General features: G+C 45.8%; 2 protein-coding genes across 3 annotated transcripts in view; one reads left to right on the top strand and one right to left on the bottom strand.

Annotated features, from left to right (window-relative positions):
• The first annotated feature begins 262,161 nt into the window (after window positions 1-262,161).
• Window positions 262,162-1,005,172, top strand: SYT9 (synaptotagmin 9). Its single transcript, XM_073659413.1, has 7 exons — window positions 262,162-262,171; window positions 262,671-263,013; window positions 362,480-363,026; window positions 731,470-731,590; window positions 774,405-774,576; window positions 803,150-803,279; window positions 1,004,643-1,005,172. Exons 1-7 carry the CDS (start codon window positions 262,162-262,164, stop codon window positions 1,004,709-1,004,711), a joined length of 1,392 nt encoding a protein of 463 aa, XP_073515514.1. The 3' UTR covers window positions 1,004,712-1,005,172.
• A 76,625-nt stretch (window positions 1,005,173-1,081,797) lies between these two features.
• Window positions 1,081,798-1,153,433, bottom strand: part of EDC4 (enhancer of mRNA decapping 4) — a 555,140-nt gene continuing 483,504 nt past the window's right edge. For both annotated transcript variants that reach the window (XM_073657960.1, XM_073657961.1), the window contains 4 exons: window positions 1,141,305-1,141,491; window positions 1,123,186-1,123,405; window positions 1,091,351-1,091,514; window positions 1,081,798-1,082,143 (listed from right to left, as the gene is read on the bottom strand). In XM_073657960.1, the coding sequence (XP_073514061.1) occupies window positions 1,081,954-1,082,143; window positions 1,091,351-1,091,514; window positions 1,123,186-1,123,405; window positions 1,141,305-1,141,491 (761 nt within the window). In that variant the 3' untranslated portion in view covers window positions 1,081,798-1,081,953. The remainder of the gene's footprint in view (window positions 1,082,144-1,091,350; window positions 1,091,515-1,123,185; window positions 1,123,406-1,141,304; window positions 1,141,492-1,153,433) is intronic.

Here is a 1,153,433-nt window from a genome sequence, read left to right as displayed (position 1 = left end):
ATATGCAGCTCATCTTGCCCCCCACTCCCAATTCCCCATGTGCAGCTCATCTTCCCCCACTCCCGATTCCCCATGAGCAGCTCATTCTTCTCCCACTCCCAATTCCCAATGTGCAACTAACTACCCACTCCCAATTCCCAATATGCAGCTCATCCTCCCCTCATTCCCAATTCCCATGTGCAGCTCAACTTGCCCCCTGCTCCCAATTCCCTATGTGCAGCTCATCCTGCCCCCTGCTCCCAATTCCGCATGTTCAGCTCATCCTCCCACAACTCCCAATTCCCCATGTGCAGCTCATCCTCCCCGAACTCCCATTTTCCCATGTGCAGCTCATCCTGCTCCCTGCTCCTAATTTCCCATGTGCAGCTCATCCTGCCCCCTCCTTCCAATTCCACATTTGCAGTTCTTCCTCCCTCCCACTCCCATTTCCCCATGTTCAGCTCTTCCTCCCATATCTCCCAATACCCCATGTGCAGCTCATCCTTCTCCCACTCCTAATTCCACATTTGCAGCTCATCCTCCTCCCACTATCTATTCCCCAAGTGCAGCTCATCTTCCTCCCACTCCCAATTCCCCATTTGCAGCTCATCATCCTCCTACTCCCAATTCTCCATGTGCACCTTATCCTGCCCCCTACTCCCAATTCCCCATTTGCAGCTCATCCTCCCCCATACTCCCAATTTCCTATGTTCAGTTAATCCTCCCCCCACTCCCAATTCCCTATGTGCAGCTCACCCTCCCCCACTCCCAATTCCCCACGTGCAGCTGATCCTCTTCCCACTCCCAATTCCCCATTTGCAGCTCATCCTCCTCCCACTCCCAATTCCCCATGTGCAGCTCATCCTGCCCCCTGCTCCCTGCTCCCAATTCCCCATGTGCAGCTCATCCTTCTCCCACTCCCAATCCCCCATTTGCAGCTCATCCTCCTCCCACTCTCAATTCCCCATTTGCAGCTCATACTCCTCCCACTCCCAATTCCCCATTTGCAGATCATCTTCCTCCCACTCCCAATTCCCCATTTGCAGCTCATCCTCCTCCCACTCCCAATACCCCATGTGCAGCTCATCTTGTCTCCTTCTTTCAATTCCCCATGTGCAGCTCATCCTGTCCCCTGCTCCCAATTCCCCATGTGCAGCTCATCCTCCCCCTACTCCCCATTCCCCATGTTCAGCTCATCCTCCCCTCGACTTCCAATTCTCATATTCAGCTTATCCTCCCCCAACTCACAATTCCCCATGAGCAGCTCATTCTGCCCTCTTCTCCCAATTCCCCATATACATCTCATCCTGCTCCCCACTCCCAATTCCCCATGTTCAGCTCATCCTCCAATCTACTCTCAACTCCTATGTTCATCTCATCCTTCACCAACTCTAAATTCCCCATGTGAACCTCATTCTTCTCCCTCTCCCAATCCGCCATTTACAGCTCATCCTCCTCCCCACTCCCAATTCCCCATTTGTAGTTCATCCTCCTCCCACTCCCAAGACCCCATTTGCAGCTCAAACTCCTCACACTCCAAATCCCACAAGTGCAGCTCATCCTCCCCTCATTCCCATTTCCCATGTGCAGATCATCCTTCTCCCACTCCCAATTCCCCATGTGCAGCTGATCCTCCTCCCACTCCCATTTCCCCATTTGCAGCTCATACTCCTCCCACTCCCAATTCCCCATTTGCAGCACATACTCCTCCCACTCCCAATCCCCCATGTGCAGCTCATCCTGCCCCCTGCTGCCCCTTCTCCATGTGCATCTCACCCCCTACTCACAATTCCCCATGTGCAGCTCATCCTCCCCCCACTCCCAACTCCCCATTTTCAACTTATCCTCCCCTCAACTCACAACTGTCCATGTACAGCTCATCCTCACGCAACTAACAATTCCCCATGTGTAGCTCATCCTTCTCCCACTCCCAATTCCCCATTTGCAGCTCATCCTCCTCCCACTCCTAATTCCACTTTTGCTGCTCATCTGCCTCCCACTCCCAATTCCCCATTTGCAGCTCATCCTCCTCCCACTCCCAATTCCCCATGTGCAGCTCATCCTGCCCCCTACTCCCAATTCTCCACCATGTGCAGCTCATCCTCCCACCCACTCCCTATTCCCCATGTTCAGTTAATATTCCTCCCACTAAGAATTCCCCATGTGCAGCTTAACCTCCCCCTGTCCCAATTCCTCATGTGCAGCTCATCCTCCTCCCACTCCCAATTCACCATTTGCAGCTCATCCTCCTCCCACTCCCAATTCCCCTTGTGCAGCTCATCCTGCCCCCTGCTCCAAATTCCCCATGTGCAGCTCATCCTGCCCCCTGCTCCCAATTCCCCATGTGCAGCTCATCCTCCCCCACTTCCAATTCCCCATGTTCAGCTCATGCTCCCCTCACCTCCCAAATTCCCATATTCAGTTCATCCTTCCCCAACTCACAATTCCTCATGTGCAGCTCATCCTGCCCTCTTCTCCCAATACCCCTTATACATGTCATCCTGCTCTCCACTCCCAATTCCCCATGTTCAGCTCAAACTCGAATCTACTCCCAACTCCCATGTTCAGCTCATCCTCCCCCAACTCTCAATTCCCCATGTGAAGCTCTCCTTCTCCCTCTCCCAATTCCCCATTTACAGGTCATCCTCCTCCCACTCCAAATTCCCCATTTGCAGCTCATCCTCCTCCACATCCCAATACCCTATTTGCAGCTCATACTCCTCACACTCCCAATCCCCCATGTGCAGCTCATCCTGCCCCCTACTCCCAATTCCCCATGTGCAGCTCATCCTTCCCCCCACTTTCAATTCACCATGTTCAGCTAATCTTCCCCCCACTCCCTATTCCCCATGTGCAGCTCACCCCTCACTCCCAATACCATATGTGCTGATCATCCTCCCCTCAACTCCCAATTCCCCATGTTGAGATCATTCTCCACCGACTCCCAATTCCCAATTTGCAACTTATCCTCCCCCACTCCTAATTATCCATGTTCAGCTCATCCTCCCCTCAACTTCCAATTCCCCATGTTCAGCTCACCACCCCAACCCCCAATTCCCCATGTTAAGCTTATCCTTCTCCCACTCCCAATTCCCCATTTGCAGCTCATCCTCCTCCCCACTCCCAATTCCCCATTTGAAGTTCATCCTCCTCCCACTCCCAAGACCCCATTTGCAGCTCATACTCCTCACACTCCCAATCCCACATGTGCAGCTCATCCTCCCCTCACTCCCATTTACCATGTGCAGCTCATCCTTGTCCCACTCCCAATTCCCCATTTGCAGCTCATCCTCCTCCCACTCCCAATTCCCCATGTGCAGCTGATCCTCCTCCCACTCCCATTTCCCCATTTGCAGCTCATACTCCTCCCACTCCCAATTCCCCATTTGCAGCACATACTCCTCCCACTCCCAATCCCCCATGTGCAGCTCATCCTCCCCCCACTCCCAACTCCCCATTTTCAACTCATCCTCCCCTCAACTCACAACTGTCCACGTACAGCTCATCCTCACGCAACTATCAATTCCCCATGTGTAGCTCATCCTTCTCCTACTCCCAATTCCCCATTTGCAGCTCATCCTCCTCCCACTCCTAATTCCACTTTTGCTGCTCATCTGCCTCCCACTCCCAATTCCCCATTTGCAGCTCATCCTCCTCCCACTCCCAATTCCCCATGTTCAGTTAATATTCCCCCCACTAAGAATTCCCCATGTGCAGCTTAACCTCTCCCTGTCCCAATTCCTCATGTGCAGCTCATCCTCCTCCCACTCCCAATTCCCCTTGTGCAGCTCATCCTGCCCCCTGCTCCCAATTCCCCTTGTGCAGCTCATCCTGCCCCCTGCTCCAAATTCCCCATTTGCAGTTCATCCTCCTCCCACTCCCAATACCCCATTTGCAGCTCATACTCCTCCCACTCCCAATCCCACATGTGCAGCTCATCCTGCCCCCTACTCCCAATTCCCCATGTGCAGCTCATCCTTCCCCCACTTTCAATTCCCCATGTTCAGCTAATCCTCCCCCCACTCCCAATTCCCCATGTGCAGTTCATCCTCCTCACACTCCCAATACCCCATTTGCAGCTCATACTCCTCACACTTCCAATCCCCCATGTGCAGCTCATCCTGCCCCCTTCTCCCAATTCCCCATTTTGAGCTCATCCTCCTCCCACTCTCAATTCCCCATGTGCAGCTCATCCTTCTCAGACTCCCAATTCCCCATGTGCAGCTCATCCTCCCACCCACTCCCTATTCACCATGTTCTGCTAATCTTCCCCCCACTCAGAATTCCCCATATGCAGCTCAACCTCCCCCCAGTCCCAATTCCTCATGTGAAGCTCATCCTCCTCCCACTCCCAATTCCCAATGTGATGCTCAACCTGCCCACTGCTCCCAATTCCCCATGTGAAGCTCATCCTCCCCCACTTCCAATTCCCCATGTTCAGATCATCCCCCCTCAACTCCCAAATTCCCATATTCAGCTCATCCTCCCCCAACTCACAATTCCTCATGTGCAGCTCATCCTGAAAATCTACTCCGAACTCCCATGATCAGCTCATCCTCCCCAACTCTCAATTCCCCATGTGAAGCTCATCCTTATGCCTCTCTCAATTCCTCATTTACAGCTCATCCTCCTCCCACTTCAAATTCCCCATTTACAGCTCATCATCCTCCCACTCCCAATACTCCATTTGCAGCTCATACTCCTCACTCCTCCATTCCCCCATGTGCAGCTCATCATGCCCCCTACTCCCAATTCCCCATGTGCAGCTCATCCTTCCCCCACTTTCTATTCACCATGTTAAGCTAATCCTCCCCCCACTCCCAATTCCCCATTTGCAGCTTATCCTCCCCCCACTCCCAATTATCCATGTTCAGCTCATCCTCCCCTCAACTCCCAATTCCCCATGTTCAGCTCACCCCAATAACTCCCAATTCCCCATGTTCAGCTCACCCCCAACTCCCAATTCCCCTTTTGCAGCTCATCCTCATCCCACTCCCAATTCCCCATTTGCAGCTCATCCTCCTCCCTCTCCCAGATCCCCATTTGTAGCTTATCCTCCTCCTACTCCCAATTCCCCATGTGCAGCTCATCCTCCCTGAACTCCCATTTTCCCATGTGTCGCTCATCCTCCTCCCACTCCCAATTCCCCATGTGCAGCTCATCCTGCCCCCTGCTCCTAATTAATCATGTGCAGCACATCCTGCCCGCTGCTCCCAATTCCGCATGTGCAGTTCTTCCTCCCTCCCACTCCCAATTCCCCACTTGAAGCTCATCATCCTCCTACTCCCAATTCATAGTGCACCTTATCCTGCCCCCTAATCTCAATTCACCATGTGCAGCTCACCCTCCAGCCACTCCCAATTCCCCATGTGCAGCTAATCCTCCTCCCACTCCCAATTCCCCATTTGCAGCTCATCCTCCTCCCACTCCCAATTCCCCATGTGCAGCTCATCCTGCCCCCTGCTCCCAATTCCCCATGTGCAGCTAGCCGGCCCCCTGCTCTCAATTCCCCATGTGCAGCTCATCCTCCCCCACACTCCCAGTTCCTTTTCTTCAGCTCATCCTCCCCTCAACTCCCAACTCCCCATGTTCAGCTCATCCTCCCCCAACTCCCAAATCCCCTTGTGCAGCTCTCCCTTCTCCCACTCCCAATTCCCCATTTGCAGCTCATCATCCTCCCACTACCAATTCCCCATTTGCAGCTCATCCTCCTCCCACTTCCAATTCACCATGTGCAGCTCATCATTCTCCCACTCCCAATTCCCCATTTGCAGCTCATCCTCCTCCCACTTCCAATTCCCCATGGGCATCTCATTCTGCCGCCTGCTTCCAATTCTGCATGTGCAGCTCTTCCTTCCCCCAGTCCCATTCCCCATTTTCAGCTCATCCTCCCGTCAACTCCCAACTCCCCATGTTCAACTCATCCCCCCAATCTCCAATTTCCCAATATGCAGCTCATTCTTCTTCCACTCCCATTTACGCATTTGCAGCTCATCCTCCTCCCACTCCCAATTCCCCATTTGCAGCTCACCCTTCTCCCACTCCCAATTCCGCATTTGCAGCTCATCCTCCTCCCACTCCCAATTCCCCATGTGCAGCTCACCCTCCTCCCACTCCCAATACACCATGTGCAGCTCACCCCCCACTCCCTCTTCCCCATATGCAGCTCACCCTCCCCCACTCCCAATACCCATGTACGGCTCATCCTTCTCCCACTTCCAATTAACCATGTGCAGCTCATCCTCCTCCCACTCCGAATTCCCCATGTGCACCTCATCTTGCCCCCTACTTCCAATTCCACTTCTGCAGCTCATCCTGCCCTCTGTTCCCAGTTCCCCATGTGCAGCTAATCCCACCCCCAACTCACAATTCCCCATGTTCAGCTGATCCTCCCCCCACTCCCAATTCCCCATGTGCATCTCATCCCCCCCACTCCCAATTCCTCATGTCCAGCTCATCTTCCTCGCACTCCCAATTTCTCATATACAGCTCATGCTCCTCCCATTCCCATTTCCCCATGTGCAGCTCATCCTGACCCCACTTCTAATTCCCAATGTGAAGCTCATCTCCGCCCACTCCAAATTCCATATGTGCAGCTCATCCTCCTCCCACTCCCAATTCCCTATGTGCAGCTCATCCTCCTCCCACTCCCAATTCCCCATATGCAGCTCACCCACCTCTCCCAATTCCCTATGTGCAGCTCATCCACCCCCACTCCCAATTCCAAAAGTGCAGCTCATCCATCTTCCAATCCCAATTCCCCATTTGCAGCTCATCCTCCTCCCACTCCCAATTCCCCATGTGCAGCTCATCCAGCCCCCTGCTCCCAATTCCCCATGTGCAGTTCAACACCTACCACTCCCAATTCCCAACTTGCAGCCCAACCCCCCACTCCCAATTAACCATGTGCAACTCATCCTCCCCCCTCTCCAAATACCCTATCTTCAGCTCATCCTACCCCACTCCCAATGCAACATGTGCAGCTCATCCTCAACTCAACTCCGAATTTCCCATGTGCATCTCACCCCTTTCCCAATTCCCCATGTGCAGCTCATCCCCTCCCATTCCCAATTCCCCATGTGCAGTTCATCCTCCTCCACTCCCAATTCCCCATTTGCAGCTCATCCTCCTCCCTCTCTCAGTTCCCCATTTGCAACTTATCCACCTCCTACTCCCAATTCCCCATGTGCAGCTCATCCTGCCCCCTACTCCCAAATCCGCATGTACAGCTCATCCTCCCACAACTCCCAATTTCCCATGTGCAGCTCATCCTCCCTGAACTCCCATTTTCCCATGTGCAGCTCATCCTCCTCCCACTCCCAATTCCCCATGTGCAGCTCATCCTGCCCCCTGCTCCTAATTCCTCATGTGCAGCACATCCTGCCCGCTGCTCCCAATTCCGCATGTGCAGTTCTTCCTCCCTCCCACTCCCAATTTCCCACTTGCAGCTCATCATCCTCCTACTCCCAATTCCCCATGTGCACCTTATCCTGCCCCCTAATCTGAATTCACCATGTTCAGCTCATCCTCCCCCATACTCCCAATTTCCCATGTTCAGTTAATCCACCCCCCACTCCCAATTCCCTATGTGCAGCTCACCCCCCAGCCACTCCCAATTCCCCATGTGCAGCTAATCCTCTTCCCACTCCCAATTCACCATTTGAAACTCATCCTCCTCCCACTCCCAATTCCCCATGTGCAGCTCATCCTGCCCCCTGCTCCCAATTCCCCATGTGCAGCTAATCCGGCCCCCTGCTCTCAATTCCCCATGTGCAGCTCATCCTCCCCCACACTCCCAATTCCTTTCCTTCAGCTCATCCTCCCCTCCACTCCCAACTCCCCATGTTCAGCTCATCCTCCCCCAACTCCCAATTCCCCTTATGCAGCTCTCCCTTCTCCCACTCCCAATTCCCCATTTGCAGCTCATCATCCTCCCACTACCAATTCCCCATTTGCAGCTCATCCTCCTCCCACTACCAATTCCCCATTTGCAGCTCATCCTCCTCCCACTCCCAATTCACCATGTGCAGCTCATCATTCTCCCACTCCCAATTCCCCATTTGCAGCTCATCCTCCTCCCACTCCCAATACCCCATGAGCATCTCATTCTGCCCCCTGCTCCCAATTCCCCATGTGCAGCTCATTCTGCCCCCTGCTCCCAATTCCGCATGTGCAGCTCTTCCTTCCCCCAGTCCCATTCCCCATTTTCAGCTCATCCTCCCCTCAACTCCCAACTCCCCATGTTCAGCTCATCCCCCCAACTCCAATTTCCCCATATGCATCTCATTCTTCTCCCACTCCCATTTACGCATTTGAAGCTCATCCTCCTCCCACTCCCAATTCCCCATTTGCAGCTCATCCTTCTCCCACTCCCAATTCCGCATTTGCAGCTCATCCTCCTCCCACTCCCAATTCCCCATGTGCAGCTCACCCTCCTCCATCTCCCAATTCACCATGTGCAGCTCACCCAACACTCTCTGTTCCCCATATGCAGCTCATCCTCCCCCTTCTCCCAATACCCATGTACGGCTCATCCTCCTCCCACTCCGAATTCCCCATGTGCACCTCATCTTGCCCCCTACTCCCAATTCCACATCTGCAGCTCATCCTGCCCTCTGCTCCCAGTTCCCCATGTGCAGCTAATCCCCCCCAACTCCCAATTCCCCATGTTCAGCTCATCCTCCCCCCAACTCCCAAATCCCCATTTGTAGCTCATCCTCCTCAAACTCCCAATTCCCCATGTGCAGCTTATCCTCCTCCCAACTCCAATTACCCATGTGCAGCTCATCCCACCCCATGCTCACAATTCCACATGCTCAGCTCATCCTCCCCTCAACTCCCAATTCCCCATGTTCAGTTGTTCCTCCCATAACTCCCAAATCCCCATTTGTAGCTCATCCTCCTCCCACTCCCATTTCCCCTTGGGCAGCTCATCATTCCCCCTGCTAACAATTCTCCATGTGCAACTCACCCCCCCACTCCCAATTTCCCATGTTCAGCTCATCCTCCACCCACACCAATTCCCAATGTGCAGCTAAAACTGCCCCCTGCTCCCCATTCCCCATGTGCAGCTTATCCTCCTCCCACTCCCAATTCCCCATGTGCAGCTCATTCTACTCCCACGACTAATTCCCCATGTGCAGCTCATCCTCCACCCACACCCAAACCCCATGTGCAGCTCATCTCCCCCCAATCCCAATACCCCATGTGCAGCTCATCCTCCCCCCGCTCCCAATTTCCCATGTGCAGCTCATGCCCCACTCCCAATACCCCATGTGCAGCTCATCTTCCCCCAACTCCCAATATTTCATGTTCAACTCATCCTGCCCTCTCCTCCCAATTCCCCATGTTTAGCTCATCCTCCCCTAACTCCCAATTTCCCATGTGCAGTTCATCCTCCCCCCACTCCCAATTCCCCATGTGCAGCTCATCCCACCCCCCCACTTCCAATTTCCCATGTGCAGCTCATCTCCTTGCACTCGAAATTACCCATATGCAGCTAATCCTACTTCAACTCCCAATTCCCCATGTGCAGCTCATCCTCCTCCCACTCCCAATTCCCCATGTGCAGCAAACCCCCCACTCCCAATTCCCCATGTGCAGCTCATCCTTCTCCCACTCCCAATTCCGCAATTGCAGATCATCCTACTCCCACTCCCAATTCCCCATGTGCAGCTCATCCTGCCCCCTGCTCCCAATTCACCATGTGCAGCTCATCCTGCCCCTGCTCCTAATGCCCCATGTGCAGCTCATCCTGCCCCTGCTCCCAATTCCCCATATGCAGCTCATCCCTTCCCACTCCCAATTCCACATGTGCAGCTCATCCTCCCCCCACTCCCAATTCCCCATGTTCAGCTCATCCTCCCCTCAACTCCCAATTCCCCATGTTTAGCTCATCCTCCCCTCAACTCCCAATTCCCGATGTGCAGCTCACCCCCCCACTCCCAATACTCCATGTGCATCTGATTCTCACCCCCACTCCCAATTCCCCATGTGCAGCTCATCCTCCTCCCACTCCCAATTCCCCATGTGCAGCTCATTCTACTCCCACTGCTAATTCCCTATGTGCAGTTCATACTCCAACCACTCCCAAATCCCCATGTGCAGCTCATCTCCCCACCACTCCCAATACCCTATATGCCGCTCATCTTCCTCCCCACTCCCAATTCCCCATGTGCAGCTCATCCTCCACCACTCCCAAGTCCCCATGTGCTGCTTATCCCCCACTCCCAATTCCCCTTGTGCAGCTCATCCTTCTCCCACTCCTAATTCCCCATTTTCAGCTCATCCTACTCCCACTCCCAATTCCCCATGTGCAGCTCATCCTGCCCCCTGCTCCCAATTCACCATGTGCAGCTCATCCTGCCCCTGCTCCTAATGCCCCATGTGCAACTCATCCTGCCCCTGCTCCCAATTCCCCATATGCAGCTCATCCCTTCCCACTCCCAATTCCACATGTGCAGCTCATCCTCCCCCCACTCCCAATTCCCCATGTTCAGCTCATCCTCCCCTCAACTCCCAATTCCCCATGTTTAGCTCATCCTCCCCTCAACTCCCAATTCCCGATGTGCAGCTCACCCCCCCACTCCCAATACTCCATGTGCATCTGATTCTCACCCCCACTCCCAATTCCCCATGTGCAGCTCATCCTCCTCCCACTCCCAATTCCCCATGTGCAGCTCATTCTACTCCCACTGCTAATTCCCTACGTGCAGTTCATACTCCAACCACTCCCAAATCCCCATGTGCAGCTCATCTCCCCACCACTCCCAATACCCTATATGCCGCTCATCTTCCTCCCCACTCCCAATTCCCCATGTGCAGCTCATCCTCCACCACTCCCAAGTCCCCATGTGCTGCTTATCCCCCACTCCCAATTCCTCTTGTGCAGCTCATCCTTCTCCCACTCCTAATTCCCCATTTTCAGCTCATCCTCCTCCTACTCCCAGTTCCCCATGTGCATCTCATCCTTCCCTCTGCTCCCAATTCCCCATGTACAGCTCATCCCGTCCCACTCCCAATTCCCCATGTGCAGCCCATCCCCCCTCTCCCAATTCCTCATGTGCAACTCATCCTCCCCGCCACTCCCTATTCCCTATGTTCAGCTCATCCTCCCCAACTCCCAATACCGCATGTGCAGCTCATCCTCCCCTCAACATCCTATTCCCAATTTGCAGTTCACCCCACCACTCCCAATTCCCCATGTGTATCTTATCCCCCAACTCCCAATTCTCCATGTGCAGCTCATCCTCCTCCCACTCCCAATTCCCCATGTGCAGCTCACCCGCCATTCCTAATTCCCCATGTGTAGCTCATCCTTATCCAACCCTCAATTCCCCATTTGCAGCTCATCCTCTTCTCACTCCCAATTCCCCATCTGCAGCTCATCCCGCCCCCTCCTCCCAATTCCCCATGCGCAGCTCATCCTGCCCCTGCTCCCAATTCCCCATGTGCAGCTCATCCTGCCCCCTTCTCCCTATTCGCCATGTGCAGCTCATCCTCCCCCCCACACCCAAAACCCATTGTGCAGCCCATCCCCCCACTCACAATTCTCCATGTGCAAGTCACCCCCCCACTCCCAATTTCCCATGTTCAGCTCATCCTCCACCCACTCCCAATTCACAATGTGCAGCTCAAACTACCCCCTGCTCCAAATTCCCCATGTGAAGCTCATCCACTACCACTCCCAATTCCCCATGTGCAGCTCACCCCCCACTCCCAAGTCCCCAAGTGCAGCTCATCCTCCTACCACTCCCAATTCCGCAATTGCCGCTCATCCTCCTCCCACTCCCAATTCCTCTTGGGCAGCTCATCCCCTACCACTCCCAAATCCCCATATGCAGCTCAACCCCTCCCACTCCCAATTCCCTATGTGCAGCTCATCCTCCCCCCCACTCCCAATTCCCCATGTTCAGCTCATCCTCCCCTCAACTCCCAATTGCCCATGATCAGTTCATCCTCCCATAACTCCCAAATCCCCATTTGTAGCTCATCCTCCTCACACTCCCAATTCCCCATGTGCAGCTCATCTTCCTCCCACCCCCAATTCCCCATGTGCAGCTCATCCTGCCCCCTGCTCACTAATCCCCATGAGCAGCTCATCCCCGCCCAATCCCAATTTCCCATGTGAAGCCCATCCCCCCTCTCAAATTCCCCATGAGCAACTCGTGCTACCTGCCACTCTCAATTCCCCATGTTCAGCTCATCCTCCTCCAATTCCCAATTCCGCATGTGAAGCTCATCCTCCCCTCAATTCCCAATTCCCGATTTGCAGCTCAACCCCCCACTCCCAATTCCCCATGTGCAGCTTATTCCCCCCCCACTCCCAATTCTCCATGTGCAGCTCATCATCCTACCACTCCCATTTCCCCATGTGCAGCTCACCCGCCACTCCTATTTCCCCATGTGCAGTTTATTCTACTCCCATTCCTAATTCCCCATGTGCAGCTCATCCTACTCCCACTCCCAATTCCCAATGTGCAGCTCACCCACCACTCCCAATTTCCCATGTGCAGCTCATTCTACTCCCACTACTAAATCCCCATGTGCAGCTCATCCTCCACCCACTCCCAATTCCCCATGTGCAGCTCATACTACCCCCCCACTTCCAATTTCCCATGTGCAGCTCATCTCCTCGCAATCGAAATTACCCATATTCAGCTAATCCTACTCCAACTCCCAATTCCCCAAGTGCAGCTCATCCTCCTCCCACTCCCAATTCCCCATGTGCAGCTAACCCCCCACTCCCAATTCCCCATGTGCAGCTCATCCTTCTCCCACTCCCAATTCCCCATTTTCAGCCCATCCTCCTCCTACTCCCAATTCCCCATGTGCATCTCATCCTTCCCCCTGCTCCCAATTCCCCATGTGCAGCTCATCCCGTCCCACTCCCAATTCCCCAGGTGCAGCCCATCCCCCGTCTCCCAATTCCTCATGTGCAGCTCATCCTTCCCCCACTCCCAATTCCCCATGTTCAGCTCATCCTCCCCTCAGCTCCCAATTCCCCATGTGCAGCTCATCCCGTCCCACTCCCAATTCCCCATGTGCAGCTCATACTACCCCCCCACTTCCAATTTCCCATGTGCAGCTCATCTCCTCGCAATCGAAATTACCCATATTCAGCTAATCCTACTCCAACTCCCAATTCCCCAAGTGCAGCTCATCCTCCTCCCACTCCCAATTCCCCATGTGCAGCTAACCCCCCACTCCCAATTCCCCATGTGCAGTTCATACTTCTCCCACTCCTAATTCCCCATTTTCAGCTCATCTTCCTCCTACTCCCAGTTCCCCATGTGCATCTCATCCTTCCCTCTGCTCCCAATTCCCCATATACAGCTCATCCCGTCCCACTCCCAATTCCCCATGTGCAGCCCATCCACCCTCTCCCAATTCCTCATGTGCAACTCATCCTCCCCGCCACTCCCTATTCCCTATGTTCAGCTCATCCTCCCCAACTCCCAATAATGCATGTGCAGCTCATCCTCCCCTCAACATCCTATTCCCAATTTGCAGCTCACCCCACCACTCCCAATTCCACATGTGCATCTTATCCCCCCCACTCCCAATTCCCCATGTGCAGCTCATCCGCCTCCCACTTCCAATTCCCCATGTGCAGCTCACCCGCCACTCCCAATTCCACATGTGTAGCTGATCCTCCCCCCACTCAAAATTCCCCATGTGTAGCTCATCCTTATCCAACCCTCAATTCCCCATTTGCAGCTCATCCTCTTCTCACTCCCAATTCCCCATCTGCAGCTCATCCTGCCCCCTCCTCCCATTTCCCCATGCGCAGCTCATCCTGACCCTGCTTCCAATTCCCCATGTGCAGCTCATCCTGCCCCCTTCTCCCTATTCCCCATGTGCAGCTCATCCACCCCCCCACGCCAAAAACCCATTGTGTAGCCCATCCCCCCACTCACAATTCTCCATGTGCAACTCATCCCCCCCACTCCCAATTTCCCATATTCAGTTCATCCTCCACCCACTCCTAATTCCCAATGTGCAGCTCAAACTGCCCCCTGCTCCCAATTCCCCATGTGTAGCTCATCCCTTCCCACTCCCAATTCCCCATGTGCAGCTCACCCCCCACTCCCAAGTCCCCATGTGCAGCTCATCCTCCTACCATTCCCAATTCCGCAATTGCAGCTCATCCTCCTCCCACTCCCAATTCCCCTTGGGCAGCTCATCATTCCCCCCTGCTCCCAATTCACCATGTGCAGCTCTTCCTACCCCTGCTCCCAATACCCCATGTGCAGCTCATCCTCCCCTGCTCCCAAATCCCTATATGCAGGTTATTCCCTCCCACTCCCAATTCCCCATGTGTAGCTCATCCTCCCCCGACTCCCAATTCTCCATGATCAGCTCATCCTCCCATAACTCCCAAATCCCCATGTGTAGATCATCCTCCTCACACTCCCAATACCCCATGTGCAGCTCATCTTCCTCCCACTCCCAATTCCCCATGTGCAGCTCACCCCACACTCCCAGGTCCCCATGTGCAGCTCAACCTCCTACCACTCCCAATTCCGTAATTGCCGCTCATCCTCCCCCCACTCCCAATTCCCCTTGTGCAGCTCATCATTCCCCCTGCTCCCAATTCGCCATGTGCACCTCATCCTGACCCTGCACCCAATACCCCATGTGCAGCTCATCCTCCCCTGCTCCCAATTCCCCATATGCAGCTCATCCCCTCCCACTCCCAATTCCCCATGTGCAGCTCATTCTCCCCCCACTCCCAATTCCCCATGTTCAGCTCATCCTCCCATCAATTCCCAATTCCCCATGTTCAGTTCATCCTCCCATAACTCATAAATCCCCGTGTGTACCTCATCCTCCTCCCACTCCCAATTTCCCATGTGCAGCTCATCCACCTCCCACTCCCAATTCCCCATGTGCAGCTCATCATGCCCCGTGCTCCCAATTCCCCATGTGCAGCTCATCCCCTCCCACTCCCAATTTCCCATGTGTAGCCCAACCCCCCTCTCAAATTCACCATGTGCAACTCATCCTACCCACCACTCTCAATTCCCCATGTTCATCTCATCCTCCCCCAACTCCCAATTCCGCATATGCAGCTCATCCTCCCCTCAACTCCCAATTCCCGATGTGCAGTTCACACCTCCACTCCCAATTCTACATGTGCTGCTTATTCTCCCCCCACTCCCAATTCCCCATGTGCAGCTCATCCTCCTCCCACTCCCAATTCCCCATGTGCAGCTCATCCGGAACACCCAATTCCCCATGGGCTGCTCATTTTACTCCCACTACTAAAGCCCCATGTGTAGCTCATCCTCCACCCACTCCCAAATCCCTATGTGCAGCTCATCTCCTCAGACTCCCAATACCCTATATGCCTCTCATCTTCTTCCCCACTCCCATTTCCCCATGTGCAGCTCATCCTCCACCCACTCCCAAGTCCCCATGTGCAGCTCATCCTCCCCTTGCTCCCAATTTCCTATGTGCAGCTCTTCCTTCTCCCACTCTCAATTCCCCATGTGCAGCTAATCTTCTCCCAACTCCCCATGTTCAGCTCATCCTCCCCTCTACTCCCAATTCCCCATGTTTAGGTCATACTTCCCCAACTCCCAATGTCACATGTGCAGTTCATCCTCCCCACACTCCCAATTCCCCATGTGCAGCTCATCCTACCCCCCACTTCCAATTTCACATATGAAGCTCATCTCCTCGCACTCGCAATTACCCATATGCAGCTAAACCTCCTCCCATTCCCAATTCCCCATGTGCAGCTCATCCTCCTCCCACTCCCAATTCCCGATGTGCAGCTCATCCTGCCCCCAACTCCCAGATCCCCATGTGTAGCTCATCTCCCTCCACTCCCAATTCCTCATGTGCAGCTCATCCTCCTCCCACTCCCAATTCCCCATGTGCAGCTCATCCTCCCCACACTCCCAATTCCCAATTTGCAGCTCATCCATCTCCCACTCCCAATTCCCCATGTGCAGCTCATCCTGCCCCCTGCTCCCAGTTCCCCATGTGTGGCTCATCCTGCCCCTGCTCCAAATTCTCCATGTGCAGCTCATCCCCTTCCACTTCCCATTCCACATCTGCATGTCATCTCCCCCAACTCCCAATTCCCCATGTTCAGCTCATCCTACCCTCAACTCCCAAGTCCCCATGTTCAGCTTATCCTCCCCCAACTCCCAATTCCACATGTTCAGCTCAACCTCCCACTACTCCCAATTCCCCATGTGCATCTCATCCTCCCCCCACTCCCAATTCCCCATGTGCTTCTCATCCTCCCCTCAACTCTCAATTCCCCACGTGCATCTAATCCCCCCCACTCCCAATTCCTCATGGGCAGCTCATCCTCCTCCCATTTCCATTTCCTCATGAGCAGCTCATCCTCCTCAAACACCTATTTACCCATGTGCAGCTCATCCTGCCCCCACACCCAATTCCCCAGGTGCAGCTCATCTCCCCCAACTCCCAATTCCCTATGTGCAGCTCATCCTCCTTCCAATCTCCATTCCCCAGCTTCAGCTCATCCTCTCCCAACTCCCAATTCCACATGTACAGCTAAACCTCCCCCTACTCCCAATTCCCCATGTGCAGCTCACCCTTCTCCCACTCTCAATTCCCCATGTTCAGCTCATCCTCCTACCACACCCAATTCCTCATGTGCAGCTCATCCTGCCCCCAACTCCCAGATCACCATGTGTAGCTCATCTCCCCCCACTCCCAATTCCCCATGTTCATCTCATCCTCCTCCAACTCCCAGTTCCGCATGTGCAGTTCACCCTCCCCTCAACTCCCAATTCCCGATGTGAAGCTCAGACCTCCACTCAAAATTCTCCATGTGCAGCTTATTCCCCCCCCCACTCCCAATTCCCCATTTGCAGCTCATCCTCCTCCCACTCCCAATTCCCCATGTGCAGCTCAACAGAAACACCCAATTCCCCATGTGCTGCTCATTTTACTCCCACTACTAAAGCCCCATGTGTAGCTCATCCTCCACCCACTCCCAAATCCCTATGTGCAGCTCATCTCCTCAGACTCCCATTTCCCCATGTGCAGCTCATCCTCCACCCACTCCCAAGACCCATGTGCAGCTCATCCCCCTCTCCCAATTCCCCATGTGCAGCTCATCCTCCCCTCGCTCCCAATTTCCTATGTGCAGCTCATCCTCCCCTCGCTCCCAATTTCCTATGTGCAACTCATCCTCCTCCCACTCCCAATTCCCGATGTGCAGCTCATCCTGCCCCCAACTCCCAGATCCCCATGTGTAGCTCATCTCCCTCCATTCCCAATTCCTCATGTGCAGCTCATCTCCCTCCACTCCCAATTCCCCATGTGCAGCTCATCCATCTCCCACTCCCAATTCCCCATGTGCAGCTCATCCTGCCCCCTGCTCCCAGTTCCCCATGTGTGGCTCATCCTGCCCCTGCTCCCAATTCTCCATGTGCAGCTCATCCCCTTCCACTTCCCATTCCACATCTGCATGTCATCTCCCCCAACTCCCAATTCCCCATGTTCAGCTCATCCTACCCTCAACTCCCAAGTCCCCATGTTCAGCTTATCCTCCCCCAACTCCCAATTCCACATGTTCAGCTCAACCTCCCACTACTCCCAATTCCCCATGTGCATCTAATCCCCCCCACTCCCAATTCCTCATGGGCAGCTCATCCTCCTCCCATTTCCATTTCCTCATGAGCAGCTCATCCTCCTCAAACACCTATTTACCCATGTGCAGCTCATCCTGCCCCCACACCCAATTTCCCAGGTGCAGCTCATCTCCCCCCCACTCCCAATTCCCTATGTGCAGCTCATCCTCCTCCCAATCCCCATTCCCCAGCTTCAGCTCATCCTCTCCCAACTCCCAATTCCACATGTACAGCTCAACCTCCCCCTACTCCCAATTCCCCATGTGCAGCTCACCCTTCTCCCACTCTCAATTCCCCATGTTCAGCTCATCCTCCTACCACTCCCAATTCCTCATGTGCAGCTCATCCTGCCCCCAACTCCCAGATCACCATGTGTAGCTCATCTCCCCCCACTCCCAATTCCTCATGTGCAGCTCATCTTCCTCCCACTCCCAATTCCCCATGTGCAGCTCATCCTCCCCTCACTCCCAAATTCCCATGTGTTGCCCATCCCCCCTCTCAAATTCACCATGTGCAACTCCTCCTACCCACCACTCTCAATTCCCCATGTTCATCTCATCCTCCCCCAACTCCCAGTTCCGCATGTGCAGCTCATCCTCCCCTCAACTCCCAATTCCCGATGTGAAGCTCACACCTCCACTCCCAATTCTCCATGTGCAGCTTATTCTCCCCCCCACTCCCAATTCCCCATTTGCAGCTCATCCTCCTCCCACTCCCAATTCCCCATGTGCAGCTCAACCGAAACACCCAATTCCCCATGTGCTGCTCATTTTACTCCCACTACTAAAGCCCCATGTGTAGCTCATCCTCCACCCACTCCCAAATCCCTATGTGCAGCTCATCTCCTCAGACTCCCAATACCCTATATGCCTCTCATCTTCCTCCCCACTCCCATTTCCCCATGTGCAGCTCATCCTCCACCCACTCCCAAGACCCATGTGCAGCTCATCCCCCTCTCCCAATTCCCCATGTGCAGCTCATCCTCCCCTCGCTCCCAATTTCCTATGTGCAGCTCTTCCTTCTCCCACTCTCAATTCCCCATGTGCAGCTAATCTTCCCCCCACTCCCAACTCCCCATGTTCAGCTCATCCTCCCCTCTCCTCCCAATTCCCCATGTTTAGCTCATCCTCCCCCAACTCCCAATGCCCCATGTGCAGTTCATCCTCCCCACACTCCCAATTCCCCATGTGCAGCTCATCCTACCCCCCACTTCCAATTTCACATATGCAGCTCATCTCCTCGCACTCGCAATTACCCATATGCAGCTAAACCTCCTCCCACTCCCAATTCCCCATGTGCATCTCATCCTCCTCCCACTCCCAATTCCCCATGTGCAGCTAATCCCCCACTCCCAATTCCCCATGTGCAGCTCATCCTTCTCCCACTCCCAATTCCGCAATTGCAGCTCATCCTACTCCCACTCCCAGTTCCCCATGTGCAGCTCATCCTGAACCCTGCTCCCAGTTCCCCATGTGCAGCTCATCCTGCCCCTGCTCCCAATACCCCATGTGCAGCTCATCCTTCCCCTGCTCCCAATTCCCCATATGCAGCTCATCCTACCCTCAACTCCCAAGTCCCCATGTTCAGCTTATCCTCCCCCAACTCCCAATTCCACATGTTCAGCTCAACCTCCCACTACTCCCAATTCCCCATGTGCATCTCATCCTCCCCCCACTCCCAATTCCCCATGTGCTTCTCATCCTCCCCTCAACTCTCAATTCCCCACGTGCATCTAATCCCCCCCACTCCCAATTCCTCATGGGCAGCTCATCCTCCTCCCATTTCCATTTCCTCATGAGCAGCTCATCCTCCTCAAACACCTATTTACCCATGTGCAGCTCATCCTGCCCCCACACCCAATTCCCCAGGTGCAGCTCATCTCCCCCAACTCCCAATTCCCTATGTGCAGCTCATCCTCCTCCCAATCCCCATTCCCCAGCTTCAGCTCATCCTCTCCCAACTCCCAATTCCACATGTACAGCTAAACCTCCCCCTACTCCCAATTCCCCATGTGCAGCTCACCCTTCTCCCACTCTCAATTCCCCATGTTCAGCTCATCCTCCTACCACACCCAATTCCTCATGTGCAGCTCATCCTGCCCCCAACTCCCAGATCACCATGTGTAGCTCATCTCCCCCACTCCCAATTCCCCATGTTCATCTCATCCTCCTCCAACTCCCAGTTCCGCATGTGCAGCTCATCCTCCCCTCAACTCCCAATTCCCGATGTGAAGCTCAGACCTCCACTCAAAATTCTCCATGTGCAGCTTATTCTCCCCCCCACTCCCAATTCCCCATTTGCAGCTCATCCTCCTCCCACTCCCAATTCCCCATGTGCAGCTCAACAGAAACACCCAATTCCCCATGTGCTGCTCATTTTACTCCCACTACTAAAGCCCCATGTGTAGCTCATCCTCCACCCACTCCCAAATCCCTATGTGCAGCTCATCTCCTCAGACTCCCATTTCCCCATGTGCAGCTCATCCTCCACCCACTCCCAAGACCCATGTGCAGCTCATCCCCCTCTCCCAATTCCCCATGTGCAGCTCATCCTCCCCTCGCTCCCAATTTCCTATGTGCAGCTCATCCTCCCCTCGCTCCCAATTTCCTATGTGCAACTCATCCTCCTCCCACTCCCAATTCCCGATGTGCAGCTCATCCTGCCCCCAACTCCCAGATCCCCATGTGTAGCTCATCTCCCTCCATTCCCAATTCCTCATGTGCAGCTCATCTCCCTCCACTCCCAATTCCCCATGTGCAGCTCATCCATCTCCCACTCCCAATTCCCCATGTGCAGCTCATCCTGCCCCCTGCTCCCAGTTCCCCATGTGTGGCTCATCCTGCCCCTGCTCCCAATTCTCCATGTGCAGCTCATCCCCTTCCACTTCCCATTCCACATCTGCATGTCATCTCCCCCAACTCCCAATTCCCCATGTTCAGCTCATCCTACCCTCAACTCCCAAGTCCCCATGTTCAGCTTATCCTCCCCCAACTCCCAATTCCACATGTTCAGCTCAACCTCCCACTACTCCCAATTCCCCATGTGCATCTCATCCTCCCCCCACTCCCAATTCCCCATGTGCATCTAATCCCCCCCACTCCCAATTCCTCATGGGCAGCTCATCCTCCTCCCATTTCCATTTCCTCATGAGCAGCTCATCCTCCTCAAACACCTATTTACCCATGTGCAGCTCATCCTGCCCCCACACCCAATTTCCCAGGTGCAGCTCATCTCCCCCCACTCCCAATTCCCTATGTGCAGCTCATCCTCCTCCCAATCCCCATTCCCCAGCTTCAGCTCATCCTCTCCCAACTCCCAATTCCACATGTACAGCTCAACCTCCCCCTACTCCCAATTCCCCATGTGCAGCTCACCCTTCTCCCACTCTCAATTCCCCATGTTCAGCTCATCCTCCTACCACTCCCAATTCCTCATGTGCAGCTCATCCTGCCCCCAACTCCCAGATCACCATGTGTAGCTCATCTCCCCCCACTCCCAATTCCTCATGTGCAGCTCATCTTCCTCCCACTCCCAATTCCCCATGTGCAGCTCATCCTCCCCTCACTCCCAAATTCCCATGTGTTGCCCATCCCCCCTCTCAAATTCACCATGTGCAACTCCTCCTACCCACCACTCTCAATTCCCCATGTTCATCTCATCCTCCCCCAACTCCCAGTTCCGCATGTGCAGCTCATCCTCCCCTCAACTCCCAATTCCCGATGTGAAGCTCACACCTCCACTCCCAATTCTCCATGTGCAGCTTATTCTCCCCCCCACTCCCAATTCCCCATTTGCAGCTCATCCTCCTCCCACTACCAATTCCCCATGTGCAGCTCAACCGAAACACCCAATTCCCCATGTGCTGCTCATTTTACTCCCACTACTAAAGCCCCATGTGTAGCTCATCCTCCACCCACTCCCAAATCCCTATGTGCAGCTCATCTCCTCAGACTCCCAATACCCTATATGCCTCTCATCTTCCTCCCCACTCCCATTTCCCCATGTGCAGCTCATCCTCCACCCACTCCCAAGACCCATGTGCAGCTCATCCCCCTCTCCCAATTCCCCATGTGCAGCTCATCCTCCCCTCGCTCCCAATTTCCTATGTGCAGCTCTTCCTTCTCCCACTCTCAATTCCCCATGTGCAGCTAATCTTCCACCCACTCCCAACTCCCCATGTTCAGCTCATCCTCCCCTCTCCTCCCAATTCCCCATGTTTAGCTCATCCTCCCCCAACTCCCAATGCCCCATGTGCAGTTCATCCTCCCCACACTCCCAATTCCCCATGTGCAGCTCATCCTACCCCCCACTTCCAATTTCACATATGCAGCTCATCTCCTCGCACTCGCAATTACCCATATGCAGCTAAACCTCCTCCCACTCCCAATTCCCCATGTGCATCTCATCCTCCTCCCACTCCCAATTCCCCATGTGCAGCTAATCCCCCACTCCCAATTCCCCATGTGCAGCTCATCCTTCTCCCACTCCCAATTCCGCAATTGCAGCTCATCCTACTCCCACTCCCAGTTCCCCATGTGCAGCTCATCCTGAACCCTGCTCCCAGTTCCCCATGTGCAGCTCATCCTGCCCCTGCTCCCAATACCCCATGTGCAGCTCATCCTTCCCCTGCTCCCAATTCCCCATATGCAGCTCATCCCCTGCCACTCCCAATTCCACATGTGCAGCTCATCCTCCCCCCACTCCCAATTCCACATGTGCAGCTCATCCTCCCCCCACTCCCAATTCCCCATATTCAGCTCATCCTCCCCTCAGCTCCCAATTCCGCATGTTTAGCTCATTCTCCCACAACTCCCAGTTCCCCATGTGCAGCTCATCCTCCTCACACTCCCAATTCCTCAAGTGCAGCTCATCCTTCTCCCACTCCCAATTCCCCATTTTCAGCTCATCCTGCTCCTACTCCTAATTCCCCATGTGCATCTCATGCTTCCCCCTGCTCCCAATTCCCATGTGCAGCTCATCCCGTCCCACTCCCAATTCCCCATGTGCAGCCCATCCCCCCTCTCCCAGTTCCTCATGTGCAACTCATTCTCCCCGCCACTCCCTATTCCCTATGTTCAGCTCATCCTCCCCAACTCCCAATTCCGCATGTGCAGCTCATCCTCCACTCAACATCCTATTCCCGATGTGCAGGTCACCCCCCCATTCACAATACCCCATGTGCATCTTATTCTCCCCCCACTCCCAATTCCCCATGTGCAGCTCACCCGCCATTCCCAATTCCCCATGTGCAGCTCATCCTCCTCCCACTCCTAATTCCCCATGTGCAGCTCATCCTCCTCCCACTCCCAATTCCCCATGTGCAGCTCATCCTCCTCTCAACTCCCAATTCCCCATGTGAAACTCATTCTCCCCCCACTCCCAATTACCCATGTGCAGCTAATCATCCCCCCACTCCCAATTCCCCAAGTTCAGCTCATCCTCCCCCCACTCCCAATTCCCCATGTGCATCTCATCCTCCCCTCAACTCTCAATTCCCCAAGTGCATCTCAGGACCCCACTCCCAGTTCCTCATGTGGAGCTCATCCTCCTCCCACTCAAATTTCCCCATGTGCAGCTCATCCTGCCCCCCACTCCCAATTCCCCTTGTGCAGCTTATCTCCCCCACTCCCAAATCCCTATGGGCAGCTCATACTTCTCCTACTCCCAATTCACCATGTGCAGCTCATCCTCTTCCCTCTCCCAATTCCCTATGTGCAGCTCACCCCCCACTCCCAATTCCCCATGTGTAGCTGATCCTCCCCCCAACTCAAATTTCCCCATGTGTAGCTCATCCTTATCCAACTCTCAATTCCCCATTTGCAGCTCATCCTCTTCTCACTCCCAATTCCCCTTCTGCAGCTCATCCTGCCTCCTCCTCCAAATTCCCCATGCGCAGCTCATCCTGCCCCTGCTCCCAATTCCCCATGTGCAGCTCATACCCTCCCTCTTCCAATTCCCCATGTGCAGCTCATCCTTCTCCCACTCCCAATTACGCAATTGCAGCTCATCCTACTCCCACTCCCAGTTCCCCAGGTGCAGCTCATCCTGAACCCTGCTCCTAATTCCCCATGTGCAGCTCATCCTTCCCCCACTCCCAATTCCCGATTTGCAGCTCATCCAAATCCAACTCCCAATTCCCCATGTGCAGCTCATCCTGCCCCCTGCTCCCAGTTCCCCATGTGAGGCTCATCCTACCCCTGCTCCCAATTCCCCATGTGCAGCTCATCCTGCCCCCTGCTCCCAGTTCCCCATGTGAGGCTCATCCTACCCCTGCTCCCAATTCCCCATGTGCAGCTCATCCTGCCCCCTGCTCCCAGTTCCCCATGTGAGGCTCATCCTACCCCTGCTCCCAATTCCCCATGTGCAGCTCATCCCCTCCAACTCCCAATTCCCCATGTTCAGCTCATCCTCTTACCACTTCCAATTCATCATGTGCAGCTCATCCTGCCCCCAACTCCCAGATCCCCATGTGTAGCTCATCTCCCTCCACTCCCAATTCCTCATGTGCAGCTCATCCTCCTCCCACTCCCAATTCCCCATGTGAAGCTCATCCTCCCCACACTCCCAATTCCCGATTTGCAGCTCATCCAACTCCCACTCCCAATTGCCCATGTGCAGCTCATCCTGCCCCCTGCTCCCAGTTCCCCATGTGTGGCTCATCCTGCCCCTGCTCCCAATTCTCCATGTGCAGCTCATCCCCTTCCACTTCCCATTCCACATCTGCATGTCATCTCCCCTAACTCCCAATTCCCCATGTTCATCTCCTCCTACCCTCAACTCCCAAGTCCCCATGTTCTGCTTATCCTCCCCCAACTCCCAATTCCACATGTTCAGCTCAACCTCCCCCTAATCCATATTCCCCATGTGCAGCTCATCCTCCCCCCACTCCCAATTCCCCATGTGCATCTCATCCTCCCCTCAACTCTCAATTTCCCATTTGCATCTAATCCCCCCCTACTCCCAATTTCTCATGGGCAGCTCATCCTCCTCCCATTTCCATTTCCTCATGAGCAGCTCATCCTCCTCAAACACCTATTTACCCATGTGCAGCTCATCCTGCCCCCACACCCAATTCCCCAAGTGCAGCTCATCTCCCCCCACTCCCAATTCCCTATGTGCATCTCATCCTCCTCCCAATCCCAATTCCCCAGCTTCAGCTCATCCTCTCCCAACTCCCAATTCCACAGCTCAACCTCCCACTACTCCCAATTCCCCATGTGCAGCTCACCCTTCTCCCACTCTCAATTCCTCATGTTCAGCTCATCCTCCTACCACTCCCAATTCCTCACGTGCAGCTCATCCTGCCCCCAACTCCCAGATCACCATGTGTAGCTCATCTCCCCCCACTCCCAATTCCTCATGTGCAGCTCATCCTCCTCCCACTCCCAATTCCCTATGTGCAGATCATCCTCCCCCCACTCTTAAATTCCCATGTGTTGCCCATCCCTCCTCTCAAATTCACCATGTGCAACTCCTCCTACCCACCACTCTCCATTCCCCATGTTCATCTCATCCTCCCCCAACTCCCAGTTCCGCATGTGCAGCTCATCCTCCCCTCAACTCCCAATTCCCCATGTGCAGCTCACACCTCCACTCCCAATTCACCATGTGCAGCTTATTCCCCCCCCACTCCCAATTCCCCATGTGCAGCTCATCCTCCTCCCACTCCCAATTCCCCATGTGCAGCTCAACCGAAACACCCAATTCCCCATGTGCTGCTCAATTTACTCCCACTACTAAAGACCCATGTGTAGCTCATCTTCCACCCACTCCCAAATCCCTATGTGTAGCTCATCTCCCCAGACTCCCAATACCCTATATGCCGCTCATCTTCCTCCCCACTCCCATTTCCCCATGTGCAGCTCATCCTCCACCCACTCCCAAGTCCCCATGTGCAGCTCATCCCCCTCTCCCAATTCCCCATGTTCAGCTCATGCTCCCCTCTCCTCCCAATTCCCCATGTTTAGCTCATCCTCCCCCAACTCCCAATGTCCCATGTGCAATTCATCCTCCCCACACTCCCAATTCCCCATGTGCAGCTCATCCTACCCCCCCACTTCCAATTTCCCATATGCAGCTCATCTCCTCGCACTCGCAATTACCCATATGCAGCTCATCCTCCTCCCAACCCCAATTCCCCATGTGCAGCTCGTCCTCCTCCCACTCCCAATTCCCCATGTGCAGCTAATCCCCCACTCCCAATTCCCCATGTGCAGCTCATCCTTCTCCCACTCCGAATTCCGCAATTGCAGCTCATCCTACTCCCACTTCCAGTTTCACATGTGCAGCTCATCCTGAACCCTGCTCCCAGTTCCCCATGTGCAGCTCATCTTGCCCCTGCTCCCAATACCCCATGTGCAGCTCATCCTTCCCCTGCTCCCAATTCCCCATATGCAGCTCATCCCCTCCCACTCCCAATTCCACATGTGCAGCTCATCCCCCCCCCCCCACTCCCAATTCCCCATGTTCAGCTCATCCTCCCTTCAGCTCCCAATTCCGCATGTTTAGCTCATTCTACCACAACTCCCAGTTCCCCATGTGCAGCTTATCCTCCTCACACTCCCAATTCCCCAAGTGCAGCTCATCCTTCTCCCACTCCCAATTCCCCATTTTCAGCTCATCCTGCTCCTACTCCCAATTCCCCATATGCATCTCATGCTTCCCCCTGCTCCCAATTCCCCATGTGCAGCTCATCCCGTCCCACTCCCAATTCCCCATGTGCAGCCCATCCCCCCCTCTCCCAATTCCTCATGTGCAACTCATCCTCCCCGCCACTCCCTATTCCCTATGTTCAGCTCATTCTCCCCAACTCCCAATTCCGCATGTGCAGCTCATCCTCCACTCAACATCCTATTTCCGATGTGCAGGTCACCCCCCCATTCCCAATACCCCATGTGCATCTTATTCTCCCCCCACTCCCAATTCCCCATGTGCAGCTCATCCTTCTCCCATTCCCAATCCCCCATGTGCAGCTCACCCGCCATTCCCAATTCCCCATGTGCAGCTCAACCTCCCCCCCACTCAAAATTCCCCATATTCAGCTCATCCTCCCCCCTACTCCCAATTCCCCATGTGCAGCTCATCATTCTCCCACTCCCAATTCCAAATGTGTAGCTCATCCTTGTCCAACTCCCAATTCCCCATGTGCAGCTCATCCTCCTCTCAACTCCCAATTCCCCATGTGAAACTCATTCTCCCCCCACTCCCAATTACCCATGTGCAGCTAATCATCCCCCCACTCCCAATTCCCCAAGTTCAGCTCATCCTCCCCCCACTCCCAATTCCCCATGTGCATCTCATCCTACCCTCAACTCTCAATTCCCCAAGTGCACCTCAGGACCCCACTCCCAGTTCTTCATGTGGAGCTCATCCTCCTCCCACTCAAATTTCCCCATGTGCAGCTCATCCTGCCCCCCACTCCCAATTCCCCTTGTGCAGCTTATCTCCCCCACTCCCAAATCCCTATGGGCAGCTCATACTCCTCCTACTCCCAATTCCCCATGTGCAGCTCATCCTCCTCCCACTCCCAATTCCCCATGTGCATCTCTTCCTCCCCTCAACTCTCAATTTCCCATTTGCATCTAATCCCCCCCACTCCCAATTCCTCATGGGCAGCTCATCCCCCTCCCATTTCCATTTCCTCATGAGCAGCTCATCCTCCTCAAACACCTATTTACCCATGTGCTGCTCATCCTGCCCCCACACCCAATTCCCCAAGTGCAGCTCATCTCCCCCCACTCCCAATTCCCTATGTGCATCTCATCCTCCTCCCAATCCCAATTCCCCAGATTCAGCTCATCCTCTCCCAACTCCCAATTCCACATGTACAGCTCATCCTCCTCCCACTCCTAATTCCTCATGTGCAGCTCATCCCCCTCCCACTCCCAATTCCCCATGTGCAGCTCAACCCCCCCCCTCTCAAAATTCCCTATATTCAGCTCATCCTCCCCCTACTCCCAATTCCCCATGTGCAGCTCATCATTCTCCCACTCCCAATTCCAAATGTGTAGCTCATCCTTATCCAACTCCCAATTCCCCATGTGCAGCTCATCCTCCTCTCAACTCCCAATTCCCCATGTGATACTCATTCTCCCCCCACTCCCAATTACCCATGTGCAGCTAATCATCCCCCCACTCCCAATTCCCCAAGTTCAGCTCATCCTCCCCCCACTCCCAATTCCCCATGTGCATCTCATCCTCCCCTCAACTCTCAATTCCCCAAGTGCATCTCAGGACCCCACTCCCAGTTCCTCATGTGGAGCTCATCCTCCTCCCACTCAAATTTCCCCATGTGCCGCTCATCCTGCCCCCCACTCCCAATTCCCCGTGTGCAGCTTATCTCCCCCACTCCCAAATCCCTATGGGCAGCTCATACTCCTCCTAATCCCAATTCCCCATGTGCATCTCATCCTCCCCTCAACTCTCAATTCCCCAAGTGCACCTCAGGACCCCACTCCCAGTTCCTCATGTGGAGCTCATCCTCCTCCCACTCAAATTTCCCCATGTGCAGCTCATCCTGCCCCCCACTCCCAATTCCCCTTGTGCAGATTATCTCCCCCACTCCCAAATCCCTATGGGCAGCTCATACTCCTCCTACTCCCAGTTCCCCATGTGCAGCTCATCCTCCTCCCTCTCCCAATTCCCCATGTGCATCTCATCCTCCCCTCAACTCTCAATTTCCCATTTGCATCTAATCCCCCCCACTCCCAATTCCTCATGAGCAGCTCATCCTCCTCCCATTTCCATTTCCTCATGAGCAGCTCATCCTCCTCAAACACCTATTTACCCATGTGCAGCTCATCCTGCCCCCACACCCAATTCCCCAAGTGAAGCTCATCTCCCCCCACTCCCAATTCCCTATGTGCATCTCATCCTCCTCCCAATCCCAATTCCCCAGTTTCAGCTCATCCTCTCCCAACTCCCAATTCCACATGTACAGCTCAACCTCCCACTACTCCCAATTCCCCATGTGCAGCTCACCCTTCTCCCACTCTCAATTCCCCATGTTCAGCTCATCCTCCTACCACTCCCAATTCCTCACGTGCAGCTCATCCTGCCCCAAACTCCCAGATCACCATGTGTAGCTCATCTCCCCCCACTCCCAATTCCTCCTGTGCAGCTCATCCTCCTCCCACTCCCAATTCCCCATGTGCAGATCATCCTCCCCCCACTCCCAAATTCCCATGTGTTGCCCATCCCCCCTCTCAAATTCACCATGTGCAACTCCTCCTACCCACCACTCTCAATTCCCCATGTTCATCTCATCCTCCCCCAACTCCCAGTTCCGCATGTGCAGCTCATCCTCCCCTCAACTCCCAATTCCTGATGTGCAGCTCACACCTCCACTCCCAATTCTCCATGTGCAGCTTATTCTCCCCCCCACTCCCAATTCCCCATGTGCAGCTCATCCTCCTCCCACTCCCAATTCCCCATGTGCAGCTCATCCCCCTCTCCCAATTCCCCATGTGCAGCTCATCCTCCCCTCGCTCCCAATTCCCTATGTGCAGCTCTTCCTTCTCCCACTCTCAATTCCCCATGTGCAGCTAAGCTTCCCCCCACTCCCAACTCCCCATGTTCAGCTCATCCTCCCCTCTCCTCCCAATTCCCCATGTTTAGCTCATCCTCCCCCAACTCCCAATGTCCCATGTGCAGTTCATCCTCCCCACACTCCCAATTCCCCATGTGCAGCTCATCCTACCCCCCCACATCCAATTTCCCATATGCAGCTCATCTCCTCGCACTCGCAATTACCCATATGCAGCTAAACCTCCTCCCAATCCCAATTCCCCATGTGCAGCTCATCCTCCTCCCACTCCCAGTTCCCCATGTGCAGCTCATCCTCCCCCCACTCCCAATTCCACATGTGCAGCTCATCCTCCCCCCACTCCCAATTCCCCATGTTCAGCTCATCCTCCCCTCAGCTCCCAATTCCGCATGTTTAGCTCATTCTACCACAACTCCCAGTTCCCCATGTGCAGCTCATCCTCCTCACACTCCCAATTCCCCAAGTGCACCTCATCCTTCTCCCACTCCCAATTCCTCATTTTCAGCTCATCCTGCTCCTACTCCCAATTCCCCATGTGCATCTCATGCTTCCCCCTGCTCCCAATTCCCCATGTGCAGCTCATCCCATCCCACTCCCAATTCCCCATGTGCAGCCCATCCCCCTCTCCCAATTCCTCATGTGCAACTCATCCTCCCCACCACTCCCTATTCCCTATGTTCTGCTCATTCTCCCCAACCCCCAATTCCGCATGTGCAGCTCATCCTCCACTCAACATCCTATTCCGGATGTGCAGGACACCCCCCCATTCCCAATACCCCATGTGCATCTTATTCTCCCCCCACTCCCAATTCCCCATGTGCAGCTCATCCTCCTCCCATTCCCAATTCCCCATGTGCAGCTCACCCGCCATTCCCAATTCCCCATGTGCAGCTCATCCTCCTCCCACTCCTAATTCCCCATGTGCAGCTCATCCCCCTCCCACTCCCAATTCCCCATGTGCAGCTCAACCTCCCCTCCACTCAAAATTCCCCATATTCAGCTCATCCTCCCGCTACTCCCAATTCTCCATGTGCAGCTCATCATTCTCCCACTCCCAATTCCAAATGTGTAGCTCATCCTTATCCAACTCTCAATTCCCCTTGTGCAGCTCATCCTCCTCTCAACTCCCAATTCCCCGTGTGAAACTCATTCTCCCCCCACTCCCAATTACCCATGTGCAGCTAATCATCCCCCCACTCCCAATTCCCCAAGTTCAGCTCATCCTCCCCCCACTCCCAATTCCCCATGTGCATCTCATCCTCCCCTCAACTCTCAATTCCCCAAGTGCATCTCAGGACCCCACTCCCAGTTCCTCATGTGGAGCTCATCCTCCTCCCACTCAAATTTCCCCATGTGCAGCTCATCCTGACCCCTACTCGCAATTCCCCTTGTGCAGCTTATCTCCCCCACTCCCAAATCCCTATGGGCAGCTCATACTCCTCCTACTCCCAATTCCCCATGTGCAGCTCATCCTCCTCCCTCTCCCAATTCCCCATGTGCAGCTCACCCCCCACTCCCAATTCCCCATGTGTAGCTGATCCTCCCCCCAACTCAAATTTCCCCATGTGTAGCTCATCCTTATCCAACTCTCAATTCCCCATTTGCAGCTCATCCTCTTCTCACTCCCAATTCCCCTTCTGCAGCTCATCCTGCCTCCTCCTCCCAAATCCCCATGCACAGCTCATCCTTCCCCTGCTCCCAATTCCCCATGTGCAGCTCATCCCCTCCCACTTCCAATTCCCTATGTGCAGCTCATCCTCCCGGCACTCCCAATTCCCCATGTTCAGCTCATCCTCCCCTCTCCTCCCAATTCCCCATGTTTAGCTCATACTCCCCAACTCCCAATGTCCCATGTGCAGTTCATCCTCCCCACACTCCCAATTCCCCATGTGCAGCTCATCCTACCCCCCCACTTCCAATTTCCCATATTCAGCTCATCTCCTCGCACTCGCAATTACCCATATGCAGCTAAACCTCCTCCCAATCCCAATTCCCCATGTGCAGCTCATCCTCCTCCCACTCCCAGTTCCCCATGTGCAGCTCATCTTGCCCCTGCTCCCAATACCCCATGTGCAGCTCACCCTTCCCCTGCTCCCAATTCCCCATATGCAGCTAATCCCCTCCCACTCCCAATTCCACATGTGCAGCTCATCCTCCCCCCACTCCCAATTCCACATGTGCAGCTCATCCTCCCCCCACTCCCAATTCCCCATGTTCAGCTCATCCTCCCCTCAGCTCCCAATTCCGCATGTTTAGCTCATTCTACCACAACTCCCAGTTCCCCATGTGCAGCTCATCCTTCTCACACTCCCAATTCCCCAAGTGCAGCTCATCCTTCTCCCACTCCCAATTCCCCATTTTCAGCTCATCCTGCTCCTACTCCCAATTCCCCATGTGCATCTCATGCTTCCCCATGCTCCCAATTCCCCATGTGCAGCTCATCCCGTCCCACTCCCAATTCTCCATGTGCAGCCCATCCCCCCTCTCCCAATTCCTCATGTGCAACTCATCCCCCCCGCCACTCCCTATTCCCTATGTTCAGCTCATTCTCCACTCAACATCCTATTCCCGATGTGCAGGTCACCCCCCCATTCCCAATACCCCATGTGCATCTTATTCTCCCCCCACTCCCAATTCCCCATGTGCAGCTTATCCTCCTCCCATTCCCAATTCCCCATGTGCAGCTCACCCGCCATTCCCAATTCCCCATGTGCAGCTCATCCTCCTCCCACTCCTAATTCCCCATGTGCAGCTCATCCCCCTCCCACTCCCAATTCCCCATGTGCAGCTCAACCTCCCCTCCACTCAAAATTCCCCATATTCAGCTCATCCTCCCCCTACTCCCAATTCCCCATGTGCAGCTCATCATTCTCCCACTCCCAATTCCAAATGTGTAGCTCATCCTTATCCAACTCCCAATTCCCCATGTGCAGCTGATCCTCCTCTCAACTCCCAATTCCCCATGTGAAACTCATTCTCCCCCCACTCCCAATAACCCATGTGCAGCTAATCATCCCCCCACTCCCAATTCCCCAAGTTCAGCTCATCCTCCCCCCACTCCCAATTCCCCATGTGCATCTCATCCTCCCCTCAACTCTCAATTCCCCAAGTGCATCTCAGGACCCCACTCCCAGTTCCTCATGTGGAGCTCATCCTCCTCCCACTCAAATTTCCCCATGTGTAGCTCATCCTGCCCCCTACTCCCAATTCCCCTTGTGCAGCTTATCTCCCACACTCCCAAATCCCTATGGGCAGCTCATACTCCTCCTACTCCCTATTCCCCATGTGCAGCTCATCCTCCTCCCTCTCCCATTTCCCTATGTGCAGCTCACCCCCCACTCCCAATTCCCCATGTGTAGCTGATCCCCCCCCCAACTCAAATTTCCCCATGTGTAGCTCATCCTTATCCAATTCTCAATTCCCCATTTGCAGCTCATCCTCTTCTCACTCCCAATTCCCCTTCTGCAGCTCATCCTGCCTCCTCCTCCAAATTCCTCATGCACAGCTCATCCTGCCCCTGCTCCCAATTCCCCATGTGCAGCTCATCCCCTCCCACTTCCAATTCCCTATGTGCAGCTCATCCTCCCCGCACTCCCAATTCCCCATGTTCAGCTCATCCTCCTTTCACTCCCAATTCCTCATATGCAGCTCATCCTGCCCCCAACTCCCCATGTGTAGCTCATCTCCCCCCACTCCCAATTCCTCATGTGCAGCTCATCCTCCTCCCACTCCCAATTCCCCATGTGCAGCTCATCCTCCCCCCACTCTCAATTCCGGATTTGTAGCTCATCCAACTCCCACTCCCAATTCCCCATGTGCAGCTCATCCTGCCCCCTGCTCCCAGTTCCCCATGTGCGGCTCATACCCTCCCACTGCAATTCCCAATGTGCAGCTCATCCTCCCCGCACTCCCTATTCCCCATGTTCAGCACATCTCCCCCCACTCCCAATTCCCTATGGGCAGCTCATCCTCCTCCCACTCCCAATTCCCCTTGTGCAGCTCATCCTCCTCCCACTCCCAATTCCCCACGTGCAGCTCACCCCCACTCCCAATTCCCCATGTGTAGCTCATCCTCCCCCAATCAAAATTCCCCATGTGTAGCTCATCCTTTTCCAACTCCCAATTCCCCATTTGCAGCTTATCCTCTTCTCACTCCCAATTCCCCACCTGCAGCTCATCCTGCCCCTTGCTCCCAATTTTCCTTGTGCAGCTCATCCTGCCCTTCTCCCAATTCCCCATGTGCAGCTCATCCCCTCCCACTTCCAATTCCCCATGTGCAGCTCATACTCCCCGCACTCCCAATTTCCCATGTTCAGCTCATCCTCCCCTCTAATTCCAATTCCTCATGTGCAGCTCATCCTGCCCCCAACTACCAGAACCCCATGTGTATCTCATCTCCCCCCACTCCAATTCCTCTTGTGCAGCCCATTCTCCTCCCACTCCCAATTCCCCATGTGCAGCTCATCCTCCCTCCACTCCCAATTCCCGATTTGCAGCTTATCCAACTCCCACTTCCAATTCCCAATGTACAGCTCATCCCCCCACTCCCAATTCCCCATGTGCAGCTCATCCTGCCCCCTGCTCCTAGTTCCCCATATGCAGCTCATCCTACCCCTGCTCCCAATTTCCCATGTTGAGCTCATCCTACCCTCAACTCCCAACTCCCCATATTCAGCTCATACTCCCCCAACTCCCAATTCCACATGTTCAGCTCAACCTCCCAGTACTCCCAATTCCCCATGTGCAGCTCATCCTCCCCCCACTCCCAATACCTCATGTGCATCTCATCCTCCCCTCAACTCTCAATACCCCATGTGCATCTTAACCCCCCACTCCCAATTCCTCATGGGCAGCTCATCCTCCTCCCACTTCCATTTCCTCATGTGCAGCTCATCCTCCTCCCACTCCCATTTACCCATGTGCAGCTCATCCTCCTCCCACTCCTATTTCCCTATGTGCAGTCCATCCTGCCCCCATTCCCAATTCCCAATGTGCAGCTCATCCTCCTCCCAATCCCAATACCCCATGTGCATCTCATCCTCCCCTCAACTCTCAATACCCCATGTGCATCTCATCCTCCCCTCAACTCTCAATTCCCCATGTGCATCATATCCCACCACTCCCAATTCCTCATGTGTAGCTCATCTTCCTCCCACTCCCATTTCCGCATGTTCAGCTCATCCTCCTCACACTCCTATTTCCCCATGTGCAGTCCATCCTGCCCCCATTCCCAATTCACAATGTGCAGCTCATCCTCCTCCCAATCCCAATACCCCATGTGCATCTCATCCTCCCCTCAACTTTCAAAACCCCATGTGCATCTTAACCCCCCACTCCCATTTCCTCATGTGCAGCTCATCCTCCTCCCACTCCCATTTACCCATGTGCAGCTCATCCTGCCCCCACATCCAATTCCCCATGTGCAGCTCATCTCCCCAAACTCCCAATTCCCTATGTGCAGCTCATCGTCCTCCCAATCCCAATTCCCCATGTTCAGCTCATCCTCTCACAACTCCCAATTTCACAAGTACAGCTAAACCTCCCACTACTCCAAATTCCCCATGTGCAGCTCACCCTTCTCCCACTCTCAATTCCCCATGTTCAGCTCATTCTCCCACACTCCCAATTCCACACGTGCATCTCATCCTCCCCTGAACTCTCAATTCCCTATGTGCATCTAATCTACCCCACTCCCAATTCCTCATGTGCAGCTAAAACTCCTCCCACTACAAATTCCTCATGTTCAGCTCATCCTCCTCCCACTCCCATTTCCCCATGTGCAGCTCATCCTGACCCCACACCTGATTCCCCATGAGCAGTTCTTCTCCCCCCACTCCCAATTCCCTATGTGCAGCTCATCCTCCTCCCACTCCCAATACCCCATGTGCAGCTCACCCCCTCACCCAATTCCCCATTTGCAGCTCATCCTCTTCCCACTCCCAATTCCCCATGTGCAGCTCATCCTTCTCCCATTCGCAATTTCCCATTTGCAGCTCATCCTCCTCACACTCCCAATTACCCATCTGAAGCTAAACATGCCCCCTGCTCCCAATTCCCCATGTGCAGGTCATCTTTCCCCTGCTCCCAATTCCCCATGTGCAGCTCATTCCATCAAACTCCCAATTCCCCATGTGCAGCTCATCCTCCCCCAACTCCCAATTCCCCATGTGCAGCTCATCCTCCCCCCAATCCCAATTACCCATCCGCAGCTCAACCTGCCCCTGCTCCCAATTCCCCATGTGCAGCTCATCCTCCCTCCACTCCCAATTCCCCATGTGCATCTAATCCCACCACTCCCAATTTTTCATGGGCAGCTCATCCTCCTCCCACTTCCATTTCCTCAAGTGCAGCTCATCCTCCTCCCACTCCCATTTACCCATGTGCAGCTCATCCCATCAAACTCCCAATTCCCCATGTGCAGCTCTTACTTCTCCCACTCCCAATTAACCATGTGTAGATCATCTCCCCCCATTTCCAATTCCCCATGTGTAGCTCTTCTCCCCCCACTCCCAATTCCTCATGTGCTGCTCATCTTGCTCCCACTCCCAATTCTCCATGTGCAGCTCATCCTCCCCTCAACTCCCAATTCCTCATGTGCAGCTCATCCTCCTCCCACTCCCAATTCCCCATATGCAGTTCTTCTCCCCCTACTCCCAATTTCCCATGTGCAGCTCATCCTCCTTCCACTCCCAATTCCCCATGTGCAGCTCATCCTGCCCCCTGCTCCCAATTCCCCATGTTCAGCTCATCCTCCCCGCAACTCCCAATTCCCCATATGCAGCTCATCATCCCCACACTCCCAATTCCCCATATGCAGTTCTTCTCCCCCCACTCCCAATACCCTATATGCTGCTCATCTTCCTCCGACTCCCAATTCCCCATGTGCAGCTCATCCTCCACCCACTCCCAAATCCCCATGTGCAGATCATGCCCCACTCCCAATTCCTCATGTGCAGCTGATCCTCCCCCACTCCCAATTCCCTATATGCATCTCATCCTTCTCCCACTCCCAATTCCCCATGTGTAGCTCATCCTCTCTCACTCCCAATTCCCCATGTGCAGCTCATCCTGCCCCCTGCTCCCAATTCCCCATGTTCAGCTCATCCTCCCCGCAACTCCCAATTCCCCATATGCAGCTCATCATCCCCACACTCCCAATTCCCCATATGCAGTTCTTCTCCCCCTACTCCCAATTTCCCATGTGCAGCTCATGCTCCCTACATTCACAATACCGCATGTGCAGCTCATCCGTCTCCACCTCTCAATTCCCCTTTTGCAGCTCATCCTTCACACACTCCCAATTACCCATCTCCAGCTCAACCTACCCCCTGCTCCCAATTCCCCCTGTGCAGGTCATCCTGCCCCTGCTCCCAATTCCCCATGTGCAGCTCATTTCATCAAACTCCCAATTCCCATTGTGCAGCTCATCCTCCACCCCACTCCCAATTCCCCATGTTCAGCTCATCCTACCCTCATCTTCCAATTCCCCATGTTCAGCTCATCCTCCCCCAACTCCCAATTCCCCATCTGCAGATCAACCTCGCCCCACACCCAATTCCCCATGTGCAGCTCCTCCTTCTCCCCCTTCCAATTAACCATGTGCAGATCATCTCCCCCCACTCGCAATTCCCCATGTGCAGTTCATTCTTCCCCCACTCCCAATTCCACATTTGCAGCTCATCCTCCTCCAACTCCCAATTCCCCATGTGCAACTCATCCTACAGCCTACTCCCAATTCCCCATGTGCAGCTCAACCTGCCCCCTACTCCCAATTCCCCATGTTCAGCTCATCCTCCCCCCATTCCCAATTCCCCATGTGCAGATCATCCTCCCCTCAACTCCCAATTCCCCATGTGCAGCTCATCTCCCCCACTCCGAAATCCTCATGCTCAGCTCATCCTCCTACCACTCCCAATTCCCCATGTGCAACTCATCCTGCCCCCAACTCCTAGTTCCCCATGTGTAGCTCATCTCCCCCCACTTCCAATTCCTCATGTGCAGCTCATCCTCCTCCCACTGCCAATTCCCCATGTGCAGCTCATCCCCCTCACACTCCCAATTTGCCATGTGCAGCTTACCACCCACTCCCAATTCCCCATGAGTAGCTCCTCCTCCCCCCACTCCCAATTCCCGAATTGCAGCTCATACTCCTCACACTCCCAATTTGTCATGTGCAGCTCATCCTGCCCCCTGCTCCCAATACCCCATGTGCAGCTCATACTGCCCGTGCTCCCAATTTCCCATGTGCAGCTCATCCCCTCCCACTCCCAATTCCCCATGTGCAACTCAACCCTCCTACGCCCAATTCCCTATGTTCAGCTCATCTTCCCATCAACTCAATATTCCCCATGTTCAGCTCATCCTCCCACATCTCCCAATTCCACATGGGCAGCTCATCCTCCTCCCACTCCCAATTCCCCATGCGAAGATCATCCTCCCCTCAACTCCCAATTCCTCAAGTGCAGCTCATTTTCCTCCCACTCCCAATTCCCCATGTGCAGATCATCCTCCTCCGACTCCCAATTCCTTATGTGCAGCTCACCCACCACTCCCAATTCCACATGTTCAGCTCATCCTCCCCCAACTCCCAATTCCCCATGTGCAGCTCATCCTCCCCCCAATCCCAATTACGCATCTGCAGCTCAACCTGCCCCTGCTCCCAATTCCCCATGTGCAGCTCATCCTCCCTCCACTCCCAATTCCCCATGTGCATCTAATCCCGCCACTCCCAATTCTTCATGGGCAGCTCATCCTCCTCCCACTTCCATTTCCTCAAGTGCAGCTCATCCTCCTCCCACTCCCATTTACCCATGTGCAGCTCATCCCATCAAACTCCCAATTCCCCATGTGCAGATCATCCTGCAGCCCACTTCCAATTCCCCATGTGCAGCTCATCCTCCCCCCACTTCCAATACCCCAAGTGCAGCTCATCCTGCCCCCTCTCCCAATTGCCCATGTGCAGCTCATCCTCCTCCAACTCTCGATTCCCCATGTGCAACTCATCCTCCCCCACTCCCATTTCAGCATGTGCAGCTCATCATCCTCCTACTCTCAATTCCCCGATTGCAGCTCAACCCCTCCCACTCCCTATTCCTTTTGTACAGCTCATCCTACCCCCTGTTCCTAATTTCGCATGTGCAGCTTATCCAGCCCCTGCTCCCAATTCCCCAAGTGCAGCTCAAGCTCCTCCCTCTCCCAATTCCCATGTGCAGCTCACCCTCACTCCCAATTGAAGCTCATCCTCCTCCCACTCCAAATTCTCCATGTGCAGATCATCCTGCCACCTGCTCCCAATTCCCCATGTGCAGCTCATCCCGCCCCAGTCCCAATTCCACATGTTCAGCTCATCCTCCCCTCAATTCCCAATTCCCCATGTTCAGCTCATCCTCCCCCAACTCCCAGTTCCCCAGGTGCTGCTCATCCTCCCCCCACTTCCAATTCCACATGTTCAGCTCATCCTACCCTTCACTCCCAGTTTCACATGTGCAGCTCAACCTCCCCACAGTTCCAATTCCCCATGTGCTGCTAATTCTTCACCCACTCTCAATTCCCCATGTGCAGCTCATCTTCCTCCCACTCCCAACTCTCCATGTTCAGATCATCCCCCCAATCTCATTTCCCCATTTGCAGCTCATCCTCCCCCCAATCCCAATTCCCCATGAGGAGCTAATCTTCCCCCTACTCCCAATTCCTCATGTTCAGCTTATCCTCCCCAAACTCCCAATTCCCCATGTGAATCTCATCCTCCCCTCAACTCTCAATTCTCCATGTGCATCTCAACCCCCCACTACCAATTCGTCATATGCAGCTCATCTTCCTCCCACTCCCAATTCCTCATGTTCAGCTCATTTTCCTCCCTCTCAAATTTCACCAGGGGCAGCTCATCCTGCCCCCCACTCACAATTCCCCATGTACAGCTCATCTCCCCCCATTCCCAATTCCCTATGTGCAGCTCATCCTACCCCCACTCCCAATACCCTATGTGCAGCTCATCCTTATCCCTCTTCCAATTCCTCATGTGCAGCTCATCCTCCTCACACTAGCATTTACCCTTGTGCAGCTCATCCTGCCCCCACACTTAATTCCCCATGTGCAGCTCATCTCCCCCCACTCCTAATTGCCTATGTGCAGCTCATCCTCCTCCCAATCCCAATTCCCCATGTTCAGCTCATCATCTCCAACTCCCAATTCCACATGTACAGCTCAACCTCCCCCTACTCCCAATTCCACATGTGCAGCTCACCCTTCTCCCACTCTCAATTCCCAATGTTCAGTTCATCCTCCCCCACTCCCAATTCCACATGTGCATCTCATCCTCCCCTCAACTCTCAATTCCACAAGTGCATCTAATCCACCCCTCTCCCAATTCCTCATGTGCAGATAATCCTCATCCCATTAACAATTCCTCATGTTCAGCTCATCCTCCTCCCACTCCCATTTCCCCATGTGCAGCTCATCCTGCCCCCACACCCAATTCCCCATGTGCAGCTATTCTCCCCCCACTCCAAATTCACCATGTGCAGCTCATCCTCCCCCCACTCCCAATTCCACATGTGCAGCTCATCCTTCTCCACCTCTCAATTCCCCATTTGCAGCTCATCCTCCTCACACTCCCAATTACCCATCTCCAGCTCAACCTGCCCCCTGTTCCCAATTCCCCAAGTGAAGGTCATCCTGCCCCTGCTCCCAATTCCCCAAGTTCATCTCATCCCATCAAACTCCCAATTCCCCATGTGCAGCTCATCCTCCACCCCACTTCCAATTCCCATGTTCAGCTCATCCTCCCATCTGCTTCCAATTCCCCATGTTCAGCTCATCCTCCCCCAACTCCCAATTCCCCATGTTCAGATCAACCTCCCCCCACACCAAATTCCCCATGTGCAGCTTCTCCTTCTCCCCTTTCCAATTAACCATGTGCAGATCATCTCCCCCCACTCCCAATTCCACATGTGCAGCTCCTCCTCCTCCAACTCCCAATTCCCCATGTGCATCTCAACCTGCCTCCTACTCCCAATTCCCCATGTGCAGCTCAACCTTCCCCTTCTCCCAATTCCCCATGTGCAGCTCATCCTCCCCTCAACTGCCAATTCCCCATGTGCAGCTCATCTCCCACACTCCCAATTCCTCATGTTCAGCTCATTCTCCTACCACTCCTAATTTGCCATGTGCAGCTCATCCTGCCCCCAACTCCCAGTTCCCCATGTGCAACTCATCCACCCCTCAACTCTCAATTCCCCATGTGCATCCAATCCCACCCACTCCAAATTCAGGTCATCCTGCTCCCTCTTCCAATCCCTCAGGTGCTGCTCATCCTCCTCCCACTAGCATTTACACTTGGGCAGCTCATCCTGCCCCCACACTTAATTCCCCATGTGCAGCTCATCTCCCCCCACTCCCAATTGCCTATGTGCAGCTCATCCTCCTCCCAATCCCAATTCCCCATATTCAGCTCATCATCTCCCAACTCCCAATTCCACATGTACAGCTCAACCTCCCAATACTTCCAATTCCACATGTGCAGCTCACCCTTCCCCCACTCCCAATTCCACATGTGCATCTCATCCTCCCCTCAACTCTCAATTCCACATGTGCATCTAATCCACCCCTCTCCCAATTCCTCATGTGCAGCTAATCCTCATCCCATTACCAATTCCTCATGTTCAGCTCATCCTCCTCCCACTCCCATTTCCCCATGTGCAGCTCATCCTGCCCCCACACCCAATTCCCCATGTGCAGTTATTCTCCCCCACTCCAAATTCACAATGTGCAGCTCATCCTCCCCCCACTCCCAATTCCACATGTGCAGCTCATCCTTCTCCACCTCTCAATTCCCCATTTGCAGCTCATCCTCCTCACACTCCCAATTACCCATCTCCAGCTCAACCTGCCCCCTGTTCCCAATTCCCCTAGTGAAGGTCATCCTGCCCCTGCTCCCAATTCCCCATGTTCATCTCATCCCATCAAACTCCCAATTCCCCATGTGCAGCTCATCCTCCACCCCACTTCCAATTCCCATGTTCAGCTCATCCTCCCATCTGCTTCCAATTCCCCATGTTCAGCTCATCCTCCCCCAACTCCCAATTCCCCATGTTCAGATCAACCCCCCCCACACCAAATTCCCCATGTGCAGCTTCTCCTTCTCCCCCTTCCAATTAACCATGTGCAGATCATCTCCCCCCACTCCCAATTCCTCATGTGCAGCTCGTCCTCCTCCAACTCCCAATTCCCCATGTGCATCTCAACCTGCCTCCTACTCCCAATTCCCCATGTGCAGGTCAACCTTCCCCTTCTCCCAATTCCCCATGTTCAGCTCATCCTCCCCCCATTCCCAATTCCCCATGTGCAGCTCATCCTCCCCTCAACTGCCAATTCCCCATGTGCAGCTCATCTCCCACACTCCCAATTCCTCATGTTCAGCTCATTCTCCTACCACTCCTAATTTGCCATGTGCAGCTCATCCTGCCCCCAACTCCCAGTTCCCCATGTGTAGCTCATCCTCCCCCCACTCCCAATTCCCCATGTGCAACTCATCCACCCCTCAACTCTCATTTCCCCATGTGCATCCAATCCCACCCACTCCAAATTCAGCTCATCCTGCTCCCTCTTCCAATTCCTCAGGTGCTGCTCATCCTTCTCCCACTAGCATTTACACTTGGGCAGCTCATCCTGCCCCCACACTTAATTCCCCATGTGCAGCTCATCTCCCCCCACTCCCAATTGCCTATGTGCAGCTCATCCTCCTCCCAATCCCAATTCCCCATGTTCAGCTCATCATCTCCCAACTCCCAATTCCACATGTACAGCTCAACCTCCCAATACTTCCAATTCCACATGTGCAGCTCACCCTTCTCCCACTCTCAATTCCCCATGTTCAGCTCATCCTCCCCCTCTCCCAATTCCACGTGTGCATCTCATCCTCCCCTCAACTCTCAATTCCACATGTGCATCTAATCCGCCCCTCTCCCAATTCCTCATGTGCAGCTAATCCTCATCCCATTACCAATTCCTCATGTTCAGCTCATCCTCCTCCCACTCCCATTTCCCCATGTGCAGCTCATCCTGCCCCCACACCCAATTCCCCATGTGCAGTTCTTCTCCCCCCACTCCCAATTCCCCATGTGCAGCTCATCCTCCTTCCACTCCCAATTCCCCATGTGCAGCTCACCCCCCTCTCCCAATTCCCCATGTGCAGCTCATCCTGCCCCCTTCTCCCAATTCTCCATGTGCATCTCATCCTCCCACCCACTCCCTATTCCCCATGTTCAGTTAATATTCCCCCCACTAAGAATTCCCCATGTGCAGCTTAACCTCCCCCTGTCCCAATTCCACATATGCAGCTCATCCTTCTCCACCTTTCAATTCCCCATTTGCAGCTCATCCTCCTCACACTCCCAATTACCCATCTCCAGCTCAACCTGCCCCCTTCTCCCAATTCCCCATGTGTAGCTCATCCCATCAAACTCCCAATTCCCCATGTGCAGCTCATTCTCCACCCTACTTCAAATTCCCATGTTCAGCTCATCCTCCCATCAGCTTCCAATACCCCATGTTCAGCTCATCCTCCCCCAACTCCCAATTCCCCATGTTCAGATAAACCTCCCCCCACACCCAATTCCCAATGTGCATCTTCTCCTTCTCCCCCTTACAATTAACCATGTGCAGATCATCTCCACCCACTCCCAATTCCCCATGTGCAGCTCATCCTTCCCCCACTCCCAATTCCTCATGTGCAGCTCATCCTCATCCAACTCCCAATTCCCCATGTGCAATTCATCCTGCCTCCTACTCCCAATTCCCCATGTGCAGCTCAACCTGCCCCCTTCTCCCAATTCCCCATGTTTAGCTCATCCTCCCCCCATTCCCAATTCCCCATGTGCAGCTCATCCTCGCCTCCACTCCCAATTCCCCATGTGCAGCTCATCTCCCACACTCCCAATTCCTCATGTTCAGCTCATCCTCCTACCACTTCTAATTTGCCATGTCCATCTCATCCTGCCCCCAACTCCCAGTTCCCCATGTGTAGCTCATCTCCCCCCACTTCCAATTCCTCATGTGCAGCTCATCCTCCTCCCACTCCCAATTTCCCATGTGCAGCTCTTCCTCCCCTCAACACTCAATTCCCCATGTGCATCTCTTCCCCCCACTACGAAATCCTCATGTTCAGCTCATTCTCCTCCCTCTCAAATTTCTCCAGGGGCTGCTCATCCTGCCCCGCACTCACAATTCCCCATGTACAGCTCATTTCCCCCTTTCCCAATTCCCCATGTGCAGTTCATCCCCCACTCCCAATTCCTCATGTGCAGCTCATCCTACCCCCACTCCCAATAACGTATGTGCAGCTTATCCTTATCCCACTCCCAATTCCATATTTTCAGCTCATCCTCCTCTCACACCCAATTCACCATGTTCAGCTCATCCTGCCCCCTGCACCCAAATTCCCATGTGCAGCTCATCCTGCCCATGCTCCCATTTCCCCATGTGCACCTCATCCCATCAAACTCCCAATTCCCCATGTGCAGCTCATCCTCAACCCCACTCCTTATTCCCCATGTTCAGCTCATCCTCCCATCAATTACCAATTCCCCATGTTCTGCTCACCCACCTCTCCCAAATCCCCATGTGCAGCTCATCCCCTTCAACTCCAAATTTCCCATGTGTAGCTCATCTTCCCCCCCACGCCCAATTCCCCATGTTCATCTCATCCTGGAATTCAGCTCCCAATACCCCATGTTCAGCTCATCCTCCCACAACTCCCAATTCAACATGTGCAGCTCATCCTTCCCCACTCCCAATTCCCCATGTGCAGCTCATCCTACTCCCACTCCCAATTCCCCAATTGCAGCTCATCCTCCTGACACTCCCAATTCCCCATGTGCAGATCATCCTGCCCCCTGCTCCCAATATCCCATGTGCAGCTCATCCTGCCCCTACTCCCAATTCACCATGTGAAGCTCATCCCCTCCCACTCCCAATTCCCCATGTGCAGCTCATCCTCCCCCAACTTTCAATTCCCCATGTGTAGCTCATCCTCTCCCCTCTCCCAATTCCCATTGTGCAGCTCATCTCCCCCCACTCCCAATTCCCTATGGGGAGCTCATCCTCCTCCCACTCCCAATTCCCCATGTGCATCTCATCCCCCCACTCCCAATTCCTCATGTGTAGCTCATCCTCCTGCTACTCCCAAATCCTCATGTTCAGCTCATCCTCCTCCCACTCCCATTTCCCCATGTGCAGTACATCCTGCCCCCATTCCCAATTCCCCATGTGCAGCTCATCTCCCCCCACTCCCAATACCTTACTGTATATGCCATTCATCTTCCTCCCACTCCCAATTCCCCATGTGCAGCTCATTCTCCACCCACTCCCAAATCACCATGTGCAGCTCATCCCCCCTCCCAATTCCACATGTGCAGCTCATACTCCCCCACTCCCAATTCCCCATGTGCAGCTCATCCTTCCCCCACTCCCAATTCCTCATGTGCAGCTAATCCTCCTCCAACTCCCAATTTCCCATGTGCAGCTCAACCTGCCCCCTAATGACAATTCCCCATGTTCAGCTCATCCTCCCCCCATTCCCAATTCACCATGTGCAGCTCATCCTTCCCTTAACTCCCAATTCCCCATGTGCAGCTCATCCTGCCCCCATCTCACAGTTCCCCATGTGAAGCTCATCTCCCCCACTCGAAATTCCTCATGTGCAGCTTACCCCCCACTCCCAATTCCCCATGTGCAGCTCATCCTCCCCGCATTCCCAATTCCCCATGTTCAGCTCATCCTTCTCCCACTCCCAATTCCCATTTGCAGCTGATACTCCTCCCACTCCTGAATCGTCAATTACAGCTCATCCTGCCCCATGCTCCCAATACCCCATGTGCAGCTCATCCTGCCCCTGCTCCCAATTCCCCATGTGCAGCTCATCCCCTCCCAATCCCAATTACCCATGTGCAGCTCACCCCCCACTCCCAATTCCCCATGTTCAGCTCATCCTCCCCTCAACTCCCAATTCCCAATGTTCAGCTCATCCTCCCCCAAATCCCAATTCCCCATGTGTAGCTCTTCCTGCCTCCCCTTCCAATTCCCCATGTGCAGCTCATCCCCTCCCAATCCCAATTCCCCATGTGCAGCTCACCCCCCACTCCCAATTCCCCATGTGCAGCTCACCCCCCACTCCCAATTCCCCATGTTCAGCTCATCCTCCCCTCAACTCCAAATTCCCCATGTTCAGCTCATCCTCCCCATCTTACAATTCCCCATGTGCAGCTCATCCTGCCCCCCACTCCCAATTACCCATGTGTAGCTCATCTCAGCCCACGTCCAATTCCCCATGTGCAGCTCATCCTCCTCCCTCTCCCAATTTCCCATGTGCAGCTCATCCCCCCCTCAACTCCCAATTCCTCATGTGAAGCTCATTCTCCTCCCACTCCCATTTCCCCATTTGCAGCTTATCCTCCTCCAACTCCCAATTCCCCATGTGAAACTCATCCTGCCTCCTACTCCCAATTCCCCATATGAAGCTCATACTGCTCCCTACTCCCAATTCCCCATGTGCAGCTCATACTGCCCATGCTCCCAATTCCCCATGTGCAGCTCATCCCCTCCAACTCCCAATTCCCCAAGTGTAGCTCATCCTTCCCCTCACGCCCAATTCCTCATGTTCAGCTCATCCTGCCCTCAGCTCCCAATTCCCCATGTTCAGCTCATCCTCCCCCAACTCCCAATTCCCAATGTGCAGCTCATCCTTCCCCACTCCAAATTCCCCATGTGCAGCTCATCCTGCCCCTGCTCCCAATTCACCATATGAAGCTCATTCCCTCTGACTCCCAATTCCCCATGTGCAGCTCATCCTCCCCCCCACTCCAAATTCCCCATGTGTAGCTCATCCTCTTCACACTCCCAATTCCCCATGTGCAGCTCATACTTCTCCCACTCTCAATTCCCCATTTGCAGCTCATCCTCCTCACACTCCCAATTACCCATCTGCAGCTCAACCTGCCACCTGCTCCCAATTGCCCATGTGCAGGTCATCCTGCCCCTGCTCCCAATTCCCCATGTGCAGCTCATCCCATCAAACTCCAATTTCCCATGTGCAGTTCATCCTCCCCCAACTCCCAATTCCCCATGTGCAGATCAACCTCCCCCCACACCCAATTCCCCATGTGCAGCTCATCCTTCTCCCCCTCCCAATTAACAATTTTCAGATCATCTACCCCCACTCCCAATTTCCCATGTGCAGCTCATCCTTCCCCTCTCCCAATTCCCCATGTGCCTCTCATCCTGCCCCTGCTCCCAATTCACCACGTGAAGCTCATCCGCTCCAACTCCCAATTCCCCATGTTCAGCTCATCCCCCCCCCCCACTTCCAATTCCCCATGTGCGGCCCATCCTCTCCCCACTCCCAATTCCCCATGTGCAGCTCATCCTTCTCCTACTCCCAGTTCCCCAACTGCAGCTCATCCTCCTGCCACTCCCAATTCCCCATGTGCAGCTCATCCTGCCCCTGCTCCCAATTCCCCATGTGAAGCTCATCCCCTCCCACTCTCAATTCCCCATGTTCAGCTCACCCCCCCACTCCCAATTCCCCATGTGCAGCTCATCCCCCCCACTCCCAATTCCCCATGTGTAGCTCATCCTCTCCCCACTCCCAATTCCCCATGTGCCGCTCATCCTCCTCACACTCACAATTACCCATCTGAAGCTCAACCTGCCATCTGCTCTCAATTACCCATGTGCAGGTCATCCTGCCCCTACTCCCAATTCCCCAAGTGCAGCTCATACCATCAAACTCCAATTTCCCATGTGCAGCTCATCCTCCCCCAACTCCCAATTCCCCATGTGCAGATCAACCTCCCCCCACACCCAATTCACCATGTTCAGCTTATCCTTCTCCCCCTGCCAATTAACCATTTGCAGATCATCTCCCCCCACTCCCAATTTCCCATGTGCAGCTCATCCTTCCCCCACTCCCATATCCTCATGTGCAGCTCATCCTCCTCCAACTCCCAATTCCCCATGTTCAACTTATCCTGCCTGCTACTCCCAATTCCCCATGTGCAGCTCAACCTGCCCCCTACTCCCAATTCCCCATGTTCCGTTCATCCTCCCCCCATTCCCAATTCCCTATGTGCAGCTCATCCTTCCCTCAACTCCCAATTCCCCATGTGCAGCTCATCTCCCCCAACTCCCAATTCCTCATGTTCAGATCATCCTCCTACCACTCCCAATTCCCCATGTGCAGCTCATCCTGCCCCCAACTCACAGTTCCCCATGTGTAGCTCATCTCCCCCACTCCCAATTCCTCATGTTCAGCTTACCCCCCACTTACAATTCCCCATGTGCAGCTCATCCACCCTGCACTCCCAATTCCCCATGTTCAGCTCATCCTTCTCCCACTCCCAATTCCCCATTTGCAGCTCATACTCCTCCCACTGCCGAATCGTCATTTGCAGCTCATCCTGCCCCCTGCTACCAATATCTCATGTGCAGCTCATCCTGCCCCTGCTTCCAAATCCCCATGGGCAGCTCATCCTCTCCGACTCCCAATTCCCCATGTGCAGCTCACCCCCCCACGCCCAATTCCCCATGTTCAGCTCATCCTCCCTTCAACTCCAAATTCCCCTTGTTCAGCTCATCCTACCCCATCTCACTATTCTCCATGTGCAGCTCATCCTCCACCAATCCCAATTCACCATGTGCAGCTCATCCTGTTCCGCACTCCCAGTTCCCCATGTGTAGCTCATCTCAGCCCACTCCAAATTCCCCATATGCAGCTCATTCTCCTCCCACTCCCAATTCCCCATGCGCAGATCATCCTCCTCCCACTCCCAATTCCTTATGTGCAGCTCACCACCCACTCCCAATTCCACATGTTCAGCTCATTCTCCCCCAACTCCCAATTCCCCATGTGCAGCTCATTCTTCTCCCACTCCCCATTCCCCAATTGCAGCTCATCTTCCTGCCACTCCCAATTCCCCATGTGCCTCTCATCATGCCCACTGCTCCCAATACCCATGTGCAGCACATACTGCCCCTGCTCCCAATTCACCATGTTCAGCTCATCCTCCCTTCAATTCCCAATTCCCCATGTTCAGCTCATCCTCCCCTCAATTCCCAATTCCCCATGTTCAGCTCATTCACCCCAACTCCTAATTCCCCATGTGCAGCTTCACCTCCCCCCACTCCCAATTCCCCATGTGCAGTTCCTACTTCTCCCACTCTCACTTCCCCATGTGCAGATCATCCTCCACTCAACTCCCAATTCCCCATGTGCAGCTTATCCTCCCCTCAACTCTCAATTCCCCATGTGCATCTCATCCCCCCCCCCACTCCCAATTCCTCATGTGTAGCTCATCCTCCTCCCACTCCCAAATCCTAATGTTCAGCGCATCCTCCTCCCACTACCATTTCCCCATGTGTGCAGTCCATCCTGCCCCCATTTCCGATTCCCCATGTGCAGCTCATCTCCCCCCACTCCCAATACCTTATATGCTGCTCATCTTCGCCCCACTCCCAATTGCCCATGTGCAGCTCATTCTCCACCCACTCCCAAATCCCCATGTGCAGCTCATCCCCCCTCTCAATTCCCCATGTGCAGCTCATCCTCCCCCACTCCCAATTCCCCATGTGCAGCTCATCCTTCCCCCACTCCCAATTCCTCATGTGCAGCTCATTCTTCCCCCAATCCCAATTCCTCATGTGCAGCTCATCCTCCTCCAACTCCCAATTCCCCATGTGCAACTCATCCTGCCTGCTACTCCCAATTCCCCATGTGCAGCTCAACCTGCCCGCTACTACCAATTCCCCATGTTCAGCTCATCCTCCCCCCATTTCCAATTCCCCATGTGCAGCTCATCCTTCCCTCAACTCCCAATTCCCCATGTGCAGCTCATCTCCCCCAACTCCCAATTCCTCATGTTCATATCATACACTTACCACTCGCAATTCCCCATGTGCAGCTCATCCTGCCCCCAACTCACAGTTCCCCATGTGTAGCTCATCTCCCCCACTCCCAATTCCTCATGTGCAGCTTACCCCCCACTCCCAATTCCCCAAGTGAAGCTCATCCTCCCTGCACTCCCAATTCCCCATGTTCAGCTCATCCTTCTCCCACTCCCAATTCCCCAATTGCAGCTCATACTCCTCCCACTCCCGAATCGTCATTTACAACTCACCTTGCCCCCTGCTCCCGATACCCCATGTGCAGCTCATCCTGCCCCTGCTCCCAATTCCCCATGTGCAACTCATCCCCTCCCACTCCCAATTCCCCATGTGCAGTTCACCCCCCATGCCCAATTCCCCATGTTCAGCGCATTCTCCCCTCAACTCCAAATTCCCCATGTTCAGCTCATCCTCCCCATCTCACAATTCCCCATGTCCAGCTCATCCTCCCCCACTCCCAATTCCCCATGTGCAGCTCACCCTGTCCCCCACTCCCAATTCCCCATGTGTAGCTCATCTCAGCCCACTCCAAATTTCCCATGTGCAGCTCATTCTCCTCCCACTCCCAATTCCCCATGTGCAGCTTATCCTCCCCTCAACTGCCAATTCCTCATGTGCAGCTCATTCTCCTCCCACTCCCAATTCCCCATGCACAGATCATCCTCCTCCCACTCCCAATTACTTATGCGCAGCTCACCCCCCACTCCCAATTCCACATGTTCAGCTCATTCTCCCCCAACTCCCAATTTCCCATGTGCAACTCATTCTCCCTCCACTTCCAATTCCTCATGTGCAGCTCATTCTTCTACCACTCCCAATTCCCCAATTGCAGCTCATCTTACTGACTCTCCCAATTCCCCATGTGCAGCTCATCATACCCCCTGCTCCCAATATCCCATGTGCATCTCATACTGCCCCTGCTCCCAATTCACCATGTGCAGCTCATACTCCCCCCCACTCCCAATTCCCCATGTTCAGCTCATCCTCCCCTCAGTTACCAATTCCCCATGTTCAGCTCACTCACCCTAACTCCTAATTCCCCATGTGCAGCTTCACCTCCCCCCACTCCCAATTCCCCATGTGCAGTTCATCCTCCCCTCAACTCTCAATTCCCCATGTGCATCTCAGCCCCCCACTCCCAAATCTTCATGTGTGGCTCATCCTCCTCCCACTCCCAAATCCTAATGTTCAGCTCATCCTCCTCCCACTCCCATTTCCCCATGTGCAGTCCATCCTGCCCCCATACCCAATTCCCCATGTGCAGATCATCTCCCCCCACTCCCAATACCTTATATGCCGCTCATCTTCCTCCCACTCCCAATTCCCCATGTGCAGCTCATTCTCCACCCACTCCAAAATCCCCATGTGCAGCTCATCCCCCCTCCCAATTCCCCATGTGCAGCTCATCCTCCCCCACTCCCAATTCCCCATGTGCAGCTCATCCTGCCCCACACTTCCAATTCCTCATGTGTAGCTCATCTCCCCCCACTCCCAATTCCCCATGTGCAGCTCATCCTTCCCTCAACTCCCAATTCCTCATGTGCAGCTCATCCTCCTCCCACTCCCAATTCCCCATGCGCAGATAATCCTCCTCCCACTCCCAATTCCTTGTGTGCAGCTCACCCCCCACTTCCAATTCCCCATGTTCAGCTCATCCTCCCCTTAACACCTAATTCCTCATGTGCAGCTCATCCTCCTCCCACTCCCAATTCCTCGTGTGCAGCTTATCCCCCTCCCACTCCTAATTCCCCATGTGCAGCTTATCCCCCGCTCCCAATTCCCCAATTGCAGCTCATCCTCCCCCCAATCCCATTTCCCCATGTTCAGCTCATCCTTCTCCCACTCCCAATTCCCCAATCGCAGCTCATACTCCTCCTACTCCCAATTCATCATTTACAGCTCATCCTGCCCCCTGCTCCCAATACAACATGTGCAGCTCATACTGCCCCTGCTCCCAATTCCCCATGTGCAGCTCATCCCCTCCCACTCCCAATTCCCCATGTGCAGCTCATCCCCCCCATGCCCAATTCCCCATGTTCAGCTCATCCTCCCCACAACTACCAATTCCCCAAGTTCAGCTCATCCTCCCCCATCTCCCAATTCCCCATGTGCAGCTCATCCTCCCCCACTCCCAATTACCCATGTGCAGCTAATCCTGCCCCCCACTCCCAATTCTCCATTTGTAGCTCATCTCAACCCACTCCCAATTCCCCATGTGCAGCTCATCCTCCTCCCACTCCCAATTCCCCATGTGCAGCTTATCCTCCCCTCAACTCCCAATTCCTCATGTGCAGCTCATTCTCTTCCCACTCCCAATTCAACACACGCAGATCATCCTCCTCCCATTCCCATTTCCTTATGTGAAGCTCACCCCCACTCCCAATTCCTCATGTTCAGCTCATTCTCCCCCAACTCCCAATTCCCAATATGCAACTCATCCTCCCTCCACTTCCAATTCCCCATGGGCAGCTCATTCTTCTCCCACTCCCAATTCCCCAATTGCTGCTCATCCTCCTGCCACTCCCAATTCCCCATGTGCAGCTTATCATGCCCCCTGCTCCCAATACCCCATGTGCAGCTCATACTGCCACTGCTCCCAATTCACCATGTGCCGCTCATACTCCCCCGCACTCCCAATTCCCCATGTTGAGCTGACCTTCCTCCAACTCCCAATTCCCCATGTTCAGTGCACTCACCCCAAATCCTAATTCCCCATGTGCAGCTTAGCCTCCCCCCACTCCCAATTCCCCATGTGCAGCTCAACCTCCTCCCACTCCCAATTCCACATGGGCAGATCATCCTCCTCTCAACTCCCAATTCCCCATGTCATAGAATCATAGAATGGTAGAGTTGGAAGGGACCTCCTGGGTCATCTGGTCCAACCCCCTGCTCAAAGCAGGATTCACTAAATCATCTCAGACAGATGTCTGTCCAGCCTCTGTTTGAAGACGTCCATTGAAGGGGAACTCACCACCTCTCGTGGCAGCCTGTTCCACTCATTAATCACCCTAACTGTCAAAAAGTTTTTTCTAATATCTAATCTGTGTCTCCTCCCATTTAGTTTCATCCCATTGCTTCTAGTCTTTCCTTGTGCAAATGAGAATAAAGATGATCCTTCTACAATGTGACAGCCCTTGACATATTTGTAGACAGCTATTAAGTCTCCTCTCAGTTTTCTTTTTTGCAAGTTAAACATTCCCAAATCCTGCAACCGTTCCTCATAGGACATGGTTTGCAGACCAGTCACCATTCTGGTCGCTCTTCTCTGAACTTGCTCCAGTTTGTCTATGTCTTTTTTAAAATGTGGTGCCCAAAACTGTACACAGTATTCCAGATGATGTCTGACCAAAGAGGAGTAAAGACCGATAATGACTTCACGTGATCTAGACTGTATGCTTCTGTTAAAACATCCCAGAATTGTATTTGCCTTTTTTGCTGCTGCATCACAGTGTTGACTCATGTTCAGTCTATGATCTATTTGTATACCTAAGTCTTTTTCACATGTACTGTTGCTTAGCTCTATTCCTCCCATTCTGTATATGCTTTTTTCATTTTTATTGCCCAGATGTAGTACTTTGCATTTTTCCCTGTTAAAAACCATTCTGTTGGTTGCTGCCCACTGCTCCAGTTTATTTAGGTCTTTTTGAATCCTCTCTCTCTCTTCTCTAGTATTAGCTATCCCTCCTAGCTTTGTGTCATCAGCAAATTTAATCAGCTTACCCTCAATTCCTTCATCTAAATCATTGATAAAGATGTTGAACAATACAGGTCCCAGGACGGAGCCCTGTGGTACCCCACTTGAGACATTCATCCAGCTGGATGTGAAGCCATTTACAACCACCCTTTGAGTCCGATCACTAAGCCAGTTATGAATCCACCTAACAGTTGCCTGGTCCATTGCATACTTGGTCATTTTTTCAATAAGGATGGTGTGAGATACTTTGTCAAATGCTTTGCTGAAGTCAAGATATACTATATCTACAGCATTTCCCTGATCCACCCAGTCTGTGATTCTGCCATAGAAGGAAATTAAGTTAGTCTGACATGACTTGTTAGTTACAAACCCATGCTGACTCTGGTTAATCACTTCATTCTTATCCATGTACTTACATACATGTTGTTTAATAATTTGTTCAAAGATCTTTCCTGGTATAGAAGTCAGACTCACCGGCCTATAGTTCCCTGGGTCCACCTTCTTCCCCTTTTTGAAGATAGGAACAACATTTGCTCTTCTCCAGTCTTCTGGGACTTCTCCTGTTCTCCAAGAATTTTCAAAGATTATGGAGAGTGGTTCTAAAATTTCTTCTATGATCTCCTTCAGTACTCTGGGGTGTAATTCATCTGGACCTGGAGACTTGAACTCATTTATGTTAGCTAAATATTCCCTCACAATCTTTCTGTTTACAGATAACTTGGATTCCTCTATTCCTTTAAAAGGACAGTGAAGATCAGTTGATGTTACATTTTCTTTCTGAGAGAAAACAGATGCAAAATAGGAATTAAAAAGTTCGGCCTTCTCAACATCCTCTCTTACCATTTCTCCATTTTCATCCTGTAAAAATCCTATAGCATCTTTGACTTTTCTTTTATTTTTGACATACCCCCAAAATCCTTTTTTATTGCTTTTGACATCTCTTGCAAGCCTTAATTCATTGTCAGCTTTAGCTAACCTGATACGTGCCCTGCAGGATCTGCAGACTGCATTATAATCTTCTTTAGATATGCCTCCCTCTTTCCATTTAATAAACATTTCTTTCTTTCTTTTAGCATGTGTTTAAGTTCTGTGTTCATCCATCCTGGTTTCCTTAAATGCTTCCCATTCTTCCTACTTTTCGGGATTGTTAACGATTGTGCTTTGAGAATATCATTTTTAAAAATTTCCCATCCTTCCTGGACATTTTTGTCCTTAAGGACATCCAGCCATTGGATCCCTCCTATTGTCTTTCTGAGTCTCTTAAAATCTGCCTTTCTAAAATCTAACCTTGAAGTTTGAGTCTTCACATGTCTTCCTCCTCTAGTTATCCAAAATTCTATAATAGCATGATCGCTGCCTCCTAGCGTCCCAGCCACCTTTACCTCCTCAACCATTTCCTCCCTGTTTATAAGGATTAGATCCAAAGTAGCAGATCCCCTTGTTTTCTCCCCTACTTTTTGGAAGATAAAGTTGTCAGCAAGAGAGGATAAGAATTTGCTTGACCTGTTAGTTTTACTTGAGAGAGATTCCCAACAAATGTCTGGATAGTTGAAATCTCCCATGACCACTACGTCATATTTTTTGGAGAACTTGGTCATTTGATACATAAAGAGTTCATCCATATCTTCAGCTTGCCCAGGTTGCCTGTAGTAAATGCCTACAATGGTGTCCTTTCCGTTGTTCTCTCCTTGTATTCTTACCCAAACAGTTTCCACAGAACTCCCAGTCTCTGAAGCTTCAATCTCTGTGCAGATATACGCTTTTCTAACATACAATGCGACACCTCCTCCTCGTTTATCAAGTCTGTTTCTTGCAAATAAGTTGTATCCTTTTAGCCTTTTATTCCAATCATGTGTATCGTCCCACCAAGTTTCAGTGATTCCAATGACATCATATTCCTTTTCCTGCGTTAGTAGTTCCAATTCTCCTTGTTTGTTGCCCATGCTTTGTGCATTTGTATAAAAACATTTTAGTTTGTGATTGGTTTCTCTTCCTCCCATATTTTTATTATTTAAATTGTTTTGTCTTTGTTCTTCCTTTCCACTTCCTTTCCACTTCCAGTAGCAGAGACCTGAGGTGCAGGTCGGGGGGCACCTGGGAAATAGTGACCACAACATTATACAATTCCACATGTGCTTCAGTAGGGTGCCCAGCAAGGGAGTCACAAAAACACTGAACTTCAGGAGGGCAAAGTTTGATCAGCTAAGAGATGCCCTTCACCTTATAGACTGGGATAGTATCTTTAGTAATAGGAGCACGGATAGAAAATGGGCAATTTTCAAAACAGTCCTACATAGTCACTGTAGAAGGTACATACCTTATGGGAATAAAAGGGCTAGGAATAGGAGGAAGCCAATGTGGCTAAATAAGGAAGTCAAGAGGGCAATGAAAAACAAAAAAAGGGCTTTCGGTAAACTTAAACAAGAAGGCAGCGAGGAAGCGCTAATATCTTATAGGGAAAAAAACAAAATCTGTAAGAAACAAATAAGAATAGCAAAAGAGGAGACAGAGAGACTAATTGCCAAGGAAAGTAAAACAAATCCCAAACTGTTCTTTAACTATATAAACAGTAAAAGGATTAAAACTGATGGAGTTGGCCCATTGAAAAATAACCTGGGTAAAATCATAGAGGGCGATGAGGGTAAAGCAAACCTACTCAATAGCTTCTTCTCCACTGTTTTCACAAAAGAAAACAATTTATCGGAGGAAATGCAGAGTGATAAAGTAAACCCTCCGCTAAATATCACCCACCTAACCCAGGAGGAAGTTCAGAAACGCCTAAATAATATCAAAATAGACAAGTCACCAGGCCCAGATGGCATACACCCCCGGGTACTAAAAGAAATAAGTAATGTGATAGACAGACCGCTGTATCTTATATTCAAGCACTCTTTATGGACAGGGACTGTCCCACTAGACTGGCGCCAAGCAAATGTGGTACCAATATTCAAAAAGGGGTCTAAAAGTGACCCTGGGAACTATAGACCAGTAAGCTTAACATCTGTTGTGGGTAAATTGTTTGAAGGATTTCTTAGAGATGCTATTGTAGAATATCTTAATGATAATAACTGTCTAACTCCATATCAACATGGATTCATGAGGGATCGCTCCTGCCAAACAAACCTGATCGCCTTCTACGAGGAGGTGAGCTCACAGCTGGACCGGGGAGAGTCAGTGGATGTTGTATACCTTGACTTCTCCAAAGACTTTGATACCGTGCCACACAAAAGGTTGGTTTATAAAATGAGAATGCTTGGTCTGGGGGATAATGTGTGCAAGTGGGTAAATAGCTGGCTGAGTGATAGAAAGCAGAGGGTGGTTATCAATGGAGTAAGCTCAGGGTGTGTCAGGGTTACTAGCGGGGTGCCTCAAGGGTCTGTCTTGGGCCCTATATTATTTAATATATTTATTAATGATCTAGTGGAAGGGTTGCATAGTAAAATAGCAATATTTGCAGATGATACTAAACTTTGTAAAGTAGTTAATACCGATGAGGATAGGGCACAGCTACAGGAGGATTTAGATAAATTGGGGAGTTGGGCCAAAAAATGGCAAATGGGGTTCAATGCCGATAAATGTAAGGTCATGTACATGGGAAAAAAAATAGCAGTCACCCATACATATTAAATGGGAAACCTTTGGGGAAATCTGACATGGAGAAGGACCTGGGCGTCTTGGTTAATAGCAAATTAAATTGGAGTGCCCAGTGTCAGGCAGCAGCTGCGAAGGCAAATAGAGTCATGGCATGCATCAGAAGAGGAATAGGGGCATATGATGAGAACATTGTTCTTCCTCTGTATAAAGCGCTGGTAAGGCCGCACTTAGAATATTGTGCACAGTTCTGGGCTCTGGTGCTCAGGAAAGACATATTGGAGCTAGAGAGGGTACAAAGGAGGGCGACTAAGGTAATAAAGGGAATGGAGGGACTAGAATACCCAGAGAGGTTGTCAAAATTAGGCCTATTTACGTTAGAAAAGAGAAGGCTTAGGGGAGACCTCATAAACATGTATAAATACATCAGGGGGCAGTACAGAGATCTCTCCCATGACCTGTTTATACCAAGGATGGTGACAAACACGAGGGGGCACACTATGCGTCTGGAGGAAAGGAGGTTCCTGCACCAGCATAGAAGGGGATTCTTTACGGTCAGAGCCGTGAGACTCTGGAACTCTCTGGGAGAGGAAGTGGTGATGTCCAACTCACTTAATGAGTTCAAGAGAGGCCTGGACGCCTTTCTTGAGAACAATAAAATTACATCTTATGCTTAGGGATAGTTAATTAATCCAGGGATTTAATCTGACTGCCAGATTGGTGTCGGGAAGTGAATTTTTCCTCAATGATGTAAATTGGCCTATACCGCATGGATTTTTGTTGCCTTCCCCTAGATCAACGCTGCGGAATAGCTGCAGTGCACAAGAAATAGGCTGAACTGGATGGATGCTTGTCTTTTTTCGGCCTTATAAACTATGTAACTATGTAAGCTGTATGGCTTTTTCTGGCCTTTTGCTTCCCTTCCCACATTGTTCTAGTTTAAAGCTCTCCTGATGAGTGTAGCAAGGCGACTTCCAAATACATGTTTTCCAGTCTTCGTAAGGTGCACCCCATCTCTAGCAAGTAGTTCATCGTATAGGTAATTCATTCCGTGATCCAGAAATCCAAATCCTTGTTGACGGCACCATCGACGTAGCCAGTTGTTCACCTGTAGAATCTTATTCCACCTCATTGTTCCATGGCCATCCACTGGGATGATGGATGAGAAGACCATCTGCGCTCCCAATTCTTTCACTTTCTTGCCTAAGTCTTCAAAGTCACTGCAGATGGTTTCCAGGTCCTTTCTTGCGGTGTCATTTGTCCCCACATGTATTAGCAGGAATGGGTAGTGATCTGTAGGTCTGAAGAGTCTTGATCTCCTGTCAGACACATCTTTAATTTTTGCTCCTGGAAGACAGCACATTTCTCTTGAGGTTATGTCTGGTCTGCAGATAGCGGCCTCTGCTCCTCTTAACAGGGAATCCCCCATGACCACCACTCTCCGTTTTTTCTTCACAACATTCTTCTTTCTCCATCCAGGAGGATTCTGAGGGCTTACAAGGTTATTCATTGCTGGCAAAGTCTTATTTTGCTGTATTTCTTCATGGTTCTCCTGCGTGAGAGCCTGGTACTGGTTCCTGAGCAGTATGGGTGCTGACTGCCTCTCGATCCTTCTGCTTCTCTGGGTCACATGCTTCCATTCCTCTGTTTCTTCAGGTGCAGTTCGAATTTCTTCTCTTTCTGAATCATGAAGAGATAATTCTGCTCTGTCTAAGAACTCTTCACCTTCCTTAATGATTTTCAAGGTAGTTAACCTCTCTTCTAGATTTCGCAACTTTTCCTCCAACAGGGACACAAGCTTGCATTTCTGGCATGTGAAGTTTGGCTTTTCCACTGGCAAGTCTGTGAACATGTAGCAGGATATGCAGCTCACCAAATGGCTTCTGGACTCTTCCATGTTCTTACTGTTAATGTTCTGAAAACAGTGAAAAAAGCTTAAAAAAAAAGCTTCAAAATGCGCGCGCCGGCAGGCACGCGGTTTACCGATGTCCTCTTTTCAGCTCCAACAGCCAAAATCCAGTGTTCTTTGAGCTCGCGGAGACTCTTCACTTACCCCAAAATGCAGTGGGAATATGGAAATTATCTCCTCAGGACTCCTCCCCTGGTTTACCGATGTCCTCTTTTCAGCTCCAACAGCCAAAATCCAGTGTTCTTTGAGCTCGCGGAGACTCTTCACTTACCCCAAAATGCAGTGGGAATATGGAAATTATCTCCTCAGGACTCCTCCCCTGGTTTACCGATGTCCTCTTTTCAGCTCCAACAGCCAAAATCCAGTGTTCTTTGAGCTCGCGGAGACTCTTCACTTACCCCAAAATGCAGTAGGAATATGGAAATTATCTCCTCAGGACTCCTCCCCTGGTTTACCGATGTCCTCTTTTCAGCTCCAACAGCCAAAATCCAGTGTTCTTTGAGCTCGCGGAGACTCTTCACTTACCCCAAAATGCAGTAGGAATATGGAAATTATCTCCTCAGGACTCCTCCCCTGGTTTACCGATGTCCTCTTTTCAGCTCCAACAGCCAAAATCCAGTGTTCTTTGAGCTCACGGAGACTCTTCACTTAACCCAAAATGCAGTGGGAATATGGAAATTATCTCCTCAGGACTCCTCCCCTGGTTTACCGATATCCTCTTTTCAGCTCCAACAGCCAAAATCCAGTGTTCTTTGAGCTCGTGGAGACTCTTCACTAACCCCAAAATGCAGTGGGAATATGGAAATTATCTCCTCAGGACTCCTCCCCTGGTTTACCGATGTCCTCTTTTCAGCTCCAACAGCCAAAATCCAGTGTTCTTTGAGCTCGTGGAGACTCTTCACTTAACCCAAAATGCAGTGGGAATATGCAAATTATCTCCTCAGGACTCCTCCCCTGGTTTACCGATATCCTCTTTTCAGCTCCAACAGCCAAAATCCAGTGTTCTTTGAGCTTGTGGAGACTCTTCACTAACCCCAAAATGCAGTGGGAATATGGAAATTATCTCCTCAGGACTCCTCCCCTGGTTTACCGATGTCCTCTTTTCAGCTCCAACAGCCAAAATCCAGTGTTCTTTGAGCTCGCGGAGACTCTTCACTTACCCCAAAATGCAGTGGGAATATGCAAATTATCTCCTCAGGACTCCTCCCCTGGTTTACCGATGTCCTCTTTTCAGCTCCAACAGCCAAAATCCAGTGTTCTTTGAGCTCGCGGAGACTCTTCACTTACCCCAAAATGCAGTGGGAATATGGAAATTATCTCCTCAGGACGACTCCCCTGGTTTACCGATGTCCTCTTTTCAGCTCCAACAGCCAAAATCCAGTGTTCTTTGAGCTCGCGGAGACTCTTCACTTACCCAAAAATGCAGTAGGAATATGCAAATTATCTCCTCAGGACTCCTCCCCTGGTTTACCGATGTCCTCTTTTCAGCTCCAACAGCCAAAATCCAGTGTTCTTTGAGCTCGCGGAGACTATTCACTTACCCCAAAATGCAGTGGGAATATGCAAATTATCTCCTCAGGACTCCTCCCCTGGTTTACCGATGTCCTCTTTTCAGCTCCAACAGCCAAAATCCAGTGTTCTTTGAGCTTGCGGAGACTCTTCACTTACCCCAAAATGCAGTGGGAATATGCAAATTATCTCCTCAGGACTCCTCCCCTGGTTTACCGATGTCCTCTTTTCAGCTCCAACAGAAAAAATCCAGTGTTCTTTGAGCTCGCGGAGACTCTTCACTTACCCCAAAATGCAGTGGGAATATGGAAATTATCACCTCAGGACGACTCCCCTGGTTTACCGATGTCCTCTTTTCAGCTCCAACAGCCAAAATCCAGTGTTCTTTGAGCTCGCGGAGACTCTTCACTTACCCCAAAATGCAGTGGGAATATGGAAATTATCTCCTCAGGACTCCTCCCCTGGTTTACCGATGTCCTCTTTTTCAGCTCCAACAGCCAAAATCCAGTGTTCTTTGAGCTCGCGGAGACTCTTCACTTACCCCAAAATGCAGTGGGAATATGGAAATGATCTCCTCAGGACTACTCCCCTGGTTTACCGATGTCCTCTTTTCAGCTCCAACAGCCAAAATCCAGTGTTCTTTGAGCTCGCGGAGACTCTTCACTTACCCCAAAATGCAGTGGGAATATGCAAATTATCTCCTCAGGACTCCTCACCTGGTTTACCGATGTCCTCTTCTCAGCTCCAACAGCCAAAATCCAGTGTTCTTTGAGCTCGCGGAGACTTTTCACTTACCCCAAAATGCAGTGGGAATATGCAAATTATCTCCTCAGGACTCCTCCCCTGTGCAGTTCATCCTTCTCCCACTCTCAATTCCCCATATTCAGCTCATCCTCCCCTCAACTCCCAATTCCACATGTGCAGCTCATCCTCCCCTCAACTCTCAATTCCACATGTGCAGCTCATCCTCCCTCAACTGTCAATTCCCCATGTGCAACTCATCCCCCACTCCATATTCCTCATGTGCAGCTCATCGTCCTTCCACTCCCAATTACTCATTTTCAGCTCATCCTCCTCCCACTCCCATTTCCTCATGTGCAGTCCATCCTGCCCCCATTCCCAATTCTCCATGTGCAGCTCATCTCCCCCCACTCCCAATACCCTATATGCCGCTCATCTTCCTCCCACTCCCAATTCCCCATGTGCAGCTCTTCCTCTACCCACTCCCAAATCCCGATGTGCAGCTCATCCCACGCTCCCAATTCCCTATGTGCAGCTCATCCTTCTACCGCTCCCAATTCCCCATTTGCAGCTCATCCTCTCTCACTCCCAATTCCCCATGTGCAGCTCATCCTGCCCCTGCTCCCAATTATCCAAATACAGCTCATCCCCTCAAGCTTCCAATTCCCCAAGTGCAACTCATCCTCCCTCCCTCAAGATACCCCATGTTTAGCTCATTCTCCCCTCAACTCCCAATTGCCCATGTGCAGCTCATCCTTTTCCCACTCTCAATTCCCCATTTGCAGCTCATTCTCCTCTTACTCCCAATTCCCAATGTGTAGCTCATCCTGCCCACTGCTCTCAATTACCCATCTGCAGCTCATCCCCTCCCACTCCCAATTCCCCATGTGCAGCCCATCCCCCCACTCCCAATTCCCCATGTGCAGCTCATCCTCCTCCCACTACCAATTCCGCATGTGCAGCTCACCCTCCTCCCACTCCCAATTCCGCATGTGCAGCTGATACTCCCTTCAACTCCCAATTCCCAATGTGCAGCTCACCCCCCCACACCCAATACCCCATATGCAGCTCCTTCTCCCCCCTACTCCCAATTCCCCTTGTGCATGTCATCCTCATCCCACTCCAAATTCCCCATGTGCAGATCACCCACCACTCCCAATTCCCATTGTGCAGCCCATTTCCCCAACTCCCATTTCCCCATGTGCAGCTCATCCTCCTCCCACTCCCAATTCCCCATGTTCAGCTCATCCTCCCCCACTTCTAATCCGCATGTACAGCTCATCCTCACCTCAACTCCCAATTCCCCATGTGCAGATCACCCCCCACTCCCGATTCCCCATGTGCAGCTTATTCTCCCCCTCACTCCCAATTTCCCATGTGCAGCTCATACTACTCCGACTCCCAATTCCCCAATTGCAGCTCATCCCCTCCCACTCCCAATTCCCCATGTGCAGCTCATCCTACCCCCTGCTCCTTAAAACCCTTGTGCAGCTCATCCTGCCAGTGCTCCCAATTGCCCATATGCAGCTCATCCTCATCCCACTCCCAATTCCCCATGTGCTGCTCATCTCCCCTCCCAGTCCCAATTCCGCATGTTCAGCTCATACTCCCCTCAATTCCCAATTCCTCATGTTTAGCTCATTCTCCCCGAACTCCCAATTCCGCATGTGCAGCTCATCCTACACCAACTCCCAATTTCCCATGTGCAGCTCATATCCCCCCACTCCCAATTCCCAATGTGCAGCTCAACCTCCTCCCAATTCTAATTCCCCATGTGCAGCTCATACTCCTCCCATTCCCAATTCCGCATGTGCATCTCTCCCCCCACTCCCAATTCTCCATGAGCAGCTCACACCCCCCCACTCCCAATTCCCCATGTGAAGCTCATCCTTCTCCCACTCTCAAATCCGCAATTGCAGCTCATCTTCCTGCCACTCCGAATTCCCCATGTGCAGCTTATCCTCCACCCACTCATAATTCCCCATGTTCAGCTCATCCTCCCCTCAAATCCCAATTCCCCGTGTTCAGCTCATCCTCCCCCAACTCCCAATTCCCCATGTGCAGCTCATCCTCCCCACAATCCAATTCCCCATGCGCAGCTCATCCTTCTCCCACTCCCAATTTCCCATTTGCAGCTCATCCTCCAACCACACCCAATTCCCCATGTGCAGCTCATCCTGCCCCCCACTCCCAATTCCCCAATTGCAGCTCATCCTCCTCCCACTCTCAATTCCTCATGTGCAGCTCATCATCCAACCACTCCCAAATCCCCATGTGAAGCTCATCCTCCTCCCACTCCCAATTCCCCATGTGCAGTTCATCCTCCCATTCCCAAATCTCCATCTGCAACTCATCCTCCCCCACACCCAATTCCGCATGTGCAGCTCATCCTAGGCTCAACTTCCAAATCCCCATGTGCTGCTCATCTCCCCCACTCCCAATTCCTCATGTGCAGCTCATCCTCCTTCCACTCCCAATTCCTCATGTTCAGCTCATCCTCCTCCCACTCCCAATTCCCCATGTGCAGCTCACCTCCCCCCTCTCCCAATTCCCCATGTGCAGCTCATCCTCCCCCCACTCCCAATTCCCCATGTGCAGCGCATTTTTCTCCAACTCCCAATACCCCAATTGCAGCTCATCCTCCTCCCACACCCAAGTCACCATGTGCAGCTCATCCTGCCCCCTGCTCCCAATACCCCATGTGCATCTCATCCTGCCCCTGCTCCCAATTCCCCATGTGCAGGTCATTTTCTCCCACTCCCAATTCCCCATGTGCAGCTCAACCCCCCCACTCCCAATTCCCCATGTTCAGCTCATCCTCCCCTCAGCTCCCAATTCCCCATGTTCCGCTCATCCTCCCCCAACTCCCAATTCCCCATGTGCAGCTCATCCTCCCCCCACTCCCAATTCAACATATGCAGCTCCTCCTGTCCCCACTCCCAATTCCCCATGTGCAGCTCATCTCCCCCAATCCCAATTCCCCAAGTGCAGCTCACCCCCCACTCCCAATTCCCCATGTGCAGCTTATTCTCCCCACTCCCATTTCCACTTGTGCAGCTCATCCCCCTCACACTCCCAAATTTCAATGTGCAGCTCACCCCCCACTCCCCATTCCCCATGTGCAGCTCATTCTCCCCCAACTCCCGATTCCCCATGTGCAGCTCATCCTCTTCCTTCTCCCAATTCCCCATGTGCAGTTCATCCTCCTCCCACTCCCAATTCCGCATGTGCAGCTAATACCCCTTCAACTCCCAATTCCCCAAGTGCAGCTCATCCTCCCCTCAACTCCCAATTCCCCATGTGCAGCTCATCCTCCCCCCTACTCCCAATTCCCCATGTGCAGGTCATCATCATCCCACTCCAAATTCCCCATGTGCAGCTCACCCACCACTCCCAATTCCCAATATGCAGTCCATTTCCCCAACTCTCATTTCCCCGTGTGCAGCTCATCCTCCTCCCACTCCCAATTCCCCATGTTCAGCTCATCCTCCCCCACTTCCAATTCCGCATGTACAGCTCATCCTCACCTCAACTCCCAATTCCCCATGTGCAGCTCACCCCCCACTCCCGATTCCCCATGTGCCGCTTACTCTCCCCCTCACTCCCAATTTCCCATGCGCAGCTCATACTACTCCGACTCCCAATTCCCCAATTGCAGCTCATTTCCTCCCACTCCCAATTCCCCATGTGCTGCTCATCCTACCCCCTGCTCCTTATACCCCATGTGCAGCTCATCCTGCCAGTACTCCCAATTCCCCTTATGCAGCTCATCCTCCTCCCACTCCCAATTCCCCATGTGCAGCTCATCTCCCCTCCCAGTCCCAATTCCGCATGTTCAGCTCATACTCCCCTCAATTCCCAATTCCCCATGTTTAGCTCATTCTCCCCCAACTCCCAATTCCGCATGTGCAGCTCATCCTACACCAACTCCCAATTTCCCATGTGCAGCTCATCATGCCCACCACTACCAATTCCCCATGTGCAGCTCATATACCCCCACTCCCAATTCCCAATGTGCAGCTCAACCCCCTCCCACTTCTAATTCCCCATGTGCAGCTCATCCTCCTCTGATTCCCAATTCCCCATGTGCAGCTCTCCTCCCACTCCCAATTCTCCATGAGCATCTCATCCTCCCCCCACTCCCAATTCCCCATGTGCAGCTCATCCTTCCCTCAACTCCCAATTCCTCATGTGCAGCTCATCCTCCTCCCACTCCCAATTCCCCATGCACAGATGATCCTCCTCCCACTCCCAAATCCTTATGTGCAGCTCACCCCCCACTTCCAATTCCCCATGTTCTGCTCATTTTCCCCCAACTCCCAATTTCCCATGTGCAACTCATCCTCCCACCTTTCCCAATTCCCCATGTGCAGCTCATACTTCTCCCACTCCCAATTCCCCAATTGCAGCTCATCCTCCTGCCACTCCCAATTACCCATGAGCAGCTCATCCTGCCCCCTGCCTCCAATATACAAGGTGCAGCTCATCCTGCCCCTGCTCCCATTTCACCATGTGAAGCTCATCCCCTCCCACTCCCAGTTCCCCATGTGCAGCTCATCATGCCCACTGCTCCCAATTTCCCATGTGCATCTCATCCTGCCCCTGCTCAAAATTCCCCATGTGCAGCTAATCCCCTCCCACTCCCAATTCCCCATGTGCAGTTCATCCTCCCTCCCCACTTCCAATTCCCCATGTGCAGATCATCCTCCTCCCACTCCCAATTACTCATGTGCAGATCACCCCCCATTCCCAATTCCCCAAGTGCATCCACCCCACTTCCAATTTCTCATGTGCAGCTTATCCTACACCCACTTAGAATTCCCCATGTGCAGTTCATCCTACTCCCACTCCCAATACGCCTTGTGCAGCTAATCCAGCCCACTGCTCCCAATATACCATGTGCATCTCATCCTACCCCTGCTCAAAATTCCCCATGTGCAGCTCATTCCCTCCCGCTCCCAATTCCCCATGTGCAGCTCATCCTGCCCCCTGCTCCCAATTCCCTATCTGCAGCTCATCCTGCCCCTGTTCCCAATTCCCCATGTGCAACTCATCCTGCCCCTGCTCCCAATTATCCAAATGCAGCTCATCCCCTCAAGCTTCCAATTCCCCATGTGCAACTCATCCTCCCTCCCTCAAAATACCCCATGTTTAGCTCATTCTCCCCTCAACTCCCAATTCCCCATGTGCAGCTCATACTTTTCCCACTCTCAATTTCCCATTTGCAGCTCATCCTCCTCTTACTCCCAATTCCCAATGTGCAGCTCATCCTGCCCCCACACCCAATTCCCCATGTGCAGCCCATCCACCCACTCCCAATTCCCCATGTGCAGCCCATCCACCCACTCCCAATTCCCCATGTGCAGCTCATCCTCCTCCCACTACCAATTCCGCATGTGCAGCTGATAGTCCTTCAACTCCCAATTCCCCATGTGCAGCTCACCCCCCACACCCAATACCCCATATGCAGCTCTTTCTCCCCCCTACTCCCAATTTCCCATGTGCATGTCATCCTCATCCCACTCCAAATTCCCCATGTGCAGCTCACCCACCACTCCCAATTCCCATTGTGCAGCCCATTTCCCCAACTCTCATTTCCCCATGTGCAGCTAATCCTCCTCCCACTCCCAATTCCCCATGTTCAGCTCATCCTCCCCCACTTCTAATCCGCATGTACAGCTCATCCTCACCTCAACTCCCAATTCCCCATGTGCAGATCACCCCCCACTCCTGATTCCCCTTGTGCAGCTTATTCTCCCCCTCACTCCCAATTTCCCATGTGCAGCTCATACTACTCCGACTCCCAATTCCCCAATTGCAGCTCATCCTACCCCCTGCTCCTTAAAACCCTTGTGCAGCTCATCCTGCCAGTGCTTCCAATTCCCCATATGCAGCTCATCCTCATCCCACTCCCAATTCCCCATGTGCTGCTCATCTCCCCTCCCAGTCCCAATTCCGCATGTTCAGCTCATACTCCCCTCAGTTCCCAATTCCTCATGTTTAGCTCATTCTCCCCGAACTGCCAATTCCGCATGTGCAGCTCATCCAACACCAACTCCCAATTTCCCATGTGCAGCTCATCATGCCCCCCACTACCAATTCTCCGTGTGCAGCTCATATCCCCCCACTCCCAATTCCCAATGTGCAGCTCAACCTCCTCCCACTTCTAATTCCCCATGTGCTGCTCATCCTCCTCCCATTCCCAATTCCCCATGTGCAGCTCTCCCCCCACTTCCAATACTCCATGAGCAGCTCTCCCCCCACTCCCAATACTCCATGAGCAGCTCATCCTCCCCCCACTCCCAATTCCCCATGTGAAGCTCATCCTTCTCCCACTCTCAAATCCGCAATTGCAGCTCATCCTCCCCTCAAATCCCAATTCCCTGTGTTCAGTTCATCCTCCCCCAACTCCCAATTCCCCATGTGCAGCTCATCCTTCTCCCACTCCCAATTTCCCATTTGCAGCTCATCCTCCTCCCACTCCCAATTCCCCATGTGCAGCTCATCCTGCCCCCACTTCCAATTCCCCATATGCAGCTCATCATGCCCCCTGCTCCCAATTCCCCATGAGAAGCTCATCCACTTCACTTCCAATTCCCCATATGCAGCTCATCCTCCTACCACACCCAATTCCCCATGTGCAGCTCCTCCTGCCCCCCACTCCCAATTCCCCAATTGCAGCTCATCCTCCTCCCACTCCCAATTCCCCATGTGCAGCTCATCCTCCAACCACTCCCAAATCCCCATGTGAAGCTCATCCTCCTCTCACTCCCAATTCCCCATGTGTAGTTCATCCTCCCCCCACTCCCAATTCCCCATGTGCAGCCCATCCCTCCATTCCCAATTCTCCATCTGCAACTCATCCTCCCCCACACCTAATTCCGCATGTGCAGCTCATCCTCCACTCAACTTCCAATTCCCCATGTGCAGCTCATCTCCCCCACTCCCAATTCCTCATGTGCAGCTCATCCTCCTTCCACTCCCAATTCCTCATGTTCAGCTCATCCTGCTCCCACTCCCAATTCCGCATGTGCAGCTCATCTCCCCACACTCCCAATTCCCCATGTGCAGCTCATCCTCCCCCCACTCCCAATTCCCCATGTGCAGCTCATTTTTCTCCAACTCCCAATTCCCCATGTGCAGCTCATCCTCCTCCCACACCCAAGTCCCCATGTGCAGCTCATCCTGCCCCCTGCTCCCAATAACCCATGTGCATCTCATCCTGCCCCTGCTCCCAATTCCTCATGTGCAGGTCATTTTCTCCCACTCCCAATTCCCCATGTGCAGCTCCACCCCCCCACTCCCAATTCCCCATGTTCAGCTCATCCTCCCCTCAACTCCCAATTTCCCATGTTCAGCTCATCCTCCCCCAACTCCCAATTCCCCATGTGCAGCTCATCCTCCCCCCACTCCCAATTCAACATATGCAGCTCCTCCCGCCCCCACTCCCAATTCCCCATGTGCAGTTCATCTCCCCCAATCCCAATTCCCCAAGTGCAGCTCACCCCCCACTCACAATTCCCCATGTGCAGCTTATTCTCCCCACTCCCATTTCCACTTGTGCAGCTCATCCTCCTCACACTCCCAAATTTCAATGTGCAGCTCACCCCCCACTCCCCATTCCCCATGTGCAGCTCATTCTCCCCCAACTCCCGATTCCCCATGTGCAGCTCATCCTCTTCCCTCTCCCAATTCCCCATGTGCAGCTCATCCTCCCCCCCTCCCAATTCCCCATGTGCAGCTCATCCCCCTCCCCTCAAAATTCCCCATATTCTGCTCATCCTCCCCTCAACTCCCAATTCCCCATGTGCAGCTCATCCTCCCCCCACTCCCAATTCCCCATGTGCAGCTCATCCTTTCCTACTCTCAATTCCTCATATGCAGCTCATCCTCCCCCCACTCCCAATTCCCCAAGTGCAGCTTCCCCCCCCACACCCAATACCCCATATGCAGCCCCTTCTCCCCCCTCCTCCCAATTACCCATGTACAGGTCATCATCATCCCACTCCAAATTCCCCATGTGCAGCTCACCCACCACTGCCAATTCCCAATATGCAGTCCATTTCCCCAACTCTCATTTCCCCATGTGCAGCTCATCCTCCTCCCACTCCCAATTCCCCATGTTCAGCTCATCCTCCCCCACTTCCAATTCCGCATGTACAGCTCATCCTCACCTCAACTCCCAATTCCCCATGTGCAGTTCACCCCTCACTCCCGATTCCCCATGTGCCGCTTACTTTCCCCCTCACTCCCAATTTCCCATGTGCAGCTCATACTACTCCGACTCCCAATTCCCCAATTGCAGCTCATTTCCTCCCACTCCCAATTCCCCATGTGCTGCTCATCCTACTCCCTGCTCCTTATACCCCATGTGCAGCTCATCCTGCCAGTACTCCCAATTCCCCATATGCAGCTCATCCTCCTCCCACTCCCAATTCCCCATGTGCAGCTCATCTCCCCTCCCAGTCCCAATTCCGCATGTTCAGCTCATACTCCCCTCAATTCCCAATTCCCCATGTTTAGCTCATTCTCCCCAAACTCCCAATTCCGCATGTGCAGCTCATCCTACATCAACTCCCAATTTCCCATGTGCAGCTCATCATGCCCACCACTACCAATTCCCCATGTGCAGCTCATATACCCCCACTCCCAATTCCCAATGTGCAGCTCAACCTCCTCCCACTGCTAATTCCCCATGTGCAGCTCATCCTCCTCTCATTCCCAATTCCCCATGTGCAGCTCTCCCCCCACTCCCAATTCTCCATGAGCAGCTCATCCTCCCCCACTCCCAATTCCCCATGTGTAACTCATGCTTCTCCCACTCCCAAATCCGCAATTGCAGCTCATCCTCCTGCCACTCCGAATTCCCCAAGTGCAGCTTATCCTCCCCCAACTCCCAATTCCCCATGTGCAGCTCATCCTTCCCTCAACTCCCAATTCCTCATGTGCAGCTCATCCTCCTCCCACTCCCAATTCCCCATGCACAGATGATCCTCCTCCCACTTCCAAATCTTTATGTGCAGCTCACCCCCCACTTCCAATTCCCCATGTTCTGCTCATTTTCCCCCAACTCCCAATTTCCCATGTACAACTCATCCTCCCACCATTCCCAATTCCCCATGTGCAGCTCATACTCCCACTCCCAATTCCCCAATTGCAGCTCATCCTCCTGCCACTCCCAATTACCCATGAGCAGCTCATCCTGCCCCCTGCCTCCAATATACAAGGTGCAGCTCATCCTGCCCCTGCTCCCATTTCACCATGTGAAGCTCATCCCCTCCCACTCCCAATTCCCCATGTGCAGCTCATCCCCCCCCCACTCCCAATTCCCCATGTACAGCTCACCCTCCTCCCACTTTCAATTCCCTATGTGCAGCTTATCCTCCTCCCACTCCCAATTCCTCATGTGCATATCACCCCCCATTCCCAATTCCCCAAGTGCAGCTTATCCACCCCCCCTTCCAATTTCTCATGTGCAGCTTATCCTACTCCCACATAGAATTCCCCATGTGCAGTTCATCCTGCTCCCACTCCCAATACCCCTTGTACAGCTCATCCTGCCCACTGCTCCCAATTTCCCATGTGCATCTCATCCTGCCCCTGCTCAAAATTCCCCATGTGCAGCTCATCCCCTCCCACTCCCAATTCCCCATGTGCAGCTCATCCTCAGTCCCCACTCCCAATTCCCCATGTGCAGATCATCCTCCTCTCACTCCCAATTCCTAAGTGCAGCTTATCCTCCTCCCACTCCCAATTCCTCATGTGCAGATCACCCCCCATTCCCAATTCCCCAAGTGCAGCTCATCCACCCCACTTCCTCCTGCCACTCCGAATTCCCCATGTTCAGCTTATCCTCCCCTCAAATCCCAATTCCCCGTGTTAAGCTCATCCTCCCCCAACTCCCAATTCCCCATGTGCAGCTAATCCTCCCCACACTCCAATTCACCATGTGCAGCTCATCCTTCTCCCACTCTCAATTCCCCATTTGTAGCTCATCCTCCTCCCACTCCCAATTCCCCATGTGCAGGTCATCCTACCCCCCACTTCCAATTCCCCATATGCAGCTCATCCTACCCCCCACTTCCAATTCCCCATGTGAAGCTCATCCTGCCCCCACTCCCAATTAACAATGTGCAGCTCATCCCCTCCCACTCCCAATTCCCCATGTGCAGCTCATCCCCCCCCCACTGCCAATTCCCCATGTTCAGCTCATCCTCCCCTCAACTCCCAATTCCCCATGTTCAGCTCATCCTCCCCCAAATCCCAATTCCCCATGTGAAGCTCGTCCTGCCCCCCACTCCAAATTCCCCATGTGCAGATCATCTTCCTCCCACTATCGATTCCCCATGATCAACTTATCCTCCCCCACTCCCAGTTCCGCAAGTGCAGCTCATCCACACCTCAACTCACAATTTCCCATGTGCAGCTCACCCCCCACTCCCAATTCCCCATGTGCAGCTCATTCTCCCCTTCACTCCCAAATCTCTATATGCAGGTCATCATCCTCCCTCTCCCAATTCCCCAATTGCAGCTCATCCACTCCCTCTCCCAATTCCCCATGTGCAACTCATCCTCCTCACACTCCCAATTCCCCAAGTGCATCTCACCCTCATTCCCAATTCACCATGTGCAGCTCTTCCTCCCCCCACTCCCAATTCCCCTTGTGCAGTTCAACTTTCTCCCACTCCCAATTAAGCAATTGCAGCTCATACTCCCCCACTTCAAATTCCGCATGTGCAGTTCATTTTCACCTCAACTACCAATTTCCCATGTGCAGCTCACCCCCCACTTCCAATTCACCATGTGCAGCTCATTCTCCCCCTCACTCCCAATTCCCCATGTGCAGCTCATCCTTCTCCCACTCCCAATTCCCCAATTGCAGCTCATCCCCTCCCACTCCCAATTCCCCATGTGCAGCTCATCCTACCCCCTGCTCCTAATAACCCATGTGCAGCTCATCCTGCCCCTGCTCCCAATTCCACATGTGCAGGTCATCCTCCTCCCACTACCAATTCCCAATGTGTAGCTCACCCTCACTCCCAATTCGCCATGTGCAGTATGTGCATTTCATCCTCCTCCCACTCCCAATTCCCCTTGTGCAGCTCAACTTTCTCCCACTCCCTATTACCCAATTGCAGCTCATCCTCCTCCCACTCCCAATTCACCATGTACATCTCATCCTGACACCTGCTCGCAATTCCCCATGTGCAGCTCATCCCCCGCAGTTCCAATTCCGCATGTTCAGCTCATCCTCCACTCAATTCCCAATTCCCCATATTCAACTCATCCTCCCCCACCTCCCAATTCCCCATGTGCATCTAATCTTCCTCCCACTCTAAATTCAACATGTGCAGCTCATCCTGCCCCCACTATCAATTCCCCATGTGCAACTCATCCTCCCCCACACCCAATTCCGCATGTGCAGCTCATCCTCCGCTCGACTCCCAATTCCCCATGTGCAGCTCATCTCCTTCCACTCCCAATTCCCCATGTACAGCTCATCCTCCAACCACTCCCAAATCCCCATGTGAAGCTCATCCTCCTACAACTCCCAATTCCCCATGTGCAGCTCATCCGCCCCCCACTCCCAATTCCCCATGTGCAGCCCATCCCCCCATTCCCAATTCCCCATGTGCAACTCATCCTCCCCCACACCCAATTCCGCATGTGCAGCTCATCCTCCGCTCAACTCCCAATTCCCCATGTGCAACTCATCTCCCCCACTCCCAATTCCTCATGTGCAGCTCATCCTCCTCCCACTCCCAATTCCTCATGTTCAGCTCATCCTCCTCCCACTCTCAATTCCCCATGTGCAGCTCACCTCCCCACACTCCCAATTCCCCATGTGCAGCTCATCCTCCCCCCACTCCGAATTCCCCATGTGCAGCTCATTCTTCTCCAACTCCCAATACCCCAATTGCAGCTCATCCTCCTCCCACACCCAAGTCCCCATGTGCAGCACATCCTGCCCCCTGCTCCCAATACCCCATGCGCATCTCATCCTGCCCCTGGTCCCAATTCCCCATGTGCAGGTCATTTTCTCCCACTCCCAATTCCCCATGTGCAGCTCACCCCCCCCACTCCCAATTCCACAGGTTCAGCTCATCCTCCCCTCAACTCCCAATTCCCCATGTTCAGCTCATCCTCCCCCAACTCCCAATTCCACATGTGCAGCTCATCCTCCCCCCACTCCCAGTTCCCCATATGCAGCTACTACTGCCCCCACTCCCAATTCCCCATGTGCAGATCATCTCCCCCAATCCCAATTACCCCAGTGCAGCTCACCCCACTCCCAATTCCCCATGTGTAGCTTATTCTCCCCACTCCCATTTCCCCTTGTGCAGCTCATCCTCCTCACACTCCCAAATTTCAATGTGCAGCTCACCCCCCACTCCCCATTCCCCATGTGCAGCTCATTCTCCCCCAACTCCCGATTCCCCATGTGTAGCTAATCCTCTTCCATCTCCCAATTCCACATGTGCAGCTCATCCTCCACCCACTCCCAATTCCCCATGTGCAGCTCATCCTCCTCCCACTGCCAATTCCCCATGTGCAGCTCACCCCCCCTCACAAAATTCCCCATGTTCAGCTCATCCTCCCCTCAACTCCCAATTCCTCATGTGCAGCTCATCCTCCCCCCACTCCCAACTCCCCATGTGCAGCTCATCCTTTCCCACTCTCAATTCCCCATTTGCAGCTCATCCTCCTCCCACTCCCAATTCCCCATAATTCCTCATGTGCAGCTCATCCTCCTCCCACTCCCAATTCCTCATGTTCAACTCATGCTCCTCCCACTCCCAATTTCCCATGTGCATCTCACCTCCCTACACTCCCAAATCCCCATGTGAAGCTCATCCTCCCCCCACTCCCAATTCCCCATGTGCAGCTCATTCTTCTCCAACTCCCAATGCCCCAATTGCAGCTCATCCTCCTCCCACATACAATTCCCCATGTGCAGCTCATCCTGCCCCCTCCTCCCAATACCCCATGTGCATCTCATCCTGCCCCTGCTCCCAATTACCCATGTGTAGCTCATCTCCCCCAATCCCAGTTCCCCAAGTGCAGCTCACCCCCCACTACAAATTCCCCATGTGCAGCTTATTCTCCCCCACTCCCAATTCCCCATGTGCAGCTCATCCTCCCCCCACTCCAGGTCATTCTCTCCCACTCCCAATTCCCCATGTGCAGCTCAACCCCCCCACTCCCAATTCCCCATGCTCAGCTCATCCTCCCCTCAACTCCAAATTCCCCATGTTCAGCTCAACCTCCCCCAACTACCAATTCCCCATGTGCAGCTCATCCTCCCCCCACTCCCAATTCCCCATATGCAGCTCCTCCTGCCCCACACTCCCAATTCCCCATGTGTAGCTCATCTCCCCCAATCCCAGTTCCCCAAGTGCAGCTCACCCCCCACTACAAATTCCCCATGTGCAGCTTATTCTCCCCCACTCCCATTTCCCCTTGTGCAGCTCATCCTCTTCACACTCCCAAAGTTCTATGTGCAGCTCACCCCCCATTTACCAATTTCCCATGTGCAGCTCATTCTCCCCCAACTCCCGATACCCCATGTGCAGTTCATCATCTTCCCTCTCCCAATTCCCCATGTGCAGCTCATCCTCCCCCCACTCCCAATTCCCCTTGTGCAGCTCATCCTCCTCCCACTGCCAATTCACCATGTGCAGCTCATCCTCCCCCCCTCAAAATTCCCCATGTTCAGCTCCTCCTCCCCTCAACTCCCAATACCCCATGTGCAGCTCATCCTCCCCCAACTCCCAATTCAACATGTGCAGCTCATCCATTCCCAATCTCAATTCCCCATTTGCAGCTCATCCTCCTCCCACTCCCAATTCCCCATATGCAGCTCACCCTGCCCCCTACTCTCAATTCCCCATCTGCAGCACATCCCCTCCCATTCCCAATTCCCCATTTGCAGTCCATCCCCCACGACCAATTCCCCATGTACAGCTCATCCTCCTCCCACTCCCAATTCCGCATGTGCAGCTCAATCTCACCTAAACTACCAATTTCCCATGTGCAGAACACACCCCCCACTCGCAATTACCCATTTGCAGCTCATTCTCCCACTCACTCCCAATTCCCCATATGCAGCTCATCCTCCACCCACTCCCAATTCCCCAATTGCAGATCATAACCTCCCACTCCCAATTCCCCATGTGAAGCTCATCCTACCCCCTGCTCCTAATACCCCACGTGCAGCTCATCCTGCCCCTGCTCCAAATTCCCCATATGCAGTCATCCTCCTCCCACTCCTAATTTGCCATGTGCAGCTCACCCTCACTCCCAATTCACCATGTGCAGCACATCCTCCTCCCTCTCCCAATTCCCCTTGTGCACCTCAACTTTCTCCCACTCCCAATCACCCAATTGCATCTCATCCTCCTCCCCACTCCCAATTCCCCATGTGCAGCTCATCCTGCCACCTGCTCCCAATTCCCCATGGGCAGCTCATCCCCACCTAGTCCCAATTTTGCATGTTCTGCTCATCCTCCCCTCAAGTCCCAATTCTCCATGTTCAGCTCATCCTCACCCAACTCCCAATTCCCCATGTGAAGTTCATCCTCCCCCACTCCCAATTCACCATATGCAGCTCCTCATGCCCCCCACTCCCAATTCCCCATGTGCAGCTCATCTCCCCCAATCCCAATTCCCCAAGTGCAGCTCACCCCCCACTCCCAATTCCCCATGTTCAGCTTCTTCTCCCTCCCCACTCCCAATTCCCCATATGCAGCTCATCCTCCTCATACTCCCAATTCCCCAATTGCAGCTCATAACCTCGAACTCCCAATTCCCCATGTGAAGCTCATCCTACCCCCTGCTCCTAATACCCCATGTGCAGCTCATCCTGCCCCTGCTCCCAATTCCCCATATGCAGTCATCCTCCTCCCAATCCCAATTCGCCATGTGTAGCTCATCCTCCTCCCTCTCCCAATTCCCCTTGTGCAGCTCAACTTTCTCCCACTCCCAATTACCCAATTGCATCTCATCCTCCTCCCACTCCCAATTCCCCATGTGCAGCTCATCCTGCCACCTGCTCCCAATTCCCCATGGGCAGCTCATCCCCCCCAGTCCCAATTTTGCATGTTCTGCTCATCCTCCCCTCAATTCCCAATTCTCCATGTTCAGCTCATCCTCCCCCAACTCCCAATTCACCATGTGCAGCTCATCCTCCCCCACTCTCAATTCCCCATGTGCAGCTCATCCTGCCCCCCAATACCAATTCCCCATTTGCAGCTCATCTCCCCCCACTCCCAATTCCCCATGTGCAGCTCATCCTCCTCCCACTCCCAATTCCCCATGTGCAGATCATCCTCCTCCCACTCCGAATTCCCCATGTGCAGCTCATCCCCTCCCTGATCCCAATTTCCCATGTGCAGCTCATCCTCTCCCCCACTCCTAATTCTCCATGTTCAGCTCATCCTCCCCTCAAATCCCAATTCCCGATGTGCAGCTCATCTCCCCCAATCCCAATTCCCCAAGTGCAGGTCACCCCCCACTCCCAATTCCCCATGTGCAGCTTCTTCTCCCTCCCCACTCCCAATACCCCATATGCAGCTCATCCTCCTCATACTCCCAATTCACCAATTGCAGCTCATAACCTCGAACTCCCAATTCCCCATGTGAAGCTCATCCTACCCCCTGCTCCTAATACCCCATGTGCAGCTCATCCTGCCCCTGCTCCCAATTCCCCATATGCAGTCATCCTCCTCCCACTCCCAATTCGCCATGTGTAGCTCACCCTCACTCCCAATTCACCATGTGCAGCTCATCCTCCTCCCTCTCCCAATTCCCTTTGTGCAGCTCAACTTTCTCCCACTCCCAATTACCCAATTGCATCTCATCCTCCTCCCACTCCCAATTCCCCATGTGCAGCTCATCCTGCCACCTGCTCCCAATTCCCCATGGGCAGCTCATCCCCCCCAGTCCCAATTTTGCATGTTCTGCTCATCCTCCCCTCAATTCCCAATTCTCCATGTTCAGCTCATCCTCCCCCAACTCCCAATTCACCATGTGCAGCTCATCCTCCCCCCACTCCCAATTCCCCATGTGCAGCTCATCCTGCCCCCCAATACCAATTCCCCATTTGCAGCTCATCTCCCCCCACTCCCAATTCCTCATGTGCAGCTCATACTCCTCCCACTCCCAATTCCCCATGTGCAGATCATCCTCCTCCCACTCCGAATTCCCCATGTGCAGCTCATCCCCTCCCTGATCCCAATTTCTCATGTGCAGCTCATCCTCTCCCCCACTCCTAATTCTCCATGTTCAGCTCATCCTCCCCTCAAATCCCAATTTCCCATGTTCAGCTCATCCTCCCCCAAATCCCGATTCCCCATGTGCAGCTCATCCTCCCCACACTCTTAATTCCCCATGTGCAGCTCATCCTTCTCCCACTCCCAATTCCCCATTTGCAGCTCATCCTCAACCTACTCCTAATTCAGCATGTGCATCTCATCCTGCCCCCAGCTCCCAATTACCCATATGCAGCTCATCCCCTCCCACTCCCAATTCCCTATGTGCAGCCCATCCCCCCATTCTCAATTCCCCATGTGCAACTCAACCTCCCCCCCATTCCCAATTTCCCATGTTCAGCTCATCCTGCCCCACTCCCAATTCTGCATGTGCAGCTTATCCTCCTCCCATTCCCAATTCCTCATGCTCAGCTCATCCTCCTTCCACTTCCAATTCCCCATGTGCAGATCACCTCCCCCCACATCCAATTCCCCATGTGCAGCTCATCCTCCCCCCACACCCAATTCCACATGTGCAGCATATTCTTGTCCAACTCCCAATTCCCCAATTGCAGCTCATCCTCCTCCCTCTCCCAATACCCCATGTGGAGCTCACCTTGCCCCCTGCTCCCAATACCCCATGTTCAGCTCATCCTCCCCCAACTCGCGTTTCCCCATGTGCAGTTCATCCTCCCCCACTCCCAATTCACCATATGCAGCTCCTCATGCACCCCACTCCCAATTCCCCATGTGCAGCTCATCTCCCCCAATCCCAATTCCCCAAGTGCAGCTCACCCCACACTCCCAATTCCCCATGTGCAGCTTCTTCTCCCCCCCACTCCCAATTCCCCATGTGCAGCTCATCATCCTCACACTCTCAAATTTTTATGTGGAGCTCACCCCCAACTTCCAATTCCCCATGTGCAGCTCATTCTCCTCCAACTCCCAATTCCCCATGTGCAGCTCATCCTCCTCACACTCCAGTTTCCCGATGTGCAGCTCATCCTTCCCTCCACTCCCATTTCCCCATGTTCAGCTCATCCTCCCCTCAAATCTCAATTCCCTATGTTCAGCTCATCCTCCCCCAACTCCCGATTCCCCATGTGAAGCTCATCCTCCTCCCACTCCCAAATCCTCATGTGCAGCTCATCCTACTCCCACTCCCAATTCCCCATTTGCAGCTCATCGGCATCCTACTCCCAATTCCGCATATGCAGCTCATCCTTCCCCCTGCTCCCAATTACCCATGTGCAGCTCATCCCCTCCCACTCCCAAAACCCCATGTGCAGCCCACCCCCCCCATTCCTAATTCCCCATGTGCAACTCATCCCCCCCATTCCCAATTTCCCATGTTCAGCTCATCCTCCCCCACTCCCAATTCCGCATGTGCAGCTCATCCTCCGCTCAACTACCAATTCCCCATGTGCAGCTCATCTTTCCCACACCCAATCCCTCAAGTGCAGCTCATCCTCCTCCCACTCCCAATACCTCATGTTTAGCTCATCCTCCTCCCACTCCCAATTCCCCATGTGCAGCTCAGCTCCCCCCACTACCAATTCCCCATGTGCAGCTCACCTCCCCCCACTCCCAATTCCACATGTGCAGCTCATCCTCCTCCAACTCCCAATTCCCCATGTGCAGCTCACCTCCCCCCACTCCCAATTCCCCATGTGCAGCAAATCCTCCCCCACTCCCAATTCCCCATGTGCAGCTCATCCTTCTCCAACTCCCAATTCCCCATTTGCAGCTCATCCTCCTTCCACTCCCAATTCCCCATGTGCAGGTCATCACCTACCACTCCCAATTCCACATGTGCAGCTTATCCTTCCCCCACTCCCAATTCCACATATGCAGCTCATCCTGCCCCTCACTCCCAATTACCCATGTGCAGCTCACCCCCACTCCCAATTCCCCATGTGTAGATTATTCTCCAACCTACTCCCAATACCCCATGCTCATCCTTTGCACATTCCCAATTTTCCATGTGCAGCTCACCCCCTACTCCCAATTCCCCATGTGAAGCTCATCCTCCCTACACTCCCAATTCCCCATGTGCAGCTCATCCTCCCCCCACTCCCAATTTCCCATGTGCAGCACTTTCTCCTTCAACACCCAATTCCCCATGTGCTGTTCATCCTGCCCACCTTCTACCAATTCCCTATGTGCAGCTTATTCTCCCCCCCACCACCAATTCACCATGTTCAGCTCATCCTTCTCCCACTCCCAATTCCCCATGTGCAGCTCATCCTCCTCCCACTCCCAATTCCCCATGTGCATCTCATCCTGCCCCGCACTCCCAATTCCCCTTGTGCAGTTCATCCTCCCCTCAACTCTCAATTCCCCATGTGCAGCTTATCCTCCCCCCACTACAAATCCCCCATGTTCAGCTCATCCACCCCGAACTCCCAATTCCCCAAGTCCATCTCGTCCCCCCCACTCCAAATTCCTCATGTTCAGCTCATCCTACTCAGACTTCCATTTCCCCATGTGCAGCTCATTCTGTCCCCCACTCCCAATTTCCCATGTGCAGCTCATCTCCCCACACTCCCAATTCCCTATGTGCTGCTCATCCTCCTCCCACTCCCAATTACCCATGTGAAGCTCACCATCCACTCGTAATTACCCATGTGCAGTTTATTCTCTAACTGACTCCCAAAACCCCATGTGCAGATCATCCTCTGCACACTCCCAATTTTCCATGTGCAGCTCACCCCCTACTCACAATTCCCCATGTGCAGCTCATCTCCCCCACTCCCAATTCCTCATGTGCAGCTCATCCTCCTCCCACTCCCAATTCCTCATGTTCAGCTCATCCTCCGCTCACTCCCAATTCAACATGTTCAGCTCACCTCCCCCCGCTCCCAATTCCCCATGTGCAGCTTACCTCCCCCCACTCCCAATTACCCATGTGCAACTCATCCTCCCCCCACTCCCAATTCCCCATGTGCAGCTCATCCTCCTCCCACTCCCATTTTCCCATGTGCAGCTCACAACCCCCCACTCCCAATTCCCCATGTGCATCTCATCCTCCCCAATCCCAATTCCCCATGTGCAGCTCATCCTTCTCCAACTCCTAATTCCCCAAATGCAGCTCATCCACCTCCCACTCCCAATTCCCCATGTGCAGCTAGACCTGCTCCCTGCTCCCAAGACCCCATGTGCAGGTCATTCCCTCCCACTCCCAATTCCCTATGTGCAGCTCAACCCCCCCCACACCCAATTCCCCATGTGCAGCTCAACCCCCCCCCACACCCAATTCCCCATGTTCAGCTCATCCTTCCCTAAACTCCCAATTCCCCATCTTCAGCTCATCCTCCCCCAACTCCCAATTCCTCATGTGCAGCTCATCCTCCCCCCACTCCCAATTCCACATATTCAGCTCCTCCTGCCCCCCACTCCCAATTCCCCATGTGCAGCTCATGTCCCTCAATCCCAATTCCCCAAGTGCAGCTCACACCCCACTCCCAATACCCCATGTGTGGCTTATTCCCTCCCCACTCTCAATTCCCCATGTGCAGCTCATCCTCCTCACACTCCCAAATTTCTATGTGCAGCTCACCCCCAATCCCAATTCCCCATGTGCAGCTCATTCTCCCCAAATCCCAATTCCCCATCGGCAGCTCATTCTCCACCCACTCCCAATTCCCCATGTGCAGCTCATCCTCCCCCCACTCCCAATTCCCCATGTCCATCTCCTACTCCTCCCACTGCAAATTCCCCATGTGCAGCTCATCCTCCTCCCACTCCCAATTCCCCATGTGCAGCTCACCCCGCACTCCAAATTCCCCATGTGCAGCTTACTAACCAACCCACTCCCAATACTCCATGTGCAGCTCATCCTCCGCACACTCCCAATTTTTAATGTGCAGCTCACTCCCTACTCCCAAATCTCCATGTGCAGATCGTCCTCCGCACACTCCCAATTTTCCATGTGCAGCTCACCCCCTACTCCCAATTCCCCATGTGCAGCTCATCCTCCCCCCACTCCCAATTCCCCAATTGCAGCTCATCCACTCCCACTCCCAATTCCAAATGCGCCGCTCATCCTAACCCCTGTCCCAATTCCCCATGTGCAGCTCATCCTCCCCCAATTCCCCATGTCCATCTCATTACCCCCCCACTCCCAATTCCTCATGTTCAGCTCATCCTCCTCACACTCCCAATTCCTCATGTTCAGCTCATCCTCCTCACACTCCCAATTCCTCATGTTCAGCTCATCCTCCTCTCACTCCCATTTCCGCATGTGCAGCTCATCCTGCCCCCCACTCCCAATTCCCCATGTGCAGCTCATCTCCCCACACTCCCAATTCTCTATGTGCAGCTCAACCTCCTCCCACTCCCAATTCCCCATGTGCAGCTAGCCCCCAACTCCCAATTCCCCATGTGCAGCTTATTCTCCAACCCACTCCCCATACCCTATGTGCAGATCATGCTCCGCACGCTCCCAATTTTCCATGTGCAGCTCACCCCCTGCTCCCAATTACCCATGTGCAGCTCTTCCTCCTCCCACTCCCAATTCCCCCATTGCAGCTCATCCACTCCCACTCCCAATTCCACATGTGCAGCTAATCCTACCCCCTGCTCCTATTACCCCATGTGCAGCTCATCCTGCCACTGCTCCCAATTCCCCATCAACAGCTCATCCTCCTCACAGTACCAATTTCCCATGTGCAGCTCACCCTCATTCCCAATTCTCCATGTGCAGCTCATCCTCCCCCCACTCCCAATTCTCCTTGTGCAGCTCAACTTTCTCCCTCTCCCAATTACCCAATTGCAGCTCGTCCCCTCCCACTCCCAATTCCACATGTGCAGCTCGTTTTCACCTCAACTACCAATTTCCCATGTGCAGCTCACCCCCCCACTCCAAATTAGGCATGTGCAGCTCAATCTCCCCCTCACTCCCAATTCTCCATGTGCAGCACATCCTCCTCCCACTCCCAATTCCCCAACTGCAGCTCATCCCCTCCCACTCCCAATTCCCCATGTGCAGCTCATCCTACCCCCTGCTCCTAATTCCCCATGTGCAGCTCATCTTGCCCCTGCTCCCATTTCCCCATGTGCAGCTCATACTCCTCCCACTTTCAATTCCACATGAGCAGGTTACCCTCTCTCCCAATTCACCATGTGCAGCTCATCCTCCCCCCACTTCCAATGCCCCTTGTGCAGCTCAACTTTCTCCCACTCCCAATTACCCAATTGCAGCTCATCCTCCTCCCACTCCCAATTCCCCATGTGCAGCTCTTCCTGCCACTTGCTCCCAATTCCCCATGGGCAGCGCATCCCCCCCAGTCCCAATTTCGCATGTTCAGCTCATCCTCCCCTCAATTCCCAATTCCCCATGTTCAGCTCATCCTCCCCCAACTCCCAATTCCCCATGTGCAGCTCATCCTCCCCCTACTCCCAATTCCCCTTGTGCAGCTCAACTTTCTCCCATTCCCAATTACGAAATTGCAACTCATCCTCCTCCTACTCCCAATTCCGCATGTGCAGTTCATCCTGCCCCCTGCTCACAATTACCCATGTGCTGCTCATCCCTCCCACTCCCAATTCCCTATGTGCAGCTCATTCTCTACTTCACTCAAAAATCTCTATATGCAGCTCATCCTCCTCCCACTCCCAATTCCCCAATTGCAGCTCATCTACTCCCACTCCCAATTCCACATGTGCAGCTCTTTCTACCCCCTGCTCCTGATACCGCATGTGCAGCTCATTCTGAATCTGCTCCCAATTCCCCATGTGCAGCTCATCGTCCTCACACTCCCAATTTCCCATGTGCAGCTCACACTCATTCCCAATTCACCATGTGCAGCTCATCCTCCCCCCACTCCCAATTCCCCTTGTGCAGCTCAACTTTCTCCCACTCCCAATTACCCAATTGCAGCTCATCCCCGCCCACTACCATTTCCCCATGTGCAGCCCATTCTACCCCCTGCTCCTTATTCCCCATGTGCAGCTCATCCTGCCCCTGTTCCCACTTCCCCATATGCAGCTCATCCTCTTCTCACTCCCAATTCGTCATGTGCAGCTCACTCTCACTCCCAATTCACCATGTGCAGCTCACCCTCCCCCCTCTCCCAATTCCCCTTGTGCAGCTCAACTTTCTCCCACTCCCAATTACCCAATTGCATCTCATCCTCCTCCCACACCCAATTCTCCATATGCAGCTCATCCTGCCACCTGCTCCCAATTCCCCATGGGCAGCTCATCCCCCGAAGGCCCAATTTTGCATGTTCTGCTCATCCTCCCCTCAATTCCCAATTCCCCATGTTCAGCTCATCCTCCCCCAACTCCCAATTCCACATGTTCAGCTCTTCCTCCCCCAACTCCCAATTCCCCATGTGCAGCTCATCCTCCTCCCACTTCCAATTCCCCATGTGCAGCCCATCCCCCCATTCTCAATTCCCTATGTGCAAATCAACCTCCCCCCCATTCCCAATTTCCCATGTTCAGCTCATCCTCCCCCACTCCCAATTCCGCATTTGCAGCTCATCCTCTGCTCAACTCCCAATTCCCCATGTGCAGCTCATCTCCCCCTCTCCCAAATCCTCATGTGCAGCTCACCTCCCCCCAATAATAATTCTCCATGTGCAGCTCATCCTCCCCCTACACCCATTTCCCCATGTGCAGCTCATCTTTCTTCATCTCCCAATTCCCCAATTGCAACTCGTCCTCCTCCCACTCCCTATTCCCCATGTGCAGCTCATCCTGCCCCCTGCTCCCAATACCCCATGTGCAGCTCATCCTGCCCCTGCTCCCAATTCCCCATGTGCAGGGAATCCCCACCCACTCTCAATTCCCCATGTGCAGCTCAACCTCCCCCCCACTCGAAATTGAAAATGTAAAGCTCATCCTCCCCTAAACTCCCAATTCCCCATGTTCAACTTAACCTCCCCCAAATCCCAATTCCCCATGTGCAGCTCATCTTCCTCCCACTCCCAATTTCCCATGTGCAGATCACCACCCCCCACTCCCAATTCTCCATGCGCAGCTCATCCTCCCCCACTCCCAATTCCTCATGTGCAGCTCATCCTTCTCCATCTCCCAATTCCCCAATTGCAGCTCATCCACCTCCCACTCCCAATTCCCCATGTGCAGCTCAATGCCCCCCACTCCCAATTCCTCAGGTTCTGCTCATCCTCCCCTAAACTCCCAATTCCCCATGTCCAGCTCATCCTCCCCCAACTCCCAATTCCCCATGTGCAGCTCATCCTCCCCCCACTCCCAATTCCACATATGCAGCTCCTCCTGCCCCCCACTCCATATTCCCCATGTGCAGCTCATCTCCCTCAATCCCATTTCCCCAAGTGCAGCTCACACCCCACTCCCAATTCCCCATGTGCGGCTTATTCTCCCCCATCTACCAATTCCCCATGTGCAGCTCATCCTCCTCCCACTCCCAAATTTCTATGAGCAGCTCACCCCCCAATCCCAATTCCCCATGTGCAGCTCATCCTCCTTCCACTCCCAATTCCCCATGAGCAGCTCATCCTCCTCCCACTGCCAATTCCCCATGTGCAGCTCATCCTCCTCCCACTCCCAATACCCCTTGTGCAGCTCATCCTCCGCACACTCCCAATTTTTCATGTGCAGCTCACTCACTACTCTCAATTCCCCATGTGCAGATCATCCTCCGCACACTCCCAATTTTCCATGTGCAGCTCACCCCGTACTCCCAATTCCCCACGTGCAGCTCATCCTCCCCCCACTCCCAATTCCTCAATTGCAGCTCATCCACTCCCACTCCCAATTCCACATGTGCAGCTCATCCTACCCAGTGTCCCAATTCCCCATGTGCAGCTCATCCTCCCCCAATTCCACATGTCCATCTCACCCCCCCACTCCCAATTCCTCATGTTCAGCTCATCCTCCTCACACTCCCAATTCCTCATGTTCAGCTCATCCTCCTCTCACTCCCATTTCCCCATGTGCAGCTCATCCTGCCCCCCACTCCCAATTCCCCATGTGCAGCTCATCTCCCCACACTCCCAATTCTCTATGCGTAGCTCATCCTCCTCCCACTCCCAATTCTCCATGTGCAGCTCACACCCAACTCCCAATTCCCCATGTGCAGCCTATTCTCCAACCCACTCCCAATTCCCCATGTGCATATCATCCTCCGCACACTCCCAATTTTCCATGTGCAGCTCACCCCATGCTCCAAATTCCCCATGTGCAGCTCATCCTTCCCCCACTCCCAATTCCCCAATTGCAGCTCATCCACTCCCACTCCCAATTTCACATGTGCAGCTCATCCTACCCCCTGCTCCTATTACCCCATGTGCAGCTCATCCTACCCCCTGCTCCTATTATCCCATGTACAGCTCATCCTCCTCACACTCCCAATTTCCCATGTGCAGCTCATCTCCCCCTCTCCCAAATCCTCATGTGCAGCTCACCTCCCCCCAATAGCAATTCTCCATGTGCAGCTCATCCTCCTCCTACACCCATTTCCCCATGTGCAGCTCATCCTTCTCCTACTCCCAATTCCCCAATTGCAGCTCATCCTCCTCCCACTCCCTATTCCCCATGTGCAGCTCATCCTGCCCCCTGCTCTCAATACCCCATGAGCAGGTCATCCCCTCCCACTCTCAATTCCCCATGTGCAGCTCAACCCCCCCCCCACTCCCAATTCCAAATGTTCAGCTCATCCTCCCCTAAACTCCCAATTCCCCATGTTCAGCTTATCCTCCCCCAACTCCCAATTCCCCATGTGCAGCTCATCCTCCTCCCACTCCCAGTTTCCCATGTGCAGATCACCACCCCCCACTCCCAATTCCCAATGTGCAGCTCATCCTTCTCCATCTCCCAATTCCCCAATTGCAGCTCATCCACCTCCCACTCACAATTCCCCATGTGCAGCTCTTCCTGCCCCCTGCTCCCAATACCCCATATGCAACTCAACCTGCCCCTGCTCACAATTCCCCATGTGCAGGTCATCCCCTCCCACTCCAAATTCCCCATGTGCAGCTCAACGCCCCCCACTCCCAATTCCTCATGTTCTGCTCATCCTCCCCTAAACTCCCAATTCCCCATGTCCAGCTCATCTTCCCCCAACTCCCAATTCCCCATGTGCAGCTCATCCTCCCCCCACTCCCAATTCCACATATGCAGCTCCTCCTGCCCCCCACTCCATATTCCCCATGTGCAGCTCATCTCCCTCAATCCCATTTCCCCAAGTGCAGCTCACACCCCACTCCCAATTCCCCATGTGCGGCTTATTCTCCCCCATCTACCAATTCCCCATGTGCAGCTCATCCTCCTCCCACTCCCAAATTTCTTTGTGCAGCTCACCCCCCATTCCCAATTGCCTATTGGGAAGCTCATACTCCCACTCCCAATTCCCCATGTGCAGCTCATCCTCCCCCCACTCCCAATTCCCCATGTGAAGCTCATCCTCCTCCCACTGCCAATTCCCCATGTGCAGCCCATCCTCCTCCCACTCCCAATACCCCTTGTGCAGCTCATCCTCCGCTCACTCCCAATTTTTCATGTGCAGCTCACTCCCTATTCTCAATTCCCCATTTGCAGATCATCCTCCGCACACTCCCAATTTTCCATGTGCAGCTCACCCCCTACTCCCAATTCCCCATGTGCAGCTCATCCTCCTCCCACTCCCTATTCCCCATGTGCAGCTCATCCTGCCCCCTGCTCCCAATACCCCATGTGCAGGTCATCCCCTCCCACTCTCAATTCCCCATGTGCAGCTCAACCCCCCCACTCCCAATTCCAAATGTTCAGCTCATCCTCCCCTAAACTCCCAATTCCCCATGTTCAGCTTATCCTCCCCCAACTCCCAATTCCCCATGTGCAGCTCATCCTCCTCCCACTCCCAGTTTCCCATGTGCAGATCACCACCCCCCACTCCCAATTCCCCATGCGCAGCTCATCCTCCCCCACTCCCAATTCCCCATGTGCAGCTCATCCTTCTCCATCTCCCAATTCCCCAATTGCAGCTCATCCACCTCCCACTCACAATTCCCCATGTGCAGCTCTTCCTGCCCCCTGCTCCCAATACCCCATATGCAGCTCAACCTGCCCCTGCTCTCAATTCCCGATGTGCAGGTCATCCCCTCCCACTTCAAATTCCCCATGTGCAGCTCAACGCCCCCCACTCCCAATTCCTCATGTTCTGCTCATCCTCCCCTAAACTCCCAATTCCCCATGTCCAGCTCATCCTCCCCCAACTCCCAATTCCCCATGTGCAGCTCATCCTCCCCCCACTCCCAATTCCACATATGCAGCTCCTCCTGCCCCCCACTCCATATTCCCCATGTGCAGCTCATCTCCCTCAATCCCATTTCCCCAAGTGCAGCTCACACCCCACTCCCAATTCCCCATGTGCGGCTTATTCTCCCCCATCTACCAATTCCCCATGTGCAGCTCATCCTCCTCCCACTCCCAAATTTCTTTGTGCAGCTCACCCCCCATTCCCAATTCCCTATTGGGAAGCTCATACTCCTTCCACTCCCAATTCCCCATGTGCAGCTCATCCTCCCCCCACTCCCAATTCCCCATGTGCAGCTCATCCTCCTCCCACTGCCAATTCCCCATGTGCAGCTCACTCCCTACTCTCAATTCCCCATTTGCAGATCATCCTCCGCACACTCCCAATTTTCCATGTGCAGCTCACCCCCTACTCCCAATTCCCCATGTGCAGCTCATCCTCCCCCCACTCCCAATTCCCCAATTGCAGCTCATCCACTCCCACTCCCAATTCCACATGTGCAGCTCATCCTACCCCCTGTCCCAATTCCCCATGTGCAGCTCATCCTCCCCCAATTCCACATGTCCATCTCACCCCCCACTCCCAATTCCTCATGTTCAGCTCATCCTCCTCTCACTCCCATTTCCCCATGTGCAGCTCATTCTGCCCGCCACTCCCAATTCCCCATGTGCAGCTCATCTCCCCACACTCCCTGTTCTCTATGTGCAGCTCATCCTCCTCCCACTCCCTATTCTCCATGTGCAGCTCACACCCAACTCCCAATTCCCCATGTGCAGCCTATTCTCCAACCCACTCCCAATTCCCCATGTGCATATCATCCTCCGCACACTCCCAATTTTCCATGTGCAGCTCACCCCATGCTCCAAATTCCCCATGTGCAGCTCATCCTTTCCCCACTCCCAATTCCCCAATTGCAGCTCATCCACTCCCACTCCCAATTTCACATGTGCAGCTCATCCTACCCCCTGCTCCTATTACCCCATGTGCAGCTCATCATACCCCCTGCTCCTAATGTACAGCTCATCCTCCTCACACTCCCAATTTCCCATGTGCAGCTCACCCTCATTCCCAATTCTCCATGTGCAGCTCATCCTCCCCCCACTCCCAATTCCCCTTGTGCAGCTCAACTTTCTCCCACTCCCAATTACCGAATTTCAGCTCATCCTCCCCCACTTCCAATTCCGCATGTGCAGCTCATTTTCACCTCAACTACCTATTTCCCATGTGCAGCTCACCCCCCCACTGCCAATTACCCAATTTCAGCTCATCCTCCCCCACTTCCAATTCCGCATGTGCAGCTCATTTTCACCTCAACTACCTATTTCCCATGTGCAGCTCACCCCCCCACTCCCAATTACCCATGTGCAGCTCATTCTCCACCTCACTCCCAATACTCCATGTGCAGCTCATCCTCCTCCCACTCCCAATTCCCCAGCTGCAGCTAATCCCTTCCCACTCCCAATTCCCCATGTGCAGCTCATCCTACCCCGTGGTCCTAATACCCCATGTGCAGCTCATCCTGCCCCTGCTCCCAATTCCCCATGTGCAGCTCATACTCCTCCCACTCGCAATTCCCCATGTGCAGCTAACCCTCACTCCCAATTCACCATGTGCAGCTCATCCTGCCAACACTCCCAATTCCCCTTGTACAGCTCAACTTTCTCCCACTCCCAATTACCCAATTGCAGCTCATCCTCCTCCCACTCCCAATTCCACATGTGCAGCTCTTCCTGCCACCTGCTCCTAATTCCCCATGTGCAGCTCATCCCCCCAGTCCCATTTTCGCATGTTCATCTCATCCTCCCCTAAATTCCCAATTCCCCATTTCAGCTCATCCTCCCTCCACTCCCAATTCCCCTTGTGCAGCTCAACTTTCTCCCACTTCCAATTACCCAATTGCAGCTCATCTTCCTCCTACTCCCAATTCCGCATGTGCAGCTCATCCTGCCCCCTGCTCTCTATTACCCATGTGCAGCTCATCCCCTCCCACTCCCAATTCCCTATGTGCAGCTCATTCTCCCCTTCACTCCCAATTCTCTATATGCAGCTCATCCTACTCCCACTCCAAATTCCCCAATTGCAGCTCATCTACTCCCACTCCCAATTCCACATGTGCAGCTCAACCTCCTCACACTCCCAATTTCCCATGTGCAGCTCACATTCATTCCCAATTCACCATGTGCAGCTTATCCTCCCCCCACTCCCAATTCCCCTTGTGCTGCTCAACTTTCTCCCACTCCCAATTACCCAATTGCAGCTCATCCTCCCCCACTCCCAATTCCGCATGTGCAGCTCATTCTCACCTCAACTACCAATTTCCCACGTGATGCATACCCCCCCACTCCCAATTACCCATGTGCAGCTCATTCTCACTCTCACTCCCAACTCACCATATGCAGCTCATCCTCCTCCCATTCCCAATTCCCCAATTGCAGCTCATCCCCGCCCACTCCCAATTCCCCATGTGCAGCTCATTCTACCCACTGCTCCTAATACCCCATGTGCAGCTCATCCTGTCCCTGTTCCCAATTCCGCATATGCAGCTCATCCTCCTCCCACTCCCAATTCGCAATGTGCAGCTCACCCTCACTCACAATTCACCATGTGCAGCTCATCCTCCCCCATCTCCTAATTCCCCTTGTGCAGCTCAACTTTCTCCCACTCCCATTTACCCAATTGCATCTCATCCTCCTCCCACTCCCAATTCCCCATGTGTAGCTCATCCTGCCACCTGCTCCCAATTTCCCATTGGCAGCTCATCCCCCCCAGTCCCAATTTTGCATGTTCTGCTCATGCTCCCCTCAATTCCCAATTTCCCATGTTCAGCTCATCCTCCCCAACTCACAATTCCCCATGTGCAGCTCATCCCCCCCCACTTCCAATAACCCATGTGCAGCTCATTCTGCCCCCCACTACCAATTCACCATGTGCAGCTCATCTCCCCTCACTCCCAATTCCTCATGTGCAGCTCATCCTCCTCCCACTCCCAATTCCCCATATACAGATCATCCTCCTCCCACTCCCAATTCTCCATGTGCAGCTCATCCCCTCCCTGCTCCCAATTTCCCATGTGCAGCTCATCCTCTCCCCCTCTCCTAATTCCCCATGTTCAGCTCATCCTCCCCTCAAATCCCAATTCCCCATGTGCAGCCAATACCCCCATTCTCAATTCCCCATGTGCAAGTCAACCCCCCATTCCCAATTTCCCATGTTCAGCTCATCCTCCCCCACTCCCAATTCCGCATTTGCAGCTCATCCTCCGCTCATCTCCCAATTCCCCATGTGCAGCTCATCTCCCCCACTCCCAATTCCTCATGTGCAGCTCATCCTTCTCCCACTCCCAATTCCTCATGTTCAGCTCATCCTCCTCCCACTTCCAATTCCCCATGTGCAGCTCACCTCCCCCCAATACCAATTCCCCATGTGCAGCTCATCCTCCCCCACACCCAATTCCCCATGTGCAGCTTATACCCTCCCACTCCCAATTCCCAATGTGCAGCCCATCCCCCCCAGTCACAATTCCCCATGTGCTACTCATCCTCCCCCCCATTCCCAATTTCCCATGTACAGCTCATCCTCCCCCACTCCCAATTCCACATGTTTAGCTCATCCTCCTCCCACTCGCAATTCCCCATGTCCAGCTCAACTCCCCCCACTCGCAATTCCCCATGTTCAGCTCATCCTCCCCTAAACTCCCAATTCCCCATGTTCAGCTCATCCTTCTCCCACTCCCAATTCCCCATTTTCAGTTCATACTCATCCTACTCCCAATTCCGCATGTGCAGCTCTTCTTGTCCGCTGCTCCTAATTACCCATGTGCAGCTCGTCCCCTCCCACTCCCAATTCCCCATGTGCAGCCCATCCCCCCATTCCCAATTCCACATGTGCAACTCATAACCCCCCATTCAAAAATTCCGATGATCAGCTAATACTCCCACACTTCCAATTCCGCATGTGCAGCTCATCCTCTGCTCAACTCCAAATTCCCCATGTGCAGCTCATCTCCCCAACACCCAATTCCTCATGTGCAGCTCATCCTCCTCCCACTCCCAATTACTCATGTTCAGCTCTTCCTCCTCCCTCTCCCAATGTCCTATGTGCAGCTCACCTCCCCCCACTGCCAATTCCCCATGTGTAGCTCACCTCCCCCCTCTCCCAATTCCACATGTGCAGCTCATCCTCCCCCCACTCCCAATTTCCCATGTGCAGCTCATCCTTTTCCCACTCCCAATTCCCCATGTGCGGCTCACCTCCGCCCACTCCCAATTCACCATGTGCAGCTCATCCTCCCCCCACTCCCAATTTCCCATGTGCAGCGAATCCTTCTCCAACTCCCAATTCCCCAATTGCAGCTCATCCTCCTACCACTCCCAATTCTCCATGTGCAGCTCATCCTGTCCCCTGCTCCCAATACCCCATGTGCAGCTCATCCTGCCCCTGCTCCCAATTCCCATTGTGCAGGTCATCCCCTCCCACTCCCAATTCCCCATGTGCAGCCCATCCCCCCATTCCGAATTCCCCATGTGCAGCCCATCCCCCCATTCCGAATTCCCCATGTGCAACTCATAACCCCCCATTCCCAAATTCCAATGTTCAGCTAATACTCCCACACTTCCAATTCCGCATGTGCAGCTCACCTCCCCCCACTGCCAATTCCCCATGTGTAGCTCACCTCCCCCCTCTCCCAATTCCATATGTGCAGCTCATCCTCCCCCCACTCCCAATTTGCCATGTGCAGCTCATCCTCCTAGCACTCCCAATTCCCCATGTGCTGCTCACCTCCGCACACTCCCAATTCCCCATGTGCAGCTCATCCTCCCCCCACTCCCATTTCCCCATGTGCAGCACATCCTTCTCCAACTACCAATTCCCCAATTGCAGCCCATCCTCCTACCACTCCCAATTCTCCATGTGCAGCTCATCCTGTCCCCTGCTCCCAATACCCCATGTGCAGCTCATCCTGCCCCTGCTCCCAATTCCCATTGTGCAGGTCATCCCCTCCCACTCCCAATTCCACATATGCAGCTCTTCCTGCCCCTCACTCCCAATTCCCCATGTGCAGCTCACCTCACAATCCCAATTAACCATGTGCAGCTTGTTGTCCAACCCACTCCCAATATCCCATGTGCAGCTCATCCTTTGCACACTCCCAATTTTCCATGTGCAGCTCATCCTCCCTACACTCCCAATTCCCAAGGTGCAGCTCATCCTCTCCCCACACCCAATTCCCCATGTGCAGCACATACTCCTCCCCCTCCCAATTCCCAATTGCAGCTCATCCTCCTCCCTCTGCCAATTCTCCATCCTGCCCCCTGCTCCCAATACCCCATGTGCAGCTCATCCTGCCTCTGCTCCCAATTCCCCATGTGCAGGTCATCCCCTCCCACTCCCAATTCCCCATGTGCAGCTCCTCCTGCCCCCCACTCCCAATTCCCCATGTGCAGCTCACCCCACACTCCCAATACCCCATGTGAAGCTCATCCTGTTCACATTCAAATTTACCATATGCAGCTCACCCCCTATTCCCAGTTCCCCATGTGCAGCTCATCCTCCCTACACAATCAATTCCCCATGTGCAGCTCATCCTCCCCCCACTCCCAATTCCCCATGTGCAGCACATTCTCCTCCCACTCCCAATTCCCCATGTGCAGCACATCCTCCCCCCACTCCCAATTCCCCGTGTGCAGCTCATCCTCCCCCCACTCCCAATTTCCCATGTGCAGCTCATCCTTCTCCAACTCCCAATTCCCCAAATGCAACTCATCCTCCTCCCATTCCCAATTCCCCAGGTGCCGCTCATCCTGCCCCCTACTCCCAATACCCCATGTGCAGCTCATCCTGCCCCTGCTCCCAATACCCCATTAGCAGGACATCCCCTCCCACTCCCAATTCCCCATGTGCAGCTCATCCTCCCCCCATTCCCAATTCCACATATGCAGCTCCTCCTGCCCCCCACTCACAATTCCCCATGTGCAGCTCATCCCCCACTCCCAATTCACCATGTGCAGCTTATTCTCCAACCCACTCTCAAAACCCCATGTGCAGCTCATCCTCTGCACACTCCCAATTTTCCATGTGCAGCTCACCCCCTACTCCCAATTCCCCATGTGCAGCTTATCCTCCCTACACTCCCAATTGCCCATGTGCTGTTCATCCTGCCCCCACTCCCAATTCCCTATGTTCAGCTCATTCTCCCACCCACCCCCAATTCCCCATCTTCAGCTCATCCTCCCCGCATTCCCAATATCCCATGTGCAGCACATCCTCCTCCCACTCCCAATTCCCCATATGCAGATTATCCTCCTCCCACTCCCAATTCTCCATGTGCAGCTCATTCCCTCCCTGCTCCCAATTTCCCATGTGCCGCTCATCCTCTCCCCCACTCCTAATTCCCCATGTTCAGCTCATCCTCCCCTCAAATCCCAATTCACCATGTTCAGCTCATCCTCCCCAACTCCCGATTCCCCATGTGCAGCTCATCCTGCCACCTGCTCCCAATTACACATGTGCAGCTCAACAGCTCCCACTCCAAGTTCCCCATGTGCAGCCCATCCCCCCCATTCTCACTTCCCCATGTGCAAGTCAACCCCCCCATTCCCAATTTCCCATGTTCAGCTCATCCTCCCCCACTCCCAATTCCGCATTTGCAGCTCATCCTCCGCTCAACTTCCAATTCCACATGTGCAGCTCATCTCCCCCACTCCCAATTCCTCATGTGCAGCTCATCCTTCTCCCACTCCCAATTCCTCATGTTCAGCTCATCCTCCTCCCACTTCCAATTCCCCATGTGCAGCTCACCTCCCCCCAATAACAATTCTCCATGTGCAGCTCATCCTCCCGCCACACCCAATTCCCCATGTGCAGCTCATCCTTCTCCTACTCCCAATTCCCAAATTGCAGCTCATTCTCCTCCCACTCCCAATTCCCCATGTGCAGCTCATCCTGCCCCATGCTCCCAATACCCCATGTGCAGCTCATCCTGCCCCTGCTCCCAATTCCCCATGTGCAGGTTATCCAGTCCCACTCCCAATTCCCCAAGTGCAGATCAACATCCCCCCCACTCCCAATTCCCAATGTTCAGCTCATCCTCCCCTAAACTCCCAATTCCCCATGCTCAGCTCATCCTCCCCAACTCCCAATTCCCCATGTTCAGCTCATCCTCCCCCACTCCAAATTACCCATATGCAGCTCCTCATGCCCCCCACTCCCAATTCCCCATGTGCAGCATATTCTCCCCCCCCAATCCCAAATGCCCCATGTACAGCTCATCATCCTAACACTCCCAAATTTCTATGTGCAGCTCACCCCCCACTCCCAATTCCCCATGTGCAGCTCATTCTCCCACAACTCCCAATTCCTCATGTTCAGCTCATCCTCCCCTCAAATCCCAATTCCCATGTTCAGCTCATCTTTCTCCCACTCCCAATTCCCCATTTGCAGCTCATCCTCCTCCTACTCCTAATTCTGCAAGTGCAGCTCATCCTTCCCCTGCTCCCAATTACCCATGTGCAGCTCATCCCATCCCACTCCCAATTCCCAATGTGCAGCCCATCCCCCCCAGTCCCAATTCCCCATGTGCTACTCATCCCTCCCATTCCCAATTTCCCATGTACAGCTCATCCTCCCACACTCCCAATTCCACATGTTTAGATCATCCTCCTCCCACTCGCAATTCCCCATGTTCAGCTCACCTCCCCCCACTCGCAATTCCCCATGTTCAGCTCATCCTCCCCACACTCCCAATTCCCCATGAGCAGCTCATCCTTCTCCCACTCCCAATTCCCCATTTTCAGCTCATCCTCATCCTACTCCCAATTCCGCATGTGCAGCTCATCTTGCCCTCTGCTCCCAATTACCCATGTGCAGCTCGTCCCCTCCCACTCCCAATTCCCCATGTGCAGCCCATCCCCCCATTCCCAATTCTCCATGTGCAAATCATAACCCCCCATTCCCAAATTCCATTGTTCAGCTAATACTCCCCCACTTCCAATTCCGCATGTGCAGCTCATCCTCTGCTCAACTCCCAATTCCCCATGTGCAGCTCATCTCCGCCACACCCAATTCCTCATGTGCAGCTCATCCTCCTCCCACTCCCAATTGCTCATGTTCAGCTCTTCCTCCTCCCTCTCCCAATTCCCCATGTGCAGCTCACCTCCCCCCACACTGCCAATTCCCCATGTGTAGCTCACCTCTCCCCACTCCCAATTCCACATGTGCAGCTCATACTCCCCCCACTCCCAATTTCCCATGTGCAGCTCATCCTCCTCCCACTCCCAATTCCCCATGTTCGGCTCACCTCCGCCCACTCCCAATTCCCCATGTGCAGCTCATCCTCCCACCACTCCCAATTCCCCATGTGCAGCACATTCTTCTCCAATTCCCAATTCCCCAATTGCAGCTCATCCTCCTCCCACTCCCAATTCTCCATGTGCAGCTCATCCTGCCCCCTGCTCCCAATACAGCATGTGCAGCTCATCCTGCCCCTGCTCCCAATACCCCATGTGCAGGACATCCCCTCCCACTCCAAATTCCCTCTTTGCAACTCATACTCCCCCCATTCCCAATTCCACATGTGCAGCTCCTCCTGCCCCCACTACCAATTCCCCATGTGCAGCTCACTGTCCACTCCCAATTCCCCATGTGCAGCTTATTCTCCAACCCACTCCCAAAACCCCATGTGCAGCTCATCCTCTGCACACTCCCAATTTTCCATGTGCAGCTCACCCCCTACTCCCAATTTCCCATGTGCAGCTCATCCTCCCCCCACTCCCAATTCCCCATGTGGAGCACATACTCCTCCAACTCTCAATTCCCCAATTGCAGCTCATCCTCCTCCCTCTCCCAATTCTCCATGTGCAGCTGATCCTGCCCCCTGCTCCCAATACCCCATGTGCAGCTCATCCTGCCCCTGCTGCCAATTCCCCATGTGCAGGTCATCCCCTCCCACTCCCAATTCCCCATGTGCAGCTCCTCCTGCCCCCCTCTCCCAATTCCCCATGTGCAGCTCACCCCACACTCCCAATTCCCCATGTGCAGCTTATTCTCCAACATACTCCCAATACCCCATGTGAAGCTCATCCTCTGCACTCTCCCAATTTTCCATGTGCAGCTCACCCCCTAATCCCAATTCCCCATGTGCAGCTCATCCTCCCTACACACCCAATTCCCCATGTGCAGCTCATCCTCCCCCAACTCCCAATTCCACATGTGCAGCACATTCTCCTCCCACTCTCAATTCCCCATGTGCAGCTCATCCTCCCCCAACTCCCAATTTCCGATGTGCAGCTCATCCTTCTACAACTCCCACTTCCCCAATTGCAGCTCATCCTCCTCCCACTCCCAATTCCCCATGTGCAGCTCATCCTGCCCCCTACTCCTAATACCCCATGTGCAGCTCATCCTGCCCCTGCTCCAAATACCCCATGTGTAGGACATCCCCTCCCACTCCAAATTCCCTCTTTGCAACTCATACTCCCCCCATTCCCAATTCCACATGTGCAGCTCCTCCTGCCCACACTACCAATTCCCCATGTGCAGCTCACTGTCCACTCCCAATTCCCCATGTGCAGCTTATTCTCCAACCCACTCCCAAAACCCCATGTGCAGCTCATCCTCTGCACACTCCCAATTTTACATGTGCAGCTCACCCCCTACTCACAATTCCCCATGTGCAGCTCATCCTCCCTACACACCCAATTCCCCATGTGCAGCTCATCCTCCCCCCACTCCCAATTTCCCATGTGCAGCACATTCTCCTCCCACTCCCAATTCCCCATGTGCAGCACATCCTCCCCCCACTCCCAATTCCCCATGTGCAGCTCATCCCCCCACTCACAATTTCCCATGTGCAGCTCATCCTTCTCCAACTCCCAATTCCCCAATTGCAGCTCATCCTCTTCCCACTCCCAATTCCCCATGTGCAGCTCATCCTACCCCCTACTCCCAATTCCCCATGTGCAGCCTATTCTCCAACCCACTCCCAAAACCCCATGTGCAGATCATCCTTTGCACACTCCCAATTTTCCATGTGCAGCTCACCCCCTACTTCCAATTCACCATGTGCAGCTCATCCTCCCTACACTCCCAATTCCCCATGTGCTGTTCATCCTGCCCCCACTCCCAATTCCCTATGTGCAGCTCATTCTCCCCCCCACCCCCAATTCCCCATCTTCAGCTCGTCCTCCCTCCATTCCATATTTCCCATGTGCAGCTCATCCTCCTCCCACTCCCAATTCCCCTTGTTCAGCTCATTCTCACCTCAACTGCCAATTCATCATGTGAAGCTCACCCCCCACTCCGAATTCCCCATGTGCAGCTCATCCTCCCCCCATGTCTCAATTCCCCATGTGCAGCTTATCCTCCCCCCACTTCCAATCCACCATTTTCAGCTCATCCTCCCCCAACTCCCAATCCCCATGTCCATCTCGTCCCCCCCACTCCCAATTCCTCATGTTCAGCTCATACTCTTCACATTCCCAATTCCTCATGTTCAGCTCATCCTCCCACACTCTCATTTCCCCATGTGAAGCTCATCCCGCCCCCCACTCCCAATTCCCCATGTGCAGCTCATCCCGCCTTCCACTCCCAATTCCCCATGTTCAGCTCATCTCCCAACACTCCCAATTGCCTATGTGCAGCTCATCCTGCCCCCTGCTAGCAATACCCCATGTGCAGCTTATCCTGCCCCTGCTCCCAATTCCCCATGTGCAGGTCCTTCCCTCCCACTCCCAATTCCGCATATGCAGCTCAACCCTCCCCCACTCACAATTCCCCACATTCAGCTGATCCTCCACTAAACTCCCAATTCCCCATGTTCAGCTCATCCTCCCCCACCTCCCAATTCCCCATGTGCAGCTCATCCTCCCCCCCTCCCAATACCACAAAAGCAGCTCCTCCTGCACCCCACTCCCAATTCCCCATGTGCAGCTCATCTCCCTCAATCTCAATTCCCCAAGTGCAGCTCACACTCCACTCCCAATTTCCCATGTGTGGCTTATTCCCTCCCGACTCCTAATTCCCCATGTGCAGCTCATCCTCCTCAAACTCCCAAATTTCTATGTGCAGCTCACCCCCCACTCCCAATTCCCCATGTGCTGCTCATTCTCCCCCAACTACCAATTCCCCATGTGCAGCTCATCCTCCTCCCACTCCCAATTCCCCATGTGCAGCTTATCCTCCCCATACTCCCAATTCCCCATGTGCAGATCATCCTCCTCCCACTGCCAATTCCCCATGAGCAGCTCATCCTCCTCCCACTCCCAATTCCCCATGTGCAGCTCACCCCCCACTCCCAATTCCCCATGCGCAGCTTATTCTCCAACAACCTCCCAATACCCCATGTGCAGCTCATCCTCCGCACACTCCCAATTTTCCATGTGCAGCTCACGCCCTACTCCCAATTCCCCATGTGCAGCTCATCCTCCCCACTCCCAATTCCCATGTGCAGCTCATCCTCCTCCCACTCCCAATTCCCCATGTGCCGCTCACCCCCCACTCCTTATTCCCCTTGTGCAGCACATCCCCCCTCAACTCCCAATTCCCCATGTGCAGCTCATTCCCCCCATTCCCAATTCCCCATGTGCAGCTCATACTCCCCCCTTTCCAAATTCCCCATGTGCAGCGTATCCTCCCCCCACTACCAATTCCCCATGTTCAGCTCACCCTCCGCCAACTCCCAATTCCCCATGTGCAGCTCATCTCCCCACACTCCCAATTCCCTATGTGCAGCTCATCCTCCTCCCACTCCCAATTCCCCATGTGCAGCTCATTCTCCTCCCACTCCCAATTCCCCATGTGCAGCTCTCCCCCAACCTCCAATTCCTCTTTTGCCGCTCTTCCTCCCAACTCCCAATTCCTCATATTCAGGTCATCCTCCCCCCTCTCCCAATTCCTCATGTTCAGCTCATCCTCCCCCAACTCCCAATTCCCCATGTGCAGCTCATCCTCCCCCCACTCCCAATACCACATATGCATCTCCTCCTGCACCCCACTCCCAATTCCCCATGTGCAGCTCATCTCCCTCATTCACAATTCCCCAAGTGCAGCTCACACCCCACTCCCAATTCCCCATGTGTGGCTTATTCCCCCCCCCCCCACTACCAGTTCCCAATGTGCAGCTCATCCTCCTCACACTCCCAAATGTCTATGTGCAGCTCACCCCCCACTCCCAATTCCCCATGTGCAGCTCATTCTCCTCCAACTCCCAATTACCCATGTGCAGCTCATTCACCCCCCACTCCCAACTTCCCATGTGCAGCTCATCCTCCTCCCACTGCCAATTCCCCATGTGCAGCTCATTCTCCTCCCACTCCCAATTCCCCATGTGCAGCTCACCCCCCACTCCCAATTCCCCATGTGCAGCTTATTCTCCAACCCTCTCCCAATACCCCATGTGCAGCTCATCCTCCGCACACTCCCAATTTTCCATGTGCAGCTCACTCCCTACTCCCAATTCCACATGTGCAGCTTATCCTCCCCCCACTCCCAATTTCCCATGTGCAGCTCATCCTCCTCCCACTCCCAATTCCCCATGTACGGCTCACCTCCGCCCACTCCCAATTCCCCAAGTGCAGCTCATCCTCCCCTCACTCCCAATTCCTCATGTGCAGCACATCCTTCTCCAACTCCCAATTCCCCAATTGCAGCTCATCCTCCTCCCACTCCCAATTCTCCCTGTGCAGCTCACCCCCCACACCCAATTCCCCATGTGCAGCTTATTCTCCAAACCTCTCCCAATACCCCATGTGCAGCTCATCCTCCACACACTCCCAATTTTCCATGTGCAGCTCACTCCCTACTCCCAATTCCACATGTGCAGTTTATCCTCCCCCACTCCCAATTTCCCATGTGCAGCTCATCCTCCTCCCACTCCCAATTCCCCATGTGCGGCTCACCTCCGCCCACTCCCAATTCCCCATGTGCAGCTCATCCTCCCCCCACTCCCAATACCCCATGTGCAGCACAATCTTCTCCAACTCCCAATTCCCCAATTGCAGCTCATCCTCCTCCCACTCCCAATTCTCCATGTGCAGCTCATCCTGCCCCTGCTCCCAATTCCCCATGTGCAGGTCATCCCCTCCCACTCCCAATTCCCCATGTGCAGATCATCCTCCCCCCACTCCCAATTCCACATATGCAGCTCTTCCTGCCCCCCACTCCCAATTCCCCATGTGCAGCTCACCCCCTACTCCCAATTTCCCATGTGCAGCTCATCCTCCCTACACTCCCAATTCCCCATGTGCGGCTCATCCTCCCCCCACTCCCAATTCCCCATGTGCAGCACATCCTTCTCCAACTTCCAATTCCCCAATTGCAGCTCATCCTCCTCCCACTCCCAATTCTCCATGTGCAGCTCATCCTGCCCCTGCTCCCAATTCCCCATGTGCAGGTCATCCCCTCCCACTCCCAATTCCCCATGTGCAGATCATCCTCCCCCCACTCCCAATTCCACATATGCAGCTCTTCCTGCCCCCCACTCCCAATTCCCCATGTGCAGCTCACGTCACACTCCCAATTCACCATGTGCAGCTTATTCTCCAACCGACTCCCAATACCCCATGTGAAGCTCATCCTCTGCACACTCCCAATTTTCCATGTGCAGCTCACCCCCTACTCCCAATTTCCCATGTGCAGATCATCCTCCCTACACTCCCAATTCCCAAGGTGCAGCTCATCCTCCCCCCACACCCAATTCCCCATGTGCAGCACATACTCCTCCCACTCCCAATTCCCCAATTGCAGCTCATCCTCCTCCCTCTGCCATTTCTCCATGTGCAGCTCATCCTGCCACCTGCTCCCAATACCCCATGTGCAGCTCATCCTGCCCCTGCTCCCAATTCCCCATGTGCAGGTCATCCCCTCCCACTCCCAATTCCCCATGTGCAGCTCCTCCTGCCCCCCACTCCCTATTCCCTATGTGCAGCTCACCCCACACTCTCAATTCCCCATGTGCAGCTTATTCACCAACCCACTCCCAATACCCCATGTGAAGCTCATCCTGTGCACATCCAAATTTACCATGTGCAGCTCACCCCCTACTCCCAATTCCCCATGTGCAGCTCATACTCCCTACACACCCAATTCCCCATTGGCAGCTCATCCTCCCCCCACTCCCAATTCCCCATGTGCAGCACATTCTCCTACCACTCCCAATTCCCCATGTGCAGCACATCCTCACCCCACTCCCAATTCCCCGTGTGCAGCTCATCCTCCCCCAACTCCCAATTTCCCATGTGCAGCTCATCCTTCTCCAACTCCCAATTCCCCAATTGCAGCTCATCCTCCTCCCATTTCCAATTCCCCATGTGCAGCTCATCCTGTCCCCTACTCCTAATACCCCATGTGCAGCTCATCCTGCCCCTGCTCCCAATACCCCATTTGCAGGACATCCCCTCCCACTCCCAATTCCCCATGTGCAGCTCATCCTCCCCCCATTCCCAATTCCACATATGCAGCTCCTCCTGCCCCCCACTCCCAATTCACAATGTGTAGCTTATTCTCCAACCCACTCTCAAAACCCCTTGTGCGGCTCATCCTCTGCACACTCCCAATTTTCCATGTGCAGCTCAACCCCTACTCCCAATTCCCCATGTGCAGCTCATCCTCCCTACACTCCCAATTCCCCATGTGCTGTTCATCCTGCCCCCACTCCCAATTCCCTATGTGTAGCTCATTCTCCCACCCACCCCCAATTCCCCATCTTCAACTCATCCTCCCCGCATTCCCAATTTCCCATGTGCAGCACATCCTCCTCCCACTCCCAATTCCCCATATGCAGATCATCCTCCTTCCACTCCCAATTCTCCATGTGTAGCTCATCCCCTCCCTGCTCCTAATTTCCCATGTGCAGCTCATCCTCTCCTCCACTCCTAATTCCCCATGTTCAGCTCATCCTCCCCTCAAATCCCAATTCACCATGTTCAGCTCATCCTCCCCAACTACGGATTCCCCATGTGCAGCTCATCCTCCCCACACTCACAATTCCCCATTTGCAGCTCATCCTCCTCCTACTCCCAATTCCGCATGTGCAGCTCATTCTGCCCCCTGCTTCCAATTACCCTTGTGCAGCTCAACCGCTCCCACTCCAAATTCCCCATGTGCAGCCCATCCCCCCCATTCTCAATTCCCCATGTGCAAGTCAACCCCCCCATTCCCAATTTCCCATGTTCAGCTCAACCTCCCCCACTCCCAATTCCTCATTTGCAGCTCATCCTCAACTCAACTCCCAATTCCCCATGTGCAGCTCAGCTCCCCCAATCCCAATTCCTCATGTGCAGCTCATCCTTCTCCCACTCCCAATTCCTCATGTTCAGCTCATCCTCCTCCCACTTCCAATTCTCCATGTGCAGCTCATCCTCCCCCCACACCCAATTCCCCATGTGCAGCTCATCCTTCTCCCACACCCAATTCCCCATGTGCAGCTCATTCTCCTCCCACTCCCAATTCCCCAATTGCAGCTCATCCTGCTCCATGCTCCCAATACCCCATGTGCAGCTCATCCTGCCCCTGCTCCCAATTCCCCATGTGCAGGTTATTCATTCCCACTCCCACTTCCTCATGTGCAGCTTAACCTCCCCCCCACTCCCAATTCCCCATGTTCAGCTCATCCTCCCCTAAACTCCCAAATCCCCATGTTCAGCTTATCCTCCACCAACTCCCAATTCCCCATGTGCAGCTCATCCTCCCCCACTCCCAATTCCCCATATGCAGCTCCTCATGCCCCCCACTCCCAATTCCCCATGTGCAGCATATTCTCCACCCCACTCCCAAATGCCCCATGTGCAGCTCATCATCCTAACACTCCCAAATTTCTATGTGCAGCTCACCCCCACTCCCAATTCCCCATGTGCAGCTCATTCTCCCACAACTCCCAATTCCCCATGTGCAGCTCATCCTCCTCTCACTATAGTTTCCCCATGTGCTGTTTATCCTGCCCTCCACTCCCAATTCCTCATGTTCAGCTCATCCTCCCCTCAAATCCCAATTCCCCATGTTCAGCTCATCCTTCTCCCACTCTCAATTCTCCATTTGCAGCTCATCCTCCTCCTACTCCTAATTCTGCAAGTGCAGCTCATCCTTCCCCTGCTCCCAATTACCCATGTGCAGCTCATACCCTCCCACTCCCAATTCCCAATGTGCAGCCCATCCCCCCAGTCCCAATTCCCCATGTTCTACTCATCCTCCCCCCCCATTCCCAATTTCCCATGTACAGCTCATCCTCCCGCACTCCCAATTCCGCATGTTTAACTCATCCTCCTCTCACTCGCAATTCCCCATGTTCAACTCACCTCCCCCCACTCGCAATTCCCCATGTTCAGCTCATCCTCCCCACACTCCCAATTCCCCATGAGCAGCTCATCCTTCTCCCACTCCCAATTCCCCATTTTCAGCTAATCCTCATCCTACTCCCAATTACGCATGTGCAGCTCATCTTGCCCGCTGCTCCCAATTACCCATGTGCAGCTCTTCCCCTCCCTCTCCCAATTCCCCATGTGCAGCCAATCCCCCCAATCCCAATTCCCCATGTGCAACTCATAACCCCCCATTCCCAAATTCCAATGTTCAGCTAATACTCCCCCACTTCCAATTCCGCATGTGCAGCTCATCCTCCGCTCAACTCCCAATTCCCCATGTGCAGCTCATCCTCCTCCCACTCCCAATTGATCATGTTCAGCTCTTCCTCCTCCCTCTCCCAATTCCCCATGTGCAGCTCACCTCCACCCACTGCCAATTCCCCATGTGTAGCTCACCTCCCCCAACTCCCAATTCCACATGTGCAGCTCATACTCCCCCCACTCCCAATTTCCCATGTGCAGCTCATCCTCCTCCCACTCCCCATTCTCCATGTGCGGCTCACCTCCGCCCACTCCCAATTCCCCATGTGCAGCTCATCCTCCCACCACTCCCAATTCCCCATGTGCAGCACATCCTTCTTCAATTCCCAATTCCCCAATTGCAGCTCTTCCTCCTCCCACTCCCAATTCTGCATGTGCAGCTCATCCTGCCCCTGCTCCCAATTCCCCATGTGCAGGTCATCCCCTCCCACTCCAAATTCCCCGTGTGCAGATCATCCTCCCCCCCACTCACAATTCCACATATGCAGCTCTTCCTGCCCCCCCTCCCAATTCCCCATGTGCAGCTCACCTCACACTCCCAATTCCCCATGTGCAGCTTATTCTCCAACCCACTCCCAATACCCCATGTGCAGCTCATCCTCCACACACTCCCAATTTTCCATGTGCAGCTCACTCCCTACTCCCAATTCCACATGTGCAGTTTATCCTCCCCCACTCCCAATTTCCCATGTGCAGCTCATCCTCCTCCCACTCCCAATTCCCCATGTGCGGCTCACCTCCGCCCACTCCCAATTCCCCATGTGCAGCTCATCCTCCCCCCACTCCCAATGCCTCATGTGCAGCACAATCTTCTCCAACTCCCAATTCCCCAATTGCAGCTCATCCTCCTCCCACTCCCAATTCTCCATGTGCAGCTCATCCTGCCCCTGCTCCCAATTCCCCATGTGCAGGTCATCCCCTCCCACTCCCAATTCCCCATGTGCAGATCATCCTCCCCCCACTCCCAATTCCACATATGCAGCTCTTCCTGCCCCCTACTCCCAATTTCCCATGTGCAGCTCATCCTCCCTACACTCCCAATTCCCCATGTGCGGCTCATTCTCCCCCCACTCCCAATTCCCCATGTGCAGCACATCCTTCTCCAACTCCCAATTCCCCAATTGCAGCTCATCCTCCTCCCACTCCCAATTCTCCATGTGCAGCTCATCCTGCCCCTGCTCCCAATTCCCCATGTGCAGGTCATCCCCTCCCACTCCCAATTCCCCATGTGCAGATCATCCTCCCCCCACTCCCAATTCCACATATGCAGCTCTTCCTGCCCCCCACTCCCAATTCCCCATGTGCAACTCACGTCACACTCCCAATTCACCATGTGCAGCTTATTCTCCAACCCACTCCCAATACCCCATGTGAAGCTCATCCTCTGCACACTCCCAATTTTCCATGTGCAGCTCACCCCCTACTCCCAATTTCCCATGTGCAGATCATCCTCCCTACACTCCCAATACCCAAGGTGCAGCTCATCCTCCCCCCACACCCAATTCCCCATGTGCAGCACATACTCCTCCCACTCCCAATTCCCCAATTGCAGCTCATCCTCCTCCCTCTGCCATTTCTCCATGTGCAGCTCATCCTGCCACCTGCTCCCAATACCCCATGTGCAGCTCATCCTGCCCCTGCTCCCAATTCCCCATGTGCAGGTCATCCCCTCCCACTCCCAATTCCCCATGTGCAGCTCCTCCTGCCCCCCACTCCCAATTCCCTATGTGCAGCTCACCCCACACTCTCAATTCCCCATGTGCAGCTTATTCTCCAACCCACTCCCAATACCCCATGTGAAGCTCATCCTGTGCACATCCAAATTTACCATGTGCAGCTCACCCCCTACTCCCAATTCCCCATGTGCAGCTCATCCTCCCTACACACCCAATTCCCCATGGGCAGCTCATCCTCCCCCCACTCCCAATTCCCCATGTGCAGCACATTCTCCTACCACTCCCAATTCCCCATGTGCAGCACATCCTCACCCCACTCCCAGTTCCCCGTGTGCAGCTCATCCTCCCCCCACTCCCAATTTCCCATGTGCAGCTCATCCTTCTCCAACTCCCAATTCCCCAATTGCAGCTCATCCTCCTCCCATTCCCAATTCCCCATGTGCAGCTCATCCTGTCCCCTACTCCTAATACCCCATGTGCAGCTCATCCTGCCCCTGCTCCCAATACCCCATTTGCAGGACATCCCCTCCCACTCCCAATTCCCCATGTGCAGCTCATCCTCCCCCCATTCCCAATTCCACATATGCAGCTCCTCCTGCCCCCCACTCCCAATTCCCCATGTGCAGCTTATTCTCCAACCCACTCTCAAAACCCCTTGTGCGGCTCATCCTCTGCACACTCCCAATTTTCCATGTGCAGCTCAACCCCTACTCCCAATTCCCCATGTGCAGCTCATCCTCCCTACACTCCCAATTCCCCATGTGCTGTTCATCCTGCCCCCACTCCCAATTCCCTATGTGTAGCTCATTCTCCCACCCACCCCCAATTCCCCATCTTCAACTCATCCTCCCCGCATTCCCAATTTCCCATGTGCAGCACATCCTCCTCCCACTCCCAATTCCCCATATGCAGATCATCCTCCTTCCACTCCCAATTCTCCATGTGTAGCTCATCCCCTCCCTGCTCCTAATTTCCCATGTGCAGCTCATCCTCTCCCCCACTCCTAATTCCCCATGTTCAGCTCATCCTCCCCTCAAATCCCAATTCACCATGTTCAGCTCATCCTCCCCAACTACGGATTCCCCATGTGCAGCTCATCCTCCCCACACTCACAATTCCCCATTTGCAGCTCATCCTCCTCCTACTCCCAATTCCGCATGTGCAGCTCATCCTGCCCCCTGCTCCCAATTACCCATGTGCAGCTCAACCGCTCCCACTCCAAATTCCCCATGTGCAGCCCATCCCCCCCATTCTCAATTCCCCATGTGCAAGTCAACCCCCCATTCCCAATTTCCCATGTTCAGCTCATCCTCCCCCACTCCCAATTCCTCATTTGCAGCTCATCCTCAACTCAACTCCCAATTCCCCATGTGCAGCTCATCTCCCCCAATCCCAATTCCTCATGTGCAGCTCATCCTTCTCCCACTCCCAATTCCTCATGTTCAGCTCATCCTCCTCCCACTTCCAATTCTCCATGTGCAGCTCATCCTCCCCCCACACCCAATTCCCCATGTGCAGCTCATCCTTCTCCCACACCCAATTCCCCATGTGCAGCTCATTCTCCTCACACTCCCAATTCCCCAATTGCAGCTCATCCTGCTCCATGCTCCCAATACCCCATGTGCAGCTCATCCTGCCCCTGCTCCCAATTCCCCATGTGCAGGTTATTCAGTCCCACTCCCACTTCCTCATGTGCAGCTTAACCTCCCCCCCACTCCCAATTCCCCATGTTCAGCTCATCCTCCCCTAAACTCCCAAATCCCCATGTTCAGCTTATCCTCCACCAACTCCCAATTCCCCATGTGCAGCTCATCCTCCCCCACTCCCAATTCCCCATATGCAGCTCCTCATGCCCCCCACTGCCAATTCCCCATGTGCAGCATATTCTCCACCCCACTCCCAAATGCCCCATGTGCAGCTCATCATCCTAACACTCCCAAATTTCTATGTGCAGCTCACCCCCACTCCCAATTCCCCATGTGCAGCTCATTCTCCCACAACTCCCAATTCCCCATGTGCAGCTCATCCTCCTCTCACTATAGTTTCCCCATGTGCTGTTCATCCTGTCCTCCACTCCCAATTCCTCATGTTCAGCTTATCCTCCCCTCAAATCCCAATTCCCCATGTTCAGCTCATCCTTCTCCCACTCTCAATTCTCCATTTGCAGCTCATCCTCCTCCTACTCCTAATTCTGCAAGTGCAGCTCATCCTTCCCCTGCTCCCAATTACCCATATGCAGCTCATACCCTCCCACTCCCAATTCCCAATGTGCAGCCCATCCCCCCCAGTCCCAATTCCCCATGTTCTACTCATCCTCCCCCCCATTCCCAATTTCCCATGTACAGCTCATCCTCCCCCACTCCCAATTCCGCATGTTTAACTCATCCTCCTCCCACTCGCAATTCCCCATGTTCAGCTCACCTCCCCCCACTCGCAATTCCCCATGTTCAGCTCATCCTCCCCACACTCCCAATTCCCCATGAGCAGCTCATCCTTCTCCCACTCCCAATTCCCCATTTTCAGCTAATCCTCATCCTACTCCCAATTACGCATGTGCAGCTCATCTTGCCCGCTGCTCCCAATTACCCATGTGCAGCTCGTCCCCTCCCTCTCCCAATTCCCCATGTGCAACCAATCCCCCCAATCCCAATTCTCCATGTGCAACTCATAACCCCCCATTCCCAAATTCCTATGTTCAGCTAATACTCCCCCACTTCCAATTCCGCATGTGCAGCTCATCCTCCGCTCAACTCCCAATTCCCCATGTGCAGCTCATCCTCCTCCCACTCCCAATTGATCATGTTCAGCTCTTCCTCCTCCCTCTCCCAATTCCCCATGTGCAGCTCACCTCCCCCCACTGCCAATTCCCCATGTGTAGCTCACCTCCCCCAACTCCCAATTCCACATGTGCAGCTCATACTCCCCCCACTCCCAATTTCCCATGTGCAGCTCATCCTCCTCCCACTCCCCATTCTCCATGTGCGGCTCACCTCCGCCCACTCCCAATTCCCCATGTGCAGCTCATCCTCCCACCACTCCCAATTCCCCATGTGCAGCACATCCTTCTCCAATTCCCAATTCCCCAATTGCAGCTCTTCCTCCTCCCACTCCCAATTCTGCATGTGCAGCTCATCCTGCCCCTGCTCCCAATTCCCCATGTGCAGGTCATCCCCTCCCACTCCAAATTCCCCATGTGCAGATCATCCTCCCCCCACTCACAATTCCACATATGCAGCTCTTCCTGCCCCCCCCTCCCAATTCCCCATGTGCAGCTCACCTCACACTCCCAATTCCCCATGTGCAGCTTATTCTCCAAACCACTCCCAATACCCCATGTGAAGCTCATCCTCTGCACACTCCCAATTTTCCATGTGCAGCTCACCCCCTACTCCCAATTTCCCATGTGCAGGTCATCCTCCCTACACTCCCAGTTCCCCATGTGCAGCTCATCCTCCCCCCACTCCCAATTCCCCATGTGCAGCACATACTCCTCCCACTCCCAATTCCCTAATTGCAGCTCATCCTCCTCCATCTCCCAATTCTCCATGTGCAGCTCATCCTGCCCCCTGCTCTCAATACCCCATGTGCAGCTCATCCTCCTCCCTCTCCCAATTCTCCATGTGCAGCTCCTCCTGCCCCCCACTCCCAATTCCCCATGCGCAGCTCACCCCACACTCCCAATTCCCCATGTGCAGCTTATTCACCAACCTACTCCCAATACCCCATGTGAAGCTCAACCTCTGCACACTCCCAATTTTCCATGTGCAGCTCACCCCCTAATCCCAATTCCCCATGTGCAGCTCATCCTCCCTACACACCCAATTCCCCATTGGCAGCTCATCCTCCCCCCACTCCCAATTCCCCATGTGCAGCACATTCTCCTCCCACTCCTAATTCCCCATGTGCAGCTCATCCTCCCCACACTCCCAATTTCACATGTGCAGCTCATCCTTCTCCAACTCCCTATTCCCCAATTGCAGCTCATCCTCCTCCCACTCCCAATTCCCCATGTGTAGCTCATCCTGACCCCTACTCCCAATACCCCATGTGCAGCTCATCCTGCCCCTGCTCCCAATACCCCATGTGCAGGACATCCCCTCCCACTCCCAATTCCCCATGTGCAACTCATCCTCCCCCCATTCCCAATTCCACATATGCAGCTCCTCCTGCCCCCACTCCCAATTCCCCATGTGCAGCTCATCCCCCATTCCCAATTCCCCATCTGCAGCTTATTCTCCAACCCACTCCCAAAACCCCATGTGCAGCTCATCCTCTGCACACTCCCAATTTTTCATGTGCAGCTCACCCCCTACACCCAATTCCCCATGTGCAGCTCATCCTCCCTACACACCCAATTCCCCATGTGCAGCTCATCCTCCCCCCACTCAAAATTACCCATGTGCAGCACATTCTCCTCCCACTCCCAATTCCCCATGTGCAGCACATCCCCCCCCACTCCCAATTCTCCATGTGCAGCTCATCCCCCCCACTCACAATTTCCCATGTGCAGCTCATCCTTCTCCAACTCCCAATTCCCAATTGCAGCTTATCCTCCTCCCACTCCCAATTCCCCATGTGCAGCTCATCCCCCCTCTCACAATTTCCCATGTGCAGCTCATCCTTCTCCAACTCCCAATTCCCAATTGCAGCTTATCCTCCTCCCACTCCCAATTCCCCATGTGCAGCTCATCCTACCCCCTACTCCCAATTCCCATTTGCAGTTTATTCTCCAACCCACTCCCAAACCCCATGTGCAGCTCATCCTCTGCACACTCCCAATTTTCCATGTGCAGCTCACCCCCTACTCCCAATTCACCATGTGCAGCTCATCCTCCCTACACTCCCAATTCCCCATGTGCTGTTCATCCTGCCCCCACTTCCAATTCCCTATGTGCATCTCATTCTCCCCCCACCCCCAATTCCCCATCTTCAGCTCATCCTCCCTCCATTCCCAATTTCCCATGTGCAGCTCATCCTCCTCCCACTCCCAATTCCCCTTGTGCAGCTCATTCTCACCTCAACTGCCAATACATCATGTGAAGCTCATCCCCCACTCCCAATTCCCCATGTGCAGCTCATCCTCCCCCCACTCCCAATTCCCCATGTGCAGCACATTCTCCTCCCACTCCTAATTCCCCATGTGCAGCTCATCCTCCCCACACTCCCAATTTCACATGTGCAGCTCATCCTTCTCCAACTCCCTATTCCCCAATTGCAGCTCATCCTCCTCCCACTCCCAATTCCCCATGTGTAGCTCATCCTGACCCCTACTCCTAATACCCCATGTGCAGCTCATCCTGCCCCTGCTCCCAATACCCCATGTGCAGGACATCCCCTCGCACTCCCAAATCCCCATGTGCAACTCATCCTCCCCCCATTCCCAATTCCACATATGCAGCTCCTCCTGCCCCCACTCCCAATTCCCCATGTGCAGCTCATCCCCCATTCCCAATTCCCCATCTGCAGCTTATTCTCCAACCCACTCCCAAAACCCCATGTGCAGCTCATCCTCTGCACACTCCCAATTTTCTATGTGCAGCTCACCCCCTACTCCCAATTCCCCATGTGCAGCTCATCCTCCCAACAAACCCAATTCCCCATGTGCAGCTCATCCTCCCCCCACTCCCAATTACCCATGTGCAGCACATTCTCCTCCCACTCCCAATTCCCCATGTGCAGCACATCCCCCCCCACTCCCAATTCCCCATGTGCAGCTCATCCACCCCACTCACAATTTCCCATGTGCATCTCATCCTTCTCCAACTCCCAATTCCCCAATTGCAGCTTATCCTCCTCCCACTCCCAATCCCCATGTGCAGCTCATCCTACCCCCTACTCCCAATTCCCATTTGCAGCTTATTCTCCAACCCACTCCCAAAACCCCATGTGCAGCTCATCCTCTGCACACTCCCAATTTTCCATGTGCCGTTCACCCCCTACTCCCAATTCACCATGTGCAGCTCATCCTCCCTACACTCCCAATTCCCCATGTGCTGTTCATCCTGCCCCCACTCCCAATTCCCTATGTGCAGCTCATTCTCCACCCACCCCCAATTCCCCATCTTCAGCTCATCCTCCCTCCATTCCCAATTTCCCATGTGCAGCTCATCCTCCTCCCACTCCCAATTCCCCTTGTGCAGCTCATTCTCACCTCAACTGCCAATACATCATGTGAAGCTCATCCACCACTCCCAATTCCCCATGTGCAGCTCATCCTCCCCCCATGTCTCAATTCCCCATGTGCAGCTTATCCTCCCCCCAATTCCAATCCCCCATTTTCAGCTCATCCTCCCCCAACTCCCAATCCCCATGTCCATCTCGTCCCCCCCACTCCCAATTCCTCAAGTTCAGCTCATACTCTTCACATTCCCAATTCCTCATGTTCAGCTCATCCTCCCACACTCTCATTTCACCATGTGAAGCTCATCCCGCCCATCACTCCCAATTCCCCATGTGCAGCTCATCCCGCCCCCCACTCCCAATTCCTCATGTGCAGCTCATCACCCCACACTCCCAATTGCCTATGTGCAGCTCATCCTGCCCCCTGCTAGCAATACCCCATGTGCAGCTTATCCTGCCCCTGCTCCCAATTCCCCATGTGCAGGTCCTTCCCTCCCACTCCCAATTCCCCATATGCAGCTCAACCCTCCCCCACTCCCAATTCCCCATGTTCAGCTGATCCTCCACTAAACTCCCAATTCCCCATGTTCAGCTCCTCCTCCCCCACCTCCCAATTCCCCATGTGCAGCTCATCCTCCCCCCCTCCCAATACCACAAAAGCAGCTCCTCCTGCATCCCACTCCCAATTCCCCATGTGCAGCTCATCTCCCTCAATCTCAATTCACCAAGTGCAGCTCACACTCCACTCCCAATTCCCCATGTGTGGCTTATTCCCTCCCCACTCCCAATTCCCCATGGGCAGCTCATCCTCCTCACGCTCCCAAATTTCTATGTGCAGCTCACCCCCCACTCCCAATTCCCCATGTGCTGCTCATTCTCCCCCAACTACCAATTCCCCATGTGCAGCTCATCCTCCTCCCACTCCTAATTCCCCATGTGCAGCTCATCCTGCCCCTGCTGCCAATTCCCCATGTGCAGGTCATCCCCTCCCACTCCCAATTCCCCATGTGCAGCTCCTCCTGCCCCCCACTCCCAATTTCCCATGTGCAGCTCTCCCCACACTCCCAATTCCCCATGTGCAGCTTATTCACCAACCTACTCCCAATACCTCATGTGAAGCTCAACCTCTGCACACTCCCAATTTTCCATGTGCAGCTCACCCCCTAATCCCAATTCCCCATGTGCAGCTCATCCTCCCTACACACCCAATTCCCCATGTGCAGCTCATCCTCCCCCCACTCCCAATTCCCCATGTGCAGCACATTCTCCTCCCACTCCTAATTCCCCATGTGCAGCTCATCCTCCCCACACTCCCAATTTCACATGTGCAGCTCATCCTTCTCCAACTCCCTATTCCCCAATTGCAGCTCATCCTCCTCCCACTCCCAATTCCCCATGTGTAGCTCATCCTGACACCTACTCCTGATACCCCATGTGCAGCTCATCCTGCCCCTGCTCCCAATACCCCATGTGCAGGACATCCCCTCCCACTCCCAATTCCCCATGTGCAACTCATCCTCCCCCCATTCCCAATTCCACATATGCAGCTCCTCCTGCCCCCACTCCCAATTCCCCATGTGCAGCTCATCCCCCATTCCCAATTCCCCATCTGTAGCTTATTCTCCAACCCACTCCCAAAACCCCATGTGCAGCTCATCCTCTGCACACTCCCAATTTTCCATGTGCAGCTCACCCCCTACTCCCAATTCCCCATGTGCAGCTCATCCTCCCTACACACCCAATTCCCCATGTGCAGCTCATCCTCCCCCCACTCCCAATTACCCATGTGCAGCACATTCTCCTCCCACTCCCAATTCCCCATGTGCAGCACATCCCCCCCCCACTCCCAATTCCCCATGTGCAGCTCATCCACCCCACTCACAATTTCCCATGTGCAGCTCATCCTTCTCCAACTCCCAATTCCCCAATTGCAGCTTATCCTCCTCCCACTCCCAATCCCCATGTGCAGCTCATCCTACCCCCTACTCCCAATTCCCATTTGCAGCTTATTCTCCAACCCACTCCCAAAACCCCATGTGCAGCTCATCCTCTGCACACTCCCAATTTTCCATGTGCAGCTCACCCCCTACTCCCAATTCACCATTTGCAGCTCATCCTCCCTACACTCCCAATTCCCCATGTGCTGTTCATCCTGCCCCCACTCCCAATTCCCTATGTGCAGCTCATTCTCCACCCACCCCCAATTCCCCATCTTCAGCTCATAATCCCTCCATTCCCAATTTCCCATGTGCAGCTCATCCTCCTCCCACTCCCAATTCCCCTTGTGCAGCTCATTCTCACCTCAACTGCCAATTCATCATGTGAAGCTCATCCACCACTCCCAATTCCCCATGTACAGCTCATCCTCCCCCCATGTCTCAATTCCCCATGTGCAGCTTATCCTCCCCCCAATACCAATCCCCCATTTTCAGCTCATCCTCCCCCAACTCCCAATCCCCATGTCCATCTCGTCCCCCCCACTCCCAATTCCTCATGTTCAGCTCATACTCTTCACATTCCCAATTCCTCATGTTCAGCTCATCCTCCCACACTCTCATTTCACCATGTGAAGCTCATCCCGTCCATCACTCCCAATTCCCCATGTGCAGCTCATCCCGCCCCCCACTCCCAATTCCCCATGTGCAGCTCATCACCCCACACTCCCAATTGCCTATGTGCAGCTCATCCTGCCCCCTGCTAGCAATACCCCATGTGCAGCTTATCCTGCCCCTGCTCCCAATTCCCCATGTGCAGGTCCTTCCCTCCCACTCCCAATTCCCCATATGCAGCTCAACCCTCCCCCACTCCCAATTCCCCATGTTCAGCTGATCCTCCACTAAACTCCCAATTCCCCATGTTCAGCTCATCCTCCCCCACCTCCCAATTCCCCATGTGCAGCTCATCCTCCCCCCCTCCCAATACCACAAAAGCAGCTCCTCCTGCATCCCACTCCCAATTCCCCATGTGCAGCTCATCTCCCTCAATCTCAATTCACCAAGTGCAGCTCACACTCCACTCCCAATTCCCCATGTGTGGCTTATTCCCTCCCCACTCCCAATTCCCCATGGGCAGCTCATCCTCCTCACGCTCCCAAATTTCTATGTGCAGCTCACCCCCCACTCCCAATTCCCCATGTGCTGCTCATTCTCCCCCAACTACCAATTCCCCATGTGCAGTTCATCCTCCTCCCACTCCTAATTCCCCATGTGCAGCTCATCCTGCCCCTGCTGCCAATTCCCCATGTGCAGGTCATCCCCTCCCACTCCCAATTCCCCATGTGCAGCTCCTCCTGCCCCCCACTCCCAATTTCCCATGTGCAGCTCTCCCCACACTCCCAATTCCCCATGTGCAGCTTATTCTCCAACCTACTCCCAATACCTCATGTGAAGCTCATCCTCTGCACACTCCCAATTTTCCATGTGTAGCTCACCCCCTAATCCCAATTCCCCATGTGCAGCTCATCCTCCCTACACACCCAATTCCCCATGTGCTGCTCATCCTCCCCCCACTCCCAATTCCCCATGTGCAGCACATTCTCCTCCCACTCCCTATTACCCATGTGCAGCTCATCCTCCCCCCACACCCAATTTCCCATGTGCAGCTCATCCTCCCCCCACTCCCAATTTCCCATGTGCAGCTCATCCTTCTCCAACTCCCAATTCCCCAATTGCAGCTCATCCTCCTCCCATTCCCAATTCCCCATGTGCAGATCATCCTGCCCCCTACTCCTAATACCCCATGTGCAGCACATCCTGCCCCTGCTCCCAATACCCCATGTGCAGAACATCCCCTCCCACTCCCAATTCCCCAAGTGCAACTCATCCTCCCCCCATTCCCAATTCCACATATGCAGCTCCTCCTGCCCCCACTCCCAATTCCCCATGTGCAGCTCACCCCCACTCCCAATTCCCCATGTGCAGCTTTTTCTCCAACCCACTCCCAAAACCCCATGTGCAGCTCATCCTCTGCACACTCCCAATTTTCCATGTGCAGCTCACCCCCTACTCCCAATTCCCCATGTGCAGCTCATCCTCCCTAGACACCTAATTCCCCATGTGCAGCTCATCCTCCCCCCACTTCCAATTTCACATGTGCAGCACATTCTCCTCCCACTCCCAATTCCCCATGTGCAGCACATCCTCCCCCCACTCCCAATTCCCCATGTGCAGCTCACCCCCCCCCACTCACAATTTCCCATGTGCAGCTCATCCTTCTCCAACTCCCAATTCCCCAATTGCAGCTTATCCTCCTCCCACTCCCAATTCCCCATGTGCAGCTCATCCTACCCCCTACTCCCAATTACCCATGTGCAGCTTATTCTCCAACCCACTCCAAAAACCCCATGTGCAGCTCAACCCCTGCAAACTCCCAATTTTCCATGTGCAGCTCACCCCCTACTCCCAATTCACCATGTGCAGCTCATCCTCCCTAAACTCCCAATTCCCCATGTGCTGTTCATCCTGCCCCCACTCCCAATTCCCTATGTGCAGCTCATTCTCCCCCCACCCCCGATTCCACATATTCAGCTCATCCTCCCTCCTTTCCAAATTTCCCATGTGCAGCTCATCCTCCTCCCACTCCCAATTCCCCTTGTGCAGCTCATTCTCACCTCAACTGCCAATTCATCATGTGAAGCTCATCCCCCCACTCCCAATTCCCCATGTGCAGCTCATCCTTCCCACATGTCTCAATTCCACATGTGCAGCTTATCCTCCCCCCACTACCAATCCCCCATTTTCAGCTCATCCTCCCCCAACTCCCAATCCCCATGTCCATCTCGTCCCCCCACTCCCAATTCCTCATGTTCAGCTCATATTCTTCACATTCCCAATGCCTCATGTTCAGCTCATCCTCCCATACTCTCATTTCCCCATGTGAAGCTCATCCCGCCCCCCACTCCCAATTTCCCATGTGCAGCTCATCCCGCCCCCCACTCCCAATTCCCCATGTGCAGCTCATCTCCCCACGCTCCCAATTGCCTATGTGCAGCTCATCCTGCCCCCTGCTAGCAATACCCCATGTGCAGCTTATCCTGCCCCTGCTCCCAATTCCCCATGTGCAGGTCCTTCCCTCCAACTCCCAATTCCCCATATGCAGCTCAACCCTCCCCCACTCCCAATTCCCCATGTTCAGCTGATCCTCCACTAAACTCCCAATTCCCTATGTTCAGCTCATCCTCCCCCACCTCCCAATTCCCCATGTGCAGCTCATCCCCCCCCTTCCAATACCACAAAAGCAGCTCCTCCTGCACCCCACTCCCAATTCCCCATGTGTGGCTTATTCCCTCCCCACTCCCAATTCCCCATGTGCAGCTCATCCTCCTCACACTCCCAAATTTCTATGTGCAGCTCACCCCCACTCCCAATTCCCCATGTGCAGCTCATTCTCCCCCAACTACCAATTCCCCATGTGCAGCTCATCCTCCTCCCACTCAGAATTCCCCATGTGCAGCTCATCCTCCCCCTACTCCCAATTACCCCATGTGCAGCTCATCCTCCTCCCACTGCCAATTCCCCATGAGCAGCTCATCCTCCTCCCACTCCCAATTCCCCATGTGCAGCTCACCCCCCACTCCCAATTCCCCATGTGCAGCTTATTCTCCAACAACCTCCCAATACCCCATGTGCAGCTCATCCTCTGCAAACTCCCAATTTTCCATGAGCAGCTCACTCCCTACGACCCAATTCCCCATGTGCAGCTCATCCTCCCCCACTCCCAATTCCCCATGTGCAGCTCATCCTCCTCCCACTCCTATTTCCCCATGTGCAGCACATCGTAAACAGACTCTCAATTCTCCATGTGCTGTACATCCTGCCCCCCTTCTCCCAATTCCCTATGTGCAGCTCATCCTCCCCCCCACTCCCAATTCCCCATGTTCAGCTCATCCTCCCCCCACTCCCAATTCCCCATGTGCATCTCATCCTCCCCCCCACTCCTAATTCCCCTTCTGTCACTCATCCTCCCCTCAACTCCCAATACCCCATGTGCAGCTCATCTTGCCCCCTACTCCCAATTTCCCATGTGCAGCTCATCCTCGCCCCTATCCCAATTCCCCATGTTCAGCTTATCCTCCCCCTACTCCCAATTCCCCATGTTCAGCTCATCCTCACCCAACTCCCAATTCCCCTTTTGGAGCTCATCCTCCCCTCAACTCCCAATTCCTCATGTGCAGCTCTTCTCCTCACTCCCATTTGCCCATGTGCAGCTCATATTCCCCCCACTCCCTATTCCCCATGTGCAGCTCATACTCTCCCCCCTCCCTATTCCCCATGTGCAGCTCATCTCCCCCCACTCCCAATTCCCCATGTGCAGCTCATCCTCCTCCCACTCCCAATTCCCCATGTGCAGCTCACCCCCCCATTCCCATTTCTCCATGTGCAACTCATCCCCCCCTCCCAGTTCCCCATGTGCAGCTCTTCCTCCTCCCACTCCCAATTCCCCATGTGCAGCTCATCCTCCTCATCACTCCCAATTCCCCATGTGCAGCTCATCCTCCTCGTCATCCCAATTCCCCATGTGCAGCTCATCCTCTCCCCCACTCCGATTTCCCCATGTGCAGCTCTTCTTCCCACTCTCATTTAATTAATTCTATTTAAAAAAATTAAAGTTGTCATACTTACCCCTCATACGATCCTTGCATCATCCTGGCGCTCCTGCTGTGACAAAGAGATTCACGCCGCCGCCAGGTTCTCCTGACTTCTGGTCAGATGACGGTGCATAGACGCTGTCAGATGACCAGAAGTGAGGAGAAGTATGAAGTAGCTGCTGCAGCTGCGCAGCTCCGGTAAGGAACCCAGCGCCGAGATGTGCGCCATCGGCCAGTGGCCCGTGAGCAGAAGCACAAGAGTGGGGCCCCAACTGTCCCCGGGCCCCCCTTCTGTACTGCTGCTCACGGGGCTCCATACAGCAATAAGGGCAGTAATGCCCTGATGGCGGCCCTCCTGGTTTATATGAGTGGTTATACCTTATCCTTCTCCATTTTGGTTTCTTCCCCCTACCTACACACCCCAGTGCTTTTCTCTGTTATATGTGAGAGAATATTTTGTGTGCCTGGAGTTTTCTGTTTATAAGTGTATGTGTTGCCTTGTTTGTCGGGTGGGTGTACCACGGTACACAGTAGCACCCTCCTTCCCCGGATGGGGGAAGAAAACAAGCGGCGGGCTAACTCAGGAGTTAGGGGGAGGACGAAGGCCTCAGCATCCTCACCTTCAGAGGTATCCTGGGAAATAGTGTTTGGGTCATTGTAGGAGCACCTGATTCCTGGTCACCCGACAGCTGTGTCGTGACATTAGCTCTGACCTTAACCGTTTTTTCTGCTCCATTATGGATCCTATCACTGCTCTGACAGGGCAATTTCAGCAGCTCAGGCTGGAGGTGGCGGATTTATTCATGGTGGTTTTGCAGTCTCCTAATACATCTGGTGTGGGAATCTCATCTCTCAGGCAAACCATAGTGGATTGCAAGGTCACTTTGCCTGATAGGTTTTCTCGGGGGCGTGACAAGTTTGTCATCTCGCTCCTTCAGGGGGATCCTCAGGCAAGGGCATTCTCCCTCCCATCGAACTCACAGTCGCTTCAGATGGTGGAGGTTTTTTTTTGGGCACTGGGCCTTATATTTAATGGCCCTGATCGTGTCTCCTTAACTGAGTCCACACTGCACCAACTTCAGCAAGGAGACCAGCCTGCAGAGGAAAATTTCTGAGTTTCGGAGGTGGGCCACGGATACTATGTGGAATGACCCCGCACTCTGTAGTCTGTTCTGTGAGGGGCTATCAGCAAGGGTGAAGGACGACTTGGCCCTTTAAGAGACTCCTGACTCCCTTGAGATAGCCGTGTCTCTGGCGATCCGGGTTGCTCGCCATCTTTGCCAGAGACATAGGGAGTCACCACCCGGTGTGGAGGATCAGGGGTCAAGGGAGGTCAGCATTGAGCCAATTGTGGTACTCACGCAGGTGGGAGCGGCATCCTCCGCTGGTAAATTGTCGGAAGTCCGGCGTAAGGAGGAAGAGTGGTTTTTTTTGTGGGAAGAGGGGACATTTCGTGAGCATGTGTCCTTCTCGACCCCTGAGTAAGCAACGCTGGAGAGACTTGACAGCCAGGGTTGTGGGAAGGTTAGCAATCCAGGAGTATTCATCACTTCTGTGGGAAGGACACAATTTTTGCTAAGAGCCATGGTTCATGTGGGTGGAGTTAAGCCAGAGTTGTCAGCCTTTCTGGACAGTGGGGCAGGGTTTAATTTGATCGACTCTAGGTTCATCCAGGTTCAAGCCTTGTCCCACATACTCTGTCCAGTCCTATATCCATTATTATCATCCACTCCGCCCCCTTGAGACAGGGGCACTTTACTCAAGTCGTCTGTGACGTGCAACTTCAGGTGGGAACTATGCACACTGAAGTGTTAAACTGCTATGTGCTAGAGGTTCTGCTCTCACCTGTAGTACTGGAACTTCCTTGGCTCGCCCTGCACAATCCTGTGGTCGATTGACAAAGTCAGGAGATTGCTAAATGGAGTATGTATTGTTAAGGGCACTGCTTGAGTACCCAGTTGGCTAGGGTGGATACCCGGTCTGTTCTTAGTTACCTGTCAGATTTTGGGGATGTGCTCTCAGAGAAGGGGTGTCAAGAGCTCCCTCCCCATCGTCCTTATGATTGCACCATAAATCTTGTTCCAGGGGCCAAGCTGCCAAAGAGCAGACTCTATAACATATCTGGTCCGGAGAGGCAGACCATGAAGTACCAGATCACGGAAAGCCTGGCTAAGGGTCATATTAGACCATCCTCTTCCCCCGTTGCCGCTGGGTTTTCCTTTGTCAAAAAGAAGGATGGGGGGAATACGCCCCTGCCTGGATTTCCTTGAACTCAATGCGATCACTGTTCATGATCCCTATCTTCTTCTGCTCATACCTGACCTCTTTAATCAAATTGCTAAATAGTTCTCAAAGATGGACCTCAAGGGGGTGTATAATCTCATACACATTAAAGAGGGAGATGAGTGGAAGACCGGGTTCAATATGCCTGAAGGACACTGAGAATTTGGGGATGCCTTTTGGGTTGACGAACGCACCCACCATATTTCAGCACTTTATAAATTACATCCTGCCAGCATATCAGGATAGGGATGAATGGTGTCATGCATACCAGGATAGGGATGAGAGGTTCCTTGCATACCAAAATAGGGACCAGGGGTGCCATGCATACCAGGATAGAGATGAGGGGTCCCGTGCATACCAGGATAAGGATGAATGGGACATGCATACCAGGATAGGGATGAGGGGTACCATGCATACCAGGATAGGGATGAGGGTTAGCATGCATACCAGATTAAGGGATAAGGCTCCATGCAAAAAAGGATATGGATGAGGGGTGCCATGCATTGCTGGATTGGGGATGAGGAGTACAATGCATACCAGGATAGGGATGAGGGGTTCCATGCTTACCAGGATAGGGATGAGGGGTGCCATGCATACCAGAATAGGGATAAGGGGTGCCATGCATACCAGGATAGGGATTAGGGGTACCATGCATAACAGGATAGGGATGAGGGGTACCATGAATACATGGATAGGGATGAGGGGTGCCATGCATACCAGGATAGGTATGAGGGGTGCCATGCATACCAGCATAGGAATGAGGGGTGCCATGCTAACCAGCATAGGGATGAGGGGTGCCCTGCATACCAGGATTGGGGATAAGGGGCCATGCATACTAGGATAGGGATGAGGAGTGCCATGCATACCAGGATTGGGGATGAGGGGTACCATGCATACCAGGATTGAGGATGTAGGGTACCACGCATACCAGGATAGGGATGAGGGGTGCCATGCGTACCAGGATAGGTATGAAGGGTGCCAGCATATCATGATAGGGATGAATGGTGTCATGCATACCAGGATAGGGATGAGAGGTTCCTTGCATACCAAAATAGGGACGAGGGGTGCCATGCATACCAGGATAGGAATGAGGGGTCCCGTGCATACCAGGATAAGGATGAAGGGGACATGCATACCAGGATAGGGATGAGGGGTACCTTGCATGTCAGGATAGGGATGAGGGGTGCCATGCATAGTCGGATAGGGATTGAGGGGCCATGCATACCAGAATTGGGGATGAGGGGCCAAGCATACCATGATAGGGATGAGGGGAACCATACATACCAGAAAAGGGATGAGGGGGTACCATTAGTGTTGAGCGAGCATGCTCGACACTGCTCGGTAGTCGCCCGAGCATCTCACTACTCGGGATGTTCGGCAAGCACCCAGCATTTCGGGGTTACTTGGGCGGGAGCTCGCGTCTCCGCCCTGCACGTTTGGCGCTCTTTACAGAGCCAATGAACATGCAGGGATTGCCAGCCAGTCACAATAATTCCGCAGCCATGTTGTTTGAGGCCATTACAGTGATTGGCTGGCCGCACAGCGTCACCTCGAGTATTTAAAATAGGGCGCCGCCATCATTGACACAGTCGCTCCGGATCAGACAGTGTAGGGAGAGTGCTGCTGAGTTAGGGAGAGATATATAGTGCGAAATAGGTAGAGTTGGGTCTCTAAAGCCTGCCAAATCAAACAAACAGTCCTTCTCAGGACTAATATCCATCACAGATATCAGGCAGGCAGGCAGGCTGTATAGGAGACGCAGTGGTTATACCAGCAAACGCTGCATTACAGTCCTGAGTGCTCCTCTTGGTCAAATTTTCCTCTCAGTCAGACTGTATAAATACGCATCTTATTAACCTTTTGGTATTTCCTACCCCCAAAAAAAAACATTGAGTGTGTCTGTGACTGTTCATACACCAATATATCTGTTTAAAAGAGTCTGAGTAGGCCAGATAACTACAACGGTGGTTTTGCAATTCCACGGTTCAAATCTCTGTATTATCCTGCTTTTGGCATGTTTTTCATAAAAAAAAACAGTAATAGTGTCTCCCTGACTGTTGTAAGGCAGCGCTAGTCATCATGCTGGGGGACACTCGCTGCACCGGGTCAATTAAAGCACACCAGCCACGTTTTCCAGTATTTCACAATCCAGCAGTTTATTACACTTCATAACTGCTTATCACACAGTCCATCTCAGTGGGTCACCGGCATGCTTATACACATAACAACCAAGAGCCTTTCAAGTGGCAGACAGGCCCACTTGGCTCCAATTACAGCCTTCAACAAAGTAACTCTATCAATGTCCATATAACGCAGCGTTTTTACCTTTGATGGGTTTTAGCTGCTTCAGTCAGATTTGTTCTGCCACCGCTGTGGCTTTACGGCTTCCCAGATGGGGGTCTCCAGCCCTCGTACCTTCAAAGGCTACTGGTATGTTTTCACACCTAACATCCAGCATCTGCCGTCCAGGACTCTTGTCTTTCAAGCCTCTCGCCCTCCAAGGCTACTGGCATCGCTTACACATAAGGATCCAGCCTCTGCCTTTCAGGCTTCACCAGGCTTCACTAGGCCTCACTAGGCCTCACACTCTAACGGTGTCCCACACGGGGAACAGGCCTCATGCCTTTCACACACCTGTTTCAAAACTACCAGGGTTTATATATCCTCCAGTGCACACACAGGACCTGTGCTGATGTCACAGTCATGTGATCAGACCATCTGTGTGCACAGGGCCTTTGCTGATGTCACCTGAGGGGGAGGTACATGGTCAGCCAAAACACACGCTGGACCATTACAGTAATGCCGCAAGCCACTTTATTACATTCCCCCCCCCTCTGCTCAAACTTGTGGGGTTGAACACATAATATGCACAATCACCTTATAACCCACAGTTCACACCGAGACCATGTACTTGACAATTGCGCTGCTCAGTCCCTGGAAGATTAGTCATCGACATTAGCCCATTCCTTAGGGACCGACCATTTGTCGTTGTCACTAACTTCGTCAAGTCACATTTCTGGGTCGTAACCTTGTCAGAACTCCCCCGCTCCCAGCGGTCAGTCGTAACCTTGTTAGACCTCTCCCGCTCCCAGCGGTCAATACAGTAGTGTGACTCACATGCCCTTGTATCTAAGGTCCGCTTAGACTCCGTACTGTCCCGTACTCTATTGGGTCGTTTGTATGGGCCACTCAGACCTGAGTTACTGGAGGTCTCATTATCTCTAAATCCATGCCCACTATCCTCAGGACATCTTGGAAAGTCCCTAATTTCAGCTGTAGCTGTTCTGTTATTTAGGGGGCCCTTTCTCTGTCTGGTCTCACAATTTCTAGATGGCTGCCACCTTCTGCCGCTCAGGCGATTCTGTCTTTCCACTCGCAGTCTAGAGAGATTCAACTGTTCTACCTCTCGCAGGTAGGTCACTCGGTACTCCATCAGCATGCGTATATATGCAAGACTTTCTTCCGTTCTTACAGCGGAGAATGACACCATGCCGTCTTCATCTGGTATCCAGTCCTGACGATCACGTGGACTGCTTACTTTCATCACACCAGATTTCTTTACCATCATCTGCGTGGCTTGGCCATTTCTCGCAATGAGCTTTCTCACGAGAACATGAGGCACCCGGATGACCTCTTCACGGCTTGTTCCGTCTTCAACCGCAGAAACCGCTTTGTGCAAATACATCGCCAGTGCATGTCAATTAGGATAGCCACCCTCTTCACTGTGACTTCGGTTGTGCACAGAACCAGCTGTTAGAACCCTCTTGTTAGTTTTTGCTATCTTGTGTTTTGCGGTCACGTGACCAGCTGCCTATATATTCCAGCTCCGCCCTTCTGGCTTTGCTGGACTTCAGTGTTTTCTAAACTGTCTTTCTAGCCAGGTGCTTCTGTGCCTATCTCTGTCGTTTCTCTTGGTCCTCTGGGACCTCTAGCACTTTTTGTCAGTTTGTCTTTTTGCTCTGCAACAACTTCTGTTAGGAGGTGTCCCATTTTTTTCCCAGTCCTTAGTTCTTTCAGCAACACTTCCCTTTATTCTATAGGTCTCCATTCAGACTAGCCGAGGACGAAGGCAGGTCTGTTCGCAAGGAACAGGCAGCCCGCTACATCGTAGGGATTCAGCTTAGTCTTACTGTAGGGACAGCTTTCCCCTATCTTTCCTTAGTTTATGTTGCAGATCATAACAGTAAGTCCAGCCCAAAAAAAAAAAAACTAAAAGGAAAGAAATTAGGGGATCAGTATGGTTTCCGTCCAGGAGTTGGCTCAACGCCTGCAGGGATTGTCTCTGGAGGTGGCCAAGCTTCACCAACACGTGAGTAGCTGTCCTGGAGCGCATTTTGTCAAACCCAAGGTAGGACTGCCTGATATTTTTTATGGGAAACGGCAAGATTTTTTTTCCTTTAAAAATGCTTGTTTGTTATATTTTCGTTTGAGACCGAGGTCCTCTGGGAATGAATCACAGCGCATTGGTTTTATTATGTCACTTTTGCGCAAAGAACCACAGGGGTGGTCCTTTTCTCTCCAACCTAATGATCCATGTTTAAGTTCTGTTGAAGAATTTTTTTCTGCTATGGGGCTATTATATGACGATCCTGATCGAATCTCATCTGCTGAATCAGAACTTAGACGTTTGAATCAGGGGTCAGATGATGTTGAAATTAATTGCACACACTTCAGGAGATGGGCCTCAGAAGTTAAATGGAATGATTCGGTGCTGAAAAGTTTATTTCTTGCTGGTCTGAGTGAAAGGGTTAAGCATTTTCCAATTGTATTCCCTGCACCTGAGACTCTGCAGGAAGCTATGCTGTTAGTTGTTCGTGTGGACAGGAGAATAAGGTCCAGGGTCAATGATGTAAAAACTCCTGTAACTTCAGGTCCTAGTTTCCTGAAAATCTGCTCTGACAGCGGAGAACCAATGGAGGTTGGGGCGACGTCACTCCGCTCTCAAGAAAGAGATCGGAGATTCGCCGAAGGTTTGTGTCTTTATTGTGGTAAAGCTGATCATTTGATTAAGTATTGTGAGCGTCGTTTAAGTAAAGAAAAAAAAGGTCAGTTACGCCCGTATAGCTTGTTTACACTCTGCAGGAGTGTTTCTTTCTGGGTGTACTACTCTGCAGGGAGATTTGATTGAATTTCTGGTATTTGTGGATTGTGGTTCAACACTTAATGTGATTGACAAAGGGTTTTTGGAAAAACTTAAATTGAAATCCAAACCTTTGTCATCACCTATTTCTGTGGTTGCAATTGATAACACTCCTTTGAAATGTATTACTCACAAGACTGCTGCATTTCCTCTCACTATCAATGGTGTTCACCAAGAAATTTTGAACTTGGTTGTTTTGGATAATTTGCCCTCTCCAGTTGTTCTAGGATTGCCTTGGTTAAAACTGGACTGGTCTACTAATGTGATTAAGTCTTGGAGTCCGAAGTGCTATGATAAATGTTGTAATGGTCGCATTGCGGCTGTGGAAAAAGGGGAATTACCAGTGCCTATTCAAGATTTTTGGAGGGTTTCTTCAGAGGAGGAGTAGCAAGTTTTACCTCCTCATAGGGATTATGATTGCGCCATTGAGTTTGTTCCCGGAGCTACTCTTCCCAAAAGTCGCTTGTTTAATCTGACTATCCCTGAATGAAAGGCCTTGGAGGAGTACATAGAGACTAGTCTGGCTGCTGGTCACATTAGACCTTCTAAGTCGCCTGTGGCAGTCGGATTCTTCTTTGTTAAAAAAAAGGACGACGGTTTATGTCCATGTCTGGATTTTCGTGAAATTAATAAGATTACCGTATGCAATTCCTACCCATTGCCGTTAATTCCTGACTTGTTTAACCAGTTAATGGGAGCCAAGTGGTTCTCAAAAATTGATCTCCGAGGGGCATACAATTTGTTACGTGTGAAGGAGGGTGATGAATGGAAAACTGCCTTTAACACTCCGGTAGGTCATTTTGAGAACCTGGTAATGCGTTTCGGTCTTACCAATGCACCTGCATTTTTTCAGAACCTTATTTATGACATCCTGAGACCTTTGATTGGTAAGAATGTGGTTGTGTATTTGGATGACATTTTGATTTATTCACCAGATCTAGAGTCCCATTGGCAGTGTGTACGTGAAGTTTTGCAGTTATTGAGTGATAATTCACTCTTTGCTAAGCTGGAGAAATGTGAGTTCGCTGTGCAGAAAATTAGTTTTTTGGACTACATTGTCACCAGCGAGGGCTTTGAGATGGACCCTGTGAAGGTTCAGGCTGTGCAGGAATGGCCTAAGCCTATTGGTTTGAAATCTATACAGAGGTTTTTGGGTTTTGCCAATTATTACAGGAAATTTATTAAGAATTTTTCTGTAATTGTTAAACCTCTAACCGATCTCACCAGGAAAGGTGCGAATACGGCCCAGTGGACTACTGAAGCCATTGAAGCATTTGAGTATCTCAAAGAGAGGTTCAGTTCTGCCCCTATCCTTATGCAGCCTGATGAGACAAAGCCTTTTTTGGTCGAGGTCGATGCTTCATCAGTGGGGGTCGGAGCAGTTTTGTCTCAAGAGAACGAGGGTGGATTACATACTTGTGCCTTCTTTTCGAAAAAAATTTCGGAAACCGAACTGAATTATGAAGTTGGAAATTGGGAGTTTCTGGCTATTAAACTTGCGTTTAAACACTGGCGTCATTTTTTGGAAGGCGCTAGATTTCCTATTCAGGTTTTCACAGATCATAAGAATTTGATCTATCTGGATGCTGCCAAGCGCTTGAATGCCCGTCAAGCTAGGTGGGCACTTTTTTTTTCTCGGTTTCATTTTTCTGTTACCTGTATCCCTGGTACTAAGAATGTTAAAGGTGATGCTTTATCTCGCAGCTTCTCTCCTACGGTCGGTGCCGAGGAGGAGGTAAGCATTTTGCAGAAAGGAGTTGTGGTGGCGGCATTGGACTCCGATTTGGAGAATGGGATTCTGAATGCTCAAGATGATGCTCCATCTAACACTCCCCATGGGAGGTTGTTCGTGCCTGCAGCCTTTAGGAGAGATTTGTTTGTGGAGTGTCTTGATTCTCGGTTGGCAGGTCATCCAGGAGTTTCGGAGACTAAGAGACTTATCAGTCGCAGTTTTTGGTGGCCTGGATGGCAGAAGGAAGTCTTCAAGCGGCTGCGTCAGTGTGCTGTGTGCGCTAGGTCAAAGGCTTCACATACTCCTGCTGCGGGGTTGCTTTGCCCTCTGGAGGTTCCTAGTGTGCCTTGGACGCATCTCACTATGGATTTTATTACTGATCTTCCTGTGTCTGAGAGTTTTACTGTTATCTGGGTGGTCGTGGACCGTTTTAGTAAGATGTGTCATTTGGTTCCATTCATTAAGTTGCCCTGCGCCTAGACACTCGCTAAGGCGTTTGTTAAGGAGATTGTCAAGCTCCATGGCGTCCCCACGGATATTGTTTCTGATAGGGAACCTCCGTTTTGCACTTTTGGCGTGCTTTTTGTGACAGGTTGGGAGTCCATTTGTCATTTTCATCTGGTTATCATCCTGATGAAATGGACAGACTGAAAGAAAGAACCAGGATGTTGAACAGTTTTTGCGTTGTTTTGTGGCAGACAATCAAGAGGTGTGGTCTGAGTTTCTGCCTCTCGCAGAATTTGCTCTTAACAATCATACATCCTCCTCTGCTGGATGTTCTCCTTTTTTTGTTGTACTGGGAGACATCCGTCTTTTGGTTCGTTCTCCAAATTGGGGTCGGCGGTGCCGGAGGAGGAGAATTTTTCCGGTGATTTGGAGAGAGTTTGGACTAATGTACGTTGTAACCTGCAAGAGGCTAACAAGAAGTCCAAGAAGTATTTTGACAGGAAACATAAAGAGGTTTTGTTTACTGTGGGTGACATGGTTTGGTGTCCTCGAAGAACCTGCTGTGGAGGATTCCCTCTAAAAAACTGGGTCCTAAATTTGTGGGTCCATTTAAAGTGCTTCAGGTTGTTAACCCATCTGCTGTCAGGTTGGATATCCCTACTTCCTGGAAGATTAATCCTGTGTTTCATGTTTCCTTGTTGAAAAAGGCTGACATATCTAATAGGGACACCACTGTCACAGTTTCTCCTGTGGTGGAAGACAGCAAATATGAAATTTTTCGTATTTCGAATTCTAGATGGCATAGAGGGAAACTACAGTATCTTGTCTCCTGGAAGGGTTTCGGTCCAGAAGACAACTCCTGGGTAAGGACGGATGATGTCTCTGCTCCTAGGCTTGTTACAGCTTTCCACAGGAGGTTTCCTGATAGGTCTGGGCCTGGAGGATCCTCATAGAAGAGGGGGTACTGTTAGAACCCTCCTGTTAGTTTTTGCTATCTTGTGTTTTGCGGTCACGTGACCAGCTGCATATATATTCCAGCTCCGCCCTTCTGGCTTTGCTGAACTTCAGTGTTTTCTAGACTCTCTTTCTAGCCAGGTGCTTCTGTGCCTATCTCTGTCGTTTCACTTGGTCCTCTGGGACCTCTAGTATTTTTTGTCAGCTTGTCTTTTTGCTGTGTAACAACTTCTGTTCGGAGGTGTCCCATTTTTGTCCCTGTACTTAGTTCTTTCAGGGACCCCTCCCTTTGTTCTATAGGTCTCTGTTCAGACTAGCCAAGGACGAAGTCGGGTCTGGTCACAAGGAACAGGCAGCCCGCTACTTCGTAGGGATTCAGCTTAGTCTTACTGTAGGGACAGCTTTCCCCTATCTTTTCTTAGTTTATGTTGCAGATCATAACACCAGCAGCTGTTTAGCTTCTGAGGTCGAGTACACCTTACAGGCTCCCACGGCCTTCTTAAACTCTTCATGCATGGACTCACTGGTGCATTCTTCTCTCAAATCCTCGGGTACATCTATGTGGCACTTGTACCGAGAGGTTTCTGTCTCACCAGTGGTCTCCAAATGATCATCTAGCTCAGGTTTCAGGGGCAACTGACTTTCAGCTTCTTCACCCTGTATGCTTCACCTGAGCTGACTCACAGCTACAAATTCACGAATTTTCGTCTTGACCACTTCCATCTCATACTCATGATATAAAGGAGTAAGTGCAACTTTTTCCCTCTTCCTTCTCCAAGGAGGCCTCATTCACTGAGTGATACTTTGCCAAGTGACCTTTGAGCTCTAAAACTTCTTCCTCTAGCTCCACTACTCGCCTCTCAGCAGCCCATCTCTGAAGCTCTTCCTGTTTCAACTGCTCCTTTAACACTAGAGTTCTCTCAGACCTCTCTGTCTCCAATGCGCCCACTCGGCTCTCAACAGCCAGTCTCTCAAGCTTCTCTTGCTTCAAATGGGCTTGTAGCAACTCCTTGAGCTCCTTGATCTCAGCTCTTACATCCACCGAATCGTCCGAGCTCGCATTATTCAAGAAAGCATCTGTTTCATACCTCCCATCTCCAGAGGCCAACTCCTGGCCCTGGTCTGTGGCTTCTCCGATAGACGCCTCCATCTGTTTCCATTCAGCTTCTATCTTGCTGATTCTTTCCTTAAGGCACGACTCTGCCCTCTGGAGATTATCACAGAACGTCTGCAGCTCCTTCACCTGAGCTTCCAGACCTAGGGTCTTTCTGTGGAGATCATCATTTTCATCACGGGTGTCCTGCAGAGTGGTCTCAACCACTTGGCGCATGTGCCCTGCATCCGCCTTATCATCCTCTAGTTTTTCTTTAACCCTGAGGAGATCCTCATAGTCTCTCAATTTGTTGCAGTTCCTCACTGTGTTCACCATATTGCTTCTTGGATTCACACAGCTCCCTGTTGAACTGTTTGCGCAGTCATTCTAGGTTTTGTTCACGCCCAGAAGCTTCATCCTGCAATGCCTCCTTCTCAAGCTTCAACTGTAAAACCTCCTCCTTGGTTTTGCGGCGATCCTCCTTAATTTCCTGGAACATTTCCTTCCATTGGTTAATTTCCTCGTTGCTTCCCTCCAGGTCTCGCTGTAATTTCCTCACAACCTGGTATATTTTCTGCGGTTCAGACTCCAGACTCCGGGTCTGAGGACACGTTCTCCAGGTTTCCCCATAGTTGCTGCATGTAACTCTGACACTGCTGCCTGATAGGCTACAGCTCTTGGTCATGACTAGCCACCTCCTCTTTCAGGGCTGTCAGATCCTTCTGTCTCAGTACTGTACCGGACGTTGCTACTGGCAACATCACCTCCTCTTTTGCTTCTAAAGGAGGATCCACACTTGGAACAAAGGCACACAGTGCTACATTTTCTTTATTTTCACTTGCAACAAAGACTACTGGAGCAACCTTTTTGTGGCCCTTGTGCCATCAATGAGAGGGGGACATTCTTTCCTCGTCTAGCCCCTCCTGACTGAACTCTCCTTCTACTTTCATAGTGTCACTGTCAGCTACGGGGTCTATGTCACTCCCCATGGTTTTGTGGACTAACAGGTCACCTCCCACTTTGATGTCAACCCCTTCTACTGGAGCTACCCCATAATCAACGGTCAAATTGTCATTTTTAGGCGGTACCAACCCACAACCAGTAAAAATTTTGGTTTTCTATACTCCAAGCTCTTGGGAAAATCCACCCCATTTTGAGACTCCGCCCCCTTTTGGACACCCACACCTGTAGGGGAAATTTTACAAAAAAAATCAACAATAGTCTTAGGACCCAGTTCACAACATCTCTTACCACATCCCCGGGCACTCTGGGACAATACTGGTGCCCCCGGAGAGTTCACAGAATGGTTCACTGCTGCCATTCTATACGGTGAGCACAGCTCCTGCCGTTCCTGCACCATGTCCTGTAGACATTTCTCAAATACCTGCTGCGGTTTTAACCAGCACTTTAATTACTCAATAGATTCAGACTCATTTGCTGCTCCGTTCACAGCCATCGCGGTATACTATTCACCCTAGACACTTCACACCGCTCTCCCCGGAAAATTTTCGTGGCCCCACTGAGCCACAGCAAACCAGGTTTGAGTACGAGGACAATTTTCGTAACCCGCCGAGTTATAGCTAGATGCTTTAATTTTTGTGACCCCCGCCGAGCCACAGAAAACCAGGTTTGAGTGCGAGGACAATTTTCGTAACCCCGCCGAGTTACAGCAAGATGTTTTAATCTTCGTGACCCCACCGGGCCACGGCAAGATGCTTGTATCCACACTCGTCATCCTGTGTCGTTACCTCTAGCAACCGGGCTGTAGTTGCCCCTAGCAACCGGGCTGTAGTTGCCCCTAGCAACCGGGCTGCAGTTGCCCGCATTCTCCAACCACATGTAAAGCAGCGCTAGTCATCATGCTGGGGACACTCACTGCACCGGGTCAATTAAAGCACACCAGCCACGTTTTCCAGTATTTCACAATCCAGCAGTTTATTACACTTCATAACTGCTTATCACACAGTGCATCTCAGTGGCTCACCGGCATGTTTATACACATAACAACCAAGAGCCTTTCAAGTGGAAGACAGGCCCACTTGGCTCCAGTTACAGCCTTCAGCAAAGTAACTCAATCAATGTCCATATAACGCAGAGTTTTTGCCTTTGACGGGTTTTAGCTGCTTCAGTCAGATTTTTTTCTACCACCGCTGTGGCTTTACAGCTTCCCAGATGGGGGTTTCCAGCCCTCGTACCTTCAAAGGCTACTGGTATGTTTCAACACCTAACATCCTGCATCTGCCTTCCAGGACTCTTGTCTTTCAAGCCCCTCGCCCTCCAAGGCTACTGGCATAGCTTACACATAAGGATCCAGCATCTGCCTTTCAGGCTTCACCAGGCTTCACTAGGCCTCACTAGGCCTCACACTCTAATGGTGTTCCACACGGGGAACAGGCCTCACGCCTTTCACACACCTGTTTCAAAACTACCAGGGTTTATATATCTTCCAGTGCACACACAGGACCTGTGCTGATGTCACAGTCATGTGATCAGACCATCTGTGTGCACAGGACCTGTGCGGATGTCACAGTCATGTGACCAGTCACCTGAGGGGGAGGTACATGGTCAGTCAAAACACACCCTGGACCATTAAAGCAATGCCGCAAGCCGCTGACACAAATATATCTGTTTGAAAGAGTCTGGTGTAGGCCAGAGAAATAGAACTGTGGTTTTACTGTTCGATAGTTCAAATCTCTGCAATAGCATGCTTTTGGCATTTTTTCCGTAAAAAATAACAGTAATAGTGTCTCCCTGACTGTACAGACACATATATATCTGTTTAAAAGAGTCTGGTGTAGGCCAGAGAAATAGAACTGAAATTTTACAGTTCCACGGCTCAAATCTCTGTATTATAATGCTTTTGGCAATTTTTCTGTAAAAAAAAAACAGTAATAGTGTCTCCCTGACTGTACAGACACATATATATCTGTTTAAAAGAGTCTGGTGTAGGCCAGATAACTAGAACTGTGGTTTTGCAGTTCCACAGGTCAAATCTCTGTAATATCCTGTTTTTGGCATTTTTATCGTAAAAAAAAACAGTAATAGTGTTTCCCTGACTGTTCAGACACAAATATATCTCTTAAAAAGAGTCTGGTGTAGGCCAGAGAAATAGAGCTGTGGTTTTGCAGTTCCACGGTTCAAGTCTCTTTATTGTCCTGCTTTTGGCATTTTTTCTGTAAAAAAAACAGTAATAGTGTCTCCCTGACTGTTCAGACACAAATATATCTGTTTAAAAGAGTCTGGTGTAGGCCAGAGAAATAGAGCTGTGGTTTTGCAGTTCCACGGTTCAAGTCTCTTTATTGTCCTGCTTTTGGCATTTTTTCTGTAAAAAAAACAGTAATAGTGTCTCCCTGACTGTTCAGGCACAAATATATCTGTTTAAAAAAGTCTGGTGTAGGCCAGATAACTACAACTGTGGTTTTGCAGTTCCACGGTTCAAATCTCTGTATTATACTGATTTTGGCATTGTTTCCGTAAAAAAAAACAGTAATAATTTCTCCCTGACTGTTCAGACACAAATATATCTCTTTAAAAGAGTCTGGTGTAGGCCAGAGAAATAGAGCTGTGGTTTTGCAGATCCACGGTTCAAATCTCTTTATTGTCCAGCTTTTGGCATTTTTTCTGTAAAAAAAAACAGTAATAGTGTCTCCCTGACTCTTCAGACACAAATATATCTGTTTAAAAGAGTCTTGTGTAGGCCAGATAACTACAACTGTGGTTTTGCAGTTCCATGGTTCAAATCTCTGTATTATCCTGCTTTTGGCATTTTTTTCATAAAAAAAACAGTAATAGTGTTTCGCTGACTGTTCAGACACAAATATATCTGTTTAAAACAGTCTGGTGTAGGCCACATAAATGCAACTGTAATTCTGCGGTTCCACCCGTCAAATCTCTGTATTATCCTGCTTTTGGCATTTATTTCTGTAAAAAAAAACAGTAATAGTGCCTCCCTGACTGTTCAGACACAAATATATCTGTTTAAAAGAGTCTGATGTAGGCCAGATAACTACAACTGTGGTTTTGCAGTTCCACGGTTCAAATCTCTGTATTATCCTGCTTTTGGCATTTTTTCTGTAAAAAAAACAGTAATAGTGTCTCCCTGACTGTTCAGACACAAATATATCTGTTTAAAAGAGTCTGGTGAAGGCCAGATAACTAATCCTGTGGTTTTGCATTTCCACAGATCAAATCTCTGTATTATCCTGCTTTTGCCATTTTTTTCATAAAAAAAAACAGTAATAGTGTCTCCCTGACTGTTCAGACACAAATATATCTATTTAAAAGAATCTGGTGTAGGCCAGAGAAATAGAGCTGTGGTTTTGCAGTTCCAAGGTTCAAATCTCTTTATTGTCCTGCTTTTGGCATTTTTTCTGTAAAAAAAAACAGTAATAGTGTCTCCCTGACTGTTCAGACACAAATATATCTGTTTAAAAGAGTCTGGTGAAGGCCAGATAACTAATACTGTGGTTTTGCATTTCCACAGATCAAATCTCTGAATTATCCTGCTTTTGCCATTTTTTTAAAAAAAATAAAATAAATAATAGTGTCTCCCTGACTTCAGACACAAATATATCTGTTTAAAAGAGTCTGGTGATGGCCAGATAACCAATACTGTGGTTTTGCAGTTCCAAGGTTCAAATCTCTTTATTGTCCTGCTTTTGCCATTTTTTTCATAAAAAAAACAGTAATAGTGTCTCCCTGACTGTTCAGACACATCTATAGCTATTTAAAACAGTCTGGCGTAGGCCACATAACTAAAACTGTGGTTTTGCAGTTACACGGGTCAAATGTCTGCATTATTCTGCTTTTTGCATTTTTTCCATAAAAAAACAGTAATAGTGTCTCCCTGACTGTTCAGACACAAAGATATCTGTTTAAAAGGGTCTGGTTTAGGCCATATAACTACAATTGTGGTTTTGCAGTTCCACGGTTCAAATCTCTGTATTATCCTGCTTTTGGCATGTTTTACGTTAAAAAAACAGTAATCCTGTCTCCCTGACTGTTCAAACACATCTATATCTGTTGAAAAGATTCTGGTGTAGGCCAGAGAAATAGAACTGTGGTTTTGCAGTTCCATGAGTCAAATCTCTGCATTATCCTGCTTTTGGCATTTTTTACGTTAAAAAAAAAGTAATAGTGTCTCCCTGACTGTTCAGACACAAATATATCTGTTTAAAAGGGTCTGGTGTAGGCCAGATAACTAAAATTGTGGTATTGCAGTTCCACGGTTCAAATCTCTGTACTATCCTGCTTTTTGCATTTTTTTCTGTAAAATAAACAGTAATAGTGTCTCCCTGACTGTTCAGACACAAATATATCTGTTTAAAAAAGTCTGGTGTAGGCCACATAACTGCAACTGTAATTTTGTGGTTCCACCGGTCAAATCTCTGTATTATCCTTCTTTTGGCATTTATTTCTGTAAAAAAAACAGTAATAGTGCCTCCCTGACTGTTCAGACACAAATATATCTGTTTAAAAGAGTCTGGTGTAGGCCAGATGACTAAAACTGGGGTTTTGAAGTTCCACGGGTCAAATCTCTGTATTATCCTGCTTTTGGCATTTTTTACATAAAAAAAACAGTAATAGTGTCTCCTTGACTATTCAGACACAAATATATCAGTTTAAAAGAGTCTGGTGTAGGCCAGAGAAATAGAACTGTGGTTTTGCCGTTCCACGGTTCAAATTTCTGAATTATCCTGTTTATGGCATTTTTTCCGTAAAAAAAACAGTAATAGTGCCTCCCTGACTGTTCAGACGCAAATATATCTGTTCAAAACAGTCTGGTGTAGGCCACATAACTGCAACTGTAATTTTGAAGTTCCACCAGTCAAATCTCTGTATTATCCTTCTTTTGGCATTTTTTTCTGTCAAAAACAGTAATAGTGCATCCCTGACTGTTCAGACGCAAATATATCTGTTTAAAAGAGTCTGGTGTAGTCCAGAGAAATAGAACTGTGGTTTTGCAGTTCCACGGGACACATCTCACTATTATCCTGCTTTTGGCATTTTTTTCCTTAAAAAAACAGTAATAGTGTCTACCTGACTGTTCAGACACAAATATATCTGTTTAAAAGAGTCTGGTGTAGGCCAGATAACTAGAACTGTGGTTTTGCAGTTCCACAGGTCAAATCTCTGTATTATCCTGCTTATGGCATTTTTTTCTGTTAAAAAAACAGTAATAGTGTCTCCGTGACGGTTCAGACACAAATGTATCTGCTTAAAAGAGTCTGGTGAAGGCCAGATAACTAATACTGTGGTTTTGCATTTCCACAGATCAAATCTCTGTATTATTATGCTTTTGCCATTTTTTCGGAAAAAAAAACAGTAATAGTGTCTCCCTGACTGTTCAGACACAAATATATCTCTTTAAAAGAGTCTGGTGTAGGCCAGAGAAATAGAGCTGTGGTTTTGCATTTCCACAGGTTCAAATCACTTTATTGTCCTGCTTTTGGCATTTTTTCTGTAAAAAAAACAGTAATAGTGTCTCCCTGACTGTTCAGACACAAATATATCTGTTTAAAAGAGTCTGGTGTAGTCCAGATAACTAGCACTGTGGTTTTGCAGTTCCACAGGTCAAATCTCTGTATTATCCTGCTTTTGCCATTTTTTTCGTAAAAAAATCAGTAATAGTGTCTCCTTGACTGTTCAGACACAAATATATCTGTTAAAAGAGTCTGGTGAAGGCCAGATAACTATTACTGTGGTTTTGCATTTCCACAGATCAAATCTTTGTATTATCCTGCTTTTGGCATTTTTTTCCGTAAAAAAACAGTAATACTCCCTACCTTAATGTTCAGACACAAATATATCTGATTAAAAGAGTCTGGTGTAGGCCAGATAACAAGAGCTGTGGTTTTGCAGTTCCACAGTTCAAATCTCTGTATTATCCTGCTTTTGGCATCTTTTCTGTAAAAAAAACAGTAATAGTGTCTCCTTGACTTTTCAGACACAAATATATCTGTTTAAGAGAGTCTGGTGTATGCCACATAACTACCACATTGGTTTTGCAGTTACACTCGTCAAATGTCTGCATTATTCTGCTTTTTGCATTTTTTCCATAAAAAAAACAGTAATAGTGTCTCCCTGACTGTTCATACACAAATATATTAGTTTAAAAGAGTCTGGTTTAGGCCATATAACTACAATTGTGGTTTTGCAGTTCTACGGTTCAAATCTCTGTATTATCCTGCTTTTGGCATTTTTTTCTGTAAAAAAAACAGTAATAGTGTCTCCCTGACTGTTCAGACACAAATATATCTGTTTAAAAGAGTCTGGTGAAGGCCAGGTAACTGATACTGTGGTTTGCATTTCCACAGATCAAATCTCTGTGTTATCCTGCTTTTGCCATTTTTTCAGAAAAAAACAACAGTAATAGTGTCTCCCTGACTGTTCAGACACAAATATATCTCTTTAAAAGAGTCCGGTGTAGGCCAGAGAAATAGAGCTGTGGTTTTGCAGTTCCAAGGTTCAAATCTCTTTATTGTCCTGCTTTTGGCATTTTTTCTGTAAAAAAAACAGTAATAGTGTCTCCCTGACTGTTCAGACACAAATATATCTGTTTAAAAGAGTCTGGTGTAGGCCAGATAACTACAGCGGTGGATTTGCAGTTTCACAGTGCAAATCTCTGTATTATCCTGATTTTGGCATATTTTCCGTAAAAAAAACAGTAATAATGTCTCCCTGACTGTTCAGACACAAATATATCTGTTTAAAAGAGTCTGGTGTAGGCCAGATAACTACAACTTTGGTTTTGCAGTTCCACGGTTCAAATCTCTATACTGTCCTGCTTTTGGCTTTTTTTTCTGTAAAATAAACAGTAATAGTGTCTCCCTGACTGTTCAGACGCAAATATATCTGTTTAAAACAGTCTGGTGTAGGCATCATAACTACAACTGTGGTTTTGCAGTTCCACAGGTCATATCTCTGTATTATCCTGCTTATGGCATTTTTTTTCTGTTAAAAAAACAGTAATAGTGTCTCCGTGACGGCTCAGACACAAATGTATCTGCTTAAAAGAGTCTGGTGAAGGCCAGATAAATAATACTGTGGTTTTGCATTTCCACAGATCAAATCTCTGTATTATCCTGCTTTTGCCATTTTTTCGGAAAAAAAACAGTAATAGTGTCTCCCTGACTGTTCAGACACAAATATATCTCTTTAAAAGAGTCTGGTGTAGGCCAGAGAAATAGAGCTGTGGTTTTGCATTTCCACAGGTTCAAATCACGTTATTGTCCTGCTTTTGGCATTTTTTCTGTAAAAAAAACAGTAATAGTGTCTCCTTGACTGTTCAGACGCAAATATATCTGTTTAAAAGAGTCTGGTTAAGGCCATATAACTACAATTGTGGTTTTGCAGTTCCACCGGTCAAATCTCTGTATTATCCTGCTTTTGGCATTTTTTTCCGTAAAAAAACAGTAATACTCCCTACCTGAATGTTCAGATACAAATATATCTGTTTTAAAGAGTCTGGTGCAGGCCAGAGAAATAGAACTGTGGTTTTGCAGTTCCACGGTTCAAATCTCTGTATTATCCTGCTTTTGGCATCTTTTCTGTAAAAAATACAGTAATAGTGTCTCCCTGACTGTTCAGACACAAATATATCTGTTTAAAAAAGTCTGGTGTAGGCCAGATAACAAGAACTGTGGTTTTGCAGTTCCACAGTTCAAATCTCTGTATTATCCTGCTTTTGGCATCTTTTCTGTAAAAAAAAACAGTAATAGTGTCTCCTTGACTTTTCAGACACCAATATATCTGTTTAAGAGAGTCTGGTTTATGCCACATAACTACCACATTGGTTTTGCAGTTACACTGGTCAAATGTCTGCATTATTCTGCTTTTTGCATTTTTTCCATAAAAAAACAGTAATAGTGTCTCCCTGACTGTTCATACACAAATATATTAGTTTAAAAGAGTCTGGTGTAGGCCATATAACTAATACAGTGGATTTGAAGTTCCACGGTTCAAATCTCTGTATAATCCTGCTTTTGGCATTTTTTCAATAAAAAAAAACAGTAATAGTGTCTCCCTGACTATTCAGACACAAATATATCTGTTTAAAGGGTCTGTTGTAGGCCAGATAACTAGAACTGTGGTTTTGCAGTTCCACGTGTCATACCTCTGTATTATCCTTCTTTTGGCATTTTTTACATAAAAAAAACTGTAATAGTGTCTCCTTGACTATTCAGACACAAATATATCAGTTTAAAAGAGTCTGGTGTAGGCCAGAGAAATAGAACTGTGGTTTTGCCGTTCCACGGTTCAAATTCCTGAATTATCCTGCTTATGGCATTTTTTCCGTAAAAAAAAACAGTAATAGTGTCTCCCTGACTGTTCAGGCACAAATATATCTCTTTAAAAGAGTCCGGTGTAGGCCAGAGAAATAGAGCTGTGGTTTTTCAGTTCCAGGTTCAAATCTCTTTATTGTCCTGCTTTTGGCATTTTTTCTGTAAAAAAAAACAGTAATAGTGTCTCCCTGACTGTTCAGACACAAATATATCTGTTTAAAAGAGTCTGGTGTAGGCCCGATAACCAGAACTGTGGTTTTGCAGTTCCACAGGTCGAATCTCTGTATTATCCTGCTTTTGCCATTTTTTTCATAAAAAAAAACAGTAATAGTGTCTCCCTGACTGTTCAGACACAAATATATCTGTTTAAAAAAGTCTGGTGTAGGCCAGATAACAAGAACTGTGGTTTTGCAGTTTCACAGTGCAAATCTCTGTATTATCCTGATTTTGCATTGTTTCCGTAAAAAAAACAGTAATAGTGTCTCCCTGACTGTTCAGACACAAACATATCTGCTTAAAAGAGTGTGGTGTAGGCCAGAGAAATAGATCTGTGGTTCTGCTGTTCCACAGTACAAATCTCACTATTATTCGGCTTTTGGCATTTTTTCTGTAAAAAAAAACAGTACTAGTGTCTTCCTGACACTCTAAACACAAATATATCTGTTTAAAAGAGTCTGGTGTAGGCCAGATAACTACAAAATTGGTTTGCAGTTCCACAGGTCAAATGTCTGCATTATTCTGCTTTTTGTATTTTTTCATAAAAAAAAACAGTAATAATGTCTCCCTGACTGTTCAGACACAAATATATCTGTTAAAAAGAGTCTGGTGTAGGCCAGATAACTAATAATGTGTATTTGCAGTTGCACGGTTCAATTCTCTGCATTATCCTGCTTTTCGCATTTTTTTCTGTAAAAGAAACAGTAATAGTGTCTCCCTGACTGTTCAGACACAAATATATCTGTTTATAAGAGACTGGTGTAGGCTAGAGAAAAAGAACTGTGGTTTTGCAGTTCCACAGTTCAAATCTCTGTATTTTCCTGCTTTTGGCATGCTTTCCATAAAAAAAACAGTAATAGTGTCTCCCTGACTGTTCAGACACTAATATATCTGTTTATTAGAGTCTGGTGTAGGCCAGATAACTACTACATTGGATTTGCAGTTCCACGGTTCAAATCTCTGTATGATCCTGCTTTTGCCATTTTTACCGTAAAAAAAACATTAATAGTGTCTCTCTGACTGTTCAGACACAAATATATCTGTTTAAAAGAGTCTGGTGTAGGGCAGATAACTACAACTGTGGTTTTGCATTTCCATGGTTCAAATATCTTTATTATCCTAATTTTGGCATTTTTTCCGCAAAAAAAACAAACAGTAATAGTGTCTCCCTGACTGTTCAGACACAAATATATCTGTTTAACCGGTTCCCGACCGCCCACTGTAGATAAACGTCGACGCTTGCCGGGCTCTGTGCAGTGCCGACATTTAAAAACGGTGGGTGGTCTCGCAGTGCTCAGGACCCCCAGGGTCCTGCAAGCACTGCGATTCCGGTGCAGAGCGTTAGCTCTGACAGGGTACATCATCGGGACCTGATTAGATCAGGTCCCAGTGATGTTAACCCTTTGCTGTCTTCTATATGCTGTGATCTATAGTGATCACGGCATATAGGAGACAGCAGGAAGAGAGGGGGTCGTCTTACTTACCTCCGAAGACCTCCGTTTCGTTTGAGGACCTGGGGTTGCTATGGCAGCTGGAGGTCACATGACCGCCTCCAGCTCTGCCATATATGGTGTCCTTCCTGTCTGACTTCAGCCTGTATGTAGCTGAAGTCAGACAGGAGACTCTGACTGAAACAGTCAGTGAAGATCTCATATAATGTAATATATGTGTATTACATTACATGAGATCAGTGATCAGAAAAATAAAAATTAATGTCCCATACAGGGACTAAGTAAAAATGTTAAAAAAAGAACAAAAAAAGTTTTTAAACTATTAAAAAAAAAAATCACAAAATAAATAAAATATTAAACCAATAAATCCGTAAATTATTACAAAACCAAAAAAAGTACACATATTTGGTATCGCCGCGTCCGAAACAACCCGAGCTATAAAACTGTCACACTAACTCCTTCTGTGCACACCGTAATAAAAATAAATAAAAAACGAAGCAAAAAAATATACTTTTTCATCATATCGCCAAACAAAAAGTGGAAAAAAATGCGATCAAAAAGCAGAATAGAAATAAAAATGGTACCACTGAAAACGTCATCTTGTTCTGCAAAAAAAAGCCGCCATACAGCTCCATCAGCCAAAAAATAAAAAAGTTATAGCGCTCAGAATAAAGCAATGCAAAAAAAATATTTTTTTTTCTATAAAATTGTTTTATTGTGTAAAAGCGCCAAAACATGAAAAAAATACAGTAAGTGTAGTATCGCTGTAAACGTACTGACCCGAAGAATAACGCTGCCTGATCACTTTTACCACACGCAGAACGGCATAAAAAAAAACTCAAAAAACAATTCCTGAAGTGTTTGTTTTTGTTAACTTTACCTCCCAAAAAACGGAATAGAAAGCGATCAAAAAATGTCACGTGCCCAAAAATGGTTCCAATAAAAATTTCAACTCGTCCCGCAAAAAACAAGCCATCGCATGACTCTATCGGCCGAAATATGGAAAAATTATAGCTCTCAAAATATGGTGATGCAAAAACTAGATTTTGCAAAAAAGCGTATTTTAGTGTGTGACAGCTGTCAGTCATAAAAACCCGATATAAATCTGGTATCTCTGTAATCGCACCGACCCGAAGAATAAAGTAATCTAATCAGTTATATCACACTAGGAACGGCATAAAAAATAAATAAAACAAATATTATTCACCTGCTACTGATTTGTTTATTATGTCTCCCAAAGATCCCAGTAAGGCTCTGCTCACATTTATCCTGTGCTCTGCGCTGAGCACTTACACCAGAGTTTCCGTGTAAATCTCTGAAATACGTGATTCAGCCAGAACCCATGATGGAAGATTCCCTGTAATGAGGCAGATATAGGCCACTGTGGATGCCGTCTAGCCTGGGATCCCACGGTGTCATTTGTTTTAGGCGTGCATAAAAGTGCGGTTGGCCACAGTTTTGTGCACTTCTGAAAAAAAGGACACCACTAAACAGAGGCCAGACGGAGTCCAGAGTAACTCTGCTGCCTCATTACAGTGAATGGATCCTGCAGGGGTTTCATCTGAATTACATCACTTGGAAAATTAGATGGAAACCCCGATGTAAGTGCTCAGCCTAGAGCGCCGGATAAATGTTACGTAAAATGTTCCCAATAAAAGCTTCAACTCAGTCCTCAAAAAAAGCTAGTCCCCACTCAGGTCCATCATCTGTTAAAAATATAAGGGACTTCCAAGTTACTGGTACCAGAAAGGCTCTGGAAAAGCAAAATGGTCCTTGCCCCCCAAAAGAAATTCAGAAAATTTTGTGCTCCCAAATCCAAATGCCTATTCTACAATAATTTGTTCTCCAATTGTCAAATAGCGCTCCTTCCCCCTCAAATCTCACCGTATGGCTAAGAGGTACGATACAGCCACATATGGGGTATTGACACTTTTAGAAGAAATTGTGTGACACATTTCGGCACCATTTTTACCCATTGCCCTGTGTGAAAATGTAAAATCTGAGGGTAAAACATTTTTTTGTGGTAAAAATATAATTATGCTTTTTTCACTGCCCAATGGTATAAATTTAAAAATTAAAAAATGCTCACTACTTCCCTAGATGAATTCCTTGAGAGGTGTAGTTTACAAAATGGGGTCACTTGTGGGGGTTTCTGCTGTTTTGGCATGTCAGCGACTCTTCAAATGTGACATGGTGTCTGCTGCCTATCCCAGCCAACATAGCGCTTCTTTCTCTTCCGAACCCTGCCGTACACCAAAGCAGTGGTTTTCCCCCACATATGGGGTATCGGCGTACTCAGGAGAAATTGTCCAACAAATTTCATGGTGCAATTTATCCTGTTACCCTTATGATAATACAAAATTAGGGAATGAAAAACATTTTTTGAGGGAAAAATGTGAAAATTTTATTTTTACGGCTCAATATTATAAACTTCTGTGAAGCAGCTGGGGGTGCAAGGTGCTCACCACACATCTAGATAAGTTCCCTAAGGGGTCTAGTTTCCAAAATGGTGGCACTTGTGGGGGGTTTCCACTGTTTAGGCACATTAGGGGCTCCCCAAATGTGACATAGCGTCCGCTAATTATTCAAAGAAATTTTACATTCAAAAAGTCAAATGGCGCTCCTTCCCTTTCAAACCCTGCCATGTGCCCAAACAGTAATTTGCCTCCACATATGGGGTATCAGCGTGTTCAGGAGAAATTGCATAACAAATTTCATGGTGCAATTTATCCTATTACCCTTATGATAATGCAAAATTAAAGGGATGAAAAAGGGTTTTGTGGGAAAAATGTGAAAATTTTATTTTTACAGCTCAATATTATAAACTTCTGTGAAGCACCTTGGGGTTCAAGGTGCTCACCACACATCTAGATAAGTTCCCTAAGGGGTCTAGTTTCCAAAATGGTGTCACTTGTGGGGGGTTTCCACTGTTTAGGCACATCAGGAGCTCTCCAAACGCAACATGGCGTCCGCTAATTATTCAGACAAATTTTACATTCAAAAAGTCTAATGGCGCTCCTTCCCTTCCGAACCCTGCCGTGCGCCCAAACAGTGGTTTTCCCTCACATATGGGGTATCAGCACACTCAAGAGAAATTGCACAAAAAAATTTGGGGTCCATTTTTTCATGTTACCCCTGTGAAAATAAAAAAATTGGGTCTAAAGTAACATTTTTGTGAAAAAAGTTAAATGTTAATTTTTTTCTTCCACATTCCAAAAATTCCTGTGAATCACCTGAAGGGTTAATAAAGTTCTTGAATGTGGTTTTGAGCACCTTGAGGGGTGCAGTTTTTAGAATGGTGTCACTTTTGGGTATTTTCTGTCATAAAGACCCCTCAAAGTGACTTCAAATGTGATGTGGTCCCTAAAAAAATGGTTTTGTAAATTTTGTTGGAAAAATTAGAAATCGCTGGTCAACTTTTAACCCTTATAGCTCCCTAACAAAAAAAAATTTGGGTTCCAAAATTGTGTTGATGTAAAGTAGACATGTGGGAAATGTTATTTATTAACTATTTTGTGTGACATATCTCTCTGATTTAAGGGCATGAAAATTCAAAGTTTGAAAATTGCAAAATTTTCAAAATTTTCGCCAAATTTCCGATTTTTTCACAAAGAAACGCAAGTGATATCGAAGAAATTTTACCACTATCATGAAGTACAATATCTCACGAAAAAACAATCTCAGAATCAGGGGAATACGTTGAAGCGTTCCAGGGTAATTACTTCATAAACTGGCAGTGGTCAGAATTGAAAAAATTGGCCCGGTCACAAAGGCAAAAACAGGCTCTGGCGCGAAGTGGTTAAGAGTCTGGTGTAGGAGAGATAACTACAACTTTGGTTTTGCAGTTCCACGGTTCAAATCTCTGTATTATCCTGCTTTTGGCATTTTTTCCATAAAAAAACAGTAATAGTGTCTCCCTGACTGTTCAGACACAAATATATCTGTTTAAAAGAGTGTGGTGTAGGAGAGATAACTACAACTTTGGTTTTGCAGTTCCACGGTTCAAATCTCTGTATTATCCTGCATTTGGCATTTTTTCCGTAAAAAAAAAACAGTAATAGTGTCTCCCTGACTGTTCAGACACAAATATATCTGTTTAAAAGAGTCTGATGTAGGCCAGAGAAAGAGGACTGTGGTTTTGCAGTTCCACGGGTCAAATCTCTGTATTATCCTGCTTTTGGCATTTTTTTCTGTAAACAAACAGTAATCGTGTCTCCCTGACTGTTCAGACACAAATATATCTGTTTAAAAGAGTCTGGTGTAGGCCAGATAAATACAAATGTGGTTTTGCAGTTCGACGGTTCAACTTCCTGTATTATCCTGCTTTTGGCATTATTTTCCGTAAAAAAAAACAGTAATAGTGTCTCCCTGACTGTTCAGACACAAATATATCTGTTTAAAAGAGTCTGGTTTAACCAAGAGAAATAGAACTGTGGTTTTGCAGTTCCACAGTTCAAATCTCTGTATTGTCCTGCTTTGGCCATTTTTTCCATAAAAAAACACAGTAATAGTGTCTCTCTGACTGTTCAGACACAAATATATCTGTTTAAAAGAGTCTCGTGCATGTCAGAGAAATAGAACTGTGGTTTTGCAGTTTGACGGTTCAAATCTCTGTATTATCCTGCTTTTGGCATTTTTTCTTCAGTAAAAAAAAACAGTAATAGTGTCTCCCTGACAGTTCAGACACAAATATATTTGTTTAAAAGAGTCTGGTGTAGGCCAGATAACTACTACTGTGGATTTGCAGTTCCACGGTTCAAATCTCGGTATTATCCTGCTTTTGCCATTTTTTCCATAAAAAAACAGTAATAGTGTCTCCCTGAATATTCAGACACAAATATATCGGTTTAAAAGAGTCTGGTGCAGGCCAGAGAAATAGAACTGTGGTTTTGCAGTTCCACAGTTCAAATCTCTGTATTATCCTGCTTTTGGCATTTTTCCATGAAAAAAACAGTAATCGTGTCTCCCTGACTGTTCAGACACAAATATATCTGTTTAAAATGGTCTGGTGTATTCCAGATACCTACAACTTTGGTTTCGCAGTTCCACTGTTCAAATATCTGTGTTATCCTGCTTTTGGCATTTTTTCCATAAAAAAAAACAGTAATAGTGTCACCCTGACTGTTCAGACACAAATATATCTTTTTAAAAGAGTCTGGTGTAGGCCATATAACTACAACTGTGGTTTTGGAGTTCCACGGTTCAAATCTTTGTATTATCCTGATTTTGGCATTTTTTCCGTTAAAAAAAACAGTACTAGTGTCTCCCTGTCTGTTCAGACACAAATATATCTGTTAAAAAGAGTCTGGTGTAGGCCAGATAACTAATAATGTGGATTTGCAGTTGCACGGTTCAAATCTCTGTATTATCCTGCTTTTGGCATTTTTCCATAAAAAAAAACAGTAATCGTGTCTCCCTGACTGTTCAGACACAAATATATCTGTTTAAAAGAGTATAGTGTAGGCCAGATAGCTAGTATTGTAGTTTTGCAGTTGCACGGGTCAAATCTTTGTATTATCCTGCTTTTGGCTTTTTTTCCGTAAAAAAAAACAGTAATAGTGTCTCCCTGACTGTTCAGACACAAATATATCTGTTTAAAAGGGACTGGTGTAGGCCAGCTAACTAGTAATGTGGATTTGCAGTTCCACAGGTCAAATCTCTGTATTATCCTGCTTTTGGCATTTTTCCATTAAAAAAACAGTAATCGTGTCTCCCTGACTGTTCAGACACAAATATATCGGTTTAAAAGAGTCTGTTGTAGGCCAGATAACTAATACTGTGGTTTTGCAGTTCCACGGTTCAAATCTCTGTATTATCCTGCTTTTCGCATTTTTTTAAAAGAAAAAGCAGGAATAGTGTCTCCCTTACTGTTCAGACACAAATATATCTGTTTAAAAGAGCCTGGTGTAGGCCACTTAACTAGAACAGTGGTTTTGCAGTTCCACAGGTCATATCTCTGTATTTTCCTGCTTTTGGCATTTTTTTCCGTAAACAAACAGTAATAGTGTCTCCCTGACTGTTCAGACACAAATATATCTGTTTAAAAGAGCCTGGTGTATGCCAGAGAAATAGAACTGTGGTTTTGCAGTTCCATGGTTCAAATCTCTGTATTATCCTGCTTTTGCCATTTTTTCCATAAAAAATACAGTAATAGTGTCTCCCTGAATGTTCAGACACAAATATATCGGTTTAAAAGAGTCTGGTGCAGGCCAGAGAAATAGAGCTGTGGATTTGCAGTTCCACGGTTCAAATCTCTGTACTGTCCAGCTTTTTGCATTTTCTCTGTAAAAAAAAACAGTAATAGTGTCTCCCTGACTGTTTAGACACAAATATATCTGTTTAAAAGAGTCTCATGCATGCCAGAGAAATAGAACTGTGGTTTTGCAGTTTCACGGTTCAAATCTCTGTATTATCCTGCTTTTGGCAGTTTTTCCGTAAAAAAAAAACAGTAATAGTGTCTTCCTGACTCTTCAGACACAAATATATCTGTTTAAAAGAATCTGGTGTAGGCCAGTTAACTAGAACAGTGGTTTTGCAGTTCCACAGGTCAAATCTCTGTATTATCCTGCTTTTGGCATTTTTCCATAAAAAAACAGTAATCGTGTATCCCTGACTGTTCAGACACAAATATATCTGTTTAAAAGAGTCTGGTGTAGGCCAGATAACTACAACTTTGGTTTCGCAGTTTCACGGTTCAAATATCTGTATTATCCTGCTTTTGGCATTTTTTACATAAAAAAAATAGTAATAGTGTCTCCCTGACTGTTCAGACACAAATATATCTGTTTAAAAGAGTCTGGTGTAGGGCAGATAACTACAACTGTGGTTTTGCAGTTCCATGGTTCAAATATCTTTATTATCCTAATTTTGGCATTTTTTCCGTAAAAAAAAAACAGCAATAGTGTCTCCCTGACTGTTCAGACACAAATATATCTGTTTAAAAGAGTCTGTGTAGGCCAGAGAAATAGAACTGTGGTTTTGCAGTTCCACTGTTCAAATCTCTGTTTTATCCTTTTTTGGCATTTTTTCCGTAAGAAGTAACAGTAATAGTTGTGAGGACCTGGCCACTTTCTAAATACTTTTCCAGCTCTGAGCACCCCTTTCGTCAATCTTAATTTTGTGTTTTGTTAGAAATTTGCTTGTTGTGTATTGTTAGTGATTTGTTTGCTCCTCAGTTCAACCTCAGGTATCTATTCCATTCAGTGACCATATCTCCAAGACCTTGGGCCATTGTTCTCTCCGTCACCACAGGTAGTCTCGCATGCAAACCCAGGGGATGGGTTCCACCTGAGAAAATATCTCCACTAAGGCATAGTTAGCTGGGGGAGGGAGGGGTGAGCTCTTCTGCCAATTCAGGGGGCTGAACCCTGTGCAGGAGAAAGAGAAGATTCATTGCTAGTTGGACAGAGAGCTGGGTGGTATCACGGGCTGCAGTCGTGATATCCATCATCTGAAGGAGTATATGCTGTGACTGCCAATATACCGGCGGGAGATACCAAAAGTTGGGGGACAGTGGGTATCACCTGGTACGGGGCAGTGGAACTACTGATTAGTGTTGAGCCACCCCCGTAGTGTTCGAGTTCGGTTCGGTCCGTCGAACACCCGTGTGTTCGCCGAACTGTTCGTCGAACACCTTCGAACACCGTTAAAACCAATGGCAGGCAAACAAAAACACATAGAAACACATAGAAAACACCTTCAAAGGTGTCCAAAAGCTGACAAACTGCTCTGAAGACACAACTAACACATGGAAAAGTGACAAGTACATATAGTCATGCGAAAAGAAAAGAGGTGGAGGAGTAAAAGGAGGGGGAGACACAGATATAGGCATGTCATGCCCTTCTAAAATCCAAAAAGTGAGAAGCCGACACGTTCAGTCCGCTCCTGCCCGTGCCACCTCCGTGTCGCCGGGTTTGTGCCAGAGCCGCGGTGAACCCTGACGGCCAGCCCCCCTCTCCCAATACTGGTGCCTGTCCGCTGGTGGGTCGAGCGAGCCCCCCTGTGGTGGAGGCAGCTCTAAGCTTTTTAATTTAAATTGTCTCTCTAATTTGAATGAATACACTTTAAATCCATTTACAAGGATCTATTGGAGGGCAAGTCTCATGCCAGCAGCCGCATTATTCCAGCTCCAGTAGCGTCCACTAAAGCTGCTGCAGTTAAAAAGCTTTTATAATGATCGAGCTCGGCTGTCCACCGCAAGGCATCCTACTGCCAGTCCCAGCCCCTATGCCTTGGGGTGCCTCCTGATGCTCTTCACTGAGTATCCCATGGTCCCGAAGCATTTCCTTTGAAAAAATTAAGTGTCCAAACTACAGGTGGTGTAGCTTGCTTAACAGCCGGGATAATCCGCTGACTAGCAGACACTGCTACTAGGCACAAAGTATTTCCTGGGCTAGATGCAGTTAAAAATTTGTAATTAGATACTCTCGTTGGATGCTGAGAAAGCATTCCATAGAGTCTCCTTGCACGCCATATATGATTCTCTTAAAAAGCTTGGGGTAGGGGTCTAGGGGACCCTTTTATAGCCAAAATCACGGCCCTGTATCGCAATACGTCACCTAGGCTGAAGATAAATGGAACTGTATTACCCTGAGGGCTCGGTTGCTACAGAGGTATTGCACCTCACCCAGAGGTGTGATATCTCACACTCAGGTAAGGATGGAGTGTGGATCAGGACCCGACACCTGCATGCATTACACCACATTGCCGTGGGGCAGGGCGACCAATATGCCCCTGAGATGGGCACGACAGTCCCTGTCCCTGGCTGGAGTGGGGGGAGGGATCACTGAGGAAGGGGAATCCTGTAGTGCAGGAGCAGGGAGGAAGCAGTTCCTGGGTGCATTGAGAAGGGAGTATAAAAGGTGGGCACCATCTTAGTTCAGTGCAGAGAAGTCTGAGCAGAAGTGGCAGGGAGCAGGGGCTCTGCATGAGCTCTGCTCGGGAGGCGGGCCTAGTAACAGAGGCCCAGGCCTGGAAGAGGGAGAAGGAAGGAAGAGGAGCGGAGAAGGCTCCAGGAACGAGGAACGAAGGGATCCCAGGGGTGCGGACGGGCGAGTCGCCACCGTACGCCCGAATCCACCTGCGTGGAGGGGTCAGGCCAAAGGGGGAGACCGGTCCCCGAAACTAGTGGAGGCAGGAAATGAACCTCAGCTAGAAACCGGAGGCTGTGACATTTTATGTGGCGCAGCCCCTCGCTACTCCCGCTAGGAAGGCACCACATAGGGTCAGGGAAACTGGCGCCAAGTTTACCAAGAGGAGGCCCGAGGCAGCCGGACAGAAGGGTTGGTAAGAAAGGCCAGACAGAGGACACACAAAGGGGGTCCTGTGAAGCGCTCCAAAGTTATCTGGGAGTTGTCTGAGCCCCTCACCTGGTGAGCACAGTACGACGTGGGCAGCCATTACCTGCAGACGTGGTCTGGATAATAAGAACTGTGAGTAAAGGCCCTGGACTGCATCACTGACTCCATGTCGTTACTGCTGCTGCCCTGCACCATCACCCCCATCCTCCGCATACACTGCCCTGAGGCTATACTCCTCCCGTGGGGAGTTATGCTATGCTCTGCTGCACCCACAACACCAGCCTCAGCGGTCTGCCCTGGAGCGGCGGTTCACTCTGACCGCAATCCACGGGTGGCGTAGTCGGACATTTAAACATCAAAGCCACATAAATAGTTCCGCCACTGGTTTGACCGCCCTGAGCCACGGAACCGGGTCGCCGCCACGGAGACTACAACCACCAGCATCCACCAAAAAGGGTCCGGCTCCGGGTGTCCCAAGGCCCAGGGGGCGCGTCAGAACATTTTCATCACCTTTCACAATCACCAATGGGACAAGGCAGGGATGTCCTCTGTCCCCTCTCTTATACATCCTAGTGACGGAGCACCTGCTCTCATCAATTCGCCATAACCCCAATATTAGGTGGATTGAGGTGGGAGGCACCGAGTACAAGTGCTCTCTATTTGCTGATGTCCTAGTATATATCACTCAATCACATATATCCATCCATGCTGTTATGGCTGAAATAGATCACTTTGTTACATGGTCAAATTTTAAAATCAATGCAGCGAAGTCTGAGGCCCTCGATGTCTCCCTCCCCAAATCCATATAGGATTCCATCCAGTCCAACTTTCCCTTTGCCTGGCCCTCACAGGGTATCAAATACTTAGGAATTCCTATTCATAGAGACCTCTCCCATCTATGTTATCTTAATTTTGGGCCCTTTATTGAACAACTCCATACAGACCTCGGTTGGCAAGTTAGAACTGTAAGATTCACTACGTGAACCACTGGTGTTTTGTGGAAAAAGCACATGTACACTGTGTTCCAAATTATTATGCAAAAAGTGTTTAGGAGTGATAAGGGAAGAATTTGTTTGTTTGTCAGTTAAACTCATTGATGGTGATGTGTGTCAGGGCTCTTTATATCACTGGAAGCAATTGCAGACACCTGTGCTAATTAGTTTGGCAGGTGCGTCCAATGAAAGGCAAGACTACTTAAGAAGGCTGTCTCACATTATTAAGCAGCCTACATTTTCTGCCAAAATGGTAAAGAAAAAGGATGTGTCGGCTGCTGAGAAGCAACAAATTGTGGAGTGTTTAGGTCATGGCATGACTACAATCAACATTGTGCGATGGTCAGGATGAAGTGTCTTGGCAATTAAGAAGTATGTAGCTGATTCACAGTACACACGTGTGCGTGCTGATAAGGGCAAATTGAGGACTCTTTCCTACAGGCAATTACGTCAGGTTAAAAGAGCAGTGGCAAAAAAGCCTTGTCATAGCAGCAGACAAGTTTTTGAAGCTGCTGGTGCCTCCAACGTCCCCCGAACAACAAGATGCAGGGTCCTTCAGAGGTTTGGAGCTGTGCATACGCCATCCTGTCGACCTCCTCTATCCACTTCACACAAGCAGAAATGGCTCCAGTGGGCCAGACATTACATGAAGACTGATTTCAAAACTGTTTTGTTCACGGATGAGTGCCGTGCAGCGCTCGATGGTCCAGATGGATGGAGTGGAGGATGGCTGGTTGATGGACACCCCATGCAAACACGGCTACAGCGCCAACAAGGAGGAGGTGGAGTAATGTTTTGGGCTGGAATCATGGGGAGAGAGATTGTCGGCCCCTTTAGGATCCCTGAAGGCGCTAAAGATGAACTCCATAATGTATGTGGATTTTCTCAAACAGCACTTCCTGCCATGGTTCAAGAAGAAGAACCGTGTATTTCACAGCAAGATCATTTTTTTGCATGATAATGCACCATCTCATGCTGCACATAAAACATCTGCATCTCTGGCTGATATGGGCATAAAAGGGGACAAACTTATGGTGTGACCCCCATGCTCCCCTGACCTCTACCCCATTCAGAACCTCTGGAGCATCATCAAAAGGAGTGTCTATGATGGCGGGAGGCAGTTCACATCTAAGCAACAGCTCTGGGAGGGTATTCTGTCCTCATGCAAAACAATTGAAGCAGAAACCATCCAAAACCTGACAAATTCAATGGACGAGAGAGTTCAGAAGCTCCTTTCGAACAAGGGGTCCTATGTGAAAATGTAACATCACCTAGAATAAAGTTTTGAGTTGAAAACTGTTTGATTTCAGTTTCTAATAAACTGCTAATGCTTATAATTTCAAAAATGACCATTTTTTTGGTCTTTATTAAAATGAAAAGGTTGATCGAAAAGTTTGGGGGATCTAAGAGTGTGGCAACCCAGTAGTCATGATTACTTCGAATTCTGACAATATGAGGGTCATGTTGCAGGTAGTGCAACAAGAAGGCACTTATGTGTCTTGCGCATCTCGGAGCCCCAAAATTATTTTCTGGGCTAGATGCAGCTAAAAATTATTATTAATTTTAAATCTGGTGGAGCTTAGTATAGATGGCCTAATAGGATCAGTGCTGCACACTGCTACAAAGCCCAAATTATTTTCCAGTCAAGATACAGATAAACATGATTAGTAATTTTAAATCTGGTGGAGCTTATTATAGATGGCCTTATAGAATCAGTGCTGCACACTGCTACAAAGCCCAAATTATTTTCCAGCCAAGATACAGATAAACATGATTAGTAATTTGAAAGCTTAAAACGGTTGGTAGGGTGATTTTAACCAATCATCAAGCTTTTACTCTCCCCAGGATGACACAGGGGTAGAAAAGTCGTTTTGGATCAATGATTTGTTCATCTTTATGAACGTGAGTCTGTCTACATTATCAGTGGAGAGCTGCGTGCGCTTATCTGTCAGCACACCACCAGCAGCGCTGAACACACGTTCAGACAGAACGCTGGCTGCGGGGCATGACAAGATCTCCAAGGCGTAAGTGGCTAGCTCCGGCCATTTATCCAGATTGAAAGCTCAACAAGAGCAAGGGTCCACGGACACAGTCATGGCTTCAATGTTTACTTGGAGATACTCCTGTACCATCGTCTCTAGGCGTTGACTATGTGTCAGACTTCTTGTCTCCTGTGGCCTTGCAAAGGATGGGCTAAAAAAGTGGTGAAATGATTGCGCAAAATTGATGTTACCAGCAGATACTGTGGTTCTGTTATGGTTTGAGTGCTGAACACTTGACGGTCCCACGGTTGGCAAGTTGGAACTGTGAGATTCACTACGTGCACCACTGGTGTTTTGTGGAAAAGCACATGTAAGATTCTGCAACAGTCTCTTCTGATACTCCTGCATGCGTGCATCCCTTTCTATGGCAGGAATAATTTCTGCAAATTTACTTTTGTACCAGGGATCTAACAGCGTGGCAACCCAGTAGTCAGGATTATTTCTAATTCTCACAATTCGAGGGTCATGTTGCAGGTAGTGCAGCAAAAAGGCACTCATGTGTGTTGCGCATCCAGGAGCACCAAGTCCCTGTTGTGTTGGTGGCGAGGTAACAATCATGCTTCCTTCCTCTGTCCTCTCCCCCCAACCTCGCACAACAGAAATGTGATCAAGGTCTCCCTCATCTGATGAGTCTTCCATCAGTTCGTCCTCCACTTCTTCCTGGGCTCCTGCACCTTCCTCACTAGTTTGGCTGCTACCATGCGCCCTGGTAAAACCATCTCCCCCACCCTCACATGCCTGCCGCCTTGGTGCTGCCGACCGTCTGGACCTTGCAGATGTTAGCCCTTCCGCATACAACTCCTCCTCCTCTACTTCCTCCACCTCCTCTTGTGCCACCACCTGACTCCGAATTCTGTTTAACATGTGCTCCAGCATGTAAATCACCGGAATAGTCATGCTGATAATGGCATCGTCAGCATTAAACATCTTCGTCGCCATTTCAAAACTGTGCAGAAGGGTTCATAGGTCCCTGATCTCAGACCACTCCTCCAGCGTGATTTGCCCCACGTCTGGATCTTGTTGGCCCAGGCTATACGTCAGAACGTATTACACCAGGGCTTGTCGGTGCTGCCACAGTCGCTGCAACATGTGCAGAGTTGAATTCCACCGGGTAGGCACATCGCATTTTAGCCGGTGATGTGGCAGGCCCAACGACTTCTGTAGAGATGTAAGTCGCTGAGCTGCGGGATGCGAACGGTGGAAGTGAGCACACAGCGACCGTGCCCTCTGCAGAAGGCCATCTAGTCTGGGATAGTGGGCTAAAAATTGCTGGACAACCAGGTTCAACACGTGAGCCATACAAGGCACGTGTGTGACATTGCCCCGGTGAAGGGCCGCACCCAGGTTTGCAGCATTGTCGCACACGGCCTTCCCTGGTTTCAGGTCCAGTGGAGACAACCATTCATGAAATTGGTTCTCCAGAGCTGACCACAACTCCTCAGCTGTGTGACTCACATTTCCCAGACATTTCAATGTAAAAACCGCCTGATGACGTTGAGCCCTACTGCCAGCATAGTAAGGAGGTGTGCAGGATCCCTTCTGCGCAGTTAGAAAGCTTGTGGCATGACCAGACAGGCTTTGGGTGCAGGTGGAAGACCGAGAGGAGGTTGAGGAGGCAGAAGCAGTGGAGGAACTTTGACATAAAGAGGATTGACGCACAACTCGTGGGGACGGCAAGACTTGGACAGCAGCCCCTTGTCCTGCTGTCACCATAGTTACCCAGTGCCCAGTCAGCGACATGTAACGCCCCTGTCCATGCCTACTCGTCCAAGTGTCTGTGGTGAAATGCACCCTGTCACACACAGAGTTTCTCAAAGAAGCGGTGATGTTGTGTGCGACATGCTGGTGGAGCGCAGGCACACCTTTCTTTGAGAAGTAGTGCCGACTGGGCATCTGGTACTGGGGCACTGCGATGGACATAAGGTCTCGAAAATCCTCTGTGTCCACCAGGCGGAAAGGCAGCATTTCTGTAGCCAAGAGCTTGCAGATGGTGAAATTCAACCTCTTAGCTTTCTCATGGCTAGGAGGAAATGGTCTTTTACTTGTCCACATCTGAGGGACCGAGGGCTGGCTATTGTGCTTAGACGGGGTTGATAAGGGTGTCCCCGGCAAACTGCCGGTCTGTGAGGAAGATGCAGGCGGACATGTTAGGTTGCCTTGATCCAAAGGTGGTGCTATTGATGTCGGACAGCGCTCAACACCAGCTGGTGTTCCCACCTCCAAAGAAAATGATGACCTGCCAATCACGCTGGCTGTTGCGGGTAAAGAGGTGGCAGGTCTGCGCCCCAAAACAGGTGTGACTGCTGTCCCCCCAGTCACAGAGGATGAAGAGGCCGCGGATGCACAAGATATGGCAGACGGTGGTTGGCCCGGCCGGCTAGGCCGCATTGTAGCACACTGAGCTTCCCACTGCAACTTATTCTTCATGTCCATGTGCCGGTTCATGCATGAAGAACTCAAACTATGTATTTTTTGGCCTCTACTTAGCTTTTGCTGACAAATGTTACAGATAACACGAGTTGGGTCATCTTTATTGATCTGAAAAAATGCCCAGGCTATGCAAGGCTTGGCACCCATGCGACCTGAAGAGCCACCACGACTTGTGGTGAGAGGCAGAGTTGTGTTTGAGGATGCAGTTGTTGACGTGCTTCCAGTACTACGTCTCTGTCCAGGAAGGCGCAACCTGACCTCGTCGTCACTAGCATCTTCCTCCACCTCCTCTGCTGACCTCATCTCTTGGCTGACTGTGGGTTGACAGTAAGTGGGATCTCCAACCACATCATCATCACCCTGTGCGTTATCACACCCGTCGTCCTCAGAGCCAACCTGTTCCTGCCCTGACAAAAAACTAAAGTTGTCGCTCCAATCAGGTATTTGAGTCTCATCATCGTCTTCCTCATTGTCTCCACCAACAGGAGTTACAGTTTGGGAATGAGGGTCTACATTATGGTCAGAACCTTCTGCGTCTGGTCCTGGATCCGACTCATAAAGATTCTGGGCATCAGTGCAGATCATTTCCTCGTCTGGATTCACAGAAGCGCTGGAGTCGACCTCTGATTCCCAGGCTATAGTATGAGTAAAAAGCTCTGCAGACTCAACCATCTGTTCTACCTCATACTCAGACAGGCAGCTGGAGATTTGGGAGCTGTGAGGAAGCAAGTGCGATTGGGGTGACACCTTTGAGGACTGGAGTATTTGTGATGTTGAAATTGATGTGGAGGAGAGCCAACTTAAAGGAGCACTTGATATCCGTTGAAGCACCTGCTGTTTTTGTGCCTCATCTGGAATTTGTAGCGATTGGCGTGGCCGTAAGAAAGGGATCTTATCACATTGTCCGCTAAAAGAAGTAGACATTTTAGTTTGGCTGGAAGATGGTCTTTCTTCTGCAGATGTTACTGTTGCTTTAACACCTACCCCACGGACACAACCTTTTTTCCCCTTCCCAACACACCTATTCCCCTTTCCACCAGCAGCAGGCCTTTTTCCACTCATTTTGGTGGTTAACTAATTCACAACTCTGGAGTTGTTTGCACAAAAAAACAATGGATGGGAACCGAGCAGAGCTGAGTGGCCAAACTGTGGTATTAGGCCAAAACTATTGGCTGGGTTAGATGCAGAAAATAATTATATTCTATTTGCAACCTGATGGAGGTCTGTATAGATGGACTAATAGAGAAAGTCCCACACACTGCTAGAAGGCCAAATATTTTTTCAGAGCTAGATGCAGACAAAAAATTATTTTGAATTTGCAACCTGATGGAGGTCAGTATAGGTGGACTAATAGAACAAGTCCCACACACTGCTAGAAGGCCAAATATTTTTTCAGAGCTAGATGCAGAAAAAAATTATATTCAGTTTGCAACCTGATGGAGGTCAGTATAGATGGACTAATAGAGAAAGTCCCACACACTGCTAGAAGGCCAAATATTTTTTCAGAGCTAGATGCAGAAAAAATTATATTCAGTTTGCAACCTGATGGAGGTCTGTATAGATGGATTAATAGAACAAGTCCCACACACAGCTAGAAGCCCAATATTTTTTCAGAGGTAGATGCAGAAAAAAATATATTCAGTTTGCAACCTGATGGAGGTCAGTATAGATGACTAATACAACAAGTCCCACACACAGCTAGAAGCCCAATATTTTTTCAGAGCTAGATGCAGAAAAAAATTATATTCAATTTGCAACCTGATGGAGGTCAGTATAGATGGAGTAATAGAACAAGTCCCACACACAGCTAGAAGCCCAAATAATTTTTCAGAGCTAGATGCAGATAAAAATTATTTTTAATTTGCAACCTGATGGAGGTCAGTATAGATGGACTAATAGAGAAAGTCCCACACACTGCTAGAAGGCCAAATATTTTTTCAGAGCTAGATGCAGATAAAAAAATTTTTTAATTTGCAACCTGATGGAGGTCAGTATAGATGGACTAATAGAGAAAGTCCCACACACTGCTAGAAGGCCAAATATTTTTTCAGAGCTAGATGCAGAAAAAAATTATATTCAGTTTGCAACCTGATGGAGGTCTGTATAGATGGATTAATAGAACAAGTCCCACACACAGCTAGAAGCCCAATATTTTTTCAGACGTAGATGCAGAAAAAAATATATTCAGTTTGCAACCTGATGGAGGTCAGTATAGATGGATTAATAGAACAAGTCCCACACACAGCTACAAGCCCAATATTTTTTCAGAGGTAAATGCAGAAAAAAATATATTCAGTTTGCAACCTGATGGAGGTCAGTATAGATGGACTAATAGAGAAATTCCCACACACTGCTAGAAGGCCAAATATTTTTTCAGAGCTAGATGCAGAAAAAAATTATATTCAATTTGCAACCTGATGGAGGTCAGCATAGATGGACTAATAGAATGATGCTATGCCCAAAAGATTTTACTTCACTAGGTGCAGTAAAAAAATTGGTATTCTATACACAGGTGGTATATCTTGCAACACAGATAGGCTACTCCACTGACTAACACACTCTGCAATAGGCCAAAAAGGATTAGGTTTGCTAGATTCAGCCAAATGCTGTGAAAAAAACTTGCACAGCACTGGCACAGACCTGCCTGGCAAAAACTGATAGGAACTGATGTAACCTAGTCCTGAAAAGGACTGCAATTAGAATTAGTCTTTACTCCCACAATCTATCTATTTAAGAGCACAGACCTGCCTGATAAAAGTCGTAGGAAATGCTGTAACCTAGTCCTTAAAAGGACTGCAATCACAACTATTCCCTACTCCCAAGCTATCTGTAGATTTGTGCAAAAATTGGCTTGAAATTAACAAGGTATAGCGCACACAGCAACAGCGGTGCCGTCTAACACGCAGCTGCAGCAGTGAGAAAATGGTGGCGACGGGGAAAATGGCTTGGTCTTATAGGGCAAGGACATGTGACATACACTGCCAATGACACATGCCCTTGCTTGTGTGAAAAAAAGCACTTCGCTCCGTGTGTGCGCTGCTGATAGGCTGACAGATTGCACCTCCCCACTGTAAATGCGGGAAAGAGAAAAAAAAATGGAGATCTTCATTATTCCTGCAGAGATCCATCCCCTGCCCCTCCCCCCACCCCGCTGTACACTCAAACTGCGTATTAACATTAATTTTCATCATTACTGAGAAAAAATCCAGTTATGATTTTGGTGCACGAACAGTTATCGAACATAACCTCGAACAGCCGAATTTTTCTCAAATCGTTCGTGTTCGCCGAACGGCTCGAACACCGCCCAAAACAGCTCGAATTTGAGATTGGCGAACAGTTCGAGTAGAACAACGCTCATCTCTAGTAAACAGCTCTGCAGACTCAACCATCTGTTCTACCTCATACTCAGATGGGCAGCTGGAGATTTGGGTGATGTGAGGAAGCAAATGCGATTGGAGTGACACCTTTGAGGACTGGAGTATTTGTGATGTTGAAGTTGATGTGGAGGAGAGCCCACCTAAAGGAGCACTTGATATCCGTTGAAGCACCTGCTGTTTTTGTGCCTCATCTGGAATTTGTAGCGATTGGCGTGGCCGTAAGAAAGGGATCTTATCACATTGTCCGCTAAAAGAAGTAGACATTTTAGTTTGGCTGGAAGATGGTCTTTCTTCTGCAGATGTTACTGTTGCTTTAACACCTACCACACGGACACAACCTTTTTTCCCCTTCCCAACACGCCTATTCCCCTTTCCACCAGCAGCAGGCCTTTTTCCACTCATTTTGGTGGTTAACTAATTCACAACTCTGGAGTTGTATGCACAAAAAAACAATGGATGGGAACCGAGCAGAGCTGAGTGGCCAAACTGTGGTATTAGGCCAAAACTATTGGCTGGGTTAGATGCAGAAAAAAATTATATTCAATTTGCAACCTGATGGAGGTCAGTATAGATGGACTAATAGAACAAGTCCTACACACAGCTAGAAGCCCAAATATTTTTTCAGAGGTAGATGCAGAAAAAAAATATATTCAGTTTGCAACCTGATGGAGGTCAGTCATAGATGGACTAATAGAGAAAGTCCCACACACTGCTAGAAGGCCAAATATTTTTTCAGAGCTAGATGCAGACAAAAAATTATTTTTAATTTGCAACCTGATGGAGGTTAGTATAGATGGACTAATAGAGAAAGTCCCTCACACTGCTAGAAGGCCAAATATTTTTTCAGAGCTAGATGCAGAAAAAAATTATATTCAGTTTGCAACCTGATGGAGGTCAGTATATATGGACTAATAGAACAAGTCCCACACACAGCTAGAAGGCCAAATATTTTTTCAGAGGTAGATGCAGATTAAAATTATTTTTAATTTGCAGCCTGATGGAGGTCAGTATAGATGGACTAATAGAGAAAGTCCCACACACTGCTAGAAGGCCAAATATTTTTTCAGAGCTAGATGCAGATATAAATTATTTTTAATTTGCAACCTGATGGAGGTCACTATAGATGGACTAATAGAGAAAGTCCCACACACTGCTAGAAGGCCAAATATTTTTTCAGAGCTAGATGCAGAAAAAAATTATATTCAGTTTGCAACCTGATGGAGGTCAGTATAGATGGACTAATAGAACAAGTCCCACACACAGCTAGAAGCCCAAATATTTTTTCAGAGGTAGATGCAGATAAAAATTATATTCAGTTTGCAACCTGATGGAGGTCTGTATAGATGGATTAATAGAACAAGTCCCACACACAGCTAGAAGCCCAATATTTTTTCAGAGGTAGATGCAGAAAAAAAATATATTCAGTTTGCAACCTGATGGAGGTCAGTATAGATGGACTAATAGAGAAAGTCCCACACACTGCTAGAAGGCCAAATATTTTTTCAGAGCTAGATGCAGACAAAAAATTATTTTTAATTTGCAACCTGATGGAGGTCAGTATAGATGGACTAATAGAGAAAGTTCCACACACTGCTAGAAGGCCAAATATTTTTTCAGAGCTAGATGCAGAAAAAAATTATTTTTAATTTGCAACCTGATGGAGGTCAGTATAGATGGACTAATAGACCAAGTCCCACACACTGCTAGAAGCCCAAATATTTTTTCAGAGCTAGATGCAGAAAAAAATTAGATTCAATTTGCAACCTGATGGAGGTCAGTATAGATGGACTAATAGACCAAATCCCGCACACTGCTAGAAGCCCAAATATTTTTTCAGAGCTAGATGCAGAAAAAAATTATATTCAAATTGCAACCTGATGGAGGTCAGTATAGATGGACTAATAGAACAAGTCCCACACACTGCTAGAAGCCCAAATATTTTTTCAGAGCTAGATGAAGAAAAAATATATTTTTAATTTGCAACCTGATGGAGGTCAGTATAGATGGACTATTAGACCAAGTCCCACACACAGGGTAGAAGCACAAATATTTCTTCAGAGCTAGATGCAGAAAAAAATTATATTCAATTTGCAACCTGATGGAGGTCAGTATAGATGGACTAATAGACCAAGTCCCACACACTGCTGAAAGCATAAAAAATTTTTTTCAGAGCTGGATGCAGAAAAAAATTATATTCAATTTGCAACCTGATGGAGGTCAGTATAGATGGACTAATAGAATGATGCTATGCCCAAAAGGTTTTACTTCACTAGGTGTAGTAAAAAAATTGGTATTCTATACACAGGTGGTGTAGCTTGCAACACAGATAGGTTACTCCACTGACTAACACACTCTGCAATAGGCCAAAAAGGATTAGCTTTGCTAGATTTAGCCAAATGCTGTGAAAAAAACTTGCACAGCACTGGCACAAACCTGCCTGGCAAAAACTGATAGGAACTGATGTAACTTAGTCCTGAAAAGGACTGCAATTACAATTAGTCTTTACTCACAACCTAGCTATTTAAGAGCACAGACCTGACTGATAAGTCGTAGGAAATGCTGTAACCTAGTCCTTAAAAGGACTGCAATCACAACTATTCCCTACTCCCAAGCTATCTGTAGATTTGTGCGAAAATTGCCTTGAAATTAACAAGGTATAGCGCACACAGCAACAGCGGTGCCGTCTAACACGCAGCTGCAGCAGTGAGAAAAGGGTGGCGACGGGGAAAATGGCTGGGTCTTATAGGGCAAGGACATGTGACATACACTGCCAATGACACATGCCCTTGCTTGTGTGAAAAAAAGCACTTTGCTCCGTGTGTGCGCTGCTGATAGGCTGACAGATTGCACCTCCCCACTGTAAATGCGGGAAAGAGAGAAAAAAATGGAGATCTTCATTATTCCTGCAGAGATCCATCCCCTGCCCCTGCCCCCCGCCCCGCTGTACACTCAAACTGCATATTAACATTAATTTTCAGCATTACTGAGAAAAAATCCAGTTATGATTTTGGTGCACGAACAGTTATCGAACATAACCTCGAACAGCCGTATTTTTTTCAAATCGTTCGTGTTCGCCGAACGGCTCGAACACCGCCCAAAAACGCTCGAATTTGAGATTGGCGAACAGTTCGAGTCGAACAACTCTCATCTCTAGTAGTTATATGGTCTACACCAGACTCTTTTAAACAGATATATTTGTGTTTGAACAGTCAGGGATACACTATTACTGTTTTTTTTTTTTACAGAAAAAATGCCAAAAGCCGGATAATACAGAAATTTGACACGTGGAACTGCAAAACCACAGTACTATTCATCTGGCCTACACCAGACTCTTTTAAACAGATATATTTGTGTCTGAACAGTCAGGGAAAAGAAAAGAAAGGGCGCATGTGTAGACTCACAGGGCTATTTAATTAATTTAAAAAGTGCCAGTACACTCACCTGTGATGGTTGTGTACGTCTACACAACCAAGATTAAGCGTGTGATTAATGAGGCTCCGGGTCACCTCTATTTGTAGTACTGTCCTTTCGGTGTTTGCCTCGCAACTCCGTGCTCCTCAAGTGGTCACACGATCCTGCTGGACCAGATACCACGTCACCGCAGGTCCTCAGTAGTTTAACCCGGTGGCTGGATAACCGCAGGTCCTCACACATCCAAATAGACTAAGCTGCTCCTGCCGCTTTGTCTCCGTATGGAGATATTTCACAAGTAAACAATGGTGCAGCGGTCTCAGGGAGCGCCAAAGGAATACTGGACAATATAATAGATGGCAACCGACTTTTATTCTTCCTCCAATACCACTGCCACAACGCGTTTCAACGGTCTAAGCCGTCTTCATCAGGTGGGGTAAAGGGGAATGTTACAATGACAGCTTTATAAAGGAGTGGTATTTTACATAATTTAGACCACATGTTGTAATCAATTAACCCTTTCATTGAAAAACTCCATATAATGCATTCTTAACCAATTAACCTCTTATTACCCCTGGAAACAGCATTGTGCACTAAAAAATCCCTACATGGATTCTTAAAATCACAATTCTTAATAAAAACTTCCTATTTGTGTTTAAAAAAATAAATAACTTTTTTTTTTTTTTTTTAAATATATTTATTACCAACTATTAAAAATTATTAAAATCATCCTGGGGACCTTCTTGGGGTGTCTTGACAGTGCTATAGTATTGTCAGGACACTCTGGTAAGGTTCCCAGGGTGTTTTTAAACATTTATGGGGTTTATAATCGCAGTGGGTAATGGTACAAGGTTATTTTCGGCCATTTTATATGAAAGTGTACTGTCTCTTGAAGAAATTCAACTTTTGAATTGGGGGCTGGAAATTGCAGTTTAGCACTGTCAAGACACCCCAAGAAGTTCCCCAGGATGATTTTAATAATTTTTAATAGTTGGTAATAAATATATTTAAAAAAAAAAAAAAAAGTTATTTATTTTTTTAAACACAAATAGGAAGTTTTTATTAAGAATTGTGATTTTAAGAATCCATGTAGGGATTTTTCAGTGCACAATGCTGTTTCCAGGGGTAATAAGAGGTTAATTGGTTAAGAATGCATTATATGGAGTTTTTAAATGAAAGGGTTAATTGATTACAACATATGGTCTAAATTATGTAAAATACCACCCCTTTATAAAGCTGTCATTGTAACATTCCCCTTTACCCCACCTGATGAAGACGGCTTAGACCGTTGAAACACGTTGTGGCAGTGGTATTGGAGGAAGAATAAAAGTCGGTTGCCATCTATTATATTGTCCAGTATTCCTTTGGCGCTCCCTGAGACCGCTGCACCATTGTTTACTTTTGAACAGTCAGGGAGACACTATTACTGTTTTTTATACAGAAAAAAATGCCAAAAGCAGGATAGTACAGAGATTTGAACCTTGGAACTGCAAAACCACAGTTCTATTTCTCTGGCCTGCACAAGACTCTTTTAAACAGATATATTTGTGTCTGACCAGTCAGGGAGACACTATTACTGTTATTTTTTACAGAAAAAATGCCAGAAAAGGATAAAACAGAGATTTGAACCGTGGAACTGCAAAACCACAGTTCTATTTCTCTGGCCTGTACCAGACTCTTTTAAACAGATATATTTGTGTCTGAACAGTCAGGGAGACAGTATTACTGTTTTTTATTATGGAAAAAATGGCAAAAGCAGGACAATACAGAGATTTGAACAGTGGAACTGCAAAACCACAGTCCTATTTCTCTGGCCTACACCAGACTCTTTTAACAGATATATTTGTGTCTGAACAGTCAGGGAGACACTATTACTGTTTTTTATTATGGAAAAAATGGCAAAAGCAGGACAATACAGAGATTTGAACAGTGGAACTGCAAAACCACAGTACTATTTCTCTTGCCTACACCAGACTCTTTTAAACAGATATATTTGTGTCTGAACAGTCAGGGAGATACTATTGTAAAGATATGCGGTTGTGGATTTTAGTAATCACCTAGGCAGGTTATCGATGCAATTAGTTTTATTCCTTCCGAACACGGTGAACAGCAATTCCAGGTAAATGTTCAACAGGCAATTCTCTTAGTCCTTGAGTTTCCAACCTGGGATCAGTAGTAGAGATGAGCGTTGTTCGACTCGAACTGTTCGCCAATCTCAAATTCGAGCTGTTTTGGGCGGTGATCTAGCCGTTCGGCGAACACGAACGATTTGAGAAAAATTCGGCTGTTCGAGGTTATGTTCGATAACTGTTCGTGCAACAAAATCATAACTGGATTTTTTCTCAGTAATGATGAAAATTAATGTTAATACGCAGTTTGAGTGTACAGCGGGGTGGGGGGAGGGGCAGGGGATGGATCTCTGCAGGAATAATGAAGATCTCCATTTTTTTTTCTCTTTCCCGCATTTACAGTGGGGAGGTGCAATCTGTCAGCCTATCAGCAGCGCACACACGGAGCGAAGTGCTTTTTTTCACACAAGCAAGGGCATGTGTCATTGGCAGTGTATGTCACATGTCCTTGCCCTATAAGACCAAGCCATTTTACCCGTCGCCACCATTTTCTCACTGCTGCAGCTACGTTTTAGACGGCACCGCTGTTGCTGTGTGCGCTATACCTTGTTAATTTCAAGCCAATTTTCGCACAAATCTACAGATAGCTTGGGAGTAGGGAATAGTTGTGATTGCAGTCCTTTTAAGGACTAGGTTACAGCATTTCCTACGACTTTTATCAGGCAGGTCTGTGCTCTTAAATAGATAGATTGTGGGAGTAAAGACTAATTCTAATTGCAGTCCTTTTCAGGACTAGGTTACATCAGTTCCTATCAGTTTTTGCCAGGCAGGTCTGTGCCAGTGCTGTGCAAGTTTTTTTCACAGCATTTGGCTGAATCTAGCAAAGCTAATCCTTTTTGGCCTATTGCAGAGTGTGTTAGTCAGTGGAGTAGCCTATCTGTGTTGCAAGATATACCACCTGTGTATAGAATACCAATTTTTTTACTGCACCTAGTGAAGTAAAATCTTTTGGGCATAGCATCATTCTATTAGTCCATCTATACGACCTCCATCAGGTTGCAAATTGAATATAATTTTTTTCTGCATCCAGCTCTGAAAAAATATTTGGCCTTCTAGCAGTTTGTGGGACTTGTTCTATTAGTCCATCTATACTGACCTCCATCACGCTGCAAATTCAAAATAATTTTTTGTCTGCATCTAGCTCTGAAAAAATATTTGGCCTTCTAGCAGTATGTGGGACTTTCTCTATTAGTCCATCTATACTGACCTCCATCAGGTTGCAAATTAAAAATAATTTTTATCTGCATCTACCTCTGAAAAAATATTTGGGCTTCTAGCTGTGTGTGGGACTTGTTCTATTAGTCGATCTATACTGACCTCCATCAGGTTGCAAACTGAATATAATTTTTTTCTGCATCTAGCTCTGAAAAAATATTTGGCCTTCTAGCAGTGTGTGGGACTTTCTCTATTAGTCCATCTATACTGACCTCCATCAGGTTGCAAATTAAAAATAATTTTTATCTGCATCTAGCTCTGAAAAAATATTTGGCCTTCTAGCAGTGTGTGGGACTTTCTCTATTAGTCCATCTATATTGACCTCCATCAGGTTGCAAATTCAAAATATTTTTTTGCCTGCATCTAGCTCTGAAAAAATATTTGGCCTTCCAGCAGTGTGTGGGACTTTCTCTATTAGTCCATCTATACTGACCTCCATCAGGCTGCAAATTAAAAATAATTTTTATCTGCATCTACCTCTGAAAAAATATTTGGCCTTCTAGCTGTGTGTGGGACTTGTTCTATTAGTCCATCTATACTGACCTCCATCAGGTTGCAAACTGAATATAATTTTTTTCTGCATCTTGCTCTGAAAAAATATTTGGCCTTCTAGCAGTGTGTGGGACTTTCTCTATTAGTCCATCTATACTGACCTCCATCAGGTTGCAAATTAAAAATAATTTATATCTGCATCTAGCTCTGAAAAAATATTTGGCCTTCTAGCAGTGTGTGGGACTTTCTCTATTAGTCCATCTATACTGACCTCCATCAGGTTGCAAATTAAAAATAATTTTTTGTCTGCATCTAGCTCTGAAAAAATATTTGGCCTTCTAGCAGTGTGTGGGACTTTCTCTATTAGTCCATCTATACTGACCTCCATCAGGTTGCAAACTGAATATATTTTTTTTCTGCATCTACCTCTGAAAAAATATTGGGCTTCTAGCTGTGTGTGGGACTTGTTCTATTAATCCATTTATACAGACCTCCATCAGGTTGCAAAGTGAATATAATTTTTTTCTACATCTACCTCTGAAAAAATATTTGGGCTTCTAGCTGGGTGTGGGACTTGTTCTATTAGTCCATCTATACTGACCTCCATCAGGTTGCAAACTGAATATAATTTTTTTCTGCATCTACCTCTGAAAAAATATTTGGCCTTCTAGCAGTGTGTGGGACTTTCTCTATTAGTCCATCTATACTGACCTCCATCAGGTTGAAAATTAAAAATAATTTTTTGTCTGCATCTAGCTCTGAAAAAATATTTGGCCTTCTAGCAGTGTGTGTGACTTTCTCTATTAGTCCATCTATACTGACCTCCATTAGGTGGCAAACTGAATATATTGTTTTTCTGCATCTACCTCTGAAAAAATATTTGGGCTTGTAGCTGTGTGTAGGACTTGTTCTATTAGTCCATCTATACTGACCTCCATCAGGTTGCAAACTGAATACAATTTTTTTCTGCATCTTCATCTGAAAAAATATTTGGGCTTCTAGCTGTGTGTGGGACTTGTTCTATTAGTCCATCTATACTGACCTCGATCAGGTTGCAAACTGAATATAATTTTTTTCTGCATCTAACCCAGCCAATAGTTTTGGCCTAATACCACAGTTTGGCCACTCAGCTCTGCTCGGTTCCATCTATTGTTTTTTTGTGCAAACAACTCCAGAGTTGTGAATTAGTTAACCACCAAAATGAGTGGAAAAAGGCCTGCTGCTGTTGGAAAGGGGAATAGGCGTGTTGGGAAGGGGAAAAAAGGTTGTGTCCGTTGGGTAGGTGTTAAAGCAACAGTAACATCTACAGAAGAAAGACCATCTTCCAGCCAAACTAAAATGTCTACTTCTTTTAGCGGACAATGTGATAAGATCCCTTCCTTAAGGCCACGCCAATCGCTACAAATTCCAGATGAGGCACAAAAACAGCAGGTGCTTCAACGGATATCAAGTGCTCCTTTAAGTGGGCTCTCCTCCACATCAATTTCAACATCACAAATACTCCAGTCCTCAAAGGTGTCACCCCAATCGCACTTGCTTCCTCACAGCTCCCAAATCTCCAGCTGCCCGCCTGAGTATGAGGTAGAACAGATGGTTGAGTCTGCAGAGCTGTTTACTCATACTATAGCCTGGGAATCAGAGGTCAACTCCAGCGCTTCTGTGAATCCAGACGAGGAAATGATCTGCACTGATGCCCAGAATCTTTATGAGTCGGATCCAGGACCAGACGCAGAAGGTTCTGACCATAATGTAGACCCTCATTCCCAAACTGTAACTCCTGTTGGTGGAGACAATGAGGAAGACGATGATGAGACTCAAATACCTGATTGGAGCGACAACTTTAGTTTTTTGTCAGGGCAGGAACAGGTTGGCTCTGAGGATGACGGGTGTGATAACGCACAGGGTGATGATGATGAGGTTGGAGATCCCACTTACTGTCAACCCACAGTCAGCCAAGAGATGAGGTCAGCAGAGGAGGTGGAGGAAGATGCTAGTGACGACGAGGTCAGGTTGCGCCTTCCTGGACAGAGACGTAATACTGGAAGCACGTCAACAACTGCATCCTCAAACACAACTCTGCCTCTCACCACAAGTCGTGGTGGCTCTTCAGGTCGCATGGGTGCTAAGCCTTGCATAGCCTGGGCATTTTTTCAGATCGATAAAGATGACCCAACTCGTGTTATCTGTAACATTTGTCAGCAAAAGCTAAGTAGAGGCCAAAAAATACATAGTTTGAGTACTTCATGCATGAACCGGCACATGGACATGAAGCATAAGTTGCAGTGGGAAGCTCAGTGTGCTACAATGCGGCCTAGCCGGCCGGGCCAACCACCGTCTGCCATATCTTGTGCATCCGCGGCCTCTTCATTCTCTGTGACTGGGGGGACAGCAGTCACACCTGTTTTGGGGCGCAGACCTGCCACCTCTTTACCCGCAACAGCCAGCGTGATTGGCAGGTCATCATTTTCTTTGGAGGTGGTAACACCAGCTGGTGTTGAGCGCTGTCCGACATCGATAGCACCACCTTTGGATAAAGGCAACCTAACATGTCCACCTGCATCTTCTTCACAGACCGGCAGTTTGCCGGGGACACCCTTATCAACCCCGTCTAAGCACAATAGCCAGCCCTCGGTCCTTTAGATGTGGACAAGTAAAAGACCATTTCCTCCTAGCCATGAGAAAGCTAAGAGGTTGAATTTCACCATCTGCAAGCTCTTGGCTACAGAAATGCTGCCTTTCCGCCTAATGGACATAGAGGATTTTCGAGACCTTATTTCCGTCGCAGTGCCCCAGTACCAGATACCCAGTCGGCACTACTTCTCAAAGAAAGGTGTGCCTGCGCTCCACCAGCATGTCGCACACAACATCACCGCTTCTTTGAGAAACTCTGTGTGTGACAGGGTGCATTTCACCACAGACACTTGGACGAGTAGGCATGGACAGGGGCGTTACATGTCGCTGACTGGGCACTGGGTAACTATGGTGACAGCAGGACAAGGGGCTGCTGTCCAAGTCTTGCCGTCCCCACGAGTTGTGCGTCAATCCTCTTTATGTCAAAGTTCCTCAACTGCTTCTGCCTCCTCAACCTCCTCTCGGTCTTCTACCTGCACCCAAAGCCTGTCTGGTCATGCCACAAGCTTTCTAACTGCGCAGAAGGGATCCTGCACACCTCCTTACTATGCTGGCAGTAGGGCTCAATGTCATCAGGCGGTTTTTACTTTGAAATGTCTGGGAAATGTGAGTCACACACCTGAGGAGTTGTGGTCAGCTCTGGAGAACCAATTTCATGAATGGTTGTCTCCACTGGACCTGAAACCAGGGAAGTCCGTGTGTGACAATGCTGCAAACCTGGGTGCGGCCCTTCGCCGGGGCAATGTCACACACTTGCCTTGTATGGCTCACGTATTGAACCTGGTTGTCCAGCAATTTTTAGCCCACTATCCCAGACTAGATGGCCTTCTGCAGAGGGCACGGTCGCTGTGTGCTCACTTCCGCCGTTCGCATCCCGCAGCTCAGCGACTTAAATCTCTACAGAAGTCGTTGGGCCTGCCACTTCACCGGCTAAAATGTGATGTGCCTACCCGGTGGAATTCAACTCTGCACATGTTGCAGCGACTGTGGCAGCACCGACAAGCCCTGGTGCAATACGTTCTGACGTATAGCCTGGGCCAGCGAGATCCAGAGGTGGGGCAAATCACGCTGGAGGAGTGGTCTCAGATCAGGGACCTATGCACCCTTCTGCACAGTTTTGAAATGGCGACGAAGATGTTTAGTGCTGACGTTGCCATTATCAGCATGACTATTCCGGTGATTTACATGCTGGAACACATGTTAAACAGAATTCGGAGTCAGGTGGTGGCACAAGAGGAGGTGGAGGAAGTAGAGGAGGAGGAGTTGTATGCGGAAGGGCTAACATCTGCAAGGTCCAGACGGTCAGCAGCACCAAGGCGGCAGGCATGTGAGGGTGGGGGAGATGGTTTTACCAGGGCGCATGGTAGCAGCCAAACTAGTGAGGAAGGTGCAGGAGCCCAGGAAGAAGTGGAGGACGAACTGATGGAAGACTCATCAGATGAGGGAGACCTTGATCACATTTCTGTTGTGCGAGGTTGGGGGGAGAGGACAGAGGAAGGAAGCATGATTGTTACCTCGCCACCAACACAACAGGGACTTGGTGCTCCTGGATGCGCAACACACATGAGTGCCTTCTTGCTGCACTACCTGCAACATGACCCTCGAATTGTGAGAATTAGAAATAATCCTGACTACTGGGTTGCCACACTGTTAGATCCCCGGTACAAAAGTAAATTTGCAGAAATTATTCCTGCCATAGAAAGGGATGCACGCATGCAGGAGTATCAGCAGAGACTGTTGCAGAATCTTACATGTGCTTTTCCACAAAACACCAGTGGTGCACGTAGTGAATCTCACAGTTCCAACTTGCCAACCGTGGGACCGTCAAGTGTTCAGCACTCAAACCATAACAGAACCACAGTATCTGCTGGTAACATCAATTTTGCGGAATCATTTCACCACTTTTTTAGCCCATCATTTGCAAGGCCACAGGAGACAAGAAGTCTGACACATAGTCAGCGCCTAGAGACGATGGTACAGGAGTATCTCCAAGTAAACATTGAAGCCATGACTGTGTCACTGGACCCTTGCTCTTTTTGGGCTTCCAATCTGGATAAATGGCCGGAGCTAGCCACTTACGCCTTGGAGATCTTGTCATGTCCGCAGCCAGCGTTCTGTCTGAACGTGTGTTCAGCGCTGCTGGTGGTGTGCTGACAGATAAGCGCACGCGGCTCTCCACTGATAATGTAGACAGACTCACATTCATAAAGATGAACAAATCATGGATCCAAAACGACTTTTCTACCCCTGTGTCATCCTGGGGAGAGTGAAAGCTTGATGATTGGATAAAATCACCCTACCAACCGTTTTAAGCTTTCAAATTACTAATCATGTTTATCTGTATCTTGGCTGGAAAATAATTTGGGCTTTGCAGCAGTGTGCAGCACTGAATCTATTAGGCCATCTATAATAAGCTCCACCAGATTTAAAATTACTAATCATGTTTATCTGTATCTTGACTGGAAAATAATTTGGGCTTTGTAGCAGTGTGCAGCACTGATCCTATTAGGCCATCTATACTAAGCTCCACCAGATTTAAAATTAATAATAATTTTTAGCTGCATCTAGCCCGGAAAATAATTTTGGGGCTCCGAGATGCGCAAGACACATAAGTGCCTTCTTGCTGCACTACCTGCAACATGACCCTCATATTGTCAGAATTCGAAGTAATCATGACTACTGGGTTGCCACACTCTTAGATCCCCCAAACTTTTTGATCAACCTTTTCATTTTAATAAAGACCAAAAAAATGGTCATTTTTGAAATTATAAGCATTAGCAGTTTATTAGAAACTGAAATCAAACAGTTTTCAACTCAAAACTTTATTCTAGGTGATGTTACATTTTCACATAGGACCCCTTGTTCGAAAGGAGCTTCTGAACTCTCTCATCCATTGAATTTGTCAGGTTTTGGATGGTTTCTGCTTCAATTGTTTTGCATGAGGACAGAATACCCTCCCAGAGCTGTTGCTTAGATGTGAACTGCCTCCCGCCATCATAGACACTCCTTTTGATGATGCTCCAGAGGTTCTGAATGGGGTAGAGGTCAGGGGAGCATGGGGGTCACACCATAAGTTTGTCCCCTTTTATGCCCATATCAGCCAGAGATGCAGATGTTTTATGTGCAGCATGAGATGGTGCATTATCATGCAAAAAAATGATCTTGCTGTGAAATACACGGTTCTTCTTCTTGAACCATGGCAGGAAGTGCTGTTTGAGAAAATCCACATACATTATGGAGTTCATCTTTAGCGCCTTCAGGGATCCTAAAGGGGCCGACAATCTCTCTCCCCATGATTCCAGCCCAAAACATTACTCCACCTCCTCCTTGTTGGCGCTGTAGCCGTGTTTGCGTGGGGTGTCCATCAACCAGCCATCCTCCACTCCATCCATCTGGACCATCGAGCGCTGCACGGCACTCATCCGTGAACAAAACAGTTTTGAAATCAGTCTTCATGTAATGTTTGGCCCACTGGAGCCGTTTCTGCTTGTGTGAAGTGGATAGAGGAGGTCGACAGGATGGCGTATGCACAGCTGCAAACCTGTGAAGGACCCTGCATCTTGTTGTTCGGGGGACGTTGGAGGCACCAGCAGCTTCAAAAACTTGTCTGCTGCTATGACAAGGCTTTTTTGCCACTGCTCTTTTAACCTGACGTAATTGCCTGTAGTAAAGAGTCCTCAATTTGCCCTTATCAGCACGCACACGTGTGTACTGTGAATCAGCTACATACTTCTTGATTGCCAAGACACTTCATCCTGATCATCGCACAATGTTGATTGTAGTCATGCCTTGACCTAAACACTCCACAATTTGTTGCTTCTCAGCAGCCGACACATCCTTTTTCTTTACCATTTTGGCAGAAAATGTAGGCTGCTTAATAATTTGAGACAGCCTTCTTAAGTAGTCTTGCCTTTCATTGGACACACCTGCCAAACTAATTAGCACAGGTGTCTGCAATTGCTTCCAGTGATATAAAGAGCCCTGACACACATCACCATCAATGAGTTTAACTGACAAACAAACAAATTCTTCCCTTATCACTCCTAAACACTTTTTGCATAATAATTTGGAACACAGTGTACATGTGCTTTTCCACAAAACACCAGTGGTTCACGTAGTGAATCTTACAGTTCTAACTTGCCAACGGTGGTCTATATGGAGTTGTTCAATAAAGGGCCCAAAATTAAGATAACATAGATGGGAGAGGTCTCTATGAATAGGAATTCCTAAGTATTTGATACCCTGTGAGGGCCAGGCAAAGGGAAAGTTGGACTGGATGGAATCCTATATGGATTTGGGGAGGGAGACATCGAGGGCCTCAGACTTCGCTGCATTGATTTTAAAATTTGACCATGTAACAAAGTGATCTATTTCAGCCATAACAGCATGGATGGATATATGTGATTGAGTGATATATACTAGGACATCATCAGCAAATAGAGAGCACTTGTACTCGGTGCCTCCCACCTCAATCCACCTAATATTGGGGTTATGGCGAATTGATGAGAGCAGGTGCTCCGTCACTAGGATGTATAAGAGAGGGGACAGAGGACATCCCTGCCTTGTCCCATTGGTGATTGTGAAAGGTGATGAAAATGTTCTGATGCACCCCCTGGGCCTTGGGACACCCGGAGCCGGACCCTTTTTGGTGGATGCTGGTGGTTGTAGTCTTCGTGGCAGCGACCCGGTTCCGTGGCTCAGGGTGGTCAAACCAGTGGCGGAACTATTTATGTGGTTTTGATGTTTAAATGTCTGACTACGCCACCCTTGGATTGTTGTCAGAGTGAACCGCCGCTGCAGGGCAGACCACTGAGGCTGGTGTTGTGGGTGCAGCAGAGCGTAGCATAACTCCACACGGGAGGAGTCTAGCCTCAGGGCAGTGTATGCGGAGGATGGGGGTGATGGTGCAGGGCAGCAGCAGTAACGACACGGAGTCAGTGATGCAGTCCAGGGCCTTTACTCACAGTTCTTATTATCCAGACCACGTCTGCAGGTAACGGCTGCCCACGTCGTACTGTGCTCACCAGGTGAGGGGCTCAGACAACTCCCAGATAACTTTGGAGCGCTTCACAGGACCCCCTTTGTGTGTCCTTTGTCTGGCCTTTCTTACCAACCCTTCTGTCCGGCTGCCTCGGGCCTCCTCTTGGTAAACTTGGCGCCAGTTACCCTGACCCTATGTGCTGCCCTCCTAGCGGGTGTAGCGAGGGGCTGCGCCACATAAAATGTCACAGCCTCCGGTTTCTAGCTGAGGGTCGTTTCCTGCCTCCACTAGTTTCGAGGACCGGTCTCCCCCTTTGGCCTGACCCCTCCATGCAGGTGGATTCGGGAGTGCGGTGGCGACTCGCCCGTCCGCACCCCTGGGATCCCTTCGTTCCTCGTTCCTGGAGCCTTCTCCGCTCCTCTTCCTTCCTTCTCCCTCTTCCAGGCCTGGGCCTCTGTTACTAGGCCCGCCTCCGGAGCAGAGCTCATGCAGAGCCCCTGCTCCCTGCCACTTCTGCTCAGACTTCTCTGCACTGAACTAAGATGGTGCCCACCTTTTATACTCCCTTCTCAATGCACCCAGGAACTGCTTCCTCCCTGCTCCTGCACTACAGGGTTCCCCTTCCTCAGTGTTCCCTCCCCCCACTCCAGCCAGGGACAGGGACTGTCGTGCCCATCTCCGGGGCATATTGGTCGCCCTGCCCCACGGCAATGTGGTGTAATGCATGCAGGTGTCGGGTCCTGATCCACACTTCATCCTTACCTGAGAGTGAGATATCACACCTCTGGGTGAGGTGCAATACCTCTGTAGCAACCGAGCCCTCAGGGTGCTACAGTTCCATTTATCTTCAGCCTAGGTGATGTATTGCGATACAGGGCTGTGATTTTGGCTATAAAAGGGTCCCCTAGACCCCTACCCCAAGCTTTTTAAGAGAATCATATATGGCGTGCCAGGAGACTCTATGGAATGCTTTCTCAGCATCCAACGAGAGTATCTAATTACAAATTTTTAACTGCATCTAGCCCAGGAAATACTTTGTGCCTAGTAGCAGTGTCTGCTAGTCAGCGGATTATCCCGGCTGTTAAGCAAGCTACACCACCTGTAGTTTGGACACTTAATTTTTTCAAAGGAAATGCTTCGGGACCACGGGATACTCAGTGAAGAGCATCAGGAGGCACCCCAAGGCATAGGGGCTGGGACTGGCAGTAGGATGCCTTGCGGTGGACAGCCGAGCTCGATCCTTATAAAAGCTTTTTAACTGCAGCAGCTTTAGTGGACGCTACTGGAGCTGGAATTACGCGGCTGCTGGCATGAGACTTGCCCTCCAATAGATCCTTGTAAATATATTTAAAGTGTATTCATTCAAATTAGAGAGACAATTTAAATTAAAAAGCTTAGAGCTGCCTCCACCACAGGGGGGCTCGCTCGACCCACCAGCGGACAGGCACCAGTATTGGGAGAGGGGGGCTGGCCATCAGGGTTCACCGCGGCTCTAACACAAACCCGGCGACACGGAGGTGGCACGGGCAGGAGCGGACTGAACGTGTCGGCTTCTCACTTTTTGGATTTTAGAAGGGCATGACATGCCTATATCTGTGTCTCCCCCTCCTTTTACTCCTCCACCTCTTTTCTTTTCTCATGACTATATGTACTTGTCACTTTTCCATGTGTTAGTTAGGTCTTCTGAGCAGTTTGTCAGCTTTTGGACACCTTTGAAGGTGTTTTCTATGTGTTTCTATGTGTTTTTGTTTGCCTGCCATTGGTTTTAACGGTGTTCGAAGGTGTTCGACGAACAGTTCGACGAACAGTTCGGCGAACACACGGGTGTTCGACGAACCGAACCGAACTCGAACACTACGGGGGTGGCTCAACACTAGCAGACAACAAGGATTTGGATTCCTGGACCACGGTGTGAATTACCTCTATGACGTACTCCTTGCCAGAGACGGACTACACCTCAACAAACCCGGGAAACACACATTCGCCAGGAGACTCGCAACACTCATCAGGAGGGCGTTAAACTAGAAGAATAGGGGATGGGAAGAAAAATGCCGGACACGAACATGCAACCAGAGAACATACTAATGATAGATATGAAGTGCGACAAAGAAGGTCCAAGACAAGATACTTGGAAGGGAGGTAAGAAAATTTCTAATACAATCCACAGGGAGAAGATTGGAACAAAACAAAATCATGTAAACTGCATTCTAGCAAATGCCAGGAGCCTGACAAACAAGATGGATGAACTGGAAGCAGAAATATCTACAGGTAACTATGACAAAGTGGGAATAACCGAGACATGGTTAGATGAAAGCTATGACTGGGCAGTTAACTTACATGGTTACAGTCTGTTTAGAAGGGATCAAAGAAGTCGGAAAGGGGGTGGAGTCTGTCTATATGTAAAGACGTGTCTAAAGCCTACAATACGGGAGGATGTATGGGAAGGAAATGAGGAGGTCGAGTCCTTATGGGTGGAGATACATGGGGCAAAAAACAATAATAAAATTATCATAGGAGTCTGTTATAAACCACCAAATATAGCAGAAGCCACGGAAAGTCTATTAATGAGACAAATAGACGAAGTAGCAAAAAATAACGAGGTGATTATTATGGAGGACTTCAACTACCCCGACATAGACTGGGAAACTGAAAGCTGTAGATCTCAGAAAGGAAACAGGTTTCTGTCTATTATCAAAGACAATTATTTGTCACAACTTGTGCAGGAACCAACTAGAGGGATGGCCCTTTTAGACTTAATATTAACTAACAGGCCAGACAGAATAACTGAGGTGCAGGTCGGGGGGCACCTGGGAAATAGTGACCACAACATTATACAATTCCACATGTGCTTCAGTAGGGTGCCCAGCAAGGGAGTCCCAAAAAACACTGAACTTCAGGAGGGCAAAGTTTGATCAGCTAAGAGATGCCCTTCACCTTATAGACTGGGATAGTATCTTTAGTAATAGGAGCACGGATAGAAAATGGGAAATTTTCAAAACAGTCCTACATAGTCACTGTAGAAGGTACATACCTTATGGGAATAAAAGGGCTAGGAATAGGAGGAAGCCAATGTGGCTAAATAAGGAAGTCAAGAGGGCAATGAAAAACAAAAAAAGGGCTTTCGGTAAACTTAAACATGAAGGCAGCGAGGAAGCGCTAATATCTTATAGGGAAAAAATCAAAATCTGTAAGAAACAAATAAGAATAGCAAAAGAGGAGACAGAGAGACTAATTGCCAAGGAAAGTAAAACGAATCCCAAACTGTTCTTTAACTATATAAACAGTAAAAGGATTAAAACTGATGGAGTTGGCCCATTGAAAAATAACCTGGGTAAAATCATAGAGGGCGATGAGGGTAAAGCAAACCTACTCAATAGCTTCTTCTCCACTGTTTTCACAAAAGAAAACAATTTATCGGAGGAAATGCAGAGTGATAAAGTAAACCCTCCGCTAAATATCACCCACCTATCCCAGGAGGAAGTTCAGAAACGCCTAAATAATATCAAAATAGACAAGTCACCAGGCCCAGATGGCATACACCCCCGGGTACTAAAAGAATTAAGTAATGTGATAGACAGACCGCTGTATCTTATATTCAAGCACTCTTTATGGACAGGGACTGTCCCACTAGACTGGCGCCAAGCAAATGTGGTACCAATATTCAAAAAGGGGTCTAAAAGTGACCCTGGGAACTATAGACCAGTCAGCTTAACATCTGTTGTGGGTAAATTGTTTGAAGGATTTCTTAGAGATGCTATTGTAGAATATCTTAATGATAATAACTGTCTAACTCCATATCAACATGGATTCATCAGGGATCGCTCCTGCCAAACAAACCTGATCACCTTCTACGAGGAGGTGAGCTCACAGCTGGACCGGGGAGAGTCAGTGGATGTTGTATACCTTGACTTCTCCAAAGCGTTTGATACCGTGCCACACAAAAGGTTGGTTTATAAAATGAGAATGCTTGGTCTGGGGGATAATGTGTGCAAGTGGGTAAATAGCTGGCTGAGTGATAGAAAGCAGAGGGTGGTTATCAATGGAGTAAGCTCAGGGTGTGTCAGGGTTACTAGCGGGGTGCCTCAAGGGTCTGTCTTGGGCCCTATATTATTTAATATATTTATTAATGATCTAGTGGAAGGGTTGCATAGTAAAATAGCAATATTTGCAGATGATACTAAACTTTGTAAAGTAGTTAATACAGATGAGGATAGGGCACAGCTACAGGAGGATTTAGATAAATTGGGGAGTTGGGCCAAAAAATGGCAAATGGGGTTCAATGCCGATAAATGTAAGGTCATGCACATGGGAAAGAAAAACAGCAGTCACCCATACATATTAAATGGGAAACCGTTGGGGAAATCTGACATGGAGAAGGACCTGGGCGTCTTGGTTAATAGCAAATTAAATTGGAGTGCCCAGTGTCAGGCAACAGCTGCGAAGGCAAATAGAGTCATGGCTTGCATCAGAAGAGGAATAGGGGCATATGATGAGAACATTGTTCTTCCTCTGTATAAAGCGCTGGTAAGGCCGCACTTAGAATATTGTGCACAGTTCTGGGCTCCGGTGCTCAGGAAAGACATATTGGAGCTAGAGGGGGTACAAAGGAGGGCGACTAAGGTAATAAAGGGAATGGAGGGCCTAGAATACCCAGAGAGGTTGTAAAAATTAGGCCTATTTACGTTGGAAAAGAGAAGGCTTAGGGGAGACCTCATAAACATGTATAAATACATCAGGGGGCAGTACAGAGATCTCTCCCAAGACCTGTTTATACCAAGGATGGTGACAAAGACGAGGGGGCACACTCTGCGTCTGGAGGAAAGGAGGTTCCTGCACCAGCATAGAAGGGGATTATTTACGGTCAGAGCCGTGAGACTCTGGAACTCTCTGGGAGAGGAAGTGGTGATGTCCAACTCACTTAATGAGTTCAAGAGAGGCCTGGACGCCTTTCTTGAGAACAATAAAATTACATCTTATGCTTAGTTAATTAATCCAGGGATTTAATCTGACTGCCAGATTGGTGTCGGGAAGTGAATTTTTCCTCAATGATGTAAATTGGCCTATACCGCATGGTTTTTTGTTGCCTTCCCCTGGATCAACGCTGCGGAATAGCTGCAGTGCACAAGAAATAGGCTGAACTGGATGGACGCTTGTCTTTTTTCGGCCTTATAAACTATGTAACTATGTAACTATGTAAATCTCTGTATTGTCCTGCTTTTGGCATTTTTTCTGTAAAAAAAACAGTAATAGTGTCTCCCTGACTGTTCAGACACAAATATATCTGTTTAAAAGAATCTGGTGTAGGCCAGATAACAAGTACTGTTGTTTTGCAGTTCCACAGGTCAAATCTCTGTATTATCCTGGTTTTGGCACTTTTTCCATAAAAAAAACCAATAATAGTGTCTCCCTGACCGTTCAGACACAAATATCTATTTAAAAGAGTCTGGTGTAGGCCATATAACTACAACTGTGGTTTTGCAGTTCCACTGTTCAAATCTCTGTATTGTCCTGCTTTTGGCATTTTTTCCGTAAAAAAAAAACAGTAATAGTCTCTCCCTGACTGTTCAGATTCAAATACATCTGTTTAAAAGAGTCTGGTGCAGGCCAGAGAAATAGAACTGTGGTTTTGCAGTTCCACGGTTCAAATCTCTGTTTTATCCTTTTTGGCAGTTTTCTGTAAAAAATAACAGTAATAGTGTCTCCCTGACTGTTCAGACACATATATATCTGTTTAAAAGAGTCTGGTATAGGCCAGAGAAATAGTACTGTGGTTTTGCAGTTTCACGGGTAAAATCTCTGTATTTTCCTGCTATTGCCATTTTTACCGTAAAAAAAACAGTAATAGTGTCCCCATGACTGTTCAGACACAAATATATCTGTTTAAAAGAGTCTGGTGTAGGCCAGAGAAATAGAACTGTGGTTTTGCAGTTCCACGGTTCAAATCTCTGTATTATCCTGCTTTTGGCATTTTTTCTATAAAAAAAACAGTAATAGTGTCTCCCTGACTGTTCAGACACAAATATATCTGTTTAAAAGAATCTGGTGTAGGCCAGATAACTAGTACTGTGGTTTTGCAGTTCCACGGGTCAAATCTCTGTATTATCCTGGTTTAGGCACTCTTTCCGTAAAAAAAAACAATAATAGTGTCTCCCTGTCTGTTCAGACACAAATATATCTGTTTAAAATAGTCTGGTGTAGGCCATATAACTACAACTGTGGTTTTGCAGTTCCACGGTTCAAATCTCTGTATTATCATGCTTTTGGCATTTTTTTCATAAAAATACAGTAATAGTGTCTCACTGACTGTTCAGACACAAACATATCTGTTTAAAACGGTCTGGTGCAGGCCAGAGAAATAGAACTGTGGTTTTGCCGTTCCACGGTTCAAATCTCTGTTTTATCCTGCTTTTGGCATTTTTTCCGTAAAATAAAAAAACAGTATTAGTGTCTCCCTGACTCTTCCTACACAAATATATCTGTTTAAAAGAGTCTGGTGTAGGCCAGATGACTACAACTGTGGTTTTGCAGTTCCATGGTTCAAATCTCTGTATTATCCTGCTTTTGCCATTTTTTCCGTAAAAAATAAAGGTAATAGTGTCTCCCTGAATGTTCAGACACAAATATATCTGTTTAAAAGAGTCTGGTATAGGCCAGAGAAATAGTACTGTGGTTTTGCATTTTCACGGGTCAAATCTCTGTATTATCCTGCTTTTGGCATTTTTTCCGTAAAAAAAAAACATTAATAGTGTCTCCCTGACTGTTCAGACACAAATATATCTGTTTAAAAGAGTCTGGTGTAGACCATATAACTACAACTGTTGTTTTGCAGTTCCATGGTTCAAATCTCTGTATTATCCTGCTTTTGCCATTTTTTCCGTAAAAAATAAAAGTAATAGTGTCTCCCTGAATGTTCAGACACAAATATATCTGTTTAAAAGAGTCTGGTATAGGCCAGAGAAATAGTACTGTGGTTTTCCATTTTCACGGGTCAAATCTCTGTATTATCCTGCTTTTGGCATTTTTTCCATAAAAAAACAGTAATAGTGTCTCCCTGACTGTTCAGACACAAATATATCTGTTTAAAAGAGTCTGGTGTAGGCCAGATAACGAGTACTGTGGTTTTGCAGCTCCACAGGTCAAATCTCTGTATTATCCTGGTTTTGGCACTTCTTCCGTAAAAAAAACAGTAATATTGTCTCCCTGACTGTTCAGACACAAATATATCTGTTTAAGAGAGTCTGGTGTAGGCCATATAACTACAACTATGGTTTTGCAGTTCCATGGTTCAAATCTCTGTATTATCATGCTTTTGGCATTTTTTCCATAAAAAAACAGTAATAGTGTCTCCTTGACTGTTCAGACACAAATATATCTGTTTAAGAGAGTCTGGTGTAGGCCAGAGAAATAGAACTGTGGTTTTGAAGTTCCACGGTTCAAATCTCTGTACTATCCTGCTTTTGGCATTTTTTTCTGTATAAAAAACAGTAATAGTATCTCTCTGACTGTTCAGACAGAAATATATCTGTTTAAAAGTGTCTGGTGTAGGCCAGAGAAATAAAACTGTGGTCTTGCAGTTCCAAGTGTCAAATCTCTGTATTATCCTGCTTTTGGCATTTTTTCCATAAAAAATCAGTAATAGTGTCTCCCTGACAGTTCAGACACAAATATATCTGTTTAGCAGAGTCTGGTGTATGCGACATTACTACAGCTTTGGTTTTGCAGTTTCACGGTTCAAATCTCTGTTTTATCCTTTTTTGGCATTTTTTCCATAAAAAAAAACAGTAATAGTGTCTCCCTGACTGTGCAGACACAATTATATCTGTTTACAAGAGTCTGGTGTAGGCCAGATAACTAGTACTGTGGTTTTGCAGTTCCACGGTTCAAATCTCTGTATTATCCTGCTTTTGGCATTTTTTCCATAAAAAAAACAGTAATAGTGTCTCCATAACTGTTCAGACACAAATATATCTGTTTAAAAGAGTCTGGTGTATGCCAGAGAAATAGAACTGTGGTTTTGCAGTTTCACGGTTCAAATCTCTGTTTTATCCTTTTTTGGCATTTTTTCCGTAAAAAATAACAGTAATAGTGTCTCCCTGACTGTTCAGACACAATTATATCTGTTTACAAGAGTCTGGTGTATGCCAGAGAAATAGAACTGTGGTTTTGCAGTTACATGGTTCAAATCTCTGTATAATCCTGCTTTTGGCATTTTTTCCGCAAAAAAAAAAACAGTAATAGTGTCTCCCTGACTGTTCAGACACAAATATATCTTTTTAAAAGAGTCTGGTGTAGGCCAGATAACTAGTACTGTGGTTTTGCAGTTCCAAGTGTCAAAACTCTGTATTATCCTGCTTTTAGCATTTTTTCCATAAAAAAAACAGTAATAGTGTCTCACTGACTGTTCAGACACAAATATATCTGTTTAAAACGGTCTGGTGCAGGCCAGAGAAATAGAACTGTGGTTTTGCAGTTCCATGGTTTAAATCTCTGTATTATCCTGCTTTTGGCATTTTTTCCATATAAAAAACAGTAATAGTGTCTCCCTGACTGTTCAGACACAAATATATTTGTTTAAACGAGTCTGGTGTAGGCCAGTTAACTACAACTTTGGTTTGCAGTTCCATGGGTCAAATGTCTGCATTATTCTGCTTTTTGCATTTTTTCTCTAAAAAAAAAGAGTAATAGTGTCTCCCTGACTGTTCAGATGCAAACATATCTGTTTAAAAGAGTCTGGTGCAGGCCAGAGAAAAAACTGTGGTTTTGCCGTTCCACGGTTCAAATCTCTGTTTTATCCTGCTTTTGGCATTTTTTCCGTTAAATAAAAAAACAGTATTAGTGTCTCCCTGACTCTTCCTACACAAATATATCTGTTTAAAAGAGTCCGGTGTAGGCCAGATGACTACAACTGTGGTTTTGCAGTTCCACGTGTCAAATCTCTGTATTATCCTGCTTTTGGCATTTTTTCCGTAAAAAAAAAAACATTAATAGTGTCTCCCTGACTGTTCAGACACAAATATATCTGTTTAAAAGAGTCTGGTGTAGACCATATATCTACAACTGTTGTTTTGCAGTTCCATGGATCAAATCTCTGTATTATCCTGCTTTTGGCATTTTTTCCGTAAAAAATAAAAGTAATAGTGTCTCCCTGACTATTCAGACACAAATATATCTGTTTAAAAGAGTCTGATATAGGCCAGAGAAATAGTACTGTGGTTTTGCAGTTTCACGGGTCAAATCTCTGCATTCTTCTGCTTTTTGCATTTTTTCCATAACAAAACAGTGATAGTGTCTCCCTGACTGTTCAGACACAAATATATCTGTTTAAAAGAATCTGGTGTAGGCCAGATAATTACAACTGTGGTTTTGCAGTTCCACGGTTCAAATCTCTGTATTATCATGCTTTTGGCATTTTTTTCATAAAAATACAGTAATAGTGTCTCACTGACTGTTCAGACACAAACATATCTGTTTAAAACGGTCTGGTGCAGGCCAGCGAAATAGAACTGTGGTTTTGCAGTTCCATGGTTCAAATCTCTGTATTATCCTGCTTTTGGCATTTTTTCCATATAAAAAACAGTAATAGTGTCTCCCTGACTGTTCAGACACAAATATATTTGTTTAAACGAGTCTGGTGTAGGCCAGTTAACTACAACTTTGGTTTGCAGTTCCACGGGTCAAATGTCTGCATTATTCTGCTTTTTGCATTTTTTCTCTAAAAAAACAGTAATAGTGTCTCCCTGACTGTTCAGATTCAAACATATCTGTTTAAAAGAGTCTGGTGTAGACCATATAACTACAACTGTGGTTTTGCCGTTCCACGGTTCAAATCTCTGTTTTATCCTGCTTTTGGCATTTTTTCCGTAAAATAAAAAAACAGTATTAGTGTCTCCCTGACTCTTCCTACACAAATATATCTGTTTAAAAGAGTCTGGTGTAGGCCAGATGACTACAACTGTGGTTTTGCAGTTCCACGTGTCAAATCTCTGTATTATCCTGCTTTTGGCATTTTTTCCGTAAAAAAAAAAACATTAATAGTGTCTCCCTGACTGTTCAGACACAAATATATCTGTTTAAAAGAGTCTGGTGTAGACCATATAACTACAACTGTTGTTTTGCAGTTCCATGGTTCAAATCTCTGTATTATCCTGCTTTTGGCATTTTTTCCATAAAAAAACAGTAATAGTGTCTCGCTGACTGTTCAGACACAAATATATCTGTTTAAAAGAGTCTGGAGTAGGCCAGAGAAATAAGACTGTGGTTTTGCAGTTCCACTGTTCAAATCTCTGTATTGTCCTGCTTTTGCCATTTTTTCCATAAAAAATAAAAGTAATAGTGTCTCCCTGAATGTTCAGACACAAATATATCTGTTTAAAAGAGTCTGGTATAGGCCAGAGAAATAGTACTATGGTTTTGCATTTTCACGGGTTAAATCTCTGTATTATCCTGCTTTTGGCATTTTTTCCTTAAAAAAACAGTAATAGTGTCTCCCTGACTGTTCAGACACAAATATATCTGTTTAAAAGAGTCTGGTGTAGGCCAGATAACGAGTACTGTGGTTTTGCAGTTCCACAGGTCAAATCTCTGTATTATCCTGGTTTTGGCACTTCTTCCGTAAAAAAAACAGTAATATTGTCTCCCTGACAGTTCAGACACAAATATATCTGTTTAAAAGAGTCTGGTGTAGGCCATATAACTACAACTATGGTTTTGCAGTTCCATGGTTCAAATCTCTGTATTATCATGCTTTTGGCATTTTTTCCATAAAAAAACAGTAATAGTGTCTCCTTGACTGTTCAGACAGAAATATATCTGTTTAAAAGTCTCTGGTGTAGGCCAGAGAAATAAAACTGTGGTCTTGCAGTTCCAAGTGTCAAATCTCTGTATTATCCTGCTTTTGGCATTTTTTCCATAAAAAATCAGTAATAGTGTCTCACTGACTGTTCAGACAGAAATATACCTGTTTAAAACAGTCTGAAATTTCTCAGCCAGAGAAATAGAAGTGTGGTTTTGCAGCTCCACAGTACAAATGTCTGCTTCATTCTGATTTTTGCCTTTTTTTCAATAACAAAACAGTAATAGTGTCTCCCTGACTGTTCAGACACAAACATATCTGTTTAAAATAGTCTAGTGCAGGCCAGAGAAATAGAACTGTGGTTTTGCAGTTCCACTGGTCAAATTTCTGTATTATCCTGCTTTTGGCATTTTTTCCGTAAAAAAACAGTAATAGTGTCTCCCTGACAGTTCAGACACAAATATATCTGTTTAGCAGAGTCTGGTGTATGCGACATTACTACAGCTTTGGTTTTGCAGTTTCACAGTTCAAATCTCTGTTTTATCCTTTTTTGGCATTTTTTCCATAAAAAAAAACAGTAATAGTGTCTCCCTGACTGTGCAGACACAATTATATCTGTTTACAAGAGTCTGGTGTAGGCCAGATAACGAGTACTGTGGTTTTGCAGCTCCACAGGTCAAATCTCTGTATTATCCTGGTTTTGGCACTTCTTCCGTAAAAAAAACAGTAATATTGTCTCCCTGACTGTTCAGACACAAATATATCTGTTTAAGAGAGTCTGGTGTAGGCCATATAACTACAACTATGGTTTTGCAGTTCCATGGTTCAAATCTCTGTATTATCATGCTTTTGGCATTTTTTCCATAAAAAAACAGTAATAGTGTCTCCTTGACTGTTCAGACACAAATATATCTGTTTAAGAGAGTCTGGTGTAGGCCAGAGAAATAGAACTGTGGTTTTGAAGTTCCACGGTTCAAATCTCTGTACTATCCTGCTTTTGGCATTTTTTTCTGTATAAAAAACAGTAATAGTATCTCTCTGACTGTTCAGACAGAAATATATCTGTTTAAAAGTGTCTGGTGTAGGCCAGAGAAATAAAACTGTGGTCTTGCAGTTCCAAGTGTCAAATCTCTGTATTATCCTGCTTTTGGCATTTTTTCCATAAAAAATCAGTAATAGTGTCTCCCTGACAGTTCAGACACAAATATATCTGTTTAGCAGAGTCTGGTGTATGCGACATTACTACAGCTTTGGTTTTGCAGTTTCACGGTTCAAATCTCTGTTTTATCCTTTTTTGGCATTTTTTCCATAAAAAAAAACAGTAATAGTGTCTCCCTGACTGTGCAGACACAATTATATCTGTTTACAAGAGTCTGGTGTAGGCCAGATAACTAGTACTGTGGTTTTGCAGTTCCACGGTTCAAATCTCTGTATTATCCTGCTTTTGGCATTTTTTCCATAAAAAAAACAGTAATAGTGTCTCCATAACTGTTCAGACACAAATATATCTGTTTAAAAGAGTCTGGTGTATGCCAGAGAAATAGAACTGTGGTTTTGCAGTTTCACGGTTCAAATCTCTGTTTTATCCTTTTTTGGCATTTTTTCCGTAAAAAATAACAGTAATAGTGTCTCCCTGACTGTTCAGACACAATTATATCTGTTTACAAGAGTCTGGTGTATGCCAGAGAAATAGAACTGTGGTTTTGCAGTTACATGGTTCAAATCTCTGTATAATCCTGCTTTTGGCATTTTTTCCGCAAAAAAAAAAACAGTAATAGTGTCTCCCTGACTGTTCAGACACAAATATATCTTTTTAAAAGAGTCTGGTGTAGGCCAGATAACTAGTACTGTGGTTTTGCAGTTCCAAGTGTCAAAACTCTGTATTATCCTGCTTTTAGCATTTTTTCCATAAAAAAAACAGTAATAGTGTCTCACTGACTGTTCAGACACAAATATATCTGTTTAAAACGGTCTGGTGCAGGCCAGAGAAATAGAACTGTGGTTTTGCAGTTCCATGGTTTAAATCTCTGTATTATCCTGCTTTTGGCATTTTTTCCATATAAAAAACAGTAATAGTGTCTCCCTGACTGTTCAGACACAAATATATTTGTTTAAACGAGTCTGGTGTAGGCCAGTTAACTACAACTTTGGTTTGCAGTTCCATGGGTCAAATGTCTGCATTATTCTGCTTTTTGCATTTTTTCTCTAAAAAAAAAGAGTAATAGTGTCTCCCTGACTGTTCAGATGCAAACATATCTGTTTAAAAGAGTCTGGTGCAGGCCAGAGAAAAAACTGTGGTTTTGCCGTTCCACGGTTCAAATCTCTGTTTTATCCTGCTTTTGGCATTTTTTCCGTTAAATAAAAAAACAGTATTAGTGTCTCCCTGACTCTTCCTACACAAATATATCTGTTTAAAAGAGTCCGGTGTAGGCCAGATGACTACAACTGTGGTTTTGCAGTTCCACGTGTCAAATCTCTGTATTATCCTGCTTTTGGCATTTTTTCCGTAAAAAAAAAAACATTAATAGTGTCTCCCTGACTGTTCAGACACAAATATATCTGTTTAAAAGAGTCTGGTGTAGACCATATATCTACAACTGTTGTTTTGCAGTTCCATGGATCAAATCTCTGTATTATCCTGCTTTTGGCATTTTTTCCGTAAAAAATAAAAGTAATAGTGTCTCCCTGACTATTCAGACACAAATATATCTGTTTAAAAGAGTCTGATATAGGCCAGAGAAATAGTACTGTGGTTTTGCAGTTTCACGGGTCAAATCTCTGCATTCTTCTGCTTTTTGCATTTTTTCCATAACAAAACAGTGATAGTGTCTCCCTGACTGTTCAGACACAAATATATCTGTTTAAAAGAATCTGGTGTAGGCCAGATAATTACAACTGTGGTTTTGCAGTTCCACGGTTCAAATCTCTGTATTATCATGCTTTTGGCATTTTTTTCATAAAAATACAGTAATAGTGTCTCACTGACTGTTCAGACACAAACATATCTGTTTAAAACGGTCTGGTGCAGGCCAGCGAAATAGAACTGTGGTTTTGCAGTTCCATGGTTCAAATCTCTGTATTATCCTGCTTTTGGCATTTTTTCCATATAAAAAACAGTAATAGTGTCTCCCTGACTGTTCAGACACAAATATATTTGTTTAAACGAGTCTGGTGTAGGCCAGTTAACTACAACTTTGGTTTGCAGTTCCACGGGTCAAATGTCTGCATTATTCTGCTTTTTGCATTTTTTCTCTAAAAAAACAGTAATAGTGTCTCCCTGACTGTTCAGATTCAAACATATCTGTTTAAAAGAGTCTGGTGTAGACCATATAACTACAACTGTGGTTTTGCCGTTCCACGGTTCAAATCTCTGTTTTATCCTGCTTTTGGCATTTTTTCCGTAAAATAAAAAAACAGTATTAGTGTCTCCCTGACTCTTCCTACACAAATATATCTGTTTAAAAGAGTCTGGTGTAGGCCAGATGACTACAACTGTGGTTTTGCAGTTCCACGTGTCAAATCTCTGTATTATCCTGCTTTTGGCATTTTTTCCGTAAAAAAAAAAACATTAATAGTGTCTCCCTGACTGTTCAGACACAAATATATCTGTTTAAAAGAGTCTGGTGTAGACCATATAACTACAACTGTTGTTTTGCAGTTCCATGGTTCAAATCTCTGTATTATCCTGCTTTTGGCATTTTTTCCATAAAAAAACAGTAATAGTGTCTCGCTGACTGTTCAGACACAAATATATCTGTTTAAAAGAGTCTGGAGTAGGCCAGAGAAATAAGACTGTGGTTTTGCAGTTCCACTGTTCAAATCTCTGTATTGTCCTGCTTTTGCCATTTTTTCCATAAAAAATAAAAGTAATAGTGTCTCCCTGAATGTTCAGACACAAATATATCTGTTTAAAAGAGTCTGGTATAGGCCAGAGAAATAGTACTATGGTTTTGCATTTTCACGGGTTAAATCTCTGTATTATCCTGCTTTTGGCATTTTTTCCTTAAAAAAACAGTAATAGTGTCTCCCTGACTGTTCAGACACAAATATATCTGTTTAAAAGAGTCTGGTGTAGGCCAGATAACGAGTACTGTGGTTTTGCAGTTCCACAGGTCAAATCTCTGTATTATCCTGGTTTTGGCACTTCTTCCGTAAAAAAAACAGTAATATTGTCTCCCTGACAGTTCAGACACAAATATATCTGTTTAAAAGAGTCTGGTGTAGGCCATATAACTACAACTATGGTTTTGCAGTTCCATGGTTCAAATCTCTGTATTATCATGCTTTTGGCATTTTTTCCATAAAAAAACAGTAATAGTGTCTCCTTGACTGTTCAGACAGAAATATATCTGTTTAAAAGTCTCTGGTGTAGGCCAGAGAAATAAAACTGTGGTCTTGCAGTTCCAAGTGTCAAATCTCTGTATTATCCTGCTTTTGGCATTTTTTCCATAAAAAATCAGTAATAGTGTCTCACTGACTGTTCAGACAGAAATATACCTGTTTAAAACAGTCTGAAATTTCTCAGCCAGAGAAATAGAAGTGTGGTTTTGCAGCTCCACAGTACAAATGTCTGCTTCATTCTGATTTTTGCCTTTTTTTCAATAACAAAACAGTAATAGTGTCTCCCTGACTGTTCAGACACAAACATATCTGTTTAAAATAGTCTAGTGCAGGCCAGAGAAATAGAACTGTGGTTTTGCAGTTCCACTGGTCAAATTTCTGTATTATCCTGCTTTTGGCATTTTTTCCGTAAAAAAACAGTAATAGTGTCTCCCTGACAGTTCAGACACAAATATATCTGTTTAGCAGAGTCTGGTGTATGCGACATTACTACAGCTTTGGTTTTGCAGTTTCACAGTTCAAATCTCTGTTTTATCCTTTTTTGGCATTTTTTCCATAAAAAAAAACAGTAATAGTGTCTCCCTGACTGTGCAGACACAATTATATCTGTTTACAAGAGTCTGGTGTAGGCCAGATAACTAGTACTGTGGTTTTGCAGTTCCACGGTTCAAATCTCTGTATTATCCTGCTTTTGGCATTTTTTCCATAAAAAAAACAGTAATAGTGTCTCCATAACTGTTCAGACACAAATATATCTGTTTAAAAGAGTCTGGTGTATGCCAGAGAAATAGAACTGTGGTTTTGCAGTTTCACGGTTCAAATCTCTGTTTTATCCTTTTTTGGCATTTTTTCCGTAAAAAATAACAGTAATAGTGTCTCCCTGACTGTTCAGACACAATTATATCTGTTTACAAGAGTCTGGTGTATGCCAGAGAAATAGAACTGTGGTTTTGCAGTTACATGGTTCAAATCTCTGTATAATCCTGCTTTTGGCATTTTTTCCGCAAAAAAAAAAACAGTAATAGTGTCTCCCTGACTGTTCAGACACAAATATATCTTTTTAAAAGAGTCTGGTGTAGGCCAGATAACTAGTACTGTGGTTTTGCAGTTCCAAGTGTCAAAACTCTGTATTATCCTGCTTTTAGCATTTTTTCCATAAAAAAAACAGTAATAGTGTCTCACTGACTGTTCAGACACAAATATATCTGTTTAAAACGGTCTGGTGTAGGCCAAAGAAATAGAAATGTGGTTTTGCAGTTCCACGGTTCAAATCTCTGTATTGTCCTGCTTTTGGCATTTTTTCCGTAAAAAAAACAGTAATAGTGTCTCCCTGAATGTTCAGACTCAAACATATCTGTTTAAAAGAGTCTGGTGCAGGCCAGAGAAATAGAACTGTGGTTTTGCAGTTCCATGGTTTAAATCTCTGTATTATCCTGCTTTTGGCATTTTTTCCATATAAAAAACAGTAATAGTGTCTCCCTGACTGTTCAGACACAAATATATTTGTTTAAACGAGTCTGGTGTAGGCCAGTTAACTACAACTTTGGTTTGCAGTTCCACGGGTCAAATGTCTGCATTATTCTGCTTTTTGCATTTTTTCTCTAAAAAAAAGAGTAATAGTGTCTCCCTGACTGTTCAGACGCAAACATATCTGTTTAAAAGAGTCTGGTGCAGGCCAGAGAAAAAGAACTGTGGTTTTGCCGTTCCACGGTTCAAATCTCTGTTTTATCCTGCTTTTGGCATTTTTTCCGTTAAATAAAAATACAGTATTAGTGTCTCCCTGACTCTTCCTACACAAATATATCTGTTTAAAAGAGTCTGATATAGGCCAGAGAAATAGTATTGTGGTTTTGCAGTTTCACGGGTCAAATCTCTGCATTCTTCTGCTTTTTGCATTTTTTCCATAACAAAACAGTGATGGTGTCTCGCTGACTGTTCAGACACAAATATATCTGTTTAAAAGAGTCTGGTGTAGGCCAGAGAAATAGAACTGTGGTTTTGCAGTTCCACGGTTCAAATCTCTGTTTTATCCTTTTTTGGCATTTTTTCAGTGAAAAACAACAGTAATAGTGTCTCCCTGACTGTTAAGACACAAATATATCTGTTTAAAAGAGTCTGATATAGGCCAGAGAAATAGTACTGTGGTTTTGCATTTTCACGGGTCAAATCTCTATATTTTCCTGCTTTTGCCATTTTTTCCATGAAAAAAGTAGTAATAGTGTCTCCCTGACTGTTCAGACACAAATATATCTGTTTAAAAGAGTCTGGTGTAGGCCAGATAAATAGAACTGTGGTTTTGCAGTTCCACGGGTCAAATGTCTGCATTATTCTGCTTTTTGCATTTTTTCCATAAAAAAAACAGTAATAGTGTCTCCCTGACTGTTCAGACACAAATATATCTGTTTAAAAGAGTCTGGTGTAGGCCAGAGAAATAGAACTGTGGTTTTGCAGTTCCAAATCTCTGTAGTATCCTGCTTTTGGCATTTTTTCCATAAAAAAAACCAGTAATAGTGTCTCCCTGACTGCGCAGACACACTTATATCTGTTTACAAGAGTCTGGTGTAGGCCAGATAACTAGTACTGTGGTTTTTCAGTTTCACGGGTCAAATCTCTGTATGTTCCTGCATTTGGCATTTTTTCTGTAAAAAAAAAAACAGTAATAGTGTCTCTCTAACTGTTCACACGCAAATGTATCTGTGTAAAAGAGTCTGGTGTAGGCCAGATAACTAGTACTGTGGTTTAGCAGTTCCACGCGTCAAATCTCTGTATTATCCTGCTTTTGCCATTTTTTCCATAAAAAAAGTAGTAATAGTGTCTTCCTGATGGTTCAGACACAAATATATATGTTTAAAAGAGTCTGGTGCAGGCCACAGAAATAGAACTGTGGTTTTGCAGTTCCACGGTTCAAATCTCTGCATTATCCTGCTTTTCTCATTTTTTCCATAAAAAAACAGTAATAGTGTCTCCTTGACTGTTCAGACACAAATATATCTATTTAAGACAGTCTGGTGTTTGCTACATAACTACAACTTTGGTTTTGCAGTTCCACGAGTCAAATGTCTGCATTATTTGGCTTTTTGCATTTTTTCCATACAAAACAGTAATAGTGTCTGCCTGACTGTTCAGACACAAATATATCTGTTTAAAGGAGTGTGGTGTAGGCCAGAGAAATAGAACTGTGGTTTTGCAGTTCCACGGTTCAAATCTCTGTTTTATCCTTTTTTGGCATTTTTTCCGTAAAACATAACACTAATAGTGTCTCCCTTACTGTTCAGACACAAATATCTGTTTAAAATAGTCTGGTGCAGGCCAGAGAAATAGAACTGTGGTTTGGCAGTTCCACGGGTCAAATGTCTGCATTATTTGGCTTTTTGCATTTTTTCCATAACAAATCAGTAATAGTGTCTCCCTGACTCTTAAGACACAAATATGTCTGTTTAAAAGAGTGTAGTGTAGGCTAGAGCAATAGAACTGTGGTTTTGCAGTTTCACGGTTCAAATCTCTGTTTTATCCTTTTTTGGCATTTTTTCCGTAAAAAATAACAGTAATAGTGTCTCCCTGACTGTTCAGACACAATTATATCTGTTTACAAGAGTCTGGTGTAGGCCATAGAAATAGAACTGTGGTTTTTCAGTTTCACAGGTCAAATCTCTGTATTTTCCTGCTTTTGCCTTTTTTTCCATAAAAAAACCGTGATGGTGTCTCCTTGACTGTTCAGACAGAAATATATCTGTTTAAGAGAGTCTGGTGTATGCCACATAAATACACCTTTGGTTTTTCACTTCCACGGGTCAAATGTCTGCATTATTCAGCTTTTTGCATTTTTTCCATAAAAAAAACAGTAATAGTGTCTCCCTGACTGTTCAGACACGAATATATCTGTTTAAAAGAGTCTGGTGTAGGCCAGAGAAATAGAACTGTGGTTTTGCAGTTCTATGGTTCAAATCTCTGTATTATCCTGCTTTTGACATGTTTTCCGCAAAAAAAAACAGTAATAGTGTCTCCCTGACTGTTCAGACACAAATATATCAGTTTTAAAGAGTCTGGTGTAGGCCAGATAACTAGTACTGTGGTTTTGCATTTCCACGTGTGAAATCTCTGTATTATCCTGATTTTGGCATTTTTTCCATTAAAAATAAACAGTAAGTGTCTCCTTGACTATTCAGACACAAATATATCTGTTTAAAACAATCTGATATAGACCATATAACTACAACTATGGTTTTGCAGTTCCACGGTTCAAATCTCTGTATTATCCTGCTTTTGGAATTTTTTTCCGTAAAAAAAAACAGCAATAGTGCATCCCTGACTGTTCAGACACAAATATATCTGTTTAAAAGAGTCTGGTGTGGGCAAGATAACTAGAAATGTGGTTTTGCAGTTACACAGGACAAATGTCTGCATTATTCTGCTTTTTGCCTTTTTTCCATAACAAAACAGTAATAGTGTCTCCCTGACTGTTCAGACACAAATATATTGTTTTAAAAGACTGTTGTGTAGGCCAGAGAAATAGAACTGTGGTTTTGCAGTTCCACGGTTCAAATCTCTGTATTATCCTGCTTTTGGCATTTTTTTCTGTAGAAAAAACAGTAATAGTGTCTCCCTGACTGTTCAGACACAAATATATCTGTTTATAAGAATCAGGTGTAGGCCAGATAACTAGTACTGTGGTTTTGCAGTTTCACGGGTCAAATCTCTGTAATATCCTGCTTTTGGAAATTTTTTCCTTAAAAAAAACAGTAATAGTGCATCCCTGACTGTTCAGACACAAATATATCTCTTTAAAAGAGTCTGGTGTGGGCCATATAGCTACAACTGTGGTTTTGCAGTTACACGGTTCAAATCTCTGTATTATCCTGTTTTCGGCATTTTTTTCCATAAAAAAAAACAGTAATAGTGTCTCCCTGACTGTTCAGACGCAAATATATCTGTTTAAAATAGTCTGGTGCAGGCCAGAGAAATAGAACTGTGGTTTTGCAGTTCCACGGTTCAAATTTCTGTATTATCCTGCTTTTGGCATTTTTTCCATAAAAAAAACAGTAATAGTGTCTCCTTTACTGTTCAGACACAAATATACAGTTATATGAAAAAGTTTGGGCACCCCTATTAATCTTAAGCTTAATGTTTTATAAAAATTGGTGTTTTTGCAGCAGCTCTTTCAGTTTGATCTATGTAATAACTGTTGGACACAGTAATGTTTCTGCCTTGAAATGAGGTTTATTGTACTAACAGAAAATGTGCAATCTGCATTCAAACAAAATTTGACAGGTGCATAAGTATGGGCACCCTTATCATTTTCTTGCTTTAAATACTCCTACCTACTTTTTACTGACTTACTAAAGCACTTTTTTTGGTTTTGTAACCTCATTGAGCTTTGAACTTCATAGCCAGGTGTATGCAATCATGAGAAAAGCTACTTAAAGTGGCCACTTGCAAGTTGTTCTCCTGTTTGAATCTCCTCTGAAGAGTGGCATCATGGGCTCCTCAAAACAACTGTCAAATGATCTGAAAACAAAGATTATTCAACATAGTTGTTCAGGGGAAGGATACAAAAAGCTGAGTCAGAGATTTAACCTGTCAGTTTCCACTGTGAGGAACATAGTAAGGAAATGGAAGAACACAGGGACAGTTCTTGTTAAGGCCAGAAGTGGCAGGCCAAGAAAAACATCAGAAAGGCAGAGAAGAAGAATGGTGAGATCAGTCAAGGACAATCCTCAGACCACCTCCAGAGAGCTGCAGCATCAACTTGCTGCAGATGGTGTCACTGTGCATCGGTCAACTATACAACGCACTTTGCACAAGGAAAAGCTGTATGGGAGAGTGATGCGAAAGAAGCCGTTTCTGCAACTACGCCACAAACAGAGTCGGTTGAGGTATGCAAAAGCACATTTGGAGAAGCCAATTTCTTTTTGGAAGAAGGTCCTGTAGACTGATGAAATCAAGATTGAGTTGTTTGGTCATCCAAAAAGGCGTTATGCATGGCGGCAAAAAAACACAGCATTCCAAGAAAAACACTTGCTGCCCACAGTAAAATTTGGTGGAGGTTCCATCATGCTTTGGGGTTGTGTGGCAATTTCGGGACCGGGAATCTTGTTAAAGTTGAGGGACGCATGGATTCCACTCAGTATCAGCAGATTCTTGACAATAATGTTCAAGAATCAGTGACAAAGTTGAAGTTATGCAGGGGATGGATCTTTCAGCAAGACAATGATCCAAAACACCGCTCCAAATCTACTCAGGCATTCATGCATAGGAACAATTACAATGTTCTGGAATGGCCATCCCAGTCCCCAGACCTGAATATCATTGAACATCTGTGGGATCATTTGAAGAGGCTGTCCATGCTCGGCGACCATCAAACTTAACTGAACTGGAATTGTTTTGTAAAGAGAAATGGTCAAAAATACCTTCATCCAGGATCCAGGAAATCATTAAAAGCTACAGGAAGCGACTAGAGGCTGTTATTTTTGCAAAAGGAGGATCTACTAAATATTAATGTCACTTTTCTGGTGGGGTGCCCATACTTATGCACCTGTCAAATTTTGTTTGAATGCAGATTGCACATTTTCTGTTAGTACAATAAACCTAATTTCAAGGCAGAAACATTACTGTGTCCAACAGTTATTACATATATGAAACTGAAATAGCTGTTGCAAAAACACCAATTTTTATAAAACATTAAGCTTAAGATTAATAGGGGTGCCCAAACTTTTTCATATAACTGTATTTGTTTAAAAGAGTGCGGTGTAGGCCAGAGGAATAGAACTGATGTTTGCAGTTTCAAAATTCAAATCTCTGTTTTATCATTTTTTGGCATTTTTTCCGTAAAAAATAACAGTAATAGTGTCTCCCTGACTGTTCAGACACAAATATATCTGTTTAAAAGAGTCTGGTGTAGACCAGATAACTAGAACTGTGGTTTTGCAGTTCCACGGTTCAAATCTCTGTATTATCCTGCTTTTGGCATTTTTTCAATAAAAAAGAGTAATAGTGTCTCCTTGACTGTTCAGACACAAATATATCTGTTTAAGAGAGTCTGGTGTATGCCACATAACTACAACTTTTGTTTTGCAGTTCCACGGGTCAAATGTCTGCATTATTCTGCTTTTTGCATTTTTTCCATAACAAAACAGTAATATTGTCTCCCTGACTGTTCAGACACAAATATATCTGTTTAAAGAGTGTGCTGTAGGCCAGAGGAATATAACTGTGGTTCTGCAGTTTCACGTTTCAAATCTCTGTATTATTCTGCTTTTGGCATTTTTTCCATAAAAAAAACAGTAATAGTGTCTCCCTACCTGTTCAGACACAAATATATCTGTTTAAAAGAGTCTGGTGTAGGCCAGATAAGTAGAACTGTGATTTTGCAGTTCCACAGGTCAAATGTTTGCATTATTCTGCTTTTTGCATTTTTTCCATAACAAAACAGTAATAGTGTCTCCCTGACTGTTCAGACACAAATATATCTGTTTAGAAGAGTGTGGTGTAGGCCAGAGAAATAGAACTGTGGTTTTGCAGTTCCACGGTACAAATCTCTGTTTTATCATTTTTTGGCATTTTTTCCGTAAAAAATAACAGTAATAGTGTCTCCCTGACTGTTCAGACACAAATATATCTGTTTAAAAGAATCTGGTGTAGGCCAGAGAAATAGAACTGTGGTTTGGCAGCTTCATGAGTCATATCTCTGTATTATGGTGCTTTTGCCATTTTTTCCATTAAAAAAACAGTAATAGTGTCTCCCTGACTGTTCAGACACAAATATATCTGTTTAGAAGAGTATGGTGTAGGCCAGATAACTAGTACTGTGGTTTTGCAGCTCCACGGGTCAAATCTCTGTATTATCCTGCTTTTTTCATTTTTTCCATAAAAAACAGAAATAGTGTCTCCTTGACTGTTCAGACACAAATATATCTGTTTAAGAGAGTCTGGTGTATGCCACATAACTACAACTTTGGTTTTGCAGTGCCACGAGTCAAATGTCTGCATTATTCAGCTTATTGCATTTTTCCATAGAAAAAACAGTAATAGTGTCTCTCTGACTGTTCAGACACAAATATATATGTTTAAAAGATTCTGGTGTAGGCCCGATTACTAGTACTGTGATTTTGCAGTTCCACAGGTCAAATCTCTGTATTATCCTGCTTTTGGCATTTTTTCCGTAAAAAAAACAGGAATAGTGTCTCCCTGACTGTTCAGACACAAATATATATGTTTAAAAGAGTCTGGTGTAGGCCAGAGAAATAGAACTGTGGTTTTGCAGTTCCACGGTTCAAATTTCTGTATTATCCTGCTTTTGGTATTTTTTCCGTAAAAAAAAGTTATAGTGTCTCCCTGACTGTTCAAACAAAAATATATCTGTTTAACCCCTTAACAACATTTGACGTACTAATACGCGTCTGTGCCCTGGGACTTGAGAGCCAGACCCATATTAGTACATAATGGCGATCGCGCGCGCGCGCACAGGCAGTGCGGGCGTGATCGCCGCTGGGTGTCAGCTGATTGTCACAGCTGACACCCGGTACTATGTGCAGGGAGCGGTCACGCACCGCTCCCAGCACATTAACCCCCGCGATGCTGCGATCGGAGTCGATCGCAGCATTGCGGTGGCAAGGGGAGGTGATCGCAGATACTCACCTCCTCTTCCGGCTTCCAGCGCTGTCTGCCATGGCTTCCAGGATGTTGCCATGATGACCCAATGTCGTCATGACAACATCCGGGTCACCAGACAGCAGGAAGATTTTTTGGACATGAGCAGTGCATCTCCAAACAATCTTCACCCTGTCCAGCGCTGACAGCCTGCATGGCACCGGAATGGTGCTGCATTCCTGTGCCATGCTAGCGATTAGAGAATAAAAAGTGAAAGACCCATAGTGGGACAAAGTAATAAAGTATCAAAACTATCAGAAAGTGAAAAAAAAATAAAAAAAAAAATAAAAAAATATAAAAAAAAAAATAAAAAATATAATCCACCAAAAATAAAAGTATAATGTACCCATCAATAAATATTAGTATAAAAAAAACAATAAAAGTATACATATTTGGTATTTCCGCATCCTGAACAACCTGACCTATAAAACTGTCCCACTAGTTAACCCCTTCAGTGAACACGGTAAAAAAAATAAATAAAAAAAACAATCAAAAAACAATGCTTTAACACCATACTGTCAAACAAAAAATGGAATAACACGCGATCAAAAAGACATATATAAATTAAAATGGTACTGCTTAAAACGTCATCTCGTCCCACAAAAAACAAGCCACCATACAGCTCCATCAGCCGAAAAATAAAAAAGTTATAGCTCTCAGAATAAAGCTATGCTAAAAAATAATTTTTTCTATAAAATTGCTTTTTTTATGTAAAAGTGCAAAACATAGAAAAACGATATAAATGTGGTACGGCTATAAACATACTGACCCAAAGAATAAAGCTGCCTCATTAATTTTACCACACGCGGAATGGCATAAAAAAAAAAAAAAAAAAAAACAATTCCTGAATTGTTAGTTTTTGTTTATTCTGCCTCCCAAAAATCGGAATAGAAAGCGATCAAAAAATGTCACGTGCCTGAAAATGGCACCAATAAAAACGTCAACTCATCCCGCAAAAAACAAGCCATCACATGACTGTCTGCCAAAATCTGGAAAAATTATAGCTCTCAAAATATGGCGATGCAAAAACTAGATTTTACAAAAAAATGCGTCTTTTAGTGTGTGACAGCTGTCAGTCATAAAAACCCCATATGATTCTGGTATTGCTGTAATCACACCGACCCAAAGAATAAAGTCATCTAATCACTTATACCGCATGAGGAACGGCGTAAAAAATAAACTCTCAGGTTAGGGTTGGGCTAGGGTTAGGGCTGGGTTTGGGGTTAGGGTTGTGATGGGGTTCGGATTTTTTTCAAAAGTAAGAAAAAAAAGATGACGATATGGCGACTAGTGTTGAGCACAAGTGATCGCTACTTGAGTTTGCATCGGGTGCTCTGGTATGCATTGAGCATCGTGGGTATTTGAGTGACATGCTCGAGTCTCCGCCCCATATGCTTCATGGCCAAAAAAACTTTGCAGGGATTGCCTGCCATGCACGAGCGATCCCCGCATGTTTATTTTGGGTGTCTAATAACCGTGAAACATGTGGAGCAGGGACTCGAGCATGTCACTCGAGCACACGCTGTACATGGTGCATACTTGAGTACCCAATGCAAACTCAAGTAGCGAGCACTTGCGCTCAAGACTAATGACAACTTATTCGATATGATGACCTAATGTTATCAAATTCTGTGTCGTACCTCTGGGTTCAAAATGTTCACTATACACCTTAATAAAATCCTTGAGGGGAATAGTTTCCAAAATGGGGTCACTTGTGGGGGAGCTCAAATGTTTGTGCACACAGGGACTCTTCAAATGCAACATGGTATCCGCTAACAAATTGTCGGCTCAAATTGTTAGTGGACACCATGTTGTGTTTGGAGAGCCCCTGTGTGCCCAAACATTAGACCTCCCCCACAAGTGACCCCATTTTGGAAACTAGACCCCCCAAGGCACCTATCTAGATGCATAGTGAGTACTTGGAACCCCCAGGTGCTTCACAAATTGATTCGTAAAAATGAAAAAGTGAAAAAAAAAAACACTTTTTCATATTTATGAATCAATTTGTGAAGCACCTGGGGTTCCAAGTACTCACTATGCATCTAGATAGGTGCCTTTGGGGGTCTAGTTTCCAAAATGGCATCACTTATGGGGGAGCTCCAATGTTGGGCAAACAGGGGCTCTCCAAACGCAACATGGTGTCCGCTAACAATTTGAGCCGACAATTTGTTAGCGGATACCATGTTGCATTTGGAGAATCCCTGTGTGCCCAAACATTGGAGCTCCCCCACGAGTGACCCCATTTTGGAAACTAAACCCCCCCTTGGCACCTATCTAGGTGCATAGTGAACACTTGGAACCCCCAGGTGCTTCACAAATTGATTCATAAAAATGAAAAAGTGTTTTTTTTTCACTTTTTCATTTTTACGAATCAATTTGTGTAGCACCTGGGGGTTGCAAGTGGTCACTATGCATCTAGATAGGTGCCTTGGTGGGTCTAGTTTCCAAAATGGGGTCACATGTGTGGGAGTTCCAATGTTTGGGCACACAGGGGCTCTCCAAACGCAACATGGTGTCCGCTAACAATTTGAGCCGATTTTCTATTCAATTTGTTAGCGGACACCAAGTTGCATTTGGAGAGTCCCTGTGTGCCCAAACATTGGAGCTCCCCCACAAGTGACCCCATTTTGGAAACTAGACCCCCCAAGGCACCTATCTAGATGCATAGAGAGCACTTGAAACCCCTAGGTGCTTCACAAATTGATTCGTAAAAATTAAAAAGTGAAAAAAAAAAACACTTTTTCATTTTTACGAATCAATTTGTGAAGCACCTGGGGGTTCCAAGTGCTCACTATGCATCTAGATAGGTGCCTTGGGGGGTCTAGTTTCCAAAATGGTGTCACTTGTGGGGGAGCTCCAATGTTTGGGCACACAGGGGCTCTCCAAACGCAACATGGTGTCCGCTAATTATTCAAGCAAATTTTACAATCAAAAAGTCAAATGGCGCTCCTTCCGTTCCGAGCCCTGCCGTGTGCCCAAACAGTGTTTTTTCCCCACATATGGGGTATCCACGTGCCCAAAGTAAATTGCACAACAAATTTTGGGGTCCATTTTTTCTTGTTACCTCTGTGAAAATAAAAAAAATTGGGTCTAAAGTAACATTTTTGTGAAAAAAGTTAAAAGTTCATTTTTTTCTTCCACATTTCAAAAAATTCCTGTGAAGCACCTGAAGGGTTAATAAAGTACTTGAATGTGGTTTTGAGCACCTTGAGGGGTGCAGTTTTCAGAATGGTGTCACTTTTGGGTATTTTCTGTCATAAAGACCTCTCAAAGTGACTTCAAATGTGATGTGGTCCCTAAAAAAATGGTTTTGTAAATTTTGTTGGAAAAATGAGAAATCGCTGGTCAACTTTAAACCCTTATAGCTCCCTAACAAAAAAAAATTTGGTTCCAAAATTCTGCTGTTGTAAAGTAGACATGTGGGAAATGTTATTTATTAACTCTTTTGTGTGACATATCTCTCTGATTTAAGGGCATAAAAATTCAAATTTTGAAAATTGCCAAATTTTCAAAATTTTTGCCAAATTTCCATTTTTTTCACAAATAAATGCAAGAGATATCGAAGAAATTTTACCAAAATCATGAAGTACAATATGTCACAAAGAAACATTCTCAGAATCAGGGGGATCCATTGAAGCGTTCCAGAGTAATTACCTCATAAATTGACAGTGGTCAGAATTGTAAAAATTGGCCTGGTCATTAACGTGCAAACCACCCTCGGGGGTTAAGGGGTTAAAAGAGTGTGGTGTAGGCCAGAGGAATAGAACTGTGGTTTTGCAGTTTCACAGTTCAAATCTCTGTTTTATCCATTTTTGGCATTTTTTCGGTAAAAAAAACAGTAATAGTGTCTCCCTGACTGTTCAGACACAAATATATCTGTTTACAAGAGTCTGGTGTAGGCCAGAGAAATAGAACTGTGGTTTTGCAGTTTCACGGGTCAAATCTCTGTATTATTGTGCTCTTGCCATTTTTTCTGTAGAAAACACAGTAATAGTGTCTCCCAGACTGCACAGACACAAATATATCTGTTTAAAAGAATCTGGTGTAGTCCAGATAACTAGTACTATGGTTTTGCTGTTCCAAGGGTCAAATCTCTGTATTATCCTGCTTTTGGCATTTTTTCCGCAAAAAAAAAACAGCAATAGTGCCTCACTGACTGTTCAGACACAAATATATCTGTTTAAAAGAGTCTGGTGTAGGCCATATAACTACAACTGTGGTTTTGCAGTTTCATGTTTCAAATCTCTGTATTGTCCTGCTTTTGGCATTTTTTCCATAAAAAAAACCAGTAATAGTGTCTCACTGACTGTTCAAACACAACTATATTTGTTTAAGAGAGTCTGGTGTAGGCCAGAGAAGCAGAAATGTGGTTTTGCAGTTTCACGGTCAAATCTCTGTTTTTTCATGCTTTTGCCTTTTTTTCCGTAAAAAAAAACAGTAATAGTGTCTCCCTGACTGTTCAGACACAAATATATCTGCTTAAAAGAATCTGGTGTAGGCCAGAGAAATAGAACTGTGTTTTTGCAGTTCCATCGTTCAAATCTCTGTATTGTCCTGCTTTTGGCATTTTTCCTGTAAAAAAAAACAGTAATAGTGTCTCGCTGACTGTTCAGACACAAATATATCTGTTTAAAAGAGTCTGGGGTAGGCCAGATAACTAGAAATGTGGTTTTGCAGATCCACAGGTCAAATCACTCTATAATCCTGCTTTTGCCATTTTTTCCGTAAAAAAAAACAGTAATAGTGTTTCTCCGACTGTTCAGACACAAATATATCTGTTAAAACAGTCTGGTGTAGGCCATATAACTACAACTGTGGTTTTGCAGTTCCATGGTTCAAATTTCTGTATTATCCTGCTTTTGGCATTTTTTCCGTAAAAAAAAACAGTAATAGTGTCTCCCTGACTGTTCAGACACAAATATATCTGATTAAAAGAGTCTGGTGTAGGCCAGATAACTAATACTGTGGTTTTGCAGTTCCATGGTTCAAATCTCTGTTTTATCCTGCTTTTGTCATATTTTCCGTAAAAAAAAACAGTAATAGTATCTCCCTGACTGTTCAGACACAAATATATCTGTTTAAAAGGGTCTAGTGTAGGCCACATAACTACAACTTTGGTTTGCGGTTCCACGGGTCAAATGTCTGCATTATTCTGCTTTTTGCATTTTTCCATAAAAAAAAAAACGTAATAGTGTCCCCCTGACTGTTCAGACACAAATATTTCTGTTTAGAAGAGTCTGGTGTAGGCTAGAGAAATAGACCTGTGGTTTTGCAATTCCATGATTCAAATCTTTGTTATATCCTGCTTTTGGCATCTTTTCCGTAAAAAAAACAGTAATAGTGTCTCCCTGACTGTTCAGACACAAATATATCTGTTTAGAAGAGTCTGGTGTAGGCCAGATAACTAGTACTGTGGTTTTGCAGTTCCACATGTCAAATCTCTGTATTATTCTTTTTGCATTTTTTCCGTAAGAAAAACAGTAATCGTGTCTCCCTGACTGTTCAGACACAAATATATCTGTTTAGAAGAGTCTGGAGTAGGCATGGTAACTACAACTGTGGTTTTGCAGTTCCACGGGTCAAATCTCCGTATTATCCTGCTTTTGGCATTTTTTTCTGTCTCTAAAAAAAAAAAGTAATAGTGTCTCCCTGACTGTTCAGACACAAATATATCTGTTAAAAAGAGTCTGGTGTAAGCCAGAGAGCTACAACTGTGGTTTTGGAGTTCCACGGTTCAAAGCTCTGTACTATCCTGCTTTTGCCGTTTTTCCCGTGAAAAAAAAACAGTAATAGTGTCTCCCTGACTGTTCAGACACAAATATATCTGTTTAAAAGAGTCTGGTGTAGGCCAGATAACTAGAACTGTGGTTTTGCAGTTCCACGGGTCAAATGTCTGTATTACCCTGCTTTTGCCATTTTTTCTGCAAATATTAACAGTAATAGTGTCTCCCTGACTATTCAGACACAAATATGTCTGTTTAAAAGCATCTGGTGTAGGCCAGAGAAAAAGAACTGTGGTTTTGCAGTTACACATTTCAAATCTCTGTATTGTCCTGCTTTTGGCATTTTTTCCGTAAAAAAAACAGTAATAGTTTCTCCCTGACTGTTCAGACACAAATATATCTGTTTAAAAGAGTCTGGTGTACGCCAGATAACTACAACTGTGGTTTTGCAGTTCCACGGCTCAAATCTCTGTATTGTCCTGCTTTTGGCATTTTTTCCGTAAAAAAAAACAGTAATAGTGTCTCCCTGACTGTTCAGACACAAATATATCTGTTTAGAAGAGTCTGGAGAAGGCATGGTAACTACAACTGTGGTTTTGCAGTTCCACGGGTCAAATGTCTGTATTATCCTGCTTTTGGCATTTTTTCCTTAAAAAAAACAGTAATAGTGTCTCCCTGACTGTTCAGACACAAATATATCTGTTAAAAAGAGTCTAGTGTAGGACAGACAACTACAACTGTGGTTTTGCAGTTCCTTGGGTCAAATCTCTGTATTTTCCTGCTTTTGGCATTTTTTCTGTAAATATTAACAGTAATAGTGTCTCCCTGACTGTTCAGACACAAATATATCTGTTAAAAAGAGTCTAGTGTAGTCCAGACAACTACAACTGTGGTTTTGCAGTTCCTTGGGTCAAATCTCTGTATTTTCCTGCTTTTGGCATTTTTTCTGTAAATATTAACAGTAATAGTGTCTCCCTGACTGTTCAGACACAAATATATCTGTTTAAAAGAATCTGGTGTAGGCCAGAGAAATAGAACTGTTGATTTGCGGTTCCACCATTCAAATCTCTGTATGAGCCTGCTTTTGGCATTTTTTTCCGTAAAGAAAAACAGTAATAGTGTCTCCCTGACTGTTCAGACACAAATATATATGTTTAAAAGAGTCTGGTGTAGGCCAGACAACTACAACTGTGGTTTTGCAGTTCCTCGGTCTAATCTCTGCATTATCCTGCTTTTGACATTTTTTTCTGTAAACATTAACAGTAATAGTGTCTCCCTGCCTGTTCAGACACAAATATATCTGTGTAAAAGAGTCTGGTGCAGGTCAGATAACTACAACTGTGGTTTTGCAGTTCCTTGGGTCAAATCTCTGTATTTTCCTGCTTTTGGCATTTTTTCTGTAAATATTAACAGTAATAGTGTTTCCCTGACTGTTCAGACACAAATATATCTGTTTAAAAGAGTCTGGTGTAGGCCAGATAACTACAACTGTGGTTTTGCAGTTCCACGTTTCAAATCTCTGTATTGTCCTGCTTTTGGCATTTTTTCCGTAAAACATACAGTAGTAGTGTGTCCCTGACTGTTCAGACACAAATATATCTGTTTAAAAGAGTCTGGTGTAGGCCAGATAACTACAACTTTGGTTTGCAGTTCCACGCGTCAAATGTCTGCATTATTCTGCTTTTTGCATTTTTTCCATAAAAAAAAAACAGTAATAGTGTCTCCCTGACTATTCAGACACATATATGTCTGTTTAAAAGCATCTGGTGCAGGCCAGAGAAATAGAACTGTGGTTTTGTAGTTCCACAGTTCAAATATCTGTATTATCCTGCTTTTGGCAATTTTTCCATAAAAAAAACAGAAATAGTGTCTCCCTGACTGTTCAGACACAAATATATCTGTTTAAAAGAGTCTGGTGTAGGCCAGATAACTAGTACTGTGGTTTTGCAATTCCACATGTCAAATCTCTGTATTATTCTTTTTGCATTTTTTCCGTAAAAAAAAACAGTAATCGTGTCCCCCTGACTGTTCAGACACAAATATTTCTGTTTAAAAGACTCTGGTGTAGGCCAGAGAACTAGAACTGTGGTTTTCCTTTTCCACGGTTCAAATCTCCTTTTTGTTACCCTTTTTCCACTGATAGTGCGAGTGTAAGCTATTTACTTCTTTTACAATGGGCAAGGCGCGTGGCATGGGACGTGGAACTGGACGTACTGGTGATGGTGTGTGTAGAGGAGGGGGCCGTTGGCAAGGTGAAAATGTGCCACAACCAACAGCCAAATCTTCTCGCTCCCACTTCTTCACCGAATAACTAGGGAATCACACTACTACACCAGTATTGCGAACTGATCAGTGTGAACAGGTTATTAATTGGATAGCAGATAATACTTCCAGTTACATGGGCACCACCACCTCCGGTCTGTCTTCCACACGGTCAAGTATTAGTAGCCGTGAGCCTCGACCGCATACTCCTCCTCACCCTGATGCTCCTTCTTCCCACCATGTCGAGTGTCATCAGACAGCAACTGATCCCATACTTGGACACTCTGAAGAGCTGTTCACTGGTCCATTTCCAAATTTGTGCCCCTCGCCTGCTCCGCTTGAAGTGGTGGAAGAGAAGATCCCATGTAGCGATGGCCAAATATTTGAACAGCCACGGCCACAGGAAGTTGACGCTGGCAATTTGTCACAAGAGGTGGACGATGATGAGACACAATTGCCAAGAAGTGAGGAGGAGGGTCGTGGTGCGCAAGTGGAAGAGGAGGAGATGTTGGATGATCTAGTAACTGACCCAACGTGGCAGCAGGACAAGCAGAGTGAGGCCAGCAGCACACAGGGGGAGGGAGGCAGAGTACCCCAACAGGCAGGAAGAAGCAGTGTGGTGGCCGCACACAGAAGGCGGGCAGCAGTTACCCGTAACACCAACACGAGGGACGTTGCCAGTACAATCGGTAGGTCTTCCATAGTCTGGAATTTTTTAAAGACTCTGCTGATAACCCCAAAAAGGCCATTTGTACCACCTGCCATGCCAGCATCAGCAGGGGTGTCAAAACAACCTGCCTGACCACCACCAGCATGATCAGGCACATGTCAGCAAAGCACCCGACTTTGTGGGGCGAACCCCAGTATCCACGACCATTGTCAGCGGGTGTCACCACTGCTTCTTCCGCTGTTGTGCATATAATAGAACCCCATGTTGTGCGTGCAAGGCAATCCCCTGTCCATACTGCATGCAAAGATGCCCCCACCTCTCAGTCTTCACTTCTTATGGCAGTTTCTCAAGAAACAGCATCAACGTCCACATCCACGTCCCACTGCAGTGTTCAATTGTCCATATCCCAGAGCTTTGATTGAAAGCGAAAATTCGCAGCCAATGCCCCACAGGCCTCAGTCCTAAATTTGCACCTTTCACGACTGCTTGCATTGGAAATGCTGCCTTTTAGGCTGGTGGAGACGGAATCATTCCGTAACCTTATGGCGGTGGCCATCCCTTGGTACTTGGTCCCCAGCCGACACTATTTTGCCCACTGTGCCACTACACAAGCACGTGTCCCAAAACATCTGCCATGCCCTCAACAGCGCAGTTACTGGGAGAGTTCACCTGACAACGGATACATGGACAAGTGCTTGTGGCCAGGGACGGTACATCTCCCTGACGGCACACTGGGTGAAGATAGTGGAAGCCAGACCCAGTCGGACCTTGGGACGGAAAGCATCCTCCCCACACCGAGGATTGCGGGCCCTATGTCAGTCAGAGTTGCCCCCACAGTGTACAGCTCCTGCGCATCATCCTCCTCCTCCTCATGTTCAGCCTCCATCTCAGATATCACCACATCAGTTACAAGCTGGAAGCACTGTAGTACTGCCTCAGCCAAGCGGCAACAGGCTGTGCTGAAACTCATAAGCTTAGGTGATAAACCTCACACTGCTTCTGAGTTGTGGACAGCTGTGAAAGAGCTGACAGATCTGTGGCTGAGACTGCTGAACCTACATCCAGGCATGGTCATGTGCGACAATGGCCGTAACCTGGTGGCGGCTCTGAGGCGAGGCGAGATCACACACGTACCATGCCTGGCTCATGTTCTTAACCTCGTGGTTCAGTGGTTTCTTAAATCGTACCCTGAGCTGCCAGATCTGCTCGTCAAAGTACGTCATCTTTCAGCTCATTTTCGGAAGTCGGCTACAGATTCCGCCGCCCTTGCTGTGTTGCAACAGCGTTTGCAGCTTCTGGCACACCGACTGGTGTGTGATATCCTCACATGTTGGAACTCTACCCTCCACATGTTGCAAAGGATTTGTGAGCAGAAGAGAGCAGTTGTGGAGTACCAGCTGCAACAAGGCCGTCGATATTCAGGTCAGACTCCACACATAAGACCTCACACATAAGACTCCACACATAAGACATCACACAAAAAACAGTAATAGTATCTCGCTCACTGTTCAGACACAAATATATCTGTTTAAAAGAGTCTGGTGTAGGCCATATAACTAATACTGTGGTTTTGCAGTTCCATGGTTCAAATCTCTGTTTTATCCTGTTTTTGGCATTTTTTCCGTAAAAAAAAACAGTAATAGTATCTCCCTGACTGTTCAGACACAAATATATCTGTTTAATAGAGTCTGGTGTAGGCCAGAGAAAAAGAACTGTGGTTTTGCACTTCCACAGTTCAAATCTCTGTATTGTCCTACTTTTGGCTTTTTTTCCTTAAAAAAAGCAATAATAATGTCTCCCTGACTGTTCAGACACAGATATACCTGTTTAAAAGTGTCTGGTGTAGACCATATAACTACAACTGTGGTTTTGCAGTTCCACGGATCAAATCTCTGTATTATCCTGCTTTTGCCATTTTTCCATAAAAAAAAACAGTAATAGTGTCTCCCTAACTTTTCAGACACATATATATCTGTTTAATAGAGTCTGGTGCAAGCCAGAGAAATAGAACTGTGGTTTTGCAGTTACACGGTTCAAATCTCTATTGTCCTGCTTTTGGCATTTTTTCCGTAAAAAAAAACAGTAATAGTTTCTCCCTGACTGTTCAGACACAAATATATCTGTTTAAAAGAGTCTGTTGTAGGCCAGATGACTACAACTGTGGTTTTGCAGTTCCACTGATCAAATCTCTGTATTATCCTGCTTTTGGCATTTTTTTCCGTAAAAAAAAAAACAGTAATAGTGTCTCCCTGACTGTTCAGACACAAATATATCTGTTTAAAAGAGTCTGGTGTAGGCCAGAGAAATAGAACTGTGGATTTGTAGTTCCACAGTTCAAATATCTGTATTATCCTGCTTTTGGCAATTTTTCCATAAAAAAAACAGTAATCGTGTCTACCTGACTGTTCAGACACAAATTTATCTGTTTAAAAGAATCTGGTGTAGGCCAGAGAAATAGAACTGTGGATTTGCGGTTCCACCATTCAAATCTCTGTATTAGCCTGCTTTTGGCATTTTTTTCCGTAAAGAAAAACAGTAATAGTGTCCCCCTGACTGTTCAGACACAAATATTTTTGTTTAGAAGAGTCTGGTGTAGGCCAGATAACTACAACTTTGGTTTGCAGTTCCACGCGTCAAATGTCTGCATTATTCTGTTTTTTGCATTTTTTCCATAAACAAAAAACAGTAATAGTGTCTCCCTGACTATTCAGACACATATATGTCTGTTTAAAAGCATCTGGTGTAGGCCAGAGAAATAGAACTGTGGTTTTGCAGTTACACAGTTCAAATCTCTGTATTGTCCTGCTTTTGGCATTTTTTCCGTAAAAAAAAACAGTAATAGTTTCTCCCTGACTGTTCAGACACAAATATATCTGTTTAAAAGAGTCTTGTGTTGGCCAGATAACTACAACTGTGGTTTTGCAGTTCCACGGTTCAAATCTCTGTATTGTCCTGCTTTTGGCATTTTTTCCATAAAAAAAACAGTAATAGTGTCTCCCTGACTGTTCAGACACAAATATATCTGTTTAAAAGAGTCTGGTGTAGGCCAGAGAGCTACAACTGTGGTTTTGGAGTTCCACGGTTCAAAGCTCTGTACTATCCTGCTTTTGGCATTTTTTTCCGTGAAAAAGAAACAGTATTAGTGTCTCCCTGACTGTTCAGACACAAATATATCTGTTAAAAAGAGTCTAGTGTAGGACAGACAACTACAACTGTGGTTTTGCAGTTGCTTGGGTCAAATCTCTGTATTTTCCTGCTTTTGGCATTTTTTCTGTAAATATTAACAGTAATAGTGTCTCCCTGACTGTTCAGACACAAATATATCTGTTAAAAAGAGTCTGATGTAGGCCAGAGAAATAGAACTGTAGTTTTGCAGTTCCACGATTTAAATCTCTGTATTATCCTGCTTTCGGCATTTTTTCCTTAAAAAAACACAGTAAAAGTGTCTCCCTGACTGTTCAGACACAAATATATCTGTTAAAAAGAGTCTAGTGTAGGACAGACAACTACAACTGTGCTTTTGCAGTTCCTTGGGTCAAATCTCTGTATTTTCCTGCTTTTGGCATTTTTTCTGTAAATATTAACAGTAATAGTGTCTCCCTGACTGTTCAGACACAAATATATCTGTTTAAAAGACTCTGGTGTAGGCCAGATAACTAGAACTGTGGTTTTCCTCTTCCACGATTCAAATCTCCTTTTTGTTACCCTTTTTCCACTGTTAGTGCGAGTTTAAGCTATTTACTTCTTTTACAATCAGCAAGGCGCGTGGCATGGGACGTGGAACTGGACGTACTGGTGATGGTGTGTGTAGAGGACGGGGCCGTGGCCAAGGTGAAAATGTGCCACAACCAACAGCCAAATCTTCTCGCTCCCAATTCTTCACCGAATAACTAGGGAATCACACTACTACACCAGTATTGCGAACTGATCAGTGTGAACAGGTTATTAATTGGATAGCAGATAATACTTCCAGTTACATGGGCACCACCACCTCCGGTCTGTCTTCCACACGGTCAAGTATTAGTAGCCGTGAGCCTCGACCGCATACTCCTCCTCACCCTGATGCTCCTTCTTCCCACCATGTCGAGTGTCATCAGACAGCAACTGATCCCATACTTGGACACTCAGAAGAGCTGTTCACTGGTCCATTTCCATATTTGTGCCCCTCGCCTGCTCCGCTTGAAGTGGTGGAAGAGAAGATCCCGTGTAGCGATGGCCAAATATTTGAACAGCCACGGCCACAGGAAGTTGACGCTGGCAATTTGTCACAAGAGGTGGACGATGATGAGACACAATTGCCAAGAAGTGAGGAGGAGGGTCGTGGTGCACAAGTGGAAGAGGAGGAGATGTTGGATGATCTAGTAACTGACCCAACGTGGCAGGAAGACAAGCAGAGTGAGGCCAGCAGCACACAGGGGGAGGGAGGCAGAGTACCCCAACAGGCAGGAAGAAGCAGTGTGGTGGCCGCACACAGAAGGCGGGCAACAGTTACCCGTAACACCAACACGAGGGACGTTGCCAGTACAATCGGTAGGTCTTCCATAGTCTGGAATTTTTTAAAGACTCTGCTGATAACCCCAAAAAGGCCATTTGTACCACCTGCCATGCCAGCATCAGCAGGGGTGTCAAAACTACCAGCCTGACCACCACCAGCATGATCAGGCACATGTCAGCAAAGCACCCGACTTTGTGGGGCGAACCCCAGTATCCACGACCAGTGTCAGCGGGTGTCACCACTGCTTCTTCTGCTGCTGTGCATGTAATAGAACCCCATGTTGTGCGTGCAAGGCAATCCCCTGTCCATACTGCATGCAAAGATGCCCCCTCCTCTCAGTCTTCACTTCTTATGGCAGTTTCTCAAGAAACAGCATCAACGTCCACATCCACGTCCCACTGCAGTGTTCAATTGTGCATATCCCAGAGCTTTGATTGAAAGCGAAAATTCGCAGCCAACGCCCCACAGGCCCCAGTCCTAAATTTGCACCTTTCACGACTGCTTGCATTGGAAATGCTGCCTTTTAGGCTGGTGGAGACGGAATCATTCCGTAACCTTATGGCGGTGGCCGTCCCTTGGTACTTGGTCCCCAGCCGACACTATTTTGCCCACTGTGCCACTACACAAGCACGTGTCCCAAAACATCTGCCGTGCCCTCAACAACGCAGTTACTGGGAGAGTCCACCTGACAACGGATACATGGGCAAGTGCTTGTGGCCAGGGACGGTACATCTCCCTGACGGCACACTGGGTGAAGATAGTGGAAGCCAGACCCAGTCGGACCTTGGGACGGAAAGCATCCTCCCCACACCGAGGATTGCGGGCCCTATGTCAGTCAGAGTTGCCCCCACAGTGTACAGCTCCTGCGCATCATCCTCCTCCTCCTCATGTTCAGCCTCCATCTCAGATATCACCACATCAGTTACAAGCTGGAAGCACTGTAGTACTGCCTCAGCCAAGCGGCAACAGGCTGTGCTGAAACTCATAAGCTTAGGTGATAAACCTCACACTGCTTCTGAGTTGTGGACAGCTGTGAAAGAGCTGACAGATCTGTGGCTGAGACTGCTGAACCTACATCCAGGCATGGTCATGTGCGACAATGGCCGTAACCTGGTGGCGGCTCTGAGGCGAGGCGAGATCACACACGTACCATGCCTGGCTCATGTGCTTAACCTCGTGGTTCAGTGGCTTCTTAAATCGTACCCTGAGTTGCCAGATCTGCTCGTCAAAGTACGTCATCTTTCAGCTCATTTTCGGAAGTCGGCTACAGATTCCGCCGCCCTTGCTGTGTTGCAACAGCGTTTGCAGCTTCTGGCACACCGACTGGTGTGTGATATCCCCACACGTTGGAACTCTACCCTCCACATGTTGCAAAGGATTTGTGAGCAGAAGAGAGCAGTTGTGGAGTACCAGCTGCAACTTCTTCACCGAATAACTAGGGAATCACACTACTACACCAGTATTGCGAACTGATCAGTGTGAACAGGTTATTAATTGGATAGCAGATAATACTTCCAGTTACATGGGCACCACCACCTCCGGTCTGTCTTCCACACGGTCAAGTATTAGTAGCCGTGAGCCTCGACCGCATACTCCTCCTCACCCTGATGCTCCTTCTTCCCACCATGTCGAGTGTCATCAGACAGCAACTGATCCCATACTTGGACACTCAGAAGAGCTGTTCACTGGTCCATTTCCATATTTGTGCCCCTCGCCTGCTCCGCTTGAAGTGGTGGAAGAGAAGATCCCGTGTAGCGATGGCCAAATATTTGAACAGCCACGGCCACAGGAAGTTGACGCTGGCAATTTGTCACAAGAGGTGGACGATGATGAGACACAATTGCCAAGAAGTGAGGAGGAGGGTCGTGGTGCACAAGTGGAAGAGGAGGAGATGTTGGATGATCTAGTAACTGACCCAACGTGGCAGGAAGACAAGCAGAGTGAGGCCAGCAGCACACAGGGGGAGGGAGGCAGAGTACCCCAACAGGCAGGAAGAAGCAGTGTGGTGGCCGCACACAGAAGGCGGGCAACAGTTACCCGTAACACCAACACGAGGGACGTTGCCAGTACAATCGGTAGGTCTTCCATAGTCTGGAATTTTTTAAAGACTCTGCTGATAACCCCAAAAAGGCCATTTGTACCACCTGCCATGCCAGCATCAGCAGGGGTGTCAAAACTACCAGCCTGACCACCACCAGCATGATCAGGCACATGTCAGCAAAGCACCCGACTTTGTGGGGCGAACCCCAGTATCCACGACCAGTGTCAGCGGGTGTCACCACTGCTTCTTCCGCTGCTGTGCATGTAATAGAACCCCATGTTGTGCGTGCAAGGCAATCCCCTGTCCATACTGCATGCAAAGATGCCCCCTCCTCTCAGTCTTCACTTCTTATGGCAGTTTCTCAAGAAACAGCATCAACGTCCACATCCACGTCCCACTGCAGTGTTCAATTGTGCATATCCCAGAGCTTTGATTGAAAGCGAAAATTCGCAGCCAATGCCCCACAGGCCCCAGTCCTAAATTTGCACCTTTCATGACTGCTTGCATTGGAAATGCTGCCTTTTAGGCTGGTGGAGACGGAATCATTCCGTAACCTTATGGCGGTGGCCGTCCCTTGGTACTTGGTCCCCAGCCGACACTATTTTGCCCACTGTGCCACTACACAAGCACGTGTCCCAAAACATCTGCCGTGCCCTCAACAACGCAGTTACTGGGAGAGTCCACCTGACAACGGATACATGGACAAGTGCTTGTGGCCAGGGACGGTACATCTCCCTGACGGCACACTGGGTGAAGATAGTGGAAGCTAGACCCAGTCGGACCTTGGGACGGAAAGCATCCTCCCCACACCGAGGATTGCGGGCCCTATGTCAGTCAGAGTTGCCCCCACAGTGTACAGCTCCTGCGCATCATCCTCCTCCTCCTCATGTTCAGCCTCCATCTCAGATATCACCACATCAGTTACAAGCTGGAAGCACTGTAGTACTGCCTCAGCCAAGCGGCAACAGGCTGTGCTGAAACTCATAAGCTTAGGTGATAAACCTCACACTGCTTCTGAGTTGTGGACAGCTGTGAAAGAGCTGACAGATCTGTGGCTGAGACTGCTGAACCTACATCCAGGCATGGTCATGTGCGACAATGGCCGTAACCTGGTGGCGGCTCTGAGGCGAGGCGAGATCATACATGTACCATGCCTGGCTCATGTGCTTAACCTCGTGGTTCAGTGGCTTCTTAAATCGTACCCTGAGTTGCCAGATCTGCTCGTCAAAGTACGTCATCTTTCAGCTCATTTTCGGAAGTCGGCTACAGATTCCGCCGCCCTTGCTGTGTTGCAACAGCGTTTGCAGCTTCTGGCACACCGACTGGTGTGTGATATCCCCACACGTTGGAACTCTACCCTCCACATGTTGCAAAGGATTTGTGAGCAGAAGAGAGCAGTTGTGGAGTACCAGCTGCAACAAGGCCGTCGATATTCAGGTCAGACTCCACACATAAGACATCAGGAGTGGATGTCTGACATATGTACCATTCTGACAAACTTTGAGAAGGCCACCAAGATGGTGAGTGGCGAAGACGCCATCATTAGTGTCAGCATCCAACTTGTCTGTCTTTTGCAACGCTCTCTGCAGAGAATTAAAGAGGAGGCATTGCAGCCAGAGTATGATGAGATGGATCAAGAAGCCATAATGGGCAATTACACACAGCCCAGCCTCATCTCATTCCAACGTGCATTGGGGTACAATAAAGGAGAGGAGCAGGAGGAAGAACAGGAGCTGGTATCATGCGCTGTAGATGGTAGTACCTGTACAACTGTCATACCGTCGGTTCAGCGTGGGTGGCCTGAGGACAGGGGGGAGGAGGAGGGGATAGCATAGTCAGTCATCATCTTGGTGAGGACACGGAAGTCTTGCCCGTTACCAGTCTGGCACGCATGTCTGACTTTGTTACGCTGCCTTAACCGTGAACCTCACGTTGTCAAATTGTTGGGTGACAGTCAGTACTGGTTGGTAACACTTTTAGACCCCCGCTACAAGGAGAACGTTCACTCTTTTATTCCTGAGGTGGAGAGGTCTACAAAAATGTGGCAGTACCAGAAGTCCCTTGCTGCAGAACTGTTAAAAAAATTCCCATCTGAACACACTAGCGGCAGAGGTCACAGTTCGTTGCCCAACCAAGCCGTACAAGTGAGAAAGATGCAACTCCAATCCAGCAGAGACAGAGGAACACTGTCAACGTTCTGGGACAGGTTTTTGAGACCCACCCAGCTTACAGGCCCTGAGGCGCGGGGTACTCTCACAAGGAGTGGAAAATTTCAAAATATGGTGAGGGAGTACCTTGCCGACCGTACCAGCGTCCTCCGTGATTCCTCTGTGTCTTTTAATTATTGGGTAGCCAAGCTGGACAATTGGAATGAACTCGCTCTGTATGCCTTAGAGGTCCTGGCCAGCCCTGCCGCTAGCTTGTTATCGGAGCGTGTTTTTAATGCAGCTAGGGGAATTATAACTGATAAGCGCACTCGCCTGTCAACTGACAATGCTGAAAAGCTGACCCTTATCAAAATGAACAAAGGCTGGATTGGGCCAGACTTCTCATCACCACCAAATGACAGCAGAGTAACATAAAGTCAAATCCACTGTGTTATTTCGGGAGGTGTATTCCCATGCACCGCTTCACACCCACACATAGGTATACGCTTCCTCATTTCGGCTGTTTTTTGCTCTTCTCCTTATCCTCAGCCTCCACCACCACTATACCACCAGGGTGACAGTGGTCCGTGTTACCAGCATTGCAAGTTCCTCCGTCCTAATTTTTGGCAGCTTTTGCTCGGAAGGCATAGGCAAAGACTATGGGAGACCCACTCCCCAATAATGGGAATAATGTTTTTAATATGCTGTACTGCATGGCTCTTGTAAGGGGCATAAAAATCATCTTGTTAAGCTACTGTGACCTCCACGTTTCTTCCAAGGGTCATTGATATTGTCTTTTTATTCCACTGTGACCTCCACGTCTCTTCCAAGGGGCATTAAAACCATCTTGTTAAGCTACTACGACCTCCACCATTCTTCCAAGGGGCATTAAATCCGTCTTGTTAAGCTACTGCAACCTCCCCCACTTTTCCAAGGGGCACTAAAACTGTCTTGTTAAGCTACTGCGACCTCCACCATTCTTCCAAGGGACATTAAAACTATCTTGTTAAGCTACTGCGACCTGCACCATTTTTCCAAGGGGCATTAAAACCATTTTGTTAAGCTACTGCAACCTCCACGTCTCTTCCAAGGGGCATTAAAACCGTCTTGTTAAGCTACTGCCACCTCCACCACTCTTCTAAGGTGCATTGATATTGTCTTTTTATTCCACTGCGACCTTCACCATTCTTCCAAGGGGCATTAAAACCGTCTTGTTAAGCTACTGCGACCTCCACCATTCTTCCAAGGGGCATTAAAACCGTCTTGTTAAGCTACTGCGACCTCTACCACTCTTCCAAGGGGCATTGATATTGTCTTTTTATTCCACTGCGACCTCCACCATTCTTCCAAGGGGCATTACAGCCGTCTTGTTAAGCTACTGCGACCGCCACCACTTTTCCAAGGGGCATTGATATTGTCTTTTTATTCCACTGTGACTTCCATCATTCTTGCACAGGGCATTAAAACCATCTTGTTAAGCTACTGCGACCTCCACTACTTTTTCCAAGGGGCATTAAAACTGTCTTGTTAAACCATTCTGAACTCCACAGCTCTTCCAAGGGGCATTGAAATGTTGTTTTTAATTACCTCTAACCTCCACGACTCTTCCAACGGGCATTGCATTTCCTCCTAATTTTAGTCAGCTTTTGCTTTTCAATGCATAGGCGGACACTAAGGGAGACCCACTCCCCAATAATGGGTAGAAGGTTTTTAGTATGCTGTAATCCACATCTGTTTCAAGGGGCATTGCAATTCCTCATAATTTTTGGAAAGCCTTCCATTCACTGCTTAGGCCAACAGTGTACAGGAGACCCAGTTGCGATAAATGGAAAAAACGATTTAGCTAAGGCCCTCTGACCTCCATGTCACTTCCAAGGGGCATTGGAGTGCCTCAAAATTTTTGGTAGGCATTGCACTCACTGTATGCCCTATAACTGTGTAGCCGAACCGTTCCTTTTGGTACAGAAACATATCCTACAAGACATATGTGGTTGACTGGCCTGATATTGATGTGAATGGTCCCTGTTCCTCCTGCTCTTTCTCCTTTGCCACCACCTCATCCATCATTCATCACCTGAAGCTTTGTTTTAACGGGAGTAATAGAACAGGGATAATAACAGGAAAACATCCAGCAATCCTCAGAGGAGGTAGGATATGCGCAAAAACGCTGACCACCTCAGGCCTAGCCGCTACTACATACATTCGCTTGCATTCCAAGGAACAGATAGCTAAGGATATGGATGGCCTCATGATCATGAATAATTTACTCATTGTGTAGGAGGCCGACCACTGCTGCTGTCTACCTTTTGAACTTTGTGTTGAAGCCTGATTGACCCAGGACCCACAATCCTCTATGTCTGGAGGACGTGTTGCATCCCAGTGTCTAACTGTGTCCCGGCTTCCACAATATTAACCCAGTGTGAAGGCGTCAGTCAGATGGACCATCCCTGGCCACATTCACTTGTCCTTCAAATAGGGGCAGCTGGGGACCGTTTATGGACACCCGGCCGCCCCCAGGCGGCTGGGGACCGTGTGTGGGCACCCGGTCGCGGGGCGGCTGGGGACCGAGTATGGACACCCGGCCACCCCCTGGTGGCTGGGGACCGAGCGTGGACACCCGGCCGCCGGGCGGCTGGGGACTGAGTATGGATACCGGGCCGCCGATGCAGCCATGACATGGTGGCCTGCGTCTGCCTCCACATGCCTAAAGGCCGAATTTCAAGTGCAAGCAAGCTAGCAGTATGGTATTGCAGCCTGGGGGTGGGTGGGTGGCAGGTGGCACACTTACGCTTGCATTCCAAGAAAACAAAGCAGATGCTAACTATCATCATCATCATGCTCCTTACCTTGGCTAGTAGTATGGAATGGCAGCCTGGGTAGGTGGGTGGCAGGTGGCACACTTACGCTTGCATTCCAAGAAAACAAAGCAGATGCTATCTATCATCATCATCATGCTCCTCACCTTGGCACTCTCAATTCCTCTGATGAAGAAGCCAGGGCCCACTGGAGGAGTCTGGTTCTCTGGTGGGCTTGTCCAATGCTGCCCTAAAGCAGGCCAGGCTAAGAAAAGTGTGGGGGAAGTTCCCAGGAGAAATAGCGGTGGCTGGGGACCATTTATGGACACCCGGCCGCCCCCAGGCGGCTGGGGACCGTGTGTGGGCACCCGGCCGCGGGGCGGCTGGGGACCGAGTATGGGCACCTGGCCACCCGTGGCGGCTGGGGACCGAGCGTGGACACCCGGCCGCCGGGCGGCTGGAGACTGAGTATGGATACCAAGCCGCCGAGGCAGCCATGGCATGGTGGCCGGCGTCTGCCTCCACATGCCTAAAAGGCCCAATTTCAAGTGCAAGCAAGCTAGCAGTATGATATTGCAGCCTGGGGGTGGGAGGGTGGCAGGTTGCACACTTACGCTTGCATTCCAAGAAAACAAAGCAGATGCTAACTTTTATCATCATCATGCTCCTCACCTTGGCACTCTCAACTCCCCTGATGGAGAAGCCAGGGCCCACCGGAGGAGTCTGGTTCTCTGGTGGGCTCGTCCAATGCTGCCTTAAAGCAGGCCAGGCTAAGAAAAGTGTGGGGGAAGCTCCCAGGAGAAATAGGGGTGGCTGGGGACTGTGTATGGACACCCAGCCGCCCCCAGGCATCTGGGGACCGAGCGTGGACACCCGGCCGCGGGGCGGCTGGGGACCGAGTATGGGCACCTGGCCACCCCTGGCGGCTGGGGACCGAGCGTGGACACCCGGCCGACGGGCGGCTGGGGACTGAGTATGGATACCAGGCCGCCGATGCAGCCATAACGTGGTGCCCAGATTCCGCCTCCACATGCCTAAAAGACCCAATTTCAAGTGCAAGCAAGTAAGCAATATGGTATTGCAGCCTCGGGGTGGGTGGGTGGCAGGGTGTATACTTGCGTTTGCATTGCAAGGAATTGGGGAGGTACAATTGAACACTGCCCTGTGACAAGGACTTGGACGGGGATAGTTGCAAGTCTGCATCTTCTGATGCGGCAAGGATCACTTCTGATGGGCACACTTTTAGGCAGTGACCTGGGTGTCAGAGATGCTTCCAGGGGTCTTCCCTATGCTGTTCCCATGTCTTTTCAGCACTGTATGCATGTGTCACACAGCACATGGCCAGATAAGGTTGTAAAATGTTAAAATGACATTTCCCGGTGAATGCATTTGTCACAGTTGAAAGCAATGCAAAAGTGTAAAAACGCATAAAAAATGCTACTTGTGAAAATAGCCCAAGGTGTGGAGGAGTATTTTTGTTTTTGGTTATTTATTTTACCTTATACACAAGTCTTTACCCTGGAAAGGAAGTTCCTTAACATATTTCACAGGAAAACCATTTCAGTTTAGTTTTTGAACGTTTTATTGAGCCCGTAAAAGTGGCTTAATACCTCTGACCACGTTGTTGACAACAGTGACCTGGGGGTCAGAAATGCTTCCTGGGGCGATCCCTATTCTGTCCCCATGTCATTTGAACACTGTCACTATCGTTTTGGGCACTTTTTAGGCTTTCTAAAGACTGCCGGGGGTGCCGCCGCAAAAATGCTCTGGTCTCCCATAGACTAACATTGGGCTCGTTGCTCGGGTCGAGCACCCGAGTATCACGGTGAGCTCAGCTAGAGCTTCAAGCACCCGAGCATTTTAGTGCTCGCTCAACACTAGGTACCATACATACCAGGATATGATTGAGGGGGTACCATACATACCAGGTTAAGGATGAGGTGGTACCATACATACCATGTTACGGAGTTGGGGTACCACACATACCAGGATAGGGATTAGGGCTACTCATACCATGATACGGATGAGGGGCCATGCATACCAGGATAGTGATGACGGGGGCCATGCAAACCAGGATAGGGATGAGGGGCCATGCATACCAGGAAACAGATGAGGGGCCATGCATACCAGGTTAGGGATGAGGGATTTCATGCTTACCAGGATAGGGATGAGGGGCCATTCATACCAGGACAGGGATGAGGGGCCATGCATGCCAGGATAATATTAAGGGCCATTGATATCAGGATAATGATGAAGGGCCATGCATAGCATGATAGGGATGAAGGGTGCAATACATACCAGCATAGAGATAAGGGGCCAGGCATACCAGGAAATGGATAAGGAGTGCCATATATGCCAGGCTTGGGGATGAGAGGTACCATTCATACCAGGACTGAGGATGAGGAATACCTTGCATACCAGTATATAGGTATGAGGGATGCCATGCATACGAGGATAAGGATGAAGGGTACCATGCATACAAGGATAGGGTTGAGGCGTGCCATGCATACCATGATAGGGATGAGGGGTGCCATGCATATCAGGATAAGATGAGGGGTGCCATGCATACGAGGGTAGGGATGAAGGGTACATGCATACAAGGATAGGGATGAGGGGTGCCATGCATATCAGGATAAGGATGAGGGGTGCCATGCATACCAGGATAGGGATGAAGGGTGCTATGCATACCAGGAGAGGGATGAGGGGTGTCATGCATTCCAGGATAATGATGAGGGGTGCCATGCATACCAGGAAAGGGATGAGGAGTGCCATGCAAACCAGGATTGGGGATAAGGGGCCATGCACACCAGGATAGGGATGAGGGGTACCATGCATACCAGGATTGGGTATAGGGGGTATCATACATACCACGATTGGGGATGAAGGGTACCATGCATACAAGGATAGGGATGAAGGGTGCCATGCTTATTATAATAGGGATGAGGGGTGCCATGCATACCAGGATATGGAGGAAGGGTGCCATGCATGCCTGTATAGGGATGATGTGTGTCTTGCATGTCAAAATAGGGATGAGGGGAGCCATGCATACCAGGATAGGGATGAGGGGTGCCATTCATACCATGATAAAGGTGAGTGGTGTCATGCATATAAGGATGAGGGGTGCCATGCATACAAGTATGAGGGGTGCCATGCATACCAGGATGAAAGGCCATGCATATCAAGATAGGGATAAGGGGCCCTGCATACCAGGATAGGGATGAAGGGTACTATACATACGAGAATTGAGGATGAGGGGTGCCATGCATACCAGGATATGGATGAGGGGTGCCATGTGTTATGTTCTGCTACCAGAGCTAAGGAAAGAGAGGAGATCTGTCCCTGCGATAGAACTCAGCTGAATCCCTACGATGTAACAGGGAACCTGATCCTGCGATCAGACCTGCTAAAGTCCTAAGCTAGTCTGTACGGAGACCTATAGATGTGGGGAAGGAATCCCTACAAGTACTAAGGACTGGGAGGAAAATGGGACACCTCCTAACAGAAATAGTAGCAGACAGACGAACAAACAAAATATATAGAACATAGAGGTCCGTAGACCAAGCAAACTAACAGAGTTAGATACAGAGCACAGGCTAGCTAGAAAGTAGTTATACAATGAAGTCCAGCAAAGCCAGAAGGGCGGAGCAGGATTAAATAGGCCAACAAGGTCATGTGACCAGTAAAGGAAAAAACCTAAGAGCAAGGTTCTAACAGTACCCCCCCTTCTAAGAGGATCCTCCGGATCCCCTAGGACCAGGCTTATCAGGAAATCTCCTGTGAAACGCTCTGATAAGTCTGGACGCGGAAACATCATCTGACCTCACCCAAGAGTTATCCTCGGGTCCGAAACCTTTCCAGGCCACAAGATACTGCAAACTACCTCTATACCGTCTAGAGTTAAGGATGCGAGAAATTTCATATTCCCCGTCCTCCACCACCGGAGGAACAGAGGCAGAGGCGTCACCATCCGACACAACAGCTTTTTTTAACAGAGAGACATGAAATACCGGATTAATTCTCCAGGAGGTAGGAACCTCCAACCTAACAGCAGATTGGTTGACAACCTGAAGCACCTTAAAGGGCCCTACAAACTTGGGACCCAATTTCTTAGAAGGAATCCTCAACCGCAGATTCCTAGAGGACAACCAAACCGTGTCACCAACAGCGAACAAAACCTCCTGTCGTTTCCTATCAAAGTAGTCTTTAGATTTTCTGTTGGCCTCCTGAAGATTACCACGCACATCCGTCCAAACTCTCTCCAAATCACCGGAAAAATTCTCCTCCTCAGGCACGGCAGATCCCAACTTGGAGAACGACCCAAACGACGGATGTCTCCCAGAACAACAAAAAAAAGGCGAACAACCAGCAGAAGAAGATGTATGATTGTTCAGAGCAAATTCAGCAAGTGGCAGAAACTCAGACCACCCCTCTTGATTGTCTGCCACAAAACAACGCAAGAACTGCTCAACATCCTGGTTTTTCCTTTCTGTCTGGCCATTAGATTCAGGATGATATCCGGATGAGAACGACAAATGAACTCCCAACCTGTCACAAAAGGCACGCCAAAAACGAGCCATGAACTGAGGACCCCTATCAGAAACAATGTCAGTAGGAACGCCATGAAGTCTGACAATTTCCTTGACAAAGGCCTTAGCGAGAGTTTTAGCGCAGGGCAGTTTGACGAAGGGAACCAAGTGACACATCTTGCTAAAACGGTCCACGACCACCCAGATGACAGTAAAACCCTCAGAGGGGGGAAGGTCAGTTATAAAGTCCATAGCCAAATGTGTCCAAGGAGCACTGGGAACCTCCAAAGGACAAAGCAACCCCGCAGCAGGAGTATGTGAGGACTTAGATCTAGCACATATAGTACATTGACGCACCCACTTAATGACCTCCTTCTGCCATCCAGGCCACCAAAAACTGTGACCCACCAGTCTCTTGGTCTCAGAGATTCCGGGATGACCTGCCAACCGAGACTCGTGACACTCAACAAACAAATCTCTCCTAAAGGTCCCAGGCACAAACAACCTCCCATGAGGAGTGTTAGATGGGGCATTCTCCTGTGCTTTAAGAATCTCATCTTCCAAAACGGAGTCCAAAGCAGCTATCACAACACCTTCTTGTAAAATGTTCTCCTCTTTCTCAGCACCGACTATGGGAGAAAAACTGCGAGACAAGGCATCCGCCTTAACATTCTTAGTACCAGGGATGTAAGTAACGGAGAAATTAAACCGCGAGAAAAACAGTGCCCACCTAGCCTGACGGGCATTCAGGCGCTTGGCAGCATCAAGATATATCAGATTTTTATGATCCGTAAGAACCTGAACGGGAAATTCCGCACCTTCCAAGAAGTGGCGCCAGTGTTCAAATGTGAGTTTAATAGCCAATAATTCCCGATTACCAATATCGTAATTCAGTTCAGTCTCCGAAAATTTTTTTGAAAAAAAGGCACAGGGATGTAATCCATCCCCGTTATCCTGAGACAATACTGCGCCAACCCCCACAGAGGAAGCATCAACCTCAACCAAAAACGGCTTAGTCACATCAGGCTGCATAAGGATGGGAGCAGAGGTGAACCTCTCCTTGAGATACACAAAAGCTTCAATGACCTCAGAAGACCACTGAACCGCATCAGCACCTTTCCTGGTGAGATCGGTCAGAGGTTTGACAATACTAGAAAATTTTTTTATGAATTTTCTGTAATAATTGGCGAAACCTAAAAACCTCTGTATCGATTTCAAACCAATAGGCCTAGGCCATTCCTGTACAGCTTGAACTTTCACCGGGTCCATCTCAAAACCATCGCTGGAGATAATATAACCCAAAAAACTAATTCTCTGTACAGCGAACTCACATTTCTCCAGCTTAGCAAAAAGCGAATTGTCCATTAATAACTGTAATACCTCACGTACGCTCCGCCAATGAGACTCCAGATCCGGCGAATAAATCAAAATGTCATCCAAATACACAACCACATTTTTGCCGATCAAAGGTCTAAGGATGTCATTAATAAGATTCTGAAAAAATGCAGGAGCATTAGTAAGACCAAAAGGCATAACCAGATTCTCAAAATGACCCACAGGAGTGTTAAAAGCAGTCTTCCATTCGTCACCCTCCTTCATGCGCAACAGATTGTATGCCCCCTTAAGGTCAATTTTAGAGAACCACTTGGCCCCCATTAACTGGTTAAACAGATCAGGAATCAATGGCAGTGGGTAAGGATTGCGTACAGTAATTTTGTTAATCTCACGAAAATCCAGACAAGGACGTAAACCGCCGTCCTTTTTTTTTACAAAAAAAAATCCAACCGCCACAGGAGACTTAGAAGGCCTAATGTGACCGGCGGCCAAACTTGTCTGTATGTATTCCTCCAAAGCCTTCCTCTCAGGAATAGTAAGGTTAAATAAACGACTTTTAGGAAGAGTCGCTCCAGGGACAAATTCAATAGAACAATCATAGTCTCTATGGGGAGGCAAAACCTGCGATTCCTTCTCAGAAAAAACTCCAAAAATCCTGAATAGGAACAGGCAATTCTCCCCTATCCAAAGCTGCAATACGCCCGTTACAACACTTGTCATAAAATTTATGGCTCCAGGATTTAATTTCACTGGTAGACCAATCCAGTACAGGATTGTGAAATTTTAACCAGGGCAATCCCAATATTACTGGAGAAGTCAAGTTATTCAAAACTACCAAATCCAATTTCTCATGGTGAACACCATTAATAGTGAGAGGAAATTCACAGACCTTGAGAGTAATATTCTTCAAAGGGGAACCATCCACAGAAACCACAGCAATGGGGGATGATAAAGGTTCGGGTTTTAAATTGAGTCTTTCCAAGAATCCCCCATCAATTACATTCAGAGTAGACCCACAATCAACAAACACCCGAAATTCCATTAATTTTTCCTGAGCAATCGTGGAAGCAGCTAAAAATACACCCTTGGAATTTAAACAGGCAATTCGGGCATGACTGACCATTTTTTTTCCTTTCTTCATACGAAGCTCACAGCCTTTAATCAAATGACCAGATTTTCCGCAATAGAAACACAAGCCTTCAAAAAATCTACGGTCTTTTTCTTGAGAGCGAGGTGCCACCGATCCAATCTCCATCGGTTCACCACTGTTAGTACACACATTCTCATAACCAGAAACTGACATAGCAGAGGATTTGCTCTCATTAACCCTTGCACGCAGTCTCCTATCCACCCGTATAGCTAATTGCATAGCCTGTTGCAAATCTTCAGGTGTAGGATAAGCAATTAGCAGGTCTTTAACCCTTTCATTGAGCCCAGCAAGAAATAGACTTTTCAGAGCAGAATCATTCCACCCTGTTTGAGTAGACCAACGACGGAAATGAGTACAATATTTTTCCACATTACCTGATCCCTGTTTCAAACGTCTTAACTCAGTCTCAGCTGATGCGACACGGTCAGGATCATCATATAATAGTCCCAAAGCAGAAAAAAAACTATCCACTGATCTGAAGCATGTATCACTAGGTTGCAAAGAAAAGGCCCACTCCTGAGGCTCTTTGCGCAAAAGTGACATTATGAACCCTATGCGCTGGGATTCATTCCCAGAGGACTTGGGTCTCAAATGAAAATACAATAAGCAAGCATTTTTAAATGAAAAAAATTCTCGGTGTTCACCAAAAAATAAATCCGGCAAACATACCTTAGGCTCCAAGAAATGTGCTCCAGGACAGTTACTCACGTGCTGACGGAGCTCGGCCACCTCCAGAGAGAGTCCCTGCAGGCGATGAGCCAAATCCTGAACCGACACCATGATGGAACAGAAAAATCTTTCCTTAGAGAATTTGCAGGCTGGACTTACTGTTATGTTCTGCTACCAGAGCTAAGGAAAGAGAGGAGATCTGTCCCTACGATAGAACTCAGCTGAATCCCTACGATGTAACAGGGAACCTGATCCTGCGATCAGACCTGCTAAAGTCCTAAGCTAGTCTGTACGGAGACCTATAGATGTGGGGAAGGAATCCCTACAAGTACTAAGGACTGGGAGGAAAATGGGACACCTCCTAACAGAAATAGTAGCAGACAGACGAACAAACAAAATATATAGAACATAGAGGTCCGTAGACCAAGCAAACTAACAGAGTTAGATACAGAGCACAGGCTAGCTAGAAAGTAGTTATACAATGAAGTCCAGCAAAGCCAGAAGGGCGGATTAAATAGGCCAACAAGGTCATGTGACCAGTAAAGGAAAAAACCTAAGAGCAAGGTTCTAACACCATGCATACCAGCAAAAAAGAAGCAAGACAAAAATATATCTCGTACCCTACCATAATTATATATAAATGTAAAGCAAAATTGCATAATAAATATAGGGTACTTAGTGAACTATTTTTGATCAAAAAAAGTATACAAGCCGTCCCACCAGCGGCAAGGTGACCCTAAATTGGGACGGTACCTATACTGCCTATATTAAAAACCTTACTGTATATCAAAGTTGAAGTAATGCATATAAAAGGGTAGACAAATAGGACCGGGTCCCAACTCCAGACCACCTAGGCCCGTGGTAAGCTACATATATACCAATCAGCTCAACAAAGGGCATGCCACACCCTTAAATTGCACAGAATGCAAACAAGTCAAAAAACCAGACAATGTGAACTGAGGTCTAAGATGGCAGACATACAAGAAACAGAGGCATGTTCACACTAGCAAAAAAGAAGCAAGACAAAAATATATCTCATACCCTACCATAATTATATATAAATGTAAAGCAAAATTGCATAATAAATATAGGGTACTTAGTGAACTATTTTTGATCAAAAAAAGTATACAAGCCGTCCCACCAGCGGCAAGGTGACCCTAAATTGGGACGATACCTATACTGCCTATATTAAAAACCTTACTGTATATCAAAGTTGAAGTAATGCATATAAAAGGGTAGACAAATAGGACCGGGTCCCAACTCCAGACCACCTAGGCCCGTGGTAAGCTACATATATACCAATCAGCTCAACAAAGGGCATGCCACACCCTTAAATTGCACAGAATGCAAACAAGTCAAAAAACCAGACAATGTGAACTGAGGTCTAAGATGGCAGACATACAAGAAACAGAGGCATGTTCACAGTAGCAACAAAGAAGCAAGACAAAAATATATCTCATACCCTACCATAATTATATATAAATGTAAAGCAAAATTGCATAATAAATATAGGGTACTTAGTGAACTATTTTTGATCAAAAAAAGTATACAAGCCGTCCCACCAGCGGCAAGGTGACCCTAAATTGGGACGGTACCTATACTGCCTATATTAAAAACCTTACTGTATATCAAAGTTGAAGTAATGCATATAAAAGGGTAGACAAATAGGACCGGGTCCCAACTCCAGACCACCTAGGCCCGTGGTAAGCTACATATATACCAATCAGCTCAACAAAGGGCATGCCACACCCTTAAATTGCACAGAATGCAAACAAGTAAAAAAAACAGACAATGTGAACTGAGGTCTAAGATGGCAGACATACAAGAAACAGAGGCATGTTCACACTAGCAAAAAAGAAGCAAGACAAAAATATATCTCATACCCTACCATAATTATATATAAATGTAAAGCAAAATTGCATAATAAATATAGGGTACTTAGTGAACTATTTTTGATCAAAAAAAGTATACAAGCCGTCCCACCAGCGGCAAGGTGACCCTAAATTGGGACGGTACCTATACTGCCTATATTAAAAACCTTACTGTATATCAAAGTTGAAGTAATGCATATAAAAGGGTAGACAAATAGGACCGGGTCCCAACTCCAGACCACCTAGGCCCGTGGTAAGCTACATATATACCAATCAGCTCAACAAAGGGCATGCCACACCCTTAAATTGCACAGAATGCAAACAAGTCAAAAAACCAGACAATGTGAACTGAGGTCTAAGATGGCAGACATACAAGAAACAGAGGCATGTTCACACTAGCAAAAAAGAAGCAAGACAAAAATATATCTCATACCCTACCATAATTATATATAAATGTAAAGCAAAATTGCATAATAAATATAGGGTACTTAGTGAACTATTTTTGATCAAAAAAAGTATACAAGCCGTCCCACCAGCGGCAAGGTGACCCTAAATTGGGACGGTACCTATACTGCCTATATTAAAAACCTTACTGTATATCAAAGTTGAAGTAATGCATATAAAAGGGTAGACAAATAGGACCGGGTCCCAATTCCAGACCACCTAGGCCCGTGGTAAGCTACATATATACCAATCAGCTCAACAAAGGGCATGCCACACCCTTAAATTGCACAGAATGCAAACAAGTCAAAAAACCAGACAATGTGAACTGAGGTCTAAGATGGCAGACATACAAGAAACAGAGGCATGTTCACACTAGCAAAAAAGAAGCAAGACAAAAATATATCTCATACCCTACCATAATTATATATAAATGTAAAGCAAAATTGCATAATAAATATAGGGTACTTAGTGAACTATTTTTGATCAAAAAAAGTATACAAGCCGTCCCACCAGCGGCAAGGTGACCCTAAATTGGGACGGTACCTATACTGCCTATATTAAAAACCTTACTGTATATCAAAGTTGAAGTAATGCATATAAAAGGGTAGACAAATAGGACCGGGTCCCAACTCCAGACCACCTAGGCCCGTGGTAAGCTACATATATACCAATCAGCTCAACAAAGGGCATGCCACACCCTTAAATTGTACAGAATGCAAACAAGTCAAAAAACCAGACAATGTGAACTGAGGTCTAAGATGGCAGACATACAAGAAACAGAGGCATGTTCACACTAGCAAAAAAGAAGCAAGACAAAAATATATCTCATACCCTACCATAATTATATATAAATGTAAAGCAAAATTGCATAATAAATTGCATAATAAATATAGGGTACTTAGTGCATACCAGGATAAGGATGACGGGTGCCATGTATACCAGGATAGGGATGAGGAGTGCCATGCATACCAGAATAGGGATAAGGGGTGCCATGCATACCAGGATAGGGATGAGGGGTACCATGCGTACCAGGATAGGGATGAGTGGTGCTATGCATATCAGGATAGGCATGACGGGTGCCATGCATAGCAGAATAGGGATGAGGGGTGCCATGCTTACCAGGATAGGGATGAGGGGTGCCATGCATACAGGATAGGGACGAGGAGTGCCATGCATACCAGAATAGGGATAAGGGGTGCCATGCATATCAGAATAGGGATGAGGGGTAGCATGCATACCAGGATATGGATGAGGGGTGCCATGCATACCAGGATAGAGATGAGGGGTGTCATGCATAGCAGGATAGTGATGACGGGTGCCATGCATACCAGGATAGGGATGAGGGGTGTCATGCATACCAGGATTGGGGATAAGGGCCCATGCATACTAAGACAGCGATGAGGGGTGACATGCATACCAGGATTGGGGAGGAGGTGTACCATGCATACCAGGATTGGGGAGGAGGGGTACCATGCATACCAGGATAGGGATGAGGGGTGCCATGCTTACCAGGATAGGGATGAGGGGTGTCATGCATACCAGGATTGGGGATAAGGGGCCATGCATACTAAGATAGGGATAAGGGGTGCCATGCATACCAGGATGGGGGAGGAGGGGTACCATGCATACCAGGATTGTGGAGGAGGGGTACCATGCATACAAGGATAGGGATGGGGGCTGCCATGCTTACCAGGATAGGGATGAGGGGTTCCCTGCATACCAGCATAGGGATGAAGGGTGCCATGCATTCCAGGATAGGGATGAAGGGTGTCATGCATACCAGGATAGGGATGAGAGGTTCCTTGCATACCAAAATAGGGACGAGGGGTGCCATGCTTACCAGGATAGGGATGAGGGGTCCCGTACATACCAGGAAAAGAAAGAAGGGTGACATGCATACCAGGATAGGGATGAGGGTTACCATGCATACAAAGATTGGGATGAAGGGGACATGCATACCAGGATAGGGATGAGGGGTAACTTGCATGCCAGGATATGGATGAGATGTGCCATGCATACCAGGATAGGGATGAGGGGCTATGCATACCATAATAGGGAAAAGGGGTGCGATGCATACCAGGATAGGGATGAGGCGTACCATGCATACCAGGATAGGGATGAGGAGTACCATGCATTCCAAGATAGGGATGAGGGGTGCCATACATACCAGGATTGGGGATAAGGGACCATGCATACTAAGATATGGTTGAGGGGTGCCATGCATACCAGGATTGGGGAGGAGGGGTACCATGCATACCAGGATTGGGGAGGAGGGGTACCATGCATACCAGGATAGGGATGAGGGGTGCTATGCAAACCAGGATTGAGGATAAGGGGCCATGAATACCAGGATTTGGATGAGGGGTACCATGCATACCAGGATTGGGTATAAGGGTTATCATGCATACCAGGATTGGGGATGAAGGGTACCATGCATACCAGGATAGGGATGAAGCGTGCCATGCTTATTAGGATAGGGATGAGGGGTGCCATGTACACCAGGATATGGATAAAGGGTGCCATGCATGCCAGGATAGGGATGAAGGGTGCCATGTATAGCAGAATAGGGATGAGGGGTGCCTTGCATATCAAAATAGGGATGAGGGGTGCCATGCATACTAGGATGAGGGGTGCCATGCATACTAGGGTAGAGATGAAGGGCCATGCATACCAGGATAGGGATGAGGGGCCCTGCATACCAGGATAGGGATGAAGGGTACTATACATACGAGAATTGAGCATGAGGGGTGCCATGCATACCAGGATATGGATGAGGGGTGCCATGCATACCAGGATAAGGATGAGGGGTGCCATGTATACCAGGATAGGGATGAGGAGTGCCATGCATACCATAAAAGGGATAAGGGGTGCCATGCATACCAGGATAGGGATGAGGGGTACCATGCGTACAAGGATAGGGATGAGGGGTGCCATGCTTACCAGGATACAGATGAGGGGTGCCATGCATACAGGATAGGGATGAAGAGTGCCATGCATACCATAATAGGGATAAGGGGTGCCATGCATACCAGAATAGGGATGAGGAGTACCATGCATACCAGGATAGAGAAGAGCGGTGCCATGCATACCAGGATAGGGATGAGGTGTGTCATGCATACCAGGATAGGACTGAGGGGTGCCATGAATACCAGGATTGGGATGAGGGGTGCCATGCATACCATGATTGGGGATAAGGGACCATGCATACTAAGATATGGTTGAGGGGTGCCATGCATACCAGGATTGGGGAGGAGGGGTACCATGCATACCAGGATTGGGGAGGAGGGGTACCATGCATACCAGGATAGGGATGAGGGGTGCCATGGTTACCAGGATAGGGATGAGGGGTTCCATTCATACCATGATAGGGATTAAGGGTGTCATGCATACCAGGATAGGGATGAGGGGTCCTGTGCATTCCAGGATATGAAAGAAGGGTGACATTCATACCAGGATAGGGTTGAGGGGTGCTATGAATACCAGGATAGGGATCAGGGGACCATGCTAACCAGGATTGGGGATGAAAGGCCAAGCATTCCAGGATAGGGATGAGGGGTACCATACATACCAGAAAAGGGATGCGGGTGTACCATACATACCAGGATATGGATGAGGGGTACCATACATACCAGCTTAGGGATGAAGGGGTACCATACAAATCAGTGTACAGATGAGGGGTACCACACATATCAGGATAGGGATGAGAGGCCATGCATACCAGGATAATGATGAGGGGTACCATTCATATCAGGATAGGAATGAGGAGTGCCATGCATATCAGAATTGGGGATGAGGGGTACCATGCATATGAGGATATGGATGAGGGGGCCATGCATGCCAGGATAGGGCTGAGGGGTCATGCATACCAGGATAGGGATGAGGGGATACCATGCATACAAGGATACGAATGAGGGGCCATGCATACAAGGATAGGGATGAGGAGTGCCATGCATAACAGTATAGGGATGAAGGGTGCCATGCATACCAGGATACCGATGAGGGGTGCCATGCATACCAAGATAAGGATGAGGGGTGCCATGCATACCAGGATAGGGATGAGGGGTGCCATTTATACCAATATAGGGATGAGGGGTACCATGCATACCAGGATAGGGATGAGGGTTGGCATGCATACCAGATTTCGGGATAAGGCGCTGTTAAAGACGGTAGGGGATCTCGCTTCTTCTCAGGTTGACGAATTAGATTACCTATGAGGATTTCCTATAGGAATGACGCTTCAAATAATACACTCACTACAGACTGTCTCAAGAGAATGATTCTGTTTATTTTAAGATGTAATGTAATTATATACCCCAATCAACATGGGTTGTGCTTTGATACATGCGTATGAGATCATGTAAATAATATGTTATCTTTGGCGCAGAATAATTAAATAACATGTGCTTGTCAATACATCTGCAGGATATTCATGATGTATGATACTCCCAACATCCTTTCTCACTGATAGTACTGAATACAGTCCAGGTCATGGTGAACTTAGGGAGTTTCCTGGTGGTGATATATTGGGACTTTATTTTGTGTACAGACATAGGACAAGTATGATAATTATAAACCAATGAGCCAATTCTTTATGAAGGTCATGAGAACACTACAAGAAAACAGAACAAACAAAAGTTTTGCTAAATAAGGATTATCTGACTGAAAAACAAGTCTTCTTAAAGGCAATGATTGAGGCTGAACCATTATTTTAACAATTCCCCTCTTTTTATCATCTTGTCATACTGTCTGTCCCTCATGTTCCTACCTAAATTCTAGGCCTGCAAATTAACCCTACTTCACGACATCACGGGGCTAACCCTCCGTATGTAGTGGGATGCCAGTCCTGCTGCGCATCCGTTCACATTAATTTGTTATCAGACCCACTGTCCCTTACTTTCCCTACCATTTTCTGATTATAGTTGAGTATAGTTGCTATATGTATAGAGGGATTGTCACGTATATGTCTACTTTAATATAATAGACTGCTGTGTATATACAACTATAGGTTATATGTTTCGGTATCTTTGAGTAAATAGTAGCAGAGAGTTCAGCATCTATCAGGTTCCATCCTCTGCTAGTAGGATTTGCTTTTCAGACCAATGGCTTTTTGCGCAGAACATACAATCCGATAAGTCTGCTGCAGTCATCTTGTTGCAGAAGATGCATTCTCGCTGTGCTGTGGTTATTATTTTAGTCAGGACTTGGGTTTGTTTCACTTCAGTGTCTGTATCAATTTTATGCTGGGATTTACCTGGAAAACACTTACAATTAGAAGCAAGAATTTTCTTTATCATTATTACAAAAAGTTTTATGATTATTGCAACTACCACTATTACAAACACAGCCTGGATCAAGAAATGTATGACCCCACTTATCCATCCTCCAATTCCCCTAAATAAATTTAAAGGATTCATCCAAGCGAGCCACTCGGGAAGTGGTAAATTATCTAAGGCATTTGCTTTCCGCACACCTTCTTTGATCCGTTGTGCTTGTTCTATATCATGTGTGACTTGCATTAAAGCAGTGGGATTTATAAAATGGCAACATGCTGGATCTACAACCTGGCAGAAACCTCCTTGCGAGGCAGTAAGATAGTCCAGCACCATAGAATGTTGATTGGTTATCATTATCAGTTGTTTCATGTAGGCAGATTCTACATTGATTGCATCAAATAAATAATCAGTTATATTATCAAAAACGTTCCCCAGCTCCTCTATCATCTGGGCATTTCTCATTGTGCCAAAGGTTACCCCCAAGGGACCAGTTAACACCATTCCTGCCTTGAGATACCAGGATGTTCCCATGAGATGTTTTCTCGGGGGGGGGGGGGGGGAGTTATACTCCTTTTTGCAAGCATATGGCTGGGCACATTCTTATAGAGGAAGTCTCCATCTTCCCAAACCCATGTGGCAGGCTCCAATCTAGCCAATGTACAGGTGCTTTCTGCACCTTTGGGTATCCATCTGTAGGCCTTGTCTCCACATACTATATACACGCCCTTTGGTAACTGAAATTGAAACTCATTTAGGAAGGCCATAACAATAGTTACCAAACGTACTGTTTGTGGGTATAAACACTAAGAATCCTCTAAGTCGGTAGTAACTGCTCTATAGTATTGGAGAACCAAACATTGGAGTTGGGTGTTAATACTTATGGACATTTCGGATGCCCCATCTCCCAATTGGCCTTCCCTTGTCTCTTCATCTACATGTGTAGCACCCTGAGGATCCGGCTGCTACAGGAGTATTGCACCTCAGCCAGAGGTGTGATATTCCACTCCCGGGTAAGGATGGAGTGTGGGACTGAGCTCAGAGAGACTGCATGCACTACATACATCCCATTTCCGAGGGGCAGGCCGACGGTACTCCCACTTAGAAATGTGCAGGTACGACCGAGTCTGTCCCTGGCTGGAGTGGGAGGGGGTTGGTACATCCCAGTAGTGTAGGGGCAGATAGGGGGTGCAGTCTGGGTAGTGATAGGAGCTCATTGGGTGCTGGTCACCTGAGCTCACACATAGAGGGTTATATAAGGAGGGCACCAACAAAGATCAGGGTCAGATGCAGAGAACAAGTCAGCCACAAGAGGAGCAGACAGCAAGAGGAGAAGCTGAAGGAAAGAGTGGCCCTGGAGAGAGAGAGAGGAGCAGTGAAGAAGGACCCAGAGGGGGAAAGCAGAAGGGACCCAAGAACCCAAATTAGAACACCGGGTTAGGAGTCAGCAAAAGGGTACCGGAACCCAAGCTGGTGGGGGCAAAAACATCCCTAGCCAGAGACCGGAGGCCGTGGGCAGCATCTGCCACGGCCACCCACCACATCCACCCCGAAGGCACACCACATGAAGGGTCAGGGAACCTAAGGCCGAGGGTCGCCCAACAGAAGGCCCGAGGGAGCTGGACCTAGGTGGATCACTGGTGGGGACGGCGGAAGAAAGGACAGAGGGAGAGCTCAGGGCCACGCTCCGGACTTGTTTGGGGGTTGGCCGGATCCAGGACCTGGTGGACGCAGCACGGCTCGGGTGGTCACTCGGAGCTGGAGTGACCAGGAACATCAGCAGTGAGTAAAATACCCTAAACTGCACAACCCGACTCTGTCGTTAATTTGCCGTCTGCATTGCACCACCACAACCCCCATCCTCTGCACCTGTCCCCCTGAGGCTATACCCCTCCCGTTGGGGGTTATTCTACCAAGCTGCACCACACCATCAGCCTCAGTGGACCCTGCTGCAGCGGCGGCCACCGTGACCGCAACACAACGGGTGGCGTAGTCGACACAAAAGAACTTTAAATAACATCTGTAGGACTGCCACATAACTCTGAGTTTGACACCCTGGGCACGGGCCGGGTCACAGCCACTCGGAGACTACAACCCCCATCTGATCCGGTGCCGGGTATTCCCCTCAAAAGGAATATGTCCCAGGGGGCGCGTCACATGTATAACTCCCTTTTCTGTACACTGGTGGGTATCTCCTAAGGCAAAGAGGTGTTCCTTTTTCCAATTTCTATGGATATGTCTTCCCAGGCAAGTTGGTTTACATTGCTGACCACCTTTACTAACATCATAAGGAACAGGGTGTTTTGCTGCGAAGCTGAGCTTCAATTGTTGATCAGGTATTTTCCCTAAATAATGTCTATTACTTTCCTTGTTTCTCCATGTACCTTTTGTATTTTTGATTTGAGTGTACCATTCAGTCTTTCCACCCTACCACTGCTCTGTGGGTGGTAGGGAGTGTAGAAGGACTGTTGGATCCCAAAGGCGTCCAAAATTTCCTGACAAACTTGAGAAGTGAAATGGCTGCCTCTGTCACTTTCTATCACCTCAGGGACTCCATATCTGCACACTACTTCAGAGAGTAGTTTCTTGGCTACTGTTTTAGCATTAGCTTTTGCAACTGGCCAGGCCTCTGGCCATGATGAGAATAAGTCGATACAGACAAGCACATACTCATAAATGCTTAACTTTGGGAGCTTAATGAAATCTATCTGAAGTCGCTGAAACGGGTATAATGGTCTCACAGTGCACTTTGGTGGCACTTTCACTGTTTTTCCCACATTGTGACATGCACAGATTATGCATCCCTCTATGAATTTAACAGCAGCATAGTGGAATCCTGGTGCTACCCAATAGATTTTTACCTGACTTACCATTGCATCCTTGGACTGATGGGTTGGTCCATGAGAAAGAATGCACATCATAGAGTACAGGGATCTTGGCAGACAGTGTTTGCAATCTGCTCTCCACAGTCCATCCTTTCCCTGTTTAGCTGAGCGTTTAGTCCATTCTTCCTTTTCTGGTGCAGAGGCCTGATCCTGTAGGCTCTGCAAGAGATCCAGGTCCACACTCCCAGACACTTGCACAGTGTATGTTTCTACTGGGAGGGGTAACAGGGCTGCAGCTTTTGCAGCTGCATCCGCCCTCCTGTTTCCCTCAGCCTCTTTTGTGCACTCTTTGGTGTGAGCTTGTACCTTTACAATAGCAACCTGTTTTGGCAACTCCAATGCTCTGAGGAGTTGTGCTACTGCTTCTGCATTCTTTAAGGGTTTACCAGAAGAACCAATAAACTTTCTGCTTTTCCATATGGGACCATAATCATGGCAAATGCCAAATGCGTAGCGACTGTCTGTAAAAACATTCGCAATTCTGTTTTCTGCAATTATACATGCTTCAGCGAGTGCTTTTAACTCAGCTTCCTGGGCAGACATTATAGGGGACAGTGCTTCACCCTTCAATACTTCATTTTGACTGACTATAGCATAGCCTGTATGGGGCTTCCCATCTAGTTAGTATCGGGAGCCATCTAGTTAGTATCGGGAGCCATCTACATATAGCTCTAGATCCGACTCGGACATTGGTGTTTCTTGTACATTGGCCAGTGGTTTAGTTTCTGCGTCCATTAACTCAAAGCAGTTATGCTCAAAGTGTAATGTTTCATCATCAATTGGTTCAGGTATTAGTATGGCAGGGTTAAGAGTCATACACCTTCTGATAGTGACATTTGGGGGAGTCAATAATGCCACCTCGTACTTGGTCAATCTGCTCATGGACAAGTGTTTTGTCCTGGCCTGGAGCAGAAGCTCCTGTACTGAATGGGGAGCTTGAATTTCTAGTGCATTGTCTAGCACTATATCAGCCACCTTTTCTTTCAACATTACACAGGCGGCTACCGCTCTGATGCATGAGGGTGCCCCCTTTGCAACAACATCGAGCTGAGCAGAGTAATATCCTAGAGGACGATGTCTACCTCCATGTTTTTGGGTGAGCACACCTTTATCATGCCCCCCCTGATTTATGACAGAAAAGGAAAAATGGTAGGCCGTAGTTGGGGATTTCTAGTGCTCGTGCTGTGAGAATGGCGTCCTTGAGCATTTGAAACCCCTGTTTTTCTTCTAGGGTCAGCAAATAAAGCTGACCCTTATTGCATGCAGAGAGCATGTCAAATAGGGGCTGCATCATGGCAGATGCAGAAGGAATCCACTCTCTACAGTAGCTGACCAGCCCCAGGAACGTTCTTAATGCGCTGGAAGTTGTTGGTTCTACAGCCTGACTGATTGTTTTTTTTTCCCTTCTGGAGTGATATGTTTGAGTGGGAAGGAGATACAATGTCCTAAGAACACTACTCTTTCCTTTGCAATCTGCAGTTTTTTTTCCTTGGATACCTTGCAACCTTCGTGGTACAAGAAGATTAGTAAAGATAATGTCTCTTTTAAACATACATCCTTACTTGGGGTACACAACAGTAGATAATCCACATACTGAAGTAGCTGAATATCTTGATTCTCAGGATGCCAAGAGAGAAGTACTCCTGCCATTGCCTCTGAGAACATGGAGGGAGAAGTTGCTCCCCCCTGAGGCAACCGGGTCCAGCAATACTGCTTTCCTCCATGGACGAAGGCAAACAGCAGCTGGCTCTCATCATCTATTGGCACTGAGAAGAAAGCATTACTGAGGTCAATCACTGTGAAAAATTTTGCATTAGATGGAATTTGATTTAATAGGGTATGTGGATTTGGTACTATGGGTGTGTCTACTACCATTAATTTATTAATCTCTCTCAAATCATGGACCATATGACGCGCCCCTGGGCCTGTGTCGCGCTGCGTTGCGCAGACGGGAGCTTACCCGGAGCCGGATCTGTTGAGGGTTGTAGTCTCGTGGCGGTGACCCGGTCCGTGCCCAGGGAGTCAAACTGGACGGCAGTCTATTAGTAGTAAATGGTTGATGACTACGCCACCCGTTGGGTGCAGCCAGGGGGCTGCTGCTGCAGGGCAGACTGCTGAGGCCGATGGTGGGATTGTGCAGCGGGATAGTATAACCCCCAACGGGAGGGGTATGGCCTCAGGGCAGCCGACGTGGATGATGGGGGTAACAGGAACCACTCAGAGACGGTGCGGTGTAGTTCAGGGTCTTTACTAGTAACAACGATAGACCCTCCCGGAGTACTTGCTAGCGAACGGGGCCTGGTCAGTCCTTGAGCAGATGGGATCTCCCCTGGCCAGGCGTAGTTGTAGGCCTCCCAAACTGACTGTCCTCTTCTGGCTACCTTGCTAGAAGCTGGTGTAAGTAGCCCACGTCCCTGAGTGTACCGTGTGTTGCTCACCCGTATGGCCGGTGACTCGGGGCCTTCTAATGGCTTCCGCTCCACGATGGCGGTGCTGGTCCCATGCGTGTGACCGTGCCTTCGGGCTTCTGGGACAGAGGACCTGAAATCCCCTGCCTGCCGGATTCTGCTGCTGGGTAGGAATAAGTCCCCACAGCCTCGGACTCCGGGTCCGGTAAAAAGTCTTCCTAGTCAGGGCGAGCTCTGTAGCTGCCAGCCCCTGACTCCTTGTAACTGCTGTTTCTTCCTATGCTGTCTCTACTTCTTCTCTTCTTCTACTCACTCACCCTACCTCAGCCCCAGGTTTATATAGGGGAAGTTCTTCCCCTCCCAAGACTGGGCAGGAGGTGTGGCATGCACAGGATCCCTGACCAAAGGACCTCCCACCTGCTCTCAGACATAACATTACGTTACTGTGGCAACCAAACCCCTGGGGTGTCACATTCCCCCCTAGTAAAATTTAGTACTCCGGGACTAAACACTTTTAGAAAAACATAACAAGGTAAAAACATTAATAATGCAATAAGGAAACATATCAAGATGGTTACGGCGTGTCCGCAACCGGGTGCAGTCTCTGAAGAAAGCAAGGTGTCCATTTCACCAACACAGGGAGACGTAACCAGGTAGGGGTCTGTTCTACCCCGAGTCCTTGACAGTCTTTAGTCCATCCTGGGTTACGCTCCAACTATATACACGGATTCCCGGTAAATCCACCAAGGATTCCTAAAAACAACTGAAACACAAAATTATACACAAGCAACAATACACAGATAAACATAAATAAAACTATTTATACACTTTAAATTCTCCAGCGTGCGGGTAACTGGCCTCTAGTGGCCCTAGTGGACCTACGGAGCTGACTGTCTGGCCCTGAACTACAGGGTGTAGGAGCTGTCAAGGGTAAACTGGGCAGCTGTCTACCGGCTCTTTGTCCCACTAGGGGTACGGCAGGCTCACTATAAGCAGAGGGTTGATTCTCCTGTTCTGCTTGGGTGGAGTCTTCTGCCTCCTGGACCGGCTGTTCTTCCAGCTCTACCCGTTGCTCCGTAGGTTCTTGGGATGATGGTTGGAGGAAGGTGAGTACGGGTACCACAACTGCACCATTGACTTGGGTCCAAGACCGAGGAAAGTCCCCGAGCACGGTACTAACCATATCTTCCCTTTCTTCCACGGGTCGATGGTCTTCTTGTTCCTCTTCAGGGTTCCTCAGTTGTTCGGGACACTTCTTCAGGTGGTCCCGGGATACAATGGCTGTGGTTTCCCCTCCGTCTTTACTGATGGTACAGACCTTCAGGTTCTCGTGGCTTGAGGGCAGTACGGTGTACGGGTCCTTCTCCCACTGGTCATCCAACTTGTGGAGCCGTCTTTTCCTCTTCAAGACCTGCTCTCCAGGTACCAAGGGAACAGCGGGAGCATACTGGTTGTAAGTTTTCTCTTGTCTTTCCCTAGCCTGACAGAGACTTCGCTCCACGCTCTCCTGTACTCTCCGGTACTGCTGCTGCCTCTCTGTGTCCCAGTCTGCTTCTGGTGAAGTGTCCTCGGGTGTCAGGACTCCCATTTCCAGGTCAACAGGTAACTTACCAGGTCTTGCCCTCATTAGGTAAGCTGGGGTACAGTTGGTGGAACCTACCGGGATGTGGTTGTATAGGTCCACCAGATCGGGCAACTTCTCAGGCCACAGACTGCGTTCTTCCAGGGGCAACGTTTTTAGAAGATCCATTACCACCTGGTTCATTTTCTCACAAAGTCCATTAGTTTGCGGATGGTAGGGTGTCGTCCTTATCTTCCGGCAGCCATACAGATTTCAGAATTCCTGGAAGACCTCCGCTTCAAAGGCAGGTCCCTGGTCCGTCAGCACTTGGTCCGGGTACCCGTGTGGACGGCAGAAGTGCTGCTGGAAGGCTCTAGCTGCTGTTTGAGCCGTTAAGTCCTTGACGGGGACGACAACCAAGAACCGGGAGTAATGATCCACGATGGTTAACGCGTAGACGTAGCCACTTCTGCTTGGGGTCAGTTTTACATGATCCAAGGCTACCAGTTCCAACGGTTGCCGGGTGACGATGGACTGCAGGGGAGTCTTCTGGCTGGCCCGGTCCTTCCTTCTCAGATTGCACGGGCCACAGTCTCTGCACCACTTCTCGATGGTTCCCCTCATGCCTACCCAGTGGAACCGCTCACGCAGCAGGAACTCCAGCTTTTTCCACCCGAAGTGTCCAGCTCCGTCGTGGTATGCCTCCATCACCATGGCTGCGTCTCTTCGTGGCACCACTACTTGCCAGAGTAGTTCATGCGTCCGGGAGTTGACCATTCTGCGGCACAACTTCCCCTTGTAAAGGAACAGTCGACTCTTCTCCGCCCATAGTTGTTTGGCTTCCTCCGGAGCGTCTGGTTCAAGGCGAGCCTCCGGCCGAGTCAGCATCTCCTTCACCAGTCGGACGGCAGGGTCGCTGTCTTGCGTTTCCGCCCAGTTGTAGTGGGGTAAGGGGTTCAACGTAGCAGCCTGCTTACTCCTTACCCGGTGGGAATACTGGATAGTCCCATGACGGTGGAACGCAGGGAGTTCAACTTCTTCCAGTCCTTCCGGATCTTCTCCTTCGTCCGGCAGGTTGGGCATCCTGGACAGGGCGTCCGCGTTAGTATTGGAGCGTCCTGCCCGGTATTTGATTGTGAACTCGTAGTTGGACAGACGGGCCATCCACCTCTGCTCCAGGGCACCGAGTCTTGCCGTGTCCAGGTGTGTCAACGGGTTGTTATCCATGTATACGGTGAACCGGGAAGAAGCGAGGTAATGCTTAAAGCGCTCGGTGACTGCCCATACCACGGCCAGGAACTCTAGCTTAAATGAGCTGTAATTCTCGGGGTTCCTTTCGGTGGGTCGCAGTTTTCGGCTGGCATAGGCGATTACTCGTTCTTTCCCCTGCTGAATCTGGGACAGTACGGCTCCTAGCCCGATGTTACTGGCGTCGGTGTAGAGGATGAAGGGCTGGCTATAGTCCGGGTACGCCAAGATTTCATCCCCCGTGAGGGCCATCTTCAGCTGGCGGAAGGACTCTTCTTCTAGCTCTTCCCATTTGAAGGGCGGCTTCTGGTTCTTGGCCTTCCGGGACTGGCCTATCAGGAGGTCCTGCATAGGCGCTGCCTTTTTGGTGAAACCGGGAATAAACCTTCGGTAGTAGCCTACCAACCCTAGGAACTGCCGCACTTCTTTTACGCTGGAGGGGCTTGGCCATCCCTTAATTGCGGTGATCTTATCGGGGTCGGGAGCCACTCCGTCAGCGCTCACCACGTGTCCCAGGTATTGCACCTTTGGTTTCAGGAGGTGACACTTGGAGGGTTTCACCTTTAGGCCGTAACTCGCCAGAGCTTCGAACACCTCCGCCAGGTGTTTCAGGTGGTCCTCATAAGTTTTGGAGTATACGATGACATCGTCCAGGTACAACAGGACCGTCTCGAAGTTTCTGTGGCCCAGACAGCACTCCATTAATCGTTGGAAGGTTCCTGGGGCGTTGCAGAGTCCGAACGGCATGCAGGTGAACTCGCTAAGTCCCATCGGGGTGGTGAATGCGGTCTTCTCCCGGTCCGCCTCTGCTACAGGAACCTGCCAGTACCCGCTAGTGAGATCCAAGGTAGAGAAGAAGTTAGCAGATCTTAAAGCAGCCAATGACTCCTCTATCCTTGGTAAGGGGTACGCATCCTTGTGTGTGATACGGTTGATTTTCCGGTAATCTACACACATCCTCATGGTGTTGTCTTTCTTTTTGACTAAAACTAGTGGGGCTGCCCAGGGGCTACAGCTATCCCGGATTACCCCAGCCTCCTTCATGTCTCTAAGCATCCCCTTGGCGTGTTGGTAATGTGCAGGGGGTACGGGTCGATACCTCTCTTTTATGGGAGGATGATCTCCCGTGGGGATGCGGTGTTCTACCCCCTTGACTCGCCCGAAGTCTAACGGGTGTTTACTAAACACTCTCTCATACTCTTGAACCACCCGATAGACTCCTTGTTTCTGGTGTGAGGGAGTGGAGTCAGTACCCAGATGTAGTTGCTGACACCAGTCCTCCATGTCTTTCTTAGAGCCGTTACCTTCCTCCGGGTGAGATGGAGGCAAGGGTTCCACAGATTGTATAGAATTTTGATTAGTGGTATATAATTTGGCTAGCGTGGCATACCGGGGCAGGTACACTTCCCTCTCCCCGATATTTATTATGCGAACGGGCACCCTCCCATGGCGTACATTGACCACCCCCCGTGCTGTCAAAATGGTGGGCCTACTGTCTGAGTAAACTGGTTCTACCATTGCCTGGTAATCTCTACCTCTCAGACCAATAGCTGCCCGGCACCAAATCATCATTTCACTTTTTGGGGGCATGGCAATAGGAAAAGGGTCACACATTCTTACGCTACCAATCTCACCGCCGGAGAGTTCCACTTGTTGCCGTTGCATCAGTGCCCGGATCTCTTTCTGGAGCACCCGCTGCTCGCCGGAGCTGGCATTCTTGGCAACCTGCTGTAAAAGGAAAATCACCTCTGCAAGACAATTTTCAATTACATTAGTTCCTAGAGTTATTTTTGGGTGACTCTCATGTTTATCAATATCTACAATGATCAGTCCCTGTGCGGCCAGTTCGACTCTACCAATTTTGATGGTCACCTCTTTAAATCCGATCTGTGGCACGGGCTGACCATTGCTGGCGATGATACTCAAGTCGTCGTCAGGGTAGCGGGTAATATCCGAGTCATTCCAGTACTGCTTGAAGAGCACGTACGGGATGGTGGTGACCTGTGACCCGGTGTCCAGTAGGGCACTCATGGGAATGCCATCCAGTACCACAGGCAAGACTGGACGTCCTCCCACATATCTGTTGCGCCAGTTCGATGGGCCTGGTGATCTTTTTCCTGGGGGTTGGCCCTCTACCCCAGGTTGTGCCCGTTTAAAGAACAGTACCTTGCCATATGTCCGGGTTGATTGCAGCGACGGCAGATGGGTCGTCCGTCCTCACTGTATCGGTCACTGGGTCTTCCTCTGGTCGGTGGGGTCCTCCTTGGTCGACGCCACGGGATGTCCTCCGGTCCGGATGCCAGCTGGATCTTCCCTGGGGTGGAAGCCTGTAAAGACTGCACAGTTCGGGTTAGCGCAGCAACGCTCTTAGCTAGCTCTTGGACCTGATGGTGTAGGTCTGGAGCCAGGTCATTGTCCAAAGCCTGGGCATCAGCTCCCACAGGCCCTGCTGACAAGGGCGCCGCCTCCTGGTAGTAAGTGGTAGTGGGGCGTCTGTGGGTCACAACGCCACCTGGTGCCGGTTCTCGGAGCACCCGGATGGCTCTGTCCTTGAACTGTGCAAATTCCAGATGAGGGTCCTGTAAGGCCATTGCCCGCAACTGGGTTCGGTGGGCATTGCAATATAAACCCTCTATAAACTGTTCGGTCAACAGCCTGTCCTCGTTTCCCACTCCATTAGGGTCAGTCTGCTTTATGGCCCTCAGGGCCTCTTGTAGGTTTAGTGCATAGTCCCTTATACTCTCATGCGCTCGCTGCTTGCACCCGTAGAATCTAAGCTTGATCTCGGCTGAGGTGCGGGTATCAAAGGTGTCCCTCAGCCGGGTTAGTATCTCTGCGACAGTCCTCCTCCCAGGTGGCCAGGATTTTACTTCCCTTTTGGCTGCCCCGGTTAGTTGGGCCACCAGGATGCTCACTTTTTGCTCTTCTGTGAGGGGGTACACCTGGAAGAGGCTATCCAGCTTTTCTCTAAAGTCATGCAGGGTATGTGACTCCCCTGAGTACTGGGGTAGCCAAGCTGCTCCCGGGATATATGGCATAGTGAAGGGCATAACTGCAGCAGCGGTGGCGCTGGCGGGGGTCGAGGTAGTGAAGCTCTCCTCCGTATCCGACATCTTCCTCCCCCCTAGTGGACCGTGGCCTACCTTGCGATGATCCTCTTCCGTAGGCCGCGGCTCCGCAGTGGATCGTCAGGGTTGAGGACCTTCCGTCGCGCTCCTGTGACGTCGGCGTCTGCTGGGCTCCTTCCAGGACCTTACGCAACGTCCGGACGTGAGGCGGGGCTTCAGTTCTCGCGCGCTTTCGGAGTCCACGCCCCTCTTCTTCCCGCGCGGCGTCCTCAAGATGGCGTCCAATGGCGGGAAAACTCCACGGATGGCGGGAAGAAGGCAGAAGATGGCGCCGGATGGCGGGAAACTTCACCGATGGCGGGAAGAAGGCTGAAGATGGCGCCGGATGGCGGGAATCTTCACCGATGGCGGGAATCTTCACCACTGGTAAGTTTGAAAAGTCTCTTTTTCAGGCACGCAGTACCCGGTGGTTGCGGGCACGAAATCCTGCCGACTACGCCAAAGTTGACGCGCCCCTGGGCCTGTGTCGCGCTGCGTTGCGCAGACGGGAGCTTACCCGGAGCCGGATGCGTTGAGGGTTGTAGTCTCGTGGCGGTGACCCGGTCCGTGCCCAGGGAGTCAAACTGGACGGCAGTCTATTAGTAGTAAATGGTTGATGACTACGCCACCCGTTGGGTGCAGCCAGGGGGCTGCTGCTGCAGGGCAGACCGCTGAGGCCGATGGTGGGATTGTGCAGCGGGATAGTATAACCCCCAACGGGAGGGGTATGGCCTCAGGGCAGCCGACGTGGATGATGGGGGTAACAGGAACCACTCAGAGACGGTGCGGTGTAGTTCAGGGTCTTTACTAGTAACAACGATAGACCCTCCCGGAGTACTTGCTAGCGAACGGGGCCTGGTCAGTCCTTGAGCAGATGGGATCTCCCCTGGCCAGGCGTAGTTGTAGGCCTCCCAAACTGACTGTCCTCTTCTGGCTACCTTGCTAGAAGCTGGTGTAAGTAGCCCACGTCCCTGAGTGTACCGTGTGTTGCTCACCCGTATGGCCGGTGACTCGGGGCCTTCTAATGGCTTCCGCTCCACGATGGCGGTGCTGGTCCCATGCGTGTGACCGTGCCTTCGGGCTTCTGGGACAGAGGACCTGAAATCCCCTGCCTGCCGGATTCTGCTGCTGGGTAGGAATAAGTCCCCACAGCCTCGGACTCCGGGTCCGGTAAAAAGTCTTCCTAGTCAGGGCGAGCTCTGTAGCTGCCAGCCCCTGACTCCTTGTAACTGCTGTTTCTTCCTATGCTGTCTCTACTTCTTCTCTTCTTCTACTCACTCACCCTACCTCAGCCCCAGGTTTATATAGGGGAAGTTCTTCCCCTCCCAAGACTGGGCAGGAGGTGTGGCATGCACAGGATCCCTGACCAAAGGACCTCCCACCTGCTCTCAGACATAACATTACGTTACTGTGGCAACCAGACCCCTGGGGTGTCACACATACATTCCTTGATTATACCTTTTTCTAGATATTCATTCACCTGTAGTGCAATTGCTTCTGTTTGTTCCTTGCTCAGGGGATATTGTCTCATACGTACCGGTGCAACACGAGGCTTCAACCTAATTGTCACTGGGGTTATTTTTAACAGTCCAACATCCGTTTTATCTTGTACCCATAGTACGGTTGGTACGTTACCAAGCATCTCCTGTATGTCGTCATCGAGACTTGTATCCACCTCCTTTTCAAGTTGAATTATTGACATCATTGTTGATATTGTTGATTCAGATAATGGACCTGCAACGGTAACACCTTTCTTTCCAAATTTAATGATTGCATTCATTGCATTAAGAATGTCTGCACCTATTAAATTTCTAGGATATTTATCTGAGACAAGTAGATGGGTACATAAGTCAATAGCATGTGCTATCTTTAACATTTACAGGCTCAGTTTCCTTTAGATGTGACCCTTCTCACCATACCCAAAACAGAAACCCTTTGTTTACAATCCTCTGGGTCCATTTTTTTTTTTTCGTCTACCCTTCCGCCTAAAGTAGTTCGAGTGGCTGACTTCACTGTGTCCTTAATAGTGTCCTGAAAGGCATCTGGGTGTATATTTACCATAATTGGGGTGACCTTATCTTTCTTTTTCTCTTATTTATGGCCTGTTCTAATCCTCTGAATGTGGATATTGACTGCTCCAAGGGGCATATAAGCATTCTGGGTACAGCTTAAACACCTCTGTCCTGAGGTCTTCTCTGAGACCAGTGATAAACATATTTCTCAGAAACCCCAATTCCCTTGGATTATTCAAATTATAATCATGATATTTAAACACAGCTACGCACCTAGCATGGTATTTGTCTACAGCTTCCTCGGGTTTTTGGAATATCTCTGGCAGCCCTGAGATAAGGCTTTCTGCCATTGTTTTCGTAACTGCATTCAACCGGAGAATAAACTGTTTCCCCGAGTCTAGAGTTTTAGTGTCATCTAGTAGCCCTTGTATACCATTTCCTTCATGGACTTGTTTAACTTTTTCCACAAGCGGCACTCCACCATTGAGACTACAGAGCGGTACAAGATCACTCCACGTAGCGTCATAGTTCTCAGCTACCCCTTTCACCGCCTTATAATATCCTATCCGATTTTTATACATGTCTGGAAAACTATTTGCCATTGATAATTGCTCTGACCTAGACCATGGTTTATACCAAGTGGTGGTATCCATTCTACCTGTTGTCCTGTATCCCTCTGTGTACCCCTGGTTGTTTGTGTAATGACTGGGAATGCAGCCGTCTCAGGTTTTCTTTTGTCGAGATTACAGTTTTCACACTGAAATATTGTATTACTATCCTGACATCCTGGGCAGATCCATGTTTTAGAGCGTAGTGCTATTGTTCCTCTTAGCTGCTGAGTGCAGGGAGGGGCTGTGGGCTGCATTTGTGTGCCTGCGTTCTCCTCTCCACCGTTCTCCTCACTGGCAACTGAGCTGATAGCCAGATTTTCCCTTTCTCTCTCTTTATCCTCTACCCCCCCAAGTCCCAACCTTGCCTACTTTTAGTTTTAAAATTATTGTCTCACGTGGAGTCATGGATGGGGATGGTTTCATATGCAGGTGAAGGGATCGGTCACTATCTGTAGTAGATGTAGTACTATGCGGGGGAGAGAATTGATAGGTGTCGTTCTCGGGAAGACTTTGTTTTCTCTTTGTTGGGGTGGAGAAACTATCAGTAGACCCAGATGGGATCCCTGGAAAATGGTTTCCTATAGGGTAGGCGGGGGGGTTCTCAGGTGTACCTGGACTGACTGGGAGTGGCGGATACAAAACGTGAGAATACTGATAGCCCTGTTGCTGCGGCATCAGAACGGGTTGTTGGGCATAGGTGTAATGAGGTGAGTGTTTTGGCTGTAATGATATGATCGGATACATCGTGGGTGATGGGGAAGGAGATTGGAGAACCTGATTAATTGATTCGTCCATATATGGCATAGTGCTGGCACTATGTATGGTTGTTGGGGAGGAAGAAACCTCGGACAGTGATTTTTCTTTCTCAACACTTACACTTGACTCTGACCTATCACTTGGCTCTAATCTATTCTCTGATGGAGCGGAGGGCGCAGCCTGGATTGGACCTTGTTCCTGACTAGGTGTCGGGAGTTGTATGACATGAGATCTGCTTCTGATCACTACCTGATCAGTTTCATCGTCATCATCGGGAATTAAAAGGGGATGATGTCTCTCACTAGTTCTCAACCAGGCTGCAACCTGTGCTCCTTAATCATGCTTATCAATCCATTGTGAATGTTCCTGACTGAACCGTTTCCATCTCTCAGCATCTAGGCATCCCTTGGCTGGCATACCAGCCCTTTTCTATATCTTTGTTGCATCTTTTACAGCTGCCCTGCCGTGCTCCCTTCTCACAAGATCACACATGGTGCACCTCGGATCTTTATTCCTTGATCTGGAGACTCGAGCACCCATAACAGGATTTGTCAAGGGTTGCGATCCCTATCTTCAGTATCCTGCTATATAATCAGCTGGGTCAACCAGTCAGATACGTTAGCTGGTTACCCCTGATTCAATCAGCTGGATCAACTGGTCAAGTACGTTAGCCAGTTACCCCTGATTCGAGGGCCTTAAGCTGAACTGCAACTCTTTGCTCTGCTCTGATGCTGAGACAAGTTCGTCTAAACAAATAAATGTAGAGTATTATAAACAAAACCATTCCAAAAGCAATCGCTATATATTCTTCATACATCTGGGTCCGAGTCCTCACTGGAAAAATATTCTACGTCTATTCCTGAGTCCGTGCCAATATTGGCAAGATAATTATTATGAGTAATAATATCCTGTCACACAGGCATATACCATCTGCTTTCTATAATATACTGCCAATCTTTACCTATAGTGTGTGGATGTGGAACAATATGGCAGGGAAAACTCGGGATGTAATGTTACTTCTCCTATACTGGTGTGCACTTACAGGGTACAAATGTATCCTTTCCAGAAACGAAGCAGTATCCCTACGATGAGGCTTTCGCTTTCTCACTACTGTAACCGAGCACAAACACTTTTCACAAGTCATGTATTCTTTTCCAACCTATCAATTATTCATTTCTCTTAATCACCACTTCAGTCATTAACACTTCCTCATTCTCCACCATAATTCCTATTAAAATTTTCTAGGGCAACTGGGCAAAATAACTTTATATCCTGTGAATCCTGGATTCTATTTATTGCTCTAGCTGAATCAATATCACAATATTCATAAATGGTATAAGGTTCACCAAAACAATGACTGTTAATATTCACATATACTAACGTAAGGAATGTATTATCTTCCTCCCGTAGCCCCCTAACCTTCAGATTCCACACTAATCTCGCAGCTTCCTAAAATGCGTGACAGCTCCATTGTTGTATTTGCTAACCAGAGTACTACACACGCATTCAGCACACGTCATCTAATCACTTATATCTCGTACATTTTTGCTATAATAAGCATGAGCTTAACACAGTTACACTTAGTATGAACGTTAGTTAAGTTGGAAGCAGCAATGATTGGGGATGTAGAAGTAGTATATATACATTATATGAAATAGTTAATGCATGCATAATATATATTAAAAAAATTATTAATAATAATAATAAAATTGCTACCTGAGGGTTTCCCGTTCAAGATCCCCGGAGACTGACCTAGATCGACCCCACCTTTCCCGGAGAGAAATATGCTCAGAGTGTTAAGGCCACTCACTTACCCGGCCGGGGTTTGTTTCTCTTCGGGATAGGGGTAAAACTGTTATTCAGTCTCAGATGAAATTAAAAGGAAAAAAAGGAAATAGATCTCGCTGAAGGGCCTCCAACTGTTAAAGACGGTAGGGGATCTCGCTTCTTCTCAGGTAGATGAATTAGATTACCTATAAGGATTTCCTATAGGAATGACGCTTCAAATAAGACACTCACTACAGACTGTCTCAAGAGAATGATTCTGTTTATTTTAAGATGTAATGTAATTATATACCCCAATCAACGTGGGTTGTGCTTTGATACATGCGTATGAGATTATGTAAATAATATGTTATCTTTGGCGCAGAATAATTAAATAACAGCTGCTTGTCAATACATCTGCAGGATATTCATGATGTATGATACTCCCAACATCCTTTCTCACTGATAGTACTGAATACAGTCCAGGTCATGGTGAACTTAGGGAGTTTCCTGGTGGTGATATATTGGGACTTTATTTTGTGTACAGACATAGGACAAGTATGATAATTATAAACCAATGAGCCAATTCTTTATGAAGGTCATGAGAACACTACAAGAAAACAGAACAAACAAAAGTATTGCTAAATAAGGATTATCTGACTGAAAAACAAGTCTTCTTAAAGGCAATTATTGAGGCTGAACCATTATTTTAACAGCGCCATGCATACAAGGATATGGATGAGGGGTGCCATGCATAGCAGGATTGGGGATGAGGGGTTCCATGCATACCAGGATAGGAATGAAGAGTGCCATGCATACCAGGATAGTGATGAGGGGTACCATGCATACCAGGATAGGGATGAGGGGTGCCATGTATACCAGAACTGGGGATGAGAGGTAACATGCATATCAGGATTGGGGATGAGGGGTACCTTGCAGACCAGGATAGGCATGAGGGGTGCTATGCATACCGGGATAGGGATGAGTGGTGCCATGCATAACAGGATAGGGTTGTGGGGTGCCATGCATACCAGGATAGGAATGAGGGGTGCAATGCATATCAGGATAAGGATGAGGATTGCCATGCATACCAGGATATTGATGATGGGTGCAATGAATACCAGGATAGGGATGAGGGGTACCATGCATACCATAATAGGGATATGGAATGCCACGCATACCAGGATAGGAATATGGGGTGCCATGCAAACCAGGATTGGTGATAAGGGGCCATGCATAAGGGGCCATGCATACCAGGATTGGGATGAGGGGTACCATGTATACCAGGATTGGGGATGAAGGGTACCATGCATACCAGGATTGGGCATGTAGGGTACCATGCATACCAGGGTAAGGATGAAGGGTTGCATGCTTTTTTGGACAGGGATGAGGAGTGCCATGCATACCAAAATAGGGATGAGGGGTGTATTGAATACCAGGATAGGGTTGAAAGGTGACATGCATACCATGATAAAGATGAGGGGTGTCATGCATATAAGGATGAGGGGTATCATGCATACCAGAATAGGGATAAGGAATGCCATGCATACCAGGATAGGGATGAGGGGTGCCATGCATACCAGGATAGGGATATGGGGTGCCATGCAAAGCAGGATTGGTGATAAGGGGCCATGCTTACCAGGATTGGGATGAGGGGTACCATGCATACCAGGATTGGGGATGAAGGGTACCATGCATACCAGGATTGGACATATAGGGTACCATGCATACCAGGATAGGTATGAAGGGTTGCATGCTTTTTTGGACAGGGATGAGGGGTGCCATGCATACTAGGATATGGATGTAGGATGCCATGCATGCCAGGATAATGATGGTTCCATGTATACCAGGATAGGGATGAGGGGTGCCATGAACACCAGGATAGGGTTGAAAGGTGACATGCATACCAGGATAAAGATGAGGGGTGTCATGCACATAAGGATGAGGGGTGCCATGCATACTAGGATGAGGGGTGCCATGCATACTAGGGTAGAGATGAAGGGCCATGCATACCAGGATAGGGATGAGGGGCCCTGCATACCAGGATAGGGATGAAGGGTACTATACATACGAGAATTGAGCATGAGGGGTGCCATGCATACCAGGATATGGATGAGGGGTGCCATGCATACCAAGATAAGGATGAGGGGTTCCATGTATACCAGGATAGGGATGAGGAGTGCCATGCATACCATAATAGGGATAAGGGGTGCCATGCATACCAGGATAGGGATGAGGGGTACCATGCATACAACGATAGGGATGAAGGGTGCCATGCTTACCAGGATACAGATGAGGAGTGCCATGCATACAGGATAGAGATGAAGAGTGCCATGCATACCATAATAGGGATAAGGGGTGCCATGCATACCAGGATAGGGATGAGGAGTACCATACATACCAGGATAGAGATGAGGGGTGCCATTCATACCAGGATAGGAATGAGGGGTGTCATGCATACCAGGATAGGACTGAGGGGTGCCATGCATACCAGGATAGGGATGATGGGTGCCATGCATACCAGGATTGGGGATAAGGGACCATGCATACTAAGATATGGTTGAGGGGTTCCATGCATACCAGGATTGGGGAGGAGGGGTACCATGCATACCAGAATTGGGGAGGGGGGGTACCATGCATACCAGGATAGGGATGAGGGGTGCCATGCTTACCAGGATAGGGATGAGGGGTTCCATGCATACCAGGATAATGATTAGGGGGGTCATGCTTACCAGGATAGGTATGAGGGGTTCCATGCATACCAGGATAGGGATTAAGGGTGTCATGCATACCAGGGTAGGGATGAGAGGTTCCTTGCATATCAAAATAGGGACGAGGGTTGCCATGCATACCAGGATAGGGATGAGGGGTACCATGCATACAAGGATAGGGATGAAGGGTGCCATGCTTACCAGGATACAGATGAGGGGTGCCATGCATACAGGATAGAGATGAAGAGTGCCAAGCAAATCATAATAGGGATAAGGGGTGCCATGCATACCAGGATAGGGATGAGGAGTACCATACATACCAGGATAGAGATGAGGGGTGCCATGCATACCAGGATAGGAATGAGGGGTGTCATGCATACCAGGATAGGACTGAGGGGTGCCATGCATACCAGGATAGGGATGATGGGTGCCATGCATACCATGATTGGGGATAAGGGACCATGCATACTAAGATATGGTTGAGGGGTTCCATGCATACCAGGATTGGGGAGGAGGGGTACCATGCATACCAGAATTGGGGAGGGGGGGTACCATGCATACCAGGATAGGGATGAGGGGTGCCATGCTTACCAGGATAGGGATGAGGGGTTCCATGCATACCAGGATAGGGATTAGGGGGGTCATGCATACCAGGATAGGTATGAGGGGTTCCATCCATACCAGGATAGGGACTAAGGGTGTCATGCATACCAGGGTAGAGATGAGAGGTTCCTTGCACACCAAAATAGGGACGAGGGGTGACATGCATACCAGGATAGGAATGAAGGGTGCCATGCATACCAGGATAGGGATGAGGAGTACCATGCATACCAGGATAGAGATAAGGGGTGCTATGCATAGCAGGATAGGGATGAGGGGTGTCATGCATACCAGGATAGGACTGAGGGGTGCCATGTATACCAGAATAGGGATAAGGGGTACCATGCATACCAGGATAGTGATGAGGGGTACCATGCATACCAGGATAGGGATGAGGGGTGCCATGTATACCAGAATTGGAGATGAGAGGTAACATGCATATCAGGATTGGGGATGAGGGGTACCTTGCAGACCAGGATAGGCATGAGGGGTGCCATGCATACCGGGATAGGGATGAGTGGTGCCATGCATACCAGGATAGGGTTGTGGGGTGCCATGCATACCAGGATAGGAATGAGGGGTGCAATGCATATCAGGATAAGGATGAGGTGTGCCATGCATACCAGGATATTGATGATGGGTGCCATGAATACCAGGATAGGGATGAGGGGTACCATGCATACCAGAATAGGGATAAGGAATGCCATGCATACCAGGATAGGGATATGGGGTGCCATGCAAAGCAGGATTGGTGATAAGGGGCCCTGCTTACCAGGATTGGGATGAGGGGTACCATGCATACCAGGATTGGGGATGAAGTGTACCATGCATACCAGGATTGGGCATGTAGGGTACCATGCATACCAGGTTAGGTATGAAGGGTTGCATGCTTTTTTGGACAGGGATGAGGGGTGCCATGCATACCGGTATATTGATGTAGGGTGCCATGCATGCCAGGATAATGATGGTTCCATGTATACCAGGATAGGGATGATTGGTGCCTTGCATACCAAAATAGGGATGAGGGGTGCCATGAACACCAGGATAGGGTTGAAAGGTGACATGCATACCAGGATAAAGATGAGGGGTGTCATGCATATAAGGATGAGGGGTGCCATGCATACCAGAATAAAGATGAGGGGTGTCATCCATATAAGGATGAGGGGTGCCATGCATACCAAGATTGGTTGAGGGTGCCATGCATACCAGGATAGGGATGAGGGGTACCATGCATACCAGGATAGAGATGAAGGGCCATGCATACCAGTATAGGAATGATCGGCCATGCATACCAGGATAGGGATGAGCGGTACCATATGTGGCACCCCAGGGGTCTGGTTTCCACAGTAACAGCAATGTTATGTCTGAGAGCAGGTGGGAGGTCTCTTGGTCAGGAATCCTATGCATGCCACACCTCCTGCCCAGTCCTGGGAGGGGAAGGACTTCCCCTATATAAACCTGGGGCTGAGGCAGGGTTAGAGAGAAGAGTAGAGAGAAGAAGAGAAGCAGTAATAGGAAAGAAAGATCAGGAGCTCTGTGGGAGTCGTGCTAAGAGTAGGTCAGGGCTGGAAGCTGTAGAGCTCGCCCTGATTGAAGATTTCTTACCGGACCCGGAGTCCGAGGCTGTGGGGACTAACTCCTACCCAGCAGCAGAAACCTACCGGCAGGGGATTTCAGGTCCTCTGGCCCAGAAACCCGAAGGCTCGGTCACACGTGTGGGACCAGCACCGCCGTCGTGGAGCGGAAGCTACTAGAAGGCCCCGAGTCACCGGCCATACGGGTGAGCACCACACGGTACACTCAGGGACGTGGGCTACTTTTACCCGCCTCTAGCAAGGTAGCCAGAACAGTACAAATAGTTGGGGAGGCCTACAACTCCGCCTGGCCAAGGGAGATCCCATCTGCTCAAGGACTGACCAGGCCCCGACCACTAGCAAGTACTCCGGGAGGGTCTATCTTTGTCACCAGTAAAGACCCTGAACTACACCGCATCGTCTCGGAGTGGTTCCTGCTACCCCCATCATCCACGTCGGTTGCCCTGAGGCCATACCCCTCCCGTTGGGGGTTATACCATCCACGCTGCACCATCCTTCCACCGGCCTCAGCGGTCTGCCCTGCAGCGGCAGCTCCATAGCTGCATTCAACGGGTGGCGTAGTCGTCCTACATCTACTGCTAAATATGCCGCCACTTAGTCTGACCCCCTGGGCACGGACTGGGTCACCGCCACGAGACTACTACCCCTAACAGATCCGGCTCCGGGTAGTCCCTGTGTGCGCAACGCTACATCACATAGGCCCAGGGCGCGTCACATACATACGAGGTTTGAGGATGAGGGATGACATGCATACCAGGATAGGGATGAGGGGTGGCATGCATACCAGGATAGGCATGAGGTGTGTCATGCATACCAGGATAGGGATGAGGGGTACCATGCATACCAGGATAGGGATGAGGGGTGCCATGGTAGCATAAATTTTTCATGTCTATTATTATAATGACATTAATACAGGATCATGATCGGTATTAATTTTCACTATGCACTGGTATTATAAATTTTCCTGCTTGACCTTTTCTCCTATCCCGTTGATATTTATATCTATAATTTTAAGTTCTCATTATAAAACAGTTTTAATATTGAAACCTTATGGGTCTTTCTTTGGGGAATGTCTGCTGTTTCATATTCTTTATTTACTCTTTATAGATATACCTATGTTATTTTGATGATGTACGCACATTGTTATTGATACTTCTGTCTTTTGCTGTTTTTTTTTTAACATACAATGGAACTAGTTTTTGAAGCCCCTGACTAGAACCCATGTGGTTTGAAACGTTGGGCAGAAATCTTCCTTTAAATTGGATTTTGCTGCATGTAGATCAATAAAAGGACGTACATAACCTTTGACCCCAATGCTATTGTGTTTTTTGAGTGCCAGAACCTTATTCTGATTTATATTTGAATTTAAGTCCCAATCCGACCCTGCATCTGGTGCACAAATCAGCAAATCATCCACATACTGTAACAGCACAACTGAGGACTGTGTGGGGATCCTGTTCTGAAGCACTGACTACAGTGCTGTTGAGTATTGTGTCGGTGAATTCTGTGCACCTTGTGGTAACACTGTCCAAGCATATTGTTTTCCCTGAAAGGTAAAAGCAAAAAGATACTGACAGTCTGAATGTAATGGTACAGAGAGAAAAGCGTTAGCAAGGCCAATGACAGTGTAAACTTGCATGTTTGCTGGAATTTGTGCCAAAAGGGTGTGGGGGTTCGGTCCGATAGGCGTGATTGACTCTGTAGCTTTATTCACTTCTCTCAAATCATGGACCATTCTATAAGTGGAGGGCTGGCCAGGGACGTTTTTTTTCTTGACTGGTCAAAGGGGCGTGTTACAGGGAGACGTCATAGTGATCAAAGATCCAGCCTGAAGTAACTGAGTGATATAGACCTGTATGGCATCCTGCTGTGCTCGGGAGAGAGGATACTGAGGGAGGCATGGTGGTTTGACTCCATCCTTCAGTTCCACTCTAGTGGGGGCTACTTAAAGCCTGCCAATGTCACTTTTCCCTTAGCCCATAGACTGTCTTGTACTTCTGTCAGTTCTCCTTCATTTTACGGAATGGAATCTAAGTCAGGGAAAGCAATCATGGCTTGTACCACACAACTGGACCTCTTTGCTGGTCCCCTGGGCTCCATGGTCGGTATTCAGTCACCCTAACCTCCCTTTTTTCAACCCTACACCACACTGGTTTCGGTATCTCAAAAGAGGTCAAGGTCTCACCCTTCGTCTCTCCGTCATCTACTGGCTGTCCTGTCTGATCCAGGGTAGTCATTTTTGCAGCAGTGGGGGAGGAAACGTCAAATCCATGCTGTGGGGAATCTGTTTTTATGATATGGGTCTTGGTGTACAGTGGGTACATTTGGGTAGTACATCCAGTATTTGTCAGGTATGCATCTTTTGCCATCTTATGTCGAGGAGCACCACAGGTAAAGCAAATGTCTCTACAGTCTGGGTTCTGTTGTCCACAGTTCCAATATGTCCATCCTACAGGTCCATTGAATGAAGGAGGCACCTGAGGAGTAGGACTGGCAACAAGACTACTCAAAGTGGTAGTCTGCTGAATTGTTTGAGGGCCATACACACGGTAACAATACTTATTGCCTGTCTTAATGTGGCGCCCCTGAGGGTTCGGTCGCCACAGAGGTACTGCACCTCACCCAGAGGTGTGGTGTCTCCTTCTCTCAGGTAAGGAGGGAGTGCTGCCCGGAACCCCAACACCCGCATTTAACACTACACTGCTGCAGGCCGGCTGGAAGGGCAAGATGCATTATGTACCTGCTGAGCCCTGTCACTGGCTGGAGTAGGGGGGAACCAAAGTTAGGAGGAACCAGTAGTGGGTGTGGGTGGAGGAAGTAGAGTAGGGGAGCATCATTGTAGGAGATATATAAAGGGAAGCCATCTTAGGGTGGCAGAACAGTTCGTTCAGAGAGTGAAGACAGTCAAGGAGCAGAGTCTCTTTAGGAGCTCTGCTCCACAAGTTGGGGCCTAGTGCTAGAGGCCCAGGATGGGAGCAGAGGAGAAAGGCTCTGTTCTATTGAAGGGATCCAAGGGGGTACAGCGAGTGCAGGACGGCACCCGTATGCCCCGAATATTTCCGAAGACAGAGGGATCAGGCCGCAAGAAGGGGACCGGCCCCTGGACCAGCTGTGTTACTCCAGGTCTTGGCTGGAAAAACTGGAGGCTTCTGGCTTTTATAGTTCAGTTGCCAAAGCCTCATTCTAGTTACGTGAGGGTCAAGCAGGTCCAGGAACTTCAAGTTGCCCAGAGAGACTTCAGAGCACCCAAACGGGACTGTGAGTGGGGAAGCGCAGGGCAGGAGGGAGAAGACCCAGCATGAAGTCGGTCTAGAGAGGAACATAAGAAAGCGGGGTCCCGTCAAGTGCTCCTATCCTACCTGAGGAAGAGCTGAACCCCCAGTCTGGTGAACGCAGCGCGACGTGGGAGGCTGGCACCCGCGCAGTGTATCAGTGGAACGTAAATGAGAACTGTGAGTAAAGACTCGGATGACTGCACCGCACTGCCTCCATCCATTATTTCAGCTGTGCCATCTTTCCCCCTGCATTACAACGCCCAGAACAACCTGAATCATCCTCACTGCCCTGGAGCTAGCTCTTCCTGTGGAGAGCCACACCATCCCTGCTGCAGTAACATCAGCTTCAGAGGACTGCTCCACAGCGGCGGCTCCCTTTAGTCGCATTCCACAGGTGGCGTCACGAACTTCATAAATCCCCTATAAATAGAAAACCCCTTTTTGTTGACCGCCCTGGGTCACGGACCGGGCCAGCCACCGTGATATCCCCCACCAGCATCCATAGGCCCGGCTGCCGAATACCCCACAGCCCAGGGGGCGCGTCATTAACTTCCTTGTTCCCTTCCTTATTGCCTGTCCTTAACTTCCCTTCAGCACATCCTTTGAAATTTTCAACCAACTATTGGCAGTACCCTCCAAACTGTGATCTTTCAACCAACCACTATTATTCTCTATAAACCTTTCCCATTTAACTTCACTTAAAACACCACTCAAAGGCATTCCTGTCCTTTTCAACAACTTTCCACATTTTTCCACTGCACACTCTTTGCTCTCAACTATGTGATATGCGGTTCCAACAATTTTATTCTCCTTCCCATCTACTTCTTTCTGCAGGTTGTTTCCCATCTTGCTCCAATTTACTAATGCACAAAATCCTCTTCTGACTTTGATTGAAAGAGCACTACTTTATTCTGAATTCTTTACTTAAGCACAAAGCAGTTTTCTGACTCTGATTGCACAGTACTACTTTTGATTCCAAATTCCAAACTCCCAAAGCAAGGCAAACATCTGTGGGCTATGGCCCCCTTTCTCTACCCTTTCACGTCCTACCTAGGAATTTAACTCTTGAATTCCGTCTGGCTCAACGGGGATAAGAAGGAGTGGCTTTTAACATTTGCTCACAACCAATGCAGAATTTCTATGGGGTGGGAATCACCAGCTAAACTTTTCTTTTCCATACGCTACAGACCAGCCACAACCAAAACATTGCTAGTGCAGTGAAAAAAACAACACATTCAAACAAGAACTATCGACTTCCTGGGAGAACAGTGTAATTTACTCACACATCAAATATTTTCATACAGGATAAATGACTTGGCCTTAGTATACAACTCACCCGGTCTTAGAATGGATCACCAGGAAGGCACAGATAAATTGTAAGAAAAAGTTTATTACCTTGCTGTTTGTAAGCAGCCACTTTATCTGTCCATTCCAGGAGACATCAATCAAAAGTAGTCCGGATCGGAGTAGTTGTTGTCCGGTCCCTGTTGGGGAGCGAAATTTACTGTGGGCGCAACAGGCCCACCAGAGTTGATGTGTGAGGCCGGATTAGAGGTGGAAAGAATGTGCTCGGAGAATCAATAGAGTACACACACACAAGGGTGTCCAACATAAGATTCTGCTTTAATTAAGTGCGGGAGAGGTTTATATACCCCTTTGGTTAGAAATGGCTTTATTCCAACAAGCAAGAACTGGTTTGTAGGATTCAGAGATAGTTGTGTCTAAGTGTCTGGTTCGATCCAGAATCTCAGGGACTTGAAATGTGTAGGCAGAAGGTTTCTGTGTTAAAAGTTCTGTGTGATAGATTTTAGAGTGTAAAATGAGAGCTGATCTCCCACACGAACATGAAATATATGAAATTTGAAAAGCATTACTGCTCTAGAAAATAGAAATGAATGAGAAATCTTAGCGCATAAATTGGCCAATTAATGTGTACCTGGAAGCCACGTTAAGGCGTTTCTTGTCATACCAGGAACCAGCCTGTGTGAAGTCCTCTCTAAGAGACATAAGTCTGCTTGTGTATGGGAAGGCAAGAACCTTCTGCAATTAAAACCACCTGTGGCCTAGAGGTAGAGTGCTCAGTCAAAGCTTATACATAGAAACAGAAAAACTGATCAGAAAATCCAAAACAAGAAATAGGTGTGTACAGGTGCTTACTAGAAGCAGCTACCTCCATATACAAATAAAAAACAAAGTAGCACACTGCAACGCTAAGTATGTGAACATGAAATATATGAAATTTGAATAGGATTACTGCTCTAGAAAATATAAATAAATGAGAAATCTTAGTGCATAAATTGGCCAATTAATGTGTACGTGGTAGCCACGTTAAGGCGTTTCTCGTCATACCAGGAACCTGCCTGTGTGGACTCCTCTCTAAGAGACATAAGTCTGCTTGTGTATAAAAAGCAAGAACTTGCTGCAATTAAAACCAGTTGCAGTGTGCTACTTTGTTTTTTATTTGTATATGGAGGTAGCTGATCCTAGTAAGCACGTGTACACACCTATTTCTTGTTTTGATGTGCCAGTCAGTTTTTTCTGTTTTTACAAAAGATTACATGATTTCCCAGAGGAGAAAAAAATATTAAACAAAAATTAAAAAAAAAAATAAAAGATTTAATCTCTTCTCAATAGGAGAGAATGAAAAAAAAAAGTTAAACTTTAAAATATGTTGTAGAGATGAACAAATTTGTTCAAGGTAAATTGAATTTTCCTGGAATTTTGCAAAAAAAAATTCTCCACAATTTGAATTTTTTTGTCACTTGCATAATCAATTTCAGCAAAATGATTGGCAGTTAACCACCATTTTTGTTGAATTGTAGTGGTGAAGCACTGCAGCACAGTGGTCCTATTCTTCCAATCGACATGGGTGACTACAGCAGATCCCGACCAATCTAGTAGATGTTGCCTGTATTGTTACTAGGTGATAACTTGTTATAAGTGAAACACCCTTTTACACTTTCCCCAAGATTTCAAACATTTGTCAGCTGACTGACCTCCTAAAGTATTGTAAATTTATGTATTTATACTTGATTGGAAACCTCTGTAGAACTAAATTCCCTTAGGAGAGAAATTTTTCAATGTAGTCCTAAAATATACTAATGTTATACAAATTATAATTATTATTCAACCATAAAAAAATATTCTGCATAGACTAGGTTCACATTTTTTATCAGGTTTTAAAAAAATCCGAAAGGTATGGTTTTCTCAATTCATACATTGCTCAAAAAAATAAAGGGATCACTTAAACAACACAATGTAACTCCAAGTCAATAACACTTCTGTGAAATCTACCTGTCCAGTAATGAAGCAACACTGATTGAGAATCAATTTATCCTGCTGTTGTGCAAATGGAACAGATAACTGGTAGAAATGATAGGCAATAAGCAAGATACTCCCCATAAAGGAGTAGTTCTGCAGGTGGTGACCACAGACCATTTCTCTGTTCTCATCCTTTTTGGCTGTTGTTTTGGTCACTTTCTCATTTTGCCATTGCTCTCACCCCTAGAGGTACAGTAGCATGAGGCGGTGTCTACAGTACAACCCACAGGAGTTGCTCAGGTAGTGCAGTTCATCCAGGATGGCACATCAGTGCGAGCTGTGGCAAGAAGGGTAGCTGTGTCTGTCAGCACAGTGTCCAGAGCATGGAGCAGATACCAGGATATGTGGAGGGAACCATAGTAGGGCAACAACCCAGCAGCAGGACTGTTACCTCCCCCTCTGTGCAAGGAGGAACAGGAGGAGCACTGCCAGAGCCCTGCAAAATGACCTCCAGCAGGCCACAAATGTGTATGTGTCTGCACAAATGGTTAGTAACCGACTTCATGAGGGTGGTATGAGGGCCCAATGTCCACAGATGGGGGTTGTGCTCATAGCCCAACACCGTGCAGCATGCTTGGCATTTGCCACAGAACACCAGGATTGGCAAAGTCCCCACTGGCAACCTGTGCTCTTCACAGATGAAAGCAGGTTCACACTGAGCACATGTGACAGACGTGACAGAGTCTGGAGATGCCGTGGAGAGCGATCTGCTGCCTGCAACATCCTTCAGCATGACCGGTTTGGCAGTGGGTCAGTAATGGTGTGGGGTGGCATTTCTTTGGAGTGCCACACAGCCCTCCATGTGCTCGCCAGAGGTAGCCTGACTGCCATTAGGTACCAAGATGAGATCCTCAGACCCCTTGTGAGACCATATGCTGGTGCGGTTGGACCTGGGTTCCTCCTAATGCAGGACAATGCCAGACCTCATGTGGCTGGAGTGTGTAAGCAGTTCATGCAAGATGAAGACATTGAAAATATGGACTGGCCCGCCCGTTCTCCAGACCTGAATCCGATTGAACACATCTGGGACATCATGTCTCGCTCCATCCACCAGCGTTACATTGCACCACAGACTGTCCAGGAGTTGGCAGATGCTTTAGTCCAGGTCTGGGAGGAGATCTCACAGGAGACCATCCGCAACCTCATCAGGTGCATGCCCAGGCATTGTAGGGAGGTCATACAGGCACGTGGAGGCCACACACAATACTGAGCCTCATTTTGACTTGTTTTAAGGACATTACATCAAAGTTGGATCAGCCTGTAGTGTGTTTTTCCACTTGAATTTTGTAGGTGACTCCAAATCCAGGCCTCCATTTGTTAATAAATTTGATTTCCATTGATGATTTTTGTGTGATTTTGTTGTCAGCACATTCAACTTTGTACAGAACAAAGTATTTAATGAGAATATTTCATTGATTCAGATCTAGGATGTGTTATTTCAGTGTTCCCTTTATTTTTTTGAGCAGTGTAGTTTCATAGTTATAAGGTTAAAGGTAGACTTACTCGTAAGTCCATCGAGTTCAACCTATAGTCTAACATGATGGAAGGCAAAAACTCTAAGGGGCAAACACTAGTATCTCCATATTAGGGGAAATATTCCTTCCGGACCCCACATACTGCAATCAGACTAGTTCCCTGGTTCAACATCCCATCACAGAATCTAGTGCCCATAACCTGTAATATTACATTTATCAAGAAAGACATGCAGGCCCTCCTTGAATTTTAGTAGTGAATCAACCATTACAATATCATGTTGCAAAGAGTTCCATAGTCTCACTGCGGATACCCCCTTATCCCTATCAAGTCTTCAGATGTTAAATACATATAATGTACATCTATCATAGTGTGGGGATCAGAGCTTCTAAAAAGGGTGAAGTATTTGGATTATTATAATGAGAATAATGGGTTTTCTTTTTAAAATTGGAAAACAACTTATAAAGCTCACATTACCTACAATATTCCAGGTTTTATAAAGCTAAGACTGAAGTGTAAAATTGAAGATTAATAAGCAGTAATCTAATATACCTTCTGTTCTTTTTATTATAGATGTTTCAGTGAGCTTGCTGTCTCTTTTGGTAACAGCCTGTGGACTTGCACTCTTTGGTGTATCACTTTTTGTTTCATGGAAACTTTGCTGGATTCCTTGGCGAGAACGTGGTTTCAAAGGTAGTAAAGAACATGAATATTTGAACTATGCAGACAGTGACACAAATGAGCGTGACTACAGTGATAACTACCTGGTGCAGCCCCCTCTATTTCCAGAATCATCTATGAAGATAAGCCATACATCCCCTGATATTCCATTGGAAGCCAAGTCTGCTAACAAGGAAAACTGTGTTTACAATGTTCGGATGCATCGGCAAATCACAGAACCAACATCATCTGCTCGGTCAGTATCCATATATTTTTCTAACTTTTACTTCATCAGAATCAAGCCTAACCTTAAAGAAATTAAACTACTGACATTCTTATTTTTATCGATTATAAGTACTGTATCTACTGTATACACTGTACAATATATATTTATGTATTACATGTGTATATAAAAAATTCCAGAGGTCCTAGAACTTTGACTATTTGAGAAAGCATATTGCTCACCTGGACAGACTCTCCTGCACTTATTAAAGGGAACATGAAAGGTGATACATGTGTCATGCAAGGTGTGGGAAAGACTAAGTGCAACACGAAGGGACAAGGCAAAGAGAGCCCAGACTCTAGGGAAAGGGGGAGTGGAGACCTGCTCTCAGCCTGTCTCCCCTATCGTCCCTATATTGGTTCCTCACCAATCGCCGCACAGGAAACTAAACCCTGTATTTTCTCAGTGCTTGGCCCTGGATTTGGAAGGGGGGGATGAGCACTAGTCAGTCCCCACTAACAACTAAAGACAACAAAGGAGACAAACGCAGGGAAAAGTAACTTAGCTTGAGCCGACTTCAGAGAGATTACTCCTAATGTCCTCCAAGCATCAAAGAGGAAGTAAGCAGACTGCAACAACTCCAAGCTTTCACCAGAGAACAAGTGAATATCATCGGCACCTCTCTGTAACAAACAGGAAGTATTTAAACAGCCTGGCGTGCATGTCAAGTAGAGCAGGAGAGAGGTACCTGCTGGGTCCTAGAATGAGACAGAATTAAGAAGGTGTCTGCAATGCCATAGAGATCTTCTGCAACCAACTGCTGGGCAACTGTCAGTCACCTCTGACACACCCGTGACAGTACCCCACCTCTACGAGTGGCCTCCGAACATTCAGGACCAGGTTTCTCAGGATAAGAGGTGTGGAATGAGCAAACCAACCAGAGAGCATTCAACTCTGATGCTGAAACCCACATCCTTTCCTCTAGACCATAACCCTTCCAGTGCATCAAGTATTGTAGAGAACGATGTTGGAGATGAGAATCAAAAATCCTCAAAATCTGAAACTCCAGACTCCCATCAACTATTAATGGCTGCGGCGGTAGGTGTGAGGGAGGGCTCAAGAGGTTCCACATATTTCTTGAGTAAGGACCTATGGAAGACATTGTGGACCTTATGGGCCTGGGGAAGCTCAAGATGAAACGCTGCTGGGTTAATGACGGTGGTTATTTTATAGGGACCAATAAACTTAGCTCCTAGCTTCCAAGAAGGGACTTTAAATTTGATATTCCCAGTAGACAACCACACAAAGTCATTCAAATTCAGGCCCGGACCTGGCAAGCATTTTCTGTCAGCCATACGTTTATACCTGTCTCACATGATCTTTAAATTACTCAGAACTAGAGATGAGCGTTGTTCTACTCGAACTGTTCGCCAATCTCAAATTCGAGCTGTTTTGGGCGGTGTTCGAGCCGGTCGGCGAACACGAACAATTTGAGAAAAATTCGGCTGTTCGAGGTTATGTTCGATAACTGTTCGTGCACCAAAATCATAACTGGATTTTTTCTCAGTAATGATGAAAATTAATGTTAATACGCAGTTTGAGTGTACAGCGGGGCGGGGGGAGGGGCAGGGGATGGATCTCTGCAGGAACAATGAAGATCTCCATTTTTTTTCTCTTTCCCGCATTTGCAGTGGGGAGGTGCAATCTGTCAGCCTATCAGCAGCGCACACACGGAGCGACGTGCTTTTTTTCACACAAGCAAGGGCATGTGTGATTGGCAGTGTATGTCACATGTCCTTGCCCTATAAGACCAAGCCATTTTCCCCGTCGCCACCATTTTCTCACTGCTGCAGCTGCGTGTTAGACGGCACCGCTGTTGCTGTGTGCGCTATACCTTGTTAATTTCAAGCCAATTTTCGCACAAATATACAGATAGCTTGGGAGTAGGGAATAGTTGTGATTGCAGTCCTTTTAAGGACTAGGTTACAGCATTTCCTACGACTTTTATCAAGCAGGTCTGTGCTCTTAAATAGATAGATTGTGGGAGTAAAGACTAATTGTAATTGGAGTCCTTTTCAGGACTAGGTTACATCAGTTCCTATCAGTTTTTGCCAGGCAGGTCTGTGCCAGTGCTGTGCAAGTTTTTTTCACAGCATTTGGCTGAATCTAGCAAAGCTAATCCTTTTTGGCCTATTGCAGAGTGTGTTAGTCAGTGGAGTAGCCTATCTGTGTTGCAAGATATACCACCTGTGTATAGAATACCAATTTTTTTACTGCACCTAGTGAAGTAAAATCTTTTGGGCATAGCATCATTCTATTAGTCCATCTATACTGACCTCCATCAGGTTGCAAACTGAATATAATTTTTTTCTGCATCTAGCTCTGAAAAAATATTTGGGCTTCTAGCAGTGTGTGGGACTTGGTCTATTAGTCCATCTATACTGACCTCCATCAGGTTGCAAATTAAATATAATTTTTTTCTTCATTTAGCTCTGAAAAAATATTTGGGCTTCTAGCAGTGTGTGGGACTTGTTCTATTAGTCCTTCTATACTGACCTCCAGCAGGTTGCAAATTGAATATAATTTTTTTCTGCATCTAGCTCTGAAAAAATATTTGGGCTTCTAGCGGTGTGTGGGACTTGGTCTATTAGTCCATCTATACTGACCTCCATCAGGTTGCAAATTAAAAATAATTTTTTTCTGCATCTAGCTCTGAAAAAATATTTGGGCTTCTAGCAGTGTGTGGGACTTGGTCTATTAGTCCATCTATACTGACCTCCATCAGGTTGCAAATTGAATAAAAAAATTTTCTGCATCTAGCTCTGAAAAAATATTTGGGCTTCTAGCGGTGTGTGGGACTTGGTCTATTAGTCCATCTATACTGACCTCCATCAGGTTGCAAATTAAAAATAATTTTTTTCTGCATCTAGCTCTGAAAAAATATTTGGGCTTCTAGCAGTGTGTGGGACTTGGTCTATTAGTCCATCTATACTGACCTCCATCAGGTTGCAAATTGAATAAAAAAAATTTCTGCATCTAGCTCTGAAAAAATATTTGGGCTTCTAGCGGTGTGTGGGACTTGGTCTATTAGTCCATCTATACTGACCTCCATCAGGTTGCAAATTAAAAATAATTTTTTTCTGCATCTAGCTCTGAAAAAATATTTGGGCTTCTAGCAGTGTGTGGGACTTGGTCTATTAGTCCATCTATACTGACCGCCATCAGGTTGCAAATTGAATAAAAAAATTTTCTGCATCTAGCTCTGAAAAAATATTTGGGCTTCTAGCAGTGTGTGGGACTTGGTCTATTAGTCCATCTATACTGACCTCCATCAGGTTGCAAATTAAAAAATAATTTTTTTCTTCATTTAGCTCTGAAAAAATATTTGGGCTTCTAGCAGTGTGTGGGACTTGTTCTATTAGTCCTTCTATACTGACCTCCAGCAGGTTGCAAATTGAATATAATTTTTTTCTGCATCTACCTCTGAAAAAATATTTGGGCTTCTAGCGGTGTGTGGGACTTGGTCTATTAGTCCATCTATACTGACCTCCATCAGGTTGCAAATTAAAAATAATTTTTTTCTGCATCTAGCTCTGAAAAAATATTTGGGCTTCTAGCAGTGTGTGGGACTTGGTCTATTAGTCCATCTATACTGACCTCCATCAGGTTGCAAATTGAATAAAAAAATCTTCTGCATCTAGCTCTGAAAAAATATTTGGGCTTCTAGCGGTGTGTGGGACTTGGTCTATTAGTCCATCTATACTGACCTCCATCAGGTTGCAAATTAAAAATAATTTTTTTCTGCATCTAGCTCTGAAAAAATATTTGGGCTTCTAGCAGTGTGTGTGACTTGGTCTATTAGTCCATCTATACTGACCTCCATCAGGTTGCAAATTGAATAAAAAAATTTTCTGCATCTAGCTCTGAAAAAATATTTGGGCTTCTAGCGGTGTGTGGGACTTGGTCTATTAGTCCATCTATACTGACCTCCATCAGGTTGCAAATTAAAAATAATTTTTTTCTGCATCTAACCCAGCCAATAGTTTTGGCCTAATACCACAGTTTGGCCACTCAGCTCTGCTCGGTTACCATCCATTGTTTTTTTGTGCAAACAACTCCAGAGTTGTGAATTAGTTAACCACCAAAATGAGTGGAAAAAGGCCTGCTGCTGGTGGAAAGGGGAATAGGCGTGTTGGGAAGGGGAAAAAAGGTTGTGTCCGTGGGGTAGGTGCAGAAGAAAGACCATCTTCCAGCCAAACTAAAATGTCTACTTCTTTTAGCGGACAATGTGATAAGATCCCTTTCTTACGGCCACGCCAATCGCTACAAATTCCAGATGAGGCACAAAAACAGCAGGTGCTTCAACGGATATCAAGTGCTCCTTTAAGTGGGCTCTCCTCCACATCAACTTCAACATCACAAATACTCCAGTCCTCAAAGGTGTCACCCAAATCGCACTTGCTTCCTCACAGCTCCCAAATCTCCAGCTGCCCGTCTGAGTATGAGGTAGAACAGATGGTTGAGTCTGCAGAGCTGTTTACTCATACTATAGCCTGGAAATCAGAGGTCGACTCCAGCGCTTCTGTGAATCCAGACGAGGAAATGATCTGCACTGATGCCCAGAATCTTTATGAGTCGGATCCAGGACCAGACGCAGAAGGTTCTGACCATAATGTAGAGCCTCATTCCCAAACTGTAACTCCTGTTGGTGGAGACAATGAGGAAGACGATGATAAGACTCAAATACCTGATTGGAGCGACAACTTTAGTTTTTTGTCAGGGCAGGAACAGGTTGGCTCTGAGGACGACGGGTGTGATAACGCACAGGGTGATGATGATGAGGTCGGAGATCCCACTTACTGTCAACCCACAGTCAGCCAAGAGATGAGGTCAGCAGAGGAGGTGGAGGAAGATGCTAGTGACGACGAGGTCAGGTTGCGCCTTCCTGGACAGAGACGTAGTACTGGAAGCACGTCAACAACTGCATCCTCAAACACAACTCTGCCTCTCACCACAAGTCGTGGTGGCTCTTCAGGTCGCATGGGTGCTAAGCCTTGCATAGCCTGGGCATTTTTTCAGATCGATAAAGATGACCCAACTCGTTTTATCTGTAACATTTGCCAGCAAAAGCTAAGTAGAGGCCAAAAAATACATAGTTTGAGTACTTCATGCATGAACCGGCACATGGACATGAAGCATAAGTTGCAGTGGGAAGCTCAGTGTGCTACAATGCGGCCTTGCCGGCCGGGCCAACCACCGTCTGCCATATCTTGTGCATCCGCGGCCTCTTCATCCTCTGTGACTGGGGGGACAGCAGTCACACCTGTTTTGGGGCGCAGACCTGCCACCTCTTTACCCGCAACAGCCAGCGTGATTGGCAGGTCATCATTTTCTTTGGAGGTGGTAACACCAGCTGGTCTTGAGCGCTGTCCGACATCGATAGCACCACCTTTGGTTCAAGGCAACCTAACATGTCCGCCTGCATCTTCCTCACAGACCGGCAGTTTGCCGGGGACACCCTTATCAACCCCGTCTAAGCACAATAGCCAGCCCTCGGTCCCTCAGATGTGGACAAGTAAAAGACCATTTCCTCCTAGCCATGAGAAAGCTAAGAGGTTGAATTTCACCATCTGCAAGCTCTTGGCTACAGAAATGCTGCCTTTCCGCCTGGTGGACACAGAGGATTTTCGAGACCTTATGTCCGTCGCAGTGCCCCAGTACCAGATGCCCAGTCGGCACTACTTCTCAAAGAAAGGTGTGCCTGCGCTCCACCAGCATGTCGCACACAACATCACCGCTTCTTTGAGAAACTCTGTGTGTGACAGGGTGCATTTCACCACAGACACTTGGACGAGTAGGCATGGACAGGGGCGTTACATGTTGCTGACTGGGCACTGGGTAACTATGGTGACAGCAGGACAAGGGGCTGCTGTCCAAGTCTTGCCGTCCCCACGAGTTGTGCGTCAATCCTCTTTATGTCAAAGTTCCTCCACTGCTTCTGCCTCCTCAACCTCCTCTCTGTCTTCCACCTGCACCCAAAGCCTGTCTGGTCATGCCACAAGCTTTCTAACTGCGCAGAAGGGATCCTGCACACCTCCTTACTATGCTGGCAGTAGGGCTCAACGTCATCAGGCGGTTTTTACATTGAAATGTCTGGGAAATGTGAGTCACACAGCTGAGGAGTTGTGGTCAGCTCTGGAGAACCAATTTCATGAATGGTTGTCTCCACTGGACCTGAAACCAGGGAAGGCCGTGTGCGACAATGCTGCAAACCTGGGTGCGGCCCTTCGCCGGGGCAATGTCACACACGTGCCTTGTATGGCTCACGTGTTGAACCTGGTTGTCCAGCAATTTTTAGCCCACTATCCCAGACTAGATGGCCTTCTGCAGAGGGCACGGTCGCTGTGTGCTCACTTCCGCCGTTCGCATCCCGCAGCTCAGCGACTTACATCTCTACAGAAGTCGTTGGGCCTGCCACTTCACCGGCTAAAATGCGATGTGCCTACCCGGTGGAATTCAACTCTGCACATGTTGCAGCGACTGTGGCAGCACCGACAAGCCCTGGTGCATTACGTTCTGACGTATAGCCTGGGCCAACGAGATTCAGAGGTGGGGCAAATCACGCTGGAGGAGTGGTCTCAGATCAGGGACCTATGCACCCTTCTGCACAGTTTTGAAATGGCGACGAAGATGTTTAGTGCTGACGATGCCATTATCAGCATGACTATTCCGGTGATTTACATGCTGGAGCACATGTTAAACAGAATTCGGAGTCAGGTGGTGGCACAAGAGGAGGTGGAGGAAGTAGAGGAGGAGGAGTTGTATGCGGAAGGGCTAACATCTGCAAGGTCCAGACGGTCGTCAGCACCAAGGCGGCAGGCATGTGAGGGTGGGGGAGATGATTTTACCAGGGCGCATGGTAGCAGCCAAACTAGTGAGGAAGGTGCAGGAGCCCAGGAAGAAGTGGAGGACGAACTGATGGAAGACTCATCAGATGAGGGAGACCTTGATCACATTTCTGTTGTGCGAGGTTGGGGGGAGAGGACAGAGGAAGGAAGCATGATTGTTACCTCGCCACCAACACAACAGGGACTTGGTGCTCCTGGATGCGCAACACACATGAGTGCCTTCTTGCTGCACTACCTGCAACATGACCCTCGAATTGTGAGAATTAGAAATAATCCTGACTACTGGGTTGCCACACTGTTAGATCCCCGGTACAAAAGTAAATTTGCAGAAATTATTCCTGCCATAGAAAGGGATGCACGCATGCAGGAGTATCAGCAGAGACTGTTGCAGAATCTTACATGTGCTTTTCCACAAAATACCAGTGGTGCACGTAGTGAATCTCACAGTTCCAACTTGCCAACCGTGGGACCGTCAAGTGTTCAGCACTCAAACCGTAACAGAACCACAGTATCTGCTGGTAACATCAATTTTGCGGAATCATTTCACCACTTTTTTAGCCCATCCTTTGCAAGGCCACAGGAGACAAGAAGTCTGACACATAGTCAACGCCTAGAGACGATGGTACAGGAGTATCTCCAAGTAAACATTGAAGCCACGACTGTGTCACTGGACCCTTGCTCTTTTTGGGCTTCCAATCTGGATAAATGGCCGGAGCTAGCCACTTACGCCTTGGAGATCTTGTCATGCCCCGCAGCCAGTGTTCTGTCTGAACGTGTGTTCAGCGCTGCTGGTGGTGTGCTGACAGATAAGCGCACGCGGCTCTCCACTGATAATGTAGACAGACTCACGTTCATAAAGATGAACAAATCATGGATCCGAAACGACTTTTCTACCCCTGTGTCATCCTGGGGAGAGTAAAAGCTTGATGATTGGTTAAAATCACCCTACCAACCGTTTTAAGCTTTCAAATTACTAATCATGTTTATCTGTATCTTGACTGGAAAATAATTTGGGCTTTGTAGCAGTGTGCAGCACTGATCCTATTAGGCCATCTATAATAAGCTTCACCAGATTTAAAATTAAAAATAATTTTTAGCTGCATCTAGCCCGGAAAATAATTTTGGGGCTCCGAGATGCGCAAGACACATAAGTGCCTTCTTGCTGCACTACCTGCAGCATGACCCTCATATTGTCAGAATTCGAAGTAATCATGACTACTGGGTTGCCACACTCTTAGATCCCCCAAACTTTTCGATCAACCTTTTCATTTTAATAAAGACCAAAAAAATGGTCATTTTTGAAATTATAAGCATTAGCAGGTTGTTAGAAACTGAAATCAAACAGTTTTCAACTCAAAACTTTATTCTAGGTGATGTTACATTTTCACATAGGACCCCTTGTTCGAAAGGAGCTTCTGAACTCTCTCGTCCATTGAATTTGTCAGGTTTTGGATGGTTTCTGCTTCAATTGTTTTGCATGAGGACAGAATACCCTCCCAGAGCTGTTGCTTAGATGTGAACTGCCTCCTGCCATCATAGACACTCCTTTTAATGATGCTCCAAAGGTTCTGAATGGGGTAGAGGCCAGGGGAGCATGGAGGTCACACCATAAGTTTGTCCCCTTTTATGCCCATATCAGCCAGAGATGCAGATGTTTTATGTGCAGCATGAGATGGTGCATTATCATGCAGAAAAATGATCTTGCTGTGAAATACACGGTTCTTCTTCTTGAACCATGGCAGGAAGTGCTGTTTGAGAAAATCCACATACATTATGGAATTCATCTTTAGCGCCTTCAGGGATCCTAAAGGGGCCGACAATCTCTCTCCCCATGATTCCAGCCCAAAACATTACTCCACCTCCTCCTTGTTGGCGCTGTAGCCGTGTTTGCGTGGGGTGTCCATCAACCAGCCATCCTCCACTCCATTCATCTGGACCATCGAGCGCTGCACGGCACTCATCCGTGAACAAAACAGTTTTGAAATCAGTCTTCTTGTAATGTTTGGCCCACTGGAGCCGTTTCTGCTTGTGTGAAGTGGATAGAGGAGGTCGACAGGATGGCGTATGCACAGCTGCAAACCTCTGAAGGACCCTGCATCTTGTTGTTCGGGGGACGTTGGAGGCACAAGCAGCTTCAAAAACTTGTCTGCTGCTATGACAAGGCTTTTTTGCCGCTGCTCTTTCAACCTGACGTAATTGCCTGTAGGAAAGAGTCCTCAATTTGCCCTTATCAGCACGCACACGTGTGTACTGTGAATCAGCTACATACTTCTTGATTGCCAAGACACTTCATCCTGATCATCGCACAATGTTGATTGTAGTCATGCCTTGACCTAAACACTCCACAATTTGTTGCTTCTCAGCAGCCGACAGATCCTTTTTCTTTCCCATTTTGGCAGAAAATGTAGGCTGCTTAATAATGTGAGAGAGCCTTCTTAAGTAGTCTTGCCTTTCATTGGACACACCTGCCAAACTAATTAGCACAGGTGTCTGCAATTGCTTACAGTGATATAAATAGCCCTGACACACATCACCATCAATGAGTTTAACTGACAAACAAACAAATTCTTCCCTTATCACTCCTAAACACTTTTTGCATAATAATTTGGAACGCGGTGTACATGTGCTTTTCCACAAAACACCAGTGGTTCACGTAGTGAATCTTACAGTTCTAACTTGCCAACCGTGGTCTGTATGGAATTGTTCAATAAAGGGCCCAAAATTAAGATAACATAGATGGGAGAGGTCTCTATGAATAGGAATTCCTAAGTATTTGATACCCTGTGAGGGCCAGGCAAAGGGAAAGTTGGACTGGATGGAATCCTATATGGATTTAGGGAGGGAGACATCGAGGGCCTCAGACTTCGCTGCATTGATTTTAAAATTTTACCATGTAACAAAGTGATCTATTTCAGCCATAACAGCAGGGATGGATATATGTGATTGAGTGATATATACTAGGACATCATCAGCAAATAGAGCATCAGCAAATAGCACTTGTACTCGGTGCCTCCCACCTCAATCCACCTAATATTGGGGTTATGGCGAATTGATGAGAGCAGGTGCTCCGTCACTAGGATGTATAAGAGAGGGGACAGAGGACATCCCTGCCTTGTCCCATTGGTGATTGTGAAAGGTGATGAAAATGTTCTGACGCACCCCCTGGGCCTTGGGACACCCGGAGCCGGACCCTTTTTGGTGGATGCTGGTGGTTGTAGTCTTCGTGGCGGCGATCCGGTTCCGTGGCTCAGGGCGGTCAAACCAGTGGCGGAACTATTTATGTGGTTTTGATGTTAAAATGTCCGACTACGCCACCCGTGGATTGCGGTCAGAGTGAACCGCCGCTACAGGGCAGACCGCTAAGGCTGGTGTTGTGGGTGCAGCAGAGCGTAGCATAACTCCCCACGGGAGGAGTATAGCCTCAGGGCAGTGTATGCGGAGGATGGGGGTGATGGTGCAGGGCAGCAGCAGTAACGACACGGAGTCAGTGATGCAGTTCAGGGCCTTTACTCACAGTTCTTATTATCCAGACCACGTCTGCAGGTAACGGCTGCCCACTTCGTACTGTGCTCACCAGGTCAGGGGCTCAGACAACTCCCAGATAACTTTGGAGCGCTTCACAGGACCCCCTTTGTGTGTCCTTTGTCTGGCCTTTCTTACCAACACTTCTGTCCGGCTGCCTCGGTCCTCCTCTTGGTAAACTTGGCGCCAGTTTCCCTGACCCTATGTGGTGCCTTCCTAGTGGGTGGAGCAAGGGGCTGCGCCACATAAAATGTCAGAGCCTCCGGTTTCTAGCTGAGGGTCGTTTCCTGCCTCCACTAGTTCGGGGACCGGTCTCCCCCTTTGGCCTGACCCCTCCACGCAGGTGGATTCGGGCGTGCGGTGGCGACTCGCCTGTCCGCACCCCTGGGATCCCTTCATTCCTCGTTCCTGGAGCCTTCTCCGCTCCTCTTCCTTCCTTCTCCCTCTTGCAGGCCTGGGCCTCTGTTACTAGGCCCGCCTCCGGAGCAGAGCTCATGCAGAGCCCCTGCTCCCTGCCACTTCTGCTCAGACTTCTCTGCACTGAACTAAGATGGTGCCCACCTTTTATACTCCCTTCTCAATGCACCCAGGAACTGCTTCCTCCCTGCTCCTGCACTACAGGGTTCCCCTTCCTCAGTGTTCCCTCCCCCCACTCCAGCCAGGGACAGGGACTGTCGTGCCCATCTCAGGGGCATATTGGTCGCCCTGCCCCACGGCAATGTGGTGTAATGCATGCAGGTGTCGGGTCCTGATCCACACTCCATCCTTATCTGAGAGTGAGATATCACACCTCTGGGTGAGGTGAAATACGTCTGTAGCAACCGAGCCCTCGGTGCTACAGTTCCATTTATCTTCAGCCTAGGTGACGTATTGTGATACAGGGCCGTGATTTTGGCTATAAGAGGGTCCCCTAGACCCCTACCCCAAGCTTTTTAAGAGAATCATATATGGCGTGCCAGGAGACTCTATGGAATGCTTTCTCAGCATCCAACGAGAGTATCTACTTACAAATTTTTAACTGCATCTAGCCCAGGAAATACTTTGTGCCTAGTAGCAGTGTCTGCTAGTCAGCGGATTATCCCGGCTGTTAAGCAAGCTACACCACCTGTAGTTTGGACACTTAATTTTTTCAAAGGAAATCCTTCGGGACCACGGGATACTCAGTGAAGAGCATCAGGAGGCACCCCAAGGCATAGGGGCTGGGACTGGCACTAGGATGCCTTGCGGTGGACAGCCGAGCTCGATCCTTATAAAAGCTTTTTAACTGCAGCAGCTTTAGTGGACGCTACTGGAGCTGGAATTACGCGGTTGCTGGCATGAGACTTGCCCTCCAATAGATCCTTGTAAATGGATTTAAAGTGTATTCATTCAAATTAGAGGGACAATTTAAATTAAAAAGCTTAGAGCTGCCTCCACCACAGGGGGGCTCTCTCGACCCACCAGCGGACAGGCACCAGTATTGGGAGAGGGGGGCTGGCCGTCAGGGTTCACCGCGGCTCTGGCACAAACCCGGCGACACGGAGGTGGCACGGGCAGGAGCGGACTGGCCGTGTCGGCTTCTCACTTTTTGGATTTTAGAAGGGCATGACATGCCTATATCTGTGTCTCCCCCTCCTTTTACTCCTCCACCTCTTTTCTTTTCGCATGACTATATGTACTTGTCACTTTTCCATGTGTTAGTTGTGTCTTCTGAGCAGTTTGTCAGCTTTTGGACACCTTTGAAGGTGTTTTCTATGTGTTTCTATGTGTTTTTGTTTGCCTGCCATTGGTTTTAACGGTGTTCGAAGGTGTTCGACGAACAGTTCGACGAACAGTTCGGCGAACACACGGGTGTTCGACGAACCGAACCGAACTCGAACACTACGGGGGTGGCTCAACACTACTCAGAACCCCCCGACACACTGAGGAGAGCAATGAAGCAAGACGTTCCTCCCCAGGAACTCCCGAATCTCCTCCCCCACTAGAGGAACCAAGCTGAGGATGGTAACCCTTTGCACCAAAGAACGGTGACCTGCCAGTGGATTCTTGACAATGATTATTAATGGCAAATTCTGCCAGCAGTAAGTAAGATGACCAATCCTCCTGATTTTCTGGGACAAAACACCTGAGGTCGGCTCCAAATTGTGATTGACACAATTGGCCTGTCCATTTAACTGAAGCAGAGGAAAAGGACAGCTGAACCCCCAATTGAGAGCAGAATGCTTTCCAGAACTTGGAAACAAACTGGCTCCCCCGATCTGACAGCACATTGAAGGGAACCCCATGAAGCTTCACAATTTCATTTATAAAGATCTGAGCAAGTGTCTTGTTATTTGGAAGAGCAGGTAATGCGATGAAGTGAACCATTTTACTGAACCTATTTACTACCACCAAAACCACTGTTTTGCCTGCAGAAACCGGTAGGTCAGTAATGAAATCCATGGACAAGTGTGTCCATGGCCTGCCAGGGATAGGTAGCAGAAGAAGAGTACCAGACAGACGGGTATGCAATACTTTAGAACACGCACAAATACTACAAGCAGCTACTTGTTCAATTACATCCCGATGCTACCTCGGCCACCAAAAACAATGAGAGAGGAGGTCCGCGGTTGCCTTACCACCTGGATGACCAGCAAGCACAGAGTTGTGATGTTCCTTAATTAGTTTGTGGTGCATGTTAGATGGTACAAACAGCATTCCTGAAGGGCAGAACGCAGGGGCGTCTCCCTGGGCCTCCAATACCTCACCCTCCAGTTCAAGATACAGTGCCGAAATGACTACCCCTTCTGTAATATTGAGGCAGGGTTCTCATGGTCACCACCACCAGGGAAAATCTGGGACAAAGCATCAACCTTACCATTTTTGACCCCTGGACGAAAAGTGACAACAAAATTGAATCTAGTAAAAAACAGGGACCATCTGGTTTGCCTAGGGTTGAGACGTTTATCTGATTGGAGATATGACAGGTTCTTATGGTAAGTGATAACAGTAATAGGATGGACAACCCCCTCTAACTAATGTCGCCATTCTTCGAATGCCAATTTGATCGACAAAAGTTCCCTATTACCCACGTCATAATTTCTCTCAGCCGAAGATCATTTTTTATAAAAGAAAGCGCATGGACGTCATTTACCAGGGGACGGACAATGAGACAACACAGCCCTAACCCCCACCTCTGATGCATAAACTTCCAAAATAAAGGGTTGGGAAACATCGAGTTGACTGAGTATAGGTGGCGTGGCTAAATAATTCTTTAAGGAAGAAAAAGCCTGGAGGTAGGCTTCCGACCATTTGGAAAAATCAGACCCCTTTGTAGTCATGTCAGTAAGGGGTTTCACGATTACTGAGTATTTTTGGATGAATTTCCGATAAAAATTAGTAAAGCCCAGAAAACGTTGTAGAGACTTCAGGTTCTCAGGATGGTCCCAATCAAGGACTGCGTGGCTCTTCTCTGGATCCATCCGAAAACCCGAAGAAGACAACAAATACCCCAAAAACTTCACCTCCTGAACAGCAAAAACAGATTTTTCTAGTTTGTTGTTCCTTAATATCTGGAGCACCTGTTTAACATGCCCCCAGTGTGTCTCAAAATCAGGTGAGTAAAAAAAAATATCATCCAGATAGACAAACCTCCCCACCAAATGATGGAAAATATAATATATAAAATGCTGGAACACCGCAGGTGTATGCCGAAAGGCATAACCAGCCTCTCAAAATGCCTTTCAGGGGTATTGAATGCTGTTTTCCATTCATCCCTTTCTCTGATTCTAACCAGATTGTAGGCTCCCCTTAAATCCAACTTGGAGAATACCTTAGTTACCACAACCTGTCTAAACAAATCTGGAATCAGAGGAAGAGGGTATGAATCTCAGATGGCCGTCATCTTTTTTCTTCACAAAGAAGAATCCAGCTGCCACAGGTGAAGATAAGGGCCTGATGTGTCGCTTATCCAGATTTTCCGCCATGAAATCCTTCATAGCTTGTCTCTCAGGGCTAGAAAGATTATACAGTCTGGACTTTGGTAGTTTAGCTCCGGGGGTCAGGTTACTATTACAGTGTTATGCACGATGAAGAGGCAAATCCTGACATCCCCTCTCAGAAAAAACTTTCTCAAAACCAGACAGGAAAGTAGGTAATATTTCCATAAAGACTGTAGCAATGAAAATGTGTAAACAGTTCTCATGGCAGTAATCTCCCCATTCAATGATCTCAATGGTTTGCCAATCCACCCACGAATTTTGTTTCACCAACCATGGAAGACCCAAAACAATTGGGGTGGGAAGACAGTCCAGGACATAGCAAGGGATTATCTCATAATGAACTGACCCCACACTCAGTTTTACATTATGTAAAATCTGGGTTAGTGCTTTCTGTGCAAGTGGCGCTGAGTCGATGGCGAAGATGGGAATAGGCTTAGCTAACCTACAGCAAACAAGACCATGTGTTCTCACAATCTCAGAATCAACCATGCTGACTCCAGAAACACTGTCAACAAACACTGAAATGTTCTCGTTTTTGCTGTTTAGCACCACCTCTGCTGTTAGGACAAACCAAGAACTGCAGGTTGGCCATAAATGCACCCCTTGCTTATCCAACTCTAGAATACGAAGGGTTAATTGAGTCTCATTTTGCCTAGGAATTGAAGGACAGGCCCCAATAAAATGTCTCTTTTTCCCACAAAAAAACATATGCCTTTTTTCTTTCAAATCTCCGGGGAGATGTATGATGCAGAGGCACCCCCTAACTGCATGGGTTCCTCCACCTCCCCAAGTACAGGTTCACTGCCAGACCACTCCCCCAGCAGAGGTACAAAACTCTGACAGGAAGGTCCTGGAGAAGGTTGGCTCACCCGCCTATCCCGAAGTCATATATCAATATGTATAGCCAACAACATAGTAGCCTCCAAGGACCCAGGGGTTTCATATATTGCCAAAGCATCTTTCAACCTCTTAGAAAGGCCCTCACAAAATTGGTTTCTGATTGATGAGTCATTCCATCTAGAATCCGTTGCCCATCTATGGAATTCAGAACTCTACGTCTCCACTGACCAATTCCCCTGCTGAAAGCGACGTAGCCTAGACTCAGCCAAGGAAACTCAGTTAGGGTCATTATAGATGAGGGCCAGGGCCCAAAAAATCCCTCCACAGACTGGAGACAAACTGATTCCTGCGGCAAAGAGAAAGCCCAGGATTGCGGATCTCCCTGCAACAGTGAGTCCCACATGTTGCTCCTCACTTCCAGAGGAGTAAGGACGAAGTTTAAAGTACAGTTTGCAGGCCTCCTTGAACACAAAAAAACTTGTCCCTACCTCCTGAAAACCTGCCCCGGAGGGCAACCTTGGGTTCTGGCTGGGCAGATCTACAGTTAGGTCCATATATATTTGGACAGAGACAACATTTTTCTAATTTTGGTTCTAGACATTACCACAATGAATTTTAAACAAAACAATTCAGATAAAGTTGAATTTCAGACTTTCAGCTTTCATTTGAGGGTATCCACATTAAAAATGGATGAAGGGTTTAGGAGTTTCAGCTCCTTAACATGTGCCACCCTGTTTTTAAAGGGACCAAAAGTAATTGGACAGATTAAATAATTGTAAATAAAATGTTCATTTCTAGTACTTGGTTGAAAACTCTTTGACTGCATCTGAATTGTTTTGTTTAAAATTCATTGTGGTAATGTCTAGAACCAAAATTAGAAAAATGTTGTCTCTGTCCAAATATATATGGACCTAACTGTACCTGCAGAGACCCCCACATTAGCAACATGTAGCAGATGATGCTGTTGCTGAACCTCACAGCGGAGGTCATTTACCTCCACAGACAAACCGCACAGCTGCTCTGCGAGCGTTGCAACTGAACCCATACCAAAGGAGAAGGGGGAAAAAAAACACGGCCGAGAAAAAAAAACACACAAATAAACCCGTGTCAGTTTTTTTCTCTAAATGTGCACAGTCAGTGATAATGTCACGCAAGATGTGGGAAAGACTCAGTGCAACATGAAGGGAAGAGGGGTAGAGAGCCCAGACTCTAGGGAAAGGGGGAGTGGAGACCTCCTAGGCTCATCTGATATCATCCTGTTTCCCCTATCAACCCTATATTGGTTCTGCATCAATCGCCGCACAGGAACATAAACCCTGTATTTCCCTAGCGATTGGCCCTGGATAGGGAAGGGGGGTGAGCACTAGTCAGTCCACTAACAACTAAAAACACCAAGGACCTGCCTGTATGACTAGTGCATAGTTCGGCTTGGTCCCTGGCAGCTATTAAAAGTATGCTTTTCTCCGAAACATCACAGATTTTCAGAGTTAAATATACATGGCTGTGATCGTACAGCCAAAGGCTGATACATGCTGCCCACGGTTGTCAGGTTTCCTATAATTGTAAGGCCATAGTTATTAATGATTAGTGATAAGTGAGCATGCTCGCCACTATTCAATACTTGCCCGAGCATCTCAGTGCTTGATATGCTCAGTGCTCGGCAAGTATTTTTGAAATGCTCTGGCGGGAGCTCGAGTCCCCACCCCGCCTGTTTGGCACTGTTTAGACCGCAAGACCGCAATCTTACCCATCAGTCCAGCCTGCAAACCTTGATCCAGTTCATGCTGTGTGCATGTCTCTTGACTAACTGCTTAGGTCGGCGGCCCGGTTACTTCCTGATTCTTGTAGCTGCTGTGGGCGCACCTCTAATGCGTCTCCAACCTATTGCTGTGAGTCACTGGATATTTAAACCCCCTCCACCCAGAAGGAGGTGCCCCAGCAACACTAACCTTCAGTGTGCTCCTTGCCTCTGAGTTGCCAGGTATGTCCTGTTTGTTATCTATTTCTGCCCCTGGGGGCTGCATACACAGGACTGTTATCTCTGACTTCTAGTCTGTTTCCGCTACCTTGGGGCATTATACCCAGGCTCATTCCTGTATCTCATTGCAGTATCAGTTCCTGTCTGAACTGTCTCCTAGCCTGTTACCTGTTTTGTCTCTATGTCCGTACCCTCCCTTTTCCTGCAGTGTCTGAACCAGCAAATAACTCCTACTCGTTGTCTCTGTACTTCTGTTTGTGAGTTTTGTGTCCACTCGCTACTTCATTGTAAGTACCTTGTGTCTATCTGGTTCTGCTTGTCCCTTTTCACTTCCTCTGTATCTACCTCCTGAGTTCCAGCCATCTTCCTGTATCTTCCAGTCTGTTCCATGTGAACAAAGCCCTGTCCACTCTGCCTGCACCATCAGCCCTGTTCTGCTCTGCTTGCTCACCGCTCCGGTGGTTCCCCTCTGCTCTGCCTAGCTCACCGCTCCAGTGGTTCCTCTCTGCTCTGCCTTGTTCTCCGCACCTGCGGTTTAGTTCTGCTCTGCTTGCTCACCGGTCCGGCAGTTACCCTCTGCTCTGCCTAGCTCACCCCTCCAGTGGTTCCTCTCTGCTTTGCCTTGTTCACCGCACCTGCTCTATAGTTCTGCTCTGCCTTGCTCACCGCTCCGACGGCTCCTTTCTGCTCTGCGTTGTTCACCGCACTTGCAGTTTAGGTCTGCTCTGCTTGCTCACCGCTCCGGCGGTTCCCCTCTGCTCTGCCTAGCCCACCGCTCCGGTGGTTCCTCTCTGCTCTGCCTGTCTACTGCATCTGCGGCTCTGTTCCTGTCTCCCAGTCTGTACTGGCCTCTATCTAGCCTGCGCTCCAACCTGCTAGTACCTACCTGTCTGTACTCCAGCCGTGCTTGTCAGTACTCACCTGTCTGCATACCAGCAGTGTCTGCCAATACCCACCTGTCTGTATGCCTGCCTAACCTGCCCATTTCTGCATTCCCCCGTGTGGGTTAACAGCTGTGACTGGGGTCTGACCTGGAGTAGCATCTGGTCCCTCTGCTCCATTCCTCCTTGGTTCACGGAGTCGTTAGCCACCGTACGACCTTGGTCAGATCGGGTGGATACTTAGTTACGTCCCTCCAGGCACTCCTCGGTTCATGATACAGTGGGATCACTAATCACGCTCACGCCAGTCAGTCCAGGCGCGAGCGTAACAGTTTGCTCAGGCCATGGTTCCCATTGAGCCCCACGGCCCTTTGCTCCCAGAGACATTTTGAATCCTTGTCTGGCAAATATGTGCACCAAGAAAAAAATATATATATTTTTTTCAAACTGTGGTCCAGGCGATTTACGCACCAACCCAAATGGATCTATCAGCACTCGTTCCTGCGGATCCGCCACGGTATTATGCGGATCAAAAACGAAGCCTTGCGTTTGTGGAACAATGCATGCTGCATTTCAAGTTCTATGCTCTCTATTTTACTACCGATCAGGTTAAAGTGGCATTTATGATGTCCTACCTAGCGGGTGATGCCTTGAAATGGATCACCCCCCTATGGGAAGCATGGTATCCTATCGTCTTTGACCTGCAGGCCTTCCTGGTGGCCTTTCTAATGGTCTTCGATGACCTTAATCTTGAAGCCTCTGCTAAAGCTTCCCTTCCCAATATCCCGGAGCAGCCCCGATGGGTAATGTGTGTAATTAGCCTACCAGTTCTCCAGCCTGAAGAGACTGCTGTCCACCCTGAATCAACACAAGATGACTATGCTCCACAGAATACTTCTCTTCCCAACCTCAAGAAGCAGTCCAGACGTGCAAGGCATAGAGGTAAACCATATCACGCCAGGTTCTGTCCTCCCAAAGACCTCCTGTTCACCAGCCTGTAAAGGCAGCTATGTGCACTGAATCCATGAAGGATTACTATGTTCTTCAGGCAAAGCAGAGGCCAGTACTCAGTCACAAAATCGGATTGCGGTCCCGCTGCAGTTGTTTGGGACCCCTTGATGGTCTTTGTCCTGTGAAGGTTGGAGAATCCCAAGACATTAGGCCTGTAGGAGAGGCTGCCCTTGGCGTTAGTGTTTCCTCTCCACAGATGACCATGACTGTCTCCGTGGCAAGTGAAGGCCTCGGATAATCAGGAAGTTTCGGGCTTACAGCCTTGAAGAGTCAGTGTCTGATTCTCGTTCGACATCTCCAGAAGCCGGTTTGGGCATTGTCAGCAGAAGGACGAGCCCTACTCAGAAACAGTCAAAATATGTCTGTACAAATTAAGCTCCAGATTGGAGCATTACACATGAAGAAGTTCACATTCCAGGTGCTGACTGGCTTATCCACAGGTCATCCAGAGCCGAGAGATCTAGTGCCCGCTCAGGTCTGGAGATCCTGCATGGTGTATCCTAGGGGACTGCTAAGGTACAAGGGGTGTCCAGTCCCCATATCTTCAGGACAGTCAGCAGTTTCTTCTTCTTCACCAGATCTTCTAGTCGCTGACTCGCTGTGCGCTGAAGTCTCCGAAGGAAGAGAAGCGGAGGCGATGTCCCCACACAGTCTCGACGATTGTACCAATAATCTGGTTTCAGATACCGCCCCGCCTCACAGACATGTCATCTCTGAAACCAGATTGAAGATGGTCCCAAAGCAAGGACCCTCCATCTCTAATAAATCTGGTCTCAAGTCCATAAAGGCGGTGGCTACCTCCAAGTCTCTGCACCCCTCCAACCAGGCGGAGGAACCCCAGTTGCCTCCTGAATCCTACGGGGTGCTATCTGATAACAAATGGAGAGAGACTTTTCTGCACCCTGTACCTGGTACTTCGCCCACTTCATCCAGTAAGCCTGGCAAAGTGTACCTTGAAGCAGTGATTACCCCCGAGTCTCTGCACTCCTCCAACCAGGCGGAGGACCTCCAGATGTCTCCTGAATTCCCAGGGGTGCTACCTAATAAACAGAGAGAGACTTTTCTACACCCAGTACCTGGTATGCCGCCCACTTCTTCCAGTAAGCTTGGTAAAGTGTACGTCAAGGCATTGGTTACTCCCGAGTTTCTGCACCCCTCCAACCAGGCGAAGGACCTCCAGTTGTCTCCTGAATCCACCAGGGTGCTACCTGATAACAAATGGAGAGAGACTTTCCTGTGTGCTGTTCCTGGTACTTCACCCACTTCATCGGTTGCTGAGGATGGCCTGAAAGGAGGAGGGATCCTAGTCACCAAGATGATGAGACCAGTTTTGTTTCCTCTAATGGAAAGAAGAGGTAATCCTCTTGAAGAGAAGGATTGGCCTCCAAATTCTCTTCAGAAGACCCTTGCAGGCCTGAAGAAGAGGGGGCTTAAAGGGGGGGGGTACTGTAACATTCCTGGTTGCGTGCTTGCATGGTGCACCACCTCCCATTATGCAAGACTGCAATCTTACCCATCAGTCCAGCCTGCAAACCTTGCTCCAGTTCATGCTGTGTGCATGTCTCTTGACTGACGGCTTAGGGCGGCGGCCCGGTTACTTCCTGATTCTTATAGCTGCTGTGGGCACACCTCTAATGCATCTCCAGCCTATTGCTGTGAGTCACCGGATATTTAAACCCCCTCCACCCAGAAGGAGGTGCCTGAGCAACACTAACCTTCAGTGTGCTCCTTGCCTCTGAGTTGCCAGGTCTGTCCTGTTTTTTGTCTGTTTCTGCCCCTGGGGCTGCATAGCCAGGCCTGTTATCTCTGACTTCTAGTCTGTTTCTGCCACCTTGGGGTCCATATACCCAGGCTCGTTCCTGTATCTCGTTGCAGTATCAGTTCCTGTCTGAACTGTCTCCTAGCCTGTTACCTGTTTTGTCTCTATGTCCGTACCCTCCCTTTTCCTGCAGTGTCTGAACCAGCACTTAACTCCTACTCGTTGTCTCTGTACTTACATAGTAACATAGTAACATAGTTTTTAAGGTTGAAGGAAGACTAAGTCCATCTAGTTCAACCCATAGCCTAACTTGTTGATCCAGAGGAAGGCAAAAAAACCCATGTGGCAAACACTAAGCTCCACATTGGGGAAAAAAATTCCTTCCCGACTCCATACGACAATCAGACTAGTTCCCTGGATCAACGCCCTATCAAGGAATCTAGTATTTATAACCTGTAATATTATACTTTTCAAGAAAGGCATCCACGCCCTTCTTAAATTTTAACAGTGAATCACTCATTACAACATCATGCGGCAGAGAGTTCCATAGTCTCACTGTTCTTACAGTAAAGAATCCCCGTCTGTGATTATGTTTAAACCTTCTTTCCTCCAGACGTAGAAGATGCCCCCTTGTCCCCGTCTCAGGCCTCAGAGTAAAAAGATCAGTAGAAAGGTCTTTGTACTGTCCCCTCATATACTTGTACATAGTAATAAGATCACCCCTAGTAAACTCCACAGTAAATAACCCCAAGTGTAATAACCTGTCTTGGTATTGCAGACCCCCCAGTCCTCTAATAACCTTGGTCGCTCTTCTCTGCACCCGCTCTAGTTAAGCTATGTCTTCCTTATACACCGGAGACCAGAACTGTACACAGTATTCTAAGTGTGGTCGCACTAATGACTTGTATAGAGGTAAAATTATGTTCTCCTCATGAGCATCTATGCCTCTTTTAATGCATCCAATTACTTTATTTGCCTTTGCAGCAGCAGCCTGACACTGGCCACTAAACATGAGCTTGTCGTCCACCAATACACCCAGGTCTTTTTCAGTTACAGTTTTGCCCAGTGTTTTACAATTAAGCATATAATTATACATTTTATTTCCTCTGCCCAAGTGCATTACCTTACATTTATCCCCATTAAAGCTCATTTGCCATTTATCAGCCCAAGCTTCTAGTTTACATAGATCCTCCTGTAATATAAAATTGTTCTCCTCTGTATTGATTACCCTGCAGAGTTTAGTGTCATCTGCAAATATTGAAATATTACTCTGTATGCCCCCTACAAGGTCATTAATAAATATGTTAAAAAGAAGGGGGCCCAATACTGACCCCTGTGGTACCCCACTGTTAACTGAGACCCAGTCTGAGTGTTTTCCATTAATAACCACCCTTTGTTTCCTATCAATGAGCCAATTCTTAACCCACATTCATAAATTTTCCCCTATCCCCATTGTTCTCATTTTATGTATCAACCTTTTGTGTGGAACCGTATCAAAAGCTTTTGAAAATTCCATATATACAACATCCACTGCATTTCCTTGGTCCAGTCCAGAACTTGCCTCCTCATAAAAACTGATCAGATTAGTTTGACAGGAACGGTCCCTCATAAACCCATGTTGATATTGGGTCATGAGGTTATTCTCCTTCAGATACTCTAGTATAGCATCTCTTAGGACACCCTCCAGGATTTTACCCACAGTAGAGGTTAAGCTTACTGGCCTATAATTTCCAAGTTCAGTTTTTGTCCCCTTTTTGAATATTGGCACCACATTTGCTATACGCCTGTCCTGTGGTACAGACCCTGTTATTATGGAATCTTTAAAGATTAAAAATAATGGTCTATCTATGACGTTACTTAATTCCTGCAGTACTCGCGGGTGTATCCCATCCGGGCCCGGGGATTTGTCAACTTTAGTGATTTTTAGACGCCGCCGTACTTCCTGCTGGGTTAAGCAAGTGACATTTACTGGAGAATTTTTGTTATCACTAATCATGTTTTCTGTCATGCGATTTTCTTGTGTAAATACGGTTGAAAAAAATCATTTAGCATATTGGCCTTTTCCTCATCCTCATTCACCATTTCACCCAGACTATTTTTAAGGGGGCCAACACTATCATTTTTTAGTTTTTAACTATTTATGTAGTTAAAGAATATTTTGGGGTTATTTTTACTTTCTCTGGCATTGATTCTCTCTGCCTCAATCTTTGCTGCCTTGATTTGGTTTTTACATTATTTATTTAATTTTCTATATTTATTTAATGCATCATCACTACCTACTTGCTTTAGTTCTCTAAATGCTTTCTTTTTGTCACTTATTGCGCCCCTTACAGCTCTATTTAGCCATAGTGGTTTCTTCCTATTTCTAGCATGTTTATTCCCATAGGGTATATATTGTACACAGTTCCTATTCAGGATGTTAATAAATGTCCCCCATTTGCTTTGTGTAGTTTTATGTCTCAGGATATCGTCCCAGTTTATTGCACTAAGATCATCTCTTAACCGTTGGAAATTTGCCTTCCTGAAGTTTAGTGTCCTTGTAACCCCTCTACTACACATCTTATTAAAGGTTACATGAAAACGTATTATTTTGTGATCACTATTACCCAAGTGACCCCCAACTCGTATATTTGATATGTGGTCTGGCCTATTGGTTAATATTAGGTCTAGCAGTGCCACCCTTCTTGTTGGGTCCTGAACCAGTTGTGAAAGGTAATTCTCTCTCATAGTAGTCAAAAACCTATGTCCTTTGCTTGAACTACATGTTTCTGTCCCCCAATGTATTTCAGGGTAGCTGAAGTCTCCCATAATAATGACTTCTCCTTGTGTCGCTGCTTCATCTATTTGCTTTACGAGGATATTCTCCGCTTCTTCCATTATTTTTGGAGACTTATAACAAACTCCTATCAGTAATTTATTATTTTTTCCCCCTCCCCTTATCTCCACCCACAGGGACTCTACATTTTCATTAGATTCACATATATCCTCCCGCAAGACAGGTTTTAAGGATGATTTTACATATAAACACACACCCCTTTCCTCGCTTGTTTGTATGGTCATTTCTGAACAGACTATAGCCCTGTAAATTAACTGCCAAGTCATGTCTCTCGTCCAGCCACGTCTCAGATATCCCTACCATGTCATAATTATTTTCCAACAAAATTAATTCTAATTCCTCCATTTTGTTGGTGAGGCTTCTGGCATTAGTGTACATGCATTTTATGTATCTCTCTGTACCTCTATTCCTTCTTACTTTATTGACTGTTCTAACCCCACCCCCAATTTCATTATTTGTGCCCAGGTCACTATCTGCACTATCTTTCCCACCTATAAAATGAATACCCTCCCCCCCAATCCCTAGTTTAAACACTCCTCCAACCTTCTAGCCATTTTCTCCCCCAGCACAGCTGCACCCTCCCCATTAAGGTGCAGCCGGTCACTAGCGTAGAGTCTGTAGCCAACTGAGAATTCGGCCCAGTTCTCCAGGAACCCAAATCCCTCCTTCCTACACCAGTTCTTGAGCCATTTATTTATCTCCCTAATCTCCCATTGCTTCTCTGGCGTGGCATGTGGTACCGGTAGTATTTCAGAGAAAACCATCTTGGAGGTCCTTGCTTTCAGCTTGCAGCCTAATTCCCTGAAATCATCTGTAAGGACCTTCCACCTACCTCTAACTTTGTCATTTGTGCCAATGTGCACCATGACCGCTGGGTCCTCACCAGCCCCTCCCAGTAATCTGTCAACCCGATCAGCGATGTGCCGGACTCGAGCGCCAGGAAGGCAGCACACTGTTCGACGATCCCTGTCTTTGTGACAGATTGCCCTATCTGACTCCTCTAACAATTGAGTCCCCCGCTACCAGCACCTGCCTGGCCTGTCCTACTCTCCTATTTCCCTCTTTACTGGAGCTGACATTCCTCCGGCTTTCAGGGGACATGCCTTGCTGCAGTAGTGCTACCCCTGTACCATCACTCCCCTCATCTGCCAACTTTGCAAACTTATTGGGGTGTGCCAGATCAGGACTAGCCTCCCTGGCACTCTTCCCTCTACCACCCCTTCTAACTGTCACCCAACTAGCGACCTCACTGTCCTGCAGCTCCCGACTACCACCCTCCCCCACATCTACCCCAGTGAGCTGCTTCTCAGTGAGCAGCAGACTCCTTTCCATGTTGTCAATGGATATTAGTGTTGCCAGCTGCTCATTTAGATCCAGTATCTGGGCTTCCAAACGCACAACGTGCACACATCTCGCGCAGCAGTAAGCAACCTCGACCGGCTGTTCAAGGAATACATACATGTGGCAAGATGTACACTGGATAGCATTGTCAATAATGGAGCTCATTTCCTAATGGGGATTGCAATATACAGAATGTTAAGTAAAAAGTAAAGTAAAGAAATTAATAAAATACAGACAGCAATTCAGTCCAAAGTCCTCCCTTCCAAACTCCCTGAATACAAAGTCACTGAAAAACAAGTCACACACTTACTTTCGTTCGCACTTACACTCCGGACACACGCAGCTCGTTCACACTCGCAAACTAAGAGATTTAAAGAGTTTTTTTGTTTTTTTTTCCCTTTTCCAGCAATGCACCCTTCACCTCAATGCACTTCCAAAGGACTGAATGCCCAACCAGCTGCCCCTTATAAACCCTTAATTATGACCCCTTCCCCTTAATTAACCATTTGTGAGTAAAGCTACACCTCCGGATTTTAGTGCAATGTAGTTAACCCTTAAATACACAGGTAGTAAACTAAGAAACTAAAACTGTAGTGAGAAAATAGGTTTTAAAAAGCCCAATAAATCTAAACAGGTAGAAAAGCACTCAGCAGGTCACAATGCAGCACTCACCGCAATTCACACAGGTATTTTCTACAGGATTCCCAATACCTCTTCACTGAAAAACAAGTCACACACTTACTTTCGTTCGCACTTACGCTCCGGACACACGCAGCTCGTTCACACTCGCAAACTAAGAGATTTAAAGAGTTTTTTTTTTTTCCCTTTTCCAGCAATGCACCCTTCACCTCAATGCACTTCTGTTTGTGAGTTTTGCGTCCACTCGCTACTTCATTGTAAGTACCTTGTGTATATCTGGTTCTGCTTGTCCCTTTTCCCTTCCTCTGTATCTACATCCTGTGTTCTAGCCATCTTCCTGTATCTTCCAGTCTGTTCCATGTGAACAGAGCCCTGTCCACTCTGCCTGCACAGTCAGCCCTGTTCTGCTCTGCTTTCTCACCGCTCCGGCGGTTCCCCACTGCTCTGCCTAGCTCACCGCTTCGGAAGTTCCTTTCTGCTCTGCCTTGTTCACTACACCTGCGGTTTAGTTCTGCTCTGCTTCCTCACTGCTCCGGCGGTTCCCCTCTGCTCTGCCTAGTTCACTGCTCCGGCAGTTCCTCTCTGCTCTGCCTTGTTCTCCGCACCTGCGGTTTAGTTCTGCTCTGCTTGTTCACCGCTCCAGCAGCTCCCCTCTGCTCTGCCTTGCTCACCGCTCCAGCGGTTCCTCTCTGCTCTACCTTGTTCACCACTCCTGCGGTTTAGTTCTGCGCTGCTTGCTCACCGCTCCGGCTGTTCCCCTCTGCTCTGCCTAGCTCACCGCACCGACGGTTCCTCTCTGCTCTGCCTTGTTCACCCCACCAGCGCTTTAGTTCTGCTCTGCCTTGCTCACCGCTCCGGCGGCTCCTCTCTGCTCTGCCTTGTTCACCGCACTTGCGGTTTAGTTCTGCTCTGCTTGCTCACTGCTCTGGCGGTTCCCCTCTGCTCTGCCTGTCTACTGCATCTGCGGCTCTGTTCCTGTCTCCCAGTCTGTACTGGCCTCTATCTAGCCTGCGCTCCAACCTACTAGTACCTACCTGTCTGCACTCCAGCCGTGCTTGCCAGTACCCACCTGTCTGCATACCAGCCGTGCCTGCCAATACCCACCTATCTGTATGCCTGCCTAACCTGCCCGTTCCTTCATTCCCTGGTGTGGGTAAACAGCTGTGACCGGGGTCTGACCTGGAGTAGCACCTGGTCCCTCTGCTCCATTCCTCCTTGCTTCACGGAGTCGTTAGCCACCGTGCGACCTTGGTCGGATCGGGTTGATACTTAGTTATGCCCCTCCAGGCACTCCTCGGTTCATGGTACAGTGGGATCACTAATCATGCTCATGCCAGTCAGTCCAGGCGCGAGCGTAACACAAGGATTGCCTGCCAGTCACTGTAATGCCGCAGTCATGTTGGTTGTGGCATTACAGTGATTGGCTGGCCGCATAGCATCATTGGGTCTATCTAAGATCCAGGACCCTATGCTCATCACAGTCTATGGCCACGGCCCCACTATCAGTATTTGGTCAGTATTCGATCTGTATTTTTTCTCAAGAGTGAGAGCCAAAACCAGGTGAGAAACAATCAGAGAAAAGGAATAATATAATCAAGTCTATCACTTCTGCATTTATCACCCACTCCTTTTTCTGGCTTCCATTCTTGAGAAAAAATCCAACTGATAGTGAGGCCATGGCCTATACATCAGACAGGCAGAGGAAGTAGAGATGCTGCTGAGTGAGGGAGGGAATTGGCATTTATTCTAGTGAGGTATTCCACAAGATTATAAAGCTAAACTAACAATCCTTCTAAGGACTAATTCTGATGCATATTAATCCTGGTGATAGCAGTGGTTAGGCAGGCAGAGTTTGTGGAGAGTTTATACAACAGAATATGGTCCATTGCACATTCTGTCTGCCGCTGTTACTCAAATTCAAAGCCCTAGATATCAGGGCTAATTATCTTTTTGCTCTTAATCCTGTGTGACAAGGTCACTGGCAGAATACTAGATTGGAGATATGCGTCTCTGAGACTTTTTGCTTCAGTGATGTAAAACACGGAGGTTTCTTCTGCACATTAGGTGCAGAGAGGGTTAATAGCCAGAGTTACCAGGGCATGCTTTACAGATGGATAGCTAAGTGCTGGGAGGGAAGCTATCCACCCTATCTCGACTCCAGGGCATGTTTTAGGGTCTATAAAAAGCCAGCCTTTTGACACAGGAGTTGTTCAGTTTCTGGAGGCCAGCTCCAGAGAGAGGAGCGTGTGTTTGTTCCTGCTGACCCTGAACCATGTGGTTTCTGCTAACCAGGAGTGACAGGACTCCGGCCGGTGTAAGTACTTTTGCTGGACTCTTTTCTCATTTTGTAGGAGGTATATATAGTTCACAAGCGCTGGAAAAAGGCTGATGATAGACTGATGTAGCAAAATATTCAAGTTTATTAATTAATTGATTAAAATTGATGCAAAGGAGTTAAAATGTAGGGTGTATAAATAGAATATAATAAAGATATGATAAAAATATTTGGCCTGTGGGAGGTACGGTCGAACGTGGAGGGAGGTAGTTAGTTTGGTGTAGGAATAGTTGCCCTCCTCTCGTATTTCAGATAATTTCTCCAGTTGAGGCCAAGATCCTGGTAGTGTATTCTTTCCTAATTAGAAGACAAATGGTTTAGAATGTGGTGTGGGGGTAGCAGATTTAAATACGGGGTAACCGATCTTCCCTGCTGGTGAGGAAGGAAGGAAGATAAGGAATGGTCCTCTGCGGTAATGTATTTTCTCTGTGGTAGAGAGAGCTAAAAATATTTAGATTAGTTAGTTCAGAAATTTCGTCTACGGATAGGGGTTTTGGTGGTGCTAAAACATACCGGAAGAGATGAGGTTTGTAAACCCCTTTAGGAGGTGGGATGGTTTCATTCAAGGGGTCTGTATGGTCCCGTGACTTAAAGAATCAGAAGAACAATTTAAAAACAAGGTGAAAACAGAGAGTGTATGATATAATAATTAGTGATGACTCGGGTCCCCTCCCTACATGTTTGGCGCTCTTTAGAGAGCCAATGAACCTGCAGGAATTGTCTGCCACGCACTGTAATGCCGTAGCCATGTTGGTTGTGGGCATTAAAGTGATTGGCTGGCCGCACAGCGTCATCAGGTATATATAAGACCGGGCGCCACCATGCTCGTCACAGTCTATACCGGAATCAGGCAGAGTAGGGAGAGCTGCTGCTGTGTCAGGGAGAGATTTTCTTATTAATAGTTAGTATAGGTATTCCACAACATATATCTATATCCATCTGAACCAACAGTCATTTTGAGGACTAATCCAGCTGCATATAATCTGTGCTATGCAGGGTGGCAGTGTATGTGGCAGACTGCAGTGTATAATACAGCACAAGAGGGTCCATTGAACGTCTTGTCTGCTGCTGCTGTAATAATTACAGATATTTCTAGACAGCTCCAGATATCAGAGGCCAGGGCAATTTTTTTTATCTTAATCCTGGTTATTTGCTTAAAAGGCAATCCAGAATAAAGCCAGATCTGTTCCATATTACAGTTATAAAAAGCCAGAAATTTGAACTGAACGTGGAAAATATTGGCCTCCTATTCCATTCTGTTGCAGTGTGTCGGTGAAGCTATTCACACTAGGTCTCCATGTAGAATAATATTAGTAAATTACAGGCCTGCAATTTAAAGCCGTGGCTCTCTGTCAGACATATCACCGAAAAGACTTCTAAAATCATACATTTCTTCCATTTTCATTCCATTGCAGTGTCGGTGAAGCTATTCACACTAGGTCTCCATGTGGAATAAGATTAGTAAATTACAGGCCTGCTATTTAAAATCGTGGTTCTCTGTCAGACCTAACACATATAACTGCATTCCAAAATCAGCCATTTCTCGTGGAAAGAAATTGGCAAGGGACGGGGAAGTGGACGTGATGGTGATGGTGCATGCAGAGGCTGAGGACGTGGCCGTGGGCAAGGTGAAATTGTGCCACAATAAACACCCACATCTTCTCGCTCAACCTTCCTGCCCCAATTATTTGGGGACTACAGAGCACCACTATTGAACACAGAGCAGTGTGAAAAGGTTATTGGTTTGATAGCAGATAATGCTTCCAGTCATGTGACCACCACCACCTCCATCCTGCCTTCCAACACGGTCAAGTCTCAATAGTCGTGATTCTGGACCGCATAATCTTCACCCTGATCCTCCTTCCTCCCACCATGCCGACAACTGATCCCACACTTGGACACTCAGAAGAGCTGTTCACTTTTCCATTTGTAGGTTCGGGCCTCTCGCCCGGCCAGCATCAAGCGAGTCAAGAGGAGACTCGCTTAGCGATGCCCAAATATTGGAGCAGCCACGGTCACATGAAGGCGACGGTGGTAAAGTGCAATTACTGTTGCAGGAGGTGGATGAAGATACTGAGACACAATTGCCAGAATGTCAGGAAGAGGACCAGGGTGCGGAAGTGGAAGACGAGGTGGTGGATGATATAGTAACTGACCCAACCTGGCAGGGGGACACACAGAGCGAGGACAGCAGCACACAGGGGGAGAAAGGCGTAGCACCACAACAAGCAGGAAGAAGCAGTGTGGTGGCCACAAACACAAGGCGGGAAAGCGTTCGTCATAACGCCAACACGACGGAAGTTGCCAGGTCTTCCCGAATCTGGCGATAACCCAAAAAAGACCATTTGCACCACCTGCCAGGCCAGCATCAGCATGGGTAGCAAAACTAGCAGCCTGACCACCACCAGCATGATCAGGCACATGGCAGCAAAGCACCCGACTAAGTGGGCCAAACCCCAGGGTCTAGCAACAGTGTCACGGGTGACACCACTGCTTCTTCCACTGTTGTGCGTGCATGCCAATCCCCTGTCCATGGCACATGCCAAGATGCCTCCCGCCCTGCACCTGTAGTTGCACACTCTCAAGTAGCATCATCAGCAATTACGTCCACCTCCTTGTCCCAGCGCAGCTTTCAGTTGTCCCTACCCCAGTCATTGGTGCAAGCGCCAGTACGTAGTAGCCAATGCCTCACGGGCCACACTACTAAATTCACACATTTCATGCAATGTTGCATTTTAGGCTTGTGGAGATGGAAGTTTTTCACAACCTAATGGTGGTGGCCATCCCTCAGTGCTCGATCCCCAGCCGCCACTATTTCTTCCGGTGTGATGTCCCTGCATTACACAAGCACGTGTTCCAAAATATTAGATGTGCCCTGAACAACACAGTTACTGGGAAAGTCCACTTAACCACGGACATGTGGACAAGTGCTTGTGGGCAGGGACGATACATCTTTCTGGCGGCACCATAAGTTAATATAGTGGAAGCTGGGACCCAGTCGTACCTTGGGAGGGAACACGTCCTCCCGACGCCGAGGATTGCGGGCCCTGTGTCAATCAGGGTTGCCACATATTCTATAGCTTCTGCACCTCCTCCTCTTCAGCATCCATCTCTGAAATGACCACATCAGTCGCAAGCTGGAAGCACTGTAGCACTGCCTCAGCCAAGCTGCAACTGTTTGTGCTGGAGCTAAGATGCTTAGGTGACAAACCACACAACGCTGACGCTGAAGAGTTGTGGACAGCTTTGAAAGAGCAGGCAGATCTGTGTCTGACACCGCTGATCCTACAGCCAGGCATGGTCATTTGTGACAATGGCCAGAATCTGGTGGTGGCTCTGAGGCTAGCTGAGGTCACACACGTACCATGCCTGGCCCATCTGCTTAACCTCGTGGTTCAGCGAATACTCAAAACTTACCCGGATCTACTGGATCTGCTTGTCAAAGTACGCCACCTGTATGCCAATTTTAGAAAGTCAACTATAGCTTCCGCCGCCCTTGCCATGTTTCAGCAGAGTTTGCAGCTTCCAGCTCACCGACTGATCTGTGACGTCCCCACACATTGGACCTCTACATTGCAGCTGTTGGGAAAGATTTGTGGGCAGAAGAGAGCAGTTGTTGACTACCAGCAATAACAAGGCCGTCGGTATTCAGGTCAGACTCCACACATAAAACCTCAGGAGTGGACATGGATGTCAGACATATGTACCATCCTCCAAAACTTTGAGGACTCCACCAAGATGGTGAGCGGCGATTATGCCATAATTAGCATCACCATCCAGCTTCTCTGTCTTCTGAAACGCTCTCTGCTCTCAATTAAAGAGGATGCATTGCAGGCGGAGCATGATGAGATGGAGCAAGGACCATACAGGGTGATTACACACAGCCCAGCCTTATCTCATCCCAACGTGGATTGGGTGACAAAGAGGAAGAGGAGGAGGAGGAACAGAAGCTAGTTTCCTGCACTATAGACGGTACTATCTGCACAACTGTCATACCGTCTGTTCAGCGCGGATGGCCCGAGGACAGGGAGGAGGAGGATGAGGAGGAGAGCATGGTCAGTCGTTCTCTTGGTGAGGCCACGGAAGTCTTGCCTCTTTGCTGTCTGCCACACATGGCTGAGTTTATGTTACGCTGCTTTTCCCGTGACCCTTTCATAGTCCAAATTTTGGGTGACAGTCATTACTGGTTGTTGACGCTTCTAGGCCCACGCTACAGGGAGAAATTCATGTCTCATTCCTTTGCAGGACAGGCCTAATAAAATGGTGCAGTACGAGAAGGCCCTTGTTGCGGAATTATTAAAAAAATTCCCATCTGAAAACGCTGGCGGCAGAGGTCACAGTTGGTTGACAACCAAGGAGTACAGGAGAGAGAGACACAAATGCAATCCAGCAGAGGCAGGGGAACACTGTCACAGTTCTGGGACAGTTTTCTCAGACCCTCCCATCGCATATGCCCTGAGGCGCAGCGTACTCTCACAAGGAGTGCAAAGTTTCAGAAGATGGTGAGAGAGTACCTAGCTGACCGTACCAACGTCCTCCGTGATTCCTCTGTGCCTTATAATTATTGGGTATCCAAGCTGGACACGTGGCATTAACTGGCTCTCTATGCCTTGGAGGCTAGCCCTGCCGCTAGCGTTTTGTCAGAGCGGGTTTTTAGTGGCGTCGTTTTTAGTGCCGTCGTTTTTAGTGCCGTCGGTGGAATTATAACAGGTGCATCCGCCTGTCAACTGTAAATGCTGACAGGCTGACTCTTATAAAAATGAACAAGGGCTGGATTGGGCCAGACTTCTCAACACCACTGAATGATAGCAGCATAACATAAACTCAAATACAGTGTCTCTTTTTGGGGAGGTCTAACTCTATTCCCATGCACCTCTGTCTTCACATCCAGACATGGGCATACGCTTCCTGATTTTGTCTATTTGCTCTTGTCCTCCTCTTCTCTGCATCCTCATCCTCCACCACCCTATCACCACTATATGTACCATATCAACATATCTACGTCTCTTGCAAGGGGAATTGGCGTTCCTCCAAATTTTTGGCAGCCGTTGCTTCAGTGCATAGGTAAACAGTATGGGAGACCCACTTCCTAATAATGGGAACATTATTTTCAGGAGGCCATCAACCTTTACGTCTCTTGCAAGGGGCATTGGAGTTCCTCCAAATTTTGGCAGCCGCTGCTTCACTACATAGGCAAAGAGTATGGGAGACCCACTTCCTAATAATGGGAACATTGTTTTCAGGAGGCCCTCCCATTTTTACATCTCTTGCAAGGGGCATTGGAGTTTCTCCACATTTTTGGCAGCCATTGCTTCACTGCATAGGCAAACAGCATGGGAAACACATTTCCCAATAATGGGAACATTGTTTTCAGGAGGCCCTCTGACCTCTACGTCTCTTGCAAGGGGCATTGGAGTTCCTCCAAATTTTGGGCAGCCGTTGCTTCACTGCATAGGCAAACAGTGTGGGAGATACATTTCCTAATAATGGGAACATTGTTTTCAGGAGGCCCTCTGACCTCTACATCTCTTGCAAGGGGCATTGGAGTTCCTTCAAATTTTTGGCAGCCATTGCTTCACTGCATAGGCAAACAGTATGGGAGACACACTTCCTAATAATGGGAACACTGTTTTCAGGAGGCTCACCGACCTCTACGTCTCTTGCAAGGAGTATTAGAGTTCCTCCAAATTTTTGGCAGCCGTAGCATTTACTGCATAGCCAAACAGTATGGGAGACACATTTCCTAATGATGGGAGCATTTTTTTCAGGAGGCCTTCTGACCTCTACGTCTCTTCCAAGGGGTATAAGAGTTCCTCCAAATTTTTGGCAGCCGTTGCATTCACTGCATAGGAAAACAGTATGGGAGACCTGCTTCTTTCTAATGGGAATATGTAGTTACTGAGGCCCACCTCTATGTGTCTTTAAACTGTTAGTGGAGTATTTCCTAAATATTGGCAGTCGTTGGACACACTTCATACCCTATAATGGTATAGCAGACCCGCTCCTTTCTAATGTAAACATGTCATTACTGTGGCCCTGCTTCATGTGTCTTTAAATTGTTAGTGGGGTTTTTCCTAAATTTTGGCAGCCGTTGGGCTCACTGCATACCCTATAACTGTATAGCAGACCCTCTCCTTTCTAATGGGAACATGTCGTTACTGTGGCCCAGCTCTATGTGTCTTTAAATTGTTAGTGGGTTTTTTGCTAAATTTTGGCAGCCGCTGGACTCACTTCATGCCATATAACAGTATAGCAGACCCGCTCCTTTCAAATGTTAAACATGTCGTTACTGTGGCCCTGCTTCATGTGTCTTTAAATAGTTAGTGGAGTTTTTCCTAAATTTTGGCAGCCCTTGCAGTCACAGCATGGGCATTACCACTAAAGGAGACTTACTCCTTAATGCGAACATTTTTTTACTGAGACCCTCCTGAATGTCTCTTCAAAGGGGTATTGGTTTGCGTCCAAATGTTTGGCAGGCCTTGCAAGTCACTGCATATGAAATAACAGTATAGGAGACCCACTCCTTTATAATGGGAACAACAAAGCATAGCTGGCTGATGGCTCTCTAACGATAGTGAGGGCCAACTGCTGGCCCTTTAAGAATAGTAAGGGCTGCCCAATGACCCTACAAAAATAGGCTTTGTGACTTTCAGAGTCCATCCATCATAAATGAAACAGGATGTGTCTAATGATGTGTCACACACCACATGGCCAGATAAGGTTGTAAAATGTTAAAATTTCATTTCCCGGTGAATGCATTTGTCTTAAAAAATAATGTAAAAAAATAAATAAATATATATATCTTTTTTTTTAAAAAGTAGGATATTTGTTTAGTATAAAAACCAGTCTCGTCAATGTAACCTCAATGTAATCACATTTTTCAGGTCCTGCACCCAGGGCAGACGTCAGCACCCGGCGCACCCGGGCAAGTGCCGGGGCCCTGAGCAGGCGGGGGGCCCACTCACCATCAGGCACCCCGCTCTATGGGACCCGTGAGCAGAGGAGAGCGGTGCCAGCTCCCGCTACCCCCGCTTGCTCAGGGCCCCAACATCCGGCGCAATACTTACCTCTCCCCGTGCCTCCGCAGCAGCTCCTGTCTCTTCCGTGGCTGCTGCACTGTGACGTCACAGGTCAGAGGGCGCAATGACGTCTTTACACCACGCTCTCCTCTGAGCCGTCACAGTGCAGAGCGGGAAGACGCCGGCACGCGTGAGGAGTCCGGAGCAGCGGCAGCAGGTGAGGAGTGAGGTGAGTATTTGATTTTTTTTTATTGTATGGAGGCATGGGGCATTATAAGGGAGGGAACGTGGGGTGGTGTGACATCCTGCATAGGGCATTATAAGCGATGGAGGGGTGTGACATCCTGCATGGGGCATTATAAGCGAGGGGGGTGTGACATCCTGCATGGGGCATTATAAGTGAGGAGTGGGGTGTGACATCTTGCATGGGGTATTATAAGGGAGGGGGGTGTGTGACATCCTGCATGGGGCATTATAAGCGAGGGGGGGTGACATCCTGCATGGGGCATTATAAGGGAGGGGGGATGTGACATCCTGCATGGGGCATTATAAAGGGGGTGACATCCTGAATGGGGCATTATAAGTGAGGGGGGGTGACATCCTGAATGGGGCAATATAAGGGAGGGGGGGTGTGACATCCTGCATGGGGCATTATAAGGGAGGGGGGGTGACATTCTGCATGGGGCATTATATGGGCGTGTGACATCCTGCATGGGGCATTATAAGGGAGGGGGGGTGTGACATCCTGCATGGGGCATTATAAGGGGGGGTGACATCCTGCATGTGGCATTATAGGGGGGTGACATCCTGCATGGGGCATTATAAGCGAGGGTGGTGTGTGTGACATCCTGAATGGGGCATTATAAGGGAGGGGGGTGTGACATCCTGCATGGGGCATTATATGGGGGTGTGACATCCTGCATGGGGCATTATATGGGGGTGTGACATCCTGCATGGGGCAGTATAAGGGAGGGGGGGTGACATCCTGCATGGGGCATTAAAAGGGAGGGGGTGTGTGACATCCTGCATGGGGCATTATAAGGGAGGGGGGGTGACATCCTGCATGGGGCATTATAAGGGGTGTGCCATCCTACATGGGGCATTATAAGCGAGGGGGGTGTGTGTGACATCCTGAATGGGGCATTATAAGGGAGGGGGGTGTGTGACATCCTGCATGGGCATTATAAGGGAGGGGGGTGTATGACATTCTGCATGGGACATTATATGGGGGTGTGACATCCTGCATGGGGCATTATATGGGGGTGTGACATCCTGCATGGGGCAGTATAAGCGATAGGGGGGAGTGTCATCCTGCATGGGGCATTATAAGGGAGTGGGGGGGGTGACATCCTGCATGGGGCATTATAAGGAAGAGGGGGTGTGACATCCTGCTTGGAGCATTATAAGTGAGGGGGGGTGACATCTTGCATGGGGCATTATAAGAGGGGGGGTGACATCCTGCATGGGGCATTATAAGAGAGGGGGGTGACATCCTGCATGGGGCATTATAAGGGAGGGGGGTGTGACATCCTGAATTGGGCATTATAAGGGAGGGGGGGGTGACATCCTGCATGGGGCATTATATTGGGTGAACAGCCTGCATGGGGCATTATGTGGGGGGAACAGCCTGCGTGGTGAATTATGTGGGGGGACCAGCCAGCATGAGGCATTATTTGGGGGTAACAGCCTGCATAAGGCATTATGTGGGGGGAACAGCCTTCATGGAGCATTATGTGGGGGCACAGCCTGCATGGAGCCTTATATGGGGACCAGTATTCTGTATGGAGCCTTATATGGGGGCCAGTATCCTGTATGGAGTGTTATATGGGGGCCAGTATCCTGTATGGAGCGTTATATGGGGGCCAGTATACTGTGTGGAGCGATTTGTCGGTTTCTGAGCTATTGTGGAATTTACAATAGATATCGGTCATGTAATGTAAGAAGTTAAATCTTTGGCATTGTACTATATATATATTTCTCTGGAGTAACTGTGCATCATGTGGTATGTGTTAAAGGGGCTCACTGAGACTCTTTCGCCCAGGGCCCACAAAAACCTGGAGCCGGCCCTGCCTGCACCTCCTCCTCCAGTTCGGCCTCCATCTCCAAAATAACCACATCAGGAACTCAGGCCAAGCGGCAACAGGCTGTGCTGAAGATAACATGCTTATTGCTTAGGTGACAAACCACCCAGTGCTGCAAAGTTGTTGAAAGCTGTAACACAGCAGCCTGATCTGTGGCTCTCACCGCTGAACATACAGCTAAGCATAGTCGTGTGTGGCAATGGGTTGAAACAGGAAACAGAGAAATGACAGCCGGAGAAGATACGGTTTCCCTCTATGCCAGTCCTTTCACCGAGCTAAAGAATATGGCTGTGGTGAAATACAACTCCCACTGAGAAGCAGTTTCAAACTGAAAAACATTGGGTCCACCAGAGGATTTGATTCTGAGGGCTCACCTTTCTCCCCCACTCAAGAGCCCCATAGCTGCTGCAAAGTTTGCGCTATCATGAACTCTCCTGATGAAGAAGCCAGGACCCACTCGAGGATTCGCTGGTGGGACCGTCCAACCCTGCCGAGAAGCAGTCCTGGCTAGGAAAAGTGTGTGGAAAGGTCCACGGCACTCTGTGGCTGCTTTTTTACTGAGGTGGAAAACCACGCAAACACGGTAAGAACATACAAAATCCTTGCAGATGTTGTCCTTGCTGGGATTTGAACCTAGGATCCCAGTGCTGCAAGACTTCAGTGCTAACCATTGATCCAATGTGCTGCCGTTCACCCTCTATCTTACAGGCTGGGGGCAGTGCTAATACAATGGCCTTGTACCATAGTTTACTGGAAATATTCCAGGCTGGTAGGAGGCAAGCAGATTCCCATAGAAAAGTACCAGCAGTAATGTCCAGGGACCCTTGCTTGTGGAAGGCGGAGACGTACTGGGAGTAATAGTGTCTGCTGGGGATCGAGTATGGACACCCGGCCACCATGAGGTTGGTGCGTACAGCGTATACAGTGTGTGTGGTGCGTACGGTGTATACAAAATGTGTGAGTGTGTGGTGGTGCGTACAGCGTATACAGTGTGTGTGTGGTGTGTGTGGCGTATACAGTGTGTGTGTGGTGCATACAGTGTATACAGTGTGTTTGTGTGTGTGTGGTGTGTACGGCATATACAGTGTGTGTGATGCGTACGACGTTTACAGTGTGTGTGTGTGGTGCGTATGGCGTATACAGTGTGTGTGTGTGTGTGGTGCATATGGTGTATACAGTGTGTGTGGTGCATATGGCGTATACAGTGTGTGTGCATGTGTGTGCGATGCGTACGGCGTATACAGTGTGTGTGGTGCGTACGGCGTATACACTGTGTGTGTGGTGCGTACGGCGTATACAGTGTGTGTGTGTGATGCGTACGGCGTATACCAGGGGTCTCAAAAACGCGGCCCGCGGGCCGCATGCGGCCCTTCAGGCTGCTTCATGTGGCCTGCAGGCACCATAGACCCCGATCGCGGCACGGTCCAGGAGCTGCCGGCAGCTGCGCTTCAGTTCAGTGTATTGCTGCGCAGAGACCGGCTCTCTGCACAGCAATACCAGTGCCAGCCGCCAGCCTATCAGAGGCTAGCAGCTGACATCTGCATCCCAGCACAGCAGTGTATGACGTCACTGACACGCGCAAATATCAGCTGCTGGCCTCTGATAGGATGTATACAGTGGGTGTGTGTGTGGTGCGTACGCCGTATACAGTGTGTGTGTGTGGTGCTTATGACATATACAGTGTGTGTGTGTGTGTGTGGTGTGACGGTGTTCCGCTGGTGGTACCGCGCAAGAGGCTGGTACCACCAGCGGTTTCCATATTGAGACACCCATCACTTGGGTGTCCCAATATGGCAGTCGGCAAACTTCCGCCGGTTGGAATTATGGGATCCAGACTCATCTGGATGGAAGAGGATATGAAGACATTACAAGGTAAGTATATATTAGATATGTCTGACAGAGAACCGTGGTTTTAAATAGCAGGCCTGTAATTTAATAATACTATTCTTCACAGAGACCTAGTGTGAATAGCTTGACCGACACACTGCAACAGAATGGAAAAGGAGGTCAATATTTTCCACGTTCAGTTCAAATTTCTAGATTTTTATCGCTGAAATATGGAACAGATCTGGCTGTATTCTGCAGTGCTAACAAGCAAATGGAGCAGAAAAATGGTGTACTCTGGATTGCTTTTTAAGCAAATAACCAGGATTAAGATAAAAAAAAATTGCCCTGGCCCCTGATATCTGGGGCCATGTCTACAAATATCTGTAATTATTACAGCAGCAGCAGACAGGAACCTCTTGTGCTCTATGCACTGAAGTCTGCCACATACACTGCTTGCCTGCCTAACTCCTACCTAACACTGATTATATGCAGCTGGATTAGTCCTCAGAAGGACTGTTAGTTCAGATGGATGGATATATATATATTTATACATATATATATATATATATATATATATATATATATATACACACACAGTGGGTACAGAAAGTATTCAGACCCCTTTAAATTTTTCACTCTTTGTTTCATTGCAGGCATTTGTTCAATTCTAAAGCGTTCATTTTTTTTCTCATTAAAGTACACTCTGCATCCCATCTTGACTAGTGTTGAGCATTCCGATACTGAAATATCGGGTATCGGCCGATATTCGAAGTATCGGAATTCCGATACTTAGTTCCAATACTTTTAGAATATCGGATACCGGAATCGGAAGTTCCCATAATGCAATGAGTCAGTTTCATTTTATTCAGCCAATGAGGATCCTAAGAAGTGTGGGCACATCCTGTTAGGCATGTAGGCATGTTAACTAATGGCATGGCTGTGATTGGCTGCTGAAATGATGTCATAATGCACTATAAAAGCCGCCGCCGCCATTTTGAGCTCACTGCTGTGAATTCAGTTAGGGATAGGACGCTGTTGTTCTGAGGGACAGTTTTAGCTACCTATTTGCTCTATTTTGCTTTACCCAAGCTACTTTATAAACCGCTGTGCCTTGCAGCGCTAGTGCACAGTTCTCTGTGCTGTTCATGGCTGTCTGCAAGGTCTCTGTGTGTGAGTGCAGCTCACGCTGTAGTGTGTGCTTCAGCCACGTCTGGTTGTAGTGCGCTCAGCAAGCGTCACTGCCTCATACATTGTGCTTTTTTGCTAATTCATAATTTTTCCTGATTTCTCCTATTAGTGTGGTGGTTCCATCCATATCCAGCTAGATTGGTTCCAAACACACTATATAGGAGTAGATAGAGAAGTTTTATTTTGCCTTGCAGCGCTAGTGCACAGTGCTCTGCATCTGCACTGTTCACGCTGTGCCTTGCAGCGCTAGTGCACAGTTCTCTGTGCTGTTCATGGCTGTCTGCAAGGTCTCTGTGTGTGAGCCACGTCTGGTTGTAGTGCGCTCAGCGTGTGTCACTGCTTCATACATTGTCCTTTTTTGCTAATTGATCATTTTTCCTGATTTCTCCTATTAGTGTGGTGGTTCCACATCTAGATTGGTTCCAAACACACTATATAGGAGTAGATAGAAGAGCCTTTCTGCTGCCTTGTGCCCTGCAGCCCCAGCCAGATTAGTATTAGCCTATTTTTTGTAGCCTCATCTATTGCATTGTAGGTTACCTTCCTGCATTGTAATAGCTGCAAAAGTTTGTGATACTATCGGTATTACATCTTTGGGCACATCCAGTGTCTTTTTGTGACAAAAAAAAACTAAATAAAGTTCACCAAACACTCCACTTAACAGTTGTGTAGGCCACATTAGCTCATATTAAAGTCTAGTCCACACTTTATAAAATTAGTGTTTCTTATACCTGTTAGCAGCTGTTCAGGAATATGCACACTAAGCCCTTAGTACTTTTCTGCCTATCTTTATCAGTCTACCAATATGAAGAAGGCAGGGAGTAAAGCATGTGGTTGTGGTCATGGGCGTGGAGTTTCTGCAGGGAGAGGACGTGAGGATTCTGAGCCTGCAGAGAGAGGACGTGGGGATTCTGTGCCTGCAGAGAGAGGACGTGGGGATTCTGTGCCTGCTGTGGGCACCAGTGACTCAGCATCCCCCAGTTTTACGAGGGAACAGTCCTTTATGCGCAGCTTTGTAGGAGCTAGCCGTAACCCACTGCTGCGGGAGGACCAAATTGAAGCCGTTGTCGGATTGATGGCAGCTAACGCATCGACTTCAATTAGTTCCTGATTCTCTCAGGTCCTGAGTAGTGTTGAGCCACCCCCGTAGTGTTCGAGTTCGGTTCGGTTCGTCGAACACCCGTGTGTTCGCCGAACTGTTCGTCGAACTGTTCGTCGAAAACCTTCGAACACCGTTAAAACCAATGGCAGGCAAACAAAAACACATAGAAACACATAGAAAACACCTTCAAAGGTGTCCAAAAGCTGACAAACTGCTCAGAAGACATAACTAACACATGGAAAAGTGACAAGTACATATAGTCATGCGAAAATAAAAGAGGTGGAGGAGTAAAAGGAGGGGGAGACACAGATATAGGCATGTCATGCCCTTCTAAAATCCAAAAAGTGAGAAGCCGACACGGCCAGTCCGTTCCTGCCCGTGCCACCTCCGTGTCGCCGGGTTTGTGCCAGAGCCGCGGTGGACCCTGACGGCCAGCCCCCCTCTCCTAATACTGGTGCCTGTCCGCTGGTGGGTCGAGCCCCCCGTGGTGGGGGGGGAGTAACATCTGCAGAAGAAAGACCATCTTCCAGCCAAACTAACATGTCGACTTCTTTTCGTGGACAATGTGATACGATCCCTTTGTTACGGACACGCTCATCGCTACAAATTCCAGATGAGGCACAAAAACAGCAGGTGCTTCAGCGGATATCAAGTGCTCCTTCAAGTGGGGTCTCCTCCACCTCAACTTCAACATCACAAATACTCCAGTCCTCAGAGGTGTCACCCCAATCGCACTTGCTTCCTCCCAGCTCCCAAGTCTCCAGCTGCCCGTCTGAGTATGGGGTAACACAGATGGTTGAGTCTGCACAGCTGTTTACTCATACTATAGCCTGGGAAACGGAGGTCTGCTCCAGAGCTTCTGTTAATCCAGACGAGGAAATGATCTGCACTGATGCCCAGAATCTTTATAAGTCGGATCCAGGACCAGATGAAGAAGGTTCTGAGCATAATGTAGACCCTCGTTCCCAAAGTGTAACTCCTGTTGGTGGAGACAATGATGAAGACGATGATGAGACTCAAATACCTGATTGGAGCGACAACTTGACTTTTCGGTCAGGGCAGGAAGAGGTTGGCTTTGAGGACGACGGGTGTGAAAACACACAGGGTGATGATGACAAGGTTGGAGATCCCACTTACTGTCAACCCACAGTCAGCCAGTCGATGAGGTCACCCGGGCCTTTGCCTGGCCTTTGGGATGTCGCGGTGGTCGGCTCCCTGGCCCGTACCCTGGGGTCACTCTTTAAAAGGGTGGATAATTGTTAATTTTATAAGAGTTTGTGACACCACCTGTGGTATCTGGTGAGAAGCACCAGCGCTGCAGCAGTCCACTGAGGCCCGTGATAAGGCAGCTTGATGGTATAGCTCCCCACAGGTGGAGCTAGGTCTCAGGGCAGCGTATGCAGGGGGAATGCAGGACAGGCGAGACCCAGCTGGGTCAGAGCAAGAACGGAAACGGACACGGTAGTCACTTCAGTACCTTTTACTGGAGGAAATTTAGGCACATCCTGGAGCACTGTAGGGTGAAGGGTGCATATCAGAATCCTCCCCAATGAGCGGGTGTAGGGCCTCCTGTTTCTTGCCTCTGCGCAGTAAGTTTCTGACCTGCCTGGAGCTAGGCCTAACTTTGTCTCTGTCCTGCGCTGGCTGACCTTGTGGTAGGGCCTTCTCTTGAAGTTCACGCTCCCAGTATGCGGGGCCTAAGCGTCTCCTGGCTCTGTTACGTATCAGCACCTTAGCGATCCTGGGACTTGTAGTTCTCCAGGGATTCCGGTTATGCCTTACTGGGTCATAGAGATCCCGGTAAGCTCGGATCCGGTGTCCGGTAAATGCTTCGGGGTGAGCTGGTTAAGCTCCTCTGCCCCTTTTGTACTAACTCGCCACTCGCCTTCGGCCTACTCGGGCCCTCAATAGGCTATACACACTAACAGCAGCTTGCCGCGCTTCACCGATCTTATGACGCTGGCACACCTTAAGCTCTATCTGTGCTCCCTGAATCTAGCTAGCAGGAGCCTCGTGCTCCACTGCTGAACTATTAACTGAGTTCTCTAGACTAGACTGAGCTCCACTGCAGACTGACCTCTCTTAGGCTTCTCTACTGCAGGAACTCTTCAGAGGAACTGAACTGCCTAGCTCCACCTTCCCTATTTATATCCCTAATGGGCTCCCTCTGCTGGTCTGAGGTGGAAGGTGGAGATGTGTGAATGTTTATGGGGGCCTCTTGTGGAGGATTCCATCAATACACTCTTCTAGGATCTGTGATACCAAGCGCAGCGGGGCGTCACAGATGCTATTGACGACGAGGTTAGGTTGCGCCTTCCTGGACAGAGACGGAGTACTGGAAGCACGTCAACAACTGCATCCTCAACCACAACTCCGCCTCTGACCACAAGTCGTAGTGGCTCTTCAGGTCGCATGGGCTCTAAGCCTTGCATAGCCTGGGCATTTATTCAGATCGATAAGGATGACCCAACTCGTGTTATCTGTAATATTTGTCACCAAAAGCTAAGTAGAGGCCAAAAAATCCATAGTTTGAGTACTTCATGCATGTACCGTCACATGGATATGAAGCATAAGTTGCAGTGGGAAGCTCACTGTGCTACAATGCGGCCTAGCAGGCTGGGCGAACCACCGTCTGCCCCATCTTGTGCATCCGCGGCCTCTTCATCCTCTGTGACTGGGGGGACAGCAGTCACACATGTTTTTGGACGCAGACCTGCCACCTCTTTACCTGCAACAGCCAGTGTGATTGGCAGGTCGTCAGTTCATTGGGAAGTGGAAACACCTGCTGGTGTTGAGAGCTCTCTGACATCGAGAGCACCACCTTTGGATCAAGGCAACCTAACATGTCCGCCTGCATCTTCCTCACAGACCGGCAGTTTGCCAGGGACACCCTACTCAACCCCGTCAAAGCACAACAGCCAGCCCTCGGTCCCTCAGATGTGGACAAGTAAAAGACCATTTCCTCCTAGCCATGAGAAAGCTAAGAGGTTGAATTTCACCATCTGCAAGCTGTTGGCTACAGAAATGCTGCCTTTCCGCCTGGAGGACACAGTGGATTTTTGAGACCTTATGTCCGTCGCAGTGCCCCAGTACCAGATGCCCAGTCGGCACTACTTCTCAAAGAAAGGTGTGCCTGCGCTCCACCAGCATGTCGCACACAACATCACCGCTTCTTTGAGAAACTCTGTGTGTGACAGGGTGCATTTCACCACAGACACTTGGACGAGTAGGCATGGACAGGGGCGTTACATGTCGCTGACAGGGCACTGGGTAACTATGGTGACAGCAGGACAAGGGGCTGCTGTCCAAGTCTTGCCGTCCCCACGAGTTGTACGTCAATCCTATTTATCTAGAAGTTCCTCCACTGCTTCTGCCTCCTCAACCTCCTCTCGGTCCTCCACCTGCACCCAAAGCCTGTCTGGTAATGCCACATGCTTTCTAACTGCGCACCTCCTTACTATGCTGGCAGCAGGGCTCAACGGCATCAGTGTTTACTTTGAAATGTCTGGGAAATGTGAGTCACACAGCTGAGGACTTGTGGTCAGCTCTGGAGACCCAGTTTCATGAATGGTTGTCTCCACTGGACCTGCAACCAGGGAAGGCCGTGTGCCACAATGCTGCAAACCTGGGTGCGGCCCTTCGCCGGGGCAATGTTACACACGTGCCTTGTATGGCTCACGTGTTGAACCTGGTTGTCCATAAATTTTTAGCCCACTATCCCGGACTAGATGGCCTTCTGCAGAGGGCACGGTCGCTGTGTGCTCACTTCCGCCGTTCGCATCCCGCAGCTCAACGACTTACATCTCTGCAGAAGTCGTTGGGCCTGCCAGTTCACCGGCTGAAATGCGATGTGCCGACACGGTGGAATTCAGCTCTGCACATGTTGTAGCGACTGTGGCAGCACCGACAAGCCCTGGTGCAATACTTTCTGACGTATAGCCTGGGCCAACGAGATCCAGAGGTGGGGCAAATCACACAGCAGGAGTGGTCTCAGATCAGGGACCTATGAAGTTGACGCGCCCCCTGGGCCGTGGGGTACCCGGAGCCGGGCCGGTAGACGCTGGGGGTTGTAGTCACTGTGGCGGTGACCCGGTCCGTGACCCAGGGCGGTCAATCCAACGGTAATTTGTATATATGGATTTTATAATGTCCAACTACACCACCTGTGGAGTGCGGCCAAAGGGGCCGCCGCTGCGGAACAGTCCTCTGAAGCTGGTGGTTTTGCTGCAATGGTATTATTACTCACCACAGGAAGAGTGTAGCTTCAGGGCAGTGTGGGTGGATGATGGTGGTTGTAGTGCAGGGAGTCAGTAATGAACACAGAGTCCGTGTGATGCAGTCCCAAGATCTTTACTCACAGTTGTTGCAGTCCAGATTACAGGTACCAGAGCTATCTCACCCGTCGTGCTGTGCGTACTCAGTGAGGGGCTCAGTCCACCCCCAGATAGCTCCGGAGTACTTAGCAGGACCCCCTTCTGTGTGTCCTTTCTCTGACCTTCTCCCTGCACCTCACACCCAGTGACACTTCTATCCGGTATCCTCGGGCCTTGGCGGGCGACTTGTGTTCCGTCCCCTGGGTCCTATGTGGATACCTTCTTAGTGAGACTGGTGTGGACTTTTGCCTGCAGTACATGAAATGCTGCAGCCTCCGGTTTCTAGTTGAGCCTTGCTGTTTCTCCTCTAGTTGAGGGACCGGTTCCCCTTATCTGGCCTGACCCCTCTACCTCCTGGTAGCAGCGGGAGTACTGGTGGCCTTCTGCACGGCCCGTAGCCCTAGGGTCCCTTCGGTTCCTGGAGCCTTCCTGCTCCCACTCCTCTCTTCTCTCCTTCAGTCCTGGGCCTCCCAGGCTAGGCCCGCCTCCGGAGCAGAGCTCATGCCGAGCCTCTGCTCCTGTCACTTTTCCTCCTCTGACTGGCTTGCTCTTTCTAAGATGGCTTCCTATTTATACTCTCCCTGTCATGTGCTCCCCTAAGCTGCTCCCCTAAGCACCCACTACATAGGATCCTCCCACCAGCTAGGGACCTGGGACTGTGCTCTCCCTTAGGAGCAATCTCGCCCTAACCCCACTGCGGGTATGTGTTGGATGCAGGTGTTAGGGTCCCGAGCCATACGCCTTCCTTACCTGAGGGTGAGATACCACACCTCTGGGTGAGATGCAGTAACTCTGTGGTGACTGCACCCTCAGGGGCGCCACACACCTTTCTGCACAGTTTTGAAATGGCGACGAAGATGTTTAGTGCTGACGACGATGCCATTATCAGCATAACTATTCCGGTGATTTACATGCTGGAGCACACATTAAACAGAATTCAGAGTCAGGTGGTCGGACAAGAGGAGGTGGAGGAAGTAGAGGAGGAGTCGTATGCGGAAGGGATAACATCTCCAAGGTCCAGACGGTTGGCAGCACCAAGGAGGCAGGCATGGGAGGGTGGGGGAGAGGGATTAAACAGGGTGCATGGTAGCAGCCAAACTGTTGAGGAAGGTGCAGGAGCCGAGGAAGAAGTGGAGTATGAACTGGCGATGGGCATGGAAGACTCATCAGATGAGGGAGACCTTGATCACATTTCTGTTGTGCGAGGTTGGGGGGAGAGGGCAGAGGAAAGAAGCATGATTCTTACCTCGCTACCAACACAACAAGGACTTGGTCCTCCTGGATGCGCAAGACACATGAGTGCCTTCTTGCTGCACTACCTGCAACATGACCCTCAGATTGCAGAATTCGAAGTAATCTCGACTACTGGGTTGCCACACTCTTAGATCCCCGGTACAAAAGTAAATTTGCCGAAATAATTCCTGCCATAAAAAGGGATTGACGCATGCAGGAGTATCTGCAGACGCTGTTGCAGAATCTTACATGTGCTTTTCCACAAAACACCAGTGGTGCACGAAGTGAATCTCACAGTTCTAACTTGCCAACCGCGGGACTGTCGAGTCTTCATCACTCAAACCGTAACAGTAACACAGTATCTGCTGGTAACAGCAATTTTGTGAAATCGTTTCACCACTTTTTTAGACCATCCTTTGCAAGGCCACAGGAGACAAGAAGTCTGACACATAGTCAATGCCTAGAGAGGATGGTGCAGGAGTATCTCCAAGTGAACATCGAAGCCATGACTGTGTCACTGGACCCTCGCTCATTTTGGTATTCCAATCTGGAAAAATGGCCGGAGCTCGCCACTCACGCCTTGGAGATCTTGTCATGCCCTGCAGCCAGTGTTCTCTCTGAACGTGTGTTCAGCGCTGCTGATGGTGTGCTGACAGATAAGCGCACGCGGCTGTCCACTGAGAATGTAGACAGACTCACGTTCATAAAGATGAACAAATCATGGATTCGCAAGGACTTTTCTAATCCTGTGTTATCCTTGGGAGGCTAAAAGCTTGAGGATTTGGTAATATCACCTCACCAACCGTTTTAAGCAACTGTGGGGCAATTGATGCCACTTAACCCTAGAACGCATGACCATAAAAATCTACACTTTCATATACCTGGGGCCTTTTAGGCCCGTGTGCAAATAACATTGAATAACTCAAACTCAAATGACAAACAACTATATACATGAAGAATACCTAGAGTTTCAAAATTCTAACTAAAGTAATCTTGCAGAAAATAGAAAACAATTAACAGGGCGGGACTGCGAGTCCCCAGGTATGCGTTCTAGGGTTAAGTGGTGTCTGTGCCACAATTTTGGGAAAAAATGGAAACTCTTTTTGGAGTCCCCTTGCTGTGTCTTACGTGACGTTGGCATCGTCAATTCCAGGTGGGTTGGGTCGCTCCCCCCCCCCTTTTAACTGTAAGAAACTACATACACTATGGCTTGGGGTAACACAGATGATTGAGTCTGAAGAGCTGTTTACTCAGAGGTCTGCTCCAAATCTTCAGTGTCTGCTAGTCAGCGTAGAATTTTTAACTGCATCTAGCCTAGGCAATACTTTGGGCGTAGTAGCCCAGCTGCGAAGCAAGCTGCACCGCCTGTGTATCTAATAAGAATTTTTAAATGCATCTAGCCTAGGCAGACTGTGGGGACCCCCAACCAAACCCAGACGCTCAGCCCCCCTACCGCCCCCCTTTCCTTGACAATACAATAATGTAACTCTTACAACTGGATGGGTGAGGATCGGTCACAGCTTTATTAACTCTTTATACTCATTCCATTAGAAAGACATTTTATTTCTAAAATAATTCAGCTTGTTGCAGCATGCCCTGGGTCTCCACTCCGGCAACTTGGCCAACAAGTGTAACTCTCCAACATGTCCTTTCTATTTCCAGGCCACGGAGGATCCTGCGTACTCGTATGCAGGACTCTGACCCCCACCCATCACTCTTAACGCTTGTTCCACTCCGTCCTGGAGTCCTGACAGGAATATGTCCAGTCCAATATCCATTAAGTGAACACCGTCGGGCCGTATGAGGCCTGCTTTATCTCCTTCCAGTTGTCGGTGTCGTACCACTACACCACCTCTGTCTCTTCTAAATTTTGCCATCCGAATATTTATTACCCGCCTTGTCCGTTCGATGGCCGTGATGTCTCGCGCACCTTGCCATACCGCTATCGGCACAATCTCTGACCATACTATAGCTAGTTTTGTGAAAAATTCTCTGAAGCGCTCAGTGTCTAGTTTCATTATTGCCATTAGTTATGCGCTCTTGTGATGACCTAGGTTGTTTCCCCCGGCCTGTATAACTAAGATGACCAGACATCTTGCCTCTCTCCCTACCTTGATTACCTCCATTAGTACCTGTGGCCATAGCAGGCCTCTAATACCTCTCCAGTTGAAATATGTGTTATGAAACTCTAATTTCCTCCCGCCTGGGCGGACTTTCGCCCTTTAATCTGCCCAATATATATACGAGTGGCCTATCACCCACACTGTTGGCTTAGCGGCACCTGTAAAAGAAACAAACCACGTTAGGATAACAAGTCCGGTCTTATGTATCTTGCCAAACACGTGGATCACCATCTCTCTATCCTCTGAACTTCCGTTTCTGACAGTCCTGCTCTTGCTGCTTCTGTGGCCGCGCCTATGCGGAATGAGTGTGTCCCGTAATCTTTGGGGTGGTTCCCTGCCGATGTTATGCATTTATTAAATATAGCTTGGAACTGGTATCTTGCTAATGGCGTCCCATCAATGTGTGATAGGAACAAATTACTTTGTGATCTGATGGTTAGATATGGTTTTACTATTGTTACCCGACTCAGTGTACCGTTTGTGGGTTGTAGAAGTACCCAAGTGCCCCTGCCCGCTGGAACCATTTTCGATTTGTGTATGCGTAGACGTATTGCATTATTGGCTATGACTACGTCCTGGTGTAATAAGCCTCCACTGGTGCTAATTTTGGATTGAGGGACTAATTCGCTTATGCATAGCGCCCCGAAGAAGGCGATCACAAATGCAGTAGACAGTAGTGTTGCTTCAAATTGTGAGTGTCATGTTAATGGTGTTAGGGATATGATGTGAGAAATCAGTTTTAGTGACACGGGACGGGACGTCTACACTCCTGACTTGGCTGACCCCTTTTCCACCCTTTTATGGATTGTCTGATGATGAATCTTTGTCACCTCTCCCCAATTCAGTAGTTGGAAGTGAAATGCTACTCCGGTCAGATACCGCTGCGCTGACGCCCCTGATATGCCCCTCATCATTAGCTGGTGGAGAAATTCTATGGTGACTTGTGATCTGGCTTGTTCACATTGGTCAACCCGTCTGCCTGCTACTAGTCGTGTCCACTCTTCCCATGCCTTACCGTATGCTTGCCACGTCGACGGGGCAACTGACGCTCTGATTAATGGCATCAACTATTCGCCACTAGATCCCATAGGGAAGGTGGGCAACTGTTGTCCCGATGGGTGGGCATTGTGGAAGAGCTCTGTGAAAATCTGCCAATTGAATTGTTATAAAGCGTTAGCAGCAGCTTTAGACCCCTCAGCATAGTGGCTAGCGCGGACCCATACATTGTGTTTTAGGCACAGGAATGCTAGCCTGGGTAGTAGGCCTAGCACTGGGAGAGACGATGATGCCATCTTATTAATGCAGTGCGCTAAGCTGGTGTTTTTTGTTATGAAGCGTATATTTTTGTAAGCCAGGAGCGCGCCCCATATTTCTATTGCTACCACTATTGGGAAGAAAAATTATTTTCAGGGCTAGATGCAGCGAAAAATTATTATTAATTGAAAAGCTGGTGGAGCTTGGTATAGATGGCCTAATACAATGAGACCCACACACTGCTAGAAGGCCAAATATTTTTTCAGAGGTAGATGCAGAAAAAAATTATATTCAGTTTGCAACCTTATGGAGGTCAGTATAGATGGACTAATAGAACAAGTCCCACACACAGCTAGAAGGCCAAATATTTTTTCAGAGGTAGATGCAGAAAAAAATTATATTCAGTTTGCAACCTTCTGGAGGTCAGTATAGATGGACTAATAGAACAAGTCCCACACACAGCTAGAAGGCCAAATATTTTTTCAGAGGTAGATGCAGAAAAAAATTATATTCAGTTTGCAACCTTATGGAGGTCAGTATAGATGGACTAATAGAACAAGTCCCACACACAGCTAGAAGGCCAAATATTTTTTCAGAGGTAGATGCAGACAAAATATTATTTTGAATTTGCAACCTGATGGAGGTCAGTATAGATGACTAATAGAACAAGTCCCACACACAGCTAGAAGGCCAAATATTTTTTCAGAGGTAGATGCAGTAAAAAATTATATTCAGTTTGCAACCTTATGGAGATCAGTATAGATGGACTAATAGAACAAGTCCCACACACAGCTAGAAGGCCAAATATTTTTTCAGAGGTAGATGCAGACAAAAAATTATTTTGAATTTGCAACCTTATGGAGGTCAGTATAGATGGACTAATAGAACAAGTCCCACACACAGCTAGAAGCCCAAATATTTTTTCAGAGGTAGATGCAGAAAAAAATTATATTCAGTTTGCAACCTTATGGAGGTCAGTATAGATGGACTAATAGAACAAGTCCCACACACAGCTAGAAGGCCAAATATTTTTTCAGAGGTAGATGCAGAAAAAAATTATATTCAGTTTGCAACCTTATGGAGGTCAGTATAGATGGACTAATAGAACATGTCCCACACACAGCTAGAAGCCCAAATATTTTTTCAGAGGTAGATGCAGAAAAAAATTATATTCAGTTTGCAACCTTATGGAGGTCAGTATAGATGGACTAATAGAACAAGTCCCACACACAGCTAGAAGGCCAAATATTTTTTCAGAGGTACCGTACAGACCAAAAGTTTGGACACACCTTCTCATTTAAAGATTTTTCTGTATTTTCATGACTATGAAAATTGTACGTTCACACTGAAGGCATCAAAACTATGAATTGACACATGTGGGATTATATACTTAACAAAAAAATGTGAAACAACTGAAAATATGTCTTATATTCAAGGTTCTTCAAAGTAGCCACCTTTTGCTTTGATGACTGCTTTGCACACTCTTGGCATTCTCTTGACGATCTTCAAGAGGTAGTCAACGGAAATGGTCTTCCAACAATCTTGAAGGAGTTCCCAGAGATGCTTAGCACTTGTTGGCCCTTTTGCCTTCACTCTGCGGTCCAGCTCACCCCAAACCATCTCGATTGGGTTCAGGTCTGGTGACTGTGGAGGCCAGGTCATCTGGCGTAGCACCCCATCACTCTCCATCTTGGTCAAATAGCCCTTACACAGCCTGGAGGTGTGTTTGGGGTCATTGTCCTGTTGAAAAATAAATGATGGTCCAACTAAACGCAAACCGGATGGAATAGCATGCCGCTGCAAAATGCTGTGGTAGCCATGCTGGTTCAGTATGCCTTCAATTTTGAATAAATCCTCAACAGTGTCATCAGCAAAGCACCCCCACACCATCACACCTCTTCCTCCATGCTTCACAGTGGGAACCAGGCATAGCGTCCATTCGTTCACCTTTTCTGCGTCGCACAAAGACACGGTGGTTGGAACCAAAGATCTCAAATTTGGACTCATCAGACTAAAGCACAGATTTCCACTTGTCTAATGTCCATTCCTTGTGTTCTTTAGCTCAAACAAGTCTCTTCTGCTTTGTGCCTGTCCTTAGCAGTGGTTTCCTAGCAGCAATTTTACCATGAAGGCCTGCTGCACAAAGTCTCCTCTTAACAGTTGTTGAAGAGATGTGTCTGCTGCTAGAACTCTGTGTGGCATTGCCCTGGTCTCTAATCTGTGCTGTTGTTAACCTGCGATTTCTGCAGCTGGTGACTCAGATAAACTTATCCTCAGAAGCAGAGGTGACTCTTGGTCTTCCTTTCCTGGGGCGGTCCTCATGTGAGCCAGTTTCTTTGTAGCGCTTGATGGTTTTTGCATCTGCACTTGGGGACACTTTCAAAGTTTGCCCAATTTTTCGGACTGACTGACCTTCATTTCTTAAAGTAATGATGGCCACTCGTTTTTCTTTACTTAGTGGCTTTTTTCTTGCCATAATACAAATTCTAACAGTCTATTCAGTTGGACTATCAGCTGTGTATCCACCTGACTTCTGCACAACACAACTGATGGCCCAAACCCCATTTATAAGGCAAGAAATCCCACTTATTAAACCTGACAGGGCACACCTGTGAAGTGAAAACCATTTCCGGTGACTACCTCTTGAAGCTCATCAAGAGAATGCCAAGAGTGTGCAAAGCAGTGATGAAAGCAAAAGGTGGCTACTTTGAAGAACCTAGAATATAAGACATATTTTCAGTTGTTTCACACTTTTTTGTTAAGTATATAATTCCACATGTTTTAATTCATAGTTTTGATGCCTTCAGTGTGAATGTACAATTATCATAGTCATGAAAATACAGAAAAATCTTTAAATGAGAAGGTGTGTCCAAACTTTTGGTCTGTACTGTAGATGCAGACAAAAAAATATTTTGAATTTGCAACCTTATGGAGGTCAGTAGAGATGGACTAATAGAACTAGTCCCACACACAGCTAGAAGCCCAAATATTTTTTCAGAGGTAGATGCAGAAAAAAATTATATTCATTTTGCAACCTTATGGAGGTCAGTATAGATGGACTTATAGAACAAGTCCCACACACAGCTAGAAGGCCAAATATTTTTTCAGAGGTAGATGCAGAAAAAAAATTATATTCAGTTTGCAACCTTATGGAGGTCAGTATAGATGGACTAATAGAACAAGTCCCACACACAGCTAGAAGCCCAAATATTTTTTCAGAGGTAGATGCAGAAAAAAATTATATTCAGTTTGCAACCTTATGGAGGTCAGTATAGATGGACTAATAGAACAAGTCCCACACACAGCTAGAAGCCCAATATTTTTTCAGAGGTAGATGCAGAAAAAAATATATTCAGTTTGCAACCTGATGGAGGTCTGTATAGATCGACTAATACAACAAGTCCCACACACAGCTAGAAGCCCAATATTTTTTCAGAGGTAGATGCAGAAAAAAATATATTCAGTTTGCAACCTGATGGAGGTCAGTATAGATGGACTAATACAACAAGTCCCACACACAGCTAGAAGCCCAATATTTTTTCAGAGCTAGATGCAGAAAAAAATTATATTCAATTTGCAACCTGATGGAGGTCAGTATAGATGGACTAATAGAATGATGCTATGCCCAAAAGATTTTACTTCACTAGGTGCAGTAAAAAAATTGGTATTCTATACACAGGTGGTATATCTTGCAACACAGATAGGCTACTCCACTGACTAACACACTCTGCAATAGGCCAAAAAGGATTAGCTTTGCTAGATTCAGCCAAATGCTGTGAAAAAAACTTGCACAGCACTGGCACAGACCTGCCTGGCAAAAACTGATAGGAACTGATGTAACCTAGTCCTGAACAGGACTCCAATTACAATTAGTCTTTACTCCCACAATTTATCTATTTAAGAGCACAGACCTGCCTGATAAAAGTCGTAGGAAATGCTGTAACCTAGTCCTTAAAAGGACTGCAATCACAACTATTCCCTACTCCCAAGCTATCTGTAGATTTGTGCGAAAATTGGCTTGAAATTAACAAGGTATAGCGCACACAGCAACAGCGGTGCCGTCTAACACGCAGCTGCAGCAGTGAGAAAATGGTGGCGACGGGGAAAATGGCTTGGTCTTATAGGGCAAGGACATGTGACATACACTGCCAATGACACATGCCCTTGCTTGTGTGAAAAAAAGCACTTCGCTCCGTGTGTGCGCTGCTGATAGGCTGACAGATTGCACCTCCCCACTGCAAATGCGGGAAAGAGAAAAAAAAATGGAGATCTTCATTGTTCCTGCAGAGATCCATCCCCTGCCCCTCCCCCCACCCCGCTGTACTCTCAAACTGCGTATTAACATTAATTTTCATCATTACTGAGAAAAAATCCAGTTATGATTTTGGTGCACGAACAGTTATCGAACATAACCTCGAACAGCCGAATTTTTCTCAAATTGTTCGTGTTCGCCGAACGGCTCGAACACCGCCCAAAACAGCTCGAATTTGAGATTGGCGAACAGTTCGAGTAGAACAACGCTCATCTCTAGTCCTGAGCACTGAAGAGCACCCATCTGTCTCTTCACCACCTGCCAAATTGCCCAGGCAGTCAGGGAGCCCTGGACAGGAGCCATCTCTACTTCTGTTCTCTGAATCACTTGGCTTGGAAAGAGGGGGCCAGCCAAGCAGAATTCGAGAATTTGAAGAAGAGGTAGTATGCAGTGATGCGCAACCGTTTTGTCTCTCTGAATCTGAAGAGGTGGGTGGGCCAGTGCCTATGGTCAGCAGCACACCTCAGTATGCATCTGATGATGAGACTCAGCTGCCACTTTCTGGTGCGTACTGTGCTGTCGAGACTACCCAGGAGAAGCAGTTGTTTGAAGAGGGTGGTGTAGATGATGAGGTCCTTGACCCATCATAGCATGAGGGACAGGAAGGTGGTGGGAGCAGCTCTGAGGAAGAGATTCCCCGAATGGCTCAAAAAGGAGGGAGAGGGCGGGGGCAGACTTGGTTGCCTGTAGCCTCCACTTCGGCACCCATTAGGAGCATGGCTCTTCCAAAACCCAATGCGGGCGCTCCGAAGACTTGCAGTGCCTGGTCCTTTTTTGACACAGTTGCAGATGACATTTGCTTTGTCAAATGCAAGCTGTGTAATCTGAAGGTGAAAAGAGGGAAAAGTGTCAACAACCTCAATACCACAAATATGTGGAAACATGTGTGGACCAAGCACGTGGTGGAGTTACAAAGACACACTGAAGACCTAGGCCAACCTACAGCGCCACCTACCACCTCTTCAAGCTCATGTTGTAGCGTCTTCCTCCAGCTAACACACAGCTGGTTCGGCTTCCTCACAGGATCACCATGGAAGAACCTCTGGTACTGTTGTACAGAGACACAGTGTCATTCCACCCACAGCACCACGTTCCCTGTCATCCTCACACTCTCAGGCCAGTCTACAGCCATCGTTAGCACAGGCATGGGAGAAAAGGCAAACCACCCCCGAGCACAGGCTCTGAATGCTGGCATTGCAAAACTACTGGCCCTTGAAATGCTATCATTCAGGCTGGTGGAGACTGACACCTTCTGTAACTTGATGGCATTGGCAGTCCCACAATACAACGTGCCCAGCCACTTTTATTTCAGCAGGCAAGCCGTCCCTGCCCTGCAACAGCATGTGGGGGGAAAAATTAAACATGCGCTACAAAACGCTGTCAGTAGCAAGGTCCACATTGACCACCGTGGACCAGTAAGCATGGACAGGGACGATATCTTTCCCTCACTGCCCATTGAGTAAATGTTGTGGAGCCGGGTACAGATCTTGAGAGTGGCGCTGTATGTGTTCTGCCAACTCCAATTATTGCAGGAATCCAGTCTGTACACATTGACTCCTCCTCATACTCAAGTTCCTCTGAATCAGCGCTGCAGGAGCCGTCACGGTCTACCTCCACATCGACCCGTGAACGGTTACCTGTTACGACCGATATGAGCACAGCCGTGGCCAAACGTCAACAGGCCGTATTAAAATTAATTTCTTTGGGGAATCGAAGCCACACAGCTCTGGAATGCCATCAAGCAGCAGAGCGACGTGTGCTTTGTGCCAGCAAATCTCCAGCCAGGTATGGTAGTGTGTGACAATGGCCGAAATCTGGTGGCAGCTCTGGGCCTAGTCAACCTCACTCACATCCCATGTCTGGCACATGTGCTCAACTTGGTTGTGCAGAGTTTTTTGAGGGACTATCAGGATCTTGATGCACTGCTGCACAAGGTCCACATAGAGTGCGCTCACTTGCGGCATTCCAGCAACGCAAGATCGCGCATTGCAGCTCTGCAACGCCGATTACATCTTCCGGAACATTGCATCATATGTGACCTACCCACCAGGTGGAATTCAATGTTACATATGTTGGAGAGGTTGTGTGAGCAGCAGGCAGCAGTAATGGAGTACCAGCTGAAGCAGGCGCAAACACGTCGCAGTGCGCGCCGTTCACACTTCACCACCACTGAGTGGGCCTATATGAAGGACATATCTGCCTGCTTGAAAAAACACTGCAAGCACTAAGGGAGGAGGTTTTGGAAGAGGTGGAAGATGAGGAGTCACAAATGCCATCTGCTTCTGTACAGTCTGCGCAACGTGGTTCCTCACAAAGGCCTAGGCAGGGGACACTTTGTGAGGAGGATGAGGAGGAGTCAATGGAGGAGGAAGACATTTGTCCAGAGGAGGGAGGTACACAATGCTCTAGTAGTCAGAATCTAGAGCGAGGGTGGGGTGATGCAGAGCAGGCAGAGATCACGCCTCAAGCAGGGGACAGCGTTTCTTGGCCAGTTGGCAGTCTGCAGCACATGGTTGATTTCATGCTGCAGTGCCTGAGAAACGACCGCTGCATCGCCCACATTCTCAACACGGCAGATTATTGGGTGTCCACCCTCCTAGATCCTCGCTACCGGGACAACTTACAAAGCCTCATAACACCGATGAACCAGGAGCGTAAAATGCGGGAGTACCAAGACGCACTGGTGCATTCCATCATGTTCTCCATTCCTCCCAAGAGCAGTGCTGCTAGTGCCTTACAAAGCATCTCAGTGCGTTGAGGCAGTGGAGGAAGCTCTGCACAAAGAGGGAGCAGAAGCATGGCCTCAGCACAAGGCAAGACCAGTATGGCCCAAATGTGGCAAAGTTTTGTGTCCCCGCCACAAATGTCTACACCATCACAGACGGCTCCAGTCAGCAGGAGGCAACGTTTCCGTCAGATGGTGACAGACTACATGTCTTGCCCTCTCAGTGTACTCCCAGACGGCTCTTCCCCTTTCAAGTTTTGGGTCTCTAAGCTGGATACATGGCCAGAGCTTAGCCAGTATGCATTGGAGGTGCTGGCTTGCCCTGCTGCTAGTGTATTATCGGAACGCGTCTTTAGTGCCGCAAGTGGTGTACTAACAGACCATCGCATGCGACTATCCTCCAATAACATTGACCGGCTTACTTTTCTGAAAATGAAAAAGGCCTGGATCTCGCATGAATTTGCCAGTCCTCTTCCAGAATAAATAATTGTGGGCAACAGTATCCAGGTTTCCTGTTGTGTTCATGTTTCTACCACCTGAACTGTAATCGCTGAGCTCCAACACCGCCATTTGCTGCTCAGAAGTGCCGTCTGCACAGTCAACGCTTGGTTCAGTGTTATTGGGGTTCAGTAACGTCAGCTGATCCCCTGCTGTGTGTCTGGAAAATTCTCCTGCTCTGTCCACATCCAGTCTACTACTGATTTAAAACTTGCTCCAATTACACCTCTGGCTCTTCTCTGTTTTCAGTATTATCACTGAGCTCCAACACCGCCAGTTGCTGCTCAGAAGTGCTGTCTGCACAGTCAACACTTGGTCCAGTGTTATTGGGGTTCAGTAACGTCAGTTGATCCCCAGCTGTGTTTCCGCAAATTCTCCTGCTCTGTCCACATTCACACTACTACAGATTTTAAACTTGCTCCAATAACACCTCTAGCTCCTCTCTGTTTTCAATATTATCCCTGAGCTCCAACACTGCCAGTTCCTGCTCAGAAGTGCTGTCTGCACAGTCAACACTTGGTCCAGTGTTATTGGGGTTCAGAAATGTCAGCTGATCCCCAGCTGTGTGTCCGGAAAATTCTCCTGCTCTGTCCACATCCACTCTACTACAGATTTAAAACTTGCTCCAATTATACCTCTGGCTCCTCTCTGTTTTCAGTATTATTCCTGAGCTCCAACACCGCCAGTTGCCGCTCAGAAGGGCCGTCTGCACAGTCAACACTTGTTGCCGAGTTATTGGGGTTCAGTAACGTCAGCTGATCCCCAGCTGTGTGTCTGGCAAATTCTCCTGCTCTGTCCACATTCTCACTACTACTACAGATTTAAAACTTGCTCCAATTACACCTCTGGCTCCACTCTTTTTTCAGTATTTACCCTGGGTTCCAGCCCTGCCAGCTGTTTCCCTGCAGTGTCTTTGGCACGGATACTCCCTCCTGCCCAGCCTGGTTCCAGCACGCCAGCTGTTTCCGGGTAGTGTCAACGTCACTTCGCCTCCAATACGTTGTCCTATCGTGTTGCGGTCGGGTTAGTCGACTCTATGGTGCCTGCAGTTTAGGTGACTCCTATGTGGGCTGCGGGATCTGGCAATGAAGGCTGGTTCCATAGTGCCAAAAGGACAAGCACCCCCTGTAGGACTGTGGGTTTCGGTAACTCAGGCCGGCTCGCGGCCTTGCAACTTTTTTTTTCATGTGTACCTTCTGCTACCCATCCAGGTTCCAGTACCGTCAGCTGGTTCTCGGCAATGCCTTTGGCTTAGGTGCCTCCTTCTTGGTATTCAAGTTCCACCAACATCTGTTGGTCCTTGGTAGTGCTTTCTGGCACAGGTACCTCCTGCTTAGTAACCTGGTTCCAGTACCGTCAGCTGGTCCTCGGTAGTTCCATTGGCTCTTGTACCTTCTGCTACCCATCCGGGTTCCAGTACCGTCAGCTGGTTCTCGACAGTTCCTCAGCCTTCTTGTACCTTCTGCTACATTTCCAAGTTCAAGCTTTTTGAAATGGTTTTTGGTAATCACTCTGGATCTCCCTGACGACGATCCTGAAGACGAGGACCCTGAAGACCACACCGAAGAAGACGAGGACCTCGACGACGATGACCATGAAGACGAGGACCCTGAAGACCACCCTGAAGAAGACGAGGACCCCGAAGATGACGACCCTGAAGACGACGACCCTGAAGACCACCCCAAAGAAGACGAGGATCCTGAAGACGACGACCCTGAAGACGACCCCAAAGAAGATGAGGACCCCGAAGACGAGGACCCTGAAGACAAGGACCCTGAAGACCTTCCTGAAGAAGACGAGGACCCCGAAGACGATGACCCTGAAGACGACGACCCAGAAGACCACCCCGAAGAAGATTAAGAAGATGACCCTGAAGAAGATGACCAAGAGGACAAAGAACAAGAAGCTGCAGAACAAAAGGCAGAAGAACATTAAGCATAAGACTAAAAATCAGAGCAAAAGATATTATCTAAATTATAAGCAGAAGAAAACTAAGCAGTGTATGGGAGTCAGTCCGTTCCTCCTCATGGTGCCCCTGGAAAAGACCTGCTACTGCAGGCAAAACTGAACGTGGACAAATCCTGTTGTAAATCTTTTGAGACAGGCAGAACGAAAGGTGTAATCTTCAAACTTTTATAGATAACAACTACAGGAATGCCTGTCACAAATAAGAATATGATGAAGAAGAGGAATATGAAGAAGTAGAATATGAAGAAGAATAGTTGAATAAGAAGAATATGAAGAATGTAAAAAAAAGAATACTACGAAGAAGGTGAAGAAGAAGATGAAGAAGGTGAAGAAGAAGTTGATGAAAAAGATGCTGATGCTGAGGATGATGAAGGAGAAAGTGTGGGAGAAGTAAAAAAGAAGGTGAAGAGCATGGAAGTAGTGAAACATAAATATCTGACAAAATATAAAAACACTTAACATAGTCAATATTTTTGTAACTCAGAACGTCTTAAAAAAAATATTAATTCCTGCTAATCCATTTGATTGGGCTAAACCTCTATGCCTTTATTGTCTCCCCCACCTCCCCCAATACATTCTACATTATTCTTAGTTGTTTTCCTTCATGTAGAATTAACCTACAAGGAAAGATAGGGTTTATTTCATTCCGATATTTGTGTCCCATTGACTTGCATTGGTTTCCGGTATCGGAATCGGCGATATCCGATATTTTTTGGGTATCGGTCCGATCCAATCTGATCCAATATTTCCCGATACCGGAAGGTATCGCTCAACACTAATCTTGACTGAAAAATACTGAAATGTAGAAATTTTTGCAAATTTATTAGAAAAAGAGCAACTGAAATATCACATATCACCTTTTGGAAGTGCATTGAGCTGTAGGGTGCATTGCTGCAAAAGGGGCGGAAAAAAACTCTTTAAATCTTCTTCCTTAGCGAGTGTGAATGAGCTGAGTGTGACCGGAGCGCAAGTCCAAACGGAAGTAAGTGTGTGACTTGTTGTTCAGTGACTTGGATTCAGGGAGTTTGGAAGGGAGGAATTTGGACTGAATTGCTGTCTGTATTTCATTAATTCTTTACATTTCTTTTTACCTAACATTTCTGTCTAGTGCAATCCCCATTAGGAAATGAGCTCCATTATTGGCAATGCTATCCAGTGTACATGTGCATACATAAAAATCAGATATGCTTATATGCACTCTGAAAAAAGGGAAATTCCTGGATTTATACCAGCATGAAACCAAGCTTTTGAATTTGGCTGCGCAATTAAAAAACTTGGTTTCATGATGGTATAAATCCAGGAATTTTGTCTGTTTCCCTTTTTCAGAGTGCATAATTGCATATCTGATTTTTATGTATGCACAGTGCACTTTTTTCCTGGTGATAATTCTATGTTTTTTATCAGAATTAAAATAAAACATTAATATTTTTAACCTCTTGCTAATTTTTCCTGATTGATAATTGAGGTTATCTATACTAGCTGAATTATCCAGTGTACATCTTGCCACATGTATGCAATCCTTGAATAGCCGGTCGGGGTGGTATATTGCTGCGCGAGATATGTGCATGTTGTGCGTTTGGAAGCCCAGTTACTGGATCTAAATGAGCAGCTGGCAACACTGAGATACATTGACAATATGGAAAGGAGTCTGCTGCTCACTGAGCAGCTGCTCACTGGGGTAGATGTGGGGGAGGGTGGTAGTAGGGAGCTACAGGACAGTGAGGCAGATAGCTGGGTGACAGTTAGAAGGGGGAGGTAGAGGTAAGAGTTCCAGGGAGGCTAGTCCTGATCTGGAACACCCCAATAAGTTTGCAAAGTTGGCAGATGAGGGGGGTGTCAATACAGAGGTGGCACTGCTGCAGCAAGGCATGTCCCCTATAAGCCGGAGGAGTGTCAGCTCCAGTAAGGGGGGAAATAGGAGAGCAGGGCAGGCCAGGCAGGTGCTGGTAGTGGAGGACTCAATTATAAGGGGAACAGATAGGGCAATCTGTCACAAAGACAGGGATCGTTAAACAGTGTGCTGCCTACCTGGTGCTTGAGTCCGGCACATCGCTGATCGGGTTGACAGATTACTGGGAGGGGCTGGTGAGGACCCAGCGGTCATGGTGCACATTAGCACAAATGACAAAGTTAGAGGTAATTGGAAGGTCCTTAAAGATGATTTCAGGGAATTAGGCTGCAAGCTTAAAGCAAGGACCTCCAAGTTGGTATTCTCTGAAATACTACCTGTACCACGTGCCATGTCAGAGAGGCAATGGGAGATTAGGGAGATAAATAAGTGGCTCAAGAACTGGTGTAGGAAGGAGGGGTTTGGGTTCCTGGAGCACTGGGCCGACTTCTCAGTTGGCTACAGACTCTACACTAGGGACCGGCTGCACCTCAATGGGGAGGGTGCAAATGTGCTGGGGGAGAAAATGGCTAGAAGGTTGGAGGAGTGTTTAAACTAGGGATTGGGGGGAGGGTATTCATTTTATAGGTGGGGAAGATAGTGCAGATAGTGACCTGGGCACAAATAAAGAAATTGGGTGTGGGGTTAGAACTGTCAATAAAGTAAGAAGAAATAGAGGTACAGAGAGATAAATAAAATGCATGTACACTAACGCCAGAAGCCTCATCAACAAAATGGAGGAATTAGAATTAATTTTGTTGAAAAATAATTATAACATGGTAGGGATATCAGAGACATGGCTGGACTGGGCAGTTAATTTACAGGGCTATTGACTGTTCAGAAATGGCCGTACAAACAAGCGAGGAGGGGGTGTGTGTTTATATGTAAAATCATCCTTAAAACCCACCTTGAGTGAGAATATATGTGAATCTAATGAAAATGTAGGGTCTCTGTGGGTGGAGATAAGGGGGGGGGAATAATAAATTACTGATAAGGGTTTGTTATAAGTCTCTAAAAATAATGTAAGCAGCGGAGAATATGCTTGTAAAGCAAATAGATGAATCAGCGACTCAAGGGGAAGTCATTATTGTGGGGGACTTTAACTACCCTGAAATGCATTGGGGAACGGAATCTTGTAGTTCAAGCAAAGGTAATAGGTTTTTGACAACTATGAGAGACAATTACCTTTCACAACTGGTTCAGGACCCAACATGACCGTGTACGGCCAACCCGGGTTCCATAGTTCCGTAAGACCCCTCCCCATCTTACCGACCTCAAGTACCTTAACAAATAAAAACACTGCACCTGTAATTTCTTTGGATAAATTTGGCCACAGCGGCCACTTTATTAACAAACAACATTAACATATAAACATTATTATTCAAATAAATAAGAAGGGAGGGTTCTTGGAGTTAAAAATTAGATCTGGCATAACTAAACCGAAATCGAACCACCGTATTACCCTCAGCCGTCCATCACCAGCTCGAGGGCACCAAAAGCTCCCAGGGTAAAACCCCGTCCAGAGCCCCAAAAACCAAATGCCCGATCACCCCGCTTAATCAAGCCACTGCCTGTAAATTTCCAATAACTTTCCCACCGACACTTCTGTGCCAACTCCAAGAACCCCACCCCGCGCCAAGCCACTGCGACATACCTTCTTACACGACTTTACATAACAATTTTAATATAACCCAGTATAATGCACAACATCAAATACCCCATTAATTCTTTCACGATAAACAACCACCCTTTTACCATTAATCACAAAATATACCAATGGAAAACAAAAAAGAGGGTGGGTGGGTGGGAACTTCTCTCAATGACTTCTTCCCTGGACTGCCCGTTTTCCCGCACTTTTCCCTATTATACCTCTCCCCCCCTTTACCCCACCCCCATCCAAATGCCAGCCCCTCCAAGCCTATACCCAATCCCGACCATTGGGATTTAAAAATTGCACCCTCCTGGCCAATCCCGGTCATGTGGGGCTTCCATCTAGGTTCCCATGCCTCCAGCCCCCTTCTAGAAGGGGGGCATTGCTAGACCTAATATTAACCAACAGGCCAGTCCACATATCAAATATATGAGTTGGGGGTCACTTGTGTAATAGTGATCACAAAATAATAAGTTTTCATGCATCCTTTAATAAGATGTGTAGAAGAGGGGTTACAAGGACACTAAACTTCAAGAAGGCAAATTTCCAACATTTGAGAGAAGATCTTAGTGCAATAAACTGGAACGATATCCTGAGGCATAAAACTACACAAAGCAAATGGGAGACATTTATTAGCATCCTGAATAGGACCTGTGCACAATATATACCCTATGGGAATAAACATGCTAGAAATAGGAGGAAACCACTGTGGCTAAATAGAGCTGTAAGGGGCACATTAAATGACAAAAAGAAAGCATTTAGAGAACTAAAGCAAGTAGGTAGTGATGAGGCATTAAATTAATATAGAAAATTAAATAAAATCTTTAAAAACCAAATCAAGGCAACAAAGATTGAGACAGAGAGACTTATTGTCAGAGAAAGTAAAAATGATCCCAAAATATTCTTTAACTACATAAATGGTAAAAAAATAAAAAATTATAGTGTTAGCCCCCTTAAAAATAGTCTGGGTGATGAGGATAAGGAAAAAGCCAATATGCTAAATTATTTTTTTTCAACAATAGTTACACACGAAAATCGCATGACAGAAAACATGTGATAACAAAAATTCTCCATTAAATGTCACTTGCTTAATCCAGCAGGAAGTACGGCGGCGTCTAAAAATCACTAAAGTTGACAAATGCCCGGGCCCGGATGGGATACACCCGTGAGTACTGCAGGAATTAAGTAACGTCATAGATAGACCATTGTTTTTAATCTTTAAAGATTTCATAATAACAGGGTCTGTACCACAGGACTGGCGTATAGCAAATGTGCCAATATTCAAAAAGGGAACAAAAACCGAACTTGGAAATTATAGGCCGGTAAGCTTAACCTCTACTGTGGGTAAAATCCTGGAGGGTTTTCTAAGAGATGTTATACTAGAGTATCTGAAGAAGAATAACCTCATGACCCAATATCAACATGGGTTTACGAGGGACTGTTCCTGTCAAACTAATCTGATCAGCTTTTATGAAGAGGTAAGTTCTGGACTGGACCAAGGAAATGCAGTGGATGTTGTGTATATGGACTTTTCAAAAGCTTTTGATACAGTTCCACACAAAAGGTTGATACATAAAATGAGAACAATGGGGATAGGGGAAAAAATATGTATGTGGGTTAAGAACTGGTTCAGTGATAGGAAACAAAAGGTGGTTATTAATAGAACACACTCAGACTGGGTCACAGTTAACAGTGGGGTACCACAGGGGTCAGTATTGGGTCCGCTTCTTTTTAACATATTTATTAATGACCTTGTAGGGGGCATAAAGAGTAGTATTTTAATATTTGCAGATGACACTAAACTCTGCATGGTAATCAATACAGAGGAGGACAATTTTATATTACAGGAGGATCTATGTAAACTAGAAGCTTGGGCTGATAAATGGCAAATGAGCTTTAATGGGGATGAATGTAAAGTAATGCACTTGGGCAGAGGAAATAAAATGTATACCGTATTTTTTGGACTACAAGACACACTGGACCATAAGACGCACCTAGGTTTTAGAGGAGGAAAAAAAAAATGTAAGCAAAAACTGTGTTCATGATGCACTTTTAAGGGGGAGTGGGTCTTCTGCTGACACTGATATAGGGGTAATGTCCCCCAATTCTGGCAATATCCCCCATCCTGGTATATATTCCTCCCCCTTCCTTTTATACGTGGTCCCCATCCCCATCTTGGTATGCCTGGCATCCCTCCATCCTGGTATGCATGGAACCCCCCCATCCTGGTATGCATGGCACCCCTTATCCTTATCTTGGCATGCATGGCACCATTCATACCTATCCTGGTATGCATGGCACCCCTCATCTCTGTCCTGGTATGCATGGCACCCCTCATCCCTATCCAGGTATGCATGGCACCCCTAATCCCTATCCTGGTAGACATGGCACCACTCATCCCTATCCTGGTATGCATGGCACCCCTCATCTCTATCCTGGTATGCTTGGCACCCCACATACCTATCCTGGTATGCATGGCACCCCTCATCCCTATCCTGGTATACATGGCACAGCAATCTCCATCCTGGTATGCATGGCACCCCTCATCCCTATCCTAATATGCATGGCACTCCTCCTCCCTGTCCTGGTATGCATGGCCCCCTCATCCCTGTCCTGATATGCATGGGACCCCTAATTCCTATCCTGGTATGCATGGCACCCCTCATCCTTATCCTGGTATGTATGCCCTCCTCAGCGTTATCCTGGTATGTATGGCCCCCTCATCTTTATCCTGTTATGTATGCCCCCTCATCTTTATCCTAGTATGCAAGGTCTCCCTAATCCCCATCAGGCTGCACATAAAAAAAATAAACACTACTAATCACCTTTCTTCTCTCCTCCAGCGATGCATCCTGTCTGCCCGCACTGATCTATCCATGTGAGCCGCGCATGACATCACTGCCATGCGTGGCTCACAAGGAGAAATCAGCTGCTGGAAGTCACTGCTCTGCACGCCGGGACTGTGTGCGCAGGGAGCAGTGACTTCATGCTGCTTAACAGCCGGCACACAGTGTAGCCGCAGGGGGCTCCTGCTGCTGCCGGGCTACCTCATATGCCCGCTTATTAAAGGGCATGAATATTCACTCCTCCCCAGCCCATGGGCGTGGTTGAATATTTATGCCCTTTAACAGCGGGCACACTTGATCGCCCGCCAGCAGCAGGAGCCGTGCTGCTGATACACTGTGTGCCACTATTAAGGAGCATGAATATCCATGGGCATGGGGAGCTGTAAATATTCATTTTCTTTAGCAGCGGGGACAGTGTAGCCTGCCAACATTCGGACTATAAGACGCAAAATTTTGGAGGAAAAAAGTGCGTCTAATAGTCTGAAAAATACGGTAATTATATGCTTAATTGTAAAACACTGGGGAAAACTGTCACTGAAAAAGACCTGGGTGTATTGGTGGGCGACAAGCTCACATTTGATGGCAAGTGTCAGGCAGCTGCTGCAAAGGCAAATACAATAATGGGATGCATTAAAAGAGGCATAGATGCTCATGAGGAGAACATAATTTTACCGCTGTACAAGTCACTAGTGCGACCACACTTGGAATACTGTGTACAGTTCTGGTCTCCGGTGTATAAGAAAGACATAGCTGTACTAGAGAGGTTGCAGAGAAGAGCGACCAAGGTTATTAGAGGACTGGGGTATCTGTAAGACCAAGACAGGTTATTACACTTGGGGTTATTTGGTTTGGAAAACGAAGGCTTAGGGGTGATCTTATTATTATGTACAAGTATATGAGGGGACAGTACCTTTCTACTGATCTTTTTACTCTGAGGCCAGAGACAGGGACAAGGGGGCATCTTCTACGTCTGGAGGAAAGAAGGTTTAATCATAATCACAGACTTGGTTTCTTTACTGTAAGAGAAGTGAGACTTTGGAACTCTCTGTCGCATGATGTTGTAATGAGTAGTGATGAGCGAGCACTAAAATGCTTGCGTACTCGTTGCTTGGGTTGAGCAAATTGGAATACTCAGGTGCTCGACCCGAGCAACGAGCCCAATGTAAGTCTATGGGAAACTCGAGCATTTTTCAAGCGGCTCCCCCCGGTGGTCTACAGAGGGCCTAAAAATTGCCTAAATCAATGGGAACAGTGCTCAAATGACATGGGAACAGCATGGGGAAGACCCCTGGAAGCATTTCTGACTCCCAGGTCACTGCTGTCAACAACGTTGTCAGAGCTATTACGCCACTTTTACGGACAATAAAACATACAACAACGAATCCAAAATGGATTTTCCTGGGAAATATGTTAAGCAACATCCTTTCCAGGATAATTACTTGTATATAAGGCAAAATAAATAACCAAAACCAAAAATACTCCTCCACACCTTGGTCTATGTTCACATGTAGCATTTTTGATGCGTTTTTGCACTTTTGCATTGCTTTCAACCAAGACAAATGCATTCACTGGGAAATGTCATTTTAACATTTTACAACATTATCTGGCCATGTGGTGTGTGACTCATCATAAGACACATGCATACAGTGCTGAAAAGACCCCTGGAAGCATCTCTGACTCCCAGGTCACTGCCTAAAAGTGTGCCCATCATAAGTGATCCTTGGCGCATGCGAAGATGCCTGCCGCCATGCACCTGTCGCTGCAGACTTGCAAAAATCACCGCCCACATCCTTGTCCCAGTCCAGCGTTCAGTTGTCCCTACCCTATTCCTTGGCATGCAAGCGTAAGTATGCAGCCAGCCAGCCACCCACCCACAGGCTGCAATACTATACTGCCAAATTTTTGACAGCTGCTTGCACTTGAAATGTGGCCTTTTCGGCTCATGGAGGCGGAAGCTGTCCACAATCTTATGGCGGCAGCGACCGGGTATCCATACTCGGTCCCCAGCCTCCACTATTTGTCCCGATATCGTCTCCGCCTTCCACAAACACGGGTCCCACAACATTACCCGTGCCCTCCCCAGTGAACTTACTGGGAAGTACTGCCTACCCACAAACACATGGTCAAGTGAATGTGGCCAGGGACGGTATGGAGCCAGTCCACAGCTATTTTTTGCTGAATTGTATTTCACCACAGCCATATTCTTTAGCTTGGTGAAAGGACTTGGGAAACCATATCTGTCATTTCTCCAAGGAAGTCCTTTAAAGCTGCTTTCACTTGAAATGTGGCCTTTTAGGCTCAGGGGGCGGAAGCTTTTCACAGCCTCATGCGCCTCATGCCTCTTGTTCATACTCGGTTTCTAGCAGCCACTATTCCTCCGGTTGTTGTCTCCGCCTTCTACAAGTGCGGGTCCCTGAACATTACTGCTGGTACTTTTCTCTGGTAATCTGCTTGCCTCCTACCAGCCTGGAATATTTCCAGTAAACTATGGTACGACGCCATGGTATTAGCACTGCCCCCAATACCAGTAGTGAAGCCATCCCCAATTTCCTTCTCAGGAATTTTATTTGGTTGACTGAGTTGCTGCCCAAATACATTAGTTTCTCAAAAAGGAGCTGAAGATAGAGTGGCAGTAGGTGCAAGTTTCTCCAGCCTGTTAGATATCAGAGGGTAAATGGCAGCACATTGCATCAGAGGTTAGCACTGAAGCCTTGCAGTGCTGAGATCCTGGGTTCAAATCCCAGCAAGGACAACATCTGCAAGGATTTTGTATGTTCTCCCCGTGTTTGCGTGGGTTTCCACCTCAGTTAAAAAGCAGCCATAGAGAGTCCGTGAACCTTCCCACACACTTTTCTTAGCCAGGAATGCTTCTCGGCAGGGTTGGACGGTCCCAATCTCTGCCCTGGCTTCTACATCAGGAGAGTTCATGATAGCGCTAACTTTGCAGCTGCTATGGGGCTCTTGAGCGGGGGATAAAGATGAGCCCTCAGAATCAAATCCTCTGGTGGGCCCCATGTTTTTCCAGCGATTCTTGGCGTTGGGAGGACATGTTTCGTCCCAAGGTCCGACTGGGTCCTGGCTTCCTCTTTGTTAACCCAGTGTGCTGACAGTGAGATGTACCCTCACTGCCCACCAGCACTTGTCCACATGTCCGTGGTTAGGTGGTGTTATGCAACTTAGAACTAAGGAATAGGAGGGAAAAGCTGTCCCTGCACTGAGACTCAGGTTAACCCTACGCTGGGGTGAGTGCCCTATTCCTTGTGAATAGCCCCACTGAAACTGAACTCAAACGAAGACCTGAAGGAAGGGGAAAGAGGTCCCTAAAAGATCTAAGGACTGGGAGCAAAAACAGGAGACCTCCTAACAGAAAAGTTAGTTGCAGAAACGAAGATTAAAGGGAACAAAACTGGTAGAACAAGAAGTCCCAGGATAACAATTGTCCAAAGCACAAAGAACTTAACAAGGCAACTTAGCCAGAGCACAAGCGTAACAACACTGATGTCCAGCAGGGAATGGGAGACAGGTGCTGAGTAATGAAGAGTGAAGAGATCAGGTGACCAAGCCACCCAGCAGCAGATGAAAAGACTTGAAGCCAGCAAACCACAACAAGATGGCAAATAGTAAAAAAACATAGATTCTAACAGTACCTCAGCTTTTACGAGGATCCTCCGGATCCTCTAGGCCAAGCCTTACCAGGAAATCTCCTGTGAAAAGCCTAAATTAGCCTTGAGGCCGAGACGTCCTCAGCCTTCACCCAGGAATTGTCCTCGAGGCCGAAACCACTCCAGGACACAACATACTATAATCTTCCTCTTTGCCACCTGGAATCCAAAATGCGAGAAATCTCAAATTCACCATCCTCATCAACAGTAGGAACAGTAGGCTTAACCTGCTTATCAGGCGTGTCTGCCTTCTTAAGTAACGACACATGAAACACAGAATTAATCCTCCAGGACGAGGGAATGCCCAACCTCACTGCTGCCGAGTTGACAATCTGAACCACTTTGAAAGGACCCACAAATTTAGGCCCCAGTTTTTTAGAAGGAAATTTCAAACAAAGATTCCTAGAGGACAACCAAACTATATCCCCAACAGCAAACAAGGACTCCTTTTTTTTTTGTCAAAATACCTTTTTGATCTCCTGTTAGCCTCTTTAAGGTTCGGGCATACACTGGTCCAAACCCTCTCCAAATCACCAGAAAAATTGTCCTCCTCCAGTACAGCAGCCCCAACTTCGGAAAATGGACCAAAAGATGGATACCTGCCAGTACAACAAAAAAAAGGAGAACAACCAGCTGAGGAAGAAGTATGATTATTAAGGGCAAACTTCGCAAGTGGTAGAAATTCTGACCACATTTCCTGATTGTCTGCCACAAAACATCTCAAAAACTGCTCGACATCCTGGTTCTTCCTTTCAGTCTGTACATTGGAATCTGGATGATACCCCGACGAGAATGACAAATGAATTTTCTATCTGTCACAAAAAGCACACCAAAAGCGAGCCACAAACTGTGGTCCTCTATCGGAAACAATGTCTGTGAGAACACCATGGAGCAATCTCCTTCACAAAAGCCTCAGCAAGAGTTTTGGTGCAAGGTAACTTGCTGAACGGAACCAGATGACACATTTTACTAAACCGGTCCACAACAACCTAGATGACAGAAAAACCCTCAGATAAAGGCAGATCGATGATAAAATCCATGGCAGATTGCGTCCATGGCAAACTAGGAACTTCCAAGGGGCACAGCAACCCCGCAGCCGGAGCATGAGAAGCCTTCGACCTAGCACACACAGAACACTGACGCACCCACTTGATGACTTCCCTTTACCATCCTGGCCACCAGAAACTCCGACAGATAGACTTCCTAGTTTCCGAAATCCCTGGGTGACCCGCCAACCGAGACTCATGACATTAAGCAAACAACGCTCTCCTCATGGCTCTAGGCACAAACAATCTACCACACGGAGTATTAGTTGGTGCCGCACTCTGAGCTCTTGGATGCTATTCTCCAACTCAGAATCCAATGCGGCCACCACCACCCCTCTCTGCAAAATACACTCCTCCCTCTCAGAATTCACCGCTGGAGAGAAACTATAAGACAAAGCGTCAGCTTTAACATTCTTTGTCCCCGGGACAAGGGTTAGGGAAAAATTGAACTGGGAAAAAACAGTGCCCACCTAGCCTGACAGGCATTCAAGCGTTTAGCTGCATCCAGACAAATCAAATTCTTATGATCAGTGAAAACCTGTATAGGATGTCGAGCCCCCTCCAAAAAATTTCGCCAATGCTCGAACGCGAGTTTAATAGCCAACAACTCACGATTCCCAACATCATAGTTGAGCTCTGTCTCAGAAAATGTTTTTGAAAAGAAAGCACAGGGATGCACCCCATCCTCACCCTCCTGGGACAAAACTGCCCCTATGCCTATAGATGAGGCATCCACCTCAACCAAAAATGGCTGGGTCTCATCTGTCTGGATAAGAACAGGAGCAGAGCTGAACCTCTCCTTGAGATACTCAAAAGCTTCAATAGCCTCAGTGGACCATTGGACTGTATTAGCACCCTTCTTGGTGAGATCAGTAATGGGTTTAGCGATGACAGTGAAATTCTTTATGAATTTCCTGTAATAATTGGCAAACCCCAAAAACCTCTGTACGGACTTCAAACCCTCAGGCTTCGGCCATTCCAGCACAGCCTGATCTTTCACCGGGTCCAGCTCAAAACCATCACAAGAGACAAAGTAACCAAACAAACTAATTTTCTGGACAGCAAACTGACACTTCTCCAATTTAGCAAAGAGTGTGTTATCTCTCAGTATCTGAAGAACTTCGCGGACTCTCTGCCAATGAGACTCAATATCCGATGAATAAATCAAAATGTCATCCAGATAAACAATAACACTCCTACCGATCAAGGGTCTCAGAATGTCATTGATGAAATTTTGAAAAAATGCACGGGCGTTAGTAAGCCCAAAAGGCATCACTAAACACTCAAAATGACCTTCCGGGGTGTTAAAAGCTGTCTTCCATTCATCTTCATCCTTCACCCACAGCAAATTATATGCCCCACGAAAGTCAATCTTAGAAAACCATTTAGCTCCGATCAATTGGTTAAACATATTCGGAATAAGTGGTAACGGGTAAGGATAGCGCACAGTGATCGTATTAATCTCCCGAAAATCCAGACATGGCCTAAGACCCCCATCCTTCTTTTTGACAAAAAAGAACCCAACCGCCACAGGAGACTTAGAGGGTCTTATGTGACCTGCAGCTAAACTAGTCTGAAGGTACTCCTTCAAAGCCTCCCTCTCGGGAATTGTCAGATTAAACAACCAACTCTTAGGGAGCTTAGCATCAGGGGCGAAGTCAATAGCGCAATCGTAATCTCTATGAGGTGGTAAAGCTTTGGACTCCACCTCCGAAAAAACCCTCCAAAAATCCTGAATGGGTTCAGGTAACTCCCCCTTTACAACACCCGCAATGTGAACATTACAACACTTACCATAACACCCCTGACCCCAGGATCTTATGGAACCAGACGACCAGTCCAGCAAAGGATTATGCACTTTTAACCAGTGCAACGCCAGGACAACTGGGGAAGGCAGCTTAGCAAGTACAAATAAGTTAATCTGCTCCTGATGTTCCATATTCATAATAAGCGGAAACCCAGTGACCTTTCGAAGAATTCTCCCATGCTTCAGGGGAGTATTATCAATTGCCACCACAGGAAAAGGAGATGACAAATGTTAAGAATCAAACTTATACTTTTCAAGAAATTGTTGATCAATCAAATTAAGTGCAGAACCACAATCCACCATAACCTAAAACTCAATCGAACGACCCTGACAGGTGGTATTAACAGGAAAAAACACCCCAGCAGAACGTAAAAATGCAATGTGAACGGGAGTGTTATTTCTACTGACCATTTTTTTTTCTTTCCTTAAGCGAACCTCGCATTGCTTTAAAAAATGTTCAGCCTTACCGCAATACAAGCAAAGTACCTCAGAGAACCTCCTGTCCCTCTCATTTGAACGGGATGACATTCCCCCACCTGCATTCCCCCACCTGAAGTGTCGACAGGAATATCATGAGAAACAGAATCCAGCAATATAGGAAACTTATCCTCATTCTGTCTGGCCCTCAACCTTCTATCCACACGGATTGCTAACTGCATGGCAACTTGCAGAGTATCAGGTGCAGGAAATGCAAGGAGCAAATCTTTAACCCTTTTACTCAAGCCTGCCAGAAACTGAAACTTGAGTGCAGGGTTTCCACCTGACCTCTGCAGACCATCGTATGAACAGGGTGCAATAACTCTCAGCATCAAGAGATCCCTGTTTGAGACGTCTGAGCTCTGCCTCAGCTGATGTAACCCAGTCAGGATAATCATACAGCAAACCAATGGCATCAAAAAATGCCTCCACAGACTTCAAACAATGATCATCAGGAGACAAGGAAAATGCCCAGATTTGAGGTTCTTTACGCAATAGAGACTTAATAATCCCTCCATGCTGTAGTTCACTCCCAGAAGATCTAGGTCTGAGCCGAACATACAACAAACAAGCATTTTTAAATGAAAAAAAATCCTGTCGTTTCCCCGAGAAACACTCAGGTAATCCTACCTTAGGTTCTTCATAGCATTCTGCAGGGTATTTACTCAAGTACTGCTGAAGACTGGCAACCTCCTGAGTCAACCCTTGCAAGTGTTGAGTAAGCTCCTGGATGGTAACCATACTGAAGAAAATCCAGGAAGAGGAGAGGAAAAGAAAAAGAAACAAAACTTTTTTTTTTCTTTTTTAAACGCGGCTGGACATATTGTTATGTTCTGCAACTTAGAACTAAGAAATGGGAGGGAAAAGCTGTCCCTGCACTGAGACTCAGCTTTACCCTATGCTGGAGTGGGTGCCCTATTCCTTATGAATAGCCCCACCGAAGCTCCTGTACTGAACTCAAACGAAGACCTGTAGGAAGGGGAAAAAGGGGTCCCTAAAATATCTAATGACTGGGAGCAAAAGCAGGAGACCTCCTAACAGAAAAGTTAGTTGCAGAAACGAAAATTAAAGGAAACAAAACTGGTGGAGCAAGAAGTCCCAGGATAACAATAGTCCAAAGCAAGAAGAACTAAACAAGGCTATTTAGCCAGAGCACGAGCGTTACAACACTGATGTCCAGTGGGGAATGAGAGCCAGGTGCTGAGTAATAAAGGGTGCAGAGATCACGTGACAAAGAAACCCAGCACCAGAGGAAAAGACTAGAAGCAAGCAAACCACAACAAGATGGCCGATAGTAAAACAACATAGATTCTAACAGTCACTCAGCCTAACTGTAGTGGATAAAGAACCGGAGTTTCTGCGATAGGAGACCTGCGTGACAATACTTGGCACGGTAACTGAGGAGGAGGAAGATGCAGCAGATGCATTTGATGGGGCAGCTGATGGTTGTTGAGGTGCGCTGGTCTGCATTTCAACGCGATGAGATTCCCAGCGTAACGCGCATGTTGTTTGAGCATGTGAACGTTCATGCATGTAGTAGTCAAATTATTGTAGTTTTTGCCTCTACTGAGTTTTTTATCGCAAAGATTGCAGATAACGTGAGTTGGCTCATCCTTTGCGGTGACAAAAAAGGCCCATTCTAGGCAACCCTTGCCGCCCCTGAAAGCTGCAGACCCGTGACTGCTGTTAAGGATGCAGTGCTCGTCGTGCTTGCATCACTCCGTGTTTGCGCCGTACGGTGAAATGTTTCTCCTCCACATCCTCAGATGAGCTACTTGGCTGGTGACCCTTCTCCTCTTGTTGTCCTGACAGCACAGTACAGTCTGCATCAGCCTCAGGTATCTGAGTCTCATTGGGATCATCTCCCTCCCCTGCAGTTAACGTCTGGTGATGAGGGTCAGGAACCTGCTCGGACCCTATTTTGTCCTGCCCCGAATCCAGGCAAAAAAAAATTGGGCATCGGTGCAGATGCTTTCTTCCTCTTGACTCTAACTGTTTGGAGTACACTTCTGATGCCCATGGTATAGAATTGGTGAACAGTTCTACAGACTCACCCATCTGTGGTTCGCTACAGTCAGTTGAGCAATTGGACTGTTGTGACGCGGAGGGATGCCACCTCTGTGGACTTTACTGTGTGTGATGTTGAGGAGGAGGAAGAAGAGGAGAGGGCACTTGAAGCAGAGCTTGCCATCCACTGGAGCACCTGCTCTTTCTGGCCCTTATCAACAAGGTCTATCGCTGTGCGGCTGCCAAAGAAAAGGAGGGAAGTAGGCCGTCCAGTAACAGAAGTTGTCAGTTGTCTTTGGATAGGACCTGTTTGTGTTGGTTCAATAGTGTTTTCACTAACATGTCCACGTACCCCACATATACCTTGAACAAGAAGACTATTCCCCCTTCCACCACAACCTTTCTTTTTCCCACTCATGTTGTTCAGATACTGTGGTAGGAGCACGCTATTAACTAAATAAAAATTAGTTTTTTTCCTCTGCAACAGCTCTGCACACACCTGAATTTCAGCAACACTAAATAACAAGGTAAGATATGGCCTGCCGTATAACGTTACTAACAGACAAAAGAAATTTTTAGTGTGGGTGATGTCGATAAAACATACGAGATATTCTACAAACGTTTTCAAACTGAGATGTCCCCTGTTCTATCACGTTAGTAACAGAAGAAAGTATATTTTTACTGAGGATGAGGCTGTATATCATAAAAGATATGATACGAACAATTTCAAACTGAGATGTCCCCTGCTGTATAACGTTAGGAACTGAAGAAAGTATTTTTTTTTAGTGTTGATAAGGCCTGTATAACATAGGAAATATTATCCAAATGATTTCAAACTGAAATGTCCCTTGCTGTATCACAATAGGAACAGAAGAATTTTTTTTTTTTACTGTGGATGAGCTCAGTATGACATAGAATATATGCGCCAAAATATTTCAAACTCAGATCTAGCCTGTGGTACTCAGAGCAAAAAATATTTTTTTTGTTACTCTGCATAAGTTCTGCATGCAGGTGAAATTGAACGCCACTAACATAGTAGCTGGCTTATAGCACAGTGTATCACGTTTGTCACACGAAAAAAAAATATTTTTTAGACTGTGACTAGCAAGAGAAAAAATTAATTTTTTTACTCTGAAACCAGGTGAAGTTCAACCCCACTAAAATAGTTTCTGGCTTTTAGCAGACTGGATCACCTTTTCCACACTAAAAAAACTTTTGTGGACTCTGCCTGACAACAAAAAATATATATTTCTTTGACTATGCGTACAGCTGAATTTTACAGCTACTGACGTAGTAGTGTGCTTATAGCACAGTGTATCACGTTTGTCCCATGAAAAAATATTTTTTGGACTGTGCCTAGCAAGAGAAAAAATGTATTATTTTTACTCTGAAACCAGGTTAACTTCAACCCCACTAAAATAGTATCTGGCTTTTAGCAGACTGGATCACCTTTGCCAGACTAAAAAAACTTTTGTGGACTCTGTCTGCCAACCAAAAAAATAGATTTGTTTTATTGTGCGTACAGCTGCATTTCACCCAGCCAAAAAAGGAAAAACTGGGCTAACACAGCTTGGACTATCACATTAGCAACAGAAAAAAAAAAGTTTTTTGTGCTCTGCAATCAGAAGCTCTGCAGACTCTGCATACAGCAGAATTTCAACCCCACAAAATGAAAAGGTGGGCTGCGCTTGCTTGCTTGCTTGATCACATTAGCAAGTGCAAGAATAGATTGAAGGTATACTCATGCACGGAGCTCAATACAAGCGGTGCACAACTCTGTCTCTTTCTGTATGAATCTCAGTGCTTGCACAAGAAAACAAAAAATGTGCTGCACCATCGATTGCACAGGTAATTATCTACACTATTTGACTTCCACACAAGCACCCATCTAGCTAGCTAATATCTGTCATTACACAGGAGTACACTGAGCTGCGTCTGTCTCCCCAGCTGTTACATGGATAGAAAGGAGGGGGCTGGAGACAGCAAAGCTAGGGGGAAGCCACCCATGACCGGGGTTGGCATGGAGGTTTCACCCCCCCTCCCCCTTTCTTTTGAATAAAGCAGGCTTTGGGATTGGACAATGGGAAGTTGGGGGCGGGTAGTGGGAGAGCGGTATATATGGGAAAAGTGTGGGAAAACCGCCATTTCCTGTGGAACAGAAGAGTGAGTTACCTGTAATGGCGTCCATCGAATCCCTGGTGGGCCAGTTCCAAGATGTTGCCCGTTCACGGAGAGGGGGATGGCTGGAGGCCCAGCTGTCCGCTTTGCTGGGAGCAGCCGAAGATATGGAGGCGCCGTCCGGAGCCGTGACAAGGAGCAGGAGGACCCGGCCCCGGAGAGACTGTCATCGGAGGCATCTACGCGGAACCGGCGCAGGCTCCAGAGCCCCTCCGGGGACCCTGCGGGGGGAGAGCAAGATGGTGTGGTTCCTGCCCCGGCAGGAATCCACCCAGCCGGCCTGTTGCTGCTGTTCGCACCGGAAGTTGGAGCCATGCCAGAAGTGAGGGCTGCACCAGATGTGTGGCCTGCTGGAATAGCGACACGGGAGATGGAGGTTCGGGCCCCAGCTAAGCGGCGCAAGCGCATTGCAGCTGGGACGCACAAGCCAGCTGCCACCAGCCGTGGGGGCTATAATGATGGGGGAGGACCCAGGAAGATCGGGGGAGCTGCGCACAGAACGGCAGGCACCACTGGTGAGGCTCCTGTCGGGGTGCCTGCTGGGAGGACCACGAGGACACCAGGGAGGCAAGCATCAGCGGGCAGGCAGCAATACTGGGATCCACTACTGCTTGGCTCACAGGGACGATGCGGAGTGGAAGGAGCGGCAGGCAGCGACACCGCGCTGCCTGGCAGCGTCCATTCTGGCAGCACTGACCAGGCCCGTGCGTCTGGGTCTGCTAGAAGGAGGAGGCCCATCCAGGATTACAAGATGGTCTGGTGGGAGGCGTTCGCTGAGGAGAAGACAGTCGGCAGCATCCGTTACCGTTCAGGTCCCCCCTGGTGACGTGGAGGCCAGGGGCGCAGGCCTTGAGCCGCGAACGGACACAGAAGGATCCGATTCCAGCAGTGACCATGACGGAAGAGGTGATCGTCAGGACTCAGGATTTCCAGCTGGCGGGGACACAGCACCTGCGCAGCGGCGTGAGTATGATTCTATGTCTTGTTTGTCGCCCGCAGGGCCTGTTTTGCTAGGGGAAAGTAGCGGACAGTTGGTAGGACCAGGGGGGAGGCGTTTAGGCGGTCCCGGGGGTGCAGAGGTATCGGGGTTTAGAGAGATCTTGCATAGCATGTCACAGATTTTGCTTAGAATGGAGAGCGCGGCAGCGGGTGGGTCAAGGGTATCCCCCGTAAAAGCCTGGTTACCAGGCCAGGAGGTGTCGCTGTAACCCAATTGCGTTGCGGCAGGGTCTGCAGCGGGTACAGAGGGGGCAGATAAGGGTGTTTCAGTATCGGTTCAGACGGAAAGGACAAGGGCGATATGGCGAAGCTTGATGACAGGGCAAAGGGTGAGGTGTATGTGTGCTTCGAGGGGCCACTAGGGGCACATTTAAAAAAATAAGTGAAGGAGAAAATTTGGCATGATGAATATGTTGAAATTTTCTCCCTCCTTCCCCTGGAGAAGTTTAATTTAGACAAGGGGAGGAAGGATGATAGCAAAAAGGAAGAGGAGGAGAAGCGGAGGTGGCGCTTGATCCCTCAGACTTTTGCGAATTGGCTTCAAGCATTTGAAGCATTGGCCGGGGTCATTGGGGAGAAGTTTCCTGAAAACTGCTCGGGTTTATTCTGTTACTTAGATGCGATTGGGGAAGCCCATCGTACTTACGGGGGACAAACATGGCTGAGGTATGATGAGCAATTCAGGCAGAGGAAGGCGGTGTGGCCTGAGATTAAGTGGGACCAGAAAGATATTGGTCTTTGGTTAAAAGTTATGGCCCCCGCTACATACGGGCAGTCCTTTCACGGGAGCGGAGGAAGCGGGAGTCAATCGTCGGGATCGGGTGGAGGTAGTCAGGGAGCACAGGGAGGAAAAGAAAAGTCGGGAGCGTGCTGGCAATTTAATGATGACCAGTGCAAATATGGGAACGGCTGTAAGTTCAAGCACGTTTGTTCCCATTGCAACGGGAGCTCCCATGGGGCGGCAAAATGCTTCAAAAAAGGAAAAGGACGAATGTCTGTGGGTACCGGTCAAGGGGGTGACTCCAGTGAATCTGCTAGGGATGGTCCCCTTTCTAAGTAGATATCCTGATCAATTGAAGGTCAGGATTATTAGTGATGGTTTTCTAGAAGGTTTCAGGATCCCGCCTCCTGGCTAAACGGTTCCTTTTTCTGTTAAGAACTTGAGGTCTGCTTTGTTGCATCCAGAGGTTGCCGGTGCTAAGTTGGCAAAGGAAGTGGAGTTAGGTCATATGGCGGGGCCTTTTGATAGTTTACCGGTTGAAGGTGCGATCATTTCTCCTTTGAGTAGAATATTTTGTCGTAGGTTGTCAAGGGCAACTGCGGGAGTGCGGGCATCGCATCACTTTATTCGTTTGAATAGAGAGCATAGAGAGGACTTGTTGGTGTGGAAGCGTTTTTTGGACAATTACAACGGCAGGTCATTGATTCAGCAGGAGTTTTTGAACAGCTTTGATTGTGAGATTTACACGGACGTGGCAAGCGGTGCTGGCTATGGAGCTTTTTGTAAAGGAAAGTGGAGCGTGGGTAAATGGCCCGATTCGTGGAAGGAGAGGGGCCTTACAAAGAATCTCGCTGTGTTGGAATTATTCCCAATTGTAGTTGCGGTCTCGATTTGGGGTGATTTCTTTTTGAATCGAAGTGTCAGGTTTCACTGCGATAACATGGGTGTGGTGACGGTGATTAACAGCTTGTCAGCTTCGTCTCCTCCGGTTACTAAGCTGGTCAGGGAACTGGTATTCCGGTGCTTGGAGCTGAATGCATGGATTTCGGCGGTACATGTGCCAGGAGGCCAAAATTCTATAGCGGATGCTTTGTCTCGCTTCCAGTGGGAGCGTTTCCGTTCACTGACACCGGAGGCATAAGTCGCAGGAATGGAATGCTCTTCGCAGTTTGGGCAGCGGGTTTCAGACGAGCTGGAAGATTGATCCAGGAGTCTTTGGCGAGTTCAACCTGGTCTGCTTATGAGGCATCGTGGTGAGTATGGCAAAGCTGGGTGTCACAGTGGGGGGCATTAGAGAGTGACGAGGATAGGACGTTGGCGGTCTTGTGTTTTGTCGGTAAGGCTGCGGACTTAGGGTGGTCGACATCCAGAATTGGTAAATTTGTAGCTGGGCTCGCATTCAGTTTCAAGTTATAGGGTTTGACTGATGTTACTAAATCTTTTTTAGTCAAGCAGGCACTCAGAGGTTTTCAAAAAGGTAGCAAGAGTTTGGATAAGCGGAGGCCAGTCACATTTAGTATGTTGGAAAGGTTAGGTCTGGTTTTGGAAAGCATTTGTTGTTCCACTTTTGAGGCGGCTCTGTTTAACTTAGCCTTTTCTTTACCTTTTTTCGGGGCGATGAGAGTGGGTGAGTTGGTCATCCCCAGCAGGAATAGGGGGGGAGGTCTATTAGCCGAAGACATGAGTTGCTGGGCCTGGGCCTGAGGTATCGATTTCTGGATTAGACGGTCAAAAACTGATCAGATTGGTAGAGGTAAGCGCGTTGTGTTAGGTAGAGTGGATGGGGCTCTGATGTGTCCAAAAAGGTGCTTGGAGGCTTATTGGCAATTGTGGTCAGGTAGATCTGGCCCACTCTTACGTCATTGCGATGGGTCAATTCTTTCCCGTTTCCAGTTTATAGCGGTCCTAAAAAAGGGGGTGTAGGAGTTGAGCCTTAGCCCAGGTGTTTATGGCTCGCATTCCTTTAGGATTGGCGCAGCGTCTGAGGCTGATAGGCGCAGTTTGGGGGCGGATGTGATAAAGCGGATTGGAAGATGGAGTTCGGACCACTATTCGACATACGTTCGCCGTTAAATACCGTAGGACTTGTTCATTTGTGAGTTGTTGAACAGTTGTTGAATATGCTTGTTTATTATTCTTTTAGGTGGCGTTCCCTCGTTAGTTTGGATTTTTGGACATTCGTATGTACATTGGATGGCGCTCCATGCTGACGTAAGGTGTGACGGTAGGCAATTGGGCTTCCCGAGGGCACAAGTGGTTATAAGGTGGCTAGGTTTCAGGGGGATGGTATGTGGCCGTTTTTTGTCGGAATTTCATAAAGCGGCGAGATTGGATAGAACGCCGGATATTCTGGTTGTGCATTTGGGAGGGAACGGTTTGGGGGCAAGGCCCATGAGAGAGTTGATTCGGGATATCCGTTTCGATTTTTTGAGATTGTGGACCTCGTTCCCGGGGGTTCTGACGGTTTGGTCGGATATAGTGCCCAGGAAAAAATGGCGGGCGGTCAGATCGGAACAGGGCATAAATAGGGCACGAATAAAATTAAATAAGGCAGTGTCTAGCTTTGTGTCAAGGAATGGTGGCATAAGTGTCAGGCACTTTGAGTTGGAAGCGGGGGTTGGAAATTTGTGGTTGAAGGACGGGTCCATCTCAATGATATCGGTATGGATATTTGGGCCCTTGCAATACAGGAAGGGATTGAAAGGGCGTTGGTGGCTTTGGGGCACTCACGAGCCTAAGGTTCAAGGCTGTTCGTGGTTGGCAGGGGGTGGGGTTCTTGGAGTTGGTACCGAATTGATGGTGGAAGGAATTTGGAAAAATTCCAGGTCATTTTAAATTGAGTGGGGGGTGATCTGGCAGTCGGTTATGGGCTCTGGACGGGGTTTTACCTCGGGAGCATTTTGTTGGTTGGCCTTCCATGGAATGTGGAAGTTTTGGTGCCCTCGAGCTGGTGCTGAACGGCTGAGGGTAACATGGCGGTTTATTTTTATAGTTAATATTAAAGCCAGATCTATTAGCTCCAAGAACCCTCCCTCCATATATTTATATACATATATTTATTTCATTGTTATTTGTTGTTTGTTAATAAACGGCCGCTGTGGCCAAATTTATCCAACAAATAAAGTCTGTAGAGTCTTTATTTCAGGGACGGGATCATGGGATTTCTGGGTAGGTTGGGTAGAGGGAAGGTATCAATTAGGAAATCACATTGGCCGTAACAGGTCATGGTGCTGAGGGAACATGGGCAGTTTTTATATGGAGAGGACATTTGATTTTAGCAGCCAATTGCACAAGCCCTTTTTTCTGGACAGTGTGGATGCTTCCTGCACTCTGATTGGCTTGCCACGCTTTCCTGACTTAAAGTTACAGACTACAGAATAAAAAAAAAAAGCAGGCCGCTGATCTGACTTGTTCTGAGCTCTTCACAGCCCCCACACTCAGCTACCACATCTCCCAGCTCAACATACACTTGCACTATGCTACCAAAACTGTTCAAAACACTGTGGTTGCCCCGTATTCGCGTTACCATGCTTATTCGTCGAACAGTTTCCAATTTTATGAAATTTTGCTCGCCTTTCCAATTACGAATCCGAATGTGCCATATTCGTGTCGAATTTGAAACTTTAGAACATTCATCGAGCAAAGTTGCTCATCACTAGTCATAATCATAGCATAAAGCCCCTTCAATTCATAGGGGTTACTCTCCAATGGAATAATAATGATTTGACAGACAATTTAAACTATACCAAATAAATGGGCCCTTAATCTATGATTGACATTGGCTTCATAAGGTTAATAATTTAGAACGATCTCACCCATAGAGCCCCTATCTTGCTTCAATTAATTTGCACTAACAATTAGTGTTGAGCCACCCCCGTAGTGTTCGAGTTCGGTTCGGTTCGTCGAACACCCGTGTGTTCGCCGAACTGTTCGTCGAACACCTTCGAACACCGTTAAAACCAATGGCAGGCAAACAAAAACACATAGAAACACATAGAAAACACCTTCAAAGGTGTCCAAAAGCTGACAAACTGCTCAGAAGACATAACTAACACATGGAAAAGTGACAAGTACATATAGTCATGCGAAAATAAAAGAGGTGGAGGAGTAAAAGGAGGGGGAGACACAGATATAGGCATGTCATGCCCTTCTAAAATCCAAAAAGTGAGAAGCCGACACGGCCAGTCCGCTCCTGCCCGTGCCACCTCCGTGTCGCCGGGTTTGTGCCCCCCTCTCCCAATACTGGTGCCTGTCCGCTGGTGGGTCGAGCGAGCCCCCCTGTGGTGGAGGCAGCTCTAAGCTTTTTAATTTAAATTGTCTCTCTAATTTGAATGAATACACTTTAAATCCTTTTACAAGGATCTATTGGAGGGCAAGTCTCATGCCAGCAGCCGCGTAATTCCAGCTCCAGTAGCGTCCACTAAAGCTGCTGCAGTTAAAAAGCTTTTAAAAGGATCGAGCTCGGCTGTCCACCGCAAGGCATCCTACTGCCAGTCCCAGCCCCTATGCCTTGGGGTGCCTCCTGATGCTCTTCACTGAGTATCCCATGGTCCCGAAGCATTTCCTTTGAAAAAATTAAGTGTCTAAACTACAGGTGGTGTAGCTTGCTTAACAGCCGGGATAATCCGCTGACTAGCAGACACTGCTACTAGGCACAAAGTATTTCCTGGGCTAGATGCAGTTAAAAATTTGTAATTAGATACTCTCGTTGGATGCTGAGAAAGCATTCCATAGAGTCTCCTGCCACGCCATATATGATTCTCTTAAAAAGCTTGGGGTAGGGGTCTAGGGGACCCTTTTATAGCCAAAATCATGGCCCTGTATCACAATACGTCACCTAGGCTGAAGATAAATGGAACTGTAGCACCCTGAGGGCTCGGTTGCTACAGAGGTATTGCACCTCACCCAGAGGTGTGATATCTCACTCTCAGGTAAGGATGGAGTGTGGATCAGGACCCGACACCTGCATGCATTACGCCACATTGCCGTGGGGCAGGGCGACCAATATGCCTCTGAGATGGGCACGACAGTCCCTGTCCCTGGCTGGAGTGGGGGGAGGGAACACTGAGGAAGGGGAACCCTGTAGTGCAGGAGCAGGGAGGAAGCAGTTCCTGGGTGCATTGAGAAGGGAGTATAAAAGGTGGGCACCATCTTAGTTCAGTGCAGAGAAGTCTGAGCAGAAGTGGCAGGGAGCAGGGGCTCTGCATGAGCTCTGCTCCGGAGGCGGGCCTAGTAACAGAGGCCCAGGCCTGGAAGAGGGAGAAGGAAGGAAGAGGAGCGGAGAAGGCTCCAGGAACGAGGAATGAAGGGATCCCAGGGGTGCGGACGGGCGAGTCGCCACCGCACGCCCGAATCCACCTGCGTGGAGGGGTCAGGCCAAAGGGAGAGACCGGTCCCCGAAACTAGTGGAGGCAGGAAACGACCCTCAGCTAGAAACCGGAGGCTGTGACATTTTATGTGGCGCAGCCCCTCGCTACACCCGCTAGGAAGGCACCACATAGGGTCAGGGAAACTGGCGCCAAGTTTACCAAGAGGAGGCCCGAGGCAGCCGGACAGAAGGGTTGGTAAGAAAGGCCAGACAAAGGACACACAAAGGGGGTCCTGTGAAGCGCTCCAAAGTTATCTGGGAGTTGTCTGAGCCCCTCACCTGGTGAGCACAGTACGACGTGGGCAGCCGTTACCTGCAGACGTGGTCTGGATAATAAGAACTGTGAGTAAAGGCCCTGGACTGCATCACTGACTCCGTGTCATTACTGCTGCTGCCCTGCACCATCACCCCCATCCTCCGCATACACTGCCCTGAGGCTATACTCCTCCCGTGGGGAGTTATGCTACGCTCTGCTGCACCCACAACACCAGCCTCAGCGGTCTGCCCTGCAGCGGTGGTTCACTCTGACCGCAATCCACGGGTGGCGTAGTCGGACATTTAAACATCAAAACCACATAAATAGTTCCGCCACTGGTTTGACCACCCTGAGCCACGGAACCGGGTCGCCGCCACGAAGACTACAACCACCAGCATCCACCAAAAAGGGTCCGGCTCCGGGTGTCCCAAGGCCCAGGGGGTGCATCAGAACATTTTCATCACCTTTCACAATTACCAATGGGACAAGGCAGGGATGTCCTCTGTCCCCTCTCTTATAGATCCTAGTGACGGAGCACCTGCTCTCATCAATTCGCCATAACCCCAATATTAGGTGGATTGAGGTGGGAGGCACCGAGTACAAGTGCTCTCTATTTGCTGATGATGTCCTAGTATATATCACTCAATCACAAATATCCATCCATGCTGTTATGGCTGAAATAGATCACTTTGTTACATGGTCAAATTTTAAAATCAATGCAGCGAAGTCTGAGGCCCTCGATGTCTCCCTCCCCAAATCCATATAGGATTCCATCCAGTCCAACTTTCCCTTTGCCTGGCCCTCACAGGGTATCAAATACTTAGGAATTCCTATTCATAGAGACCTCTCCCATCTATGTTATCTTAATTTTGGGCCCTTTATTGAACAACTCCATACAGACCACGGTTGGCAAGTTAGAACTGTAAGATTCACTACGTGAACCACTGGTGTTTTGTGGAAAAGCACATGTACACTGCGTTCCAAATTATTATGCAAAAAGTATTTAGGAGTGATAAGGGAAGAATTTGTTTGTTTGTCAGTTAAACTCATTGATGGTGATGTGTGTCAGGGCTCTTTATATCACTGTAAGCAATTGCAGACACCTGTGCTAATTAGTTTGGCAGGTGTGTCCAATGAAAGGCAAGACTACTTAAGAAGGTTGTCTCACATTATTAAGCAGCCTACATTTTCTGCCAAAATGGGAAAGAAAAAGGATGTGTCGGCTGCTGAGAAGCAACAAATTGTGGAGTGTTTAGGTCAAGGCATGACTACAATCAACATTGTGCGATGATCAGGATGAAGAGTCTTGGCAATCAAGAAGTATGTAGCTGATTCACAGTACACACGTGTGCGTGCTGATAAGGGCAAATTGAGGACTCTTTCCAACAGGCAATTACGTCAGGTTGAAAGAGCAGCGGCAAAAAAGCCTTGTCATAGCAGCAGACAAGTTTTTGAAGCTGCTTGTGCCTCCAACGTCCCCCGAACAACAAGATGCAGGGTCCTTCAGAGGTTTGCAGCTGTGCATACGCCATCCTGTCGACCTCCTCTATCCACTTCACACAAGCAGAAACGGCTCCAGTGGGCCAAACATTACATGAAGACTGATTTCAAAACTGTTTTGTTCACGGATGAGTGCCGTGCAGCGCTCGATGGTCCAGATGGATGGAGTGGAGGATGGCTGGTTGATGGACACCTCACGCAAACACGGCTACAGCGCCAACAAGGAGGAGGTGGAGTAATGTTTTGGGCTGGAATCATGGGGAGAGAGATTGTCGGCCCCTTTAGGATCCCTGAACTCCATAATGTATGTGGATTTTCTCAAACAGCACTTCCTGCCATGGTTCAAGAAGAAGAACCGTGTATTTCACAGCAAGATCATTTTTCTGCATGATAATGCACCATCTCATGCTGCACATAAAACATCTGCATCTCTGGCTGATATGGGCATAAAAGGGGACAAACTTATGGTGTCACCCCCATGCTCCCCTGACCTCTACCCCATTCAGAACCTTTGGAGCATCATTAAAAGGAGTGTCTATGATGGCGGGAGGCAGTTCACATCTAAGCAACAGCTCTGGGAGGGTATTCTGTCCTCATGCAAAACAATTGAAGCAGAAACCATCCAAAACCTGACAAATTCAATGGACGAGAGAGTTCAGAAGCTCCTTTCGAACAAGGGTCCTATGTGAAAATGTAACATCACCTAGAATAAAGTTTTGAGTTGAAAACTGTTTGATTTCAGTTTCTAACAACCTGCTAATGCTTATAATTTCAAAAATGACTATTTTTTTGGTCTTTATTAAAATGAAAAGGTTGATCGAAAAGTTTGGGGGATCTAAGAGTGTGGCAAACCCAGTAGTCATGATTACTTCGAATTCTGACAATATGAGGGTCATGCTGCAGGTAGTGCAGCAAGAAGGCACTTATGTGTCTTGCGCATCTCGGAGCCCCAAAATTATTTTCCGGGCTAGATGCAGCTAAAAATTATTATTAATTTTAAATCTGGTGAAGCTTTAGTATAGATGGCCTAATAGGATCAGTGCTGCACGCTGCTACAAAGCCCAAATTATTTTCCAGTCAAGATACAGATAAACATGATTAGTAATTTTAAATCTGGTGGAGCTTATTATAGATGACCTAATAGAATCAGTGCTGCACACTGCTACAAAGCCCAAATTATTTTCCAGCCAAGATACAGATAAACATGATTAGTAATTTGAAAGCTTAAAACGGTTGGTAGGGTGATTTTAACCAATCATCAAGCTTTTACTCTCCCCAGGATGACACAGGGGTAGAAAAGTCGTTTCGGATCCATGATTTGTTCATCTTTATGAACATGAGTCTGTCTACATTATCAGTGGAGAGCCGCGTGCGCTTATCTGTCAGCACACCACCAGCAGCGCTGAACACACGTTCAGACAGAACGCTGGCTGAGGGGCATGACAAGATCTCCAAGGCGTAAGTGGCTAGCTCCGGCCATTTATCCAGATTGGAAGCCCAAAAAGAGCAAGGGTCCAGTGACACAGTCGTGGCTTCAAAGTTTACTTGGAGATACTCCTGTACCATCGTCTCTAGGCGTTGACTATGTGTCAGACTTCTTGTCTCCTGTGGCCTTGCAAAGGATGGGCTAAAAATGTGGTGAAATGATTCCGCAAAATTGATGTTACCAGCAGATACTGTGGTTCTGTTACGGTTTGAGTGCTGAACACTCGACGGTCCCACGGTTGGCAAGTTAGAACTGTGAGATTCACTACGTGCACCACTGGTGTTTTGTGGAAAAGCACATGTAAGATTCTGCAACAGTCTCTGCTGATACTCCTGCATGCGTGCATCCCTTTCTATGGCAGGAATAATTTCTGCAAATTTACTTTTGTACCGGGGATCTAACAGTGTGGCAACCCAGTAGTCAGGATTATTTCTAATTCTCACAATTCGAGGGTCATGTTGCAGGTAGTGCAGCAAGAAGGCACTCATGTGTGTTGCGCATCCAGGATCACCAAGTCCCTGTTGTGTTGGTGGCGAGGTAACAATCATGCTTCCTTCCTCTGTCCTCTCCCCCCAACCTCGCACAACAGAAATGTGATCAAGGTCTCCCTCATCTGATGAGTCTTCCATCAGTTCGTCCTCCACTTCTTCCTGGGCTCCTGCACCTTCCTCACTAGTTTGACTGCTACCATGCGCCCTGGTAAAACCATCTCCCCCACCCTCACATGCCTGCCGCCTTGGTGCTGCCGACCGTCTGGACCTTGCAGATGTTAGCCCTTCCGCATACAACTCCTCCTCCTCTACTTTCTCCACCTCCTCTTGTGCCACCACCTGACTCCGAATTCTGTTTAACATGTGCTCCAGCATGTAAATCACCGGAATAGTCATGCTGATAATGGCATCGTCAGCACTAAACATCTTCGTCGCCATTTCAAAACTGTGCAGAAGGGTGTATAGGTCCCTGATCTGAGACCACTCCTCCAGCGTGATTTGCCCCACCTCTGAATCTCGTTGGCCCAGGCTATACGTCAGAACGTATTGCACCAGGGCTTGTCGGTGCTGCCACAGTCGCTGCAACATGTGCAGAGTTGAATTCCACCGGGTAGGCACATCGCATTTTAGCCGGTGAAGTGGCAGGCCCAACGACTTCTGTAGAGATGTAAGTCGCTGAGCTGCGGGATGCGAACGGCGGAAGTGAGCACACAGCGACCGTTCCCTCTGCAGAAGGCCATCTAGTCTGGGATAGTTAGCTAAAAATTGCTGGACAACCAGGTTCAACACGTGAGCCATACAAGGCACGTGTGTGACATTGCCCCGGCGAAGGGCCGCACCCAGGTTTGCAGCATTGTCGCACACGGACTTCCCTGGTTTCAGGTCCAGTGGAGACAACCATTCATGAAATTGGTTCTCCAGAGCTGACCACAACTCCTCAGCTGTGTGACTCACATTTCCCAGACATTTCAATGTAAAAACCGCCTGATGACGTTGAGCCCTACTGCCAGCATAGTAAGGAGGTGTGCAGGATCCCTTCTGCGCAGTTAGAAAGCTTGTGGCATGACCAGACAGGCTTTGGGTGCAGGTGGAAGACCGAGAGGAGGTTGAGGAGGCAGAAGCAGTGGAGGAACTTTGACATAAAGAGGATTGACGCACAACTCGTGGGGACGGCAAGACTTGGACAGCAGCCCCTTGTCCTGCTGTCACCATAGTTACCCAGTGCCCAGTCAGCGACATGTAACGCCCCTGTCCATGCCTACTCGTCCAAGTGTCTGTGGTGAAATGCACCCTGTCACACACAGAGTTTCTCAAAGAAGCGGTGATGTTGTGTGCGACATGCTGGTGGAGCGCAGGCACACCTTTCTTTGAGAAGTAGTGCCGACTGGGCATCTGGTACTGGGGCACTGAGACGGACACAAGGTCTCGAAAATCCTCTGTTTCCACCAGGCGGAAAGGCAGCATTTCTGTAGCCAAGAGCTTGCAGATGGTGAAATTCAACCTCTTAGCTTTCTCATGGCTAGGAGGAAATGGTCTTTTACTTGTCCACATCTGAGGGACCGAGGGCTGGCTATTGTGCTTAGACGGGGTTGATAAGGGTGTCCCCGGCAAACTGCCGGTCTGTGAGGAAGATGCAGGCGGACATGTTAGGTTGCCTTGATCCAAAGGTGGTGCTATCGATGTCGGACAGCGCTCAACACCAGCTGGTGTTACCACCTCCAAAGAAAATGATGACCTGCCAATCACGCTGGCTGTTGCGGGTAAAGAGGTGGCAGGTCTGCGCCCCAAAACAGGTGTGACTGCTGTCCCCCCAGTCACAGAGGATGAAGAGGCCGCGGATGCACAAGATATGGCAGACGGTGGTTGGCCCGGCCGGCTAGGCCGCATTGTAGCACACTGAGCTTCCCACTGCAACTTATGCTTCATGTCCATGTGCCGGTTCATGCATGAAGTACTCAAACTATGTATTTTTTGGCCTCTACTTAGCTTTTGCTGACAAATGTTACAGATAACACGAGTTGGGTCATCTTTATCGATCTGAAAAAATGCCCAGGCTATGGAAGGCTTAGCACCCATGCGACCTGAAGAGCCACCACGACTTGTGGTGAGAGGCAGAGTTGTGTTTGAGGATGCAGTTGTTGACGTGCTTCCAGTACTACGTCTCTGTCCAGGAAGGCGCAACCTGATCTCGTCGTCACTAGCATCTTCCTCCAACTCCTCTGCTGACCTCATCTCTTGGCTGACTGTGGGTTGACAGTAAGTGGGATCTCCAACTTCATCATCATCACCCTGTGCGTTATCACACCCGTCGTCCTCAGAGCCAACCTGTTCCTGCCCTGACAAAAAACTAAAGTTGTCGCTCCAATCAGGTATTTGAGTCTTATCATCGTCTTCCTCATTGTCTCCACCAACAGGAGTTACAGTTTGGGAATGAGGGTCTACATTATGGTCAGAACCTTCTGCGTCTGGTCCTGGATTCGACTCATAAAGATTCTGGGCATCAGTGCAGATCATTTCCTCGTCTGGATTCACAGAAGCGCTGGAGTCGACCTCTGATTCCCAGGCTATAGTATGAGTAAACAGCTCTGCAGACTCAACCATCTGTTCTACCTCATACTCAGACGGGCAGCTGGAGATTTGGGAGCTGTGAGGAAGCAAGTGCGATTGGGGTGACACCTTTGAGGACTGGAGTATTTGTGATGTTGAAGTTGATGTGGAGGAGAGCCCACTTAAAGGAGCACTTGATATCCGTTGAAGCACCTGCTGTTTTTGTGCCTCATCTGGAATTTGTAGCGATTGGCGTGGCCGTAAGAAAGGGATCTTATCACATTGTCCGCTAAAAGAAGTAGACATTTTAGTTTGGCTGGAAGATGGTCTTTCTTCTGCAGATGTTACTGTTGCTTTAACGCCTACCCCACGGACACAACCTTTTTTCCCCTTCCCAACATGCCTATTCCCCTTTCCACCAGCAGCAGGCCTTTTTCCACTCATTTTGGTGGTTAACTAATTCACAACTCTGGAGTTGTTTGCACAAAATAACAATGGATGGGAACCGAGCAGAGCTGAGTGGCCAAACTGTGGCATTAGGCCAAAACTATTGGCTGGGTTAGATGCAGAAAAAAATTATATTCAATTTGCAACCTGATGGAGGTCTGTATAGATGGATTAATAGAACAAGTCCCACACACAGCTAGAAGCCCAATATTTTTTCAGAGGTAGATGCAGAAAAAAATATATTCAGTTTGCAACCTGATGGAGGTCAGTATAGATGGACTAATACAACAAGTCCCACACACAGCTAGAAGCCCAATGTTTTTTCAGAGGTAGATGCAGAAAAAAATATATTCAGTTTGCAACCTGATGGAGGTCTGTATAGATGGTTTAATAGAACAAGTCCCACACACAGCTAGAAGCCCAATATTTTTTCAGAGGTAGATGCAGAAAAAAATATATTCAGTTTGCAACCTGATGGAGGTCTGTATAGATGGATTAATAGAACAAGTCCCACACACAGCTAGAAGCCCAATATTTTTTCAGAGGTAGATGCAGAAAAAAATATATTCAGTTTGCAACCTGATGGAGGTCAGTATAGATGGACTAATACAACAAGTCCCACACACAGCTAGAAGCCCAATATTTTTTCAGAGGTAGATGCAGAAAAAAATATATTCAGTTTGCAACCTGATGGAGGTCTGTATAGATGGTTTAATAGAACAAGTCCCACACACAGCTAGAAGCCCAATATTTTTTCAGAGGTAGATGCAGAAAAAAATATATTCAGTTTGCAACCTGATGGAGGTCTGTATAGATGGATTAATAGAAAAAGTCCCAGACACAGCTAGAAGCCCAATATTTTTTCAGAGGTAGATGCAGAAAAAAATATATTCAGTTTGCAACCTGATGGAGGTCAGTATAGATGGACTAATACAACAATTCCCACACACAGCTAGAAGCCCAATATTTTTTCAGAGGTAGATGCAGAAAAAAAATATATTCAGTTTGCAACCTGATGGAGGTCTGTATAAATGGATTAATAGAACAAGTCCCACACACAGCTAGAAGCCCAATATTTTTTCAGAGGTTGATGCAGAAAAAAATATATTCAGTTTGCAACCTGATGGAGGTCTGTATAGATGGATTAATAGAACAAGTCCCACACACAGCTAGAAGCCCAATATTTTTTCAGAGGTAGATGCAGAAAAAAATATATTCAGTTTGCAACCTGATGGAGGTCTGTATAGATGGATTAATAGAACAAGTCCCACACACAGCTAGAAGCCCAATATTTTTTCAGAGGTAGATGCAGAAAAAAATATATTCAGTTTGCAACCTGATGGAGGTCAGTATAGATGGACTAATACAACAAGTCCCACACACAGCTAGAAGCCCAATATTTTTTCAGAGGTAGATGCAGAAAAAAAATATATTCAGTTTGCAAACTGATGGAGGTCTGTATAGATGGATTAATAGAACAAGTCCCACACACAGCTAGAAGCCCAATATTTTTTCAGAGCTAGATGCAGAAAAAAATATATTCGGTTTGCAACCTGATGGAGGTCTGTATAGATGTATTAATAGAACAAGTCCCACACACAGCTAGAAGCCCAATATTTTTTCAGAGGTAGATGCAGAAAAAAATATATTCAGTTTGCAACCTGATGGAGGTCAGTATAGATGGACTAATACAACAAGTCCCACACACAGCTAGAAGCCCAATATTTTTTCAGAGGTAGATGCAGAAAAAAAATATATTCAGTTTGCAACCTGATGGAGATCTGTATAGATGGATTAATAGAACAAGTCCCACACACAGCTAGAAGCCCAATATTTTTTCAGAGCTAGATGCAGAAAAAAATATATTCAGTTTGCAACCTGATGGAGGTCTGTATAGATGGATTAATAGAACAAGTCCCACACACAGCTAGAAGCCCAATATTTTTTCAGAGGTAGATGCAGAAAAAAATATATTCAGTTTGCAACCTGATGGAGGTCTGTATAGATGGATTAATAGAACAAGTCCCACACACAGCTAGAAGCCCAATATTTTTTCAGAGCTAGATGCAGAAAAAAATTATATTCAATTTGCAACCTGATGGAGGTCAGTATAGATGGACTAATAGAATGATGCTATGCCCAAAAGATTTTACTTCACTAGGTGCAGTAAAAAAATTGGTATTCTATACACAGGTGGTATATCTTGCAACACAGATAGGCTACTCCACTGACTAACACACTCTGCAATAGGCCAAAAAGGATTAGCTTTGCTAGATTCAGCCAAATGCTGTGAAAAAAACTTGCACAGCACTGGCACAGACCTGCCTGGCAAAAACTGATAGGAACTGATGTAACCTAGTCCTGAACAGGACTCCAATTACAATTAGTCTTTACTCCCACAATTTATCTATTTAAGAGCACAGACCTGCCTGATAAAAGTCGTAGGAAATGCTGTAACCTAGTCCTTAAAAGGACTGCAATCACAACTATTCCCTACTCCCAAGCTATCTGTAGATTTGTGCGAAAATTGGCTTGAAATTAACAAGGTATAGCGCACACAGCAACATGCGGTGCCGTCTAACACGCAGCTGCAGCAGTGAGAAAATGGTGGCGACGGGGAAAATGGCTTGGTCTTATAGGGCAAGGACATGTGACATACACTGCCAATGACACATGCCCTTGCTTGTGTGAAAAAAAGCACTTCGCTCCGTGTGTGCGCTGCTGATAGGCTGACAGATTGCACCTCCCCACTGCAAATGCGGGAAAGAGAAAAAAAAATGGAGATCTTCATTGTTCCTGCAGAGATCCATCCCCTGCCCCTCCCCCCACCCCGCTGTACTCTCAAACTGCGTATTAACATTAATTTTCATCATTACTGAGAAAAAATCCAGTTATGATTTTGGTGCACGAACAGTTATCGAACATAACCTCGAACAGCCGAATTTTTCTCAAATTGTTCGTGTTCGCCGAACGGCTCGAACACCGCCCAAAACAGCTCGAATTTGAGATTGGCGAACAGTTCGAGTAGAACAACGCTCATCTCTAGTCCTGAGCACTGAAGAGCACCCATCTGTCTCTTCACCACCTGCCAAATTGCCCAGGCAGTCAGGGAGCCCTGGACAGGAGCCATCTCTACTTCTGTTCTCTGAATCACTTGGCTTGGAAAGAGGGGGCCAGCCAAGCAGAATTCGAGAATTTGAAGAAGAGGTAGTATGCAGTGATGCGCAACCGTTTTGTCTCTCTGAATCTGAAGAGGTGGGTGGGCCAGTGCCTATGGTCAGCAGCACAACGCTCATCTCTACTAACAATATTAAAATGTTCTTTGAAGATTTATTTTAAATGACCTAATAAATTTTTTTTTTCATTTCACTCAGATTTTTTGCTGTACCATATTGTTATAACAAATCAGACTATAATTTTGGGCTTTTGCTGTGATTCTAATATTAATAGCCTAGGAAAGGGCCATGAATATTGGCCACCTCCCAGACTAATAAAACAATCTTTCAGCCACCCCAGAAATGGCGCCTCCATTAGATTTGCCAATTCTGGTGCTTAGCCTTGCTCTTCCCACTTTCCCTGGTGTGGTGGCAGGTGGGGTAATAGTTGCGGGGTTGATGTCAGCTTTGCAATATCAGCTGACATCAAGCCCACAGGTGAGTAATGGAGAGACATCTATAAGATGCCCCCATTACTAACCCCAAAGTCAAATGTTAATAAAAACCACACATAAAGTCCTTTATGTCAAATAGACTTGTGTGTGAATGTGAGCTGGCTGGCTTGGAGAGCAGTCGCATCTCTGATGTGACTTTTCTCCAAACCATCCAGATCGTCATGGGACATGGCTATTAATGGATTATCAGTGGACAGGTGAGAAATATTGTGTTTTATTATATTTTATTTTATAATAATAAATGGGTAAAAAAGGGTGGGGAGTTTATTTCAAATAAAGAAGTCTGTGTTTATTTCAAATAAAGGACTTTATTCTGGCTGTGTATTTATTACAATATGACTATGGGGTTAGTAATGGGCGTGTCTTATAGAAGTTTCTCCATTACTAACCCGTGGTCTTGATGTCAGGGGCCATAAAACAGCTGACATCAACCCCACAAATTTTACCATACTTGACCATGCACCAGAGTAAGAGGGAAGAGATGTGCAAAGCACCAGAATTGGCTCATTTATTAGATGCGCCTTTTCTGGAGCAGCTGCGGGCTGCTATTTTTAGGCTGGGGAGGGCAAATATTCATGGTCCCTTCCTAGCCTGATAATACCTGCCCCGAGCTGTCTGCTTTAGCTTGGTTGGTTGTCATAAATGGAGGGGACCACAAGTCATTTTTTTTTTTCAATTATTTAAAGATTAAAAATACGACACCCTTCTATTTTTGATAGCCAACCCTCAGCTGTCAGCTTTACCTGTGCTGGTTATCAAAAATAGAGAGGAACCCAAGCCATTTTTATTATTTATTTATTTATTGCACCGGTGCTGGCTCATGAATACTCTCATCAGTCTCGCCTGCTCTCGCTGCTATCAGTGAGACCAGGCATACGCTGATGAGAGTACCACTCTACTCAGCCGATGGCTGTGATTGGCAGTAACCTTTTTAGTGCTGGCAACCTTTTTTTCCACTGGTCAGAGCTGCTGGCTCACATGCTCTAATCTGTATGATAGCATGGGAACCGCAGTGCTCTGACCAGCAATAACAAACTTATCGTTGATCAGAGTCTGTGTTTCTCACGCTGTCACATAGATGACAGTGTGGGAAACACCCGATGTTAGGGCTGCTGAACCAGAACAGTAATGCGGACTTGCTGGATAAGTGCATGGACCTAGGTTTTCGGTACGGACCCCGAACTTTACCATTTTGGTTCGCCCATCTTTAATGACTTATCGAAAAAAGAAAAAAAAATTAACTTTTTTTGGTGTTTTATTTGCTACCGTAATGTAACACTAACCACGTTAAACTTACTGGATGACTAATTTATGACTAACAAAGTTTTTTTTAGTTTTGTATACCACCATAATGAAACGCTAAGCACTTTAAACTCTATGGATGACTAATTCAATCCAGAAAAAATGTGGAAAGTTTTTAAGAGATTTATATACCATTGAAAAGCCCTAAGCCCTGCCTAGAGGCTGTATTCTGCCACTCTCCCTGTTACAGCAACTGTCGCTAGGCTAAATGCAGAATGTATCAGATACAAACAGCAAAGCACAGGATTATCCCTTAGAAGGACTGTTAGTATGATGGTTCAGCATTAGCACTAGTATCACCACTAGAGGACTACTCTCTCCCTCTAATCAAAACTGTCCCTTCAGTGTGCCGAGTGTGGCCGAGCAGGTCCTTTTACAACCTCTAATGAGGTAATGCAGTCGGCTAATCACAGTAATCACACTAACAAGATGGCTGCACCATTATGGTGACTGGCAGGCAATCCCTGCATGTTTATTGGCTGTGTAACAGGCAACAATAATGCGGGTGGGGATTCAAGCTTCAGATAAGAGCACCAGCCAATGCTTGTGGAGTGCCGAGCACATCCGACAAGAACCCAGATATTCGAGTGATATCCAAGTATCAGCGAGTATGTTCACTCATCTCTAATGGAGGCAACAAGTGTAAGCTTCCTCACTTTGAGAACAGTACTCCTGTTTTTTCTCCCTAAAAAGGGTATAATTTTTGAGCTGCTTGATAAAAAGCCTTTGTAATTGCTGTTTCATCTTGTGATTATCAAACCTGTTGTGGACCCCAAAAATGTGATAGGTTTTCACTCATAGTTGAGAAACAACAAATTATTCAGTTAACCTGTTTTGTATCCAGAAAAAAGGGGGATATTTTTGGTAGGTTTATGAATAGCCCTTGTAATTGACTAATAAGTTTGTGATTAGTAAACTAGTTGTGGACTTCAAAAAACCGATAATTCTTCAATGCTAGATGAGTAAAAATAACTTCTTCACATTCAAAGCAATACAACTGTTTCATCTCCCTAATTAAAATGATAATGTTTAAGTTACTTGTAAAAAGCTATCATTTTTTGTATAGCAATGTGCTAAGCTCTTAATAATCCCTAAACAGGGATACGTTTTACACCCAACTGTGTGAAAATGCCATATCTTCTTTTGTTTGAACCGCTTGTGTATAAACAATAGAAAGGCAAGCATTTGCCCCAAAAAAGAACATTTTTTGTCTGAAGATGCTGTGTGTGGTTAAGTAGGCTGCTGATTACCTCACTATGTGTTTTTCCATAACCAGATAAAGTCAGTGGACATTAAAAAGGCTGTGTTTGAATTATATAGCTTAAATTGTGTTCAATAGACTCCACATGAACTCTGAGAGCTATACACATATTCATAATGCAATTAGAGGCAGAAAATTCATTCATTGCTAATCAAATTATTCTGGAAATTTCGGCTAAGCCAGATAATTCAAATTTCAAAAGATCGGCTCATCTCTACTTGATAGTCAAGCAAAGCAAATCAGGGAAAGAGGAAATTCACCAACACTTGTAAATGAATAAATGAATTCTGACTTTCTTATCCAATAGAAATCCAATAGCAAAATCTCTAGCTCATGCGCATAAATGATAATGTGAAGGACAAAATAAATATGGGAGTTTTTTATGGTACAAATTGTTATTTTTTTTCATTACTTGTTACTGTTCCTTAAAAAAGAATTCAAACTGAGATCTCACACACTCACTGATTATTACTTGGTCTATGATATAATTTCAATTGCAAAATATTATACATAGTTTTTTATTTCCCTTTTCAAAACTTTAAGATCTCAGGAGATGGGTGTACTTTTATTGCCTGAAGTCAAAGATGATTTTAGTTAACGTGACTGCACTGGTAATACACTAATGAAGAAGTGCGGGCCAAGAATCACTTGACATGAGAGAGCAACTTGAGAGTTTTCTGTTGCTAGTCCTTATAATGCTGAGAGTTCTGATGATACAACCTGTTTTGTGCTTTGAATACTTTTGAAAGTTATATGGCACTCTTTGACTATGTGACAAGTGCTCGAGTAGTATACCATACTGTTCATAATAAAAGAATAATAATAACTCAGCACTCTAACATAATAATTGCACATTTTTAATTAAAATTCAATTCATACAGTTACAGACATTTTGGGCCACACAAATGGACTTTCATCAAACGAATTACAAATATATATAACAGAAGCAGGAAAAATAGCATAGGAAGTGCTGGTGTAGCTGCAACAGTGTTCACTAGGGAATGGAGCTCTCATCTAATCAACCCTTTCTACACTATTTTTCCTTGTTCCTTTCTATATGTCTGCAATCTGATTGATGAAGGTCTGGTTTTGTAGACCAAAATGTCTGCACTAGTGTGGATTGCATTGAAATATTTGCATTTACTATGCTTGAGTTTTGAGTTGTTATTCTTCTGTAGAATACTTTTAAAGGTATTAAAAGAGTTATTGATGATTTTTCATCAAGACATCCTTCTCTGTTAAGACAAGCTGAGACCTCCAATAATCACGGTAGGGTTTATGTCATATTACATTCCATTAACTAAAAGAGTGGCTCACCATGACCAGTCTGGGTAAACATATCTTTCTTTGTGGCATTCTGGTGTGTCTTATTGAGTCCCTAACTGAGCTCAAGAAAACTTGGAGTATTTAAAGTGCTGTTGTACCTCTTATAAACTTTGGCTATATACTGTACAGTCATCAGTAAATTTAACATCTAACACTATTATTTTCTTAGTGTCTCTTACTTTTGTAATTTAACTTTCTTACTTTGAATGCACTAAAGTGTCGTTCTACATATAGTCTTTGGATCTAAGCATTGACCACTATTTGCTATAGACTAGATAAGCCCTATCTAAAATCAGCAATTTGAAGCTACATTAAAAAATAAAAAAAACTCATCAGAAGTTTTAGCCATTTAGGAAAGCTATAAATTTGTGCTACAAATATGTCACTTTCTTTTGCAAGGAAACAAAACAATAGTTTTACAATTGTATAGCCTTAAGCTTGTGTGACAGAAAATAACCATTAGTCTCTACATGCAATTTTCAGGTCTTCTTAGCCTAACATTTCATATTTGCAATTAAAAAGATTATATAACTCCTATGGGGCCTTAGAGAGGAGTCCCAAGCCTTGTTGGGTGGTTGTTAACAAGCATAATGGAGGGCACTAGGCTTATGGGTTATTGAAAGTGCATGGAGTGTAAAGCAAACACCAAACCCTCCTGTGAACAGTGGCAATGCCATCACTAAACTGATATTGGCTATGAGACAAAAACACTTACACAAGTGATTGCATTAATACATACATCATTTAATTAATAATATAAAAAATGTTTAACTCAAACTTTGGTCTTTATTATCTTATCTTGAAAGTTGACTAATTAACGACACAATTTTTTCACTTTCTTTCACTTTAAGACATAACTCCATCAGAAGACAGCTGAACCATTCAAATCCTGATTTCAACATCCAGCAGTTTCAGAAGCAAGAACAACTAACTGGAATTGGTCGTATCAAACCAGAACTGTATAAACAAAGATCTGTGGAGACAGAAGATGGTCGGAGGAACAATAGTAAATCTTGTGGGAAACTTAATTTTATCATTAAATATGACTGTGACTTGGAAAAGCTTATAGTAAAAATTCATAAGGCAGTTGGTCTGCCAGCGAAGGATTTCTCTGGAACATCAGATCCTTATGTTAAAATGTATTTGCTTCCAGATCGAAAAACAAAACACCAGACTAAAGTCCACCGGAAGACATTAAATCCAGTGTTTGATGAAGTGTTTTTATTTCCTGTCTCCTATAATGATTTGCCCACCAGAAAACTCCATTTTTCTGTTTATGATTTTGACCGATTTTCAAGGCATGATGTCATTGGCCAGATCATAGTGGACAATTTTTTAGATTTGGCAGATTTTCCCAGGGAAAGTAACATCTGGAGGGATATAGAACATGTCACCAATGTGAGTATTAAAGTCTTAAAAAGATCCCGCTCTTTTTGTCATATTCACCATAACTGTAGTCCCTTTTATCTTGTACCTTGGAAATGAAGTAAGTAGAAACTTCTGTCTTGGTTTACAGTGGAAATACAAAATGTATGATTCTTATCTGGTCTGCCTATGCATAACTTTAAAGCTTCTGGCTCGAAAAATTAAAAAATGCACATATCAAGTGCCGGGGGTAGAGTTAGGAGGTGTTATGCACACGCCCGGGCTAAGCGGCGTGTGCGTGTGATTGGTAGTGATTCCACTGGACCGTGCCGGAGAGTGAATGCCTGGAGGGGCGTAACTAGGTATTCACCCGATCCGACCAGGGTCGCACGACGGCATACGACGCCAGTGCACCAAGGAGGAACCGAGCAGAGGGACCAGGTGCTACTCCAGGACAGACCCCGGACACGGCTGTTGACCCACACAGGGGAATACAGGAACAGACTGGTAGGCTGGCACACAGACTGGTGGGTATAGACAGGCACGACTGGTATGCAGGCAGGCGGGTATGCAGGCCGGGAGGTACAGGCAAGCACAGCTAGAGTGCAGACAGGGAGGCACTAGCAGGTAGGAACACAGGCGGGATAGGACCCAGTACACACCGGGACTCAGGAACAATACAGGCAGAGGGGTACAGGCAAGCACAGCTAGAGTGCAGACAGGGAGGCACAGGGCTCTGTTCACACGGAACAGACAGAAAGGGAAAGACAGAGCCAGATACCCACAGGGTACTTGCAGTGAAGTAGCGAGTGGACCACAAACTCACAAACGGGAGTACAGAGACAACAAGCAGGAGTTAGGTACGAGTTCAGACTCTGCAGAAAAAGGAAGGGAACGGACATCGGACATAGAGGCAAAACAGGTAAAGGATAGGAGAGAGTTCAGACTGGAACTGAGTGTACGGAGGAGACCGACACTGCAGAGGGATACAGGAGCGGGTCTGGGAATACGGCCCCCAGAGAGGCGGAACGAACAGGCAAGGAGCGTGTTCAGACAGGACAGACAAGATACAGGAGCGGGTCTAGGTAATCGGCCACTAGAAGGCGGGAGGAACAGGCTAGGAGCGTGTTCAGACAGGACAGACAAGATACAGGAGCGGGTCTAGATAATAGGCCACTAGAAGGCGGGAGGAACAGGCTAGGAGCGTGTACAGACAGGACAGACAAGATACAGGAGCGGGTCTAGATAATAGGCCACTAGAAGGCGGGAGGAACAGGCTAGGAGCGTGTACAGACAGGACAGACAAGAGAACACAGAAAGGACTCAGTTCAGACACGGGAACTGATACCGCAAAGCAGGAGACATACAGGACTCAGTTCAGACACGGGAACTGATACAAAAAGCAGGAGACAAGGAACGGGACCTGGCACCTTCAGAGTGCAAGCACACACTGAAGGAAACACTATGCTCAGGCAGGGATAGATGGGAGCTGCTGAGCTATATACCAGGTGACAGACAGCAATAGGCTGAGGACGCACAAGGGGTGTGACCCACAGCAGGTACAAAAAGCAGGAAGTGATCGGGCGCCGCCCTTAAGCAGCAGAAACAGACACAAACAGACAGCATGGAGGGAAGCCAGAGAGACATTCTGGACAGGAGATCAAGTGCGCCCTCTTGCACAGTGGGAGATGGACCACCATGCAAGGACGCCGCCAGGTATGTTACAGTACCTCCCCCCTTACGCCCCCTCTTCTTCAGGCCTGCCAGAATCTTCCGCAGGGAATTCGAGGACCAGTCGTTCACTGGGTTGGAGGGGGACAGAGACTTGAGGGTAATCTCTGCTTCGAGGTACATCTTGTCAAGCTCACAGGAAGAAATAGACGGGTTATCAGGTACATAATGAGGAAAAGTCACTGTCTCTTTGTTATCTGGTGGTACCCCGGAGGATTCAGGAAACAACTGGAGGTCCCCCGCCGGGTCAGAAGAGTGCAGAGGCTCAGAGAAAATATCTGCTTCAGAGTACACTAGGTCGGACTCACTGGACGAAGCAGGCGAGGTATCGGGTACCGAGTATAGGAAAGTCTCTGTCCATTCACCACCAGGTGGCACCCCGAAGGGTTCTGGAGACAACTGGCGGTCCTCCGCCTGGTCAGAGGGGTGTAGAGACTCACAGGTAACCTCTGCTTCGGAGTACACTAGGTTGGACTCACTGGACGAAGCGAGCGAGGTATCAGGTACCGAGTATAGGAAAGTCTCTGTCCATTCACCACCAGGTGGCACCCCGAAGGGTTCTGGAGACAACTGGCGGTCCTCCGCCTGGTCAGAGGGGTGTAGAGACTCACAGGTAACCTCTGCTTCGGAGTACACTAGGTTGGACTCACTGGACGAAGCGAGCGAGGTATCAGGTACAGAGTATAGGAGAGTCTCTGTCCTTTCGCTACCAGGTAGCACCCCGAAGGGTTCAGGAGACAACTGGAGATCCTCCGCCTGGTCGGAGGGGTGTAGAGACTCGGGGGTAACTACCACTTTGGGGTACCCATTGTCAGGCTCACAGGACGAAGCGGACAAAGTATTGAGTACCGGGTGTAGAGAAGTCTCTCTCCATTTGTCATCGAGTGGTATCCCGGAGGATTCAGGAGGCAACAGGGGATCCTCCGCCAGGTAGTAGAGGTGCACAGACTCTGAGGTAACCACAGCTTTGGAGCATCCTTGGACATGCACACCGGTTAAAGAGAGAGAAGCATCTGATGCCGGGTGCAGGAAGTTCTCCTGTGTGGAGTCTGGATGGGCAGAAGTCTCTTCGGGCAGGAGAACTGGTGCACTACCCACGCACATTACCCGTTGGGGTTTCTCCGGGATACAGGGAGATGAAGCTTCAGTAGGGACTTCAAGGTTGGGGTCAGGAGGTCTCAGGGAGGACAGACCTTGGCGTGACGGCTTGCCTCTACGTCTAGCACGTCTGGACTGCCTCTTGAGGTTGGGAGAAGTATTCCGGAAAGCGTAGTCACCCTGTGAGGATTCTGGGTGGGCAGTAGTCTCATTGGGCTGGAGGACTATTGCGCTACCCACACACATTACCCATTGGGGCTGCTCCGGGATATTGGGAAGTGAAGCTTCAGCAGGAGCCTCCGGGTTAGGATCATCGAAGACCATTAGAAAGGCCACCAGGAAGGCCATTAGGTCCCGGAGGATCGGATCCTGTGTTTCCCATAGGGGGTTGATCCATTCCAAGGCATCACCCGCTAGGTTAGACATAATGAATCCCACCTTAACCCGATCGGTGGGAAAACAAAGAGGGTAGAACTTGAAGTGTAGCATGCATTGTTCCACAAATGCACGACACTGTCTTGGATCCCCATAGTAACGTGGCGGATCCGCAGGAACGAGAGCTGATAGATCCATCTGGACGGGTGCGTAATTCGCCAGGAACTCAGCTAAAAGGGGGAAAAAATTTATTTATTTATTTTAATGCATGTATTCGCTGGAAAACTTCTCAGAGAGCGAAGGCCGTGGGGCTCAACGGGAACCATGGCCTGAGCATGCTGTTATGCACACGCCCGGGCTAAGCGGCGTGTGCGTGTGATTGGTAGTGATTCCACTGGACCGTGCCGGAGAGTGAATGCCTGGAGGGGCGTAACTAGGTATTCACCCGATCCGACCAGGGTCGCACGACGGCATACGACGCCAGTGCACCAAGGAGGAACCGAGCAGAGGGACCAGGTGCTACTCCAGGACAGACCCCGGACACGGCTGTTGACCCACACAGGGGAATACAGGAACAGACTGGTAGGCTGGCACACAGACTGGTGGGTATAGACAGGCACGACTGGTATGCAGGCAGGCGGGTATGCAGGCCGGGAGGTACAGGCAAGCACAGCTAGAGTGCAGACAGGGAGGCACTAGCAGGTAGGAACACAGGCGGGATAGGACCCAGTACACACCGGGACTCAGGAACAATACAGGCAGAGGGGTACAGGCAAGCACAGCTAGAGTGCAGACAGGGAGGCACAGGGCTCTGTTCACACGGAACAGGCAGAAAGGGAAAGACAGAGCCAGATGCCCACAGGGTACTTGCAGTGAAGTAGCGAGTGGACCACAAACTCACAAACGGGAGTACAGAGACAACAAGCAGGAGTTAGGTACGAGTTCAGACTCTGCAGAAAATGGAAGGGAACGGACATCGGACATAGAGGCAAAACAGGTAAAGGATAGGAGAGAGTTCAGACTGGAACTGAGTGTACGGAGGAGACCGACACTGCAGAGGGATACAGGAGCGGGTCTGGGAATACGGCCCCCAGAGAGGCGGAACGAACAGGCAAGGAGCGTGTTCAGACAGGACAGACAAGATACAGGAGCGGGTCTAGGTAATCGGCCACTAGAAGGCGGGAGGAACAGGCTAGGAGCGTGTTCAGACAGGACAGACAAGATACAGGAGCGGGTCTAGATAATAGGCCACTAGAAGGCGGGAGGAACAGGCTAGGAGCGTGTACAGACAGGACAGACAAGATACAGGAGCGGGTCTAGATAATAGGCCACTAGAAGGCGGGAGGAACAGGCTAGGAGCGTGTACAGACAGGACAGACAAGAGAACACAGAAAGGACTCAGTTCAGACACGGGAACTGATACCGCAAAGCAGGAGACATACAGGACTCAGTTCAGACACGGGAACTGATACAAAAAGCAGGAGACAAGGAACGGGACCTGGCACCTTCAGAGTGCAAGCACACACTGAAGGAAACACTATGCTCAGGCAGGGATAGATGGGAGCTGCTGAGCTATATACCAGGTGACAGACAGCAATAGGCTGAGGACGCACAAGGGGTGTGACCCACAGCAGGTACAAAAAGCAGGAAGTGATCGGGCGCCGCCCTTAAGCAGACACAACAGACAGCATGGAGGGAAGCCAGAGAGACATTCTGGACAGGAGATCAAGTGCGCCCTCTTGCACAGTGGGAGATGGACCACCATGCAAGGACGCCGCCAGGTATGTTACAGGAGGCCCCAAAACACGTTAGACTCTAAGCTGATACTGCTGATAGCAGCCAGTTCAGCTGACTTTAGTATAATGTGCATGGGGGCTCTTACATTTCTAATTTAGTAATTTTCTATGTAGAATGAGAACAATGGAAGACCTGACACATGCATAGACCGTTTATGTTAATGAAAATCATGTAATACTTAATTTCCCATGTTATGTCACTCCAAAATAAGTGAACACTTGATGTCAAATTTCTCAGCAAGACCACTGGAAACAAGACATGCAATACAAGTAAATAAACCCTCTCCTTCCCACTAAATGCACTGGGGAGGGCACAGGTAATGTTTTGGTATACGCGCTTAATCTTATGTATAAGGCACACCAGGACAAATAGGGGCGGCTGGGGACTGAGTATGGATACCTCGCTGCCGAAGCAGCCATGAGGTAGTGGCCAGCTTCGGCCTCCTCTAAACTAAAAGGCCCCATTTCAAGTGTAAGATAGCAGTATGGAATTGCAGTCTGGGGGTGGGTGGGTGGCAGGCTGCACACTTACACTTGCATTAAAAGAAAACATAGCAGATGCTAACTTCTGTCATCCTCATCATGCTCCTCACCTTGGCACTCTCAACTCCACCGATGGAGAAGTCAGGGCCCACCGGAGGAGTCTGGTTCTCTGGTGGGCTCGTCCAATGCTGCCTAAAGCAGGCCGGGCTAAGAAAAGTGTGTGGGGGGATGTTCCAAGGAGAAATGGGGACCGTGTGGACACTCGGCCGTGGGGCGGCTGGGGACTGAGTATGGACACCCGGCCGCCGGGCGGCTGGGGACTGAGTATGGATTCCAGGCCGCCAACACAGCCATGACGTGGTGGCCAGATTCCGCCTCCACTTGCATAAAAGGCCCAATTTCAAGTTCAAGCAAGCAAGCAGTATGGTATTGCAGCCTGGGGGTGGGTGGGTGGCAAGCTGCATACTTGCGCTTGTATTGCAAGGAATGGGGGAGGTACAATTGAACACTGCCTTGGGACTAGAACTTGCATGGGGATAGTTGCAAGTCTGCATCTTCTGATGCGGCAAGGATCACTTATGATGGGCACACTTTTAGACAGTGACCTGGGAGTCAGAGATGCTTCCAGGGGTCTTCCCCATGCTGTTCCCATGTCTTTTCAGCACTTTATGCATGTGTCACACAGCACATGGCCAGATAAGGTTGTAAAATGTTAAAATGACATTTCCCGGTGAATGCATTTGTCATAGTTGAAAGCAATACAAAAGTGCAAAAACACATAAAAAATTCTACTTGTGAACATAGCCGAAGGTGTGGAGGAGTATTTTTGTTTTTGGCCATTTATTTTAACTTATACACAAGTCTTTTCCCTGGAAAGGATGTTCCTTAACATATTTCACAGGAAAAAAGTTTCACTTTCGTTTTATTGTGAGCCTGTAAAAGTGGCTTAATACCTCTGACCACGTTGTTGATAGCAGTGACCTGCAGGTCAGAAATGCTTCCTGGGGCGATCCCCATGCTGTCCCCAAGTCATTTGAGCACTGTCACTATCGTTTTGGGCACTTGTTAGGCTTTTAAAAGACTGCCGTGGGTGCCACCGAAAAAATGCTCGAGTCTCACATAGACTAACATTGGGCTCGTTGCTCGGGTCGAGCACCCGAGTATCACGGCGAGCACCCGAGCATTTTAGTGCTCGCTCAACACTACTTGTTACCTGTCCTTTGCAGTGGTTTCCTAACAGCTATTTTACCATGAATGCCTGCTGCACAAAGTCTCCTCTTAACAGTTGTTGTAGAGATGTGTCTGCTGCTAGAACTTTGTGTGGCATTGACCTGGTCTGTAATCTGAGCTGCTGTTAACCTGCGATTTCTGAGGCTGGTGACTCGGATAAGCTTATCCTCAGAAGCAGAGGTGACTCTTGGTCTTCCTTTCCTGGGGCGGTCTTCATGTGAGCCAGTTTCTTTGTAGTTCTTGATGGTTTTTGCAACTGCACTTGGGGACACTTTCAAAGTTTGCCCAATTTTTCACACTGACTGACCTTCATTCCTTAACGTAATGATGGCCACTCGCTTTTCTTTACTTAGCTGCTTTTTTCTTGCCATAGTACAAATTCTAACCGTCTATTCAGTATGACTATAAGCTGTGTATCCACCTGACTTCTGCACAACACAACTGATGGTCCCAATCCCATTTATAAGGCAAAAAATCCCACTTATTAAACCTGACAGGGCACACCTGTGAAGTGAAAACCATTTCCGGTGACTATCTCTTGAAGCTCATCAAGAGAATGCCAAGAGTGTGCAAAGCAGTCATCAAAGCAAAAGGTGGCTGTTTTGAAGAACCTAGAATATAAGACATATTTTCAGTTGTTTCACACTTTTTTGTTAACTATATAATTCCACATGTGTTAATTCATAGTTTTGATGCCTTCAGTGTGAATGTGCAATTTCCATAGTCATAAAAATACAGAAAAATCTTTAATTGAGAAGGTGTGTCCAAACTTTTGGTCTGTACTGTATATATATATATATATATATATATATATATAATACATATATATATATATATATATATATGGGGATACTTCAGCAAGGCTGGAATTGGGCAGGTTAATCTTTGCAAAGGACGCAAAGGACGTATGAGTCAAGCCGCATACAAGGTTATCCTTGAAAAACACTTGCTTCCTTCCCAGGCAATGTTCCCCAACTCTGAGGACTGTTTTTTCCAGCAGGACAATACCCCATGCCACACAGCTAGGTCAATCCATGTGTGGATGAAGGAGCACCACATCAATACCCTGTAATGGCCAGCCCAATCTCCAGACCTGAACTCCATTGAAAACCTCTGGAATGTAATCAAGAGGAAGTTGGATAGTCACAAGCCATCAAACAAAAAAGAACTGCTTAAATTTTTGTGACAGGAGTGGCATAACCTCACCCAAAAGCAGTGGGAAAGACTGGTGGAAAACATGGCAAGACGCATGAAATCTGTGATTAAAAATCATGGTTATTCCACCAAATATTGATTTCTGAAGTGCTCCTGAGTTAAAACATGAGTATTGTTGTTTCTAAATGAATAAGAACTTGTTTTCTTTGCATTATTTGAGGTTTGAAAGCACTGTTTATTTTTTATTATTTTGATGATTTCTCATTTGCTGCAAATAAATACAACATTTTTAGCTTTGAACTTCGGAGACATGTTGTCAGTAGTTTATAGAATACAACAACTATGTACATTTTACTCAAAAATATACCTATAATATAATACACCTACAAAGAGAAAAATCTGAGAAAATGAAAATTTTGCAGTGGTCTCTTAATTTTTGCCAGAGCTGTGTATATACATATATATATATATATATATATATATATATATATATATATATATACAGTACAGACCAAAAGTTTGGACACATCTTCTCATTTAAAGATTTTTCTGTATTTTCATGACTATGAAGATTGTACATTCACACTGAAGGCATCAAAACTATGAATTAACTCATGTGGAATTATATACTTAACAAAAAAGTGAGAAACAACTGAAAATATGTCTTATATTCTAGCTTCTTCAAAGTAGCCACCTATTGCTTTGATGACTGCTTTGCACACTCTTGGCATTCTCTTGATAAGTTTCAAGAGGTAGTCACCGGAAATGGTCTTCCAACAATCTTGAAGGAGTTCCCAGCGATGCTTAGCACTTTTTGGCCCTTTTGCCTTCATTCTGCAGTCCAGCTCACCCCAAACCATCTCGATTGGGTTCAGGTCTGGTGACTGTGGAGGCCAGGTCATCTGGCGTAGCACCCCATCACTCTCCCTCTTGGTCAAATAGCCCTTACAGAGCCTGGAGGTGTGTTTGGGGTCATTGTCCTGTTGAAAAATAAATGATGGTCCAAATAAACGCAAACCGGATGGAATAGCATGCCACTGCAAGATGCTGTGGTAGCCATGCTGGTTCAGTATGCCTTCAATTTTGAATAAATCACCAACAGTGTCACCAGCAAAGCACCCCCACACCATCACACCTCCTCCTCCATGCTTCACGGTGGGAATCATCCATGTAGAGTCCATCCGTTCACCTTTTCTGCGTCACACAAAGACACGGTGGTTGAAACCAAAGATCTCAAATTTGGACTCATCAGACCAAAGCACAGATTTCCACTGGTCTAATGTCCATTCCTTGTGTTCTTTAGCAAAAACAAGTCTCTTCTGCTTGTTGCCTGTCCTTAGCAGTCGTTTCCTAACAGCTATTTTACCATGAAGGCCTGCTGCACAAAGTCTCCTCTTAACAGATGTTGAAGAGATGTGTCTGCTGCTAGAACTCTGTGTGGCATTGACCTGGTCTGTAATCTGAGCTGCCGTTAACCTGTGATTTCTGAGGCTGGTGACTCGGATAAACTTATCCTCAGAAGCAGAGGTGACTCTTGCTCTTCCTTTCCTGGGGTGGTCCTCATGTGAGCCAGTTTCTTTGTAGCGCTTGATGGTTTTTGCAACTACACTTGGGGACACTTTCAAAGTTTTCCAAATTTTTCGCACTGACTGACATTCATTTCTTAAAGTAAGCTGATTTTTTCTTGCCATAATACAAATTCTAACAGTCTATTCAGTAGGACTATCAGCTGTGTATCCACCAGACTTCTGCACAACACAACTGATGGTCCCAACCCCATTTATAAGGCAATAAATCCCACTTATTAAACCTGACAGGGCACACCTGTGAAGTGAAAAACATTTCCGGTGACGACCTCTTGAAGCTCATCAAGAGAATGCCAAGAGTGTGCAAAGCAGTCATCAAAGCAAAAGGTGGCTACTTTGAAGAAGCTAGAATATAAGACATATTTTCAGTTGTTTCACACTTTTTTGATAAGTATATAATTCCACATGTGTTAATTCATAGTTTTGATGCCTTCAGTGTGATTGTACAATTTTCATAGTCATGAAAATACTGAAAAATCTTTAAATGAGAAGGTGTGTCCAAACTTTTGTTATATACTGCATATACTGTATGTATATATATATATATATATATATATATATGTGTATATATATATATATATATATATATGCACACACTGCTCAAAAAAATAAAGGGAACACTCAAATAACACATCCTAGATCTGAATGAATGAAATATTCTCATTGAATACTTTGTACTGTACAAAGTTGAATGTGCTGACAACAAAATCACACAAAAATCATCAATGGAAATCAAATTTATTAACCAATGGAGGCCTGGATTTGGAGTCACCCCCAAAATTCAAGTGGAAAAACACACTACAGGCTGATCCAACTTTGTTGTAATGTCCTTAAAACAAGTCAAAATGAGGCTCAGTATTGTGTGTGGCCTCCACGTCCATGTGCCTGTATGACCTGCCTACAACACCTACATCTCCTGAGGGATCGCCTCCCAGATCTGGACTAAAGCATCTGACAACTCCTGGACAGTCTGTGGTGCAATGTGATGTTGGTGGATGGAGCGAGACATGATGTCCCAGATGTGCTCAATCGGATTTAGGTCTGGGGAACGGGCGGGCCAGTCCATGGCTTCAATGCCTTCATCTTGCAGGAACTGCTGACACACTCCAGCCACATGAGGTCTGGCATTGTCCTGCATTAGGAGGAACCCAGGGCCAACCGCACCAGCATATGGTCTCACAAGGGGTCTGAGGATATCATCTCGGTACATAATGGCAGTAAGGCTACCTCTGGCGAGCACATGGAGGGCTGTGCAGCACTCCAAAGAAATGCCACCCCACACCATTACTGACCCACTGCCAAACCGGTCATGCTGAAGGATGTTGCAGATCGCTCTCCATGGCGTCTGCAGACTCTCACGTCTGTCACATGTGCTCAGTGTGAACCTGCTTTCACCTGTGAAGAGCACAGGGTGCCAATGACGACTTTGCCAATCCTGGTGTTCTGTGGCAAATGCCAAGCATCCTGCATGGTGTTGGGGTGAGAGCACAACCCCTATCTGTGGACATTGGGCCCTCATACCACCCTCATGGAGTCGGTTTCTATCCATTTGTGCAGACACATGCACATTTGTAGCCTGCTGGAGGTCATTTTGCATGGCTATGGCAGTGCTCCTCCTGTTCCTCCTTGCACAAAGGAGGAGGTAACAGTCCTGCTGCTGGGTTGTTGCCCTCCTATGGCTCCCTACACATCTCCTGGTATATGCTTCATGCTCTGGGCGCTGTGCTGACAGACACAGCTACCCTTCTTGCCACAGCTCGCACTAATGTGCCATCCTGGATGAACTGAGCAACTTCTGTGGGTTGTACTGTAGACACCGCCTCATGCTACTGTACCTCTAGGGGTGAGAGCAATGGCAAAATGAAAAAGTGACCAAAACAACAGCCAAAAAGGATGAGAACAGAGAAATGGTCTGTGGGCACTACATGCAGAACCACTCCTTTATAGGGGGTATCTTGCTAATTGCCTATCATTTCTACCAGTTGTCTGTTCCATTTGCACAACAGTAGGAGAAATTGATTCACAATCAGTGTTGCTTCATTACTGGACAGGTAGATTTCACAGAAGTGTTATTGACTTGGAGTTACATTGTGTTGTTTAAGTGTTCCCTTTATTTTTTTGAGCAGTTATAAATATACATATATATATATATGTCGACCTGAACTAACAGTCCTTCTGAGACCTAATCCAGCTGCATATATTCAGTGGTGATAGCAGGATGCAGGCAGGCAGTGTATGTGGCAGACTGCAGTGCATATAGTGCAAGAGGGTCCATTGAACGTTCTGTCTGCTGCTGCTGTTCTAAAGGCCCCATCACACATAACGAGATCGCTAGCGAGATCGTTGATATGTCACGGTTTTCGTAACACAATAGCGATCTCGCTAGTGATTTCGTTATGTCTTACAGGTAGCAACGATCAGGCCCCTGCTGTGAGATCGCTGATCGTTACAAAGCTTCCTGGACCATTCCTGGGTCATTGCGCTCCTGCTGGGCAGTGTGCATCGCTGTATTTGACACCTTATCAACGACCTCGTTAGCGATTCAGAACTGGGACATGTAGGCGTGCATATATTTGACTTTTCCGCGCCCCTCGTCCCCCATTGGTGGTTGCTACTGCGTCCTTGTTTTTCGGATCCCACCAACGTTCTCCAGCTGTGACTCCACTTTGAAGAAATCAGACATCTTTAGCGAGGTAGGTATTGTTTGGGGTCTCAAATGAGTTTACATTTTTAATTCATTTGTAGGACATCTACAAATGATCTGCTATCATTGCTCTTCAGGGAGGGAGGGCTTGGCTTCTATCTGTATATATACATGCTTTTGCATGGGCAGATATTTTAGGGGTCTCGTGCACACACACCCACACAGCACGTTTTCTGACACGCTGTCCTGGCCAACCGCTTCAGAGTTTTTCACACACCAATTAACATGAAGCTTAAACAACTACTGCCAGTATTTTAAAGGTCCTGGTGCTGTTCCTTGGCAGCATCAGAACCTATAGTGGGCAACTACTCATGTTTCTACACTACTGACATGTCTGTACTGATGTGTCTAATAAACTGTGTGTTCTACTATGCAAAAGCTTTATTTCTCATTCTTTCAGTAGTAGCAGTAGTCACCGCAGTAAGCAGTCCATATATATATATATACATATGTATACACATGCGTATACAGATACATACATGCACACATACATACACGCATATAAATTCGTGTACTCGTATGTAAACAGGTTCATCCATGTACTCATACATATTTTTAAGTACATAAATATATACACACACACTCATATACACATACGTATAGAGATAACTATATATACACATACATACTCTCAAACATACAGATATGCATACACATAAATGGCCATTTACATCTCTATATATATTCATATAAATATATGGACATCCATACATCTGTACAGGAACAATGCACACACCAGTGTTCCCGTCTGACCGGAGACCCAGTAGCGATGTTAAACCAAGGCCGCCCAATCAGAACGCAGTAGCGTCCACCAATCGGAGATGAGGGGGCACGGAAAAGTGATTTTATGCACTCCTTTGTGACACAGTACAGTCCCTATCAAGGTGTGGATAGTTGAAATAGCTGCTATGTGAAAGCGTCCCAAGGACCGCCGAGATCGTTAGTTAGATCGCTGGGGCGGCCGAAATCGTTGGGAAGTTCTGCATGTTTGACAGCTCCCCAGCGATCACGAAACCGTGACGTACTAACGATCTCGCTAGCGATCTCGTTATGTGTGACGGAGCCTTTACAGATATTTGTAGACATAGTTCCAGATATCAGGGGCCAGGGCAAATTTTTTTTTATCTTAATCCTTGTTATTTGCTTAAAAACCAAGGCTGGCAGGGTATGTGACAGACTGCAGTGCATGATACAGCACAAAAGGGTCCATTGCATTTTCAACTTCTGACTTATCCTGCTGTGACAAATATTTGTAGACATAGCCCCAGGTATCAGGGGCCAGGACAATTTATTTTTTTATCTTTATCCTGGTTATATGTATAAAAAGCAATACAGAGTCCACCATTTTTCTGCTCCATTTGCTTGTTAGCACTGCAGAATACAGCCAGATCTTTTCCATATTACAGCGATAAAAATACAGAAATTTGAAATGAAAGTGGAAAATATTGGCCTCCTGTTCCATTTTGTTGCTGTGTGTCAGTCAAGCTAGTCAGACGTATCACATATAACTACAATCCAAAATCAGCCATTTCTAACTTCCATTTTCATTTTGTTGCAGTGTGTTGGTCAAGCTATTCACAAAAGGTCTCTATGAAGAATAGTAATAGTAAACTACAGACCTGCTATTTAAAACCGTGGTTCTCTGTCAGACATATCACATATAATTGCGTTCCAATATCAGCATTTTCTGGCTTCCATTTCCATTTATTGCAGTTTGTCGGTCAAGCTATTCACATTAGGTCTCTGTGAAGAATAATATTAGTAAACTACAGGTCTGCTATTTAAAACCGTGGTTCTCGGTCAGACGTATCACATATACAGTAACTGCATTCCAAAATTAGCTTCCATTTCCATTTTGTTGTAGTGTGTCAGTCAAGCTATTCACACGAGGTCACTGTGAAGAATAGTATTAGCAAACTACAGGCAATTTAAAACCGTGGTTCTCCATCACACGTATCACATACAGTATAACTGTGGTTCAAATCCAGCCATTTGCAGTGAACGTGGAAAATATAGTCCCACATTTATAGATTGTAGCAGTGTGTCAGTGTACACCATTTTGCTGTTCCATTTGCATGTTTGCAGAATAGAGCCAGATTTTTTTTCATTTTATTCATATTACTGTATTGTGAAAGCAGAGGAACTTTTTTCAATGATCAGACACACATGGCCCATATGACTGCCATAATAATACAGAAATTTTGTGGAGCGTGATAAATATTCCACTCCATTTAAAGTCAGACAGCTGTGTTTTGTTGAACCAATTGACACTTGGTCGCTGACAAATACCATACTATTAGGCGACTGCCTGAAACTGTAGCCATCAGACGTTATCCCATATGTGTGCCCTAATAATCCAGCAATTATAGTGAGCATGTCAAATATTACACTCCATTTAAAGTGTTGCAGTTGTGGGTTCAAACCAATTCACAGTTGGCCGCTGACAAATAGCATATCTGTGAACAATGTCGTCAGAGTATTACGCCACTTTTATGGACTGATACAAAAAAAATAAATAAAACATCCAAAAACAAGCTAAAATGTTAAAAATGTTAAGAAACATTATTTTTTTTATTTCTTTGTCTTATATACAAGTCATTACCTTGAAAATAAAGTTATGGACTGTGGAAGACATTTATGTGACCAGAATAAACACTCATCTGTAGCTGGTGCTGATACCACCTAGCAGCACCTGTCCCTATTGTAAGTGCATTTAACAGCGTTATCGACAATGAATAAAATAGATTTTACATTTTTTTGGGCAGCACCAGCAGTACGCAGTATAAGGTAATAATACCTGGCTGGATCGATGTAATACGCTATCCATACTGCGATACCTCACCTGTAAAATAATTAAGATAAGACAGTTAATATTCTAGAATATAGAATCTATTTGAATTGTCATTATAAAGGAATGTGTCTCCTATACTGTTGTTGCATATGCAGCAATTTCAAGGGCTCCCAAAAATTAGTACGAACTCCAATACACATTTGAAGAGATGTAAAAAAAAAATAAAAACACAGTGGGGTCTTTTTGGTATAAAAAGCAGACTCACCAGTGTAACCTCAATGTAATCACATTGTTCAGCTCCTGCATCTCCTCCTCCTCCTGTTCGGCTTCTATCTCCGAAATGACCACATCAGTCACAAGCTGGAAACACTGCAGCACTGCCTTGGAAAAGCAGCAACAGGCTGTGCTGAAGATAATATGCTTAATGCTTAGGTGACAAACCTCCCACCGCTGCAGAGTTGTTGAAAGCTGTAACACAGCAGCCTGATCTGTGGCTCTCACCGCTGAACATGCAGCCAGGCATGGTATTGTGTGACAATGGGCGGAAACTGGTGGCGGAGAAATGACAGCGGGAGTAGATACGGTTTCCCTCTATGCCAATCCTTTCACCGAGCTAAAGAATATGGCTGTGGTAAAATACAGCTCTCACCGAGAAGCAGTGTCTGACTGAAAACCATTGGACCCATCAGAGAATTTGATTTTGAGGGCCCACCTTTCTCCCCCGTTCAAGAGCCCCATAGCTGCTGCAAAGTTTGTGCTATCATGAACTCTCCTGATGGAGAAGCCAGGGCCCACCCGAGGATTCTCTGGTGGGCCTGTCCAACCTTGCCGAGAAGCATCCCTGGCTAAGAAAAATGTGTGCGAAGGTTCCTGGACACTCTAAAGCAGCTTTTTTTTACTGAGGAGGAATCCCACGCAAACACGGGGAGAACATACAAAATCATTGCAGATGTTGTCCATAATGGGATTTGAACCCAGGACCCCAGTGCTGCAAGGCTTCAGTGCAAACCACTGAGACACTGTGCTGCCCTCTCTGTTCTCGCTCTGATATCTAACATGCTGGACAAACTTGTATCTACTGCCACTCAGAATCTTCAGCTTCTTTATGAGAAACTAATGTATTTGGGCAGCCACTCAGTCTACCAAATGAAATTCCTGAGAAGGAAAGTGTAGATGGCTTCACTACTGGTACTTGGGGCACTGATAATATTATGGCGTCAAGCCATAGTTCTCTGGAAATATTCCAGGCTGTTTGGAGCCGAGCTGATTCCCTTAGAAAAGTACCAGCAGCAAGCTAAGGAGATGGTGGCCTCTATCACCATCACGACCTCTGCACTATGAGCTCTCCCGAAAGAGAAGCCAGGGCCCACCAGAGGAATCTGCGGTTCTCTGGTGGTTCACTGAAAATATTCCAGGCTGGTTGGAGCTGAGCTGATTCCCTTAGAAAAGTACCAGCAGCAAGCTAAGGAGATGGTGGCCTCTATCATCATCATGACCTTTGCATCATGAGCTCTCCTGAAAGAGAAGCCAGGGCCCACCAGAGGAGTCTGCGGTTCTCTGGTGGACCTGTCCAATGTTGCCGAGAAGCAGCCCTGGCTAAGAAAAGTCTGTGGGAAGGTTTCACACTGTGTGGCTGCTTTTTTTTTACTGTGGACTGGCTGCAGCCATCTATAAGATTGCAATCTATGATCCTTTCACTGGCTTCCACAGTGGACATAGACTTCAGTTCAAAACCATAACCATGACATGCAAAGCCATCTACAACCTGTCTCCTCCATATATCTGTGACCCAGTCTCCTGGTACATACCGGCACGCAACCTCCGATCCTAAAAGATCTCCTTTTTAGTGATGAGTGAGCATACTCGGAAGTACTTGGTACTCTCCCGAGCATCTCAGTACTCGAGATTAGTGTTGAGCCACCCCCGTGGTGTTCGAGTTCGGTTCGGTTCATCGAACACCGGTGTGTTCGTCAAACTGTTCGTTGAACACCTTCGAACACCATTAAAACCAATGGCAGGCAAACAAAAACACATAAAAACACATAGAAAACACCTTCAAAGGTGTTCAAAAGCTGACAAACTGCTCAGAAGACATAACTAACACATGGAAAAGTGACAAGTACATATAGTCATGCGAAAAGAAAAGAGGTGGAGGAGTAAAAGGAGGGGGAGACACAGATATAGGCATGTCATGCCCTTCTAAAATCCAAAAAGTGAGAAGCCGACACGGCCAGTCCGTTCCTGCCCGTGCGACCTCCGTGTCGCCGGGTTTGTGCCACAGCCGCGGTGGACCCTGACGGCCAGCCCCCCTCTCCCAATACTGGTGCCTGTCAGCTGGTGGGTCGAGCGAGCCCCCCTGTGGTGGAGGCAGCTCTAAGCTTTTTAATTTAAATTGTCTCTCTAATTTGAATGAATACACTTTAAATCCTTTTACAAGGATCTATTGGAGGGCAAGTCTCATGCCAGCAGCCGCGTAATTCCAGCTCCAGTAGCGTCCACTAAAGCTGCTGCAGTTAAAAAGCTTTTATAAGGATCGAGCTCGGCTGTCCACCGCAAGGCATCCTACCACCAGTCCCAGCCCCTATGCCTTGGGGTGCCTCCTGATGCTCTTCACTGAGTATCCCGTGGTCCCGAAGCATTTCCTTTGAAAAAATTAAGTGTCCAAACTACAGGTGGTGTAGCTTGCTTAACAGCCGGGACAATCCGCTGATTAGCAGACACTGATACTAGGCACAAAGTATTTCCTGGGCTAGATGCAGTTAAAAATTTGTAATTAGATACTCTCGTTGGATGCTGAGAAAGCATTCCATAGAGTCTCCTGGCACGCCATATATTATTCTCTTAAAAAGCTTGGGGTAGGGGTCTAGGGGACCCTTTTTATAGCCAAAATAACGGCCCTGTATCGCAATACGTCACCTAGGCTGAAGATAAATGGAACTGCAGCACCCTGAGGGCTCAGTTGCTACAGAGGTATTGCACCTCACCCAGAGGTGTGATATCTCACTCTCAGGTAAGGATGGAGTGTGGATCAGGACCCGACACCTGCATGCATTACACCACATTGCCGTGGGGCAGGGCGACCAATATGCCCCTGAGATGGGCACGACAGTCCCTGTCCCTGGCTGTAGTGGGGGGAGGGAACACTGAGGAAGGGGAAGCCTGTAGTGCAGGAGCAGGGAGGAAGTAGTTCCTGGGTGCATTGAGAAGGGTGTATAAAAGGTGGGCACCATCTTAGTCCAGTGCAGAGAAGTCTGAGCAGAAGTGACAGGGAGCAGGGGCTCTGCATGAGCTCTGCTCCGGAGGCGGGCCTAGTAACAGAGGCCCAGGCCTGGAAGAGGGAGAAGGAAGGTAGAGGAGCGGAGAAGTCTCCAGGAACGAGGAACGAAGGGATCCCAGGGGTGCGGACGGGCGAGTCGCCACCGCACGCCCGAATCCACCTGCGTGGAGGGGTCAGGCCAAAGGGGGAGACCGGTCCCCGAAACTAGTGGAGGCGGGAAACGACCCTCAGCTAGAAACCGGAGGCTGTGACATTTTATGTGGCGCAGCCCCTCGCTACACCCGCTAGGAAGGCACCACATAGGGTCAGGGAAACTGGCGCCAAGTTTACCAAGAGGAGGCCCGAGGCAGCCGGACAGAAGGGTTGGTAAGAAAGGCCAGACAAAGGACACACAAAGGGGGTCCTGTGAAGTGCTCCAAAGTTATCTGGGAGTTGTCTGAGCCCCTCACATGGTGAGCACAGTACGACGTGGGCAGCCGTTACCTGCAGAAGTGGTCTGGATAATAAGAACTGTGAGTAAAGGCCCTGGACTGCATCACTGACTCCGTGTCGTTACAGCTGCTGCCCTGCACCATCACCCCCATCCTCCGCATACACTGCCCTGAGGCTATACTCCTCCCATGGGGAGTTATGCTACGCTCTGCTGCACTTACAACACCAGCCTCAGCGGTCTGCCCTGCAGTGGCGGTTCACTCTGACCGCAATCCACGGGTGGCGTAGTCAGACATTTAAACATCAAAACCACATGAATAGTTCCGCCACTGGTTTGACCGCCCTGAGCCACGGAACTGGGTCGCCGCCACGGAGACTACAATCACCAGCATCCACCAAAAAGGGTCCGGCTCCGGGTGTCCCAAGGCCCAGGGGGCGCGTCAGAACATTTTCATCACCTTTCATAATCACGAATGGGACAAGGCAGTGAGGTCCCCTGTCCCCTCTCTTATACATCCTAGTGACGGAGCACCTGCTCTCATCAATTCGCCATAACCAAAATTTTAGGTGGATTGAGGTGAGAGGCACCGAGTACAAGTGCTCTCTATTTGCTGATGATGTCCTAGTATATATCACTCAATCACATATATCCATCCCTGCTGTTATGGCTGAAATAGATCACTTTGCTACATGGTCAAATTTTAAAATCAATGCAGCGAAGTCTGAGGCCCTCGATGTCTCCCTCCCCAAATCCATACAGGATTCCATCCAGTCCAACTTTCCCTTTGCCTGGCCCTCACAGGGTATCAAATACTTCGGAATTCCTATTCATAGAGACCTCTCCCGTCTATGTTATCTTAATTTTGGGCCCTTTATTGAACAACTCCATACAGACCATGGTTGGCAAGTTAGAACTGTAATATTCACTACGTGAACCACTGGTGTTTTGTGGAAAAGCACATGTACACTGTGTTCCAAATTATTATGCAAAAAGTGTTTAGGAGTGATAAGGGATGAATTTGTTTGTTTGTCAGTTAAACTCATTGATGGTGATGTGTGTCAGGGCTCTTTATATCACTGAAAGCAATTGCAGACACCTGTACTAATTAGTTTGGCAGGTGTGTCCAATGAAAGGCAAGACTACTTAAGAAGACTGTCCCACATTATTAAGCAGCCTACATTTTCTGCCAAAATGGGAAAGAAAAAGGATGTGTCGGCTGCTGAGAAGCAACAAATTGTGGAGTGTTTAGGTCAAGGAATGACTACAATCAACATTGTGCGATGACCAGGATGAAGTGTCTTGGCAATCAAGAAGTATGTAGCTGATTCAGAGTACACACGTGTGCATGCTGATAAGGGCAAATTGAGGACTCTTTCCTACAGGCAATTACGTCAGGTTAAAAGAGCAGCGGCAAAAAAGCCTTGTCATAGCAGCAGACAAGTTTTTGAAGCTGCTGGTGCCTCCAACGTCCCCCGAGCAACAAGATGCAGGGTCCTTCAGAGGTTTGCAGCTGTGCGTACACCATCCTGTCGACCTCCTCTATCCACTGTACTCAAGCAGAAACGGCTCCAGTGGGCCAAACAATACATGAAGACTGATTTCAAAACTGTTTTGTTCGCGGATGAGTGCCGTGCAACGCTCGATGGTCCAGATGGATGGAGTGGAGGATGGCTGGTTGATGGACACCCCACTCAAACATGGCTACAGCGCCAACAAGGAGGAGGTGGAGTAATGTTTTGGGCTAGAATCATGGGGAGAGAGATTGTCGGCCCCTTTAACGATCCCTGAAGGGGTAAAGATGAACTCCATAATGTATGTGGATTTTCTCAAACAGCACTTCCTGCCAGGGTTCAAGATGAAGAACCGTGTATTCCACAGCAAGATCATTTTCATGCATGCATGATAATGCACCATCTCATGCTGCACATAACACATCTGCATCTCTGGCTGATATGGGCATAAAAGGGGACAAACTTATGGTGTGACCCCCCATGCTCCCCTGACCTAAACCCCATTCAGAACCTCTGGAGCATCATCAAAAGGAGTGTCTATGATGGCGGGAGGCAGTTCACATCTAAGCAACAGCTCTTGGAGGGTATTCTGTCCTCATGCAAAACAATTGAAGCAGAAACCATCCAAAACCTGACAAATTCAATGGACGAGAGAGTTCAGAAGCTCCTTTCGAACAAGGGGTTCTATGTGCCAATGTAACATAACCTGGAATAAAGTTTTGAGTTGAAAACTGTTTGATTTCAGTTTCTAATAACCTGCTAATGCTTATAATTTCAAAAATGACCATTTTTTTGGTCTATATTAAAATGAAAAGGTTGATCGAAGAGTGTGGGGGATCTAAGAGTGTGGCAACCCAGTAGTCAGGATTACTTCGAATTCTGACAATCTGAGGGTCATGTTGCAGGTAGTGCAGCAAGAAGGCACTTATGTGTCTTGCGAATCTCGGAGCCCAAAATTATTTTCCGAGCTAGATGCAGCTAAAAATTATTATTAATTTTAAATCTGGTGGAGCTTAGTATACATGGCCTAATAGAATCAGTGCTGCACACTGGTACAAAGCCCAAATTATTTTCCAGCCAAGATACAGATAAACATGATTAGTAATTTTAAATCTGGTGGAGCTTAGTATAGATGGCCTAATAGAATCAGTGCTGCACACTGCTACAAAGCCCAAATTATTTTCCAGCCAAGATACAGATAAACATGATTAGTAATTTTACATCTGGTGGAGCTTAGTATAGATGGCCTAATAGAATCAGTACTGCACACTGCTACAAAGCCCAAATTATTTTACAGCCAAGATACAGACAAACATGATTAGTAATTTTAAATCTGGTGGAGCTTAGTGTAGATGGCCTAATAGAATCAGTACTGCTCACTGCTACAAAGCCCAAATTATTTTCCAGCCAAGATACAGATAAACATGATTAGTAATTTTAAATCTGGTGGAGCTTAGTATAGATGGCCTAATAGAATCAGTACTGCACACTGCTACAAAGTACAAATTATTTTCCAGCCAAGATACAGATAAACATGATTAGTAATTTGAAAGCTTAAAACGGTTGGTGAGGTGATTTTAACCAATCATCAAGCTTTTACTCTCCCCAGGATGACACAGGGGTAGAAAAGTCATTTCGGATCCATGATTTGTTCATCTTTATGAACGTGAGTCTGTCTACATTATCAGTGGAGAGCCCTGTGCGCTTATCTGTCAGCACACAACCAGCAGCGCTGAACACATGTTCAGACAGAACGCTGGCTGCGGGGCATGACAAGATCTCCAAGGCGTAAGGGGCTAGCTCCGGCCATAAATCCAGATTGGAAGCCCAAAAAGAACAAGGGTCCAGTGACACAGTCATGGCTTCAATGTTTACTTGGAGATACTCCTGTACCATCGTCTCTAGGCGTTGACTATGTGTCAGACTTCTTGTCTCTTGTGGCCTTGCAAAGGATGGGCTAAAAAAGTGGTGAAATGATTCCGCAAAATTGATGTTACCAGCAGATACTGTGTTTCTGTTACGGTTTGAGTGCTGAACACTCGACGGTCCCACGGTTGGCAAGTTAGAACTGTGAGATTCACTACGTGCACCACTGGTGTTTTGTGGAAAAGCACATGTAAGATTCTGCAGCAGTCTCTGCTGATACTCCTGCATGCGTGCATCCCTTTCTATGGCAGGAATAATTTCTGCAAATTTACTTTTGTACCGGGGATCTAACAGTGTGGCAACCCAGTAGTCAGGATTATTTCTAATTCTCACAATTCGAGGGTCATGTTGCAGGTAGTGCAGCAAGATGGCACTCATGTGTCTTGCGCATCCAAGAGCACAAAGTCCCTGTTGTGTTGGTGGCGAGGTAACAATCATGCTTCCTTCCTCTGTCCTCTCCCCCCAACCTCGCATAACAGAAATGTGATCAAGGTCTCCCTCATCTGATGAGTCTTCCATCAGTTCGTCCTCCACTTCTTCCTGGGCTCCTGCACCTTCCTCACTAGTTTGGCTGCTACCATGCGCCCTGGTAAAACCATCTTCCCCACCCTCACATGCCTGCCGCCTTGGTGCTGCCGACCGTCTGGACCTTGCAGATGTTAGCCCTTCCTCATACAACTCCTCCTCTTCTACTTCCTCCACCTTCTCTTGTGCCACCACCTGACTCCGAATTCTGTTTAACATGTGCTCCAGCATGTAAATCACCGGAATAGTCATGCTGATAATGGCATCGTCAGCACTAAACATCTTCGTCGCCATTTCAAAACTGTGCAGAAGGGTGCATAGGTCCCTGATCTGAGACCACTCCTCCAGCGTGATTTGCCCCACCTCTGGATCTCGTTGGCCCAGGCTATACGTCAGAACGTATTGCACCAGGGCTTGTCGGTGCTGCCACAGTCGCTGCAACATGTGCAGAGTTGAATTCCACCGGGTAGGCACATCGCATTTTAGCCAGTGAAGTGGCAGGCCCAACGACTTCTGTAGAGATGTAAGTCGCTGAGCTGCGGGATGCGAACGGTGGAAGTGAGCACACAGCGACCGTGCCCTCTGCACAAGGCCATCTAGTCCGGGATAGTGGGCTAAAAATTGCTGGACAACCAGGTTCAACACGTAAGCCATACAAGGCACGTGTGTGACATTGCCCCGGCGAAGGGCCGCACCCAGGTTTGCAGCATTGTTGCACACGGACTTCCCTAGTTTCAGGTCCAGTAGAGACAACCATTCATGAAATTGGTTCTCCAGAGCTGACCACAACTCCTCAGCTGTGTGACTCACATTTCCCAGACATTTCAAAGTAAAAACCGCCTGATGACGTTGAGCCCTACTGTCAGCATAGTAAGGAGGTGTGCAGGATCCCTTCTGCGCAGTTAGAAAGCTTGTGGCATGACCAGACAGGCTTTGGGTGCAGGTGGAGGACAGAGAGGAGGTTGAGGAGGCAGAAGTAGTGGGGGAAATTTGAGATAAAGAGGATTGATGCCCAACTCTTGGGGATGGCAAGACTTGGACAGCAGCCCCTTGTCCTGCTGTCACCATAGTTACCCGGTGCCCAGTCAGCGACATGTAACGCCCCTGTCCATGCCTACTCGTCCAAGTGTCTGTGGTGAAATGCACCCTGTCACACACAGAGTTTCTCAAAGAAGCGGTGATGTTGTGTGCGACATGCTGGTGGAGAGCAGGCACAGCTTTCTTTGAGAAGTAGTGCCGACTGGGCATCAGGTACTGGGGCACTGAGACGGACATAAGGTCTCGAAAATCCTCTGTGTCCACCAGGCGGAAAGGCAGCATTTCTGTAGCCAAGAGCTTTCAGATGGTGAAATTCAACCTCTTAGCTTTCTCATGGCTAGGAGGAAATGGTCTTTTACTTGTCCACATCTGAGGGACCAAGGGCTGGCTGTTGTGCTTAGACAGGGTTGATAAGGGTGTCCCCGGCAAACTGCCGGTCTGTGAGGAAGATGCAGGCGGACATGTTAGGTTGCCTTGATCCAAAGGTGGTGCTATCGATGTCGGACAGTGCTCAACACCAGCTGGTGTTACCACCTCCAAAGAAAATGATGAACTGCCAATCACGCTGGCTGTTGCGGGTAAAGAGGTGGCAGGTCTGCGTCACAAAACAGGTGTGACTGCTGTCCTCCCAGTCACAGAGGATGAAGAGGTCGCGGATGCACAAGATGTGGCAGACGGTGGTTGGCCCGGCCGGCTAGGCCGCATTGTAGCACAGTGAGCTTCCCACTGCAACTTATGCTTCATGTCCATGTGCCGGTTCATGCATGAAGTACTCAAACTATGTATTCCAGTACTACGTCTCTGTCCAGGAAGGCGCAACCTGACCTCATCGTCACTAGCATTCTCCTCCACCTTCTCTGCTGACTATCATCTCTTGGCTGACTGTGGGTTGACAGTAAGTGGAATCTCCAACCTCATCATCATCACCCTGTGTGTTATCACACCCGTCGTCCTCAGAGCCAACCTCTTCCTGCCCTGACAAAAAACTAAAGTTGTCGCTCCAATCTGGTATTTCAGTCTCATCATCGTCTTCCTCATTGTCTCCACCAACAGGAGTTACAGCTTGGGAATGAGGGTCTACATTATGGTCAGAACCTTCTGCGTCTGGTCCTGGATCCGACTCATAAAGATTCTGGGCATCAGTGCAGATCATTTCCTCGTCTGGATTCACAGAAGCGCTGGAGCCGACCTCTGATTCCCAGGCTATAATATGAGTAAACATCTCTGCAGACTCAACCATCTGTTCTACCTCATACTCAGACGGGCAGCTGGAGATTTGGGAGCTGTGAGGAAGCAAGTGCGATTGGGGTGACACCTCTGAGGACTGGAGTATTTGTGATGTTGAAGTTGATGTGGAGGAGAGCCCACTTAAAGGAGCACTTGATATCCGTTGAAGCACCTGCTGTTTTTATGCCTCATCTGGAATTTGTAGCGATTGGCGAGGCCATAAGAAAGGGATCTTATCACATTGTCCGCTAAAAGAAGTAGACATTTTACTTTGGCTGGAAGATGGTCTTTCTTCTGCAGATGTTACTGTTGCTTTAACACCTACCCCACGGACACAACCTTTTTTCCCCTTCCCAACACGCCTATTCCCCTTTCCACCAGCAGCAGGCCTTTTTCCACTAATTTTGGTGGTTAACTAATTCACAACTCTGGAGTTGTTTGCACAAAAAACAATGGATGGGAAACAAGCAGAGCTGAGTGGCCAAACTGTGGTATTAGGCCAAAACTATTGGCTGGGTTAGATGCAGAAAAAAATTATATTCCATTTGCAACCTGATGGAGGTCAGTATAGATGGACTAATAGATCAAGTCCCACACACTGCTAGAAGCCCAAATATTTTTTCAGAGCTAGATGCAGAAAAAAATTATATTCAATTTGCAACCTGATGGAGGTCAGTATAGATGGACTAATAGACCAAGTCCCACACACTGCTAGAAGCCCAAATATTTTTTCAGAGCTAGATGCAGAAAAAAATTATATTCAATTTGCAACCTGATGGAGGTCAGTATAGATGGACTAATAGACCAAGTCCCACACACTGCTAGAAGCCCAAATATTTTTTCCGAGCTAGATGCAGATAAAAATTATTTTTAATTTGCAACCTGATGGAGGTCAGTATAGATGGACTAATAGACCAAGTCCCACACACTGCTAGAAGCCCAAATATTTTTTCAGAGCTAGCTGCAGATAAAAATTATTTTTAATTTGCAACCTGATGGAGTTCAGTATAGATGGACTAATAGACCAAGTCCCACACACTGCTAGAAGCCCAAATATTTTTTCAGAGCTAGATGCAGAAAAAAATTATTTTTAATTTGCAACCTGATGGAGGTCAGTATAGATGGACTAATAGACCAAGTCCCACACACTGCTAGAAGCCCAAATATTTTTTTCAGAGCTACATGCAGATAAAAATTATTTTTAATTTGCAACCTGATGGAGGTCAGTATAGATGGACTAATAGACCAAGTCCCACACACTGCTAGAAGCCCGAATATTTTTTCAGAGCTAGATGCAGAAAAAAAATATTTTTAATTTGCAACCTGATGGAGGTCAGAATAGATGTACTAATAGAACAAGTCCCACACACTGCTAGAAGCCCAAATATTTTTTCAGAGCTTGATGCAGAAAAAAATCATATTCAATTTGCAACCTGGTGGAGGTCAGTATAGATGGACTAATAGAACAAGTCCCACACACTGCTAGAAGCCCAAATATTTTTTCAGAGCTAGTTGCAGAAAAAAATTATATTCAATTTGCAACCTGATGGAGGTCAGTATAGATGGACTAATAGAACAAGTCACACACACTGCTAGAAGCCCAAATATTTTTTCAGAGCTAGATGCAGAAAAAAATTATATTCAATTTGCAACTTGGTGGAGGTCAGTATAGATGGACTAATAGAACAAGTCCCACACACTGCTAGAAGCCCAAATATTTTTTCAGAGCTAGATGCAGAAAAAAATTATATTCAATTTGCAACTTGGTGGAGGTCAGTATAGATGGACTAATAGAACAAGTCCCACACACTGCTAGAAGCCCAAATATTTTTTCAGAGCTAGATGCAGATAAAAATTATTTTTAATTTGCAACCTGATGGAGGTCAGTATAGATGGACTAATAGAACAAGTCCCACACACTGCTAGAAGCCCAAATATTTTTTCAGAGCTAGTTGCAGAAAAAAATTCTATTCAATTTGCAACCTGATGGAGGTCAGTATAGATGGACTAATAGACCAAGTCCCACACACTGCTAGAAGCCCAAATATTTTTTCAGAGCTAGATGCAGATAAAAAATATTTTTAACTTGCTACCTGATGGAGGTCAGTATAGATGGACTAATAGAACACGTCCCACACACTGCTAGAAGCCCAAATATTTTTTCAGAGCTAGATGCAGATAAAAATTATTTTTAATTTGCAACCTGATGGAGGTCAGTATAGATGGACTAAAAGACCAAGTTCCACACACTGCTAGAAGCCCAAATATTTATTCAGAGCTAGTTCCAGAAAAAAATTCTATTCAATTTGCAACCTGATGGAGGTCAGTATAGATGGACTAATAGACCAAGTCCCACACACTGCTAGAAGCCCGAATATTTTTTCAGAGCTAGATGCAGAAAAAAAATATTTTTAATTTGCAACCTGATGGAGGTCAGAATAGATGTACTAATAGAACAAGTCCCACACACTGCTAGAATCCCAAATATTTTTTCAGAGCTTGATGCAGAAAAAAATCATATTCAATTTGCAACCTGGTGGAGGTCAGTATAGATGGACTAATAGAACAAGTCCCACACACTGCTAGAAGCCCAAATATTTTTTCAGAGCTAGTTGCAGAAAAAAATTATATTCAATTTGCAACCTGATGGAGGTCAGTATAGATGGACTAATAGAACAAGTCACACACACTGCTAGAAGCCCAAATATTTTTTCAGAGCTAGATGCAGAAAAAAATTATATTCAATTTGCAACTTGGTGGAGGTCAGTATAGATGGACTAATAGAACAAGTCCCACACACTGCTAGAAGCCCAAATATTTTTTCAGAGCTAGATGCAGAAAAAAATTATATTCAAATTGCAACTTGGTGGAGGTCAGTATACATGGACTAATAGAACAAGTCCCACACACTGCTAGAAGCCCAAATATTTTTTCAGAGCTAGATGCAGATAAAAATTATTTTTAATTTGCAACCTGATGGAGGTCAGTATAGATGGACTAATAGAACAAGTCCCACACACTGCTAGAAGCCCAAATATTTTTTCAGAGCTAGTTGCAGAAAAAAATTCTATTCAATTTGCAACCTGATGGAGGTCAGTATAGATGGACTAATAGACCAAGTCCCACACACTGCTAGAAGCCCAAATATTTTTTCAGAGCTAGATGCAGATAAAAAATATTTTTCATTTGCTACCTGATGGAGGTCAGTATAGATGGACTAATAGAACAAGTCCCACACACTGCTAGAAGCCCAAATATTTTTTCAGAGCTAGATGCAGATAAAAATTATTTTTAATTTGCAACCTGATGGAGGTCAGTATAGATGGACTAAAAGACCAAGTTCCACACACTGCTAAAAGCCCAAATATTTATTCAGAGCTAGTTCCAGAAAAAAATTCTATTCAATTTGCAACCTGATGGAGGTCAGTATAGATGGACTAATAGACCAAGTCCCACACACTGCTAGAAGCCCAAATATTTTTTCAGAGCTAGATGCAGATAAAAAATATTTTTAATTTGCTACCTGATGGAGGTCAGTATAGATGGACTAATAGAACAAGTCCCACACACTGCTAGAAGCCCAAATATTTTTTCAGAGCTAGATGCAGATAAAAATTATTTTTAATTTGCAACCTGATGGAGGTCAGTATAGATATACTAAAAGACCAAGTTCCACACACTGCTAGAAGCCCAAATATTTTTTCAGAGCTAGCTGCAGATAAAAATTATTTTTAATTTGCAACCTGATGGAGGTCAGTATAGATGGACTAATAGAACAAGTCCCACACACTGCTAGAAGCCCAAATATTTTTTCAGAGCTAGATGCAGAAAAAAATCATATTCAATTTGCAACCTAGTGGAGGTCAGTATAGATGGACTAATAGAACAAGTCCCACACACTGCTAGAAGCCCAAATATTTTTTCAGAGCTAGTTGCAGAAAAAAATTATATTCAATTTGCAACCTGATGGAGGTCAGTATAGATGGACTAATAGAGCAAGTCACACACACTGCTAGAAGCCCAAATATTTTTTCAGAGCTAGATGCAGAAAAAAATTATATTCAATTTGCAACTTGGTGGAGGTCAGTATAGGTGGACTAATAGAACAAATCCCACACACTGCTAGAAGCCCAAATATTTTTTCAGATCTAGATGCAGATAAAAATTATTTTTAATTTGCAACCTGATGGAGGTCAGTATAGATGGACTAATAGAGCAAGTCCCACACACTGCTAGAAGCCCAAATATTTATTCAGAGCTAGTTGCAGAAAAAAATTCTATTCAATTTGCAACCTGATGGAGGTCAGTATAGATGGACTAATAGACCAAGTCCCACACACTGCTAGAAGCCCAAATATTTTTTCAGAGCTAGATGCAGATAAAAAATATTTTTAATTTGCTACCTGATGGAGGTCAGTATAGATGGACTAATAGAACAAGTTCCACACAATGCTAGAAGCCCAAATATTTTTTCAGAGCTAGATGCAGATAAAAATTATTTTTAATTTGCAACCTGATGGAGGTCAGTATAGATGGACTAAAAGACCAAGTTCCACACACTGCTAGAAGCCCAAATATTTTTTCAGAGCTAGCTGCAGATAATAATTATTTTTAATTTGCAACCTGATGGAGGTCAGTATAGATAGACTAATAGACCAAGTCCCACACACTGCTAGAAGCCCAAATATTTTTTCAGAGCTAGATGCAGATAAAAATTATTTTTAATTTGCAACCTGATGGAGGTCAGTATTGATGGACTATTAGAACAAGTCCCACACACTGCTAGAAGCCCAAATATTTTTTCAGAGCTAGATGCAGAAAAAAATCATATTCAATTTGCAACCTAGTGGAGGTCAGTATAGATGGACTAATAGAACAAGTCCCACACACTGCTAGAAGCCCAAATATTTTTTCAGAGCTAGTTGCAGAAAAAAATTATATTCAATTTGCAACCTGATGGAGGTCAGTATAGATGGACTAATAGAGCAAGTCACACACACTGCTAGAAGCCCAAATATTTTTTTAGAGCTAGATGCAGAAAAAAATTATATTCAATTTGCAACTTGGTGGAGGTCAGTATAGATGGACTAATAGAACAAGTCCCACACACTGCTAGAAGCCCAAATATTTTTTCAGAGCTAGATGCAGATAAAAATTATTTTTAATTTGCAACCTGATGGAGGTCAGTATAGATGGACTAATAGAGCAAGTCCCACACACTGCTAGAAGCCCAAATATTTATTCAGAGCTAGTTGCAGAAAAAAATTCTATTCAATTTGCAACCTGATGGAGGTCAGTATAGATGGACTAATAGACCAAGTCCCACACACTGCTAGAAGCCCAAATATTTTTTCAGAGCTAGATGCAGATAAAAAATATTTTTAATTTGCTACCTGATGGAGGTCAGTATAGATGGACTAATAGAACAAGTCCCACACACTGCTAGAAGCCCAAATAATTTTTCAGAGCTAGATGCAGATAAAAATTATTTTTAATTTGCAACCTGATGGAGGTCAGTATAGATGAACTAAAAGACCAAGTTCCACACACTGCTAGAAGCCCAAATATTTTTTCAGAGCTAGCTGCAGATAATAATTATTTTTAATTTGCAACCTGATGGAGGTCAGTATAGATGGACTAATAGACCAAGTCCCACACACTGCTAGAAGCCCAAATATTTTTTCAGAGCTAGATGCAGATAAAAATTATTTTTAATTTGCAACCTGATGGAGGTCAGTATAGATGGACTAATAGACCAAGTCCCACACACTGCTAGAAGCCCAAATATTTTTTTCAGTGCTAGATGCAGATAAAAATTATTTTTAATTTGCATCCTGATGGAGGTCAGTATAGATGGACTAATAGACCAAGTCCCACACACTGCTAGAAGCCCAAATATTTTTTCAGAGCTAGCTGCAGATAAAAATTATTTTTAATTTGCAACCTGATGGAGGTCAGTATAGATGGACTAATAGAAGAAGTCCCACACACTGCTAGAAGCCCAAATATTTTTTCAGAGCTAGATGCAGAAAAAAATTATATTCATTTTGCAACCTGATGGAGATCAGTATAGATGGACTAATAGAACAAGTCCCACACACTCCTAGAAGCCCAAATATTTTTTCAGAGCTAGATGCAGGAAAAAATTATATTCAATTTACAACCTGGTGGAGGTCAGTATAGATGGACTAATAGAAAAAGTCCCACACACTGCTAGAAGCCCAAATATTTTTTCAGAGCTAGATGGAGATAAAAATTATTTTTAATTTGCAACCTGATGGAGGTCAGTATAGATGGACTAAAAGACCAAGTTCCACACACTGCTAGAAGCCCAAATATTTTTTCAGAGCTAGCTGCAGATAAAAATTATTTTTAATTTGCAACCTGATGGAGGTCAGTATAGATGGACTAATAGACCAAGTCCCACACACTGTTAGAAGCCCAAATATTTTTTCAGACCTAGATGCAGAAAAAAATTATTTTTAATTTGCAACCTGATGGAGGTCAGTATAGATGTACTAATAGAACAAGTCCCACACACTGCTAGAAGCCCAAATATTTTTTCAGAGCTAGATGCAGAAAAAAATCATATTCAATTTGCAACCTGGTGGAGGTCAGTATAGATGGACTAATAGAACAAGTCCCACACACTGCTAGAAGCCCAAATATTTTTTCAGAGCTAGTTGCAGAAAAAATTTATATTCAATTTGCAACCTGATGGAGGTCAGTATAGATAGACTAATAGAACAAGTCCCACACACTGCTAGAAGCCCAAATATTTTTTCAGAGCTAGTTGCAGAAAAAAATTATATTCAATTTGCAACCTGATGGAGGTCAGTATAGATGGACTAATAGAGCAAGTCACACACACTGCTAGAAGCCCAAATATTTTTTCAGAGCTAGATGCAGAAAAAAATTATATTCAATTTGCAACTTGGTGGAGGTCAGTATAGATGGACTAATAGAACAAGTCCCACACACTGCTAGAAGCCCAAATATTTTTTCAGAGCTAGATGCAGATAAAAATTATTTTTAATTTGCAACCTGATGGAGGTCAGTATAGATGGACTAATAGAGCAAGTCCCACACACTGCTAGAAGCCCAAATATTTATTCAGAGCTATTTGAAGAAATAAATTCTATTCAATTTGCAACCTGATGGAGGTCAGTATAGATGGACTAATAGACCAAGTCCCACACACTGCTAGAAGCCCAAATATTTTTTCAGAGCTAGATGCAGATAAAAAATATTTTTAATTTGCTACCTGATGGAGGTCAGTATAGATGGACTAATAGAACAAGTCCCACACACTGCTAGAAGCCCAAATAATTTTTCAGAGCTAGATGCAGATAAAAATTATTTTTAATTTGCAACCTGATGGAGGTCAGTATAGATGAACTAAAAGACCAAGTTCCACACACTGCTAGAAGCCCAAATATTTTTTCAGAGCTAGCTGCAGATAATAATTATTTTTAATTTGCAACCTGATGGAGGTCAGTATAGATGGACTAATAGACCAAGTCCCACACACTGCTAGACGCCCAAATATTTTTTCAGAGCTAGATGCAGATAAAAATTATTTTTAATTTGCAACCTGATGGAGGTCAGTATAGATGGACTAATAGACCAAGTCCCACACACTGCTAGAAGCCCAAATATTTTTTTCAGTGCTAGATGCAGATAAAAATTATTTTTAATTTGCATCCTGATGGAGGTCAGTATAGATGGACTAATAGACCAAGTCCCACACACTGCTAGAAGCCCAAATATTTTTTCAGAGCTAGCTGCAGATAAAAATTATTTTTAATTTGCAACCTGATGGAGGTCAGTATAGATGGACTAATAGAAGAAGTCCCATACACTGCTAGAAGCCCAAATATTTTTTCAGAGCTAGATGCAGAAAAAAATTATATTCATTTTGCAACCTGATGGAGGTCAGTATAGATGGACTAATAGAACAAGTCCCACACACTCCTAGAAGCCCAAATATTTTTTCAGAGCTAGATGCAGGAAAAAATTATATTCAATTTACAACCTGGTGGAGGTCAGTATAGATGGACTAATAGAACAAGTCCCACACACTGCTAGAAGCCCAAATATTTTTTCAGAGCTAGATGCAGATAAAAATTATTTTTAATTTGCAACCTGATGGAGGTCAGTATAGATGGACTAAAAGACCAAGTTCCACACATTGCTAGAAGCCCAAATATTTTTTCAGAGCTAGCTGCAGATAAAAATTATTTTTAATTTGCAACCTGATGGAGGTCAGTATAGATGGACTAATAGACCAAGTCCCACACACTGCTAGAAGCCCAAATATTTTTTCAGACCTAGATGCAGAAAAAAATTATTTTTAATTTGCAACCTGATGGAGGTCAGTATAGATGTACTAATAGAACAAGTCCCACACACTGCTAGAAGCCCAAATATTTTTTCAGAGCTAGATGCAGAAAAAAATCATATTCAATTTGCAACCTGGTGGAAGTCAGTATAGATGGACTAATAGAACAAGTCCCACACACTGCTAGAAGCCCAAATATTTTTTCAGAGCTAGTTGCAGAAAAAATTTATATTCAATTTGCATCCTGATGGAGGTCAGTATAGATGGACTAATAGACCAAGTCCCACACACTGCTAGAAGCCCAAATATTTTTTCAGAGCTAGCTGCAGATAAAAATTATTTTTAATTTGCAACCTGATGGAGGTCAGTATAGATGGACTAATAGAAGAAGTCCCATACACTGCTAGAAGCCCAAATATTTTTTCAGAGCTAGATGCAGAAAAAAATTATATTCATTTTGCAACCTGATGGAGGTCAGTATAGATGGACTAATAGAACAAGTCCCACACACTCCTAGAAGCCCAAATATTTTTTCAGAGCTAGATGCAGGAAAAAATTATATTCAATTTACAACCTGGTGGAGGTCAGTATAGATGGACTAATAGAACAAGTCCCACACACTGCTAGAAGCCCAAATATTTTTTCAGAGCTAGATGCAGATAAAAATTATTTTTAATTTGCAACCTGATGGAGGTCAGTATAGATGGACTAAAAGACCAAGTTCCACACATTGCTAGAAGCCCAAATATTTTTTCAGAGCTAGCTGCAGATAAAAATTATTTTTAATTTGCAACCTGATGGAGGTCAGTATAGATGGACTAATAGACCAAGTCCCACACACTGCTAGAAGCCCAAATATTTTTTCAGACCTAGATGCAGAAAAAAATTATTTTTAATTTGCAACCTGATGGAGGTCAGTATAGATGTACTAATAGAACAAGTCCCACACACTGCTAGAAGCCCAAATATTTTTTCAGAGCTAGATGCAGAAAAAAATCATATTCAATTTGCAACCTGGTGGAAGTCAGTATAGATGGACTAATAGAACAAGTCCCACACACTGCTAGAAGCCCAAATATTTTTTCAGAGCTAGTTGCAGAAAAAATTTATATTCAATTTGCAACCTCATGGAGGTCAGTATAGATAGACTAATAGAACAAGTCACACACACTGCTAGAAGCCCAAATATTTTTTCAGAGCTAGATGCAGAAAAAAATTATATTCAATTTGCAACTTGGTGGAGGTCAGTATAGATGGACTAATAGAACAAGTCCCACACACTGCTAGAAGCCCATATATTTTTTCAGAGCTAGATGCAGATAAAAATTATTTTTAATTTGCAACCTGATGGAGGTCAGTATAGATGTACTAATAGAACAAGTCCCACACACTGCTAGAAGCCCAAATATTTTTTCAGAGCTAGATGCAGAAAAAAATTATATTCATTTTGCAACCTGATGGAGGTCAGTATAGATGGACTAATAGAACAAGTCCCACACACTGCTAGAAGCCCAAATATTTATTCAGAGCTAGTTGCAGAAAAAAATTCTATTCAATTTGCAACCTGATTGAGGTCAGTATAGATGGACTAATAGACCAAGTCCCACACACTGCTAGAAGCCCAAATATTTTTTCAGAGCTAGATGCAGATAAAAAATATTTTTAATTTGCTACCTGATGGAGGTCAGTATAGATGGACTAATAGAACAAGTCCCACACACTGCTAGAAGCCCAAATATTTTTTCACAGCTAGATGCAGATAAAAATTATTTTTAATTTGCAACCTGATGGAGGTCAGTATAGATGGACTAAAAGACCAAGTTCCACACACTGCTAGAAGCCCAAATATTTTTTCAGAGCTAGCTGCAGATAAAAATTATTTTTAATTTGCAACCTGATGGAGGTCAGTATAGATGTACTAATAGAACAAGTCCCACACACTGCTAGAAGCCCAAATATTTTTTCAGAGCTAGATGCAGAAAAAAATCATATTCAATTTGCAACCTGGTGGAGGTCAGTATAGATGGACTAATAGACCAAGTCCCACACACTGCTAGAAGCCCAAATATTTTTCCAGAGCTAGTTGCAGAAAAAAATTATATTCAATTTGCAACCTGATGGAGGTCAGTATAGATGGACTAATAGAACAAGTCACACACACTGATAGAAGCCCAAATATTTTTTCAGAGCTAGATGCAGAAAAAAATTATATTCAATTTGCAACTTGGTGGAGGTCAGTATAGATGGACTAATAGAACAAGTCCCACACACTGCTAGAAGCCCAAATATTTTTTCAGAGCTAGATGCAGATAAAAATTATTTTTAATTTGCAACCTGATGGAGGTCAGTATAGATGGACTAATAGAACAAGTCCCACACACTGCTAGAAGCCCAAATATTTATTCAGAGCTAGATGCAGAAAAAAATTCTATTCAATTTGCAACCTGATGGAGGTCAGTATAGATGGACTAATAGACCAAGTCCCACACACTGCTAGAAGCCCAAATATTTTTTCAGAGCTAGATGCAGATAAAAAATATTTTTAATTTGCTACCTGATGGAGGTCAGTATAGATGGACTAATAGAACAAGTCCCACACACTGCTAGAAGCCCAAATATTTTTTCAGAGATAGATGCAGATAAAAATTATTTTTAATTTGCAACCTGATGGAGGTCAGTATAGATGGACTAAAAGACCAAGTTCCACACACTGCTAGAAGCCCAAATATTTTTTCAGAGCTAGCTGCAGATAAAAATTATTTTTAATTTGCAACCTGATGGAGGTCAGTATAGATGGACTAATAGACCAAGTCCCACACACTGGTAGAAGCCCAAATACTTTTTCAGAGCTAGATGCAGATAAAAATTATTTTTAATTTGCAACCTGATGGAGGTCAGTATAGATGGACTAATAGACCAAGTCCCACACACTGCTAGAAGCCCAAATATTTTTTTCAGAGCTAGATGCAGATAAAAATTATTTTTAATTTGCATCCTGATGGAGGTCAGTATAGATGGACTAATAGACCAAGTCCCACACACTGCTAGAAGCCCAAATATTTTTTCAGACCTAGATGCATAAAAAAATCATATTCAATTTGCAACCTGGTGGAGGTCAGTATAGATGGACTAATAGACCAAGTCCCATTCACTGCTAGAAGCACAAATATTTTTTCAGAGCTAGTTGCAGAAAAAAACTATATTCAATTTGCAACCTGATGGAGGTCAGTATAGATAGACTAATAGAACAAGTCACACACACTGCTAGAAGCCCAAATATTTTTTCAGAGCTAGATGCAGAAAAAAATTATATTCAATTTGCAACTTGGTGGAGGTCAGTATAGATGGACTAATAGAACAAGTCCCACACACTGCTAGAAGCCCAAATATTTTTTCAGAGCTAGATGCAGATAAAAATTATTTTTAATTTGCAACTTGATGGAGGTCAGTATAGATGGACTAATAGAACAAGTCCCACACACAGCTAGAAGCCCAAATATTTATTCAGAGCTAGATGCAGAAAAAAATTATATTCATTTTGCAAACTGATGAAGGTCAGTATAGATGGACTAATAGAACAAGTCCCACACACTGCTAGAAGCCCAAATATTTTTTCAGAGCTAGATGCAGATAAAAATTATTTTTAAATTGCAACCTGATGGAGGTCAGTATAGATGGACTAATAGACCAAGTCCCACACACTGCTAGAAGCCCAAATATTTTTTTCAGTGCTAGATGCAGATAAAAATTATTTTTAATTTGCATCCTGATGGATGTCAGTATAGATGGACTAATAGACCAAGTCCCACACACTGCTAGAAGCCCAAATATTTTTTCAGAGCTAGCTGCAGATAAAAATTATTTTTAATTTGCAACCTGATGGAGGTCAGTATAGATGGACTAATAGAAGAAGTTCCACACACTGCTAGAAGCCCACATATTTTTTCAGAGCTAGATGCAGAAAAAAATTATATTCATTTTGCAACCTGATGGAGGTCAGTATAGATGGACTAATAGAACAAGTCCCACACACTGCTAGAAGCCCAAATATTTTTTCAAAGTTAGATGCAGGAAAAAATTATATTCAATATACAACCTGGTGGAGATCAGTATAGATGGACTAATAGAACAAGTCCCACACACTGCTAGAAGCCCAAATATTTTTTCAGAGCTAGATGCAGATAAAAATTATTTTTAATTTGCAACCTGATGGAGGTCAGTATAGATGGACTAAAAGACCAAGTTCCACACATTGCTAGAAGCCCAAATATTTTTTCAGAGCTAGCTGCAGATAAAAATTATTTTTAATTTGCAACCTGATGGAGGTCAGTATAGATGGACTAATAGACCAAGTCCCACACACTGCTAGAAGCCCAAATATTTTTTCAGACCTAGATGCAGAAAAAAATTATTTTTAATTTGCAACCTGATGGAGGTCAGTATAGATGTACTAATAGAACAAGTCCCACACACTGCTAGAAGCCCAAATATTTTTTCAGAGCTAGATGCAGAAAAAAATCATATTCAATTTGCAACCTGGTGGAGGTCAGTATAGATGGACTAATAGAACAAGTCCCACACACTGCTAGAAGCCCAAATATTTTTTCAGAGCTAGTTGCAGAAAAAATTTATATTCAATTTGCAACCTGATGGAGGTCAGTATAGATAGACTAATAGAACAAGTCACACACACTGCTAGAAGCCCAAATATTTTTTCAGAGCTAGATGCAGAAAAAAATTATATTCAATTTGCAACTTGGTGGAGGTCAGTATAGATGGACTAATAGAACAAGTCCCACACACTGCTAGAAGCCCATATATTTTTTCAGAGCTAGATGCAGATAAAAATTATTTTTAATTTGCAACCTGATGGAGGTCAGTATAGATGTACTAATAGAACAAGTCCCACACACTGCTAGAAGCCCAAATATTTTTTCAGAGCTAGATGCAGAAAAAAATTATATTCATTTTGCAACCTGATGGAGGTCAGTATAGATGGACTAATAGAACAAGTCCCACACACTGCTAGAAGCCCAAATATTTATTCAGAGCTAGTTGCAGAAAAAAATTCTATTCAATTTGCAACCTGATTGAGGTCAGTATAGATGGACTAATAGACCAAGTCCCACACACTGCTAGAAGCCCAAATATTTTTTCAGAGCTAGATGCAGATAAAAAATATTTTTAATTTGCTACCTGATGGAGGTCAGTATAGATGGACTAATAGAACAAGTCCCACACACTGCTAGAAGCCCAAATATTTTTTCACAGCTAGATGCAGATAAAAATTATTTTTAATTTGCAACCTGATGGAGGTCAGTATAGATGGACTAAAAGACCAAGTTCCACACACTGCTAGAAGCCCAAATATTTTTTCAGAGCTAGCTGCAGATAAAAATTATTTTTAATTTGCAACCTGATGGAGGTCAGTATAGATGTACTAATAGAACAAGTCCCACACACTGCTAGAAGCCCAAATATTTTTTCAGAGCTAGATGCAGAAAAAAATCATATTCAATTTGCAACCTGGTGGAGGTCAGTATAGATGGACTAATAGACCAAGTCCCACACACTGCTAGAAGCCCAAATATTTTTCCAGAGCTAGTTGCAGAAAAAAATTATATTCAATTTGCAACCTGATGGAGGTCAGTATAGATGGACTAATAGAACAAGTCACACACACTGATAGAAGCCCAAATATTTTTTCAGAGCTTGATGCAGAAAAAAATTATATTCAATTTGCAACTTGGTGGAGGTCAGTATAGATGGACTAATAGAACAAGTCCCACACACTGCTAGAAGCCCAAATATTTTTTCAGAGCTAGATGCAGATAAAAATTATTTTTAATTTGCAACCTGATGGAGGTCAGTATAGATGGACTAATAGAACAAGTCCCACACACTGCTAGAAGCCCAAATATTTATTCAGAGATAGATGCAGATAAAAATTATTTTTAATTTGCAACCTGATGGAGGTCAGTATAGATGGACTAAAAGACCAAGTTCCACACACTGCTAGAAGCCCAAATATTTTTTCAGAGCTAGCTGCAGATAAAAATTATTTTTAATTTGCAACCTGATGGAGGTCAGTATAGATGGACTAATAGACCAAGTCCCACACACTGGTAGAAGCCCAAATACTTTTTCAGAGCTAGATGCAGATAAAAATTATTTTTAATTTGCAACCTGATGGAGGTCAGTATAGATGGACTAATAGACCAAGTCCCACACACTGCTAGAAGCCCAAATATTTTTTTCAGAGCTAGATGCAGATAAAAATTATTTTTAATTTGCATCCTGATGGAGGTCAGTATAGATGGACTAATAGACCAAGTCCCACACACTGCTAGAAGCCCAAATATTTTTTCAGACCTAGATGCATAAAAAAATCATATTCAATTTGCAACCTGGTGGAGGTCAGTATAGATGGACTAATAGAACAAGTCCCATTCACTGCTAGAAGCCCAAATATTTTTTCAGAGCTAGTTGCAGAAAAAAACTATATTCAATTTGCAACCTGATGGAGGTCAGTATAGATAGACTAATAGAACAAGTCACACACACTGCTAGAAGCCCAAATATTTTTTCAGAGCTAGATGCAGAAAAAAATTATATTCATTTTGCAACCTGATGGAGGTCAGTATAGATGGACTAATAGAACAAGTCCCACACACTGCTAGAAGCCCAAATATTTATTCAGAGCTAGTTGCAGAAAAAAATTCTATTCAATTTGCAACCTGATTGAGGTCAGTATAGATGGACTAATAGACCAAGTCCCACACACTGCTAGAAGCCCAAATATTTTTTCAGAGCTAGATGCAGATAAAAAATATTTTTAATTTGCTACCTGATGGAGGTCAGTATAGATGGACTAATAGAACAAGTCCCACACACTGCTAGAAGCCCAAATATTTTTTCACAGCTAGATGCAGATAAAAATTATTTTTAATTTGCAACCTGATGGAGGTCAGTATAGATGGACTAAAAGACCAAGTTCCACACACTGCTAGAAGCCCAAATATTTTTTCAGAGCTAGCTGCAGATGAAAATTATTTTTAATTTGCAACCTGATGGAGGTCAGTATAGATGTACTAATAGAACAAGTCCCACACACTGCTAGAAGCCCAAATATTTTTTCAGAGCTAGATGCAGAAAAAAATCATATTCAATTTGCAACCTGTTGGAGGTCAGTATAGATGGACTAATAGACCAAGTCCCACACACTGCTAGAAGCCCAAATATTTTTCCAGAGCTAGTTGCAGAAAAAAATTATATTCAATTTGCAACCTGATGGAGGTCAGTATAGATGGACTAATAGAACAAGTCACACACACTGATAGAAGCCCAAATATTTTTTCAGAGCTTGATGCAGAAAAAAATTATATTCAATTTGCAACTTGGTGGAGGTCAGTATAGATGGACTAATAGAACAAGTCCCACACACTGCTAGAAGCCCAAATATTTTTTCAGAGCTAGATGCAGATAAAAATTATTTTTAATTTGCAACCTGATGGAGGTCAGTATAGATGGACTAATAGAACAAGTCCCACACACTGCTAGAAGCCCAAATATTTATTCAGAGATAGATGCAGATAAAAATTATTTTTAATTTGCAACCTGATGGAGGTCAGTATAGATGGACTAAAAGACCAAGTTCCACACACTGCTAGAAGCCCAAATATTTTTTCAGAGCTAGCTGCAGATAAAAATTATTTTTAATTTGCAACCTGATGGAGGTCAGTATAGATGGACTAATAGACCAAGTCCCACACACTGGTAGAAGCCCAAATACTTTTTCAGAGCTAGATGCAGATAAAAATTATTTTTAATTTGCAACCTGATGGAGGTCAGTATAGATGGACTAATAGACCAAGTCCCACACACTGCTAGAAGCCCAAATATTTTTTTCAGAGCTAGATGCAGATAAAAATTATTTTTAATTTGCATCCTGATGGAGGTCAGTATAGATGGACTAATAGACCAAGTCCCACACACTGCTAGAAGCCCAAATATTTTTTCAGACCTAGATGCATAAAAAAATCATATTCAATTTGCAACCTGGTGGAGGTCAGTATAGATGGACTAATAGAACAAGTCCCATTCACTGCTAGAAGCCCAAATATTTTTTCAGAGCTAGTTGCAGAAAAAAACTATATTCAATTTGCAACCTGATGGAGGTCAGTATAGATAGACTAATAGAACAAGTCACACACACTGCTAGAAGCCCAAATATTTTTTCAGAGCTAGATGCAGAAAAAAATTATATTCAATTTGCAACTTGGTGGAGGTCAGTATAGATGGACTAATAGAACAAGTCCCACACACTGCTAGAAGCCCAAATATTTTTTCAGAGCTAGATGCAGATAAAAATTATTTTTAATTTGCAACCTGATGGAGGTCAGTATAGATGGACTAATAGAACAAGTCCCACACACAGCTAGAAGCCCAAATATTTATTCAGAGCTAGATGCAGAAAAAAATTATATTCATTTTGCAAACTGATGAAGGTCAGTATAGATGGACTAATAGAACAAGTCCCACACACTGCTAGAAGCCCAAATATTTTTTCAGAGCTAGATGCAGATAAAAATTATTTTTAAATTGCAACCTGATGGAGGTCAGTATAGATGGACTAATAGACCAAGTCCCACACACTGCTAGAAGCCCAAATATTTTTTTCAGTGCTAGATGCAGATAAAAATTATTTTTAATTTGCATCCTGATGGATGTCAGTATAGATGGACTAATAGACCAAGTCCCACACACTGCTAGAAGCCCAAATATTTTTTCAGAGCTAGCTGCAGATAAAAATTATTTTTAATTTGCAACCTGATGGAGGTCAGTATAGATGGACTAATAGAAGAAGTCCCACACACTGCTAGAAGCCCACATATTTTTTCAGAGCTAGATGCAGAAAAAAATTATATTCATTTTGCAACCTGATGGAGGTCAGTATAGATGGACTAATAGAACAAGTCCCACACACTGCTAGAAGCCCAAATATTTTTTCAAAGCTAGATGCAGGAAAAAATTATATTCAATTTACAACCTGGTGGAGATCAGTATAGATGGACTAATAGAACAAGTCCCACACACTGCTAGAAGCCCAAATATTTTTTCAGAGCTAGATGCAGATAAAAATTATTTTTAATTTGCAACCTGATGGAGGTCAGTATAGATGGACTAAAAGACCAAGTTCCACACACTGCTAGAAGCCCAAATATTTTTTCAGAGCTAGCTGCAGATAAAAATTATTTTTAATTTGCAACCTGATGGAGGTCAGTATGGATGGACTAATAGACCAAGTCCCACAGACTGCTAGAAGCCCAAATATTTTTTTAGAGCTAGATGCAGATAAAAATTATTTTTAATTTGCAACCTGATGGAGGTCAGTATATATGGACTAATAGACCAAGTCCCACACACTGCTAGAAGCCCAAATATTTTTTTCAGAGCTAGATGCAGATAAAAATTATTTTTAATTTGCAACCTGATGGAGGTCAGTATAGATGTACTAATAGAACAAGTCCCACACACTGCTAGAAGCCCAAATATTTTTTCAGAGCTAAATGCAGAAAAAAATCATATTCAATTTGCAACCTGGTGGAGGTCAGTATAGATGGACTAATAGAACAAGTCCCACACACTGCTAGAAGCCCAAATATTTTTCAGAGCTAGTTGCAGAAAAAAATGATATTCAATTTGCAACCTGATGGAGGTCAGTATAGATGGACTAATAGAACAAGTCACACACACTGCTAGAAGCCCAAATATTTTTTCAGAGCTAGATGCAGAAAAAAATTATATTCAATTTGCAACTTGGTGGAGGTCAGTATAGATGGACTAATAGAACAAGTCCCACACACTGCTAGAAGCCCAAATATTTTTTCAGAGCTAGATGCAGATAAAAATTATTTTTAATTTGCAACCTGATGCAGGTCAGTATAGATGTACTAATAGAACAAGTCCCACACACTGCTAGAAGCCCAAATATTTTTTGAGAGCTAGATGCAGAAAAAAATCATATTCAATTTGCAACCTGGTGGAGGTCAGTATAGATGGACTAATAGAACAAGTCCCACACACTGCTAGAAGCCCAAATATTTTTTCAGAGCTAGTTGCAGAAAAAAATTATATTCAATTTGCAACCTGATGGAGGTCAGTATAGATAGACTAATAGAACAAGTCACACACACTGCTAGAAGCCCAAATATTTTTTCAGAGCTAGATGCAGAAAAAAATTATATTCAATTTGCAACTTGGTGGAGGTCAGTATATATGGACTAATAGAACAAGTCCCACACACTGCTAGAAGCCCAAATATTTTTTCAGAGCTAGATGCAGATAAAAATTATTTTTAATTTGCAACCTGATGGAGGTCAGTATAGATGGACTAATAGAACAAGTCCCACACACAGCTAGAAGCCCAAATATTTATTCAGAGCTAGATGCAGAAAAAAATTATATTCATTTTGCAACCTGATGGAGGTCAGTATAGATGGACTAATAGAACAAGTCCCACACACTGCTAGAAGCCCAAATATTTTTTCATAGCTAGATGCAGATAAAAATTATTTTTAATTTGCAACCTGATGGAGGTCAGTATAGATGGACTAATAGACCAAGTCCCACACACTGCTAGAAGCCCAAATATTTTTTCAGAGCTAGATGCAGATAAAAAATATTTTTAATTTGCTACCTGATGGAGGTCAGTATAGATGGACTAATAGAACAAGTCCCACACACTGCTAGAAGCCCAAATATTTTTTCAGAGCTAGATGCAGATAAAAATTATTTTTAATTTGCAACCTGATGGAGGTCAGTATAGATGGACTAATAGACCAAGTCCCACACACTGCTAGATGCCAAAATATTTTTTTCAGAGCTAGATGCAGATAAAAATTATTTTTAATTTGCAACCTGATGGAGGTCAGTATAGATGCACTAATAGACCAAGTCCCACACACTGCTAGATGCCCAAATATTTTTTCAGAGCTAGATGCAGAAAAAAAATATTTTTAATTTGCAACCTGATGGAGGTCAGTATAGATGTACTAATAGAACAAGTCCCACACACTGCTAGAAGCCCAAATATTTTTTCAGAGCTAAATGCAGAAAAAAATCATATTCAATTTGCAACCTGGTGGAGGTCAGTATAGATGGACTAATAGAACAAGTCCCACACACTGCTAGAAGCCCAAATATTTTTAGAGCTAGTTGCAGAAAAAAAATTATATTCAATTTGCAACCTGATGGAGGTCAGTATAGATGGACTAATAGAACAAGTCACACACACTGCTAGAAGCCCAAATATTTTTTCAGAGCTAGATGCAGAAAAAAATTATATTCAATTTGCAACTTGGTGGAGGTCAGTATAGATGGACTAATAGAACAAGTCCCACCCACTGCTAGAAGCCCAAATATTTTTTCAGAGCTAGATGCAGATAAAAATTATTTTTAATTTGCAACCTGATGGAGGTCAGTAGAGATGGACTAATAGAACAAGTCCCACACAAAGCTAGAAGCCCTAATATTTATTCAGAGCTAGATGCAGAAAAAAATTATATTCATTTTGCAACCTGATGGAGGTCAGTATAGATGGACTAATAGAACAAGTCCCACACACTGCTAGAAGCCCAAATATTTTTTCAGAGCTAGATGCAGAAAAAAATTATATTCATTTTGCAACCTGGTGGAGGTCAGTATAGATGGACTAATAGAACAAGTCCCACACACTGCTAGAAGCCAAATATTTTTTCAGAGCTAGATCCAGAAAAAAATTATATTCAATTGGCAACCTGGTGGAGGTCAGTATAGATGGACTAATAGAACAAGTCCCACCCACTGCTAGAAGCCCAAATATTTTTTCAGAGCTAGATGCAGATAAAAATTATTTTTAATTTGCAACCTGATGGAGGTCAGTATAGATGGACTAATAGAACAAGTCCCACACAAAGCTAGAAGCCCTAATATTTATTCAGAGCTAGATGCAGAAAAAAATTATATTCATTTTGCAACCTGATGGAGGTCAGTATAGATGGACTAATAGAACAAGTCCCACACACTGCTAGAAGCCCAAATATTTTTTCAGAGCTAGATGCAGAAAAAAATTATATTCATTTTGCAACCTGGTGGAGGTCAGTATAGATGGACTAATAGAACAAGTCCCACACACTGCTAGAAGCCCAAATATTTTTTCAGAGCTAGATGCAGATAAAAAATATTTTTAATTTGCTACCTGATGGAGGTCAGTATACATGGACTAATAGAACAAGTCCCAAACACTGCAAGAAGCCCAAATATTTTTTCAGAGCTAGCTGCAGATAAAAATTATTTTTAATTTGCAACCTGATGGAGGTCAGTATAGATGGACTAATAGAACAAGTCCCACACACTGCTAGAAGCAAAAATATTTTTTCAGAGCTAGATGCAGATAAAAATTATTTTTAATTTGCAACCTGATGGAGGTCAGTATAGATGGACTAATAGACCAAGTCCCACATACTGCTAGAAGCTCAAATATTTTTTCAGAGATAGATGCAGAAAAAAATTATATTGAATTTGCAATCTGATGGAGGTCAGTATAGATGGACTAATAGTCCAAGTCCCACACACTGCTAGAAGCCCAAATATTTTTTCAGAGCTAGATGCAGAAAAAAATTATATTCAATTTGCAACCTGATGGAGGTCAGTATAGATGGACTAATAGAACAAGTCCCACACACGGCTAAAAGCCCAAATATTTTTTCAGAGCTAGATATAGAAAAAAATTATATTCAATTTGCAACCTGGTGGAGGTCAGTATAGATGGACTAATAGAACAAGTCCCTCACACTGCTAGAAGCCCAAATATTTTTTCAGAGCTAGATGCAGAAAAAAATTATATTCAATTTGCAACCTGATGGAGGTCAGTATAGATGGACTAATAGAACAAGTCAAACACACTGCTAGAAGCCCAAATATTTTTTCAGAGCTAGATGCGGAAAAAAATTATATTCAATTAGCAACCTGATGGAAGTCAGTATAGATGGACTAATAGACCAAGTCCCACACACTGCTAGAAGCCAAAATATTTTTTCAGAGCTAGATGCAGATAAAAAATATTTTTAATTTGCTACCTGATGGAGGTCAGTATAGATGGACTAATAGAACAATGCCCACACACTGCTAGAAGCACAAATATTTTTTCAGAGCTAGCTGCAGATAAAAATTATTTTTAATTTGCAACCTGATGGAGGTCAGTATAGATGGACTAATAGACCAAGTCCCACACACTGCTAGAAGCACAAATATTTTTTCAGAGCTAGATGCAGATAAAAATTATTTTTAATTTGCAACCTGATGGAGGTCAGTATAGATGGACTAATAGACAAAGTCCAACACACTGCTAGAATCCCAAATATTTTTTCAGAGCTAGATGCAGATAAAAATTATTTTTAATTTGCAATCTGATGGAGGTCAGTATAGATGGACTAATAGAACAAGTCCCACACACTGCTAGAAGCCCAAATATTTTTTCAGAGCTAGATGCAGAAAAAAATTATATTCAATTTGCAACCTGGTGGAGGTCAGTATAGATGGACTAATAGACCAAGTCCCACACACTGCTAGAAGCCAAAATATTTTTTCAGAGCTAGATGCAGATAAAAAATATTTTTAATTTGCTACCTGATGGAGGTCAGTATAGATGGACTAATAGAACAATGCCCACACACTGCTCGAAGCCCAAATATTTTTTCAGAGCTAGCTGCAGATAAAAATTATTTTTAATTTGCAACCTGATGGAGGTCAGTATAGATGGACTAATAGACCAAGTCCCACACACTGCTAGAAGCACAAATATTTTTTCAGAGCTAGATGCAGATAAAAATTATTTTTAATTTGCAACCTGATGGAGGTCAGTATAGATGGACTAATAGACCAATTCCAACACACTGCTAGAATCCCAAATATTTTTTCAGAGCTAGATGCAGATAAAAATTATTTTTAATTTGCAATCTGATGGAGGTCAGTATATATGGACTAATAGAACAAGTCCCACACACTGCTAGAAGCCCAAATATTTTTTCAGAGCCAGATGCAGAAAAAAATTATATTCAATTTGCAACCTGGTGGAGGTCAGTATAGATGGACTAATAGAACAAGTCCCACAAACTGATAGAAGCACAAATATTTTTTCAGAGCTAGATGCAGATAAAAATTATTTTTAATTTCCAACCTGATGGAGGTCAGTATAGATGGACTAATAGAACAAGTCCCACACACTGCTAGAAGCCCAAATATTTTTTCAGAACTAGATGCAGAAAAAAATATTCATTTTGCAACCTGATGGAGGTCAGTATAGATGGACTAATAGAACAAGTCCCACACACTGCTAGAAGCCAAATATTTTTTCAGAGCTAGATCCAGAAAAAAATTATATTCAATTTGCAACCTGGTGGAGGTCAGTATAGATGGACTAATAGAACAAGTCCCACACACTGCTAGAAGCCCAAATATTTTTTCAGAGTTAGATGCAGATAAAAATTATTTTTAATTTGCAACCTGATGGAGGTCAGTATAGATGGACTAATAGATAAAGTCCCACACACTGCTAGAAGATCAAATATTTTTTCAGAGCTAGATGCAGATAAAAATTATTTTTAATTTCCAACCTGATGGAGGTCAGTATAGATGGACTAATAGAACAAGTCCCACACACTGCTAGAAGCCCAAATATTTTTTCAGAGCTAGATGCAGAAAAAAATTATATTCAATTTGCAACTGATGGAGGTCGGTATAGATGGACTAATAGAACAAGTCCCACACACTGCTAGAAGCCCAAATATTTTTTCAGAGCTAGATGCAGTAAAAAATTATATTCAATTTACAACCTGATGGAGGTCAGTATAGATGGACTAAAAGACCCAGTTCCACACACTGCTAGAAGCCCAAATATTTTTTCAGAGCTAGCTGCAGATAAAAATTATTTTTAATTTGCAACCTGATGGAGGTCAGTATAGATGGACTAATAGACCAAGTCCCACACACTGCTAGAAGCCCAAATATTTTTTCAGAGCTAGATGCAGATAAAAATTATTTTTAATTTGCAACCTGATGGAGGTCAGTATATATGGACTAATAGACCAAGTCCCACACACTGCTAGAAGCCCAAATATTTTTTTCAGAGCTAGATGCAGATAAAAATTATTTTTAATTTGCATCCTGATGGAGGTCAGTATAGATGGACTAATAGACCAAGTCCCACACACTGCTAGAAGCCCAAATATTTTTTCAGAGCTAGATGCAGAAAAAAATTATTCTTAATTTGCAACCTGATGGAGGTCAGTATAGATGTACTAATAGAACAAGTCCCACACACTGCTAGAAGCCCAAATATTTTTTCAGAGCTAGATGCAGAAAAAAATCATATTCAATTTGCAACCTGGTGGAGGTAAGTATAGATGGACTAATAGAACAAGTCCCACACACTGCTAGAAGCCCAAATATTTTTTCAGAGCTAGTTGCAGAAAAAAATTATATTCAATTTGCAACCTGATGGAGGTCAGTATAGATAGACTAATAGAACAAGTCACACACACTGCTAGAAGCCCAAATATTTTTTCAGAGCAAGATGCAGAAAAAAATTATAATCAATTTGCAACTTGGTGGAGGTCAGTATAGATGGACTAATAGAACAAGTCCCACACACTGCTAGAAGCCCAAATATTTTTTCAGAGCTAGATGCAGATAAAAATTATTTTTAATTTGCAACCTGATGGAGGTCAGTATAGATGGACTAATAGAACAAGTCCCACACACAGCTAGAAGCCCAAATATTTATTCAGAGCTAGATGCAGAAAAAAATTATATTCATTTTGCAACCTGATGGAGGTCAGTATAGATGGACTAATAGAACAAGTCCCACACACTGCTAGAAGCCCAAATATTTTTTCAGAGCTAGATGCAGATAAAAAATATTTTTAATTTGCAACCTGATGGAGGTCAGTATAGATGGACTAATAGACCAAGTCCCACACACTGCTAGAAGCCCAAATATTTTTTCAGAGCTAGATGCAGATAGAAAATATTTTTAATTTGCTACCTGATGGAGGTCAGTATAGATGGACTAATAGAACAAGTCCCACACACTGCTAGAAGCCCAAATATTTTTTCAGAGCTAGCTGCAGATAAAAATTATTTTTAATTTGCAACTTGATGGAGGTCAGTATAGATGGACTAATAGAACAAGTCCCACACACTGCTAGAAGCACAAATATTTTCTCAGAGCTAGATGCAGATAAAAATTATTTTTAATTTGCAACCTGATGGAGGTCAGTATTGATGGACTAATAGAACAAGTCCCACACACTGCTAGAAGCCCAAATATTTTTTCAGAGCTAGATGCAGATAAAAATTATTTTTAATTTGCAACCTGATGGAGGTCAGTATAGATGGACTAATAGACCAAGTCCCACACACTGCTAGAATACCAAATATTTTTTCAGAGCTAGATGCAGATAAAAATTATTTTTAATTTGCAACCTGATGGAGGTCAGTATAGATGGACTAATAGACTAAGTCCCATATACTGCTAGAAGCCCAAATATTTTTTCAGAGCTAGATGCAGAAAAAAATTATATTGAATTTGCAACCTGATGGAGGTCAGTAAAGATGGACTAATAGACCAAGTCCCACACACTGCTAGAAGCCCAAATATTTTTTCAGAGCTAGATGCAGAAAAAAATTATATTCAATTTGCAACCTGATGGAGGTCAGTATAGATGGACTGATAGAACAAGTCCCACACACTGCTAGAAGCCCAAATATTTTTTCCGAGCTAGATGCAGATAAAAATTATTTTTAATTTGCAACGTGATGGAGGTCAATATAGATGGACTAATAGACCAAGTCCCACACACTGCTAGAAGCCCAAATATTTTTTCAGAGCTAGCTGCAGATAAAAATTATTTTTAATTTGCAACCTGATGGAGTTCAGTATAGATGGACTAATAGACCAAGTCCCACACACTGCTAGAAGCCCAAATATTTTTTCAGAGCTAGATGCAGATAAAAATTATTTTTAATTTGCAACCTGATGGAGGTCAGTATATATGGACTAATAGACCAAGTCCCACACACTGCTAGATGCCCAAATATTTTTTCAGAGCTAGATGCAGAAAAAAATTATTTTTAATTTGCAACCTGATGGAGGTCAGTATAGATGTACTAATAGAACAAGTCCCACACACTGCTAGAAGCCCAAATATTTTTTCAGAGCTAGATGCAGAAAAAAATCATATTCAATTTGCAACCTGGTGGAGGTCAGTATAGATGGACTAATAGAACAAGTCCCACACACTGCTAGAAGCCCAAATATTTTTTCAGAGCTAGTTGCAGAAAAAAATTATATTCAATTTTCAACCTGATGGAGGTCAGTATAGATGGACTAATAGAACAAGTCACACACACTGCTAGCAGCCCAAATATTTTTTCAGAGCTAGATGCAGAAAAAAATTATATTCAATTTCCAACTTGGTGGAGGTCAGTATAGATGGACTAATAGAACAAGTCCCACACACTGCTAGAAGCCCAAATATTTTTTCAGAGCTAGATGCAGATAAAAATTATTTTTAATTTGCAACCTGATGGAGGTCAGTATAGATGGACTAATAGAACAAGTCCCACACACAGCTAGCAGCCCAAATATTTATTCAGAGCTAGATGCAGAAAAAAATTATATTCATTTTGCAACCTGATGGAGGTCAGTATAGATGGACTAATAGAACAAGTCCCACACACTGCTAGAAGCCCAAATATTTTTTCAGAGCTAGATGCAGAAAAAAATTATATTCAATTTGCAACCTGGCGGAGGTCAGTATAGATGGACTAATAGAACAAGTCCCACACACTGCTAGAAGACCAAATATTTTTTCAGAGCTAGCTGCAGATAAAAATTATTTTTAATATGCAACTTGATGGAGGTCAGTATAGATAGACTAATAGAACAAGTCCCACACACTGCTAGAAGCACAAATATTTTCTCAGAGCTAGATGCAGATAAAAATTATTTTTAATTTGCAACCTGATGGAGGTCAGTATTGATGGACTAATAGAACAAGTCCCACACACTGCTAGAAGCCCAAATATTTTTTCAGAGCTAGATGCAGATAAAAATTATTTTTAATTTGCAACCTGATGGAGGTCAGTATAGATGGACTAATAGACCAAGTCCCACACACTGCTAGAATACCAAATATTTTTTCAGAGCTAGATGCAGATAAAAATTATTTTTAATTTGCAACCTGATGGAGGTCAGTATAGATGGACTAATAGACTAAGTCCCATATACTGCTAGAAGCCCAAATATTTTTTCAGAGCTAGATGCAGAAAAAAATTATATTGAATTTGCAACCTGATGGAGGTCAGTATAGATGGACTAATAGACCAAGTCCCACACACTGCTAGAAGCCCAAATATTTTTTCAGAGCTAGATGCAGAAAAAAATTATATTCAATTTGCAACCTGATGGAGGTCAGTATAGATGGACTGATAGAACAAGTCCCACACACTGCTAGAAGCCCAAATATTTTTTCAGAGCTAGATGCAGATAAAAATTATTTTTAATTTGCAACGTGATGGAGGTCAATATAGATGGACTAATAGACCAAGTCCCACACACTGCTAGAAGCCCAAATATTTTTTCAGAGCTAGCTGCAGATAAAAATTATTTTTAATTTGCAACCTGATGGAGTTCAGTATAGATGGACTAATAGACCAAGTCCCACACACTGCTAGAAGCCCAAATATTTTTTCAGAGCTAGATGCAGATAAAAATTATTTTTAATTTGCAACCTGATGGAGGTCAGTATATATGGACTAATAGACCAAGTCCCACACACTGCTAGATGTCCAAATATTTTTTCAGAGCTAGATGCAGAAAAAAATTATTTTTAATTTGCAACCTGATGGAGGTCAGTATAGATGTACTAATAGAACAAGTCCCACACACTGCTAGAAGCCCAAATATTTTTTCAGAGCTAGATGCAGAAAAAAATCATATTCAATTTGCAACCTGGTGGAGGTCAGTATAGATGGACTAATAGAACAAGTCCCACACACTGCTAGAAGCCCAAATATTTTTTCAGAGCTAGTTGCAGAAAAAAATTATATTCAATTTTCAACCTGATGGAGGTCAGTATAGATGGACTAATAGAACAAGTCACACACACTGCTAGCAGCCCAAATATTTTTTCAGAGCTAGATGCAGAAAAAAATTATATTCAATTTCCAACTTGGTGGAGGTCAGTATAGATGGACTAATAGAACAAGTCCCACACACTGCTAGAAGCCCAAATATTTTTTCAGAGCTAGATGCAGATAAAAATTATTTTTAATTTGCAACCTGATGGAGGTCAGTATAGATGGACTAATAGAACAAGTCCCACACACAGCTAGCAGCCCAAATATTTATTCAGAGCTAGATGCAGAAAAAAATTATATTCATTTTGCAACCTGATGGAGGTTAGTATAGATGGACTAATAGAACAAGTCCCACACACTGCTAGAAGCCCAAATATTTTTTCAGAGCTAGATGCAGAAAAAAATTATATTCAATTTGCAACCTGGCGGAGGTCAGTATAGATGGACTAATAGAACAAGTCCCACACACTGCTAGAAGCCCAAATATTTTTTCAGAGCTAGATGCAGATAAAAAATATTTTTAATTTGCAACCTGATGGAGGTCAGTAAAGATGGACTAATAGAACAAGTCCCAGACACTGCTAGAAGCCGAAATATTTTTTCAGAGCTAGCTGCAGATAAAAATTATTTTTAATTTGCATCCTGATGGAGGTCAGTATAGATGGACTAATAGAACAAGTCCCACACACTGCTAGAAGCACAAATATTTTTTCAGAGCTAGATGCAGATAAAAATTATTTTTAATTTGCAACCTGTTGGAGGTCAGTATAGATTGACTAATAGACCAAGTCCCACACACTGCTAGAATACCAAATATTTTTTCAGAGCTAGATGCAGATAAAATTATTTTTAATTTGCAACCTGATGGAGGTCAGTATAGATGGACTAATAGACTAAGTCCCACACACTGCTAGAAGCCCAAATATTTTTTCACAGCTAGATGCAGAAAAAAATTATATTGAATTTGCAACCTGATGGAGGTCAGTATAGATGGACTAATAGTCCAAGTCCCACACACTGCTAGAATACCAAATATTTTTTCAGAGCTAGATGCAGATAAAATTATTTTTAATTTGCAACCTGATGGAGGTCAGTATAGATGGACTAATAGACTAAGTCCCACACACTGCTAGAAGCCCAAATATTTTTTCACAGCTAGATGCAGAAAAAAATTATATTGAATTTGCAACCTGATGGAGGTCAGTATAGATGGACTAATAGTCCAAGTCCCACACACTGCTAGAAGCCCAAATATTTTTTCAGCGCTAGATGCAGAAAAAAATTATATTCAATTTGCAACCTGATGGAGGTCAGTATAGATGGACCAATAGAACAAGTCCCACACACTGCTAGAAGCCCAAATATTTTTTCAGAGCTAGATGCAGAAAAAAATTATATTCATTTTGCAACCTGATGGAGGTCAGTATAGATGGACTAATAGAACAAGTCCCACACACTGCTAGAAGCACAAATATTTTTTCAGAGCTAGATGCAGGAAAAAATTATATTCAATTTACAACCTGGTGGAGGTCAGTATAGATGGACTAATAGAACAAGTCCCACACACTGCTAGAAGCCCAAATATTTTTTCAGAGCTAGATGCAGATAAAAATTATTTTTAATTTGCAACCTGATGGAGGTCAGTAGAGATGGACTAAAAGACCAAGTTCCACACACGGCTAGAAGCCCAAATATTTTTTCAGAGCTAGCTGCAGATAAAAATTATTTTTAATTTGCAACCTGATGGAGGTCAGTATAGATGGACTAATAGAACAAGTCCCACACACTGCTAGAAGCCCAAATATTTTTCAGAGCTAGATGCAGAAAAAAATTATATTCAATTTGCAACCTGATGGAAGTCAGTATAGATGGACTAATAGAACAAGTCCCACACACTGCTAAAAGCCCAAATATTTTTTCAGAGCTAGATGTAGAAAAAAATTATATTCAATTTGCAACCTGGTGGAGGTCAGTATAGATGGACTAATAGAACAAGTCCCTCACACTGCTAGAAGCCCAAATATTTTTTCAGAGCTAGATGCAGAAAAAAATTATATTCAATTAGCAACCTGATGTAAGTCAGTATAGATGGACTAATAGACCAAGTCCCACACACTGCTAGAAGTCTAAATATTTTTTCAGAGCTAGATGCAGATAAAAATTATTTTTAATTTGCAATCTGATGGAGGTCAGTATAGATGGACTAATAGACCAAGTCCCACACACTGCTAGAAGCCCAAATATTTTTTCAGAGCTAGATGCAGAAAAAAATGATATTCAATTAGCAACCTGATGTAAGTCAGTATAGATGGACTAATAGACCAAGTCCCACACACTGCTAGAAGTCTAAATATTTTTTCAGAGCTAGATGCAGATAAAAATTATTTTTAATTTGCAATCTGATGGAGGTCAGTATAGATGGACTAATAGACCAAGTCCCACACACTGCTAGAAGCCCAAATATTTTTTCAGAGCTAGATGCAGAAAAAAATGATATTCAATTAGCAACCTGATGTAAGTCAGTATAGATGGACTAATAGACCAAGTCCCACACACTGCTAGAAGCCAAAATATTTTTTCAGAGCTAGATGCAGATAAAAAATATTTTTAATTTGCTACCTGATGGAGGTCAGTATAGATGGACTAATAGAACAAGTCCCACACACTGCTAGAAGCCCAAATATTTTTTCAGAGCTAGCTGCAGATAAAAATTATATTGAATTTGCAACCTGATGGAGGTCAGTATAGATGGACTAATAGACCTAGTCCCACACACTGCTAGAAGACCAAATATTTTTTCAGAGCTAGATGCAGAAAAAAATTATATTGAATTTGCAACCTGATGGAGGTCAGTATAGATGGACTAATAGAACAAGTCCCACACACTGCTAGAAGCCCAAATATTTTTTCAGAGCTAGATGCAGATAAAAATAATTTTTAATTTGCAACCTGATGGAGGTCAGTATAGATGGACTAATAGACCAAGTCCCACACACTGCTAGAATACCAAATATTTTTTCAGAGCTAGATGCAGATAAAAATTATTTTTAATTTGCAACCTGATGGAGGTCAGTATAGATGGACTAATAGAATAAGTCAAACATACTGCTAGAAGCCCAAATATTATTTCAGAGCTAGATGCAGAAAAAAATTATATTGAATTTGCAACCTGATAGAGGTCTGTATAGATGGACTAATAGTCCAAGTCCCACACACTGCTAGAAGCCCAAATATTTTTTCAGCGCTAGATGCAGAAAAAAATTATATTCAATTTGCAACCTGATGGAGGTCAGTATAGATTGACCAATAGAACAAGTCCTACACACTGCTAGAAGCCCAAATATTTTTTCAGAGCTAGATGCAGAAAAAAATTATATTCATTTTGCAACCTGATGGAGGTCAGTATAGATGGACTAATAGAACAAGTCCCACACACTGCTAGAAGCCCAAATATTTTTTCAGAGCTAGATGCAGGAAAAAATTATATTCAATTTACAACCTGGTGGAGGTCAGTATAGATGGACTAATAGAACAAGTCCCACACACTGCTAGAAGCCCAAATATTTTTTCAGAGCTAGATGCAGATAAAAATTATTTTTACTTTGCAACCTGATGGAGGTCAGTATAGATGGACTAAAAGACCAAGTTCCACACACTGCTAGAAGCCCAAATATTTTTTTCAGAGCTAGCTGCAGATAAAAATTATTTTTAATTTGCAACCTGATGGAGGTCAGTATAGATGGACTAATAGAACAAGTCCCACACTCTGCTAGAAGCCCAAATACTTTTTCAGAGCTAGATGCAGAAAAAAATGATATTCAATTTGCAACCTGATGGAGGTCAGTATAGATGGACTAATAGAACAAGTCCCTCACACTGCTAGAAGCCCAAATATTTTTTCAGAGCTAGATGCAGAAAAAAATTATATTCAATTTGCAACCTCATGGAGGTCAGTATAGATGGACTAATAGAACAAGTCCCTCTCACTGCTAGAAGCCCAAATATTTTTTCAGAGCTAGATGCTGAAAAAAATTATATTCAATTAGCAACCTGATGGAAGTCAGTATAGATGGACTAATAGACCAAGTCCCACACACTGCTAGAAGCCCAAATATTTTTTCAGAGCTAGATGCAGATAAAAAATATTTTTAATTTGCTACCTGATGGAGGTCAGTATAGATGGACTAATAGAACAATGCCCACACACTGCTCGAAGCCCAAATATTTTTTCAGAGCTAGCTGCAGATAAAAATTATTTTTAATTTGCAACCTGATGGAGGTCAGTATAGATGGACTAATAGACCTAGTCCCACACACTGCTAGAAGCACAAATATTTTTTCAGAGCTAGATGCAGATAAAAATTATTTTTAATTTGCAACCTGATGGAGGGCAGTATAGATGGACTAATAGACCAAGTCCAACACACTGCTAGAATCCCAAATATTTTTTCAGAGCTAGATGCAGATAAAAATTATTTTTAATTTGCAACCTGATGGAGGTCAGTATAGATGGACTAATAGAACAAGTCCCACACACTGCTAGAAGCCCAAATATTTTTTCAGAGCTAGATGCAGATAAAAATTATTTTTAATTTGCAACCTGATGGAGGTCAGTATAGATGGACCAATAGAACAAGTCCCACACACTGCTAGAAGCCCAAATATTTTTTCAGAGCTAGATGCAGAAAAAAATATTCATTTTGCAACCTGATGGAGGTCAGTATAGATGGACTAATAGAACAAGTCCCACACACTGCTAGAAGCCAAATATTTTTTCAGAGCTAGATGCAGAAAAAAATTATATTCAATTTGCAACCTGGTGGAGGTCAGTATAGATGGACTATTAGAACAAGTCCCACACACTGCTAGAAGCCCAAATATTTTTTCAGAGCTAGATGCAGAAAAAAATTCTATTCAATTTGCAACCTGATGGAGGTCAGTATAGATGGACTAATAGACCAAGTCCCACACACTGCTAGAAGCCCAAATATTTTTTCAGAGCTAGATGCAGATAAAAAATATTTTTAATTTGCTACCTGATGGAGGTCAGTATAGATGGACTAATAGAACAAGTCCCACACACTGCTAGAAGCACAAATATTTTTTCAGAGCTAGCTGCAGATAAAAATTATTTTTAATTTGCAACCTGATGGAGGTCAGTATAGATGGACTAATAGACCAAGTCCCACACACTGCTAGAAGCCCAAATATTTTTTCAGAGCTAGATGCAGAAAAAAATTATATTGAATTTGCAACCTGATGGAGGTCAGTATAGATGGACTAATAGAACAAGTCCCACACACTGCTAGAAGCCCAAATATTTTTTCAGAGCTAGATGCAGAAAAAAATTATATTCAATTTGCAACCTGGTGGAGGTTAGTATAGATGGATTAATAGAACAAGTCCCACACACTGCTAGAAGCCCAAATATTTTTTCAGAGCTAGATGCAGAAAAAAATTATATTCAATTTGCAACCTGATGGAGGTCAGTATAGATGGACTAATAGAATGATGCTATGCCCAAAAGGTTTTACTTCACTAGGTGCAGTAAAAAAAATTGGTATTCTATACACATGTGGTTTAGCTTGCAACACAGATAGGCTACTCCACTGACTAACACACTCTGCAATAGGCCAAAAAGGATTAGCTTTGCTAGATTTAGCCAAATGCTGTGAAAAAAACTTGCACAGCACTAGCACAGACCTGCCTGGCAAAAACTGATAGGAACTGCTGTAACTTAGTCCTGAATAGGACTGCAATTGCAATTAGTCTTTACTCCCAACCTATCTATTTAAGAGCACAGACCTGCCTGATAAAAGTCGTAGGAAATGCTGTAACCTAGTCCTTAAAAGGACTGCAATCACAACTATTCCCTACTCCCAAGTTATCTGGAGATTTGTGCGAAAATTGGCTTGAAATTAACAAGGTATAGCGCACACAGCAACAGCGGTGCCGTCTAACACGCAGCTGCAGCAGTGAGAAAATGGTGGCGATGGGGAAAATGGCTGGGTCTTATAGGGCAAGGACATGTGACATACACTGCCAATGACAAATGCCCTTGCTTGTGTGAAAAAAAGCACTTCGCTCCGTGTGTGCGCTGCTGATAGGCTGACAGATTGCACCTACCCACTGTAAATGCGGGAAAGAGAAAAAAAAATGGAGTTCTTCATTATTCCTGCAGAGATCCATCCCCTGCCCCTCCCCCCGCCCTGCTGTACACTCAATCTGCGTATTAACATTAATTTTCATCATTACTGAGAAAAAATCCAGTTATGATTTTGGTGCACGAACAGTTATCGAACATAACCTCGAACAGCCGAATTTTTTTCAAATCGTTCGTGTTTGCCGAACGGCTCGAACACTGCCCAAAACAGCTCGAATTTGAGATTGGCGAACAGTTCGAGTCGAACAACGCTCATCTCTCCTCGAGATGCTCGGAGTTCGCTGAGTACTTGCGAGATGCTTGGACGGATGCTCGGGTCCCCTCCCTGCATGTTTGGTGCTCTTTAGAGTGCCAATCAACCTGCAGGGATTGCCTGCCACTTATTGTAATGCCGCAGCCATGGTGTTTGTGGCATTACAGTGATTGGCTGGCCGCACAGCGTCAACAGGTCTATATCAGACCTGACGCCGCTGTGCTCGTCACAGTCACTCCGGATTCAGGTAGAGTAGGGAGAGTTGCTGCTGCATCAGGGAGAGATTTGCTTGTGTATTAGGTAGTGTAGGGAGAAAAACCCTACCTTACACATATCTATCTTAACAAACAGTCCTTCTGAGGACTAACCCATCTGCAGGGATATCAGGCAGGCAGGGTATATAGGCAGGCAGTGTTTATAGCAGACTGCAGTGCATATAGCACAAGAGGCTCCATTCCAATTCTGCCTTCTGCTGCTGTTAGATATTTCTATACAAAGGCCCAGGTCTCAGGGTCCAGGAATACTTTTTTTTGGATCTTAATCCCCATTATCTGATTAAAAAGCAATCCAGAGAACACCGTTTTTCTGCGCCATTTGCTTGTTGGCACTGCAGAATACAGCCAGGTCCTTTCCATATTACAGCACTAGAAATCCAGCTATTTAAAACTGTGTTTTCTCCGTCACATGAATCACATATGCGTTTTAAGAAAATGCGGCCATTTTTGGCTTCCATTCCAATATTTTTTCACTGTGTGAGCAAAGTTTTCGACACCGGTTTGCAGTTCAAACTAGTTACCTACAGGCCAGGTATTTAAAACTCTGTTTTCTCCGTCACCAGGATCACATATATGTTGTCAGAAAATACTGCCATTTCTGGCATCCATTAAAAATTTCTTTCTGTGTGTCAGTCAAGCAATTCACACCAGCTTGCTGTTCAAACTAGCTACCTACAGGCCAGGTATTTGAAACTCTGTTTTCTCCGTGACACGGATCACATAAACGTTGTCAGAAAATACTGCCATTTCTGGCCTCCATTAAAAAAATTTTGTCAGTGTGTAAGTGAAGCAATTCACACCAGTTTGCTGTTCATACTAGCTACGTACAGACCAGGTATTTGAAACTCTGTTTTTCTCCGTCACACGGATCACATGTTAGTTCGCTCCAAACTCAGTCATTTGTAGTGAGCGTGGAAGATACTGTCCTCCATTTAAAATGGGTAAGGCACGTGGCAAGGGATGGGGAACTGGACGTGATGGTGCATGCAGAGGCCGTGGACAAGGCCGTGGGCAAGCTGAAATTGTTCCACAAGAAACACCCACATCTTCTCGCCCGACCTTCCTGTCCCAATTCCTAGGGGACCGCAGCACACCACTATTGAACCCAGAGCAGTGTCAAAAGGTTGTTGGTTGGATAGCGGATAATGCTTCCAGTCACTTAGACACCACCACCACCCTGTCTTCCACATGGTCAAGTCTCAGTAGCCGTGAGTCTGGACTAGAGTTGAGCCACCCCCGTAGTGTTCGAGTTTGGTTTGATTCGTCGAACACCCATATGTTCGCCGAACTGTTCGTCGAACTGTTCGTCGAACACTGTCGAACACCGTTAAAACCAATGGCAGGCAAACAAAAACACATAGAAATACATAGAAAACACCTTCAAAGGTGTCCAAATCCTGACAAACTGCTCAGAAGACATAACTAACACATGGAAAAGTGACAAGTGGATATAGTCATGTGAAAAGAAAAGAGGTGGAGGAGTAAAAGGAGGGGGAGACACAGATATAGGCATGGCATGCCCTTCTAAAACCAAAAAAGTGCGAAGCTGACACGGCCAGTCCGTTCCTGCCCATGCGACCTCCGTGTCGCCAGGTTTGTGCAAAGCTGCGGTGGACCCTGACGGCCAGCCCCCCTCTCCCAATACTGGTGCCTGTCCGCTGGTGGGTCAAGTGAGCCCCCCTGCGGTGGAGGCAGGTCTAAGCTTTTTAATTTAAATTGTCTCTGTAATTTGAATGAGTACACTTTAAATCCTTTTACAAGGATCTATTGGAGGGCAAGTCTGATGCCAACAGCCGTGGAAATTCCAGCTCCAGTAGTGTCCACTAAAGCTGCTGCAGTTAAAAAGCCTTTATAAGGATCGAGCTTGGCGGTCCACCGCAAGGCATCCTACCGCCAGTCCTAGCCCCTGTGCCTTGGGGTGCTTCCCCGATGCTCTTCACTGAGTGTCCCGGGGGCCCGAAGCATTTCCTTTGAAAAAATTAAGTGTCCAAACTACAGGTGGTGTAGCTTGCTTAACAGGTGGGATAATCCGCTGACTAGCAGACACTGCTACTAGGTCCAAAATATTTCCTGGGCTAGATGCAGTTAAAAATTTGTAATTAGATCTACAGGCGGTGGCTACTCTGCTGACTAGCAGACACTGCTACTAGGCCCAAAGTATCGCCTGGGCTAGATGCAGTTAAAAATTTGTAATTAGATACTCTCGTTGGATGCTGAGAAAGCATTCCATAGAGTCTCCTGGCACGCCATATATTATTTTCTTAAAAAGCTTGGGGTAGGGGTCTAGGGGACCCTTTTATAGCCAAAATCATGGCCCTGTATCGCAATCCGTCAGCTAGGCTGAAGATAAATGGAACATTTTCATCACCTTTTATAATCACCTATGGGACAAGGCAGGGATGTTCTCTGTCCCCTCTCTTATACATCCTAGTGATTGAGCACCTGCTCTCATCAATTCGCGATAACCCCAATATTAGGTGGATTGAAGTGGGAGGCACCGAGTACAAGTGAATTGCATTTGCTGATGATGTCCCAGTATATATCACTCAATCACATATATCCATCCCTGCTGTTATGGCTGAAATAGATCACTTTGTTACATGGTTAAATTTTAAAATCAATGCAGCGAAGTCTCAGGCCCTCGATGTCTCCCTCCCCAAATCCATACAGGATTCCATCCAGTCCAACTTTCCCTTTGCCTGGCCCTCACAGGGTATCAAATACTTAGGAATTCATATTCATAGAGACCTCTTCCGTCTATTTTATCTTAATTTTGGGCCCTTTATTGAACAACTCGATAAAGATCTTACTTCTTGGACAGTGAAGGATTTTTCCTGGTTCGGCAGAATAAGTATACTAAAAATGAACATCCTACCTAAATTCTTATACCTCTTCCAAACCATTCCCGTGGTAATTCCTTCACATTTTTGGAAAAGACTACGCAGTAGCTTTTAGTCTCCCCAGGATGACACAGGTGGGGCAGATGGTGGTTGTCCCGGCCCGCTAGGCCGCATTGTAGCACAGTGAGCTTCGCACTGCAACTTATGCTTCATATCCATGTGACGGTTCAGGCATGAGGTACTCAAACTATGTATTTTTTGGCCTCTACTTAGCTTTTGGTGACAAAAGTTACAGATAACACGAGTTGGGTCATCTTAGCGATCTGAAAAAATGCACACGCTATGCAAGGTTTAGAGCCCATCCGACTCTGCTACTAGCAATACTATCAAATGATTGGCTGGGTTAGATGCAGAGCGTCTGGGTTTGGTTGGGGGTCCCCACAGTCTGCCTAGGCTAGATGCAGTTAAAAATTCTCATTAGATACAGAGGCGGTGCATCTTGCTTCACAGCTGGGCTAATACGCCCAAAGTATTGGTAGACTCTATACTCAATAAGGAAGGATTCACTGACTGTGGTGGCCCCTCCGTGGGCTGTGGCGATTGGTGGAGATTTGGTGGATGATTATAGGAGAAAGCTCCTTAATAGAGAAAGTTGGTGGATTTATACTTTAAATACACGTGTACCAGCGGGTTTAAACATCAGACATGATTTGATGTATCATTATGAGTGACCATTTATAGATTATTATTATATATATGTTCCTTTTTTCTTCTTTTTCTTTTTGATTATTTACATTTTTATGCATTGCTTCTATGCTATACAATTTTAAGATGGTATGTGTGTTTAAATTTCTGATTAACTCAGCCTTGAACAGGTGCATAGCAGGACATGACATAAATACCACTTCCTTGCTGTTTTTTTGCTATGCAATGATTTAGAACTCGTATATATATTGTGCAGAAAGAAGGGTGAAAGTCCACCCAGGCATGAGGAAATTGGAGTTTCATAACACATATTTGAACTGGAGACGTATTAGAGGCCTGCAATGGCCACAGGTACTAATGGAGGTAATCAACGTAGGGAGAGAGGCAAGAGGTCTGGTCATCTTAGTTATACAGGCCGGGGGAAACGACATAGCTTATCACAAGAGCGCATAACTAATGGCAATAATGAAACTAGACACTGAGCGCTTCAGAGAATTTTTCACAAAACTAACTATAGTATGGTCAGTGATTGTGCCGAGAACGGTATGGCAAGGTGCGTGAGACATCACGGCCATCGAACGGACAAGGCAGGCAATAAATATTCAGATGGCAAAATTTATAAGAGAGAAAGGCTGTGCAGTGATACGACACTGACAACTGGAAGGAGATAAAGCAGGCCTCATACGGCCCGATGGTGTTCACTTAATGGATATTGGACTGGACATATTACTGTCAGGACTCCAGGACGGAGTGGAACAAGCGTTAAGAGTGATGGATGGGGGTCGGAGTCCTGCATACGAGTAAGCAGGATCCTACATGGCCTGGAAATAGAAAGGACATGTTGGAGAGTTATACTTGTTGGCCAACTTGCCGTTGTGGAGACTGGAGACACAGGGCATGCTGCAACAAGCTGAATTATTTTAGAAATAAAATGGATTTCTAATGGAATGAGTATAAACAGTTAATAAAGCTGTGACCGATCATCACCCATCCAGTTGTAAGAGTTACATGATTGTATTGTCAATGAAAGGGGGGCACTAGGGGGCTGAACGTCTGGCTTTGGTTAGGGGTCCCCACAGTCTGCCTAGGCTAGATGCATTTAAAAATCATTATTAGATACACAGGCGGTGCAGCTTGCTTCGCAGCTGGGTTACTACGCTGACTAGCAGACATTGAAGCTTTGGAGCAGACCTCTAAGTAAACAGCTCTTCAGACTCAACCATCTGTGTTACCCCAAGCCATAGTGTATGTATTTTCTTACGGTTAAAAGGGGGGGGAGACCCAAACCACCTCTAATTGACGATGGCAACGTCACGTAAAACAAAGCAAGGGGACTGCAAAAAGAGTCTCCATTTTTTCCAAAAATTTGTGGCACAGACACCACTTAAGTGGCATCAATTGCCCCAGAGTTGCTTGAAAAGGTTGCTTAGAATGAGTACCACACACTGCTACTATGCCCAAAATTATTTTCCAGACAAGATGCAGCTAACAATTATTGTAATTTTAAAGCGGTTGGTGAGGCGATTTTACGAAATCCTCAAGCTTTTACTCTCCCCAGGATGACACAGGCATAGAAAAGTCCTTGCGGATCCATGATTTGTTCATCTTTATGAATGTGAGTCTGTCTACATTCTCAGTGGACAGCCGCGTGCCCTTATCTGTCAGCACACCACCAGCAGCTCTGAACACACGTTCAGAGAGAACGCTAGCTGCGGAGCATGACAAGATCTCCAAGGCGTAAATGGCGAGCTCCGGCCATAAATCCAGATTGGAAGCCCAAAAAGAGCAAGGGCCCAGTGACACAGTCATGGCTTCGAAGTTTACTTGGAGATACTCTTGTACCATCGTCTCTAGGCGTTGACTATGTGTCAGACTTCTTGTCTCCTGTGGCCTTGCAAAGGATGGGATAAAAAAGCTGTGAAATGATTCCGCAAAATTGCTGTTACCAGCAGATGCTGTGTTTCTGTTACGGTTTGAGTGCTGAACACTCGACAGTCCCACGGTTGGCAAGTTAGTACTGTGAGATTCACTACGTGCACCACTGGTGTTTTGTGGAAAAGCACATGTAAGATTCTGCAACAGTCTCTGTTGATACTCCTGCATGCGTGAATCCCTTTCTATGGCAGGAATTATTTCGGCAAATTTACTTTTGTACCGGGGATCTAACAGTGTGGCAACCCAGTATTCAGGATTATTTCTAATTCTCACAATTCGAGGGTCATGTTGCAGGTAGTACAGCAAGAAGGCACTCATGTGTCTTGCGCATCCAGGAGCACCAAGTCCCTGTTGTGTTGGTGGCGAGGTAACAATCATGCTTCCTTCCTCTGCCCTCTCCCCCCAACCTCGCACAACAGAAATGTGATTAAGGTCTCCCTCATCTGATGAGTCTTCCATCAGTTCGTCCTCCACTCCTTCCTGGGCTCCTGCACCTTCCTCACTAGTTTGGCTGCTACCATGCGCCCTGGTAAATCCATCTCTCCCACCCTCACATGCCTGCCGCCTTGGTGCTGCCGACCGTCTGGACCTTGCAGATGTTAGCCCTTCCGCATACAACTCCTCCTCCTCTACTTCCTCCACCTCCTCTTGTCGCACCACCTGACTCCGAATTCTGTTTAACATGTGCTCCAGCATGTAAATCACCAGAATAGTCATGCTGATAATGGCATCGTCAGCACTAAACGTCTTCATTGTCATTTCAAAACTGTGCAGAAGGGTGCATAGGTCCCTGATCTGAGATCACTCCTCCAGCGTGATTTGCCCCACCTCTGGACCCCGTTGGCCCAGGCTATACGTCAGAACGTATTGCACCAGGGCTTGTCGGTGCTGCCACAGTTGCTGCAACATATGCAGAGTTGAATTCCACTGGGTAGGCACATCGCATTTTAGCCAGTGAAGTGGCAGGCCCAACGACTTCTGTAGAGATGTAAGTCACTGAGCTGCGGGATGCGAATGGCGGAAGTGAGCACACAGCGACCGTGCCCTCTGCAGAAGGCCATCTAGTCTGGGATAGTGGCCTAAAAATTGCTGGACATCCAGGTTCAACACGTGAGCCATACAAGGAACGTGTGAGACATTGCCCCGGTGAAGGGCCGAACCGAGGTTTGCAGAATTGTTGCACTCGGCCTTCCCTGGTTTCAGGTCCAGTGGAGACAACCATTCATTAAACTGGTTCTCCAGAGCTGACCACAACTTCTCAGCTGTGTGACTCACATTTCCCAGACATTTCAAAGTAAAAACCGCCTGATGACGTTGAGCCCTGCGGCCAGCATAGTAAGTAGGTGTGCAGGATCCCTTCTGCGCAGTTAGAAAGCGTGTGGCATGACCAGACAGGCTTTGGGTGCAGGTGAAGGACCGAGAGGAGGTTGAGGAGGCAGAAGCAGTGGAGGAACTTCGAGATAAAGAGGATTGACGCACAACTCGTGGGGACGGCAAGACTTGGACAGCAGCCCCTTGTCCTGCTGTCACCATAATAACCCAGTGCCCAGTCAGCGACATGTAACGCCCCTGTCCATGCCTACTCGTCCAAGTGTCTGTGGTGAAATGCACCCTGTCACACACAGAGTTTCTCAAAGAAGCGGTGATGTTGCGTGCGACATGCTGGTGGAGCGCAGGCACACCTTTCTTTGAGAAGTAGTGCCAACTGGGCTTCTGGTACTGGGGCACTGCGATGGACATAAGGTCTCAAAAATCCTCTGTGTCCACCAGGCGGAAAGGCAGCATTTCTGTAGCCAAGAGCTTGCAGATGGTGAAATTCAACCTCTTAGCTTTCTCATGGCTAGGAGGAAATGGTCTTTTACTAGTCCACATCTGAGGGACCAAGGGCTGGCTGTTGTGCTTAGACGGGGTTGAGAAGGGTGTCCCCGGCAAACTGCCGGTCTGTGAGGAAGATGCAGGCGGACATGTTAGGTTGGCTTGATCCTAAGGTGTTGCTCTCGATGTCGGACAGCGCTCAACACCAGCTGGTGTTTCCACCTCCAAATAAAATGATGACTTGCCAATCACGCTGGCTGTTGCGGGTAAAGAGGAGGCAGGTCTGCGTCCCAAAACAGGTGTGACTGCTGTCCCCCCAGTCACAGAGGATGAAGAGGCTGCGGATGCACAAGATGGGGCAGATGGTTGTTGGCCCGGCTGGCTAGGCATCATTGTAGCACAGTGAGCTTCCCACTGCAGCTTATGCTTCATATTCATGTGACGGTTCATGCATGAAATACTCAAACTATGGATTTTTTGGCCTCTACTTAGTTTTTGGTGACAAATGTTACAGATAACACGAGTTGGGTCATCCTTATCGATCTTAAAAAATGCCCAGGCTATGCAAGGCTTAGCACCTATGCGACCTGTAGAGCCACCACGACTTGTGGTCAGAGGATGCAGTTGTTGACGTGCTTCCAGTACTACATCTCTGTCCAGGAAGGCGCAACCTGCCTTTGTCATCACTAGCATCCTCCTCCACCTCCTCTGCTGACCTCATCGACTGGCTGACTGTGGGTTGACAGTAAGTGGGATCTGCAACCTCGTCATCATCACCCTGTGTGTTCTCACACCTGTAGTCCTCAGAGCCAACCTCTTCCTGCCCTGACATAAAACTCAAGTTGTTGCTCCAATCAGGTATTTGAGTCTCATCATCGTCTTCCTCATTGTCTCCACCAACAGGAGTTACAGTTTGGGAACGAGGGTCTACATTATGCTCAGAACCTTCTGCGTCTGGTCCTAGATCCGACTCATAATGATTCTGGGCATCAGTGCAGATCAGTTCTTCGTCTGGATTCACAGAAGCTCTGGAGCCGACCTCTGATTCCCAGGCTATAGAATGAGTAAACAGCTCTGCAGACTCAACCATCTGTTCTACCCCATACTCAGACGGGCAGCTGGAGACTTGGGAGCTGTGAGGAAGCAAGTGTGATTGGGGTGACACCTCTGAGGACTGGAGTATTTGTGATGTTGAAGTTGAGGTGGAGGAGAGCCCACTTAAAGGAGCACTTGATATCCGTTGAAGCACCTGCTGCTTTTGTGCCTCATCTGGAATTTGTGGCGATTGGCGTGGCCGTAAGAAAGGGATCCTATCACATTGTCCGCTAAAAGAAGTAGACATCTTAGTTTTGCTGGAAGATGGTCTTTCTTCTGCAGATGTTACTGTTTCTTTAACACCTACCCCACGGACACAACCTTTTTTTCCCTTCCCAAGATGCCTATTCCCCTTTCCACCAGCAGCAGGCTATTTTCCACTCATTTTGGAGGTTAACTAATTGACAACTCTGGAGTTGTTTGCACAAAAAACAATGGATGGGAACTGAGCAGAGCTGAGTGGCCAAACTGTGGTATTAGCCCAAAAGGATTGGCTGGGTTAGATGCAGTAAAGCAATTTTATTACATACACAGGTGGTGGAGCTTTTTTTCCAGACAAGATGCAGCTAAAAATTATTTGTATTTTGCAAGCTGGTGGAGCTTAGTATAGACAGACTAATAGAATAAGTCCCACAGACTGCTACTATGCCCAAAATTATTTTCCGAGCTAGATGCAGCTAAAAATTATTTGTATTTTGCAAGCTGGTGGAGCTTAGTATAGACAGACTAATAGAATAAGTTCCACACACTGCTACAAGCCCAAAATTATTTTCCGAGCTAGATGCAGATAAAAATTATTTGGAATTTGCAAGCTGGTGGAGCTTACTATAGATGGACTTATAGAATAAGTCTCACACACTGCTACAAGCCCAAAATTATTTTCCGAGCTAGATGCAGCTAAAAATTATTTGTAATTTGAAAGCTGGTGGAGCTTAGTATAGACAGACTAATAGAATAAGTCCCACACACTGCTACTATGCCCAAAATTATTTTCCGAGCTAGATGCAGCTAAAAATTATTTTCTGAGCTAGATGCAGCTAAAAATTATTTGTAATTTGCAAGCTGGTGGAGCTTAGTATAGATGGACTAATAGAATAAGTCCCACACACTGCTACAAGCCCAAAATTATTTTCTGAGCTAGATGAAGCTAAAAATTATTTGTAATTTGCAAGCTGGTGGAGCTTAGTATAGATGGCCTAATAGAATGAGTACCACACACTGCTACTATGCCCAAAATTATTTTCCAGACAAGATGCAGCTAAAAATTATTTGTAACTTGCAAGCGGGTGGAGCTTAGTATAGATGGCCTAATAGAATGAGTACCACAAACTGCTACTATGCCCAAAATTATTTTCCAGACAAGATGCATCTAAAAATTATTTGTAATTTTCAAGCTGGTGGAGCTTAGTATAGATGGCCTAATAGAATGAGTACCACACACTGCTACTATGCCCAAAATTATTTTCCGAGCTAGATGCACCTAAAAATTATTTGTATTTTGCAAGCTGGTGGAGCTTAGTATAGACAGACTAATAGAATAAGTCCCACACACTGCTACAAGCCCAAAATTATTTTCCGATCTAGATGCAGATAAAAATTATTTGGAATTTGCAAGCTGGTGGAGCTTAATATTGATGGACTAATAGAATAAGTCCCACACACTGCTACAAGCCCAAAATTATTTTCCGAGCTAGATGCAGCTAAAAATTATTTGTAATTTGCAAGCTGGTGGAGATTATTACAGATGGCCTAATAGAATGAGTACCACACACTGCTACTATGCCCAAAATTATTTTCCAGACAAGATGCAGCTAAAAATTATTTGTAATTTGCAAGCTGGTGGAGCTTTGTATAGATGGACTAATAGAATAAGTCCCACACACTGCTACAAGCCCAAAATTATTTTCCGATCTAGATGCAGATAAAAATTATTTGTAATTTTCAAGCTGGTGGAGCTTAGTATAGATGGCCTAATAGAATGAGTACCACACACTGCTACTATGCCCAAAATTATTTTCCGAGCTAGATGCACCTAAAAATTATTTGTATTTTACAAGCTGGTGGAGCTTAGTATAGACAGACTAATAGAATAAGTCCCACACACTGCTACAAGCCCAAAATTATTTTCCGATCTAGATGCAGATAAAAATTATTTGGAATTTGCAAGCTGGTGGAGCTTAGTATAGATGGCCTAATAGAATGAGTACCACACATTGCTACTATGCCCAAAATTATTTTCCAGACAAGATGCAGCTAAAAAAATTTTGTAATTTGCAAGCTGGTGGAGCTTAGTATAGATGGCCTAATAGAATGCGCACCACACACTGCTACTATGCCCAAAAATTATTTTCCGAGCTAGATGCAGCTAAAAAATATTTGTAATTTGCAAGCTGGTGGAGCTTATTACAGATGGCCTAATAGAATGAGTACCACACACTGCTACTATGCCCAAAATTATTTTCCAGACAAGATGCAGCTAAAAATTATTTGTAATTTGCAAGCTGGTGGAGCTTTGTATAGATGGACTAATAGAATAAGTCCCACACACTGCTACAAGCCCAAAATTATTTTCAGATCTAGATGCAGATAAAAATTATTAGTAATTTGCAAGCTGGTGGAGCTTAGTATAGATGGCCTAATAGAATGATGCTATGCCCAAAAGGTTTTACTTGGCTAGGTGCAGTAAAAAAAATTGTATTCTATACACAGGTGGTGTAGCTTGAAACACAGATGCGCTACTCCACTGACAAACACACACTGCAAGAGGCCAAAAAGGATTTGCTTCGCTAGATTTAGCCAAATGCTGTGAAAAACACTTGCACAGCACTGGCACGGACCTGCCTGGCAAAACTTCCTAGGAAATGCTGTAACCTAGTCCTCAAAAGGACTGCAATTACAACTAGTCCCTAATCCCAAGCTGTCTATTTAAGAGCACAAACCTGCCTGCTAAAAGTTGTAGGAAATGCTGTAACCTAGTCCTCAAAAGGACTGCAAATACAAGTAGACCCTACTGCCAACCTATCTATTTAAGAGCACAGACCTGCCTGCTAAAAGTCGTAGGAAATGCTGTTACCTAGTCCTCAAAAGGACTGCAATCACAACTATGCCCTACTCCCAAGCTATCTGTATATTTCTGAGAAAATTGGCTTGAAATTAACACTGAAAGTATAGCGCACACAGCAACAGTGGTGCCGTCTAACACGCAGATTCAGCAGTGAGAAAATGGTGGCGACGGGGAAAATGGCTGGGTCTTATAGGGCAAGGACATGTGACATACAAAGCCAATGACACATGCCCTTGCTTGTGTGAAAAAAAGTAGTTCGCTCCGTGTGTGCGCTGCTGATAGGCTGACAGATTGTACCTCCCCACTGTAAATGCGGGAAAGAGAAAAAAAATGGAGATCTTCATTATTTATGCAGAGATCCATCCCCTGCCCCTCCCTTTGCCCCGCTGTACACTCAAACTGCGTATTAACATTGATTATCAGCATTACTGTGAAAAAATCCAGTTATGATTTTGGTGCACGAACAGTTATCGAACATAACCTCGAACAGCCGGATTTTTTTAAAATCGTTCGTGTTCGCCGAAAGGCTCGAACACCGCTCAAAACAGCTCGAATTTGAGATTGGCGAACAGTTCGAGTCGAACACCGCTCATCTCTAGTCTGGACCGCATATTCCTCAAACTAATCCTCCTTCCTCCCACCATGTCGAGTACCCAGAGACAACTGATCCCAAACTTGGACACTCTGAAGAGCTGTTCACTTTTCCATTTATAGATTCGGGCCTCTCGCCCGGTCCACTTGAAGCAGGGAAAGAGGAGATCGCATGTAGCGATGCCCAAATATTTGAGCAACCACAGTTACACGAAGGTGACAGTGGGAAAGTGTCACAAGAGGTGGACGATGATAAGACACAATTGCCAGAAAGTCAGGAGGAGGACCAGGGTGCGGAAGTGGAAGGCGAGGTGGTGGATGATATAGTGACTGACCCAACCTGGCAGGAGGACATGCAGAGCGAGGAAAGCAGCACACAGGGGGAGGGAGGCAGAGCACCCCAACAGGCAGGAAGAAGCAGTGTGGTGGTCGCAGACAGAAGGCTGGCAACCATTCCCCGTAGCACCAACATGAAGGAAGTTTCCAGTACAGCTATTAGGTCTTCCCAAGTCTGGTTGTTTTTTAAAGACACTACAGATAACCCCAAAAAGGCCGTTTGCACCACCTATCAGGCCAGCATCAGCAGGGGTGTGGCAAAACGACCAGCCTGACCACCACCAGCATGATCAGGCACATGGCAGCAAAGCACCCGACTTTGTGGGCAGAACCCTAGGGTCCAGGAACAGTGTCTGTTGGGTGGCACCACTGCTTCTTCCACTGTTGTGCATGCAAGCCAATCCTCTGTCCATGGTGCATGCGAAGATTCCTCTTGCCCTGCACCTGTCGTTGCACACTCTCAAGTAGCAGCATGAGGAAGCACGTCCATGTCCTTGTCCAAGCGCAGCGTTCAGTTGTCCATACCCCATTCCTTGGAACGCAAGCGCAAATATGCAGCCAATGCCCCACAGGCCACACTACTAAATTCTCACATTTCACGACGGCTTGCGCTCGAAAGGCTCGTGGAGATGGAAGCATTCCGCAACCTGATGGCGACGGCCGTCCCTCAGTACTCGGTCCCCAGCCGCCACTATTTCTGTCGGTGTGCCGTCCCCACATTACACAAGCACGTGTCCCAAAACATTAGCCATGCCCGCAACAACGCAGTTACCAAGAAAGTCCACCTTACTGCGGACACGTGGACAAATGCTTGTGGGCAGGGACGGTACATCTCGCTGACGGCACACTGGGTTAACAAAGAGGAAGCCGGGACACAGTTGGACCTTGGGACGGAACACGTCCTCCCGACGCCAAGGATTGCGGGCCCTCGGTCAATCACGGTTGCCCCCACGGTCTACAGCTCCTGCACCTCATCCTCCTCAGCCTCCTCCTCCTCTTCGGCCTCCATCTCCGAAATGACCACATCAGTCACAAGCTGGAAGCACTGCAGCACTGCCTCGGTCAAGCGGCAACAGGCTGTGCTGAAGCTATTATGCTTAGGTGACAAACCGCACAATGCGGAAGAGTTGAGGACAGCTCTGAAAGAGCAGGCAGATCTGTGGCTCACACCGCTGAACCTACAGCCAAGCATGTTCGTGTGTGACAATGGTTGGAACCTGGTGGCGGCTCTGAGATGAGGCGAGCTCACACACGTACCATGCCTGGCCAAGGTGCTTAACCTCGTGGTTCAGCGGTTTCTCAAATCCTACCCGGAGCTGCCGAACCTACTTGTTAAAGTACATCGCCTGTGTACCCATTTTAGAAAGTCAGCTACAGCTTTCGCCCCCCTTACCATGTTTCAGCAGCGTTTGCAGCTTCCGGCTCACAGACTGGTGTGTGATGTCCACACGAGTTGGAACTCTACACTGCAGATGTTGGGAAGGATTTGTGAGCAGAAGAGGGCAGTTGTTGAGTATCAGCATCAACAAGGCCGTCGGTATACAGTTCAGACTTCACACATAAGACCTCAGGAGTGGACATGGATATCAGACATATGTACCATCCTCCAAAACTTTGAGGACTTCACCAAGATGGTGAGCGGCGATGACGCCATAATTAGCGTCACGATCCTGCTTCTCTGTCTTCTGAAACATTCTCTCCTCACAATCAAAGAGGATGCAATGCAGGCGGAGCACGATGAGATGGAGCAAGGAACCATAAAGGGTGATTATACACAGCCCAGCCTCTTCTCATTCCAATGTGGATTGGGTGACAATAAGGAAGAGGAGGAGGAGGAAGGACAGGAGCTAGTTTCATGCGCTATAGACAGTACTACCTGCACAGCTGTCATACCGACTGTTCAGCGTGGATGGCCAGAGGACAGAGAGGAAGAGGTAGAGGAGAGCATGGTCAGTCATCCTCTTGGTGAGGACACAGAAGTCTGGCCTGTTAGTAGTCTGGCATGCATGGTTGAGTTTATGTTACGCTGCCTTTCCCATGACCCTTGCATTCTCAAAATTTTGGTTGGCAGTCACTTCTGGTTGGTGACACTTCTTGACCCACACTAAAAGGAGAACTTTATATCTCTTATTCCTTAGGCGGACAGGTCTACAAAAATGGGGCTGTACCAGAAGGCCTTTGTTGCCAAACTATTAAAAAAATTCCCATCTGAAAATGCTGGTGGCAGAGGGCATACTTCGTTGGACAACCATGGAGTACAGGCGAGAGAGACACAACTTCAATCCAGCAGTGGCAGGTGAACACTGTCAAAGTTCTGGGAGAGTTTTCTCAGCCCCTCCCATCGCACAGACCCTGAGACGCCGGGTACTATCACAAGGAGTGCAAAGTTTGTGAAGATGCTAAGGGAGTGCCTTACCGACCATACCAACGTCCTCTGTGATTCCTTTGTGCCTTATAATTATTGGGTATCCAAGCTCGATATGTGGAATGAACTGGCTCTCTATGCCTTGGAGGTCCTGGCCTGCCCTGCCTCCAGCGTTTTATCACAGCGGGTTTTTAGTGCCGCTGGTGGAATTATAACTGATAAGCGCATCCGCCTGTCACCTGAAAATGCTGACAGGCTGACTCTTATAAAAATGAACAAGGGCTGAATTGGGACAGACTTCTCAACACCACCGAATGATAGCAGCGTAACATAAACTCAAATCCAGTGTCTTTTCTTGGGAGGTGTATTCCCATGCACCTTTTCACACCCACACATGGGTATACTCTTCCTGATTTTGGCTATTTGCTCTTGTCCTCCTCCTTCTCCTCATCCTCCACCACCATATCACCAGGGTGACCGTGGTATGTGATGCAACACCAACAAAAAAATTTTAAAGGGTGTTTATGATGCCCGTAAAAAAATTTTTTTATACAGTATGTTCATGTATACCCCCCAGGGGTAAATGTTTGTCAGCCCATACACTTAGTGCATGGGCATAACAAGTATAGGGGGCCCGCTCCTTTCTAATGAGAACATTTTTTTATGAGGCCCTCCTTCACATCTCTTTCAAGGGGCATTGGCGTGCCTCCCAATTTTTGGCAGCCCTTGCATTCACTGCATAGGCCAACACTATGGGAGATCCACTTCCTAATAATGGGAATATTTTTCTATGAGACCCTCTACGTTTCTTTTAAGGGGCATTGGAGTGCCTCCAAATTTTTGGCAACCCTTGCATTCACTGCATAGGCAAACACAATGCGAGACCCCCTTCCTAATAATGGGAACATTGTTTTCAGGAGGCCCTCTGACCTCCACGTCTCTTCCAAGGGGCATTGGAGTGCCTCCAAATTTTTGGCGTCCCTTGCATTCACTGCATAGGCAAACAGAATGGGAGACCCACTTCCTAATAATGGGAGCATTGTTTTCGGGAGGCCCTCTGACCTCCACATCTCTTCCATGGGGCATTGGAGTGCCTCCAAATTTTTGGCAACCCTTGCATTCACAACATAGGCAAACACAATGGGAGACCTACTTCCTAATAATGGTAATATGGTTTTCAGGAGGCCCTCCTCTAAGTCTCTTCAAAGGGGTATTGGGATGCATCCAAATTTTCAAAGTAGTATTGGGGTGCGTCCAAATTTTGGGCAGCCCTGGCTCTCACTGCATACGCAATAACAGTATAGGAGACCCACTCTTTAGTAATGGGAACAATAAAACATAGCCTGCTGATGGCTCTCTAAGAATAGTGAGGGCCGACTGCTGGCCCTTTAAGAATAGTAAAGGCCACCTGATGGTCCTATGCAAATTAGCTTTGTGACTCTCAGAGTCCCTCCTTTGTAAATGAAACACGATGTGTCTGATGATATCTCACACACCACATGGTCAGATAAGGTTGTAAAATGTTAAAATGACATTTCCTGGTGAATGCATTTGTCACAGTTGAAAGCAATGCAAAAGTGAAAAAACGCATGTAAAATGCTACGTGTGAATATAGCCCAAGGTGTGGAGGAGCATTTTTTGGGGGGTTATTTATTTTGCTTTTTATACAAGTCATTACCCTGGAAAGGATGTTCCTTAACATATTTCCCAGGAAATTCCATTTTGGTTTCGTTTTGGTATGTTTTATTGTGAGTCCGTAAAAGTATTGTTGTTGACAGAAGTGACCTGGGAGTCAGAAATGCTTCCAGGGGTCTTCCCCATGCTGTTCCCATGTCATTTGACCACTGTTCGCATCGATTTGGGTAATTTTTAGGCCCTCTGCTGACTACCGGAGGGAGCCGCCGGAAAAATGCTCGAGTCTCCCATAGACTTACATTGGGCTCGTTGCTCAGGTTGAGCACCCGCATATTCCAATGTGCTCGACCAGAGCATCGAGCACCCAAGCATTTTAGTGCTCGCTCATCACTACTCCTTTTCTACACCCGTCTTATCTCCTCTTCCCACAATCACATACAAGATTTTTTCCCATTCATCCCTTCTACTCTTGAACTCTGTACCTCAACATATCAGACTCTCGCCTACTGTTGAAATCTTTAAAAGGAAGCTGAAGTCCCAACTCTTCCAACAAGCCTACAGTAACCCTCGCTCCACCATACCACTGCATGACCAGCTGTACCCTCACCTACTGTATCCTCACCCATCCTTTATAGGCTGTTTGTGCGTCCCTCACGGGCAGGGTCCTCTCTGCTCTTGTACCAGTCAGTGACCTCTTTTCACATGTAAAGCGCAATGGAAAAAATGGCGCTATAATAATAAATAATAAGAACTATACTACTTGTACTGTGGGTCAATTGATGGTACTTTCCTGGTGATTTTCCCTAAATTGATGTGTTTTGGCAGCTTTTGGTCCCATTTGAAGGTGTTGTGTATGCATTTGGTTTTGACACCCATTGAATCCAATGGCGTTCGGCAATGTTCAGCGAGTATTCGACAATTACATTGGTGAATAATGCAAAAATGGCGATTGTAATCTGAAACGAATATTGAAATATTCGCTTGTCTCTAATCAGAAACACCATTTAAAAAATTATGTGGGTGTTGCATCACGGTCTCGCTGGTGATATGGTGGTGGAGGATGAGGAGAAGGAGGAGTGCGACATAAGATAGAACAATTCCTCAAGGGTATACCCATGTCTAGGTGTGAAGGGGTGCATTGGAATAGACCACCCAAAAAAATAACCACTGGATTTGAGTTTATGTTTGATGCTATCATCTGGTGGTGTTGAGAAAAGTCTGACCCAATCTAGCCCTTGTTTATTTTTATAAGAGTAAGCCTGTCAGCATTTTAAGTTGATAGGCGGATGCGCCTATCAGTTTTATCAGTTATAATGCCCCCAGTGGCACTAAAAAACATCTCTGACAAAATGCTAGCGGCCAGGACCTACAAGGCATAGGAAGACAGTTCATGACACTTGTCCAGCTTGGATACCCAATAGTTGTAATGCGCATAGACAGAGAGAAATCATGGAGGACGCTGGTATGCTTGCCAATGTAGTCCTTAAGCATCTTCCAAAACTTTTACTTCCTTGTCAGAGTACCCCGTGTATCAGGGCCTGGGCGCTGGGAGGGTCTGAAAAACTGACCCAGACCTTTGAAAGTGTTCTCCTGCCTCTGCCACATCTGGTTTGTGTCTCCCTCGCTTGTACTCCTTGGTTGTCCAATGAACTGTCTGACTGTGACCTCTCCCGCCAGCGTTGTCAGATGGGAATTTTTTTTTTGTTATTATAATTCTACAAGAGCCTGAACTTAATATCTCCAAAAATGAACTCCTTCGGTTTTCTCCCTCTACTAACCAAAGTATACCTGACTTTGCAATTTCTTTTAGGTGGTTCCACCATAACACCCACTCAGCATGCCTGCTGTCTTGGAGTAATATTTGACACACAACTGTCCTTTATTCAACGTGGAAAATCACTTACTCGCTCATGTCATCTGCATCTTAAAAACATCTCCAGAATTTGACCTTTTCTCACCTTTGATACTGCAGAAACTCTTACTTTCACTCTTATTCACTAGTGCAACTCTCTTCTAATCGGTCTTAACAAACTATCTCCTCTCCAATCCCTTCTGAGTGCAGCAGCCAGGGGCATATTTCTATCAAGCCGCTTCACTGACACCTCTACCCTGTACCATTCATTGCACTGGTTAGGTTAAACAATCACTACAGAATACAATACAAACTCATCTCTCTCACCCATCAAGCTGTCCACAGTTCTGCACCGGCCTATATCTCATCCCTCATTTCTGTGTATCATCACCCCTCCCATACCCTCTGTTCTGCAACTGATCTAAGACTGACATCCTCCTTAATCAGAACCTCACACCTCCGTCTCCAAGAATTCTCTCGTTCCGTGCGAGTTATCTATAATGCCCAAAATGCGTACAACGTGATGGTCATGGTAAAGGCAGGGGAACATAATGTCAGATTTGTGCGCCAGACCGTCAACAGCCAAGGCTTCCCTGTTCTCACCAAGAGTACGAGAGTATGACTGTCTATGTTCTCTTCCTGCTCTGTCTCCTCATTATCACCCAATCCGCGTTGAGCTGAGGCTGGGCTGAGTAGCATCACCCTGTGTAGTTCCTTGCTCCGCTTGCAAGGTCTCCTCTTTAATTGTGAGCAGCGAGCATTTCAGTAAACAGAGAAGGGGGATGATGACGCTAATTATGGCGTCATCGCTGCTCACCATCTTGGTAGAGTCCTCAAAGTTTTGGAGGACGGCACAGATGTCAGACATCTATGCCCACTCATCAGCTCTTATGTGCAGAGGCTGACCTGAATGCCAACGGACATGTTGAAGCTGGTACTCAACAACTGCTCTCTGCTGCTCAAAAACATTCCAAACATCTGCAACGTTGATTTCCAATGCGTAGTCACATCGCACACCAGTCAGTGAGCTGGAAGCTGTAAACGCTGCTGAAACCCTGCGAGAGTGGTGGAAGCTGTGGCTGACTTTTTGAAATTGGCACACACGTGGTGTACTTTCACAAGCCGCTCTGGCAGATCCAGATAGATTTTGAGAAACCGCAGAACCACTAAGTTGAGCACATGGACCAGGCATGGTACGTGTGCGAGCTTGCCTAGCTTCAGTGCCGCCACCAGGTTCTCCGATACAGCTTTCAGCAACTCTTCAATGGTGTGCGGTTTGTAGCCTAAGCACACAGTCCTGCTTATTGTTATTGGCACACACAAAGTTTAAGTAAATAATCTGAAATATGTCCTGAAACAATGAATCAAATGATGGAGATGGAGGCTAAAGAGGAGGAGAAAGAGGTGGTGCAGGAGCTGCAGAATGTAGAGGCAACCCTGATTGACCCAGGGCCCGCAATCCTCTGCGTTGGGAGGATGTGTTCCATCGCAGTGTCCCGGTTTCCACAATATTAACTAAGTGGAATGCGTCAGTGAGCTGTACCATTCCTAGCCACATTAACTTGTCCACGTGTTTGTGGTTAGGTGGTCCTTCCCACTTAAGTGCACTGGGGAGGGCACGGGTAATGTTCTGGGACCCGCACTAGTGGAAGGTGGAGACGATACTGGGAGAAATAGTGGCGGCTGGGGACTAAGTATGGACACCCGGCCGCCGCCGCCATGAGGTTGTGGAAAGCTTCCGCCTCCAAGAGACTAAAAGGCAACATTTCAAGTGCAAGCAAGCAGTCCAGAAATGTGGCTGTTTAGTATTGCGGCCTTTGGGTGGGTGATTGGCTGCATACTTCCACTTGCATTCCAAGGACTGTGGTAGGGACAACTGAACAGTGCGAAGGGATAAGGATGTGGATGGTGATGGTTCCAAGTCTGCAATGACAGGTGAATGCGGGAGGAATCTTCACATGTGCCATAGACAGGAGATTGGCGTGCACGCGCAACAGCGGAAGAGGCACTGGTGTCACCTGCAGACACTGTTTCTGGACCTTGGTGTTTGGCCCAGCTAGTCAGGTGCTTTGCTATCATGTGCCTGAGCATGCTGGTGGTGGTCAGGCTGGTAGTTTTGGTGCTCTTACTAATGCTGGCCTGGAAAATGTTGAAAATTACCCTTTTGGGGTTATCTGAACAGTCTTTAAAAAAGAACCAGACTCGGGAAGAAATAACAGTTGTACTGGCAACTTCCGTCTTGTTGGTGTTCCAGGGAGCAGTTGCCTGCCTTGTGTCTGTGGTGGCTGCTTGTTCCTGCCTGTGGTGGTGCTATGCCTCCCTCCCCCTGTGGTGCTGCTGTCCTCGCTCTACATGTCCCTTTGCCAGGTTGAGTCTGTTATTTCATCGTCCACCGCTTCGTCTTTCACTTCCGCACCCTGGTCCTCCTCCTGACTTTCTGTCCATTGTGTCTCATCATTATCCACCTCTTGCGACTGTAATTGCACTTTCCCACCATCACCTTTGGGTGACAATGGCTGCTCAAATCGCTACATGCGATCTTCTGTTGCCCTGCTTAAAACTGGCCGGTCGAGAGGCCTGAATCTATCAATGGAAAAGTGGACAGCTCTTGGGGTAACCCTGGACTCTAATCTCTCCTTCAAACCACATATCTAAGCTCTTTCCACTTCTGAGTGGACCGATCGAGAGGCCAGAATCTATAAATAGAAAGATGAACAAAACATCTCTTAGGAGTGTCCAAGTGTGGGATCAGTTGTCTCAGGGCACTCGGAATGTTGGGAGTAAGGAGAATCAGGGTGAGGAAGATGCCGACTCCAAGAAAAAAAAATCTCCTGAATCTGCACATTCGTCAACGACGAATCTACAAAAACATTAGTGAACTCCCTCATCATCTCCCTCCTCGAAGACTGCAACCTCCTGCTCTGTGGCCTCACTTCTAACACTCTCGCATTCCTCCAATCTATCCTAAACTCTACAAATATCCTACAAAAACACAAGATTGGTATGCCAAGAATAAAAAATCAATCCTTTATTACATCAATACATACATATAAATATAAGGACAAGTAAAAAGTGAATATACAAGCAGAAGGTACCCTGACACATCAGTAGCTTGAGGATATCTACTGTATCTATATGTCAGCTAAGTAGCCGCCTCATACCCCTATATTGTAATAGAAAGACAAATAATAATGTGTACACACTGAAAAGACACCTGCAGATATCATTCTGATACACAGTAGTGTTGAGCCACCCCCGTAGTGTTCGAGTTCGGTTCGGTTCGTCGAACACCCGTGTGTTCGCCGAACTGTTCGTCGAACTGTTCGTCGAACACCTTCGAACACCGTTAAAACCAATGGCAGGCAAACAAAAACACATAGAAACACATAGAAAACACATTCAAAGGTGTCCAAAAGCTGACAAACTGCTCAGAAGACATAACTAGCACATGGAAAAGTGACAAGTACATATAGTCATGCGAAAATAAAAGAGGTGGAGGAGTAAAAGGAGGGGGAGACACAGATATAGGCATGTCATGCCCTTCTAAAATCCAAAAAGTGAGAAGCCGACACGGCCAGTCCGTTCCTGCCCGTGCCACCTCCGTGTCGCCGGGTTTGTGCCAGAGCCGCAGTGGACCTTGACGGCCAGCCCCCCTCTCCTAATACTGGTGCCTGTCCGCTGGTGGGTCGAGCCCCCCGCGGTGGGTGGGGGGTAACATCTGCAGAAGAAAGACCATCTTCCAGCCAAACTAACATGTCGACTTCTTTTCGTGGACAATGTGATACGATCCCTTTGTTACGGACACGCCCATCGCTACAAATTCCAGATGAGGCACAAAAACAGCAGGTGCTTCAGCGGATATCAAGTGCTCCTTTAAGTGGGCTCTCCTCCACCTCAACTTCAACATCACAAATACTCCAGTCCTCAGAGGTGTCACCCCAATCGCACTTGCTTCCTCACAGCTCCCAAGTCTCCAGCTGCCCGTCTGAGTATGGGGTAACACAGATGGTTGAGTCTGCACAGCTGTTTACTCATACTATAGCCTGGGAAACGGAGGTCTGCTCCAGAGCTTCTGTTAATCCAGACGAGGAAATGATCTGCACTGAAGCCCAGAATCTTTATAAGTCGGATCCAGGACCAGATGAAGAAGGTTCTGAGCATAATGTAGACCCTCGTTCCCAAACTGTAACTCCTCTTGGTGGAGACAATGATGAAGACGATGATGAGACTCAAATACCTGAATGGAGCGAGAACTTGACTTTTCGGTCAGGGCAGGAAGAGGTTGGCTTTGAGGACGACGGGTGTGATAACACACAGGGTGATGATGACAAGGTTGGAGATCCCACTTACTGTCAACCCACAGTCAGCCAGTCGATGAGGTCACCCGGGCCTTTGCCTGGCCTTTGGTGACGTCGTGGTGGTCGGCTCCCTGGCCCGTACCCTGGGGTCACTCTTTAAAAGGGTGGATAATTGTTAATTTTATAAGACTTTGTGACACCACCTGTGGTATCTGGTGAGAAGCACCAGCGCTGCAGCAGTCCACTGAGGCCCGTGATAAGGCAGCTCGATGGTATAGCTCCCCACAGGTGGAGCTAGGTCTCAGGGCAGCGTATGCAGGGGGAATGCAGGACAGGCGAGACCCAGCTGGGTCAGAGCAAGAACGGAAACGGACACGGAAGTCACTTCAGTACCTTTTACTGGAGGAAATTCAGGCACATCCTGGAGCACTGTAGGGTGAAGGGTGCATATCAGGATCCTCCCCAATGAGCGGGTGTAGGGCCTCCTGTTTCTTGCCTCTGCGCAGTAAGTTTCTGACCTGCCTGGAGCTAGGCCTAACTTTGTCTCTGTCCTGCGCTGGCTGACCTTGTGGTAGGGCCTTCTCTTGAAGTTCACGCTCCCAGTATGCGGGGCCTAAGCGTCTCCTGGCTCTGTTACGTATCAGCACCTTAGCGATCCTGGGACTTGCAGTTCTCCAGGGATTCCGGTTATGCCTTACTGGGTCATAGAGATCCCGGTAAGCTCGGATCCGGTGTCCGGTAAATGCTTCGGGGTGAGCTGGTTAAGCTCCTCTGCCCCTTATGTACTAACTCGCCACTCGCCTTCGGCCTACTCGGGCCCTCAAAAGGCTATACACACTAACGGCAGCTTGCCGCGCTTCACCGATCTTATGACGCTGGCACACCTTAAGCTCTATCTGGGCTCCCTGAATCTAGCTAGCAGGAGCCTCGTGCTCCACTGCTGAACTATTAACTGAGTTCTCTAGACTAGACTGAGCTCCACTGCAGACTGACCTCTCTTAGGCTTCTCTACTGCAGGAACTCTTCAGAGGAACTGAACTGCCTAGCTCCACCTTCCCTATTTATATCCCTAACGGGCTCCCTCTGCTGGTCTGAGGTGGAAGGTGGAGATGTGTGAATGTTTATGGGGGCCTCTTGTGGAGGATTCCATCAATACACTCTTCTAGGATCTGTGATACCAAGCGCAGCGGGGCGTCACAGATGCTATTGACGACGAGGTTAGGTTGCGCCTTCCTGGACAGAGACGGAGTACTGGAAGCACGTCAACAACTGCATCCTCAACCACAACTCCGCCTCTGACCACAAGTCGTAGTGGCTCTTCAGGTCGCATGGGCTCTAAGCCTTGCATAGCCTGGGCATTTATTCAGATCGATAAGGATGACCCAACTCGTGTTATCTGTAATATTTGTCACCAAAAGCTAAGTAGAGGCCAAAAAATCCATAGTTTGAGTACTTCATGCATGTGCCGTCACATGGATATGAAGCATAAGTTGCAGTGGGAAGCTCACTGTGCTACAATGCGGCCTAGCAGGCTGGGCCAACCACCGTCTGCCCCATCTTGTGCATCCGCGGCCTCTTCATTCTCTGTGACTGGGGGGACAGCAGTCACACATGTTTTTGGACGCAGACCTGCCACCTCTTTACCTGCAACAGCCAGTGTGATTGGCAGGTCGTCAGTTCATTGGGAAGTGGAAACACCTGCTGGTGTTGAGAGCTCTCTGACATCGAGAGCACCACCTTTGGATCAAGGCAACCTAACATGTCCGCCTGCATCTTCCTCACAGACCGGCAGTTTGCCAGGGACACCCTACTCAACCCCGTCAAAGCACAACAGCCAGCCCTCGGTCCCTCAGATGTGGACAAGTAAAAGACCATTTCCTCCTAGCCATGAGAAAGCTAAGAGGTTGAATTTCACCATCTGCAAGCTGTTGGCTACAGAAATGCTGCCTTTCCGCCTGGAGGACACAGTGGATTTTTGAGACCTTATGTCCGTCGCAGTGCCCCAGTACCAGATGCCCAGTCGGGACTACTTCTCAAAGAAAGGTGTGCCTGCGCTCCACCAGCATGTCGCACACAACATCACCGCTTCTTTGAGAAACTCTGTGTGTGACAGGGTGCATTTCACCACAGACACTTGGACGAGTAGGCATGGACAGGGGCGTTACATGTCACTGACAGGGCACTGGGTAGCTATGGTGACAGCAGGACAAGGGGCTGCTGTCCAAGTCTTGCCGTCCCCGCGAGTTGTACGTCAATCCTCTTTATCTAGAAGTTCCTCCACTGCTTCTGCCTCCTCAACCTCCTCTCGGTCCTCCACCTGCACCCAAAGCCTGTCTGGTAATGCCACCTGCTTTCTAACTGCGCACCTCCTTACTATGCTGGCAGCAGGGCTCAACGGCATCAGTGTTTACTTTGAAATGTCTGGGAAATGTGAGTCACACAGCTGAGGACTTGTGGTCAGCTCTGGAGACCCAGTTTCATGAATGGTTGTCTCCACTGGACCTGCAACCAGGGAAGGCCGTGTGCGACAATGCTGCAAACCTGGGTGCGGCCCTTCGCCGGGGCAATGTTACACACGTGCCTTGTATGGCTCACGTGTTGAACCTGGTTGTCCATAAATTTTTAGCCCACTATCCCGGACTAGATGGCCTTCTGCAGAGGGCACGGTCGCTGTGTGCTCACTTCCGCCGTTCGCATCCCGCAGCTCAACGACTTACATCTCTACAGAAGTCGTTGGGCCTGCCAGTTCACCGGCTGAAATGCGATGTGCCGACACGGTGGAATTCAACTCTGCACATGTTGCAGCGACTGTGGCAGCACCGACAAGCCCTGGGGCAATACTTTCTGACGTATAGCCTGGGCCAACGAGATCCAGAGGTGGGGCAAATCACACAGCAGGAGTGGTCTCAGATCAGGGACCTATGAAGTTGACGCGCCCCCTGGGCCGTGGGGTACCCGGAGCCGGGCCGGTAGACGCTGGGGGTTGTAGTCACTGTGGCGGTGACCCGGTCCGTGACCCAGGGCGGTCAATCCAACGGTAATTTGTATATATGGATTTTATAATGTCCGACTACGCCACCTGTGGAGTGCGGCCAAAGGGGCCGCCGCTGCGGAACAGTCCTCTGAAGCTGGTGGTTTTGCTGCAATGGTATTATTACTCACCACAGGAAGAGTGTAGCTTCAGGGCAGTGTGGGTGGATGATGGTGGTTGTAGTGCAGGGAGTCAGTAATGAACACAGAGTCTGTGTGATGCAGTCCCAAGATCTTTACTCACAGTTGTTGCTGTCCAGATTACAGGTACCAGAGCTATCTCACCCGTCGTGCTGTGCGTACTCAGTGAGGGGCTCAGTCCACCCCCAGATAGCTCCGGAGTACTTAGCAGGACCCCCTTCTGTGTGTCCTTTCTCTGGCCTTCTCCCTGCACCTCACACCCAGTGACACTTCTATCCGGTATCCTCGGGCCTTGGCGGGTGACTTGTGTTCCGTCCCCTGGGTCCTATGTGGCTACCTTCTTAGTGAGACTGGTGTGGACTTTTGCCTGCAGTACATGAAATGCTGCAGCCTCCGGTTTCTAGTTGAGCCTTGCTGTTTCTCCTCTATTTGAGGGACCGGTTCCCCTTATCTGGCCTGACCCCTCTACCTCCTGGTAGTAGCGGGAGTACAGGTGGCCTTCTGCACGGCCCGTAGCCCTAGGGTCCCTTTGGTTCCTGGAGCCTTCCTGCTCTCACTCCTCTCTTCTCTCCTTCAGTCCTGGGCCTCCCAGGCTAGGCCCGCCTCCGGAGCAGAGCTCATGCCGAGCCTCTGCTCCTGTCACTTTTCCTCCTCTGACTGGCTTGCTCTTTCTAAGATGGCTTCCTATTTATACTCTCCCTGTCATGTGCTCCCCTAAGCTGCTCCCCTAAGCACCCACTACATAGGATCCTCCCACCAGCTAGGGACCTGGGACTGTGCTCTCCCTTAGGAGCAATTTCGCCCTAACCCCACTGCGGGTATGTGTTGGATGCAGGTGTTAGGGTCCCGAGCCATACGCCTTCCTTACCTGAGGGTGAGATACCACACCTCTGGGTGAGATGCAGTAACTCTGTGGTGACTGCACCCTCAGGGGCGCCACACACCTTTCTGCACAGTTTTGAAATGGCGACGAAGATGTTTAGTGCTGACGACGATGCCATTATCAGCATAACTATTCTGGTGATTTACATGCTGGAGCACACATTAAACAGAATTCAGAGTCAGGTGGTCGGACAAGAGGAGGTGGAGGAAGTAGAGGAGGAGTCGTATGCGGAAGGGATAACATCTCCAAGGTCCAGACGGTTGGCAGCACCAAGGAGGCAGGCATGGGAGGGTGGGGGAGAGGGATTAAACAGGGCGCATGGTAGCAGCCAAACTGTTGAGGAAGGTGCAGGAGCCGAGGAAGAAGTGGAGGATGAACTGGCGATGGGCATGGAAGACTCATCAGATGAGGGAGACCTTGATCACATTTCTGTTGTGCGAGGTTGGGGGGAGAGGGCAGAGGAAAGAAGCATGATTCTTACCTCGCTACCAACACAACAAGGACTTGGTCCTCCTGGATGCGCAAGACACATGAGTGCCTTCTTGCTGCACTACCTGCAACATGACCCTCAGATTGCAGAATTCGAAGTAATCTCGACTACTGGGTTGCCACACTCTTAGATCCCCGGTACAAAAGTAAATTTGCCGAAATAATTCCTGCCATGAAAAGGGATTGACGCATGCAGGAGTATCTGCAGACGCTGTTACAGAATCTTACATGTGCTTTTCCACAAAACACCAGTGGTGCACGAAGTGAATCTCACAGTTCTAACTTGCCAACCGCGGGACTGTCGAGTCTTCATCACTCAAACCGTAACAGTAACACAGTATCTGCTTGTAACAGCAATTTTGTGAAATCGTTTCACCACTTTTTTAGACCATCCTTTGCAAGGCCACAGGAGACAAGAAGTCTGACACATAGTCAATGCCTAGAGAGGATGGTGCAGGAGTATCTCCAAGTGAACATCGAAGCCATGACTGTGTCACTGGACCCTCGCTCATTTTGGTATTCCAATCTGGAAAAATGGCCGGAGCTCGCCACTCACGCCTTGGAGATCTTGTCATGCCCTGCAGCCAGTGTTCTCTCTGAACGTGTGTTCAGCGCTGCTGATGGTGTGCTGACAGATAAGCGCACGCGGCTGTCCACTGAGAATGTAGACAGACTCACGTTCATAAAGATGAACAAATCATGGATTCGCAAGGACTTTTCTAATCCTGTGTTATCCTTGGGAGGCTAAAAGCTTGAGGATTTGGTAATATCACCTCACCAACCGTTTTAAGCAACTGTGGGGCAATTGATGCCACTTAACCCTAGAACGCATGACCATAAAAATCTACACTTTCATATACCTGGGGCCTTTTAGGCCCGTGTGCAAATAACATTGAATAACTCAAACTCAAATGATAAACAACTATATACATGAAGAATACCTAGAGTTTCAAAATTCTAACTAAAGTAATCTTGCAGAAAATAGAAAACAATTAACAGGGCGGGACTGCGAGGCCCCAGGTATGCGTTCTAGGGTTAAGTGGTGTCTGTGCCACAATTTTGGGAAAAAATGGAAACTCTTTTTGGAGTCCCCTTGCTGTGTCTTATGTGACGTTGGCATCGTCAATTCCAGGTGGGTTGGGTCGCTCCCCCCCCCCTTTTAACTGTAAGAAACTACATACACTATGGCTTGGGGTAACACAGATGATTGAGTCTGAAGAGCTGTTTACTCAGAGGTCTGCTCCAAATCTTCAGTGTCTGCTAGTCAGTGTAGAATTTTTAACTGCATCTAGCCTAGGCAATACTTTGGGCGTAGTAGCCCAGCTGCGAAGCAAGCTGCACCGTCTGTGTATCTAATAAGAATTTTTAAATGCATCTAGCCTAGGCAGACTGTGGGGACCCCCAACCAAACCCAGACGCTCAGCCCCCCTACCGCCCCCCTTTCCTTGACAATACAATAATGTAACTCTTACAACTGGATGGGTGAGGATCGGTCACAGCTTTATTAACTCTTTATACTCATTCCATTAGAAAGACATTTTATTTCTAAAATAATTCAGCTTGTTGCAGCATGCCCTGGGTCTCCACTCCGGCAACTTGGCCAACAAGTGTAACTCTCCAACATGTCCTTTCTATTTCCAGGCCACGGAGGATCCTGCGTACTCGTATGCAGGACTCTGACCCCCACCCATCACTCTTAACGCTTGTTCCACTCCGTCCTGGAGTCCTGACAGGAATATGTCCAGTCCAATATCCATTAAGTGAACACCGTCAGGCCGTATGAGGCCTGCTTTATCTCCTTCCAGTTGTCGGTGTCGTACCACTACACCGCCTCTGTCTCTTCTAAATTTTGCCATCCGAATATTTATTACCCGCCTTGTCCGTTCGATGGCCGTGATGTCTCGCGCACCTTGCCATACCGCTATCGGCACAATCTCTGACCATACTATAGCTAGTTTTGTGAAAACTTCTCTGAAGCGCTCAGTGTCTAGTTTCATTATTGCCATTAGTTATGCGCTCTTGTGATGACCTAGGTTGTTTCCCCCGGCCTGTATAACTAAGATGACCAGACATCTTGCCTCTCTCCCTACCTTGATTACCTCCATTAGTACCTGTGGCCATAGCAGGCCTCTAATACCTCTCCAGTTGAAATATGTGTTATGAAACTCTAATTTCCTCCTGCCTGGGCAGACTTTCGCCCTTTAATCTGCCCAATATATATACGAGTGGCCTATCACCCACACTGTTGGCTTAGCGTCACCTGTAAAAGAAACAAACCACGTTAGGATAACAAGTCCGGTCTTATGTATCTTGCCAAACACGTGGATCACCATCTCTCTATCCTCTGAACTTCCGTTTCTGACAGTCCTGCTCTTGCTGCTTCTGTGGCCGCGCCTATGCGGAATGAGTGTGTCCCGTAATCTTTGGGGTGGTTCCCTGCCGATGTTATGCATTTATTAAATATAGCTTGGAACTGGTATCTTGCTAATGGCGTCCCATCAATGTGTGATAGGAACAAATTACTTTGTGATCTGATGGTTAGATATGCTTTTACTATTGTTACCCGACTCAGTGTACCGTTTGTGGGTTGTAGAAGTACCCAAGTGCCCCTGCCCGCTGGAACCATTTTCGATTTGTGTATGCGTAGACGTATTGCATTATTGGCTATGACTACGTCCTGGTGTAATAAGCCTCCACTGGTGCTAATTTTGGATTGAGGGACTAATTCGCTTATGCATAGCGCCCCGAAGAAGGCGATCACAAATGCAGTAGACAGTAGTGTTGCTTCAAATTGTGAGTGTCATGTTAATGGTGTTAGGGATATGATGTGAGAAATCAGTTTTAGTGACACGGGACGGGACGTCTACACTCCTGACTTGGCTGACCCCTTTTCCACCCTTTTATGGATTGTCTGATGATGAATCTTTGTCACATCTCCCCAATTCAGTAGTTGGAAGTGAAATGCTACTCCGGTCAGACACCGCTGCGGTGACGCCCCTGATATGCCCCTCATCGTTAGCTGGTGGAGAAATTCTATGGTGACTTGTGATCTGGCTTGTTCACATTGGTCAACCCGTCTGCCTGCTACTAGTCGTGTCCACTCTTCCCATGCCTTACCGTATGCTTGCCACGTCGACGGGGCAACTGACGCTCTGATTAATGGCATCAACTATTCGCCACTAGATCCCATAGGGAAGGTGGGCAACTGTTGTCCCGATGGGTGGGCATTGTGGAAGAGCTCTGTGAAAATCTGCCAATTGAATTGTTATAAAGCGTTAGCAGCAGCTTTAGACCCCTCAGCATAGTGGCTGGCGCGGACCCATAAATTGTGTTTTAGGCAAAGGAATGCTAGCCTGGGTAGTAGGCCTAGCACTGGGAGAGACGATGATGCCATCTTATTAATGCAATGCGCTAAGCTGGTGTTTTTTGTTATGAAGCGTATATTTTTGTAAGCCAGGAGCGCGCCCCATATTTCTATTGCTACCACTATTGGGAAGAAAAATTATTTTCAGGGCTAGATGCAGCGAAAAATTATTATTAATTGAAAAGCTGGTGGAGCTTGGTATAGATGGCCTAATACAATGAGACCCACACACTGCTAGAAGGCCAAATATTTTTTCAGAGGTAGATGCAGAAAAAAATTATATTCAGTTTGCAACCTTATGGAGGTCAGTATAGATGGACTAATAGAACAAGTCCCACACACAGCTAGAAGGCCAAATATTTTTTCAGAGGTAGATGCAGAAAAAAATTATATTCAGTTTGCAACCTTATGGAGGTCAGTATAGATGGACTAATAGAACAAGTCCCACACACAGCTAGAAGGCCAAATATTTTTTCAGAGGTAGATGCAGAAAAAAATTATATTCAGTTTGCAACCTTATGGAGGTCAGTATAGATAGACTAATAGAACAAGTCCCACACACAGCTAGAAGCCCAAATATTTTTTCAGAGCTAGATGCAGAAAAAAATTATATTCAGTTTGCAACCTTATGGAGGTCAGTATAGATGGACTAATAGAACAAGTCCCACACACAGCTAGAAGGCCAAATATTTTTTCAGAGGTAGATGCAGACAAAAAATTATTTTGAATTTGCAACCTTATGGAGGTCAGTATAGATGGACTAATAGAACAAGTCCCACACACAGCTAGAAGCCCAAATATTTTTTCAGAGGTAGATGCAGAAAAAAATTATATTCAGTTTGCAACCTTATGGACGTCAGTACAGATGGACTAATAGAACAAGTCCCACACACAGCTAGAAGGCCAAATATTTTTTCAGAGGTAGATGCAGAAAAAAATTATAGTCAGTTTGCAACCTTATGGAGGTCAGTATAGATGGACTAATAGAACAAGTCCCACACACAGCTAGAAGGCCAAATATTTTTTCAGAGGTAGATGCAGACAAAAAATTATTTTGAATTTGCAACCTTATGGAGGTCAGTATAGATGGACTAATAGAACAAGTCCCACACACAGCTAGAAGCCCAAATATTTTTTCAGAGGTAGATGCAGAAAAAAATTATATTCAGTTTGCAACCTTATGGAGGTCAGTATAGATGGACTAATAGAACAAGTCCCACACACAGCTAGAAGGCCAAATATTTTTTCAGAGGTAGATGCAGACAAAAAATTATTTTGAATTTGCAACCTGATGGAGGTCAGTATAGATGACTAATAGAACAAGTCCCACACACAGCTAGAAGGCCAAATATTTTTTCAGAGGTAGATGCAGAAAAAAATTATATTCAGTTTGCAACCTTATGGAGGTCAGTATAGATGGACTAATAGAACAAGTCCCACACACAGCTAGAAGGCCAAATATTTTTTCAGAGGTAGATGCAGACAAAAAATTATTTTGAATTTGCAACCTGATGGAGGTCAGTATAGATGACTAATAGAACAAGTCCCACACACAGCTAGAAGCCCAAATATTTTTTCAGAGGTAGATGCAGAAAAAATTATATTCAGTTTGCAACCTTATGGAGGTCAGTATAGATGGACTAATAGAACAAGTCCCACACACAGCAAGAAGCCCAAATATTTTTTCAGAGGTAGAAGCAGAAAAAAATTATATTCAGTTTGCAACCTTATGGAGGTCAGTATAGATGGACTAATAGAACAAGTCCCACACACAGCTAGAAGGCCAAATATTTTTTCAGAGGTAGATGCAGAAAAAAATTATATTCAGTTTGCAACCTTATGGAGGTCAGTATAGATGGACTAATAGAACAAGTCCCACACACAGCTAGAAGCCCAAATATTTTTTCAGAGGTAGATGCAGAAAAAAATTATATTCAGTTTGCAACCTTATGGAGGTCAGTATAGATGGACTAATAGAACAAGTCCCACACACAGCTAGAAGCCCAATATTTTTTCAGAGGTAGATGCAGAAAAAAATATATTCAGTTTGCAACCTGATGGAGGTCTGTATAGATGGACTAATACAACAAGTCCCACACACAGCTAGAAGCCCAATATTTTTTCAAAGGTAGATGCAGAAAAAAATATATTCAGTTTGCAACCTGATGGAGGTCAGTATAGATGGACTAATACAACAAGTCCCACACACAGCTAGAAGCCCAATATTTTTTCAGAGCTAGATGCAGAAAAAAATTATATTCAATTTGCAACCTGATGGAGGTCAGTATAGATGGACTAATAGAATGATGCTATGCCCAAAAGATTTTACTTCACTAGGTGCAGTAAAAAAATTGGTGTTCTATACACAGGTGGTATATCTTGCAACACAGATAGGCTACTCCACTGACTAACACACTCTGCAATAGGCCAAAAAGGATTAGCTTTGCTAGATTCAGCCAAATGCTGTGAAAAAAACTTGCACAGCACTGGCACAGACCTGCCTGGCAAAAACTGATAGGAACTGATGTAACCTAGTCCTGAAAAGGACTCCAATTACAATTAGTCTTTACTCCCACAATCTATCTATTTAAGAGCACAGACCTGCCTGATAAAAGTCGTAGGAAATGCTGTAACCTAGTCCTTAAAAGGACTGCAATCACAACTATTCCCTACTCCCAAGCTATCTGTAGATTTGTGCGAAAATTGGCTTGAAATTAACAAGGTATAGCGCACACAGCAACAGCGGTGCCGTCTAACACGCAGCTGCAGCAGTGAGAAAATGGTGGCGACGGGGAAAATGGCCTGGTCTTATAGGGCAAGGACATGTGACATACACAGCCAATGACACATGCCCTTGCTTGTGTGAAAAAAAGCACTTCGCTCCGAGTGTGCGCTGCTGATAGGCTGACAGATTGCACCTCCCCACTGCAAATGCGGGAAAGAGAAAAAAAAATGGATATCTTCATTGTTCCTGCAGAGATCCATCCCCTGCCCCTCCCCCCACCCCGCTGTACACTCAAACTGCGTATTAACATTAATTTTCATCATTACTGAGAAAAAATCCAGTTATGATTTTGGTGCACGAACAGTTATCGAACATAACCTCGAACAGCCGAATTTTTCTCAAATTGTTCGTGTTCGCCGAACGGCTCGAACACCGCCCAAAACAGCTCGAATTTGAGATTGGCGAACAGTTCGAGTAGAACAACGCTCATCTCTAATACACAGTGGATGGCAGATCGCAACACCAGGATAAATATAAACAGAACATACTTGAATACAAAAACCATTGTGGAGCTGCTATCCCATATTTAGTGAATAGAGACACAAAGTGCTTAGTAATAAATTGTTGCACAGCTCAACACTTAGTGGAAGGTAGCTAATAGTGTTGAGCCACCCCCGTAGTGTTCGGGTTCGGTTCGGTTCGTCGAACACCGGGATGTTCGTGGAACTGTTCGTCGAACACCTTAGAACACCGTCGAACACCGTCAAACACCATTAAAACCAATGGCAGACAAACAAAAACGCATAGAAAACACCTTCAAAGGTGTCCAAAAGCTGACAAACTGCTCAGAAGACACTCTCTTTAAAAAAGCTGGCCGGCAATTCAGCATCGGTACCCGACAATTTAGAACAGAAAGAATAGAGCATCACACATAGATTAGATAGATAGAAACATGTCAGTCACATATATAAGAAGTACAGCGACAGTGTTGGTTACTTTACTGTCACGGGTGTGTTGCCACGAAGATCGTCACGAGTACACAGCCTGACTTCTCGCAGCTGACTTGTTGGTGCTTTGTGTTTTCTCGGCAGTGAAGGAGTTAATTCTCTCTCTCTCTGGGCTAGCTGAGGTCCAGCCTCGCCCAGCTGCAATCAATGCTTCTTTAGTGAGACTCCTTCATATTCCTGCAGGTCTGTATGGGAGGTGTCGGTGAAAGCTTTTCATTCAGACTTACAGAGCGGATCGTGGTGTTTGGAGTTGCTGAGATAAGTGTATTTGGAAGTGTTATTTCCCTTTCCTCGCTTTATCATTTATCTCCTTTCCCGTTGGTGTTCCCTCTGTTGTAGTTGTGTAGAAGTTGTATGCAAGGTGGTTTTGGTTTTTCCCTTGTACTGTCTCGTTCGTCTAAATACTGTGTGTGGGCATATTATTTCTGGTTCCCAATTGTTGTGATCGGGGTCCTTCTCAGGACTAGATTACTGAGGTGCAGGGATCCTCAGGAGGTAGGGGTTACGCTGGCGGCCTGGACCTCTGTACCTTTAACAGTACCTCCAGGTTTAGGGATTAGTCAGGGCCCCAGCTTAGGGTCAGCTTAGGCCCCCTACCTCCAGTATTCTGTGACAGTGTGACATTTTCACCGACCAACTTAGTTTTTCTCCAGCTACCATGGATCCAGTAGCCGGTCTAGCTCGGCAGTTGCAGAGTTTGTCCATGGGGCTGGCGGACGTCAGGTCCAAGGTTTTGCATCCTCTGGAGCAAGCCGGACCAGAACCTAAAGTAGCTCTCCCTGACAGGTTCACTGGGGGGCGGGACAAGTTTTTTGTTTTCCGGGAGGCATGCAAATTGTACTTTCGGCTGCGGCCTCGGTCATCGGGCAGTGAAGAACAAAGGGTGGGAATTGTCATCTCGCTCCTACAAGGGGACCCACAATCTTGGGCGTTCTCTCTTCCCCCGGGCTCCCCGGCTCTCCAGTCAGTGGATAGGTTTTTCGCTGCTCTGGGACTCGTATATGATGACCCAGATCGGATCTCCCTTGCTGAGTCTAAGTTACGTAGGATTCAGCAGGGAGATCGTCCGGCGGAGGAATTCTGTTCGGAGTTCCGTAGGTGGGCCACGGACACCCAGTGGAATGACCCGGCTCTTAGGAGCCAGTTTTGTCATGGTTTATCCGACAAATTACAGGATGTGTTGGCACAGTATGACTCTCCCGCGTCACTGGAAGCCGCTATGGCCCTTGCTATTCGCGTTGACAGACGGCTTCGGGAGAGGTGTGGGATAACTCTACCCCCTGTAATGTCTCCACCTCCTACAAGGTCCCCTCATATGGTGGTTCCCCTGGTCAGTCCGGAGGAGCCTATGCAATTAGGAGGGACATCATTTCGGGGAAGGGGACCGGTGGTGCGCCATAAGACAGGAAGGTGTTTCCTCTGCGGGAAAAAGGGACATTTTATTGGGGGGTGTCCATCCCGTCCCTTGCAGAGTAAAGAGTCGTCGAAAAAACTGTTGATCCCAGGTTGTGTGGTGGACGGCAATCTGGGAGTAGGTATTTCGTCCCTAGGTTCGTCTCAGTTTCTCGTACCGGCGGAGGTGGTGGTGGGTACGAGAACTGAGAGGATATCTGTTCTTCTGGATAGTGGGGCCGGGGCTAATCTGGTTGATGCTCGGTTTGCCCGGGTTCAAGGTATGCGATTGAGTGAGTTGGCTAAACCCATCCCCATATTCTCGATCGATGCCAGGCCTCTCGGTCAGGGAAGTTTTTTGCAAGCTGTGCATGGCGTAAAACTTCAAGTGGGGGCAATACATAAAGAACTGTTGTCTTGCTACGTGTTGGAGGGTCTTCCCACTCCTATAGTGTTGGGCCTTCCTTGGTTAGCTAAGCATAACCCGGTTATTAATTGGCAAACCAGAGAGATAAGCCAATGGAGTAAATTCTGTAATAAAAACTGCATGAACACGGTCATCGGTGCGGTTACTCCTTGGGTCTTACCTCCATTTCTGGCGGACTTTGAGGATGTATTCTCGGAGAATGGGTGTCAGGAACTACCTCCTCATCGCGAGTATGACTGTTCTGTAAAACTGCTCCCTGAGGCCAAGTTACCTAAAGCTAGGTTGTATAACCTTTCTGGTCCTGAGAGGCAGGCCATGAAGGATTATATTTCTGAAAGTCTGGCTAAGGGGCATATTAGACCTTCATCTTCACCGGTGGCCGCGGGGTTCTTCTTTGTTAAGAAGAAAGATGGAGGCCTACGCCCTTGCCTGGATTTCCGTGAACTTAATCGGATTACGGTCCGAGATCCGTATCCGCTCCCACTTATTCCCGATCTCTTTAATCAGATCGTGGGCGCTAAATGGTTCTCTAAGTTGGATCTCAGGGGGGCGTACAATCTGATTAGGATGAAGGAGGGGGATGAGTGGAAGACAGCTTTTAACACTCCGGAGGGGCATTATGAGAACCTTGTCATGCCATTCGGTCTGACTAATGCCCCGGCGGTGTTTCAACACTTTGTTAATGATATTTTTCGCCACCTGGTGGGACAGTTTGTTGTCATATATCTGGATGATATCTTAATTTACTCGCCGGATCTGGTGTCTCATCAGGAGCACGTTAGACAGGTGTTACAGATCTTGCGGGATAATAAACTGTATGCCAAGTGGGAAAAGTGTGTGTTCGCCGTACAGGAACTCCAGTTTTTAGGCTTCCTGGTTTCAGCGTCCGGTTTTCGTATGGACCCTGGGAAAGTGCGGGCAGTTCTTGAGTGGGATCGGCCGGAGAATCTTAAGGCACTACAACGTTTCCTGGGGTTTGCTAACTATTACCGGAAGTTCATTCGTAATTTCTCGTCCATGGTTAAGCCTCTCACAGACATGACTAAAAAGGGGACGGATTTTTCTAGGTGGTCTGACAAGGCTTGTCAAGCATTCTCCTCCTTGAAAAAATGTTTTGCCTCGGCACCCATACTCATTCAACCTGATGCGTCTCAGCCATTCTTTGTAGAGGTAGACGCTTCCGAGGTAGGGGTGGGAGCAGTATTGTCACAGGGTTCGTCCCCTGGTAAGTGGCATCCGTGCGCCTTTTTCTCTAAAAAATTGTCGTCCGCTGAGAGGAATTACGATGTCGGCAATAGGGAACTCTTGGCCATTAAGTTAGCTTTTGAGGAGTGGCGCCATTTTTTGGAGGGGGCAGTTCATCCGGTCACCGTCATCACCGATCACAAGAACCTGCTATATCTGGAGTCCGCTAAACGTCTGAATCCCAGACAAGCTAGGTGGTCATTGTTTTTTACCAGGTTTAATTTCGTCGTTACATATCGTCCTGGGTCTAAAAATGTAAAGGCGGATGCCTTATCTCGTAGTTTCCCTGGTGCCGGGAATACGGACGACCCGATTCCTATTCTTCAGGAGGGGGTGGTGGTTTCGGCAGTATGCTCTGAGCTGGAGGAGGAGATATTGGAGGCTCAGGGGGACGCCCCTGTTGGACCTCCAGGGAGACTGTTCGTTCCAGATCAGTTGCGACAAAAGGTGATCGAGGCACACCATAACTCAGTTTTTGCAGGACACCCGGGGAGTAAAGCAACTGTGGATCTCCTCTCGCGTCGGTTTTGGTGGCCTAACTTACATAAAGAGGTGGTAACTTTTGTCGCGTCCTGTGGGGTTTGTGCGCGCTCTAAGACCTCACATACCCGTCCGTCTGGGGCCCTCTTACCTTTGAAGATCCCGGAGCGTCCTTGGACTCATCTGTCTATGGACTTTATTACGGACCTCCCTCCGTCTTCGGGTAAAACGGTCATACTCGTTGTAGTGGACAGGTTCAGCAAGATGGCACATTTTATCGCTCTTCCGGCTCTCCCTAATGCTAAAACTCTTGCGCAGGTGTTCATTGGGGAGATTGAGAGGCTTCACGGGGTACCCTCCGAGGTGGTGTCTGATCGGGGGTCTCAGTTTGTGTCCAAGTTCTGGAAGGCGTTTTGTGCACGGCGGGGGATGCATTTGTCATTCTCGTCGGCTTTTCATCCTCAGACCAATGGTCAGACGGAACGTATGAACCAGAGCTTGGAGACATATCTTCGGTGTTTTGTGTCTGAGAACCAGGAGGACTGGGCTTCTTTCCTACCTCTGGCAGAGTTTGCTCTCAATAATAGGCGGAGCGAGTCCACTGGTAAGTCCCCGTTTTTTGGGGCATATGGTTTTCACCCCCAGTTTTGTACTTTCAGTAGGGGGGGCTCTTCGGGGGTTCCGGAGGAGGAACGATTTTCCTCATCTCTCGCTTCAGTATGGAGAGGGGTGCTGAAGAATCTGAATACTATGGGGAACCGATACAAACGTATGGCTGATAGGAGGAGAGTGTCTGGTCCGGACCTAAGTGTGAACGATCAGGTATGGTTGTCTACCAGGAATATTAAATTTAAGGTTCCCTCCTGGAAACTGGGTCCCAGGTTCATCGGGCCGTACAGAATCAGTTCTGTTATTAATCCGGTGGCATTCCGTCTTGACCTCCCCCCTACGTTTAAAATTCACAACGTGTTTCACAGATCATTGCTTAAGAGGTATGTGGCGCCGGTGGTACCGTCACCTTTACCTCCCCCTCCTGTGGTTGTCAATGGTAACTTGGAGTTCCTGGTATCGAGGGTCATTGATTCACGCTTTAATCGCCGGTCCCTTCAGTACTTGGTTCATTGGAAGGGGTATGGTCCTGAGGAGAGGATGTGGGTTCCTGCGTCGGATATTAACGCAGACCGATTAGTTCGGGCCTTCCACACGACTCACCCGGATAAACCTGGCCCTGAGGGTCCGGAGGCCCCTCGTAGAAGGGGGGGTACTGTCACGGGTGTGTTGCCACGAAGATCGTCACGAGTACACAGCCTGACTTCTCGCAGCTGACTTGTTGGTGCTTTGTGTTTTCTCGGCAGTGAAGGAGTTAATTCTCTCTCTCTCTGGGCTAGCTGAGGTCCAGCCTCGCCCAGCTGCAATCAATGCTTCTTTAGTGAGACTCCTTCATATTCCTGCAGGTCTGTATGGGAGGTGTCGGTGAAAGCTTTTCATTCAGACTTACAGAGCGGATCGTGGTGTTTGGAGTTGCTGAGATAAGTGTATTTGGAAGTGTTATTTCCCTTTCCTCGCTTTATCATTTATCTCCTTTCCCGTTGGTGTTCCCTCTGTTGTAGTTGTGTAGAAGCTGTATGCAAGGTGGTTTTGGTTTTTCCCTTGTACTGTCTCGTTCGTCTAAATACTGTGTGTGGGCATATTATTTCTGGTTCCCAATTGTTGTGATCGGGGTCCTTCTCAGGACTAGATTACTGAGGTGCAGGGATCCTCAGGAGGTAGGGGTTACGCTGGCGGCCTGGACCTCTGTACCTTTAACAGTACCTCCAGGTTTAGGGATTAGTCAGGGCCCCAGCTTAGGGTCAGCTTAGGCCCCCTACCTCCAGTATTCTGTGACAGTGTGACATTTACTTGTCATTTAGTGTTAAAGGATTTATTTAAATAAAATAATAGTGTTTTCATGCACCTGTCTCTTTAAAAAAGCCGGCCGGCAATTCAGCATCGGTACCCGACAATTTAAAACAGAAAGAATAGAGAATCACACATACATTAGATAGATAGAAACATGTCAGTCACATATATAAGAAGTACAGTGACAGTGTTGGTTACTGTACTTGTCATTTAGTGTTAAAGAATTTATTTAAATAAAATAATAGTGTTTTCATGCACCTGTCTCTTTAAAAAAGCCGGCCGGAAATTCAGCATCGGTACCCGACAATTTAGAACAGAAAGAATAGAGCATCACACATAGATTAGATAGATAGAAACATGTCAGTCACATATATAATAAGTACAGTGATAGTGTTGATTACTGTTCTTGTCATTTAGTGTTAAAATAAAGGATTTATTGAACAAAAAAATTGGCGTGGGGTTCCCCGTAATTTTAGGCTCTAGCAGAGGTTAAGCAGACAGCTGGCGCAGATGTTTGAAGCCTGGGAAGGGGGTAATACTCATGAGCTTCCCAGGCTACTAATATCAGCCCCCAGCTGAATACGTAGCCTTTACTAGCTATTAAAATGGAGGACCCCCCAAAAAAATTACGTGGAGTCCCCCCTATTTTAATAGCTGTCAAAGGCTAGGCAGACAGCTGGGGGCTGATATTAATAGCCCAGTAAAGGTGCCATGAATATTGGCCCCCTCCCAGGCTAGAAACACAGGATGCGCCAATTCTGGCACTTAGCCTCACACTTGCCACTGCCCTGTAGCGGTGGCAGTAGGGTAATAGGGCTGGGGTTGATGTCAGCTTATAATGCCAGCTGACATCAAGCCCAGGTTAGTAATGGAGAGGCGTCTAAAAGACACCCCCATTACTAACATAGTCAAAGTTAAAAAAAACACAAACACCCAGAATAAAGTCCTTTAATTGAAATAAACACACAATTCTTTAATGTTCTAAATTAAACCATACTTACCGTATCACCCATTCCAGCTGAAGCCAATGTCTTGTGCAATAAAAGTAAAATAATAAACCAACCTCATCCTTACCTTTCCATGGTTCCCAGGACAGCTTCAGCTCGGCTACATTCACATGACAGGCTGGATCGCAGCTGAAAGCTGCCATCCAGCTTGCCATGCTGCAGACATTGAGAAGCGCAGGCATGCTTGCGCTCCTCAGTGTCTCGCTGTGACGGCATCCAGGTGAGCCGAGTTCATGTCCAATGAACTCAGCTCACCTCATGCACGTCACTGACAGCGTGGGAGAATTCTCCTGCGCTCAGAAGCTCAGAGCGCAGGCATGCTTGCGCTCTGCAGTGTCTCTGAAGGATGACAAACTGGATGGCAGCGCTCATCTGCGATCCAGCCTGTCATCTCAATGCCATCCCAGCGTGGGAGAATTCTCCTGCGCATGCGGTGAGCGCAGGAGAATTCTCCCACGCTGTCAGTGACGTGCATGAGGTGAGCTGAGTTCATTGGACATGAACTCAGCACATCTGGATGCCGTCACAGCGAGTTTTTTTAAAATACTTTACTAGAAATTCATGGCGGTCATGTCTAATATTGGCGTGACCCCATGAATTTCAGGCTTAGGGCCAGCTAATAATACCAAGCTGGCCGTATCCCCTTTATTACCCAGTGAGCCACTGCACCAGGGCCCTGGATGAGTTGGGTACAGCGCCAGAAGTTGGCGCTTCTATGAACGCGCCATTTTCTGGGTGGCTGTGGACAGCAATTTGCATCTGGGGGAGCCCAGAAAGCTTGGGCCTCCCTGTGCTGTGGATTCCAGCCCACAGCTGCTTAGTTGTACCTGGCTGGACAAATTTTTTTTAATTATTTCATGAAATTAATGAAATAATTAAAAAAAGGGCTTCCCTGTATTTTTGTTTCCAGCCAGGTACAAATAGGCATCTGGGGGTTGGGGGCAGTGATAAGTGCCAGAATTGGCACATCCTGGTGTTTCTAGCCTGGGAGGGGGCCAATATTCATGGCACCCTTCCTGGGCTATTAATATCAGCCCCCAGCTGTCTGCCTAGCCTTTGCTAGCTATTAAAATAGGGGGGACCCCACGTTATTTTTTTGGGGGGTCCCCCATTTTAATAGCTAGTAAAGGCTAGGTATTCAGCTGGGGGCTGATATTAGTAGCCTGGGAAGCTCAGTGGGTATTACCTCCTTCCCAGGCTTCAAAGATCTCCCCCAGCCGTCTGCTTAACCTCCGCTAGAGACTAAAATTGCGGGGAACCCCACGCCAATTTTTTTTTTAATAAATCCTTTATTTTAACACTAAATGAAATCAACACTATCACTGTACTTATTATATATGTGACTGACATGTTTCTATCCATCTAATCTATGTGTGATGCTCTATTCTTTCTGATCTAAATTGTCGGGTACCGATGCTGAATTGCCGGCCGGCTTTTTTAAAGAGACAGGTGCATGAAAACACTATTATTTTTTTTAATAAATCCTTTAACACTAAATGACAAGTACAGTAACCAACACTGTCACTGTACTTCTTATATATGTGACTGACATGTTTCTAGCTATCTAATCTATGTGTGATGCTCTATTCTTTCTGTTCTACATTGCCGGGTACCGGTGTATGCTGCTGCTGAATTGCCGGTTTTTCATGTTTCACTGTGAGCACTGTTCCCATCGATTTTGGCAACCACTTTAATGCCACAACCACCATGGCTGTGGCATTACAGTGAGTGGCAGACAATCCCTGCATGATGTGAAAAAATCCAGTTATGCTTTTGGTGCATGAACAGTTATCGAACATAACCTCAAACAGCCGAATTTTTTGCAAATCGTTCGCGTTGGTCGAACGACTCGAACACCGCCCAAAACAGCTCGAATTTGAGATTGGCGAACAGTTCTAAACAGTTCTAGTCAAACACCGCTCATCTCTAGTAGCTAAGTAATAAAAAAACATATGTATACTGGTGTGGACACAATGCAATACAGTCAGTGTAAAAAGGTAAGGGAAAGCATACTAACGTGAACGCACACCAACGGACCACCCCTGACGTGCGTTTCGCATCAGCTTCCTTTTGAGGGGTGACTCCAGGGGCATGGTGTAAGGTTTATATAGTGTCTCTTACCAGAGCGGGATGGTAATGGCGCTCCCACGTCCGGGCCGCAGCCGAAAGCACCGCGGTCAGCGTCCGACGTCACTTCCTGCTGGCCACAACAGACGCGTCATGATGTGGGCGGGAGAAGCGAGGCCGGCAGGACGCGTCACCATGGAGACCAGTGATGTAACCCAGACAGTGAGAGTGCACACCGCTTGGAACATGGTAGGTAAGTATAATGAGAGAAGACAGCGTCTTCATACATATATATGAATAAATTGGCGTTTCCCATGTATAATAATGGAAAAGGTGGCCGTGACCAAATGCAGGCACCACGGGGCACAATAGACCTATCATGAATGAATGAATAAATAAATAAAGCAATACATTATTTTTATATAGCTCTTGTGTTTATAATCTTACCAAGGAAAGTGATATAAGTAACCACACCAGGTATGGAAGACCAAGTGATATGTGCATAGAAAGTGAAAGCGTGAGCAAGTGAATTGGTAATAACCAGAAGGTTATTTCAATGCTTTTCACGACAGAGAGCCATAAATAAAGGAATTTATTACTGATTAAAAAGTGCAAAATGACAAAGATACATGCAAGTGACATAAGACCAAAAAAGTGCGCAGAAAATTAAAAAGCATAAGAGTAGAATCTAATATATATAATCGTCTTATCCCGTCTGTCTGTCCTTCTGTCCATGAAATCCTGCGTCGCTGATTGGTCTGGCCGTGGCCAATCAGCGACGCGGGATTTCAGAAAAAGATGGCGGCCGTTAGCGGCTCATCTGCCACACGGAGGTCAGCGGCGATGCAGCCTGGAGATGACCCGCGCTAGCTTGTCATCTCCCGGCTGCTCGCAGCAGAAGTACCCCGACTGGCAGCGCCACTGACCTCCATGCGGCTACCGTCAGGAGATCAGCGGCTAGGGCCGCTGATCTCCCGACGGCAAGTGTGAATGGAGGACAGGGGAACGGCGCCGCCGGTTGGGATACTTCTGCTGCTAGCAGCCGGTCACCTCTAATACAATTTGCTGATTGGCGCCAAATTTAAACACCACTCTGCTGATTGGTCGCAACCGCCGGCTGCGAGCAATCACCGATATTGGTGGCAAAATTAAACACCGCTCTGCTCATTGCGCCCGGTCGGCCGCATACATATTCTAGAATACCCGATACGTTAGAATCGGGCCACTATCTAGTAAGCCATGAGTATTTTAATATTAATTAGAAAATAGTATCACAGAGTGACACATAAAAAGCAAGAAGATAAAATAGAAAGACCAAATCGATACAATAACATCAATTATGAATAAATAGTTCTTCTATAAATAGCTACTTAGCTGACATATATATAGATATCCTCTAGCTACTGATGTGTCAGGGCACCTTCTGCTTGTAGGTTCACTTTTTACTTGTTCTTATATTTATATGTGTGTATACTGATGTAATAAAGGATTGATTTTTTTATTCTTGGCATATCACTCCGGTGTTTTTGTAGGATATTTGTATTGCTTATGGAGTGCCTTTTATTTTTCCCAGTGTTCAGTGGTCTATCCTAAACTCTGTTGCCCAACTAATCCACCTGTCCCCTCGCTATTCCCTGGCCTCTCCTCTCTGTCAATCCCTTCACTGGCTCCCCATTGCCCATAGACTCCAGTTCAAAACCCTAACCATGGCATGCAAAGCCATCTACAACCTGTCTCCTCCATACATCTGTGACCTAGTCTCCCGGTACTTACCTGCATGCAACCTCCGATCCTCACAAGATCTCCTTCTCTACTCCCCTCTTATCTCCTCTTCTCACAATCACATACAAGATTTCTCTCGTGCATCTCCCCTTCTCTGAAATGCTCTACCCCGCCGTTTCTGACTCTCATCTACTGTTGATACCTTCAAAAAGCACCTGAAGACCCACCTCTTCCAACATGCTTACAACCAGCAGTAACCCTCGCTCCGCCATACCGGTGCACAACCAGCTCTATCCTCACCTACTGTCAGCTCTATCATCACCTACTGTATCCTCACCCATCCCTTGTAGACTGTGAGCCCTCGCAGACAGGGTCCTCTCCTCTCCTGTACCAGTCTATGTCACATTTTTATTCAAGATTATTGTAATTGTTTTTGCGATGTATACCCCTTTTTCACATGTAAAGCACCATGGAATAAATGGTGATAAAGTAATAATAATGTGGTTCAGACTCACATCTACTGAGACTGGACCATGTGGAACACAGGCAGGGTGGTGGTGGCAAACTGACTGGAAGCATTATCTGCTATCCAACCAACAACCTTTTCACACTGCTCTGGCTTCAACAATGGTGTGCCGCGGGCCCCTAGAAATTGGGAAAGGAAGGGAGTTTGACATGACGTGGGTGTTTGTTGTGCTCCCTCAGCAGGCACAGTTTCATCTTGCCCACGGCCTCTGCGTGCACTATCACTATCACCATAACATCCACTTCCCCGTCCCGTGACACACACCTTGCCCATTTTAAATGGAATTTAAGATTTGTCACATTGCCAAAAATGTCTGTATTGTTACCGCAGTAATATAGGATCATGTCTGATGAGATAACCACAGTTTTAGGCAGTGTCCTGGGAGTCAGAGATGCTTCAAGGGGTCTTCTCTATGATGTTTCCATGTATTTTCAGTACTGTATGAATGTGTCTGATCATGTCTCACACACCACATGGTCAGATAAGGTATTAAAATGTTAAAATGACATTTCCTGGTGAATGCATTTTTCACTGTTGAAAGCAATGCAAAAGTGTGAAAATGCATCAAAACGCTACGTGTGACCATAGCCCAAGGTGTGGAAGAGGATTTTTGTTTTTGTATATTTATTTTGCCTTATATACAAGTCATTACCCTGGAAAGGATGATTCTTAACATTTTTCCCTTGAAAATCCATTTTGATTTAGTTTTTGTATGCTTTATTGTGAGTCCGTAAAAGTACCGAAATACCTCTGACAACATTGACCCAGTGACCTGGGAGTCAGAGATGCTTCCAGGGTCTTCCCCATTGTGAGGACCTGGCCACTTACTAAATACTTTTCCAGCACTGAGCACCCCTTTTCGTCAATCTAAATGTTGTGTTTTGTTAGAAATTTGCTTGCTGTGTTTTGTTAATGATTTGTTTGCTCATCAGTTCAACCTCAGGTATCTATTCCATTCAGTGACCATATCTCCGAGACCTTGGGCCATTGTTCTCTCCGTCACCACAGGTAATGTCACATGCAAACCCAGGGGATGGGTTCCACCTGAGAAAATATCTCCACTAAGGCACAGTTAGGTGAGGGAGGGAGGGGTGAGCTCTTCTGCCGATTCAGGGGGCTGAACCCTGTGCAGGAGAAAGAGAAGATTCATTTCTAGTCGGACTGAGAGCTGGGTGGTATCACGGGCTGCGGTCGTGATATCCATCATCCGAAGGAGCATATGCTGTGACTGCCAATATACCGGTGGGAGATACAAAAAGCTGTGGGCCAACCAAAAGTTGGGGGACAGTGAGTATCACCTGGTACGGGGCATTGGAACTACTGATCCCAGGTTGGAAACTCGAGGACTAAGAGAATTGTCTGTTGGACATTTACCTGGAATTGCTGTTCACCGTGGTCAGAAGGAATAAAACTAATTGCATCGATAACCTGCCTAGGTGATTATTAAAATCCACAACCACACATCTTTACAAGTGGTGGCAGCGGTGGGATCACCTATCTCTGGACAGCATACCAGGGAAAGTTACTGAGCAGTGACTTGGCAGAAGAAGTGGCAGACTCCATCTACAAGAGGCTCAAGAAGGAGGATTTGAGAACTCTTTGCTCTGGGAGAGAACTAGAGTGGTTGCCAGAGGATAACTGTGTGACCCTAATTCAACGCTTGGACGATTGGGGGGTCCGCTTTATATGGGAAAGAGGGTTGATGTATCGGGTGACACGAGACACAGCGGGGCGGGATAACAAAGAGTTGGTGGTGCCGGAGAAATACAGAAGTGAGATTCTGTCCTTAGCCCACGAAGGTCCATTAGAGGGACACTTGGGAGTAAGGAAGACCCAACGCAGCGTTCTGGCCTGGCTTGATCCTTGAAGTAAAAAAATTTGTAAGCTCCTGTGAGACTTGTCAACAAGTGGGAGGCCCCCCACGTTGAGCTCCTTTACAACACATGCCGTTAATAGTAGAACCTTTTCAACGGGTAGGGGTGGATTTGATAAGTCCCCTGCCTCGACCCAGTCGCTCAGGGAAGAGATATATATTAACGGTTGTAGATTATGCCACCCGATACCCTGAGGCGGTAGCTCTCCAAGGAATAGATGCAAAAAGGGTGGCCCACGCATTAGTTGAAATATTTAGCAGGGTGGGTTTCCCGAAGGAGGTTGTTTCGGATCAGGGAACCCAATTTGCGGGTGAGGTATTGCGTACCCTGTGGAGTCGGTCCGGGGTCCGACCAGTGTTCACCTCTACATACCACCCACAAACAAATGGACGCTGTGAGCAGTTCAATGGGACCCTAAAACAGTTGATTTGCACATACTTAGAGGCAGAGGGGGGGGGGACTGGGAAGAAGCTCTGCCCCAGCTCCTGTTTGACTACAGAGAGGTGCCATAGGCTTCTACTGGTTTTTCCCCATTTGAACTCTTATATGGCAGGCAGCCTCGGGGCCCGCTAGACTTGGTGCGAGAGCACGGGGAAGACTGATCCGATTCTGGGGGGGTGACTGTGCTCCGCTATGTGAGGCAGTTGCAAGAGAGGATACAACACCTTGGGCGGCTTGCACGGGTACATCTAGGGGAGGTACAAGGGCAACAGAAAATCTACTATGATAGGGGCACCCAGCCCCGAGAATTCACAGTAGGCCAGCAAGTGCTGGTACTATCTCCCGTCCGCCATGACAAGTTGCAGGCCAACTGGGAGGGTCCTTATACCATAGTTGACAAAAAGGGTGCAGTCACCTATTGGGTAGCATTCAACACACACCACACCCAAACCAACGTTATTCATGTTAACTGATTAAAAGCATACTAGGTGAGAGATACATGTGCAGTAGCTATATGCTGTCCCCCTCCAGATGCCTCAGAACTAGTGTTGAGCCACCCCCGTAGTGTTCGAGTTCGGTTCGGTTCGTCGAACACCCGTGTGTTCGCCGAACTGTTCGTCGAACTGTTCGTCGAACACCTTCGAACACCGTTAAAACCAATGGCAGGCAAACAAAAACACATAGAAACACATATAAAACACCTTCAAAGGTGTCCAAAAGCTGACAAACTGCTCAGAAGACATAACTAACACATGGAAAAGTGACAAGTACATATAGTCATGCGAAAATAAAAGAGGTGGAGGAGTAAAAGGAGGGGGAGACACAGATATAGGCATGTCATGCCCTTCTAAAATCCAAAAAGTGAGAAGCCGACACGGCCAGTCCGTTCCTGCCCGTGCCACCTCCGTGTCGCCGGGTTTGTGCCAGAGCCGCGGTGGACCCTGACGGCCAGCCCCCCTCTCCTAATACTGGTGCCTGTCCGCTGGTGGGTCGAGCCCCCCGCGGTGGGGGGGGAGTAACATCTGCAGAAGAAAGACCATCTTCCAGCCAAACTAACATGTCGACTTCTTTTCGTGGACAATGTGATACGATCCCTTTGTTACGGACACGCCCATCGCTACAAATTCCAGATGAGGCACAAAAACAGCAGGTGCTTCAGCGGATATCAAGTGCTCCTTCAAGTGGGCTCTCCTCCACCTCAACTTCAACATCACAAATACTCCAGTCCTCAGAGGTGTCACCCCAATCGCACTTGCTTCCTCACAGCTCCCAAGTCTCCAGCTGCCCGTCTGAGTATGGGGTAACACAGATGGTTGAGTCTGCACAGCTGTTTACTCATACTATAGCCTGGGAAACGGAGGTCTGCTCCAGAGCTTCTGTTAATCCAGACGAGGAAATGATCTGCACTGATGCCCAGAATCTTTATAAGTCGGATTCAGGACCAGATGAAGAAGGTTCTGAGCATAATGTAGACCCTCATTCCCAAACTGTAACTCCTGTTGGTGGAGACAATGATGAAGACGATGATGAGACTCAAATACCTGATTGGAGCGACAACTTGACTTTTCGTTCAGGGCAGGAAGAGGTTGGCTTTGAGGACGACGGGTGTGATAACACACAGGGTGATGATGACAAGGTTGGAGATCCCACTTACTGTCAACCCACAGTCAGCCAGTCGATGAGGTCACCCGGGCCTTTGCCTGGCCTTTGGGATGTCGCGGTGGTCGGCTCCCTGGCCCGTACCCTGGGGTCACTCTTTAAAAGGGTGGATAATTGTTAATTTTATAAGAGTTTGTGACACCACCTGTGGTATCTGGTGAGAAGCACCAGCGCTGCAGCAGTCCACTGAGACCCGTGATAAGGCAGCTCGATGGTATAGCTCCCCACAGGTGGAGCTAGGTCTCAGGGCAGCGTATGCAGGGGGAATGCAGGACAGGCGAGACCCAGCTGGGTCAGAGCAAGAACGGAAACGGACACGGTAGTCACTTCAGTACCTTTTACTGGAGGAAATTCAGGCACATCCTGGAGCACTGTAGGGTGAAGGGTGCATATCAGGATCCTCCCCAATGAGCAGGTGTAGGGCCTCCTGTTTCTTGCCTCTGCGCAGTAAGTTTCTGACCTGCCTGGAGCTAGGCCTAACTTTGTCTCTGTCCTGCGCTGGCTGACCTTGTGGTAGGGCCTTCTCTTGAAGTTCACGCTCCCAGTATGCGGGGCCTAAGCGTCTCCTGGCTCTGTTACGTATCAGCACCTTAGCGATCCTGGGACTTGTAGTTCTCCAGGGATTCCGGTTATGCCTTACTGGGTCATAGAGATCCCGGTAAGCTCGGATCCGGTGTCCGGTAAATGCTTCGGGGTGAGCTGGTTAAGCTCCTCTGCCCCTTATGTACTAACTCGCCACTCACCTTCGGCCTACTCGGGCCCTCAATAGGCTATACACACTAACGGCAGCTTGCCGCGCTTCACCGATCTTATGACGCTGGCACACCTTAAGCTCTATCTGGGCTCCCTGAATCTAGCTAGCAGGAGCCTCGTGCTCCACTGCTGAACTATTAACTGAGTTCTCTAGACTAGACTGAGCTCCACTGCAGACTGACCTCTCTTAGGCTTCTCTACTGCAGGAACTCTTCAGAGGAACTGAACTGCCTAGCTCCACCTTCCCTATTTATATCCCTAACGGGCTCCCTCTGCTGATCTGAGGTGGAAGGTGGAGATGTGTGAATGTTTATGGGGGCCTCTTGTGGAGGATTCCATCAATACACTCTTCTAGGATCTGTGATACCAAGCGCAGCGGGGCGTCACAGATGCTATTGACGACGAGGTTAGGTTGCACCTTCCTGGACAGAGACGGAGTACTGGAAGCACGTCAACAACTGCATCCTCAACCACAACTCCGCCTCTGACCACAAGTCGTAGTGGCTCTTCAGGTCGCATGGGCTCTAAGCCTTGCATAGCCTGGGCATTTATTCAGATCGATAAGGATGACCCAACTCGTGTTATTTGTAATATTTGTCACCAAAAGCTAAGTAGAGGCCAAAAAATCCATAGTTTGAGTACTTCATGCATGTACCGTCACATGGATATGAAGCATAAGTTGCAGTGGGAAGCTCACTGTGCTACAATGCGGCCTAGCAGGCTGGGCCAACCACCGTCTGCCCCATCTTGTGCATCCGCGGCCTCTTCATCCTCTGTGACTGGGGGGACAGCAGTCACACATGTTTTTGGACGCAGACCTGCCACCTCTTTACCTGCAACAGCCAGTGTGATTGGCAGGTCGTCAGTTCATTGGGAAGTGGAAACACCTGCTGGTGTTGAGAGCTCTCTGACATCGAGAGCACCACCTTTGGATCAAGGCAACCTAACATGTCCGCCTGCATCTTCCTCACAGACCGGCAGTTTGCCAGGGACACCCTACTCAACCCCGTCAAAGCACAACAGCCAGCCCTCGGTCCCTCAGATGTGGACAAGTAAAAGACCATTTCCTCCTAGCCATGAGAAAGCTAAGAGGTTGAATTTCACCATCTGCAAGCTGTTGGCTACAGAAATGCTGCCTTTCCGCCTGGAGGACACAGTGGATTTTTGAGACCTTATGTCGGTCGCAGTGCCCCAGTACCAGATGCCCAGTCGGCACTACTTCTCAAAGAAAAGTGTGCCTGCGCTCCACCAGCATGTCGCACACAACATCACCACTTCTTTGAGAAACTCTGTGTGTGACAGGGTGCATTTCACCACAGACACTTGGACGAGTAGGCATGGACAGGGGTGTTACATGTCACTGACAGGGCACTGGGTAACTATGGTGACAGCAGGACAAGGGGCTGCTGTCCAAGTCTTGCCGTCCCTGCGAGTTGCACGTCAATCCTCTTTATCTAGAAGTTCCTCCACTGCTTCTGCCTCCTCAACCTCCTCTCGGTCCTCCACCTGCACCCAAAGCCTGTCTGGTAATGCCACCTGCTTTCTAACTGCGCACCTCCTTACTATGCTGGCAGCAGGGCTCAACGGCATCAGTGTTTACTTTGAAATGTCTGGGAAATGTGAGTCACACAGCTGAGGACTTGTGGTCAGCTCTGGAGACCCAGTTTCATGAATGGTTGTCTCCACTGGACCTGCAACCAGGGAAGGCCGTGTGCGACAATGCTGCAAACCTGGGTGCGGCCCTTCGCCGGGGCAATGTTACACACGTGCCTTGTATGGCTCACGTGTTGAACCTGGTTGTCCATAAATTTTTAGCCCACTATCCCGGACTAGATGGCCTTCTGCAGAGGGCACGGTCGCTGTGTGCTCACTTCCGCCGTTCGCATCCCGCAGCTCAATGACTTACATCTCTACAGAAGTCGTTGGGCCTGCCAGTTCACCGGCTGAAATGCGATGTGCCGACACGGTGGAATTCAACTCTGCACATGTTGCAGCGACTGTGGCAGCACCGACAAGCTCTGGTGCAATACTTTCTGACGTATAGCCTGGGCCAACGAGATCCAGAGGTGGGGCAAATCACACAGCAGGAGTGGTCTCAGATCAGGGACCTATGAAGTTGACGCGCCCCCTGGGCCGTGGGGTACCCGGAGCCGGGCCGGTAGACGCTGGGGGTTGTAGTCACTGTGGCGGTGACCCGGTCCGTGACCCAGGGCGGTCAATCCAATGGTAATTTGTATATATGGATTTTATAATGTCTGACTACGCCACCTGTGGAGTGCGGTCAAAGGGGCCGCCGCTGCGGAACAGTCCTCTGAAGCTGGTGGTTTTGCTGCAATGGTATTATTACTCACCACAGGAAGAGTGTAGCTTCAGGGCAGTGTGGGTGGATGATGGTGGTTGTAGTGCAGGGAGTCAGTAATGAACACAGAGTCCGTGTGATGCAGTCCCAAGATCTTTACTCACAGTTGTTGCAGTCCAGATTACAGGTACCAGAGCTATCTCACCCGTCGTGCTGTGCGTACTCAGTGAGGGGCTCAGTCCACCCCCAGATAGCTCCAGAGTACTTAGCAGGACCCCCTTCTGTGTGTCCTTTCTCTGGCCTTCTCCCTGCACCTCACACCCAGTGACACTTCTATCCGGTATCCTCGGGCCTTGGCGGGCGACTTGTGTTCCGTCCCCTGGGTCCTATGTGGCTACCTTCTTAGTGAGACTGGTGTGGACTTTTGCCTGCAGTACATGAAATGCTGCAGCCTCCGGTTTCTAGTTGAGCCTTGCTGTTTCTCCTCTATTTGAGGGACCGGTTCCCCTTATCTGGCCTGACCCCTCTACCTCCTGGTAGCAGCGGGAGTACAGGTGGCCTTCTGCACGGCCCGTAGCCCTAGGGTCCCTTCAGTTCCTGGAGCCTTCCTGCTCCCACTCCTCTCAGCTCTCCTTCAGTCCTGGGCCTCCCAGGCTAGGCCCGCCTCCGGAGCAGAGCTCATGCCGAGCCTCTGCTCCTGTCACTTTTCCTCCTCTGACTGGCTTGCTCTTTCTAAGATGGCTTCCTATTTATACTCTCCCTGTCATGTGCTCCCCTAAGCTGCTCCCCTAAGCACCCACTACATAGGATCCTCCCACCAGCTAGGGACCTGGGACTGTGCTCTCCCTTAGGAGCAATCTCGCCCTAACCCCACTGCGGGTATGTGTTGGATGCAGGTGTTAGGGTCCCGAGCCATACGCCTTCCTTACCTGAGGGTGAGATACCACACCTCTGGGTGAGATGCAGTAACTCTGTGGTGACTGCACCCTCAGGGGCACCACACACCTTTCTGCACAGTTTTGAAATGGCGACGAAGATGTTTAGTGCTTGCTGACTACGATGCCATTATCAGCATAACTATTCCGGTGATTTACATGCTGGAGCACACATTAAACAGAATTCAGAGTCAGGTAGTCGGACAAGAGGAGGTGGAGGAAGTAGAGGAGGAGTCGTATGCGGAAGGGATAACATCTCCAAGGTCCAGACGGTTGGCAGCACCAAGGAGGCAGGCATGGGAAGGTGGGGGAGAGGGATTAAACAGGGCGCATGGTAGCAGCCAAACTGTTGAGGAAGGTGCAGGAGCCGAGGAAGAAGTGGAGGATGAACTGGCGATGGGCATGGAAGACTCATCAGATGAGGGAGACCTTGATCACATTTCTGTTGTGCGAGGTTGGGGGGAGAGGGCAGAGGAAAGAATCATGATTCTTACCTCGCTACCAACACAACAAGGACTTGGTCCTCCTGGATGCGCAAGACACATGAGTGCCTTCTTGCTGCACTACCTGCAACATGACCCTCAGATTGCAGAATTCGAAGTAATCTCGACTACTGGGTTGCTACACTCTTAGATCCCCGGTACAAAAGTAAATTTGCCGAAATAATTCCTGCCATAAAAAGGGATTGACGCATGCAGGAGTATCTGCAGACGCTGTTGCAGAATCTTACATGTGCTTTTCCACAAAACACCAGTGGTGCACGAAGTGAATCTCACAGTTCTAACTTGCCAACCGCGGGACTGTCGAGTCTTCATCACTCAAACTGTAACAGTAACACAGTATCTGCTGGTAACAGCAATTTTGTGAAATCGTTTCACCACTTTTTTAGACCATCCTTTTCAAGGCCACAGGAGACAAGAAGTCTGACACATAGTCAATGCCTAGAGAGGATGGTGCAGGAGTATCTCCAAGTGAACATCGAAGCCATGACTGTGTCACTGGACCCTTGCTCATTTTGGTATTCCAATCTGGAAAAATGGCCGGAGCTCGCCACTCACGCCTTGGAGATCTTGTCATGCCCTGCAGCCAGTGTTCTCTCTGAACGTGTGCTCAGCGCTGCTGATGGTGTGCTGACAGATAAGCGCACGCGGCTGTCCACTGAGAATGTAGACAGACTCACGTTCATAAAGATGAACAAATCATGGATTCGCAAGGACTTTTCTAATCCTGTGTTATCCTTGGGAGGCTAAAAGCTTGAGGATTTGGTAATATCACCTCACCAACCGTTTTAAGCAACTGTGGGGCAATTGATGCCACTTAACCCTAGAACGCATGACCATAAAAATCTACACTTTCATATACCTGGGGCCTTTTAGGCCCGTGTGCAAATAACATTGAATAACTCAAACTCAAATGACAAACAACTATATACATGAAGAATACCTAGAGTTTCAAAATTCTAACTAAAGTAATCTTGCAGAAAATAGAAAACAATTAACAGGGCGGGACTGCGAGGCCCCAGGTATGCGTTCTAGGGTTAAGTGGTGCCTGTGCCACAATTTTGTGAAAAAATGTTAACTCTTTTTGGAGTCCCCTTGCTGTGTCTTACGTGACGTTGGCATCGTCAATTCCAGGTGGGTTGGGTCGCTCCCCCCCCCTTTTAACTGTAAGAAACTACATACACTATGGCTTGGGGTAACACAGATGATTGAGTCTGAAGAGCTGTTTACTCAGAGGTCTGCTCCAAATCTTCAGTGTCTGCTAGTCAGCGTAGAATTTTTAACTGCATCTAGCCTAGTCAATACTTTGGACGTAGTAGCCCAGCTGCGAAGCAAGCTGCACCGCCTGTGTATCTAATAAGAATTTTTAAATGCATCTAGCCTAGGCAGACTGTGGGGACCCCCAACCAAACCCAGACGCTCAGCCCCCCTACCGCCCCCCTTTCCTTGACAATACAATAATGTAACTCTTACAACTGGATGGGTGAGGATCGGTCACAGCTTTATTAACTCTTTATACTCATTCCATTAGAAAGACATTTTATTTTTAAAATAATTCAGCTTGTTGCAGCATGCCCTGGGTCTCCACTCTGGCAACTTGGCCAACAAGTGTAACTCTCCAAAATGTCCTTTCTATTTCCAGGCCACGGAGGATCCTGCGTACTCGTATGCAGGACTCTGACCCCCACCCATCACTCTTAACGCTTGTTCCACTCCGTCCTGGAGTCCTGACAGGAATATGTCCAGTCCAATATCCATTAAGTGAACACCGTCGGGCCGTATGAGGCCTGCTTTATCTCCTTCCAGTTGTCGGTGTCGTACCACTACACCGCCTCTGTCTCTTCTAAATTTTGCCATCCGAATATTTATTACCCGCCTTGTCCGTTCGATGGCCGTGATGTCTCGCGCACCTTGCCATACCGCTATTGGCACAATCTCTGACCATACTATAGCTAGTTTTGTGAAAAATTCTCTGAAGCGCTCAGTGTCTAGTTTCATTATTGCCATTAGTTATGCGCTCTTGTGATGACCTAGGTTGTTTCCCCCGGCCTGTATAACTAAGATGACCAGACATCTTGCCTCTCTCCCTACCTTGATTACCTCCATTAGTACCTGTGGCCATAGCAGGCCTCTAATACCTCTCCAGTTGAAATATGTGTTATGAAACTCTAATTTCCTCCTGCCTGGGCAGACTTTCGCCCTTTAATCTGCCCAATATATATACGAGTGGCCTATCACCCACACTGTTGGCTTAGCGTCACCTGTAAAAGAAACAAACCACGTTAGGATAACAAGTCCGGTCTTATGTATCTTGCCAAACACGTGGATCACCATCTCTCTATCCTCTGAACTTCCGTTTCTGACAGTCCTGCTCTTGCTGCTTCTGTGGCCGCGCCTATGCGGAATGAGTGTGTCCCGTAATCTTTGGGGTGGTTCCCTGCCGATGTTATGCATTTATTAAATATAGCTTGGAACTGGTATCTTGCTAATGGCGTCCCATCAATGTGTGATAGGAACAAATTACTTTGTGATCTGATGGTTAGATATGCTTTTACTATTGTTACCCGACTCAGTGTACCGTTTGTGGGTTGTAGAAGTACCCAAGTGCCCCTGCCCGCTGGAACCATTTTCGATTTGTGTATGCGTAGACGTATTGCATTATTGGCTATGACTACGTCCTGGTGTAATAAGCCTCCACTGGTGCTAATTTTGGATTGAGGGACTAATTCGCTTATGCATAGCGCCCCGAAGAAGGCGATCACAAATGCAGTAGACAGTAGTGTTGCTTCAAATTGTGAGTGTCATGTTAATGGTGTTAGGGATATGATGTGAGAAATCAGTTTTAGTGACACGGGACGGGACGTCTACACTCCTGACTTGGCTGACCCCTTTTCCACCCTTTTATGGATTGTCTGATGATGAATCTTTGTCACATCTCCCCAATTCAGTAGTTGGAAGTGAAATGCTACTCCGGTCAGACACCGCTGCGCTGACGCCCCTGATATGCCCCTCATCATTAGCTGGTGGAGAAATTCTATGGTGACTTGTGATCTGGCTTGTTCACATTGGTCAACCCGTCTGCCTGCTACTAGTCGTGTCCACTCTTCCCATGCCTTACCGTATGCTTGGCACGTCGACGGGGCAACTGACGCTCTGACTAATGGCATCAACTATTCGCCACTAGATCCCATAGGGAAGGTGGGCAACTGTTGTCCCGATGGGTGGGCATTGTGGAAGAGCTCTGTGAAAATCTGCCAATTGAATTGTTATAAAGCGTTAGCAGCAGCTTTAGACCCCTCAGCATAGTGGCTAGCGTGGACCCATACATTGTGTTTTAGGCACAGGAATGCTAGCCTGGGTAGTAGGCCTAGCACTGGGAGAGACGATGATGCCATCTTATTAATGCAGTGCGCTAAGCTGGTGTTTTTTGTTATGAAGCGTATATTTTTGTAAGCCAGGAGCGCGCCCCATATTTCTATTGCTACCACTATTGGGAAGAAAAATTATTTTCAGTGCTAGATGCAGCGAAAAATTATTATTAATTGAAAAGCTGGTGGAGCTTGGTATAGATGGCCTAATACAATGAGACCCACACACTGCTAGAAGGTCAAATATTTTTTCAGAGGTAGATGCAGAAAAAAATTATATTCAGTTTGCAACCTTATGGAGGTCAGTATAGATGGACTAATAGAACAAGTCCCACACACAGCTAGAAGGCCAAATATTTTTTCAGAGGTAGATGCAGAGAAAAATTATATTCAGTTTGCAACCTTATGGAGGTCAGTATAGATGGACTAATAGAACAAGTCCCACACACAGCTAGAAGGCCAAATATTTTTTCAGAGGTAGATGCAGAAAAAAATTATATTCAGTTTGCAACCTTATGGAGGTCAGTAGAGATGGACTAATAGAACAAGTCCCACACACAGCTAGAAGCCCAAATATTTTTTCAGGGGTAGATGCAGAAAAAAATTATATTCAGTTTGCAACCTTATGGAGGTCAGTATAGATGGACTAATAGAACAAGTCCCACACACAGCTAGAAGGCCAAATATTTTTTCATAGGTATATGCAGACAAAAAATTATTTTGAATTTGCAACCTTATGGAGGTCAGTATAGATGGACTAATAGAACAAGTCCCACACACAGCTAGAAGCCCAAATATTTTTTCAGAGGTAGATGCAGAAAAAAATTATATTCAGTTTGCAACCTTATGGAGGTCAGTATAGATGGACTAATAGAACAAGTCCCACACACAGCTAGAAGGCCAAATATTTTTTCAGAGGTAGATGCAGACAAAAAATTATTTTGAATTTGCAACCTTATGGAGGTCAGTATAGATGGACTAATAGAACAAGTCCCACACACAGCTAGAAGCCCAAATATTTTTTCAGAGGTAGATGCAGAAAAAAATTATATTCAGTTTGCAACCTTATGGAGGTCAGTATAGATGGACTAATAGAACAAGTCCCACACACAGTTAGAAGGCCAAATATTTTTTCAGAGGTAGATGCAGAAAAAAATTATATTCAGTTTGCAACCTTATGGAGGTCAGTATAGATGGACTAATAGAAAAAGTCCCACACACAGCTAGAAGGCCAAATATTTTTTCAGAGGTAGATGCAGAAAAAAAATTATTTTGAATTTGCAACCTTATGGAGGTCAGTATAGATGGACTAATAGAACAAGTCCCACACACAGCTAGAAGCCCAAATATTTTTTCAGAGGTAGATGCAGAAAAAAATTATATTCAGTTTGCAACTTTATGGAGGACAGTATAGATGTACTAATACAAGTCCCACACACAGCTAGAAGCCCAATATTTTTTCAGAGGTAGATGCAGAAAAAAATATATTCAGTTTGCAACCTGATGGAGGTCAGTATAGATGGACTAATACAACAAGTCCCACACACAGCTAGAAGCCCAATATTTTTTCAGAGCTAGATGCAGAAAAAAATTATATTCAATTTGCAACCTGATGGAGGTCAGTATAGATTGACTAATAGAATGATGCTATGCCCAAAAGATTTTACTTCACTAGGTGCAGTAAAAAAATTGATATTCTATACACAGGTGGTATATCTTGCAACACAAATAGGCTACTCCACTGACTAACACACTCTGCAATAGGCCAAAAAGGATTAGCTTTGCTAGATTCAGCCAAATGCTGTGAAAAAAACTTGCACAGCACTGGCACAGACCTGCCTGGCAAAAACTGATAGGAACTGATGTAACCTAGTCCTGAAAAGGACTCCAATTACAATTAGTCTTTACTCCCACAATCTATCTATTTAAGAGCACAGACCTGCCTGATAAAAGTCGTAGGAAATGCTGTAACCTAGTCCTTAAAAGGACTGCAATCACAACTATTCCCTACTCCTAAGCTATCTGTAGATTTGTGCGAAAATTGGCTTGAAATTAACAAGGAATAGCGCACACAGCAACAGCGGTGCCGTCTAACACGCAGCTGCAGCAGTGAGAAAATGGTGGCGACGGGGAAAATGGCTTGGTCTTATAGGGCAAGGACATGTGACATACACTGCCAATGACACATGCCCTTGCTTGTGTGAAAAAAAGCACTTCGCTCCGTGTGTGCGCTGCTGATAGGCTGACAGATTGCACCTCCCCACTGCAAATGCGGGAAAGAGAAAAAGAAATGGAGATCTTCATTGTTCCTGCAGAGATCCATCCCCTGCCCCTCCCCCCACCCCGCTGTACACTCAAACTGCGTATTAACATTAATTTTCATCATTACTGAGAAAAAATCCAGTTATGATTTTGGTGCACGAACAGTTATCGAACATAACCTCGAACAGCCGAATTTTTCTCAAATTGTTTGTGTTCGCCGAACGGCTCGAACACCGCCCAAAACAGCTCGAATTTGAGATTGGCGAACAGTTCGAGTAGAACAACGCTCATCTCTACTCAGAACCTGATCTCCTGCTGGACTTATTACAGCAGACCAATGAAAAGGGAGGGGTGGAGCAAGTCACCTTAGAGGATCATCTCTCCCCTGCCCAATCCAGCAAACTACGGGAGTTTTTAGACAAGTATTGTGGGCTCTTCTCTAACCAGCCTGACCGGACCACTCTGACTGAGAATCGAGTGGACACTGGGACAGCAAGGCCAATTCGACAGCCGCTGTACCGAGTGGCATCCGAGGTTCAGCAGATGATTCGGAGGGAAGTGAAAGAAATGTTAGAGTTGGGAGTGGTGGTTCCCTCGTGCAGTCCTTGGGCGGCCAGCGCAGTCCTTGTTATGAAAAAGGACCAGAGCACAAGGTTGAACGAGATAACCATCACTGATGCCTACCCCATGCCCCGAATAGATGATCTGTTAGACCAAATGGGGGGAGTGACATTTGTGTCCACCTTAGATCTCAGTAAAGGATACTGCCAGATCCCTTTGTCACCAGGCGCTCAGCTTTCCTCACTCCCTTTGGTGAGGACTCTCATTTTGTCCTACTAAGGCTTTAGATAAAAATGAACTCTGCAGTGATGTGGAAAATTGTTTCAGGAAACTGCGTCTGAGGGAATATTTCAATGATACAAAAGATTCAGAACCCACCGAACTGAAGGAAAAGGGACCGTAACAACCAAGAAGAGGTCAGACTGGACACCTCCATCTGGACACAACCCTCATTTGGATACATATATAGACTCCTTCAGACATGTGATAAAATCCACCGTCATAGACGCAAACCGAAGACAAGCATCCAACATCAGAACCCAGGAGAGAAAGGCCATACAATCTTTGAAAACCAACAAAGAAATCATCATTAAACCTGCTGACAAGGGTGATGCAATCGTGATGATGAACACATCAGACTACATGAAGGAAGCAAACAGACAACTGATGGACACACGCTACTACAAAAAATTGGAGTCTGACCCTACACAGGACTATTACAAGGAACTAAACAAGTTGGTATCTTGTCTGCCTGATGAATGCATAAGAGCTGATGACCTGATACCAGCAAGTCAAAGAATAGAGACATTCAATATGCTTCCCAAAATCCACACATCTGGAAATCCAGGAAGACCAATTATTTCATGTGTGGGCACCCTTACTGAGCAAGTTTCTGGATGGGTAGGGGGTGTTCTTAAACCCATGGTAAAGAATACACCCAGCTACATTCAGGACACGAAGGACCTACTGAATAAACTAGCAGTAATAGGTCCTCTACCAGAAGGAACCATCCTGGCAACCATGGATGTGAAATCTTTGTACTCTAATATCCCATACCAGGATGGATTAAATGCCTGCAAGATCTTCAAGGAAAATACAGGAAATTATGCTGATTGTGTGGTGAAACTTACAAAATTCATCCTCACCCACAATTACTTTGAATTTGATAACAACAAATATATACAGGAGACTGGTAAAGCGATGGGAAATAAAATGGCTCCACAGTATGCAAATCTTTTCATGGCCAAGCTTGAAAGTGACTTTATGTCCTCATGTCCCATCAGGCTTTTAGCCTACTATCGTTACATTGATGATATTCTAATCATCTGGACCAAATCTGAGCAACAGCTGAAGATGTTCCATGAACACTTCAATCAATTTTATCCCACCATCAACCTAACAATCAACTACTCCTGTACTGAAATTAACTTTCTGGACACCATCATAAAGCTACAGAACAATGAAATAGAGACATCCCTGTACAGGAAACCAATCAACCGTCCAACTTACCTTAAATGAGACAATTTCCATCCAAGATACATAAAAAACTTTACTGTCTACAGCTAAGCCATCAGATACAATACGGATATGTTCCAACCCTATGGATAGAGACAAACACCTTGGTGGCCTCAGAAAGACCTTTTTGAATCAAGGCTACCATCCAAGAACAATTGAGAACTAGATTACAAGAACCACCAAAATATCAAGGAATCATCTCCTACATTACAAAACTAAAGAAGAAAGCAACTGGTTGCCTCTAGTAGTCATCTACAATCCCAATCTGGAAGCGCTAAGGGGAGCTGCACGGCGGAAACTACAACTTTACTACAAAAAGATGCCCGATTACAATCCATATTTCCAGACCCCCACTTTTGTGTTTCAGGCTGCCCCCAAATTTAAGAAGCATCATTGTCAGAAGCTCCCTGTCCTTTCCATCAGCTACAGGAACCTTTCCCTGCAACCAGAAAAAGTGTAAAACCTGTCCATCTATAATAATCACAGACAAGATAAAGATCCCCCATTCACATCAGGACTACAAGATCGAAGGTACTTTCAGTTGCATCACATCTAATGTGATGTACTTAGTTATATGTACCCAATGTCCAGCTGGGGGTCTGTATGTAGGGAAGACAGGGCAAAAACTTGGAACAAAGATGAATTCTCATCGCCACACAATAAAAGAAAAAAGAATAGACCTGTGGCCAAACATTTTTGTATCCCTGATCACAGTATCACAGACATGAAATTACTGGTATTAAAAGGTAATTTCAAATCTCAGAGATACAGAAAAGTTTGGGAATATAAACTCATAATGACCTTTGACACCTTCAGAGCAGGAATGAATGTGTCGCATGGATTTATGTCATTCTACATCAACTAGGGAATGTGGCGCCCTGTGCTCTGCACAGATGAAGGCAGGTTCACACTGAGCACATGTGACAGATGTGGCAGAGTCTGGAGACGCCGTGGAGAGCAATCTGCTGCCTGCAACATCCTTCAGCATGACCGGTTTGGCAGTGGGTCAGTAATGGTGTGGGGTGGCATTTCTTTGGAGGGCCGCACAGCCCTCCATGTGCTCGCCAGAGGTAGCCTGACTGCCATTAGGTACCGAGGTGAGATCCTCAGACCCCTTGGGAGACTATATGCTGGTGCGGTTGGCTCTGGGTTCCTCCTAATACAGGACAGTGCCAGACCTCATGTGGCTGGAGTGTGTCAGCAGTTCCTGCAAGATGAAGGCATTGAAGCTATGGACTGGCCCGCTCGTTCTCCAGACCTGAATCCGATTGAGCACATCTGGGACATCATGTCTCGCTCCATCCACCAATGTCACATTTCACCACAGACTGTCCAGGAGTTGGCGGATGCTTTAGTCCAGGTCTGGGAGGAGATCCCACAGGAGACCATCTGCAACCTTATCAGGAGCATGCCCAGGCATTGTATGCAGGTCATACAGGCACGTGGAGGCCACACACAATACTGAGCCTCATTTTGACTTGTTTTAAGGACATTACATCAAAGTTGGATCAGCCTGTAGTGTGTTTTTCCACTTTGATTTTGCGGGTGATTCCAAATCCAGGCCTCCATTGATTAATAAATTTGATTTCCATTGATGATTTTTGTGTGATTTTGTTGTCAGCACATTCAACTTTGTACAGAACAAAGTATTCAATGAGAATACTTCATTCATTCAGATCTAGGATGTGTTATTTGAGTGTTCCCTCTATTTTTTTGAGCAGTGTATAAGGAGGTCATAATACTGTGTATAGGGAGATACTAGGACATTATACTGTGTATAGAGAAGCTGTGTGCTCATAATGCTGTAAGGGGGAAGACCAGGGTGTAAGTACTTTCAGAACAAGGGATCTAGAACTGCCGGGGTCATGTCTCTGGTTGCAGGGGGAAGACAGACTGCGAGCAGAGGAGTCAGGTGACCGGGAAGCTAGGGGGGGTGTCCAGAGCCAGAGTACAGGAGTCAGGTGACCGGGGAGCTGGGGGTGTGTCTAGGAAGAGGGAGAAAAAGGTGTTTTGCGCGGGAAAGCAGGCAGTTGACAGTTAGTGTCAAGCCCGACTAGAGGGAAAAGAGATGCAGGGTCCGTGGAGTCGAGCAAGTGAGGTGCAGTGTTATGGACTAGGGGCTCAGCGGGTTAAACTGGAGACCGCCCGCTGCCGCCAGAAGACGGAGCATTGTTTAGGCGGGGAAGCCAGAAGAAAACAACACCGGCATCAGCCGGCAACTTCCTTGTGGGGAACAAGAGTCAGCTAAGTGTAAAACTGATGATTACAACCGTTTCGACTCTGCTACATCTAGCCAAACTGTGGATTGTCGCTTATAGCCTGTTACCTGCTACTCCCCTTGTTGTCCCCATATTTCCCCTGTTACTCCCTGTGTGGAGATTGACTCTGTTACAATATATCCCCCCCCCTGTTAATTAACCCTGTACTGGCTGCTCTGTGTTTCTGTGTCACTGCATCTAAAGTACCTGTGTCACATTTGGCATAGTCGGCAAAATGCAGTCTTTAGACACAGACACTGCAGATCAGTCCATCCTGGGAGCTCCTGGATCTAGCTTGCCGCTGGGGGCCATTCTCAGCAATCTCCCAAAGTTCACTGGGGATAAAATGATGCTGTGGGACTGGGTTGAAAAAGTTAGGAGTATGTTATGTATGCATCCGATGACCCCAGCTATGCAAGCCGAAATAGCCTTACTGGCCCTGGATGGCGAGGCCCAGCACTTCGTGATGTACCGCCCTCCTCATGACCGGGATACTGTAGAAAAAATGGTGCGGATATTGAAGGAGATGCATGGGGATCCCGCCAATGTAGGAGAGCTGAGGATATGGCTGTTTCACCAAGTGCAGCAGGAGGGGGAGACTGTGACGCAGTATGTTAATGCATTACAGAGGGTGCATGCCTATATCACTAGAAAAGATGACATGGGGAATTTTGGAATGGGCCCCCCTGATGTGATCTTAAGAGACCAATTTGTGGCAGGACTCAGGGATGTGCAGCTGAAGCAGGCCTTGCGGGAGTGCTAACCCCCACATATGACTTTTCTAGAAGTGGGGGTGGAAGCACGTGTGAGAGAGCAAAAGATGGGGGTGAATGCCCTGGCAGGGAAGGTCCGGAGTAACGAGGTACCCACCCCGCCTGCAGCTAAACCGGTATGGGCTCGAGAGATGCGAAAGGAGATATAGGAGATGCGGGGTGAATGGTCCAGTCTCAAGAAGACCCCTGCACCGACACCAGAGATACCTGGATCGATTGCCCCGGTTAGGGAAAGAATTTAATTCAGGCCCCGCCCTGCAGGAGAGTTCCGTAGAAAAGTGAGGCAGCCCTACACAGACAGAGACATGACCTGCTGGAAGTGTAGCGGTGCATGACATTACGCCAGGGGCTGTGCTAGCTGAGGGCGGCCCCTGTCGTGGCAGCCATTATACTAGCGGGCTCTGTGTTTGGGGGACACAGCCCAGAGCCTAAGGAAGGGGAAAGAAAAAGAGGAAGGTCCAAGGACCTAGTTTCCACCAGCCCGACTGTCTGGGCCGAAATAAGAGGTCGGGCTGTTCACTGCCTGATTGACACGGGATCCCAGGTGACTACGATGACAGAAGCCTACTTTCAACAACGATTTCCAGAGATAGCGCGGCCTGAATGGGGACCAGTAATTAGACTCACGGCAGCTAATTAATTACCCATCCCAGTCACTGGGGTGGTATGGATGATGATCCGAGTGTCTGGAAAAGATGTGGGAAGAAAAGGTGTCGTCTTGGTTGGGGGAACCGGAAGTGGACTACCAGTGACCCTCGGAATGAATGTGCTGAAAGAAATCGGGCAAATCCTGATCAGTGAGCCAAAGGAGATTCCTCTAGACTGGTGGGACCCACGAACCCCCCAAAGGAGGGTTTTTCAACAAATAATCCGAGCCACCCAGGTTCAGGAGACGTTGAGTGAAGGGAAGGTCCTGGGGAAAATAATAGCACCAGCAGCTACGGCACTCACCTTACTGCCAGCACAAACTGTACTCACGTTACACATACGGTCCTGCACACCTCTTAAGGGGGTCAAAGTTCAGATAGAACCAACATCGATGGACAAAGTAACCCCCCGTACTCCTGGTGGCTCGGACACTGGCCACCATCCAAGGTGGCAATGTTATAGTGCGGTGTGTTAATCTGGGCAAAGGTGATCTCACACTCCCTCCCAGGGCGGAAAAAAACAGATTCTGGGAATGCCAGAGAAGTTGGTTCGACCTGATGTACGAGGAGACCCCTGGACTCTGGCGGAATGTCACCGGGCTAGTGCGAAGGGGGGACAAAGAATCCTAGAACAAATGCGGGCTGAATTGACGGGACTTTCACCTCGACAGGTGCAGCAGGTTGAGGAGGTACAGGAGCAGTACCAGGAAGTCTTTGCTCGACACGAGGATGATTTTGGTTGCACCGAAGCCATTACCCATGAGACTCCCACGGGGAATGCTGCCCCAGTGCGGCAGAGATACAGGCAAATACCTCCCCAGATGTATAAAGATTAGTGTTGAGCAAGCATGCTCGACACTGCTCGGTACTCGCCCGAGCATCTCACTACTCAGGATGTTCAGCGAGCACAGAGCATTTCTGGGTTACTCGGGCTGGAGCTCGGGTCTCCGTCTTGCATGTTTAGCACTCTTTACAGAGCCAATGAACATGCAGGGATTGCCAGCCAGTAACTGTAATGCTGCAGCCATGTTGGTTGTGGGCATTACAGTGTTTGGCTGGCTGCACAGCATAACCTCGAGTATTTAAAACCGGGCGCCGCCATCTTGGACACAGTCGCTTCGGATCAGACAGTGTAGGGAGAGTGCTGCTGAGCTATGGAGAGATTTATACTGCGAAATAGGTAGTGTAGCGTCGCTAAAGCCTGCAAAATCAAACAAATAGTCCTTCTCATCCATCCTAGATATCAATCAGGCAGTCAGGCTGCATAGGAGATACAGTGGTTATACCAGCAAACACTGCATTACAGTTATGTTTGCTGCTATTCAAATAGCTAGACTTAGCCCCAGGTCTCAGGGGCCAGGAAAAATCATTTTTTTTCATTTAATCCTCTTTTTTTTTTTTCCCTCAGTCACACTGTACAAATACCCGTCTTATTAAGCTTTTAGTATTTCCCCCCTAAAAAAAAAATTGAGTGTGTCTGTGAGTGTTTCGATACAAATATATCTGATTAAAAGAGTCTGGTGTAAGCCAAATAACTAGAACAGTGGTTTTGCAGTTCCACGTTTCAAATCTCTGCATTATCCACTTTTTTGACTTTTTCCATTAAAAAAAAAAAATTGAGTGTCTCGCTGACTGTTCAGACACAAATATATCTGTTTAAAAGATTCTGGTGTAGGCCAGTGAACTAGAACTGTGGTTTTCCTCTTCCACGGTTCAAATCTGGGTGTAATCCACCTTTTTGCATAATAAAAACTATTTGGCAGTCACGCTGACTGTTCAGACACAAATATATCTATTTAAAAGGTTCTGGTGTAGGCCAGATAACTAGAACTGTGGTTTTCCTCTTCCACGGTTCAAATCTGGGTGTAATCCACCTTTTTGCATAAAAAAAAATCAGTTTCAGTGTCTCGCTGACTGTTCAGACACAAATATATCTGTTTAAAAGATTCTGGTGTAAGCCAGATAACTAGAACTGTGGTTTTCCTCTTCCGTGGTTCAAATATGGGTGTAATCCACCTTTTCGTATTAAAAAAAAACAGTTTCAGTGTCTCACTGACTGTTCAGACACAAAGATATTTGTTTAAAAGATTCTTGTGTAGGCCAGAGAACTAGAACTGTGGTTTTCCTCTTCCACGGTTCAAATCTGGGTGTAATCCACCTTTTCGCATAAAAAAAACAGTTTGAGTGTCTCGCTGACTGTTCAGACACAAATATATCTGTTTAAAAGAGTCTGGTGTAGGTCAGATAACTAGAACTGTTGTCTTGCAGTACCACGGTTCAAATCTCTGCATTATCCACTTTTTTGCCTTTTTTCCATAAAAAAAACAGTTTGAGTGTCTTGCTGACTGTTCAGACACACATATATCTGTTTAAAAGATTCTGGTGTAGGCCAGAGAACTAGAACTGTGGTTTTCCTCTTCCGCGGTTCAAATCTGAGTGAAATCCACCTTTGTGCATAAAAAAAACAGTTTCACTGTCTTGCTGACTGTTCAGACACAAATATATCTGTTTAAAAGATTCTTGTGTAGGCCAGAGAACTAGAACTGTGGTTTTCCTCTTCCACGGTTCAAATCTGGGTGTAATCCACCTTTTTGCATTAAAAAACAGTTTGAGTGTCTAGCTGACTGTTCAGACACAATTATATCTGTTTAAAAGAGTCTGGTGTAGGCCAGATAACTAGAACTGTGTTTTTGCAGTTACACAGTTCAAATCTCTGTACTATCCACTTTTTTGCCTTTTTTCCATAAAAAAAACAGTTTGAATATCTCACTTACTGTTCAGACACAAATATATCTGTTTAAAAGATTCTGGTGTAGGCCAGAGAACTAGAACTGTGGTTTTCCTCTTCCACGGTTCAAATCTGGGTGTAATCCACCTTTTTTCATGAAAGAAAACAGTTTGAGTGTCTCGCTGACTGTTCAGACACAAATATAACTGTTTAAAAGAGTCTGGTGTAGGTCAGATAAATAGAACTGTGGTCTTGCAGTACCACGGTTCAAATCTCTGTATTATCCACTTTTTTGCCTTTTTTCCATAAAAAAAACAGTTTGCGTGTCTTGCTGACTGTTCAGACACAAATATATCTGTTTAAAAGAATCTGGTGTAGGCCAGATAACTAGAACTGTGGTTTTCCTCTTCCACGGTTCAAATCTGGGTGTAATCCACCTTTTTGCATAGAAAAAAACAGTTTTAGTGTCTCGCTGACTGTTCAGACACAAATATATCTGTTTGAAAGATTCTGGTGTAGGCCAGATAACTAGAACTTTGTTTTTGCAGTTCCACAGTTCAGATCTCTGTACTATCCACTTTTTTGCCTATTTTCCATGAAAAAAAACTGTTTGAAGGTCTCTCTTAATGTTCAGACACAAATATATCTGTTTAAAAGATTCTGGTGTAGGCCAGAGAACTAGTACTGTGGTTTACCTCTTCCACGGTTCAAATCTGGGTGTAATCCACCTTTTTTCATGAAAGAAAACAGTTTGAGTGTCTCGCTGGCTGTTCAGACACAAATATATCTGTTTAAAAGAGTCTGGCGTAGGTCAGATAACTAGAACTGTGGTCTTGCAGTACCACTGTTCAAATCTCTGCATTATCCACTTTTTTGCCTTTTTTCCATAAAAAAAACAGTTTGATTGTCTTGCTGACTGTTCTGACACAAATATATCTGTTTAAAAGATTCTGGTGTAGGCCAGAGGACTAGAACTGTGGTTTTCCTCTTCCGCGGTTCAAATCTGAGTGAAATCCACTTTTGTGCATTAAAAAAAAACAGTTTCAGTGTCTCGCTGACTGTTCAGACACAAATATATCTGTTTAAAAGGATCTGGTGTAGGCCAGATAACTAGAACTGTGGTTTTCCTCTTCCACGGTTCAAATCTGGGTGTAATCCACCTTTTTTCATGAAAGAAAACAGTTTGAGTGTCTCGCTGGCTGTTCAGACACAAATATATCTGTTTAAAAGAGTCTGGTGTAGGCCAGATAACTAGAACTGTGGTCTTGCAGTACCACGGTTCAAATCTCTGTACTATCCACTTTTTTGCCTTTTTTCCATAAAAAAAACAGTTTGCGTGTCTTGCTGACTGTTCAGACACAAATATATCTGTTTAAAGGAGTCTGGTGTAGGCCAGATAACTAGAACTGTGGTTTTCCTCTTCCACCGATCAAATCTGGGTGTAATCCACCTTTTTGCATAAAAAAAAACAGTTTTAGTGTCTCGCTGACTGTTCAGACACAAATATATCTGTTTAAAGGAGTCTGGTGTAGGCCAGATAACTGGAACTGTGGTTTTGCAGTTCCACGGATCAAATCGCTGTATGATACACTTTTTTGCCTTTTTTCCATAAAAAAAACAGTTTGAATGTCTCGCTGACTTTTCAAACACAAATATATCAGTTTAAAAGATTCTGGTGTAGGCCAGAGAACTAGAACTGTGGTTTTCCTCTTGCACGGCTCAAATCTGGGTGTAAACCACTTTTTTGCATAAAAAAAATCAGTTTCAGTGTCTCGCTGACTGTTCAGACACAAATATATCTGTTTAAAAGATTCTGGTGTAGGTCAGATAACTAAAACTGTGGTTTTCCTCTTCCACGGTTCAAATCTGGGTGTAATCCAACTTTTTGCATAAAAGAAACAGTTTCAGTGTCTCACTCACTGTTCAGACACAAATATACCTGTTTAAAAGAGTCTGGTGCAGGCCAGATAACTAGAACTGTGGATTTGCAGTTCCACGGTATAAATCTCTGTGTTATCCACTTTTTTGCCTTTTTTCCATAAAAAAAACAGTTTGATTGTCTCGCTGAGTGTTCAGACACAAATATATCAGTTTAAAATATTCTGGTGTAAGCCAGAGAACTAGAACTGTGGTAATCCTCTACCACGGTTCCAATCTGGGTGTAATCCATTTTCAGTGTCTCGCTGACTGTTCAGACAGGAAAATATCTGTTTAAAAGATTCTTGTGTAGGCCAGAGAACTAGAACTGTGGTTTTCCTCTTCCACGGTTCAAATCTGGGTGTAATCCACCTTTTTGCATAAAAAAAAACAGTTTGAGTGTCTCGCTGACTGTGCAGACACAAATATATCTGTTTAAATGATTCTGGTGTAGGCCAGATAACTAGAATTGTGGTTTTGCAGTTCCACAGTTCAAATCGCTGTATGATCCACTTTTTTGCCTTTTTTCCATTAAAAAAAACTGTTTGAATGTCTCGCTGACTGTTCAGACACAAATATATCAGTTTAAAAGATTCTGGTGTAGGCCAGAGAACTAGAACTGTGGTTTTCCTCTTCCACGGTTCAAATCTGGGTTTAATCCACTTTTGTGCATAAAAAAAGTCTGTTTCAGTATTTCACTGACTGTTCAGACCCAAATATATCTGATTAAAAGATTCTGGGGTAGGCCAGAGTACTAGAACTGTTGTTTTCCTCTTCCACGGTTCAAATCTGGGTATAATCCACCTTTTTTCATAAAAAAAAATCAGTTTCAGTGTCTCGCTGACTGTTCAGACACAAATATATCTGTTAAAAAGATTCTGGTGTAGGCCAGATAACTAGAACTAAGGTTTTCTTCTTCCACAGTTCAAATCTGGGTGTAATCCACCTTTTTGCATAAAAAAGCAGTTTGAGTGTCTCTCTGACTGTTCAGACACAAATATATCTGTTTAAAATATTCTGGTGTAGGCCAGATAACTAGAACTGTGGTTTTCCTCTTTCACAGTTCAAATCTAGGTGCAATCCACCTTTTTGCATAAAAAAACAGTTTGAGTGTCTCGCTCACTGCTCAGACACAAATATATCTGTTTAAAAGAGCCTGGTGTAGGCCAGATAACTACAACTGTGGTTTTCCTCGTCCACGTTCCAAATCTGGGTGTAATCCACATTTTTGCTTAAAAAAAAAACAGTTTGAGTGTCTCGCTGACTGTTCAGACACAAATATATCTGTTTAAAAGATTCTGGTGTAGGCCAGGTAACTAGAACTGTGGTTTTCCTCTTCCACGGTTCAAATCTGGGTGTAATCCACCTTTTTGCATTTGAAAAACAGTTTCAGTGTCTCGCTGACTTTTCAGACCAAATATGTCTGTTTAAAAGATTCTGGTGTAGGCCAGAGAACTAGAACTGTGGTTTTCCTCTTCCAAGGTACAAATCTGGGTGTAATCCACCTTTCTGTCAAATTTCTGTATTATCCACTTTTTTATATTTTTTCAATAAAAAAAACAGTTTGAATATCTCGCTGACTGTTCAGACACAAATATATCTGATTAAAAGATTCTGGTGTAGGCCAGAGTACTAGAACTGTGGTTTTCCTCTTCCAAGGTTCAAATCTGGGTGTAATCCACCTTTCTGTCAAATTTCTGTATTATCCACTTTTTTGTATTTTTTCCATAAAAAAAGCAGTTTGAATATCTCGCTGACTGTTCAGACACAAATATATCTGATTAAAAGATTCTGGTGTAGGCCAGAGTACTAGAACTGTGCTTTTCCTCTTCCATGGTTCTAATCTGGGTTTAAACCACCTTTTCGCATAAAGGAAAACAGTTTCAATGTCTCGCTGACTGTTCAGACACAAATATATCTGTTTAAAAGATTCTGGTGTAGGCCAGATAACTAGAACTGTGGTTTTCCTCTTCCATAGTACAAATCTGGGTGTAATCCACCTTTTTTCATAAAACTAAAACAGTCTGAGCGTCTCACTGACTGTTCAGACACAAATATATCTGTTTAAAAAGAATTTGGTGTACGCCAGAGAACTAGAACTGTGGTTTTCCTCTTCCACGGTTCAAATCTGGGTGTAATACACCTTTTTGCATAAAAAAAACCTGTTTCAGTGCCTCGCTGACTGTTCAGACAAAAATATATCAGATTTAAATGTTCTGGTGTAGGCCAGATGAATAGAACTGTGGTTTTGCAGTTCCATGGTTCAAATTTCTGTAATATCCATTTTTTTGTCTTTTTTCCATAAAAAAAGCAATGTGAATGTCTCGCTGACTGTTCAGACACAAATATATCTGTTTAAAAGAGTCTGGTGTATGCCACATAACTAGAACTGTAATTTTGCAGTTCCATGGTTCAAATTTCTGTAATATCCACTTTTTTGTCTTTTTTCCATAGAAAAAACAGTTTGAATGTCTCGCTGACTGTTCAGGCACAAATATATCTGTTTAAAAGAATCTGGTGTAGGTAAGAGAACTAGAACTGTGGTTTTCCTCTTCCACGGTTCAAATCTGAGTTTAATACACCTTTTTGCTTAAAAAAAAACCTGTTTCAGTGCCTCACTGACTGTTCAGACAAAAATATATCAGATTTAAATGTTCTAGTGTAGGCCAGATAACTAGAACTGTGGTTTTCCAGTTCCATGGATCAAATTTCTGTAATATCCACTTTTTTGTCTTTGTTCCATAAAAAAAGCAATTTGAATGTCTCGCTGACTGTTCAGACACAAATATATCTGTTTAAAAGATTCTGGTGTAGGCCAGAGAAATAGAACTGTGGTTTTCCTTTTCCACGGTTCAAACCTGGGTGTAATCCACCTTTTTGCATAAAAAACAAAGTTTCAGTGTCTCGCTGACTTTTCAAACCAAATATATCTGTTTAAAAGATTCTGGTGTAGGACAGAGAACTAGATCTGTTGTTTTCCTCTTCCAAGGTTCAAATCTGGGTGTAATCCACCTTTTTGTCAAATTTCTGTATTATCCACTTTTTTGTCTTTTTTCATAAAAAAAACAGCTTGAATATCTCGCTGACTGTTAAGACACAAATATATCTGATTAAAATATTCTGGTGTAGGCCAGAGTATTAGAACTGTGGTTTTCTTCTTCCATGGTTCAAATCTGAGTTTAATCCACCTTTTTGCATAAAAAAAACAGTTTCAGTGTCTCACTGACTGTTCAGACTCAAATATATCTGTTTAAAATATTCTGGTGTAGGCCAGATAACTAGAACTGTGGTTCTCCTCTTCCACCGTACAAATCTGGGTTTAATCCACCATTTTGTATAAAAAAAAGAGTTTCAGTGTCTCGCTGACTGTTCAGACACAAATATATCTGTTTAAAAGATTATGGTGTAGGCCAGTGAAATAGAACTTTGGTTTACTTCTTCCACGGTTCAATTCTCGTTTTAATACACCTCTTTGCATAAAAAAAACAGTTTCAGTGTCTCGCTGACTGTTCAGACACAAACATATATGTTTAAAAAAGTCTGGTGTAGGCCAGATAACTAGAACTGTAATTTTGCAGTTCCATGGTTCAAATTTCTGTAATATCCACTTTTTTGTCTTTTTTCCATAAGAAAAACAGTTTGAATGTCTCGCTGACTGTTCAGACTCAAATATATCTGTTTAAAAGATTCTGGTGTAGGCCAGAGAACTATAACTGTGGTTTTCCTCTTCCACGGTTCAAATCTGGGTTTAATCCCCCTTTTTGCATAAAAAAAAAACAGTTTGAGTGTCTCGCTAACTGTTCAGACAAAAATATTTCTGTTTAAAAGATTCTGGTGTAGGCCAGAGTACTAGAACTGTGGTTTTCCTCTTCCATGGTTCAAATCTGGGTTTAATCCACCTTTTTGCATAAAAAAAAACAGTTTGAGTGTCTCACTTACTGTTCAGACAAAAATATATCAGTTTAAAATATTGTGGTGTAGGCCAGATAACTAGAACTGTGGATTTGCAGTTCCACGGTTCAAATCTCTGTATTATCCACTTTTTTGCCTTTTTTCCATAAAAAAAAACAATTTGAATGTCTCGCTGACTGTTCAGACACAAATATATCTGTTTTAAAGATTCTGGTGTAGGCCAGAGAAATAGAACTGTGGTTTTCTTTTTACACGGTTCAAATCTGGGTGTAATCCACCTTTTTGCATAAAAAAAATAGTTTCAGTGTCTCGGTGACTCTTCAGACCAAATACATCTGTTTAAAAGATTCTGGTGTAGGCCAGAGAACTAGAACTGTGGTTTTCCTCTTCCATTGTTCAAATCTGTGTTTAATACTCCTTTTTGAATAAAAAAAAACAGTTTGAGTGTGTCGCTTACTGTTCAGACAAAAATATTTCTGTTTAAAAGATTCTGGTGTAGGCCAGAGTACTAGAACTGTGGTTTTCCTCTTCCATGGTTCAAATCTGGGTTTAATCCACCTTTTTGCATAAAAAAAACAGTTTCAGTGTCTCGCTGACTGTTCAGACTCAAATATATCTGTTTAAAAGATTCTGGTGTAGGCCAGATAACTAGAACTGTGGTTTTCCTCTTCCATAGTACAAATCTGGGTTTAATCCACCTTTTTGTATAAAAAAAAGAGTTTCAGTGTCTCGCTGACTGTTCAGACACAAATATATCTGTTTAAAAAGAATCTGGTGTACGCCAGAGAACTAGAACTGTGGTTTTCCTCTTCCGAGGTTCAAATCTGGGTGTAATCCACCTTTTTGCGTAAAAGAAACAGTTACAGTGTCTCGCTGACTGTTCAGACACACATATATCTCTTTAAAAGAGTCTGGTGTATGCCAGATAACTAGAACTGTAATTTTGCAGTTCCATGGTTCAAATTTCTGCAATATCCACTTTTTTGTCTTTTTTCCATAGAAAAAACAGTTTGAATGTCTCGCTGACTGTTAAGACACAAATATATCTGATTAAAAGATTCTGGTGTAGGCCAGAGTATTAGAACTGTGGTTTTCCTCTTCCATGGTTCAAATCTGGGTTTAATCCACCGTTTTGCATAAAAAAAACAGTTTCAGTGTCTCACTGACTGTTCAGACACAAATATATCTGTTTAAAATATTCTGGTGTAGGCCAGATAACTAGAACTGTGGTTTTGCAGTTCCATGGTTCAAATTTCTGTAATATCCACTTTTTTGTCTTTTTTCCATAAAAAAAGCAATTTGAATGTCTCACTGACTTTTCAGACTCAAATATATCTGTTTAAAAGATTCTGGTGTAGGCCAGAGAAATAGAACTGTGGTTTTCCTCTTCCATCGTACAAATCTGGATGTAATCCACCTTTTTGTATAAAAAAAAGAGTTTCAGTGTCTCGCTGACTGTTCAGACACAAATATATCTGTTTAAAAAGAATCTGGTGTACGCCAGAGAACTAGAACTGTGGTTTTCCTCTTCCGAGGTTCAAATCTGGGTGTAATCCACCTTTTTGCGTAAAGAAACAGTTACAGTGTCTCGCTGACTGTTCAGACACAAATATATCTGTTTAAAAGAGTCTGGTGTATGCCAGATAACTATAACAGTAATTTTGCAGTTCCATGGTTCAAATTTCTGTAATATCCACTTTTTTGTCTTTTTTCCATAGAAAAAACAGTTTGAATGTCTCGCTGACTGTTCAGGCACAAATATATCTGTTTAAAAGAATCCGGTGTAGATAAGAGAACTAGAACTGTGGTTTTCCTCTTCCACGGTTCAAATCTGAGTTTAATACACCTTTTTGCATAAAAAAAAACATGTTTCAGTGTCTCGCTGACTGTTCAGACACTAATATATCAGATTTAAATGTTCTAGTGTAGGCCAGATAACTAGAACTGTGGTTTTGCAGTTCCATGGTTCAAATTTCTGTAATATCCACTTTTTTGTCTTTTTTCCATAAAAAAAAGCAATTTGAATGTCTCGCTGACTGTTCAGACACAAATATATCTGTTTAAAAGATTCTGGTGTAGGCCAGAGAAATAGAACTGTGGTTTTCCTTTTCCACGGTTCAAATCTGGGTGTAATCCACCTTTTTGCATAAAAAAAAAGTTTCAGTGTCTCGCTGACTTTTCAGACCAAATATATCTGTTTAAAAGATTCTGGTGTAGGACAGAGAACTAGATCTGTTGTTTTCCTCTTCCAAGGTTCAAATCTGGGTGTAATCCACCTTTTTGTCAAATTTCTGTATTATCCACTTTTTTGTCTTTTTTCATAAAAAAACAGCTTGAATATCTCGCTGACTGTTAAGACACAAATATATCTGATTAAAAGATTCTGGTGTAGGCCAGAGTATTAGAACTGTGGTTTTCCTCTTCCACGGTTCAAATCTGGGTTTAATCCCCCTTTTTGCATAAAAAAAAAACAGTTTGAGTGTCTCGCTAACTGTTCAGACAAAAATATTTCTGTTTAAAAGATTCTGGTGTAGGCCAGAGTACTAGAACTGTGGTTTTCCTCTTCCATGGTTCAAATCTGGGTTTAATCCACCTTTTTGCATAAAAAAAAACAGTTTGAGTGTCTCACTTACTGTTCAGACAAAAATATATCAGTTTAAAATATTGTGGTGTAGGCCAGATAACTAGAACTGTGGATTTGCAGTTCCACGGTTCAAATCTCTGTATTATCCACTTTTTTGCCTTTTTTCCATAAAAAAAAACAATTTGAATGTCTCGCTGACTGTTCAGACACAAATATATCTGTTTTAAAGATTCTGGTGTAGGCCAGAGAAATAGAACTGTGGTTTTCTTTTTACACGGTTCAAATCTGGGTGTAATCCACCTTTTTGCATAAAAAAAATAGTTTCAGTGTCTCGGTGACTCTTCAGACCAAATACATCTGTTTAAAAGATTCTGGTGTAGGCCAGAGAACTAGAACTGTGGTTTTCCTCTTCCATTGTTCAAATCTGTGTTTAATACTCCTTTTTGAATAAAAAAAAACAGTTTGAGTGTGTCGCTTACTGTTCAGACAAAAATATTTCTGTTTAAAAGATTCTGGTGTAGGCCAGATAACTAGAACTGTGGTTTTCCTCTTCCATGGTTCAAATCTGGGTTTAATCCACCTTTTTGCATAAAAAAAACAGTTTCAGTGTCTCACTGACTGTTCAGACTCAAATATATCTGTTTAAAAGATTCTGGTGTAGGCCAGATAACTAGAACTGTGGTTTTCCTCTTCCATAGTACAAATCTGGGTTTAATCCACCTTTTTGTATAAAAAAAAGAGTTTCAGTGTCTCGCTGACTGTTCAGACACAAATATATCTGTTTAAAAAGAATCTGGTGTACGCCAGAGAACTAGAACTGTGGTTTTCCTCTTCCGAGGTTCAAATCTGGGTGTAATCCACCTTTTTGCGTAAAAGAAACAGTTACAGTGTCTCGCTGACTGTATAGACACACATATATCTCTTTAAAAGAGTCTAGTGTATGCCAGATAACTAGAACTGTAATTTTGCAGTTCCATGGTTCAAATTTCTGTAATATCCACTTTTTTGTCTTTTTTCCATAGAAAAAACAGTTTGAATGTCTCGCTGACTGTTAAGACACAAATATATCTGATTAAAAGATTCTGGTGTAGGCCAGAGTATTAGAACTGTGGTTTTCCTCTTCCATGGTTCAAATCTGGGTTTAATCCACCGTTTTGCATAAAAAAAACAGTTTCAGTGTCTCACTGACTGTTCAGACTCAAATATATCTGTTTAAAATATTCTGGTGTAGGCCAGATAACTAGAACTGTGGTTTTGCAGTTCCATGGTTCAAATTTCTGTAATATCCACTTTTTTGTCTTTTTTCCATAAAAAAAGCAATTTGAATGTCTCACTGACTTTTCAGACTCAAATATATCTGTTTAAAAGATTCTGGTGTAGGCCAGAGAAATAGAACTGTGGTTTTCCTCTTCCATCGTACAAATCTGGATGTAATCCACCTTTTTGTATAAAAAAAAGAGTTTCAGTGTCTCGCTGACTGTTCAGACACAAATATATCTGTTTAAAAAGAATCTGGTGTACGCCAGAGAACTAGAACTGTGGTTTTCCTCTTCCGAGGTTCAAATCTGGGTGTAATCCACCTTTTTGCATAAAGAAACAGTTACAGTGTCTCGCTGACTGTTCAGACACAAATATATCTGTTTAAAAGAGTCTGGTGTATGCCAGATAACTATAACAGTAATTTTGCAGTTCCATGGTTCAAATTTCTGTAATATCCACTTTTTTGTCTTTTTTCCATAGAAAAAACAGTTTGAATGTCTCGCTGACTGTTCAGGCACAAATATATCTGTTTAAAAGAATCCGGTGTAGATAAGAGAACTAGAACTGTGGTTTTCCTCTTCCACGGTTCAAATCTGAGTTTAATACACCTTTTTGCATAAAAAAAAACATGTTTCAGTGTCTCGCTGACTGTTCAGACACTAATATATCAGATTTAAATGTTCTAGTGTAGGCCAGATAACTAGAACTGTGGTTTTCCTCTTCCATGGTTCAAATCTGGGTTTAATCCACCTTTTTGCATAAAAAAAACAGTTTCAGTGTCTCACTGACTGTTCAGACTCAAATATATCTGTTTAAAAGATTCTGGTGTAGGCCAGATAACTAGAACTGTGGTTTTCCTCTTCCATAGTACAAATCTGGGTTTAATCCACCTTTTTGTATAAAAAAAAGAGTTTCAGTGTCTCGCTGACTGTTCAGACACAAATATATCTGTTTAAAAAGAATCTGGTGTACGCCAGAGAACTAGAACTGTGGTTTTCCTCTTCCGAGGTTCAAATCTGGGTGTAATCCACCTTTTTGCGTAAAAGAAACAGTTACAGTGTCTCGCTGACTGTATAGACACACATATATCTCTTTAAAAGAGTCTGGTGTATGCCAGATAACTAGAACTGTAATTTTGCAGTTCCATGGTTCAAATTTCTGTAATATCCACTTTTTTGTCTTTTTTCCATAGAAAAAACAGTTTGAATGTCTCGCTGACTGTTAAGACACAAATATATCTGATTAAAAGATTCTGGTGTAGGCCAGAGTATTAGAACTGTGGTTTTCCTCTTCCATGGTTCAAATCTGGGTTTAATCCACCGTTTTGCATAAAAAAAACAGTTTCAGTGTCTCACTGACTGTTCAGACTCAAATATATCTGTTTAAAATATTCTGGTGTAGGCCAGATAACTAGAACTGTGGTTTTGCAGTTCCATGGTTCAAATTTCTGTAATATCCACTTTTTTGTCTTTTTTCCATAAAAAAAGCAATTTGAATGTCTCACTGACTTTTCAGACTCAAATATATCTGTTTAAAAGATTCTGGTGTAGGCCAGAGAAATAGAACTGTGGTTTTCCTCTTCCATCGTACAAATCTGGATGTAATCCACCTTTTTGTATAAAAAAAAGAGTTTCAGTGTCTCGCTGACTGTTCAGACACAAATATATCTGTTTAAAAAGAATCTGGTGTACGCCAGAGAACTAGAACTGTGGTTTTCCTCTTCCGAGGTTCAAATCTGGGTGTAATCCACCTTTTTGCATAAAGAAACAGTTACAGTGTCTCGCTGACTGTTCAGACACAAATATATCTGTTTAAAAGAGTCTGGTGTATGCCAGATAACTATAACAGTAATTTTGCAGTTCCATGGTTCAAATTTCTGTAATATCCACTTTTTTGTCTTTTTTCCATAGAAAAAACAGTTTGAATGTCTCGCTGACTGTTCAGGCACAAATATATCTGTTTAAAAGAATCCGGTGTAGATAAGAGAACTAGAACTGTGGTTTTCCTCTTCCACGGTTCAAATCTGAGTTTAATACACCTTTTTGCATAAAAAAAAACATGTTTCAGTGTCTCGCTGACTGTTCAGACACTAATATATCAGATTTAAATGTTCTAGTGTAGGCCAGATAACTAGAACTGTGGTTTTGCAGTTCCATGGTTCAAATTTCTGTAATATCCACTTTTTTGTCTTTTTTCCATAAAAAAAGCAATTTGAATGTCTCGCTGACTGTTCAGACACAAATATATCTGTTTAAAAGATTCTGGTGTAGGCCAGAGAAATAGAACTGTGGTTTTCCTTTTCCACGGTTCAAATCTGGGTGTAATCCACCTTTTTGCATAAAAAAAAAGTTTCAGTGTCTCGCTGACTTTTCAGACCAAATATATCTGTTTAAAAGATTCTGGTGTAGGACAGAGAACTAGATCTGTTGTTTTCCTCTTCCAAGGTTCAAATCTGGGTGTAATCCACCTTTTTGTCAAATTTCTGTATTATCCACTTTTTTGTCTTTTTTCATAAAAAAACAGCTTGAATATCTCGCTGACTGTTAAGACACAAATATATCTGATTAAAAGATTCTGGTGTAGGCCAGAGTATTAGAACTGTGGTTTTCCTCTTCCATGGTTCAAATCTGGGTTTAATCCACCTTTTTGCATAAAAAAAACAGTTTCAGTGTCTCACTGACTGTTCAGACTCAAATATATCTGATTGAAAGATTCTGGTGTAGGCCAGAGTATTAGAACTGTGGTTTTCCTCTTCCACCATACAAATCTGGGTTTAATCCACCTTTTTGTATGAAAAAAGAGTTTCAGTGTCTCGCTGACTGTTCAGACACAAATATATCTGTATAAAAAGAATCTGGTGTATGCCAGAGAACTAGAACTGTGGTTTTCCTCTTCCGAGGTTCAAATCTGTGTGTAATCCACCTTTTTGCATAAAAAAACAGTTTCAGTGTCTTGCTGACTGTTCAGACACAAATATTTCTGTTTAAAAGATTATGGTGTAGGCCAGAGAAATAGAACTGTGGTTTTCTTCTTCCACGGTACAATTCTCGGTTTAATAAACCTTTTTGCATGAAAAAAAAACAGTTTCAGTGTCTCGCTGACTGTTCAGACACAAACATATCTGTTTAAAAAAGTCTGGTGTAGGCCAGATAACTAGAACTGTAATTTTGCAGTTCCTTGGTTCAAATTTCTGTAATATCCACTTTTTTGTCTTTTTTCCATAAGAAAAACAGTTTGAATGTCTCGCTGACTGTTCAGACACAAATATATCTGTTTAAAAGATTCTGGTGTAGGCCAGAGAACTATAACTGTGGTTTTCCTCTTCCACGGTTCAAATCTGGGTTTAATCCACGATTTTGCATAAAAAAAACAGTTTGAGTGTCTCACTTACTGTTCAGACAAAAATATATCAGTTTAAAATATTGTGGTGTAGAACAAATAACTAGAACTGAGGTTTTGCAGTTCCACGGTTCAAATCTCTGTATTATCCACTTTTTTGCCTTTTTTCCATAAAAAAACAATTTGAATGTCTCGCTGACTGTTCAGACACAAATATATCTGTTTAAAAGATTCTGGTGTAGGCCAGAGAAATAGAACTGTGGTTTTCTTTTTACACGGTTCAAATCTGGGTGTAATCCACCTTTTTGCATAAAAAAAAGAGTTTCAGTGTCTCGCTGACTCTTCAGACCAAATACATCTGTTTAAAAGTTTCTTGTGTAGGCCAGAGCACTAGAACTGTGGTTTTCCTCTTCCAAGGTTCAAATCTGGGTGTAATCCACCTTTTTACATAAAAAAAGAACAGTTTGAGTATCTCGCTGACTGTCTGGCCACAAATATATCTGTTTAAAAGAGTCTTGAGTAGGCCAGATAACTAGAACTGTGCTTTTGCAGTTCCACGGTTCAAATCTCTGTATTAGCCACTTTTTTGCCTTTTTTCAATAAATAAAACAGTTTGAATGTCTTCCTGACTGTTTAGACACAAATATATCTGTTTAAAAGAATCTTGAGTAGGCCAGATAACTAGAACTGTGGTTTTGCAGTTCCACGGTTCAAATCTCTGTATTGTCCACTTTTTTTCATTTTTTCCATAAAAAAAACAGTTTGAATGTCTCGCTGACTGTTTAGACACAAATATATCTGTTTAAAAGATTCTGGTGTTGGCCAGAGCAATAGAACTGTGGTTTTCCTTTTCCACGGTTCAAATCTGGGTGTAATCCACCTTTTTGCATAAAAAAAAGAGTTTCAGTGTCTCGCTGACTTTTCAGACCAAATACATCTGTTTAAAAGATTCTGGTGTAGGCCAGAGAACTAGAACTGTGGTTTTCCTCTTCCATGGTTCAAATCTGGGTTTAATCCTCCTTTTTGCATAAAAAAAAACAGTTTGAGTGTCTCGCTTACTGTTCAGACAAAAATATTTCTGTTTAAAAGACTCTGGTGTAGGCCAGAGTACTAGAACTGTGGTTTTCCTCTTCCATGGTACATATCTGGGTTTAATCCACCTTTTCGCATAGAAAAAAAAGTATCAGTGTCTCGCTGACTGTTCAGACACAAATATATCTGTTTAAAAGAATCTGGTGTAGGCCAGATAACTAGAACTGTTGTTTTCCTCTTCCAAGGCTCAAATCTGGGTGTAATCCACCTTTTTGCATAAAAAAAAACAGTTTGAGTGTATCGCTGACTGTTCAGACACAAATATATCTGTTAAAAAGAGTCTGGAGTAGGCCAGATAACTAGAACTGTGGATTTGCAGTTCCACAGTTCAAATCTCTGTATTATCCACTTTTTTGCCTTTTTTCCATAAAAAAAAACAGTTTGAATGTCTCGCTGACTGTTTAGATACAAATATATCTGTTTAAATGATTCTGGTGTAGGCCAGAGAAATAGAACTGTGGTTTTCCTTTTCCACGGTTCAAATATGGGTGTAATCCACCTTTTTACATAAAAAAAGAACAGTTTGAGTGTCTCGCTGACTGTTCAGACACAAATATATCTGTATAAAAGAGTCTTGAGTAGGCCAGATAACTAGAACTGTGGTTTTGCAGTTCCACGGTTCAAATCTCTGTATTATCCACTTTTTTGCCTTTTTTCAATAAAAAAAACAGTTTGAATGTCTCACTGACTGTTTAGACACAAACATATCTGTTTAAAATAGTCTTGAGTAGGCCAGATAACTACAACTGTGGTTTTGCAGTTCCACGGTTCAAATCTCTATATTGTCCACTTTTTTTCCTTTTTTCCATAAAAAAACCAGTTTGAATGTCTCGCTGACTATTTAGACACAAATATATCTGTTTAAAAGATTCTGGTGTAGACCAGATAACTAGAACTGTGGTTTTCTCTTCCACGGTACAAATCTGGGTGTATTCCACCTTTTTTGAATAAAAAAATCTGTTTGAATGTCTCGCTGACTTTTCAGACACAAATATATCTGTTTAAAAGATGCTGGGGTAGGCCAGATAACTAGAACTGTGGCTTACCTCTTCCACGGTTCAAATCTGGGTGCAATCCAGCTTTTTTCATTAAAAAAAACAGTTTCAGTGTCTCGCTGACTGTTCAGACACAAACATATCTGTTTAAAAGAGTCTTGAGTAGGCCAGATAACTAGAACTGTGGTTTTGCAGTTCCATGGTTCAAATCTCTGTATTATCCACTTTTTTGCCATTTTTCAATAAAAAAAACTGTTTGAATGTCTCGCTGACTGTTTAGACACAAATATATCTGTTTAAAAGATTGTGGTGTAGGCCAGAGAACTAGATCTGTTGTTTTCCTCTTCCAAGGTTCAAATCTGGATGTAATTCACCTTTTTGTCAAATTTCTGTATTATTCACTTTTTTGTCTTTTTTCCATAAAAAAAAAACAGTTTGAATGTCTCGCTGACTGTTCAGACACAAATATATCTGATTAAAAGATTCTGGTGTAGGCCAGAGTATTAGAACTGTGGTTTTCCTCTTCCATGGTTCAAATCTGGGTTTAATCCACCTTTTTGCATAAAAAAAACAGTTTCAGTGTCTCACTGACTGTTCAGACTCAAATATATCTGTTTAAAATATTCTGGTGTAGGCCAGGTAACTAGAACTGTGGTTTTCCTCTTCCACCATTCAAATCTGGGTGTAATCCACCTATTTGCATAAAAAAACACATTGAGTGTCTCGCTTACTGTTCAGACACAAATATTTCTGCTTAAAAGATTCTGGTGTAGGCCAGAGTACTAGAACTGTGGTTTTCCTCTTCCATGGTTCAATTCTCGGTTTAATCCACCTTTTTGCATAAAAAAAACAGTTTCAGTGTCTCGCTGACTGTTCAGACACAAACATATCTGTTTAAAAAATCTGGTGTAGGCCAGATAACTAGACCTGTGGTTTTGCAGTTCCACGGTTCAAATCTCTGTATTATCCACTTTTTTGTCTTTTTTCCATAAACAAAAACAGTTTGAGTGTCTCGCTTACTGTTCAGACAAAAATATTTCTGTTTAAAAGATTCTGGTGTAGGCCAGAGTACTAGAACTGTGGTTTTCCTCTTCCACGGTTCAAATCTGGGTTTAATCCACCATATTGCATAGAAAATAACAGTTTGAGTGTCTCGCTTACTGTTCAGACAAAAATATATCAGTTTAAAATATTGTGGTGTAGGCCAGATAACTAGAACTGTGGTTTTGCAGTTCCACGGTTCAAATCTCTGTATTATCCACTTTTTTGCCTTTTTTCCATAAAAAAAAACAATTTGAATGTCTCACTGACTGTTCAGACACAAATATATCTGTTTAAAAGATTCTGGTGTAGGCCAGAGATATAGAACTGTGGTTTTATTTTTACACGGTTCAAATCTGGGTGTAATCCACCTTTTTGCATAAAAAAAAGAGTTTCAGTGTCTCGCTGACTTTTCAAACCAAATACATTTTTTTAAAAGATTCTGGTGTAGGCCAGAGAACTAGAACTGTGGTTTTCCTCTTCCATGGTTTAAATCTGGGTTTAATCCTCCTTTTTGCTTTAAAAAAACAGTTTGAGTGTCTCGATACTGTTCAGACAAAAATATTTCTGTTTAAAAGATTCTGGTGTAGGCCAGAGTACTAGAACTGTGGTTTTTCTCTTCCATGGTTCAAATCTGGGTTTAATCCACCTTTTTGCATAGAAAAAACAGTTTCAGTGTCTCGCTGACTGTTCAGACACAAATATATCTGTTTAAAAGAATCTGGTGTAGGCCAGATAACTGGAACTGTTGTTTTCCTCTTCCAAGGTTCAAATCTGGGTGTAATCCACCTTTTTGCATAAAAAAACAGTTTGAGTGTATCGCTGACTGTTCAGACACAAATATATCTGTTAAAAAGAGTCTGGAGTAGGCTAGATAACTAGAACTGTGGTTTTGCAGTTCCACAGTTCAAATCCTGTATTATCCACTTTTTTGCCTTTTTTCCATAAAAAAAAACAGTTTGAATGTCTCCCTGACTGTTTAGATACAAATATATCTGTTTAAAAGATTCTGGTGTAGGCCAGAGAAATAGAACTTTGGCTTTCCTCTTCCACGGTTCAAATCTGGGTATAATCCACCTTCTTGCATAAAAAAAAACAGTTTGAGTGTCTCGCTTACTGTTCAGACACAAATATTTCTGTTGAAATGATTCTGGTATAGGCCAGAGAACTAGAACTGTGGTTTTCCTCTTCCACGGTTCAAATCTGGGTTTAATCCACCTTTTTGCATTAAAAAACAGTTTCAGTGTCTCGCTGACTGTTCAGACACAAATATATCTGTTTAAAAGATTCTGGTGTAGGCCAGAGAACTAGAACTGTGGTTTTCCTCTTCCACGATTCAAATCTGGGTGTAATCCACCTTTTTGCATAAAAAAAATCAGTTTGAGTGTCTCGCTGAGTGTTCAGACAAAAATATATCTGTATAAAAGAGTCTGGTGTAGTCCAGGTTACTAGAACTGTAATTTTGGAGTTCCATGGTTCAAATTTCTGTATTATCCACTTTTTTGTCTTTTTTCCATAAAAAAAACAGTTTGCGTGTCTCACTGACTGTTCAGACACAAATATATCTGTTTAAAAGAGTCTGGTGTAGGCAAGATAACTGAAACTGTGGTTTTGCAGTTCCACAGTTCAAATCTCTGTATTATCCACTTTTTTGTCTTTTTTCCAAAAGAAAAATCAGTTTGAGTGTCTTGCTGACTGTTCAGACACAAATATTTCTGATTAAAGGAATCTGGTGTAGGCCAGAGAACTGGAACTGTGATTTTCATCTTCCAAGGTTCAAATCTGGGTGTAATCCACCTTTTTGAATTAAAAAAAAACAGTATGAGTGTCTCGCTGACTGTTTAGACACAAATATATCTGTTTAAAAGAGTCTGGTGCAGGCCAGTTAACTAGAACTGTGGTTTTGCAGTTCCACGGTTCAAATCTCTGTATTATCCACTTTTTTGCCTTTTTTCCATAAAAAAAAACAATTTGAATGTCTCACTGACTGTTCAGACACAAATATATCTGTTTAAAAGATTCTGGTGTAGGCCAGAGATATAGAACTGTGGTTTTATTTTTACACGGTTCAAATCTGGGTGTAATCCACCTTTTTGCATAAAAAAAAGAGTTTCAGTGTCTCGCTGACTTTTCAAACCAAATACATTTTTTTAAAAGATTCTGGTGTAGGCCAGAGAACTAGAACTGTGGTTTTCCTCTTCCATGGTTTAAATCTGGGTTTAATCCTCCTTTTTGCTTTAAAAAAACAGTTTGAGTGTCTCGATACTGTTGAGACAAAAATATTTCTGTTTAAAAGATTCTGGTGTAGGCCAGAGTACTAGAACTGTGGTTTTTCTCTTCCATGGTTCAAATCTGGGTTTAATCCACCTTTTTGCATAGAAAAAACAGTTTCAGTGTCTCGCTGACTGTTCAGACACAAATATATCTGTTTAAAAGAATCTGGTGTAGGCCAGATAACTGGAACTGTTGTTTTCCTCTTCCAAGGTTCAAATCTGGGTGTAATCCACCTTTTTGCATAAAAAAACAGTTTGAGTGTATCGCTGACTGTTCAGACACAAATATATCTGTTAAAAAGAGTCTGGAGTAGGCTAGATAACTAGAACTGTGGTTTTGCAGTTCCACAGTTCAAATCCTGTATTATCCACTTTTTTGCCTTTTTTCCATAAAAAAAAACAGTTTGAATGTCTCACTGACTGTTTAGATACAAATATATCTGTTTAAAAGATTCTGGTGTAGGCCAGAGAAATAGAACTTTGGCTTTCCTCTTCCACGGTTCAAATCTGGGTATAATCCACCTTCTTGCATAAAAAAAAACAGTTTGAGTGTCTCGCTTACTGTTCAGACACCAATATTTCTGTTGAAATGATTCTGGTATAGGCCAGAGAACTAGAACTGTGGTTTTCCTCTTCCACGGTTCAAATCTGGGTTTAATCCACCTTTTTGCATTAAAAAACAGTTTCAGTGTCTCGCTGACTGTTCAGACACAAATATATCTGTTTAAAAGATTCTGGTGTAGGCCAGAGAACTAGAACTGTGGTTTTCCTCTTCCACGATTCAAATCTGGGTGTAATCCACCTTTTTGCATAAAAAAAATCAGTTTGAGTGTCTCGCTGAGTGTTCAGACAAAAATATATCTGTATAAAAGAGTCTGGTGTAGTCCAGGTTACTAGAACTGTAATTTTGGAGTTCCATGGTTCAAATTTCTGTATTATCCACTTTTTTGTCTTTTTTCCATAAAAAAAACAGTTTGCATGTCTCACTGACTGTTCAGACACAAATATATCTGTTTAAAAGAGTCTGGTGTAGGCAAGATAACTGAAACTGTGGTTTTGCAGTTCCACAGTTCAAATCTCTGTATTATCCACTTTTTTGTCTTTTTTCCAAAAGAAAAATCAGTTTGAGTGTCTTGCTGACTGTTCAGACACAAATATTTCTGATTAAAGGAATCTGGTGTAGGCCAGAGAACTGGAACTGTGATTTTCATTTTCCAAGGTTCAAATCTGGGTGTAATCCACCTTTTTGAATTAAAAAAAAACAGTATGAGTGTCTCGCTGACTGTTTAGACACAAATATATCTGTTTAAAAGAGTCTGGTGCAGGCCAGTTAACTAGAACTGTGGTTTTCCTCTTCCACGGTTCAAATCTTGGTGTAATCCACCTTATTGCTTAAAAAAAACAGTTTGAGTGTCTCGATAACTGTTCAGACACAAATATATCTGTTTAAAAGAGCCTGGTGTAGGCCAGATAACTACAACTGTGGTTTTGCAGTTCCACGGTTCAAATCTCTGTATTATCCACTTTTTTGCCTTTTTTAAAAAAAAAAATAACAGTTTGAGTGTCTCGCTGACTTTTCAGACACAAATATATCTGTTTAAAAGAGTCTGGTGTAGGCCAGATAACTAAAACTGTGGTTTTTCAGTTCCAAGGTTCAAATCTGTGTGTAATCCACCTTTTTGCATTAAAAAAAACTGTTTGAGTGTGTCGCTGACTGTACAGACACAAATATATCTGTTTAAAAGAGTCTGGAGTAGGCCAGATAACTACCACTGTGGTTTTGCAGTTCCACGGTTTAAATCTCTGTAATATCCACTTTTTTGCCTTTTTTTCCATAAAAAAAACAGTTTGAATGTCTCGCTGACTGTTTAGACATAAATATATCTGTTTAAACGATTCTGGTGTAGGCCAGAGAAATAGAACTGTGGTTTTCCTTTTCCACGGTTGAAATCTGGGTGTAATCCACCTTTTTGTATAAAAAAAAAACAGTTTGAGTGTCTCGCTGACTGTTCAGACTCAAATATTTCTGTTTAAAAGATGCTGGTGTAGGTCAGAGTACTTGCGCTGTGGTTTTCCTCTTCCAAGGTTCAAATCTGGGTGTAATCAACCTTTTTGCATAAAAAAAACAGTTTGAGTTTCTTGCTGACTGTTCAGACACAAATATATCTGTTTAAAAGAGTCTGGTGTTGGCAAGATAACTAGAACTGCAATTTTGCAGTTCCATGGTTCAATCTTCTGTATTATTCACTTTTTTGTCTTTTTTCCATAAAAAAAACAGTTTGAATGTCTCGCTCACTGTTCAGACACACAAATATATCTGTTTAAAAGATTCTGGTGTAGGCCAGAGAAATAGAACTTTTGTTTTCCTCTTCCACGGTTCAAATCTGGGTGTAATCCACCTTCTTGCATAAAAAAAAACAGTTTGAGTGTCTCGCTTATTGTTCAGACACAAATATTTCTGTTGAAATGATTCTGGTATAGGCCAGAGAACTAGAACTGTGGTTTTCCTCTTCCACGGTTCAAATCTGGGTGGAATCCACCTTTTTGCATAAAAAAAAACAGGTTGAGTGTCTCGATTACTGTTCAGACACAAATATTTCTGTTGAAAAGATTCTGGCGTAGGCCAGAGAACTAGAACTGTGGTTTTTCTCTTCGACGGTTCAAATCTGGGTGGAGTCCACCTTTTTGCATAAAAAAAAACAGTTTGAGTGTCTCGCTGACTGTTCAGACACAAATATTTCTGATTAAAGGAATCTGGTGTAGGCCAGAGAACTGGAACTGTGGTTTTCATCTTCCAAGGTTCAAATCTGGGTGTTATCCACCTTTTTGCATTAAAGAAAAACAGTATGAGTGTCTCGCTGACTGTTCAGACACAAATATATCTGTTGAAAAGAGTCTTGTGCAGGCCAGATAACTAGAACTGTGGTTTTCCTCTTCCATGGTTCAAATCTGGGTGTAATCCACATTTTTACTTAAAAAAAACAGTTTGAGTGTCTTGATAACTGTTCAGACACAAATATATCTGTTTAAAAGAGCCTGGTGTAGGCCAGATAACTAGAACTGTGGTTTTGCAGTTCCACGGTTCAAATCTCTGTATTATCCAATTTTTTGACTTTTTTCGAAAAAAAATAAAAGTTTGAGTGTCTCACTGACTGTTCAGACACAAATATTTCTGTTTAAAAGATTCTGGTGCAGGCCAGAGAACTAGAACTGTGGTTTTTCAGTTCAAATCTGGGTGTAATCCACCTTTTTGCATTAAAAAAAACATTATGAGTGTCTCGCTGACTGTTCAGACACAAATATATCTGTTTAAAAGAGTCTGGTGTAGGCCATATAACTAGTACTGTGGTTTTGCAGTTCCACAGGTCAAATCTCTGTATTGTCATGCTTTTGGCATTTTTCCATAAAAAAACAGTAATAGTGTCTCCTTGACTGTTCAGACACAAATATATCTGTTTAAGAGATTCTGTTGTATGCCACATAACTACAACTTTGGTTTTGAAGTTCCACGGGTCAAATGTCTGCATTATTCTGCTTTTTGCATTTTTTCCATAAAAAAAACAGTAATAGTGTCTCCCTGACTGTTCAGACACAAATATATATGTTTAAAAGAGTCTGGTGTAGGCCAGCAAATTAGAACTGTGGTTTTGCAGTTACACGGATCAAATCGCTGTATGATCCACTTTTTTGCATTTTTTCCATAAAAAAAACAGTTTGAATGTCTCGCTGACTGTTCAGACACAAATATATCTGTTTAAAGATTCTGGTGCAGGCCAGAGAACTGGAACTGTGGTTTTCCTCTTCCATGGTTCAAATCTGGGTGTAATCCACCTTTTTACATAAAAAAAAACTGTCTGAGTGTCTCGCTGACTGTTCAGACACAAATATATCTGTTTAAAAGATTCTGGTGTAGGCCAGAGAATTAGAACTGTGGTTTTCCTCTTCCATGGTTCAAATCTGGGTGTAATCCACCTTTTTGCATAAAAAGAAAGCAGTTTCAGTGTCTCGCTGACTGTTCAGACACAAATATATCTGTTGAAAAGAATCTGGTGTAGGCCAGAGAACTAGAACTGTGGTTTTCCTGTTCTAAGGTTCAAATCTGGGAGTAATCCACCTTTTTGCATGAAAAAAACTGTTTCAGTGTCTCACTGACTGTTCAGACACAAATATATCTGTTTAAAAGAGTCTGGTGCAGGCCAGATAGCTAGAACTGTAATTTTGCAGTTCCATGGTTCAAATCTCTGTATTATCCACTTTTTTGCCTTTTTCCATAAAATTAAACAGTTTGAATGTCTCGCTCACTGTTCAGACACAAATATATCTGTTTAAAAGATTCTGGTGTAGGCCAGAGAAATAGAACTGTGGTTTTCCTTTTCCATGGTTCAAATCGGGGTGTAATCCACCTTTTTGCATGAAAAAAAACTGTTTCAGTGTCTCGTTGACAGTGCAGACACAAATATTTCTGTTTAAAAGATTCTGGTGTATGTCAGAGCACAAGTAGTGTGTTTTTCCTCTTCCACGGTTCAAATCTGGGTTTAATCCACGTTTATGCATAAAAAAAACTGTCTCAGTGTCTCGCTGACTGTTCAGACACAAATATATCTGTTTAAAAGAATCTGATGTAGGCCAGAGAACTAAAACTGTGGTTTTCCTCTTCCAAGGTTCAAATCTGAGTGTAATCCACCTTTTTGCATAAAAAAAACTGTTTCAGTGTCTCGCTGACTGTTCAGACACAAATATATCTGTTTAAAAGAATCTGGTGTAGGCCAGAGAACTAGAACTGTTTGGTTTCCACTTTCGAGATTCAAATCTTGGTGTAATCCACCTTTTTGCATAAAAAAAGAACAGTTTGAGTGTCTCACTGACTGTTCAGACACAAATATATCTGTTTAAAAGAGTGTGGTGTAGACCAGATAACTAGAACTGTAATTTTGCAGTTCCATGGTTCAAATTTCTGTATTATCCACATATTTGTCTTTTTTCCATAAAAAAAAAAAAGTTTGAATGTCTCTCTGACTGTTCAGACACAAATATATTTGTTTAAAAGATTTTAGTGTAGGCTAGAGAACTAGAACTGTGGTTTTCCTCTTCCACGGTTCAAATCTTGGTGTAATCCACCTTTTTGCATAAAAAAAAAGCAGTTTCAGTGTCTTGCTGACTGTTCAGACACAAATATTTCTGTTTAAAAGATTCTGGTGTAGGCAAGGGAACTAGAATTGTGGTTTTCCTCTTCCACGGATCAAATCTGGGTTTAATCCACCTTTTTGCATAAAAAAAAACAGTTTGAGTGTCTCGATTACTGTTCAGACACAAATGTTTCTGTTGAAAAGATTCTGGTATAGGCCAGTGAAATAAAACTGTGGTTTTCCTCTTCCACGGTTCAAATCTTGGTGTAATCCACCTTTTTGCATAAAAAAAAAACAGTTTCAGTGTCTTGCTGACTGTTCAGACACAAATATTTCTGTTTAAAAGATTCTGGTGTAGGCAAGGGAACTAGAATTGTGGTTTTCCTCTTCCACGGATCAAATCTGGGTTTAATCCACCTTTTTGCATAAAAAAAAACAGTTTCAGTGTCTCGCTGACTGTTCAGACACAAATATATCTGTTTAAAAGATTCTGGTGTAGGCAAGATAACTAGAACTGTGGTTTTTCTCTTCCACGGTTCAAATCTGGGTGTAATCCACCTTCTTGCATAAAAAAAAACAGTTTGAGTGTCTCGCTTACTGTTCAGACACAAATATTTCTGTTGAAATGATTCTGATATAGGCCAGAGAACTAGAACTGTGGTTTTCCTCTTCCACGGTTCAAATCTGGGTGGAATCCACCTTTTTGCATAAAAACAAACAGTTTGAGTGTCTCGATTACTGCTCAGACACAATTATTTCTGTTGAAAAGATTCTGGTATAGGCCAGAGAAATAGAACTGTGGTTTTCCTCTTCCACGGTTCAAATCTGGGTTTAATCCACCTTTTTGCATAAAAAAACAGTTTCAGTGTCTCGCTGACAGTTCAGACACAAATATATCTGTTTAAAAGATTCTGGCATAGGCCAGAGAACTAGAACTGTGGTTTTTCTCTTCCACGGTTCAAATCTGGGTGGAATCCACCTTTTTGCATAAAAAAAAACAGTTTGAGTGTCTCGCTGACTGTTCAGACACAAATATTTCTGATTAAAGGAATCTGGTGTAGGCCAGAGAACTGGAACTGTGGTTTTCATCTTCCAAGGTTCAAATCTGGGTGTTATCCACCCTTTTGCATTAAAGAAAAACAGTATGAGTGTCTCGCTGACTGTTCAGACACAATTATATCTGTTTAAAAGAGTCTTGTGCAGGCCAGATAACTAGAACTGTGGTTTTCCTCTTCCATGGTTCAAATCTGGGTGTAATCCACATTTTTACTTAAAAAAAACAGTTTGAGTGTCTTGATAACTGTTCAGACACAAATATATCTGTTTAAAAGAGCCTGGTGTAGGCCAGATAACTAGAACTGTGGTTTTGCAGTTCCACGGTTCAAATCTCTGTATTATCCAATTTTTTGCCTTTTTTCGAAAAAAAATAATAGTTTGAGTGTCTCACTGACTGTTCAGACACAAATATTTCTGTTTAAAAGATTCTGGTGCAGGCCAGAGAACTAGAACTGTGGTTTTCCTCTTCCACTGCTCAAATCTGGGTTTAATCCACCTTTTTGCATAAAAAAAAGCAGTTTCAGTGTCTCGCTGACTTTTCAGACACATATATATCTGTATAAAAGAGTCTGGTGTAGGCCAGATAACTAAAACTGTGGTTTTTCAGTTCCAAGGTTCAAATCTGGGTGTAATCCACCTTTTTGCATTAAAAAAAACAGTATGAGTGTCTCGCTGACTGTTCAGACACAAATATATCTGTTTAAAAGAGTCTGGTGTAGGCCATATAACTAGCACTGTGGTTTTGCAGTTCCACAGGTCAAATCTCTGTATTGTCATGCTTTTGGCATTTTTCCATAAAAAAACAGTAATAGTGTCTCCTTGACTGTTCAGACACAAATATATCTGTTTAAGAGATTCTGTTGTATGCCACATAACTACAACTTTGGTTTTGAAGTTCCACGGGTCAAATGTCTGCATTATTCTGCTTTTTGCATTTTTTCCATAAAAAAAACAGTAATAGTGTCTTCCTGACTGTTCAGACACAAATATATATGTTTAAAAGAGTCTGGTGTAGGCCAGCAAATTAGAACTGTGGTTTTGCAGTTACACGGATCAAATCGCTGTATGATCCACTTTTTTGCATTTTTTCCATAAAAAAAACAGTTTGAATGTCTCGCTGACTGTTCAGACACAAATATATCTGTTTAAAGATTCTGGTGCAGGCCAGAGAACTGGAACTGTGGTTTTCCTCTTCCACGGTTCAAATCTGGGTGTAATCCACCTTTTTACATAAAAAAAAACTGTCTGAGTTTCTCGCTGACTGTTCAGACACAAATATATCTGTTTAAAAGATTCTGGTGTAGGCCAGAGAATTAGAACTGTGGTTTTCCTCTTCCATGGTTCAAATCTGGGAGTAATCCACCTTTTTGCATGAAAAAAACTGTTTCAGTGTCTCACTGACTGTTCAGACACAAATATATCTGTTTAAAAGAGTCTGGTGCAGGCCAGATAGCTAGAACTGTAATTTTGCAGTTCCATGGTTCAAATCTCTGTATTATCCACTTTTTTGCCTTTTTCCATAAAATTAAACAATTTGAATGTCTCGCTCACTGTTCAGACACAAATATATCTGTTTAAAAGATTCTGGTGTAGGCCAGAGAAATAGAACTGTGGTTTTCCTTTTCCATGGTTCAAATCGGGGTGTAATTCACCTTTTTGCATAAAAAAAAACTGTTTCAGTGTCTCGTTGACAGTGCAGACACAAATATTTCTGTTTAAAAGATTCTGGTGTATGTCAGAGCACAAGTAGTGTGTTTTTCCTCTTCCACGGTTCAAATCTGGGTTTAATCCACGTTTATGCATAAAAAAAACTGTCTCAGTGTCTCGCTGACTGTTCAGACACAAATATATCTGTTTAAAAGAATATGATGTAGGCCAGAGAACTAAAACTGTGGTTTTCCTCTTCCAAGGTTCAAATCTGAGTGTAATCCACCTTTTTGCATAAAAAAAACAGTTTCAGTGTCTCGCTGACTGTTCAGACACAAATATATCTGTTTAAAAGAATCTGGTGTAGGCCAGAGAACTAGAACTGTTTGGTTTCCTCTTTCGAGGTTCAAATCTTGGTGTAATCCACCTTTTTGCATAAAAAAGGAACAGTTTGAGTGTCTCACTGACTGTTCAGACACAAATATATCTGTTTAAAAGAGTGTGGTGTAGACCAGATAACTAGAACTGTAATTTTGCAGTTCCATGGTTCAAATTTCTGTATTATCCACATATTTGTCTTTTTTCCATAAAAAAAAAAAAGTTTGAATGTCTCTCTGACTGTTCAGACACAAATATATTTGTTTAAAAGATTTTAGTGTAGGCTAGAGAACTAGAACTGTGGTTTTCCTCTTCCACGGTTCAAATCTTGGTGTAATCCACCTTTTTGCATAAAAAAAAAACAGTTTCAGTGTCTTGCTGACTGTTCAGACACAAATATTTCTGTTTAAAAGATTCTGGTGTAGGCAAGGGAACTAGAATTGTGGTTTTCCTCTTCCACGGATCAAATCTGGGTTTAATCCACCTTTTTGCATAAAAAAAACAGTTTGAGTGTCTCGATTACTGTTCAGACACAAATGTTTCTGTTGAAAAGATTCTGGTATAGGCCAGAGAAATAAAACTGTGGTTTTCCTCTTCCACGGTTCAAATCTTGGTGTAATCCACCTTTTTGCATAAAAAAAAAACAGTTTCAGTGTCTTGCTGACTGTTCAGACACAAATATTTCTGTTTAAAAGATTCTGGTGTAGGCAAGGGAACTAGAATTGTGGTTTTCCTCTTCCACGGATCAAATCTGGGTTTAATCCACCTTTTTGCATAAAAAAAAACAGTTTCAGTGTCTCGCTGACTGTTCAGACACAAATATATCTGTTTAAAAGATTCTGGTGTAGGCAAGATAACTAGAACTGTGGTTTTTCTCTTCCACGGTTCAAATCTGGGTGTAATCCACCTTCTTGCATAAAAAAAAACAGTTTGAGTGTCTCGCTTACTGTTCAGACACAAATATTTCTGTTGAAATGATTCTGGTATAGGCCAGAGAACTAGAACTGTGGTTTTCCTCTTCCACGGTTCAAATCTGGGTGGAATCCACCTTTTTGCATAAAAACAAACAGTTTGATTGTCTCGATTACTGTTCAGACACAATTATTTCTGTTGAAAAGATTCTGGTATAGGCCAGAGAAATAGAACTGTGGTTTTCCTCTTCCACGGTTCAAATCTGGGTTTAATCCACCTTTTTGCATAAAAAAACAGTTTCAGTGTCTCGCTGACAGTTCAGTCACAAATATATCTGTTTAAAAGATTCTGGCATAGGCCAGAGAACTAGAACTGTGGTTTTTCTCTTCCACGGTTCAAATCTGGGTGGAATCCACCTTTTTGCATAAAAAAAAACAGTTTGAGTGTCTCGCTGACTGTTCAGACACAAATATTTCTGATTAAAGGAATCTGGTGTAGGCCAGAGAACTGGAACTGTGGTTTTCATCTTCCAAGGTTCAAATCTGGGTGTTATCCACCCTTTTGCATTAAAGAAAAACAGTATGAGTGTCTCGCTGACTGTTCAGACACAATTATATCTGTTTAACAGAGTCTTGTGCAGGCCAGATAACTAGAACTGTGGTTTTCCTCTTCCATGGTTCAAATCTGGGTGTAATCCACATTTTTACTTAAAAAAAACAGTTTGAGTGTCTTGATAACTGTTCAGACACAAATATATCTGTTTAAAAGAGCCTGGTGTAGGCCAGATAACTAGAACTGTGGTTTTGCAGTTCCACGGTTCAAATCTCTGTATTATCCAATTTTTTGCCTTTTTTCGAAAAAAAATAATAGTTTGAGTGTCTCACTGACTGTTCAGACACAAATATTTCTGTTTAAAAGATTCTGGTGCAGGCCAGAGAACTAGAACTGTGGTTTTCCTCTTCCCCTGCTCAAATCTGGGTTTAATCCACCTTTTTGCATAAAAAAAAGCAGTTTCAGTGTCTCGCTGACTTTTCAGACACATATATATCTGTATAAAAGAGTCTGGTGTAGGCCAGATAACTAAAACTGTGGTTTTTCAGTTCCAAGGTTCAAATCTGGGTGTAATCCACCTTTTTGCATTAAAAAAAACAGTATGAGTGTCTCGCTGACTGTTCAGACACAAATATATCTGTTTAAAAGAGTCTGGTGTAGGCCATATAACTAGTACTGTGGTTTTGCAGTTCCACAGGTCAAATCTCTGTATTGACATGCTTTTGGCATTTTTCCATAAAAAAACAGTAATAGTGTCTCCTTGACTGTTCAGACACAAATATATCTGTTTAAGAGATTCTGTTGTATGCCACATAACTACAACTTTGGTTTTGAAGTTCCACGGGTCAAATGTCTGCATTATTCTGCTTTTTGCATTTTTTCCATAAAAAAAACAGTAATAGTGTCTCCCTGACTGTTCAGACACAAATATATATGTTTAAAAGAGTCTGGTGTAGGCCAGCAAATTAGAACTGTGGTTTTGCAGTTACACGGATCAAATCGCTGTATGATCCACTTTTTTGCATTTTTTCCATAAAAAAAACAGTTTGAATGTCTCGCTGACTGTTCAGACACAAATATATCTGTTTAAAGATTCTGGTGCAGGCCAGAGAACTGGAACTGTGGTTTTCCTCTTCCACGGTTCAAATCTGGGTGTAATCCACCTTTTTACATAAAAAAAACTGTCTGAGTGTCTCGCTGACTGTTCAGACACAAATATATCTGTTTAAAAGATTCTGGTGTAGGCCAGAGAATTAGAACTGTGGTTTTCCTCTTCCATGGTTCAAATCTGGGTGTAATCCACCTTTTTGCATAAAAAGAAAGCAGTTTCAGTGTCTCGCTGACTGTTCAGACACAAATATATCTGTTGAAAAGAATCTGGTGTAGGCCAGAGAACTAGAACTGTGGTTTTCCTGTTCTAAGGTTCAAATCTGGAAGTAATCTACCTTTTTGCATGAAAAAAACTGTTTCAGTGTCTCACTGACTGTTCAGACACAAATATATCTGTTTAAAAGAGTCTGGTGCAGGCCAGATAGCTAGAACTGTAATTTTGCAGTTCCATGGTTCAAATCTCTGTATTATCCACTTTTTTGCCTTTTTCCATAAAATTAAACAGTTTGAATGTCTCGCTCACTGTTCAGACACAAATATATCTGTTTAAAAGATTCTGGTGTAGGCCAGAGAAATAGAACTGTGGTTTTCCTTTTCCATGGTTCAAATCGGGGTGTAATCCACCTTTTTGCATAAAAAAAAACTGTTTCAGTGTCTCGTTGACAGTGCAGACACAAATATTTCTGTTTAAAAGATTCTGGTGTATGTCAGAGCACAAGTAGTGTGTTTTTCCTCTTCCACGGTTCAAATCTGGGTTTAATCCACGTTTATGCATAAAAAAAACTGTCTCAGTGTCTCGCTGACTGTTCAGACACAAATATATCTGTTTAAAAGAATCTGATGTAGGCCAGAGAACTAAAACTGTGGTTTTCCTCTTCCAAGGTTCAAATCTGAGTGTAATCCACCTTTTTGCATAAAAAAAACAGTTTCAGTGTCTCGCTGACTGTTCAGACACAAATATATCTGTTTAAAAGAATCTGGTGTAGGCCAGAGAACTAGAACTGTTTGGTTTCCTCTTTCGAGGTTCAAATCTTGGTGTAATCCACCTTTTTGCATAAAAAAAGAACAGTTTGAGTGTCTCACTGACTGTTCAGACACAAATATATCTGTTTAAAAGAGTGTGGTGTAGACCAGATAACTAGAACTGTAATTTTGCAGTTCCCTGGTTCAAATTTCTGTATTATCCACATTTTTGTCTTTTTTCCAAAAAAAAAAAAAGTTTGAATGTCTCTCTGACTGTTCAGACACAAATATATTTGTTTAATAGATTTTAGTGTAGGCTAGAGAACTAGAACTGTGGTTTTCCTCTTCCACGGTTCAAATCTTGGTGTAATCCACATTTTTGCATAAAAAAAAAACAGTTTCAGTGTCTTGCTGACTGTTCAGACACAAATATTTCTGTTTAAAAGATTCTGGTGTAGGCAAGGGAGCTAGAATTGTGGTTTTCCTCTTCCACGGATCAAATCTGGGTTTAATCCACCTTTTTGCAAAAAAAAAACAGTTTCAGTGTCTCGCTGACTGTTCAGACACAAATATATCTGTTTAAAAGATTATGGTGTAGGCAAGATAACTAGAACTGTGGTTTTTCTCTTCTACGGTTCAAATCTGGGTGTAATCCACCTTCTTGCATAAAAAAAAACAGTTTGAGTGTCTCGCTTACTGTTCAGACACAAATATTTCTGTTGAAATGATTCTGGTATAGGCCAGAGAACTAGAACTGTGGTTTTCCTCTTCCACGGTTCAAATCTGGGTGGAATCCACCTTTTTGCATAAAAAAAAACAGTTTGAGTGTCTCGATTACTGTTCAGACACAAATATTTCTGTTGAAAAGATTCTGGTATAGGCCAGAGAAATAAAACTGTGGTTTTCCTCTTCCACGGTTCAAATCTTGGTGTAATCCACCTTTTTGCATAAAAAAAAAACAGTTTCAGTGTCTTGCTGACTGTTCAGACACAAATATTTCTGTTTAAAAGATTCTGGTGTAGGCAAGGGAACTAGAATTGTGGTTTTCCTCTTCCACGGATCAAATCTGGGTTTAATCCACCTTTTTGCATAAAAAAAAACAGTTTCAGTGTCTCGCTGAATGTTCAGACACAAATATATCTGTTTAAAAGATTCTGGTGTAGGCAAGATAACTAGAACTGTGGTTTTTATCTTCCACGGTTCAAATCTGGGTGTAATCCACCTTCTTGCATAAAAAAAAACAGTTTGAGTCTCTCGCTTACTGTTCAGACACAAATATTTCTGTTGAAATGATTCTGGTATAGGCCAGAGAACTAGAACTGTGGTTTTCCTCTTCCACGGTTCAAATCTGGGTGGAATCCAACTTTTTGCATAAAAAAAAACAGTTTGAGTGTCTCGATCACTGTTCAGACACAATTATTTCTGTTGAAAAGATTCTGGTATAGGCCAGAGAAATAGAACTGTGGTTTTCCTCTTCCACGGTTCAAATCTGGGTTTAATCCACCTTTTTGCATAAAAAAACAGTTTCAGTGTCTCGCTGACAGTTCAGACACAAATATATCTGTTTAAAAGATTCTGGCGTAAGCCAGAGAACTAGAACTGTGGTTTTTCTCTTCCACAGTTCAAATCTGGGTGGAATCCACCTTTTTGCATAAAAAAAAACAGTTTGAGTGTCTCGCTGACTGTTCAGACACAAATATTTCTGATTAAAGGAATCTGGTGTAGGCCAGAGAACTGGAACTGTGGTTTTCATCTTCCAAGGTTCAAATCTGGGTGTTATCCACCTTTTTGCATTAAAGAAAAACAGTATGAGTGTCTCGCTGACTGTTCAGACACAAATATATCTGTTTAAAAGAGTCTTGTGCAGGCCAGATAACTGGAACTGTGGTTTTCCTCTTCCATGGTTCAAATCTGGGTGTAATCCACATTTTTTACTTAAAAAAAACAGTTTGAGTGTCTTGATAACTGTTCAGACACAAATATACCTGTTTAAAAGAGCCTGGTGTAGGCCAGATAACTAGAACTGTGGTTTTGCAGTTCCACGGTTCAAATCTCTGTATTATCCAATTTTTTGCCTTTTTCCGAAAAAAAATAATAGTTTGAGTGTCTCACTGACTGTTCAGAGACAAATATTTCTGTTTAAAAGATTCTGGTGCATGCCAGAGAACTAGAACTGTGGTTTTCCTCTTCCACTGCTCAAATCTGGGTTTAATCCACCTTTCTGCATAAAAAAAAGCAGTTTCAGTGTCTCGCTGACTTTTCAGACACATATATATCTGTATAAAAGAGTCTGGTGTAGGCCAGATAACTAAAACTGTGGTTTTTCAGTTCCAAGGTTCAAATCTGGGTGTAATCCACCTTTTTGCATTAAAAAAAACAGTATGAGTGTCTCGCTGACTGTTCAGACACAAATATATCTGTTTAAAAGAGTCTGGTGTAGGCCATATAACTAGTACTGTGGTTTTGCAGTTCCACAGGTCAAATCTCTGTATTGTCATGCTTTTGGCATTTTTCCATAAAAAAACAGTAATAGTGTCTCCTTGACTGTTCAGACACAAATATATCTGTTTAAGAGATTCTGTTGTATGCCACATAACTACAACTTTGGTTTTGAAGTTCCACGGGTCAAATGTCTGCATTATTCTGCTTTTTGCATTTTTTCCATAAAAAAAACAGTAATAGTGTCTCCCTGACTGTTCAGACACAAATATATATGTTTAAAAGAGTCTGGTGTAGGCCAGCAATATAGAACTGTGGTTTTGCAGTTACACGGATCAAATCGCTGTATGATCCACTTTTTTGCATTTTGTCCATAAAAAAAACAGTTTGAATGTCTCGCTGACTGTTCAGACACAAATATATCTGTTTAAAGATTCTGGTGCAGGCCAGAGAACTGGAACTGTGGTTTTTCTCTTCCACGGTTCAAATCTGGGTGTAATCCACCTTTTTACATAAAAAAAAACTGTCTGAGTGTCTCGCTGACTGTTCAGACACAAATATATCTGTTTAAAAGATTCTGGTGTAGGCCAGAGAATTAGAACTGTGGTTTTCCTCTTCCATGGTTCAAATCTGGGTGTAATCCACCTTTTTGCATAAAAAGAAAGCAGTTTCAGTGTCTCGCTGACTGTTCAGACACAAATATATCTGTTGAAAAGAATCTGGTGTAGGCCAGAGAACTAGAACTGTGGTTTTCCTGTTCTAAGGTTCAAATCTGGGAGTAATCCACCTTTTTGCATGAAAAAAACTGTTTCAGTGTCTCACTGACTGTTCAGACACAAATATATCTGTTTAAAAGAGTCTGGTGCAGGCCAGATAGCTAGAACTGTAATTTTGCAGTTCCATGGTTCAAATCTCTGTATTATCCACTTTTTTGCCTTTTTCCATAAAATTAAACAGTTTGAATGTCTCGCTCACTGTTCAGACACAAATATATCTGTTTAAAAGATTCTGGTGTAGGCCAGAGAAATAGAACTGTGGTTTTCCTTTTCCATTGTTCAAATCGGGGTGTAATCCACCTTTTTGCATAAAAAAAAACTGTTTCAGTGTCTCGTTGACAGTGCAGACACAAATATTTCTGTTTAAAAGATTCTGGTGTATGTCAGAGCACAAGTAGTGTGTTTTTCCTCTTCCACAGTTCAAATCTGGGTTTGATCCACGTTTATGCATAAAAAAAACTGTCTCAGTGTCTCGCTGACTGTTCAGACACAAATATATCTGTTTAAAAGAATCTGATGTAGGCCAGAGAACTAAAACTGTGGTTTTCCTCTTCCAAGGTTCAAATCTGAGTGTAATCCACCTTTTTGCATAAAAAAAACAGTTTCAGTGTCTCGCTGACTGTTCAGACACAAATATATCTGTTTAAAAGAATCTGGTGTAGGCCAGAGAACTAGAACTGTTTGGTTTCCTCTTTCGAGGTTCAAATCTTGGTGTAATCCACCTTTTTGCATAAAAAAAGATTCTTGTGTAGGCAAGGGAACTAGAATTGTGGTTTTCCTCTTCCACGGATCAAATCTGGGTTTAATCCACCTTTTTGCATAAAAAAAAACAGTTTCAGTGTCTCGCTGACTGTTCAGACACAAATATATCTGTTTAAAAGATTCTGGTGTAGGCAAGATAACTAGAACTGTGGTTTTTCTCTTCCACAGTTCAAATATGGGTGTAATCCACCTTCTTGCATAAAAAAAAACAGTTTGAGTGTCTCGATTACTGTTCAGACACAAATATTTCTGTTGAAAAGATTCTGGTATAGGCCAGAGAAATAGAACTGTGGTTTTCCTCTTCCACGGTTCAAATCTGGGTTTAATCCACCTTATTGCATAAAAAAACAGTTTCAGTGTCTCGCTGACAGTTCAGACACAAATATATCTGTTTAAAAGATTCTGGCGTAGGCCAGAGAACTAGCACTGTGGTTTTTCTCTTCCACGGTTCAAATCTGGGTGGAATCCACCTTTTTGCATAAAAAAAAACAGTTTGAGTGTCTCGCTGACTGTTCAGACACAAATATTTCTGATTAAAGGAATCTGGTGTAGTCCAGAGAACTGGAACTGTGGTTTTCATATTCCAAGGTTCAAATCTGGGTGTTATCCACCTTTTTGCATTAAAGAAAAACAGTATGAGTGTCTCGCTGACTGTTCAGACACAAATATATCTGTTTAAAAGAGTCTTGTGCAGGCCAGATAACTAGAACTGTGGTTTTCCTCTTCCATGGTTCAAATCTGGGTGTAATCCACATTTTTACTTAAAAAAAACAGTTTGAGTGTCTTGATAACTGTTCAGACACATATATATCTGTTTAAAAGAGCCTGGTGTACGCCAGATAACTAGAACTGTGGTTTTGCAGTTCCACGGTTCAAATCTCTGTATTATCCAATTTTTTGCCTTTTTTTGAAAAAAAATAATAGTTTGAGTGTCTCCCTGACTGTTCAGACACAAATATTTCTGTTTAAAAGATTCTGGTGCAGGCCAGAGAACTAGAACTGTGGTTTTCCTCTTCCCCGGTTCAAATCTGGGTGGAATCCACCTTTTTGCATAAAAAAAAACAGTTTGAGTGTCTCGATTACTGTTCACACACAAATATTTCTGTTGAAAAGATTCTGGTATAGGCTAGAGAAATAAAACTGTGGTTTTCCTCTTCCACGGTTCAAATCTGGGTTTAAACCACCTTTTTGCATAACAAAACAGTTTCAGTGTCTCGCTGACAGTTCAGGCACAAATATATCTGTTTAAAAGATTCTGGTATAGGCCAGAGAAATAAAACTGTGGTTTTCATCTTCCAAGGTTCAAATCTGGGTGTAATCCACCTTTTTGCATTAAAAAAAACAGTATGAGTGTCTCGCTGACTGTTCAGACACAAATATATCTGTTTAAAAGAGTCTGATGCAGGCCAGATAACTAGAACTGTGGTTTTCCTCTTCCATGGTTCAAATCAGGGTGTAATCCACCTTTTTGCTTAAAAAAAAGAGTTTGAGTGTCTCGATAATTGTTCAGACACAAATATATCTGTTTAAAAGAGCCTGATGTAGGCCAGATAACTAGAACTGTGGTTTTGCAGTTCCACGGTTCAAATCTCTGTATTATCCACTTTTTTGCCTTTTTTCGAAAAAAAATAACAGTTTGAGTGTCTCACTGACTGTTTAGACACAAATATTTCTGTTTAAAAGATTCTGGTGCAGGCCAGAGAACTAGAACTGTACTTTTCCTCTTCCACTGTTCAAATCTGGGTTTAATCCACCTTTTTGCATAAAAAAAGCAGTTTCAGTGTCTCGCTGACTTTTCAGACACAAATATATCTGTTTAAAAGAGTCTGGTGTAGGCCAGATAACTAAAACTGTGGTTTTTCAGTTCCAAGGTTCAAATCTGGGTGTAATCCACCTTTTTGCATTAAAAAGAACAGTATGAGTGTCTCGCTGACTGTTCAGACACAAATATATCTGTCTAAAAGAGTCTGGTGCATGCCAGATAACTAGAACTATAATTTTGTAGTTCCATGGTTCAAATCTCTGTATTGTCCACTTTTTAGCCTTTTTTCCATAAAAAAAACAGTTTGAACGTCTCGCTGACTGTTCAGACACAAATATATCTGTTTAAAAGAGTCTGGTGTAGGCCAGATAACTAGTACTGTGGTTTTGCAGTTCCACAGGTCAAATCTCTGTATTATCATGCTTTTGGCATTTTTTCCATAAAAAAACAGTAATAGTGTCTCCTTGACTGTTCAGACACAAATATATCTGTTTAAGAGATTCTGGTGTATGCCACATAACTATAACTTTGGGTTTGCAGTTCCATGGGTCAAATGTCTGCATTATTCTGCTTTTTGCATTTTTTCCTTAAAAAAAACAGTAATAATGTCTTCCTGACTGTTCAGACACAAATATATATGTTTAAAAGAGTCTGGTGTAGGCCAGAAAATTAGAACTGTGGTTTTGCAGTTCCACGGATCAAATCGCTGTATGATCCAGTTTTTTGCCTTTTTTCCATAAAAAAAACAGTTTGAATGCCTCGCTGACTGTTCAGACACAAATATATCTGTTTAAAGATTCTGGTGCAGGCCAGAGAACTGGAACTGTGGTTTTACTCTTCCACGGTTCAAATCTGGGTGTAATCCACCTTTTTGCATAAAAAAAAACAGTCTGAGTGTCTCGTTGTCTGTTCAGACACAAATATATCTGTTTAAAAGATTCTGGTGTAGGCCAGAGCATTAGAACTGTGGTTTTCCTCTTCCATGGTTCAAATCTGGGTGTAATCCACCTTTTTGCATAAAAAGAAAGCAGTTTCAGTGTCTCACTGACTGTTCAGACACAAATATATCTGTTGAAAAGAATCTTGTGTGGGCCAGAGAACTAGAACTTTGGTTTTCCTGTTCTAAGGTTCAAATCTGGGAGTAATCCAGCTTTTAGCATGAAAAAAAAACAGTTTCAGTTTCTCACTGACTGTTCAGACACAAATATATCTGTTTAAAAGAGTCTGGTGAAGGCCAGATAGCTAGAACTGTAATTTTGCAGTTCCATAGTTCAAATCTCTGTATTATCCACTTTTTTGCCTTTTTTCCATAAAAAAAACAGTTTGAATGTCTCACTCACTGTTCAGACACAAATATATCTGTTTAAAAGATTCTGGTGTAGGCCAGAGAAATAGAACTGTGGTTTTCCTTTTCCATGGTTCAAATCGGGGTGTAATCCACCTTTTTGCATAAAAAAAAACAGTTTCAGTGTCTCGCTGACTGTGCAGACATAAATATTTCTGTTTAAAAGATTCTGGTGTAGGTCAGAGCACAAGAACTGTGTTTTTCCTCTTCCACGGTTCAAATCTGGGTTTAGTCCACCTTTATGCATAAAAAAAACTGTTTCAGTGTCTCGCTGACTGTTCAGACACAAATATATCTGTTTAAAAGAATCTCGTGTAGGCCAGAGAACTAGAACTGTGGTTTTCCTCTTCAACTGTTCAAATCTGAGTGTAATCCACCTTTTTGCATAAAAAAAAACAGTTTCAGTGTCTCGCTGACTGTTCATACACAAATATATCTGTTTAAAAGAATCTGGTGTAGGCCAGAGAACTAAAACTGTGGTTTTCCTCTTCCAAGGTTCAAATCTGAGTGTAATCCACCTTTTTGCATAAAAAAAAAACAGTTTCAGTGTCTCGCTGACTGTTCAGACACAAATATATCTGTTTAAAAGAATCTGGTGTAGGCCAGAGAACTAGAACTGTTTGGTTTCCTCTTTCGAGGTTCAAATCTTGGTGTAATCCACCTTTTTACATAAAAAAAGAACAGTTTGAGTGTCTCGCTGACTGTTCAGACACAAACATATCTGTTTAAAAGAGTGTGGTGTAGACCAGATAACTAGAACTGTAATTTTGCAGTTCCATGGTTCAAATTTCTGTATTATCCACATTTTTGTCTTTTTTCCATAAAAAATACAGTTTGAATGTCTCTCTGACTGTTCAGACACAAATATATCTGTTTAAAAGATTCTAGTTTAGGCCAGAGAACTAGAACTGTGGCTTTCCTCTTCCACGGTTCAAATCTGGGTGTAATCCACCTTCTTGCATAAAAAAAACAGTTTGAGTGTCTTGCTGACTGTTCAGACACAAATATATCTGTTTAAAAGAGTCTGGTGTTGGCAAGATAACTAGAACTATAATTTTTCAGTTCCATGGTTCAAATTTCGGGAATATCCACTTTTTTGCCTTTTTTTCCATAAAAAAAAATAAATTTGAATGTCTCGCTGACTGTTCAGACACAAATTTAACTGTTTTAAAGATTCTGGTGTAGGCCAGAGTACTAGAACTGTGGTTTTCCTTTTCCCCAGTTCAAATCTGGGTGTAATCCACCTTTTTGTATAAAAAAACAGTGTCAGTGTCTCGCTGACTGTTCAGACACAAATATTTCTGTTTAAAAGATTCTGGTGTAGGCAAGGGAACTAGAACTGTGGTTTTCCTCTTCCACGCTTCAAATCTGGGTTTGATCATCCTTTTTGCATAAAAAAAGCAGTTTCAGTGTCTCGCTGACTTTTCAGATACAAATATATCTGTTTAAAAGAGTCTGGTGTAGGCCAGATAACTAAAACTGTGGTTTTTCAGTTCCAAGGTTCAAATCTGTGTGTAATCCACCTTTTTGCATTAAAAAAAACAGTATGAGTGTCTCGCTGACTGTTCAGACACAAATATATCTGTTTAAAAGAGTCTGGTGCATGCCAGATAACTAGAAGTGTAATTTTGTAGTTCCATGGTTCAAATCTCTGTATTGTCCACTTTTTTGCCTTTTTTCCATAAAAAAAACAGATTGAACGTCTCGCTGACTGTTCAGACACAAATATATCTGTTTAAAAGAGTCTGGTGTAGGCCAGATAACTAGTACTGTGGTTTTGCAGTTCCACAGGTCAAATCTCTGTATTATCATGCTTTTGGCATTTTTTCCATAAAAAAACAGTAATAGTGTCTCCTTGACTGTTCAGACACAAATATATCTGTTTAAGAGATTCTGGTGTATGCCACATAACTACAACTTTGGTTTTGCAGTTCCACGGGTCAAATGTCTGCATTATTCTGCTTTTTGCATTTTTTTCCATAAAAAAAACCGTAATAGTGTCTCCCTGACTGTTCAGACACAAATATATATGTTTAAAAGAGTCTGGTGTAGGCCAGAAAATTAGAACTGTGGTTTTTCAGTTCCACTGATCAAATCGCTGTATGATCCAGTTTTTTGCCTTTTTTCCATAAAAAAAAACAGTTTGAATGTCTCGCTGACTGTTCAGACACAAATATATCTGTTTAAAGATTCTGGTGCAGGCCAGAGAACTGGAACTGTGGTTTTCCTCTTCCACGGTTCAAATCTGGGTGTAATCCACCTTTTTGCACAAAAAAAAACAGTCTGAGTGTCTCGCTGACTGTTCAGACACAAATATATCTGTTTAAAAGATTCTGGTGTAGGCCAGAGAATTAGAACTGTGGTTTTCATCTTCCATGGTTCAAATCTGGGTGTAATCCACCTTTTTGCATAAAAAGAAAGCAGTTTCAGTGTCTCGCTGACTGTTCAGACACAAATATATCTGTTGAAAAGAATCTTGTGTGGGCCAGAGAACTAGAACTGTGGTTTTCCTGTTCTAAGGTTCAAATCTGGGAGTAATCCACCTTTTTGCATGAAAAAAACAGTTTCAGTGTCTCACTGACCATTCAGACACAAATATATCTGTTTAAAAGAATCTCGTGTAGGCCAGAGAACTAGAACTGTGGTTTTCATCTTCAACTGTTCAAATCTGGGTGTAATCCACCTTTTTGCATAAAAAAAAACAGTTTCAGTGTCTCGCTGACTGTTCATACACAAATATATCTGTTTAAAAGAATCTGGTGAAGGCCAGAGAACTAAAACTGTGGTTTTCCTCTTCCAAGGTTCAAATCTGAGTGTAATCCACCTTTTTGCATAAAAAAAAACAGTTTCAGTGTCTCGCTGACTGTTCAGACACAAATATATCTGTTTAAAAGAATCTGGTGTAGGCCAGAGAACTAGAACTGTTTGGTTTCCTCTTTCGAGGTTCAAATCTTGGTGTAATCCACCTTTTTGCATAAAAAAAGAACAGTTTGAGTGTCTCGCTGACTGTTCAGACACAAACATATCTGTTTAAAAGAGTGTGGTGTAGACCAAATAACTAGAACTGTAATTTTGCAGTTCCATGGTTCAAATTTCTGTATTATCCACATTTTTGTCTTTTTTCCATAAAAAATACAGTTTGAATGTCTCTCTGACTGTTCAGACACAAATATATCTGTTTAAAAGATTCTAGTTTAGGCCAGAGAACTAGAACTGTGGTTTTCCTCTTCCACGGTTCAAATCTGGGTGTAATCCACCTTCTTGCATAAAAAAAACAGTTTGAGTGTCTTGCTGACTGTTCAGACACAAATATATCTGTTTAAAAGAGTCGGGTGTTGGCAAGATAACTAGAACTATAATTTTTCAGTTCCATGGTTCAAATTTCGGGAATATCCACTTTTTTGCCTTTTTTTCCATAAAAAAAAAAAAATTTGAATGTCTCGCTGACTGTTCAGACACAAATTTAACTGTTTTAAAGATTCTGGTGTAGGCCAGAGTACTAGAACTGTGGTTTTCCTTTTCCCCAGTTCAAATCTGGGTGTAATCCACCTTTTTGTATAAAAAAACAGTGTCAGTGTCTCGCTGACTGTTCAGACACAAATATTTCTGTTTAAAAGATTCTGGTGTAGGCAAGGGAACTAGAACTGTGGTTTTCCTCTTCCACGGTTCAAATCTGGGTTTGATCATCCTTTTTGCATAAAAAAAGCAGTTTCAGTGTCTCGCTGACTGTTCAGACACAAATATATCTGTTTAAAAGAGTCTGGTGTAGGCCAGATAACTAAAACTGTGGTTTTTCAGTTCCAAGGTTCAAATCTGTGTGTAATCCACCTCTTTGCATTAAAAAAAACAGTATGAGTGTCTCGCTGACTGTTCAGACACAAATATATCTGTTTAAAAGAGTCTGGTGCATGCCAGATAACTAGAAGTGTAATTTTGTAGTTCCATCGTTCAAATCTCTGTATTGTCCACTTTTTTGCCTTTTTTCCATAAAAAAACAGATTGAACGTCTCGCTGACTGTTCAGACACAAATATATCTGTTTAAAAGAGTCTGGTGTAGGCCAGAAAATTAGAACTGTGGTTTTTCAGTTCCACTGATCAAATCGCTGTATGATCCAGTTTTTTGCCTTTTTTCCTTAAAAAAAAACAGTTTGAATGTCTTGCTGACTGTTCAGACACAAATATATCTGTTTAAAGATTCTGGTGCAGGCCAGAGAACTGGAACTGTGGTTTTCCTCTTCCACGGTTCAAATCTGGGTGTAATCCACCTTTTTGCATAAAAAAAAAACAGTCTGAGTGTCTCGCTGACTGTTCAGACACAAATATATCTGTTTAAAAGATTCTGGTGTAGGCCAGAGAATTAGAACTGTGGTTTTCCTCTTCCATGGTTCAAATCTGGGTGTAATCCACCTTTTTGCATAAAAAGAAAGCAGTTTCAGTGTCTCGCTGACTGTTCAGACACAAATATATCTGTTGAAAAGAATCTTGTGTGGGCCAGAGAACTAGAACTGTGGTTTTCCTGTTCTAAGGTTCAAATCTGGGAGTAATCCACCTTTTTGCATGAAAAAAACAGTTTCAGTGTCTCACTGACTGTTCAGACACAAATATATCTGTTTAAAAGAGTCTGGTGCAGGCCAGATAGCTAGAACTGTAATTTTGCAGTTCCATGGTTAAAATCTCTGTATTATCCACTTTTTTGCCTTTTTTCCATAAAAAAAAACAGTTTGAATGTCTCGCTGACTGTTTAGACACAAATATATCTGTTTAAAGATTCTGGTGCAGGCCAGAGAACTGGAACTGTGGTTTTACTCTTCCACGGTTCAAATCTGGGTGTAATCCACCTTTTTGCATAAAAAAAAACAGTCTGAGTGTCTCGTTGTCTGTTCAGACACAAATATATCTGTTTAAAAGATTCTGGTGTAGGCCAGAGCATTAGAACTGTGGTTTTCCTCTTCCATGGTTCAAATCTGGGTGTAATCCACCTTTTTGCATAAAAAGAAAGCAGTTTCAGTGTCTCACTGACTGTTCAGACACAAATATATCTGTTGAAAAGAATCTTGTGTGGGCCAGAGAACTAGAACTGTGGTTTTCCTGTTCTAAGGTTCAAATCTGGGAGTAATCCAGCTTTTAGCATGAAAAAAAAACAGTTTCAGTTTCTCACTGACTGTTCAGACACAAATATATCTGTTTAAAAGAGTCTGGTGAAGGCCAGATAGCTAGAACTGTAATTTTGCAGTTCCATAGTTCAAATCTCTGTATTATCCACTTTTTTGCCTTTTTTCCATAAAAAAAACAGTTTGAATGTCTCACTCACTGTTCAGACACAAATATATCTGTTTAAAAGATTCTGGTGTAGGCCAGAGAAATAGAACTGTGGTTTTCCTTTTCCATGGTTCAAATCGGGGTGTAATCCACCTTTTTGCATAAAAAAAAACAGTTTCAGTGTCTCGCTGACTGTGCAGACACAAATATTTCTGTTTAAAAGATTCTGGTGTAGGTCAGAGCACAAGAACTGTGTTTTTCCTCTTCCACGGTTCAAATCTGGGTTTAGTCCACCTTTATGCATAAAAAAAACTGTTTCAGTGTCTCGCTGACTGCTCAGACACAAATATATCTGTTTAAAAGAATCTCGTGTAGGCCAGAGAACTAGAACTGTGGTTTTCCTCTTCAACTGTTCAAATCTGAGTGTAATCCACCTTTTTGCATAAAAAAAAACAGTTTCAGTGTCTCGCTGACTGTTCATACACAAATATATCTGTTTAAAAGAATCTGGTGTAGGCCAGAGAACTATAACTGTGGTTTTCCTCTTCCAAGGTTCAAATCTGAGTGTAATCCACCTTTTTGCATAAAAAAAAAACAGTTTCAGTGTCTCGCTGACTGTTCAGACACAAATATATCTGTTTAAAAGAATCTGGTGTAGGCCAGAGAACTAGAACTGTTTGGTTTCCTCTTTCGAGGTTCAAATCTTGGTGTAATCCACCTTTTTACATAAAAAAAGAACAGTTTGAGTGTCTCGCTGACTGTTCAGACACAAACATATCTGTTTAAAAGAGTGTGGTGTAGACCAGATAACTAGAACTGTAATTTTGCAGTTACATGGTTCAAATTTCTGTATTATCCACATTTTTGTCTTTTTTCCATAAAAAATACAGTTTGAATGTCTCTCTGACTGTTCAGACACAAATATATCTGTTTAAAAGATTCTAGTTTAGGCCAGAGAACTAGAACTGTGGCTTTCCTCTTCCACGGTTCAAATCTGGGTGTAATCCACCTTCTTGCATAAAAAAAACAGTTTGAGTGTCTCGCTGACTGTTCAGACACAAATATATCTGTTGAAAAGAATCTTGTGTGGGCCAGAGAACTAGAACTGTGGTTTTCCTGTTCTAAGGTTCAAATCTGGGAGTAATCCACCTTTTTGCATGAAAAAAACAGTTTCAGTGTCTCACTGACTGTTCAGACACAAATATATCTGTTTAAAAGAGTCTGGTGCAGGCCAGATAGCTAGAACTGTAATTTTGCAGTTCCATGGTTAAAATCTCTGTATTATCCACTTTTTTGCCTTTTTTCCATAAAAAAAAACAGTTTGAATGTCTCGCTCACTGTGCAGACACAAATATTTCTGTTTAAAAGATTCTGGTGTAGGTCAGAGCACAAGAACTGTGTTTTTCCTCTTCCACGGTTCAAATCTGGGTTTAATCCACCTTTATGCATAAAAAAAATTGTTTCAGTGTCTCGCTGACTGTTCAGACACAAATATATCTGTTTAAAAGAATCTCGTGTAGGCAAGAGAACTAGAACTGTGGTTTTCCTCTTCAACGGTTCAAATCTGGGTGTAATCCACCTTTTTGCATAAAAAAAAACAGTCTGAGTGTCTCGCTGACTGTTCAGACACAAATATATCTGTTTAAAAGATTCTGGTGTAGGCCAGAGAATTAGAACTGTGGTTTTCCTCTCCCATGGTTCAAATCTGGGTGTAATACACCTTTTTGCATAAAAAGAAAGCAGTTTCAGTGTCTCGCTGACTGTGCAGACACAAATATTTCTGTTTAAAAGATTCTGGTGTAGGTCAGAGCACAAGAACTGTGTTTTTCCTCTTCCACGGTTCAAATCTGGGTTTAATCCACCTTTATGCATGAAAAAAATTGTTTCAGTGTCTCGCTGACTGTTCAGACACAAATATATCTGTTTAAAAGAATCTCGTGTAGGCCAGAGTACTAGAACTGTGGTTTTCCTCTTCAACGGTTCAAATCTGGGTGTAATCCACCTTTTTGCATAAAAAAAAACAGTTTCAGTCTCTCGCTGACTGTTCATACACAAATATATCTGTTTAAAAGAATCTGGTGTAGGACAGAGAACTAAAATTGTGGTTTTCCTCTTCCAAGGTGCAAATCTGAGTGTAATCCACCTTTTTGCATAAAAAAACAGTTTCAGTGTCTCGCTGACTGTTCAGACACAAATATATCTGTTTAAAAGAATCTGGTGTAGGCCAGAGAACTAGAACTGTTTGGTTTCCTCTTTCGAGATTCAAATCTTGGTGTAATCCACCTTTTTGCATAAAAAAAGAACAGTTTGAGTGTCTCACTGACTGTTCAGACACAAATATATCTGTTTAAAAGAGTGTGGTGTAGACCAGATAACTAGAACTGTAATTTTGCAGTTCCATGGTTCAAATTTCTGTATTATCCACATTTTTGTCTTTTTTCCATAAAAAAATACAGTTTGAATGTCTCTCTGACTGTTCAGACACAAATATATTTGTTTAAAAGATTCTAGTGTAGGCTAGAGAACTATAACTGTGGTTTTCCTCTTCCATGGTTCAAATCTGGGTGTAATCCACCTTTTTGCATAAAAAAAACAGTTTCAGTGTCTCGCTGACTGTTCAGACACCAATATATCTGTTTAAAAGAATTTGGTGTAGGCCAGAGAACTAGAACTGTTTGGTTTCCTCTTTCGAGGTTCAAATCTTGGTGTAATCCACCTTCTTGCATAAAAAAAACAGCTTGAGTGTCTTGCTGACTGTTCAGACACAAATATATCTGTTTAAAAGAGTCTGGTGTTGGCAAGATAACTAGAACTATAATTTTTCAGTTCCATGGTTCAAATTTCGGGAATATCCTCTTTTTTGCCTTTTTTCCATAAAAAAAAACAGTTTGAATGTCTCGCTGACTGTTCAGACACAAATTTAACTGTTTTAAAGATTCTGGTGTAGGCCAGAGTACTAGAACTGTGGTTTTCCTTTTCCCCAGTTCAAATCTGGTTGTAATCCACATTTTTGTATAAAAAAACAGTGTCAGTGTCTCGCTGACTGTGCAGACACAAATATTTCTGTTTAAAGATTCTGGTGTAGGCAAGGGAACTAGAACTGTGGTTTTCCTCTTCCATGGTTCAAATCTGGGTTTAAGCCACCTTTTTGAATAAAAAAAAACTGTTTCAGTATCTTGCTGACTGTTCAGTCACAAATATATCTGTTTAAAAGAGCCTGGTGTAGGCCAGATAACTAGAACTGTGGTTTTCCTCTTCCACGGTTCAAATCTGGGTTTAATCCACCTTTTTGCATAAAAAAAGCAGTTTCAGTGTCTCGCTGACTTTTCAGACACAAATATATCTGTTTAAAAGAGTCTGGTGCATGCCAGATAACTAGAAGTGTAATTTTGTAGTTCCATGGTTCAAATCTCTGTATTGTCCACTTTTTTGCCTTTTTTCCATAAAAAAAACAGATTGAACGTCTCGCTGACTGTTCAGACACAAATATATCTGTTTAAAAGAGTCTGGTGTAGGCCAGATAACTAGTACTGTGGTTTTGCAGTTCCACAGGTCAAATCTCTGTATTATCATGCTTTTGGCATTTTTTCCATAAAAAAACAGTAATAGTGTCTCCTTGACTGTTCAGACACAAATATATCTGTTTAAGAGATTCTGGTGTATGCCTCATAACTACAACTTTGGTTTTCCAGTTCCACGGGTCAAATGTCTGCATTATTCTGCTTTTTGCATTTTTTCCATAAAAAAACAGTAATAGTGTCTCCCTGACTGTTCAGCCACAAATATATATGTTTAAAAGAGTCTGGTGTAGGCCAGAAAATTAGAACTGTGGTTTTTCAGTTCCACTGATCAAATCACTGTATGATCCACTTTTTTGCCTTTTTTCCATAAAAAAAACAGTTTGAATGTCTCGCTGACTGTTCAGACACAAATATATCTGTTTAAAGATTCTGGTGCAGGCCGGAGAACTGGAACTGTGGTTTTCCTCTTCCACGGTTCAAATCTGGGTGTAATCCACCTTTTTGCATAAAAAAAAACAGTCTGAGTGTCTCGCTGACTGTTCAGACACAAATATATCTGTTTAAAAGATTCTGGTGTAGGCCAGAGAATTAGAACTGTGGTTTTCCTCTTCCATGGTTCAAATCTGGGTGTAATCCACCTTTTTGCATAAAAAGAAAGCAGTTTCAGTGTCTTGCTGACTGTTCAGACACAAATATATCTGTTGAAAAGAATCTTGTGTGGGCCAGAGAACTAGAACTGTGGTTTTCCTGTTCTAAGGTTCAAATCTGGGAGTAATCCACCTTTTTGCATGAAAAAAACAGTTTCAGTGTCTCACTGACTGTTCAGACACAAATATATCTGTTTAAAAGAGTTTGGTGCAGGCCAGATAGCTAGAACTGTAATTTTGCAGTTCCATGGTTCAAATCTCTGTAGTATCCACTTTTTTGCCTTTTTTCCATAAAAAAAACAGTTTGAATGTCTCGCTCACTGTTCAGACACAAATATATCTGTTTAAAAAATTCTGGTGTAGGCCAGAGAAATAGAACTGTGGTTTTCCTTTTCCATGGTTCAAATCGGGGTGTAATCCACCTTTTTGCATAAAAAAAAACAGTGTCAGTGTCTTGCTGACTGTGCAGACACAAATATTTCTGTTTAAAAGATTCTGGTGTAGGTCCGAGCACAAGAAATGTGTTTTTCCTCTTCCACGGTTCAAATCTGGGTGTAATCCACCTTTTTGCATAAAAAAAAACAGTCTGAGTGTCTCGTTGACTGTTCAGACACAAATATATCTGTTTAAAAGATTCTGGTGTAGGGAAGAGAATTAGAACTGTGGTTTTCCTCTCCCATGGTTCAAATCTGGGTGTAATCCACCTTTTTGCATAAAAAGAAAGCAGTTTCAGTGTCTCACTGACTGTGCAGACACAAATATTTCTGTTTAAAAGATTCTGGTGTAGGTCAGAGCACAAGAACTGTGTATTTCCTCTTCCATGGTTCAAATCTGGGTTTAATCCACCTTTATGCATAAAAAAAATTGTTTCAGTGTCTCGCTGACTGTTCAGACACAAATATATCTGTTTAAAGAATCTCGTGTAGGCCACAGAACTAGAACTGTGGTTTTCCTCTTCAACGGTTCAAATCTGGGTGTAATCCACCTTTTTGCATAAAAAAAAACAGTTTCAGTCTCTCGCTGACTGTTCATACACAAATATATCTGTTTAAAAGAATCTGGTGTAGGACAGAGAACTAAAACTGTGGTTTTCCTCTTCCAAGGTTCAAGTCTGAGTGTAATCCACCTTTTTGCATAAAAAAACAGTTTCAGTGTCTCGCTGACTGTTCAGACACAAATATATCTGTTTAAAAGAATCTGGTGTAGGCCAGAGAACTAGAACTGTTTGGTTTCCTCTTTCAAGATTCAAATCTTGGTGTAATCCACCTTTTTGCATAAAAAAAGAACAGTTTGTGTGTCTCACTGACTGTTCAGACACAAATATTTCTGTTTAAAAGAGTGTGGTGTAGACCAGATAACTAGAACTGTAATTTTGCAGTTCCATGGTTCAAATTTCTGTATTATCCTCATTTTTGTCTTTTTTCCATAAAAAAATACAGTTTGAATGTCTCTCTGACTGTTCAGACACAAATATATTTGTTTAAAAGATTCTAGTGTAGGCTAGAGAACTATAACTGTGGTTTTCCTCTTCAATGGTTCAAATCTGGATGTAATCCACCTTTTTGCATAAAAAAAAACAGTTTCAGTGTCTCGCTGACTGTTCAGACACCAATATATCTGTTTAAAAGAATCTGGTGTAGGCCAGAGAACTAGAACTGTTTGGTTTCCTCTTTCGAGGTTCAAATCTTGGTGTAATCCACCTTCTTGCATAAAAAAACAGTTTGAGTGTCTTGCTGACTGTTCAGACACAAATATATCTGTTTAAAAGAGTCTGGTGTTGACAATATAACTAGAACTATAATTTTTCAGTTCCATGGTTCAAATTTCGGGAATATCCTCTTTTTTGCCTTTTTCCATAAAAAAAAACAGTTTGAATGTCTCGCTGACTGTTCAGACACAAATTTAACTGTTTTAAAGATTCTGGTGTACGCCAGAGTACTAGAACTGTGGTTTTCCTTTTCCCCAGTTCAAATCTGGTTGTAATCCACCTTCTTGTATAAGAAAACAGTGTCAGTGTCTCGCTGACTGTTCAGACACAAATATTTCTGTTTAAAGATTCTGGTGTAGGCAAGGGAACTAGAACTGTGGTTTTCCTCTTCCATGGTTCAAATCTAGGTTTAATCCACCTTTTTGCATAAAAAAAAACAGTTTCAGTGTCTTGCTGACTGTTCAGACACAAATATATCTGTTTAAAAGAGTCTGGTGTAGGCCAGATAACTAGAACTGTGGTTTTCCTCTTCCACGGTTCAAATCTGGGTGTAATCCACCATTTTGCATAAAAAAAAACAGTTTGAGGGTCTCGCTGACTGTTCAGACACAAATATATCTGTTTAAAAGAGTGTGGTGTAAGCCAGATAACTAGAACTGCAATTTTGCAGCTCCATGGTTCAATTTTCTGTATTATTCACTTTTTTGTCTTTTTTCCATAAAAAAAACAGTTTGAATGTCTCGCTTACTGTTCAGACACAAATATATCTGTTTAAAAGATTCTGGTGTAGGCTAGAGAAAGAGAACTGTGGTTTTCCTCTTCCATGGTTCAAATCTGGGTGGAATCCACCTTTTTGCATAAAAAAAAACAGTTTGAGTGTCTCACTTACTGTTCAGACACAAATATTTCTGGTGAAAAGATTCTGGTATAGGCCAGAGAACTAGAACTGTGGTTTTCCTCTTCCACGGTTCAAATCTGGGTTTAATCCACCTTTTTGCATAAAAAAACAGTTTCAGTGTCTCGCTGACTGTTCAGACACAAATATATCTGTTTAAAAGATTCTGGTGTAGGCCAGAGAACTAGAACTGTGGTTTTCCTCTTCCACGGTTCAAATCTGGATGGAATCTACCTTTTTGCATAACAAAAAACATTTTGAGTGTCTCGATTACTGTTCAGACACAAATATTTCTGTTGAAAAGATTCTGGTATAGGCCAGAGAACTACAACTGTGGTTTTCCTCTTCCACGGTTCAAATCTCGGTTTAATCCATCTTTTTGCATAAAAAAACAGTTTCAGTGTCTCGCTGACTGTTCAGACACAAATATATCTGTTTAAAAGATTCTGGTGTAGGCCAGAGAACTAGAACTGTGGTTTTCCTCTTCCATGATTCAAATCTGGGTGTAATCCACCATTTTGCATAAAAAAAATCAGTTTGAGTGTCTCGCTGACTGTTCAGACACAAATGTATCTGTATAAAAGAGTCTGGTGTAGGTCAGTTTACTAGAACTGTAATTTTGCAATTTCATGGTTCAAATTTCTGTATTATCCACTTTTTTGTATTTTTTCCATAAAAAAAAACAGTTTGAATGTCTCGCTGGCTGTTCAGACACAAATATATCTGTTTAAAAGATTCTTGTGTAGGCCAGAGAACTAGTATTATGGTATTCCTCCTTAACGGTTCAAATCTGGGTGTACTCCACCTTCTTGCATGAAAAAAAAACAGTTTGAGTGTCTCGCTGACTGTTCAGACACAAATATATCTATTTAAAAGAGTCTGGTGTAGGCCAGATAACTGAAACTGTGGTTTTCCTCTTCCACGGTTCAAATCTGGATGGAATCTACCTTTTTGCATAACAAAAAACATTTTGAGTGTCTCGATTACTGTTCAGACACAAATATTTCTGTTGAAAAGATTCTGGTATAGGCCAGAGAACTACAACTGTGGTTTTCCTCTTCCACGGTTCAAATCTCGGTTTAATCCATCTTTTTGCATAAAAAAACAGTTTCAGTGTCTCGCTGACTGTTCAGACACAAATATATCTGTTTAAAAGATTCTGGTGTAGGCCAGAGAACTAGAACTGTGGTTTTCCTCTTCCATGATTCAAATCTGGGTGTAATCCACCATTTTGCATAAAAAAAATCAGTTTGAGTGTCTCGCTGACTGTTCAGACACAAATGTATCTGTATAAAAGAGTCTGGTGTAGGTCAGTTTACTAGAACTGTAATTTTGCAATTTCATGGTTCAAATTTCTGTATTATCCACTTTTTTGTATTTTTTCCATAAAAAAAAACAGTTTGAATGTCTCGCTGGCTGTTCAGACACAAATATATCTGTTTAAAAGATTCTTGTGTAGGCCAGAGAACTAGTATTATGGTATTCCTCCTTAACGGTTCAAATCTGGGTGTACTCCACCTTCTTGCATGAAAAAAAAACAGTTTGAGTGTCTCGCTGACTGTTCAGACACAAATATATCTATTTAAAAGAGTCTGGTGTAGGCCAGATAACTGAAACTGTGGTTTTGCAGTTCCACGGTTCAAATGTCTGTATTATCCACTTTTTTGTCTTTTTTCCAAAAAAAAAACAGTTTGATTGTCTCACTGACTGTTCAGACACAAATATTTCTGATTAAAGGAATTTGGTGTAGGCCAGAGAACTGGAACTGTGGTTTTCATCTTCCAAGGTTCAAATCTGGGTGTAATCCACCTTTTTGCATTAAAAAAAAACAGTTTGAGTGTCTCGCTGACTGTTCAGACACAAATATATCTGTTTAAAAGAGTCTGGTGCAGGCCAAATAAGCAGAACTGTGGTTTTCCTCTTCCATGGTTCAAATCTGGGTGTAATCCACCTTTTTGCATAAAAAAAACTGTTTGAGTGTCTCGATAACTGTTCAGACACAAATATATCTGTTTAACCGGTTCAGGACCGCCCACTGTAGATAAACGTCGGCGCTTGCCGGGCTCTGTGCAGCGCCGACGTTTAAAAACGGTGGGTGGTCTCGCAGCGCTCAGGACCCCCTGGGTCCTGCAAGCGCTGCGATTCCGGTGCAGAGCGTTAGCTCTGACAGGGTAAATCATCGGGACCTGATTAGATCAGGTCCCAGTGATGTTAACCCTTAGCTGTCATCTATATGCTGTGATCTATAGTGATCACGGCATATAGGAGACAGCAGGAGGAGAGGGGGTCGTCAACTTACCTCTCCGAAGACCTCCGTGTCCTTCCAGGACCTGGGGTTGCTATGGCAGCTGGAGGTCACATGACCGCCTCCAGATCTGCCATATATGGTGTCCTGTCTGGCTCAGCTGCAGCTGAAGCCTGGCAGGACACACTGACTGTGTGAAGATCTCATGTAATGTAATATATGTCTATTACATTACATGAGATCAGCGATCAGAAAAATAAAAATTATTGTCCCATACAGGGACTAAGTAAAAATGTGAAAAAAAGTAAAAAAAAAGTTTTTAAACTATTAATAAAAAAATCACAAAATAAATAAAAATAAATAAATAAAATATTAAACCAATAAATCCGTATATTTTTACAAAACCAAAAAAAGTACACATATTTGGTATCGCCGCGTCCGAAACAACCCGAGCTATAAAACTGTCACACTAATTAACTCCTTCTGTGCACACCGTAATAAAAATAAATAAAAAACGGAGCAAAAAAATATGCTTTTTCATCATATTGCCAAACAAAAAGTGGAAAAAAATGCGATCAAAAAACAAAATAGAAATAAAAATGGTACCACTGAAAACGTCATCTTGTTACGCAAAAAAAAAGCCGCCATACAGTTCCATCAGCCGAAAAATAAAAAAGTTATAGCGCTCAGAATAAAGCAATGCAAAAAAAATATTTTTTTCTATAAAATAGTTTTATTGTGTAAAAACGCCAAAACATAAAAAAAATACAGTAAGTGTAGTATCGCTGTAAACGTACTGACCCGAAGAATAACGCTGCCTGATCACTTTTACCACACGCAGAACGGCATAAAAAAAAAACTCAAAAAACAATTCCTGAATTGTTTGTTTTTGTTAATTTTACCTCCCAAAAAACGGAATAGAAAGCGATCAAAAAATGTCACGTCCCCAAAAATGGTACCAATAAAAATGTCAACTCGTCCCGCAAAAAACAAGCCGTCACATGACTCTGTCGGCCGAAATATGGAAAAATTATAGCTCTCAAAATATGGTGATGCAAAAACTAGATTTTGCAAAAAAAGCGTCTTTTAGTGTGTGACAGCTGTCAGTCATAAAAACCCGATATCAATCTGGTATCTCTGTAATCACACCGACCCGAAGAATAAAGTAATCTAATCAGTTATATCACACTAGGAACGGCGTAAAAAATAAATAAAACCAATTCTTCACCTGCTACTGATTTGTTTATTATGTCCCCAAAGATCCCAGTAAGGCTCTGCCCACATTTATCCTGTGCTCTGCGCTGAGCACTTACACCAGAGTTTCCGTGTAAATCTCTGAAATACGTGATTCAGCCGGAACCCATGACGGAAGATTCCCTGTAATGAGACAGATATAGGCCACTGTGGACGCCGTCTAGCCTGTGATCCCACGGTGTCATTTGTTTTAGGCGTGCATAAAAGTGCGGTTGGCCACAGTTTTGTGCACTTCTGAAAAAAAGGACACCGCTACACAGAGGCCAGACGGTGTCCAGAGTAACTCTGCTGCCTCATTACAGTGAATGGATCCCGCAGGGGTTTCATCTGAATTACATCACTTGGAAATTTAGATGGAAACCCCGATGTAAGTGCTCAGCCTAGAGCGCCGGATAAATGTTACGTAAAATGTTCCCAATAAAAGCTTCAACTCAGTCCTCAAAAAAAGCTAGTCCCCACTCAGGTCCGTCATCTGTTAAAAATATAAGGGACTTCCAAGTTACTGGTAGCAGAAAGGCTCTGGAAAAGCAAAATGACCCTTGCCCCCCAAAAGAAATTCAGAAAATTTTGTGCTCCCAAATTCAAATGCCTATTCTACAATAATTTGTTCTCCAATTGTCAAATAGCACCCAGATCTCACCGTATGGCTAAGCGGTACGATACAGCCACATATGGGGTATTGACACTTTTAGAAGAAATTGTGTGACACATTTCGGCACCATTTTTACCCATTGCCCTGTGTGAAAATGTAAAATCTGAGGGTAAAACATTTTTTTGTGGTAAAAATATAATTATGATTTTTTCACTGCCCAATGGTATAAATTTAAAAATTAAAAAATACTCACTACTTCCCTAGATGAATTCCTTGAGAGGTGTAGTTTACAAAATGGGGTCATTTGTGGAGGTTTCTGCTGTTTTGGCATGTCAGCGACTCTTCAAATGTGACATGGTGTCTGCTGCCTATCCCAGCCAACATAGCGCTCCTTTCTCTTCCGAACCCTGCCGTACACCAAAGCAGTGGTTTTCCCCCACATATGGGGTATCGGCGTACTCAGGAGAAATTGTACAACAAATTTCATGGTGCAATTTCTCCGGTTATCCTTATGATAATGCAAAATTAGGGGATGAAAAACATTTTTTATGGGAAAAATGTGAAAATTTTATTTTCACGGCTCAATATTATAAACTTCTGTGAAGCAGCTGGGGGTGCAAGGTGCTCACCACACATCTAGATAAGTTCCCTAAGGGGTCTAGTTTCCAAAATGGTGGCACTTGTGGGGGGTTTCCGCTGTTTAGACACATTAGGGGCTCCACAAATGTGACACGGCGTCCGCTAATTATTCAAATAAATTTTACATTCAAAAAGTCAAATGGCGCTCCTTCCCTTTCAAACCCTGCCGTGCGCCCAAACAGTGGTTTTCCCTCACATATGGGGTATCGGCGTGTTCAGGAGAAATTGCACAACAAACTTCATGGTGCAATTTATCCTGTTACCCTTATGATAATGCAAAATTAGAGAATGAAAAAGATTTTTTGTGGGAAAAATGTGAAAATTTTATTTTTACGGCTCAATATTATAAACTTCTGTGAAGCAGCTGGGGGTGCGAGGTGCTCACCACACATCTAGATAAGTTCCCTAAGGGGTCTAGTTTCCAAAATGGTGGCACTTGTGGGGGGTTTCCACTGTTTAGTCACATTAGGGGCTCCCCAAATGCGACATGGCGTCTGCTAATTATTCAAACAAATTTTACATTCAAAAAGTCAAATGGCGCTCCTTCCCTTTCAAACCCTGCCATGCGCCCAAACAGTAATTTGCCTCCGCATATGGGGTATCAGCGTGTTCAGGAGAAATTGCACAACAAATTTCATGGTGCAATTTATCCTATTACCCTTATGATAATGCAAAATTAAGGGATGAAAAACGGTTTTGTGGGAAAAATGTGAAAATTTTATTTTTACAGCTCAATATTATAAACTTCTGTGAAGCACCTTGGGGTTCAAGGTGCTCACCACACATCTAGATAAGTTCCCTAAGGGGTCTAGTTTCCAAAATGGTGGCACTTGTGGGGGGTTTCCACTGTTTAGTCACATTAGGGGCTCCCCAAATGCGACATGGCGTCTGCTAATTATTCAAACAAATTTTACATTCAAAAAGTCAAATGGCGCTCCTTCCCTTCCGAGCCCTGCCATGCGCCCAAACAGTAATTTGCCTCCGCATATGGGGTATCAGCGTGTTCAGGAGAAATTGCACAACAAATTTCATGGTGCAATTTATCCTATTACCCTTATGATAATGCAAAATTAAGGGATGAAAAACGGTTTTGTGGGAAAAATGTGAAAATTTTATTTTTACAGCTCAATATTATAAACTTTTGTGAAGCACCTTGGGGTTCAAGGTGCTCACCACACATCTAGATAAGTTCCCTAAGGGGTCTAGTTTCCAAAATGGTGTCACTTGTGGGGGGTTTCCACTGTTTAGGCACATCAGGGGCTCCCCAAATGCAACATGGCGTCTGCTAATTATTCAGACAAATTTTACATTCAAAAAGTCTAATGGCGCTCCTTCCTTTCCGAGCCCTGCCGTGCGCCCAAACAGTGGTTTTCCCTCACATATGGGGTATCAGCACGCTCAAGAGAAATTGCACAAAAAATTTTGGGGTCCATTTTTTTCCTGTTACCCCTGTGAAAATAAAAAAAATTGGGTCTAAAGTAACATTTTTGTGAAAAAAGTTAAATGTTAATTTTTTTCTTCCACATTCCAAAAATTTCTGTGAAGCACCTGAAGGGTTAATAAAGTTCTTGAATGTGGTTTTGAGCACCTTGAGGGGTGCAGTTTTTAGAACGGTGTCACTTTTGGGTATTTTCTGTCATAAAGACCCCTCAAAGTGACTTCAAAATTGATGTGGTCCCTAAAAAAATGTTTTTGTAAATTTTGTTGGAAAAATGAGAAATCGCTGGTCAACTTTTAACCCTTATAGCTCCCTAACAAAAAAAAATTTTGGTTCCAAAATTGTGCTGATGTAAAGTAGACATGTGGGAAATGTTATTTATTAAGTATTTTGTGTGACATATTTCTCTGATTTAAGGGCTTAAAAATTCAAAGTTTGAAAATTGCAAAATTTTCAAAATTTTCGCCAAATTTCCAATTTTTTCACAAATAAACGCATGTGATATCAAAGAAATTTTACCACTATCATGAAGTACAATATGTCACGAAAAAACAATCTCAGAATCAGGGGGATCCGTTGAAGCGTTCCAGAGTAATTGCTTCATAAAGTGACAGTGGTCAGAATTGAAAAAATTGGCCCGGTCACGAAGGCAAAAACAGGCTCTGGCGCGAAGTGGTTAAAAGAGCCTGGTGTAGGCCAGATAACTAGAACTGTGGTTTTGCAGTTCCACGGTTCAAATCTCTGTATTATCCACTTTTTTGCCTTTTTTCAAAAAAAAATAACAGTTTGAGTGTCTCACTGACTGTTCAGACACAAATATTTCTGTTTAAAAGATTCTGGTGCAGGCCACAGAAGTAAAACTGTGGTTTTCCTCTTCCACTGTTTAAATCTGGGTTTAATCCACCTTTTTGCATAAAAAAAAACAGTTTCAGTGTCTCGCTGACTTTTCAGACACAAATATATCTGTTTAAAAGAGTCTGATGTAGGCCAGATAACTAAAACTGTGGTTTTTCAGTTCCAAGGTTCAAATCTGGGTGTAATCCACCTTTTTGCATTAAAAAAAACAGTATGAGTGTCTCGCTGACTGTTCAGACACAAATATATCTGTTTAAAAAAGTCTGGTGCATGCCAGATAACCAGCACTGTGGTTTTGCAGTTCCACAGGTCAAATCTCTGTATTATCCTGGTTTTGGCACTTTTTCCGTAAAAAAAACAGTAATAGTGTCTCCCTGACTGTTCAGACACAAATATATCTGTTTAAAAGAGTCTGGTGTAGGCCTTATAACTATAACTGTGGTTTTGCAGTTCCATGGTTCAAATCTCTGTATTATCATGCTTTTGGCATTTTTTCCATAAAAAAACAGTAATAGTGTCTTCTTAACTGTTCAGACACAAATATACAGTTTAAGAGAGTCTGGTGTATGCCACATAACTACAACTTTGGTTTTGCAGTTCCACGGGTCAAATGTCTGCATTATTCTGCTTTTTGCATTTTTCCATAAAAAAAAACAGTAATAGTGTCTCCCTGACTGTTCAGACAAAAATATATCTGTTTAAAAGAGTCTGGTGTAAGCCAAAAAATTAGAACTGTGTTTTTGCAGTTCCATGGATCAAATCGCTGTATGATCCACTTTTTTGCCTTTTTTCCATAAAAAAAACAGTTTGAATGTGTCGCTGACTGTTTAGACACAAATATATCTGTTTAAACGATTCTGGTGTAGGCCAGAGAAATAGAACTATGGTTTTCCTTTTCCACGGTTCAAATCTGGGTGTAATCCACCTTTTTGCATGAAAAAAAACAGTTTGAGTGTCTCGCTGACTGTTCAGACACAAATATTTCTGTTTAAAAGATTCTGGTGTAGGCCAGAGAACTTGAACTGTGGTTTTCCTCTACCAAGGTTCAAATCTGTGTGTAGTCCACCTTTTTGCATAAAAAAAAACAGTTTGAGTGTCTTGCTGACTGTTCAGACACAAATATATCTGTTTAAAAGAGTCTGGTGTGGGCAAGATAACTAGAACTATAATTTTTCAGTTCCATGGTTCGAATTTCGGGAATATCCACTTTTTTGCCTTTTTCCATAAAAAAAACAGTTTGAATGTCTCGCTGACTGTTTAGACACAAATATAACTGTTTTAAAGATTCTGGTGTAGGCCAGAGTGCTAGAACTGTGGTTTTCCTTTTCCCCAGTTCAAATCTGGGTGTAATCCACCTTTTTGTATAAAAAAAACAGTGTCAGTGTCTCGCTGACTGTTCAGACACAAATATTTCTGCTTAAAAGATTCTGGTGTAGGCAAGGGAACTAGAACTGTGGTTTTCCTCTTCCACGGTTCAAATCTGGGTTTAATACACCTTTTTGCATGAAAAAAAACTGTTTCAGTGTCTCGCTTACTGTTCAGACACAAATATATCTGTTTAAAAGAATCTGGTGTAGGCCAGAGATCTAGAACTGTTTGGATTCCTCTTTTGAGATTCAAATCTTGGTGTAATCCACCTTTTTGCATAAATAAAGAAGAGTTTGAGTGTCTCGCTGACTGTTCAGACACAAATATATCTGTTTAAAAGAGTGTGGTGTAGACCAGATAACTAGAACTGTAATTTTGCAGTTCCATGGTTCAAATTTCTGTATTATCCACATTTTTGTCTTTTTTCCATAAAAAAATACAGTTTGAATGTCTCTCTGACTGTTCAGACGCAAATGTATCTGTTTAAAAGATTCTAGTGTAGGCCAGAGAACTAGAACTGTGGTTTTCCTCTTCCACGGATCAAATCTGGGTGTAATCCACCTTCTGGCATAAAAAAAACAGTTTGAGTGTCTCGCTGACTGTTCAGACACAATTATATCTGTTTAAAAGAGTCTGGTGTAGGCCAGATAACTACAACTGTGGTTTTGCAGTTCCTCATTTCAAATCTCTGTATTATCCACTTTTTTGTCTTTTTTCCATAAAAAAATACAGTTTGAATGTCTCGCTGACTGTTCAGACACAAATATATCTGTTTAAAAGGTTCTGGTGTAGGCCAGAGAATTAGAACTGTGGTTTTCCTCTTCCATGGTTCAAATCTGGGTGTAATCCACCTTTTTGCATAAAAAAAAGCAGTTTCAGTGTCTCGCTGACTGTTCAGACAAAAATATATCTGATTAAAGGAATCTGGTGTAGGCTAGAGAACATGAACTGTGGTTTTCATCTTCCAAGGTTCAAATCTGGGTGTAATCCACCTTTTCGCAATAAAAAAAACAGTATGAGTGTCTCGCTGACAGTTCAGACACAAATATATCTGTTTAAAAGAGTCTGGTGCAGGCCACATAACTAGAACTGTAATTTTGCAGTTCTATGGTTCAATTTTCTGTATTATTCACTCTTTTGTCTTTCTTCCATAAAAAAAACAGTTTGAATGTCTCGCTCACTGTTCAGACACAAATATATCTGTTTAAAAGATTCTGGTGTAGGCCAGGGAAATAGAACTATGATTTTCCTCTTCCATGGTACAAATCTGGGTGTAATCCACCTTCTTCCATAAAAAAAACAGTTTGAGTGTCTCACTGACTGTTCAGACACAAATATTTCTGTTGAAAAGATTCTGGTATAGGCCAGAGAACTAGAACTGTGGTTTTCCTCTTCCACTGTTAAAATCTTGGTTTAATCCACCTTTTTCATAAAAAAAACAGTTTGAGTGTCTCGCTTACTGTTCAGACACAAATATTTCTGTTGAAAAGATTCTGGTATAGGCCAGAGAACTAGAACTGTGGTTTTGCTCTTCCACGGTTCAAATCTGGGTTTAATCCACCTTTTTGCATAAAAAAAATCAGTTTGAGTGTCTCGTTGACTGTTCAGACACAAATATATCTGTTTAAAAGAGTCTGGTGTAGGCCAGATTACTAGAACTGTAATTTTGCAGTTCCATGGTTCAAATTTCTGTATTATCCACTTTTTTGTCTTTTTTCCATAAAAAAAAACAGTTTGAATGTCTCGCTGACTGTTCAGACACAAGTATATCTGTTTAAAAGATTCTGGTGTAGGCCAGAGAACTAGTACTGTGGTACTCCTCTTTAACGGTTCAAATCTGGGTGTACTCCACCTTCTTGCATGAAAAAAAACAGTTTGAGTGTCTCACTGAATGTTCAGACACAAATATATCTGTTTAAAAGAGTCTGGTATAGGCCAGATAACTGAAACTGTGGTTTTGCAGTTCCACAGTTCAAATCTCTGTATTATCTACTTTTTTGTCTTTTTTCCAAAAAAAAAACAGTTTGAGTGTCTCGCTGACTGTTCAGACACAAATATTTCTGATTAAAGGAATCTGGTGTAGGCCAGAGAACTGGAACTGTGGTTTTCATCTTCCAAGGTTCAAATCTGGGTGTAATCCAACTTTTTGCATTAAAAAAAACAGTATGAGTGACTCGCTGACTGTTCAGACACAAATATATCTGCTTAAAAGAGTCTGGTGCAGGCCAGGTAACTAGAACTGTGGTTTTCCTCTTCCACGGTTCAAATCTCTGTATTATCCACATTTTTGCCTTTTTTCGAAAAAAATAACAGTTTGAGTGTCTCACTGACTGTTCAGACATGAATATTTCTGTTTAAAAGATTCTGGTGCAGGCCAGAGAACTAGAACTGTGGTTTTCCTCTTCCACTGTTCAAATCTGGGTTTAGTCCACCTTTTTACATAAAAAAAAACAGTTTCAGTGTCTCGCTGACTTTTCAGACACAAATATATTTGTTTAAAAGAGTCTGGTGCAGGCCAGATAACTAAAACTGTGGTTTTTCAGTTCCAAGGTTCAAATCTGGGTGTAATCCACCTTTTTGCATTAAAAAAAACAGTTTGAGTGTATCACTGACTGTTCAGACTCAAATATATCTGTTTAAAAGAGCCTGGAGTAGGCCAGATAACTTCAACTGTGGTGTTGCAGTTCCAAGGTTCACATCTCTGTATTATCCACTTTTTTGCCTTTTTTCCATAAAAAAAACAGTTTGAATGTCTCGCTGACTGTTTAGACACAAATATATCTGTTTAAACGATTCTGGTGTAGGCCAGATAAATAGAACTATGGTTTTCCTTTTCCACGGTTCAAATCTGGGTGTAATCCACCTTTTTGCATGAAAAAAAACAGTTTGAGTGTCTTGCTGACTGCTCAGACACAAATATTTCTGTTTAAAAGATTCTGGTGTAGGCCAGAGAACTTGAACTGTGGTTTTCCTCTTCCAAGGTTCAAATCTGGGTGTAGTCCACCTTTTTGCATAAAAAAAAACAGTTTGAGTGTCTTGCTGACTGTTCAGACACAAATATATCTGTTTAAAAGAGTCTGGTGTTGGCAAGATAACTAGAACTATAATTTTTCAGTTCCATGGTTCGAATTTCGGGAATATCCACTTTTTTGCCTTTTTCCATAAGAAAAAAACAGTTTGAATGTCTCGCTGACTGTTTAGACACAAATATAACTGTTTTAAAGATTCTGGTGTAGGCCAGAGTACTAGAACTGTGGTTTTCCTTTTCCCCAGTTCAAATCTGGGTGTAATCCACCTTTTTGTATAAAAAAAATAGTGTCAGTGTCTCGCTGACTGTTCAGACACAAATATATCTGTTTAATGGATTCTGGTATAGGCAAGATAACTAGAACTGTGGTTTTCCTCTTCCACCGTTCAAATCTGGGAGTATTCCACCTTTTTGCATTAAAAAAAAACAGTTTGAGTGTCTCGCTTACTGTTCAGACACAAATATTTCTGATTAAAGGAATCTGGTGTAGGCCAGAGAACTGGAACTGTGGTTTTCATCTTCCAAGGTTCAAATCTGGATGTAATCCACCTTTTTGCATTAAAAAAAAAACAGTATGAGTGTCTCGCTGACTGTTCAGACACAAATATATCTGTTTAAAAGAGTCTGCTGCAGGCCAGAAAACTAGAACTGTGGTTTTCCTCTTCCACGGTTCAAATCTGGGAGTAATCCACCTTTTTGCTTAAAAAAAACAGTTTGAGTGTCTCGATAACTGTTCAGACACAAATATATCTGTTTAAAAGAGTCTGTTGTAGGCCAGATAACTACAACTGTGGTTTTGCAGTTCCTCGGTTCAAATCTCTGTAGTATCCACTTTTTTGACTTTTTTTCCATAAAAAAAACAGTTTGAATGTCTCGCTGACTGTTCAGACACAAATATATCTGTTTAAAGATTCTGGTGCAGGCCAGAGAACTGGAACTGTGGTTTTCCTCTTCCACGGTTCAAATCTGGGTGTAATCCACCTTTTTACATAAAAAAAACAGTCTGAGTGTCTCGCTGACTGTTCAGACACAAATATATCTGTTTAAAAGATTCTGGTGTAGGCCAGAGAATTAGAAATGTGGTTTTCCTCTTCCATGGTTCAAATCTGGGTGTAATCCACCTTTTTGCATAAAAAAAAGCAGTTTCAGTGTCTCGCTGACTGTTCAGACACAAATATATCTGTTGAAAAGATTCTGGTGTAGGCCAGAGAACTAGAACTGTGGTTTTCCTCTTCAATGATTCAAATCTGGGTGTAATCCACCTTTTTGCATAAAAAAAATCAGTTTGAGTGTCTCGCTGACTGTTCAGACACAAATATATCTGTATAAAAGAGTCTGGTGTAGGCCAGATTACTAGAACTGTAATTTTGCAGTTCCATGGTTCAAATTTCTGCATTATCCACTTTTTTGTCTTTTTTCCATAAAAAAAAAAACTGTTTGAATGTCTCGCTGACTGTTTTGACACAAATATATCTCTTTAAAAGATTCTGGTGTAGGCCAGAGAACTAGTACTGTGGTATTCCTCTTTAACGGTTCAAATCTGGGTGTACTCCACCTTCTTACTTGAAAAAAAAACAGTTTGAGTGTCTCGCTGACTGTTCAGACACAAATATATCCGTTTAAAAGAGTCTGGTGAAGGCCTGATAACTGAAACTGTGGTTTTGCAGTTCCACGGTTCAAAACTCTGTATTATCCACTTTTTTGTCTTTTTTCCAAAAAAAAAACAGTTTGAGTGTCTCGCTGACTGTTCAGACACAAATATTTCTGTTTAAAAGATTCTGGTGTAGGCCAGAGAACTTGAACTGTGGTTTTCCTCTTCCAAGGTTCAAATCTGGGTGTAGTCCACCTTTTTGCATAAAAAAAAACAGTTTGAGTGTCTTGCTGACTGTTCAGACACAAATATATCTGTTTAAAAGAGTCTGGTGTTGGCAAGATAACTAGAACTATAATTTTTCAGTTCCATGGTTCGAATTTCGGGAATATCCACTTTTTTGCCTTTTTCCATAAAAAAAAACAGTTTGAATGTCTCGCTGACTGTTTAGACACAAATATAACTGTTTTAAAGATTCTGGTGTAGGCCAGAGTACTAGAACTGTGGTTTTCCTTTTCCCCAGTTCAAATCTGGGTGTAATCCACCTTTTTGTATAAAAAAAGCAGTATCAGTGTCTCGCTGACTGTTCAGACACAAATATTTCTGCTTAAAAGATTCTGGTGTAGGCAAGGGAACTAGAACTGTGGCTTTCCTCTTCCACGGTTCAAATCTGGGTTTAATACACCTTTTTGCATGAAAAAAAAACAGTTTCAGTGTCTCGCTGACTGTTCAGACACAAATATATCTGTTTAATGGATTCTGGTATAGGCAAGATAACTAGAACTGTGGTTTTCCTCTTCCACCGTTCAAATCTGGGAGTATTCCACCTTTTTGCATTAAAAAAAAACAGTTTGAGTGTCTTGCTTACTGTTCAGACACAAATATTTCTGATTAAAGGAATCTGGTGTAGGCCAGAGAACTGGAACTGTGGTTTTCATCTTCCAAGGTTCAAATCTGAATGTAATCCACCTTTTTGCATTAAAAAAAACCAGTATGAGTGTCTCGCTGACTGTTCAGACACAAATATATCTGTTTAAAAGAGTCTGGTGCAGGCCAGATAACTAGAACTGTGGTTTTCCTCGTCCACGGTTCAAATCTGGGGGTAATCCACTTTTTTGCTTAAAAAAAACAGTTTGAGTGTCTCGATAACTGTTCAGACACAAATATATCTGTTTAAAAGAGTCTGTTGTAGGCCAGATAACTACAACTGTGGTTTTGCAGTTCCTCGGTTCAAATCTCTGTAGTATCCACTTTTTTGACTTTTTTCCATAAAAAAAACAGTTTGAATGTCTCGCTGACTGTTCAGACACAAATATATCTGTTTAAAGATTCTGGTGCAGGCCAGAGAACTGGAACTGTGGTTTCCCTCTTCCACGGTTAAAATCTGGGTGTAATCCACCTTATTGCATAAAAAAAAACAGTCTGAGTGTCTCGCTGACTGTTCAGACACAAATACATCTGTTTAAAAGATTCTGGTGTAGGCCAGAGAATTAGAAATGTGGTTTTCCTCTTCCATGGTTCAAATCTGGGTGTAATCCACCTTTTTGCATAAAAAAAAGCAGTTTCAGTGTCTCGCTGACTGTTCAGACACAAATATATCTGTTGAAAAGAATCTTGTGTAGGCCAGAGAACTAGAACTGTGGTTTTCCTCTTCTACGGTTTAAATCTGGGACTAATCCACCTTTTTGCATGAAAAAAACAGTTTCAGTGTCTCGCTGACTGTTCAGACATAAATGTATCTGTTTAAAAGAGTCTGGTGCAGGCCAGATAACTAGAACTGTAATTTTGCAGTTTCATGGTTCAAATCTCTGTATTATCAACTTTTTTGCCTTTTTTCCATTAAAAAAAAACAGTTTGAATGTCTCGCTGACTGTTCAGACACAAATATATCTGTTTAAAAGATTCTGGTGCAGGCCAGAGAACTAGAACTGTGGTTTTCCTCTTCCACTGTTCAAATCTAGGTTTAATCCACCTTTTTGTATAAAAAAAAACAGTTTCAGTGTCTTGCTGACTTTTCAGACACAAATATATTTGTTTAAAAGAGTCTGGTACAGGCCAGATAACTAAAACTGTGGTTTTTCAGTTCCAAGGTTCAAATCTGGGTGTAATCCACCTTTTTGCATTAAAAAAAACAGTTTGAGTGTATCACTGACTGTTCAGACACAAATATATCTGTTTAAAAGAGTCTGGAGGAGGCCAGATAACTTTAACTGTGCTGTTGCAGTTCCAAGGTTCAAATCTCTGTATTATCCACTTTTTTGCCTTTTTTCCTTAAAAAAAACAGTTTGAAGGTCTCGCTGACTGTTTAGACACAAATATATCTGTTTAAACGATACTGGTGTAGGCAGGAGAAATAGAACTGTGGTTTTCCTCTTCCACGGTTCAAATCTCGGTTTAATACACCTTTTTGCATGAAAAAAAACAGTTTCAGTGTCTCGCTGACTGTTCAGACACAAATATATCTGTTTAATGGATTCTGGTATAGGCAAGATAACTAGAACTGTGGTTTTCCTCTTGCACCGTTCAAATCTGGGAGTATTCCACCTTTTTGCATTAAAAAAAAACAGTTTGAGTGTCTCGCTTACTGTTCAGACACAAATATTTCTGATTAAAGGAATCTGGTGTAGGCCAGAGAACTGGAACTGTGGTTTTCATCTTCCAAGGTTCAAATCTGGATGTAATCCACCTTTTTGCATTAAAAAAAAAACAGTATGAGTGTCTCGCTGACTGTTCAGACACAAATATATCTGTTTAAAAGAGTCTGCTGCAGGCCAGAAAACTAGAACTGTGGTTTTCCTCTTCCACGGTTCAAATCTGGGAGTAATCCACCTTTTTGCTTAAAAAAAACAGTTTGAGTGTCTCGATAACTGTTCAGACACAAATATATCTGTTTAAAAGAGTCTGTTGTAGGCCAGATAACTACAACTGTGGTTTTGCAGTTCCACGGTTCAAAACTCTGTATTATCCACTTTTTTGTCTTTTTTCCAAAAAAAAAACAGTTTGAGTGTCTCGCTGACTGTTCAGACACAAATATTTCTGTTTAAAAGATTCTGGTGTAGGCCAGAGAACTTGAACTGTGGTTTTCCTCTTCCAAGGTTCAAATCTGGGTGTAGTCCACCTTTTTGCATAAAAAAAAACAGTTTGAGTGTCTTGCTGACTGTTCAGACACAAATATATCTGTTTAAAAGAGTCTGGTGTTGGCAAGATAACTAGAACTATAATTTTTCAGTTCCATGGTTCGAATTTCGGGAATATCCACTTTTTTGCCTTTTTCCATAAAAAAAAAACAGTTTGAATGTCTCGCTGACTGTTTAGACACAAATATAACTGTTTTAAAGATTCTGGTGTAGGCCAGAGTACTAGAACTGTGGTTTTCCTTTTCCCCAGTTCAAATCTGGGTGTAATCCACCTTTTTGTATAAAAAAAAGCAGTGTTAGTGTCTCGCTGACTGTTCAGACACAAATATTTCTGCTTAAAAGATTCTGGTGTAGGCAAGGGAACTAGAACTGTGGCTTTCCTCTTCCACGGTTCAAATCTGGGTTTAATACACCTTTTTGCATGAAAAAAAACAGTTTCAGTGTCTCGCTGACTGTTCAGACACAAATATATCTGTTTAATGGATTCTGGTATAGGCAAGATAACTAGAACTGTGGTTTTCCTCTTCCACCGTTCAAATCTGGGAGTATTCCACCTTTTTGCATTAAAAAAAAACAGTTTGAGTGTCTTGCTTACTGTTCAGACACAAATATTTCTGATTAAAGGAATCTGGTGTAGGCCAGAGAACTGGAACTGTGGTTTTCATCTTCCAAGGTTCAAATCTGAATGTAATCCACCTTTTTGCATTAAAAAAAAACAGTATGAGTGTCTCGCTGACTGTTCAGACACAAATATATCTGTTTAAAAGAGTCTGGTGCAGACCAGATAACTAGAATTGTGGTTTTCCTCGTCCACGGTTCAAATCTGGGGGTAATCCACTTTTTTGCTTAAATAAAACAGTTTGAGTGTCTCGATAACTGTTCAGACACAAATATATCTGTTTAAAAGAGTCTGTTGTAGGCCAGATAACTACAACTGTGGTTTTGCAGTTCCTCGGTTCAAATCTCTGTAGTATCCACTTTTTTGACTTTTTTCCATAAAAAAAACAGTTTGAATGTCTCGCTGACTGTTCAGACACAAATATATCTGTTTAAAGATTCTGGTGCAGGCCAGAGAACTGGAACTGTGGTTTCCCTCTTCCACGGTTCAAATCTGGGTGTAATCCACCTTTTTGCATAAAAAAAAACAGTCTGAGTGTCTCGCTGACTGTTCAGACACAAATACATCTGTTTAAAAGATTCTGGTGTAGGCCAGAGAATTAGAAATGTGGTTTTCCTCTTCCATGGTTCAAATCTGGGTGTAATCCACCTTTTTGCATAAAAAAAAGCAGTTTCAGTGTCTCGCTGACTGTTCAGACACAAATATATCTGTTGAAAAGAATCTTGTGTAGGCCAGAGAACTAGAACTGTGGTTTTCCTCTTCTAAGGTTTAAATCTGGGACTAATCCACCTTTTTGCATGAAAAAAACAGTTTCAGTGTCTCGCTGACTGTTCAGACATAAATGTATCTGTTTAAAAGAGTCTGGTGCAGGCCAGATAACTAGAACTGTAATTTTGCAGTTTCATGGTTCAAATCTCTGTATTATCAACTTTTTTGCCTTTTTTCCATTAAAAAAAAAGTTTGAATGTCTCGCTGACTGTTCAGACACAAATATATCTGTTTAAAAGATTCTGGTGCAGGCCAGAGAACTAGAACTGTGGTTTTCCTCTTCCACTGTTCAAATCTAGGTTTAATCCACCTTTTTGTATAAAAAAAAACAGTTTCAGTGTCTTGCTGACTTTTCAGACACAAATATATTTGTTTAAAAGAGTCTGGTACAGGCCAGATAACTAAAACTGTGGTTTTTCAGTTCCAAGGTTCAAATCTGGGTGTAATCCACCTTTTTGCATTAAAAAAAACAGTTTGAGTGTATCACTGACTGTTCAGACACAAATATATCTGTTTAAAAGAGTCTGGAGGAGGCCAGATAACTTTAACTGTGCTGTTGCAGTTCCAAGGTTCAAATCTCTGTATTATCCACTTTTTTCCCATTTTTTCCATAAAAAAAACAGTTTGAAGGTCTCGCTGACTGTTTAGACACAAATATATCTGTTTAAACGATTCTGGTGTAGGCAGGAGAAATAGAACTGTGGTTTTCCTCTTCCACGGTTCAAATCTGGGTTTAATACACCTTTTTGCATGAAAAAAAACAGTTTCAGTGTCTCGCTGACTGTTCAGACACAAATATATCTGTTTATGGATTCTGGTATAGGCAAGATAACTAGAACTGTGGTTTTCCTCTTCCACCATTCAAATCTGGAAGTATTCCACCTTTTTGCATTAAAAAAAAACAGTTTGAGTGTCTCGCTTACTGTTCAGACAAAAATATTTCAGTTTAAAAGATTCTGGTATAGGCCAGAGCACTAGAACTGTGGTTTTCCTCTTCCACTGTTCAAATCTGGATTTAATCCACCTTTTTGTATAAAAAAAAACAGCTTCAGTGTCTCTCTGTCTGTTCAGACACAAATATTTCTGTTTAAAAGATTCTGGTGTAGGCCCCATAACTAGAACTGTGGTTTTCCTCTTCCATGGTTCAAATCTGGGTGTAATCCACCATTTTGCATAAAAAAAAAAACAGTTTGAGTGTCTCGCTGACTGTTCAGACACAAATATATCTGTTTATTAGAGTCTGGTGTAGGCCAGATAACTAGATCTGTAATTTTGCAGTTCCATGGTTCAATTTTCTGTATTATTCACTTTTTTGTCTTTTTTCCTTAAAAAAAACAGTTTGATTGTCTCGCTCACTGTTCAGACACAAATATATCTGTTTAAAAGATTCTGATGTAGGCCAGAGAAATAGAACTTTGGTTTTCCTCTTCCACGGTTCAAATCTGGGTGTAATCCACCTTCTTGCATAAAAAAAACAGTTTGAGTGTCTTTCTTACTGTTCAGACACAAATATTTCTGTTGAAATGATTCTGGTATAGGCCAGAGAACTAGAACTGTGATTTTCCTCTTCCACGGTTCAAATCTGGGTGGAATCCACCTTTTTGCATTAAAAAAAAACAGTTTGAGTGTCTCGCTTACTGTTCAGACACAAATATTTCTGTTGAAAAGAATCTGGTATAGGCCAGAGAACTAGAACTGTGGTTTTCCTCTTCCACGGTTCAAATCTGGTTTTAATCCACCTTTTTGCATAAAAAAACAGTTTCAGTGTCTCGCTGACTGTTCAGACTCAAATATATCTGTTTAAAAGATTCTGGTGTAGGCCAGAGAACTAGAACTGTGGTTTTCCTCTTCAACGATTCAAATCTGGGTGTAATCCACCTTTTTGCATAAAAAAAATCAGTTTGAGTGTCTCGCTGACTGTTCAGACACAAATATTTCTGTATAAAAGAGTCTGGTGTAGGCCAGATTACTAGAACTGTAATTTTGCAGTTCCATGGTTCAAATTTCTGTATTATCCACTTTTTTGTCTTTTTTCCATAAAAAAAAACTGCTTGAATGTCTCGCTGACTGTTTAGACACAAATATATCTCTTTTAAAGATTCTGGTGTAGGCCTGATAACTGAAACTGTGGTTTTGCAGTTCCACGGTTCAAATCTCTGTATTATCCACTTTTTTGTCTTTTTTCCAAAAAAAAAACAGTTTGAGTGTCTCGCTGACTGTTCAGACACAAATATTTCTGATTAAAGGAATCTGGTGTAGGCCATGGAACTGGAACTGTGGTTTTCAACTTCCAAGGTTCAAGTCTGGATGTAATCCACCTTTTTGCATTAAAAAAAAACAGTATGAGTGTCTCGCTGACTGTTCAGACAAAAATATATCTGTTTAAAAGAGTCTGGTGCAGGCCAGATAACTAGAACTGTGGTTTTCCTCTTCCACGGTTCAAATCTGGAGGTAATCCACCTTTTTGCTTTAAAAAAACAGTTTGAGTGTCTCGATATCTGTTCAGACACAAATATATCTGTTTAAAAGAGTCTGTTGTAGGCCAGATAACTACAACTGTGGTTTTGCAGTTCCTCGGTTCAAATCTCTGTAGTATCCACTTTTTTGACTTTTTTCCATAAAAAAAACAGTTTGAGTGTCTCGCTGACTGTTCAGACACAAATATATCTGTTTAAAAGATTCTGGTGTAGGCCAGAGAATTAGAAATGTGGTTTTCTTCTTCCATGGTTCAAATCTGGGTGTAATCCACCTTTTTGCATAAAAAAAAACAGTTTCAGTGTCTCGCTGACTGTTCAGACACAAATATATCTGTTGAACAGAATCTTGTGTAGGCCAGAGAACTAGAACTGTGGTTTTCCTCTTCTAAGGTTTAAATCTGGGAGTAATCCACCTTTTTGCATGAAAAAAACAGTTTCAGTGTCTCGCTGACTGTTCAGACATAAATATATCTGTTTAAAAGAGTCTGGTGCAGGTCAGATAACTAGAACTGTAATTTTGCAGTTTCATGGTTCAAATCTCTGTATTATCAACTTTTTTGCCTTTTTTCCATAAAAAAAAACAGTTTGAATGTATCGCTGACTGTTCAGACACAAATATATCTGTTTAAAAGATTCTGGTGCAGGCCAGAGAACTAGAGCTGTGGTTTTCCTCTTCCACTGTTCAAATATGGGTTTAATCCACCTTTTTGCATAAAAAAAAACAGTTTCAGTGTCTCGCTGTCTTTTCAGACACAAATATATTTGTTTAAAAGAGTCTGGTGCAGGCCAGATAACTAAAACTGTGGTTTTTCAGTTCCAAGGTTCAAATCTGGGTGTAATCCACCTTTTTTCATTAAAAAAACAGTTTGAGTGTATCACTGACTGTTCAAACACAAATATATCTGTTTAAAAGAGTCTGGAGTTTGCCAGATAACTTCAACTGTGCTGTTGCAGTTCCAAGGTTCAAATCTCTGTATTATCCACTTTTTTGCCTTTTTTCCATAAAAAAAACAGTTTGAGTGTCTCGCTGACTGTTTAGACACAAATATATCTGTTTAAACGATTCTGGTGTAGGCCAGAGAAATAGAACTGTGGTTTTCCTCTTCCACGGTTCAAATCTGGGTTTAATACACCTTTTTGCATGAAAAAAAACAGTTTCAGCGTCTCGCTGACTGTTCAGACACAAATATATCTGTTTAATGGATTCTGGTATAGGCAAGATAACTAGAACTGTGGTTTTCCTCTTCCACCGTTCAAATCTGGGTGTAGTCCACCTTTTTGCATTAAAAAAAACAGTTTGAGTGTCTTGCTGACTGTTCAGACACAAATATATCTGTTTAAAAGAGTCTGGTGTTGGCAAGATAACTAGAACTATAATTTTTCAATTCCATGGTTCGAATTTCGTCAATATCCACTTTTTTGCCTTTTTTCCATAAAAAAAAACAGTTTGAATGTCTCGAGAATTTGATTTGGCATTAAAAGTCAAATTAAATAAATTTGAAGAGGATCTAATTAGAAAGAAAGCTATGAAATTATGGAGGGATAGAAAGGAAAGGATATGTGAGTATGAAAAAATGCCTACCACCACCCCAATAAATGCATCTGAGGAGGGATTAAGCACACAATTAGATGTGAAAGGGAGGGATAAAAAAGGAAAAGGAGAAAAAATTGATAAATTCACCAATTCCAATAAAGAAAGGTCATTTACTCTCCTCAAGACTGAGAAACAGAGAGCGTATTATGAACAACATATGAATAAAATCACTAATAATCAGAAAAAGAAAAAAGAAATGAAATCAAATCAACAACAAGCAACTAGTATTATAACTTCCATGGCAAATGATTCCAATGTAAGAGTAGATAATAGAACTAGCACTAATAAATCTTCACCAAATAAAGAATGCACGTCAAATAAAGAGAGAAAAGCATGCACACATGGAGAAATAGCAACACTGGACATGCAAGTAATTAACAGAGAAACTGAGAATATCAGTTTCTCTGAAATTACTATACACGAGGTGACTTCAACTCAAACAACGGGTGGCTCTGGGTCAAGGGTTCAATTGGAAGATATGGTAATTCCAATTGGAGATTCTCCCTGTGAAACATACATTTTAGAATTGGACACCAATACAGATAAAATTGAAAAAAATATAGATCAGAATACTGAAATATGGACACAGGAAACAATAAACGAAAAGGAAAATAGTAATATGGAAAACATGGGTGAAAATGAGTATATAGATAGTTTCGCTGGTATCACGGTCGGGGGTCAATTGGAAATTTTACCTGTAATCACAGAGACATCAAATGTAAATATGTATGCACCTCAAAAGGAAAGAAATTCCAATGAAGGTAACTTACTAAAGTCTATTATCCAAACAAACCTAAAAGACTCAAAAATCACTCAATTTTTTCGGGTGGCCCCAGGGCGACACCCCAAAAGAAAAAGAGAACAAGAGGGTGTAGAGGCAGTGGAAGAACTAGAAGAAGAGAACCCCAGGGCACAGAGCACCACTCTGAAAAAGACGAAATAAGGTTAAACCCAATAAGCATGATACAAATAGGGAAACCTGATGATCAGGATAGTGGAATATATAACTTATCGAGCTATACACTTACTAATGATGAACGCTCCCTTCTTAGTAAGGGGCTCTCATTTTGTCCCACAGCAGAAATAGACACATTCTCGCTTTACCTTGACTTTAATGAGTTTTTTAGGAAACTCACCGTACAAAGACATTTTTTACTTGAAGAAAAAAATGGTAAAAATGTTAAGAGAAAACACCCCCATGATGAACAAGAGACAGAAAAGGATAGAACCACAATAGATGAAATGATACATGTAGACATCAAACACCCAAATAAAAAATTTTATCCTCTACACCATAAGGGGTCACATATTGAGGCATTCCAACAATTAATATTAAAGGAAGTAAGATCAATTCCCCGCATGAAAATGAGGGATAATTTGAAAAAAGAAGAGAGAGCAGCCATTGAATCTATCAGAGAAAATAATGATATTATCATTCGTAATGCAGATAAGGGAGGAGGAATTGTCCTTATGGACAGATCTTGGTATGTGGAAGAGGGCATGAGAATATTGAGTGATACGGAATTTTATGAGAAGTTGGAGGATGATACTAATATCAGTATCTTTATAAAGTATAATATTCTAATTAAGAAGGCTTATGAAAAGGGGATACTCAATAAAAAAGAAAAGAACTTTTTAGATATTGCGCAATATAGAATACCTTTTTTCTATTTTCAGCCCAAACTGCATAAAGATCAAAAAAATCCTCCTGGACGCCCAATAATATCAGGGATCCAATCCATTACAAGTAATCTATCGCATTATGTAGATTTATTTTAGCAGACATATGTGCTGAGATTAACATCATATCTAAAGGACTCGTCACAATTAATTAAAGAATTAAGGGCTCTACCACCCATGGAGGGATGCGTTTTTCTCTCTCTGGATGTAGTGGCCCTCTATAATAATATTTCACATACGTTGGGAATAAAGGTCATCAAAGAGGTTTTAACTGGAGACACTAATATGCCTATAAACTAAAGAGAATTCATTCTGAACGCAATAGCGTTCATATTGGAGAACAATGTGTTTTCTTTTGAGGATGGATTATATAAACAGATCAAGGGCTGCGTGATGGGGACGAGATTCGCACCAAGCTATGCTAACCTTTTTATGGGCGCGGTGGAATCCGTCCTCATCGCGCAGCCAGTATCATCCACGAGTGGAGTACTTTTCTATAGGCGCTTTATAGATGATTTATTCATTATTTGGCATGGATCAATGGAGGAGGCATTGAGCTTTGCGGATAAACTAAATAACAATGATTGGGGGTTAAAATTCACGGCCACAGCATCATCCACTTCTCTCCAATTCTTGGATCTATGGGTGCAGTTCGACCACCTGGGGAGAATATTCACATCCACGTTTTTCAAACCAGTGGATGTGAATAGCTACCTCAAATTCAACAGTGGACACCTTCCTGGATGGATCAAAAATGTGCCTTATGGGCAGTATTGGAGAGTCAGGAAAAACTGTACTCTGGATTCTGACTTTAAGGTGGAATCCAAGATTCTCAAAAAGAGATTCTTGGAAAAAGGCTATCCAAAAAAACTTTTAAAAGATGCATATAAAAGAACGTGCACCCTATCACAGGACTCGTGATTGGACAGAAGGGAGAATCTGGATAGGGCTTCTTTAAGAACAGAGGAAAAGACAAAGTGGAGTTTAATTACTACATTTTGCCAATTCAGGTCGGTAGTACGGGAGTTATTACAGAAACATTGGTTTATTTTAAAAGGTGACCCCATTCTCTCCAAAAGTATTCCAGAGAAACCAAATATTATCTTCAGGAAGAATAGAAGTTTAAAAACCTTGCTTGCTCCCAGCAACACGAATAGAAAGAAAAAAATAAGGGATGTGACTACTAATACCAGCACAGGAGGCTGTTTCGCATGCAATACACCTAAATGTATGTGTTGTGGCGTTATAACCAATAATGCAAAAACCTTTAAATCTAATACCACTAATGAGGTTTTCCAGATCAAACAGAGATTAACATGCCAATCCACCTATGTAGTATACCTGTTGGAGTGCCCTTGTGGCTTGCAATACATAGGCCGGACAATTCAGACCGCCCATGCCCGATTAAATAAACATAGATCTAATATAAGGGCAGGATATCAATTACATAGTGTCTCTAGACACTATGCAAACCATCACCACAAAGACCCGAGTAAGATGAAAATAACCATTATTGACCACATTGTGGATAATGGACCAGAACGATTGAGTACACTTATAAAGAAAGAAAGTTTTTGGATGTACAAAATGGGTACTTTGTACCCTGAGGGTTTGAACCTTACGATTGAAAACACATCAAACCATTAAATCTGAGAAGGTTTAATGTTGTCCCTCTCATATCTTTCCCGGGTTGTCATCAGCCGTTTAATGATGGCTTGCGGGGCTACCTGCACAGGATTAAAGGTATGGTATGACGCAGCATAGCAGGAGATTTGCTTGCCCTTTCGGGTTGGTATTTAGTTCATTTTTCCTATTGTCGTCAGTTACTTAGTTTACTGGAAGCATAGGTTCCGATCATGTTAATGGATAGCATTGGGTTTTATGAGCTTTAGAATAGTAGTGGGCAATTGTACAAGATTGTTTTCGGCCATTTTGTATGAAAGTGTACTGTCTCTTTAAGAAACTTGACTTTTGAATTGGGGGTTGGTAATCGTAGTGTAGCATTGTCAGGACACCCTGGGAAGGTTCCCAGTGTGTTTTTAAACATTTATGGGGTTTATAATCGTAGTGGGTAATGGTACAAGGTTATTTTCGGCCATTTTTATGAAAGTGTACTGTCTCTTTAAGAAATTCAACTTCTGAATTGGGGGCTGGAAACTGCAGTATAGCACTGTCAAGACACTCCAAGACGGTCCCCAGGGTGATTTTAATAATAAATAATAATTTTTAATAGTTGGTAATAAATATTATAAAAAATAAAAAAATAAAAAAAAAAAAAAATTATTTATTTTTTTAAACACAAATAGGAAGTTTTTACTAAGAATTGTGATTTTAAGAATCCATGTAGGGATTTTTTAGTGCACAATGCTGTTTCCAGGGGAAATAAGAGGTTAATTGGTTAAGAATGCATTATATGGAGTTTTTCAATGAAAGGGTTAATTGATTACAACGCGTGGTCTAAATTATGTAAAATACCACCCCTTTATAAAGCTGTCATTGTAACATTCCCCTTTACCCCACCTGATGAAGACGGCTTAGACCGTTGAAAAGCGTTGTGGCAGTGGTATTGGAGGAAGAATAAAAGTCGGTTGCCATCTATTATATTGTCCAGTATTCCTTTGGCGCTCCCTGAGACCGCTGCACCATTGTTTACTTGTGATATATCTCCATACGGAGCCAAAGCGGCAGGAGCAGCTGGGCATATTTGGATGTGTGAGGACCTGCGGTTATCCAGCCACCGGGTTAAACTACTGAGGACCTGCGGTGACGTGGTATCTGGTCCAGCAGGATCGTGTGACCACTTGAGGAGCACGGAGTAGCGAGGCAAACACCGACAGGACGGTACTACAAATAGAGGCGACCCGGAGCCTCATTAATCACACGCTTAATCTTGGTTGTGTAGACGTACACAACCATCACAGGTGAGTGTACTGGCACTTTTTAAATTATTTAAATAGCCCTGTGAGTCTACACATGCGCCCTTTCTTTTCTTTTCGCTGACTGTTCAGACACAAATATTTCTGCTTAAAAGATTCTGGTGTAGGCCAGAGAACTGGAACTGTGGTTATCCTCTTCCCCAGTTCAAATCTGGGTGTAATCCACCTTTTTGTATAAAAAAACAGTGTCAATGTCTCGCTTACTATTCAGACACAAATATATCTGTTTAAAAGTTTCTGGTGTAGGCCAGAGAACTAGTACAGCGTTTTTCCTCTTCCACGGTTAAAATCTGGGTGTAATCCACCTCCTTGCATAAAAAAAAAACAGTTTCAGTGTCTCTCTGACTGTTCAGACACAAATATATCTGTTTAAAAGATTCTGGTGTAGGCCAGAGTAGCAGAACTGTGGTTTTCCTCTTACACGATTCAAATCTGGGTGTAATCCACCTTTTATCATGAAAAAAACAGTTTCAATGTCTCGCTGACTGTTCAGACACAAATATATCTGTTTAACCACTTCGTGCCAGTGCCAGGCCAATTTTTTCAATTCTGACCACTGTCACTTTATGAAGTAATTACTCTGGAACGCTTCAACGGATCCCCCTGATTCTGAGACTGTTTTTCCGTGACATATTGTACTTCATGATAGTGGCAAAATTTCTTCGATATCACTTGCGTTTATTTGTGAAAAAATCGGAAATTTGGCGAAAATTTTGAAAATTTTGCATTTTTCAAACTTTGAATTTTCATGCCCTTTAATCAGAGAGATATATCATACAAAATAGTTAATGAATAACATTTCCCACATGTCTACTTCACATCAGCACAATTTTGGAACCAAAATTTTTTTTCTGTTAGGAAGCTATAAGGGTTAAAAGTTGACCAGCGATTTCTCATTTTTACAACAAAATTTACAAAAACATTTATTTAGGGAGCACATCTTATTTGAAGTGACTTTGAGGAGCCTTTATGACAGAAAATACCCAAGTGATACCATTCTAAAAACTGCACCTCTCAAGGTGCTCAAAACCACATTCAAGAAGTTTATTAACCCTTCAGGTGCTTCACAGGAATTTTTGGAATGTGGAAGAAAACAATGAACATTTAACTTTTTTTCACAAAACTGCTACTTTAGCCTCAAATTTTTAATTTTCACAAGGGCAGCCAGAAAAAATGGACCCCAAAATGTGTTGTGCAATTTCTCCTGAGCACGCTGATACCCCATATGTGGTGCAAAGCCACTGTTTGGGCGCACGGCATGGCTCGGAAGGTAAGGAGCGCCATTTGACTTTTGGAATGGAAATTTGACTGGAATGGATAGCGGTCGCCATGTTGCATTTGGAGAGCCCCTGAGGTGCCTAAACAGAGGAAACCCACAACAAGTGACCGAATCTACTCCTCTGTATAAATTAATCTAGTGGTGGGAAAATAAGTAGATAGGTAAATGGTCACTAAACCCATAGATGAATTCCCACAGAGGTGTCATTTCCATAATGGGGTCACTTCAGGGGGGATTATGCTGTTCTGGCACTTTTCAGAGTACCAGAGATAAAGAATCCCCCCTGAAGTGACCCCATTTTGGAAATGACACCCCTCTGGGAATTCATCTATGGGTTTAGTGACCATTTTAACTCGATGGATGATTTCCAGAAACAAGCACGCAATGGAAGGTTTAGATTCTGGAGAACCCCCCCCCCCCCCTGGAAATTAAGTGAGCTCTACTCGAATATGTCATTCACTAAATGAACCAAATGTTTGAATGACAAATTGGGATACATTTTTACAGTTTAAAAACGTGGTTCTGTGTGGTAGATTTTAAAGCAGTCAGTGACGCATAAGGCTGGCAATGATGGGCATTGTGGGCAATAGTAGCAGGTATCACGCCTCATTCCTCTCTTAGTACATACACAACATCTTTTCTGGGGGTTCCTTCTTGTTTCCGTTGCTGGAATAAGTGCAATAAAATGTCGCTCAGTGAGTCTTTTCACATCCTCAGATTCTAATGGATGAGCGGGGCTAACACTTTGAAAGACAAGATTTTCAATTACCTTTTCTTGATAATCAAGAAAAGGATCTGATTTTCCTGCTTTTTTTTACAACACAAAAGAATTGTATGTGGCCACCTGAAACAAATAAATAACCAACTTTTTATACCAGGTATAGGACTTTCTTGATACCTGGTATGGCTGTAGAACCTGGTCTGCAAGGTCCACACCCCCCATGTGTTTGTTGTAGTCAATGACTGACACAGGTTTTTGCTTCGGAGTGGTGGATCCTAGTTCTACAGTGGCCCTTGTGGCATCTGTGTGGATCGAGCTGAGGACAAATATCCCTCTTATCCCTATATTTCAGGGCAAGCAGCTCTCCGTTGCATACAGCCCCTGACTGCCCCTTTTGAAACTTTTGGTTGACCAATGGTTGTGGAAACCCCTGACGGTTTTTACGGATGGTCCCACAAGCCCTGATGTTGTGTTCAACCAGACTTTTAAATAGGGGTATGCTGGTGTAATAATTGTCCACATATAGATTGTAGCCTTTTTGAAAAAATGGACTTATCAGCTCCCAAACAATTTTTCCAGATGTCCCCAGATAAGTAGGGCATCCTGGTGGGTTTAGTTGGCTGTCTTTCCCCTCATATATGCGAAAAGCGGATGTGTATCCGGTTGAACTTTCGCACATTTTATAGAGCTTTATTCCAAACCTTGCCCTTTTAGATGGGATAAATTGCTTGAGGTGCAGTCTTCCTTTGAATTTTACAAGGGACTCATCTATAGAAATATTTTGTGTTGGGGTGTAGAGGCTTAAGAATTTTTCTGACAAATTTTCAATGATGGGTCTAATTTTATATAACCTGTCATGTTCTGGGGCATTTCTGGGCAGGCATTGACTATTGTCGTTAAAATGCCAAAACCGCATGAGCATTTCATAACGGGTCCTAGACAGAATGACTGAAAACATAGGGGTGACTTGAACAGGGTGGTTGGACCAGTAGGATCGAATGCTCGGTTTTTTAACAAGCCCCATGGCAAATGTAAGTCCTAAAATTTTTTTTATTTCCGGGACATTAGTTGGTGTCCATAAATTTGCCCTAGCACAGTAAGATCGGGGATTCTGGCTTATGAATTGGGATGCATATAAATTTGTTTGCACGACAATATGCTCTAGCAAGCTGTCTGTAAAAAAACAAATTAAAAAAATGAATTGGTCCAAAATCTTCCACCTCCACATTTATACCAGGAGTGGTGTTGAAATCAGGGCTGAATGGAGCAGCCGAATCCGAAGCCTCCCATCTGGGAAATGCTAGATCATGTGGCAAAGCCCCTTGTACACTGAGGTGCGCCAATTCACTAGTAGCAGGGACAGCGCTTGTACTGGGCAGTGTTCCCTGATTTGGAGACGTTTCTCCAGTAGCGCTATTTGCACCTATTGCTGTACTGGTCCTTGGGCTTGAGGATGGAACAGAATCACTGCTCATTTCTGAGCTCTCAGTGTCGCCGCTACTAAAGTCCTCAAAATCCATATCTCCATCTGAGATTGCACTGTCATCAGTGTCAGAACACAGCAGGGCATACACCTCTTCTGTGGTATAAGTCTGACGGGCCATTTTATTTTTAGATTTTTTGACTGGACTGACCGGACTGGACTGACCGGACTGGACTGACCGGACTGGACTGACCGGACTGGACTGACCGACTGACTGGACTGACCGGACTGGACTGACCGGACTGGACTGACCGACTGACTGGACTGATCTGACTGGACTGATCTGACAGGACTGATCTGATCTGACAGGACTGACTGATCTGACAGGACTGACTGACTGATCTGACAGGACTGACTGACTGATCTGACAGGACTGACTGACTGATCTGACTGGACTGACTGACTGATCTGACTGGACTGACTGACTGATCTGACAGGACTGACTGACTGATCTGACTGGACTGACTGACTGATCTGACAGGACTGACTGATCTGACAGGACTGACTGATCTGACTGACTGATCTGACAGGACTGACTGACTGATCTGACTGGACTGACTGACTGATCTGACTGGACTGACTGATCTGACAGGACTGACTGACTGATCTGACTGGACTGACTGACTGATCTGACAGGACTGACTGATCTGACAGGACTGACTGATCTGACAGGACTGACTGATCTGACAGGACTGACTGACTGATCTGACAGGACTGACTGACTGATCTGACAGGACTGACTGGACTGACTGACTGATCTGACAGGACTGACTGATCTGACAGGACTGACTGACTGATCTGACAGGACTGACTGACTGATCTGACAGGACTGACTGACTGATCTGACAGGACTGACTGGACTGACTGACTGATCTGACAGGACTGACTGATCTGACAGGACTGACTGACTGATCTGACAGGACTGACTGACTGATCTGACAGGACTGACTGACTGATCTGACAGGACTGACTGACTGATCTGACTGGACTGACTGACTGATCTGACTGGACTGACTGACTGATCTGACTGGACTGACTGACTGATCTGACTGGACTGACTGACTGATCTGACTGGACTGACTGACTGATCTGACAGGACTGACTGATCTGACAGGACTGACTGACTGATCTGACAGGACTGACTGACTGATCTGACAGGACTGACTGACTGATCTGACTGGACTGACTGACTGATCTGACTGGACTGACTGACTGATCTGACTGGACTGACTGATCTGACAGGACTGACTGACTGATCTGACTGGACTGACTGACTGATCTGACAGGACTGACTGATCTGACAGGACTGACTGATCTGACAGGACTGACTGACTGATCTGACAGGACTGACTGACTGATCTGACAGGACTGACTGGACTGACTGACTGATCTGACAGGACTGACTGATCTGACTGGACTGACTGACTGATCTGACAGGACTGACTGACTGATCTGACAGGACTGACTGACTGATCTGACAGGACTGACTGGACTGACTGACTGATCTGACAGGACTGACTGATCTGACAGGACTGACTGACTGATCTGACAGGACTGACTGACTGATCTGACAGGACTGACTGACTGATCTGACAGGACTGACTGACTGATCTGACAGGACTGACTGACTGATCTGACTGGACTGACTGACTGATCTGACTGGACTGACTGACTGATCTGACAGGACTGACTGACTGATCTGACAGGACTGACTGATCTGACAGGACTGACTGATCTGACAGGACTGACTGATCTGACAGGACTGACTGACTGATCTGACAGGACTGACTGACTGATCTGACTGGACTGACTGACTGATCTGACTGGACTGACTGACTGATCTGACTGGACTGACTGACTGATCTGACAGGACTGACTGGACTGACTGACTGATCTGACAGGACTGACTGATCTGACAGGACTGACTGACTGATCTGACAGGACTGACTGACTGATCTGACAGGACTGACTGACTGATCTGACAGGACTGACTGACTGATCTGACTGGACTGACTGACTGATCTGACAGGACTGACTGGACTGACTGACTGATCTGACAGGACTGACTGATCTGACTGGACTGACTGACTGATCTGACAGGACTGACTGACTGATCTGACAGGACTGACTGACTGATCTGACAGGACTGACTGGACTGACTGACTGATCTGACAGGACTGACTGACTGATCTGACAGGACTGACTGACTGATCTGACAGGACTGACTGACTGATCTGACAGGACTGACTGACTGATCTGACTGGACTGACTGACTGATCTGACTGGACTGACTGACTGATCTGACTGGACTGACTGACTGATCTGACAGGACTGACTGATCTGACAGGACTGACTGATCTGACAGGACTGACTGATCTGACAGGACTGACTGACTGATCTGACAGGACTGACTGACTGATCTGACTGGACTGACTGACTGATCTGACTGGACTGACTGACTGATCTGACTGGACTGACTGACTGATCTGACAGGACTGACTGGACTGACTGACTGATCTGACAGGACTGACTGATCTGACAGGACTGACTGACTGATCTGACAGGACTGACTGACTGATCTGACAGGACTGACTGACTGATCTGACAGGACTGACTGACTGATCTGACTGGACTGACTGACTGATCTGACAGGACTGACTGGACTGACTGACTGATCTGACAGGACTGACTGATCTGACAGGACTGACTGACTGATCTGACAGGACTGACTGACTGATCTGAGAGGACTGACTGGACTGACTGACTGATCTGACAGGACTGACTGATCTGACAGGACTGACTGATCTGACAGGACTGACTGACTGATCTGACAGGACTGACTGACTGATCTGACTGACTGATCTGACAGGACTGACTGATCTGACAGGACTAGTAAACAATGGTGCAGCGGTCTCAGGGAGCGCCAAAGGAATACTGGACAATTTAATAGATGTCAACCGACTTTTATTCTTCCTCCAATACCACTGCCACAACGCGTTATCTGGTCCAGCAGGATCGTGTGACCACTTGAGGAGCACGGAGTTGCGAGGCAAACACCGACAGGACGGTACTACAAATAGAGGTGACCCGGAGCCTCATTAATCACACGCTTAATCTTGGTTGTGTAGACGTACACAACCATCACAGGTGAGTGTACTGGCACTTTTTAAATTAATTAAATAGCCCTGTGAGTCTACACATGCGCCCTTTCTTTTCTTTTCACATGATCTGACAGGACTGACTGACTGATCTGACAGGACTGACTGACTGATCTGATAGGACTGACTGACTGATCTGACAGGACTGACTGACTGATCTGACAGGACTGACTGATCTGACAGGACTGACTGATCTGACTGACTGACTGATCTGACAGGACTGACTGATCTGACTGACTGACTGATCTGACAGGACTGACTGATCTGACTGACTGACTGACTGATCTGACAGGACTGACTGATCTGACAGGACTGACTGATCTGACAGGACTGACTGACTGATCTGACAGGACTGACTGATCTGACAGGACTGACTGATCTGACAGGACTGACTGATCTGACAGGACTGACTGACTGATCTGACAGGACTGACTGACTGATCTGACAGGACTGACTGACTGATCTGACAGGACTGACTGATCTGACAGGACTGACTGATCTGACAGATCTGACTGATCTGACAGGACTGACTGACTGATCTGACAGGACTGACTGATCTGACAGGACTGACTGATCTGACAGGACTGACTGACTGATCTGACAGGACTGACTGACTGACCTGACAGGACTGACTGACTGACCTGACTGATCTGACAGGACTGATCTGACTGATCTGACTGATCTGACTGATCTGACTGATCTGACTGATCTGACTGATCTGACCTGACTGATCTGACAGGACTGACTGACTGATCTGACAGGACTGACTGATCTGACAGGACTGACTGACTGATAGATCTGACAGGACTGACTAACCCTAACTCTTACTTTCTTTTTTATTTTTTTTTTTTTACTTTCACAGTGGCAAGGCTGACACAGCTCTTGTCACACTGTTTCTCCTCTGCTCTCTCACTGAGATCGGAGGAGAAACAGTGTATTTATCAGGCAGATCGCCCGGGAAAGTTTGCTGCTAAAACAAACTTCCCTGGTGATCTCTCTGATTGGCTGGTGTGACGCTGACATCATCGAGACCTGAGCCAATCAGGTCTCGATGATGTCAGAGGTCACAGCACCGGGATCCCCGCCGCTCCTGTGATATGTGGGGGGTCCCGATCGCCGACCACCAGCTGTCACTATCTTTTAAATGCCGCGATCGCTATGGATCGCGGCATCTAGAAGATAGGAACAGGTTAACATCATGGGGACCTGATCCATTCAGGTCCCCATGATGCCACATGTCAAAGCTATCGCTCTGAACCGGTACCGCAGCGCTAGCAGGACCCTGGGGGTCCTGAGCGCTGCGGGACCACCCACCGTTTTTAAACGTCGGCGCTGCACAGAGCCCGGGCAGCGCCGAAGTTTATGTACAGTGGGCGGTCCTGAACCGGTTAAAAGATTCAGGTGTAGGCCAGAGTACGAGAACTGTGGTTTTCCTTTTCCACGGTTCAAATCTGGGTGTAATCCACCATTTTGCATAAAAAAAAAAGTTTGAGTGTCTCGCTGACTGTTCAGACATAAATATGTGTTTAAAAGATTCTGGTGTAGGCCAGAGTACTAGAACTGTGGTTTTCCTCTTCCACAGTTCAAATCTGGGTACCTTTTTTCATAAAAAAAAAAAACACTTTCAGTGTCTCGCTGACTGTTCAGACATAAATATGTGTTTAAAAGATTCTGGTGTAGGCCAGAGTACTAGAACTGTGGTTTTCCTCTTCCACAGTTCAAATCTGGGTACCTTTTTTCATAAAAAAAAAAAACACTTTCAGTGTCTCGCTGACTGTTCAGACATAAATATGTGTTTAAAAGATTCTGGTGTAGGCCAGAGTACTAGAACTGTGGTTTTCCTCTTCCACAGTTCAAATCTGGGTACCTTTTTTCATAAAAAAAAAAAACACTTTCAGTGTTTCGCTGACTGTTCAGACACAAATATATCTGTTTAAAAGATTCTGGTGTAGGCCGGAGAACTAGAACTATGGTTTTCCTCTTCCACGGTTGAAAACTAGGTTTAAACCACCTTTTTGCATAAAAAAACAGTTTGAGTGTCTCGCTGACTGTTCAGACACAAATATATCTGTTTAAAAGAGTCTGTTGTAGGCCAGATCACTAGAACTGTGGTTTTGCAGTTCCACAGTTCAAAACTCTGTATTATCCACTTTTTTGCTTTTTTCCATAAAAAAAACCGTTTGTCTCGCTGACTGTTCAGACACAAATATAATAGTTTAAAATATTCTGGTGTAGGTCAGATAACTAGAACTGTGGTTTTCCTTTTCCATGGTACAAATCTGGGTGTAATCCACCTTTTTGCATAAAAAAAAACAGTGAGTGTCTCCCTGACTGTTCAGACACAAATATATCTGTTTAATAAGAGTCTGGTGTAGGCCAGATAACAAGAACTGTGGTTTTGCTGTACCACGGTTCAAATCTCTGTATTATCCACTTTTTTGCCTTTTTGCATAAAAAAAAAAAGTTTCAGTGTCTCGCTGACTGTTCAGAAACAGATATATGTTTTTAAAAAAAAAAACAGTTTGAGGGTCTCGCTGACTGTTCATGCACAAATATATCTGTTTAAAAGATCTGGTGTAGGCCAGAGAACTAGAACTGTGGTTTTCCTTTTCCACAGTTCACATCTCATTTTTATTACCCTTTTGCCATTGATAGTGCGAGTGTAAGCTATTTTACTTAATTTACAATGGGCAAGGCGCGTGGCAAGGAACGTGGAACTGGACGTTCTGGTGTTGCTGAGTGCAGCGGACGGGGCCATGGCCAAGGTGAAAATGTGCCAGGCGAGAGAGATGCAACTCCAATCTAGCAGAGGCAGGGGAATACTGTCAACATTCTGGGCCAGTTTTCTGAGACCCCCCAGCATACAGGCCCTGAGGCGCAGGGTACTCTCACAAAGAGTGGAAAGTTTCAAAAAATGGTGAGGGAGTACCTTGCCGACTGTACCAGCATCCTCCGTGATTTCTCTGTGCCTTTTAATTATTGGGTATCCAAGCTGGACACTTGGAATGTACTCGCTCTGTATGCCTTGGAGGTCCTTGCCTGCCCTGCTGCTAGCAGGTTATCGGAGCGTGTTTTTAGTGCCGCTGGGGGAATTATAACTGATAAGCGCACTCGCCTGTCAACTGAAAATGCTGACAAGCTGACCCTTATCAAAATGAACAAGGGCTAGATTCGGCCAGACTTCTCATCACCATCAAATGACAGCAGAGTAAAATAAAGTCAAATCCACTGTGTTATTTCGGGAGGTGTATTCCCATGCACCGCTTCACACCCACACATGGGTATACGCTTCCTCATTTCGGCTGTTTTTTGCTCTTCTCCTAATCCTCAGCCTCCACCACCACTATACCACCAGGGTGACTGGGGTCCGTGTTGCCAGCACTGCAAGTTCCTCCATCCTAATTTTTGGCAGCTTTTGCTTGGAAGGCATGGGCAAAGACTATGGGAGACCCACTCCCCAATAATGGGAATAATGATTTTAATATGCTGTACTGCATGGCTCTTGTAAGAGGCATTAAACCCGTCTTGTTAAGCTACTGTGACCTCCATGTCTCTTCCAAGAGCATTAAAATTGTCTAGTTAAACCACTCTGAACTCCACGTCTCTTTCAAGGGGCATTAAAATCGTCTTGTTAAGCTACTGTGACCTCCAAGTCTCTTCCAAGGGGCATTAAAACCGTCTTGTTAAACCACTCTGAACACCATATCACTTCCAAGGGGCATTAAAACCATCTTGTTAAACCACTCTGAACTCCACGTCTCTTCCAAGGGGCATTAAATTTGTGTTAAGCTACTGTAACCTTCACGTCTCTTCCAAGGGGTATTGATATTGTCTTTTTATTCCACTGGGACCTCCACGTCTCTTCCAAGGGGCATTAAAACTGTCTGGTTAAACCATTGTAATCACCATGTCTCTTCCAAGAGGCATTAAAACCGTCTTGTTAAGCTACTGTGACCTCCACGTCTCTTCCAAGGGGCATTAAAACCATCTTGTTAAACCACTCTGAACTCCACGTCTCTTCCAAGGGGCATTAAATTTGTGTTAAGCTACTGTGACCTTCACGTCTCTTCCAAGGGGCATTAAAACCGTCTTGTTAAACCACTCTGAACTCCACGTCTCTTCCAAGGCGCATTAAAATCATCTTGTTAAGCTACTGTGACCTCCACGTCCCTTCCAAGGGGCATTGATATTGTCTTTTTTTTTCCACTGGGACCTCCACCACTCTTCCAAGGGGCATTGATATTGTCTTTTTATTCCACTGGGACCTCCACATCTCTTCCAAGGGGCATTAAAACCGTCTTGTTAAACCACTCTGAACACCATATCACTTCCAAGGGGCATTAAAACCATCTTGTTAAACCACTCTGAACTCCACGTCTCTTCCAAGGGGCATTAAAACCGTCTTTTTAAGCTACTGTGACCTCCACGTCTCTTTCAAGGGGTATTGATATTGTCTTTTTATTCCACTGGGACCTCCACGTCTCTTCCAAGGGGCATTAAAACTGTCTGGTTAAACCATTGTAATCACCATGTCTCTTCCAAGAGGCATTAAAACCGTCTTGTTAAGCTACTGTGACCTCCACGTCTCTTCCAAGGGGCATTAAAACCATCTTGTTAAACCACTCTGAACTCCACGTCTCTTCCAAGGGGCATTAAATTTGTGTTAAGCTACTGTGACCTCCACGTCCCTTCCAAGGGGCATTGATATTGTCTTTTTTTTCCACTGGGACCTCCACCACTCTTCCAAGGGGCATTGATATTGTCTTTTTATTCCACTGGGACCTCCACATCTCTTCCAAGGGGCATTAAACCGTCTTGTTAAGCTACTGTGACCTCCACATCTCTTCCAAGGGGCATTAAAACCGTCTTGATAAACCACTCTGAACTCCACGTCTCTGCCAAGGGGCATTAAAATCATCTTGTTAAGCTACTGTGACCTCCACATCTCTTCCAAGGGGCATTAAAACTGTCTTGTTAAACCACTCTGAACTCCACAGCTCTTCCAAGGGGCATTGAAATGTTTTTAATTATCTCTAACCTCCGCTACTCTTCCAACGGGCATTACATTTCCTCCTAATTTTACTCAGCTTTTGCTTTTCAATGCATAGTCGAAAACTAAGGGAGAACCACTCCCCAATAATGGGTAGAAGGTTTTTAGTACACTGTAATCCACGTCTGTTTCAAGGGGCATTGCAGTGACTCACAATTTTTGGAATGCCTTCCATTCACTGCTTAGGCCAACAGTGTACAGGAGACCCAGTTGCTATAAATGGAAAAAACTGTTTAGTTAAGGCCCTCTGACCTCCATGTCACTTCCAAGGGGCATTGGAGTGACTCAAATTTTTTGTTAGACATTGCACTCACTGTATGCCCTTTAACTGTGTAGCCGAAAACTCCTTTTGGTAGAGAAACATATCCTACAAGACATGTGTGGTTGACCGGCCTGATATTGATGTGAATGGTCCCTGTTCCTCCTGCTTTATCTCCTTTGCCACCACCTCATCCATCATTCATCACCTGAAGCTTTGTTTTAACGGCAGCCATAGAACTGGGATAGTAGCAGGAAAATATCCAGCAATCCTCGGAGGAGGTAGGATATGCGCCATATCGCTGACCACCTCAGGCCTAGCCGCTGCTACATACATGCGCTTGCATTCCAAGGAACAGAAAGCTAAGGAGATGGATGGCCTCATGATCATGAATAATTTACTCGTTGTGTAGGAGGCCGACCACTGCTGCTGTCTACCTTTTAAACTTTGTGTTGAAGTCTGATTGACCCAGGACCCGCAATCCTCTAAATCTGGAGGACGTGTTGCATCCCAGTGTCCAACTGTGTCCCGGCTTCCATAATATTAACCCAGTGTGAAGGCGTCAGTGAGATGGATCTTCCCTGGCCACATTCATTTGTCCATGTGTTTGTGGTTAGGCTGTCCTTCAAATAGGGGTGGCTGGGGACCGTTTATGGACACCCGGCCGCCCCCAGGCGGATGGAGGCTGTGTGTGGGCACCTGGCTGAGGGGTGGCTGGGTACCGAGTATGGACACCCGGCCGCCCCCTGGCGGCTGGGGACCAAGCGTGGACACACGGCCGCCGGGCGGCTGGGGATTGAGTATAGATACCAGGCCGCCGACGCAGCCATGACGTGGTGGCCAGATTCCGCCTCCACATGCCTAAAAGGCCCAATTTCAAGTGCAAGCAAGCAGTATGGTATTGCAGCCTGGGGGTGGGGGTGTGGCAGGCTGCATACTTGCGCTTGCATTGCAAGGAATGGGGGAGGTACAATTGAACACTGCCCTGGGACAAGGACTTGCACTGGGATAGTTGCAAGTCTGCATTTTCTGATGCGGCAAGGATCACTTCTGATGGGCACACTTTTGGGCAGTGACCTGGGTGTCAGAAATGCTTCCAGGGGTCTTCCCCATGCTGTTCCCATGCCTTTTCAGCACTGTATGCATGTGTCACACAGCACATGGCCAGATAAGGTTGTAAAATTTTAAAATGACATTTCCCGGTGAATGCATTTGTCTCGGTTGAAAGCAATACAAAAGTGCAAAAAACGCATAAAAAATGCTACTTGTGAACATAGCCCAAGGTGTGGAGGAGTATTTTTGGTTATTTATTTTACCTTATACACAAGTCTTTACCATGGAAAGGTAGTTCCTTAACATATTTCACAGGAAAGTAGTTTGTTTTGTTTTTGAACGTTTTATTGTGAGCCCGTAAAAGTGGCTTAATACCGCTGACCACGTTGTTGACAGCAGTGACTTAGGGGTCAGAAATGCTTCCTGGGGCGATCCTCATGCTGTCCCCATGTCATTTGAGCACTGTCACTATCGTTTTGGGCACTTTTTAGGCTTTCTACAGACTGCCAGGGGTGCCGCCACAAAAATGCTCTTGTCTCCCATAGACTAACATTGGGCTCGTTGCTCGGGTCGAGCACCCGAGTATCACGGTGAGCTCGGCCTGAGCTTCGAGTACCCGAGCATTTTAGTGCTCGCTCAACACTAATAAAGAAGTTAAGGAGATGCTAGCCCATATGTTACAGAATGGTGTGATACGGGAGAGTCAGAGTTCGTGGGCAGCCCCGATTGTCCTAGTCAGGAAGAAAGATGCGACCCTGCGGTTCTGTGTGGACTATAGACGACTAAATGCCTGTACAGTATGAGACTCTTACCCACTACCCCGAATCGAAGAGTCCCTGTTGGCCTTAGGGAAGGCAAGATTCTTCTCCTCCATGGATCTGGCCAGCGGGTATTGGCAAGTGCCCGTGGCCGAGCATGACAGTGCGAAGACGGCGTTAATATTACCCATGTGACTGTTCGCGTTCAATCGGATGCCCTTCGGCCTCACTAACACCCCCGGGACGTTCCAGCGTTTGATGGAGAGGTGCTTGGGCCATTTGAACTTCGAGGCGACACTGATTTATCTTGATGACATAATTGTCTATGCCGCCACCTTCAAGGAGCACCTCCAGCGACTGGAGCAAGTACTGAGTCGCCTACAGAGTCATGGCCTAAAGGTGAAGCCCCAGAAGTGCCACCTGTTCCGCAAACAGAATATCTCGGTCATACTGTGTCCGGTGAAGGAGTCAGGCCCACCGGGGAAAAGTTGGCCGTCGTACAGGAGTGGCCTACCCCGAAGACAGTGAAGGACGTTCGGGCCTTCCTGGGACTTGCTGGTAGTGTTGAGCCACCCCCGTAGTGTTCAAGTTCAGTTCGGTTCATCGAACACCCGTATGTCCGCCGAACTGTTCGTCGAACTGTTCGTCGAACACCATTAAAACCAATGGCAGGCAAGCAAAAACACATAGAAACACATAGAAAACACCTTCAAAGGTGTCCAAAAGCTGACAATTTGCTCATAAGACATAACTAACACATGGAAAAGTGACAAGTACATATAGTCATGCGAAAAGAAAAGAGGTGGAGGAGTAAAAGGAGGGGGAGACACAGATATAGGCATGTCATGCCCTTCTAAAACCAAAAAAGTGTGAAGTCCGTTCCTGCCCGTGCGACCTCCGTGTCGCCGGGTTTGTGCCAGAGCCGCGGTGGACCCTGACGGCCAGCCCCCTTCTCCCAGTACTGGTGCCTGTCCGCTGGTGGGTCGAGCGAGCCCCCCTGCGGTGGAGGCAGGTCTGATCTTTTTAATTTAAATTGTCTCTCTAATTTGAATGAGAACACTTTAAATACTTTTACAAGGATCTATTGGAGGGCAAGTCTCATGCCAGCAGCCGAGTAATTCCAGCTCCAGTAGCGCCCCCTAAAAGCTGCTGCAGTTAAAAAAAACTTTTATAAGGATCGAGTTTGGCGGTCCACCGCAAGGCGTCCTACCGCCAGTCCCAGCCCCTGTGCCTTGGGGTGCCTCCCCGATGCTCTTCACGGAGTGTCCCGGGGGCCCGAACCATTTCCTTTGAAAAAATTAAGTGTCCAAACTACAGGTGGTGCAGCTTGCTTAACAGCTGGGATAATCCACTGACTAGCAGATACTGCTACTAGGCACAAAGTATTTCATGGGCTAGATGCAGTTAAACATTTGTAATTAGATACTCTCGTTGGATGCTGAGAAAGCATTCCATAGAGTCTCCTGGCACGCCATATATTATACTCTTAAAAAGCTTGGGGTAGGGGTCTAGGGGACCCTTTTATAGACAAAATCTTTGCCCTGTATCGCAATACGTCATCTAGGCTGAAGATAAATGGAACATTTTCATCACCTTTCATAATCACCAATGGGACAAGGCAGGGATGTCCTCTGTCCCCTCTCTTATACATCCTAGTGACGGAGCACCTGCTCTCATCAATTCGCCATAACCCCAATATTAGGTGGATTGAGGTGGGAGGCACCGAGTACAAGTGCTCTGCATTTGCTGATGATGTCCTACTATGTATCACTCAATCACATATATCCATCCCTGCTTTTATGGCTGAAATAGATCACTTTGTTACATGGTCAAAATTTAAAATCAATGCAGTGAAGTCTGAGGCCCTCGATGTCTCCCTCCCCAAATCCATACAGGATTCCATCCAGTCCAACTTTCCCTTTGCCTGGCCCTCACAGGGTATCAAATACTTAGGAATTCGTATTCATAGAGACCTCTCTCGTCTATGTTATCTTAATTTTGGGCCCTTTATTGAACAACTCCATACAGACCGCGGTTGGCAAGTTAGAACTGTAAGATTCACTACGTGAACCACTGGTGTTTTGTGGAAAAGCACATGTACACTGTGTTCCAAATTATTATGCAAAAAGTGTTTAGGAGTGATAAGGGAAGAATTTGTTTGTTTGTCAGTTAAACTCATTGATGGTGATGTGTGTCAGGGCTCTTTATATCACTGTAAGCAATTGCAGACACCTGTGCTAATTAGTTTGGCAGGTGTGTCCAATGAAAGGCAAGACTACTTAAGAAGGCTGTCTCACATTATTAAGCAGCCTACATTTTCTGCCAAAATGGGAAAGAAAAAGCATGTGTCGGCTGCTGAGAAGCAACAAATTGTGTGGTGTTTAGGTCAAGGTATGACTACAATCAACATTGCCAAGACACTTCATCCTGATCATCGCACAATCAAGAAGTATGTAGCTGATTCGCAGTACACACGTGTGCGTGCTGATAAGGGCAAATTGAGGACTCTTTCCTACAGGCAATTACGTCAGGTTGAAAGAGCAGCGGCAAAAAAGCCTTGTCATAGCAGCAGACAAGTTTTTGAAGCTGCTGGTGCCTCCAACGTCCCCCGAACAACAAGATGCAGGGTCCTTCAGAGGTTTGCAGCTGTGCGTAAGCCATCCTGTCGACCTCCTCTATCCACTGTACCCAAGCAGAAACTGCTCCAGTGGGCCAAACAATACATGAAGACTGACTTCAAAACTGTTTTGTTCACCAATGAGTGCCGTGCAACGCTCGATGGTCCAGATGGATGAAGTGGAGGATGGCTGGTTGATGGACACCCCATGCAAACACGGCTATGGCGCCAACAAGGAGGAGGTGGAGTAATGTTTTGGGCTGGAATCATGGGGAGAGAGATTGTCGGCCCCTTTAGGATCCCTGAAGGGGTAAAGATGAACTCTATAATGTATGTCGAGTTTCTCAAACAGCACTTCCTGCCATGGTTCAAGAAGAAGCGTGTATTCTGCACAAGATCATTTTCATGCATGATAATGCACCGTCTCATGCTGCACATAACACATCTGCATCTCTGGCTGATATGGGCATAAAAGGGGACAAACTTATGGTGTGACCCCCATGCTCCCCTGACCTCAACCCCATTCAGAACCTCTGGAGCATCATCAAAAGGAGTGTCTATGATGGCGGGAGGCAGTTCACATCTAAGCAACAGCTCTGGGAGGGTATTCTGTCCTCATGCAAGACAATTGAAGCAGAAACCATCCAAAACCTGACAAATTCAATGGACGAGCGAGTTCAGAAGCTCCATTCGAACAAGGGTTCCTATGTGCAAATGTAACATCACCTAGAATAAAGTTTTGAGTTGAAAACTGTTTGATTTCAGCTTCTAATAACCTGCTAATGCTTATAATTTAAAAAATGTCCATTTTTTTTGGTCTTTATTAAAATGAAAAGGTTGATCGAAGAGTGTGGGGGATCTAAGAGTGTGGCAACCCAGTAGTCAGGATTACTTCGAATTCTGACAATCTGAGGGTCATGTTGCATGTCGTGCGGCAAGAAGGCACTCCTGTGTCTTGCGCATCTAGGAGCCCCAAAATTATTTTCTGGGCTAGATGCAGCTAAAAATTATTAATTTGAAAGCTGGTGGAGCTAAGTATAGATGGCCTAGTAGAATCAGTACTGCAAACTGCTACAAGGCCCAAATTATTTTCCAGCCAAGATACAGATAAACATGATTAGTAATTTTAAATCTGGTGGAGCTTATTATAGATGGCCTAATAGAATCAGTACTGCACACTGCTACAAGGCCCAAATTATTTTCCAGCCAAGATACAGATAAACATGATTAGTAATTTTAAATCTGGTGGAGCTTATTATAGATGGCCTAATAGAATCAGTACTGCACACTGCTACAAAGCCCAAATTATTTTACAGCCAAGATACAGATAAACATGATTAGTAATTTGAAATCTTAAAACGGTTGGTCAGGTGATTTTAACCAATCATCAAGCTTTTACTCTTCCCAGGATGACACAGGGGTAGAAAAGTTGTTTCGTATCCATGATTTGTTCATCTTTATGAACGTGAGTCTGTCTACATTATCAGTGGAGAGCCGCGTGCCCTTATCTGTCAGCACACCACCAGCAGTGCTGAACACACGTTCAGACAGAACGCTGGATGCAGGGCATGACAAGATCTCCAAGGCGTAAGTGGCGAGCTCCAGCCATTTATCCAGATTGGAAGCCCAAAAAGAGCAAGGGTCCAGTGACAGTCATGGCTTCAATGTTTCCTTGGAGATACTCCTGTACCATCGTCTCTAGGCGTTGACTATGTGTCAGACTTCTTGTCTCCTGTGGCCTTGCAAAGGATGGTCTAAAAAAGTGGTGAAATGATTCCGCAAAATTGATGTTACCAGAAGATACTGTGTTTCTGTTACGGTTTGAGTGCTGAACACTCGACGGTCCAAAGGTTGGCAAGTTGGAACTGTGAGATTCACTACGTGCACCACTAGTGTTTTGGGGAAAAGCACATGAAACATTCTGCAACAGTCTCTGCTGATACTCCTGCATGCGTGCATCTCTTTCTATGGCAGGAATAATTTCTGCAAATTTACTTTTGTACCGGGGATCTAATAGTGTGGCAACCCAGTAGTCAGGATTATTTCTAATTCTCACAATTCGAGGGTCATGTTGCAAGTAGTGCAGCAAGAAGGCACTCATGTGTCTTGCGCATCCAGGAGCACCAAGTCCCTGTTGTGTTGGTGGCGAGGTAACAATCATGCTTCCTTCCTCTGCCCTCTCCCCCCAACCTCGCACAACAGAAATGTGATCAAGGTCTCTCTCATCTGATGAGTCTTCCATCAGTTCGTCCTCCACTTCTTCCTGGGCTCCTGCACCTTCCTCCCTAGTTTGGCTGCTACCATGCGCCCTGGTAAAACAATCTCCCCCACCCTCACATGCCTGCCGCCTTGGTGCTGCCGACCGTCTGGACCTTGCATATGTTAGCCCTTCCGCATACAACTCTTCCTCCTCTACTTCCTCCACCTCCTCTTGTGCCACCACCTGACTCTGAATTCTGTTTAACATGTGCTCCAGCATGTAAATCACCGGAATAGTCATGCTGATAATGGCATCGTCAGCACTAAACATCTTCGTCGCCATTTCAAAACTGTGCAGAAGGGTGCATAGGTCTCTGATCTGAGACCACTCCTCCAGCGTGATTTTCCCCACTCTGGATCTCGTTGGCCCAGGCTATACGTCATAACGTATTGCACAAGGGCTTCTCGGTGCTGCCACAGTCGCTGCAACATGTGCAGAGTTGAATTCCACCGGGTAGGCACATCGGGTCTCGAAGCCTCTGTGTCCACCAGGTGGAAAGGCAGCATTTCTGTAGCCAAGAGCTTGCAGATTGTGAAATTCAACCTCTTAGCTTTCTCATGGCTAGGAGGAAATGGTCTTTTACTTGTCCACATCTCAGGGACCGAAGGCTGGCTGTTGTGCTTAGACGGGGTTGAGAAGGGTGTCCCCGGCAAACTGCCAGTTGTGAGAAAGATGCAGGCGGACATGTTGGGTTGCCTTGATCCAAAGGTGGTGCTATCAATGTCGGACAGCGCTGAACACCAGCTGGTGTTTCCACCTCCAAAGAAAATGATGACCTGCCAATCACGCTGTCTGTTGCGGGTAAAGAGGAGGCAGGTCTGCGTCCCAAAACAGGTGTGACTGCTTTCCCCCCAGTCACAGAGGATGAAGAGGCCGCGGATGCACAAGATGTGGCAGACGGTGGTTGGCCCGGCCGGCTAGGCCGTATTGTAGCACAGTGAGCTTCCCACTGCAACTTATGCTTCATATCCATGTGCCAGTTCATGCATGAAGTACTAAAACTATGTATTTTTTGGCCTCTACTTTTGCTGACAAATGTTACAGATAACACGAGTTGGGTCATCCTTATCGATCTGAAAAAATGCCCAGGCTATGCAAGGCTTAGCACCCATGTGACCTGAAGAGCCACCATGACTTGTGGTCAGAGGCAGAGTTGTGTTTGAGGATGCAGTTGTTGACGTGCTTCCAGTACTACGTCTCTGTCCAGGAAGGCGCAACCTGACCTCGTCGTCACTAGCATCCTCCTCCACCTCCTCTGCTGACCTCATCGACTGGCTGACTGTGGGTTGACAGTAAGTGGTATCTCCAACCTCGTCACCATCACACTGTGTGTTATCACACCCATCGTCCTCAGAGCCAATCTCTTCCTGCCCTGACAAAAAAAGTAAAGTTGTCGCTCCAATCAGGTATTTGAGTCTCATCATCGTCTTCCTCATTACCTCCACCAACAGGAGTTACAGTTTGTGAAGGATTGTCTACATTATGGTCAGAACCTTCTGCATCTGGTCCTGGATCCGACTCATAAAGATTCTGGGCATCAGTGCAGATCATTTCCTCGTCTGGATTCACAGAAGCTCTGGAGCCGACCTCTGATTTCCAGCTCTGCAGACTCAACCATCTGTTCTACCCCATACTCAGATGGGCAGCTGGAGACTTGTGAGCTGTGAGGAAGCAAGTGCGATTGGGGTGACACCTCCGAGGACTGGAGTATTTGTGATGTTGAAGTTGAGGTGGAGGAGAGCCCACTTAAAGGAGCACTTGATATCCGTTGAAGCACCTGCTGTTTTTGTGCCTCATCTGGAATTTGTAGCGATTGGCGTGGCCGTAAGAAAGGGATCTTATCACATTGTCCGCTAAAAGAAGTAGACATCTTAGTTTGGCTGGAAGATGGTCTTTCTTCTGCAGATGTTACTGTTGCTTTAACACCTACCCCACGGACACAACCTTTTTTTCCCTTCCCAACATGCCTATTCCCCTTTCCACCAGCAGCAGGCCTTTTTCCACTCATTTTGGTGGTTAACTAATTCACAACTCTGGAGTTGTTTGCACAAAAAACAATGGATGGGAACCGAGCAGAGCTGAGTGGCCAAACTGTGGTATTAGGCCAAAAGTATTGGCTGGATTAGATGCAGAATAAAATTATATTGAACTTGCAACCTGGTGGAGGTTAGTATAGATGGGCTAATAGAACAAGTCCCACACACTGCTACAAGCCGAAATATTTTTTCAGAGCTAGATGCAGAAAAATATTATATTGAATTTGCAACCTGGTGGAGGTTAGTATAGATGGACTAACAGAATGATGCTATGCCCAAAAGGTTTTATTTCACTAGGTGCAGTAAAAAAATTTGTATTCTATACACAGGTGGTGTAGCTCGCAACACAGATAGGCTACTCCACTGACTAACACACACTGCAAGAGGCCAAAAAGGATTTGCTTTGCTAGATTTAGCCAAATGCTGTGAAAAAACTTGCACAGCACTGGCACAGACCTGCCTGGCAAAAAGTGATAGGAACTGATGTAACCTAGCCCTGAAAAGGACTGCAATTACAATTAGTCTTTACTCCCACAATCTATCTATTTAAGAGCACAGACCTGCCTGATAAAAGTCATAGGAAATTATGTAACCTAGTCCTCAAAAGGACTGCAATCACAACTATTCCCTACTCCCAAGCTATCTGTATATTTGTGCGAAAATTGGCTTGAAATTAACAAGGTATATCGCACACAGCAACAGCGGTGCCGTCTAACACGCAGCTGCAGCAGTGAGAAAATGGTGGCGACTGGGAAAATGGCTGGGTCTTATAGGGCAAGGACATGTGACATACACTGCCAATGACACATGCCCTTGCTTGTGTGAAAAAAAGCAGTTCGCTCCGTGTGTGCGCTGCTGATAGGCTGACAGATTGCACCTCCCCACTGTAAATGCAGGAAAGAGAAAAAAAAAATGGAGATCTTCATTATTTCTGCAGAGATCCATCCCCTGCACCTCCCCCCACCCCGCTGTACACTCAAATTGCGTATTAACATTAATTTTCATCATTACTGAGAAAAAATCCAGTTATGATTTTGGTGCACGAACAGTTATCGAACATAACCTCGAACAGCTGAATTTTTTTCAAATTGTTCGTGTTCGCCAAATGGCTCGAACATCGCCAAAAACAACTCGAATGAGAGATTGGCGAACAGTTCGAGTCGAACACCGCTCATCTCTACTTGCTGGGTACTACCATAGATGAAGAACTTCACCCGCATAGCCAACCCATTGCTGGAGCTACTTAAGGGAGTGCCGGCGGGCTCCAAGAATCGGGCAATTCGGTGGGGAAGCAGCCAAGAAGATGCCTTCCATGCCCTAAAAATGGCCCTGACAGAGGCCCCAATTCTTGCCTATGCGGATTTCTCCCAACCATTCATACTCCACACTGATGGGAGCCTACATGGTCTAGGAGCCGTGTTATCCCAAGTACAGGAGGAGAAAGAGCACGTGATTGCGTACGTCAGTCGCTCCCTTCACGACTGAGAGGAACCCAGATAATTATAGCTCTTTCAAATTTGAGTTGCTGGCTTTGGTTTGGGCAATGACCAAAAAGTTTGCAGAGTATTTGTCCGGGTCCGAAGTACTGGTGAGAACAGATAACAACCCGCTGGCTCACCTGGAGAATGCGAAATTGGGGGCCCTGAAGCAGCGATGAGAGCCCACATGGCCAGGTACCGGTATAAGATCGCCTACAGGTCTAAGGCAGAGAATACTCCGCCGACGCCCTCTCCAGAGTGACATATGAATGGCCTGATCATGACCACAATGAAGATTTGGAGGTGGATGAGGTTCCTAGCTTGCGAAGTTTCGTGGGACCGCTGGTGGCGGCGCAGGGACAGATCGGAGAGACGTCGGAAGAACAAGTGCTAGGGCAGCCAAGAGATGACTGGGTCCGGCTTCAACAGACTTACAAAGAAGTTGCCCAATTACATCAATGGGTGGCTTTGAGACAGGTCCCCAGTCGAGAAGAGAGGAGTACCCTGTCCCCGGGGGCGCTTAAAATGCTGGGACAATGGGAGAGACTGTTTGCGAGACGGGCTACTGTACCGACGGGTACAGCTACTGCTAGAGTTCGGGATCACCTGGCAAGTGGTGATCCCAGAGAAGTTGGTCGGAGTAGTGGCTAAGGAGGCTCAGGAACGAGGGGCTCACTTCGGACCAGAGAAGACATTTAAGTGGTTGCGGAGACTGGTGTATCACCCCCGACTGCGAGCAACAATAGAACACACTTGTCGAAGATGTCGGAGCTGTGAGCTGGTTAAACCCCCGGAGCAGCGTGTCCCCATACAAACCATTGTGACTTCTGCCACCTTGGAGGTGCTGATGATCGACTATTTGACTGTTGGACCAGCGCATCTCGGGTATGAACATTGCCTGGTGATGACACATCACTTCACAAAGTTTGCGGTGGTGATCCCGACCAGAGATCAGAACGCCGAATCAGCTGCGCAGGCCATCTGCCGAGACTTCATTCGGGTGCACGGCTGCCCAAAGAGGATCTATTCCGATCAAAGCGCCTGCTTCCAGGGCCAGGTGATGGAAGAGCTGCACCAGTTGTACAGGATTGAGAAGTCATGGACTACTCCTTACTACCCTCAAGGAAATGGGGCCTGTGAATGCTTTAATCAGACACTCATCCAAATCCTCCGCACGTTGGAGGAAGATTGGAAGGTACGATGGCCTGAGTTTGTGGCCGAGCTGGTGTGGGTCTACAACAACCGAGTGAATAGTACGACAGGGTTCACTCCTTATACCTTACTGTTTGGGCGAAAGGCGCGAGAGATTACTGAGTTAGAGCTGGACCCCGAGGAGGACTACCCACGGATGGGGATGTCTTCCTGGGTCGGGGAACACCGGCATCGACTGCAGACCCTCCGACGGTTGGCATTGCCCCTTCGAGGGACAGCTCTGAGGCCCGGGGAGCGGTTGTTGATTTGAGACAGGCGGCCCCGGAGCAAATTTAGTAGGTGGTGGGAACGGACCCAGCACCGAGTGAAGCGCAGGGTTGGCGCTAAAGGACCTGTGTATGAAGTTCAACCCGAGGGGGCTGAAGGAGCCCCTACCAGACTGGTTCATCATAGTATGCTGCGGCCCTGTCTGTCTAAAGATGACGAAGATGAAGAAGGATCACCTGCTTCTAGAGAGGGTACTTTCACAGTTGCCCCAAGCCACGATGTGGATGAAGAAGAATTGTTGATTCTATCTCCGAGCCCCAGCACTCGATTACCTGCAGCTCCCAGTGCAGGCGACGAGGGAGCACCATCAGTTGAAGCCACCGGGCAGGCGGAGATTGGGAATCCAAGTGACCCTGCACTCCCCATCAGTCAAACTGAGTTACGCTGGTCAGAATAGACAACAGTTGGAGTGCCTCCTCACCATTACGAACAAGATCAGTTTATATTGCAACGTATCGTCCAGGAAGTCCAAGAATGTGAACGTTTGGTGAAGAAGCTCTTGCCCGTGGAATGGCGAGTTACAGGAGAGCGGGAGTGTAAGGGAGAAGACGGGGGTGTAATTACTTTCAGAACAAGACATCCGGAACTGCCGGGGCCGTGCCTCTGGTTGCAGGGGGAAGACAGACTGCGAGCACAGGAGTCAGGTTGACCGGGAAGCTAGGGGCGTGTCTAGAGACAGATCTCAGGAGTCAGGTGACCGGGGAGCTGGGGGTGTGTCTAGGAAGAGGGAGAAAAAGGAGTTTTGCGCGGGAAAGCAGGCAGTTGACAGTTGGAGTCAAGCCCGACTAGAGGAAGAAGAGGCGCAGGGTCCGTGGAGCCGAGCAAGTGAGGTGCAGTGTTATGGACTAGGGGCTCAGCGGGTTAAACCGGAGACCGCCTGTTGCCGCCAGAAGACGAAGCATTGTTTAGGTGGGGAAGCCAAAAGAAAACAACACGGGCATCAGCTGGCAACTGCCTTGTGGGGAACAAGAGTCAGCTAAGTGTAAAACTGATGATTACAACCGTTTCGACTCTGCTACATCAAGCCAAACTGTGGATTGTCGCTTATAGCCTGTTACCTGCTAGTCCCCTTGTTGTCACCATATTTCCCTGTTACTCCCTGCATGGAGATTGACCCTGTTACAATAAATCACCCCCCCTGTTTATTAACCCTGTAATGGCTGCTCTGTTTCTGTGTCACTGCATCTAAAGTACCTGTGTCACAATACTGTGCATAGGTGAACAGTGAGGGCATTATAATGTGTGTATATACGGCTTTAGGGGAATTATACTATATATAGGAGGTTGTGTGCTATCATACAGTATATTGAGGCTTTGAGGGCTATCATGCTACACACATGGTAAAAATTGTTGGTACTCCTCGTTTAATGAAAGAAAAACCCACAATGGTCACAGAAATAACTTGAATCTGACTAAAGTAATAATAAATTAAAAATCTAGGAAAATGAACAAATGGAAGTCAGACATTGCTTTTCAACCCTGCTTCCACAGAATTAAAAAAAAAAAAAAAATCAAATTCATGAAATAGGCCTGGACAGAAATGATGGTACCCTTAACTTAATATTTTGTTAAACAAACTTTTCAGGCAATCACTGCAATCAAACGATTCTTGTAACTGTCAATGAGACTTCTGTACCTAGCGACAGGTATCTTGGCCCACTCCTCATGAGCAAACTGCTCCAGTTGTCTCGTGTTTGAAGGTTCCTTTTCCAGATGGCATGTTTCAGCTCTTTACAAAGATGCTCAATAGGATTTAGGTCAGGGCTCATAGAAGGCCACTTCAGAATAGTCTAATGTTTTCTTCTTAGCCATTCTTGGGTGTTTTAAGCTGTGTGTTTTGAGTCATTATCCTGTTGCAAGACTCTTGACCTGCAACTGAGATCAAGCTTTCTGACACTGGGCCGCACATTTCTCTCTAGAATCCCTTGATAGTCTTGAGATTTCATTGTACCCTGTACAGATTCAAGACACCCTGTGACAGATGCAGCAAAACAGCCCCAGAACATAATAGAGCCTCCTCCATGTTTCACAGTAGGGACAGTGTTCTTTTCTTGATGTGCTTCATTTTTCCGTCTGTGAACATAGAGCTGATGTGCCTTGCCAAAAACTTCCATTTCTGTCTCATCTGTCCATAGGACATTCTCCCAGAAGCTTTGTGGCTTGTCAACATGTAGTTTGCAAATTCCAGTCTGGCTTTTTTATGATTTTTTTTCAACAATGGTGTTCTCCTTGGTTGTCTCCCATGAAGTCCACTTTGGATCAAACAATGATGGATGGTGCGATCTGACACTGATGTTCCTTGAGTTTGAAGTTCACCTTTAATCTCTTTAGAAGTTTTCCGGGCTCTTTTGTTACCATTCGTATTATCCGTCTCTTTGATTTGTCGTCAATTTTCCTCCTGCGGCCACATCCAGGGAGGTTGGCTACACTCCCATGGATCTTAAATTTCTGAATAATATGTGCAACTGTAGTCACAGGAACATCAAGCTGCTTGGAGATGATCTTATAACCTTTACCTTTAACATGCTTGTCTAATTTTCTTTCTAATCTCCAGACAACTCTTTCCTTTGCTTCCTCTGGTCCATGTTGAGTGTGGTACACACCATATCACCAAACAGCACAGTGAGTATCTGTAGCCCTATATACTTTGTCCCTTTTGTCTCATTATTTTCAGGGGTACCATCATTTCTGTCCAGGCCTATTTCATGAGTTTAATTTTTTTTTAAATGTGTGGAAGCAGGGTTGAAAAGCAATGTTTGACTTCTATTTGTTCATTTTCATAGATTTTTAATTTATTATGACCTTTGTCATATTCAAGTTATTTCTGTGACCATTGTAGTTTTTTTTTTTAATTAAACGAGTGGTACCAACAATTTTGACCAAGTGGGTATGTACAAGGAGCTCTGGTGACATCATACTGTGTATAGAACAGCCGTGGGGACATCACACTATGTTTAGGGGACCTGTGGGAACATCAGACTGTGTTTATGTAAGCTGTGGGCCCACCATACTATTTATAGGGTAGCTGTGGGACCAAAATAATGTGTATAGGGGAGCTTTTTGCCCATCATCCTGTGTGTAGGTGATCTGTGAGCCCATCATACTATGAATGGAGCAGATGTACATTGGGGAGACTAAGGGGACTTCTTTACTGTGCATGGGGGAATTAGAGGACATTTAGTGGGCATTTAATAAGCATCATTGTTATTGAGACATACAGGGCATTATTACTTTTAAAGGGGTCAAAATATGGTCATTATGTTTTCAAGAGGGGCAACTTTAATATCTATAAGACACAAAAGGTTTTTACTTTATTAGGGTTGCATTATTATATTGGGCACTAAGAGCAATGCTACTATTTTTGTGCCACACACAGGATCCAGTAACATGGACAAATATCTCAGTAGAAGGCTCAGTATTGCAGTGGCAATAGGATGAGGAGCTTGATCAGGTTGGAAAAGATGGGGTAGTGCTTGTTATATGAGAAGTCAATGTGTCCTTATTGTAAACTCTGCAACCAAATTATCGCATGGGAAAAGAGAACATTCATCAAAATGAATGTCATCTGTAAGTCACTCTCAATAACTACACTGTAATCTCTAAATATTTCACCAAAACTGATATCTAGCACTATATGGTCACCATATGGCAGTAATATCGGTATTAGTCTTTATACAGAGATTTATTTTCAGGTAACATCATGATTAGTGATGAGCGAGCATGCTCGTTACTGATCGGTGCTTGCCCGAGCATCTCACTGCTCGAGATGCTCGGTGCTTGCCGAGTATTTCTGGGGTTGCTCAGCGGGGGCTCGGATCCCCCTCCCTGAATGTTTGGCGCTCTTTAGAGAGCCAATGAACATGCAAGGATTGTCTTCCACACACTGTAATGCCGGAAGCCATGTTGGTTGTAGAATTAGTGATTGGCTGGCCGCACAGCATCATCAGGTCTATATCAAACCTGGCGCCGCCATGCTCGTCACAGTCTACTACGGAATCAGGCAGTGTAGGGAGAGGTGCTGCTGAGCTAGGGAGAGATTTGCTTGTTTTAGTTAGTGTAGGTATACCACCATATATTTTACACATATCCAGTGTAGGGAGAGGTGCTGCTGAGCTAGGGAGAGATTTGCTTGTTTCTTAGTGTAGGTATACCAGCATATATTATTCACATATCCATCTCAACAAACAGTCCTTCTTAGGACTAATCCAGCTGCATAGATATCAGTGCTAGGCAGGCAGGCAGGCAGTGTATGTGGCAGACTGCAGTTCATATAGCAAGAGGGTCCATTCCAGTTCTGTCTGCTGCTGGTGCTTTTACAGATATTTCTAGAAATAGCCCCAGGTATCATGGGCCAGGAATGATTTTATTTTGGACCCTTATCCTTAAAAAGCAATCCAGAGAACAGTTTTTCTGCTCCATTTGCTTGTTGGCACTGCAGTTACACAGATTACATATAAGTGCGCTGAAAATTCTGCCATTTATGGCCTCCATTTAAATTTTGTTGCTGTGTGTTAGCGAAGTTATTGAAAACAGTTCGCTGTTAAAAATAGTAACCTACAGGCCAGCTATTTAAAACTGTGGTTTGTCTATCACACGGATAGCATAATTGCGCTTAAAATTCTGCCATTTCTGGCCTCCATTGAAATTTTGTTGCTGTGTGTCAGTGAAGTTATTGACACGAAGTCGCTGTTAAAAATAGTTACCTACAGGCCAGCTATTTAAAACTGTGGTTTTCTGTCACATGTATCATGTATCATTGCAATTCGAATCCAGCCATTTGTAGTGAACGTGGAAAATATTGTCCTTCATTTAAAATGGGCAAGGCACATGGCTAGGAGCAGGCAAGAGGACGTAATGGTGATGTCGTCACTGCATTCTTGGTCTTCTATCCTTTGGATTACGATATCGGAGAGAAGAAGACACAGGACAGGATGTTTGTGTCTAAACATACTCTAAACTTTATTACAAAACACAGGGCTAATATACACCCTGAAGGCAGGAAACGGATTTGCCATATATGATTCGATTATACAGTTTAGCTGAACAAGCGAAAAAAGCTTGTTTCTGTATGCTTTAAAATATATAATTAGACGTATCTGGTTAGCAAGGCCATTTTATCTTCTTGCAAGAACACATTATTGCTACAAGAAGAAACATCTGGCCAGGGAGGACACTTTATCTTCTTAGCAAGGACACGCTATTGATACAAGAAGGAACATTTCAGCTTGCTGTTGTTTTTACCTAAAATAACTGTCAGACTTATATAGCATAGATGAGGCCTTTAAACTTGAGGGACTCCATCTTCTGCTATAACATTCCATCCTTTTGTTCCTTCATTTATCAATACGAATCTCTATGTTTTCTTTTAGTAAAACGCTGAATACACATTAGAAAAAGCTTAAAAACCAAATAAACCGCAAGACACATTAGCAAAACCTGTAAAATAGCTTGTACTATACAAGCCAACCACCCACCAATACCTTTAAACCAATTTGCGGCATTTAGAAAGGAAAAGGTGTTTGCCCACCAGGAATCCTGATTCTTGAGGTTGGCCTCATCATAAAGCTTCCTTAATTTTACCACATCTTCCAACTTATGCTTCAGCGTCAGTACACTAGAATTGTCTATGTAATGGCAGCATGCGGGCCCTATTATCTGGCACATCCCTCCTTGTGCTGCTGTTAAATAATCTAGTACAAGGGTATGTTGGTTCGTGACAATAATCAATTGATTCTGTACTGCAAGAGATCCGTTAACTACTTCTAAAATATCCCAAATCTGATCATCAAGATAGTCTGTAGCTTCTACTAATTTATCCCACGTTTGTGTCAACATAGGGTATATAAACAATGCACTGAAAAATTTGTTTACCCCTCCCATTTGAACTATATGGGGTCTCCCACTTGGTCTTTCTTTATTGTCTGCTGATCGCTTATGCAATGTATGTTTTGGGATAGACAAAGGATCTAGCTGGTCTGGAGTAACAATATAAGTTGCGGGGGTCAATCTGGCTAAGGTACAAGTTCCTGTCACTCCTACTGGGAGCCACTTGAAAGCCTTGTCTCCACATACCCAATACATGGATGCGGGGAGATTCCATAATGCTGAATGTTGCAGTATTAGACGGTGAACTAAATCAACAAACTTTGAAACACTTGACATCATACACCACCCAGGCTGCTGACCTAAGGGAGAACAATAGCCAGCATCAGGATTGCCACACGTAGGTGCACCTTTCTGATAACTTGAGCTTTCATTACACTGTAGATTGCCAGGTATTTTGGCACAGGTATCACTTGTCCCGTTTTTAAAATAGACATTATTCGCCCAATAAGAAGTGTGTAGATATCTTTCCAACAGGGAAGGTTTAAAGGCATCACTACTGTCTGAGGTGGGCTTGAAACTTACTTTTAACCCTTGTTGTGGTATCTTACCAAAATCAGTAATTTTTGTTTTGTTTCGGGGTACCCACTCCCCTCCTTTTAAATGCTAAATACAACCTGGGAATTATTTTACCCGTCAGGTTCCCTTGCCACCACGGAAATTCTGTCCATCCTACTACGGGAATCCCAACAGTGGTATTCCACAGTCTCTGTGTGGCATTATTGGCCCAAGTATCTGAACAGTTCACCCAAAAGTTTATCTCTTCCCATGAGACTAGAACAGCGAGAAAGGGTATGCTAGTGGACGTCACAGGGGCATGTGTACATATCCAACAATTAGCAATGGTCTTGTTTTGCTTCTTTAGTCCATCGATTAGAGCAAGATGGTATCTAATGAATCTATTGTCGTCTCCATCCATGGTGCCTAACCTAGTCCATGCACCTGTGGTCGCAAGTATGCAGGTAAGTATAAACAATGTCTTAATTCTTTGTCCGCTGGTTCTCCTAGTATCTTTTTGCAATGGGATGCGTGGATCCAGGTCTCTTTTCCCTCTAGCTTAACGGCTGTACTTGTGGTCAGCAGAACTTGAAAGGGTCCGTCAAACCGTGGATCTAGGCTTTTCCTCACGTGTCTCTTTATAACCACCCAGTCTCCAGGTTGCAGCATATGGCTGCTAGAGTCTTGATCTGGATCTGGAAGAGAACTGAAGAAATTATCATGTACTTGCTTAATCTTTTTGTGTAAAGCCCTCACATAGGAACTTAGCACATGGTTGTAAATTTCTAATGCTTGCGGATAGAAACACCCTAGGCTGGGTACGTTGCCAAACAATATCTCATATGGAGAGAGTCCAGTCTTTCTATTGGGCGTGTATCTTACTGAAAACAGAGCAAGAGGTAAACAGTCCGGCCATGGTTTTCCTGTCTCAGCCATGGCTTTCTGAATTTTTAATTTCAATGTCCCATTCAGTCTTTCCACTTTACCACTACTTTGCGGGTGATATGGGGTGTGGAATGCTTGTTGAATTCCTAGAGCTGACATGACTTCATTCATTATTTCACCTGTGAAGTGTGTACCTCTGTCACTCTCAATTACCTCTGGTACCCCATACCTGCAGACCACCTCTGCAAGCAGTTTCTTTGCAGTTGCCACAGCCGTGGCTTTGGCAATCGGGAAAGCCTCTGGCTATCCTGAGAACAAATCAATACAGACCAACACATATTCCCATGATCCTGACTTTGGCAGCTGAATATAATCAATTTTCAGTCTCTGGAATGGATAGAGGGGCCGGGGGGTGTGTTTGGGTGGTGTTTTAACTACTCTACCCTGATTATGTGTAGCACATATCATGCACCCTTGTATCAGGCTTTCTATACAGGTGGAGAATCCTGGTGCCACCCAATGTTTCTGCATCACACTCATTACACCCATTTTAGATTGGTGTGTCGGCCCATGTAGTATCTGGGCAGCTGCTGGGTATAGTGCCCTTGGAAGGCATCGTCGTCTCCCTTTCCCCCATACCCCATTTGCTTCATTCAGGCATGCACCTTCGTTTAACCACTTATTAACCTCCTCCTTTTGAGCCTGAGCCTGCATTTGGGATAAGATGTCCTCCGACACAAAGGGGTTTTTAGGGGCACTTATCTGACGTACTGTTGACCCTTCTTGTGGCTTACAGGCTGCTGTTTTTGCCGCTGCATCTGCCATCGCGTTTCCTTTGCTTACCTGGTCGGTGCGTCTGGTATGTGCTCTTACCTTTATGACAGCTACTTGTTTGGGTAGTTATAGTGCATCAATTAACTGCTGGACCGCATCAGCATTCTTTATGGGGTGTCTTGCTGCCGTCAGGAAACCTCTTGACTTCCATATGGGACCAAAATCATGCGATATACCGAATGCGTACCTAGAATCTGTGTAAATGTTAACAATACTACCTTCCGCTAGTTTACAGGCCTCGGTTAGGGCCCTAAGTTCGGCCTCTTGAGCCGATTGGTGTGGGAGCATTGGTTCTGCCTTGATTACTGCATTGAGGGAGACAACTGCATATCCAGTATGAAAAGTACCTGAATCGTCCAGATGATGGGATCCATCTACAAAAAATTCAAAATCTGCATTTTGTAATTCATGTTCAAATACAGTAGGTAAACCTGCAGTTTCTTGTGCCATCATTTGTACACCGTCATGAGGAACTTCCTCTCTTGGATCTTCCTTATAAAGCACAGTACCTGACCCCTTCTTCAGATCCGAGAGAGGTAACAAAGTTGCTGGGTTTAGAGTAGTACACCTCTGTAAAGAAACATTGGGAGGCATTAACAGTGCACATTGTAACCTGAGATGACGTGCTGCTGAGAGGTGAGCGGGTTGCACTTGGTTCTATATAGTGTAGACATCATGAGGTGTTAGAACGGTGAGCGGATGATCTAGAACAATGTCTGCGGATTTATGGAGTAGCAGTCCAACAGCATGCAGAGCACGTACACAGGATGGTGCACCTCTGGCTACCGCATCCAATCTGCCACTAAAATAGGCAACAGGTCTCTGATTATCACCGTGTGTTTGAGTTAAAACTCCTGCTGCATGTCCAGCTTGTTCGTGAAGGTACAGAGTAAATGGGAGCTCATAATTAGGGGTACCCAAAGCTGGAGTGGCCAAAATACATTTTTTGAGAGAATAAAAACAGTCAATTGCCTCTGGTGTTAGTACAAAAGGTGTTGGAGTAAGACAGTCATAGAGGGGCTGCATCAAAATAGAGACTGCATGAATCCACTGTCTGCAATAGGAGACCAGTCCAAGAAAAGTTCTGAGGGCTGCAACATTAATGGGGACGGTGAATGCCTGTACTGCTTGTTTACGTGCATTTGTTAAATGATGGGCTCCTGGTGTAATGCAATGTCCCAAAAAGGTGACTGAAGATTTACAAAACTGAAGCTTATCTTTCGATGCCTTGCAGCCAGCGTGATAGGGAAACAACATAAGCGATATAGTTGCACTATGACATTGTTTCCTGGAGGGGGCACAAATGAGCAGGTCATCGACATATTGTAAAACAACGATATGTGGTTCAGACCATCCCTCCAGTATTTCCTGCAGACTTGCAGTGTACATGGTGGGTGAATTCTGGGCACCCTGTGGCAACACTGTCCATGTATATTGACTACCCTGGAATGTGAAAGCAAACAAGTACTGGCAGTCAGGATGTAATGGTACACTGAAAAATGCATTTGCCAAATCGACCACTGAAAAGCAAAGAGGGTTAGAAGGTATCTGTGACAGGAGAGTATGCGGGTTGGGCACAACTGGTGTTAGAAGTTCTGTGGCTTTGTTAACCAACCGGAGGTCATGGACCATTCTATATGCGGCTGGTTGTCCTGGCACACTCTTTTTCTTTACTGGGAACAGGGGAGTGTTGCAAGGGGACTGGGTTTTGACTAGGACTCCCCTGTGTAGCAATTTTTGGACTTGCTGGGCTATGGCATTCTCCTGAGCCGAGCTAAGGGCATACTGCCTCTGTTGAGGTAAGATTGCTCCTGGTTTTAATTTTACCATTACTGGTTGAACTCTTAACCTACCAACATCTGTTTTGTCTGAGGCCCAAAAATCATGTGGCACAGCCTGCTCTAATATCAGGGGAAACTCATTTGTCTCTTCTATGCTGGCAAGATCTAGTGACATAATTTTGCAAAGGGTACTTGGTTTTAAACCTGGGGTCATGGTGACAGTGCCATCGGGATGATACTCAATATGTGCTTGTAATTGGGACAACACATCATTTCCCAAAAGGTTACATTGGCCTCGGGGCGATACCATGAGCTGGCTATGTACAGTAGCTCCTTGAATTTGCAGGGGAATTCTCTTGGTGACAGGAAGCAGGACAGATGGGGAATTGAAGGGGGTGGCAATGACATGATGTGAAAAATCAGTGTCAGTGTATGGCCAATCACCTTGCATAATTACTGAATTGTCTGCCCCCGTATCTACTTGGAAATCTATTTCATGTCCCCCTGGTAGGTTCACCTGCACTATACAACTGGGAGTTGGGGGTAAGGAGATGAGGGAGTTCATGTGCAAGCTACCCTCATCCTATGGGGGCATTGTTTGGTCGGCTGGAGGACCCATACTCTGAGCATTTGGATACGGGTTGGTCCTACAGTTCTTTCTAAAATGTCCTGGCTTTTTACATCCGTAACATAGTCTCTGTCCCCCTCCTGCAGTCCGTCCTCTGCCTCTGTTGTTTCTGGGGGTCTTCTCTACTATATGTATTCTGGCAGCTCTTTTTGCCTGCGCTATGTCATGCTGTGCCCCCTGAGCTATTCTAGCTAAATCTTCTGCCTTCACTGATCTCCAGTCCGGTCTACTTGCTTTTACCTTCTCTGCAATCTCTTTCTTTAGTCCATTCATGAAAGCACTTGCTAATACCCTCTCACTAGTCTTATTCCCGGGGTTGAACCCCATTTCTGACCAGGTTTTCTTTAGTGCATAGAAATAATCCTTGTAACGGGTCTGGGAGGCGGAACCTCTGAGCAACTATACAAGGGGGCGGTCCTTGTAAGGAAGCGGGTGGCGCCCAGGGAAGACGGGCAGGTAATCACGGCAAGTGACAGGGACAGTCTCTGGGTAGAAGGGCAGGTAATCACGGCAAGTGACAGGGACAGTCTCTGGGTAGAAGGGCAGGTAGTCACGGCAAGTGACAGGGACAGTCTCTGGGTAGAAGGACAGCAGGCAGGTGGCTGGTGAGCGCTCCCAGGTGAGCGGGCGAGAGTCTCTTGACAGGCAGGTGGTCACGGCAAGTGACGGCAGAGCCTCCAGGTAGGCTAGCAGGCAGGTAGCAGATGAGCGCTCCCAGGTGAGCGGGCAAGAGTCTCTGGACAGGCAGGTGGTCACAGCAAGTGACGGCAGAGCCTCCAGGTAGGCTAGCAGGCAGGTAGCAGGTGAGCGCTCCCAGGTGAGCGGGCAGGCTGGTCCATAGACAGACTAACAGGTGTCGGAAGGCAGACCGTCGGACCGCAGGTTTGCAAGCAGGTAAGCGGATATCAGGCAGGTATCAAGCAGGAATCTGGCAGGTAACTAGCAGGAATCTGGCAGGTGACTGGCAGGAAACTGGTAATGGGACCTGAGGGCTGAAGCAGAGTGAAGGCTTTACAACAACATTGCTCGGGCACCTCCAATTTGGAGGAGGTGCCTTATATATGGTGAAGTCCTCCGGCCATTGGCCGGGGACTCCTTAGGACGGCGCGCGCGCGGCCCCTTTAAGAGAGGGGGGAACGCGCGAGCGCCCTAAGCACCGTGGCCGGGAAGCAGCGTGCGCTGCCAGCAGGGCGGGAGGAAGACCCCGGGCACGGAGCGGAGAGGTGAGGGGGAACAGCGTCCCCACCTAGCAGGAGGCAGGGACGCTGACGCTACAATGCCCCCCTTTTTTTAGGCCAGAGAGAAATTTATCAAGGATGAGAGGGGCATGGATGTTCTCCTGGGGCTCCCACATTCTCTCCTCAGGACCCAACCCCTTCCAATCTACCAGAAAAAAGGTTTTTCCTCTTACCCTTTTGGTGGCCAGAATGTTCTCTACCTCAAACTCGTTCTCAGCGGAAACCGGTGCAGGGGGCGTACCTGTAGACTTGTAAAAAGAGTTAAGTACCACGGGTTTGAGGAGAGATACATGGAAGGAGTTAGGGATCCGTAAGTTGGCCGGGAGTTTCAATTTATAGGCCACCGGATTGATCTGTTTGATAACTTCCAGTGGGCCGATGAACCGAGGCCCTAACTTGTAGGAGGGAATCTTGAGCCGGACATACTTGGACGAGAGCAAGACTTTATCTCCAGGATGGAATTGTGGAGGATCCAGGCGTTTTTTGTCAGCGTGTTTTTTCATCCGCTCGGACGACTGAAGGAGTGAAGATCGGGTACTCTCCCAAATGGAGGAGAATTCGCTAACGAGAGATTCCGCAGCCGGATTGTCCACCGAGGTGGAGACGGGAAACGGGATCCGAGGATGCTGACCGAAGACTACAAAAAACGGGGATTTGGAGGAAGATTCGCTCTCGTGATTATTGTAAGAGAACTCGGCCCATGGTAGATCCACCCAGTCCGAATGGTGGGCATTAACGAAGTGCCGGAGGTAACTGGTCAGGTTCTGATTGATCCGCTCCACTTGACCATTGGACTGTGGATGGTAAGCGGAGGAGAAGTCCAGAGTGACATCAAGCAACTTACATGTGGCTCTCCAGAAGCGTGAGGTGAACTGACACGATGTGGAGGGGCAGGCCATGGAGACGGAAGATGTGGCGGAAGATAAAGTCTTTAGCCAGTTCGGGTGCAGACGGGAGGCCCGGCAGGGGAATGAAGTGCGCCATCTTGGAAAAGCGATCAGCGACCACCCAAATGACCGTACAACCGGCAGAGACAGGGAGATCCGTTATAAAGTCCATAGCTATATGCTGCCACGGGGCAGCAGGTACTGGAAGAGGAAGGAGGCTACCGGCTGGCAGGTGTCTCGGAACTTTGTTGCGGGCGCAAGACACACAGGCTGAAACAAAGTCTATTACATCCTTGTGCAGGGTAGGCCACCAGTAATGCCGGGTAATGAGCTGGAGGGTCTTTTTCTGACCGGCGTGGCCAGCTAGCTTAGACGAGTGACCCCAGTGTAGGACCTTCCTCCGATCAGGTACTGTTACGAACGTCTTACCGGGAGGGAGACTATTTAGATTCACGGGGGCCACTTGCATTACTCTGGCGGGATCAATGATATGCTTAGGTTCCTCCTCTAGATCAGATACCAGGAAGGATCGGGACAAGGCGTCAGCTTTGATGTTTTTGTCTGCCGGGCGAAAATGAAGAACAAAATCAAAGCGGGCAAAAAACAAGGACCACCGGGCTTGGCGTGGGTTTAGTCTCTGGGCGCTCTGAAGGTAAGCCAAGTTCTTGTGGTCCGTGTAAATTATTACCGGGTGAAGAGCCCCCTCGAGCAGGTAACGCCACTCCTCCAGTGCCAGCTTAATGGCTAACAATTCTCGGTCTCCAATAGAATAATTGCGCTCAGAAGAGGAGAAGAGTTTGGAGAAAAAAACGCAGGTTACCATTCTTCCGGAAGATGACTTTTGGGTAAGTACCGCCCCGGCTCCGGAGGAGGAAGCGTCAACTTCTAGGAAGAATTGTTTGTTGCCGTCCGGACGATGCAGCACCGGGGCGAAGGAGAAAGCCTGTTTTAAGGAAAGAAAGGCCTCTTCAGCTTCGGGCGGCCATCTTCTGGGATTAGTGCCCTTACGGGTGAGCGCAGAGATAGGGGCAGTCCGGGAAGAGAAGTGCTGTATGAAGAGGCGGTAATAGTTGGCGAAGCCCAGGAACCGCTGAATAGCCTTCAACCCCTCTGGTCAGGGCCACTTCTGGATGGCAGACAGTTTCTCAGGATCCATTTGTAGGCCGGTCTGAGAGATTATGTAGCCCAGAAATGGAAGAGAGGTCTGTTCAAAGATGCACTTCTCATATTTAGCGTAGAGGTGGTTCTGCCTGAGCCTGAGCAGGACCTGACGAACATCCCTCCGGTGAGTAGGAAGGTCCGGAGAGAAGACCAAGATGTCGTCCAGGTACACCACCATGCAGTAGTAGAGAAGGTCACGGAAGATGTCATTGACCAACTCCTGAAAGACGGCAGGAGCGTTACAGAGACCGAAGGGCATTACAAGGCACTCATAGTGGCCGTCCCGGGTGTTGAATGCCGTCTTCCACTCATCCCCCTGACGGATACAGACCAGGTTATACGCCCCACGGAGATCCAGCTTGGTGAAGATTCTAGCCCCCCTCAGACGGTCAAATAATTCAGGAATGAGCGGGAGGGGGTATTGATTCTTCACTGTAATCTGGTTAAGGCCTCTATAATCTATACATGGACGGAGTGAGCCGTCCTTCTTTTTGACGAAGAAGAAGCCTGCTCCCGCCGGGGAGGTAGATTTCCGGATAAATCCCCGGGCCAGATTCTCCTCAATATATTCTGACATAGACCGGGTCTCTGCAGCGGACAAAGGGTAGATACGCCCACGGGGAGGAGTAGAGTCGGTATCAGGTCGATTGGGCAGTCGTATGGTCTATGAGGGGGTAATGTCTCTGCTTCTTTTTTATTGAAGACATCCGCATAAGACCAATAGGGAACCGGTAGACCGGGTAGATTGACTGGGGTAGGAGAAGGATGAGCAGGATAAACGGGAACTAGACAAGACTTATTGCAGTCCTGTCCCCAGCGAAGGACTTCTCCGGTCTGCCAGTCAAGCACGGGTGCATGTTTCTGGAGCCAACGTAGGCCTAGCAAGAGTGCGTGGGAGAGTCCAGGCAGAACATGAAAGGAGATGCTCTCAGAATGCAGCTTTCCCACCTGTAGAGTTAGAGATTCGGTGATGAGTTGGATGGGATGTGGTAAGAGGCCCCCATCCACGGCAGCGACAGATAAAGGTACGGCCAGAGGTTTGGTGGGAATGCGGTATTTCTCTACCAGGGATTGAGAGATGAGATTTCCAGCAGCTCCTGAGTCAAGTTGAGCCAGTTCAAAATAGCGGTTCTCTCCGCAGATGATAGAGACTGACAGCATCAGGGATGGAGAGGGTTTATTTCTGTCTGGGGCGACCTCTCTGAGCGATCCTAGACACAGGCGTTTCCCGACCTCTCTGGGCAGGAACGGATCCGGTGCTCCTTACTGCCACAGTAGAAGCAGCTCCCCTCGGCACGGCGTAAGTCTTGACGGGTTTTGACCATCTTGGTCTGGTCGACCTGCATAGGCTCAGGTGAGTGTGCCTGGGGAGTAACGGAGGGAGTGACGGGTTTCTGGAAGGTAGGAGCTAGATGTGGAAACCTCCTCTCACGGGTGACCTCTTTGGCGCGCTCCTGGAACCGGATGTCAATCCGGGTGGCAAGTGTTATTAAGTCGTCGAGAGTGGTAGGAATGTCCCGACCGGCGAGTTCATCTTTAATACGGCCGGACAGACCCTCCCAGAAGACAGACACCAGGGCGTCGTTATCCCAGGCCAGCTCCGAAGCAAGGGTACGGAACCGTATGGCATATTGGCCTACAGTGAGATTTCCTTGATGGAGGCGTAGCAGAGACGATGCGGATGAGGTCTTCCGTCCGGGTTCATCGAAGACTTTCTGGAAAGCCATGAGAAAGGCTGTCAGGTCGGACACCAGGGGTCTCCTCTCTCCCATAGAGGATTTAGCCAAGCCAGAGCCTCCCCCGTGAGGTGGGACATGATAAAGGCTACTTTGGACCGGTCAGAGATAAACTGGTGGGACAAAAGTTCAAAGTGCAGGGTGCACTGGTTTATGAAGCCCCGAGCTTGAGCGAAGTCACCTCCGAAGCCAGGAGGTGCAGAAAGCCGGGGTCCGGGGCAGGATACCATGGTATTGGTGGGCAGCGGCGCTGCCGGGTTGCGAGTCATGACACTAGCGGTGGTAGCTGGTGGAGCAGTCAGAGTGTCCAGGCGAGAGTTGACATTCCGCAGGTGACTCAGGATGGACTCCTGTTGGGACCTCTGACGGGACAGTTCATGACATAGGTCCGAGAGCGAGGGAGCTTGGGTGCCACCGGGTTCCATGGCCCGAGCAAACTGTAACGGGTCTGGGTGGCGGAACCTTTGAGCAACTATACAAGGGGGCGGTCCTTGTAAGGAAGCGGGTGGCGCCCAGGGAAGACGGGCAGGTAATCACGACAAGTGACAGGGACAGTCTCTGGGTAGAAGGGCAGGTAGTCACGGCAAGTGACAGGGACAGTCTCTGGGTAGAAGGACAGCAGGCAGGTGGCTGGTGAGCGCTCCCAGGTGAGCGGGCGAGCGTCTCTGGACAGGCAGGTGGTCACGGCAAGTGACGGCAGAGCCTCCAGGTAGGCTAGCAGGCAGGTAGCAGGTGAGCGCTCCCAGGTGAGCGGGCAGGCTGGTCCATAGACAGACTGACAGGTGTCGGAAGGCAGACCGTCGGACCGCAGGTTTGCAAGCAGGTAAGCGGATATCAGGCAGGTATCAAGCAGGAATCTGGCAGGTGACTGGCAGGTAACTAGCAGGAATCTGGCAGGTGACTGGCAGGAAACTGGTAACGGGACCTGAGGGCTGAAGCAGAGTGAAGGCTTTGCAACAACATTGCTCGGGCACCTCCAATTTGAAGGAGGTGACTTATATATGGTGAAGTCCTCCGGCCATTGGCCGGGGACTCCTTTAGGACGGCGCGCGCGGCCCCTTTAAGAGAGGGGGAGCGCGCGCGCGCGTGCCCTGAGCACCGTGGCCGGGAAGCAGCGCACGCTGCCAGCAGGGCGGGAGGAAGACGCCGGGCACGGAGCGGAGAGGTGAGGGGAACAGCTTCCCTGCCTAGCAGGAGGCAGGGACACCGACGCTACAATCCTTAGGATCTTCCTCCTTCCCTTGCACTCTATCTTCTAGTGTAACTTGCTTTTCTGCTTGCCTGTCTTGACATGCTTTTACCAACGCTGCTGCGAATAGGACTCCAGCTGCTGCATCATTAGATTCTGCATCTACGGGTCCGGTCCTATTGGCATACTGTTTTTTTGTCTCATCTATCAACCTATCATAGCGGGCTTCATCTGCCAATTTTCCCTTAATTACCCCTGCAAATCTATTCTAGTGGCATGGTACGTATCCTGTATGGTGGTGATAATTCTAGCGAAACCCATAGGGGACTGGGATGGGTCTGGCAGCTGGGAGATCAGTGCCAACTGCTCTGAGGGACTCCATGGTCTGTACATTAACATTGTACGAGCTTCCTGACCTGGAACCACTGCATCCCCGCTGCTGCTGCTGCTGCTCCCGGTGCTCCTGGCACAGCTACCGTCCTCACTGGGAATTGTCTAGCTGGTTGGGGTCTCGGTCCTCCACATGCCACACAGATGTCTACTGTCAAGGGGTTCTGCTGTCCACATATGGGGCAAACCCAACATTTAGGTTCCTGGGAATTCTGATACTGGGGTGGGGGTGGCGCCGGGAACGGACAGGGAGGAAAATCTGTCATTCCGGTTTTTGTCAGTCTGTAACGTCCGTCTCCTAGTTCTTCAATCTTTCCTTCAAAATAAGCGCATGCATTCATCCATACATCTACTGTCCCTAACAGACCCTTATCTTTCAGCCATCCATGATAGGAGTTAAAGAAGGATTTCCATTTCTCTCCATTCATCTCTCCATTCTCATTCATTCCCGCTTTACACAATATTTTGTCAATTCCAATCAGTGCCTGTTTCCCTTCTCTGCGTACTACTAAGTCGTTGGCTATAATGTATTCCTTGGCATTTTGGTTCCCCATTTTTTTCGGTTCTCCTCACCTAGAAGAGACTCCTCAGTCACTTAGACAATGGGCCACAAAGGTTTCTGAACCATTCCACTACTAGCCTCTCTAGGACTTATACGCCAGCCAGAAAAACAGACCAAAAACATCAATCCCGGGACACATCCACAACACAATCATCGGATCCATACTTTCATTCTTAAGTTTTTCCAAAGGATAGAAGGCAGGACTGACAATTTATCTGAGGGATTCTACTGGTTCAAAGGGACCTGAGCCAGACAACAATCTGTTGAATTACCTGGGGAGCCGACCGCTCAGGGGTGAGGGAGTCTCTTCTATGCAGTGATATAATTAGGTAGAATATAACAGTTATTCTTACCTCAGCGCTGTATATATCACCAACAGAGAGCCTCACTCGTCCCACGTCTCAGACCGGTCAAGCACCCCTGGGTAGATTAACTCAAGGTCCCTGTTCGAGGCGCCAGCTGTCGTCACTGCATTCTTGGTCTTCTATCCTTTGGATTACGACATCGGAGAGAAGAAGACACAGGACAGGATGTTTGTGTCTAAACATACTCTAAACTTTATTACAAAACACAGGGCTAATATACACCCTGAAGGCAGGAAACGGATTTGCCATATATGGTTCGATTATACAGTTTAGCTGAACAAGCGAAAAAAGCTAGTTTCTTTATGCTTTAACCCCTTAAGCCCCGCGGGTGGTTTGCACGTTCATGACCGGGCCAATTTTTACAATTCTGACCACTGTCATTTTATGAGGTAATTACTCTGGAACGCTTCAATGGATCCCCCTGATTCTGAGATTGTTTTTTCGTGACATATTGTACTTCATGATTGTGGAAAAATTTCTTCGATATCACTTGCGTTTATTTGTGAAAAAAACGGAAATTTGGCGAAAATTTTGAAAATTTTGCAATTTTCAAAATTTGAATTTTTAAGCCCTGAAATCAGAGCGATATGTCACACAAAAGAGTTAATAAATAACATTTCCCACATGTCTACTTTACATCAGCACAATTTTGGAACCAAAATTTTTTTCGTTAGGGAGCTATAAGGGTTACAATTTGACCAGCGATTTCTCATTTTTCCAACAAAATTTACAAAACCATTTTTTTAGGGACCACATCACATTTGAAGTCACTTGGAGAGGTCTTTTTGACAGAAAATACCAAAAAGTGACACCATTCTAAAAATTGCACCCCTCAAGGTGCTCAAAACCACATTCAAGAACTTTATTAACCCTTCAGGTGCTTCACAGGAATTTTTTGAATGTGGAAGAAAAAAATGAACATTTAACTTTTTTCACAAAAATGTTACTTTAGACCCAATTTTTTTTATTTTCACAGGGGTAACAAGAAAAAATGGACCCCAAAATTTGTTGTGCAATTTCCCCTGGGCACGCAGATACCCAATATTTGGGGAAAAAACACTGTTTGGGCGCACGGCAGGGCTTGGAAGGGAAGGAGCGCCATTTGACTTTTTGATTGTAAAATTTGCTTGAATAATTAGCGGATGCCATGTTGTGTTTGGAGAGCCCCTGTGTGCCCAAACTTTGGAGCTCCCCCACAAGTGACCCCATTTTGGAAACTAGACCCCCCAAGGCACCTATCTAGATGCATAGTGAGCACTTGGAACCCCCAGGTGCTTCACAAATTGATTCGTAAAAATTAAAAAGTGAAAAAAAAAACACTTTTTTCATTTTTATGAATCAATTTGTGAAGCACCTAGGCGTTCCAAGTGCTCACTATGCATCTAGATAGGTGCCTTGGGGGGTCTAGTTTCCAAAATGGGGTCACTTGTGGGGGAGCTCCAATGTTTGGACACACAGGGACTCTCTAAATACAACATGGTATCCGCTAACAAATTGAATGGAAAATCCGCTCAAATTGTTAGCGGACACCACATTGCGTTTGGAGAGCCCCTCTGTGCCCAAACTTTGGAGCTCCCCCACAAGTGACCCCATTTTGGAAACTAGACCCCCCAAGGCACCTTTCTAGATGCATAGTGAGCACTTGGAACCCCCAGGTGCTTCACAAATTGATTTGTAAAAATGAAAAAGTGAAAAAAAAAACACTTTTTTCATTTTTATGAATCAATTTGTGAAGCACCTAGGCGTTCCAAGTGCTCACTATGCATCTAGATAGGTGCCTTGGGGGGTCTAGTTTCCAAAATGGGGTCACTTGTGGGGGAGCTCCAATGTTTGGACACACAGGGACTCTCTAAATACAACATGGTATCCGCTAACAAATTGAATGGAAAATCCGCTCAAATTGTTAGCGGACACCACATTGCGTTTGGAGAGCCCCTCTGTGCCCAAACTTTGGAGCTCCCCCACAAGTGACCCCATTTTGGAAACTAGACCCCCCAAGGCACCTTTCTAGATGCATAGTGAGCACTTGGAACCCCCAGGTGCTTCACAAATTGATTTGTAAAAATGAAAAAGTGAAAAAAAAAACACTTTTTTCATTTTTATGAATCAATTTGTGAAACACCTGGGGTTCCAAGTGCTCACTATGCATCTAGATAGGTGCCTTGGGGGGTCTAGTTTCCAAAATGGGGTCACTTGTGGGGGAGCTCCAATGTTTGGGCACACAGGGACTCTCCAAATGCAACATGATATCCACCAACAAATTGAGCCGATTTTCCATTCAATTTGTTAGCGGACACCATGTCGCGTCTGGAGAGCCCGTGATGTGCCTAAACAGTGGAGCTCCCCCACAAGTGTCCCCATTTTGGAAACTATACCCCTCAAGGATTTTATTAAGGTGTATAGTGAACATTTTGAACCCAGAGGTACGGCACAGAATTTGTTTACATTAGGTCATCATATTGGATAAGTTGTCATTATTCTTGAGCGCAAGTGCTCGCTACTTGAGTTTGCATCGGGTACTCAGGTATGCACCATGTACAGCGTGTGCTCGATTGACATGCTCGAGTCCCTGCTCCGCATGTTTCACGGTTATTAGACACCCAAAAAAAAACATGCGGGGATTGCTCGTGCATGGCAGGCAATCCCCGTAAAGTTTTTTGGCCGCGAAGCATATGGGGCAGAGACTCGAGCATGTCACTCAAATACCCACGATACTCAATGCATACCAGAGCACCCGATGCAAACTCAAGTAGCGAGCACTTGCTCTCAACACTAGTCGCCATATCGTCATCTTTTTTTCTTACTTTTGAAAAAAATCCCAACCCCAGCCCTAGCCCTAGCACAACCCTAGCCCCAGCACAACCCTAGCCCCAGCACAACCCTAGCCCCAGCACAACCCTAGCCCCAGCACAACCCTAGCCCCAGCACAACCCTAGACCCAAACCCAGCCCTAACCCTAGCCCAATCCTAACCCAAGAGTTTATTTTTGACGCCGTTCCTTGTGCGGTATAAGTGATTAGACGACTTTATTCTTCGGGTCGGTGTGATTACAGCAATGCCAGAATCATATGGGGTTTTTATGACTGACAGCTGTCACACACTAAAAGACGCATTTTTTGTAAAATCTAGTTTTTGCATCGCCATATTTTGAGAGCTATAATTTTTCCAGATTTTGGCAGACAGTCATGTGACGGCTCGTTTTTTGCGGGATGACTTGACGTTGTTATTGGTGCCATTTTCAGGCACGTGACATTTTTTGATCGCTTTCTATTCCGATTTTTGGGAGGCAGAATAAACAAAAACCAACAATTCAGGAATTGTTTTTTTTTTTTTTTTATTCTGTTCCGCGTGTGGTAAAATTGATGAGGCAGCTTTATTCTTCGGGTCAGTACGTTTACAGCGGTACCACATTTGTATCATTTTTCTATGTTTTGGCGCTTATACACAATAAAAGCTATTTTATAGAAAAAAATATTTTTTAGCATCGCTTTATTCTGAGAGCTATAACTTTTTTATTTTTCGGCAGTGGTATCATTTTTATTTATATGCGTCTTTTTGATCGCGTGTTATTCCACTTTTTGTTTGGCGGTATGGTGATAAAGCATTGTTTTTTGCTTCGTTTTTTTTTTTTTTTTTTACCGTGTTCACTGAAGGGGTTAACTAGTGGGACAGTTTTATAGGTCAGGTTGTTCCGGACGCGGCGATACCAAATATGTGTACTTTTATTGTTTTTTTTGTTTTTTTTTTATAATAATATTTATTGATGGGTACATTATATTTTTATTTTTGGTGTATTATTTTTTATATTTTTTTACAATATTTTTGCACTTTTTTTTTTTTTTCCACTTTCACACAGTTTATACACTTTATTACTTTGTCCCACTCTGGGACTTTCACTTTTTTTTTTCTGATCGCCTGCATGGCACAGGAATGAAGCACCATCCCTATGCCATGAAGGCTGTCAGAAGTGCACAGTGTGAAGATTGCTTGGAGATGCACTGTGCATGCCCAAGCAATCTTCCTGCTCTCTGGTGACCCGGATGTTGTCATGACGACATCGGGTCATCATGGCAACACCCGGGAAGCCTTTGCAGACTGCGCTGGAAGTCGGAAGAGGAGGTGAGTATCGCCGATCACCTCCCCTTGCCCCCGCAAAGCCGCGATCGACTTCGATCGACTTTGATCGCAGCATCGCGGGGGTTAATGTGCTGGGAGCGGTGCAGGACCGCTCCCTGCACATAGTACCGGGTGTCAGCTGTGACAATCAGCTGACACCCGGCGGCGATCGCGCCTGCACAGCCTTTGTGCGCGCGCGATCGCCATGACGTACTAATACGGGTCTGGCTCTTAAGTCCCAGGGCACAGACGCGTATTAGTACGTCAGATGTTATTAAGGGGTTAAAATATTTAATTAGACGTATCTGGTTAGCAAGGCCATTTTATTTTCTTGCAAGAACACATTATTGCTACAAGAAGAAACATCTGGCCAGGGAGGACACTTTATCTTCTTAGCAAGGACACGCTATTGATACAAGAAGGAACATTTCAGCTTGCTGTTGTTTTTACCTAAAATAACTGTCAGACTTATATAGCATAGATGGGGCCTTTAAACTTGAGGGACTCCATCTTCTGCTATAACAGTGATGATGATGCATACAGAGGATGAGGCCAAGGTGGTGGGCTAGCTGAAATTGTGCCACAACAAACACCCACATCTTCTTGCTCGACCTTCCTGTCCCAATTAATAGGGGACCACAGAACACCACTATTGAACACAGAGCAGTGTGAAAAGATTATTGGTTTGATAGCAGATAATGCTCCCAGTCACATAGCCACCACCACCCTGTCTTCCACACGCTCAAGTCTCAGTAGCCGTGAATGTGGACCGTATATTCCTCACCATGCCGAGTGCCCGGAGACAACTGATCCCACAGTTGGACACTCCAAAGAGCTGTTCACTTTTCCATTTATAGATTCAGGCCTCTCGTCCGTTCACTTGAAGCGGGGAAAGAGGAGATCGCAAGTAGTGATGCCCAAATATTTGAGCAGCCACGGTGGGAAACTGTCACAAGAGGTGGATGATGATGAGACACAATTGCTAGAAAGTCAGGAGGAGGACCAGGGTGCAGAAGTGGAAGACGAGGTGATGGATGATATATTATCTGACCCAACTTGGAAGCGGGACATACAGAGCGAGGACAGCAGCACACATGGGGATGGAGGTGTAACATCACAAAAGGCAGGAAGAAGCAGTGTGGTGGCTGCAGACAGAAGGCGGGCAACAGCTCCCCGTAACATCAACACGACGGAAGTTGCCAGTACAACTGTTAGGTCTTCCAGAGTCTGGTTATTTTTTAAAGACTCAGCTGATAACCCCAAAAATGCCATTTTTACCACCTGCCAGGCCAGCATCACCAGGAGTAGCAAAACTACCAGTCTGACCACCACCAGCATGATCAGGCACATGGCAGCAAAGCACCCGACTAAGTGGGCCGAACTCCAGGGGCCAGGAACAGTGTCTGCGGGTGGCATCACTGCTTCTTCCGCTGTTGTGCGTGCAAGCCAATCCTGTCCATGGGGCATGAGATGATGCCTCCTGCTCTGCACCTGTCATTGCACACTCTCAACTAGCAACATCATCAAGCATGTCCATGCCTTTGTCCCAGCGCAGCATTCAGTTGTTCCTTCCCCAATCCTTGGAACGCAAGCGCAAATACGCAGCCAACGCCCCTCAGGCCACACAACTAAATTCCCACATTTCGCGACTGCTTAAGCTAGAAATTTTGCCTTTTAGGCTCGTGGAGATGGAAGCTTTCCACAACCTGATGGCAGCGGCCGTCCCGCGGTACTCGGTCTCCAGCCACCACTATTTTTCCCAGTGTGCCGTCCCCGCATTACATGAGCATGTGCCCCACATTAGCCGTGCCCTCAACAACGCAGTTGCTCATAAAATCCACGTAACATGACATGTGGACAAGTGCTTGTGGGCAGGGATGGCACACTGGGTTAACATAGTGGAAGCCAGGACCCAGTCGGACCTTGTGACGGAACACGTCCTCCCGACGCCGAGGATTGCGGGCCCTGGGTCATTCAGGGTTGCCCTCAAAATTTACAGCTCCTGCACCTCCTCCTCCTCTTCAGCATCCATCTCCGAAATTATCACATCAGTCTCAAGCTGGAAGTACTGGAGCACTGCCTCGGCCAAGCAGCAACAGGCTGTGCTAAAGCTAATATGCTTCGGTGACAAACCACACAACACTGAAGAGTTGTGGACAACTCTGAAAGAGCAGGCAGATCTGTGGCTGATACCGCTGAACCTACAGCCAGGCATGGTCGTGTGTGACAATGGCCGGAACCTGGTGGCTGCTCTGAGGTGAGGCAGGCTCACACGTACCATGCTTGGCCCATGTGCTTAACCTCGTGGTTCAGTGGTTTCTCAAAACCTACCCGGAGCTGCCGGATCTGCTTGTTAAAGTACGCCGCCTTTGTGCCCATTTTAGAAAGTCACCTACAGCTTCCGCCGCCCTTGGAGTTTTTCAGCATGATTTGCAGCTTCCGGCTCACCGCCTGGTGTGTGATGTCCCCTCACGTTGGAACTCTACATTGCAGATGTTGGGAAGGATTTGTTAGCAGGGCAGTGCAGTTGTTAACTACCAGAATCAACAAGGCCGTCGGTATTCAGTTCAGAATCTACACATAAGACCTCAGGAGTGGACATGGATGTCAGACATATGTACCATCCTCCAAAACTTTGAGGACTCCACCAAGATGGTGAGCGGCGATGATGCCATAATTAGCATCAGCATCCCGCTTCTCTGTCTTGTGAAACGCTCTCTGCTCACAATCAAAGAGGATGCATTGCAGGCGGAGCACGATGAGATGGAGGATGGAGCAAGGAACCATACAGAGTGATTACACACAGCCCATCCTCATCTCATCCCAATGTGGATTGGGTGACAATGAGGAAGAGGAGGAGGAGTAGCTAGTTTCATGCGCTATAGACCGTACTACTTGCACAACTGTCATACCATCTGTTCACCGGGGATGGCCTGAGTACAGGGAGGAGGAGGAGAGTGTGTTCAGTCGTCCTCCTGGTGAGGACACCGAAGTCTTACCTGTTAGCAGTCTGGCACGCATGGATGAGTTTGTTACGCTGCCTTTCCCGTGACCCTCGCGTTCTCCAAATTTTGTGTGACAGTCATTACTGGTTGGTGACACTTATAGACCAACGCTACAAGGAGAACTTACTATCTCTTATTCCCGAGACGGACAGGTCTACTAAAATGGGGCAGTTCCAGAAGGCCATGGTTGTGTAATTATTGAAAAAATTTCCATCTGAAAACGCTGGTGGCAGAGGTCACAGTTCATTGGACAACCAAGGAGTACAGGCAAGAGAGACACAACTCCAATCCAGCAGAGGCAGGGGAACACTGTCAAAGTTCTGGGACAGTTTTCTCAGACCCTCCCATCTTACAGGCCCTGAGGCGCGGGGTACTCTCACAAGGAGTGCGAAGTTTGGGAAGATGGTGAGGGAGTACCTAGCCGACCATACCAACATCTTCCGTGATTCCTATGTGCCTTATAATTATTGGGTATCCAAGCTGGACATGTGGCATGAACTGGCTCTCTATGCCTTGTAGGTTTTGGCCTGCCCTGCCGCCAGCGTTTTTGTCAGAGCGGGTTTTTAGTGCCGCTGGTGGAATAATAACTGATAAGCGCATCCGCCTGTCAACTGAAAATGCTGGCAGGCTGACTCAAGGGCTGGATTGGGCCAGACTTCTCAACACCACCAAATGATAGCAAAGTAACATAAACTGAAATTCAGTGTCTTTTTTTGGGAGGTCTATGTCACGCCAAGTGTGAGTGCAACACAGAGGGGAAAGGGAGCCCAGACACTAGGGAAAGGGGGAAGAGCTAACCTCCTAATCTGGACTAGCATCACCCAGTCTCCCCCTAACTTCCCTATACAGCCTCCACAGCTGTCACCAGTCACGTACCTCGTCCTACTGTCCCTGGTGTAAGGCTATAGCTGTAGGTGGAAGGAAATGAGCACTAGTCAAGCTCTACAGACCAAAGGGGAAGACAACACAGGGTAAAAACAACTTAGCTTTAGAAGAACTCCAACAGGGCACACGGCCTCAAGACTCCAGAGAGGACGTGATGCTGCTCAGCCAAGTTCCAAGTAGAAATTAGCATAACCGGTGACACCCACCTAGACACACCACATATATATACACCCAGACTAAAGGGAGATAGTCTGAACAAAAGTAATGAATATAAAACATAATAACATTTATTAAGTCAGTTAAAAAACAAAATTAATTGATATTACAATGGTAAGAGGTGAATGATAAGAAGACACAAATGTCTGACAGTTTTGGCACTACTATATAATAGAGTATATTGTTTGCACATAGGGTGTCTAAACGCCTAGGGGGATCAGAGGGGGACGTGTTCCACCTATAAAGAGTAGTCTAAATGTATATGTGGCGCCCCTGAGGGTTTGATCGCCACAGAGGTATTGCATCTCAACCAGAGGTGTGGTATGTCACTCTCAGGTAAGGAAGGAGTACAGCTCAGGACCCTAACAACTGCATCCAACACACCACTCTAGGCCAGCAGGAGGGGCAACATGCGTCCCATGTTCTTGCTGAGCCCCTTTCCTGGCTGGAGTGGGGGAACCTAGCTGGTAGGGTAACCATGTAGTGGGTGTGGGTGGAGGAAGTAGTTAAGGGGAGCACATAGAGGGAGAGATAAATAGAGAAGCCATCTTATAAAGAGTGTTCAGTCAGTGTTCAGTGAGAGGAGAAGTGAAGGAGCAGAGGCTCTGCAGGAGCTCTCCTCCATAGGGGGCCTAGACAGTGAGAAGAGAGGAGAGTGAGCAGGAGAAAGGCTCCAGAAACAGAAGAAAGGACCCCAGGGGTACGGGCCGTTCAAGAGGCCACCCGTATGCCCGAATCTACCGGGAAGTGGAGGGGTCAGGCTGCACAAAGGGGACTGGTCCCTCAGCTAGCGGAAGACTGTACGTCTTAACTAGAAACCGGAGGCTGCAGTATTTTAAGTCCTGCAGTCCAACAGTCCATACCAGTCTCGCCAGGAAGGTAGCTATATAGGACCCAGGGGACGGAACAGACGTCGTCCGCCAAGGCCCGCAGGTACCGGACTGGGACACTTGGTATGAGGTTCAGGGAGACACAGCCAGAGAGAAGACACAGAAGGGGGTCCTGCTATGTACTGCAGAGCTATCTGAGGGTGGACTGGGCCCCTCATGAGTAAACGCAGCACGGCACGGGAAGTTACTTTGACATCTGTAACCTGGACTGCAATAACAGTGAGTAAAGACCCTGAGGACTGCACTTCCTTGTCTCTGTGTTTCTTGCTGCACCATCAACCCCTACACTACAATGCCCAGCACAACCTGCAACATCATCTACACTGCCCTGGAGCTCTTCCTGTGGAGAGCCACATCATCCCTGCTGCAGTAACATCAGATTCAGAGGACTGCTCCGCAGCGGCGGCTCCCTTTAGCTGCATTCCACAGGTGGTGTCACGAACTCTATAAAAACACTATAAATCCCCTATCCATAACCCCTTTTATTGACCGCCCTGGGTCACGGACCGGGTCACCGCCACTGTGACATTCCCCAGCATCCACCGGCCCGACATCGGGTACCCCACGGCCCAGGGGGCGCGTCATATATATAGAGCCAATGATAAGGTCCCTACAGCAATACATATAAATGAAATCCCAATGCTAGTCAAAATGGCAATGTATCCAAAAAAGCCACAGTGGCATAAAAAGTCAGTGGACTCACCCATAAAGTGCTGCAGTGCCAAGCTAGTCAAAGAAACAGGAGCCCCTACGAGCGTTTCGCGTAGGCTTTGTCGCCCCCCCCCCCCTCCCCCCGGCCTGGAAGCAAGTTGGGGGATCCACCTAGCCAGGTAGAGTTGTAGGCCTTCCCTTTGCGCTACCTCTTTGGCCCTGCTGCGTATAGCTATGCTGCGGCCCTTGTCCCTGAGTAAAACGTCTTTGTGCTCACCCGTATAGCTGGCAGCTCGGGCCTTCCTGGAGTGTCGCTCCCACGTGGCGGTGCTGGGCCCTATCATGCTGCTGAGCCTCCGGGCGTCTGATGGGGCCAGGAGACCTGCACTCCTATTTCTGCTGCTGGGCCTTCAGTGCCCCACAACCTCGGACTCTGGTGTCCGGTTCTTCTGCGCGTCCCTCTGGGGTGAACTGCCATGCAGCTCCACTCCCTAGGTCATCCCTTGTCGACGTCCTGACTTCAACTCCTCTCACTAACTCTAACTAACCCCGCCTCCAGATCCTAGTTGTCAAGGGGAGGAGCTCCCCTTGCTTGTCTGGAGCCAGGAAAGTGTTGCATGCTAGTATACCTGATTAGGGGGCCCCTGCTTGCTTCCAGGCATGGCATCACCCCCTTGTGAGGGAGTCAATGCCACTGTGGCAACTGGACTCCTGGGGTGCCACATATGTCTCCAAGTTCTGACCATTCGACTGAGGATGGCAGAGGAAAAGGACCGCTGTACCCCCAGTCGAGAACAGAATGCCTTTCAGTACTTGGAAACAAATTGGGTCCCTCGATCAAACACCACATCGGAGGGAAGCTTCACAATCTTATTGATGAACACCCGAGCAAGTGTCTTAGCATCGGGAAGTGCAGGAAAAGTAATGAAGTGAACCATTTTACTGAACCTATCTACTACTACCAAAACCACTGTTTTGCCTGTAGAAACCAGTGGGTCAGTAATAACATCCATGGACAAGTGTGTCCATGGCCAGCTAGGGATAGGTAGGGGAAGAAGAGTACCAGACGGGCGAGTGTGTGAAGCCTTAGAGCGCGCGCAAATATTACAAGCAGCTACAGTGGTGGCCAAAAGTATTGGCACCCCTGCAATTCTGTCAGATAATACTCAGTTTCTTCCTTAAAATGATTGCAATCACAAATTATTTGGTATTATTATCTTCATTTAATTTGTCTTCAATGAAAAAACACAAAAAGAATTGTCCTAAAGACAAATTGGATACAATTCCACACCAAACCTAAAAAAGGGGGTGGACAAAAGTATTGGAACTGTTTGAAAAATCATGTGATGCTTCTCTAATTCGTGTAATTAACAGCACCTGTAACTTACCTGTGGCACCTAACAGGTGTTTTCAATAACTAAATCACACTTGCAGCCAGTTAACATGGATTAAAGTTGACTCAACCTCTGTCCTGTGTCCTTGTGTGTACCACATTGAGCATGGAGAAAAGAAAGAAGACCAAAGAACTGTCTGAGGACTTGAGAAACCAAATTGTGAGGAAGCATGAGCAATCTCAAGGCTACAAGTCCATCTCCAAAGACCTGAATTTTCCTGTGTCTTACGTGCGCAGTGTCATCAAGAAGTTTAAAGCCCATGGCACTGTGGCTAACCTCCCTAGATGTGGCTGGAAAAGAAAAATTGACGAGAGATTTCAACGCAAGATTGTGCGGATGGTGAATAAAGAACCTCCACTAACATCCAAACAAGTTCAAACTGCCCTGCAGTCCGAGGGTACAACAGTGTCAACCCGTACTATCCGTCGGCGTCTGAATGAAAAGGGACTGTGTGGTAGGATACCCAGGAAGACCCCACTTCTTACCCCAAGACATAAAAAAGCCAGGCTGGAGTTTGCCAAAACTTACCTGAGAAAGCCTAAAACGTTTTGGAAGAATGTTCTCTGGTCAGATGAGACAAAAGTAGAGCTTTTTGGGAAAAAGCATCAACATAGAGTGTACAGGAAAAAAAGAGGCATTCAAAGAAAAGAACACAGTCCCTACAGTCAAACATGGCGGAGGTTCCCTGATGTTTTGTGGTTGCTTTGCTGCCTCTGGCACTGGACTGCTTGACCGTGTGCATGGCATTATGAAGTCTGAAGACTACCAACAAATTTTGCAGCATAATGTAGGGCCCAGTGTGAGAAAGCTGGGTCTCCCTCAGAGGTCATGGGACTTCCAGCAGGACAATGACCCAAAACACACTTCCAAAAGCACTATAAAATGGTTTGAGAGAAAGCACTGGAGACTTCTAAGGTGGCCAGCAATGAGTCCAGACCTGAATCCCATAGAACACCAGTGGAGAGATCTCAAAATGGCAGTTTGGAGAAGGCACCCTTCAAATATCAGGGACCTGGAACAGTTTGCCACAGAAGAATGGTGTACACTTCCAGCAGAGCATTGTAAGAAACTCATCGATGGTTACCGGAAGCGGCTATTTTGGCTAAAGGTTGTGCAACCAAGTATTAGGCTGAGGGTGCCAATACTTTTGTCCGGCCCTTTTTTGGAGTTTTGTGTGAAATGATCAATGATTTGATTTTTGCTTCATTCTCTTTTGTGTTTTTTCCTTGCAAGCAAATTAAATGAAGATAATAATACCAAAGAATTTGTGATTGCAATCATTTTCAGGAAGAAACGGAGTATTATCTGACAGAATTGCAGGGGTGTCAATACTTTTGGCCACCACTGTATGTGTTCAATTACATCCTGATGCAACCCCGGCCACCAAAAACGACGAGAGAGGAGGTCCGCAGTTGCCTTAACACCTGGATTCCCAGCAAGCACTGAGTTATGATGTTCCTTGATTTCTTTTTGTCGCAGATCAGGTGGTACAAATAACTTTCTTGAAGGGCAGGAGGCAGGGTCGTCTCCCTGAGCCTTGTAAGGCGGCGGTGTTCACACCGTGCAGTAACTGAGGCAGTGACCCAAGCAAGTCCAACATAAACAGCTTTATTGAGCAACTCACGGGTAAACAGAGAAGTCCTCCGGTTCGCAGCCGGGTTAACATGAGTCCTTAAAAAACGGTTGGCTTGGGCAACGGCCGCGCCAGGCCGCTCACAGCCTGATGGGTGCAGAGCCTTCCCAGGCGTGGGTTCAGCTACACACGGGCTCACCAAGCTTTCCTGCGATGTTCCTAGCAGGTCCCAACACTGAACAACACTACTCCTTAATGCAGGGTTTTTAAAGAACCTGTGGCAAGAGCCACTGGAAAACCCGGGTTGGAAGGAGGAGGCCACACTACTGCCTTCCAGTAGGCTCCTCCAAGAAATGAAGGCCCTGCCGGGTTTTACTAATCTGCCTTAGCCAGATAGCCAGGTCAATGCTCACCTTCATTCTTGCTTGCAGCCGCAGGTGAGTTTGTGACTGCAATGCACTCCAATGGATCTAATAGGTCTCTGTACACATTCTGGGGGATATATAAGGTCCCTCGTATACGATCCCGGTCACTGCCTCACAGCCTCCAGCACCTCACCCTCCAGTTCAGGAAAAAGAGCCGAAATAACTACCCCTTTCTGTAATATCGGGGCCGGGTTCTCATGGTCACCACCACCAGGGAAGCTCCGGGACAAAGAATCAGCCTTGACGTTTTTGACCCTTGGATGAAAAGTGACAACAAAATTGAACCTAGTTAAAAACAGGGACCATCTGGCTTGCCTAGGATTGAGATGTTTAGGGTTGAGACAGGTTCTTATGGTCAGTAATAACAGTAATAGGATGGACAGCCCCCTCCAACCAGTATCGCCATACCTCGAACGCCAATTTGATCGCCAAAAGTTTCCTATTACCCACGTCATAATTTCTCTCAGCCAAGAACAATTTTTTAGAAAAGAAGGTGCATGGACGCCATTTACCAGGGAACGAACCCTGAGACAACACAGCCCCAACCCCGACATCCGAAGCATCGACCTCCACAATAAAGGGTTGAGAAACATCTGGTTGGCTGAGAATAGGTGCGGTGGCAAAATGATTTTTTAAGGAAGAAAAAGCCTGGAGGGAAGCCTCCGACCAGTTGGAAAAATCAGATCCCTTCTTAGTCATGTCAGTAAGGGGTTTCACTACTACTGAGAAATTTTGAATGAATTTCCTATAAAAATTAGTAAAGCCCAGAAAACGTTGTAGGGCCTTCAGATTCTCAGGAAGTTCCCAGTCAAGGACTGCATGGATCTTCTCCGGATCCATCCGAAAACCTGAAGATGACAAGTACTCCAAAAACTGCACCTCCTGAATAGCAAAAACACATTTTTATTGTTTGGCATAAAGTTTGTTATCCCTTAATATCTGGAGCACCTGCTTAACATGCCCCCGATGGGTCTCAAAATCATGTGAATAAACCAAAATATCATCTAGATAGACCATCACAAACCTCCCCACCAAATAATGAAAAATATAATTTATGAAATGCTGGAATACCACAGATGCATTGGTCAAACCAAAAGGCATAACCAGACTCTCAAAATGACTTTCCAGGGTATTGAACGCTGTCTTCCATTAGCCCCCCTCTCTGATTCTAACCAGATTGTAGGCTCCCCTTAAATCCAACTTGGAGAATACCTTAGCTCCCACAACCTGGATCAACAAATCAGGAATAAGAGGAAGAGGGTATGGATCACGGATGGTAATTTGATTTAATTCCCGGAAATCTAAACAGGGACATAGACCGCCATCTTTTTTCTTCACAAAGAAGAACCCTGACGCCACGGACAAAGATGAGGGTCTGATATGTCCCTTCTCCAGAATTTCTGCAATGAAAACCTTTATGGCTTGTCTCTCAAGGCCAGAAAGATTATATAGTCTGGACTTTGGTAGTTTAGCTCCGGGGGTCAGGTTAATAGGACAGTCATAAGCACGATGAAGCAAATCCTGACACCCCTTTTCAGAAAAAAACGTCCTCAAAACCAGACAGAAAAGCAGGCAGTATCCCCGTAGAGACAGCAGCAATAGAAACATTCAGACAGTTCTCATGGCAACAGATTATGTTTAACAAGCCAGGAGATACCTAAAACAATAAGAGTAGGGAGATTTTCCAAAACATAGCAAGGGATGATTTCACAATGAACTGACTCCACCCTCAGTTTTACATTATGTGCAATCTGAGTAAATGCTTTCTGTGAGCCAAGTCAATGGCAAAGATGGGAATAGGTTCAGCTAAAGCACAGCAAGCAAGACCATGAGTTTTCACAAACTCAGCATCAACCATGCTTACCCCTGCTCCACTGTCAACAAACACAGAATTTTTTTTCGGTTTTGCTCTCTAGCACCAGCTCTGCTGTCAGGACAAAGCGGGAACTGCAGTTTGGCTACAAATGCACCCCTTGTTTATCCAACTTCGGACTACCGAGAGTTAAACAAGTCTCCTTTTGTTTAGAAATTGAAGGACAGGTCCCAACAAAGTGTTCCTTTTTCCCCACAAAAAAAACATACGCCTCTTCTTGTGAATCTCCCCTGGGAGATGTATGATGTAGAGACACCCCCTAACTACATAGGTTCCTCCACCTCCCCCCGTACTGGTTCACCCCCAGACCGCTCCCTTGGTAAAGGTACACAACCCCGACAAGAAGGCCCCGGAGAAGAAGGTTGTACCGGTCTATCCCGAAGGTGCCTATCCAGATGTATGGTCAAAGACATGGCAGCCTCCAAGGACTGAGGGGTATCAAATACTGTACAGCCAAGGCATCTTTCAACCTTTCATTAAGCCCCTCACAAAATTGACTTTTAAGGGCTGAGTCATTCCATTTGGAATCCGTTGCCCATCTACGAAATTCCGAATTGTACGTTTCCACTGACCGAATTCCCTGCTGAAGGCGACGTAGCTTAGACTCAGCCAAAGCGAATCAGCCATAGATGAGGGCAAGAGCTCCAAAAAACCCCTCTACAGACTGAAGACAAACTGAGTCCTGCTGTAACGAAAACGCCCATGACTGAGGATCGCCCTGCAGTAGAGAGATCACAATTGTTAGAACCCTCCTGTTTTTTTTTCCCATCTTGTGTTTTGCGGTCACGTGACAATCTGCCTTTATATTCCAGCTCCACCCTTTTGGCTGTGCTGGACTTCAGTGTTTGACTGTTTCTCTAGCCAGGTGCTTCGGTGCCTTTCTCTGTCAGTTTGCTTGGTCCTTCTGGGACCTCTAGTACCTTTTTGTCAGTTTGTCTTTTTGTGTTCTGCAACAACTTCTCTGTTTAGGAGGTGTCCCATTTTTGTCGCAGTCCTTAGTTCTTTTAGGGACCCCTCCCCTTATGCTATAGGTCTTCGTTCAGACTAGCCGAGGACTAAGGCGGGTCTGTTTGCTAGGAACAGGCAGCCCGCTACATCGTAAGGATTCAGCTTAGTCTTACTGTAGGGACAGCTTTCCCCTATCTTTCCTTAGTACATGTTGCAGATCATAACAACAATACCAACCCGTTGCTCCTCATTACCGGAGGAGTAGGGACGAAGTTTGAAGTACAATTTGCATGCCTCCTTAAACACAAAAAACTTGCCCCTACCTCCTGAAAACCAGTCTGGGAGGGCAACCTTGGGCTCAGGCTGGACAGGCCTACCAGCAGAGACCCCCACCTTGGTGACCTGCAGTCGCTGAAACTGCTGCTGCACTTCACAGCGGACGTCATTCACCTCCAGAGACAGACAGCAGAACTGCTCTGCGAGCTCTGCAGCTGATCCCATACTAAAGGGAGTAAGGGAAAAAAGGTGCACACTCAAAAACACAAAGAGAAAAAAAAACCAAAATGTCAATCTTGTGTCGTTTTTTTTTTTTTTTTTTTTCAAAACGGTGCTCAGCCAGTTATAATGTCACGCCAGGTGTGAGTGCACACAGAGAGTCATGCCAGGTGTGAGTGCAACACAGAGGGGAAAGGGAAAGGGAGCCCAGACACTGGGAAAAGGGGGAAGAGGTGTCCTCCTAATCTGGACTAGCGTCACCCTGTCTCCCACTAATGTCCCTATACAGCCTCCACAGCCGTCGCCGATCACGTGCCTTGCCCTGATGTAATGTTATAGCTGGAGGTGGAAGGAAATGAGCACTAGTCAACCTCCGCTAGCACTATAAAGACAAAAGGGGAAGACCACACAGGGGAAAAACAACTTAGCTTTAAAAGAACTCCAGAGAGGACGTGATGCTGCTTCAGCCAAGTTCCAAGTAGAAATGAGTATAACCAGCGACGCCCACCTAGACACACCAGGTGTATATATACACCCAAACTAAAGGGAGGAAGTCGCTGGGTCCTTAACACAGCCTCCTATCTAGGCAGCTGTCTGCATTGCTAAACATGGAGATATGGAGATCTCCTGCAAACCACTGCAGGGCAACTGTCTGTCACCTCTGACACACCTGTGACAGTCTATTCTCATGCACTTCTTCACACCTACACATGGGTATATGCTTCCTGCTTTTGTCTATTTGCTCTTGTCCTCCTCCTTCTCCTCATCCTCCATCACCATATCATTCACCACCATATCTAGCATATCACCTCCTCTACATATCTTGCAAGGGGCATTGGAGTTCCTTCAAATTTTTGGCTGCTTTTGCATTCACTGCATAGGCAAACACCATGGGAGACCCACTTCCTAATAATGGGAATATTGTTTTTAGGAGGCTCTCTGACCTCTACGTCTCTAGCAAGGGGTATTGGAGTTCCTCCAAATTTTTGGTAGCTTTTGCATTCACTGCATAGGCAAACACTATGGGAGACCCATAGACTTATATTGGGCTCATTGCTCTGGTCAAGAACTCGACCATTCCAATTTGCTCAACCCAAGCAAGGAGCTCCCGAGAATTTTAGTGCTCGCCCATCACTATTCATGATCATCTGCAGAGTGTCCCTGTGAGGAGCTGCCCACTTACTAAAGACTATTATACTTTTCCAGCAACGGACCACCATTTTTGTCAATATTATTATTGTGTGTTATTAGTGATTTACTTGTTATGTTTTATATAGTTCTGTTTATTTGTCAGTATGTAAGATTCACTTGTAAAATGTCCGGCATTACCCTAATCTCATCTTTATCTCAGGAGTCCATTGTTTCAACAACCAATAATCTCACTAGGTGAGTGTAGATTGAGACACAGTGGAGCCATCACCACAGGGGGTCTCACAGGCAGTCTCAGATGAAGGCTTCTAGAATATTCTTCACTGTTTTAGCAACCAGTAAATGCTTAAAGGGAAGGGTGTCAGCACTTCTGAGCTGGGAGGGGGCTGACCCCAGGGAAGTAGAGGAGAGACATGTTTTAGTCAGAGTTGTGTGGAAGGATTGAAGGAAGAGGATGGAGACCGTGGATTTGGAAGGATAGATTGATAAACATGTTACCATTATGGATTATGTTGTTTGGATTTAGACTTTCTTAAAAGGACTGCTGCTACTGGATACCTGTGCTTGTTTCATCTGCTGTCTAGAGGATCATGGACTGTGGCTACAGACTATACTGGCTGGAGATACGAAATCTGTGAGCCAACCAAAAGTTGGCAGACAGTGAGTATGGCCTTATACAAAGCCAGTGGAACTACTGAACCCAGATTGGGAACTTGAGGACTGAGAGAACTGTATTTTGGCCATTTACCTGGAATTGCTTTATTACCATGGCTGTGATCAATAAAATATTGTAGCATTGTTAACCTGCCTAGGTGATTACTTACAACCCACAACCTCAGATCTTTACAGTCCCCTATACCCACAAGTTGAATGTGCCACTGTTAACATGATTCCCTGGTTAGGGACCCACTCATATGTATTTCGCCCACCTCCTCTTTGTGCTGGACCCCTAGTTATGCCTCAGACACCCTGTATTGTCTTCTTGTATGATTTTTTCAAGTGTAAATGTTCTTTGTGTTACAGTTTATGCGCTTTATATTTTACATTTTTAAAGAACATTCTCTTCATGCATTACATCTCAATAAGACTTATTGGTTAGCGTTTTGTACTTTTGCAATCTCTATTTTGGTAAGTTCTTTAAAAGTCATTTAAATAAAGATTTGAAAATTCATTTGCAAAACATTATTGTGTCACAGCCTTGGGCCATTACAGAATCCATTGCTACTCAGATAGACCAGTCCAACACAATAATTGTTAGAATAGAAATAGAAAAACATATCTTAAAAAATCCAATCTACAGCATAGAGAAAAACGTTTCTTGTTTGTCACGACTTATGAAATTTCTTTGCACCTGGGAGCTAAAATTATCTGTAGACATCGTCATTCACACATCCAACTTGAAATTTACTACTTTAGTGCTAATGAATGTATTGAAATGTTCACTCCTGCTTTTAGCACAATTCTCTTTAAATGAATCCTTCAAAAATTATCTTCATGTCTTTTATTTGGCATTAATTTATATACATGTAACATTTTAAAGCAATTTGTTTGGTACATAAAAACAAGCACACAGTCATATGATTAGTTTTTATGGTCAGTTACCACAATATCTATACTATTGTATTAATACACTGTGTGCTAAATTATCAGGCAATTTTTAGTTTTGATGGTTACCGTATTTTTCGAGGACTTGAGAAATGTGACTGCTCAGTATGGCAGCCAGATTACACTGAGCTAAGCTTGAGAACGTGGCTGCGTGTGTCCAGTGGTAACCTTAATGACATCACTTTGATTTTTTATTTTTATGTTAATAAATGGGAAAAAGATGGGATTCATCAGGGAGGGTTTTGTTCAATTAAAGGACTTTTTTTCTAATTTTCATTAGGGGTTAGTAATGGGGGCGTCTGATAGACTCCTTTCCATTACTAACCCCTGGGGTTGATGTCAGCTGACATCAAAAACTAACATCAACCCCAAAGCTATTACCCTTGCCAGCGTACTGCCAATATCCATGGCCCCTTTCCCAGACAATTAATATCAGGTTGCAGTGGTCAGTTTAGCCTTTGCTGGTTATTAAAAATAGGGGGGACCCACATAATTTTTTGGAGAAGTCCCCCTTTTTAATAACCATTAACCAGTAAAGGTTACGCAGACAGCTGAGAGTTGATATTAATAGCTTTGGAAGCTCCATGTCTATTTCCTCTTCATAGAATAATCACACCAGCCTTCAGCTGTCTGCTTTCCCTCAACTGGGAATTAAAAATAAGGGGGACACCATTCCATTTTTTTCTTCTATTTATTTATTAGGCAATTACATGTACAGTAAGGTACACATGCACTGCACTAATTATATATCACACTGACACCAGATGTTTGGGCTCCCCATTTATTTGAATGGGATGTGGGTTCCGGATCAAGTTCAGGTATTTTTTTATAAAGTTCGGCAGAAGTTAACAGATCCAAATATCCACGGATCTGCCCACCCATGCTGATAACTACTGTCAGGGGCGTTGTTAGCATCAAAGATCTGGGGCTTCGGCCCTGAACATTTTGTCTAGAGCCCCAGATCTCATGCCAGACTGCAGTGGGGGCGACAGTGAGTCAAGAGAGTTACTCAGCCTGTGCACTTACGCTGCTGTCCCACTGCCGTGATCCCTGCTTGTGATTACCTCTGTGGAGAAGAAGAGCCCGGCTGCCTGCAGACAGGAGGAGGTGTGTGCTGTAAAGTACAGTGCAGCCTCTAGTGTCGGCTCAGGATTGAGAGGGGCTGAAGTCACAGGATGGAGCAGAGCAGAGGGAACACAGCAAGGTGAAACAGGAAGTTGTGATCTCCCAGCATGACAGGTCTGATATAGGAGTTGAGAGATTGTGTGTGAATATTATTGTGTGTGTAGATGTATATCATTGTGTGAGTATATGTATATCATTGTGTATGTGTATATGAGTTTGTATGTGTATATCATTGTGTGTTTGTGTATGAGTGTGTATGTTGTAGGGGTTTTACTCATTTGCGTGCGACAGGAGGAAAACAGGGAGCATGTTCCATAAAGAATACATGTTGGTTTATTGCTTCATAAACCAACAAGCAAGAAAAAGAAAACAAAAAGCCTTTAGTTCAGGCAAACAAAGTAAAGTTTCCATAGCAGGTCTTTGCTTAATCAGTCCTGTGGGCACACAGGCTGCGTAATGTCCACTATCCTGGCTCGGTATGGAGCCAAGCACACAAAGGAGGCCTTCTCCCTCCAAACACACAGACCATGTGCCAAACAACAGCCTCCATTTTATAGGATGTTAACCACACCCAGAGGTGAGGGATGTGGGTAGCTGGAGCTGCCCATTCTCTCCTAGCTACCCATAACCCAGTTCTCAGGTGCAGCAAACGATCCTCTTAGTGTTTATGTGCACTAGAGAAACACTTCGGGCTACCTCACAGAGACCAGCCATATAATTTTTCTCACTGGACAGCTTCTTACTCAGGTAGAGGACACGGTACTGCTCCCCGTGTATCTCCTGGGAAAGGACTGCTCCTAAACCGACATCTGAGGCATCTGTCTGGAGTATAAACTCTTTCTTGAAGTCGTGGGCAACCGGGACCGGTTGCCTACACAGAGCCACTTTCATCTCTTGAAAGGCCGTCTCCACCTCTGCAGTCCATTTGGCCATGGCTGATTTTGTCCCTTTAAGGAGGTCAGTCAAGGGTGCAGCCATCATGACGAAGTTTGAGATGAACCTCCTGCAGTATCCCACGATTCCCAGGAAGGCTCTAACTTGCTTTTTCAACAGCGGCATAGCCAGGTTTGGATTGCCTCCACTTCACTGATCTGAGGTTTGATCTCGCCTGTACCAACCACATAACCCAGGTGTGATGAACCTGTAGCCGCCATCTTGGTAATGATAAATCATATCCAGGGATGGCCACACTTCAGCAGCCCCCACCCTTGGGACCTTCTGTTAAAACGTCAACTAGATAGTTTCCCCCCATCCAGGCTCCTGTAAGATAAGAAGCCTACTTAACACTTGAATGCTAGGAGCTTCAAAGACTTCGAGAGGAAACACAGCCAGCAGGGGGGGGTGCTTCGTCCATCTGTAACTGACCCTTTGTCCCATAGGACTAGTTTCTTTGTCTGTCACAAGCATGGAGGCATAAGATATAGAAACATGAAAAGTACACGCATGTTGCGTGGGATGGGCCAATAAAAAAATATCACGGTGTCCCGGAGCCATTGCGCACACAAGCCTCCGCGGTAGACGTTTGTACGTGCTCTGGAAGCCAAGATATAGCGCGGAGCCATTCCTGAGGACCGTATGGTATCATAATTGATATCAAAAGGTCGGTTACGGCGGCCCGAATCCATGGGAACCCCTGGGGGTATCATGAGACCATCCCAGAAGAAGTTATTGGGTTCCATAGAATTTGGGCTTCTGATTGAAGTTAGACCTGAGGGTGGAGACTGAGTCAGCTGACCTCACCAGCAGTGGGCGGGACAGGGCAGGTAAGATAGCAGGACAGACAAGAGACAAGTCAGTCTTGACCCAAGAGTGGTGTGCTGAACATCTGAGCACCAGCTGAGGCCACCAAGGGGAGGAGCAGTTTGACCATGCGGTGGTAGGCCTCAGCCTGTAACAAAGAACCGTGCCTGCGATCGCAGAATCCTCTCCCTGCGTCACAAGAAAATCAAGAAACCGGTAACTGATATGCTGTGGTGATTCTGTGTGTTGTATTCCATTGTTGTATAGTTTAGCCTGACCTTATACCTGTGTATATTTAGTTGTATATCGTGTATCTAGTGTATTATTATAATCAATTACCTCAAGTAATTGTGGGCCTGCCTTTTATTCTGCATAACGAACGCACGTCCGTGTGAGCTCGGCTCAAGCCAAAAACGCTACCCAGGGTTGGTTCCTGACCCGATATAGGCCCATTCACGGACTGGGCGTATATCTAAAATAGGGACTGGTGGCAGCATACCAACTGGGGATTGGGGAGGGCTGGTAGGGACGTCGGAGGTTCAGATATATATATTCCTGGCGCGGCCAAGGAAGATATATATACCGCCCTCACTACAGAGGGCCCCGATACCCAGTAGGTTACAGGACAGTCTCCCTGGCGACCCCTTATCCTAGGTGCAGTTCCTTGACTAACCTGAGGCTAAGAGGGCGCTAGCGAGTTGTGCTGTGTAGTGACGTTACGGTTTAGTGACGTTGAAGGGATAACACTCTACCGTGTTCCCTGCGCTGGTTGCAGCTACCTGGCACTACTTTCTCTAGGTGCAGTACCTTGACTGACCTGAGAGGTGAAGGGGCGCCAGAGAGCTGCACCCACCGGCCGGCTTTCATCACATTGGTGGCAGAGCGGTGGGATTGCAGAATAATAGTGTTGTGGGACCCCTACTCCCAGGCACTAAAGACTGCCAGTGGTAACTTCCACTGCTGGAGTCTTAAGGTCAGCCCAACGTTAGACGGTCAGGCTAAAAGTATAACAAGGTGTGTGCAAACTCAGGGTTGCAGCGGTGTCGGTTACCAAGATGGCAGACGGCACCAGGAGCAAGACCCTGCAAGAGGCTAATGCTACGGTCCGTGTGGCAGGAGGGGAGGACATTGTTACTCATGGCGAGGAGGAGTCCAGCCCGGGCACCTCAGGGAGCCAGTCCCCAGTATACGGTCCCGCAGTGGGCTGCCCACCACCTACCCAGCCCAGCCTGTCCAGATCACAAGCCCTTTTACAAGCGGCTATGGCAAGTCTCCAGTCTCATGGCGATGCCGTCTACAAAACCCTCCTGGCAGCATCAGAGAAGGCAGCGGAGGAGGAGCGTGCAGAGCGGGCTGCGGAGCGGGCTGCGGAGCGGGCTGCGGAGCGTGAAGCTGCAGAGCGCCGGGAGGTTGCGGAGCGTGCAGAGCGAGCTGCGGAGCGCCAGCACCAACTGGACCTGGCCCAGCGGGGGCTTCCGCTAGAGCAACCAACCCATCAGGAGACCAAGTCGTCCAAAGTCCGAGCTGAGGACTTCCCTCTACTGGAGAAGGATGGGGACCTGGACTCCTTTCTGGTGGCATTTGAACGGACCTGTCTTCAGCACCATCTGGCCCGGGATCAGTGGGCCAGATACCTGACCCCCCGTTTGAGGGGTAAGTCCCTGGATGCCTTGGGGGACTTACCTGCCGGGGAGGTACAGAACTACGACTGCATCAAGCGGGCCCTGATCCGGCAGTACAACCTCACTCCCGAGTCGTACCGCCAGAAGTTCCGGAGCCTGCTGCGTGGCCCCAAGGACACCTGGACCGATCATATGCGGGCGCTGTTGAGAGCCGCAGAGCACTGGACCTCGGGTCTAGCGCTTACTACCCGCCAGGAGGTCCAGGAACTGTTCGTCACGGAGCAGTTCTTGTGGAACTGCCCAGAGGACCTCCGACAGTTCCTCCGTGACCGAAAACCAACAGGGGCTTCTGCTACAGCCGCCCTGGCAGACGAGTATGCCAATAACAGGGCGCCTGAGCTGAAGAAGTCTGCCAGCAGCACCTGGAGAGGGGGTAAGCCCAGTCATGCCCCTGTTTCCCCGGCCCCTAGAACACAAGGGGTGTATCCCCCTGTTGCCCTCTCCAGGCAAGGACCAGACGTAAGACGTTGTCATCTATGCAACAAACCAGGACACTTTAGGGCTGAGTGTCCCCAGCGCCAAAAGACCCCATCCCAGTCCCAGAGAGCGCCCAATGTTTTGTGTGTGGGAGGGGGTGGTGGTAGGTCCCTGGACAACATCCAACCCGTCACCATAGGCCGTTCTGCGGTCATGGGACTGCGGGACACGGGCGCTGAACGAACACTGGTACGGCCTGAGGTGGTGTCCCCCCAGGACTTGGTACCAGGAAAGACTCTTTCCGTCTCCGGGGTTGGAGGCGTGGAGCCGGCACTTCCCGTTGCCATGGTGTATTTGGACTGGGGTGCCGGAAGGGGGATGCGGGAGGTGGGAGTAACGCCAAATATTCCCGCAAATGTTTTATTAGGGACCGACTTGGGGCGTCTAGTATCGCAGTATGTACCCTCTGAGCCCCCAAGTTCGGCCCCCCAAGAGTGTATTGATTTGTCTGCTGCTAATGCCAACCATGTTGTATGTAGTGTGCGTCCTGCTGAGGAGGAGGGAGTGAAACCTGAGGGTAACACCTGCACAGACACAACACAAACAGGGTTAGTGAAAGCAGGTGGGGAGTGTGGGGATGCCCGCAGAGGTGCTCAGCCAGCGTGCCGTGACCTCTTGTCCTCCGGTGAGGGAGGGGGCGGGCAGGATTCTGTAGAGGGAAGCTCAGGGATGGAGAGGGGGGCAGCTACCGGCAGTGTAGGGCTCCCAGGGGTATCCAGGCTGCTGAGTATAGGCCCACTGCAGGGGGAGGAACAGGCCATGGGGGGTGGGGGTGTCCCAAGAGAGGAGCCGCCAGGTAAGACCCCAGGGCAGGAGTTCCCCACATCCGAGATGTCCAAAGGCCTAGGAAGCCTGCCTGATCGGGCGGCTTGGTCAGAAACAGAGGGGAAGCGGGCACTACCCACGGTCACAGCGGTCATAGCCGCTGTCACCAGGAGTGGGAGCGCCGGAGCCCAAGGAGCCTTGCAGAGGTCCGACGGCTTCCCCACTTCTGACCAAGTGTCTGCCGGGTCAGACAGCGGCCAGGTGACATGCCCGGAGGGGCTGACAGAGGATGTGGCAGTTTCGTCGATTCTGGCCACATCAAGTCAGGAATTTCAGGCTGCGTTGGAAGCAGACGACAGCCTGAAAGCTCTCAAGGAACAGGCGGCACAGCCTCCCATGGAGTCAGACTGCGAGCGTGTGGTCTGGGACCAGGGACGGCTGTACCGGGTAACGGTCCAGCAGGGTTCACCGGAGGCGTGGCCCAGGGACCGACAGTTAGTGGTACCCTATCCGTTCAGGGCGGAATTGTTGCGGATCGCACACGAGATTCCGATGGCCGGACACCTAGGGATCGCTAAAACCAAGGCCAGGATAGCTCAGCATTTCTACTGGCCTGGGATGGGAGCCGCGGTGGGTGCCTACTGCCGTTCGTGTGACACCTGTCAGAGGGTGGGGAAGGCGGGGCCGCTCCCCAAAGCCCCACTGGTAACTCTGCCAATCATCGAAGAGCCTTTCTCGAGGGTCGCTGTGGATCTTATTGGACCTCTGTCCACTCCCAGCCACTCCGGGAAATGCTTCATACTCACGGTAGTGGACTATGCCACCCGGTACCCGGAAGCGGTAGCTTTGTCGTCCATTCGGGCCGACAAGGTGGCTACCGCCTTACTGGAGATCTTCTCCAGAGTGGGTTTCCCCCAAGAAATGCTCACCGACCGAGGGACCCAGTTCATGTCGCGGCTGATGGAGTCCCTCTGTAAGCAAATGCAGGTGCAACATCTGGTGGCCAGCCCGTATCACCCACAGACTAATGGCCTGTGTGAGCGGTTCAATGGCACCTTAAAGCAGATGCTTAAGATGTTGGTCGACTCCCACGGGAGAGACTGGGAGCGTTACCTCCCACACCTCCTATTTGCTTACCGGGAGGTTCCGCAGGCCTCAACGGGGTTCTCCCCCTTTGAGCTCCTGTACGGGCGACGGGTACGGGGCCCCCTGGCTCTGGTGAAGGAAGCATGGGAAGGGGATTTGGCCACCCCCGAGGTGTCGGTCATCGAGTATGTCGTGCGCCACCGGGACAGGATGATGGCCTTGGCAAAGCTGGTGCAGGACAATATGGCCCAGGCCCAGGCCGACCAGAAGCGGTGGTACGACCAGAATGCTTGTGAGAGGACCTACCAGGTGGGTCAAAAGGTGTGGGTACTGGTCCCCGTACCACAGAACAAGCTTCAGGCAGCCTGGGAAGGTCCCTACTTCGTGCACCAGAAACTCAATGCCGTCACCTATCTGGTCACCCTGGATCACGCCCGTGGGAGGAGGAAGGCCTTCCACGTGAACATGATGAAGGCTCATCATGAGCGGGAAGCGACTGCCCACCCAGTGTGCAACCTTCCCGAGGAAGGAGAGGTAGAAACCCTCCTGGATCTGCTCACCCAAGCCAAGGCGGGTGGGTCCATCGAGGATGTGGGGGTTGGCCACCAGCTCACGGAGGACCAACGGTCCCAGCTGGGGACCACCCTGCACCCCTTCCGGGGGCTGTTCAGCAGCCTGCCCGGAAGGACTGAGATGGCTGTCCACGACGTGGACACTGGCGATCACCCGCCGATCCGGCGTTCAGCATATCGGGTCTCTTTCGAGGTGCAGGGAAACATGCGCCAAGAGATAGACGAGATGCTGAAGCTGGGGGTGATCCAGGCATCCAGCAGCGCGTGGGCCTCGCCTGTAGTCCTCGTACCAAAGAAGGACCGAACTACACGGTTCTGCGTGGACTACCGGGGGCTCAACGCTGTAACGGCCACCGATGCGTTCCCCATACCACGCATCGATAACCTGCTCGATCGGATGGCCGGGGCTAAGTACCTGACCATCATGGATCTGAGCCGGGGGTACTGGCAGATTCCTCTGACCCCCGCGGCAAGGGAACGCTCTGCCTTTATCACCCCTTTTGGACTGTACGAGTCCACAGTGATGCCATTCGGCATGAAGAATGCCCCTGCCACTTTTCAGCGGATGGTCAATACGCTGCTTGAGGGACTTGAAGGGTACGCGGCTGCGTACTTGGACGATATTGCAGTCTTCAGTCCCACTTGGGAGGATCACCTAGAGCACCTGCGGCAGGTGCTCGGTCGGATCCACCGGGCAGGCTTGACCATCAAGCCGGAAAAGTGCCAGCTGGGCATGAGTGAGGTCCTCTACCTGGGTCACCGGGTAGGCGGGGGGGTTCTGAAGCCAGAACCGGGGAAAGTGGATGCCATCGCATCCTGGCCCACTCCTAGGACCAAAAAGCAGGTGATGTCCTTCTTGGGGACCGCCGGGTACTATAGGAGGTTCGTCCCACACTATAGCACCCTGGCCAAGCCCCTGACGGACCTCAGCAAGAAGAAGCTGCCCGTCGCAGTCGACTGGACAGTAGCCTGCGAGACAGCTTTTGGGGCACTCAAGGCCGCCCTAAGTAGCTCCCCTGTACTGCAAGCTGCCGACTTCGACCGGCCGTTTGTGGTACAGACCGACGCCAGTGACTTTGGCCTCGGTGCTGTGCTAAGTCAGGTCAACACGACAGGCCAGGAACATCCTGTCTTGTACCTGAGCAGGAAGCTACTGCCCCGGGAGGTGGCTTACTCCACGGTGGAAAAAGAATGCCTGGCAATTGTATGGGCCCTGCAGCGTCTGCAGCCCTACTTGTACGGGAGCCATTTCACCGTGGAGACGGACCACAACCCCCTCAGCTGGTTACACACGGTCTCTGGGTCGAATGGCAGGTTGCTACGCTGGAGCCTCGCTCTCCAGCAGTACCACTTCTCCATTCGCCACAGAAGAGGCCGTGACCACGGTAACGCTGACGGGTTATCCCGGCAAGGGGAGGGTGCAGAAGGACGCACGGGGGAACACAGGAATGTGCTACCCCCTCGCGCCCTCGTATAGGGGGAGGTGTGATGAACCTGTAGCCGCCATCTTGGTAATGATAAATCATATCCAGGGATGGCCACACTTCAGCAGCCCCCACCCTTGGGACCTTCTGTTAAAACGTCAACTAGATAGTTTCCCCCCATCCAGGCTCCTGTAAGATAAGAAGCCTACTTAACACTTGAATGCTAGGAGCTTCAAAGACTTCGAGAGGAAACACAGCCAGCAGGGGGGGGTGCTTCGTTCATCTGTAACTGACCCTTTGTCCCATAGGACTAGTTTCTTTGTCTGTCACAAGCATGGAGGCATAAGATATAGAAACATGAAAAGTACACGCATGTTGCGTGGGATGGGCCAATAAAAAAATATCACGGTGTCCCGGAGCCATTGCGCACACAAGCCTCCGCGGTAGACGTTTGTACGTGCTCTGGAAGCCAAGATATAGCGCGGAGCCATTCCTGAGGACCGTATGGTATCATAATTGATATCAAAAGGTCGGTTACGGCGGCCCGAATCCATGGGAACCCCTGGGGGTATCATGAGACCATCCCAGAAGAAGTTATTGGGTTCCATAGAATTTGGGCTTCTGATCGAAGTTAGACCTGAGGGTGGAGACTGAGTCAGCTGACCTCACCAGCAGTGGGCGGGACAGGGCAGGTAAGATAGCAGGACAGACAAGAGACAAGTCAGTCTTGACCCAAGAGTGGTGTGCTGAACATCTGAGCACCAGCTGAGGCCACCAAGGGGAGGAGCAGTTTGACCATGCGGTGGTAGGCCTCAGCCTGTAACAAAGAACCGTGCCTGCGATCGCAGAATCCTCTCCCTGCGTCACAAGAAAATCAAGAAACCGGTAACTGATATGCTGTGGTGATTCTGTGTGTTGTATTCCATTGTTGTATAGTTTAGCCTGACCTTATACCTGTGTATATTTAGTTGTATATCGTGTATCTAGTGTATTATTATAATCAATTACCTCAAGTAATTGTGGGCCTGCCTTTTATTCTGCATAACGAACGCACGTCCGTGTGAGCTCGGCTCAAGCCAAAAACGCTACCCAGGGTTGGTTCCTGACCCGATATAGGCCCATTCACGGACTGGGCGTATATCTAAAATAGGGACTGGTGGCAGCATACCAACTGGGGATTGGGGAGGGCTGGTAGTGACGTCGGAGGTTCAGATATATATATTCCTGGCGCGGCCAAGGAAGATATATATACCGCCCTCACTACAGAGGGCCCCGATACCCAGTAGGTTACAGGACAGTCTCCCTGGCGACCCCTTATCCTAGGTGCAGTTCCTTGACTAACCTGAGGCTAAGAGGGCGCTAGCGAGTTGTGCTGTGTAGTGACGTTACGGTTTAGTGACGTTGAAGGGATAACACTCTACCGTGTTCCCTGCGCTGGTTGCAGCTACCTGGCACTACTTTCTCTAGGTGCAGTACCTTGACTGACCTGAGAGGTGAAGGGGCGCCAGAGAGCTGCACCCACCGGCCGGCTTTCATCACACCAGGTATTTGGCTTCTTCATTCCCCATGACACATTTCTTCAGGTTTATTGAAAACCCCGCCTACCTGAGAGCATCAAACACAGCCTGGACCTTTTCCAGATAACTCTCCCAGTCTGTATTGAAGACAACAATATCGTTCAGGTATGCCGCAGTGTAATGTTTATGGGATGCAAGGATGCGATCCATGGTTCTCTGGAAGGTTGCAGGGGCACCCTGCAGTCCAAACGGCATCCGGACATATTGGAAGCATCCGTCCAGCTTAGAAAACACAGTCTTCTCTTTGGCTCCCTGTGCCATGGGGATCTACCAATATTATTATTTATTATTAATATTATTGTTTATTATTATAGCGCCATTATTTCCATGGCACTTTACATGTTTAAAAAGGTATACATAGCAAACAACAAGTACAATAATTTGAACAAAAACGAGTCAGCGACTAGTACAGGAGGAGAGAGGACCCTGCCCGTGAGGGCTCACAATCTACAAGGAATGGGTGAGGATACAGTAGGTGAGGGTAGAGCTGGTCGTGCAGCAGAGTGATGGAGCGAGGGTTAGTGCAGACTGTAGGTTTGTTGGAAGAGGTGGGTCTTCAGGTTCCTTTTGAAGGTTTCCACAGTAGGCGAGAGTCTGATATGTTGGGGTAGAGAGTAGTGATGAGCGAGCATGCTCGCTACTGCTCGGTGCTTGCCCGAGCATCTCACTGCTCGAGATGCTCGGCGTTCGCGGAGCATTTCCGAGGTTGCTCAGCGGGATCTCAGATCCCCTCCCTGCATGTTTGGCGCTCTTTAGAGAGCCAATGAACATGCAGGGATTATCTGCCACGCACTGTAATGCCACAGCCACTGTAATGCCGCAGCCATGTTGGTTGTGGCATTACAGTGATTGGCTGGCCGCACAGCATCATTAGGTCTATATCAGACCTGGCGCCGCCATGCTCGTCACAGTCTTCTCCGGAATCAGGCAGTGTAGGGAGAGGTGCTGCTGAGCTAGGGAGAGATTTTCTTGTTTCTTAGTTAGTGTAGGTATACCAGCATATATTATTCACATATCCATATCAACAAACAGTCCTTCTTAGGACTAATCCAGCTGCATAGATATCAGTGCTAGACAGGCAGGCAGTGTATGTGGCAGACTGCAGTGCATATAGCAAGAGGATCCATTCCAGTTCTGTCTGCTGCTGGTGCTTTTACAGATATTTCTAAAAATAGCCCCAGGTATCAGGGGCCAGGAATATTTGTTTTGGAAATCTTAATCCTGATTATTTGCTTAAAAAGCAATCCAGAGTACACCATTTTTCTGCACCATTTGCTTATTGGCACTTAAGAATACAGCCAGGTCCTTTTCATATTACAGCGCTAAAAATCCATCTATTTAAAACTGTGGTTTGTCCATCACATGGATCACATATAAGCGCGCTGAAAATTCTGCCATATCGGGCCTCCATTGAAATTTTGTTGCAATGTGTTAGCGAAGTTATTAACACCAGTTCGCTGTTAAAAATAGTTACCTACAGGCCAGCTACTTAAAACTGTGGTTTGTATGTCACACGGATCACATGTAAGTGTGCTGAAAATTCTGCCATTTCTGCCTCCATTGAAATTTTGTTGCAGTGTGTTAGCGAAATATTGACACAAGGCCACTGTAAAAAATACTTGCCTACAGGCCAGTTATTTAAAACTGTGGTTTTCCATAACACGTATCACATATCACTGCGGTTCAAATCCAGCCAATTGTAGTGAACGTGGAAAATATTGTTCTCCATTTAAAATGGGCAAGGTGCATGGCAGAGGACGAGGCTGAGGCTGTGGGCTAGCTGAAATTTTGCCACAACAAACACCCACATCTTCTCGCTTGACCTTCCTGTCCCAATTAATAGGGGACCGCAGAACACCACTATTGAACACAGAGCAGTGTGAAAAGGTTATTGGTTGGATAGCAGATAATGCTTCCAGTCACTTTGCCACCACCACCACCCCGTCTTTCACATGGTCAAGTCGAAGTAGCCGTGAGTCTGGACCGCATATTCCTCACCCTGATCCTCCTTCCTCCCACCATGCCGAGTGCCCGGAGACAACTGATCCCACGCTTGGACACTCCGAAGAGCTGTTCACTTTTCCATTTATAGATTCGGGCCTCTTGCCTGGTCCACTTGAAGCAGGTCAAGAGGAGATCAGGCAGGAAGAAGCAGTGTGGTGGCCACAGACAAAAGATGGGTAACTGTTCCTTGTAACATCAACACGATGGAAGTTGCCAGAACAACTGTTAGGTCTTCCCGAGTCTGGTTGTTTTTTAAAGACTCTGCCGATAACCCCAAAAAGGCCATTTGCACCAGCTTCCAGGCCAGCATCAGCAGGGGTAGCAAAACTACCAGCCTGACCACCACCAGCATGATCAGGCGCATGGCATCAAAACACCCGACTAAGTGGGCTGAACCCCAGGGTCCAGGAACAGTGTCTGCGGGTGGCACCACTGCTTCTTCTGCTGTTGTGCGTGCAAGCCAATCCTCTGTCCATGGTGCATGCAAAGATACCTCCTGCCATGCACCTGTCCTTGCACACTCTCAACTAGCACCACCAGCAAGCACGTCCACATCCTTGTCCCAGCGGAGCGTTCAGCTGTCCATACCCCAGTCATTGGAAGGCAAGTGCAAATATGCAGCCAATACCCCACAGGCCACACGACTAAATTTACATGTTTCACGACTGCTTGCTCTCGAAATGTTGCCTTTTAGGCTTGTGGAGACGGAAGCTTTCCGCAAACTGATGATGGCAGCCGACCCCCGGTACTCCGCCCCCAGCCGCCACTATTTCTCTTGATGTGTCGTCCCCACATTACACGAGCACGTGTCCCACAACATTAGCCATGCCCTCAACAATGCAGTTACCAGGAAAGTCCACCTAACCACCGACATGTGGATAAGTGCTTGTGGGCAGGGATGGTACATCTCGCTGACGGCATACTGAGTTCACATAGTGGAAGCCCAGACCCAGTGGGACTTTGAGACGGAACATGTCCTCCCGACACCGAGGATTGTGGGCCCTGGGTAGTTCAGGGTTTCCCCCACATTCTATAGCTCCTGCACCTCCTCCTCTTCAGCATCCATCTCCGAAATGACCACATCAGTCGCAAGCTGGAAGCACTGCAGCACTGCCTTGGCCAAGCAGCAACAGGCAGTTCTGAAGATAATATGCTTAGGTGACAAACCACACAACGCTGAAGAGTTGAGGACAGCTCTGAAAGAGCAGGCAGATCTGTGGCTGACACCGCTGAACCTACAGCCAGGCATGTGTGACAATGGCTGGAACCTGGTTGCAGCTCTGAGGCGAGGCAAGCGCACACAAGTACCATGCCTAGCCCATGTGCTTAACCTCATGGTTCAGCGGTTTCTCAAAACCTACCCGGAGCTGCCGGATCTGCTTGTCAAAGTACGCTGCCTGTGTGCTCATTTTAGAAAGTCACCTAAAGCTTCCGCCACCCTAGCCGTGTTTCAGCAGCGTTTGCAGCTTCCGGCTCACCAACTTGTGTGTGATGTCCCCACGCGTTGTAACTCTACATTGCAGATGTTGGGAAGGATTTGTTAGCAGGACAGTGCAGTTGTTGACTACCAGCATCAACAAGGCCATTGGTATTCAGTTCAGACTCCACACATAACACCTGAGGAGTGGACATGGATGTCAGACATATGTACCATCCTCCAAAACTTTGACGACTTCACCAAGATGGTGAGCGGTGATGATGCCATAATTAGAGTCACCATCCCGCTTCTCTGTCTTCTGAAACGCTCTCTGCTCACAATCAAAGAGGATGCATTGCAGGCGGAGCACGATGAGATGGAGCAAGGAACCATACAGAGTGACTGCACACAGCCCAGCCTCATCTCATCCCAACGTGGATTGAGTGACAATGAGGAAGAGGAGGAGCTAGTTTCATGCGCTATAGACCGTACTACCTGCACAACTGTCATACCGTCTGCTCAGCGTGGATGACCTGAGGACAGGGAGGAGGAGAGCATGGTCAGTCGGTCCTCTTGGTGAGGACACGGCAGTCTTGCCTGTTAACAGTCTGGCACGCATGGCTGAGTTTATGCTACACTGCCTTTCCCATGACCCTTACGTTCTCCAAATTTTGGGTGACAGTCATTATTGTTTGGTGACACTTCTAGACCCACGCTACAAGGAGAACTTTCTATCTCTTATTCCCGAAGCGGACAGGTCTACTAAAATGGAACAGTACCAGAAGGCCCATGTTGCGGAATTATTAAAAAAATTCCCATCTGAAAGCACTGGTGGCAGAGGTCACAGTTCGTTGGACAACCAAGGAGTAAAGGCGGGAGAGACACAACTCCAATCCAGCAGAGGCAAGGGAACACTGTCAAAGTTCTGGGTCAGTTTTCTCAGACCCTCCCATCCTCCAGGCCCTGAGGCCCGGGGTACTCTCGAAAGGAGTGCAAAGTTTGGGAAGATGGTGAGGGAGTACCTTGCCGACCGTACCAATGTCCTCCGTGATTCCTCTGTGCCTTATAATTACTGGGCATCCAAGCTGGACACGTGGAATGAACTGGCTTTCTACGCCTTGGAGGTCCTGGCATGCCCTGCCGCTAGCATTTTATCAGAGCTGTTTTTTAGTGCCACTGGTGGAATTATACCCAATAGGAGCATCTGCCTGTCAACTGAAAATGCTGACAAGCTGACTCTTATAAAAATGAACAAGGGCTGGATTGGGCCAGACTTCTCAACACCACCGAATGATAGCAGCGTAACCTAAACTCAAAAACAGTGTCTTTTTTTGGGAGGTCTAATTCTATTCCCATGCACCTCTGTCTTCACACCCACACATGGGTATTTGCTTCCTGATTTTGTCTATTTGCTCTTGTCCTTCTCCCTCTCCTCATCCTCCATCACCATATCATTCACCACCATATCTACCATATCATCTCCACTACGTGTCTTGCAAGGGGCATTGGATTGCCTCCAAATTTTTGGAGCATTTTGTATTCACTGCATAGGCAAACACTATGGGAGACCCACTTCCTAATAATGGGAAAATTGTTTTTAGGAGGCTCTCTGACCTTTACATCTCTTCCAAGGGGCATTGGAGTGCCTTCAAATTTTTGGCAGCCCTTGCAGTCACTGCATACGCAATAACAGTATAGGAGACCCACTCGTTCATAATGGGAACAACAAAGCATATCCGGCTGATGGCTCTCTAAAAATAGTGAGGGCCGACTGCTAGCCCTTTAAGAATAGTAAGGGCCGCCTGATGGCCCTATAAAAATAGGCTTTGTGATTTTCAGAATCCCTCCATCATAAATGAAATAGGATGTGTCTGATGATGTGTCACACACCACATGACCAGATAAGGTTGTAAAATGTTAAAATGACATTTCCTGTGAATGCATTTTTCTTGGTTGAAAGCAATGCAAAAGTGCAAAAACGGATCAAAAACGCTACGTGTGAACATAGCCCAAGATGTGGAGGAGCATTTTTGATTTTGTATATTTATTTTGCATTATATAAAAGTCATTACCCTGGAAAGGATGTTCCTTAACATATTTCCCAGGAAAATCCATTTTGGTTTCGTTTTTGTATGTTTTATTGTGTGTCTGTAAAAGTGGCATAATAACTCTGACAACGTTGTTGACAGAAATGACCTGAGAGTCAGAAATGTTTCCAGGGGTCTTCCCCATGCTGTTCCCATGTTATTTGAGCACTGTTCCCATCAATTTAGTCAATTTTTAGGCCCTCTGCAGACCGCCGGGGGGAGTCGCCTGAAAAATGCTCGAGTTTCCCATAGACCTACATTGGGCTCGTTGCTCGGGTCGAGCACCGAGAATTAGAATTTGCTCGACCCAAACATCGAGCACCTGAGCATTTTAGTGCTCGCCCATCACTAATAGAGAGTTCCAGAGTAGGGGGGATGCACAGGAAAAATCTCCCTCTGTCAGATCCAAGGTGGTTATGTACCTTGCTGGCCCAAGACTCTCGATCAGCTCATTGATGCATGGCGTGGGATATGCGTTGAATTTGGAGACCTTATTCAACTTCCAGCAGTCGTTGCAGAATCTCAACTCACCATCGGTCTTTGGGACCAAGACGATCCGGGCTCAACCAACCGCTCTTGGATTCTTCAATGACACCGAGTTACAGAATACAAGCTACCTCTTTGGAGATCAACTCTCGACGGGCCTCAGGTATCCAATAGGGCTTCAAGTACACCCAAACATGTGGCTCCGTCAGAACCTCATGTTCTATGACCCTTGGGCAGCCCAGCAATTCCGAGAACAGATCCCGGTTCTTCTGCAGCAACTCTTGACACCGCTGTTTCTGGGCCTTCGTTAGTGTTTCCGCTATTGCGACTCCTCCAACGTCACTTTTTGGCTTGACCAGCAAGCATGCAGCTTCCACAGCCTCTCTGTCTTGCCACGGCTTAATGAGGTTGATGTGGTATATCTGATACGGCTTATGTCGTCCCGGTTGATGAACCTTGAAGTTCACTTCACCAATCTTTTCTACCACCACATATGGCCCTTGCCATTTGGCCAAGAGCTTACTCTCTAGGAATGAGCACGAGGACTCGATCTCCCAGATTGAATTGCCTCACTCCTGCTGACCGGTTGTAGACCCTGGCCTGAGCTTCCTGTGCCAGAAGGAGATGCTTTTTGATGATGGGCATCACCTTCGCAATCCTCTCCTGCATCAGAGAAACGTGCTGGATGATGCTCCTGTGGGGCGTGACCTCGGCTTCCCAGGTTTCCTTTGCAACATCCAGGAGACCCCGCGGGTGTCAACCATACAGGAGTTTGAATGGCGAGAACTCTGTAGAGGCCTGTGGAACCTCTCGGATGGAGAACAACAGATATGGGAGGAGACAGTCCCAGTCTATACCGTCTTTTTCTATAGCCTTCCTCAGCATATTCTTGAGCGTCTTGTTAAACCTTTCCACAAGGCCATCTGTCTGAGCATGGTATACTGAAGTCCTCAGTTGGGAGATTTGCAGGACTTTGCATAACTCTCTCATCACCTTACTCATAAAGGGAGTTCCCTGGTCAGTCAGGATCTCCTTTTGTAAGCCTGTTCGGAAAAAAACGTGGACCAAATCGTGGGCTATACTCTTTGTGGATGAGTTTCACAGTGGAATCGCATCAGGATACCGGGTGGCATAGTCCAGGATAACCAAGATATATTGATGCCCACAAGCAGATTTAACTATAGGACCGACCAAGTCCATAGCAATTCTCTCGAACGGCACTTCAATAATGGGCAATGGCATGAAGGGACTTTGAAAGTGAGAGGAGGGGCGGTTAACTGGCACATAGGGCAAGACCTGCAGTACTTTAATATTTCCCAGTGACATTCAGGCCAGTAGAGCCTTTGAGTGATCCGTTCCTGCATTTTTTCCACTCTCAGATTTCCCCCTAAGACGTGAGAATGGGCCATGTCCAACAACTTTTCCTCTATAGGGGCTCGGCACTATTAACTGCTCCATATGCTCCTCCCTCACTTTCGTGACCCAGTACAACAACTTCCTACTCATAAAATGGGGAAACCTTGTCAGCCCCCGGCTTCTGTGCAACCCCATTTATAACAATGACATTATTAAAGGCTTCCTTCAGAGTTAGGTCCTTATGTTAGGCAGACACAAAATTCTCGCTGGTCACCCCTAACTCCGGAATGTCAGACTCAGGGGGTACTACCTCCTCATCACCCACAAGAAAACAAAAGGGAAACCTGTCTGGCTCTGGGTGTGGTGACAACTCATCAGGGTTAACTGGTTTCTTATCAGAGCCAGTGAATCTGGAATCCTTCCCCCACAGATCCCAAAATAAACAACAGTCCTGACCTATAATGATGGTAAGCAATAAGTTCTGAATGACGCCGACCTCGTGGGACTCAATACCGTGGGCAGTTTCAATGTCCACTCTGGCCATGGGATAGTCCTTAGCATCACCATGAATGCATCGTAAGCTGACTTTTTTCACCGGGATCAGTCGGAGAGGGAGAGTGGCCCTCACAAGGGTCACCAGACTCCCGGAGTCTAGCAGTGCTGTTACCTTTTGTCCGTTCACCTTCACAGGACATGCTTGAGGCCCCTCGCTGGGTGAAGAGTTCACACTGCAGGCCGGAAAAGCATAATATGAACAACGGCGTCCGATGCTGCAGTCCATCGGCGCGGGGGTCAGAGGACAACAGGCGGCTATATGGCCTGGGCCGTGGCATCTCCAGCAAACAACATCACCTGTAGGGACCTTGGGCACCACCTCCCCCGCCCCTTTGGACCTTGGATGCCCCACCCCTTTTGGGCCTCTGTCCCCTACTGGGACCCGCAGTATGGAGTGGGCTGCGTTCACAAAGAACCTTCAACCTGCTGTTATCTCTCGACCAGTCCAACCAGTTCATCTGCATTCCAGGTATCATCCTGGGCAACCCAAGTCAGTATGGGCCTCAGTAGGGAGTGCACAAACCGGTCCATCACCACCCGCTTTACCATCTACGTAGGTGTTGAGGATTCCGGCTGCAGCCACTTCTGGACCAGGTGCAATAGGTCAAAAATTTGGGAGCGAGGTGGTTTGTCCAAGTGATACGGCCAGTGGTGAACCCGCTGCGCCCTTATAGTCATTGTCACCCCCAAGTGCGCGAGAATCTCAGTCTTTAGCTTGCCATACTCTTTGGCATCCTGCAAAGCTAAATCATAGGATGCCTTCTGGGGCTCTCCCATAAAGTATGGCGCCAGTACCTTTGCCCACTGCTCTGGTGTAAGTTTCTCCCTCTCGAGGACCCTTTCAAACACAGTCAGGAAGGCCTCAACGTTATCTCCCGGGGTCATTTTCTGCAAAGCCCCTCTTACCACATTCCGGACGTGGGTGTCATCAGCCGTACTTGAGGTTGGGGCGCTCATCCTGCCCTGGATGGCGGTCGCCAGAAGCTGCATCTGCTGCATCAGCTATTGCTGTTGCTGCTGGATCTGCTGTAACAACAGCCTGTTGGTCTCCTGCTGCTGCTGCTGCAACTGGGCCAGGTGCTTTAGCAGGTCCTGCATTTTGTCTGGCGATGCTTCTGGCTTGCGAAAACTTTCCCCCAGGACATGCAGTCTTTCTTGTAGCAGTCACACTTCTCTGCTGGGAATGCTGCCGCACGTCTAACACCAATTGTAGGGGTTTTACTACCTTGGGTGCGACTGGAGGAAAGCAGAGAGCATGTTTCTTTCAGAGTCCATGTTGGTTTATTGCTTCATAAACCAACAAGCAAGAAAAAGAAAATAAACAGCCTTTAGATCAGGCAAGCAAAGTAAAGTGTCCTTAGCAGGTCTCTGCTTAATCAGTCCTGTGGGCACACAGGCTGCATAATGTCCAGTATCCTGGTTCGGTCTGGAGCCAACCACACGCAGGAGGCCTTCTCCCTCCAAACACACAGACCATGCGCCAAACAACAGCCTCCATTTTATAGGCTGTTAAAGACACTCCTCTGGGTATGTGGGGAGCTGGTCCCTCCTATTCTCTCCTAGCTACCTGTAACCCAGCTCCCAGGTGCACCAAACGATCCTCTTAGTTTTTATGTGCACTAGAGAAACACTCCGGGCTACATCACAGAGACCAGCCATCTCTGTGATATATTCCTCCCATCGACTACAAAACCATTAGCCACCTTACAATGTGTATATCATTGTGTGTATGTGTATATCATTGTGTGTGTATGAGTGTGCATGTGTATATCATTGTGTATAGGAGTGTGTATGTGTATATCATTGTGTATATGAGTGTGTATGTGACGCTCCCCCTGGGCCGTGGGGTACTTGGTGCCGGGCTGGTCGATGCTGGGAGATGTCACAGTGGCGGTGACCCAGTCCGTGACCCAGGGCGGTCAATAAAGGGAGATATTTACAGGGGATTTAAAGTTTTTATACACAGTTTGTGACGCCACCTGTGGTATGCGGCTATATGGAGCCGCTGCTGCGGTGCAGAACCTCTGGAGCCATTGTTAGTGCAGCAGAGTTGGTTCAGCTCTCCACAGGCAGAGCTCAGCTCCAGGGCAGGAAGTATTGATTTTATAGATGTTGCTGCGCGGTGTAGTGCAGAGGATGGCGCAGTCAATAATAAGTCCACAACTTAATGGTGGTTTCCTCTTATCCTTACTTGCAGTGGTTAAGCTGACTGGGGCACGGGTACAAGCTGGTAGTAGAGGTCCGGGCGGTCTGGAAGCAAGTTGGGGGATCCACCTAGCCAGGTGGAGTTGTAGGCCTTCCCTTTGCGCTACCTCTTTGGCCCTGCTGCGTATAGCTATGCTGTGGCCCTCGACCCTGAGTAAAACGTCTTTGTGCTCACCCATATGGCAGGCAGCTTGGGCCTTCCTGGAGTGTCGCTTCCACGTGGCGGTGCTGGATCCTATCGTGCTGCTGAGCCTCCGGGCGTCTGATGGGGTCAGGAGACCTGCAGTCTCCTGCCCTCTGGTTTCTGCTGATGGGCTTTCGGTGCCCCACAACCTCAGACTCCGGTGTCCGGTTCCTCTGGGGTGAACTGCCATGCAGCTCCACTGCCTAGGTCCTTCCTCGTCGACATCCTGACTTCAACTCCTGTCTGCTCTCCTCACACTAACTAACCTCACCTCCAGATCCAGTTGCTAAGGGGAGGAGCTCCCCTTGTTGGTCTGGAGCCAGGAAAGTGTTGCATGCTAGTGTTAAGGGAGGGCAATAACCCTTCACGGTTGACCAAGTGAGTGTCAAATTATTATGTTGATTGCGCAATCCACAGGAAACCAAACGGAGGCAATGCGTGCTCTGTATTGGGAGGATTCAAAGAATCTCTGATCCCGTTTATTTTGCATAGCATTTTATATTGTTTTGAGTTTATTAGTGTCAAATCATCTACAGCCGTACTACAGACTTGAACCAATGTTAGTACAATTATTACAGAAACACATATATGGTCATATTATCGTTAGTTCGAAGCACGCTGGAAATTTACAAGGTCAATCCTGGCCTAGACTAGTTAGATAACAGGAGCGGGGTGTCTGACAAAATGTTCTTGAGATAAAAAGTTAGTGTGGGAAAGTTCCATGGGAAGAGAAAGAAAGAATGTATGTTATGCAAGGAGTGATAATAACATGATTTTAAAACAAGCAGACAAAAATGGAGTTGCTCTAGCATGAGTATCAATATGTCCTTTACATTCCCCCCTTAAAAATTATGTTATTATCAACAATAGAGGTGCTTTCCAAGGGTCGTGTTTTGAGCCTGAGGGACATTGGTCTTCATCCAATTAGTGCCCTTATTACCAATTGAGGCTGTCGCGGCATGTCCATCCCCCCTTGTTTGTTGATATAATCATAAAGCTCTGATATTCAGACGTGAGGTTGGTTGGGGCATGCGGGTAAAGGTCATCATTCCCTTGTTGTCCAGGTCCTCAATGCTGGTTACATCTGGGAGGTCCGTGTATAGTAACACTGGATGTTGGTTGACAGTGTCCTCCTTGCTCTCTGATGACTGGCAGGTTTTCCTCATGCAAAATGGGATACAATAAAAGACTAGTTTTAGTAAAACATATATTAACAAGACGCAAGCAGCAATATGCAACACTCCTTGTAATATTCCAGCAATCCATCCACCAATCCCTTTAAACCAATTAGCAGGATTTAAAAAGGAAAACGTATCAGACCACCAACTGTCTTTGGTCAATTCATTATGTTTGTTATATTCTTCCCCGAGTTTCCTAATGTCTTCCATTTTAGTCTTTAACCGTATGGTGGAGTCGGGGTCAATATAGTGACAACAGGCTGGACCTATAACCTGACACATCCCTCCTTGAGCTGCTGTCAAATAGTCCAGCACTAAAGTATGTTGATTGGCCACTATAATAAGTTGATTCTGCACTGCAACAGTAGTATTAATTACTTCCAAAATATTCCAAATCTGGTCATCTAAGTAGTCAGTGACTTCCACTAATTTGTCCCACATTTGTGTAACCATAGGGTAGAGGGAGACAGTACTGGCTATCTTATTGGGTATACTCATTTGTTCTAAATGAGGTCTTCCTGATGGGTGTGGGGTGTTGTCCTTAGCACGTTTATAGATGGTATGAAGAGGGATGGCTCTCATATCTGCTTTACTATGGGGAATAAGATAAGTGGCTGGAGTTAGCCGGGCCAACGTACAAGTCCCCCTTACTCCGACTGGGAGCCATTTGTACGCATTATTCCCACAGACCCAATATGTGGCTGATGGCAGGTCCCATAAAACAGAGTGCTGTAATACTAATTTATGTAACAAATCGATAAAAACGGTGTTATTTGATAACATACACCATGAAGACATTTGTCCCAGGGGCTACAATATCCAACATCCGGATTGCCACATGTTGGATCACTAGACTTATATTCAGAAAATTCATGTTTTACTGCTGTTGGGGTTGTCAGGAGCACTTGGTATGGTCCGTCATACAACGGTTCTAGTCCATGTTTCCGGACAAGCTTCTTCACATGCACATAATCTCTAGGCTTGAGGGTATGACAACCTTCTGCATCAGCTGGATCTGGAATAGAAGATGATACTAACGCATGGGTGTTAGTTAAGGCTTTGGCAAGCTGAATCACATATTGCACAACATAATCTGTTTCTTCTGATAATTGTTGTGGGGTAAATCTAGCTATGGCTGGTTGTGACCCAAATAGTATCTCATAGGGTGACAGTTTGTGTTTCCCTATGGGGGTGGTGCGTATGTGATATAGTGCAATTATTATTATTATTATTTATTATTATTATTTATTATTATAGCGCCATTTATTCCATGGCGCTTTACATGTGATAGGGGTATACATAACAAAAGCATTTACATAATCTTAACAAAACGAGTCAGCGACTGGTACAGGAGGAGCGAGGACCCTGCCCGCGAGGGCTCACAGTCTACGAGGGATGGGTGAGGATACAGTAGGTGAGGGTAGAGCTGGTCGTGCAGTGGTGTTTACTGCAGGTTGTAGGCTTGTCGGAAGAGGTGGGTCTTCAGGTTCCTTTTGAAGGTTTCCACGGTTGGCGAGAGTCTGATATGTTGGGGTAGAGAGTTCCAGAGTAGGGGGGAAGCACGGGAGAAATCTTGTATACGAGTGTGGGAGGAGGAGATAAGAGGGGAGTAGAGCAGGAGATCTTGTGAGGATCGGAGGTTGCGTGCAGGTAAGGAAGGAACTCAGGCCAATGAGCTGTAGTCTCCTGCATCATTTTGGTTAATTGCCTTTTCAGTGTGCCATTCAATCTCTCCACCTTGCCACTTGACTGTGGATGGTAAGGAGTATGTAACGTCACTGTTGATCCGAAGTATTTCTTGATGTACACATGAGGAAAAGGCTGGTCCTTGATCACTTTTGATAACTTCTGCGACTCCATACCGGCAAACAACTTCAGAGACCTGCTTCTTGGCAGTGGTAAGGTTGCTGCCTCTACCAATGTATCTTCAGTTGTGACAGCATATCCAGTATCCAGTATGAAACCGGCCAGAGGTGTCAGCATATCTTGATCCATCCGTATATAATGTAAGTTCTGGATCATCCAAGGGTACTTCCCCCACTAGAACAAGTGGAGTTGACTCCCCAGTAATTTGTTCCAGACAATCATGCGGTGGAGCCTCTTTCCCCTCTCCTTCAGGTGCTGGTAGCAGGGTGGCCAGGTTGATGGTGGTGCACCGGTGTAATTTCACATTTTCTGGCAAAATCAACAAACACTGCAGCCGCAGGTGTCTCTGTGTAGACAGATGTTTAGGTTGCTGTGTGGCGTGAACCGCTCGTAGACTGCTGGGGGAGGCCCTGGCTACCGGATGTAGATGCACTGAGTAATAACCGACTGGGTGCTGCTTTGTACAGTGTCTCTGCTTGAGTACTCCGGCTGCATGCCCTCCCGTCTCAGAGACATACAAATGGAAAGGTTGAGCAGAGTCCGGATTTCCAAGGGCAGGGGCTGTCATTATCCTTGACTTTAGCTGTTCAAAGGCTTGTTGCAACAGTTCTTGGTGGTCCTTGTTGCTTACATCAGCCAGAGTGTCTTCTTTTAATGCCTCATATAGGGGCTGCATCAGACATGAAGCGTCTGGGATCCATTGTCTGCGATATGTACATAGTCCGAGGAACCGTTGCAGCTCTATGGGATCTTTTGGGAATGGTAGTAGGTAGATGGCCGTCTTCCTTTCTTCTGTGAGATGTCTGGCACCCTGAGTAAGGCAGTGGCCTAAGAAAACCACTTGACTAAGGCAAAACTGAAGTTTCGAGGCTGAGACTCGACAATTCAGTTCTGCTAGATGCTTGAAACACTGGCCCTGATGGACATTTGCTCCGTGGAGGCACGCAAAAGAAGATCATCCACGTATAGTAAAAGTACTACTTCAGAGTTGTCCAGCTGCCACGGCAGCAGACAGCTAGACATGTTCTTTGCAAACTGGTTAGGGCTATTCTGCGCACCCTGCTGCATCACTGTCCAAGTCAATTGCCTGCCCTGATATGTAAATGCAAACAGAAACTGACAGTCTTTGTGTAGTGGAATGCTAATATTAAAAAAAAAAAAAAAGTTTGCTAAATCAATTACTGTAAACCAGACAACGTGTATGTGCATCTATTAGGGACTTAAGGATATATGACCATCTAGAGAATTAGTTTACATCAACATATTTTAGCCCTAATGTCAAAGTGGACATAAATCCCACAATGTCTGTCCGCCATCTCATCCTTCTTCTCCGACAGGTTTCTAAAACTCAACATGGATAAAACAGAGTTCATCATCTTTCCACCCTCTCATTCACATCCCCCATCCGACCTATCCATCAACGTCAATGGCTGTTCACTCTCCCCAGTCCCACAAGCTCGCTGCCTTGGGGTAACCCTGGACTCTGATCTCTCCTTCAAGCCACATATCCAAGCCCTTTCCACCTCCTGCCGACTCCAACTCAAAAACATCTCCCGGATCCGTGCATTCCTCAGCAAAGACTCTGCAAAAACACTAGTGCATGCCCTCATCATATCCCGCCTCGACTACTGCAACCTCCTGCTCCGTGGCATCCCTTCCAACACTCTTGCACCTCTCCAATCTATCCAAAACTCTGCTGCTCGACTAATCCACCTGTCCCCCCGCTATTCCCCGGCCTCTCCTCTCTGTCAATCCCTTCACTGGCTCCCCATTGCCCAGAGAATTCAGTTCAAAACTCTAACCATGGCATACAAAGCCATCCACAACCTGTCTCCCCCATACATCTGTGACCTAGTCTCCCGCTACTTACCTGCACGCAACCTCCGATCCTCACAAGATCTCCTGCTCTACTCCCCTCTTATCTCCTCCTCCCTTCCCCCCTACTCTGGAACTCTCTACCCCAACATATCAGACTCTCGCCGACCGTGGAAACCTTCAAAAGGAACCTGAAGACCCACCTCTTCCGACAAGCCTACAACCTGCAGTAAACACCACTGCACGACCAGCTCTACCCTCACCTACTGTATCCTCACCCATCCCTTGTAGACTGTGAGCCCTCGCGGGCAGGGTCCTCGCTCCTCCTGTACCAGTCGCTGACTCGTTTTGTTAAGATTATGCAAATGCTTTTGTTATGTATATCCCTATCACATGTAAAGCGCCATGGAATAAATGGCGCTATAATAATAAATAATAATAATAATAATAATAAATATGTGCTGTTGAGGGTAGTGGATTGATCAGTCAACTTATCCTGAGCCCATATTTTAAGGACTAGAAGTTAACCCCACTCTCATACGTATTGGCGTCTAATGCTCTGTCACACAGTGATCATGATGATCTTCCTCATACACATTCCGGGTGTAGTGTGTATTGCTGCCTGTATTCCGGGTGTGCCAAGATGGCCGCCACCAGAAGGAAGCATACTACAGGAAGGGTGCACCAAGATGACCACCACCAAAGGGACATCTGGTCAGAGGCCGGAGGTGATGCAATGGGTGTAGCAACATGGCCGCTGCAGGAAGGATTGGAGCTTTGGGCGGACATAGGTATAACAGATGAGGATGAGGCACTAGGAGTGGCTTGGGTAGTAGCGAGGGGTGGGCCTCCTGAACGGGGCGCGTGACATGCAACACAATAATCTGCTGACAATGGATTCTGTTGGCCACAATTAGTACATTCCCAACAATTCATTACGCCGCCATTATCGGAGAGCAGTATCTTTGTAATACACATAACATAGCGTCTTTCCCTTATTGTCTGTATTTTCTTCCTCCATTCACCCTTTTTTTTCCCCCTTTTTTTTTTTTTTTGACAAATTCTCTGCTGTTCCATATCAAGCCAAGGCCATTTCCTATCTTAGCAGCTGTAACTGGGCGCTTATCTGGCAGCGCGCATATTTTAGTTAACCATTTAAGTTCCTCCACATACATTTTTTTCCTTCTGTCGACAAACTCAGCGCAACCTTTTCTCACATGCATTCACTTTACTTTTCAACATTCCATTATCTCAAATCTCATGTGCAACTTTCTTAAACTTTTCTAAACTTATACACTTTCAGTGCATTCTTAAATTATCTTTGCCCTTCTCGACTGATCATGACAGTCATCACATGTCCTCACTCTCCTTCGGAGGAGACAAAATCTTTCTGCTCCACGCAAACATTGATTAATCACTAAAACTGACAAAAAGATCCTTAATTTTTGTGCACAGCAGAGTCCGGCTGGACCTCCCAGCTGTTCCACTGACTTTTTTTTTTCATTCACCCCTCCCGTCGGGGAAGTCTTTCACGGCTGATGAAAGGAGGAGGGAGCACGTTTGCAACCCTCCGGACACTTGATATATGTACAGTACAGACCAAAAGTTTGGACACACCTTCTCATTTAAAGATTTTTCTGTATTTTCATGACTATAAAAATTGTACATTCACACTGAAGGTATCAAAACTATGAATTAACACATGTGGAATTATATACTTAACAAAAAAGTGTGAAACAACTGAAAATATGTCTTATATTCTAGGTTCTTCAAAGTAGCCACCTTTTGCTTTGATGACTGCTTTGCCCACTCTTGGCATTCTCTTAATGAGCTTCAAGAGGTAGTCACCGGAAATGGTTTTCACTTCACAGGTGTAGCCTGTCAGGTTTAATAAGTGGGATTTCTTGCCTTATAAATGGGGTTGGGACCATCAGTTGTGTTGTGCAGACGTGTGGTGGATACACAGCTGATAGTCCTACTGAATAGACTATTAAAATTTGTATTATGGCAAGAAAAAAGCAACAAAGTAAAGAAAAACAAGTGGCCATCATTACTTTAAGAAATGAAGGTCAGTCAGTCTGAAAAATTGGGCAAACTTTGAAAGTGTCCCCAAGTGCAGTTGCAAAAAGCATCAAGCTCTACAAAGAAACTGGCTCACATGAGGGCCACCCCAGGAAAGGAAGACCAAGAGTCACCTCTGCTTCTGAGGATAAGTTTATCCAAGTCACCAGCCTCAGAAATCGCAAATTAACAGCAGCTCAGATTAAAGACCAGGTCAATGTCACACAGAGTTCTAGCAGCAGACACATCTCTACAACAACTGTTAAGAGGAGACTTTTAGCAGCAGGCCTTCATGGTAAAATAGCTGCTAGGAAACCACTGCTAAGGACAGGCAACAAGTAGAAGAGACTTGTTTGGGCTAAAGAACACAATAAATGGACATTAGACCAGTGGAAATCTGTGCTTTGGTCTAATGAGTCCAAATTTGAGATCATTGGTTCCAACCACTGTGTCTTTGTGCGACACAGAAAAGGTGAACGGATGGACTCTACATGCCTGGTTCCCACCGTGAAGCATGGAGGAGGAGGTGTGATGGTGTGGGGGTGCTTTTCTGGTGACACTGTTGGGGATTTATTCAAAATTAAAGGCATACTGAACCAGCATGGCTACCACAGCATCTTGCAGCGGCATGCTATTCCATCCGGTTTGCGTTTAGTTGGACCATCATTTATTTTTCAACAGAACAATGACCTCAAATACACCTGCAGGCTGTGTAAGGGCTATTTGACCAAGAAGGAGAGTGATGGGGTGCTACGCCAGATGACCTGGCCTCCACAGTCACCAGACCTGAACCCAATCGAGATGGTTTGGGGTGAGCTGGACCGCAGAGTGAAGGCAAAAGGGCCAACAAGTGCTAAGCATCTCTGGGACCGCCTTCAAGATTGTTGGAAGACCATTTCCGGTGACTACCTCTTGAGGCTCATCTAGAGAATGCCAAGAGTGTGCAAAGCAGTCATCAAAGCAAAAGGTGGCTACTTTGAAGAACCTAGACTATAAAACATATTTTCAGTTGTTTCACAATTTTTTGTTAAGTATATCATTCCACATGTGTTAATTCATAGTTTTGATGCCTTCAGTGTGAATATACAATTTTCATAGTCATGAAAATACAGAAAAATCTTTAAATGAGAAGGTGTGTCCAAACTTTTGGTCTGTACTGTATATCTACGTGCGTGTCCTACCCAATCTTCGATCACCTGCTGCGACTGAAACTAACAGTGTTCAGTCTCCTAAGGACCTTTGTCAGAAGTTGAGAAAGATTCACACAATATTCACTTGTCAATCCGAGGTGATACTGTTCTGAAAGTAAATAATATCAGACCCCTAATGGGATTACACCCCTTGTAGTCTCACCTTTGACTATATCCAACCAGGACGTCCGGAGATACTGCAAACAACCACACACCACGTGGAAACCACGCCAAACGGCCAGTAACACTAGTAAAGAACTTGTGCACTTACCCTGGATTTTTGCGGGGGATGATCAGTCCCAATTCCAGTGGGGGAGGCTGAAGGCAAGTCTCTCTTTGTGGACGTCCAGAGGTGGAGGGTCGTCCCTGGTTAGGGATCCGAGTCACGTCACCAGCTGTTAAGGGAGGGCAATAACCCTTCACGGTTGACCAAGTGAGTGTCAAATTATTATGTTGATTGCGCAATCCACAGAAAACCAAACGGAGGCAATGCGTGCTCTGTATTGGGAGGATTCAAAGAATCTCTGATCCCGTTTATTTTGCATAGCATTTTATATTGTTTTGAGTTTATTAATGTCCAATCAGCTACAGCCGTACTACAGGCTTGAACCAATGTTAGTACAATTATTGCGGAAACACATATATGGTCATATTGTCGTTAGTTCAAAGCATGCTGGAAATTTACAAGGTCAATCCTGGCCTAGACAAGTTAGATAACAGGAGCGGGGTGTCTGACAAAATGTTCTTGAGATAAAAAGTTAGTGTGGGAAAGTTCCATGGGAAGAGAAAGAAAGAATGTATGTTATGCAAGGAGTGATAATAACATGATTTTAAAGCAAGCAGAAAAAATGGAGTTGCTCTAGCATGAGTATCAATATGTCCTTTACACTAGCAAAACCTGATTAGGGGACCCCTGCTTGCTTCCAGGCATGGCAACACCCCCTTGTGAGGGAGGCAATGCCACTGTGGCAACCGGACTCGTGGGGTGCCACATTCCCCCCTAGTTAACTTCAGTACTCCCGGACTGAGGATACCTTTTTAAAATTAACAATCAACAATAACAATTCACATTACAAACAGTTTACAAAATTAAAAATTACAAAAAACCCAACAAAAACGTACAGCAGTCACTGCGGCGCTTAGTCTCTACGCCACAATCCGGGTCACTGCAATTTGGCTGGTGGTAACCGCATCAATCCACTTTGTGTATCGTCCCTGGGCGTGGCTTCAGGGCACTCTTTCGGTGGGCCTGGTCTTCAGCCACGCCTGCGGTTTATTTTCTAGGCCCCTCAGTAACTATGTCCAACATTGTCCTGACCACACCTAGCCCTGTGGTCCAATTGTCCATAAATTTTACAAATATATATTTCTAGCATTATTTAATGGTTACAACTATTTATAACATACTCTTTAGTTCTTTTATACTTTAGTTCCTCCAGCGGGCAGGGAGCTGACCTTTAGTACTCCGGGTCGATCTGCGTAGTACATTTGTTGTCACTGACCTACCCTGGTCCCTAGTGTCTACCCCTGGTGTGGTGGGTTCAGTGTGAACTACACTACGGGTAGTCTGAGGTAACACCGGTAGGCTGGGTAATCTCCTACGAATTCTTTGACACGCCCTGGGTACGACAGGTTCACTGCTAGCAGAGGGTAGATTCTCCTGATCTGCTGCTGATGAAGCATCTGTCTCTGGGGACGACTGGTCTTCCAGATGTTCTGGAGCCTCTGCAGCTTCCGGTGAGGCCGCTTGGAGGAAGGTCAGGACCGGTACCACAATTGCTCTGTTCACCTGCGTCCAAGACCGGGGAAATGCTCCAAGGACTGTCTGGACCGTTTCTTCCACCTCTTCTGTGGGCTGAGGGCTATCTTGGTCTTCTTCTCTGTGTTTCAACTGTTCAGGACATATCTTCAAGTGGTCTCTTGAGACTGCCGCTGAAGTTTCCCCTCCATCTTTACTAATGAGGCACACTTTGGTGTTATCGTAATTCGAGGGTAGGACGGTGTATGGCTCAACCTCCCACTGGTCATCTAATTTGTGGAATCGTCTCTTCCTTTTGAGTACTTGTTCTCCAGGTGACAAGGGAACTACAGGTGCGTGCTGATTGTAAGTTTTCTCTTGCTTCTGTCTTGCCTGGGACAAACTTCTCTCCACGCATTCTTGCACCTTGCGGTATGGTTGCTGCCGCTCTGTATCCAAATCTGCATCTGGTGATGTCGTCTCAGGTGTTAAGACTCCCATGTCTAAGTCGATGGGTAGCTTACCAGGTCTTGCTCTCATAAGGTAAGCGGGTGTACAGTTGGTGGAGTTTACCGGGATGTGGTTATATAGGTCCACCAAATCTGGTAATTTCTCTGGCCACAGGCTACGTTCTTCAAGGGGCAACATCTTCAACAGGTCTATTACCACCTGATTCATCTTCTCGAACAACCCGTTGGTCTGGGGATGATACGGCGTCGTCCTTATTTTCTTGCAGCCATACAAGTTACAGAATTCTTGAAACACTTCTGCTTCAAAGGCTGAACCTTGGTCAGTCAGCACTCGTTCAGGGTAACCGTTCGGGTGGCAAAAGTGTTGTTGAAACGCTTTGGCTGCCGTCTGAGCCGTCTGATCTTTCACTGGCACCGGGAACTGGGAGTAGTGGTCTATTATGGTGAGAGCTTAGACATAGCCTGACCGGCTTGGGGCTAGCTTCACGTGGTCCAAGGCTACCAGTTCAAGTGGTTGTTTGGTCATTATGGGCTGCAGGGGAGCCCTCTGGCTATCACGGTCTTTCCGTCTCAGGTTGCATGGACCGCATTCTCGACATCATCTCTAGATTGCTTTCCTCATGCCAACACAGTAGAATCGCTCACGTAGCAGGACTTCCAACTTCTTCCACCCTAAGTGTCCTGCTCCATCGTGGTACTCTTCTAAGACCATTGGCGCATCCCGCCTCGGGACTACCACCTGCCAGACCAGTTCGCGTGTCCAGGAGTTGATACTTCTTCGACACAGCTTTCCCTCATAGATGAACAGTTTGCCCTTCTCTTTCCACAACTGCTGGGTCTCCTGTGGAGCATCTGGATCAGGGTGCAAGTCAGCTTGTGTCAGCAACTCCTTTACCAGGCGGACAGCTGGGTCGCTATCCTGCGTCTCTGCCCATCCATGATGGGGCAATGGGTTGAACGTGGCCTCTCTGTTGGCGAAGCACTTGTCCCTCACTCAGTGGGAGCACTGGGTCACCCCATGATGATGGAAAGCGGGTAGCTCTATCTCCTCCAGATCTTCCGGGTCTTCTCCCCCATCTGGCAAGTTGGGCATCCTGGACAGCGCATCAGTGTTAGTGTTTTTATGCCCCGCCTGATACTTGATGATAAACTCGTAGTTAGACAGTCGGGCCATCCATCGTTGCTCTAGGGCACCAAGCTTCGCAGTCTCCAGGTGCGTCAGTGGGTTGTTGTCTATGAAGACTGCAAATCTGGAGGAGGCGAGGTAGTGTTTGAAGTGCTATGTTACAGCCCAGACTATGGCTAAAAACTCCAACTTAATGGAACTATAGTTGTCGGAGTTCCTCTCCAGGGGCCGGAGCTTCCAGCTGGCGTAGACAATCACTCTCTCTTTGCCCTGCTGTACGTGGGACAGAACCGCTCCCAATCCCACGTTGCTGGCATCCGTATGGAGTACAAATGGTTAGCCATAGTCGGGGTAGGCCAGGACTTCGTCTCCAGTAAGAGCCATTTTCAGTCGAGTGAAAGATTCGTCTTCTGGTTTACCCCATTTGAACGGAGGTTTCGGATTCTTGGCCTTCATGGACTGGCCCACTAAGAGGTCCTGCATGGGTGCCACTATCTTGGTGAAACCCTTGATGAATCTCCTGTAGTAGCCTACCAGCCCGAGGAACTGCTGCACTTCCTTAATAGTGGAGGGTCTTGGCCAGTCCTTGATCACGGTGACTTTTTCAGGGTCTGGTGCTACACCTTCGGCGCTTACCACATGACCTAGGTACTGCACCTTGGGCTTCAACAGGTGGCACTTGGACGGCTTTACCTTAAGGCCAAAACCAGAAAGGGCTTCGAACACCTCGGCCAGGTGCTCCAGGTGGTCTTCATATGTCTTCGAGTAGACAATTAAGTCGTCTAGGTACAGCAGGACGGTTTTGAAGCTTTTGTGTCCTAGGCAACACTCCATTAACTGCTGGAAAGTTCATGGGGCATTGCAGAGCCCGAATGGCATGCAGTTGAACTCACTGAGGCCCATTGGTGTTGTAAACGCGGTCTTTTCTCTGTCCGCCTCTGCCACAGGAACCTGCCAGTACCCACTGGTGAGATCCAAAGTGGAGAAATAGTTAGCTAATCTCAATGCTGCTAAGGATTCATCAATTCTGGGTAATGGGTAGGCGTCCTTATGTGTAATGCGGTTAATCTGCCTGTAATCAACACACATCCTCATTGTACCATCATTCTTTCTAACGAGAACTAATGGAGCTGCCCAGGGGCTACAACTATCTCTGATCGCCCCAGCCTACTTCATCTCCCTTAACATTATTTTGGCACATTGATAGTGAGCTGGGGGTACAGGCCGGTACCTCTCTTTGATGGGCGGATGATCTCCCGTGGGGATATGATGTTGGACCACTTTTACCTGCCAAAGTCTAGTGGGTGTTTGCTGAAGACTCACTCATATTCTTGGACTACCCGGTATACTCTATGCTTTTGGTGCAAAGGGGTGGTCAGTGCCCACTTGTAGCTTCTGACACCAATCCTCGATCTGCCCCTTGGAACCATTATCCTCCGCCGGTTTGGACAGAGGAAAGGGTTCCACTGCCTTTATAGCGTTGTTAATGACAGTGAACAGCTTAGCAAGGGTAGCATACCGGGGTAAATGGACTTCTTTCTCCCCACAATTCAGGATGCGTATCGGTACTCTCCCCTTGCGGACATCAACTACCCCCTGGCTGTCAAGATGGTGGGCCTACTATCAGAGTATACGAGTTCTACCAGCGCCTGATAATCTTGACCCCTGAGACCTATTCCTGCCTGACACCACATTAACATTTCACTCCGAGGTGGAATTGCAATGGGGAATGGATCACTCATCCTGACACTGCCAACTTCTCCACCAGACAGCTCTACCTGTTGTCTTTTCATCAGGGCTTTGATCTCCTTCTGCAGAACTCGCTGCTGACTGGAACTGGCAGCCTCTGCGACCTGCTGCAACAAAAGAATAATTTCGCCAAGACAATTCTCTATCACATTGGTGCCTATAGTTATCATAGGATGACTTTCTCGGCGATCAATATCAACAATAATCATTCCTTGTGATGGCAGTTCTACTCGGCCAACTTTTATGGTCACCTCTTTATACCCCACCTGAGGCAAGGGCTGACCATTGCTGGCATAGATACTAAGATGTTCATCTGGACGGCAGGTAATGTCTGAATCAGTCCAGTATTGTTTATAAAGGATATATGGCATCGTTGTCACCTGGGAACCAGTGTCCAGCAGTGCATTCATCGGGATGCCATCAAGCACGACAGGTAGGACCGGTCGTCCTCCAACGTACTTGTCTCGCCAGCTTTGTGGGCCTGGTTGTCTTACTCCTGGGGGTTGGCCCTCTGCCCCAGGGGTTGCTCGTTTAAATTACAGAATCTTGCGTAGTGCCCTGCCTTTTGACAGCGGCGGCAGATGGGTTGTCCGTCCTGGTCATAGCGATCGCTGTTCCTACCTCTGGTCGGTGGAATTCTTCTCTGTCGTCGCCACGGGACTTCATCTGGACTGGAAGCCAGCTGGATCTTTTCCTTTGGAGACACTTGCATGGCCTGCATGGTTTTAGTTAGTGTAGCCACACTTTTGGTCAGCTCCTGGACCTGAAGGCATAGGTCTGCAGATGGGTCATTGTCTAGAGTCTGCGCGTCAGCCTCCACAGGTGCTGGGGAAAAGGATGCCACCTCCTGATGGTAGGTGGTAGCTGGACGCCGGAGGGATGCAGTGCCGCCTGGGGTTGGTTCTCGCAGCACCCGGATGGCTCGGTCATTAAATTGCTCAAAGTCCAGATCAGGGTTTTGCAGAGCCATAATGCACAGCTGCGTCCGGTGAGCGTTAGACAGCAGCCCCTCAATAAGCTGCTCAGTTAGCAATCTGTCCTCATCTCGCACACTGTCGGGGTCTACCTGTTTGATAGCTCGCAGTGCCTCCTGCAGGTTTAGAGCATAGTCCAATACACTGTCCTGCACCCTTTGTTTGTACCCGTAGAACTTCATCTTAATTTCTGCTGCGGTGCGGGTGTCAAAGGTATCCTTCAACCAGGCCAGTATTTCCTTAACAGTGCCTTTGTGTGACGCACCTCATCATTCTCGAAAGAGCCCTTTTAATTTTGAGTTTACCCTGGGTGATGGGGGACTCGGTGTCGGGTCCTGTGATGAAGAGATGGGATGTAGCCGTGGCCCGGACCCGACCCGTGCTCAGGGCCGTCACATGAAAAGGAAAATGTTGTGGGCTCGTCCGGGTTGAGTGGTGTTGAACGACTATGCCACCTGTGGTGTCTGGTTAAGGGCCATCAGCGCCGCTACAGTCCGCTGAGGCATGGTGTTACGGCGGCCAAAGTTCTTACTACTCCCCACAGGTGGAGCAAGGCCTCAGGGCAGAGGGACAGGATGGAGGGGGTAGTAGTAGAGGAGAAGGGAACCCGCATCCCGCTGTGTGGCGCAGAAATGACAGTCCGGAGGTCATAGGGGTGAACTTCCGAGGCTTTATTCACTTAGATGGCAAAGGAAGGCGAGTCCTGCGTTCACCAGAGACGGGGGTCCGACAACCTCCGAGTAAGTCCAGCATTCAGTCGCGACCTTACAGCAAAGTGTTCCTGAACTACAGACCGATTCCTTTCCTGTCCGTGTGTGTGCAAATAGGCCGGGTCTCCCTCTGAACTCCTCTCAGAACAAGGGTACGGGTGGCAATTCCTCTCTATCCGATACCCGGTGGGATCCTCTGGGCCTAACCGGGCTTTCCCATCCAGGACGTAGAGTAACAAGGTCGGGTGTCGGGGGCCGGTACCCCTCTTGCAGCCGGAGTCCCTCTGAATATATCTGGTAGGCGAGGACAGGTGGCGTACACCGCTCCATCTGCATCCTGCCTGGGATCCATTTGCTACGGAGCCACACTCCTAAGCTCCGGGCCTTTTTGATCCTGGTCCTTGGCCGGGTTGAGACATTCATCGTCTGCAACCTACCTCTCGTCCCAAGGCCAGGGTACGAGGGCAGTATCCCTTGCCGGCGCAGGATCTGCGCTCCCAGAGGGAAGTCACATTAACACACAGTACATGACAGCACACAGCAACCAAGGCCGACTAGCCAGGTTGTGCCAGGATGCACCAATCTGACTGACTGAATGAGTAGTCAAAATCTCTAAATCAAAGATGGCTTTTTATTAAATATGAAATCTAAAGTGTCACTAACTAGTAAGTCCTCCACCCTCACCCACTAACTGGTTCCTACCACTTTGTGTTCCCCAGTCTCCCTGTAACCAGGGGAGCAGCACCTAGTGCATACCAGCTCCCTCTGGTGGAGAAGTGTGGTGTTGGATGCAAAAGGTTAGGTCACGACTATCACACCGGCCTTACCTCAGAGGAGGAACACTACACTCCATTAAAAAAGTGCAGCATTCCTGTGGCGGTCGAACCCTCAGGGGCACCACATTTGTCCCTGCCCAGCCAGGTCTTCATCTCTCTCTGGGCTGCACAGATTAGCTGGCCTATGAGGATGCTGACTTTTTGCTCCTCAGACAGGGGGTACACTTTAAACAAACTGCTCAGTCTCTCCTCAAAGTCGTTCAGGGTGTGCGACTCCCCTGAGTACTGGGGCAACCACGCCGCACCTGGTATACATGGCATCGATAACGGCATTACAGTGGCGGCAGCCGCGGCTGAATCCTCTCCTCGGTTGGGCATCCTCCTCCCCCCTAGTAAACCTCAGCCAGGTCCTGGGCGTCTGCTGACGTACCAGTATGCTGCTCTGCAGGCGGAAGGATTTCTTACCCGGCGGTTCCGGATCGGGGCCTCATGCTTCCCCTCGGCTGATGGCAAATGACGTGATAACATAGTTCAGCACAATCTATGGCACACAGGACCCGGTTATACCGGGCTTCTTGAATCCTGTTCGTGACGCCAAGTTGACGTGCCCCCTGGGCCGTGGGGTACTCGGTGCAGGGCCGGTCGATGCTGGGAAATGTCACAGTGGCGGTGACCCAGTCCGTGACCCAGGGCGGTCAATAAAAGGAGATATTTACAGGGGATTTATAGTTTTTACATACAGTTAGTGACACCACCTGTAGTATGCGGCTATATGGAGCAGAACCTCTGGAGCCATTGTTAGTGCAGCAGAGTTGGTTCAGCTCTCCACAGGCAGAGCTCAGCTCCGGGCAGGAAGTAGTGGTTTTATAGATGTTGCTGTGCGGTGTAATGTAGAGGATGGCGCAGTCAATAATCAGTCCACAACTTAATGGCAGTTTCCTCTTATCTTTACTTGTGGTGGTTAGGCAAACCGTAGCACAGGTACTAGCTGGTAGTAGAGGTCCGGGCGGTCTGGAAGCAAGTTGGGGGATCCACCTAGCCAGGTGGAGTTGTAGGCCTTCCCTTTGCGCTACCTCTTTGGCCCTGCTGTGTATAGCTATGCTGTGGCCCTTGTCCCTGAGTAAAACATCTTTGTGCTCACCCATATGGCAGGCAGCTAGGGCCTTCCTGGAGTGTCGCTCCCATGTGGCGGTGCTTGGTCCTATCGTGCTCCTGAGCCTCCAGGAGTCTGATGGGGCCAGGAGACCTGAAGTCTCCTGCCCTCCGGTTTCTGCTGCTGGGCTTTCGGTGACCCACAACCTCATACTCCGGTGTCTGGTTCTTCTGCGCATTCATCTGGGGTGAACTGCCGTGCAGCTCCAATCCCTAGGTCCTTCCTCGTCGATGTCCTGACTTTAACTCCTGTCTGCTCTCCTCACACTAACTAACCCCGCCTCCAGATCCAGTTGCTAAGGGGAGGAGCTCCCCTTGCTGGTCTGGAGCTAGGAAAGTGTTGCATGCTAGCAAAACCTGATTAGGGGACCCCTGCTTGCTTCCAGGCATGGCATCACTCCCTTGTGAGGGAGGCAATGCCACTGTGCAACCGGACTCCTGGGGTGCCACATATGTGTATATCATTGTGTGTATTTGACTGTGTGTATATGACTGGGTATCAGTGTGAATGTGTGTCTATCATTGTGTGTGTATATGAGTGTGAATGTGTGTGTGGATCATTCTGTGTGCATATGAGATGTGTGTTTTTATATATTAGTGTGTGTGTGTTTCTATGTGTGAGTGTGTGGATTTATGGTGGCATGTAATGGGAAGAAAAACATGTGATGTGTAAAGGCTAGTGATGAGCGAGCATGCTCGGTTAACCCCTTCACCGAGCACGCTTGGGTGCTGAATATTTTCGGTGTGCTCAACAACTATGTTCGAGTTGCCACGGCTGCATATGTCGCAGCTGTTAGACAGCTGCAACACATGCAGGTATTGCTTAAAAAATAGGCAATCCCTGCATGTGTCGCAGCTGTCTAACAGCTGTGACACATGCAACAGTGGCAACTCAAACATAGTTGTTGAGCCCGCCAAAAATACTCAGTCAGCACCCGAGCGTGCTCGGTGAAAGGGTACTAGTAAAAACCAGTCCTTAACAACTGCCAATATGTCTTATTACGGTGGTCATTAAGGGACCTTAGTCCTCAGTGCCGCTTTATCACGGTGACGAGGATTAAAGAAGTTGTCCATTACTATTTAAAATTTCCAGAATGTATTGAACCTGTGGACAGATTTTTTTCTAAATACCTTGTGCTGTGTTTCTTGCCTGTGAGCGGTGCTATCGCTGGCCGCTCTCAGGCATCACGTGACCCCTGACTGCAGCCTCCTCTTGATTACACTGATGTCACATCAAGTGAGGCATGACATCAGTGACACGTTCACCGCGGTGGATACTGGGCTATTGGCGGGGTTTCCCCGCAAGTCACAGCCCAGCATCCACCAGGGGCTTTCTCTCTTCTGCATTCATTGTGAAAGCGCGAAGGGGATGCTGGGCTGTGACGTGCGGGGAAACCTCACTCACAGCCCAGCATCCACTGTGGTGAGCGCGTCACTGATGTCACGTCTCACTTGACGTGACATCAGCAGAAGCAAGAGCCAGCTGCAGCTGGGGGTCACGAGATGCCTGGGAGCGGCCAGCGATAGAGCCACTAACAGGCAAGAAACACAACGCAAGGTATTTAGAAAAAAATCTTCTCTCCACAGGTTAAATACAATACAGGTTCAATACATTCTGGAAATTTTAAATAGTAGTGGACAACCCCTTTAAGTGTAATATGCCCCACAGTGGGCGAAAATCCCATGGTGACAGCTGTATATGACAGCTGACACCCTGAGGCAACACCTCCTATAACACCATTGTTCACCCACAATCTTAACCATGGATGCTGATCGTTGCCACAGTACCCTGAGGTCATCTGATGACCACAGGGTACGGTCGCCTGTCAGACCCAGCTATAAGCCAGTTCTAAGAGGTTGAATCTATATAGAATTGACAGGTCTTAGGCATTGCAGTACAGAAGTACTGCAGTGTATGAGACCAGCTATCAAAGTATAAAATATTCATGTCCCTCAGTGAGACCAAGTGAAAAAGTGCAAAGAACTTATAAAATATGAAAAAAAGTAAAAAAAATCCACTCAAAACACACAAAAATCAAAACACAGTGTCTGAGATAAAATAAATAGAAACTAAAAACGTACACATAATTGGTATCGACTAGTGTTGAGCGAGCACTAAAATGCTCGGGTGCTCGAAGCTCGGGCCGAGCTCACCGTGATACTCGGGTGCTCGACCCGAACAACGAGCCCAATATTAGTCTATGGGAGACCGGAGCATTTTTGCCGCGGCACCCCCGGCAGTCTGTAGAAAGCCTAAAAAGTGCCCAAAATGATAGTGACAGTGTTCAAATGACACGGGTACAGCATGGGGATCGCCCCAGGAAGCATTTATGACCCCCAGGTCACTGCTGTCAACAACGTGGTCAGCAGTATTAAGCCACTTTTACGGGCTCACAATAAAACGTTCAAAAACTAAACTGAAACGGTTTTCCTGTGAAATATGTTAAGGAACTTCCTTTCCAGGGTAAAGACATGTGTATAAGGTAAAATAAATAACCCAAAACAAAAATACTCCTCCATACCTTGGGCTATGATAATAATTAGCATTTTTTATGCGTTTTTGCACTTTTGTATTGCTTTCAACTGTGACAAATGCATTCACCGGGAAATGTCATTTTAACATTTTACAACCTTATCTGGCCATGTGCTGTGTGACACATGCATACAGTGCTGAAAAGACATGGGAACAGCATGGGGAAGACCCCTGGCAGCATCTCTGACTCCCAGGTCACTGCCTAAAAGTGTGCCCATCAGAAGTGATCCTTGCCACATCAGAAGATGCAGACTTGCAACTGTCTCCGTGCAAGACCTTGTCCCAGGGCAGTGTTCAATTGTACCTCCCCCATACCTTGCCATGCAAGCGCAAGTATGCAGCCTGCCACCCACCCACCCAAGGCTGCAATACAATACTGCTTGCTTGCTTGCACTTGAAATTGGGCCTTTTAGGCATGTGGAGGTGGATATGGCCACCATGTCATGGCTGCGTTGGCGGCCTGGTATCCATACTCAATCCCCAGCCGCCCGGCAGGCGGGTGTCCACGCTTGGTCCTCAGACGCCAGGGGGCGGCCGGGTGTCCATACTCGGTCCCCAGCCGCCCTGCGGCCGGGTGCCCACATACGGTTCCCAGCCACCTGGGGGGCGGCCGGGTGTCCATAAACAGTCCCCAGCCGCCCCTATTTGAAGGACATCCTAACCACAAACACGTGGACAAGTGAATGTGGCCAGGGATGGTCCATATCTCTGACGCCTTCACACTGGGTTAATATTGTGGAAGCCGGGACACAGTTGGACACTGGGATGCAACACGTCCTCCAGACATAGAGGATTGCGGGTCCTGGGTCAATCAGGCTTCAACACAAAGTTCAGAAGGTAGACAGCAGCAGTGGTTGGCCTCCTACATGAGTAAATTATTCATGATCATGAGGCCATCCATCTCCTTAGCTTTCTGTTCCTTGGAATGCAAGCGCATGTATGTAGTAGCGGCTAGGCCTGAGGTGGTCAGCGATTTGGCGCATATCCTACCTCCGAGGATTGCTGGATGTTTTCCTGCTACTATCCCAGTTCTATGACTCCCATTAAAACAAAGCTTCAGGTGATGAATGATGGATTAGGTGGTGGCAAAGGAGAAAGAGCAGGAGGAACAGGGACCATTCACATCAATATCAGGCCAGTCAACCACATGTCTTGTAGGATATGTTTCTGTACCAAAAGGAGGGGTTCGGCTACACAGTTATAGGGCATACAGTGAGTGCAATGCCTACCAAAAATTTCAAGGCACTCCAATGCCCCTTGGAAGTGACATGGAGGTCAGAGGGCCTTAACTAAACTGTTTTTTCCATTTATTGCAACTGGGTCTCCTGTACACTATTGGCCTAAGCAGTGAATGGAAGGCTTTCCAAAAATTTTGAGGAACTGCAATGACCCTTGGAACAGACATGGATTACAGTGTACTAAAAACCTTCTACCATTATTGGGGAGTGGGTCTCCCTTAGTTTTCGCCTATGAATTAAAAAAGCAAAAGCTGACTAAAATTAGGAGGAAATGCAATGCCCGTTGGAAGAGTCGTGGAGGTTAGAGGTGGCAGTCACAGTAGCTTCACAAGACAGTTTTAATGCCCCTTGGAAGAGTGGTGGAGGTCGCAGTGGAATAAAAAGACAATATCAATGCCCCTGGAAGAGTGGTGGAGGTCACAGTAGCTTAACAAGACGATTTTCATGCCCCTTGGAAGAGCTGTGGAGTTCACAGTGGTTAAACAAGACGGTTTTCATGCCCCTTGGAAGAGCTGTGGAGTTCAGAGTGGTTTAACAAGACAGTTTTAATCCCCCTTGGAAGAGACGTGGAGGTCACAGTAGCTTAACAAGACAGTTTTAATGCCCTTTGAAGAGCTGTGGAGTTCAGAGTGGTTTAACAAGATGGTTTTCATGCCCCTTGGAAGAGATGTGGAGTTTAGAGTGGTTTAACAAGACGGTTTTCATGCCCGTTGGAAGAGACGTGGAGGTCACAGTAGCTTAATAAGACGGTTTTAATGCCCCTTGGAAGAGCTGTGGAGTTCAGAGTGGTTTAACAAGATGGTTTTAATGCCCTTTGGAAGAGATGTGGAGATCATAGTAGCTTAACAAGACGGTTTTAATGCCCCTTGGAAGAGTGGTGGAGGTCGCAGTGGAATAAAAAGACAATATCAATGCCCGTTGGAAGAGTAGTGGAGGACACAGTAGCTTAACAAGATGATTTTAATGCCCCTTGGAAGAGCTGTGGAGTTCAGAGTGGTTTAACAAGACGGTTTTAATGCCCCTTGGAAGAGACGTGGAGTTCACAGTAGCTTAACAAGATAGTTTTAATGCTCCTTGGAAGAGCTGTGGAGTTCAGAGTGGTTTAATAAGACGGTTTTCATGCAACTTGGAGGAGACGTAGAGGTTACAGTAGCTTAACAAGACGGTTTTAAAGCCCCTTGGAAGAGCTGTGGAGTTCAGAGTGGTTTAACAAGACAGTTTTCATGCCCCTTGGAAGAGACGTGGAGGTTACAGTAGCTTAACAAGACAGTTTTAATGCCCCTTGCAAAAGTGGTGGAGGTCACAGTGGATTAAAAAGACAATATCAGTGCCCCTTGGAAGAGTGGTGGAGGTCACAGTAGCTTAACAAGAAGGTTTTAATGCCCTTTGGAAGAGCTGTGGAATTCAGAGTGGTTTAACAAGACGGTTTTCAAGCCCCTTGGAAGAGACGTGGAGGTCACAGTAGCTTAACAAGACGGTTTTAATGCCCATTGGAAGAGCTGTAGAGTTCAGAGTGGTTTAACAAGACGGTTTTCAAGCCCCTTGGAAGAGACGTGATGGTCATAGTAGCTTAACAAGACAGTTTTCATGCCCCTTGGAAGAGCTGTGGAGTTCAGAGTGGTTTAATAAGACGGTTTTGATGTCCCTAAGAAGAGCTGTGGAGTTCAGAGTGGTTTAATAAGACGGTTTTAATGCCCCTTGGAAGAGACGTGGAGGTCACAGTAGCTTAACAAGACAGTTTTAATGCCCCTTGCAAGAGTGGTGGAGGTCGCAGTGGAATAAAAATACAAAATCAATGCCCCTTGAAAGAGTGGTGGAGGTCACAGTAGCATAACAAGATGGTTTTAATGCCCCTTGGAAGAGTGGTGGAGTTCGCAGTGGAATAAAAAGACAATATCAATGCCCCTTGGAAGAGTGGTGGAGGTCGCAGTAGCTTAACAAGATGGTTTTAATGCCCCTTGGGAGAGCTGTGGAGTTCAGAGTGGTTTAACAAGACGGTTTTAATGCCCCTTGGAAGTGCTGTGGAGTTCAGAGTGGTTTAACAAGACATTTTCAAGCCCCTTGGAAGAGACGTGGAGGTAACAGTAGCTTAACAAGATGGTTTTAATGCCCCTTGGAAGAGCTGTAGAGTTCAGAGAGGTTTAACAAGACAGTTTTCAAGCCCCTTGGAAGAGACATGAAGGTCACCGTAGCTTAACAAGACAGTTTTAATGCCCCTTGGAAGAGCTGTGGAGTTCAGAGTGGTTTAACAAGACGGTTTTCATGCCCCTTGGAAAAGCTGTGGAGTTCAGAGTGGTTTAAGAAGACGTTTTTCATGCCCCTTGGAGGAGCTGTGGAATTGAGAGTGGTTTAACAAGACGGTTTTAATGCCCCTTGGAATAGACGTGGAGGTCACAGTAGCTTAACAAGACAGTTTTAATGCCCCTTGGAAGAGCTGTGGAGCTCAGAGTCGTTTAACAACACTGTTTTCATGCCCCTTACAAGAGCCATGCAGTACAGCATATTAAAAACATTATTCCCATTATTGGGGAGTGGGTCTCACATAGTCTTTGCCTATGCCTTCCAAGCAAAATCTGCCAAAAATTAGGACGAAGGAACTTTCAATGCTGGCAACATGGACCACGGTCACCCTGGTGGTATAGTGGTGGTGGATGCTGAGGATAAGGAAACGAGCAAAATACAGCCGAAATGAGGAAGCATATACCCATGTGTGGGTGTGAAGCAGTGCATGGGAATACACCTCCCGAAATAACACAGTGGATTTGACTTTATTTTACTCTGCTGTCATTTGGTGGTGATGAGAAGTCTGGCCGAATCCAGCCCTTTTTCATTTTGATAAGGGTCAACTTGTCAGCATTGTCAGTTGACAGGCGAGTGCGCTTATCAGTTATAATTCCCCCAGTGGCACTAAAAACACGCTCCGATAACACGCTAGTGGCAGGGCAGGCCAGGACCTCCAAGGCGTACAGAGTGAGTTCATTCCAAGTGTCCAGCTTGGATACCCAATAATTAAAAGGCACAGAGGAATCACAGAGGATGCTGGTACAGTCGGCAAGGTACTTCCTCACCATCTTTTGAAACTTTTCACTCCTTGTGAGAGTACCCCGCGCCTCAGGGCCTATAAGCTGGGAGGGTCTCAGAAAACTGTCCCAGAACGTTGACAGTGTTCCCCTGCCTCTGCTGGTCTGGAGTTGCGTCTCTCTCACCTGTACGCCTTGTTGGGCAATGAACTGTGATCTCTGCGGCTAGAGTGTTCAGATGGGAATTTTTTTAACAGTTCTGCAGCAAGGGCCTTCTGGTACTGCCCCATTTTTGAAGACCTCTCCACCTCAGGAATAAGAGAGTGAAAGTTCTCCTTGTAGCGGGGGTCTAAAAGTGTCACCAACCAGTAATGACTGTAACCCAACATTTTGACAACGCGAGGGTCACGGTTAAGGCAGCGTAACATAAAGTCAGCCATGCGTGCCAGACTGGTAACGGGCAAGACTTCCGTGTCCTCATCAAAATGACGACTGACCATGCTCTCCTCCTCCTCCCCCCTGTCCTCAGGCCACCCACGCTGAACTGACGGTAAGACAGTTGTACAGGTACTACCATCTACAGCGCATGATACCAGCTCCTGTTCTTCCTCCTCCTCCTCCTCTCCCTCATTGTCCCCCAATGCACGTTGGGATGAGATGAGGCTTGGCTGTGTGTAATCGCCCGTTACGGCTTCTTGATCCATCTCATCATACTCTGGCTGCAATGCCTCCTCTTTAGTTTTCTGCAGAGAGCGTTGCAAAAGATAGACAAGTGGGATGCTGACGCTAATGATGACGTCATCGCCACTCACCATCTTGGTGGACTCCTCAAAGTTTGTCAGATGGTACATATGTCAGACATCCAGGTCCACTCCTGAGGTCTTATGTGTGGAGTCTGACCTGAATATTGACGGCCTTGTTGCAGCTGGTACTCCACAACTGCTCTTTTCTGCTCACAAATCCTTTGCAACATGTGGAGGGTAGAGTTCCAACGTGTGGGGACATCACACACCAGTCAGTGTGCCGGAAGCAAAAAACGCTGCTGCAACACAGCAAGGGCGGCGGAAGCTGAAGCCGACTTCTGAAAATGAGCTGACAGGCGGCGTACTTTGACGAGCAGATATGGCAACTCTGGGTATGATTTAAGAAACCGCTGAACCACGAGGTTAAGCACATGAGCCAGGCATGGTACGTGTGTGATCTCGCCTCGCCTCAGAGCTGCCACCAGGTTATGGCCATTGTCACACACGACCATACCTGGATGTAGGTTCAGCCATCTCAGCCACAGATCTGCCTGCTCTTTCACAGCAGTCCACAATTCTCAAGCAGTGTGAGGTTTATCACCTAAGCTTATGAGTTTCAGCACAGCCTGTTGCCACTTGGCTGAGGCAGTACTGCAGTGCTTCCAGCTTGTAACTGATGTGGTGATATCTGAGATGGAGGTTGAACATGAGGAGGAGGATGATGCGCAGGAGCTGTAAACTGTGGGGGCAACTCTGAGTGACATAGGGCCCGCAATCCTCAGTGTGGGGAAGATGAGTTCCATCCCAAGGTCCGACTGGGTCCTGGCTTCCACTATGTTTACCCAGTGTGCCGTCAGGGAGATGTACCGTCTCTGGCCACAAGCACTTGTCCACGTGTCCGTTGTCAAGTGGACTCTCCCAGTAACTGCGTTGTTGAGGGCACGGCAGATGTTTTGGGACACGTGCTTGTGTAGTTCAGGGATGGCATACCGGGCAAAATAGTGTCGGCTGGGGACCGAGTACCGAGGGACGGCCACCGCCATAAGGTTGCGGAAGGATTCCGTCTACACCAGCCGAAAAGGCAGCATTTCCAACGCAAGCAGTCGTGAAATGTGCAAATTTAGGACTGTGGCCTGTGGGGCGTTGGCTGCGAATTTGCGCTTTCGTTCAAAGCTCTGGGATATGGACAATTCAACGCTGCGGTGGGAAGTGGACGTGGACGTTGATGCTGTTTCTTGATAAACTGCCATAACAAGTGAAGACTTGCATCTTTGCATGCAGTATGGACAAGAAATTGCCTTGCACGCACAACAGGGGGTTCTCTTACACGCACAACAGCGGAAGAAGCAATGGTGACACCCGCTGACACTGGTCGTGCACCCTGGGGTTCGCCCCACAAAGTCGGGTGCTTTGATGCCATGTGCCTGATCATGCTGGTGGCGGTCAGGCTGGTAGTTTTGTCACCCCTGCTGATGCTGGCATGGCAGGTGGTACAAAATGCCTTTTTGGGGTTATCAGCAGAGTCTTTAAAAAAATTCCAGAGTCTGGAAGACCTACCGGCTGTACTGGCAACGTCCCTCGTGTTGGTGTTACGGGGAACTGTTGCCCGCCTTCTGTGTGCGGCCACCACACTGCTTCTTCCTGCCTGTTGGGGTACTCTGCCTCCCTCCCTCTGTGTGCTGCTGGCCTCGCTCTGCGAGTCCTACTACCACGTTGGGTCAGTTACTAGATCATCCCCCACCTCCTCCTCTTCCATTTGCGCACCACGATCCTCCTCCTTACTTCGTGGCAATTGTGTCTCGTCATCGTCCACCTCTTGTGACAAATTGCCAGCGTCGACTTCCTGTGGCTGTGGCTGTTCAAATATTTGGGCATCGCTACATGGGATCTCCTCTTCCACCACTTCAAGCGGAGCAGGCGAGGGGCACAAATATGGAAATGGACCAGTGAACAGCTCTTCAGAGTGTCCAAGTGTGGAATCAGTTGCTGTCTGACGACACTCGGCATGGTGGGAGGAAGGAGAATCAGGGTGAAGAGGACTATGCGGTCGAGACTCACGGCTACTAAAACTTGACCGTGTTGTAGACAGACCGGAGGTGGTGGTGCCCAGGTAATTGGAAGTATTATCTGCTATCCAATTAATAACCTGTTCACACTGATCAGTTCGCAATACTAGTGTTGCAGTGTGCTTCCCTAGTAATTCGGTCAAGAAGTGGGAGCGAGAAGATGAGGTTGTTGGTTGTGGCACATTTTCACCTTGGCCACGGCCCCGTCCTCTACACGCACCATCACCAGAACGTCCAGTTCCACGTCCCTTACCACGTGCCTTGCCCATTGTAAATGAAGTAAAATAGCTTACACTCGCACTATCAATGGAAAAAGGGTAATAAAAAGAAGATTAGAACCGTGGAAGAATAAAACCACAGTTCTATTTCTCTGGCCTACACCAGAATCTTTTAAACAGATATATTTGTGTCTGAACAGTCAGGGATAATAGAAAACGCAGCACTACTGGACCTGGGTGCATGAGTAGGGTCCAAAGCTGTAGAGATATGAAGATAACCTCAGCACCATCACCTGGCCCATCACCAGCGGTGGATACCGCGGTTTACGCAGCATTCTCCCTTACTATTGGCACATAAGGAATCCCAGCACTGGGACACTTCACCTTCCTAATCCTTGTCCTCTCTTCCCAGTAATTGGTACACTGATGAACGTCTTGCCGACCAAAACGTCTATTACTGTGGACTACAAATAAAATATCAAATTTTACCATTTGGTGTGCTGAGGTTATCTTCATGAACAGTCAGGGAGACACTATTACTGGGTTTTTTTATGGAAAAAAGGCCAAAAGCTGGATAATACAGAGATTTGAACCATGGAACTGCAAAACTACAGTACTAGTTATCTGGCCTACACCAGAATCTTTTAAACAGATATATTTGTGTCTGAACAGTCAGGGAGACACTATTACAGTTTTTTTTACGGAAAAAAAGGTCAAAAGCTGGATAATACAGAGATTTGAACCGTGGAACTGCAAAACCACAGTTATAGTTATGTGGCCTACACCAGAATCTTTTAAACAGATATATATTGGTGTCTGAACAGTCACATACACACTAAATTTTTTTTTTGGGGGGGGGGAATACCAAAAGGTTAATAAGACTCGTATTTGTACAGTCTCACTGAGGGAAAAAAAAAATACAGGATTTAGATGAAAAAAAAAGGATTTTCCTGGCCCCTGAGACCAGGGGATAAGTCTAGCAATTTGACCAGCAGGAGCACACAGGACTGTAATGCACTGTTTGTTGGTATAACCACTGCTTCTCCTATACAGCCCGCCTGCCTGCCTGATATCTGGGATGGATATTAGTCCTGAGAAGGACTGTTTGTTTGATTTGGTGGGCTTTAGAGACCCTACACTACATATTTCGCACTATATATCTGACGCGCCCCCAGGGCCGTGGGGTACTCGGCAGCCAGGCCTACGGATGCCGGTAGGGGATATCACAGTGGCTGGCCCGGTCCGTGGCCCAGGGCGGTCACCCAAAAAGGGGGGGGGGTGGTTATTTACAGGGGATTTGTGAAGTGTTCGTGATGCCACCTGTGGAATGCGGCTAAAGGGAGCCGCCGCTGCGGAGCAGTCCTATGAGGCAGATGTTAGGGCAGCTTATGATGGAACAGCTCCCCACAGGTGGAGCGGGCCTCAGGGCAGCGTGCGTGAATGGATGGTGGTTCAGGGGAGAGACTTCCAGGACGGTTCAGGAAGAAATGACAGACACTCACACGGGGGTGCGCTTCGGTACCTTTACTGGTGTTGGTGCAGGTATGGTCCAGGGTACTCGGTAGGCAGGGTGCACTTCTGGACTCTCCAGCGGGTATAGGGCCTCCTGATCCGTTGCTTCCACTTGCTATGCTTCTGACCTGCCTGGAGCTAGGCCTGGCTTAATTACTGTCTCTCTCTCTTGCACCTGCTGACCTGGTGGTAGGGCCTTCTTTTGGAGATCACTCTCCCTGGACGCTGGGGCCTCCGTGACTCCTAGCCCTGGTACTGTAGTCAACGTTGGTCGACCTGGGACTTGTAGTCCTCCAGGTGTCCGGTGATCCCTACTGGGTATGAAGGGACCCGGTAGGCACGGACCCAGTGTCCGGTGTATATTTCGGGGTGAGCCTGGTACGCTCCTCTGCCCCCTCAACTCTTCTCTACTTTCCTCTTTGCCGTCGGCCACACTCGGGGCCCTCACTCCTCACTCGTGCTTTAGGCCTTGGTTCGCCTAAGCACAGCAGCCAGCGTGCTGCCTCTTCACTGGTCTAAGTGCCTGCACACTCTCTCTCAACTCACAGACTAAACACTAAAGTCCCCGTCACACATAACGAGATCGCTAGCGAGATCGTTATTACGTCACGGTTTTGGGATCGCTGGAGAGTCGTTTCGTGATTGCTGGGGAGCTGTCAAACATGCAGAACTTCCCAACGATTTCGGTCGCCCCAGCGATCTAACTAACGGTCTCGGCGGTCGTTGGGACACTTTCACACAGCAGCTATTTCAACGATCCACACCTTGATAGGGACTGTACTGCAAAGGCGTGCATAAAATTACTTTTCCGCGCCCCCTCATCTCCGATTGGTGAAGTCACAGCCAGAGAACGCTGGTGGGATCCGAAAAAACAAGGACGCAGTCAGGAACAAGACCAGATGTACGGCCAGTCACAGCCGGACTCAGTCGAATGAACGGATATCAACAGCCCGGAGAATTCTGGTACGATCTGCAATCCAGCACGAGGTCAGAAACAAAGGATGGAATCGCTATTCTGTTGCTTTCTTTATGCACGGCGGAAAATGAGAACGCTGTAGCGACCACCAATCGGGGACGAGGGGCGCGGAAAAGTCTAATTTATGCATGCTTACGTGTCTCAGTTCTGAATCGCTAGCGAGGTCGTTGATAAGGTGTCAAATAAAGCGATGCACTCTGCCCAGCGGGAGCGGAATGACCCAAGAATTGTCCAGGAAGCTTTGTAACGATCAGCGATCTCACAGCAGGGGCCTGATCGTTGCTACCTGTCAGACATAACGAGATCGCTAGCAAGATCGCTATTGCGTCACAAAACCGTGACGTATCAACGATCTCGCTAGCGATCTCGTTATGTGTGACGGGGCCTTAACTGAGCTGCCTGGCTCCACCCTCCATATATATATATATGTCCCTAACATATGTCCCCTCTGGTGGTTTGAGGTGGAAGGGTGGAGGTGTTTGAATGTGTGAGGGCCTCTTGTGGAGAAGTCCATCCATGCACCCTACTGGGTTCTGAGGCACCTAGGCATAGCAGGGCGCCACATATCTCTCTCTAACTCAGCAGCACTGACCCTACACTGTCTGATCCCGGGCGACTGTGTCCAAGATGGCGGCGCCCTATTTTAAATACTCAAGGTGACGCTGTGCGGGCAGCCAATCACTGTAATGCCCACAAACAACATGGCTGCAGCATTACAGTGACTGGCTGGCAATCCCTGCATGTTCATTGGCTCTGTAAAGAGCGCCAAATGTGCAGGGCGGAGACCCGAGCTCCCGCCCGAGTAACCCGGAAATGCTCGGTGCTCGCCGAACATCCCGAGTAGTGAGATGCTCGGGCGAGTACCGAGCAGTGTCGAGCGAGTACCGAGCAGTGTCGAGCATGCTCTCTCAACACTAGTATCGACACTTCCGGAAAGACCCGAACTATAAAGGTGTCATGTTATTTATTCCATACGGCGAAAAATATATTTAAAAAAAATGCCAAAAAAGTAATATATATCTAAAAAAATGGTAGAAAGAAAACACAAATTGTACAGGAAAAAAACAAGCCCTAATATGGCTCATTCAGCAAAAAAATAAAAAAGTAACAGCTCTCAAAATATGGCGATGGAAAACCAAATTCATTTTTGTAAAATATTATTTTTAGTGTTTAGAAATAGCAAAGCATAAAAAAACTATAAAATCTGGTATCGCTGTAATTGCACTGACCAGAAGAATAAAGTCGCCTTATCACTAATACCGCATAGTGATCCATGCAAAAAAACATTTTTTGATCGCTGTTTTTTCAGACGCCAACCCTGACTAAATACGGTGAATTACACCCCTATGACTAAATGAGCAGGTATGATATAAACATATAAAGTGCTTTTTGCACATTTAGCGCTAGTGATGAGCGAGCACTAAAATGCTCGGGTACTCGTTGTTCGAGTCGAGCAAATTGGAATGCTCAGGTGCTCGGACCAAGTAACGATCCCAATGTAAGTCAATGGGAAACGCTAGCAGAGGGCCTAAAAGTTGCCCTTATTGATGGCAACGGTGCTCAAATTACATGGGGACAGCATGGGGAAGACCCCTGGAAGCATTTCTGACTCCCAAGTCACTGTTGTCAACAACGTTGTCAGAGGTATTACGCCACTCTTACGGACTCACAATAAAACATACAAAAACGAAACCAAAATGAATTTTCCTGGGAAAACTGTTAAGGAACATCCTTTCCAGAACAATGACTTGTATGTAAGGCAAAATAAATAACCAAAAACAAAACTGCTCCTCCACATCTTGGGCTATGTTCACACGTAGCGTTTTTGATGCGTTTTTGCACTTTTGCATTGCTTTCAACCAAGACAAATGCATTCACCGGGAAATGCCATTTTAACATTTTACAACCTTATCTCGCCATGTGGTATGTGACACATCATCAGACACATCCTGTTTCATTTATGATGGAGGGACTCTGAAAGTCGCAAAGCCTATTTTTATAAGGCCATCAGGCGGCCCTTACTATCCTTAAAGGGCCAGCAGTCAGCTATGCTTTGTTGTTCCCATTATTAACGAGTGGGGCTCCTATACTGTTTTTGTGTATGCAGTGACTGCAACGGCTGCCAAAATTTGGAGGAACTCCAATGCCCCTTGCAAGAGACGTAGAGGTCGGAGGGCCTCCTGAAAACAATGTTCCGATTATTAGGAAGTGTGCCTCGCATACTGTTTGCCTATGCAATGAAGCAACGGCTGCCAAAAATTTGGAGGCACTCCAATGCCCCTTGTAAGTGATGCATAAGTCGGATGGCCTCCTGCAAAAAATGCTCCCATTATTATGAAATGTGTCTCCCATTCTGTTTGCCTATGCAGTGAAACAATGCCTGCCAAAAATTTTGAGGCACTCCAATGCCCCTTATAAGAGACGTAGAGGTCGGAGCGCCTCCTGAAAACAATGTTTCCATTATTAGGAAGTGTGATTCACATACTGTTTGCCAATCCAGTGAAGCAATGGCTGCCAAAAATTTGGATTCATTTCAATGCCCCTTGCAAGAGACGTAGAGGTCGGAGGGCATCCTGCAAAAAAATGCTCCCATTATTAGGAAGTGTGTCTCACATACTGTTTGCCTATGCAGTGAAGCAATGGCTGCCAAAAATTTGAAGGAACTCCAATGCCCCTTGCAAGAGACGTAGAGGTCGGAGCGCCTCCTGAAAACAATGTTCCCATTATTAGAAAGTGTGTCACCCATACTGTTTGCCTATGCAGTGAAGCAACGGCTGCCAAAAATTTGGAGGAGCTTCAATGTCTCTTGAAGGCATGGTCGGCAAGGTATCCCCTCAGCGTCTTCCGCAACTTTTCCCTCCTGGAGAGAATACATCATGGCTTGTTCGATGGGAGGGTCTGAGAAAACTGTCCCAGAACTTTGACAGTGTTCCTCTGCCTCTGCTCGATTGCAATTGTGTCTCTCTCGCCTGTACATCTTGGTTGTCCAACGAACTGTGACCTCTGGCGCCAGTGTTTTCAGATGCCAATTATTTAATAATTCCGCAACAAGGGACTTCTCGTACTGCACCATTTTATTAGGCCTGTCCTGCAAGGGAATAAGATACAGAAAGTTCTCCTTGTAACATGGGTCTAGAAGTGTCACCAACCAGTAATGACTGTCACCCAAAATTTGGACAACGCGAGGATCACAGGAAAGGCAGCGTAACATAAACTCAGCCATGTATGCAAGACTGCAAAGAGGCAAGACTTCCGTGTCCTCACCAAGAGGACGATTGACCATGCTCTCCTCCTCATCCTCTTCCTCCTACTCCTTGTCCTCAGGCCATCCACGCTGAACAGACGGTATGCCAGTGGTGCAGGTGTGGTGCCCCTGCGGGTTCAGTCACCACAGAGGTACTGCATCTCACCCAGAGGTGTGGTATCTCACTCTCAGGTAAGGATGGAGTACTACCTGGGACCTACACATTTGCATCCATTACACTTCAGGAGGGAAGGGTGAGATTGATCCTAAGGGAGAGCACAGTCTCTAGCTGGAGGGGGGAACCAAGAGAGAGGGAACCATGTAGTGGGTGTGGGTGGAGGAAGTAGTTCAGGGGAGCACCTTCAGAAGGAGTATAAGAAAGAAGGGAACCATCTACAACCAGGCAGAGTGAATGAGATCAGTCAGAGGAGAGAGAGTTGGGAGCAGGAGCTCTGCTCAGAGGAGTGGAGAAAGGTGCAGGGCCTAGTCTGAGAGGCCCAGGAGGAAAGACTGAGAAGAGAACGGGAGCAGAGGGAAGGCTCCAGAGACAGAGGGGATAACAGGGGCACGGTGAGTGCAGAAGCCACTAATGCACCCGAATCTACACGGATGTGGAGGGATCAGGCCGCAGAGGGGACCAGCCCCTAACTAGTGGAGAACTACAAGGCTCAGCTAAAATAAACGGAGGCTACTGTACTTTCAAGGTGCAGATGCCCAAAACCACAATTATATCTCCAAAAAGGTAGCCACACAGGATTCAGGGGACTACAGGTTACCCGCCAAGATCCGAGGTCACCGGCTTGGGACACTGGTTGTGAGGCACAGGGCAGCGCAGGAAGACGACCGAGGAAGGCACACAGACTGGGGTCCCGTTACATACTCTTGAGATACCTGGGAGTTTGCTGAACCCCTCCCTTGGTAAACACAGGACGGTGTGAGAAGTTACCCTGGTGCTGGTAACTTGGAGTCTGAAAACTGTGAGTAAAGCTTGAAAACTGCACCTCACTGTGTCTGTGAATAATTACTGTGCCATTACTCACCCTGCACTACACAGCACCAGCCACATCTACCTCATACAACATCTACACTGCCCTGGAGGTTAACTCTACCTGTGGAGACCTGAACCAACTCTGCTGCGTCACCAACAGCTCCAGAGGACCTGCACTGCAGTGGCGGCTCCATATAGCTGCATACCACAGGTGGCGTCACGAACATTAAAGTGCAAAAACTATACTTTCCCTTTTATTGACTGCCCTGGGTCACAGAGCAGGTCTCTGCCACTGTGACATCCCCAGCACCGACCAGCCCGGCTACCGAGTACCCCATGGCCCAGGGGGCGCATCACAGGTAGTACCGTCTATAGCACAGGAAACTAGCTCCTGTTCTTCCATCTCCTCCTCTTCCTCATTGTCACCCAATCCACATTGGGATGAGATGATGTTGGGCTGTGTGGAATCACCATGTATTGTTCCTTGCTCCATCTCATCGTGCTCCGCCTGTAATACATCCTCTTTAATTGTGAGCAGAGAGCGTTTCAGAAGACAAAGAAGCAGGATGGTGATGCTAATTATGGCGTCATCGCCACTCACCATCTTGGTGGAGTCCTCAAAGTTTTGTAGGATGGTACATATGTCTGACATCCATGTCCACTCCTGAGGTTTAATGTGCGGAGTCTGACCTGAATACCGACGGCCTTGTTGATGATGGTATTCAACAACTGCTCTCTTCTGCTCACAAATTCTTCCCAACATCTGCAATATAGAGTTCCAATGCGTGGGGACATTGCAGATCAGTCGTTGAGATGGATGCTGCAAACGCTGCTGAAGCACAGCAAGGACGGTGGAAGTTGTAGCTGACTTTCTAAAATGGGCACTCAAGCGCCGTACTTTGACAAGCAGATCCGACAGATCCGGGTAGGTTTTGAGAAACCGCTGAACCACGAGGTTAAGCACATGGGCCAGGCATGGTACGTGTGTGAGCTCACCTCACCTCAGAGCAGCCACCAGGTTCCGGTCATTGTCACACACGACCATTCCTGGCTGTAGGTTCAGCAGTATCAGCCACAGATCTGCCTGCTCTTTCAGAGCTGTCCACAACTCTTTAGCGTTGTACGGTTTGTCACTTAAGCATATTAGCTTCAGCACAGCCTGTTGCCGCTTGGCCGAGGCAGTGCTGCAGTGCTTTGATTTCAGAGATGGAGACTGAAGAGGAGGAGAAGTAGGAGGTGCATTAGGTGGTGATGTTGGCTGCCTATTTGCGCTTGCATTCCAAGGACTGGGGTTGGGACAACTGAACTCTGCACTGGGACAAGGAAGTAGACGTGATTTTGATGATGCTACTTGAGAGTGTGCTACGACAGGTGCAGGGCAGTAGACATCTTGCCATGTGCCATATAGAGGGGATTGTCATGCATGCACAACAGCAGAACAATTAGTGTTTTCACCCGCAGACACTGTTGCTGGACCCTGAGGTTTGGCCCACTTAGTCAGGTGCTTTGCTGCCATCTGCCTGATCCTGCTGGTGGTGGTCAGGCTGGTAGTTTTTCTACCCCTGCTGATGCTGGCCTTGCAGGTAGTGCAAATGGCCTTTTTGGGGTTATCTGCAGAGTCTTTAAAAAGTAACCAGACTCGGGAAGACCTAACAGTTGTACTGGCAACTTCCATCTTGTTGGCGTTACGAGAAACGCTTTCCCACCTTGTGTCTGTGGCCACCACACTGTTTGTTCCTGCCTGTTGTGGTGCTATGCCTTCCTCCCCCTTTGTTCTGCTGTCCTCGCTCTGTATGTCCCCCTGCCAGGTTGGGTCAGTTACTATATCATCTACCACCTCGTCTTCCACTTCCGCACCCTGGTCCTCCTCCTGACTCTCTGGCAATTGTGTCTAATCATCATTATCATACACCTCTTGCGACAGTAATTGCACTTTCCCACCATTGCCTTCATGTGACCGTGGTTGCTCCAATATTTGGGCACCACTACACGCGTTATCCACTTGACTCACTTGAAGCTGGCCGGGCGAGAGGTCCGAATCTACAAATGTAAAAGTGAACAGCTCCTCTGAGTGTCCAAGTGTGGGATCAGTTGTCTTCGGGCACTCTGTATGGTGGGAGAAAGGAGGATCAGGGTGATGAATATGCGGTCCAGACTCATGGCTACTGAGATTTGACCCTGTGGAAGACAGGGTGGTGGTGGTGGCTAAGTGACTGGAAGCATTATCTGCTATCCAACCAATAACCTTTTGACACTGCTCTGTGGTCCCCTATTAATTGAGACAGGAAGGTCAAACGACAAGATGTGGGTGTTTGTTGTGGCACAATTTCAGCTTGCCCACGGCCATGTCCTCGGCATGCACCATCACCATCACATCCACTTCCCCATACCTTGCCACGCACCTTGCCCATTTTTAATGGAGGACAATATTTTCCATGTTCACGAGAAATGGTTGATTTTGAAACGCAGTTATATGCAATACATCTGACAGAGAACCACGGTTTTAAATAGCAGTCCTGTAATTTGCTAATAGTATCCTTCACAGATACTCACTGTGAATAGCTTGACCGACACACTGCAACTGAATGAAAATGGAAGAAATGTTAGATTTTGGAACACTCTTATAGGTGTTATGTCTGATAGAGAACCACGGTTTTAAATAGCAGGCCTGTAATTTGCTAATACTATACTTCACAGACACCTACTGTGAATAGCTTGACCAACATATTGCAATGAAATGAAAATGGAAGAAATGTCTGATTTTGGAACACTCTTATAGGTGTTATGTCTGACAGAGAACGATGGTTTTAAATAGCAGGCCTGTAATTTGCTAATACTATCCTTCACAGACACCTAGTGTGAATAGCTTGGACGACACACTGGAATGGAATGGAATGAAAATGGAAGAAATGTCAGATTTTGGAACACTCTTATACAGTGCTGGCCAAAAGTATTGGCACCCCTGCAATTCTATCAGATAATACTCAGTTTCTTCCTGAAAATGATTGCAATCACAAATTATTTGGTATTATTCTCTTCATTTAATTTGCTTGCAAGGAAAAACACAAAAGAGAATGAAGCAAAAATCAAATCATTGATCATTTCACACAAAAATCCAAAAAAGGGCCGGACAAAAGTATTGGCACCCTCAGCCTAATACTTTGTTGCACAACCTTTAGCCAAAATAACTAAGAACAACCGCTTCTGGTAACCATCAATGAGTTTCTTACAATGCTCTGCTGGAATTGTAGACCATTCTTCTTTGGCAAACTGCTCCAGGTCCCTGATATTTGAAGGGTGCCTTCTCCAAACTGCCATTTTGAGATCTCTCCACAGGTGTTCTTTGGGATTCAGGTCTGGACTCATTTCTGGCCACCTTAGAAGTCTCCAGTGCTTTCTCTAAAACCATTTTATAGTGCTTTTGGAAGTGTGTTTTGGGTCATTGTCCTGCTGGAAGACCCATGACCTCTGAGGGAGACCCAGCTTTCTCACACTGGGCCCTACATTATGCTGCAAAATTTGTTGGTAGTCTTCAGACTTCATAATGCCATGCACACGGTCAAGCAGTCCAGTGCCAGAGGCAGCAAAGCAACCACCAAACATCAGGGAACCTCCGCCATGTTTGACTGTAGGGACCGCGTTCTTTTCTTTGAATGCCTCTTTTTTTTTCCTGTACACTCTATGTTGATGCTTTTTCCCAAAAAGCTCTACTTTTGTCTCATCTGACCAGAGAACATTCTTCCAAAACGTTTTAGGCTTTCTCAGGTAAGTTTTGGCAAACTCCAGCCTGGCTTTTTTATGTCTTGGGGTAAGAAGTGGGGTCTTCCTGGGTATCATACCATACAGTCCCTTTTCATTCAGACGCCGACGGATAGTACGCGTTGACACTGTTGTACCCTCGGGCTGCAGGGCAGCTTGAACTTGTTTGGATGTTAGTGGAGGTTCTTTATCCACCATTCGCACAATCTTGCGTTGAAATCTCTCGTCAATTTTTCTTTTCCGTCCACATCTAGGGAGGTTAGCCACAGTGCCATGGGCTTTAAACTTCTTGATGACACTGTGCACGGAAGACACAGGAGCATTCAGGTCTTTGGAGATGGACTTGTAGCCTTGAGATTGCTCATGCTTCCTCACAATTTGGTTTCTCAAGTCCTCAGACAGTTCTTTGGTCTTCTTTCTTTTCTCCATGCTCAATGTGGTACACACAAGGACACAGGACAGAGATTGAGTCAACTTTAATCCATGTTAACTGGCTGCAAGTGTGATTTAGTTATTGCCAACACCTGTTAGGTGCCACAGGTAAGTTACAGGTGCTGTTAATTACACGAATTAGAGAAGCATCACATGATTTTTCAAAGGGTGCCAATACTTTTGTCCACCCCCTTTTTTAGGTTTGGTGTGGAATTATATCCAATTTGGCTTTAGGACAATTCTTTTTGTGTTTTTTTCATTGAAGACAAATTAAATGAAGAGAATAAGACCAAAGAATTTGTGATTGCAATCATTTTCAGGAAGAAACTGAGTATTATCTGACAGAATTGCAGGGATGCCAATACTTTTGGCCAGCACTGTACGTGTTATGTCTGATAGAAAACCAGGGTTTTAAATAGCAGGCCTGTAATTTGCTAATACTATCCTTCACAGACACCTAATGTGAATAGCTTGACCCACACATTGCAACAGAATGGAAAAGGAGGCCAATATTTTCCACGTTCAGTTTAAATTTCTGGATTTTTATCGCTGAAATATGGAACAGATCTGGCTTTATTCCGCAGTGAGATCAAGCAAATGGAACAGGAAAATGGTGTACTCTGGATTGCTTTTTAAGCAAATAGCCAGGATTAAGGTAAAAAAAAAAATTCCCTGGCCCCTGATATCTGGGGCTATATCTACAAATATCTGTAAGAACAGCAGCAGCAGGAATGTTCAATGCACACTCTTCCACTATATGCACTGCAGTATGTCACATACATTGCCTGCCTGCCTAATTCCTGCAATTACCACTGAATATATGCAGCTGGATTAGTTCTCAGAAGGACTGTCAGTTCAGATGGATATATATATACTAGCTATTGTACCCGTTCTACGCCCGGGTGGCGAGCATTTTTATTGGTATATGGTCTCCCATGCTGGTATGTGCTGCCCCCCTCCTTGTATTTGTGCTGCCCCCATCCTGTCCCCACCATCCAATCTTGGTATTCGTGGCACCCCTCACCCCCAATCCTGGTATGCGTGGCACCCCTCACCCCCAATCCTGGTATACGTGGCACCCCTCACCCCCAATCCTGGTATGCGTGGCACCCCTCTCCCCCAATCCTGGTATGCGTAGCACCCCTCACCCCTAATCCTGGTATGCGTGGCACCCCTCTCCCCCAATCCTGGTATGCGTCACACCCCTCACCCCCAATCCTGGTACGCGTGGCACCCCTCACCCCCAATCCTGGTATGCGTGGCACCCCTCACCCCCAATCCTGGTATGCGTGGCACCCCTCACCCCCAATCCTGGTATGCATGGCACCTCTCACCCCTATCCTGGTGTGTATGGTATGCCTCATCCTGGTATGCATGGCACCCTATCCCTCACTCCCAATCCCAGTATGCGTGGCACCCCTCACCCCCCTATCCCGGTATGTGTGGCTCCCCTCACCCCCAATCCCGGTATGCGTGGCACCCCTCATCCTTATCCTGGTGTGTATTCTATCCCTCATCCTGGTATGCATGGCACCCCATCCCTCATTCCCAATCTTGGTATGTGTGGCACCCCTCATCCCCAATCCCAGTATGCATGGCACCCCTCATCCCCAATCCCAGTATTCCTGGCACCCCTCACCCCCAATCCCGGTATGTGTGGCACCCCTCACCCCCCAATCCTGGTATGCGTGGTACCCCTCACTCCCCAATCCTGGTATGCGTGGCACCCCTCACCCCCCAATCCTGGTATGCGTGGCACCCCTCACCCCCCAATCCTGGTATGCGTGGCACCCCTCACCCCAATCCTGGTATACGTGGCACCCCTCATCCCTATCCTGGTGTGTATGGTATCCCTCCTCCTGGTATGCATGGCACCCTATCCCTCACTCCCAATCCCGGTATGCGTGGCACCACTCACCCCCAATCCCGGTATGCGTGGCATCCCACACACCCCAATCCTGGTATGCGTAGCACCCCTCACCCCTAATCCTGGTATGCGTGGCACCCCTCACCCCCCAATCCTGGTATGCATGGCACCGCTCACCCCCAATCCTGGTATACGTGGCACACCTCATCCCTATCCTGATGTGTATGGTATCCCTCATCCTGGTATGCATGGCACCCTATCCCTCACTCCCAATCCCGGTATGCGTGGCACCCCTCACCCCCAATCCCGGTATGCGTGGCACCCCTCATCCCGGTATGCATGGCTCCCCTCACCCCCAATCCCGGTATGCGTGGCACCCCTCATCCTTATCCTGGTGTGTATGGTATCCCTCATCCTGGTATGCATGGTACCCCATCCCTATCCTGGTGGTATCCCTCATCCTGGTATGCATGGCACCCCATCCCTCATTCCCAATCATGTTATGGTGGCACCCCTCATCCCCAATCCCGGTATGCATGGCACCCCTCACCCCCAATCCCAGTATGCGTGGCACCCCTCACCCCCCAATCCTGGTATGCGTGGTACCCCTCACCCCCCAATCCTGGTATGGGTGGTACCCCTCACCCCCAATCCTGGCATGCGTGGTACTCCTCACCCCCAATACTGGTATGTGTGGTACCCCTCATGCCCAATCCTGGTATGTGTGGTACCCCTCACCCCCCAATCTTGGTATGTGTGGTACCCCTCACTCCCCAATCCTGATATATGCATGGTCCCCTCACCCCTTTCACACTGTACACACATGCGAAAAAAATAAACAGTTATACTCACCTTTCTTCTCTGTGCTCCAGCGCTGCTGTGTCCTCTTCTGCCGAAGGCCGGGGGAGGAGTGTGGCGCCGGAGGACCGCGCTGTCCGACACCATTTTGCTGAAGACACACTGTAAATGTGTCTTCAGTAAAATGGCGCCGGATAGCGCTATGCGCACGCGCCGGTCCGACGCCTTCACTCCGCCCCCGGTCTCCAGCGAAGAGAGGCACCGCGGCAACGCTCCTCCCGGTCAGGTAAGTATGTAAGTATGGCGCCGGAGATCGCAGTATGCGTTCAGTGTCTATGCATACCGCGTGATCTCTGGCGCCATACACCTCCTCTTACCTGTAACGGCTGGATGCGTGCTTCTCTCTGGAGCCAGACTGCGCGTCACGCATGTGCAGTCTATCGAGGCTTCGGACAGAAACACGCATCCCCAGTTATATTATGGATATATGTTGTGGAATACCTATACTAACAGGACATTCAATTGACTCTATTGTGCTGTATCATGCGCTGTTGTCTGCCACATATACTGCCTGCCTAACTCCTGCTATCCCCACTGAATATATGCAGATGGATTAGTCCTCAGAAGGACTGTCAGTTTAGTTAGATAGATATATTTTGTGGAATACCTATACTAACTATGAAGAAGCAAATCTTTCCCTGAAGCAGCAGCAGCTCTCCCGCCTGTTCCGGAATAGACTGTGACGAGCATGGCAGCGCCCGGTCTTATATACACCTGACGATGCTGTGCGGCCATCCAATCACTATAATGCCCACAACCAACATGCTACGGCATTACTGTGCATGGCAGACAATCCCTGCATGTTAATTGGCTCTCTAAATAGTGCCAAACATGCAAGGAGCGGACCCGAGTTCCCACCCAAGCAACCTGGAAATACTCGCCGAACACCAAGCTCGTCGAGCACAGTGATGCTCGGGCGAGTACCGAGCAGTGGCGAGCATGTCCGCTCATCACTAATTAGTGACAATTTTAATGAAAAAAGCGTGTTAGTGATGCACATTGCATCATTAACAATGCCATGAGGGCAGTTTAGATACTACAAAGTTCTCTTTAACGTTTTTATCTGTCAATGGAGCTGTGTCATTCCATATTTTTTGTGGGGCAAAACCACTTTTATTTTCATACCATTTGGAATAGATATGACATTTTGATCACTTCTTACTGATACTACAGAGGACATGACAGGTTCCCTTTAAGGGTCTCTGAAAATGGTGACAGAATAAAAAGAATGTATACAAACATGTTTTCCAATTTACAAATTTTTCTTTTCACAACAAAAATATTTTAAAAGCTGCACAAGTTTGGTATCAAAATAATCGCACTGAGGCCACGGCCCCATTATCAGTATTTGGTCAGTATTTTTTGTCAGGAGTGGGAGCCAAAACCAGGAGTGGGTGATAACTGCAGTATTGGTGACTTGCTTCTATTATACCTTTTCTCTAATTGTTCCTCACCTGGTTTTGTCTCCCACTCCTGAGAAAAAATACTGACCGAATACTGACCAAATACTGATAGTGGGGCCGTGGCCTGATGAGGAGACTATACTATATACAAGGGGTGTGAGTGACTTCATACTATAAGAGGCTAAGGGGGTCATCTTGTTATATATAAGGGGCCATCATATTATATAAAAGTGGGAAAGGGGGAATGGGTGCTATAATGGGGCAGCACGGTGGCTAAGTGGTTAGCACTGCATTCTTGCAGCCCTGGGGTCCTGGGTTCAAATCCCACCAAGGACAACATCTGCAAGGAGTTTGTATGTTCTCCCCGTGTTTGTGTGCGTTTCCTCTGGGTTCTCCAGTTTCCTACCACACTCCAAAGACATACTGATAGGGAACGTAGATTGTGAGTCCCAGTGGGGACAGTGCAAATATTGTCTGTGAAGCATTATGGAATTAATGGTTCTATATAAGTGAGTAAAATAAATAATACAGTTTAAAGGGGGCTGTGGGGGCCATTATACAGTATATAGAAATCTGCAAGGGCTATAATATAGTGTACAGCTATACATAGAAAGCTTTGGGGACCAACATACAATGTGTTGGGAACTGAGAGGACCATCATACAGTGTGTACAGAGCTGTGGGGATCATCATACAGAGCATAGGGAGCTGTAGAGACCATCATACAGTTCATAGGGAGCTGTGGGGACCATCACAGTGCATAGGGAGCTGTGGAGACAATAAGACAGTGCCTAATGAGCTGTGGGGACCACCATATAGTGTGTAGTGAGCTGTGGGACTATCATACAGTATAAAGGGGGCTGTGGGTTCACACAGTACATTATTTCTTTTAAATGGGTGCATTATTAGTTCAGCTTTGATTGTGGCTTTAACCACTTCGTGCCAGTGCCAGGCCAATTTTTACAATTCTGACCACTGTCACTTTATGAAGTAATTACTCTGTAACGCTTCAACGAATCCCCCTGATTCTGAGACTGTTTTTTCATGACATATTGTACTTCATGATAGTGGTAAAATTTCTTCGATATCACTTGCGTTTATTTGTGAAAAAAAATGGAAATTTGGCAAAAATTTTGAACATTTTGCAATTTTCAAACTTTGAATTTTTATGCCCTTAAATTAGAGAGATATGTCACACAAAATAGTTAATAAATAACATTTCCCACATGTCTACTTTACATCAGCACAATTTTGGAACCAAATTTTTTTTTTGTTAGAAAGCTATAAGGGTTAAAAGTTAACCAGCGATTTCTCATTTTTCCAACAAAATTTACAAAAACATTTTTTTAGGGACTACATCATATTTGAAGTCACTTTGATGGGCCTTTATGACAGAAAATACCCAAAAGTGACACTATTCTAAAAACTGCACCCCTCAAGGTGCTCAAAACCACATTCAAGAAGTTTATTAACCCTTCAGGTGTTTCACGGGAATTTTTGGAATGTGGAAGAAAACAATAAACATTTAACTTTTTTCACAAAAATGTTACTTTAGACACAATGTTTTTATTTTCACAAGGGTAACAGGAAAAAATGGACTACACAATTTGTAGTTCAGTTGCTCATGAGCACGCTGATACCCCATATGTGAGGGAAAACCACTGTTTGGCTGCGTGCCCACGATGCGTTTTTCATGCGTTTCCGCTGTGGAATTTCCGCAGCGGAAACGCATCAAAAACGCTTGATAATCCGCACCCCATGGTCCCCAATGGCATTCCACAATGTCAATGCACATGCTGCGGATTTTTCCGCAGCGTTTCTGCAGCGCTCAAAAATCCGCAGCATGTTCATTAATTTTGCGCAAACGCAGCGGAAGCGCCGCCATTGACTTGCATTGGGACGCTTCAAATCCGCAAATATGTAAAAATACTTGCGGAATTGAAGCGCATTTGATGCGGTCTTGTACCACAAAACCGCAGCAAATAGGAAGTGACCTCACAATTGGGCGTTCCAGCCATCCCATGAGCATCCCATGAGCATCCCATAATCCAGGAAGACGAGAATCCCATAGTATTCCGGTCTGTCAGGATCATGGCTGCTCATCTGGGATGGTACAAGTGCATGAATCTGAACGTGGGATTCATGATTAGTGTGGTAAGTGTCTGTGTGGGGTCTGTGTGGGGTCTGTGTGGGGTCTGTGTGCGCGGGTGTCAGCAGGGAGACATAGGCCGATGTGACACTACTACTCCCATCGGCCTATGTCTGTCCCCCGTCCACTAGTGCCAGCAGGAGCAGCCCGATGGGAGCAGTAGTTCCCATCAGCCTGCTCCTGCTGTAAAATGAGCCCCCAAAATTAAATTATAGCCCCCATATATTATTGGCCCTATTCCTAATCCTTTTATTTTTTTTTTGGAGGGTGCCATGATATTCCCTTTAGATATATATATATAGATATATATATATATATATATATATATATATATATATATATATATATATATATATATATATATATATATATATATATATATATATACATATGTTACTGTAAAAGTCAGAAGGCCGGTAAAACCTAGGATTTACCGGTCAATCTGGACATTTACCGATGCCGTCGGTAAAAGCTCAAAATGAAAAGTACAATTGGACTTTTACCTGTGAAGTCTTGGTAAATGTTAACATTTACTGTCGAGCGTGGTAAAAGTCAGAAATATCAGGTGTGAAGATGGAACATCTGACTTTAACCAAGCGCAGTTGGTAAATGTGCACATTTACCACGGCTTCTTGGTAAATGTAGCTGAGAAGGGTTGTAAGCGCAGTTTTACCAACACAAGCTGGTAGTTACTTTTACCAACACATGCTGGTAAATGTAAAGATTTACCAATTCGCCTAGGTAAAAGTCCAAAATCGTTCGTTTATATGGAATACATCTGACTTTTACCAACGCTGTTGAGAAATGTTAAGATTTACCAAGACTTCACCGGTAAAAGTCCAATTTTGCTTTTTATTTTGAGCTTTTACCGACGGCCTCGGTAAATGTCCAGATTGACCGGTAAATTCTAGGTTTTACCGGCCTTCTGACTTTTACAGTAACATATATATATATATATATATATATATATATATATATACAAGCGTTTTTTTTTTTAATTATTTTTTTTATTATGTTTTTATTGTCCCCAAGATTATTTACTGTCCCTTTTTTTTTCATTGGTGGCCAGTGGTTACCTATGAAAATTAAATCATTACCTGTCCCCGCCGATCGCCACCTAATATAAAGTAAAAAATAAAAAAAATACACCTATACTCACCTAGACACCTAATTCCTCGAAGCCATCGATCTCCTGTAATAAAATATAAAATAATAAACCACAACCTTATCCTTACCCCTCCATAGTAGTCCACGAGTGTTCCACGATGATCTCCAGTTTAGAGCAGCCACATAAAATGTGACCGCTCTAAACCGCTGCCGCCGTTAGAATGACGGGGCCGTAAAGCAGCCCCGTCATTGCATAAGCGGGTTCGCCGGAGTTCAGGCAGCGCTGCTCCAGTTAGCTGCTTTACGGCCCTGCTGTACCATGAGAAATTCCCACAGTACAGCAGGGCTGTAAAGGAGGTCACTGTAGCGTCAGCGTCCCTGCCTCCTGCTAGGCAGGGACGCCATTCCCCTCACCTCTCCGATCTGTGCCCGGCGTCTTCCTCCCGCTCTGTTGGCAGCTCGCGCTGCTTCCCGGCCACTGTGCTTAGGGCGCGCGCGCTCCCCCTCACTTAAAGGGGCCGCGCGCGCCGTCCTAAAGAGTCCCCGGCCAATGGCCGGAGGATCTCACCATATATAAGGCACCTCCTCCAAAATGGAGGTGCCCGAGCAATGTTGTTGCAAAGCCTATCAACTCTGCTTCAGCCCTCAGGTCCCGATACCAGATACCTGCCAGTTTCCTGCCAGATTTCTGCTTGATACCTGCCTGTTACCTGTCTATCTGCTTGCATTCCTGAGGTCCGACAGTCTGCCTACCAGCACCTGCCAGTCTGTCTATGGATCAGTCTGTCTGCTCACTTGGGAGCGCCCACCTGCTACCTGCCTGCTAGCCTACCTGGAGGCTCTGCCGTCACTTGCTGTGACCACCTGCCTGTCCAGAGACTCTTGCCCGCTCACCTGGGAGCGCTCACCTGCTACCCGCCTGCTAGCCTACCTGGAGGCTTAGCCGTCACTTGCTGTGACCACCTGCCTGTCCAGAGACTCTTGCCCGCTCACCTGGGAGTGCCCACCTGCTACCTGCCTGCTAGCCTACCTGGAGGCTCTGCCATCACTTGCTGTGACCACCTGCCTGTCCAGAGACTCTTGCCCGCTCACCTTGGAGCGCTCACCTGCTACCTGCCTGCTAGCCTACCTGGAGGCTCTGCCGTCACTTGCTGTGACCACCTGCCTGTCCAGAGACTCTTGCCCGCTCACCTGGGAGCGCTCACCTGTTACCTGCCTGCTAGCCTAACTGGAGGCTCTGCTGTCACTTGCCGTGACCACCCGCCTGTCAAGAGACTGTTCCCGTTACTTGCCGTGTCCGTTCTGTCCTTCTACCCTGAGACTGTTCTTGTCACCTGCCATGTCTACCTTCCCGCCTTCCCTGGGAGCCACCTGCCTCCTTACAAAGACTGCCCCTTTGTATAATAGCTTAGAGGTTCCACCTCCCAGACCCGTTACAGTCACCGGAGCAGCGCTGACTGAATGCACTCCGGTGACCTCAGTCAGTGTCTCACGCTGCCGGGAGCGGACGTGTTCCCGGCAGTGTGAGCTTACAACAGCCATGCACAGCTGTCACCATCTCCAGATGTGACAGCTGTGCATGGGAGATCAGCGCAGGAACGTGGACCGGTAACTATTTTTTTTTTAGTAAACTAAGAATTAAATAAAATGGTGTGTTTTATTTCAAATAAATTATTTTTTTCTGGGTGTATTGTGTGTTTTTTCTTTTTAACACTTTGTAGGTTAGTAATGGGGGTGTCTTATAGATGCCCATCATTACTAACCTGGGCTTCATGGCAGCTGGCGCACAAATAAGATGCGCCAAATCTGGGGCGGCTGAGGACTGATATTATAGCCTGGGAGGGGGCCTACAACCATGGCCCCTTTCTTTGCTATTAATATCAGGTCGCAGCTGTCTGCCTAGCCTTTGCTGGCTACAACTTATAGGGGGACCCCATGTCATTTTTTTGTGGGGGTCCCTCTGTACAATGGCCAGTAAAGGCTAAGCTAACTGCTGCGGGCTGGTATTAATAGCAAGGGAAGGGGCCATGGTTATTGCCTACTTCCCAGACTATAACATCAGCCCTCAACCCGTCTGCTTTCCCTCTGCTAGTTATTAAAACTATGCGGGAGCCCAGGTTTTTTTTTTTAATTACTTATTGAACTCAAAGATTATTGTACAGCGTATGTAGGTTCATTGACTCAAAGCTCCTGCACACGCTGTAAGGTTAATTTCTCACGTCCACATATCCACATTACTACAGATATGTGTGACCGAGCATGCTTTGGAATGGGTCTGTGTGTGGGTCTCCGGTATGTGTGTAAAATGGCATCACAACGCGTCCCGAAGATTGACGTGTGAAAGAACCGTACAATATAGGTGAGGGGTTGGTGTTGGTGTGTGCGTAGATATCGCCATATGTTTTGCGTGTGTGTGTGAATGTTTATTTATTTATTTTTTCTTTATTACTCTTTTATTCCACCCTTTTTTTAAAGAAAAAATATTCACAGGCGTTATGTTATTCACTATAGATTGAAAAATATCCCGAATTGTGGGACCGCGCAAGCGACTTGTATAAAGACAAGCAGAAAAAAAAGGATGCCTGGGCCTCTGTCTTGCGGGAAATTTATCCCCAATGGGTCAATGCGGATCCTGATGCCCAAGAGGACATTAGTAAGTATTGATTTTTACCTTTATTTTTATATCTATTTCTAATTGCATTTTTGTTGTTAAAGCAGTTAATAAATTGTTTTTGTTTTGTTATTGCAGTGTGTGATATGAAAAGTTGATGGCGATCGGTCACCAACCGGCTGGTGAATTATCACCAGTCGGTGAAAAGTGGCGCATCGCCACGAAAACACAAAGTACCTTTTGCAGATGAGCTTGCGGTCATACTAACCAGCAGGAGTTTGCGGAGGTAATTTCACAATAAATAGTAATTGAAATGTTTAAAAAAATGTAGTATTAACAGTATTTTTTTACCTTTTCTTTTATACAGAACTGAAGGCAACATCAGTGCCCCATCAACACAAACCGACACAAGAACGGATGAAGTAGAGGAGGAATTCCATCCAATTTTACAGCTTTCGTTGCCGGAGACATCTGCTTATGCCACTGATGGTTGTCCCGCAAGTTCTTCTGTAACTCAAGCGGACGTCGACACCGGTTTGGGGACTGCTGCTCCTGGTCCAAGCGCTGCCGGTAGCTCTACTGGTGATGTGTCGAGGCCCACTGGGAGGGGGTCTGCTTCTGCTCGTCCCGTGGCATTGAGAAGTGCGACCAAAAAAAAGGCCAAAAGCCACGAGGGTGCGACTAGTCTGTTTGAAGCCCTGACTAAACATACCCTCAGTCTTGTGGAAAGAACATGCCAGGAGGATCCCCTGGATTTAGTTGGCTTATCCATAGCTGGCCGCATCAGATCCATGCCACGAGAGAAGCAGAACATTTACATTACTGCAGCAAAAGCTCTGTTAATGGCGATTGATGGGGCATCAGTTATGCCCTCACCCCCAGCCATAGTTCATGTCATACATAATTTGTTCAATCCCAGTGTGCCTCCACCACCACCAGCAGCAGCAACACAGCATTTTGGGCAGGTTGAAGCATACCGGCCCGAAGAATACGAAGGAAGTTATGGTCGCCAAATGGCCCCTGGTGGCTCATCTTTTCTCAGAGGACCATCCCCAAATGCCAGTTTTACCCAAGAAATGTTTTCTGGGTACGGCTTCGAGCAACAATTTCATAACTTATAGTTTAACCATTTACCCCTCCCTGTCATCATTTTTGGACCATAGCAAATACAGGCAGCACCTGTAGGTTGTTAGATACACAATTTTTTAGAGAATAAGTTAACAAACACCTTTTCTTATGGTCACCTATACCAGGCTTCAGGCGTAGGGGAATGTAATAAAAGGTGTTTAGTTTTATATAATTAAACAACCTACAGGTGCTGCCCGTATTTTATGGCCCTAAACTGATGACAGGACAGCTCTGCCGTACCCAATGTGGTATTTATTACCAAGTTATGGGCAATGTTTGTCCAAATAAATGTTCTCTAAAGTTTGTTTTCTGTTTAAAAAATATTTAAAGTTATTCTATATTATTTATTAAAAAAAAATGGTTAATCTATGTGTTCATTTTACTTTTCAAGTGTATATGTTGTTGGATTGGGTTTAACTGAAAAAGTGGTCCCCCGATCGGCGCTCACAATAGCGCAGGTCAGAGGAACTCTAAATGTTTATTTTTTTTCAACTACTCTACGTGTGTGGTCGGCTGTCTACAGTCGTTTTTAAATTAGAAATATACTTTGATATTTTTGACCACAACTAAGTTTTGGATGGATACTACTCTCAACACTGTTTTCTGCTAGTTCTGCTCTTTGCGCAAGCAAATAACAATGGTGAGGGATGACTTTAGCAGACAGTACTTGGGAAGAGCGCTCTAGGTAGTAATGCTAATTTCCAGGCACTGATACTTGTGGGTTGTTCACTTTTGCATTGATGTATGGTCCTAAAACAATACGTAGAAGGTGGCAATTCAAGAAATATTGGAGACAAATTAAAATTTAAACAAAATTTATATATTATTTTAAAAAAAATTTTTTAACATTTTTATGAAAAAAAAAATGAAGACAGGAAGTTCTTCTTTACTGTTCATCAGATCTTCTCTGCTGGTCAGGCTGCTCAACACCAGCATAGGAGTATTGCCATTGCACGGCACCTTCAGCACTCATGAAGTAGTCAGCGAAGGTTTCTCTCACCCTGACACCAGAGTTGGATGTCCTTCCCTGACCAGAGTTGACAACTGTAATTAATTCACACAGCTGGGACTCCTCATCTTGTTCAGTGCTGTATTCACGAGCATAGTTGTGGAGTACACAGCATGCCTTCATTACAGTGTCAACGGTCTCCGTATCCAACTGGATGGCAGTGTGAAAGATCCTCCACTGACTACACATGATTCCGAATGTGCATTCCACATATCTGCGTGCACGACTCAGCCGATAATTAAAAATCCTTCGCCGGTCATCCAGTGCCCTTCGTGGGTATGGGCTCAGCAGGTTGGTCTGTAAGGGAAATGCCTCATCCGATACCATCACAAAAGGAACTGGATGTGTGGAACCCGGCAAAGGTCTTGGGGCTGGGAGTGTTCCGCCATCTTGAAGAATTTTCAGCCCAATCTGTGATGATCTAAACACCCGAGAGTCCCCTGTACTGCCATAAGCACCAACGTCGATGGCAACAAATTTGTAATGTGCAACAGCCACCGCCATCAGGACCACGGAAAAATACTTCTTATAATTAAAGAAGCATGATCCTGATCGTGGTGGCTGCTGAGCTCTCACATGTTTGCCATCAACAGCTCCAATGCAATTGGGGAAATTGGCCACAGTTTGAAAGCCTGCTGCAACCTGCAGCCAAGTCTCCTCAGTTGGGGAAGGCATCACAATGGGCTGCAACTTCTGCCAGATGACGCTAAATGTGCACCTCACAATTCTGGAAATGGTGGACTTACCAACCCGAAATTGGAGGTGCAGTGATGTATAGCTCTCTCCTGTGGCCAAAAACCTGAAAAGGAAAAATAAATAATTAGAAAAGCCAGAAAAAGAAATACAAGCCAACAGTAATTCTCCATTATTTATTACTCTGTAAAAAATTACTGACTTTATTACAAAATACTATTCCAGCAATGGGCGCGGGTTTTTTTTGCTTGTTTTTTTTGGGGGGGGGTTGGACACACATTTTAGTAGTTGTTTTTTCAGCTTTTGTTTGCTCTTGAGTTCACACATATCAATTCTATTGTTTTCATTTTGTGTCTGTGTTTGCCCACGATGTTTGCTCTAGAGTTCACACGTCAGTGACCTTTTCAATCTGATCTGTGTGCATGCTGATCTCATGGTCAAGCCAAAATTAGGTACACAGACGCAGGGGAGCCATCACCACAGGGTGACTAACTAACTAATCAGTTTCTCCGGTATGAGTGATGACAGTTTCCAGACATACCGGAGACAAGAGACATAATGATTGCTATTACTTTATTCTTAATTTTTACAGGTGGGAACACACTTCTACCCCCCCCCCATCATGGTCCCTGCTGGTGCTGATCACAGTGCCAGTAGAGAACCATGATGAGAGCAGCGTTCAGCACCGACTCCTGTGATTATCGATTGTAGTGCTGACTCGAAGAAGTCTGTCCATGTCATCCAGGTGCAGCACACGTAACGCACGCAACTACAACACGGAAAACACACACGACACATGGGGAACGGATCTCTAGAACATTTTTTGTGAAGGTGCTGGAGATATGTGTACATGTGAAACTGGCTATGGATGATAAATGCAGAATTGCTGAGGTGTTTCTATTATAAAAATGTACTATTGTCCTAAATCGGAGAAAAAAATACCAGCAGAACAACATAATGTGGAAATACTGAATCAATAATTTTTCTGGCCATGGCAGCATATGTTGCTTAGATCTAAAAAAAAAATATATATATATATATAACATTCAACTTACCGCAAGGTGATGAGCAGCCTTTCCTCAGCAGAGATGGCCCTTTGCATTACGGTGTCTTGGTAGTCCAGGTCAGGAGAAATAAGGCTTAGCAGCCGATCAAACGCAGTAATGGTCAGACGGCAAAACTGTTGAAATTTTTCTGGAAAACGTTAGTAAAAATAAAAAAGGATTAAAATATAATTTTGTAACATAGTATACAAGCAAAACCTTAAAAAAAATGGTATACACGTGTGACATTATACTTTATTAACATATATCTTACCTTCTTAAATCCTGGTAAAGAACATTGAAGTGGCCCTTGTCCGCCCGCTCATGCAAGATAGGGTGCACCCACATCTTCTTTGGTCGTCTTCTCCTCCTTAACCGCTCCTATAGAACAATATAGGTTAGTACAAACACTACATACAAATAATGTAACACAAAAAAACATCTACTTTATACTACCTGCTCAACGTAGTAGTGCATGAGATTAATCAGCAAAAGGCATTGCCTGCTGCGCCGCAGGGGCTGCAATTCCGCTGGCATCTTTTCTATTACAAAAAGCAAAATGGTGAAGAGGGTTTGAACTAGGAAATGACATCAGAATTTCCCCCCTTTTTTTTTTTTCTTTCAATAACTTTATTTGATCTCAAAAACGCTTTAAATATGCAACAAAAACGCAAGTAAAATCCGCATGCAAAAACGCGTCAAAAACATGTTAAAAACGCGTCAAAAACGCACCCAAAAAACGCATGCGTTTTTCTGGCAAGGGAGATGTAGAAATGCTGCAGAAATATTCTGCTTTATTTCTGCATCGTGGACACATAGCCTTTGGGCGCACGTCAGGGTTCGGAAGGGAAGGAGCGCCATTACACTTTTTGAATGTAAAATTTGTTTGACTAATTAGCGGACACCATGTTGCGTTTGGAGAGCTCCTGATGTGCCTAAACAGTGGAAACCCCCCACAAGTGACACCATTTTGGAAACTAGACCCCTTAGGGAACTTATCTAGATGTGTGGTGAACACCTTGAACCCCAAGGTGCTTCACAGAAGTTTATAATATTGAGCTGTAGAAATAAAATTTTCACATTTTTCCCTCAAAAACGTTTTTCATCCTTTAATTTTGCATTATCATAAGGGTAATAGGAGAAATTGCACCATGAAATTTGCTGTGCAATTTCTCCTGAGTATGCCGATTAGTGTTGAGCCACCCCCGTAGTGTTCGAGTTCGGTTCGGTTCGTCAAACACCCGTGTGTTCGCCGAACTGTTCGTCGAACTGTTCGTCGAACACCTTCGAACACCGTTAAAACCAATGGCAGGCAAACAAAAACACATAGAAACACATAGAAAACACCTTCAAAGGTGTCCAAAAGCTGACAAACTGCTCAGAAGACATAACTAACACATGGAAAAGTGACAAGTACATATAGTCATGCGAAAAGAAAAGAGGTGGAGGAGTAAAAGGAGGGGGAGACACAGATATAGGCATGTCATGCCATTCTAAAATCCAAAAAGTGAGAAGCCGACACGGCCAGTCCGTTCCTGCCCGTGCCACCTCCGTGTCGCCGGGTTTGTGCCAGAGCCGCGGTGGACCCTGACGGCCAGCCCCCCTCTCCTAATACTGGTGCCTGTCCGCTGGTGGGTCGAGCCCCCCGCGGTGGGGGGGGAGTAACATCTGCAGAAGAAAGACCATCTTCCAGCCAAACTAACATGTCGACTTCTTTTCGTGGACAATGTGATACGATCCCTTTGTTACGGACACGCCCATCGCTACAAATTCCAGATGAGGCACAAAAACAGCAGGTGCTTCAGCGGATATCAAGTGCTCCTTCAAGTGGGCTCTCCTCCACTTCAACTTCAACATCACAAATACTCCAGTCCTCAGAGGTGTCACCCCAATCGCACTTGCTTCCTCACAGCTCCCAAGTCTCCAGCTGCCCGTCTGAGTATGGGGTAACACAGATGGTTGAGTCTGCACAGCTGTTTACTCATACTATAGCCTGGGAAACGGAGGTCTGCTCCAGAGCTTCTGTTAATCCAGACGAGGAAATGATCTGCACTGATGCCCAGAATCTTTATAAGTCGGATCCAGGACCAGATGAAGAAGGTTCTGAGCATAATGTAGACCCTCGTTCCCAAACTGTAACTCCTGTTGGTGGAGACAATGATGAAGACGATGATGAGACTCAAATACCTGATTGGAGCGACAACTTGACTTTTCGGTCAGGGCAGGAAGAGGTTGGCTTTGAGGACGACGGGTGTGATAACACACAGGGTGATGATGACAAGGTTGGAGATCCCACTTACTGTCAACCCACAGTCAGCCAGTCGATGAGGTCACCCGGGCCTTTGCCTGGCCTTTGGGATGTCGCGGTGGTCGGCTCCCTGGCCCGTACTCTGGGGTCACTCTTTAAAAGGGTGGATAATTGTTAATTTTATAAGAGTTTGTGACACCACCTGTGGTATCTGGTGAGAAGCACCAGCGCTGCAGCAGTCCACTGAGGCCCATGATAAGGCAGCTCGATGGTATAGCTCCCCACAGGTGGAGCTAGGTCTCAGGGCAGCGTATGCAGGGGGAATGCAGGACAGGCGAGACCCAGCTGGGTCAGAGCAAGAACGGAAATGGACACGGTAGTCACTTCAGTACCTTTTACTGGAGGAAATTCAGGCACATCCTGGAGCACTGTAGGGTGAAGGGTGCATATCAGGATCCTCCCCAATGAGCGGGTGTAGGGCCTCCTGTTTCTTGCCTCTGCGCAGTAAGTTTCTGACCTGCCTGGAGCTAGGCCTAACTTTGTCTCTGTCCTGCACTGGCTGACCTTGTGGTAGGGCCTTCTCTTGAAGTTCACGCTCCCAGTATGCAGGGCCTAAGCGTCTCCTGGCTCTGTTACGTATCAGCACCTTAGCGATCCTGGGACTTGTAGTTCTCCAGGGATTCCGGTTATGCCTTACTGGGTCATAGAGATCCCGGTAAGCTCGGATCCGGTGTCCGGTAAATGCTTCGGGGTGAGCTGGTTAAGCTCCTCTGCCCCTTATGTACTAACTCGCCACTCGCCTTCGGCCTACTCGGGCCCTCAATAGGCTATACACACTAACGGCAGCTTGCTGCGCTTCACCGATCTTATGACGCTGGCACACCTTAAGCTCTATCTGGGCTCCCTGAATCTAGCTAGCAGGAGCCTCGTGCTCCACTGCTGAACTATTAACTGAGTTCTCTAGACTAGACTGAGCTCCACTGCAGACTGACCTCTCTTAGGCTTCTCTACTGCAGGAACTCTTCAGAGGAACTGAACTGCCTAGCTCCACCTTCCCTATTTATATCCCTAACGGGCTCCCTCTGTTGGTCTGAGGTGGAAGGTGGAGATGTGTGAATGTTTATGGGGGCCTCTTGTGGAGGATTCCATCAATACACTCTTCTAGGATCTGTGATACCAAGCGCAGCGGGGCGTCACAGATGCTATTGACGACGAGGTTAGGTTGCGCCTTCCTGGACAGAGACGGAGTACTGGAAGCACGTCAACAACTGCATCCTCAACCACAACTCCGCCTCTGACCACAAGTCGTAGTGGCTCTTCAGGTCGCATGGGCTCTAAGCCTTGCATAGCCTGGGCATTTATTCAGATCGATAAGGATGACCCAACTCGTGTTATCTGTAATATTTGTCACCAAAAGCTAAGTAGAGGCCAAAAAATCCATAGTTTGAGTACTTCATGCATGTACCGTCACATGGATATGAAGCATAAGTTGCAGTGGGAAGCTCACTGTGCTACAATGCGGCCTAGCAGGCTGGGCCAACCACCGTCTGCTCCATCTTGTGCATCCGCGGCCTCTTCATCCTCTGTGACTGGGGGGACAGCAGTCACACATGTTTTTGGACGCAGACCTGCCACCTCTTTACCTGCAACAGCCAGTGTGATTGGCAGGTCGTCAGTTCATTGGGAAGTGGAAACACCTGCTGGTGTTGAGAGCTCTCTGACATCGAGAGCACCACCTTTGGATCAAGGCAACCTAACATGTCCGCCTGCATCTTCCTCACAGACCGGCAGTTTGCCAGGGACACCCTACTCAACCACGTCAAAGCACAACAGCCAGCCCTCGGTCCCTCAGATGTGGACAAGTAAAAGACCATTTCCTCCTAGCCATGAGAAAGCTAAGAGGTTGAATTTCACCATCTGCAAGCTGTTGGCTACAGAAATGCTGCCTTTCCGCCTGGAGGACACAGTGGATTTTTGAGACCTTATGTCCGTCGCAGTGCCCCAGTACCAGATGCCCAGTCGGCACTACTTCTCAACGAAAGGTGTGCCTGCGCTCCACCAGCATGTCGCACACAACATCACCGCTTCTTTGAGAAACTCTGTGTGTGACAGGGTGCATTTCACCACAGACACTTGGACGAGTAGGCATGGACAGGGGCGTTACATGTCGCTGACAGGGCACTGGGTAACTATGGTGACAGCAGGACAAGGGGCTGCTGTCCAAGTCTTGCCGTCCCCGCGAGTTGTACGTCAATCCTCTTTATCTAGAAGTTCCTCCACTGCTTCTGCCTCCTCAACCTCCTCTCGGTCCTCCACCTGCACCCAAAGCCTGTCTGGTAATGCCACCTGCTTTCTAACTGCGCACCTCCTTACTATGCTGGCAGCAGGGCTCAACGGCATCAGTGTTTACTTTGAAATGTCTGGGAAATGTGAGTCACACAGCTGAGGACTTGTGGTCAGCTCTGGAGACCCAGTTTCATGAATGGTTGTCTCCACTGGACCTGCAACCAGGGAAGGCCATGTGCGACAATGCTGCAAACCTGGGTGCGGCCCTTCGCCGGGGCAATGTTACACACGTGCCTTGTATGGCTCACGTGTTGAACCTGGTTGTCCATAAATTTTTAGCCCACTATCCCGGACTAGATGGCCTTCTGCAGAGGGCACGGTCGCTGTGTGCTCACTTCCGCCGTTCGCATCCCGCAGCTCAACGACTTACATCTCTACAGAAGTCGTTGGGCCTGCCAGTTCACTGGCTGAAATGCGATGTGCCGACACGGTGGAATTCAACTCTGCACATGTTGCAGCGACTGTGGCAGCACCGACAAGCCCTGGTGCAATAGTTTCTGACGTATAGCCTGGGCCAACGAGATCCAGAGGTGGGGCAAATCACACAGCAGGAGTGGTCTCAGATCAGGGACCTATGAAGTTGACTGGGCCGTGGGGTACCCGGAGCCGGGCCGGTAGACGCTGGGGGTTGTAGTTACTGTGGCGGTGACCCGGTCCGTGACCCAGGGCGGTCAATCCAACGGTAATTTGTATATATGGATTTTATAATGTCCGACTACGCCACCTGTGGAGTGCGGCCAAAGGGGCCGCCGCTGCGGAACAGTCCTTTGAAGCTGGTGGTTTTGCTGCAATGGTATTATTACTCACCACAGGAAGAGTGTAGCTTCAGGGCAGTGTGGGTGGATGATGGTGGTTGTAGTGCAGGGAGTCAGTAATGAACACAGAGTCCGTGTGATGCAGTCCCAAGATCTTTACTCACAGTTGTTGCAGTCCAGATTACAGGTACCAGAGCTATCTCACCCGTCGTGCTGTGCGTACTCAGTGAGGGGCTCAGTCCACCCCCAGATAGCTCCGGAGTACTTAGCAGGACCCCCTTCTGTGTGTCCTTTCTCTGGCCTTCTCCCTGCACCTCACACCCAGTGACACTTCTATCCGGTATCCTCGGGCCTTGGCGGGCGACTTGTGTTCCGTCCCCTGGGTCCTATGTGGCTACCTTCTTAGTGAGACTGGTGTGGACTTTTGCCTGCAGTACATGAAATGCTGCAGCCTCTGGTTTCTAGTTGAGCCTTGCTGTTTCTCCTCTAGTTGAGGGACCGGTTCCCCTTATCTGGCCTGACCCCTCTACCTCCTGGTAGCAGCGGGAGTACAGGTGGCCTTCTGCACGGCCCGTAGCCCTAGGGTCCCTTCGGTTCCTGGAGCCTTCCTGCTCCCACTCCTCTCTTCTCTCCTTCAGTCCTGGGCCTCCCAGGCTAGGCCTGCCTCCGGAGCAGAGCTCATGCCGAGCCTCTGCTCCTGTCACTTTTCCTCCTCTGACTGGCTTGCTCTTTCTAAGATGGCTTCCTATTTATACTCTCCCTGTCATGTGCTCCCTTAAGCTGCTCCCCTAAGCACCCACTACATAGGATCCTCCCACCAGCTAGGGACCTGGGACTGTGCTCTCCCTTAGGAGCAATCTCGCCCTAACCCCACTGCGGGTATGTGTTGGATGCAGGTGTTAGGGTCCCGAGCCATACGCCTTCCTTACCTGAGGGTGAGATACCACACCTCTGGGTGAGATGCAGTAACTCTGTGGTGACTGCACCCTCAGGGGCGCCACACACCTTTCTGCACAGTTTTGAAATGGCGACGAAGATGTTTAGTGCTGACGACGATGCCATTATCAGCATAACTATTCCGGTGATTTACATGCTGGAGCACACATTAAACAGAATTCAGAGTCAGGTGGTCGGACAAGAGGAGGTGGAGGAAGTAGAGGAGGAGTCGTATGCGGAAGGGATAACATCTCCAAGGTCCAGACGGTTGGCAGCACCAAGGAGGCAGGCATGGGAGGGTGGGGGAGAGGGATTAAACAGGGCGCATGGTAGCAGTCAAACTGTTGAGGAAGGTGCAGGAGCCGAGGAAGAAGTGGAGGATGAACTGGCGATGGGCATGGAAGACTCATCAGATGAGGGAGACCTTGATCACATTTCTGTTGTGCGAGGTTGGGGGGAGAGGGCAGAGGAAAGAAGCATGATTCTTACCTCGCTACCAACACAACAAGGACTTGGTCCTCCTGGATGCGCAAGACACATGAGTGCCTTCTTGCTGCACTACCTGCAACATGACCCTCAGATTGCAGAATTCGAAGTAATCTCAACTACTGGGTTGCCACACTCTTAGATCCCCGGTACAAAAGTAAATTTGCCGAAATAATTCCTGCCATAAAAAGGGATTGACGCATGCAGGAGTATCTGCAGACGCTGTTGCAGAATCTTACATGTGCTTTTCCACAAAACACCAGTGGTGCACGAAGTGAATCTCACAGTTCTAACTTGCCAACCGCGGGACTGTCGAGTCTTCATCACTCAAACCGTAACAGTAACACAGTATCTGCTGGTAACAGCAATTTTGTGAAATCGTTTCACCACTTTTTTAGACCATCCTTTGCAAGGCCACAGGAGACAAGAAGTCTGACACATAGTCAATGCCTAGAGAGGATGGTGCAGGAGTATCTCCAAGTGAACATCGAAGCCATGACTGTGTCATTGGACCCTTGCTCATTTTGGTATTCCAATCTGGAAAAATGGCCGGAGCTCGCCACTCACGCCTTGGAGATCTTGTCATGCCCTGCAGCCAGTGTTCTCTCTGAACGTGTGTTCAGCGCTGCTGATGGTGTGCTGACAGATAAGCGCACGCGGCTGTCCACTGAGAATGTAGACAGACTCACGTTCATAAAGATGAACAAATCATGGATTCGCAAGGACTTTTCTAATCCTGTGTTATCCTTGGGAGGCTAAAAGCTTGAGGATTTGGTAATATCACCTCACCAACCGTTTTAAGCAACTGTGAGGCAATTGATGCCACTTAACCCTAGAACGCATGACCATAAAAATCTACACTTTCATATACCTGGGGCCTTTTAGGCCCATGTGCAAATAACATTGAATAACTCAAACTCAAATGATAAACAACTATATACATGAAGAATACCTAGAGTTTCAAAATTCTAACTAAAGTAATCTTGCAGAAAATAGAAAACAATTAACAGGGTGGGACTGCGAGGCCCCAGGTATGCGTTCTAGGGTTAAGTGGTGTCTGTGCCACAATTTTGGGAAAAAATGGAAACTCTTTTTGGAGTCCCCTTGCTGTGTCTTACGTGACGTTGGCATCGTCAATTCCAGGTGGGTTGGGTCGCTCCCCCCCCCCTTTTAACTGTAAGAAACTACATACACTATGGCTTTGGGTAACACAGATGATTGAGTCTGAAGAGCTGTTTACTCAGAGGTCTGCTCCAAATCTTCAGTGTCTGCTAGTCAGCGTAGAATTTTTAACTGCATCTAGCCTAGGCAATAGTTTGGGCGTAGTAGCCCAGCTGCGAAGCAAGCTGCACCGCCTGTGTATCTAATAAGAGTTTTTAAATGCATCTAGCCTAGGCAGACTGTGGGGACCCCCAACCAAACCCAGACGCTCAGCCCCCCTACCGCCCCCCTTTCCTTGACAATACAATAATGTAACTCTTACAACTGGATGGGTGAGGATCGGTCACAGCTTTATTAACTGTTTATACTCATTCCATTAGAAATCCATTTTATTTCTAAAATAATTCAGCTTGTTGCAGCATGCCCTGGGTCTCCACTCCGGCAACTTGGCCAACAAGTGTAACTCTCCAACATGTCCTTTCTATTTCCAGGCCACGGAGGATCCTGCGTACTCGTATGCAGGACTCTGACCCCCACCCATCACTCTTAACGCTTGTTCCACTCCGTCCTGGAGTCCTGACAGGAATATGTCCAGTCCAATATCCATTAAGTGAACACCGTCGGGCCGTATGAGGCCTGCTTTATCTCCTTCCAGTTGTCGTACCACTACACCGCCTCTGTCTCTTCTAAATTTTGCCATCCGAATATTTATTACCCGCCTTGTCCGTTCGATGGCCGTGATGTCTCGCGCACCTTGCCATACCGCTATCGGCACAATCTCTGACCATACTATAGCTAGTTTTGTGAAAAATTCTCTGAAGCGCTCAGTGTCTAGTTTCATTATTGCCATTAGTTATGCGCTCTTGTGATGACCTAGGTTGTTTCCCCCGGCCTGTATAACTAAGATGACCAGACATCTTGCCTCTCTCCCTACCTTGATTACCTCCATTAGTACCTGTGGCCATAGCAGGCCTCTAATACCTCTCCAGTTGAAATATGTGTTATGAAACTCTAATTTCCTCCCGCCTGGGCGGACTTTCGCCCTTTAATCTGCCCAATATATATACGAGTGGCCTATCACCCACACTCTTGGCTTAGAGTCACCTGTAAAAGAAACAAACCACGTTAGGATAACAAGTCCGGTCTTATGTATCTTGCCAAACACGTGGATCACCATCTCTCTATCCTCTGAACTTCCGTTTCTGACAGTCCTGCTCTTGCTGCTTCTGTGGCCGCGCCTATGCGGAATGAGTGTGTCCCGTAATCTTTGGGGTGGTTCCCTGCCGATGTTATGCATTTATTAAATATAGCTTGGAACTGGTATCTTGCTAATGGCGTCCCATCAATGTGTGATAGGAACAAATTACTTTGTGATCTGATGATTAGATATGGTTTTACTATTGTTACCTGACTCAGTGTACCGTTTGTGGGTTGTAGAAGTACCCAAGTGCCCCTGCCCACTGGAACCATTTTCGATTTGTGTATGCGTAGACGTATTGCATTATTGGCTATGACTACGTCCTGGTGTAATAAGCCTCCACTGGTGCTAATTTTGGATTGAGGGACTAATTCGCTTATGCATAGCAACACGAAGAAGGCGATCACAAATGCAGTAGACAGTAGTGTTGCTTCAAATTGTGAGTGTCATGTTAATGGTGTTAGGGATATGATGTGAGAAATCAGTTTTAGTGACACGGGACGGGACGTCTACACTCCTGACTTGGCTGACCCCTTTTCCACCCTTTTATGGATTGTCTGATGAGGAATCTTTGTCACATCTCCCCAATTCAGTAGTTGGAAGTGAAATGCTACTCCGGTCAGACACCGCTGCGCTGACGCCCCTGATATGCCCCTCATCATTAGCTGGTGGAGAAATTCTATGGTGACTTGTGATCTGGCTTGTTCACATTGGTCAACCCGTCTGCCTGCTACTAGTCGTGTCCACTCTTCCCATGCCTTACCGTATGCTTGCCACGTCGACGGGGCAACTGACGCTCTGATTAATGGCATCAACTATTCGCCACTAGATCCCATAGGGAAGGTGGGCAACTGTTGTCCCGATGGGTGGGCATTGTGGAAGAGCTCTGTGAAAATCTGCCAATTGAATTGTTATAAAGCGTTAGCAGCAGCTTTAGACCCCTCAGCATAGTGGCTAGCGCGGACCCATACATTGTGTTTTAGGCACAGGAATGCTAGCCTGGGTAGTAGGCCTAGCACTGGGAGAGACGATGATGCCATCTTATTAATGCAGTGCGCTAAGCTGGTGTTTTTTGTTATGAAGCGTATATTTTTGTAAGCCAGGAGCGCGCCCCATATTTCTATTGCTACCACTATTGGGAAGAAAAATTATTTTCAGGGCTAGATGCAGCGAAAAATTATTATTAATTGAAAAGCTGGTGGAGCTTGGTATAGATGGCCTAATACAATGAGACCCACACACTGCTAGAAGGCCAAATATTTTTTCAGAGGTAGATGCAGAAAAAAATTATATTCAGTTTGCATCCTTATGGAGGTCAGTATAGATGGACTAATAGAACAAGTCCCACACACAGCTAGAAGGCCAAATATTTTTTCAGAGGTAGATGCAGAAAAAAATTATATTCAGTTTGCAACCTTATGGAGGTCAGTATAGATGGACTAATAGAACAAGTCCCACACACAGCTAGAAGGCCAAATATTTTTTCAGAGGTAGATGCAGAAAAAAATTATATTCAGTTTGCAACCTTATGGAGGTCAGTATAGATGGACTAATAGAACAAGTCCCACACACAGCTAGAAGGCCAAATATTTTTTCAGAGGTAGATGCAGACAAAAAATTATTTTGAATTTGCAACCTGATGGAGGTCAGTATAGATGACTAATAGAACAAGTCCCACACACAGCTAGAAGGCCAAATATTTTTTCAGAGGTAGATGCAGACAAAAAATTATTTTGAATTTGCAACCTTATGGAGGTCAGTATAGATGGACTAATAGAACAAGTCCCACACACAGCTAGAAGCCCAAATATTTTTTCAGAGGTAGATGCAGAAAAAAATTATATTCAGTTTGCAACCTTATGGAGGTCAGTATAGATGGACTAATAGAACAAGTCCCACACACAGCTAGAAGGCCAAATATTTTTTCAGAGGTAGATGCAGAAAAAAATTATATTCAGTTTGCAACCTTATGGAGGTCAGTATAGATGGACTAATAGAACAAGTCCCACACACAGCTAGAAGGCCAAATATTTTTTCAGAGGTAGATGCAGAAAAAAATTATATTCAGTTTGCAACCTTATGGAGGTCAGTATAGATGGACTAATAGAACAAGTCCCACACACAGCTAGAAGGCCAAATATTTTTTCAGAGGTAGATGCAGAAAAAAATTATATTCAGTTTGCAACCTTATGGAGGTCAGTATAGATGGACTAATAGAACAAGTCCCACACACAGCTAGAAGCCCAATATTTTTTCAGAGGTAGATGCAGAAAAAAATATATTCAGTTTGCAACCTGATGGAGGTCTGCATACATGGACTAATACAACAAGTCCCACACACAGCTAGAAGCCCAATATTTTTTCAGAGGTAGATGCAGAAAAAAATATATTCAGTTTGCAACCTGATGGAGGTCAGTATAGATGGACTAATACAACAAGTCCCACACACAGCTAGAAGCCCAATATTTTTTCAGAGCTAGATGCAGAAAAAATTTTTATTCAATTTGCAACCTGATGGAGGTCAGTATAGATGGACTAATAGAATGATGCTATGCCCAAAAGATTTTACTTCACTAGGTGCAGTAAAAAAATTGGTATTCTATACACAGGTGGTATATCTTGCAACACAGATAGGCTACTCCACTGACTAACACACTCTGCAATAGGCCAAAAAGGATTAGCTTTGCTAGATTCAGCCAAATGCTGTGAAAAAAACTTGCACAGCACTGGCACAGACCTGCCTGGCAAAAACTGATAGGAACTGATGTAACCTAGTCCTGAAAAGGACTCCAATTACAATTAGTCTTTACTCCCACAATCTATCTATTTAAGAGCACAGACCTGCCTGATAAAAGTCGTAGGAAATGCTGTAACCTAGTCCTTAAAAGGACTGCAATCACAACTATTCCCTACTCCCAAGCTATCTGTAGATTTGTGCGAAAATTGGCTTGAAATTAACAAGGTATAGCGCACACAGCAACAGCGGTGCCGTCTAACACGCAGCTGCAGCAGTGAGAAAATGGTGGCGACGGGGAAAATGGCTTGGTCTTATAGGGCAAGGACATGTGACATACACTGCCAATGACACATGCCCTTGCTTGTGTGAAAAAAAGCACTTCGCTCCGTGTGTCCGCTGCTGATAGGCTGACAGATTGCACCTCCCCACTGCAAATGCGGGAAAGAGAAAAAAAAATGGAGATCTTCATTGTTCCTGCAGAGATCCATCCCCTACCCCTCCCCCCACCCCGCTGTACACTCAAACTGCGTATTAACATTAATTTTCATCATTACTGAGAAAAAATCCAGTTATGATTTTGGTGTGTGGCACCCCAGGGGTCTGGTTTCCACAGTAATGTAATGTTATGTCTGAGAGCAGGTGGGAGGTCCTTTGGTCAGGGATCCTGTGCATGCCACACCTCCTGCCCAGTCTTGGGAGGGGAAGGACTTCCCCTGTATAAACCCGGGGATGAGGCAGGGTTAGTCAGTCTAGGAGAGTAGAGACAAGAAGCAGCATAGGAAGAAACAGCAGAGTTACAAGGAGTCAGGGGCTGGCAGCTGCAGAGCTCGCCCTGACTGAGAAGATTTCTTACCGGACCCGGAGTCCGAGGCTGTGGGGACTAACTCCTACCCAGCAGCAGAATCCATCAGGCAGGGGATTTCAGGTCCTCTGGCCCAGAAGCCCGAAGGCACGGTCACACGCGTGGGACCAGCACCGCCATCGTGGGGCGGAAGCCATTAGAAGGCCGAGTCACCGGCCATACGGGTGAGCACCACACGGTACACTCAGGGACGTGGGCTACTTACATCAGCCTCTAGCAAGGTAGCCAGAAGAGAACAGTCAGTTTGGGAGGCCTACAACTACGCCTGGCCAGGGGAGATCCCATCTGCTCAAGGACTGACCAGGCCCCGTTCGCTAGCAAGTACTCCGGGAGGGTCTATCGTTGTTACCAGTAAAGACCCTGAACTACACCGTACCGTCTCTGAGTGGTTCCTGCTACCCCCATCATCCACGTCGGCTGCCCTGAGGCCATACCCCTCCCGTTGGGGGTTATACTATCATGCTGCACAATCCTACCATCGGCCTCAGCGGTCTGCCCTGCAGCAGCAGCTCCCTGGCTGCACTCAACGGGTGGCGTAGTCATCAACCATTTACTACTCATAGACTGCCGTCCAGTTTGACTCCCTGGGCACGGACCGGGTCACCGCCACGAGACTACAACCCTCAACGGATCCGGCTCCGGGTAAGCTCCCGCGTGCGCAACGCAGCGCGACACAGGCCCAGGGGCGCGTCAACTTTGGCGTAGTCGGCAGGATTTCGTGCCCGCAACCACCGGGTACTGCGTGCCTGAAAAAGAGACTTTTCAAACTTACCATCGGTGAAGATTCCTGCCATCCGGCGCCATCTTCAGCCATCTTCCCGCCATCGGTGAAGTTTCCCGCCATCCGGCGCCATCTTCTGCCTTCTTCCCGCCATCCGTGGAGTTTTCCCGCCATTGGACGCCATCTTGAGGACGCCGCGCGGGAAGAAGAGGGGCGTGGACTCCGAAAGCGCGCGAGAACTGAAGCCCCGCCTCACGTCCGGACGTTGCGTAAGGTCCTGGAAGGAGCCCAGCAGACGCCGACGTCACCGGAGCGCGACGGAAGGTCCTCAACCCTGACGATCCACTGCAGAGCCGCGGCCTACGGAACAGGATCATCGCAAGGTAGGCCACGGTCCACTAGGGGGGAGGAAGATGTCGGATACGGAGGAGAGCTTCACTGCCTCAACCCCCGCTAGCGCCACCGCTGCTGCAGTTATGCCCTTCACCATGCCCTATATCCCGGGAGCAGCTTGGCTACCCCAGTACTCAGGGGAGTCACATACCCTGCATGACTTTAGAGAAAAGCTGGATAGCCTCTTCCAGGTGTACCCCCTCACAGAAGAGCAAAAGGTGAGCATCCTGGTGGCCCAACTAACCGGGGCAGCCAAAAGGGAAGTAAAATCCTGGCCACCTGGGAGGAAGACTGTCGCAGGGATACTAACCCGGCTGAAGGACACCTTTGATACCCGCACCTCAGCCGAGATTAAGCTTAGATTCTACGGGTGCAAGCAGCGAGCGCATGAGAGTATAAGGGACTATGCACTAAACCTACAAGAGGCCCTGAGGGCCATTAAGCAGACCGACCCTAATGGAGTGGGAAACGAGGACAGGCTGTTGACCGAACAATTTATAGAGGGTTTATATTGCAATGCCCACCGAACCCAGTTGCAGGCAATGGCCTTACAGGACCCTCATCTGGAATTTGCACAGTTCAAGGACAGAGCCATCCGGGTGCTCCGAGAACCGGCACCAGGTGGCTTTGTGACCCACAGACGCCCCACTACCACTTACTACCAGGAGGCGGCGCCCTTGTCAGCAGGGCCTGTGGGAGCTGATGCGCAGGCTTTGGACAATGACCCGGCTCCAGACCTACACCATCAGGTCCAAGAGCTAGCTAAGAGCGTTGCTGCGCTAACCCGAACTGTGCAGTCTTTACAGGCTTCCACCCCAGGGAAGATCCAGCTGGCATCCGGACCGGAGGACATCCCGTGGCGTCGACCAAGGAGGACCCCACCGGCCAGAGGAAGACCCAGTGACCGATACAGTGAGGACGGACGACCCATCTGCCGCCGCTGCAATCAACCCGGACATATGGCAAGGTACTGTTCTTTAAACGGGCACAACCTGGGGTAGAGGGCCAACCCCCAGGAAAAAGATCACCAGGCCCATCGAACTGGCGCGACAGATATGTGGGAGGACGTCCAGTCTTGCCTGTGGTACTGGATGGCATTCCCATGAGTGCCCTACTGGACACCGGGTCACAGGTCACCACCATCCCGTACGTGCTCTTCAAGCAGTACTGGAATGACTCGGATATTACCTGCTACCCTGACGACGACTTGAGTATCATCGCCAGCAATGGTCAGCCCGTGCCACAGATCGGATTTAAAGAGGTGACCATCAAAATTGGTAGAGTCGAACTGGCCGCACAGGGACTGATCATTGTAGATATTGACAAACATGAGAGTCACCCAAAAATAACTCTAGGAACTAATGTAATTGAAAATTGTCTTGCAGACGTGATTTTCCTTTTACAGCAGGTTGCCAAGAATGCCAGCTCCGGCGAGCAGCGGGTGCTCCAGAAAGAGATCCGGGCACTGATGCAACGGCAACAAGTGGAACTCTCCGGCGGTGAGATTGGTAGCGTAAGAATGTGTGACCCTTTTCCTATTGCCATGCCCCCAAAAAGTGAAATGATGATTTGGTGCCGGGCAGCTATTGGTCTGAGAGGTAGAGATTACCAGGCAATGGTAGGACCAGTTTACTCAGACAGTAGGCCCACCATTTTGACAGTACGGGGGGTGGTCAATGTACGCCATGGGAGGGTGCCCGTTCGCATAATAAATATCGGGGAGAGGGAAGTGTACCTGCCCCGGTATGCCACGCTAGCCAAATTATATACCACTAATCAAAATTCTATACAATCTGTGGAACCCTTGCCTCCATCTCACCCGGAGGAAGGTAACGGCTCTAAGAAAGACATGGAGGACTGGTGTCAGCAACTACATCTGGGTACTGACTCCACTCCCTCACACCAGAAACAAGGAGTCTATCGGGTGGTTCAAGAGTATGAGAGAGTGTTTAGTAAACACCCGTTAGACTTCGGGCGAGTCAAGGGGGTAGAACACCGCATCCCCACGGGAGATCATCCTCCCATAAAAGAGAGGTATCGACCCGTACCCCCTGCACATTACCAACACGCCAAGGGGATGCTTAGAGACATGAAGGAGGCTGGGGTAATCCGGGATAGCTGTAGCCCCTGGGCAGCCCCACTAGTTTTAGTCAAAAAGAAAGACAACACCATGAGGATGTGTGTAGATTACCGGAAAATTAACCGTATCACACACAAGGATGCGTACCCCTTACCAAGGATAGAGGAGTCATTGGCTGCTTTAAGATCTGCTAACTTCTTCTCTACCTTGGATCTCACTAGTGGGTACTGGCAGGTTCCTGTAGCAGAGGCGGACCGGGAGAAGACCGCATTCACCACCCCGATGGGACTTAGCGAGTTCACCTGCATGCCGTTCGGACTCTGCAACGCCCCAGGAACCTTCCAACGATTAATGGAGTGCTGTCTAGGCCACAGAAACTTCGAGACGGTCCTGTTGTACTTGGATGATGTCATCGTATATTCCAAGACTTATGAGGACCACCTGAAACACCTGGCGGAGGTGTTCGAAGCTCTGGCGAGTTACGGCCTAAAGGTGAAACCCTCCAAGTGTCACCTCCTGAAACCAAAGGTGCAGTACCTGGGACACGTGGTGAGCGCTGACGGAGTGGCTCCCGACCCTGATAAGATCACCGCAATTAAGGGATGGCCAAGCCCCTCCAGCGTAAAAGAAGTGCGGCAGTTCCTCGGGTTGGTAGGCTACTACCGAAGGTTTATTCCCGGTTTCACCAAAAAGGCAGCACCTATGCAGGACCTCCTGATAGGCCAGTCCCGGAAGGCCAAGAACCAGAAGCCGCCCTTCAAATGGGAGGAGCTGGAAGAAGAGTCCTTCCGCCAGCTGAAGATGGCCCTCACGGGGGACGAAATCCTGGCGTACCCGGATTATAGTCAGCCCTTTATCCTCTACACCGACGCCAGTAACATCGGGCTAGGAGCTGTACTGTCCCAGATCCAGCAGGGGAAGGAACGAGTAATCGCCTACGCCAGCCGAAAACTGCGACCCACTGAAAGGAACCCCGAGAATTACAGCTCATTTAAGCTAGAGTTCCTGGCCGTAGTATGGGCAATCACTGAGCGCTTTAAGCATTACCTCGCTTCTTCCCGGTTCACCGTGTACACGGATAACAACCCGCTGACACACCTGGACACGGCAAGACTCGGTGCCCTGGAGCAGAGGTGGATGGCCCGTCTGTCCAACTACGAGTTCACAATCAAATACCGGGCAGGGCGCTCCAATACCAACGCGGACGCCCTGTCCAGGATGCCCAACCTGCCGGACGGAGGAGAAGATCCGGAGGGACTGGAAGAAGTTGAACTCCCTGCGTTCCACCGTCATGGGACTATCCAGTATTCCCACCGGGTAAGGAGTAAGCAGGCTGTTACGTTGAACCCCTTACCTCACTACAACTGGGCGGAAATGCAAGACAGCGACCCTGCCGTCCGACTGGTGAAGGAGATGCTGACTCGCCCGGAGGCTTGCCTTGAACCAGACGCTCCGGAGGAAGCCAAACAACTATGGGCAGAGAAGAGTCGACTGTTCCTTTACAAGGGGAAGTTGTGCCGCAGAATGGTTAACTCCCGGACGCATGAACTACTCTGGCAAGTAGTGGTGCCACGAAGAGACGCAGCCATGGTGATGGAGGCATACCACGACGGAGCTGAACACTTCGGGTGGAAGAAGCTGGAGTTCCTGCTGCGCGAGCGATTCCACTGGGTAGGCATGAGGGGAACCATTGAGAAGTGGTGCAGAGATTGTGGCCCGTGCAACCTGAGAAGGAAGGACCGCGCCAGCCAGAAGACTCCCCTGCAGTCCATCGTCACCCGGCAACCGTTGGAACTGGTAGCCTTGGATCATGTAAAACTGACCCCGAGCAGAAGTGGCTACGTCTACGCGTTAACCATCGTGGATCATTACTCCCGGTTTCTGGTTGTCGTCCCCGTCAAGGACTTAACGGCTCAAACAGCAGCTAGAGCCTTCCAGCAGCACTTTTGCCGTCCACACGGGTACCCGGACCAAGTGCTGACGGACCAGGGACCTGCCTTTGAAGCGGAGGTCTTCCAGGAATTCTGCAATCTGTATGGCTGCCGGAAGATAAGGACGACACCCTACCATCCGCAAACTAATGGACTTTGTGAGAAAATGAACCAGGTGGTAATGGATCTTCTAAAAACGTTGCCCCTGGAAGAACGCAGTCTGTGGCCTGAGAAGTTGCCCGATCTGGTGGACCTATACAACCACATCCCGGTAGGTTCCACCAACTGTACCCCGGCTTACCTAATGAGGGCAAGACCTGGTAAGTTGCCTGTTGACCTGGAAATGGGAGTCCTGACACCCGAGGACACTTCACCAGAAACAGACTGGGACACAGAGGGGCAGCAGCAGTACCGGAGAGTACAGGAGAGCGTGGAGCGAAGTCTCTGTCAGGCTAGGGAAAGACAAGAGAAGACTTACAACCAGTATGCTCCCGCTGTTCCCCTGGTACCCGGAGAGCAGGTCTTGAAGAGGAAGAGACGGCTCCACAAGTTGGACAACCAGTGGGAGAAGGACCCGTACACCGTACTGCCCTCAAGCCACGAGAACCCGAAGGTCTGTACCATCAGTAAAGACGGAGGGGAAACCACAGCCATTGTATCCCGGGACCATCTGAAGAAGTGTCCCGAACAACTGAGGAACCCTGAAGAGGAACAAGAAGACCATCGACCCGTGGAAGAAAGGGAAGATATGGTTAGTACCGTGCTCGGGGACTTCCCTCGGTCTTGGACTCAAGTCAATGGTGCAGTTGTGGTACCCGTACTCACCTTCCTCCAACCATCATCCCAAGAACCTACGGAGCAACGGGTAGAGCTGGAAGAACAGCCGGTCCAGGAGGCAGAAGACTCCACACAAGCAGAACAGGAGAATCAACCCTCTGCTTATAGTGAGCCTGCCGTACCCCTAGTGAGACAAAGAGCCGGTAGACAGCTGCCCAGTTTACCCTTGACAGCTCCTACACCCTGTAGTTCAGGGCCAGACAGTCAGCTCCGTAGGTCCACTAGGGCCACTAGAGGCCAGTTACCCGCACGCTGGAGAATTTGAAGTGTATAAATTGTTTTATTTATGTTTTTCTGTGTCTTGTTGCTTGTGTATAATTTTGTGTTTCCAGTTATTTTTAGGAATCCTTGGTGGATTTACCGGGAATCCTTGTACATAGTTGGAGCGTAACCCAGGATGGACTAGAGACTGTTAAGGACTCGGGGTAGGACAGACCCCTACCTGGTTACGTCTCCTTGTGTTGGTGAAATGGACACCTTGCTTTCTTCAGAGACTGCACCCGGTTGCGGACACTCCGTAACCATCTTTATATGTTTTCTTATTGTATTATTAATGTTTTTACCTTGTTATGTTTTTTCTAAATGTGTTTAGTCCCGGAGTACTAAATTTTACTAGGGGGGAATGTGGCACCCCAGGGGTCTGGTTTCCACAGTAATGTAATGTTATGTCTGAGAGCAGGTGGGAGGTCCTTTGGTCAGGGATCCTGTGCATGCCACACCTCCTGCCCAGTCTTGGGAGGGGAAGGACTTCCCCTGTATAAACCCAGGGCTGAGGCAGGGTTAGTCAGTCTAGGAGAGTAGAGACAAGAAGCAGCATAGGAAGAAACAGCAGAGTTACAAGGAGTCAGGGGCTGGCAGCTGCAGAGCTCGCCCTGACTGAGAAGATTTCTTACCGGACCCGGAGTCCGAGGCTGTGGGGACTAACTCCTACCCAGCAGCAGAATCCATCAGGCAGGGGATTTCAGGTCCTCTGGCCCAGAAGCCCGAAGGCACGGTCACACGCGTGGGACCAGCACCGCCATCGTGGGGCGGAAGCCATTAGAAGGCCCCGAGTCACCGGCCATACGGGTGAGCACCACACGGTACACTCAGGGACGTGGGCTACTTACATCAGCCTCTAGCAAGGTAGCCAGAAGAGAACAGTCAGTTTGGGAGGCCTACAACTACGCCTGGCCAGGGGAGATCCCATCTGCTCAAGGACTGACCAGGCCCCGTTCGCTAGCAAGTACTCCGGGAGGGTCTATCGTTGTTACCAGTAAAGACCCTGAACTACACCGTACCGTCTCTGAGTGGTTCCTGCTACCCCCATCATCGACGTCGGCTGCCCTGAGGCCATACCCCTCCCGTTGGGGGTTATACTATCACGCTGCACAATCCTACCATCGGCCTCAGCGGTCTGCCCTGCAGCAGCAGCTCCCTGGCTGCACTCAACGGGTGGCGTAGTCATCAACCATTTACTACTCATAGACTGCCGTCCAGTTTGACTCCCTGGGCACGGACCGGGTCACCGCCACGAGACTACAACCCTCAACGGATCCGGCTCCGGGTAAGCTCCCGCGTGCGCAACGCAGCGCGACACAGGCCCAGGGGCGCGTCAGGTGCACGAACAGTTATCGAACATAACCGCGAACAGCCGAATTTTTCTCAAATTGTTCGTGTTCGCCGAACGGCTCGAACACTGCCCAAAACAGCTCGAATTTGAGATTGGCGAACAGTTCGAGTAGAACAACGCTCATCTCTAATGCCGATACCCCATATGTGGGGAGAAAACCACTATTTGGGTATACTGCAGGGTTCGGAAGGCAAGGAGCGCCATTTGACTTTTTGAATGTAAAATTTGTTTGAATAATTAGCGGACGCCATGTCACATTTGGGGAGCCCCTAATGTGCCTAAACAGTGGAAACCCCCCACAAGTGACACCATTTTGGAAACTAAACCCCTTAGGGAACTTATCTAGATGTGTGGTGAGCACCTTGCACCCCCAGGTGCTTCACAGAAGTTTATAATATTGAGCCGTAAAAATAAAATTTTCACATTTTTCCCACAAAAAATGTTTTTCATCCCCTAATTTTGCATTATCATAAGGATAACAGGAGAAATTTCACCATGAAATTTGTTGTGAAATTTCTCCTGAGTATGCCGATACCCCTTAAGTGGGGGAAAACCACTGCTTTGGTGTACGGCAGGGTTCGGAAGAGAAAGGAGCACTATGTTGGCTGGGATAGGTTGCTGACACCAATGCACCATGTCATCTCTATGCTGATGACACCCAATTATACACCTCTGCTCCGGACATCACCCCTGCATTACTACAAAAGACCAGTGATTGTCTTTCTGCTGTGCCTAACATTATGTCCTCCCTCTGTCTAAAACTGAATCTGTCAAAAACTGAACTACTCGTATATCCTCCCTCCACTAACCTACCTGTGCCCGATATTGCCATTTCCGTTTGTGGCTCAACCATTACTCCCCAGCAACAAGCCCGCTGTTTTGGGGTCATATTTGACTCAGATCTTTCCTTCACTCCTCACATCAGATCACTTGCTCGCTTGTGTCATCTACACCTCAAAAACATCTCAAGAATCAGGACTTTTCTCACCTTTGACTCAGCAAAAACTCTTACTGTCGCTCTTATTCATTCTCGTCTGGACTACTGCAACTCTCTACTTATCGGGCTCCCTCTTACTAAACTCTTCCCTCTCCAATCCGTCCTTAACGCAGCAGCCAGGATCATATTCCTCGCCAACTGCTACACTGATGCCTCTTCCCTGTGCCAGTCATTGCATTGGTTACCCATCCAATATAGAGTTCAATTTAAACTTATCATGCTTACCCACAAAGCGCTCCATGCTTCAGTACCCCCCTACATCTCCTCCCTTGTCTCAGTCTACCACCCTACACGTGCCCTCCGTTCTGCCAGTGACTTAAAACTTAAATCCTCCATAATCCGAACTTCTCACTCCCATCTCCAAGATTTCTCACGTGCTGCGCCATTTCTTTGGAATGCACTACCCAGGACAGTTCGATTAATTCCCAATACCCACAGTTTCAAGCAGACCCTAAAAACCATTTCTTTAGACTGGTGTATCGCCTCCACACACTATCTGTCCATCCCAGTTGTTCGTCCCAGTTTTACCTCATATTAAAATCTTCTTCAATTTCAGGTTCATACCAACCATGCACATAATAGCCTAGGTCAGGACTGTACACATACTGGCAGGCGACCAGTCCATGTATTATTATTTATCCTATTTAGTATATCAAGGCTGCATTATACAATATATGTACATTCTACCTTTTGTGTCTCCCCCATTTCCTCATAGACTGTAAACTTGTGAGCAGGGCCCTCACTCCTTTCGATATGAGTTATGTTTATTCTGTATTGTTTGTATAAGTCCCCCCTAAAATTTGTAAAGTGCTGCAGAATATGTTGGCGCTATAAAAATAAAAATTATTATTATTATTATTATGTCACATTTGAAGAGTCGCTGACATGCCGAAACAGCAGAAACCCCCACAAGTGACCCCATTTTGTAAACTACACCTCTCAGGGAATTCATCTAGTGAGGTAGTGAGTATTTTTTAATTTTTAAATTTATACCATTGGGCAGTGAAGAAAACATAATTATATTTTTACCACAATAAAATGTTTTACCCTCAGATTTTACATTTTCACACAGGGCAATGGGTAAAAATGGTGCTGAAATGTGTCACACAATTTCTTCTAAAAGTGGCAATACCCCATATGTGGTTGTATCGTACCGCTTAGCCATACGGCGAGATCTGGGAGGGATGGAGCACTATTTGACAATTGGAGAACAAATGATTGTAGAATAGGCATTTGGATTTGGGAGCACAACATTTTCTGAATTTCTTTGGGGGGCAAGGGCCATTTTGCTTTTCCAGAGCCTTTCTGCTACCAGTAACTTGGAAGTCCCTTGTATTTTTAACAGATAACGGACCTAAGTGGGGACTAGCTTTTTTTGAGGACTGAGTTGAACCTTTTATTGGGAACATTTTACGTAACATTTATCCGGCGATCTAGGCTGACCACTTACATCGGAGTTTCCATCTAAATTTCCAAGTGATGTAATTCAGATGAAACCCCTGCGGGATCCATTCACTGTAATGAGGCAGCAGAGTTACTCTGGACTCCATCTGGCCTCTGTTTAGGCGGTGTCCTTTTTTTCAGAAGAGCACAAAACTGTGGCCAACCGCACTTTTATGCACGCCTAAAAAGACTGACACCGTCAGATCACAGGCCAGACAGTATCCACAGTGGCCTATATCTGCCTCATTACAGGGAATCTTCCGTCATGGGTTCCATCTGAATCACGTATTTCAGAGATTTACACGGAAACTCTGGTGTAAGTGCTCAGCGCAGAGCGCAGGATAAATGTGAGCAGAGCCTTACCGCGATCTTTGGGAGACATAATAAACAAATCAGTAGCAGGTGAAGAATTGGTTTTATTTATTTTTTACGCCGTTCCTCGTGCAGTATAAGTGATGAGATTACTTTATTCTTCAGGTCGGTGCGATTACAGAGATACCAGATTTATATCGGGTTTTTATGATTGACAGCTGTCACACACTAAGAGATGCCTTTTTTGCAAAATCTAGTTTTTGCATCGCCATATTTTGACAGCTATAATTTTTCCATATTTCGGCCGACAGAGTCATGTGATGGCTTGCTTTTTGTGGGACGAGTTTACATTTTTATTGGTACCATTTTTGGGTACGTGACATTTTTTGATCGCTTTCTATTCCGTTTTTTGGGAGGTAAAATTAACAAAAACCAACAATTCAGGAATTGTTTTTTGAGGTTTTTTTTTTATGCCATTCTGCGTGTGGTAAAAGTGATAAGGCAGCATTATTCTTCGGGTCAATACGTTTACAGCGATACAACACTTGCTGTATATTTTTTTTATGTTTTGCTGCTTTTACACAATAAAACAATTTTATAGAAAAAAATTTTTTTTTGCATCGCTTTATTCTGAGAGCTATAACTTTTTTATTTTTCGGCTGTATGGCGGCTTTTTTTTTGTGGAACAAGATGACGTTTTCAGCAGTACCATTTTTATTTCCATTTTGCTTTTTGATCGCATTTTTTTCCACTTTTTGTTTGGCGATATGATGAAAAAGCATAGGTTTTTGCTCCTTTTTTTATTTATTTTTATTATGGTGTGCACAGAAGGAGTTAATTAGTGTGACAGTTTTATAGATCGGGTTGTTTTGGATGCGGCAATACCAAATATGTGAACTTTTTTTGTTTTTGCATAAATATACGGATTTATTGGTTTAATATTTTATTTATTTATTTTTATTTATTTTGTGATTTTTTTAACAGTTTGAAAACATTTTTTAGACTTTTTTTTACATTTTTCTTAGTCCTATATGGGACATTAATTTTTATTTTTCTAATCACTGTTCTCATGCAATGCAATAGACATGTATTGCATTGCATGAGAACTTTGCTGACAGTTTCACAGTCAGTGTCTCCTGCTAGACTTCAGCTGCAGGCTGAGTCTAGCAGGACACCATACATGGCAGATCCGGAGGCGGTCATGTGACCTCCGGCTGCCATGACAACGGCTGGTCCTGTCAGACATCAGGGGGCCGTCGGAGAGGTAAGTGGACGACCCCCTCTCCTCTCACTATCTTCTAAATGCCGCGATCACTATAGATCGCGGCATATAGAAGATAGCAAAGGGTTAACATCATTGGGACCTGATCCAATCTGGTCTCTATGATGTCCCCTGTCAGAGCTGTCGCTATGCACCGCACCCGCAGCGCTTGCAGGACCCTGGGGGTACTGAGGGCTGCGGGACCACCGACCATTCATAAACGTCGGCGCTGCACAGAGCCCAGGCAGCACCAACGTTTATGTACAGTGGGCCTTTGGGAAGCGGTTAACTGGGCATTATTACTTTGGGGGAGGGGCATTATTAATTAATGGGGATACTCAAGGGTATTTGTTACTTGGAGGTTGGGAATAGATGGGGACGGTGCTGGAAATGTGAGAAGTCAGATGGTCTTGGTACAGTGTGTTTTTTTTATGTAGAGGCGATGGTCATATTATAATATTATGTACTCGCTGTGTAGTGGTGTAGTGGTGATGGTAGAAGACATTGTGTAGCAGTATTATTTTTGCCTTGTATAGTAGTAATTTTGATAATATTGGTCTTTGCATTGTGCATTTTAGGTTAGCAACAGTGGTATTTTTAATTATATACAGTATGTATAGGTCCTCTTTTAAGTGTCTGGGAGGTTGTATGGGGAAAACGTACTTTGGGGCTTGGGCCCCTGATCTTTAAGACCCTAGCAATGCCCATGACTACTGTAGAGTATAAGCTCATCAGAGAGATAACTCTTGGACTTACTAAGGCGGTTCACATCAGAACAAATTTAAAGGGAATCTGTTACCCCCTGGGTGATATCAGACCTCTACTATGGGCATACAGGTTATAGAAAAGTAAATATATGCTTACCTGTATGGCCTATAGTAGAGGTCTGATTGCAGAGAAAAGCACTTTAATCAATTCTTTTTTCCACAGGCTTGGTGTCCAGGGGACGCCAAGCAATCACCGCCTATGTGCTTATGTGGCCCCCCTGCGGGTTCAGTCGCCACAGAGGTACTGCATCTCACCCAGAGGTGTGGTATCTCACTCTCAGGTAAGGATGGAGCGCTGTCCGGGACCCTAACACCTGCATCCAACACATTCCACTTCAGTGGGGGCAGGGTGAGATTGCTCCTAAGGGAGAGCACAGTCCTGGTCCCTGGCTGGAGTGGAGGGAAGCCAAGTGAGGGGGAACCATGTAGTGGGTGTGGGTGGAGGTAGAAGATCAGGGGAGCACTTGTGAAGGAGGTGTATAAAAATGAGAGCCATCTTGTAAAGAAGAGTCAGTTAGATGAGGAAAGTGAGGGGAGCAGGGGCTCTGCACGAGCTCTGCTCCAGAGTGGGCCTAGTGAGAGAGGCCCAGAAGAGAGAGAGAAAGAGAGAGGAGTGGGAAGGAAGGCTACAAGTGGAACATAAGGGATCCTAGGGGTATGGGTAGTGCTGGAGGCCAACCATACGCCCGCATCTACCGGGCGGTGGAGGGATCAAGCTGCAGAGGGGACCGGCCCCTAAACTAGTTGAGAACTACAAGGCTCAGCTAGAAACCGGAGGCTTCTGTACTTTTAGGGTGCAGTTGCCACAGCCACAATTACATTGCCAAAAAGGTGGTCACAGAGGGTCCAGGGGACTGCAGGTCACCCTACAAGACCCGAGGCTACCGGATTGGGACACTGATTGTAAGGCGCAGGGCAGGAGGGTGAGAGCCAGAGTAGGAAGACGACTGAGAAAGGCACACAGAAGGGGGTCCCGTTAAGTGCTCTTGAATTACCTGAGGGATTGCTGAACCCCTGCCTGGTGAACGCAGCACGACGTGGGAGGCTGAAATCTGTACAGTACAACCTGAGGCACTGAACAACTGTGAGTAAACTCTGAAGACTGCACCCCACTGTCTCCGTGAATTACTGCTGCCTCATCACCCCCTGCACCACACTGCACCACAACTGCTACAGCAATATCTTTAACATCTACACTGCCCTGGAGCTAAGCTCTACCTGTGGAGAGCTAAACCAATTCTGCTGCATTCACACCAGCTCCAGAGGACCTGCTCCACAGCGGCGGCTCCCTTTAACTGCATACCACAGGTGCTGTCACGAACTATATTTAAAAACTATAAATCCCCTGTATATAACACCCTTTTGATTGACCGCCCTGGGTCACGGACTGGGTCACCGCCACTGTGACATCTCCCCTAGCAACGACTGGCCCGGCACCAAGTACCCCACATTCCAGAGGGCGCATCACTTACTATTCCCCTAAATCCTCTCTGCTTAATTATCATATCCCCCCCTCCCCTGCACGTCACAGGGCCCTGTGATGTGCACTGTGCTCCCTGACTTCCGGGCATTCGCAAAGCACCGCTCTCATAGAGCGCGCTTTGATTCATCCTGCACTGTCTCTCTGTGCACTGCACCGCAGGGTTCTATTGCTCAAGCACCAGGGGGTCACTGTCGCTTTCCAGCGCTTGTGCAATAGAAACCTGCGGTGCAGAGCATAGGTAGACAGGGCCAGGATGAAGCAAAGCGCACTCTATGTGAGCTCTATGTGAGCGGCCCTTTGCACATGCCCGGAAGTCAGGGAGCTCAGTGCACATCACAGGGCCTGTCACAGGGCCCTGTGACATGCAGTGAAGGGGGGGATATTATAAACCTCCGGACGCCAAGCCTGTGGAAAAAAGAATTGATTAAAGTGCTTTTCTCTGCAATCAGACCTCTGCTATGGGCCATAAAGGTATGTATAGACTTACTTTTCTACAGTGGTGGCCAAAAGTATTGGCACCCCTGCAATTCTGTCAGATAATACTCAGTTTCTTCCTGAAAATTATTGCAATCACAAATTCTTTGGTATTATTATCTTCACTTAATTTGTCTTCAATGAAAAAAACACAAAAAGAATTGTCCTAAAGCCAAATTGGATATAATTCCACACCAAACCTAAAAAAGGGGGTGGACAAAAGTATTGGCACCCTTTGAAAAATCATGTGATGCTTCTCTAATTCGTGTAATTAACAGCACCTGTAACTTACCTGTGGCACCTAACAGGTGTTGGCAATAACTAAATCACACTTGCAGCCAGTTAACATGGATTAAAGTTGACTCAACCTCTGTTCTGTGTCCTTGTGTGTACCACATTGAGCATGGAGAAAAGAAAGAAGACCAAAGAACTGTCTGAGGACTTGAGAAACCAAATTGTGAGGAAGCATGAGCAATCTCAAGGCTACAAGTCCATCTCCAAAGACCTGAATGTTCCTGTGTCTTCCGTGCGCAGTGTCATCAAGAAGTTTAAAGCCCATGGCACTGTGGCTAACCTCCCTAGATGTGGCCGGAAAAGAAAAATTGACGAGAGATTTCAACGCAAGATTGTGCGGATGGTGAATAAAGAACCTTGACTAACATCCAAACAAGTTCAAGCTGCCCTGCAGTCCGAGGGTACAACAGTGTCAACCCGTACTATCCGTCGGCGTCTGAATGAAAAGGGACTGTATGGTAGGATACCCAGGAAGACCCCACTTCTTACCCCAAGACATAAAAAAGCCAGGCTGGAGTTTGCCAAAACTTACCTGAGAAAGCCTAAAACGTTTTGGAAGAATGTTCTCTGGTCAGATGAGACAAAAGTAGAGCTTTTTGGGAAAAAGCATCAACATAGAGTGTACAGGAAAAAAATAGAGGCATTCAAAGAAAAGAACACAGTCCCTACAGTCAAACATGGCGGAGGTTCCCTGATGTTTTGGGGTTGCTTGCTTCCTCTGGCACTGGACTGCTTGACCGTGTGCATGGCATTATGAAGTCTGAAGACTACCAACAAATTTTGCAGCATAATGTAGGGCCGAGTGAGAGAAAGCTGGGTCTCCCTCAGAGGTCATGGGTCTTCCAGCAGGACAATGACCCAAAACACACTTCCAAAAGCACTATAAAATGGTTTGAGAGAAAGCACTGGAGACTTCTAAGGTGGCCAGCAATGAGTCCAGACCTGAATCCCATAGAACACCTGTGAAGAGATCTCAAAATGGCAGTTTGGAGAAGGCACCCTTCAAATATCAGGGACCTGGAGCAGTTTGCCAAAGAAGAATGGTCTACAATTCCAGCAGAGCATTGTAAGAAACTCATTGATGGTTACCAGAAGCGGTTGTTCTTAGTTATTTTGGCTAAAGGTTGTGCAACCAAGTATTAGGCTGAGGGTGCCAATACTGTTGTCTGGCCCATTTTTGGAGTTTTGTGTGAAATGATCAATGATTTGATTTTTACTTCATTCTCTTTTGTGCTTTTTCCTTGCAAGCAAATTAAATGAAGATAATAATACCAAAGAATTTGGGATTGCAATCATTTTCAGGAAGAAACTGAGTATTATCTGACAGAATTGCAGGGGTGCCAACACTTTTGGCCACCACTGTATACCCTGTATGGCCATAGTAGAGGTCTGATATCGCCCAGGCGGATGACAGATTCCCTTTAATCAGAGATGATGGATTTCATGACTGCACATGATGATGTCTTCAAGGTTCTAATAGTTTTCAAGATTTACTTAACTTTATGTTTTGAAGTAATGGGGCACTGTCATATCTCTTTACTTATTTGAGTGATTATTGTCATGTATTGGCTTACAACAATTATTGAATAGGGCACAACACAGTATTGAATTCTGGGCAAATGCTGCCTCTGCAAATCCACCTGATGATTGCAAATACTTTCTAACAGCCAGTGATTCCATATGTACTCTCGACAATGGAAACCTGTTTATTGGAAGCCATTCCAGTTGACTATCTGATAGTCTATTTGCTGGAGAGAAGGTCAAAGCTGTTGTGGCACCCCTGCGGGTCCAGTTGCCACAGAGGTACTGCATCTCAGCCAGAGGTGTGGTACCCCACTCTCAGGTAAGGAGGGAGCACTACCTGGGACCCACACACTCACATCCAACACTATACCACTCCATTAGGGAAGGTCCAGATAGCTCATAAGGGAGAGCACAGGCCAGGTCCCTGTCAGGGGGATGGAATTAAGTAGAGGAAGTGGGTGGAGGATGTAGTTTAAGGGAGCACTGAAGAAAGAGTATAAAAGGAAGGGCAGAACAATCTAGAAGCAGTCAGTTAGTTCAGTCAGGAAGTGAGGACCATGGAGGAGTAGGGTCCAGACTGATCAGGGGGTCCAGTCAAAGGGGCCCAGTGTGAGGAGAGAACACCGGAGCAGTGAGTAAGGCTCCAGAGAGAGAAAGGATCCTAGGGGCACGGGAAGTGCAGAGTCCACCCATGCGCCTGAGTTCACGCTGACCGTGAAGGGATCAGGCCGCAGTAGGGGACCGGCCCCAGACTAGTGGAGGACTGCAAGACTCAGCTAGCAAACCGGAGGTTGTAGTATCTTCATGGGCCGTAGCCAAAATCCACAGACATTCGCTGAAAAGGTGGCCATATAGGACAAAGGGGACAGACAGGACGTCGCCCAACAAGGCCCGTGGCCACTGGCTCGGGACTCTGTGTGTGAGGAGCAAGGCAGGAGGGCGAGAGCCAGCGCAGAGAGAGATGACATGGAAAGGTACATAAGAAAGGGGTCCTGTTCAAGTGCACCCAAGTTATCTGAGAGTTGGCTGGATCACTTCCCCGGAGGACAGAGGACTCGGTGGGCTGTTATAATCTGGCCGTTGTAACCTGGAACTCCATAAGAACTGTGAGTAAACACTTGAAGACTGCACCCTACTGTGTCCTTTACTTAATTACTGCATCACCTGCCTTGCACTACAACACCAACACCCTAAATCCCCTTATTGAGTTGCCCTGAGGCCTAGCTATACCCGTGGAGAGCTGAACCATCTTTACTGCGTCACCAACAGCCCCAGTGGATCTGAATAGCAGCGGCGGCCACCTATAGCCGCATACAAATCTTTTTTCTCCAATTGACTTTTCACAGTGACCGCCCTGGGCCACGGACCAGGTCAGTGCCACCGTGACTACCCCAAAAAGGACCAGCCCTGCTACCGAGTACCCCACGGCCCCAGGGGGCACGTCACTGTCATCAGACTAAAAGGGGTACTTTGATGAATCTAAGGTGTAACTCACATTATGATTTGTTTTACACATGTTTCATTATTCTTTGTTTCCATATCTGTTTCTTTGTGGTTATACTGCATTCAGTCTGAATTTACTTTGTACACATCTCAATAAGAACAAGAAAAACCATTACATGCAAAGGTGTGTTTAAACTTTTCACTGGTACTGTACATACCATGAACACTGCAAACATACCGTATTTTTCAGCCTATGAGAAGCACTGGCCCATAAGACGCACCTAGGTTTTAGAGGAGGAAAATAGAAAAAAAAATATAAGCAAAAAATGTGGTCACAATGCACTGTTAAAGGGGAGGGGGTCTGCTGCTGACAGTGGTATATGGGTAATGTCATCAAATTCTGTTAATATCCCCCATCCTGGTAGATATGCCCCCCCTTCCTATTATACGTGGCCCCCATCCCCATCCTGGTATGCATGGCACTGCTCCATCCTGATATGCATGGCACCCCTCCATCCTGGTATGCATGGCACCCCACCATCCTGGTATGCATGGCACCCCACCATCCTGGTATGCATGGTACCCCACCATCCTTATCCTGGTATGCATGGCACCCCTCATCCCTACCCTGGTATGCATGGTACAGCAATCCCCATCCTGGTATGCAAGGCACCCCTCATCCTTATCCTGTTATGCATGGCACCCCTCATCCTTATCTTGGTATGCATGGCACAGCAATCCACATCCTGCTATGCATGACACCACTCATCCCTATCCTGGTTTGCATGGCACCCTTCATCCCTATCCTGGTATGCATGGCACCCCTCATCCTTATCCTGGTATGCATGGTACCCCTCATCCTTATCTTGGTATGCATGGCATAGCAATCCACATCCTGCTATGCATGACACCCCTCACCCCTATCCTGCTATGCATGACACCCCTCACCCCTATCCTGGTATGCATGGCACCCTCATCCCTATCCTGGTATGCATGGCATCACTCATCCTTATCCTGGTATGCATGGCCCCCTCATCCTTATCCTGGTATGCATGGCCCCCTCATCCTTATCCTGGTATGCATGGCCCCCTCATCCTTATCCTGGTATGCATGGCCCCCTCATCCTTATCCTGGTATGCATGCCCCCCCTAATCCCTATCACGCTGCACATAAAAAAAAATAATCCTACTCACCTTCCTTTTCTCTCCTCCAGCGCTGCGTCCTGTCTGCCCTCACTGATCTTGCCACGTGAGCTGCGTATGGCGTCACTGCCATGCGCAGCTCACAAGGTGAGATCAGCTGCCGGGAAAGTCACTGCTCCCCACGCCGGGACTGTTTGCGTGGGGAGCAGTGACTTCATGCTCCTTAATAGCCGGCACATAGCATAGCCACAGCGTGGTTCCTGCTGCTGCCGAGGGATCGCGTGTACCCGCTATTAAAGGACATGAATATTCACCCCTCTCCACTCCCATGGGTGTGGAGAGGGTGAATATTCATGCCCTTTAATAGCAGGCACACGCGATCGCCCGGCAGCAGCATGAGCCGCGCTGTGGTTACACTGTATGCCGGCTATTAAGGAGAATGAATATTCAGTGCTCCCCATGCCCATGGGCGTGGGGAGCACTGAATATTAATTTTCTTTAGCAGTGGGGATATTGTAGGCTGCACAGGCAGCAGCTGCCTGCCCTGCTCCTCCTCCACTACCGCTCCCTCCACATACTATATATATTATATATACAGTATATACATAAATACCCCCTCCCAACATTCGGACTATAGACGCACCTTATAGTCTTATAGTCTGAAAAATATGGTACATAAAATTATTTTGAAGTCCTTCAATTAATACAGAACATGACACAGATTTTTGGATTTTTTACTGCAACTTTTTAAAGAATAAGTCAGTACAGAAAGATGAGATATCCTTAGGATAGCTCATCTATGTCTAATTGGCCGGACTTCGACACCCGGTACATCCGCTGATCACCTGTCACCGGCCAGAAGTACTTACTTGCAGAGCTGGCCGTCTACTTGTAGGTTTGACTAGGAGGCATATGTGCAGTACCAAGCCCTGGCCACTACAAATAGATGGCCAGCTCCACAAGTAAGTATTTTCGGCCAGCATTACCTTCTCCCAATAACTCACAGAATCAACCAAAAAAGCTTATCAGCGGAGGAGCTGGTGGTCAGACCCCGGCCGATCAGACATTCATGACTTATCCTAAGGATAGGGCATGAATGTAAAATTAGTGGATTAACTCTTTAACCTTTCAACACAGAAATAAAACAAGTTGAAGAAAGGTGTCTGTTTTTTTCTTTATTACTTTTCAGCAGAAAAGCATTTTTTTTAATTTTCTTCTAGTTTTTAAAGAAAATATTGCAAGCTCCAAATGAAAGATTTAATTGTCTTTTTGTTGCTGTGAAATTGCTTTTTATTCCTACAAGTTTCTGATGCTATGGAGCCGGGGCTCTGAAGAAATCCCTGCCTCCTGTGGTAATTACAATGTTTCCCCCCTCCCAAGCATGTCAGAGTGTCCTGTGATGTGCAGTTGCTGCAACCAAATCCAGGCACTGTGACATGCAGGGGAGGGGGGAAACATTGTAATTCCCACAGGAGGCGGGAATTTCTTCCAGTCCCCGGGACTGAAACAAATCAGAAAAGGAATAAAAAGACATTTCACAGCAACAAGATTTCTAATATGAGGCATACAGGTAGGTATAGATTTACATTTCTATCACCTGTATGCCCATATTAGAGGTCAGATAAGTCCCAGGGTGGTGACAGATTCCCTTTAATATATTTTTCCACCGATATTGCCAGATGGACAACAAAAGAGAGTATGAAAGTAACATAAAAATGAATCCTCATGTATCATGAAAAAGAGAAGCAAAATTACTTTATCCAAATGAGAAAAAAAAATCATAGCTCTTTAAACCACACATACAAAAAAAAACAAATGTGTGCCTTGTCAGGAATGAGCTAAATGGCCTGGCTTGAATTAGATAAATATTGAAAGGTTTTCTTTTTGGTTTATTAGGATAATGTTGACCTTGGTGACTTGATGTTCTCTCTCTGCTACCTCCCTACTGCTGGAAGACTTACCATCACTATCATAAAGGCAAGAAACCTTAAAGCTATGGACATCACAGGGGCTTCTGGTGAGTAAACACCAATTGACATAGAAAATTGCAGATTGCTTGTTTTGGTGGACATAAATAAGTCTAACTTGTTTTCCTTAAAACTGAGCTTGATGAATAAAATTTGGATATTATGTATGGGTGTAATCAAGTCTATTTTGTTACCCATTAGAACATTAACCTCTTAAAGACATTTGACTTAACTGCAGATCATGAATGGGAAGGGATTCCTGACATATAGCATACAGTTAAATTATAGCGATCATGTGGGCACGTAAGTTTTGCTTGCACCATCGCCATCGGCGGCACAGCTTAAGTAAAAGCTGAGCTCTGCCTGTCACAGCTGGGGGCAGTGAATGTATGGCCTCTGGCTGTTTAACCCCTTAAATGCCATGATCAATAACGATTGCAGCATTTAAAAGGCTAGAAGAGGGAGGGGGCTCACTCTCTTACCCAATCGGCATCCCCGATGTAATAGTGGGCTGCCGATGGTTGCCATGGCAGCAGGTCAGTAATGACCTCCTGGTCTGCCAGCTACAGTGGCCTGTTAGACCATGCCTGGAACATGGTCTAAAAGGCATTCTGTCAGTGTAAGGCCAAGGTCACACTGGAGTCGATTCTCTCATGCAAGAGAATTGGACCAATTGGATGCTAGTGATTGAGCTCAAACTCTGTCTGAGTTTGAGCTCAATGTCATCTTACTGTGCTGGAATTCTCTCACATTCGAGAAATGCAGCACTTAATTTCTCCATCTTCTTCATTGCCTCTATTCGCTGTAGGGTTTTACTATCTCTGGTAGGCATTAGGCGTAGGTAGCATTCACACAGGCAGCAATGCTACCTACGCCTAATGCCTACCAGAGATAGTGAAACCCTACAGCAAATAGAGGCAATGAAGAAGATGGAGAAATTAAGTGCTGCATTTCTCGAATGTGAGAGAATTGCTGTGAAATCGACCTTCCAGCAGTTTTTTTTGTTCTTGTGCCATTACTGAGGTCCACACAAAGACAGCAGGGCACATGTCATAGAAGTCTGTTGTTCACTGCTTTTATTGTGCTCCATGCACAAATAAACCTTTAAAAAAAAAATTTTTCACATGCTAGTGTGCTGCAGCAAGCCATAGTAGCCCACCTTGTCATTTTGTGGAGTTGAAATTCACTGTATGCAGAGTAAAAAAAATCATTTTTTTCTGTGAGTAACATGACGCTGTAAGCCATAAGCCACCTTGTCAATCTGTGCCATTGAAATTGACCTGTGTGCACACTGAGTAAACAAACCTTTTTTTTCAGTTGCTAACAAGAGTAAAAAAATATATATTTTTTTCTGTGACAAATGTGATACAGTCCTCCATAAGCCACCAGGTAATTTTGTGGCGTTGAAATTAGGCTGTATGTAGATTTAAATTTTATTTTCCTGTGAGTAACGTGATGCTGCACACCATAAGCCACCATGTCATTTTGTGGTGTTGAAATTCACCTGTGTGCAGACTGAGTAAACAAAACTTTTTTTAGGTTGCTAACAAGAGTAAAAAAATAAAAAAATGTTCTGTGACAAACTTGACACAGTCCGCCATAAGCCACCTTGTCATTTTGTGGCATTGAAATTAAGCTTTATGCAGAGTAAAAAAATCTATTTTTTTCTGTGACAAACATGATTCAGGAGGCCAGATCTGAGTTTGAAATTGTTTGGATCATATCTTCTATGTTACAGTGAAGTAAAAAATTATTTCATCCCTTGCTGTTTTTGTAAGTTTGCCCAAAGACATGAACAGTATAATTTTAAGGGTAGGTAGGGTAGGTCTCAATTTTAACATTGAGAGATAGAATATCCAAAGAAAAATCAAGTAAATCACATTGTATAAATAAGATAAATTTATTTGCATTTTGCAGTGAGAAATAAGTATTTGATCTCCACAAACCATTATGAGTTCTGGCTCCTACAGACCAGTTAGACGCTCCTAATCAACTCGTTACCTACATTAAAGACTGCTGCCTTACATAGTCACCTGCATAAAAGACTCCTGTCCACAGACTCAATTAATCAGTCAGACTCTAACCTCTACAACATGGGCAAGACCAAAGAGCTTTCTAAGGAAGTCAGGGACAAGATCATAGACCTGCACAAAGCTGGAATGGGCTACAAAACCATAAGTAAGACGCTGGGTGAGAAGGAGACAACTGTTGGTGCAATAGTAAGAAAATGGAAGAAATACAAAATGACTGTCAATCGACATCAATCTGGGGCACCATGCAAAATCTCACCTCATAGGGTATCCATGATCATGAGGAATGTGAGAGATCAGCCTAAAACTACACGAGGGGAACTTGTTAATGATCGCAAGGCAGCTGGGACCACAGTCACCAGGAAAACCATTGGCAACATATTACGCCTTAAAGGTTTAAAATCCTGCAGTGCCCGCAAGGTCCCCCTGCTCAAGAAGGTACATGTGCAGGCCCGTCTGAAGTTTGCCAATAGACACCTGGATGATTCTGTGAGTTGTTGGGAGAAGGTGCTGTGGTCAAATGAGACAAAAATTTAGCTCTTTGGCATTAACTCAACTTGACGTGTTTGAAGGAAGAGAAATGCTGCCTATGACCCAAAGAACACCGTCCCAACTGTCATGCATGGAGGTGGAAACATTATGTTTTGGGGGTGTTTCTCTGCTACGGGCACAGGACTACTTCACCGCATCAATGGTAGAATGGATGGAGCCATGTACCGTAAAATCCTGAGTGACATCCTTCTTCCCTCCACCAGGACATTAAAAATGGGTCGTGGCTGGGTCTTCCAGCAAGGCAATGACCCAAAACATACAGCCAAGGCAACAAAGGAGTGGCTCAAAAAGAAGCATATTAAGGTCATGGAGTGACCTAGCCAGTCTCCAGAGCTTAATCCCATAGAAAACTTATGGAGGGAGTTGAAGCTCCGAGTTGCCAAGCGACAGCCTCAAAATCTGAATGATTTAGAGATGATCTGCAAAGAGGAGTTGACCAATATTCCTCCTGACATGTGCACAACCCTCATCATCAACTACAAAAAACGTCTTACTGCTGTGATTGCCAGCAAGGGTTTTGCCACCAAGTATTATGTAGCATCGGCGTCTCTGCCTCCAGCTGGGCAGAGACGCCATTCCCCTCACCACCGCGGTTCAGGTCTGGTGTCCTCCCACTCCCCTGCTGCTGTGGCACGCTCTGCGCGCAGCTTCCCGGGCTCTGTGCTTAAGGTGTGTGCGCACGCTCCCTCCCTGTTAAAGAGGCAGCGCGCCGTCCTATAGAGTCCCCGGCCAATGGCTGGAAGACTTCCCCTATATAGACACCTCCTCCAATATGGAGGTGCCTGTGCAAGGTTGTTGTTCCGTGAGCTAAACACTTGCTCCAGCCCTCAGGTCCCGCTGCCTGTCAGTCCTGCCAGACAGTCTTCTGTCAGTCTAGCCCACCAGCCTGCCTAACAGTTCTGTTCTCTAGTCTGTCTACAGTTGTGCCCGCCAGCCTGCTCACCTGGAGCACCTGTCTGTAACCTGTCATGCCCGCCAGCCAGTCTACCCGAAGCACCTGCCAGTTACCTGCCGTGCCCGCCTGCTCGCCTACCTGGAGCACCCGTCTCGTTATCTGCCGAACCAGTCTGCTTATCTACCCGGTCCACCTGTCAGCCTTCCTGCCATGCTCATCCGCTGTACCAGTCAGTTCCTGCCATCTGACCCGAGGGAGTCACCTGCTCTCACAAAAGGTCGGTCCCAGAGTGGCACCTGGTCCACCTGCCCGGTTCCTCCCTGGTTCACGGAGTCGACTAAGCCGCCGTGTTACCTTGGTCAGGCCATGTAGGCACTTAGTCACGCCCCTCTGGTCCCTCCTTGCATGGAAGCACAGAGGTTCCACCACCCGGACTCGTAACATATTAAGTGTTGTTTGCCAGAGGAATCAAATACTTATTTCTCACTGCAAAATGCAAATAAATTTATCTAATTTATACAATGTGATTTTCTTGATTTTTTTTTGATATTCTATCTCTCAATATTAGAAATTAACCTACCCTTAAAATTATAGACTGTTCATGTCTTTGTCTGTGGGCAAACTTACAAAAACATCAAGGGATCAAACAATTATTTCCTTCACTGTATAGAGGCCTCATCCACACTAAAAAAAAATTTCTTCTGTTACTAACGTGATATAGTAGGGGAGATCTCAGTTTTAAATTGTTTGGAGCATATCTTGTATGTTATACAGGCCTCATCTACACTAAAAATAAAATTTCCTCTGTTACTAACATGATACAATAGAGGAGATGTCAGTTTGAAATTGTTTGGAGCATATTTTGTATGTTATACAGGCCTCATCCACACTAAAGATGAAATTTCTTCTTTACTAACGTGATACAGTAGGGGACATCTCAGGGTGTCAAGGGAGGGTGGATTAGTGTGATCGAGGGGGGCCGGTGAGGTAATACCAGACAAACTGTTCGTGAATGTGCAAGAGCCGAGGAACAAATGGAGGAGGAAGAGGTGATGGACGAGCAACTGTCAGGAAATTAAGAGGATAATCATCCCCTCTCTGTTGTTTGTGGTTGGCGGTAGGGGACAGAGGAAACAAGCATCAGAGTTACCCAGCCACCAACACAGCATGGGCTTTGACCTCATGGAAGAGCCCAACAAACGAGTGCCTTCTTGATGCACTATCTGCAACATGATCCCCGTATAGTTATGATTCAAAATAGTGCTGACTACTGGGTTGCCACTCTGTTACCAGGTTGTGATAAAGTCACTGGCAGAATACTGGAGGGAAGATATTTTTCACTGAGGTTGTTAGCTTCAGTCAGTGATGTGAAACATGTAAGTCTTCTCCTGCATAGTAGGTGCAGAGAGGGTTAAGCAGCCTTATTTAAAAGGGCATGTTTTATTGGTGAGTAGCAAAGTGCAAGCGGGATGCCATTCACCATATCTCCACCCCCAGGAAGTGGTCTGGTCTTTAAATAGCCAGCCTTTTCACTCAGGTGGAGTTGAGTATCTATAGGCCAGCTCGAGAGTGAAGCTCATGTTTGTTTGTGCTAATCAAATCCATGTGGTTTTTGCTAATCCTGAGTGCCCAGACCCCGGCCGGTGCAAGGACTTTGCTGGACATTTTCTTATATTGTTTTGCCGTTATGCCAGATGGGCTGTGTTTATTTTTTATGATCTTTGCATTGGTTTATGCCGCTTAATAAACCAGCTGAAAATTTAAAGAGACAGTGTTCCGTGTCTACCTCCACGTGCAGCCGAGTGAGCAGATCTACCACAACGTTATAAGAGTAAATTTTTCCAGATGCTTCCCGCTGTGGAAAGGTACCCGTGAATGCTTGAGTATCGAAACACGCCTTTACACAACCTTAAGAGAGGTTTTCCCCAAGACAGCAGTGAGGTACATAGTGTTCATCACCGCTCTACATTTCCAACCTCCAGCAACACCAAAATATTAGCAGCAGTGTAAGTGGCAGAAGCAATTTATGTGAGTCCTTTCACACATTTTTTACACCAGCTTGTAAACCAGCACAACAAAGTACAAGTCTGGCACGTGGTGAACGACTGGAGAGGATGGTGCAGGAGTATCTAGAGCTCAATATCAATGCCATCAGGGAGGGTTTCGACCCTTTTACATTTTGGTCTTCAAAAATGGATGAGTGCCCTGAGCTCACATCTCACACCTTGGATGTTTTATCAGCCAGCATTCTCTCAAAGTGTGTCTTCAGCGCTGCTGGTGGTGACCTGACGGATAAGCGCAGCCCGCTGTCCCTTAAAATTGTAGACTGCCTGACTTTCATCAAGATGAAATGGATCTCCAAGGACTTTTGTACCCCAATCGCAGACTGCAAAGACTAGGTTATACTGTAGTTTGTAGTGTGTTGCACTGATCTCGCATAATTGCAGTCTACTGTATGATATCTTTAGTGTGGCTTCTGTGCCTGCTGTTGCTGCTGCTGCAGATGTTAACACTAATTTTTTGAAATGTTAAAACTCCTGGTTGGGTCTCCATCTTCTGGTTGGCTGTAGTGGAAGAGGTGTCGGTCCCCATTATAATATTTACACTCTAGTGAAATAATTTTTTTAGTGCAGATATTGTTCTCCACACAGGGGTAAACAGACTTGATAAACTCAAAATATGTTTTCTTACTACCATGGTATATAAAGCAAGCTACATTTCAGCCTAAAATTCTTTGGGGCAGATACTGTTCTCCACAAAGGGGTGCGCAGACAGGAATGGGGGATATACGACACTACGACACAAACAACAATACAAATGTGAAAAAAGTGAAGCGTATGGCAATTCTTAATAGATAATGGACACAAACCAACCTCTCTATAATGAGGGTATAAGACCACCAGTATATACATATATATATATATATATATATATATATATATATATATATATAGTACAGACCAAAAGTTTGGACACACCTTCTCATTTAAAGATTTTTCTGTATTTTCATGACTATGAAAATTGTACATTCACACTGAAGGCATCAAAACTATGAATTAACACATGTGGAATTATATACTTGACAAAAAAGTGTGAAACAACTGAAAATATGTCTTATATTCTAGATTCTTCAAAGTAGCCACCTTTTGCTTTGATGACTGCTCTGCACACTCTTGGCATTCTCTTGATGAGCTTCAAGAGGTAGTCACCGGAAATGGTTTTCACTTCACAGGTGTGCCCTGTCAGGTTTAATAAGTGGGATTTCTTGCCTTATAAATGGGGTTGGGACCATCAATTTGTGTTGTTCAGAAGTCAGGTGGATACACAGCTGATAGTCCTACTGAATAGACTTTGTTAGAATTTGCATTATGGCAAGAAAAAAGCAGCTAAGTAAAGAAAAATGAGTGGCCATCATTACTTTAAGAAATGAAGGTCAGTCAGTCTGAAAACTTGGGCAAACATTGAAGGTGTCCCCAAGTGCGGTTGCAAAAACCATCAAGCGCTACAAAGAAACTGGCTCACATGAGGACCACCCCAGGAAAGGAAGACAAAGAGTCACCTCTGCTTCTGAGGATAAGTTTATCCGAGTCACTAGCCTCAGAAATCGCAGGTTAACAGCAGCTCAGATTAGAGACCAGGTCAATGCCACACAGAGTTCTAGCAGCAGACACATCTCTACAACTACAGTTAAGATGAGACTTTGTGCAGCAGGCCTTCATGGTAAAATAGCTGCTAGGAAACCACTGCTAAGAACAGGCAACAAGCAGAAGAGACTTGTTTGGGCTAAAGAACACAAGGAATGGACATTAGACCAGTGGAAATCTGTGCTTTGGTCTGATGAGTCCAAATTTGAGATCTTTGGTTCCAACCACCGTGTCTTTGTGCGATGCAGAAAAGGTGAACGGATGGACTCTACATGCCTGGTTCCCACCGTGAAGCATGGAGGAGGAGGTGTGATGGTGTGGGGGTGCTTTGCTGGTGACACTGTTGGGGATTTATTCAAAATCGAAGGCATACTGAACCAGCATGGCTACCACAGCATCTTGCAGCAGCATGCTATTCCATCCGGTTTGCGTTTAGTTGGACCATCATTTATTTTTCAACAGGACAATGACCCCAAACACACCTCCAGGCTGTGTAAGGGCTATTTGACCAAGAGGGAGAGTGATGCGGTGCTACGCCAGATGACCTGGCCTCCACAGTCACCAGACCTGAACCCAATCGAGATGGTTTGGGGTGAACTGGACCGCAGAGTGAAGGCAAAAGGGCCAACAACTGCTAAGCGTCTCTGGGAACTCCTTCAAGATTGTTGGAGGTCCATTTCCGGTGACTACCTCTTGAAGCTCATCAAAAGAATGCCAAGAGTGTGCAAAGCAGTCATCAAAGCAAATAGTGGCTACTTTGAAGAACCTAGAATATAAGACATATTTTCAGTTGTTTCACACTTTTTTGTTAAGTATATAATTCCACATGTGTTAATTCATAGTTTTGATGCCTTCAGTGTGAATGTACAATTTTCATAGTCATGAAAATACAGAAAAATCTTTAAATGTGAAGGTGTGTCCAAACTTTTGGTCTGTACTGTGTATATATATATATATATATATATATATATATACTGGTGGTCTTATACCCTCATTATAGAGAGGTTGGTTTGTGTCCATTATCTATTAAGAATTGCCATACGCTTCACTTTTTTCACATTTGTATTGTTGTATGTGTCGTAGTGTCGTATATCCCCCATTCCTGTCTGCGCACCCCTGTGTGGAGAACAGTATCTGCCCCAAAGAATTTTAAGCTGAAATGTAGCTTGCTTTATATACCATGGTAGTAAGACAACATATTTTGAGTTTATCAAGTCTGTTTACCCCTGGAGGGCAAAAAGCTGGAAAAATCAACTATACTAATATGCACTATATTGTCCATGTGGTGGCTATATGGTGACATACCTGTATTATATAGCTGCCATTATACCGTTGCTACCGCCCGAGCTCCAACCCCGACACGCGATTCGGCAACGAGCCTTTTTCAAGGGGCATTCTCAAAAACAAAAAAGCCGAGTATATAAATGAGAGGCCATCCAATAAGGTCCCAAAGTAATGATTACCAATATCATGTGTATCAGTCGACCGGAAATGTGTGTTCCTAAGTGATCAAGATGCATTACCCAAAGGCACCATCTGCCACCGTAAGTGTCACATGCGCCTCCATGGCAACGCATCCGCCAACCTGAAATATGTGTTACTAGGTGACCAAACTGCATTAACCAGAGGTGCCGTACACCACCGGAAGTGACGCATGAGCTTCCATGGTAACGAAGACGCACAGCGGCGGCGGCATCACCAGGATGACACATACACAACGGAGCAGCATCAACCCGGGGTGTAGATGCCACAAGCCACCAAGCGTACAAGAACCATGCAGCACACGTTTGCAGGGACGAAAGCACCAGGGAATAGGGAAGATGAAGCAAAGAGGTGAGTGTATATATATATATATATATACTGTATATATATATATATATATATATATATATATATGTATGTATATATAGATGGCATACCCAATCAAATATGTGTACAATGTGTATAAAGTATATAGAGATTTGTGTCAACTGCCCCATATAATATGGACAACAATGACAGTTAAAAGGCTTATGAGAATCAACTTGTACTAAACATGGTTGTATGTAGTTGCATAGATGATAATTAGAGACATTTATACACTATGTAAAATAACTTTAGACCACATCTAAAAATGGTGGACATCAATATATGTAAATACATAGGATTTTATAAAAGAGTATCTACTTTATATAGCACGCTCATACAAAATATATATCCTCATACCACATGATCTAACAAAGTATATATCCTTATACCACATGATCTAAAAGAGTACATGGGATACTCAATATATTAACTCAATATCTAGATAGGGTTTGATTATAAATAGAATATGTAAACCAAAATGGTATAACATATAGTCCACAAATGTATAATAAAGTCTACACATCATGCCATAATATCAATCCCTTAAGCAATAATTGCATATCATATCCAAGAACACAAAGCACATACATATATATATATATGTGTGTGATAATTCACTGAAATGGGCAATCATAAAGTATTAAGCACAATAAAAATATACAGTGCTATAATAACTACAGATGGGGTCTTCGCACCACTAGATGGATGGAGGGTGTCAGTGATAGAAATCAAAAAATCAGGAACGCTAGGCCTAGATGTAAAAAGAAAAAATTAAAACCACATAAAAACAGCACAATGAATCGGTGCATATGTCAGATGATATATATAGATTTAGAATTTATGGCAGATAGTCGATCACAAAAAAGGCACAAACCTTAAGTTCTCGCTTAACCCATTAGGATGTGTGGAATTCAGGGTCCAGATCCACCTGGCCTCCATTTTGGCCAGGCGTTTCGATATTTGCCCACCCCGAATACCCACTTCAACGTGATCAATCCCTCTAACACGCAGAAGGTTACCTAGGTTAAAGTTCGTGCCTTTTTTGTGATCGCCTATCTGCCATAAATTCTAAATACCTCAGATACCTGAGGGTCACGCGATCTGTACTGTGCCATTACGGCAAGAAGAGGAGGAGAGTGACTCTCAGGGCGAGGAATGGGATAACACATTGGATGATGATGAGGTTGTGAATCCCACTTGGTGTGAACCCAGAAGCATGCAGATGAGTAGCTCATCTGAGAAGGTGGAGGAGGAGTAAGACGGGGAGGTTACTTTGCATCCTACAGCAGAGACATGGAGTGATGCAACTGCGACGAGAACTGCATCCTTAACCACAACAGTGGCAGTGACCAACATTGGTCGTGAGTCTGTAGCTCACAAGGGTGGCAAGGGTTGCCTAGCCTGGGCCTTTTTGAGACCACAAAGAATGAGCCAACTCACGTTATCTGACAACTTTGCAAGAAAAAACTCAGTAGAGGGAAAAATGCAATGATTTGACAACTACATGCATGGACCTTCACATGCGCAATTGTAGTGCCCCGATGGTTCGGCCGCTACAGAGGTATTGCATCTCATCCAGTTGTGCGATATCTCACTTCCAGGTAAGGATGGAGTGTGGATCAGGACCCCGACACCTGCATGCATTACACCACATTTCCAGGGGGCAGGGCGACCGATATGCTCCAAGTAGAGCACGCCAGTCCCTGTCCCTGGCTGGAGTGGGTTGAGGGAACACTGAGGAAGGGGGGACCCTGTAGTGCATACGAGAGAGAGGGCAGTTCCTGGGTGCTCTTAGAGGGAGGTATAAAAGGTGGGAGCCATCTTAGGTTCAGTGTTCAATAGTTGGGAGAGAAGGAGGCTGGGAGCAGAGGCTCTGCATGGGCTCTGCTCCGCAGTCAGGCCGGAGAGGGCGGCCGGGGCCTGGAGGAAGGAGAAGGAAGGAAGAGGAGTGGAGGAGGCTCCAGGAACAAGGAACGAAGGGACCCCAGGGGTGTGGACCGGCGAGTCGCCACCGCACGCCCGAATCTACCTGTGTAGGGGGGTCAGGCCAAAGGGGGAGACCGGTCCCCGAAACTAGTGGAGGCGGGGAACTACCCTCAGCTAGAAACCGGAGGTTGTGACATTTCATGTGGCGCAGTCCCTCGCTACACCCGCTAGGAAATCACCACATAGGGTCAGGGAAACGGCACCAAGGTTTACCAGAGAAGGCCGAGGCAGCCGGACAGAAGCGAGGTCACAGGCGGGGTATGACAGGCCAGAGAAAGGACACACAAAGGGGGTCCTGTGAAACTCTCCAAAGCCCCTGACCTGGTGAACACAGTGCGACGTGTGACGTTATGACCAGCTGTAGTAACGCGGATAAAGAACTGTGAGTAAATGCCCTGGACTGCATTACAGGACTCTGTGTCATTACTGCTGCTCCCGCGCACCATCACCCCCAACATCCCTATTTACTGCCCTGAGGCTATACTCCTCCCGTGGGGGGTTATACTATTCTCAGCTGCATCCACAACACCAGCCTCGGCGGTCTGCCCTGCAGCGGCGGTTCATTCTGACCGCAATCCACGGGTGGCGTAGTCGGACATTCAGCATATAGACTGCCATTTGGGTTGACCACCCTGAGCCACGGGACCGGGTCCCCGCCACGCTAGGACTACAACCCCCAGCATCCACAACGGGTCCGGTTCCGGGTATCCTCACACACACGCGGCCCAGGGGGCGCGTCAACTTTTGGAGTAGTCGGCAGGATTTCGTGCCCGCAACCACCGGGTACTGCGTGCCTGAAAAGAGACTGTTTTACTGTATTGAATGTGGCACCCGCCCCAGAAGAACAGACGCCATGATGTGCGCACCAAAAGACAACAAGAAGCCACCTCCCATCGTGGGCCAGGTTCCAGAATGGCGCCAAAGACGGAGCCCACCTCCAACAGCCATGAGTGCAGCTGCAGAGATGTCCATCAATGTGGGGGGGCTGCCCCTGAGAGTGATTGTCAGCAGGTTGCCCCAGGACCACCCCCAACAGGGGCGGAAAGAGAAGAAAACCGGGGGGCAGGGTATGGTTTGGATCAGTCTCGGCAGACCACACCCGGAGATGGCAAGCAGCACCAGCCCCAGTACCCATGCCAGTGGCCTACTGCAGGCCGGCGCGGCCTCGTACAGCCTCACGGAGCTGATGGCTCAGCTCGCTGGAGAAGACCCGGAGTTCCTTTGAACTGCACTGGAGGATCTAGACCGGAGGATGGTCCAGGCGCAGTGGAAGGCCATAGAGGGATGGAGAGAGGAGATGGCCTGGCGGGTCGCGGCCCAGCGGCACAGGATGCCGCCAGCACCGGCCAGTGAGCCAGCCCCTGAGGACGAGGAGCGGAGGCCGGAAGCCGAGAGCAGCGCAGCCCTGGAAGAAGGTAAGGGGGACACCCCTGCCACCAACCCTGATGCTACCAACCTGCCTCTGGACCCTGTCGCGGAGCCAGATGTCCTGGGAGTCGCTGTGCCTCCCCCGCTTCCGCCGCCGGCACACAGGCCCCAAGCCGTGAGCACCGTCGCCGGATCAAGCCCCAGGCGGTGCCCCCTGACCTCGGGTGCGGTCGGAAGCGGCCCGCTCCAGGCCCGGTCGCAAGGCCTGAACTCCCCAGGCGCCTCCCAACAGCGTGCGCCCCCAGTCCCGAAGCCACCACCCTTAGGGACCGACCTGTACAGCCAGCTCGCCGGGCCCGATGGAGAGCCGGTCCCCTTACCACATGGATGGGTTCACCCTTGTCATCGGGAGAACCTGTCCGCAGAGACCGAGGCCCAGCTTGCTCCGCTCCTGCCCGCTCTACAGCCAGTCATCGTCCTCCAGCTCCCGGAGGAAGAGGTCCAGATAGAGTGGGACCAGACCGGGGAGGACCTTATGGGGTTTTCGCAGGAGACACGGGCGGCCATTCCCGCAGGCGGGAGTTCTGCCAGCGGGAAATAAGGCAGCCGGAGAAGGAGGAGCAGGCGCGGCTCCAAAAGAGAGAACAGCTGCAGGCCAGGAGCGCGGAGGAGAAGATGCGAACCCGCCAAAATCCCCAAGCTGCACGCGGTCCAAAAATTACCGGGACCGTGGTGAAGTTCCATCAAGAGAAGGGGTGGGGGTTCATCCGGGATACCACCACAGACACAGACCTCTATGTTGACAGGAAGGATGTGGAAGGTCATTTGCCAGCGGGACACCCGAAACGGGAGCTGTTCCCAGGAGATCGGGTAACATACACCCGGCATCGAGGCCTGCGAGGGTGGTACGCCCTCAATCTCCAGCGGGTAGAGGAAGAGCATTACCTTGAACCCTACTACCCAGAGGACCCGGACGGGTCTGAAGAGTACGTTGAGGAGTAGGAGAGTCCACAAGGACATCGCTACTGATGAGCGACAGCCTAATTGTAAATAGTTACCCGCCAGGGTGAAGAGTTACAGGACACGCCGTTTTCCGGATTATAAGAAGTTTGCCCGGTTAAGGGTTGTTGTTCATTTGTTTGGTTAAAGTTACCCGGAGACGGGTCAGTAATATCCGGCTGAGGACTGGAAGCAGCCAATTTTGTGTGTAATATCCGGCTGAGGACTGGGAGCAGCCAACTTTGTGTGAACTTTCCGGCTGAGGACTGGGAGCAGCCAATCCATGTAAATAGTTGCACTTCCTAAAGTGCCCTCTATTGGTTTTATAAATATTGCAACAACAAGACCACAGAAAAAAAAACCGTTCCGCGTGGCAGAAGACGTGGTCCAATGGCGGGATCACCCATGCCCTGCAGCCACGCCCAGGGCCTACGTTGAGGGTTTATGAACGGGTCCCTCATGTTCAAAAGTATTGCCAAAGTTTACACCTTAAGGAGAGTGGACGCCTGGTCGCGAAAGGAACTGTGACCTGTTAAAAAAAAAAAAAAAAAAAGAGACTTCGCCGTTGATGTGCTGCTGATAATGTTTTATATCTTTGCTACTAAAAAGAATGTTTTAGATATTGGTGAAAAGAGAAAATGTTTCCCATAAAGGGAAGTGGTGTGCAGTTGGCAGTTTAAAAAAATATATATATATTTTGCATGTACTGATCTGCATTGTCTTTTGCTCTGCTTCAGCCCACAGACGTGCTGTGGTTTACCAGGGGGGAATATAGCTCCCCGAGGGTTCGGCCGCTACAGAGGTATTGCATCTCATCCAGATGTGCGATATCTCACTTCCAGGTAAGGATGGAGTGTGGATCAGGACCCCGACACCTGCATGCATTACACCACATTTCCGGGGGACAGGGTGACCGATATGCTCCAAGTAGAGCACGACTGTCCCTGTCCCTGGCTGGAGTGGGGGGAGGGAACACTGAGGAAGGGGGGACCCTGTAGTGCATACGAGGGAGAGGGCAGTTCCTGGGTGCACTTAGAGGGAGGTATAAAAGGTGGGAGCCATCTTAGGTTCAGTGTTCAGTAGTTGGGAGAGAAGGAGGCTGGGAGCAGAGGCTCTGCATGGGCTCTGCTCCGCAGTCAGGCAGGAGAGGGTGGCCGGGGCCTGGAGGAAGGAGAAGGAAGGAAGAGGAGCAGAGGAGGCTCCAGGAACAAGGAACGAAGGGACCCCAGGGGTGTGGACCGGCGAGTCACCACCGCACGCCCGAATCTACCTGTGTAGGGGGGTCAGGCCAAAGGGGGAGACCGGTCCCCGAAACTAGTGGAGGCGGGGAACTACCCTCAGCTAGAAACCGGAGGCTGTGACATTTCATGTGGCGCAGCCCCTCGCTACACCCGCTAGGAAAGCACCACATAGGGTCAGGGAAACGGCGCCAAGGTTTACCAGAGAAGGCCTGAGGCAGCCGGACAGAAGCGAGGTCACTGGCGGGGTATGACAGGCTGGAGAAAGGACACACAAAGGGGGTCCTGTGAAACGCTCCAAAGTTATTTGGGAGTAGGTCGAGCCCCTCACCTGGTGAACACAGTGCGACGTGTGACGTTATGACCAGCTGTAGTAACGCGGATAAAGAACTGTGAGTAAATGCCCTGTACTGCATTACAGGACTCTGTGTCATTACTGCTGCTCCCGCGCACCATCACCCCCAACATCCCTATTTACTGCCCTGAGGCTATACTCCTCCCGTGGGGGGTTATACTATTCTCAGCTGCATCCACAACACCAGCCTCGGCGGTCTGTCCTGCAGTGGCGGTTCATTCTGACCGCAATCCACGGGTGGCGTAGTCGGACATTCAGCATATAGACTGCCATTTGGGTTGACCACCCTGAGCCACGGGACCAGATCCCCACCACCCAAGGACTACAACCCCTTGCATCCACAACGGGTCCGGTTCCGGGTATCCCCACACACACACGGCCCAGGGGGTGTGTCACAATCAACATGCGTTACTCTTGGCAATTTCAATGCTATAAAATGCCGACCAGCGGACCTCAACAACCATCAACTGCCCCATAAACCGCATCTGCTTCATCTTCCTTATATTCTGTTACCGTGCCAAGTATTGTCACGCAGGTCTCCGACCACAGAACCTCTGGTTCTTTACCCGCTCCAGTCAGGCTGAGTAAGAGCCTGTCAGCTGTAACAGAAGCTGATATGCCTGCTGTTTATCACTGATCTCAGAGAACGAGCACACCACAACTTTATCAATCCATCATAACATCTCCGCCTGCACCTCACTCATGGTCCAATAGTTTGTCTGGTTCATCGTACTCTGCCCTCTCTCAGCACTGCAGCCAACTCTCGGTCCCATAGTTGTGGTCACGTAAAAGATTTTTTCCTCCTACACATGACAAAGCTAAGAGATAGAACTCCACCATCTCCAATCTGTTGGCCACGGAAAGGGTGGTGTCAGGCCCTAATGTTTCTAAATTTAAAGACTCCTGATTGAGCCTTCATCTGCTGGGTTGGTTGTAGTGGAAGAGTTGTCAGTCGCCATTATACTAGTTCTTCTCTATCAAAATTGATGCCACTTCGTTGGTGTCAGGCCCTAATTTAGGGAAAACAATTCTTTCTTCTGTTACTTATAGAGATGAGCGTTGTTCGACTCGAACTGTTCGCCAATCTCAAATTCGAGCTGTTTTGGGCGGTGTTCGAGCCGTTCGGCGAACATGAACGATTTGAGAAAAATTCGGCTGTTCGAGGTTATGTTCGATAACTGTTCGTGCACCAAAATCATAACTGGATTTTTTCTCAGTAATGATGAAAATTAATGTTAATACACAGTTTGAGTGTACAGCGGGGCGGGGGGAGGGGCAGGGGATGGATCTCTGCAGGAATAATGAAGATCTCCATTTTTTTTTCTCTTTCCCGCATTTACAGTGGGGAGGTGCAATCTGTCAGCCTATCAGCAGCGCACACACGGAGCGAAGTGCTTTTTTCACACAAGCAAGGGCATGTGTCATTGGCAGTGTATGTCACATGTCCTTGCCCTATAAGACCCAGCCATTTTCCCCGTCGCCACCATTTTCTCACTGCTGCAGCTGCGTGTTAGACGGCACCGCTGTTGCTGTGTGCGCTATACCTTGTTAATTTCAAGCCAATTTTCGCACAAATCTACAGATAGCTTGGGAGTAGGGAATAGTTGTGATTGCAGTCCTTTTAAGTACTAGGTTACAGCATTTCCAATGACTTTTATCAGGCTGGTCTGTGCTCTTAAATAGATACGTTGTGGGACTAAAGACTAATTATAATTGCAGTCCTTTTCAGGACTAAGTTACATCAGTTCCTATCAGTTTTTGCCAGGCAGGTCTGTGCCAGTGCTGTGCAAGTTTTTTTCACAGCATTTGGCTGAATCTAGCAAAGCTAATCCTTTTTGGCCTATTGCAGAGTGTGTTAGTCAGTGGAGTAGCCTATCTGTGTTGCAAGATACACCACCTGTGTATAGAATACCAATTTTTTTACTGCACCTAGTGAAGTAAAACCTTTTGGGCATAGCATCATTCTATTAGTCCATCTATACTGACCTCCATAAGGTTGCAAATTGAATATAATTTTTTTCTGCATCTAGCTCTGAAAAAATATTTGTCCTTCTAGCAGTGTGTGGGACTTGTTCTACTAGTCCATCTATACTGACCTCCATCAGGTTGCAAACTGAATATAATTTTTTTCTGCATCTACCTCTGAAAAAATATTTGTGCTTCTAGCTGTGTGTGGGACTTGTTTTATTAGTCCATCTATACTGACCTCCATCAGGTTGCAAATTAAAAATAATTTTTTTCTGCATCTAGCTCTGAAAAAATATTTGAGCTTCTAGCAGTGTGTGGGACTTGTTCTATTAGTCCATCTATACTGACCTCCATCAGGTTGCAAATTGAATATAATTTTTTTCTGCATCTAGCTCTGAAAAAATATTTGGGCTTCTAGCAGTGTGTGGGACTTGGTCTATTAGTCCATCTATACTGACCTCCATCAGGTTGCAAATTGAATATAATATTTTTCTGCATCTAGCTCTGAAAAAATATTTGGCCTTCTAGCAGTGTGTGGGACTGGTTCTATTAGTCCATCTATACTGACCTCCATCAGGTTGCAAACTGAATATAATTTTTTTCTGCATCTACCTCTGAAAAAATATTTGTGCTTCTAGCAGTGTGTGGGACTTGTTTTATTAGTCCATCTATACTGACCTCCATCAGGTTGCAAATTAAAAATAATTTTTATTCGGAATCTAGCTCTTAAAAAATATTTGGCCTTCTAGCAGTGTGTGGGACTTGTTCTATTAGTCCATCTATACTGACCTCCATCAGGTTGCAAACTGAATATAATTTTTTTCTGCATCTACCTCTGAAAAAATATTTGTCCTTCTAGCAGTGTGTGGGACTTGTTCTACTAGTCCATCTATACTGACCTCCATCAGGTTGCAAATTCAAAATATTTTTTTGTCTGCATCTAGCTCTGAAAAAATATTTGTCCTTCTAGCAGTGTGTGGGACTTGTTCTACTAGTCCATCTATACTGACCTCCATCAGGTTGCAAACTGAATATAATTTTTTTCTGCATCTACCTCTGAAAAAATATTTGGCCTTCTAGCAGTGTGTGGGACTTGTTCTATTAGTCCATCTATACTGACCTCCATCAGGTTGCAAATTGAATATAATTTTTTTCTGCATCTAGCTCTGAAAAAATATTTGGGCTTCTAGCAGTGTGTGGGACTTGGTCTATTAGTCCATCTATACTGACCTCCATCAGGTTGCAAATTGAATATAATATTTTTCTGCATCTAGCTCTGAAAAAATATTTGTGCTTCTAGCAGTGTGTGGGACTTGTTCTATTAGTCCATCTATACTGACCTCCATCAGGTTGCAAACTGAATATAATTTTTTATGCATCTACCTCTGAAAAAATATTTGTGCTTCTAGCAGTGTGTGGGACTTGTTTTATTAGTCCATCTATACTGACCTCCATCAGGTTGCAAATTAAAAATAATTTTTATCTGCATCTAGCTCTGAAAAAATATTTGGGCTTCTAGCAGTGTGTGGGACTTGTTCTATTAGTCCATCTATACTGACCTCCATCAGGTTGCAAACTGAATATAATTTTTTTCTGCATCTACCTCTGAAAAAATATTTGTGCTTCTAGCAGTGTGTGGGACTTGTTTTATTAGTCCATCTATACTGACCTCCATCAGGTTGCAAATTAAAAATAATTTTTATCTGCATCTACCTCTGAAAAAATATTTGTCCTTCTAGCAGTGTGTGGGACTTGTTCTACTAGTCCATCTATACTGACCTCCATCAGGTTGCAAATTCAAAATAATTTTTTGTCTGCATCTAGCTCTGAAAAAACATTTGGCCTTCTAGCAGTGTGTGGGACTTGTTCTATTAGTCCATCTATACTGACCTCCATCAGGTTGCAAATTGAATATAATTTTTTTCTGCATCTAGCTCTGAAAAAATATTTGGGCTTCTAGTAGTGTGTGGGACTTGGTCTATTAGTCCATCTATACTGACCTCCATCAGGTTGCAAACTGAATATAATTTTTTTCTGCATCTACCTCTGAAAAAATATTTGTGCTTCTAGCAGTGTGTGGGACTTGTTTTATTAGTCCATCTATACTGACCTCCATCAGGTTGCAAATTAAAAATAATTTTTATTCGGAATCTAGCTCTGAAAAAATATTTGGCCTTCTAGCAGTGTGTGGGACTTGTTCTATTAGTCCATCTATACTGACCTCCATCAGGTTGCAAACTGAATATAATTTTTTTCTGCATCTACCTCTGAAAAAATATTTGTCCTTCTAGCAGTGTGTGGGACTTGTTCTACTAGTCCATCTATACTGACCTCCATCAGGTTGCAAATTCAAAATATTTTTTTGTCTGCATCTAGCTCTGAAAAAATATTTGTCCTTCTAGCAGTGTGTGGGACTTGTTCTACTAGTCCATCTATACTGACCTCCATCAGGTTGCAAACTGAATATAATTTTTTTCTGCATCTACCTCTGAAAAAATATTTGTGCTTCTAGCAGTGTGTGGGACTTGTTTTATTAGTCCATCTATACTGACCTCCATCAGGTTGTAAATTAAAAATATTTTTTATCTGCATCTAGCTCTGAAAAAATATTTGGCCTTCTAGCAGTGTGTGGGACTTGTTCTATTAGTCCATCTATACTGACCTCCATCAGGTTGCAAACTGAATATAATTTTTTTCTGCATCTAGCTCTGAAAAAATATTTGTGCTTCTAGCAGTGTGTGGGACTTGTTTTATTAGTCCATCTATACTGACCTCCATCAGGTTGTAAATTAAAAATAATTTTTATCTGCATCTAGCTCTGAAAAAATATTTGGCCTTCTAGCAGTGTGTGGGACTTGTTCTATTAGTCCATCTATACTGACCTCCATCAGGTTGCAAATTGAATATAATTTTTTTCTGCATCTAGCTCTGAAAAAATATTTGTGCTTCTAGCAGTGTGTGGGACTTGTTCTATTAGTCCATCTATACTGACCTCCATCAGGTTGCAAACTGAATATAATTTTTTATGCATCTACCTCTGAAAAAATATTTGTGCTTCTAGCAGTGTGTGGGACTTGTTTTATTAGTCCATCTATACTGACCTCCATCAGGTTGCAAATTAAAAATAATTTTTATCTGCATCTAGCTCTGAAAAAATATTTGGGCTTCTAGCAGTGTGTGGGACTTGTTCTATTAGTCCATCTATACTGACCTCCATCAGGTTGCAAACTGAATATAATTTTTTTCTGCATCTACCTCTGAAAAAATATTTGTGCTTCTAGCAGTGTGTGGGACTTGTTTTATTAGTCCATCTATACTGACCTCCATCAGGTTGCAAATTAAAAATAATTTTTATCTGCATCTACCTCTGAAAAAATATTTGTCCTTCTAGCAGTGTGTGGGACTTGTTCTACTAGTCCATCTATACTGACCTCCATCAGGTTGCAAATTCAAAATAATTTTTTGTCTGCATCTAGCTCTGAAAAAACATTTGGCCTTCTAGCAGTGTGTGGGACTTGTTCTATTAGTCCATCTATAATGACCTCCATCAGGTTGCAAATTGAATATAATATTTTTCTGCATCTAACCCAGCCAATATTTTTGGCCTAATACCACAGTTTGGCCACTCAGCTCTGCTCGGTTCCCATCCATTGTTTTTTTGTGCAAACAACTCCAGAGTTGTGAATTAGTTAACCACCAAAATGAGTGGAAAAAGGCCTGCTGCTGGTGGAAAGGGGAATAGGCATGTTGGGAAGGGGAACAAAGGTTGTGTCTGTGGGGTAGGTGTTAAAGCAACAGTAACATCTGCAGAAGAATGACCATCTTCCAGCCAAACTAAAATGTCTACTTCTTTTAGCGAACAATGTGATAAGATCCCTTTCTTACGGCCACGCCAATCGCTACAAATTCCAGATGAGGCACAAAAACAGCAGGTGCTTCAACGGATATCAAGTGTTCCTTTAAGTGGGCTCTCCTCCACATCAACTTTAACATCACAAATACTCCAGTCCTCAAAGGTGTCACCCCAATCGCACTTGCTTCCTCACAGCTCCCAAATCTCCAGCTGCCTGTCTGAGTATGAGGTAGAACAGATGGTTGAGTCTGCAGAGCTGTTTACTCAAACTATAGCCTGGGAATCAGAGGTCGGCTCCAGCGCTTCTGTGAATCCAGACGAGGAAATGATCTGCACTGATGCCCAGAATCTTTATGAGTCGGATCCAGGACCAGACGCTGAAGATTCTGACCATAATGTAGACCCTCATTCCCAAACTGTAACTCCTGTTGGTGGAGACAATGAGGAAGACGATGATGAGACTCAAATACCTGATTGGAGCGACAACTTTAGTTTTTTGTCAGGGCAGGAACAGGTTGGCTCTGAGAACGACGGGTGTGATAACGCACAGGGTGATGATGATGAGGTTGGAGATCCCACTTACTGTCAACCCACAGTCAGCCAAGAGATGAGGTCAGCAGAGGAGGTGGAGGAGAATGCTAGTGACGACGAGGTCAGGTTGCGCCTTCCTGGACAGAGACGTAGTACTGGAAGCACGTCAACAACTGCATCCTCAAACACAACTCTGCCTCTCACCACAAGTCGTGGTGGCTCTTCAGGTCGCATGGGTGCTAAGCCTTGCATAGCCTGGGCATTTTTTCAGATCGATAAAGATGACCCAACTCGTTTTATCTGTAACATTTGTCAGCAAAAGCTAAGTAGAGGCCAAAAAATACATAGTTTGAGTACTTCATGCATGAACTGGCACATGGACTTGAAGCATAAGTTGCAGTGGGAAGCTCACTGTGCTACAATGCGGCCTAGCCGGCCGGGCCAACCACCGTCTGCCATATCTTGTGCATCCACGGCCTCTTCATCCTCTGTGACTGGGGGTACAGAAGTCACACCTGTTTTGGGGCGCAGACCTGCCACCTCTTTACCCGCAACAGCCAGCGTGATTGGCAGGTCATCATTTTCTTTGGAGGTGGTAACACCAGCTGGTGTTGAGTGCTGTCCGACATCGATAGCACCACCTTTGGATCAAGGCAACCTAACATATCCGCCTGCATCTTCCTCACAGACCGGCAGTTTGCCGGGGACACCCTTATCAACCTCGTCTAAGCACAATAGCCAGCCCTCGGTCCCTCAGATGTGGACAAGTAAAAGACCATTTCCTCCTAGCCATAAGAAAGCTAAGAGGTTGAATTTCACCATCTGCAAGATCTTGGCTACAGAAATGCTGCCTTTCCTCCTGGTGGACACAGAGGATTTTCAAGACCTTATGTCCGTCGCAGTGCCCCAGTACCAGATGCCCAGTCGACACTACTTCTCAAAGAAAGGTGTGCCTGCGCTCCACCAGCATGTCGCACACAACATCACCACTTCTTTGAGAAACTCTGAGTGTGACAGGGTGCATTTCACCACAGACACTTGGACGAGTAGGCATGGACAGGGGCGTTACATGTCGCTGACTGGGCACTGGGTAACTATGGTGACAGCAGGACAAGGGGCTGCTGTCCAAGTCTTGCCGTCCCCACGAGTTGTGCGTCAATCCTCTTTATCTCAAAGTTCCTCCACTGCTTCTGCCTCCTCAACCTCCTCTCGGTCCTCCACCTGCACCCAAAGCCTGTCTAGTCATGCCACAAGCTTTCTAACTGCGCAGAAGGAATAATGCACACCTCCTTACTATGCTGGCAGTAGGGCTCAACGTCATCAGGCGGTTTTTACTTTGAAATGTCTGGGAAATGTGAGTCACACAGCTGAGGAGTTGTGGTCAGCTCTGGAGAACCAATTTCATGAATGGTTGTCTCCACTGGACCTGAAACCAGGGAAGGCCGTGTGCGACAATGCTGCAAACCTGGGTGCGGCCCTTCGCCGTGGCAATGTCACACACGTGCCTTGTATGGCTCACGTGTTGAACCTGGTTGTCCAGCAATTTTTAGCCCACTATCCCGGACTAGATGGCCTTCTGCAGAGGGCACGGTCGCTGTGTGCTCACTTCCGCCGTTCGCATCCCGCAGCTCAGCGACTTACATCTCTACAGAAGTCGTTGGGCCTGCCACTTCACCGGCTAAAATGCGATGTGCCTGCCCGGTGGAATTCAACTCTGCACATGTTGCAGCGACTGTGGCAGCACCGACAAGCCCTGGTGCAATACGTGCTGACGTATAGCCTGGGCCAACGAGATCCAGAGGTGGGGCAAATCACGCTGGAGGAGTGGTCTCAGATCAGGGACCTATGCACCCTTCTGCACAGTTTTGAAATGGCGACGAAAATGTTTAGTGCTGACGATGCCATTATCAGCATAACTATTCCGGTGATTTACATGCTGGAGCACATGTTAAACAGAATTCGGAGTCAGGTGGTGGCACAAGAGGAGGTGGAGGAAGTAGAGGAGGAGGAGTTGTATGCGGTAGGGCTAACATCTGCAAGGTCCAGACGGTCGGCAGCACCAAGGCGGCAGGCATGTGAGGGTGGGGGAGATGGTTTTACCAGGGCACATGGTAGCAGCCAAACTAGTGAGGAAGGTGCAGGAGCCCAGGAAGAAGTGGAGGACGAACTGATGGAAGACTCATCAGATGAGGCAGACCTTGATCACATTTCTGTTGTGCGAGGTTGGGGGGAGAGGACAGAGGAAGGAAGCATGATTGTTACCTCGCCACCAACACAACAGGGACTTGGTGCTCCTGGATGCGCAAGACACATGAGTGCCTTCTTGCTGCACTACCTGCAACATGACCCTCGAATTGTGAGAATTAGAAATAATCCTGACTACTGGGTTGCCACACTGTTAGATCCCCGGTACAAAAGTAAATTTGCAGAAATTATTCCTGCCATAGAAAGGGATGCACGCATGCAGGAGTATCAGCAGAGACTGTTGTAGAATCTTTCATGTGCTTTTCCACAAAACACCAGTGGTGCACGTACTGAATCTCACAGTTCAAACTTGCCAACCGTTGGACCGTCGAGTGTTCAGCACTCAAACCGTAACAGAAACACAGTATCTGCTGGTAACATCAATTTTGCGGAATCATTTCACCACTTTTTTAGCCCATCCTTTGCAAGGCCACAGGAGACAAGAAGTCTGACACATAGTCAACGCCTAGAGACGATGGTACAGGAGTATGTCCAAGTAAACATTGAAGCCATGACTGTGTCACTGGACCCTTGCTCTTTTTGGGCTTCCAATCTGGATAAATGGCCGGAGCTAGCCACTTACGCCTTGGAGATCTTGTCATGCCCCGCAGCCAGCGTTCTGTCTGAACGTGTGTTCAGCGCTGCTGGTGGTGTGCTGACAGATAAGCGCACGCGGCTCTCCACTGATAATGTAGACAGACTCACGTTTATAAAGATGAACAAATCATGGATCCGAAATGACTTTTCTACCCCTGTGTCATCCTGGGGAGAGTAAAAGCTTGATGATTGCTTAAAATCACCTCACCAACCATTTTAAGCTTTCAAATTACTAATCATGTTTATCTGTATCTTGGCTGGAAAATTATTTGGGCTTTGTAGCAGTGTGCAGTACTGATTCTATTAGGCCATCTATACTAAGCTCCACCAGATTTAAAATTACTAATCATGTTCATCTGTATCTTGGCTGGAAAATAATTTGGGCTTTGTAGCAGTGTGCAGTACTGATTCTATTAGGCCATCTATACTAAGCCCCACCAGATTTAAAATTACTAATCATGTTTATCTGTATCTTGGCTGGAAAATAATTTGGGCTTTGTAGCAGTGTGCAGTACTGATTCTATTAGGCCATCTATACTAAGCTCCACCAGATTTAAAATTAATAATAATTTTTAGCTGCATCTAGCCCGGAAAATAATTTTGGGGCTCCGAGATGCGCAAGACACATAAGTGCCTTCTTGCTGCACTACCTGCAACATGACCCTCAGATTGTCAGAATTCGAAGTAATCCTGACTACTGGGTTGCCACACTCTTAGATCCCCCACACTCTTCGATCAACCTTTTCATTTTAATAAAGACCAAAAAAATGGACATTTTTTAAATTATAAGCATTAGCAGGTTATTAGAAGCTGAAATCAAACAGTTTTCAACTCAAAACTTTATTCTAGGTGATATTACATTTGCACATAGGACCCCTTGTTCGAAAGGAGCTTCTGAACTCTCTCGTCCATTGAATTTGTCAGGTTTTGGATGGTTTCTGCTTCAATTGTTTTGCATGAGGACAGAATACCCTCCCAGAGCTGTTGCTTAGATGTGAACTGCCTCCCGCCATCATAGACACTCCTTTTGATGATGCTCCCGAGGTTCTGAATGGGGTAGAGGTCAGGGGAGCATGGGGGTCACACCATAAGTTTGTCCCCTTTTTTGCCCATATCAGCCAGAGATGCAGATGTGTTATGTGCAGCATGAGACGGTGCATTATCATGCATAAAAATGATCTTGCTGTGGAATACACGGTTCTTCTTCTTGAACCATGGCAGGAAGTGCTGTTTGAGAAACTCCACATACATTATGGAGTTCATCTTTACCCCTTCAGGGATCCTAAAGGGGCCGACAATCTCTCTCCCCATGATTCCAGCCCAATACATTACTCCACCTCCTCCTTGTTGGCGCTGTAGCCGTGTTTGCGTGGGGTGTCCATCAAACAGCCATCCTCCACTCCATCCATCTGGACCATCGAGCGTTTTACGGCACTCATCCATAAACAAAACAGTTTTGAAATCAGTCTTCATGTAATGTTTGGCCCACTGGAGCGGTTTCTGCTTGTGTGAAGTGGATAGAGGAGGTCGACAGGATGGCGTATGCACAGCTGCAAACCTCTGAAGGACCCTGCATCTTGTTGTTCGGGGGACGTTGGAGGCACCAGCAGCTTCAAAAACTTGTCTGCTGCTATGACAAGGCTTTTTTGCCGCTGCTCTTTTAACCTGACGTAATTGCCTGTAGGAAAGAGTCCTCAATTTGCCCTTATCAGCATGCACACGTGTGTACTGTGAATCAGCTACATACTTCTTGATTGCCAAGACACTTCATCCTGATCATCGCACAATGTTGATTGTAGTCATGCCTTGACCTAAACACTCCACAATTTGTTGCTTTTCAGCAGCCGACACATCCTTTTTCTTTCCCATTTTGGCAGAAAATGTAGGCTGCTTAATAATGTGGGACAGCCTTCTTAAGTAGTCTTGCCTTTCATTGGACACACCTGCCAAACTAATTAGCACAGGTGTCTGCAATTGCTTACAGTGATATAAAGAGCCCTGACACACATCACCATCAATGAGTTTAACTGACAAACAAACAAATTCTTCCCTTATCACTCCTAAACACTTTTTGCATAATAATTTGGAACACAGTGTACATGTGTTTTTCCACAAAACACCAGTGGTTCACGTAGTGAATCTTACAGTTCTTACTTGCCAACCGTGGTCTGTATGGAGTTGTTCAATAAAAGGCCCAAAATTAAGATAACATAGATGGGAGAGGTCTCTATGAATAGGAATTCCTAAGTATTTGATACCCTGTGAGGGCCAGGCAAAGGGAAAGTTGGACTGGATGGAATCCTGTATGGATTTGGGGAGGGAGACATCGAGGGCCTCAGACTTCGCTGCATTGATTTTAAAATTTGACCATGTAACAAAGTGATCTATTTCAGCCATAACAGCAGGGATGGATATATGTGATTGAGTGATATATACTAGGACATCATCAGCAAATAGAGAGCACTTGTACTCGGTGCCTCACACCTCAATCCACCTAATATTGGGGTTATGGCGAATTGATGAGAGCAGGTGCTCCGTCACTAGGATGTATAAGAGAGGGGACAGAGGACATCCCTGTCTTGTCCCATTGGTGATTATGAAAGGTGATGAAAATGTTCTGACGCGCCCCCTGGGCCTTAGGACACCCGGAGCCGGACCCTTTTTGGTGGATGCTGGTGGTTGTAGTCTCCGTGGCGGCGACCCGGTTCCGTGGCTCAGGGCGGTCAAACCAGTGGCGGAACTATTTATGTGGTTTTGATGTTTAAATGTCCGACTACGCCACCCGTGGATTGCGGTCAGAGTGAACCGCCGCTGCAGGGCAGACCGCTGAGGCTGGTGTTGTGGGTGCAGCAGAGCGTAGCATAACTCCCCATGGGAGGAGTATAGCCTCAGGGCAGTGTATGCGGAGGATGGGGGTGATGGTGCAGGGCAGCAGCAGTAACGACACGGAGTCAGTGATGCAGTCCAGGGCCTTTACTCACAGTTCTTATTATCCAGACCACATCTGCAGGTAACGGCTGCCCACGTCGTACTGTGCTCACCAGGTGAGGGGCTCAGACAACTCACAGGTAACTTTGGAGCACTCCACAGGACCCCCTTTGTGTGTCCTTTGTCTGGCCTTTCTTACCAACCCTTCTGTCCGGCTGCCTCGGGCCTCCTCTTGGTAAACTTGGCGCCAGTTTCCCTGACCCTATGTGGTGCCTTCCTAGCGGGTGTAGCGAGGGGCTGCGCCGCATAAAATGTCACAGCCTCCGGTTTCTAGCTGAGGGTCGTTTCCTGCCTCCACTAGCTTCGGGGACCGGTCTCCCCCTTTGGCCTGACCCCTCCACGCAGGTGGATTCGGGCGTGCGGTGGCGACTCGCCCGTCCGCACCCCTGGGATCCCTTCATTCCTTGTTCCTGGAGCCTTCTCCGCTCCTCTTCCTTCCTTCTCCCTCTTCCAGGCCTGGGCCTCTGTTACTAGGCCCGCCTCCGGAGCAGAGCTCATGCAGAGCCCCTGCTCCCTGTCACTTCTGCTCAGACTTCTCTGCACTGAACTAAGATGGTGCCCACCTTTTATACTCCCTTCTCAATGCACCCAGGAACTGCTTCCTCCCTGCTCCTGCACTACAGGGTTCCCCTTCTTCAGTGTTCCCTCCCCCCACTCCAGCCAGGGACAGGGACTGTCGTGCCCATCTCAGGGGCATATTGGTCACCCTGCCCCATGGCAATGTGGTGTAATGCATGCAGGTGTCGGGTCCTGATCCACACTCCATCCTTACCTGAGAGTGAGATATCACACCTTTGGGTGAGGTGCAATACCTCTGTAGCAACCGAGCCCTCAGGGTGCTACAGTTCCATTTATCTTCAGCCTAGGTGATGTATTGCGATACAGGGCCGTGATTTTGGCTATAAAAGGGTCCCCTAGACCCCTACCCCAAACTTTTTAAGAGAATAATATATGGCGTGCCAGTAGACTCTATGGAATGCTTTCTCAGCATCCAACAAGAGTATCTAATTACAAATTTTTAACTGCATCCAGGCCAGGAAATACTTTGTGCCTAGTAGCAGTGTCTGCTTGTCAGTGGATTATCCCGGCTGTTAAGCAAGCTACACCACCTGTAGTTTGGACACTTAATTTTTTCAAAGGAAATGCTTCGGGACCACGGGATACTCAGTGAAGAGCATCAGGAGGCACCCCAAGGCATAGGGGCTGGGACTGGCAGTAGGATGCCTTGCGGTGGACAGCCGAGCTCGATCCTTATAAAAGCTTTTTAACTGCAGCAGCTTTAGTGAACGCTACTGGAGCTGGAATTACGCGGCTGCTGGCATGAGACTTGCCCTCCACTAGATCCTTGTAAATGGATTTAAAGTGTATTCATTCAAATTAGAGAGACAATTTAAATTAAAAAGCTTAGAGCTGCCTCCACCACAGGGGGGCTCGCTCGACCCACCAGCAAACAGGCACCAGTATTGGGAGAGGGGGGCTGGCCGTCAGGGTTCACCGCGGCTCTGGCACAAACCTGGCGACACGGAGGTGGCACGGGCAGGAGCGGACTGGCCGTGTCGGCTTCTCACTTTTTGGATTTTAGAAGGGCATGACATGCCTATATCTGTGTCTCCCCCTCCTTTTACTCCTCCACCTCTTTTCTTTTCGCATGACTATATGTACTTGTCACTTTTCCATGTGTTAGTTATGTCTTCTGAGCAGTTTGTCAGCTTTTGGACACCTTTGAAGGTGTTTTCTATGTGTTTCTATGTGTTTTTGTTTGCCTGCCATTGGTTTTAATGGTGTTCGAATGTGTTCGCCGAACAGTTCGACGAACAGTTCGGCGAACACACTGGTGTTCGACGAACCGAACTCGAACACTACGGGGGTGGCTCAACACTAGTTACTAACATGATACAGTAGGGGACATCTCAGTTTGAAATTGTTTGGAGCATATCTCCTATGTTTTACAGGCCTCATCTACACTATGAAAATTCTTTCTTCTGTTAATAATGTCATACAGCAGGCCAGATGTCAGTTTCAAATTTTTTGGGGTGCTGATATTGTTCTCCACACAGGGCTATATATGATTAAATCAAAACTGTTTTTCTTACTTTTGTCATATATATAAAGCAGGCTACATGTCATCTTTTAATTCTTTGGTACAGATATTGTTCTCCACGCAGGGGTACACATGATAAAATTGAATTTGGTTTTCTTACTACCGTGTTATATTATGCAGGCTACATTTCATCTTTTAATTCTTTGGTGTTGATATTGTTCTCCATACAGGGGTACACATTAGTGATGAGCAAGCACTAAATGTGCTAAACTTAGTGGTTCAGCGGTTTCTCAAAATCTACCTAGATCTGCCAGAGCTGCTTTTGAAAGTACACCCATGTGCCCATTTCAGAAAGTCAGCTACGGCTTCGGCCACCTTGGCAGTGCTTCAGCAGCATTTGCAGATTCCAGCTCACCGACTAGTGTGTGATGTCACTACACATTGGAAATCAACGTTGCAGAGGTTGAGAAGGATTTGTGATCAGCAGAGGGCAGTTGTTGAGTACCAGCTTCAACACACCCGTTGGAATTCAGGTCAGCCTCCACACATAAGAGCTCATGATTGAGCATGGATGTCTGACATCTGTGCAGTCCTCCAAAACTTGAGGACTCCACCAAGATGGTGAGTGGCGCTGATGCCATAATCAGTGTCACCATTAGTGATGAGCGAACATGCTTAGTACTGCTCAGTGCTCGCCCGAGGATCTCACTGCTCGAGATGCTCAGTGCTCACCGAGTATTTCTGGGGTTGCTCAGTGGGAACTCGGGTACCCTCCCTGCATGTTTAGCACTCTTTACAGAACCAATGAACATGCAAGGATTGCCTGCCACTCACTGTAATGCCGCAGCCACGTTGGTTGTGGCATTACAGTGATTGGCTGGCCGCACAGAGTCATCAGGTCTATATCAGACCTGGCGCCGCCATGCTCGTCACAGTCACTCCGGAATCAGACAGTGTAGGGAGAGGTGCTGCTGAGCTAGGAAGAGATTTGCTTGTTTCTAAATAGTGTAGGTGTACCAAACTATATTAGAGACACATATCCATCTCAACAAACAGTCCTTTTGAGGACTAATCCATCTGCAGAGATATCAGGCAGGCAGTATATATAGGCAGGCAGGGTATATAGCAAACTGCAGTGCACATAGCACAAGAGGCTCCAGTCCAGTTCTGTCTGCTGCTGCTGCTGTTAGATAATTCTAGAAATAGGCCCAGGTCTCAGGGGCCAGGAATAATTTTTTTTGCTCTTAATCCTCATTATTTGCTTAAAAAGCAATCCACAGAACACCATTTTTCTGCGCCATTTGCTTGTTGGCACTGCAGAATACAGCCAGGTCCTTTCCATATTCCAGCGCTAAAAATCCACCAATTTAAAACTGTGGTTTGTCCATTACATAGATAACATATAATTGCGCTGAAAGTATTACCATTTCTGGCCCCCATTAAAAATTTGTTTCAGTGTGTCAGTGAAGCAATTGACACCAGTTTGCTATTCAAAATAGTTACCTACAGGCCAGGTATTTAAAACTGTGGTTTGTCCATCACACGGATCACATATATGTTTTCAGAAAATACTTCAATTTCTGGCCTCCATTAAAAAAAATTTCAGTGTGTCAGTGAAGCAATTGACACCAGTTTGCTGTTCAAAATAGTTACCTACAGGCCATGTATTTAAAACTGTGGTTTGTCCATCACACGGATCACATATATGTTTTCAGAAAATACTTCCATTTCTGGCCTCCATTGAAAAAAAAATTCAGTGTGTCAGTGAAGCAATTGACAGCAGTTTGCTTCTCAAAATAGTTACCTACAGGCCAGGTATTTAAAACTGTGGTTTGTCCGTCACACAGATGACACATACGTTTTCAGAAAATACTGCCATTTCTGGCCTCCATTAATTTTTTTTTCAGTATATCAGTGAAGCAATTGACACCAGTTTGCTGTTCAAAATAGTTACCTACAGGCCAGGTATTTAAAACTGTGGTTTGTCCGCCACATGGATCACATATACGTTTTCAGAAAATACTGCCAGTTCTGACCTCCATAAAAATTAGTTTCAGTGTGTCAGTGAAGCAATTGATACCAGTTTGCTGTTCAAAATAGTTACCTACAGGCCAGGTATTTAAAACTGTGGTTTGTCTGTCACATGGATCACGTAAACATCTTCAGACAATACTGCCATTTATGACCTCCATAAAAATTTGTTTCAGTGTGTCAGTGAAGCTATTGACACCAGTTTGCTTTTCAAAATAGTTACCTACAGGCTAGGTATTTAAAACTGTGTTTTCTCCGTCACACAGATCACATATACGTTTTCAGAAAATACTGCCATTTCTGGCCTCCATTAAAAAAAAATTTCAGTGTGTCAGTGAAGCAATTGACACCAGTTTGCTGTTCAAAATAGTTATCTACAGGCCAGGCATTTAAAACTGTAGTTTGTCTGTCACACGGATCACATATACATTTTCAGAAAATACTGCCATTTCTGACCTCCATAAAAATTTGTTTCAGTGTGTCAGTGAAGCTATTGACACCAGTTTGCTGTTCAAAATAGTTACCTACAGGCCAGGTATTTAAAACTGTGCTTTGTCTGTCACACGGATCACGTAAACATCTTCAGAAAATACTGGCATTTCTGACCTCCATAAAAATTTCTTTCAGTGTGTCAGTGAAGCTATTGACATCAGTTGCTGTTCAAAATAGTTACCTAAAGGCCAGTTATTTAAAACTGTGTTTTCACCGTCACACGGATCACATATACGTTTTCAGAAAATACTGCCGTTTCTGGCCTCCATTAAAAATTTGTTTCAGTGTGTCAGTGAAGCAATTGACACCAGTTTGCTGTTCAAAATAGTTACCTACAGGCCAGGTATTTAAAACTGTGGTTTGTCCGCCACATGGATCACATATATGTTTTCAGAAAATACTGCCATTTCTGACCTCCATAAAAATTTGTTTCAGTGTGTCAGTGAAGCAATTGACACCAGTTTGCTGTTCAAAATAGTTACCTACAGGCCAGGTATTTAAAACTGTGGTTTGTCCGCCACATGGATCACATATACGTTTTCAGAAAATACTGCCATTTCTGACCTCCATAAAAATTTGTTTCAGTGTGTCAGTGAAGCAATTGACACCAGTTTGCTGTTCAAAATAGTTACCTACAGGCCATATATTTAAAACTGTGGTTTGTCTGTCACACGGATCATGTAAACATCTTCAGACAATATTGCCATTTCTGACCTCCACAAAAATTTGTGTCAGTGAAGCTATTGACACCAGTTTGCTTTTCAAAATAGTTACCTACAGGCCAAGTATTTAAAACTGTGGTTTGTCCATCACACGGATCACATATATGTTTTCAGAAAATACTTCAATTTCTGGCCTCCATTAAAAAAAATTTCAGTGTGTCAGTGAAGCAATTGACACCAGTTTGCTGTTCAAAATAGTTACCTTCAGGCCAGGTATTTAAAACTGTGGTTTGTCCACCACATAGATCACTTATACGTTTTCAGAAAATACTGCCATTTCTGACCTCCATAAAAAATTTGTTTCAGTGTGTCAGTGAAGCAATTGACACCAGTTTGCTGTTCAAAATAGTTACCTACAGGCCATGTATTTAAAACTATGGTTTGTCCATCACACGGATCACATATATGTTTTCAGAAAATACTTCCATTTCTGGCCTCCATTAAAAAAAAAATTCAGTGTGTCAGTGAAGCAATTGACAGCAGTTTGCTTCTCAAAATAGTTACCTACAGGCCAGGTATTTAAAACTGTGGTTTGTCCGTCACACAGATGACACATACGTTTTCAGAAAATACTGCCATTTCTGGCCTCCATTAATTTTTTTTTCAGTGTGTCAGTGAAGCAATTGACACCAGTTTGCTGTTCAAAATAGTTACCTACAGGCCAGGTATTTAAAACTGCGGTTTGTCCGCCACATGGATCACATATACGTTTTCAGAAAATACTGCCATTTCTGACCTCCATAAAAATTTGTTTCAGTGTGTCAGTGAAGCAATTGACACCAGTTTGCTGTTCAAAATAGTTATCTACAGGCCAGGTATTTAAAACTGTGGTTTGTCCGCCATATGGATCACATATACGTTTTCAGAAAATACTGCCATTTCTGACCTCCATAAAAATTTGTTTCAGTGTGTCAGTGAAGCTATTGACACCAGTTTGCTGTTCAAAATAGTTACCTACAGGCCAGGCATTTAAAACTGTAGTTTGTCCGTCACACGGATCACATATACATTTTCAGAAAATACTGCCATTTCTGACCTCCATAAAAATTTGTTTCAGTGTGTCAGTGAAGCTATTGACACCAGTTTGCTGTTCAAAATAGTTACCTACAGGCCAGGTATTTAAAACTGTGCTTTGTCTGTCACACGGATCACGTAAACATCTTCAGAAAATACTGCCATTTCTGACCTCCATAAAAATTTCTTTCAGTGTGTCAGTGAAGCTATTGACATCAGTTGCTGTTCAAAATAGTTACCTAAAGGCCAGTTATTTAAAACTGTGTTTTCACCGTCACACGGATCACATATACGTTTTCAGAAAATACTGCCATTTCTGGCCTCCATTAAAAATTTGTTTCAGTGTGTTAGTGAAGCTATTGACACCAGTTTGCTGTTCAAAATAGTTACCTACAGGCCTGGTATTTAAAACTGTGGTTTGTCCGCCACATGGATCACATATACGTTTTCAGAAAATACTGCCATTTCTGACCTCCATAAAAATTTGTTTCAGTGTGTCAGTGAAGCAATTGACACCAGTTTGCTGTTCAAAATAGTTACCTACAGGCCAGGTATTTAAAACTGTGGTTTGTCTGTCACACAGATCACGTAAACATCTTCAGACAATACTGCCATTTCTGACCTCCATAAAAATTTGTGTCAGTGAAGCTATTGACACCAGTTTGCTTTTCAAAATAGTTACCTACAGGCCAGGTATTTAAAATTGTGCTTTCTCGGTCACACAGATCACATATACGTTTTCAAAAAATACTGCCATTTCTGGCCTCCATTAAAAAAATTTTTCAGTGTGTCAGTGAAGCAATTGACACCAGTTTGCTGTTCAAAATAGTTACCTACAGGCCAGGCATTTAAAACTGTAATTTGTCCATCACACGGATCACATATACATTTTCAGAAAATACTGCCATTTCTGACCTCCATAAAAATTTGTTTCAGTGTGTCAATGAAGCTATTGACGCCAGTTTGCTGTTCAAAATAGTTACCTACAGGCCAGGTATTTAAAACTGTGGTTTGTCTGTCACACGGATCACGTAAACATCTTCCGAAAATACTGCCATTTCTGACCTCCATAAAAATTTCTTTCAGTGTGTCAGTGAAGCAATTGACATCAGTTGCTGTTCAAAATAGTTACCTAAAGGCCAGTTATTTAAAACTGTGTTTTCACCGTCACACGGATCACATATACGTTTTCAGAAAATACTGCCATTTCTGGCCACCATTAAAAATTTCTTTCAGTGTGTTAGTGAAGCTATTGACACCAGTTTGCTGTTCAAAATAGTTACCTACAGGCCAGGTATTTAAAACTGTGGTTTGACTGTCACACGGATCACGTAAACATCTTCAGACAATACTGCCATTTCTGACCTCCATAAAAATTTGTGTCAGTGAAGCTATTGACACCAGTTTGCTTTTCAAAATAGTTACCTACAGGTCAGGTATTTAAAACTGTGTTTTCTCCATCACACAGATCACATATAAGTTTTCAGAAAATACTGCCATTTCTGGCCTCCATTAAAAAAAAATTTCAGTGTGTCAGTGAAGCAATTGACACCAGTTTGCTGTTCAAAATAGTTACCTACAGGCCAGGCATTTAAAACTGTAGTTTGTCCATCACACGGATCACATATACATTTTCAGAAAATACTGCCATTTCTGACCTCCATAAAAATTTGTTTCAGTGTGTCAGTGAAGCTATTGACACCAGTTTGCTGTTCAAAATAGTTACCTACAGGCCAGGTATTTAAAATTGTGCTTTGTCTGTCACACGGATCACGTAAACATCTTCAGAAAATACTGCCATTTCTGACCTCCATAAAAATTTGTTTCAGTGTGTCAGTGAAGCTATTGACACCAGTTTGCTGTTCAAAATAGTTACCTACAGGCCAGGTATTTAAAACTGTGCTTTGTCTGTCACACGGATCACGTAAACATCTTCAGACAATACTGCCATTTCTGACTTCCATAAAAATTTCTTTCAGTGTGTCAGTGAAGCAATTGACAACAGTTGCTGTTCAAAATAGTTACCTAAAGGCCAGTTATTTAAAACTGTGTTTTCACCGTCACACGGATCACATATACGTTTTCAGAAAATACTGCTATTTCTGGCCTCCATTAAAAATTTCTTTCAGTGTGTTAGTGAAGCTATTGACACCAGTTTGCTGTTCAAAATAGTTACCTACAGGCCAGGTATTTAAAACTGTGGTTTGTCCATCACACGGATCACATATAAGTTTGCTCCAAATTCAGTCATTTGTAGTGACCGTGGAAGATATTGTCCTCCATTTAAAATGGGCAAGGCACGTGGCAAGGAACGGGGAACTTGAAGTGATGGTGATGGTGCATGCAGAGGCCGAGGCCGTGGGCAAGCTTAAATTGTGCCACAACAAACACCCACATCTTCTCGCTTGACCTTCCTGTCCCAATTAATAGGGGACCGCAGATCACCACTATTGAACATAGAGCAGTGGAAAAAGGTTATTGGTTGGATAGCAAATAATGCTTCCAGTCACTTAGCCACAACCACCTTGTCTTCCACCCGGTCAAGTCTCAGTAGCTGTGAGTCTGGACCGCATATTCCTCACCCTGATCCTCCTTCCTCCCACCATCCCGAGTGCCCAGAGACAACTGATCCCACATTTGGACACTCCGAAGAGCTGTTCACTTTTCCATTTATAGATTCGGGCCTCTCGCCCGGTCCACTTGAAGCGGGGCAAGAGTAGATTGCATGTAGCAATGCCCAAATATTTGAGCAGCCATGGTCACACGAATGCGACTGTGGGAAAGTGTCACAAGAGGTGGACGATGATGAGACATAATTGCCAGAAAGTCAGGAGGAGGACCAGAGTGTGGAAGTGGATGACGAGGTGGTGGATGATAAAGTAACTGACCCATCATGGCAGGAGGACATGCAGAGCGAGGAGAGCAGCACACAGGGGGAGGAAGGCAGAGCACCCCAACAGGCAGGAAGAAGCAGTGTGGTGACCGCAGATAGAAGGCAGGCAACCGTTCCCCATACAAGCCAATCACCTGTCCATGGTGCATGTGAAGATGCCTCCTGCCCTGTACCTGTCATTGCACGCTCTCAAGTAGCAGCATCAGGAAGCACGTCCACGTCCTTTTCCCAATGCAGCGTTCAGTTGTCCTACCCCAGTCCTTGGAACACAAACGCAAATACGCAGCCAACGCCCGACAGGCCACACTACTAAATTTCCACATTTCGCGACTGCTTGTGCTCGAAATGTTGCCTTTTAGGCTCGTGGAGACGGAAGGATTCCGCAACTCAATGGCGGCGGCCGTTTCTCAATACTTTGTCCCCAGCCGCCACTATTTCTCCCGGTGTGCTGTCCCCGCATTACACAAGCACGTGTCCCAAAACATTAGGCTTGCCCTCAACAACGCAGTTACCAGGAAAGGGCATCTAATCACGGACACGTGGACAAGTGCTTGTGGGCAGGGATGGTACATCTCGCTGACGGCACACTGGGTTAACATAGTGGAAGCCAGGACCCAGTCGGACCTTGGGACGGAACACATCCTCCCGACGCAAAGGATCGCAAGCCCTAGGTCAATCAGGGTTGCCCCCACAGTCTACAGCTCCTGCACCTCATCCTCCTCAGCCTCCTCCTCCTCTTCAGCCTCCATCTCCGAAATGACCACATAAGTCACAAGCTGTAAGCACTGCAGCACTGCCTCGGCCAAGCGGCAACAGGCTGTGTTGAAGCTAATATGCTTAAGTGACAAACCGCACAATTATGAAGAGTTGTGGACAGCTCTGAAAGAGCAGGCAGATCTGTGGCTCCCACCTCTGAACCTACAGCCAGAAATGGTCGTGTGTGACAATGGCCAGAACCTGGTGGCGGCTTTGAGGTGAGGCGAGCACACACTTACCATGCCTGGCCCATGTGCTTAACCTCGGGGTTCAGCTATTTCTCAAGTCCTATCCGGAGCTGCCGAATCTGCATGTTAAAGTATGCCGCCTGTGTGTCCATTTTAGAATGTCACCTACAGCTTCCGCCGCCCTTGCCATGTTTCAGCAGCATTTGCAGCTTCCGGCTCACAGACTGGTGTATGATGTCCCCACACATTGGAACTCTACACTGCAGATGTTGGGAAGGATTTGTGAGTAGAAGAGGGCAGTTGTTGAGTACTAGCATCAACAAGGCTGTCGGTACTCAGTTCAGACTCCACACATAGGACCTCAGGAGTGGACATGGATGTCAGACATATGTACCATCCTCCAAAACTTTGAGGGCACCACCAAGATGGTGGGCGGCGATGAAGCCCACTATCCCACTCCTCTGTCTTCTGAAAGGCTCTCTGCTCGCAATCAAAGAGAATGCATTGCAGGCAGAGCATGATGAGATGGAGCAAGACCCCATACAGGGTGATTACACACAGCCCAGCCTCATCTCATCCCAACGTGGATTGGGTGACAATGAGGAAGAGGAGCAGGAGGAGGAAGGACAGGAGCTAGTTTCATGCACTATAGATGGTCAGAGAGGAGGAGCAGGAGGAGTGCATGGTCACTCGTTTTCTTGGTGAGGACACAGAAGTCTTGCCTGTTACCAGTCTGGCACATATGGCTGAGTTTATGTTACGCTGCCTTTTCCATGACCCTCGCGTTCTCAAAATTTTGGGTGACAGTCATTACTGGTTGGTGACACTTCTAGACCCAAGCTACAAGGAGAACTCTATATCTCTTATTCCTGAGGCAGACAGGTCTACAAAAAAGGGGCAGTACCAAAGGGCCCTTGTTGCGGAACTATTAAAAAAATTCCCATCTGAAAACGCTGGCCACAGAGGTCATATTTCGTTGGACAACCAAGGACTACAGGTGAGAGATACACAACTCCAATCGAGCAGAGGCAGGGGAACACTGTCAAAGTTCTGGGAGAAATATCTCAGCCTCTCCCATCGCACAAGCCCTGGGGTGCGGGGTACTCTCACAAGGAGTGCAAAGTTTGGAAGATGCTCATGGAGTACCTTGCTAACCGTACCAACATCCTCCGTGATTCCTCTGTGCCTTATAACTATTGGGTATCCAAGGTGGATATGTGGAATGAACTGGCTCTTCACACCTTGTAGGTCCTGGCCTGCTCTGCCACTAGCGTTTTATCAGAGCGGGATTTTAGTGCCGCTGGTGGAATTATAGACTTCCCACAGAAAGACTTCCGTGTCCTCACCATGAGGACAACTGACCATGCTCTCCTCCTCCTCCTCCTCTCTGGCCTCAGGCCATCCACGCTGAACAGACGGTATGACAGTTGTGCAGGTAGTACCGTTTATAGTGCATGAAACTAGCTCCTGTTCTTCCTCCTCCTCCTCTTCCTCATTGTCACCCAATCCACGTTGGGATGAGATGAGGCTGGGCTGTGTGTAACCACCCTGTATGGTTCATTGCTCCATCTCATCATGCCCCGCCTGCAATGCATCCTCTTTGATTGTGAGCAGAGAGCATTTCAAAAGACAGAGAAGCGGGATGGTGAAGCTAATTATGGCGTCATCACCGCTCACTATCTTGGTGGAGTCCTCAAAGTTTTGGAGGATGGTACAAATGTCTGACATCCATGTCCACTCCTGAGGTTTATGAATATGCAGCTATGGAAATCTCAACACCAACCTCGCAGGTAAATTATCCAGCACATAGCAGGAGATGAACTCAGAGAGAAAAGTCCCCACTCTCAGTGGGAATTCCACCATTACCAGCTAGACAAAGTTCTGAACTAATGGTGTCTTCTCAATGGCGACAATTTGAATTGGTCTATCCAATCTAACTGTCTTTCATCTTAATTTAAGAACCAGTCTGGAATCAATGAAATTGGCGGCAGACCCATAATTAATGAAAGCAAGATAATGAAAGCAGATAACCATAGGTCCTGAAAACAAAGTTCCACATTCAACAGTACTTTATCTGAGAAGTAAAAGGGTACCTGGAAGTCTGGGTGGCCTTCTCAACAATCAACCAGATTTAGACGTTTCCTGAAGGCATGCTGACTTGAGGGTGTATTGAGCAGTCCCTGAGAAAATATTCAATACGACCACAAAATAGCAGAGTCTGAGATCACGCCGACATTTCCTCTCTGAGACATGGCTGCTCCAACTTCCATTGGCTGCTTCTCTGATAAGTAGACAGACTCGGGAAGAATGACCGAACCCCTCTGTCGTTCATCACCTCTCTCCTGAATTCTGTGATCCATTTGAGTGGTCTGAGTCATGGCATCCTCCAGGAAATAGAGTGGAGTATGCAGAGCCAGAACGTCCTTAAGAGCGTCCGAAAGGTCACGGTGAAACTGACACCTGAGAGCTGCATCATTCCACAGAACTTCAGAGGACAATTACTGGAACTCAGAACTATATTCCTCCACAGTGCGGCCCCACCTTGTCAGGTTCATGATCTTTGCCTCCACGACCTAGACCCTGTCCAGTTCATCATAGATCATCCCTAAGGCATCAAAAAAGGCATCAAAGGAAAACCATTCTGGGGATAGTGGGGACAAAGAGAATGTCCAAGTCTGATGGCCCCCTCTTAATAGGTTTGAACAGATAGCCACAGTGGTGGACAAACTGTCCGTAACAAAGCCAGACCTGTAAAAAACCTCCCAATATATGCTTAGATATGACAGTGGTCAATAACAGATCATATAACATAGAGGGTGGAATTGTAATCACATTGGCTCATAATATCAGCTAACAAAAAATGGAAATCTCTCTTCCGATATGTGTTCTCCACAGGGTAAATAGAGAGTCCTTCATCCAATACACAATAAAATGAATCCTCATCGGGTCTGGAATGAACAGAAGCAGGAGCATTACCCTTAGTTTGTCCTAGGTCTGGAATGAACAGAAGCAGGAGCATTACCCTTAGTTTGCCCTAAGTGAAATACAGTGGTCCTGACTGCCGCACAAGTCCTGCCCTTACAAGGATAGCCCACAGCTGTCATGCCAGGTGTGGTAAAGACTAAGTGCAACACAAAGGGAAGAGGGGGAGGTAGCCCAAACACTAGGGAAAGGGGGAGTGGAGACCCCTAGGCACATCTAATATCCCCCTACCTATCCTACCATCCCTGTATAGGTTCCACATCTATCGCCTAAGCCCTGTATATCCCTAGAGCTTGGCCCTAGATAGGGAGGGGGAGGAGTGAGCATTGGTCAGGCCCCACTGCAAACTAAAGACAACAAGGTAGACAAACAAAGAGGATAAACTTAGCTTGAGTTGACACCGGGGGAGTGACACCAACTGTCCTCCAAGTATACCAGAGAAGAAGCTAGCCAATAGCTAGAGCTCCAAGCCTGTACCCAGGTACATAGAAATATCAAAGGCGGTTCCCTGCAGCAAACTGAGAGTTTTTAACTCTCCTGCAAGGGTGTGTCAATTAACAGCAGGAGGGAGGTCACCACTGGGTCTTAAAAGAAGAAGGATTAAAAAGGCATCTGCAATGCCAAGCGCAGTGACCTTCTACAGCCAGATCCAGAGTGACTGTCTATAACACCTGATACACCCGTGACAATAGCTTGCCCTGAGTTGGACTTGCCCTAGATAGCCCTGCATGCCTCCCAGTTGAGTTTTTTCTACAAATCTGGCACTGTTACAGACAGTTGATCCACCACTGTGGCTGTTTGTTCATTTAACAATATATATGATAAAATGGAGATGATTTCATTTTGTGTTTGTACTACCCTAGTTGGTTTTATATAAGTCAATTAAAAGTTGTTTTTGCTGCTATATATACACACACAGACACACAATGCAAAGATTTAGTAAACGTCTTCCCTTTTTTTTTATCTGGTTTCAGGTGTGTTTTTCATATTGCCCACACCTGTTTGCTGTTACATTTTGCCACAAGTGAGTTTGAGCAAGCATCACATGCTTGAAACTAAATTGTTTACCCACAATTTTGGAAAGGTGTCAAGAATTTTGTCTGGCCCATTTTTGGAGTGTTATGTGAAATTATGTCCAATTTTCCTTTTTTTCTGTCTTTTTTTGTGTTGTTCAAATACACAAAGGAAATAAACGTGTAATTGCAATAATTTTCTGGGAGAAACAATTCATTTCCTGGAACAATTTCAAGGGTGCCAATAATTTTGGCCATGTTTTTTGCTAGCCATGTTGTATTTTTGAATGACTCCATTCATTTTACCACATACTGGTAACCACATAGACTACTGGAAAATTGGAAACAAATTCCAAGTGGGGAGAAAATGTGAAAAAAATGCAATTCAATTGTTTTTTGAGAATTGTTTTTATGGTGGTAAAAATGACCTTGAATTATGATTGTCCTTATCAGTATGATTACGGTGATACCAAAAATGTCCAGTTTTTATTATTTTAGTGGTGAAAAAAAAATCATTAGTTTGAAAAAAAAATTTGGGTTGTTTCACCATTTTATGAGAACCGTAATGTTTAGATCTTTCGGTCAATGCAGCTGTGTGATGACTTATTTTTTGCGGGGTGAGACGATGTTTTTAATGATACTGTTTTGAGATAAAGATAATGTTTTATGTTCTAAGTCTTATTACAGCATTTTGTGGTATTGCAGCAATCAAAAAATGTAAAAAGTGTTCTTGAATTTTTGTTTTTTCGGTGTTTACCGATCAGGTTAATTATTTTTATCTTTTGACAGATAGGACTTTTCTGAATGTGGCGATACCACATATGTGTATCTTTTATTATTATCTTCATTTTTTTTAATGGAGGTGATTTGAACTTTTATGTTTTTTTTATTTTTTTCATATTTTTAATGCATTTTTTGTTTTACTTTTCCTTGTTCTTATTAGTCCCCTTATGGAACTTAAAGCTGTGATCATCTGATCACTTTGCTTTATACAGCAATGCCACATCACTGGTGTATGTAGCAAAAATTAATGTCTCCTTTGAAGCTCCATAATGAGGTCTTCAACAGACCTCCTGCTTTCATAGCAACCCTGCAGCGACCATGGAATGATGCGTCCCCTTAACTGCCGCTGTCAGTGTTTGGGGTTATGGGCAGGTCATCGCTCTAGTATACAGTCATTACCTGCAATGTATGGGTAGGCTCACAAGCAGTCGAATGTCATGAAGGGGTTAATGAGCAAAATTTGGATGACTCAATATTCTTTTATCTTAAAGAGGACCTTTCCCCATGTCTAAAGTCACCAGTTTTTGCTCTTATTTTATTTTGCGGCTCCTCTTAGTAATATTTTTTTAATCTGCATTACAATTCTAGATATTTTGCCTTTTGGGAAGTGCAAATTTTTATAGCCTTTACAAGGGGATGTGATTCAATGAAGAATAATGAAGACCTAATAAAAATGGAGAGTAGCTTAGGAGAGTAGTGGGAATGAAATGCAAACAAAAACTAGGAAATTTTAACATGGTGAAGACCCTCTTTAAGACCTTAAAAAATATTTATAATGTAACATGCTTTTGAGCGGCTACTGTATTTACAACAACTCAATATATCTAACAACATTTATCTTCCATTTTTATAGATCCCTATGTGAAGGTATCAATAATGTGTGATGGGAGGAGGTTGAAGAAAAGAAAAACATCTACTAAGAGAAATACATTAAATCCTGTTTACAATGAAGCCATAGTATTTGATGTCCCACCAGAAAATATTGATCAGATCAGTCTCTTAATAGCAGTGATGGATTATGACCGGTGAGACAGTACAATGAATTTTCGACAATTCCCAATGCTCTTTGCCACGTAGCACAGCTGTTCTCATCTGTTTGGATTTTTTTTATTTTTTGTTATAGTCGTTACAGCCTTTTAACAGTATCTCCTTTTAGTTAAAGAAACACTCCCATCAAAGTTTTTATCCTTTCAATAAATTGCAATCACATTATATAGCACTGTGTACTTGCAATTGCTCATTTTGCATTTTGGCCAGTTAATTCTTCACTTTTCTGTGTTCTGTTGAGAAATTTTGCTGCTTAAATCATTTCCCTCTTCAACTTCTGACCCAGCTGCTCCATCCTTTCCCTGAATATGCAGACACATAGGATATAGCCACATGTATAGGAGTTTCATCAGAGACCAGTTGGTCAATATAAAACATCCAAATGGTGAAAAAATGTGTGCTATATGGACGAAGAATGGCAGACCATTCGGCTAAACGCGCAACAACCAAGAGAAATTGCCGAATGTTATGTCCAAAAGGATATCATATGACACATAAAGTATAATAAAAAACCTTTATTAAACTATGGTTACAGTGGTAAAAAAAGCACAAGAGTGTCCGCATTCATAAAAAATATATATACATACAAAAAGCATCACACCTGCACAGGCACATATGCACAAATCAGTCATGTGTAATGAATGAAAGCCACAACAATCGATTTACATATACCTATAAAGCACATAGGGCAGTATAAAATGTCCATACATAATATTATGTTAAGAGCAATAGAAATCATTGCATTAAATATAATATCCAAGGATAACTACCATATAAGCACCATCAAATAAATATAATAAATAAATGTAATAAATGTAGCAGGGAAAGGTACGAAAATGCCGTATGTTACCTGATAAGGGTGGTGAGGTAGAATGCGGAACAGGGTGTGTTCCGCATTCTACCTCACCACCCTTATCAGGTAACATACGGCATTTTCGTACCTTTCCCTGCTACAACATTTATTACACAACAGGTGGCCACATCCTTGAGCTTTTACCATCCCCCTTTTTCGGGGTGTTAGTTTATGAATTATATTTATTTGATGGTGCTTATATAGTAGTTATCCTTGGATATTATATTTAATGCAATGATTTCTATTGCTCTTAACATAATATTATGTATGGACATTTTATACTACCCTATGTGCTTTATAGGTATATGTAAATCAATTGTTGTGGCTTTCATTCATTACACATGACTGATTTGTGCATATATGCCTGTGCAGGTGTGATGCTTTTTGTATGTATATATATTTTTTATGAATGCGGACACTCTTGTGCTTTTTTTACCACTGTAACCATAGTTTAATAAAGGTTTTTTATTATACTTTATGTGTCATATGATATCCTTTTGGACATAACATTCGGCAATTTCTCTTGGTTGTTCCATCCTTTCCCTGCCTGGTTCTTTTGCAGTGACTCATGACTCATAAAGGGAAAATAGACTTCCTGTTTCTACATAGAGCTTAGAAGTATTCAACTAGTCTCTTTATAATGATGTGAACTCATAGATCTAATGAAAAAGAATTAACTGAGTAGAATGGCAACATGAGCAATTGTAAGTACACAGTGTTATATACAATGGCATGTAAAAGTTTGGGCACTTCTGGTCAAAATTACTGATATTGTGAACTGTTAAGCAAGTTGAAGATGAATTGATCTCTAAAAGGCCTAAAGTTAAAGATGACACATTTACTTTACATTTTAGGCAAAAAAAATATTGTCTTTTTTCACATTTTAATTAAATTGCAAAAAGCAAAATGGGCCGATGCATAAGTTTGGGCAACCTTGGTTGTGTGCTCAGATAACTTTGACCAAGGCTTCAGACCTTAATTAGCCTGTTATGGTTATGTTTTATGCACTATTATCGTTAGGATAGGCCAGATTATGTGAATTTCCCAGCTTTATAAAAACCCAGCCTCCTCTAACCTTGTGACAAAAAACAGCAACCATGGGTTCTTCTAAGTTGCTGCCTAGCAATTTGAAAATGAAAATGATGGATGCCCACAAAGCAGAAGAAAGCTATAAGAAGATAGCAAAGAGTTTTCAAGTTGCCCTTTCCTCAGTTAAAAATGTAATTAAGAAATGTTAGCTAACAGGAACAGTGTAGATAAGATAAGAACAGTGGAGATAAGATAAGGTCTGGAAGACCAAGCAATATTTCTGTGAGAGCTGCTTGTAGGACTGCTAGAGAGGCAAATCAGAACTCCCACTTGACTGCAAAATACCTTCAGAAAGATTTAGCATACTATGGAGTTGTGGTACATTGTTCTACTGTTCAGAGACACCTGCACAAATATGGCTTTCATGGAAGAATCATCAGAAGAAAACCTCTCTTGTATCGTTACCATAAAATTCAGCGCCGGTAATATGCAAAAAATCATCTAAACAAGCCTGATGCATTCTGGAAGCAAGTTCTGTGGAACGATGAGGTTAAAATAGAACTCTTCACCCACAATGTTGAAAGGTTTGTGTGGAGAAAAAAGGGTACAGGGTTTAAGGAAAAGAACATCTCACCAACCATTAAATATGGGGTGGATCAATCATCCTTTGGTGTTGTGTTACAGCCAATGGCATGAGAACATTTCACGGGTAGAGGGAAGAATGGATTCAATGAAATTTCAATAAATTTTTGATACAAGCATAACCCCATCTGAAGAAAGCTGAAGTTGAAAAGAGGTTGGCTTTGACAAATGGATAATGATCCTTGAAACATGTTAAAATCCTCAAAAGATGCAAGCTGAAGGTTTTAAAATCTCCCTCACAGTCCCCTGATCTGAACATCATTGACAATCTGTAGCTAGACCTCAAAATAACAGTGAATGCAAGGCGACCCAGAAATCTCACAGAACTGGAAGAATTTTCCAAGGAAGAATGGATGAAAATCCCTTAAAAGAAGAATTGAAAGACTCTTGGCTGACTACAAAAAGCATTTAAGAGATGTGATACTTGAAAAAGGGGGTGCTATTAAGTACTAACTATACAAGGTGACCAAACTTTTGCATCGGTCCATTTTTGCATCTGTCCAAGAAAAATGAAATTTATTTTTTTTTGCCTAAATACAAACTGAATATGTAATCTTTAACTTTAGCCCTTTTAGAGATCATTTCAGTTTCAACTTGCTTAACTGTTCACAAGGACAGTAATTTTGACCAGGGGTGCCCACACTTTTACATACCACTGTAATATGATGATTACAATATATTAAAAGGATAAAATCTTTGATGGGAGTGTTTCTTTAAAACTTTCTTTAATGAATAATTTCCTATTTTATACAGAATATTTCTAATTTGTCATCTAACCTAATGGCTAGGCAACCAATCTTCAGAGCTGTATCGGAAAAATGTAGCTTTAATGACAATGAAGATAAAGGCTTTGATTTGTCAAAACTGGTGTTTTGAATGCCAGTCTTAAAGTGGTTTTCCCATGAACAAAAGTTGATTTTAATCAATAGATCTTGGAATAATAATACGTTCCACAATTAAATGTATTTAAATAAAATGTTCCTGTGCTGAGATAATCTTATAAATGTGCCCCTGCTGTGTACTGTGTAATGGATGTGTCTGACTGTGTACAGAACACGGTCTGATCATACCGCAGCTCCTGGGTGCTTCCTCCCCTGCACAAGAGCTGTGGTATGATCAGACCATGTTCTGTACACGGTCAGACACAAAGATTACACTGGGGAACATTTATAGAATTATCTCAGCACAGGAACATTTTATTTAAATACATTCAATTGTGGAACTTATTATTATTCAAAGAACTATTGATTAAAATGAACTTTTGTTTGTGGGAAAACCCCTTTAATAAAGAACATGTTGAAAATAGATGCACTAAAATTATGGAGAGGTGCATAACACTTTTTGAGTTTGGCATATCTTATCTCCCTGATGCAACTATTGATTAATTTGTAGGGCAGCTATTTCTATGTCCCACCCCGGCTCCTTCCCAGCACTGCTCACTTTAGCAAAGCAGGCTGAAAAAGGCTTAAAAAGGCAACTTCAAATTGTGCAAAAATGTTGCGACTTTTCAAAAAGTGTTTTGTGCCAGTGTTTTACACTTAAATACCATGATGAATCAGAGTTACCATAGAGTTAATCAGTTCAGAATTTTGACTTTATCTAGACAAAAAAATAAATTGCATTGAAGGATGGACTTCTAATTTAAAGAACCATTGCCAGAAACATTTTCAGATTTTTTTCTTCTCAAAACATAAACTATGTGTTGGGTTAAATTATGTGAAGCAAAAAATGTAATTTCAACATAATTCCATGTAGTTCTGTCCTGTTGCAATTTTCAGCAGGCTAAGGGGCCAAACAATAGTAAACCTATATTAACAAATCCTCCTCTCTCCATATTTCAGACAGCATACTCAACCATAGCGTCTCATAGATCTATACATACATCAGTTTTAAAATTGGGTCCATGACTCTGGTCTGTGAGACTCATAGCACGTCCTATTCTCATCAGTTTTAAGACATAGCCTTTAAAATCTATAGAATCTATAAAAATTGATGTAACTAGAATGACACCTGAGAAATATATCTGTATATTTCTCTCGTAACACACGGATATGTGAATACAGTCTAGGGCCATGTTCACACAATCAGTATTTGATCAGTAATTTACAACAGTATTTGTAAGCTAACGTCAGGAGTGGAATTAGAGGAAAAGTATAGCAGAAACATGTGCACCACCACTTCTGCATTTTTCACCCACTCCTGGATTTGGCTTGCAAATACTGATGTAAAATACTGACCAAATATTGAACGTGTGAACGTGGCCTTCATTAAGTCATTAACTACCAGTATGCCATAAGACTATTTTTTGGCCTCCAATTCTGATATTTTGCTCTGTATGCTCTGATATGTTTTCTAGTCAAAGTGTGAGGAAGCTGAGGCTAAATCTGCATACTGCAGACATCTAAACGGGGATTTCAAGTAGCTTCATAGCTAACATAAAATAGTGTGTCCTGATGAAAGAATTCCTTTACAGGGTGTGGGATTGCTACTCACTAGAGTGCTTTGTGAGGCAACGCAGAAAGAGTTCCCATTTAAATTTTCGTGCTGGTTTATTGGTGCTTCATAAGCCAGCTACAAGTAAAGGATAAACAAACAGCCTTTTAAAGCAGATAAAACAAAATAAACAGTCTTTGACAAAGTCTCTTTAAAGCCAGTCAAGGTCAAACAAGCTGGATAGCCTCTAGTATGCCAGCTCAGTCTGGATAAAACACACAGGAGGGCTTCTTCCTCCACACAAACAGACCATGTTTCAAACAAAAGACTTCATTTTTAACATGTGAACCACACCCAGAGGTGGGGTATGTGGGAAGCCAGACCCGCCCATCTCTCAGGCTGCCCGTAAAATCTGGCTCAGATGCACCAGCAAGCCTCTTAGTGCTATGTGCACTAGAGCAATACTCCAGGATTAGATTGCCATGACAAGCACCTCTGTGATACATAGCTCCCATCAACTACTTGTCCGGTAGACATTTTACATACCTACCCCTTCTGCCTAAAGCCGTGGGGCTTGACACCTTCTACTACTAAATATGGGATTCCCCAGAGGGCATCAGTATTACCATGTAGTTTCTAAGCTCTATGATTCACATGGAAGCTGAAATCCTGCAGGGCAAGAAACAAGCAGATAACTCAAGCATGCTTCTCCATTTTCTCCCTCATTCACCTAAGCCTCAAATTTTCGCTCTAATAGATAGTATCGTAATGTGTGCACCTCCCTCTTTATGGCCGAGCATTCCTTTTTTATGATGGAATAATTCTTCTCACATGCCGATAGCTTCCTACTCAGGTAGAGCACAGGGTACTCCTCCCCATGCATCTCCTGAGAAAGGACTGCTCCTAAACTGACTTCTGAGGCATCTGTCTAAAGTACAAACTCCTTCTTAAAGTCAAGGGCAACCAGGACCGGCTGCTTACTCAGAGCTACCTTCAGTTCTTGAAAGGCCATCTCCGCCTCCGCAGTCTATTTGGCCATAACTGATTTTGTCCACTTAAGAAGGTCAGTCAGGAGTGCGGCCATCATGGCAAGGTTTGGGATGAATCTCCTGTAGTACCCCACGATTCCCAGAAAGGCTCTCACTTGCATTTTTGAGAGTGGTCTCAGCCAGTTTTGGATTGCATCCATTTTACTGATTTGGGGTATGATCTCGCCTCTATCTTTTGCATATCCTAAGTATTTGGCCACTTCTTTCCCCATGGCACATTTTTTTGATTTATCGAAAACCCTATCTTCCTAAGAGCATCAAATACTGCCTAGACCTTTAACTTCCCTAATCCGAGCTGAATATTACAATATCATCAAGGTATACTGTGGCATAATTCTTATGGGGTGACAGGATTCGGTTCATGGCACTCTGGAAAGTGTCTGGGGCCCCTTGCAGACCAAACGGCATCCGGTCGTATTGAAAGCATCGGTCGGTTGTAGAAAAAGCCGTCTTCTTCTTGACTTCTTGTGACTTGGGGATTTGCCAATTTCATTTTGTTAAATCCAAGGTGGTTATGGACCTTGCCAGCCCAAGTCTCACTATCAGTTCATCGACACGTTCCATCGGATATGCGTCAAACTTGGAGACTTCATTCAGCTTCTTATAATTGTTACAGAATCTCCTTTTGCCATTGGGTTTTGAAACTAGGTGTAGCGCTGGCGTCCCTGCCCTCTGCTAGGCAGGGACGCTGTTTCCCTCACCGCTCTGCTCCGTGCCCGGCGTCCTCTCCCCGCTCTGCTGTCAGCGCGCGCTCCTTCCCGGCGTCCACCTCCCGCTCTGCTCTCAGCGCGCGCTCCTTCCCGGCCCCTGTGCTTAGGGCGCGCGCGCGCTCCCCTCCTCTTAAAGGGGCCGCGCGCGCCGTCCTAAGGAGTCCCCGGCCAATGGCCGGAGGACTTCATCATATATAAGGCACCTCCTCCAAAATGGAGGTGCCCGAGCAATGTTGTTTGCACCTGTGTCTCACCTGTGCTTCAGCCCTCAGGTCCCGTTGCCAGTTACCTGCCAGTTACCTGCCAGTTACCTGCCAGTTACCTGCCTGATTCCTGCCTGAATACTTGTTACCTGTCTGCCAGTCTGAGGTCCGACGGCCTGCCTTACTACTCCTGTCAGTCTGTCTAAAGGACCAGCCTGCCCGCTCACCTGGGAGCGCACATCAGCTACCTGCCTGCCTGCCTGAGGTCCGACGGTCTGCCTTACAACTCCGGTCAGTCTGTCTATGGACCAGCTTGCCCGCTCACCTGGGAGCGCTTCTCCGTTACCTGCCTGCTTGCCAGCCCGGAGGCTCCGTTGTCACGTGCTGTGACCATCAGCTACTTCAGACTCTTGCCCGCTCACCTGGGAGCGCTTCTCCACTACCTGCCTGCTTGCCTACCCGGAGGCTCCGCTGTCACGTGCTGTGACCACCAGTTATTTCAGAGACTCTTGCCCGCTCACCTGGGAGCGCTTCTCCGTTACCTGCCTGCTTGCCAGCCCGGAGGCTCCGCCGTCACGTGCCGTGACCACCTGTTATTCCAGAGACTCTCGCTTGCTCACCTGGGAGCACACATCTACCATCAGCCTGCTAGCCTACCCGGAGGCTCTGCCATCACAGGTCGTACCTACCCTTTACCCAAAGACTGCCCTGATCACTAGCCGTAACTCCCTGTCCGTTCATCCAGAGACTGCCACCCGCTCCCTTACAAGGGCCGCCCCCTTGTATAGTAGCTCAGAGGTTCCGCCTCCCAGACCCGTTACAGTTTGCTCGGGCCATGGAACCCGGTGGCACCCAAGCTCCCTCGCTCTCGGACCTGTGTCATGAACTGTCCCGTCAGAGGTCCCAACAGGAGTCCATCCTGGGTCACCTACGGAATGTTAATTCTCGCCTGGACACTCTGACTGCTCCACCTGCAACCACTGCCAGTACCATGACTCGCAACCCGGCAGCTCCGCTACCCACTAATACCATGGTTTCCTACCCCGGACCCCGGCTGTCTGCACCTCCTCGCTTCGGAGGCGACTCCGCCCAGGCTCGGGGCTTCATAAATCAGTGCACCCTGCACTTTGAACTTTTGTCCCTTCAGTTTAACTCCAACCGGGCCAAAATTGCCTTTATCATGTCCCATCTCACCGGGGAGGCCCTGGCCTGGCTAAATCCTCTATGGGAGAGAGGAGACCCCCTGGTGTCCAACTTGCCTGCTTTTCTCTCGGCTTTCCGGAAAGTCTTCGACGAACCCGGACGGAAGACCTCATCCGCATCCTCGCTGCTACGCCTCCGTCAGGAAGGTCTCTCCGTGGGCCAATATGCCATACGGTTCCGTACCCTTGCCTCGGAGCTGGCCTGGGATAACGACGCTCTGGTATCCGTTTTCTGGGAGGGTCTGTCCGGCCGTATTAAAGATGAACTTGCTGGTCGGGACATTCCAACCACCCTCGATGATCTAATAACTCTTGCCACCCGGATTGATCTACGGTTCCAGGAGCGTGCCAAAGAGGTCACCCGTGAGAGGAGGATTCCACGTTTAGCTCCTACTTTTCAGAAACCCGTCATTCCCTCCGTCTCTCCCCAGGTACACTCTCCTGAGCCTATGCAGGTCGACCAGACCAAGATGGTCAAAACCCGTCAGGACTCACGCCGTGCCGAGGGGAGCTGCTTCTACTGTGGCAGTAAGGAGCACCGGATCCGTGCCTGCCCAGAGAGGTCGGGAAACGCCTGTGTCTAGGTTCGCTCAGAGAGGTCCACCTAGACAAGAATAAATCCTCTCCATCCCTGCTGTTGTCAGTTTCGATCGTCTACGGGGAGAACCGTTATTTCGAACTAGCCCAACTTGACTCTGGAGCAGCCGGGAATCTTATTTCACAGTCCCTGGTTGAGAAATACCGCATCCCCACCAAACCTCTGGCTGTACCCTTGTCTGTCGCTGCCGTGGATGGGGGCCTCTTACCTCGCCCCATTCAACTCATCACCGAATCCATTACCCTGCAGTTGGGAATGCTGCATTCTGAAAGTATCTCCTTTCATGTTCTGCCTGGACTCTCTCACGCCCTCTTGCTAGGTCTGCCTTGGCTCCAGAGACATGCACCCGTGCTTGACTGGCAAACCGGAGAGGTCCTTCGCTGGGGACAAGACTGTCATAAAACCTGCCTGGTTCCCGTCCATCCCGTCCGTCCCTCTCCTACCCCAGCTAATCTACCTGGACTTCCGATTCCTTATTGGTCTTTTGCTGATGTCTTTAATAAAAAGGAGGCAGAGACATTACCACCTCATAGACCATACGACTGCCCCATCGATCTGCTACCCGGTACTACTCCTCCCCGTGGGCGTATTTATCCTTTATCCGCTGCTGAGACCCGGTCAATGTCCGAATATATTGAGGAGAATCTGGCCAGAGGATTCATCCGGAAATCTACCTCCCCGGCGGGAGCAGGCTTCTTTTTCGTCAAAAAGAAGGACGGCTCTCTCCGTCCCTGTATAGACTATAGAGGCCTAAACCAGATCACGGTGAAGAATAAGTACCCCCTTCCGCTCATTCCAGAATTATTTGATCGTCTGAGGGGGGCTAGGATCTTCACCAAACTGGACCTGCGTGGGGCGTACAACCTGGTTCGTATTCGTCAGGGGGATGAATGGAAGACGGCATTCAACACCCGGGACGGCCACTATGAATACCTGGTAATGCCCTTTGGTCTCTGTAACGCTCCTGCCGTCTTTCAAGAGTTGGTCAATGACATCTTCCGGGACCTTCTCTACTCCTGCGTAGTGGTGTACCTGGACGACATCTTGGTCTTCTCTCCGGATCTCCAGACTCACCGGAGGGACGTTCGTCAGGTCCTGCTCAGGCTCAGGCAGAACCATCTCACGCTAAATTTGAGAAGTGCCTCTTTGAGCAGACCTCGCTTCCGTTTCTGGGCTACATTATCTCTCAGACCGGCCTACAAATGGATCCTGAGAAACTGTCTGCCATCGAGAAATGGCCCCGACCGGAGGGGTTGAAGGCCATTCAGCGATTCCTGGGCTTCGCCAACTACTACCGCCTCTTCATACCACACTTCTCTTCTCGGACGGCCCCAATTTCCGTGCTCACCCGTAAAGGTACTAATCCCAAAGAGTGGCCACCCGAAGCAGAGGAGGCCTTTCTTTCCCTAAAACAGGCCTTCTCTTCCGCCCCGGTGCTGCATCGCCCAGATGGCAACAAGCAGTTCTTTCTGGAAGTTGACGCCTCCTCCTCTGGAGCCGGAGCGGTACTTACTCAAAAATCATCTTCCGGGAGGATGGTAACTTGTGGCTTCTTCTCAAAACTCTTCTCCTCCTCAGAGCGCAACTATTCCATAGGAGACCGAGAGTTATTGGCCATCAAACTGGCATTGGAGGAGTGGCGTTACCTGCTCGAGGGGGCTCTTCACCCGGTAATAATTTACACTGACCACAAGAACTTGGCTTACCTCCAGCATGCCCAGAGACTTAACCCGCGCCAAGCCCGGTGGTCCTTGTTTTTTGCTCGTTTTGATTTTGTCCTTCATTTTCGCCCGGCTGGCAAAAACGTCAAGGCGGACGCCTTGTCTCGATCCTTTCTGGTGTCTGATCTCGAGGAGGATCCGAAACACATCATCGATCCCGCCAGAGTAATGCAGGTGGCTCCCGTGAGTCTAAATCGTCTCCCTCCCGGTAAGACGTTCGTATCAGTACCTGATCGGGAGAAGATCCTACACTGGGGTCATTCGTCTAAACTAGCTGGCCACGCCGGTCAGAAAAAGACCCTCCAGCTTATTACCCGGCACTACTGGTGGCCTAACCTGCACAAGGATGTAATAGATTTTGTTTCTGCCTGTGCGTCCTGCGCCCGCAACAAAGTTCCGAGACACCTGCCGGCCGGCCGCCTTCTTCCTCTGCCAGTACCTGCTGCCCCCTGGCAGCATATAGCGATGGACTTCGTAACTGACCTGCCCGTCTCTGCCGGTTGTACGGTCATTTGGGTGGTCGCTGACCGCTTTTCCAAAATGGCTCACTTCATTCCCCTGCCAGGCCTTCCGTCTGCACCCGAGCTGGCTAAAAACTTTATCCGCCACATCTTCCGTCTCCATGGTCTGCCCCGTCACATCGTGTCGGATCGAGGAGTACAGTTCACTTCTCGTTTCTGGAGAGCCACTTGTAAATTGCTGGACGTCACCCTGGACTTCTCATCCGCTTACCACCCACAGTCTAATGGTCAAGTGGAGCGGATCAATCAAAACCTGACCAGTTACCTCCGGCACTTCGTTAATGCCCACCATTCTGACTGGGTGGATCTCCTGCCATGGGCCGAATTCTCGTACAACAACCACGAGAGCGAATCTTCCTCCAAATCCCCGTTTTTTGTAGTCTACGGTCAGCATCCTCGGATCCCGTTTCCCGTCTCCACCTCGGTGGACAATCCGGCTGCGGAATCTCTTGTTAACAAATTTTCCTCCATATGGGAGAGTACCCGGTCCGCACTCCTTCTGTCTTCCGAGCGTATGAAGAGACACGCTGACAAAAAACGTCTGGACCCTCCTCAATTCCGTCCTGGGGATAAAGTCTGGCTCTCGTCCAAATATGTCCGGCTCAAGATCCCTTCCTATAAGTTAGGGCCTCGGTTCATCGGCCCACTGGAGGTCATCAGTCAGATCAACCCGGTGGCCTATAAATTGAAACTCCCGGCCAACTTACGGATCCCTAACTCCTTCCATGTATCTCTCCTCAAACCTGTGGTACTTAACTCTTTTTCCAAGTCTACAGGTACGCCTCCTGCTCCGGTTTCTGCTGAGGACGAGTTTGAGGTAGAGAACATTCTTGCCACCAAAAGGGTAAGAGGAAAGACCTTTTTTCTGGTAGATTGGAAGGGGTTTGGTCCTGAGGAGAGAACGTGGGAGCCCCGGGAGAACATCCATGCCCCTCTCATCCTAGCTAAATTTCTGTCTGGCCTAAAAAAGGGGGGGCCTAAAGGGGGGGTACTGTAGCGCTGGCGTCCCTGCCCTCTGCTAGGCAGGGACGCTGCTCCCCTCACCGCTCTGCTCCGTGCCCGGCGTCCTCTCCCCGCTCTGCTGTCAGCGCGCGCTCCTTCCCAGCGTCCACCTCCCGCTCTGCTCTCAGCGCGCGCTCCTTCCCGGCCCCTGTGCTTAGGGCGCGCGCGCGCGCGCTCCCCTCCTCTTAAAGGGGCCGCGCGCGCCGTCCTAAGGAGTCCCCGGCCAATGGCCGGAGGACTTCATCATATATAAGGCACCTCCTCCAAAATGGAGGTGCCCGAGCAATGTTGTTTGCACCTGTGTCTCACCTGTGCTTCAGCCCTCAGGTCCCGTTGCCAGTTACCTGCCAGTTACCTGCCAGTTACCTGCCTGATTCCTGCCTGAATACTTGTTACCTGTCTGCCAGTCTGAGGTCCGACGGTCTGCCTTACTACTCCTGTCAGTCTGTCTAAAGGACCAGCCTGCCCGCTCACCTGGGAGCGCACATCAGCTACCTGCCTGCCTGCCTGAGGTCCGACGGTCTGCCTTACAACTCCGGTCAGTCTGTCTATGGACCAGCTTGCCCGCTCACCTGGAAGCGCTTCTCCGTTACCTGCCTGCTTGCCAGCCCGGAGGCTCCGTTGTCACGTGCTGTGACCATCAGCTACTTCAGACTCTTGCCCGCTCACCTGGGAGCGCTTCTCCACTACCTGCCTGCTTGCCTACCCGGAGGCTCCGCTGTCACGTGCTGTGACCACCAGTTATTTCAGAGACTCTTGCCCGCTCACCTGGGAGCGCTTCTCCGTTACCTGCCTGCTTGCCAGCCCGGAGGCTCCGCCGTCACGTGCCGTGACCACCTGTTATTCCAGAGACTCTCGCTTGCTCACCTGGGAGCACACATCTACCATCAGCCTGCTAGCCTACCCGGAGGCTCTGCCATCACAGGTCGTACCTACCCTTTACCCAAAGACTGCCCTGATCACTAGCCGTAACTCCCTGTCCGTTCATCCAGAGACTGCCACCCGCTCCCTTACAAGGGCCGCCCCCTTGTATAGTAGCTCAGAGGTTCCGCCTCCCAGACCCGTTACACTAGGACAATCGGGCTAGACCATCCTCTCTTGGATTCCTCAATGACTCTGAGATTCAACATACGACTTACTTCCTTGGAGATCAGGTCTCGTCGGGCTTCGAAATTCGATATGGCTTCAAGTTCACCAGCACATGAGGTTCCGTCAGAACTTCGTGTTCTATGACCTTTATATACCTCGGCAAATCTGAGAACAGATCACTGTTCTGCTGCAATTCCCGACATTGCTGTTTTTGGGCCTTCAACAGCAACTCCGCTATTGAAACTCCTTCAACATCTGCTTAAGGCTTAACCAGAAAACATGGAGTTTCAACGGGCTCTCTGTCTTGCTACGGATCGATGAGATTGACGTGGTAAACCTGGTACAGCTACATCTTCCTGGTTGATGAACCTTGAAGAACTTCATCAAGATTTTCCACAACCTCATATAGCGCTTTCCACTTGGCAAAGAACTTACTCTCCAAGGTGGGAATTAGTACAAGGACTCGGTCCCTGGGGCTGAACTGCCTCACCCTGACTGACCAGTTGTAGACTCTAGCTTGTGCTTCATGGGCCTGAAGATGTCCTTTTATGATGGGCATCACGTTTGCAATTCTCTCCTGCATTTGAGCTATATGCTCGATGATACTCCGGTAGGGTATGACTTTGGCATCCCAGGTTTTCTTCACTATATCAAGGAGACCCCATGGATTTTGGCCATACAAAAGTTCAAATGGAGAGAACCCAGTAGAGGCATCTGGAACCTCCCAGATAGAGAGCAGAAGATATGGTAGGAGACAATCCCGGTCTCGTCTGTCCTTTTCTATGACCTTCCTAAGCATACTTTTCAATGTTTTATTGAATCTTTCCACTAGGCCATCCATCTGAGGATGGTACACTGATGTCTTCAGTTGTGTAATTTGAAGTGCCTTACACAGTTTCCTCATCACCTTACTCATAAAGGGCGTTTCTTGGTCAGTCAGGATCTTCCTCGGTAATCATGTCCAGGAAAAACGTGGACTAACTTGCAGGCTGTATTTTTTGCCGAGAAGTTTCTCAGGGGAACCGCTTCAAGGTACCGCATAGCATAGTTAAGGATGCCCATTGAATAGTAATTCCCACGAGCAGATTTAACCAGGGGACTGACCAAGGCCATGGCAATGGCAATTTTTTCAAACAGCACTTCTATGATGGGTAATGGCATAAGGGGGCTGCAAAAGTTAGAGGTGGGGCGGTTATCTGGCAGATGGGACAGGATCTGCCATACTTTAAGATTTTATAGTGACATACAGGCCAATAGAACCTCTGCATGACCCATTCTTGAGTTTTTTCCACCCACAAATGGCTACCCAAATCATGTGAATGGGCTATGTCCAACACCCTCCGTCTATAGGGTCCTTGTATCAATAACTGTTTTGCTATCTGCGCCCTCACTTTTGTAACCGGGTACAATAAGTCCCCACATAAAATAGGGAAACCTAGTGTCAGCCCCCAGCTCCTGTGCTATAGAATTTATGATGGTTACATTATTGAACGCCTCCCTTTGAGTTAGGTTCCTATGTTGGGAGGACCCAAAATTTTTGCCGGTCACCCCTAACTCAGGAACATTGGTCTCAGAGGACACTACCTCCTCATCCTCCACAAGAACACAGAAGGAAAACCTGTCAGACTCTGGATTTGGTGACACTTCTTTAAGCATGACCAGTCTCTTATATAAGCAACCAAGCCCTGTCCCTCACCCCCAGAGGTCCACAAAACAAACAAAATCCTGTCCTATAATAATGGGGTGCAATAAATCCTGGACCATGCTGACCTTGTGGGGCTCAGGACTTTGGGCCATTTCAATGTCCACTCTGGCCACTTGATAGTCTTTAGCATCCCTAAGAATGCAGCAGACACCAACCTTCATACTAGGGATCAGCTGGAGAGGAAGTGTGGTACTCACCAGGGTTCTTGAGTCTAGCAGTCGAGTCACTTGCCAACCATTCACTGTTTTGGGACAGACTTGTGGCCCCTCACTGTGTGGACAGTTCACACTGCAGGTCGGACAGGCATAGTATGAACAGTGGCATCCCAGGCCACTAGTCACGGGTGTGTCAGAGGTGACAGACAGTCACCCTGCAGTGGTTTGCAGGAGATCTCCACGTTTGGCAATGCAGACAGCTGCCTAGATAGGAGACTGTGTTTAGGATCCAGCGACTACCTCCCTTTAGTCCTGGTGTATATATGTTGCGCCCAGGGGATGGGGAGGACTCGGCGCCCGGGCCTTGTTGTGGCCTGACCCTGGGGGATGTCGTGGTGGTCGGCTCCCGGGCCCGTACCATGGGCCTCTCTTTTAAAAAGGTGGATGATTATGTTTACAAGTTCGTGACGCCAACTGCGGTGTCTGGTGAGGATCACCAGCGCTGCGGCAGCCCACTGAGGCCAGTGTTAAGGCAGATTGCGTGGTATAGCTCCCTACAGGTGGAGCTAGGCCTCAGGGCAGCGGGGAAGAAAGGATGCAGCACAGATGGGACCCAGCCGGGTCAGAGCAAGAACAGGGACAGACACGATAGTCACTTCAGTACCTTTTACTGATGGAAATTCAGGCACATCCCGGAGCACTGCAGGGTGAAGGGTGCATATCAGGATCCTCCCCAGTGAGCGGGTATAGGGCCTCCTGTTTCTTGCCTCTGTATGGTAAGTTTCTGATCTGCCTGGAGCTAGGCCTAACTTTGTCTCTGTCCTGCACCAGCTGACTTTGTGGCAGGGCCTTCTCTTGGAGTACACACTCCCAGCTTGCGGGGTCTCCGTGACTCCTGGCTCTGGTATGTATCAGCTCTTAGGTGATCCTGGGACCTGAAGTCTTCCAGGGGTCTCCGGTTGTCTCTACAGGGGGATATACGGCCCTGCAGACGCGGACCTGGTGTCCGGTATATGTTTTCTGGGGTGAGCTTGTATAGCTCCTCTGCCCTCAATGCTACTCACTCCTCTAGCCTTTGGCCTATGCGGGGCCCTCACTAGGCTACACACACTAGCGACAGCTTGCCGCACTTCACTGCTCTTATGGCGTCGGCACACCTTAAGCTCACTATCCTGAGCTACAGCTGAGTCTGGACTGTGCTCTACTGCAGGCTGACCTCTCTCAGGCTTAACTACTGCAGTAACTCTCTCAACAGACTTGACTCTCTGTGGACTCCAGACTGAACTGCGTAGCTCCACCTTCCCTATTTATATCCCTACAGGGCTCCCTCTGGTGGTCTGAGGTGGAAGGTGGAGGTGTGTGTGTGTGTGCTGTGGAGGCCTCTTGTGGAGGAATCCGTTAATGCACCCCTCTAGGATCTGTGGCTCCAAGCACAGCTGGGCGCCACTTTCCCCCCTAGCAAAGCTCAGCACTTCCGAGCTGAAGTACATTTTGAATAAACATGAACAATAACAATCTTCCCTTTATGGGAGGCACTTTCTTAAACGTTGCATGTAACATTCTAAATAACAGATATATACATATAGACCATAAGCAACCTCAGAATTTAAGTCTCTTTTGGTGAGGTTCCCAACAGGATGTCCATCTCACATGGCAGAGTACTTGGTAGCTTGAGGGGCCTGTCCCAAACCCTCAACGTAGGCCCTGGGGTGGCTGCAGGACATGAAGATCCCGAGTTGGACCTCCATTAGAGCCACTCCAGACAGGTTTTTCTTCAGAGGTCACCTAAAGGGGCACTCCAGGGAGTGCAATTATTTACAAGGCATAATTTTTGTGCTGCACATAGTCCTCAGCCACAAAGTTCTTTTTGTAACAAGGGAAGTAAATAGGCAAAGTGTCCGTTTCACTTGAATTGTCCATTAATAAAGGCAAAAATATAAGTTAAATGCATACACCAGAAAATACATTATATAATTCAATATAATACAATACAATGCTATATAATACCCAAGGGGCAACTATCTACAATTGTCAGAAGTTTAACTATTTTACTCAGTGTATCTGACAGGGGGTTGACCTTTAGTACTACGCGTGGACCTGCGTGGTACTGGAATGCGTGAGGCACTAATAGGTGCTCTACCTCCCAATGTGTCAGTACTAGGTGTGGAGGGGCTATAAGGCTGCATTGACCTCTCTACAGGACTGGAAAGTATACCATAGGCTGGGCCATCTTGCTCTGCTCCAACCAGGGATCCATCTTCCGGGGACTCTTCTTGAGCTGGCTACTCTTCAGCACTTACAGGTTCTTCTTGCTGTGGGTAGAAGGTAATTACAGGGATGATTACTGCTCCTCCTAGTTGGGGCCAATTTGCCGGGAAATCTCCTAAGTCAGTGTGTATTACTGCTTCTTTAGGCTCCTCCGGGATAATGAGAGGCACATTTCCTTGGGGCTTTCGCAGGTCTGGACACAACTTTAGGTGATCCCTGGATACTGTTGCAGTCGTCCTTCCTCCATCTCTACTAATTATGCAGGTCTTCTTATTATCAAATCTTGAATTCAACACAGTGTAGGGTTCCCTCTCCCACTGGTCATCAAGTTTGTGGTTTCTTCTTTTGCTTTTTAGTACTACTTCACCAGGTATTGAGCTTCCTGCTTGTCCCTCACCCGAGTGAGACTGTCTTCAACACAGGCTTGTACTCTTCTGTACTGCTCCTGTCTGGCCGTGTCCCAGTCCTCAGTGGTCACATCCGCTTCTGGTTCTACAACACCAAGCTCCAGGTCCATGGGCAGCTTTCCTGGCCTTGCTCCCATGAGATATGCCAGAGTACAGTTGGTGGAACTTACTGGTATGTGATTGTACAGATCTACTAGGTCAAGTAGTAGGTCTGGCCACTGATTTCTCTCCTCAAGTGGTATGGTCTTTAGCAGGTCGATGATGATGTTATTCATCTTCTCACAGAGACCATTGGTTTGTGGGTGGTACGGTGTAGTTCTTATCTTCTTACACCCGTATAGAATGCAGAACTCCTTGAACAACTCAGCCTCAAAGGCCGGGCCTTGATCCATCAGCACCTGCTCAGGATAACCATGGGGTCTACAGAAATACGCTTGGAACGTCTTTGCTGCTGTCTCTGCCATCAGGTCTTTGACGGGGGCAACCACCAGGAAACGTGAGTAGTGATCCACCATGGTCAGAGCATAAGAGTACCCTGACCTGCTGGGGGACAGCTTGACATGGTCCAAGGCCACGATCTCCAGGGGTCGAGTCGTCTTGATGGGTTGCAGGGGTGCCTTCTGGCTGCTGTAGTCTTTTCTTCCGGTAGGCCGCAGCTCCGCAGGTGACGGTCGCCTTCAGGACCTTGCGTCGCTTGCGTCCTACGTCAGAGCGTTCAGCGACGCTCCTTCCAGGGCCTGGCGCTTCCTGGTTTGATGTCGAGGTGTGGGGCATGTCCGGGGCTTCGCGCGCTTTTGCAGGTACGCCCCTCAGTTTCCCCTCGGTTAAGCCCTTCTTCTTGCTCGGCGGCCCAACAATGGCGGCAATCTTCACCACAGTTTAACATACACAGTTTTTAATTAAAGGCGCACAGTACCCGGTGGCAATGGGCATAACACTCCATTGTTGCAGCGGGCACGGAATCCTGTTCGTGACGCCAGGAAAGAGAATGTCACACCCAGGGGATGAGGGGGACTCAGCGCCCGGGCCTTGTTGTGGCCTGACCCTGGGGGATGTCGCGGTGGTCGGCTCCCGGGCCCGTACCCTGGGCCTCTCTTTTAAAAGGGTGGATGATTATGCTTACAAGTTCGTGACGCCACCTGCGGTGTCTGGTGAGGATCACCAGCACTGCAGCAGCCCACTGAGGCCGGTGTTAAGGCAGATTGCGTGGTATAGCTCCCCACAGGTGGAGCTAGGCCTCAAGGCAGCAGGGAAGAAAGGATGCAGGACAGATGGGACCCAGCCGGGTCAGAGCGAGAACAGGGACAGACACGATAGTCACTTCAGTACCTTTTACTGATGGAAATTCAGGCACATCCCGGAGCACAGCAGGGTGAAGGGTGCATATAATGATCCTCCCCAGTGAGCCGGTATAGGGCCTCCTGTTTCTTGCCTCTGTATGGTAAGTTTCTGACCTGCCTGGAGCTAGACCTAACTTTGTCTCTGTCCTGCACCAGCTGACTTTGTGGCAGGGCCTTCTCTTGGAGTACACACTCCCAGCTTGGGGGGTCTCCGTGACTCCTGGCTCTGGTATGTATCAGCTCTTAGGTGATCCTGTGACCCGAAGTCTTCCAGGGGTCTCCGGTTGTCTCTACAGGGGGATATAGGGCCCTGCAGACGCGGACCCGGTGTCCGGTATATGTTTTCTGGGGTGAGCTTGTACAGCGCCTCTGCCCCCAATGCTACTCACTCCTCTAACCTTCGGCCTACTTGGGGCCCTCACTAGGCTACACACACTAGCGGCAGCTTGCCACACTTCACTGCTCTTATGGCGTCGGCACACCTTAAGCTCACTATCCTGAGCTACAGCTGAGTCTGGACTGTGCTCTACTGCAGGCTGACCTCTCTCAGGCTTAACTACTGCAGGAACTCTCTCAACAGACTTAACTCTCTGTGGACTCCAGACTGAACTGCGTAGCTCCACCTTCCCTATTTATATCCCTACCGGGCTCCCTCTGGTGGTCTGAGGTGGAAGGTGGAGGTGTGTGTGTGCTTTGGGGGCCTCTTGTGGAGGAATCCGTTAATGCACCCCTCTAGGATCTGTGGCTCCAAGCGCAGCTGGGCGCCACATATATACCTGGTGTATCTAGGTGGGTGTCGCCGATTATACTCATTTCTACTTGGAACTTGGCTGAAGCAGCATCATGTCCTCTCTGGAGTCTTGAGGCCGTGTGCCCTCTTGGAGTTCTTCTAAAAGCTGAGTTTTTATTCCCCTGTGTTGTCTTCCCCTTTTGTCTTTAGAGTGCTAGCGGAGATTGACTAGTGCTCATCTCCTTCCACCGCAGCTATAGCCTTACGCCATGGATAGTAGGGTGAGGCACGTGATCGGCGACAGCTGTGGAGGCTGTATATACATGTTAGGGGGAGACAGGGTGACGCTAGTCCAGATTAGGAGGTCACCTCTTCCCCCTTTCTCTAGTGTCGGGGCTCCCTTTCCCCTATGTGTTGCACTCACACCTGGCGTGACTCTCTGTGTTGCACTCACACCTGGCGTGACATCACTATTCATTTGCTCGGAGGTCAGGGGACAACAGGCCTGGGCTGTGACATTTCCAGCATATAATGTCGCCAGCTGGAACCTTATGCATTATGTCCCCGCTCCTTTGGACCTATGATGTCCCACCAATTTGGAGCTTCTGCCCCCTGTTGGGGCCCCCAGTATGGAGTGGGCTGTCTCTTCAGGAACCGTCGACCCCCTGATACCTCTCAACCAGTCCAAACAGGTCAGCGGCGTTACGGGGATCACCCTGGGCAACCCAAGTCTGTATTGTCCTCGGAAGTGAATGCACAAATCGATCCATCACCACTCTCTCTATCATCTGTGCAGGGGTAGAGGACTCTAGCTTCAAACATTTTTAGACCAAGTGCAGCAGATCAAACATTTGGAAGCGAAAGGGTTGGTCACGGTGATACGCCTAGCAGTGGACCCACTGCACCCTGACAGTCATCATCAACCTCAAGCGTGCCAAAATTTCAGTTTTTAGTTTTCCATACTCCTTTTTGCCTTGTAAGGCTAGGTCCTAGTAGACCTTCTGGTGCTCCCCCAATTCTGCCCATTGCTCTGGTGGAAGTTTCTCCCTCTCTGTGTCCCTTTCAAAAATGGTCAAAAAGGCCTCTTTATTGGCATCCTCATTGTTTTCTGAGGGGGCCTCTTACTGCCTTCCAGATAGAAAACTCATCAGTCCACCTTGGGGTCGGAGCTGCCGCTGTGCCACGAACCGCCTCTGCAAGTGGATCAAACTGCTGCGATTTACGGTGCTGCCTTTGCTGCTGTTGGATCTGTTGCATAGGCAATTTTTTTTCTTTCCTGCTGTGCTAGCTGTTGTTGGTGCTGCTGTTGCAGCTCAGCTTGCTTCAGATGTTTCACCAGGTCTTCCATGCTGTCTGACGATATTTACTGGATTATGACCGTCTTCACCCAGGACATGCAATACCTTTGTAGCCATCACATGTGTTCCCGGGGAATGTTTCCCACACTTTTAACACCAATTGCAGGATTTCTACTCACTTTAGTGGATTGTGAGGCAACACAGCAAGCATTTTCATTTAAATGTCCATATTGGTTTATTGGTGCTTCATAAACCAGCCACAATCAAAGGAAAAACAAACGGCCTTTTAGAGCCAGCAAAACAAAAAAAAACAGTCTTTGACAAAGTCTCTTTAGAGACAGTCCAGGTCACACAAGCTTGATAGCCTCCAGTATGTCAGCTCAGTCTGGATCTAACACACAGGAGGCCTTCTTCCTCCACACATATAGACCCCCTTATAAACAATAGACTCCATTTTTAACATGTGAACCACACCCAGAGGTGGGGTATGTGGGCAGCCAGACCCGTCCATCTCTCAGGCTGCCCGTAAAAAATGGTCCAGATGCACCAGCAAACCTCTTAGTATTACAGTATGTACACTAGAGCAATACTCCAGGATTAGGTCACAGTTGACAAGCACATCTGTGATACATACCTCCCATCAACTATGTGTTCAGTATCCACCTTACAAGGAGTATTCCTATCTCATAAATTGATGAATTATCAGCAGGATAAGCTATCACTTTATGATAGTTTGGGATCAAACTTCTGGAACCCTAACCAATCCTAGGAATAAGAGGGCTCGTCATCGCTTTTCTCCTACAAAGTCCAAGCTTTGGACTTTCACAGTCATAAAACAATGGCATATGCTAACAATGTTTGTGGGCTACAACTCTCAGCACATGGCAATAGGGAGGGTTTGCCCCAGCCATTCTGACATAAAGAGAGCAGAGCTTAATTTCTACAGGGCATGTACACAATGTTCACATTTCTCACACAATTCCTAGAGCTATTAAAACACACAAATGTTACCACTCTTACGAAAGTTAATGGAAGGATTGTTGTTGAAAGCAGTCTGTAGTGCACTGCAGAATGTGTTATCAAGCCTGTCAAGTGCCTAAAATAAGTATTACAAACATTTAGAGTGGCAGTATTAAACCAGGCAGTTTGCTTATTTTTCACTTTGGCAAGGAAATACAACCTCCCTTAGTTCAGTTATTTTATTGATTACCATATTAAAGATGTCTCCATTCTAAACGCACCTATATAATGTTTAAAAAAAATAAATTCATCTTAAAATACAACAAGGATGCACAAGTTTATTTGGTCCAAGGGCTAAATTGTCATATTGAACTAATACAGGGACCGCACTAAAATTAAAGGGGTATTACCTTCTGTGACATTTGAGGCTTATCGAAAGTATGTAACAGAAATAGGTATAAATTCTTCTTGTTAGGACTGTAACCTCCAAAAATCAACACTGTAATGGTACATTCATGTGTTGTTTTTTTACAAGGATTTAGGAACAGAACCTGCTCCTAAATCCATATAAAAAAGCATCAAATACTGTTTGAATAAGTTTCTGACTGATTTTAATGGAAAAAGCTCCTTTAGTGCAGAGTACTGTTTTCATGTTATTTTGAACATTTTGCAGTAAAACTAATGGGAAGCTTAATCAAAGAGTATTTGAAGCATGTTTTAAAATGTGAATTTGCAGTAAAATTCACTACTTAATCTTCATAAAAAAACTGTGTGAATAGGCCCTAAAGATGAAGAAGACATTGTTTTTTTCCTTACTGCCTAATGTTTCAAAACTTCCATAAACTACAGTTGAAGGAGCCACAGACATGGAAGGCCACCTGTCTAATTCAAATTCTCCATTTTGGAGCTCTAAACGGGTTAAGAGACCCGATTCTCCTGATTTATCAGGCATCCAGAGATGTTTTACAGTATTTTTCAGTTCGTTCCCCTCAGCTGCTTGCCACTCCTCTTTTCACATATACTGTAGTTAAAGGGGTTCTCAGTGAATTAAAATATATTAATAAAATAAAGAATGCACATTTAAATATTTAATTTTTTTCTAAACACTTTTATTTAGCAAAAAGGTATTCTTTATCTCGTGGACTCTGTAAGGATTTTAAAGATAGCAGCTGCCATAATCACCTGTCCTAGGTTTCAGAGAACACACAGTAGCATGGGCTATATAAGAACATATGTCAGGTCAGAGTAACATCCAGTCAGGCATTGTGAACTATATTTCTCTGTTCAGTCATTCTGACAGGACACTGACAGGAGCCAGACTTAATCGTGAATCGTGAAATAGAAAATCTCTGTCTTCTGAGTAGTCATCCAGACTAAAGGAGATAAACACCTTTCTTTAACTGACTGAGACTGAATATCCATCTCAGTCATCTTCACAGTTAGGCTACGACCCCACTATCAGTATTTGGTCAGTATTCGGTCAGTATTTTTTCTCAGGAGTGGGAGACAAAACCAGGAGTGGGTGATAAATGCAGAATTGGTGACTTGTTTCCATTATAACTTTTCCCTGATTGTTCCTCACCTGGTTTTGTCTCCCACTCCTGAGAAAAAATACTGACCGAATACTGATCAAATAATGATAGTGGGGCCGTGGCCTTATAGTGCATTGCAGGGAGTACGTCTGTCTCATTTTTCATGGTGCCCGTCTGTGGCGCCCCTGAGGGTTCGGTCGCCACAAGGGGGGATACTGCAGCCTGTCAGCAGGTGTAGTGTCTCCTCACCCAGGTAAGGAAGGTGCACTGGTCAGGACCCTGAATCTACATTCAACACTACACACTCCTGACCTATGGGAGGCAAGTATGCACCATAGTGCTGCCTCAGCAGGATCACAAGTGAGGGGAACCAAAAGTTAGGGGAACCATGTAGTTGGTGAAGGGTAGAACACAGTTTTAGTTTACACACATAGTTTCATATATAATAGCCAGCCATCTTAAGCACGATGTTCTTGGTTCTTGGCTTGGTTCTTCGATTGTGGTCTTTGCAGCTGACAGTGGCCTTGTGCAGGAGCCTGCAGTGTGCTGAAGATGCACGGTCCTCGTGCTCTGACCTTGACACGAGGAGCGGGTATGAGTTAACAGTGTCTCTACCCCGGTCAAGTTCCCTTGCTTAAGAAGGTCGGGAGCTATAGTGAGAGCTCCACAAGCAAAAGGATCCCAGGGAGCACGGACGGAGCGGCTTACATCACCTGTACTCTCCATTCTGGCCCTGCCAAAGGGACTCCTGCTGCAAGAGGGGTACCGGCCCCCGACATCTGACTTTGCCACTTCACGTCTCTGTCAGAGAAGCCCGGTAGGCTACAGTGGATCCCGTCGGGTGACGGGCGGAATGGAATTGCCACCTTACCCTATATCTGTGCATAGTCCAGAGGGAGACCCAGCCTTTGCACGCACACGGACAGGAGAGGTTAAAAGGGGACTGTTAGGAACACTCGGAGGGTCCTGATTGAAGTACCTGAATTCCTTGGGTGCGCTGAGCCCTCATCCCTGGTGGCCGCAGTGAACCGTGAGGAGCAGGGAGAAGCCTTGCTGCTGCTTAAAAGAACTGTGAGTAAAAGACCTGAAAGACTATCCCTATGGCCTATGGTTCCTTTATTTCTGCGCTGCACCACACCGCACCTAGTGACCCAGGACTACTCTCCCCATCCTCCTGTTACATCTGCCCTGAGGCCCAGCTCCACCTGTGGGGAGTTATAACATCGCCTGCTGCCACTACATCCAGCCTCAGAGGACTACTAGCAGCGCTGGTGGCGCATCACCAGACACCACAGGTGGCGTAGTCGATAAATACCACTCAACCCTGAATGCCCTAACATCATTTTTAATGTGATAGCCCTGGGCATGGGACCGGTCCGGTCCACGACTGCGTCCCCCCTAACATCTGACCCGGTTCCGAATACCCCCACCATCTTTTCCCAGGGCAGGGCTGAGAGCGTCACACGTCCTAGGATGGCTGCACACTTCTAGATGGAAGCTATCATCTTTAAAATTCTTACATAGTGCACTAGATAAAGGATATCTTTTTGTTAAATAAAGATATTTAGAAAAATGTTTATATTTAAAAGTATTTTATTTATTTATTTTATCACATTTCTTTAAGAACTCCTTTAACCTGTTAGACAAGCAATTTTCTGTCTATATAATTGGGGGCCACACAGAATGTCTTCGCCTGCTGCATTCATCCCCTGGGCCTCAGGTTGTGTACTTCTGATGTATATAAGCCATACAAAAGTTCCACATTTTGTGTAAGTGGTAATCTGCGCTGGTTCTGGTGGGGCGGAGGTGATGTCAATTGACTGCAAGACGGCGGTATTTTAAAACATACATTTTTTATTTGCCTATAAATATTTAAAAATATTAAAACATAGGAGATTAAAAGATATGAGGAAATCCTTTCAGGTAAGGGAATGTTGGATGTGGCGTAAGAGTAGGTCCTGGATTGGATCTCCTAGAGGGAAGCAAATAGAAGACAAATAGAAGACAATAGGGCTGTAGGTGAAAGGTCCCTCAGTGCTTTCCATCCTAACCTTAAACTCGGGAGATCGCATGACCTGACGTCACGCAGGTCCTCTCCTGCACTTGCTACAGTGCACTATCAGCATCCGCTCTCATCGGAGCCACCAGCCGGGACTCCGCTAGCCTCAGGTCACTCACACCAAGGGGGCCATACTAATGGCTCCTCCTTGGACTCTCCGGTGTGTCATCACGCCCTTCAGTCACCTCAGAACCTCAGCAAGTCCGCCGCATCTGAGATCAAGGTACGTTCCATGTGCAGTCTGGTGACGTTGCCAGCTGCACGCATCTCCATACCATGTACACCATACCCCGGCACCACTGCCTACTGCTCCCACTGAGAATTCCATCACCATTGGCTGCACGCACCTCTTGCCTCCATCCATATCACCCATCTGGGTCTCACATTAAATTGGCGCAACTTGTACCAAGCACGGTACAACTGTCCTCAGCTGGGCCATGCCACAAGTACCACTACCAACCAGACCCAAGTCAGCTCAACGTTTGCCTACAATAGGAACCGGTGTGCTTATCCCCTACCATTTTCCCTATACCTGTAAAAACATAAGTGGCCAGATCTACTGACACAGGGCTACTGACACAGGACTACTGACACAGGACTATTTACTACCAGGCATCCTGTGTGATAACTTTATCTCTTCAATTTTGGACTATCTACTGCGGTCACTCTGAGTCGCCATAGGTATCTTCATAAACCTAAAACCAGCACGTTTGTGACCACTGGTAATCATTAAAGCCAACCTTACTCATAATTAACCTCTTTATTCTAATATATAGGATCTTAGAGGACGCACTCTGTACATACTCTACACGATATCTGTCACCAAAAGAGACACCTCGCCTCAACGACCCACCATACCCCAATTGGACCCTTCATACTCAAAAGGTAAACCACACTACCAAGGAGATACCTGTTAATAATGCCTTTTTTCCTTTCCTAACCATTATTCTCGCTTCTCTTTCCTCTCTTTATTAGCACCACTGCATCCCTCTGACACCCCAGATCAGGATGCACCATTCACGGGTGTCAGCCATACACCACCTCAGGTACCTAGTTCAACCACACTAAATCTTCACCTACAGCCCTGTTGCCTTCTATTTGTCTTCTATTTGTTGCCCTCTAGGAGATCCTATCCAGGACCTACTCCTACTCCACATCCAACATTCCCTTACCTGAAAGAATTTCCTCATTTCTTTTAATCTCCTATGTATTAATATTTTTATAGGCTAATAAAGAATTCATGTTTTAAAATACCGCCTTCTTGCAGTCAATTGGCATCACCTCAGCCCCACCAGAACCAGCGCAGATTACCACTTACACAAATTTACCTCATTGTCGTTTATGGTTACTGCCTTTATCCGCAGCAGGTTCTGAGGACAATTCACCTGCACCCCTTCCCCATTACCAAGTTCCACATTTAAAACAAATGAGATAAAGAACGAGTAGATGGCATACTTATATATATGTATTTTCTGGGAAACATCACCCATGTAGTGATTAAAGTTAAGTGACCATATTGAATTATATGCCTGCTGGATAAGTTCGATAGACCAATCAGATTAGCAGCAAATCAATATAAAAAGAACCGAATAAGTGGTCAAGACAAAGGATAACGTGATTAAAATACCTTTATTGTAATAACAAGTGGGTACTTGGTGGCAAAGAGAAAGAGTGCACACACACTCAATAGCAACATTACTATATTTTGTATATATTTTATTATTGATATCAGTTTTTTGAGTGTGTGCCTGCTCTCTCTCTTTGCCACCACGTACCCACTTGTTATTACAATAAGGCTATGTGCCCACGATGCAGAAATGCTGCATATGTTTTATGCTTCTCCCTGGCAGGAAAAACACATGTGGATTTTACATGCGCTTTTCCCGCCAGGTAGAAGCGTTTGTCAAGCGTCTTTGCATGCATTTCTGCATGCGGGTTATCAAGCGCTTTTCCAAGTGATTTTAGCATCACTTGGAAAAGTGCTTGACAACTTGTTCACACTATATAAATCCATGCAACCGGCATGGATTTATAGTAGTGTGAACAAGTTAGTTTAAAAAAAAAGAATAAGAATGGTAAAAAATAAAGCTTATACTCACCTTCCGATGTCCTCCCGGTGTTTGCTGCGTCCGGTCTCTTGCACTGCTCGCGGTGGTATGAAGGACCTGCGGTGACGTCATTCAGTCATGTGTCAGGTCACATGACTCAATGACGTCATGGCTGGTCCTTCACAACAGCTCGAGCAGTGCAAGAGACCGGACGAAGCGGACAAAACACCAGGAGGACATTGGAAGGTGAGTATAAGCTTTACTTTTTATTTTAAATTCTTTTTTTAACAGGTTCTATGGTACCCAGGTCTGGATGAGAGTCTCCTCTCCTCCAGAACTGGGTACCATCCGCACATAGAAACGCATATTATCCGTGTGTGCAAATGTGCTGACACAGATAATATGCTTTTCAATGCAAGTCAATGGCGGCAATTACGCTGCGTGTCCGCAAAATTAATGCACATGCTGCATATTTTTCCGCAATGATAATCCGCAGCGGAAATTTCCGCAGCATGTGCACAGCACATGTGGATTATCATTGGGGACCATGGGGCACGTATTACCAAGCGTTTTTTAAGCGTTTTCGCTGCGGAAATTCCGCAGCAAAAACGCTTGAAAAACGCATAGTGGGCACACAGCCTAAAGGTATTTTAATTACGTTAGCCTATGTCTTGACCACTTATTTGGTTCTTTTTTATATTGGTTTAATTTCTACATTTTGTAGATTTATTACTCAATGAAATGTCCAAAATTAATTTTTTACCCATGGTTATGTTTATAGAAAGTTATATGGAATTAGTTAAAAAAGGTATTGCTTTTTATTTGCATTCACAGACCCATGGTCAAAAGTGACCTGGAAACACTGGTGTCACAGGTATTCTCTGACATTAGCATATTTTTATGTTGTCCACAAATGAAACTGTTTAACTGTCTTAAGGATGTGAATTGTTTCAATATATTTCATGCAGAAAAAAAAATGTATTTAACATTTCTACAGTGTAGGTCACAATGAGGTCATTGGCGTATGTCAAGTAGGCAGCGGTGCAGAAAGCTTGGGTCGGGAGCATTGGAGTGAAATGCTGTCATATCCAAGAAAGCCCATCGCCCACTGGCATCCACTTGTTGAGGTAAAATTGGGACCTGACTATTTACTGCTTTTTCTATCTTCTCTGTTATGATTGTAATATGATACTTTGCTTCCTTGTGTAGTATTGTTTTGGGTCTTTTGGAAAACTAAAAGTCAAGGGACCATATTAACCAATCTAGTGCTTAAGGGAGTCCACAGGGGCTAAACTCCTTCTAAGGTAATATTTAACAGTGAGTATAAAATAAAAAATTTTGGCACGTATACCATTTTAGAATCAGTGAACATGGCATCTTTTCAGGCAGGTCCACTCAGGACACTTGCAGAAAAAGCACTTAAAAATGGTCAAAAAAATGCATATATTCACTGCAATGTCAAAACAAATTGTTTTGTGTATACTCACTAGTGATGAACGAGCGTGCTCGGCACTGCTCGGCACTCGCCTATGCATCTCACTGCTCGAGATGCCCGCCATGCATGTTTGGCACTCTTTAGAGAGCCAATGAACATGCAGGGATTGTCTGCCACACACTGTAATGCTGTAGCCATCTTGGTTGTGGCATTACAGTGATTTGCTGGCCTTATAGCATCATCGGGTCTATATAAAACCTGGTGACCCTTAGCTCGTCACAGTCTAATCTTCAGACAGGCAGAGTAGAGAGAGGTGCTGCTGTGTGAGGGGTAGAATTGGCGATGTAATAGTTAGATATAGGTATTCCACACCAAGATACATATCCATCTGAACTAACAGTCCTTCTAAGGACTAATCCAGTTGCATAAATTAATCCTGGTGATAGCAGGAGTTAGCAGATTAGGAGATTGTGAACACTATGCAGTACAATAGTGTCCATTGCACGCTTTGTTTGCTGCTGCTGCTACCTATTAAAGATAGCCATTGGACTAGATATCAGGGATTTTTTTTTGCTCTTAATCCTGATTATTTTCTTAAAAAGAAATAGAGTCCAACATTTCACTGCTCCATTTGCTTGTTAGTACTGCAGAATACAGCCAAATAATTTTCAGCATCAGTCATGATCGTATATAACTGCAGTACAAATCCTGCCATTTGTAGGGAATGTGCACAATATTATCATACTTTTAAAGTTTGGCAGCAGTGTGTCAGTGAAGCTATTCACACGTGGTCGCTGGCAATAATAGTAAACTGCAAGGCCGGTATTTAAAAGCGTGGGTGTCCGTCAGACATATCACATATTACTGCGGTAAAAATCCAGCAATTTGTAGGGACAGTACAAAATATTATCATCCTTTTACAGTTTGGCAGCAGTGTAGCAGTGAAGATATTCACAAGTTGTCACTGCCAATAATAGTAAACTACAAGGCCGGTATATTTAAAAGCGTGGGTGTCCGTCAGACGTATCACATATTACTGCAGTAAAAATCCAGCAATTTGTAGGGACGTTGCAAAATATTATCATCCTTTTAAAGTTTGGCAGCAGTGTGTCAGTGAAGCTATTCACACGTGGTCGCTGCCAATAATAGTAAACTACAAGGCCGGTATTTAAAAGCGTGGGTGTCCGTCAGACGTATCACATATTGCTGCGATACAAATCCAGCAATTTGTAGGGACCGTGCAAAATATTATCGTCCTTTTACAGTTTGGCAGAAGTGTGGTAGTGAAGCTATTCACACGTGGTTGCTACCAATAATAGTAAACTATAAGGCCAGTGTTTAAAAGCGTGGGCGTTCGTCAGACGTATCACATATTACTACGGTACAAATCCAGTAATTTATGAAAAAAAATGTCCTGAAAAAAAATGGCCCAATACATAATAACATTCAAACGTGCCAGATGCCCAGTCCTAAGTAGGCTGGGAACCTTGACATAGAAACGCCAATTCAAAAAATATGAGAAAAAGGGAGAACAAGAGTATAATTGGCGTATGAAAACAATTTTATTAATAATTGAAATAACATTCACAAATCTTTAAATAACATCATAAATACAGACAAAGAAAGTGAAAATACCAGGGTCTGCAGGGCAACAGGACACATGGGCCTGAAATTTTGTACGCCATGATGGCAATCAGTGCATATAGAATTTAAACACAGGGGTCACATGCTAGACACCAAAGTATAAGAATTCATCCAAGTGGAATTGGGAGTCAAACCATATGCCCCTGAAATCTTACCCACATCAGGCCAAAGAAAGAGAGGGTCCTGGAGCACTGCAGATAGAAATGGTAAGAGGGATAGTTGTAAAAATTGCCTTAACGCACGTTTCGCTATGGGGTCTTAGAGCTTTATCAAACGCAGTTACTGGGAAGTAACCACGGACACATGGAAAAGTGCTTGTGGGCAGGGACTGTACATCTCGCTGACAGCACACTGGATTAACATAGTGAAAGCCAGGACCCAGTCAAACATTGGCAAAGAACACGTCCTCCCGACGCCGAGGATTGCGGGCCCTTGGTCAATCAGGGTTGCCCCCACAGTCTACAGCTCCTACACCTCCTCCTCCTCTTCAGCCTCCATCTCTGAAATGACCACATCAGTCGGAAGCTGGAATCACTGCAGCACTGCCTAGGCCAAGTGGCAACAGGCTGTGCTGAAGCTAATTTGCTTAGGTGACAAACCGTACTCCACTGAAGAGTTGTGGACAGCTCTAAAAGAGCAGGCAAATCTGTGGCTGTCACCACTGAACCTACAGCCAGTCATGGTCATGTGTGACAATGGCTGGAACCTGCTGGTGGCTCTGAAGCGAGGCGATCTCACAAACGTACCATGCCTGGCCCATGTGCTCAACCTAGTGGTTCAGTGGTTTCTTAAAACCTACCCAGATCTGCCGGATCTGCTTGTCAAAGTACACCCGTGTGTGCCCATTTTAGAAAGTTAGCTACAGCTTCCGCCGCCCTTACCGTGCTTCAGCAGCGTCTGCAGCTTCCAGCTCACCAACTGGTGTGCGATGTCCCCACACGTTGGAACTCAACATTGCATATGTTGGGAAGGATTTGTGAGTAGCAGAGGTCAGTTGTTGAGTACCAGATTCAAAACCCCCCTTGGTATTCAGGTCAGACTACGCACAGAAGAGCTCAGGAGTGGGCATAGATGTCAGACATCTGTGCCGTTCTCCAAAACTTTGAGGACTCCACCAAAATGGTGAGTGGCAATGATGCCATAATTAGCGCCACCTTCCCACTTCTCTGTCTTCTGAAACGATCACTGCTCACAATTAAAGAGGAGGCATTGCAGGTGCAGCAAGGAACCATATAGGGTGATTCCACACAGCCCAGCCTCATTTCATCCCAACGTGGATTGGGTGGCAATGAGGAAGAGGAGGAGAAGGAACAGGAGCTAGTTTCCTGTGCTATAGACAGAAATCAAGGTCCCAGAGTCTGGAGGAAGAGTGGAGAGGCACACAATCCACGGTGCTTGACGTCTAGTGTGAAGTTTCCACAATCAGTGATGGTTTGGGGAGCTGTGTCATCTGCTGGTGTAGGTCCACTGTGTTTTATCAAGACCATAGTCAGCACAGTCATCTACCAGGAAATTTTAGAGCACTTCTTGCTTCTCTCTGCGGACAAGCTTTTTGGACATGGAAATTTCATTCTCCAGCAGGACTTGACACCTGTGCACACTGCCAAAAGTACCAATACCTGGTTTAAAAATAAAAGTATCACTGTGCGTGATTGGCCAGCAAACTCACCTGACCTTAACCACATAGATAATCTATGGGGTATTGTCAAGAGGAATATGAGAGACACCAGACCCAACAATGCAGACGAGCTGAAGGCTGCTATCAAAGAAACCTGGGCTTCCATAACAACTCAGCAGTGGTACAGGCTGATCGCTTCTATGCCACGCCTCATTGATGCAAAAGGAGCCCTGACCAAGTATTGAGTGCATTTACTGAACATACGTTTCAGTAGGCCAACATTTCGCATTTTAAAAACATTTTTCAAGATGTTGCTATAAAGTATTCTAATTTACTAAGATAATGACTTGTGTTTTCATTGGATGTAAGCAATAATCATCAACATTAACAGAAATAAACACTTGAAATAGATCACTCTGTTTGTAATGACTCTATATAATATATGAGTTTCACTTTTTGTATTGAAGAACTGAAATAAATTAACTTTTTGATGATATTCTAATTTAGTGAGATGCACCTGTACAATTTATTACCCTGGAAATGATGTTACTTTACATTTTTCCCAGGAAAATCCATTTTGGTTTAATTTTTGTATGTTTTATTGTGAGCCGGTAAAAGTGGCGTAATACTCTGACAACATTGTTCACAGCAGTGACCTGGGAATAAGAGATGCTTCCAGGGGTCTTCCCCATTCTGTTCTCATCGATTTGGGCAATTTTTAGCCTCCCTGCAGACCTTCGTGGGGGGCCACCGAAAAAATGCTCGAGTTTCCCTTAGACTTACATTTGGGCTCATTGCTTGGGTCGAGAACCCGAGCATTCCACTTTACTCGACACGAGCAACAAGCATCACTAATATTCACTCATTTTGAGTCTCATTTAACCATTTCAGTCTTTCAAAACTATGAAGCAGCCAAAGGAAATTAGCTGATAATTCTTCAGTCAGCTTTTTTTTGGAAACTGCTCACTATTTAGCATAGAAAAAGACGACAACAAAGTTGCAGAAAAAACAATCAAATGTATGCCATCGAAGACGAAGATTTTCCTGAAGTGTCTTCTACTTCAAAAGCTCACTGGATGTGCCGATGTCTATAAGGGTACATGCACACGGTCAGTAATTTCTGAAAATTGGACACAGCGCACTTGCGCTGCGTGAAATCTGCAGCGGTCAGATGTTACAGCATAGTGGATGGGATTTGTAGAAATCCCATGTCCACTATACGTCTCCATACACCTGCGGAAACTGACATGCGGCGCGTCTTTCCAGACCGCAGCATGTCAATTTCTCCTGCGGGTCTTCATGCTGACTTTCCCCATAGACCTAACCGCTATGAGGAAAGTCCGCATGTGGAAAAAAAAATAGTGCCGCTCATTAGCATATTAAGCGTAAGCTATCGGCGGCTTCTCCGCAGCGTTGGGGCTCCAGGTGATTCCTGTTCCTGTGTGCACATACGCTAAGATACCATGTGCACATCCCCTTGTATTGAGTTTAGACGTGGCAGACTAGTGTTGCAAGATACGCACAGAAAACAGCAATATATTTTTTTACAATACATGTGAATTACATTTTTAAAAAAGACCACCTATATTCAGTTGCAAAATCCTTACTTAAAGACACTAGATTTTGCTGTAATATTTGAGAAAAAATCTGCCAAATGAGGCCTTAATCTTGTAGTGCTTCTTCAGACCCATATTTCTATAATAATTAAATATGGTTAAAAATTAAGAAAATAGTAACTTTTCCTTACAAATCCTCGGTTGCTCATCTCCTGCACTCTTTACGACCCGGTTCCCAGCATTTCTTTTTTCAGTAAGGTCAACAGAAAAGCACCGAAAGCAAAGATTGACAGGTTGTTTTTCACCATGAAATATATTTAAAAAATTGTTTACGCTTGAAAAAAACACTTTAAATTCATTGTACATCTATAGTGTATTAACTTTTTAAGTTCCAGGAAAAAATTGTTGTTCCAGGAGTCAAACTTTTTTTTTATTTTTCTGTAGCTGTAGTTGTATGAGTGCTTGTTTTATGTAAGAGGAGATGTATTTGTCAGTGGCATAATTTTGGGGTACATACAATCCAAAGCCAAACTTTTTTTAAGGCCTCATGTAGACGTCGATTTTTCACGTACAAGGTCTATCAGTGATTTTCACAGCGAGATTAACTTATTTTTCGGATTATAAGACCCATTGTTTTCCCCCCTTTTTGGGGAGAGAGGGTGAATGGGGTTGCCTGTTATAATCTTAATGGAGCTTACTAGGAGGGAGAGGAGGGGTGGCTGTGGTTCAGCTGTGTCCCAGGAGACCGGGTCGCTGCTGCAGGAAGCTGGCTGTGGTGGCGGCAGGAGTGTGGCGATGCTGCGGGTCCCGGGCTGGGAGGAGGGGGTGTTCGGCCGTGCAAGGCTGCAGCAGGCCCCAGGCTTTAAGAAAATGTCAGTGGAGTCCACTTCCTATTGTTGTCAATGCAGTGGACTTCGGGAAAATGTCCGCTAAAGGCGGCGCATGCGCAGATTGTGATCTCGGCTCCTGATTTTTTTTATAGAACTGACATAAAACAACCTATAATTAACAAAACTAAAACTAGCAATTTAGAACCAGGAGGCGTAAATCCAAGTGGAAGAAGAGGTGGAGGTGGGGGTATAGGTGGTAGAGGCAAGAGAGGAGTAATCCAACAATGGTTTTTTTGGGGGGTGGTATTTTTTTTTCATTTTTTTCCTTATTTTTATTTTTTTTATTGTATGGAACTGACTTAAAACAACCTATAAATAACAAAACTAACAGTCTAGAACCAGAAGGCATAGGTCAAAGTGGAGGAAGAGGTGGACTTGGCGGTATAGGTGGGAGAGGCAAGGTAGGAGTAATCCCACACTGTTTTTATTTGTTTTGGGTTTGGTTTTTTTCATTTTTTTGTATTTTTTTTTTTAATTGAACTGGCTTATAACAACCTAGAAATAACAAAACTAAAACTAACAATCTAGAATCAGGAGGCTTAGGTTAAAGTGGAGGAAGAGGTAGACATGGTGGTGTAAGTAGAAGAGGTAAAGGAAGAGTAATCCAACACTGTTTGTTTTTGTTTTTTTGTGTGTTTTTTTAGGGAACTAATGAAAGAAAATAGAATGAATCCAAAATAAACAAGCTACAAACAGGGGACAGAGGTCCAGCTGAAGGAGGAATTGGAGTAGGTGCACACCATATTTTGTCAACAACATGTGTGTGCAAGGCAGGGATGTCATGCCTGGAAAAGTAGTGGTGGCTGGGAAGAACTAAGTAAGAAACAGTCACTGACATCATTTTTTTAAAACTATACGTCTCCACCAGCCAGAATGGCAGCACTTCAAAGGCTAGTAATTTGGAAATGTTGTCATTCAGGAAAATGGCTCATGGGTGCGTGGGGGGGTATCTCCTCTTTCTCTTGAGGGTTTGAGGGATGGAAAGCTGAACACTTCCATGGGATGGTGTGGAGTTGCTCAGTCACACTGGTGATGGTGGCAGTGCTGTCACATCCTCTCTTTGTGGGGAGGCAGGCAGCCCTGTTGATCATGAGCGGGAGGAAGAGGCAGACACTGCAGCAGAAGAGGGAGCAGGAGGAGGCTCAGATCTGTCATAATTTTTAAGGAGTGTACTCCACTGCACCTCATTCTTGGAATTTTGATGCCTCATAATGCAGGTGGTGCTCAGGTTCAGAATATTTTTGCCTCGCTTCAGGCTCTGACTGCACAGCATGCAAACCACATTTTGCTTGTTGTCAGCATATTCTCTGAAGAAATGCCATGCAAGGGAGTTTTTTTAGCTGGCTTTGGTGTGCTGATCTCAGTGGCGCAGTGGGCAGTAGCAGCTGATTTACTGACTATTGGCTACCAGCTGTGCCTTTGCACCCTGCTCCCTATTTTGTGCTGCTGGAGCAGCGTGGCCGCCAACTCTTCCTCAGAACTGCATACGTCACTAAGATGGCCTTTGCTTTATGTGGGGTCTAGGACCTCATCATCCCCCGCATCATCCCTTACCCACTCCTTATCCCTGTCCTCTGCACACTGCAGTTGGCATTTGTGTTTCAGCATCCTCTGAGATGTGCTGCAGTGGTTCACTGACCATGTGTACGAAATCTTCCACGTACTCATCCTCCATCCTAACAAGTGATTGGGCATCAGTTCACTCAGTCTCTTCCACTTCTGGGGAAGAATCAGATGGATGGACCATGGAACCCCAGCCAGCAAAGTCATCAAAAAGCAGAAGAGACTGATGCATGACTTGAAGCTCCAGCTGCTTGGCTGATTTACAAGGGGGTGAGGTGGAAGCTGGATGACCATGGCCCTCAGGTGCTAATTCTCCATTTTTTGTAGTGGACCGGGTGAAAAATAATGTGAAATAACTGAAAGCACTCTCAGCCATCCAATCTATCACTTTTTAAACATCATGTGGACTCACTATTTGTGCAGCTGTACTCTGTCCCAAAAAATGACTCAGAAAGTCCTGTCGCCTGCGTGCACCAAAGGAAGGTATTTCATTTCGGCACATTACGTGCTTATCTGTTATAGGCACACAATGACCATGTTCTCTTTCTACAGCAGCTACACAACTACCAGCAGCAACAGCAGCTACACCACCACCATGGGCACGTCCATGTCAACTATTTGATGCTATACTCATTTTTGGAAGTGTTTTTCGGCACACTACTCTCACAGAGTAAATTTATTTTTAGGCATGCTACTTGTATAGACACAGTGGTACAGTAAAATTATTTGTTTGGTCTACAAATAGCACAGAGATGGGGGAAGAGTAGATTTATTCTTTAGGCACATTATTCTCACAGGAGGTGGTACACACAGAGGCCTTTTGGAACAGTACACTCACAGGTGGGGGTGAAGCATACACACAGATGCTTAAAGGCACAGTACTCCCACAGGCAGGGGTTCAGTGTACACACAGAGACTTAAAGGCAAAGTATTTTCACAGGGGGGAGTACAGAGTAAACAAAGAGGCTTAAAATCACAGTACTCCCACAGGCGGGGTTGCAGAGTACACACAGTGACATTTAGGCACAGTACTCCCAAAGATATGGGGGCAGAGTACAAACAGTGGCTTTTTGGCACAGTACTCCCACTGATACACGTGCAGAGTACACACAGTGGCTTTTTTTGCAGAATGCACAGTCTTAGGCTTAGTGTCCACGATGCAGAAATGAAGCAGAAATTTTCCTGAGCATTTCTGCATCTCCTTGGCAGAAAAACGCATGCGGTTTTTACATACGTTTTTGATGCGTTTTTGCATACGGATTTGCCATGCATTTTTCCAATGCATTGTATAGGCAAATATGCATGCAGAAATGCACAAGAATTAGTCATGTCCGGATTTTTTCTGCAAGTAAAATCTGCGTAGAAAAAATCCTGACCATGTGCACAGAACTTGCAGAATGTAATAGGAAGTCATGGGATAAGGTATGCAATGCATTTCTGGAGCGTTTCCGCGCTTCAAATCCGCATCAAAAATGCATCGTGGACACACAGCCTTATACGGTCCCTCACTACAGCTGCATCCTGGCCCTACACTAATCAGAGCAGACTGGCAGCGGCACTTGTAATCCGGCATTTATACAGGCCTGGTCACGTGGTGCGCTGACCAATTACAGTCATACCAATACTTGGCATGGCTGTGATGGCTCCAGAAGTGCCCACAACCTATAAGCTTGTTGATCGGCTGCACTGCAGCCTTTCAACAAACTTTATTAGGCATCCGAACCGCAAATCAGATATCCTGTTAAAAGTATGTGTTCCGGTGTTCGGTACCACTCATCCCTAATCACTAGAGATGAGCGAACATGTTTGAAAAACGTTCATTTTTTTCAAATTTGGCATGAACATTTCACGTTCAGATTCGTGATCGGACACCCGAGCGTTTTTACTGAAAATCCGCCCAATTCGGCAGAATTGCGGTAAATGATCACATTTCCATTACCATACCATACCTTTTCCATTAATATATTTATTAGGACTTTGGCTAGTGTAGTGGTGCTGTATAATTAGCGCGGGGGACGTGTTTGATGAAAGGAGGGGTGGGAGCATTCAAAGTATTGTCGGACTGTTAATCTTTTTTTTTTTTCTTAATGTGTGCATATTCCGGCAAGCCAATCAGGGTGCAGGAATCATCCACAACGTCCAGACACAAGGGCTATTGTTATTAGCTGCAGAAGTCAAATATTCCTCTCCATTTAAGGAGCGGATAAGTTGTTTTAGTACCATTTTGTCAGTATAATAGCGCAGAGAGGCTACTCCAGACGCTGATCTTTGATACTGAGGGATTTGAGATAGTTAGTTAGATGGTTGCTTCTAAGTCAGGTAGTTTAGATAGATAGGATCTTGTGTGGCTGTGAAATCAACCTTCCAGCAGAACATTTTTGTTATTACTGTGGTTCAGACAGAGACAGCAAGCCACATTTCAGCATAGAACTCTGTTGTCCACTGCTGATATTGTGCTGCATGCAGGAGTACACCTTTGAAACTCTATTTTTTTTGTTACTACCATGCTACATGCAGCTGGCCACATCTCAGCTTGCAATTTCTGGCTTTATCCAGAGCTCGTCACCAGTAAAAAAAATCTAATTTTTTCAGTTACTAACATGAATACAGCAGGTCACATCACAGCTTGTAATTTTCTGGCCGTGAAATTCAGCTGTATCCAGAGCTTGTCCACAGTAAAAAAAAATCTATTTTTTTCTGTTACTACCGGGGAACATAAAGCACTCCACATCTCAGCTTGTAATTTTTTTGCGCACATATTCTGCTCTATACAGGCCTTGTCCACAGTAAAATATACAATTTCTTCTGTTACTACCGTGATAGATAAAACACGCCACATCTCAGCTTTTAATTTTTTGGCGCATGTCTTCTGCTGTATACAATGCCTCGTCCACAGTAAAAAAAATCTAATTTTTTCTGTTACTACCATGATATATAAAGCACACCATATCTCAGCTTGTAATTTGTTGGCACATGTATTGTGCTGCATACAGTCCTTGTCCACAGTAAAAAATCTAATTTGTTCTGTTACTATCGTGAACCATAAATAAAACACAACACAAGGAAAAAGACGATCAAAGGCCACGATATATATATTATCGTAATAAAATGACTCTTTATAAGAAAAAGTGCAAGTGGTTATGCAAACATGGAACGCACAGCAATGGAGCTACAAGTCATTAAGATATCCATATTAGAATAGACATATATCTCTCTTATGTCATAAAATCATGGCTATATAATACATACTGTATACAATTTATGAAAGAAAACGGCACCAACACATCATCAGTTAAAGAGAATACCTGTTGTTTAAGAGAATAACCTTCGCAAATATTGAAATGGTGGTGCAAGAAAAAGTCACAAATTCACAAAATCAATAGAAAAAATAGAAAAATCAGCACTCACCATTTAATTAAAAATAGTGTCCTTTATTTCATGTGGCGGGATGATCCTTTTAGAAAAGCAGGGGGAGTGGGGAGATGGATCAGGACAACAGCTGTTTCGCGCCTATCCAAGTGCTTCTGCGCGCCCAAGTATACCAGAACACACACTTATTTCCTTTTTAACAGGTGTGCAGAAAGGCATGCGTCATAATGTAATTAAAATTAAAAGCAATTTAAGCTTTTCATTTTAAAAGCCTTTTCCAAGAACAACAGCCGTTTTCGTGCTTGGATAGGCGTGAAATGGCTGTTGTCCTGATCTCTCTCTTTTTATCAGCTATCAGTGAAATAGAATAGCAGAATGTCTTTTTCCTAGTAGTAAATCTATACACTCATATTCCACAACAAGCAGGAATCAATGCTATTTAATATATTCTTGAAAGAACTAATGAGAGTAATAATTATCTATTAATTTTGTAGCAGAAGCTCTTACTTTTATATTTCTTTTTAATTAAATGGTGAGTGCTGATTTTTCTATTTTTTCTATTGATTATATGAATTTGTGAATTTTTTCTTGCACCACCGTTTGAATAATTGCGAAGGTATGCTCTTAAACAACAGATATTCTCTTTAACTGATGATGTGTTGGTGCAGTTTTCTTTCATAAATTGCATTTTCGAAACTGGATTGTTTTAAAACAGGCACAACAAAACATGGACAGTAAAAATAGAGAGAAAGATGTACAAATACAACCCGGTGAGCACAATACCATGCAATGTGGCATCCTAGCAGGAAGGGAAAATGTGGTGGAATTTTTTTGAGACTACAAATCAAAACATGAATTGCAAGTAGTGATGAGTGAATGTGCTCGCAACTACTCAATACTCGCCCGAGTATCACTATGCTCGACAAGCTCGGCGAGTATTTCTGTCTTGCTCGGGTCCCCACCATGCATGTTGGTCAATTTTTAAAGAGCCAATGAACATGTAGGGATTGCTTGTCACACTCTGTAATGCGGTAGCCATGTTGGTTGTGGCATTACAGTGATTGGCTGGCCGCATAGCGTCATCAGGTCTATTTAAGACCCGGTGATGCTATCCTCGTCACAGTCTACCCCGCAAACAGGCAGAGTAGGGAGAGCTGCTGCTGAGTCAGGGAGAGATTTGCTTATTTATAGTTAGTAAAAGTATTCCACACCATATCTATATATTCATCTGAACTAACAGTCCTTCTGAGGACTAATCCAGCTGCATATATTAAGTGGTGATAGCAGGAGTTAGGCAGGCAGGGTTTGTGGGAGACTGCAGTACACACAGCACAAGAGGGTCCATTGCGTGTTCTGACTGATCCTGCTGTTACAGATATTTGTAGACATAGCCCCAGGTATCAAGGGTCAGAGATATTTTTTTTTATCTTAATCCTGATTATTTGCTTAAAAAGCAATCCAGAGTATACCATTTTCTTCTCCATTTGCTTGTTAGTACTGCAGAATACATCCAGTTCTTTTCCATATTACAGCGACAAAAATCCAGAAATTTGTAGTGACCGTGGAAAATATTTGCCTTGATTTACAGTTTGTTGCAGTGTGTCAGTGAAGCTATTCACACGAGGTTGCTGTGAAGAATGGTAACCTACGGGCCCGCTATTTAAAATCGTGGTAGTCTGTCCGATGTACTACATATAACTGCGGTCCAAATTCAGCCATTTCTGGCCTCCATTTACATTTTGTTGCAGTGTGTCAGTGAAGCTAATCACACGAGGTTGCTGTGAAGAATAGTAACCTACAGACCTGCTATTTAAAACCTTGGTTGTCCTTCCGAATATTGCCCTCCATTTAAAATGGGTAAGGCGCATGACAAGGGACTGGGAAGTGGACGTGATGGTGATGGTGCATGCAGAGGCCGTGGGCAAGCTGAAATTATGCCACAACAAACACCCACACCTTGTCACTTGACCTTCCTATCCCAATTATTAGGGGACCGCAGAACACCACTATTGAACACAGAGCTGTGTCAAAAGGTTGTTGGTTGGATAGCAGATAATGCTTCCAGTCACTCTGCCACAACCACCTACCGTCTTCCACACGGTCAAGTCTCAGTAGCTGTGAATGTGGAAATCATATTCCTCACCCTAATCCTCCTTCTTCCCACCTTGCCGAGTGCCCGGAGACAACTGATCCCACACTTGGACACCTCGAAGAGCTGTTCACTTTTCCATTTATAGATTCCAGCCTCTCGCCTGGCCAACTTCAATTGGGTCAAGAGGAGAATGCGTATAGCAGCCATGGTAACACAAAGGCAACGGTGGGAAAGTGCAATTCCTGTCGCAAGAGGTGGATGATGATGAGACACAAATGCCAGAAAGTCAGGAGGAGGACCAGGGTGCGGAAGTGGATGATACAGTAACTGACCCAACCTGGCAGGGGGACATGCAGAGTGAAGACAACAGCACACAGGGAGGGGAGGCATAGTACCACAACAGGCAGGAAGAAACAGTGTGGTGGTCGCTAGAGATGAGCGGTGTTCGACTTGAACTGTTCGCCAATCTCAAATTCGAGCTGTTTTGGGCTGTGTTCGAGCCGTTCGACGAACCCGAACAATTTGCAAAAAATTCGGCTGTTCGAGGTTATGTTCGATAACTGTTTGTGCACCAAAAGCGTAACTGGATTTTTTCACAGTAATACTGTTAATCAATGTTAATAGACAGTTTCAGTGTAGAGTGGGCGGGGAGAGGGGTAGGGGATGGATCTCTGCAGAAATAATGTCGATCTCCATTTTTTTTTCTCTTTCCCGCATTTACAGTGGGGGGGGTGCAGTCTGTCAGCCTATCAGCAGCGCACACACGCAGCGAAGTGCTTTTTTTTCATACAAGCAAGGGCATGTGTCATTGGCTGTGTATGTCACATGTCCTTGCCCTAAAAGACCCAGCCATTTTCCCCGTCACCACCATTTTCTCACTGCTGCAGCTGAGTGTTAGACGGCACCGCTGCTGCTGTGGGCGCTATACAGTATAACTGTGTGAATTGCGAGCGAATTTGCAGTTAAATAGAGAGATAGGTTTAGGGAGTAGGGACTACTTGTAATTGCAGCCCTTTTTCAGGGCTAGGTTACAGCAGTTCCTAGCACTTTTTGCCAGGCAGGTCTGTGCCAGTGCTGAGCAAATGTTTTTTACAGCATTTGGCTAAATGTAGATAAGCCAATACTTTTGGGCCTGTAGCAGTGTCTGTTAGTCATCGGAATAGCCTATCTGTGTTACAAGCTACACCACCTGTGTATCTAATACCAATTTTTTACTGCATCTAAGCCAGCCAATCCTTTTGGGCCTGTAGCAGTATCTGGTAGTCAGCGGAGTAGCCCATCTAAAGCAAGCTATACCACCTGTGTATCTAATAACAATTTTTTTCTGTTTATAGCCAAGTAAATCCTTTTGGGCATAGGAGCAGTGTCTGGTAGTCAGTGTAGTTGCCCATCTGAACCAAGCTACACCACCTGTGTATCTAATAACAATTTTTTACTGCATCTAGTCCAGTAAATCATTTTGGGCCTGTAGCAGTGTCTGGTAGTCAGTGGAGTAGCCCATCTGGACCAAGCTGCACCACCTGTGCATATAATAACAATTTTTTACTGCATCTAGCCCAGTAAATTCTTTTGGGCCTCGTAGCAGTATCTGGTAGTCAGTGGAGTAGCCCATCTGAATCAAGCTACACCACCTGTGTATCTGATAACAATTTTTTAATGCATTTAGCCCAGTAAATTTTTTTTGGCCTGTAGAAGTGTCTGTTAGTCATTGGAGTAGCCCATCTGAACCAAGCTACACCACCTGTGTATCTAATAACATTTTTTTACTGTATCTAGCCCAGTAAATCCTTTTGGGCATAGTAGCAGTGTCTGGTAGTCAGCGGAGTAGCCCATCTGTGAAGGAAGCTACACCACCTGTGTATCTAATAACAATTTTTTACTGCATCTAGCCCTGTAAATCCTTTTGGGCCTGTAGCAGTGTCTGTTAGTCATTGGAGTAGCCCATCTGAACCAAGCTACACCACCTGTGTATCTAATAAAAAATTTTTACTGCATCAAGCCCAGTAAATACTTTTGGACATAGTAGCAGTGTCTGGTAGTCAGTGGAGTAGCCCATCTGACCCAAGCTACACCACCTGTGTATCTAATAACAATTTTTTACTGCATCTAGCCCAGTAAATCCTTTTGGGCCTGTAGCAGTGTCTGTTAGTCATTGGAGTAGCCTATCTGTGTTGCAAGCTACACCACCTGTGTATCTAATAACAATTTTTTACGGCATCTAAGCCAGCCAATCCTTTTGGGCCTGAAGCTGTATCTGGTAGTCAGCGGAGTAGCCCATCTAAAGCAAGCTACAACACGTGTGTATCTAATAACAATTTTTTACTGCATCTAGCCCAGTAAATCCTTTTGGGCATAGGAGCAGTGTCTGGTAGTCAGTGGAGTAGCCCATCTGAACCAAGCTACACCACCTGTGTATCTAATAACAATTTTTTACTGCATCTAGCCCAGTAAATCCTTTTGGGCCTGGAGCAGTGTCTGTTAGTCATTGGAGTAGCCCATCTGAACCAAGCTACACCACCTGTGTATATAATACAATTTTTTACTGCATCTAGCGCAGCAAATTCTTTTGGGCCTTTAGCAGTGTCTGGTAGTCAGAGGAGTAGCCCATCTGAACCAAGCTTTACCATCTGTGTATCTGACGCGCCCCTGGGCCTGTGTCGCGCTGCGTTGCGCACGCGGGAGCTTACCCGGAGCCGGATCTCTTTAGGGTTGTAGTCTCGTGGCGGTGACCCGATCCGTGCCCAGGGAGTCAAACTGAGCGGCGATGTAACAGCGGTAGATGTAGGACGACTACGCCACCCGTTGAATGCAGCTATGGAGCTGCCGCTGCAGGACAGTCCGCTGAGGCCGGTGGATGGATGGTGCAGCGTAGATGGTATAACCCCCAACGGGAGGGGTATGGCCTCAGGGCAGCAGGTGTGGATGATGGGGGTAGCAGGAACCACTCAGAGACGGTGCGGTGTAATTCAGGGTCTTTACTGGTAACAACGATAGACCCTCCCGGAGTACTTGCTAGTGAACGGGGCCTGGTCAGTCCTTGAGCAGATGGGATCTCCCCTGGCCAGGCGGAGTTGTAGGCCTCCCAAACTGACTGTACTCTTCTGGCTACCTTGCTAGAAGCGGATATAAGTAGCCCACGTCCCTGAGTGTACCGTGTGGTGCTCACCCGTATGGCCGGTGACTCGGGGCCTTCTAATGGCTTCCGCTCCACGATGGCGGTGCTGGTCCCATGCGTGTGACCTTGCCTTCGGGTTTCTGGGCCTGAGGACCTGAAATCCCCTGCCGGTCGGCTTCTGCTGCTGGGTAAGAGTTAGTCCCCACAGCCTCGGACGCCGGGTCCGGTAAGAAAGCTTCTCAGTCAGGGCGAGCTCTGCAGCTGCCAGCCCCTGACTCGTAGTAGTATTGCTCCCACTGAGCTTCTGCTGTTTCTTCCTATGACTGTTTCTCTTCTCTACTCTCCTTGACTGTCCAACCCTGCTTCAGCCCCGGGTTTATATAGGGGAAGGTCTTCCCCTCCCAAGACTGGGCAGGAGGTGTGGCATGCACAGGATCCCTGACCAAAGGACCTCCCACCTGCTCTCAGACATAACATTACATTACTGTGGAAAACCAGACCCCTGGGGTGCCACATTCCCCCCTAGTGAAATTTAGTACTCCGGGACTAAACATATTTTAGAAAAACATAACACGATATAACAACAATAACAGTACAATAAGAAGAAACACATAAAGGTGGTCACGGCATGTCCGTAACCGGGTGCAGTCTTTGAAGAAAGCAAGGTGTCCATTTCACCAAAACAGGGAGACGTAACCAGGTAGGGGTCTGTCCTACCCCGAGTCCTTAACAGTCTCTAGTCCATCCTGGGTTACGCTCCAACTATGTACAAGGATTCCCGGTAAATCCACCAAGGACTCCTAAAAATAACTGGAAACACAAAATTATCACTGGTCATCCAACTTGTGGAGCCGTCTCTTCCTCTTCAAGACCTGCTCTCCGGGTACCAGGGGAACAGCGGGAGCATACTGGTTGTAAGTTTTCTCTTGTCTTTCCCTAGCCTGACAGAGACTTCGCTCCACGCTCTCCTGTACTCTCCGGTACTGCTGCTGCCTCTCTGTGTCCCAGTCTGTTTCTGGTGAAGTGTCCTCGGGTGTCAGGACTCCCATTTCCAGGTCAACAGGTAACTTACCAGGTCTTGCCCTCATTAGGTAAGCCGGGGTACAGTTGGTGGAACCTACCGGGATGTGGTTGTATAGGTCCACCAGATCGGGCAACTTCTCAGGCCACAGACTGCGTTCTTCCAGGGGCAACGTTTTTAGAAGATCCATTACCACCTGGTTCATTTTCTCACAAAGTCCATTAGTTTGTGGATGGTAGGGTGTCGTCCTTATCTTCCGGCAGCCATACAGATTGCAGAATTCCTGGAAGACCTCCGCTTCAAAGGCAGGTCCCTGGTCCGTCAGCACTTGGTCCGGGTACCCGTGTGGACGGCAAAAGTGCTGCTGGAAGGCTCTAGCTGCTGTTTGAGCCGTTAAGTCCTTGACGGGGACGACAACCAGAAACCGGGAGTAATGATCCACGATGGTTAACGCGTAGACGTAGCCATTTCTGCTTGGGGTCAGTTTTACATGATCCAAGGCTACCAGTTCCAACGGTTGCCGGGTGACGATGGACTGCAGGGGAGTCTTCTGGCTGGCACGGTCCTTCCTTCTCAGGTTGCACGGGCCACAGTCTCTGCACCACTTCTCGATGGTTCCCCTCATGCCTACCCAGTAGAACCGCTCGCGCAGCAGGAACTCCAGCTTCTTCCACCCGAAGTGTCCAGCTCCGTCGTGGTATGCCTCCATCACCATGGCTGCGTCTCTTCGTGGCACCACTACTTGCCAGAGTAATTCATGCGTCCGGGAGTTAACCATTCTGCGGCACAACTTCCCTTTGTAAAGGAACAATCGACTCTTCTCTGCCCATAGTTGTTTGGCTTCCTCCGGAGCGTCTGGTTCAAGGCGAGCCTCCGGCCGAGTCAGCATCTCCTTCACCAGTCGGACGGCAGGGTCGCTGTCTTGCGTTTCCGCCCAGTTGTAGTGGGGTAAGGGGTTCAACGTAGCAGCCTGCTTACTCCTTACCCGGTGGGAATACTGGATAGTCCCATGACGGTGGAACGCAGGGAGTTCAACTTCTTCCAGTCCCTCCGGATCTTCTCCTCCGTCCGGCAGGTTGGGCATCCTGGACAGGGCGTCCGCGTTGGTATTGGAGCGTCCTGCCCGGTATTTGATTGTGAACTCGTAGTTGGACAGACGGGCCATCCACCTCTGCTCCAGGGCACCGAGTCTTGCCGTGTCCAGGTGTGTCAACGGGTTGTTATCCGTGTACACGGTGAACCGGGAAGAAGCGAGGTAATGCTTAAAGCGCTCGGTGACTGCCCATACTACGGCCAGGAACTCTAACTTAAATGAGCTGTAATTCTCGGGGTTCCTTTCGGTGGGTCGCAGTTTTCGGCTGGCGTAGGCGATTACTCGTTCCTTCCCCTGCTGGATCTGGGACAGTACGGCTCCTAGCCCGATGTTACTGGCGTCGGTGTAGAGGATAAAGGGCTGGCTATAATCCGGGTACGCCAGGATTTCGTCCCCCGTGAGGGCCATCTTCAGCTGGCGGAAGGACTCTTCTTCCAGCTCTTCCCATTTGAAGGGCGGCTTCTGGTTCTTGGCCTTCCGGGACTGGCCTATCAGGAGGTCCTGCATAGGTGCTGCCTTTTTGGTGAAACCGGGAATAAACCTTCGGTAGTAGCCTACCAACCCGACGAACTGCCGCAGTTCTTTTACGCTGGAGGGGCTTGGCCATTCCTTAATTGCGGTGATCTTATCAGGGTCGGGAGCCACTCCGTCAGCGCTCACCACGTGTCCCAGGTACTGCACCTTTGGTTTCAGGAGGTGACACTTGGAGGGTTTCACCTTTAGGCCGTAACTTGCCAGAGCTTCGAACACTTCCGCCAGGTGTTTCAGGTGGTCCTCATACGTCTTGGAATATACGATGACATCGTCCAGGTACAACAGGACCGTCTCGAAGTTTCTGTGGCCCAGACAACACTCCATTAGTCGTTGGAAGGTTCCCGGTGCGTTGCAGAGTCCGAACGGCATGCAGGTGAACTCGCTAAGTCCCATCGGGGTGGTGAATGCGGTCTTCTCCCGGTCCGCCTCTGCTACAGGAACCTGCCAGTACCCGCTAGTGAGATCTAAGGTAGAGAAGAAGTTAGCAGATCTTAAAGCAGCCAATGACTCCTCTATCCTTGGTAAGGGGTACGCATCCTTGTGTGTGATACGGTTGATTTTCCGGTAATCTACACACATCCTCATGGTGTTGTCTTTTTTTCTGACTAAGACTAGTGGAGCTGCCCAGGGGCTACAGCTATCCCTGATCACCCCAGCCTCCTTCATGTCTCTAAGCATCCCCTTGGCGTGTTGGTAGTGTGCAGGGGGTACGGGTCGATACCTCTCTTTTATGGGAGGATGGTCTCCCGTGGGGATGTGGTGTTCTACTCCCTTGACTCGCCCAAAGTCTAACGGGTGTTTACTAAACACTCTCTCGTACTCTTGAACCACCCGATAGACTCCCTGTTTCTGATGTGAGGGAGTGGAGTCAGTACCCAAATGTAGTTGCTGACACCAGTCCTCCTTTGTTTTCTTAGAGCCGTTACCTTCCTCCGGGTGAGATGGAGGCAAGGGTTCCATAGATTGTATAGCATTTTGGTTAATGGTATATAATTTGGCTAGCGTGGCATACCGGGGCAGGTACACTTCCCTCTTCCCGATATTGATTATGCGAACGGGCACCCTCCCATGGCGTACATTAACCACCCCCCGTGCTGTCAAGATGGTGGGCCTACTGTCTGAGTAAACTGGTTCTACCATTGCCTGGTAATCTCTACCTCTCAGACCAATAGCTGCCCGGCACCAAATCATCATTTCACTTTTTGGGGGCATGGCAAAAGGAAAAGGGTCACACATTCTTACGCTACCAATCTCACCGCCGGAGAGTTCCACCTGTTGCCGTCGCATCAGTGCCCGGATCTCTTTCTGGAGCACCCGCTGCTCGCCGGAGCTGGCGTTCTTGGCAACCTGCTGTAAAAGGAAAATCACCTCTGCAAGACAATTTTCAATTACATTAGTTCCTAGAGTTATTTTTGGGTGACTCTCATGTTTGTCAATATCTACAATGATCAGTCCCTGTGCTGCCAGTTCGACTCTACCGATTTTGATGGTCACCTCTTTAAATCCGATCTGTGGCACGGGCTGGCCATTGCTGGCGATGATACTCAAGTCGTCGTCAGGGTAGCGGGTAATATCCGAGTCATTCCAGTACTGCTTAAAGAGCACGTACGGGATGGTGGTGACCTGTGACCCGGTGTCCAGTAGGGCACTCATGGGAATGCCATCCAGTACCACAGGCAAGACTGGACGTCCTCCCACATATCTGTCGCGCCAGTTCGATGGGCCTGGTGATCTTTTTCCTGGGGGTTGGCCCTCTACCCCAGGTTGTGCCCGTTTAAAGAACAGTACCTTGCCATATGTCCGGGTTGATTGCAGCGGCGGCAGATGGGTCGTCCGTCTTCGCTGTATCGGTCACTGGGTCTTCCTCTGGCCGGTGGGGTCCTCCTTGGTCGACGCCACGGGATGTCCTCCGGTCCGGATGCCAGCTGGATCTTCCCTGGGGTGGAAACCTGTAAAGACTGCACAGTTCGGGTTAGCGCAGCAACGCTCTTAGCTAGCTCTTGGACCTGATGGTGTAGGTCTGGAGCCGGGTCATTGTCCAAAGCCTGCGCATCAGCTCCCACAGGCCCTGCCGACAAGGGCGCCGCCTCCTGGTGGTAAGTGATAGCTGGGCGCCTGTGGGTCACAACGCCACCCGGTGCCGGTTCTCGGAGCACCCGGATGGCTCTGTCCTTGAACTGTGCAAAGCCCTGTAAGGCCATCGCCCGCAACTGGGTTCGGTGGGCATTACAATATAGTCCCTCTATAAATTGTTCGGTCAAGAGCCTGTCCTCGTTTCCCACTCCATCAGGGTCGGTCTGCTTAATGGCCCTCAGGGCCTCTTGTAGGTTTAGTGCATAGTCCCTTATACTCTCATGCGCTCGCTGCTTGCACCCGTAGAATCTAAGCTTAATCTCGGCTGAGGTGCGGGTATCAAAGGTGTCCTTCAGCCGGGTTAGTATCCCTGCGACAGTCTTCCTCCCAGGTGGCCAGGATTTTACTTCCCTTTTGGCTGCCCCGGTTAGTTGGGCCACCAGGATGCTCACTTTTTGCTCTTCTGTGAGGGGGTACACCTGGAAGAGGCTATCCAGCTTTTCTCTAAAGTCATGCAGGGTATGTGACTCCCCTGAGTACTGGGGTAGCCAAGCTGCTCCCGGGATATAGGGCATGGTGAAGGGCATAACTGCAGCAGCGGTGGCGCTGGCGGGGGTTGAGGCAATGAAGCTCTCCTCCGCATCCGACATCTTCCTCCCCCCTAGTGGACCGTGGCCTACCTTGCGATGATCCTGTTCCGTAGGCCGCGGCTCCGCAGTAGATCGTCAGGGTTGAGGACCTTCCGTCGCGCTCCGGTGACGTCGGCGTCTGCTGGGCTCCTTCCAGGACCTTACGCAACGTCCGGACGTGAGGCGGGGCTTCAGTTCTCGCGCGCTTTCGGAGTCCACGCCCCTCTTCTTCCCACGCGGCGTCCTCAAGATGGCGTCCAATGGCGGGAAAACTCCACGGATGGCGGGAAGAAGGCAGAAGATGGCGCCGGATGGCGGGAAACTTCACCGATGGCGGGAAGAAGGCTGAAGATGGCGCCGGATGGCGGGAATCTTCACCACAGGTAAGTTTGAAAAGTCTCTTTTTCAGGCACGCAGTACCCGGTGGTTGCGGGCACGAAATCCTGCCGACTACGCTAAAGTTGACGCGCCCCTGGGCCAGTGTCGCGCTGCGTTGCGCACGCGGGAGCTTACCCGGAGCCGGATCTCTTTAGGGTTGTAGTCTCGTGGCGGTGACCCGGTCCGTGCCCAGGGAGTCAAACTGAGCGGCGATGTAACAGCGGTAGATGTAGGACGACTACGCCACCCGTTGAATGCAGCTATGGAGCTGCCGCTGCAGGACAGTCCGCTGAGGCCGGTGGATGGATGGTGCAGCGTAGATGGTATAACCCCCAACGGGAGGGGTATGGCCTCAGGGCAGCAGGTGTGGATGATGGGGGTAGCAGGAACCACTCAGAGACGGTGCGGTGTAATTCAGGGTCTTTACTGGTAACAACGATAGACCCTCCCGGAGTACTTGCTAGTGAACGGGGCCTGGTTAGTCCTTGAGCAGATGGGATCTCCCCTGGCCAGGCGGAGTTGTAGGCCTCCCAAACTGACTGTACTCTTCTGGCTACCTTGCTAGAAGCGGATATAAGTAGCCCACGTCCCTGAGTGTACCGTGTGGTGCTCACCCGTATGGCCGGTGACTCGGGGCCTTCTAATGGCTTCCGCTCCACGATGGCGGTGCTGGTCCCACGTGTGTGACCTTGCCTTCGGGTTTCTGGGCCTGAGGACCTGAAATCCCCTGCCGGTCGGCTTCTGCTGCTGGGTAAGAGTTAGTCCCCACAGCCTCGGACGCCGGGTCCGGTAAGAAAGCTTCTCAGTCAGGGCGAGCTCTGCAGCTGCCAGCCCCTGACTCGTAGTAGTATTGCTCCCACTGAGCTTCTGCTGTTTCTTCCTATGACTGTTTCTCTTCTCTATTCTCCTTGACTGTCCAACCCTGCTTCAGCCCCGGGTTTATATAGGGGAAGGTCTTCCCCCTCCCAAGACTGGGCAGGAGGTGTGGCATGCACAGGATCCCTGACCAAAGAACCTCCCACCTGCTCTCAGACATAACATTACATTACTGTGGAAAACCAGACCCCTGGGGTGCCACATATCAAATAACAATTTTTTACTGCATCTAGCCCAGTAAATCCTTTTGGGCATGTAGCAGTGTCTGTTAGTCATTTGAGTAGCCTATCTGTGTGGCAAGCTACACCACCTGTGTATCTAATAACAATTTTTTACTGCATCTAAGCCAGCCAATCCTTTTGGGCCTGTAGCAGTATCTGGTAGTCAGCGGAGTAGCCCATCTAAAGCAAGCTACACCACCTGTGTATGTAATAACAATTTTTTACTGCATCTAGCCCAGTAAATCCTTTTGGACATAGGAGCAGTGTCTGGTAGTCAGTGGAGTAGCCCATCTGAACCAAGTTACACCACCTGTGTATCTAATAACAATTTTTTACTGCATCTAGCCCTGTAAATCCTTTTGGGCCTGTAGCAGTGTCTGTTAGTCATTGGAGTAGCCCATCTGAACCAAGCTACACCACCTGTGTATGTAATAACAATGTTTTACTGCATCTAGCCCAATAAATCTTTTTGGGCATAGTAGCAGTGTCTGGTAGTCAGTGGAGTAGCCCATCTGAACCAAGCTACACCACCTGTGTTTCTAATAACAATTTTTTACTACATCTAGCCCAGAAAATCCCTTTGGCCCTGCTATCTGTGTCTGGTAGTCAGTGGAGTTGCCCATCTGAACCAAGCTATACCACCTGTGTATCTAATAACAATTTTTTACTGCATCTAGCCCAGTAAATCCTTTTGGGCCTGTAGCAGTGTCTGTTAGTCATTGGAGTAGCCTATCTGTGTTGCAAGCTACACCACCTGTGTATCAAGTAACAATTTTTTACTGCATCTAAGCCAGCCAATACTTCTGGGCCTGTAGCAGTATCTGGTAGTCAGTGGAGTAGCCAATCTAAAACAAGCTACACCACCTGTGTATCTAATAACAATTTTTGACTGCATCTAGACCAGTAAATCCTTTTGGGCATAGGAGCAGTGTCTGGTAGTCAGTGGAGTAGCACATCTGAACCAAGCTACACCACCTGTGTATCTAATAAGAATTTTTTACTTCATCTAGCCCAGTAAATCATTTTGGGCCTGTAGCAGTGTCTGGTAGTCAGTGGAGTAGCCCATCTGAACCAAGCTATACCACCTGTGTATCTTATAACAATTTTTTACTGCATCTAGCGCTGTAAATCCTTTTGGGCCTCATAGCAGTGTCTGGAAGTCAGTGGAGTAGCCCATCTGACCCAAGCTACACCACCTGTGTATCTAATAACAATTTTTTACTGCATCTAGCCCAGTAAATCCTTTTGGGCATAGCAGCAGTATCTGGTAGTCAGCAGAGCAGCCCACCTGTGAAGGAAGTTACACCACCTGTGTATCTAATAACAATTTTTACTGCATCTAGGCCAGTAAATCCTTTTGGACCTGTAGCAGTGTCTGTTAGTCATTGGAGTAGCTCATCTGAACCAAGCTACACCACCTTTGTATCTATTAACAATTTTTTGCTGCATCTAGCCCAGTAAATCCTTTTGGGCCTGTAGCAGTGTCTGTTAGTCATTGGAGTAGCCTATCTGTGTTGCAAGCTACACCACCTGTGTATCTAATAACAATTTTTTACTGCATCTAAGCCAGCGAATCCTTTTGGGCCTGTAGCAGTATCTGGTAGTCAGCGGAGTAGCCCATCTAAAGCAAGCTACACCACCTGTGTATCTAATAACAATTTTTTACTGCATCTAGCCCACTAAATCCTTTTGGGCATAGGAGCAGTGTCTGGTAGTCAGTGGAGTAGCCCATCTGAACCAAGCTACACCACCTGTGTATCTAATAACAATTTTTTACTGCATCTAGCCCAGTAAATCCTTTTGGGCCTGTAGCAGTGTCTGTTAGTCTTTGGAGTAGCCTATCTGTGTTGCAAGCTACACCACCTGTGTATCTAATAACAATTTTTTACTGCATCTAAGCCAGCCAATCCTTTTGGGCCTGTAGCAGTGTCTGGTAGTCAGCGGAGTAGGCCATCTAAAGCAAGCTACACCACCTGTGTATCTAATAACAATTTTTTACTGCATCTAGCCCAGTAAATCCTTTTGGGCATAGGAACAGTGTCTGGTAGTCAGTGGAGTAGCCCATCTGAGCCAAGCTACACCACCTGTGCATCCAATAACAATTTTTTACTGCATCTAGCCCAGTAAATATTTTGGGCCTGTAGCAGTGTCTGTTAGTCAGTGGAGTAGCCCATCTGAACAAAGCTACACCACCTTTGTATCTAATAACAATTTTTTACTGCATCTAGCCCAGTAAATCCTTTTGGGCGTAGCAGCAGTATCTGGTAGTCAGCGGAGCAGCCCACCTGTGAAGGAAGCTACACCACCTGTGTATCTAATAACAATTTTTTACTGCATCTCGCCCAGTAAATCCTTTTGGGCCTGTAGCAGTGTCTGTTAGTCATTAGATTAGCCCATATGAACCAAGCTACACCACCTGTGTATCTAATAACAATTTTTTACTGCATCTAGCCCAGTAAATCTTTTTGGGCATAGTAGCAGTGTCTGGTAGTCAGTGGAGTAGCCCATCTGAACCAAGCTACACCACCTGTGTATCTAATAACAATTTTTTACTGCATCTAGCCCAGTAAATCCTTTTGGGCCTGTAGCAATGTCTGTTAGTCATTGGAGTAGCCCATCTGAACCAAGCTACACCACCTGTGTATATAATAACAATTTTTTACTGCATCTAGCCCAGTAAATCCTTTTGGGCATAGTAGCAGTGTCTGGTAGTCAGCGGAGTAGCCCATCTGACCCAAGTTACACCACCTGTGTATCTAATAACAATTTTTTACTGCATCTAGCCCTGTAAATCCTTTTGGGCCTGTAGCAGTGTCTGTTAGTCATTGGAGTAGCCCATCTGAACCAAGCTACACCACCTGTGTATCTAATAAAAAATTTTTACTTCATCAAGCCCAGTAAATCCTTTTGGACATAGTAGCAGTGTCTGGTAGTCAGTGGAGTAGCCCATCTGACCCAAGTTACACCACCTGTGTATCTAATAACAATTTTTTACTGCATCTAGCCCAGTAAATCCTTTTGGGCCTGTAGCAGTGTCTGTTAGTCATTGGAGTAGCCTATCTGTGTTGCAAGCTACACCACCTGTGTATCTAATAACAATTTTTTACGGCATCTAAGCCAGCCATTCCTTTTGGGCCTGTATCTGTATCTTGTAGTCAGCGGAGTAGCCCATCTAAAGCAAGCTACAACACGTGTGTATCTAATAACAATTTTTTACTGCATCTAGCCCAGTAAATCCTTTTGGGCATAGGAGCAGTGTCTGGTAGTCAGTGTAGTAGCCCATCTGAACCAAGCTACACCACCTGTGTATCTAATAACAATTTTTTACTTCATCTAGCCCAGTAAATCATTTTGGGCCTGTAGCAGTGTCTGGTAGTCAGTGGAGTAGCCCATCTGAACCAAGCTACACCACCTGTGTATCTAATAACAATTTTTTACTGCATCTAGCCCAGTAAATCCTTTTGGACCTTTAGCAGTGTCTGGTAGTCAGTGGAGTAGCCCATCTGAACCAAGCTTTACCATCTGTGTATCAAATAACAATTTTTTACTGCATCTAGCCCAGTAAATCCTTTGGGCATGTAGCAGTGTCTGTTAGTCATTTGAGTAGCCTATCTGTGTTGCAAGCTACACCACCTGTGTATCTAATAACAATTTTTTACTGCATCTAAGCCAGCCAATACTTTTGGGCCTGTAGCAGTATCTGGTAGTCAGCGGAGTAGCCCATCTAAAGCAAGCTACACCACCTGTGTATGTAATAACAATTTTTTACTGCATCTAGCCCAGTAAATCCTTTTGGACATAGGAGCAGTGTCTGGTAGTCAGTGGAGTAGCCCATCTGAACCAAGTTACACCACCTGTGTATCTAATAACAATTTTTTACTGCATCTAGCCCAGTAAATCCTTTTGGGCCTGTAGCAGTGTCTGTTAGTCATTGGAGTAGCCCATCTGAACCAAGCTACACCACCTGTGTATGTAATAACAATGTTTTACTGCATCTAGCCCAATAAATCTTTTTGGGCATAGTAGCAGTGTCTGGTAGTCAGTGGAGTAGCCCATCTGAACCAAGCTACACCACCTGTGCTTCTAATAACAATTTTTTACTACATCTAGCCCAGAAAATCCCTTTGGCCCTGCTATCTGTGTCTGGTAGTCAGTGGAGTTGCCCATCTGAACCAAGCTACACCACCTGTGTATCTAATAACAATTTTTTACTGCATCTAGCCCAGTAAATCCTTTTGGGCCTGTAGCAGTGTCTGTTAGTCATTGGAGTAGCCTATCTGTGTTGCAAGCTACACCACCTGTGTATCAAGTAACAATTTTTTACTGCATCTAAGCCAGCCAATCCTTCTGGGCCTGTAGCAGTATCTGGTAGTCAGTGGAGTAGCCAATCTAAAACAAGCTACACCACCTGTGTATCTAATAACAATTTTTTACTGCATCTAGACCAGTAAATCCTTTTGGGCATAGGAGCAGTGTCTGGTAGTCAGTGGAGTAGCCCATCTGAACCAAGCTACACCACCTGTGTATCTAATAACAATTTTTTACTTCATCTAGCGCAGTAAATCATTTTGGGCCTGTAGCAGTGTCTGGTAGTCAGTGGAGTAGCCCATCTGAATCAAGCTATACCACCTGTGTATCTTACAACAATTTTTTACTGCATCTAGCGCTGTAAATCCTTTTGGGCCTCATAGCAGTGTCTGGAAGTCAGTGGAGTAGCCCATCTGACCCAAGCTACACCACCTGTGTATCTAATAACAATTTTTTACTGCATCTAGCCCAGTAAATCCTTTTGGGCATAGCAGCAGTATCTGGTAGTCAGCAGAGCAGCCCACCTGTGAAGGAAGTTACACCAACTGTGTATCTAATAACAATTTTTTACTGCATCTAGGCCAGTAAATCCTTTTGGACCTGTAGCAGTGTCTGTTAGTCATTGGAGTAGCTCATCTGAACCAAGCTACACCACCTTTGTATCTATTAACAATTTTTTGCTGCATCTAGCCCAGTAAATCCTTTTGGGCCTGTAGCAGTGTCTGTTAGTCATTGGAGTAGCCTATCTGTGTTGCAAGCTACACCACCTGTGTATCTAATAACAATTTTTTACTGCATCTAAGCCAGCCAATCCTTTTGGGCCTGTAGCAGTATCTGGTAGTCAGCGGAGTAGCCCATCTAAAGCAAGCTACACCACCTGTGTATCTAATAACAATTTTTTACTGCATCTAGCCCACTAAATCCTTTTGGGCATAGGAGCAGTGTCTGGTAGTCAGTGGAGTAGCCCATCTGAACCAAGCTACACCACCTGTGTATCTAATAACAATTTTTTACTGCATCTAGCCCAGTAAATCCTTTTGGGCCTGTAGCAGTGTCTGTTAGTCTTTGGAGTAGCCTATCTGTGTTGCAAGCTACACCACCTGTGTATCTAATAACAATTTTTTACTGCATCTAAGCCAGCCAATCCTTTTGGGCCTGTAGCAGTGTCTGGTAGTCAGCGGAGTAGGCCATCTAAAGCAAGCTACACCACCTGTGTATCTAATAACAATTTTTTACTGCATCTAGCCCAGTAAATCATTTTGGGCATAGGAGCAGTGTCTGGTAGTCAGTGGAGTAGCCCGTCTGAGCCAAGCTACACCACCTGTGTATCCAATAACAATTTTTTACTGCATCTAGCCCAGTAAATATTTTGGGCCTGTAGCAGTGTCTGTTAGTCATTAGATTAGCCCATATGAACCAAGCTACACCACCTGTGTATCTAATAACAATTTTTTACTGCATCTAGCCCAGTAAATCTTTTTGGGCATAGTAGCAGTGTCTGGTAGTCAGTGGAGTAGCCCATCTGAACCAAGCTACACCACCTGTGTATCTAATAACAATTTTTTACTGCATCTAGCCCAGTAAATCCTTTTGGGCCTGTAGCAATGTCTGTTAGTCATTGGAGTAGCCCATCTGAACCAAGCTACACCACCTGTGTATATAATAACAATTTTTTACTGCATCTAGCCCAGTAAATTCTTTTGGGCCTTTAGCAGTGTCTGGTAGTCAGTGGAGTGGCCCATCTGAACCAAGCTACACCACCTGTGTATCTAATAACAATTTTTTACTGCATCTAGCCCACTAAATCCTTTTGGGCATACTAGTAGTGTCTGGTAGTCAGTGGAGTAGCCCATCTGAACCAAGCTACACCATCTGTTTATCAAATAACAATTTTTTACTGCATCTAGCCCAATAAATTATTTTGGGCCTGTAGCAGTGTCTGTTAGTCATTGGAGTAGCCTATCTGTGTTGCAAGCTACAACACCTGTGTATCTAATAACAATTTTTTACTTCATCTAGCCCAGTAAATCATTTTGGCCCTGTAGCAGTGTCTGGTAGTCAGTGGAGTAGCCCATCTGAACCAAGCTATACCACCTGTGTATCTAATAACAATTTTTTACTGCATCTAGCGCTGTAAATCCTTTTGGGCCTCATAGCAGTGTCTGGAAGTCAGTGGAGTAGCCCATCTGACCCAAGCTACACCACCTGTGTATCTAATAACAATTTTTTACTGCATTTAGCCCATTAAATCCTTTTTGGCATAGCAGCAGTATCTGGTAGTCAGCGGAGCAGCCCACCTGTGAAGGAAGCTACACCACCTGTGTATCTAATAACAATTTTTTACTGCATCTAGGCCAGTAAATCCTTTTGGGCATAGTAGCAGTGTCTGTTAGTCATTGGAGTAGCCTATCTGTGTTGCAAGCTACACTACCTGTGTATCTAATAACAATTTTTTACTGCATCTAAGCCAGCCAATCCTTTTGGGCCTGTAGCAGTGTCTGTTAGTCATTGGAGTAGCCCATCTGAACTAAGCTACACCATCTGTGTATGTAATAACAATTTTTTACTGCATCTAGCCCAGTAAATCTTTTTGGACATAGTAGCAGTGTCTGGTAGTCAGTGGAGTAGCCCATCTGAACCAAGCTACACCACCTGGGTATCTAATAACATTTTTTTACTGCATCTAGGCCAGTAAATCCTTTTGGGCCTGTAGCAGTGTCTGTTAGTCATTGAAGTAGCCCATCTGAACTAAGCTACACCATCTGTGTATGTAATAACAATTTTTTACTGCATCTAGCCCAGTAAATCTTTTTGGGCATAGTAGCAGTGTCTGGTAGTCAGTGGAGTAGCCCATCTGAACCGAGCTACACCACATGTGTATCTAATAACAATTTTTTACTGCATCTAGCCCAGAAAATCCCTTTGGCCCTGCTATATGTGTCTGGTAGTCAATGGAGTTGCCCATCTGAACCAAGCTACACCACATGTGTATCTAATAACAATTTTTTACTGCATCTAGCCCAGTAAATCCTTTTGGGCATACTAGCAGTATCTGGTAGTCAGTGGAGTAGCCCACTTGTACCAAGCTACACCACCTGTGTATCTAATAACATTTTTTTACTGCATCTAGCCCAGTAAATCCTTTTGGGCCTGTAGCGGTGTCTGTTAGTCATTGGAGTAGCCCATCTGAACCAAGCTACACCACTTGTGTATCTAGTAACAATTTTTTACTGCATCTAGCCCAGAAAATCGTTTTAGGCATAGTAGCAGTGTATGGTAGTCAGTGGAGTAGCCCATCTGAACCAAGCTACACCACCTATGTATCTAATAACAATTTTTTACTGCATCTAGCCCAGTAAATCCTTTTGGGCCTGTAGCAGTGTCTGGTAGTCAGTGGAGTAGTCCATCGGAACCAAGCTACACCACCTGTGCATCTAATAACAATTTTTTACTGCATCTAGCCCAGTTAATCCTTTTGGGCCTGTAGCAGTGTCTGGTAGTCAGTGGAGTAGCGCATCTGAACCAAGCTACACCACCTGTGTATCTAATAACAATTTTTTACTGCATCTAGCCCAGTAAATCCTTTTGGGCATGGTAGCAGTGTCTCATAGTCAGCGGAGTAGCCCACCTGTGAAGCAAGCTACACCACCTGTGTATCTAATAAAATAGTTTTACTGCATCTAACCCAGCCAATCCTTTTGGGCTAGTAACACAGTTTGGCCACTCAGCTCTGCTCAGTTTCCATCCATCGTTTTATGTGCAAACAACTACAGAGTTGCCAATTAGTTAACCACCAAAATGAGTGGCAAAAGGCCTGCTGCTGGTGGAAAGGGGAATAGGCGTGTTGGAAAGGGAAAAAAAGGTTGTGTCCGTGGGCTAGGTGGTAAAGCAACAGTAACATCTGCAGAAAGAAGACCATCATCCAGCCAAACTAAGATGTCTACTTCTTTTCGTGGACAATGTGATACGATCCCTTTCTTACGGACACGCCCATCGCTACAAATTCCAGATGAGGCACAAAAAGAGCAGGTGCTTCAACGGATATCAAGTGCTCCTTCAAGTTGGCTCTCCTCCACCTCAACTTCAACATCACAAATACTCCAGTCCTCAGAGGTGTCACCCCAATCGCACTTGCTTTCTCACAGCTCCCAAATCTCCAGCTGCCCGTCTGAGTATGGGGTAACACAGATGGTTGAGTCTGCAGAGCTGTTTACTCATGCTATAGCCTTCGAATCAGAGGTCTGCTCCAGAGCTTCTGTGAATCCAGATGAGGAAATGATCTGCACTGATGCCCGGAATGTTTATGAGTCGGATCCAGGCCCAGATGAAGAAGGTTCTGAGCATAATCTAGACCCTCGTTCCCAAACTGTAACTCCTGTTGGTGGAGACAATGAGGAAGACGATGATGAGACTCAGATACCTGATTGGATCGACAACTTGACATTTCGGTCAGGGCATGAAGAGGTTGGCTCTGAGGACGACGGGTGTTAGAACACACAGGTTGCGCCTTCCTGGACAGAGACGGAGCACTGGAAGCATGTCAACAACTGCATTCTCAACCACAACTCTACCTCTGACCACAAGTCATGGTGGCTCTTCAGGTCGCATGGGCTCTAAGCCTTGCATAGCCTGGGCATTTTTTGAGATCGATAAGGATGATGCAACTCATGTTATCTGTAACATTTGTCACCAAAACCTAAGTAGAGGCCAAAAAATCCATAGTTTGAGTACTTCATGCATGAACCGTCACATGGATATGAAGCATAAGTTTCAGTAGGAAGCTCACTGTGCTACAATGCGGTCTAGCGGGTCAGGCCAACCACCGTCTGCCCCATTTGTGCATCCGTGGCCTCTTCATCCTCTGTGACTGGGGGACAGCAGTCACACATGTTTTTGGATGCAGACATGCCAACTCTTTACCTGCAACAGCCAGTGTGATTGGCAGGTCGTCAGTTCGTTTGGAAGTGGAAACACCTGCTGGTGTTGAGCGCTCTCCGACATCGAGAGCACCACCTCTGGATCAAGGCAACATAACATGTCCGTCGCAGTGCCCCAGTACCAGATGCCCAGTCGGCACTACTTCTCAAAGAAAGGTGTGCCTGCGCTACACCAGCATGTCGCACAAGACATCACCGCTTCCTTGAGAAACTCTGTGTGTGACAGGGTGCATTTCACCACAGACACTTGGACGAGTAGGCATGGACAGGGGCGTTACATGTCGCTGACTGGGCACTGAGTAACTATGGTGACAGCAGGACAAGGGGCTGCTGTCCAAGTCTTGCCGTCCCCACGAGTTGTGCGTCAATCCTCTTTATCTCGAAGTTCCTCCACTGCTTCTGCCTCCTCAACCTCCTCTCGGTCCTCCACCTGCTCCCAAAGCCTGTCTGGTCATGCCACAAGCTTTCTAACTGCGCAGAAGGGATCCTGCACACCTCCTTACTATGCTGGCAGCAGGGCTCAACGTCATCAGGCGGTTTTTACTTTGAAATGTCTGGGAAATGTGAGTCACACAGCTGAAGAGTTGTGGTCAGCTCTGGAGAACCAGTTTCATGAATGGTTGTCTCCACAGGACCTGAAACCAGGGAAGGCCGTGTGCGACAATGCTGCAAACCTGGGTGCGGCCCTTCACCAGGGCAATGTCACACACGTGCCTTGTATGGCTCACTTGTTGAACCTGGTTGTCCAGCAATTTTTAGCCCACTATCCCTGACTAGATGGCCTTCTGCAGAGGGCACGGTCGCTGTGTGCTCACTTCCGCTGTTCGCATCCCGCAGCTCAGCGACTTACATCTCTACAGAAGTCGTTGGGCCTGCCACTTCACCGGCTAAAATGCGATGTGCCTACCCGATGGAATTCAACTCTGCACATGTTGCAGCGACTGTAGCTGCACTGACAAGCCCTGGTGCAATACGTTGTGACATATAGCCTGGACCAACAAGATCCAGAGGTGGGGCAAATCACGCTGGAGGAGTGGTCTCAGATCAGGGACCTATGCACCCTTCTGCACAGTTTTGAAATGGCGACGAAGATGTTTAGTGCTGACGATGCCATTATCAGCATGACTATTCCGGTGATTTACATGCTGGAGCACATGTTAAACAGAATTCGGAGTCAGGTGGTGGCACAAAAGGAGGTGGAGGAAGTAGAGGAGGAGGAGTTGTATGCGGAAGGGCTAACATCTGCAAGGTCCAGACGGTCGGCAGCACCAAGGCGGCAGGCATGTGAGGGTGGGGGAGATGGTTTTACCAGGGCACATGGTAGCAGCCAAACTAGTGAGGAAGGTGCAGGAGCCCAGGAAGTAGTGGAGGGCGAACTGATGGAAGACTCATCAGATGAGGGAGACCTTGATCACATTTCTGTTGTGCGAGGTTGGGGGGAGAGGGCAGAGGAAGGAAGCATGATAGTTACCTCGCCACCAACACAACAGGGACTTGGTGCTCCTGGATGCGCAAGACACATGAGTGCCTTCTTGCTGCACTACCTGCAACATGACCCTCGAATTGTGAGTATTAGAAATAATCCTGACTACTGGGTTGCCACACTCTTAGATCCCCGGTACAAAAGTAAATTTTCCTAAATAATTCCTGCCATAGAAAGTGATTCACGCATGCAGGAGTATCAGCAGAGGCTGTTACAAAATCTTACATGTGCTTTTCCACAAAACACCACTGGTTCCATGTAGTGAATCTCACAGTTCTAACTTGCCAACTGTGGGACTGTGGAGTCTTCATCACTCAAACCGTAACAATAACACCGTATCTGCTGGTAACAGCAATTTTGTGGAATCGTTTCACCAATTTTTTAGACCATCCTTTGCAAGGCCATAGGAGACAAGAAGTCTGACACATAGTCAATGCCTTGAGAGGATGGTACAGGAGTATCTCCAAGTGAACATCGAAGCCATGACTGTGTCACTGGACCCTTGCTCATTTTGGGCTTCCAATCTGGAAAAATGACCTGAGCTCACCACTCACACCTTGGAGATTTTGTCATGCCCCGCAGCCAGCGTTCTCTCTGAATGTGTGTTCAGCGCTGCTGGTGGTGTGCTGACAGATAAGTGCACGCGGCTGTCCACTGACAATGTAGACAGACTCACGTTCATAAAGATGAACAAATCATGGATCCGCAAGGACTTTTCTACCCCTGTGTCATCCTGGGGAGACTTAAAGCTTGAGGATTTTGGAAAATTACCTCACCAACCATTTTAAGCAACTCTGGGGCAATTGATGCCACTTAAGTGGTGTCTGTGCCACAATTTTTGGAAAAAATGGAGACTCTTTTTGGAGTCCCCTTGCTGTGTTTTACATGACGTTGGCATCGTCAATTCCAGGTGGGTCGGGTCGCTCCCCCCCCTTTTAACCGTAAGAAACTACATACACTATGGCTTGGGATAACACAGATGGTTGAGTCTGAAGAGATGTTTACTCATACTATAGCCTGAGAATCAGAGGTCTGCTCCAAAGCTTCAGTGTCTGCTAGTCAGCGTAGTAGCCCAGCTGTGAAGCAAGCTACACCGCCTGTGTATCTAATAACAATTTTTTACTGCATCTCTAACCCAGCCAATCATTTTGGGCTAGTAGCAGTGTCTGGTAGTCAGCGGAGTAGCCCATCTGAAGCAAGCTACACCGCCTTTGTATCTAATAACAATTTTTAACTGCATCTAGCCCAGGCAATACTTTGGGCCTAGTAGCAGTGTCTGCTAGTCAGCGGAGTAGCCCAGCTGTTTTGCAAGCTACATCGCCTGTAGATCTAATTACAACTAATTACAAATTTTTAACTGCATTTGGCCCAGGCAATACTTTGGGCCTACTAGCAGTGTCTGCTAGTCAGCGGAGTAGCCCAGCTGTTTTGCAAGCTACACCACCTGTAGATCTAATTACAAATTTTTACCTGCATCTAACCCAGGCAATACTTTGGGCCTAGTAGCAGTGTCTGCTAGTCAGCGGAGTCGCCCAGCTGTTTTGCAAGCTATACCGCCTGTAGATCTAATTACAAATTTTTAACTGCATCCAGCCCAGGCAATACTTTGGGCCTAGTAGCAGTGTCTGCTAGTCAGTGGAATAGCCCAGCTGTTAAGCAAGCTACACCACCTGTGGTTTGGACACTTAATTTTTTCAAAGGAAATGCTTCGGGCCCCCGGGACACTTAGTGAAGAGCATCGGGGAGGCGACCCAAGGCAAGGGGGCTGGGACTGGTGGTATCACGTCTTGCGGCCGACCGCCAAGCTCGATCCTTAGAAAAGCTTTTAAACTGTAGCAGCTTTAGTGGACGCTACTGGAGCTGGAATTACCGCGGCTGCTGGCACCAGATTTGCCCTCCAATAGATCCTTGTAAAAGGATTTAAAGTGTACTCATTCAAATTTCAGAGCTTAGACCGGCCTCCACCACGGGGGGTCTCGACCCACCAGCGGACAGGCACCATTATTGGGAGAGGGGGGCTGGTCATCAGGGTCCACCGCGGTTCTGGCACAAACCCAGTGACAAGGAGGTTGCACGGGCAGGAACGGCCTGGCCATGTCGGCTTCACACTCCAGCGTAGTCCCTCTGCCCGCTCGCACCCATAACCTCAAAGGAATGCGCAAGCGGCTTTTCTTCCCAGGGCTGTTCCCCACCCAGCAGGAACATGGGGGAGCTCAGGTCAGCCTTCCACCGTACTCCCTTACCTCCCTCGCCCTCTTTCCTTCCGTTCTCCATCTAACCCCTCGGCTCTGTGGTGTCCGCTCTCCCTCCAGCTCTCTCCTTCTCACAGGTGGACTACCGCATGTATTCACACTGTGGTGAATCTTTTGGGCCCAGGCATAAGAAGTCGTCGAGGTAATGGATAATATGTGCCCCCTTAGAAATGTCCATGACGACCCATTCAAGGAAGCAACTAAACGCCTCAAATAGTGAGCAGGATCTGGAGCACCCCATGGGCAAACAGCGATCTATATAGTATGCTCCTTCCCAGAAGCAGCCCAATAGGCGGACATTATTTGGAGGCACAGGTAGTAAGTAAGCAGAACGCCCCCTCAATGTCTGTTTTGGCCATTAGGGTGCCCCTTCCCAACTTCTTGATCCGCCTAATTGCCTTGTCAAATGATGTACAGTATATACTACTGTACTTGGTTCCGCGTCGATGTTGTCGTTTACTGACCTGCCCCTTGGATATGACAAATGGTGGATTAGTCCGAATGTATTGGGTTCCGTTTTTGGCACGACTCCCAATGGGGATACCACTATGTTTTGTAAGGAAAGTGTTCTGAATGGAACTGCCATTCTACCTAAAGATATTTCTTTTTTTAATTTTCTTGTCACGACGTCTGGGTGTTGGTAGGCTGATTTTAGATTTTTACTCCAGTCTTTCTTGATTTTAGAAGGGCATCACATGCCTATATCTGTGTCTCCCCCTCATTTTACTCCTCCACCTCTTTTCTTTTCTCATGACTATATGTACTTGTCACTTTTCCATGTGTTAGTTGTGTCTTCTGAGCAGTTTGTCAGCTTTTGGACACCTTTGAAGGTGTTTTCTATGTGTTTTCTATGTGTTTCTATGTGTTTTTGTTTGCCTGCCATTGGTTTTAATGGTGTTCGACAGTGTTTGACGAATCGTTCGACGAACAGTTCGGCGAATATACCGGTGTTCGACGAACCGAACCCAAACACTATGGGGGTGGCTCAACACTAGTGGTCGCAGACAAAATGAGGGAAAGCTTCCCCGTAACACCAACACAAAGGAAGTTGCCAGTACAACTGTTAGGTCTTCCCGGGTCTGGTTGTTTTTTTAAGACTTTGCAGATTATCCTAAGAAGACCATTTGCACCACCTGCCATGCCAGCATCAGCAGTTGTAGCAAAACCAGCAGTCTGACCACCATCAGCATGATTAGGCAAAGCACCCGACTAAGTGGGCCGAACCCCACGGTCCAGAAACAGTGTCTGTGGGTGACACCACTGCTTCTTCTGCTGTTGTGCATACACGCAATCCGCTGTCCTTGGCACATGCGAAAATGGCTCCCGCAAAGCACGTCCACAACTTTGTTCCAGCGCAGCATTCAGTCGTTCCTACCCCAGTCCTTGGAACGTAAGAGCTAGTGATGAGCAAGCACTAAAATTCTCGAGTACTCGTTGCTCAGGTCGAGTAAATTGGAATGATCGAGTGCTCGGTCCGAGTAATGAGCCCAATGTAAATCTATGGGAAACTCGAACAGTTTTCTGGTGCCCCCCCCCCCCCACAGAAGTCTGCAGAGGGCCTAAAAATTGCTGAAATCGATGGGAACAGTGCTCAAATGGCATGGGTACAGCATGGGGAAGACCACTGGAAGCATTCCTGACTCCCAGGTCACTGCTGTCAACAATGTTGTCAGAGGTATTACGCCACTTTTACGGACTCACAATAAAACATACAAAAACAAAAACAAAATGTTTTTTCCTGGGAAATATGTTAAGATTTAGTAAAGCTGTCTCTCAGCTTCTAGGGGAGAAAATGGAAAAAGGAACGGCGCAGATCTAAGTGCAGTATATTTTAGGATTTGTAAATAAGGGTGAGGTAACTGAAAACTGCTCACCTTTAAGTAATCTTGAAGTTTAACGTTTAGTAGTGGTGGACTCTTGTGGCTTGCAGCACGCTTTACCGGAAGGATCAGGTCTTCATGTTGAAAGATCCTGTTTGCTCAGTAGATCGGTTCGATAAATTCCGGTTTGTATATCGCGGCGCTTCCAAATAGGGCCCAGTGGATATTTTCATTCAGAATTTATTGATTAGAATATAAAATAGCAATGTACAACGCGTTTCTACTCATTACAGAGTCTTCATCAGGTACAATTTCGTAATCATGCTTATGGAGAGTCTCTTCATTATATAAAGCACTGATCAGGTTCGTTAGGGTCATGGACCGCCCAGTTAATTAATCATGTTAATTGAGTTGATTTATGCATGTGATTAGTTAATCATGCAATCTAAGGTTGTCTCTACTAGAGTAAAATCAAATAAAAATACAACAACAACTACAATAAAAATGCAACAACAAAAAAAAAAAAAAAAAAGAAAAAGGAAAGAAAAAAAAAAGCACACAAAATACTTTCTTAAATGATTAAGAAGAAATAAAAACCTGTTTTTGGTTAAAATGTTTAAAAGAATGTTTTTCTCCCCTGCATGTAGATCCAGTAACTAGTGTTGAGCATTCCGATACTGAAATATCGGGTATCGGCCGATATTCACTGTATCGGAATTCCGATACTTAATTCCGATACTTTTATAATATCGAATACCGGAATCGGAAGTTCCCATAATGCCTGCGCTCTGCAGTGTCTGTGAAGGATGACAAGTTGCATGGCAGCGCTCAGCTGAGATCCAGCCTGTCATCAGAATGCCATCCCAGCGGGGGAGAATTCTCCTGATTGTTTAAAAGCCGGCGCGCGGTAAAAAGCCGCCGGCTTTTAAACAATCACACAACCCCATACTGCTTCCCCGCAGCCTCCCACCCCGATCCTCCGCTCCCCTCGCCACCTCCAATCCCAATCGTAAATTAGGACCGGGCGGGGAGTGCAGCACCAAGGAGCGAAGGACCCGGGCGGGGAAGCCGGCAGTGAAAAGACTTCACCGCCGGCTTTCCCGTTCTGTGCTGCGCTTTCCCGCCGGTTATTTCAAATGAACAGTTGAGGTATCAGGTGATGCCGATCAGCTGTTCATTTGAAGTCGCCGCGGTGCCCTCGGAGGGTTCATGTGAGTTCATGCTTCACTGCATGAACTCACATGAACTTTCCCACGGTCGCACTGGTCAGTGTCTGTGCGGGGTGTGTGTGTGTGCGCGGGGTGTGTGTGTGTGCGCGGGGTGTGTGTGTGCGGGGTGTGTGTGTGTGCGGGGTGTGTGTGTGCGCGGGGTGTGTGTGTGCGCGGGGTGTGTGTGTGCGCGGGGTGTGTGTGTGTGCGGGGTGTGTGTGTGCGCGGGGTGTGTGTGTGCGCGGGGTGTGTGTGTGCGCGGGGTGTGTGTGTGTGCGCGGGGTGTGTGTGTGTGCGGGGTGTGTGTGTGTGCGGGGTGTGTGTGTGCGCGGGGTGTGTGTGTGTGCGGGGTGTGTGTGTGCGCGGGGTGTGTGTGTGCGCGGGGTGTGTGTGTGTGCGGGGTGTGTGTGTGTGCGGGGTGTGTGTGTGCGCGGGGTGTGTGTGTGTGCGGGGTGTGTGTGTGCGCGGGGTGGGTGTGTGCGCGGGGTGTGTGTGTGCGCGGGGTGTGTGTGTGTGCGCGGGGTGTGTGTGTGTGCGGGGTGTGTGTGTGTGCGGGGTGTGTGTGTGCGCGGGGTGTGTGTGTGTGCGGGGTGTGTGTGTGTGCGGGGTGTGTGTGTGTGCGCGGGGTGTGTGTGTGCGTGGGGTGTGGGTGTGTGCGCGGGGTGGGTGTGTGTGCGGGGTGTGTGTGTGTGCGGGGTGTGTGTGTGCGCGGGGTGTGTGTGTGTGCGGGGTGTGTGTGTGTGCGGGGTGTGTGTGTGCGCGGGGTGTGTGTGTGCGGGTGTGTGTGTGCGGGGTGTGTGTGTGTGCGGGGTGTGTGTGTGTGTGTGTGTGTGCGGGGTGTGTGTGTGTGCGGGGTGTGTGTGTGCGCGGGGTGTGTGTGTGTGCGGGGTGTGTGTGTGTGCGGGGTGTGTGTGTGCGCGGGGTGTGTGTGTGCGGGTGTGTGTGTGCGGGGTGTGTGTGTGTGCGGGGTGTGTGTGTGTGTGGGGTGTGTGTGTGTGTGTGTGTGTGCGGGGTGTGTGTGTGTGCGGGGTGTGTGTGTGCGCGGGGTGTGTGTGTGTGCGGGGTGTGTGTGTGTGCGGGGTGTGTGTGTGCGCGGGGTGTGTGTGTGCGGGTGTGTGTGTGCGGGGTGTGTGTGTGTGCGGGGTGTGTGTGTGTGTGTGTGTGTGTGTGCGGGGTGTGTGTGTGTGCGGGGTGTGTGTGTGCGCGGGGTGTGTGTGTGTGCGGGGTGTGTGTGTGTGCGGGGTGTGTGTGTGTGCGGGGTGTGTGTGTGTGCGGGGTGTGTGTGTGCGGGGTGTGTGTGTGCGCGGTGTCTGTGCGTGCAGGCAGACATAGGCCGATGTGACACTACTACTCCCATTGGCCTATGTCTGTCCCCCGTCCACTCGTGCCAGCAGGATCAGCTCGATGGGAGCAGTAGTTCCCATCAGCCTGATCCTGCTATTTAAATTGCCCTACTGTGTCCCCAATAAATGTTAGATACATGTCATTGGTGGCCAGTGGTTACCTAAAAGAAATTAGTTCATACATTACCTGTCCCCGCCGATCGCCACCTAAAATAAAGTAAAAAATAAAAAACTACACCTATACTCACCTAGACACCTAATTCCCCGAAGCCATCGATCTCCTGTAATAAAATATAAAATAATAAACCACAACCTTATCCTTACCCCTCCGTAGTAGTCCACGAGTGTCCCACGAAGATCTCCAGTTCAGAGCAGCCACAAAGAATGTGACCGCTCTGAACCGCTGCCGCCGCTAGAATGACGGGGCCGTAAGGGCCGGTGACCTCAGTCAGTGGCTCCCGCTGCCGGGAGCGGACGTGTTCCCGGCAGCGTGAGCTTACAGCAGCCATGCACAGCTGTCACCATCTCCAGATGTGACAGCTGTGCATGGGAGATCAGCGCAGGAACGTGGACAGGTAACTATTTTTTTTTTAGTAAACTAAGAATTAAATAAAATGGTGTGTTTTATTTCAAATAAATTTTTTTTTTCTGGGTGTAGTGTGTTTTTTCTTTTTAACACTTTGTAGGTTAGTAATGGGGGTGTCATATAGACGGCCATCATTACTAACCTGGGCTTCATGGCAGCTGGCGCTGACATGAACCCCACCACTATTACCCCCTGCCACCGCACCAGGGCAGCGTGGAAGAGCGAGGCTAAGTGCCAGAATTGGCGCATCCTATGGATGCGCCATTTCTGGGGCGGCTGACGGCTGGTGTTTCTAGCCTGGGAGGGGGCCAATATTCATGGCACCCTTCCTGGGCTATTAATATCAGCCCCCAGCTGTCTGCCTAGCCTGTGCTAGCTATTAAATTAGGGGGGACCCCACGTTATTTTTTTTGGGGGGGTTCCCCCATTTTAATAGCTAGTAAAGGCTAGGTATTCAGCTGGGGGCTGATATTAGTAGCCTGGGAAGCTCCGTGGGTATTACCCCCTTCCCAGGCTTCAAACATTTGCCCCAGCTGTCTGCTTAACCTCCGCTAGAGCCTAAAATTAAGGGGAACCCCACGCCAATTTTTTTTTAAATAAATCCTTTATTTTAACACTAAATGACAAGTACAGTAATCAACACTGTCACTGTACTTCATATATATGTGACTGACATGTTTCTATCTATCTAATCTATGTGTGATCCTCTATTCTTTCTGTTATAAATTGTCGGGTACAGATGCTGAATTGCCGGCCGGCTTTTTTAAAGAGACGGTGCACGAAAACACTAATGTTTTTTTTAATAAATCCTTTACACTAAATGACAAGTACAGTAAGCAACACTGTCACTGTACTTCATATATATGTGACTGACATGTTTCTATCTATCTAATCTATGTGTGATTCTCTATTCCTTCTATTCTAAATTGTCGGGTACAGATGCTGAATTGCCGGCCGGCTTTTTTAAAGAGACGCTGCATGAAAACACTATTATTTTTTTTAAATAAATCCTTTACACTAAATGACAAGTACAGTAAGCAACACTGTCACTGTACTTCGTATATATGTGGCTGACATGTTTCTATCTATCTAATCTATGTGTGATTCTCTATTCTTTCTATTCTAAATTGTCGGGTACAGATGCTGAATTGCCGGCCGGCTTTTTTAAAGAGACGCTGCATGAAAACACTATTATTTTTTTAAATAAATCCTTTACACTAAATGACAAGTACAGTAACCAACACTATCACTGTACTTCATATATATGTGACTGACATGTTTCTATCTATCTAATCTATGTGTGAAGCTCTATTCTGTCTGTTATAAATTGTCGGGTACCGCTGCTGAATTGCCGGCCGGCTTTTTTAAAGAGACGGTGCACGAAAACACTAATATTTTTTTTAATAAATCCTTTACACTAAATGACAAGTACAGTAAGCAACACTGTCACTGTACTTCATATATATGTGACTGACATGTTTCTATCTATCTAATCTATGTGTGATGTTCTATTCTTTCTGTTGTAAATTGTCGGGTACCGGTGAATGCCGCTGATGAATTGCCGGCTTTTCATGTCATTCTACATTATTCTTAGTTGTTTTCCTTCATGTAGAATTAACCTACAAGGAAAGAAAGGGTTTATTTTCATTCCGATATTTGTGTCCCATAGACTTGCATTGGTTTCCGGTATCGGAATCGGCGATATCCGATACTTTTTGGGTATCGGCCCGATCCAATCCGATACGATATTTCCTGATATCGGAAGGTATCGCTCAACACTACCAGTAACACTATCGCTCACTATTGACAGATTGTATTTAAGAGGAAAATCAGATTCATAATAATATTATGTTGTTCTTACTGACCTTCAGTGTGGTTATTATTTCTCTATTTAATGACTAATAAATATATGTTTATTGTTAATATATTCAAGGTCCTCTAATGTAAAGTGAACTCAGTGTGGTTCTGCCTGTTCAACTTTGTTTTTCTATCAAATATATTCAATTCTGTCATTTAATCCCTCTGGCTGTAGACACCGCATGCGATAGATCCAGAAGGATTCCTTTCTATTCAATGTTTGAATTCTATTCTGGGTGGAAACTGGTATGGATTCTACGGGGGTTATTTGAACTTCAAATTTCCCCCCGTGATTCTGCAGTAGATGGCGTGATAGGCTATGTGTTAGAAGCCCTATTTTGGCATTATGACGGTGTCCACTAAGGCGGTTTTGCACTTTTCTTATGGTACGACCGACGTATTGTAAACCGCATTTGCAAGTAATAACGTATATAACGTAGTCTGTTTGACAGGTGAGATACTGGCGAATTGGAAATTTTTCACCTGTACTATGACAAATAATCTCTTTGCAGCCGTGTGATATACATCTGCAACAGTTGCAAAGTTTCTTTCTGCATTTGAATACTCCCACTGGTTTGGTTGTATTGAATCTTTTTCGCTCAGATAAAGTGGGGATGTTTTTAAGTCGGCTTGGAGCTATCAAATTCCTGATGGTTTTTCCTCTTCTAAAGGTGATCCCTGGTCTTTCAGGTAGGGATTCTCTTAGAAGAGGACCTTGTTGCAGAATATACCAATATTTACTGAGTATTTTTCTGACATTTAAATTTTCCTTATTATAGGCTGTGATGAAGTTAAATTTCCATTTATTAGGTTGTAAAGAATTTTTTGTGAACCTTGTACTGTCATTGGGGAATTTTAAGGTGGTATCTGTTTCTAATTTGTGTTCCTTGCTCTTTTCCTTAATTTTTTCTGTCTTATTTGACTTATTTTTCATTGCCAAAAGGCAATCCTTCTGTGTCTTTTTTCTGTTGGTTTCATATGCTGCTGAAATTAGTTTTTTGGGGTACTTTTTTGTTTTAAACCGGTCTATAAGGACTTTTGCTTGTATATTATAGTCCTCTAGTTGTGTGTTATTTTTCCTTATACGTAAAAACTGGCTATAAGGGATGTTTTTTTTCCATTTGTGAAAATGTGCGCTATTGAACTCTAAATATCCATTTGAATCTACTACTTTAAAGTATGTTTTTGTTATTAATGAGTTTTTTTTAAAACTGATTTCTAAATCTAAAAAATTGATTTTATTTATACTCATATTAAAAGTGAAGTTGATACCCCACTCATTTTGGTTTAGTTCATAAATAAGTTGTTCCGCCATTTTTTGGTCTCCTTTCCACAGGATAACTAGATCATCAATATATCTACGGTACAGGATAATATTTTCTGTATACATGGCTTTTGTCAGAGCTGATAGGGACTCGAAACGTCCCATGAATAAATTAGCGAAACTAGGCGCGACTCGAGTCCCCATTGCTGTACCGAGCTTCTGGACATATAACTGGTCTTGGAATTCAAATATATTTCTCTTTAAGATGAATTCAAGGCCTAAAAGAATGAATTGTATTTGTGCTTGCGGCATATTGGTATATGTTTCTAAGTAATATCGAGTTGCTGATATCCCCAATTGGTGGTCTATGTTTGAATATAGTGCTGTTACATCTAAGGATATGAACCAATATCCTTCTTCCCAATATATATCCTGTAATTCTTCTATCAGTTGGGTAGAATCACGTAGATACGATGGGAGTTTTATCACTATGTTTTGTAGATGGAGATCGATATAATGGGAAAGATAGCTGGTGAGTGAATTTATACCAGCTATAATGGGGCGACCTGGTGGATTAATTGGATCCTTATGAATTTTGGGTAAATGATAAAAAAAAGCTAGGGAGTATTCTTTATTTGTGAGAAACTGCTTTTCTCTTTTATCTATAATTCCTTTTTCATAAGCGGTATTTATGATTAGATGATATTCTTTAGAAATATGTTAAGGAACATCTTTTCCAAGGTAATGACTTGTATATAAGGCAAAATAAATAACCAAAAACAAAAATGCTTCTCCACACCTTGAGCTATGTTCACACATAGCATCTTGGATGCGTTTTTACACTTTTGCATTGCTTTCAGCAGTGACAATTGCATTTACCGGGAAATGTCATTTTAATATTTTACAACCTTATCTGGCCATGTGGTGTATGATACATCATCAATCACACCCTGTTTCATTTATGAAGGAGGTATTGTGAAAGTGACAAACACTATTTTTACAGCCTTACTATTCTTAAAGGGCCAGCAGTCAGCTATGCTTTGTTGTTCCCATTATTAAATAGTGGGTGTCCTATACTGTTATTGCGTATGCAGTGACTGCAAGGGCTGCCAAATATTTGGACGTAATTTAATACCCCTTTGAAGAGACATAGAGGAGGGTCTCAGTGAAAAAAATGTTCCCATTATAAAGGAGTGGGTCTCCTATAGTGGTAATGCCCATGCTGCGACTGCAAGGGCTGACAAAATTTGGGAAAAACCCCACTAACAATTTGAAGACACACAGAGCTGGGCCACAGTAACGACATATTCCCAGTAGAAAGGAGAGGGTCTGCTATCCAGTTATAGGGTATGCAGTGAGTCCAATGGCTGCAAAAATTTAGGAAAAACCACACTAACAATTTAAACACACATAGAGATGGGCCACAATAATAACATGTTCCTATTAGAAAGGAGAGGGTCTGCTAACCAGTTATAGGGTATGCAGTGAGACTAAGGCTGACAAAATTTAGGAAAAACCCCACTAACAATTTAAACACACATAAAGCTGAGCCACAGTAATCACATGTTCCCATTAGAAAAGAGAGGGTCTGCTATACAGTTATAGGGTATGCAGTGAAAACAACGGCTGCCAAAATTTAGGAAAAAAAACAATAACAATTTAAACACACATAGAGCTCGGCCACAGTAATGACATGTTCCTATTAGAAAGGAGAGGGCCTTCTATACAGTTATAGGGTATGTAGTGAGTCCAACGGCTGCCAAAATTTAGGAAAACCCCCACTAACAATTAAAACACACATAGAGCTGGGCCACAGTAACGACAAATTCCCATTAGAAAGGAGAGGGTCTGACATTCAGTTAGATGGTATACAGAGTGTCCAAAGGCTGACAAAATTTATGAAAAACCCCACCAGCAATTTAAACACACATAGTACTCGGCCACAGTAATGACATGTTCTCATTAGAAAGGAGGGGGTCTGCTATTTAGTTATAGGGCATGTAATGAGTCCAACAGCTGCCCAAATTTAGGAATAAACTCACTAACAACTTAAACACACATAGAGCAGGGCCACAGCAGTGACATGTTCCCATTAGAAAGGAGAGGGTCTGCCAGGGCCGGCTCCAGGTTTTTCTGGGCCCCGGGCGAAAGAGTCTCAGTGGGCCCCTTTAACACATACCACGATTCATGATGCACAGATACGGCGGAGAAATATAAATAAATAAATATATATATATATATATATATATATTACAATGCAAAGATTTCACTTACATTACATGAGTGATATCTATTGTAAATTCCACAATAGCTCAGAAACCGGTGAATCGCTCCACACAGAATACTGGCCCCCATATAAGGCTCCATACAGAATACTGGCCCCCATATAAGGCCCCATACGGAATACTGGCCCCCATATAAGGCCCCATAAGGAATACTGGCCCCCATATAAGGCCCCATAAGGAATACTGGCCCCCATATAAGGCCCCATACGGAATACTGGCCCCCATATAAGGCTCCATGCGGAATACTGACCCCCATATAAGGCTCCATGCGGAATACTGGCCCCCATATAAGGCTCCATGCGGAATACTGACCCCCATATAAGGCTCCATACGGAATACTGGCCCCCATATAAGGCTCCATACGGAATACTGGCCCCCATATAAGGCCCCATACGGAATACTGGCCCCCATATAAGGCTCCATACAGGATACCGGTCCCCTTATAACGCTCCATACAGGATACTGGCCCCCATATAATGCTGCATGCAGGCTGTTACCCCCCACATAATGCCTCATACAGCCCCCCCCCCCCTTATAATGCTCCATGCAGGCTGTTACCCCCCACATAATGCCCCATACAGGCCCCCCCCCCCTTTTAATGCTCCATGCAGGCTGTTACCCCCCACATAATGCCCCATACAGGCTGCCCCCCCCCTTATAATGCTCCATGCAGGCTGTTCCCCCCACATAATGCCCCATACAGGCCCCCCCCCTTTTAATGCTCCATGCAGGCTGTTACCCCCCACATAATGCCCCATACAGGCTGCCCCCCCCCTTTATAATGCCCCATGCAGGCTGTTCCCCACCTTATAATGCCCCATGCAGGCTGTCACCCCCCCTCTTTATAATGCCCCATGCAGGATGGCCCCCCCTCTCTTTATATTGCCCCATGCCTCCATACATTAAAAAAAAAAAAATCAAAAACTCACCTCCCTTCTCCTCACCTGCTGCCTGCTACCTGCTGCCCGCTGCCCGCTGCCCGCTGCTCGGGTCCGAACTCCAGCGTTGTCGGTGTCTTCCCGCTCAGCGCTCCCTGTGACGGCTCAGGGGAGGGCGCGGTGTAAGGACGTCACCGCGCCCTCTGACCTGAGACGTCACAGGGAGCGCAGAGCAGGAAGACAGCTGATCTGTGGAGGCACGGGGAGAGGTAAGTATCCAGCTGCCGGGGCCCTGAGCAAGCGGCGGAGAAGGGCGGGCGCTGACACCGCTCTCCTCCGCCCATAGCCCAGCGGGGTGCGCGACCGCCAGTGGGCCCCTCTGCCTGCTCAGGGCCCCGGCATTTGCCCGGGTGCGCCGGGTGCTGACGCCGGCCCTGGGGTCTGCTATACAGTTATAGGATATGCAGTGAGTCCAACGGCTGCCAAAATTTAGAAAAAAAAACACTAACAATTTAAACACACATAGAGCTGGGCTACAGTAATGACCTGCTCCCATTAGAAATGAGAGGGTCTGCTATAAAGTGATAGGGTATGCAGTGAGACCAATGAATGCCAAAATTTAGGAAAAATCCCACTAACAATTTAAACACACAGAGCAGGGCCACAGTAATGACATGTTCCCATTAGAAAGGAGAGAGTCTGCTTTACAATTATAGGCTATGCAGTGAGTCCAACGGCTGCCAAAATTTAGGAAAAAAAAACAATAGCAATTTAAACACACATAGAGCTGGGACACAGTAATGAGATGTTCCTGACTCGCCCCCGAGGGCCGCAGTGTACTGTTTGGGGGGTATATCCAGGTGGCTGGCCCAGGGCGGTCAGTGCACAAAGGGGTATCAATTAATAGTAAAAGTTCAGAGAGTTCGTGACGCCACCTGTGGTGTCTGGTGAAGGTCACCAGCGCTGCAACAGTCCTCTGAGGCAGGTGTCAAGGCAGCTAAAGATGGTACAGCTCCCCACAGGCGGACTGGGCCTCAGGGCAGTGTAGATAGATGGATGGTGCGAGGGGCATTGTAGTGCGGAGAGGAATAATGGAGCCGGTGAAGAAACAGACAGAGGCAATTCCATGCAGTCGTTCAAGGTTTTACTTACAGTTCTTAGGCAATTCACAAGTGCACTTTACAGGTGAAGGCCTCCCTGGTCGCGCTGCGTTCGCCGGGCAGGGGTTCAATCCTTCCTCAAGCAGTTTAGGAATGCCTGGCGGAACCCCACTTTCTCGTGTTCCTACTTTGACCATCTTCACACTTGGTCCTCCTCACCGCTGCCCTACGCTGCCACTCACAATCCCGCTCGGGTATGCTGAAGTCCTTCCTGTACGTCGGATCCGGGACCAACCTGACCCCCCTGGAGATTAGAATGAAGCAACCGATCCCTCCTGACACCTGGCAGGAGCGGGGCAAACTGGTGCCGTCCTGCACGGGCCGTATCTCCTGGGTCCTTTCTTTAGAACGGAGCGTACTCCTTGCTCCCCTCCGGGGCCTTTATCCTGAGCCTCTGCTCCCGGACTGTTCCTCTGAGCAGCCCACACATCACAATTCACTGTCCTAATATGGCTTCCTAATATATACCTACTGTATAAGTGCTTCCTGTATGCGCTTCCTCCACCCACACCCACTATTGGTTCCCCCTACCTCTGGGTTCCCCCCTACTCCAGCCAGGGTCAGGGCTCAGCATAAAATTACATTGCGTCTTGCCCCTCCTGCTGGCCTGGAGCAGTGTGGTGTTGGATGCAGGTGTTGGGGTTCCGTGCAGCACCCCCATCTTACCTGAGAGAAGGGAGACACCACACCTCTGGGTGAGGTGCAGTATCTCTGTGGCGACTGAACCCTCAGGAGCGCCACATTCCCATTAGAAAGGGGATGGTCTGCTATACAGTTATAGGGTATGCAGTGAGTCCAACGGCTGCCAAAATTTAGAAGAAAAAACCTGCAAGAGAATATGAGAAAGAAAGTTTTCCATGTAGTGGGTCTAGAAGTGTCACCAACCAGTAATGTCACCTAAAATTTGGACAATGTGAGGGTCATGGGAAAGGTAGCGCAACATAAACTCAGCCATGTGTGCCAGACTGCTAACAGACAAGACTTATGTGTCCTCACCAAGAGGACGACTGACCATGCTTTCCTCCTCATCCTCCTCTTCCCTGTCCTAAGGCCATCCACACTGAGCAGACGTTATGTAATTGTGCAGGTAGTACCATCTATAGCGCAGGAAACTAGCTCCTGTTCTTCCTACTCCTTCTCCTCTTCCTCATTGTCACCAAATCCACATTGGGACAATTTTTAATGGAGGCCATTACTGGCCTCCATTAAAAATTTGTTTCAGTGTGTCAGTGAAGCTATTGACACCACACATGGAGGCCAGAAATGCCAGAATTTTCAGCGCAATTATATGTGATCCATGTGACGTACAAACCATAGTTTTAAATAGCTGGCCTTTAGCTAACTATCTTTAACAGCGACCTCATGTCAATAACTTCGCTGACACACTGCAACAAAACTTCACTGGAGGCCAGAAATGGCAGAATTTTCGGCGCACTTATATTTGATCCGTGTGACGGACAAACCACAGTTTTAAATAGCTGTCCTGTAGGTAACTATTTTAACAGCGACCTCGTGTCAATAACTTTGCTGACACACTGGAACAAAATTTCAATGTCAGAATTCTCAGCGCAATTCTATGTGATGCGCGTAACGGACAAGCCACAGTTTTAAATAGATGGATTTTTAGCGCTGTAATATGGAAAGGATCTCGTCATGGTGACGATGATGTCATATTGGTCGTCATGGCGACGTTGATGTCATAATGGTCGTCATGGCAACGGTGAAGTCACAATGGTCGTCTTGGCGACGGTGATGTCATAGCATCATTATGGCGACGATAATGTCATAATGGTCGTCATGGCGACGATGATTTCATGATGGTCGTCATGGCGACGATGTCATAATGGTCGCTATGGCGATGATGATTTCATAATGGTCGTCATGGCGACGATTATATCTTAATGGTCGTCATGGCGACTGTGATGTTAAATGGTCATCATGGCAACAATGATGTCATAATGGTCGTCATGGCAACGATGATCTCATAACGGTCATCATGGTGACGATGAAGTTATAATGGTCATCATGGCGACAATGATGTCATAATAGTCGTCATAGCGACAATGATGTCATAATGGTCGTCATGGCGACAATGATGTCATAATGGTCGTCATGGTATTGATGATGTCATAACGGTCATCATGTCGACAATGATGTCATATTGGTCGTCATGGCGACGGTGATGTAATAATGGTCGTCATGGCGACGGTCATGTCATGGCGACGGTGATGTCTGGTCGACATGGCGACGATGATATCATAATGTTCGTCATGGCAACAATGATGTCATAATAGGCGTCATGGCGACGATGATGTCATAATGGTCGTCATAGCGACAATGATGTCATAATGGTCGTCATGGCAACGGTGATGTAATAATGGTCGTCATGGCGACGGTGATGTCATAATGGTCGTCATGGCGACGGTGAAGTCATAATGGTCGTCATGGCGACGGTGAAGTGATAATGGTCTTTATGTCAATGGTGATGTCATAATGGTCATCTTGGCGACGGTGATGTCATAGGGTCGTCATGGCGACGATGATGTCATAATGGTCGTCATGGCGACGGTGATTTCATAATGGTCGTCATGGCGATGGTGATGTCCATAATGGTCATCATGGCGACGATTATGTCATAATGGTCGTCATGGCGACCGTGATGTTATAATGGTCATCATGGCAACAATGATGTCATAATGATCGTCATGGCAACGATGATGTCATAATGGTTATCATGGTGATAATGATGTAATAATGGTAGTCATAGCGAAGATGATGTCATAATGGTCGTCATGGCAACGATGATGTCATAATGGTCGTCATGGCAACAATGATGTCATAATGGTCGTCATGGCGACGATGATGTCATAATAGTCGTCATGGCGACGATGATGTCATAATGCTCGTCATGGCAACGGTGATGTAATAATGGTCGTCATGGCAACGATGATCTCATAACGGTCATCATGGTGACGATGAAGTTATAATGGTCATCATGGCGACAATGATGTCATAATAGTCGTCATAGCGACAATGATGTCATAATGGTCGTCATGGCGACAATGATGTCATAATGGTCGTCATGGTATTGATGATGTCATAACGGTCATCATGTCGACAATGATGTCATATTGGTCGTCATGGCGACGGTGATGTAATAATGGTCGTCATGGCGACGGTCATGTCATGGCGACGGTGATGTCTGGTCGACATGGCGACGATGATATCATAATGTTCGTCATGGCAACAATGATGTCATAATAGGCGTCATGGCGACGATGATGTCATAATGGTCGTCATAGCGACAATGATGTCATAATGGTCGTCATGGCAACGGTGATGTAATAATGGTCGTCATGGCGACGGTGATGTCATAATGGTCGTCATGGCGACGGTGAAGTCATAATGGTCGTCATGGCGACGGTGAAGTGATAATGGTCTTTATGTCAATGGTGATGTCATAATGGTCATCTTGGCGACGGTGATGTCATAGGGTCGTCATGGCGACGATGATGTCATAATGGTCGTCATGGCGACGGTGATTTCATAATGGTCGTCATGGCGATGGTGATGTCCATAATGGTCATCATGGCGACGATTATGTCATAATGGTCGTCATGGCGACCGTGATGTTATAATGGTCATCATGGCAACAATGATGTCATAATGATCGTCATGGCAACGATGATGTCATAATGGTTATCATGGTGATAATGATGTAATAATGGTAGTCATAGCGAAGATGATGTCATAATGGTCGTCATGGCAACGATGATGTCATAATGGTCGTCATGGCAACAATGATGTCATAATGGTCGTCATGGCGACGATGATGTCATAATAGTCGTCATGGCGACGATGATGTCATAATGCTCGTCATGGCAACGGTGATGTAATAATGGTCGTCATGGCGACGGTGATGTCATAATGGTCATCATGGCGACGGTGAAGTCATAATGGTCGTCATGGCGACGATGAAGTGATAATGGTCGTTATGTCAATGATGATGTCATAATGGTCGTCTTGGCGACGGTGATGTCATAGGGTCGTTATGGCGACGATGATGTCATAATGGTCGTCATGGCGACGGTGATTACATAATGGTCGTCATGGCGATGGTGATGTCATAATGGTCATCATGGCGACGATTATGTCATAATGGTCGTCATGGCGACCGTGATGTTATAATGGTCATCATGGCAACAATGATGTCATAATGATCGTCATGGCAGCGATGATGTCATAATGGTTATCATGGTGATAATGATGTATTAATGGTAGTCATGGCGAAGATGATGTAATAATGGTCGTCATGGCAACAATGATGTCATAATGGTCGTCATGGCGACGATGATGTCATAATAGTCGTCATGGCGACGATGATGTCATAATGGTCGTCATGGTGTTGATGATTTCATAATGGTCGTCATGGCGTTGATGATGTCATAATGGTCATCATGGCGACGATGATGTAATAATGGTCGTCATGGCAATATTGATGTCATAATGGTTGTCATGGAGAAGATGATGTCATAATGGTAGTAATGGCGACGATGATGTCATAATAATCGTCATGGCGACGTTGATGTAATAGACTCGCAATGGCGATGATGATGTCATCATGGTCGTCATGGTGACCATGATGTCATATTGGTCGTCATGGTGTTAATGATTTCATAATGGTCGTCATGGCGTTGATGATGTCATATTGGTCGTCATGGCGACGATGATGTCATAATGGTCGTCATGGCAACAGTGATGTAATAATGGTTGTCATGGCGACAGTGCTGTCATGCCGACGATGATGTCATAATGGTCGTCATGGCGACGATGATGTCATATTGGTCGTCATGGCGATGATGATGTCATATTGGTCGTCATGGCAATGTTGATGTCATAATGGTTGTCATGGCGACGTCGATGTCATAATGGTCGTCATGTCGACGATGATGTCATAATGGTCATCATGGCAACGATGATGTCATAATGGTCATCATGGCGTTGATGATTTCATAATGGTCGTCATGGCGACGATAATGTCATAATGGTCGTCATGGCGACGATGATGTCATATTGGTTGTCATGGCGACGATGATGTCATATTGGTCGTCATGGCGACGATGAAGTCATAATGGTCGTCATGGCAACAGTGATGTCATAATGGTCGTCATGGCGACGGTGATGTCATAATGGTCGTCATGGAGACAATGATGTCATAATGGTCGTCAGTGCGACGATAATGTCATAATGGTCGTCATGGCGACGATGATGTCATAATGGTCGTCATGGCAACAGTGATGTCATAATGGTCGTCATGGCGACGATGAAGTCATAATGGTCGTCATGGCAACGGTGATGTCATAATGGTCATCATGGCAACGTCGATGTCAAAATAGTCGTCATGGCGACGATGATGTCATAATGGTTGTCATGGCGACGATGAAGTCATAATGGTCGTCATGGCGGCAATTAGGTCATAATGGTCGTCATAGCGACAATGATATCATATTGGTCGTCATGGCGACGTTGATGTAATAGACTCGAAATGACGATGATGATGTCATCATGGTCGTCATGGTGACGATGATGTCATATAGGTCGTCATGACGACGATTGATGTCATAATGGTTGTCATGGCAACGGTGATGTCATGATGGTCGTCTTGGTGACACTGATGTCATAGGGTCGTCATGGCGACATTGATGGCATAATGGTCGTCATGGCGACGGTGATTTCATAATAGTCGTCATGGCGACGATGATGTCATAATGGTCGTCATTGCGACGGTGATTTCATAATGGTCATCATGGCGACGATGATGTCATAATGGTCATCATGACGACAATTATGTTATAATGGTCATCATGGTGACGATTATGTCATAATCGTCGTCATGGCGATCGTGATGTTATAATGGTCGTCATGGCGACGGTTATGTCATAGCAAAGATGATGTCATAATGGTCGTCATGGCGACGATGATGTCATAATGGTCGTCATGGCGAGGATGATGTCATAATGGTCGTCATGGCGACGATGATGTCATAATGGTCGTCATGGCGATGGTGATGTAATAATGGTCGTCATGGCGACGGTGATGTCATGGTGACGATGATGTCATAATGGTCGTCATGGCAACGGTGCTGTTGTAATGGTCGTCATGGCGACGGTGATGTCATGGCGACGATGATGTCATAATGGTCGTCATTGCGACGATGATGTCTTATTGGTCGTCATGATGACGATTATGTCATAATGGTCGTCATGGCAACGGGATGTCATAATGGTTGTCATGGCGACGTCGATGTCATAATGTTCGTAACGGCAACAATGATGTCATAATGGTCGTCATGGCGTAGAAGATGTCATAATGGTCGTCATGGCGATGATGATGTCATAATGGTCGTCATGGCGACGATGAAGTCATAATGGTCGTCATGGCGACGATGAAGTCATAATGGTCGTCATGGCAACGGTGATGTTATAATGGTCGTCTTGGCGACGGTTATGTCATAGGGTCATAATGGCGACGATGATGTCATAATTGTCATCATGGAGACGATTATGTCATAATGGTCGTCATGGCGACCGTGATGTTATAATGGTCGTCATGGCATCAATGATGTCATAATGGTTGTCATGGCAATGATGATGTCATAATAGTCATCATGGTGATAATGATGTAATAATGGTCGTCATGGCGATGATAATGTCATAATGGTCGTCTTGGCAACAATTATGTCATAATTGTCGTCATGGCGACGATGATGTCATAATAGTCGTCATGGCGACGATGATGTCATAATGCTCGTCATGGCAACGGTGATGTAATAATGGTCGTCATGGCGACGGTGATGTCATAATGGTCATCATGGCGACGGTGAAGTCATAATGGTCGTCATGGCGACGATGAAGTGATAATGGTCGTTATGTCAATGATGATGTCATAATGGTCGTCTTGGCGACGGTGATGTCATAGGGTCGTTATGGCGACGATGATGTCATAATGGTCGTCATGGCGACGGTGATTACATAATGGTCGTCATGGCGATGGTGATGTCATAATGGTCATCATGGCGACGATTATGTCATAATGGTCGTCATGGCGACCGTGATGTTATAATGGTCATCATGGCAACAATGATGTCATAATGATCGTCATGGCAGCGATGATGTCATAATGGTTATCATGGTGATAATGATGTATTAATGGTAGTCATGGCGAAGATGATGTAATAATGGTCGTCATGGCAACAATGATGTCATAATGGTCGTCATGGCGACGATGATGTCATAATAGTCGTCATGGCGACGATGATGTCATAATGGTCGTCATGGTGTTGATGATTTCATAATGGTCGTCATGGCGTTGATGATGTCATAATGGTCATCATGGCGACGATGATGTAATAATGGTCGTCATGGCGATATTGATGTCATAATGGTTGTCATGGAGAAGATGATGTCATAATGGTAGTAATGGCGACGATGATGTCATAATAATCGTCATGGCGACGTTGATGTAATAGACTCGCAATGGCGATGATGATGTCATCATGGTCGTCATGGTGACCATGATGTCATATTGGTCGTCATGGTGTTAATGATTTCATAATGGTCGTCATGGCGTTGATGATGTCATATTGGTCGTCATGGCGACGATGATGTCATAATGGTCGTCATGGCAACAGTGATGTAATAATGGTTGTCATGGCGACAGTGCTGTCATGCCGACGATGATGTCATAATGGTCGTCATGGCGACGATGATGTCATATTGGTCGTCATGGCGATGATGATGTCATATTGGTCGTCATGGCAATGTTGATGTCATAATGGTTGTCATGGCGACGTCGATGTCATAATGGTCGTCATGTCGACGATGATGTCATAATGGTCATCATGGCAACGATGATGTCATAATGGTCATCATGGCGTTGATGATTTCATAATGGTCGTCATGGCGACGATAATGTCATAATGGTCGTCATGGCGACGATGATGTCATATTGGTTGTCATGGCGACGATGATGTCATATTGGTCGTCATGGCGACGATGAAGTCATAATGGTCGTCATGGCAACAGTGATGTCATAATGGTCGTCATGGCGACGGTGATGTCATAATGGTCGTCATGGAGACAATGATGTCATAATGGTCGTCAGTGCGACGATAATGTCATAATGGTCGTCATGGCGACGATGATGTCATAATGGTCGTCATGGCAACAGTGATGTCATAATGGTCGTCATGGCGACGATGAAGTCATAATGGTCGTCATGGCAACGGTGATGTCATAATGGTCATCATGGCAACGTCGATGTCAAAATAGTCGTCATGGCGACGATGATGTCATAATGGTTGTCATGGCGACGATGAAGTCATAATGGTCGTCATGGCGGCAATTAGGTCATAATGGTCGTCATAGCGACAATGATATCATATTGGTCGTCATGGCGACGTTGATGTAATAGACTCGAAATGACGATGATGATGTCATCATGGTCGTCATGGTGACGATGATGTCATATAGGTCGTCATGACGACGATTGATGTCATAATGGTTGTCATGGCAACGGTGATGTCATGATGGTCGTCTTGGTGACACTGATGTCATAGGGTCGTCATGGCGACATTGATGGCATAATGGTCGTCATGGCGACGGTGATTTCATAATAGTCGTCATGGCGACGATGATGTCATAATGGTCGTCATTGCGACGGTGATTTCATAATGGTCATCATGGCGACGATGATGTCATAATGGTCATCATGACGACAATTATGTTATAATGGTCATCATGGTGACGATTATGTCATAATCGTCGTCATGGCGATCGTGATGTTATAATGGTCGTCATGGCGACGGTTATGTCATAGCAAAGATGATGTCATAATGGTCGTCATGGCGACGATGATGTCATAATGGTCGTCATGGCGAGGATGATGTCATAATGGTCGTCATGGCGACGATGATGTCATAATGGTCGTCATGGCGATGGTGATGTAATAATGGTCGTCATGGCGACGGTGATGTCATGGTGACGATGATGTCATAATGGTCGTCATGGCAACGGTGCTGTTGTAATGGTCGTCATGGCGACGGTGATGTCATGGCGACGATGATGTCATAATGGTCGTCATTGCGACGATGATGTCTTATTGGTCGTCATGATGACGATTATGTCATAATGGTCGTCATGGCAACGGGATGTCATAATGGTTGTCATGGCGACGTCGATGTCATAATGTTCGTAACGGCAACAATGATGTCATAATGGTCGTCATGGCGTAGAAGATGTCATAATGGTCGTCATGGCGATGATGATGTCATAATGGTCGTCATGGCGACGATGAAGTCATAATGGTCGTCATGGCGACGATGAAGTCATAATGGTCGTCATGGCAACGGTGATGTTATAATGGTCGTCTTGGCGACGGTTATGTCATAGGGTCATAATGGCGACGATGATGTCATAATTGTCATCATGGAGACGATTATGTCATAATGGTCGTCATGGCGACCGTGATGTTATAATGGTCGTCATGGCATCAATGATGTCATAATGGTTGTCATGGCAATGATGATGTCATAATAGTCATCATGGTGATAATGATGTAATAATGGTCGTCATGGCGATGATAATGTCATAATGGTCGTCTTGGCAACAATTATGTCATAATTGTCGTCATGGCGACGATGATGTCATAATAGTCGTCATGGCGACGATGAAGTCATAATGGTCGTCATGGCGACAATGATGTCATCATGGTCGTCATGGTGACGATGATGTCATATTGGTCGTCATTGCGACGATGATGTCATAATGATCGTCATGGCAACAATGTTTTCATAATGGACGTCATGGCGACGATTATGTCATAATAGTCATCATGGCGACGATGTCATAATGTTCATCATGGTGTTGATTATTTCATAATGGTAGTCATGGCGTTGATGATGTCATAATGGTCGTCATAGCGACGATGATGTCATAATGGTCGTCAAGGCAACAGTGATGTAATAATGATCATGATGGCGACAGTGATGTCATGGCGATGATGATGTCAAAATGGTCGTCATTGCGACGTTGTTGTAATAGACTCGAAATGGCGATGATGATGTCATCATGGTCGTCATGGTGACGATGATGTCATATTGGTCGTCATGACGACGATGATGTCATAATGGTCATCATGGCAACTGTGATGTCATAATGGTCGTCATGGCAACTGTGATGTCATAATGGTCGTCATGGAGACAATGATGTCATAATGGTCGTCAGGGAGACGATAATGTCATAATGGTCGTCATGGCGACGATGATGTCAAAATGGTTATCATGGCAACGATGATGTCATAATGGTCGTCATGGTTACGATGATGTCATAATGGTTGTCATGGCGACGATGAAGTCATAATGGTCGTCATGGCGGCAATGAGGTCATAATGGTCGTCATAGCGACGATGATATCATATTGGTCTTCATGGCGACGTTGATGTAATAGACTCGAAATGACGATGATGATGTCATCATGGTCGTCATGGTGACGATGATGTCATATAGGTCGTCAAGACGACGATTGATGTCATAATGGTCGTCATGGCAACGGTGATGTCATGATGGTCGTCTTGGTGACAGTGATGTCATAGGTTCGTCATGGCGACATTGATGGCATAATGGTCGTCATGGCGACGGTGATTTCACAATAGTCGTCATGGCGACGATGATGTCATAATGGTCATCATGGCGACGGTGATTTCATAATGGTCGTCATGGCGACGGTGATGTCATGGTGACAATGAAGTCATAACGGTCGTCATGGCAACGGTGCTGTTGTAATGGTCGTCATGGCGACGGTGATGTCATGGCGACGATGATATAATAATGGTCATCATGGCGACAATGATGTCTTATTGGTGATCATGACGACGATGATGTCATAATGGTCGTCATGGCAATGGGATGTCATAATGGTTGTCATGGCGACGTCGATGTCATAATGTTCGTAACGGCAACAATGATGTCATAATGGTCGTCATGGCGAAGAAGATGTCATAATGGTCGTCATGGCGATGATGATGTCATAATGGTCGTCATGGCGACAATGAAGTCATAATGGTCGTCATGGCGACGATGAAGTCATAATGGTCGTCATGGCAACGGTGATGTCATAATGGTCGTCTTGGCGACGGTTTTGTCATAGGGTCATAATGGCGACGATGATGTCATAATGGTCATCATGGAGACGATTATGTCATAATGGTCGTCATGGCGACCGTGATGGTATAATGGTCGTCATGGCATCAATGATGTCATAATGGTCGTCATGGCAATGATGATGTCATAATAGTCATCATGGTGATAATGATGTAGTAATGGTCGTCATGGCGATGATGATGTCATAATGGTCATCTTGGCAACAATTATGTCATAATGGTCGTCATGGCGACGATGATGTCATAATAGTCGTCATGGCGACGATGATGTCATAATGGTCGTCATTGTGTTGATTATTTCATAATGGTCGTCATGGCATTGAGGATGTCATAATGGTCGTCATGGAGACGATGATGTCATAATGGTCGTAATGGCGACGATGATGTCATAATGGTCGTCATGGCGACGTTGTTGTAATAGACTCGAAATGGCGATGATGATGTCATCATGGTCGTCATGGTGACGATGATGTCATATTGGTCGTCATGACGACGATGATGTCATCATGGTCGTCTTGGCGACGTTGTTGTAATAGACTCGAAATGGCGATGATGATGTCATCATGGTCGTCATGGTGACGATGATGTCATATTGGTCGTCATGACGACGATGATGTCATAATGGTCGTCATGGCAACTGTGATGTCATAATGGTCGTCATGGCAACGTCGATGTCATAATGGTCGTCATGGCAACAATGATGTCATAATGGTCATCATGGCATCGATGATGTCATAATTAGTGTTGAGCCACCCCCGTAGTGTTCGAGTTCGGTTCGGTTCGTCGAACACCCGTGTGTTCGCCGAACTGTTCGTCGAACTGTTCGTCGAACACCTTCGAACACCGTTAAAACCAATGGCAGGCAAACAAAAACACATAGAAACACATAGAAAACACCTTCAAAGGTGTCCAAAAGCTGACAAACTGCTCAGAAGACATAACTAACACATGGAAAAGTGACAAGTACATATAGTCATGCGAAAATAAAAGAGGTGGAGGAGTAAAAGGAGGGGGAGACACAGATATAGACATGTCATGCCCTTCTAAAATCCAAAAAGTGAGAAGCCGACACGGCCAGTCCGCTCCTGCCCGTGCCACCTCCGTGTCGCCGGGTTTGTGCCAGAGCCGCGGTGAACCCTGACGGCCAGCCCCCCTCTCCCAATACTGGTGCCTGTCCGCTGGTGGGTCGAGCGAGCCCCCCTTTGGTGGAGGCAGCTCTAAGCTTTTTAATTTAAATTGTCTCTCTAATTTGAATGAATACACTTTAAATCCATTTACAAGGATCTATTGGAGGGCAAGTCTCATGCCAGCAGCCGCGGTAATTCCAGCTCCAGTAGCGTCCACTAAAGCTGCTGCAGTTAAAAAGCTTTTATAAGGATCGAGCTCGGCTGTCCACCGCAAGGCATCCTACTGCCAGTCCCAGCCCCTATGCCTTGGGGTGCCTCCTGATGCTCTTCACTAAGTATCCCATGGTCCCGAAGCATTTCCTTTGAAAAAATTAAGTGTCTAAACTACAGGTGGTGTAGCTTGCTTAACAGCCGGAATAATCCGCTGACTAGCAGACACTGCTACTAGGCACAAAGTATTTCCTGGGCTAGATGCAGTTAAAAATTTGTAATTAGATACTCTCGTTGGATGCTGAGAAAGCATTCCATAGAGTCTCCTGGCACGCCATATATGATTCTCTTAAAAAGCTTGGGGTAGGGGTCTAGGGGACCTTTTTATAGCCAAAATCACGGCCCTGTATCGCAATACGTCACCTAGGCTGAAGATAAATGGAACTGTAGCACCCTGAGGGCTCGGTTGCTACATACGTATTGCACCTCACCCAGAGGTGTGATATCTCACTCTCAGGTAAGGATGGAGTGTGGATCAGGACCCGACACCTGCATGCATTACACCACATTGCCGTGGGGCAGGGCGACCAATATGCCCCTTAGATGGGCACGACAGTCCCTGTCCCTGGCTGGAGTGGGGGGAGGGAACACTGAGGAAGGGGAACCCTGTAGTGCAGGAGCAGGGAGGAAGCAGTTCCTGGGTGCATTGAGAAGGGAGTATAAAAGGTGGGCACCATCTTAGTTCAGTGCAGAGAAGTCTGAGCAGAAGTGGCAGGGAGCAGGGGGTCTGCATGAGCTCTGCTCCGGAGGCGGGCCTAGTAACAGAGGCTCAGGCCTGGAAGAGGGAGAAGGAAGGAAGAGGAGCGGAGAAGGCTCCAGGAACGAGGAATGAAGGGATCCCAGGGGTGCGGACGGGCGAGTCGCCACCGCACGCCCGAATCCACCTGCGTGGAGGGGTCAGGCCAAAGAGGGAGACCGGTCCCCGAACTAGAAGAGGCAGGAAACGACCCTCAGCTAGAAACCGGAGGCTCTGACATTTTATGTGGCGCAGCCCCTCGCTACACCCGCTAGGAAGGCACCACATAGGGTCAGGGAAACTGGCGCCAAGTTTACCAAGAGGAGGCCCGAGGCAGCCGGACAGAAGTGTTGGTAAGAAAGGCCAGACAAAGGACACACAAAGGGGGTCCTGTGAAGTGCTCCAAAGTTATCTGGGAGTTGTCTGAGCCCCTCACCTGGTGAGCACAGTACGACGTGGGCAGCCGTTACCTGCAGACGAGGTCTGGATAATAAGAACTGTGAGTAAAGGCCCTGGACTGCATCACTGACTCCGTGTCGTTACTGCTGCTGCCCTGCACCATCACCCCCATCCTCCGCATACACTGCCCTGAGGCTATACTCCTCCCGTGGGGAGTTATGCTATGCTCTGCTGCACCCACAACACCAGCCTCAGCGGTCTGCCCTGTAGCGGCGGTTCACTCTGACCGCAATCCACGGGTGGCGTAGTCGGACATTTAAACATCAAAACCACATAAATAGTTCCGCCACTGGTTTGACCGCCCTGAGCCACGGAACCGGGTCGCCGCCACGAAGACTACAACCACCAGCATCCACCAAAAAGGGTCCGGCTCCGGGTGTCCCAAGGCCCAGGGGGTGCGTCAGAACATTTTCATCACCTTTCACAATCACCAATGGGACAAGGCAGGGATGTCCTCTGTCCCCTCTCTTATACATCCTAGTGACGGAGCACCTGCTCTCATTAATTCGCCATAACCCCAATATTAGGTGGATTGAGGTGGGAGGCACCGAGTACAAGTGCTCTCTATTTGCTGATGATGTCCTAGTATATATCACTCAATCACATATATCCATCCCTGCTGTTATGGCTGAAATAGATCACTTTGTTACATGGTAAAATTTTAAAATCAATGCAGCGAAGTCTGAGGCCCTCGATGTCTCCCTCCCCAAATCCATATAGGATTCCATCCAGTCCAACTTTCCCTTTGCCTGGCCCTCACAGGGTATCAAATACTTAGGAATTCCTATTCATAGAGACCTCTCCCATCTATGTTATCTTAATTTTGGGCCCTTTATTGAACAATTCCATACAGACCACGGTTGGCAAGTTAGAACTGTAAGATTCACTACGTGAACCACTGGTGTTTTGTGGAAAAGCACATGTACACTGCATTCCAAATTATTATGCAAAAAGTGTTTAGGAGTGATAAGGGAAGAATTTGTTTGTTTGTCAGTTAAACTCATTGATGGTGATGTGTGTCAGGGCTCTTTATATCACTGTAAGCAATTGCAGACACCTGTGCTAATTAGTTTGGCAGGTGTGTCCAATGAAAGGCAAGACTACTTAAGAAGGCTCTCTCACATTATTAAGCAGCCTACATTTTCTGCCAAAATGGGAAAGAAAAAGGATGTGTCGGCTGCTGAGAAGCAACAAATTGTGGAGTGTTTAGGTCAAGGCATGACTACAATCAACATTGTGCGATGATCAGGATGAAGTGTCTTGGCAATCAAGAAGTATGTAGCTGATTCACAGTACACACGTGTGCGTGCTGATAAGGGCAAATTGAGGACTCTTTCCTACAGGCAATTACGTCAGGTTGAAAGAGCAGCGGCAAAGAAGCCTTGTCATAGCAGCAGACAAGTTTTTGAAGCTGCTTGTGCCTCCAACGTCCCCCGAACAACAAGATGCAGGGTCCTTCAGAGGTTTGCAGCTGTGCATACGCCATCCTGTCGACCTCCCCTATCCACTTCACACAAGCAGAAACGGCTCCAGTGGGCCAAACATTACATGAAGACTGATTTCAAAACTGTTTCGTTCACGGATGAGTGCCGTGCAGCGCTCGATGGTCCAGATGGATGGAGTGGAGGATGGCTGGTTGATGGACACCCCACGCAAACACGCTACAGCGCCAACAAGGAGGAGGTGGAGTAATGTTTTGGGCTGGAATCATGGGGAGAGAGATTGTCGGCCCCTTTAGGATCCCTGAAGGCGCTAAAGATGAACTCCATAATGTATGTGGTTTTTCTCAAACAGCACTTCCTGCCATGGTTCAAGAAGAAGAACCGTGTATTTCACAGCAAGATCATTTTTCTGCATGATAATGCACCATGTTATGCACACGCCCGGGCTAAGCGGCGTGTGCGTGTTTATGGGTAGTGATTCCACTGGACCGTGCCGGAGAGTGAATGCCTGGAGGGGCGTAACTAAGTATTCACCCGATCCGACCAGGGTCGCACGACGGCATACGACGCCAGTGCACCAAGGAGGAACCGAGCAGAGGGACCAGGTGCTACTCCAGGACAGACCCCGGACACGGCTGTTGACCCACACAGGGAAATACAGGAACAGACTGGCAGGCTGGCACACAGACTGGCGGGCACAGGCAGGCACGACTGGTATGCAGGCAGGCGGGACTAGCAGGCCGGGGGGTAAAGGTAAGCGCAGCTAGAGTGCGGACAGGGAGGCACTAGCAGGTAGGAACACAGGCGGGATAGGACCCAGTACACACCGGGACTAAGGAACAATACAGGCAGAGGGGTACAGGCAAGCACAGCTAGAGTGCAGACAAGTCTGAGCAGGGAAGACAGGGCTCTGTTCACACTGAACAGACAGGGAGAGAAAGGCAGAGCCAGATACCCACAGGGTACTTGCAGTGAAGTAGCGAGTGGACCACAAACTCACAAACGGGAGTACAGAGACAACAAGCAGGAGATTAGGTACGAGTTCAGACTCTGCAGAAACAGGAAGGGAACGGACATAGAGGCAAAACAGGTAAAGGATTGGAGAGAGTTCAGACTGGAACTGAGTGTACGGAGGAGACCGACACTGCAGCGGGATACAGGAGCGGGTCTGGGAATACGGCCCCCAGAGAGGCAGGACGAACAGGCAAGGAGCGTGTTCAGACAGGACAGACAAGATACAGGAACGGATCTAGGTAATCGGCCCCTAGAAGGCGGGAGGGACAGGCTAGGACTCAGTTCAGACACGGGAACTGATACCGTTAAAGCAGGAGACATACAGGACTCAGTTCAGACACGGGAACTGATACCGGAAAGCAGGAGACATACAGGACTCAGTTCAGACACGGGAACTGATACCGGAAAGCAGGAGACATACAGGACTAAGTTCAGACGGGCCTGGAAATACAGCCTCCAGGATAGGCGGACAAGAGACAGGACTAAGTTCAGACAGGCCTGGAAATACAGCCTCCAGGATAGGCGGACAAGAGACAGGACTAAGTTCAGACAGGCCTGGAAATACAGCCTCCAGGATAGGCGGACAAGAGACAGGACTAAGTTCAGACAGGCCTGGAAATACAGCCTCCAGGAAAGGCGGACAGGAGAACACAGAACGGGACCTGGCACCTTCAGAGTGCAAGCACACACTGAATGAAACACTATGCTCAGGCAGGGAAAGATGGGAGCGGCTAAGCTATATACCAGGTGACAGACAGCAATAGGCTGAGGACGCACAAGGGGTGTGACCCACAGCAGGTACAAAAAGCAGGAAGTAATCGGGCACCGCCCTTAAGCAGCAGAAACAGACACAAACAGACAGCATGGAGGGAAGCCAGAGAGACAGTCTGGACTGGAGATCAAGTGCGCGTTCCTGCACAGTGGGAGATGGACCACCATGCAAGAACGCCGCCAGGTATGTTACAGTACCTCCCCCCTTACGCCCCCTCTTCTTCAGGCCTGCCAGAATCTTCCGCAGGGAATTCGAGGACCAGTCGTTCACTGGGTTGGAGGGGGACAGAGACTTGAGGGTAATCTCTGCTTCGAGGTACATCTTGTCAAGCTCACAGGAAGAAATAGACGGGTTATCAGGTACATAAAGAGGAAAAGTCACTGTCTCTTTGTTATCTGGTGGTACCCCGGAGGATTCAGGAAACAACTGGAGGTCCTCCGCCGGGTCAGAAGAGTGCAGAGGCTCAGAGAAAACATCTGCTTCAGAGTACACTAGGTCGGACTCACTGGACGAGGCAGGCGAGGTATCAGGTACAGGAAATAGGAAAGTCTCTGTCCATTCACCACCAGGTGGCACCCCGAAGGGTTCTGAACACAACTGGAGGTCCTCCGCCTGGTCGGAGGGGTGTAGAGACTCGGGAGTAACCTCTGCTTCGGAGTACACTAGGTTGAACTCACTGGACGAAGCAGGCGAGGTATCAGGTACAGGAAATAGGAAAGTCTCTGTCCATTCACCACCAGGTGGCACCCCGAAGGGTTCTGAACACAACTGGAGGTCCTCCGCCTGGTCGGAGGGGTGTAGAGACTCGGGAGTAACCTCTGCTTCGGAGTACACTAGGTTGAACTCACTGGACGAGGCAGGCGAGGTATCAGGTACAGGAAATAGGAAAGTCTCTGTCCATTCACCACCAGGTGGCACCCCGAAGGGTTCTGAACACAACTGGAGGTCCTCCGCCTGGTCGGAGGGGTGTAGAGACTCGGGAGTAACCTCTGCTTCGGAGTACACTAGGTTGGACACACTGGACGAAGCGAGCGAGGTATCAGGTACAGAGTATAGGAGAGACTCTGTCCTTTCGCTACCAGGTAGCACCCCGAAGGGTTCTGGAGACAACTGGAGGTCCTCCGCCAGGTCGGAGGGGAGTAGAGACTCGGGGGTAACTACCACTTTGGGGCACCCATTGTCAGGCTCAAAGGACGAAGCGGACAATGTATCGAGTACCGGGTGTAGAGAAGTCTCTCTCCATTTGTCATCGAGTGGTATCCCGGAGGATTCAGGAGGCAACAGGGGGTCTGGATGGGCAGAAGTCTCTTCGGGCAGGAGAACTGGTGCACTACCCACGCATATTACCCGTTGGGGCTTCTCCAGGATACAGGGAGATGAAGCTTCAGTAGGGACTTCAAGGTTGGGGTCAGGATGTCTCAGGGAGAACAGACCCTGGCGTGACGGCTTGCCTCTAAGTCTCGCACGTCTGGACTGCCTCTTGAGGTTGAGAGAAGTATTCCGGAAAGCGTAGTCACCCTGAGAGGATTCTGGGTGGGCAGTAGTCTCATTGGGCTGGAGGACTATTGCGCTGCCCACACACATTACCCATCGGGGCTGCTCCGGAAAACTGGGAGGTGAAGCTTCAGCTGGAGCTTTCGGGTTAGGATCATCGAAGACCATTAGAAAGGCCACCAGGAAGGCCATTAGGTCCAGGAGGATCGGATCCTGTGTCTCCCATAGGGGGTTGATCCATTCCAAGGCATCACCCGCTAGGTAAGACATAATGAATCCCACCTTAACCCGATCGGTGGGAAAACATAGAGGGTAGAACTTGAAGTGTAGCGCGCATTGCTCCACAAATGCACGACACTGTCTTGGATCCCCATAGTAACGTGGCGGATCCGCAGGAACGAGAGCTGATAGATCCATCTGGACGGGTGCGTAATTCGCCTGGAACTCAGCTAAAGGGAGAAAAAATTTATTTATTTATTTTAATGCATGTATTCGCTGGAAAACTTCTCAGAGAGCGAAGGCCGTGGGGCTCAACGGGAACCATGGCCTGAGCATGCTGTTATGCACACGCCCGGGCTAAGCGGCGTGTGCGTGTTTATGGGTAGTGATTCCACTGGACCGTGCCGGAGAGTGAATGCCTGGAGGGGCGTAACTAAGTATTCACCCGATCCGACCAGGGTCGCACGACGGCATACGACGCCAGTGCACCAAGGAGGAACCGAGCAGAGGGACCAGGTGCTACTCCAGGACAGACCCCGGACACGGCTGTTGACCCACACAGGGAAATACAGGAACAGACTGGCAGGCTGGCACACAGACTGGCGGGCACAGGCAGGCACGACTGGTATGCAGGCAGGCGGGACTAGCAGGCCGGGGGGTAAAGGTAAGCGCAGCTAGAGTGCGGACAGGGAGGCACTAGCAGGTAGGAACACAGGCGGGATAGGACCCAGTACACACCGGGACTAAGGAACAATACAGGCAGAGGGGTACAGGCAAGCACAGCTAGAGTGCAGACAAGTCTGAGCAGGGAAGACAGGGCTCTGTTCACACTGAACAGACAGGGAGAGAAAGGCAGAGCCAGATACCCACAGGGTACTTGCAGTGAAGTAGCGAGTGGACCACAAACTCACAAACGGGAGTACAGAGACAACAAGCAGGAGATTAGGTACGAGTTCAGACTCTGCAGAAACAGGAAGGGAACGGACATAGAGGCAAAACAGGTAAAGGATTGGAGAGAGTTCAGACTGGAACTGAGTGTACGGAGGAGACCGACACTGCAGCGGGATACAGGAGCGGGTCTGGGAATACGGCCCCCAGAGAGGCAGGACGAACAGGCAAGGAGCGTGTTCAGACAGGACAGACAAGATACAGGAACGGATCTAGGTAATCGGCCCCTAGAAGGCGGGAGGGACAGGCTAGGACTCAGTTCAGACACGGGAACTGATACCGTTAAAGCAGGAGACATACAGGACTCAGTTCAGACACGGGAACTGATACCGGAAAGCAGGAGACATACAGGACTCAGTTCAGACACGGGAACTGATACCGGAAAGCAGGAGACATACAGGACTAAGTTCAGACGGGCCTGGAAATACAGCCTCCAGGATAGGCGGACAAGAGACAGGACTAAGTTCAGACAGGCCTGGAAATACAGCCTCCAGGATAGGCGGACAAGAGACAGGACTAAGTTCAGACAGGCCTGGAAATACAGCCTCCAGGATAGGCGGACAAGAGACAGGACTAAGTTCAGACAGGCCTGGAAATACAGCCTCCAGGAAAGGCGGACAGGAGAACACAGAACGGGACCTGGCACCTTCAGAGTGCAAGCACACACTGAATGAAACACTATGCTCAGGCAGGGAAAGATGGGAGCGGCTAAGCTATATACCAGGTGACAGACAGCAATAGGCTGAGGACGCACAAGGGGTGTGACCCACAGCAGGTACAAAAAGCAGGAAGTAATCGGGCGCCGCCCTTAAGCAGCAGAAACAGACACAAACAGACAGCATGGAGGGAAGCCAGAGAGACAGTCTGGACTGGAGATCAAGTGCGCGTTCCTGCACAGTGGGAGATGGACCACCATGCAAGAACGCCGCCAGGTATGTTACACACCATCTCATGCTGCACATAAAACATCTGCATCTCTGGCTGATATGGGCATAAAAGGGGACAAACTTATGGTGTGACCCCCATGCTCCCCTGACCTGTACCCCATTCAGACCTTTGGAGCATCATTAAAAGGAGTGTCTATGATGGCGGGAGGCAGTTCACATCTAAGCAACAGCTCTGGGAGGGTATTCTGTCCTCATGCAAAACAATTGAAGCAGAAACCATCCAAAACCTGACAAATTCAATGGACGAGAGAGTTCAGAAGCTCCTTTCGAACAAGGGGTCCTATGTGAAAATGTAACATCACCTAGAATAAAGTTTTGAGTTGAAAACTGTTTGATTTCAGTTTCTAACAACCTGCTAATGCTTATAATTTCAAAAATGACCATTTTTTTGGTCTTTATTAAAATGAAAAGGTTGATCGAAAAGTTTGGGGGATCTAAGAGTGTGGCAACCCAGTAGCCATGATTACTTCGAATTCTGACAATATGAGGGTCATGCTGCAGGTAGTGCAACAAGAAGGCACTTATGTGTCTTGCGCATCTCGGAGCCCCAAAATTATTTTCCGGGCTAGATGCAGCTAAAAATTATTTTTAATTTTAAATCTGGTGGAGCTTATTATAGATGGCCTAATAGGATCAGTGCTGCACACTGCTACAAAGCCCAAATTATTTTCCAGTAAAGATACAGATAAACATGATTAGTAATTTGAAAGCTTAAAACGGTTGGTAGGGTGATTTTAACCAATCATCAAGCTTTTACTCTCCCCAGGATGACACAGGGGTAGAAAAGTCGTTTCGGATCCATGATTTGTTCATCTTTATGAACGTGAGTCTGTCTACATTATCAGTGGAGAGCCGCGTGCGCTTATCTGTCAGCACACCACCAGCAGCGCTGAACACACGTTCAGACAGAACGCTGGCTGCGGGGCATGACAAGATCTCCAAGGCGTAAGTGGCTAGCTCCGGCCATTTATCCAGATTGGAAGCCCAAAAAGAGCAAGGGTCCAGTGACACAGTCGTGGCTTCAATGTTTACTTGGAGATACTCCTGTACCATCGTCTCTAGGCGTTGACTATGTGTCAGACTTCTTGTCTCCTGTGGCCTTGCAAAGGATGGGCTAAAAAAGTGGTGAAATGATTCCGCAAAATTGATGTTACCAGCAGATACTGTGGTTCTGTTACGGTTTGAGTGCTGAACACTTGACGGTCCCACGGTTGGCAAGTTGGAACTGTGAGATTCACTACGTGCACCACTGGTATTTTGTGGAAAAGCACATGTAAGATTCTGCAACAGTCTCTGCTGATACTCCTGCATGCGTGCATCCCTTTCTATGGCAGGAATAATTTCTGCAAATTTACTTTTGTACCGGGGATCTAACAGTGTGGCAACCCAGTAGTCAGGATTATTTCTAATTCTCACAATTCGAGGGTCATGTTGCAGGTAGTGCAGCAAGAAGGCACTCATGTGTGTTGCGCATCCAGGAGCACCAAGTCCCTGTTTTGTTGGTGGCGAGGTAACAATCATGCTTCCTTCCTCTGTCCTCTCCCCCCAACCTCGCACAACAGAAATGTGATTAAGGTCTCCCTCATCTGATGAGTCTTCCATCAGTTCGTCCTCCACTTCTTCCTGGGCTCCTGCACCTTCCTCACTAGTTTGGCTGCTACCATGCGCCCTGGTAAAACCATCTCCCCCACCCTCACATGCCTGCCGCCTTGGTGCTGCCGACCTTCTGGACCTTGCAGATGTTAGCCCTTCCGCATACAACTCCTCCTCCTCTACTTCCTCCACCTCCTCTTGTGCCACCACCTGACTCCGAATTCTGTTTAACATGTGCTCCAGCATGTAAATCACCGGAATAGTCATGCTGATAATGGCATCGTCAGCACTAAACATCTTCGTCGCCATTTCAAAACTGTGCAGAAGGGTGCATAGGTCCCTGATCTGAGACCACTCCTCCAGCGTGATTTGCCCCACCTCTGAATCTCGTTGGCCCAGGCTATACGTCAGAACGTATTGCACCAGGGCTTGTCGGTGCTGCCACAGTCGCTGCAACATGTGCAGAGTTGAATTCCACCAGGTAGGCACATCGCATTTTAGCCGGTGAAGTGGCAGGCCCAACGATTTCTGTAGAGATGTAAGTCGCTGAGCTGCGGGATGCGAACGGCGGAAGTGAGCACACAGCGACCGTGCCCTCTGCAGAAGGCCATCTGGTCTGGGATAGTGGGCTAAAAATTGCTGGACAACCAGGTTCAACACGTGAGCCATACAAGGCACGTGTGTGACATTGCCCCGGCGAAGGGCCGCACCCAGGTTTGCAGCATTGTCGCACACGGCCTTCCCTGGTTTCAGGTCCAGTGGAGACAACCATTCATGAAATTGGTTCTCCAGAGCTGACCACAACTCCTCAGCTGTGTGACTCACATTTCCCAGACATTTCAATGTAAAAACCGCCTGATGACGTTGAGCCCTACTGCCAGCATAGTAAGGAGGTGTGCAGGATCCCTTCTGCGCAGTTAGAAAGCTTGTGGCATGACCAGACAGGCTTTGGGTGCAGGTGGAAGACCGAGAGGAGGTTGAGGAGGCAGAAGCAGTGGAGGAACTTTGACATAAAGAGGATTGATGCACAACTCGTGGGGACGGCAAGACTTGGACAGCAGCCCCTTGTCCTGCTGTCACCATAGTTACCCAGTGCCCAGTCAGCGACATGTAACGCCCCTGTCCATGCCTACTCGTCCAAGTGTCTGTGGTGAAATGCACCCTGTCACACACAGAGTTTCTCAAAGAAGCGGTGATGTTGTGTGCGACATGCTGGTGGAGCGCAGGCACACCTTTCTTTGAGAAGTAGTGCCGACTGGGCATCTGGTACTGGGGCACTGCGACGGACATAAGGTCTCGAAAATCCTCTGTGTCCACCAGGCGGAAAGTCAGCATTTCTGTAGCCAAGAGCTTGCAGATGGTGAAATTCAACCTCTTAGCTTTCTCATGGCTAGGAGGAAATGGTCTTTTACTTGTCCACATCTGAGGGACCGAGGGCTGGCTATTATGCTTAGACGGGGTTGATAAGGGTGTCCCCGGCAAACTGCCGGTCTGTGAGGAAGATGCAGGCGGACATGTTAGGTTGCCTTGATCCAAAGGTGGTGCTATCGATGTCGGACAGCGCTCAACACCAGCTGGTGTTACCACCTCCAAAGAAAATGATGACCTGCCAATCACGCTGGCTGTTGCGGGTAAAGAGGTGGCAGGTCTGCGCCCCAAAACAGGTGTGACTGCTGTCCCCCCAGTCACAGAGGATGAAGAGGCCGCGGATGCACAAGATATGGCAGACGGTGGTTGGCCCGGCCGGCTAGGCCACATTGTAGCACACTGAGCTTCCCACTGCAACTTATGCTTCATGTCCATGTGCCGGTTCATGCATGAAGTACTCAAACTATGTATTTTTTGGCCTCTACTTAGCTTTTGCTGACAAATGTTACAGATAACACGAGTTGGGTCATCTTTATCGATCTGAAAAAATGCCCAGGCTATGCAAGGCTTAGCACCCATGCGACCTGAAGAGCCACCACGACTTGTGGTGAGAGGCAGAGTTGTGTTTGAGGATGCAGTTGTTGACGTGCTTCCAGTACTACGTCTCTGTCCAGGAAGGCACAACCTGACCTCGTCGTCACTAGCATCTTCCTCCACCTCCTCTGCTGACCTCATCTCTTGGCTGACTGTGGGTTGACAGTAAGTGGGATCTCCAACCTCATCATCATCACCCTGTGTGTTATCACACCCGTCGTCCTCAGAGCCAACCTGTTCCTGCCCTGACAAAAAACTAAAGTTGTCGCTCCAATCAGGTATTTGAGTATTATCATCGTCTTCCTCATTGTCTCCAGCAACAGGAGTTACAGTTTGGGAATGAGGGTCTACATTATGGTCAGAACCTTCTGCGTCTGGTCCTGGATCCGACTCATAAAGATTCTGGGCATCAGTGCAGATCATTTCCTCGTCTGGATTCACAGAAGCGCTGGAGTCGACCTCTGATTCCCAGGCTATAGTATGAGTAAACAGCTCTGCAGACTCAACCATCTGTTCTACCTCATACTCAGACGGGCAGCTGGAGATTTGGGAGCTGTGAGGAAGCAAGTGCGATTTGGGTGACACCTTTGAGGACTGGAGTATTTGTGATGTTGAAGTTGATGTGGAGGAGAGCCCACTTAAAGGAGCACTTGATATCCGTTGAAGCACCTGCTGTTTTTCTGCCTCATCTGGAATTTGTAGCGATTGGCGTGGCCGTAAGAAAGGGATCTTATCACATTGTCCGCTAAAAGAAGTAGACATTTTAGTTTGGCTGGAAGATGGTCTTTCTTCTGCAGATGTTACTGTTGCTTTAACACCTACCCCACGGACACAACCTTTTTTCCCCTTCCCAACACGCCTATTCCCCTTTCCACCAGCAGCAGGCCTTTTTCCACTCATTTTGGTGGTTAACTAATTCACAACTCTGGAGTTGTTTGCACAAAAAAACAATGGATGGTAACCGAGCAGAGCTGAGTGGCCAAACTGTGGTATTAGGCCAAAACTATTGGGTGGGTTAGATGCAGAAAAAAATTATATTCAATTTGCAACCTGATGGAGGTCAGTATAGATGGACTAATACAACAAGTCCCACACACAGCTAGAAGCCCAATATTTTTTCAGAGGTAGATGCAGAAAAAAATATATTCAGTCTGCAACCTGATGGAGGTCAGTATAGATGGACTAATACAACAAGTCCCACACACAGCTAGAAGCCCAAATATTTTTTCAGAGGTACTGTAGATGCAGATAAAAATTAGTTTTAATTTGCAACCTGATGGAGGTCAGTATAGATGGACTAACAGAGAAAGTCCCACACACTGCTAGAAGGCCAAATATTTTTTCAGAGCTAGATGCATACAAAAAATTATTTTGAATTTGCAACCTGATGGAGGTCAGTATAGGTGGACTAATAGAACAAGTCCCACACACTGCTAGAAGGCCAAATATTTTTTCAGAGCTAGATGCAGAAAAAAATTATATTCAGTTTGCAACCTGATGGAGGTCTGTATAGATGGATTAATAGAACAAGACCCAAACACAGCTAGAAGCCCAATATTTTTTCAGAGGTAGATGCAGAAAAAAATATATTCAGTTTGCAACCTGATGGAGGTCAGTATAGATGGACTAATACAACAAGTCCCACACACAGCTAGAAGCCCAAATATTTTTTCAGAGGTACTGTAGATGCAGATAAAAATTATTTTTAATTTGCAACCTGATGGAGGTCTGTATAGATGGACTAATAGAGAAAGTCCGACACACTACTAGAAGGCCAAAGAGCTAGATGCAGAAAAAAATTATATTCAGTTTGCAACCTGATGGAGGTCAGTATAGATGGATTAATAGAACAAGACCCACACACAGCTAGAAGCCCAATATTTTTTCAGAGGTAGATGCAGAAAAAAATATATTCAGTTTGCAACCTGATGGAGGTCAGTATAGATGGACTAATACAACAAGTCCCACACACAGCTAGAAGCCCAATATTTTTTCAGAGGTAGATGCAGAAAAAAATATATTCAGTTTGCAACCTGATGGAGGTCAGTATAGATGGACTAATACAACAAGTCCCACACACAGCTAGAAGCCCAAATATTTTTTCAGAGGTACTGTAGATGCAGATAAAAATTATTTTTAATTTGCAACCTGATGGAGGTCAGTATAGATGGACTAATAGAGAAAGTCCGACACACTACTAGAAGGCCAAATATTTTTTCAGAGCTAGATGCAGAAAAAAATTATATTCAGTTTGTAACCTGATGGAGGTCAGTATAGATGGATTAATAGAACAAGACCCACACACAGCTAGAAACCCAATATTTTTTCAGAGGTAGATGCAGAAAAAAATATATTCAGTTTGCAACCTGATGGAGGTCAGTATAGATGGACTAATACAACAAGTCCCACACACAGCTAGAAGCCCAATATTTTTTCAGAGGTAGATGCAGAAAAAAATATATTCAGTTTGCAACCTGATGGAGGTTAGTATAGATGGACTAATAGAGAAAGTCCGACACACTACTAGAAGGCCAAATATTTTTTCAGAGCTAGATGCAGAAAAAAATTATATTCAGTTTGCAACCTGATGGAGGTCTGTATAGATGGACTAATAGAGAAAGTCCGACACACTACTAGAAGGCCAAATATTTTTTCAGAGCTAGATGCAGAAAAAAATTATATTCAGTTTGCAACCTGATGGAGGTCTGTATAGATGGATTAATAGAACAAGACCCACACACAGCTAGAAGCCCAATATTTTTTCAGAGGTAGATGCAGAAAAAAATATATTCAGTTTGCAACCTGATGGAGGTCAGTATAGATGGACTAATACAACAAGTCCCACACACAGCTAGAAGCCCAAATATTTTTTCAGAGGTACTGTAGATGCAGATAAAAATTATTTTGAATTTTCAACCTGATGGAGGTCAGTATAGATGGACTAATAGAGAAAGTCCGACACACTGCTAGAAGGCCAAATATTTTTTCAGAGCTAGATGCAGAAAAAAATTATATTCAGTTTGCAACCTGATGGAGGTCAGTATAGATGGACTAATACAACAAGTCCCACACACAGCTAGAAGCCCAAATATTTTTTCAGAGGTACTGTAGATGCAGATAAAAATTATTTTGAATTTTCAACCTGATGGAGGTCAGTATAGATGGACTAATAGAGAAAGTCCGACACACTGCTAGAAGGCCAAATATTTTTTCAGAGCTAGATGCAGAAAAAAATTATATTCAGTTTGCAACCTGATGGAGGTCAGTATAGATGGACTAATAGAATGATGCTAATGTGGCACCCCAGGGGTCTGGTCTCCACAATAATAGCAATGTTATGTCTGAGAGCAGGTGGGAGGTCTCTTGGTCAGGAATCCTATGCATGCCACACCTCCTGCCCAGTCCTGGGAGGGGAAGGACTTCCCCTATATAAACCTGGGGCTGAGGCAGGGCTAGGGAGTAGAGAAGAAGGAGAGACAGAGAAGCAGCTATAGGAAAAGCACATCAGGAGCTCTGTGGAGCAGTACTACAAAGAGTCAGGGGCTGGCAGCTGCAGAGCTCGCCCTGACTGAGAAGTTATCACCGGACCCGGAGTCCGAAGCTGCGGGAACTAACTCCTATCCAGCAGCAGAAACCGACCATCAGGGGATTGCAGGTCCTCTGGCCCAGAAACCCGAAGGCACTGTCACACGCATGGGACCAGCACCGCCGTCGTGGAGCGGAAGCTACTAGAAGGCCCCGAGTCACCGGCCATACGGGTGAGCACAGCACGGTACACTCAGGGACGTGGGCTACTTATACCCGCCTCTAGCAAGGTAGCCAGAAGAGTATCGTTAGTTTGGGAGGCCTACAACTCCGCCTGGCCAGGGGAGATCCCATCTGCTCAAGGACTGACCAGGCCCCAATCGCTAGCCAGTACTCCGGGAGGGTCTATCTTTGTTACCAGAAAAGACCCTGAACTACACCGTACCGTCTCCGAGTGGTTCCTGCTACCCCCATCATCCACGTCGGCTGCCCTGAGGCCATACCCCTCCCGTTGGGGGTTATACTACCACGCTGCACAATCCTACCACCGGCCTCAGCGGTCTGCCCTGCAGCAGCAGCTCTAAAGCTGCATTCAACGGGTGGCGTAGTCATCTAACATCACTGCTAATACAGCGCCACTTAGTCTGACTCCCTGGGCACGGACCGGGTCACCGCCACGAGACTACAACCCTCAACAGATCCGGCTCCGGGTAAGCTCCCGCGTGCGCAACGCTGCGCGACACAGGCCCAGGGGCGCGTCACTATGCCCAAAAGATTTTACTTCACTAGGTGCAGTAAAAAAATTGGTATTCTATACACAGGTGGTATATCTTGCAACACAGATAGGCTACTCCACTGACTAACACACTCTGCAATAGGCCAAAAAGGATTAGCTTTGCTAGATTCAGCCAAATGCTGTGAAAAAAACTTGCACAGCACTGGCACAGACCTGCCTGGCAAAAACTGATAGGAACTGATGTAACCTAGTCCTGAAAAGGACTCCAATTACAATTAGTCTTTACTCCCACAATCTATCTATTTAAGAGCACAGACCTGCCTGATAAAAGTCATAGGAAATGCTGTAACCTAGTCCTTAAAAGGACTGCAATCACAACTATTCCCTACTCCCAAGCTATCTGTATATTTGTGCGAAAATTGGCTTGAAATTAACAAGGTATAGCGCACACAGCAACAGCGGTGCCGTCTAACACGCAGCTGCAGCAGTGACAAAATGGTGGCGACGGGGAAAATGGCTTGGTCTTATAGGGCAAGGACATGTGACATACACTGCCACTGACACATGCCCTTGCTTGTGTGAAAAAAAGCACTTCGCTCCGTGTGTGCGCTGCTGATAGGCTGACAGATTGCACCTCCCCACTGTAAATGCGGGAAAGAGAAAAAAAAATGGAGATCTTCATTGTTCCTGCAGAGATCCATCCCCTGCCCCTCCCCCCACCCCGCTGTACACTCAAACTGCGTATTAACATTAATTTTCATCATTACTGAGAAAAAATCCAGTTATGATTTTGGTGCACGAACAGTTATCGAACATAACCTCGAACAGCCGAATTTTTCTCAAATTGTTCGTGTTCGCCGAACGGCTCGAACACCGCCCAAAACAGCTCGAATTTGAGATTGGCGAACAGTTCGAGTAGAACAACGCTCATCTCTAGTCATAATGGTCGTCATGGCGACGATGTCATGATGGTCATCATGACGATGATGATGTCATAATGGTCATCATGGCGATGATGATGTCATAAAGGTCGTCATGGCAATGATGAAGTCATAATGGTCGTCATGGTGACGATGAAGTCATAATGGTCGTCATGGCGACGATGATGTTATAATGGTCGTCATGGCAACAGTGATTTCATAATTGTCGTCATGACGACGATAATGTCATAATGGTCATCATGGCGACGATTATGTCATAATGGTCGTCATGGCAACTGTGATGTCATAATGGTCATCATTGCAACGTCGATGTCATAATGGTCGTCATGGCAACAATGATGTCATAATGGTCATCATGGCATCAATGATGTCATAATGGTCGTCATGGCGACGATGTCATGATGGTCATCATGGCGACGATGATGTCATAATGGTCATCATGGCGATGATGATGTCATAAAAGTCGTCATGGCAATGATCAAGTCATAATGGTCGTCATGGTGACGATGAAGTCATAATGGTTGTCATGGCAACGGTGATGTCATAATGGTCGTCTTGGCGACAGTGATGTCATAGGGTCATCATGGCGACGATGATGTCATAATGGTCGTCATGGCGACAGTGATTTCATAATTGTCGTCATGACGACGATAATGTCATAATGGTCAGCATCGCGACGATTATGTCATAATGGTCGTCATGGCGACCGTGATGTTATAAAGGTCGTCATGGCAACAGTGATGTCATAATGGTCGTCATGGCAACAATGATGTCATAATAGTCATCATGGTGATAATGATGTAATAATAGTCGTCATGGAGACGATGATGTCATAATCGTCGTCATGGCGATGATGATGTCATAATGGACGTCATGGCGACGATGATGTCATAATAATCATCATGGCTATGATGATGTCATAATGGTTGTCATGGCGATGATGACGTAATAATGGTTGTCATGGTGACGATGATGTCGTATTGGTCGTCATGGCAACGGTGATATTATAATGGTCGTCATGGCGACGGTTATGTCATGGCGAAGATGACGTCATAATGGTCGTCATGGCGATGATGATGTCATATTGGTCGTCATGAAGACGATGATGTCATAATGGTCGTCATGGCGATGATGATGACATAATGGTCGTCATGGGGAGGATGATGTCATAATGGTCGTCATGGCGACGATGATGTCATAATGGTCGTCATGGCGATGGTGATGTAATAATGGCCGTCATGGCGACGGTGATGTCATGGTGACGATGATGTCATAATGGTCGTCATGGCAACGGTGCTGTTGTAATGGTCGTCATGGCGACGGTGATGTCATGGCGACGGTGATGTCATAATGGTCGTCATTGCGACGATGATGTCTTATTGGTCGTCATGACGACGATTATGTCATAATGGTCGGCATGGCAACGGGATGTCATAATGGTTGTCATGACGACGTCGATGTCATAATATTCGTAACGGCAACAATGATGTCATAATGGTCGTCATGGCGTAGAAGATGTCATAATGGTCGTCATGGCGACGATGAAGTCATAATGGTCGTCATGGCGACGATGAAGTCATAATGGTCGTCATGGCGACGATGAAGTCATAATGGTCGTCATGGCGACCGTGATGTTATAATGGTCGTCATGGCATCAATGATGTCATAATTGTTGTCATGGCAATGATGATGTCATAATAGTCATCATGGTGATAATGATGTAATAATGGTCGTCATGGCGATGATAATGTCATAATGGTCGTCTTGGCAACAATTATGTCATAATGGTCGTCATGGCGACGATGATGTCATAATAGTCGTCATGGCGACGATGAAGTCATAATGGTCGTCATGGCGACAATGATGTCATCATGGTCGTCATGGTGACGATGAAGTCATATTGGTCGTCATTGCGACGATGATGTCATAATGAACGTCATGGCAACAATGTTTTCATAATGGACGTCATGGCGACGATGATGTCATAATAGTCATCATGGCGACGATGTCATAATGTTCATCATGGTGTTGATTATTTCATAATGGTCGTCATGGCATTGAGGATGTCATAATGGTCGTAATGGCGACGATGATGTCATAATGGTCGTCATGGCGACGTTGTTGTAATAGACTCGAAATGGCGATGATGATGTCATCATGGTCGTCATGGTGACGATGATGTCATATTGGTCGTCATGACGACGATGATGTCATAATGGTCATCATGGCGATGATGATGTCATAAAGGTCGTTATGGCAATGATGAAGTCATAATGATCGTCATGGTGACGATGAAGTCATAATGGTTGTCATGGCAACGGTGATGTCATAATGGTCGTCTTGGCGACGGTGATGTCATAGGGTCGTCATGGCGACGATGATGTTATAATGGTTGTCATGGCGACAGTGATTTCATAATTGTCGTCATGACGACGATAATGTCATAATGGTCATCATGGAGACGATTATGTCATAATGGTCATCATGGCGACCGTGATGTTATAATGGTCGTCATGGCAACAGTGATGTCATAATGGTCGTCATGGCAACAATGATGTTATAATAGTCATCATGGTGATAATGATGTAATAATAGTCGTCATGGAGACGATGATGTCATAATGGTCGTCATTTCAACAGTGATATAATAATGGTCGTCATGGCGACAGTGATGTCATGGCGACGATGATGTCATAATGGTCGTCATGGCAACGGTGATGTTATAATCGTCGTCATGGCGACGGTGATGTCATGGCGACGATTATGTCATAATGGTCGTCATGGCGACGATGATGTCATATTGATCATCGTGGCGACGATGATGTCATAATGGTCGTCATGGCAACGGTGATGTCATAATGGTCATCATGGCGTTGATCATGTCATAATGGTCTTCATGGCGACGATGATGTCATAATGATCGTCATGGCAACAGTGATGTAATAATGGTTGTCATGGCGACAGTGTTGTCATTGCGACAGTGATCTCATAATGGTCGTCATGGCAACGGTGATGTTATGATGGTCGTCATGGCGACGGTGATGTCATGGCGACGATGATGTCATAATGGTCGTCATGACGACGATGATGTCATAATGGTCGTCATGGCAACGGGATGTCATAATGGTTGTCATGGCGACGTCGATGTCATAATGTTCGTAACGGCAACAATGATGTCATAATGGTCGTCATGGTGAAGAAGATGTCATAATGGTCGTCATGGCGATGATGATGTCATAATGGTCGTCATGGCGACGATGAAGTCATAATGGTCGTCATGGCGACGATGAAGTCATAATGGTCGTCATGGCGACGATGAAGTCATAATGGTTGTCATGGCGACGATGAAGTCATAATGGTCGTCTTGGCGACGGTTATGTCATAGGGTCATAATGGCGACGATGATGTCATAATGGTCATCATGGAGACGATTATGTCATAATGGTCGTCATGGCGACCGTGATGGTATAATGGTCGTCATGGCATCAATGATGTCATAATGGTCGTCATGGCAATGATGATGTCATAATAGTCATCATGGTGATAATGATGTAATAATGGTCGTCATGGTGATGATGATGTCATCATGGTCATCTTGGCAACAATTATGTCATATTGGTCGTCATGGCGACGATGATGTCATAATAGTCGTCATGGCGACGATGATGTCATAATGGTCGTCATGGTGTTGATTATTTCATAATGGTCGTCATGGCACTGAGTATGTCATAATGGTCGTCATGGCGACGATGATGTCATAATGGTCGTAATGGCGACGATGATGTCATAATGGTCGTCATGGCGACGTTGTTGTAATAGACTCGAAATGGCGATGATGATGTCATCATGGTCGTCATGGTGACGATGATGTCATATTGGTCGTCATGACGACGATGATGTCATAATGGTCGTCATGGCAACTGTGATGTCATAATGGTCGTCATGGCAACGTCGATGTCATAAAGGTCGTCATGGCAACAATGATGTCATAATGGTCGTCATGGCAACAATGATGTCATAATGGTTATCATGGCATCGATGATGTCATAATGGTCGTCATGGCGACGATGTCATGATGGTCATCATGGCGACGATGATGTCATAATGGTCATCATGGCGATGATGATGTCATAAAGGTCGTCATGACAACGATGAAGTCATAATGGTCGTCATGGTGACGATGAAGTCATAATGGTTGTCATGGCAACGTCGATGTCATAATGGTCGTCTTGGCGACGGTGATGTCATAGGGTCGTCATGACGACGATAATGTCATAATGGTCATCATGGTGACGATTATGTCATAATGGTCGTCATGGCGACCGTGATGTTATAATGGTCGTCATGGCAACAATGATGTCATAATGGTCGTCATGGCAACAATGATGTCATAATAGTCATCATGGTGATAATGATGTAATAATAGTCGTCATGGAGACGATGATGTCATAATGGTCGTCATGGCGACGATGATGTCATAATGGTCGTCATTGCAACAGTGATATAATAATGGTCGTCATGGCGACAGTGATGTCATGGCGACGATGATGTCATAATGGTCGTCATGGCAACGGTGATGTTATGATGGTCGTCATGGCAACGGTGATGTCATGGCGACGATGATGTCATAATGGTCGTCATGGCGACGATGATGTCATATTGGTCATCATGGCGACGATGATGTCATAATGGTCGTCATGGCAACGGTGATGTCATAATGGTCATCATGGCGTTGATGATGTCATAATGGTCTTCATGGCAACGATGATGTCATAATGATCGTCATGGCAACAGTGATGTAATAATGGTTGTCATGGCGACAGTGTTGTCATGGCGACGATGATGTCATAATGGTCGTCATGGCAACGGTGATGTTATGATGGTCGTCATGGCAACGGTGATGTCATGGCGACGATGATGTCATAATGGTCGTCATGGCGACGATGATGTCATATTGGTCATCATGGCGACGATGATGTCATAATGGCCGTCATGGCAACGCTGATGTCATAATGGTCATCATGGCAACAATGATGTCATAATGGTCATCATGGCGACGATGATGTCATAATGGTCGTCATGGCGACGTTGATGTCATAATGGTCGTCATGGCGACGTCGATATCATAATGGTCGTCATGGCAACAATGATGTCATAATGATCGTCATGGCGACGATGATGTCATAATGGTCGTCATGGAGACGATGATGTCATAATGGTCGTCATGGCGAAGATGATGTCATAGTGGTCGTCACTGCGTTGATGATTTCATAATGGTCGTCTTGGCGTTGATGATGTCATAATGGTCATCATGGCAACAGTGATGTCATAATTGTCGTCATGGCGACCGTGATGTCATAATGGTCGCCATGACGACAATGATGTCATCATGGTCGTCATGGTGACGATGATGTCATATTGGTCGTCATGGCGACGATGATGTCATAATGATCGTCATGGCAACACTGTTGTCATAATGGACGTCATGGCGACGATTATGTCATAATAGTCATCATGTCGACGATGGTCATAATGGTCATCATGGTGTTGATTATTTCATAATGGTCGTCATGGCGTTGATGATGTCATAATGGTCGTCATAGCGACGATGATGTCATAATGGTCGTCAAGGCAACAGTGATGTAATAATGGTCGTGATAGCGACAGTGATGTCATGGCGACGATGATGTCATAATGGTCGTCATGTCGACTGTAAAGATGTGCGGTTGTGGATTTTAATAATCACCTAGGCAGGTTATCGATGCAATTAGTTTTATTCCTTCGGAACACGGCGAACAGCAATTCCAGGTAAATGTCCAACAGGCAATTCTCTTAGTCCTTGAGTTTCCAACCTGGGATCAGCAGTTCCACTGCCCCGTACCAGGTGATACCCACTGTCCCCCAACTTTTGGTTGGCCCACAGCTTTTGGTATCTCCCGCCGGTATATTGGCAGTCACAGCATATGCTCCTTCGGATGATGGATATCACGACCGCAGCACGTGATACCACCCAGCTCTCCGTCCGACCAGCAATCCTGTTCTCTTCTTCCTGCACAGGGTTCAGCCCCCTGAATTGGCAGAAGAGCTCACCCCTCCCTCCCCCAGCTAACTGTGCCTTAGTGGAGATATTTTCTCAGGTGGAGCCCATCCCCTGGGTTTGCATGTGAGACTACCTGTGGTGACAGAGAGAACAATGGCCCAAGATCTCGGAGATATGGTCAGTGAAGGGAATAGATACCTGAGGTTGAACTGATGAGCAAACAAATCACTAACAAAACACAGCAAGCAAATATCTAACAAAACACAATATTAAGATTGACGAAAAAAGGTTGCTCAGTGCTGGAAAAGTATCTAGAAAGTGGCCAGGTCCTCACAGCGACGATGATGTCATATTGGTCATCATGGCGACGATGATGTCATAATGATCGTCATGGCGACGTTGATCTGATAACGGTCGTCATGGCGACGTCGATATCATAATGGTCGTCATGGCGACGATGATGTCATAATGGTCGTCATGGCGACGATGATGTCATAATGGTCGTCATAGCGACGATGATGTCATAATGGTCGTCATGGCGACAATGATGTCATAATGGTCGTCATGGCGTTCATAATTTTATAATAGTCGTCATGGCGTTGATAATGTCATAATGGTCGTCATGGCGATGAGGATGTCATATTGGTCGTCATGGCGACGATGAAGTCATAATGGTAATCATGGCAACAGTGATGTCATAATGGCCATCATGGCGACGATAATGTCTGAATGGTCGTCATGGCGACGATGATGTCATAATGGTCGTCATGGCGACAATGATGTCATAATGGTTGTCATGGCAACAGGGATGTCATAATGGTCGTCATGGCAACGTCGATGTCAAAATGGTCGTCATGGCAACAATGATGCCATAATGATCGTCATGGCGAAGATGATGTCATAATGGTCGTCATGGCGACGATGATGTCATAATGGTCGTCAAGGCGATGTTAATGTCAAAATGGTTGTCAAGGAGAAGATGATGTCGTAATGGTAGTAATGGCGACGATGACGTCATAATGGTCATCATGGTGTTGACGATTTAATAATGGTCGTCATGGCGTTGATGATGTCATAATGGTCGTCATGGCGACGACGATGTCATAATGGTCGTCATGGCAACGGTGATGTCTTAATAGTCGTCTTGACGACGGTGATGTCATAATGGTCGTCATGGCAACATTGATGTCAATGGTCGTCATGGCGACAATAATGTCATCATGGTCGTCATGGTGACGATGATGTCATATTGGTCGTCATGGCGACGATGATGTCATAATGGTTGTCAATGCAACGATGATGTCATACTAGTCATCATGGAGTTGATGATGTCATAATGGTCGTCATAGCGACGATGATGTCATAATGTTCGTCAAGGCAACAGTGATGTAATAATGGTCGTGTTGGCGACAGTGATGTCATAATGGTCGTCATGGCGACGGTGATGTCATAATTGTCGTCATGGCGCCGATGATGTCATAATGGTCATCAAGGCGATGTTAAGATCATAATGGTTGTCAAGGAGAAGATGATGTTGTAATGGTAGTAATGGCGACGATGATGTCATAATGGTCTTCATGGTGTTGATGATTTCATAATGTTTGTCATGGCGTTGATGATGTCATAATGGTCGTCATGGCGACGATGATGTCATAATGGTCGTCATGGCAACAATGATGTCATAACGGTCATCATGGCGACGATGAAGTCATAATGTTCGTCATGGCGTCGATGATGTCATAATGGTCGTCATGGCAACGGTGATGTTTTAATAGTCGTCTTGGCGACAGTGATGTCATAATGGTCGTCATGGCGACGATGATGTCATAATGGTCATCATGGCGTTGATGATGTCATAATGGTCCTCATGGCGACGATTATGTCATAATGGTCATCATGGTTACTGTGATGTTATAATGGTCATCATAGCGACGGTGATGTCATGGCGACGATGATCTCGTAATGGTCGTCATGGCGACGATGATGTCATAATGGTCGGCATGGCGACGATGATGTCATAATGGTCATCATGGAGACGATTATATCATAATGGTCGTCATGGCGACCGTGATTTTATAATGGTCGTCATGGCAACAATGATGTCATAATGGTCGTCATGGCAATGATGATGTCATAATAGTCATCATGGTTCTAATGATGTAATAATGGTCGTCATGGCGACGATGATGTCATAATGGTCGTCATGGCGACGATGATGTCATAATGGTCGTCATGGTGTTGATTATTTCATGATGGTCGTCATGGCGTTGATGATGTCATAATGGTCATCATGGCGACGATGATGTCATAATGGTCGTAATGGCGACAATGATGTCATAATGGTCGTCATGGCGACGATAAAGTCATAATGGTCGTCATGACAACGATGAAGTCATAATGGTAGTCATGGCGACGATGATTTCATATTCGTCGTCATGGCGACGTTGTTGTAATAGACTCGAAATGGCGATGATGATGTCATTATGGTCGTCATGGTGACGATGATGTCATATTGGTCGTCATGGTGACGATGATGTCATAATGGTCGTCATGGCAACAATGATGTCATAATGGTCATCATGGCGACGATGATGTCATAATGGTCGTCATGGCGACGATGTCATAATGGTCATCATGGCGACGATGATGTCATAATGGTCGTCATGGCGATGATGATGTCATAATTGTCGTCATGGCGACGATGAAGTCATATTGGTCGTCATGGTGACGATGAAGTCATAATGGTTGTCATGGCAACGGTGATGTCATAATGGTCATCATGCCGACGGTTATGTCATAGGGTCATAATGGCGATGATGATGTCATAATGGTCATCATGGAGACGATTATGTCATAATGGTCGTCATGGCGACGGTGATTTCATAATGGTCGTCATGACGACGATGATGTCATAATGGTCATCATGGCGACGATTATGTCATAATGGTCATCATGGCGACAGTGATGTTATAATGGTCGTCATGGCAACAATGATGTCATAATGGTCGTCAGGGCGACGATGATGTCATAATGGTCGTCATAGCAACAGTGATGTTATAATCGTCGTTATGGCGACGGTGATGTCATGGCGACGATGATGTCATAATGGTCGTCATGGTGACGATGATGTCATGTTGGTCATCATGGCGACGATGATGTCATAATGGTCGTCATGGCAACGTTGATATCATCATGGTAGTCATGGCGACGTCGATGTCATGATGGTCATCATGCCGATGATGATGTCATAATGGTCTTCATGGCGACGATGATGTCATAATGATCGTCATGGCAACAGTGATGTAATAATGATTGTCATGGCGAAAGTATTGTCATGGCGACGATGATGTCATAATGGTCGTCATGGCATCGGTGATGTTATAATGGTCGTCATGGCGACGGTGATGTCATGGCGACGATGATGTCATAATGGTCGTCATGGCAACGTTGATGTCATAATGGTCATCATGGCAACAATGATGTCATAATGGTCGTCGTGGCGACGATGATGTCATAATGGTAGTCATGGCGACGTTGATGTCATAATGGTCGTCATGGCGACGTCGATATCATAATGGTCGTCATGGCAACAAGGATGTCATAATGATCGTCATGGTGAAGATGATGTCATAATGATCATCATGGAGACGATGATGTAATAATGGTCGTCATGGCTACGATGATGTCATAATGGTTGCCACTGCGTTGATGATTTCATAATGGTCGTCATGGCATTGATGATGTCATAATGGTCGTCATGGCGATGATGATGTCATATTGGTCGTCATGGCGATGATGAAGTCATAATGGTCATCTTGGCAAAACTGACGTTATAATTGTCGTCATGGCGACCGTGATGTCATAATGGTCGCCATGGCGACAATGATGTCATAAAACTCGTCATGGCGACGATAATGTCATAATGGTCGTCATGGCAACGATGATGTCATAATGGTCGTCATGGCGACGATGATGTCATTATGGTCGTCATGGCAACGTCGATGTCATTATGGTCGTCATGGCAACAATGATGTCATAATGGTCGTCATGGTGACGATGATGTCATATTGGTCGTCATAGAGACGATGATGTCATAATGGTCATCATGGTGTTGATTATTTCATAATGGTCAGCATGGCGTTGATGATGTCATAATGGTCGTCATAGCGACGAAGATGTCATAATGGTCGTAAAGGCAACAGTGATGTAATAATGGTCGTGATGGCGACAGTGATGTCATGGCGACGATGATGTCATAATGGCCGTCATGGCGACGATGATGTCATAATGGTCGTCATGGCGACGATGATGTCATAATGGTCGTCATGGCAACGGTGATGTCTTAATAGTCGTCTTGGCGACGGTGATGTCATAATGGTCGTCATGGCGACGATGATGTCATAATGGTCGTCATGGCGACGATGATGTCATAATGGTCGTCATAGCGGCGATGATGTCATAATGGTCGTCATGGCGACAATGATGTCATAATGGTCGTCATGGCGTTCATAATTTTATAATAGTCGTCATGGCGTTGATAATGTCATAATGGTCGTCATGGCGATGAGGATGTCATATTGGTCGTCATGGCGACGATGAAGTCATAATGGTAATCATGGCAACAGTGATGTCATAATGGCCTTCATGGCGACGATAATGTCTGAATGGTCGTCATGGCGACGATGATGTCATAATGGTTGTCATGGCAACAGTGATGTCATAATGGTCGTCATGGCAACGTCGATGTCAAAATGGTCGTCATGGCAACAATGATGCCATAATGGTCGTCATGGCGAACATGATGTCATAATGGTCGTCATTGCGACGATGATGTCATAATTGTCGTCATGGCGACGATGATGTCATAATGGTCGTCAAGGCGATGTTAATGTCATAATGGTTGTCAAGGAGAAGATGATGTCGTAATGGTAGTAATGGCGACGATGACGTCATAATGGTCTTCATGGTGTTGACGATTTAATAATGGTCGTCATGGCGTTGATGATGTCATAATGGTCGTCATGGCGATGACGATGTCATAATGGTCGTCATGGCAACGGTGATGTCTTAATAGTCGTCTTGGCGACGGTGATGTCAGAGGGTCGTCATGGCGACCATGATGTCATAATAGTCATCATGGCGACGATGATGTCATAATGGTCGTCATGGCAACGTTGATGTCAATGGTCGTCATGGCGACGATGAAGTCATAATGGTCGTCATGGCGACAATGATGTCATCATGGTCGTCATGGTGACGATGATGTCATATTGGTCGTCATGGCGACGATGATGTCATAATGGTTGTCAATGCAACGATGATGTCATACTAGTCATCATGGCGTTGATGATGTCATAATGGTCGTCATAGCGACGATGATGTCATAATGTTCGTCAAGGCAACAGTGATGTAATAATGGTCTGTTGGCGACAGTGATGTCATAATGGTCGTCATGGCGACGGTGATGTCATAATTGCCGTCATGGCGACGATGATGTCATAATGGTCATCAAGTCGATGTTAAGGTCATAATGGTTGTCAAGGAGAAGATGATGTTGTAATGGTAGTAATGGCGACGATGATGTCATAATGGTCTTCATGGTGTTGATGATTTCATAATGTTTGTCATGGCGTTGATGATGTCATAATGGTCGTCATGGCGACGATGATGTCATAATGGTCGTCATGGCAACAATGATGTCATAACGGTCATCATGGCGACGATGAAGTCATAATGGTCGTCATGACAACGATGAAGTCATAATGGTAGTCATGGCGACGATGATTTCATATTGGTCGTCATGGCGACGGTGATGTTTTAATAGTCGTCTTGGCGACAGTGATGTCATAATGGTCGTCATGGCGACGATGATGTCATAATGGTCATCATGGCGTTGATGATGTCATAATGGTCCTCATGGCGACGATTATGTCATAATGGTCATCATGGTTACTGTGATGTTATAATGGTCATCATAGCGACGGTGATGTCATGGTGACGATGATCTCGTAATGGTCGTCATGGCGACGATGATGTCATAATGGTCGGCATGGCGACGATGATGTCATAATGGTCATCATGGAGACGATTATGTCATAATGGTCGTCATGGCGACCGTGATGTTATAATGGTCGTCATGGCAACAATGATGTCATAATGGTCGTCATGGCAATGATGATGTCATAATAGTCATCATGGTGATAATGATGTAATAATGGTCGTCATGGCGACGATGATGTCATAATGGTCGTCATGGCGACGATGATGTCATAATGGTCGTCATGGCGACGATGATGTCATAATGGTCGTCATGGCGACGATGATGTCATAATGGTCGTCATGGTGTTGATTATTTCATAATGGTCGTCATGGCGTTGATGATGTCATAATGGTCATCATGGCGACGATGATGTCATAATGGTCGTAATGGCGACAATGATGTCATAATGGTCGTCATGGCGACGATAAAGTCATAATGGTCGTCATGACAACGATGAAGTCATAATGGTAGTCATGGCGACGATGATTTCATATTGTTCGTCATGGCGACGTTGTTGTAATAGACTCGAAATGGCGATGATGATGTCATCATGGTCGTCATGGTGACGATGATGTCATATTGGTCGTCATGACGACGAAGATGTCATAATGGTCGTCATGGCAACAATGATGTCATAATGGTCATCATGGCGACGATGATGTCATAATGGTCGTTATGGCGACGATGTCATAATGGTCATCATGGCGACGATGATGTCATAATGGTCGTCATGGCGATGATGATGTCATAATGGTCGTCATGGCGACGATGAAGTCATAATGGTCGTCATGGTGACGATGAAGTCATAATGGTTGTCATGGCAACGGTGATGTCATAATGGTCATCATGCCGACGGTTATGTCATAGGGTCATAATGGCGATGATGATGTCATAATGGTCATCATGGAGACGATTATGTCATAATGGTCGTCATGGCGACGGTGATTTCATATTGGTCGTCATGACGACGATGATGTCATAATGGTCATTATGGCGACGATTATGTCATAATGGTCATCATGGCGACAGTGATGTTATAATGGTCATCATGGCAACAATGATGTCATAATGGTCGTCATGGCGACTATGGTGTCATAATAGTCGTCATGCGACGATGATGTCATAATGGTCGTCAGGGCGACGATGATGTCATAATGGTCGTCATGGCAACAGTGATGTTATAATCGTCGTTATGGCGACGGTGATGTCATGGCGATGATGATGTCATAATGGTCGTCATGGTGACGATGATGTCATGTTGGTCATCATGGCGACGATGAAGTCATAATGGTCGTCATGGCAACGTTGATGTCATCATGGTAGTCATGGCGACGTCGATGTCATGATGGTCACAATGCCGATGATGGTGTCATAATGGTCTTCATGGCGACGATGATGTCATAATGATCGTCATGGCAACAGTGATGTAATAATGGTTGTCATGGCGAAAGTATTGTCATGGCGACGATGATGTCATAATGGTCGTCATGGCGACGTCGATATCATAATGGTCATCATGGCAACAAGGATGTCATACTGGTCGTCATGGTGATGATGATGTCATAATGGTCATCATGGAGACGATGATGTAATAATGGTCGTCATGGCTACGATGATGTCATAATGGTTGTCATGCGTTGATGATTTCATAATGGTCGTCATGGCATTGATGAAGTCATAATGGTCGTCATGGCGATGATGAAGTCATAATGGTCATCTTGGCAAAAGTGACGTTATAATTGTCATCATGGCGACCGTGATGTCATAATGGTCGCCATGGCGACAATGATGTCATAATACTCGTCATGGCGACGATAATGTCATAATGGTCGTCATGGCAACGATGATGTCATAATGGTCGTCATGGCGACGATGATGTCATAATGGTCGTCATGGCAACGTCGATGTCATTATGGTCGTCATGGCAACAATGATGTCATAATGGTCGTCATGGCGACAATGAAGTCATAATGGTCGTCATGGTGACGATGATGTCATATTGGTCGTCATGGAGACGATGATGTCATAATGGTCATCATGGTGTTGATTATTTCATAATGGTCAGCATGGCGTTGATGATGTCATAATGGTCGTCATAGCGACGAAGATGTCATAATGGTCGTAAAGGCAACAGTGATGTAATAATGGTCGTGATGTCGACAGTGATGTCATGGCGACGATGATGTCATAATGGTCGTCATGGCAACGGTGATGTTATAGTGGTCGTCATGGCGACGGTGATGTCATAGCGACGTCGATATCATAATGGTCGTCATGGCAACAATGATGTCATAATGGTCGTCATAGCGACGATGATGTACTAATGGTCGTCATGGCGACGATGATGTCATAATGGTCGTCATGGCGTTGATTGTTTTCTAATGGTCGTCTTGGCCTTGATAATGTCATAATGGTCGTCATGGCGATGATGATGTCATATTTGTCGTCATGGCGACGATGAAGTCATAATGGTAATCATGGCAACAGTGATGTCATAATGGCCGTCATGGCGACGATAATGTCATAATGGTCGTCATGGCAACGGTGATGTCTTAATAGTCGTCTTGGCGACGGTGATGTCATAGGGTCGTCATGGCGACGATAATGTCATGATAGTCATCATGGCGACGATGATGTCATAATTGTCGTCATGGTGTTGATGATTTCATAATGGTCGTCATTGCATTGATGATGTCATGATGGTCGTCATGGCGACGATTATGTCATAATGGTCGTCATGGTAACAGTGATGTTATAATGGTCGTCATGGCGACGATCATGTCATAATGGTCGTCATAGCGACGATGAAGTCATATTGGTCATGATGGCGACGATAATGTAATAATGGTCGACATGGCAACGTTGATGTCATAATGGTCGTCATGGCGACGTCGATATCATAATGGTCGTCATGGCGTTGATGATGTCATAATGGTCGTCATGGCGACGATGATGTCATAATGGTCGTCATGGCGACGTCGATATCATAATGGTCGTCATGGCAGCAATGATGTCATAATGGTCATCATGGCGACGATGATGTCATAATGGTCGTCATGGCGACGATGATGTCATAATGGTCGTCTTGGAGACTGTGATGTCTTAAGGTCGTCATTTCGACGATGATGTCATAATAGTCGCCATGGCGACGATGATGTCATAATGGTCGTCATGGCGTTGATAATGTCATAATGGTCGTCATGGCGACGATGATGTCATAATGGTCATGGCGACGATGATGTCATAATGGTCGTCATAGTGACGATGATGTCATAATGGTCGTCATGGCGATGATTATGTCATAATAGTTGTCATGCAGAAGATGATGTCATAATGGTAGCAATGGCGACCATGATGTCATATTGGTCGTCATGGCGACGGTGATGTCGTAATGGTATTCATGGCAACGGTGATGTCATTTGGTCGTCATGGCGACGATGATGTCATAATAGTCGTCATGGCGACGATGATGTCATAATAGTCGTCATGGTGTTGATGATTTCATAATGGTCATCTTGGCGTTGATGATGTCATAATGGTCGTCATGGCGACGATGATGTCATAATGATCGTCATGGCAACAGTGATGTAATAATGGTTGTCATGTTGACAGTGCTGTCATGGCGACGATGATGTCATAATGGTCGTCATGGCAGCGATGATGTCATATTGGTCATCATGGCGATGATGTCATAATGGTCGTCATGGCAACGTTGATGTAATAATGGTCGTCATGGCGACGTCGATCTCATAATGGTCGTCATGGCAACAATGATGTCATAATGGTCGTCATGGCGACGATGATGTCATAATGGTCGTCATGGCGACGATGATGTCATAATCGTCGTCATGGCGACGATGATGTCATAATGGTCGTCATGACGACGATGATGTCATAATGGTCGTCATAGCGACTATGATGTCATAATGGTCATCACTGAGTTGATGATGTCATAATGGTTGTCATGGCGTTGATGATGTCGTAATGGTCGTCATGGCGACGATGAGGTCATATTGGTCGTCATGGCGACGACGAAGTCATAATGGTCATCATTGCAACAGTGATGTCATAAATGTCGTCATGGCGACCGTGATGTCATAATGGTCGCAATGGCGACAATGATGTCATAATAGTCATCATGGCGATGATAATATCATAATGGTCATCATGGCGACGATGATGTCATAATGGTCGTTATCGCGACGATGATGTCATAATGGTCATCATGGCAACGGTGATGTCATAATGGTCGTCATGGCAACATCGATGTCAAAATGGTCGTCATGGCAACAATGATGTCATATTGGTCGTCATGGCGACGATGATATCATGATGTTCATCATGGCAACGGTGATGTAATAATGGATATCATGGTGACGATGATGTAATAATGGTCATCATGGCGACGATGATGTCATAATGGTCGTCATGGTGTTGATTATTTCATAATGGTCGTCATGGCGTTGATGATGTCATAATGGTCGTCTTGGCGACGATGATGTCATAATGGTCGTCAAGGCAACAGTGATGTAATAATGGTCGTGATGGCGACAGTGATGTCATGGCGACTATGATGTCATAATGGTCGTCATGGCAACCGTGATATTATAATGGTCGTTATGGCGACGGTGATGTCATGGCGACGATGATGTCATAATGGTCGTCATGGCAACGTTGATGTCATAACGGTCGTCATGGCGACGTCGATGTGATAATGGTCATCATGGCAACGGTGATGTCATAATGGTCGTCATGGCAACGTCGATGTCAAAAATGGTCGTCATGGCAACAATGATGTCATAATGGTCGACATGGCGACGATGATGTCATAATGGTCGTCATGGCGACAATGATGTCATGATTGTCGTCATGCCGACGATGATGTCATAATAGTCGTCAAGGCGATGTTGATGTCATAATGGTTGTCTTGGAGAAGATGATGTCATAATGGTAGTAATGGCGACGATGATGTTTGAATGGTCGTTAAGGTGTTGATGATTTCATAATGGTCATCATGGCGTTGATGATGTCATAATGGTCGTCATAGCGACGATGATGTCATAACGGTCGTCATGACAACAGTGATGTAATAATGGTCGTCATGGCGACAGTGCTGTCATGGCGACGATGATGTCATAATGGTCGTCATGGCAACGGTGAATTTATAATGGTCGTCATGGCGACGATGATGTCATGGCGACGATGATGTCAAAATGGACGTCATGGCGACGATGATGTCATGGCAACAATGATGTCATGGTCGTCAAGGCAACGATGATGTCATAATAGTCGTCATAGCGATGATGATGATGTCATAATGGTCGTCATGGCGACGATGATGTGATAATGGTCGTCATGGCGTTGATGATGTCATAATGGTCGTCATGGCGACGATAATGTCATAATCGTCGTCATGGCGACGATAATGTCATAATGGTCGTCATGGCGACGATGATGTCATGGCGACGATAATGTCATAATGGTCGTCAAGGCGACATCGATGTCATAATGTTCGTCACGGCAACAATGATGTCATAATGGTCGTCATGGCGACGATTATGTCATTATGGTCGTCATGGCGATGATGATGTCATAATGGTCGTCATGGCGACGATGAAGTCATAATGGTCATCATGGCAACGCTGACGTCATAATGGTCGTCTTGGCGACGGTTATGTCATAGAGTCATAATGGCGACTATAATGTCATAATGGTCATCATGGAGACGATTATGTCATAATGGTCGTCATGGTGACCATGATGTTGAAATGGTCGTCATGGCATCAATGATGTCATAATGGTCGTCATGGCAATTATAATGTCATAATAGTCATCATGGTGTTAATGATGTAATAATGGTCGTCATGACGATGATGATGTCATAATGGTCGTCTTGGCAACAATTATATCATAATGGTCGTCATGGCAACGATGATGTCATATTCGTCGTCATGGCGACGGTGATGTAATAATGGTTGTCATGGAAACGGTGATGTCATAATGGTCATCTTGGCGATGGTGATGTCATTGGGTCGTTATGGCGACGATGATGTCATAATGATCGTCATGGCAACAGTGATGTAATAATGGTTGTCATAGCGTCAGTGTTGTCATGGTGACAATGATGTCATAATGGTCGTCATGGCAACGGTGATGTTATAATGGTCGTCATGGCGATGGTGATGTCATGGCGATGGTGATGTCATAATGGTCGTCATGGTGACGATGATGTCATATTGGTCATCATGGCGATGATGTCATAATGGTCGTCATGGCAACGATGATGTCATAATGGTCGTCATGGCGACGATGATGTCATAATGGTCGTCATGGCGGCGATGATGTCATAATAGTCGTCATGGCAACGATGATGTCATAATGGTCGTCACGGCGACAATGATGTCATAATGGTCGTCACGGCGACGATGATGTCATAATGGTCGTCACTGCGTTGATGATTTCATAATGGTCGTCACGACCTTGATGAAGTCATAATGGTCATCACTGAGTTGATGATTTCATAATGTTCGTCATGGCGTTGATGATGTCGTAATGGTCGTCATGGCGACGATGATGTCATAATCGTCGTCATAGTGACGATAATGTCATATTGGTGACAATGATGTTATAATGGTCGTCATGGCGACGATGATGTCATAATGGTCATCATGGCAACGGTGATGTCATAATGGTCGTCATGGCAACATCGATGTCAAAATGGTCGTCATGGCGACAATGATGTCATCATGGTCATCCTGGTGACGATGATGTCATATTGGTCGTCATGGGGAAGATGATGTCATAATGGTCGTCATGGCAACGGTGATGTCATAATGGTCGTCTTGGCGACGGTGATGTCAAAGGTTTGTTATGGCGACGGTGATGTCATAGGGTCTTCATAACCATGATGATGTAATAATGGTCATCATGGTGACGATGATGTAATAATGGTCATCATGGCGACGATGATGTCATAATGGTCGTCATGGTGATGATTATTTCATAATGGTCGTCATGGCGTTGATTATGTCATCAAGGTCGTCTTGGTGACGATGATGTCATAATGGTCGTCATGGCAACGGAGATGTTATAATGGTCGTCATGGTGACGGTGATGTCATGGCGATGATGATGTCATAATGGTCGTCACGGCGACGATTATGTCATATTGGTCATCATGGCGACGATGATGTCATGATGGTCGTCATGGCAACGTTGATGTCACAACGGTCGTCATGGCTACGTCGATGTCATAATGGTCGTCATGGCAACGGTGATGTCATAATGGTCATCATGGCAACGTCGATGTCAAAATGGTCGTCGTGGCAACATTGATGTCATAATGGTCGACAAAGCGACGATGATGTCATAATGGTCGTCATGGAGAAGATCATGTCGTAATGGTAGTAATGGCGATGATGATGTCATAATGTTCGTCATGGTGTTGATGATTTCATAATGGTCGTCATGGCGTTGATGATGTCATAATGGTCATCATGGCGACGATGATGTCATAAAGGTCGTCATGACAACAGTGATGTAATAATGGTCGTCATGGCGACAGTGCTGTCATGGCGACGATGATGTCATAATGGTCGTCACGGCGACAATGATGTCATAATGGTCTTCACGGCGACGATGATGTCACAATGGTCGTCACTGGGTTGATGATTTCATAATGGTAGTCACTGCGTTGATGAAGTCATAATGGTCATCACTGAGTTGATGATTTCATAATGGTCGTCATGGCGTTGATGATGTCGTAATGGTCGTCATGGCGACGATGATGTCATAATCGTCGTCATGGTGACGATAATGTCATAATGGTCAACATGGCGACGATGATGTCATAATGGTCGTCATGGCGACGATGATGTTATAATGGTCATCATGGCAACGGTGATGTCATAATGGTCGTCATGGCAACATCAATGTCAAAATGGTCGTCATGGCGACAATGATGTCATCATGGTCGTCATGGTGACGATGATGTCATATTGGTCGTCATGGCGAAGATGATGTCATAATGGTCGTCATGGCAACGGTGATGTCATAATGGGCGTCTTGGCGACGGTGATGTCAAAGGTTTGTCATGGCGACGGTGATGTCATAGGGTCGTCATAGCGATGATGATGTAATAATGGTCATCATGGTGACGATGATGTAATAATGGTCATCATGGCGACGATGATGTCATAATGGTCGTCATGGTGTTGATTATTTCATAATGGTCGTCATGGCGTTGATGATGTCATCAAGGTCGTCTTGGCGACGATGATGTCATAATGGTCGTCAAGGCAACAGTGATGTAATAATGGTCGTGATGGCGACAGTGATGTCATGGCGACTATGATGTCATAATGGTCGTCATTGCAACGGTGATGTTATAATGGTCGTCATGGTGACGGTGATGTCATGGCGATGATGATGTCATAATGGTCGTTTCGGCGACGATTATGTCATATTGGTCATCATGGCGATAATGATGTCATGATGGTCGACATGGCGACAATGATGTCATCATGGTCGACATGGTGACGATGATGTCATATTGGTCGTCATGGCGAAGATGATGTCATAATGGTCGTCATGGCAATGGTGATGTCATAATGGTCGTCTTGGCGACGGTGATGTCAGAGGTTTGTCATGGCGACGGTGATGTCATAGGGTCGACATAGCGATGATGATGTAATAATGGTCATCATGGTGATGATGATTTAATAATGGTCATCATGGCAACGATGATGTCATAATGGTCGTCATGGCAACGGTGATGTTATAATGGTCGTCATGGTGACGGTGATGTCATGGCGACGATGATGTCATAATGGTCGTCACGGCGACGATTATGTCATATTGGTCATCATGGCGATGATGATGTCATGATGGTCGTCATCGCAACGTTGATGTCATAACGGTCGTCATGGCAACGTCGATGTCAAAATGGTCGTCGTGGCAACAATGATGTCATAATGGTCGACATGGCGACGATGATGTTATAATGGTCGTCATGGAGAAGATGATGTTGTAATGGTAGTAATGGCGACGATGATGTCATAATGGTCGTCATGGTGTTGATGATTTCATAATGGTCATCATGGCGTTGATGATGTCATAATGGTCGTCATGGCGACGATGATGTCATAATGGTCGTCATGGCAACGGTGATGTCATAATGGTCGTCTTGGCGAAGGTGATGTCATGGGGTCGTCATGGCGACGATGATGTCATGATAGTCGGCTTGGCGACGATGATGTCATAATGGTTGTCATTATGTTGATGATTTCATAATGTTCGTCACGGCGTTGATGATGTCTTAATGGTCGTCATGGCGATGATGATGTCATAATGGTCGTCATTACAACAGTGATGTAATAATGGTCGTCATGGCGACAGTGCTGTCATGGCGACGATGATGTCATAATGGACGTCATGGCAACGATGTTGTCATACTGATCATCATGGCGACGATGATGTCATAATGGTCGCCATGGAAACGTTGATGTCATAACAGTCGTCATGGCGACGTCGATGTCATAATGGTCGTCATGGCAACGATGATGTCATAATGGTCATCATGGCGAAGATGTTGTCATAGTGGTCAACATAGCGATGATGATGTCATAATGGTCGTCATGGCGACGATGATATTATAATGGTCGTCCTGGCGTTGTTGATTTCATAATGGTCGTCATGGCGTTGATAATGTCATAATGGTCGTCATGGCGACGATGATGTCATATTGGTCATCATGGCGACGATGAAGTCATAATGGTAATCATGGCAACAGTGATGTCATAATGGTCGTCATGGCGACGATAATGTCACAATGGTCGTCATGGCGACGATGATGTCATAATGGTCGTCATGGCGACTATGATGTCATAATGGTCGTCATGGCGACAATGATGTCATAATGGTCGTCATGGCAACGGTGATGTCATTGTGGTCGTCATGGCAACGTCGATGTCAAAATGGTCGTCATGGCGACAATGATGTCACATTGGTCATCATGGCGATGATGATGTCATAATGGTAGTCATGGCGACGTTGATGTCATAAGGGTCGTCATGGCGACGTCTATATCATAATGGTCGTCATGGCAACAGTGATGTCATAATGGTCGTCATGGCGACGATGATGTCATAATGGTCGTCATGGCGACGGTGATGTAATAGCGACGTCGATATCATAATCGTCGTCATGGCAACAATGATGTCATAATGGTCGTCATAGCGACGATGATGTCATAATGGTCGTCATGGCGACGATGATGTCATAATGGTCGTCATGGCGACGATGATGTCATAATGGTTGTCATGGCGTTGATAATGTCATAATGGTCGTCATGGCGATGATGATGTCATATTGGTCGTCATGGCGACGATGAAGTCATAATGGTAATCATGGCAACAGTGATGTCATAATGGCCGTCATGGCGACGATTATGTCATAATTGTCGTCATGGCGACAATGATGTCATAATGGTCGTCATGGCAACGGTGATGTCATAATGGTCGTCATGGCAACGTCGATGTCAAAATGGTCGTCATGGCAACGATGATGTCATAATGGTCGTCATGGCTACGAAGATGTCATAATGGTCGTCATGGCGATGATGATGTCATATTGGTCGTCATGGCGATGATGAAGTCATAATGGTCATCTTGGCAAAAGTGACGTCATAATTGTCGTCATGGCGACCGTGATGTCATAATGGTCGCCATGGCGACAATGATGTCATAATACTCGTCATGGCGACGATAATGTCATAATGGTCGTCATGGCAACGATGATGTCATAATGGTCGTCATGGCGACGATTGTGTCATAATGGTCGACATGGCGACGATGATGTCATTATGGTCGTCATGGCAACGTCGATGTCAAAATGGTCGTCATGGCAACAACGATGTCATAATGGTCGTCATGGCGACGATGAATTCATAATGGTCTTCATGGCGACAATGATGTCATCATGGTCGTCATGGTGACGATGATGTCATATTGGTCGTCATGGAGACGATGATGTCATAATGGACATCATGGTGTTGATTATTTCATAATGGTCAGCATGGCGTTCATGATGTCATAATGGTCGTCATAGCGACGATGATGTCATAATGGTCGTCAAGGCATCAGTGATGTAATAATGGTCGTGATGGCGACAATGATGTCATGGCGACGATGATGTCATAATGGTCGTCATGGCAACGGTGATGTTATAATGGTCGTCATGGCGACGGTGATGTTATAGCGACGTCGATATCATAATGGTCGTCATGGCAACAATGATGTCATAATGGTCGTCATAGCGACGATGATGTCATAATGGTCGTCATGGCGACGATGATGTCATAATGGTCGTCATGGCGTTGATAATGTCATAATGGTCGTCATGGCGATGATGATGTCATATTGGTCGTCATGGCGACGATGATGTCATATTGGTCGTCATGGCGACGATGAAGTCATAATGGTAATCATGGCAACAGTGATGTCATAATGGCCGTCATGGCGACGATGATGTCATAATGGTCGTCATGGCGACAATGATGTCATAATGGTCGTCATGGCAACGGTGATGTCATAATGGTCGTCATGCCAACGTCGATGTCAAAATGGTCGTCATGGCAACGATGATGTCATAATGGTCGTCATGGCGACGATAATGTCATAATGGTCGTCATGACGACGATGATGTCATAATGGTCGTCAAGGCGATGTTAATGTTATAATGGTTGTCAAGGAGAAGATGATGTCGTAATGGTCGTAATGGCAACGTCGATGTCAAAATGGTCGTCATGGCGACGATGATGTCATAATCGTCGTCACTGCGTTGATGATTTCATAATGGTCGTCATGGCATTGATGATGTCATAATGGTCGTCATGGCGACGATGAAGTCATAATTGTCATCATGGCAACAGTGATGTCATAATTGTCGCAATGGCGACGATGATGTCATAATGGTCGTCATGGCGACGATAATGTCATAATGGTCGTCATGACGAGGATGATGTCATCATGGTCGTCATGGCGAAGATTATGTCATAATGGTCGTCATGGCAACGGTGATGTTATAATGGTCGTCATGGCAACAATGATGTCATAATTGTCGTCATGGCGACGATGAAGTCATAATGGTCGTCATGGCGACAATGATGTCATCATGGTCGTCATGGTGACGATGATGTCATATTGGTCGTCATGGCGACAATGATGTCATAATGGTTGTCAATGCAACGATGATGTCATAATAGTCATCATGGCGTTGAAGATGTCATAATGGACGTCATAGCGACGATGATGTCATAATGTTCGTCAAGGCAACAGTGATGTAATAATGGTCGTGTTGGCGACAGTGATGTCATAATGGTCGTCATGGCAACGGTGATGTCATAATTGTCGTCATGGCGACGATGATGTCATAATGGTCATCAAGGCGATGTTAATGTCATAATGGTTGTCAAGGAGAAGATGATGTTGTAATGGTAGTAATGGCGACGATGATGTCATAATGGTCTTCATGGTGTTGATGATTTCATAATGGTCGTCATGGCGTTGATGATGTCATAATGGTCGTCATGGCGACGATGATGTCATAATGGTCGTCATGGCAACGGTGATGTCTTAATAGTCGTCTTGGCGACGGTGATGTCATATGGTCGTCATGGCGACGATGATGTCATCATGGCGACGATGATGTCATAATGGTCCTCATGGCGACGATGATGTCATAATGGTCATCATGGTTACTGTGATGTTATAATGGTCATCATAGCGACGGTGATGTCATGGCGACGATGATCTCATAATGGTCGTCATGGCGACGATGATGTCATAATGGTCGGCATGGCGACGATGATGTCATAATGGTCATCATGGAGACGATTATGTCATAATGGTCTTCATGGCGAACGTGATGTTATAATGGTCGTCATGGCAACAATGATGTCATAATGGTCGTCATGGCAATGATGATGTCATAATAGTCATCATGGTGATAATGATGTAATAATGGTCGTCATGGCGACGATGATGTCATAATGGTCGTCATGGCGACGATGATGTCATAATGGTCGTCATGGTGTTGATTATTTCATAATGGTCGTCATGGCGTTGATGATGTCATAATGGTCGTCATGGCGACGATGATGTCATAATGGTCGTAATGGCGACAATGATGTCATAATGGTCGTCATGGCGACGATAAAGTCATAATGGTCGTCATGACAACGATGAAGTCATAATGGTCGTCATGGCGACGATGATATCATATTGGTCGTCATGGCGACGTTGTTGTAATAGACTCGAAAAAAGGCGATGATGATGTCATCATGGTCGTCATGGTGACGATGATGTCATATTGGTCATCATGACGACGATGATGTCATAATGGTCGTCATGGCAACAATGATGTCATAATGGTCATCATGGCGACGATGATGTCATAATGGTCGTCATGGCGACGATGTCATAATGGTCATCATGGCGACGATGATGTCATAAGGGTCGTCATGGCGATGATGATGTCATAATGGTCGTCATGGCGACGATGAAGTCATAATGGTCGTCATGGTGACGATGAAGTCATAATGGCTGTCATGGCAACGGTGATGTCATAATCGTCATCTTGGTGACGGTGATGTCATAAGGTCGTCATTGCGACGATGATGTCATAATGGTCATCATGGCGATGATGATGTCATAATTGTCGTCATGGAGACGATTATGTCATAATGGTCGTCATGGCGACCATGATGTTATAATGGTCGTCATGGCATAAATGATGTCATAATGGTCGTCTTGGCAATTATGATGTCATAATAGTCATCATGGTGATAATGATGTAATAATGGTCGTCATGGCGATGATGATGTCATAATGGTCGTCTTGGCAACAATTATGTCATAATGGACGTCATGGCAATGGTGATGCCATAATGGTCGTCTTGCCGACGGTTATGTCATAGGGTCATAATGGCGATGATGATGTCATAATGGTCATCATGAAGACGATTATGTCATAATGGTCGTCATGGCGACGGTGATTTCATAATGGTCGTCATGACGACGATGATGTCATAATGGTCATCATGGCGACGATTATGTCATAATGGTCATCATGGCGACCGTGATGTTATAATGGTCGTCATGGCAACAATGATGTCATAATGGTCGTCATGGCGACTATGGTGTCATAATAGTCGTCATGGCGACTATGGTGTCATAATAGTCGTCATGGCGACGATGATGTCATAATGGTCGTCAGGGCGACGATGATGTCATAATGGTCGTCATGGCAACAGTGATGTTATAATCGTCGTTATGGCGACGGTGATGTCATGGCAACGATGATGTCATAATGGTCGTCATGGTGACGATAATGTCATGTTGGTCATCATGGCGACGATGATGTCATAATGGTCGTCATGGCAACGTTGATGTCATAATGGTAGTCATCGCGACGTCGATGTCATGATGGTCATCATGGCGATGATGATGTCATAATGGTCTTCATGGCGACGATGATGTCATAATGGTCGTCATGGCGTTGATAATGTCATAATGGTCGTCATGGCGACGATGATGTCATAATGGTCATGGCGACGATGATGTCATAATGGTCGTCATAGTGACGATGATGTCATAATGGTCGTCATGGCAACAATGATGTCATAATGGTCGTCATGGCGACGATGATGTCATAATGATCGTCATGGCAACAGTGATGTAATAATGGTTGTCATGGCGACAGTATTGTCATGGCGACGATGATGTTATAATGGTCGTCATGGCGACGGTGATGTCATGGCGACGATGATGTCATAATGATCGTCATGGCAGCGTTGATGTCATAATGGTCATCATGGCAACAATGATGTCATAATGGTCGACATGGCGACGATGATGTCATAATGGTAGTCATGGCGACGTTGATGTCATAATGGTCGTCATGGCGACGTCGATATCATAATGGTCGTCATGGCAACAAGGATGTCATAATGGTCGTCATGGCGACGATGATGTCATAATGGTCATCATGGAGACGATGATGTAATAATGGTCGTCATGGCTACGATGATGTCATAATGGTTGTCACTGCGTTGATGATTTCATAATGGTCGTCATGGCATTGATGATGTCATAATGGTCGTCATGGCGATGATGATGTCATATTGGTCGTCATGGCGATGATAAAGTCATAATGGTCATCCTGGCAAAAGTGACATCATAATTGTCGTCATGGCGACCGTGATGTCAAAATGGTCGCCATGGCGACAATGATGTCATAAAACTCGTCATGGCGACGATAATGTCATAATGGTCGTCATGGCAACGATGATGTCATAATGGTCATCATGGCGACGATGATGTCATTATGGTCGTCATGGCAACGTCGATGTCATTATGGTCGTCATGGCAACAATGATGTCATAATAGTCGTCATGGCGACAATGAAGTCATAATGGTCGTCATGGCAACAATGATGTCATCATGGTCGTCATGGTGACGATGATGTCATATTGGTCGTCATGGAGACGATGATGTCATAATGGTCATCATGGTGTTGATTATTTCATAATGGTCATCATGGCGTTGATGATGTCATAATGGTCGTCATAGCGACGATGATGTCATAATGGTCGTAAAGGCAACAGTGATGTAATAATGGTCGTGATGGCGACAGTGATGTCATGGCGACGATGATGTCATAATGGTCGTCATGGCAACGGTGATGTTATAGTGGTCGTCATGGCGACGGTGATGTCATAGCGACGTCGATATCATAATGGTCGTCATGGCAACAATGATGTCATAATGGTCGTCATAGCGACAATGATGTCCTAATGGTCGTCATGGCGACGATGATGTCATAATGGTCGTCATGGCGTTGATTGTTTTATAATGGTCGTCTTGGCGTTGATAATGTTATAATGGTCGTCATGGCGATGATGATGTCATATTTGTCGTCATGGCGACGATGAAGTCATAATGATAATCATGGCAACAGTGATGTCATAATGGCCGTCATGGCGACGATGATGTCATAATGGTCGTCATGGCGACAATTATGTCATAATGGTCGTCATGGCAACGGTGATGTCATAATGGTCGTCATGGCAACGTCGATGTCAAAATGGTCATCATGGCGACGATGATGTCATAATGGTCGTCATGGCGACGATGATGTCATAATGGTCGTCATGACGACGATGATGTCATAATGGTCGTCAAGGCGATGTTAATGTTATAATGGTTGTCAAGGAGAAGATGATGTCGTAATGGTAGTAATGGCGACGATGATGTCATAATGGTCGTCATGATGTTGATGATTTCATAATGGTCGTCATGGCGTTGATGATGTCATAATGGTCGTCATGGTGACGATGATGTCATAATGGTCGTCATGGCAACGGTGATGTCTTAATAGTCGTCTTGGCGACGGTGATGTCATAGGGTCGTCATGGCGACGATAATGTCATGATAGTCATCATGGCGACGATGATGTCATAATTGTCGTCATGGTGTTGATGATTTCATAATGGTCGTCATGGCATTCATGATGTCATGATGGTCGTCATGGCGACGATTATGTCATAATGGTCGTCATGGTAACAGTGATGTTATAATGGTCGTCATGGCGACGATCATGTCATAATTGTCGTCATGGCGACGATGATGTCATATTGGTCATGATGGCGACGATAATGTAATAATGGTCGACATGGCAACGTTGATGTCATAATGGTCGTCATGGCGACGTCGATATCATAATGGTCGTCATGGCGTTGATGATGTCATAATTGTCGTCATGGCGACGATGATGTCATAATGGTCGTCATGGCGACGTCGATATCATAATGGTCGTCATGGCAACAATGATGTCATAATGGTCGTCATGGCGACGATGATGTCATAATGGTTGTCATGGCGACGATGTTGTCATAATGGTCGTCATGGCGACGATGATGTCATAATTGTCGTCTTGGAGACTGTGATGTCGTAGGGTCGTCATTTCGACGATGATGTCATAATAGTCGCCATGGCGACGATGATGTCATAATGGTCGTCATGGCGTTGATAATGTCATAATGGTCGTCATGGCGACGATGATGTCATAATGGTCATGGCGACGATGATGTCATAATGGTCGTCATAGTGACGATGATGTCATAATGGTCGTCATGGCAACAATGATGTCATAATGGTCGTCATGGCGACGATGATGTCATAATGATCGTCATGGCGACGATGATGTCATAATGGTCGTCTTGGAGACTGTGATGTCGTAGGGTCGTCATTTCGTCGATGATGTCATAATAGTCGCCATGGCGACGATGATGTCATAATGGTCGTCATGGCGTTGATAATGTCATAATGGTCATCATGGCGACGATGATGTCATAATGGTCATGGCGACGATGATGTCATAATGGTCGTCATAGTGACGATGATGTCATAATGGTCGTCATGGCGATGATTATATCATAATGGTTGTCATGCAGAAGATTATGTCATAATGGTAACAATGGCGGCGATGATGTCATAATGGTCGTCATGACGACGTTGATGTAACAGACTCGAAATGACGATGTCATCATGGTCGACATGGTGATCATGATGTCATATTGGTCGTCATGGCGACGGTGATGTCATAATGGTATTCATGGCAACGGTGATGTCATAATGGTCGTCTTGGCGACAGTGATGTCATTGGGTCGTCATGGCGACGATGATGTCATAATAGTCGTCATGGCGACGATGATGTCATAATAGTCGTCATGGTGTTGATGATTTCATAATGGTCATCTTGGCGTTGATGATGTCATAATGGTCGTCATGGCGACGATGATGTCATAATGATCGTCATTGCAACAGTGATGTAATAATGGTTGTCATGGCGACAGTGCTGTCATGGCGACGATGATGTCATAATGGTCGTCATGGCAAAGGTGTTGTTATAATGGTCGTCATGGCGATGGTGATGTCATGGCGACGATGATGTCATAATGGTCGTCATGGCAACGATGATGTCATATTGGTCATCATGGCGATGATGTCATAATGGTCGTCATGGCAACGTTGATGTAATAATGGTCGTCATGGCGACGTCGATCTCATAATGGTCGTCATGGCAACAATGATGTCATAATGGTCGTCATGGCGACGATGATGCCATTATGGTCGTCATGGCGACGATGATGTCATAATGGTCGTCATGGCGACTATGATGTCATAATGGTCATCACTGAGTTGATGATGTCATAATAGTCGTCATGGCGACGATGAGGTCATATTGGTCGTCATGGCGACGATGAAGTCATAATGGTCATCATTGCAACAGTTATGTCATAAATGTCGTCATGGCGACCGTGATGTCATAATGGTCGCCATGGCGACAATGATGTCATAATAGTCATCATGGCGACGATAATATCATAATGGTCATCATGGCGACGATGATGTCATAATGGTCGTTATCGCGACGATGATGTCATAATGGTCATCATGGCAACGGTGATGTCATAATGGTCGTCATGGCAACATCGATGTCAAAATGGTCGTCATGGCAACAATGATGTCATAATGGTCGTCATGGCGACGATTAAGTCATATTGGTCGTCATGGCGACGATGATATCATGATGTTCGCCATGGCAACGTTGATGTAATAATGGCCATCATGGTGAAGATGATGTAACAATGGTCATCACGGCGACGATGATGTCATAATGGTCGTCATGGTGTTCATTATTTCATAATGGTCGTCATGGCGTTGATGATGTCATAATGGTCGCTTTGGCGACGATGATGTCATAATGGTCGTCAAGGCAACAGTGATGTAATAATGGTCGTGATGGCGACAGTGATGTCATGGCGACTATGATGTCATAATGGTCGTCATGGCAACCGTGATGTTATAATGGTCGTTATGGCGATGACGATGTCATAATGGTCATCATGGCAACGTTAATGGCATAACGGTCGTCATGGCGACGTCGATGTCATAATGGTCGTCATGGCAACGGTGATGTCATAATGGTCGTCATGGCAACGTCGATGTCAAAAATGGTCGTCATGGCAACAATGATGTCATAATGGTCGACATGGCGACGATGATGTCATAATGGTCGTCATGGCGACAATGATGTCATGATTGTCGTCATGCCGACGATGATGTCATAATGGTCGTCAAGGCGATGTTGATGTCATAATGGTTGTCTTGGAGAAGATGATGTCATAATGGTAGTAATGGCGACGATGATGTCGGAATGGTCGTTATGGTGTTGATAATTTCATAATAGTCGTCATGGCGTTGATGATGTCATAATGGTCGTCATAGCGACGATGATGTCATAACGGTCGTCAAGACAACAGTGATGTAATAATGGTCGTCATGGCGACAGTGCTGTCATGACGACGATGATGTCATAATGGTCGTCATGGCAACAGTGATGTTATAATGGTCGTCATGGCGAGGATGATGTCATGGCGACGATGATGTCATAATGGTCGTCATGGCGACGAGGATGTCATGGCAACGATGATGTCATGGTCTTCATGGCAACGATGATGTCATAATAGTCGTCATAGCGATGATGATGTCATAATGGTCATCATGGCGACGATGATGTCATAATGGTCGTCATGGCGTTGATTATGTCATAATGGTCGTCATGGCGACGATAATGTCATAATGGTTGTCATGGCGACGATGATGTCATAATGGTTGTCATGGCGACGGTGATTTAATAATGGTCGTCATGGTGACGATTATATCATAATGGTCGTCATGGCAACGTTGATGTTGTAATGGTCGTCATGGCGACGGTGATGTCATGGCGATGATGATGTCATAATGGTTGTCATTGCGACGATGATGTCATATTGGTCATCATGACGACGATGATGTCATAATTGTCGTCATGGCAACGGTGATGTCATAATGGTCGTCATGGCGACATCGATGTCATAATGTTCGTCACGGCAACAATGATGTTATAATGGTCGTCATGGCGACGTTTATGTCATTATGGTCGTCATGGCGATGATGATGTCATAATGGTCGTCATGGCGACGATGAAGTCATAATGGTCATCATGGCAACGGTGATGTCATAATGGTCGTCTTGGCGACGGTTATGTCATAGGGACATAATGGCGACTATGATGTCATAATGGTCATCATGGAGACGATTATGTCATAATGGTCGTCATAGCGACCATGATGTTGAAATGGTCGTCATGGCATCAATGATGTCATAATGGTCGTCATGGCAATTATAATGTCATAATAGTCATCATGGTGATAATGATGTAATAATGGTCGTCATGGCGATGATGATGTCATAATGGTCGTCTTGGCAACAATTATGTCATAATGGTCGTCATGGCAACGATGATGTCATATTGGTCGTCATGGCGACGGTGATGTCATAATGGTCGTCATGGCAACGGTGATGTCATAATGGTCATCTTGGCGACGGTGATGTCATTGGGTCGTCATGGCGACGATGATGTCATAATAGTCGTCATGGCGACGATAATGTCATGATGGTCGTCATGGTATTGATGATTTCATAACGGTCATCATGGCGTTGATGATGTCTTAATGGTCGTCATTGCGACGATGATGTCATAATGATCGTCATGGCAACAGTGATGTAATAATGGTTGTCATGGCGACAGTGTTGTCATGGCGACAATGATGTCATAATGGTCGTCATGACAACGGTGATGTTATAATGGTAGTCATGGCGATGGTGATGTCATGGCGACGATGATGTCATATTGGTCGTCATGGCGACGATGATGTCATATTGGTCATCATGGCGATGATGTCATAATGGTCGTCGTGGCAACGGTGATGTCATAATGGTCGTCATGGCGACGTCGATGTCATAATGGTCGTCATGGCAACGATGATGTCATAATGGTCGTCATGGCGACGATGATGTCATAATGGTCGTCATGGCGGTGATGATGTCATAATAGTCGTCATGGCGACGATGATGTCATTATGGTCGTCACGGCGACAATGATGTCATAATGGTCGTCACGGCGACGATGATCTCATAATAGTCGTCACTGCGTTGATGATTTCATAATGGTCGTCACGACCTTGATGAAGTCATAATGGTCATCACTGAGTTGATGATTTCATAATGGTCGTCATGGCGTTGATGATGTCGTAATGGACGTCATGGCGACGATGATGTCATAATCGTCGTCATGGTGACGATAATGTCATAATGGTCATCATGGCGACGATGATGTCATAATGGTCGTCATGGCGACGATGATGTCATAATGGTCATCATGGCAACGGTGATGTCATAATGGTCGTCATGGCAACATCGATGTCAAAATGTTCGTCATGGCGACAATGATGTCATCATGGTGACGATGATGTCATATTGGTCGTCATGGGGAAGATGATGTCATAATGGTCGTCATGGCAACGGTGATGTCATAATGGTCGTCTTGGCGACGGTGATGTTAAAGGTTTGTCATGGCGACGGTGATGTCATAGGGTCGTCATAGCGATGATGATGTAATAATGGTCATCATGGCGACGATGATGTCATAATGGTCGTCATGGTGTTGATTATTTCATAATGGTCGTCATGGCGTTGATTATGTCATCAAGGTCGTCTTGGCGACGATGATGTCATAATGGTCGTCAAGGCAACAGTGATGTAATAATGGTCGTGATGGCGACAGTGATGTCATGGCGATTATGATGTCATAATGGTCGTCATGGCAAAGGTGATGTTATAATGGTCGTCATGATGACGGTGATGTCATGGCGATGATGATGTCATAATGGTCGTCACGGCGACGATTATGTCATATTAGTCATCATGGCGACGATGATGTCATGATGGTCGTCATGGCAACGTTGATGTCACAACGGTCGTCATGGCGACGTCGATGTCATAATGGTCGTCATGGCAACTGTGATGTCATAATGGTCGTCATGGCAACGTCGATGTCAAAATGGTCGTCGTGGCAACAATGATGTCATAATGGTCGACATGGCGACGATGATGTCATAATGGTCATCATGGAGAAGATCATGTCGTAATGGTAGTAATGGCTCCGATGATGTCATAATGTTCGTCATGGTGTTGATGATTTCATAATGGTCGTCATGGCGTTGATGATGTCATAATGGTCGTCATGGCGACGATGATGTCATAATGGTCGTCATGACAACAGTGATGTAATAATGGTCGTCATGTCGACAGTGCTGTCATGGCGACGATGATGTCATAATGGTCGTCACGGCGACAATAATGTCATAATGGTCGTCACGGCGACGATGATGTCATAACGGTCGTCACTGCGTTGATGATTTCATAATGGTCGTCGCGGCGTTGATGAAGTCATAATGGTCATCACTGAGTTGACGATTTCATAATGGTCGTCATGGCGTTGATGATGTCGTAATGGTCGTCATGGCGACGATGATGTCATAATCGTCGTCATGGTGACGATAATGTCATAATGATCATCATGGCGACGATGATGTCATAATGGTCGTCATGGCGACGATGATGTCATAATGGTCATCATGGTAACGGTGATGTCATAATGGTCGTCATGGCAACATCGATGTCAAAATGGTCGCCATGGCGACAATGAAGTCATCATGGTCGTCATGGTGACAATGATGTCATATTGGTCGTCATGGCGAAGATGATGTCATAATGGTCGTCATGGCAACGGTGATGTCATAATGGTCGTCTTGGCGACGGTGATGTAAAAAGTTTGTCATGGCGACAGTGATGTCATAGGGTCGTCATAGCGATGATGATGTAATAATGGTCATCATGGTGACAATGATGTAATAATGGTCATCATGGCGACGATGATGTCATAATGGTCGTCATGGCATTGATGATGTCATCAAGGTCGTCTTGGCGACGATGATGTCATAATGGTCGTCAAGGTAACAGTGATGTAATAATGGTCGTGATGGCGACAGTGATGTCATGGCGACTATGATGTCATAATGGTCGTCATGGCAACGGTGATGTTATAATGGTCGTCATGGTGACGGTGATGTCATGGCGACGATGATGTCATAATGGTCGTCACGGCGACGATTATGTCATATTGGTCATCATGGCGACGATGATGTCATGATGGTCGTCATCGCAACGTTGATGTCATAACGGTTGTCATGGCGACGTCGATGTCATAATGGTCGTCATGGCAACGGTGATGTCATAATGGTCGTCATGGCAACGTCGATGTCAAAATGGTCGTCGTGGCAACAATGATGTCATAATGGTCGACATGGCGACGATGATGTCATAATGGTCGTCATGTAGAAGATGATGTCGTAATGGTAGTAATGGCGAAGATGATGTCATAATGGTCGTCATGGTGTTGATGATGTCATAATGGTCGTCATGGCAACGATGTTGTCATATTGGTCATCATGGCGATGATGATGTCATAATGGTCGCCATGGCAACGTTGATGTCATAACAGTCGTCATGGCAACGTCAATGTCATAATGGTCGTCATGGCAACAATGATGTCATAATGGTAGTCATGGCGACGATGATGTCATAATGGTCATCATGGGGACGATGATGTCATAGTGGTCATCATAGCGATGATGATGTCATAATGGTCGTCATGGCGACGATGATATTATAATGGTCGTCATGGCGTTGATGATGTCATAATGTTCATCATGGCATTGATAATGTCATAATGGTCGTCATGGCGACGATGATGTCATATTGGTCGTCATGGCGGCGATGAAGTCATAATGGTAATCATGGCAACAGTGATGTCATAATGGCTGTCATGGCGACGATAATATCATAATGGTCGTCATGGCGACGATGATGTCATAATGGTCGTCATGGCGACGATGATGTCATAATGGTCGCCATGGCAACGTTGATGTCATAATGGTCGTCATGGAAATGGTGATGTCATAATGGTCGTCATGGCAACGTCGATGTCAAAATGGTCGTCATGGCAACAATGTTGTCATAATGGTCGTCATGGCGACGATGATGTCATAATGGTCGTCATGGTGACGATGATGTCATAATTGTCGTCACGGCGACGATGATGTCATAATGGTCGTCACTGCATTGATGATTTCATAATGGTCGTCACGGAGTTGATGAAGTCATAATGGTCATCACTGAGTTGATGATTTCATAATGGTCGTCATGGCATTGATGATGTCGTAATGGTCGTCATGGCGACGATGATGTCATAATCGTCGTCATGGTGACGATAATGTCATAATGGTGACAATGATGTCATAATGGTCGTCATGTCGACGATGATGTCATAATGGTCATCATGGCAACGGTGATGTCAAAATGGTCGTCATGGCGACAATGATGTCATCATGGTCGACATGGTGATGATGATGTCATATTGGTCGTCATGGCGAAGATGATGTCATAATGGTCGTCATGGCAATGGTGATGTCATAATGGTCGTTTTGGCGACGGTGATGTCAAAAGTTTGTCATGGCGACGTTGATGTCATAGGGTCGTCATAGCGATGATGATGTAATAATGGTCATCATGGCGACGATGATGTCATAATGGTCGTCATGGCATTGATGATGTCATCAAGGTCGTCTTGGCGACGATGATGTCATAATGGTCGTCAAGGCAACAGTGATGTAATAATGGTCGTGATGGCGACAGTGATGTCATGGCGACTATGATGTCATAATGGTCGTCATGGCAACGGTGATGTTATAATGGTCGTCATGGTGACGGTGATGTCATGGCGACGATGATGTCATAATGGTCGTCACGGCGACGATTATGTCATATTGGTCATCATGGCGACGATGATGTCATGATGGTCGTCATCGCAACGTTGATGTCATAACGGTTGTCATGGCGACGTCGATGTCATAATGGTCGTCATGGCAACGGTGATGTCATAATGGTCGTCATGGCAACGTCGATGTCAAAATGGTCGTCGTGGCAACAATGATGTCATAATGGTCGACATGGCGACGATGATGTCATAATGGTCGTCATGTAGAAGATGATGTCGTAATGGTAGTAATGGCGAAGATGATGTCATAATGGTCGTCATGGTGTTGATGATGTCATAATGGTCGTCATGGCAACGATGTTGTCATATTGGTCATCATGGCGATGATGATGTCATAATGGTCGCCATGGCAACGTTGATGTCATAACAGTCGTCATGGCAACGTCAATGTCATAATGGTCGTCATGGCAACAATGATGTCATAATGGTAGTCATGGCGACGATGATGTCATAATGGTCATCATGGGGACGATGATGTCATAGTGGTCATCATAGCGATGATGATGTCATAATGGTCGTCATGGCGACGATGATATTATAATGGTCGTCATGGCGTTGATGATGTCACAATGGTCGTCATTGCATTGATAATGTCATAATGGTCATCATGGCGACGATGATGTCATATTGGTCGTCATGGCAACGGTGATGTTATAATGGTCGTCATGGTGACGGTGATGTCATAGCGACGTCGATATCATAATGGTCGTCATGGCAACAATGATGTCATAATGGTCATCATGGCGACGATGATGTCATGATGGTCGTCATGTCAACGTTGATGTCACAACGGTCGTAATGGCGACGTCGATGTCATAATGGTCGTCATGGCAACTGTGATGTCATAATGGTCATCATGGCAACGTCGATGTCAAAATGGTCGTCGTGGCAACAATGATGTCATAATGGTCGACATGGCGACGATGATGTCATAATGGTCGTCATGGAGAAGATCATGTCGTAATGGTAGTAATGGCTCCGATGATGTCATAATGTTCGTCATGGTGTTGATGATTTCATAATGGTCGTCATGGCGTTGATGATGTCATAATGGTCGTCATGGCGACGATGATGTCATAATGGTCGTCATGACAACAGTGATGTAATAATGGTCGTCATGGCGACAGTGCTGTCATGGCGACGATGATGTCATAATGGTCGTCACGTCGACAATAATGTCATAATGGTCGTCACGGCGACGATGATGTCATAATGGTCGTCACTGCGTTGATGATTTCATAATGGTCGTCACGGCGTTGATGAAATCATAATGGTCATCACTGAGTTGACGATTTCATAATGGTCGTCATGGCGTTGATGATGTCGTAATGGTCGTCATGGCGACGATGATGTCATAATGGTCGTCATGGTGACGATAATGTCATAATGGTCATCATGGCGACGATGATGTCATAATGGTCGTCATGGCGACGATGATGTCATAATGGTCATCATGGCAACGGTGATGTCATAATGGTCGTCATGGCAACATCGATGTCAAAATGGTCGTCTTGGCGACAATGATGTCATCATGGTCGTCATGGTGACGATGATGTCATATTGGTCGTCATGGCGAAGATGATGTCATAATGGTCGTCATGGCAACAGTGATGTCATAATGGTCGTCTTGGCGACGGTGATGTCAAAGGTTTGTCATGGCGACGGTGATGTCATAGGGTCGTCATAGCGATGATGATGTAATAATGGTCATCATGGTGACGATGATGTGATAATGGTCATCATGACGACGATGATGTCATAATGGTCGTCATGGTGTTGATTATTTCATAATGGTCGTCATGGCGTTGATGATGTCATCAAGGTCGTCTTGGCGACGATGATGTCATAATGGTCGTCAAGGCAACAGTGATGTAATAATGGTCGTGATGGCGACAGTGATGTCATGGCGACTATGATGTCATAATGGTCGTCATGGCAACGGTGATGTTATAATGGTCGTCATGGTGACGGTGATGTCATGGCGACGATGATGTCATAATGGTCGTCACGGCGACGATTATGTCATATTGGTCATCATGGCGACGATGATGTCATGATGGTCGTCATCGCAACGTTGATGTCATAACGGTTGTCATGGCGACGTCAATGTCATAATGGTCGTCATGGCAACGGTGATGTCATAATGGTCGTCATGGCAACGTCGATGTCAAAATGGTCGTCGTGGCAACAATGATGTCATAATGGTCGACATGGCGACGATGATGTCATAATGGTCGTCATGGAGAAGATGATGTCGTAATGGTAGTAATGGCGAAGATGATGTCATAATGGTCGTCATGGTGTTGATGATGTCATAATGGTCGTCATGGCAACGATGTTGTCATATTGGTCATCATGGCGATGATGATGTCATAATGGTCGCCATGGCAACGTTGATGTCATAACAGTCGTCATGGCAACGTCAATGTCATAATGGTCGTCATGGCAACAATGATGTCATAATGGTAGTCATGGCGACGATGATGTCATAATGGTCATCATGGGGACGATGATGTCATAGTGGTCATCATAGCGATGATGATGTCATAATGGTCGTCATGGCGACGATGATATTATAATGGTCGTCATGGCGTTGATGATGTCATAATGTTCATCATGGCATTGATAATGTCATAATGGTCGTCATGGCGACGATGATGTCATATTGGTCGTCATGGCGGCGATGAAGTCATAATGGTAATCATGGCAACAGTGATGTCATAATGGCTGTCATGGCGACTATGATATCATAATGGTCGTCATGGCGACGATGATGTCATAATGGTCGTCATGGCGACGATGATGTCATAATGGTCGCCATGGCAACGTTGATGTCATAATGGTCGTCATGGAAATGGTGATGTCATAATGGTCGTCATGGCAACGTCGATGTCAAAATGGTCGTCATGGCAACAATGATGTCATAATGGTCGTCATGGCGACGATGATGTCATAATGGTCGTCATGGTGACGATGATGTCATAATTGTCATCACGGCGACGATGATGTTATAATGGTCGTCACGGCGACGATGATGTCATAATGGTCGTCACTGCATTGATGATTTCATAATGGTCGTCACGGAGTTGATGAAGTCATAATGGTCATCACTGAGTTGATGATTTCATAATGGTCGTCATGGCATTGATTATGTCGTAATGGTCGTCATGGCGACGATGATGTCATAATCGTCGTCATGGTGACGATAATGTCATAATGGTGACAATGATGTCATAATGGTCGTCATGGCGACAATGATGTCATCATGGTCGACATGGTGATGATGATGTCATATTGGTCGTCATGGCGAAGATGACGTCATAATGGTCGTCATGGCAATGGTGATGTATAATGGTCATTTTGGCGACGGTGATGTCAAAAGTTTGTCATGGCGACGGTGATCTCATAGGGTCGTCATAGCGATGATGATGTAATAATGGTCATCATGGCGACGATGATGTCATAATGGTCGTCATGGCATTGATGATGTCATCAAGGTCGTCTTGGCGACGATGATGTCATAATGGTCGTCAAGGCAACAGTGATGTAATAATGGTCGTGATGGCGACAGTGATGTCATGGCGACTATGATGTCATAATGGTCGTCATGGCAACGGTGATGTTATAATGGTCGTCATGGTGACGGTGATGTCATGGCGACGATGATGTCATAATGGTCGTCACGGCGACGATTATGTCATATTGGTCATCATGGCGACGATGATGTCATGATGGTCGTCATCGCAACGTTGATGTCATAACGGTTGTCATGGCGACGTCGATGTCATAATGGTCGTCATGGCAACGGTGATGTCATAATGGTCGTCATGGCAACGTCGATGTCAAAATGGTCGTCGTGGCAACAATGATGTCATAATGGTCGACATGGCGACGATGATGTCATAATGGTCGTCATGGAGAAGATCATGTCGTAATGGTAGTAATGGCTCCGATGATGTCATAATGTTCGTCATGGTGTTGATGATTTCATAATGGTCGTCATGGCGTTGATGATGTCATAATGGTCGTCATGGCGACGATGATGTCATAATGGTCGTCATGACAACAGTGATGTAATAATGGTCGTCATGGCGACAGTGCTGTCATGGCGACGATGATGTCATAATGGTCGTCACGTCGACAATAATGTCATAATGGTCGTCACGGCGACGATGATGTCATAATGGTCGTCACTGCGTTGATGATTTCATAATGGTCGTCACGGCGTTGATGAAATCATAATGGTCATCACTGAGTTGACGATTTCATAATGGTCGTCATGGCGTTGATGATGTCGTAATGGTCGTCATGGCGACGATGATGTCATAATGGTCGTCATGGTGACGATAATGTCATAATGGTCATCATGGCGACGATGATGTCATAATGGTCGTCATGGCGACGATGATGTCATAATGGTCATCATGGCAACGGTGATGTCATAATGGTCGTCATGGCAACATCGATGTCAAAATGGTCGTCTTGGCGACAATGATGTCATCATGGTCGTCATGGTGACGATGATGTCATATTGGTCGTCATGGCGAAGATGATGTCATAATGGTCGTCATGGCAACAGTGATGTCATAATGGTCGTCTTGGCGACGGTGATGTCAAAGGTTTGTCATGGCGACGGTGATGTCATAGGGTCGTCATAGCGATGATGATGTAATAATGGTCATCATGGTGACGATGATGTAATAATGGTCATCATGGCGACGATGATGTCATAATGGTCGTCATGGTGTTGATTATTTCATAATGGTCGTCATGGCGTTGATGATGTCATCAAGGTCGTCTTGGCGACGATGATGTCATAATGGTCGTCAAGGCAACAGTGATGTAATAATGGTCGTGATGGCGACAGTGATGTCATGGCGACTATGATGTCATAATGGTCGTCATGGCAACGGTGATGTTATAATGGTCGTCATGGTGACGGTGATGTCATGGCGACGATGCTGTCAGAATGGTCGTCACGGCGACGATTATGTCATATTGATGTCATGATGGTCGTCATCGCAACGTTGATGTCATAACGGTTGTCATGGCGACGTCGATGTCATAATGGTCGTCATGGCAACGGTGATGTCATAATGGTCGTCATGGCAACGTCGATGTCAAAATGGTCGTCGTGGCAACAATGATGTCATAATGGTCGACATGGCGACGATGATGTCATAATGGTCGTCATGGAGAAGATGATGTCGTAATGGTAGTAATGGCGAAGATGATGTCATAATGGTCGTCATGGTGTTGATGATGTCATAATGGTCGTCATGGCAACGATGTTGTCATATTGGTCATCATGGCGATGATGATGTCATAATGGTCGCCATGGCAACGTTGATGTCATAACAGTCGTCATGGCAACGTCAATGTCATAATGGTCGTCATGGCAACAATGATGTCATAATGGTAGTCATGGCGACGATGATGTCATAATGGTCATCATGGGGACGATGATGTCATAGTGGTCATCATAGCGATGATGATGTCATAATGGTCGTCATGGCGACGATGATATTATAATGGTCGTCATGGCGTTGATGATGTCATAATGTTCATCATGGCATTGATAATGTCATAATGGTCATCATGGCGACGATGATGTCATATTGGTCTTCATGGCGGCGATGAAGTCATAATGGTAATCATGGCAACAGTGATGTCATAATGGCTGTCATGGCGACGATAATATCATAATGGTCGTCATGGCGACGATGATGTCATAATGGTCGTCATGGCGACGATGATGTCATAATGGTCGCCATGGCAACGTTGATGTCATAATGGTCGTCATGGAAATGGTGATGTCATAATGGTCGTCATGGCAACGTCGATGTCAAAATGGTCGTCATGGCAACAATGATAACAATGATGTCATAATGGTCGTCATGGCGACGATGATGTCATAATAGTCGTCATGGTGACGATGATGTCATAATTGTCATCACGGCGACGATGATGTTATAATGGTCGTCACGGCGACGATGATGTCATAATGGTCGTCACTGCATTGATGATTTCATAATGGTCGTCACGGAGTTGATGAAGTCATAATGGTCATCACTGAGTTGATGATTTCATAATGGTCGTCATGGCATTGATGATGTCGTAATGGTCGTCATGGCGACGATGATGTCATAATCGTCGTCATGGTGACGATAATGTCATAATGGTGACAATGATGTCATAATGGTCGTCATGTCGACGATGATGTCATAATGGTCATCATGGCAACGGTGATGTCAAAATGGTCGTCATGGCGACAATGATGTCATCATGGTCGACATGGTGATGATGATGTCATATTGGTCGTCATGGCGAAGATGATGTCATAATGGTCGTCATGGCAATGGTGATGTCATAATGGTCGTTTTGGCGACGGTGATGTCAAAAGTTTGTCATGGCGACGGTGATGTCATAGGGTCGTCATAGCGATGATGATGTAATAATGGTCATCATGGCGACGATGATGTCATAATGGTCGTCATGGCATTGATGATGTCTTCAAGGTCGTCTTGGCGACGATGATGTCATAATGGTCGTCAAGGCAACAGTGATGTAATAATGGTCGTGATGGCGACAGTGATGTCATGGCGACTATGATGTCATAATGGTCGTCATGGCAACGGTGATGTTATAATGGTCGTCATGGTGACGGTGATGTCATGGCGACGATGATGTCATAATGGTCGTCACGGCGACGATTATGTCATATTGGTCATTATGGCGACGATGATGTCATGATGGTCGTCATCGCAACGTTGATGTCATAACGGTTGTCATGGCGACGTCGATGTCATAATGGTCGTCATGGCAACGGTGATGTCATAATGGTCGTCATGGCAACGTCGATGTCAAAATGGTCGTCGTGGCAACAATGATGTCATAATGGTCGACATGGCGACGATGATGTCATAATGGTCGTCATGTAGAAGATGATGTCGTAATGGTAGTAATGGCGAAGATGATGTCATAATGGTCGTCATGGTGTTGATGATGTCATAATGGTCGTCATGGCAACGATGTTGTCATATTGGTCATCATGGCGATGATGATGTCATAATGGTCGCCATGGCTACGTTGATGTCATAACAGTCGTCATGGCAACGTCAATGTCATAATGGTCGTCATGGCAACAATGATGTCATAATGGTAGTCATGGCGACGATGATGTCATAATGGTCATCATGGGGACGATGATGTCATAGTGGTCATCATAGCGATGATGATGTCATAATGGTCGTCATGGCGACGATGATATTATAATGGTCGTCATGGCGTTGATGATGTCACAATGGTCGTCATTGCATTTATAATGTCATAATGGTCATCATGGCGACGATGATGTCATATTGGTCATCATGGTAACGGTGATGTTATAATGGTCGTCATGGTGACGGTCATGTCATAGCGACGTCGATATCATAATGGTCGTCATGGCAACAATGATGTCATAATGGTCATCATGGCGACGATGATGTCATCATGGTCGTCACGGCAACGTTGATGTCACAACGGTCGTAATGGCGACGTCGATGTCATAATGGTCGTCATGGCAACTGTGATGTCATAATGGTCATCATGGCAACGTCGATGTCAAAATGGTCGTCGTGGCAACAATGATGTCATAATGGTCGACATGGCGACGATGATGTCATAATGGTCGTCATGGAGAAGATCATGTCGTAATGGTAGTAATGGCTCCGATGATGTCATAATGTTCGTCATGGTGTTGATGATTTCATAATGGTCGTCATGGCGTTGATGATGTCATAATGGTCGTCATGGCGACGATGATGTCATAAAGGTCGTCATGACAACAGTGATGTAATAATGGTCGTCATGGCGACAGTGCTGTCATGGCGACGATGATGTCATAATGGTCGTCACGTCGACAATAATGTCATAATGGTCGTCACGGCGACGATGATGTCATAATGGTCGTCACTGCGTTGATGATTTCATAATGGTCGTCACGGCGTTGATGAAATCATAATGGTCATCACTGAGTTGACGATTTCATAATGGTCGTCATGGCGTTGATGATGTCGTAATGGTCGTCATGGCGACGATGATGTCATAATGGTCGTCATGGTGACGATAATGTCATAATGGTCATCATGGCGACGATGATGTCATAATGGTCGTCATGGCGACGATGATGTCATAATGGTCATCATGGCAACGGTGATGTCATAATGGTCGTCATGGCAACATCGATGTCAAAATGGTCGTCTTGGCGACAATGATGTCATCATGGTCGTCATGGTGACGATGATGTCATATTGGTCGTCATGGCGAAGATGATGTCATAATGGTCGTCATGGCAACAGTGATGTCATAATGGTCGTCTTGGCGACGGTGATGTCAAAGGTTTGTCATGGTGACGGTGATGTCATAGGGTCGTCATAGCGATGATGATGTAATAATGGTCATCATGGTGACGATGATGTAATAATGGTCATCATGGCGACGATGATGTCATAATGGTCGTCATGGTGTTGATTATTTCATAATGGTCGTCATGGCGTTGATGATGTCATCAAGGTCGTCTTGGCGACGATGATGTCATAATGGTCGTCAAGGCAACAGTGATGTAATAATGGTCGTGATGGCGACAGTGATGTCATGGCGACTATGATGTCATAATGGTCGTCATGGCAACGGTGATGTTATAATGGTCGTCATGGTGACGGTGATGTCATGGCGACGATGCTGTCAGAATGGTCGTCACGGCGACGATTATGTCATATTGGTCATCATGGCGACGATGATGTCATGATGGTCGTCATCGCAACGTTGATATCATAACGGTCGTCATGGCGACGTCTATGTCATAATGGTCGTCATGGCAACGGTGATGTCATAATGGTCGTCTTGGCAATGTCGATGTCAAAATGGTCGTCGTGGCAAAAATGATGTCATAATGGTCGACATGGCGACGATGATGTCATAATGGTCGTCATGGAGAAGATGATGTCGTAATGGTAGTAATGGCGACGATGATGTCATAATGGTCGTCATGGTGTTGATGATTTCATATTGGTCGTCATGGCGACGATGATGTCATAATGGTCATCATGACAACAGTGATGTAATAATGGTCATCATGGCGAAAGTTCTGTCATGGCAACGATGATGTCATAATGGTCGTCATGGCAACGATGTTGTCATATTGGTCATCATGGCGACGATGATGTCATAATGGTCGCCATGGCAACGTTGATGTCATAACAGTCGTCATGGCGACGTCGATGTCATAATGGTCGTCATGGCAACAATGATGTCATAATGGTAGTCATGGCGACGATGAAGTCATAATGGTCATCATGGCGACGATGATGTCATAGTGGTCATCATAGCGATGATGATGTCATAATGGTCGTCATGGCGACGATGATATTATAATGGTCGTCATGGCGTTGATGATGTCACAATGGTCGTCGTGGCATTGATAATGTCATAATGGTCATCATGGCGACGATGATGTCATATTGGTCGTCATGGCGGCGATGAAGTCATAATGGTAATCATGGCAACAGTGATGTCATAATGGCTGTCATGGCGACGATAATGTCATAATGGTCGTCATGGCGACGATGACGTCATAATGGTCGTCATGGCGACTATGATGTCATAATGGTCGTCATGGCGACAATGATGTCATAATGGTCGCCATGGCAACGGTGATCACATAATGGTCGTCATGGAAACGGTGATGTCATAATGGTCGTCATGGCAACGTCGATGTCAAAATGGTCGTCATGGCAACAATGATGTCATAATGGTCGTCATGGTGACAATGATGTCATAATTGTCATCACGGCGACGATGATGGCATAATGGTCGTCACGGCGACGATGATGTCATAGTGGTCGTCACTGCATTGATGTTTTCATAATGGTCGTCACGGAGTTGATGAAGTCATAATGGTCATCACTGAGTTGATGATTTCATAATGGTCGTCATGGCATTGATGATGTCGTAATGGTCGTCATGGCGACGATGATGTCATAATCGTCGTCATGGTGACGATAATATCATAATGGTGACAATGATGTCATAATGGTCGTCATGGCGACGATGATGTCATAATGGTCATCATGGCAACGGTGATGTCATAATGGTCGTCATGGCAACATCGATGTCAAAATGGTCGTCATGGCGACAATGATGTCATCATGGTCGACATGGTGATGATGATGTCATATTGGTCGTCATGGCGAAGATGATGTCATAATGGTCGTCATGGCAATGGTGATGTCATAATGGTCGTCTTGGCGACGGTGATGTCAAAGGTTTGTCATGGCGACGGTGATGTCATAGGGTCGTCATAGCGATGATGATGTAATAATGGTCATCATGGTGACGATGATGTAATAATGGTCATCATGGCGAACATGATGTCATAATGGTCGTCATGGTGTTGATTATTTCATAAAGGTCGTCATGGCGTTGATATCATAAAGGTCGTCTTGGCGACGATGATGTCATAATGGTCGTCATGGCAACGGTGATGTTATAATGGTCGTCATGGTGACGGTGATGTCATGGCGACGATGATGTCATAATGGTCGTCACGGCGACGATTATGTCATATTGGTCATCATAGTGACGATAATGTCATGTTGGTCGTCATCGCAACGTTGATGTCATAACGGTCGTCATGGCGACGTCGATGTCATAATGGTTGTCAGGGCAACGGTGATGTCATAATGGTCGTCATGGCAACGTCGATGTCAAAATGGTCGTCGTGGCAACAATGATGTCATAATGGTCGACATGGCGACGATGATGTCATAATGGTCATCATGGAGAAGATGATGTCGTAATGATGGTAATGGCGACAATGATGTCATAATGGTCGTCATTGTGTTGATGATTTCATAATGGTCGTCATGGCGTTGATGATGTCATAATGGTCGTCATGGCGACAATGATGTCATAATGGTCGTCATGGCAACGGTGATGTCATAATGGTCGTCTTGGTGAAGGTGATGTCATAGGGTCGTCATGGCGACGATGATGTCATGATAGTCGGCTTGGCGACGATGATGTCATAATGGTCATCATTATGTTGATGATTTCATAATGGTCGTCATGGCGTTGATGATGTCTTAATGGTCGTCATGGCGACGATGATGTCATAATGGTCGTCATGACAACAGTGATGTAATAATGGTCATCATGGCGACAGTGCTGTCATGGCGACGATGATGTCATAATGGTCATCTTGGCAACAATGTTGTCATACTGATCATCATGGCGACGATGATGTCATAATGGTCGCCATGGCAACGTTGATGTCATAACAGTCGTCATGGCGACGTCGATGTCATAATGGTCGTCATGGCGACGATGATGTCATAATGGTCATCATGGCGACGATGTTGTCATAGTGGTCAACATAGCGATGATGATGTCATAATGGTCGTCATGGCGACGATGATATTATAATGGTCGTCCTGGCGTTGATGATTTCATAATGGTCGTCATGGCGTTGATAATGTCATAATGGTCGTCATGGCGACGATGATGTCAAATTGGTCATCATGGCGACGATGAAGTCATAATGGGAATCATGGCAGCAGTGATGTCATAATGGTCGTCATGGCGACGATAATGTCACAATGGTCGTCATGGCGACGATGATGTCATAATGGTCGTCATGGTAACGGTGATGTCATAATGGTCGTCATAGAAACGGTGATGTCATAATGGTCGTCATGGTAACGTCGATGTCAAAATGGTCGTCATGGCGACAATGATGTCACATTGGTCATCATGGCGACGATGATGTCATAATGGTAGTCATGGCGACGTTGATGTCATAAGGGTCGTCATGGCGACATCGATATCATAATGGTCGTCATGGCAACAATGATGTCATAATGGTCGTCATGCCGACGATGATGTCATAAGGGTCATCATGGAGACGATGATGTAATAATGGTCGTCATGGCATTGATGATGTCATAATGGTTGTCACTGCGTTGATGATTTCATAATGGTCGTCATGGCATTGATGATGTCATAATGGTCGTCATGGCGATGATGATGTCATATTGGTCGTCATGGCGATGATGAAGTCATAATGGTCATCTTGGCAAAAGTGACGTCATAATTGTCGTCATGGCGACCGTGATGTCATAATGGTCGCCATGGCGACAATGATGTCATAATACTCGTCATGGCGACGATAATGTCATAATGGTCGCCATGGCAACGATGATGTCAAAATGGTCGTCATGGCGACGATTATGTCATAATGGTCATCATGGCGACGATGATGTCATTATGGTCGTCATGGCAACGTCGATGTCAAAATGGTCGTCATGGCAACAATGATGTCATAATGGTCGTCATGGCGACGATGAAGTCATAATGGTCGTCATGGCGACAATGATGTCATCATGGTCGTCATGGTGACGAGGATGTCATATTGGTCATCATGGAAACGATGATGTCATAATTGTCATCATGGTGTTGATTATTTCATAATGGTCAGCATGGCGTTCATGATGTCATAATGGTCGTCATAGCGATGATGATGTCATAATGGTCGTCAAGGCAGCAGTGATGTAATAATGGTCGTGATGGCGACAGTGATGTCATGGCGACGATGATGTCATAATGGTCGTCATGGCAACGGTGATGTTATAATGGTTGTCATGGCGACGGTGATGTCATAGCGACGTCGATATCATAATGGTCATCATGGCAACAATGATGTCATAATGGTCGTCATAGCGACGATGATGTCATAATGGTCGTCATGGCGACGATGATGTCATAATGGTCGTCATGGCGTTGATAATGTCATAATGGTCGTCATGGCGATGATGATGTCATATTGGTCGTCATGGCGACGATGAAGTCATAATGGTAATCATGGCAACAGTGATGTCATAATGGCCGTCATGGCGACGATGATGTCATGATGGTCGTCATGGCGACAATGATGTCATAATGGTCGTCATGGCAACGGTGATGTCATAATGGTTGTCATGGCAACGTCGATGTCAAAATGGTCGTCATGACGACGATGATGTCATAATGGTCGTCATGGCGACGATGATGTCATAATGGTCGTCATGGCGACGATGATGTCATAATGGTCGTCATGACGACGATGATGTCATAATGGTCGTCAAGGCGATGTTAATGTTATAATGGTTGTCAAGGAGAAGATGATGTCGTAATGGTCGTCATGGCAACGTCGATGTCAAAATGGTCGTCATGGCGACGATGATGTCATAATGGTCGTCATGGCGATGGTGATGTCATCGGGTCGTCATGGCGACGATAATGTCATGATAGTCATCATGGCGACTATGATGTCATAATTGTCGTCATGGTGTTGATGATTTCATAATGGTCGTCATGGCGTTGATGACGTCATGATGGTCGTCATGGCGACGATGATGTCATAATGGTCGTCATGGCGACTATGATGTCATATTGGTCATGATGGCGACGATGATGTAATAATGGTCGACATGGCAACGTTGATGTCATAATGGTCGTCATGGCGACGTCGATATCATAATGGTCGTCATGGCATTGATGATGTCATAATTGTCGTCATGGCGACGATGATGTCATAATGGTCGTCATTGCGACGTCGATATCATAATGGTCGTCATGGCAACAATTATGTCATAATGGTCGTCATGGCGACGATGATGTCATAATGGTGGTCAAGGCGACGATGATGTCATAATGGTCGTCATGGCGACGATGATGTCATAATGGTCGTCTTGGAGACTGTGATGTCGTAGGGTCGCCATGGCGACGATGATGTCACGATAGTCGCCATGGCGACGATGATGTCATAATGTTCGTCATGGCGTTGATAATGTCATAATGGTCGTCATGGAGAAGATGATGTCATAATGGTAGCAATGGCGGCGATGATGTCATAATGGTCGTCATGACGACGTTGATTGTAACAGACTCGAAATGGCGATGTCATCATGGTCGACATGGTGACCATGATGTCACATTGGTCGTTATGGCGACGGTGATGTCATAATGGTATTCATGGCAACGGTGATGTCATAATGGTCGTCTTGGCGACGGTGATGTCATTGGGTCGTCATGGTGACGATGATGTCATAATAGTCATCATGGCGAATATGATGTCATAATAGTCGTCATGGTGTTGATGATTTCATAATGGTCATCATGGCGTTGATGATGTCATAATGGTCGTCATGGCGACGATGAAGTCATAATGATCGTCATGGCAACAGTGATGTAATAATGGTTGTCATGGTGACAGTGCTGTCATGGCGACGATGATGTCATAATGGTCGTCATTGCAACGGTGATGTTATAATGGTCGTCATGGCGATGGTGATGTCATGGCGACGATGATGTCATAATGGTCGTCATGGCAACGATGATGTCATATTGGTCATCATGGCGACGATGTCATAATGGTCGTCATGGCAACGTTGATGTAATAATGGTCGTCATGGCGACGTCGATCTCATAATGGTCGTCATGGCAACAATGATGTCATAATGGTCGTCATGGCGACGATGATGTCATAATGGTCGTCATGGCAACGATGATGTCATAATGGTCATCACTGAGTTGATGATGTCATAATGATCGTCATGGCGTTGATGATGTCGTAATGGTCGTCATGGCGACGATGAGGTCATATTGGTCGTCATGGCTACGATGAAGTCATAAAGGTCACCATTGCAACAGTGATGTCATAAATGTCGTCATGGCGACCGTGATGTCATAATGGTCGCCATGGCGACAATGATGTCATAATAGTCATCATGGCGACGATGATGTCATAATGGTCGTTATCGCGACGATGATGTCATAATGGTCATCATGGCAACGGTGATGTCATAATGGTCGTCATGGCAACATCGATATCAAAATGGTCATCATGGCAACAATGATGTCATAATGGTCGTCAAGGCGACGATGATGTCATGATGTTCGTCATGGCAACGGTGATGTAATAATGGTCATCATGGTGACGATGATGTAATAATGGTCATCATGGCGACGATGATGTCATAATGGTCGTCATGGTGTTGATTATTTCATAAAGGTCGTCATGGCGTTGATGATGTCATAATGGTCGCCGTGGCGACGATGATGTCATAATGGTCGTCAAGGCAACAGTGATGTAATAATGGTCGTGATGGCAACAGCGATGTCATGGCGACTATGATGTCATCATGGTCGTCATGGCAACCGTGATGTTATAATGGTCGTCATGGCGACGGTGATGTCATGGCGACGATGATGTCATAATGGTCGTCATGGCAACGATGATGTCATATTGGTCGTCATGGCAACGATGATGTCATAATGGTCGTCATGGCAACGTCGATGTCATAATGGTCGTCATGGCAACGGTGATGTCATAATGGTCGTCATGGCAACGTCGATGTCAAAAATGGTCGTCATGGCAACAATGATGTCATAATGGTCGTCAAGGCAACGATGATGTCATGATGTTCGTCATGGCAACAGTGATGTAATAATGGTCATCATGGTGACGATGATGTAATAATGGTCATCATGGCGACGATGATGTCATAATGGTCGTCATGGTGTTGATTATTTCATAAAGGTCGTCATGGCGTTGATGATGTCATAATGGTCGCCTTGGCGACGATGATGTCATAATGGTCGTCAAGGCAACAGTGATGTAATAATGGTCGTGATGGCAACAGTGATGTCATGGCGACTATGATGTCATAATGGTCGTCATGGCAACCGTGATGTTATAATGGTCGTCATGGCGACGGTGATGTCATGGCGACGATGATGTCATAATGGTCGTCATGGCAACGATTATATCATATTGGTCGTCATGGCAACGATGATGTCATAATGGTCGTCATGGCAACGTTGATGTCATAAAGGTCGTCATGGCGACGTCGATGTCATAATGGTCGTCATGGCAACGGTGATGTCATAATGGTCGTCATGGCAACGTCGATGTCAAAAATGGTCGTCATGGCAACAATGATGTCATAATGGTCGTCAAGTCGACGATGATGTCATGATGTTCGTCATGGCAACGGTGATGTAATAATGGTCATCATGGTGACGATGATGTAATAATGGTCATCATGGCGACGATGATGTCATAATGGTCGTCATGGTGTTGATTATTTCATAAAGGTCGTCATGGCGTTGATGATGTCATAATGGTCGCCTTGGCGACGATGATGTCATAATGGTCGTCAAGGCAACAGTGATGTAATAATGGTCGTGATGGCAACAGTGATGTCATGGCGACTATGATGTCATAATGGTCGTCATGGCAACCGTGATGTTATAATGGTCGTCATGGCGACGGTGATGTCATGGCGACGATGATGTCATAATGGTCGTCATGGCAACGATGATATCATATTGGTCGTCATGGCAACGATGATGTCATAATGGTCGTCATGGCAACGTTGATGTCATAAAGGTCGTCATGGCGACGTCGATGTCATAATGGTCGTCATGGCAACGGTGATGTCATAATGGTCGTCATGGCAACGTCGATGTCAAAAATGGTCGTCATGGCAACAATGATGTCATAATGGTCGTCAAGGCGACGATGATGTCATGATGTTCGTCATGGCAACGGTGATGTAATAATGGTCATCATGGTGACCATGATGTAATAATGGTCATCATGGCGACGATTATGTCATAATGGTCGTCATGGTGTTGATTATTTCATAAAGGTCGTCATGGCGTTGATGATGTCATAATGGTCGCCTTGGCGACGATGATGTCATAATGGTCGTCAAGGCAACAGTGATGTAATAATGGTCGTGATGGCAACAGTGATGTCATGGCGACTATGATGTCATAATGGTCGTCATGGCAACCGTGATGTTATAATGGTCGTCATGGCGACGGTGATGTCATGGTGACGATGATGTCATAATGGTCGTCATGGCAACGATGATGTCATATTGGTTGTCATGGCAACGATGATGTCATAATGGTCGTCATGGCAACGTTGATGTCATAAAGGTTGTCATGGCGACGTCGATGTCATAATGGTCGTCATGGCAACGGTGATGTCATAATGGTCGTCATGGCAACGTCGATGTCAGAAATGGTCGTCATGGCAACAATGATGTCATAATGGTCGTCAACGCGACGATGATGTCATGATGTTCGTCATGGCAACGGTGATGTAATAATGGTCATCATGGGGACGATGATGTAATAATGGTCATCATGGCGACGATGATGTCATAATGGTCGTCATGGTGTTGATTATTTCATAAAGGTCGTCATGGCTTTGATGATGTCATAATGGTCGCCTTGGCGACGATGATGTCATAATGGTCGTCAAGGCAACAGTGATGTAATAATGGTCGTGATGGCAACAGTGATGTCATGGCGACTATGATGTCATAATGGTCGTCATGGCAACCGTGATGTTATAATGGTCGTCATGGCGACGGTGATGTCATGGCGACGATGATGTCATAATGGTCGTCATGGCAACGATGATATCATATTGGTCGTCATGGCAACGATGATGTCATAATGGTCGTCATGGCAACGTTGATGTCATAAAGGTCGTCATGGCGACGTCGATGTCATAATGGTCGTCATGGCAACGGTGATGTCATAATGGTCGTCATGGCAACGTCAATGTTAAAAATGGTCGTCATGGCAACAATGATGTCATAATGGTCGTCATGGCAACGGTGATGTCATGATGTTCGTCATGGCAACGGTGATGTAATAATGGTCATCATGGTGACCATGATGGAATAATGGTCATCATGGCGACGATTATGTCATAATGGTCGTCATGGTGTTGATTATTTCATAAAGGTCGTCATGGCATTGATGATGTCATAATGGTCGTCAAGGCAACAGTGATGTAATAATGGTCGTGATGGCAACAGTGATGTCATGGCGACTATGATGTCATAATGGTCGTCATGGCAACCGTGATGTTATAATGGTCATCATGGCGACGGTGATGTCATGGTGACGATGATGTCATAATGGTCGTCATGGCAACGATGATGTCATATTGGTCGTCGTGGCAACGATGATGTCATAATGGTCATCATGGCAACGTTGATGTCATAAAGGTCGTCATGGTGACGTCGATGTCATAATGGTCGTCATGGCAACGATGATGTCATAATGGCCGTCATGGCAACGTCGATGTCAAAAATGGTCGTAATGGCAACAATGATGTCATAATGGTCGACATGGCGACGATGATGTCATAATGGTCGTCATGGCGACAATGATGTCATGATTGTCGTCATGCCGACGATGATGTCATAATGGTCATAAAGGCGATGTTGATGTCATAATGGTTGTCTTGGAGAAGATGATGTCATAATGGTAGTAATGGCGACGATGATGTTAGAATGGTCGTTATGGTGTTGATGATTTCATAATGGTCGTCATGGCGTTGATGATGTCATAATGCTCGTCATAGCGACGATGATGTCATAACGGTCGTCATGACAACAGTGATGTAATAATGGTCGTCATGGCAACAGTGATGTCATGGCGACGATGATGTCATAATGGTCGTCATGGCAAAGGTGATGTTATAGTGGTCGTCATGGCGACGGTGATGTCATAGCGACGTCGATATCATAATGGTCGTCATGGCAACAATGATGTCATAATGGTCGTCATAGCGACGATGATGTCCTAATGGTCGTCATGGCGACGATGATGTCATAATGTCGTCATGGCGTTGATTGTTTTATAATGGTCTTCTTGGCGTTGATAATGTCATAATGGTCGTCATGGCGATGATGATGTCATATTTGTCGTCATGGCAACGATGAAGTCATAATGATAATCATGGCAACAGTGATGTCATAATGGCCGTCATGGCGACGATGATGTCATAATGGTCGTCATGGCGACAATTATGTCATAATGGTCGTCATGGCAACGGTGATGTCATAATGGTCGTCATGGCAACGTCGATGTCAAAATGGTCGTCATGGCGACGATGATGTCATAATGGTCGTCATGACGACGATGATGTCATAATGGTCGTCAAGGCGATGTTAATGTCATAATGGTTGTCAAGGAGAAGATGATGTCGTAATGGTAGTAATGGCGACGATGATGTCATAATGGTCGTCATGATGTTGATGATTTCATAATGGTCGTCATGGCGTTGATGATGTCATAATGGTCGTCATGGTGATGATGATGTCATAATGGTCGTCATGGCAACGGTGATGTCTTAATAGTCGTCTTGGCGACGGTGATGTCATAGGGTCGTCATGGCGACGATAATGTCATAATAGTCATCATGGCGACGATGATGTCATAATTGTCGTCATGGTGTTGATGATTTCATAATGGTCGTCATGGCATTGATGATGTCATGATGGTTGTCATGGCGACAATTATGTCATAATGGTCGTCATGGTAACAGTGATGTTATAATGGTCGTCATGGCGATGATGATGTCATAATTGTCGTCATGGCGACGATGATGTCATATTGGTCATGATGGCGACGATAATGTAATAATGGTCGACATGGCAACGTTGATGTCGTAATGGTCGTCATGGCGACGTCGATATCATAATGGTCGTCATCGCGTTGATGATGTCATAATTGTCGTCATGGCGACGATGATGTCATAATGGTCGTCATGGCGACGTCGATATCATAATGGTCGTCATGGCAACAATGATGTCATAATGGTCGTCATGGCGATGATGATGTCATAATGGTTGTCATGACGACGATGATGTCATAATGGTCGTCATGGCGACGATGATGTCATAATGGTCGTCTTGGAGACTGTGATGTCGTAGGGTCGTCATTTCGTCGATGATGTCATAATAGTCGCCATGGCGACGATGATGTCATAATGGTCGTCATGGCGTTGATAATGTCATAATGGTCGTCATGGCGACGATGATGTCATAATGGTCATGGCGACGATGATGTCTTAATGGTCGTCATAGTGACGATGATGTCATAATGGTCGTCATGGCGATGATTATGTCATAATGGTTGTCATGCAGAAGATGATGTCATAATGGTAACAATGGCGGCGATGATGTCATAATGGTCGTCATGACGACGTTGATGTAACAGACTCGAAATGGCGATGTCATCATGGTCGACATGGTGACCATGATGTCATATTGGTCGTCATGGCGACGGTGATGTCATAATGGTATTCATGGCAACGGTGATGTCATAATGGTCGTCTTGGCGACGGTGATGTCATTGGGTCGTCATGGCGACGATGATGTCATAATAGTCGTCATGGCGACGATGATGTCATAATAGTCGTCATGGTGTTGATGATTTCATAATGGTCATCTTGGCATTGATGATGTCATAATGGTCGTCATGGCGACGATGATGTCATAATGATCGTCATGGCAACAGTGATGTAATAATGGTTGTCATGGCGACAGTGCTGTCATGGTGACGATGATGTCATAATGGTCGTCATGGCAAAGGTGATGTTATAATGGTCGTCATGGCGATGGTGATGTCATGGCGACATGATGTCATAATGGTCATCATGGCAACGATGATGTCATATTGGTCATCATGGCGATGATGTCATAATGGTCATCATGGCAACGTTGATGTAATAATGGTCGTCATGGCGACGTCGATCTCATAATGGTCGTCATGGCAACAATGATGTCATAATGGTCGTCATGGCGACGATGATGCCATAATGGTCGTCATGGCGACGATGATGTCATAATGGTCGTCATGGCGACTATGATGTCATAATGGTCATCACTGAGTTGATGATGTCATAATGGTCGTCATGGCGACGATGAGGTCATATTGGTCGTCATGGCGACAATGAAGTCATAATGGTCATCATTGCAACAGTTATGTCATAAATGTCGTCATGGCGACCGTGATGTCATAATGGTCGCCATGGCGACAATGATGTCATAATAGTCATCATGGCGACGATAATATCATAATGGTCATCATGGCGACGAAGATGTCATAATGGTCGTTATCGCGACGATGATGTCATAATGGTCATCATGGCAAGGGTGATGTCATAATGGTCGTCATGGCAACATCGATGTCAAAATGGTCGTCATGGCAACAATGATGTCATAATGGTCGTCATGGCGACGATGAAGTCATATTGGTCGTCATGGCGACGATGATATCATGATGTTCGCCATGGCAACGTTGATGTAATAATGGCCATCATGGTGACGATGATGTAACAATGGTCATCATGGCGACGATGATGTCATAATGGTCGTCATGGTGTTCATTATTTCATAATGGTCGTCATGGCGTTGATGATGTCATAATGGTCGCCTTGGCGACGATGATGTCATAATGGTCGTCAAGGCAACCGTGATGTAATAATGGTCGTGATGGCGACAGTGATGTCATGGCGACTATGATGTCATAATGGTCGTCATGGCAACCGTGATGTTATAATGGTCGTTATGGCGACGGTGATGTCATGGCGATGATGATGTCATAATGGTCGTCAAGGCAACGTTGATTGCATAACGGTCGTCATGGCGACGTCGATGTCATAATGGTCGTCATGGCAACGGTGATGTCATAATGGTCGTCATGGCAACGTCGATGTAAAAAATGGTCGTCATGGCAACAATGATGTCATAATGGTCGACATGGCGACGATGATGTCATAATGGTTGTCATGGCGACAATGATGTCATGATTGTCGTCATGCAGACGATGATGTCATAATGGTCGTCAAGGCGATGTTGATGTCATGATGGTTGTCTTGGAGAAGATGATGTCATAATGGTAGTAATGGCGACGATGATGTCATAATGGTCGTCATAGTGACGATGATGTCATAACGGTCGTCATGACAACAGTGATGTAATAATGGTCGTTATGGCGACGGTGATGTCATGGCGATGATGATGTCATAATGGTCGTCATGGCGAAGAGGATGTCATGGCAACAATGATGTCATGGTCGTCATGGCAACGATGATGTCATAATAGTCGTCATAGCGATGATGATGTCATAATGGTCATCATGGCGACGATGATGTCATAATGGTCGTCATGGCGTTGATTATGTCATAATGGTCGTCATGGCGACGATAATGTCATAATGGTCGTCATGGCAACGATGATGTCATAATGGTTGTCATGGCGACGGTGATGTAATAATGGTCGTCATGGTGACGATGATATCATAATGGTCGTCATGGCAACGTTGATGTTGTAATGGTCGTCATGGCGACGGTGATGTCATGGCGATGATGATGTCATAATGGTTGTCATTGCGACGATGATGTCATATTGGTCGTCATGACGACGATGATGTCATCATTGTCGTCATGGCAACGGTGATGTCATAATGGTCGTCATGGCGACATCGATGTCATAATGTTCGTCACGGCAACAATGATGTCATAATGATCGTCATGGCGACGATTATGTCATTATGGTCGTCATGGCGATGATGATGTCATAATGGTCGTCATGGCGACGATGAAGTCATAATGGTCATCATGGCAACGGTGATGTCATAATGGTCGTCTTGGCGACGGTTATGTCATAGGGTCATAATGGCGACTATGATGTCATAATGGTCATCATGGAGACGATTATGTCATAATGGTCGTCATGGCGACCATGATGTTGAAATGGTCGTCATGGCATCAATGATGTCATAATGGTCGTCATGGCAATTATAATGTCATAATAGTCATCATGGTGATAATGATGTAATAATGGTCGTCATGGCGATGATGATGTCATAATGGTCGTCTTGGCAACAATTATGTCATAATGGTCGTCATGGCAACGATGATGTCATATTGGTCGTCATGGCGACTGTGATGTCATAATGGTCGTCATGGCAACGGTGATGTCATAATGGTCATCTTGGCGACGGTGATGTCATTGGGTCGTCATGGCGACGATGATGTCTTAATAGTCGTCATGGCGACGATAATGTCATGATGGTCGTCATGGTGTTGATTTCATAATGGTCATCATGGCGTTGATGATGTCATAATGGTCGTCATTGCGACGATGATGTCATAATGATCGTCATGGCAACAGTGATGTAATAATGGTTGTCATGGCGACAGTGTTGTCATGGCGACAATGATGTCATAATGGTCCTCATGGCAACGGTGATGTTATGATGGTCGTCATGGCGATGGTGATGTCATGGCGACAATGATGTCATATTGATCGTCATGGCGACGATGATGTCATATTGGTCATCATGGCGATGATGTCATAATGGTCGTCGTGGCAACGGTGATGTCATAATGGTCGTCATGGCGACGTCGATGTCATAATGGTCGTCATGGCAACGATGATGTCATAATGGTCGTCATGGCGACGATGATGTCATAATGGTCGTCATGGCGGTGATGATGTCATAATAGTCGTCATGGCGACGATGATGTCATAATGGTCGTCACGGCGACAATGATGTCATAATGGTCGTCACGGCGACGATGATCTCATAATAGTCGTCACTGCGTTGATGATTTCATAATGGTCGTCACGACCTTGATGAAGTCATAATGGTCATCACTGAGTTGATGATTTCATAATGGTCGTCATGGCGTTGATGATGTCGTAATGGACGTCATGGCGACGATGATGTCATAATCGTCGTCATGGTGACGATAATGTCATAATGGTCATCATGGCGATGATGATGTCATAATGGTCGTCATGGCGACGATGATGTCATAATGTTCATCATGGCAACGGTGATGTCATAATGGTCGTCATGGCAACATCGATGTCAAAATGTTCGTCATGGCGACAATGATGTCATCATGGTGACGATGATGTCATATTGGTCGTCATGGGGAAGATGATGTCATAATGGTCGTCATGGCAACGGTGATGTCATAATGGTCGTCTTGGCGACGGTGATGTTAAAGGTTTGTCATGGCGACGGTGATGTCATAGGGTCGTCATAGCGATGATGATGTAATAATGGTCATCATGGCGACGATGATGTCATAATGGTCGTCATGGTGTTGATTATTTCATAATGGTCGTCATGGCGTTGATTATGTCATCAAGGTCGTCTTGGCGACGATGATGTCATAATGGTCGTCAAGGCAACAGTGATGTAATAATGGTCGTGATGGCGACAGTGATGTCATGGCGATTATGATGTCATAATGGTCGTCATGGCAACGGTGATGTTATAATGGTCGTCATGGTGACGGTGATGTCATGGCGATGATGATGTCATAATGGTCGTCACGGCGACGATTATGTCATATTAGTCATCATGGCGACGATGATGTCATGATGGTCGTCATGGCAACGATGATGTCACAACGGTCGTCATGGTGACGTCGATGTCATAATGGTCGTCATGGCAACTGTGATGTCATAATGGTCATCATGGCAACGTCGATGTCAAAATGGTCGTCGTGGCAACAATGATGTCATAATGGTCGACATGGCGACGATGATGTCATAATGGTCATCATGGAGAAGATCATGTCGTAATGGTAGTAATGGCTCCGATGATGTCATAATGTTCGTCATGGTGTTGATGATTTCATAATGGTCGTCATGGCGTTGATGATGTCATAATGGTCGTCATGGCGACGATGATGTCATAATGGTCGTCATGACAACAGTGATGTAATAATGGTCGTCATGGCGACAGTGCTGTCATGGCGAAGATGATGTCATAATGGTCATCACGGCGACAATAATGTCATAATGGTCGTCACGGCGACGATGATGTCATAATGGTCTTTCACTGCGTTGATGATTTCATAATGGTCGTCACGGCGTTGATGAAGTCATAATGGTCATCACTGAGTTGACGATTTCATAATGGTCGTCATGGCGTTGATGATGTCGTAATGGTCGTCATGGCGACGATGATGTCATAATGGTCGTCATGGCGACGATGATGTCATAATGGTCATCATGGCGACGATGATGTCATAATGGTCGTCATGGCGACGATGATGTCATAATGGTCATCATGGCAACGGTGATGTCATAATGGTCGTCATGGCAACATCGATGTCAAAATGGTCGTCATGGCGACTATGATGTCATCATGGTCGTCATGGTGACGATGATGTCATATTGGTCGTCATGGCGAAGATGATGTCATAATGGTCGTCATGGCAACGGTGATGTCATAATGGTCGTCTTGGCGACAGTGATGTCAAAGGTTTGTCATGGCGACGGTGATGTCATAGGGTCGTCATAGCGATGATGATGTAATAATGGTCATCATGGTGACGATGATGTAATAATGGTCATCATGGCGACGATTATGTCATAATGGTCGTCATGGTGTTGATTATTTCATAATGGTCGTCATGGCGTTGATGATGTCATCAAGGTCGTCTTGGCGACGATGAAGTCATAATGGTCGTCAAGGCAACAGTAATGTAATAATGGTCGTGATGGCGACAGTGATGTCATGGCGACTATGATGTCATAATGGTCGTCATGTCAACGGTGATGTTATAATGGTCGTCATGGTGACGGTGATGTCATGGCGACGATGATGTCATAATGGTCGTCACGGCGACGATTATGTCATATTGGTCATCATGGCGACGATGATGTCATGATGGTCGTCATCGCAACGTTTATGTCATAACGGTTGTCATGGCAACGGTGATGTCATAATGGTCGTCATGGCAACGTCGATGTCAAAATCGTCGTCATGGAGAAGATGATGTAATGGTAGTAATGGCGACGATGATGTCATAATAGTCGTCATGGTGTTGATGATTTCATAATGGTCGTCATGGAGAAGATGATGTCGTAATGGTAGTAATGGCGACGATGATGTCATAATGGTCGTCATGGTGTTGATGATTTCATAATGGTCGTCATGGCGACGATGATGTCATAATGGTCGTCATGACAACAGTGATGTAATAATGGTCATCATGGCGACAGTGCTATCATGGCGACGATGATGTCATAATGGTCGTCATGGCAACGATGTTGTCATATTGGTCATCATGGCGACGATGATGTCATAATGGTCGCCATGGCAACGTTGATGTCATAACAGTCGTCATGGCGACGTCAATGTCATAATGGTCGTCATGGCAACAATGATGTCATAATGGTAGTCATGGCGACGATAATGTCATAATGGTCATCATGGCGACGATGATGTCATAGTGGTCATCATAGCGATGATGATGTCATAATGGTCGTCATGGCGACGATGATATTATAATGGTCGTCATGGCGTTGATGATGTCATAATGGTCGTCATGGCATTGATAATGTCATAATGGTCGTCATGGCAACGATGATGTCATATTGGTCGTCATGGCAATGGTGATGTCATAATGGTCGTCTTAGCGACGGTGATGTCAAAGGTTTGTCATGGCGACGGTGTTGTCATAGGGTCGTCATAGCGATGATGATGTAATAATGGTCATCATGGTCACGATGATGTAATAATGGTCATCATGGCGACGATGATGTCATAATGGTCGTCATGGTGTTGATTATTTCATAATGGTCGTCATGGCGTTGATGTCATAAAGGTCGCCTTGGCGACGATGATATCATAATGGTCGTCATGGCAACGGTGATGTTATAATGGTCGTCATGGTGACGGTGATGTCATGGCGACGATGATGTCATATTGGTCATCATGGCGACGATGATGTCATAATGGTCGTCATCGCAACGTTGATGTCATAACGGTCATCATGGCGACGTCGATGTCATAATGGTCGTCATGGCAACTGTGATGTCATAATGGTCGTCATGGCAACGTCGATGTCAAAATGGTCGTCGTGGCAACAATGATGTCATAATGGTCGACATGGCGAAGATGATGTCATAATGGTCGTCATGACAACAATGTTGTCATACTGATCATCATGGCGACGATGATGTCATAATGGTCGCCATGGCAACATTGATGTCATAACAGTCGTCATGGCGACGCCGATGTCATAATGGTCGTCATGGCGACGATGATGTCATAATGGTCGTTATGGCGACTATGATGTCATAATGGTCGTCATGGCGACAATGATGTCATAATGGTCGTCATGGCAACGGTGATGTCATAATGGTCGTCATGGAAACGGTGATGTCATAATGGTCGTCATGGCAACGTCGATGTCAAAATGGTCGTCATGGCAACAATGATGTCATAATGGTCATCATGGCGACGATGATGTCACATGGGTCGTCATGGTGACGATGATGTCATAATTGTTATCATGGCGACGATGATGTCATAATGGTCGTCACGGCGACGATGATGTCATAATGGTCATCACTGCATTGATGATTTCATAATGGTCGTCACGGCGTTGATGAAGTCATAATGGTCATCACTGAGTTGATGATTTCATAATGGTCGTCATAGCGTTGATGATGTCGTAATGGTCGTCATGGCGACGATGAGGTCATATTGGTCGTCATGGCGACGATGAAGTCATAATGGTCATCATGGCAACAGTGATGTCATAATTCTCGTCATGGCGACCGTGATGTAATCATGGTCGCCATGGCGACAATGATGTCATAATAGTCTTCATGGCGACGATAATGTCATAATGGTCATCATGGCGACGTTGATGTCATAATGGTCGTCATGGCGACGATGATGTCATAATGGTCATCATGGCAACGGTGATGTCATAATGGTCGTCATGGCAACATCGATGTCAAAATGGTCGTCATGGCGACAATGATGTCATAATGGTCGACATGGCGACGATGATGTCAAATTGGTCATCATGGCGACAATGATGTCATGATTGTCGTCATGCCGACGATGATGTCATAATGGTCGTCAAGGCGATGTTGATGTCATAATGGTTGTCTTGGAGAAGATGATGTCATAATGGTAGTAATGGCGACGATGATGTTAGAATGGTCGTTATGGTGTTGATGATTTCATAATGGTCGTCATGGCGTTGATGATGTCATAATGGTCGTCATAGCGACGATGATGTCATAACGGTCGTCATGACAACAGTGATGTAATAATGGTCGTCATGGCGACAGTGCTGTCATGGCGACGATGATGTCATAATGGTCTTCATGGCAACGGTGATGTTATAATGGTCCTCATGGCGACGATGATGTCATGGCGACGATGATGTCATAATGGTCGTCATGGCGACGATGATGTCATGGCAACAATGATGTCATGGTCGTCATGGCAACGATGATGTCATAATAGTCGTCATAGTGATGATGATGTCATAATGGTCGGACGACGATGATGTCATAATGGTCGTCATGGCGTTGATGATGTCATAATGGTCGTCATGGCGACGATAATGTCATAATTGTCGTCATGGCGACGATGATGTCATAATGGTCATCATGGCGACGATGATGTCATAATGGTCGTCATGGCGACGATGATGTCATAATGGTTATCATGGCGACGGTGATGTAATAATGGTCTTCATGGTGACGATGATATCATAATGGTCATCATGGCAATGTTGATGTTGTAATGGTCGTCATGGCGACGGTGATGTCATATTGGTCGTCATGACGACGATGATTTCATAATTGTCGTCATGGCAACGGTGATGTCATAATGGTCGTCATGGCGACATCGATGTCATAATGGTCGTCATGGAGATGATGATGTCATAATGGTCGTCATGGCGATGATGATGTCATAATGGTCGTCATGGCGACGATGAAGTAATAATGGTCATCATGGCAACGGTGATGTCATAATGGTCGTCTTGGAGACGATTATGTCATAATGGTCGTCATGGCGACCATGATGTTGAAATGGTCGTCATGTCATCAATGATGTCATAATGGTCGTCATGGCAATTATAATGTCATAATAGTCATCATGGTGATAATGATGTAATAATTGTCGTCATGGCGATGATGATGTCATAATGGTCGTCTTGGCTACAATTATGTCATAATGGTCGTCATGGCAACGATGATGTCATATTGGTCGTCATGGCGACGGTGATGTCATAATGGTCGTCATGGCAACGGTGATGTCATAATGGTCATCTTGACGACGGTGATGTCATTGGGTCGTCATGGCGACGATGATGTCATAATAATCGTCATGTCGACGATAATGTCATGATGGTCGTCATGGTGTTGATGATTTCATAATGGTCATCATGGCGTTGATGATGTCATAATGGTCGTCATTGCGACGATGATGTCATAATGATCGTCATAGCAACAGTGATGTAATAATGGTTGTCATGGCGACAGTGCTTTCATGGCGACGATGATGTCATAATGGTCGTCATGGCAACGGTGATGTTATAATGGTCGTCATGGCGATGGTGATGTCATGGCGACGATGATGTCATAATGGTCGTCATGGCGACGATGATGTCATATTGGTCATCATGGCGATGATGTCATAATGGTTGTCATGGCAACGGTGATGTCATAATGGTCGTCATGGCGACGTCGATGTCATAATGGTCGTCATGGTGACGTTGATGTCATAATTGTCGTCATGGCGACGATGATGTCATAATGGTCGTCATGGCGACGATGATGTCATAATGGTCGTCATGACAACAGTGATGTAATAATGGTCGTCATTGCAACAGTGCTGTCATGGCGACGATGATGTCATAATGGTCGTCATGGCAACGATGTTGTCATATTGGTCATCATGGCGACGATGATGTCATAATGGTCGCCATGGCAACGTTGATGTCATAACAGTCGTCATGGCGACGTCGATGTCATAATGGTCGTCATGGCAACAATGATGTCATAATGGTCGTCATGGCGACGATGATGTCATAATGGTCATCATGGCGACGATGATGTCATAGTGGTCATCATAGCGATGATGATGTCATAATGGTCGTCATGGCGACGATGATACTATAATGGTCGTCATGGTGTTGATGATTTCACAATGGTCGTCATGGCGTTGATAATGTCACAATGGTCGTCATGGCGACGATGATGTCATATTGGTCGTCATGGCGACGATGAAGTCATAATGGTAATCATGGCAACAGTGATGTTATAATGGCTGTCACGGCGACGATAATGTCATAATGGTCATCATGACGACGATGATGTCATAATGGTCGTTATGGCGACTATGATGTCATAATGGTCGTCATGGCGACAATGATGTCATAATGGTCGTCATGGCAACGGTGATGTCATAATGGTCGTCATGGAAACGGTGATGTCATAATGGTCGTCATGGCAACGTCTATGTCAAAATGGTCGTCATGGCAACAATGATGTCATAATGGTCGTCATGGCGACGATGATGTCATAATGGTCGTCATGGTGACAATGATGTCATAATTGTAATCATGGCGACGATGATGTCATAATGGTCGTCACGGCGACGATGATGTCATAATGGTCATCACTGCATTGATGATTTCACAATGGTCGTCACGGCGTTGATGAAGTCATAATGGTCATCACTGAGCTCATGATTTCATAATGGTCGTCATAGCGTTGATGATGTCGTAATGGTCGTCATGGCGACGATGAGGTCATATTGGTCGTCATGGCGACGATGAAGTCATAATGGTCATCATGGCAACAGTGATGTCATAATTCTCGTCATGGCGACCGTGATGTAATCATGGTCGCCATGGCGACAATGATGTCATAATAGTCTTCATGGCGACGATAATGTCATAATGGTCATCATGGCGACGTTGATGTCATAATGGTCGTCATGGCGACGATGATGTCATAATGGTCGTCATGGCGACGATGATGTCATATTGGTCGTCATGGCAATGGTGATGTCATAATGGTCGTCTTAGCGACGGTGATGTCAAAGGTTTGTCATGGCGACGGTGATGTCATAGGGTCGTCATAGCGATGATGATGTAATAATGGTCATCATGGTCACGATGATGTAATAATGGTCATCATGGCGACGATGATGTCATAATGGTCGTCATGGTGTTGATTATTTCATAATGGTCGTCATGGCGTTGATGTCATAAAGGTCGTCTTGGCGACGATGATATCATAATGGTCGTCATGGCAACGGTGATGTTATAATGGTCGTCATGGTGACGGTGATGTCATGGCGACGATGATGTCATATTGGTCATCATGGCGACGATGATGCCATAATGGTCGTCATCGCAACGTTGATGTCATAACGGTCATCATGGCGACGTCGATGTCATAATGGTCGTCATGGCAACTGTGATGTCATAATGGTCGTCATGGCAACGTCGATGTCAAAATGGTCGTCGTGGCAACAATGATGTCATAATGGTCGACATGGCGACAATGATGTCATAATGGTCGTCATGACAACAATGTTGTCATACTGATCATCATGGCGACGATGATGTCATAATGGTCGCCATGGCAACGTTGATGTCATAACAGTCGTCATGGCGACGCCGATGTCATAATGGTCGTCATGGCGACGATGATGTCATAATGGTCGTTATGGCGACTATGATGTCATAATGGTCGTCATGGCGACAATGATGTCATAATGGTCGTCATGGCAACGGTGATGTCATAATGGTCGTCATGGAAACGGTGATGTCATAATGGTCGTCATGGCAACGTCGATGTCAAAATGGTCGTCATGGCAACAATGATGTCATAATGGTCGTCATGGCGACGATGATGTCACATGGGTCGTCATGGTGACGATGATGTCATAATTGTTATCATGGCGACGATGATGTCATAATGGTCGTCACGGCGACGATGATGTCATAATGGTCATCACTGCATTGATGATTTCATAATGGTCGTCACGGCGTTGATGAAGTCATAATGGTCATCACTGAGTTGATGATTTCATAATGGTCGTCATAGCGTTGATGATGTCGTAATGGTCGTCATGGCGACGATGAGGTCATATTGGTCGTCATGGCGACGATGAAGTCATAATGGTCATCATGGCAACAGTGATGTCATAATTCTCGTCATGGCGACCGTGATGTAATCATGGTCGCCATGGCGACAATGATGTCATAATAGTCTTCATGGCGACGATAATGTCATAATGGTCATCATGGCAACGTTGATGTCATAATGGTCGTCATGGCGACGATGATGTCATAATGGTCATCATGGCGACGATGATGTCATAATGGTCATCATGGCAACGGTGATGTCATAATGGTCGTCATGGCAACATCGATGTCAAAATGGTCGTCATGGCGACAATGATGTCATAATGGTCGACATGGCGACGATGATGTCATAATGGTCATCATGGCGACAATGATGTCATGATTGTCGTCATGCCGACGATGATGTCATAATGGTCGTCAAGGCGATGTTGATGTCATAATGGTTGTCTTGGAGAAGATGATGTCATAATGGTAGTAATGGCGACGATGATGTTAGAATGGTCGTTATGGTGTTGATGATTTCATAATGGTCGTCATGGCGTTGATGATGTCATAATGGTTGTCATAGCGACGATGATGTCATAACGGTCGTCATGACAACAGTGATGTAATAACGGTCGTCATGGCGACAGTGCTGTCATGGCGACGATGATGTCATAATGGTTGTCATGGCAACGGTGATGTCATAATGGTCGTCATGGCGACGTCGATGTCATAATGGTCGTCATGGTGACGTCGATGTCATAATTGTCGTCATGGCGACGATGATGTCATAATGGTCGTCATGGCGACGATGATGTCATAATGGTCGTCATGACAACAGTGATGTAATAATGGTCGTCATTGCAACAGTGCTGTCATGGCGACGATGATGTCATAATGGTCGTCATGGCAACGATGTTGTCATATTGGTCATCATGGCGACGATGATGTCATAATGGTCGCCATGGCAACGTTGATGTCATAACAGTCGTCATGGCGACGTCGATGTCATAATGGTCGTCATGGCAACAATGATGTCATAATGGTCGTCATGGCCACGATGATGTCATAATGGTCATCATGGCGACGATGATGTCATAGTGGTCATCATAGCGATGATGATGTCATAATGGTCGTCATGGCGACGATGATACTATAATGGTCGTCATGGTGTTGATGATTTCACAATGGTCGTCATGGCGTTGATAATGTCACAATGGTCGTCATGGCGACGATGATGTCATATTGGTCGTCATGGCGACGATGAAGTCATAATGGTAATCATGGCAACAGTGATGTTATAATGGCTGTCACGGCGACGATAATGTCATAATGGTCATCATGACGACGATGATGTCATAATGGTCGTTATGGCGACTATGATGTCATAATGGTCGTCATGGCGACAATGATGTCATAATGGTCGTCATGGCAACAGTGATGTCATAATGGTCGTCATGGAAACGGTGATGTCATAATGGTCGTCATGGCAACGTCTATGTCAAAATGGTCGTCATGGCAACAATGATGTCATAATGGTCGTCATGGCGACGATGATGTCATAATGGTCGTCATGGTGACAATGATGTCATAATTGTCATCATGGCGACGATGATGTCATAATGGTCGTCACGGCGACGATGATGTCATAATGGTCATCACTGCATTGATGATTTCATAATGGTCGTCACGGCGTTGATGAAGTCATAATGGTCATCACTGAGCTCATGATTTCATAATGGTCGTCATAGCGTTGATGATGTCGTAATGGTCGTCATGGCGACGATGAGGTCATATTGGTCGTCATGGCGACGATGAAGTCATAATGGTCATCATGGCAACAGTGATGTCATAATTCTCGTCATGGCGACCGTGATGTAATCATGGTCGCCATGGCGACAATGATGTCATAATAGTCTTCATGGCGACGATAATGTCATAATGGTCATCATGGCGACGTTGATGTAATAATGGTCGTCATGGCGACGATGATGTCATAATGGTCATCATGGCAACGGTGATGTCCTAATGGTCGTCATGGCAACATCGATGTCAAAATGGTCGTCATGGCGACAATGATGTCATCATGGTCGACATGGTGACTATGATGTCATATTGGTCGTCTTGGCGAAGATGATGTCATAATGGTCGTCATGGCAACGGTGATGTCATAATGGTCGTCATGGCAACGTCGATGTAAAAAATGGTCGTCATGGCAACAATGATGTCATAATGGTCGTCAAGGCGACGATGATGTCATGATGTTCGTCATGGCAACGGTGATGTAATAATGGTCATCATGGCGACGATGATGTCATAATGGTCGTCATGGTGTTGATTATTTCATAAAGGTCGTCATGGCGTTGATGATGTCATAATGGTCGCCTTGGCGACGATGATGTCATAATGGTCGTCAAGGCAACAGTGATGTAATAATGGTCATGATGGCAACAGTGATGTCATGGCGACGATGATGTCATAATGGTCGTCATGGCAACCGTGATGTTATAATGGTCGTCATGGCGACGGTGATGTCATGGCGACGATGATGTCATAATGGTCGTCATGGCAACGTTGATGTCATAAAGATCGTCATGGCGACGTCGATGTCAAAAATGGTCGTCATGGCAACAATGATGTCATAATGGTCGACATGGCGACGATGATGTCATAATGGTCGTCATGGCGACAATGATGTCATGATTGTCGTCATGCCGACAGTGATGTCATAATGGTCATCAAGGCGATGTTGATGTCATAATGGTTGTCTTGGAGAAGATAATGTCATAATGGTAGTAATGGCGACGATGATGTTAGAATGGTCGTTATGGTGTTGATGATTTCATAATGGTCGTCATGGCGTTGATGATGTCATAATGGTCGTCATAGCGACGATGATGTCATAACGGTCGTCATGACAACAGTGATGTAATAATGGTCGTCATTGCGACAGTGCTGTCATGGCGACGATGATGTCATAATGGTCTTCATGGCAACGGTGATGTTATAATGGTCGTCATGGCGACGATGATGTCATGGCGACGATGATGTCATGGCAACCATGTCATGGTCGTCATGGCAACGATGATGTCATAATAGTCGTCATAGTGATGATGATGTCATAATGGTCATCATGACGACGATGATGTCATAATGGTCGTCATGGCGTTGATGATGTCATAATGGTCGTCATGGCGACGATAATGTCATAATTGTCGTCATGGCGACGATGATGTCATAATGGTCATCATGGCGAAGATGATGTCATAATGGTCGTCATGGCGACGATGATGTCATAATGGTTATCATGGCGACCGTGATGTAATAATGGTCTTCATGGTGACGATGATATCATAATGGTCGTCATGGCAATGTTGATGTTGTAATGGTCGTCATGGCGACGGTGATGTCATAGCGATGATGATGTCATAATGGTCGTCATTGCGACGTTGATGTCATATTGGTCGTCATGACGACGATGATGTCATAATTGTCGTCATGGCAACGGTGATGTCATAATGGTCGTCATTGCGACATCAATGTCATAATGGTCGTCATGGAGATGATGATGTCATAATGGTCGTCATGGCGACGATGAAGTAATAATGGTCATCATGGCAACGGTAATGTCATAATGGTCGTCTTGGAGACGATTATGTCATAATGGTCGTCATGGCGACCATGATGTTGAAATGGTCATCATGTCAACAATGATGTCATAATGGTCATCATGGCAATTATAATGTCATAATAGTCATCATGGTGATAATGATGTAATAATTGTCGTCATGGCGATGATGATGTCATAATGGTCGTCTTGGCTACAATTATGTCATAATGGTCGTCATGGCAACGATGATGTCATATTGGCCGTCATGGCGACGGTGATGTCATAATGGTCGTCATGGCAACGGTGATGTCATAATGGTCATCTTGGCGACGGTGATGTCATTGGGTCGTCATGGCGACGATGATGTCATAATAATCGTCATGTCGACGATAATGTCATGATGGTCGTCATGGTGTTGATGATTTCATAATGGTCATCATGGCGTTGATGATGTCATAATGGTCGTCATTGCGACGATGATGTCATAATGGTCGTCAAGGCAACAGTGATGTAATAATGGTCGTGATGGCGACAGTGATGTCATGGCGACTATGATGTCATAATGGTCGTCATGGCAAAGGTGATGTTATAGAGGTTGTCATGGTGACGGTGATGTCATGGCGACGATGATGTCATAACGGTCGTCATGGCGACCTCGATGTCATAATGGTCGTCATGGCAACTGTGATGTCATAATGGTTGTCATGGCAACGTCGATGTCAAAATGGTCGTCGTGGCAACAATGATGTCATAATGGTCGACATGGCGATGATGAAGTCATAATGGTCGTCATGGAGAAGATCATGTCGTAATGGTAGTAATGGTGACGATGATGTCATAATGTTCGTCATGGTGTTGATGATTTCATAATGGTCGTCAGGGCGTTGATGATGTCATAATGGTCGTCATGGCGACGATGATGTCATCATGGTCGTCATGACAACAGTGATGTAATAATGGTCGTCATTGCGACAGTGCTGTCATGGCGACGATGATGTCATAATGGTCGTCATGGCGACGATGTTGTCATATTGGTCATCATGGCGACGATGATGTCATAATGGTCGTCATGGCAACAATGATGTCATAATGGTCGTCATGGCGACGATGATGTCATAATGGTCATCATGGCGACGATGATGTCATAGTGGTCATCATAGCGATGATGATGTCATAATGGTCGTCATTGCGACGATGATACTATAATGGTCGTCATGGCGTTGATGATTTCAGAATGGTCGTCATGGCGTTGATAATGTCATAATGGTCGTCATGGCGACGATGATGTCATATTGGTCGTCATGGCGACGATAAAGTCATAATGGTAATCATGGCAACAGTGATGTCATAATGGCTGTCACGGCGACGATAATGTCATAATGGTGGTCATGGCGACGATGACGTCATAATGGTCGTCATGGCGACAATGATGTCATAATGGTCGTCATGGAAACGGTGATGTCATAATGGTCGTCATGGCAACGTCGATGTCAAAATGGTCGTCATGGCAACAATGATGTCATAATGGTCGTCATGGCGACGATGATGTCATAATGGTCGTCATGGTGACGATGATGTCATAATTGTCATCATGGCGACGATGATGTCATAATGGTCGTCACGGCGACGATGATGTCATAATGGTCATCACTGCATTGATGATTTCATAATGGTCGTCACGGCGTTGATGAAGTCATAATGGTCATCACTGAGTTAATGATTTCATAATGGTCGTCATAGCGTTGATGATGTCGTAATGGTCGTCATGGCGACGATGAGGTCATATTGGTCGTCATGGCGACGATGAAGTCATAATGGTCATCCTGGCAACAGTGATGTCATAATTCTCGTCATGGCGACCGTGATGTAATCATGGTCGCCATGGCAACAATGATGTCATAATAGTCTTCATGGCGACGATAATGTCATAATGGTCATCATGGCGACGTTGATGTCATAATGGTCGTCATGGCGACGATGATGTCATAATGGTCATCATGGCAACGGTGATGTCATAATGGTCGTCTTGGCAACATCTATGTTAAAATGGTCGTCATGGCGACAATGATGTCATCATGGTCGACATGGTGACGATGATGTCATATTGGTCGTCATGGCGAAGATGATGTCATAATGGTCGTCATGGCAACGGTGATGTCATAATGGTCGTCTTGGCGACGGTGATGTCAAAGGTTTGTCATGGCGACGGTGATGTCATAGGGTCGTCATAGCGATGATGACGTAATAATGGTCATCATGGTGACGATGATGTAATAATGGTCATCATGGCGACGATGATGTCATAATGGACGTCACGGTGTTGATTATTTCATAATGGTCGTCATGGCGTTGATGATGTCATAAAGGTCGTCAAGGCAACTGTGATGTAATAAGGGTCGTGATGGCGACAGTGATGTCATGGCGACTATGATGTCATAATGGTCGTCATGGCAACGGTGATGTTATAATGGTCGTCATGGTGACGGTGATGTCATAATAGTCTTCATGGCGACGATAATGTCATAATGGTCATCATGGCGACGTTGATGTCATAATGGTCATCATGGCAACGGTTATGTCATAATGGTCGTCATGGCAACATCGATGTCAAAATGGTCGTCATGGCGACAATGATGTCATCATGGTCGACATAGTGACGATGGTGTCATATTGGTCGTCATGGCGAAGATGATGTCATAATGGTCGTCATGGCAACGGTGATGTCATAATGGTCGTCTTGGCGACGGTGATGTCAAAGGTTTGTCATGGCGACGGTGATGTCATAGGGTCGTCATAGCGATGATGACGTAATAGTGGTCATCATGGTGATGATGATGTTATAATGGTCATCATGGCGACGATGATGTCATAATGGTCGTCATGGTGTTGATTATTTCATAATGGTCGTCATTGCGTTGATGATGTCATAAAGGTCGTCTTGGCGACGATGATGTCATAATGGTCGTCAAGGTAACAGTGATGTAATAAGGGTTGTGATGGCGACAGTGATGTCATGGCGACTATGATGTCATAATGGTCGTCATGGCAACGGTGATGTTATAATGGTCGTCATGGTGACGGTGATGTCATGGCGACGATGATGTCATAATGGTCGTCACGGCGACGATTATGTCATATTGGTCATCATGGCGACGATGATGTCATGATGGTCGTCATGGCAACGTTGATGTCATAACGGTCGTCATGGCGACGTCGATGTCATAATGGTCGTCATGGCAATTGTGATGTCTTAATGGTCGTCATGGCAACGTCGATGTCAAAATGGTCGTCGTGGCAACAATTATGTCATAATGGTCGACATGGCGACGATGATGTCATAATGGTCGTAATGGAGAAGATGATGTCGTAATGGTAGTAATGGCGACGATGATGTCATAATGGTCGTCATGGTGTTCATGATTTCATAATGGTCGTCATGGCGATGATGATGTCATAATGGTCGTCATGGCGACGATGATGTCATAATGGTCGTCATGGCAACGTTGATGTCATAATGGTCATCTTGGCGAAGGTGATGTCATAGGGTCGTCATGGCGACGATGAAGTCATGATAGTCGGCTTGGCGACGATGATGTCATAATGGTCGTCATTATGTTGATGGTTTCATAATGGTCGTCATGGCGTTGATGATGTCTTAATGGTCGTCATGGCGACGATGATGTCATAATGGTCGTCATGACAACAGTGATGTAATAATGGTCGTCATGGCGACAGTGCTGTCATGGCGACGATGATGTCATAATGGTCGTCATGGCAACGATGTTGTCATATTGATCATCATGGCGACGATGATGTCATAATGGTCGCCATGGCAACGTTGATGTCATAACAGTCGTCATGGCGACGTCGATGTCATAATGGTCGTGATGGCAACAATGATGTCATAATGGTCGTCATGGCGACGATGATGTCATAATGGTCATCATGGCGACGATGTTGTCATACTGGTCATCATAGCGATGATGATGTCATAATGGTCGTCATGGCGACGATGATTTCATAATGGTCGTCATGGCGTTGATGATGTCGTAATGGTCATCATGGCGATGATGAGGTCATATTGGTCGTCATGGCGACGATGAAGTCATAATGGTCATCATGGCAACAGTGATGTCATAATAGTCGTCATGGCGACCGTGATGTAATCATGGTCGCCATGGCGACAATGATGTCATAATAGTCTTCATGGCGACGATAATGTCATAATGGTCATCATGGCGACGTTGATGTCATAATGGTCGTCATAGCGACGATGATGTCATAATGGTCATCATGGCAACGGTGATGTCATAATGGTCGTCATGGCAACATCGATGTCAAAATGGTCGTCATGGCGACTATGATGTCATCATGGTCGACATGGTGACGATGATGTCGTATTGGTCGTCATGGCGAACATGATGTCATAATGGTCGTCATGGCAACGGTGATATCATAATGGTCGTCTTGGCGACGGTGATGTCAAAGGTTTGTCATGGCGACGGTGATGTCATAGGGTCGTCATAGCGATGATGACTCAATAATGGTCATCATGGTGACGATGATGTAATAATGGTCATCATGGCGACGATGATGTCATAATGGTCATGGTGTTGATTCTTTCATAATGGTCGTCATGGCGTTGATGATGTCATAAAGGTCGTCTTGGCGACGATGATGTCATAATGGTCGTCAAGGCAACAGTGATGTAATAAGGGTCGTGATGGCGACAGTGATGTCATGGCGACTATGATGTCATCATGGTCGTCATGGCAACGGTGATGTTATAATTGTCGTCATGGTGACGGTGATGTTATGGCGACGATGATGTCATAATGGTCGTCACGGCGACGATTATGTCATATTGGTCATCATGGCGACGATGATGTCATGATGGTCGTCATGGCAACGTTGATGTCATAACGGTCGTCATGGCGATGTCGATGTCATAATGGTCGTCATGGCAACTGTGATGTCATAATGGTCGACATGGCGGCGATGATGTCATAATGGTCGTCATGGAGAAGATGATGTCGTAATGGTAGTAATGGCGACGATGATGTCATAATGGTCGTCATGGTGTTCATGATTTCATAATGGTCGTCATGGCGATGATGATGTCATAATGGTCGTCATGGCGACGATGATGTCATGATGGTCGTCATGGCAACGTTGATGTCACAATGGTCGTCTTGGCGAAGGTGATGTCATAGTGTCGTCATGGCGACGATGATGTCATGATAGTCGGCTTGGCGACGATGATGTCATAATGGTCGTCATTATGTTGATGATTTCATAATGGTCGTCATGGCGTTGATGATGTCTTAATGGTCGTCATGGCGACGATGATGTCATAATGGTCGTCATGACAACAGTGATGTAATAATGGTCGTCATGGCGACAGTGCTGTCATGGCGACGATGATGTCATAATGGTCGCCATGGCAAAGATGTTGTCATATTGATCATCATGGCGACGATGATGTCATAATGGTCGCCATGGCAACGTTGATGTCATAACAGTCGTCATGGCGATGTTGATGTCATAATGATTGTCATGGAGAAGATGATGTCGTAATGGTAGCAATGGCGACGATGATGTCGTAATGTTCGTCATGGTGTTGATCATTTCATAATGGTCGTCATGGCGTTGATGATGTCATAATGATCGTCATGGCGACGATGATGTCATAATGGTCGTCATGGCGACGATGATGTCATAATGGTCGTCATAGCAACGATGATGTCATAATGGTCGTCTTGGCGACTGTGATGTCATAGTGTCGTCATGGCGACGATGATGTCATGATAGTCGTCATGGCGACGATGATGTCATAATGGTCATCATGGTGTTCATGATGTCATAATGGTCGTCATGGCAACGATGATGTAATAATGGTCGTCATGGCAACAGTGTTGTAATAATGGTCGTCATGACGACAGTGCTGTCATGGCGACGATGATGTCATAATGGTCATCATGGCAACACTGATGTCATAATGGTCGTCATGGCGACGTCGATGACATATTGGTCGTCATGGCGACGATGATGTCATAATGGTCGTCATGGCGACGATAATGTCATAATGGTCGTCATGGCGACGATGTTGTCATAATGGTCGTCATGGTGATAATGAGGTCATATTGGTCTTCATGGCGACGATGAAGTCCTTATGGTCATCATGGCAACAGTGATGTCATAATTGTCGTCATGGCGACGGTGATGTCATAATAGTCACCATTGCGACAATGATGTCATAATAGTCGTCATGGCGACGATAATGTTATAATGGTCTTTATGGCAACGATGATGTCATAATGGTCGTTATGGCGACATCGATGTCAAAATGGTCGTCATGGCAACAATGATGTCATTATGGTCGTCATGGCGACGATGAAGTCATAATGGTCGTCATGGCGACAATGAAGTCATAATGGTCGTTAAGGCGACGATGATAACATATGGGTCGTCATGGCGACGTTGATGTAATAGACTCGAAATGGAGATGATGATGTCATCATGGTCGTCATGGTGACGATGATGTCATATTGGTCGTCATGGCGACGATGATGTCATAATGGTCATCATGGTGACGATGATGTAAGAATGGTCGTCATGGCGACGATGATGTCATAATGGTCGTCATGGCAACATTGATGTCATAATGGACGTCATGGCGATGATGATGTCATAATAGTCGTCATGGCGACGATGATGTCATAATGGTCTTCATGGTGTTGATTATTTCATAATGGTCGTCATGGCATTGATGATGTCATAATGGTCGTCATGGCGACGATGATGTCATAATGGTCATCAAGGCAACAGTGATGTAATAATGGTCGTGATGGCGACAGTGATGTCATGGCGACGATGATGTCATAATGGTCGTCATGGCGACGGTGATGTCATTGCGAAGTTGATGTCATTATGGTCGTCATGGCGACGATTATGTCATATTAATCATCATAGCGACGATGATGTCATAATGGTCGTCATGGCAACGTTGATGTCAACGGTCGTCATGGTGACGTCGATGTCATAATGGTCGTCATCGCGACGATGATGTCATAATGGTCGTCATGGCGACGATGATGTCATAATGGTCGTCATAGCGACGAAGATGTCATAATGGTCGTCATGGCGTTGATAATTTCCTAATGGTCGTCAAGGCGTTGATAATGACATAATGGTCGTCATGGCGACGATGATGTCATATTGGTCGTCATGGCGACGACTATGTCATAATGGTAATCATGGCAACAGTGATGTCATAATGGCCGTCATGGCGACGATGAAGTCATAATGATCGTCATGGCGACTTTTTAAAGTACACAATACTCTGAAGCTCATTTAAATTTACACTAATTGTTAAAAGAAACTTTTCTTCAATAAATTTCTGCGTATGTTCATGTCAATGCCTCCTACTCAACACAAGAACTAAATGAAAAATATATGCTTTCATGAAAGGCACGGTCACGGAAAGGATGGACAGATTGAAAGCTCTTTCTCGATTTATGATGTCATAATGGTCGTCATGGCGACAATGATGTCATAATGGTCGTCATGGCAACGGTGATGTCATAATGGTCGTCATGGCAACGTCGATGTCAAAATGGTCGTCATGGCAACAATGATGTCATAATGGTCGTCATGGCGACGATAATGTCATAATGGTCGTCATGGCGACGATAATGTCATAATTGTTGTCATGGCGACGATGATGTCATAATGGTCGTCAAGGCGATGTTGATTTCATAATGGTTGTCATGGAGAAGATGATGTCGTAATGGTAGTAATGGTGACGATGATGTCATAATGGTCGTCATGGTATTGATCATTTCATAATGGTCGTCGTGGTGTTGATGATTTCATAATGGTCGTCGTGGCGTTGATGATGTCATAATTGTCGTCATGGCAATGATGATGTCATAATGGTCGTCATGGCAACAGTGATGTAATAATGGTCGTCATGGCGACAGTGCTGTCATGGCGACAATGATGTCATAATGGTCATCATGGCAACACTGATGTTATAATGGTCGTCATGGCGACGGTGAAGTCATGGCGACGATGATGTCATAATGGTCGTCATGGCAACAATGATGTCATAATGGTCGTCATGGCAACAATGATGTCATAATGGTCGTCATGGTGACGATGATGTCATAATGGTAGTCATGGCAAAGGTGATGTCATAATGGTCGTCTTGGTGACGGTGATGTCATAGGGTCGTCATGGCGACGATGATGTCATAATTGTCGTCATGGTGTTGATGATGTCATAATGGTGGTCATGGCGACGATGATGTCATAATTGTCGTCATGGCAACAGTGATGTAATAATGGTCGTCATGCCGACATTGCTGTCATGGCGACGATGATGTCATAATGGTCATCATAGCAACGGTGATGTTATAATGGTCGTCATGGCGACGGAGATGTCATGGCGATGATGATGTCATAAAGGTCGTCATGGTGACGATGATGTCATATTGGTCATCATGGCGACGATGATGTCATAATGGTCGTCATGGCGACGGTGATGTCATAATCATAATGGTCGTCATGGCGACAATGAAGTCATTATGGTCGTCATGGCGACGATAATGTCATAATGGTCGTCATGGCGACGATTATATTATAATGGTCGTCATGGCGATGATTATGTCATAATGGTCGTCATGGCAACGGTGATGTCATAATGGTCGTCATGGTAATGTCGATGTCATAATGGTCGTCATGGTAATGTCGATGTCATAATGGTCGTCATGGCGACGATGATATAATGGTCGTCATGGCGACGATGATGTCATAATGGTCATCATGGCGACGATGATGTCATAATGGTCGTCATGGCGACAATGAAGTCATAATGGTCGTCATGGCGATGATGATATCATATTGGTCGTCATGGCGACATTGATGTAATAGACTCGAAATGGTGATGATGATGTCATCATGGTCATCATGATGACGATGATGTCATAAGGGTCGTCATGGCGATGATGATGTCATAATGGTCGTCATGGCAACGGTGATGTCATAATGGTCGTCTTGGCGACGGTGATTTCATATGTTTGTCATGGCGACGGTGATGTCATAGGGTCATCAAGGCGACGATGATATCATAATGGTCGTCATGGCGACGGTGATTTCAAAATGGTCGTCATGGCGACGGTGATTTCATAATGGTCGCCATGGCGACGATGATGTCATAATGGTCATCATGGCGACGGTGATTGCATAATGGTCGTCATGGCAACGATGATGTCATAATGGTCATCATGGCGATCGTGAAGTTATAATGGTCGTCATGGCAACAATGATGTCATATTGGTCATCATGGCAACGATGATGTCATAATGGTCGTCAAGGCGATGTTGATGTGATAATGGTTGCCATGGAGAAGATGATGTCATAATGGTAGTAATTGCGACGATGACGTCATAATGGTCGTCATGGCGTCGTTGATGTAATAGACTCTGCCCAAAGAGGATTCATTCTGATTAAGGCGCCTGCTTCCAAGGCCGGGTGATGGAAGAGCTGCACCGGTTGTACAAGATTGAGAAGTCACGGACTGCTCCTTACCACCCGCAAGGAAATGGGGCCTGAGAATGCTTTAATCGGACACTGATCCAAATGCTCCGCACGTTGGAGGAAGATTGGAAGGTACAGTGGCCTGAGTTTGTGGCCGAGCTGGTATGGGTCTACAACAACCGAGTGAATAGTACGATGGGGTTCACTCCTTATACCTTGCTGTTCGGGCGAAAGGGGCAAGAGATTACTGAGTTAGAGCTGGACTCCGAGGAGGACTACCCACGGATGGGGTCCAGGAACATCGGCATTGACTGCAGACCCTCCGATGGTTGGTACAACAAAAGTTTCAGGAGCTCAAACATCATGAGACATTGCCTCTTCGAGGGACAGCTCTGAGGCCCGTGGAGCACGTGTTGGTTCGGGACAGGTGGCCCCGGGGCAAATTGAGTAGGCGGTGGGAATGGACCCCGCACCGACTGAAGCACAGGATTGGCGCTGAAGGACCTGTGTATGAAGTTCAACCCGAGGGGGCTGAAGGAGCCCCTACCAGAGTGGTTCATCGTAATATGCTGCGACCCTGTCTGTCTAAAGATGACGAGGATGGAGAAGAATCACCTGCTTCTAGAGAGGGTCCTGTCACAGTTGCCCCAAGCCACGATGTGGACAAAGAAGAGTTGTTGATTCTACCTCTGAGCCCCAGCACTCGATTACCTCAGTGCAGGCGGTGAGGGAACAACATCGGTTGAAGCCACCGGGCAGGCGGAGATTGGAAATCCGAGTGACCCTGCACCCCCATCGGTCAAGCTGAGTTACACCGGTCAGAACGCACAACAGCACCGTTACGAACAAGATCAATTCATATGGTACCGTATCATCCAGGAAGTCCAAGAATGTGAACGTTTGATGAAGGAACTCTCGCCAGTGGAATGGCGAGTTAAAGGAGAGCGGGAGTGTAAGGGGGAAGACCGAGGTGTAAGTACTTTCAGAACAAGGGATCCGGAACTGCCGGGGCCGTGCCTCTGGTTGCAGGGGGAAGACAGACTGCGAGCACAGGAGTCAGGTGACTGGGAAGCTGAGGGCGTGTCCAGAGTGAGAGCTGGGAGGTCAGGTGACTGGGAAACTGGTGGCGTGGGTACAGAGAGGAAGAGACGAGGACGTTTGCGCGGGAAAGAGGAGCTGGGTCCTGCTCAGCAGAGCAGTGTGAGAGGGTCCAGGCTCTTGGCTCCAGTACTGGGAGCAAGAGCCGAATGCAGTGGACCGGAGGAGTCAAGCCGACTAGAGATGAGACGCAGGGTCTGTGGAGCCGAGCACGTGAGGTGCCGTGTTATGGACTAGGGGCTCAGCAAGTAAAATCGGAGACTGCCCGCTGCCGCCAGAAGACGGAGCATTGTTTGGGCAGGGAAGCCTGAAGAAATCAACACTGGCCTCAGCTGGCAACTGCCTTGTGGAGGAAAAGAGTCAGCTAAGTGTAAAAACTGTTGCTTACAACCGGTTCGACTCTGCTATATCTAGTTAAACTGTGAACTGTCAGTTAAAGACTTTTACCTGCTACTTCCCTTATTTTCCCCATATTTTCCCCTGTTACTTCCTGAGTGGAGATTGACCCTGTTATTATAAAATTCCCCTGTTTATTAACCCTGTATTAGCTGCTCTGTGTTTCTGTGTCGCTGCATCTAAAGTACCCATGTTGCAGTAGGATCTTCAACCTCTTCATCATCCAATGTGTTATCCCATTTCTCGCCCTCAGAGTGACCCCTCTCCTCTTGTTGCCCTGACAGCACAGTACAGTCCGCATTACCCTCTGGTAGCTGAGTCTCATCAGGATCAGCTCCCTCCCGGTGGTAAACGTCTGGTGACGAGGGTCAGGAACCTGCTCTGACCCTACTCCGTCGTGCCCCAAATCCAACCTAAAAAAATATTGGGCATAGGTGCAGATGATTTCCTACTCTTCTTGACTACAGTGGGTACAGAAAGTATTCAGACCCCTTTAAATTTTTCACTCTTTGTTTCACTGCACCCATTTGGTAAATTCTAAAAAGTTCATTTCTTTTCTCATTAATGTACACTCTTGACTGAAAAAAAAACAGAAATGTAGAAATTTTCGCAAATTTATTAAATAAGAAAAACTTAAATATCACATGGTCATAAGTATTCAGACCCGTTGCTCAGTATTGAGTCGAAGCACTCTTTTGATCTAGTACAGCCATGAGTCTTCTTGGGAATGATGCAACAAGTTGTTCACGCCTGGATTTGGGGATCCTTTGAGATTCTTCCTTGCAGATCCTCTCCAGTTCCATCAGGTTGGATGGTGAACGTTGGTGGACAGCCATTTTCAGGTCCCTCCAGAGATGCTCAATTGGGTTTAGGTCAGGGCTCTGCCTGGGCCAGTCAAGAATGGTCACAGAGTTGTTCTGAAGCCACTCCTTTGTTATTTTAGCTGTGTGCTTAGGGTCATTTTCTTGTTGGAAGGTGAACCTTCGGCCAAGTGTGAGGTCCAGAGCACTCTGGAAGAGGTTTTCATCCAGGATATCTCTGTAGTTGGCCACATTCATGTTTCCTTCAATTGCAACCAGTCGTTCTGTCCCTGTGTTACGGATCCGGGTGGTGGAACCTCTGCGCTGTGGTGCAAGGAGGGACCAGAGGGGCATGACTAAGTATCTACTCGGCCTGACCAAGGTCGCACGGCGGCTCAGTCAACTCCGTGAACCAGGGAGGGACGGAGCAGAGGGACCAGGTGCCACTCTGGGACCGACCTTGTATGAGAGCAGGTGATTCCCAAGGGTCAGAAGGCAGAAACTGAACAGTACAGCAGAAGAACACGGTAGGCAGGCTGACTGGTGGTCCGGGTAGACAGGGAGGCTGATTCAGCTGATAGCCAGACAGGTACTCCGGGTAGGCAAGCTGGCAGGCACAACAGGTAACAGGCAGGTGCTTCCAGGTAATCAGGCAAGCAGGCATGGCAGATAACAGGCAGGTGCCTCCAGGTAAGCAGGCAGGCGGGCACGGCAGGTGACAGGCAGGTGCTTCCAAGTAAGCAGGCTGGCGGGCATGGCAGGTAACAGACAGGTGCTTCCAGGTAAGCAGGCGGGCAGAGAACATAGACAGACTGGCGGACTGGATTGTAGGCAGACTGTTGCGCTGAAAAGTAGTCAGACTGGCGGACTGGACTGAAGAACAGACAGGCGGACAGGACTGACTTGCAGAGGACCTGAGGGCTGAAGCAAAGTAAGTATAACATAGCAACAACCTTGCACGGGCACCTCCATATTGGAGGAGGTGCCTTTTATAGAGAAAGTCCTCCGGCCATTGGCCGGGGACTTTTTAGGATGGCGCGCGCGGCCCCTTTAAGAGGGAGTGCCAGGGAAGCTGCATGCACCAGCAGCAGCAGGGAGGCCGGAAGACGCTGGAGCAGGACCGGGGGGATGGCTTCTCTGCCTGGCAGGGGGCAGAGATGCCGATGCTACACCCTGCAGCAGAAAAACACCCCCATAGCATGATGCTGCCACCACCATGTTTCAGTGTTTTGTATTGGGATTGTATTGGGCAGGTGATGAGCAGTGCCTGGTTTTCTCCACACATACCACTTAGAATTATCACCAAAAAGTTCTATCTGCATCTCATCAGACCAGAGAATCTTATTTCTCATAGTCTGGGAGTCCTTCATATGTTTTTGAGCAAACTCTATGCGGGCTTTCATATGTCTTGCCCTGAGGAGAGGCTTCCATCGGGCCACTCTGCCATAAAGGCCCGACTGGTGGAGGGCTGCAGTGATAGTTGACTTTGTGAAACTTTCTCCCATCTCCCTACTGCATCTCTGGAGCTCAGCCACAGTTATCTTGGGGTTCTTCTTTACCTCTCTCACCAAGGCTCTTCTCACATGATTGCTCAGTTTGGCTGGACGGCTAGGTCTAGGAAGACTTCTGGTGGTCCCAAACTTCTTCCATTTAAGGATTATGGAGGCCACAGTGCTCTTAGGAACCTTGAGTACTGCAGAAATTCTTTTGTAACCTTAGCCAGATCTGTGCCTTGCCACAATTCTGTCTCTGAGCTCCTTGGGCAGTTACTTTGAGCTCATGATTCTCATTTGGTCTGACATGCACTGTGAGTTGTGAGGTCTTATATAGACAGGTGTGTGTCTTTCCAAATCAAGTTCTATCAGTTTAATTAAACACAGCTGGACTCCAATGAAGGAATAGAACCATCTCAAGGAGGATCACAAGGAAATGGACAGCATGTGACTTAAATATGAGTGTGTCTGAGCAAAGGTCTGAATACTTATGACCATGTGATATTTCAGTTTTTCTGTTTTAATAAATTTGCAAAAATTTCTACATTTCTGTTTTTTTTCTGTCAAGATGATGTGCAGAGTGTAGATTAAAGAGAAAAAAAATGAACTTTTTAGAATTTACCAAATGGCTGCAATGAAACATTGCAGTGAAATATTTAAAGGGGTCTGAATACCTTCCGTACCCACTGTATGTGAATATTTGGAGTTCACTTCTGATGTCCATGGTATAGAATGGGTGAACAGTTCTACAGAAAGCAAAAAGGAAAATAGGGGTAAGGAGAGTCAGCTCACTAGTAAGTTAGTGTTCCTTAAAAGGTCATCACACGGAACCTCCCTGGTAAGGATCGAGCACATGCACAGCAGGAAAAGAAGATTTATCCAGCGATAATATTGTTAATAAAAATTAATTTTTCTTTATTGAGTAAATTTTAAAAGATAATCCAATGGATACAGTCAAAAGCAACTACCATGCACCCTCCATGGCGATCCAGATCAACGCGTTTTGACTCGTTAGGTCTCAGTTATGTACTCATGATTATCTTTTAAAATTTACTCAATAAAGCGAAATTAATTTTTATTAACAATAACATCGCTGGATAAATCTTCTTTTTCAACAGTTATACAGACTCACCCATCTGTGGTTCACTACAGTCAGTTAGGCACATTTGGACATTTGTGACACGGGGAGAAACAAGGATAATTAGGGTGCCACCTCTGTGGACTGTACTGTGTGAGATGTTGAGGTGGAGAAGGAGAGGAGAGGCCACTTGAAGCAGCGATTGCCATCCACTGGAGCACGTGCTCTTTCTGACCTTTATCAACAAAGCGTATCACTGTGTGGCAGCCAAAGAAAGGCAGTGTAGTAGCCTGTCCACTAGCAGAAGTTGTCAGTTGTCTTTGGATAGGACAAGACGGTGTTGGTTCACTAGTGCTTTCACTAACATTACCACTTATTCTACGTATACCTTGAACACAAAGCTTATTCCCCCTTCCACTGCAATCTCTCTTTTTCTCACTCATGTTGCACAGATACTGTGCTAGGAGCAGTCTATTAGCAAAACAAAATTAGATTTTTTTCCTCTGCAACAGCTCTGCACACACCTGAATTTCAGCGGCACTAAATGACAAGGTAAGATATGGCTTGCTGTATAACGTTAGGAACTGAACAAAGTATTTTTTTACTGTAAATGACGCCTATATAACATAGGAGATATTCTCCAAACTAATTCAAACTCAGATGTCCCTGCTGTATAACGTTAGGAAATGAACAAAGTATTTCTTTACTGTGGATAAGTCCTGTATAACATAGGAAATATTCCCCAAACTATTTCAAACTGAGATGTCCCTGCTGTTTAACGTTAGGAACCAAACAAAGTATTTTTTTAGTGTGGATCAGGCCTGTATAACATACAAGATATTCTCCAAACTATTTCAAACTCGGATCTAACCTACTGTATCACATTAGGAACAGCAAAAAAAATTGATTTTTGTACTCTGCATAAGCTCTGAATACAGCTGAATTTCACCGCCACTAAAAGGACTAGGCGGCTTAAATCAGAGTGCAACATGTTTGCGACAGAAAAAAATATTTTTTGGACTCTGCCTGGCAACAGAAAAAATCTTTTTTTTTACTCTGAAAACAGCTGAACATCACCACCACTAACATAGTAGCTGATGTATAACAGAGTGTATGACGTTTGCCACACAAAAAAATCCTTAGTGGACTCTTCCTAGCAAGAAATAAAAATTTTTTTTTTTACTCTGAAAAAAGCTGAGGTTAACCACCACTAAGGTAGTAGGTGGCTTTTAGCAGAATGTATTTGCCACTCCAAAAATCTTTGGTGGACTGTGGCTAGCTAAAGGAAAAATATCTTTTTTTACTCTGAAAACAGCTGAAGTTCACCGCCACTAACGTAGTAGCTGATGTATAGCAGAATCTATGACGTTGGCCACACAAAAAAAATCTTTGATGTACTCTGCCTAGCAAGACAAAAAAATATTTTTTTTTACTCTGAAAACAGCTGAGGTTCACCGCCACTAAAATAGTAGATGGCTTTTAGCAGAGTGTATCACATTTGCCACACACAAAAAATCTTTGGTGGACTGTGACTAGCAACAGAAAAAATATTTTCTTTTACTCTGAAAACAGTTGAAGTTCACCACTAGTGATGGGTGAACATTAAAATGCTCGGGTGCTTGTTGCTCGGTTCGAGCACATTGGAATACTCGAGTGCTCGACCCGAGCAACAAGCATAATGTAAGTCTATGAGAAACTCGAGCATTTTTCAGGTGGCTCCCCCCGGTGGTCTGCAGAGGGCCTAAAGATTGCCCATATCGATGGGAACAGTGCGCAAATGGCATGGGAGCAGCATGGGGAAGACCCCTGGAAGCATTTCTGGCTCTCAGGTCACTACTGTCAACAATGTTGTCAGAGGTATTAAGCCACTTTTATGGACTCACAATAAAACATACTAAAACAAAACCAAAATGGATTTTCCTGGGAAATACACGTGGTCAAAATTTCCCAGGAAAATTTCTGGACAGAAATGATGGTACTATTAACTTAATATTTTGTTGAACAACCTTTTGAGGCAATCACTGCAATCAATTGATTCCTGTAACTGTCAATGAGACTTCTGCACCTCTCGACAGGTATTTTGGTTAACTCCTCATGAGCAAACTGCTCCAGTTGTCTCGTGTTTAATGGTTGCCGTTTCCAGACGGCATGTTTCAGTTCTTTCCAAAGATGCGCAATAGGATTTAGGTCAGGGCTCATAGAAGGCCACTTCAGAATAGTCCAAAATTATCCTCTTAGCCATTCTTGAGTGTTTTAGCTGTGTGTTTTGGGTCATTATCATGTTGCAAGACCCATGACCTGCCAATGAGACCAAGCTTTCTGACACTGGGCAGCACATTTCTCTATAGAATCCTTTGATAGTCTTGAGATTTCATTGTACCCTGCACAGATTCAAGACACCCTGTGCCAGATGCAGCAAAGCAGCCTCAGAACATAACAGAGCCTCCTCCATGTTTCACAGTAGGGACAGCATTTTTTTCTTGATATGCTTAATTTTTCCGTCTGTGAACATAGAGCTGATGTGCCTTGCCAAAAAATTCCATTTTTGTCTCATCTGTCCATAGAACATTCTCCCAGAAGCTTTGTGGCTTGTCAACATGTAGTTTGTCAAATTCCAGTTTGGATTTTTCCCATGAAGTCCACTTTGGGCAAACAACGACGGATGGTGCGGTATGACACTGATTTTCCTTGAGCTTGAAGTTCACCTTTAATCTCTTTAGAAGTTACCCTGGGCTCTTTAATTACCATTCGTGTTATCAATCTCTTTGATTTGTCATCAATTTTCCTCCTGTGGCCAAGTCCAGGGAGGTTGGCTACAGTCCCATGGATCTTAAATTTCTGAATAATATGTGCAATTGTAGTCACAGGAACATCAAGCTGCTTGGAGATGGTCTTATAACCTTTACCTTTAACATGCTTGTCTATAATTTTCTTTCTAATCTCCTGAAACAACTCTTTCCTTTGCTTCCTCTGGTCCATGTTGAGTGTGGTACACACCATGTCACCAAACAGCACAGTGAGTATCTGTAGCCCTATATACAGGCCCACTGACTGATTACCAGATTGTAGACACCTTTGATGCTAATTAGTGGACACAACTTGATTTAACATGTCCGTTTTGTCACATTATTTTCAGGGGTACCATCATTTCTGTCCAGGTCTATTTCATGAGTTTAATTTTTTTTTTAAATTCTGTGGAAGCAGGGTTGAAAAGCAATGACTGACTTTCATTTGTTCATTTTCATCGATTTTTAATTTATTATTACTTTTGTCAGATTCAAGTTATTTCTGTGACCATTGTGGGTTTTTCTTTCATTAAATGATGGGTTCCAACAATTTTGACCACGTGTGTATGTAAAGGAACATCCTTTCCAGGGTAATGACTTGTATATAAGGCAAAATAAATAACCAAAAACAAAAATATTCTTCCACACCTTGGGCTATGTTCACACGTAGCATTTTTAATGCGTTTTTGCACTTTTGCATTCATTTCAACATTGACAAATGCATTCACCGGGAAATGTCATTTTAACATTTTACAATCTTATTTGACCATGTGATGTGTGAGACATGATCAAACACATCCTGTTTCATTTATGAAGGAGGGACTCTGAAAGTCACAAATCCTATTTTTAAAGGGCCATCAGGCGGCCTTTACTATTCTTAAAGGGCCAGCAGTCGGCCCTCACTATTCTTAGAGAGCCATCAGCCGGCTATGCTTTGTGTTCCCATTACTAAAGAGCGGGTCTCCTATACTGTTGGAGTGTATGCAGTGAGTGGCCAAAATTTGGATGCACCCCAATACCCCTTTGAAAATTTGGAAGCACCCCAATTCCCCTTTGAAGAGACGTGGAGGAGAACCTCCTGAAAAAAATGTTCCCATTATTAGGAAGTGAGTCTTCCATACTGTTTGCCTATGCAGTGAATGCAAGGGCTGCCAAAAATTTGGACCTACTCCTATCACCCTTGGAAGAGACGTAGAGGAGGGCCTCCTGAAAAAAAATGTTCCCATTATTAGGAAGTGGGTCTCCCTTTGTGTTTGCCTATGCCGTAAATGCAAGGGTTGCCAACATTTGGAAGCACTCCAATGCCCCTTGGAAGAGACGTGGATGTCAGAGGGCCTTTTGAAAACAATGTTTGCATTATTAGGAAGTGGGTCTCCCATTGTGTTTGTCTATGCAGTGAATGCAAGGGTTACCAAAAGTTTGGAGGCACTCCAATGCCCCTTGGAAGAGACGTGAAGGTCAGAGGGCCTTTTGAAAACAATGTTCCCATTATTGGGAAGTGGGTTTCCCATAGCGTTGGCCTATGCAGTGAATGCAAGGGCTGCAAAAACTTGGAGGCACTCCAGTGCCCCATGGAAGAGACGTGGAGGTCAGAGGGCCTTTAAAAAAATTATGTGGATGTTGCATCACGACTAGTGTTGAGCATTCCGATACTGTAATATCGGGTATCGGCATATATTCGCGGTATCGGAATTCCGATACTTAATTCCGATACTTTTACAATATCGAATACCGGAATCGGAAGTTCCCATAATGCCTTCGCTCTGCAGTGTCTGTGAAGGATGACAAGTTGGATGGCAGCGCGATCCAGCCTGTCATCAGAATGCCATCCCAGCGGGGGAGAATTCTCCTGATTGTTTAAAAGCCGGCGGGCGGTAAAAAGCCGCCGGCTTTTAAACAATCACACAGCCCCATACTGCTTCCCCGCAGCCTCCCACCCCGATCCTCCGCTCCCCTCGCCACCTCCAATCCCAATCGTAAGTTAGGACCGGGCGGGGAGCACAGCACCAAGGAGCGAAGGACCCGGGCGGGGAAGCCGGCAGTGAAAAGACTTCACCGCCGGCTTTCCCGTTCTGTGCTGCGTTTTCCCGCCGGTTATTTCAAATGAACAGCTGAGGTATCAGGTGATGCCGATCAGCTGTTCATTTGAAGTCGCCGCGGTGCCCTCAGAGGGTTCATGTGAGTTCATGCTTGACTGCATGAACTCACATGAACTTTCCCACAGCCGCACAGGTCAGCCTCACCTCCCAGACCATCAGCCCGTCATGATTAGTGTGTGTGCGGGGTGTGTGTGCGGGTGTGTGTGTGCGGGGTGTGTGTGCGGGGTGTGTGTGCGCGGGGTGTGTGCGCGGGTGTGTGTGCGGGGTGTGTGTGCGGGGTGTGTGTGCGCGGGGTGTGTGTGTGCGGGGTGTGTGTGCGCGGGGTGTGTGTGCGCGGGGTGTGTGTGCGCGGGGTGTGTGCGCGGGGTGTGTGCGCGGGGTGTGTGCGCGGGGTGTGTGTGCGCGGGGTGTGTGCGCGGGGTGTGTGTGCGGGGTGTGTGTGCGCGGGGTGTGTGCGCGGGGTGTGTGCGCGGGGTGTGTGCGCAGGGTGTGTGCGCGGGGTGTGTGCGCGGGGTGTGTGTGCGGGGTGTCTGTGCGATGTTTGTGCGGGTGTGCGCGGTGTCTGTGCGTGCAGGCAGACATAGGCCGATGTGACACTACTACTCCCATCGGCCTATGTCTGTCCCCCGTCCACTCGTGCCAGCAGGATCAGCTCGATGGGAGCAGTAGTTCCCATCAGCCTGATCCTGCTATATAAATGGCCCTACTGTGTCCCCAATAAATGTTAGATACATGTCATTGGTGGCCAGTGGTTGCCTGCAATAAATTAGTTCATACATTACCTGTCCCCGCCGATCGCCACCTAAAATAAAGTAAAAAATAAAAAACTACACCTATACTCACCTAGACACCTAATTCTCCGAAGCCATCGATCTCCTGTAATAAAATATAAAATAATAAACCACAACCTTATCCTTACCCCTGGTCCACGAGTGTCCCACGAAGATCTCCAGTTCAGAGCAGCCACATAGAATGTGACCGCTCTGAACCGCTGCCGCCGCTGGAATGACGGGGCCGTAAGGGTTCACCGGAGTTCAGGCAGCGCTGCTCCGGTTAGCTGCTTTACGGCCCCGCTGTATCGTGAGAAATTCCCACGGTACAGCAGTGCCGCAGAGGAGGTCTCCGGAGCTGCGCTGCCTGAATGCACTCCGGTGACCTCAGTCAGTGGCTCCCGCTGCCGGGAGCGGACGTGTTCCCGGCAGCGTGAGCTTACAGCAGCCATGACAGCTGTCACCATCTCCAGATGTGACAGCTGTGCATGGGAGATCAGCGCAGGAACGTGGACAGGTAACTATTATTTTTAGTAAACTAAGAATTAAATAAAATGGTGTGTTTTATTTCAAATAAATTATTTTTTTCTGGGTGTAGTGTGTTTTTTCTTTTTAACACTTTGTAGGTTAGTAATGGGGGTGTCTTATAGACGCCCATCATTACTAACCTGGGCTTCATGGCAGCTGGCGCTGACATGAACCCCACCACTATTACCCCCTGCCACCGCACCAGGGCAGCGTGGAAGAGCGAGGCTAAGTGCCAGAATTGGCGCATCCTATGGATGCGCCATTTCTGGGGCGGCTGACGGCTGGTGTTTCTAGCCTGGGAGGGGGCCATTATTCATGGCACCCTTCCTGGGCTATTAATATCAGCCCCCAGCTGTCTGCCTAGCCTTTGCTAGCAATTAAAATAGGGGGGACCCCACGTCATTTTTTTGGGGGGGGTCCCCCATTTTAATAGCTAGTAAAGGCTAGGTATTCAGCTGGGGGCTGATATTAGTAGCCTGGGAAGCTCCGTGGGTTTTACCCCCTTCCCAGGCTTCAAACATCTGCCCCAGCTGTCTGCTTAACCTCCGCTAGAGACTAAAATTATGGGGGATCCCACGCCATTTTTTTTTTAAATAAATCCTTTATTTTAACACTAAATGACATTTGAGGAGTTAATAAAGATGCAGTCCCTAAATTATTATTTATTTTTTAATTAATTTTTCCCAAAACTTTTGACGTGGGCTTCGCCATATTTTTGTATGCCAGCCAGGTACAGCATCCAGCTTCTATGAACGCGCCATTTTCTGGGGCGGCTGCAGACTGCAATTTTCAGCCGGGGGGGGGGGGCAGAAAGCTTGGGCCTCCCTGCGCTGCAGATTCCATCCCCCAGCTGCCTAGTTGTACCTGGCTGGACACAAAAATAGGGAGAAGCTCCACGTTTTTTTTTTTTTAAATTATTTCATGAAATTCATGGAATAATTAAGAAAAAAAGGGCTTCCCTATATTGTTGTGTCCAACCAGGTACAAATAGGCAGCTGGTGGTTGGGGGCAGCCCGTTCCTGCCTGCTGTACCTGGCTGGACACAAATATAGTGCAAAGCCCCACGTCAATTTTTTTTTAAACTTTTTTAAAATTAGCAGAGCTGGAACTGTCCTGGGAACCATGGAAAGGTAAGGATGAGGTTGCTTTATTATTTTTCTTTTATTGCAGGAGATCGTTGACTTCAGCTGGAATGGGCGTGACTGTAAGTATGGTTTAATTTAGAACAATAAAGAATTGTGTGTTTATTTCAATTAAAGGACTTTTTTCTGGGTGTTTGTGTTTTTTTTAAATACTTTACTAGAAATTTATGGTGGTCATGTCTAATATTGGCGTGACCCCATGAATTTCGGGCTTAGGGCCAGCTGATAATGCCAAGCTGGCCTTAACCCCTTTATTACCCAGTGAGCCACCGCACCAGGGCCCTGGATGAGTTGGGTACAGCGCCAGAAGATGGCGCTTCTATGAACGCGCCATTTTCCGGGGCGGCTGCGGACTGCAATTTGCAGCGGGTGGGGCCCAGAAAGCTTGGGCCTCCCTGCGCTGCAGATTCCAGCCCCCAGCTGCCTAGTTGTACCTGGCTGGACACAAAAATAGGGCGAAGCTCCACGTATTTTTTTTTAAATTCATGGAATAATTAAGAAAAAAAGGGCTTCCCTATATTGTTGTGTCCGGCTAGGTACAAATAGGCAGCTGGTGGTTGGGGTAGCCCGTTCCTGCCTGCTGTACCTGACTGGACACAAATATAGGGCGAAGCCCCACATCAATTTTTTTTAATTATTTCATGAATTTCCTGAAATAATTTAAAAAAAAAAATACGTGAAGCTTCTCCCTATTTTTGTGTCCAGCCAGGTACAACTAGGCAGCTGGGGGATGGAATCTGCAGCGCAGGGAGGCCCAAGCTTTCTGCCCCCCCCCCCCCCCACTGAAAATTGCAGTCCGCAGCCCCCCCGGAAAATGACGCGTTCATAGAAGCTGGATGCTGTACCTGGCTGGCATACAAAACTATGGCGAAGCCCACGTCAAAAGTTTTGGGAAAAATTAATTAAAAAAGAAATAATAATTTAGGGACTGCATCTTTATTAACTCCTCAAATGTCATTTAGTGTTAAAATAAAGGATTTATTTTAAAAAAAATTGATGTGTCCAGCCAGGTACAGCAGGCAGGAACGGGCTGCCCCCAACCACCAGCTGCCTATTTGTACCTGGCCAGACACAACAATATAGGGAAGGCCTTTTTTAAAAAAATTATTTCATGAAATAATTAAAAAAAAAATTGACGTGGGGCTTCGCCCTATATTTGTGTCCAGCCAGGTACAGCAGGCAGGAATGGGCTGCCCCCAACTACCAGCTGCCTATTTGTACCTGGTTGGACACAACAATATAGGGAAGCCCTTTTTTTCTTAATTATTCCATGAATTTCATGAAATAATTAAAAAAAAAAATGCGTGGGGCTTCGCCCTATTTTTGTGCCCAGCCAGGTACAACTAGGCAGCTGGGGGCTGGAATCCGCAGCGCAGGGAGACCCAAGCTTTCTGGGCCACCCCCGCTGCAAATTGCAGTCCGCAGCCGCCCCAGAAAATGGCGCGTTCATAGAAGCGCCATCTTCTGGCGCTGTACCCAACTCATCCAGGGCCCTGGTGCGGTGGCTCACTGGGTAATAAAGGGGTTAAGGCCAGCTTGGCATTATCAGCTGGCCCTAAGCCCGAAATTCATGGGGTCACGCCAATATTAGACATGACCACCCTGAATTTCTAGTAAAGTATTTAAAAAAACACAACACCCAGAAAAAAGTCCTTTAATTGAAATAAACACACAATTCTTTATTGTTCTAAATTAAACCATACTTACCGTCACGCCCATTCCAGCTGAAGCCAACGATCTCCTGCAATAAAAGAAAAATAATAAAGCAACATCATCCTTACCTTTCCATGGTTCCCACGACAGCTTCAGCTCTGCTACATCGAGATGACAGGCTGGACCGCAGCAGAACGCTGCCATCCAGCCTGTCATCCCGCAGACACTGAGAAGCGCAGGCATGCTTCCACTCCTCAGTGTCTGGCTGTGACGGCATAAAGATGAGCCGAGGTCATGTCCAATGAACTCAGCTCACCTCATGTACGTCACTGACAGCATGGGAAAATTCTCCTGCACTCAGCACTTCAGCGTGAGAATTTTCCCACGCTGTCAGTGACGTGCATGAGGTGAGCTGAGTTCATTGGACATGAGCTCACCTCATGCACGTCACTGACAGCGTGGGAAAATTCTCCTGCACTCAGCGCTTCAGCGTGAGAATTTTCCCACGCTGTCAGTGACGTGCATGAGGTGAGCTGAGTTCATTGGACATGAACTCGGCTCATCTGGATGACGTCACAGAGAGACACTGAGGAGCGCAAGCATGCCTGCGCTTCTCAGTGTGTGCGGCATGGCAAGCTGGATGGCAGCGTTCTGCTGCGGTCCAGCCTGTCATCTTGATGTAGCAGAGCTGTCGTGGGAACCATGGAAAGGTAAGGATGATGTTGCTTTATTATTTTTCTTTTATTGCAGGAGATCGTTGGCTTCAGCTGGAATGGGCGTGACTGTAAGTATGGTTTAATTTAGAACAATAAATAATTGTGTGTTTATTTCAATTAAAGGACTTTATTCTGGGTGTTTGTGTTTTTCTTTAACTTTGACTATGGGGTTAGTAATGGCGGTGTCTTATAGACGCCTCTCCATTACTAACCTGGGCTTGATGTCAGCTGGCATTATAAGCTGACATCAACCCCAACCCTATTACCCCACTGCCACCGCTACAGGGCAGTGGGAAGAGCGAGGCTAAGTGCCAGAATTGGCGCATCCTATGGATGCGCCATTTCTGGGGCGGCTGACGGCTGGTGTTTCTAGCCTGGGAGGGGGCCAATATTCATGGCACCCTTCCTGGGCTATTAAAATCAGCCCCCAGCTGTCTGCCTAGCCTTTGCTAGCTATTAAATTAGGGGGGACCCCACATTATTTTTTTGGGGGGGTCCCCCATTTTAATAGCTAGTAAAGGCTAGGTATTCAGCTGGGGGCTGATATTAGTAGCCTGGGAAGCTCCGTGGGTATTACCCCATTCCCAGGCTTCAAACATTTGCCCCAGCTGTCTGCTTAACCTCCGCTAGAGCCTAAAATTAAGGGGAACCCCACGCCAATTTTTTTTTAAATAAATCCTTTATTTTAACACTAAATGACAAGTACAGTAATCAACACTGTCACTGTACTTCATATATATGTGACTGACATGTTTCTATCTATCTAATCTATGTGTGATTCTCTATTCTTTCTATTCTAAATTGTCGGGTACAGATGCTGAATTGCCGGCCGGCTTTTTTAAAGAGACAGTGCATGAAAACACTATTATTTTTTTAAATAAATCCTTTACACTAAATGACAAGTACAGTAACCAACACTGTCACTGTACTTCATATATATGTGACTGACATGTTTCTATCTATCTAATCTATGTGTGAAGCTCTATTCTGTCTGTTATAAATTGTCGGGTACCGCTGCTGAATTGCCGGCCGGCTTTTTTAAAGAGACGGTGCACGAAAACACTAATATTTTTTTAAATAAATCCTTTACAATAAATGACAAGTACAGTAAGCAACACTGTCACTGTACTTCATATATATGTGACTGACATGGTTCTATCTACCTAATCTATGTGTGAAGCTCTATTCTTTCTGTTGTAAATTGTCGGGTACCGGTGAATGCCGCTGATGAATTGCCGGCTTTTCATGTCATTCTACATTATTCTTAGTTGTTTTACTTCATGTAGAATTAACCTACAAGGAAAGAAAGGGTTTATTTTCATTCCGATATTTGTGTCCCATTGACTTGCATTGGTTTCCGGTATCGGAATCGGCGATATCCGATACTTTTTGGGTATCGGCCCGATCCAATCCGATACGATATTTCCTGATATCGGAAGGTATCGCTCAACACTAATCACGACCCACGGTCACCCTGGTGATATGGTGGTGGAGGGTCAGAATGAGGAGAAGGAGGAGGACAAGAGCAAATAGCCAAAATCAGGAAGCATATACTCATGTGTGGGTGTGAAAAAGTGAATGGGAATACACCTTCCAAAAAAAGACACTAGATATGACTCTATATATAAAACGCTAGCGGCAGGGCAGGCCAGGACCGCCAAGGCGTAGAGAGCCAGTTCATTCCACGTATTCACCTTGGATACCCAATGATTATAAGGCACAGAGGAATCAAGGAGGACGGTGGTACGGTCGGCAAGGTACTCCCTCAGCATCTTCCCAAACTTTGCACTCCTTGTGAGAGTACTCCACGCCTCAGGGCCTGTGCGATGGGAGGGGCTGAGAAAATTCTCCCAGAACTTTGACAGTGTTCCCCTGCCTCTGCTGGATTGAAGTTGTGTTTCTCTCGCCTGTAGTCCATGGTTGTCCAACGAACTGTGACCTCTGCCGCCTGAGTTTTCGGATTGGAATTTTTTTAATAATTCCGCAACAAGGGCTTTCTGGTACAGCCCCATTTTTATAGACCTGTCCGCCTCAGGAATAAGAGATATAAAGTTCTCCTTGTAGCGTGGGTCTAGAAGTGTCACCAACCATTAATGACTGTCACCCAAAATTTTGAGAACGCGAGTGTCGTGGGAAAACAGCGTAACATAAACTCAGCCATGCGTGCCAGACTGCTAACAGGCAAGACTTCCATGTCCTCACCAAGAGTACAACTGACCATCTCCCTTCCTCTCTGTTCTTAGGCCATCCACGTTGAACAGACGGTATGACAGTTGTGCAGGTATTACCGTCTATAGCGCATGAAACTAGCTCCTGTTCTTCCTCCTCCTCTTCCTCATTATCACCCAGTCCATGTTGAGATGAGATGAGGCTGGGCTGTGTGTAATCACCCTGTATGGTTCCTTTCTCGATCTCATCCCAACGCTAATTATGGCATCATCGCCGCTCACCATCTTGGTGTAGTCCTCAAAGTTTTGGAGGATGGTACATATGTCTGATATCTATGTCCATTCCTGAGGTCTTATGTGTGGAGTCTGAACTGAATATTGATGGCCTTGTTGATGCTGGTACTCAACAGCTGCTCTCTTCAGCTCACAAATCCTTCCCAACATCTGCAGTGTATAGTTCCATAGTTCCAACATGTGGGGACATCACACCTGTTAGAACCCTCCTGTTTGTTTTTTCCATCTTGTGTTTTGCGGTCACGTGACCATCTGCCTTTATATTCCAGCTCCACCCTTTTGGCTGTGCTGGACTTCAGTGTTGTTTGACTGTTTTGCTAGCCAGGTGCTTCTGTGCCTATTTCTGTCAGTTCGCTTGGTCCTTCTGGGACCTCTAGTACCTTTTTGTCAGTTTATCTTTTTGTGTTCTGCAACAACTTTCTCTGTTCAGGGGGTGTCCCATTTTTGTTCCAGTCCTTAGTTCTTTTAAGGATCCCTCCCCTTAATGCTATAGGTCTTCGTTCAGACTAGCCGAGGACTAAGGATGGTCTGTTCTCAAGAAACAGGTAGCCCGCTACATCGTAGGGATTCAGCTTAGTCTTACTGTAGGGATAGCTTTCCCCTTTCTTTCCTTAATTCTTGATGCAGATCATAGCAGTAAGTCCAGTCCAAAAAAATAAAAGGAAAGAAATTCGGGGATCCGTATGGCTTCCATCCAGGATTTGGCTCAACGCTTGCAGGGATTGTCTCTGGAGGTGGCCGAGCTCCAGCAACACATGAGTAGCTGTTCTGGCGCACATTTTGTGAAACCCAAGGTAGGACTGCCTGATGTTTTTTACAGCAAGATTTTTTTTCCTTTAAAAATGATTGTTTGTTATATTTTTGTTTGAGACCAAGGTCCTCTGGGAAAGAACCACAGTGCATTGGTTTTATTATGTCACTTTTGAGCAATGAACCACAAGGATGGGCCTTTTCTCTCCAACCTAATGATCCATACTTAATTTTGGTACAAGAATTTTTTTCTGCTATGGGTCTATTATATGACGATCCTGATCGTATCTCATCTGCTGAGGCAGAACTCAAGCATTTCAATCAGGGGTCAGGTGATGTTGAAAATTATTGCACACACTTTAGAAGGTGGGCTTCAGAAGTCAAATGGAATGATCCTGCTCTGAAATGTTTATTTCTTGCTGGTCTGGGTGAAAGGGTTAAGGATTTGCTAATTGCATTCCCCGCGCCTGAGACTCTGCAGGATGCCATGCAATTAGCTGTTCATGTGGATAGGAGGCTGAGATCTAGGCAAAATGAGGTAAAGACTCCTGTAATGCCAGGTCCTAGTCCCCAGAAAATCTGCTCAGACGGCGGAGAACCGATGGAGGTTGGGGCGATGTCACACCGCTCTCAGGAAAGAGACCGGAAATTCGCCGAGGGATTGTGTCTTTATTGTGGTAAAGCTGACCATTTGATTAAGCATTGTGAGCTTTGTTTAAGTAAAGAAAAAAAAAAGGTCATGTACGCCTGTATAGCTTGTTTATGCTCTGCAGGAGTATTTCTTTCAGGGAGTACTACTTTGCAGGAAAATTTGATTGAATTTAAGGTATTTGTGGATTGTGGTTCAACACTTAATGTGATTGATAAAGGTTTTTTGGAAAAACTTAAATTGAAATCCAAACCTTTGTCATCACCTATTTCTGTGATTGCAATTGATAACACTCCCTTGAAATGCATTACTCACAAGGTTGCTGCATTTCCCCTCACTATCAATGGACTTCACCAAGAAATTTTGGACTTGGTTATATTAAATAATTTACCCTCTCCGGACGTTCTAGGATTGCCTTGGTTAAAACTGCACAATCCTTTGCTGGACTGGTCTACTAATATGATAAAGTCTTGGAGTCTGAAGTGCTATGATAAATGTTGTAATGTTCGCAATGCGGCTGTGGAAAAAGGGGAATTACCTGTACCTATTCAATATTTTTGGAGGGTTTTTTCCGGAGGAGTCGCAAGTTTTACCTCCTCAGAAGGGATTATGATTGCGCCATTGAGTTTTTTCCAGGAGCTACTCTTCCCAAGAGTCGCTTGTTTAATCTGACTATCCCTGAAAGAAAGGCCTTGGAGGAGTACATACAGACTAGCCTGGCTGCTGGTCAAATTAGACCTTCTAAGTTGCCTGTGGCAGTAGGATTTTTCTTTGTTAAAAAAAAAGGACAGGGGTTTACGTCCATGTCTGGATTTTCGTGAAATTAATAACATTACCGTACGCAATTCCTACCCATTGCCGTTAATTCCTGACTTGTTTGACCAGTTAGTGGGGGCCAAGTGGTTCTCTAAGATTGATCTCCGGGGGGCATACAATTTGTTACGAGTAAAGGAGGGTGATGAATGGAAAACTGCTTTTAAAACTCCGGTAGGTCGTTTTGAGAACCTGGTGATGCCTTTTGGTCTTACCAATGCACCTGCATTTTTTCAGAACCTTATTAATGACATCCTGAGACCTTTGATTGGTAAGAATGTGGTTGTGTATTTAGATGACATTTTGATTTATTCGCCAGATCTGGAGTCCCATTGGCAGAGTGTACGTGAAGTTTTGTAGTTATTGAGTGATAATTCACTCTTTGCTAAGCTGGAGAAATGTGAGTTCGCTGTGCAGAAAATTAGTTTTTTGGGCTACATTGTCTCCAGCGATGGCTTTGAGATGGACCCTGTGAAGGTTCAGACTGTGCAGCAATGGCCTAGGCCTATTGGTTTGAAATCTATACAGAGATTTTTGGGTTTTGCTAATTATTACAGGAAATTCATTAAGAACTTTTCTGTAATTGTTAAGCCTCTAACCGATCTCACCAGGAAAGGTGCCAATACGGTCCAGTGGACTACTGAGGCCATTGAAGCATTTAAGTATCTCAAAGAGAGGTTCAGTTCTGCCCCTATCCTTATGCAGCCTGATGAGACCAAGCCTTTTTTGGTCGAGGTCGATGCTTCATCGGTGGGGGTCGGAGCAGTTTTGTCTCAGGAGAACAGGGATGGAGTACATCCTTGTGCCTTCTTTTCGAAAAAAAATTCGGAAACCAAACTGAATTATGATGTTGGAAATCGGGAGTTGCTGGCTATTAAACTCGCGTTTGAACATTGGCGTCATTTTTAGGAAGGCGCTAGATTTCCTATTCAGGTTTTCACAGATCATAAGAATTTGATCTATCCGGATGTTGCCAAGTGCTTGAATGCCTGTGAAGCTAGGTGGGCACTTTTTTTCCCGGTTTCATTTTTCTGTTACCTATATCCCTGGTACTACGAATGTTAAAGCCGATGCTTTATCTCACAGCTTCTCTCCTATGGTCGGTGCCGAGGAGGAGAGCATTTTACAGAAAGGAGTTGTGGTGGCGGCATTGGACTCCATTTTGGAGAATGGGATTCTGAAAGCTCAAGATGATGCTCCACCCAACACTCCCCATGAGAGGTTGTTCGTGTCTAGAACCTTTAGGAGAGATTTGTTTGTGGAGTGTCATGAGTCTCGTTGGGCAGGTCATCCAGGAATTTCTGAGACTAAGAGACTTATCAGTCGCAGTTTTTGGTGGCCTGGATGGCAGAAAGAAGTCATCAAGTGGGTGCGTCAATGTACTGTGTGTGCTAGGTCAAATTCTTCACATACTCCTGCTGCGGGGTTGCTTTGCCCTCTGGAGGTTCCTAGTGCGCCTTGGACGCATCTCACAATGGATTTTATTACTGATCTGCCTGTGTCCGAAGGTTTTACTGTCATATGGGTGGTCGTGGACCGTTTTAGTAAGATGTGTCATTTGGTTCCATTCATTAAGTTGCTCTGCGCCAAGACACTCGCTAAGGCGTTTGTTAAGGAGATTGTCAAGCTTCATTGCCTTCCCACAGATATTGTTTCTGATAGAGGACCTCAGTTTGTGGCTCGCTTTTGGCATGCTTTTTGTGACAGGTTGGGAGACCATTTGTCATTTTTGTCTGGGTATCATCCTGAGTCTAATGGATAGACTGAAAGAAAGAACCAGGATGTAGAACAGTTTTTGCGTTGTTTTGTGGCAGACAATCAAGAGGTGTGGTCTGAGTTTCTGCCTCTCGCAGAATTAGCTCTTAACAATCATACATCCTCCTCAGCTGGGTGTTCTCCTTTTTTTTGTTGTGCTGGGAGACATCCGTCTTTTGGTTCATTCTCCAAATTGGGGTCGGAAGTCCCGGAGGAGGAGAATTTTTCCGGTGATTTGGAGAGAGGTTGGACTAATGTATGTTGCAACCTTCAAGACACTAACAAGAAGTCCAAGAAGTATTTTGACAGGAAACGTAAGGAGGTTTTGTTTACTGTGGGTGACATGGTTTACTTGTCCTCAAGGAACTTGCGGTTGAGGATTCCCTCTAAAAAACTGGGTCCTGGAGGCGTGGCCTGCAGCCTAATGTAAGAGACACAAGATTTGTATTCTCCTGTGCTGTATACCAAGCAACTGGGGACATTGCCTTTTTGAAGGTAAAAGTACCCTATCAAAGCTACTTGACTGATCTAGTAAACCTCAGGGATCATTTTGATCCACTTCTGAACTATCTTGGAGAGATATTCATAACAAAACAGCTCCTCTGAAGCTCAAGCCTGCTGCGGGACAAGACCCACAGACGCCATTACTGGCTGCAACATCTCCCTGTCTCCCTCTCTTCTCCTAACAAGAGAGGCAGAAAAGAACTTCTTACAAGCACAGGACTCCCAAGCTTATCCAGGTGAGCCCACTGTACATTTTCCAGTTTCCAACTGGTAACACTAGTGCCTGCATCAATAAATCATTGTGACAAAGCACAGCAGGAGATCAGACTGAAGTGGAGGATCAGTGCCATCTGTTGTTTATCTTCCCCTTATGGGAGCATACCTTGCTGACCTTAAGGAGAATTTCTGTCATCTCCTTCTGATATATTCCTTGTCGTGCTCCTACATCACTGGGTTCTTTCCCCCCTCCCCACTCCAGCCAGGGACATGGTCAGTTGTGCCTGCATAAATGGGAGCACCTTTGAGCTGTCCCCCGGAAATGGGGTGAGTGTGTATATGCAGCTAACTGAGCCCTGGTCCACACTCCATCCTTACCTGGGAGTGGAATATCACACCTCTGGTTGAGGTGCAATACCCCTGTAGCAACCGAGCCCTCGGGGCGCTACACAGGCATACTGGAAACTAAGTTTTCAATTGATAATCCACCTTAATTCATGAACAAAAACTACCCAAATATTTTTTTATCTTCTAATAAAAAGAAAAGGGCAGGGGTAGCTATCATTGTCAAAGACACTGTTAAATTTGAAAAAATCACCTTAATTAAAGATGAAGATGGCCGCTTTCTAATTCTCATCTGCAAAATAAATGATACATGCTACACCCTATTCAACGTGTATGCCCCTAACAAGGGACAAATTACTTTCCTAAAAAGACTAATCAAAATTATACATGAATCACAAAAAGGACAGTTACTTATATTCGGAGACTTTAATGCAGTACCTAACCCTTCATTGGATTCTTCCAACAAATCTAGAAATTTAAACACTTCACTCGATGCCTGGTTAAATAGAGAGGAACTTTTTGACGCCTTTCGCTGCATTAATTCTTCCTCAATTGAGTACACCCACTATTCTGATACCCATAAATCATTTGCCTGAATTGACCTACTCTTAACTGATATCTGTACACTTCAAAACATTAAATCTGTTAATATCCTTTCCAGGTCGTGGTCTGACCACTCGCCGATCATTTTCGAAGTCACCCATGGCCCCACCCACTCTGTAAAAAAGCTCTGGCGAGCAAACTCTTACCTATTCCACCACCCACAATATAGAGAAGCAATACAAAATTCTATAAATCTTTATTTTCAGGAGAACGATTTAGAAAACATCGCAATTTCAACCCTCTGGGCCGCTCATAAAGCGGTAATAAGAGGCCACCTAATTCAACTCAACTCTAGAATAAAACGCGACAACATTAAAAATTATGAAAACATTGTTAAAAAAGTCAAAAACTTAGAGATCCAACTAGAAATGTCCCCTAATGATAAAACTCACACAGAAATCCTTCAACTGCAAGTTCAACTAAAGAATCTGCTAACATTTGAATATGACAAATACATCCGTACTATCAAAAGCAATTTCCACAACTGCATAGACAAACCATCTAAACTCTTAGCCAACAATATTAAGATTCATAGACACAAAACTAGAATCCTCAAAATCAAAGATGAACAAAACTCAATACATAAAAACCCAAGACATCTCGAATGTTTTTGCCAGTTTCTATAGAAAGCTTTATAATCTGAAAGAAGACCCAACAGAAATCTCTCCCTCAAAGTCTGACATAGACAAATTCCTAGACTCTATCCAACTCCCCTCTTTTTCAAACGAAGACTTGAACTTTCTCAATTCTCCCTTTACTGAAACAGAAATTTTGGCGACAATAAATTCATTAGCAAAATGCAAATCTCCCGGCCCAGACGGCCTACAGAACGAATATTACCTAAACTTTAAAAACTCTCTTGCTCCCTTCCTTACTAAACTTATCAACTCCTCCACTACATGCCAAGACGCCTTCCCAGCAGAAATGTAGGAGGCAATAATCACGGTGATATCCAAAAACAAGGGTGACACCGAGAATGTCAGCAACTACCGCCCTATCTCACTTCTAAATACAGACCTAAAAATCATAGCCAAAACTATTACCTCAAAACTTAAAAAAATTTGCCCTAGGCTTCTTCAAAAAGATCAAGTGGGATTTATCCCTGGAAGGGGAACATCTGATGCTACTAGACGTGCCATTAATCTGCTATCCTATATTGAAAAAACTAAAACTCCCGCCCTGGTGGTCGCTGTTGATGCAGAAAAAGCGTTCGACAGAGTCCACTGGGGCTTCCTCTTTCAAACTCTAAAAAAATTTGGATTTGAGGGAAACATCTTAAATGCTATCACATCGCTCTATTCTTGCCCCTCAGCAAAAATTCTGACCAACAATGTTCTGTCAGATGGAATTGCACTTACCAATGGCACGAGGCAAGGTTGTCGCCTTTCTCCCACCTTTTTCAATCTCTATATAGAACCTCTGGCTGAGAAAATTCGAGCAAATTCCCTAATAAGTGGTATCCAGATACATCAGAGACAATACAAAATTTCATTGTTCGCAGATGATATTCTTATAACTCTTTCAAACCCACTTAACTTAATTAGAAATCTACTGGACACAATTAAACACTTCTCCAAAATTTCATATTGCAAAATAAATTTGACTAAAACCCAAGTCCTCCACCTAAACCTTGATCCACAAATCTTGGAAACTCTTAAAATGGAGTTTGAACTGTCCTGGGAAAATAATAATATCAGCTATCTTGGAATAAAATTCACCAAACCATTAACATCAATCATAGACACAAATTTAAATGATATTTACAAAACCATACAGATCGACATTATGCATATAGCTAAACTAGAAGTCTCCTGGCTTGGCAAAATTAATGCCTACAAAATGAGCCTTTTACCAAAACTCCTATACATCTGTAGATCTATCCCTTTATTAATCCCGAAGAAGTGGCTATAAAAATTTCATACACCGCTGGTCACCTTTACCTGGGCTAAAAAGAAACCTAGGGTAGCTAAGTCTGTCCTAGAAAAGAACAAAAAAAGAGGTGGACTCGCCTTACCCAGCTTAACTGCCTACTACCACGCCACCTTAGTCAAACTTAGCCAGAATTGGTGGGCAGAAAAAGAAAAGCCGACCTGGATAGCCCTAGAAGAACCTTTGAAACCCAGTGGCAGACTTAGCCTAATCACTCTCTCCCACTTATGTGACAAAACTAAGAGACTTCCAGAAGAAATCACAGTTAAATCTGCAATTCTCTCTTGGAGATTACTACTAAAACTATCTCACAAAAGCTACCCCACGGTTTCTCCAACATGGATAGTTGTAGATATTCTTGAACTGTTATCCTCAAGAATCAAACTAGATTCATGGAAGAAGTTAGGCATTACATTTATCTCAGATATAATGGATGACAAGAAACAACTCATACCTTTTCAATCTCTTAGAGATAAATGCAAACTCAACATTCTAGAAGAAAAGACATGGAAGAAGATTCAAAACATCCTCAACTCTCACAACCTAAACTTTTTTCTCCCTCAAAATCTAGCTCAGATGTTCAAATAACCACTTTTCTGGAAAACTGGTCACATATATCAGAACTTCAACCAAGACACTCACTTTCCACATACAACAAATATAGAAGCATGGAAAAAAAGAATTAAGTATAGAAATTACGACCGATCTTCTGCACAAAGTCCTCGAATCTATCTATACTGACATTCCCTGCTCATCCCTTGTAGAAACCCACTACAAGATCTACACACGCTGGTATTTTACTCCGCTTAAACTTCATAAAATTCAGAACACTAACTTCCCCCTTTGCTGGAGGAATTGTAATGCTACTGGCAAACTGATTCACATCTTTTGGAGCTGTACAGCTCTCAAATCATACTGGTCTGGAATGGAATCCTTGATTAACAACATCACAGGTTTAAACATACATATTTCACCAGAACTGGTGCTCCTCCTTTTGGGCCTTGAAACCCTCCCATGCAGATACAGACCTATCATCACTCATATACTCCTTACAGCCAAAAGCAATATTGCCGCCCTTTGGAAAGACCCTCTTCCCCCAACTGTGGAAAAAACTACAGAAAAATTTGCATGCCACAATACGTATGAATATACATACGCCCTTAGAAACAAATTTTAAAAAAATACTTCAGAAAATGGGAGGATTGGAACTCTATTATGATTCAAAAACATTCACCGTAGAGACCTTAGCGTTGTTTAAGACTATATTAGTCTTCTCAATCTAACTCGACTCATCATCCTCATTCATCTAATTGTATCTAACTTACAGGATAGTCATAGCGGGCATATAGTGTCTTAATATCACCATCCGATTTTCCCTTCCCCTTTGTTTTCCTGAAACATTTCTGTGTACTTCCAAATATGTAAAATATTTAATTTATCTCATTATTCTTTGAGCACCACTGAAATAGACGTACTATCTAAAGGGCTCTCTTTCTGTCCCACCAACACGGTTGATCATTTAAACATATTCCTTGACCTTCATACATTTATCAGACAATTAACTCTGAGAAGACACTTTTCCATAAACAAAAATAAACCACCTCCACAGGATGCTTCACCTACAGATTTTCACGTTGATGTCCAGCCCAAGTCTAATTTTTATCCACTTGAAAGTCAAGGCCATTTTGTAAATACATTTTTGGAGTTGGTACTTGATGAATTTAAAAACATCAAAAGTAACACACATGGACATTCCAAGAACAATCTCACAAAGCAAGAAAAAATGGCTATACAATCTCTTAAGAATAACCCCAACATTGTCATACGGTCTGCCGACAAGGGGGGTGGTATAGTAGTACAGGATCAAGATGACTATATTAAAGAAGCTTTTAATATTTTATCTAGCCCAAAGCACTATGAAATCATACATAATGATCCATTTCCACCCATATACAGTGCCTACAAGTAGTATTCAACCCCCTGCAGATTTAGCTGGTTTGATAAGATGCAAATAAGTTAGAGCCTTCAAACTGCAAACGAGAGTAGGTTTTATGAACAGAAGCATAAATCTTACAAACCAAAAAGTTATGTTGCTCAGTTGAATTTTATTAAATTTTAAACATAAAAGTATGGGTCAATTATTATTCAACCCCTATGTTTAATATTTTGTGGAATAACCCTTGTTTGCAATTACAGCTAATAATCGTCTTTTATAAGACCTGATCAGGCCGGCACAGGTCTGTGGAGTTATCTTGGCCCACTCCTCCATGCAGATCTTCTCCAAGTTTTCTAGGTTCTTTGGGTGTCTCATGTGGACTTTATTCTTGAGCTCCTTCCACAAGTTTTCAATTGGGTTAAGGTCAGGAGACTGACTAGGCCACTCCAACACCTTGACTTTTTCCCTCTTGAACCAGGCCTTGGTTTTCTTGACTGTGTGCTTTGGGTCGTTGTCTTGTTGGAAGATGAAATTACGACCCATCTTAAGATCCTTGATGGAGGAGCGGAGGTTCTTGGCCAAAATCTCCAGGTAGGCCGTGCTATCCATCTTCCCATGGATGCGGACCAGATGGCCAGGCCCCTTGGCAGAGAAACAGCCCCACAGCATGATGCTGCCACCACCATGCTTGACTGTAGGGATGGTATTCTTGGGGTCGTATGCAGTGCCATCCAGTCTCCAAACGTCACGTGTGTGGTTGGCACCAAAGATCTCGATCTTGGTCTCATCAGACCATAGAACCTTGAACCAGTCTGTCTCAGAGTCCTCCAAGTGATCATGAGCAAACTGTAGACGAGCCTTGACATGACGCTTTGAAAGTAAAGGTACCTTACGGGCTCGTCTGGAACGGAGTCCATTGCGGTGGAGTACGCTACTTATGGTATTGACTGAAACCAATGTCCCCACTGCCATGAGATCTTCCCGGAGTTGCTTCCTTGTTGTCCTTGGGTTAGCCTTGACTCTTCGGACAAGCCTGGCCTCGGCAAGGGAGGACACTTTCAAAGGCTGTCCTGGCCGTGGAAGGCTAACAGTAGTTCCATAAGCCTTCCACTTACGGATGATGCTCCCAACAGTGGAGACAGGTAGGCCCAACTCCTTGGAAAGGGTTTTGTACCCCTTGCCAGCCTTGTGACCCTCCACGATCTTGTCTCTGATGGCCTTGGAATGCTCCTTTGTCTTTCCCATGTTGACCATGTCTGAGTGCTGTTCACAAGTTTGGGGAGGGTCTTAAATAGTCAGAAAAGGCTGGCAAAAGAGATCTTTAATCCACACATGTGAAGCTCATTCTTGGTGCCTGAACTACTTCTTAATACTTTAGGGGGACCAAACAGAATTCTTGAGGTTTGAGGGGTTGAATAATAAATGACACTCTGAATTAACTTTTAACGTTTTAAAAAAAAAAAAAAAAAAAAAAAAAAAAATTTGCTGCAGTGCATTTCCCACTTCCAGGCTGATCTACAGTACAAATGTCACAATGCCAAGTTAATTCCGCATGTGTCAACCAGCTAAATCTGCAGGGGGTTGAATACTACTTGTAGGCACTGTATGCCAATTATTCCCAACTCATCTCTAAAGCTTTTGAACGGGGTGTTTTAAATAAGAAATAAAAAAAGTTCTTGACTACTAATGATCCAAACATACCATTCATGTATCACCTCCCAAAGATACATAAATCTCTTGAGAACCCTCCAGGGCGACCAATCATATCTGGGATAGGATAACTTACAAGTAATTTATCCTATTATCTTGACACTATTCTCCAAACTCATGTCAAAAGCCTATCCAGTCATTTGTATGACTCTGGTCATCTGATTAGGATTTTACAGGGCATAACTTGGGAAGATTCATATTTATTTATTACACTTGATGTCACCTCATTATACACTAATATCAGACACAACATTGGTTTACATTGCATTAATCTATTTTTGTTGAAAGATGCAAGGTTAAGTAAAGCACACAAAGCTTTTATTCTGGATGGTTTGTATTTTATTTTACAAAATATTTTTTTAAGTTCCAAAATAATGTGGCACAGCTATGGGGACAAGGGTAGCCCTAAGCTATGCAAACTTATTTATGGGCGTTTTTGAAGAAAAATGTATTTATAATTCCAGATACAATGCCAACATTGTCCTGTACAAGAGGTTTATAGATGATCTTTTTTTATTTGGAAAGGGGATCCACAAACAGTTTCATGCTTTTTATCTTATCTTAATTCTAATGATTGGGGGATTACTTTTACTCCTACATTAGGGAAAGATTTTATTAACTTTTTAGATATCACCATCTCTCATCAGGGACAACATGTAATTACTAAAACTTTTTTTAAAGATGAGGATGCCAATAGTTATATCCATTTTTCCAGCAGTCACTATAAAAAGTGGCTTGAAAATGTCCCTTTTAACCAGTTTCAACGGATAAAACGTAACTGCAGTAATGAGGTTGATTTTGAATCACAAGCCAATATCCTGCATGAGCGTTTTCATAGTCAAAGTTACCCCAAAGGGCTTATCAAGCGCACTTATCAGAAAACTAGGAACTTATAACAAAAACAGTGCATCCAGCCCAAAACTGTCCCACAGGCTAGTGCAGGTGATGATTTTAATTGTAATTTTATCTCAACTTTTAATTCAGCACATGAGTCCATTCGAAACTCACTGCACAAACATTGGCACATTCTTCTAAAACATCTGATTCTGTGTTCTCTCATTCCTAAACAGCCTAAGGTTACCTTCAGGCGAGCCCCTATGCTGAGAAACATCCTAGTCTCCAGCCGCCTGAAACACACTACCCCCAGTGGTACATGCATCAATAAACGTTCACAAAGAAATGGGAGTTTCAAATGCTTTTCGAGACAATGCCTTTGTTGCAACAGCATTAAACATAATACCCAAACTTTGAAAGCTAACCATACAGGTGAAGTTTTTACTATCAAGTCAAATATGATCTGTCAATCTCGTTTTATTATATACCTCATAGAATGCCAATGTGGCCTGCAGTACGTGGGCAGGACCACCCAGACACTACACCGAAGGCTTAACTCTCATCGGTCCAATATTGTAAAAGGTTTTATGAAGCATGGTTTATCCCGGCATTGCGCATTGGTACACGGTAAGAATGCTACAGGCATCTCTATCACACCAATTGAATCCATTTCCCATTATCTCCCAAACCCTATGGAAACCTTGAAGAGAAAAGAAATATATTGGATATACAGAATCGGTACCCTTAAGCCCTATGGACTCAATGAAATTACTGAGATTTTTATTTACTTATTTATTTTATTCTATTTTTAGCTCTGCACAGTCGTTGCATAGGGTCTCAGATCCTTTTTTTATGTATTTTCTTAGGTACTTTTTCTGATTGCTATTTTAATATAATTTCTATTAATATCCCCATTTTTAATTCTATATCACAATGTGTTTTATCCTAAACAATCAATATACACATGATCTTGGATCCAATTTATCCATTCTTGAAAATTCATTTTTAATTTTTATTCTTTTTTTTTTTTTTTTAGTTATTCCCTCCTTGTATTTATGAAAATTATTATCCCCATTTCATTTTTCATCCCTCTTTTTTAACTCTCCTGCACTCCAAACCGCAGTCTTTACAACATTTTTGTCCTTTTTATTCATTTATAAGTATAGTTCCCTTTTCTGTATCACCTTCACCTCATCCACCTAGATGGCTCCTCTGCTAAATGTTGCCCTTCTGATGTCCATACACTGCCAAATCCCAGCTTCTAATCACATTTCTCCTACACTCCAATCGCTTCTCCTCAACAATTTTTCTTTTATTTATGTGGTGCCATTTATATGTGCATTTCCCCTCTTTCCTTTGTCACTTCCACAATTGCCTGGGTGGCTCCCCTGTTAAATATTCACTCACTGGCTTCTAATCACTGCCCCATCCTGGGTTCTTCTCCCACATTGTAATCATTTAACTGTTTACATTTTATCAGTATTAAGGATGGTCCCTCTTTTATTTTATTTTTTTTCCCCAACTTTAATTTATTAGAAATTGCAAGTTGAACATCCCTCCCCTTCCTAATTTTCCTATTGGTTTAAGTGTTCCTGTGGGTGTTCCCTATGTAACTGGCATCCATTTTGGGCCTTTAAAAACCCATCCATTCTCATGCTGTACACATTTGTTTTTTCTACTTGAAAAAGACGCCGGTACGGCGTTGAAACGCGTTGTTAATAAAAAACCTTTTTCATCATCATCATCTCTGAAGAATTGATTCACTTCAGCAGCGCAGCCCACCTACGTGTTTATCCAACTGGATCCAATATGTAAATAGTTATCTTTGTATACCTTGGCAACTTATGTTATGAACGAATCAACCAAGTTACCTGTCTATAAAATGCACCTATAAGATATAGCTTACGTATCTAAAGCTATGAATCATATCACCAACCGAATAATTTCAGGTTTACGATGGTATTCACCTTGTTTACTTGTGTACCTCTATTACACTATACAGTGGTGGCTAAAAGTATTGGCACCCCTGCAAATCTGTCAGATAATACTCAGTTTCTTCCTGAAAATGATTGCAATCACAAATTCTTTGGTATTATTCTCTTCATTTAATTTGCTTGCAAGGAAAAAACACAAAAGAGAATGAAGCAAAAATCAAATCATTGATCATTTCACACAAAACTCCAAAAATGGGCCAGACAAAAGTATTGGCACCCTCAGCCTAATACTTGGTTGCACAACCTTTAGCAAAAATAACTGCGAACAACCGCTTCCGGTAACCATCAATGAGTTTCTTACAATGCTCTGCTGGAATTGTAGACCATTCTTCTTTGGCAAACTGCTCCAGGTCCCTGATATTTGAAGGGTGCCTTCTCCAAACTGCCATTTTGAGATCTCTCCACAGGTGTTCTATGGGATTCAGGTCTGGACTCATTGCTGGCCACCTTAGAAGTCTCCAGTGCTTTCTCTCAAACCATTTTATAGTGCTTTTGGAAGTGTGTTTTGGCTCATTGTCCTGCTGGAAGACCCATGACCTCTGAGGGAGACCCAGCTTTCTCACACTGGGCCCTACATTATGCTGCAAAATTTGTTGGTAGTCTTCAGACTTCATAATGCCAAGCACACGGTCAAGCAGTCCAATGCCAGAGGCAGCAAAGCAACCCCAAAACATCAGGGAACCTCCGTCATGTTTGACTGTAGGGACCGTGCTCTTTTCTTTGAATGCCTCTTTTTTTTTCCTGTACACTCTATGTTGATGCTTTTTCCCAAAAAGCTCTACTTTTGTCTCATCAGACCAGAGAACATTCTTCCAAAACGTTTTAGGCTTTCTCAGGTAAGTTTTGGCAAACTCCAGCCTGCCTTTTTTATGTCTTGGGGTAAGAAGTGGGGTCTTCCTGGGTATCCTACCATACAGTCCCTTTTCATTCAGACGCAGACGGATAGTACGGGTTGACACTGTTGTACCCTCGGACTGCAGGGCAGCTTGAACTTGTTTGGATGTTAGTCGAGGTTCTTTATCCACCATCCACACAATCTTGCGTTGAAATCTATCATCAATTTTTCTTTTCCGTCCACATCTAGGGAGGTTAGCCACAGTGCCATGGGCTTTAAACTTCTTGATGACAATGCGCACGGAAGACACAGGAACATTCAGGTCTTTGGAGATGGAATGGTAGCCTTGAGATTGCTCATGCTTCCTCACAATTTGGTTTCTCAAGTCCTCAGACAGTTCTTTGGTCTTCTTTCTTTTCTCCATGCTCAATGTGGTACACACAAGGACACAGGACAGAGGTTGAGTCAACTTTAATCCATGCTAACTGGCTGCAAGTGTGATTTAGTTATTGCTAACACCTGTTAGGTGCCACAGGTAAGTTACAGGTGCTGTTAATTACACGAATTAGAGAAACAACACATGATTTTTCAAACAGTGCCAATACTTTTGTCCACCCCCTTTTTTAGGTTTGGTGTGGAATTATATCCAATTTGGCTTTAGGACAATTCTTTTCGTGCTTTTTCATTGAAGACAAATTAAATGAAGATAATAATACCAAAGAATTTGTGATTGCAATCATTTTCAGGAAGAAACTGAGTATTATCTGACAGAACTGCAGGGGTGCCAATACTTTTGGTCACCACTGTATATGTACTGTTTGTATGAAGTCTATATATTTTTTTTTCATTCTACTTGAAAATTTAATAAAAAAATATTTGAATATAAAAAACTGGGTCCTAAGTTTGTGGGTCCATTTACAGTGCTTCAGGTTGTTAACCTGTCTGCGGTTAGGTTGTATGTCTCTACTTCCTGGAAGATTAATCCTGTGTTTCATGTTTCCTTGTTGAAAAAGGCTGATGTATCTGATAGGGACGCCATTGTCACAGTTCCTCCTGTGGTGGAAGACGGCGAATATGAAATTTCTCGTATCTTGAATTCTAGATGGCATAGAGGGAGATTACAGTATCTCGTCTCCTGGAAGGGTTTCGGTCCCGAAGATAACTCCTGGGTAAGAGCGGATGATGTCTCTGCGCCTAGGCTTGTTAGAGTTTTCCACAAGAGGTTTCCGGATAGGCCTGGGCCTGGAGGATCCAGAGTATCCTCATAAAAGAGGGGGTACTGTTAGAACCCTCCAGTTTATTTTTTCCATCTTGTGTTTTGTGGTCACGTGACCATCTGCCTTTATATTCCAGCTCCGCCTTTTTGGCTGTGCTGGACTTTAGTGTTGTTTGACTGTTTTGCCAGCCAGGTGCTTCTGTGCCTATCTCTGTCAGTTCGCTTGGTCCTTCTGGGACCTCTAGTACCTTTTTTTCAGTTTATCTTTTTGTGTTCTGCAACAACTTTCTCTGTTCAGGAGGTGTCCCATTTTTGTTCCAGTCCTTAGTTCTTTTAGGGACCCCTCCCCTTTATGCTATAGGTCTTCGTTCAGACTAGCCGAGGACTAAGGCGGGTCTGTTCGCAAGGAACAGGCAGCCCGCTACATCGTAGGGATTCAGCTTAGTCTTACTGTAGGGATAACTTTCCCCTTTCTTTCTTTAGTCCTTGTTGCAGATCATAACAACACCAGTCTGTGAGCCGGAAGCTGCAAATGCTGCTGAAACATGGCAAGAGCGGCGGAAGCTGTAGGTGATTTTTTAAATGGGCACACAGGCGGTGTACTTTAACAAGCAGATCTGGCAGCTTCAGGTAGGATTTGAGGAATCGCTGAACCACGAGGTTAAGCACAAGGGCCAGGCATGGTACATGTGTGAGCTCAGCTTGTCTCAGAGCCTCCACCAGGTTCCAGCCATTGTCACACACGACCATACCTGGCTAAAGGTTCAGCGGTGTGAGCCACAGATCTGAGTGCTCTTTCAGAGCAGTCCACAACTCTTCAGCATTGTGCAGTTTGTCACCTAAGCATATTAGCTTCAACACAGCCTGTTGACGCTTGGCCGAGGCAGTGGTGCAGCGCTTCCAGCTTGTGACTGACGTGGTCATTTCGGAGATGGAGGCTGAAGAGGAGGAGGAGGATGAGGTGCAGGAGCTGTAGACTGTGGGGGCAACCCTGATTGACCTAAGGCCAGCAATCCTTGGCGTCGGGAGGACATCTTCCGTCCCAAGGTCTGACTGGGTCTTGGCTTCCACTCTGTTAACCCAGTGTGCCGTCAGCGAGATGTACCGTCCCTGCCCACAAGCTCTTCTCCACGTGTCCATGGTTAGGTGGACTTTACCGGTAACTGCGTTGTTGAGGGCATGGCTAATGTTTTGGGACATGTGCTTGTGTGGGACGGCACACCGGGAGAAATAGTGGCGGCTGGGGACCGAGTACTGAGGGACAGCCGCTGCTATCAGGTTTCGGAATGCTTCCGTCTCCACGAGCCTGAAAGGCAACATTTCAAGCGCAAGCAGTCGCGAAATGTGGGAATTTAGTAGTCTGGAATGTGGGGCGTTGGCTATGTATTTGCGCTTGCATTCCAATGACTGGGGTATGGACATCTGAACGCTGGGACAAGGATGTGGACGTGCTTCCTGATGCTGCTACTTGAGAGTGTGCAACGACAGGTGCAGGGCAGGAGGCATCTTCGCATGCACCATGCACAGGGGATTGGCTTGCATGCATGAAAGCGGAAGAAGCAATGGTGCCATCCGCAGACACTGTTCCTGGACCCTGGGGTTCGGCCCACAATGTCGGGTGCTTTGCTGCCATGTGCCTGATCATGCTGATGGTGGTCAGGCTGCTAGTTTTGCCACCCCTGCTGATGCTGGCCTGGCAGGTTGTGCAAATGGCCTTTTTGGGGTTATTGGCAGAGTCTTTAAAAAACAACCAGACTCGGGAAGACCTAACAGTTGTACTGGCAACTTCCTTTGTGTTGGTGTTATGGGGAACGGTTGCTTGCCTTCTGTCTGCGGCCAACACACTCTTTCTTCCTGCCTGTTGGGGTGCTCTGCCTCCCTCCCCCTGTGTGCTGCTGTCCTCACTTTGCATGTCCTCCTGCCAGTTTGGGCCAGTCACTATATCATCCACCACCTCTTCTTCCACTTCCGCACCCTGGTCCTCCTCCTAACTTTCTGGAAATTGTGTCTCATCATCGTCCACCTCTTTTGACACTTTCCCATCGTCGCCTTCGTGTGACCGTGGCTGTTCAAATATTTGGGCATCGCTACATACGATCTCCTCTTGCCCCGCTTCAAGTGGACCGGGCGAGAGGCCCGAATCTATGAATGGAAAAGTGAACAGCTCTTCGGAGTGTCCAAGTGTGGGATCAGTTGTCTCTGGGCACTCAACATGGTGGGAGGAAGGAGGTTCAGGGTGAAGAATATGCGGTCCAGACTCACGGCTACTGAGACTTGACCGTGTGGAAGATAGGGTGGTGGTGGTGGCTAAGTGACTGGAAGCATTATCTGCTATCCAACCAACAACCTTTTCACACTGCTCTGTGTTCAATAGTGGTGTTTTGCGATCCCCTATTAATTGGGACAGGAAGGTCGAGCGAGAGGATATGGGTGTTTGTTGTAGCACAATTTAAGCTTGCCCACGGCCTCGTCCTCTGCATGCACCATCACCATCACCATCACGTCCAGTTCCCCATCCCTTGCCACGTGCCTTGCCCATTTTAAATGAAGGACAATATCTTCCACTGTCACTACAAATGGCTGAATTTGGAGTGAACTTATATGTGATCCATGGGACGAACAAAACACAGTTTTAAATACCTGGTCTGTATGTAATTATTTTGAACAGCAAACTGGTGTCAAAAACTTCGCTGACACACTGAAACAAACTTTTAATGGAGGCCATAAATGGCAGTATTTTCTGAAAACGTATATGTGATCGGTGTGACGGAGAAAACACAGTTTTAAATGCCTAGCCTGTAGGTAACTATTTTGAACAGCAAACTGGTGTCAATAGCTTCACTGTCACACTGACACAAATTTTTAGTGGAGGCCAGAAATGGCAGTATTTTCTAATAACGTATATGTGATCTGTGTGACGGAGAAAACACAGTTTTAAATGCCTAGCCTGTAGGTAACTATTTTTAACAGCAAACCGGTGTCAATAACTTCACTGACACGCTGAATCAAATTTTTAATGGAGACCAGAAATGGCAGTATTTTTTGAAAACGTATATGTGATCGGTGTGACAGAGAAAACAATTTTAAATACCTGACCTGTAGGTAACTATTTTGAACAGCAAACTGGTGTCAAAAACTTCACTGACACACTGAAATAAATTTTTAATGGAGGCCAGAAATGGCAGTATTTTCTGAAAACGTATATGTGATCCGTGTGACAGAGAAAACACAGTTTTAAATACTTGGCCTGTAGGTAACTATTTTGAACAGCAAACCCGTGTCAATAGCTTCAATGACACACTGAAACAAATTTTTAATGGAGGCCAGAAATGGCAGTATTTTCTGAAAATGTATATGTGATTCGTGTGACGGAGAAAACACAGTTTTAAATACCTGGCCTCTAGGTAACTATTTTGAACAGCAAACCGGTGTCAATAGCTTCACTGACACACAAACAAATTTTAATGGAGGCCAAAAATGGCAGTATTTTCTGAAAACGTACAGTACAGACCAAAAGTTTGGACACACGTTCTCATTTAAAGATTTTTCTGTATTTTCATGACTATGAAAATTGTACATTCACACTGAAGGCATCAAAACTATGAATTAACACATGTGGAATTATATACTTAACAAAAAAGTGTGAAACAACTGAAAATATGTCTTATATTCTAGGTTCTTCAAAGTAGCCACCTTTTGCTTTAATGACTGCTTTGCACACTCTTGGCATTCTCTTGATGAGCTTCAAGTGGTAGTCACCGGAAATGGTCTTCACTTCACAGGTGTGCCCTGTCAGGTTTAATAAGTGGGATTTCTTGCCTTATAAATGGGGTTGGGACCATCAGTTATGTTGTGCAGAAGTCTGGTGGATACACAGCTGATAGTCCTACTGAATAGACTGTTAGAATTTGTATTATACTAAGTAAAGAAAAATGAGTGGCCATCATTACTTTAAGAAATGAAGGTCAGTCAGTCTGAAAAATTGGCCAAACTTTGAAAGTGTCCCAAAGTGCAGTTGCAAAAGCCATCAAGCGCTACAAAGAAACTGGCTCACATGAGGACCACCCCAGGAAAGGAAGACCAAGAGTCACCTCTGCTTCTGAGGATAACTTTATACGAGTCACCAGCCTCAGAAATCGCAGGTTACCAGCAGCTCAGATTAGAGATCAGGTCAATGCCACACAGAGTTCTAGCAGCAGACACATCTCTACAACAATTGTTAAGAGGAGGCTTTGTGCAGCAGGCCTTCGTGGTAAAATAGCTGCTAGGAAACCACTGCTAAGGACAGGCAACAAGCAGAAGCGACTTGTTTGGGCTAAAGAACACAAGGAATAGACATTAGACCAGTGGAAATCTGTGCTTTCGTCTGATGAGTCCAAATTTGAGATCTTTGGTTCCAACCACTGTGTCTTTATGCGACACAGAAAAGGTGAACGGATGGACTCTACATGCCTGGTTCCCACCGTGAAGCATGGAGGAGGAGGTGTGATGGTGTGGGGGTGCTTTGCTGGTGACACTGTTGGGGATTTATTCAAAATTGAAGGCATACTGAACCAGCATGGCTACCACAGCATCTAGCAGCCGCATGCTATTCCATCTGGTTTGCGTTTAGTTGGACCATCATTTATTTTTCAACAGGACAATGACCCAAAACACACCTGCAGGCTGCGTAAGGGCTATTTGACCAAGAAGGAGAGTGATGGGGTGCTGCGCCAGATGACCTGGCCTCCACAGTCACCAGACCTGAACCCAATCGAGATGGTTTGGAGTGAGATGGACCGCAGAGTGAAGGCAAAAGGGCCAACAAGTGCTAAGCATCTCTGGGAACTCCTTCAAGATTGTTGGAAGACCATTTCCGGTGACTACCTCTTGAAGCTCATCAAGAGAATGCCAAGAGTGTGCAAAGCAGTCATCAAAGCAAAAGGTGGCTACTTTGAAGAACCTAGAATATAAGACATATTTTCAGTTGTTTCACACTTTTTTGTTAAGCATATAATTCCACATGTGTTAATTCATAGTTTGGATGCCTTCAGTGTGAATATACAATTTTCAAAGTCATGAAAATACTGAAAAATCTTTAAATGAGAAGGTGTGTCCAAACTTTTGGTCTGTACTGTATATGTGATCCGTGTGACGGAGCAAGCACAGTTTTACATACCTGGCCTGGAGGTAACTATTTTGAACAGCAAACTGGTGTCAATAGCTTCACGGACACACTGAAACAAAATTTCAATGGAGGCCAGAAATGGCAATATTTTCAGCGCAATTATATGTGATCCGTGTGACGGACAAAACACAGTTTTAAATAGCTGGATTTTTAGGGCTGTAATACGGAAAGGACCTGGCTGTATTCTGCCGTGCCAACAAGCAAATGGCGCAGAAAAATGGTGTTCTCTGGATTGCTTTTTAAGCAAATAATGAGGATTAAGATCCAAAAAAAATTAGTCGTAGCCCCTGAGACCTGGGCCTATGTCTAGAAATATCTAACAGCAGCAGCAGCAGACAAAACTGGAATGGAGCCTCTTGTGCTATATGCACTGCAGTCTGCTATATACACTGCCTGCCTGCATACACTGCCTTCCTGATATATCTCTGCAGATGGATTAGTCCTCAGAAGGACTGTTTGTTGAGATGGATATGTGTCTCTAATGTAGTTTCGTACACCTACACTAACTATAAACAAGCAAATCTCTCCCTAGCTCACCAGGACCTCTCCATACACTGTCTGATTCCGGAGTGACTGTGACGAGCATGGCAACGCCAGGTCTGAAATAGACCTGATGACGCTGTGCATTCCAGCCAATCACTGTAATGCCACAACCAACATGGCTGCAGCATTACAGTGAGTGGCAGACAATCTCTGCAAGTTCACTGGTTCTGTAAAGAGCGCCAAACATGCAGGGAGGGGACATTAGCAAATAAAAAAAAGGGGTTCTGTGTGCTGCACTCAGAAGCTCTGCACTGAAGAGCTCTGAAGATAGCTGAATTTCAACCCCACAAAATCAAAAAGTGGCCTACAAGGGCTTTCTTGCTTGCTTTATCACATTAGCAAGTGCAAAAATAGATTTAAGGTATACTCCTGCATAGAGCACAGTACAACCGGCGCACAACACTATTCTATGACATGGGCCCTGCACTTTCTGTCAGAATCTGAGTAATTTCACAAGAAAAAAAATATGCTGTAAGGTCGATTAAAATTGAACAGGTACACAGCACAGGACTTATCTACACTATCTGACTTCCAAACAAGCACCCATCTATCTAGCTAATATCTCTCATTACACAGGACAGAGCACACTGAGCAGCATCTGTCTCCATCAGTGACATGGATAAAATGATGCTGAGGGAACATGGCCGGTTTTTATATAGAGAGGACATGTGATTTCAGCAGCCAATTGCAGAAGTCCTGGATAGTGTGGATGCTTCCTGCGCTCTGATTGGCTAGCCGCGCTTTCCTGACTTAAAGTTACCACCTATTGGAAAGAGAAAAAATTACAAGTGCGCCGCTGATCTGACCTGTTCTGTGCTATACCCCGCCCCCCCACTCACCTACCACGTTCCCCCGCTCATCATAGACAAGCACTATACTAGCAAAACAGTTAAAAACACTGTAGTTGCCCCGCAATCATGTTCCCGTATTTATTCACCGAACGTTGCCGATTTTTTCCGATTTTAAAAAATTTTGCTTTCATTTCCAAATCATGAATCTGAGTGTGCCATTTTTGTGTACAATTTAAGTTGTAAGATCGGATTTCGAACAAATTCGCTCATCACTAATTATTTCCGCAGTAATATAGGATCACGTCTGATGAACACGATTTTAGGCAGTGACCTGGGAGTCAGACGCTTCCAGGGGTCTTCCCCATGCTGTTCCCATGTCTTTTCAGCACTGTATGCATGTGTCACACAGCACATGGACAGATAAGGTTGTAAAATGTTAAAATGACATTTCCCGGTGAATGCATTTGTCTTGGTTGAAAGCAATACAAAAGTGCAAAAACGCATCAAAAACATTATATGTCAAAACAGCCCAAGGTGTGGAGGAGCATTTTTGTTTTTGTATATTTATTTTGCCTTATATACAAGTCATTACCCTGGTAAGGATGTTCCTTAACATTTTTCCTAGGAAAATCCATTTTGGTTTCGCTTTTGTATGTTTTATTGTGAGTCCGTAAAAGTGGCATAATACTCTATACAACATTGTTGACAGCAGTGACCTGGGAGTCAGAGATGTTTGCAGGGGTTTTTCCCATGTCATTTGAGCACTGTTCCCTTCGATTTGGGCAATTCTTAGGGTCTCTGCAGACCGCCAGGGGGTGCCCGGAAAAAGTGCTCGAGTTTCCCATAGACTTACATTGGGCTATTTCAATTTGCTCGACTCGACCAATGAGTACCATAGCATTTTAATGTTCACTCATTACTAACCATGATGAACACCCACATAATATTTTTAAGGGTGTTTATGATGCCCTTAGGAAATGTTTGTTATAAAGTATGTTCATGCATACTGCCCAGGGGTAAATGTTTTTCAGCCCATGCACTTGGGCATGGGCATTACAAGTATAGGAGACTCGCTTCTTTATAATGGGAACATTTTTTTCATGAGGCCCTCCTCTACGTCTCTTCCAAGGGGCATTGGAGTGTGTACAAATTTTTGGCAGACCTTGCAATCACTGCATATGCAAGAACAGTATAGGAGACCTGCTCCTTTATAATGAGAACATTATTTTTATGAGGCCCTCCCCTACATCTCTTCCAAGGGGCATTGGAGTGCATCCAAAATTTGGGCAGCTGTTGAAGTAACTGCATACGCAATAACTGTATAGCAGAACTGCTCCTTTATAATGGGAACATGTTGTTACGGAGGACCTCCTCTGTGTCTTCAAATTGGTATTGGGGTTTTCCAAAATTTAGCCAGCCATTGCAGTCACTGCATACGCAATAATTGTATAGCAGAACCGCTCCTTTATAATGAGAAAATGTTGTTATGGAGGCCCACCTCTCTTTGTCTTCAAATTGGTATTGCGATATTTCCAAAATTTAGGCTGCCATTATAGTCACTGCATACACAATAACTGTATAGCAGAACCACTGCTTTATAATGGGAACATGTTGTTACGGAGGCCCTCTTCTGTGTCTTTAAATTGGTATTGGGGTTTTTCCAAAATTTAGGCAGCCATTGTAGTCACTGTATATGCAATAACTGTATAGCAGAACCGCTCCTTTATAATGTTCATTTATGAATACAGATTGTACCAGTGAAATGAGACTTTTGAGAATGAATGATCAGCACTAGGGGAGAAAGAACAGATTTGTCTGATAAGAAATATAAAAAAAAAATCTTATTGTTATGAACACTATTGATTTATGAAATAAATGAATTAAAATGATGGTTACTGTTTAAATATTTCATACTTTTCATTTTTTCATCTGTTGATTTTTTTATTAAACACTCTCATTAAGACCAATGTCTTTAAACAAATTTCCCTTTCCAAGACTTTGATAAACATTATATGTGTAATGTGAAGATATTTTGATGTCACATCTAATTTGTTTTTATTAAATTAACAATGTTATTCTATATCTACTTCTTATCACCTAGTGGTCTACTGAAAATGCAGTAACCTGCAATGGATCATGCAATTCTCTGAAGGGTCCTCCATCTCCATGAACACAGTTAAATGTGACACACAATGGTCAAGTGCTGGCTTCAAAGAATACCACATCTTTTTTTAAGTCAAAATAAAGAATTTGGGGACTAGAAGATATAAGAAGACCAATAGTAGCAATTTTGGCACCAAGAAAATTGTTGTTATTTGTTATTTCAGTATTGTTATTCCTACACATTTTTTCCTTACCTCTTACTAATGTTATTACTAGATTTGAAATGTTTCTTAAATGGCATGCTGCTTAGTATAACCTCCATAGTCTTCTCACATTATATGAAAATATGTATTGTGCTCTTTTTCTAATGACATTGGATCATCCACATGATGATTATTCTATTTCCTTGTATTTGTTCCTTAAATTTGTAGGTTATCTTCAATTTCATCATTGCTTTTATATTAGAAAAATTGGCATCCTTCTTGACTGGTGTTTTTGTAGTATCAGATTAGATTATATACTTAAAAAGATGTGGACATGCACAGTGTAGAAGGAACCTACTGCATCCAATTTTTTTTTCCAGACAGGGATATCATTATTTTTTCATTCACTTGCCCAAATATTTTTGCTAATGTTAAAACAGTAAATGCTTCTACTTCTGCTTCAGTAAATACTAAAGCTTATGTGCAGCAGATCACCAACTGACTTTAACAACTCATAGTGAAAGACCCCACGCTCATGGCTGTATTGCAGTTCTATTTCGTACTGGCATAATAAAACTCCTACATTGGTACTTAAGGTCTCTACTATCTTTGAAGCATACAAAGAATTTTTGGCATGACTTCAACAGAAAATAATTATGGCATGCTCCCAAAAATGTGTTTTGAATTGAAATATGGAAGATTGTAGCAAGGAATTTATCCATATATACAGAATATTGGTATATAACACTGGCTTACAGGCTTCATTGACATGGCAAGTGTATTGTCCAATATGTTGGCAGGGTAAAGATTTCCAAATATAGCAGCTTTCATAGCTATTTTGTTTTATGCATTAGGTAGAATATATCTTGGATAATTTCTGTACAATGCACACAGGACATAGAGTCTGGTACAAGTGTGCCCACTCTCCCTTTATTAGACTGAAGCAAGATTTTTACATAACTTAAAACATGCTTACTCATTATTATTATTATTATTATTTATTATTATTATAGCGCTATGAATTCCATGGTGCTTTACTTGTTTAAAAGGGGTATACATAGCAAAGAACAAGCACAATAATTTGAACTAAAATGAGTCAGTGACTGATACATGAGGAGAGAGGACCCTGTCCCAAGGGCTCACAATCTGCAAGGGATGGGCTCACAATCTGCAAGGGATGGGTGAGGATACAGTAGGTGAGGGTACAGCTGGTCATGCAGCGGTGTGGTGGAGCCAGGGTTAATGCAGGCTGTAGGCTTATTGGAAGAGGTGGGTCTTCAGGTTCCTCTTGAAGGTTTCCACGGTTCGCGAGAGTCTGATATGTTGGGGTAAAGAGTTCCAGAGTAGGGGAGATGCACGGTAGAAATCATGAATGTGATTGTGGGAAGAGGAGCTAAGAAGGGAGTAGAGAAGGAGATCTTGTGAGGATCGGAGGTTGCGTGCAGGAAATTACCGGGAGACTAGGTCACAAATATATGGAGGATGGTTAGGGTTTTGAACTGGAGTCTCTGGGCAATGGGGAGCCAGTGAAGGGATTGACAGAGAAGAGAGGCCGGGGAATAGCGGGGGGACAGGTGGATTAGTCGGGCAGCAGAGTTTAGGATAGATTGCAGGGGTGCGAGAGTGTTAGAAGGGAGGCCACAGAGCAGGAGGTTGCAGTAGTCGAGGCGACAGATGATGAGGGTGTGCACTAGTGTTTTTGCAGATTCATGGTTGAGGAATGTGTGGATCCGGGAAATATTTTTTAGTTGGATTCAACAGGAAGTGGAAAGGGCTTGGATATGAGGTTTAAAGGAGAGATCAGAGTCAAGGGTTACCCCGAGGCAGCGAGCTTGCGGGACTAGGGAGAGTGGACAGCCATTGACTTTGATAGATAGGTCAGGTGGGGGGGTTGAGCGAGATGGTGGAAAGATGATGAATTCAGTTTTATCCATATTAAGTTTTAGGAATCTAGCAGAGAAGAAAGATGAAATAGCGGACAGACATTGTGGAATTCTGGTTTGTAAGGAGGTGATATCAGGTCCGGATAGGTAGATCTGTGTGTCATCAGCATAGAAGTGTTACTGAAAGCCGTGAGACTCTATGAGCTGTCCAAGGCCAAAGGTGTAGATGGAGAAGAGCAGGAGTCCTAGAAATGAGCCTTGGGGGACACCGACAGATAGGGGGCAAGATGAGGAGGTGGTGTGTGAGTGGGAGACACTAAATGTCCGGTCTGTTAGATATGAGGAGATCCAAGATAGGGCCAAGTCTGTGATGCTGAGAGATTAGAGAGTCTGTAGTGAGAGGGAATGGTCTACTGTGTCAAAGGCAGATGACAGGTCCAGAAGGAGAAGGGCAGAGTAGTGTCACTTGGATTTGGTAGTTAGTAGGTCGTTGATGACTTTAGTCGGGGCAGTTCCAGTAGAATGGTGCGGTTGGAAGCCAGATTGGAGGTGGTCAAAGAGGGAGCAGGAGAAGAGGTGGGAGGACAACTCAAGATGGACATTTTGTTCCAGTAGTTTTGAGGCATAGGGAAGAAGTGATATGGGGCGATAGCTAGACGGAGAGGATGGGTCAAGGTATGGCTTTTTGAGGATGGGTGTAATTGAGGCATGTTTGAAGCATGAGGGGAAGGCACCAGTTGTTAGTGACAGGTTGAAGAGGTGGGTTAGGGTTGGGATAAAGACTGCAGTAAGGTTAGGGATGAGGTGGGAAGGGATCAGGTAAAGTTCACAGGTGGAGAGATGTGACTTGGAAAGTAAAGAGGAAAATTGATCTTCCATGATGGCAGAGAAGCTGGTTTTGAAGGAGGAAAGTTGAGTAGTTGTGAGGAGGAACTGTGGGGACTTGTGGCAAAAGCTTTGCCTTATGTTGTCAATCTTCTGCTTAAAGAATGAGACAAAGTCTTCAGCTGAGATGAGTGGAGAGGGAGGGGTACCTGGGGGATGGAGGAGAGAATTGAAGTACTGAATAGCTGTTTAGGGTTGTGAGACAGGGGATGATATGAGCGATGAGATGTAGGTTTGTTTTGCTGCAGTGAGTGTGGACTTGAAAGTAGTGAGGGCTTGCGTGGGAGTGGGAACTTTTCCATTTCAGTTCAGCAACCCTGGAAGCCCGTCTCAGTTCTTTAGTCAGGCTGGTGTGCCAGGGTTGCCTGCTGATTGTGCAAGCTTTGGTATGTGCGAGAGGGCAACGGATTCAAGAGATGCAGCTTTTGTGGTGTTATGTAATAAATTTATGTTTGTAAGAGGGAGGAGGGATTCAGAGAGTGAGTGTAGGTTGAGGTGTTTGGGATTGATTTCTGCAAGGGTGTGCAAGTTTCTGTATCGGGATTGTGGACCTGGAGAGGAGAGAAAATGTGTGTAAGTTGTGGTCAGAAAGAGAGAGAGGAGAGTTAAAGAGGTTGGAAAGGGAACAGAGGCAGGTGAAGATTAGGTCTAGTGTGTGGCCATCTTTGTGAGTTGGGGCTGAAGACCATTGAGCAAGACCAAAGGAGGAAGTGAGGGATGGAAGCTTAGAGACAGATGAGTGGGAAGTGTCAATGGGGATGTTGAAATCGCTCATGATGATAGTGGGGATGTCAGCGGAAAGGAAGTGAAGTAGCTAGGTGGTGAAGTGGTCTAAGAAGGTAGTGGCTGGCCCTAGGGGGTGGTAAATGACAGCCAGTTGGAGAGGGAGTAAATGCGCACGCAGTGCACTTCAAAAGAGGGGAGGGTAACGGAGGGTGGCAGTGGGATATGTGAGAAGGAGCAGTTGTCTGACAGGAGAAAGCCGACTCCTCCACCATGCTTGCCGCTGGGGCGGGGTGTGTGGGAAAGGTGGAATCTGCCAAACGAAAGTGCAGCTGGAGAGACTCTGTCAGTGGGGGTGAGCCAGGTTTCAGTCATGGCAAGGAAGGAAAATTTGTTAGTGAAGAAAAGATCATGGACGTAGGAAAGTTTGTTGCAGACAGAGCGAGCGTTCCATAGAGCTCCTGTTAGTGGTACTGGGGAAACGGGGGCTGAGTGGATGGGTATAAGGTTAGAGAAGTTGTGGAAATGTGGGATAGATCTAGAATTAAAGGTAGAAGTGACTGTGGGGATGTGGTGGGGGGCGGGATTTGGAGAGATATCGCCGGCAGTGAGGAGGAGCAGAGAAAGTGTTAGCAGGTGGGAGCAGGAGAGGGCATGAGGTGGCTTTCTGTGCTTAGAGATGCAGGATTGTATGTTGAGGAATAGTTCTGAGGAGGAGGTGAGGTGGATGGGGAGGATGGAGGAGGAAATGACCAGTTCCTTACTAGGTGTAGCGATTAGGGAGGTTAGTAGAAAGTGAAGGATTATAGAGGAGAGAGTGAAAACAAATAGTAACATTGTTACTCATTATAGTTTGACCTTCTTTCCAGATCATGCCTGATAGCTGTATGTAGAAATCCAGATTGCACTGGAAGTACTGCTGTCATTCTTGAAAGATACAAAACATTATCCTGTGCAGTTTCTTAACCCAATGTAAAGGTGCAAATTATCAATACAATTAAAGGAATTAAAGGGGTTGCCCACTGCATTACATGTCTCTTTCATGTCAACTAAATGCAATAGAAAAGCATTTCACTAAATACCTTCCTTCATTAAATCCTTCTGTAACCTGAGCTGTTCCTTTGGTCAGTTGAGCTCTGGTTGAGATTCTCCTGGCTTCCTGTGATGTCATGTCAGATTCTCCATTCAGTTTCAGGCTCTGGAAACTGATGGGTGGTTGGGGCTTACCACACATGTGGGAAGGGCTGAATTCAGCAGAGCTCACTTGGTTTCTTTGAATGCTGTCAGTTTTTCCCTGCAAATCCAGCTCTCCTTGCATCTGTATGTATACAGCAGGGTGTATATACATGATTACACTGCTGTATACCCTGTATAATGTATATACACCCTGCTGTATTCTTTATAATATGAATATATTCATATCTCTTCCCATCCTTTTTCCGGCAGTGCCCTGTACAAGAGGTCATTCTGATGCGGTGTGTGACACAAAGAGTGGTAGGGGTGGAGGCAGAGTTATAGGCCTGTGCTCACTCCTGGCTTGCAGAACAGTACATGGAATGATGGGAAATGTAGTAGGAAGGGAGCAGAAGATTCTGAAGAGGACGTGATCAGTATGACAACCCAACTGGTGTCAGGACACAAGAAGTGAAGCAGAGAGGTATAAAACAACATGAAACTTGGCGTAAAAGGTTTGTGGGGTTATTTAAGGGCAAAATCCTTAAGTATTAATGCAAAATCAGTCAGTAAGCCAGGGTAGTGGACAACCTCTTAAACTCTGGTTCATATTACTATTTTTACTGCAAAGCCACAAATGAAATAAAAAATCCATATATCTATGTAAAACAAATATTATGAACAAAGTGGAATTACAAATTGCTAATTACTATTTTTTTGATTGGAAACCATTTTGGCAGAGGTGTTACTGGTACAACATCACATTATGGTGTTTTATGCCTTCAACAATAATCTGAAAAGCTGTGGGTAACAGGACAGAATGTTACACCACATTTTCTCACATAGGAAAACAATGAAGATGTTTGTCAGGTATGCTAACGCAAAGTTATTTTCACCTCAACATTCAAGGAACCAAATGTTATTGTAAAACCTTTGCCTAAATGAATATTTTAGAAAATATGATTAATTTAACATAAACATGATTCTTTGTGTTACAAAGTGTATATTTCCAATGATCTTTGCTCAGAAATACAAAGAAAATCCTTTAAAAGTCATAAGCAGGGCTTGCTGTTGGAAAACTTTAGGTTTGTTTACATGAGCAAGTGATCAGTAAAACAATGGACAATGCTACTAGCAAATGATGTCAAACAAGTGTTTATATAGCAGTCCAAAAAGAGAACTAGACCCCCAAACACCAGTATAATTTTAAACAAAATATTTTTATTGAATTACACAGAGCAATAAAAAGACATAAAAAAACCACATATAATCGAGGATAGTGAATCGTGAATGAACGGAAAACTGAATGAAAGAATAACTTCCTTAGATGAAGTCAAAATATACCATCATATCTAAAAAAAATACATAATTCCTCAGAATGGACCAATAATATGATTGATATTTACAAACAGATATGAAATAGTACACTTGAACTATGAGGGACACAATCTTAAAAAAATTCAGAAAATCACATTGTATGATTTTTACATAATTAATTTGCATTTTATTGCATGAAATAAGTATTTGATACAATAGAAAAGTAATATTTGGTACAGAAACCTTTGTTTGCAATTATAGAAGTTCGATGTTTCCTGTAGTTCTTGACCACGTTTTCACACACTGCAACAGGGATTTTGGCCCACTCCTCCATACAGATCTTCTCCAGATCTTTTGAGATTTCAAGGCTGTTGCTGGGCAACATTGAGTTTAAGCTCCATCCAAAGATTTTATATTGGGTTAAGGTCTAGAGACTGGCTAGGCAACTCCAGGAACTTGAAATGCTTCTTATGGAGCCTCTCCTTAGTTGTCCTGGCTGTGTGTTTTGTGTCATTTTCATGATGGAAGACCCAGTCATGACCCATCTTCAATGCTCTTACTGAGGAAAAGGTTGTTGGCCAAAATCTTGGGATACATGACACCATCCATTCTTCCTTCTATATGATGCAGTCATCCTGTCCTCTTTGCAGAAAAGCACCCCCAAAGTATGATGTGTCCCCCACCATGCTTCATGGTTGGGACAGTGTTCTTAGGGTTGTACTCATCCTTCTTCTTCCTCCAAACACGGTGAGCTCAGCTGATACCAAAAAGTTATATTTTAGTCTCATCTGACCACATGACCTTCTCCCATGCCTCCTCTGGATCATTCAGATGGTCATTGGCAAACTTCAAACAGGCCTGGACATGTGAGCAAAGGAACCTTTCGTGCCCTGCAGGATTTTAATCCATGACGTAATTTATTACTAACAATAACTGTGGTCCCAGCTCTCTTCAGGTCATTGACTAAGACCTCCCATGAAGTTCTCGGCTGATTCCTGATTTTTTCTCAGAATCACCATTACCCCATGAGGTGAGATCTTGCATGATGGCCCAGACTGAGGAAGATTGACAGTCATCACGTGATTCTTCTATTTTCTAATAATTGTGTCAGTTGTTGCCTTCTCACCAAACTGCTTGCCTATTGTCCCGTAGCGCATCCCAGCCTTGTGCAGGTCTACAATTTTGTCCCTGGTGTCCTTAGACAACTCTTTGGTCTTGTGCATGGTGGAGAGCTTGGAGTGTAATTGTTTGAGTGTGTGAACAGGGCTCTTTTATAAAGGTAACAAGTTCAAACAGGTGCAATTAATACAAGTAATGAGTGCAGAGTAGGAGGGGTTCTTAAAGAAAAACTAACAGGTCTGTTAGAGCCAGAATTCTTGCTGGTTGGTATGTGATCAAATACTTATTTCATGCAATAAAATGCAATTCAATTCTTTAAAAATCATACAATGTGATTTTCTAGTTTTTATTTTTAGATTTTGTTTCTCAGAGTTGAAGTGTTCCTACAATGAAAATTACAGACGTCTCCATACTTTATAGGTGGGAAAACTTGCAAAATCGGCAGTGTATCAAATACTTATTTTCCCCACTGCATAAAGGGGAATCAAGGCATGCAAAGTCCAGGACACCATCTATGGTTGTGGAAAACACATTACATCTGATATATGCACGTTTTAAATGAAGGTTTTAAATGATGTCAATAAGTACAACATATCTATGAGGCACTATGCAGCATACTGATGCCGATCTATAGATAGAAAAAAGTTCTATTGTGCTAGAAGATGCTGATTTATGGCAAACCGCTGCTGGAATTAATAAAAAATGCTAATTATATAGTCTATCCCTCAACAGTCATAATAGAGGCAGACTTAGATAAATCACAAAGTGCTTAGTGCTATGGTGGGCCAGTCTATTAGTGCCTTACTCTTACATGTTTATGTATGGAGCAATAGCGACCAAGATACGTTACCTACTGTGGAAATATTTCATCCAGTACCCCTTGATGCAAATTTCACATCAATCTTCATTAGAAGAACCCCATTTGATGAAGCTTGATGCAAAACGTGCTGGATGAAACCTTTCCACAGTGGGTAACATATCTTGTTCACTATTGCTCTATACAGGGACATACAAGTGTAATGCACTAATAGACTGGCACACCATAGCACTAAGCACTTTATGATTTATCTAAGTCTGCCTCTATTATGACTGTTGAGGGATAGACTATATGATTGGTATTTTTTAGCTATTCCAGCAGTGGTTTGTCATAAATCAGCATGTTCTAGCACAATAGCACTTTTTCTACCTATAAATCGGCATCAGTATGTTGCATAATGCCTAATAGATATGTTGTACTTATTCACATAATTTAAACCTGCATTTATCAGACGTAATGTGTTTCACACCACCATAGATGGTGTCCTGGACTTTGCATGCCTTGAATCTCCTTTATATATTATATACATATTGATTGAATATTTACCATTTATTGGTTATTTATACAATTACATTATGGGAATAAGAGCATTTGAAATAATTCTGATATACCTGATATCTGTTTGTATATATTAATCATATTATTGGTTCATTCTGAGGAATTATGTATTTTTTAGAAATTATGGTATATTTTGACTGCATTTATGGAATGTTATTCTTTCATCTAGTTTTCTGTTCATTCACAATTCACCATCCTCACTTATGTGTATTTTTTATGTCTTTTTATTGCTCTGTGTAATTCAATAAAAATATTTTGTTTAAAATTATACTGGTGTTTGGGGGTCTATTTCTCTTTTCGGATTGCTATATACTTGACCTATTTTTACAATCTTTGGCCAATTTGGTCTCAAGTGTTTATCCATACACAGTGCATTGTGAAAGTATTTGGCGCCAAATACTTTCACAATGCACTGCAGGTTGAGAATCGTGAATTAAATGGGTGAATAGCGATTGTTGCACAGCAAAACAGTGAACATCCTGCACTGTGTTCACACAGACAGAAACATTAGGGTGTGAATGTATTCATCATTTAAATCCCATAAGTGATACTATTTATTTTGAATACCAGAATTAATAAAATATTGTACTAACATTCCCGTTGATTCTTTAGAAAGAAAATGTTATCAAATTAGCAATAAAATGTTTTAATAGTCAATTTCATGGTTTTATTTGAACAGTAGCATTTTTCAGAATTACGATTAAAATTGTGACATGAATATATACTTGTCCCAATGCTCCAACTGCTACTTACCACTTTAGTGTTATTGTAAAGACACTGACCATCAAACAACTAATCAAGTTTCTTTTATCTCTTTCTTATCTGAGCTAAATGAGGAATAGTCAAGAGGTAAATAAAAAACTTATTTAATAAAAACGGTAAATAAAGGTTATCCAAATAATGTTGAAACAGTGTAAATTACAAAACCTTCCTTCAATGTCCTACAGTTATTAAGAATACAAACATTAACAACCTGTAACAATGCTGCTTGGGAGCAATTTGAGGTATCACAGGAACCGTTTCTATTTAAAGTTAGCCTGGTTTATTTCAGTCCTCATAAACCACATCACAGAAAACTCAAATACAGCCCTTGTGCAGCATAAAATAAAACATAAAGCAACAAGTCCATACAATTGTGCTGGTTAGCCGGCCTGGCTTACAGTACAGCTTCTTAGTCCTTTAGCAAAGGCAATCAATCCAGGAGACTCACACACCTCCATATACATAGCTATATGTGACACAAAACAGCTCTCAATTTACAAAATTAACTGCACCCTAGGGTGGAGAAATGGTGAGCAGCCATCTCTTCCAACTCATAAACTAGTCACAATCAATCTGTCATGGCGGATTAACCCCTTTTAGTCCTACATGTCCTAAAGCATTACTCCAAGTTTATCTCCCAACCATTAGGTGTCTAACAGCCCCCTTACATAACTAAACCCTCTGCCTAAAACTGTGAGTGTGGCACCTTCTTCCACTAGACATGGGACTTTCAAGAGGGCATCGGCATTACCATGTAATTTTAAGCTCTATGTTCTATATGGAAGCGGAAACCCTACAGAGCTAGAAACCAGTGGGCACCACGGGCATTTTTTCCCTGTTTATTAGACCCAAGGTAGTTATGTACATTGCCGGCTCAAATCTCTCGATCAGCTGAGCGACACGCGGCATTGGATATGCGTCGAACTTGGAGACTTAGTTCATCTTCCGATAATCATTACAGAATCTCCATTCTCCATTGGGTTTTGGAACAAGGACATTTGGGTTAAACCACCTACTGTTAGATTCCTCAATGACTCCGAGATTCGGTAGGGCTTCGAATTCATCTCCACATGGGGTTTCGTCAGAACTTCGTGTTCTATGAAATCGGTGCATTCGGCTAGTGTTGAGCCACTCCCATAGTGTTCAGGTTCGGTTCGGATCGTCGAACCAACGGGATGTTCGCCGAACTGTTCGTTGAACACCGTCAAACACCATTAAAACCAATGGCAGGCAAACAAAAACACATAGAAACACATAGAAAACACATAGAAAACACCTTCAAAGGTGTCCAAAAGCGGACAAACTGCTCAGAAGACACAACTAACACATGGAAAAGTGACAAGTACATACAGTCATGCAAAAAGAAAAGAGGTGGAGGAGTAAAAGGAGGAGGAGACACAGATATAGGCATGTGATGCCCTTCTAAAATCAAGAAAGGCTGGAGTAAAAATCTAAAACCTGCACCCAGACGTCGTGACAAGAAAATTAAAAAAAGAAATATCTTTAGGTAGAATGGCGGTTCCAATCAGAACACTTTCCTTACAAGACATAGTGGTATCCCCGTTGGGAGTCGTGCCAAAAACGGAACCCAATACATTCGGACTAATACACCATTTGTCATATCCAAAGGGCAGGTCAGTAAACGACAACATCGACGTGGAACCAAGTACAGTAGTATATACTGTACATCCTTTTGACAAGGCAATCAGGCGGGTCAAGAAGTTGGGAAGGGGCACCCTAATGGCCAAAATAGACATTGAGGGGGCGTTCCGGTTACTTACTACCTGTGCCTCCGAATAGTGTCCGCCTATTGGGCTGCTTTTGGGAAGGAGCATACTATATAGATCGCTGTTTGCCCATGGGGTGCTCCAGATCCTGCTCACTATTTGAGGCGTTCAGTTGCTTCCTCGAATGGGTCGTCATGGACGTTTCTAAGGGGGCACATATTATCCATTAACTCGATGACTTCTTATGCATGGGCCCAAAAGATTCGCCACAGTGTGAATACATGCGGTAGTCCACCTGTTAGAAGGAGAGAGCTGGAGGGAGAGCGGACACCACAGAGCCGAGGGGTTAGATGGAGAACGGAAGAAGGAAGAGGGCGAGGGAGGTAAGGGAGTATGGTGGAAGGCCGACCTGACCTCCACCACGTTCCTGATGGGTGGGGAACAGCCCTGGGAAGAAAAGCAGCTTGCGCATTCCTTTGAGGTTAAGGGCGAGAGCGTGCAGAGGGACTACGCTGGAGTGTGAAGCCGACATGGCCAGGCCGTTCCTGCCCGTGCAACTTCCGTGTCGCCGGGTTTGTGCCAGAGCCGCGGTGGACCCTGATGGCCAGCCCCCCTCTCCCAATACTGGTGCCTGTCTGCTGGTGGGTCAAGACCCCCTGCGGTGGAGGCAGGTCTAAGCTCTGTAATTTGAATGAGTAAACTTTAAATCCTTTTATAAGGATCTATTGGAGGGCAAGTCTGGTGCCAGCAGCCACGGTAGCAGGAAGAGGAAGAGGCGGAGCCTGCCGTGTGCTGCTGTGTTTGGAGTGTGGAGACAGCTCCTGGGAAGGGAGGTTTTGTTTTTTCCATCTGGGACTTTTTGTCTGCCCCCTTCCCAGGAAAGGAGACAAAATGTGGGATTGGCCTCCGGGGCTGGGCCCCCGGCTCCTGCCCCCTGGTCCAAGCCGGTGGGGGGCGGGAGGAATACCATCGTGGCTGGGATAACCAGGTCCAGAAAAGGCAAGTGGTCCATCATGAAGACCAGTGGGACCCCCGAGGCCACGGCGGCTCCTCCCCCCGGAGGTAGGCCGAGTACGAGCAGGGGTGCTGCAGCGGTGCTCCTTGATTGGGGCACCAAGGTGGCGAAGGAGTCCACGGTCAGCTATGGCTCGAGCATCCATGTGCACCTCTGCGAGTATGAGGACACCTCTAGGAAGCTAAAATCCCTCTGGGGGGAGTTGAGGGTAGCTCAGGAGAGGTCCGACAGGGCCTCTAGCAGCAAGAAGCCTGAGCTATCCGCCGCGGTCAGGATTATTAAGAAGGCCATTCAGGAGGTGGAGAGCCGGCGGTGTGCCATCCTGGCCGGCAGCGGGCCATTCAGAGAAAAATTGGAGAACAACGACCGGTTCAGAGCCATGGCCAGTGGATCTCTGGAGGGGTCATGGAGCTCCAGCCAGGTGGTGGCGGTGGAGGATGAAGAGGAGGAAGAGGACTGTGAGGAGGAGGTCGTGCCCTACCCACCATCTGGTGACCTGGTAAGTGATCTCCAGGCATCACATAGCGGGATAGCCCCTGAACAGATGGCTCTCCCGTCTGACTCTAGCCCTTCAGAGGGCAGCGGGAGCGAAGGGGAGGATGAGGATGGTGGTAGTAGTAGTGAGGGGGGCTGCCTCATCATGAAGCAGATCAGGCAGATTGAGTCCCCGGTACGTTTTAACCAGCTGACGTTCGGAGATGAGATCTGCGAGGACAAGGCAACCGGGAGGGGGATGAAGAGGAAAGCGAAGAGAGCTAAGAAAAAGAAAACATCGGTAACACATAAATTTGTGTATGTCCCCCTCTCTGGGGCCCCCCGTTCCCGTTGTGCGGCACCTGCTACCCACCCCGGCTCGGGCCCTGTTGTGGGTCCGCAGCGAGGGAGCGGGGAGACTATAGGTCATGGCACGCAGAGCGCCGCCTCTGTTTGCAGTAATGAAAGTGGTGTCGGATGTGTCTGACATGGAGCATGGCACGGAGGGCGGCCCGGCGGCGGGCAAAAACCATGGTGGTGCTCAGGCTGGGTCCCCTGTGAGAAAGGGGGCTGGCCTGGCACCTGGTGTGCTTGCTGGCATGCGGAGGGCGGCGAGCGTAACTGCCGCTGCTGTCTGCACTGCTGGCGGCACACCGGCAGCTGGGGCCGCATCTCCGGTGTGCTGGGAAAGTGTCTGGGTCCCTCACTCACGGATCCGTTAAAAAGTCTGGATCGCTTTTGGGGACCCAGGCAGAGCTGGTTCGTAAAAGGAAGTTGGTGGGGCCTGCTCCTTCGGCGGGGTCCGTGGCGAAGTCGGGGCCCCGGCGCAGGGGCCCAGTAATGGGTCGGCGCTGGGGCCTCTGCCATTGGTGGATGCCGAGGGGGAGTGGCCTAGCCTGGGGCCGGCCGCCGGAGTTGCTGTGGCCAAGCTCTTTGTGGCCAAGGGAGTGACGGTGGGGGGTGCTGTTCCTCCGGGAATTGGTGCTGCTGGACCGGGGACCCCTGAGAGTAGACCCAGCTCCTGGTCGGTTTTGAGGGTCCCGTCGCGGCCATTTTCGGGAAGGGGGGGGGGGGGGGGGCGTGGCCTCCTTGGCATCCCCCGCCCATGTGGGAGTGGCCACAGAGGGCCGCACTGTGCTGCCGAGTACAGGGGGCGTGGCTTCCCGGGCGGGGGCCGCCCCATGTAGGAGTGGCCACAGTGAGCAGCACTGTGCTGCCGGGCAGCCAGTGCCAGTGTGGGGGCTGCTGCTGTGGCTTATGCGGGTGCCTGTGTGTCGGGGTCCCCTGTTTCTGGGGGCTTACCTGGAGCAGGGGCTCCGGCAGTGCAAGTGTCCGGGAAAGCTTCAGCAGGGCTGGATGGTGCAGGGGGAGGAGCTACACCTGGCTCTCTTCCTGCCAGTAAAGCAGGAAGAATCAGGTATGCTGGGAGCAGTGGTGCTGCACTGCTTAAGTCCTGCAGCGTGGTGCTTGAAAGGCCAGCAGCATTAAATGTACAGAACCCCCCGGCAGGGAAGACGCCACCAGCAGGTGGCAGTACCGGCAACACTGGTAATATGGACGGTGGTAGTGAAACTGTGCCCAGAAAGTGTACTCAAAAAATGAAAAACATGGGAGTGGGAGCGGGGCGAGTGGGGTGATTGTGGACACAAATAGGAATGGTGTGGGTACAAATGTGTCTGTGGCTGGGGATGCAAATGGTGGGGTGTCTGCGGTTGGGTGCGTGAATGGAGTGTCTGTTGGTAGTGGGGAGCACGAGGAGGGGACTGGTCAATCTGCCCCCCCGGCCGCGAGCCCCCGGAGTTTTGCGGGGGTAGTGGCCGGGGCCTCGAGGTCCTCTCGGGGGGTTTCCTCGCCTCTGGACCTCAGGGACGGTGACTTGCGACGCCGTTTTCTGGAGGCCCTCAAGAAGGGAGAACGGACGATCATGGTAGAGGGAAGAGAGGTGGACCTGGCCTTTTGGCTAGACAAGCACGGCCAGGCTGCCTTCCAAGATAAAAGGGAGGGGGAAACAGTGTGGTCCCTACCGACAGCCGGGCAGGGGGTGGCCAGGGGGAATGTGGTCCGTCTTCGGTGGAGGGGCAGTGAAGCGTGCCCACCTAGAGCGAAGGTCGTGGAGCTCCTCCTGAAGACGGACTTCAGGGCGATTGACATCTTTGCCCTGATCCATCCTTTTGGTACCTCCATCTTTGACATCAGTTTTGTTCGACCGGAGGGCTTAGAGCTTTTCTGGTAGAATTTTGAACTGGTGAAGGGGGAGCCCGGCTGGCGAGACTTTGCCGTACAGGCGGTGTCTCACCAAAATGGCGTAAAGAGGGTGACCGTTCTAACAAATAACGAGTCACTCTCTGGGATTGATATTATGATGTGGCTTTCTCGCTATGGGGAAGTCACAGAGGTCCCAAAAAAGAACCGGGACGAGTTTGGCATTTGGTCATGGGGCTGGACCTTCATGATGAAGTTGAAGGTTTCAGGTGGTACCGTCACCCACATCCGCTCCTCAGCATTCCTGGGGAGGGACAGGATCCTGATCTCCTACCAGAGGCAACCGAAGGTCTGCCACAGGTGCGGTGACCCACGCCACTTCAGTGCGGGCTGCAAGGTGCAGAAATGTACCTTGTGTGGCAGAGTAGGTCATCTGGCCGCAGCCTGTAGTGACATTAGGTGTTATCTTTGTGGTGATCTAGGTCACCGGTATAGCCGCTGCCCTCGCTCCTTTTCCAACACCATCTCTGGTCAGGAGGGGGAGAGCCATGGGGGGGTCCCCAGCGGTGCATCCTCTGCTGGAACTGGAGGTGGGGTTGGGAGGGGAGCTGAGGGGTCAGTGAGGAAAGGCGAGGCAAATACATCTGCCCGCCAGTGGCAACAGGTGAGGCGCCGAAGGGACAGGGGGCAGGATAAACCTCAGGCAACTGAGGTGATGACTGTCCCCTCCCCGGAGCCTCTGAGGCCCTGAGGGAGAAGGCGGTGAGCGAGAAGATCAGGAGGATGGAGAGGGAGGAGGCGGCTGCTACCGATAACTCCTCCCAGTATGAAAGTCTGGATGAGGTGGTGGAGCAGCCAAAAAAATCGGGTGACAAAAGTACCAGTAGTCAGAGGAAAAAGAACAGGGCTTACCGGCTCTCCTCTGATCCCCCTCCCCAATCGGTTCCAAGCCCTCGATGACTCTGCTGTGTCGGAGGTCGGGGGTAAGGAGCCGGAGACAACATCTGGGGTGCCTTCAGGGGGCGGCGGGGTCCGTCCCCCGGGGGACTCAGTTGCCCCTGGGGGTAGGACTGCCCCTGGGTCCAGAGGCGAGGAAACCTGTGCTGGGAAGGAGGTGTCCGATACTGGAGGGGCGGGCATGGACACCTCGGTATCCCTAAAGAGGAAGGGTGACTCGGGCTCCTCCTCAGATGGCGAGAGGAAGAAGGGGGGTACGGTGAAAAAGAAGGCCATCTAACTCAATCACCCATGATGGCGGAACCTACCCCATTGACTCTGGCGTCGATTAATGTCGCCAGTATAAAGTCAGATGCGGCCAGATTTACGGCCTTTGATTTTTTCACCCGAGTTGAGGCTGACATTTTATCTTTGCAGGAGACCAGACTAATGGACATGGGGACCATTTATAAAGCAAAGAGGGAGTGGAGGAGTGGGCCCTCATACTGGTCTCTTGCGGCCGAGCCGTATAGCGGGGTAGCGGCCCTTTTTAAGGCCGCTTCGGTGGAATGCAGACGGGTGATTGAGGTAGAAATGGGGAGGTGCTTGGTTCTTGACGTCTTCATGAGGGAACAGGAGCTCCGGCTCATTAATATCTACGGCCCGCAGTCTAAGTGGGACCATAAATGTCTCTTCCTGAAGGTCAAGCCCTATCTTTTTACTAGCCGGCAGGTGGTCTTCTGTTGGGATTTTAACACTATAACTAGATCCCGTGATAGGGGAGGCCCCGGAGACCGGCTGGCTTATGATAGCATAGCCCTGAATAGCATAGCAAGTGAAGCTTGCCTGGTGGATGTCCACATCCGGCACACCCCAGGTCACGGGGGTTTCACCTTTCATAGGGGTAGCAGTAGGTCTAGGATAGATAGGTTTTTTTAAAGGAGGAGGCCGTCTCTTCTGCAGTGTCCGCTGTTGAAGTGGAATTCTCCGACCACTGTTTCATTTTCTTTTCCTTGAATGTTACAGAGACCCCCCAGATGGGGAGAGGCCTATGGAAGCTGAATTCGTCCCTGTTGGAAGAAGCAGATGTAAGACAATCCTTTGAGGAATTTCTTCAGAGCCAGGTACCTATCTTGGGTCTCTGTAGCACTAAGTCTGAGTGGTGGGAGATCTTCAAAAGAAGGGTTGCAAGGTTCATCCGTCAGCTCTCGAGCCTCAGGGGTCTGAACAGGTACAGCCTGTATCGGGATCTGGGGAGGAAACTCGAGCAGCTCGTCTTGACTGGAGGGGACCGCGAGGAAATCTCCAGGGTGAAGACCTTGCTCAAGAGGTACCAGTATGATAGACACACATCCTTGGTTTTTGAGAGGGATTTCGGGAGGTACCGCTCACCTGACCCTTACAGGAACTGCAGGATGTCAGTGAGTTGTAAGGTAGTAACTGGACTGATCGACAGTACGGGGTCCCTGAACAGATCCAAATCAGGGATCCTGGAGGTGGTCAGATCCTTTTACTCGCACCTCTTGTGCAGGAGGGAACCTGATCGGGATGAGATGTCGGCTTTCCTGGCTGAAACCATCCCTGAGCCAGGGGATGACCCCTCTCTTCATGTTTTGGCAGAAGCAATCAGGGAAGAGGAAGTTAGATGGGCGATTGATGGGCTTCGGCCCAAAAAGTCGCCTGGTCCGGATGGCTTAACATCCGAGTTTTACAAGACTTTTAGGGACTCTTTTGTCCCCCTCTTGACTGAGGTGTTTAATGAGTGTCTCTCCTTGGACACTCTGCCCAGTTCAATGAGGAAGTCAGCCTTGATTATTCTGTCAAAGGGTAAAGACTCGTCCCGTATTGAGAATTGGCGTCCCATAGCGCTTCTCAATATGGACCGAAAGGTTCTGGCAAAGGTGCTTTTTAATCGGTTGGTGAAATTTGCACCCCGGCTCCTTTTGGGGGCCCAGTACTGCTCTGTCCCAGGCCGCAGTACATTTAGTGCTGTGCTAGGTGTCCGAGAGTCAGTGGAGCAGAGCAGGCCAGGTCACTGGAAGGGGTACTTGCTGTCCTTAGACCAGGCGAAGGCCTTTGACCGGGTGAACCATGAGTACCTCTGGTCTGTCCTTCTGAGGAACGGTCTGCCCGGGAGGTTTGTTGATTGGTTGAGAGTGTTATACAATGGGGCAGAGACTTTTCCGCTCTTGAACGGTTGGGTCGGACACCCTTTTGAGGTGAATTCTGGTGTCCGCCAGGGCTGTCCTCTGAGCCCACTGTTATACAGTTATACATGTTCGCGATCGACCCCCTTCTAAGGAGGTTGGAGCGTGGACCGTTGGTGGGAGTCAGGATGGACCAGGTGGAGCCAGAGGCCACCTTGAGGGTAGTAGCGTATGCCGATGAGGTTTCCCTTTTTGTATCCTCGAGAGGGGAGGCAGATTGGGTCATGTCTGAGGTTGAGCGCTACTCGGTGGCATCCGGGTCCCTGATCAACCAGGATAAGTTTGAGAGTCTCTGGCTGGGAGGGGGAGATCCTAGTTTTGATTTCCCGGACACCCTTCCAGGGCCTCAGGCCACAACAAAAATTTTAGGCATCAGTTTCGGCCAGGGGGACTATCCCCAGCAAAATTGGGAGGGCAGACTTAAGATCGCCACCCAGAAGGTAGATCAGTGGAAGGGTTGGTCCTTGACCCTGAGGGAAAGGGTTAGTCTGGCCAAGGGTTATTTGCTCTCTTTATTAATACCCCTGGGCAGTGTCTGCATCTTGCCAGAGCCTCTTTGGACGCGGGTCTACAGCCTGTTCTTCCAACTATTATGGGGGAATAGGCTGAACCTAATTAAGAGAGAAGTCACGTACCGCATGAGGAGACTAGGAGGGTTGGGTATGGTCAACCCACTGGTGTTCCTAGTAAACACCTTTATTAAGGCAAACATCGCCAACCTCAGGTTAGAGAGGGCTCCTCCGTGTTTATTCTCCTGTAGGGGGTGGTTTCGGCCTTTCTTCCAGGAATGGGAGACAGGAGGGCAGGTGAAGGACCTTTGAACGCCTCATGGGCATCTTCCGGCTAATGCTACCCCGGTTCTGAAGGTGATCCGCCGGTGGTGTCTGGGAGTGTGGGAGATCAGGACCTTGTCAAGGAGGTTACTTGACAATAGGGTCCTGTTGACCCACTTTCAGAAGCCCCTGGCGCTCAAGGATTGCCCAAGTCGGGATCTGGAGGTAGGGCTTGGAATATTGAACTCTAAACGGATCCCCTTGAAGTTTTGGGACTTGGCTTGGCGCTGCTTCCATGGGAGACTGTATGTGAGGGACAACCTGAAGTACAGGAACTCTGATGACCGGGATTGTCCCCGCGAGAAGTGTGGCGGCATGCTTGAGAGCATGAAGCACTTCCTGCTTCGGTGTCCCTTTAATACAGAGGTCTACAGTAGGGTGGGTGCTTCCATTGGCAGGCCCAGGCTGGCAGGCCTTTCCTATGCGGAGTGGGCCTATAGGGCATTCAGGTCCCTTGGTGGCCGAGATCGGGGCACTGTTTTCCTAGTTAGCTTAGTGACTATGTTTTACACGTGGAACTCACGGTGCTTAGTGTCCACCCAGCAGAAAGCCGTCCCCCGGGAAGAGGTGATTAGGAACATCCTGGGTGACCTGACAAAAGTGCGCTCGCTGGAGTACGAGAGGCTGGGTGCAGGGAGGGCTTCCCTTCTTTGGAGGGGGTTCTCATTTAATGTGCCCTAGGGAGAGTTAGGTTACGTGTGTCTGCGATAGGGTGAGTTTAGTCTCTTTCTATTTTATATTTATTTGTAGGGTCAGGTAGTTGTGTAGGGTCAGGGAGGGACAGATAGGAACAGTCTTCAGGGATAGGTAGTTAGTATTAGGTTGGTAGTGAGGGTCAGTGAGGGACAGGTAGGGACAGGTAGGGAAAGATTGGTAGGGCGGTAGGGACAGGTTTTTCTTTTCTTTAATAGGGAGGGACAGGGTGTTGTGTGTTAGATTAGAGTGAGAGCCTCTGTGGTCTCCAGTTTCTTGGTGGTGGGCTGCTCCCCTCACATTGTAGTTTTTTGTTTTACGGAATCTGAATATAGGGCTTGCAAGCACTGAACTTGGGTCTGATTTTTGGTTCATGGTTGATTCTTTGTGGTTAGTTGTTATATTGTCATGATATTGTTATATTGCTACAAATTTGTTATGTTGTATATTGTATGTATATGTGTATTGTACGTATAAGTATGTATATTGCGCGTGGGGGGGTGTAGTTTTAGGTTGGGTAGGGGGTTTCGAGGGGGGTGAGGTGTTTGGTAAATGGACATCCTGCTGGATGTGGGAAAAAGGACCCTTTTTTTTTTGCGTGGAATATATGGCCACAAACTTTCGTGGACCTTGTTGTTGTTAAGGCCACAAACTCTTGTGGGACCTTGGGTGTTAAAGAAAATGGTGGTGGGGGAAAAAAAAATATATATATATATATATTTATTTATTTTTTTTTTTTTTTCTGTGTGTGTCATAGTGTTAAAGTTTTTTTTTGGCCAGGTAGCCTATCTCTTATTTTGGGCGATGGGTCAGTTATTTAGTTTACTGACTAGCAGACACTGTTACTAGGCCCAAAATATTGCCTGGGCTGGAAGCAGTTAAACATTTGTAATTAGATCTACAGGCGGTGTAGCTTGCAAAACAGCTGGGCTACTCCGCTGAATAGCAGACATTGCTACTAGGCCCAAAGTATTGCCTGGGCTAGATGCAGTTAAAAAATTGTTATTAGATACAAAGGCAGTGTAGCTTGCTTCAGATGGGCTACTCCGCTGACTACCAGACACTGCTACTAGCCCAAAATGATTGGCTGGGTTAGAGATGCAGTAAAATTGTTATTAGATACACAGGAGGTGTAGCTTGATTCAGATGGGCTACTCCACTGACTACCAGACACTGCTACTATGCCCAAAAGGATTTACTGGGCTAGATGCAGTAAAAAATTGTTATTAGATACACAGGTGGTCTAGCTTGGTTCAGATGGGCTACTCCACTGACTGCCAGACACTGCTACTATGCCCAAAAGGATTTACTGGGCTAGATGCAGTAAAAAAATTGTTATTAGCTACACAGGTGGTGTAGCTTGCTTCAGATGGGCTACTCCGCTGACTACCAGATACTGCTACAGGTCCAAAAGGATTGGCTGGCTTAGATGCAGTAAAAAATTGGTATTAGATACACAGGTGGTGTAGCTTGCAACACAGATAGGCTACTCCAAAGATTAACAGACACTGCTACAGGCCCAAAAGGATTGGCTTAGCTACATTTAGCCAAATGCTGTAAAAAAACACTTGCACAGCACTGGCACAGACCTGCCTGACAAAAAGTGCTAGGAACTGCTGTAGCCTAGCCCTCAAAAGGGCTGCAATTACAACTAGTCCCTACTCCCTACACCCATCTCTCTATTTAACTGCAAATTTGCTCGCAATTCACACAGTTATACTGTATAGCGCCCACAGCAGCAGCGGTGCCGTCTAACACTCAGCTGCAGCAGTGAGAAAATGGTGGCGACGGGGAAAATGGCTGGGCCTTATAGGGCAAGGATATGTGACATACACAGCCAATGACACATGCCCTAGCTTGTGTGAAAAAAAAGCACTTTGCTGCGTGTGTGCGCTGCTGATAGGCTGACAGACTGCACCGCCTCACTGTAAATGCGGGAAAGAAAAAAAAATGGAGATTGGCATTATTTCTGCAGAGATCCATCCCCTGCCCCTCCCCCCGCCCACTCTACACTGAAACTGTCTATTAACATTGATTAACAGTATTACTGTGAAAAAATCCAGTTATGCTTTTGGTGCACGAACAGTTATCGAACATAACCTCGAACAGCCGAATTTTTAGCAAATTGTTCGGGTTCGTCGAACGGCTCGAACACCGCCCAAACCAGCTCGAATTTGAGATTGGCGAACAGTTCGAGTCGAACACTGCTCATCTCTAATTCCGGCAAATCTGATAAAAGATCTCGGTTCTGCTGCAGCAATTCCTGAGATTGCTGTTTTGGGGTGTTCAACAGCATCTCAGCTATTGTGACTTCTTTAATGTTCCTTTCTGGCTTAGACAGCAAACATAGAGTTAACACTGGGTCCCTTTCTTGCCATGCCTTGATGGGTAGAGGCACGAGGGGATATCGAAAGTGGGAGCGGTTAACTGGCAGGTGGGACAGGACTTGCAATACCTTAGGATTTCCGGGTGACATCCAGGTCAATAGAAACTCAGCCTGACCTGTTCTTTGGTTTTGTCAACACTCAGATGGCCACCCAAGACATGTGAATGGGCTATGTCCAACACCCTCCATCTATAGAGTCCTGTTACCAATTTTTGCTCCACTATTTCCACTCCAAACTTAGTTCCCCGGTACAATAACTCCCACTCATCGGAAAATAAAGAAATCTGGTGTCATCCTACGGCTCATGTGTAATGCCATTTATAACAGTTACATTATTGAACGCTTTTTTAGAGTTAGGTCACTATGTGGGGGGCGAACCTCAAATTTTATTTGGTCACCCCTATCTCAGGATTGTCAGCCTCAGGGAATACTCCCTCCACATCTCTCATCAATACACAGAATGGAAACCCCTCAGATTACAGGGTTGGTGAGACTTCTTTAGGGCCAATCCATCCCTTACACAAGCAATCAATATCTCCACCCCTCCCCCACAAGTCCCAGCCTTTGGTAATTGGGTGCAATAAATCCTGGACCACACCGACCTCATGGGACTCAGTAGCTGGGGCCATCTCAATGACCACTCTGGCCACCAGATAGTCTTTAGCATTCCCATCAGGGCCGGCGCCAGAACCCAGTGCACCCGGGCAAGTGCCGGGGCCCTGAGCAGGCGGGGGGCCCACTCACCGTCAGGCACCCCGGTGTGCTATGGGACCTGTGAGCGGTGCGGTGACAGCCCTTGCGCCCCCCCCCCCCCCGCTTGCTCAGGGCACTAGCAGCCAGCGGCACATTAATTACCTCTCCCCGTGCCTCTGCAGCAGGTCCTGTCTCTTCCACGGCTGCTTCACTGTGTCATCTCAGGTCAGAGGACGCGGTGACGTCTTTACACCATGTACTCTCCTGAGCCGTCACAGCTCAGAGCGGAAAGATGCCAGCGACGCTGAGGAGTCCGGAGCAGCGGCAGCAGGTGAGAAGTGAGGTGAGTATTTGATTTATTTATTTTTAATATGTATGGAGGCATGGGGCATTATATTGGGGGGTGATGACATCCTGCATGTGGCATTATATGTGGGGGTGACATCCTGCATGGGTCATTATATGTGGGGGGATGACACCCTGCATGGGGCATTGTATGGGGGGTAGAGGTGACATTGTGCTTGGTTCATTATATGGGGGGAGAGATGACATCCTGCATGGGGCATTATATGGGGGGGAAGTGACATCCTGCATGGGGCATTTTATGGGGGGGGGAGTGACATCCTGCATGGGGCATTATATGTGGGGGTGACATCCTGCATGGGTCATTATATGTGGGGGATGACACCCTGCATGGGGCATTGAATGGGGGGTAGAGGTGACATCCTGCATGGGGCATTATATGGGGGGAGAGGTGACATCCTGCATGGGGCATTATATGGGATGGAAGTGACATCCTGCATGGGGCATTTTATGGGGGGGAGTGACATCCTGCATGGGGCATTATATGGGGGGAAGTGACATCCTGCATGGGGCATTATGTGGGGGCACAGCCTGCATGGAGCATTATATGGGGGCCAGTATTCTGTATGGAGCGTTATATGGGGGCCAGTATTCTGTATGGAGCATTATATGGGGGCCAGTATCCTGTATGGAGCATTATAAGGGGGCCAGTATCCTCTATGGAGCGTTATATGGGGACCAGTATCCTCTATGGAGTGCTATATGGGGTCCATTATTCTGTAGGGAGCAATATATGGGGCCCACAATACTATATCAAGGACTATGTCGGGTCATTATTCTGTATGGAGCAATATATGTGGCCCATAATACTGTATGGAGGACTATATTGTCCTGTCTGCACTGTGCACTGTGAGGATTCACCAGTTTCTGAGCTTTTGTAGAATTTACAATAGATATCGCTCATGTAATGTAAGAAGTGAAATCTTTGGCCTTGTACTACAGTACAGACCAAAAGTATGGACACACCTTCTCATTTAAAGATTTTTCTGTATTTTCATGACTATGAAAATTGTACATTCACACTGAAGGCATCAAACTATGAATTAACACATGTGGAATTATATACTTAACAAAAAAGTGTGAAACAACTGAAAATATCTTATATTCTAGGTTCTTCAAAGTAGCTACCTTTTGCTTTGATGACTGCAATGCACACTCTTGGCATTCTCTTGATGAGCTTCAAGACGTAGTCACCGGAAATGGTCTTGCAACAATCTTGAAGGAGTTCCCAGAGATGCTTAGCACTTGTTGGCCCTTTTGCCTTCATTCTGTGGTCCAGCTCACCCCAAACCATCTCGATTGGGTTCAGGTCTGGTGACTGTGCAGGCCAGGTCATCTGGCGCAGCACCCCATCACTCTCCTTCTTGGTCAAATAGCCCTTACACAGCCTGGAGGTGTGTTTGGGGTCATTGTCCTGTTGAAAAATAAATGATGGTCCAACTAAAGGCAAACCGGATGGAATAGCATGCCGCTGCAAGATGCTGTGGTAGCCATGCTGGTTCAGTATGCCTTCAATTTTGAATAAATCCCCAATAGTGTCACCAGCAAAGCACCCCCACACCATCACACCTCCTCCTCCATGCTTCACGGTGGGAACCAGGCATGTAGAGTCCATCCGTTCACCTTTTCTGCGTCACACAAAGACACGGTGGTTGGAACCAAAGATCTCAGATTTGGACTCATCAGACCAAAGCACAGATTTCCACAGGTCTAATGTCCATTCCTTGTGTTCTTTAGCCCAAACAAACAAGTCTCTTCTGCTTTTGCCTGTCCTTAGCAGTGGTTTCCTAGCAGCTATTTTACCATGAAGGCCTGCAGCACAAAGTCTCCTCTTAACAGTTGTTGAAGAGATGTGTCTGCTGCTAGAACTATGTGTGGCATTGACCTGGTCTCTAATCTGAGCTGCTGTTACCCTGCGATTTCTGAGGCTGGTGACTCGGATAAACTTATCCTCAGAAGCAGAGGTGACTCTTGATCTTCCTTTCCTGGGGAGGTCCTCATGTGAGCCAGTTTCTTTGTAGCGCTTGATGGCTTTTGCAGCTGCACTTGGGGACACTTTCAAAGTTTTCCCAATTTTTAGCACCGAGTGACCTTCATTTCTTAAAGTAATGATGGCCACTCGTTTTTCTTTACTTAGCTGCTTTTTTCTTGCATAATGCAAATTCTAACAGTCTATTCAGTAGGACTATCAGCTGTGTATCCACCTGACTTCTGCACAGCACAACTGATGGTCCCAACCCCTATTCCATCTGGTTTGCGTTTAGTTGGACCATCATTTATTTTTCAACAGGACAATGACCCCAAACACACCTCCAGGCTGTGTAAGGGCTATTTGACCAAGAAGGAGAGTGATGGGGTGCTGCGTCAGATGACCTGGCCTCCACAGTCACCAGACCTGAACCCAATCGAGATGGTTTGGGGTGAGCTGGACCGCAGAGTGAAGGCAGAAGGGCCAACAAGTGCTAAGCATCTCTGGGAACTCCTTCAAGATTGTTGGAAGACCATTTCCGGTGACTACCTCTTTAAGCTCATCAAGAGAATGCCAAGAGTGTGCAAAGCAGTCATCAAAGAAAAAGGTGGCTACTTTGAAGAACCTAGACTATAAGACATATTTTCAGTTGTTTCACACTTATTTGTTAAGTATATAATTCCACGTGTTAATTCATAGTTTTGATGCCTTCAGTGTGAATGTACAATTTTCATAGTCATGAAAATACAGAAAAATCTTTAAATGAGAAGGTGTGTCCAAACTTTTGGTCTGTACTGTGTATATATATATATATATATATATATATATATATATATACATATATATATATATACATACATATATATATATATACAGTACAGACCAAAAGTTTGGACACAACATATACATATAACAAACTGTGAGGAAAATAATGGCTTGGGAGGGGTATATTGATAATGTATTCCCAAATGGGGAGAACCCCAATAGAGACCCCTCTCTATTAAGTCATAAAACTTAGCTTTTATTTCATATTTGATTAAAAACGCCTACGGGTATATAAAAAACTTTGTCCCTAATCTGTCTTTAGTATTTTAGAGTGGTATTCATATTTCTACACACACTTAGTGGCACCCGGATGCCTGCATTCAAATGGCAGAATAGGACAATCTGTACTCATAGCAACATGTTTCACCGCATGTATGGCGTCACCAGGGAATGGGACACTGGCAGAGATGGCTGCCAGTACTAAATGCCTCATACAGGTGCATCTCACAAAATTAGAATATCATGAAAAAGTTAATTCATTTCAGTTCTTCAATACAAAAAGTGAAACTCATATATTATATAGAGTCATTACAAACTGAGTGGTCTATTTCAAGTGTTTATTTCTGTTAATGTTGATGATTATGGCTTACAGCCAATGAAAACACAAAAGTCATTATCTCAGTAAATTAGAATACTTTATAACAACAGCTTGAAAAATGTTTTTAAAATCTGAAATGTTGACCTACAGAAATGTATGTTCAATAAATGCACTCAATACTTGGTCGTGGCTCCTTTTGCATCAATTACTGCATCAATGCGGCGTGGCATGGAGGCGATCAGTCTGTGGCACTGCTGAGGTGTTATGGAAGCCCAGGTTGCTTTGATAGCAGCCTTCAGCTCGTCTGCATTGTTGGGTCTGGTGTCTCTCATCTTCCTCTAGACAATACCCCATAGATTCTCTATGGGGTTAAGGTCAGGTGAGTTTGCTGGTCAATCAAGCACAGTGATACTGTTGTTTTTAAACCAGGTATTGATACTCTTGGCAGTGTGGACAGGTGCCAAGTCCTGAGGAGAATGAAGTGCTCTAAAATTTCCTGGTAGATGGCTGCGCTGACTTTGGTCTTGATTAAACACAGTGGACCTACACCAGCAGGTGACATGGCTCACCAAACCATCATTGATTATGGAAACTTCACACTAGACCTCAAGCAGCTTGGACTTTGTGCCTCTCCACTCTTCCTCCAGACTCTGGGACCTTGATTTCCAAATGAATGCAAAATTGACTTTCATCTGAAAACAACACATTGGACCACTGAGCAACAGTCCAGGTCTTTTTCTCCTTAGCCCAGGTAAGACGCTTCTAGCGTTGTCTATTGGTCATGAGTGGCTTGACACAAGGAATGCGACACCTATAGCTCATGTCCTGGATACGTCTGTATGTGATGACTCTTGAAGCAATGACTCCAGCAGCAGTCCACTTCTTGTGAATCTTCCCCAAATTTTTGAATGGCTCTTTCTTAACAATCCTTTCAAAGGCTGCGGTTATCCCGGTTGCTTGTGTACCTTTTTCTACCATACTTTTTCCTTCCACTCAACTTTCCATTAACCCCTTTGCAACCCATGCCATATTAGTACGCATGAGTTGCAATCCCCCCGTTCAGTGAGGGCTGCTGCGCTGAGCCCGCACTGAACCGAGCACATGTCAGCTGATTCTTACAGCTGACATGTGCCCGCAACAGCCGCAGGTGGAATCGCGATCCACCCACGGCTGTTAACATGTTAAATGCTGCTGTCAATCTCCGACAGCGGAATTTAACGCGCGCTTCCTGGAAGCGCGTCCTAAGCCCCGCCCATCGGCGACCCCATAACGTGATCGTGGATCGCCGATGGGCGGGCATGACAACCCAGGGTCTGCAGCAGACGCCTGTGGTTGTCATGATCTGGTCGCTATGAGCGCCACCTAGTGGTCAGCGCTCATAGCACAGGACCATTTCTGCTGCATGCAGAGGATCTGCTCGTCCCCTGTATGTAGCAGAGCCGATCAGACAACTGCTGCTTCTAGTCTCCTATGGAGACTATTGAAGCAAGCAAAAAGTGAAAAAAAAAGTTTTTAAAAATATAAAAAAAATAAAATAAATATAAAAGTTTAAATCACCCCCCTTTCGCCCCATTCAAAATAAAATATATAAAAAGAAAACCCTACATAGACATATTTGGTATTGCCGCGTTCAGAATCGCCCAATCTATCAATATTAAAAAAGAATTAACCCGATCGGTAAACGGCGTAATGAGAAAAAAATTCTAAACGCCAGAATTTTTTGGTCGCCGCAAAATTGCAATAAAATGCAATAACGGGCGATCAAAACATCGGATCTACCCCAAAATGTTATCAATAAAAACATCAGCCCGGCGCGCAAAAAATAAGCCCTCACCCAGCCCCAGATCACGAAAAATGGAGACGCAACAGGTCTCGGAAAATGGCGCTATTTTATTTTTTTTTTTTACCAAATTTTGGAATTTTTTTTCACCGCTTAAATATAAAAGAACCTATACATGTTTGGTGTCTATGAACTCGTAATGACCTGTAGAATAATAATGGCAGGTCAGTTTTAGCATTCAGTGAACGTGGTAAAAAATAAAAATAAAAAACAACTGTGGTATTGCACTTTTTTTTTGCAATTTTACCGCACTTGGAATTTTTTTTCCGTTTTCCCGTACATGATATGGTAAAACTAGTAATGGCGTTGAAAAGTACAACTTGTCCCGCAAAACATAAGCCCCCACATGGCCATATTGACCAAAAAATAAAAACGCTATGGCTCTGGGAACAAGGGGAGCAAAAAACGAAAAAGCAAAAACGGAAAAAGCTCTGGTCGTTAAGGGGTTAATATGCTTGGATACAGCACTCTGTGAACAGCCAGCTTCTTTAGCAATGACCTTTTGTGGCTTACTCTCCTTGTGTAGTATGCCAATGACTTCCATTGGCTTTAAGCCATAATCATCAACATTAACAGAAATAAACACTAGAAATAGATTACTCTGTTTGTAATGACTCTATATAATATATTTGAGTTTCACTTTTTGGATTGAAGAACTGAAATAAATTAACTTTTTGATGACATTTTAATTTTGTGAGAAGCACCTGTGTATATAGCCTTTGTATGTAATGCTCAACCAATGTGAAAGATCGATGCTAATATAGGGAGTAACCCAGATGTATGTGTCAGCAATCAATTGCATCAAAGTGTGGAGCCCCTGCGAGTTCAGTCGCCACAGAGGTACTGCATCTCACCCAGAGGTGTGGTATCTCACTCTCAGGTAAGGATAGAGTGCTGCTCAGGACCCTAACACAAGTACCCAACACTACACTACTCCAGACCAGCAGGAGGGGCAAGATGCGTCGCTTCCCTGCTGAGCCCTGTCCCTGGCTAGAGTGGGGGGAACCAAAGTAGGGGGAACCATGTAGTGGGTGTGGGTGGAGGAAGTAAATCAGGGGAGCACTTGTAAGGGATAGTATATAGAGTGAAGGCATCTTAAAAGGACAAGCCAGTCAGTCAGTGGAGTCTGAGAGGAGACGTAGAGGGAGCAGGAGCTCTGTAGGAGCTCTGCTCAGGAGGAGGGCCTAGAGAGAGGCCCAGGACAGACTGAGGAGGAAAGGAGAAGGAGAAAGGCTCCAGGAACGAAGAAGGGGTCCCAGGGGTACGGGCAGTGCTGGAGGCCACCCGTACACCCGAATCTGCCAGGCGGTGGAGGGATCAAGCCGCAAAGGGGACCGGCCCCTAATCAGTGAGAATTACAAAGTTCAACTGGAAACCGGATGCTTCTGTACTTTCAGGGTGCAGTTGCCACATCCGCACTCAAGTTGCCAAAAAGGCAACCACATAGGATCCAGGGAACGCCAGGTTGCCCAGAAAGATCAGAGGATACCGGCTTGGGACATTGTTTGGCAATGTGCAGGGCAAGAAGGGTGAGGGCCAGCACAGGAAGACTGCTGAGAAGGGCATATAGAACGGGGTCCTGTCAGGCACTCTTGAAACACCTGGGAGTTTGCTGAAACCCTGCCTGGTGAACGCAGCGTGACGTGGGAGGTCGTAATCCGGAAAGTGCAACCTGAGGAACTTAACAACTGTGAGTAAACCCTGAGGACTGCACCCCACTGTCTCTGTGAAATTATTGCTGCGCCATCACCCCCTGCACTACACTGCACCACGAGTGCTACTTTCATAACAGCAACATCTACACTGCCCTGGAGCTAAGCTCTACCTGTGGAGAGCTGAACCAACTCTGCTGCAGTCACATCAGCTCCAGAGGACCTGCTCCACAGCAGCGGCTCCATATAGCCGCATACCACAGGTGGCGTCACGAACTGTATATAAGAACTATAAATCCCCTGTAAATAAACCCCTTTTGATTGACCGCCCTGGGTCACGGACCGGGTCACCGCCACTGTGATATCTCCCCTAGCAACGACCGGCCTGGCACCGAGTACCCCACGGCCCAGGTGGCGCGTCAAAATGAGCCAATCATCTCACTTCATAAAAGATGTATCCTGATACGTCAGTAATAAGAAGCATCTTGCTTAATTTTTGCCATGGAGATATCCAACCAATGTAAGAACCCATTCATTCTGGGGTCCAATCATCAGAGAATTTGTCATTGGTGATGTCCTAATTAGTGTTGAGCATTCCGATACTGAGTTCTGATACTTTCAGAATATTGAATACCGGAATCGGAAGTTCCTATAATGCAATGAGCCAGTTTCATTTTATTCAGCCAATGAGGATCCTAAGAAGTGTGGGCACATTCTGTTAGGCATGTTAGGAATGTTAACTAATGGCATGGCTGTGATTAGCTGCTGAAATGATGTCATGATGCACTATAAAAGCCGCCGCCGCCATTTTGGGTTCACTCTGCTGTGAATTCAGTTAGGGATAGGACGCTGCTGTTCTGAGGGACAGTTTGAGCTATCGATTTGCTTTATTGTGCTTTACCCAGGCTACTTCATAAGCTTTCTTTTGCCTTGCAGCGCTAGTGCACAGTTCTCTGCACTGTTCACCGCTATCTGCGAGGTCTCTGTGTGTGAGTGAAGCTCATGCTGTAGTGTGTTCTGCAGCCACGTCCGGTTGTAGAGCGCTCAGCGTGCGTCACTGCCTCATACATTGTGCATTTTTGCATTAGTGTTGCTCATTTTTCCTGATTTCTCCTATTAGTGTGGTTCCATCCGTATCCTGCTAGATTGCTTCGAAACACACTATATAGGAGTAGATAGAGAATCTTTCTTTTGCCTTGCAGCGCTAGTGCACAGTTCTCTGCACTGTTCACGGCTGTCTGCGAGGTCTCTGGGTGTGAGTGCAGCTCACGCTGTAGTGTGTTCTGCAGCCACGTCCGGTTGTAGTCCGCTCAGCGTGCGTCACTGCCTCATACATTGTGCTTTTTTGCATTAGTGCTGCTCATTTTTCCTGATTTCTCCTAAACAAACTATATAGGAGTAGATAGAGGAGCCTTTCTGCAGCCTTGTGCCCTGCAGCCCCAGCCAGATTAGGATTAGCCTATTTTTTGTAGCCTCATCTATTGCATTGTAGGTTACCTTCCTGCATTGTAAAAGCTACAAAAAGTTTGTGATACTATCGGTTTTACATCTTTGGGCACATCCAGTGTCTTTTTGTGAAAAAAAAAATGTAAATAAAGTTCACCAAACACTCCACTTTACAGTTGTGTAGGCCACATTAGCTCATATTAAAGTCTAGTCCACACTTTATAAAATTAGTGTTTCTTATACCTGTTAGCAGCTGTTCAGGAAGAAGCACACTAAGCCGTTAGTACTTTTCTGCCTATCTTTATCAGTCTACCAAGATGAAGAAGGCAGGGAGTAAGGCTCGTGGGCGTGGAGTTTCTGCAGGGAGAGGACGTGGGGATTCTGTGCCTGCTGCGGGCACCAGTGACTCAGCATCCCCCAGTTTTACCAAGCAACAGTCCTTTATGCGCAGCTTTGTAGGATCTCGCTGTACCCCACTGCTGCAGGAGGACCAAATTGAAGCCGTTGTCGGATGGATGGCAGCTAACGCATTGACTTCAATTAGTTTCAGATCCTCTCAGGTCCTGAGCACTGAAGACCACCCATCTGTCTCTTCACCACCTGCCAAATTGCCCAGGCAGTCAGAGAGCCCTGGACAGGAGCCATCTCTACTTCTGTTCTCTGAATCTCTTGGCTTGGAAAGAGGGGGCCAGCCAAGCAGAATTCGAGAATTTGATGAAGAGGTAGTATGCAGTGATGCGCAACTGCTTTGTCTCTCTGAATCTGAAGAGGCGGGTGGGCCAGTGCCTATGGTCAGCACACCTCAGTACGCATCTGATGATGAGACTCAGGTGCCACTTTCTGGTGTGTACTGTGCTCTCGAGACTACCCAGAAGAAGCAGTTGTTTGAAGAGGGTAGTGTAGATGATGAGGTCCTTGACCCATCATGGCGTGAGGTACAGGAAGGTGGTGGGAGCAGCTCTGAGGAAGAGATTCCCCGAACGTCCCAAAAAGGAGGGAGAGGTAGGGGGCAGACTTGGTTGCCTGTAGCCTCCACTTCGGCACCCATTAGGAGCATGCATCTTCCAAAACCCAAAACGGGTGCTCCCAAGACTTGCAGTGCCTGGTCCTTTTTTGACACAGTTGCAGATGACATTTGCTTGTCAAATGCAAGCTGTGTAATCAGAAAGTGAAAAGAGGGAAAAGTTTCAGCAACCTCAATACCACAAATATGTGGAAACATGTGCGGACAAAGCACGTGGTGGAGTTACAAAGACACACTGAAGACCTAGGCCAACCTACAGCGCCACCTACCACCTCTTCAGCTCGTGTTGTAGCCTCTTCCTCTAGCTCACACACAGCTGGTTCGGCTTCCTCACAGGATCGCCATGGAAGAACCTCTGGCACTGTTGTACAGAGACACAGTGTCATTCCACCCACAGCACCACATTCCCTGTCATCCTCACACTCCCAGGCCAGTCTACAGCCATCGTTAGCACAGGCATGGGAGAAAAGGCACCCATACTTGGCAAACCACCCCCGAGCACAGGCTCTAAATGCTGGCATTGCAAAACTACTGTCCCTTGAAATGCTATCATTCAGGCTGGTGGAGACTGACACCTTCCGTAACTTGATGGCATTGGCAGTCCCACAATACAACGTGCCCAGCCGCTTTTATTTCAGCAGGCACGCCGTCCCCTGCCCTGCAGCAGCATGTGGAGGGAAAAATTAAACATGCGCTACAAAACGCAGTCAGTAGCAAGGTCCACCTGACCACCGATGCGTGGACCAGTAAGCATGGACAGGGACGATACCTTTCCCTTACTGCCCATTGGGTAGATGTTGTGGAGCCGGGTACAGATCTTGAGAGTGGCGCTGTACTTGTTCTGCCAACTCCAAGGATTGCAGGAATCCAGTCTGTACACATTGACTCCTCCTCATACTCCAGTTCCTCTGAATCAGCGCTGCAGGAGCCGTCACGGTCTACCTCCACATCGACCCGTGAACGGTTACCTGCTACGACCGATATGAGCACAGCCGTGGCCAAACGTCAACAGGCCGTATTGAAATTAATTTCTTTGGAATATCGAAGCCACACAGCGCAGGAGCTCTGGAATGCCAAGCAGCAGAGCGACGTGTGATTTGTGCCAGCGAATCTCCAGCCAGGCATGGTAGTGTGTGACAATGGGCGAAATCTGGTGGCAGCTCTGGGCCTAGACAACCTCACTCACATCCCATGTCTGGCACATGTGCTCAACTTGGTCGTGCAGAGTGCACAAGGTCCACATAGAGTGCACTCACTTGCGGCATTCCAGCATCGTAAGATCGCGCATTGCAGCTCTGCAGCACCGATTATGCCTTACGGAACATCGCATCATATGTCACTTACCCACCAGGTGGAATTCAACGTTACATATGTTGGAGAGGTTGTGTGAGCAGCAGGCAGCAGTAATGGAGTACCAGCTGCAGCAGGCGCAAACAAGTCGCACTGCGCGCCGTTCACACTTCAAAACCACTGAGTGGGCCTCTATGAAGGACATCTGCCACGTTTTGCGTGCCTTCGATTATTCCACGCGGATGGCGAGTGCAGATGATGCACTAGTCAGCATGACTATCCCCCTTATCTGCCTGCTTGAAAAAACACTGCAAGCACTAAGGGACGAGGTTTTGGAAGAGGTGGAGGATGAGGAGTCACAAATGCCATCTGCTTCTGTACAGTCTGCGCAACATGGTTCCTCACAAAGGCCTAGGCAGGGGACACTTTGTGAGGAGGAGTTAATGGAGGAGGAAGACATCTGTCCCGAGGAGGGAGGTACACAATGCTCTAGTAGTCAGTATCTAGAGCGAGGGTGGGGTGATGCAGAGCAGGCAGAGATCACGCCTCAAGCAGGGGACAGAGTTTCTTGGCCAGTTAGCAGTCTGCAGCACATGGTTGATTTCATGCTGCAGTGCCTGAGAAATGACCGCCGCATCGCCCACATTCTCAACACGGCTGATTATTGGGTGTCCACCCTCCTAGATCCTCGCTACCGGGACAACTTACAAAGCCTCATAACACCGTTGAACCAGGAGCGTAAAATTCGGGAGTACCAAGACACACTGGTGCATTCCATCATGTTCTCCATTCCACCCGAGAGCAGTGCTGCTAGTGCTTTACAAAGCAGCTCAGTGTGTCGAGGCAGTGAAGGAAGCTCTGCACAAAGAGGGAGCAGAAGCAGCGCCTCAGCACAAGGCAAGACCAGTATGGCCCAAATGTGGTAAAGTTTTGTGTCCCCGCCACAAATGTCTACACCATCACAGACGGCTCCAGTCAGCAGGAGGCAATGTTTCTATCAGATGGTGACAGACTACATGTCTTGCCCTCTCAGTGTACTCCCAGACGGCTCTTCCCCCTTCAAGTTTTGGGTCTCTAAGCTGGATACATGGCCAGAGCTTAGCCAGTATGCATTGGAGGTGCTGGCTTGCCCTGCTGCTAGTGTATTATCGGAACGGGTCTTTAGTGCCGCAGGTGGTGTACTAACAGACCGTCGCATGCAACTATCCTCCGATAACGTTGACCGGCTTACTTTTCTGAAAATGAACAAGGCTTGGATCTGGCATGACTTTGCCAGTCCTCTTCCAGATTAAATAATTGGTTGTCAACAGTATCCAGGTTTCCTGTTGTGTTCATGTTTCTACCACCTGAACTGTAATCCCTGGGCTCCAACACCGCCAGTTGCTGCTCAGAAGTGCCGTCTGCACAGTCAACACTTGCTCCAGTGTTATTGGGGTTCAGTAACTTTGGCTGTTCCCCTGCTGTGTGTCCGGCATTTTCTCCTGCTCTGTCCAAATTCACACTACTACTGATTTTAAAGTTGCTACAATTAGGCCTCTGGGTCCTCTCTGTTTTCAGTATTTACCCTGGGCTCCAACACCGCCAGTTGCTGCTCAGAAGTGCTGTCTGCACAGTCAACACTTGCTCCAGTGTTATTGGGGTTCAGTAACGTCAGCTGTTCCCCTGCTGTGTGTCCGGCAATTTCTCCTGCTCTGTCCACATTCACACTACTACTGATTTTAAAGTTGCTCCAATTAGGCCTCTGGCTCCTCTCTGTTTTCAGTATTTACCCTGGGCTCCAACACCACCAGTTGCTGCTCAGAAGTGCCGTCTGCACAGTCAACACTTGCTCCAGTGTTATTGGGGTTCAGTAACGTCAGCTGTTCCCCAGCTGTGTGTCCGGCAATTTCTCCTGCTCTGTGCACATTCACGCTACTACTGATTTTAAAGTTGCTCCAATTAGGCCTCTGGCTCCACTCTGTTTTTAGTATTTACCCTGGGTTCCAGCACCGCCAGCTGGTTCTCGGCAGTGTCTTTGGCACGGGTACTCCCTCCTGCCCAGACTGGTCTCGGCCTTGCAACTTTTTTTTGCATGTGTACCTTCTGCTGCCTATCTGAGTTCCAGTACCATTAGCTGGTTCCAGGCAGTGCCTTTGGCTTAGGTGCCTCCTTCTCGGTATCCGAGTTCCACCAACGTCTGCTGGTCCTTGGTAGTGCTTTCTGGCACAGGTACCTCCTGCTTAGTAACCGGGTTCCAGTACCATCAGCTGGTCCTCGGTAGTTCCATTGGCTCTTGTACCTTCTGCTACCCATCCGGGTTCCAGTACCATCAGCTGGTTCTCGGCAGTGTCTTTGGCATGGGTACTCCCTCCTGCCCAGCCTGGTTCCAGCACACCAGCTGTTTCCGGGTAGTGTCAACGTCACTTTGCCTTCAATAAGTTGTCCTGTCATGTTGCGGTCGGGTTAGCCGACTCTATGGTGCCTGCAGTTTAGGTCACTCCTATGTGGGCTGCGGGATATGGCAATGAAGGCTGGTTCCATAGTGCCAATAGGATAAGCATCCCCTGTAGGACTGTGGGTTTTGGTAACTCCGGCCGGCTCACGGCCTTGCAACTTTTTTTTTCATGTGTACCTTCTGCTGCCTATCTGAGTTCCAGTACCATTAGCTGGTTTTTTGGAAGTCAATCTTGAATATGTCCCCCTGGGTTCCAGTAACATCAGCTGGTTCCAGGCAGTGCCTTTGGCTTAGGTGCCTCCTTCTCGGTATCCAAGTTCCACCAACGTCTGCTGGTCCTTGGTAGTGCTTTCTGGCACAGGTACCTCCTGCTTAGTAACCGGGTTCCAGTATCATCAGCTGGTCCTCGGTAGTTCCATTGGCTCTTGTACCTTCTGCTACCCATCCGGGTTCCAGTACCGTCAGCTGGTTCCAGGCAGTGCCTTTGGCTTAGGTGTCTCCTTCTTGGTATCCGAGTTCCACCAACGTCTGCTGGTCCTTGGTAGTGCTTTCTGCCACAGGTACCTCCTGCTTAGTAACCGGGTTCCAGTACCATCAGCTGGTCCTCGGTAGTTCCATTGGCTCTTGTACCTTCTGCTACCCATCTGGGTTCCAGTACCGTCAGCTGGTTCTCGGAAGTTCCTCAGCCTTCTTGTACCTTCTGCTACATTTCCAAGTTCAAGCTTTTTGAAATGGTTTTTGGTAATCACTCTGGATCTCCCTGATGACGACCCTGAAGACAACGACCCTGAAGACCACCCCGAAGAAGACGAGGACCCCGAAGATGACGACCCTGAAGACCACCCCGAAGAAGACCAAGAAGATGACCCTGAAGAAGATGACCAAGAGGACAAAGAACAAGAAGACAACCACCAAGATACAGAAGAACAAGAGACAGAAGACCAAGAAGCAGAAGAACAAGAAGCTGCAGAATAAAAAGCAGAAGAACATTAAGCATAAGACTAAAAATCAGAGCAAAAGATATTATCTAAATTATAAGCAGTGTATGGGGGTGAGTCCGTTCCTCCCCATGGTGCTCCCGGAAAATACCTGCTGCTGCAGGCCAAACTGAACCCGGACGAATCCTGTTGTCAATCTTTTGTGACAGGCAGAACGAAAGGTGTAATCTTCAAACTTTTATAGATAACAACTACAGGAATGCCTGTCACAAATAAGAATATGATGAAGAAGAATATGAAGAAGATGAAGAAGTAGAATATGAAGAAGAATAATAGTTGAATAAGAAGAATATGAAGAATGTAAAAAAAAAGAATAATAGGAAGAAGGTGAAGAAGAAGAAGATGAATAAGGTAAAGAAGAGGTTTATGAAAAAAATGCTGTTGCTGAGGATGATGAAGGAGAAAGTGTGGGAGAAGTAAAAAAGAAGGTGAAGAGCATGGAAGTAGTGAAACATAAATATCTGACAAAATATAAAAAAGCTTAACATAGTCAATATCTTTGTAACTCCGAATGTCTTAAAATATATATTAATTCCTGCTATTCCATTTGATTGGGCTAAACCTCTATGCCTTTAATGTCTGCTCCACCTCCCCCAATACATTCTACATTATTCTTAGTTGTTTTCCTTCATGTAGAATTAACCTACAAGGAAAGAAAGGGTTTATTTTCATTCCGATATTTGTGTCCCATTGACTTGCATTGGTTTCCGGTATCGGAATCGGCGATATCCGATAGTTTTTGGGTATCGGTCCGATCCAATCCGATCCGATATTTCCCGATATCGCAAGGTATCGCTCAACACTAGTCATAATGACATGGTACTTGCTGAGTGGCCGCATTGCGGTCATCTGACCAAAATAGGAAGACCCATTCATTCTGTGCTCCAATCACCGAAGAGTTTGTCATTGGTGATGTCACAATGACATGGTGCTTGCTGAGTGGCCACATTCCAGTCATCTGACCGCAATAGGAAAACCCATTCATTCTGGTCTCCAATCACCAGGGAGCTTGTCATTTGTGATGTCATAATGACATGGCGCTTTATGAGTGACCACATCGCGGTCATCTGACCGCGATAATCCTCCCTGATTTTGTATTTACTTATACCAGGAATGTCATGGTGACGTGGCGTTTTGTAATTGGCCACATCAGCAGTCAGCTATGTCTAGCCTCCATAGTGACGTGGCACCTTTAGAGTGGCCGTATTAACAGTCACCTGACCATGATGTTCTGCCTCCTAATCAGATGTTCTTATAAGGCAGAAATGTCATGGTGACATGGCACTTTGTGATTGATTACATTAGCGGCACCGTGACGTCCCACCCCCATGGTGACGTGGCACATTCAGAGTGGATGCATATGCAGTCATCTATTCATTACGTTCCACCCCCTTTTTGACTAGAGCTTATGTAGAATCGGAGTGTCTGCCTCCTGCCGGGCAGAGACACCATTCCCCTCACCGCCGCGATCCCGGTCCGGCGTCTTCTTGCTCTCCTGCCGCTAAGGCGCGCACTACACACAGCATCCTGGGCACTGTGCGTGCGCGCATGCGTGCTCCCTCCCTCTTAAAGGGGCCGCGCGCGCCGTCCTAAAGAGTCCCTGGCCAATGGCCCTATATTAAGCAACTCCTCCAAAATGGAGGTGTCTGTGCAAAGTTGTTATTTGTGTGCTAACACTCTCCTCAGCCCTTAGGATCCTTGCCCGCCAGTCTGTCTAACAGTCCTGCCCACCAGTCTAACAGTCCTGTCCGTCAGTCTCATTACCAGCCGTGCCCGCCAGCCTGCCAACCTGGAGCACCTGCCAAGTTACCTGCCGTGCCCATCTGCCTGCCTAACCAGAGCACCTGCCAAGTTACCCGCCTTGTCAGCCTGCTTGTTTACCCTGAGTACCAGTCTGACTATCCGCCATACCCGCCTGTTTGTCTACCCGGATCACCTGCCAGCCTACCAGCCATGCTCATCCGCTGTACCGGTCCGCTCCTGTGATCTGACCCGTGGGAGTCACCTGCTCTCACACAAGGTCGGTCCCAGAGTGGCACTTGGTTCACCTGCCCGGTCCCTCCTTGGTTCACTGAGTCGACTAAGCCACCGTGTGACCTGGGTCAGTCCGAGTCGGCACTTAGTTACACCCCTCTGGTCCCTCCTTGCATCAAAGAACAGAGGTTCCACCACCCGGACCCGTAACACCTTATATCAAAGTAATTTGCAATTAGTTATTAATACATAGGTGTTATTATGGCCATAAGTCATTATTTTACATTCCAGTGAGGGAGAATGCTTCAGGTAATGAAATTCGAATTAAAGGCGAGGCATATTAAAAAAGTAAAGTTAAAATCAAATCTAAAACAAATACCCCATAACTAGCTGTATTATCAAAATGTAGAATTATCCCCCTAAATAAATACAAATAGTTCAGAAAGACAGGGAGAGGCAAATTACAGGAAAGCAACATATGAGAATCCCTCATTCAGTCCTCCTGGACTTAAGGTGTTGAGGCGATATATCCACTTTAGCTCCTCCTTAGTAGTGGCTAATCAAGATTACCCTTTCTTTGTTTCATGGAATCATAGAATCATAGAATGGTTGAGTTGGAAGGGACCTCCTGGGTCATCTGGTCCAACCCCCTGCTCAAAGCAGGATTCACTAAATCATCCCAGAGAGATATCTGTCCAGCCCTGTTTTAAAACGTCCATTGAAGGGGAACTCACCGCCTCTCGTGGCAGCCTGTTCCACTCATTGATCACCCTAACTGTCAAAAAGCTTTTTCTAATATCTAATCTGTGTCTCCTCCCATTCAGTTTCATCCCATTGCTTCTAGTCTTTCCTTGTGCAAATGAGAATAAAGATGATCCTTCTACAATGTGACAGCCCTTGAGATATTTGTAGACAGCTATTAAGTCTCCTCTCAGTCTTCTTTTTTGCAAGCTAAACATTCCCAAATCCTGTAACATTTCCTCATAGGACATGGTTTGCAGACCGGTCACCATTCTGGTTGCTCTTCTTTGAACTTGCTCCAGTTTGTCGATGTCTTTTATAAAATGTGGTGCCCAAAACTGGACACAGTATTCCAGATGAGGTCTGACCAAAGAGGAGTAAAGTGCGATAATGACTTCACGTGATCTAGACTGTATGCTTCTGTTAATACATCCCAGAATTGTATTTGCCTTTTTTGCTGCTGCATCACACCGTTGACTCATGTTCAGTCTATGATCTATTAGTATACCTAAGTCTTTTTCACATGTACTGTTGCTTAGCTCTATTCCTCCCATTCTGTATATGCTTTTTTCATTTTTATTGCCCAGATGTAGTACTTTGCATTTTTCCCCGTTAAAAACCATTCTGTTAGTTGCTGCCCACTGCTCCAGTTTATTTAGGTCTTTTTGAATCCTCTCTCTCTCTTCTCTAGTATTAGCTATCCCTCCTAGCTTTGTGTCATCAGCAAATTTAATCAGTTTACCCTCAATTCCTTCATGTAAATCATTGATATAGATGTTGAACAATACAGGTCCCAGGACAGAGCCCTGTGGTACCCCACTTGAGACATTCATCCAACTGGATGTGAATCCATTTACGACTACTCTTTGAGTCCGATCACTAAGCCAGTTATGAATCCACCTAACAGTTGCCTTGTCCATTCCATATTTGGCCATTTTTTCAATAAGGATGGTGTGAGATACTTTGTCAAATGCTTTGCTGAAGTCAAGATATACTATATCTACAGCATTTCCCTGATCCACCCAGTCAGTGATTCTGTCATAGAAGGAAATTAAGTTAGTCTGATGTGACTTGTTAGTTACAAACCCATGCTGACTCTGGTCAATCACTTCATCCTTATCGCGGTACTTACATACATGTTGTTTAATAATTTGTTCAAAGATCTTTCCTGGTATAGAAGTCAGACTCACCGGCCTATAGTTCCCTGGGTCCACCTTCTTCCCCTTTTTGAAGATAGGAACAACATTTGCTCTTCTCCAGTCTTCTGGGACATCTCCTGTTCTCCAAAAATTTTGAAAGATTATGGAGAGTGGTTCTAAAATTTCTTCTACGATCTCCTTCAGTACTCTGGGGTGTAATTCATCTGGACCTGGAGACTTGAACTCATTTATGTTAGCTAAATATTCCTCACAATCTTTCTGTTTACAGATAACCTGGATTCTTCTATTCCTTTAATAGGACAGTGAAGATCAGTTGATGTTACATTTTCTTTCTGAGAGAAAACAGAGGCAAAATAGGAATTAAAAAGTTCAGCCTTCTCAACATCCTTTCTTACTATTTCACCATTTTCATCCAGTAAAAATCCTATAGCATCTCAGACTTTTCTTTTACTTTTGACATACCCCCTAAATCATTTTTTATTGCTTTTGACATCTCTTGCAAGCCTTAATTCATTGTCAGCTTTAGCTAACCTGATACGTGCCCTGCAGGTTCTGCAGACTGCATTATAATCTTCTTTAGATTTGCCTCCCTCTTTTCATTTTATAAACATTTCTTTCTTTTTTTAGCATGTGTTTAAGTTCTGTGTTCATCCATCCTTGTTTCCTTAAATGCTTCCCATTCTTCCTACTTTTCAGGATTGTTAACAATTGTGCTTTGAGAATCTCATTTTTAAAAATTTCCCATCCTTCCTGGACATTTTTGTCCTTAACGATTTCCAGCCATTGGATCCCTCCTATTCTCTTTCTGAGTCACTTAAAATCTGCCTATATGAAATCTAACCTTGAAGTTTGAGTCTTCACTAGTGTTGAGAGAGCAGTAAAATGCTTGGGTGCTCGAAGCTCGGGACGAGCTCGCAGTGATACTCGGGTGCTTGACCCAAGCAACGAGCCCAATGTTAGTCTATGGGAGACCCGAGCATTTTTGTGGCGGCACCCCCGGAAGTCTGTAGAAAGCCTAAAAAGTGCCCAAAACGATATTGACAGTGCTCAAAACACATGGGGACAGCATGGGCATCGCCCCAGGAAGCATTTCTAACCCCCAGGTCACTGCTGTCAACAACGTGGTCAGAGGTATTAGGCCACTTTAACGGGCTCACAATAAAACGTTCAAAAAAGAACTGAAACGGTTTTCCTGTGAAATATGTTAAGGAACTTCCTTTCCAGGGTAAAGACTAGTGTATAAGGTAAAATAAATAACCAAAAACAAAAATACTCCTCCACACCTTGGGCTATGTTCACAAGTAGCATTTTTTATGCATTTTTGCACTTTTGTATTGCTTTCAACCGTGACAAATGCATTCACCGGGAAATGTCATTTTGACATTTTAGAACCTTATCTGGCCATGTGGTGAGTGACACATCATCAGACACATCCTGTTTAATTTATGATGGAGGGACTCTGAAAGTCACAAAGCCTATTTTTACAGGCTCATCAGGAGGCCCTTACTATTTTTAAAGGGCTAGCAGTCGGCCCTCGCTATTGTTAGAGAGCCATCATCCGGCTATGCTTTGTTGTTCCCATTATTAACGAGTGGGTCTCCTATACTGTTATTGCATATGCAGTGACTGCAAGGACTGCCAACAATTTGGACGCAACCCAATACCCCTTTGAAGAGACATAGAGGAGGGTCTCAGTAACAAAAATGTTCCCGTTATAAAGGAGCGGGTCTCCTATAGTGGTGATGCCCATGCTGTGACTGCAAGGGCTGCTAAAATTTAGGAAAAACCCCACTAACAATTTAAAGACACTTAGAGCAGGGCCACAGTAATGACATGTTTCCATTACAAAGGAGCGGGTGTGCTATACAGTTATAGGGTATGCAGTGAGTCCAATGGCTGACAAAATTTAGGAAAAACTACACTAACAATTTAAAGACACATAGAGCAGGGCCACAGTAATGACATGTTCCCATTAGAAAGGTGAGGGTCTCCCATACTGTTTGCCTATGCAGTGAACCAAAGGATGCCAAAAATTTGGAGGAAATCCAATTCCCCTTGCAAAAGACGTAGAGGTCAGATAGCCTCCTAAAAACAATGTTCCCATTATTAGGAAGTGGGTCTCCCATAGTGTTTGCCTATGCAGTGAATGCAAAAGCTGCCAAAAATTTGGAGGAACTCCAATGCCCCTTGCAAGACACGTAGAGGAGATGATATGGTAGATATAGTGATGAATGAAATGGTGATGGAGGATGAGGAGAAGGTGGGGGACAAGAGCAAATAAACAAAATCAGGATGCGTATACCCATGTGTAGGTGTGAAGAGGTGCATGGGAATAGACCTCCCAAGAAAAGACACTGAATTTGAGTTTATGTTACACTGCTATCATTCGATGGTGTTGAGAAGTCTGGCCCAATCCAGCCCTTGTTCATTTTTATAAAAGTCAGCCTGTCAGCATTTTCAGTTGACAGGCGGATGCGCTTTTCAGTTATAATTCCACCAGCGGCACTAAAAACCCGCTCTGACAAAACGCTAGCGGAAGGGCAGGCCAGGACCTCCAAGGCGTAGAGAGTCAGTTCATTCCAAATGTCCAGCTTGGATACCCAATAATTATAAAGCACAGAGGAATCACAGAGGACGCTGGTACTGTCAGCAAGGTACTCCCTCATTATCTTCCCAAAGTTTGCACTCCTTGTGAGAGTACCCCACGCCTCAGGGCCTGTAAGATGGGTGGGTGTAAGAAAACTCTACAAGAACTTTGACAGTGTTCTTCTGCCTCTGCTGGATTGGAGTTGTGTCTCTCTCGCCTGTACTCCTTGGTTTTCCAATTAACTGTGACCTCTGCCGCCAGCGTTTTCAATTTTTTTAATAATTCCGGCAACAAGGGCCTTCTGGTACTGCCCCAATTTATTAGACCTGTCTGCCTCGGGAATAAGAGATAGAAAGTTCTCCTTGTAGCATGGGTCTAGAAGTGTCACCAACCAGTGATGACTGTTACCCAAAATTTGGAGAAGGCGAGGGTCACAGGAAAGGCAGAGTAACATAAACTCAGCCATGCAGGCCAGACTGCTAACAGGCAAGACTTCCGTGTCCTCACCAAGAGAACGACTGACCATGCTCTCCTCCTCCTGCTCCTCCTCCTCCCTGTCCTCAGGCCACCCACGCTGAACAGACGATTTGACAGTTGTGCAGGCAGTACCATCTATAGTGCATGAAACTAGCTCCTCCTCCTCTTCCTCATTGTCACCCAATCCACGTTTGGATGAGATGAGGCTGGGCTGTGTGTAATTACCCTGTATGGTCCCTTGCTCCATCTCATCGTGCTCCGCCTGCAATGCATCCTCTTTGATTGTGATCAGAAAGCGTTTCAGAAGACAAAGAAGCGGGATGGTCGCTAATTATGGCATCATCGCCGCCCACCATCTTGGTGGAGACCTCAGAGTTTTGGAGGATAGTACAGATGTCTGACATCCATATCCACTCCAGAGGTCTTATGTGTGGCGTTTGAACTGAATACCGACGGCCTTTTTGATGCTGGTAGTCAACAACTGCCCTCTTCCGCTCACAAATCCTTCCCAACATCTGCAATGTAAAGTTCCAACGCGTGGGGACATCACACACCAGTCGGTGAGCCGGAAGCAGCAAATGTTGCTGAAACACGGCAAGGGCGGCGGAAGCTTTAGGTGACTTTCTAAAATGTGCACACAGGCGGCTTACTTTGACAAGCAGATCTAGCAGCTCCTGGTAGGTTTTGAGAAACCGCTGAACCAGGAGGTTAAGCACATGGGCAAGGCATGGTACGTGTGTGAGGTCACCTCGCCTCAAAGCCGCCATCAGGTTCCGGCCATTGTCACACACGATCATGTCTGGCTGTAGGTGATGGACAAACCACAGTTTTAAATAGCTGGCCTGTAGGTAATTATTTTTATCAGCGACCTCGTGTCAATAACTTCGCTGACACACTGCAACAAAATTTCAAAGGAGGCCAGAAATGGCAGAATTTTCAGCACAATTATATGTGATCCGTGTGACGGACAAACCACAGTTTTAAATAGCTAGCCTGTAGGTAACTATTTTTAACAGCGACCTCGTGTCAATAACTTTGCTGACACACTGCAGCAAAATTTCAATGGAGGCCAGAAATGGCAGAATTTTCAGCGCAATTATTTGTGATCCTTGTGACGGACAAAGCACAGTTTTAAATAGATGGATTTTTAACACTGTAATATGGAAAGGATCTTGCTGTATTCTGCAGTGCCAACAAGCAAATGGAGCAGAAAAATGGTGTTCTCTGGATTGCTTTGTAAGCAAATAATCACAATTAAGATCCAAAAAAAAGTATTCCTGGCCCCTGATACCTGGGGCTATTTCTAGAAATATCTGTAAAAGCACCAGCAGACAGAACTGGAATGGACCCTCTTGCTATATGCACTGCAGTCTGCTATATACCCTGCCTGCCTAGCACTGATATCTATGCAGCTGGATTTGTCCTCAGAAGGACTGTTAGTTGAAATGGATATGTATAGAATATGTGGTATACCTACACTAACTAAGAAACAAGCGAATCTCTCCCTACACTGACTGATTCCGGAGTAGACTGTGACGAGCATGGCGGTGCCAGGTCTGATATAGACCTGATGACGCTGTGCGGCCATCCAATCACTGTAATGCCACAACCAACATGGCTGCGGCATTACAGTGTGTAGCAGACAATCCCTGCATGTTCATTGGCTCTCTAAACAGCGCCAAACATGCAGGGAGGGGACCCGAACTCCAGCCGAGCAACCCCGGAAATACTCGGCGAGCGCAGAGCATCTCGAGCATCTCAGGGAAGCTTCGAGCAGTAGCGAGCATGCTCACTCATCACTACTCATCACTAGTTACAACCCAATCATATCACATCACATTGGACACAACCAAAAAAGTTACCTTACAGAGGGTTTTAGCACCACCACATGACCAAACACACGTTTTGGCTCGTCACAGCCTTCTTCTGGGGTACTTCAGGACCCCCCCCTAGATATAGATTCTGTTCCCATCTGTTTGATATGGTTCACAATGTAGGATACAACTGAATGTGAACCATACAGTCCTCTTGTCTGTTGGTTCTGGACTGTGGTTATGAGGACATAATAATATACAATAATGATAATATTACATATATGTAGCAATAATATATATTTGATATAGACTGTTATAGTCTTGCTTGATTTGAGTTTAATTTAGGTCTTTTCCCCCTTCTGTGTGTTTCTCCTTCCTCATCCTGATTTAGTTCACCACTCACCGAATAGGTCTTAACTTATACAGGCCTATTGCTTGTCCGGGCCTTGTGTGTGCACACGCACTGCCGGTCGGGACACGCGCATCCCGGGGGTGTCTCCATGGGCGGTGCTCCGATGACGCGGTGCGACACGTGCCCACGTCACTGTGTGGGCGTTGACTTCGGGCCACGTCATCTGACTGCCTCCCTTTATGCGACACGGGGATGCGCCCCTTCCAATGGGGGGATGAGATGTGCACCATCTATGGACACGGGATAGGCTGGTGTAATGAGTGGGGGGAGAATAGGAGGACAAATAGCACATGGTTTGAGCTGGGGGCAGTGCACCTAATTTGGGTTAGGCAGTTCCAGACAGGAGCGGACCTACCGCCCGAGCAGCCCGTTCATTGAACGGGGGCCCCGAGGGAGAGGAGGCCCCTCCAGCCTCCAGCAGGGCCGCCATCAGGGCATGACTGTCCTGACTCCAGTATGGAGCCCGGTCAGTCGGGGCCCCCTCGGAGCCCCCTTCTTGTGCGTCTCCTCATGGGGCCCCCGCAGGGCCTGCGTCAGCACCCGGCGCTCCCGGGCAAATGTGGCCCTGAGCAGGCGGAAGTGGGGGGGCCTCACCGTCGGGCACCCCGCGTGCTATGGGACCCGTGAGTGGAGGAGAGCGGTGTCAGTACCCGCTCCCTCCCGCTTGCGCAGGGCCCCGGCACAATAGTTACCCCTCCCCGTGCCTCCGCAGCAGCTCCTGCATCCTCCACGGCTGCTGCACTGTGACGTCTCAGGTCAGAGGGCGCGGTGATGTCTTTACACCGCGCTCTCCTGAGCAGTCACAGAGCAGAGCGGGATGAGGCCCGTGACGCTGAGGAGTCCAGAGCAGCGGCAGCAGGTGAAAAGTGAGGTGAGTATTTGATTTTTTTTTTATGGTATGGAGGCCTGTGGCAGTACAAGGGAAGGGGGTGAGGTGGGGGTGTGTGACATCCTGCATTATAAGGGGGGTGGGGTGTGTGGCATCCTGCATGGGGCATTATAAGGGGGGTGGGGTGTGTGACATCCTGCATGGGGCATTATTATGGGGGTGGGGTGTGTGACATCCTGCATGGGGCATTATAAGGGGTGGGGTGTGTGACATCCTGCATGGGGCATTATAAGGGGGGGTGACACCCTGCATGGGGCATTATAAGGAAGGGGGGTTTGTGACATCCTGCATGGGGCATTATAAGGGAGGGGGGGGGTGACATCCTGCATGGGGCATTATAAGGGAGGGGGGATGACATCATGCATGGGGCATTATAAGGGAGGGGGGGTGTGACATTCTGCATGGGGCATTATAAGGGAGGGAGGTGTGTGACATCCTGCATGGGGCATTATAAGGGAGGGGGGTGTGTGACATCCTGTATGGGGCATTATAAGGGAGGGGGGGTGACATCCTGCATGGGGCATTATAAGGAAGGGGGTGTCATCCTGCATGGGGTATTATAAGGGGGGTGACATCCTATAAGGGGGGGTGACATCCTATATGGGGGGAACAGCCTGCACGGGGCATTATGTGGGGGGAACAGCCTGCATGGGGCAGTATGTGGGGGGAACAGCCTGCGTGGGGCATTATGTGTGGGGAACAGCCTGCATGGAGCGTTATAAGGGGGCCAGTATTCTGTATGGAGCGTTATATGGGGGCCAGTATCCTGCATGGAGCGTTATATGGGGGGCAGTATTCTGTATGGAGCGTTATATGGGGGCCAGTATTGGGTATAGAGCATTATAGGGGGGCCAGTATTCCGTATGGAGCATTATATGGGGGCCAGTATCCTGTATGGAGTGTTATATGGGGGCCAGTATTCCGTATGGAGCGTTATATGGGGGCCAGTATTCTGTATGGAGCATTTTATGGGGGCCAGTATTCTGTATGGAGCGTTATATGGGGGTCAGTATCCTGTATGGAGTGTTATATGGGGCCAGTATTCCATATGGAGCGTTATATGGGGGCCAGTATTCTGTATGGAGCATTTTATGGGGGCCAGTATTCTGTATGGAGCATTTTATGGGGGCCAGTATCCTGTATGGAGTGTTATATGGGGGCCAGTATTCTGTATGGAGCGCTATATGGGGGACAGTATCCTGCATGGAGCATTATATGGGGGCCAGTATTCTGTATGGAGCGTTATATGGGGGCCAGTATCCTGTATAGAGCATTATATGGGGGCCAGTATTCCATATGGAGCGTTATATGGGGGCCAGTATTCCGTATGGAGCATTATATGGGGGCCAGTATCTTGTATGGAGTGTTATATGGGGGCCAGTATTCCGTATGGAGCATTATATGGGGGCCAGTATTCTGTATGGAGCATTTTATGGGGGCCAATATTCTGTATGGAGCATTTTATGGGGGCCAGTATCCTGTATGGAGCGTTATATGGGGGCCAGTATTCTGTATGGAGCATTTTATGGGGGCCAGTATCCTGTATGGAGCGTTATATGGGGGCCAGTATCCTGCATGGAGCGTTTTATGGGGGCCAGTATTCTGTATGGAGCGTTATATAGGGGCCAGTATCCTGTATGGAGCGTTATATGGGGGCCAGTATTGCGTATGGAGCATTATATGGGGGCCAGTATCCTGTATGGAGTGTTATATGGGGGCCAGTATTCTGTATGGAGCATTTTATGGGGGCCAGTATTCTGTATGGAGCATTTTATGGGGGCCAGTATCCTGTATGGAGCATTATATGGGGGCCAGTATTCTGTATGGAGCGTTATATGGGGGCCAGTATCCTGCATGGAGAGTTTTATGGGGGCCAGTATTCTGTATGGAGCGTTATATGGGGCCAGTATTCCATATGGAGCGTTATATGGGGGCCAGTATTCTGTATGGAGCATTTTATGGGGGACAGTATTCTGTATGGAGCATTTTATGGGGGCCAGTATCCTGTATCGAGCGTTATATGGGGGCCAGTATTCTGCATGGAGCGTTATATGGGGGCCAGTATTCTGTATGGAGCGTTATATGGGGGCCTGTATTCTGTATGTAGCATTATATGGGGGCCAGTATTCTGTATGGAGCATGATATGAGGGCCAGTATCCTGTATGGAGCGTTATATGGGAGCCAGTATTCTGTATGGAGCATTTTATGGGGGCCAGTATCCTGTATGGAGCATTTTATGGGGGCCAGTATCCTGTATCGAGCGTTATATGGGGGCCAGTATTCTGTATGGAGCGTTATATGGGGGCCAGTATTCTGTATGGAGCGTTATATGGGGGCCAGTATTCTGTATGGAGCGTTATATGGGGGCCTGTATTCTGTATGTAGTGTTATATGGGGGCCAGTATTCCGTATGGAGCATTATATGAGGGCCAGTATCCTGTACGGCAGAGGTCCCCAACTGCCGGTCCGCGGACCAGGACCGGGCCGTTGGGGTTTTTCAGCCGGTCCGCGGCGCCGCTGACAGCTAGCTCCGCGGCCCTGCGCCTGGTCAGAGCTCGCTCTGTGTGGATTTATAATGTTTTCTGCCATAGCCATGACAGCTCGCAGCTCCCGGCAGAGAACATTATGCAGGACGGGGTGGGGCGTCGGGCGGGTCTTAGTGACGCGGCCCTCCTGCACAGCATGGTGTGTTCCTGACGGGGTGGGGCGGCAGGCTCTCCTCACTGACACGCCCCCGGCAGAACATGTTATGTGGGGCGTGCTGGGGCAGCAGACTGGCTTCAGTGACGCGGCTCCCGGTACCGGTGTTCAGTGTGTAGCGCTGCTAAGCAGCAGCGCTGTATACACTGACGCTCAATGTACAATGCTGCTACTTAGCAGCGCTGTACACCGAGGTCCCGCCAGCATCCTCCCCATACAGCTCCACCCCTCCATAACCCCACCCCCATATGACCAAAGCCCCGCCCCCACCCCCACCGGGCCATGGAAAACTGGTCTTGCTTAAAGCCGGTCCCTGGTGCAAAAAAGGTTGGGGACCTCTGCTGTACGGAGCGTTATATGGGAGCCAGTATTCTGTATGGAGCGTTATATGGGGGACAATATCCTGTATGGTGCATTTTATGGGGGCCAGTATTCTGTATGGAGCATTTTATGGGGGCCAGTCTCCTGTATGGAGCATTTTATGGGGGCCAGTATACTGTGTGGAGCGATTCGCTGGTTTCTGAGCTATTGTGGAATTTACAATAGATATCACTCATGTAATGTAAAAAGTGAAATATTTGCATTGTACTATATACACTGCTCAAAAAAATAAAGGGAACACTTAAACAACAGAATATAACTCCAAGTGAATCAAACTTCTGTGAAATCAAACTGTCCACTTAGGAAGCAACACTGATTGACAATCAACTTCACATGCTGTTGTGCAAATGGAATAGACAATAGATGGAAATTATTGGAAATTATCAAGACACACTCAATAAAGGAGTGGTTCTGCAGGTGTGGACCACAGACCACATCTCAGTACCAATGCTTTCTGGCTGATGTTTTGGTCACTTTTGAATGTTGGTTGTGCTTTCACACTCGTGGTAGCATGAGATGGACTCTATAACTCACAGAAGTTGCTGAGGTAGTGCAGCTTATGCAAGATGGCACGTCAATGCGACCTGCGGCAAGAAGGTTTGTTTTGTCTTTCAGCGTAGTGTCCAGAGGCTGGAGGCGCTACCAGGAGACAGGCCAGTACACCAGGAGACGTGGAGGGGGACGTAGGAGGGCAACAACCCAGCAGCAGGACCGCTACCTCCACCTTTGTGCAAGGAGAAACCGGAGGAGCACTGCCAGAGCCCTGCAAAATGATTTCCAGCAGGCCTCAAATGTGCATGTGTCTGCACAAACAGTTAGAAACCGACTCCATGAGGGTGGTATGAGGGCCCGACGCCCACAGATGGGGGTTGTGCTCACAGCCCAACACCGTGCAAGATGCTTGGCATTTGCCACAGAACACCAGGATTGGCAAAGTCGCCACTGGCGCCCTTTGCTCTTCACAGATGAAAGCAGGTTCACACTGAGCACATGTGACAGACGTGACAGAGTCATGAGACGCCGTGGAGAGCGATCTGCTGCCTGCAACATCCTTCAGCATGACCAGTTTGGCACTGGGTCAGTAATGGTGTGGGGTGACATTTCTTAGGAGGGCCGCACAGCCCTCCATGTGCTCGCCAGAGGTAGCCTGACTGCCATTAGGTACCGAGATGAGATCCTCAGAACCCTTGTGAGACCATATGCTGGTGAGGTTGGCCCTGGGTTCCTCCTAATGCAGGACAATGCCAGACTTCATGTGGCTGGAGTGTGTCAGCAGTTCCTGCAAGATGAAGGCATTGAAGCTATGGACTGGCCCGCCCGTTCCCCAGACCTGAATTCAATTGAGCACATCTGGGACATCATGTCTCGCTCTATCCACCAACGTCACGTTGCACCACAGACTGTCAAGGAGTTGGCGGATGCTTTAGTCCAGGTCTGGGAGGAGATCCCACAGGAGACCATCCGCAACCTCATCAGGAGCATGCCCAGGCATTGTAGGGAGGTCATACAGGCACGCGGAGGCCACTCACAATACTGAGCCTCATTTTGACTTGTTTTAAGGACATTACATCAAAGTTGGATCAGCCTGTAGTGTGTTTTTCCACTTTAATTTTAGGGGTGACTCCAAATCCAGGCCTCCATTGGTTAATAAATTTGATTTCAATTGATGATTTTTGTATGATTTTGTTGTCAGCACATTCAACTTTGTACAGAACAAAGTATTCAATGAGAATATTTCATTCATTCAGATCTAGGATTTGTTATTTGAGTGTTCCCTTTCTTTTTTTGAGCAGTGTATATATTTCTCTTCGGTATCTGTGCATCATGAGTCGTGGTTTGTGTTAAAGGGGCCCACTGAGACTCTTTCGCCCGGGGCCCACAAAAACCTGGAGCCGACCCTGGGCCCCGGCCCCATGCTGAGCGCTAAGCGCCGGGACATCTCAGCGCTGATTTCCTCTGTGTAGCAGTGCAGCGCTGCTGCGGCAGCGCCTTCATGATTCCATTGACTTCCGGTCATGTGACAGCGCCGTCACATGGCCGGAAGTCAGGAGAACCTGGTGGCAGCGACGTGGACGAGCGCCAAGATTCTGCAGGGATCGCATGTGGGTAAGTATAACAAGTTTTATTTTTTTTAAATACAATTAATTAACAAGGAGTGGGGGGAATCAGAGATGCAAGGGGGGGATGAGAAATGCAAGGGGGGGATGAGATGTACATGGGGGGATGAGATGCACATGGGGGGATGAGATGCACATGGAGGGGATGAGATGCACGAGGGGGATGAGATGCACGGGGGGATCAGATGCATGGGGGGATGAGATGCACGGGGGGATGAGAGCTGCACATGGGGGGATGAGAGCTGCACATGGGGGGTGAGAGATGCACATGGGGGGGTATGTTTACATACCTTTGTTGCCCTATGAAGGGCAGGGGGGGGGCAAAAATTTCTTGCACAGGGGCCAACTACAGTCTGTGTCCACCCCTGGTTCCAGGTGTGCATGGGATGTCATATGTTGGTTCTTACCAATATAAGAAGGTCTGTGTGAGTTTAGCAGTACCCCAGAAGAAGGCTGTGACAAGCTGAAACGTGCGATGGGTCATGTGGTGGTGCTAAAACCTTCTATCAGGTAACTTTTTTGGTTGTGTCCAATGTGATGTGATATAATTGGGTTGTAACCCTATAGAGCAAACTGTGTGTTTGTCTGTTTTTGATACTCCAGCTACAGGTTACACTGTATAATTTCTGGATATACATCTAATGTTACACCATTGGTATAATGTAGTTATTATGTCTTAGCATGACAGAAGGGGTGCTAGTGCCATCTGGTGATTGCCCATTTTTTATTCTGATTTAATGTTCTATGTAATTAATTTAATAAACAATATTGTTTCTGTTCTACTTTCATTTTAATAGTGGATTTGTGGTTGTGTTCTGATCTACACATGTTATTTCTTGTACAGAACTATGGTTGACATCCATGTAGGTTTCTGGGCATAATTTGTATTTATTCATCTTGCTCTGAAAATGCCATGTATGTGGACATATATAATGATTCTTTATTGCTATCTTAACTCCCCTCTGCCTCCACCATTCCTTACCCCTCCTCTCTCCTTATCCCTTCCCCCACCTCTTTTCCCCTTCCCTCCATCAATCTAACCTACCTACTTTCTTTGGAATTATCTATGTATCTAACAATGCCGTTCATTATGAATGTTGAACCTGATGTTCTGCTTTTTCTTCACAGTAGCGACCTAAATGATTAAAGCCCATAAAACGGCCGAAACGGTTATTGTCGCCTTCATCATCCTATGGTTTGACTGTTCTTTTCCTGCTTGTGAATAAATGAATTTTGCACTATTACTACTTGAGTGTGCAATGTGTACTTCTAGAGTACTGCTAGAGTACTTCTGTAGCAGTCACACGTATTCCCTGGGAATGCTGTCTGCACTTCTAACCCAAATGTAAGAATGCTACTCACTTGGGAAAGATTTGAGGTATCCCAGGAATCGTTTCTTTTTAAAGTCTGGCTGGTTAATTGCAGTTCTCATAAACCACATTACAGGAAACTCAAATACAGCCCTTTTCTGGCATAAAATAATACATAAAGCTACAAGTTTATACAATAGTTCGTATATGTTCGAAAAACGATCACCAATTTCAAATTTGGCACGAATATGGCACATTCGGATTCCTGATCGGAAACACGAGCATTTGCTCTTAAAATTGGCAAAAATCGGAAAAAAATTCAGTAAAAATATGCGGAAAATTATTGCGTTGCAACTAGTGATGAGCGAGCACTAAATTGCTCGGGTACTCGATGCTCGGGTCGAGCAGATTCGAATACTCGGGTGCTCAACCTGAGCAACGAGCCCAATGTAAGTCTATGGGAAACTCAAGCATTTTTCAGGCGTTCCCCGGCGGTCTGCAGAGGGCCTAAAAATTGCCCAAATCAATGGGAACAGTGCTCAAATGACATGGGAACAGCATGGGGAAGACCCCTGGAAGCATTTCTGACTCCCAGGTCACTGCTGTCAACAACCTTGTCAGAGTATTACGCCACTTTTACCGGCTCACAATAAAACATACAAAAACAAAACCAAAATGGATTTTCCTGGGAAATATAGTAAGGAACATCCTTTCCAGGGTAATGACTTGTATATAAGGCAAAATAAATAACCAAAACCAAAAATACTCCTCCACACCTTGGGCTATGTTCACACGTAGCGTTTTTGATGTGTTTTTTCACTTTTGCATTGCTTTCAACCTTGAAATGCATTCAATGGGATATGTCATTTTAACATTTTACAACCTTATCTGGCCATGTGGTGTGTGACACATCATCAGACACATGCATACAGTGCTGAAAAGACATGGGATCAGCATGGGGAAGACCTCTGGAAGCATTTCTGACTCCAAGGTCACTGCCTAAAAGTGTGCCCATAAGTGATCCTTGGCGCATGCGAAGATGCCTCCCGCCATGCACCTGACGTTGCAGACTTGCAACAATCACCGTCCACGTCCTTGTCCCAGTGCAGAGTTCAGTTGTCCCTACACCATTCCTTGGAATGCAAGCGCAAGTATGCAGCCAGACACCCACCCACCCACAGGCTGCAATACTATGCTGCCAATTTTTTGACAGCTGCTTGCACTTGAAATGTGGCCTTTTAGGCTCGTGGAGGCGGAAGCTTTTCATAACCTCATGCCAGCGGCGGCCGGGTGTCCATACTCAGTCCCCAGCCACCACTGTTTCTCCCGGTGTCGTCTCCGCCTTCCACAAGCACAGGTCCCACAACATTACCTGTGCCCTCTCTACCTGCTCTCTACCCTGGGTGTCATTTCTCCAAGGAAGTACTCTAATTCAGCTTGTTGCAGAAGCAATGGCAGCCCGTCCAACATCAACTCACACTTATCAGTGGTGCTTTGACACACAAACATCTTTCTTTGCGCATTTAATTTCATGAATGCAGAGTTGGACAATGGCCTGATCTGCAATGCGGTTTAAGAAATAAGATGCATAAGCATGTCCGATCCTCTTTAAAAAAAGCAGCCATAGAGTGTCCTGGAACCTTCCCCCACACTTTTCTTAGCCAGGGCTGCTTCTCGGCAGGGTTGGAAAAGCCCACCAGAGAACCTGAGACTCCTCCGGTGGGCCCTGGCTTCTCCTTCAGGAGAGTTCATAGTGCCGAGGTGAGGCCATGATGATGATAGAGGCCACCATCTGCTTAGTTTTCTGTTACTTGGAATGCAAGCGCAAGTATGCAGCCAGCCAGCCACCCACCCACAGGCCGCAACACTAAACTGCCACATTTCTGGACTGCTTGCTTGCACTTGAAATGTTGCCTTATTTAGCTTGGTGATAGGACTTGGGAAACCAGATCTACCCAGCTGTCATTTCTCCCTGGAAGTCCTCTAAAGCTGCTTTCACTTGAAATGTTGCCTTTTAGGCTCGTGGAGGCGGAAGCTTTTCAGAACCTCATGCCGGTGGCGGCCGGGTATCCATACTCAGTCCCCAGCCGCCATTATTTTTCCCGGTATCGTCTCTGCCTTTCACAAGCACGGGTCCAACAACATTACCCGTGCCCTCCCCAGTGCACTCACTGGGAAGGACCGCCCACCCACAAACACGTGGAGAGGTGAATGTGGCCAGGGACCGTACAGAGCCAGTCCACAGCTTTTTTTTATGATTGTATTTAGCTTGGTGAAAGGACTGGCATAGAGGGAAACCGTATCTACTCTGGGTGTCATTTCTCCGTCACCAGGTTCCGCCCATTGTCACACACGACCATGCCTGGCTGTATGTTCAGCGGTGAGAGCCACAGATCAGGCTGCTGTGTTACAGCTTTCCCCAACTCTGCAGCGCTGGGCGGTTTGTCAATTAAGCATGTTATCTTCAGCACAGCCTGTTGCCACTTGGCCAAGGCAGTGCTGCAGTGCTGTCAGCTTGTGACTGATGTGGTCATTTCGGAGCAGAACAATGTGATTACATTGAGGTTAAATTGGTGACGCTGTTTTTCATACTAAAGAAAGATCCAGCTGTTTTGGTTTTTTTTACATTATTTTTTAAGACAAATGCATTCACCGGGAAATGTCATTTTCTCATTTTACAACCTTATCTGGCAATGTGGTGTGTGACACATCATCAGACACATCCTGTTTTATTTATGATGGAGGGACTCTGAAAGTCATAAAGCCTATTTTTATAGGGGCCCTTACTATTTTTAAAATTCCAGCAGTCGGCCTTCGCTATTGTTAGAGAGCCATCAGCCGGCTATGCTTTGTTGTTCCCATTATTAACAAGTGGGTCTTCTATACTGTTATTGCGTATCCAGTGACTGCAAGGGCTGGCAAAAATTTGGAAGCAACCCAATACACCTTTGAAGAGACATAGAGAAGGGTCTCTGTAAATAAAATGTTCCCATTATGAAGGAGCAGATCTCCTATAGAGGTAATGCCCATGCTGTGACTGCAAGAGCTGCTAAAATTTGGGAAAAACCCCACTAAGAATTTAAAGACACATAGAGCAGGGCCACAGTAATGACAAATTCCCATCAGAAAGGAGAGAGTCTGCTATACAGTTATAGGGTATGCATTGAGTCCAACGGCTGACCAATTTTAGGAAAAGCCCCACTAAGAATTTAAAGACACATAGAGCAGGGCCACAGTAATGACAAATTCCCATTAGAAAGGAGAGAGTCTGCTATACAGTTATAGAGTATGCAGTGAGTCCAAAGGCTGACGAATTTTAGGAAAAACCCCACTAAGAATTTAAAGACACATAGAGCAGGGCCACAGTAATGACAAATTCCCATAAGAAAGGAGAAAGTCTGCTATACAGTTATAGGGTATACAGTGAGTCCAACGGCTGACCAATTTTAGGAAAAAACCCACTAAGAATTTAAAGACACATAGAGCAGGGTCACAGTAACGACAAATTCCCATTAGAAAGGAGAGAGTCTTCCATAGTGTTGGCCTATGCAGTAAATGCAAGGGCTGCCAAAAATTTGGAGGCACTTCAATGCCTCTTGGAAGAAACGTGGAGGAGGGCCTCATAAAAAAAATGTTCCCATTAGAAAGGAGCGGGCCTCCTATACTTGTAATGCCCATGCACTAAGTGTATTGACTGACAAACATTTACCCCTGGGGGGTATACATGAACATACTGTATAAAAATTATGTGGGTGTTGCATCATTGACCACAGTCACACTGGTGATATGGTGGTGGCGGATGAGGAGATGGAGGAGGATAAGATCAAATAGCCAAAATCAGGAAGCGTTTACCCATGTCTGGGTGTGAAAAGGTGCATGGGAATACACCTCCCAAGAAAAGACACTGGATTTGAATTTATGTTACGCTGCTATCATAAGGTGGTGTTGAGAAGTCTCAATCCAGCCCTTGTTCATTTTTATAAGAGTCAGACTGTCAGCACTTTCAGTTGACAAGCGGATGCGCTTGTCAGTTATAATTCCACCAGCGACACTAAAAACCCGCTGTGATAAAACGCTGGCGGCAGGGCAGGCCAGGACCTCCAAGGCATAGAGAGCCAGTTCATTCCACGTATCCAGCTTGGATACCCAATAATTCTAAGGCACCGAGGAATCACAGAGGACGTTGGTACGGTCGGCAAGGTACTCCCTCAGCATCTTTCAAAACTTTGCACTCCTTGTGAGAGCACCCTGCGCCTCAGGGCTTGTGCGATGGGAGGGTCTAAGAAAACTCTCCCAGAACTATGACAGTGTTCCCCTGCCTCTGCTGGATTGGAGTTGTGTCTCTCTTGCCTGTACTCCTTGGTTGTCCAACGAAGTGTGCCCTCTGCCGCCAGCGTTTTCAGATGGGAATTTTTTTAATAGTTCCGCAACAAGTGCCTTCTGGTACAGCCCCATTTTTGTAGACCTGTCAGCTTCAGGAATAAGAGATAGAAAGTTCTCCTTGTAGCGTGGATCTAGAAGTGTCATCAACCAGTAATGACTGTCACCTAAAATTTTAAGAACGCGAGGGTCAAGGGAAAGGCAGCATAACATAAACTCAGCCATACGTGCCAGACTACTAACAGGCAAGACTTCCGTGTCCTCACCAAGAGGATGACTGATGATGCTCTCCTCCTCCTTCTCTCTGTCCACTGGCCATCCACGCTGAACAGACGGTATGACAGCTGTGTAGGTAGTGCCATCTATAGTGCATGAAACTAGCTCCTGTCCTTCCTCCTCCTGCTCCTCTTCCTCATTGTCACCCAATCCACGTTGGGATGAGATGAGGCTGGGCTGTGTGTAATCACCCTGTATGGTTCCTTGCTCCATCTCATTGTGCTACGCCTGCAATGCATCCTCTTTGATTGTGAGCAGAGAGCGTTTCAGAAGACAGAGAAGCGGGATGGTGATGCTAATTATGGCGTCATCGCCGCTCACCATCTTGGTGGAGTCCCAAAGTTTTGGAGGATAGTACATATGTCTGACATCCATGTCCACTCCTGAGGTCTTATGTGTGGAGTGTAAACTGAATACCGATGGCCTTGTTGATGCTGGTACTCAACAACTGCCCTCTTCTGCTCACAAATCCTTCCCAACATCTGCAGTGTAGAGTTCCAACGCGTGGGGACATCACACACCAGTCTGTGAGCCAGAAGCTGCAAAGGTTGCTGAAATACAGCAAGGGCGGCAGATGCTGTAGCTGACTTTCTAAAATGGGCACACAGGTGGTTTACTTTAACAAGCAGATCCGGCAGCTCTGGGTAGGATTTGAGAAACCGCTGAACCACGAGGTTAAGCACATGGGCCAGGCATGGTACGTGTGTGAGCTCGCCTTGCCTCAGAGCCGCCACCAGGTTCCAGCCATTGTCACACACGACCATGCCTGGCTGTAGGTTCAGCGGTGTGAGCCACAGATCTGCCTGCTCTTTCAGAGCTGTCCATCACTCTTCAGCATTGTGCGGTTTGTCACCTAAGCATATTAGCTTCAGCACAGCCTGTTGCCGCTTGGCCGAGGCAGTGCTGCAGTGCTTCCAGCTTGTGACTGATGCGGTCATTTCGAAGATGGAGGCTGAAGAGGAGGAGGAGGCTGAGGTGCAGGAGCTGTAGACCTTGGGGGCAACCCTGATTGACCTAGGGCCCGCAATCCTTGGCATCGGGAGGACATGTTCCGTCCCAAGGTCCGACTGGGTCATGGCTTCCACTATTTTAACCCAGTGTGCCGTCAGCGAGATGTACCGTCCATGCCCACAAGCACTTGTCCACGTGTCCCTGGTTAGGTGGACTTTCCCGGTTACGGAGTTGTTGAGGGAACGGCTGTTTTGGGACACGTGCTTGTGTAATGCGGGGACTGCACACCGGGAGAAATATTGGTGGCTGGGGACCGAGTACCGAGGGATGGCCGCCACCATCAGGTTGTGGAATGCTTCCGTCTCCATGAGCCTAAAAGGCAACATTTTGAGAGCAAGCAGTCGTGAAATGTGAGAATTTAGTAGTGTAGCCTGTGGGGCATTGGCTGCATATTTGAGCTTGCGCTCCAAGGATTGGGGTATGGACAACTGAACGCTGTGCTGGGACAAGGACATGGACGTGCTTCCTGATGCAGCTACTTGAGAGTGCGCAAAGACAGGTGGAGGGCAGGAGGCATCTTCGCATGCACCATGGACAGGGGATTGGCTTGCATGCACATCAGCAGAAGAAGCAATGGTGCCAGCTGCAGACACTGTTTCTGGACCCTAGGGTTCGGCCCACAAAGTCGGGTGCCTTGCTGCCATGTGCCTGATCATGCTGGTGGTGGTCAGGCTGGTCGTTTTGCCACCCCTGCTGATGCTGGCCTGGCAGGTGGTGCAAATGGCCTTTTTGGGGCTATCGGCAGAGGCTTTAAAAAACAACCAGACTCAGGAAGACCTAACAGTTGTACTGGCAACTTACTTCGTGTTGGTGTTACGGGAATGGTTGCCTGCCTTCTGTCTGCGGCCACCACACTGCTTCTTCCTGCCTGTTGGGGTGCTCTGCCTCCCTCCTCCTGTGTGCTGCTGTCCTCGCTCTGCATGTCCTCCTGCCAGGTTGGGTCAGTTATTATAGTTATCCACCACCTCGTCTTCCACTTCCACACCCTGGTCCTCCTCCTGACTTTCTGGCCATTGTCTCTCATCTTCGCCCACCTCTTGTGACACTTTCCCACCGTCGCCTTCATGTGACTGTGGCTTTCAAATATTTGGGCATCGCTACACGCGATCTCCTCTTGCCCCGCTTCAAGTGGACCGGGCGAGAGGCCCAAATCTATAAATAGAAAAGTGAACAGCTCTTCAGAGTGTCCAAGTGTGGGATTAATTGTCTCTGGGCACTCGGCCTTGTGGGAGGAAGGAGGATCAGGGTGAGGAATATGCGGTCCAGACTCACGGCTACTGAGACTTGACCGTGTGGAAGACAGGGTGGTGGTGGTGGTGGCTAAGTGACTGGAAGCATTATCCGCTATCCAACCAACAACCTTTTGACACTGCTCTGGGTTCAATAGTGGTGTGCTGCGGTCCCCTAGGAATCGTGACAGGTAGGTCAGGCGAGAAAATGTGGGTGTTTGTTGTGGCACAATTTCAGCTTGCCCACGGCTTTGTCCTCGGCCTCTGCATGCACCATTACCATCACGTCCAGTTTCCCGTCCCTTGCCCATTTTAAATGGAGGACAGTATCTTCCATGCGCACTACAAATGACTGTGTTTGGAGCGAACTAATATGTGATCCGCGTGATGGAGAAAACAGAGTTTTAAATATCTGGCCTGTCGGTTAGTAGTTTGAACAGCAAACTGCTGTGAATTTCTTCACTGACACAGGGAGGAGACCCGAGCTCCCGCCGAGCAACTCCGGGAAATACTCGGCGAGCGCTGAGCATCTCGAGTAGTGAGATGCTCGGGCGAGTACCAAGCATGCTCGCTTATCACTAATAATGTCATATCGGACAAACACTCATATCTCTGCTTGGAATGGTCGGATACTGAATTTTTTTGCGTTTTTCTGCTCCTTTAAGCATGCTAAACAAGTTTTCAAGAGGGTGAGCTGAGATGTGTATGTTCATGTGTATGTTCATGTGTATATTCATCTGTATGTGTATGTTCATGTTCATGTAACATACACATGAACAAACACATGCACATGGATATGCACATGCACATGAACATACAATGTCATATCGGACTAACACTCATATCTCTGCTTGGAATGGTTAGATTCTGATTTTTTTTTGCGTTTTTCTGCTCCTTTCAGCATGCTGAACAAGGTTCCAAGAGGGTGAGCTGAGATCTGTTTTAGTTGAGCAAATACCTTAAAACATGTCTGATATCTGAGAAACAACTTGGCTCCCAATGGCTGAAATCAATGAATAATGTCATATCAGACGAACACTCATATCTCTGCTTGGAATGGTCGGATTCTGGGGGGCGTGGCCTGGACTCTTGAGATTTAGGAGGCAGGAGTCTGAAGCTCCGTGAAGGCAACCCTTTAAAGCGACTCTCAAAGCGACTAGAAAGAAGATTTCTGATAATACTCTATATGGGCACCTAAAAGAAAGTCTCAGGGGTATTTTGAGACCAACCCTACTAAAATCTGGCTTAAATTGACGGAGATATTAAGTCTGAAACCCGGCAGGGCAGCGACGCTGCAGCCAGGGGTATTCTCCGGCCTTCAAAACGAAGACCCGTTGCATGGGCGCCATTGCTATTTGCCTACACTGAGACACTTATATGCAAAAGCCTCGGATCCTAAAGCAGCCAGAAGATAGTCTTATAGACCCAACACCTAAAAGAAATAGGGAAAATCTGCGGTAATCCCTCTGTGGTTCTGGATGTACTGGAGGAGGTGAAGACGCGGTATGCAGAAAGCATGGACAGTATTGACAAGCTACCAACAGTGGACTTACACAGATAAGTGTTCCTGATCCCCGGCAAGTCTTTTCCCGCTGTGCTGACTGCGCTAATTACGAGACATCTGCCCCCACGTACCTGATACTGACAGGCGCAGACCAGCGCAAGCCGCAGAGATAGGTCCGAACCCGAGGGAGAGGCATTGGAAGACCTGCGGCTGAGGTGAGGTGATCCAGGATGGCGGCCATCTAGGAACTCCACGGCAACCGGAGTGCAGTTCGGGGCTGATGGGTTGGTGTTGTCGGTGGGGAGTGCCGATTAGTGTCCGCCGGACGGGAGACCCTGCCCGCCAGTGTCTGCCCCATATTCATCCGGCGCTGTCCAGCCCTGAACATAGCAACAAGTTCAGAACAGAAGAAAGCACCGGAAGTTCCACAGCAGAGGTAAGCTGATGGAGAAGGCGGCCAGCTTGAAACTCCCCAGCAGCAGAAGCGCTGTCCAGGGTTGAAGGGTCAGAGCCATCAGTGAGGAGTGCAGTGTTGTTTGTAGGCGGAAGACCTTATCTATTAGTGTCCTCCCTGCCGCTCGGCACACACCGTGCTTGAAACAGTCATTAAAGGGAGATTTCTGTGGTCAAGATCAGAGTGACGCTGGGAGGTCCGAACTAGTATCGCTTCAGGACGCAGTCAAGTCACAAGGACCCCCCCTACGGTGGAGTGACAGAGGAGTCAGTGTGAACGACACAATCCAAAGAAGCATTGATAGTCCCGCAGCACAGGTAAGGAGACGGGGAAGGAGGCCATCTGGAATCTCTCCAGCAGCAGGAGTGCTGTCCAGAGAGAAAAGGTCGGCAACGTCAGCGAGGAGTAGCATACAGTGTAAGCATTGGAGACCTTTTAGTGTCTCTCCCCTGTCGCTCGGCACACATCACATTTGGAGCAGACATCAAAGGGACAGCTCTGCGGACAGGAAGAATTTGACGCAGGGAGGACCGGATTAGCAGTGTTTCAGGAAGAAGTCAAGCCACAAGGACCCCTCTACAGTGGAAGTGAGGGAACGGAGGGCTGCAGACATAGAGGGAGCCCTGAGTTATCGGGACACCAAGGCACAGTCTGCATTGACAGTGACAGAAACACTAGTGTGAGGGACATAAGTAAAGATCTCAAACAACTTGTGTCCTTTCTACATTGTCACACAGCTGATACTGGTTATCAATACTGGACAACAGGGTTTGGCTTCTGCTAGTCCAGTTAACCACACAGTCTTAAATAAGCTAGTGGTATTTACATAAGACATTTTCAGAAGAAGATCTCCCGTGAATCTACAGAGTAACCAGTAGCTACTCAGAAATATTGTGTTTTCATTGTACCTAATAATTAAGTCTTAATATTAATTATTATTTCAAACATCTTGTATTAACCAAGATGAAACACAAATTCTAAAGCTTGATTCTCTCTTTCATACTCAGGTTCTCTCTTATAATTCCAGTAGCATAAAGCCTACAGGAGCTTTCTGGTATATACAGTACAGACCAAAAGTTTGAACACACCTTTTCATTTAAAGATTTTTCTGTATTTTCAGGACTATGAAAATTGTACATTCACGCTGAAGGCATCAAAACTATGAATTAGCACATGTGGAATTATATACTTAACAAAAAAGTGTGAAACAACTGAAAATATGTCTTATATTCTAGGTTCTTCGAATTAGCCACCTTTTGCTTTGATGACTGCTTTGCACACTCTTGGCATTCTCTTGATGTGCTTCAAGAGGTAGTCACCGGAAATGGTCTTCCAACAATCTTGAAGGAGTTCCCAGAGATGCTTAGCACTTGTGGGCCCTTTTGCCTTCACTCTGCGGTCCAGCTCACCCCAAACCATCTCGATTGGGTTCAGGTCTGGTGACTGTGGAGGCCAGGTCATCTGGCATAGCACCCCAGCACTCTCCTTCTTGGTCAAAAAGCCCTTACACAGCCTGGAGGTGTGTTTGGGGTCATTGTCCTGTTGAAAAATAAATGATGGTCCAACTAAAAGTAAACCAGACGGAATAGCATGCCGCTGCAAGATGTTGTGGCAGCCATGCTGGTTCAGTATGCCTTCAATTTTGAATAAATCCCCAACAGTGTCACCAGCAAAGCACCATCACACCTCCTCCTCCATGCTTCACGGTGGGAACCAGGCATGTAGAGTCCATCCATTCTCCTTTTCTCCGTCACACAAAGACACGGTGGTTGGAACCAAAGATCTCAAATTTGGACTCATCAGACCAAAGCACAGATTTCCACTGGTCTAATGTCCATTACTTGTGTTCTTTAGCCCAAACAAGTCTCTTCTGCTTGTTGCCTGACCTTAGCAGTGGTTTCCTAGCAGCTATTTTACCATGAAGGCCTGCAGCACAAAGTCTCCTCTTAACAGTTGTTGTAGAGATGTGTCTGCTGCTAGAACTCTGTGTGGCATTGACCTGGTCTCTAATCTGAGCTGCTGTTAACCTGCGATTTCTGAGGCTGGTGACTCGGATAAACTTATCCTCAGAAGCAGAGGTGACTCTTGGTCTTCCTTTCCTGGGACGGTCCTCTTGTGAGCCAGTTTCTTTGCAGCGCTTGATGGTTTTTTCAACTGCACTTGGGGACACTTTCAAAGTTTTTCAAATTTTTCGCACTGACTGACCTTCATTTCTTAAAGTAATGACGGCCACTCGTTTTTATTTACTTAGAATTTATATTATGGCAAGAAAAAAGCAGCTAACAGTCTATTCAGTAGGACTATCAGCTATGTATCCACCAGACTTCTGCACAACACAAATGATGGTCCCAAGCCCATTTATAAGGCAAGAAATCCCACTTATTAAACCTGACAGGGCACATCTGTGAAGTGAAAACCATTTCCGGTGACTACCTCTTGGAGCTCATCAAGAGAATGCCAAGAGCGTGCAAAGCAGTCATCAAAGCAAAAGGTGGCTACTTTGAACAACCTAGAATATAAGACATTTTCAGTTGTTTCACACTTTTTTGTTAAGTATATAATTCCACATGTGTTAATTCATAGTTTTGATGCATTCAGTGTGAATGCACACTTTTTCATAGTCATGAAAATACAGAAAAATCTTTAAATGAGGTGTGTCCAAACTTTTGGTCTGTACTGTATGTTCATGTGTATGTGTATGTTCATGTGTACACTACCGTTCAAAAGTTTGGGGTCATTTAATAATTTCATTATTTTTGAAAGAAAAGCACATTTTAATTCAATGACACTAGCATTAAGTGAATCAGAAATACACTCTATACATTGTTAATGTGGTAAATGACTATTCTAGCTACAGACGTCTTGTTTTTATTGCAATATCTACATAGGTGTATAGAGGCCCATTTTCAACAACTACCACTACAGTGTTTTAATGCTACATTGTGTTTGCTAACTGTGCAAGAAGAATAGATGTTTAGAAAACCCTTGCACAAGTATGTTAGCCCAGCTGAAAATGGTTTGGCTGATTTGAGAAGCTATAAAATTGACCTTCCTTTGAGCTAGTTGAGAATCTGGAGCATTACATTTGTTTGTTCTATGAAACTCTCAAAATGGCCAGAAAAAGAGAACTTTCATGTGAAACTTGACAGTCTATTCTTGTTCTTAGAAATGAAGGCTATTCCATGCGAGAAATTGCCAAGAAACTGAAGATTTCTTACAACGGTGTGTACTACTCCCTTCAGAGGAGAGCGCAACCAGGCTCTAACCAGAGTAGAAAGAAGTGGGAGGCCCCGCTTCACAACTGAGCAACAAGACAAGTACATTAGAGCCTCTAGTTTGAGAAATCAATGCCTCACAGCTCAACTGGCAGCTTCATTAAATAGTACACGCAAAATGCCAGTGTCAATGTCTACAGTGAAGAGGCGACTCTGGGATGCTGGCCTTCAGGGCAAAGAAAAAGCCATATCTGAGACTGGCTAATAAAAGGAATAGATTAATATGGGCAAAAGAACACAGACACTGGAGAGAGGAAGATACTATACGCCAGGGATAGTAGGGCGAGGCACGTGATCAGCGACAGCTGCAGAGGCAGTATAGGGAAGTTAGGGGGAGACAGGGTGATGCTAGTCCAGATTAGGTGGTCACCTCTTCCCCCTTTCCCTTCTGTGTTACACTCACACCTGGCGTGACACATATACATTGATTATAGTGCATGGTTGGCTGTTTAAATGGCAAATCAAGATGTGGTATCTACCTTGAGTGTCACAATATTCTTCGATAAATTCAAATGGAATGGATTTTTTTGTAATTGTTGGTACCCCTGGCTTTTTTTGTGTTTAAGGATTCAAAAATATGTGGCAAGTTTTTATGGTAAAATTTTGGGTGATTGTCCTTCGTGAATTTTGTTTCTGGCAAACAATGTGAGGGGTCTAAACAGCCCCAACAAAAGGTACTCTTTATGGAGAGAAATTAATAATTCCCAAGTTGATTTCATATAAGACAAAAGATTAAAGCTCATAATATTGGTTTGTGGGAGTTTAAATTCAATATGAATCAGTATTAACCAGATCTGTACCTCAAAGATGATACAGAATGGGTTTATATTTCTTTAGTAGGAGTTCAATACAATTATAACAAATTAACAATTAACAGTATAGGAAAATGAGGAATAATAATGGAAAAATTAAAATAAATAAAGCAACATAAAACTCTGAACCAGAGTCCTCCCAAAGGAATCCTATGCGTCCTACGGTGGATTCTACTACTTCTTTCGGGGAAAAGTTCATGGCAAGAGCTGTGATGTGGCAACCTCAGGTAATGAAGAGTTAACAATATATGCATATTCTTAAAAGTACAAGTCTCAAACAATTATCAGATTTATTATAAAATATAAAATCAACATTATAGCAACCTCAGGTAATGAAGAGTTAACAATATATGCATATTCTTAAAAGTACAAGTCTCAAACAATTATCAGATTTATTATAAAATATAAAATCAACATTATAACAGTGTTTTATGATCGACAGAAAAACTGTACTAAAGAAGGACCTATTCAAAAGAATATAACATTTTCTTCCTTGGAAACTGGGAAGTTATTTGAAAATGACAAAAGGGTGCTTACTGAATAGGTGTATAGCATTGACAATACTAATAGAAATACAGAGAAATACACGATTATTGAAGGGGGTCTTTCAGCGTTTGTCCTCCGGAGGATTAGATTTAAGGTAGGAATCTTCTTTTAGCGATGTAATAAATTTGCTTCCATCTTCAGGTGTAAAGAGAGGAATAATTTTCTCTTTGAAGTATACAAGAAGTTTCAGGGGGAAACCCCATTTATAAGAGATACCCATCACTCTTAAAGTGGTAGTAGTGTCTTTATAAGATTTCCTGGTCTCAACTGTGTCTTTGAACAGGTCTGCGAAAATTTTTAGATGACTATAAGGTTCAGGGAAGGATTTTTTTTATTTGATATAGTTTTGCATCTTTTTTTCGGTGTTATAGAAGTGTATGCGGAGTATGGTGTCTCTGGGGGTGCCTGATGAAATTGTAGCTGGACAAGGCAGTCTGTGTATTCTATCTATATTTAGATCCGAGTATGAAAGTGATGGAATAGTTTTCTTAAAGAGGGTTTTTACATAATCCGATAGATTGTTTGGGGTGATGCTTTCTGGAATACCGTGGATTTTCTAATTGTTCCTGTGACTGCGGTCTTCCTGGTCTGCTAATTTGGATTTTAGTTTGTGGATTTCTAAGTTTATACTTTGATTTTCATTAGAGCGTTTTTCAGTTTTTATTTCTACCACAACTAATCTTTTCTCGTTATCTTCCAATTTTTTGTTGAAAAGGTTAAAAGTGGATAGGATTATTTCTGTATGTTTCTCAAAGTTTATCTGCATATTACCATTGATCATTTTGGCAAGATCCATCATATAAGTCTCAGGATCTTTCCTCCCAGGTTAGACTAGAAGAATTACCAGGGTGTTACTTTTCCTATTTGAGGAAGTACCATGATCCTTTTTAAAACAATTTTTTACTGGGGTAAGATTTGGGGAGGAATCTACAGAGTCATCCTCATATTCATCTTGGGAGGCAGAATTCTTGTGGCCCCAATCACCTGGTTCTTTCCTTTTAGTTGAAATTGAAAGGTCCATTTCCTCTACCAGAGATTTGTTAGATGAGAGTGATTAGTTTGATTCCTTGTCTAGATCTTTTCTTGGTAAAGGATTTATAAGGGGAGTTACCGTATTGTTTTTTTTGGAGCTTGAGTTTTTAACAGCTTTAAGGGATAAAATTGGTTTGTTAAAGTCTGTTTTTTCATCACCCCTTTTGAGGAGAGATCTTGATTTTAAGGGGCTAATCAGATTTGGTTGGTTTTTTGAGGGGTTAGAGTAGCAATAGTGTTGAGAATGTTTATCTCTTTGTGGTTTAGGTTTACACGGTGTTCCATATTATTATGCAAATAATATTTTCTCAGATTTTCCCAAATTACCTATATGAATTGCAGTCATTGTAATTTTCCAGTCAAATAACTATTAGAGTACAATTGAAAGATTTTTTTACAAACTGCCTATGATAACAGTATATTTTTAAAAAAAATAAAAAACTCAAACTGCACTCAAAATGCATGTTCCAAATTATTATGCACAGCAGAGTTTTCAACCTTTTCATTTTAATAAAGAACAAAAAAATGGTCATTTTTGAAATTATAAGCATTAGCAGGTTATTACAAACTAAAATCAAACAGTTTTCAACTCAAAACTTTATTCTAGGTGATGTAACATTTGCACATAGGACCCCTTGTTCGAAAGGAGCTTCTGAACTCTCTCGTCCATTGAATTTGTCAGGTTTTGGATGGTTTCTGCTTTAATTGTTTTGCATGAGGACAGAATACCCTTCCAGAGCTGTTGCTTAGATGTGAACTGCCTCCCGCCATCATAGACACTCCTTTTGATGATGCTCCAGAGGTTCTCCATGGGGTTGAGGTCAGGGGAGCATGGGTGCCACACCATAAGTTTGTCCCCTTTTATGCCCATAGCAGCCAGAGATGCAGAAGTGTTATGTGCAGCATGAGACGGGGCACTATCATGCATGAAATGATCTCAATGGTCCAGATGGATGGAGTGGAGGATGGCTGGTTTATGGACACCCCATGCAAACACGGCTACGGCGCTAACAAGGAGGAGGTGGAGTAATGTTTTGGGCTGGAATCATGGGGAGAGAGATTGTCGGCCCATTTAGGATCCCTGAAGGGTTAAAGATGAACTCCATAATGTATGTTGAGTTTCTCAAACAGCACTTCCTTCCATGCTTCAAGAAGAAAAACCATGCATTCCGCAGCAAGATCATTTTCATGCATGATAATGCCCCGTCTCATGCTGCACATAACACATCTGCCCTGGCTGCTATGGGCATAAAAGGGGACAAACTTATGGTGTGGCACCTAGAATAAAATTTTGAGTTGAAAACTGTTTGATTTCAGTTTGTAATAACCTGCTAATGCTTATAATTTCAAAAATGACCATTTTTTTGTTCTTTATTAAAATGAAAAGGTTGAAAACTCTGCTGTGCATAATAATTTGGAACATGCATTTTGAGTGCAGTTTGTGTTTTTTATTTTTTTAAAAATATACTGTTATCATAGGCAGTTTGTACAAAAACCTTTCAATTGTACTCTAATAGTTATTTGACTGGAAAATTACAATGACTGCAATTCATATAGGTAATTTGGGAAAATCTGAGAAAATATTATTTGCATAATAATTTGGAACACAGTGTATTGTTAGGATTGGATGGATTGTTCAAGGACGGGGTGTTAGTTTTAAGTTTTGCACCGCTTTTGTTCATTTTGGTATCGAAGGATTTTGATAATGAGTTCTTATAGCAAGTTCTTAACTAAACCCCTATATATGTCTACTCGTAACTTATAAATATTAGCAGAGTAACCGAACAGTTAGAATAAAGGAGAAAATTGCAATACCAGATATGATACAACAATATTGTACTCAGGGCCGGCGTCAGCATCCGGCGCACCTGGGCAAGTGCCAGGGCCCTGAGTAGGCGGGGGGGGCCCACTCACCGTTGGGCACCCCGGCGCACTATGGGACCCGTGAGGAGAGGAAAGTGGTGCCGGTGCCAGCGCCTGCCCTTCTCCTCCGCTTGCTCAGGGCCCCGGCAGCCGGATACTTACCTCTCCTCGTGCCTACGCAGATCCGCTGTCTTCCTGCTGTGCGCTCCCTGTTATGTCTCAGGTCAGAGGGTGCGGTGACGTCTTTACACTGCGCCCTTCCCTGAGCAGTCACAGACAGCACAGAGCGGGACGACGCTGGAGTCCGGATCAGAGCAGCGGCGGCAGCAGGTGAGGAGTGAGGTATTTGATTTTCGATTTTTTTAATGTATGGAGGCATGGGGCATTATATGGGGGGTGACATCCTGCATGGGGCATTATAAGAGGGGTGACATCCTGCATGAGGAAATGACATGAGGGGTGACATCCTGCATGGGGCATTATATGGGGGGAGTGACATCCTGCATGGAGCATTATAGGGGGGTGACATCCTGCATGGGGCATTATATGGGGGTGACATTCTGCATGGGGCATTATATGGGGGGGTGACATCCGGCATGGGGCATTATATGGGGGGTGACATCCGGCATGGGGCATTATATGGGGGAGTGACATCGTGCATGGGGCATTCTAAAGAGGGGGTGACATCCTGCATGGGGCATTTTAAAGACAGGGGGGGTGATATCCTGCATGGGGCATTATATGGGGGGGAAAGGTACATCCTGCATGGGGCATTATATGGGGGAACAAGTGACATCCTGCGTGGGGCATTATATGGAGGGGAACAAGTGACATCCTGCGTGGGGCATTATATGGGGGGGACAAGTGACATCCTGCGTGGGGCATTATATGGGGGAAGGTGGAACAAGTGACATCCAGCATGGGGCATTATATGGGGGGGGCACAAGTGACATCCAGCATGGGGCATTATATGGGGGGACAAGTGACATCCTGCATGGGGCATTATATGGCGGGGGGACAAGTGACATCCTGCATGGGGCATTACACTGTGTTCAAAATTATTATGCAAATAATATTTTCTCAGATTTTCCCAAATTACCTTTATTCTAGGTGATGTTACATTTGTACATAGGACCCCTTGTTCGAAAGGAGCTTCTGAACTCTCTCGTCCATTGAATTTGTGAGGTTTTGGATGGTTTCTGCTTTAATTGTTTTGCATGAGGACAGAATACCCTTCCAGAGCTGTTGCTTAGATGTGAACTGCCTCCCGCCATCATAGACACTCCTTTTGATGATGCTCCAGAGGTTCTCCATGGGGTTGAGGTCAGGGGAGCATGGGTGCCACACCATAAGTTTGTCCCCTTTTATGCCCATAGCAGCCAGAGATGCAGAAGTGTTATGTACAGCATGAGACGGGGCACTATCATGCATGAAATGATCTCAATGGTCCAGATGGATGGAGTGGAGGATGGCTGGTTTATGGACACCCCATGCAAACACGGCTACGGCGCTAACAAGGAGGAGGTGGAGTAATGTTTTGGGCTGGAATCATGGGGAGAGAGATTGTCGGCCCATTTAGGATCCCTGAAGGGTTAAAGATGAACTCCATAATGTATGTTGAGTTTCTCAAACAGCACTTCCTTCCATGCTTCAAGAAGAAAAACCATGCATTCCGCAGCAAGATCATTTTCATGCATGATAATGCCCCGTCTCATGCTGCACATAACACATCTGCCCTGGCTGCTATGGGCATAAAAGGGGACAAACTTATGGTGTGGCACCCATGCTCCCCTGACCTCAACCCCACTGAGAACCTCTGGAGCATCATCAAAAGGAGTGTCTATGATGGCGGGAGGCAGTTCACATCTAAGCAACAGCTCTGGGAGGGTATTCTGTCCTCATGCAAAACAATTGAAGCAGAAACCATCCAAAACCTGACAAATTCAATGGACGAGAGAATTCAGAAGCTCCTTTCGAACAAGCGGTCCTATGTGCAAATGTAACATCACCTAGAATAAAGTTTTGAGTTGAAAACTGTTTGATTTCAGTTTGTAATAACCTGCTGATGCTTATAATTTCAAAAATGACCATTTTTTTGTTCTTTATTAAAATGAAAAGGTTGAAAACTCTGCTGTGCATAATAATTTGGAACATGCATTTTGAGTGCAGTTTGAGTTTTTTATTTTTTTTTTAAATATACTGTTATCATAGGCAGTTTGTACAAAAACCTTTCAATTGTACTCTAATAGTTATTTGATTGGAAAATTACAATGACTGCAATTCATATAGGTAATTTGGGAAAATCTGAGAAAATATTATTTGCATAATAATTTGGAACACAGTGTATATGGGGGGGATAAGTGACATCCTGCATGGGGCATTATATGAAGGGTGACATCCTGCATGGGGCATTAAATGGGGGGAAGGGATATCCTGCATGGGGAATTATATGGGGGGAGAAGTGACATCCTGCATGGGGCATTACATAGGGGGAAAGGGACATCCTGCATAGGGCATTATATGGGGGGGAGAAGTGAGATCCTGCATGGGGCATTATCTGGGGGGGGCAGCCTGCATGGAGCATTATAAGGAGGGAACAGCCTGCATAGGGCATTATGTGGGTGGAACAGCCTGCATGGAGCATTATATGGGGGCCAGTATCCTGTATGGAGCATTATAAGGGGACCAGTATCCTGTACGGACCGTTATATGGGGGCCAGTATCCTCTATGGAGCGTTTTATGGGGGCCAGTAACCTGTATGGAGCGCTATATGGGTGCCAGTATTCTGTATGGAGCGTTATGAGGGGGGGGGCACAAGTGACATCCTGCATGGGGCATTATATGGGGGCTCACATCCTTTATGGAGCATTATATGGGGGGAAGGGACATCCTGCATAGGGAATTATATGGGGGGGGAGAAGTGACATCCTGCATGGGGCATTATAAGGGGGAGGGCAGCCTGCATGGGGCATTATAAGGGGGGAAAGCCTCCATAGGGCATTATGTGGGGGGGAACAGCCTGCATGGAGCATTATATGGGGGCCAGTATCCTGTATGGAGCATTATAAGGGGACCACTATCCTGTACGGACCTTTATATGGGGGCCAGTATCCTCTACGGAGCGTTTTATGGGGACCAGTAACCTGTATGGAGCGCTATATGGGTGCCAGTATTCCGTATAGAGCGTTATATGGGGCCAATATTCTGTAAGGAGCGTTATATGGGGGCCAGTATTCAGTATGGAGCATTTTATGGAGGCCAGTATTCTGTATGGAACATTTTATGGGGCCTGTATACTGTGTGGAGCGATTCGCCGGTTTCTGAGCTATTGTGGAATTTACAAGAGATATCGCTCAATGTAAGAAGTGAAATCTTCGGCATTGTACTATATCTATATTTCTCTGCGGTATCTGTGCATCATGAATCGTGGGGCCCACTGAGACTCTTTCGCCCGGGGTCCAGAAAAACCTGGAGCCGGCCCTGATTGTACTAGTACAGCAGAACACCAAGTACAGCCTTAAATATCAAGCTAAGACCAAAAAATAATCAACTTTAAGCAGAATCACCAAGGTTAGTCCATGATGACAGACCTAGAATGATGGGTTTTCCAATAGGGGTAGTTGCTTGAGCGTCTCAAAAACAGATCTTTTGAACTTTATTAAATTAAAGGATGAAGGTAAAGCCTATGCATTAAGTATCCAAGATGGCTTCCGAAAATTTGGTTTACCCCTACTGACAATATGATTAGCTGAAGCGAAGGATAAAGAAGGACTCTTCCCCTATTGGAGGTGATACGGGTTATAGGGGTTTTACAGTTAAGTAACCTACTATAAGGTTGCCTTTTTCCTGTTAATCACTCAGAGAGAGTTTGTGCTATATTCTGAAACAGTTAAGATCCAGGTATCTTTCGGATAAAATAACCTTATGGAGATCTATTGGTCTTGGTGATAGGAACTAGATCTACGAGACTGAGTTTGGGTTCCGCAGCTCCCAATTTATTGCAGCTCCGAGAATTTAGTGGGGGGCAGAAAGAAGCCGCAGGAGTGTGAGGTTTCTAATGGAAACAAACATTCCAAACTGCAGCTTTACCGGGTATCCCACACTGGTGTTCCACCTCTATTGACAAACTGTTGAGTATAGTGTAGGAAACTGCACACAATTTCCTCAGTGGGACCACAAGAACACAGTCATACCTGTGCTATCACCACTTGTTCTGGAGTGATCAGAACACAGGAGGAGAGCTAACAAGGCACAGAGACTCCCGCAGGTTAATGCGAACGCAGGCTACCTCCGCTCAGACTGCTCTTACCCTGGCCTGACAGCGCCGCTGGAAGCTGTAGCCTTGTACTCCTGAAGTGCCCCGGGGCTCCCGCAGCACTGCCCGCGTTGCAAACCAAGTCGGGGGTCACCGCTGTGACTCCAGGATTGCCTCTACTGGGTGCCGGCTCTCCGGGACCTCTGGATCAGAAGTCGGACTGCTGCAAGAGTGCTCGCTGTTGGCTCCGTCTCAAAGGACTGCCTCTCCGTTTTCCCCTGATGTCGGTGTCAAAGGTGTTCAGGTCTGAGGAGACCATCACAACCTCTGCTCAAGGGTGCCGTCGGGTCTCAGTCTGTGTACTCCTGCACCCGGCACCTCCCGCACTGCTCCTCCTCCTCAGCTACCGCTGATGCCAGTCACCAAGATCTCCTCAGGTGTCTTCTGTAGCTTTCAGGCACCTGCTGTATCCTGGGTCCGCGGCGCTTTGGGGTCAGACCCACCAAGTTAAAAGTGCTGGGTGCCACTGAAGTCTTCCTGGATCTGGTTGCTTCACAGTGTTAAGTCACGAAGTGAGCGTTCTCCTACACCCACTGCACTCTCCACACAGCTCCCAGCTAAAGTTCGTCTCCAGGGTCCTAAGCAATGTCTACGGACAGTTGCTGTGCCTTGGGACCGCGGCGCTACAAGGTCAGTCTTATCACGCTGAGGATGCTGTAAGCTTCCGGTGTTCTGTCGCTGTGTCCGAAAAATCTCCCCATTGTCTCCATGTCCTGGGGTGCCGCAGTAGTGATGAATTGCGGAGTTAGAGTTCTTCCGCGTCTGGCGCTCCCTGCACAGTTTCTCCGATGCGCTGCTTTATTCAATCATCGGTGGCTGCCTTGAAGTCCTCTCGAGCTTCTGTATAATTGCTGATTCTAGGGTCCGCAGTGTTCTGGGGTCAATCCTACTGAAAACAACAATTTCCAGCACCTCAGGCTCATCTGTACATTAACAGACCAAGGGAAATCCCTGGCCCGCGGCCCTGCTTCCCCACCGGCTTCTAGGGTGAATATCTCCGGCAAATGTGGACGCAGAGACCTCGTTATAGTCTCAAAATGATCTTAAGGTGATCCAGAATAGGCCCAAGGTGGTATGGGAGAGGTAAATCCTCTTTTAGTTGGTGTATAAGTCGATTTTCAAGTTGCCTCTATGGAGCTCCAGACTCCTGCGACTCACATAGCTGGAGTCCAAGCCACGCCCCTCAGAATCCAACCATTCCAAGCAGAGATATGAGTGTTCGTCTGATATGACATTATTCATTGATTTCAGCCATTGGGAGCCAAGCTGTTTCTCACATACCAGAAATGTTTTAAGGTATTTGCTAAACTAAAACACATCTCAGCTCACCCTGTTGAAACCTTGTTCAGCATGCTAAAAGGAGCAGAATAAAGAAAAAAAATTCAGAATCTGACCATTCCAACCAGAGATAATAGTGTTCGTCCGATATATTATTCATTGATTTAAGCCATTGGGAGCCAGTGGTTTCTGAGATATCAAAAATGTTTTAAGGTATTTTCTGAACTAAAACTGATCTCAGCTCACCCTCTTCAAATCTTCTTCGCCATGGTGAAAGGAGCAGAAAAATGGAAAGAAATTCAGAATCCGACCATTCCAACCAAAGAGATCAGTGTTCGTTCGATATAACATTTTTCATTTATTTCAGCCATTGAGAGCCAGTTTAACACATATCGGAAATGTTTTAACGTATTTGTTGAACTAACAGAGATTTCAACTAAGCCTCTTGAAATCTTCTTCGGCATAGTTAATGGAGCAGAAAAAAGCAAAAAATTTCAGAATCCGACCATTCCAACCAGAGAGATGAGATTTCCCCCCTCGTTCTCCCTCTATTCCCTTCCCCCTCCTCCTCCCCCATTCCCCTCCTCGTTTTCACCTTCCCCGTTTTCCATTCAACCTCCTCCTCACCCCACTTTCCCCCCTCGTTTCCTCCTGCTCCCCCCTTGTTTCCCCCTCCCATTCTGCCCCCCTCGCTTCCTCCTCCCCTCCCCCATTCCACCTCCTCCTATTCCCACCTCCTCACCCCCCATATTTCCTCTCCTCCGCTCTCATTTCCCCCTCCCATTCTCCCTCCTCTCTTCCTCCTCCTCACCCCATTCTCCCCCCTTGTTTCCATCTGCTCTCCCCATTCCCCCTCCCCTTAATTTTCCCCTCCCCCATTTTCCCTTCTCGTTTCCTCCTCATCATCACATTCTCCCCCCTCATTTCCCCCTGCATCCCCCCATTCTCACCCATCTCCCCTTGCTACCCCCAATCCTCTTCTTCCCCTCCTCTTCCTCCCATTCTCACCCTCTTTTCCTTCCTCCTCCCCCTTTGTTTCCTCCATTAATTCTCCCCCTTCACCCCCCCATTCTCCCCCTCCCCCATTCTCTCCACCTATTCCTTCTCCCACTATTCTCCCTCCTGCTCCCTCATTTCCCATCCTCATCCCATTTCCCCTCCTCCTCCCCCCTCTTTCCACCCCCTCACCCCCCATTCCCCTCCTCCTCACTCCCAAGCACAGCTCCTCCCCTGATCCCCCTACATCTGCACAGCCCTCCCCTCCCCGTTATTTTATTCCATCCTCCATGGCACAGCTCCAGCCCCTTCCTCGCTGAAATGGAGTCGGCACGGGAGGCGAGTATATGCTTGTTTATTTTATCGGGGCCAAACATTTAGTTTAAGAAGGGGTTGTCCTAGTAGCGGACAACCCCTTTAACATAGAATATGTGAGTTATATGTAGATAGATTTTTACTCAATATTATGAACTATATTGAAAAATGTTCAGGTGCCAAAATGAAAATTTATTAGATATACTGTATATTTCACATGATCTAAAAACATAACTAAATAAGTTGTATTGCAATTTTACAATAAAGGAAAGAAATATAAACAAAATTTTAAAATTCAGCCAATAAAGATATCAACAATTAAGACTGAAATTTATTTGTGGCCTTTCATTTGTGTTACAATCACAAGGAAATTCCCTCCACTGTATGCTGTGCAATGTACAAACAAGTACAGTTTATTAAAAAAAATTTTTTACAATCAGTTCAGTTGTTGAAAGAATGTACATTGAAAAAAGTCTAACTAATAGAAGTGACTAGCCCCTGAAGCATAATCATCAGTCGCCTTGCAGCCTTATGTAAAGCGGAATAAGACTCCACTTGCAAGAACTGAAACAGTTTCTGACGCACTTGATTGATGATACTTCCCATGTGATCTCTTGTCACAGAGTCACTATGATCAAGATGCATTACTGCTTCTTCCAAGTAACTACAAAATAAAAAAAACATATAAAAAAGTTCATACAATTTGTAAACAAAACATTCTATTACAAAACATTAAGGGTAAATCTTGAAAACCTGACAAGCCTTTCATGGTAGCTTGGTATGCTTAGTCTTCCTACAGCAGATTCGCAATGAAACTCATGGCTAAAATTACACGTGTAACAAGCAGATTTTGCCTGATGCACTGAAAAGGGAGAAATACACAAAAAAAATGTGGCAATCGACATAATGCAGATTAGAATATACAGCATTACCTTAACCCCATGTTTATTTTTGCTCTATGTATATGATATTTTTAAAACCCTGTCTCATATCAATTGTATTGTAAATTTGAAGAGATTTTTGCCTTACAAATAAACAAAATCTTACGCCATATATATATATATATATATATATATATATATATATATATATATATATATACATACACATATACACACACACAGTTATATGAAAAAGTTTGGGCACCTCCATTAATCTTAAGCTTAATGTTTTATAAAAATTGGTGTTTTTGCAACAGCTATTTCAGTTTGATATATGTAATAACTGTTGGACACAGTAAAGTTTCTGCCTTGAAATGAGGTTTATTGTACTAACAGAAAATGTGCAATCTGCATTCAAACAAAATTTGACAGGTGCATAAGTATGGGCACCCTTATCATTTTCTTGTTTTAAATACTCCTACCTACTTTTTCTCCCGTCTACTCACACCGACAGTACCCGCACATCAACGCCACTCCCCGCTCTCAGTAACACCGGTCGCTGATTGGCCGCAGCCGCGACCAATCAGCAATTTTGGCGCCAAATATAAACACCGCTCTGCTGATTGGTCGCGGTCGCCGGCCGCGACCAATCAGCAGTATTGGCGCCAAATTTAAACCCCGCTCTGCTGATTAGTCGCGACCGCCGGCCGTGACCAGTCAGCGATATTGGCGCCAAATTTAAACACCGCTTTGCCGATTGGTCGCGACTAATCAGCGATTTTGGCGCCAAATTTAAACACGCTCTCCAGTCCTCACTAACACGGTTCACTGATTGGTTGCGGCCGCCGCTCGCAACCAATCAGCAGTATTGGCGCCAAATTTAAACACCGCTCTGCTGATTGGTCGCGGTGGCCGGCCGCAACCAAGCAGCGATATTGGCGCCAAATTTAAACACCGCTTTGCTTATTGGTCGCGGTGGCCGGCCGCGACCAAGCAGTGATATTGGCGCCAAATTTAAACACCGCTCTGCTGACTGGTCGCGGCCGTGACCAATCACCATTATTGGCGCCAAATTTAAACCCCGCTCTGCTGATTAGTCGCGACCGCCGGCCGTGATCAATCAGCGATATAGGCGCTAAATTTAAACACCGCTTTGCTGATTGGTTGGGGTAACCGGCCGCGACCAATCAGCGATTATGGCGCCAAATTTAAACACGCTCTCCAGTCCTCACTTACACGGTTTGCTGGTAGGTCGCGGCCGCCGCCTGCGACCAATCACCGATATTGCCGCCAAATTTAAATACTGCTTTGCTGATTGGTCGCGGTTGCAGGCCGCGATCAATCAGCGATTTTGGCGCAAAATTTAAACACCGCTCTGCTGATTGCGCCCGGTCGGCCGCATACATATTCTAGAACACCCGATGCGTTAGAATCAGGCCACCATCTAGAATATCTATATATCTATCTATCTATATCTATCTATCTATAGATATAGATAGATATACACACATATACACACACACACATATATAAAGAAAGCCTCCTATCTCTATATATACCTCTGTAATAAGTATATACTATGCATACACAATATGTATGCATCTCTCACTTTCTCCAAATATTTTTACTCACTTATATAGCCCAATCATATTCATCAGCGTTTTACTCAGGTTATAATCACTGTCCCCATTGGGGCTCACAATCTAGGTTCCCTATCAGTCTGTCTTTGGAGTGTGGGAGGAAACCAGAGAACCTGGAGGAAACCCACACAAACACGAGGAGAACATACAAACTCCTTGCAGATGTGGTCCTTGGTGGGATTTGAACTCAGGACCCCAAAATAGTATTTTTATGATATTCTTATATTTGTGTGTATATTTATGTTTGAGTATGTGTTTGTGTATAGCGAAAAAAAAAATTGAAAAATATATCTGATTTATTCCATACATATCTATTTGTGATTTAGCCATATTAAAAAGTTATATAAAGGGTTTTTCTATCTCTATACGTGTCATTTGTCCGGTTGCTATGCTCCCCAGTTCAGTCCTCTGTGCAGCTCCCTCCAGCCTGTCATTTCTTCCATAACCACGCACACCATGTCCTCTTCTTGTATCTTCACTCTACACTGGGGCTTCCAGCACCAAGTATGCCTCTTAGGGCTCTCACACACAACCGTACTGTAGATTCTCTCATCCAAGAAAATTGCGTCTATTATGCTACCGACACTCTAATCAAACGCTGATCAGATAATCAGAGCACACTGTGAGGAGAAGATGGAAAACAAAATTTCCCCATCTTCTCCATTATGTCAGTGCGTGGAAATCAGACTGCACTCAGATGACATCCAAGTGCAGTCTGATGTTTTCCACGCACTCATAGACTTGAACGGCATCTGATTTCAGAGTGAAATCGCAGCATAATGCAATTTTTTTTCACTGACAGATTCTGGCATCAGTATTGCCCCATTGAATAACATTGGTCCAAGTGCTTTCCAATAAAAAAATCGAATAGCACATGTCCGATGTATACGCTGGTGTGAGCGAGCCCTTATATGACAATACACATACCTGAGGAGCAGACTACTGGGTCATAGGTGAAGCATATCATGACGAGGGGCATATCATGACGAGGGGCATACCCCAGTGCAGAGTGAAGATGCAGAAAGAGAACACTGCATGCGGTGAAGAGAGAAAGGAGAAAATGGAGGGAGCTGCAGCACTGGGACAGGGAGGCAACAGGGTGAGTATTTTTTTTTCTCCCTACACTTGTGCTCTGGAGAGACCCAAAAGCATAATAATGAACAATCCATTCACATAATTTCATGAAAAACTAATTTCCTGGAGCAAACTGCTAAATTAGAATTTCAGTAGAATCAGTCATCCCTATTACAAGGGTTGTCCACTAATTGAACAACCCTTTTTCAATAAATTGCTATATTCCCCCATGTAAAATATTCACCTCCGATGCCTGCGCCGTTCCAATGTTATGTCACGTGATCCCTGCAGCCAATCAAAGGTTGCTTTACTCTTACTTTGTTCAGTAAAAGTCAAAGCAGCTTCTCTCTGACATGGGGCTCGTGCAGATGGCTGTAATAATCTGACAATTGCTATCCATTGTTTTGATTAATTGCACTTGTTCCCAGGTTATCCAATGAGGCAGTGATAACTGATATTCGGATCGCACTCAGCCATGCAAGTCAATGAGTGCACGGAAAACATCGTACTGCACTTGGATGACATCTGGGTGTGGTCCGATTTGCACAGACTGACACAATGTATGAGATAGTTTTTCCTCTATCTTTTCCATATCCAAGAAAATCAGATCACACACTGATCAAATTCTGATCGCAGTGTGATTAGGATAATTGATCCGATTTTCTCGGATGAGAAAAAAAAAACACAATCGTCTGCACCTAGCCTTGCTCTGAATGTCCATTACATCCAAAGGAAGAGAGAGGAAAGTGGCCATTGATTGGCTTCCGGAAGGTTCATGTGACGTTATGAGACCCAAAGTCCCTAAAACAGTGAGTTAAAAAGAGGTTGTCCGAGTATCAGAGAGAATGACTGAGGGAATCTCTCTACCATGCCAGGGCTGAGCACTCATGAGTGTGACAAACGTAACAGCAGACAAGGCTAGATGTACTACTGGCGCTGCCCTCAGCACCCAGTCTAAATAGTCTCCATAAGTTTGGATTACCATATATGTGTATTGCGATCTGAGTATGGACCGCGATGCACAGCTCAGCTGTGAACTTGACAGCGTCATATATACCTATAAGGCAGCCGAGTTCGGGTCAGGAGAAACAAGCAAGACACAAATATGGGAATCTGACTAAAACCTGGGATGATGGGAGTGGTTACCATCAAGCAGAGGTCTGACATTTAATGGGGCTAATCTTCATGTAGCTATGAGCCACACTGTCCATGAGGAAGCATCTTAAAAAAACAAAATCGGTGTATGACAAAAGGCAGATTCCACATTGAAAACAATGGGAGGCAGTTTGAGGCTGGATTTCACATGGACTTAGTCAAAAACCTGCATGAAATTTCCACCATAGTCTAACTGTTTTTTTGGTGCATGCTTCTACAGCTGACATTTCTGGTATATTATGTGTAGAATATCGGGGTTACACACGCCTGGTGATATATCTCATCAACATCTCATAGGAATATACAGTCATGGCCAAAAGTATTGAGAATGAGACAAATAGTAATTTTTCCAAAGTTTACTGCTTCATTTTTTGTAATGGCAATTTGCATATACTCCTGAATGTCAAAGAGTGATCAGTTTAACAGCAATTACTGTACTTGCAAAGTCAATATTTGCCCAGAAAATGAACTTTAACTCCCAAAACACATTTCAACATCATTGCAGTCCTGCCTTAAAAGGAGCAGCTAACATCGTTTTAGTGATTGATCCATTAACACAGGTGTGGGTGTTGATGAGGACATAGAGATTTTGGGTCCATGGCCTGGAAACTCCCCAGATCTTAATCCCATTGAGAACCTGTGGTTAATCATCAAGAGACGGGTGGACAAACAAAAACCAACAAATTCTGGCAAAATGCGAGCATTGATTATGCAAGAATGGACTACTATCAGTCAGGATTTGGTCCAAAAGTTGATTGAGAGCATGCCAGGGAGAATTACAGAGGTCTTGAAGAAGAAGGGGCAACACTGCAAATATTGACTTGCTGCATTAACTCATTCTAACTGTCAATATAACCTATTGGTACTCATAATATGATTGCAATTATATTTCTGTATGTGATATAAACATCAGACAAACACTAATAAAAACCAGAGGCAGATCATGTGAAAATATAATTTTGGTGTCATTCTCAAAACTTTTGGCCATGACTGTGGGTATTGTTCTGTATGGGGATTATGTCTAAAATATCACAAATACACATGCCCAGGAACATATTTCATCTACATTCAATAGGAATATGTGTATAATTATTGTTCTGTATAGGGATTATGGGTGAAATATCACAAATACACATGCCCAGGAACATATTTCATCTACTTCTGATAGGAATATGGGTATAACTATTGTTCTGTATTGTTCTGTATGGGGAAGTACAAGAAATACGTTACTGGATATGTGTATTTGTGATATTTCACCCATAATCCTCATACAGAACAATAGTTATACCCATATTCCTATCAGAAGTAGATGAAATATGTTCCTGGGCATGTGTATTTGTGATATTTCACCCATAATCCCCATACAGAACAATAGTTATACCCATATTCCTATGAGAAGTAGATGAAATATGTTCCTGGGCATGTGTATTTGTGATATTTCACCCATAATCCTCATACAGAACAATAGTTATACCCATATTCCTATCAGAAGTAGATGAAATATGTTCCTGGGCATGTGTATTTGTGATATTTCACCCATAATCCTCATACAGAACAATAGTTATACCCATATTCCTATCAGAAGTAGATGAAATATGTTCCTGGGCATGTGTATTTGTGATATTTCACCCATAATCCCCATACAGAACAATAGTTATACCCATATTCCTATGAGAAGTAGATGAAATATGTTCCTGGGCATGTGTATTTGTGATATTTCACCCATAATCCTCATACTGAACAATAGTTATACCCATATTCCTATCAGAAGTAGATGAAATATGTTCCTGGGCATGTGTATTTGTGATATTTCACCCATAATCCTCATACAGAACAATAGTTATACCCATATTCCTATCAGAAGTAGATGAAATATGTTACTGGGCATGTGTATTTGTGATATTTCACCCATAATCCCCATACAGAACAATAGTTATACCCATATTCCTATGAGAAGTAGATGAAATATGTTCCTGGGCATGTGTATTTGTGATATTTCACCCATAATCCTCATACTGAACAATAGTTATACCCATATTCCTATCAGAAGTAGATGAAATATGTTCCTGGGCATGTGTATTTGTGATATTTCACCCATAATCCCCATACAGAACAATAATTATACACATATTCCTATGAGATGTTGATGAGATATATCACCAGGCGTGTGTAACCCCGATATTCTACACATAATCCCAAATAGTTATAATCTTTTTTCCCTGGTTCTATTAAACTTTAATCCAGCTGTGTGGATGTTCTGATTCATTTAAGTATTTCCATTGAAAAATGTGGTGCCATCTAGTGGTCGAGTCTAGCATTGCAGCCCATCATCCCATCATCCCAATATGCAGTTTAGTATGTCCCTACACTGCTCATACACAGGTACTGAAAATAAATAAATCTCCTCTTGTCTGGCACATATCTTCTGTCAGTAGATAGCTGTTATTTTCCATTACATTTCTTCTTCTCACCTCTACTTGCTGTGAAAGTTGGGGGAAGGGTGCAATCAGTAATCCAGTTGTAGGAGTCTTCAGATCCTAATTTAGGTGCTGTATGCAAGTATCTGCCAGGTGGGAGTCTGAATCCCACCCACAACAAGGACTTGAATCAAGAAAGGAGGAAGCGCACAGGCAGCTCTGAAACTCACTGCCTGATAAATTAAGGAGACACAGAAGAGCTGCCTGCATATCCTGGTAGTAGATTATTGTGCTTTCCCACCAGTCGCTGGGTTATGGCTGATTCATAGCACAATAGTTACCATTGTATTACAGCAGCCCAGCGATCCTGCCCTGCATCTATAACTGCCAGTGCTGTTCAGCACACAGTGTTAATAGTCACATGCCCGGCCAATGAGCAGACTGACTGGCCCATGCAGATGGACGGCTCAGTGCTGGACTGCTGGGAATCTCTGCCAGACCCACTGTGCTCAGCCCTGCAGCAGGCAGACTGCTCTGGCCGGGGATGTAGATGAACCAACACTATGTGCTGAGCATCACTGATGCAAGGATAGTGAAAGTAAACTTACTGCAATGCATCCTGGGGGAGTGAAATCAGCACAGCAGGGGAGCCTGGGAATTTCCCTCCCCAGTGGAGGCGACTTCCTGAAGTCGGCTCATTTCAGTGAGAGGCTCCTGCCATGAAGAGGAGTTTTTCTACATTTTGCTATAGCCTTAGTTAAAAGTCAAACCATTAATGTTGTTACATGTGCTTTTATATTAAAGAATAACATTTTTAATGATAGGTTCGCTTTAAGTGATAAAGGTGAGTTTACATAAACATACTGTATGTACAGATGACATATTTGAGTGTTTAAGTCAGTCCAGATATTTTATTCTTTCATAGTTGTTATGTTTTGTGCAGTTTAGCCTAATAGGAAAGTGGACTTATTCCCGTACCATGTACACAAATGGATCTAATCAACACATTATGGTGACATGTATGACAAAATTAAACTGTAAATTCTCAACACAAATATATACAAATGTGATTTTCTACAGTAGTGTTCAAAATAATAGCAGTGTGTTCAAAAACATGAGTTAAGCACAAAATCTTTATACTAGTTTTTATTTTCATGCATTGGGAACATAGCACACTGTTTTCTAATGCAAAACATGAAAGAAATGTATCATTTTTAACTACTTTACAGAAAATAACAGAAAATGAACATTGGGCTGTTCTAAAAAAAATAGCAGTGTCTGCATTTGTTACAAACACACAATATGTACTCTTTTTTTGAGGATTTCGCATTCCTGTGAATCACTAACCTATTATTTAGTTGTATAACTACAGTTTTTCACAACTGCTTCACATCTGTTGCATAGAGTCAACCAGCTTCTGGCAACTGTCACCTGTTATTCCAGCCCAGGATGCTTTGACTACATCCCACAAATGGTTGGCATTTGTTGGCTTTGCCTCAGAAACTACATTTTTGATGTCATCCCACAAATGTTCAATGGGATTAAGGTCCAGGAGGACTGGGCTGGCCACCAAATAACCTCAATTTTGTTGGACTGGAACCAAGATTTTGCTTGTTTACTGGTGTGTTTGGGGTCGGTGTCTTGTTGGAACACCCATTTCAAGGACATATCCTCTTTAGCTTAAGGCAACATGACCTCTTCAAGTATTTTAACATAAGCAAACTGGTCCATGATCCCTGGTATGCAGTAAATAGGACCAGCGCCATAGTATGAGAAACATGCCCATATCATATATGATGCTAGCACCACCATGCTTCAAGGCACAGTACACTTTGAAGACAGTGAATACAGAGTTTAGGGGTTGTCTGACAAACGGTCTGCCACCCTTGGACCCAAAAAGAACAATTTTACTTTCATAAGTACACAAAATGTTTCTCCATTTCTCTTTAGGCCAGTTGATGTGTTCTTTGGCAAATTGTATCTGCTTCAGTACTTGCCTTTTTTAACAGTGGGACTTTGCGGGAATTCTTTTTAAGACATTAGCGTCACACAGGCGTCTTCTAACTGTCACAGTACTCACAGGTAACTTGAGACGGTCTTTGATCATCCTGGAGCTGATCATTGATTGACCATTTGCCATTCTGGCTATTCTTCGATCCATTCGAATAGTAGTCTTTGGTTTTCTTCCACGTCTCTCTGGTTTTGCTTTCCATTTTAAAGCACTGGAGATCATTTTAGCTTAACAGCCTATCATTTTCCGCACATCTTTATAAGTTTTACCCTCTCCAATCAACTTTTTAATCAAAGTACGCTGTTCTTCTGAACAATGTCTTGAACGACCCATATTTCTCAGGTTTTCAAGAAAAAAAGCATGCACAACATGTGCTGGCTTTACCCTTAAGTAAGGGCCACCTGATTCATACCTGTTTCTTCACAGAATAATTGACCTCACTAATTGAACTCCACACTGCTATTATTTTGAACACATCACCTTTCAATTAATTATTCAAATACACAGACTCAAAAACATGCAGATCACAAATTCGGAGTCTGTTGGTTTTCTTAGAATCTACTGCACCAACTGGTTTGACATGTGGTAATATAATTCATACCAAAAACAATGATTAATCTGGTTAAGTCATATTGAACTACTATTATTTTGAAAACTACTGTAGATATAACACATATTTAGTAGAAAACTTACTTAAGTTTGAGTTCAGTACGGGTGCAAAGGTCAAAAGATAGTTGCTGGATGAGAGAAAGTAGAACAGGTTGAGTAAGTGGGCAGGGATGTTGTCCAAAAACTTGTTGCAAATCCACCGTCTCACAGACATACAAGATTAAATTTAGATCGGAAGCTGTTAAAGCCTGTTATGTTAGAAAAAAAGGCATAATTAATTATATCACCATGTGTTACAGTATGTAAAATACTAAAAACAACAAGCACTATAAGCAATGAGAGAATGCAAGGATTTACTCCTAGTTTAACAATTAATATTTCAGACTACTTTTTCATACTTTTGGAAATTAAATATCTTCAACCCCAATTCCAAGAAAGTTGGGACACTGTAAAATGTAAAGAACACAAGAATCCAATGATCTAGAAATCTATTATAGCCACATTTTATTCACAACAAAACACAGAAAGTATATCAGAAGGTGAAAGTTTGACAATTTCCATTTAAATTTCGAAAAATGAAATTCTGTCTTTGAAATTGATGGCAGTAACAGAGTCTAACCCCTTAAGGATTGAGCGATTTTTCATTTTTGCGCTTTCAGCTTTTCCTCCTCTTATTCCAAGAGGCACAAATTTTTAATTTTTTTGATGACATAGCTGTGTGAAATCTTGCTTTTTGAGGACAAGTTGTACTTTTCATCAACATAATTCATTTTATCATATTATGTAATGGAAAGCGGGAAACAAATTCCAAGTGTGGCGAAATAGCATAAAAAAGTGCAATTCTGCAACTGTTTTTTTATTTAAAGCGTTCATGTTACTGTAAAAACGACCTGGCATTATGATTCTCCAGGTTAGTATGATTATGCAGATACCAAACATGCATAGTGTCACGATTATTGCAGCCCGGGAAGATCACGCTGAACCACATGCTGTGATCTCTTGAGAGAAGAGGTTTCTGCTGTCCCCTATCGTCCGGACAATTACACAATTGGCTGACAACATAGGAGGCCACAGGCTGCCAGTTACTGGAAAACTAACAGGGAGCATATGGTATATACACCTCCGGATTCCAACACTTGGAAAACATGTATATACCCCCGTAGATCACTGCTAACTTCACGATAACCTAAGAAAGATTATTAGCTGCCACCACCTGGCGGGTTTTATATAGGCTGACTGACCGTTTCGGTTCTGGTAGCGTATAGCTTTGGGGTGCAGGTTACAGAACAATAGGAACAGAACTATTACATTTTATATTTAATCCAGAACGATAGGTAGTCTATATAAAAAATATACAAAGGATTTTGCAAAGGGGACAAACAAAATACAGAATATACAGTTACATAAAATAAAAGAATAAACCAAGAAATATAATATAAGGAGGTGAAGCAGCTCCCCAGCCAGTAGTATAAATCTGTCCCGTTAGATACTCACTTGCACGGACACCGTCCTGTGACCAGTAATCAACATAGAAGAGAAAGTTTTCCAGCGGAGTGGTATCCAATTTCCAAAATTTATTGTACAGAAAATAAAATCTTCAATCCAGACAGGGAGTTACACAGTGCGTAAAGCCCCCGTCTCACATAGCGAGATCGCTAGCGAGATCGCTGCTGTGTCACGGTTTTGGTGACGCAACAGCAACCTCACCAGCGATGTCGCTATGTGTGACACTATGCAGCGATCAGGTCCCTGCTGTGAGGTCGCTGATCGCTGCAGAAAGTCCTGGACCTTTTTTTGGTCGTCGCCCTCCCGCTGGTCAGCACACATCGCTGTGTGTGACCAGCGATCAGGCTGGTAACCATGATAAACATCGGGTTACTAGGGGCACACGCGCACCAAGTAACCCGCTGTTTATCATGGTTACGAGCCTGCTAAAGTGAGCGGTAACCTCATCATGTTTCTGAAAATATGATTTTCCATCTATTGGATTGATGCAGTTCAAGCAAACCTCCCATCTTACTTTTCTCATAAGCAGACAAAGACATCTTAGATCTTTACGTTTCTAAAACACTTATCTCGAGTGTAAATCTAATCCAAATTCCTGAAACAGGGGCTCACATTTGTTTAGCCACTGGAGTATATATAATTACCTAATTCCAAAGGAAAGTGGTCAGCTGCACAGAGGAGAGTGCAAGCTCTTCTCTGAAAGCATTTTAAGGTTCTCCATGACACCTCCCCCTTTTAGAGATTGCATGGGAGATCGATTTACATATAGACTTGGAAGACTATCTCCTCCGCATCCCTTTTGGCGGGACAACCCATCAGAATTACCATGTTCGCTACCCTTTTTGTGCTGAATGGTAAAATCATACAGCTATAGAGCCAAGCGGCATCTCAGTAGTTTACTATTGATGCCAGCTACCCGATGCAGCCAGCTGAGAAGGTTGTGGTCTGTCACTATGGTGAAGTTGCGCCAGTAAAGGTAGGGATGCAGCTTCCGCAGGGACCACGCTATAGCAAGGCACTCCTTCTCCACAGTGGCATAGGCCACTCCACAGGTTAAGAGCTTGCGACTGAGGAACATCACCGGATGCTCTTCTCCCTCCCCGTTTACCTGGTTGAGCACTGCACCTAAAAAAAAATGTGCTGGCATGTTTGGACTACAAACTGCTGGGTGAAGTTGGGGGCCTGCAGAACTGTGAAACTGGCCAGGGCAGCCTTCAGCGCTGTGAAGGACAGCTCCCTCTGTAAGCAAAGAGCAGGTGTGGGAGGTACCTCTGCCAGTCACACCCAAGAAATTTAATCAGCATCTTAAGCATCTGCTTAACGGGTACCATTGTTTCGTTAACACAAACCACTGGTCTGTGGGTGATACGAACTTGATACCAGGTGCTGCACCTGCATTCTCTTACAGAGGGCTTCCATTAACAGAGACGAGAACTGAGTCCCCTGTTCCATAAGCATCTTCCTGGGAAATCCTACTCTTGAAAAAAATGGTCCAAAGGGCATCTGCCTCATTATCGACCTTAACTGAGGACAGGGCTACTGCCTTCGGATACCGGGTAGCATATTTTACCACAGTAAGGATGAACTGTTTTCTAGAGTGGCTGGGGATGGCCAGTGGGCCAATGATGTCCACAACAAACATCTGGAATGGCTCTTCTATCATTGGCAAAAAAATCAGGGGTGTCTTTGGCACAGGTCCCAACTTCCCTACTCTTTGGCATGTGATACAGAAGCAGCAGTAGTTGGCAGCATCTGTCCCCATTTTGAGCCAGTAGAAGTGGTGGGACAGCCGGGCCCTGGGTTTTTCTGATCTTCAAGTGTCCGGCCAGCGGAATCTCATGGGTAAACCGCAACAGGTCCTCCCTAACTGAAAGGGCACAAACAGCTGTCTTTCCCTTAGCCTCTCTTGTTGGGGCTTACCCGGAACAGTCTCTCAGTACAACCTCCCCTGGTATCAGAATATCCTCTCCTTATCGGACTCAGAGATGGGCTTCTCTGCAAGGTCCCTTAACGTCTCTAGACTGGTATCTGAAAGCAGTGCCGCCTGGAACTCCTGGCTAGAGACAGCCAGAAGCTATGTTAAAGCCCCAACCTCACTGGAACAGTCTGGGACCTGCTCTGGGTCCGCAGCCGGTTCTGTTATCCAACTGGGCGAAGAGGGCCTAGAAGGCAGCGCATAACCTGTGTTCTGGGCACTCTGACTACGGGTGACATTTGCTATGTAGAGGGTCTCTCCAGGGAATAACAAACTTTCACCATCAGACTAACAGGCTGTGCGTACCATATCCCCATCATCCCCCAATACCTCAGAAAGCGTGCCAATCATGGGGCAGCAACCACTGGCCATGTCACAGTCCATCGTGACACTGGTCAGCTGCATGGGACCACCTGATTCATGATCTCTGTGCCTGCTCCGAACGCCCTTAAAACTCATGCTGGCTCCTTTTAGGGGATCCTCAGCAACATCATCCCGCAGCAGGACGTGGCTGAGCTCACCTGTACCACAAGACATATTAACATTCACATAATCAACATTTGAGTCACACGAATTAACCGATGTGGGAGGGTTTATACAAATGTAGTGAGCCAACAAACATACCAGATCAGTCCCCAATAAAACACTGGTGCGGAAGTTCTCCGACAACCGCACCTCCCTTCAACCCTCTCTCTGCACCCCAGCCAAGGAAAACCTGGGCCATTGGCAAAGGTCGGTAAACACCCCCAATCCCGATGGCATTCAGGGTTTTCCCAGGGATAAGACCTTCAGGGAACATCAACTAAGGGCTGATAAGGATTCGTCTGGCTCTCGTGTCCCTGAGCGACTTTACCACTCACAGTAACAGATTGCAAGTTGTCGCAAACACTCCCAACCGCTCCACCCTCAAAAAGAACAGCTGCATTAGGCCCCTGGGCCTTGGATGGGGGGGTTCGTCTTCTGCCCCTGAGGGCAGGTGAGGCAGCTATGACCCGTTCAGTCGCAGTTCTAGCACTGCCGGGAGTCAGATGCAGGCCGGGTGCTGGAAGATGGGGCAGGACCCACTGAGGGCTGGCTGGCAGGGACGCTGGGGATGCTTGTTGGCTTACCCCCTTTCCAGCTGGCAACAGCTGACTTCCGCACCTCTGGTGTGTGATTGGCCTCATACGCATTAGGTATCTGAGCTGCTTTAGCAGCCACCTTTAGCTCCTCCACAAACTGTTGCACCTCCACTGGGCAAAGATGAAGAAACTGGTCTTTCATCATCAGATCCTTTAAGTCATCTAAGTTGGTAACTGACAGTCCTTGGAACCACTGCTCAAAGTTGGTCCTGAGCCAATCCACCACATCTCTATAGCTGTCATGTAGTCTACACTGGAGGGCTTGGAACTTTTTGCGGTACACCTCAGAGATAAACTGGTACTTTATCAGGGCCTGCTTGATGGCCCCATCATCTCCATCTTGGTCTCGAGCTGGAGAAGTAAACACCTCAGAGCTTTTCCTCTGAGCCCTGGGGTTAAATATCAGGCCCCCTAGTCCTCAGGCAGCTTGTACAGCCTGCAGGCTTTTTCAAACCCTTGCAGAAATATGTCCAAGTCCCCATCCTTTTCCATTACAGGAAAATGTTCAGGATGGGGTTTAAAGCTGTGGGCATGGCCGGACTCACGGGTCGATGAGGTGGATGGTTTCTTCTGGATTCGGCCTAACCCCAGCTGTTACTGCTGCTCTCGGTCAGCAGCCTCTTGGTCGGCTTAGGCTTGTCGCTCAGCTCGCTCCTGGAATTTCAGAATCAGCTACAGTCGAGCCTCAAGATCGTCTGCGTAGAGTTGCTGTAAGGCCATCTGCAGGATGGGGTCCACACTACTCTGACGGCAGCGCCACTCAGGCCTTGGCTAGACTCCCCATCAGCTCTGCAGATGGACTGGCTCTGCATCACTTTGCAGTTCAGCAATGATTTGATGCTTAGTTTTGACAGTGAAGTCAATCTGTCTCAGCTCACAGAGGGCAATAAGAGTGCCCTTGGACTGGTGTTTATACCAGGGCTCTCCAAATGTAGCCATCATTACCAAAGAAAAGACAGGACAGAAAAATATAGTAGTTAATCACTGCACTACCTATACACAGTGCTCGGGCAGGGTCCAACGCCAGTAATATGTATAGCAAAAGCCCGGCACTCAAGGTGAAGTTTCAAACAATTTAATAAGCCAGCAAACAGAGTGTTATACAGCAACCTCTCAAGTGCTAGGACAGAAAAATGAGAGAGGGGGAGGGGTGTAACAGCTACATGTACAGTAATGTCCCAGATAAAAAATAATAAAACACTAAGTCTAATTCCTCAATACTTTGCACAGAATCTCACAAGAACCGTGCAAGTTTTCAGTGACGGGAAGGATTCTTCAAACGATATCACTGATGTTCAATAATATCCCACCACTTGCCATCATTATCGCAGCCAGAAAAAGTCACGCAAAACCACCCGCTGTAATCTCTTGAGCGAACAAGTTCTCTGCTGCCCCCCATCGTCCAGACAATTACACAATTGGCCGACGATTAACCCCTTTACCCCCGAAGGTGGTTTGCAAGTTAATGACCAGGCCAATTTTTACAATTCTGACCACTGTCACTTTATGAGGTAATTACTCTGAAACACTTCAACGGATCCCGCTGATTCGGAGACTGTTTTTTCGTGATATATTGTACTTCATGATAGTGGTAAAATTTCTTCGATATCACTTGCGTTTTTTGTGAATAAATCGGAAATTTGGCAAAAATGTTGAAAATTTCGCAATTTTCAAAATTTAAATTTTTATGCCCTTAAATCAGAGAGATATGTCACACAAAAGAGTTAATAAATAACATTTCCCACATGTCTACTTTACATCAGCACAATTTTGGAACCAAATTTTTTTTTTTACTAGGGAGCTATAAGGGTTAAAAGTTAACCAGCGATTTCTCATTTTTACAACAAAATTTACAAAACCATTTTTTTTAGGGACCACAATACATTTGAAGTGACTTTGAAGGGCCTTTATGACAGAAAATACCCAAAAGAGACACCATTCTAAAAACTGCACCCCCTCAAGGTGCTCAAAACCACATTCAAGAAGTTTATTAACCCTTCAGGTTCTTCACAGGAATTTTTGGAATGTGGGAGAAAAAAATTAACATTTAACTTTTTTCACAAAAATGTTACTTTAGACCCAATTTTTTTTTATTTTCGCAGGGAGTGGTAACAGGAAAAATGGAGCGCAAAATTTATTGTGCAATTTACCCTGAGCACGCAGATACCCCATATGTGAGGAAAAACACTGTTAGGGCGCACAGCAGGGCTCGGAAGGGAAGGAGCGCCATTTGACTTTTTGAATGTAAAATTTGCTTGAATTTTGATGTGCCTAAACAGTGGAAACCACCCACAACTGACACCATTTTAGAAATTAGACCCCTTAGGGAACTTATCTAGATGTGTGGTGAGCACCCTGAACTCCCAGGTGATTCACAGAAGTTTATAACATTGAACCGTAAAAATAAAATTTTCACATTTTTTCAACAAAAATGTTTTTCAGCCCCAAATTTTGCATTTTCATGAGGGTAACAGGAGAAATTGCACCATACAGTTTGTTGTGCAATTTCTCCTGAGTAGGCAGATACACTGCTTCGGCATAAGGCAGGGTTCGGAAGGGAAGGAGCACCATTTGACTTTTTGAATGTAAAATTTGCTTGAATAATTAGTGGATGTGCCCCTGTTGTGCCTAAACAGTAGAAACCCCCCGCAAGTGACACCATTTTGGAAACTACACCCCTTAAGGATTTTATCAAGGGGTATAGTGAACATTTTGAACCCTGAGGTACGACACAGAATTTGATAACATTAGGTCATCATATTGAATAAGTTGTCATTAGTCTTGAGTGCAAGTGCTCGCTATTTGAGTTTGCATCGGGTGCTCAGGTATGCACCAAGTATCGCGGGTGCTCGAGTGACATGCGCGAGTCCCCGCCCTGCATGTTTCACGGTAATTAGACACCCCAAAAAAAACACGTGGCAGGCAATCCCCGCAAGGTTTTTTTGGCTGTATAACAGCTGCAAAACATTTGGGGCGGAGACTCGAGCATGTCACTCGAGCACCCACTATACTCGGTGCATACCCGAGCACCCGATGCAAACTCAAGTAGCGAGCACTTGCGCTCAACATTAGTCGCCATATCGTCATTTTTTTTCTTTACTTCTGAAAAAATCCCAAACCCAACCTTAGCCCAACCCTTGTCCAACCCTAACCCTAGCCCAACCCTAACCCAACCCCAACCCTAGCACAACCCTAACTCTAGCACAACCCTAACTCTAGCCCAACCCCAACCCTAGCCCAACCCCAACCCTAGCCCAACCCCAACCCTAGCCCAACCCCAACCCTAGCCCAACCCCAACCCTAGCCCAACCCCAACCCTAGCCCAACCCCAACCCTAGCCCAACCCCAACCCTAGCCCAACCCCAACCCTAGCCCAACCCTAACCCTAGCCCAACCCTAACCCTAGCACAACCCTAACCCTAGCACAACCCTAACCCTAGCACAACCCTAACCCTAGCACAACCCTAACCCTAGCACAACCCTAACCCTAAAGTTTAGTTTTTACGCCGTTCCTCGTGCGGTATAAGTGATAAGACTACTTTATTCTTCGGGTCTGTGTGATTACAGCGATGCCAGATTCATATCGGATTTTTATGATTGACAGCTGTCACACACTAAAAGACGCATTTTTTGCAGACTAGTTTTTACATCGGCATATTTTGAGAGCTATAATCCTTCCATAATTCGGCCGACAGTCATGTGACAGCTTGTTTTTTGTGGGACAAGTTGACGTTTTTATTGGTACCATTTTCGGGCACGTGACATTTTTTGATCGCTTTCTATTCTGATTTTTAGAAGGTAGAATAAACAAAAACCAACAATTCAGGAATTGTTTTTTTGAGGGTTTTTTTATGCAGTTCTGCGTGTGGTAAAATTGATAAGATAGCTTTATTCTTTGGGTCAGTACGTTTATAGCAGTACTACATTTATATTTTTTTTTATATTTTGGCACTTTTACACAATAAAAACTATTTTATAGAAAAAAATTGTTTTTGCATCGCTTTGTTCTGAGAGCTGTAACTTATTTTTCGGCCGTTGGAGCTGCATGGCGGCTTGTTTTTTGCGGGACAACATGACGTTTTCAGTGGTACAATTTTTATTTACATTCGTCTTTTTGATCGCGTTTTATTCCATTTTTTGTTTGGCGATATGATGATAAAACTGTTTTATGTTTAGTCTATTTTATTTTTTTATCGTGTTCACTAAAGGGGTTAACTAGCAGGACAGTTTTATAGGTCAGGTCATTCTGGACACGGCGATACCAAATATGTGTACTTTTATTGGTTTATTTTTTTTTTCATAAGATTATTTATTTATGGGTACAATATATATATTTTTTTTTTCATTTTTTTTTTAATATTTTTACAATTTTTTTTTTTTTTTTTTCCACTTTCGGACATTATTATTACTTGTTCACATTATCCCACTATGGGACTTTCACTTTTTGCAGCCTGATCGGCTGCATGGCATAGAGAGCAGCAGCTCCCTATGCCATGCAGCCTGTCAGCGCTGCACAGGGAGAAGTTACTTTGGTCGTGCACTGCACATGACCAAAGCAACTTCCTGCCTCCTGGTGTCCCGGATGTTGTCATGATGACGTCGGGTCACCATGGCAACATTCGGGACCGGACTCCGACGCTGCTGGACGCCAGCAGAGAAGGTAAGTATAGCGCTTACCTCCTCTTGCCACCGGAATGCAGCGATCGATTTCGATCGCAGCATTTCGGGGGTTAATGTGCCGGGAGCTGTGCGGAACCGCTCCCTGCACATAGTACCAGGTGTCAGCTATAACAATCAGCTAACACCCTGCGGCGATCTCGCCAGCACTGCTTGTGTGCGGGCGAAATCGCCAGGGCGTATTAATACGTATATCAGGCCCATAAGGCCCAGGGCAGAGATACGTATTAATACGCCTGGGCCAGAAAGGGGTTAAATCAGAGATATGTCACAAAAATTTTTTCTTAGTTAGGAAGTTATAAGGGTTAAAAGTTGACCAGCGATTTCTAATTTATCCAACAAAATTTACAAAACCATTTTTTTTAGGGACCACATCACATTTGAAGTGAGTTTCAGGGGCCTTTATGACAGAAAATACCCAAAAGTGACACCATTATAAAAACTGCACCCCTCAAGGAGCTCAAAACCACATTCAAGAAGTTTATTAACCCTTCAGGTGCTTCACAGGAGTTTTTGGAATGTGGAAGAAAAAAATGAACATTTAACTTTTTTCACAAAAATGTTACTTTAGACCAATTTTTTTTTACTTTCGCAAGAGTAACTGAAAAAAATGGACCCCAAAATTTGTTGTGCAATTTCTCCTGAGCACGTTGATACCCCATATGTGGGGGAAAACCAGTTTGGGCACACGGCAGAGTTCGGAAGGGAAGGAGCGCCATTTGACATTTTGAATGTAAAATTTGCTTGAATAATTAGCGGATGCCATGTTGAATCTGGGGAGCCCCTGATGTGCCTAAACAGTGGAAACTAGACCCCTCAAGAAACTTATCTAGATGTGTGGTGAGCACCTTTAACCCTCAGGTGCTTCACAGAAGTTTATAACATTGAGCCGAAAAAATAAAATTTTCACATTTTTCCCACAAAAATGTTTTTTTTTCAGCCTCCAATTTTGCATTTTCATTCGGGTAACAGGAGAAATTTCACCGATTTTTGGAAGGTAAAATAAACAAAACCCAATAATTCATCAATTGTTTTTTTTTTCATGCCATTCCGCGAGTTTTAAAATTGATAAGGCAGCGTTATTGTTTGGGTCAGTACGTTTACAGTGGTACCACACTTATATCTATGTTTTGGTGCTTTTACACACAATAAATACTATTTTTTTAGAAAAAATATTTTTTTTTGTATCGCTTTATTCTGAGAGCGACAAGTGAATTATTTTACTAACTCCCCTCTCTGACCACAACCTTATGCCATTCTCCGTCAGTAACTGTCGCTCCAATCAGGACAACCCCACTTACCACACCTATAGAAATATATGCGCCATTAACATCTAGAAACTTGTTAAGAAATTGCATTCATCATTGGCCCCGATCTCCTCCCTCTCATGCCCTGACTCAGCACTGAAACATTATGATACATTGTAGAGTGCCCTGGATGATGCTGCTCCTCCTACACTTAGAACAACTCGGCACAGACGGCGACAACCCTGGCACACACTGCAAACAAATTTTCTACAGCGGTGCTCCAGGTGTACTGAACATCTGTGGAGAAAGTCCATTCTGGCCGAAGATTTCATCCATTATAAGTTTATGCTTAAAACATACAACTTCACCCTTCACCTCTTCAAACAAACCTATTTCAATATCCTCATCACCTCACTTACCAAAAATCCTAAATGCCTCTTTGACATTTTTCATTCCCTCCTCCAACCAAGAAGTGAAAGCCCCGACTACCGACCTTAGCGCTAATTATTTAAAAGAAAAAATTGACCATATCAGACAGGAAATTTTCTCCCAATCCCCTAATACCATAATCCCATTACATCTAGCTCACTCTCTGTCTTTGAACGTGTCATGGAAGAAGTGATCAGGTTCCTTGCATTCCCTCACATCTCCTTCAGTTCCTTTCTCCTGCTGTCACCACTCACCTAACTAAAATATTTAATCTCTCTCATCCGGTATCTTTCCCTCTTCATTTAAACACTCAAGCATACATCCATTAATTAAAAAGCCATCCCTGGACCAAAACTGTGCTGCTAACTACAGACCTGTGTCTAATCTTCCCTTCATCTCTAAACTCCTGGAACGATTGGTCAACGCCCGTCTAATCCACTATATCTCAGATAACTCTCTTCTTGACCCTCTACAGTCCGGTTTCCGCTCTTTACACTCCACTGAAACTGCCCTCACTAAAGTCTCTACACTGTTTTCAGAATTATTAGGCAACTGAGTATTTTGATCGCATTATACTTTTTATACATGTTGTCCTACTCCAAGCTGCATAGGCTTGGGAGCCAACTACCAATTAAGTAAATCTGGTGATGTGCATCTCTGTAATGAGGAGGGTTGTTGACTAATGACATCAACACCCTATATAAGGTGTGCTTAATTATTAGGCAACTTCATTTCCTTTGGCAAAATGGGTCAGAAGAGATTTGACGGGCTCTGAAAAGTCCAAAATTGTGAGATGTCTTGCAGAGGGATGCAGCAGTCTTGAAATTTCCAAACTTTTGAAGCGTGATCACCGAACAATCAAGCCTTTCATGGCAAATAGCCAACAGGGTCGCAAGCAGCGTGTTGGCCAAAAAAGGCGCAAAATAACTGCCCATCAATTGAGGAAAATCAAGCGTGAAGCTGCCAAGATGCCATTCGCCACCAGTTTTGCCATATTTCAGAGCTGCAACGTTACTGGAGTATCAAAAAGCACAAGGTGTGCGATACATAGGGACATGGCCAAGGTAAGGAAGGCTGAAAAACGACCACCTCTGAACAAGAAACATAAAATAAAATGTCAAGAATGGGCCAAGAAATATCTTAAGACTGATTTTTCAAAGGTTTTATGGACTGATGAAATGAGAGTGACTCTTGATGGGCCAGATGGATGGGCCAGAGGCTGGATCAGTAAAGGGCAGAGAGCTCCACTCCGACTCAGACGCCAGCAAGGTGGAGGTGGGGTACTGGTATGGGCTGGTATCATCAAAGATGAACTTGTGGGACCTTTGGGGGTTGAGGATGGAGTGAAGCTCAACTCCCAGACCTACTGCCAGTTTTTGGAAGACTTCTTCAAGCAGTGGTACAGGAAGAAGTCAGTATCGTTCAAGAAAAACATGATTTTCATACAGGACAATGCTCCATCACATGCATCCAACTACTCCACAGCGTGGCTAGCCAGTAAAGGTCTAAAAAAGAAAAAATAATGAAATGGCCCCCTTGTTCACCAGATCTGAACCCCATAGAGAACCTGTGGTCCATCATAAAATGTGAGAACTACAGGGAGGGAAAACAGTACACCTCTCGGAACAGTGTCTGGGAGGCTGAGGTGGCTGCTGCACGCAATGTTGATCGAAAACAGATCAAGCAACTGACAGAATCTATGAATGAAAGGCTGTTGAGTGTCATCATAAAGAAAGGTGGCTATATTAATCACAAATTTTTTGGGTTTTTGTTTTTGCATGTCATAAATGTTTATTTCTAAATTTTGTGCACTGATATTGGTTTACCTGGTGAAAAAAAACAAGTGAGATGGGATTATATTTGGTTTTTATTAAGCTGCCTAATAATTCTGCACAGTAATAGTTACCTGCACAAACAGATATCCTCCTAAGATAGCCAAATCTAAAAAAAAAACCCTCTCCAACTTCCAAAAATATTAAGCTTGGATATTTATGAGTCTTTTGGGTTGATTGAGAACATAGTTGTTGATCAAAAATAAAAATAATCCTCTAAAATACAACTTGCCTAATAATTCTGCACACAGTGTAATGATCTACTAACAGCTAAATCTAATGGTCACTACTCACTGCTTATTCTCCTGGATCTCTCTGCTGCATTTGACACTGTGGATCACCAGCTACTCCTCACAATGCTCCGCTCTATCCTGCTCAAGGACACTGTTCTATCCTGGTTCTCCTCCTACCTATCTGACTGCTCCTTCACAGTATCTTTTGCCTCCTCTTCCTCCCCTTTCTGTTGGGGTTCCTTAAGGATCAGTCCTAGGCCCCCTCCTCTTCTCCTTATACACCATCCCTATTGGACAAACAATTAGTAGATTCAGTTTTCAGTACCATCTCTATGCTGATGACACCCAATTATACACATAGTCTCCTAACCTCACCCCTGAATTATTACAAAACACCAGTGATTGTCTTTCCGAAGTCTCTAACATAATGTCCTCCCTCTATCTGAAACTGAAACCGTCAAAAACTCAACTTCTTGTGTTTCCTCCCTTCACTAATCTGCCCAATATTGCCATCTCCGTGTGTGGCTCCACCATTACTCCCCAGCAACAAGCACGCTGTCTTGGGGTCATACTTGATTCATATCTTTCCTTCTCTCCCCAGATCCAATCACTCGCCCGCTCATGTCATCTACACCTCAAAAACATTTCTAGAATTTGATCTTTTCTTACCTTTGACTCTGCAAAAACTATTACTGTCGCTCTGATTCATTCTCGTTTGGACTACTGCAACTCTCTTCTAATCAGTCTCTCTCTTACTAAACTTTCCCCTCTCCAATCTGTCTTAAATGCAGCAGCCAGGATCATGTTCCTTGCCAACAGATACATCGATGCCTCCACCCTGTGCCAGTTGTTGCACTGGTTAACCATTCGCCATAGAGTTCAATATGAACTCATCACCCTCATCCACAAACCGCTCCATGCTTTAGCACTGCCCTACATCTCCTCTCTCGTCTCAGACTACCACCCTATAATCCGGACCTCACACTCCCGCCTCAAAAACTTCTCACGTGCTGCGCCAATTCTTTGGAATGCACTACCCAGGACTCTTTGATTAATCCCCAAAACCCACAGTTTTAAGCATGCCCTAAAAACACATTTCTTTAGATTGGCCTACCACCTCATCTATCTAAATACCCCCCCCCCTCCCCATATAAAACTTCCTTCCAAATCAGGTACCTCGTATCTTCTGTTCACACACCCCATCACTTAGTAGACTACCGTGTCTGTACTTGTTCAAATACTGTTTGGTGACTGGTTCATTTAGCATTAAGTGATTACCCTTTTTATTACACTGATGGTTGACCGTACAATGCAAGCAATTGATACCATCCATCTTTCATGTCTCCCCTATTTCCTCATAGATTGTAAACTTGCAAGCAGGGTCCTCACTTCTCCTGGTATCTGTTGATTTAGATAATTATTGTTATTCTGTAATGCCCTTTATTGTCCTTTATTATTAAGTACCCTCTAAAATGTAAAGTGCTGCAGAATATGTAGGCGTTATAGAAATAAAAATTATTACTATTATAACTATTTTTTGGCTGATGGAGCTGTATGGCGGCTTGTTTTTTGCGAGACAAGATGCCGTTTTCAGCTGTACCATTTTTATTTATATTTGTCTTTTTGATTGCGTTTTATTCCATTTTTTGTTTGGTGGTATGATGATAAAGCATTGTTTTTTGCTTTGTTCTTTATTTTTTAACAGTGTTCACTAAAGAGGTTAACTAGTGGGACAGTTTTATAGGTCAGGTCCTTCTAGACGCGGCGATACCAAATATGTGAACTTTTAAAGGTTTTTTTTCTTAATAATAGTATTTATTTATGGGTACAGTATATTTTTATTTTTTTGGGATTATTTTTTTAATATTTCTAAATATTTTTATTTTTCACTTTTCTACACTATTTTTGACTTTTACACTTTGTCCCACTAAGGTACTTTGATTTTTTGCAGGCTGATTGCTTGCACAGCATAAGGATGCAGCAGCTGTCAGCCCCTGCATACACAAGTTAGGTAGAACGTGCACCGAGCACGATCTACCTAACTTGCTGATGTCTGGTGACCTGGATGTTGTCATGATGACATTGGGTCACCATGGCAATGATCCGGACCAAGCACACACAGAGCGGGACGCCGGGTACAAGGTAAGAGGGGCAACTTCGATCCTACTATTTCGGGGGTTAATTTGCCTGGAGTGGTGCGGGACCGCTCCTGGCACATAGTGCTGGATGTCAGCTGTGAGAATCAGCTGACAACCGGCGGCAATCGCCCCGCACAGCTTCTGTGCGGGCGCAATCACATTGTGCTTAATAGTACGTATCTGGTCCATAAGGCCCAGGGCACAGGGACGTACTATTACTAACAATATCAGAAAGGGGTTAAAGTAGGAGGCCGTAAGCTGCCAGTTACTGCAAAACTAACAGGGAGTGTATGGTATAAATACCTCCGGATTCCAACACTTGGAATATATTTATATACCCCCGTTCGATCACTGCTAACTTCACGATAACCCAAGAAAGATTATTAGCTGCCACCAACAGTCATGTACAGTTACATAAAATAAAAGGATAAACCAAGAAAGTTAACAAGATGGAACAGAACTATTACATTTTATATTTAATCCAGAACGATAGGCAGTGTATATAAAAAAATATACAAAGGATTCTGCAAAGGCGACAAAACAATACAGAATATACAGTTACATGAAATAAAATTAGCTCCCAACATCGCACTTTCATGATTCCTGCAGAGTTGGACTTTTCAGTTTCAGAAAATTATGAGACAACTTAAATGGACTATATCTTTGCTTCGGAGAGTCGCATGTGTTCAATATCTACGTCATATTTTGTATCATCAAGGGGACTTTTGTATCATCATCCCTTAGGTGACTTGAAGCTGCGATCATCAGATCGTTTGTACTATACATAGTAGTGCACTAGCACAATTTTGTAAAGGTAAAATCACTGTCTCACATGAACGCCAGCTGCCTTCAGCAGACCTTGTAACACTTTGTAGATAGATAAAAGGCGGTACTCCAGCAAGCTATTTCAGTTATAAGCAATAAAGGTTTTACAACTGAAATCGCTTGCTGGAGTACCGCCTTTTATCTATCTACAAAGTGTTACAAGACTTTATTCTTCAGGGCTGAGCACCCGTTGATTGCAATCTCTGGCCAACTGTGGACTGACGCTCATTGAACTCTGTGAAGGTAGACGATCTGAATATAATGTAATAATAATAATTTGTATTTATGTAGCGCCAACATATTTCGCAGCACTTTACAATTAAGTAGGGACATGTACAGACAATAAAACAATACAATGTATCACATTTCAACAGTTCCAGGAGGAGTGAGGGCCCTACTCGCAAGCTTACAATCTATACGGAAATAAGGGGACACAATAGGTAGAACATGGTCATCAGCCAGAGACCGTCTAAGTGCAGTTACCGTGTGCTATTGGGTGAATGGAAGATGTGGAGACAGATGAATAGGCAGGAGCAGATTAAGATTAACATTTAGGAGGGAACAGGGGAGAGTTAGGTTAGTGAGTTGAGGGGATAAACAGATGTGTTTTTAAAGCATGTTTAATAACATGGAGGCTAGATATTAGTCGAATCGTTTGAGGTAGTGCATTCCAGAAAACTGGCGCAGCACGAGAGAAGTCTTGGAGACAGAGGTGTGAGGATCGGATTAAGGAAGATGTTAGTCTTAAATCAGTTGCAGAACGGAGGGCACGGGAAAGGTGATAGACAGAAATGAGGGAAGAGATATAGGGCGATGCAGAGAGAGATGAGTTTGTATTGTATTCTGTAGTGAACAGGTAACCAGTGCAAAGACTGGCACAGGGTAGAGGCGTCGGTGAAGCAGCTTGATAGAAATACGACCCTGGCTGCTGCATTCAGAATGGATTGGAGAGGAGAGAGTTTGTTTAGAGGGAGACCGATTAGAAGAGAGTTGCAGTAGTCTAGATGAGAGTGAATAAGAGCAACATTAACCCCTTTACAACCTGTGATGTCTTAGTACGTCACAGGCTACCTCCCCCGGTTCAGTGAGGACTCCGGCGGTGAGCCCGCACTGAACCGAGCACATGTCAGCTGATTCTTACAGCTGACATGTGCCCGCAACAGCCGCGGGTGGATTCGCGATCCACCCGCGGCTGTTAACATGTTAAATGCCGCTGTCAATCTCCGACAGCAGCATTTAACGCGCACTTCCGGGAAGCGCGTCTTAAGCCCCGCCCATCGGCGACCCCGTCATGGGATCGCGGGTCACCGATGGGCATGCATGACAACCCAGGGTCTGCAGGAGATCCCAGTGGTTGTCATGAGCTGGTCGCTATGAGAGCCACCTAGTGGTCGGCGCTCATAGCACACTACCATTTCTGCTGCATACAGGAGATCTGCTGATCTCCAATATGTAGCAGAGGCGATCGGACAGTTGCTGCTTCTAGTCTCCTATGGAGACTATTGAAGCATGCAAAAAGTGAAAAAAAAAAGTTTTTAAAAATATATAAAAAAGTTTAAATCACCCCACTTTTGCCCCATTCCAAATAAAATAATTAAAAAAAACCCCTACATAGACATATTTGGTATCGCCGCGTTCAGAATCGCCCGATCTATCAATATAAAAAAAGAATTAATCCGATCAGTAAACGGCGTAACAAGAAAAAAATTCTAAACGCCAGAATTACGTTTTTTTGGTCGCCGCAAAATTGCAATAAAATGCAATAACGGGCGATCAAAACATCGGATCTACCCCAAAATGGTATCAATAAAAACGTCAGCCCGGCGCGCAAAACATAAGCCCTCACCCAGCCCCAGATCCCGAAAAATGGAGATGCTACGTGTCTTAGAAAATGGCGCTTTTTTTTTTTTTTTAAACCAAATTTTGGAATTTTTTTTCACTTAAATAAAAAAGAACCTATACATGTTTGGTGTCTACGAACTCGTAATGACCTGGAGAATAAGAATGGCAGGTCAGTTTTAGCATTCAATGAACGTGGTAAAAAAAATAAATAAAAAACTGTGGTATTGCACTTTTTTAGCAATTTCACCACACTTGGAATTTTTTTCCCGTTTTCCCGTATACGATATGGTAAAACTAGTAATGGCATAGAAAAGTACAACTCGTCCCGCAAAAAATAAGCCCTCACATGGCCATATTGTCCAAAAAATAAAAACGCTATGGCTCTGGGAACAAGGGGAGCAAAAAATGAAAAATCCCAAGGTTGCGAAAGGGTTAAGAGTTTTTGCAGTACTAAAAGTGAGAAAAGGTCGGATTATGGAGATGTTTTTAAGGTGCAGGTGACATGAGCGAATGAGTGATTGTATATGGGGAATAAAGTAAAGTTGTGTGTCAAATATGACTCCAAGACAGCGAGTTTGGGAGTTATGGTGGCACCACACAAGGAAATTGCAAAGTCAGCTATAGGTAGATTAGTAGAGGGAGGAAAAACAAGAAGTTGAGTTTTGGAGAGATTCAGTTTTAGATAGAGGGAGGACATTATGTTAGAGACAGCAGAAAGACAAGCACTGGTATTTTGTATTAGAGTTTGTGCAATGTCAGATGAAGAGGTGTATAGTTGTGGGTCATCAGCATAGAGATGAAACTGGAAACCAAATCAAATCTGATGATGGTTTCTCCAATTGGTGCAGTATACAAGGAGAAGAGGAGGGGGCCTAGGACTGAGCCTTGTGGAACCCCGATAGTAAGGGGAAGGTTAGAGAAAGAAGAGCCAGCAATAGATACCGTGAAGAATCGGTCAGAGAGATAGGAGGAGAACCAGGAGAGAACGGTGTCCTTGAGGCCTATAAAGCGGAGCATAGTGAGGAGGAGCTGGTGATCCACAGTTTAAAAAGTGGTACAGAGATCTAAAAGAAGTAGCAGGGAGTAGTGATCATTAGATTTAGGTGTTAGTAAATCATTAGAGACTTTAGTGAGGGCAGCTTCGGTAGAGTGTGAGGAGCAGAAACTGGATTGTAAAGGGTCAAGAAGAAAGATATCTGAGAGATAGCGTATTAGACGGGAGTGGACCAAGCGTTCCAGGAGTTTAAAGATGAAGGGAAGATTAGAGACCGGTCTGTAGTTAGCAGCGCCGTTCTTGTTCAGGGATGGCTTTTTGAGAAAAGGAGTTATGATGGCATGTTTGAATGAAACGGGAAAGATACCCGAAAAAAGAAAAAGGATAAATATTTTAGTTAGGTGGGTAGTGACAGCTGGGGAAAGGGACTGAAGGAAATTTGAGGGAATAGCGTCACTGTTGCAGGTTGTAGGGCGAGAAGAAGCAAGGAGTCTGTTCACTTCTTCTGTGACCGGCTCGAAGATGGAAAGTGAACTTAAGGTGCGGGCGGCAAGGTGATCCAGACTGAGGGGATTGTGCAAAAATGTCTAGATGGATACAATTGATTATTTGTAGGAAGTGGCCAGATCTTCAGCGCTTAGGTTGGTGACAAGGTTCTGTACTTTAAGGCGCACAAGGGAGTGGAAGGTTTCAAAGAGTCATTTACGATTGTTGGCTAGAGATGTGATGAGGGTAGTTAAGTAGACTTGTTTAGCCAGATGGAGAGCAAAGTTACAAGTTTTGAGCATGAATTTATAGTGGATGAAGTCTTTTGCTGAAAGTGACTTTCTTCACATAAGCTCAGCGCACCTTGAGCAGCGCTGGAGAAAATGTGTTTGCATCGTGTGCCAGGGTTGCCGTCGATGCTGGGTCATTCTGCGTGTAGCAGGTGCTACTTCATCCAGGGCACTCTGCAATGTGTTGTTATAGTGGGACAATGCTAAGTCTGGACAGGGGAGGGAGAGGATGGGATCCAAGGATGACTGTAGATTGTTCATAAGCTGCTGGAAATTGATGGCACATAGATTTCGGTGAGTATTCTAAGTGCGGGGGGCCCCGGGTGAGGTACAGTCCTTGACCGAGAAGGAAAAAGTTGTGGTCAGAAAGTGGTAGAGGGGATTTAGTAAAGTCATGAAGCGAGCAAACCCCCCAACCTACAGTCTCCTTCCCCACTCCTGTAGAATGGAAGCCCGCAAGAGCAGGGTTCTCTTCCCTCTGTACAAGTCTATCATTGTTAGTTTGTTTACTGTAAGTGATATCTGTATTTGGTATATAACCCCTTCATTTGTACAGCACCATGGAATCAATGGCGCTATATAAATAAATAATAATAAAAAAAAAACAGGTCCAGAGTATTCCTGTCTTCATGTGTAGGAAAGTTAGTAAGCTGTGAGAGGCCGAATGAGGCGGATAGAGAAAGAAGATGAGAGGCAGATGGGGAAAGCGGCTTATCAATGGGTATGTTAAAGTCCCCCATGATGAGAGTGGAAATATCACAGGAAAGGAAGTGTGGAAGCCAGGTGGCAAAGTGATCCAGAAATTGATGGGAGGAGCCTGAAGGGCCCATCGTGCGAGAGAGCATCTGGGGCAGTAGTGTCAGACTGCTGGATCCATGTTTCAGTAATAGCCAGAAAGTTCAGGGAAATTGAAAGGAAGAAATCTTGGATGTAGAAGAGTTTATTGCATGCTGAGCGTGAATTCGAAAGGGCACAATTAGAGACGAGAAGGCAAGCAACGAATGTTTATAAGATTGGCAGGGCTTCTATGCGCAGCAGGATGAGAGTTATGTATATTAGTATGTGGAGGCCTAGGGTTGGGAGAGACGTCGCCAGCAACTAATAGGAGGAGACAGAAGAGAAAGAGCAGGTGGTTCAGTGATTTGTGTGAGCGTTTTGTGATCTATGACAAATATGAAGCAAAGAGATACGGAAATTAGATGTTGTAGTGCAACTGAACAAATAACATGTTGGTTTGAATATTTGGCATAGCTGACCCGTCTCCTGCTCTGTCCTCTTGCCATATTTATCTGGCGAGACACCTTGAATATTATGGACATAGAATCAGTTTCACAAGTGCCTCAGCACACGTGTTCTCTTTAAGCCAGATCTGGATATATTGGAAGTGTATGCTGGTATGTAGGACCAGTTTGCCTCCATGAATATGAAATTAGCAAGAGACCACAGCAAGCATTACTATGCAAAACATACAAACATCCACACTGGACAGACAGACCAGAAATCATCAAGTGAATTAAAACAGAAAAGAAGTAAAGCAAGCACCTTAGTGGATAATCCCTTCTGGTCACTTCTGGGACATTTCCGGGATATTTCCGTTAGTTACTTCGGAAACTGCTATTTGGGATAACTGCTCAGAGACCAGGCCCTCTAAATTTATACCTCTTAACTAATTAGATATGAAATAAGCCAGGTGTGAATAGAAGGGAAGAGGCACAGGGAGACATGTGAGAATTAAACAATAGAGTAAATTCACAGGCAGGAGATAAGGGAAGTTTGCTACCAACACAGCAGAGAATTGAATCTAATATATATAATAGTCTTATCCTGTCTGTCTGTCCTTCTGTCCAGGAAATCCCGCGTCGCTGATTGGTCCGGCTGCGGCCAATCAGCGACGCGGGATTTCAGAAAAAGATGGCGGACGTTAGAGGCTCATCTGCCGCACGGAGGTCAGCGGCGATGCAGCCGGGAGATGACCGGCGCCAACCGGTCATCTCCCGGCTGCTCGCAGCAGAAGTAGCCCGACCTGCGGCGCCGCTGACCTCCATGCGGCTAACGTCGGGAGATCAGCGGCTAGGGCCGCTGATCTCCCGACGGCAAGTGTGAAGGGAGGACCGGGGAGCAGCGCCGCCGGTCGGGATACTTCAGGCGGCCGCGACCAATCAGCGATATTGGCGCCAAATTTAAACACCGCTCTGCTGATTGCGCCTGGTCAGACGCATACATATTTTAGAATACCCGATGCGTTAGAATCGGGCCACCATCTAGTAGTAACATAATAACACAGTTTTTAAGGTTGAAGGAAGACTAAGTCCATCTAGATCAACCCATAGCCTAACAAGCTGGTCCAGAAGAAGGCAAAAAAACCCCATGTGGCAAAAACTAAGCTCCGCATTGGGGAAAAAAATTCCTTCCTGACTCCATACGACAATCAGACTAGTTCCCTGGGTCAACGACCTATCAAGGAATCTAGTATATATAACCTATAATATTATACTTTTCAAGAAAGGCATCCATGCCCTTCTTAAAGTTTAGTAGTGAATCACTCATTACAACATCATGCGGCAGAGTTCCATAGTCTCACTGCTCTTACAGTAAAGAATCCTCGTCTGTGATGATTAAACCTTCTTTCCTCCAGACGTAGAAGATGCCCCCTTGTCTCAGTCTCTGGCCTCAGAGTAAAAAGATCAGTAGAAAGGTCTTGAACTGTCCCCTCATATACTTGTACATAGTAATAAGATCACCCCTAAGCCTTTGTTTTTCCAAACTAAATAACAACAAGTGCAATAACCTGTCTTGGTATTGCAGAACCCCAGTGCTCTAATAACCTTGATTGCTCTTCTCTACATCCGCTATAGTTTAGCTAGGTCTTTCTTATGCACCGGAGACCAGAACTGTACATAGTATTCTAAGTGTGGTTGCACTAGTGACTTGTATAGAGGAAAAATTATGTTCTCCTTATGAGCATCTATGCCTCTTTTAATGCATCCCATTATTTTATTTGCCTTTGCAGCAGCTGGCTGACACTGGCCACCAAACGTGACCTTGCCGTCCACCAATACACCCAGGTGTTTTTCAGTGACAGTTTTGCCCAGTGTTTTACAATTAAGCATATAATTATACATTTTATTTCCTCTGCCAAAGGTCATTACCTTACATTTATCCCCATTAAAGCTCATTTGCCATTTATCAGACCAAGCTTCTAGTTTACATAGATCCTCCTGTAATATAAAATTGTCCTTTTCTGTATTGATTACCCCACAGAGATTAGTGTCATCTGCAAATATTGAAAGACTACTCTGTATGCCCCCTACAAGGTCATTAATAAATATGTTAAAAAGAAGGGGGCCCAATACTGACCCCTGTGGTACCCCACTGTTGACTGTGACCCAGTCTGAGTGCGTTCCATTAATAACCACCCTTTGTTTCCTATCATTGAGCTGGTTCTTAACCCACATACATATAATTTCCCCTATCCCCATTGTTCTCATTTTATGTATCAACCTTTTGTGTGGAACCGTATCAAAAGCTTTTGAAAAGTCCATATACACAACATCCACTGTATTTCATGGTCCAGGCCGGAACGTACATCTTCATAAAAGCTGATCAGATTAGTTTGACAGGAATGGTCCCTCGTAAACCCATGTTGATATTGGGTCATGAGGTTATTCTTCTTCAGATACTCTAGTATAGCATCTCTTAGGAAACCCTCCAGGATTTTACCCACAGTAGAGGTTAAGCTTACTGGCCTATAACTTCCAAGTTCGGTTTTTGTCCCCTTTTTGAATATTGGCACCACATTTGCTATACGCCAGGGTACAGACCCTGTTATTATGGAATCTTTAAAGATTAAAAATAATGGTCTATTTATGACATTACTTAATTCCTGCAGTATTCGCGGGTGAATCCCATCCGGGCCCAAGGATTTGTCAACTTTAGTGATTTTTAGATGCCGCGTACTTCCTGCTGGGTTAAGCAAGTGACATTTAATGGAGAATTTTTCGTTATCACTGATCATGTTTTCTGTCATGCGATTTTCTTGTGTAATTACTGTTGAAAAAAACATAATTTAGCATATTGGCTTTTTCCTCATCAACCATTTCACCCAGACTATCATATTTTACTATTTATGTAGTTAAAGAATATTCTGAGATTATTTTTACTTTCTCTGGCAATGAGTCGCTCTGTCTCAATCTTTGCTGCCTTAATTTGGTCTTTACACAATTTATTTAATTTTCTGTATTTATTTAATGCCTCATCACTACCTACTTGCTTTAGTTCTCTAAATGCTTTCTTTTTGTTACTTATTGCGCCCCTTACAGCTCTATTTAGCCATAGCGGTTTCCTCCTATTTCTAGCATTGTGCACAGGTCCTATTCAGGATGCTAATAAATGTCTCCCATTTGCTTTGTGTAGTTTTATGTCTCAGGATATCGTCCCAGTTTATTGCACTAAGATCATCTCTCAACCGTTGCAAATTTGCCTTCCTGAAGTTTAGTGTCTCTATAACCCCTCTACTACACAGTTTATTAAAGGATACATGAAAACGTATTATTTTGTGATCACTATTACCCAAGTGACCCCCAACTCGTATATTTGATATGCGGTCAAGCCTTTTGGTTAATATTAGGTCTAACAGTGCCCCCCTTCTTGTTGGGTCCTGAAACAGTTGTGAAAGGTAATTGTCTCTCATAGTTGTCAAAAACCTATTACCTTTACTTGAACTACAGGTTTCTCTTCCGCAATGTATTTCAGGGTAGTTAAAGACCCCCATAATAATGACTTCACCTTGAGTCGCTGCTTCATCTATTTGCTTTACGAGGATATTCTCCGCTGCTTCCATTATTCTTGGAGACTTATAACAAACCCCTATCAGTAATTTATTATTTTTTCCCCCTCCCCTTATCTCCTCCCACAGGGACTCTACATTTTCATTAGATTCACATATATTGTCACGCAAGATGGGTTTTAAGGATGATTTTACATATAAACACACCCTCCCCCCTCGCTTGTTTCTACGGTCATTTCTTAACAGACTATAGCCCTGTAAATTAACTGCACAGTCATGGCTCTCATCCAGCCATGACTCAGATATCCCCACCATGTCACAATTATTTTCCAACAAAATGAATTCTAATTCCTCCATTTTGTTGGTGAGGCTTCTGGCATTAGTGTACATGCATTTTATGTATCTCTCTGTACCTCTATTCCTTCTTACTTTATTGACTGTTCTAACCCCACCCCCAATTTCTTTATTTGTGCCCAGGTCACTATCTGCACTATCTTCCCCACCTATAAAATGAATACCCTCCCCCCAATCCCTAGTTTAAACACTCCTCCAACCTTCTAGCCATTTTCTCCCCCAGCACAGCTGCACCCTCCCCATTGAGGTGCAGCCCATCCATAGCGGAGAACCTGTAGCCAACTGAGAAGTCGGCCCAGTTCTCCAGGAAACCAACCCTTCCTTCCTACACCAATTCCTGAGCCACTTATTTATCTCACTAATCTCCCATTGCCTCTCTGGCATGGCACGTGGTACAGGCAGTATTTCAGAGAATACCACCTTGAAGGTCCTTGCTTTAAGCTTGCAGCCTAATTCCCTGAAATCATCTTTAAGGACCTTCCACCTACCTCTAACTTTGTCATTGTGCCAATGTGCACCATGACCACTGGGTCCTCACCAGCCCCTCCTAGTGATCTGTCAACCAGATCAGCGATGTGCCAGACTCGAGCGCCAGGTAGGCAGCACACTGTTCGACGATCCCTGTCTTTGTAACAGATTGCCCTATCTGTTCCCCTAATAATTGAGTCCCCCACTACCAGCACCTACCTGGCCTGCCCTGCTCTCCTATTTCCCCCCTTACTGGAGCTGACACTCCTCCGGCTTTCAGAGGACATGCCTTGCTGCAGCAGTGCTACCCCTGTACTGACATCGTCCTCATCTGCCAACTTTGCAAACTTATTTGGGTGTGCCAGATCAGGACAAGCCACCCTGGCACTCTTCCTTGTACCCCCCTTCTATGTCACCCAGCTAGCTGCCTCACTGTCCTGCAGCTCCCTACTACCACCTTCCCCCACATCTACCCCAGTGAGCAGCTGCTCAGTGAGCAGCAGACTCCTTCCATATTGTCAATGGATCTCAGTGTTGCCAGCTGCTCATTTAGATCCAGTACCTGGGCTTCCAAACGCACAACTTGCTCACATCTCGCACAGCAGTATGCACCCACGACTGGCTGTTCAAGGATTGCATACATGTGGCAAGATGTACACTGGATAGCATTGTCAATAATGGAGCTCATTTCCTAACGGGGATTGCACTAGACAGAAATGTAAAGTAAAAAGAAATGTAAAGAATTAATAAAATACAGACAGCAATGCAGTCCAAATTCCTCCCTTCCAAACTCCCTGAATCCAAGGTCACTGAAAAAAAAGTCACACACTTACTTCAGTTTGCACTTACGCTTCGGTCACACTCAGCTCGTTCAGACTCGCTAAGGAAGAAGATTTAAAGAGTTTTTTGTTTTTTTTCCCCCTTTAGCAGCAATCCAACCTACAGCTCAATGCACTTCCAATAGGATGCAATAGGATGAAAACATACCAGCATGAGAAGGGAAGTCAATGAAACTTCCATTGTGGTGGCAAATTTGAGTGCTTGCGTAACATGGGATAAGGGTCACATCTTTTGTGTCGACATACACTGGTGAAAGTTTCTCTAATCAAGACATTTCTTACCAGTAGCCCAGATTACGTCATATACTTACTTTAGTGGTCCTGATCTTTTCAGTATATTGGTAGACCAGTCCACCAGTTGTAGCAATGAATTAACACTGTTCCAGCGTTGCAAACAAGTTCCTTCAGCATAGTGTATCTTGACCCTTTGCCTATAGGTCAGATTTCAGTTAGATTACCATCATTCCCATAGAACAAATGCCTGCAGATGTCCTCAATATGTTATGGAAGATCAAACAACAAGAGGCTTTCTGGATTTACAAGCTCTCCTTTGCACCTCAACGGACCTAATGAGGTGGTTGAGACAACCTTCTGAAATGTACTGTGTCAGGGAAATATTGAGGAATATTGAAAGTATGTCATAGATATTGACCATTCCTCCCAAACATCTCTTCACCCCCTCCCTTATCCATCTTTTTGAGAGCTGACAGTCCAGAGATGACAATCTACAGTGTCTCCCTGCAAGTTATCACAAAGCCCCATTTAACACAGCCTTGAGTAAGACCTTACACAAACAAATGGCATCCAAGACGTGCCACCAAGCTACTTAGAATGCGAACCTCTTGTCCCTGGCACACGCAGGGGGTCATTAGTGGCAGGATTGCAATAATTTGTCTGTAACTGGGAATGTTTGCTTTCCCGAGCTTAAGAAAGATGTCCAGCCTTGTCGACTCCGATATGAAATACGGAATAACTGATGTCCCGTAATTATGACAATAACGGGACCCATAATTTTGGTGACAGGGACAGCTAAGAAACAAGATGCTCAGTTTTTCATAGGCGTAGGCCCCTCTGGAGAGCTGTAGCGCAAATACCGCAGAATAGCAGACTGCAACTATGTGATGTGTGGTCTCTAAATGTAGGTAAAATCATACCGGAAAAAATGGCATCGGTTGCAAGCTTCTCATGAGCGATGAGTTATTGCAGAAGCTAGTGTTTTTAATAAAAATGTGCAGGTTGGAGACCAGCCCACATGATGTCACCACAAGGGGAGTGTGGGCAAATCTCCCCTTATGTATAAGAGAACCCATGGAGAATACAGGAGCACTCATTGCCAGGGGGGGTATAAGGATTATAAGCAACGGGTCGCATTCGATAACGCTCAAATCAACAGGTGAGCCGCCCTCCACCTATGCTGATTCGTCCCTGCGAACTGTATAGTATAAGTTGTCTTCTCTTATCCTGTTTATTTTATGTAACTGCTGATGTATTTTAATGTCTCCTTTGTGTATATATTTTTTACTAAACACTGCCTCCTTTTTGGATTAAATATAAAATTTAATAGTTCTTTTTCTTTTGTCCTGTAATCGTTCCCTCCCCCGAAGCCACATGTGCTACCAAAACGCAGGCATCCGCCCAGGCCTGCATTAATAATAATAATATTTTTATTTCTATAACGCCAACATATTCCGCAGCACTTTACAATTTTAGGGGGGACTTATACAAACAATACAGAAAAAGCATTTCTCAAATCAAAAGGAGTGAGGGCCCTGCTCGCAAGCTTACAGTCTATGAGGAAATGGGGGAGGCACAAAAGGTAAAGTGTACATATATTGTATAATGCAGCCTTGATATACTAATTAGGATAAATAAAAATACATGAACTGGTCGCCAGACAGTATATGTACAGTCCTGACCAAGGCTATTAAGTACATGGATGGTTTGAACCTGAAACTGAAGAAGATTATAATATGGGGGAAAACTGGGACAGACAGATAGTGTGCTTAGGCAATATGCCAGTCTAAAGAAATGGGTTTTTAGGGTCCGCTTGAACCTGTGGGTATTGGGAATTAATCAGACTGTCCTAGGTAGTGCATTCCAAAGAATTGGCGCAGCACGCGAGAAATCTTGGAGACAGGAGTGGGAAGTTCGGATTATGGAGGATTTTAGTTTTATATTTTATGTTTCAAATCTGGACGGTGGTGGCAGAGAATAATATTAATAATCTGGCTATCATGCAGCTGGCAGCAACCGTACAGAGCGTACACACATATTCCTGGAGCTGGAATTCGGAGGTGTGACGCCATAGGCTTTCTGGCTCATCGATGCTCAAGGAGTGAGTAGTCTGCATCGTGTGCTCGCGATTCCGGACAAAATACCGACAGAGTGATGGCACGGTGAGATATTGTGTGATCTCCCCGGTGTCGTCCCTGTGGGAATCTCTGACATACTGGTAACTGGTTGTTTTTTGATGCAGCACCGCAAGTCCCAGTGTTTGTTTTTTAGCATTCTTCTTTTCTACAGTGCCTTGAATAAATATTCATACCTCGTGAACTATTCCGCATTTTTTTTTATATTACACCCACAAACTTAAATGTATTTTATATGGATTTTATGTGATATACCAACACAATGTGGCAAGTATTTGTGATGTGTAAAAGGAAATGATACATTGTTTTCTAAATATTTTAAAAATATAAATCTGAAAATTTTGACATGCATTGGTATTCAGCCGCCTTTAGTCTGATACTTAGGTAGGACAACCTTTTGCTGAAATTACTGCTACAAGGCTTTTGAGGTATGTTTCTACAAGCTTTTGCACATCTAGAGGAAGATATTTTTGCCCATTCTTCATAGCAAGCTAGCTCTAGCTCAGTGAGATTGGATGGAGAGCGTTTGTGAACAGCAATTTTCAAGTCTTGAGACAGATTTTTAATGAGATTTAGGTCTGGACTTTGACTGGGCCATTCAAACACTGGAATACGCTTTTATCTAAACTATTCCACTGTAGCTCTGGCAGTATGTTTAGGGCCATTGCCCTGCTGCAAGGTTAACCTGTGCCCCAGTCTCAGTCTTTTGCAGATTCTAGCAGGTTTTTCTCCAGGGATTACCTTGTGTTTAGCTCCATCCATATTCCCAACAATTGCTGTAGTAAAGCATCCCCACAGCATGATACTACCATCATCATGTTTGATGGTGGGGATGGTGTTTTCAGGGTGATGTCTAGTGTTCATTTTCTGCAACACAAAGCGCTTTACATTTAGCTCAAAAAGTTCCACTTTAGTCTCATCTGACCTAAGCACCTTCTTCCACATGCCATATAGGGAATACAGCTAGCATGTGTAAGAAGGTGCTCTGATCAGATGAGACCAATGTAGAACTTTTGGGGCTAAATGCAAAAGGGTTTGTGTAGCAGAAAATTAACACTGCACATAAAATGTTAGAAGCTGCAAAAGATTTAAGACTGGAGTGTAGGTTCACTTTCCAGCAGGACAACGACCTTAAACATACTTCCAGAGCTACAATGAAATGGTTTAGATCAAATCATATTCATGTGTTTGAATGACTCAGTCTAAGTCCAGAACTAAATCCCATTAAGAATCCATGGAAAGTATTGAAAATTGCTGGTTCAGCCTCTGGATTTGTCATTCTCGACAAAGAGAAATATTACCCCTTAGAACCCAAGCTCCTGGATATAAATGTTTCTACTCCCTAAATGCAAACAATGAGATGAAATACAGTATGGTGAGAAAATTAAGAATTATATTTTGCTTCACACAAAAACTGCTCTAACAGGACCAACATTCTGAATCACAACTGTGTATTTTTTGAGCAGTGTATATACTACTCAAAAAAATAAAGGGAGCACTTAAACAACAGAATATAACTCCAAGTAAATCAAACTTCTGTGAAATCAAACTGTCTACTTAGGAAGCAATACTGATTGACAATCAATTTCACATGCTGTTGTGCAAATGGAATACACAATAGATGGAAATTATTGGCAATTATCAAGACACACTCAATAAAGGAGTGGTTCTGCAGGTGGAGACCACAGACCACATCTTAGTACCAATGCTTGCTGGCTCATGTTTTGGTCACTTTTGAATGTTGGTTGTGCTTTCACACTCGTGGTAGCATGACGGACTCTACAACCCACAGAAGTTGCTCAGGTAGTGCAGCTCATCCAGGATGGCACATCAATGCGAGCTGTGGCAAGAAGGTTTGCTGTGTCTATCAGCGTAGTGTCCAGAGGCTGGAGGAGCTACCAGGAGACAGGCCAGTACACCAGGAGACGTGGAGGGGGCCATAGGAGGGCAACAACCCAGCAGCAGGACCGCTACCTCCACCTTTGTGCAAGGAGGGACAGGAGGAGCACAGCCAGAGCCCTGCAAAATGACCTCCAGCAGGCCACAAATGTGCATGTGTCTGCACAAAAGGTTAGAAACCGACTTCATAAGGGCCCGACGTCCACAGATGGGGGTTGTGCTCACAGCCCAACACCGTGCAGAACGCTTGGCATTTGCCACAGAACACCAGGATTGGCATAGTCGCCACTGGCGCACTGTGCTCTTCACAGATCAAAGCAGGTTAACACTGAGCACATGTGACAGACGTGACAGAGTCTGGAGACGCCGTGGAGAGCGATCTGCTGCCTGCAACATTCTTCAGCATGACCGGTTTGGCAGTGGGTCAGTAATGGTGTGGTGTGGCATTTCTTTGGAGGGCCGCACAGCCCTCCATGTTCTTGCCAGAGGAATGTGAGGAATGTCTATTTCTTACACATTCCTCACATGTAATAAAGCTGTCAAACAGTTGCAAATCATGCACATGGGAACGATTCAAACATATCACCGAGCAGCTGTAAATAATCGGAGCTCGGCCCGAGCATACTCGGAACAGAACATACTCGCTCAACACTATTAATAATATTAAATTTATGGGTTCTGTTTAGAAACATAAGCCCTGCCAAACAATATTTGATCCAGATCAAGTGGAGCCGCTCAGGATAATGGGATCGGAGGAGTATTTGAATTACACTTACTTAGTATTTGTTTTTCTTTTTAACAATTTTTAGTGTATATATGATTTGTACTATTACTGTATTGTTTTGTTTTTTAAGATTTATAATCAAATAAATTTTATTTAGATTGATGATTTTTAAAACCTGTATGCAATTAATTATCAACCAATCACATCAGTGCCTGTCCATTTGAAGCACTGAGTATGGTATACATTTAGTAATCACCTGATGAAGGGGACGTATCGTCCCTGAAACACGTTGTGTGTTGAATAAAACAATTTTTTTTTTATCTGACCTGGGTGGTTCCTAACTCAGAGAGTGGAGCCCTGTGGATATCCACCGCCCACCCTTTACAGTTTTTTACTATATTCCACACTCCAGAGAGGTTAAGACGAGTTAGAAAGAAAGCTGTGCATTGGTGTGGTTCTCTGCTGGTCGCTAGCCTGTTTTACTAGCCTCTCTGTAGTGCTCCACCACCACCATTAAATTGTATTCGGACCATAAGACGTATCCCCCCATTTTCCTCCCAAATTTGGGTGAAAAAATTATGGTCCGAAAAATACGGTAACCATTTGTTCTGTTACATCATGCAGCTGGGGCTACACAGCAACTATGACCGCTATATGTGTGACACGGTGAGAGATTACTTAAAGACACTGCTATATACTAGCATAATATAATAAATGCAAATGATTGCAACTTATCTGTCGCAGTACGTTAGGGGTTACAATGAGACTCCATTCACTTGGACTCTGCTGCCATGTTGTAGTGGCATACAGAGATCTTTGGCCATGTGTGCAATGTTTCTTGGCTAAACTTGGAACAGTCAGGGCTTACTTTTACAGAATACATACCTGCTGAAAAGCTTGATTGAGATGGCCTTGTTGAAGCAGTTGCATGATCTGTGTCTGTTGCGACTGATAGTCATGATGAGACGATGGAATAGGTGTCCCTGCTGCAGATCTCATAGCATGCATAATGCTCGTGGTAACTGCAGCCTGCTGCTCCTTCATAGCATGATTGACTTCTTCTTTGATAATTCTTTGCACTTGAGATAGGATAGAGTCTTGCATACTGAAAACAAAAGTAGCACGTGATTAATAGAGCAAGATAGTTTAACTTCAAGCATTGCACAGAACAAATCAAATTACTAAAATTTTATCAGTATCACACAACCCGTTCTGTTCTTTTCACACTCCAATAAACTGTTATTTATTTACGAAAAAAATATTTTACCACCTTTAATATGAGCATTATGTAAATTGAAAAAAAAAAACAAATTAAACATTTTTCGAAAGGGCTAACAAACCAGCTAGACACCAGCGATCCCTTCTATGTAGACCAAAAAGTCGGGGAGGCTTTGGCTTCCCGGATGTAAAAACATAATTTTTATCTGCTCAGATGTCTGGAATTATAGATTGGTGTAGGTATGCCTCGGTGAAGCCATGGGTACAAAAAGAACAAAGTTTTTCAGAGGCCACTTTAACTGCTCTCCCTTGGGTACCCTTCATTTGCCAATCTTCACTGAAATCTCATCCCACAATTAATGCTACACTCGACTGCTGCTCCAGACGAGGGATACGCAAAGTTCTCATTCCCATTCCATCTCTTTTATCACCTATTATTGGCTCTCCGGACTTCTCCCCTGGTTTGTTAGTTCATGTTTTTAGACTCTGGATCTCTAATTGAAGGTTTAGGGCTTTCCAGATTGGCGTAGATAATGATTGGCCTTCTTTAGAGGCGCTTCAAGCTATTAATGATCCCTTACCACTGGGCACATGGCGTTCTCTCCAACTCCATCACTTTGTTCGCTCCCTTCCAAATTACACTCAATATACATGAACCCCTTTCGCGTTTGAAAATCTTTGCATGGGTAAGGGGGTGATTCGTCATGCACTTTCCTCCGTACACTCAATGCTAACTAACCCAATGGATCATCCTTCTCCCAGATTTTTAACACAATGGGAAGAGGACTTAGCTATCACTCTCTCCATGGAACAAAGGGAAAAGGTGCTGTCCTTAGCGCATATATAGTTGTGCTCAAAATTTTACATTCCCCGGCAGAATTTTTGCTTTCGTGGCCTTGTTTCAAAGAATATGAATTATAACAAAAAAAACTTTTTTCTCCACTCATGACTATTGGTTGGGTGGGTGAAGCCATTTATTGTCAAACTACTGTGTTTTCTCTTTTTAAATCTTAATGACAACCAAAAACATCCAAATGACCCTGATCAAAAGTTCAAATACGTCAGTTCTTAATACCGTGTATTGCCCCCTCTAACATCAATGACAGCTTAAAGTCTTTTGTGGTAGTTGTGGATGAGGTTCTTTATTTTCTCAGATGGTAAAGCTGCCCATTCTTCTTGACAAAAAGTCTGCAGCTCCTGTAAATTCCTGGGCTGTCTAGCATGAACTGCGCGCTTGAGATCTCCCCAGAGTGGCTCAATGATATTGAGGTCAGGAGACTGAGATGGCCACACTCCAGAACCTTCACTTTTCCTCTGCTCCAGCTCCTGTTCTGCCAGGAGCTTATCTCACCATGTGGGCAGCGCATGACGTCACTGCCATGCGCCCTCACACTATGATATCAGCTTCCGGGATATTCATTCCTCTCCATGCCGGGACTATGGGTGTGGAGAGGAATGAATAGTCATTTTCCTTAATAGCGTACAATCGCAGCCGCCGACTTCCTGCGGCTCAGAGATTCTGTGTGCCCGCTACTAAAGAGAATGAATATTCACAACTCCCCACGCCCATGGGAGTGGAAAGGAGTGAATATTCATAGTCTCTAATAGCGGGTACACAGGATGAGGCGCTGCAGTAGTCGGCGGCTGCAATTGACAGTGTGCGCTATTGAGGAGAGTGAATATCCACTCCTCTCCACTCTCATGGGCGTGGAGAGGAGTGAATATTCATTCTCTTTAGTAGCGGCACATGTGATCGATGCGGAAGCCGGCTACAGCTACTTCCTGTGCCCCGCTGTTACACTGCCCCAACCATCCACAGCTGGAAAGTATTATCTGGACTATAAGAGGCACCCCCCACTTTCCTCCATAACTCTGGAGGAAAAAAGTGCGTCTTATAGTCCGAAAAATACGGCAAGTTAATTTTTCTCTTGACCGTAAATTTTCAGTAAAGTGGCCAGGCAGTTTAGTAATGCTGTTTGCCTGGAGATTAACACTATATAATATCTGCAAATAAATAGCATTTACAATGTGACAGGTTCCCTTTAAAAGCAAGTAAAAATTGTGAGGTAGCCTAAAATGGCACCAATAAGAATTAACTCATCTGGCAAACAAGACCCCACACAGGTCTCTTCACAGATCAACATTAAATAAGGGGGTTCCATGTTAGGCAATGTTCAAAAGTCCAGTATTCATAAGTTAGAACAGATCCAGCAGCAAACCATTAGCAAAAAAGTTGTGCAGACAAATTTTTTTTAAACTAAAAAAGTAGGAATTAGTCCTATCGGTAATTGTATTTCCAGGAGTCCATCATGACAGCACACAAGGAGGTAGTCCTTCTCATCCTCTAGGGACAGAGGATGAGAACACACAAGAGGTTAAAATGCCCTCCACCTCACCCTCAGAGTTTTACTAATCACCACACCAGGATGGATGCAGCTTAATTTTATTGAATTCTCTCACACAAATGTTAACTGCACATAAATACAAGGAATTGAGGGGAGGGAATGTAAAGGTGCTGTCATGATGGACTCCAGGAAATACAATTTGGCCACGGCCCCACTATCACTATTTGGTCTGTATTCGGTCAGTATTTTTTCTCAGGAGGGGGAGTCAAAACCAGCAGTGGGTGATAAATCCCGAATTGGTGCACTTGTTTCCATTATACCCTTTCTCTGATTGCTCCTCACCTGGTTGCGGCTCCCACGCATGAGAAAAATACTGACCAAATACTGATAGCGGGGCTGAGAAATTATCAGTAGCACTAATGCCTACTTTTCCAGGACGTCCCTCGTGACCGTACACCAGGAAAAATACCAAATAAATGGATTCTAGGGTGGGACCACTGCCTGAAGGACTTTCCTTATATAGGCTAACAGTTGGCCAGATAATATTACTAGCTTGAAGTGTTTACAGAAGGTGCTTCGGCTAGACCAGGTTGCGGCCTTACAGGTCTGGTCCACTGAGGCTCCTGCCCTCTCAGTCCAAGAAGCGGAGATTGCCTACTTGGAATGTGCCTTAACATCCTTTGAAAGAGTTCTTCCTTCCGATTTATATGCCAGAAAAATGGTGGTTGTGATCCATCTAGCTAATGCCGCTTTTGAGGTCTTCTTGTCTTTGTTCTTGCTCGAGAACTGAACAAAGAGATTTGAAACTTTCCTCCAGGTTTCCGTAGCTACAACGTAATGTGGAACCGACCTCCTTCCATCCAGTGCAGGAAACATTTTCTTTTTTTCGTTCCTTGGGTGTTGGTTTAGGTTTGCACAAGATACCACATTCGGTAGAAAAGAAGGGTCAGGCTTTAAGTACTATGAGATCCTCTAGAATACGAAGATGGGGATCTCTCAATGATAAGGCAGGCTTGGATGTCTCCAACTTTATTTGCTGAAGTGACTACTACCTGTAGCATCGGCGTCTCTGCCCCCTGCCAGGCAGAGACGCTGTCCCTCTCACCGCCGCGCTCCCTGCCCGGCGTCCTCCAGCGCTCCTCTTCCTGCTTCTGCTGCCGGCGCGCGCAGCTTCCCGGGCACTGTACTTGAGGCGCGCGCGCCCTCCCTCTTAAAGGGGCCGCGCGCGCCGCCCTAAGGAGTCCCTGGCCATTTCCCGGAGGTCCTCCCATATATAAGGCACCTCCTCCAAAATGGAGGTGCCTGAGCAATAGTTGATGCACAGTGTTCTAACCTCTGCTTCAGCCCTCAGGTCCCACTGCTAGCCTGACTACTAGTCCTGCCCGCCAGCCTGACTATCAGTCCAGTCCGCCAGCCTGACTACTCTCCAGCCAGACAGTCTGTCTTCCATTCAGTCCGCCAGTCTGTCTATGGGCTTCTCCCGCCTGCTTACCTGGAAGCACCTGCCTGTTACCTGTCAGCCTGCCTGGAGGCTCCTGCCCGTCACTTGCCGTGACCACCTGGCAGCCTACCTAGAGGCTCCCGCCTGTCACTTGCCGTGACCAGTTGTCTGCCTACCTGGAGGCTCCTGCCCATCACTTGATGTGACCACTTGACAGCCTACCTAGAGGCTCCTGCCTGACACTTGCCATGACCACCTGTCAGCCTACCTGAAGGCTCCTTCCCGTCACTTGCCGTGACCACCTGACAGCCTACCTAGAGGCTTCCATCTTCGCCTGCTGTCTCTGCCAGTTCTTCTACCCGGATCTCTCGTCAGCCTGCCTGCTGTGCCCATCTGCAGTATCGGTCAGTCTCAGCCATCTGACCCGTAGGAGTCACCTGCTCCCTTACAAGGTCGTCCCCAGAGTAGCACCTGGTCCCTCTGCTCGGTCCCTCCCTGGTCACGGAGTCGTTAGCCGCTGTACGACCTGGGTCGGTCCGAGTTGATACTTAGTTACGCCCCTCTGGGTCCCTCCTTGTACCGCAGCACAGAGGTTCCACCACCCGGACCCGTAACAGGTTGCTCGGGCCATGGAACCTGGTGGCCCCCAAGCTCCCTCGCTCTCTGACCTGTACCAGGAGGTTTCTCGCCAGAGATCCCAACTGGAAACCACCCTGAACTTCCTACGGAGTGTCAACTCCCGTCTGGACACACTGTCTGTTCCACCTGTGTCCGCCTCGAGTCGTGCAACTCCCGCTCCGGCAGCGCCGCTGCCCACCATTACCACATCATCCAACTCAGGTCCCCGGCTTTCTGCACCTACTCGTTTTGGAGGCGACCCCGCTCTAGCTCGGGGTTTCATAAACCCGCGCACCCTGCACTTTGAACTTTGAACTTTTGGCACATCAGTTTCCCTCCGACCGGGCCAAGGTGGCGTTCATCATGTCTCACCTCACTGGGGAAGCACTGGCATGGCTTAATCCCCTGTGGGAGAGAGGGGATTCCCTGGTGTCCGATCTATCGTCTTTCCTCGCTGCTTTCCGGAAAGTCTTCGATGAACCAGGGCGAAAATCCTCTACTGCCTCCTCTTTGCTCCGTCTCCGCCAAGGGAGTCTCACCGTGGCCCAGTATGCCATACAGTTCCGTACCCTCGCTTCTGAGCTTGCCTAGGACAACAAGGCCCTTGTGTCCATCTTCTGGGAGGTCCTTTCCGGTCGGATTAAGGATGAGTTGGCCGGCCGGGACATTCCTACCACCCTGGATGACCTGGTGTCGCTAGCTACCCGGATCGACATCCGTTTCCTGGAACGTGCTAAAGAGACTACCCGGGAGCGAAGATTTCCTCGTCTTGCTCCTACTTTCCAGAGACCTGTCTCTCAATTAGCAACTCCCCGGGCAAGCTCACCAGAACCTATGCAGGTAGACCAGACCAAGGTGGTCAAATCTCGCAAAGAGTCACGACGAGCCGAGGGGAGCTGTTTCTACTGTGGCAGTAAGGAGCACTTCATCTGTTCCTGCCCGGAGAAGCCGGGAAACGCCAGTACCTAGGACCGCTCGGAGAGGTCATCCTAGGCAAAAGTAAACCTTCCTTCCCTGATTTTGTCTGTCTCCATCTCCTGGGGAGAGAACCGCTACTTTGAAATTGCACACCTGGATTCTGGAGCTACTGGAAACCTCATTTCCCAGTCCCTGGTAGAGAAATATCACATTCCCACCAAACCTCTGGCTGAACCATTGGCAGTCGCCTCCATGGATGGAAGACTCCTTCCGGTGACCATCCTGCTCGTCACTGAACCTATAACCCTGCAGGTGGGAATGCTACACTCTGAGAGGATCTCCTTCCATGTGCTTTCCGGTCTCTCTCACTCCCTATTGCTAGGTCTACCCTGGCTTCAGAGACAAGAACCCGTGCTGAACTGGCAATCCGGTGAAGTTCTCCGTTGGGGGCAGGATTGCCATAAGACCTGCCTGGTCCCGGTCCGCCCGGTTTGTCCGCCCCCCACCCCGGCTAATCTACCCGGTTTACCGGCACCTTACTAGTCCTATGCAGATGTCTTCGACAAAAAGGAAGCAGAGACACTGCCACCTCATAGGCCATATGATTGCCCGATCGACCTGGTACCCGGTGCCTCTCCACCCCCTGGGCGTATTTACCCGTTGTCGTCGGCCGAAACCCGGGCCATGTCCGAATACATTAAGGAGAATCTGGCAAGGGGATTCATCCGGAAATCTACCTCCCCGGCTGGAGCCGGATTCTTCTTCGTCAAGAAGAAGGATGGTTCACTATGCCCCTGTATAGACTATCGAGGACTTACCAAATCACGGTCAAAAACAAAATACCCCCTGCCGCTCATCTCCGAGTTGTTTGACCGCCTTAAAGGCTCTAGGATCTTTTCCAAGCTGGATCTACGTGGGGCGTATAACCTGGTCCGGATCCGTCAAGGAGACGAGTGGAAGACAGCATTCAATACCCGAGACTGGTCACTATGAATACCGTGTTATGCCCTTCGGTCTCTGCAATGCTCCCGCCGTCTTCCAAGAATTAGTCAATGACATCTTCCGTGATCTTCTATATTCCTGCGTGGTGGTGTACCTGGACGACATCTTGGTCTTCTCTCCGGACCTTCCCACACACCGGAGGGATGTTCGTCAGGTCCTGCGTAGGCTCAGGCAGAATCACCTCTATGCCAAATTTGAGAAGTGCCTCATCGAGCACACCTCCCTTCCGTTCCTGGGCTATATTATCTCCCAGACTGGTCTACGAATGGACCCCGAGAAGCTCTCTGCCGTCTTAAAATGGCCCCGTCAGGAGGGGTTGAAAGCGATTCAGCGATTCCTGGGCTTCGCCAACTACTACCGTCTCTTCATCCCGCACTTCTCTTCTCGGACTGCTCCCATCTCTGCGCTCACCCATAAGGGAGCAAATCACAAGGTATGGCCGCCCGAAGCTGAGGAGGACTTCCTTTCCTTAAAGCAAGCCATCTCCTCTGCCCCAGTGCTGCACCGTCTGGACTGCAACAAACAGTTCTTCCTGGAGGTTGATGCTTCCTCCTCCGGAGCCGGAGCGGTGCTCACCCAAAAATCTTCATCCGGGAGAATGGTAACCTGCGGCTTCTTCTCCAAACTCTTCTCCTCGTCTGAGCGCAACTACTCCATAGGAGACCGAGAACTGCTAGCCATCAAATTGGCGCTGGGGGAGTGGCGTTACCTGCTTGAAGGGGCTCTATACCCAGTGATCATCTATACTGATCACAAAAACCTTGCATATCTCCAGAATGCAGATCACAAAAAATAGATCAAACACATCCATGGGTATAAACATTAGTCTCACATAGAAAAAAACCCACCTAAAAGTTAACCTTTATTGATATGCATTAAAAGAATGCCTCAAGGCTCACAATAAATACCACACACTATAAACCAACCTACATCAGCTATGATCCATCTGCCACCACCGCCCAACTGATTCCAATGTTATGGGAGGAAGGTTTAGTGTACATTCAAATGGATATACTCATCAGGTATCTGACACTAAAAACCAATCCTCCTCAATTTGTGATGGATCATCAAAAACATAAAACACCACTAAACAGAGCAGCCAGTAAAGATATTTTCTCACTACTAGTCTGTTAATGTTCCACAAAGAAAACAATGGTTCCGGATATTTATGGCACACGTATGCAAGTATACACACTGATACACCAGCTCTATGAAAAAAATGTGTGCAAACAATTAGCATATCCGAGCCATTACTATATGGGAACCATGTTCAGCTCCAAACTGACTGATGGTCAGTTTGGAATTGAACATGGTTCCCATATAGTAATGGCTCGGATATGCTAATTGTTTGCACACTTTTTTTTTATAGAGCTGGTGTATCAGTGTGTATACTTGCATACACCACTGGGGTCATTCATCTAAACTAGCCGGCCATGCCGGTCAGAAGAAAACTTTCCTGCTCATTTCCCGGCATTACTGGTGGCCCACCCTGCGCAAGGATGTGGCAGACTTCGTCTCGGCCTGTTCGTCTTGTGCCCGCAACAAAGTTCCCAGACATGTTCCAGCCGGTCACCTCCTGCCTCTTCCCGTACCCTGCTGCCCCTTGGCAACACATTGCTATGGGCTTTATTACAGATCTCCCTGTTTCTGCCGGCTGTACAGTATTTGGGTGGTCGCCGACCCCTTTTCTAAAATGGCCCACTTCATCCCTCTGCCTAATCTCCCGACTGCATCAGAGCTGGCTAAAGGCTTCTTCCTTCACATTTTCCGTCTCCATGGCCTACCCCACATTGCGTCGGATTGAGGGGTTCAGTTCACCTCACGTTTCTGGAGAGCTACGTGTAAGCTGCTGGATGTCACCCTGGATTTCTCCTCCGCTTACCATCCACAGTCCAATGGCCAAGTGGAGCATATCAACCAGATCCTTACCAGCTACCTCCGTCACTTTGTTAATGCTGACCATACCGATTGGGTGGACCTCCTACCATGGGCCGAATTCTCCTACAACAACCATGAGAGCGAATCTACTTCCAAGTCCCCGTTCTTTGTAGTCTATGGTCAACATCCCCGGATTCCGTTTCCCGTCTCCGCTTCTGTTGACAACCCTGCCGCAGAGTCTCCGGTCAGCAAATTTTCCACCATTTGGGAGAATACTAGGTCCGCACTTCTTCAGTCCTCCGAGCGGATTTAGAGATAAGCTGACGTCTGGATCCGCCTCAATTCCGTCCGGGAGACAAGGTTTGGCTCTCCTTCAAACATGTTCGGCTCAAAATACCCTCCTACAAGTTGGGTCCTCAGTTCATCGGTCCATTTGAAGTCCTCAAACAAATCAAACCAGTGGCTTACAAGCTAAAACTCCCGGCCACCTTACGGATTCCAAACTCCTTCCACGTATCTCTCCTCAAACTAGTTGTGTTTAATTCTTTTTCCAACAGTCCAGGTACTCCCCCTGCTCCGGTTTCCGCCGAGGACGTTTTTGAGGTAGAGAACATTCGGGCCACCAAGAGGGTAAGAGGAAAAACCCTTTTTCTGGTGGATTGGAAGGGGTTTGGCCCAGAGGAGAGAACTTGGGAACCCAGGGAGAACATTCATGCCCCACTTCTTCTTGAAAAATTTCTTTCTGGCCTAAAAAAAGAGGGGGAATAAAGGGGGGGGGTGTAGTATCAGCGTCTCTGCTCCCTGCCAGGCAGAGATGCCGTCACCCTCACCGCCGCGCTCCCTGCCCGGCGTCCTCCAGCTCTCTTCCTGCTTCTGCTGCCGGCGTGAACAGCTTCCCAGGCACTGTGCTTAGGGTGCGCGCGCTCCCTCCCTCTTAAAGGGGCCGTGCGCACCGCCCTAAGGAGTCCCCGGCCATTTGTCAGAGGTCCTCCCATATATAAGGCACCGCCTCCAAAATGGAGGTGCCCGAGCAATAGTTGATGCACAGTGTTCTAACCTCTGCTTCAGCCCTCAGGTCCCGCTGCTAGCCTAACTACTAGTCCTGCTCACCAGCCTGACTATCAGTCCAGTCCGCCAACCTGACTACTCTCCAGCCCGACAGTCTGTCTTCCATTCAGTCCGCCAGTCTGTCTATGGGCTTCTCCCGCCTGCTTACCTGGAAGCACCAGCCTGTTACCTGTCAGCCTACCTGGAGGCTCCAGCCCGTCACTTGCCGTGACCACCTGTCTGCCTGCCTGGAGGCTCCTGCCCGTCACTTGCCGTGACCACCTGACAGCCTACCTAGAGGCTCCTGCCTGTCACTTGCCGTGACCACCTTTCAGCCTACCTGGAGGCTCCTGCCCGTCACTTGCCGTGACCACCTGACAGCCTACCTAGAGGCTTCCGCCTTTGCCTGCTGTCTCTGCCAGTTCTTCTACCCGGATCTCTCGTCAGCCTGCCTGCTGTGCCCATCTGCAGTATCGGTCAGTCTCAGCCATCTGACCCGTGGGAGTCACCTGCTCCCTTAAAAGGTCGTCCCCAGAGTAGCACCTGGTCCCTCTGCTCGGTCCCTCCCTGGTCACGGAGTCGTTAGCCGCCGTACGACCTGGGTCAGTCTGAGTTGATACTTAGTTACGCCCCCCTGGGTCCCTCCTTGCACCGCAGCACAGAGGTTCCACCACCCGGACCCGTAACACTACCAAGAAAGTCTTCTTTGTGGAAAGCAATTTTATGTTGACGTCTTCTTGTGGCTCAAAGGGAGTTCTACATAAAACATTTATCAGCAAATTAAGATCCCACGGAGGTACGGATTTCCTAACCGTGGGCCTTTGTCAGCTGATCGCTTTAGAGAACCTAACAACCCAGGGATGGTTTGCCAAAGGGTAGTCCAAAAAGGCGTTTAGAACTGAAATCTGGACTCTTAGCTTGCTAGGTCTTGACCCCTTTTTGAATCCCAGCTGAAGAAATTCTAGGATCTTGGGAATGCCTGGGTGGCAGGAGTCACCCAAGGATTCCCCAAAATGGGAGCAAAACTTCTTCTAGATTTTAGAATAAATAACAGAAGTTACCGGTTTTCTACTTGCTTGCATCGTTGTAACCACTCGATCCAACAGACCCTTAGAGATTAAGATCTTCCTCTCAGGATCCAAGTAGTTAGGTGCAATAGGTGTATATCCCGATGTAGGAGGGGACCTTGAGAGAGATGATTGTTACTCTCTGGAAGGGGAAGTGGATCTTCTACAGCCATATGGTCTAATAGGGGACATCAACTCCTTTTCGGCCAGAAGGGGTCGATCAGTATTGCAGCCTGATCTTCCTGGATTTTTCTCAAGACCCTTGGAATTAATGGAGGATAGACAAATAGTAGATCTCTGTCCCATCTTTGAGAGAAGGCGTCCACACACTCAGGGTTGTCTTCTTGATTTAGGGAGAAAAAAAATGTCACCTTCACGTTTTTCTGGGTTGTGAACAGGTGTATACGAGGGACACCCCAATGCTGGGTCAGTTGTTGAAACATGTCCGTATTTAATTCCCATTCAGAGGACCATACTGTCTCCCTGCTGATGAAGTCTGCAACCTTGCTTTGAGAGCATTTCAGGTCTTTCTGAAACAGAAAGGAATGTCTTCTCTGTCCACCGAAAGATCTGCACGGCTAGAGCTCGCAGAAGCAGACTTTTTGGGCCTCCCTGATGACGGACAAAAGGAGACCGCTGTGACGTTGCCTGACAGGATTTTCACATGTCACCCCTTGAGATGGTCCTGGCACCTCTGGAGCGTCTCCCATACAGCTCGCAGTTCTCTGTAGTTGGACGATCTCACACAAATTTAAGGAGACCATGTCCCCTGAAGGTATTGACCTTCTACTTTGGCTCTCCAACCCAGCTGACTTGCATCAGTAGTATTCCAGATGCATGGGTAAAGAATCCTTTCTGGAGCTTTTCTTAGAGAAGTCGACCATGATCGTGAAGTCTTCAGTCTTGTAGGTATTGTCATCTTCCAGTCCAGTTCAGATGATTTTCAGTTCCAGACAATTAGAATTGCTTCCAGCAAAACTCTCGAGTGGACTTGGCTCCAGTGCACACTTAATATGCAGATGGTCATCAATCCCAAAATCCTCATTGCACATCTGATTGACATTCGCTTTTTCCCCTAGAAGGATCTAACTCTGTGTCTGACCTTTTCTCCTTTAATACTTCAATAAGGGCCAGAAAGGATGTTCTGAGATGGGAGTCGAGAAGAACTCCCTAGAACACCTTCCGCGTGTCTGGCTCTAAACTGGATTTTGATAAACCAACCTAGATCTTTTAGAGTGACGATAGTCTCTGAGAGCTAATGATTGAGATGACTCACCAAGTACGCCAAAAGAAGATCGGTAGGGACTCTAATACAATTTCCCTGGAAGTATTGCATTTTAATTGAGCCATTAATTCGTCAATCCATAAACACATGGACCTAGCTACAGAGGTGGTGGCTACATGGGCCCTAACGATGGCAGCTGATACCTCCCAGGCTCTTCTTAGTAACCAGTCTGGCTTTCTATCCACATTATCCCGAAGACATGAAAAGTCTTCAAAGGGAATTGAGGTCCTCCTTGCCACTCTGGCAATAGGAATGTCAATGTTTGGCATCTTTCCCAAACTTTGACTTCCTCTGGATCAAAGGGGAGATTGACTATGAAATCTCTGGGAATGACAAGCCTCTTTTCTGCATCTTCCCATTTCTCCATGATAATGGCCTTGATATGTTTGTTGACTGGGAACACTATGTTACTCTGGGTTCTTGGTCCTTCAAACATTTTGTCTTGTATTGAGTGAGCCACCAGTGTCTCCTGAATTTTCATGGTACTCCATACAGAAAATAGTAAATCATCAGTGTCCTCAGATGAGAAATAAAACTTCTTTCGCTCCTATAAGGGGATCTGAGGCGTAGTATCTTCATCTTCCAGATCCTGGTCAGAGAAATAAGAACATTCTTCCTTTTCTGATGATTCCTCCATTTCCCATCTAGCTCTTTTATGATGGGATGTGCCCTGAACAGTCTGAGGGGGAACAAGACTGGAGGCCGTGCTTTGTACTTGCTCCCTGATCATGGATCTCATATCGGCCATAAATGAGATTTATTCCTCTTTTAGGACTTTCATTATACATTCTGCACATAACTGCTTGTGTGTCTCTGGCAGTTTGGTGTTACATGTCGGACATTTTCTGGCTTTCTTCCTGGAGGACGAACCAGACCCTTTAGGGGCTCTTCTGTCCTAAATTTAATCAAGATAGGAGATTTTGAATCTAAATGAAACCAGAGCTTCTATCTAGAAAGTTATTGGGGGCCAATAAGGTTATAAAATTATAATGCCCAGAGATTGTTAAGACTGTCTCTCTGAACATGTAGGATTAACATCCATGGTCAGACTGTGCACACCCAATCAGATCCCTAACCACCCTTTTATAAGGTAATACTTGGTCTTCCTAGTGCACACCATCTACACCATTCGCAATCCCCTGCTCTCCAGACTGGGATGCAGGCTGCGCCAATTGTTTCATGTTTCCCGCTAAAATAGGAAGTGCGTTCCACCCTGGAACACACGCATGCCTGCAGAGCGTCCTGGATGTCTCTGTAAACCGGAAGTGCATTCTAACCTGGAACGCAAGCCGCATTTCACCGGATATGCATCCTGGGGGAAGCTGCAGCATGTTGTCGAGAGCCCTCCACAGAGGGAAGCGACGAAAGCCGGGAGTCACTTCACGCTTCACTGACTGGCTCAGGGACTCCGACCCAGAGAGGTTTAAGCCATGAGCCTCTTCACAGGGGGAAGGGAAGAAACAGATCCCCTTCGATCCCCCTGAGCTCACCATGTAATTCTTTGTGCTGATGCACTTCCTCTCAGAAAAAACACAGAGTGAGGTGGATGGAGGCGGGGGTTTAACCTCACAGGTGTGAATAAGATGGACTATCTCCTGGTGTGCTGTTTTGAAGGAAATCCTGAAAAAAAATTATTTCAACTTTTTTTTTTTTTTTTTTTAACATTTAAGTCAATGGAAAATGTACTTGTCAAACAGCCATCCATTTTTTGCTTACGGATCAGTTTCAAATGAAAGAAAACTGATTACTATTTAACAGATCCGTATTCCATAGACTTAAGTGTTAAAAATTAAATAAAAAAATAAAATCTATTGAGGTAAAAAAAATAAAGGGAAAAATAAAGGGAACACTTAAACAACAGACTATAACTCCAAGTAAATCAAACTTCTGTGAAATCAAACTGTCCACTTAGGAAGCAACACTGATTAACAATCAATTTCACATGCTGTTGTGCAAATGGAATAGACAATAGATGGAATTATTGGCAATTTTCAAGACACACTCAATAAAGGAGTGGTTCTGCAGGTGGGGACCACAGACCACATCTCAGTACCAATGCTTTCTGGCTGATGTTTTGGTCACTTTTGAATGTTGGTTGTGCTTTCACACTCGTGGTAGCATGAGACGGACTCTACAACCCACAGAAGTTTCTCAGGTAGTGCAGCTCATCCAGGATGGCACATCAATGCGAGCTGTGGCAAGAAGGTTTGCTGTGTCTGTAAGAGTAGTGTCCAGAGGCTGGAGGCGCTACCAGAAGACAGGCCAGTACACCAGGAGAAGTGGAGGGGGCCATATGAAGGCAACAACCCAGCAGCAGGACCGCTACCTCTGCCTTTGTGCAAGGAGGAACAGGAGGAGCACTGCCAGAGCCCTGCAAAATGACCTCCAGCAGGCCACAAATGTGCATGTGTCTGCACAAAAGGTTATAAACCGACTCCATGAGGGTGGTATTAGGGCCAGATATCCACAGATGGGGGTTGTGCTCACAGCCCAACACCGTGCGGGACACTTGGCATTTGCCACAGAACACCAGGATTGGCAAAGTCGCCACAGGCGCCCTGTGCTCTTCACAGATGAAAGCAGTTCACACTGAGCACGTGACAGACGTGACAGAGTCTGGAGACGCCGTGGAGAGTGATCTGCTGCCTGCAACATCCTTCAGTATGACCGGTTTGGCAGTGGGTCAGTAATGGTGTGGGGTGGCATTTCTTTGGAGGGCCGCACAGCCCTCCATGTTCTTGCCAGAGGTAGCCTGACTGCCATTAGGTGCCGAGATGAGATCCTCAGACCCCTTGTGAGACTATATGCTGGTGCGGTTGGTCCTGGGTTCCTCCTAATGCAGGACAATGCCAGCTCTCATGTGGCTGAAGTGTGTCAGCAGTTCCTGCAAGATGAAGGCATTGAAGCTATGGACTGGCCCGCCCGTTCCCCAGACCTGAATCCAATTGAGCACATCTGGGACATCATGTCTCACTCTATCCACCAACGTCACGTTACACCACAGACTGTCCAGGAGTTGGCGGATGCTTTAGTCCAGGTCTGGGAGGAGATCCCACAGGAGACCATCCGCAACCTCATCAGGAGCATGCCCAGGCGTTGTAGGGAGGTAATACAGGCATGTGGAGGCGACACACAACACTGAGCCTCATTTTGACTTGTTTTAAGGACATTACATCAAAGTTGGATGAGCCTGTAGTGTGTTTTTCCACTTTAATTTTGGGGGTGACTCCAAATCCAGGCCTCAATTGATTAATAGATTTGATTTCCATTGATGATTTTTGCGTGAATTTGTTGTCAGCACATTCAACTTTGTACAGAACAAAGCATTCAATGAGAATATTTCATTCATTCAGATCTAGGATGTGTTGAGTGTTCCCTTTATTTTTTTGAGCAGTGTATATAAAATAGGGTTAAATGACCTTCAGGCACCTCAAGGGCTCTGCTTATGTGAAAAATATGAAGTTTGGTATCGCTTTAATCATCGTAACCTGAGGAATCATGTTTCCATGTCATTTTGTAAACATACACCAATAAAGGCACAAAAAGGTTACACGTGCTTGCTGGATCATGCGTGTTTTTCCCAATTGAGAATATTGCCAGATGAAGAGGAGCTCCACACATACCAGATCCAAACCATTTACTTGTGGCTCAGCTAAATTTTAACATTTTGTATTACATTTGTGTAAGGCAGCCAAAGAATAATACTGAGAAACTATACAATCCACTATTTGTATGTTCCACAATTTACTGTTCAAAATAATTAGAGGCACTGCCTAAATTTTTTGGGACTTTATATAAGTCTGCTATTGTTTTCTACCCACAGAGGCCCATGAACTCTTCTATGCCGGAGACTCCACTTCTACTAGAATGCAGATTTAGAGGCATGTGTGCCTAATGTGAATAAAGTCAATGTGTATATATAAGTTCGGCCCAGACAGAAGTCATGAATCGGGGTCTTTCACTGACAGTGTCCGGCGCTGCATAGAGGGGTAATATTTTAGGATCACATTTTGTTTCTCTTTTTGTCTACACACAAAAAACGTATTTGTCTTTTCAGCTGCCGCTAGATATCGAGTACTGCTGCTTAGCTTACTTTTAACCAGAACAACCAGTTATTTTCCTCGTTATCCACAGGTTAAAGCCATTTAATTCAGCTTGGACTTTGCGTTAGTCAAAATTTTGCTATTTTAACAATCATTTAATAAGATTTTGTTTGTCATAACAAGGACTTCAAATTGTGGATACATGAACCACTGTTTTGCAACTGCAGCCTCGCTCTTTTTACAACTTGTAGCATTTTTTCAGAATGTCTTGATATTACCCAAGGGATCTTTCTTTCATCTTATGATGAATTCAGTGCTGGGGGCGCTTATGAGGTCAGCGCCGAGGGTGCTTATGACTGAAAGAGAGAGGCTGCCAAGGGGAATAAAGTTAATTTCATCCTCGTAGCGGGGTTGTCAGAGTGGCAGCTGCAAAGTGTGAGAACACTATTGACCTGCAGATTAACAGCGTTACTTTACATGACAAGTTCCCTTTAAGATTACAAAACCTTATTATGGGCAGCACAGAGGCTCAGTGGTTAGCACGGCAGCCTTGCAGCACTGGGGTCCTGGATTCAAATCCCACCAAGGACAACATCTGCAAGGAGTTTGTATGTTCTCCTCCTGTTTGGGTGGGTTTCCTCCGGGTTCTCCGGTTTACTCCCACACTCCAAAGACATACTGATGGAGAATCTAGATTGTGAGCCCCAATGGAGACAGTGCCCATAATGTCTGTAAATTGTCTGAATTGTAAAGCGCTGCGGAATATGTTGGCGCTATATAAATAAAAGATTATAAATATATATATATTATTATGGATTATTTCGTGCTTTTCTTACATACACTGTGCAGTTGATCTATAATTCTCACTGAATATATTTATTGTTTATCTGGCCAACTATGACATGTCTAGAAAACAAAAAAGCTTATATTCAGTACCCATAAGTAGTTAAGTGGCTTAAGTTATGGAAGGTTGTATGACACATTATATAATGTTTAAAGAAAGTTTGTCACTTGCTCAAAAAATGTTAGATAAATATGGCATCGTTTACAAATCTATGAGCTCTATTATTTCTGCTGCATATTCATCTTTGTTTTGTCTGCAGCACAATATGTGAAGACTCTTCACAGACTTCTCTGGGGGTGTCATGTGCTTATTTCCCTCCCAGATGCTGCCAATCACAGCTTGGCAGCATCTGAGACTGCTAGATCATCTGCCAAGCTGTGATTGGCATCATCTGGGAGGAAGGGAGGGGTGAAAGTACACAAAGTCCCCAGAGAAGACCATGAAAACACAACCAGTTGGACAGCAAGCAAAGATTTTACATACTGCGTTTCAGAAGAAACAAGGCTAAATATCTCGACAATGGAGTGATGCAGCGAAAACTAAAAAGAGCGGCAAAATAAGGGGAGCGCAGGAATTTTTTACAAGACTTAACTATTTTTTGAGTAAGTAACAGGTCCTCTCTAACTTTATCCAGAACACCATGACTTGATTCATCAAGACCAGAGGTTTCCAAAGAAGTTTTGATGAGATGGTATGCTGGAGTCAGACGTTCCGGATTCATTAAAGAGGTTGTTCACTACCAGAACAAACCCTTCACAACTTGAATGTTTGCACCGTTAAAATAAAAACACCTATCTCACCTACCATACCGGCACCATCCCAGCGGTGTCTTCACTCGCATTTCCGAGGATCATGTGCTATATCATGTTAGTCCTGCACCAATATGTCCCAGCTCTCGGACCTATAAGTAATCAAGAGAAAGTCAGGGCTGAGGTTGCCCTCTCACTTCCTCTTGATTACTTATAAAGTATAGGTGTTTTTATTTTAACAGGGGAAACAATCAAATCGAGAAAGGGTTGTCCTATTAATGGACAACCCCTTTAAGCTGTGCCACACCTCTAAATGAATCAGGAGTGTCTCATGAGTGGTGTCCACCTCGCCACAAAGCTTACTCCAGCCATTTTAGTGCAGCTAGGCGAAAGTGGCGTGAAAAAGCCAAGTCGCAAAGTGACTTTTCAAAGTTTTTTTATGCCAGTTTTCTTGCTGTAAAAGCTTTGATAAAATTGGGCCCATATGTTTTAATGATTTGTGGATAAGGAAAACCATACATTTTGATTACAACTGTGCATACAACTTACTTTGCTACAGCTATGTGTAATTGCTGCTGCACTTCAGTTCTCACATTCCCACTCAGGTTTGAAGACAGCTGATCAGTTGTTGACTGGAGAGAATCTATGAGTTGTTGTAGCTGTGTAACCAAGGGCTCACTTATTTCTTGATCGTTTGCTTTTTGGGTCTTTAGATGGTTTTCCAATTGCTGCATATCTGAAAAGTTATTAATGTTTTATTGATAAAGCAAATATGTCCTACATCACTTGTAAGCTGGTTGTAATAATGTACCATTTACAAAAAAATGTAACGTATACTCTGTGCAGAAAAAAAAAGCTACTGGAGATGATCGAATCAATGCAAATCGAATTGGTGTTGAAATTTATGGAAGTTGCAGGTCTCAGCGAATTTGAACATTTTACAACTCAATTCACACAAATCACTCCCCCAAAAAATGACTGCCACCATTTTATATATTGAAGAAAATTGCAACAGCTACAGAAGGTTCACATTGCTGAATTTTATTTTGGGTAGCTCTGAAGCTATCAGATCACATGCTATAGTGCAGCCAATCAGGAGGAACTATAATAACTTGCAGAAAAGTCAAGGTAGCAGCAATTTTTTGGGTGATTTGGTATATATTGAGGGGATGTAAGAGCTCACCGCTTAGCAACATAGCTAAAAAGAGAAAGTCATGAAACATTGGTCAAATACAAAAGACATTAAGCTGTACAACGGCAGCACTTAAGATCAGTATAGTAGTCTGAGAATAATAGAGAGGTCCAATTGATAGGGGGAAGAGATAGAGCAGCAGCTGCCAGACATAGTATGATCAGTGAAAGTGTGTAGCTAGCATTTGCTCTGCTGTATTTCAATTACAATTACACATTTATTCTTCATGCACTAGAAAGCAGAAGAAAAGTACAGAAAAAAATTCTGAAATCAGTGTCAGTCAGACTGTGCTTGCTAATCACAAGCAAATGTTCTTATTTTTTTCATTTCTTGTGGAAACTTTTTTGTGAAGAGGGAATAAATTGTTTTTGAAACATACAAAAGAAAATGAAAAAAAAAAAAAGATATGTGACTGCGATTGTCAATCTTACAAAGTCTGCATGGCACAATTTTATTTTTTTCCACAACTTTACTAGCCAAATCTTGAATATCGTATATACTCGAGTTTAAACCGAGTTTTTAACCACTTAAGGACTGAGCTAGTTTGTAGGTTAATGACCGGGCCAATTTTTACAATTCTGACCACTGTTACCTTTATGAGGTAATAACTCTGGAACGCTTCAATATATCCCAATGATTCTGAGATTGTTTTTTGTGACATATTGTACTTCATGATGGTGGTAAAATTTACTCAATATGCCTCGAGTTTATTTGTTGAAAAAACAAACAAACGGAAATTTGTCAAAAATTAGCAATTTTCAAACTTGTTATGCCCTTAACCCCTTTACAACCCAAGGTGGTTTGCACGTTAATGACCAGGCCAATTTTTACAATTCTGACCACTGTCACTTTATGAGGTAATTACTCTGGAATGCTTCAACGGATCCCCCTGATTCTGAGATTGTTTTTTTGTGACATATTGTGCTTCATGACAGTGGTAACATTTATTTGACATGACTTGCGTTTATTTGTTAAAAAATCGGAATTTTGGTGAAAATTTTAATTTTCATTCCCTTAAACCAGAGAGATATGTCACACAAAAGAGTTAATAAATAACATTTCCCACATGTCTACTTTACATCAGCACAATTTTGGAACCAACATTTTTTGTTAGGAAGCTATAAGGGTTAAAAGTTGACCAGCGATTTCTCATTTTTACAACAAAATTTACAAAGCCATTTGTTTAGGGACCAAATCACATTTGAAGTCACTTTGAGGGGTCTATATGAAATACCCAAAAGTGACACCATTCTAAAAACTGCACCCCTCAAGGAGCTCAAAACCACATTCAAGAACTTTATTAACCCTTCACGTGCTTCACACCAATTAATTGAATGTAAAAGGAAAAAATGAACATTTAACTTTTTTTCACTAAAATTTTATTTTAGACCCCAATTATTTTCACAAGGGTACCAGGAGAAATTGGACCCCAAAAGTTGTTGTGCAATTTCTCCTGAGTACGCTGATACCTCATATGTGGGGGAAAGCCATTGTTTGGGCGCATGGCAGGGCTCGGAAGGGAAGGAGCGCCATTTGACATTTTCAATGCAAAACTCGCTGGAATTGACAGCGGACCCCATGTCACGTTTGGAGAGCCCCTGATGTGCTTAAACAGTGGAAACCCCCCACAAGTGACCCCATTTTGGAAACTAGACCCTCAGTGAACTTATTTAGATGTGTGGGGAGCATTTTGAACCCCCAAATGTTTTGCAAAAGTTTATGATGTAGAGCCGTGAAAAAACAAATAATTTTTTTCCCACAAAAACGATCTTTTAGCCGCAATATTTTATTTTCACAAGGGTACTAGGAGAAATTGGACCCCAAAAGTTGTTGTGCAATTTCTCCTGAGTATGCCGATACCACATGTTTTGGAGAAAACTACTGTTTTGGCGCATGTCAGGGCCCGGAAGGGAAGGAGTGACGCTTTGGAATGCAGACTTTAATGGAATGGTCTGTGGGTGTCATGTCACGTTCTCAGAGCCCCTGATGTACCTAAACAGTGTAAATGCCCAATAAGCGCCCCCTTTTTGGAAGTGATAGCTGATTTTTTAAACTTATAAGGTAGTGTCATACGTCAGCTGTGTAGGACAATCTGACAAACACTACACAACTGACGTAAGGCAATCTGACGAACACTATGTCAGTTGTGTAGTGTTCATCAGGTTGTCATATGTCAGAAATTAATTTAGTAGTCCATGGAAGTATGGTACATTTTGAAGCAGTGTTTCATGCAGAGGTCAGGTTTGTCGGGGCAGGTGTCATAATGATAAATGGTGTCCTTGCGTATTCCCCTTTTATAACACACTCGGCACTTATTTTGTGACTTACCTTTTTTCCGCTGTGAGGGATCTACCCCGGGAAATGCTGGCCTGGTATAATTCGAGGTCCTTCAGTTCCGGAGGTACTGGGGACCGCTCTGTCACCGCTGCCAAATATCAGGGCCTTGATACCTGCCTCATGGAAGTGAAGATACGACGTAGATGTCTGGCCTGCATTGTGCATTGCCATCTGAACGATGTGCACAACCAGCATATACCATACTCTGGCCTTTCTCAAAGCACTGTACAGCTGAACGACTTGATCAGAGAGATCAACTACCCCCATGTACTTGTTGTACCCACTACACATTCTGGTTTGGCAACCTGTGTAGTGGATCCTCGTACAGTGCTGAGGGTGCTGCCATCACCATGTATGGTGGTCAAAAAAAGGACATCCCTCTTGTCCTTGTACTTGACCACCAGTAGGTGGTCGCTACATTGGGCTCTGCTCTCATCCTTTCTGAGCAGCTGCCCAATTAGCGTCTTTAGGAGGCCTCTCTGATTTTTGCGGACAGTACCGCAGGCTGCGATACGTCATGATGAGGGACTTGAAGAGAGGGACACTGGTATAAAAGTTATCCCCATTCAGGTGATAACCTTTATCCAGCAGTGGATGCACCAAGTCCCACACAATTTTCCCACTCACTCCCAGAACAGGGGGGCATTCAGGGGGTTCAATCCGGGAGTCCTTCCCTTCATAAACTCTAAACTTGTGAGTGTACCCTGAGGTACTCTCACACAGTTTAAACAGCTTGATTCTGTACCTGGTCCTCTTACTGGGCAGGTACTGCCGGAATCCAAGAAGCCCCTTACAAGCAATTAAGGACTCATCCACGCAGATGTCCCTTTGGGGAACGTACACTTCAGCAAACTTGTTGTTGAAGTGTTCGATGACCAGCAGAACTTTGAAAAGACAATCAAAGTTCGGGTCATCGCGTGCAGGACACCTTGCATTATCTTGGTAATGCAAGAACTTGTGGATGGCCTCAAAACATTTCCGGATCATGACCATTCGGAATACTGGAGTGTTATACAAAACGTCAACACTCCAGAATTGCCGAAGCTCTGGCTTCTTCAGGATCCCCATATGAAAGAACAGGCCCCAAAACTTCATCATTTCTACTGTGTCTACAGGAGACCTGTTAGAAAATGATGAAGAGGGGTTTTGTTCCAAAAATTGATGAGCGTATAAATTAGTTAGGCTCACCATGAGGTTTACGAAATCCTCAGAGAAAAAGACTTTGAAAAAGTCTATTTCTGTCAGGCCGGTGGTGTCAAACTTGATTCCTGATTCCACCACAAAATCAGGAATCAGTGGCTCATAATTTTCGGGGGGCGAGGTCCATATGGGATCAGTAGTGGGGGGCGCTGGATCATCTTCTCTCCGGAGACGACTGCGGGGCGGTCCAGCAGCACCTGAGGAGGAAGAGGAGGATGTAGAGGAGAAGGAAGACGAGGAGGAGTCGGAAAAATAAAGTAATGTGGGATCCTCGCCCTGTCAGTGTCGGAGGCAAGAAAAGCGTATGCCTCCTCCGCTGAATAATGAGTTTGGGATGAGCAGGACATTTTTTTGTTATGTATGTGGTGCGTGTGTGTCAGTACTTTATTTAGAGTGTATGGAAAAAGGAAATACAGTATGTGGTGCAAACAGCGAGCATGAGTGTGGATTGAACTATGTCATCGTTCAACACTCGGCGGCTGCTGGATGTGCGCACTGATGTGTGGGGAGTGGGAAGAGGGGAATGCCCGGAGCAGGAGACCGGGAGCCCGGAAAGTCCGGCGCCGGAGGCCAGGAAGCCCAGCGCCAGAGACCAGGAAGCCCAGCGCCGGAGACAGCTGCAGGACGCACAAAAAAAAAAAATAAATGGTGGGAAGTTGGGTAAAAAGAGGTGCGAGGGGGATTGGGGTGGATGAAGGGAGAACAGAGATGGATCCTGTTCTTCAGCAGGATCAATAACAGGATCAGGAACCACAGCAAATCAGGAGCAGGAGACCCAGGACGCTGGAGCAGAAGATCCAGGAGCAGCAGCAGCAGCGACTGGAGAAGGTGAGAAGATGGTCTTGTGGTGTCACAAAATATTCTGTGGCACTACAAGGCCCAGCATCAGACAGATCAGACATGACCGCTCTGTAGAAATCCTCATCAAGTGTAAGGGTCTGCAGGGCGGTCACAGGGGGGTGATAGGGTTGTGACAGCCCGGTCACCACCCAGTCACCTCCCTGTCAGGTAATCTGATTGGAGCAATCGATGAAGACATCGATCGCTCCAATCAGAGTACCTGAATACAGGTGACCGGGCGGTCGCCTCCCTGTGACCCCCTGTGGTGCATGCTCTGCCCCAGCCATCTGATTGGTGACATTGATCACACCAATCAGACATGGCTAGGGCAGAGCATGAACCACAGGAGGGTGACATATCCCTGTGACCGCCCGGTCACCTGTATTCAGGCACTCTGATTGGAGTGATCAATGTTATCATCGATCGCTCCAATCACAGCAGTCTGGGGGCTTTACAGTCATTACAGGGGGTCATGGGGCGGTGACAAGCACCTGTCACCGTGCGGTTTCGCTACGATCGGCGATCTCACCGATATTAGCGCTTTGGGACCGGGCTCTCCTAGCAACAGCCTAAGAGCGGTGCTCTTAGGAACACCGACCTTAGGCTGCAGGTCACTGTTTCAGCAATCAGATTGCCAGAAGCAGTGACAAATGCTGCGATTGGCTGTTCACATATGAACAGCCAATCAGAGCTATCGCTGGTGCAGGGGGGAAGCGACATCAACCCAGAGGTAAGATGGCGCCGGAAATTTAATGCAATTTAATGCCGCATTAAAGACAAGGCGTACTAATACGTATCAGGCTCTTAAGTCCCAGGGCGCAGATACGTATTAGTACGCCCTGGGCTTTAAAGGTGTTAAATCAGAGAGATATATCACACAAAACAGTTAATAAATAACATTTCCCACATGTCTACTTTACATTAGCACAATTTTGGAAACATTTTTTTTTTTTGGAAGTTATAAGGATTAAAAGTTGACAGCAATTTCTCATTTTTCAACAAAATTTACAAAATCATTTTTTTTTTTTGAGGGACCACATCACATTTGAAGTGACTTTGAGTGGCCTTTTTGACCAAAAGTGACACCATTCGAAAAAATACAGCCCTCAAGGAGCTCAAAATCACATTCAAGAAGTTTATTAACCCTTCAGGTGCTTCACAGGAACTGAAGCAATGAAGAAGAAAAAAATTAACATTTAAGTTTTTTTCACAAACAATTTAATTTAGACCCATTTTTTTATTTTCACAAGGGTAACAGATAAAATTGGACCCCAAAATGTATTGTGCAATTTCTCCTGAGCATGCCGATACCCAATATGTGGGTGAAAACCACTGTCTGGGCACACGGCAGGGCTCAGAAGGGAACGAGCGCCATTTGACTTTTTGAATTCAAAATTTGCTGGAATAATTAGCGGATGCCATATCACATTTATAAAGCCCCTGAAGTGCCTAAACAGTGGAAATCCCCTACAAGTGAACCCATTTTGGAAACTAGACCCCTCAATAAACTTATCTAGATGTGTGGTCAACACTTTGAACCCCCAGGTGCTTCACAGAATTTTATAACGTAGAGCCGGAAAAATAAAAAAAAATCACATTTTTTCCACAAAAATTTACTTTTAGCCCCAATTTTTTTTTATTTTCACAAGGGTAACAGGAGAAGATGGACTCTAAAAGTTGTGCAATTTCTCCTGAGTTCACTGATACCCCATATGTGGGGGGAAAAACACTCTTTGGGCGCACGACAAGGCTCGGAATGGAAGTAGCACTGTTTGACTTTTTGAACACATAACTGGCTGGAATTGAGAGCGGACGCCATGTCGCATTTGGAGAGGTGCTGATGTGCCTAAACAGTGGAAACCCCCTACAAGTGACCCCATTTTGGACACTAGACCCCTCAAGGAACTTATCTATATGTATGGTGAGCAATTTGAAACCCCAGGTGCTTCACAGAAGTTTATAACTTAGAGCCATGAAAATAAAAAAATCTATTTTTTTCAACAAAAATTTTCTTTAAGCCCCAAATTTTTTATTTTCACAAGGGTAACAGGAGAAAATTGACCTCTCATTTTGTTGTGCAATTTCTTCTGAGTATACCAATACCCTACATGTAATTGGGAACCGGCTTTTGCAGCTACCACGTGTGCCCGCTGCTAAAGAGAAACGAATATTCACTCTTCTTCACTCCCATGGGTGTGGAGAAGAATGAATATTTACTCTTTAGTAACGGGCACAGAGGAGCATTGAGCCGCAGCTCCTGCTGACAGTGCCCGCTACTAAAGATAAAATGCATATTTCACTCTTCTCCACGCCCATAAGTCCTGGCGTGGAGAGGAGTGAATATGCCGGCAGCTCACATCAGTGTCTGAGAGCGCATGGCAGTGACACCATGTGCTGCTCAGATGCTAACATGAGCTTCTGCAGCAGAACAGGATGCAGCGCTGGAGCAGAGGTGAGGAAGGAAGGTGAGTATAAGTGTTTATTTTTTTTTATGTGTGCAGAGATGTGGCTATACATACCAGAATTGGGGTATGAAGAGGCCATGCATACCAGGATTGGGGGATGAAGAGGCCATGCATACCAGGATTGGGGGATGAAGATGCCAAGCATAGCAGGATTGGGGATGAGAGGGGGCCATGCATACCAGGATTGGGGATGAGGGGGCCATGCATACAAGGATTGGGGAAATTTACCAGTAGCTGCAGCATTTCCCACCCTAGGCTTATAGTCAAGTCAATAAGTTTTCCCAGTTTTTTGTCGTAAAATTAGGTACCTCGGCTTATACTCAGGTCGACTTATACTCGAGTATATACGGTAAATCTAAAAGTGGGAAACAGAGTGCACAATAGGGTGATACCCTATGGAAGGAGAGTAGGAAAGTGCTGGTTACACACACCTGATGGAGCTGTGACAGGCTCAACTTTTATGTAGGCATGAAAAAAAACAGTTGTTTCCGCCCCATGGCTGGTGGATAAATCCTCCAGGAGATATTGGATTCAGTTGGTTGAACAAGTAGGAGGGCTGCCCGGCTAAAGTAAATCAATTCTTCAGAAATGATGATGAATAAAAGCTTTGTGAAAAAAAAATCTTATTCTCATCATCATTTCTGAAGAACTGATTTACTCCAGCAGCACAGGCCACCTATGTGTTCAAACAACTGGATCCAGTAGTCAAATTTTATAACAATCTGCACCACTTCAATAATTAACCAAAAATCCAGCACCAGCAACAAGGTAAAGTACTTACCTGGAATTTCAAATGTCATCATATTTGGGAAAGATGTTAGATTTTGGAAAAGAAAAATAAAATTGAAAATTGTTTTTTTTTTAGACATTTAATTGGTTTAATGATCAAATATGACAATCTACACGTATTCTACAGCCATGTTTTGTTTTCTTCAAGTGCAGTTAACTAGCCTTTCTTGTTACATTCTTTTTGCCAACGGTTGTTATACAAAATGTATGGTAAAAGAGAAAGTGGATGAGGAAGTAAAAAACCAAAACAAACCATAGCTAAGAACATGGCAGCGTAGGCACTATCAATAGCTGTCTGGGCCTTAGTAGCACCAAATACAAGAGAATTAGTGGGAAGGAAGTGGAAGGCGTAATCGAATTTAAGGCACATTACTCCTCCCAGCCCCACAGTCTCAGCAGGATGATGTTACCTATGACAAAGAGTCCCGCATCCTGCACAGAATTGTTTGAGCGTGACAGGCACAATTTTTGGACCGTTTAAATAGGCCTTGATTCATGTAAGTCTTTGGGCCAGAAAAAGGGTGTATAACACTAATAAGTAGCAACATTTTTGCACAACTCAAGGTTGCATATAAAGTTTGCACCTTTTTGCACCTCATGACAGTTTCACCCAGCTCTGCCACAAAATACGGAGCTGGGGCAGGACGGGGCGTGATGCCACAGCTTGTCCAATTCATGGCCATACCACCACTGGTTTCACAACCAAACCAATGTAACGCTTATCTAAGATCCTTAATCATTAGATCTTGGAATAAAATAGGTTTCACAACAGGATGTGTTAAAAAAAAAGTATTCCTCTGCTCAGATAACCTTCTAAGGCCCACAATGCAGAAATGTTCCGTATTTTTTCCTGAGCATTTCTACATCTCCCTGGCAGAAAAAAAGCATGCGGATTGTACATGCGTTTTTCCTGCCAGGGACATGCGGAAGTGAAGCGTTCTTCACATGCATTTCCACATGCGGGTTGACAAGCGCTTTCCAAGCGATTTTAGCATCACTTGGAAAGTGCTTGACAACTTGGTCACACTATATAAATCCATGCAAACAGCATGGATTTATATAGTGTGACCTTAAAGAATGGTATAAAATAAAAAAATATATATATATTTACCTTCTGATGGCCCCAGGAGTCTTTATTCCAACTGTCCTGGCTTGCCGGCAGCTTTCGGTACACTGAAGGACCTGCTGTCACATGACTAAATGACGTCAGCGCAGGTCCTTCAGTCCACCACGATCTGCCGGCAAGCGAAGACAAGCGCACCGCGGGCCATCAGAAGGTAAATATAATATTTATTTTTTATTTTATTTTATTTTATTTTTTTACAGGTTCTATGGTACCCGGGACCGGAGGAGAGTCTCCTCTCCTCCAGACCCAGGTACCATCCACACATTGAAACGCTTGGATTCTGCATGTACAGATGCAGTGATGCGGATTACATGCGTTCCAATGCAAGTCAATGGTGGCGAAAAAGCAGGGCTTCTGCAAAATAATTGGTAGTGCTGCGTTTTTTTCCGCAATGATAATCCGCAGCGGAAAATTCTACAGCATGTGCACAGCACATGCGGATTATCATTGGGGAACATGGCAGACCTTCTACCAAGCGTTTTTAAGCGTTTCTGCAGCGGAATTGCCGCTGCAAAAACGCTTAAAAAATGCATCGTGGGCACACAGCCTTTATGTGTCCCTGGTATGTATTGTGTAATGGTTGTGTCTGACTGCAGGAACATGGCCTGAACAAACCACAGCTCCTGGCCAGGGGAGGAGGCAAAAGAGACTATACTGTGCAGACAGGACAGCATAGGATTCCAGCTGCTGGTTTCTGTAAGAAAAAAACTTTCCCTACCTCTTTAAAAACTAGTTTTACCTCACAAAATAATCAGCTGTGAACCCATGCTGTAAAGTATGTATATTAATTTGCTTCTTCGCCTGCAGCTGTGGTATATCTGACTATGTTCCTGCATGGTGAGACACATTCATTGCACAGGAGCACTTTTATAAGATTATCTTGGGACAGGAACATTTTTTCAACACATCTAATTGTGGAACTTATTTATATTCCAAGATCTATTAATTAAAATGCACTTTGTTAGTGGGACAACCCGTTATGTCACTTTACTTTGTTTCCATATCCAAGGTATGGCTTTTTGACAGCAATTCTAGCATGAAGACCACTTCTGGCTGACTTATCTTAATAAATGGGTGTAACTGAGTCGTACTGGTTGCTGTGAATTCTAAACTAATGGCATTGGACATCTTCATCTTGATTTCAAAGGGAAGTAAGCATGAGTCAGTCATCTACAGCAGTGTTCCCCTACTCCAGTCCTCAAGGCTCACCAACAGATCATGTTTTCAGGATTTCCTTAGTATTGCACAGGTGATAATTCCATCACCTGCACAGGCAATAATTCTATCACCTGTGCAATAGTAAGGAAATCCTGAAAACATGATCTGTTGGTGAGCCTTGAGGACTGGAGTTGGGGAACACTGATCTACAGCACAAAATTCCCTTTAACGATCACTGTTTCTACAACCTTAGATGGAACATGTTATGTTGACGATGCTAGCTCATCACCAGCAGAATGTTATAGAGCAGGGACTTTTATCCGGCCCGCCGGGCTATGGGCGGAGGAGAGGGGAGCGATGTCAGCGTCCGCCCTTCTCCGCCGCTTGCTCAGGGCCCCGGCAGGTGGATACTTACCTCTCCCCGTGCCTCTGCAGATCCGCTGTCTTCCTGCTCGGCGCTTCCTGTGACGTCTCAGGTCAGAGGGCGCGGTGACGTCTTTACACCGCGCCCTCCCCTGAGCCGTCGCAGAGCGGGACGACACCGGCGACGCTGGAGTCCAGACCAGAGCAGCGGCAGCAAGTGAGAAGTGAGGTGAGTATTGGATTTTTTTTTTTTTTTTATGTATGGAGACATAGGTCATTATATGGGGGGGTGACATCCTGCAAGGGGTATAATATGGGGGGGTGACATCCTGCATGGGGCATGATATGGGGGTGACATCCTGCATGGGGCATTATATGGGGGGTGACATCCTGCATGGGGCATTATATGGGGGGGAAAGGGACAACCTGCATGGGGCATTATATGGGGGGAAAGGGACATCCTGCATGGGGCATAATATGGGGGGGTGACATTCTGCATGAGGCATAATATGGGGGGGGTGACATGCTGCATGGGGTATAATATGGGGGGGTGACATGCTGCATGGGGCATAATATGGGGGGGTGACATGCTGCATGGGGCATAATATGGGGGGGTGACATGCTGCATGGGGCATAATATGGGGGGGTGACATGCTGCATGGGGCATTATATGGGGGGTGACATGCTGCATGGGGCATTATATGGGGGTGGCATTCAGCATGGGGCATTATAAGGGGGGGGGGGGGACAGCCTGCATGGGGCATTATAAGGGGTGGAACAGACTGCATATGGCATTATAAGGGGGAAACAGCCTGCCTATTGGGGACATTTACCTGCCCATTGAGGACCTATGCTGCCTATTGGGGACCTATGCTGCCTATTGCGTACATTTACCTGCCTATTGGGGACCTATGCTGCCTATTGGGGACATTTACCAGCCTATTGGGGATATTTACCTGCCTATTGAGGACCGATGCTGCCTATTGGGGACATTTACCTGCCTACTGAGGACCTATGCTGCCTATTGGGTACAGTTACCTACCTATTGAAATACCGGTTGATTTAACTTTACTTGTTCTTCATTTTGAATATTGTATTTGTTCCTGTATTGTTTTTTTTACTACAAAATAAGATATGTGCAGTGTGCACAGTAATTTGTTCATATTTTTTTAAAAAACTATATTAAGGCCCTCCAATGGTCTGAGGGA

Source organism: Phyllobates terribilis, unplaced genomic scaffold, assembly GCF_046119375.1.
Source record: "Phyllobates terribilis strain yellow unplaced genomic scaffold, ASM4611937v1 Scaffold_13__5_contigs__length_258822181, whole genome shotgun sequence".
Lineage (NCBI taxonomy): Eukaryota > Metazoa > Chordata > Amphibia > Anura > Dendrobatidae > Phyllobates > Phyllobates terribilis.
This window is presented reverse-complemented; position numbering and strand designations above follow the sequence as displayed.

Coding starts and splice junctions, on each gene's coding strand:
- SYT9 (XM_073659413.1), top strand. Junction 263,014..362,479: donor GAACCAACATCATCTGCTCG/GTCAGTATCCAT, acceptor TTTCACTTTAAG/ACATAACTCCATCAGAAGAC. Junction 731,591..774,404: donor GGACATCACAGGGGCTTCTG/GTGAGTAAACAC, acceptor CCATTTTTATAG/ATCCCTATGTGAAGGTATCA.